Source organism: Lepidochelys kempii, chromosome 18 (genome assembly GCF_965140265.1).
Source record: "Lepidochelys kempii isolate rLepKem1 chromosome 18, rLepKem1.hap2, whole genome shotgun sequence".
In the NCBI taxonomy this organism is placed as follows: domain Eukaryota; kingdom Metazoa; phylum Chordata; order Testudines; family Cheloniidae; genus Lepidochelys; species Lepidochelys kempii.
Window position 1 is genome coordinate 10,702,786 of NC_133273.1, and position 1,153,433 is coordinate 11,856,218.

The following is a 1,153,433-nucleotide window of genomic DNA, read 5'->3' on the forward strand; positions in this document are numbered from 1 at the left end:
GACTTATCTGTGGGAAATGGAGCTGGGGGGCCCTGTCATGTGTCACAGAGAGCTGCAGCTAAGCAACACACGCCTTCTGGACAAGTGATATGGCAGGGCTAAGGTTGGTGAGGGACTCTGCACGAGAGGGGAGAATCTGGAGCGCTGCGGTTTGCTACCGTACATTCCCTTTGCTGTGCTAAAACGTGGTCTCTCGAAATCCAAGTAAGTTACTGCTACTGTAAGCGCTTATTGTCCTTTGCCCCCTTCCTTTGCACCCTTGCAGCTTCCCTTAGCCAGTTGGCTTTGAGTCGGAACGTTCCCCAGGCCATGGCTCATCCTGATCCTTGCTCACATGTGCAGGACTGAATTGACCAATTGTCTGTCTTCGGTTTTGCTCCTTTCTGGAGCATCAGAGCTCCTTTGTTAGGATCATTTGACTAAAGGCAATGGGAATGTAGGTGGCCCTCAGTCCTTCCAGGCTGTTTCTGTTCAGTAGTTCCCGGCTCTGAAAGCTCAAGGCAGACGGGGTAAATTTATGGCCTTTCCCTAATTCTTTCCAAGTGGGTTAAATTTTATAGTGGTAGAAAAATGAACACTGGCTTGTGTTTTCCCCTCTGCAGGTGTGCATGAAACTCCAGTTGGTATGAGATTTATGGGCTGCTGGGGAGAGAGAAGCACCATGGGCTCCATTCCCCTTAAAAGGGTAAAAATGTATCATCAGAAATTATCCTCCGTCTTTAAAAGCCTCCCTGATATTTCAAAGTGGCTTTCAGGTGGTTCCCTGCTCTACGGCATGTTCTTCAGCCAGCAGCTGCTCCAGGATCATTTCCAATAGCCAGACATAACCCAACGAATAACAAACCACTGAATAGGGGAACGGCCAGGAGCTCTGCGTTGCGTATTTTGAGAGCATTGCCAGGTTCTTGGGATTTATAGTTCTTATCATTCCCCCGTGCTCAGGTGAAAGGCAAAGGGAGAGTTGGCAGCTGGAAACTAGTATGGGAATGTGGCATTAGAAGGGAGTGTGGGGACACCAGGGTGACAACACACATTTCTCATGTCAACCACTGTAGAAGGAGATGGCTCTGGGTGAGCGCCTGCCCCCCGTCCTGTTCCCCCATTCTTGTGTCTTGCTTCTTCTTCCACTTTCGGTCACGATGGGGTTTATCTAATGGAAGAAAATACTCCATTGCATAACGCCCTACCACCGTGTCATATGCTTCATCCTAAACCCTCCCTTTCCCCGAGGCACAGGCTTTACATGTCCGTTGCAAACAAACGTTGGTTATTTATTATACACAGATTCCTTCAGTACCTCAGATTGGAATTTCATGAGTACGACTTTATTTCAAGCAGCAAAATTGCTCCCCACCCCCAGCACAGGGTTAGTCTGTTGTCCATGGCTCTTCAGGTTAGTTGTTTGCCATAACCTGCAGAAAGTGTAAAACACAATGTGTGAGGGGGAAATCAAACCAGAAAACTAAGGAAATCTGTAAATAGGGCCACCCAAACGCTACAAATTGTCCCTTTAAATACATAAACCAGTCCTACAACCCTCTCTCTTCCTAAGGATTTAAGACAGGTGATTTGGCTTCTGTGTCATCCTTTATGTGAAGTGTTCATTTATAGTTAATAAATATTTGATAAGAACATTATAGCCATGAGCGATATGTGTTCCTGATCATCAGAGTAATAGATGATAGCTAATTAAGTTGTTGGACATCAATTACCATTTATTAAAACTCTATAAAATATACCCTTAATATACAACATGACAGATTTATTCCAAAACATCTGAACTTTGGTTAGAAATGAAGATCATTTGGATAGTTGCATTCAACCGGAAGACACCTCACCTTTGCTGCAGGAACTAATTCTCTAGAAACAAGACAACATTCTCTCTTGTTGTGGGATTGTCTACATGGTGAAGTTATTATGGAATAAGTTAGGGGGTGAATTTAAAGTGCACTAACTATTCCGGGGTAAGTGTGTGTGCATGGGAAGCAACTGCTGGCCAGCGTATCCATATGGACAAACCCTCAGTCTTGAACTGTTTTGCAGGTGTTTTGTTTTGTTTTACCCCGAATGACCATTTAGAAGTTCACAGCAGAGTTTGTTCTTGCTCAGCAGCAGATACTAGACCCTTACCGTAGCGATCCAGTTGTTGAAAGCCGAGACTCGAGTGAAGACGGAGGGTTTGCGGTAATAATTACAGCCTAGTGCGGAGCCAAAGCTGACTATGCCATGAACTTCCCACTTGCCATCAGCACCTCTGCAGTTCAGTGGGCCACCAGAGTCCCCCTGCAAAGAAGGAGAGGCACAGTCATTGAACGGGTCTCATATAATTAGAGATGGGACATGGGAGAAAGGCAGGAGTGTGAATGAAATGAATATAGGTTCTGTCTTATGAGAAGGCTCCCAGCTGCCATGTTGAGGCCCAACAAGTAGGGGGAGTTTGGATCCAGGGGTTTGGTGTGGATCCTTCTTGCACGTGAAGGTATAGAAATGTGTTTATTAAATAGTCCTTCAACACGTTAATTGCTATCAACCTCTACGAAGGGGTTTCAAAGCCCAACTAGAATGGGTAGGTCCTAGTACCCTGCCTCATCTTCAGAGTCCCTTCCCATAATGCAGAACTTTCTAACGCCATTCCCATAAATGCCAAGTTCTCCGGACTCACGTTGCAGCTGGAGATCACTCCGTCGCCGCCTGCACAGACCATGGTGTGTTTCACTGTGCTACCCCACCAGCTAGGCAGGGAACAGGTGGCGTAAACAATCACGGGCAAAGGTCCTTGCTGCAGTTTATCTGGCAAAGCACCGTTTGCTGGAAGGGAACAGAAACAAGGGAGTAGCATTAGCTCCTGGCAGTCAAGAAACAGCAAAATAACGTATCCAGGTACAAGAGTCAACAGGGATTCCAAGCACAGAGGGGTTGCAGAATCCAGTCCTTAGCACATCCCTCCTTCAGAAAAGTGTCTGAACTAGATGGATAATCCTCGTCCATTTTAACAATGGCTCTCTGCCTATATCACATGGGAAATCAGCTGGTGGCCGAGCACTTTAACATTCACATATCAACACCCTACTGGCGGTAGCGTCAGCGAACAGGTCAAGGAATGAATAGGCCAGGATCCCTGCTCTGTGCTCTCACCTCTCTAGGTGATGCATCCTGGTCAGGATTGAAGCACGAGGCTGTTGCCTGCATTGTACCCGTTCTCTGCACAGGGGCTTCCCTGTGCCAGGCTGGCTGTCCCACTCTAACATTCACTTCTTTAAAGTGGCTTTTCAACTCTTCCATGAGCACTAGCAGCCCCAGCAGCCTTCAAACCACTCTCACTTGGGTTACAATTGCACCTCGAGGCCTCAGCTGGGGTCCTGACAAAAGCTAAACATTCTGCAAGGAAAATGCAGAAACTTCTCTAGTGCAGGAGTGGCGCCAGACCCTGGTCAGCTCTCTCTTTGAATTGAGGGCTGAGGGGGACCAGAAAAAAGAACCTTATTCCAGTCAATCCCAAAGGAGATGTTACCACTGAGAACTGTATTAACACTTACTGTACAGCCTTCCCCATCCAGTTACGTAGCAGATGACGCCAGAGGCCAGGAGACTGTTTGCCGGAGGGAGGCAGGCCGGCTGGATTTGATTGCTCAGAGCAACGCTCTGGGAGAGTTTGATCAAAGCGATGTCGTTGCTGTGTTCAGAAGCCGGGGTTGAGGAGGGAGCGTGCACAGAGGGAGAGTGGAAGAAAACACAGACCCATTAATATGTAGCATTTATAGAGTGCTCCGCCTATTCGAAAGAGGGGCCCTGCCTTTAGCGGGAGGAGGAGGGAAGGAACGTCCTCAGGGCTTGGCAGAGGGGTCCCACCCCTTGGTGTTGCCCATAACAGACACTAACACATGCCTCGGTGCCCATAGGCCCTGGTGGAGCACCTTGATTTTCCTTCCTCGTGGCCCAAAAGCCGTGTGGAAATCCAGGTCCCAGCATCTCCAGCTCCTCTTTCCACATAGGGCTCAGTTTGAGAGGCTTGGCCTGTCTCTGTCAAGCTTTGGGGTAAACTCAGCCTGTGACTATGAGAGCTTCTGGAGAATATATGGAGAGCCTCCTGGAACTTCAGGCTCGTCAAGGCTTGTCAAGCACTCGTTTCTGTTCAGCTCCCTGTGGTAGGTGGGCATCTCCCTAGGGAGGTGCCCATGCTGTTACCGACTCATCCTTCTACTCAGAGACTCCCAGGAAATGGCCTTTCAGCCAGAGGCTTCCTTGTCAGGCTGGGGTTCTGTCGGGGCCGGGGGAGTGAGACCTTTGTCTTTGTCTTGGAACCCCCCAAATGGATAAAAGAAAAAGGGCTATATGGCTTTTAGCTTATGCAGTAGAGGCTCATGCATTTAGCTCCAGACATCCCAGGTTCGATCCTGCCCGCTGACGACTGGGGTCTGTCAGTGTTACACAAGCAGTTTTTGAAGGGAGGGTTAGCTCAGTGGTTTGAGCATTGGCCGGTTAAACCCAGGGTTGTGAGTTCAATCCTTGAGGGGGCCATTTAGGGATCTGGGGGAAAAATTGGGGCTTGGTCCTGCTTTGAGCAGGGGGTTGGACTAGATGACCTCCTGAGGTCCCTTCCAACCCTGATATTCTACGATTCTATGAATTCAAGAGACATAACTCTTTCTCTTCCAGTCAGTGCTGCACATACTCCATCTCAAACACATGCCTTAATGCCACCTGGCCCTGTTGGAGCACCAGGACTTTCCTTGTGTGTGGCCTGTGAGGTTTGTGTTTCAGTTTATTGCTGAGTCAGCATCCAAACGTACAAGGACTCATCTGTGGTCCGTGAGCATCAATGATTCCATAACTGATATTTGTTTTTCTTTTTACCACTCGGGGTTTGCCAAAACCCTTCCCTCACAGCAGGGCAGTGTTCTGTACCTTTCCTCTCCAGACAGGGCAGCATTTAAGTAATTTTTCAAGCCTTCCCGAGCCTCAATAAACATCATGGTATTGTGCCCTGTAACTGCTAGACTGAGGTGTAATAAACCAGTGGAATCTAAAAGTGTCGGCTGCAGTTGGACATAGTCTGGCTCTGTTTAATGGTGTTCAGCCCTACATTTGGCAGATGACATAATGTAGCAAGTTTCTTAACTGCTTGGTGTTCAGGCCTCTAAGGGAGGCGGCTTGACCCTCGGCAGTTATCATAAGAGCACAATGCCATTCTATTGATGCCTGCTACGCCCACACTTGAATACTGCGTGCAGTTCTGGTCACCCCATCTCAAAACAGATATAGTAGAATTGGAAAAGGCACAGAAGGTCAATAACAATCATTAGGGGTATGGAACAGCTTCTGTATGAGGAGAGATTAAGAAGGCTGGGACCTTTCAGCTTGGAAAAGAAGCGACGAAGAGGGAATATTACTGAGGTCTGTGAAATCATGACTGGTGTGGAGAATGTGTTATTTACTCCTTCATGTGGCACAAGAACCAGGGCTCAATAATAGGCAGCAAGTTTAAAACAAACATAAGGAAATACTTCTTCATACAACACAGTCAGGGGATGTTGTGAAGGTCAAAACTATAATGGGGTTCAAAAAACAACTAGATAAGTTCCTGGAGGACAGGTCCATCTATGGCTATTAGCTAAGATGGTCAGGGATGCAGCCCTGTGCTCTGGGTGTCCCTAAGCCTCTGACTGTCACTCGATGATTGCCCTGTTGTGTTCATTCCCCCTGAGGCATCTGGCATTGGCCACTATCAGAAGACAAGATATTAGACTAGATGGACCATTGGTCTGAGGCAGTATGGCCATTCTGACGTCCTAGTTCTTGTACTACTGCCTTGGGGAGCTGGGCTTGGCCACATACTTGGGGATGAAACGCGTAGAAAGTTGGAAACGGAGCTGATTCATGGAGCTAATGCACTAGGACTTCAGCAGAACCAAGGAGTCCTTCAGCAACGTGGCCTCAATCCAAGTTACTAATAATACTTTGCACTTCTAGTAGCACCTTTCATCTGAAGCTTTCAAAGGACTTTACATACATTAAACATATGTATGAAATGAACCTCTCCACACACCTGTCTCTTCACCCACTGCTAAGATGCAGGAGACACTGTTGGGTCAAGCAAGGCAGCTGTTAAGCAATAAACAACTGTGCTATGCAGCCATTGAACTGAATTCACTTGCAATAGGTGGAATTTGGTTTGGACACGGGGGTTAATTCACCTGTACTCTTACGAAAGCTGCTGTGGACTCTTTAATAGCCACAAGTGGTCAGCAGCTCAGGTGAATGTGTCTGAAAGTTTCGGAGATAGTGGAGGCTGAAGGCATCACTTAACTACTGGGGAGGTGACTCCTGCACTGGCATCTGTCCCTTTGGGGGTGATGGGCATCTGCTCGCTGAGCCAGGCACGCCCATCCTCCATAATGTGACAAGGGTTTGAACTGTGGAAAGGTTTCACCACTCCCCACATCCAGTCACCCAGTATTTTGGAATCATCAGACTGAGCCTTGCTGTAACAACTGGCTCCAAATTTGGAGCTGCCCACCGTGTAGGGGTGTTTAGACCGAGAGGCCTTGGTTTAGGGCCCTATCGCTAATACTTTTTATAAATAGCTGCTATTAACTTACCCATTTGCAACACGGTTTGGGTTCCAGCCTTCATGGACAATGATTTTTTCTGGACTGGCTGCAATCGATCCTTGTTCAGTAGCCTTTAGGTTGAATTTGCCAAGAAACACTCGATAGGTCAAAGAAGAACTGGGGAGGAAAAGAAACAGGGAGAGATAAGAACATAGGAATGGCCATACTGGGTCAGACCAAAGGTCCATCCAGCCCAGTATCCTGTCTACCAACAGTGGCCAATGCCAGGTGCCCCAGAGGGAGTGAACCTAACAGGTAATGATCAAATGATCTCTCTCCTGCCATCCATCTCCACCCTCTGACAAACAGAGGCTAGGGACACCATTCCTTACCCATCCTGGCTAATAGCCATTAATGGACTTAACCTCCATGAATTTATCCAGTTCTCTTTTAAACCCTGTTATAGTCCTAGCCTTCACAACCTCCTCAGGCAAGGAGTTCCACAGGTTGACTGTGCGCTGAGTGAAGAAAAACTTCCTTTTATTTGTTTTAAACCTACTGCCCATTAATTTCATTTGGTGGCCCCTAGTTCTTATATTATGGGAACAAGTAAATAATTTTTCCTTATTCACTTTCTCCACACCATTCATGATTTTATAGACCTCTATCATATCCCCCCTGAGTCTCCTCTTTTCCAAATTGAAAAGTCCTATCCTTTTTAATCTCACCTCATATGGGACCCGTTCCAAACCCCTAATCATTTTAGTTGCCCTTTTCTGAATCTTTTCTAATGCCAGTATATCTTTTTTGAGCTGAGGGGACCACATCTGTACGCAGTATTCAAGATGTGGGCGTACCATGGATTTATATAAGGGCAATAAAATATTCTTCATCTTATTCTCTATCCCCTTCTTAATGATTCCGAACATCCCGTTTGCTTTTTTGACTACTGCTGCACACTGCAGGGAAGTCTTCAGAGAACTATCCACGATGACTCCAAGATCTTTCTCCTGATTAGTTGTAGCTAAATTAGCCCCCATCATATTCTATGTATAGTTGGGGTTATTTTTTCCAATGTGCATTGCTTTACATTTATCCACATTAAATTTCATTTCCCATTTTGTTGCCCAATCACTTCGTTTTGTGAGAGCTTTTTGAAGTTCTTCACAATCTACTTTGGTCTTAACTATCTTGATGCTTAGGTGTGTAGCTCCCTGCTTCCTGCACAGTTACACGCTTCTTTGGGAAGGGCGGCCAAATGCAGCCTAGGGGTCTCCAGTGGGAACCCTCGGAGAACTGCAGGGGCCAGCATGCATTGATCTACATTAACAGCCGTTGGTTTAGGACGGAGCATTGCATGCTGGAACCTATAGTCACTAGAGGCTGCATCTCCACATGCTCCTCTGCCTCCTGCCAAGATTCCCGCTAAACGTGGGCCCCAGCTGATCTTCGAGCTTGAGGCTGCCATTTCCTGGCACATCTGAGCAATTCCAAAGGCCTCTCTGGTAGTGTGATAATGTCTATTACGAAAGCATCTCCACTGGTAGAGAGGTGTGTGGAAGAGTATTGTGCACCCTGGCCATCTGACCTCACACACAGCCCGCCCATATCTGGGCTCATATCTGCTCTGACGATGCTTTCCGTGACTGGAGTGGTAGTAACCAGCCGCAGTGCATGTGTGTACGGGAAACAGGCCTGTACTGCGGGGCTGGGTAGGCAGCTGGCCTTGACCGAGGCATTTAAGGTGATGAAGTCAAAGCTGATCACGCCCCTCATTTTTACAGCATCCCATAATCTGAGAACAAGAAGCTCTCACTGAAATTGATGGCAGGTGACTTTAAATCCAAAGGGACGATTTCCTCATGGAAGTGGGTGCGCTAGTTAACCTATGGAACTCACTGCTACATGTGCTTGTAAAGAGAACACGGCTGATTTTAAAAGGAGCTGGACAATTTAATACCTAATATGTATTGTTATACATGCAAAAATAAAGTCAACAGTGCAGGGCATGGCACAAGCAGGGGAAGAGGAAGGAAGTTTTCCCCTTCCAGTGAATCATCAGGTAGGGGCCACAGCCAGAGACACGATCTAGACGTGATAAACTTTTTAGAGGGGGAGAGCCTGTGATTAATATGCTTCGGCTTTCTCTTTTCCTCAGAGCATTTACAGCTTTCTGCACGTTGACTTAAAAGAAATGATTGTCCAGGCTTCGGCAGCTAACATACCTGATACAGTGAGCAGCTGTCATGACCCAGTTGGGTGCAATGAGGGTTCCCCCACAGGTGTGATACCAGTTACCACTGGAACTGTATTGCAGGGAGACCTAGGAATGATATGGTAAGAATGCTACTCTCTGATCGACTTCTCCTTCTGTTGCGAAGGTGAAAAGCTGAGCACCCAAGTGCTCCATGTCCAGATCACTCTCTTGTGAAAAGGTTTTTTTCCAAAGTTTCATTTCACCGTTGCTTTCCCAAAGCTATTTACTAAGCATGGGCCAAACAGAGGGTTGTATTTGCTACAGAAGAAATGGGTTCATGAAAGACCTCTTTGTCACTCTATGTAGAAATAGGGCCCTGTTGGTGGTTTGGGGGGTTTGTTTTTTAAATATTTCACTGGGTTTAGTGGGCCTGTGGCCTGATCATGGAAATGGAATCTAGGGAAATAGGGATCTGTGAACTCCTGAGTTGTCGCTTTTGTTCTGCCTTTGACTCATTGTGTGACCATGGGTAGGTTGCTCAGCTTCTCTGCCACAGTTGCCCAAATATGCCATGGGGATTGTATCAACAGTACAGGGGTGTCATTTATTAACCTTTCAACAGGTGAAGAGCTAAATAAGTGCAATTTTAAAATGTATTCTAGGAGTTAAATAGTCCCTATTTTGAGACACCGGTTACTTGCCGAGCATGGCTCTGCAGACCTAGCAAAATATAATGACATCGATCTCTTATTCCTCCAGAGCTTTCATCCTGATGGATCCGAGCAGGCTTTGACACTTAGCTGACCTGTCAGCTGCAGATGGGAATCGCTTCGCTCCCCAGTTAGTTCTTGAAAAGAGCACAGTAACGCTGCACAACCATCTGGGATGTTGTGATTAATAGTAGTCATTAATTGGTAACTTGTCTTTAGCACACTCCGTACGAGGAGCTCCAGCATTAGCAAATGAATCCCGACATGCGCCCTTGGGAGTAGGATCAGAAATGGAGGTGCCGTGTCCCAAAATTGCATGTCAGGATCATTTCCCAGCATGCTCCTTGTTTGCTATTTATTGACAAGCTTATCAAAGGGCTCATCACATGGCTCTGGGCGCAAAGAGAGCCCGTTCCCACACCCACTGAAGCCAGGGAGAGTTCCTCCTCCTCACTGATTTCAATGGGAGCTGGATTGGGTGCTAAGTGACTTGCTTTAGGGCAGGCAGTGAGTCTGTGGCAGAGCTGGGGATAGAACTCAGTTCTCACACCTCTTCTTGCACCTTAAGCACAAGGCCAGTTGGCCTTGTAGTGTGTCCCATTTAGAATACAGCCAGGATACACCTACACGGTCTCTCACTTTGTTGCTTCTGTAGGCTCAGCTCACACACCCACCAGGGGTCCTTAAGTTGCATTCCCCATTCTACCCCCTAAGCTCCTTGTGTGCTGCCCTCCCGTCCCCCTCACGTCAGGGACATATGTAAATAATCCCGCTTGTATAATTTCTTTAATTATTTCTTTTCTTTCCATGTGGGAGCAAAGTCCTTCAGGGGATCAAAACCTTCTGCTCCATTGGGATGCTGGGCAGGGCTGAGATCTGGGGCGTGTTGTTACACTGGAAGGGGTCAATGGCTGCCATCAACCACTTCCCTGATCTATGTCTATTATTATAGACCCAGCTGTAACTGCTGGGTCTGCTAACCAGATGCCGGGGGCTCCAGGTGTCCTCCACTTTTCTGCCTTCTCGTTTTCCAATTTTCACTAAACTCAGTAGGGCTCTGACCACTGATGCCTAGAACGTTCCCTGGAAGTTTGGAATTGATCGGATACCATGTTCAAAAGTTATCGCATATCAGACAGGGAAATGCCATCAACGCGCGTGCAGGCTGAGCAAATCAAGGCCCAACGTAATGGGAAGGCAAGGTGGCTCAAGTTATCCTGGAGTGGGCTAAGGAAACCCGGGAATCACTAACCTGCCAGGGCCAGCTGAATGGTCTTGCATCGTCTCCTCCAACCACTCTGTTCAAGAGAGGTGGGTAGGCGGGATTCCCACAACTGAGGGCTGCAAGAGACACAAGATGGGGTCCGCTTTAGAAATCAGAACAGATCAAGCCACCAACCAAAACCGACCTGATCTTTGTGTAACACATGTTTGAACTTAGGGGACCGATTTGGCGCCCTTTCTATCACCACAGACGTTTCTAAGCCATAGTCTATTCTGACCCTTACACTGCACCCATTACTCTGATATCTCAGCACCTCCAGGCTGCTGGTCAGCGTCAGGACCACAGGATCAAGCTCGAAATCTGCAATTGGTAAAACAGATGAAATCCTACGTCTAGGCGGGATACATACCCCCAGTGGCCAGCGTCAGGGTAGCGAACAGGATACGGATCATGGTGCCCTGTAGCTGTGTCAGGAGCAGTGCCTCTTCTGAGCCCCCTTATATGTCCGTAGCGCTTATCTCTGGCAGATAGGGCCTGGAGCAGGGGGCGTGTGGCTCAGTTGCCAGTGGGAAGATTTCGCACCTGTGGGACATTTTCCTGTGTGCACATGCTAAAAAAAGATGGACCTTGAGATGCTGGCTTCAGCTCTGCCTTGTCTGGGGAGTGCTGCGTGAGCTGGATTTTGTTTGTTGCAGCTGTTCGCTCTCCCGCTACCTCGAGTCCTGGTCACAAATATGTGGATAGAAGGGAAAATTACCTGAATTCGGGGGGGGGGGGGGAGGCGGTAAATCTCCCTCCAGCAATTCATGGGGAACCCTTATGATGTGGCACTCCATATGCTCTATGGAAATATGCTTATGAATATGACATAATTGGAAGTGTGTTCATCCTATTGGTTTGCATGTATTATTTCTATATCTGGAATTAGGAAAATAAGATATAAACTTTAATCACTGATGTAAACATATTAAGTGGAGGCCATTAAGGGTGTTCCAGAAACAATCAGTTGTAAATGGCATTAGTTACTTGAAAGCCTTCGTGTGTACGTGTGGGCCAGTCCATGGGGAATGGTGCTTGGGGGTCTTACAGTGACATGTGACCATGTCGCCTGACAATGAAATCCATCTTAAATCTGGTACTTTTCCATTTAGAAGGAGGGGTGGAGACCCAGAGAGACAAAAGAGTCCCGCCTTGTGCCAAAGATATAAAACGGGGTGGAGCAGGACAAAAGAGGCAGCCAGTCATGAGAAAACCCCTGCTTACCACATGAGATGTCTGCTGGATCTAACAAAGACTGTACCGGGGAAAGGATTGTGCCCAGACTAGGAAGGAATCTAGTCTGTGAGAGGTTTCAGAGTAGCAGCCGTGTTAGTCTGTATTCGCAAAAAGAAAAGGAGTACTTGTGGCACCTTAGAGACTTACAAGTTTATTTGAGCATAAGCTTTTGTGAGCTACAGCTCACTTCATCGGATGCATTCAGTGAAAAATACAGTGGGGAGATTTATATACATAGATAACAGGAAACAATGGGTGTTACCATACACACTGTAACGAGAGTGATCACATAAGGTGAGCTATTACCAGCAGGAGAGCGGGGGGAGGAGGGGGAACCTTTTGTAGTGATAATCAAGGTGGGCCATTTCCAGCAGTTGACAAGAACATCTGAGGAACAGTGAGGGGTTGGGGGAGGAGGGGAATAAACATGGGGAAATAGTTTTACTTTGTGTAATGACCCATCCACTCCTAGTCTTTATTCAAGCCTAAGTGTAAGCAGTGTCAGGATGAGCTCCACCCTGACATCTGGTGGTGAGGTGTGGCAAGTTGTGGAAAAGAACTTCAGGGGCCGAGCTCATTTGCATAGGCACACCCACCCCGCCTAGAATGAGGCCATAGCTGCCCAAATGGTCACTTTGGCTGCTGTGGGATCCCCAGTGTCTCTGTTATTGGGGCAGGAAGAATAAATTGTTATTACCCTGATTATGGGAACTGTGCTTGGAACTGTTCTTGGCCTTTTGCTATGATGGAGGGACTCACCATCAACTAAGTAGCACTCGCTAAACAAGGGTCATGGGTTCCAAAACTCTGTGAATTGAGAGAGGCTGGGGCCAAGTATTAATGCTTGGTGGCATGGGCCCCTTACCTGCTAATTGCACTTTCTCCTCTATTCACTGTGAAATATCAGAGCTAATTTTGATTCCCTTAGGAGTCTAATTACAGGCTGCTGAGCTCACTTTGGGCTAATGGTGCACCAGCACTGAGGCTCCCCTACTACAAGCTGAATTCACCAAAGAGCTGAACTGACTAAGAGCTGAAATCACTGAGCGTTGTGTTAAGTAGTGGGGGAGCCTGAAGATATATAGTGGAGAAGTTTGCTGGACGGCTGGAGTGCCTGGTGGACAGGCTGGTGGAGCAGTTCATAGGATGGCGGGAGCTGCTGGTGGGACACGGAGCAGTTCATGGGACAGCGGGAGCTGCTGGTGGGCTGCTGAGCGGAGCTGAGCGAAGGAGTTCGTGGGGCGGCTGGTGGAGCGGAGCGGAGGCCTATGGAGCTGTGGGGCGGTCAGCTTCAGATCATGTAGGGTGCCTTTTACCCCCGCCCCCATCTCCACCCAGGTTGGGAGGTAAAGCTCTCCAGATAAACTTTTGAAATCTGGGGCTGCCCTGACCAGGGACAGAGACTTTTGGTCATTGGACGTTTGGGACTTTGGGTGATTTGGGGTTGCTGGACTCAAGAACCAAAGGGAAAGGGCATGCCCCAATTTGCTTGGGGTGGGTTTTTTGCTCATGGGTTGTGTTATGAATCCTGTTGGTGGTGTTTCCCCAACATAATGCCACACTGTTTCTCTCTGTTATTAAAAGACTTTTTGCTACACTCAGACTAGGTGCTTGCGAGAGGGGAAGTATTGGCTCTTGGAGGCGCCCAGCGGGGGTGGTATATATTTGTCCCAGGTCACTGGGTGGGGGCTCAAGCCGGTTTGCATTGTGTTATTGGAATGGATCCCCTAGATATTGAACCTGGCCCTTGTTGCTGCCAACTCTGATGGGCAGAAGGGTTACATAAGTTACAGTTTGCAAATGAATTCTAATTCAGCAGTCTCTTGTTGGAGTCTGTTTTTGAAGTTTTTTTGTTGAAGAATTGCAACTTTTAGGTCTGTAATCGAGTGACCAGAGAGATTGAAGTGTTCTCCGACTGGTTTTTGAATGTTATAATTCTTGACATCTGATTTGTGTCCATTTATTCTTTTACGTAGAGACTGTCCAGTTTGCCCAATGTACATGGCAGGGGGGCATTGCTGGCACATGCTGGCATATATCACATTGGTAGATGTGCAGGTGTACAAGCCTCTGATAGTGTGGCTGATGTGATTAGGCCTTTTGATGGTGTCCCCTGAATAGATATGTGGACACAGTTGGCAATGGGCTTTGTTGCAAGGATAGGTTCCTGGGTTAGTGGTTCTGTGGTGTGGTGTGGTGTGGTGTGTGGTTACTGGGGAGTATTTGCTTCAGGTTGGGGGGCTGTCTGTAGGCAAGGACTGGCCTGTCTCCCAAGATCTGTGACAGTGATGGGTCGTCCTTCAGGATAGGCTGTAGATCCTTGATGATATGTTGATGATGCATTGGAGGGGTTTTAGTTGGGGGCTGAAGGTGATGGCTAGTGGCGTTCTGTTATTTTCTTTGTTGGGCCTGTACTGTAGTACGTGACTTCTGGGTACTCTTCTGGCTCTGTCAATCTGTTTCTTCACTTCAGCAGGTGGGTATTGTAGTTGTAAGAATGCTTGATAGAGATCTTGTAGGTGTTTGTCTCTGTCTGAGGGGTTGAAGCAAATGAGATTGTATCGTAGAGTTTGGCTGTAGACAATGGATCGTGTGGTGTGATCACTTTTATTAATTTCCCCAGAGTAAGTGATTAATACCTGGGCCAGTAAACAACCATGCATATCTCTCTATCAGTGTTACAGAGGGGAGACAATTTATGAATTTGCCCTCTATAAGCTTTATACAGAGTAAAATGGATTTGTTTGGGGTTTGGAACACATTGGGAACTGGGTGTCTGGGTGCTGGAGACAGGTAACCTGCTCAGCTGTTTTCAGTTAAGTCTGCAGCTTTTGGGGCATTTGTGTTGCAGCAGGCTAGCATGTCTGGCTCAACAAAGTAGGGTTCTAGAGTCCCAAGCTGGTACGGAAAATGGGCTCAGAGGTAATTTCAGCACATCAGGTGACAGTCCCAAGGGATCTCTGTGACCGAACCTGTCATACCCCTAGTCCACAAGGTCCTCCAGGAGCCTCTGGTGTTGCAATGGAAGGATCAGGCTCAGGGCAAAGCCACCAGGGCCTGGGTTTGAGGGTTAGGTAAGGGGGAACATGCGTGAATACGGACATTTGAGCACGTGGCCAAAGGGGCAAAGGCGTGGGTTGGGCCTGCATTGAAGGGACGGGCATCGGAATATTATTAGACCCTTGCCTAAGTTGCCTTTTTTCAGGGGGTGAGATGGGAAGAACAGTGGGCACTTGGGAGCAATAATTATAGCCCCCACCCCAAAAAATATAAAGACCCAAAGACAATTCCCCTCCCCACCTTCTCCTTCAGCCCCAAAGGAATTGGAAAGCTAGAAACTGTATGTAATAACTTTTTCACAGTCCTGGTAAAGCTCTTCCTGATGGAAACTCACCAGGCTGCTACGTATGGGTCCCACCACATTGGGCCGTGTGAGGTTTAGGCTTTCCTTGGTCTGGGTAGACTCCAGCACTGTCTCTTTCTTTTGGCATCTCTGGCATGGTCCCATAGTACAGGCTGTTTGTCTGTTTCCCCATCATGGCAATGGGACATCAGGGACTAGCTGCCCTAGGCCCCCCCAGAATAAGTGCTGGCTCCACAAAGACACCCCAGTTGCTCAAGCATTCCCTGGCCCAGGTCTCCCACCTTTGTGAGCTCTCTGGTTTACACTTCCCAGTTGATGCACACACTACACAGGCTTTGCAAAAGGGGAATCCTAAACCAATTCCTCTTTACTTCAGGCAGCACAAAAGATAGACAGATCCAGACATAATAATAAACACATCTGCACCTTTTTCCCCTTCTCAGTTGTCCTCACCACTCTGGAGCATTCTTTGGGCTTAGGTCAGAGTTCTTTAGGGTGTCCAGGATCTCCCTCCTGCAAGTCATAGCTTCTCCTTCAACTCATGGAGTTTGTCAAACTTCCTTTGACCATGGCTGGTTGAACAGTATAAAAAGGTCCTCTCAGCTAGGAAAGTAACCTTCGTTGTTCCTTTCTCTTGACACAAGCTTCCTTTTATCTCTCTGCCCGGCCCAGGCTCTGTGTTTGTAAAGGGCTGTACCCTCACCTCCTCTTTGTTCTCACTCCAAACCCCTTCCCTGCAGACACACTTGGTCAAACTGGTTTCCCTAGACTTCAGCCATCCCATTGTCTTAAGGTGCTCCAATATGTATGGGAGCAATTCATGTTAATGACTCTCCATTGTCCCTGGACTGGGAGAGCCATGCTACCAGGCCTGAGAGCATATATTCCCACACCCACTGAGGCATTCAGTGGTACAGCAATTTCATAAAATAATCCAGAATTCATATGTTCTACATAGATTCTCCAATTTTCCACACTTTACATAAAGAACTATTATTATTAATAATTGAAAACAAATAAAAATATAACCCTTCTGCCATTTGGAGTGGCAGCAAGAAGGGCCAGATTCAATATCTAGGGGGGTTCCTTTTCAACAATATAACCAGAACCAGCTTGATCCCCCACCCAGTAACCTGGGAAAATTTCAGTCTAAGAGGCATTTCTTCCCCTCTTACAAGCACAGAAAGAGTGTGGGGTAAAAGCCACCATGCTCCCTCCACTGCTCACCACCCCCACCTCTCTTCTGTAACCTCTGCCAGTCAGACGCTTAGTGACTTTCAGCTCTGGGCAGAATACGATCCTACCACAAGGGATTTCAGCTCTCAGTCATTGTCAGCTCTGGGCAGACACACTGTCCCACTGTGACGTTGCACTCCATGTGCTTTATGAAATATGCTTATGAATGTGAATATGATGTAACTGGAATATGCTTCATGCAAAAGGTCTCTTGTAAAGTAGCATTACAAATCTTATCATCTACTGCGTGTGCTCCTCCTGTTTGTTTGCATGGACTAGTTCTAGGGCTGGAGTTAGGAGAATAAGATACAAACTTGTGTTACTGATGTAAACATACTAAGTGGAAGCCATTAAGGGTGCTTCAAAATCAATGACCTGTGAATGGCTCTTGTGGCGGGTTCGGTCACAGAGACCCCCCCCTTGGGACTGTCACCTGATGTGCTGAGACTGCCTCTGAGCTCGTTTTCTCCTGCCAGTTTGGGCCTCCAGAACCTGCCTTGTTGAGCCAGACATGCTGCAAACACAGACCCAGCATCTGGGCCACTCCCCCAAAGCTGAAAATATCTTAGCAAGTGCTCCTGTCTCCAGCACCCACACACCCAGCTCCCAATGGGATCCAAACCTCAAATAAATCAATTTTACTCTGTATAAAGCTTATACAGGGTAAACTCATACATTGTTTGCCCTCTATAACACTGATAGAGAGATGTGCACAGCTGTTTGCTCCCCCAGGGATTAATTACTTACTCTGGGTTAATTAATAAGCAAAAGGGATTTTATTAAATATACAAAGTAGGATTTAAGTGGTTCCAAGTAATAACAGACAGAACAAAGTAAGTTACCAAGCAAAATAAAACAAAACATGCAAGTCTAAGTCTAATACAGTAGGAAACTGAATACAGGTAAATCTCACCCTCAGAGATGTTCCAATATGCTTCTTTCTCAAACTGGACTCCTTCCTAGTCTGGGCCCAATCCTTTTCAGACCAATGTTGTAGTTTATCATGCAAACCCCCATAGTTGCTGTCCTTTGGTCCAGTTTCTTTAAGGCATCTCTTTGGGGTGGAGAGACCATCTCTTGAGCTAGCTGAAGACAAAATGGAGAGGCTTCCAGGGCCTTTCATATTCTCTCTCTTGTGGGCGGAAACCCCTTTGTTCTTCTGTGCAAAATCACAGCAACAAGATGGACTTTGTAGCCACCTGGACAAGACACATGTCCATGAATGATTCAGCTTTTTGCAGGCTGACACCATTGTTTACACGTTAGTTTGAATGTTCCCAGGAAAGCTCAGATGTGGATTGACGTCTCCCAAAGTCCATTGTCAGTTAAGTGTTTCTTGGTTGGGTACTTACTCAGAATAGGCCTTTCTCAAGAAGTTGACCAAATGCTTCACTGTGGCTACTTAGACTCAAACACATTGAGCTACAAATACAGAGCCAATATTCATAACTTCAAATACAAAAATGATACACACATACAGACAGTATAATCATGACCAGCAAATTACAACCTTTCCATACACATCTTACTTGACCTTCTTTGTACAAGATTTGGTGCAACTATTGGACCTTGGTTCTATATGGTCTATAGATCTGTATGGTCACAGTTTATGTCAGTAATGTCACAGCTCTGTTGCAAACCAGCCTCTCTACATGTGGGCCAGCCCAGGAAGAATGGAGGCACATGATTCCACATGATGCTGGAATCCATTTTAAATTTTTCCATTTAGAAGGAGGGGGTGGGGACCCAGAGAGACAAAAGATTCCCTCCTTGTGCCAAAGCTATAAAAGAGGGTGGAGCAGGACAAAGAGGCTGCCAGTCATGAGAGAGCCCCTGCTTACCACCTGAAATGTCTGCTGGAATTAACAAGGACTGTACCGGGGAAAGGATCGGGCCCAGACTAGGAAGGAGTCTAGTCTGTGAAAGAAGCTTATTGGAACATCTCTGCGGGTGAGAGATTACCAGTCATCAGTTTCTTAATGTATTAGGCTTAGACTTGCATATTTTTGCTTTATTTTGCTTGGTGACTTACTTTGTTCTGTCTGTTATTGCTTGGAACCACTTAAATCCTATGTTGTATACTTAATAACATCACTTTTGTTTACTAATGAACCCAGAGTAAATGATTGATACCTGGGGGAGCAAACAACTGTGCACATCTCTCTATGAGCGTTATAGAAGGTGGACAATTTTTCAGTTTACCCTGTATAAGCTTTACACAGAGTAAAACGGATTTATTTGAGGTTTGGATCCCATTGGGAACTGGGTGTTGGAGAGGTAACCTGCTGAGCTGTTTTTGGTTAAAGTCTGCAGCTTTGGGGGTCTGTGTGGGAGTCTGTATTGCAGCAGGCTAGCGTGTCTGGCTCAACAAGGCAGGGTTCTGGAACCCTGGCAGGGAAAATGAGCTGGCAGGGAAAATGGGCTCAGATGTAATTTCAGCACATCAGGTGACAGGCCCAAGGGGATCTCGGTCATTGACCCCATCACAACTGATTTTAAGCTCTGATTGAGTATTTAAAATAACAAAGAGGTTCTTATTTAGCTCTAGTCTTTGAACAGTGGGGAGAAACAGACTAAACCAGTTTGGGGAGAGCCCTTCGAAACGGTTTGCAGTCTTCTGACTTAGATATCTGTCTCCACCCCTCTTACTTTCTCAGGACTCTGGCATTCATGCTCCTGGCTTAGCGAGGTTTTTTCAACTTAGTGTGACTCCCTCATTTAGGACAGGTTAAGCACAGTCCCGCTTCCCTGTATTCTTACAATTATTACAACATTGGTAATCATATTTCACTACCCCTGCATTCAGTATTAAGGTGATTTGTAACCCAACACCAGCCAAAGTTGATCACTTTGACACCACTCTGTCTGCTGAATATCTAAGCAGAGCAGGAGCAAACTGTATTTACATAAACACAACCAAAGTCTCTCCCCCTCCAAGCTAGCTGCAAAGGGAGCATTCATTCAGACCCTGCTTACAAATATGGCACCTTTCATCCATCTGGCTTTGAGTCGGAACTTTTCCCAGGCCATAGCTCATCCTGATTCTTGCTCACGTGTGCAGGACTGAATTGACCAATTGTCTGGCTTCGGTTTTGCTCCTTTCTGGAGCATCAGAGCTTCTTTGTTAGGATCATTTGACTACAGGCAATGGGGATGTAGGTGGCCCTCAGTCCTTCCAGGCTGTTTCTAATGGGTAGTTCCTGGCTCTGAAAGCTCAAGGCAGAGAGGGTGAATTTATGGCCTTTTACTAACTCTTTCCAAATCGGTTAAATTTTATAGTGGTAGAAAAATGAACACTGGCTTGTGTTTCTCCTCTGCAGGTGCACATGGAACTCCTGTTGCTATGAGATTTATGGGCTGCTGGGAAGAGATAAGCATCATGGGCTCCATTCCCCTTAAAAAGGTTAAACTGTATCATCAGAAATTATCATCACTCTCAAAAAGCCTAACTGACATTTCAAAGTGGCTTTCAGGTGGTTCCTTGTTCTATGGCATGCAATTCAGCCAGTGGCCGCTCCAGGAACACATCCAACGGTCGGCCATAACACAATGAGTAAAGGCATCAAATCACTGAAAGGGGAAGTGCTGGGAGCTCTGCATTGCGTATTTTGGGTTCCCATCAAGAGCATTGCCAGGTTCTTGGGATTTATAGTTCTTATCATTCCCCCATGCTCAGGTGTGAGGCAAAGGGAGAGTTGGCAGCTGGAGCCTAGTACAGGAATGTGGCGTTAGAAGGGAGTGTGGGGTCACCAGGGTGACAACACACATTCCTCATGTCAACCACTGTGGAAGGAGATGGCTCTGGGTGAGTCCCAACCACCATTCTTGTGTCGTGCTTCATATTCCACTTCCATTCATGTTGGGTTTTATCTAATGGAAGAAAATGCTCCATTGTATAACGCCCTGCCACCGTGTCATATGCTTCCATCCTAAACCCTCCCTTTCCCCCTGCAGCTGACTCACTTGGGTGCTGGTCTTATGTACGAGTCTGATTGGCTTTACTTTAGAAACAAGGTATGCCTGGCACCTGCACTGTTAATGCTCCTCCGGGGAGAGGGAAGCAGAAGACTTATCTGTGGGAAATGGAGCTGGGGGGCCCTGTCATGTGTCACAGGGAGCTGCAGCTAAGCAACACACGCCTTCTGGACAAGTGATATGGCAGGGCTAAGGTTGGTGAGGGACTCTGCACGAGAGGGGAGAATCTGGAGCGCTGCGGTTTGCTACCGTACATTCCCTTTGCTGTGCTAAAACGTGGTCTCTCGAAATCCAAGTAAGTTACTGCTACTGTAAGCGCTTATTGTCCTTTGCCCCCTTCCTTTGCCCCCTTGCAGCTTCCCGTAGCCAGTTGGCTTTGAGTCGGAACGTTCCCCAGGCTATGGCTCATCCTGATCCTTGCTCACATGTGCAGGACTGAATTGACCAATTGTCTGTCTTCGGTTTTGCTCCTTTTTGGAGCATCAGAGCTCCTTTGTTAGGATCATTTGACTAAAGGCAATGGGAATGTAGGTGGCCCTCAGTCCTTCCAGGCTGTTTCTGTTCAGTAGTTCCCGGCTCTGAAAGCTCAAGGCAGACGGGGTAAATTTATGGCCTTTCCCTAATTCTTTCCAAGTGGGTTAAATTTTATAGTGGTAGAAAAATGAACACTGGCTTGTGTTTTCCCCTCTGCAGGTGTGCATGAAACTCCAGTTGGTATGAGATTTATGGGCTGCTGGGGAGAGAGAAGCACCATGGGCTCCATTCCCCTTAAAAGGGTAAAAATGTATCATCAGAAATTATCCTTCGTCTTTAAAAGCCTCCCTGATATTTCAAAGTGGCTTTCAGGTGGTTCCCTGCTCTACAGCATGTTCTTCAGCCAGCAGCCGCTCCAGGATCATTTCCAATAGCCAGACATAACCCAACGAATAACAGCATCAAACCACTGAATAGGGGAACGGCCAGGAGCTCTGCGTTGCGTATTTTGAGAGCATTGCCAGGTTCTTGGGATTTATAGTTCTTATCATTCCCCCGTGCTCAGGTGAAAGGCAAAGGGAGAGTTGGCAGCTGGAAACTAGTATGGGAATGTGGCATTAGAAGGGAGTGTGGGGACACCAGGGTGACAACACACATTTCTCATGTCAACCACTGTGGAAGGAGATGGCTCTGGGTGAGCGCCCGCCCCCCGTCCTGTTCCCCCATTCTTGTGTCTTGCTTCTTCTTCCACTTTCGGTCACGATGGGGTTTATCTAATGGAAGAAAATACTCCATTGCATAACGCCCTAGCACCGTGTCATATGCTTCATCCTAAACCCTCCCTTTCCCCGAGGCACAGGCTTTACATGTCCGTTGCAAACAAACGTTGGTTATTTATTATACACAGATTCCTTCAGCACCTCAGATAGGAATTTCATGATTACAACTTTATTTCAAGTAGCAAAATTGCTTCCCCTCCCCCAGCACAGGGTTAGTTGTCCATGGCTCTTCAGGTTAGTTGTTTGCCATAACCTGCAGAAAGTGTAAAACACAATTTGTGAGGGGGAAATCAGACCAGAAAACAAAGGAAATCTGTGAACAGGGACATCCAGACTCTCCAAATTGTCCCTTTAAATACATAAACCAGTCCTACAACCCTCTCTCTTCCTAAGGATTTAAGACAGGTGATTTGGCTTCTGTGTCATCCTTTACATTAAGGGTTCATTTATAGTTAATAAATATTTGATAAGAACATTATAGCCAGGAGCAGTAAGTGTTACTGATTATCATAATAATAGATGATAGATAATTAAGTTGGTGGACATCAATTAACATTTATTAAAATTCTACAAATATAGCCTTAATATAAAATTGTGCCAGATTTATTCCAAAATGTCTGAACTTTGGTTAGAAATGAAGATCATTTGGATAGTTGCATTCAACCGGAAGACACCTCACCTTTGCTGCAGGAACTAATTCTCTAGAAACAAGACAACAGTCTCTCTTGTTGTGTTAAGGGATTGTCTACGTGGTGACGTTACAATGGAATAAGTTAGGGGGTGAATTTAAAGTGCACTAGCTATTACGGGGTGTCCACATTGGAAGCTACTGCTGGCCTATGTACCCAAATGGACAAACCCTCGGTCTTGAACTGTTTTGCGGGTATTTTGTTTTGTTTTACCCCGAATGACCATTTAGAAGTTCACAGCAGAGTTTGTTCTTGCTCAGCAGCAGACACTAGACCCTTACCGTAGCAATCCAGTTGTTGAAAGCCGAGACCCGAGTGAAGACGGAGGGTTTGCGGTAATAATTACAGCCTAGTGCGGAGCCAAAGCTGACTATGCCATGAACTTCCCACTTGCCGTCAGCACCTCTGCAGTTCAGTGGGCCACCAGAGTCCCCCTGCAAGGAAGGAGAGGCACAGTCATTGAACTCCAGATTGGAAAAATCCACGTCTTTCTATGGTGCATGAGAAGAGAAGTCATTGACAGGGGTCTCATATAATTGGAGATGGGACATGGGAGAAAGGCAGGAGTGTGAATGAAATGAATATAGGTTTTGTCTTATGAGATGGCTCCCAGCTGCCATGTTCAGGTCCAACATGCAGGTGGTGTTTGGATTCAGGGGTTTGTGGTGGGTCCCTCTTGTAGGTGGGGGTATAGAAATGTGTTTATTAAATAGTCCTTCAACACGTTAATTGCTATCAACCTCTACGAAGGGGTTTCAACGCCCATCTAGAATGGGTAGGTCCTAGTACCCTGCCTCATCTTCAGAGTCCCTTCCTATAATGGAGAACTCTCTAAAGCCATGCCCATAAATGCCAAGTTCTCCGGACTCACGTTGCAGCTGGAGATCACTCCGTCGCCGCCTGCACAGACCATGGTGTGTTTCACTGTGCTACCCCACCAGCTAGGCAGGGAACAGGTGGCGTAATCCACCACAGCCAATGGCCCTTGCTGCAGTTTATTTGGGAAAGCACCGTTTGCTGGAAGGGAACAGAAACAAGGGAGTAGCATTAGCTCCTGGCAGTCAAGAAACAGCAAATGACACATCCAGGTACAAGAGTCAACAGGGATTCCAAGCACAGAGGGGTTGCAGAATCCAGTCCTTAGCGCATCCCTCCTTCAGAAAAGTGTCTGAACTAGATGGATAATCCTCGTCCATTTTAACAATGGCTCTCTGCCTATATCACATGGGAAATCAGCTGGTGGCCGAGCACTTTAACATTCACATATCAACACCTTACTGGCGGTAGCGTCAGCGAACAGGCCAAGGAATGAATAGGCCAGGATCCCTGCTCTGTGCTCTCACCTCTCTAGGTGATGCATCCTGGTCAGGATTGAAGCACGAGGCTGTTGCCTGCATTGTACCCGTTCTCTGCACAGGGGCTTCCCTGTGCCAGGCTGGCTGTCCCACTCTAACATTCACTTCTTTAAAGTGGCTTTTCAACTCTTCCATGAGCACTAGCAGCCCCAGCAGCCTTCAAACCACTCTCACTTGGGTTACAATTGCACCTCGAGGCCTCAGCTGGGGTCCTGACAAAAGCTAAACATTCTGCAAGGAAAATGCAGAAACATCTCTAGTGCAGGAGTGGCGCCAGACCCTGGTCAGCTCTCTCTTTGAATTGAGGGCTGAGGGGGACCAGAAAAAAGAACCTTATTCCAGTCAATCCCAAAGGAGATGTTACCACTGAGAACTGTATTAACACTTACTGTACAGCCTTCCCCATCCAGTTACGTAGCAGATGACGCCAGAGGCCAGGAGACTGTTTGCCGGAGGGAGGCAGGCCGGCTGGATTTGATTGCTCAGAGCAACGCTCTGGGAGAGTTTGATCAAAGCGATGTCGTTGCTGTGTTCAGAAGCCGGGGTTGAGGAGGGAGCGTGCACAGAGGGAGAGTGGAAGAAAACACAGACCCATGAATACGTAGCATTTATAGAGTGCTCCGCCTATTCGAAAGAGGGGCCCTGCCTTTAGCGGGAGGAGGAGGGAAGGAACGTCCTCAGGGCATGGCAGAGGGGGTCCCACCCCTTGGTGTTGCCCATAACAGACACTAACACATGCCTCGGTGCCCATAGGCCCTAGTGGAGCACCTTGATTTTCCTTCCCCATGGCCCAAAAGCCGTGTGGAAATCCAGGCACCAGCATCTGCAGCTCCTCTGCCCACATAGGGCTCAGTTTGAGAGGCTTGACCTGTCTCTGTCAAGCTTTGGCGTAACCTCAGCCTGTGACTATGAGAGCTTCTGGAGAATACATGGAGAGCCTCCGAGAGCCTCCGGTTTATCAAGGTTCCCTGATTTAAAGCATTCGTTTCTGTTCAGCTCCCTGTGGTGGGTGGGCATCTCCCTAAGGAGGTGCCCATGCTGTTACCGACTCATCCTTCTACTCAGAGACTCCCAGAAACTGGCCTTTCAGCCAGAGGCTTCCTCGTCAGGCTGGGGCAGGTGTTCTGTCGGGGCCGGGGGAGTGAGACCTTTGGGTTCAAGATGCATACACGCTCCTCCTCCAGTCAGTGCGGCCTGTAGTCCATTTCAAACTCATGCCTTAATGCCCCCCGGCCCTGTTGGGGCACCAGGAGTTGTGTGAGGTAAGTGAGGCCTGTGAGGTCTTTATGTTTCAGTTCATTCCCAAGTCAGCATCCAAACATACAAGGGCTCGTCTGTTGTGCGTGAGCACCAATGATTCCAGGATAGTTATTTGTATTTCTTTTTAACACTAGGGGTTTGCCAAATCCCTTCCCTTCCCATCACCCTCACAGCAGGGCAGTGTGCTGTGCCTTTCCTCTCCAAACGGGGCAGCATCTAAGTAACTTTTCAAGCCTTCCCGAGCCTCAATAAACATCATGATATTGTGCCCTGTAACTGCTAGACTGAGGTGTAATAAACCAGTGGAATCTATAAGTGTCGGCTGCAGTTGGACATAGTCTGGCTCTGTTTAATGGTGTTCAGCCCTACATTTGGTAGATAACATAATGTAGTAAGTTTCTTAACTGCTTGGTATTCAGACCTCTAAGGGAGGCGGCTTGACCCTCGGCAGTTATCGTAAGAGCACAATGCCATTCTATTCATCCCTGGTATGCACACATGTGAATACTGCGTGCAGTTCTGGTCACCCCATCTCAAAACAGATATAGTAGAATTGGAAAAGGCACAGAAGGTCAATAACAATCATTAGGGGTATGGAACAGCTTCTGTATGAGGAGAGATTAAGAAGGCTGGGACCTTTCAGCTTGGAAAAGAAGCGACAAAGAGGGGATATGACTGAGGTCTGTGAAATCATGACTGGTGTGGAGAATGTGTTATTTACTCCTTCATGTAACACAAGAACCAGGGCTCATTAATAGGCAGCAAGTTTAAAACAAACATAAGGAAATACTTCTTCATACAACACAGTCAGGGGATGTTGTGAAGGTCAAAACTATAATGGGGTTCAAAAAACAACTAGATAAGTTCCTGGAGGACAGGTCCGTCGATGGCTATTAACTAAGATGGTCAGGGATGCAGCCCTGTGCTCTGGGTGTCCCTAAGCCTCTGACTGTCACTCGATGATTGCCCTGTTGTGTTCATTCCCCCTGAGGCATCTGGCATTGGCCACTATCAGAAGACAAGATATTAGACTAGATGGACCATTGGTCTGAGGCAGTATGGCCATTCTGACGTCCTAGTTCTTGTACTACTGCCTTGGGGAGCTGGGCTTGGCCACATACTTGGGGATGAAACGCGTAGAAAGTTGGAAATGGAGCTGATTCACGGAGCTAATGCACTAGGACTTCAGCAGAACCAAGGAGTCCTTCAGCAACGTGGCCTCAATCCAAGTTACTAATAATACTTTACATACATTAATTGAACCTCTCCACACACCTGTCTGGTGAGAGCTCCCCTCACCCACTTCTAAGATGCAGGAGACACTGTTGGGTCGAGCAAGGCAGCTGTTAAGCAATGCACAGCTGTGCCACGGAGCAGTTTAGAGGCGTTGAATTGAATTCAGTTGCAACAGCTGGAATCTGACTAGGACACTGGGGTTAATTCACTTGGACTCTTACAGAAACTGCTGTGGACTCTTCAATAGCCACAAGTGGTCAGCAGCTCAGGTGAATGTGTCTGAAAGTTTCGGAGATAGTGGAGGCTGAAGGAATCACTTAACTATCACTTAATCACTTAATTGTTAGGGAGGTGGCTCCTGCACTGGCATCTGTCTCTCTGCGGGTCATGGGCATCTGATCGCTGAGCCAGACCTCCATCCTCCATAATGGGACAAGGGTTTGAACTGGGGAAAGGGTTCACCGCTCCCCACATCCAGTCTCCTGGTATTTTGGAATAATCAGTATGAGCCTATGCTGGTGTTCCCCCAAACTTTTTACCTCGCATCCCCCCCCCTTATGCCAGTCTGCACCCCCCTCTCCCCCAGGCTGGAAACAGGGCCACAGCTCTGGGTGGGGGGGATGCGGATGGGGTAAGGGGGCCAAAGTTGGAGGCCTGAGCGGGGCTGGGGCCGGGAGCGGAGCCTCAGCTGGGGGCCTAGGATGACTGCCGGGGCCCCAGGTGTGGGGCTGGGAGTGGGGCCCTGGGCACGGGGCCAACAGTTGGGGCTGGGGCCAGGAGAGGAGCTGGGTGGCGGTCCCTCCCCACCCCTCATGGGGCGGGGGCTGGCCCAGGCCCCAGCTGCGCCCCCCCCCCCAGAATGGTCCTTCACCCACAGTTAGGGGACCTCTGGCCTATGCTGTAATAACTGGCTCCAGATTTGGAGCTGCCCACTGTGCAGGGGTGTTTGGTTTGGGGCCCTATCTCTCATACTTTGTACCAACAGCTTCTATCAACTTACCCGTCTGCGACATTGTCTTCGTTCCAGCCTTTATGGACAATGATTTTTTGTGGACTGATGGCAGTCGATCCTTCTTCAGCAACATTTAGGTCAAATTTGCCAAGAAACACTAGATAGGTCCGAGAAGAGCTGGGGAGGAAAAGGAACAGGGAGACGTGCTTAGCTGTGTAACTTCTGGCTTGCTGTGCAGTCACACACCTCTTTGGGAAGGGCGGCCAAATGCAGCCTAAGGGTCTCCAGTGGGAACCCTCGGAGAACTGCAGGGGCCAGCATGCATTGATCTACATTAACAGCCGTTGGTTTAGGACGGAGCATTGCATGCTGGAACCTATAGTCACTAGAGGCTGCATCTCCACATGCTCCTCTGCCTCCTGCCAAGATTCCCGCTAAACGTGGGCCCCAGCTGATCTTCGAGCTTGAGGCTGCCATTTCCTGGCACATCTGAGCAATTCCAAAGGCCTCTCTGGTAGTGTGATAATGTCTATTACGAAAGCATCTCCACTGGTAGAGAGGTGTGTGGAAGAGTATTGTGCACCCTGGCCATCTGACCTCACACACAGCCCGCCCATATCTGGGCTCATATCTGCTCTGACGATGCTTTCCGTGACTGGAGTGGTAGTAACCAGCCGCAGTGCATGTGTGTACGGGAAACAGGCCTGTACTGCGGGGCTGGGTAGGCAGCTGGCCTTGACCGAGGCATTTAAGGTGATGAAGTCAAAGCTGATCACGCCCCTCATTTTTACAGCATCCCATAATCTGAGAACAAGAAGCTCTCACTGAAATTGATGGCAGGTGACTTTAAATCCAAAGGGACGATTTCCTCATGGAAGTGGGTGCGCTAGTTAACCTATGGAACTCACTGCTACATGTGCTTGTAAAGAGAACACGGCTGATTTTAAAAGGGGCTGGACAATTTAATACCTAATATGTATTGTTATACATGCAAAAATAAAGTCAACAGTGCAGGGAATGGCACAGGCAGGGGACGAGGAAGGAAGTTTTCCCCTTCCAGTGACTCATCAGGTAGGGGCCACTGCCAGAGACACGATCTAGATGTTGTTACCTTTTTGGTGGGGGAGACACTGTTAGGTCGAGCAAGGCAGCTGTTAAGAAACGCACAGCTGTGCCACAGAGCAATTTAGAGGCGTTGAATTGAATTCAGTTGCAACAGCTGGAATCTGACTAGGACACTGGGGTTAATTCACTTGGACTCTTACAGAAACTGCTGTGGACTCTTCAATAGCCACAAGTGGTCAGCAGCTCAGGTGAATGTGTCTGAAAGTTTCGGAGATAGTGGAGGCTGAAGGAATCACTTAACTACTGGGGAGGTGGCTCCTGCACTGGCACCTGTCCCTTTTGTTATTAATATGCATTGGCTTTCTCTTTCTCGCAGAGCATTTACAGCTTTCTGCACGTTGACTTAAAAGAAATGATTGTCCAGGCTTTGGCAGCTAACGTACCTGATGCAGTGAGCAGCTGTCAGGACCCAGTTGGGTGCAATGAGGGTTCCCCCACAGGTGTGATACCAGCCACCATTGGCACTGAATGTCACGGAGACCTAGGAACGATACGGTAAGAATCCTAATCACTGATCGACCTCTCCTTCTGTTGGGAAGGTGAAAAGCTGAGCACCCAAGTGCTCCGTGTCTAGATCACACGCTTGTGAAAAGGCTTTTTTCCAAAGTTTCATTCACTGTTGCTTTCCCAAAGCTATTTACTAAGCACGGGCCAAACAGAGGGTTGTATTTGCTACAGAAGAAATGGATTCATGAAAGACCTCTTTGTCACTCTATGCAGAAATAGGTCCCTGTAAGTGGTTTGGGGCTTTTGTTTTTTAAATATTTCACTGGGTTTAGTGGGCCTGTGGCCTGATCATGGAAATGGAATCTAGGGAAATAGGGATCTGGGATTGTGATCCCGCATTGTCGGTTCGGTTCTACCTTTGACTCATTGTGTGACCATAGGTAGGTTGCTCAGCTTCTCTGCCACAGTTGCCCAAATATGCCATGGGGATTGTATCAACGGTACAGGGGTGTTATTTATTAACCTTTCGACAGGTGAAGAGCTAAATAAGTGCAATTTTTAAAATGTATTCTAGGAGTTAAATAGTCCCTATTTTGAGACACCGGTTACTTGCCGAGCATGGCTCTGCAGACCTAGCAAAATATAATGACATCGATCTCTTATTCCTCCAGAGCTTTCATCCTGATGGATCCGAGCAGGCTTTGACACTTAGCTGACCTGTCAGCTGCAGACGGGAATCGCTTCGCTCCCCAGTTAGTTCTTGAAAAGAGCACAGTAACGCTGCACAACCATCTGGGATGTTGTGATTAATAGTAGTCATTAATTGGTAACTAGTCTTTAGCACACTCCGTACGAGGAGCTCCAGCATTAGCAAATGAATCCCGACACGCGCCCTTGGGATGAGGATCAGAAATGGAGGTGCCGTGTCCCAAAATAGCATGTCAGGATCATTTCCCAGCATGCTCCTTGTTTGCTATTTATTGACAAGCTTATCAAAGGGCTCATCACATGGCTCTGGGCGCAAAGAGAGCCCGTTCCCACACCCACTGAAGCCAGGGAGCGTTCCTCCTCCTCACTGATTTCAATGGGAGCTGGATTGGGTGCTAAGTGACTTGCTTTAGGGCAGGCAGTGAGTCTGTGGCAGAGCTGGGGATAGAACTCAGTTCTCACACCTCTTCTTGCACCTTAAGCACAAGGCCAGTTGGCCTTGTAGTGTGTCCCATTTAGAATACAGCCAGGATACACCTACACGGTCTCTCACTTTGTTGCTTCTGTAGGCTCAGCTCACACACCCACCAGGGGTCCTTAAGTTGCATTCCCCATTCTACCCCCTAAGCTCCTTGTGTGCTGCCCTCCCGTCCCCCTCACGTCAGGGACATATGTAAATAATCCCGCTTGTATAATTTCTTAAATTATTTCTTTTCTTTCCATGTGGGAGCAAAGTCCTTCAGGGGATCAAAACCTTCTGCTCCATTGGGATGCTGGGCAGGGCTGAGATCTGTGGTGTGTTGTTACACTGGAAGGGGTCAATGGCTGCCATCAACCACTTCCCTGATCTATGTCTATTATTATAGAACCAGCTGTAACTGCTGGGTCTGCTAACCAGATGCCGGGGGCTCCAGGTATCCTCCACTTTTCTGCCTTCTCGTTTTCCAATTTTCACTAAACTCAGTAGGGCTCTGACCACTGATGCCTAGAACGTTCCCTGGAAGTTTGGAATTGATCGGATACCGTGTTCAAAAGTTATCGCATATCAGACAGGGAAATGCCATCAACGCGCGTGCAGGCTGAGCAAAGCAAGGCCCAGCGTAATGGGAAGGCAACGTGGCTCAAGGTATCCTGGAGTGGGCTAAGGAAACCCGGGAATCACTAACCTGCCAGGGCCAGCTGAATGGTCTTGCATCGTCTCCTCCAACCACTCTGTTCAAGAGAGGTGGGTAGGCGGGATTCCCACAACTGAGGGCTGCAAGAGACACAAGATGAGGTCCGCTTTAGAAATCAGAACCAACCAAGCCACCAACCAAAACCGACCTGATCTTTGTGTAACACATGTTTGAACTTAGGGGACCGATCTGGCGCCCTTTCTATCAGTACAGACGTTTCTAAGCCATAGTCTATTCTGACCCTTACACTGCACCCATTACTCTGATATCTGAGCACCTCCAGTCTCCTGGTCAGTGTCAGGACCACAGGCTCAAGCTCGAAGTCTGCGGTTTGTAAAACAGATGAAAACCTACGATTAGGCGGTATACATACCCCCAGCGGCCAGCGTCAGGGTGGCAAACAGGATCTGGATCATGGTGCCCTGTAGCTGTGTCAGGAGCAGAGCCTCTTCTGAGCCCCCTTATATGGCTGTGCGGCTTATCTCTTGGAGATACAGCCTGGAGCAGGGGGCGTGTGGCTCAGTCACCAGTGGGAAGTTTTCACACCCATGGGACATTTTCCTGTGTGTGCAAGTGCTAAAAAAAGATGGACCTTGAGATGCTGGCTTCAGCTCTGCCTTGTCTGGGGAGTGCTGCATGAGCTGGATTTTGTTTGTTGCAGCTGTTTGCTCTCCCGCTATCTTGAGTCCTGGTCACAAAAATGTGGATGGAAGAGAAAATTACCTGAATTTGGGTGTGTGTGTGTGTGTGTGTGTGTAAATCTCTGCCCCAGTAATTCATGGGGAACTCCTAGTCCACAAAGTCCTCCAGGAGCCTCTGATGTTACAGTGGAAGGATGGGACTTTAGGGTAAAGCCGCCAGGGCCTGGGTTTGAGGGTTAGGTTATGTGGGGGAGGCAAGGGTGAGGAAGGACTTTGGCCGTGTGGCCAAAGGGGCAAAGGCGTGGGAAGGGCCTGCATTGAAGGGACTGGCTTTGGCATATTATTAGACCCTTATCGAAGTTGCCTTTTTTCAGGTGGTGAGATGGGGAGAACATTGGGCACTTGGGAGCAATAATTAGAGCTCCCCAGCCACAAAAATATGAAGACCCAAAAACAATTCCCCTCCCCCACTGCCACCTTCTCTTTCAGCTCCAAAGTAATTGGGAAGCTAGAAACTGTATGTAAGAACTTTTTCACAGCCCTAGTAAAGCCCGTCCTGCTGGAAACTCACCAGGCTGCTGCGTATGGGTCCCACCAAACTTTTCCTTCCAAAATCCATCTTTGGGTTTTCCAAACATTTCCCAGGTAATGACGGTTTGGGATATTAAATGGGGCTAGTTCTGACAATCACACCTTGGGTTTCCCCATCATTTACTCGCTTCTGTTGCATTGGAGGAGATGGTTCTTGAGAGGTGGTAAAAAGCATTTCCGTCCTTTGGGGGCAGGAAGCCGGGCTCCTCCAGACCTGCCAGTATAGTGCCTATCACACTGTTGGTGCTAGATACATTATGTGGCTTTCTTACTGTTATCTGTATGGAGAAACTGCCCATGAATTGATCGGTTCTTGGGGCATCTCTCTATCTACAGTACTCATTATCCTGTGTCACTGTAGTATCTGAGTGCCTCACACTCTGTAATGTATTATCCTCACGTGAAGTGCCATTGACCCCCAGCTTTAATATGGGGAACCCAGGCACAGAGAAGCTATGTGACATGCCCAAGGATGTCAGTGGCAGAGTGGGGAATAGACACTGGGTCTCCTGATCCCTACACCATGGCTATAATCAGATCAACCCTCCTCTCACGGCAGATGTCAATACGTTTAGGTTTCCAGTCCGGCTCAAGTAAAGAAACTTGTAGCATTAGATTGTCTGAGCTACTTGAGTCCTGTCTGTTACCCCTGCATGTGATCTCAACGCCCATTAAACTTAACCACAGCCCCATCTCCACAATACAACCTGAACTCCTGCCCCGAGACCTTTGGATCTGCAGACATTGTTGTTCATTACCTTGCTGTTCTTCCTTGCCTTGATGACGGAACTCTGCAATGCACCCGGGGTGGCTCAGATTTGAGATGAGTTTGGTCTCAGTATCAATCCACAGCAGAGGACTATTTGAACGAAGAGCAAAACCCACTTCAGAGTTTGGAGCCAATAATCCATGTGCTCTGGGAACACCCAGAACACTGGCAGGAGAACACACAGGAACTGGGCTGTTTTCAACCAGTTTGCTCAACTCCCCAGTGTCACAGGTACTTTAATTTAGAAAGGCCAATTGACTTATACAGAGAGCTGGGGACGGTGGTGGGGCGAGGTGCGTGTGAGTGTGAGAGAGAGCGAGAGTGTGAATATTTTACAGTATTGCCCTTCTACAATGTAGGTCGTGTAGTGAACCTAAAAGTCACCAGGAGGCACGGTTTGGCGCACATGGATTGGGTGCTGCCCCTTCATTTCTGGAGCCCTCTGCTCTAGCTCTGTGAAGGCCTTTGATCTGCCTTAGTCTCTCTGCTGTGCATGCGCATTCATCCCCAAAGCATAGACCAGCGAGCCCGCTCTGTGCTCCCCGGGAAGTAGGGAAGTGTTAACCCCATTTTGCCAAGAGGAGAATGGCGAGGTGGCTCATGTGAGATAACAGTGAATGGGTTAGAACTCAGCAATGCCTGGCTTCCAGCCCCTGGCACCCTTACGAGATGCAATACAGAGTTAGAGCCAAATCTTTTCTCTACCCCTCACCCTTAAAAAAAAAATTGTGTAGCAATCTCTGATTGCAGTCAAACAGGTACCATTCCACTGCCCCTGGGAAGGTGGGGCAGGATTCCAGGAGCCCACAGATGGATTCTATAGAGCCATGCTCCCTTCTCCAATGCACGGGTGTTTTTGGAGGAGCAGGTCAGGGGAGGGTTGGATCTGGCATGTCTCGGACTGCATTAATCCCCTAGCCACTCCCCTACGCAACAGGGCTGTGCAACAGGACAATTTTCTGCATCATCCAGGAAAATCCTTAGTGAATTAAGGTTAAGTAGCTCTGGCATCCTTTAAAAATGCAATGTTTATGTGTTAGTGTGGAATTGTACACAACTTCTCTAGCGGCGAGAGGTGACCAGTGTAAACGCTGGGATGTGTTTTGAGCCCCAAAGGACTATTTGAAACAATGTGCCTGGCCAGAATGAACTTTTGGGACAAACAAATTTAAGTGGGCTTCCCAGAAAATCGTCAGGGGGGGGGTGAATGCAAATGTACAACCACCCCTCCTTCCCAGTTGTGCAAAACCCCAGCCTTCTGAAGCTATGCCCTGAGGAAAGGACCTTTGTCTGCTGATCACCTGTTACAGGAGGACAAGAGCAAAAACCCAAACCTTATAAAGGAAAAACAAAACCTATGCACGGTTGTTCTTGCTCTGAGCTAAAGCAGTTGTGAACTTGTAGCCCCAGGAGAAAACCATGCATAGGGTTTGAAGGACTGACTCCTGTCAGCGCCTGTTGCCGTTAGGGGCCTGATCTCCAGTAAGCTTAATAGCAAGCATGTCAGTTCTTTTATCGTTTCTAATGATTTTGCTGTAATGCTTTCACCTTAAGAATAAATGTGCTTGCTTAGAAAGGGCTACACAGTAACTTAACTCTGGGCCATTACCCTGTTTGTAGCCTCTGGAGAGAAAGGAAAGCACAGATGCTGGCTGGGTTAGGCAGTCTGGCTTGCTGGAGAACTCACCATGTAGGCAGGGAACAGTGCAGCCTCGGAATACCCCGGTCAGAAATGGGAAAGATGCAGGTCACCACCCACGAGAGGTGACAGCTGGGGAGTGGGTGCTGTGCTGGACCATGGAGGGGGAAAACAGCTACCGCTGCCCTGAATTGTGGCACGGTGCACAGCAGCCACCATGGAGTGGCTCCACTGTGTTGCTCCTCCTCCCGCCATGCTTGGGGATCTCCTGCAGTGAACATCCCAGTCCCAGTCACACCAGACCAGCGGTGTTAAAGGAGATGCTCACTTGTCATTTTAGCTCTGTGGTCCCTCAGACAGTTCTACCGCATGATCTACCAAAGCATACGGGGGCATCCAAACATCTCTTTCAACGTAAAAATGAAAGGATCAGGCAGAGAGTGGTTCCAGGTAGGACCAACACCTTTCCCCTCCTTTGCTTTGTTGCTTGTGCATAACAAAAATCTTCCTTTGAGTGGTTGTGGGGGAATGTGCTATGCGATTTTGCAAGCACAGGACAGTAAACATATGGGTGAGTGGGCTTCCCTCTGCTGCAGAGGGAAGTGGCTTATACTTCTTCAAATGGAGCCTGAAGTTACTGACCAGTAAGACAGGGGCTACTTTATAGTTACATTCCACAAAGAGCCAAGCCTGGCTGTGTGCAACTGACGCGGGTGCGTGGGCTTGCTGGTTTGGGATGCATCACCGGCGAGATAAAGCCGTTGTGTAAGCAGAGACAGGGTGGGCTCCACCCTGACATCTGGTGGTGAGGTGTGGCAAGTTGTGGAAAAGAACTTCAGGGGCTGATCTCATTTGCATAGGCACACCCACCCCGCCTAGAATGAGGCCATAACTGCCCAAATCGTCACTTTGGCTGCTGTGGGATCCCCAGTGTCTCTGTTATTGGGGCGGGAAGAATAAATTGTTAGTACCCTGATTATGGGAACTGTGCTTGGAACTGTACTTGGCCTTTTTGTTATGATGGAGGACTCACCATCAACTGAGTAGCACTCACTAGGCAAGGGACATGGGTTCCAAAACTCTGTGAATTGAGAGAGACTTGAGACAGGTATTAGTGCCTGGTGGTGTGGGCCCCTTTGTGAGGGCCTGAAGCACCAATTGCACCTCTGTCTCTCTCCACTGTGGAATGTCAGAGCTAATTTTGGGTCTATTAAGAGTTTTGTTACAGGTATTGTGCTGAATTCACTTCAGCCTTATAGTGCACCAGCACTAAGGCTCCCACTACTATGAGCTGAAATCACTGAGAGCTGAAATCACTGAGCACTGTGTCAAGTAGTGGGGAGCCGGAAGTTCTAGTGTGCAGTGGAGCCGGTCGTGAGACAGCGGTGTGTTCGTGAGACGGCGAGCTGAGCGGAGCCGGTCGTGAGACAGCGGTGTGTTCGTGAGACGGCGAGCTGTCCGGAGCCGGTCGTGAGACAGCGGTGTGTTCGTGAGACGGCGAGCTGTCTGGAGCCGGTCGTGAGACGGTGAGCTGTGCAGAGCGGAGCCGGTCGTGGTGGAGCGGAGCAGAGCTCTGTGGGGCAGTCAGCTTCAGGACACGTAAGGTGCCCCTTACCTCTTTCCCCCACACCCAGGCACATTTTAGCCAGATTGGGGAGTAACACTCTGCAGGTGAACTTTTGAACTCCGGGGCTGGACTTTTTTTGGACTTTGGGCGATTTGTGGATTGCTGGACTCAAGAGACGTTTGGGTTCTGGGACTCAAGAGCCTGAGGGAAAGGATGTGGCCCAAATTTTCTGGGGTGGGTCAGTGTTCATGGTTTGGTTAATGAACACTAGTTGTGGTGTTTCCCCAATTTAATGCTGATGTTGTTTGCCTCATGTTATTAAAGATTCTCTGCTACACCGAGACTCTGTGCTTGCGAGAGGGGAAGTATTGCCTCCTTGAGGCGCCCAGGGGGTGTGTAAGATTTTCCCAGGTCACTGGGTGGGGGCTCGAGCCAGTTTTGCATTTGCTTTAATGAGAGGGAACCCCTGTGTATTGAACCCGGCCCTTGCTGCTATCAACTTGGCCTGGCAGAAGGGTTACATTTGTATAAGCGAATGTATCAGCATCCAAAATCAAAGCAAGGCAGCTTTCACTTCAGCGTTATGTACAGATGCCAGAATAGCTTTGATCATTTCACTGCTGAGCTGATACCCCTTGTTTTTAGCCCAGCCTGGGCTCGCCAATCCTTGAGGAATTGGCTGTTTGAGGTACAGACCATATCTCTGTTGTGTTTGGACAGCGCCTGGTGGAATAGCACTGGGAACTCTAGGTTGTGCTGTGGTAACAGCAGTAGTAAGGACAACCATCTGCTTTCAACTCTTGTCTATTGATAGTCACACATGATTCCACAGTTTAGTCTCAGGTATTTTCTCCCCTGTATAAGTGTCCCTGGGAAAAGGCAAAAAGCTGGGCCAGATCCTCAGCTGGTGTCAATCAGTGTAACTTAACTGAAGTCACTGGCACTGTGTGTATTTCCTGTAAATAAGTACCCATGTGTCAGACACATTTCAAGCAGCCTCTGGACCAAGGAAAGTTGTGATGAGACAATTTATTAGGGTTTCCTGGGATTTACAATCAATGAAATGAGCTGGACTCTTCAGTTGAGATTTATTTTCTGGTGACAGGGGAAAGAAAAGAAGCAGTGTTAGTCATTTTTAAAAAATAAGTTACAGTTTCACACTAAACCAGACTAAATGGCTCCCGGTAAAGCAAGTTCTTATTTACAAGTCCATTCTGTCTGAAGCATCAATGGCTCTCTCCTACTGGAGAAGTGTAACCTATACTGTGGCAAGCTAAAACAGATGGGCCCGAAGTCCTGGGTATCCAATCAGATTTATACACGTGCAACAAGCTGGTCATAAAACTGGGAGATTTCTTTATAAATTTCAAAAAGTGTCCGAACAGCTGACCACTCTCCTCTAAAGTAACGTGGGCATCTGAGGCAAGCCCACAATCCTTCTGCATGGTGCAGCTGAGTCAAGTCTCTCTGGGTTGCCTCCTCTCCTATTGGCATTTCCAGCATTGTAGACTATTTCTAGGCCAGGAGGCTCAAAGCTAGGGATGAAATAAATGGCTGGACTTTCAAAGTTGCCCCTTACCTAGTAGCTCTCACTGAAATCCCACTGAAGTCAATGGAAGCTCCTTGGTGCTCAGGCTATTTACTTCAACACCTAAGTAATGACTTAGGAGCCTAACTTTAGGCCTCCATTTTTGACACTGGACACAAGAATGCCTCATTTTTGTAGGACAGCAGCAAAACCATTTGCTGTGTAGAGATGGCACCAAAGATGGGCCAAGGCTGTTCAGTTGTGATCCTGCTCCAAACTTCCCCAGAGTTTGAGGGCTTTGGTGCAGGCCTATACATTTGATTTAGTCATCGAGAGCTGACTGAAAAGGAAACAGAGAAAGTAGTTCTGGGATGGGTCAACCGGTTTTCTTTTAGGTACTTAAATAAAAGCAACTAGATAATCATTTCACGTAAGTGTGCAGAAATCTAGTTAAGCACTTGGAGCTTTGCTTTAATGGGCCGATACCTACCTCATTTATCCAGTCAATGTAGGCAGACACCCGGGTGAAGACAGTTGGCTTCTTATAAGTGTTGCAGCCCAGCCCAGATCCAAAGCTCACAATGCCATGTACTTCCCAAGCATTAGCGCCATGACAGTTCAGTGGGCCCCCAGAATCTCCCTGACACAACACAAAAGAGGGAAACTTTTATTATAGTAACAGTCCTTCTGGCTCAGCGATAAGGCTTGGCTGATTTTCTTAGTATTAAGACTTTGGGAGGATACAGAGAGAATTTCTGCCTTTTTTTTTTTGGTGTCTAGTGTCCTGGACTTCTTCAAACTCTTGGGGATAATGCCTTCATTCTGTACTGTGGTCACTGTTCAGAAAGTCCATATGTGACCCGGTGTTGTACATAGGACACTACCATTTTTCTCTATACTCGGAGTAAGAAATAACCGGTAGCTTTGACTTTTTCAAGGCAGCCTTGCGTATCTTCGCTCATGCATTCGAGTAACTTGTTCTATTGGGTGTGTGGCCAAGCTGAATTCCACTGTTCTATCAGAAGTGGGTGAATTGGTGTCTGCATGGAAATAAGAGGCTCGTGTTCAGATATGGGTGAGGCGAGCACCTTCAGACTTCTTCTCCACCCAGGCACTTCACTCTAACCTGCAACAGCTGCTTCAGTTCAGAGGATGGGCCTTGTGCTCAGCTATGAAGTGGATGAATCTTTTACATTTGTGTTCTGCGTTGTCAAAGGCATACATCAATCACCAGTGAAATGCAGCCACTCTGGTGTGGCGAATAGCCAGATTAACTCTTTCTGCTCAGCAGTTAGAAGAGACACTGGGATCTTATGAAAAGCACTGTGGGATCTTTAATTAATTTGCACGGATCAAAAAGGACATTGGTTTGCAAGATTGAGTTCAATCCTCCCCTTACCCCCCCCCAAAAGAAGTAAATAACATGGCTTGAGAGGTAACTTGATCCCTGCTTAGGTTTGAACCTGTAACTCCAGGGAGTCCTATATTCCAAACTTGATACATGGACTGCTCAGCTGTGCCACAAAACTCACTCAGCTTGTTAGCAAATATCAGAGGTGCCTAGTCTCACTTTGATGTCATTATCCAGAGGACTTTCTTGGTTGAATTTTCATAGCTAGGGAGTCCCTAGGAGCCACTGAGATGCTGCTGTGAACCCATCAGCACATGCCCCAGTTCCTGCCAACAGGATTTGCTCACCTTTCTTGAGAGGTGATGAGAAAGGATGCAGCACTACCGTGCTGGGAAGACTTACTTGGCATCCAGAAACGACTCCATCTCCTCCGGCACAGACCATGGTTTTCCTGACCATGAAGCCCCACCAGTCCCACTGACTGCAAGTGGCATGGTCCACCACAGGCAGCAATGCCTGCTGGAGATCATCAGAGATGGGGCCATTGGCTGGTAAATAGAGTGGGTCACAAAAAAAGAAAAAGAACCATCAGGAGCGTTTTACACAGGTGAGAAGCCAAGTCAGGAGCTGCCTTCCTCACAAGGGAGGTTATTCAGAAAATGGAAACATCAGATTGACTGGCTATTGGTGATCACTCAAGATACCAGTATATGAAGGGTGCAAACAGCAAAGGAAGGAGAAGAATCACTGAGGGTGCGTAAAAGCATTATGGGAAGAAACTGAGTAAAGGTAAATTTAAGATGTTAATCAGAGAAGACTAGACTGGGAAAAGGACTAGAACAAAGAGTAGGAATCAATGCTGCATTGTCAAGCAGGTAAACTAGTAACTCTCCTAACTCTCTTCCACCTCTAACCTCTATGATTTATTAGCTCTTTTGGGAGTCTGAGATCTGATCTGGCTCCAAGGGAAATCCAAGCTCAGACATCCTTTGGTTTCTGGTTCAGGAGCTCAGTCAGCCTGAAGGCACTGTGTCCTATTTCCTCCAGCATAATAGTTTCCAATCTTTTTGGCCACCTGCACCAGTTCCCCATGCTTTGGCCTCCACTGAACCAGCCCATGCTCACTCTAGCCTTTCACAGTGCATGGGCTGTTCCAGATCTTAGCTTTGTGAGAGGGCCATGGCATGTCAGAGCGGGGCCAGTGACATGGGAAGCTTGCAAAGGAGGCTCATTGTTAAAACAGGTAGCCTGGAGTAATACTCAGCAACGACTGGAGTCTATCAGTACTGGGCCACGTCCTAGAAGCGGGACACCACGGCTGTAGGAGAAGGTGCTCTACTCACTCCAAAGGCGTCCCCATCCGGTGATGTAGCAGGGGAAGTCTTGTGTCAGGATTGCACCGTTTGCAGGCAGGCAGGCTGGCTGGATCGTCTTGCTCAGTTGTACGGGCTCCGCTAGCTTGATCAGGGCAATATCGTTGCTGAAACCCAAATCAGATCGGGAGGGGAAGTTTAAACTCAGCTGGGAAACACTGGACTCCTGAGGACTGAGAGACCCTTTGAGACCCTCTTACCCACCTTTTCTTTTCTAGCTGAGTAAGATGTTCAAGTTCTTGTTCTTTCCACACTCAAGAGTGAGTGGGCTCACTAACAACCTTCCTTTCCCTCGTTCGCTCATTTCTAACTGCCGGATGTCTATGTCAATGTCTATGCTCAGTCCTGACTTGGTGTGGAAGACAGACCCACAGAGCAAACAGCAACTCTCTCAAGCAGAGAGGACACAAGTCCAGTTCAGTAGCTCTATGCAGGGGCAGATTTCAGTGGGAGTTTTGCCTGTGGGAAGGAAGCTGCAGGGTTGGTATCTTTAAGCAGTATTAGAGTAGGATCCAAATTTCAAAACATGGTGTTAAAAAAGAATCCCACCGTAAATAAAGATGCAATATTAATATACTGGATAAAGAGCAAAAGTGTCAAAACGGCTTAAGTCCCATTTTAAAAAATGACCTGGGTACTTAAAACCTGTGTCCCTTTGACTTTCAGTGAGACCTAGGTGCCTAAGTCACTTGGGCCTTTTTGAGAATTTTACCAACCACTTTTTCGCACACATTAAATACATGCCTTAGTTTGCAAACACTTTAAACTTGAGTTATGAGAATAAACGAAGTCTAATATCTGAGCCAGTCAAAAAAAAAAACATGGACAGCCAATGTAGCCATAAAACAACTGCTGAGGTGTTTGTGCCTTACCCCGGCCCGTCTTCTTAATTTGATTGAATTGATTTAATCTGAACCGTGACATTCCATTACAAAAGCAACCCTTCACTAGAACCACCTCACCAAAGCACATCCCACACGGCAGCCAGTCAGAAAGCAAACAGAACCAAAAATCTCCCCTGCCCACTCCTTAGCTTCCCAAAGGAAACACGTCACGTGACTCCAGATCAAAGCAGGGAAGGCTGGCAGTGAGTTTGGGGCGGTGGTGGGAGAATGAGGGTTGGTGACATGCCCCAATAATTCTCTTTACACAAGAGTGGCCCGCCTGAATAGCAACTTTCCTTATTGCAGCTGTCAGAGGCATGTTTTAATCAAAGTGGCTTAGGGGGCAATCAGTGAAATAGAGCCAGAACTGGCTGATTTGAGCTCAGCTTTCACAGCACAACTGCTGAAAGAGAAACTGCAGAGCCCCCACCGCCAGCACCCAGGGGCCTTAGAGGATTTACATGGTCAGGAAGGAGTTCCATTTCTCATGGACAATGATCTTCTCCACAGCAGCGGCCACAGAGCCAGGTTCCTCGACCTCCAGGTTTTGTTTCCCCAGTAGAACTCGGTATGTTCTGCTGTTGCTATAGGAACAAACGGCAGGAGAAAACACTGTTAAACTTACCTCTCCAAATTCACAGCTTATCTGCTTAGGCCTTGCATTAGTTTCCTAGCTGTGACGAGGCCATCAATGAAAGCTAAGGAAGTAACTCTGTTAGCGGACAGCTATTAGCCTCATTGTGGATCAGGCAGCAGGTGAAGGCAAAGACCCACGCACCCCTAGCATGAGTTGCGTATTCTCACTCTTGGTCCCCTCCCCAGCTGCGTTTCTGCACTAAACACTTGGACTTCCTGGACAAGGGCTTTGGGCCTGTTCCCTTGGCAAAAAACTTCCGCTCCTAGTTTGTGCGCATGGCTTATCTGCCCTCGTTCACCCACCATGGCTATTTGTTTATCTCAGTGGTTCTCAGCCATGGTACATATATCCCTGGGGGGTACGCAGAGGTCTTCCGGGGGTACAGCAACTCATCTAGCTATTTGCCTAGTTTTGCAACAGGCTACATAAAAAGCACCAGCAAAGTCAGTACAAAGTAAAATTTCGTACAATGACTGGTTTATACGGCTCTGTATACTATACACTTAACTGTGAGTACAATATTTATATTCCAAGTGATTTATTTTTATAATTCTATGGTGAAAATGAGACAGTAAGAAATTTTTCAGTAATCATGTGCTGTAACACTTTTGTGTTTTCGTCTCTGATTTTGAAAGCAGGTTGTTTTTAAGTGAGGTGAATCTTGGGGTACACAAGACCAATCAGACTCCTGCAAGGGGTACAGTCGTCTGGAAAGCTTGAAAGCCACTGGTTTACCTGATGCAGTGGGCCGCAGTGAGGACCCAGTTGGTAGCAATAAGGGTCCCGCCACATGTGTGAGCCCAGACGCCACTTTTGTCGTACTGGAGGGAAATCTGGAATTCACCGAAAGCATGAGGACGTTAGCCTGGATTTCACCCAGTGGTTAAAAAAATAAAGCCCAATCTTGGGCAATAATAACGCTGCTTCTTTACCTGCCAGGGCCAGCTGTGGGGATTGGCATCTTCACCTCCGACCACACGGGCGACAAAAGGTGGGTAGGCAGGGACGCCACAGCTGTAGGCTGGGAAATGCAACAGAGAAGAGAGATGAGCATTTACAAATTACCACAACCTCATACTAATGGCCTGACCCTATGCTCCTGTCTGCTAACCAGCTCAAGGAGTCCCAAGTTCATTTGGGGATGGGAATGTGCTTGTGAGCTTTATTTCCACCTGAACTCCCCTGCCCCCTGTCCGCCCATGCGATTGGATTGAATGCAAGTTTGTCATCAAGCTGAGCTGGGCATCTGCAGAAGAGATGCTCACTAAAGGATGAGGTGCAACATACCAAGGAAACTTAGGAGGGAAGAGGAGAAGCCCTGTGTATGGTAAACCTGCATTCAATATGCTATGGGCACTGACAGTAAATTGCACCAAGGAAATTCCCCAAGTTAACTGACCCAAATTGGGTCCATTCTCAAGTGCAACTGTCAAATTCTCAGGAACAAGTGTCCGTATTGCAGCAGGTGTGAACTGGTCACCTTGCTGGAGTCTCTGTAGTGAGGCCAAGGTCTAACTGGGCCAAGGTAACTGAATTCCCATCTGGTTCCTGGAAGAAGTCCCTGTGGAGTAGGTTTGAGAGACACCGGCAGGAAGCTTGCTCAGTGCTCCAGCTTGTGGTGAGGGAGAGGCCTTCAGTCGCCAAGGCAGTCATTTGGCAGCCCCCTGCACTCATTTCGGGCCTCCCCTCTCCCTTCCCATCCAAGGAGACTGGAGTTGCCAGACATATAAAAAACTTACCATAGTCCAGGAGCAAAGCGAGGAACACAAACCCGAACATGGTGACTGTCTAGGTTCAGCGAAGGGGACTGCTGACTACTTAAAGGGTAAGACCAGTTTGACCTGAAGCCAAGAATGGAGATTAGCTGCAGCATAGAACCAATACGCGGTGAGATAAATATTTGTTCCTAACCTTGGGAAGTTATCGTTCAGCAAACATGATGCACTGGGAAGTTTGGAAGAAAAGGCAATGTCTTACCTTTAAAATGTGCGACCTAGCAGGATTTCTCTCTCTGTAGAAAGAAAAGGAGTACTTGTGGCACCTTAGAGACTAACAAATTTATTTGAGCATAAGCTTTCGTGAGCGACAGCTCGCTTCATTGGATGCACGTAGCAAAGGCTCACTCACCGTGCCATGCCGGGCAAGCCACAGTTGCTTTTAGGCATACCCAGGATATCAGGCACCACGAACCAGGTAATGCTTTCATTCTACACAGAGATCCTGGGGTCAGTAAAGAAAAGGCAAAACTTTGCTCTCCGGCCTCCATACACTGGGTTTGTACCGTGTTTAATCTGCTAATGGGCAGTCGTTTTTGACTCGCTTACCTGATCTTCTCTGTGCATCAGTTTTTCCATCTTAATTAATGCTCCCTGAAGGCCTCACATGGACGAGGCTATAGCACAGGCAAAGTACCGGTGTTATAGTCAAGTATTTTCTCATTTCGGAAACTTTTTCTTCTCAAGTGGGAGGCTTGGCTTGGTCTGGGTTACTGGGCCACCCATTGCTACTGTATAACAGTGGGGCCACTGTAAGATGCGTATGCATCTCCAGCACCTAGTTTTGACACCGAAAAGGGGTCAAGCCGGTATCTGCCAAGGTATTTAGGTACCTAATGCTCATGGGAATTTGGTGCCTCAAGCCTTTTGAGGATCTGAGCCTCACTACTTAAACATTCCACAGATAACCTTAGCAATAGCTTCAGTCCAGCCGAGCACTCGCACGCTGTAGCAATTTTCCGGACAAGAAGCCCCCTGACTTCAATGGGACGATGGTGGAGTAAGATTGCAGACAATGCTAATAAGGGAGGCAGAACCTGGCCTATCGCTAGAGAAGCTGTATCATTTTGCCTCGCCTTGCGACAGATTAGCGAGGATATTCTCTTACTAGTTACAAGAGCAGGGTTCCTAGGCCTCTGAAGGGCTTCTGTAACATTTAAGCACTTCCATATTTTCAAGGCGTGTTCTGAGAACGGCTCGCGCAAGTGAATCTGTGGGACAATTGTTTTTGGTAACAGGATTAAGGAAAAACCATCTGGTTACTTCCAAAAGTAAAGCTGATGTTCCGGCTTCTGCAGAAAGCATTTTAGGTGCTGCTGGCATTCACGAAATCCCCGTCCAGCTGCTGCCTGACCTGTAGGAGCCTCAAAGATATTTAGATGGTTTCAATGGGAGTTAGGTGCCAAACTAGATTTGGATCTAGGCACCTAAGTTCCACTGTGACAGTCCCTAAAGCCCCTGACTGGCTAGTGCAGGGGTGAGCAACCTACGACCCGTGGGCCGGATCCAGCCCCTCAGGGCTTTGGATCCAGCCCGCAGGATTGCCCCCACTGCTCTCAGAAGCGGCTGGCACCACGTCCCGGGGGCCCCCCCACAGCTCCCATTGGTCGGGAATGGAGAACCGCGGCCAATGGGAGCTTTGGGGGAGTTACCTGGAGGCTTGGCAAGGGCAGCGTGCGGAGTCCTGTGCCCCCCCTACCCCCAGGGACCACGCCGGGACGTGGTTCCTGCCACTTCCCAGAGCGGCGCGGGGCCAGGGCAGGCAGGCAGGGACCCTCCCCTGGCCCCAGTGCATGCCGCTGCCACCCCGGAGCCCGAACCCCTCCTCCCAACTCCCTGCCCTAAGCCCCCTGCCCTCCCATGCATCCCAACCCCTTGCCACACACCTCCTGCATCCCAACCCCTTACCCTGAGCCCCGTCACACCCCACACCCCTCCTGCACCCCAACCCCTTGCCCTGAGCCCCCTCCCACAGTCCGCACCCCTGCCCTGAGCCCCCTCCTGCACTCTGCACCCCAACCCACTTCCCTGAGCCCCCTCATACACCCCGCACCTCTCCTCTGCCCCAATCCCTTGCCCTGAGCCCCTTCCTGTACACCACACCCCCTCCTACACCCTGTACTCCTTCCTGCACCCCAACTCCCTGCCCCGGCCCTGCATACCATTTCCCCTCCCAGATGTGGCCCTCAGGCCAAAAAGTTTGCCCACCCCGGGCTAGTGGCTAGTTTAGGCAGCTCACCGCTGAGCTTGCTGGCTTTTGTGACTCGGTGCCTAACGTGCCCCACACATTGTGTGTGTGGGGAGCTTGGACACCTAACGCGGAGCTGTGAATTCCCCTGGGCAGCCCAGCACCTAAAAGATGGGTGCTGCCCCACTCCGCCTTGCAGCACTTACGTTCCTCCTTGAGCATCCGGCCCTTAGACTCAGCCTGGAGTCTGGGCAACCGGAACGGAGTTGCAGAAGGCAGGGGTAGCCCTATATGAAAAAGGAAGCCAAGCTTTAGAAGGGTCAGTGTGTCAACCATGGGAATGGAGAGCCCAGACTCTGTGAGATGGACACTGGGCCTATCGAGAGGGAATTTGAGGAGCAAATAGCCAAAGGCAGAAACAAATCACAAGAGGTAACGTAAGGGCTTGTCTAATTCACAGGGAATTGGGGAATTGACAGGGCCGTGAGTGAAGAATAGCCAGGGTGGGAATTCAAAGTGCAATAGCTGTTCTGCACTAACTCCCTGTGTGGACACTTACTCCGCAGTGGATTGACCTAACCCACACAAAGGCACTCACCTGGCAATAAGAGTGTTCACACGAGGCGCTTTGCTGTTCCGGGCTTTCCCCCCAATGGAGATAACACTAGTATGTCAGAGACTGTAGATCAGAAACAAGAAGACTGTGAGAGAATCGGTGGATTTGCTGGAATACTAAAGAACTGGGAGTGCAACTACAGAGACAAATGTTTTCTTTGATGTTCATCACAGAGGATGTTGAGGAGATAGTGAGCCTAGACCCACCTTCTCAAGTAATAAAGGTGAAACGGTGAAAGATGTGGAGCCATCAGAAGAGGAGGCGCTGGAAGAAATTAGGACATATCAGCTGGGTAGATCTCACGCCATTGTGGGGCCCTGAGGCATTGGTGCACCTCAGGCCTCCCTGTTCTCTGCCTGCCGCACACAGTAGGTTAGTCTCTTGAAGGCTGTGTAATTTGGTCTTATTCTGGTTGTTGGGTTCAGTGGGTGGGTGCTGGGTGGAACCTGTGATGTTCAGGTCAGATTAGAAGATCTAGGAAGACACTGCAAAGGGACTGGCTGACCCTTGCAGAGAGCTCAGCTGTGAGAGGCTCCAGTTCTTTTACACGTTGGCGTGAATTCAGCCAAGCTCCCACAAAGTGGCCTTTGCTTCTGGCGGGAAGACCCCTAAGAGCGAGGTGCTAACAGGTGTTTCACAGAAAGACAAATAGGCAAATACTCAAGGACCCATTTTTCAGCTGTCATGAAACCTGTGTAACCAGCTGCTCAGCTCCCCCCAGAGCTCTCGCTGGTGGCAAAGCGTCAGCTTGGGTGCCCTAGATGCAGTGAATTTTACTGCCAAACCTCCTAGTCAGACATAGAACCATGGGCCTCCAGCAGGGTGCGAGGCAAAGTGGTGTGTTCTCACGCCCTGGGAGGACACAAACCCGAGAGCGCCTTGCAGCCCGCGGACTGACTGACGCATTAAAACGCAATGGCGCTTCCTTTCCTGTAGAGTTCCCGATAGAGTCCCATGCAAACTGTCCCCGGCACGCTTTGTAGATGCCAACGCAACAGTTGATGCCGGGTGTGAAATGGTTTTGGCACCCCTTACCGGGTGGCTGTGCCCGAACGCCAACAGAAGCTATAGCTGCAGGTCAGCCTGTGTTAGGTGAGCATAATGGTCCCGTGGGACCTTAAAAATCTATTAATTTAGTTCTTACAGCTTTTGCATAGCGACTTATAATCAGAACCTGAGCAACGGGGTGGCACGGGGGGAGGATGTCTTTGCAGCCTGCCTGTGTGCTCTCCTCCCCTCTATACACTATTGTCAGTTTTGTGGCTGCAAAACCTGCAGCCCCACTGAACACCCTTGGCTTTCAAAAGCAGCCTGGAGAGACCTCTAGCCATGGACATCTGGCACTGGAGCCAGGGTGGGAGGCTGGTACAGATCATCCCTCACCCCTGCTGGCTTAGATGAGCTGCTTAATATGGGGCTTGCTGGCTGCTTCTAAAACTTCATGGTATCATCAGGGCTGGATTAACCTTTTCTGGGCCCTGGAGCCTGGACTGTGGCCACGGCTCCCACACTTCACCCCGAGGCCCTGCCCCCACTTGGCCTCTTCCTCCAGAGGCCCGGCCCACCACTCACACAGGGGTAGGGGGCAGAAAGGAGCAAGCAGCAGGTGGGGGCGGAGAGGAACGAGCCAGAGGCGGGTCGTCCGGGGCAGGAGAGGCCAAGTGGGGGAGTGGCCTCAGGGCGGATCGCAGGTGGAGTGGCCATAGTCTGGGCACCAGGGCCTCTACTGGCATCATTGTAAACCCGGTACTGGGTATCATACAGATTGCACCAGCCTGGGCTGCACTGTATCAGGGTGTGGAGGGTGGGGAGAAAATGGGAGGACTGGGTATTAAAACTAACTGTCACCAGCACTAGTAAACCTAGCATGGTCATAGCCAGCATCACCTCCTATTGCTCTCTACTGAATTGTCCCATCTTGGATCCACCCTGCAGAGCACTTCATATCTCCACCTGCTCCTGCCTCTCCTTGGATCTAGTTTCCCACTGCTGTGGCCTCCCAACTCCCTTTTCTCCACAGTTCCTATGCTGGCTCAACCTCTCTCCCGAGTCTCCCTCGCACCCTTCTGTTTCCCTGTGTTGTTTGTGTTTCCCCTTCTGCTTTAGCCCATCTTTCTTCTCCATCTCTTTTTCTAAGGGAGGCAGGTGCCCAACCCACATTGATTTTCCGCTGGTGCCGAGTGACTAATTTCCATTAGGCCTCTCTGAAAATCTTATCCGCAGGAGCAAACGGGGAGGTTTGGCTTGGCAGCTGCGGGGGATTCTTGTGGGCAATTTGCTCATTTCATTACGTTTTAGAAAACATTTCTTAACACGGACGTTTGCCCCATTTCCGCCTTCCCATTCCCCAGGGTCGTGAGCAGGAGAATAAATATAGATGCTGTGATTTAACTATCCAGGACAAATCCACAGCCCACATGGAGATTTTGCTTATCAGGGGGCTGCTGGTATGAAAGTAGGGTTTGGGCTCATGAAAATTTCATCTGGGGCTCCCCAGGGCAACAGCCTCCATGCTGCATCAATGAGTCACGAGCAGGAGGATTAGGGAAGAAGTTTTAGGAATCCATTTACTTAGGAACCCAGATCCAGAATCTAAAATGATCCAGTGAAAAAGCTCTTCTTTGGCAAGAATTCCACTGGGTCAATTTCTAAGGTCAAGCACAGACGCAGACAAGTGAGAGGGAAATGTTCTACTATATCAGCGAGTCCATCACCTAGGGGGCTGCACAGGGTAGTCACCTACCTTGTTCTCTAGCTCAGTGCATCTCGGCCTTTCCTGCACCAGGACCCCAATCCCTTTTAGGGAGCACTAGGGGATCCCTGGCTTTGTCCAGTCCATTTTTAAGTGGCCCCAGTAATGAAGTTTCCATTACTTACCTTGAAGCTGTTACATGATCTAAGATCCACTTGCAGGACAACTGTCCTTATCTTCAGCCTGAGTGTGTATTTTCTGAATTTCTTCCCAGGTCTCCTAGTTATTGTTTCCTGTACCACATGCTGGGTAGCAACATGTGGACTCCATGCTTGTAAAATTAAAACTGCTGACAGAGGTGCTGCAGCCAGCATTCCAGCCTTGTGCACACAGACTAGCTTCCTGGTCCCTCCTTCAAACTTCTCCTGCAACTTGTGCTCCTCCCTCAGAGTTCCATACAGGTTGCTACAGCTCCCCAGAAGGTTAGGCTGCTAATCTATGGGCAAGATGATGTCATAAAAATCAAATCCCACTCTCAAACACACATACAAACTCCCATTGGTTTCAGTGTCTATCTAAGAGCAGAAACTAATCCTAAAACTTCTCTCCATTTTCTAGTCTAGGCTATGGGTCTCAATCTGTGGTTCCCAAACTGGTCTGCAGAGAGCAGCTGGTGATGTGGGAGAAGAGGCATCCATGGGTTTGAGATGTGGGTGTCACTATGAAAAAGCTTATGAGTCACTGGTTTAAGCAGAACCAGGAAAAACCAGTGAACAAAATTGCCTGTTGCAATTCTACACGCTAGGTGGCAGTGTGATTTAATTCTCAATTAAAGGGTCCCGTTATTTTTGCAGGGGTTTCTGTATTGCTATCATAGTGGCTGGCTGTACAATACTGCATGTGCATCTTCTGCACTGTTTCCATTTTAAGGGGTAGTGACCAGAAGTATTTTTGAGTAATATTTGCTGCCAGCAACATAGGGGGGGAAGTATGTTGCTCTTTGCCACTGCAGTGTCACGCTCACTTTCAAACGGAACCTAGGGAGAGTACACAGGTCAGGGGCTACACATGTGTTCACTTGCAACAAAGCTGGTTTCTGCATGCGTTAGACAGCTTGATGCCTGACTCATGCCCAAAAGAAGGCGAATGGGCAGCTTTGCACCTAAACAGCCGCGCTGCTGCTAGGATTTAACTGATGCAGAGAGCCACAGTTTAAGGCCAGAAGGGACCACCAGAGCATCTGACCTGTCTACCACAGGCCACCAACACCACCCCTCACCTGCCCGCTAAACCCAACCAGCTGGAATGAGACCACAATATTACAGCCCATGAGAGACTAGACAGACTCATGGGCCACAGGCAGAGAATAATACCTACATAATAGGAATAATAATAATAAATCCCTTTGCATTTGAAATTCGCCAGCCATCAGCCACACACAGGCATAAGAAATATAGGTTTTATTTTAGTTTAGTTACAAAAAATAATCGGACCCCTGAATGGAAGGAGCTTTTGAAGAAAAAAAACAAAACAACAACTTTTAAATTCATCTGTAAAAACATCTGCTAAAGAAAAGCAGTAAAAGAATGGAAGAAACCAATATAATCTTTTAGCAGATAACCGTATGAAAAATAATAGAGCCTCTAAATCCACCAATGGGTTTCTTCTTAAAATCTTTTACCAGAACACCAGGTTGGTCTACACGCAATCAAGCAATTAACTTTTTCAGGATGAACATGACACTCTGCATTTGCATACCATTGGCATGGATTTTTAAAACACTTTTTCCAGTAAACATCAACACTTAAATGTCAAGTCTTCTGTTCTCACACTTCACTTCCTCATCTGAATGACGACATTAAGGGTTAGTTCGGGCTTTCCATGCTTACAGGCAGGCACAAACCAATTCTACTGGTTTTCATTACAAACACCACTTAGTGCCATGGAGGTTTCTGCGCATTCCAGTTGACCTCATCAGAAATGCAGTTAGAGACATTAGTTATGTGTATGGTTTCATTACAAACCCTGAAAGGACCGAACAACGGTGATTAGAGTTTGTCCCTTTCTTTTAAGGATCACAGTGCATGCAAAAGACATATAAAAGCACTTCTCAGAGAGGTGTTTTTCCAGCCTGAATGTTTATTGGTTGTTAAAGAGCCGTAGCTGTATTCAGCAAGTTTCCCCAGCATGCCTGTGGCTTTCCCCTCACTTTTTGCAGGTGACCAAAATATTTAGGCCTGATACTGAGAAATCCCCTGCGTTCGTTCTCCTACCATGGCTCTTTCTGCACAGGGAACACTGTCTACAAACCAACTCAGGTGACATACACAAGATTATGCCAGCACTAGCTGCATCTTCCAGAACTAGGCTGTGTCCTTTTCCCTAACACCTCAGTACTAAGCGTTTATCAAGAGGGAATGCAGAGAGAGGCAGAGCTTCGTCATGAAATGCAGCACTTGGATCTCAAGTCAGCAATATGCCAAGCAACTTCTGGAGGTGCTGTGAGTCCTTAACTCCCACTGCCATCAAAGGCAGCTCAGGGAACTGTCCAGATTGTAAAAGTTGAGCCCTTAGTGTATGCAACCATTTAGGACCAGTCTGTGGTGCTTAGCATCTCACAGAGAGGCAGGCCCTGCTCAAAATCCACCTTCTCGTTCGCACCCCCTGATGAAGGGAGGTAGCCTTGTCCTCATTGTACGGGCCCAAAAAGTTTCAAGCAACTCATCCAAGGCCACACAGTGAATCAGTGCCAGAGGCAGGATTAGAACTCAGCGTCCCCAGCTCCTCATCCCTCATTCAGTTGACTGACCATGCTGCCTTAATGTGGGCTTTCCCCCAGATGATTTTTGGAACGGTTTCAGCTACGGGCCTTTAAAGTGACTGATTTAAAGCATTAAGTGTAGACTGTTTCCAGAAGACCCCGCGCACTAACAGCTGCCTAAGGCACTTCTGCACAAGCAGGAGATGCTAGTCCAGAGTGCAGTACAATCAATGCCGGGGGCATAGCCACAGTGCTTATCATACGGTTTGGTTTACAAAATGGTTCACAGCTAGAGAACACACACGAGTTCAGAGCACACGGAAAGTTGTTTTCTTTTTTTGTTTTGTTTTGTTTTTTTTAAAAGCAGAGTTACACCCCCACCAATTTGCAGACACACATCGTCACAGAACAGCTAACAGACCAACGGGAAACGGCTCGCCAAGTCTTCACTTGCCATATTTACATTGCAAGACAACAGGATGATAAACAAAACCATCAGCAGCCTGTCCCTGAAGGTGGCCCAACAACTCTGGATTCACAGACAAAAAATGTTCTTTATAAATTGGTCCATTCAACCATCACTTACACAAATCATTCCGGACATTTCCCAGACAGCGGTTTGCTCAGCACCTCCTTGGCACTCTGTACCGTGGAAGTCCTTTCCAGGGCTGCTGCCGCCCCCCGCCCTCCCCGCCAACCTCTGATCATTGCTTGAACGCGGACTGTAGTTCCTTAAAGGCAGCTTTCCTCTGTTTCATCTCCTCCGCCTGCTTTTTCTTCTCCTCCTGCTCGGCTTTGATCTCCTCTTCGAAGCGGCTGGCCTCATTAACAGCTTGGACCTGGAAGTTCAATCGCATTAGGCAAGGGAGTCAGAAGAGCCAACCCCACAAGGCCTTTGGCAGCAGGATTTCTCACAAAGAGCGTGAGCCAAAGCCCAGCAGAGCCCAGGGGAAACTCTCCACTCCCTTCAGTGGGTTGGGGATCAGGCCCTAACAGCGAGGCTTCTAGCCGGCCCTTTGGGCACGACTCATCTACAAGTCGCCATCCAAACTCGTCATGTGTGAACCGGCAGCAGGTGCGAAGCCACGGCACCTTTGCTGTCCCGGCTGTCATTCAGCAGCCTCGCAAGGAAGAGCAGATGCCGCATGCAGCAGCTTTGCAGGCTGCAAGCCAAGCTCTACCCTTGGGGGCAGGCAGCTGCCATTGGCTCACACAGGAAACGCACGACAACGGGTGGTGGTCGGGGTCTGGCTCCAGAGTTGCTTTCTGTAAACCGCAGTGTGACGCACACTGGTTATATAGGACATCTGAACACCGAGCACTATGGTCAGAATCCTCTACCAGGCCCAGAACACCCGTCACCTTGTGATAATGGAACACACCCTCATGTGTTCCCCCTGCCCCCCTCCTAGCTGCACTAAAATGACTTCAAGTTGTATTTTTATCCTTACTTTGGCCTCGAAGAAGCTTTTGGCTCCTTTCACGCCCTCCGTGGAGACGTCGATCTCCGAGAGCCGCGCTAAGGCGTGAAGCCCGCTGTCTTCCTGCAATTCGCCCGCCGCGGCTTTGCGGAAAATCAGGAGAAACTGTCAGAGGGAAGAGGCACAAAACTGCAGTAAGTGGAACTTGGCTGGAGGGCCTAAGAGAATAATCCTGGGAAGAGAGACTTGCTCCCCGCTGTGTTATTTATTACTGACCAAGATCAGGGGCCCACTGCACTCGTCAGATACGTAGGACAGTCTCCGCCCTGAAGAACATACACAATCTCCACCACCGAAGAGGAGAAGGAAAAGCTGAAGTGACTTTCCCAAGGTGTCCCAAGCCAGCAGTGGCAGAGCTGGGAGACACCAAGTTTCCTCAGTCTTGGTCCAGTGTCTTGCCCACTGGACCTGGCCTGATACAAAATGTTCAGAGTCAGTTGTATCAAGCATGAGAGGGCGAGTCAGGAGACTGCCGTGTAACCAGGAAAGGCGGGAAGCTGACAGGTTAGACACTGAAAATTAGGTCACTGGGCCAGCATCACCATCTTATTTAGCGACTGTAGGACCAAACACCATGAATATTCATCTTGTGAATGATACTGAGCTGTATCACATGTCTGCTGCACATCTGCTCACGAGTATTTTAAGGGCAAGTGCTGAGATAACTGCATAGAGCAAGCAAGCATGAATGCCAGCCGCTCAGGGTTGCATGCAGATATGTCCCTCACAGAGAACGAAGGCGCTGGCGACAGCCTGGACAGTGCATAAAACAGGAAGATATAATCCCCTGAGTGCATTATTTTGCCTTGCTGCTGAAGTCTCACTTCTCTTTTCAGAAGGGGATTTCATTCGATCTGCAGAGGCTTCGTTACGACGCCCCAAGAGCGGAGTGCTTTTGCACGGATGCTGTTTAAGGAGGCAAGCAGCCCGTCTCCCACAGGAAGCATGTTTAGAGCGATGCCATCCCAGGGACTCTGTGCAGTCAGTGTAACTCACTGGAAATCTCCCACAAGGAAGGAAGACTTTTAAATGCAAGGGGCTGCGTGTCCGCATGAGTGTCCTACACTGGGGGTGAGGTTCAATGCTGGAGAGACCTAGAGATCTGCAGGAATGCAACAACCTAAACACGACTGCCCCATTAGACTTACCCTTGTTCATATAGCACGGTAGGAGTGCTTCGCGGCTAGAAGAATATATTAATGCCTGCCAGCTTACAATCTAACAGACATAGCGATCCTCCTCTGGGTGGGGCATCAAGAGGGGAAGACATTCTGGGGAAAGCAGGTTTAACCATTTCTTATATTATCCTAGACAAGCTCCAGAGCAGAGATGGGTGCCAGCAGGATGCTAGGCCAGAGTGTCGAGAGGGGGTCTGAACCGAGGACAGCGAGGACGTGAGAGGCAAAGGGGGAAGGAGGATTTTGTAGGCGAGATGGACAGCAGAGGCAAAGGCATAAGTGGAGGGAGAGAAGGAGGGACACAGAAGCATCAAGGCAATAGCAGAATTAGGGATGTAAATATCAGCTAAAAAGTTAACCAGTTAAAATTATATTGTTTAACTGGTTAACCGAGGTTGCTCTGGCCGGCCTGGCAGGGGTCCCTCCTGCCAGCCCGACCCGGCATAGCTGGGGTCCTCTGGCCGGCATGGGACCGCCGTGGTTAACAGGTAAGGCCAGTTAAGGGTAAACCTAATGCTTACTGGTTAACCTTTTACATCCCTAAGCAGAATGTGGGGCCAAGCGGGGAGACCACAGAAGCGGAGGCGGCAGCACTGATGGGGAGGAACGTGCAGCAGATGACACCGGGGAAGGACGTTACGCCATTATGACGTTTCATCTATTTTAAGTAGAAGGGACCATCGTCTTCCAGCCTGACCTGCACAACGCAGGCCCCAGACCTCACCCTGTGATCCCTGCAGCAAGCCCAGCACCCTGTCAGCTAGCGCAGATCTTTTAGCCTTGATTTAAAGTCTATGTGATGGAGAATCCACCACACCCATAGGTAAGATGCTCCAATGGTTTGTTGCCCTCACTGATTTAAAAAAAAAAAAAGCACCTTATTTCTAGTCTGAATTTGTTTAGCTCCAATCTCTAGCGACCGTTCTGCCATTGTCTATTAGACTGACAAGCCCACTGTGAAAAATCTCTTGCCTTGTAGGTACTTCTAAAGCCATGATCAAGTCAGCCCTTAACGCTTTGGTTGTTAAGCTAAAGAGACTGAGCTCCCTGAGCCTCTCTCCATCAGGCAAGTTTTCCAGACCTCAAATTTCAGCAGAAGGATTCTTGAAGGGGGGAGATGACAGCTCAGAGTGAGAGGGGACCGGCTGCATGGAGGAAGCACTCGCAGTTTTGATTTAAACCCAGTACAGATATTTGCGGGGAATCCAGCCCCATTAGCAGTGACCCTGTTTGCCCTTCCATTGTCCAGGGGGAATTTCTTGCCAAAAAGACATGGCGTGGGGCGTGTTAATTTCTCATCCAACCGAATAAGGAGTGGCTGAGCACTTGTAGACCTGCAGAATCAGGTTAATTGTGTGTGGTCTCCTGGGAACTGTCTTATTTAAGCGCGTGATGGACAGGGAATGGGGAGGGGCACAGGGCTGCGTTACGACTCTTTTCCAGTCCCCAGACTCACATTAACAACACTGGTTTTGCCAAAAGTAGTAGGTGAAGCAAAAAGTGCATCACAGAGTAACAGAACCAGACGCTCTCCATCCTATCTCCCTATCAGTCATTCGCAGCCCTGTGCCAACTCCCCCCCTTCCCTGCTTCATCTCCCCTCGAAGAGACACTGGGCCTGGGGCCAGACTGCCTCCTGGTCCTCTGACAGAGCTAACGTGTAATGGGGACAATTCACACTCCAGATGATGCAGGAAGAGGGTGAGCCAAGATCTGGACCAACGGCTGCCACAGGGGACTCCGAAAATGGCACAAGCATCGCTCAGACAGGAGGTACAGAGTCACGGCTCCGCACAGAGGCAGCTGGAACCCTGGTGCCCAGAGATCTTTTCAAAGGTGGGAAGGAGGGAGAGGCCTTTATCAATTGCTTGAGAAGCAGCCCACTCCTTCCTGTAGCAAACTCCTAGAGCGCACATTGACACTTACCCCCTCCCCTCTAGTGACTGGGCACTCAGCCTTTATACGCCGTCCCCAAGTGCCAAACCCGCCCACGTTGCGCAAGACAAATTCCAGTATAACCTGACCTCACCAGTGTCATGGAAGCTTTGCAGATCCCGAAGAAATCAGAGTCAGAAAAGCCCCTGGATTAGTGAAATGCTGGTGATTTAAAAACACGGGAGCTGAAAAAATAAAGAGCCACAAATTTGGCAGGTGACTGAAGCCAGTGGGACTGGTCCGAGGCTTAAAGATAGGCACGTGCTTAATTATCTTGCTGGATCAGGGCCGAAGGGAGAGATCACGCAAGCCCCACGCTGCCAGCCACAGTAACACAAAGATGCTACAGCTGTGCAAGGTGGGAACCTCAATCACAGCCCAGCGTTGTGGCCTCCAGGTTGAAGTTGCCAGCTGTAAAACCGCCCGAATGCAGTTTAGCTGGCATTTAAGCACAAGCTTCTCCCCAGGGCACAGTTGCTATAGACATTTATATGGGGCGCATGTTGAATTCTCCTGCCTTCGACTGGGAGGCCATTCCCTTAGGGCTATGGCAGGAGAAACAGGCTGGTGGATCTGGAAACTGACTCAACCCACCCTGACTCCAAACTGACCCAGATCTAGCCCTCTAAAGCATTTCTAACACACCCATCACCATACTATCTACATCCTTCTACAGGAGCCTACAGACACATCAGAAGAGCTTTTAGCCAGCTACTTTCTAGGGCAAAAGGCAGTCTGGCTGAACGTGCACAGCATAGATATTCAGTGGTGGAAGGCTCGGAGACACATGCAGCGTGATTAGCTATACACCGTAACCGAGGGCACAAAGATCACTGGGGAGCAGGTGAAGGAGCAGTTGTCCTGCCCTGGCAGAGAAGAGAAACATCTAAAAGTCTCGGTATCCCCGGAGAGGAGCAGGTGCTTCCATGGATCGGGCACACAAACCAGGATGGGCACACTGTCCTGGCGCACTCACTCTGATACTGCTCACTAGAGAAGGCCTTACCTCCCGGAAGCTAAGCTTGCCATCAAAATCTTCGTCTACTTCTTTGATCATATTTTTCAGCCCAAGGTGCGTTTGTGATGCTCCTAGTTTTTCCATCATTAGCTTCAATTCCATCAGATCAATGAAGCCATCTTTCCCCGCGTCATACCTAGGAGACAGAAACAATAACTACAGAGACCAGCTTCCCTTCAGAAGTTGCTAATTCAGATCCCGTGAATTTGCCTCTATGTTATCAGCACTTTTCTAGAAGGCCCTGTCCTATCGCTCCCCATCAGTGCTGCCTTTGCAAACCCACCTGTACCATCTCTCTATGCCGTGGATTCATCAAATACCATGGAGTCAGTGGAACTCAGGGACTTCAGTATCAAATGATCAGGCCTCTCCCAGTTGAGCTAAAATGTTAGCTTAGCTAAAATCTTAGCTGTGAGCAATAGCAAGCTGTCATCCTCTGTGGGCAGCAGCTACTCAAGGGAGACATGATCACACATGATGGGTGAAATTTACCCTCCTCTCCCCCAGGGCCATGCAGCAAAGCGTCAGGAGGGACATATATAACATACTAAGAGTGAAATCCATCTCTGTACAGGAGACCAGCAGAGTGATGCAAGGAGATAGTACTGACCCTCTGTATTATACATGCACCCCCTGATGCTTGACTACAGCCGCTCCTGAACGGCTAGTTCTCAATCAAAAAAGAAACATAATTCCACAAAGCATCATTCCAGCTGGCAGAGAGTGAATCGAAGACCTTTGCCTAGAGCCCCTGGCATGGGATTGAACTACACACCCAGTAAATGCAATCCCTTTCCAGCTCAGGACCCTGAAGCTCTAACTTTCAATTCCCTCTCCAGCAACATAACACACAGACTGTAAAAAGAGCTACAGTTAGTGACATTCAGATCCAGCTTAGGAAGCTGATCTACTGCCCAATGGTACAATTTCCCCACTGTACAAAAGCCGACCAGGTGAATACCACAACAGGAAGTTCATAGTCCATAATAAAATAAGTTCTTAAAATAATGGATCTGCTTTTGTCTCTTAATGGCCTACCATCATGCATTATGCAGCCTGTTGACACTGAGTGCAGAGTTATGGTATAGCTCAGCCCCTTCATTGTACTTAGTGGGCGAGTCTGTTTGCTTTCCAGCCTCCAACCCTGGCAATAGCTGGAGCTTATCACAATATCCACAAGCAATGCCATGCTAAAGACAAAGACCAGACTCTGTGTGGGTGTGGAAAGAGCATAGGGACATGCCAACCTGAATGGGGCAAGGCAGGAAGCAAGAGCAGGAAGCATTTCGACATTGCATTACTGATTGTACAGAGTGCAATGGCTTGCAAACAGACAAGGACAAAGCAAACAAAGGAGGAAATTACAGGGTTGGTTGTGGGCTTTTTTGCACCATTAAAATATTTCTTCTACTTATTGTTCCAAAAATTGTACAGGGGGCATAAACAACACCAGAACTTACTACGGCAGTTGCTCTGATAAGAATCGGGGCACCCCTAGAAAGTGAGCAGAAGTTCGGGTAATGGGCCATCACTTCCTTCAGTGGAGATTCCAAGGCCACAAGGGACCACTGATCATCTAGTCTGACCTTCCATATAGCACAGGCCTGGGCACTGCCCCACGATAATTCCTAGAGCAGAGCTTTTAGAAAAACATCCAATCGTGATTTTAAAATGGTCGGTGATGGAGAATCCACTATGAGCCTTGGTTAATTATCCTCACTGTCAAAAATGTACGCCTTATTTCCCGTCTGAATTTGTCTCGCTTCCACTTCCAGCCATGGGATCATGAGTTAACCCTTTCTCTGCTTGATTTAAGAGCCCATTATTAAATATTTGCTCCCCATGTAGAGATTTATAGACTGTGATCAAGTCACCTTTTTAACCTTCTCTTTGTTAAACTGAACAGATTTAGCTAACTAGATGGAATGGTGGCACTTTGGCAGTCTCAGTACACTCAGTACACTCTGCATCAAGCACTAGCTCTTAAACGGCTTGGGGGAAGAGAGGGAGAGAGACTTGGCACAAGCCTCCAGGCCTGGCAGCTGAGCTGTGAATATCAGACGTGCAGAGCCCTGCTGTAGAAAGTCGTCTTACAGATCTCCAGCTGGTGGCTTCAGCCCGGTTATAGACACATCTTTAGGGAGCTTGGCTGCTGCACTCCAAGTTGAGTACTCTCAGGAGCAGGAATTTTGTTTCCCACTCTGAAGAGGAGATGGCGCATTCAGGTATGAAATTAGCTACCGGGATGGGAGGAGAAGCAATTAAGAGTCTGCACGTTCTAGGAAAGCCTCTCCACCCGCTTAGCGTGCAGATGATCTGCCTGGTGAGCTGTCTAAAACCTTCCTGTTAAAAGAAATGAATAGTGGAAACCACACACTTCCCCAGAGGCTTATGATATTGTGAGGTTTTAGATGAAGATCTGGTTCCTCTAAAGTCTCCCAGGTCAATGACTCAACATGTATTTAAAAATAGTAGCCAGAATGTAGATAGCCAGGATGTGGCTGGAAGCACCTAGTATTGAAACTCATCACCAGGCATGTACCAATGGACCTCAAAACACCCTCAGACTCTTCTCTTAATTTCGTCTCTGGCTAGGAATTCTCTGTCACTAAGGAGTGCATAAAGAGACATGAAGTTTTATCATCCTCAGATGCAGCCCCCAATTCACACTGTAAGAGCTCTGTGGCTACAATTATTAGTATCGGTGTTGCTTATGATCCACTGTGTCCTGGCCCAGGGGTTCCCCATAAGGACGTCAATATCCCACTATAATAATAGTCAAGGTTCATCGTGAACATGCCCCATAAATCCCATCACAGAACATGTTTGTGCTGAACGTTTATAGCAAGCATTAAGATGAGCCAGGCCGTGCTTTGGTGGCTTACTCAAGATGGCTTTGGGTGTGTTTCCACACCGGAGGCATGTGCGAGACCACTAAAGGCACCCGAGAGTGTCTTTTTATAGCATCTAGTTTTACTTTTGGCTTAAATGAGATTGGTTTGCAATGGTATTCAAGCCCTCCAGGACACATCCAAGTGCTCCATTTGCTCATCACTCTCGGGGCTTAGAATACACTTGCACTAAGCATTAACAACCCCACTAAAGGGCTCCCTGCGGGGGGGGAGTGGATGCTTTTGGAATGATACTTTGTGTTACTGCTGAAATTAACACGCCAGATGCTTTTCTCCCCAGTGAAGCGTGCACCACTTCAGCTAAAGAATTTGTTGCAGTACAAGAGGAGCTTTTCCAGGTAAATCTTGCCACCGCTACCAAGCATGGAAGATTGGTTTGAGACCTGTGCCTTGATAATCCCCCTTCAGCCTAGGCCAACCTACTTTTGAAGTGGAATCACAGCTGTACATGTGCTTTGAGTTGAGTGGATTTAATTTGCTTCATCATTATCTGACGACACCCTACACCTCTTTGCTTAAGTCCTACATGGTAAAATGTGCACATGCTATAGGAGGTTCAGTGCTTGCTTTACTCGGCATATACGAGATTTCCAATGAAGTGATCACGCTAAATCCATTCAAAAATACTAAATTAGAAAACATAGTGCTCCAGAGGCAGATTCAATATAGGACTGGTGTGTGCATCAAGACGAATGTAGCTATGCACATCTGTTAAGGAAGGAGGAAAACACATCCACTTCAGTTGTTGAATCATTATAAACTCTGAAGGGAAGTTTAAAATCTAAATAAGACTAAGCACTAAGCAACAGGACTGAACCCAGAGACTGATGTATAATATAATGGGGTGGAATAAATAACCTAAACATTCTTATTTACCATTCTTCTTTCTGCCATGATGTCCAGACACTGGAATGCTGTGCTGAAACAAAGGATTTCTGCTAATATACGTGTCTATGTTGACACAAGAGACGTGTATCTTAAGGCACAGAGTAGCTCTGCACTGGTTTTCAAACCAGGAGAGATGGCCACAGGATCAGTGTTTTAACAATGACTTCATTTCTATTGAGCAATGAGAACTGGTGAATCAGCTAACCTGATAGACACTGGTAGTGAAAGTAACAATTACGCTGATACGCCATTTACCTGCTCTATTAAGATTGGTTTAGAACAAGGTTGCTGTTCTTTAATGAATCAGAATCGTTTGTCCATAAACTAGAAGGTTCTTCTGATTAGGGTGAAGTCTTCATACCTACTCTTATCAGTGAAATCATTGTCGGGCAGCCAACAATTGCAGAAGTCACAGATGGAAACGACCCATTAGAACATGAGGGCCCTCTCCCTGAAAATGCTAGATTAATCTGGCAGACTGTCTAGGAAAGCAGATTCAAGTCATATCCATACTTAAAAATTTCATAAGGACATCTAGTGAGTTTGTTTGAAGACCCTGACGTTTTTTGTCCCTAGAATACACCTGCTGAAGTTCCCTGACTTCCCTAAAGTATCACAGAAGATTAGGGTTGGAAGAGATCTCAGGAGGTCATCTCGTCCAACCCCCTGCTCAAAACAGGAACACCACCAATTAATCATCCCAGCCAGGGCTTTGTCAAGCTGGGCCTTAAAAACCTTTTAGGATGGAGATTTCACCACCTCCCTAGGGAACCCATTCCAGTGCTTCACCACTCTCCTAGTGAAATAGTGTTTCCCAATATCCAACCTAGACCTCCTCCACTGCAACTTGGGACCATTACTCCTTGTTCTGTCATCTGCCAAAACTGAGAACAGCCAAGCTCCATCCTCTTTGGAACCCCCCTTCAGGTAGTTGAAGGCTGCTATCAAATCCCCCATCACTCTTCTCTTCTGCACACTAAATAACCCCAGTTCCCCCAGCCCCTCCTCTTAAGTCATTAACACATCCCAGACACATTACGCTAAACACCCGGTGTCTGACAGAGTAGATGCCAGCAACATCCAGCAAGAATTACTTCATCTTCTTGAGCTGACTTGTTCAGAAAGACGATTTATATGTTTGATCTGGATGATCCCTGCACCTAGCACAGTTCTCCATCAGCAGTTCTTTTAGTTACTTTATTCATTGTTCATCTTCAAAGTCCTTTGCAGACATCCTCCCAACACCCTTCTGAAACAGGCAGATATTCTTACAGGTTTATAGATGGGGAGAAGCCCGTGGTCAGAAAGCTGAGCTCAGAAGTCAGGAATTCCTGGCTCACCATTAGAGTTGGTAATTCAACAATCTGGAGTGGGTAGCCCTGATTTCAGAAGTTCTGAACTCCCCTAATCCAGCTGAATGGCAGCCCCAATTAGCCCCACTTGCTTCAATATGGTACAAAGGGTTGGGTTTGTAGAACTAGCAGGTCAACATCTTGTCTACAAAAATGAAGCTGGAACAGTGGCGGATTTAGAGTTAGTGGGGCCCTGTGCGCAGCTTCATTTTCGGGGCCCCCCCCTCGGGACCCAGCCAAGAAAAAGTACATTCTCTCTTATCTCCCTCCTCCGTTTTTCATTCTTTTTTTTCTTCATCCTCCTCCTATATTATAAGTAATGGGAAGTAAATGAAAATAAAGTGAGCTACCTTGATTGGGGCAGGGGGTTGGGGTGCAGGAGGAGGACAAGGGGGCAGCGTTTACCTTGGGTGGCATGGCTCCCAAAGCAACCGACACCCCCCGCCTCCGTCAGAGACTCCTAGGCGGGGGGAAGGGCAGGGGGGTCTCTGTGTGCCGCTGCCCGCAGGCATTGCCGCCGCAGTTCCCAGCCAATGGGAGCTGCAGAGTCGGTGCTCGGGGTGGGGGCAGCGTGCAGAAACCACCTCCCCCCCCCCCACACCCAATGGCTGCAGGGACATGCCGGCTGCTTCCAGGAGCAAAGCGGCGCTGAAGGAGGGAGGTAGAGCGGGCAGGGAGCTGCCTTAGCCCTGCTGCTGGCATGTCTCTGCATGCCCCTGGAGGGGAGGGGGAGCAATGGGTCTCTGTTCATTGCCTGGGGCAGGGGCAGCATTTGGAGCTGACTCTCTCCCCCCCCCCCCCCACGAGGGGCGCGCAGAGACGTGCCAGCCGCCAGCCACTTCCGGGAGCAGTGTGGGGCCACCGGCCACGGCATGCAGGCAGCCTGCCAGCCTGAGCCCTGCTGTGCCACCCGCCGGGACTCGGGGCAAGTTGTCAGATATTTGTCCTGCATTTTGGGAGCCCCCCCATCATTGGGGGCCCCGTGCCACCCCTCGGTTTGTTTCATGGTGAATCTGCTCCTGAGCCGGAAGACCTATCAGGGGGTGGAGGTGGGGAAAGAGTTTAATCTTCCAGTTTGCCAGGGTCGGAAACAACCCTTGCACAGTATTGGAAAAATGGAGCCCGCTACTTCCCGGGGCTACACACCGCTCTCCGTAAGACACGGGGCGTCAGGAAGCATCCCTTAAATCTCTGCATGGTCCCTCAGCCAAAAGGAGCCTTTCTGGCACTCCTCCAGGGATTAATAGAGCAAAGGCCTTGGATCAGGGTAATTTCCAGTCCTGAAAGCGAGATCTGAAAACGCTCCAGGCAATTCTCATAATTGTGCTTCGGAGTTTGGAGGTGGAAAGTCTCAGCTGGGCCTTGTCTGATCCTCTGTGAGCAGTGACCTGCTTTTGAGTCCCGGCTGCCAGCGGGGGGCAGTTCGCGATACCCGACACCCACGCTCCTAGCCAAAGTTGAGAGCTACCCTACAGCACAAATGAAGGCTTGGTCATTTTCCACCTTTATCGGGAGCTAGCGCTGTGAGTAACTGGTGGTGGGCCAAGGTTCCAGACTGCCTTCCATTAAGTATCTTGCCTGCAGGACATTCATCCAGCCCCAGCTTGTGCCGTCTGCTGCCAGAGGACAATGTTCCCCACACTGAGCAGAAGAGAGGAGAATGTGGGGCTGCCCCGACAGCCGTCTCTCTGTTCCACTCATTACGGACATCGTAGTATAACTCACGACTTCACCACTTGTGCGCGCCACACTCTCTCCCCTGCACGGGAAGGCCCGAAGATCCCAGTGGCGTGTCTCCAGCCTCTCTGGCTGTCCTGGAGTGAAATCGGACCCACGAAACACAGACCCAGGGACAGGTCCCCACCCCCAAGGAACCTGCCAATTGTGTTGGCTCCAGCGGCAACAGGCGTCAGGCTTCTCCTCTGCAGGGCGCTGAACAGAACCATTTGATTCCTCTGTTCAGAATTCCTTGACGCAGGCCCCTAGAGAATTAGTGATCCACATGGCTGGGATTCTCGAGCTGCTGCAGGGACTCATGCGTTGGAGAGGTGGACACAGCGAAGAGATTCCCAGACAGACACGCATCCCTTGGCTTCGCTCCTCCAAGAATGCCAAAAGGGCCGGGCCAGGCCCACCTGGCTGGGAGGGGTCAGTCTCACCCTCCCCTCCCTGCCACAGTAGCTCCAGCTAGGATCAGCTGGAGAGCAGTACCTTGGGGCCACCTCAGCTGCTGACTCTGATCCTAGTGTTAAGAACCCAGCAGGGAAACTGGGTTCTTAGATGTGGGCCAGTCAGCGCCCCCACTGCCCTTAGAGTTCAGGGGCAGAGGAATTTCTCGGTGCTGTCCAGCTGCAGGAATCCGGCACTTCACCACCATCAGCAAAGCACAGGCGATCCTGAAAACATGCCCAGGCCCACCTGATCATTTCCTTTCTTCCAGCAGGAAAATCCACAGATCTGTCCCACCTTGTTAGTTACCGCAAGCAAGACTCTCTTCCCTCTGGAGGAGGGGGGAGAAGTTGTGTTTAGGCTCTGCCACAAGCAGTCACTGTAATCGCAGCTTGAGGAGCTAGAGCTGGGTCCGAATAAGGCATGTTTGAAGCTATCATGCGAGGGGAGCAGAGGTTCTCCACAGTGCAGAGCCTAAACCTGCGCCGGCCTGTGACTCAGGGGTGCAGTTTGCTTTTGGAGCAGCAATGGTTCCTCTCACTCCCCATGGTCTGTGGGCCTTCCTACTATATTAGGAGAAAGGACGGTCTCCTGGAAGCCTGGGTACATTTGGTTGAACGTGTAGCTGATGACAAAGCCAGTTTGGGAGGCGGAAAAAAAGCTTCTCTCTAGACTGGGTTCTCTCCAAACTGCAACAAATGCAGCTCCAATTCAGTGGCTAGTACATTGGCTGCCTTGAATTAGGCACCTGCCCCTCTTTTCCCCTTCCTTAAGTTATTCTAGGGATCCATTTTAACTTCAGTGTGATAGCCTGGGCTATAAAGCAAAATCTCCCTTCTTGCTAGCATGACTCATGCTTTGCGTGCCAGGGCTGGTAGCCGCTCTCTTGCTGAAAATCCCGCCGCCCTGTATGTAACTCAGTCCTTCCTCTTCCCCAAATCAGTGGGGTCAATTCAGTGCAGCATTTCAACAAAGCCTCTGTCTGGATAACATTAAATACACCCTGTGGATGAATTATTGCAGTGTTGCAAATTCCCTCAGCTTCCTAACTTGGAAAGGGGGATTACCTCTCCTGGAGACAGGCTTTAATTGTGCCCCTAATCTCTGGCTAAGTGGTAAATGACCCCATTATTAGCAACCTCAAAAGAAACATCATTAGAGCATTTCTGTGTCAGAAGGGTCAGTCAATGGCTCCTTCAAATTCTTTGCTAGCAAGCTCTTCCTGCTTGTGTTACTTAGTCTTCCCCAGTTCTTTGCCTCATTAAACAGGACCGTCCCAGGAACCCTTCATAATTTAAAACAGCCATGTTTACCAGTTTGGCGCCAACAGATCGAATAAGGATTTGACCAGGCAAAGAGGACAAGGACGAACTATGTTGAAACCAGGCTCCTAGCTAGAGACAGCATGTCCTTGCCCTGGTTTAACCCCATCCACACCGGGTTATCTTCACTGGCACCAACCAAGCACGATTTTTAGAATTCGGGATGTAAAGCCTGTGTAAATGGAATCTGGAAGATGCCAAGATTCTAGAATCTTGGAAGTAACGGGGCTGCAATCAGAGGTGCTGGATAGGAGGCGATGGACCGTTTCTTTCTCTGAGGAAGAAGTATCCCCCAATCTGCCAACTCCTTTCAGGAAGAGAGCATGGCACAGAATTCAGCAACATTTTGTCTGACATTATATATTATACCGTAGGAAAACAAGTACTGATTAGATCTCTACCACAGCTGCTTCAGGGAAGACAGACGACTAAATATGTGACTGACCTATACTACAGAAGCAGATGACTGTATTTCCTGTGTCTTTCTAAGCCTCTGGTTCTATGGTCTCCTTATACAGACACTTAATTGCTGTAGCAGAGAGAAACACGCACACAAAAGACTGCAGAAAGCAGTGAGCTCATTTCAAACTAAGTGTAAAGGTATTTGAAACTTACAGAACTAAACGTAAGTATGTTGATAGCAACGTGGCCTTTTGAACAGGAGCTAATAAATACAGAACCAAAAATACACCCCACAACTCAGAAGAAAGCCAATGGGGTAGAAGAGGAACAACCTGCAAACATATACTGGAGGAGAAAAGCAGAACTAGAAAAAACAGCATGAAAGGAAGAGAAGTAAAACCTCTAAAGCCGGAACAAGCTAACACAGCTTTGGAGGTGGACTGACTTAAATCTTTACCTATGTGGTTCTGGTGACTAGGAAGGAGAAATAATTTAAGGCTAACTTTTGTTTTTCTTTAAAAGGTTAGGGGAGAAGCAGAACTTAACAAAGGGATATTCATGGGCAGAGCACTACTTCTGCAACCTTTTCATTTTACAAGATGTTTTAATTGTTGCTTTCCCTTCTGGACATCTACAGAAATGCCTCACACTGACTTAGGAAGTGGGGGATGAAGTCAGGGTCCCTTAGGTTCTGTTACACACACAACCGGGCTTTGCAAGCTCTGCTACAGGCCAGCACAGCTACACTACAAGAGATTAAAAAGTAGCAATTTGCTGAATTCAATGCGACACATAAGCCACTGTCTGAGGGACTGATCGAAAGACCAAGGAAGTCAACGAGACACTTCCCATTGACTTTGACAAGCTCTGAATCACACCTCGTGTTAATACCCTGAAAGGGAAGCAGGAGGAGGGCGAGAGAATGAGAAACGGTCCGTTCAGTAGGTTTTAAAAATGAAGAACAAGGGAGAGCACACAGAGGCAGATTACAAAGCCGCTAATAACAAAATGTCTGGGTAATGCTGGATCTCAGGACCCAGACCAGTAACCCTTACTCACACGAACTATCCCAGGGACTATGAAAAGTGAGCTCTGGAAACCTTAGTACAAATACACATTTAGAAACTGAATGCCTCATGCTATGATTAATCACTTCCCTATCACCGAGGTGGCCTTGGGCACTGGAGCACCTTGCTCCCTCCTGTTCTCTAACTGTGGCAAATAACAGGTTAGTCTCCTGTGGGCGCTGGTGCTGTGGTTTAGTTTTGGTTGTTAGGTTTAGTGTGAGGGTGCTGGGTGCTGTTGGTGGTTTGTAATATACCAGAGGTCAGACTAGATGATCTGGTTGTCCCTTCTGGTCTTGAACTCTATGACTCTTTGATTCCACTAGGCTCCACGGGGCGAGTATACATCTCAGGCCTCAATGGAGAAAAACTTTCCACAGACCCTCATATTTTACCTACCAAATGTCTGTTAACGCTATCAGAACGGGGGCAGTCTTGTCACTAAAAAAAGGCATCTGTGGCAAAAGAGGAGCAGCAAATTCATCTATACCAATGAGAAAATCTTCAGAGAACAAGTCAGATACAGAGAAATTAACACAAGAATATGACAGGGATTGCCACTGCTCTAGTTTTCATCAATATATAGACAACACAGGCAAATCCAGAAAGTAAGCTGAACTGGTATTCTGGCTACCTGGATTTGCCAGTGGTTTTGGGTAGAATTCTCTAGATTTTGCTAATTATCCAAGTTATGCCAGTGGCCCTGGCTTGATCCATAAGAATGCAATTTGCTTGGCTTTACTTTGCAATCTAGCTTTACAGCTCCCACACAGACTCTCATTCCTCATGCTGCAGCAAAATGCTCGGAAGTGTGTTCAACTAAGTAACGTTAGAACAAATGAGCTGAGTGTGTAGAAACTGCTCACTCTGTAGTTCTGTAATCAGAAGTAGGCGTTAGAGCTGGGCCAGAATATGGCCAGACGCAGCTTTTGGCCAACAATGTGGCATTTCCTCATTTTCAACTGCCACATGCAATGCCTATCCCTGAGCAGTGGGTTGCACTCCAATTTTAAAAGAACAAACACAGGTCAGCACTGGTCCAAAATTAAGATCTCTGTAGCCAGAAAAAATTTAAGTTTCAGGGGAAACAGATTAACAATCCCCAAACAAACATTCCAAAACAATGCAGCAGAATAATGCCAGTGCAAAGTATCTGGAAGTGAAATTGACTCGGAACTTACCATAAAAACAAAAGCAGAACTAGTCCATTTTTAATGTCCCAGCAGAAAAACATTTTAAAAAAAAGGCCCATCATAGTGAAAAGTAACTTATTCAAACAAAGCGTTTCCAGTATAATTTCAGATTTTGTAAACATGAGGAAACGTGTTGTTTTCCAATAGCATCTCCCTTAGTTCCATCACTGCATTTATTTTAAATCAGTGTCAGAGTTTAAAGCCAGAAGGGACCATTAGATCATCTCGTCTGACCTTCTGTATATCACAGGCCATTAAAATTCACCTACTTACTCCTGTATGGAGCTCAATTAAGAGTCTATGGACCATTGCCCTGAAGATCCTTATGTTTTTTTAGTGCAGCCTTTCTAGTTAACACACTCAAACTCTCTAAATATTTGTTCCTAGACTGATTTAGCTAAACACTGTTTAAATAATTGGCTAACAACATATGTCATGTCTCAGCTGGATGCTAATTTAAAATAGCAGCTGAGCAGGAAAGGTCAGGATTTAAAGAGCAATGACAGGCCCTTATATTGATGGTAGTAACATACACAGAGCAGCATCCTTTCCACCGATTTCATCCCTGTTCCTACCCCTATCGAAGCCAACAATAAAACTCCCAGCAGTGGTGCAAGAATGGGCCCTCAAAGCATTACACAACTGACCAGGCGCATTATGGGATTTTCCCACTTTGCTTTGAAGCATTTGGTGCTCGCCAGTGCCAGAGGCAGGATACCAGACTACATGGCCCATTAATGTGATCTGTATTCCCGGAATTTTAACTTGTTACACTGAGAAGGTAATGTCTGTACATCAAGCTATAGATCAACCGATTTTTACAGAGGAGATCCAGTCTATTTTACTTATTAATGTTGCAGCTTGTAACTTAACCCACAGCCTGCAGAATTCTTATGTTTCCAGAAGATCAAAACTTACGTTTCTTTTCAGTTTCCATGAGAAATTTCTACAACTCTAAGGTTTCTTCCCTGATAGTTGCCGTTAGCGACTACTGATAACTTATTTGAAGCAAGCTAGTACAGTAATTGTCAGAGCGCGAGCCTCAGGAGGGACTGAATGGAGAGCAACCAAAAAGAGGAATACAGCAGAAATTAATAGAGCAGGAAGTGTTGCTCTGATGTGTGAAATTTATTGCCATGTCAGGTTTTTCTAAAGTTGCCTTCTTTTCTGTTAACTCTACGGAAAAGAGCAATGTCTGCAAAGCCATAATGCCACAGGCCCGGCTTGGTTAGTTGGGAAGAGATGGAAGGATTTTCTTGTTAAATCCAAAACAAGAGCAAGTCACCTCCAATTCTGGAAGTGGAACTTGCAACACACACACACGACAAAAAAAGGAACAAGATTCCCTAAACTATAACTATTACAAAAGCAGCACTGGGTATTATCTCAGCATGCAGCAGAAACGCTAATCACCCTCACACCACTAAGCTTTCTTGTGCAGGATCAACTTCTTCTATAGAGGTCTGGAGGCTTCACACCCGTTGCCAGACTCGCTTAAAAGGAGGGGGGAGTTTGTGCAGAGATCTTTTCCCTCTTCTATCCACAGGCACACTGCACACCCTGCTTTAAATCAAAAGCCCAGCCTCTCTAATGCAGCTAAGTCTGGCAGTCTTTTGGGGGAGGAAAGGGGGAATTGCTCATGCTCCTAATGTAACCATTCCTACTCCCTCCAGCGTCACATGGCTGAGAGTGGCATCTCTAAGCCTGCCAGAAGCAAGCTGAACTACACCCCACTTGTGCATAGGTCAGTGATGCCCTGAGGGGCAGAGGAGTGTCTCAGGGGCAATTCTCCCCCCAAGACAGAGGTCAGTGATGCCCCCGGGGCAGGCGATGAGGATGGGGAAGCGGTTGGGTTTGCTCCTCAGGAGGGGAAGGAAAGGGGCTGGAGTCCCCCAACCAGAGAGACAGGTATCTCTGCCCAGAGGAAGGAGGCTGGGGAGGAGGATCTCCATCATCTCCCCCCCGGCACTCAGTGGTTGCAAGTGGCTCCATCCACGCCCTGTCGTGTGTGGTTAGGGGGTGGGGTGGGGTCTCCCCTTCTCCCCCGGACTTTACGGGGGGGGGGGGTCGCTTTCCCGGTCCCCAGCACCGGCTGCCGGGGTGGGGAGCGGCTCAATTCCCTGGTTCTCCTCTCCCCGGGCACCAGCCTCACGGCCGCCGGGGAGCTCCCTGCCCCGCCCCGGGCGCCCCCCGGGCACCCCCGGCCCCGGGCACCCCCCGCGCCCCCGGGCCCTCACTGCTCCAGCCTGCACGGCCGCCGGGGAGCTCCCTGCCCCGCCCCGGGCGCCCCCCGGGCACCCCGGGCACCCCCCGGGCACTCACTGCTCCAGCCTGCACGGCCGCCGGGGAGCTCCCTGCCCCGCCCCGGGCGCCCCCCGGGCACCCCCGGCCCCGGCACCCCCCGGGCACTCACTGCTCCAGCCTGCACGGCCGCCGGGGAGCTCCCTGCCCCGCCCCGGGCGCCCCCCGGGGACCCCCCGGCACCCCCCGGGCACTCACTGCTCCAGCCTGCACGGCCGCCGGGGAGCTCCCTGCCCCGCCCCGGGCGCCCCCCGGGCACCCCCGGCCCCGGGCACCCCCCGGGCACTCACTGCCGGAAGAGACGCTCCATGTCGCGGATCTGCCGGCGGGAGAACTCGCGGAACTCGGTGTAGGGGTTAAAGACCTTGCGGCCGCCGCCGGGCGAGAGCTCCCCGCCGCCCTGGCTCAGCTCCGTGCGCCGCTGCAGCCTGGCGCTCAGCTCATCGCCCGCGCCGCCGCCCAGGGGCTCCGGGCCGTCGGGCTCGGGCGCGGCCGCCTCCCCGTTCTGCCCCTCGGGCCCCCCGCCGCCGCCGCCGCCGCCGCCCTCGCCCTCCTCCAGCTGCAGCCGGCGGCTCAGCTTGCTGGCCAGCTCGTCCGTGGCCATGGTGCGCGGCGGCTGGCGCGGCCGAGACTCTGCAGCAGCAGCGGGGACGGGCCCAGAGGAGGAGCCGGCGCCGCCCACCCGCCGCCACTGACTGACAGCGGGGCCAGGCGCGGGGCGGGACACGGGGGCGGCACGGGACAGGCAGACAGGTGAGGTCGGTGCACGGTGCAGGACAGACAGACAGGAGGCTCAGGCTGGACAGGACAGGGGCTGGGACACAGGATAGACAGACAGGTGAGGTCGGTGCACAGTGCAGGACAGACAGACAGGAAGGTCAGACTGGACAGGACATGGCTGGGGCACAGGACAGACAGACAGGTGAGGTCGGTGCACAGTGCAGGACAGACAGACAGGAAGGTCAGACTGGACAGGACATGGCTGGGGCACAGGACAGACAGACAGGTGAGGTCGGTGCACAGTGCAGGACAGACAGACAGGAGAGTCAGGCTGGACAGGACAGGAGCTGGGACACAGGACAGACAGACAGGTGAGATCGGTGCAGGACAGACAGACAGGAAGGTCAGGCTAGACAGGACAGGGGCTGAGGCACAGGTCAGACAGACAGGTGAGGCTGGTGCACAGTGCAGGACAGACAGACTCAGGCTGGTGCCCAGCACAGGCCAGCCCCAGGGGCTGCAGCAGGACACACACCAACAGGGGAGGCTAATAGGCTGCCCCTCTTCCTGACACACCCCCAGTCCAAGTGCCACCTCCTAAAGAGAGAGAGTTTCCTTCTGGAACAAACTTTAGCAACCAGCGCAATTCTCTCGACCCCCTCCTATGCCCTGCACCCCCAGCTGTTTCATTTCCTTGGGAAGCAGTTCTTGGTGTGCTAGTCTTTTACACTCCCACGCTCTAGTCCAGGAGTTGTTAAACTGTCTCATAAAGTGGCCCACCTCTTAAGGAGATACTGGCCAACACACCCCTTCCCTCCCACTGGTGCTGGCATGAACCATTTTCCCTCCCACTGCCAGAACACCGCTGGCAGCTACTGCGATGGCTGACATGACAAAGTAACAAGGATGGAAACAAGGAGAACACTCAGCACTACTAGACCAGCCAGCTTGCTGCAGTCCATTGAGGGTCTGATGGATGGCTGCTGTTTGGGAACCATGGGTCGAGTAGTTAGCTAGAACCAGGAGACTAGACTCCCGATTCTATTTCTGCCTCTGGCACAAACTTCCTATGGGATCTTGGGCAAGTCACTTAAGGCCAAATTTTTAAAGGTAGTTTAGGCTCCTAACTTCCATTGATTACTTTTGTGAATCTGGGCCCTGGCCCTTAAAGTCTCTGTGCCTGGCCTTTGCTTGTTAAACAGGGACAGACTGAGAGAGAGAGAGAGTGTGTGTGTGTCTCTTTCTCCCCCTTAATTTGTGTTTTGAGATCCTTGAATGGAAGACACCACAGATTTGCAAGCTATCTACTCCCTTGCAGTGTTTATGATCATACTGTGTGTAATAATGGTATATCTGCCCTGGGAGATTATGAGGCTGCTGTAGGCAGGGAGGGACAATGGATTAGCTGGTGTGTGTAGAGATGTCAAACTAATATCTGCCAGCATTTGAAAGAGATTAATAGGTTGGGTTTTTTTTTTTAAATACTAAGCATTGCTACGATAGCTGAACATCTCACAACAATTACAGACAAGGTGACATCACAGAATGCTACAAAAAGAAGAGCATGCTTGGCAGGTAGACCTTAAAGGAATCATACATGCCAGTAGCTTTTGTAAGAGCTAAGCATTATCATTGCTGCATTTTAGTATTCAGATCCCAAATCAATTTACTTTGCACATTAAATGTTCATTAATCAACACCATTAAAAGAAACCTCTAATGGGGAAGTCCCTTTCACTGTCACTGAAATGATTTAGACTGGGTCATAGATATTTTATGAAAAAAATACAATCCCTAACTGCGGCTCTCCCTCCCCTAGGGTGATGAGCCGATCTTTCTTCTCTCCTGCCAAGCTTCTCCTTCTGCCGGAATCCCCTGTAGTCAAGTCATGATCCTGTGTTTGTGACACTTGTCTGTTGCCGTGAAAGTGATTGTGATGGGCCAGACTTGGCACCAACATAGCAGGGTTACCCAGGAAGAGCTGGCTCACATGAGAAAAAGAAGCCACTGCCTCCCCAAAGAGAGTATTTTTTTATTATTGTCAGGAATAAATATGTGCGTATATGTATATGTACAGAAGCACCACTATATGTGAGCTAAGTCAATGCCAGCATCAACTGAAAAGTTAGAAACCTGCTGGTAGAAACACTGCATTTAAGGATATATTTATATCCTTTTATTAAATTCATATTAAACACAGAACAGCAAACTATCCCCATGGGAAGGAGAGATAGGAAAAATAGTACAAGGCCAATATGGCTCTAACAGGAACTTAAAGTGCAAACTTGGACAAATTGCTAGGGATGGGTACAGAAGAAGAGTGCAAGCATCTAGGGACAAAATTAGAAAGACTAAGGCACAACATGAATTATAGCTAGCAAGGGACAGAGAAGGCAGTAAGACAGAGGTGGGCAAACTACGGCCCGCGGGCCACATCCGGTCCACAGGACCGTCCTGCCTGGCCCCTGAGCTCCCAGCCGGGGAGACGCCCCCGGCCTCTCCCCTGCTGTTCCCCCTCCCCCGCAGCCTCAGGGTGCTGCGCCGCCAGCACTCTGGCCCACCGCTCCTGCTGGGCAGCGTGGAGGCGTGGCTGGCTCCGGCCTGGTAAGGGGGCGGAGAGCGGGGGTCCCAAGGGGCAGTCAGGGGACAGGGAACAGGGGGCAGTTGGATGGGGTGGAGGTTCAGGGGTGGTGGTGGTCAGGGGACAGGGAATGGGGGCGGGGGGTTGGATAGGCGTGGGAATCCCAGGGGGCCTGTAATGGGGTGGGGGTGTGGATAGGGGTCGGGTCAGTCAGGGGACAGGGAGAAGGGGCGGTTGGATAGGGGCGGGGGTCACGGGAGGGGGCGGTCAGGGGATAAGGAGCAGGGGGGTGGATGGGTCGTGGGTTCTGAGGGGGGGAATCGGGGGCGGGAAGTGGGAGGGGGTGAATAGGGGGTAGGGGCCAGGCTGTTTGGGGACACACAGCCTTCCCTACCCAGCCCTCCATATAGTTTTGCAACCACAATGTGGACCTCGGGCCAAAAAGTTTGCCCACCCCTGCAATAAGAGTTTATTTACAAACTTTAGTAACAAGAGAAAGACAAAGGACAGTGTAAGTCCTCTACTTAGCAGGGAAGGAGAGCTAATAATGGATGATATTAGGAAGGCCGAGTTGTTTAATGCTTATTTTGCTTCAATCTCCACTAAAAAGGTTAATTGTGACCAGATGCTTAACACAATTAATATTAACAACAAGGGGAAAGGAATGCAAGTCAAAAAAGAGAAAGAATGGGTTAAAGAATATTTAGATAAGTCAGATATATTCAATTCAGCAGAGCCTGATGAAATTCATTGTAGGGTACTGAAAGAACTAGCTGAAGCAATCTCGGAACCATTAGCAACGATCTTTGAGAACGCACGGAGGATGGGTGAGGTCCCAGAGGATTGGAGAAGGGCAAACAAAGTTCCCATCTTTAAAAAGGGGACTCGGCCAATTGTAGACTAGTTAGCCTAGCTCTGATACTTGGAAAGATACTGGAACAAATTATTAAACAATCCATTTGTATGCACCTCGAGAATAGGGTTATAACGAATAGCCAGCATGGATTTGTCAAGAACAAATCATGCCAAACGAGCCTAATTTCCTTCTTTGATAAAGTTCCTGGTCTAGTAGATGGGGGGTGAAGCTGTACACATGATATTTCCTAATTTTAGTAAGGCTTTTGATACAGCCCACATTATAGTCTCGTAAGCAAACTAGGGAAATGTGATCTACAGGAACTTACAATAAGGTGGGGACAACACTGATTGAAAGACCGTACTCAAAGAGCCGCTATCAATGGTTCGCTGTCAAACTGGGGGGAAAGCATCAGATATGGTCCTGGAGGGATCTGGTACTAGTCAACATTTTCATGAATGACTTGGATAATGAAGTGGACAGTATGTTATAAAATTTGCAGATGACACCGAGGTGGAAGGGGAGGCTAGCACTTCGGAGGACAGGATTAGGATTCAAAATGACCTTGACAAATTGGAGAACTGGTCTGATGTCAACAAGATTAAATTCAATAAAGACAAGTGCAAAGTGCTACACTTAGGAAGATAAAACCAATGCACAACCACAAAACGGGGAATAACTGGCTAGATGGTAGTACTGCTGAAGAGAATCTGGGAGTTATACGGGATCACAAATTGAATACGAGTCAGCAATGTGATGCAGTTGTGAAAAAGGCTAATATCATTCTGGGGGGTACTAACAGAAGTGTCATATAGAAGACATGGGAGGTAACTGTCCTGCTCTGTTCAGCACTGGTGAGGCCTCAGCTATAGCACTGTGTCCAGTTTTGGGTGCCACACTTTAGGACAGAGGTGGCTAAACTGGAGAAGAGCAATAAAAATGATAAAAGGTTTAGAAAACCCAGCCTGTGAGGAAAGGTTAAAAAACTGGGCATGTTTAGTTTTGAAGACTGAGGTAGGACCTGGTAACAGGCTTTAAATATGCTTTGGGCTATTATGCTGAGGATGGTGATCAACTGTTGTCCATGTTCACTGAAGGCAGGACAAGAAGTAATGAGCTCCATCTGCAGCCAGGGAGATTTAGGGAAAACTTTCCTTTCTAACTACAGGGGTAGCTAAGCTCTGGAATAGGCTTTCAAGGGAGGCTGTGGAATCCCCATCTCCATCACTGGAGATTTTTAAGTACAGGTTGGAGAAACACCTGTCAGGGATGATCTGTGTTTATTTGGTCCTGCCTCTGCACAGGGGGCTGGACTGAATGACTTCTCCAGGTGTCTTCCAGCCCCACATTTCTATGATTTATGGTTCTGGAGTATTTATTTAAAAAGAAAGGCCCCAAACAGGTTAGCCACTGGGCAAATGCACGGAAATAGACAGCACCTGATCTAAAGATCTTACAATCTGAATATCAGGACAAAAGATGGAGGAAATTGCTGAGATGTCATCTCAGCAACAGACGGGTATGTATGTGTGGTCTCAAGAGTCTTGACACACTTTCAAAATGGCTGCAAACGTCACTTGAATTACATTCAACCTGAATTACACTTCTAAAAAACAACCACCAATAGGCTTACTCACACAGATGATATGACCCATAACAGGCCATTTTGGTCAAGAGATCTTATATATTCAGGGGTAAATTTTCCAAGGCGTGGTGAACTATGCACCCACAATTTAATTGCTGATGCAAAGCAGACTATTTGAGCAGCTGCAATCAGGTAGCTACAGCTCAGTGCCTCCACAACCAGGCTGGGTTACAGAGCAGCTGAATATGTAACCCTTAATGATTGCTTTGCGTGTTCAACAAGACAAAGATTCTTCTTTTGTTTTCTTTAAATTATTCTTCTCTGGTTCAGGTCTTAAGTTTTCTGGCAACAGAAATAGTTTTGATAAAAGGTGATTTATGCTTGTCACCAGCTATTTTGAGAATATCAAGCCTTAGGCTGGTAGCTGGCTGACTTGAAACAGATATTTTTGAATGCCAGTCTCTTGTCAAAACCTCCTGGTTTCAACATGAGCCCTGACTGAATGAGTGGGAGAGAATGCGAGCAGCAGTTTAAAGTGTGGTTGTTTTGTGTCCTTTTCAATGGCCTGGGAGTAAGAAAAAAAACAAACATAAAAACCCCATCAGGCTAGAGTGCGTGAAAATGATATTTAATTAAAGCAGCAGTTCACAGTACTAGAGATGCAATTACTAAAGAACATTTATAATGGAATTAGTGGAGCAACTTTTCAGAAGCTGTTCCATCAAGTACAGAGCAGTGGTGAAGAAATAAACAAAGCAAACAAATATGTCTAAGCTATAAAGGAGAACTTGTTCCATAGATTCCAAAGCCAGAGGGACCATTGTTGTCATCTAGTCTGACCTCCTCTATAACACTCCAGAAAACTTCCCCAAAATAATTCCTAGAGCCGATCTTTTTGAAAAACATCTGGTCTTGATTTAAATATGGTCAATGATGGAGAATACACCATGACCCTTGATAAATTGTCTAATAGTTAATTATCCTCACTGTCAAAAATGTACATCATACTTCCAGTCCGAATTTGTCTAACTTCAACGTCCAATCATTGGATTGTGTTATACCTTGCTCTACTAGAAGTGAAGATCCCATTATTAAATATTTGTTCCCCATGTAGATACAGTACTTACAGACTGTAATCAAGTCACACCTTAACCTTTTTTTTGTTAAGCTACATAGATTAAAGTCTTTGCTTCTCACTGTAAGGCATGTTTTCTAATCCTTTATTCATTCTCATGGTTCTTTTCTGTACCTTCCTTAATTTATCTATTTCATTCTTGAATTATGGGCACCAAAACTGAACACAGTATTCCAGCAGCGGTTGGATCAGTGCCAAATACAGAGATAAAATAATGACTCAATGCAAGTGTGAATTGCAAAGATGTAGATATTTCCATGCATGAGGTTGCTGGAAAAGGTTATTGTAGCACATTGGCTCTGTGCACTGAATCTTGAGAATAGGTATTCTATTAAAAATAAGCTTTTTAAAAATAATTTCCCTGATTTTCAAAGGTGCTGAGCACATATGTGTTCCCACTAACTTCCACAGAAAGCTGCGGTTGCTCAGTACCTCTGAAAATGAGGCCAAATTTACTTTATTTATATATTTTTAACAATTTGGGAAGGGCAGTAACACACTAAGTACATGGCTTGTACTAGTTTCCTCAACTTCTCAGATTGTTGGACGTTACTAGACCTTTGGCATCACATGCTGAGCACCAAGGGCAAAGCTATTGATTTTTGGTGTCATCAGAGCTCTGCAGGAATGATATAACCTTAACAGGTTTCAGAGGGGTAGCCTTGTTAGTCTGTATCAGCAAAAACAACAAGGATTCCTTGTGGCACCCAGGTTTTAGCCCACGAAAGCTTATGCCCAAATAAATTTGCTAGTCTCTAATGTGCCACAAGGACTCTTCATAACCTTAGCAGTTTCCCTGTATTGCAAAATATCTTGAAACATCTGAAAACATACTTGAGCAAAGGTCTGATCATCAGTGATGACCTGTTGTTTAGACACAATATTGACTGACATATGGAAAGTAGACATATAGATAAAAAAACTGCTAAACGTATTTGCTAGAGAACCGTTTAATTAGACTATAAAGGGTCTGAAACTGACCACAAGACATCAATTATTCTTTATGAAGTCACTGAGTGACTGCCCTCTGCAGATTAAAATAATTATGATCAAGCTTCTGAGATGACCTGAAAGTATTCCACTTCTAGCAAAGCTACATCTACAGCTGGTGCACTGGGAAGAGCAATGGATGAGAGTATGAAAGAAAAAAACATAGGAAATAAGGGAGCATATGCTAGTTTGGTAATGATTACCTTACTAGCAGCTGATCAGAAGATTAAATTTATCACAAGCAAGACAGAGGAGACTTTTCAAATCCTTGGGACAATACTGAAGTGATAGCCACATGCAAATCTAGATTATTCAAGGTACGGCAGCTATAGAAATTAGCTAATGTTATAGGGCAGGGGGAAGGGCAATATATGAGGATTGCAAAATAATGATGCCCCAAAAACGCTCAAGGAAGAACTGCTGCAAAGGTTCAAACAGAACAGATAGACGGGGCCAGAGCAAAATGTTAAAATAAAACAGGCATGTGAGGTCATGTATTGTCCCAAAATAAACTCAGGACATTGTACAGATGGAAGCACATTGCACATCTGGTAAGAAAAATAGGCCAAGTCCTAAAGAGAGACTGACTTTACCCAGTGTGTTAGGAACTAAACCAAGCCTGCACTAGAAAAGAGCTACTAGTTACGGACTATTGTACCATACATAACATTAGCAGTGAGACTCGGACAAAAGCATGTCCACGCACTGGACATTTTAGCACTAATGAGCCAGTTTGTTAGTGCCAAAATGTAGACAATTTGCAATATAATAGGACTTTATCTATACAGCCTAGAATCCAAATTACCCATTGTTGAAAGGATCTGTGCAAACTGTTCAGAATACAACAAAGGGAGAATGACTGTGGGGACAGTATGTACCAGAACCACTAGCTTACTGCACTGACCCAGCAGCGAATGGGCTAACACCTACCTCACTACTTAGCAAGATTAGCTTTCTCAGATATCAAGAATTATTTTGGGTGGTAACTAGTACGAACATTTTGCTCTGATTTTGCAAAGGAAAATAGCCTTTAGTTTTCAAGAATGCTATAGTAATAAATAATACATCTGATCAGAGTAACAGAGAGGTGAGCCCTTGCTGTTCTGTATTCACCGGAATATGGGAATTTGGGTTGGTCCCTAAGGCTGCTTATCAAATGTGGCTCCCAGATTGCTCATGCAAGTGTATTATTTAAGTAACATTCTAGTAAATGAACAGCATTCTTTCAATTGGTTGTAATTACACAATGGACTCAGAATGGTTCTGTTCAGTCACATTTATGCAATTCTGGAATTTAGTTGTCAGAACCTGGTGGTCCATTTTCATACCTCATGCTGGAACTCTACCATGGATCTACTTGGATTTAGGACTGTGTTAGGGCTCAAGTGAGCTACACCAGCATAACAAAATTTAACCTAAGCAGACCTTAGGAGTTTGAGACTATTTAAAAAAGGATACTTATAAAGATAAAAAATACACTTCTGAATTTATATATCAGTTTGTATTAAAATGACCATTTTTCTTACACTTCTAATTATCAGAAATACAATATGGTACATAAGCAACATATTTAAAAAAAACAAGTCATAAGTAATTCAAGATACACTGCAGCGTTTCATATATTTACACAAGGGCTAAATGGATTCTCATCAAAACAATACAATTAATAACAGCTCTAACCCAAACAGTATTACAGTACTTGGCAAATTCCTACTACAGGATTTTTGCAAGAGAAACGCCTATGAGGTGGCATTACTATGTGCTCTCCTCTTAAATGTTTCTATCACATGGTCTGTCGTCTTCAGCTTTTCGGGGAATGATTTTGTTTTGGGTCCAGGCTGCGAGACAGAGAGAGATTAAAAAATTGTTCTTATACGGGACAATTTGTAGATTGCAATGTAAACCTTCTCATGCTCATGTGTTCATCACATCAGTATTATGCAATTTAAACCAAAGGGTAAACTTTCCAGTGTAGATTGCCCACATGTACCGGGGAGCAGTAACACCACATGGAGGGAGGTGCAGTGGGGCAAGTGTTGTCTAGGATGCCTGCATCTAGTTAGTGCAGCACACAAGATGGAAGGCCTGGATGAGAGGATGAGGCCTGGTTCGGTGTGTGGAAGCTGCTGCATATCCAGCACTTAAGAAAAATCAGGCCACTTATGATACCTCAATATGAATCTCAGAGCCAAACTTTAAGCACCCATTTTTTAATGATTCAGTTCAATCCTCGTAACAATGAGCTACTGATAGAGCTGGGTTAAACCACAGAATCATAAAAATATGGAGCTGGAAGGCACCTTGAGAATTCATCAAGTCCAGCCCCCTGTGGTGTGGCAGGACCTAGTAAACCTAGAGCATCCCTGACAGGTGTCTGTCCAACTTCTTCTTAAAACATCTGATGATGGGAACTCCACAACCTCTCTTAGATGCCTATACCAGAGCTTAATTTGTTAATTTCCCCCCTAATATCTAAACTAAATCCCCTGGCTGCCGATTAAGTCCATTACTTCTTGTCCTACCTTCAGTAGATACGGAGAACAATTGATCACCATCTGTTTCACAACAGCCCTTAACATATTTAAAGATTGTTATCAGGTCCCCCCTCAGTCTTCTTTTCTCAAGACTAAACATGCCTGCTTTTTTAATCGTTCCTCAAAGGCTGGGTTTTCTAGATTTTTTATCATTTTTGTTGCTCTCCTCTCGACTCTCTCCCATTTGTCCACATCTTTCCTTAAGTGTGGCACAGAATTGGACACAGTGCTCCGAGGCCTCACCAGTGCCGAACAGAGAGGGACAACTTCCTTCTGTGCCTTACACATGACACTCCTCACACAGCCTCACATAGCATTACCAATGCACTTTAATCCCAATGAGCTATACTCCTGTTTACTGCAGTGATGAAACTGTTTGTAGGAGAATGCCAGTCCCACTGCATTCTGCTAACTTGTCTGATGATTTGGTGACTTGCATAAATGCAGATTAGACCAAAGTCTGAAGGGCCTGGACATTGGGGCACTGCTTTATAAGATGATACTTGTGATTGTGCAGAGCCAAGGAAGTAGGACAAAGGGAGGTGAAGTATTTTAGAAATATTCCCTTCACTATCATCTACACTTCCTTTTCATGAACAGACTGCATGTGACCTTCAAGAGGAATCCCTTTCCCTGTTTCTTGACTCTCTTCTCACACTTCTGAGTAAGCTCTGTTCTTTTATGTCCTGGTTTCCCTTCCAGCCGCATTTGTTCTGAAAATTAGTACATGCTACTACAAGTTCTTTTCTCTGGAGTGTGACTAAGACCAGAGGTTAAGACAATCCCTGCATCACTCATCACCTCTCCTTATCTGACCAGTGTCACTATGCCAATTTTTCGTCATTAACACTGTAATTACTAATCTTATACACAGTACTTCTCTCCCTTGATGGTACTGTGTTTAAACCCTCTTGAACTCCTAGTTGATTACGTCTGCTGCCTCTCTCCTGTCAGCTCTCATTGTCATTTCCACAAGGAAGTTAATCAGATTTGTTATGCATGACCTACCCTTTATAATCCTTACTTACTGATCTGGGAAATCTGGTGCTGGATCCTCGTTTTTTAAGCATCTGCTTGTTAATACAAATGAAATGTACTAGTTTCTTTTCCTTCCCTCACAGGGGAATGTCAGATATTATTTGTGAAACACCACAAGTATACATGGAGCTTTATGGTAACTAAGCAGTGATCAACAAGTCACAAAGAAATTATCTCGTTTCATCTGTGTGGACTGCCTAGTGAATATTAGGGATTTAAGTGAGCTGTGTAGGGTAGGTGGGTGTAGATCTGTAAAGAAGATTACCAATTACTGGTTCATAACCCTACCTTGGGATCCCCTCTGTACATCCTTGCACCTGGGAGAACTAAAACCAGTGCTCCACAGTTAAAGGGTGGTGAGTGCAAAGATGCCACTTGTGACAACAAATTCAGAGGACTGCCAATCCCAAGCATTCAAAAATAATGAGTCAGGCCCCCCATATTGAGACAACTGGTTTAAAAAATCTTGAGAGTTGAAAAATAATACATTTTGGGTTCTTTTTATTCTTTTGCCTTCTGGATTTTGAGCCTCTGGGGATCACATTTTCAGGCTTTTCTCTGCAACGATGACGGCCAGAGATTTACTTTAAAAAAAATAAATGCTGAGAGTCTCAGGTAATCACATGACTCCAGGAAATGGATCTTTAAAACAAATTCCAAATATACTAAAAAATTCTAAGCACCACTTTACTAGAGTGAGCTCCCTGTGTGGTGTATCAAGACCATATTATTTCCTACCTGGTAAAAAGTAAAATGTAATACCTTGTGTTTACAGATGCTTAAAGCAAATGGTGTGGCCACATCCGTAAGAGAAAGACCATTGGGCCCTTCTGGACTAGGTATTTTCATAAGCAAATAACAGATGCTGCACAATTCTGTTTCAGATAGAGATATGGAGACCTTTAGATTCTATAAACGGAGTGTGATTTACAAAAAAGACCTCTCAGCTGCAGAGAAGGTAAATCATTGCTTCAGCAATGTCTTCCCCTACAGATGTAGGGGGTAACATTTTCAAAAGGGCCTAAGCAAAATAAATCTCATTTAACTTATAGAGGGACTAAGGCACTTTTGAAAATTCTACCCAGGTTCTATAAAAGGAGATTTACAATCAATGGGTTAATTAGGCATAGAATGCATTAGACAGAGCACAGGTTAATTAAGGTGATTGTCTTAGGCTGACCAAGTGGTTAAGAGAACCATAACTTTACGCAGTATGATAGGGGGTTTACTGCAAGAATCTACAGTTCACTAACTCGTTATGTAATCAGAAAAAGCCATGCACAGTCCAGACACCCAAGTGTAGGGAGAGGATGACTCTGCACTGCTGTATGCTTGCAGCTTTGAAATGTACAACGTTTTCAAAAGGTTCTCTAGGTAGAGCTTGCAGAAATTTCAAATTCTGTACCTGTTGGTGTTTGTAGTGCCTTTCACATAGAAATAACAATAGTCAACTAAGGAATGAAGAGGCCAGAGTTCCCCTGAGGAGTTCAGGATGTACATACACTGAGAGCTTGAGCGCCTCTATGGAATTATAGTCATTTCACTTATGGTCCAAATTTGGCCCATTTTAATTCCATACATGGCTCCCTCCTTCTTTGGCAGCCCCTCCCAGTTTTCCCTGTGTTGTCATCTGCTCCCCAGGCTCCTGCTGTGTGCACTTCCTCCCCTCCACGGTTTGTTGCTGCTTCCCTCCTGCTGTTCATTCAGTTGCAGCACTAGCTTTCACCTACTTCACTGTGGTCAGAACAGGGGACTAGAAATCAGGAGAGCTGGGTTCTGTTCCTGCCTCCAGCTGGGTATGTGATCTTGAATGAGTTACTTAACTTCCCTGTGCCTCGGTTTCCCATTCTGTGTAACGGGGTTTCTGCTTTGAGTTCTTTGGATCAATGCCATTAATATTACTGCTACCTTACTGACAGCTCTTCATTCACATTGCTGGGCCAGTTCAATCTCTTCATTCACGGGTGTTATGACACACAAATGAATTATTATTAGATGGGCTGAAGTCCATCTCTTATAAGTTAGGCAAAATGATTACACTGATCCTGTTACTATGAGCAAGTGTTCAGACATATGCATACCTTCCTGGCTCTGTCTTTTTGTGAACAGGTACGACATGGTGACAACTTTTCACTTCTCTTCTCCAGTTCCTCTAAATGGCTCTGGGTGAAAATACCAGTAAAATGACATCCAATTGCAAATCTTGCCTTGGACATCCTATCAAAAATACAGCTGAGACACATCAGAACTAAATAGGACTCCAAATCTGATAAGACCAACAAAGCGGACTGAAAAGGAGTACTTGTGGCACCTTAGAGACTAACCAATTTATTTGAGCATAAGCTTTCGTGAGCTACAGCTCACTTCATCGGATGCATACCGTGGAAACTGCAGCAGACTTTATATATACACAGAGAATATGAAACAATACCTCCTCCCACCCCACTGTCCTGCTGGTAATAGCTTATCTAAAGTGATCATCAGGTGGGCCATTTCCAGCACAAATCCAGGTTTTCTCACCCTCCACCCCCCCACACAAATTCACTCTCCTGCTGGTGATAGCCCATCCAAAGTGACAACTCTTTACACAATGTGCATGACAATCAAGTTGGGCTATTTCCTGCACAAATCCAGGTTTTCTCACATCCCCCTCACCCCCATACACACACAAACTCACTCTCCTGACTCAAGCGGACTGAGTTACTCACATTCCCCAAAGCCAACAGCAAGCTGCAATGAAAAAAGCACCTAACTGCTGGCAATTATTGTTTAATCTCAATACTTCCTTCAAACATGAATTGTCTTAACTTGTACCAATGTGCAATTCACTCTTCTAAGGGTCATTTTGATGAAGACCCAAAGCATCAACTAAATATGAAAGTCTGGATAAAACCACTTATCATATGGCCTTTTGGGGCTACAGAGCATTCTCCAAGCTTATGACACTACACAGACAGATTAGAGAAATCAAGGAAACAATAGCAAATGTACTGCTATTCTTGTCCTAAATCTCAGCCAGTTCTATTCTTGGTTACATACTAAGGTGACAGGCTCCTTGGGATCTTCCAAATCCTGTGCAAAGATAGACAGGCAGAGGCCCTTCCAGCTTACTACCTGTTTGTGATTAGCTCCCTTCCCACCTCCACATATCCAAGTCAAAACTTGCAGGGTCTTGTTCTGTGGCGTTTGGATTGCAGGGTGACATCTCAGTGTTAACCCTGCAGCTATAATATAATCTTTCATCGGTGCCTGCCTCAGTGAGGATGTTTTCAAGCAGGACCTACCAAAAGTCAGCCCCCTAAATAATTAGGTTACTGCCCAACACACAGCTGCAGAAGAGGATGTTTAGGTACCAGGTTCATGGAAGCACTGCCATGACTTTTGTCCCTAGACCATTACCTTATGCAGTTTAACTGCTCTGTTCAACCTTTTCTCCTGATTCAGCTGGAACTGTGTCCTCTCTAGAGCCTCTTTTAGCAGAGCATTCTCTTCTGCTTCTCTATAGACATCATCTTCCAGTTTAGTTATCTCGGCCTGGTACGCTTGCAGAGAGACCTTATTCGCCCTGTACAAAACAGAAGAGGTAAAGTATTCTGGGCTTTATTCTCATCTACACGACAGCCTCTTGATACACCTCTGGCAGTGTAAGGGGCCTTAAAAAGAGAGGATAAATTACATTTACATCCACTTTAAGAGTATGTCTACACTATGAAGTTAGGTCAATTTTATAGAAGTTGATTTTTAGAAATCGATTTTATACAGTCGATTGCATATGTCCGCACTAAGCGCATAAAGTCGGTGGAGTGCGTCCTCACTACCGTGGCTAGCATCGACTTATGGAGCGGTGCACTGTGGGTAGCTATCCCACAGTTCCCGCAGTCTCTGCCACCCATTGGAATTCTAGGTTAAGCTCCCAATGCCTGATGGGGCAAAAACATTGTCGCAGGTGGTTTTGGGTACATGTTGTTAGTCACCCCTCCCTTCGTGAAAGCAATGGCAGACAATCGTTTCTCGCCTTTTTTCTGTGCAGGTGCCATACCATGGCAAGCATGGAGCCCGCTCAGCTCAGCTCAGCTCACTGTCACCGCTGCTGTGGTGAGCATTGTAAACACCTCGCGTATTATCCTGGAGTATATGCAGAACCGGGCTAAGAGACGTCAGCATGAGGAGGATTTTGATGAGGACATGGACACAGATGTTCCTGAAAGCACGAGCTGTGGCATTTGGGACATAGTGGCGGCAGTAGGGCTGGCTGATACAGTGGAATGCCAATTCTGGGCCCCGCAAACAAGCACAGACTGGTGGGACCGCATAGTGTTGCAGGTATGGGATGATTCACAGTGGCTGCAAAACTTTCGCGTGCGTAAGGCCACTTTCCTGGAACTCTGTGAGTTGCTTTCCCCCATCCTGAAGTGCAGGAATACCAAGATGAGAGCTGCCCTGATAGTTGAGAAGTGAGTGGTGATAGCCCTGTGGAAGCTTGCAACGCCTGACTGCTACCGGTCAGTCGGGAATCAATTTGGAGTGGGCAAGTCTACTATGGGGGCTGCTGTGATCCAGGTAGCCAGTGCAATCATTGACATTCTGTTATCAAGGGTAGTGACTCTGGGAAATGTGCAGGAAATCTGCAGCTCCAACAGATGCTTCATCATGTCCGTTTGCTCTCCCATTAGCCTCGCATTGCCTCCTGCCTCCACTCTTCACGCTCCTGCCTCCGCTCTTCGTGCTCACTTAATGCTTTCCTGGCCTCTAACACTGAATGCCTCCATGCATTAAGCTGTGCCCTATCAGTGCGGGAGGACTGCATGAACTCAGAAAACATGCCATCACGAGTGCATTTTTTTCGCTTTCTAATCTGCGATAACCTCAGAGACGGAAATGATAGGAGGAGCGTAGAAACATTTGCACCTGGGGGGGAGATAAAAAGGGTGAGTAAAATTTAAGATGATACTCTTTCACAGTGAATCAAGCATTTCACAGCAGCACATGTGCTTTAGGTACAAGGTCGCATTTTACCTTTTATATTGAATGCCTGTCGGTATGGTGACACATCACACATGGCTGGGCAACAAAATTCAGTTTCCAGGCAGCCATGGTAAGGCCCAGGGTACGTGGGGTTGGCTTCTTACACATAACATGTGGGAATGGTTTCAAACTGCAGCACCACCCTTTCGCATAGTAAGCAATGGGTTGGGTTTCATATTTAAAAGGAGGGGCTGTGGTTTTCGGGTGGATATGCAGCACACACCTCCCTCCACCCTTTACCGCGTGGCTATTCTCTGGGATGATCCTTTCACCCCTCCCCCCGCTGTGTGGCTATTCTCCGGGATGATCCCTTTTAGCCAAGCGCAAACAGCCAAGCATGAACGGGGTCCTTTTACTATTCCCTTACAAAAATTCCCCTATTTCAACCAGGTGACCATGAATGATATCACTCTCCTGAGGCTAACACAGAAAGATATAGACTGAATGTTGCTTGAATGTGACCAAAACCCAGGACCATTCGCTGCCATGCTTTGTGCTGCAGTGATTCCAGACTACTTGCTACTGGCCTGGCGTGGTAAAGTGTCCTTATAGCACTTAAAATAAGGCAGCCCTCCCCAGAAACCTTCTGCAAAGTCTTTCAGAGTACCTCCAGGAGAGCTTCATGGAGATGTCCCTGGAAGATTCCCGCTCCATCCCCAGACATGTGAACAGACTTTTCCAGTAGCTGTACTGGCCGCAAATGCATCCCAATTCGTTGGAGCAAATCAAACATTAAACACTATTGCTTTTAAACCCTGTACTGTAGTTACAAATGTGCACTCACCAGAGCTGCCTTCTCCAGCTTCAGGGTCAGGGATCCCACCTTCGGAGGGTATTGGGTCCAGGGTGATGAAAAAGTCCTGGCTGCCGGGGAGAACGGATTCACCGCTTACCTGCTGCACATTCTCCTCCTCCTCCTCCTCTTCCTCATTCATAAAATCCTCCTCCTTATTGTGTGAGACTCTCCCCCTGCAGGTGTCCCCGGACAGTGGTGGGGTAGTAGTAGAATCCCCCCTAGAATGCCATGCAGCTGATCATAGAAGCAGCATGTATGGGGGGTCTGACCCAGAGCACCCATTTGCCTCCTTTGTCTTTTGGTAGGCTTGCCTCAGCTCCTTAACTTTCACGTGGCACTGCTGTGTGTCCCTGTTGTAGCGTCTCTCCATCATGCCCTGTGAGATTTTGGCAAATATATTGGCATTTCTTCTTTTTGCTCTGAGTTCTGCCTGCACAGATGCTTCTCCCCATACAGCAATCAGATCCAGTGTCTCCCTTTCGGTCCATGCTGGAGCTCGTTTGCAATTCTGGGGGGACTGCATGGTCACGGCCAATACCGTTGTTTTGCGACTGCACTACCCCAAATTTGATCCAGCAAGGTCGATTTTAGCACTATTCCCCTCGCCAGGGAGGAGTACAGAAGTCGATTTTAAGAGCCCTTTAAGTCGACGGAACGGAGTTGGTTGTGTGGACGCATCCATTTTAAAATCAACCTAACGTGGCTAAATTCGACCTAACCTCGTAGTGTAGACCAGGGCTAAGGCTCCTTTACACTACCAGAGGCATGGAAAAGGCCTTAGTGTAAATGAGAAACAGGCCCCCTGTTTTTTCCTGTGAAATGCTGAAAATGTTTTAACAAGGATTTCCCACAAAAATTTCTCCTTAGTCCGTGATAAACCCCTCTCTTTAGGGTGCATGTTTCTGCTGAAAGAAGTGGCTCGTGATGGGGAATTTACTCATCCTATTGAAACAAAAATGCTTTCTCATAACCACAACCAAGCAAGGAGGTAGCATCAAACCACAGACCATACTGAGTGTGTTTATTAGGAATGTTTATACTTGATTTCTGCAAAGTACATGGAGCGTGAGGATAGCACAACACAGCATTCGGTGTGTATGATTGGGAACACTAGGTGAAGACTCAGTAGGGGCTCCTGGGAGTTCCTTCCTTAGGAATTATGTTGAAAACACCTGCATATTTGGGGCAATTTTGTACATTTTAAAGTACACAAAAATTCCTTTAAAAAGCATTTTAATGAGTCCCAGAGATAAATAGTTCTGTTAGGGAGACTTTACTATCCACAGGGATGGGGATTTCTTCACAGGCAGCGAAATAACCCCAACCTTCCCTTCAATTTCAGGGTGGAGTATTAACCAGAGATTCCAGAGAATCTCATCCAACACTCCACTGTTCTTTTTGGCTTCATTTTCCAAATGGTTTAGACATTTTTCTAGTACAAGACAAACACCACATGTGATGCATATGATTAAGCAGAATAACACCGCATTACTTGCCATGGATTCTTCAAAGAATCGTATAAATGATTAAAGACTATATAATTATTATATCTGTTACTAATAATAAATCTCGAACAGGAAAAACAGACAAGAGTAATGTTGCTGTAGAATAAAAGCAGCAGATGTCCCTCTGCTCATACTACAAACCTTTAGATATCATTTTCATCTGCAGGATCCTATTTTCAAATTTGAGTTTCTATGGTAGGTAGTTAAGTGACCAGCCCTAAACTTAGGATTTCAAATGGGCACTCAGATGCTTAAAATGAATGAATGCCTAAGTGCTGATATAGGGGCTCAGAATGTGGATGTCCTATTAAAATATCCATTTTTGAAAACTGGGCATACAGTTTCCAGACATAGCCTGTAATGGACAATCCTAACAACACATAGGTATTTAGTACAATAATAGACATTGTGTCATCTTGTATGGTTAGTTTTTAAATAGAATTGCTCATTTATTTACTTGGCTAGCTCAGTAGTTCTCCAACTTTTGTACTGGTGACCCCTTTCACATAGCAAGCCTCTGAATGCGACCCCCCCTTATAAATTAAAAACACTTTTTTATATATTTTACACCATTATAAATGCTGGAGGCAAAGCGGGGTTTGGGGTGGAGGCTGAGAGTTTGCGGCCCCCCATGTAATAACCTTGCGACCCGCTGAGGGGGTCCTGACCCCCAGTTTGAGAATCCCTGGGTTAGCTTGATGTGGCCTTAGAAGATACCATTTTAGAGAGCTATGAAGTTCAAAAAGGGCATTTCCTAGCTACGCCAGCTTTATTTCCACGCAATAACATAGTGAATGTTTTTATAGAAACAAAAGTATCCTGTAATTAAAACTGAATTGTAAATATTCTCCTTCCACTAAATTTCTCACAATTTTTTGTCACCGTTTTGGGTCTTTTTGCTAAAACAGCTGGATCCACGGTCACGACTCTTAGTAAATAGTAAGTAAGTGTGTTTTCTCTACCTGAGTTGTCCAATGTCTGACTCATACTCTTTCAGTAGTTCTTCTTTCCTTTCTAGCCGACTCTTGAGTTTACTGATCTTATCGTACAGCAGCTCAAGGTCCTTCTGTCGCTCCATTCTCACTTTTTCTCTCTCATCCTGAGAAAGATGCTTAACAGACTGCACTCCTGTCAGCTCCTTCACATTCATCAGACTTCCAAGAGCATGAATTAAGTTTAGATACTGTATGAAGAGGAGAGAGTGAATTATTTACTAGGTGTGCTGACTCCTTATTAGAAAAATATCACACTGCTCAACCCATCGGCTTTCATTTTACTTTAGTGTAAAGGATTAAAAGGTAGTACATAAACTACTGTGTGCAAGCCTCTTCATTTAAATTTAACCTATTTTTTTCCTTAGCCTCTTTTGTGTTCCTAAGGAATCAAGCAGAACAATAATGTACCAAATAATTCATTCATAATGTATTAGACAAACTAATTTGACTATGAAGCAGTTAGGTGCAGAACTGGATCAGCATCCAATGGTTCTAAAGTCACTATTTCTTGGGTTGTCACAATGCCCATGTAATGGAGGCATAAGGACTCGAAACTAACTAGACGCTGGAGAAAGAAAAGGAGTACATGTGGCACCTTAGAGACTAACAAATTTATTTGAGCATAAGCTTTCGTGAGCTACAGTTCACTTCATCGGTTGCATGCAGTGGAAAATACAGTAGGGGGATTCAGTGTTGTTCTCCAGGAAGTAGAACCAGGATGAAATGTCGCTATTGGGTTTAAAATAGGGAGATTTTATTTACAGTGCTTTGATGATGATCAGCACATTTTAAAAAAGAGGAGATAAATATCACACAGTAATTGGGACATAAATAGAGACAAGATGAGTCAGTGCACTGACTGTGTCCTAGGGCAGCGGTTCTCAGCAGTGGCTCACAAAGCCATTACTGGGGATATGCAGGATCAGGTTGAAACATTCTCAGACCCAAACTGTGGGGAAGCGGAGAGGTGTCACTCAGATAACCTCTTCTAAAGTGGAAAGATTGGAGAGTCTCTGACACAGGTGAAGCATTCAGATGATGGGCAGGCTATAAAGGCCTAGACTGATACATAAGATATATCAAAAACTCCTTCCACCTCAATACAGCACTGGAGTTGAACCAGTTGTTTTACTGGATTTTTGGTTCTGTCTTCCACTTCCAGTCAGTCAGAGGGATACCCAACCATTTATTCGCATACAGAACACTCCTGAAGTTTAGGATCATAGAATATCAGAGTTGGAAGGGACCTCAGGAGGTCATCTAGTCCCACCCCCTGCTCACAGCAGGATCAATCCCCAATTTTTGGCCTAATCCCTAAATGGCCCCCTCAAGGATTGTACTCACAACCCTGGGTTTAGCAGGCCAATGCTCAAACCACTGAGCTATCCTTCCCCCTTCTCTATATACACAGCCCTTCTTATATCATGCAACGCACAGGCAACAACAGGCTTGGTAATCTTTGATGGAAACACCCTGCCCTGTTAGTAATTTTTTATTCTGATGGAAAAGTATTTAGTGTGTTTTGCTGTTTCACTAATACGCGTGGCTCATAATCCCATTCTGCTACAAGGCAGGCGGCAGTAGAGACAGAAGAGCAGTTCAGAGGTAGGAACCCTAGGAGCAGCTCAGCTTGAAGGCTTGAACTAAACATTGCTAAATTGCCAAACCTCAGAAAGGGGCTGAGTGTTTGGCTTTACACAGTGTGTGGTCTGTGTTTTAGAGAAGGTTAAGAATGGCACTTTCTCCCAACACATTTAAATACATTTTAAAAATCCCTATGTCTCAGGCTATTTATTCCTACATATCCTCTCTTCTTTTAAGGCAAAGCATACTCCAGCGCATATCCACGACAGTTCTAAGCTGTCATGCCATTGAAGGGGCCCATTTGCTGGAGGGCAGTCTGGCTCCATAAATCATTTAGGCTTTATTTTAATGCCATGCTAAGGAGACATTCAAAGATCTAAGGTCTTTTAAGGGAACATTTTTTTGGAGGTTAAAATTGAAGGGAAAGGAAACACATGCCATTGGGAGCTCCTCAGACTGTATATTTCCCAGGCAGCTAACAGAGGTTTTGAAGTTCCTGAAGATATGAATTCATACTCTAAGAAATACATGAGATTCCCAGGGTACCTGGAAGCTGATCACTAAATTCTGAAACTGACTTTAACAGGACCCACAATATACAGTTCCTGAATGTGATTGTACCTTGTCTTTTATTTACATACCATCTTCTCGCTGAGGTCTAAAGCGTCAGACATTTCCAACTTTGCTGTCCTCTCTAAGGCTACATTTGAATATGTGTTGGGAAAATGGCTTGGAAGCTGAAATAGATAGAGTAATGGATCGCCTTACTACTTGTAGACCAAATCCTGTTCTCCCTCCCACAGAAAACAAACAAACAAAACAACCACAACAACCCAAAGCTGTGGTGAAAAAATCATAGAATCATAGAATCATAGAATATCAGGGTTGGAAGGGACCCCAGAAGGTCATCTAGTCCAACCCCCTGCTCAAAGCAGGACCAATTCCCAGTTAAATCATCCCAGCCAGGGCTTTGTCAAGCCTGACCTTAAAAACCTCTAAGGAAGGAGATTCTACCACCTCCCTAGGTAACGCATTCCAGTGTTTCACCACCCTCTTAGTGAAAAAGTTTTTCCTAATATCCAATCTAAACCTCCCCCACTGCAACTTGACACCTTGTCAAGTGTGTCACTTCTGGCTGTCAGAAGGCCTATTATGTTGTGCAAAGTACAGCATCGGGTCTAAACAAAGGGTCTGTCAGCAAGTATCTGATAAAACACTAGATTATATGTTAAACACACTTGATTTCTGGTTAACCATGCCTCTTTCCTCTCTTATCCACCCTCAAAGGGGCACCACCTTCACATGAAGCTTTCTACCTGCTTTTAATTAGGGTTCACCTCTTGCTCAGTGCCCAGTGATTACTGGCGGTATGTGTACTGTTTATTTTTCCTGCTAGCACACTCTTGTCTTTAGCTAGAGCTTGCCCATATTACCATTGACTTTTTAAGGCAGAAAATGATTTAAAAAACTATAAATCTGAGCATCAAAACATTCACTTCAACTTAAAAGCCACTTGATTCCACCAGTTGGCCTCCTTGTTTTTTTACAGTTATTCACACTATCAGAGCAGTTCCTTTATTGTTCTCCATATACATTTTGCTGCCTTTTTACATGGTTCACAGCCTAAAGGCAGCTAGAAAGATGGATCCAGAGAGGATGTACGGGCAGTGGGGCCAGATCCTCTGCTGGTATAAATCAGCACTGTTCTACTGAAGTGAAAAATATTGAGAACTGGGTGTCTGAATCTCCTATGCAGCTTTGAAAATCTCAGCCTAAAAGTGTTAACTCAACATTCATTGTGTAATGCTGAGTTAAAGGAGAGAGATATTGGAAAAGTTCTATGTAGATATAGTTACAGGAAGTCACTTTTTGTAAAGACAGATGACTTCAGGAACTGTACTAAAAAGTCAAAGGTATTAAGGAATATTTATCTGTAGTTTTCTTATTGCACCTTAAAGACGTTCCTACGTATTCTAATGAAACCACAACTAAAATAATATATAAAATTCTGTTTACCTTGGCCTCCATTTTTTTTATTGATGATGGCACACGTTCCTTTTCTAAGCCTATTTTCTGAGCTATTTTCTCAGATAGGTCTTTCTTTAGCACTATAAGTGGCTCAGGAACCTTCTCTTTAACAGCTAAGGGAACAAGAAAACCCCCCACACAGAGTTGTTACGTTGTCACATGTAAGATGTAATGGGTTTACTAAAAGCACACTGTTTTAATAATAGATCTCAAAATTTCCTGAAGAAATTTTCCTGTAAAAATATAAATATAAAACGGGTAACACATGGAATGTATTTCTCATAAAATCAGGAACAGAACCCACAATAAATCTAGTAATCAGACAATGTACTCAAGGTTTGAAATCTAGGGATTGCACTGGAAATTACTATTCTAATCCTGGAAGTTTATGGGGGTTATACCTATCTTCAATATTTTCCTGAAGATGTATAAATTGTGGACAGAGAATGGGGCTACTTCTATACTGGGAGCTAGGGGTGGGATTCCCAGCTCCCATAGACATACTCACACAAGCTCTGATCTAGCTAGCGAACCACATATGACAGTGTTGCCGGGTACCACAGCCAGCAGTGGCACAAGCTAGCAGTGTTAAGTGTGTACCCAGGGGGTTCAGGCACATTTGTACTCAGCGTGGGCTAGCCATGCTGCTACACTACTATTTTTAGCGGGTTAGCTCGATGAAAGCCAACGTGAGTATGTCAACACGAGCTGGGAATCCCTTTGCCCAGCTTCAGATATAGGCATACCTGGAGCGAGAATAATTAAAAAAAGTTAAATTAAAACAGGAAAGGAACCTTACTGTAAAAACACATGTAATTTACTGTATTAATACTTCTCGCAGAGCCAAGTTCGTTGCTGGTATAAGCAGGCAAAACTATTGACTTAAGTGGCGTTGTGCCTGCTTATATCAGGAGTAGATGTGGCCCATGATATTTCGACGTCTAGTCAGAACTCTGCTCCGTATCTGAATCTTAGAATATAGTAAACAGAGCTGAAAGGGTTGTTCTTGCGGATTCATTTTGCTAACCTCTGAGCAGAATAGAGCCCCTTCATACGTATATACCCGTACACACTTGACTGTCTTTGAATGATACACGGTATGCACCTATTATCATTTAACGGTGGGCCTGGTTTTGCAGAAGTGTAAATCCATTCAACTCTATCGAGTCACACTGGTGAAAGCAAGAGCAGGGTTTGGCCCTGTAAGGGCAATGGCTGCGCAGTGTAGGGTAGTTGGCTTTCCTAGCTTTAAATGTTCTACTGGTTCAGGTCCCACTCATGCAAAGACTTACACGCATGCTTAACTTTAAGCATCTCAGTGAGGGGTGGCCAACCTGAGCCTGAGAAGGAGCCAGAATTTACCAATGTACATGGCCAAAGAGCCACAGTAATAGGTCAGCAGCCTCCCCGTCTGCTCCCCTCATCCCACCCCTAGTGCCTCCTGCCCGCCGGTAGCCCCGCCAATCAGCACTTCCCTCTCCCTCCCCATGCCTCCCGCCCACCATAATCAGTTGTTTCATAGCATGAAAGAGGCTCCGGGGGGGGGGGAGGCTCTGGGGAAGGGGTGGAGTGGGAGTCAGGACCTGGGGCAGAGCCAGGGCACCACTGACACATTGGAAAGTTGGCGTCTTTAGCTCCTGCCCCGGAGTCGGCACCTATGCAAGGAGCCGCATATTAACTTCTGAAGAGCCGCATGCGGCTCCGGAGCCACAGGCTGGCCACCCCGATCTAAGTATTCCTATTTTCTTGCATGGGACTACTCATGTGCTCAATATTAAGCACGTGGGTAAGTCTTAGAAGGACTGGGGCCCTAGTCATGATATACTATGAAAATTTAGCAATCCCAACATCACAAATTTGATTTCTTTCACTGTTGTACAAGAGCCCAGTATCCCTTTCAATTATATTCACTCTACACAATTACCGAGAAATGTTCTAGCAGAAGAACGGTGTCCTGGACTTACTTAAAGACTGAGTCTTTTCCAGTGTCTTGATTCTGTCTCGGAGCTCAGTCAGTGCATCTTTTTGGCGCTGAATTATCTCCTCATGTCTGAGACCTTTACACTTAGCTCCTAGGTCAGCCAAGTCCAAATTCTGCTTCTGAAATCAGAAACCCATCCAAACCATCCTTGATTATATTACAAATTACTGTGCTCTGCACAAACGAGCACCATGTAACTCTTGAATAACTGCCATATCATAACCTTGGTTCAACGTAAACACATACATGCAGGTGCTTGGGCCCTAAAATTCTGCAGCTTTCCTTAAAACTATTACCCCACTTGCAGTATTTGTGATTCTGATCTCACCAGCTAGAAGTCATATGCTAGTCATCTTAGGTGTTTTGAGAATCAAATTCTGGTTGGTGTGAGAAAAGTAGCTCTCTCCATTGGTTTTAGAGATAAGGAATTAAAACAGGAGTAGTCAGCTGGCTAGCAGTGCCTATGTAACACACTGGAGAATATATGTTATAGGTCCCCCGCTGCATCAATCCACAAAGGACAGGAGTTGTCCTAGCTGCAAAGCTTTGGCTCTTCAGTTCAAGCTGTGGCAGCTCATGCTTTTTAGCTCTGGAGGTCTCTGGTTCAGTCTCTGCTGTGTCAGCCAAGATGGCAGCCGACGCACCTCGATGCAGCTTATTCGGCATTGGTCTCAACGTATAAACTGAATGTAAAGTCAGCTTTTTCAACCCCTTTCAACAGAGTTTTAAATTAAGGCACTGCTCTCTTCAATTATTTCCGTCCCTGCCTTCTCAAGAAACGGCATCTCACATTGATGTGTTTGTTGTTTCCAAAGCAATTCACTGTGTACGCCACATCTGAAGGTGAGCTTATAAATTATGCCCCATTTGTTTTTTAAAAATATATATAAATTATGCATTTCAGTATTCCACCACTGTCCAGTGACTGGCTTTATGATTAATATACATAGATATCTATGTAAGCATGTTCATTCAAACTGCATCCAGCTAATGATAAATGGACGACACTATCTAGGGTCTCAACGCTTATTTTCATTGTATTGTTTAAAATCACCTCATTTATAAGATAAAAAATATACAGCTGCAAACTTCCCCACCTTACGTGTATGGAAGAAGTGGCTGGTGATAATTCTCAGTGCAACACCCAGCCACGATTCACCACTTTGGCTGTATAAATCAAGTCAGTTGGTCTTGCATTTTGCCTGTCATTATTACAGAGGATTTTCATAAAGTCATTAATTAAAAAACCTCTTTCTGCCATTACATCCTTTTTGAATCTGTTTGTATTTTTGACAGTAATATATACAGCATTTCAATACAAAGCAGGAAACCTGCACATTTTCCCCTTTTCTTATTCACAAAAACATCCTATACTGTAGATTAGACCCATTAGGAAAGAATAGGAATGGGCTGTGGGAGAGCTAGAGTATGGTATCTTTTTTCAAGCTGCTTTACACAATCTAATTGGCAATTAAAACAATACTTAGCACTTTCCACATTTCACATTTGCAAAACGGCTGTACAAACATTAGCTAAGTAATCATCACAAAATGCCTGTGCAGTATGTAAGAACTGTTATCCTGAGTTTTCAGAAGGGGAAATGAGAAAGATTAAGGCCAAAATATTTCAAAAGTTGCTAGTGATTTTGATGAAGTGGATTTTACCCCACGAAAGCTTATGCCCAAACAAATTTGTTCGTCTCTAAGGTGCCACAGGGACCCCTCGTTTTTGCTGATACAGACTAACACGGCTACCACTCTGAAACTAGTGATTTTGAGTACTTCAGTTTTTGAGTATCTGACCGGGGACACCTTGGGCCTGGACTTTCCCAAGTACAGAGCATTGACAGAAACCACTGGTGCTCAGCAACCCTGGAAATCAGGCCACTTTTGAGAATTTCAGAGTAAGCGATTTGCCCAGGGCCAGCATGTCAGTGGCAGAATTGGCAGAACTGGGTAGAAATCTCAAATTTCTGACTCTCAGTCCTGGGCTTAGCCCATTAGAGAATGCTGGTTGTCTAACAGTGAATGTACTTCTATGACAAAGCCAAGTAAACAAACTCTTGTTCAAGAACTTTAAAGCTACTTTACTTTAAAATATTTTATCATTTTCTTCTTACTACTGTTATGGTCAATAAAGCCATCCATCATAAATCCCACTTCTACATCAATATCGCATTTATTGGTATTGTGGTAGCACCCAAAGGCCCCAATCAAATTCAGCATCTTTTTGTGTTACAAATTGTACAAACACATAGAAAGAAACAATCCTTGTCCTGAAAAATGTGTACTCTAATTTAGGACAAGATGCAGCAAAAGAGGTTAAAGAACAGAAGAGGCAGGGGTGGGGGAAGTGAAGGAACGACAAGGGTAGCAATAGTCAGATTATACAATGGCCTAGGATAGTTAGGTGCACAACCTGATGGTGCATAACATACATAGCACACAGCTACACAGTAAAACCATTACCACTACAAAAATATATACCAGGAAAACCTGCTGGAAAGCACTAGACTCATCAAGGCAGTGAGTAACCAATTTTTTCCATTGCTCTGGTCTGAGACTAAAGATGTTGCTCCCTGGCCCAATCCACCTAAAGGCAGGAAGTAAATACAACCCTCCACCTAGGGTGACCAGACAAAAAGTGTGAAAAATCAGGACGGGGGTGGGGAGTAATAGGAGCCTATATAAGAAAAAGACCCCAAAATCAGGACTGTCCCTATAAAATCGGGACATCTGGTCACCCTACCTCCACCTCCTTCCCTCACAGCTGCCTACAGCACCAAATCTAGCAGTGAAAATTTCAAATATATGCCAGAAAGCAATGGATCCAGCAGCCTGATTCTCATCTCACCACTGTACAGGTTTACACCACTGTAACTCCACTGACTTCAACTGGTGTACTCTGATGTAAGTGTACTTGGTGTAAGTGAGATCAGAATCAGGAGCAGTGTCTGATTAAAGAGCAGCCCTTAGTGAAACAAACATCTCAGATCAAAAGGAAAATGGAAAATGTTATGAAATATTGTGGATCCTTTCTCTCTCTTCCTTTTGATCTCTGGATATTGCTTCTCATAGGTTGTTGACCAGGCGTTGCCCATTCAGTTTGATTCTGTTACTGCATCAAGGACATATTGCTCTAGGTTTTCTTTATTTAACAATTGTTTATTCTTTATTATTCAGTTTAGTCTATTGCATCCTCAGTTTTTTGGCTTGTTTTGATTTGGACTTGCCTTTTTGGTTTTGGGGACTTCATCCTTTGTGGTGTTACTGGCGTGCACATCTGTTTGTGGTAGCTTTTCAAACTCACTCTCCTTTTCTTTTGCTGCATTCTTCAGCTTTTTCAGTTTTTCTTTCGCAAGCCTATGTCAAGAGCAGAAAATATTGCTGAAGAGGATGATGGGTGAAGGTGAATAATCAGTTTGCTGAAAACAGCAACTATTAAAGCATACAAATGCACAGACAGGAATAGATAACTAGCTGTGATTAAACTCCAACTCAATTTGCAATGGCTCTTCCAAATCCCTGTAGAAGATTGTTTGAGATTTCTGCAGAGGAAAGTAAAAATTTACATTTTAAAATGTTTCCAAGGGAAGTAGTTATCTAAATGAAATACTGATTTGACTTATGAAGTCAGTGGGTTTTTTTTGCTGGGCTGGGTAGCTCAGCCTCTGCTATTCTTTATGTTGAGGTGGCTTATACCTTAATTCTTCAGCTGAAGTTCTCAGGTCTTTATCCTTCTTGTCCACAAGGTCTGACATCTCAAATAGCTTCTCTCTAAGCACATTCAGTTCACTCTCTTGGCTTCTAACAAGAATTAGGTTCCGCTCCAGTTCCATCTTTTGTTTCTCACTGAGTTCTCCTGCATGGAGAGAGGTTTCAGTGGTTATTGGCTACCTTGGTGCCTGATGCTGCCAGATGCTAGGTGCCTTCAATTCTATTAGGATCAGGGCCTTGGAGAATGCCTCTCTTCCCCATGCAATATCATGATGGCTGAGATCAATGAAGGTGCTTTTTCCGACAGTCCATAGCTGTGTACACCCAAGGACCTCCGCTGTAGAACTAACTCACTCTGGCAGTCCATTAGAGCTTGAGTTTACTGCCCCTCAGAACTCAGAGCAAGGCACAACTTTTCACTTCAGCAGTTGTGTCTATATCATTGCTAGTGCAGTTTATCTTCTGGGTTGGAAAAGGACTGGGATGAGATAGGCTGTATTGTTTATTGTGGACAATTTAAATGAATATCCTGTTTGTAATGTAGGTACATGCACCCATATTCCATGGCTACCAGCACACTAAATAAATCAGATACACACATTTCTAGTTTTAAAACTATTCTTTCAGACTCTGTTCCACAATATTCCTTCCTTCCTATGCAGAGGACAATATTTAAGCCCCTAAAGGATAAAGCATTTAAGAATTCTGGCCAAAGTTTTCATTAGTGTCTAGTGATTTTGGATGTCCAACTTGAGACCTCTTACAGGGGCGTGACTTTCAGAAGATGGACGCCCAGCACTTTCTGAAAACCAGGCCCCCTCAAGGTGTCGCAAGTTGGGCATCCAAAAATAGAGGCATCCAAAATCACTAGCTACTTTTGAAAATCTTAGTCTCTTTTTGCTAAGTCCAAAGTGGAATCTACCCAGCCAAAGAGAACAGACAATTTTGCTTTTGCCTAAACCTCAATGAAAATGTTCCAGTGAGAAAGTAATATCCATTTTCACTATCTTGTGTCTCCTTCCATTAACACCTATTCTCTAAATATGTTTTGGGGGAAGTCATGGCAGTACTGTAAATCACATGATACATTTCACAAACCTATCATATCCGACATTCTGGCTTTGGCTTCTGAGAGGTCTTTCTTTAATCCCAAAATGATAGCCTGTTTGGACAGGATTTCCTTCCGAGCAGCTGCTAATTCTCCTCTGAAATTCATGAGACAGATAATTGCAAAACCCAATTTCATTTGAAAGATTAATATTACTTAATGTGTACATGTCATGTAGGGTAAGATCATATAAGTAATATATACACCTTATTTTAAAAATACGATTTTAAATCCCCTAAACCCAGGCATGTAGCGTTAGGTATTACTGTCTCTTTCACTGCTTAATTCAAGCCAACATGCCTAGATGTTGCAGAATGGATGACAGATAAAATGACACGATATTTTGCATCAGAACCACTCCAATCAAGATGGAACACTATATAGCATAGTCTCAGCTGGATGCAGCTCCCCAGTGAAGATAAGAGCAGCTGTGGATCAGTGTAGAACTCTGAGAGCCATCACTTGGCCTATGGGCAGTCCATTGGCCATCCATACTCAAATCCACAAAAGCAATGAATGTAGTAGTCAAGGCAATGTCAGAATTACATGCTCTATGATTTTGTAGCTTAATATACTTTAAGTCCCCAGAAGTGATCCTGAGCGGAAGAAAAACCACAAAAATAAGATGATATAAAGACTGGCTCCCTTCTCACATACAAATCATTTACATTTACATGGGCCTCTATGCACATTTATTAGATGTTCTGGACCTGATTCTCATTTACACTAAGGGTATGTCTACACAGCAAAGAAAAGCCCATGGCTGGCCCATGCCAGCCAACTTGGGCTCACGGGGCTGTTTGATTGCTGTGTAGATTTCCAGGCCTGGGCTGGAGCCTGGGCTCTAGGATCCTGCGGGATGGGAGGGTCCCGTGCTCAGGCTCCAGCCCGAGTCCAGAAGTCTACATGACAATGAAACAGCCCAGCAGCCTGAACCCCGTGAGCCCAAGTCAGCTGGCACGGGCCAGCCATGGGTTTTTCTTTGCTGTGTAGACATACCCTTAGGGACCTGAAAGCGTGAATAACTTCCATTTACACCCATGGGAAGGCTCCTTTATATAGCCAGAGTGATATAAAGGGGGCTTCATCTAAATGAGAATCAGGCCTTTGATCTTTTTAAAAGTCTGTTACTGATTACTAGTTTTCCTTAAATGCTTTTACATGACGATCAAAATCAGAGAATAGTTGTCAGCTGCTTACATCAGAAGAACATGGGCCTCTTCATTGTCAGAAAGCTCTTGTGAAATAGACGATGTTGACTGCTGAGGCTCTTTCTGAAATACTAAAGAAAAAAATAAAACTGACTACCTACAATTAACTAAAAGTTACTAGTTTATTCTCAAAACCTATGGATACTTGAGGTCTGTTTGCTTTTCTGGTGCAACCTTAGTTTAATAGAGGGCTTTTGAGAGATTGTTGAATAGATTTCCCATCAACAAATTAATTACATTATTTGATTAGGGTCTTTCTTTTTGTAAGTCTGTCTGTTCAAATCCAGACATTAATGTCTTTGTATTAATAGGCAGCAAGCCAGTACAAGGAAATATTTGTCTTAGCAACCCTGGCACATTATACAGAAAATGTTAGATTTGGTCCTTCATCCTGTCAGTCACTTAGGCCCCAATTCAGGAAAGCTTTTAAACATGTACTTAAATCCATCCCTATTCAGGTGCACTTAAGACATGCTTAACTCTTAAGCATTAACTTAAATTTACCTACTTAATTTACCTACTTTCTATTTTTTCCCATAGAGCTAAATTTTCCTCCTCTATATTCTTCTGATGCTGTGTGGCCTCCAGCAGTCTGTCTTCTAAAGCCACAATTGTCTCTGAATGTTGCTTGATTTGTTCTTTATATTCCATTATTTCTTTCTGAATTTTCTGCTTCAGTAACTCATTCTCATCCTGAATGAGTGTTAGATGTTTGTCTTGCATCAACAGGTGCTCTTGCAACATGGCCTAGGAAACATTTGTTAAGACTCTGAGAAGTGTTTAACTTTAAACATTTTTTAAAAGGGATAATGAGCTTAATCCTCAGGCTAGTAGATACTGTGGAAATTTTTCAAAGCTCTGCTCCAAACTTTTCTTCCATATCATAAAAGGAGTGTAGGAACAACCTGTGTTTCGTGAACAGTAGCAAGACCTGAGAACCGTTCCCAGTCCCAGCCCAAATTTGTTAGTCTGTAAGGTGCCACAAGGACTCCTTGGTTTTTTTTGCTGATACAGACTAACACGGCTGCCACTCTGAAACCTTTGACTGATTAGGTAACTGACCCTGCTTGAGCCTGGGACCTGCAGAGCTAGAAGCATGAGCTACTACTACAATATCCACAAACTTCTCATGTAGGTTACAGTTACATAGGAGGTGACCCCGCAAATGAAGAGGTTTGCAGGGGGCTCTGGATGTGCTTGAACCAGCCTGGCTCATCAAGGTGCAATGAAGAAATTGCATTCAACCAAAAATGTGTATAATGCAAAACATAGTAAATATATTCTCCTTTCTACTGTAGTTACCTCTCTCTTTCTAGCCTCTTCTAAGCTGTCCACTGCTTCTATCAGTTTGGCATTTACACTTTCTTCTTCTTTCATTTTAAGTTCAATTACCTAAATCAGAAAATAAGCAGTAGATGAGAAAAAAGAACTAGAATATTTCCTTTTATTCCTAATAGAGTTGAAATCTATCTGAATCCCACTCAACCCATTACAGACATGGAATCTCTGGGAAAATTCATCATGTGTAAGTAGGCACACGCCCCGTGAAGTCAATGGTGACGTGCCCGCTTACACCAATCGTGAATTTGGCTCATAGTCATAAACATGATTTACATTTTTTATTTAAGCACCAGGAATTTGCAGTAAATTTAAGAAATAAGTGTATATAGTAATTATTTTTTAAAATTGTGAATATTAAATATTTCAACTGGAGAAACTCAAAATTATGTACTTTGCATTCTACTACAAAGATTAAAAAAAAATGTCAGAGGTCACTAGCTATTACTGTGCCAGAGTTAATTCCAATTGGTGCCAAATATATCCTTTTGAATAGGGACAAAGAAAATATATATAGGCCTGGGAACACCAACAGGGAAAAGAGAACTTGGCTGCACATCATTGTTGCTGCAAAGAAATACAGCGGCAGGTGCATTGATCTGACTATAAATAAAGTGGTGCAGATCCTCGTCTGCTTTACTTACTGGTTGCTTCCTTTGCTTCTAGGTCTTTAATAATTTCAGAGCCCTATGGATGATTGGCACATACCCAAAAAGGTTATTCCAAAGCATGTGTGTTTGGTGTGTGCATACACATGTTGGATGTATAGCTAACACGTTGATCTCCTGTTGAAGTTTTGCCTGAAATTGAAACTCTTGATGGAACAAAATCCAATGGGCTCCAAGGTTGGAGTGGATTTTGAAAATGGGAATGTAGGATGTTCTATTTCATCTCTTTGGTTTTCTAAATACCTCAGTCAAATGTCTCCATTGATTTTCCAAATGTTGGACCTTTTTCTTTTCTTCCTCCACAGATTCCTTTAATTTGTCTTTTTCTTGGGCAACAGCACTGTCCAGAATCTGAGAAAACATATCAAATTATCATCACCCAAGTGCCGACGGTTTGTGTCATAAATATAAAGGGAAGGCCAGGAGGGATTTTAAAGGTGTTTACCCTTCCCTTTATATTTATGACAGTTTGTGTAACAAATAAAGAAATATTATTTAGAGGAAGGACATTGTTGAGACGGAAAAGGCAGAGAGCAACTAATATGAGTCATTCAGAGTAGCAGCTGTGTTAGTCTGTATTCGCAAAAAGGAAAGGAGTACTTGTGGCACCTTAGAGACTAACCAATTTATTTGAACATAAGCTTTTGTGAGCTACAGCTCACTTCATCGGATGCATCCGATGAAGTGAGCTGTAGCTCACGAAAGCTTGTGCTAAAATAAATTGGTTAGTCTCTAAGGTGCCACAAGTACTCCTTTTCTTAATATGAGTCAGGGTTTTGAAGGGAGGATGGATTACGAAGGAAGGTTAGCTGGACTTGGCACAATTTTAAAAAGAAGAGTGAAGAATGCTTCACCAGAGATACTGCAGAGATCACAAAACTAAAAGAGGAAGTGAATGGTCTGCTGATCAACTGATTAATTTGAAAACCAGAAGTCTCGGAAGGATGTTCAAGAGGAGACTGATGAATAATTCAGGCAAATTTGTAATACACAGTGTCATTTGAAATATGGCTACTAGCAAGAAATTAAGTCAAGTTGGAGAGAACTGTGATTTTTTTTTTAAAAAAAAGTAAGTGTGTCCCCCACTCACCCCAGATCTTGTGAAGATCTGTATTTCCCTGAATTTAAAGGAAGTCAGTGAAGACTAGTAAAGAGACAGCCCCAAATCTGACCTAACAGGGATATTTTTCTTCACAAATATATATATATGTTCATATAATTTCAATTGTGGAGAGCTGTTTCCACAACAGAGATACATTTATGCCATCATCCCTTCGTTCACAAACAGCCCTATAATATGCATTCCACCCGTGTGGCCATGTGAGGGGGGGAGGAAAAGGTGAGATGCAAATTCCAGCTTCAGCCTCCCGGGGAGTTATTCTAGACAATATCACTACTGAATACATTATAGTACTTCTATAAAGCAGCTTTCATACAAAATTATCAAAAGCATTTCACAAACATACTGTGAGGTAAATTAATCTATTATTATCCCATTTGAAATATGAGTCATCCGATACACAGAATGGTTTACATTTTTTTGCCCAGGCTCCAATGAGGAGTCAGCTGTGGAGCTGTGAACAGAAGGGCTCCTGATTCTCAATTTGCAAAAAGAAAAGGAGGACTTGTGGCACCTTAGAGACTAACCAATTTATTAGAGCATAAGCTTTCGTGAGCTACAGCTCACTTTTGTTGCTCTAAACCATGGGTAACAAAGTGTCTCGTGGCCCGCCAGGGGTTTACCCTGAACAAGCAGCAAACCAAGTTTGGGAACCCCTGCTCTAAACCTTAGACAACAATGTGTTTAACAGAGACATTATTGTTCTCTACTGGCCCCTACTTATATTCATTTAATATCTGTGCAATAACTGCAAGTCTTGATATCTCTCCTCACTTTAACAGAAGCATACAGATATGGGCCCAAAGCAAAGCACCAGATCTGGGGTAAAAGCCTGGCTCCATTGAAGACAATGGCAAAACTCCCATTGACTTCAAAGCTGCCAGGATTTCACCCCTGGACTTTTTAGAAGTTTGGATCTGGATCTGAATTTTGGGGCTAGAGTTTATCTTCTTTATACATGCAAAACACAACAATGTATTTGAATATATTGTTTGTGCATAAAAGAAACATACTGTATTTTTAAAAATAAACTGCTTTACTATACCTTTTTATTTTCTTCCTCTTTTTCTAAAAGTATTAGTTTTATCTTGTCCTGTAATTCTCTCTCATGTTCCACTTTTAGTTCATTCAGCTTCTCGTGTAGCACAGAATTCTGGGATTCCTGTAATTTGTCTAATTGGGCCTACAGAGAAATGTTAGAAAACAAAGATATTAAGGAACTGGCCCTTTAAGCATAAGAAGAAGGACATTCACTAACATTTTAACAAACTGTTCAAAAAAGAATGATGTTTAAATGACATTTGTAATTAGTGACTTCTGAAAAAAGAATTCATCTATAAAGCTGGCATTGGACATAGAATGTTTCCATAACACTGCATTGCAGGCATATCCTACACTTCACATCTCTGCTCCACTCTGGATTAATCAATCAAAGTCTCTAAACCAGATCGCTAATAGTTATCACCATATTTTCTTTTAATACAAATCCACTCAAAGTGTCTTATGACTTTTTTTTTTTTTTTTACCTGCAATGTTTGAATTCTGCCCATAGTTTCATGATTATTCTCCAGCAGACTCTTCATGTATGAGGCCATTCCTTGGCAAGAAATGAAAATTAAAATGACAGGGGTTTATATAATCTCTTTTTTATTACCTAGGGATTTTCTCACTTCTGGTCATTTACCAAAGGAATGTGATGATGCATGGAAAGGCCTAGCCAAGGGTGCCGTTTGTTTTGCTTTCTAAATCAAGAGCTTCAAGGTTGGCCTTTTTAATCCTAGATTTCACTGTCCTCACTATAGGTTCTATCCTCCCTTTTACAATGCTGAGGAGACCAAACAGATGTAAGAGAGTCAGAAAATGGCCTCCATGGAATCATCCAATGCCACGGTGTAGCTACTACTAGCCCCCTCTTTACCAAATACGTGTGCACAATCCACGCTCTGAGAAGGGAAGGGCCTGAGAGAAATCAAGGAACAGAGGCTCTACATGGCATGTTCATCTCACAGATACATAAAACAAATGTGGGAAACAGCTTCAGGAGTTGATACTACTTGGAGCAGCATAACTTTTTGCCCTCCTCCTTCTCTCTCCCCGCTCCATGGCCTTTGCGAGCCGTTACAATAACTGTGAGACTGGGAGTGGTTGTATGGCAATAGAACTAGTATTGCTACTAACGCAGGGAAGAACCTGGAATCACACTCTGGTGGGGACACTATATGGAATGGGCTGAGACCCATGGGATCTTCTTTAAATCTACTGTTCAGGATTTTCTGACTTATGTGTGAATTTGAGGCCACCTGCTTTGCCCTTTCCATGCTGTCCTTCAGTCCTGAGGAGAAGATGCAGTTCATGCTTTGGTGCTCAGAAGTAGTGGGTTAATGAGCATAAATTCTTTCCTTCTGCTGTTTTCACACAGGAAAGGAACACACTACATAAATAAATGAATAGGCAGTAACTAGTCTGTGATCAAGAGGGCACAACTACCAGCTATTTCACACTTCAATGGAGAAGCATATTGTCACTGGATAAGAATCACTTGCTCATACTGGAGAGGCAGCACTGGCTAGTAACAAGAGAGCCAAGAACTCCTGGGTTCTTGTCCCAGTTCCACCAGTGACTCTCTTAAACCTCTCTGTGCTTCAGTGTCCTCATGTGCGACATGGCGCTAATAATTAGCTACTTCATATGTGTGTTGTGAGGAGTGTTATGTTTGTCAAGTGCTAAGTATCATTACTGATATATAGATCCCAAAAATGCAGAGTAGATGTCGTTTTGGATGTGTTATTCAAGATACAGACAATTTATCCCTGTCATCATTTGCTAATTGGGTGAGGAAAACATATGCATACAACACCCATGTGGTTTCATGAGACACTGTGGTCTATAACATGCTACAGGGTATGTTTTAAGCTATTTGAAGAGATCATGCAAAATAATCAAAGAAATCAATGGGCCAATACCTGCAACATAGCCACAATAAAATGTCCTCCTGAACTGAGGTTCATTTTAAGAACAGCCTGAAACTAGTACTTTCCCCTGAAAGGATGATCACAAAATGATGGTGTTGCTTAATGACGCTACCATTGTTGCTGTGTTTCAACTTATTTCTGCTTTGGGGATTCCTTCAAAAGAGGAGGAATCAACTTTCCCTTCGGTAAATGTCATTCTTAGGCCTTTTTGGCACTAAGTTTAAAACCATGCTAACCACAACAGCGTTTAAACAGTCCTAGCATGGTTTCCCTAAACAGTGTGGGTTCTCTTGCCATCCTCCTGCCTTCCTGCACCCTTTTAATTCAAATTGTATGAGTAGATACACAATTTACAGCTCTGTAGGCAAGCACCATGTGAGAGAAAAGTTAATTTCTCCTCTTCGCAGTGCAAGGAATCACCTCTGGATCAGATTACATGTGAGTTGCATGACATGATGTATTGTTCTGCACCAAGACATAAAAAGCTATTTGTTTTTCCACTCACGAAGTTAACTTATTTTCAGTAAATCAGAATAGAAACGGCTCTGTTTCACAATACAGATTAAAGTGGAAGGGAAAGACAGGACAATCTGTTACCTTGCACCACTGAGTTAAGATAAGGGCTCTGGCACTAAAACAGCTAGCAGTGCTAAATTCACCGCCAAGAGCCTTTTCTTTTATTACAAAAGGAAAAGAACCACCAAGATAGAATAACTGGCATGGAGGGAGATATGAAACTGCATAAGAGCCAAAATATAAATAGTATATTTAGAGGGGCAAAGATCAAAATATGGTTTAGGTGATATCAACTGATTTTGGTATCAGTTTGGCCATAAATATAGAGATACAATAAGACAGATGGACAGAAATTGCTTCAGGATCTGATTCTTTTAATGCCATAGGATGAATAATGACCATAGCAGAAATCAGCTGATTTGATAATACCCAAGCACGTGCTAAACTCAAGAGATGCAGAGGGAGCCAAGCTGCAAACTTAAAACAAAACTTTCACAGTTTGGGAATGTCAGGAGCTGGAGTTTTGGTTTGAGCCATGATAAAGATAGTGACCAGCCATGCAATTTCCACACAGCTTGGACCCAGATCCAAACTTCCCCAAATTTGGGGATGTTCAGGGCTGGGGTTTTGGTTTGGAACTGTCTCTACTAAGAGGATCTAAGAAACTGGAAGCCCATACTTATTAGTATTTTAAAGAGGAATTAATAATGATTGAAATGTTACTTTTGTCACAGACATGACTTGCAGGACAATAACTGCCTTTTAGGTTTCTCTTGTAAAAATGATCTTTATTACCCTGAATCACCTACTATTGAGCAAGACTTCTCCATGAATTTTTACACATTTGACTCTATATAAGTCCAGGGGAATGGAGTGTGGGTTTTAAGATACATTGCAACTATTAGTTAAATATTTTATTGTAAAATTAAGGATATTTAATAGATTGTTCTCGGTTTCCCTCAATAAACAACTTTAAAATATTGTATCCTGTGACTTTCTTCTTTTTTGCTAAATACTAAAATGACAATTTCTGTCTTTTTTGCCATGACTCATCCTATATTTTTGCCATAACCACCATTGGCCTTAACGGTGATTTACAATGCTGCAGGTCTACAAACTTGTTCAAAATAATGACGGCTGGTATTCTCACAGGAGAATAAGGAAGCTAGGCACCTAACTACCATTGAATTTCAATAGGAGATGAGCACCTAGCTCCATTAAGCTCTTCTGAAAATCCCAGCTACAAATACTAAAAGGAGAGCTGGCAAGTCTAGTATCAGAACTATCTGTTGTGGTTTTGCTCACAACGTGTTCCTCATTGTTTTGCTTGTCTATTCAGTTCCTCTGAGGAAGTATGGTATTGAAATGCACAAGAATCTTGCTTTCTGCTGCTCTTCAGATGTCCCCAGGTGACTCTATCTTCTAAGACACTGTAGTTGCTAAACCCAGCCTTAGTTACTGTGAAATACTGGATCTAAGATTAATACGTGATAGTATTTTAAGCTGCATTTTGAACTCTCATGCTTAGTATATGGAAAAAGGTATGAAAAAGGTAAGAAAAAGAAAACCAAGAACCTTTGTCAGAACAAGACATGTCAATCCCCACATCATGAAGGAGCTGCTCCATTGCTTCTACCCATGAGAGTAAACTGCTTAGAATTTCAACTACTGGTGTGTGGATCCACAAGACAGAGGGGTCAATGCACAGATCTTGAAGGTTACAAATCTCTCTTTTCAAGCTACTGCTGCAATAGGAGGTATTTAAGAAAGCCTGAAAGACAATTAATAACAAACAATCCAAACCTTGTGATTATGGGTCATTTGTGTCTTAACACAACAGTTAATACAATAAACTCTTTACAACAAAATACATTCTATTATCACTACAACAATCATGTTCTGTTTTAAAGATGCCTATTTATGTATTGCAACAACTTTCAGGAAAGTGGTTTTTGTAGGATGTAATGCAACTTTGTCCACTCCATCAGATACTGCATGTGTACTGTGATGCATAGCAGGCCCTATCCTGCAACAGCCATTTCCATTGTTGTCTGGACTCAACTGGGTTTCAACCAACATTTCAGACAACTTTTGACACTTCTGTGATGGGGAATAGTTAGTGCTCCACAGTAAAACATATTTGTATCTCTGGTACTATTACCCCTAGCAATTTTTAGGGACCTCAGCCACAAACCTGTTTTGAGGTAGGCTATCTTTACACACACACACACACACACAGATACTGTTTAAAATGTAAAGTCAATCAAGCACACATTCAGCAATAGGATCGAGAATAACTCTAGTTATTTCAAGACAATCTGAAAAAGCAAAATTATGTGATTTTCCACTCCCATACACTAGAAAAATTATCCAGGCCAAACCAAGACTATACTGTATCCTCCAGAGTCTTGCATCTAGCACTGAAAGTCACTGGGAACTCGGTGCCCAGCTTCCTTGAGTTCCTTTGAAAATCCCAGTCTGCAACTTTTTCCCATCATCTTTGCTCCAGTTTCAATAAACACATTTTGCTCAGCAGTCTGCATGGCCAAAAAATGGGGTTTTCACATTAGCAGTAAAGTTTGTTCAGATCAAATGGACAATGGATCATATTCTTCATACCCCGGTGATGCACTGAAGAGCCTAACTTGGAAGATTAAAAATAATTAAAAAAAAGAACTGTATCTTTTTTTAGAGTTGCATGTAACATTTATATTCACAGTGAATTCACATGCAATTGGCCAACCAGAGGTCTAACTTGCATTTGTACCTGCAATTACCATGATTTTGTTGTGTGCAGTTCTAAAGATCTGGGGCTCCCAGGCTCCCAGCAGCTTGGCAGCCTGTCTGGCAGCCAGGAAGCCCAGGGAACCCCAGCTCCTTGGCAACCCACCAGGTGAGATGAGAAGGAGCCAGGAGCCTGGAAGTCCTGGGAGTTCCAACTCTGCAGCAGCCCACCACGCAGGCTGCCAAGGAGGCAGGGAGGCTAGGAGCATGGGGAGTCCCAGCAGGCAAGCTGCTGAGGAACAGGGGAGATGGGCAGGTAGGCGAGCTGGCAGGAAACAGGGTAAGTTTCCACTGGAATCCTGTTTGGTTTCCTTTGAAAGGTTCGCTGAAATCAACATGCTCCAGTGGAAAATTTTGCTTTCGACTAATTGGCATTTTGTGATGGGAAACTGTTTCATCCAAATGTTTCTCTCCAGCTGTAACAACCACAAAGCATTGCTACTGATTTGTAGAGAAGGAGCACATCTCTTCAGTACCATATGCAGCAGATCTTTTCTCTGGTTAAACATCTAGATTAAGTCACTATTTAGGACAATCATGTGCAATATATCTGAATTATCTTCTAATTCACTTTCAGTATACAAAAAGCACTTAAACAAGTGACCTGGAATTCATCCAATGATTTCTTCAACATCTCAACACTTTCAGATACTTCCTTCTCTTCAGAGTCCTTGGAACTCATTTCCTCCTGTAATAACTTCTCCTCTTCATGATTCTGCAGATTTTCATTAGTGATCTGTCTTATCTTTTCCATTAACTGATAAAAGGGTATGAAGGCAGAAGAAGAAATAAATGCACAAAAAAATGGAAGACATTCCCATTTTCACTTGAAAAGAATGGCTTAGTAAATGTAAGCTTACATTTTTCACAACAATTCTTATTTCAGTGTAAAATAATTGACTAAAATAGTTTGGTGCTTTACTCATCACTAAGGCCCAGTTCCTCAAAAGTATTTAGGTGCCTAATTCTCATTGACTTCTGGCTAAATACCTTGGAGTATCCTAAATAACTTTAAGGATCTAGGCCCAAATTAATTTTTATGAGTTGGCTTAAGGAATATTCCACCATCAAGAGGCCAATTTTCAAAAACAGCTTCTCAAAGCACATGTACATTTTGTGCTCTGAACTAATTTTCACCGCCATACGAAAGAATGTGTGTGCCAGCACACACACTCACACACACACACTCAGGATTGCTGCATGCAAATGGAGTAGTTTTAAAGTAGTTAACTGCCAAATTTGTATGCTGCTCAGTATTGACTTCAATGGATGCTTAAATTTAAATACGTTCTTAAGTGCTTTGCTGAATCTGGGCCAGAGCACTCAGCACCTTGTAGGACCAAGGTGTCTCTAATGTGCAACCCAATTTGTCTCCATTTTGTAGAACTTCCATGCAGTAAGTGTCAGCAGCAGATCCTGCAGACTGAAATGATAGAGAAAATGAGCCTTTCCCCAAGTCATGGGCAAACTTTCGGAGTCTTGGAAATCTAGGATGCAAACTATAATTTGGTGCAAAATTTTATCCATCCTGAAATGTGTTTTCCTATTAAAGCATACTTGCTCAACCCCAGATTTGGAGGGGGAAATTATCACATTTCTTCTTAAATACAACAACATTAGATACTGTTGATTTTTCAAGTGAAACCAGTACATCATTATATCTTAAACTACACCTTATTCAAGTGTTTAACTTAGATGGTCTCCTGAACCTAGGTGAAGAAAGTGGTACAGAGGCAGAAAGCCAACTCCTGGAGCAGTAAAACATTTGAATGTAACATTTTTCTTAAAAAGAAAAGGAGTACTTGTGGCACCTTAGAGACTAACCAATTTATTTGAGCATGAGCTTTCGTGAGCTACAGCTCACTTCATCAGATGTTTACCGTGGAAACTGCAGCAGACTTTATATACACACAGTCTCTAAGGTGCCACAAGTACTCCTTTTCTTTTTGCGAATACAGACTAACACGGCTGTTCCTCTGAAACCTGTCATTTTTCTTAAAGATGAGCTCCCTCCTTTCTTAATTGGTATTCCAGTGAAATAAAACTCAGATATAGCACCAGATTCATTTACCTGGACTGTACAATTTATCCATATAGTATTCAACTCGCTTCTCTCCCCACCAAAATTCTCCATTAAGGTACCTTAGCTCTGTACTCATGAGCATCTTTTGGACCAGCGTCATATGTCACCTTGGGGGGAGGGATAGTTCAGTGGTTTGAGCATTGACCTCCTAAACCCAGTGTTGTGAGTTCGATCCTTGAGGGGGTCATTTAGTGATCTGGGGCAAAAATTGGGAATTGGTCCTGCTTTGAGCAGGGGGTTGGACTAGATGACCTCCTGATGTCCCTTCTAACTCTGATATTCTAGGATAAGGTGTCTGTATGGAAAGAATCCCAGATGGATGAGTACAGAGAATTACAAAATTACCTTTGTTTGTCAATTGGTAAAATAAGTCTGGAATGAGGTCCAACAAGATAAATATGTGTAAACAAACAAAATCAAAAAGATCTGTTCCCTCAGTATCAGAAGCTCCCAAAATGTAAAAGCACCAAGAAGTTGTGTTTGCTGTCACCTGAACTAACCTGTTGATCTGTTACAGTCTCTGGAATTTCCGCTTCTTGTGAATAGAAGATTTCAATCATTTGCCTTTTGAAACACTCCAGCTAAAGCAGAGATTGATAAAGTAAACAAAATCACTAACAGCTAGAGTCAACAGAAACTCCATTTGGCTAGTCTGCACTAGTCCTGAAAAATCCATTAGGAGGGCACACCAGTTTAATAATTATGTTATTCTATGAAAATTTTCAATAATTATAGAGGGCACGAGTAGTAATTTTGAATTAATTTTGAAGGTATTCTGCCCATGATCATTGACCTTGGCGCCTAGTGACCACACTTGCCCTTGCCTTAGGCTATAAATTCAGCTCACAATCAATTTTCTGTCGGAATAGTCCACAACAAACACTACTACTAAACTGTACGTTTACACCACTTTGATAGAATAGCCCTGTAGTTAATAATATTACTCATGTTGTCTACTAAGTTAAAGGGTATAATCAACAGTGAGACACCAGGGGGATTGTTAAACCATTATCAGTGAATTAAAAGTGGTTCTTGAAAAGTGAATGCCATCTTTTGTAAGTACTGTATGTTGGAGGGAACGTGAAGAAAGTATGCATAAAAATAGAAACATAAATACATTTAAAAAAACAGAATAAGGATCCCTATAATAATTCCTAAGCAAAGACAGCAAACAAAATACAAAACAGAATAAGAAAGAATTTAGCTACATAAGTAGTAAACACACAAGCAAAAGGATCCACTGAGGAACTACACTGGAAAGCTGATGTCCAAATCTGCTCCCATTAGAGTCAATACAAGTTTTGACATTTATTTTACTGTGAGCAGGATTGAGCCCACAGTAACAGATGTGGTAAAGGTCAAGTGCTAGATGGGGCTCTTTGTAGCCTCTTGTTAACATTACAGCCCCAATCTGTAGGGAAGGTTGAACTGAATTCTCTGCCTCTGATTGAGTCACCTCTCTGGATACTGCTAACGCACCTCTGTCAGACATGATTTATCTGTGAAACTCATAAAAATGTTTCCGGAGAGCAAAGGCACCAGATTGCATCACACGTCAGATATTTAAACAATTGTCCAAAGATATCTCTACAAGGTCTTAACTCCCGGCCCTGCTAGCATTTCAAATTACACAAACGAGACAGATTGCTAGACTAGAACAGGTTGCTAGGTTTTATGTTCTGGGTGTGATTTTTTAAAGTAAAATTCCCATTGCCAGCATTGAAGGCCTTTGAAAATGCCACCCACTGTGTATTTTTCAGAAATGAATTATAAACATTTCCAATGAAGTGAGCTTAACATAACTTTGTTTGCTAGGTGGTATTTGTCTCTTCCCTTGGCTGTAACAAAACATTATCCAGTCTTTCATCTAACGCATCTACAAACACACGCACTCCTGGGACAAGGAGTTTGTAATCTGTGACAATTGTGTGGGTTCCTGTTAGACACTGGCAGGACTTCCCAGTGAAGTAGCTGTTACTAGGGGGCTGACATTTACCCTTTGCTCCATTAGTCACAAAACTAATGGATAATTAGCATACACGTGTTCAAAAAGTTAATGCTATAGCAGAGCTTCTCTGACCAAGGTCAACAGGATTTCTTTGCCGAGAACCTTGCTAACAACACTGTGTTATAGGCCACTGAGGAAGATGGGATGTGAGATGATGGCATAGTTTTATAACGCTGTTCTGTTATGATTGTCAGACCAAAAAATATATCCCTGTCAATACCAGACAGGAAACTTTTCTGAATCCTGCTAGCAACCATCGTGTTTAAAGATGGTGGTAGCTGGCTCCATTCTGTAAGGAGAGGTCCCTAAACTAGGAAATTAAACATTTAAAGGATCTGTAATTGCACCAGAGCAGATACTTAAACAGAAGTATTTTACAAAGGGCTTTGTTCTTCCTTGAAGTAAGTCAGGCAGCAGTTGTGAATGATTTGTGGGTGATGGAGAGGACAACAGAAAATAGAAGGAGCGTATGGTGCCTATGCATCATATAAACACTAGCTATCTGTAAATGAGATATGGAAACACACTTTGTAGTATAACCCAGCCATGACCTACACAATTTGGAATTAATACCAATGTAGCAACCACAGAGTTCTGTGCTCCAGGTTTATATTTCCTCTGCGGCACTCTAGCTTTCAATAGCTTTTATGGCTGTTACAAATCATTTTTTCCTAGAGAAATGCTCCTATTGTTAGCTATAATGCAGAGTACAGAGTAATGTTTCTTTTCAGCAACCCCTACCTGAGCTTTTGCCTGTTCCAAGTCAGCTTTAATGAGGCCTTCTCTGCGCCCCATCTCTTGTAACTGCAGACATTTCCTTTCACACTCTTTTTTCAGTTCCTCTTCAGCCTGAAACAATGAAAGCACCTGAATATCAAAGTGATACCATATAATAATGCCATAAGCAGATCTATCACTATTTCCTACAGAAATCTTATTAGAACAGTAGAGTCCACATATAACTTTGGGTCATGCGATGTCACTTTTTATTTTTTAATTTGCAGTGCTGGGTACTTAAGCTGTTTAACATCCTAGCTATAGGTCATTGGTAGCTCATCAGTCATATAGTTCTAGCCACGCTGCCCATGGTTTTAAATTAAGTCACTGGTACTGAGCTTTTTGGGTCTCCTCTTGCACAAGATAAAAGAGTTACTGAATGTGCTTCATTCTACAGCCAATCTACAAAGAAAGGATTCCTGTAGGCTCCCTGACTTATGAGCAATATATAGACAACTCCTTGGATTCTCGACAGTACCAGTATACCTGATAAATCTAAAAAGGACATATCTAATTCTCCAAGCATGTGTCATGTACCAGCTGGGTGGGTGGGGGGGGGGGGTGTGCGCACGCGCGTGTCTTTCCTCTGAATGTAATCAGACCTATTCAAGTACCAGCTAGTTTGTGATGATCATACCCTCTAGTGGCTGGCCAGCAAATATGTTTAGTGCTCTAATACTATGGCCAATTAACAGAAAATGTCATTCTTTAGGTCGGGTGGCAAACACCTGTTTTCTAAGCGCTAACGGCTGTGCATGTGGTTTAAGCAGATGATCTTGGAACAAAGTACAGTTACAATTAACATCCACCGAATTTAAGGTAACAAAGTTGGAAACCACTGCTAGACACAAGAATTCTATCACATTCATGGAAAGTAAGAATTCTTTATTGCAGAGCAAGTAGTGAGATCAAAGAAATAAACATCTAGGCAATAGCCCTATAAACACATTAATGGGCCTTTCAAGGGGGCAGGATTATACTCAGGAACATCAGAATGGGTCTCTGCTTATCTGACTCCACAAGTTGCAGCCTGAGTTGCACAATAGTCTTGCTTTGGAAAAGGAGAGCATTATCAAGAGTTGTAGAAGAAAGAAAACGGAGATGATACTGGGGGACTACACCAAAACACCACCGAAGAAACAGCGAGGAAGAGTAAAGGCAATAAGAGCAATTTTAGAATCCTTTGTAATGGAGAATATCACATTGAAGAAATACCATAAAAACATCTTAATTTTATTTTCATTCTAACTCACTAAGAAAAATAAAAAAGCTATTTCAAGAAAAAAACGGCTGCAAGCAGAGTCCCTGTACATGTGCTGCAGAGGCTAGCCCAAATCCTGAGCTGGCCTCTGCTGACACATTAGAACCAAAAGCAGGAACAGTGCTACAGCATGGCTGGGCAAAGCGGCAAAGAATTTCCTTGGGGGGCATCCACCCTTGTATGTGTGCTGGGATGAGTCCTGATCAGCGGGTCTCCACAAAGGAATGTGAAAGGGGGAAAGTGGGCATGTCACTCACAAATAAACAAGAAGCTGCACAGCCCAAAGTCAGCACAGGAACTGTGCTATGGTACTTACCACCGCAGTGGAGTCAGGGAATCCATTCCCAATCTCAAGACTGTGTTAGCCTGGAGTTTCACTTTCCTTTTATTCAGAATTATAATTTCCTTTTCAGGACTGTACCTCATGAGAGAGAAGCTAGCAGGCAGAATGGAAATTTACCTTTGTTTTTTCTGCAAGCCTACTTGTTATGATTTCTTGTTCGGTGCGGTTCTTCTGCATTTCTCCCTGCAGCCCCTTCACTTGCAGCTCCAGCTCTCCAATGCGCTGTAAAAATCCCAATAAAATGGAATCAGCCACACAAAATAGTAAATCACCCAATTTAATGAGATTATATTTCAATAAACCTCCTAGTTTCATTACATTAACTTCAAGACCTTTTTTGTTTTATTAAACAATCTGAGTAATTCAGTTATTGCATATCCTAAATCTTTAACTAATAAGAAATACATTTGCCCTATCTATCATTTTAAAGATATTGGATTTACAGAGATGGGTGAAAATAATCATTAGCTTATTTGGGAAATTAAGGAGTAACATTTCATTTACAGTACAAAACAGACAGGTTTATGGTTTCATTTACCTCTGATGCTTTGCTCTAAATTTCAAATAAATGAAAAAAACACACATTTACTAATCAATATAGTGATTGCCAATTGTAGTTTAAATCTTATTTCAAACAGAATTCCACTTCATAGAAAACTTCTATTAAAATATTTCCAGGAGTCAACATTTCTCCAATCTGTTGTGTAGTTACATCCCTTTCCACGACAAGACCCGGATTCTAAATACAATTCGTAACGTGTCTAGTTAATTATTCTCAAAGGGGTGCAGAGTTTCAATTTGCTGCTTGCCTATATGCTAAAACAACCCAGGCAACTAAAAACTAAGAAAACTAACTCACATTTTGGTATGTAATTGCTTCTCTCTCTCTGAATTCATGCTTCATTTCCTCTTTAATTCTAGAACACTGGAATGAACAGCAACCAAGAAAAAAATCATCACAAGCAAGGAAGATATGATCATTTTTATATTATGTTGAGCACACAGCAAAATAGTATGGCACAACAGTAAGGGCCCAGTACCACAGATTGCTGAGTGTCCTCAACTCACAATAGAGGAAATGAGAGAAGGGGCTGCTCAGCATCTTTCAGGATTGGACTTTTAGAAAAGCATTCCCTGTTTTAGAAAAGAAAAACAGAAAGACAATTAAGAGTTAACAAAGCTACATGAGACAAACCCCTTGTGCTTTTGAAAAAGAGTGCTATTGAAAATGCAGAGGTAAGGAAGAAAGGAATAGAAGAATTTTTGAAATGTACAAGATGATCAGAACCAGTGTTAAACAGAAATTTTAAAACAAATATATGAAACAACGTGTATGTTCTGAGATAGTATTCTGAGCCCAGAGAAACTGGTTATATTTATAGGACCAAATGTTATCAGAAGTTCAGATAATGAGCCAGATTCTGATTGACACGTATATACAGACACATAGCAGAAAGCCCATGGCCATAGGGTAGCCCAGTGTGAAAATTGTATGCCCCGACTCTGGCTCTTTCCAGAACTCATGAAGAGGCTTCTCTGCAAGCCCCCCAACAAGGGAAATGATGGATGGAAGTTCTGGGATGGGGCTATATGTAAGGACTCTATGTTTCCTGCATATAAGCATATGCCTCCTGGCCTGGTAAAAGAAATTACAGCCTCCCCATTCCCACTACAGCAGGGTGAATACTTGATTTTTCAGTTCCACAGGCAAACCACAAAAATCCCAAACAACTTTTGTTTCAGGTCAACGTGAAATGACAATTTTTTGTTTTTTTCTTGTTGAAATGAAAAACAAACAAAAAAATCATTTTGGGTAAACCAAAACATTTTGTTTAGTTTTCAAGTGCTTTTAACCCTTTTGTTTTAGTGAAACTCAGCTACATTTTGGAACAAAGTTGTTTTGAAACACAAAGTCTTTGACTTTTTCAGCATTATTTCCCCCATTTTTTTTTTTGCAGTCAAAACTATTAGCTGAATTTGACCCAATTTGGTGAACAGTTTTGACTCACCCAAAATTGCATTTTTCAATAAACTGTTTGCTTAAAAAAAAATAATCACCCTGCTCTATTCACATTGCTATCAGGATTAACTTGAGGGGCCAATATGGGTGCTTTTAGCACAACATTTTGCAACTATTTGTTTTCCACAATCCCTAGAGCTCTATCCTGCAGCCCTTTGTCTCATCACTAATCTCACTGGTTTGAAAAGAACACCTCACACAACGCGGCCTGCAGGGCCAGCCCTATAATGCCATCAGTTTGAAGGAAATGTTGAATCTGTGCAGTGGAGTTTGTATGAGATGAAAGATCCCTGTCTTCTGTAGTGCTACCCAGAATCATAGACAGCTAATCCTGAGAGGAGCTGAGTTACTCCTGTAAACTGCTAAGCACATCAACTCCTGTGTTCGGTGATGGAACTGTATCCACACGGAGTCACACAGGGAGTTTAGGAGCAAGCTATTTTTAAGAATTTCAGATGTTCTCACAATGAATCCTTGAGTCATATGCCTCCAACCATCAGCTACTTTGCGCCTTCCAAGTTAAAATTGAATAAACTGATCCAAAAATCTAACTCAGAAGGAAAGGAGAGGAAATACATTTCTTCATTTATAGACAAGAAAACTGGGTTACTTATAATTAATTGGTATTTTGCTGTTACAGCTGCCTGCTCCTTAGGAATTCTACAAGTATGCCACTGTGGTACTCCAGAAAACCCCACCAGTCAAACTCTCAATAGTACACTCTCATTCATGCACCACTGATTGCTCCTTCTCGTCTAGAAATATGCATCTTTTACAACTCATCCCTCCCATGTTTCAGCCAACTCAGTGTGATGTTAAGGGGGAAAGATCTGAAATGAAGGGGATGTGGACAGACAAGTGGGGATTTGGTTAACATTTCTTGGTCACAGAAATCCAATATGCATAGTTTTTGAGGTCTCCTTCCCTCACTGCTTGGGAACTACAAAGTAATAGTGTGGTTTTAGGTTACAATATTCAGTAATGCAGCCTGACCAAAATCAAGCATCTGCTCTAAATTTGATTTGATTATGCTGCCTTTGCCAGGTGTAGAAGCACAGCTTGAGGGTAGCATCTTTGTAAATATACAGGACATGTTTAGGAAAAAGCCATACCGCAGCTTTCTTAAAGAACAGAATTGAAGACAATCAGAAGTGGGCTTGGTTGTGAGACAGAGGCAATGACTGGATCTCAGACGTAGAAAATCCCTGTTTGGAAATAACCTGATGCGAGTGTTTTGGACAAGCAAACAGAGGAGATGATTCACTGAAATAGCACCACACCACACAGTGAGAGAAGGTCTAGGAAAAATCACAGCGGGAAACTGGTAACTGAAAAAGAAGGATCCATAAAAACACCCTGCAACTTGCTGGTTTTACAAATGAACCTGTCTAGGTACATACCTGGCCCTCATCACTGTAACACCTGAGCAATGTGGCTCAGCTTTCCATTGACTTCTATCTGAGTTGGATCAAATCAGAAGCACCAAACAACAAAAACAAAAACCACTCACTAAGAGAGAACAGGTGATGAGCTCCATTTATAGAGGCTCAAACCTAAGGTCCCACAGTTGGATGAGGATCAAATTCAGGCCCTATGAGAGAGGGAGAATTTTTCCTGCTGGAAGGTACCTATATAGTAGCCCTTTCTGGACGTATCAGACACCAGATGATGATGATGATGATGATGAAGAAGAAGCAGCTCTGTGATGAAAAGCTGAGACAGCAGCCAGATGAACTCTCGGAGAAGGGTTAAATTAAACAACTGCCACCACCATCAAAAGATAGTAGTACTGTCCCGAAGTCCACCCGTATCCCAAGATCTGCTCACATCCCAGAATTCTCCAATTCCACCACCAAAAAGAGGCACCACATTTTGACAAAGTGGTTTGAGTTTGCTTTCCTCCTGGTTGGCATGCAAACGTGCTCACATGCACAAATAAATCTACTCCCACCTGCTTGGGCTTTTCTTCCCTCCCCAAGGCTTCCTGATAGGGTGTCCAACCCACCAGGGAATATACTATTCCTCTTAGGTGGCTGGAGGAACCATAGAACTCTTGTCTCAGACAGAACTAGGAAGTTCGCTGGTGAGGTTGCTGAGTAGTTGATTTGCTCTTCAGGGTACAGGGCATGCGGGATGGCTCTCTTGCAATCTTGTACCAGGAAGATCAGTGGCTGCTCCCACTGGATTTGGGGACAGGTAGCAATAGCATTAAGTGGGGAGCCAGCAAAATTTTGAATTTGGCACCACTGTCTCTTGTGAATGGATAGTTGTGTTGTCGTTACTATAATATGGCCACAACCGAGCAGCAGAGCAGTCAGAGTAGCACAGCAAAGGGAGTGAGCAAACCTGTTGGACACAAGCTTATACACGCTTTCTTTGAGAGGATCTTGGAGAGGTTCACTGAACTGGAAGAGAATGACCATGCAGACTAGGAAAAGGATTTTCACTTGATTGAAAAAAAGCACTGTTTCTAAAATTGGAAGGAGGAGAATTAAAAAAAAAAGACATATCGGCTAGCGCCTGAGTTTTTCACCTGCCTTGCAGTAAGGGGGTGTACTTTTAACAGGAACTCAGTGCTATTCAGTGGAATTCACCATGCAGGGCAAGTGGGATTCAATGTGCCAGAGCCACACAACAATCCTGAAGTACATCTACATGAACAACAGAATGAAATTTGAGACTGATACAGAAACTGCATAGGTAAAATTGAAGTCTGGCATAAGAGGATGAGACATTGGTATGTCAGCACTGAAATCAGGTGGTGTGATTGAGACAATGTAGACATATCTGAGCTAGCTTTAATCTAGCTAAATCAAAGGTAGCTCAAGTAACAATAGCAGAGAAGCCATAACAAAATGGGTTGCAGCCACCCAAGGATGTGCCTACGGTCCTGGGTGGGCAGGACATACCCCATTTCCTTGACTCTTAGTTCTTGCCTAGTATGAAACTACTGCACAGATATAGAAACTATAGACATTGGCCCAAATTTGGCTCCGGTATAACTCTGGTGAAATCAGTGGAGTTGTTGAATTGGGTCCATTTTGTTGTTGTTATTTTACTAAATCATTTGTAGTATAGTAAATAACAGTGCACATAAGCATGGGTGTCAACCTTGGCAGAAATGACTGCAAGCTGATTATCCTTCTCCCTGTTTTCCTTCTTTAGTTTATCTGCATTCAGTTTTAGTTGCAGTATTCTCTGCTCTTTTGCTGAAATGTCTCTTTGCAAACTGGTCACCAGTCCTGTGAAGAACAGAATTTAGGTCAAAGAATACAAAGGCATTTCAGTTATGAAAACCTGCTAAACAATAACATCATCATATAAACACTGAAGAAGAAAAAACATTTAGCATATATTAACAATATCTGGTTTTGAAAGCAGATCCAAATTTAGTCCATACACTCTGGGAGTTATTTAGTGTGACCATTAGTCCCAAGGAATTCAGTGCTTTGCTCCTTTGGGCAAGAACAATTCTCTTACAGCTCAGTTTTTCTTGAAAATCTATGCTTAGGTCTGAAACTTTGATAACTTGTCCCTGTGGACTGGTGTAAGTAAATATAACACACACTGTTTGCTTTTGGAAAACGGAGATGGAGTGAAATGATTTCGCTAACAGGACTGTATTGTTAGCTACTGTTTAAATAAAAACACTTGAGTATTTTGTGTAAATATTAAAGTCCTTTTGACTACTAAATCATTATATAAAGGAAGGCTGGAAATTGGAAAATGGTTTGCACTCTGAGACAGGGCCCTTGAGAGATATTCAGAACACTGGACATAGGAGGCCGGATCCTCAGTAGGTGTAAATCAGTAGTGTCCCTGAAGTTAGTGGAGCTATACTGATTACACAGCTGAGGGTCTGACCTACAGTGACTAACAGTTCCTTATATTCCAGGGTTTTCCCCCCTCTTTTTTTAAATAAACCATCTGTCCCACAACTCACCCAGGTTTAGGTCCCAATGTTCCTTATTTCTATTCTACTAGTTCTTCTGTCAGAAGATATCTGTAAGCCTCAAAGAGGTTAAAATGAAATAGAAAAAAGGGACGAACAATTTTAGAAGGTCCACAAAGCCACTAAAAATCATTTCTGGCCAGAGAAGTTTTCAAGTATACATTTTCATTGCTAAACTATATTAACTGTGATCCTAGCCCTAAAAACTGCATATTAAAAGTAGACTACCTGAGATGCCAGAGGAAATATACCTGTAGTTAGACCTTGGTTCCTCCTTAGCTTCTCACCCTCTTTTTTCAAGTTTGCAATTTCTAAGTCTCTTTCAGAGAGGGAATGGCACAAGACTTGGCTCGAATCTCTCTGCAGACTGCTGATCTACAAAAGATATGCAAAGAAAATAAATTATTGGTAACCTTAAATAGGGAATGGGCAAACCAGCTCAGGTCATACAAACCCTACCTTTGTTCTACATTTGAACCAGACTTGTTTTGAGGTTTGAAATAAGTTAAATGGCTTTTTGTTTAAATTAATCAAATACACTCATGTCCATACTTCCCAATTCAGTCGTGATCAAAAGCTGCTATGAGAAAAGTGTTCTTGCTACATTTCCAACTCCATGGATATGCCAGATATTTAGACAGTCTGTCCAACAGCAAGTTAAGGAGGGCCTTTACAGCTCTCCGTTTTCAATCTACGCAGACATCTAACTTAAAAGTCTGATATAAGGCACTGAGAAATGTAATCACCTCTGTCCATGGGGCTTTGGGTAGGTGGAAGACCTACCCCATTACTTGTGATTTTGTAATTTGTATTGCCACTTGAGGTCAAAATGGCTTTCTGTGTTTTTGTCCCAGATGCCTGTTTCTAGAAAACTGAATATTTGTTAGGAGTTGACAGTGTATCTGTGATTCAAGCAGTTGCCCTATTTGCATGGTCAGCCGCTACAATAAGGAAAAGGCAAGTAGCACAGTGATTATGTATGGTTTAATTGGTTTTTGTTCTTTTTAATTGGTTTGTACATATATTTTAAATATTTTATCATTCTGGATATCATTTTAAGTTTTATTGTAATATATTTTAATTTTTGTGCATTGAACTATGGCTAAGTTGCTAGTAATAAACTTGACTTGATATTTCCAAATGGGAAAAAAGCATGAGAAGCTTCATTTGTGAACTTGTTTTCCAAGATCTCCAGCCCAATTCTGCAGACCTGAGTGGTTTGAATAGTTTAGACAAATATTCAAACCTGAGAGTTTATCCAAACTGAGCAGGGTTCAGCCAAGATTACTCTAAGCACAAACAAAAGGCAAATAGTCTCTCTGCTACTGAAATATTCCAGCAGTCAAACATTCAGAAAAAAAAACAAAAAAACCCACAGATCACAGATCCTTCTCAGCTAACTCACATGAGCAGCCCCATGGATGCTTGCATGAGTAAGTCAAAAGGATTTATATATCATGGGCCAACTTATAGCAACAGGAGGAGTAAGGCTAGTATTTCAAGGTCATTGGTTTATATGTTTTTTTCGGGAGTCTTCAGCTAATTGTCAAGAACAAATATTTCAAATAATAACTTACTGAAAGCACTCAAAGTCATGTACATTTTCTAATGCAAATAAAGATCAGCCACATTACCTCCTGGCTGTCATGAGTGAAGATGAAACTTTGCAGTCTACTTTTGCATCTCATGGCCAAAGAGATAATAAGAAGGGAGGAAATATAAATTTCCCATTGTTAAAATAATTGGTTTCATGAGCCTAATTCAGAGCGGATAAGTAGACCGTTTGAAGGAGTCCACTGGGGGAGTGTGCAGCTCTACCTGCAATATATCGTCTTCAGCATAATACAAAACCAGAGCTGCTGACAACTCACTGAAAACAATCACCAACGCTCTGTATAGCAATAATTCTGTTTTATGTATCCGATTTTCAGTATTGCTCTTTCCTTGCTCTTTATCACTGTGTGCATTCACATGAACACAGAGCTTAAAAGGGACACGGTCATCTTGAAATACAGTCAACATAAAAATGTCTTAAAAGTAGTTTCAGATATTATACTTGCCTTCCAGCCACCCTCCCAATTTATATAGCTTTTCAATCAGATTTCCATATTTTAAAAATGTTTTCTCTCTCCTGTTGTTGTATGAAAGACACACACAAACAAACAAGGAAGCTAACTTTCTATGCAAAGGAAACAGTGTCTATATACAAAGGGTTGTCAAAAAGGTGAACAAACTGAAAAAAAACCCCAGCTCTTTTTCTCCTCTAAGCTCTTTTGTTTCTAGCAACAACTGTTAGTTAAAAAAAAAAAAATTCACAAAGGAGTCTAATTAAAGTTGACAGTGTCCCATTACGAGTTCGAAAGATACCTGCTCTTTCAAGGCTTTAATCTCTCCTGTCTTTGCTTCAATATCTCGCTCAAAGGTCAGTAGTTTTTGAGTAGACTCGACATCATTCCTAGCAGCCTGAGCCATCTTCTTTGTCATCACTGCAATTTCATCCTGAAGATTGGCTATCACTGTATCTTTATGTTTTGACTCACTTTCAAAACCTAAGAGACGACTGATTTCATCTTTCATTTTCAGAATTATTTCATCCTACATGCAGAATAAATTTGAATATTATACACAAATGTGGATACAACATTGTGCCTATTCCAAAAAAGGTTTTCAAATTATTTTATTTTATTTTATGATAAATTTTCTGTCTCCAAAACGCTACACTTGCTCATTCTAGTATTATTAAAATATAGTGGTAGTCCAACAACTTTAAAACAAAACTTCAGATACTCACATTTGCTACCTTACAGTTCCTCACCCTGAAATTCACTAGCTCCAAGACATCTCATTCCTTTGTCCACATAATAATTCTCACTCATGTGTGTAGTCCCATTCAAAATCAGTTACTCTACACTGATGTGCGTGAAGGGAATTTTACTATTAGTCATTTAAAGACCCTATTTGTATAGCATTTCTGCTTTGTTTGCCCACCAATCACAATATTTGCTTCAATATATTCCTGTTGTTATAAACAATATTTTTGTGATCTACCTCCATGTCACATTCATACATCACCTTTTCCTGAAGAAGTAAATCCATATGATGACTTCCTGATAATGGAACTCCACTTGCTCCAGATTGTCCATTTCCTGGTACATTTGTCAAGATTGAATATAAAAAATAAAAGGGGCTTCTAATGACTTGCACAGAAATTCAACACAAGAGCCTGTTCTGATTAGGATTAATGCATCTTTACCTCCCTAGTTTGTCTACAAGCATTTCCAAAGCCACCATCATTTTAGTACCTATGCTTTTTATCCAAGCAATTGCAGAATAATAATAAAATGTTATAATAAATGACATTCACTGGCATAAACAAACTATATAAACAGTGAAGTATAATATAGTTTCAAGATAAAAAAAATCCTCGGGAGGAGGAGGAGTAGATATAATGTCTGAATGTTTTTCTGAATATGCAACATTGAATAACTATGCATATACTAGCTATAATGTTATGACATATGGCACATGAATAACTATGACTATATAACCTATAACATTATGAAATACAGAATATGGATCATTTTGGCCCTGATTAAGAAAAGCATTTAAGCTTCAGTCCACCACTATTCAGGAAAGCACTTAAGCATAAGCACATGCTCAGAGCTAAGTGTAAGTCCCATTAACTTCAATGACCTTAAAAATTCAGTTAAACACATGCTTCAGTGTTTTTCTCCATCACTGCTTTTCTGTTGTGCTGGCATGATTGTGCAGCAATGCTTTTTCGTCTGAAACCATTTCAATTCAATTTGATGATATGCTGTTTAATCTTTTGTATTACTATATGCATAAAAACAAGAATAAGAAAAATAAATATTTAATTAATGTCATGCTATAGTGTTAGGGACTACAGTAGAGTTAGGGACATTACCAAGTCTTAGCTAACATATGACCCTAAAATTTGTAGGCATGCAAATTCTTATACAATATGCCAACCATGGTTAAAAACCTGGTTCAGCTTTTCCAGTTGTATTTGGGTTTAAACCCTCTAGAACCTTTCCTTAGCCATGACATTGTCCTGTTCTTTACACTTAGAAAATATATGCAAGATATGGCTCTATTTTTAACTCACTCCCAATGAGAACGGCTGATAACCACAGATCAAAAGAGAAAACAAAGTTACTCCAACCACCAGATGTAACAGTTGAATGTATCACCAATGGAAAACACAGTAAGTAGTAACAGAGCAAGTTACACTTTCATAGAACCACAGGACTGGAAGGGACCTCGAGAGGTCATCTAGTCCAGTCCCCTGCACTCATGGCGGGACTAAGTATTGTCTAGACCATCCTTGCCAGGTGTTTGTCTAACCTGCTCTTAAAAATCTCCAATGATGGAGATTCCACAACTGCCCTAGGCAATTTATTCCACCGCTTACCCACCCTGACAGTTAGGATGTTTTTCTTAATGTCCAACCTAAATCTCCTTTGCTGCAGTTTAAGCCTGCTGCTTCTTGTCCTATCCTCAGAGGTTAAGAACAACAATTCTTCTCCCTCCTCCTTGCAACAACCTTTTATGTACTTGAAAACTAAACAGCAATTCTATACTATGAACCTGATCCAATGCCCACTGAAGACAATGCAACAACTCCATCGACACTGGATTGGGTCTGCATGCCTAATTCTCCTGTCACCTGCCAATGTAAGTCAGAAGTATCTCCAACAAGGTCAGTGGACCTGTGAAACTAGTGTGAGAGGAGAATCGGTCCTGTCAATCCTTCTGTAGACTGACAAGTAGATACATGTGAAAAAACATCATTTTGCATGGAAGTCATGATCAACTTTACTACTGTGCAATGCTATATAAAGGGTTAATAATGAAAGCACCAAAAAATACCTTGTCTGACTGCAGTAGGCCTATTGAAAGTATCTGGAGAGAAAGAAGAAGTCATACTTCTCCCCCAAGCACTCACAGGTCTTTTTCTGTTTGGTGGATGGGGTGTAGTTCCATTTGTTCCATGTATCCAACTGTTGTGAACACTGGATGGGTGCTGAGACTGGAGGAAAGGAAGCTGAGGAGGAGCTGTTGAAGGGGTGTAAAGTTTTATCTCTGAAATTAACTGAAGCTGCCCTGGCCATGCTGTGCGATGTTTCATTGGTGGGCAAGACATCTGCAGGGGGAAAAAATGCAATCTTGTACAGAGGGTGGGAAAAAATTACTTAATACAGTGTGTGTATGTTATATATTAATACATACTGCAATATGTATGAAGAGAAGAAAAATTCAAATCAACCTGCATCACCTTGCCATTTTCAACTTTGAATTTCATCTTTCATCATGCCACCTAATCACTTAGCTTTGTTTGGTCTTTTTGTAGTTCTTCAGAGTCTTCTCTAAACTATTGTCATCTACAAAATCTGCCACCTCTTGATTCACCTTTTTTCCAGATCATACATGAATATCTGTACAACATCAATACTAGTAAAACTCATCCCGATGGTCTGTTGGCATACTTTGCTATGACAACAATTAAATGAAGTCTTTCAAACTATTCGTGTGCTTAAAGTTAGGCATGTCCTTAAGTGACTACTGGCCAAGGCCTGAGTTTCTTAATCAACTCTTGTGCAGAATTTTGTCAAGGCTTTGTAAAAGTCAAACTGGTTCTCTTTTATCCATTATATTATTGACAGGATTTAAGAATTCTAGTAGACTACAAAGCACAAATTTCCTTTACACACACAATACTGGTTTGTACCAATCATATCAAGTTTGTGGATCTTTGGAGGCAAATCTGGCTAGGTATTCATAAAGCTTGTGGTTGGGTTATGGTTTCATATGGAAACCTCTGGTCTGCATGATTTCAACCCAAAATCCTGGCATTTTGGCAAAGTTTCACTTTGAGACAATGGATGCAAACCCATGTTCAGAGAAACTGAATAAACGTTTGTACCCTGGGGTAATTGTATGAAGGAAACTATGCCAAATAAAGTGGTTAAGCAAATAGTTTGTGAGCAACAACACTGTGTTGTGGACAGGAGACTAAACTGAAGGCTATTTTCTTCAGCAGTTCTCAGACTTTTCTCTTGGTGACCCCTTTCACACAGCAAGCCTCTGAGTGCGACCCCCTTTTATAAATTAAAAACAATTTTTTTATATTAAACATTGTTATAAATGCTGGAGGCAAAGCGGGATTTGGAGGTGGAGGCTGACAGCCCACGACCCCCATGTAATAACCTCATGACCCCCGAGGGTTCATGACCCCCAGTTTGAGAACCCCTATCTTAATCTGTCATTTGGTATTCTGAAATCCCCATGAGGACACCTGGATTGAGATCAGATTTATCCAGCCTGATAGCCCTACATGTCAGAGAAATTATGTAGGGCACTGCATGCTTATCTGTTAATTAGAGCACCTTTCAATTGTTGTAGAGATGAGCCAAAACTGAAGCTCTGAATTCCAATTCCTTTTAATTTCATGCTGTGGGTTTATATTCCTGCCCTGGAATACAAACCTGGCCTGTGGTTTCAGTCTTGGGTCAGATCCAAAATCAAGAGAGGTCTAGTTTCCAGTTTGGTTGTGACTGAATTCTGATGAAAACTGCCAAAGTCTTGTGAGCTATGATCCATCCTATCCAAACCCTATCCCTGGTTCACCATTAAACCTGAACCCAACCCTAATCCTGAGCCACAACTAAACACTGCTAACTTGACCCATCTCTAGAAGAAGCTGGACCTTCCACAAAGGGATGACTCCACTGGCAAACAGTAAGCATGCTGTACAACACTTCCCTTGCTACAGGACAAGTCCCAGAATTTGGAAAGGGGAGAGCCTGAGTTTATCAGCTGTATGGCCCATGAAATCAAGTGCTTTGGTCATCAGACTAGTATCCCTCCACAGAAAGGGTGAGTCAGGTATCTCTCTAGACAGCCACCCAAGTTTTCAGGCAAAGGCTAATATTGCTCCCTGGACTTCAGTGTTCCTCCAACTATCATTCTTTAACCCATCCTTTTTGGACACAGGTCTGCACTACATGACTGATTTTCCAAGCAAAGGAAGAGGCTGGACTCAAAGAATCTCTTGATTGTGGCCTAGCTGCAGCTGGAAAAATATAATCACTTTGGGAGACCAACAATATTTTGTCTGTTTTATTCTTTTAAATCTGTTTACCACTGAGGCATTAGCAATTGACTCCTCAGAGTTTATCTTTTGCTCTGTGACACTGTGGAAATATAAGAAGTACTTGTGGCACCTTAGAGACTAACAAATTTATTTGCGTATAAGCTTTCGTGAGCCAGTATGTCCCTCGGCCTGCGCCGCTTCCTGCAGCCCCAATTGGCCGGGCACAGCAAACCGCGGCCAGTGGAAGCCGCGATTGGCCGAACCTGCGGACACAGCAGGTAAACAAACCGGCCCAGCCCGCCAGGGGCTTTCCCTGAACAAGCGGCATCCCAAGCTTGGGAAACACTGACTTAAGATGAACTGAAATACTTTTAAAATACATACAAAAAAGATCCTAAGTCTCAAACAAAATGCATGCATGAATTAAAAAATTATAAATAAAATGTGAAACAAACAATGTGAAAATAATGTCCTCTTTTACTTACCTGCCCAGACCCAATTTCAAGGTCCAATGTTTCACCTGCAAGAATTGATAACATCACACACACCTAAAGCAGCATTATGAATGCAGCGCCTCACTCTGCATAGGTGTTTGTGATGCTCAGATCTTGACAGGTTAAAAAAAAAAAGGCTTTTATTTGCCTTTAAAATGTATTTGTAATTTCAGGGCTACACATTTGTTTCGTTCAGGATTGAATAATTTAACATCTTATACAATTATAGTTAAAAAATTGTTTCACTTTTAATACTAAAAAAAGGGACAATCGTCTTTTTATAGATATAGTAAGTACTTGGTGCACTGAAACTTAACCATGATTTATCCTCTACAGTGAACAATGTCAAACATCAAAACTATTATATCAAAAAGGAATCATAAAGCCTGAAGCTTTAAAAAGGCACCGTTGTGCTGTTTCTGTGTCAGTATGTATTGTACATATTTTTTAAAATGAAAATGCCTGATGTTCTGCTGTGGACAAACTTTATTTAAACAGTTTTTCTGCCACAGCATTGGAATTCTAACTGCATTAGTTCATCAAGTTGGTTTCACCACCTAGAATCAGGATTTTTCTCTTCAGTTATCAGCTCTCTGTGTATCTTTGGGGAGAAGAGTCCAAACTACTAAACTGGGCTAGGACATCCAAAATCTGCACCCGGATACTCAAATTGGCACTCTGGGACTATTATGTGTACCGAGGTGGTGCTTAGAGGCCCAAGATCAGGGCTTAATTTTGCTTGGCACTCTACACACAGCAGAGATAATCCCAGTCCCTGCCCAGAAGAATTTACAATCTAATTTATATGTTAGTCTCTAAAGTGCCACAAGTACTCCTTGTTCTTTCTGCTGATACAGACTAACATGGCTACCACTCTGAAATCTAATTTATGTATAGGAAATGTAGCCTAGTGCTTAAACCTCAGGTTTGAGAACCAGAATTTCTGGGTTCTGCTCCTGGCTCCTCCACTGATTCACTCTGCAACCTTGAATAAGTCATTGAACAGCTCCCTGCTTCAGTTTCCCTACCCATACAATAGAAGTAATGCTTCCTTAATTTACAGGGGACATATGAGGTTTAATTATTATATGTTGGTAAAGCACTTTAAGATACTGTGATGGAATGAGTTATAACCGTGCAAAGTGTTAACATAAATGTGCATTTTGTGTGCCCAATGTTAGTCTGAGTGATAGAATATGTCACCCCATTAAATCACCCATTTTGGAAAGTTAGGCCTTGACTATTTATTTGAAGTGCAGCATTTCTATGTTTGCAATATGGGAATACAAACTATTGCGACATCCTTTGCTTCTTGCTGCATTTGAGCACTCCTTCCCAAATTCTGGAGACATGTCTCCAAAGACAAGCCTGAATCTATCAGATTGTTTTTTATCCTATTCAAGGAAGATTTCTAGATCTCCAATTTCTTGAGATCTTCAAGACCCAGAGCAATAAAAGTATTACAGGTTCTTATCAATTCCTTCCCATATAAATTGCCTGAAATCTTGGTGATACTAGCTGACTGTCCGGTGACAGGAGTACTACAGTTCCTTTTTTAAAAGCAGCATCACTTGCCCCATAACCTCAGCCATGCGGAACGCAATGCCATCCACAGCCTCAGAAACAACTCTGACATCATAATCAAAAAGGCTGACAAAGGAGGTGCTGTTGTCGTCATGAATAGGTCGGAATATGAACAAGAGGCTGCTCGGCAGCTCTCCAACACGAGTTTCTACAAGCCATTACCCTCTGATCCCACTGAGAGTTACCAAAAGCAACTACAGCATTTGCTCAAGAAACTTCCTGAAAAAGCACAAGATCAAATCCGCACAGACACACCCCTGGAACCCCGACCTGGGATATTCTATCTACTACCCAAGATCCATAAACCTGGAAATCCTGGGCGCCCCATCATCTCAGGCATTGGCACCCTGACAGCAGGATTGTCTGGCTATGTAGACTCCCTCCTCAGGCCCTACGCTACCAGCACTCCCAGCTACCTTCGAGACACCACTGACTTCCTGAGGAAACTACAATCCATCGGTGATCTTCCTGATAACACCATCCTGGCCACTATGGATGTAGAAGCCCTCTACACCAACATTCCACACAAAGATGGACTACAAGCCGTCAAGAACACTATCCCCGATAATGTCACGGCTAACCTGGTGGCTGAACTTTGTGACTTTGTCCTTACCCATAACTACTTCACATTTGGGGACAATGTATACCTTCAGATCAGCGGCACTGCTATGGGTACCCGCATGGCCCCACAGTATGCCAACATTTTTATGGCTGATTTAGAACAACGCTTCCTCAGCTCTCGTCCCCTAAAGCCCCTACTCTACTTGCGCTATATTGATGACATCTTCATCATCTGGACCAATGGAAAAGAAGCCCTTGAGGAATTCCACCATGATTTCAACAATTTCCATCCCACCACCAACCTCAGCCTGGTCCAGTCCACACAAGAGATCCACTTCCTGGACACTACAGTGCTAATAAACAATGGTCACATAAACACCACCCTATACCGGAAACCTACTGACCGCTATTCCTACCTGCATGCCTCCAGCTTTCACCCTGACCACACCACACGATCCATCGTCTACAGCCAAGCTCTGCGATACAACCGCATTTGCTCCAACCCCTCAGACAGAGACAAACACCTACAAGATCTCTGTCAAGCTTTCTTACAACTACAATACCCACCTGCAGAAGTAAAGAAACAGATTGATAGAGCCAGAAGAGTTCCCAGAAGTTACCTACTACAGGACAGGCCTAACAAAGAAAATAACAGAACGCCACTAGCCGTCACCTTCAGCCCCCAACTAAAACCCCTCCAACGCATTATTAAGGATCTACAACCTATCCTAAAGGATGACCCAACACTCTCACAAATCTTGGGAGACAGGCCAGTCCTTGCCTACAGACAGCCCCGCAACCTGAAGCAAATACTCACCAACAACCACATACCACACAACAGAACCACTAACCCAGGAACTTATCCTTGCAACAAAGCCCGTTGCCAACTGTGCCCACATATCTATTCAGGGGACACCATCACAGGGCCTAATAACATCAGTCACACTATCAGAGGCTCGTTCACCTGCACATCCACCAATGTGATATATGCCATCATGTGCCAGCAATGCCCCTCTGCCATGTACATTGGTCAAACTGGACAGTCTCTACGTAAAAGAATAAATGGACACAAATCAGATGTCAAGAATTATAACATTCATAAACCAGTCGGAGAACACTTCAATCTCTCTGGTCACGCGATCACAGACATGAAGGTCGCTATCTTAAAACAAAAAAACTTCAAATCCAGACTCCAGTGAGAAACTGCTGAATTGGAATTCATTTGCAAATTGGATACTATTAATTTAGGCTTAAATAGAGACTTGGAGTGGCTAAGTCATTATGCAAGGTAGCCTGTTTCCTCTTGTTTTTTCCTACCCCCCCCCCCAGATGTTCTGGTTTAACTTGGATTTTAACTTGAAGAGTGGTCAGTTTGGATGAGCTATTACCAGCAGGAGAGTGAGTTTGTGTGTGTATGGGGGTGGGGGGGATGTGAGAACCTGGATTTATGCAGGAAATAGCCCAGCTTGATTGTCATGCACATTGTGTAAAGAGTTGTCACTTTGGATGGGCTATCACCAGCAGGAGAGTGAATTTGTGTGGGGGGGTGGAGGGTGAGAAAACCTGGATTTGTGCTGGAAATCACTTTAGATAAGCTATTACCAGCAGGACAGTGGGGTGGGAATAGGTATTGTTTCATATTCTCTGTGTATATATAAAGCCTGCTGCAGTTTCCACGATATGCATCTGAGGAAGTGAGCTGTAGCTCACGAAAGCTTATGCTCTAATAAATTGGTTAGTCTCTAAGGTGCCACAAGTCCTCCTTTTCTTTTTGCGAATACAGACTAACACGGCTGTTACTCTGAAACCTTTTTTAATGTCATTTCCTATACATGTGAATGCTTTTATTTTACACTGTGTTCAAGAGTTGTGGTGTGACATGGTGTCTTTGCTGGATGCCTGTCTCATGTTAAGGACATGAATGATACTATTGCTAATAAAGTAATCACATATAATCCAGGTATACTTTTGAGTTTGAAAGCGCAAATTTTTAAGCGCAATTTTCAAAAGGTAACCGTTTTTATAATCTGTTATTTTTACCATTTAACTTTTGAAAACACATCATGATAAGGGAATTTTCCAGTTTGGATACTCTGTACTTCTGAAGAAGAATCAGAAAAACCTGGAGATATTTCTGAGGTTTCTAGAGGCTTAACTTTTCTTGTCCCTAGTGCATTTGGGGGCGAAGAAAAAGCCAGGAGGTTATACAACCTCTCAATGAAGGGCCTGAGATTGTGCAGCAGGTGGAGCTAAAGACCTCTTATTTTCCAATTCCCTCTCACAATGAATCCAAGAACATTTCTTTCCCCCTCTTTTGAGAGAGAAGGCGTCTCAAAGGGAAAACAATTTGCCTCACTACCATATCTAGCTATGCTGACTTTTTGAAAAATAAAATGTTAAAACCTGAGTAAGATGTCTAGGCTGTGATTAAAGTACAATTATCATACTTTATTTCTGAAAGAGTCTCTCTGTTTGAGATGCATGCCCTATACCTAGGGCCCTACAAAATTCATGGTCCATTTTGATCAATTTCATGATCATAGGATTAAAAAAATCGTAAATTTCATGATTTCAGCTACTTAAATCTGAAATGTCATGGTGTTGTAAGGGTAGGGATCTTGACCCAAAAAGGAGCCTGTGTGTGTGTGTGTGTGTGTCACAAGGTTATTGGAGGGGGGTTGCAGTACTGCTACCCTTACTTACTACACTGCTGCTGGTGATGCTGCTGCCTTCAGAGCTGGGCAGCTGGAGAGCATGGCTGCTGGCTGGAAGCCCAGCTCTGAAGACAGAACCACGCCCAGCACCTGCGCAAAGTAAGGATGGCCTGGTATGGTGTTGCCACCCTTACTTCTGCACCGCTGACTGCAGAGCTGGGCCCTCAGTGAACAGCCGCCGCTCTCTGGCCACCCAGCTCTGAAGGCAGCAGCACAGAAGTAAAGGGTGGTATCATATTGTATTGCCACCCTTACTTCTGCACGGCTGCCGGCAGCGCACTGCCTTCCTTCAGAGCTGGGCGCCTGGCCAACAGCTACTGCTCTCCAGCCACCCCAATCTGAAGGCAGGGCAGAAGTAACAGTGGCAATACCGCAACCCCCCCTAAAATAACCTTGTGACTCCCCTGCAATTCCCTTTTAGGTCAGGACCCCCAATTTGAGAAACGCTGATCTCCCCATGAAATCATATAGGGTAAAAGTACACAAAAGACGAAATTTCACAGGGGGAGACCAGATTTCATGGTCAGTGACACATACCTACCTATACCTAAAACAGGGTTTACAGCTGGAACCGGCAATATCTCTCAATGCAATAAAACCTTTTAAAGTACACCCACTGTACTAGTTAAGGAAGTGAGTATCAGAGAAGGGGAACATGGAACATGCAAAGAGAAGGATGAGGGGGAAAAACAGAAGGAAGAGAAAAGAAGCTCCTTGGGCACGGACCATTGTTTTGTGCTGTTTGTACAGCACCTAGCACAATGGGATCATAATGGAGGGGCACACAGAACCCTTAGTGTCAGGCCTGGATTAACCAATATGCACTGGGTGCACTTGCACAGGGCTCCCATCTCATGGAGTTCCTCAGCCACCAGAAAAAATAAACAGGGTCAGAAAGGGGGCAGGGCATCGCAGACATGGGGCATTGCCTGAACACTGTGAGGAGAGCCAATGGGCTGGATCAGGGAGCTAGGCCAGCACTACAGCACAGAAGCTGCTGGGGGTGAGTTTGGGGTGAGCTCACACTCCAACACCCCCATTGGCTTCGCACCTAGCACCGGAGGCAGGACCAGACACCCTCCCTGGGGCCTTTCATTCCCCTGGCAGCAGGAAAGATGGGGGACCCCCAATTGTCATAGTGCAGGGGGCCTCTGTTGGTGGTGGTGGGAGACTGATGGAGCCAGTGTGGAAGAAGGAGAAGCATACAGACCTCCTGCCATAGGGGAAAAGGCAGGGAGGGATGGGGATGAAAGGCATATGGGGAAGTGAAAATGGAGATAAACCCAGAGCCACTGGTTTGTGTGGGGGAGAATGGGAGAACCTGGAATGACAGAACAGGAGAAATGGGAGGCACACAGATCCCCTGGTGCTGGCAGAAGTGACACAGAGTCCCTGAAACAGAGGAGGATGGGAAGGCACCAAACAGCGAGTTGTGGAGTGAGAAATGGAGGTATGCAAGGAGTCCCTGGTGTGTGACCCTCTAGTATATAATAATACTGAAAATGAGTGAGAACTACAAGGTGAGGGATGGAAAAAAGGACCAGAAATGCAGACATTACAAGAGGTAGAAACATGAGAGAGGGAAACAACTAATAAAATAAGCAGAATTTTTTAGCTTTTGTTTTTCTGGTATATTAATATAGTAATATGTTTGGGTTTTAAATGTAACCAAATACATAGCTATTGGAGGCTTATTTCACACTGTAGCTTGATGTCAAAGGGAGATTTACCTGAGAAATGAGGTACTGAACAGGACCAAGGAAATGGTCATTTGGTATAGTCACATGATTAACAAATCCAGTCAGACTTCCGCAATTTCAGCCCATTTTTTACTAAACATTTCACTCCATTCTTTGTATCAATATATTTACTTTTATAAATAAGGAGTGTTGTCCATTGCTCAGTTCTAGATTTTACACATCTGTCAGGTTCCACTCTGCATTATTCTTACATTGGCATAAGAGGGTGAACAAATTAATTAAAAAAGGAATTTCTAAAAGGTCTTGGGTGAAAACTCCTCAAAGGGGCCAGAATGTCACCCCTGGAGCAGACACTCATATGCAGCTACCTTACAAAATAGGAAGATGTTATCCACTCATGGGACATTACCTGAGAAGTGTTTTCTATCACTAGCTCATAGGATGTTCCTCCTGAACCAAAGCGCAGAATATCCCCTGCACCCACTTTCACTGCTGCGTTCTGTATATGGCAATCATTAACGAAAGTGCCATGAAGAGAGTTGAAATCTTGAAGAACAAAGCTGCTTTCTGAATCACTGAATTCAATGACTGCATGGTGATCTTCAATACCTATAGACTGAAATTAGATAACAGTTTCAGAAATCAGTGCAAAGAATTTCCCAGAGTTATGGATCGCAATGGGGATTTTGCTGGGATTTATTTTGCTTTGTCTCATCTGGCTAATTTCATACCATAATATGTTTTGGCTCAGAGGTAGTCAAAATGGCTGCTGATTACTCATCTATTATGCAAGATACAGTTTTTTTTTTTTAATTTTGTTCAATGGCTAGATTTTTTTTTAAAAGCTTCACATTTTTGCATTTTATAAGTCAGACAGGTCATCTGAATAGGTACCAAAACATACAAGATCCCAGCAATAAAAATGGATAACTGATCATAGAATATCAGGGTTGGAAGGGACCTCAGGAGGTCATCTAGTCCAACCCCCTGCTCAAAAGCAGGACCCATACCCAATTAAATCATCCCAGCCAGGGCTTTGTCAAGCCTGACCTTAAAAACTTCTAAGGAAGGAGATTCCACCACCTCCCTAGGCAACGCATTCCAGTGTTTCACCACCCTCCTAGTGAAAAAGTTTTTCCTAATATCCAACCTAAACCTCCCCCACTGCAACTTGAGACCATTACTCCTGGTCCTGTCCTCTTCCACCACTGAGAATAGTCTAGAACAATCCCCCCTCATTCTTCTCTTCTGCAGACTAAACAATCCCAGTTCCCTCAGCCTCTCCTCATAACTCATGTGTTCCAGACCCCTAATCATTTTTGTTGTTGATGTTACAGAAAGATGCATATGATAATAATGAAGGTATGATTTTAAGAACTTTTCCCTCCCCCTTGCTTCTTGTGATCTTTCTCTATAGCATATTATTTCATATCCAACCTAGGCCCCAATACTACAGACACTTAAAACACGAGGAACTTTTTTGCACATTTAGTACTTCCATTGAACTCAGTGGGACTACAACTCACATATGCAAATATTTGCAGTATCAGGACCCTAGATTGTAAGCTACTTGGAGCAAGAACCTGTCTTTTTTCCTCTCTGTAGTGTAAAGCATCCTTGACACTTACTGTAGAGTGCTACACTAATGTATGCTCATGGTTTAAAAACCCTCCTGTGTAGAGACATCTGTGGTTTTTAGTAAACTAATCTCAGAAAAGGAACGATTTTTAATTGTGATCTTAAACTTAATCACAGATGAAACAGCTGTAAAATGACATTCTGATCCAACCCTTATTCACATAGGGCTTGATTCAAAGCCCACCAAAGTCACAGGACAGATTCCCATTGACTTCAATGGGCTTTGGATCTAGTCCCCAGCACTACTGAGGTATAATTTTCTATAATACCCTATCCTTTTCTAAGTGTTAGAGCTAGTTCATGTATGAACACCTGTAATGATGGTTCTTAAGCAACCTCCTTGGCAAATTAGTGAGTTGTCTAATTGAACTGGTGGTTCCTAATGTCTATGTTAAGTTTTCCTATTTTTAGGAGGCTGTTTTCAGGCTGTTGCTTCATGTTATATGACCCTAACCCATATCAAATAATTCCTCTCTCTTTTGGTTGTCTAACTTAAATATTTAAACAGGTTCTCTAATTGCCATTTCATCCCTGTTGCTCTAAATGAAATCAAATAAATCACTGCTGACTAAGAAAGACTGGAATTATTATAAATGGGGTAATGAAGTTAAGTAAGAGTAACTGCTGTAAAGAATAATAATGAAAATAAATTTTATGCTTATACCTTCAGAACGAGATCTGAATCTTCATGTCTTCCTATAGTAGTTACTTTTGCTCTCAGCATAAAAACACCATCTGAACTTTTTAAAAAGGCTTTCATTGTCTCTTCTTTTTATCTGTAAGGTTTTATTTTTTAAAAAAACTCAATTTTAAAGTGTTATCCAATGCACTTTTGCAATTACTACAGTCAAAACATTTTAAATAGCTTAAATGAACAGTATCAAATAACATAGAATAAATATCGTAATTTATTTACAGGGATGCTGTCAGATTGAAATTAAAATTAAAGACAAATTCTCTACCCTGTATAATTAAAAAAAAAATTTAAAACAAATTTTCAAGACAGCCTGAGAGAGTTAGGCATCCATTTATCATTAAAATTCAAATCCCATCCTAAGACAGAAAGAATTTTAAATATCTGATTTACTTTTTATACCATTCATGCTATTTGGATACTTTCAGAACTTCACTTTGAGACTGAGAGGCATCTAGAGACTGGTCAAGTTCACTTTCTCGGTCACTAACAGATGCTGCAATGTTTGGGTTTCATGCAGGGTGAAAATATTTAGATCCAAACAAGGAAATGCTTTTATTGACCTTTTAAAAACATCATTACCAATATTTCTTTGTAAATTTGTTTCCCCACTTGCAACCTAGACTAGCTGACAGTGTCACTTTAGGAGGTCTAACATTCACAGCAGGGTGAGAAATTTGTGTACCCTCTGCAAAACTGGTATCCTATGCAGCTGACATCACACCAAAAAGATTACTACCTCCCACGGTGAATTTCATCTGTAAAATATCAATTCTGCTTAAAAACTTTGTGTTCAGTCCTGCAAGTGCCCTATGCACAGAACTCATACTTCTGCTGGTATAAGTTCTGCACATCATTTTGAAATGCATTTCACAGTTCATCAGTGATGTGCTACCAATTTTAAACAAGGTTCTCCAACAACCATTTGCCCACATAGCCTATGACAAATCCTCCGTTCAAGAAGCACTGGAGAAACTATTCATTTGTATTCCACTATATACAAACATACCTTTTATTCCATAGACAGGAATGAGAATAACACCAATTAGCAAACAAACTAAAGCTACACATCATTGGAAAAGCTTGTACTACGATACTGAAAATTACACAGCAAATATTGAGAGTGCAGCAGAGTTTAATATGTATAATTTGAAGGAGGGCATGAAGAGCTGTTAAGGTCTCCAAATGTAAAGCTACATGCACTAACCTAATATATCATCATTGGATCCATTGCTGGAAAGCAGAGAGAGTGGTTTGGGAGTCAATGGTGCCCCACTTCCTCTCACGAGGCTGTGGAAAAGCAGAAGGGCGGCAGCTTATGTGGCGTCCAAGGGATACATAATCATGCAAAAATCATGTGGAGAGAGGATATTCTAGGATACGTGTACCTGCAAGGGAGGGCTATATCTCAAGTTTCTACAGAAAAGTGGTCAGAGTTCAAGGGGCCATTGGTTCCTCTGGACAATGGTTCTCAACCAGGGGTACACGTATCCCTGGGGGTACACAGAGGTCTTCCATGGGGTACATCAACTCATCTAGCTATTTGCCTAGTTTTACAGCAGGCTACATAAAAAGCACTACCAAACTTAATATAAATAAAAATTTCAAACAGACAATGACTTGTTTATACTGCTCTATATACTATACACTGAAATGTAAGAACAATATTTATATTCCAATTGATTTATTTTATAAGTATATGAAAAAATGAGAAAGTAAAAGCAACTTTTCAGTAATAGTGTGCCGTGACACTTTTGTATTTTTATGTTGATTTTGTCAGCAAGTCGTTTTCAAGTGAGGGGAAACTTTGGGGTACACAAGACAAATCAGACTTCTGAAAGGGGCATAGTAGTCTGGAAAGGTTGAGAGCCATTGGCTCAGGATAATGTGTGGGGGAATTCTGGGCTTTGGGTAGTAGAAGGGCAATAACCAAGGGTGAGAAGGGAAACTAGCAAGCAGAGCATGGTGATGAATCACTAGACTGCTTATTTCTTTGCTTTTTACGGTGCATTGGCATCTGTCAACCTTAACTCAGTTGTCCTGCTCTAACTATAAAATGAAAAGGAGTACTTGTGTTACCTTAGAGACTAACCAATTCATTTGAGCATAAGCTTTCGTGAGCTACAGCTCACTTCATCGGATGCTCATGAAAGCTTATGCTCAAATAAATTGGTTAGTCTCAAAGGTGCCACAAGTACTCCTTTTCTTTTTGCGAATACAGACTGACACGGCTGTTACTCTGAAACCTATAATTAAAATGGTACAACTCCCCTAGTGGGGATTCAGCTATACTGGTATAAATGTGCTTATACCAGGACAGCTTATTCCTATCAGGAAGTGGAATAATAATCTATAACAGAATAAGGCATCATTGAATGGGTATAACTGTGTCCACACTAGGTGTTTGACAAGTATAACTATATCACACCCCCTACCAGATATAGTTATCCCTGTACATAATCTCGTGCATAGGCCTGGCCTTAGTTTTGAAGCTGTTTGTGTGGCGATATGCTGGATCTCACACACACTACCGCACCTATTGTTTGTAACCCTTTGTGTAGAGTTGCAGCCTGTGTCCCTGGCAGATTTCTAGCCCACCCGCAGAACGGCCTGTACCGTACTGCACCAGGGAGTCTCAGAAACAACACTTTATCCTCCGCAGAGCCCTTAATCGCGAGGCGATGGCTTAGCACAGGGCACCGTTCCTCTCCACAAGGCCCTTGGGGGCAAGAGGGATGCCACCGACATGGGTTTCTTGGGTAAGTGGGCACCTCGCCCGGGGGTGGGTGGGAAGGGGCGGGCACCCCTGTGGAGCTCCATGGGAGCCTGGCACGATGCAGGCAGTGGAGTTGGTGGGATTACTACACGAGGAGGCCCCTCACATCGGCGGAGGTCGTGCCGAAGGAGACTGGCCATGCCAGTGGGAGCCTTGCCCGGTGTCTCCTCGAGGTCAGTGGCGGCCTGGCACAAGGGCGTGCCTGGGGTCAGTGGGGTCCCTCGGGGCAGCGGGAGCCTCGCCGGGTGGGGGTGGCAGGGCCCCAAGGGGACCAGTCATCCCAGAGGGGGCGAGGGGAGTCTTGCCCCTCAGGCCAGAGGGGGCCTGCTCCATCTTGGGCCCCCTCGGGAGTCCCTGCAATAGCCCCTCGGGCTGGGCCGTGCACTGGGGCGCCCGCAGCCCCAGCTCGCCCCCACTCACCAACGCTGCCGAGGCCGCTGCCGGCACTAGGGCCCCGGGGGCGTCCCCTCGTCGAGCCAGGCCGCGCCTGGTCCGGCCTGAGGCCGTGCTAGGCCTCTTGTGTTACCCGGGTCGCCGAGGCAACCGAGGCGGAGGCGGAGCGGGGAGGCCGCTCGGGGCCGGGGCCGGGGCCGGAGCCGGAGCCGGGCTGCGGGCAGGCACCCGGCCGGCCCCCCACGGCCTAGGGCTGCACCCCCGAGCGGGCGGCGGCGGCAGGCCCCAACCCTGGCGCTGTGCTCGGGGGGGCCGCCGCGGCCCGGGCTGGGACCCACACACCGCGGGTGGCAGCCAGGCTGGGGCCAGGGCCAGGGCCTTGCTCTTGGGGAGGGCAAAGGGGAGAGACGACGTGGGCCCAGCTCCAGGGCTAAGCGCAGGCAGCGCTGACGGGGTGAGATCAGGGGGGGCCTCGCCCTTTAGCGGCTCCCCGCCCAGGGCCCCCCGTTTCAGTGACAGTTTTTCGGGGACAAAATAGTGAACAAGGAACGGGAAAACTACAGCGCCAGGTGAGGCCGCGAGGGGAGGGGGAGGTAGGGTGACCAGATGTCCTGATTTTATAGGGACAGTCCCGATTTTGGGGTCTTTTTCTTATATAGGCTCCTATTATCCCCCCCCACACACACACACACACACACGCCCTGATTTTTCACATTTGCAGTTTGGTCACCCGAGGGGGATGAGCCCTACTAATAAAACGTGGGACTTCAAAAGGGGTCATAATTATAAAGATTACACGGTGCAGGGACTCGGCCCCTGTGCTTGGAAGTTGTATTCCTTCTCCCCCCCCCCTCCCCCAGTCTTTGGGGGAGAAGAGGGATGCTGTTTCAGATTGTAAGGTTTTCAGCCCAGAGCCCTTCACCTCTGCTAAGAACATTAGAACGGCCACACTGGGTCAGACCAAAGGTCCATCTAGCCCCTCAACCTGTGGCCAATGCCAGGTGCCCCAGAGGGAGCGAACAGAACAGGTAATTATCAAGTGATCCATCCCCTGTCGCCCGTTCCCAGCTCCTGGCAAACAGAGGCGAGGGGCACCATCCCTGTCCACTTTGGCTAATAGCCATTGATGGACCTATCCTTCATGAATTTATCTAGTTCTTTTTTGAACCCTATACGTTTGTATAGCACCTAACCGACTTTGGGCACCACCCTACTGTAAATAATAATCAACTAACCACAATTAGGGCTTGGGTGGACCTGCCTCCTTCGCAAGAACAGAACATCCTTGTGTAAACACAGCTCATTTTCCCATCTAGACCTTATCGTCTATACCTGATTCTATAATACCTCTGTGGGCTAGGGGAAAGAGCTGTTTTAAAAACAAACACGCAAACAAAACAAACCACAGGTAACCTGCATGTGAAGAGGCATACAGAAATTAGACAAACTTAACAATGAAAAAGACAACTTAAAAAACAAATAAAAAACAAGGGCTAAAGTCTGCCCTGATTACACTCCATGCAATCCTATTAACTTCAACAGTCAAGTGCAGATCAGGGCAGAATCTAGTTCAAAATTAGATACAGAAAAAAAATCCCAATAACTTTGCCTTACCTATTAAAAACAATACTTTCACAATCCAGAAAAGTACAAGTTCAAAGTAATTACTTGAGTTTGTACATTGTGATCATACATGACACTGTTTAATCCACATTTTTTGAGAATTTTTTTAACCTAGACTCCATAATGTACAATAACTGGTTTAAAAGAAAGCATTTTGTTCCTAAAGTCTCGCCATTTTGACAGACATTTTTCTGATGTCAGTTTTGCAAACCACAATTTCTTAACTGAGAGCAATTCTTCTGGCAACACAATTAGAAAGCAGGATAACTTGTTCCTGTAGAACAAGTCTGAGCACACAGTGCCAGTAATTTTCTTTTTATTTCTTTTGAAGGCATATCAGTTTTCTTGCTTGGTTTACAAATACCTTTTAAAAATATATTTTACATTTCCACTATTACATTGTTTTCATTTTTTGCATTTCTCAGTTCAGAGGAGGAAAAGTAGGTTTAACTTTTCCAAGTTATATTGTCAGATTGTATTATATATTCCTTTATATAAGCTATTTTCACTGAATTTTCTTAACAGTAGAAAAAATTCTTTTTAAATAAAACCAAATTTTTGGTTGTAAATTGATCCAACTCTCTAGCTCATTCTTTCCCTTTTACATCCATACTAGTTCTTGATTGAAACTTTAAAAAAGTGCTTACAATGAAGTCCTGTTATTTTACTCTGGCTAGAAAACATCAGATAACATAGCTCAGTTCAGCTTGCTTTAATTCTGTGTCTGTGCTGGCCAAGAAACTAACCTTTCTAGCAATAGTATTTAAGATCAGTTCTTGCTAGAAACATGCCTTATGTGGAGTTTGAAAATTGACTTATGAAAGCATATTCCCCTTGTGCTACAAACATTATCATCATCCAGAATGTTTTAGGAGATAAGAATAGCATAGAGATTAAAAAAGCTTAGAGGCCTACAGATAATGAAGGTAGCTGTTGTCTAACTGACTCACATCAGGGAACAGACTTGGACAAAGGAACTGTGGAGTTTTACTGTATTACCCAGAAACCAATATCCACGTCTCACAACTTTCAGGACTTGTGATGGGCGTTGCAGCTAGCCAACTGACATAATGATGCAATACTCAAGCGTGCAGTTTGCGGGTGAGGTTATAGCCACCACAGATGTATGCACCTATAAAGGTCAGGTACAAAGCATAATTGTGTGTGTTTGGTTAATGAACTTTGTAGCTTTTGTGATACCAAAGAAAAATTCTGCAACCACTTTTTACAGGTATTAAAAGGAATAGAACTCCTGTTTTACTACACATGCAGTCTTTCAGTATCTTGTATTATACCTATTTGGATTATTACGATCCCTGGTATAAATGGGAGCAACTCCATTGGCTTCAGTGGCTGGACACTTGCTTAAAGCAGGTCTGAATCTGACTCAGAATTCTTGACGTGCTTACATGTGGGGCTTATATAAAGTCAGAACAATCGTATGATTTATACCTTTTTTCCTGTATATGCACAGCATAGCTTAAGATCTTGTTTCTTGGGGGTGTTCTACTTCCTTTTCAGTTTTGGTCTTAACTCATTTTGACTTTTTGTCTCATTCTCCCATAGAAAATGTGACCCTTGATTAGTTCATACACTATGATGAACCATATCCAAGTGGCTGTTGTGGAACAAGTATGTTCACCCAGGCTTGATTTTGTTATCTTTTTTCTTGACTATTGCAGTCTGTGGTCCCCAGGTTATTTCCCAAGGAGATGGAGTAGTAGAGTCCCTCTACTCCAATACTATGCAGAATGATTTAGTATAATCATCTTAATTAGCAGACCTACTCAAAAGAGAAGCATATCATATAAATGACAATAGCCTATGCTAATTAGGACAAATATTTGTGCTGATTAATACTCGTTTGCTGTATTTCATTAATTTCTGTTTTTTAATCCATTAACACATATTAGATGTTTTATGGCACAGCTGACTAATCTGTCACAATAGATTTGGGAAGTGAACAGATTTTTTTGCTAGCAAACACCCAAATCATACATGGTAGTTGCTGGAAATAGGCAGATAGATACTACCACCCATTGTTCAAAATCATTGAAATGCACTACCTTGGAGCTGCTCTCCCTAGCAATTATCCAGATTAAATGGGTGTGTCATATTTGATGTAGATTTAGTATATCTTACCTCGGAGTCAACTCTGTCCATTTGCTAGCACCAACACATAGCTGGTGTTTCCTTCAGCAACAGCCCTGAGGTTGTTTCTTTAATGACCCAATGCTGCTCCCAGTGGAAGAACCCCCACTGAGTCTTGGAGGGAGCAGGATTCAGCCCTCTGTGCCTAGGCAATCTTTTGATATAGAGAAAGGGAATTACAGTAGTCACCAAAATTGGGCGGCGGGTGGGCGGGGGAGACTTGCTTATGATGTGGATTAAAAAAAAAAATCATAGAGTACAAACTAAGTGTCAGACCTAAAAAGCCAGTTTAGGAAGAAAATGACAAGACTATGCTGAAGAAGGATTACTTTGTAGTCAAGAGACTGTCCCTTAAAACTTGAGTGGCTTCACGGCCAAACTGGCTTCACAGCCAAAGAAACAGATTATCCTCAAACAGTATCTGCATTTGGGGGCGGGGGGTAGCTTTATTGACCCTGCAAAAGGGCCGTTCAAACTGTCTCATTTTTCCAGAGATCATCTGCCTTTTCACAAAAGTGGTTGAGGGTCACATTTGTTGCTCAAGAGCAACAGAGCAAGCAACTAGCTGACTGGACTGGAATTTGAACCTGGGCTGCTCCTTCTTAGCACTTGAGCTTTAATCATTACTGCACGCTCCCCTCCTCTTCCTCAGTTTTAGTTCAGTAAGATATAGTACTCCAACCTTGATCAGAAGTTGCCAGAAATCAAGCTAGAATGGGCAAGGGGTAATTATCTGTTTGAGAGACCTGGGTTGGAAAGGAAGGTGCCCCCTTAAGGAAGAGGGTCAGGTTTCAATCACTTTACTGTACCAACAATTTCTTACATTACTGCTCCTTTGGAAACTAGGAGAAGAAGGTTTAAACTAAGGGCCAAAATCTGGACTTCAGTGGGGTTGCTTGGATACAACACAGCAAGATTTGGCCCTTAGCATAAACAAAATAGCACCCATTCTATTATTTTCCATTTGAATGTGGAAAACTAGAAAGTTTGAATCACAGACAAGGATTCCAAAAGTCGTGCCTTCTTAGAGCTGCATATGGATAGGTGCAGTGATACACAAATCAGAATGTGCTTGCAAACAGGAACATAGGGTACTGGGAAAGCTTTTCCCTATAGGATATTTTAAAATCTTGTTCAAGTGGGTCTTCCCTACCAGACACAAAAATGAGACAACTCCCTCCTCCATTCAACTCCAGAATAGATGTCACTGAATGGTAGGCATTGCAAATCAGTGAAATATTATAAAAAGACTGATGTCTGACAAGGAGCAAGGCTCATTCCACTCTAGCTGGGGCCAGCTTCTGCGTACAGAGAATATGCCTCAGTAACACATCTATATGTAGCGTGATCACTGAAGCGTTTGTCACGTTTTCCAAACACCAAGCTGGAAGAAAAGCCTCTTTTCTAGCTTATTTTTACTATTAGATAAAGTCTAGTGTAGCAAAGAGTGCCTGAAGGAGTTTGCATCAAAATTGCCCTGTGACAGGAGACATCCGTTAACCTTGCAAGTGTTACATAATTAAACTTAATGTTGCATTTACATCATACATACTAGGGCATAGCATTGTCTTATACAGGCCATCCACATTATTTGAGTGCATTCTACCTTCTTAATGTTGTATTCTCTGCCTTATATCACGTCACCACATTCATCAATGCAAGTGCTTTCTTCTGAGCTGCATCACCAAACAGTTGAGACCATTACCAGGAAGAGGCACCAGAGGAACTGGCTGATTTTGGCTGGCCAAATGCCAGAGCAAGTGCACTTAAGCATGCCAGAGACATAGGGATCAAGCTTGAGTTTGCATGTTGAGGACTTCTACTCTATGAGTTCAGAAAAGTTTATCTTCTGACCCATACAGGTATGCATATTCCCTCATATGGCATCACAGCTTGAGTGAGCATGCTTTTGTAATCTTTGTGGCCTTACTAAAAACCCGAAGAGCGATTGTGTGCTTCAAAGTTGCTGAAACTGCCATTTTCCAAGCTAGAATGGAAAGAGAACATTTTGCCCTACATTTCTTACAGCCCCTGATTAAAGTACCTGTGTTGTTCCCATTTACAACACACACATACACACAAAACATTTATTTAGAAAAAGTCTCCAATTGCTCAGCATATTCAATGCTAACTTAAAACAGAACAGTAAACATTTTTGAAGTGGCACAATGGAGTAGATACCAACTGAATGAATTTACAGGTTAACCTTAAACACACTCTCCCATCACACTGGAACACCAAAACCCATCTTCTCCCCTATGGTTGTCAGTGCTTAGAAAGCTTCTCACAGGTATCATGAGTACTGCTGAAAGGATTAAATAAATCTGATAGTTCAAAACTGTCATTTCATTCAATAGATTTCACAGCATGACAATGAAGTGTTACAAAATGCAGACTTGCTTTCTTCAGTTATCTCGACTCCATTTTAATGGAAGTGGAGAAAGCCACAATGTTGTTTGGTTTTTCTGACGTGGAAGAAGAGAAACTAAAAAAAAAAAAAAAAATTACTTTTCCTTTTCTACTTTTAAAATTATTGGTAAAAAAAGACAATTTAGTGGCTTAAAAAATATAGTGTAGAAAAAAGAATTATAAGAGAGGCATACAATGTACTTCCTTGCTATCTGGTACTTGCTATCTGGCTTTATCTGGTACTTCCTTGCTATCTGGTGCTTTATCTGAGACATCATCATCATACTGTGGAGGAGGGGTCAATGGTTCTATTGTTATTTGACCTGAACTGTTTCTATCTGGAAGGTTTATTCGGAAGTCCTTTAGGTGCAGCTTATCAGACTTAATTCTCCGAATTTTCAGGGGTTTCAGTCGTTTGTTCAAGCGAGAGCTGTGCCTGCTTGGCTGACGCTGTATGTTCGTATCGACATTTACGGTGGTTGTAGTTGGTGTATTTTCATCAATCCCAGTTAGAGATTCATAAGAGGGCAGAGACATGCTGATCCTGGTGTTTCTGTCCAATTCTCTCATCTCAGGATAGCCCGCGTTCATAACCTCCTCATAACTGGGAACATAGTATCGCGACGGTGTCTCATCATCCTCTTCTTGACTGTAGGAGACAATTTTAATACTGTCAGTATGCTAAGCCATTTCAGCTGCATTTCTGGTCATTCAAATTTTGGGACCAGAAATACATGATGATACAATATAAATTTCTACAGCACATTTCATCCCAGAATCACAAAGTGCCTTACACGCATTAGTTAAATCTCCAACATCCCTGTGAGCAAGGATTATCATCCCTATTTTACAGTTGGAAACTGAGGCACAGAAATTGTTACTTGCCCCATATGTGACAAATTCATTTCCGGGGTGGGAATGCAATGCAGGAGTATGGTTCACAGTTCCCTGCTCTTATCACGGGGCCACGGTAATGTTTTAGGGTGTAAATCTGAGTTCAAAGTATCCATATCGAAGTAAAAATTAAGATCTTGGTGGTGTCACACAGTAACAAGTTGGGTTCTTATAGCAATGATTGTAGACTCAGAAGTTAGAAGTGGAAAAGATCTGTTTAGGACATCTAGTTAACCCTCTCTCACTCTCCGCTAAACTTTCTGGAGAAATCTGTAGGTGTAAACGGATTACTTTTGATCTATCATATGGCTGTGTGTACTCTGAAAAAGACAGCAAAGACACTTTACACATTGCGTTATATAGTCTAGTGTGTCATTGAAATGAGCAGGCCAAGAACATGAGTATGCATTTTTTTCCCATCTTTAGTTAGTTTCCAGATACAGAAGTCCCAATCTGCTTGCAAGTCTGTGACTGTGTGGCAGGAATGGGGGAATACTAACAGCCAGGACTCACTGCAATTGACAATTCACTTTACCCATCTAAAAAAAATCACATTTGTAAAACCCTTCACCATCCTCAGATGAGAAATGCTATGTTCAACTGCCAAGTGTTAGAATTTAAAATTCTTCTGCAACTAACATTCAATCAACTGTTCAATGTAACACCATCCCACTCAAGTTAAAAAAAATAAATAAATCAAGGAAGAAACAGACAGGAGGAGTTACCGTTGCATCTTTACATTGTTTAAATACCAGACTGGAAACGCCAGATTTTCTTTCCTTTGTGAAACTGACTATAGCACCATTATTTTGACGTTAAGGTGCCTTCTCATTGCCCTTTGACTAACGAGTTACAGATCAGGCATCTTTCATTAATTATTCCTTGTTTCTCTGTTCCATTTCCCACAAATAGAGATATCAGAACAGTGATTCTCTTCCAACAGACAGGTGAAGAATTATCCTAACATCTTCCTTGCCAACTGTACCACTCAACTGGAATTAATTTAGAGGGACATCATTTAATGCCTTTGTAATTAAGGTAAGGTATAATCACGTAAACGTGTTTTTTTTTTCCTTTTGTTTTTTCTTTTTCTGCTGGTGGGGGGGGGGGAAGGAGTTAGGAGAGAGGAATTCTGTTAGCTACTATAAACAGACATTGTGCCGATCTGTAACGTGGGTATCTACATGTAGTCTGCGTAAGTACAAAGTCTGCATTTTATTAGCATTAGTAAGTTTCCCTTCACATAATCGGTTATAGCACAAGAAACTTCTCTGCAGATTCTGTCATTCTTTAATTACCTTAGGGTTTTCTATAGCTCCCATCATGGTACTTTCTAATTAAATGAAGCTAGAGAGTTGCCGTCTCATACTCTCTTGTTACATATTTCATATGAAAAGCCTCTTTCCCTTCTTCAGAGGGAGTGAACAGAACATTGCAATTTATCTAGTGATGCCCTGTTGTCCACTCCCAGCTTCTAGCAGTCCTTTTTCAGAGGGAAAGAGCAATGTTTTGGGGACAGGATACAGTCTGAATCAAATACCATCACAGTTTACGCACGGCCAGGCTAGGTTGTCAAATTCCCTGGGATGTTGAATCAATGTTAGTAAACTGTTTATTTAAGATTGATTGTTACTAGAACATCTTTGTTCAGTATTTATTGGAGTTTCCCTACCGTCAATGGATGTAAAAGTTTATTTCATTTCTCTGCAGCTCTTATATGTACTTTCGTAAACGCTGTTGAAAGGCTGTTTTGTAACTTTACAGAATTACTGGACTTAACAAGCCACAGCAGAAAGAGAGATACCACAGTACCCTCTAGCAATGGCACACTCCTTTTTACTTCTCTGACGTCTGCTAGCCCTGCCTGGCTCACAAAAAGGATTTTGTCTCCTCTACAGTTATACCAATGGGGTCTCGGTTTTAAGATACACACCTCACCATAGCATTTTTAGACTAGAGAAGCGAGCAATCTCCTAAAGCTTTGTATAATAGCAGAGGTGGGAAAACTACGGCCCGCGGGCCACATTTAGCCTGCAGGACCATCCTGCCTGGCTCCTGAGCTCCCAGCTGGGGAGGCTAGCCCCCGGCCCCTCCCCTGCTGTCCCCCCTCCCCCACAGCCTTAGCATGCTGCACCGCCGGCGCTCTGGTCAACCGCTCTTGCCGGGCAGGGGGATGGGGAGCAGGAGGGTTGGATAGGGGGGTGGGGTCCCGGGGGGGGGTTAGGGGTTGGGGCAGTCAGGGGACAGGGAGCGGGAGGGTTGGATAGGGGGTGGGGTCCCAGGGGGCGGTTAGGGGCAGGGGTCAAGGAGCAGTGGGGGTTGGATGGGTCAGGGGTTCTAAGGGGGGCAGTCAGGGGTGGGAAGTGGGAGGGGATGGGACGGATAGGGGGCAGGGGCCAGGCTATTTGGGGAGGCACAGCCTTCCCTACCCGGCCCTCCATAAAATTTCACAATCCTGATGTGGCCCCCGGGCCAAAATGTTTGCCCACCTCTGGTATATAGGATGTAGCCTATTTGTTCTAAACATTGGTCCATCCAGTGAAGTACGTTATTTCCAGCTGTGGCCAATAGGTTATGCTTCTGAGGAAGATGAACATTTATCATTCCCTTAGCACATTATACTATGATATTTATAGAGGGATAAACTCCTCCTTCACCTCTAAGGCAATCAACCCATGCACAGAATCATAGAAATGTAGGGCTGGAAGGGATCTCAAGAGGTCATCTACTCCAGCCACTTGTGCTGAGGCAGGACCAAGTATACCTAGTCCATGCCTGACAAGAATCTGTCTAATCTGTTCTGAAAACCTCCAATGATGGGGATTCCACAACCTCCCTTGCAAGCCTGTTCCAATGTTTAACTATCCTCACAGTTAAAGTTTTTCCTAATATCTAACCTAAATCTCCCTTGCTGCAGATAACGCTTATTACTTCTTGTCCTACCTTCAGTGGACATGTCCTCTCACTAAGTGTCTTCAAATATGTTAAGGGCTGTTATCAACTCAGTCTTCTTTTCCTAAGACATGCCCAGTTGTTGTTTTTTTAACCTTTCCTCATACATCAGGTTTTCTAAACCTTGTATCACATTTTTGAAGCTTGAGACTTAAAAACATGAGAATGGTCATAGTGGGTGGTACCAATGGTGCATGTAGCCCAGTATCCTGTCTTCCAGCAGTGGCCAGTGCCAGATGCTTCAGAGGGAATGAACAGAACATGGCAGTATATCTAGAGATCCATGCCCTGTCATCCACTCCCAGCTTCTATCAGTCAAAAGTTTAGGGACACCCAGAGTATGGAGTTGTGTCCCTGACCATCTTGATTAATAGCCACTGATGGACCTATCCTCCATGATCTAATACTTTTTTGAACCCAGTTATAGTTTTGGCCTTTACAGCATCCCTTGGCAACTATTTCAATAGGTTGACTGTGAGTTGTGTGAAGAAATACTTCCTTATGTTAGTTTTAAATCTGCTGCCTATTAATTTCATTGGGTGACCCCTGATTCATGTGTTATGTGAAGGGGTAAAGAACACTTCCTTATTCACTTTCTCCATACCATTCACAATTTTAATAGATCTCCATCATATCCCCCCCTCTCAGTCATCTCTTTTCCAAACTGAACAGTACCAGTTTTTTTAATCCTTCCTCATATGGAAGCTGTTTCACACCCTAATCACATTTGTTGCCCTTTTCTGTACTTTTTCCAATTTTGATATATCTTTTTTGAGATGGGGTGACCAGAACTTCATGCAGTATATAATATGTGAGCACACCATGGTTTTATATAATGACATTATGATGTTTTTTGTCTTATTATCTATCATTTCCCTAATGGTTCCTAACATTGTTAGCTTTTTTGATTGTCACTGCTCATTGAGCAAAGGTTTTTAGAGAACTACCCATGACGACACCAAGATCTCTTTCTTGAGTGGTAACAGCAAATTTAGAGCCCATCATTTTATATGTATAGTTGGGATTATGTTTTCCAAAGTGCATTATTTTGCATCTATCAACATTGAATTTCATCTGTCATTTTGCTGCCTAGTCACCCAGTTTTGTGAGATTCTTTTGGTAACTCTTCATAGTCTGCTTTGGACTTAACTATCCTAAATAAACTTTGCCACCTCATCATGGTTTACCCTTTTTTCAAGATCATTTATAAATATATGGAACAGAACTGGTCCCAGCACAGATCCTTGGGAGACCCCGCTATTTACTTCTCCATTGTGAAAACTGACAATTTGTTCCTACCCTTTGTTTTTTAAGCTTTTAACCAGTTACTGATCCATGGAAGGACCTTCTCTCTTATCCCATGACTTCTGACTATGCTTAAGAGTCTTTGGTCAGGGATGTTGTCAAAGTATTTCTGAAAGTCCAAGTACACTATATCCACTGGATCACCCTTTTCGACACGATTGTGGACACACTCAAAGAATTTTAATAGATTGGTAAGGCACAACTGCCCTTTACAAAAGCCGTGTTGACTCTTTCCCAACATGTCATGTTTATCTGTGTCTGATAACTCTGTTCTTTATTATAGTTTCAACCAAATTTGCCTGATACTGAAATTAGGCTTAGTGACCTGTAATTGCCAGGATCACCTCCGAAGTCTTTTTTAAAAATTGACATTACATTAGCTATCCTTCAGTCATCTGGAACAGAGACTTAAATGATAGGTTACATACCACAGTTAGCAGTTCTGCAATTTCACGTCTGAGTTCCTTCAGAACTCTTAGGTGAATACCATCTGGTCCTGGTGACTTACTGCTGTTTAATTTATCAATTTTTTCCAAAACCTCCTCTATTTACACCTCAATCTGGGACAGTTCCTCAGATGTGTCACCTAAAAAGAATGGCTCAAATGTGGGAATCTCCCTCAAATCCTTTGCAGTGAAGACAGTGGCAAATAATTTATTTAGCTTCTCCAAAACTGCTTTTTCTTGCTTGTGTGCTCCTTTAGCACCTCAATCATCCAGTGGCACCTAGTGACAGAGGATGTGGAAAAAGCTAATGTACTCAATGCTTTTTTTGCCTCTGTTTTCACTAACAAGGTCAGCTCCCAGACTGCTGCGCTGGGCATCACAAAATGCGGAAGAGATGGCCAGCCCTCTGTGGAGATAGAGGCGGTTAGGGACTATTTAGAAAAGCTGGACGTGCACAAGTCCATGGGGCCGGACGAGTTGCATCCGAGAGTGCTGAAGGAATTGGCGGCTGTGATTGCAGAGCCACTGGCCATTATCTTTGAAAACTCGTGGCGAACCGGGGAAGTCCCGGATGACTGGAAAAAGGCTAATGTAGTGCCAATCTTTAAAAAAGGGAAGAAGGAAGATCCTGGGAACTACAGGCCAGTCAGCCTCACCTCAGTCCCTGGAAAAATCATGGAGCAGGTCCTCAAAGAATCAATCCTGAAGCACTTGCATGAGAGGAAAGTGATCAGGAACAGCCAGCATGGATTCACCAAGGGAAGGTCATGCCTGACTAATCTAATCGCCTTTTATGATGAGATTACTGGTTCTGTGGATGAAGGGAAAGTAGTGGATGTATTGTTTCTTGACTTTAGCAAAGCTTTTGACACGGTCTCCCATAGTATTCTTGTCAGCAAGTTAAGGAAGTATGGGCTGGATGAATGCACTATAAGGTGGGTAGAAAGCTGGCTAAATTGTCGGGCTCAACGGGTAGTGATCAATGGCTCCATGTCTAGTTGGCAGCCGGTATCAAGTGGAGTGCCCCAAGGGTCAGTCCTGGGGCCGGTTTTATTCAATATCTTCATAAATGATCTGGAGGATGGTGTGGATTGCACTCTCAGCAAATTTGCGGATGATACTAAACTGGGAGGAGTGGTAGATACGCTGGAGGGGAGGGATTGGATACAGAAGGACCTAGACCAATTGGAAGATTGGGCCAAAAGGAATCTGATGAGGTTCAATAAGGATAAGTGCAGGGTCCTGCACTTAGGACGGAAGAACCCAATGCACAGCTACAGACTAGGGACCGAATGGCTAGGCAGCAGTTCTGCGGAAAAGGACCTAGGGGTGACAGTGGACGAGAAGCTGGATATGAGTCAGCAGTGTGCCCTTGTTGCCAAGAAGGCCAATGGCATTTTGGGATGTATAAGTAGGGGCATAGCGAGCAGATCGAGGGACGTGATCGTTCCCCTCTATTCGACATTGGTGAGGCCTCATCTGGAGTACTGTGTCCAGTTTTGGGCCCCACACTTCAAGAAGGATGTGGATAAATTGGAGAGAGTCCAGCGAAGGGCAACAAAAATGATTAGGGGACTGGAACACATGAGTTATGAGGAGAGGCTGAGGGAGCTGGGATTGTTTAGCCTGCAGAAGAGAAGAATGAGGGGGGATTTGATAGCTGCTTTCAACTACCTGAAAGGGGGTTCCAAAGAGGATGGCTCTAGACTGTTCTCAATGGTAGCAGATGACAGAACGAGGAGTAATGGTCTCAAGTTGCAGTGGGGGAGGTTTAGATTGGATATTAGGAAAAACTTTTTCACTAAGAGGGTGGTGAAACACTGGAATGCGTTACCTAGGGAGGTGGTAGAATCTCCTTCCTTAGAGGTTTTTAAGGTCAGGCTTGACAAAGCCCTGGCTGGGATGATTTAACTGGGAATTGGTCCTGCTTTGAGCAGGGGGTTGGACTAGATGACCTTCTGGGGTCCCTTCCAACCCTGATATTCTATGATTCTATGATTCTATGATTCCACTGATTCTTTGGCAGGCTTCCTGCTTCTGAGGTACTTAAATTAAAAAAAAAATTTTTTTTGGCTGTTTTTGTGTTTTTGTGTTTTTTGTGTTTTTTGCTGGTTGCTCGTCAAATTATTTTTTGGCCTCCCTAATTATACTCTTAAACTTGACTTGCCAGAATTTATATTCCTTGACACCTATAATTCAGTATGTGGTACAACTGATCTTAACAAGTTAAATTTCTAAATGTGATTTTTTTTTAAAAGAACACCTTTTAATTTTACCTGTATACCAGATCCAGCACCCTTTTACTGAAAGACTTACCTGTCCTCCTGATGTTGAGGTTCAGCAGATGTTTCTTGCTGGATCCTAGCAAGACTCTCATTTTGTCTTTTCTTTTTCCTGTCCCGGATATTCAAGAAAATGGAGAGCAAAAGGAGCAGCACTCCAGCCCCAACCAATACATAAGCTACCGAAAAGGTCTTACTCTTCAATATTCCTCCACCATCATGCCCTGAATTGCTACTATTTCCAGCAGATGAGGGAGGCTTATCACTATGGCCAAATCCTGGGACCAGGTTCCAGACTGCCATTATGATCCCAAGGACAAGCATTCCTAACCCGATAGCAGTCAGGGCATAGTAAGATCCATTTGACTTGAACTGGGCCATCATACCCAGTGCTAGATCACTAGATAATAAGCAGAGCCACTTCCAAAAAACGGTGTGTAAAATCCAAGCTTCGCACTTTTATGAATCCACCCAAATGCTTGAGTTTAGAGAGAAATCTGGAAAAGGAAAAAGAATAGCAATTAGTACATGTGACTTATAGAACGAGCTACAATTATGGTGAACAAGAAGGCCACTTGGCATCATTTTGTTTTATCAACCTTAATACTGGAAATTAAAGCACATTTTTATGACCATGCAGAGTAAGCCAAGGGCTAATATAATGGCCAGATTTAAGGAAGGATCACTACTGGCCATTCTGGTTATGCATGGGAAGAGAGTAGCCCCAGGCTTTTTGTTCCATGCTGCTTTTCTGGTGTGAGGCATGAAAGACAGATCCTGGCCATTTGCCAAAGTCGCCCCCTTCCTCCCCTTGCCAAGTTCTGCAAAAACAGGAGGTATTGACAGGTTTCAGAGTAGCAGCCGTGTTAGTCTGTATTCGCAAAAAGAAAAGGAGTACTAGCGGCACCTTAGAGACTAACCAATTTATTTGAAGCATCCTTCTGGCCAAATTCCAACTTGGAGTGATTATAGTCTGTCTAAACGCAATTAACCCTATAGTTTCAACTGGAGAATTTCTCTCTTCCCTTGCTATGTGGTTTAAACACCACACAGGGAACCAGAATTCCTAGGTTATAATCCTGCCTTTAACAGAGACACCCTTTTCTGTTGCACTAAGGAACCTGATTCAGAACTTATGGGTAATATTTGCAAAAGCACCTAAGAGATTTAGGTGCCTAAATCCCATTTGAAAAAGTGATTTAGGTGCCTAAATCCCATTTGAAAAAGTGATTTAGGTGCCTGACTCCTACATTCCTGGTGCATTTCAATGACACTTAGGTGCTTTTGAAAAATTTACCCTATCTGACTTACCTACCTCAAAAGGGTGTCAAAGTGATTAAGTGTTAAGCACTTTCAAAATGAAGACTGCTAGGTATTCGTGCTAGTTATTATTGGTGAACAATCGCACCTTGATCACATATATAATCTGTAATGCTTTGGAATCTCAGAATGAAAGGTACTTTAAAAAGATACAATATGGTAATATACATTTAAGATTCTTTATGTCACATGCCCCATGGGGCTTCACTATCTTGAAGACTAATTCCCATTGGCATAATATACTGGTCCCAATACCAAAATGGAAAATCACAAGCCTTAAGAACAATACTTTGAAAGAAGAACTGGTTAAAGATCTGTCTGGTCTGGTGTGAGGGAAGTCTTTTCACACACAAAAGAAAAGCAAGCAAGAATTCTGTCTCAGCATTTGTGTAAGGGAGCAAGCTGGACCACAGGTTCCTCTTCTCCCAGCTGTTGAGAGAGAGAGAGAGAGTGCCCAGAGAATGCTCTCTCTTAAATACAAAGATGCTTCACTGACATGAAAAACACTCTCCTGGTCAGTGATATTAATACAATAGAAACTAGTGATGACAAGATTCAGCCATGTGTCTCCAAACTGACATGCAAGGCATATCCAAGTCAGAAGGTCAAGTTGTTGAACCAGCAGGCAGACAGGCATTGTAGCTGACCTTAGAATCTCCTGCCCTTGGCCCCCAACACCTTGTAAACTGATTTATTTTTCCCCCACCGTTGATGGAACTAATCTTGGTTGGCTTCCCAAGATAATATAGCAACTGGCACCTTATTAATGCCTGGATAGATGCCAAACCAAAGCAGTTTATGGCTAGCCTTAAGCTAATAAAGTATTAATTCCAGGGTATTTAGGGACCTCTTTGGTGTGCTTACATCAGTATGCCTGTAACCATTTATATCCTCTGGAAGGTTTTATGATAGGTCCCTAAATCTCTTATACATGTAGAGCAAAAGCGAAGTAAAACAATCAAGGAGATCCATTATAAATTACTGCATTTTGCCAATTAGTATGTAAACAATAAAGGACATTGCATTACAGAACATACTTTGTTGGTTTTGTTTCATTTTAACACTTGTAAACATAGTAACAGGTTTCAGAGTAGCAGCCGTGTTATTCTGTATCCGCAAAAAGAAAAGGAGGACTTGTGGCACCTTAGAGACTAACACATTTATTTGAGCATAAGCTTTCATGAGCTACAGCTCACTTCATCGAGCTGTAGCTCACGAAAGCTTATGCTCAAATAAATTTGTTAGTCTTTAACTTGCCACAAGTACTCCTTTTCTTTTTGCGTAAACATAGTAGTACGTCCTGTAAAAATAATGAAGTCTTAGTATTCTGAAACCTCACTTCAGAATTTTACTATGAAGTCTTTGCTGATATAAAGGAAAGACTTGCGTGCAATAACAATGGTTAAATTAGCAAAGTTTCACTGGCATTATTGTTGTATTTTGGTGTGTTTTTCCATGCTTTACGTACGTACTTCCTGAGCTGAAATATTGTGGTTTAGTGTTAATTTTTTACCTTAGTTCAGGCATACAGAGTATTATTGTGCAGTGCTAATTACACTATCAAACTTTTCACCTGTATCATGACGACTTTGTTGCTTATTAAGAATCTGATGCAATGCTTAATTTGTAATGAAGGAGGTGCCAAGGCTCAAGCAATTTTTTACATTCATAACTGCTGCAGCCCAGAGGTGCTGGGGCTATGAACTGCCAAGCCTAGAGGTGCCAGGGATCTGCCCTGGCACAAATTAAGCACTAATCTGGAGGAAACTGACCATACAGGTTAGCTGAAGCATCATAACATTAGAATGCTGAGCAACCGCTTCAGAATTCCTCTCCACCTCCCCCAAAGCAATCATGTTGGAGCATGAGATTTCTCTTAAATACCAGTTGTGATCTCTTCCAAATGTGCCTCAGATACTCAGTTTCTAGTGTGTTTGATTTTCAAAAATTGTTATGGAGATGAATGAATTGTTTGCTGGGTATTGGCTGCCAGATAATTCATCCATTGGCACCTGCAGTCACCTTCCCTGATGACACGTGCTACTGCAACAGGGCTGAGAGTCCCAGTGATGTAGCAGTTTATACCAAGCAGTAGTGTGGCTTTAAGGTCAATACAGAGAAATCTGAACAGCATTTGGACTCAAGCAAGGCTTTGGGTCGTATTAAAAACTAGCTGCATAGTCTCTTGTTGGGTCAGCCCCACATATCACTCTGGGGTCGGAGCCTCGGCACATGGTTACTAATAGCATTTAATACGGACTAAGGTCTGGTGGAAGGCTGCACATAGGCAATTCTATATTTTATTCTACCATTCGATCATGCTTGAAAAGTGGGTTCCCATCTAATTTGTTTGAAGCTCTTTGAGTGCAGGGTTTTTTCTAACCAGGAACTCCACCTGTGCAACTCTGCCATTTATGATCATTCACAGTGGTTTGTTCTGCCTTTTGCTCCTCGGATTTATGTCGCAGAGCCCTGCAAGATACTTTTCAGAGTAGCAGCTGTGTTAGTCTGTACCCGTAAAAAGAAAAGGAGGACTTGTGGCACCTTAGAGACTAATAAATTTATTAAAGCATAAGCTTTCGTGAGCTACAGCTCACTTCATCGGATGCATGCAGTGGAAAATATAGTGGGGAGATTTTATGTACACAGAGAACATGAAACAATGGGTGTTACCATACAGACTGTAACAAGAGTGATCAGGAAAGGTGAGCTTCCCCCACCCCACCCCACCGCTCCGCTCTCCTGCTGGTAATAGCTCACCTTTCCTGATCACTCTTGTTACAGTCTGTATGGTAACACCCATTGTTTCATGTTCTCTGTGTACATAAAATCTCCCCACTATATTTTCCACAGTATGCATCCGATGAAGTGAGCTGTAGCTCACGAAAGCTTATGCTCTAATAAATGTTAGTCTCTAAGGTGCCACAAGTACTCCTTTTCTTTCTGCGAGATACTGAATCCCACTACACTATCACGGCATATCATGGAAAGCTCTTAGACGGAATATGAACTTTTGATTAAAATTCTACTGTATGCAGGAAATCTACTACATTAAGTATTTAAGCTCTGTGGAAATCAGGAGTGCAGCTTATATTAATCTTGGTAAAAGTTAAACAAATTATGAAAGATGACTGGATACTCTTTGGTTAAAAAAAAAAAGTGAGCTAGGTCCAGCTGACATCCTAATACCTGAAAGATAAAAATTGCAGCCAGTAGTGGAATCTATATAAATGTATCTTGGAACTCTGTAGCAGAGTTCCTAGCATTCTACAGTGTGGACTAGATAAACTTTGCAACAGAGTTTGTTTGGAATGTTCCAGCTTTAATTGGCTGCCAAGAAAAGTATCCCAGCTGCACAAATGTGGACACATTTTCAATTCCTCCTGCGCCTCTATTTTTCCATGGTTATTTATGTTGGATGGGACCTCATGAATATATGGTACTTGGGTATTTAGCGCTGTAGAATGCTTATATTTATCATTTGCCCCATACCTTTTATCACTGACTTACAATTCATCTATATTTAGTATTGTGATTTCTTGGTTAGATTAAGAGAAAGGCTAGTTCTTGTGTCCTTTAAACTGTAGAACAGCCTTCCCAGGAAAGTGGTAGATGATCCAGTTACTTGCGGGAACAGACCCACACTGGCCAGGTGGGAAAGAGCAGTGGACTGCTGACAGCGGGCATAATACCACAGAGAATCTGACCCCAGATTTTCATGGCGATCCTACATTCTGATGCTTTGTAGCAATTAATATCTAGCCCTGACGAAGGACAGATTTCTCTAACCACTCTGAGTTGGAGGATTGATCCCAAGTCAATCTAGATAGTATCTAGCAGAGAAAGAGGAATCACTGAACCAGTCTAGATATAGGATGGTTGCTTCTGCCAAATGCATTGGCCAATTAAATTTGTAGAAAAGTCCTTAGCGTCCAGTTGAAAAACAGAGTTCGATTATTTTGTATTTCTTTATTGAACAAAGATAAAATAATGAATACTGCAGCAGATGGGGATTCCGTAAATGCTGAATCCCAAGTTCTCTCCAGTGAAAATGTCAGTAACGAGAGCAAGTAAACAAAATTTGAAAGTAGTATTTATACTAAGGAGAAAATGTGTTACCCCAGGATTTCCTTTCCTAGGACTGACCTCTCCTCTCAGTCTGAGCTATATACACCGTAGACCTGCTTTAGGGTCAGACTTCTCTGTTGCTAAACTCTTCATTCTTGCTAAACAGTTTAGTTACTAAACATGGATCGTGTTGCAAGTGGAGAATGAATGCTGCAGTTATGGCAACAATGGCAGAGGTATATATGATGGAAGGTTGTACATACCAAAAGAGAATGTGGTATCTATTACAGGCAGGATATGGGCCTAGAGGCTGCATGGTTCTTAATGAGGCTACTTCCTACTTGTGACATATGCTGAAGAAATGAAAACACATGTAAAAATTCGGTAAAATCTTTTCATTGAAAAATAAAGCCAGGCCAGGCCAGATCTGTGCTTATCAAGAGTTGTTCTACTGATACAAAGGTCAGTTTTAGCAAAGCCATTTGAGTAAGAAGACAGCAAACCCAAAAATCCCAACTTCAAGAAGATGTGTAGTTATAAAACAATTCTCAGCCCTACCCATCTTTAACCAAGTTCCGCTCTTCTCTTTAAATCTACTCAAAATGGATTTTCAAATCAATTCCCAGAGTAACCATGCAGAGGATCATATCTGCCAACTTTTCAATCCAAGCTCTTGAAGGTAAAGTTCACAAGAAAATTCCGAGGAAGCGGAGGGTCTGCTTTAACCATAAAATCAAATATTTGGGCAAGGGTTTTCACACGTTAAAAAAAAAAAACACAACTCAAGGAATAACAAAGCCCAATTCAAATTGCATCTTTTATGTGAATGGCCCAGTATCACAAAAAATAATGTATGTATGTGTGAATAAGGCAAACACAACACATCAGGGGCCAGGAACAAAGCGCATGCAAATTAAGGAGGTAAGTTCACGAACAAAGAAGGCTATTTAGGTCTTAACTATTGGGAAGGCCATGAAGCTGTCAGTTAAATATATGGGCTGCAGTAAAAAGAGTCAGACCAGGTGCTGGAATGAACAAACAGAGAGGATACAAAGTAAAGTCTTCTTCCTGTAAATGCCTGTTAGGTACAGCTCTTCTACTAGTCTATTACAGTGCATGCAATAACTTTACCACTAAAATGCATCCGATGAAGTGAGCTGTAGCTTACGAAAGCTTATACCCAAATAAATCTGTTAGTCTCTAAGGTGCCACAAGTACTGCTTTTCTTTTTGTGAATACAGACTAACACGGCTGCGACTCTGAAACTCTGAAATGACTCTGAAATATTTCTTTTCAGTTGCTCTAGATCAAGTATATAATATTTAAAAAGGAGTTACCCTTTAAGTGCTGTGTCTGTGTGTGCATTGCCCAGTCGTGCAGAGTTCCTGAATTTCAATTTGTGAATTTACTGAATTCTGTAAGTTAAAAAAAAAAGCCTACTGTATCATACAGCTTATTTTATTTATTTGCTACTGCTGCAGCTAAACACAACGGTTCTTTGCTACACTTTATGTAGCCCAAGCTTTCTGTGATGGACATTGATGCATCTGGATGCTACTGAAAGTCATTCACCTTATCTGTAGATTTGTTGAAACTTCCCTGATCTTTTCCCCTTCCCACTCCTGTCTTTAATAAACATGCACCAAAAGGCACATATGGTGAATTAAATCCCAGTTCCTGTATCCTGGTATCTGTAACCTTTCAAGCCCAATGGATGGAGCCAGAAAGTTGTCACTATCTGATATGTCTGCCATTTAAACTAGCCCTCGTTCGTCAGTAACTTCCAATTTAACAGTTGACAGCTGCTTACATTCCCGGGCTCCATCCTATGTTGCAGGGAAAATATGAAATGTAACATCTGTCCTTTGAAACAGGTGATAGCCATGTCCTGCAACATGGTGTGTAGATGTTTATCTGAATTACAGCAGACCCTTGCTAACCAGCATGCACAGAAATAGAGCTCTCTCCTCCTCTTGGCAAAGTAACAGGAGAGTCCTGTACCAAAGGTTCATATTATTAAGACTTCTTCCCCTCCTCCATTACTATACATTTACCAGTTCCTTATGAAATGTAAAATTAAACTATTACCAAAAGACAAGAAAGGACATTTTGTGAGACATCATCTTTGAGATTTTTATTTGACCACTTACTAAATTTGCATAATGCTATCCTTTGTTGTTCTCCATGTTATGGACCTGATCCATAGCCCATTGAAGCCATCAGAAAGATTCCCATTGACTTCAGGGAGCTCTGGATCAGGCCCTATATGGACAAGATGGCAGGATTCTACAGGCATTGTCTAGCTCTTTCATAAGAGCAGGTGATTAACTTTATTTTACTCTATTGGGAGTACTCATCACTGTAGTTTTCAGACTCTTCCATACCACAACTCCATATTACGACACCCAAACGTTTCACACCTCCATCGCATAAATCTGGGATTACCCTTCGTCTAAACGTAAAGAAAGGGATAATGGCAGTCCCCAGTTGAGAACCCACAAGTGGCAGAAATCAAAATTGTAATTGTCTTTGTTCTATTTCACCTTCCCTCCCCAAACTTATTTTAAGACCTATTAATTTAATGTTCCTTAAAGTGAGCTGAAAGCACTGCCTTGAGACACAGCTGACGTGGATATGCACTGAGCAAGCCTCAGCTAACTCCACTCTGCTACCTCTTTTCCTCCCATGTCAGTATAATAATGCACAGGACAGTGGTTCCTTTGACTTGTTCTCTTATTATTGTACCACCATAAAGGGTAAGAAATTATTTCTCAGACAGAAGGTAACTTTTCCAAAAGCATTAATATACTTAAGTTTGTCAACTCCCATTTTCAGAAGTGATTTCAGCACCTAAACCTCACAGAAAGGCAATGAAATTTAGGCTCCTGAACTACTTAGGTGCTTTTTTCAGTGTTGTAGCTGTTTTGGTTTCAGGATATTAGAGAGATAAGGTCGGGGAGCTCATATCTTTTATTGGACCAGCTTCTGTTGATGAAAGAGGCAAGCTTTCGAGCTACACAGAGCTCTTCTTCAGGTCTGGGAAAGGTGCTTTTGAAAGTTTTACCCAGAGTCCTTCGAGTGTTAAAATGCAGTTGGGAACAGGGCAAATTAAACTAGGAATTTTTTTTAAATCGTCCACTTTTTAATTGAATTTCCCTCCACTTCCTCTTTGTAAGATGACAAACCTCTTTTCCTCTGCTTGTGACGTCAGCAGTTAGTGCTGCCCCTCATCTGTTTAAGAAATATCTGCTTCAAAGTACAGGCCTTGCTTCCAAGTACAGGCCAGTTTGGGACTAGCAGCTCCAACCACTTGCTGGACATGCAGAGCCAGCGTCAAAGGGGAGGCAGCCTGAAGAAGTACTCCTGGCACCTTATAGGCTGGTTTCTACCAAGCCACTTGACTCTTTCCTTTCACTTCCAATCCCATGTGGTGGCGAGTGCTCAACTCCGATTTAGTCCTAAATTGGGCCTTAAGAGACTCACCCTCACTTTGTTTATTTTTTAAGAAGCTAAAGGGAGTTCAGTATTTCCAATTCCACTTTAATGAGAGATTGCCCTGCCCCCCACCTCACAATTAATTATACTTCTAGGAGACGGATCGAGGTCCCTGCATTTAGAACCAGCTCTGCCTCACACACACCTGCCGTTATCGCATTTCCAGGACTGTCAATGATTTACACTAGAAACACTAAATGACCCAACTAGAACTGCTGTTACCAGAAAGGTTGTTTATGATGGAGAAGTTAATTCCCCCTGCCCCCACGTAGAGCTGTAAACCAGGTTTTTCTTGTGCTCCTCATTTTTTCCCCATGACCAAGCTTAAGAAAAAATCATGGTGGCAAAGTTCTTCCTGAAGGTGACAATATAAAATGGTGATGGAGAGATTACTGTGTCAATCTGTATGCCTCTTCAGATCCACTTACAATAGATGATAGACTATTGATAGGCGGATAGAAAGGAGAGCCGTCAATCCTGCATGAGGAAGCAGTGCATGCGATTATGAAAATGAAGCCCAGGACAACACCAGGGCTAGATAGCGTACCAGCAGAATTGCTATAAGTGATTGGTGACACCAGTATTGTTCTCATGTGGAAAATTTGTAACCACGAGTGGATGAATAGAAATCGGCCAGGCGACTGGGAGAAAGCCATCCTTCTGCCCTTATCAAAGAAAGGGGATATAAAAACGATTACTACCCAATTGTACCACCTCCCTGATATTGCACACAAGTAAAGTGCTGCTCTGCATAATTCAGGATCACATGAAGCAACTGATAGAAGCAGAACTACTGGTTTCAGAGAGGGACAAGTCACGCAGGATCAAATCATGAATATCTTCTCATATCACTGAAAAGTGCAAGGAACATAATCACCCACTGATTACGTGTTTCATTGACCACTCCAAGGCATTTGATATTCTCCAACATGGCAGTCTCTGGAAGGTACTGGCAGATATGGGGATTCAGAAACATCTTGCTTGACCTCATTGCAAGTCTCCACTGTCAACTACAGACCGCAGTGCAAACTGCAGGTGACCGTGAGTGGCTTTCCATTGGCCAGGGTGAGAGACAAGGGTGCATTCTGTCCCCCAAGTCTTTTCAATATGTATGCAGAATTTATTATAAGACAAGCCCTGGAAGATTTTCATAAAGTGGAAGGAGCTGGGATTTCAGTTGGTGGACACTTCTTAATCAACCTCAAATATGCTGATAAGACAACACTCTTTTCTGTAACCATGATGCAATACAAGAAATGTTGGAATCTGTAAAAAGTTTGCGAGGAATATTGACTATTCCTGAATGTGGCAAAAACAAAATGTTCGTATGTTGACAAATTAATAACAATAGGATGCAAGCGGGCATCACAATTAAAAGGTCATGCTGTAGAGGCAGTAGATTCATTTAATTTTCTGGGATCATATATATCCAACCAAGGAGGCTACTCCAAAGAAATCAGACGACAACTAGGGATGGGTCGTTCAGCCATGGCCTCCCTTACAGAAGTATAGAAAATCTGTGGCATCTCAAAGGTATGAAAGTTCGTCTGGTGAAAAGCTTAATTTTTTCCATAGCAATTTATGGATGTGAATGCTGAGAAACTAATGCCACTGACAAGAAAAAAAACTGAAGCCTTTGATATGTGATGCTGGCACGTTTCCTGGATGGAAAAGATGACAAACACTTGTTAGAAGTATTATTGGAGATCAGTGGACTCCGCTCTTGGAAATCAACAGGTATGAACTTATGAGCTTTGGTCACATCAAGTGTAGAGATGGAAATAACCTAGAGAAAGTTATCACGGACAGAATGGCGGCAGGTCATCATACTAGGGGATGACTAGCGAGGAGATGGATAGATGGTGTGCAGCAGATCACAGGGAGGTCAGCTGCTAAGAGTGCAGAGTCAGTGATAGATTGAGAAGGCTTCTGAAAATTCTGCTGGGATGTCCCCAGTATTCAGATATGAATTACTAGACCTGACATATTCACTCATTTTGGTCTCTTGCCGGCATGCTGGATCACACATGGATTTGTTCTCTCCCTTTCCCCCATTACAAGTCTAAAGTTTTCCTATGTGAATCTCTCTCTCTCTCTCTCTCTCACACACACACACACACACACACCCACACACCCACCCCTGTTTAAATAATTAGATAAGCCAACGGCTAAAGAGGGGAAGCCACTTCTGTTTTGTGTTCCTTTAAAGTGCTCAGTGCCCTGGAACACAGGAGTTTAAGCCTTCCTCAGAGATGCTTTAACAACTGATAAATCAGAATTGGAGGATTTAGGAGGCCGCAGCCATGTGAGATCTGGATGGATAACTGCACCTCTGTTAGGAAAATGATAATATGTTGGTCAGTCTGCAAAGGACACCGAATAGGGGTCAGGTACAGAATTCCAACCGAAAGGCAGCTACCGATAGCACCTTTGGCATGTGTGGGAAAGAACACAGCTTCTTTGGAACTTGGAGCTTTTTTAGTGGAATCATGCTGGCAGGTACACTTATGCAGGTCAGTGAGCTCTTTAGAGATCACTGGCCACAACAATTCACCTCGAGGGGCATCTGAGGATTCCTCCGCCTGCCCCCTCCCAACAAACTTTGGACTGATTTGTTTCCCCATTATGTTGCTCCCCTCCCATGTTTTCAGATATATCAACAATCTGAGTCATGAGATAGCCATAGATGAAACCACAGTTAAGGGAAAAGGTCAAATCCGTGACGCAGCCATGATGCGTAACAAGCCTATTAAATTAGGCTTGAGGGCTATTTCACCCTCCTGCGTGAAATCAGGGTAGCGTACAGTGTGCATTCAGAATTGCAGGGGTACGCATCATTTGAAGTCCTATGTTGCAAACTAGACTATGGGGTTCTACTGGAAGTCACAAAGCAAAGATGGAGTCTACCCATTAGACTACTGAATTAATTAGGCATTCCCAGACACGAAGGACAAATCTGCCATTGATGCTGGTAAATGAGGAATCTAAGCTAAGATGCCAGGTATAATTTTTCTCCCCTCCAGAATTGCTGAAGATAAGCCCATTGTTTGCTGCAACAACAAATTGTACTCACTGTAGTTTGCACAATTTATGACTAATCCAGTTTAAAAGAAGACAGTTATATCCTAGCAGAAATGGTGGGGGGTGCTGGTCATCTGTGCTTTCTGCTGCCATAATGGTCAGACTTCCCATTAGCCTGCACACCACAGATTTAAGCACTCGATAAATACAGTGGACCCTTTAGGCCATTGATGAATTTGAACCTTGAGGATGCAATTAAAAAAAAAAAGTATACCACAACCTATGTAGATAAATTTTACAACTTTAAAATGTTGGCAAGAAAGATAATGCCACTGTAAAGCAATGCTTGGGCATGCTTTGGGAATTGATTGCCATTTAGAAAGTTAAATTACTGCGGTTTACAAGTATAACACTGCCAGATAGCTGCTCTGAAGTTTGAGTGAATCATTCTCTAAACAAAAAAAAATACCATTTCTTAGTACTTTCTTTTTTGTTGCCAAGAGTGAGTGTCACATATTCAAGGCAACTGTGCCTGTACTTCCCCCTCAGTGATCTCTTGAGGGCACCCACTTAACAGTTTCCACCTCCCAGCAGTCCCGTCCCTGGACAGAGACCCACATCTCGCTCCCTTCTGAGTGGGGGTTTTAAGTTCTGCACAGCTCAATGAATTTACACTGTGATATCCAGAGCAAGTCCAACTGCCTAAACAGGCCAGTGCCTGCATTTATAAAAGTCACCACACAGCTCCTTCTAAGCAAGCACATTTCTTCCTAAGGTAAAATCATTGCAGAGAAATATATTGAAACAATAGAAGAACCTACACACATGGTAAAAAGCTTACCAGAGGACTCCCCCAGCTCTAACATAGTGCTCTAGTAGATTTTAGTCCTTCAGAACCCACACTGGGTTTTCTCTGTGATTATAGTTTATCTGTCTTAGATCCAGAACCAGAACAAAGGTTGGGAAAATCGGCCATTTCTTTATACAGCTTGGGCCTTTGATCTTGGCCTTCTGTAACAGGTAATCAGCAGATAAAGGCCCTCTCTCCTCAGGCTTAGCTTCAAAAGGCTATTTCTTTGCAGAACTGGAGTTGAATAATTTGCATTAGGGGAGAGCCCAAGGGATTCCGTGGGAAATCCATTAACACTTATTGTCCCAAAAGTCCATTCTTGTCTGGCACATTTTCAGTATAGTCCTTTGAACATCCAGGTCTGACCTCTGTCATGTCAGCTCCCTTAGAGAGGTTACATGCAATCACAGCCCACAATAATATGTAAACTTAATACAATAAGGTCTTTCAAGGCCAGGAAATTGCCCTGTCACAGCCTGGATTCCTCTGCATAATGATGGGACGTCCAGGATTTCCAGGTTTATGGATCTTGGGTAGCAGATAGAATACCCCAGGTCGGAGTTCCAGGGGTGTGTCTGTGCGGATTTGTTCTTGTGCTTTTTCAGGGAGTTTCTTGAGCAAATGCTGTAGTTTCTTTTGGTAACCCTCAGTGGGATCAGAGGGTAATGGCTTGTAGAAAGTGGTGTTGGAGAGCTGCCGAGCAGCCTCTTGTTCATATTCCGACCTATTTATGATGACGACGACAGCACCTCCTTTATCAGCCTTTTTGATTATGATGTCAGAGTTGTTTCTGAGGCTGTGGATGGCATTTTGTTCTGCACGGCTGAGGTAATGGGGCAAGTGGGGTATTCTATTTGCTACCAAAGATACATAAACCTGGAAATCCTGGACACCCCATCATCTCAGGCATTGGCACCTGACAGCAGGATTGTCTGGCTATGTAGACTCCCTCCTCAGGCCCTACGCTACCAGCACTCCCAGCTATCTTCGAGACACCACTGACTTCCTGAGGAAACTACAATCCATCGGTGATCTTCCTGAAAACACCATCCTGGCCACTATGGATGTAGAAGCCCTCTACACCAACATTCCACACAAAGATGGACTACAAGCCGTCAAGAACACTGTCCCCGATAATGTCACGGCTAACCTGGTGGCTGAACTTTGTGACTTTGTCCTCACCCATAACTATTTCACATTTGGGAAGAATGTATACCTTCAAATCAGCGGCACTGCTATGGGTACCCACATGGCCCCACAGTATGCCAACATTTTTATGGCTGACTTAGAACAACGCTTCCTTAGCTCTCGTCCCCTAACGCCCCTGCTCTACTTGTGCTATATTGATGACATCTTCATCATCTGGACCCATGGAAAAGAAGCCCTTGAGGAATTCCACCATGATTTCAACAATTTCCATCCCACCATCAACCTCAGCCTGGACCAGTCTACAAAAGAGATCCGCTTCCTGGACACTACGGTGCTAATAAGCGATGGTCACATAAACACCACCCTATATCGGAAACCTACTGACCACGATTCCTACCTACATGCCTCCAGTTTTCACCCAGATCACACCACTCGATCCATTGTCTACAGCCAAGCTCTACGATACAACCGCATTTGCTCCAACCCCTCAGACAGAGACAAACACCTACAAGATTTCTATCAAGCATTCTTACAACTACAATACCCACCTGCTGAAGTGAAGAAACAGATTGACAGAGCCAGAAGAGTACCAGGAAGTCACCTACTACAGGACAGGCCCAACAAAGAAAATAACAGAATGCCACTAGCCATCACCTTTAGCCCCCAACTAAAACCTCTCCAACGCATCATCAAGGATCTACAACCTATCCTGAAGGACGACCCATCACTCTCACAGATCTTGGGAGACAGACCAGTCCTTGCCTACAGACAGCCTCCCAACCTGAAGCAAATATTCACCAGTAACCACACACGATACCACAGAACCACTAACCCAGGAACCTATCCTTGCAACAAAGCCCGTTGCCAACTGTGCCCACATATCTATTCAGGGGACACCATCATAGGGCCTAATCACATCAGCCACACTATCAGAGGCTCGTTCACCTGCACATCTACCAATGTCATATATGCCATCATGTGCCAGCAATGCCCCTCTGCCATGTACATTGGTCAAACTGGACAGTCTCTACATAAAAGAATAAATGGACACAAATCAGACGTCAAGAATTATAACATTCATAAACCAGTCAGAGAACACTTCAATCTCTCTGGTCACTCAATCTCTGACCTAAAAGTGGCAATATTACAACAAAAAGACTTCAAAAACAGACTCCAACGAGAGACTGCTGAATTGGAATTAATTTGCAAACTGGATACACTTAATTTAGGCTTGAATAGAGACTGGGAGTGGATGAGTCATTACACAAAGTAAAACTATTTCCCCATGTTTATTTCCCCCCCTCCCCCATTCCTCAGACGTTCTTGTTAACTGCTGGAAATGACTCACCTTGATTATCACTACAAAAGGTTTTCTTTCCCCGCCCCGCTCTCCTGCTGGTAATAGCTCATCTTAAGTGATCACTCTCCTTCCAGTGTGTATGATAACACCCATTTTTTCATGTTCTGTGTGTATATAAATCTCCTCACTGTATTTTCCACTGAATGCATCCGATGAAGTGAGCTGTAGCTCACCAAAGCTTATGCTCAAATAAATTGGTTAGTCTCTAAGGTGCCACAAGTCCTCCTTTTCTTTTTGCGCGTACAGATTAACATGGCTGCTACTCTGAAACCTGTCATAAATAAGGTAACAGCACAGACCATTCACTCAATCACACTGGATAGCTTCCATCTGCTATATATAGGTAAAACTTCCTTCCTAAGCCCCACAGCCATCAGCTAAAGAAGAAGAATGACCTTTAGCAAGTCTTACCAGTCAGATCCAGTTCTTTAAAATCAAGCGGTGTTTTTAAAGTTTAATCGCTATTGGCATTTCAAGCCTAGTACCTGGGTTGGCAATTTTGATTTAAAGGGTTACGATTCTGGACACCAGTAGTATTATACTATAGAAGAGGCTATACATTAGCTACTATTCTGCTTTAAATATTGTCTTAGTCAGCAGAAGAAAAAATGTCAGCATTCCATGTTTTTAAGTCAACTCTAAAATTTAAACAAGTCAACAACCAGCAAGCTACTATGAAATTAGGATGGTAACACGGCTTACAACCTCTTCCATTGGGTTCCCAATATATTAGCATCACCAATGATAGTTTTCAGAGTAACAGCCGTGTTAGTCTGTATTCGCAAAAAGAAAAGGAGTACTTGTGGCACCTTAGAGACTAACCAATTTATTTGAGCATGAGCTTTCGTGAGCTACAGCTCACTTCATTGGATGCATACTGTGGAAACTGCAGAAGAATCCACCAGTGCATGAGGACCATCCTTACTCCCCAGTGGGTTACAAGAACACTCTTCTGCAATCCTGTACTAGATTCAGAACTGCCCATTGTAAACTAACTTTGCACTAAAAAACACTTCAGTTAATTCATTTCCAGGCAGCTACACTGACCAAATGGCTGCAGTTTTCATTCAAGCACATCATGCTGGGAAGGCATTATCTACTGACCCGGGGAAGGGAAGTTAAATTCCCCTGAAGTCTGACATGAAGTCGTTGGACTGCATTTTACCTGCAGCACATGCAAAACAACCTAACCATTTTAGAGTTAGTGAGAACTGGCAGGTTGATTTAAGCAGCTTACATTTGTCCATGTTACACTTCAGCGGGAGTAGCAAAGAGCATGCCTGCACCAATTTACAACAACATAAGTGATCCATTAGCTCTCAATTGTATCCTGTCCCTTTTATGAATATCTTTTCAACACCTTTTGCACATCAAACAAGCAGGACAGCCTGACCTCATTAGCCTGCCCAGCTGTCTCGCACATTCCTCTAGTGCAGAGATTGAACCATTACAAACTAGAGAAAATGCACTAACCAGGGCTTGAAAACTCTGTTTTCTGCCAGCTAGAGGATTCAATCAGCTGGTCAAATGACACACTGGAGGAGGAAAAACAACAAGGAGTCCCGGTGACACCTTAAAGACTAAACACGTTTATTTGGGCACAAGCTTTCATGGGCTAAAACTCACTTCAAAGCTTATGCGCAAATAAATTTGTTAGTCTCTAAGATGCCACAAGGACTTCGCATTGTTTTTGCTGATACAGACTAACATGGCTACCAAACTGGAGGAGGAAGAGCTTACCAGTCAGTTTCAGGGAAAACAGCCATGTGAGAAACTTAGCATTCACACTTTCTGGGAATAGGAAGAGTGCTGGAATTTCTATCAGATTGATGTCCCTAGGCCCTGCTTGCAGGCTGCATCTTTTGTCCCAGACACCGTTAAGCAGAAGCTGCTAAGTCTGAAGCCCCTTTGCCATACCTTGCTGATAGAAGAGGGGAGGAGCAATCTCCCCTGCTACAGCTCTTCCACAGCCTGGTGACTTAGGCATGGGAAGTCTGCGGTACTTGGAGGTGCCCCCAGGCTCTAGCTGCTCCATCAGCCACTACTCTCTCTCTTCCTCAGTCTCCATTGCTCACAGCTCTGCCAAGCACCAACCCAGTCAAATTGCAGTATGCTTCTCAGTTTTATAGCCGCCCTCTCCCAGCCCTGAAATCGTCTAGCAACTTGGTCATTTCTCTCTGCTGCGGCTTGGCAGAGCTAGGAACAGGAACGCTGGGGCTCTTGGGCTGTGGAGACTCAAGTTGACAACAGGCACACACCTGCAAGGTGCTTCACAACTTTAAGGGCTAGAGAATGACCTTCAGTTTGCCAGAAACAAATTTTGCAGAAACTAATGGTCTAGTGCCCCCCATCCCTATTCACCAAAAAGAGCTTCCCATATTGTTGACAAGCAAACAAGGGGCTATTTGTAAGACCTAGTAATAAGTGCTGCCCTATCTGGGAAATCCTAAACTCCTGAAGTCTGTTCCAATTGCCTAGTGGTTTGACTGACAAGGTGGGTGAGGCAATACCTGTCAACAGAAGCTGGTCCAGTAAAAGAGATTTGTTCACCCACCTTCTCTCTAAAATATCCTGGGACCAACACGGCTACAACATCCTTGCAAAGAATGATCTGACTGTCAGCTACCTGCTAATGTTCAGTTGTGTACTGACAGTGTTTGTCAGTCTCTTCCCCAGTCGCCACGTCGATGCTTAGCTGTACTAATGGAATGTAGGGTCCACAAATGATCTAGAACAAGGTTTACAACAATAGGTGCCTACTCCTGGGCACCCAGGTAAGTGGCTGAATTCCAAGAATGCGGAATGCCCTGCGGCTCCCATTTCCTTCAAGGAAGTGAACTGTTCACACCTATTTTTTAAACTCCTAGGTACCCATCTGAATGGTCTCTCGGGCCAACAAGTCCTTAATGAAGGAAGGGACTGGGAGAAAGAGTGACTTGATGAAACCACAGAGTCTACTAAATTAAAGCACATGTGGTCCAAGGAAGTACGAAAATCCTCCCATAGAGAATGGCTCAGTGCTAATTATGTCAGCAGGTTTTAAAATTTTTAGAAGTGGAGCTTCAAGACTGAGCAGTAAGCGGTCCCATTTAGTGTCACTGTTTTAGCATTCCTAAACTATCAAAGTCCTTGGGCACATGCAAAAAACAACACTATGCTCAGACTATAACATATTCTTCAGCAACCAACAACAACAAAAAATTAGAAAAACGGGGAAGTCCCAACATTATGGCCTTCCTGAGATTTCATGAGTTTCTCCAGTTTGCTTTTGAGTAATACTTAACATTTATGTCACACTCTGATTAATCTTCACAGCAGTCCAGTGAAGCCCAGTAGGCATTGTCTCCATTTCACAAAGGGCTTGGGGGAGAACAGAAGGAAATGACTTTATCAAGGCTCCTTAGATCAGTCACAGAAGTAGGATTAGATCTCAGCAGTTCCTACCTCACAATCCTGTGATAAATCCATTAGGGAGACATGGTGGGTGATGTGATATCTTTCACTGGACCAAGTTCTTTCTAGGCAGGACAAACACAAGATGAAACTATCAGAATCTGGCAATTAAGATTTAGTGGAGTAAGGTAAGTCTATTTACTGTGACGAACGTAGTACCCCGGAACAGACTCTGTCAAACAAACAGATTCAAGAACGCTTTCTGCAAGCCTATAGATTACTAATGCTACATATTTCAGCCTTATGATGGAAGCTAGATAGAAGGCTGCTCTCCTTACCTGGACCTCTATGGAGAAACTTATACTCTAATAAAAACTTAAGCACTTAGTTCCTATGAGCATCTCGGACAATGCTCAAAAAGAATTGAGCTGAAATGATTAGTATGTGACCTAGCAGAGGACACTCACTAGAATCTAAATATAGCCACATCTCTGGTTTTCCAAGAGCTAAATGCAGCTGGAGAAGGCTGGATAGTTGACCGATAGATTAGAATGGATGACTTAGATCCCTCCCTTCTTCTCGGTTGGGTTTAAGGTGGTTTATATATACTGGGTACCTTTATATTCAGTTCCATAGTACTCAGGTATTGATTATTATATTTCTAGTATTGCAAACAGCAGCTACAGACCTAAGGGATATTTAGAAAAATGTGAAGCCAGGTGTAGCATTGGCAATATCCTCTTTCTTTTGAGCCAGCAAAGTATTTTCTACCTATTTATCTATGATTGTTCACACAGGGTCATAGATATGCATGATGCTATGCATAAAGAGAGTCTCCATGTCCCCAGGTTGCTGACAGTCTTAAACACATAATCTTAAGAGCCCAATGATTTCAATGGGAGTTTGATTGGACCCCAATTTTCTACAACTGCATCCTGAGACATTCTCTCGCCTGTTCATTTTTTTAACTAGCTGTTCACCCATCTCTGTGCTACCGAATGGCACCTTTTACATTCTCCTTGTACCGCGTCAGGTAGAGACAAAATTTATTTCACAGCAACAGTTGTCTACTGACAAGGAGACAATCATAAGTAGTACACTTTCTCCATAGGTGCACATATATTACTGTAATTGCTTCCTCCTTGTTTTATTCTCTTCTATATAGATTTTTATATTGTGCTCATCACTGTAGCATTCAAGAGCCTTCCAGTAGCTCATTAAGCAGTATGACTAACATGTCACATTTGTTCTTTCACCTGCTTCCCAGAAGGAGACGTGTTTGTGGTAGAATGTTTTGTTATTTTAAAAAAGTACAAATGTAGCAACGCTTATTTTAAAGAAGGCAAAGTCAATGGAATGCTCCTTGCACTTGGAGCAGAAGGTGATGAGGTTTGTGAAGGTTCTTAGTTCCTGTGGGAGTTCATTGTGTTTGCAATTGATGCTGCTCTAGGAATTATGACCAAATGTAGTGATTAAGCCTAATGTTTGTCTGAAGCAACATAAAAAATTTTTTAAAAAAATCTCATTTCCATATATGGCTTAAATTAACCCTTTTTTTCAAAAAATATTTCTTTTTTTAAAATCATGCAAACTGATGAGATCTGGCACTTGTATGAAATCAAAAACAGAGGCCACTTCCGTTGACAGAATTTCATACCTAGGCTTTATTTATCTCCAGTTAGCAGCACAAGATTTTGCTTTAATATTGCTCAACATTCCTGTAGAAATGCGATGCTGTACCTGTGAAGCACACTTCCAAACACTGAAAACAGAGCTAAGTCGAACTTATCCCACCTTGCCCAAAAGGAATTACTTTGCACATTCCCAAACTTCAGGAACTGGCAAATGTTCTCACCTGTGCATTTCACAGGATGCAGCTCTTCATTCAGGTTAGAGCCATCTGGGTCTCTGGTTTTAAGATGCCAGGTAACTCCCTGCTCACTAAGCTGATATAAAGGATATATGAACATATACATTCAGACAGGAGAACAGTAAAAAATACACACACACACACTTTTGCCCCTCAAGACAGCTGGGCTGAGACATCTAAAGTCTATTTACAAAATGAAGCCATCACCCCGCTCACCCTGAATATAGTCAGAAATCAACATGGAAGTTCTACTGATGTTGTGCTGCCAAAGCTACTGTAACAATCTTATTTAAAAAAAAAAAATCAAACTACTTTGACGTTCATGGTAATTGGCAGCTAAGCAAACTCAACCATAGTTGTGTAAAAGCAAACATCTTTCCGTACTACTCAAACTTTATATTCTCAGTCCCATCCTTAGATATCTGGGCACAAACGGGAGTGAATTTTATGATCAACTCTTGCTGCAAATGCAGTCCGGCGCTACAGAAGGGATCACCCCACATACTCTCTTGTTCAGAGCAAGCCCTGAAACAGATCATCAGTTTTCAGAAGCCGTAACTATTGACACAGAGCCAGAAAGCAGAATTTTTGTTACTTCGGGCTTCTAACACATCATCTCTGGGCATAACACCATGCTGTAGTTTGCAGACACTCTGAACACATTTCGTTAATTTCAAACCAAAGCGACTACCCCGAGTCTACATATCACTTTGTCAATTATCTTCAGCATCAAATCTTCATGACTTGATCCAAAACTCACTGCTGTTTACCTTGTGCTTTCAAGAAGGGGGTGGAAGGCCTCCCAAAATCCCATTCTGTTAGGTGTGATGACCAGGGTTGTATCGGAAGCGCATGAGCTGAGGTTTATTTATTGCTTTCTCAAACACCAATGCCATCCCCTGTGCTTTAGAACCCTTACTCCTGGGAATGCATTCGGAAGCAAAATCAATGGAACATGACTAGGCTTAGCACCCTCCCCCGAAGAAACTGGCCCCTTAGGTTGGGATTAACCTAGGAAAAGCTCCCTGTTTCAGTCTGTAAACCCCTGCAGAGCAGGCTCTATCTTCTTGTCTGTCTGTGCAGCACTGCTGCTCTGTGGGTACTGCGGAATCACTCACTTCATACAATGTCTAAGTGTCTCTAACTCCTTGCTCCTGCGTCCATGGAAAATTGTCCCATGGTTACTGTTCTTCGGGTTACAGAACTCTGCACAAATCAGTTTCCACAATGTGTTGGCTTTTACATTTATGTGAAGCATTAAAAGTGTCAGCCATCTTACATTACCATAAATGCTGGGGTTGGTCCGAGGCCTTTTCCCATTCTTTACTCTATTGTCTCCTTCGGTATGGTAGGGTTAAAAAAAGAACTAGATAAATTCATGGAAGATAATCTGTCAATGGCTATTAGCCAGGATGGGCAGGGGTAGTGTCCCTAGCCTCTGTTTGCCAGAAGCTGGGAATGAGCGACAGGGAATGGATCACTTGATGATTCCTGTTCTGTTCATTCCCTCTGGGGCACCTGGCATTGGCCACTGTCAGAAGACAGGATACTGGGCTAGATGGACCTTGGGTCTGACCCAGTATGGCCGTTCTTATGTCTTATGGTGCCTTCTCACTCGTAGTTCCTGCCCCCCTTCTGTTTTTAATTCAATTGCACTTTTCTAATATCTTTCAAAGCCCTGCCACTTCCCTCCTGCATTTCGATGACTCCTACTGTATTACATCACCTCCGAAGTCTTTTTTTTACCCTCTTCAGCTGAAGTAAAACAAGCTAAATAAGGTCCAAAGTCATTCTTGCTAAAAGGACTGACTGGATCTACCCCACCCCCCATGTTCCTCTTGATCCTGTCTCCCAAGTAATTTTCCTTCAATACCCTTCAGAATTTTAGATTATCTCCACTTGCAGTCTCCTCCTCCCAGTAGAAGCCTATTTCCTATATTCGGCAAAACATTAAAATTGCCAACTGACCATCTTTCCTTATTTCCCAGTCCAATTCCCATAGCTTCAGAATAAATACAGCCTCTGTATATCAGATGTGGTTTTGCGTAATTTTTTTTTATGCACACTAAATATTTTGCAAACAAAACAGCTAAAATTAAATCAGATAGCGAGAGTAACATTCAAACACACACACCACTAGGAAGCTCCCATCACCACTCCTGACCATGTTTGCCATCAGAACGCTGACAAAAGAATGCTTTGAAAAAGGGCATAGCCTACCACGACTGTGCCCAAAAGTCACTGCATGAGACAAGGGTGACAGCTACTAATAGTTGCAACATGCAGATAAGATGCATTTTCACAGAACTGTAAATTCTGCTTGAATCACAGTGTGAGTTAACTCATTCCTTGCTCAATGGCACAAAATTTGGAGTTACACCCACAACTGAGGAAAGTTATCTGCTTTGGGTAAAAGACCTGAGAAATTCTAGCCTGAGAAAGCACCTGGTAAAGTTTCCAAGACCTACAGGTGGGTCTCCGCATGGGTTCGGAGTGTGGACGAGAGGTGGCAGGAAAGCACGAGCCAGACAGGATAAGTTAGAATAATAAGTCAATTAATAAGTTAGAGAAGAGAAAGAAAAAAGAAATTTTAACTGAAATGGTAGAATGCAAGGTGTAGGGGAGAGGAGAGGGAAAGAGACAGAAACTGAAGACAACACAGGGGAAAAAATAGACCAGGGCCTATTACAAGAAAAGGAAGGAAATAACAAAAGCATGAGAAATGCACTGAACAGTTTTACAGTGGAACAGTGGTCAGGGAATCACTGGATGAATTTCACTGGTATTCCGATAATTTACTCAAACCCTTGTCTATGCTATTGGATCAGCTCTGTATAGTTGTCCAAATACTGTTCGGGCAATGTATTATTTTACAATAATATATTGAACTCATTCTTTCTTTCTTTTGCTGTTCAGCCAATCCTAATTGTAAGTTACTCACCAATGTGCTGAGGGTGGGATGACTGGTCAAGCTCCTTTCTCTTCTGTTCCTATGTATCTGAGGTGGAGGTAACCTATTAGTGCATCTAATCTGTCTTCACAATTATGCAGGATTGTTCCCTACAATACATTCTCATATGATTCATAGTTAAGTGACTCAAGCAATGGGGCTTTCACCATATCCCTTGGGAGACTGTTGAACAAACTCCTTGACCCCTCTAATTCCTCTAAAAGTAAATTAACCCTGTACATACCAGCTGGTCCTGTGTGGCTCCTGTAATTTGTTCAAATGACCACTTGAGTCAACTATTCATAACATGCATTTTCCAATTCTCTATCCCCCCGTGCATGATCTACTCCTAACAAATGCCTTTGTATCTAATATATCTGGGGGCAAAGGGAATGGGAAATAAATGACAAGAGGAAGGAGATGAAAAAAGGTTAATGGCTGACTTTAAGACAATTAAAATTTTACACCTAAAGGATATAAGAGGCAAAGACTGAAGGCTTTTGAATCTAAGTGGTAGCAAGGCAGGTTCAAGAAGAGAGAGGCGGTGTGCTGCAACATGTTTATTTTCAAAGCAAATGGAAGGAATGGCTTGTCTCTTCTCTAAATACTGTAACAAACAGAATTTGTCACTGCTACAGCTGAAGGTAAGATCATTTTGAAAAAAAACTGGACTAGAACATACAAAATTCTAACCAAACTGCCTAGTAAAGTCTTTTTGGATGTTGTCACGCATTACTCACACACTCCTGCCAAAAGAACTGTTAGAACAAAATAAGCTTGCTTTTATTTCTACCACCAATTGTATTAGCATTACTGTCAACTTAAAACATTTACCTGTGTTATTAATACCATCTTAGATTATTAGAAGTTTTTTGTCATTACTTATTCTCTGTTTGCTTTCTGCATCCCTTGGGTAATAGTCAGCTTCACTAACAGGTGGTTAGTACAGCAATGTTTGGGTTTCAGGGGTTTGCTAACAGGTTTTAAAAACAGCTATTTTAATTAGATTTTTTAAAATTTTAGAAACATTTCTAGCGGTTCTTGTAAAAAACGGTTAGCTGGTTTGCTTTTAATAAAGACCTAGGGTAACATTTTTAAAAGCCCCTAAGTGACTTAAGAGCCTAAACCCTATAGACCTTCATAAAATAGATGTGCCTAAGTCATTCCTGAAAATGAGACTTAGGCTCCTTACCTCTAGTACATAATTGGGGTTTTTTGTTTGTTTGGGTTGTTTTTTTTTACAACACACCAAGTAGCAGAAGTCCTTTTGTTCTCCCACAATATGCCTGTGTGCAAGTTCCCCTCAGCAAAGCCACAGACTGTATCAAATTGGCGTTAGACAAGTAGAGTTTTCTGCTGACTACCTCAGTTTCACTTTTTCCTTCTAGCTCCCACTGCTGCAAAAGTTCACATGCACAATCATCAGTCACATACTTAAGCATATACAAAACAAGGACTCTTGAGAGAAAGTCAGAGGCCCAACTCTCCACTGCCTTGCACTGTGTCATCATTTAGATCAGTGCCAAATGGGCAGTAAACACAACTGATCAGGAAGTGTTCACATCCCCTTTGCACTGATGTGAAGAAATGCACAAAGCACAAGACAATGCAGAAGGAAGGTCACCATTTAATTTTCTTACAGTTAACATAAATGAAGAATGATTCTTCATTCTGACACTCTTTGGAAAGGTACAAGCACACACACACTGGAATGCCAAAATATGATCCGACGTTCAGAATAACCATAAGCCCACATATGATTTATCAATATACCCTGTCAAACGACAGGCTCTCAGCTAGTAAGATAGAGTGAACCATTATGAAGTCATAGCTCACTATACTAACAACAACAGATGGTATTAAGATTGCTTTAGTGACATATTCCATGCTCAGTTGCTCAAAAAACAGGTTTTTCACAAGAGTTGTAAAACCAGTTTCCATCTCTCTATTTTAGAAGACTAGTTTTCTGTTTATACCGTATTTAAATTGAGTGTTTTAAATTTCTTAGACTTTCAACTGCTCCTCCTTTGTCTTTGGGAATGAGCAAGGCTGACTTTCAACTGGACTTTATTTGCTCCCAGGTGGTTATTAATTTTTAACAAGAGAAAGTTAGAAGGCAATATGAGGGCCATGAAAGTTGCAGTTACACATGAGAAAAGAATCTCTGTAAAGAGCAGATCTGCTAGCGTGGTCATAAGACTCAGGCCATGTCTATACTGCCCTGCAGTTTGGGCCACTGGGGTGTGAACAGCAGTGCACACCAAAGAGCTACGCTGTACCTCCCCTGCGTGGACACCACAGCGAGAACTTAAGTTCCTATTTCTCATTAATGTGACCCTCTTTGAAGAGGGTTAATGCAAATTAAGGACCTTTTGGTTTGTTCCTGCAACATCCATACAGGGAACTTTTAGCACAGGACTTTGGTGCACACTGCTATTCACACCCCAGTAGCCCAAACTACAGGGCAGTGCAGACATGCCCTTACTTCCACTATTCATGAGTGACACAATCAACATGATTCACAGAAGCCTACACCAGTGCCAGTGGGTGGGGTCTGGATCAGACTGGGAAAAGCCAAGTAGCGTAGCTAGGAATCTTTCAGACTCCTGGCTCCAAACTGGTCCCAAATGTCTCTCTCTTCCCTTTTAATACAAAAAAAAAAAAAAAAAAAAAAAAAAAGACATTTTACCTAGCAATTTTTCTACTAGCCCCCATCTCCGTAAACTCCAACTTTCCCCCAAACCCCTGCCCACCTACAGAAGCGGGATATGTTCACTATAAATCAATTACACAGTTTAATCCCTCCTCAGTATTTTTGCTGGAAGTTCGGTCCTCAGCTCAGAAACCTGGCCAGCTGGTAAGGCGAATTTTCTTCTTTGATTAACCATTCCACTATAACCAGGTGAATTAAAACACACTAGAGATGCTGAAAACACCAGCTTGGGAAATATTAGGTATAAATCTATTCTTAGGCATACAATCTTCTCATATGAGATAGCAGTGCCAACTTGTTCAAGTTGAGGAACCACTCCAATCTTTCCCCCATGTTACTTGCAAGGCAGCATACTGAAAGTACCCCCAAGGGTCACCTCAGAAGTTAATGAGCATCCAGAATTCCCTAATATTCTGCATCATTTCACCCTGGCAAGTTTTCCCTCTAGCCTAATTCAACTGTGCTCATCAAATGCCCACAAGGAGTACTAATAAAACTGCCTGGAATTATAAGCTACCCAAGCAATGATTGGATAATGAATTACATACAGCTGGGGGGTGCAACTTTATTGACAGGACAGTTGTCTCAGTTATAATATACACGCCAAAGTCATCTTTGTAGTTCTCTATCATACCAGCAGTGAAATAATCCTCTCATACCCTCTTGACACCCAGATACTATAGCAATTACTGCCCTGGCCCTTCGGTATTATTGTTTACGTTGCAGTAACACCTAGAAACACAAAACAGGATAGTGGCCCCACCGTGTTACATACTGTAACAAACAGTCCTTGCCCCCCAAAGAGCTTACAGACAAGATAAAGGGTGGGAGAAAAAAATATCTTATCTCCATTTACAGGTGGGGAACAGAGGCAGCACAGAGAGATGAAGCAATTTGCCTGAGGTCACACAGGGAGTCAGTGGCAGAGCCCGCAACTGACTCCAGAGTCCCTGCTGAATCCCTCAGACAGAAGGCTGCCCGTTCTCATAGGGCAGAGGTACCTGAAAAGGATACCGACAGTGAAACCCATTGATAGCGAGAACTCCCATTGATAAGGAAATGGCATTCAAGTCCCGTTTCCAGCATGCAAACTGCAACCCCGATTAGAGCAGGGGTGGCCAAACTGCAGCTTGCGAGCCACGTGGGGCTCTTTTACAGTTGAAGGGTGTCTCAGGTGTCCCCCCATTCTCCACCTACCAGATGGGGGGTGGGGGTGGGGACAGAGGACTCATGGCTTCTGCCCTGCAGCAGGATGGTGGGGCTAGGGGCTTCACCCAGTGGGGAAAGGGGTCTCCAGGCTTCAGCCCCAGGGGAGGTGCCTACTGAGGCTGAGGGCTTCAGCCAAGCTCTTGCTGAAGACCCAAGCCCCAGCAGGCACCTCCCCAGCCACACCACCCTGCCGCAGGGCAGAAGCCCCGAGCACTGGAGGTTGCATCCAGCTCTCCAACTTCTGAAGATTATCATATGGGGCTCGGAGGATCAGTACATTTGGCCACTCCTGGATTATAGGGTGCTTGGAGGGCAAGTTCTGGCTAACCAGAGAAGGTGATCTCAGTGCAAACCATTTCCAGTTCCAGGAGATGTTCGGCCCGCCCTGTTATGGAGGCTCACTGTACAAATCCGAGACAATCTGCTTCAGAAGCAAGTTCCCTAACGGCAGCGCCGCCAGAAAAGTCTACAAGTGGCCTGCGGACCAGCCACTTGGAGGAACTCCGGGATCCCACCCAGCACCTTTGAGGCAACGCAGAAGCCCTCTGGGACCGCCCGGTGCCGCAGGGATCCTGTTCCCAGCCTCCGGCCAGGGCCAGGGCCAGGGCCAGGTCCAGGTCCATGGCCAAGTGTTACAGCAGGAAAACGAAAGCGACTTACTCCGGGCCAAGGCGGAGGAACGAGCCCGTCCGGGAAGCGCGGACAAGAGGGAGCCGCGCAGGAGAAGCGCCGGGTTTCTCCTGAGGCAGGGCATGGAAATCCGGGGGCAGGGCGTGGCACAGCCCGACCACGGGAGACCAGGGCGCACCGGAGCGCGGCCAGCCCACCTGCGCCCCGAGCGCACCGGGCAGGGGAGGCGCCTCCGCCGGGGAGCGCTCGGAGCCTACCTGGAACCGGGGCGCCAGGTCAGCGCACAGCTTCCCCCGGGAGGCGCCAGGCTGGGTGAACAGCTCCCGGCGGCTGGGACGGACTCAGCTCCCTCCCCCGGGCACGGGGAGCGAAGTCCGCGGGGGAAGTTACCGGGCTCCGCGGGGGGCGCGTCCTGCCCGCGCCCGGGCCCCACTCACCTGCGCGCCTCGGGCGCCGCTCCATGCCCAGCGGCCCTCCCCAAGCCCTGCTGCCGCCGCGGGCGCCGCCTCCTCCCCATGGCAGGGGAGAGCCAAGGCGGCAGCAGGAAGCCGGCAGCAACCGGGCGGCTCCAGCAGCGCCCTCCCCGCGGTAGCGCCGCGCCCGGGTCCTAGAGCCTCCTGGCACGACACAGCAATGAGGGGCGTGTGCGGGGACGAGCACCTCTCTGCGCAGCATGGCGAGGGGGCCCTTTCCAAGCCGAGAACCGCCCTAGCCAGTGGGTGGGCTCGGGCCGGGGCCCACTGGGGTCCAGCCGGCCCTTGCTGGGGCCTCCGGCCTCCCTAGACAGGCCTGGGCTCCGGGTGCGGCAGCGGGGTTCTGCTCTTCCCACAGCTGCTCCTTCGCCTACAGCACAGGGGCGTTACTTGACATTCCCACAGCACCTCTCCTTCCACCGGGACCCCGGCGCTCCCTTCCCCAGCCCTGCAGGGCCAGGCCCCAGGGCAGAACAGTCAATGGGCCCCCCCCCCCGCACCCCTGTGGACAGGGCCCACCGGCTGCGCTGCTGGGCGCACTCTTCCGGCAGGGCCAGGGCTTCCACGTGCCCACCCCGTGGGGTTGCCAACTGACTAATTGCGCAAACCCAAAGACCCTTGCCCTGCCCCTTTCCCTGCCCCGAGACCCCCTACCCCACCCCACCCCTGCTCACTCCATCCCCCTCCCTCCGTCACTCGCTCTCCCGCACCCTCACTCACTTTCACCAGGCTGGGGCACGGGGTTGGGATGCAGGAGGGGGTGAGGGGTGCAGACTCTAGGAGGGAGTTTGGATGTGGGAGGGGGCACAGGGCGCCAGCTCTGGGAAGAAGTTTTGTGCGGGAGGGGGTGCAGACTCTGGGACGGAGTTTGGGTGCAGGAGGGGGTTTGGGGTGTGGGTTCTAGGCTGGGGCAGGGGTGCAGGAGGGAGTCAGGGGGTTGGCACTTACTTCCGGCAGCTCCCGAAAGCAATTGGCACACCCTTGTGGCAGCGGCTCCTAGGCAGGGGGCCAAAGGGAGCTGGGGAGTTGGCTCTCAGGGCATTTAAAGAGCATGAGAACTGAGGTTCCCATGTAATCACTTGTCTCCAGGAGCTGGGTGTCTAAGAAAACTTCAAATATCACAGGACTTGTGATAAATTCACAATCATTAGCAACAATTTATTTCGAGCTATTGGCTCAAAGGACACGTTGTAAGGAATAGACGGTGCCAAAGACTAGATCACTGCTCAACAGAGGTTACAGTCCATTCTGGGATTTTCAAGAGACTCTAACAGAGTAAGGAACCCAAATTCCAATTTGAGTTGGGTGCCTAACTCCCTTTGGCATCTTTGAAAATCCCCCCTAAAAGCATAAGTGGGCATAATGTAGAAAGATAAACGTACAGTTCCCGAGAGGCCAGGGTGAGGGCGGTGCGGTCTTGGCAGCATTAGGGCACTGAGGAGTGATGTCAGAGCAAGCAGTATCTTCGGGGGGAGGGGCAGGATCTCCCTGGATGAGTGACTGCTAAAAAGATAACGAATGGCAAGAGTGATCCAGCACCAGAATTTCCACCTGACAGCTCCCAAATACAGTGGTCAGAAACTATTAGAGCCTCCCCTGGGATAGTGCTTGGGGTGTGCTATAGACCGCCGGGATCTAATTTGGATATGGATAGAGCCCTTTTTAATGTTTTTAATAAAGTAAATACTAATGGAAACTGTGTGATCATGGGAGACTTTAACTTCCCAGATATAGACTGGAGGACGAGTGCTAGTAATAATAATAGGGCTCAGATTTTCCTAGATGCGATAGCTGATGGATTCCTTCAACAAGTAGTTGCTGAACCGACTAGAGGGGATGCCATTTTAGATTTGGTCTTGGTGAGTAATGAGGACCTCATAGAGGAAATGGTTGTAGGGGATAATCTTGGCTCAAGTGATCATGAGCTAATTCAGTTCAAATTGAATGGAAGGATTAACAAAAATAAATCTGCAACTAGGGTTTTTGATTTCAAAAGGGCTGACTTTCAAAAATTAAGGAAATTAGTTAGGGAAGTGGATTGGACTGAAGAATTTATGGGTTTAAAGGTAGAGGAGGCCTGGGATTATTTTAAATTAAAGCTGCAGAAGCTATCGGAAGCCTGCATCCCAAGAAAGGGGAAAAAATTCATAGGCAGGAGTTGTAGACCAAGCTGGATGAGCAAGCATCTTAGAGAGGTAATTAAGAAAAAGCAGAAAGCATATAGGGAGTGGAAGAAGGGAGGGATCAGTAAGGAAAGCTACCTTATTGAGGTCAGAATATGTAGGGATAAAGTGAGACAGGCTAAAAGTCAAGTAGAGTTGGACCTTGCAAAGGGAATTAAAACCAATAGTAAAAGGTTCTATAGTCATATAAATAGGAAGAAAACAAAGAAAGAAGAAGTGGGACCGCTAAAAACTGAGGATGGAGTGGAGGTCAAGGATAATCTAGGCATGGCCCAATATCTAAACAAATACTTTGCCTCAGTCTTTAATAAGACTAAAGAGGATCTTAGGGATAATGGTAGCATGATAAATGGGAATGAGGATATGGAGGTAGACATCACCATATGTGAGGTAGAAGCGAAACTCAAACAGCTTAATGGGACTAAATCGGGGGGCCCAGATAATCTTCATCCAAGAATATTAAAAGAATTGGCACAAGAAATTGCAAGCCCATTAGCAAGAATTTTTAATGAATCTGTAAACTCAGGGGTTGTACCGTATGATTGGAGAATTGCTAACATAGTTCCTATTTTTAAGAAAGGGAAAAAAAGTGATCCAAGTAATTATAGGCCTGTTAGTTTGACATCTGTAGTATGCAAGGTCTTGGAAAAAATTTTGAAGGAGAAGGTAGTTAAGGACATTGAAGTCAATGGTAAATGGGACAAAATACAACATGGTTTTACAAAAGGTAGATCGTGCCAAACCAACCTGATCTCCTTCTTTGAGAGAGTAACAGATTTTTTAGATAAAGGAAACGCAGTGGATCTAATTTACTTAGATTTTAGTAAGGCGTTTGATACTGTGCCACATGGGGAATTATTAGTTAAATTGGATAAGATGGGCATCAATAGGAAAATTGAAAGGTGGATAGGGAATTGGTTAAAGGGGAGACTACAACGGGTCCTACTGAAAGGTGAACTATCAAGTTGGAGGGAGGTTACCAGTGGAGTTCCTCAAGGATCAGTTTTGGGACCAATCTTATTTAATCTTTTTATTACTGACCTGGGCACAAAAAGTGGGAGTGTGCTAATAAAGTTTGCAGATGATACAAAGCTGGGAGGTATTGCTAATTTAGAGAAGGACAGGGATACCCTACAGGAGGATCTGGATGACCTTGTAAACTGGAGTAATAGGAATAGGATGAAATTTAATAGTGAGAAGTGTAAGGTCATGCATTTAGGGATTAATAACAAGAATTTTAGTTATAAGCTAGGGACGCATCAACTAGAAGTAACGGAGGAGGAAAAGGACCTTGGAGTATTGGTTGACCATAGGATGACTATGAGCTGCCAATGTGATATGGCTGTGAAAAAAGCTAATGTCGTCTTGGGATGCATCAGGAGAGGTATTTCCAGTAGGGATAAGGAGGTTTTAGTACCGTTATATAAGGCACTGGTGAGACCTCACCTGGAATACTGTGTGCAGTTCTGGTCTCCCATGTTTAAGAAGGATGAATTCAAACTGGAACAGGTACAGAGAAGGGCTACTAGGATGAACCGAGGAATGGAAAACTTGTCTTATGAAAGGAGACTCAGGGAGCTTGGCTTGTTTAGCCTAACTAAAAGAAGGTTGAGGGGAGATATGATTGCTCTCTATAAATATATCAGAGGGATAAATACCAGAGAGGGAGAGGAATTATTTAAACTCAGTACCAATGTGGACACAAGAACAAATGGATATAAACTGGCCACTAGGAAATTTAGATTAGAAATTAGACGAAGGTTTCTAACCATCAGAGGAATGAAGTTTTGGAATAGCCTTCCGAGGGAAGTAGTGGGGGCAAAAGATCTATCTTGCTTTAAGATTAAACTCGATAAGTTTATGGAGGAGATGGTATGATGGGATAACATGGTTTTGGTAATTAAATATTCATGGTAAATAGGCCCAATGGCCTGTGATGGGTTTTTAGATGGGGTAAGATCCAAGTTACCCGGGAAAGAATTTTCTGTAGTATCTGGCTGATGAATCTTGCCCATATGCTCAGGGTTTAGCTGATCGCCATATTTGGGGTCGGGAAGGAATTTTCCTCCAGGGCAGATTGGAAGGCCCTGGAGGTTTTTCGCCTTCCTCTGTAGCATGGGGCACGGGTCACTTGCTGGAGGATTCTCTGCTCCTTGAGGTCTTCAAACTACAATTTGAGGACTTCAATAGCACAGATATAGGTGTGAGGTCTTTTTTAGGAGTGGTGGGTGAAATTCTGTGGCCTGCATTGCGCAGGAGGTCAGACTGGATGATCATAGTGGTCCCTTCTGACCTAAATATCTATGAATCTATGAGTCAGCCAGGAAGGATGGGTCTGCTGTGGAGGATCAGGGAGAAGAACGCAGCCCCTTAGAAGCCCCTGCCTGTTGATCTTTAGACCCCATCTCTGGTTCCCTGTCTGCCCCATCCCAAGCGACTATGCTGGGGTTATTATAGCCGATAAGACTATAATATAATGGGAGGAAGAAGGAAATGGTCTGTTGGGAAACTCGCCGCTCCTCAATGCAACTTCCTCTGAAGCAGCTGGTGCTGGCCACTGTCAGAGCCAGGGTCCTGGACTAGGTGGACTTTGGGTCTAATTCAGCCTGGCAATTCCTGTTTTCCTACAAATTAAACCCTGTGAGGAGAGGGCTGACAATGAGGACATAACCCCTCAGTATGTTTTCCTTATTGAAAGGCCTTGCCTCCAGGCTCACTGAGAAGAACTGACAAACTTATGGCATTTTCAGGGCCCTTACTTTGTCCTCAGCCACAAATCTTGCCCCAAACTGGGTCCTGGCTCATCTCCTTTTTCAGTCCATAAACTGAAAGTGCATCAAATCATTGACCTTGGACAGAGATCTTTATCCACATTTGTCCCTGCCTGGTGTCACTCCATTGTGAGTTTTTCAATGGAAACATCCAGGTGGAACAGAGGGGGCATTCACTCCTCTGTGGAACACACAGGAAATGAGGCCTAGACCCTTGAAGTCCCTAAAGTGCAAGGAAGGTGTCTGCAGTCAGGCCGAAGGTATGAGGGCACTTAATACATCCACTTCTCTCCATTGAAAAAATAGGCCATATTGCAGATAATCCACATTGTCCCTGCCCTCTGAGGGATGGTGGGAATGGTATCATCTGTCCCACCCTTTTGCACAATCAGCTAGTGAAATTTCTAAAGCACCTTGTGATCTTTTTGAATGGTACTGGTGTCTACTAGTAGTAATGGTGCTCTGAGGCCCCTACCAGGATCGGGGCCCCATTTGATAAGTGGGGCACAAAGCCAGAGCAGACGCAGTCCCTGCTCCAAACACGGTATACGTTAACAAACATCAGATATAAAATGCCAGATGATCACTATAACTGAGTGTTTTGACTTTCAGTTTTCTATTTGCTGTGGTGCACTAAGGGCCCGATCCAAGGTCAATCTGAAGTCAATGGAATGACGTAGGTTGACTGCAGTGGCCTTTGGATCAGGCCCTAAGAACAAAAAAAGAAACCAGAGCCGTGGAGTCTCTGGGTTGGAGAGCAGCCTTCTCCTCTGCACTTTTGTTTTAAACTCTCACTTTTGTTTTAATCTCTGTTTACCACGGTGTTTTCAGGCATATCAGCTTTTAGTAGGTCAAGAGCCCCACTCACAGGCTTTTGCTTTGGTTGTCAGTAGTTACATCTGTTGTGCTGTACTGTGAATACGGCACTGGGGAGAATGCAAATAAATATCCCATTTACTCAATGGCTGGAAAGCAACTTTGGTGCAAAAATGAACTAAGTCATCCTGATCCCATGAGCGTGGCCAGGCTGATGCTTGAGGGTTAATTGCTCACCTTCCTCTTTTCCTCTGGATATGTGGTGTTTTCCTTTGGGCAGCTTCTTTGAATAATGTAGCAGATGCAGCCTCATAAAACAGCAGAAAAGGGCAACCATAAAATCTGATTTTGTTCCTCGTCTCCACCAAAGGCTTTGACGATCAAACAATCTTTTTATGTATAGGCTTATCTCTAACTAGGGCTATAGATGCAGCTAATAGGATTTTTATGGCACCTCTACTTTGAAACCTGTGTTTAAAAATACTGCCTTTTCCCCAAACATGCTTGTACATCAGAATATAAGAACAGCCATACTGGGTCAGACCAGTGGTCCATCTAGCCCAGTATCCGGTCTTCTGGGCCAATGCCAGGTGCTTCAGAGGGAATGAACAGAACAGGTAATCATCAAGTGATCCATTCCCCGTCTCCCATTCCCAGCTTCTGGCAAACAGAGGCTAGGGACACTTCAGAGCATGGTTTTGCATCCCAGCCCATTCTGGCTAATAGCCATTGATGGGCCTAACCTCCATGAATGTATCTAGTTCTTTTTTGAACCCTTTTATAGTCTTGGTCTTCACAGCATCCTCTGGCACAGAATTCCATATATAGGGAAGACAGGAATTGAACCCAGGCAGCCGGTCTCCAGTCCCCTCCTCTAAACACTAGACAACACTGCCTCTGAAGTTACTTTCTCCCTCTCTAAATTCCCCTTATGCGGTTTCATCTGGATCCGGTACTTTTCACCTCCTGTCCTAAATTAATGTATAGGGTTGTCATGCACTGTTAAACTGCTGCTATGTTCCAGCCCAGAGGTGGCTGTATGTTAGTAGTGGAAGAAGTAATTCTTTCCTGTGTAGAGTCTGTAAAAAAAACCCCTCTGGGTGAAATTCTGGAAATGAGCCGACAGTCTGACTCAAGGGCATGAGGGAAGAAGGAAGTAACTCCTTAGCCACAATCTGCAGTAGTCAGGTCCGAGTAGCTCAACAGCTGCTGCGGCAGGAAATGGACCCATGTCAAAGCCCAGGATTGTTGTGTTTAACCCTAAGCAGGTTTGTGTGCTAGTGGAGTCATGATTTTCCTGGAGCTGTCCTTGCCCCTGGTCCTCCCCATCACGTCTGACGCCCACCATGGGGGAGAAAGATATGGGGCTGCTGATTTGCTCTGAGTGGCTTCTGGAACCTTGTCTACACAGTGGACGTTTTGCAAACTGTTTCTAATATAGTTCAGTTCCCCTGGATGGTAGATGGTGTCTCAGCCTTCATCAGTGACTATCACGTCATCTAATTCCGTTTTGAGGATGTCTCCGCAACACGGTGCTGAAAATGCTACCACCAGCCCATCTAGTCTGGGGCTCCTACTAACAATTATTTATGATTGTTATTAAGGAATTCAATGTGATTGCACCAATTCATGGACCAAGAGTTTTCAGCAGAGATTGGGAGCAATATGTATATCTGGTCACTAGGGCTGCAGCAATTGTTACTATATCAGACAAGGGAGGAATTGTACTGAGAGGAAGAGATGAAATTGCTTAGATGTAGTCTCTCTCATTTCACTAGATGTGCAGTTTTGATCAATCAGTGGAAAATTATTTGAATGGTTGAGAAATTCAGACACTGTTTGCTTCATTTCTGCTGCTGTTCCCCATTTACAGCGACTAGAACATATCTAAAAGACCAGAATATATTATGCTGAATACAACCTCCCAGAAGAGCTTGCAGTGCTGATGAGAAGAGTTACAGCAAACACTGAAGTTAATTCAGAACTGAATAGTGATTTCAGGTGCCTCAATTTTTGGGTGTCCAATTCAAGACATCTTAAAGGAACCTGATATTCAGAGGTTAACTTCTCAGCACTTACAGAAAATCAAACCCTTTTAAGGTATGTCATAGTGAGCAAACCGCTCCCTCCCCCCCCCCCCAGTTTATTTTGCAAAATTCGGCACGAAATTTCATGTTATTTTGCATCTGAAATGTAGGATTATTTTATTTATCTAGCAGACATCCAGCAAGACCATTTAGTGTGTAGTATCCCCATGAGCAACTAAACCAGGGAAAGCCAGAATGATTTTAGAGGCAAAATTGAAGTGCAAGGCCTAGCTCTAATACAGATCAGTACATTCCGGAAGTTTGGAGTTGTATCAAGCCAAGCGTGAACAGAAGAACAAATCCTGATCCAACCTCCCTCCATCCAGAATTCTAGATCAGACTCACCTCTAGTTTTAAAGGAATAATATTTAGCTTTTATACAGCATTTTTCATCTGTAGATCTCAAAGCATTTAAAAAAGAGAGAGAGAGAGATAAGGTAGATGAGGTAATATCTTTTACTGGACCAACTTGGTGAGAGAGACAAGCTTGCCTCACCCATCTTATCTCTCTGATATTCTGGGACTGACACATCTACAACAATACTGCATACGTATTAAAAAAAAAGGACACAAACATTGTTATACCCATTTTTCAGGTGTGAAAGTTGAGGCACAGAGAGGTTACATAACTTGCCTCACATCACACAGTGAGTCAACGGAAGCGTTAAGAACAGAATACAGCTCCCCTGATTCGCAGGCCTTTGCCCAGGCCAGTGAACCAGGATGGTACCCACTATAACAAAATAATACATAACAATGGGAGGTCACAATGAGCAACTCTAGCTGTATTGGATAAAAGGCATGCACTAGCTGTTCAGATGGAGCTATTACAATCTACACAGGGTGAGGATCTAGTCCCCTTGCCACCATTATCTATGACACTGATAGTCATGCATTTAAAAAGCTTGCATTTTATTACTATTAAAGTTTATTTAAACTTAACTCCTTATTAGTCTGGAGATTTCATATGGACCAATCCATTTTGGTAATATATGTAAAGTTATCTTAATAGGCACTAGATAGCTGTAACAGGGTCTCCCCAAACTCAGCATCAGACCCTGCCTCTGCCTTACTTTCTCCACACTCGTGTAAGCCCACAGGCCAACTTACCAGCCAGCTGCATCAAAGGAGTTTCCACCACTATCAGTATTGCCTTCCCTTTTCTTAGGGTTGCATTTATTGTTCAAATACAGCCCAAAAGCAATCAGCTAGGTAAACCAGGTCCTGCTGCCTAAGACCTACTGCCTCAGAAGGCTGTTTCTACTGAGAGAACAGGTGTCACTAGCCAGGTCTGTCCCTACCTAGTGTAACAAGCCCCTTTCTGGTACTTTCCCTGATCCAGAATCTCCAGCAATCCCCTCCATACAGCTCCCCTCCAGCCCCCAAGTAAGCTGCTTGTTGGTCCTATCTCACCATTTGAGATGCAGCTAGTCAGTCACAGGTGGGGGCCGTAGGGCTCTGCCTGACTCCCTTAAAGTGGTCATCTCACCCTGAAACAACAGCCCTAATATGTGGGACAATATTTTCTCTGTTTCTTTTCTTGTTAGTATCATCTTCTTTTTACTGAACTAGCAAAACTTACCGCCTGCATTGATTTTGCTGCAAATGCAATTTTGCATTCACTTAGAGCTTTGTCTGAACACTTTAGCCCCTTCAAACAATTGCAGTTTGCTTTCCCCCCTAATGCTTCCACTGCACTCATCTGTCTCTATGGGCACTCTCTAGTTGGTGGCTAGTTCAACATGACTCCTTTGGAATTTACTGCTACTAAGTCTTTGTGAAGCTAATGCAACTGCCTTATGGTCGTGTGTTCCTGTGGTTTGCAAGGTGTATGTCCTTGGGAAATGTAGAGACGCAGGGACAAACCTACCAGATCCCACCGTCGCATAAACACGTTCCTTATGTGGTATGATGCCATAAGACAAAGTCAAAGCTGCAATTTTTCTATAGTAGCACAGCACAGTGTTGTGGCTTGTCCAAAGTTAATTGGAAGGGGGGGGCGGGGTGGGAAATTTCCATGCACAGCTCTGGTGCCGATCATCTATGACTCATCTGCAGTATAATACAAAGCCAAAATGAGAAGCATTGCCCCTAAACTGTTTCCAGTTTGGCAAGCAACCCAACGGAACAGACGTACCAGTTGGATCTGTCCAAGAGCCGAGCACCAAGCGTCTACTTCACGCTGACCGACTTGGCACGCTCTGCAGTGATTATGACTGTGTCCAGTTTTACCTCCCCTTGGCTGGCATGTGTCCATTAATTGGGGCTTTCACATTTACAGGTGCTTTCACAGCTGACTGCCGTTCCTGCATGGAGGTCTGGATTTTAACTCACATGGCACTATACAATCAGGATGTCTCTACGTATGCAGGCAGAGTGGCATTCTCCTGGTACAGCTAAGAGTTTGGTAGGTTTGTATCTTCTAAAATGCATGGCAACTCTTGTTGTCACGTTTCCCTGTGTCTAGTGATAGTACTTTCTTCCAAAGAGTTTAGGCTATCTATCCTTCTGCAGTTATTAAGGATTTAATTAAGTGGCATCAAACAGCTGTTAGATATTAAGGGCCCCAATCCTAACTCCATTGAAATTCCACTGATTTCGATGGGCTCACAAATTATATCTAAGGATTCAGAATCTGCTGGGGCTGAGTTTTCATTGCATCTTTTCTTGCTGGGGAGTGAAGAAGATCTGTAGTCTCATCAGACAAGACGTGCCTGCTGCTTGTCCTTAGGAGCTCAGTTTTACTTGTTACCTAAGGCCTTAAAAGTCAGACAGAAGTTTCCTGGGAATATGAAACCCAAATTACATCCCCTCTCCTCTCCCCAGTAGAGGTGAAAATAGATCACTATGTGTTCCACGGGGTTACCTAGACAAATTAGTCTACATGGAGCTATGGGCTCTTGCCTTCATCCCACTCCCAGTTCTTAATCTTCTTCCCAAATGAGACAAGCCCAGCCCAACCCAGCATGTAACCATGAGCCATCAGCCCTGCACCAGGTGGCCTCTGACTCACCGGTGGATCTGGGTCACTTCCAATTTCAGGGGCTGGTTCCCAGGGATAATGCCTTAAATTACTCTTAGCATGCATGAATTGGCAGGCCAGATTTTTGGCAGAAAGGCAGAGCAGGCAACGCTCCCTCTGTTGATTTAGTGAAGGTCCACCATGCCCATCCAAATTAAGGGATTTGCTTGCATGGGTACATTCAAATAACCCTCTGTAAGTCCAGCTTCAATGGGAGCACTGTCATGAGTTAAGGACTGCAGGAATTGTAGGACTATACCCCGCTCCTTGTTTCTCCACTCTGGGTGCTTTTGTTATGTTATGTTATGATTTCAAGATGGCAGCCCTCAGGCTGGGGAAATTACTGAAGGATGTTTGGTGTGAGCAAAATTCCTTTATCCTGAGCATTGGTCGTGCGGATGTCTTCTTGGAGAGGGGGTAGGAAAGTCTCCATGCACAGCACTGTGGAAGTCCAGGCTGGTTAGGCAAGCCTTTCTCCACCTGTTCTACAACTATTTTTCAATGAGCTTTAGTAACAAATGCCACCCCTGGTCAACCCCAGGGTCTGAACTCAGAACTAGAGCTGGTCAGAGAAACTTCGATGGAACCATATTCTTCAAGTTCCATCGAAATTGAAACATTTTGGGAAATTGGGTCAAAAATAGTTCTGACAATGTTGTAATTACTGGGTTTGACATTTTTTGGAATGAAAGGTTTAAACTTTTGTTTTGAAATGACTTTGTTTAGATTTTATTTTTTTAATTTTGCATTTTATTATATAATAGTCAAAAAATCTATAAAAGTCAAAATGGAAGTGAAACATTTCCATTGGTCAAAATAAAATCTTCTGATTGACCCAAACCTATTTTCCCCTGGAATTTTCCATAGCAGAAAAATTCAGAATTTTCAGTTTTTGTTCCTGTTTGGAATTAAGCTAAATTTAGAGATCTCAAAATTCTTCACAATGTGGAACTTCCATCTTCCCACAGCTCTACTCAGAACTCCCAGTATTCAGACCCAGACCTTGATTTACCTGCCTGCATATAGCGACGTCAGTTCTTGCACAGTTCCTCTCCTAATCACTTATGCAATATTTGTGAAGGCTGTCATATCAAGCCTACTTGATCTACAGGAGTAACTACAGTAGCTGGCAGCAATAGTGGGCTGTTATATGTTCTGTGTGGATTAGCCACTAGAGGAAGACACAACATACACTTCATATGTTGACATTAAGGTTACTGGTTTTTTGATCTTATGTATTTAAATTGTTACTTAATCCATCAAAAATGTGACTATTAAATGTAGGACTGAAAACATTCAGGAAATGCTGCTTAATTAATACTTCAGATTCTGCCCAGTTCAATTTTTAACTGGGTATCTTTCTAAGTATGTGATTAATGCCTAGTAATTTCCATGAGGCACTCTGAAGGTGGGCAACAAAGAGTGGAGTTTCAGCTACATAAATAAGCTCCTTGTGCCCTCAGTTTCCCGCTATGGTCCCATTCTGTAAAGCGAAAGACCTTCCAAGGCTGGATGTTTTAGAGGCCATGGGCTGAGGCCAAGTCAGCTCTGTAATGAGTAGAAGGGAATGTTAAGAACTGACCTTGGTATCACTTCTGTAACAGTGAAAGAAAAGTAGGTCGTACTGATGAAAAACAGAACCCTGAGTCGCAGCTTGTAGCAGACATGAAATAACAGAAATGTCTACCAGAACGTTAAGTGGAATTTCCTTGCCAAATTCCCATGTGGTGATTACATGCTCTCTCCCTGCATATAGTTATATCAATACTTGTGCATTTCCTCTTCTACTCAGCGGTGTCATATTCGCCTGTTAAACATCCATTGCCTTTCACCACAGAGGTGTCTGCATTTCAGAGGTAGGTGGCATGATTCCTGTATGTACATGTGATTGATTTATCCATACCCAGACAGTTTGTTTTATCTCGCCTCTCTCAACTCTGCCTTTCCAAACAGATTTACTTCTCCTTCCTTGTCTCTAGGCTGCCCATTGGCAGCGGCTTTCTCCTCCCTTCAACTCTTTCCTTACACCAATGGGACTCGCATACACATATCAGAGGGCAGAATCTGACCTGTTGTCCTTATGGAGCCTTTCCCATGTCCCCTTCCCTTGCCTCCCCTCTGGTACAGAACAACTTCCTGATAGATCCTGATTCATTTGCATGACATCTAAACAGCCCCTTTCCTCCTATATTTATACTATAGTCCCCATGGGTGATGTATTTTTAAGTCTTTGACTCAGTCGCACTGCTGACCTTGCCCTGTGGCAGGTTTATCTCTCTTTGGGGCTCCTGGAGTCAAATATGTGATGATAAACACCTTGCTGCTAACAGAGGAAATGGCTCCTAGGTGAGCTTTCAACAGGTAAACAAAACGGCCATTCAAAGTGACATTTGATGCCACTGCACCAGAATAGAGGATAGTATGTTACCCAGTAGGTGAAGTGGTTTTTTAGGTTACACTTTTGTGGAGGAAATTGGTTACAAACATTTGCCCCATCTCTGTTTCAACACAGTTCCAGTGGTTATTAAAACAAGGTATTTAATGCCTGAATAAACCAATGATACTGAAATAGCTTTCACATGATACACAAGTCACGGTTCCTTTCCTAGAGAAACAGTAAATGGTATCTTAGTGTTCACTGAATGGTCGCTTTCGGTTGTCAGCGGAGCTCATTGATGCAAAGTTGGCATTTGGACAACAGATTTCCCTAGAGAATTCAGAAAGTCTTAGTATCTGACTAAAATGTAAGGGCCTGATCCGAAACCCATTAATGTCAATGGAAAAACTCACATTGGTTTTAAGAAGCTTTAGATCAGGTCCTTAGTTAAGAAATTGTGTGGGGGCCTGATGCAAAGCCAGCTGAGAACGTGGGTCTTTCCATTGACTTCCAGGAGCTTTGGATCAACTCAGATATGCTTTCTGCAGCCATTATGCCCATGGAGCAGCTGCAGGATTGGGCCCTGAATGTGAAATTCACCCCTGTGCAGAGAACACACACAAGATTTATCTGTCACTTAAGATCTAAGCACTTAAGCAGGTACCTAACTTTAAGCACACAAGTGGTCCCACTGAAATCAATGGGATTGCTCACATGCTTGAGGTTAGTCACATGCTCAAATACCAGGCTGAATTAGGGCCTATTGTCCAGATTTTTAAAGCTGTTTTGGTGCGTAAGGATGCAGGTAGGCACCTGTCATAAATATAAAGGGAAGGGTAAACCCCTTTAAAATCCCTCCTGGCCAGAGGAAAAATCCTCTCACCTGTAAAGGGTTAAGAAGCTAAAGGTAACCTCGCTGGCACCTGACCAAAATGACCAATGAGGAGACAAGATACTTTCAAAAGCTGGGAGGAGGGAGAGAAACAAAGGGTCTGGGTCTGTCTGTATGCTGCTTTTGCCAGGGATAGATCAGGAATGGAGTCTTAGAACTTTAGTAAGTAATCTAGCTAGGTATGTGTTAGATTATGATTTCTTTAAATGGCTGAGAAAAGAACTGTGCTGAATAGAATGACTATTCCTGTCCGTGTGTCCTTTTTGTAACTTAAGGTTTTGCCTAAAGGGATTCTCTATGTTTTGAATCTAATTACCTTGTAAGGTATCTACCATCCTGATTTTACAGAGGTGATTTCTTTACTTCTATTAAAAGTCTTCTTGTAAGAAAACTGAATGCTTTTACATTGTTCTCAGATCCAAGGGTTTGGGTCTGTGGTCACCTATGCAAATTGGTGAGGATTTTTACCAAACCTTCCCCAGGAAGTGGGGTGCAAGGGTTGAGAGGATTTTGGGGGGAAAGACGTGTCCAAACTACGTTTCCCAGTAAACCCAGTTAGAGTTTGGTGGTGGCAGTGGAGATCCAGGGACAAGGGATAAAATTAATTTGTACCTTGGGGAAGTTTTAACCTAAGCTGGTGAAAGTAAGCTTAGGAGGTTTTCATGCAGGTCCCCACATCTGTACCCTAGAGTTCAGAGTGGGGGAGGAACCTTGACAGCGCCTAACTAACTCTCATTGATTCAATGGGAGTTAGGCACGTATGCCCCTAGCAGATGCAGCCTCTAGCACGCTAGCTGATTGCTCCTAAATCCATATTCAGGCAGCTCAGTTGCCTAATTTTCAGAGATGCCGGGCACCCCAGACTGTCTGTGAGGCACTACCTGTCTGTCAGTGAGATCAGAGTTTAGCGCCGTATATTTAAAATTCCTTTTTCTAAATACTTGTTTGTCTCACTCAATACCAGAGAGGAAAAGAAAAAAGAGACAAAAAGAGTGAAGCAGAAAATACGTGTTGTAAGTGATGTTCTCCTCCGGACAGAGATTTGAGTTTCATATTCCGCTTGCTTGATCTTCCCCCCTGCCTTTCATTTTTCGCCATTCATGCTAATGAACCTTGTAGTCCCAGGGAATCTCTTCATTTCCATTTTCCAAAAGGCTTGTCTGACAGCTACTCTGTGGCCTTAAATGTGTAAAATTGATCTTTCCTCACTGTGAGCCACTCTGAGCCACTTCCCCTTAGTGAGCCACTTGACTGTATTGGGCCAGATCCTCAGATGGTGGAAACTGGCAGAGCTGGAGCGAGGCCATTTTGCCTAAAACAAACCCAACAGCTGCCTGCCCGACAATATGTTTCACCAAAAGAAAACATTTACTTAGAACCCAGAGCCCCGATGAGCTCCCATAACTTCTAATAAATAAACAAAAGCATCCTTTGGGCCCAGAAATTTTTAGCAATAATCGTTCCACAGTAAGACCATACTGATAATAATACAGAACCACTGAGCCAGAAAGTCCCCAAAGTGCTTTACAGACTGCAGCAAAGAGCTTGCTCCGTCACGGCTGAAGTGCATCCAGCTCTGGAGAGGAAGACAGCACCCATTCTATGCCAGACACGCTAAACAATCATTCATAGGGAGGGAAGGGAATTATTATAAGAAGCTCAGCACAATGTGTGTACCAAGGTTTGAATTTGGCCAAGATATCAGGACCAACACTCTGTGGGCAGGAGCTCATCTTTCCACATTTTTAACTGGAGCGAGGACACCTCCAACAGCATATGCTCCTTAACGCCGTGCCGGGGCACTGGCTCAGGACTGACTCACAGGGAAGAATGTCACCTATGGAATCGCCGGCATTGCTTCTCGTCGCAACAGACACTTCCTAGCAGGTATCCCACCCAGGCACTGAAAGTTTGCCCATGTTGGTGAAATCACATGGGACTGCAGGCTGAAAGAGTAGGGCTGCTCCTACAGATGGTATCTGTCAATTTCGGAAGCTGTGAGTGCCCCAGAGGCTGAGAGGTGAGTCAGGTTTTTGAACTCTTGCTGCACAATGCTGAAGTGACTTCAGATGAGGAAGTACAGCCCCTGCCTGACATTACTGTCTATCCATGGTATTTCTAAAGCACGGCTCACCATGGGATCTATGCACTGGAGAACAATGAAAGGGCCGATCCTTCAAGGTTCTGAGTGGGAGGCATTTCACTGCCTCACTTCCCACTGATCTCCTGCAGCGCTCCCAGCAGGTGTTCACCACTTTGCATAATGAGGGTCAGTGGCAGCATGGAGGGTGCCCCAAAGGGCCATATCCTTCCCGGCTCCCCACTCTGTTCCAAAGTACGGGTTGATTTTCATTCACCTAATTTCGCCTCCTCCTCATGTTTCCTCTCTCTTTTTATCCTTCCTCCCCAGTGCGACGTCAAAGCAGTAGATAAACGTGATGGGCTGATGCTGGGTGATGACAACTGGGAGCAATCTCACTGGGGCTGGTCTTTCCTGCCCCATTCAAACTGGCAGTCCTGGGGGCCCACAGTCATCCCATGAGTGCGTTTTGTATTTTGGGGGGGCCCACCCAGAGAGAGGAATGGATCAGTCAGGTCATTGGCTGGGCATCACTATCATTTCACAGGGGGCCCAGGTTGGGCTCTGAAAATTTTCTGGAATGCTTGCTGGAAATCTTTTACTATAGGGAATCAGCATTGGGTTTATCTGGGTCCCCCAGCATTAACACAATACAGACACTTTAAACAAAGACATGCCACCATGTTAGGTTTGAACGGAGTTGCCTCTAGCAACGGCTACAATATGTACAACCCAAGAAGTATGCGTTTCATTCATCCTCTTGAGATTTCCTTCCCATTTACTGGCCACAATGTCACCGTTGATTTCAGCGAGTCCTGTCTTGCCTGAACAATCCAATTCCTTACACATTGGTGACTTCCAGACTACCAAAGCGTTCCAAGCGGCACTGCTCTGGCCTACTTAGCTTCATCTCCTCACAGCACTCTTCGTTTTTGAGAGATCCATAGTCATCATGGCAATCAGTGTCTTTTCCACTGAATCCCCTTCCAATTTTCCCCAGGGGAAGCTGCAAATGAAATCAGAGGAACGTAAGGATAATCTCCATCATTGTATGGCGATTTTTAAGAGCAGGTTAGAGAAAAAACACCTGTCAGAGTTGGTCTAGCTAATACTTAGTCCTGCCACGAGTGCAGGGGACTGGAGTAGATGGCTTCTCGAGGTCCCTTCCAGTCCTATGGTTCTAATGTCATGGGGAGAAAGAGACAGGATGCACAATAGTGTCATGGAGGGAAGGGGGCACCAGATCTGCTTAACCAAGAACTGACCCGAAGCTCCTTTAAAATCCACGTACAGTCAGAAGTAGGACTGTAAAGGTGTCATTTCCGCAGAGTTCCATATCGCAAGAGCTTCCTGATCCAAATTTGCTCAGTATACAAATCAAAGGTTTGTTTCTCTAATTGCCAGCACTGGAAACTCAATCTGGAATCTGAGAGTATTAAAAACCCACAGCTGGGCCCTGCCAACAGACTCGGGCTCAGTCTAAGGGGCTATTTAATAGCGGTGCAGACTGGATCCCGGGCTATGGGACACTGCAAGCGGGGAGGGTCCCAGAGCTTGGGCTCCAGCCTGAGCCCAAATGTCTACACTGAAATTAAACAGCCCCTTAGCCCGAACCCCACTTGCCCGAGTTGCCTAGCACGGGCCAGCCATGGGCTTTTAATTGCAGTGTAGACATACCCCCGAGGGCAAGATCCTTGTCTGCTGTAAGTTAGCATAGCGCTCCTGGAGTCAACAGAGCGACGCTGATTTACACCAGCTGAGGATCTGATCAGGAGAGTCAAACCCTGTGAGTTCTGCCTCTTGCACCAAGAGCATTGCTACTGGTTCTGTGCTCAGAGTGGCACTGGCATCTGCTGGCTTCCAAGGAGGTACCAAACCCAGCTCGCTCACCAGTAGCCGGGCTGGCTGCTCTAAGAGGAGACAGGAATGTTTGTTTGAGTAAAGGCAGCAGAGCTGCATTTGTATTGAGTAAGAAAAAGTTGTTGTTTTTTTTTTAAAGTGTAATAATGAGCACAAAAGTGACTCTAAATCTTACTCTTCTTCACACCACAGATCTGGTTCCCTGAGTCTGTCTTACTGGCTCAGCTGACTAAAGCAGGTTCCTGTGGCTTTTGTACGCTTATCTTTGCCCAGCCAGGATCTATTCCGGCTCAGGTGTCCTCAATAGAATTTTTCACTAAGTTCTGTCTGCAGATTCGTCACTGCCAGTCATATCAGCGCACAGCTTGATTGTCAGCTCCCTTGCTGAGGGGCCCGATTCTGCCACTTGTACTCAGGGTACTTCCAGTCAAACTACCCACATAACGAGGGACCACTCGGCGTGAGTAAAGGTAGCAGAATTAGACCCTCAGTTGGCAGGGCTGGCAGTTAGGAATTTATTATTTTGTGCTTGTAATCTGGGTGAATCTAACCCCGAGTCATTGAGCTACAACAACCAGGGAAGTTCCAGGGTGGCATTTTTACAGTTACTTTTCAGAGGAGAATCCACCCACACTTTAAAAAAATGGCTTCTCTGATTATAGCCTCACATTAAGGCTTGAAATATGTTTGCATAGTTTGCATTCTGCTCCATACTTCCAAACAACCACCCTCCAGCTTCCATCAGGGACTCTGTGTTCTCTATCTGTTGTTCCTAAGGAAGAGGTTGTTGGGGGGGGGGGTGGTTGGTTTCAGAGTCTGTCCTGAAGTCCCCCATTGTTTCCCCTTTAACCGTAAAGACCCAGGGCCAGTTCCTCCACTGGTGTTAATCAGTACAGCACCATTAAAGTCAATGGAGAGATTTCAGTTTGGACCAGCTGAGATTCCAGCCCTTGTTGCAGGCTGAACCCCCTTCCAGCCATCTGGAATGGCAGGCACATTGCCAGTCAATGGAGTTCATCATGCTGGCCAGCAAGGGGCGCTAGAAAGCAACATAAGATACTACCCCTACAAAAGGGCTCAACCAGGGCTCCCTTGACATCTCTAGAGAAAGCTTTGACTCTGTGGAGGCATTGCACTGGACTGCTTTAGACTGCTGGCCCAACACCCACGGGTATAAGACTATTTCTAAATATTTCTAAGACTATTTTAAAGTATTTCTTACATTATATATAATGTAAGAAATACTTTAATACACAGAGAGAGAGAGAGAGAGCTAATTTTAAAATGAATGCAATTAATTATTTCATTAGCTCACACATGCCTCTTCTGAGTATTTACATCCCCAGTTATCATGGAGATGAAATGACAGCTCCAGGCAGAAAATCAGTCATTTCCAGCTGGGAGAGGGGAGTAATTTGGACGTGGTGATTAAATGGCCCATCCTATGCAAGTTATAATTGGTTTGTTATTGAGCTAATCATCACATAAATTCCAGGCTTAAAAATGCCAACTTTCCCTGGACACAAAAAGGCTTTTCAGTGTAATTTAATTCCTGTAAAGAATATAATTTATAGTCACCCATCTTGCATTATGCTGCTTAATGCCCTTACTCATGCACCTGGTTGATAACTGTTATTAGCATCAGTGGGGAAACAATGCAGAGGGGTTTACTGGGGCAATCTAGAGTTGTACTGCCTGCCCAGTTTCCCATTGGTCTCTGTGTGAACCGCCATAGGCTGTAGTGATAAGACCATAAAAGTGAAGAGATCGAACCTCAAAGGGAGAGCAGCAGGGAAAGGGGATCTGAGCCTGAGTAAGCAGTCATCAAGTCATATTTTCAAAACAGCTCAGGCCCAGATTTTTCAGTAGTGTTTAGTAACCAGTTCGGGTTATAGTGTCATATTTGCCACCCCGCCAGCCTCCGCTGTAAAAATGTAAACAGACTCACCCTGCTTGCTTTGCATTTTAAGCTGCTCCCCTCCTCCTTGCTCTGCCTGGTAGCGCTGGAGGTGCGCCTGAGTGAACCCTGTTGGACGAGAGTCGACGCTCCATACCGCTCGCTCTCTAGAACACCTGTAGGGCTGAACAATGAACAGACACTCATCTCACAGAAGTTTTTAATGTGGAGCCAGTAAACGAAAGAGCCACATTCAAAATCAAACAAGTGGTGGCTGGGTTTTTTTAAAAGGACTGGTTCATCTGATGCCCAGTTATAACAGGCATCCATGACAGCCAATAACTGAGGCTCAAATTGTAACATCTATGCTAGGGCAGGTCCAGAGGTGAAGTAAGCCGGTACGCTCCCGTACGGCATACTGGTAAGAGCCAGTGCGCTGTACCGGGACCAGCTTTTGCAGGTGGCAATTTAAAGCCCTAGGGTAGCGGTGGTGGTGGGGCTCCGGCAGGGACTGAAATGGCCCTGGAGCTCCAGCCGCTGCGACCGCCCCGGGGCCCTTTAAATCCCTGCCAGAGCTCGGCCGCTGCTACCCCAGGGCTCGGACAGCAGGGCTCAGGCGGGGATTTAAAGGGCTCGGGGCTCCGGCAGCTGCTACCACAGCAGAGCCCCATGCCCTTTAAAGCTCTGCCAGAGCCCAGAGCCCTGGGGTAGCGGTGGCAGCTGGGAGTCCCCAGGGCTCCTTAGTGATTTAAAGGGCCCGGGGCTCCACTGCGGTAGCGGCAGCTGGAGCCCTGGGCCCTTTAAATCGCCCCCGAGTCCCCAGCCGCCTCTGCAGCTGGTAGCTTGGGGGTGATTTAAAGGGCCCCAGGCTCCCAGCCGCCACGACCGCAGCTGGAGCCCCGGGCCCTTTAAATCAAGATTTTAAATCAAGATTGAAAGGGCCTGGGGATTTAAGGCCCTGCCTCTTCCAGTTGAGGCCACGCTCCCCGCTCAGGACTCCGGCGTAGCGGTAAGTCCTCTAACTTACTTTCACCCCTGGGCAGGACTAATGTGATCTCATTCTGCACAGTGTATTGTAATGGCTGCAGGGATCAAGAAAGAATCCCCCCACCCCCCCCTTCTCTATGTGTAGAGGTGCATACCTGGCCTTTTTGCCTTCCTCTCAAGCGTCAGGTACTGGTGACTGGCCAATAGTTTCATGAGCCAATACTGTCCGCCAGAGTCAGGCCCAAAACAAAACTTCAACAAACCCAGTATTTGTGAAAGGCCAGATTCAGACACAAACTTTCCTCCTGGCTCCTGTGTCTATAATGAGGTGAACAAAAACCTGGCTCCACGTCCCCAGAAGCTTCAGAAGAGGTCAGCTCCATCTGTGCTCTGACTTGGAGCAGCAAATTCCTGCTTCCCAAAATAATGAACTTCAGACACTGACCAGCACTCCGGGCTTTCCAGCTGGATAGAGATGAGGGTGCATTTGCCAAAGAGAGATTTTTACAGGGTGCAGGGAGGAAGACATACCAGGCCCCTTTCCCGTCTGCAAGGTTAGGTGGCGCCAGATGCTCCCACATGCATCTACCAGAAGTGGTGGGACTTCTTTGACATACCCAAAGTGGACCAGAGCCCTAAAGTGGCTTGGCCAGAAAAATCAAAGGCATTGGATAGTGCACACTAGGATGGCCTCCAGGAGAGAGCTGATTACAACACAAAGCAGGTGTATGTGCTGATCTGGACAGCTGACCCGGACAGCTGACCCTGCTTTGGCACTAGAAGCTCTATTCCAAAGGAGAAATTGCTTTGGCTTGATTCTAGGATTGCTTTTCCTGGAGCGGCGGGGGGGGGGGGGAATTCATCCATCCACGATTAGAAGGGCTGGCTCCAATCCTTTTGTGCCGTGACAAAGTCCAGTCCTCTCCATTGCTCGCAGTGCATGTCACCTGCTCCTTGCTGTCATCCAGTCACTTTCCATTTGCCTTCCCATCAATCGACACCCTGGCTTTCTTCCTCCCAGCAGCCATTCCACCCAGTGCCACAGTCCCCGGCAGCCAGGTTTTCTTCTCGCTCTGCAGTGTTAGGTGGTGGGGACACGGCGGCGGCACAAGGAAATCTTTTTGCTGCTCCTCTGCTCGCTCCAGGGACACAGGGTCCAAGTCAGTCCCTGCACCTGCCTCGCTTTTGTGCCTTTCATGGACATTCCTCTTTTCTTCACAAGTGTCATTTGATCCACGAGCCAATCTCCTGCGGCCAGCAGTGGGCTAGGCTCCATTCTGAGACATCGTGGGGCCAGGGTCGTTCAGCCTCTCCACTGTCAATGCATGTGCTTTGATTTTACACAACTACTTGGGAAGCAACTCTTATCTCACCAGCCTGTCCGTCTCCTCCTCCTGCTGCTGGCCCCTTATTAGCTCTAGCTCACTGGCTGCTATGCTGGTCTTATTCCCTCTCTGCAGGAGGGAAAAACCATTGCTGACAACTCTGGATTCCTCTATTGGGAGAAATGAATTCAGGATAATGCCTCCTGGCTCCCCCTCTGTAAGGACCCTCTCAGGCACTACCCTGATCATCTCATATCCTGCTTCACCCCTGAACAGGTATAGCCTGGAGAAAGGCAACTTCCTCTCACTGCCCCTCTATCCTGACCTGAAGGGACCATCCCTAGAAATGAGGATGGGGACATTTTCCAGACACATTCCAGCCCTGACCTCTCTGCCTCTTCTACCAGTTGGGACAAAGGACTGAAACCCCCCAACTTATTCTGTGTAGGTCTCCAAGGACCCAGTAATATGGTAGCATCTTTAAAATTACTCCTGACACGTTGGATTTCAACAGCTGATCTAGCAGTGAAATCCCTCCCGTAACTCATTAGCAATGCCATGAGCCATCCTTTGGACAGCTGGTTTTGATGCCAGGAGAGTGGGCTGTGCCTTTGCCATTCTGGCTGCTGCTTCTCATCGTGACAGTAACAGAGCAGTCAGTAATCAGGGCAGGCAGAAATATCGCTTTCTAGTGGATGGGTTCTGCAACGTACAATGCTGCCATCCCCAGCGCAAAGCCTTCTGCTGTCAACACAGCGGATTGCTTGTACAGTACTGACAGCTCAGAAACTCTAGGGCTCCCAATTTGCCTGGGCTCTTTGCGGGTGTGTGTATGTGTGTGCAAACAAAAGCACAATATTTGCAATGTGAACCATCTGTTTCGGGTGAGCCAACTAACCAGAGCCATCTGTATAGTCGGGCCTGAAAAAGCTTGAAATCTCACTGCCTCCACTGGAAATTTGCAGGAGAATTTCCCTCTCAGCTCTCAACTGGATACTTTGCAGAAATCCTGCTTGTGTGGACAGAAGTGCCATGCAGTGAATGAGTGCCGAATACGCCCAGCAGAGCCCCAGTGCAGGGGCCTGTATTCTACATTGCCCAAGGTAACCGAAGTCCAACTCAGCCTGTTATACAAAGTTGTTTGTAAAAGTCAGCAAAAAGAGGAGATAAAGAGCCTGATACTAACTGGATTGTTTAGGTTACAAGAACTGTGCTAAGGGATCTGCAAGGCTCCTGGTAAAGTCACAGGGCGGCATAAGAATGAGCGGAAAGATTCTAGAGATGGGTGAAAATGTTTATGTTGGAAATTAGTGGCATGTTTTCCCATTTCCTTGGACATTGTTGACCTGGTGGGGGGTCACGCCATGGATGCGGGGAAAGAGGAAGACATGGACTGGAAGGAGTGAGCTTCACAAGCTAAAAGCAATGCCCTAAAAAGCCCTGGGCTGGAACGAGCTCGGCGTAGCTGATAAGACATTGGGCAGTGCTTGCATTCCTCCAGCAGCAAAGTTGCAAGTGAAAGTCAGCTCCAGAAACGGAAGCTGTATTTTCTAGCTTAGCTGTTCTTTTTTCTCCCAGTGCACGCGCACGTGTTCGGTCTAAAAGAAAATAGGCCTGGACGTCACCAGCAGCACCAATAGCCGCTCCAGACCACCTCAGCCAACTTCATCTCTTGTTCGCATCCAAAAGGACAGTTAATACCCTCTGAAAGACTGGCCCACGGGGGTTTCTTCCAATCAACAAAGACTAAATACAGCTCAAATGGTTTTTTAATGGGTGGTTGCTACAATCAAAGTAAGCCGTGATCATTTGACACAAACCTAGGGTGACCATATTTCCCAATGCTGAAAAGGGACACCTGGTAAAATTACTCATATTCAAGCGAGTTCAACGGCAATCAGTCAGAACTATGCAGTACAAACATTCAAATTAACATCAAGCTGACTGAGCCCCTGTTAAAAAGCTGCTTAAAGATAAGAAGGTAAATAAAAAGAATCCAACTATACTGATAGTTGGATTCTTTTTATTTACCTTCTTATCTTTAAGGCTTTAGTGTTCACACGGGGAGAGGTCTCACACACACATACCCCTCTCTCTCTCTCTCTCTCTCTCTCTCTCTCTCGCTGGGGGTGTGTGTCTGTGACTGACCGACCGGACCCTCCCTGCCTGGTGCTCTCTGCCCTTCCTGCCTGGCTGAGGCCTCGGGGAGGGCCTGCCTCTCCTGGTACCTGGCACCATGTCCTTCCAAGGCAACAAATGGAGAGGTGGGGGGGGACTCAGGGTCACATGCCCCCCTCCCCAGATTTCAGCCAGGATTCATACCAGAATGTGGCCAGCAGCAGCCTTTTGGCATGGTGCGGGAGGGAAGGGATGGGAGCTGCTTCCAGCCGTGGGGGGCGGGGGTGGGGGAAAGGGATGACCTGGCCCATGTCTTTGCAGAACTCATCTCTTCCCACCCCTACCGCTCCCCTGTGGCTAAAAGCAGCTTGTCCCTTCCTGCTCGCACAGTGTTGAAATCCAGGCTTCTGATGGCCACTAACATAACCCAGCCACCACCTGTCCCCCGACTACAGCGCGGGCAGGAAGGGGTTAAGCCCTCAGGACGCATTGGGCACCAGGGCCCAGGGAACCTGACTGCAGGGGCTTCAGCGAACCCGGCCAGAGAGGTGGCCGAGCAGAGGAGGGTGCCTAGGGGACGGAGCGGGTGAAGAGGGTCCTAAGGCCCTGCCCGGGGGGCTGCTGTGGAGCCTGCAGGATCAAGGCACGCACAGGCTGGAAATTGCTTCTCCCTGTCCTGCCACTCCAGAGCTTAGCTGGGAGGCAGAGAGGCTTCCCCTTGCCAGCGCTGTGCAGGGCTTTAGCATAGGCAGGGCTCGGCTCCTCCTGGCCAGCCCCCCAGGCTGGAGGGTCTTGGGCTTTCCCAGGGCGCCTGCCCAGCCGGAGGCAGTGGGGGAAGGAAGGAGCCTGCCGGCCAGGCTGTTGGTGAGCTGAGTGCTCCGACCGGGGGCTGGTTCTCTGCACAGCGATGGGAGCAGGAGGGAGGTGGGTGGGGAAGGATATGGAGGAGCAGCGGGGCTGGGGGGAGTGAAGGAGCAAAGCAGGGAGAGGGCAGCGAGAGGGGGAACATGTAAAGGGCCAATGGGTGGGCAGCAGAGGAGACACGTAACTGGCCGCCGCCTGGCACCCACCCGCACTCACCAGCCACCGCAGCTCGCAGCCAGCGCCAGCCGGAAATGGACAGGAGTGCTGACAGACCAGCAAGGGGAGCGGCTGGCCCCCCGCGCTGCAGCTTTGCCCCATCACCAGCCTTGCACCCCCACCATCGGTCACTAGACCCCGCAACTCACCGCTGGTGGGCGGGCGGTTGGCGAGCAGGTATCCAGCCAGCAGCCAGACCTGCGAGGACTGATGGGGGGCGGGGAGACAGAAAATACAGGACAGTTTGCCCGTTTTTAAGAAAAAGTCGGGACACCTGCAGGAGGGCTTAAATATTGGACTGTCCCTTTAAAAATGGGACATCTGAATACCATCTTATCCCTTGTTGGGACTGAGACACCCCCCCTTCAATACAGCAGATCTCCCAGAGAGGCAGATTTTGTCCCTGCTGGAAACGATGAAAGACGACAGCTAACTCAGAGCTCCGCAAAGCACAACAGCCGTGAGCACGGTACAGATGCTTCAATAGATTAGATTGGATCTACACAGTCCAGCTATAATCACAACAGCTGGCTGTATTTTAGCCTCAATCTACGATCACTGCGTGTCAGTGTGAATGCTGTGCAAAGACTGATGGGAGAGACCCGCCCTTTATGAAGCCTCCACAATGATCAGAACTTTCAGCGGGGCCGCAGAGCTCACCAGCTGGCCACTTATCAGCATTTCATCCATTGGTAACAGCAGTCACTCAGCTTTTCCCATCGACAAATCAACAGGCGTGAAACACATTCTCTGTGCGGAGGGCCAGCACAAGGCTTATGCACCACTTAAATCGCACTTAATCCCTCAAAATAGAGCTTTATCCGATACTTACGTGATGGACCCCGTCTTGGCCAACAACAGGCACTGAAGTGCAGAAGACTACAGCTGAAAGCATACGTCTCTACAGTTTGAGCTAAAAAGCCAGAATCTGTGTGAATTAGGCACAGAGAGGGCACATAATAGACACTGACTAGTGTGTTACACAAGAGATTTATACTGGCTCTCTGACAATGGAGAATTTCACACTGGGATTGTAATTCTAACCCAGTGGTACATAGAACATTATTTCAGAGCTTCAGAGAGTTTAAGGCCAGAAGGTACCATTAGATTATCCAGCCTGATCCCCTGGATATCGCAGACCATTAAATTTCACCCAGATACCCCTATACTAAGACCAAATACATTAGTTAGATTAAAGCGTTTCAGTCCTCAGGAGCCAGACAGAAAACAGGGGAGACCGAGATGTTGCTAGTGTCCGAGGCCTTGCAAGGGCAGGGGATTGGTTAGGTGAGCTATGCCCAGATGATCTCAGCAGGTGAACCATGTCCCAGAGGGTGGAGGAAAGAAAATACACCCCATGGTCCCTGTCAAGCTTGCCAGGGAAAAATTCCTTCATGACCCCAAATCTGGTAAGCGGTTAGACCCTGAGCACGTGAGCAAGACCACCAGCCAGGCATCCAGATACTTGATACTTCAAACTTTTCTCTGCCCATCTCTTCATTTATATGTGACCAATTTATGTGCTAGGAAGTTCCCTTTTCTGCACGCTCCTCCCATGTCTGCATGATTTTAAAATGAAAATGGAGAGCTGCCTAATCTGTGTTTGAATTGTTGCACATACTCCTTGGAAGCCAGTCTGAAAGTAAAGCTCTCCCCAGTTAATAGGTCCTGTCCTGCTTTGAGCCCATTTGAAGTACAGCTGGGTCCCAGCCAGTGGCAGATTTAGAGTTAGTGGGACCCTGTGCGCAGCTTCATTTTTAGGGTCCCTAGGGGGGACAAGAAAAAGAACATTCTCTCTCATTCCCCCCCCCGTTTTTCATTCTTTTTTTTCTTCATTCTCTTCCTATATTACGTGTAATGGGAAGTAAATGAAAATAAAGTGAGCTACCTTGATTGGGACGGGGCTTGGCGTGTGGGAGGGGGTGCAGGCTCTGGGAGGAAGTTTGGGTGTGGGCTCTGGGCTGGGACAGGGGGTTGGGCTGTAGGAGGGGGTCAAGGGTGCAGGCTCTGGGAGAAAGTTTGGGTGTGGGCTCTGGGCTGGGGAAGGGGGTTGGGGTGCGGGAGGGCGTCAGGGAGGCAGTGCTTACCTCGGGCAGTGTGGCTCCCAAAGCAACCAGCACACAAACCCCTCTAACAGCAGCTCCTAGGCAGGTCGGGCCAGGTGCCTGCAGGTGCCGCCCTTGCAGCTCCCATTGACCACAGTTCCCGGCCAATGGGAGCTGCGGAGTTGGCACTCGGGGCGGGGGCAGTACGTGGAGCCGCCTCCCCCATGCCCCACCAGGGGCGTGCAGAGACGTGCCAGCAGCCGGCCGCTTCTGGGAGTGGTGTGGGGCCACCGTCCATTTTTTAATGATATGCCTCTGCTTTCGGACTGAGTGCATGGAGCGAAAGCTCACCTGAGGTTTGCCAGGCGATAGCAAAGACTGAGGAAAGATCCCTCGGAACTGATGGGATATCTACAGCTTGCAAAGAGTTCAGCCGCAAACTGCTAGGTGGCAACTTGCATTGTGTTCTTTTGTCCTTTGAGGAAGAGTGGTCACTTACGACACTTATTAAGGGACTTTGGTTTCACATAAAACCAGGAAAATAACTAACTGTAGTCATGCAACATTTGGCAGAGGTTTCAAACACAGAAAAGTCAGGAAACCAAACGTTCTGGCTACCATGGCAACTGTAGCTCAGCCGCATTGTGCACGTAAAGTGAGCACCACAAGCAGCGGTGGGGGTCAATATCATAATCTGTCACACTCGGATTTAGCTGTCCAAACGGTTCTAGAAAAGCTAACTAAAGATCCAGCAGCCCTGGCTCTCTTTCCCACAGGAGTCTCCTTCACCAGCCCTGCATAGGATTCGGGAGCATGGGATAGGCCCTGCGGACCCCACTGGATTTCCGTGAAGTAGCATGAGCTCCTGCTGGGATTTGTCCTGGTTGCTACTGTGTCGTCCTGAGGCCACTCTGCTGGCTAGAAGAGCGGAACCAGAGTGGCAGAGATGGGTGGCTCCATTTCAGAGTCCAGGAGCTGCCCCTTTCACCCCAGCAGTGGGCCCCCGATCTGTCACCCCCAGGGAGCTTCTTGAGCCTTCCATGGGTGTTTCCACAGTAGGGTCTGATCTGTCTTAGGCTTTTTCTTGCTCTGAATACACTTCTGACTTTCAGAAATGTAACTTGGCTGAAGAAGAAAGAAAACACTCTAGCTGCCATCACCACACTCTGGATTTGGGCGAGGGATTTTTTTAGCTTTTCCTAAGGGTTCTTTTGTGCTTGGTGGCGAGATCTCGAAGCCAAAGCCGGACAATCAAGAAAGCATTGGAAGATGGCTTTGGAAAATGAAATCCAGGACTTTAACACAATGGGGCTGTAAGATAAGCGCTGGGGTGGTATCATAGCGACAGGAAAATTGAAAGAGTTGAACAGAAGTTGAATGTAGCTTTGCAGAATTAGGAACAGACGACTAGCGAGGGCTTATGCTGGAGAGAGAGAAAGCAGTGGAAAGTATGTTGACAGTTATGATAAAACACCTAGGAAGCCTTATTTGGACACTGATCTTAGACACTGTAGGCCTACTGCAGCTCAAATATCAGAGCAAAGCAAACAGTTCCATAGATTAGGAGCCGGGATAGAGATTCATCCTCACTCTGGGTGAAATTTGCTCCTGTGCAGACAGCCTGCATAAGACCTATGCACCTCAGTACAAGCTGTGCGTTGACCTTGTCCTGGCCAGCTGCACAGGGTTGGGTTACTATGGAAGGTAGCATTTTACCTAGATGAGGCCCATCTAGTCCCTGTCAGAGAGATCCAATGATGTGAGGATCTCCTCTCCTTAGGGGAGGGATGGTTGGCAGGATCCCAGACAGAAAAGAGCTCTGTGTTTTATATATATATTGGTAATATGGCGATTTATGGTTATACCACTGAAGAGCCAACCCATGTCACCACCATGTCACTCTTAGCCCCAGCGCCAGTGGCTAGTCCATGTAAGAGATTAATGGGCTACCAACTAAGGACAAACATCCCATACAAACAGAAGAATTCTCTGGGTAGCTGGTGAAGAATCGCTTTCTTCATCAACAGCCTTATTTTAAGCAAAAAAAGTATAAAGAGCCTGAAATTGCGCACAAGGAAGATGTTGAGTGGAACTCGAGCCAGGTGAAATTGTTCAGACAAAAACTTTTTTTCCAGTTCAAAAATGCAGCTTGGGCAATATTGAAACGTTTTGTGAATTCATGTCAAGTTGGCCAAATTGTTCATTTCAGAAAAAAAAAGAAAAAAAAAAAGAAGAAGACAAATTCCCCCAAATCAAAATGTTTGATTTTGACATTTTCAGAATGAAACATGCTGATATTTTGGTTTAAAATGACTTTTTGTTCCCAAATTTCCTTTAAATTTATACTAAAAATATCAAACATTTTAAATGGTGGAATTCAAAATGAATGTTTCAGTTTTGTCAAAACAAAACATTTCATTCAACCTAAAATGATTTTTAAACTTTTTGTTGCACTAAAATTTTTGAATATTTTCATTTTTGCTCCAACCCAAAACAAATTTTTTCCGACTTTTTGAAATTGTCAACAAGTTGAAAAATCTGTAATTCACTTAGCTGAAAGTGGAGCCACAAGCTGATGTTTCCAGTCATGACACACTGCATGGCCGCTTTGTGATAGCACAAAAGGACTGACTAAGTTAAGACCATGACATGCATTTTTCATGTTCAAGCACCAATCAGGGTTTTAACTGAAGACTTCATAGCTGTGGAGTGCTGCATTAATATTGCACTTTATGACACTTATAGCCAGTGGTTTTAAGTTCATATGCTTCACTGATCAGAGGCCTGAATTTCTTCTTGAAATATTTCCTGCTATCTCCCTCTGGCACAATGCTAGGGTTTCACTGCTTGGGTAAGAGATCCTCAGCACTAAAATGTTGTGTTTTTTTAAAAGGAAATGTGGGGTGAAAAGATTTCTTCCGCTTCCAGTTGGCAACTAGGTGTGGGAACAGAGCAATGTACTGGTTGGTGGTTCTACTGGCCTCTAACTGGATGTTTTTCTAAAATCTGCTCAAGGAATTATTTTGGGGAAGTTCTCTAGCCTGTGTTGCACAGGAGATTAGATTAGATGATCACAGTGACTCCTTCTAGCCTTGGAATCAAAAAGAGAAAACATACGTGGCTATTAGAAATCAACAGAGACCAGTAAGAACCGGAAGAGACCAACTGGAGGATTCTAATGGAAGCTACTGGAATGTCCACTGGGGAAGAGGACTCTCCCCACAGAAAGTGAAAGGAGCTCCTGTAATGTGCCTTTTTATCCTTCCACATTCTCATGTGGCAACCTGTAAAGAGTTCCCAGCCCGTGCGCAGCTAAGTGACAGCTGAGGATCACCCACAGCAGAGGGATGAATTGAGAGCACTACAGTCAATGGATGGATTCTTCTGCTCCGAGACCTCCTCAAACCAAGTGTCTTAAAAGCCATGAACTGTCCTGCTGCTTTATTTAGCTGTTTAATATAAATATGTACATACTGTAAAGCTATTTTGCACTGTCATCGGCATATCTCAAAGCAAGTTACAAACAGTAATTCTCACCATACTCTTGTGAGGTAGGTAAGTATCATTATGGCCACTTTACAGCCAAGTTAAAAGACTCGCCCAAGGTCACAGAGTGAGTTAGTGGCAGAGCAGGAGTAGAACCCAGGAGTCCTGACTCCAGTTTCTCCTGCTGTCACCACCAGAACACACTCCTTCCCTATCTATTTTAATACATTACCGAAACATGACACACAGACATATCACCAAGATACATTAACAAGATTGCTTGGAAATAGCTTGGAGACAGCTTCATTACAATTTCAATATTATGAAAAATGTTCAATAAACTTAATTCAAAGACAAGCACACAGCTCCCGAAAACATGAAAATGGGCTGTGAATGCTGATGAATCCTTAGCAGTGAAAGGATAACCTCTTCCTCTTTGATTTACCGAGCCCCACCCTGTAATTTCCTCCCAGCAAGTCCACACTGTCCCTGGCTCCAGCACTCCACTGTGGACAATTCCTCCTGCTTCTGGGGTGCAAAGGTAGAAAAGCAGGTGGTTAGAATTATCTCCAGGGTGATATTTCAGCTGGGATGGCACTGAACACTGTAGACAATAAATAACTTCCATGCTCCCAAACATGAGGGGTAGCAGGTAATCCTGGTGGCCCCTGGCTTGCCAAGGGCATCATGGGAAGGGCTGACAGAAATGTTGTGTTGAGTACCAGCAGGAAGTGAGGCACAGTCCGCACAGGTGCCCATATCCTACTGATGCTTCTGTGCCATGCTAGGTTGTCTGTCCCTGCTTCATCCTTGGGAATCCCCATCCATTCACTGTGCTTTCAGAATTCACCTGGGTGGGGCCAGAATCCAGGCCTCCTTTTCAAGGCCATGTGGTGCAGTTGCCCACGAAATATGGAATATCTGTTGCCTCTTTTCCCAGTTCAACCATCAGCCCGCCTGAGGCACTTGAGACCTTCCAGGAGGAGAGATTCCAGGGTTTCCTCAGACATCCTTGGGCAGGCCTTGGCACAGGAGCCATCTCTTCTTTCCCAGACTGCCCATTGGGCAGGCTGCACTCAGCAGAGTTTGGCCGTGAAGAGGAACCAGGCGAAGGGTGGGTGACTCCCTCTTTTGGTCCATGCAAAAAATCAATATTCTTCGTTATCTCCTCCCCTGCTGCGTTTGGGCTATTTTTAGCTCTAATAAAGGATCCGTTGATTTAGATTGGGGTGAATGTAGTTGGCAAAATTATCTCCTAACTTCCCATAGGGTGAAAATCATCTCTGTGCAGTGCAACCACACAGAACCTGTACACCACTTAAATCCCACTTAAACCCCTCGACTTTAGCTGTGACTTGGGTGGTCTATGTATGATGGCAAACAGGACTTGAGCGTTGGAGTTTTGTTGTTTGTTGGAGCTGGCCTTTTACACGGGGGGAATTTCATCTTATGCCCTCCTCAGATGTCTCCTGCCCCGCTAGTACAGTAGTCAAGAATGACGCTCTGTGGAGGCTGCATACGCATATATACGGTGTCTTGAGAATCTGTCCTACTGGGAAAGGACCACAGGCTGGTTTGTGCTTGAGTGGGGAGTGAAGGAGGTGTGTTGCCTTTATGGCTGTTCTAGTTCTTTAGAGGATTTCTATTTTAGTGGCTGTTGGGCTTTTGCTGCCTGGAGAATTACCTGCTCTTTGAACAGGTCTCTCCTTTTGACAGGAGTTCAGGTCAGCAGCTGCCTTTCCATGTTTTGAACTGCATTCCTCCTTCTTAAATTCAGTGCAACACAAGAAATACAATGCAACACTCCCCTCCTACAGCTTTCCTTCTGGGATCTCCCCAGGAGCCACTGACTCCATTTTAGGATGGTGGGACTTGTTCCAGAGGTGCTAGAATGATCAGGCCGCAGATGTCTAGCATGCAATGGGCTTTACCCAAAGCCCTTTGAAGTCCAGGGAAGTCCATCCCATTCACTTTAATTTGATGGGCTTTGGAGCCGGCCCAACCAGAATTACATGCTGGTGGGTTAACAAGGAGTCCGCTCCCAGGCTGCTCTGCAGCTGGTTCTGCATCAGAAAGCTGGAGCAGCCCTCACAGTTGCTGTCCCCTCTGTATGCAGGGAGAAGGGAGTGAATGGTGGATCTGTGGCTTGCCAGATCCGCTAGCCTTACCCCCATCGCCCCCTTCCCCCAAAGCTCCCTGCATCTGCAGAGAACTGAACCATGGCAGACGGGGGGGCTGTAGACTCCCTGGCTGTGTTCCCACCATCCTGTCCTCCACATCCCCAGGCGAACTGCACCATCCCCAGCGAGTCCATGGGAGGAGAAGGGGCAGGAAATCCCTCCCCCCCAAGAACCAGCGAATGAAAGCTGCAAAGGGCCTCACTTGTCTGGGTTAACGATGGCGTTCATCTCCTCTGCCAGATGCCGCCTCAGGATGTGCTTGCTGCTTGGGATGCCCAGAGCTGTGGCCATGGCTTCTGCATTGAACGTGGGCTCCAGGATTAGCACAGCCCCATGAACGCCACTGTTCATCAGGTTATCCGCATACTCCTAAAAGCAACAACCAGAGCCAGGATTAACCTGACAAGAAAGGACACCTTTGCCTGCCTCCCTTGGTGGTAGATGCTAAGATGTCAGCGGGTGCTATTCCCAGCGGCAGCTGCTAGGGGGAACAGATGAGTTCCTCTATCCTGTATGACCACCATGCCCTGGCTACCCTGTCCATGTTGCTTAGCTATTTCTATACCTGATGCTTCCGATGCCCACTTGAGATCTGAGTGATGAAGCGTGAATCCTGCCCAGGCAGACTCTTCCCCTCCCTGACTATTACAACCCACAAGCCACTTCCTCACAAGCAGGTCCTACCTTCAGGTCAATGTCCCGCACCCACTTGAGTACCCGTTGATTTGTCCAGACAAGCGGATCGACGTTCTGGATCTCACAGCGAGCTCTCCGCTCTTGCAGAACCTACACACAAGGACACTGACATTATCGACAGTAAAATAGGCCCTGCCCTCTCCTTATTTGGATCCCTCCTCACTTCTTCCACAAATACCAGAGCTGTGCCCTCTTCGGCCTTTGGAGAGCCTAAGATCTGGAAGTCCCATTCCCTAGGGTCTTGGCCGGCCAGAGGGGAGGAAGGGAACTAGCAGCTCAGTAAATTATTTGAGACTCAGGCCAATAAGAAATTGTTCAAACAGAAGGGATCACTTCTTAAATTATGATTTCCCTTTGCTATGTAACTAACTGTCTAGAGAGACAAGGTGGGTGTGGTAATGCATTTGATCAGACCGACATCTGTTGATGAAAGAGACCACCTTTCCAGCTTATACAAAACTCTTCTTCAGGACCCATGTAAGCTCAAAAGTCTGTCCCTTTCACCCACAGAAGTTGGTCCAATAAGAGATATGACCTCATGCACCTTGTCTCTAACATCCTGAGACTCACACCGCTACAACACTACAAACAATCGTATCTACCTATCCGTCCATTCAGCTGTCTAAGAAGAAGAATCACTTGATGTTGGGGAAACAAAATGGGTTAACATTACCTGAGCAATTGCCAAATCTCCCAACAACAGGGTTCAGTGCAGCCCTTTTGTTCTCCTTCCTTGCCCAAGCTAAGGGGTTATTTTGTTCCTGGTTCCATTTTGAAGGTGCTTTGTTGGGAAAGGGCAGAGTTACATATTTCAGGTTCCCAAAAAGAGGACACTGCCAGAGGGTGGGGGAGCTGGAGAAGGAGGGGCTAGAGGGAGCCAGAGGGACTGTACAGTTGGGGGTACTGGAGGGGGTATCTGGGGTGTGTGGGAGGGGTGTGTGTGTACTGGGAGTGCTACCTGGGGGGGTGGCAGCCTCACGCTTGAGGTGGGAGGGGCAGTGTAGCTCCCTCTCTCGGTGGCAGGGTGGCTGGTGCAAGCCCAGGACACACCGCCAACCATCAGTCAGCGCTTCCCTGCAGAACCCCCCTCTCCCCCCGGGACTGGGATCCAGGGCCTGGAGCGGTGGAATTCGGCAGGTGTGGCTGCAGTGGAATGGACCAATCAGCTGCGGTTGCAGGGAGGGACCAATTGGGATGTGGACCAATCGGGGCTTTTTCTGAGCTACAACGACTGCTCTGCAAAAATCCCAAACATCCCATAATCCACTGAGACAGAAGGTGGAGGATCAAAAGAGAGGCAATACCCAGGAAAACCTGGATGTATGGTAACCCGAGGTGAGGGCTGCTCCGGCAAAGTCGACAAACTCTGAAATCTCCACTCCCTGGAGTTGCTGAGTGGTACGGCTATTTCTATACAAGAAGGTCAATGGGAGACGCGGGTGCGCTGTCCCTAATGTAATTGATCTATTCGAGACAGGAACTGGGAATGGAGAGCACTCAGAGGAATTGCACTGGCCTGGAGCGATAGAAAGTTTGGGTTGGTCCTGCTTTGAGCAGGGGGTGGGACTAGATGACCTCCTGAGGTCCCTTCCAACCCTGATATTCTAGGATTCTATGAAAGGCTAATTGTTTGGCAAACCAAACCACCTGTTTTAACCATTTCTCATCTCACCTCTTTGCTGAAGTTGACTTGAAAAAGCAGCTCTATTCCCAGCAATATGCTGACCTGGTGGAACTTTTTAGACACATTAAGGTACTTCTCCAAGTCTCGTTTCATCAGCGAGTTCAGCATCCTTCCATCCACGAGGTGATTTTGGAAAGCCTGGGAATACTGAGACAGCCCAATATCATTCAGCCAGGCCTTGGCTACCCAGTGGTGATCCAGTTCAGCGGCTTTAGACAAGCTGTGGAGTGTAAGGAAGACAGGTGGTGTAAGGAAGGTCATTAAAGTGCATGACGCTTCTGCTACCCTGTGTTAAAAATCATGCAAATACCTTGCACAAGGGCTGTGCAGGCAATGGGCCAGATTCTCTGGTCCACTCCAGTCACTTTGTGCCACTGAGGTTTTTGCCAGTGGAAAATTCCCTTTGTGGAGGAGAACTACCCACTGATATAAACCCCCAGCAGTTCCTACCTCCACCTGGCTTAGGGGGCATGCCAGAGAAGGGGTAGGAGTGTGGCAAATGTGAGTTAGGGATGAGCTCTGGGCAGGCAAAAAGCATGGCAGCTCTGTTATATGTCTCTATAGAGATTCCATTGACTGGAGTGGGGACACTGACATGCATAAAGCCAAGCACGTGTTTAAGTCTTCAGATGGATCGGGGCCTGAATTACTGTTGGGATTCTATGTATGCTTTAATGTCTACAAGGAAAGTTGTTTTTTGCTCCCTAAATTTAAAAACAAAGCAGGAAGTGTGCTGACTGTTTGGTGCTGGGTTGATTATTGTGACTTTCCCCCTTTGAAACAAATGCCAATCTGAGATGGGTGCAATTATTCAGGTTTGCCTGAATAATTGGATAAATATTGGATAATAATTGAATAATTTTAAAGGAATCCCTGGAGTCACCTCCACAGAAATAGGCCTACACCCATGCTGCTCACCAGCTAGCCACAGGAGGTCAGCATTGCAACATGGAAGACCGTTGGTGAGGCACTCCGGGATGTGTGTTTTTTTCAATGGGACAGGCAAATCCAGGAGCACACATTTCTGCACACTTCTCATGTCTGTCTTATGTGTTGTAAGCGAATGCAGACAGGGGCGAGTCACAGCACCAGGAGACGTGTGTCCATGTTAATCACTAGATGCCTTCACTGATTACACGATTCAAAACACCACCCATTACAGGTGGAAGAAACAAGCCACTCTGAGCCTGATTCTCACGATGCTTGCCCTATGTATTTACAGGTCTATAACCCCATGTGCTTCCTTATAGACACACCTGTGATCTGCTGGCACAGACATGTGTTTGTTCACTTACAACTAGATGGGAGTTGCCCAGCTGCTGTGGCAGCTGGCTCTACATCATTCAAGAGATTAATTAATTAAAGGATTAATTAATCCTTCATTAATCTAGCCTCGCCATCCCTATGCCCAGCTCTGAAGTTTATAATAAAGCAGAAACTGAGCAGAAAGCCTGGCTTCAAAGCAGAATAGTCTTTCCAATTGTCTCCCTTAGCATTGGTAAGGAAGCGTAAGAGTCATTTACAGCATACTCTGCGGACTAGCTGCTTTCCTCTCTTACTCTGTGGAGACAGAGTTTTCCCAGAACGAATCTCATTGGTGGGCAACATTGAAAAATGCTTAAAAAAGCAGGTGAAATAGCCATTCACAAATGGTTAATGCTTGTCATTTCTTTCCTCTGTTCCCATGAAGCCAGGTACTTGCCAGTCACAAGGGATTTAAGCACGAGCCATGTCTAAGCCCTGGTATGACAGTTATGTCGAGACAGAGTCTGGAAAGCAGCACCCAGGTCTGGGAGCTGAGCTAGGGTCTGGTGTTCTTGGCCCCAGGGAGCAGAGCAGCTGCCCGTGTGAGGCTAGACTCTTCTGTGGCTCCAGCCCCAGTGATCTGCAGGGGTACAATAGCCAGCAGAGGTCTGTAGTAGAGGATCCCCCGACACATCACTGCTCCCCGGGGCCCACTCCTCAGAGGCTCAGCTCTGGGCCGTGCAAGGCGCCAAGGTCATGTGCAGCTGCGGCCTTCCCAAATCTCTTCCGCCCTCGAGCAGCAGAGCGGCAAAGTTTTGCCGTCTCTGGGGTCCTCTGCTTTGGCAGAGAGGGAACGGGTCCTGCCCCTGAGCCTGGCTCCTTCCCTGTGCTTCTCTCCACTCCTGGCAAATAATGAATCTCTGCGAGGAACGGAAAACTGGAGGGGCATGTTGTTCGCAATTCAACCCCAGTCTGAGAAGCTGAATACTACAGGGCAGCCACCAACCATTAAAAGGTTCTAGGACAGAATAGTCCTGACTAAGCCCTAGACGATGCAGAACCTGGTTTTAACACTAAGATCTAGTCTGAAGGTGAAGACAGAATAGCAGCTTCACTCAATCCATCCACCTGCCTATACCTCTCCAATAGGTAACCTGGCCTAGCTTGGTGGGCCTTATGTAAACCCTGGGCATGGATTCTTCTAGACTGCTTCATTTGTTTTAAATCCTACACGAGGAAACAGAGGAGATAGCTCCATAGCACTGAATACTACCAGGTACAAGACTGACAGCTATTGGTTTTGCTTCCACTGGGGTCATTTGATTTTAGGAAAATCTTGCTCTAGCCTCTTTGCTGAATTGCTAGCCAGGCTCACTCCCAAAAGCTCACCGGGGTGTTTATGTTGTTGTTGGTTTTGTGGCTTTAAATGCAGGAGACAGTTTGATTTCTTTCTTTTTTTAATCACCCAGGCCAGCTCTGTGAGGAGCAGCACCACACGCTAGAGTTGATTAATTAGCAGAGCAAAAATGAGGGGGACGTCACTGAAGGAAGTAATTATGCAAAACAGAAGTGTCAGTTTTGTTAAAGTGAGTTTTCTCTCGCACTGAGCACAGCAGTAAGAATTGTTCCCTGACATTTGTTTTTTTCCCTCTCTCTCACTCTCTTTTTTTTCTTTCCTGCTCACCCCCCTCCCCCCGATAATTTGGCTGCTGTCTGAGGAGAATATGTAAATACACACACACACATCAATACACACGTATGCATATGCAGGCGTACATGCTCATGTACACATACATACAGACATGCACACACACGTGGGCACATGTATGCACACCCAAGCCTGCAGACACACAATGCAGAAAGTTGGGTTCTGATGCCCACGGGCAGAGCTTACCATTTGCCCGCTTCTGCGTCCCTGTAATCCTCTATTGCCAGCCTGAGTTTGCGGCGGTGAAGGGAGCTACAGACGCCAAGTCCTGTCGCCAAATCTTCATCGCTCAAACTTAGCAACATCTGCTCTCCAAGAAAAAAAAACAACAAAACTCAATCATTGACTTTGGTCACTTACATACCAGCAATGCAGTATGCTGGGTGGGTTCTTGTAAACTATACCCCAAAATGCTTTACAGCATAACTAACAAAACTATAGAGAAGAAGGGAGGAAGTGGTTAAGGTGTCAGACTGGGGCCTAGGCAATTTGGGTTCTGTTCTTGGCTCTGCCACAAATTCTCTCTGTTATCTCGGACATGGCACTTAGTCTTTGTGCCTCGGTGTCTCCATCTGTGAAATGGGGATAATAATTTCCCCCCCACCCTCGCAGAGGTCCTGTGAGGATGAATTAACGGATTCATCCTATAGGGGAGCGCATCATAGAAAAGCCTACCAATGAAAAAACAACATCAACAGAGATTAACTAACAACAGTGGGTGAGGGCAAAGGGGGGAAGCCGAGCTTTGCAACGAGGTAGAAAACTGTTGCAAATGGCAGAAGCTACAGTGGAGAAGGCTCAGCAGTGCCCAGCCTGCATGGGGGGGGGGGATGACAGAGCAGGTCGGGTTGTGCTAGTGAATCGGAGGGCACAGAGAGACCTAACAATCCCCTGCATTAACTGGGGCACCCTGGGCACTTTTTCCCACCAAACAACTTGGCTGCGCGTGAGGATGGGGTAGGGCTGGGACAAGTGGCCACAGCTCTGGCTTTGGAAGCCCCTCGCCACTCAGAGGGTTGTTTGGGCTCACGTGCTTTGGCGCTGACAGCAGATTGCTATCAATGGTGCAGACACACCAGTGCAGAGACGTAGCTTGCTCTCCTACCTTCCCGCTCTTGACGTTCTCCCCACAGGCTTTGACGTACATGGGCATAGCCATGACCACCTCCAGCCATGCCTGCACAGTGCCTGCCTTCCAGTGGGACATGGGCGTGGTGCGGACCAACTCCACCTGCTGCAGCCGGTCTACCTGTTCCTCCCCTTCAGACAGGCTGAGGCTTAGGCGAGTGGGGCTGGAAAGGCTGTCGGAATCTGGAACACAAAGCAAACGGTGGAAATGCTGCTGGGCTCCCTGCCCAAGGGGCTCACGGGGATCTAACACTTCAGCTAGGAATGGTTCCAAAATCTCCCTGGCCGGCTCTAGCTCCAGGAACCTGGCCCAGCCGCTGGAGACATAAAATGTCATGGCTTAGGCTGATGCGAACACGTCACTGTTCTTGGAACCTGAGAACCCTGGCCTGGCTCGCACTTCAGCTCTGCTAATATTACCTGTCTTACAATGCCTGCCTTGTCAACTTCAGGGTTTGAGCCTCAGTCCTTGAGTACCAAAGCCTTGAGCCAAAGCAGTAACTCCAGTAGCATATAGCAATAGTAGGCTCTTACCCCTCACGTGGACTAGCCACTAAAGGGGGAAATGATACATTGCGCCACTAGACGGTACTAGAAGGAAGTAGAAAGCATTGAGCAACAATGGCTGGGATTGAAAGCTCTCTCACCGAGACCCTGCCCTGAGCCAGTGTCTAATCGGTGCAGACCATCTTCCCACCCTCTTGGTGCAATTTCAGCCCTGGCCTCTTTACGGAAGATCTTCTTGCCCAGTAATGTCTCAATCAAGGAGCCAGGCAGTGTACTGACATACTGACCCTTACCTTTCCGTCTCCTCTTTCACTGGAATTACTGCACAGCAGTCTCCTAAATAAAGACCTGATAGATAACAAGCGTTGACTCTCTTGTGGCTGCAAGAGGTAAGAGCCAGATGGAGGAAAACGGGGCAACTCAGCACAGTCAGGCAGCTGGTAGCCGGAATCAGTGGGCATATCCAGTAGCTACTGCCCTTCACTGATGCTGACTCTCGTGCCGGCTCCTCCTTAGGTCACGAGAGGGGCTGAACACTTCCCCATGGTTGGTCGGCAGCAGTTCTGCTAGGTGAGATGGATGGGGACTTCCCTCTCAGACCTTCCTTATGAGGCTCCAGGCAAGCATGGCCCGCGCTGCCAGAGCAGGGGCGTCAGGTGACTCCTTCTCCCTCCCCAGCCCCAGTGCCACTAATAGAGAAGGGGGCATTTGGCAGAGTTGACGCTAGTTCCATTGCGGGAAGGGGAGAACGGGCAAGCCCCTGAGTCTGTTGGGTGCTCCAGAACTGCAGGGCCACCCGGGTCTATTGGTGAAGGCTCATCTTGCTTCCCCATCCCAGCAGAGGCAGGAGGAGCTGTGCTAAACCCTTTGTCGCTCCCCATCTCACTGCCAGGGGCACAGCCAAATCCAAACGCTGCCGGAACGGGACCCAGGTCTGTTTATTCGACCAGGCTACCACACAGCCTCTTCCTCTCTCTGTTTGCAGGGAAACACCAGGGCTCCTGGAAGGAGAGGAAAAGAACTGACTGGTTGGAAGGGAAATGCAAATGCTGCTCATTGCAAAGAGACATATCGCCAATAGGCACAGACCGATCACCCCCAAGGGATCACTCGCACAGTAGGGCATTAGCTGCCCATCCATCAGGCTGATTACCAGCCAGGAAAGGCTCCAAGCTGGGCTAAACAGGCTTTTGGGACCTCTGGAACCCAAGGCAAGGCAGCAATTTGCATACTCTGGATGGCAGGGGAGGGTTTTATGCTCTGTGCATGGATTGGTTTTCTGCTAGCTGGCCATAATCTTAGGCAAAACATATTGATGGGATACATAGGGAGGAGGATAGGTTGGCGGGGATGGGAGTCCCTAGGAATAACTAGCGGGGTGTGTCCTCACAGCCCATGGGCTAGGAATATGGCCAGCTTCTCAAAAATACCTTCCAAATCAATGCACTGCAATGAAGAAGAGAAAGACTGGCCTTTACCAAGAGATCGGGGCATTCGCCTCTCCCTTTCCCCACCCCTAGCTCAGCTCATCCTACCCCCACGCTGCCTCGCTAGGCGCAGCTGCCCAGGTCCCTGTCAAACCAGCTGTATGGAAGCGCCCGCACATGTGGCTGGCTGTGCATCCTGCACAGTATTTTTCGCTCCTGGCCTCATCCCACAAGGCTGAGCACCAGCTGACTGTCAACCCGTCTGGCTGACGTCCGCTGGAGCAGTTGCCAAACCTGAGGCCTGCTAACTATGCGCTTCGGGGGGGCCTTTCACTCCCCCTGTGCAGAGAGGAAGTACAAACCTCTGCCCGACGTGAATGAAACTGCAGGCCTCACAACACGGCTCAGGCAGGCTGTCAACGTTGCCTGGGCCCTGTCCAGGCTCCTCTGTACAGAGCTGAATTTCAGTCGTCATTACTGTGTCTTTAAAGCTGCAGCAGGAAGCCAAGCAGGCTGCAGTTGTAAGCAGAAGCTTTAAAGTTGCTTTGTTTTCAAGGTTCCTTGTTCCCTGATAAGGGACACTGGTTCTCTTACTGGGTGATTCTTCATGATGCACTTAGCTAGTTTAACTGCACAGGTGCAGCGTTTTCCTTGGTGTACAAACTGGGCGTGTTCCTTTGCTTTTCCTCCAGCTTTCAGCTGGGTCCTCTTTGTCCTTATTGTAATAAGCTGAGGGGAACACTTGAAATCCCTTTCTCCTCTTCTTTAAAAGTGTTCAATAAATCGCCCAAAGAAAGGGACGTGCCCTGTGAGCGCTTTATATTGCCACATGGGCCTGGCACACAGGTTGGAAGTGATATGCCACTGGCCTGTGTATGTCCCCAATAGCTATCAGGTGGGCTGTGAGCATGAGTTGTGCTCTAAATAGGATGCACAGGTGTTTTGTGTGAGCACTAATACAGCAGTGCGGAGGGGAAGTGGCTTCTAAGAGCAAGTGCATTGCAAACTCTCAGCTTGGATCTTCAGCCTTTTCCATATAGGTAAGTTTATAGTGTGATGTCTTGGACCCTGATTATGGCTTCAGAGCTTTTACTGTCTCCTTGATTCATTTGTCTTTGACAAATGGTAAAGGCCTGAGCATCAGCAATATTTGTGTCTGCATTTGCACATTGGAACACCCTGCCATGCTTAAGGCAACCTGGGTTTTTAAGTATTCTACACAACGGTGGGGAAAAAACTCTCCCATCTTTACATTGCTGTCCCTGGTCTCATTAAATCTGGGCTGCCAGTAGGCCTGGATGGATGATCTGGGAAGAAGAGCAGGAAGCATGCTGTGGCTTGAACTCCCTGCAATCGTTCCACAGGGATCTGGGTCTGCTTTACATTTGCAGGTAGGCTCCCCTCTTTTAGTTAAAGGTTCGTTAAGATGATGAGTAGTAATAAAAGTGAGTTCTCAATTACAGGAGGACGAGTCAGAAATGGTGGCTCTGTGATCATGAGTGATTACAGTGGTGCTTACTCCAGGCATTCAAAAGGTCATGAATCAGAATGCTAAAAGCATGAGATTTACTGAAAAATCAGCAACTTTAGCTGCTTTTCCTTTGCCTTGTGTTGAGCCTTTAAGGGGGCACTCGGGTCACATTTGCAAATTCTTCTGTGAAATCATGTAGGGAGCGTCTAGCCCTTTAAAAAAATATGGACAGCTAAGATTCTTCTCTAATCATGGCAGTCCAGGAGCTGGGACTCTTTAAAAAAAAAAAAAAAAAAAAGTACCAGATACCGTAGGAGTGGGCAACACTATGTCATTAGGAAAAAGCTTCAGCACACATTTGCAAAATAAACCATGTGGTTGCATAGAGGGAAATGTGCCGAGTTTAGTATCTGTAAAGTTACTGCTTTGGTGTTGGCTTTATCAATGAAAGAGCAGTACTTTCCCCCCTAAAACTAAAGTTTGGTGGCAGTTTCAGGCTAAATGCTAAAGAATACATGGCGATCTTTTTAAAAACAGGCTTTGATTCTGTAAATATGCACAGTCTTAATTTGCTTCAGTGGTACTACTTATGTGAAGGGATAGCTCAGTGGTTTGAGCATTGGCCTGCTAAACCCAGGGTTGTGAGTTCAATCCTTGGGGGGGCCATTTAGGGATCTGATGCAAAAATTGGGGATTGGTCCTGCTTTGAGCAGGGGGGTTGGACTAGATGATCTCCTGAGGTCCCTTCCAACCTTGATATTCTAGGATTCTATGTGCTTCAAGTTGAACATAGGCATAAATATTTGTAGGACTGTGGTTGGTATAGGTGCAGGTCCTGCATTATCTTTTAGCATGCGAATAGTAGCATTGATTTCAATGGCTCCATTTATGGTAGTAAAGTGGAGCATATGTTTAGGTATATTCAGGACTGGGGCCACAATGTGGAAAATTGTTACCTGTCCTGTATTTGTTCAAAAAACCCGACTGATTTATTTTTCTGACCAATTCCTCCTGCTTTTTTCTTCTGTCAAAAGTTCAACAAAAATCATCAGCGTTTTGAAATTGAGAAAATATGGCTGGTTTTGTTTGACACATTCTTTGCTTTTTGTTTTAGTAGTGCAAGGAATGTAGCGTTGGTGTGAACGTGATTAGCTGTTCAGGGAGGCGTTTTTGCCGCAAGGGTGTGAAGTCCCTGTAACACATCCATAGTGGCTGTCTGCTGCGTTGCATTTGCAGAGCTAAACTAATAAGATATATCCAAGAAAACACCCAGAGCTATCTGTGAATATAACACTTCTGGGTGCCCTTTAATCAACCTCTCACCTGTGCCACTGGGCAAAATCCACTGGGGAGAGGCGTGGGGGAAAATGTATTGCTTGTTACACTAGTCCAATCAAGAAATAGAAACAATGCCATATTACCTGACAAAGGCATCTCTAATTGTTAATTTATTTGACTTCTTCCAATGGGCCCTCATCCCACGCCCCCCCCCCCATTGCTCTATCTTCCCCCACCCTCACTCACTTTCACTGGGCCGGGGCAGGGAGTTAGGGTGTGGGAGTGGGTGCAGGCTCTGGGCTGGAGCCAAGGCATTTGGAGTGTGGGAGGGGGCTCCAGGCTCAGCCTGGGGCAGGGGTGCAGGAGGGGGTGTGGGGTGCAAGCTCTGGGGAGGGAGTTTGGGTGCTGGAGGGGGGCTCAGGGTTGGGGCGGGGGTGCAGGCTGGAGTGTGGGGTGCAGGCTCTGGCCAGGAGGCGCTTACCTGGGGCGGCTCCCGGTCGGCGGCGCAGGGGGCTAAGGCAGGCTCCCTGGCTGACCTGGCCCTGCGCTACTCCTGGAAGTGGCTGGCACGTCCCTGCAAGCCCTGGGGGTGGGCCCTGGGGCCTGCGAGCACCGCCCCCACAGCTCCCATTGGCCACAGTTCCCGGCCAATGGGAGCTGTGGAGTCTGTGCTCGGGGCAGGGGCAGCACGTGGAGACACTCTGCCTCCCACCAGGGTCGCAGGGATGTGCCGGCCGCTTCTGGGAGTGGCACGGGGCCTTGGCAGGCAGGAGCCTGCCTTAGCCTCAGTGCACCACTAGACCTTTAACGCCTAAAATCTCCGTTTGGCTTCAGTGGCCTCGGGGAGATAGAGCTGGATTCCACCGGCGAAACCGGGGGGGTTGGCAATCCTAGTTCTCATAAATGAGCTGCAGACTAAGTAGGGTTGCCAACTTTCTAACTGCACAAAACCGAACACCCCTGCCCCTCCCCTTCCCCGAGGCCCTGCCACTGTTTGCTCCATTCCCCGCCCCCCCCCCCGCCTCCGTCTCTCACTCTCCCCCACCCTCACTCACTTTCACCGGGCTGGGGCAGGGGGTTCGGGTGAGGGAGGGGGGTGAGGGCTCTGGCTTGGGGTGTGGGTTCTGGGGTGGGACTGGGAATGAGGGGTTTGGGGTGCAGGAGAGGGCTGGGACAGGGTGTTGGGGGAGGTGCGGGGTCTGGGAGGGAGTTTGGGTGCGGGAGGGGAGTCCTGGCTGGGGCAGGGGTGCAGGAACAGGTTTGATGTGCAGGGTCCCCGTGGCACTTACCATGGCTCCCAGGAAGCAGTCGGCAGGGTCCTGCAGCCCCTAGATGCACCGTCGGCCAGGGAGGCTCCACGCCTCACCCACTCCCTGCAGGTGCCTCCCTGCAGCTCCCATTGGTTGCGGTTCCCAGCCAATGGGAGCTGCGGAGCCGGCCCTCGGGACAGGAGCAGTGCACAGAGCCTCCCTGGACCCAGGGGCCACAGAAACCTGGTGGTGGCTTCTGGGAGCCGCAGGGAGCCTGCCTTAGCCCCAGGTCCCCGCTGCGCTGCCGACCGGACTTTTAACAGCCCGTTAGGCAGCGTCGACTGGAGTTGCCAGGGTCCCTTTTCAACCGGACGTTCCGGTTGAAAACCAGATGCCTGGCAATCCTAGGACTAAGAATTATTCAGAGAGTCGGAATGCCACTTGAGTCCTACTTAAGTGGTGTGTAGGCCTGGTCTTAGATCTCTGCAGGGTGAATTTCACCTAGAGTACTGGGCATTTAATTCTAAAGAGCAGATTAGGATTTGAAAGAATCTCAAGGTGCTCACAGGCAATTCGCAAAAAGGCTAAATTCATGGAATGAGTTACTGCTAAATAGTCCTCCAAGTGCTTCTGCATTCTGACCGGGTTTCTATCAGAGCCAGTTACAGTCTCATAGTCACTAAAGCAGAGCCGTGGGAAGATGTATTTATCTATCTGGGATGCCTTTGTATTTTGTTGCCTCTGGGACTAGAAACTAAAAGCACCATTTGCCTGATCCTGCAAACACTTACACTTTGACTTCAGTGGGTCTACTTACATGACGGGGGAAGGGATAGCTCAGTGGTTTGAGCATTGGCCTGCTAAACCCAGGGTTGTGAGTTCAGTCCTTGAGGGGGCCATTTAGGGATCTGGGGCAAAAATTGGGGCTTGGTCCTGCTTTGAGCAGGGAGTTGAACTAGATGACCTCCTGAGGTCCCTTCCAACCCTGATATTCTATGATTCTATGACTGAAGTTAAACATGCGTGTACAGCACTGATCCCATGTTGTCATCCATGCGTTCAGACTATTGAACCTGCACAGAGCCCCATCTGTCTGTTCACTCAGGTCAAAATGCAGGATCAGGGCCTAAAGTACCACACACAGGAAGCTATTGTACAGTATTTCTGGTCTAGCCCAAATAGGAGGGGTAAGCAGAGTGAGGAGAAATTTTTATACCCAAGGGGCTTTTGGGTAACTGCAGATAAACCACAGAACTTTCCAGTGCTTCAGTGAGGCTGTGAGGTTTGTTCACAGCAACCACCAGTCCAGATAAACTTTCTGCTGACAGATGTGGTGATTTTTAGTCATTTAGAGGCACCAAAAGTGATGACACCCGGCGATATGTTAGCTTTTAGTCACTTCTTCCTCATTTTTTAAACTTTTCTGAGCAATGTGATTGCCAGAATAATCTCCAGCTGATAAAACTTCATAGAGATTTGCTCTTAGTCTGTGATCAAAGTTATTAAACTCTAGAAATAACAATATTGCGTCCTACTGACACCACCGTACCATGGCGTTACGTGCAAAAATGCCCTGATAGACGGTAATTTATCTATTAACAAGCTTTTAAAACGCAAATGTTCTACTGCTATTTTAATGCTTTGTATTATCATAAAAGAAGGTCTTTATTTCTGCTTTCCATCAAGTCCCAAAAGCCAGTGGCCTGTAATCATGACTGCATTACATCCCTGGAGATGCAAAGGCAAGGAAATGCATAGGTGCAATAAACGTTTTCTTAAGACACAAAATATATGCTTGAGTGCCCTAGTGAGATTCGTGGCTGTCTGGGTAGATGATGCTGTGGGGGGTCAGCTCAGCGGTATGGCACCAAGCCATGTCTCGGGTTTTTCTATAGCACTCATCACCGTAGTATCTGAGCTCTGTAACTATCACCAAAGGGCCACAGACTGAATTGAATTGAGCATCCTGATTAGGAATGAGAATGGCCCCACTGGGTCAGACCCAAGGTCTATCTAGCCCAGTGTCCTGTCTTCCGACAGTGGCCAAGGCCAGGTGCCCCAGAGGGAATGGACAGAGCGAGTCATCTCCTGTCGCCCATTCCCATTTTCTGAAACATTACTATGAATTGGAGACAGAATTTAACCCCACAGGTAGGAGCTTGGGTCCAAACTTCAAGGCTGGGGTGTTTGGATCGCTTTTCTGACTTGGGTTTGGAGCCCTCTTTATCTTTGAAGCAGCCATAAAGTGCACGCCTATCCTCTACAGCATATACTTACAGCTGGCTTTAGCCCACCACCATTGACTTCTGGACAGTGCTGGGGTGGTGCAAGCCGACCCCTGCCCCCTGCCCTGGGCTCAGTAGCAGTGCATGGTGGAATTCCCCACTCCACACTGTCCAGTAGGTTTAGAAGTTGAGCAGACCTTACACATGCATGGGCATGTTAGTATACAGCGACTCTATAAGTCTAGGCAAGCAGCTTTCCCTACTAGCAGTCGTATAGCTGGGAGGTGAGGATGTTCAGGATGGTGAAGGGGAAAAAAGCAGCCTTATGGTCAAAGTAGAAATTGAAAATAGGAATTCTGGATTCTGACTCTTGGCTCGGATGCTCACTTGGGTCAGGCATGTCACTTTGCTGTGCCTCAGTTTCCCCACCTGAAAAATGTGGAAATACCACTTATGTACTTCCAAGGCATGAGACTTAGTTCATTCATGTCTGTGCCACACGTTGCAGCCCAGAGGTGAAAGGTGCACTGTCTATGGCCTTGGTTTTTAAAACCTGCCCTTCCTTTGTGCACCTGCAATTTCAATGGCAAATAGCTTCAGGCACGTTTGTTTAGGGGCACAAATGAAAGCAGGTAGATAGTTAACTCCCTGAATGCTCCTGGGCTGAGACTCTTCCATGTCTTATGCACAAAACTGCTCCCACAATTACATCTGGGCTCAAAACGTTGAGCCCATAAAGGAAGGTCAGGTAAAGGCCTCATTTACAATTCCAGTCTAACAACGCATTGGCTCACTAGCATCGCCATGTGCCCCATATGTCAGACCTGACCCGCTGTATCCCAGCTAGCTAGTTCTGAGGTCCCTGAAAGGCTCAGAAGCTGCCAGTTCTCCTGAACTCTAAGAACTAGCATGCCTGTGTGAGATGGTCCTATGTCTGCTGGGGGAAAATGCCAAACTCCTCTGCATAGAGACGTGGTTCACACGAGCTCTGCAGCAGAGAATTCCTTAGGAACCCCAGGATCAGTAAAAAAGGCCACAGTAATCACCGCTCCATTACTCCATCACTGACTGCAGTATGCCAAGGGGAGTGATGCTGTGGAGAACAGCCCCTTGGTGTGAAAAGGGGACAAAGCAGCATTGTAGGAGTTTAGATTTTGACTGCATTAGGAAGCACAATATACTTATAGGTGCTGGACCTAGGGGTGCTGCTGCACCCCCTGGCTTGAAGTGGTTTCCATTATATACATGGTTTACAGTTTGGTTCAATGGCTCTCGGCGCCCCCAGATTGTTCAAGCAATACAATACAGATTGTTCCAGCACCCCTGGATATACTGCCTGGGGACACAACAGGAGAAGGCAAATCTGGGGGTACTGCACTACATTCGCCAAACGTCGTCCCTTATGGCGATGGGACGAAACTTGAGTCCATTGTCTTGTTTGTTTGTTATCAACAATGCTGTGTTAAATGATGTGAATAGGTGCTAGAAGTGAGGAAGGGTTGTAATAAAAGAGCAGCCGATGTGCATTATGGTTAATAATACCGGGAAAACGGGGACGAAAAAAAGTGGGGAGAATTTCCTCCATAATGCCATTGCAGCTGCCCATGCCAGCCACTTGATCCAGAATTTCTGTTGGGGTGAAATGCGCCCCTATGCAGAGGACCATGACAAATGGCGCACAGTCTTTAAGGCTCACTTACTCCTCAAACCAGCGTCTAAGTGGGACTTGAGTGGTGCAGGGGCTAATGTTTGCCATGTAAGTAAAGAACCACGTATGGGAAGATTCCACATGTTCGGTGCTGATCTTGCTTACACTGGTGTGTAGCTGATGGCAGAAAAGGCCCGGTGTGAGCTGCTCAGCTGTGGAGAATGGGGATATTCCTTGGTCCGATCATGGTGGTTTTGCTGCGTAAATGGAGATTGGATAGGCACACACTGTAAAGCTGGCCAGATCTCAAGAGTACATTAAGACTTTGTTGCAGAGCTAAATGCTCAGGCTTGTTGTGAGATTAGCAAGGTGTGTTTGTTTTTTTTCCATCTTGTGTGCATGAGGCTTACTTTTTGACACATGAGTCCACAGGCCCAGTATCGTCGATCGAGGTTAGGATGGACAAACCAAAAAACCCTAGGAAAAGCGGCTTTTGTAAAACCAGAATGAAAATGTACCAGCCAGGTACTTGTCTACTCTTTAACAGGATGATGATGGGGAGGGAAGAGAGAGTGCCATTTTACTCTTCAAAACAAGGTCCTGGCCCCAGATGAGTTAGCTAGGAGAATTTTGAAGGGCTTAGGACAGGTCAGCTATTAAAATAACCCAAACAAATTCTTGAACATGTTTCCTAAAGTGATAAAGATGCTTGGGTCTGGCTGAGCTGGGTTCATCACCAGGCAATGGAGGAAGGATAAAGGTGACGTTATGCCACCATTGCGGCCCCTGGATTCTGGGGACTGATCCAGTGTCAAGTGAACATTAGAGCAGCCCAAAGGCTGCTCTAACTTATGTCTGGTTGCTCATGGTGCCAAGTGGCCATTGTGGCAGCTCATGAGGGCAGAGGCACCTCAGATCAGGGCCCCTGGTGCTCAGGGATGCTGATGCTATGTCCATCCATATTCATGTTTTCTAAAAACACATTAACAACAAAATATAACGTATTCCCCTGGATCAACTGCTTCCAAATAACGCTTTGTTTTCAGATAAAGAGTTTTAAAAGATGCAGACAAATGCCAGTCAAATTACAGACATGCTTGGTGTCGAGAAGCAAGGTGAGCACAGCAGTTTGATCATTCACTCCTTGTATCAAACCATCCCAGACCTCCCTCACCCTCTCTCCTTTTCTCTTCTCGTCTTTACCTGGAAGCTGGCTGCAGGATAACCGTGTGGGCAAGATCTAGGAGAAACAAAGTTCCATCCAGCATTGCTTTCACACCCAGCCCTTGTCTTACTGTAGGACGTTCTCTCTCTCACCCTCCTCACTTGTTTACAGTGGAACAATTCCACTGGAGTCAGCAGTGGCGGTGTGCTAGATTTACCAGGGGAAGTAGGAGGCAATATTGATCCAGTTCTTTATGATCAATGGGTTACTTGAGCTGCTAACTCGTGCCCAGCTAGCGCAATGGTTTTCATCTGCATGTCCAATAAGACCTGATTGCTAAAGATGACACGACGGGCACTTTAATAAAGCCCAGCCAAACTTGGGGTCTGGTAAAAATGAACAAGAAAGGGGATCGCTGACCAATCTGAATGACAGATCCAGTCCATCCCACCAGGGACCAGTGCCAGGCTTATTCCTCGCAATGGGCCAGTCCCTCAACTGGTATAAATTGGCGTAGGTCCAGTGAAATCAGCGGACCTATGCTGATTAAAACAGCCAAGGTTCAGGCTCAATGTGATTCTGAATTCTTAGTCCAGTGTCGTTTTAAATGTCCCCCAGACATGGGTCTTCCACATTCTAATCAATCAATCTTGCTAACAGGATGTTTTCCCCATAATCGGCCTCGTTTCCCTTTCCTTGGTTTCATCTCATTACTTCCCCATGCACCATGCTAAACAATTCCTCTCCCTTTTTGGTGTGTATGTAATGATGCCCTTGGCTGGATCATCAGGCAGGGCTGAACACAGGACCTCAGCATCTAAAAGCAGGATCTGCTACTGCTTGAACTAAAGGAGCAGGTGCATTAGCCAAGAGGCAGTAGATGTATACTTGGTTCAACCATGAGAGGGATACAGAGAGCCACACCGGTTGTGTGGATTACATTGATCCCTTTCAGATGACTGTCTTGTCCCCTGTAAAAAGAAAAGGATTGCTTGTGGCTTGTAGAATCCAAGACCTAAGAGAAATCTCTCTGCCCTGACATTGTGTCACATGTTGATATGGATCAGGAAGCACCCAAAACGGAATAGTTTTGGTGTTTGAGTTTGCTGACCTGCCGTTGGTTACCCTTGTCTTCAGCCGGTGGTTATGCAGCTGTGGGGCAGGTTTCATGACCATCAGCTCTGTCAGGCCTCCCGGCTGCACTTTGTGCATCTCTGACTAGCACTGCACAGGGCAACATTGGGCATGGAAGCATGGGGCCAAATACGCAGAAGGGTGTGAGTAATGCAAACCCTTACAGGAAACCAGCTTATCATGTGGGATTCCACTGGCCGAGCACGGTGCTCCCATGCTTTAGGCAAATGCTCATGCCCTTCTGCAGAAGGGTGGTTTCCCATCCAGGATCTTCCGAGTGTTGCTTTTGCAGGCAGTTCCGCTGTTGCTCCTTGCATCTTACAAAATCAAGTAGCTCTAGGGATGGCACAAATTGTAGCTCTTCACCCAAGGTTGCTACCTTTGACGATCAATGCACTCTCCGTTCAATTGCTTTCATTGATATTTAAGTCCTTTTCCATTCCAAAAGCCACAGCATGTCCCAGGTTGTGTCCATTGCTCAAGGTCATTACCACGGCGGGGTTAGTTTCTTGAGCAACTAACGTGGGCTCACTTGTGGAGCTGTAAAAACAACAAGCGTTTGGTACTAACGCGTTTGTGATTCAGTTTGACGCAGGTTCCTTTGCTAGTAGATATGGGCCTAATCCAGATCCAAAGTTCGAGACATTGGATATTCTGGGCTTTAGTTTACTCTGTTGTAGAGATGGATGCAACAATCAACTTCAGATCAGCGGATTGCACTTGGATACCACAATGTCAGGGGTGTAAAAATACCGTGAGAGACAAGACTAGACAGATGGTCCAGTCCTGAATCTGAACAGCACCAGAGTTTGGATGTTAAATCAGGCCCATCTTTACATATGGTTGTTTTTAATTACACTGACTGCATGATTTCATAGGGGAAGAAGGCACCATACAGTTTAGATCATGCCGCAGCCATACACATGGTATTGGTTTGCTGTGTACTTCTAGTAATGCTGCCTATCCCCTCAGAGGGTATTGCCTTCATGAGCTGCATTTGACAACGTCATTATTAGTCATGGGATCCTCCTGGCCTCACTAGCTGAGGTCCCAGGGGCAGCTCTGTTATGTTTGAGTAATGGCCTTGCACACCATTGTGCCAGCAGGTCTACAGGCCTATCCCATCAGAGAGTGCTGAGCTCCATCCTGGTGTGGCCTGGGAGCAGCCCATATTCCTCAATGTCCAAATACTCTCCATAGCATTACATGACTTAGTGCTGCAATCCGGGGCGCTGGTGTAAAGGATTCTTTGCTGGTAACCCGTGGAAAAGCTGGGGCAATATTACAACTGTCAATCACTGTTAACTCTCTGATGAATTCTTGAGATCTCTCCACCTTTCATTTCAGCAGGGTGAGTCTGACTCCCATCAGCATGTGCCAAAGGTTTGGGGGTAGGCCTTGCTTTTAATTGACCTTTCCAGGTCTAAGAACATCCACTCTGTACTGAAATCTCTGCACTGGCCTAGTTGCTTAATGCATATGGTAGGTTTTGACACCATAAGGCAACTAACTATACATTGTACAGAGTATTTTTGCAAACTCTACCATGGAGTTATATACTACAATTGAAGAGACGCATAACTGCTGGAGAAGAATGAAATAAAGTGGTATAGACAAGGAGAAAAATGTCTCCTTGGCCAAGATGTGAAATAAAACAGCGTCAATGAGGTGGAGGGTGGAGCTGGGTGAATAATGGATTTTTTTGGTTCAGTGGCAATTTTGAAAAATAAATTTAAAAATATTTTGGGTCAAATTGCAAACAATTTTCAAACTTTTCAGTGAATCGAGAGCTGGGAAAAATAATTTTTGGCTGAAATAAAACATTTTATTTGACCTGAAATGTTTAGATTTTGAGCATTTCTTTATACATTTTTAATTTTTTTATAAAGAAAATTAAAGAAACTTTCAAAACGAAAAGTCCAATCAAATCAAGAAGTCGAAAAGTTTCACTGAAAAAAATGTTGAAACAAAATATGATTTTTTTAAATGTTTTTTTCCCCCTGACTGAAACAATTAGGTGAAATCAACACAAATCTGCCTTTTTTCAGAGAAAATAAAGATGTAGGTTGAAATATTTCACCCAACTCTAGTGGAAAGATTTAGGAAAGCTGTTAGAGGAGCTACAGAAAAGAATAGTCTTGCACCGGCAGTGGTCAGATTGCAGGGAGGGCCACACAGTTTCAGTTGGCAGACTACTAGGCAAGGCTCACAGAGTTTAAGGCCTGAAGGGACTATCATGATCATCTTGTCTGATCTTCTGGACCACTCTTTGGACCTCTATTCCCTCCCAGAGCCAAATGCAGGATGGTTCCTTTCAATATTTTATCTAGTGCTTTAACTAGTCTAGTTTTAAATAGACCAGACAGTGGAAATCCCACATCTTTTCTTGGCCCTGTAGATCTCACTGTCAGAATGTTTCCTCTGATATTCAACCTCAAGTTACCCCTTTCTTGATTTCATTCCATTCCCCTGAGTTAGACCTCCTTGCACCTCCCCAAATACCCCCTCCCTCTTTGATGTTTCTCTCCCTCTTTCAGGTATTTTTAGATTGTTTTCTTGCTCTCCCAGACCTTGCTTAGCCAAGATGGGGTTGTTGAGCTTTCCAGGTTTTTGCCCATAAATCATCTCTCTAGTTTCCTAGTCATGATGCGCTAGATTGTGGACCCTGGTGAGCATTTACTCAGGTCAGTTGACCGACTCGCGCCATTTGTCCGAGTAAATGTTCATCCACCTGCGTATGGCTTGTGTGGCTCTTCTGCAATTTGATGGCTGCCACAGACAGTTTCACAAGGCAGGGCCCCATGAGGAATTCCTAGGCACCACACTGGTCAGTATATGACTCCTGGGCTGAGACTTTCAATGTCATACATGGGCCGGGTGTGAAATTGACTATGTTGTGTCAATTGCAAGAAAGAGCCCAGGGGGCCTGACAATTGAATAGCTTAAAATAATTATCTGACCAATATTTTATTCACGCTCCCTGTCTCCAGGTAATTCCACTTGCACTCAGTGATACACTCTCATTTTTTACTCCTGCATACTCTGGGAGACCCAGTGTAATCGCAATCAATCACACAGCATATTCACTCCATTTTAGACAGCGTGACACCCTGCTTTCCTACTTGGGCACACATTTTTATTAAGTCATTATTGATTAGCATCTCTCTTTTCCAGCTAACTAGGCCACTGTACACTCCTTAGCTAATATAGGGGATCACGCCCAGCAGACAGATCTCTGGGGAAGCAGGAGGGAAAAAAATATTAGACGCAGTCCTAGAATTTAGCACGATGGTTTCACCACGGGATTTAAAAACAGAGCACACAGGCTACTGCTGGGATTAACTGAATGCAAATTCTGGGCTCAAGTTGGAAAACAGCTGCTGAAATTCAGAGGTTTATCCTGAGTCTGAAAAATGAGGGAGGCATTCTCACAAGAATGGGGCTTTTCCTCCTTATGAGATTTCGGGAGTTTCCAGCAGGGAACAGGTGTTTGAAAATGTCAACCAGTTTGTTTCTATTCCTCTTCCTACTTGTCAGGGTTGGGGACTGGAGTTTGTGCTCTCCAAATTTTTTTGACGGTCAGGATTGTACATTCTAGGGATCCTGGCAATTCATACCACATAGTTATTTGCAGAGGGGGATGGCCACACATACAAACAAGTTCAACTCTGTAGGACAGGAATGCACTTTGTTTGTGAAACAGAGAGCTGCATTAGCAAAGGGGTATACAAATGCACCCAGCTGTAGCATTGGCTTGTACATCCCCATCGGTAACAGAATGCAAATTGCTGGTTGGTTGAAAGAAATACCTGCAGCTCAGCTTTGTCCTTGCTCTGCAGCTGCATTTTATTGCTCCGCAGTTTGCATGAGGGCTACATGCCGGGCACCCTTGACTCATAAGAACCATTTGATCACATAGTTTGCACAAAGGGGGTTGTAGCCTCCACATTAGGAATCGGCAGGTAGCTCCCATCAACACTTCTGGGACTATGCTGCACAGGGATCAAGGAAGGCCGATGCAGAGAGGGCTGTAGTGAATAAAATAGAAGCTGTTGCTGTATCTTCTGCTTTCCCTTTCCAGCAACACAAGACAGCGAAATGATGACATTAACCGCCAGCTGCTGGCCCGTGCATCCAGCATTACACTTACTCTTAAAGCACATTGCCTGTGAGCTCTTAACTTGCACAACCATCTTACAAGTGAATGGGGGTCTGCAGGGGTGTGTATGTTCTGGGGCCTGGTTGGGTGATATTGGGATCTACCAGAATAAAGATAGATATTACCCTATCTGAGATGTCAGTAAAATGTCTCTTTAAAACGCTATAGTACATGCTTTCATTGAATGTTCATTAAAATTTTTTTTCAACTAAGAGGGGTGGGTTTGGTTTAGGTTTTTTGGTGGGATTTAAACAGTTCCCTGCAGTTTGTCATCACAATGTTGTCCTCGTGCGTGTTTGAGGACAACTGTAATAACCAGACCGGTCTAGTTTCATTGTCTAAACCTGAGTGAAAAGCAAAGAGGGAAATCACCACCACCAAGAGCAAGAACTAAATTACTCCAGCAGTCTGAGCACTAGCCTGGGACCCAGGAACTCTTGGCACATTCATAGATCCCAAGGCCAGAAGGGACCATTGTGATGGTCTAGTCTGATCTCTAGTATAACACAGGCCAGAGAATGTCCCCCAAACAATTCCTAGAGCAGAGCTTTCAGACAAATATCCAGTCTGGATTTTCAAATTGTGTGATGGAGACTCCACCACAACCCTGGGCAACTTGTTCCAATGGGTCAGTATTCGCATGATCAAATATGTACACCTTATTTCCAGCCTGAAGTTTTCTAGCTTCAGCTTCCAGCCAATTGACCATGTTATACCTGCCGCAAATAGATTGAAAAGCCCATTATTAAATAGTGGTTCCCATGTAAGTACTTATAGACTGTAATAGTCACCCCTTAATCTTCTCTTTAAGCTAAGTAGATTCACTATAAGGCAAACTTTCTTATCCTTTAATCATTCTTTTGGCTCCTCTCTGAAACCTCTCCCATTTATCAACAATACTTCTTGAATTGTGGACACTAGAACTGGACACAGGATTTCAGCAGTACTTGCACCAGTGCCAAATACAGACATAAAATAATCTTTCTACTCCTACTCGAGACTCCGTTGTTTATGCCTCCAAGGACCACATTAGCCCTTTTTGCCAAACTGCCATACTGGGAGCTCACGTTCAGTTGATTATCGAGCATGACCCCCAAATCTTTTTCAGAGTCTCTGCTTCTCAGCATGGAGTCCCCCAGCCTGCAAGCAAGGGCGCCTTTCTTTGTTCCTGGATGTATATACTTACTTTTAGCATAATGAAAACGCATATTTGCTTGCGCCCAGTTTACTGAGTGATCCAGACTGCTCTGACTCAGTGACCTGTCCTCTTCATTATTTACCACTCCCCCAATTTTTGGGCCATCTGCAAACTTTTAAAATATTGGCACAGAATTAGCTTTCTTCTAGTTTTTTGGAACTTTCCCGTGTTCCGAGACTGATTGAAAATCAAAATTAACAGTCCAGCATACTCCTCAGACAGCTCTTTTAAAACTCTTGGGTGCAAATTAAATGGACTTGCTGGTTTAAAAATGTCTAACTTTAGTAGCAGCTGTTCAACATCCTCGTACTATATTAGTGGAATAGAAAGAGTGTTAAGAGCGGTATCATATGATATGACTACATCTGATTTTTTCCAAATACAGGACAGAAATATTTATAAAACACTTCTACCTTTTCTGCATTACTATTGATAATTCTTCCATTTCCATCTAGTAATGTACCAATACCACTATTAGGATTCTTCTTGTTCCTAATATACTTAAAACACCTCCTGATTATCCTTAAGTCTGCTAGTCCTTCAGTTCCCTTATCAATTTCTACAATTCCTAGCTTCTGAATTATATTCATTACTATCAACATCCCTTTTCTTCCCCCTGCCTTCACTTCCTCTCTAAACCAGGTTGTGGTGTTTTTTTTTTTTTTTTAAGCTAAGACAGCCTCTTTCCTCAATTGTTGGACTTTGGCTTTTTGGGCAACTAGTGAAGCATTCTTAAACAATTCCCAATCCTCATTCACATTTTTCTGATTAAATTCATCCTTCGCCCCCCCCACCCCCCTTATTTGGCTCATAATTGTTTTCAGCTTTGTGAAATTGGCCGCTTTAAAACACCAAATATAAGTATTACTGGTCTGGACTTTTTTTCAGTTTGTACATTAAGTTACCATTATCTTTTAGTTCTGTGATCAGTTCTTCTTATCTGTCAAGATTAGGTCTAGAAATAGAATTCCCCCAGGTTGGCTGCGGCACTTTGTGAGTTAGGAAATGATAGTCTATAATGTTTAGAAATTCCAAGGATGTTTTAGTACTGGCAAATTAGACCTCCAGCATGTATCCCTCAAATTTATGTCCCCCATGATCACTCAGCTTTTCCCCCCCCTACACATTGTAGACAGGTGTGTAAGGAGCCGTTATCCTGTGCCCTAATGTGATTTGGTGGTCTGCAGCAGATTCCAACTAACACTCCAGTCTTGTGCTTTATCTGCTAGGACATTGATCCAGAAGCATTCAAGATCATTTTCTTTTGTGTTGTCAGTGGCTCAGAAAAGGGTGATGCCATTTTTTGACATACAGTGCCCCTCCCCCTCCCCTTTTGCCCACTCACTCCTTCCTAAATAGGTTATAACCATTGATTAACATTCCAATTATGTGAATCATCCCACCATGTTTCAGTAATACCAACTAGATTGAATTTATGCTCATAAATGAGCCATGCCAATTCCTCTTGTTTGTTACCTAGGAGACTAGCATTGGTTTATATGCAATTAAAAGTTCTTCTCTTTATGCCCTTTGGTTCCTTGATTAATTTTGTTCTCAAGGTCTTGAATCTTTTCTGTGTCTTCACTCTTTTTACCCTCTCCTTTTGTTATTAGTTTAACCCCCTCCACAGTACTCTAGCCAGCCTGTCCTCAAGGAGATTTGGTTCCCTGCTACTGAAGTGGAGGCTATCCAAATTATTCAGTTCTCTCCCCCACAAAAGAAGGTGGATCAATGTTCCACAAAACCCAAACCCTCCACCTTACACCGCTTACCTAACTGTGGTTAGGTGGTTCACTTCCAGAATCTTCTGCCTTTGGTCGTCTTTTGCTTGTGGGACAGAAAGGATCTCCAAGATCACTTGGACATTCTTCTGCTTCAGCATGCTTCCAAGTTCTCTGAAGTGATGTTATCTGTGAGCTATCCCTTGACGCACTGTCGTTACTGTCGACATGAACTATCACCAATGGACCCTGACCTGTTCTCTTCAGAAGGCTATTCAATCTTAGAGTGACATCTTGTGGCTTGGCTCTGGGAAGACAGCATCCTGTCCTGTTGTCCACTTGTCCCTTGCAGAATGCTCTTTCAATTCTTCTGAGTATTGAATCCCCAACAAGGATCATCTGTCTTCCTTGGATGGTTGGAGAACTCATTGTGGGCAAGCCTGCTTTTCTTACAGGTTGGGCTGAGCTGCCATCCATAGGTGTGTCCCATACATCTCTCCATTCCCATAGACCAACTGGATCTTGAGAGGTATCTTCTACAGCTTCCACATTGAGGAACTAGCGTCAATTGGAAACTTCTAGCTGTGTGGAATTCTCTCTGGTGGCCACAGCCTGCCCATCTTCATCTGTCTCCACTGATTGTGATTTCTTGCGTCTGATGGTTAGGAACTGCCAGGCCTCCTCTCTGACTCTTGATAGCCAGCTCCTTGCTTCCTTGAGCCTGGCTGTCCAGAAACTTCTCCGCTACTCTGATTCTGAGTAGTGTCTTGAATCCAAGAAACTTTTCCTTGAGCACAGCAACCAACTTGCACTTCATGCACCAGAAGTCCCTTCTGGCTTCAGCTAGGAAAGAAAACATGGCACCTCTGTTGCAGGTCCCCACCACTGTTCCATCATTGGCCATCCTGAAATCGCACATAGCGCTGAACCCAGAAGGAAAACCTCACACTTCCTCTCTCATCTCCCCCCGAAACTCTGTTAGTTGCCTCTGATCATGGCTCTCAAGTTCACCTGGCAAGTGACTTTTAATACCAAGTCTCCTGCTTAGCTCAGCTCAGCTCCACCCGACACCACTAGGGTGAGATGAACCTGTCAGAGACTTCAGATGGCAGGGCTGGTCAAAGCTCCAAAGGGCAGAGCCTTATAAGGCACTAAACAGACCCCTCTAAGCTGCTTACTTAGGGGCCCATGGTCGCTACACAGCCTGGGCCCAGAGAACAACCGACCCATAGATAGACCAAATACACCACTCCCCAAGTCCCACTACCTTCAAGCACTGAGTCCACCTCCGTTTCCTCCAAAATGCTCCTGTTAGTGGCCTGCTGCAGTTCTCGAGTTCGCCTAGCAAGTGTCTCGAATGGCCTTGAGCAACCTGTTCCAGTGCCTCAGTTTCTCTGTAGGAGCATTACTGATGCCTAACTTAGCTCACAGGCAGATTTTAATGTAATGGTTACAAAGCACTGTATGGATTTATGAACCCCCCCCATGGTGATATTAAAAACAGTGGTAAGGAATATTTTAAATGTGAAACCTATCATCATGCCCCCCCTTTCATTGCAGGCTGTTGTCTCTCTCTCTTTAAGCAGGATGGGCTGGCCTTCCTGTATAGCTTTCTAATGAATGATCAGGCCAGATCCACCAGTGGTGTAAATCAGTGCAGCTCCATTGAAGTCAAGGGGCCAGATCCCCAGCAGGTGTTAATTAGTGCAGTTTCCCTGAAGTTGGTGGTGCTATGGAGTTGTAGGCCAGTTGAAGAGCTGGCCATTATGTTCAGAATTTGGTTTGGACACACAGGGTCTGGGATAATTGCTGCTAATCAGTGTTTATGCAAAGGATTGGGTATTTATAAACACGCAGGGAGGCTGGGAGGGTAGCTAGTGTTGCACTAGTGGAATGTCTTGCAGTGTTCTCCGCAGACAAGAGAATAAAAAGGCGAATGTCTCCCACCACTTAACTGAACTTCAGTCAGGAGGCAAGTTAAATGAGACCATTCTAAAGCGTGAAACACCCCACAGAGCAAGAACTGACCTTCCTGAGCAGTGTGGTTTCTGTATTATTTCTCTAAACTATTGGTTGCTTGTTTTTACACTTTGCTGCAGTTCATTTGTATGGCAGGTGGTTGTGTATATTTGTAGGTGGGACAGGAGGAGGCAGAGCTCCTACGTTCTATTCCCATCTTTGCCAGGCAAGATACTGCACCCTTGTGCCTCGGTTTCCCCATCTGCCTCACGGGGATGTTGTGAAGCGTAGTGGTTTGTAAAGTGCTCTTAGAGCTTTAAAGAAGAGGTCCTAGGGACTGGCAAAAGAATGATCATGCTCTCTGACATGCTTGTCTGTTACAGAAATATAGCCAGAAGGATGGCCCTTGCAAGACCTCGGTTCAAGTCCTAGCTCCCCCACAGCCTTTCTGTGTGACCTGAGGCAAGTCACTTAGACTCAGGCCCTCAAAGGTGTTTAGGTGCCCAACTCCCATTGAGAATCTGTGCCTCAGTTTCCCCTCTGTGCAATGGGGGGACTAGCAGATTTTATAGTTGGGGGCGCTCTCTTTAACTTAGACACTACACTTGTGTTACTAATGTGTTTCTGTCTAAACAGGAGAAACGGAAGATGGGAAGGCTGGAGGACCACCGATCAGAGGGCAGGACTGTGTGAGAGACGCCTAGCTGAACGATCCTGGTAAGCACTTCTTTCCCTCCATACAGGAGGGGGAATAAACTATACTGGTATAACTGCATCCATGTTACAGCTTGTATTGCTATTTCAGCAAAAAACCAACAACCCCAAAGCCAAAAACCACCCCAAAACATCCCGTAACCGAGCTCGATATACTGGTACAAAAACCCTCTGTAGCCTCGGCCTTAGACTCTGACTCCGCCAGCAGCTGTGGTTCTGAATAAACAAGCCTCCTTTAAGCCGATAGCATCACAGGCAAATTAATCCTCTCTGTAAGCAGTTATCAGAAAGGGATAACTCCCATGGAAGGAGGAAGTGGAGTAACTCCTGTCTCTCCTCTGTGCAGGGAAAGTAGAGACCTTGATGTCCCAATTCCATGGTCCCTGCACAGGTCTGACTCTGCAGTGCAGGCCTGACTGTAACAGCACCAGCTCTTCCAGACACAGATAATCCTACTGGATTGTGTCAAATATAATAAGCCTGAAGTTCCAGCAACTGGGGGACAAGAATCATCATTGGATATGTTCTTAGCTTCTCGAGAATTGCACCACTTGGCACTCGAGAGAGCCCATGTTTCCCCATGAAGAGGCCCTGGCTTTCTGCCCTCCTGAGTTTTGTTTCCATATTCTTCTCAGAATGGCGCCATGACTTACCAGCTGGTGCCTCTGGGATCACTGCTCCTGATGCATTTTGCACTGGTCATGAAATTCCAACTGCCACCTTGAAAGCCTTACACACCAACGTTGGAGACCGCTTCCTTCACCTCCCGGTTTTCTGGTCTACTAAACCTTTTCCTAGATTCTCGATGCCAGTTCCAACTCTAAAAGCCACTGCCCTATACTGATTGGGAGATAAGCCTGAGACAAAACCCCTGGTTCAAAGATCCTTAGATTTTAGAATAGTTTGGCCCCACGTCCAAACTTTACAGCTGGCCCTGTACGGGGCCAAACGCAACCCCCAGATCTAAACATTCCTGAGCCATGGGAAAGCTCAGATCCCAGAGTCAGCATCACTGTTGGACTCTCTCAAGAGACTGGTCTGGCTTCTGATCTTCACCAAGTGGGTGTTTTTCAAGCATTGTTTGGGATTTGCAGCTTTCTCTGCTGCTCCAAGCTGAGCTGCCCTAGGTAAGGATTTCCTAGGTCTCCTCTACTAAAGCTAGGTTACGTGCCTGCTGCTACTTCACATATTTCTGAGTGCTACAGTATTCAACACATTCAAAGCCAGCCCAAGTCAAGTTCCCTCTGAAGTGAAAGATGGTCAGGTTTTCTGTACATGCTCTCCCTTCCCTCCCACTCCTCCTCTTTTCTGCAGTTTTCACACTGATTTTTTTTCTCCATTTCCCTCTTTTCCACTCATTCCCCGGTGGCCCCGTGTTCTCCCCTTTAAGTCCCCCTCCTTCCTCTCCCCTTCCCCCCCCCCCCCCACATGGTGGTATTCTACAAGAGGGCAAGGGGCAGACAGAGCCATTCTGTTGCCTTGTCCTCCCAGTAATGGGGCTGGAGTGAGGTCCGGTGAGGACGACGCTAGCCTGGGATAAATACATTTGACTGAGAGGTGCTCTCCTACGTGATAATAGGAGCCATATACCTCTAGAATGAGGGGCAGTGGGTGAATTTGGCCGAACAGTTGGGTCTCATTACTCACTCTATCTTGGGTTGCAAAAGAACATTTTTTAACATTGTTCTTTCACTGGTTTTGATTTTTCTTTGCATTTTGCTCCGTACGGAGGATGAAACTAGACCAGTCAGTTTCAGCTGTTGTTTCCAGACAATTTTTGCTTTTTAGCGAACCCTGCCGTGTTTGGGTTGGGAGCACCGCAGGGGGAATGTTCAGGTCCACCCAAACCTTGGGGTTGAAATGAAAAAGAAAATGGAGGAAGCATTTCAATTTCACACAGGTTTTGTGAAAATCAGTTCAGTCCTCAGTGGCCGTACTTGATAGCAGCTATAGAATCCAGCACATGATGGGGAGAAGGTGATGGTGATTCCCGGTTAGGGTAGCCTACAAACTATAGCCTCATTAGGGGGTGGGCTGTGAATTGGGGCGTGTCTAGTCCCCATGGTCAGCTGACATTCACATGGCCATGAGCAGCAAATACTAGCTCATTGATTTTTGGGTCTGCATGTTTTTCCTGCTCAGAGGATAAGCAAGGCAGACTTAAGGGCATGTCCTCCTACTCGAATCCTTTCCTGGTCAGGGCTTCTTGCCGCCAAAGACCCAATGGGCAGAGTCTCTGCTCCCTTCACCTTGCTGTCTTGTTTGCGGAATGATTGGGCTTTAAATATATCTTTTTTTCAAGGCAAGTCATGAACGGAGATATTTCCCCCCCTTTCTTTTGTTAAGGTGGACACAGCCACAAGGGCTGGAAAATAATGGACAGCAGAGGAGAGTTTTTAAGAAGACATGAAAGTTATTGTCTATAGGCCTCGATTCTCTCGCCACCCGCAGGCAGTTCTTGGAATCTACCTCAAAAATGCCAGTCACTGGATTCCAAAGCTGCAAGAGCTTCTGTGTGTTGAGTCGAGTTTCTGAAACTTCATATCCTTCCTAACCAGCTGGAAAGAAATTGCTCTATTAGACAAACTCTGGTTCTGAGGGAATGAACAAATAGAGCTTCAGCTACCCTGCTGGCATGTGGTGTAAATACTTAATTTGTGTTACAGTATGTGACAATACATATGATCCGATTTAATCATCTGGACTAGCCAAGGATCCAGGCCTAGCAAACACAACTTAGAAACCATTAAATCACATAGAATTCATTCATACTTTAAAATAAGCTTTATTTTTTTTTTTAATATTTTTATATTTGCATCCATGCCTTCAAGGACTCTTCCCCACTCACGTGGGAAAAGTTAAATCTAATGTTACCCATAATTCATATGCTATTAATTGTAGTTTTCTTTTAAATAAATCATCCTCTTAGTAACTTTTTTAGAATTATTTCCTAATTTAGAAAAGCTGAAATGAAAAGGAAACTACTAAAATAACCAGGAGTTTTGCTTGTTTGTTTTTAAATTATAAAAACACAAGAGGGGGAAAAATGTATAAAGATGGTCCTCTGCAGAGAAGGATACCACAGGGTGTTCTCCCCAACCCTGGTTTGGGACAGATCCCCATTGCAAAGCAGTGCAGGTATTTAAAGCTGCTTTCCCTAACCCGCTGTGGTTTCTCCAGATCGTTCTGTTAGAAGGAAATGTAACATGGGGATATTTTGTGTTTTAGTTTCATAATTAAAGACCAAATATCCCTTTCAAACAGGGTGCACGTATTGGAATTAAAAAAATACACAATAATATTTTATTAAATAATCTTAAAGTTAAGAGCGTAAAATTGTATTGTAAGCATTAAAGCACGACGCACTATATTTTGTAGTAACCAGACAGCCGTGCATGTTAGTGGAAAGAAAAAAAATCACAGATTTTGAAGAGAGCCTAATGGATTTAGGAGCACAAGTCCCCAGTAAAAAGCATGGGCTTTGTGCTTATAAACCTTTTAGGTGCACTGGCAAAAGTCTCTGCCCCGCAATAAACTAGAATTTAGAAGAGAATGAACAGACATGGTTTCAGAAGCAACTACATCAAATTACCTGATCTTTCCAAAATGGACATTTGTTTGCCTGTGAAGCAGAGTTAGAAGGAAACAATGCCCCACACTAAGGGTTGAAGAGATGCAACTGCCAGCTTTGCTTACCTGGGGGCACCAACGCTATTAGACTGCTCCACTGTGGGATGAATGACAGGAGTAGCCCAGACCCAGACCAGTGTTCTTACAGACAAAATAAATATTCCTGGCCTGAGTTAAGAGCATTGGATACAGAACAGTTTTCCAGTGTTCCCCAAGTGTCTGATCGAACGCTGTAGCCTGATATTTACAGTCAGACTCACTCCCAACTTTACTCTGGAGTCTTAGGTTCCCATTCAACAAAGCACAACTTTAAGCAGGTGTTTAAACCACCTTGAAGTCAATGGGACTTAAGTACTTTCCTGCGAAGAGATGGATTGCTGAATCAGGGCCTTGGTTCCTTAAGACACGCTTTATCCCCCTTTCTTATTAATAACCCAAATGAATCCAGTATATAGGAAAAGCCGCAGACATGAGGCAAAAACTAATTGTATGTTTCTGTGGACAGAAAAATACAATCAAAGAAAAGGTCAGTGCTTCCTTCCAAACCCACGCAATACTGAAAAGGCCAGTCTGCTTTGCAGTCTAACATTTTCCTCCACATTATTCCATAATAAATATCTCTGTTGCTCTTTTCCAATATGTTGAGCATTTTTTTTATAGTTTTAGATAAAGATATCTGTAAATATCTGACCTGGTTATACTTCCTATATAGCAATCTGGCTCCCTGATCCTGCTGTCTGGATTGACTGCGGGATAGGGGAACGTACACCATATTAGCACGAGAGACAGAAATGCAACAGAAATTCATTTGGAAAAAAACCCACCAAGACAAATAGAAAAATGGATTCTGTCAGCTTCTACCCAATCCTACCCTAGCTCTGCAGGCAGCAGTTTAATAGAACAGTTCGGTATAAACACACCCTCCCATCCCCATCCAAACCATTGTGGAAAAATATAAATTCCAATCTGTATGCAATAATTTAGTTAGAATAGCTCTTCGGGATTTGCGCAAATAAATTAAATTAAACTAAACAATCAAAGGAAAGTTAAACCATCATTCCAGGCTGGCAGGCATTAAGAAGAGAACAGTGTTGCCTCCTGAGATTTTGGCCAGGAAGACGTCACACTGAGTGAGATTTTAAGGTCTTTCTGGATAGGCAGAGCCTAACGGTATTTGTAACTCAGGTGCACCCTGTGAATAGGACACTGTCCCCTCCAACCCCCAACTTTTAGAACATGCCAGATACAGAATGCACCAACATGAGGGGCTCAAGAAAACAGCGGTTTTTGGACAAGAGACATCACAAGCACAAAGTGCACAATATTGTTGTTATTTACAAGTACACAGCAGTCCTTCAAGTTTCAAGTTTCATTAAGAAGAAAAAAATAAAAATCAAAAACCAAAAGAAACCAAACCAAACAAAAAAGAGAAACAAAACGAGAGGATTACAACACAACTGCATCGCTCCAAAGACAACAGTTAACAGAGTCACACACAGGCTTTGTTTGTAGTACGTACATCAGTTACAGAAGTGGCGACGCAGAGGGAAAAGGCTCACTTCCTTTTTTAGTTAGATGCATCCGCGCACACACAATCACACACCCACCCATGCACGCACACCGGCAGCAGAGAAGGAGGCGAGCTACCAGCTTGGGGAGGGGAAGGGTCACCAGTCTGCGTCTTCCTCTATGTAATAATCGGGAGCAGTACCATCAAAGAGGCCCGGGTCTAGGGATTTCCGCTGCTTCCCTCTGGCAAATACCCTGGAGATGGAACCAAACCCCATCTTCTCTTTCTTCTTTTTTCGTTTTTGGTCTTCGAGGTCCTCTAGAGACTGCAAAGCGGAGGGAGAAGAAAGAAGGGGAAATAACATGAGCGTCGACAATAAACAGCCTGGGGAGAGAAGGTGCTTAGATGCTGGGGTGGGGCAGGAACCATATGAGGGAAAGGAGACGATCCAGAGACTCAATGGAGGCCACTGAGGACTGCTATAGCTATTGGTTTTATGTGGAAAGTGCCCAGATGCTATGGTGATGAGCAGCCAGCTAAAACGCCAAGATGGGTCACTTTCAAAAATCTCCATCTAAGAGACTGGGAAATACACAGACATCCAAATTCCTTTGGGGGCTTTAAATATCTCAGCCTTGATAACTAGGACAGGGGGATGGTCCAGGCCTTCTGGAGAATGCCTACACAATCAGCAAAAGCGCTCAAGCTGGAGCTCCCGTAATGTAAATGAGAAGGGGCTGCTGGCGGGGGCCCTCAATTCTGGAATTTGCTCCCCACCCTCGGATCCACAAGAGCCCGGAGTTGTTGCTCTTCCAGGCAAGCTGGTAAGGAGCCTGTGGGTTGAGGTGGAGATGTTTATGGGCTATACCTGGCCTGTCTATGTTGTAATTTTTCACTTACAGGTTAGGCACCCTGAGCAGAGGGTAGGTGCCTATTGGTGTATTTTAAAATGTGAAGAAATTAATAAGGGCCTAATCTGATGTCACTGAAGGCTAACTGGGCTTTGGTTTGGACCCTGTACCTGGACGTCTCTTATCCTAAATAATAACCATAATATGTATTTACATAGTATCCATGCATTGGAGATGTTATTAAAATTAATAGTACTTTGTGAAAAGGCAACAGGGTCTAGTAAATTCTAGCACCAGAGTGAGGGGAAAAGAATCCAGCCCCAATAACCCCCTTTCCTGCAATCCAAAAGCAACCAACTTCAGCCTAAGGAAGTGGGATCTGAGCCTGCTCTCATTGTAGCAAAAGACTCCTTCAACTCAATGGGAGCCAGAGTGGAGTTTTAAGTGGAAGGATGCTACAGAGAAACTGGGGAGAGGATTGCAGATGAATAGGATGGAAGTACTTGTTTTCTTAAATCCGGGTGCATTGCTTTGTACAGAATGTAGCCTAGCTGGATGTGCTTTTACATAACCCCATGGACTCACCGACCTGTTCTTTAACCTAGGCTAGAACACTAGAGCCAGACAGAACAAGCTCAAAACTTGGTCCCCTTTGTCAGAAAGCCTATGGAAACTTTTGAGCAAACCTGGGAGGATTTAGTGGAGTCAAGATTTCACCCTCGGAAGTGGGTGTTTTGCCACTTACTTCAAGGGGACCAGGTTTCACACTGGGCTTAGTGAGGGGGGTTCTGCGGGTAAAATAGGAGAGTCGTTTGACTGAGGTCTGCCTTGAAGCTCTGGGTTTATTCAAACCAGAGACAGGACTCTAAAGCCCAGATCCTCAAAAGAATGTAGGTGTCTAACTCCCATTGAAACCTAAATACCTTTGGGGATCTGGGTCAAAGTTATTACAGCTGGATTTTGACCACCACAAGTATTCCTGGGGGACGGGGGTGTCGGTGTTTGGACCTGGGTTTTGGAGCGGCTCATTTATATTTGGAAGACCACAGAGTTCAGGAATAGCTGGGGCACAGGCCCATCTGCAATCCAAACCCCCAGGTGTGTGAATCCACATGGGCAATGTTCACACAAACCCTTGTGAAGGGAAATCTCTGAGTCTAAAGGAGGTGTTTTAACTGTTTCTTCTCTCTCATCAACCTTCTCCCCTCTTGTTTTTCTTTAGTAGCAGCGGGCTCTAAACTGGAGACAGATCAGCCATTGCTTTTGCTTTTCAGACCGCAAGGTGTGGTTTACTTGAAACCTTCTTTCCAAATAAAGTGTCTTGAAGTTAAAAAACACTAAGTCAAGGAGCAAACGCCAGCACCAGTGTCTCACTCCAGAAGAGGTAAATCTGTGCAAATGGCTGGTGTGGAATGAGTCTAAGGTCCTGTCTGCTAAGGACATTTACAACAGCGTAGCTATTTCAATGCAGTTACCCAGTGCAAGCCCCTAAGGTATCTGGCTCCCCAGCTGCAGCTTAATGGGGGATGTTACAGGATGATGATGTATCAGATGAAGCCCTGCGTGAGGCTGGTGCAGCACATCATTTACTTACACCACTGCAAATTTCTTTAATGTAGACAAAGCCTCAGTTACTTTTGTTTCCACCGTTCTGCACCCAGCTGCCTGAACCCAGCATAGCGAGCTCATGCTGCTGCTTGCCCCTGCCTGGTCTGCCAGGGCTATGCTCCTTTTAGTGCGCTAGTGGCAACTTGAGCTAGCAGGAGCGTGTCTAATGCGAGCTGCCAATCACCCCCCCTCGCTCCTGGTGTAGACGTAGCCTACGTTGGCGTAACAGATACCGAGCAGCTGGCAGAAGGTGCAATTTACACCAGATTGGACTCTTCTGCATATGACCCTGTGAGTCCCTCCCCCTCTCTGGAAAAGGCAACTGCTATTCCCTATATCGACCACTCTCTCCCACCTCCTTGACTACAGCTGGGCCGGGGTCAGAGAGTTTGGCTCTGGATCCAAAGCTGAGGACTGCTCAAATCCAGAGTTTTGATTCAGGCCCATTTCCAAAACTGACAGATGTTACCAGTTGTGGTCTACCTATAGACTTGCAATATACCTATTAGGCATGGCACGTGACTCAAGCCTCTGCACCCTGTGTGTGCATCAGCCACGCTGTGCACTAGTAAACTGTATTTCACTAGGAGATTGGTCAAGAAAGGCAATTGGTTTCCTACCTGTACAATTGGGTTGTGCAAGTTCTTCTGTACCGGGCCAGGACTATCCCCCTACCGGTAGAAGGAGACAGATCACATTGAAACAGCATAAACACAGCCCTAGTACCACCCAGCACTGTTAGAGGAAAACTGGCCCAGGGATACAAATGCCCAGCCAGGAGCTCTCTCTCTGGGAATCCTGCTTGTTTCTGGGCTTCAGAGCATTAGCTGGTGCAAAGTTGCTGCTGTTTAATGCTGAAGCCAATTCTTTTGGGGAAGGAGAAGAGGAGTTTGGGAAAAGAAGATCATGCTGACGCAGGTAAAACTGTATGTCCCCTGTTATTTTATAGCCACGTAGACTAGGCTAAGGGCAACCAAGAGGGAAATTCAAACATGGTTTTGGAAAAGTCAGAATCTCAGAATAAAGAAGGGTGAATCCGCTGAACTCAACCAAACTTCCTTGAACCGAGACAAGATTCATATAACCCTTTGTTCTTATGACTCCTGCACCTGTGTCTCATCTTTGCAAACCAGAGAAATGTCTGAGAAACACCCGAACTTTGGGGTGCTTCTCGGGGCCCAGACGCACCCTCCCAACTCCCACATTAGTAACAAAAATAAAATCCAGACAAATGCAGACATTTCGGTCCAGGTGCCTTTCCCCTTTGGGTGACAGGTCAAGGAACTAAAGAGGAAAAATTTAATCTGGAGCCACCATTTATGCTGTTCCCAGTTGGTCTGCCTCTGCCTGTTGGCACGGGGCTAATGCCATTGGTTCTGGACCGGTATAGGAAATGCCACAGACTAACATTAATTCATGTCAGGCCAGGTTTGAAGGCAATGGATTTAAGTTACACATTGGTGAGCAGGTGGAAAGGAGCATGCATTGGTGAAACAGACATGCCAAGTGACCAAATTGGTGTGGAGATGGGTCTGCTTTACTACCACTTCTCAGCTCTTTATTACACCCCTCTCTTCTGGCCCCCTAAGCATGGAGTTTACACCAGCTTACGCTCCCTTAGACTGAGATCTGCTCCCTGAACTCAGATCCCCTCTGACTCGTATCTTGATTCAAATGCCACAGGTACTGGAGGTAATTGGTCAAGCAAAAATGTAACGAGGAGGACTGAAGCTAGCCCCTCATTAACGAGGAGGGATGTGCCTGACTATTACCAGTTAGTAATGAATCATTATTATTTGTACAGCACTGCCAGGGTGCTGGATGCTTTATGCGGGAGTGGTCCAGAACTCAATGGGAAATGGCCTTACCAGCTCGCACAAGGATTTGGGAAGCTGCCTCATATTCTGCCCATTTGTGTTTAGACCCAGCTAGGAAGCACCATTGGGGGAGTGTGTGTGTGTGTGTGTATTTCAAATGGGAGGAACAGCCAACGTGAAAGCATAACTGTCGAACTACAAAAGCCACACAAATAAATCTGCTCACTAAAAGTTAGCTCTAAGGGTTTGTCTCCACAGCAAGTTATTCCAGATTAGGTGGTATTCCTGATTAATGCCGTGTGTGGATGCCCTTATTCCAGAATAAGAGTGCTTTATTGTGAATTAGTTTAATCCAGTTGGTCCTTTCTGTAGTAAAGCTCCTTAAACTAACTTGGCAGCAGGCACTCTTGGGGCTTGTTTACACAAACAGTTAGTGCACGGTAAACTGAGGTGAAAATCTACCTTGCACTAGCCTGCTGCACACTCACTGGCACTCTGAACTCTGCTGTCGTGCACTGAAAGTTCCCTAATGCACTTTAATCTGCTCCCGTTTCGAAGAGGGGCAGCTCAAAGCACACCAAGGAACTGCTGGTGCCCAGCAGCAGGGTCTATTTTGGACACAGTGCCTGGCAGGCTAGAAATAGGTAGATTTACATCCCAGCTTGCCGTGAACTGCTGGTCTAGACAAGCCTGTATTCGGGAATCAGGAATAGTTAGTCTGCTTTAAATTCATACCGTACCTTATTCAGGATTAATTTTCATGTGCAGACAAGCCCTAAGAGAGAGCTTGTGCCACACACCCCATTGGTCTCCCTGCCAGCAAGAGGCTCGGTGAGCCTCAGCTGTGAGGGGGAGCTTTGGAGATGCCAATGTCTCTAGGAGTGAGACAAACGCTACCCCCTCATTTCACAAAGGTCACTTGAGAGCGATCAGATGCTGCTGGATTTTACAGATGTGAGCTGGATTTTAATTGGTGACCACAGCTAAAAAGTCTGTTATCAATACACCGAACCAGACAGTCCTCACACACTGTTCTTCTGACTGCACAGTGCAGACACCCCCTCCTCCCCCTCCATCTCTCTCTCTTTCATTGCAGTGAGGCAATCGCCTGAGGGGCTTGGAGATTGTTCTCTCATTCCTATATGGTTGCCTTAGTCAGCAGGGCTCTCTTATCTGGCAAATGCTCACTCCCTGAACTCCGCTCCTAGAATTAAGCTACATTTATCTGCATCTATTAGCCAGGACATCTTAATTATGAACCGTATAACCCCTCTGCTCTCCCATTGCAATGTTTCTGGATATTTCCTGCACCTTCCAATTTATTTTCTCCATTGAACTTTGAAATATTCTCTTCCATGCTGTCGCTCCAGTCATTTAAATCAATTCTATTGATACCGAAGCAAGACTCCTGGCCTCTCTGTCTTTGCTTCTTTCATTAGTAGAAAAGGCTGCCGCTCTCAGGTCAGAAGCTCTCTCTTTTCTCCCCTTCCCCAATTAAAAAAAGTGGAATGCAAAGAGCCAAATTCTGCTCTCATTTACACGGTTATACATCAAGAGTAACTTCACGGATGGAATTACTGTAGATTTATAGCAGCCTAAAAGGAGAGTAGAAATGTGGATTTACACCAGCTCGGTGTGTGAGATCATGTCTCCCTCCGGTGGCTAAGGAAAGTATCAGCCCTAAATCTGTTCACTAATGGAGATTCCTCTCCAAAAGCATAGCTGTGAGTTTAAAGGAGAAGTTGCTAGGATCTGTCCCCAGTGTTGCAGGTGTGTGGTTTACCCAGGGACTGTGGCTGGTAGCCTCAGTTCACAGGGAGTTTGACAAACTGTTTTCATTTTGACTCATGTGGGTTCACAGCTCTCAAGTTTGATTCAGAGGAACTTGAAAGCTCAGAGTGAAAGTCGGTCTATGTGGCTCAATTTTGATTGACTGGGGAGGGCAAGGGGGGTGTCACAACATGAGAAACTTTAAAGCTTTGCACGTACTCAATCAAAACCTATAAAATTGCAGCCCGAGGGGAGAAACACTTTGTCAAAGTCTCAGTCCAGGTCCAGCTCAGACGTGGGCCTGTTTTTAAGTACGTTTGTAAATTTTTAAATTTTCGCTCTGCTGAAGCTTGTTCCTTCCCTGGAAACCTGAGAGATTCCGAATGTCTAGTTAGGAAAACTGCCATTTCAATAAACCTCTTTTCAATCAATGTTCCAGGCTGCAAAAATAATGGCCTGGCACAAAATGATAGTTGTTTGTTCAGGACGTTTTACTAAAATAAGAGATGCATCATTTTTGCACAGCTCTTGAAAAGAGGGACTTGGATTCCCCCACTGCCTCATACTTTGTGTGGGCGTGGCCACCAGTGCAAAGTGAGAGCAAAACACTGCCCCAGCCACCCTGGGAGCCAGGGAAACTCACTTTGCAGAGGTGCAAGTGAGCACACAGAGTTAGGCAGTGTAGAATCAGCTCCTGGTTGGTATGTGGGTAGTTTTAAGTTCCATTCAAACACAGGATTTACATTTATAGCCTGATTGAAAGCCCAGTGAGAGGCTTTGCCTTGTCATTGGTGGGCTTTGGTTCAGGCCCCAGAAGAAGGGGTGGCAAAAGACAAGCAGGTAAGAGTGATGGTTAGGGTTAGAAACATTGGCACGGAGGTTAAGAGGACAGCTTTAGGAGTCACAAAGGACCTCACAACTGCCTTACATTGCAGAGGGAATGCGTCCGATGCCGGGGCGAGTTGATGTCACTTGGCGTCGATGACCTATCACCTTCTGCTGCTGACGCATCGGAGATTATGGAAGGCTGCCGTGAATGGCACGGACTCACTCTGACAGCTGGAAGGCAAGGAGCAGAGTTAGGGCTCAGTGGAATTAGTATTTTCATCTCCATGCCCTCCCTGCTTTAGCTCGGATACTACACCATTCTCAGTCTGTGAATTTGGTTCTCTCTAGTGCTGTGTTTATACAAGGACAGCCGCCGGCAGGGGTGTTGGATGAATGCTTTAGCCCACAGCATAACACCACAGATCTACTGTCCTGCCTGTAACTTCTAGAGGGGCAGCTGCACAGATAGAGAGGGTGCGATGGCTCAGATGCTGGACTAGAGACCTGGATTCAGGTCCCAGTTCTGCCACAACTTAACTGCGTGAGCTTGGGCAAATCTCTACGTTTCTCTGTGCTTCTGTTCCCTATCTATAAAGTTTCTTCGCCCTGGTCTACACTGGGCAGGGAGGGGGGGGTCGACCTAAGATACGTAACTTCAGCTACGCGAATAGCATAGCTGAAGTTGGCGTATCTTAGGTCGACTTACCTGGCGGTGAGTCGACCGCTGCCACTCCCCCGTTGACTCCGCTTCCGCCTCTCGGGAGCTGGAGTTCCAGAGTCGACGGGGAACGTGTTCGGGGATCTATTTATCGCGTCTAGACGAGATGCGATAAATTGATCCCTGATAGATCGATCACTACCCACCAATCACTACCTGCCCTTAGTCTCCCTTCTTTATTTAGGCCCTGACAGAACAAGGAGCAATGGTCTCAAGTTGCAATGGGGGAGGTCTAGGTTGGACATTAGGCAACACTATTTCACTAGGAGGGTGGTGAAGCACTGGAATGGGTTCCCTAGGGAGGTGGTGGAATCTCCTTCCTTAGAGGTTTTCAAGATCAGGCTTGACAAAGCCCTGGCTGGGATGATTTAGTTGGGGACTGGTCCTGCTTTGAGCAGGGGGTGGGACTAGATGACCTCCTGAGGTCCCTTCCAATCCGGATATTCTATGATTCTATGATAATTAGTTAGATGGGTAACAACTTGTGCCAAAGGGAGAAGCATCTTCATAATCAAAGCTAAATCATATAACTACTTTCTTTGGCCCCACATGGAATGAGGTTTGCTCAAAGAAACATGATCAGTTTAGTTTGCGCCTCATAGTTAGGTTTGGTGGGTAAAGGACAGAAAGGATGAATAGAAACATTAATAAATGTTGCAGGTTTTCTTTTAAGATCCAGGCAGTCCTTTGAAATATTGTGAAGTCAAACCCCGAAGCATGGTGCTGTGGTGGGAGACTCAGAAACTGACCAGACTAATTTCATGGTGAAAGCTGAATGAATTTAATCTATCGCTAATTTATGAGGATCTTTGTAAAGCGGGAAGATTAAATGTACATATTTAAAAACAACCACTCTTGATATTGTCCAGACAGCACAGGTAATTGTGGGGTGCCTAAGCCGGTACCCTGATTTCCAGAAGTGCTGAGCTCCCATTGACTTAGAAGCTGTGACTGCTTGGAAAGTCGGGCTCCTTACTCAGATGCCCAACTCTATGCCCCCAGCTTGGAAAACCCTGGCCCAAGTTCACCGCAGAGTGGAAGGCAGAGAGTGGGGAGATCAGCCTCCATTTACTCCAGCTGCTGCTCTGAAGCAGAGTTAAAGCTGCTCCCTGAAAGGGGATTAGTTCAGCAGGCCACCCAGCTGGCAGAGAGCTGGACTCTGAAGCCACAGGGGAAGGTGAGGTTATGCAGCCTGAGTCTGAATCTTGTATTTTGAGACCTGGTCAGGTTTCAAAACACCTTGTCAAAACACGGGAGAGACTTGTCCCACAGAGGGTAGAACCAGCTCATCCCTCACCCTCCCGCAGCGCCCCTTCTCCAAACACCTCCTCGGGCTTTACAGGTAGGCCTCGATTAAGCCTTACAACATTTGGAGGAGACGGGAAAGAGAGCCGAGGATGACATCATCCCAACCACTGAAACTCAGCCAGCCTCTGGGGTGAAAGGTGGCAACTGTTACAGGGCACTGCATAATTGCTCGGAACAGGAAGTAACAAAGAACGTTGTGTATCCATTGGATCCCGCAGGAGGCAGAATGTAATTTGTCTTAGCTGGGATTCAAAAGAATCCTAAAACTTCAATGACCCCAAGGCCTCAGGTTTACACCTCATCTGAAAGAGGGGAAACAGGGGTGAAAATCCTCAGTGCTAAAGATAAACCCTCATTTTAAAAGGAATGAGAATTGTTGACATTCAAAAGGGAAACTATTAAGCTTCAGATCAAAGTTGGCTCAAGCCTGTGGGCCAGATCCTCAGCAGGTGTCGACTGGCATAGATACACTGGCTCCAGTGAAGCTGCACCCTGGGGACCTGGCCTTGTGCCTCCAGAACGCTCATATGTATTTAAATCTTTCTCCTATACCTGCCTCTCCTTGGAGCAGAGTCATACCAAGCTACTGGACTTTATTTCCCTTCCTGCCACTACACACAACACTAACCCTTTGCTGGAACAAGGAGGTGCTCGACTTCATCAAGAATGCCATCGTATTAAAGGCAGATGAGATCAGAGAGATTTCCCAAGGGGGTTAGCGGCTGGCTTGGAGCTCACCTTGTCGGTCTGCTGAGTGCTGGGGGTGCGCATGGTAAAGCGTCTGCTGGCTCTGCCGGATAGCAGCTGTGAGCGGGAGATCTGCCTGCATCACCCATTCCTGATTCCCATTCAACACGGTCTCACCTGGCATGGCTAATGAGTGACGCTTGGGGACATCCTTGGTTAACGTGGCTAAGGACTGCTTGGCCTGATGGGATAAAAGAACAAAATACAGGACAATGAAACACTTCTCTCAAGACAGCACTTGGACTGCAATGAGTTCAAGCCACCCCTGTGCAGAGGGGCTAACAACGCACGAGGTCAGTTTCACACTCCAAGAAGAGAATAGGACATAAGTGCTGCTCTTAGGGTTAAATCCTTCCAGAAGACATGGTTTCTTTTACCATGGTTGATAATTAACTCTTCTGGGGGATCTGCGTGCTGCCAATGTTGCAATAATAGGATTTCTAAATGCAAGCAGCTACCATTTAGATCTGATTGAGTGCAAAACAGAACATGCACTTGTTGAGAGCTGGGAAGCCAGCCCCAACTTTCCTGCAGCCACCAGGTAAGACGAAGCATGAATGATTGAGCTGGGGGTAGGCCGGCCAGTTGAAGTCAAGCCTATTTGGTCATCACAAAGAAAACAAAAACAGCACAACGTGTTAGCGTATGATTTACCTTCGAGAGAAACCTGGACCAAAAACTGAAATAGCTGTTCCTGCAAATACAGGAGCCAGTGATTTATACAGTAAGCCATGCCAAATTTCATGAAGAAAGGCAAAGGCACACAGAGGTAGTCAGCGGTTGGCTTTGGTTCAGATGTGTTAAACAGGCCTATTGGTTCTTCTGCTGTTCCCAGTGGACTTGGCAGGCTCAGAGGGACGCTTTCCCCCTGTTCAATATTTTGTTTTTTTGAAAAATTAAACAGAAGCATCTACAAAGTAAAAATAATTTAAAAATTCTCATTAAAGAAGTGCCAGTTGCTTGACTGTACCTTTTAATTAGCCAGCAGAGAATAGCTCCCATGATTCACTTGATGTTTCATAACTAGGAAAACACAGAATATTTCCACAGTTCTAAAGTGCCTTGGAAATCATAGGCTGGCTGGGTTTTTTCCAGTCCCTCAAGGTGTCACTTATTAAAGGCCCAATCCTGCATTTTGATCCCTGCCTGTGGTCCCTTTATGCCCGTGTGATGCCCTGTTGACTTCTCTGGGACTCTATGCAGGTGTCGAGGTATGTCAGTGATCAGATTAAAGGATCAGGGTCTACACCAAGACTGACTGTTGCCTTAAATGATGTGGTGCCTTTGGTCCAGAGGAACAAGGAGGGCATGAATTTGCTCCTAAGGTACAGACAGAGCTGCTAGCAGCAACATACCGTGCACCCCCATTCTCTGCCCGAGTCTCACAATGGGTTTCTTTGGGGAACACCCCAAACACTGCATTGCAGGACACGCAAGCCACGAACCAGGAGCTACACACAAGACCTCTGGGGCCCAATCCTGTTCTCAGTGGAGTCAGTGGGTGCAGGATCAGCTCCTACGTGCCTGAGCCAAAGCCTACTGAAGTCAATGAGAGTCTTCCCTTTGACGGACTCCGGATCATGTCCATGGGGAGGAACGATTATTGGTAAGGGATTCACTTTTTAAAAACTAAAGAGGAAGAAAAAAACCAATCAAATCGCGACCTATTTTTTTTGTAGCTTTGGAGTGAATACTCAACTTCCCTATGCAATAGTCCATTCCCACTGACTACAAGCAGGGAAAGAGAGACTGTGTGATACAGTAGGATTAAAAACAAAGCCCAAACTCTCTGATGCATCCGATTCCCTCTTTCCCCCTCCCTCCTGGGCATCCTACCCAGTGCTTGGTCTAATCTGTTCTACCAAACTCCATTTAATGCTAAGAAAGTGACTCCCAAGTCCTGCTCTTATGCTGCCATTACAGCAGTGAGGAAAACAAAAAAACACACAGCACACACTGAATGTAAATCTATGTATCGGTAAGTCTCGTGTATTCCACATCTCCAGTGTGTTTTGCTTTTGTGGAAAAGCCTAGGTAGAAGGGTTCCTGCAACAGCGTGTGGAATTTGCATATAAATACCCCATAACAGGCCACAGAAATAAAACACACATCGATCTTACACACTGTAAGGAGAGTGATCACTTTAGATAAGAGGAGAGTGGAGTGGGGGGAGAGAAAACCTTTTGTAGTGGTAAACACCCATTTTTTCATGCTTTGTGTGTATAAAAAGATCTTCTACACTTTCCACAGTATGCATCCGATGAAGTGAGCTGTAGCTCACGAAAGCTTATGCTCAAATAAATTGGTTAGTCTCTAAGGTGCCACAAGTACTCCTTTTCCTTTATCGATCTGAAAGGCAGTGGAACATTATGTATAATGGCCCAACTCAGAGAACATGCACAAATTGCCAGCAGCGCTGCTCCAGTTTAGGATCTGTCAGCATTTCCATTATAAAACCTGGTTTTCAAGGGTTCAGAAGTCAGCCTGGAAAAGGCCCTCCAGGATACAGCTTGGCTATGCACACAAGATCTCAGCCCGTAAGCAGTTTTTATTTTTTAAAGCACATTTTCAACAAAATCCCCAGTTGAAAACGTTTAAAAGTGCTTTTCGACTGTGTAAATGTGTGTTCTGATGGTCCTCCACATTTCCTGGGTCAAAGTCACTTCCACCTCACATGGGCTTGGTGCACAAGGAGACAGAGAGAGTTTTCCTAACTCCCTGCAAAGCCACCCTTGGCACAGAGGCCCAGATCCCTCAAGGGGAGTTAGGAGCCCAAATCTCTGAGGATTTGGGGCCTGAGTCTCCAAGTTGGCCTTTTCCCTTTTCACCCCTCACCTCCAAAGTTCTGTAGGTAGAACTCTGCCCTCTGCGAACCTGTACAACGCTGTTCCTTCATATCCTGCTCACCTATCTTACATCAGCACAACCCCCTGCTGTTTTCCAGGGGGCTTTGGCGAGCTGCTGAGTGAAATATCTGTTGGTTGATGTCCCAGCACTGAATGTGTGCACAATCGCCACAAATGGCTGCAACACGAAAGACTTGGTTCATTTCTCCAGATCTAAGGGCAAGCATCTACATCCTTCAAGTGAGGAAACAAGGCACCTTTTGGACTGCGGAGTCAGTGATCAGATCACAAGCATACTGCTGGTTTAACGTCCAGTAAGCAAACACCCCTGGATTACAGTCAGACTGGCAAGCTGATAACTTGCTGCCAATAAGGCAAACATGTCTGAGCTGGAACTCAAATGAGGTACTAAGGGCTAGACCCTCCCCTGGTGAAAATGGACATAGCTCTACTGAAGCCAACGGAGCTATGCTGGAGATTTGGCCCTATTAATGTTTTAATAATTAACAAAAAAGAGCAATTCTCTGAAAAGCAGAGCACCTTTAAAGCAATGCATCTCAAATTCTTATCCCTGGGCGTTAAATAGTTAACAAAACAAAACACACCTATCCGACTATGTTTGTTATCTAACAGATATTCTTGTCTCACTGTGCTATAAAAGTTGTAAGCTCCTTTACAGAGATACTTTCCCTAAACGGTGGTTGCTGTGAATTCACCTGTATAACACCAATGTTATTAAGCTTGATTACCCATAACACACTATAAAATCTCTAGCTTTATTCCTTAAATATGAATGACTCCGGGCCCATTCTTCCACCTTTACTTAAAGAGTCATGCCTTCCTTTGCAAATAGCCCCCTTGCTTTCAATGGAGCTAACTGCAAGGTGCCACTCATGGTGATTAAACGTGACCGAATTCTGGCCTAACAATAGAAATATCGAGCTCTCAACAGACAGTCCAATAAAGGGAAGAAAAATCATCACAGTGCCCTTTCCTGAGATCTGCTGCCTTTACTGTAAAGCACACTCCTTTCTCAGCTAGGTGAGAAACCACAATATTCCTTCTCTCTGAGCTACCCAGTCTGCCTTCTGGAGACAACGGAGCTTTGAACACTAGGTGTCGCAGTTAGGCAGTGACTGTGCACAGTGAAATTATGCAGCGCAAGGTGAATCAACGCACAACAAATTGTGATGTATCTATTTAATACCAGGGAATATTTCTAAGCTGGGGAGAAAACTGACTGCATGTCCAGCTTTCATTTGGGTTTTATGGCAGAAATTTGCTTTGAACAGTGAAAACACAGGAGGCAATTGACAACCAGCATGCTTATGATTTCAGAGCCAAATGCTGAAGAATATGAAGGCAGATATGGGCAGAGGCACGGGCAAGGGGGTGGGTGCATGGACACATGCTTGGAGCGGTGAAGGAACAGGGTTATGGATACACTTGCGTGTATGTGTTTGAATAGATCCCGCACTGTATGTATAAGTAAAGGGGCGTATGAACTTGTGTATTACAGTGGGGACAGGTGGGTACTTGTGATGTGGGTATATGTCTGCACCTGTTTGATAATTCTAAGCCTTTCAGAGGCATCAGTCACAGCGGTATTGGTCTCGACAGGCGGGGAGGTCTGTGCACTCCCATGCATGAGCTGGGAATGGGGACATCCATATGTATTTCACGGAAGGAAACTGCATCTCATACTGAAGCCTGCCAGGCTTGCCAGACACCCTTTCAACTCTTTGCCTTCTCTACTTAATTCATTGGCCAGACGGCACTCAGGGAAGCTTACAGCTGAGGAGTCACAGACACACAAGTAAGAAGGGTGCCTGCTTTCAATGACCTTCACCTTAGGCTTCCAGCACCATGTCGTTCTGCAGAGAAGCCAGACAAACAAAATGGTTCCAAAGAGATTGTTTTGTTTTTGCTTTTCCTGGCAAGCTTTGGAAGGCAATTAGGGTCCTTATGTGGGAATCGTATCTTTGGTCGGTATTGCAACCCCCTTAACGAAATGAGATCATTGATCACCCAAGCAGGTCAACGTTGGTTTCAAGTGTGCTTCCGCAGCCTAGTCATGCTTTGCAGCGTGCAGGGAAAGCTGCAGGTTGTTGAACAGCTGGGAAACAGAGTTCCCATCACAGGCTGCTATGGCACAAAGGCCCCAAACAACAAGTGCTGGGGGAATCGCCAAGGGTTCTGGGATGACTGTAGAGTCTGAACCGCAGTGTCTTTCCAGGGTGGTTTGAAAGGCTGCCTGTCTAGGTTTGCTGGACCAGAAACATACGACCATCTGCTCAGGTGAAAGTGTCCAGCCAGGAGACATCCACCGGGCAGGGGCTGTCACAGCAAATCAGACCAAAAGCAAACCCTACAGACTTCATGGTAATGGCAGAGACTCTGGACTGGCTGGGGTTTTCTAGGGTATGTCTCCGCTGCAGCTCGGAGCTGCAATTCCCAGAGTGGGTACCTGCACACACTCTAGCTTTGCTTGGGCTTAGATGCTCAAGGATGTCCCTAGGATCTCAGATAGTATGGTATATGGGTAGCTAGCCTGAGCTGCTGCTTAGTGCGGCAAGGGATTGAGGTTGGCTATTGGGAAAAACTCTCTCACTATAAGGCTAGCTATGCACTGGAACAGGCTTCCAAGGGAGGGTATGAAATCCCCATCTTTGGGGGTTTTTAAGAACAGGCTGGACAAACACCTGTCAGGGATGGTCTACTTGGCCCTGCCTCAGTGCAGGAGGCTGGACTGGGTGACCTCTTGAGGTCCCTTCCAGCCCCACATTTCTATGATTTTTAGCTAGCAGGTGAACATCTTCCTGAGCTGGCATTTACACCTCCCAGCTGCACTGTAGAGGTGCCCCATCTGCACGCCAGCCTAAACAAATGCCTCCAGCTACCGATGCAGGCGGGAGGGCTCTCACCATGGCTAGCTCGGCTTCCAGTTCCTTCATTCTGTTGTCTTTCAGGTCCAGCTGGGAGCGGAGCGCGCTAGCGTGGTCTGTCGCCTCTTTGGCTTGCCGGCGTAGCTCCCACTTCTCTCGCTCCAGGAGATCCTTTTCTTTTGCAAGTGCTTTCACCGCATCCTCGCTCTCCTGCAAAGACACCAGGGCAAAGGCAGAGAATGAGAGAACAGGCCCAGCTTGCTTCCCCAGGAAATCCATGCTAGGCAACACAGGGCAGCGTTTTATCCTGTATTAGAAACACTGGGCAAAATCATGACCACACTGGAGTCAATGTCAAAGCTCCTATTGGCTTCAATGGGGCCAGGATTTCACCCCTCTCTTCACAAGCAGGAACTCTTCACTATTCCTGTTTCATCTCTTCCTTACCTTCTCCTACCATAGCCTATAGCCGGGGTGAATAGGGAGGGTTGTAAGGAAGCTGCAGGCCTGCGTCAGGGGTAATAAGTAGGGACAGAAGCAACACACGGAAAAACTAAAGGGCAAACAAACAAAAGTAAGAGATGGTTTTCACCGCCTGTGTCTCTTTACCACATTTTGGACTAGACCCCTCCTGGAGACCATCTGAGTGCCACCGACCAGGCCCGTGGGGCAAAATAGATCTCCACTGCAGCCCATGGGTGGCCATAATGAAGTACCAGCGTTTCACCAGAACGTTAGCACTGAAACGAACACTGGAGAGAAGCAAGGAGTTTGCTGCTTGAGATAGAATCCCCAGTGCTAACCCCAGGTGCCAAAGAACCTAAAGCGAAGGCAGGCTTGTTCACAAGCCCAGCTGTCCTGAAAATGCACCATTTTCTACTGTTTGACACAAGCCTGTGGTATCTCCTCCCGAATTGCACATTTAGTCTGTCCTCTGTGGATACAGTGATAAGAGAACTGGCCTCATAGGAAATCCATCCCCCCTTCATCGCTCCCAACAGAGCTTAATAAAAATGAAAGATTCCCTGTTTCTACAAGGAAACGAATATTAAAAAAAAAAAATACAGGTGGGAGCTGCTTTGTGTGCAGCTTTGCTACAGATACAGAGGTTTTCTGTGTTTTTAATCTGTGTCTGTCTTTGGGTTCTTCTCTCCTGCCTACTATTGTGGTATCTGAGCACCTGCCACATAAAATTTGGTGGCAACAGTCTAGTCCCTAGTGGGATTCAAGGAACCCTGGCTCTTCTCCTTTTCTGGGTTTGAGAGCTTTGTTATGCTTCTGGAGATTAGTCATATTCAGGCCTTCTCCAACCCTTCTCATTCATAGATCTCAATGTACTTTACAATGGCGGCTAAAGTACCATCATCTCTGTTTGACATGGGGGAAAACTGAGGCATGGTGGGGTCATGTGGTTCAGGACAGAGAGTCTGTGGCAGAGACAGGAATTGAATTGTAGTCTCCTGACTTCCACTCTGGTTCCCTGCCCACTGGACCACACTGTCTTCAGGTTCCTGTGCCAATGAGAAGAGATCCCAGCGCCACCTGGGAGGAGACTGCTGGATGGGAAATTACCTGGATACAAAAAGCACACAAGCCAGCTTGCTTGTGCTGTCAAGGCCATGCAGGATTGGGAGCCCAGCTGATGCAGAATGCCAGCTGACGAAGTTATTAGTTTGACGGTGGTCATGGCCCGGTGCAAACTAGTTCAGCGAGGCGAAAGCAGCACTGACGTGATTGTGCTAATGGCACCGTGCATCCTGCTGGCTGTATTTTTCACTTTTCAATCCATTATTTTTTGGTAAAAGAGGACTCTAGATGGCAGCTGCATTTGCATGCTGGGTATTGCATTCTGCCAGGGATCCCTCCCCATGACACTGCTTTAGTGACTGAGTGATTAGCAGCTGCAGAAAAGTCCAGCTGTTTTGAGAGTCCGCTCCTCCGGGAACGGGTCGAGGGACATGAAGCTTGGTGCCACCTATGCCCGTTCCGGGGAACAAATCACTGAGGGCTGATTTGGCACCTCACAGCCCAGGCCACATAGGGGGCAGTGCACAGAGTACTTTGCCCAGTGGACAAAGGGGGTGCAGGGAAGGGAAGTGTGAAGCTGTAATGCCTTTCTCCTGGGTGCTTCCTTGGTTACTTCCTTCTGCATGGCCACTCAGCTGGAGAGAGGAGGAAAAGGTGGAGCCAAGGTTGTGCCTGCCCTTCGCCCCCTGCCCACCCACCCGCGTGGGATCAGCAGTTCAGCACCAACTGCTTCCCCAGACACCATGCAGGGTCTGGCAACATAGATAGCCCATGCACGGGGACTAAGGGGACTGCTTACATCCCCTTACGTCACTGTGCATGTGGTCGAGCCCAAAGGCTGAACTTTGCAAAACTGCCTATGGGAACTGGGTGCCTAAATGCCTGGGAATCTCAGACTAAGTGGTAGTACATGGGAGTGGTGGCTTATACCAAACAGGACCAGGCGGACATGCTTTGCAGCTAGTCTGATTCTTTTTACATTCGAGCCCTGCTGAAAACCTCAGTGCATCCCTCTCCTTTCCAGGATGGCTAAAGGGACATTCAGAGAGCAGTTCCTGTTGTCATAGTCAAATGATCATTTCAGTGTCTGCAAGGCCAAGCTCAGGAAAACACAAACAAACCCCCAACCACCCAACGTTGCATGTAATGAAGGCAGAAGTGTTCTCGCCTCACCAATGGAATCATAGAATCATAGAATCTCAGGGTTGGAAGGGACCCCAGAAGGTCATCTAGTCCCACCCCCTGCAGGACCAATTCCCAGTTAAATCATCTACATAAATAGCTTTGCATATATGTAGAATTCTAATGACCTCAGCCAAACAGCGCCAGTCCTTCCACATACAGCACTGGACCGAAGAGTGCTGAATTAATACAGGACACAAGGAAAGGGTATCCGTTTCAAACATCAGCAATGCCATCCCTCCGTCCTGCTTCCCACTGAAATCCCCTCCACGCTCCCAGCTGTTATCAGAGCAAGGCTGAAGCCCTACACTTTTATAGAGAAGAGCTGGCAGATGTTTTGCATCACCCGTCAACCACTGTGATGGACCATTGTTGGCTCTTCCCCAAACTACACATGAAACTGTTCTATTAACATCGGCCTTCAGACTCTGTTGCCGAGGGCGTGGTTTCCCCAGCCATGCAGACAAGTGCTTTTTCCTGGGCAACTTGTTTGAAAGCCATGCTGTTGTGAGAGTCTATAGCATGGTTTGACCGACAGAGCTTTCGGAATAAGCAGATCCTCTATGGTGATTAGGGAAAACAGGATAAAACCGCTGCTAGCCACAATCATGTTCAGAAACACTGAACGCCCTCAGCTCCCACTGACCCCAGCTTGAGGTTGAGTCTTGGATGCTCAACACTTCTGATAATCAAGCCTCGTTATTGCACGGTTTCCAGTCACGCTGTGGACAAGACCTAAGCCGCTTACGTCACTGCTACAGACTATGGGTGCGGGTCCTCGAGACCAGGGTGGCAATAACTTTTCTCCACAGGCCTCAAAGGAAATGACATGTGATGCTCTTGGAGAACAAGCACAAGAAAGAGGCAGGATGCTTTTTCTCTCACTCTTTGATCCTCCTCCATGAATACAGGAGACGACGTCAGTCACCCAGACCCCAGTTCATGGGTTATTTCATACACCATGTTTCTCTAGCGAAACAGTGGTGAAAATATGCAGGCTGCCTGTCACAGAGTGGAAATGAGGACATGTCCTAAGCTCTCTGCAAACACAGGCCCCAGGGAAGAATTGCCTCCAAGACTCCCATAAAGATCCTACCAGCAGGTCTGGATGAAGCAGGTGGAGGGGCTGCAGAGAACATAAGACCTCCAGCATCCTTGCAAGCAAATAATCAGCGCACAGAGCCTCTCCCCAACCTACGTGCCTTCCTCCATGCATTCCTCCCTCACGTGTCTTTGCGGTTTTTTAAATTGCATTGATTTTCTCATATGAGCAGGAAAGAAAAATACAACTTTTGGAAAAAGCTGAAAGCTGGATTTGAGTGATCTTTGTTATGATACGTTAAAAATAGAAACTTTCTCTCTTTGCATGGAAAAAAATAATTACAGATGTTTGATTCCCATGGCTGTTTATTGGAGCGGATGGCTTTATGCAGCCTAATCAAAAGCAAAACAGGAAACTGTCTATATATATATATATATATATATATATCCTCTTGCAAACAGAGCAGAGATGCTGAAAACCATTTCAGAGAAATGTTATTTATTATTGAGCGACTTAGTCTAGAGTCACTGCAGTTTGTATGTTCTTTTAACAAGCTCTTAACTTTAAGGACAATTATAAAACCTGTCCTTGAAATAACCAGTTGTAAAGGTTCATTCTCTTGAGCAAGGAGAGAGAAAGAGCACACACCATATTGGTTCAGTGATTTCTTCCAGTCCGATCTGTTACATGATATAGATGGAGCAATACTCTTAAATCAAACGCTGCTAACTTTGCTCATTGACCTGCCTTTTCCTGTATTTATTTATTTACTAGTGCTCCAGTTTCTACAGTTATATTGCCAGCTGCCTTACAATATTTTATTTGCTCACTCACCTGAGATAAGTTTTTTTTTGATCAGGGAGTCAAAACTCTCCAGGTCTTTTCACTACCATCATTCATCACAGTAACGCAAGTAGATTTTTGGACTTGATCTTGCAGCACTGAAGTGAATGGGACTTTTGCCATTGACTTCAATGGGGACGATCAAAGAGTTTCTGCGTGGGCTGGTAATGTTTTCAGGACAATTTAGAGAGGCCAGTGCACAGATTCAATACAAGCCATTGTAGGACTGTGGTACAGAGAGAGCCAACAGGAGATCAGCCCCTTGCTTTGGATAGTGCAGATGTCATGGCTTTTAGAGCCTAATCCAGAGCCCACTGATATCAACGGAAAGGCTTCCACTGAGTCCAATGGTATCCGCATGTCCGCAGGATGTGAGAGAGATGGAATCCGCAGCCCCCAAGAGCATGGGAAGGTGGACTTTGTGGTGTGATACAGGCTGCTGGTGCAGATGGCACCCAAGTGCGTGCTCATATACTTTGCAGATACAAGGAGTCCTATCTGCAGATAAAGTATCCTGCAGCCCTAGTGTTACCAGCAACAGACTGCCTGCTCCCTTGATATAGATTGCACCAGCTCGGGGGAAAGGGGGTGTTTGTGTGTGTGATGGCTGGTGGTGGATTGGAGTTTGTACATGCACAGACCACACCTCCTTACCCTTACATCCTGGAGAGTATGCAGCAGAGTGGCATCTCTGAGGACTCTGAGGGTGGAATCAGGCTCACAGAGGATGATTTCCCACCCTGACCCCTCTCTGCCTGGGGGCTTTTTCTAGCAGGAACCTTTAAATGTGGCAGCCGTGTTTAAGAAATGTACAATATTTTTGCATTTTGACAGCTAAAGTTTATCACTTACACTATGTTAAACACCGACGTCTGAGCTAAAATGAAGCCACAGTATGACACAACTAAAATCAAAACACCAGAATGGCCCTACTGGGTCAGACAAATGGTCCGTCTAGCTCAGTGTCCTGTCTTTGACAGTGACCAGAGCTAGAGGCTTCAGAGGAAACAAACACAACAGAGCAATTATTGAGTGATCCAGCCCGTTATCCAGTCCCAGCTTCTGGCAGTCAGAGGGACACCCGGAACATGGGATTGTGTCCCTAACCATCTGGACTAATAGCCATTGATGGACTTATCCAATTGTTTTTTTTAACCCAGTTATACTTGTGGCCGTCACAACATCCCATGGCAATGAGTCTACAGTTGACTGTGTGACGAAGTCCTTCCTTATGTTTGTTTTAAATCTGTCGCCTATTAATTTCATTGGGTGACCTCTGGTTCTTGTGTGACGGGAAGGGGGAAATAATTCCTTATTATTCCTTCCTTATTCACTTTCTCCACACCATTCCTTATTTTATAGCTTTCTATCATATCCTCCCTCAGTTGTCTGTTTTCTAATAGAAACAGTCCCAATCTCAACTTGTATGGAAGTTGTTCCACACCCCTAATAATTTTTGTTGCCCTTCTCTGTGTTTTTGCCAATTCTAATATATCATTTTTGAGATAGGGTGCCCAGAACTACACACAGTATTCAAGCTGTAGGTGTCCCATGCATTTATATAGTGGCATTATATTTTCTGTCTTATTTTTTCTCTTTCCTAATGGTTCCTAATATTCAGTTAGCTTTTCTTTTATTGCTGCTGCACACTGAGCAGATGTTTTCAGAGAACTATCCACAATGACTCTAAGATCTCTTTCTTGAGTGGTAATAGGTAATTTAGACTCCATCATTTTGTAGGTGTATTTGGGATTATGCTTTCCAATGTGCATTACATTGCACTTACCACTGAATTTCATCTGCCATTTTGTTGCTCAGTCACACAATTTTGTGAGATCCCTTTGTAGCTCTTTGCAGTCAGCTTTGGACTTAACTGTCTTGAGTAATTTTGTATCATCTGCAAATGTTGTCACCTCATTTTTTATCCGTTTTCCCAGATCATTTATGAAGATGTTAAACAGCACTGGTCCCAGTACAGATCCTTGGAGGACCCCGCTATCTACCTCTCTAAACTGTGAAAATTGACTATGTAGTCCTACCCGTTGTTTCCTATCTTTTAACCAGTTACTGATCCATGAGAGGATCTTCTCTCTTCTCCCATGACTGCTTGCTTTGCTTAAGAGCCTTTGGCATGGGATCTTGTCAAAGGCTTTCTGAAAGTCCAAGAACACGATTATCAGTTTGATCATCCTTGTCCACATGCATGTTGACATCCTCAAAGAATTCTAACAGATTGGTGAGGCATGATTTCCCTTTACAAAAGCTGTGTTGACTCTTCCCCAACATAGCACATTCATCTGTGTCTGATAATTCTGGACTGGCTATGCAGGAGCTTACTTTTCTGTGTTGCTCGTAGTTCCTGATGAAGTCACGTAGCTGTTCCTCCCGGCTCTCCAGTGTGGCGTAGAGCTGTTGCATTTGGCTTACCAGGTCTGTCTTCTCTGCTTTCAAACGTTTTCGATCTGCCTTCATGGCTGCATGAAAGAACACAGTTACAGCTCAAGGTCAGAGACAAGAAATGGAGCTCTTCTCTACATTCAGAAAGTCACAACTCAATCTTTCCAAAACACTCTGGTCTTATTTTAAACACAGGACAACTACGATTCTACGAAGGACTCCCAACTCCTGATTTCCCTGTAATAATTAGCGTGAATAGGAACTGCCACAGATGCTCTGCCATAGTTAGCTGAATGATGCAAATAGAATCAGAGCCTGATCTACTCTAGGGATATCTGTAAATTCACCAGTCCATATCCAGGTATTATGAATGCCTCTTTCCACGGTTGGAAACTAAGGCCCTTATCCAGCAGAGAACTTAAGCATATGGCTAACCCAATTTATTTCAGGGAGTCTATTCATGTGCTTAGGACAAGGATGTGCTGAAATGCTTTGACAGATTGTGGCCTAAGTTTGATCTAAAAAAGGAAAGACCCATGTTATTTTTAATCTAAAATGTTACCAGTCTCCTACAACCAAAACCAATGTAGTTTTCAATGCTCTGTAAGTTAAAAAAGGAACAGTGGTGTTGGTAGTGACTAATCCTACTAGATTTTAAGAACTGGTCTGATCATTTACAGTTCTGGAGTCTTTCAAATGCACCCGTCTGCCAGAAGACAATGCCTTTATTTTTTAAGCATGAACTCAGTGTTATTCAGTGCAATCTATGCCGGATGGCAGGAAATTCTTCTACTGATTATGCCAAGTTTCCTTCTAGGGTGGAGATAAACCATGCCAAGTTTACAGCTAACCCTAGAACCACAAGGTAGAATCCTGGTTTCATTGAACTCAGTGGCAAAACTCCCACTGGCTTCACAGTGGGGCCAAGGTTTCACCCATAAAGTCTGAAGGGGTTTGGATTTGCATTCCATCTCTATGCCAACTGCAAGTAAAGAAAATAACTAAGATCTGAAACAATAGTCCAGGGGCTAGATTCTGATCTCATCCATGCTGGCATAAATCCAGAGCAGTTCCACTGAACCCAATGTTGGTGTGATGCAGATCAGAATTTAGTCATCAGACCTTCCAAGCCCAGCTCAACCTGAGCCAGCAGGGCAGCACTAACCGTTTGGATGGAATAATCACACCCAGCTGATTTTCAAATTCCAATCACAGAGCAAAACCAGAGGGGTGGGGAAAAACGTATTTGAGATTTTTCATCTCCAAAATTTCAGGCTAAAGGCATTTCCCAGCAGGCATGTTCCTGTGCTGTGCAGAATGCTCCCTTCTGCTCATTATTGAAAAAAGTCACCGATAGAGTTACATCACATCAAGCATCTCTCAAGAAAGAGGATCAGGGGATATTTGGGGTGCCTGAGTGAAACAGAATAAGAAACTGAGGAAGGGAGACCAAAGGGCAGGGAGGTTGACCCTAAACAAACAGGGTATTTCCTCCTTGCTCAGAAACTAATGTAAATTACAAACACCGTGACCCCTTCACAGCACTGGAACACCCCAGCGGTAGTTACGGCTCTTAATCGTCCCACCTCCCGTTAAGTTACAATGCAGCAAGCTGATGGGGGAGTAGCAGAAAATGAATTCCAACTTCTCACCAGTTAACTTCATTTCCCCAAGCCCTCCTGTACCAGCTCAGAGAAGTAGTGCTGCCTTGGCTGTGGCTTCCTGGTGGGAGGAAGGAAACCCAGACACCTGAGCTGGAAAAGGAGAATACTGGAGAAAGTACATGGCTTGGCTTGTTCCACAGATTACAGGTGGAAAGAGAAGTCGGGATCAGAGTGCAAACGGAAAGGTATTCCATGATAAAGGGGGTTCTCGTGATACTTTGTCTAATCAGAAGTAGGAAGTGTCAGGAATCTCACAGGAAAACTCGTGCCCATGAATCTTCTAGCCTAATATTGCAGAGCCAAGGGTTCTGATAGTTCATATAAACATGCTCACATTACAATGCTCCTGAGGGCATGTCTACACTTGCCAGTAGATCGAAACTGCTGCAATGTAAGTGTCGATTTAGTGGGGCTGGTGAAGACATGGTAAATCGATGGGAGAGCACTCTCCCATCGATTTGTGTACTCCACCTCTCCGAGAAGCGTAAGGGAAGTCGATGGGAGATGCTCTCCCGTTGACACGGCGCAGTGTCGCCACCTCAGTAAGTGGATCTAACTACATCGACTTCAGTTACGTTATTCACGTAACCGAAGTTGGGTAAGTTAGATTGGCCTGGTCTACACTACTGCAGTAAATCATAGTAATGTAGGGTTCGAAGAGACTTCAAGATTCATCCCCATCCCTCTGTGCTGAAACAGGACTAAGTATACCTAAAAAGGAGTACTTGTGGCACCTTAGAGACTAACCAATTTATTTGAGCATAAGCTTTCGTGAGCTACAGCTCACTTCATCGGATGTATCCGATGAAGTGAGCTGTAGCTCACGAAAGCTTATGCTCAAATAAATTGGTTAGTCTCTAAGGTGCCACAAGTCCTCCTCTTCTTTTTGCGAATACAGACTAACACGGCTGCTACTCTGAAACCTGTAAGTATACCTAGACATCTGCAGGGATTGAACCTGGGACATCTGGATCTAAAAACTTGAGCTTCTTCTGCTCAAGTTAATGAGCCTGGTCTACAACATTGTGCTGTTACACTCATTTCCAGGCTTTTATTTGAACCTGACCCTGAACCTCTTCGGAATTTGCCCAGCACCCACTGGTACATTCTGCAACTTTATGAAACACATTTTAAAAAGGGCCAGATTCTGTCCCCTTTAGATATGTTAAGTCACTTTATTCCATTGCTTTCAATGAGACTATTTGCAGCACAAAATGCTAAACTAAGCATGAGCAAGAACAACAAAAATAAGGCCCAAACGGTTTCAATTTTCAAGTCTTGTTACTTTGAACTCTCCCCACTGATATGAGTCCCCTACTCAGAATTCCCATATTTTACCGGGAAGAAAATACCAGGCATTACAGCAGAGAAAGGCAGAACGAGCACCAATGGCTGGAAGCTGAAGCCAGACAAATCCAAATGAGAAATCAGGCACACACTTGGAACAGTGAAGGGGGTTAGTCATGGGGACAAAACTACCAAGGGAAGTGGTGGATTCACCATCTCTTGATGGCTTCAAAGCAAGACTGGATGCTTTTCTGGTTGATGCTTTAGACATTGGGCTCAAGAGGAGCAACAGGGTTAAATTCAATGGTCTTTATTATACAGGAGATCAGATCAGATGACCTCATACGTCTTCTGGCCATAAAAATCGAAAAGTTTACGTTGCAAAACTCTGCAGCCGTTTGAAATCATGTTGGCTTGAGAATGCGCACAGGGCGAGGAGTGGGGAGGGAAAAACAAAGAAACCACCACCACCACACTTTTGCTTTAGCTTACATTAAAATCAACTTATTTTCTCCTTATTTGTTTTCTAGATGTTCATTTGCAGTGGTGGAATTTTTTGCCTTATAAATACTGTATGGAGCAGAGAAAAAACAAGGCCAAATAATGACAATAAATCAGGGAATATTAGTTAATGAGCCAAACTGCCAGTAGTTTCCTCTCACTTCTCTTCTGCACACATTTCTCTAATTCCGTTCCTGGCCACGCTTGGTGTTGATGGCCGAAAGCAGCAATCAGTCCTCATCTTTTTATTCTTCTAATAATTACAAGCCTTGGTGATCTCTTCCAGGGCAGAACAGCTTCAGAGGAGGCTTGAGATGAGTCAGAGCTGGAATCTGAATCCAGCAATGCTTGGGAGATGGTGTGAGAGACCTACCTGTAGCTCACACTGAGTGTGGAGGAGCCAGCTGTTGGCTTCTTGCAATTGCTGGAAGTCTCCACTCCCTGCCCTCCCTTCCACAGAGCAACTTCAGTATAAGTAAAATCTCCATTTATATATTATATAAAGGACAGGGAGCCATTATTTCTTATTAATAATCACCACATGTTCCCTCTACATTGGTTATTATTTGCATCACTGTAGCAATCAGGAGCTCCAGTGAAGGACCAGGACCCCATGGTGCTAGGCGCTGCATAAACACAGAACCAAAGGACGATCCCTGCCCCAAAGGCTCAAGTTGCAGAGTGGAAAATCAGGTTAAATATAAGGGAAAATATGGATAATGGTACTGGTTCAAGAGGTGGAATGAGATGCAAATGGTGGTTGTGGTATCATGGGAACATCCAAGGATAAGTCCTGATGCCGTCAGCAATGAGTCAGGAATAGTTGAGTCCATCCTGCCACAATGCAGGAGGAGGGTCCCACGTAAGCCATGAGAAGGTATTTTTCCAACCCAAATCACTCTAGGACTCTGACCCTACACATAGGAAGCAGTACATCCGGACAGTGTTAAAAACAGAATGCATGTGTCACAAGTCCGGCAAATGAGACAGCTGAACAGCTCTCACTACAGATGGAGCTTGGGGAGAGGGTTGGTACACATATACTGATCTATCGTCTTCCAGTGTCCCCGCCCCACACATAGAGAGCAGAATCTCTGCTTATCATTTAATAGATCTCACGACTGGTTGAGCTTGCAGAGAAGACCGGTATGCACAAATGTATTTATCATGTTCCAAGCAGAGCTCACAGCAGAAGCTCTGCTGACCATTTGGCAAATAATTTTTTTTTTCTTTACAAGCGATTCTGTGATATGATCAGCAAACTCCTTAAAAAAAAACAAACACAAAAGTGCCAAGGGCATACATCAGAGGACAAATATCTCGCAGAGGTGCCACTGAACAAGCTGCAGGCAATATATATGTATTTATCACACAGAAAAAAACATTATGAAGGTTGCAAAGTCAAGGACTCAAAAGTTAGGAAGTGCCAGAACTAAGGACACACCGGGCAACCTTAGCAACAGGGAGCACCCTGCCTATCTCTTGCGCATGCGCACACAGAGAGCAAGAAAACAGGAGAGCTAATTTTGTTGCCAAGAAGATGATTCCAATTTTACAGCTTCGTGTGCTGGAGAGATTGCACCCTTGCCAGGCATTCTCCAGCCTGCAGGGATTAAAGAACAACATCAGGTCGAACAGAAACTCTCTTCATGAGACCTCCATCAACCATAGGTATTTTCTCTTCATGATTCTGCTGTGTGATAGGGACCCATGCTGGGGTAAACAAGCGGGGACTGATATACAAGACTTCCCAAGGCTGTTACACTCAAACTGGCCAGAGAATGTAATGGGAAAGCAGAGAGGTTGGCCATGGATGGGTAACCCAGGCAGGGCCAACTTTGTTTTACAAAACACACTTTTGTTGTATTGCTGCCTTTTTCATGGCAACAGCTTAACCCTTCAGACATTTCCTAAAGGTTCCAGTGGAGAAAAGACGAGAGTCTCTACAGAACGCGTATTGGTTGATGCAAATATGGTCCAGCGTGAGCGAATGAAATAGAATCACAGAATCGTTCTATCAAACATTATGTTGAGTTTAGGTTGCGACTAGTGTGGTAATACTCTTATGTCCCTTAAAGGAAAACTACATACAGTATCATATGCATCCAGAAATGCTCTGTCCTGGACACAGTACTATGTACCTCCTCTAGCACTTAATTATCTGTGAAATACAGTATATGCTTAGCTGTTTATGACATAAAATATTTGCAGGGAAATACATGGGAACAAAAATCTTTTCAGCCTGCACTTTTTTGGATGCTTTTAAAAGCAATCAGTGGGTTTAGCTCTGGGTCTCACTTATGTTGAGTTCAATGGAGTTACAATGGGATAATGCTACACAGATCAGAATCAGGTGCATTATGGATTTGGATGGGAGCTGGATCAGCCCTAGGTCTCCACCATAAGCATAAATGAAGTAGGGTTTTAAAAAACCTAATTATATCTATAACTGATCTTGTGGAGTCTGGACTACAAATTGGTTTTTCGATTACGTATAAAACAAAACAAAAAAAAAACCATCAGCGATGGGCTGAAGAGACAGATCTCCAGATCCAGATCTCAAAAAGTCCAAAGTCTAGAGGCATCTGGATCAGTTCATTATAGACAGAGAGGCCATGTGCAAACTTCAGATCTGTGCTCATATTTTTAACACCCCTGATGGGATTTCCCCTGAGATCTTTCCACTCAGCTTATCTAGAACCAGTTCTCTGGAATCCAGAAAGCTTGGTTGGACTCCAGCTTGGCACTCAGGTTACATTATAAGGTAAGTAACAGCTCTTTGCACATGCTGGCAAGGCCCGAACGCAGGGGGTGTAAGGGATGATACCACAGTTTTAACTCATGTCCCACACCACACAGTGTAGATCATCTTTCCTACCTACCAACATCTATACTTGCATGAAAGGACCAATTGCTGCGCAGATTGCATTACAGCAGGCTTATCAATTCAGGTGTTTGTGCATACTTTGTTCACTACCAACATATCCACATTAGTTGGTTTCTACCTCCTTTATTTACTATACACAGTCACAATGGTTAGTTCTTTCAACATTTACTTGTTTTGGCTCGCTCAGCAGTTACTTGTTCAGGCTTGTCTTGTCTAAATTTGGGGCTGCTCATGTCACCACCCCACAAAGATCAGGGGGATTTTGTTTCAGTCCCCATCACTATTGGACCAGTTTGGCCTGCCAACAATCCTGCTGTGTATCGCATACCTAGGGTAATGGGGCTGGTGTAATGGCAGACAGGGTTATTGGTGGCAAAATCCCAAGGCAGTACGAGAGCCAGTCAAGTTGAAACAATCAGTGAGCACTTCTAGATCCCCCTTGCCTCCTGGGACCTTCAGAAACAGGCAGTCAAGCTTTGTAACAAACCTGCGAGGTAGGGCCAGGAGCATCAAAACCTTACAGAGGCACAGAGGAGTGAAGGGAATTGCCTGCTGGAAGCATCCAGCAGACATAGGATTAGAACCCAGTTCTCCCAGGCTTGTCTACGATCCATAAGACCATCCTCCTGGCTACGGTGGAGCAGCTGCAGTATCAGAGAGGTGGATCTTGGGGAAGAAACATTTTCGACTCTCTCCCTCGTTCACATACTAAGCTGAGAAAAAGTCTCGGAGCACCTCCGCACCGACAACCAACCCAGCAGCCGCTCTGATGTGTGCCATCTTCTCTCTTCGATAAGATTTCCACGGCGCATTATTCCAGCTCGCGCACATGGCAGATTAGAAGCAGCTTTAATTACCAAGTTTGTTGAAATGGATCGACAACTTGACAAGACAGCAGAGAGGGCAGCAATGCCAGGGGGTGGGGTGGGGGAAGACATTTACTGTCATTACCTACTACTGCAAAGCTCTGTTTAAAGTCAAAGTGTCCTGAGGGTAGTACAGATCCGGGAATATAACCGTCATTGCTGAGAAATCTCACCAAACCGTCTCTGAGACAGAACTCTTTAGGCAAATACTCAGTGCAGAAAGCATCTAATACCATATTTATCTAATAAAAAGGAGCCAGAAGGACTTTCACCATGCAACAGGCCAGTCTGAGTTCGTTCAAGCGATGCTGTGAGAAGCTTCAGGACTTCAATGTTCCTCGGCATGATGGAAAATCCCCTACAGGGTGGTCCTAGACAGGGTGGTCATGTGTCTACAACTCCACAACACAAGAGTTGTCTTCCAAGAGGAGGAAGTCCCATTACTTGAGTCACTGAAAACTGGACAGGGTAGAGTAGGAGAGAATGTCCTAAAGGTCACAATCCTACTGGCTGAGAGAAAAGGACTATGGGCAATGTTCCCTCTAATTTTTTACATCCATGTGTGGAATGAATTTTGTTGTGTGTACCAATATGGAGGTGATGAATGATGGGAGTGGGCTCAGGGCTGGGGCAGAGGGTTGGGGTATGTGGGGGAGATGAGGGCTCTGGGGTGGGGCCAGGGATGAGGGTTTGGGGTGCAGAGAGGGGACCAAGGGCTGGGGCAGGGGTTTGAAGAGTGAGGGCTCTGGGGTGGGGCTGGGGATGAGGGGTTCAGGGTGCAGGAAGGGGACTCTGGGCTAGGGACTCTGGGGGGGAATGAGGACTTCGGCTGGAGCCAGGGATGAGGGGTTCAGGGTATAGGGAGGGGACTCAGGGCTGGGGCAGAGGGTTGGGGTGTGGAGGGTGAGGGCTCTGGCTGGGGGTGTGGGCTCTGGGGTGTGGCCAGGGACGAGGGGTTTGGGGTGCAGGCTGCTCCAGGGAGAGAGGACTTGCCTCTCTCCTCTCCAATCCAGACCCCTATGACTGCGCGCCTGCGTGGCCCTTAATAGCCTGCTGCGCTAGAGGGAACTTAAGACTACGTGACCTTCTGTTCTTTATTATTCATAACATAGGAGCACCTGGAGGTTCCAACCCAGACCGAATCCCCATTGTACCGGGCTAGGCCCAAACACAGAGAAAGAGACATTCTCTGCCCCAAAGATCTGACAGTTCTAGTACCCAGGAGAGGACGGATTATTGTCCCCATTTTGTAGATGGGAAATTGAGGCCCAGCGTGGGACTTGACCAAAGTCACACAGGGAGTCTGTGGCAGAGGTGGGAGTGGAATTCAGATTTCTTGAATGACAACCTGATGTCTTAACCACAAGCCCATCCTTTCTCCTGTATGGGTCTTCTCTGCCATTTGCTTCGACTATTCAAGCTCCCAGGGCACTGATGATGTAAGTAAGCCAGAGCCAAGTTTTGTAGGAAACACACAGGGTGAGAGACAGCACCAGACTTGTGCACTATTAGCCCTCAAAACAGGGCTTAAGTGGCTCACAAGCATCATGCTGGCCCCTGCACAGGGCAAAATTTCACCTATGGAGTGAAACAAGACACACCTACTGTATGTGTAATTTTAAGGAGTGCTTGAGAACCTCTCAAATATTACTGGCAAGTTTTTGACAGTAAGCAACCCAACAAGAGCCAGTGGCTTATGGCAGACAGCAGGAGAATTATTAGCTTGTCGTGTGTGCGGATTTCATCTCAGGAGAAATATACGAGGAAGGCTGATCTGATGAATGGAGATTCCCTCCTAGGCTGGGATGCCAACCATGGGGGAATGCTCAGAGCAAGCTGGCTGCAGGTTTTCAGACACCACTTGCTGTGCGCATTGTCGAAGGAAAGCGCCCCCCCAAAGTCCTAAGCCAAAGGGACCTCTCTCTTTTTAAAAGGGCTCTGCTCCTGCCCTGACTGATGCTATTCATCTCAACATTGCCAGTTCCAGTGCCAGGACTCCAGTCCCTTCAAGCAACACTCCTGCTGACATAGTGCTGTCCACACTGGCGCTTAGGTCGGCGTAAGTTATGTCACTCAGGGCGATGGCGTATTCACACCCTGGAGCGACATAAGTTATGTCGGTATAAGTGGCAGTGTAGACATGGCCTTAGACTCCCCTGCCTTGTAACCGGCCCATTCTGTTCAGGGATGAGACAGCGCAGCCTTGGCAACATCAGAAAGGCCAACCCTTGGCTGCATTATGATGCTCCCAATGCAGGACTGCAGTGTTACTTGATAAACCAAAAAGAGGGGTATACGTATGAGGGAGCCAAGTTTCTGTTACACCCAAATTAAGATCCTGACCAGTAACAAGGACGGGAAAGGAACACTGACTCGGCACGCAACCGATGTGAAGGATTTCAGTCCCACATTGCATTCGCTTTTATTATGGATGATGTCAGGTTGCAAAATTTAGATCTGGATCTGCCCCACAGCTTGGGAGGCATCTGGCTTGGCCTATCAGAAAGAGAGGAGCCAAAGGCAAAATACAGATTCCCAACTTGAATGGCTGCCAAAAATGTAACCGTCTCCGTCTCTAGGATTTTGGTCCAATTATTTTAGAACAATGCATCAGCAATTCTTTAAAGCTAAGCCTGCTCCTGCAGCTCCTTATTGCCAAAATTCAGGCATGTTCTTGCCTCACAAATTAAGAAGCAGCTTCCCCTGACTATGTCCCCGGCATGACCTTGGATCCAGCTTTTAGAACAGCAACACAGCCAGCGCTAATAAAAATTCAGCGTCCCATAACTCCTTAGCCTCCATTAAACACAAAAGCATGCAGCGTGGGAGGGCTCTCCATTAAGCAGCTACACTAACAATGTTCCCCACAGTTTAAAACTCCCTTGCTATGATAAGCAGAACAGAGAAGAGAAGGACCCGTTATCATCATTGCTGTGGCCGGCAGAGGGCTCCCCAGTTTATTTTTGCTAGGCTCGGTCTCTTCGCCTCTGTTCAGAACAGAGTGTTTCTCAGTTTCTGAAAAGAGCCCCAGTTCACTAACAGATTCCTTTAACGCCAGGTGTCCCATCAGCATGCAGTTCACACGCAAGAGAAACAAAATTTGTCTTAAGCTAAGTCTCCTTTCCTATGCATAGTGATTATTGGCAAGTACGCCAGGCCGATCATAAAACTTGCAGCCACTTTAAATTCATGCCAGGGCTACAGACGGTGTTAGCATGGAAATCTGACATGATATTATTTATGAGCTATAAGACGGTGGTAAATTCCAGTGCAGCTTTAAAACCCATTCCCCAAAGTGATTAAAAATTGACGAATCTGTGATTACTTTTGGACTGCAATTCTTTAGCTTGCAGGGCACGGGGTGCTGTAAGCTGCATAGAGTGCTGCTGGGGGTGGGGGGAGAGCGAGCAGGTGATGGATACGCAGACCTTGATGTGCTATGTGATCTGACGGATACAGCTCCTTCTGGCAAATGGGTTGCTTCTGCAAGCAACATGGGCTAGAAAGTGTTTTTACTGTGCTCCTATCCCTTTAAACCTAGGGGCCTCTTGAGTGGCTTGTTCTCCTCCTAACTTCTCCGCTCAGGCCCAATTCTGCCAATGACATGGGGGGCAGTGCTTACTAGCCAGGGCATTACCACTAACTGCAAGAGTAGTCAGGGCAGCAAATGTTTGCAAGATCAGGCCCTTGGGATGGGATTTTCAAAGGCGCCTAAGGGAATTAGGCACTCAACTTTCACTGGATTTCAAAGGGATCTGGATGCCTAAACCCCATGGCCTATAGGCTGGGAATTTCAAAGGCGGCAGGGTCCCGGTAAAGGTACACAGGTGTGGCACTGGTGGGAAGGGGCAGTGGAAACCTGTCTGCAAAACCCTTGCAGGTTTCAGTTCTGCAGCATTCAGAGGGGGGAACCACAGCTGGGGCTCCCCACTTAGACCTACCCCTTCCTCACTTGTCGAAGGGCAATATCTACCCACAGGAGGAGACCAACAGGCAAACAGCAGCGTATCCGTGGCAACATGCGGTCCAGTTCATAACTCTTCCAGACATAATCAATTAACTTTTACAGGAATTTTTTATTTTCTTCTTTAAAAAACAACAAAACACAGAATACATTGCCAGGGTTTATAAATAGCAACTAGCGAGCTCCAGGCCAGGCATTTCCTGGCTGATAGTGATTGTTGGGTTAGCTCCTCTGGCCAGTCGCTCTAATGGCATGGAAATGCCTCTCTGCTTGTCACTGTTTAATTAGGTCCCATGTCAATTTCCATGATTACCCCCCCAAGCAAAACAAAACTGAACTGAGAATGGACACAGGCCGCAGTTCTGGCGCCCTGAACTGTAGCCTTCCCCCAAGGAAGCCGCAGGAGGAAAATGAGCGTCACCTTGGCAATGAAAGCCAAGCCCCACAGACTGCAGAACAGAGTGGTTGGAAGAGTGGGTTTTCCAAGAGCAGCCATTATTGGTGGTGGTAATTAGCACATCCCAGCATCTATTTTGCCCATGATGCTACTTGTACTGATTTTCAATGAGGGCAGGCTCCGTGGCTTTGTTATGCAGGGCCGTTTAGAATGATAACAGCATGACTCTCCCATTGGGAGTGCAGGAATGTCCTTGCTAAGAGCTTGTCTTCACTATGGGGGTAAGTCGACCTAAGTTATGCTACTTCAGCTGCTGGAGTCAACATAGCTTAGGTCGATTTACCCTGGTGTCTTCACTGCGCTGCGTTGATGGGAGACGCTCTCCGATCGACTTCCCTTTCTCTTCTTGGAGAGCTGGAGTACCGGGGTGGACCGGAGAGCGCTCTGCCATCGATTTAGGGGGTCTCCCTGCTGCATCAATTGCAGCAGCGTCGATCTCCCCATAGACCAACCCATGTGAATAGCTGGCTGAAAATAGGATCATAGTGAATCAGAGCAGTGGTCCATCCCATTCCACATCCCGTTTCCACCAATGGCCAGTACTAGCTGATTCTGAGGAAGAAAATCTCACAGAAGGCAGTTATTGGGTAATTGGCCTGCAGAAAAAGGGTCTTCTCAAACCCCAGTAGTTAGAGGCTGGTTTATGCTCGGAATCATGAAGGGTCATCTCTTTTTCCAAACTCGCTATTACTTTTAACCCTTTCTATTCATAGACTAAGGCCAGAAGGGACCATTGTGATCATCTAATCTGACCTCCTACATAACACAGTTTCTCCCTTTGCATCCAACTTCCATGAATCCCTTGAAATTGGGAAGGAGGAGGCTTTTGTGCAGAACATATTTTACACAGCAAGGGAATCTAAGGGGAGGCTCTGAATTTACAGAACTTATTGAAGGAAGTTTCAGATGGACTCGACAGATTACAGGCTGCTGAGCCTATCATCATGGTCTCTGCAGAAATCGGGTTTGATCTATTGGCTCACAGGCACCTGGAGCCACACCATGGAAAAAAAGTGAAAAATGTCTCAGGGAAGCTGTGGGGCTTTTCTATTATTTAGCCCCATGACTGGTCAAAATATCAAGGCCATATGATGAGCCCAGGACAGGAAGGTGGTGTGAGATGGATCACCATCCTGAGTGTGTTTCTTTTTTGTGGGATTTTTGAGATGGGGAAAAATCACAACTCTTGATTGAACTCCTTCTTGGCAATCCCAGCAGAAGCACAAAGGATTGAACGGACCACAACATTTAACTCCCCCTAGAGCTGGTAAGTCTAGCGTCAAGGTGAGATACACGGGGGGAGAAGTACTTTGCTGATGTGGCCTGCACAGCTTTTCCCAGCACGATACATCTCAGTTTGCAGGAACTCTCCTGGCCTGGTGCCTCCCAGTTTTAACTCACCCTGCTCTGAAGAACAGTCAAATCCAGCACCTTTGTGAACCCTAGAGCCTCTAAAAAAACACCTTCCATTCCTTCATGCTCAGCATCTTGCAGCACAATCCATCCCTGCGTTGTCTGTCTTTGAAACCCTTTGCAAATAAGACCTAACTGGAGACAAAAGGGCTTCTTAACAACCACCCCAGTGGGAAAAGTTGATCACATGGGGATAAGAAATCTTGCAAGTGCAGAGATTGGTCAGTAACCAGAAACAATTTAGGTCTTGACCATTGCTTGTGAACAACTGCTGATTTAAGGGTGAAGTGAATAAGTTATTCGCTTACTCTGTCCTATGCACTTGAATCCCTCCCAAGGGAAGCACGAAAGGCTCTGGTTTTGGGGGTGTATTTTTAAATTTTTATTTAAACTACCTGCGCGGACGCACCAGAACCTCCCACAAGAAAGAGAGCACTGTTCTCCTGGATACAGTCGCCATGGAAACTACTGCTACAGACTCTACATGTACAACAAATCGGTTTCATTTTATCTCAGCCTCTCAGGGAAGCAAAGTTACAAAGAGACGTCATAAAAGAAGGGGGAAGCAGCTCTTATGGGCATATAATCTGTAGCTAGCTACACAAGTTGCTTTCCAGAAAAAAAAAAACCCACCCAGTATAAATATTTAATCTTTCAAGTGAAGCTGGGGCTGATGAAAGGCCCGGAATTGACAGCTGAAGAGAGGGGAGTCCTCCTGGAGTTCAGAGACCGGGTACAATCCAGTACAATCCTGACAATGGCTCATTGCTAGTGACCGATAAGAAAGCACTAAAAGATGCACTGAGGACAATCCAATTGGGTTTGCATCTCTGACTCCAACCTTGGCCTCGATGGATCACTGTCAGAGATGGTCAGCTTCAGTCCTTGGCCTCTTTGGAGACTGTCTACAAGGATGTGAGGCATGATAGTGAACAAATGTCACTTCACAATCGCCAACAAAACAATGGTTCCTTCCAGTTCCTTCTGGCCTGGGCTGGACTGGAACCCGTGATCTAGTGAAAGGTTCCATACCCTCCATTAGCAACTCTCTTAAATTCTGTTGTATTTAACAACACAGGAAGGTCTTTGAGCATGGTGGGGTTGAGTTATGGGGTGGGAGGAGCCCTGTAGGTTGTTTCCCATAAGACTAACTGCTGGAGATGCCTCAAACACACCTTTAGAAAGGACCTCTCTTCGGATATTTCCCAATGAAAGATGCTCCCATTGCTGTCTCTCTCTCATTAAATCCATAAATACCAAAACTGGGTTCTCAGACTCTGTCTCCTGATTCTCGAGTGGGGGCTTCCCTAGTTGTTGTGCGAGTATCGCTTGTGTCAGTGGCAACCCAAGTTCTCTCTCTCTCTGTCTCTCACGCACACTTTTCCCTACTAGCCGAGAATGCAACATGCACAAAACAGGTCAAATACAAGCAACCAAAAATAGTTTCTGCAGGAATTAATGCTCTTCTGAGCCCATGGGAGTGGCGGCACTGCAAAGTTTCATCAAGAGCCTGACGTGAGCAAGTTTCAGAGTAGCAGCCGTGTTAGTCTGTATTCGCAAGAAGAAAAGGAGGACTTGTGGCACCTTAGAGACTAACCCATTTATTTGAGCATGAGCTTTCGTGAGCTTATGCTCAAATAAATGTGTTAGTCTCCTTTAATTTTTGACATGAGCAAGACTCCAGAGCTAATGCTCATGCAAGTACATTACACAACTGCCGTACAGACAGAATTTTGAACAGCGAATTGTCTCAGTGCAGGACAGACCATTAAGGGTATGTCTACATGGCACCGTAAACTGGGTCTGTGGGCTTATGGACTCTGTGTTTCCACGCCTGCACTTAAGCGTCCACACTGCACTGGAAACCAGGGCTTACAATTGCTGCACCCAGTTTCACTGCCATGCTAACGCGCCCACACTACGTTCTGCAGACCTTCCGACTCAGATCTGTGGCTTGAGCTGCACCCACGCTGCAGAATGGCAGGGCCTGCACCCGAAACACAGCAGGACTTGGGCTCTCATCTCTAGGACCAGGAATCCTGAGTGCTTGCTGACCCGAGCCAGACTGATTTGTGTGTGGATGGAAGTGGGGGCTTGGGCTCAAACCTCAGACAGAGCCTGGGCTTAGTGTGTGGTGTAGACATACCTAAAGGTCCTTGCAGCCCCACGGAGCATTTTCTGCAGAAATCACATTACAAAATAACTCCCCGATACATGGTGTATTTCAAAAGGTTTTCACTATAACTGCCCACCAGTTATATAACTGATTTATTCATGCTGAACATTAACGAGCAATGCCTGAAAAGGTTTAGTAGCTTCAGGAGACCCAAGCTCACCCTGCATAGTCAAAAGACTGGCCCTTCGTAGGCAGCTGTTACATAGCAACATGGGACTATCGGGATGTAGTAGTTTTGCTGGTTATTTTTATCTGATGGCCAAACCTCCTCTAATGGTCCCAGCCTCAGCAGACACAGGAGTTCTGTACATTTTGCAGCACTTCATTCTCCAGAATGGTTGTTTACAGCTTTAAGACATTGCTCCTGGGTAATCCAAAGAGAGTGGATGATCTGCGAATGAGGGTTAAAGGGTATGGGCAGAAACAAATGCAAGCAACGCTTCCTCCACATTAAAGACTTGCAAAAAGGAGCACCCCAGAGAAACAGCCATGGCACGTTACATGATTTGTGCTCAAATCCCCTTATGTTCCTGCTGCCCTGGATTAGAGAACGGTGCCGACATACTAATGCGTTAAAAGTGGGAAAACAGAAGTGTACTGTCAACTGCAGGCCACTTGAATTCCATTGTCCATGATTTCACGCTTGACTTATGCGACATGCAGAATATGCTTGCGGAAGTCAAGAAAATCAGACGAAGTTTTGATCATTTGCACATGAGTTTGCAAGGGACACCACTGAGGGTGGCAGTCCACACCTGAGCTGCAGCAACTTGGTAAGCATGCACATTGCTCTGACCATTCAAGTTCCCCCCACCCTCCACCCCGTTTAAACTGACAAGTGTCTCCAAGAACTAGTGCTCGCTCTCAGAGATATCTAGTTCATTTCAACAGCACGCCTGTCCTCCAGTTCAGAGCAGCCAAACATAGCAGGGGAAACAGAGGAAAGAGATGATTCTACTGTGTATGAGCAACACACAGTCATCACAAATCAGACTGGGAAGTTTGGCATTGTGTCCAACACTAACTGATTAGTGCGAGAGCTGGTATATGCAATGTTCATTTGAGAACACTAGAGTAAGCAGGGAAAGTGTCTAAGAGGAAGAGAACAACTGGTGGAAAGCTGTTGGGGAGCTGGATGAAAAACAGAACAGATTTTGTAAAAAGTTTCTGTTTCCACTTTGCAGGGTTCATAATTAGCCCTGTCTCTCACAATATTTTTAACAGATTCTTTTAAAAATAAATATAGGTTTTAAAATGTTTCGTTTTTAAACGCCCCATTTTTCTGCTCAAAAATGTGGTCTTGGGTAAACAAGAAATGTTGCAAATTTGGTAAACAAAAATTGTGGAAAATGTCCCAAAAAATGGGACATGTCCATAACGGTGACAAATTTTTGAAAAAATAAAAATAAAATTTTCAAGTCTTTCCCCCGCCCAAAACAAAATTGCGTTAGAAACGTTGGCCAGCTCTAACTGTGATCTTTGATGGGTTAGTTTCAGTGAGGATTCCAGTTTAATCCTGTTAACTGCTTGCTTACTTCAGCCAAATCATGACAATTTAAAAGCTGGGGCTAGGAGCAGACATGAGATTTTGGGAAGAGATCAGAGGATTTTTTTCGTTGAAGTATCTTTTTTTTAGATCTGGTTTGTTTCTGGCCCTGTTGTCAACCTTAACAGAGACTTCAATTCTGACCTACAGAAATCAGCAACTTAAGAAAAAACTCTCTCTCTCAAAGACAGGCCTTTAGTTCAACAGAATTCCTTTCTGCGAATATGATCATATGGGTGTGTGCAAGGAATGCTATGCTTGCCAGAGTGCTGGAAGAAGCGGTATGTGCAAACCACATGTTGAATTGGCCGAGTGCAGTCTGCAAGCTGGCCCACTACAGTGCTTTGAGCCGAAAACATACCCATGACCTCTCTTATCCATACACTGAACTGGCTTCTCGAACATATCCTGCTGAAATAAATCAACACTGGGTTTCAAAACCTGAAATGTTTTCGGGGAACGAAAATGGGGAAGTCCAAAATCCTGCTGGTCATATGTGGTTATAATAATAATAATTATTAATTATCTGTATTACAACACCTTGGCCCCAGTTCAGATCAGAGTCCCGTTGTGCGTGGGGATAACAGGATACAACTCCTGCCTCAAAGGACTGACACTGTAAATCAGAGGTCCCCAGACAGTTGGGCGTGCGTCCCTAGAGGGGCGTGGAGGACTGTTCGGGGGGAGGGGGGAGCGGCGCGTGGTTGGAGCCTGGGTCATGGGGGTAGGGGAGGGAGCATCTGGCCCCTCTGGCCCCAGCCTCAGTCCCCTTACCCCATCCACGTCCCCACCCCTCCCGAAGCCACGGCCCTGGTGGGGTGCAGACGGGGGGGGGGTGAGGTTTGGGGACCACTGCTCTAAATAGACAAGAGATGGGAGAAAGTAAGTTTATCCTTGTAGTGCTGTTGCCATTTACTGCCTCTCAAGTGCGACCTTGTGGCCAGAGGTGTCTCTACGGCACCCTGTCTCGGTGGCCATCTGCCCTCTTCATGGCCCCTTGAAAAACTCTCAGTTCATCATGTCCCACAAGCTGCCCTCGCCCCCAAGAGTCCCACTGATGTAATCCTGAGGCGCACACTGGCCCTGCAAGCCCCAACCCTAGATCTGTCTCTCTCCCAACAGTCCGACAGAGTCTTTCAAAACAAAACACCAACTCATGCAGCCTTACCCCAGTTTCACCTGCGCTTCCCCAAGGGTGTCTGTCTGTCTGCTGCCCAGTACCTCCTGCCTGGCCTGTCCTTCTCCACAGGCCATTCCAGGCCAGCCTTCGCAGTCTCTCCCAGGCCACGCCTGCCTGGAAAGCTCTCTCCTGAACCTCTCCATCTTACTGTCAGGCTTCCTGCCTCTAGCAGGCTCAGGTACTCTCTCAACAACACCCCCCTACAGCTTCCTGCTACCTTTTATACAGAAATCCCGATTCCTCTCAGGTGGGCTCATCTTGCCATCAGGGCTGGCTTAGCCCCAGCTCCGAGGCCTACAGGCAAGCCACTTTGTTACAATCCCTACGTTACAGATGGGCAGCGAGATGAAGTGACTTGCTCAAGGTAACACAGGGCATCTGTGGCAGAGCCAGAAATTGACCCAAGCCTCAGTCCAACACTGTAACCACTAGGCTGTCGCTTCCCCTCGTTGGCATTACCACTGCTTACACGACAAAAGAAGAAGGGGCCGCTGGAGGATTAGATCCGACATACTAATATGTCACTCCTGTTTGATTTTGCAGCTTTGCTCAAGCCCATGCTTAGCCAGCCACCTAGTAACTACAGAAGAAGAGTACAGTGCTGGCCACCTGTAGTGGGGGTTGTTAACATCTCAACCCCCCCTTGCTCTGCAAAAGAGCTAACTGCCGGTGCTGGACCGTGTTGCAGAGCTATTGTGGCCCGCCCTGCCAGAAAAAGGCCCACCCCACAGTGCGCCCTCTAGGGGACATCAACGATAGTGGCAACACACATTGGTACCCTGTGCATCGGCCCTCGTTGCATTTCAAACGGCTTCGACTCTTTACGTTGTGCTTTTAAAAAAAAAATCTTCAGAACCTGGCTTAAAAATAAAGCCAGCTCCTTCTGTATTAGCCACGAAAATGAATGATGATTGCGTGATTAATACTTTAAACTGGAATGCCGAGGTTCAGGTGTCCTGTAAAATGACCCTCTCGCTTCTATTCTTTTAAGTGTTTCGAGGGAACTTAGTGTTGATAGAAGAGGGAAGAGCGACAGCCCCAGGGTGTGCAGATCCCGATTCACCTACAGGCAGGTTATGCATGATTTTGAGACCTGTATACCTTGTCTTCTCGGAACCAATCTGAGACCCAACGAACTCATTACACAGCAGTCGCCAAACTCATGCTTTGAAATATCGTCCGAACCTCTGGTTTGGACCCTGAAACTACAGCCAGGTTTGCCCACGTGGAGCCCCACTCAAAGGTGCAAAGGTCCACTCAGGTGGATCCAATTGCAGGATAGGGGCCTCACAGTTCGTAACACCGTATTATTTAATATTCATATCACAAAAGCATCCAGAATCCCCAGTCAGGATCCAAGCCCCACTGAGCTCAGTGATGAGCAGGCTCCTAGGAAGATGCAATATTCTCGCCTCCCTTTCCCATTGCATGCACAGGACAGAATGTCCAGGTAAATCCAGACAAAGCCACGATTTCCTTCTTAGGAGAGATTCCAATAAAATCACGCATTTCTTACTAGATGGAATTTACCCTACAGAAATGAACAGGTGAAACCCACAGGAGAGCAGAATGCCTGCCCCAGATATAGCTCATTACTGCCAAAGATCCAGGAAATAACTCTTTTCTGGATGATTCAGAATGCTTTGAGTCTTACAGCTTTTGTCACCTTCATGAGATGACTAACTCTGATCTTAAGCTGCTGTCACGTCTTCTTCAGCAAATGTGACCTGGTGGGCGTATGCAGAGGGGCGCACACAAACCTTCCCATCGCAGGGGTTTGAACTGACCTCCATGCCCTCTCCTGGACAGAAAGATGTTTGCAATGAAACATTTAAACAAGGTTTTTTCTAGTTGACTCTTTTCTGCAGGGAAATGGGAACCAGCTTTGCCCAAAGCCCTGCAGCAAGCCAATGCCAATCAGTGAGGAATGTGACAGAAGCCTCTCTTCACCCGACTCGGTCATTAGGAGCAGGCAACTTGTCTAGCAGTTAGACCATGACGCCTGGACCTGGGCAACTTGGGTTCTATTCCTGGCTCTGCTACAGACTTGCCGTGTGATTCAGGGCAAGTCATTTAAGACCAGGCTATCAAGACCACTCAGGTTCTCTTTAACGTGCCAACGTCAGTGGCCGGATTGTCAAGGAGCCCAGCCCTTTGGGTGCTGGAAATCTGGCCATGAGCATCATCGTGGGAGCTGCCAGGTGCTAACCATTCACAGGGCCTTTTCAGCCGTGCTGAGCAGTGGCAAGCCCTACTGACGTCCCTGGGAAAGGAGCGCTCAGCACCTCTGAGATGAGGCCTATCCCCTCAGCACCTCTGTTTATCCCATGTGTAAAGCCGGAATGCTCCCACTTGCCTTTGTCAAAAACTATCATTGGATGGAAAATACCACGTAAGCGCAAAGTCTGCTTCTGTTTACAAGAGGGTCACTGCTGAGATAAAATCAAGATTTAAAACAGCTCCTGTTCCACGTTACTAACAATTCTGTGGAGTCTTATGAACTGACATGCTTTACTGATACATTTCATTCTTTTTCACTATTTTGTTTTGATTTTTTTGCATTTTTACTCCTTTAGACACTGAAATGATGCTGGTCAGTTTCACTTTCCACTCCTAGTAAGTTGTGCTTTTGGGTCATCACTTGCTGGCATAATATTCTTTTGTTTGGGTTTCCAACACCATAAGCCGATGTTTAGAGATAGGCCCACTACATGCATGTCAGCGCACAGACACGTGCTGCTTTAATTGAATTCAAAGGCCACAAAAGCATTTCTACTTGCATTAAGTTTGATAAGATTCCCCCAAGTCTCTGTTATGTATTTTTTAAACATAGAACTTAATTTTGTGGCTTAAACTACATAATGATGTGCCTTTAGCTAAAGCTCTCTCTCATCCTGACAAGACACATATGGGATGAAGACCTGGAATAAAGGATACAAGAAAGTCGTTGTTACAAGAAGCATAAAAAGGTGATTAATTTCCTTAGCCCAATTAACACCTGCTGTAACCTCTGGCTCCTGATTCAGTTCCTTATTAGAAATGGGCCTGGGCTGCAAAGTGTGGATTGGGTTCTGAACCACCCCATAGTTTAAGGCATTTTGGATCAGATGCTCAGGTTCTGATCTCTCTCTATTTCTGATTTAAAGAATAAAGAGAGAGAAATCAAATCTGTGTGGGGAAGAGGTAAAAATGGATCTTAACTGAAGAACAGTGGAGAGATTAATCTGCTGAAGTGCACTTTCTCCCTGAAGGTCTCTCTTCGGAACTGTTCATCAGCTGCTGCGTTTTAGCTCAGAGGTGGCTGCATCGTAGTGGTAGGCAAATCATTGTGGGTCCCTTTCTAAGAGCAAAGCCTTAAAAGAAAGTTCTTTAAAGAATCAGCCTTGTCTACCCAGGTTTCCATGCTTCCTTTTTGGGCGATGCCTTCAGAGTGAAAGCCCTAATTCACACAGTTTGCAGCTATCCTATAGATTCCAGATCAAATCCTCTCTCCCCTCATCGTGGCCTCAGGGCATGTGACATTTACTGTTCCTCGCCCATATCTTCCCCCCCACAGTCTTCAGCACAAGTTTTAATTTCATTGTACTTTCAGACATGAAGTAGCCTGTTTGCTGTGATGTTTTCAAAGTTAATATAAAGGTTATTGTTCTTGCAAAATCGCTGTAGGCGGCTGATAAAAAAACCTCTACCCAGTGCACGGCTGCTTTACATTTCTATCACTGCCTCCCAGCTGGCTGTGGGATACGCTGTCAGGGGAGGAAGGAAGGAAAAGGGAGAGAGCGGGGGGAGGAGGGGAGAGAAAAAGAAGGAAGATTTTCTATGAACAAAAGCTTTCTCGGCCTGAGATTACAAACAGAATCATCAAGAGCTTGGATACAACAACCAGTCGCAGATGCACTGAGTTCAAGCTGAAGGAGGATCACAATGCGATTTTCCAAACTGCAGCAACATGAAGAGTCCATCCCATCTGATCTCCCAAGGAGGAGCTATCCCCACCTCACCCTTGCCCAACTCTCCCTCGTTTTAGCTCTTCTTCACTTAAGCCCAGATTTTTAAAGCTAGGTAGGCATTGCTGTGCTCAGCAATGCTGTTGCTACCTGATTTAGGAGAGAAGTCTCTTTTCCAGAAGGGATTTAGGCACTGAGGAGTCTAAATCCCATGAAATTTAGACTCATGTGTGCCTAAATCCCGTCTGAAAAAGAGATCTAGGCTCCTAAATCAGTTTAGTGTTGTAATGCTGTGCCTAAATACCTTTACAAACCCAGGCTTTAGTGACAATATTGGTGATTTCTCTCTTTGAACCTTACCCCTGCCACCAAAGCTGCATGATCCAAGGGAACAGCTGCAGTTCATATTACCGGCAAGGGCTGCTCATTCATCGTGCACTAAATTCAGTCCGTATGTCTACAGAGCAGCCTCGCCACGTTCGCCTCAGCCCCTGCTCGTCGCTTGGCTGCCAATGCTCACCTTCACTCTCTTCACATGCCAAGCAGAGGGGAATGGCAATTGAGTTCCTGGGAAGGGTGCCAGACTGGCCTCCTCAGAGACTGACGTCCTCCGTGGATCTACAGGACACTAACCAGCCTGAGTTGTGGCTATGCAGCTTCCCCCTCATGTATCCCACGAACGGACATGAACTCTGCCTTGGAAGGGCCATCTCTTGGGGTGAGAGAGCCAGGCATTCTCCGTGGATCATCCAGGCCTTGCTGAGGAGATTGCTAATAAAGGTACTAATGTGCCACTGTGGCTTTTACTATGTGGACACCAATCCAGTGGGGATTGAGATGAGGCACCAAACTCATGGGACACAGGTCTGTGAACAGGGATCAAAGGATAAGGACTTCTGGCTAGGACCAGGTGAAGAATCAATTTGTCAGTTTGGTGGTCAAAACATTTCCAATTCCCCCCCCAGCTAAAACTATTGGTCAAATTCGCTGGTAGTTTTGGTTGACCCAAATCCGCATTTTTCAGCGAACAAAAAATTGCATGAAAAGTTTCACCCAGCTCTACTCCCAGAGCAAAGGAATGCTATGGCCCGTTGACAGGGAGGGTGGGGAGTTGATTGCTGACCCCTGTGCTGTAACCCCCTCTGTGGGGTACGACACTTCAGTACCACAAGCCATCCCTGCTGGGGCACTGCAGTGGCTTTCAAGTTAGGCTTTTTTTAAACAGCACTTCTGAGAGAAACCCCCCTTTCCTGAAGTGACCATTGCCAAACCCAGTAGTCCCCATGACCAGAATACTCATGCCCAGTCCACCGAGTGACCTATACAGAGATATGGATATCAGTGCCTAATTCTTTCTTAAAAGAACGGAGTTCTGAAATCAGTCCTTTGAAAGAAGATCAAGGCAGCATGGGCTAGAGGAAAGGGCGTTGGACTGGGAGTGAGGACAGCTAGGTTCTATTCTTGGCTCTGCCACTGGCCTGCTAGATGACCTTGGGCAAGTCACTACACCGCCCCATGCCTCAGTTTCCCCTCCCACCCTTTGTCAATTTAGACTTTTTGGTATTCTCTCTCACGATGAGTTTGTACAGCGCCTAGACAACGGGGCCCTGATCTCAGCCATGGACCCTCCACACCACTATGCTATAAATAATATAGTCAGTGTTGAGTCTGTAGCTAAACTGGCCATTAGCGCTTCTCCAGGCTTGTGTTTTGAAATCCTTTGATGGAAGATGCTGGGTGAATTTCCCAGTACTGTCATCTTCGAAAAGAAAAGCAACAAGTGCCAACAAAACAAATCACTAAAAAATCTACATCTGCAGAAAACCTGCTCCAGTCCGATGGACTCCCTGGCTGAGAGCAGGGAACTGCAACACTAGGTTTTAAGGGATGGATGAGCTCTGAGAGGAACATATTGTGTCGAAGGCCAGATTTTTTATAACATTCCCCCATCACCTTCCTTACCACCAAATCGAACCCAAGCAGAGTTGTAAAAGGGAAGTCAACATGCTGAGTGCAATTAAGAGAAAAATACATCCTGTTGCAGTCTGTATCCTTCCGAGATTTGGAATATCTCCTTCTATAAATGCAGCATCCCAGCTGCCAAGAGAAGAGGGAGGCTGCTTGGGATGTGGTGGAACAGGTGATCAACACTCAGCTAGCTGGGAAGAGAAAGAAAGTAAGAAAACAAAAGAGATCCGAGGTGGCAGCACTGAGAGGGAGAGAATTGCTGGCATCGTCCAACCAAAGAAACCAACGGTATCGACTTCCAATAGCTGATTTGCTTTCACTTGTGATTCCAACACAGGCCTTAGCCCATGGCAGGAGCTACATACCACTAGCTAACAACACAGCAGAGGGGACGCTGGAGATGGACTGGGAAAGGCATTGTTGGCAACAGTGTACAGTAGGGGTGACTGATCACAGGGAATAAGTGGGAAGGGAGAAAGAGGAATGGTATTTAAAGGGGCAGTAAGAAATTAAATGCCGCAGCCCAACAATGGGCTGTCACAGACTGTAGACCCTGATCCTGCAATGTGCTCCATGCACATGGACCCCATTTGACCGCAAGTCCTGCCAAAGTCAGCCTCTTTGGAGCTCATTGCAGGATCGGGGCCTTGGTGTTTGTAGCTAAACCAATGAGAGCGGTGATCTCACATGAGCTCAAGCAAAGCAGGGCTGAGCCTAGGTGCTGAATGGGGTCCTTCCAGCAACACCTCCATGATGGTACTGGAGACTCGTGAGGTGGGACTCTTCCCTATGGGTTTCAATGCTGACCAAACTGCTGGTGATGATCGCAGACAGTCCTCTCCGAAAGCACCAGGAGCCACGTACCAACAGATTAGAGTCATGGCAGCCAAGAGTCTCTCCCAAGCTCTGCTCTGTTGCAAACCCAACTTTCAGACAAGGCTGCACAAGTGGTACCATTAAGTAAATTGCAAACAGCACGGAGAGCCCTTGACTTCCATGTAAATACAGTGTGCACGGGGATGTCCTTTTGTAACACTTCCAGTTCTTACCCACAGGATGATAATGGACAAGTTAAGACTAAATTCCTATTCTGACCTAACACAGACCTTTACATGAACACACAATACGTCAGAGAACAGGAAGTGAAAAGGCCGTGTCACATAGCATTTACCTGTCATGGTGACGATAACCATTGGGGATGATCCTCAGCAACTCTCAGGATCAGGCCCTACTAGGGCCAAATGTAATATCTGAAAGGCGAGCTGCAAACTCTAGTCAACACCCTCTTTCCACCAGGCAGACCTCCTCTCTCCATTGCCTGCCTAAAATGGTTCCCCCTTCTTGACTTCACGCATCTGAAAAGCTCCAGTTGACTTCACCTCCATTCATTGCCAGACAAAGCTAGAAGAAAACAGCACCTCTTTAACCTTCCTTCAACGTTTGAAAGTGCAAGAAGGGGAACTAAGATATGAAATGAATGAGTGCCAGTCTCCTCTGTGCTTTCCTGTTAGCATTCAATGCGTTCCAACCTCCTCCCACTTTAGGTTTGAGCAGGCATTCGTGTGAACATTAACTCGGCAAATTAGCCTGTGTATTGTTTTGATTTTATTTGGTGCTACAAGCAGCTTTGTATATTGAGGCTCCAAAATAATGTTGATGGTAGCAATATTCATTTGGCAATAATGCCTCCTGATGTAAGAAGAAAAGAAAACAGGCCAATAGCTAAGTCTTGAAGATTTAGGAGATCTGACAGCTTCAAGCAAATAGTCACCTGGTACCATTCAATAGAGCTACATGGATTTGTACCAGCTGAGGCTCTAATCCACGTAGTGTAAGATGGCTAAAAACTGTCCATCAATTGTATACGGTAACATGAAGCAGCAGGAAGGCTGTCCAACTCAGCTAATTACCAGAACACATTTTCTGTTTTGTGAACAATACATTAGATGACAACGTTTTCCCATCCTCCTCCTTTTACATAATAAAGCACAGGGAGATTGGGTGACTTGTCCAAGGCCACGTAGCAATCCAACGGCAGGGCTCTGTACGGAACCCAAGAGTCCTGAATCCCACTCCCTTGCTCCAACAAACCAACCATCTCAAAGGCTGTATAAATCCCGATTAGGAAAGCAAAAGCTGATGGGGCGCTGTACATTTTCCTCAAATGGCTCTTGGAAAAAACTGAACATAAAAATGTTTTTCCTCTACTGCATACCTGCACATTAGTTTGTTATTTATTGTCGAGTAGCTTCTATCTAGCATTAAAACTGAAGGCTCTGACTTTTAGGATGAGGTGGGCAACAAAAGTCCCCATTTCCCCACTGTATGAAGTTTGCAGAATGATTTGAAAACGAAAAAAGAAACAAAAACCCCACCAGATAATACAGGTTATTACTTAGGGTCTATGAACCTTGCTAATGGCCCCTTTGAAGCCAAAATATTTATTTTAGCACAATGTATCCCTGATTATTAGGATGGTGTGACACTTTGTACCTCAAAGCAGCACCCTGGAACCCCCATATTCATCACCATCATATAATGATGATGCGTTTGGTACAAAGCATGCCTTGTGAGATATCATTTTGAAAGTCTTGATTTGTTGAACATTAATATCCTGTTGGATTGTATGTGCTCTCATTGGATGGGACGTTATGAAGTTTGGCTGTGTATGTGTTACTGGAACACCCACAACCAGCCTTTCCAGTACAATGGAGCAGCCAGACAGCGGTTAATGGCTCAACACCCATCAATCCACTAGCCTAGAGATTTCTCAGAGGAGGCTAATACACCATGGGGGCGGACTAACCCACCTCACAGCAAAGATCTTTCCAGCAAGCTGGAAGAAAGTATAAAAGAGGGGAAGTGACATCATGACTTGGTAGGGTGACCATGCGTCCCGTTTTGGCCAGGACAGTCTCTTTTTTAAGCTTGGTCCCAGCCATCCTGTCTTTTTTTTCCTGCACAAAAGTGGGCATTTGTCCCATTTGCTCTTCCTGACTTGGTCAGTTGGCAAGAGCAAACGGGACAAATGCCCACTTTGGTCAAAAAAGTGGGGTGCAGTGCAGAGAAATGTGCAGGGGAGCGAGCAGAGCTGCCAACCCCACGCACAGAGGGAGGCAGGACTGGGAGGGAGGCAGGGTTCCAGCAACCAGCAACAGCCGCAAAAGGGGGGTGTCTCAGGTGAGCTGCTGGGGCCAGCCCCAGGGGGAGGGAGGTTCTTGGGTGAGTGGCTGGGGTTGTCCAGATTTCCCAAAGAGAAAACAGGTCACTATCACTTGGCTTCTCTCCCCTCTCAATGCATAACCTGGAGGAAAGTTTGGAGGACAAAGACTTTGAATGGGGGAAAGGTGGTCCTGGGCTGGAAGGCCGTGCCAGCCTGGGCATTGAGGAACTAGAGCATCTGTCAGGGGGAGACGCTACTTGATTCAAATCCTGTTTAGTTTGTAGAACTCAGACAGTGTATTTATTCTTATTTCTTAGGTAACTAACTTTTATCTCTAAGTTTGCTATTTCTAATCACTTAAAATCTCTCTCTCTAGAGTTAATAAATCTGTTTTATATTCTACCTAAACCAGTGTGTTTTGGTTGAAGTGCTTGGGAAATCTCAGCTCAGTTTACAAAGGCTAGTATGAGTCCTCTCCACTTCAAGGAAGGAGTGGACTGAGTAATGAACTTACACTGGCCAGGCTCCTGACCAGTGCAAGACAGTACAGTTCTGGGATGCAAGGCTGGGGAGCTGAAGGGAATTGGCTGGAGCCTCCCTATTATCGGCTCATGAGTGGCTGGGAGATCATTCATGTAACTCGGGTGTGTTCCTGCCTGTGGATGTCGGTGCAAATGCAGTCTCTGCCAGAGATCTGGGGCTTGACAAGTATCACAGACAACCCAGCTTGGTGCATTTGGAGGGCTCAGTGGTCCCATGCTCCAGGCTGCACCCCGGGGCCCTTGTCACAGATGGTCTTTGAACTGGCTTGGAAGGAATATGGAATTGCAACATATGATTTAACCAGCAACCACCATCTTTAAGATTTAATCTAATTGTTGTCAGCTAAATCTTTATTACATTTATATGGCACAAGGAACAAGCGCGGCCAGGATTTTTATTAGCAGATGCTCCACTGGGGACCCAAGATTTCTTTAGGGGACGAACAACATAATAACTAAGTATAAAACACCCTGGTATAAAAGGTACTATTAGAATACGTAAAAATAGCTCTCTAAATACTAGTGGCTTTACTTCCTACTCTTCAACAAGCTGTATATAATAGGTTTCCATTATCTCAGATGTCCTACGCTGTGCGGATTACAACAAACAATGGTAGGAAAAAGATTTATTCAGATAGAGATTTATCTGCAAGGAGATTTTTCCTCCTAATTGTTTACTGGAAAAAAATTATACAGTAAAACAAGGCTGGTTCAGGAGGAAGATGGGAAAGAAAAGGAAGGTTTGCATCTGAGACAGACAACAGAAGATAGAAGAGAACTAAAAGGGAAAAAAAGAGTGTGGGAGATGAGGTGAGAGAGGGAAAAGTATTTAAAATATTTAGGAGAGATTTTTTTTAAAGAATCCAAGGGATTTAGGTGCTCAACTCCAACCAAAATCAATGGCATGCTTCTAAATCACTTAGGCACATTTGAAAATCTGCCCCTTACTTGACATCCTAAGAAAGGACAGAGGCAAAGTTGGACTGGCTCATTCGGAGCCCAGTGCAGACCATAGAAATAGCAGAGGGAGGTAGATTTATTTAGGGTACAACACTGCTGTCTCCGAGACATAGGATCTCCGGATGGACTTGCTGCCCTGGTTTAGCATATGGTCAACGTGTTACATTTTCTCACCCCTTCCTAGGTTTAGTTTTGGCCTCTGTCTAGGACTTGCCCCATGTTGTCTGCTGAGCGGTAACCCCCAACTTACAGTCCAAGAGGAATGGATGGACAATCCACCCAAGGCATGCTCTCCACTGGATAGTTCGCAGTAAAAATCATACCCCAATGACTGTATTTGATGCTTACAGAGGGTGGGGTTTTGAACTGCATGGGTGGACTATTGTTTTCACAGCTCTTATTGCTTATTTGCTCCTTTCTGAATTGGCTGCTGCAGCTTGGTTTCCCTGCTCTGGAGCGGAGATGAACTGGCAAGATAGCAGCCGGGAGGGAGACTGCTGGTTGAGTCTCCTTACCCGGGGCTGTGCTTTCAGCACTCATTCGATGAAGTGAGGCAGAGCATTCGAGGAGTAATCTGCATGAAAGGGCTTTTCCACAAGAAAATCAACTTGGAATTCCTGTCTGCATGCTGATCATGTCTGATGGCCAACGCCTACACTGTAATCCTGCAAACATTTATTATTGAGAGTATTGGCCGAGCTGCTTACATGCCCCCTCCCCTTTACCAGGGCACCTTAGGGTATTTAGCTTTGCAACATCCCTGTGTGGTAGGGAAGTACTACCACCCCCATGTGAGAGACAGGTTAAGTGAGGCACAGAAGAATTAAGGCCTGAGTCAGCAAAGTACTTAAGCACACACCTAACTTTAAGCATGGGAATAACCTACACCTACTAGGAACACACTTAAACCTTGCTGAATGGGGGATCTGCAGCCTAAGTATGATCACAAAGGAGTTGTGTGGCAGAGCAAGGTATTAAATCCCGAGCTTCTGAGTCCCAGCCCAGGCTCCAATTCAGAAAAGCACACTTAATCCGGAAAGTGCTTCAGTCCCATTACTAGGGCCCTACCAAATTCACGGTCCATTCTGGCCAATTTCACTGTCATAGGATTTTAAAAATCATAAATTTCATGATTTCAGCTATTTAAATCTGAAATGTTGGGGTGTTGTAATTGTGGGAGTCCTGACCCAAAAAGGAGTTGGGGATGGAGGAGGGGGTGTTGCTACTTTTACTTCTGCCTTCAGAGCTGAGCAGCTAGAGAGTGCTGGTTGTTGGCCATGATCCCAGCTCTGAAGGCAGAGCTGCCGCCAGCAGCAGCAGCCCAAAATTAAGGGTGGCCTGGTGTGGTATTGATACCGTGAGTCTCTTAAAATAACCTTGCGACCCTGCTGCAACTCCATTTTGGCTCAGGACCCCCAATTTGAGAAACATGAAATCTGTATAGTATAGGGGAAAAGCACACAAAAGACCAGATATACAGATTTCACAGGGGGAGACCAGATTTCACGGTCCGTGATGCATTTTTCATGACCATGAATTTGCTAGGGCCCTACCCATTACTGATAATGGGATCTGAGTATGTACTTAAGTACTTCCCTGTATTGGGGCCTCCAGGCCTTAACCACACAGCCATCCTTGTGCTTGAAGTCCATGGTAGACTTGTTCAAATTGTTTTTGTCTGAATGATTTTCTGACAAAAACATGCCCTTTCAGTAAAACTGAAATTTTCCATGTGAAAATTTCAATTGTGCCAAAAATGTTTGATTTTTCCGCCAGGAAAAAAATCAAAATGACACTCCAGGCTGCCCAGCTGTGACCCAAGAATCTCTAATACCAACTGACAAGGGGATGCATGAGGTCATGCAAACTGGATACCATTAACTTAGGCTTGAATAAAGACTGGGAGTGGCTGGGTCATTACACAAATTGAATCTATTTCCCCATGCTAAGTATCCCCCTACTGTTACCCACACCTTGTCAACTGTCTGAAATGAGCCATCTTGATCATCACTACAAAAGTTTTTCTCCTGATAATAGCAGCTCATCTTAATTCATTAGCCTTAGTGTTGCTATGGTAACTTCCACCTTTTCATGTTTTGTATAGACACACACACACACCCCTACCTATCTATACACACACACACCCACACATCTATATATCTTCCTACTGTATGTTCCATTCTATGCATCTGATGAAGTGGGCTGTAGCCCACGAAGGCTTATGCTCAAATAAATTTGTTAGTCTCTAAGGTGCCACAAGTACTCCTCGTTCTTTTTGCGGATACAGACTAACACGGCTGCTACTCTGAAACCAGTGATAATCAAAATCACTGTGAAATGTATGGACATGTACTATGTAAGGAGTTATGTATCTGGACTAGAAAATTATGTTCTTAAGCATGCATGATAAAAGCAGATCACCAAAAGTTGATACGCCTTAGACCAGTTCCTCCAGGCAAGAATAAGAGAGGTGTCTCTCTCTGTTGGGATGTAAATTAAGCATTGTAAGCTAACACAATGGATGCCCAGTTACATACAAAGTTAAACATTAGCAAAGAGATGTGAGGTCGACAGGAAAGGTGCACACAGGAAAAAAACAAGCTGCAGCGGGTTATCCTGTTTATGGGAAAAGACAATGAACTTTGGGGGTATTTCTAAAAGACACCTTGGTATCCTGAACCTAGGAAGTATATAGACAGTACTTCTGCATTCATGAAAGTCTTTGTTGAAAACACTACAAAGGACCTGAGGGAGATAAACTTAAATTTAGTATCTAGACAGCGTGTTATGATTTTATTTTATACACAATCACTTGTTTCCAATACTCTTATTCAACATTACTTGAATCTCTGATAATAAACTTATTCTTTTTTCCACTATAAATATATTTAAGCGCTGTGATGTTATGCAAAGTGCTGGTCCAGAGTGGAAACTTACAAACTGGTGTGCCCTGTTCCTTTGGGAATAGCAAACCTGGTAATCCTGTGAGTGCCCAGTGGACAGGGGCTAGACACTACAGGGTTCAAGGAGCTGGCGGTAGGTGTGTGCCTGTTGCTACATGTGCAGAGAGGGGCCTGGAAGGCAGTGCTTGCGCTGAGAACGGCTGGTGGTTTCAGGGAGCTGATCCACAGCCAGCTCTGCTTTGTGCTAAGGGCAGGTATTGGTGAGGTGCCTCAACTCTGGGTATCCCAGGTGAGCATCACAAAGGCTCTTGTTGCTTGACAAATTGACAAAATTGACAAAAGGTTTCCCAGAGAGTGCCCAGGCTCACTGCCTGCCTGCCACCAGCTCCCGGAGCTGGAGAGGCAGAGCACCCACGGTCTCTGCTTCTCCAGCTCATGTAGCAGAGGAGAGGCTGAGTGGTCAGGCTCTCTGCCAAGCCAGCAGTTGGGATGGAAGGCAGGCAGCCCACAGTGGTTCTCCCCAAAGATCATTTCTACTGATTTCCCTTCCTGCAAAACACCCCCCGCCCCTCCATGGTTTTGATGTTTCATCCTGGTTCAAGACAATTTTTTCCCCCACAACAAAGTTTTTCATAGGAAAAGATTCAGTTTTCAGCCAGCTCTAGTCCATGGCTCTATGGACAGCAGGAAGGGATTGCAGGATCGTCTCCTGAAGTGAGGAATGACTGTTTCGACAGGTGGCATTTCAGAAGGGCTCTCTCTTTTCTCCCCCCCCCCCCCCCCCGTAAAGTACTTCTTTCTGCTGCCGGTTGGCTTGAGTCAGAGCTTTTTGATGATAGCTGGGTAAGCAAACTATTCATCTTCCTACAGAGGTCTAGGCTAGTGTGCGTCTGAATGCAATAGGGTTTGATTTATTGCTGCCAGGGGTAATACAGCTGGGTTTTGTTACCCAAAACAAAATCAGTGAAGACCAACTGAAACATATATGCTCCCACCATCTATAATTTTCTATTCTAAAGCTTTAGCAATCCAAAATGTAGGCTTAAATATTAATTTAATTAATCTTTCAGCTAATTATACTCATTCAATTTAAATAGTTACAATCATTAATATCTTTAGGCAGACTGGTTTGCTTTTTTTAAAAGGGAGGTTTAATTATTTTGAGCTTCTAAATTTGCTATCCAAAGCCCATTTCAGGATTCCTAAATAAATGGATGTTATCAAATAGTTTATAGGCTTTGGATTTGACCTACTTTAAAATTGTTACAATCTAGCAAGGCAATTGCTCTCCAGAGTTTAAATATCTGCTTTGCATCCTGTAACCCATGAGCATTTGTGTAGTACTTAAGCGTGTGTTTAACAATAATACCAACCAACGCTTACGAAACCTTTTTCAACAATAGATCTCAAAGCACTTTACAAAGTATCACAGAGCCACATTGGCTTGTGCTCCGTTAAAAACAAGGGCTGAGGTTAAAAAAATAAATAAAAAGGGAAACAACATTTACAGCAGACACTGCTCCATAATTAGACATCGCTGGCGGTTCTGGCTACTCAATTGGAGACACCTGATTTTCAGAAACAGATGTCTCCTTTAAGATGCCTTAAATCAGGAAACCAAAATTGCTAGTGACTTTTGAAAATCTTAGCCTTATGTTTTAAAGGAAAACCCACTATTATGGTCCTGATTCAGCAAAGCAATTGATAACATGCATAAGTGCAAACTGGAGTTAAGCATGTGCTTAAGTTTTTTGATGAATAGAAAAGGATCATCCATGTGTTTCAAGTTAAGCACATGCTTAAATGCTGTGCTGAATCGCGGCCAAGGATAGTAATTTTACAGCCTTGATGAATAAGTTAGTATACTAACAGTTTGATACTTACCTGAGCTAAGAAAGCAAACCAAAAATTGCCCAATTAAAGTTTTTTATGGTGGCAATGGATAATTAAAACACCCTATCATAATGAGTTCAATTAAAACCAGACAAATTATTACTGATGATATAGTGGCGGTAGGATGCAGAATTCTCATGGCTTCCATATGTTTTCCCCACCAATGAATGTTTTTCATTCTTGTGGTATTCAGGGGTTATGAGGTTTTTCCCCACTAATAAATACTCTAAGTATCCCCCAGGAAGCTATTAAATATCCTCCTCATATGTAAATAATGACTTTTCATGTCATCAACTTCAGGATTAGAATTCCTAATGTCCTACCATTACGTACTGTAAAGAGCATTCATGTTGAGAGCTACCCAAACAACTCCTGATTAGACTTGGCAGGTTTTGCCTTGATTATTAAAATGATCATTTTGCTCTGTTAGCAATAGGATTTGTATATTTATTTATTTTACTTATTTACCCATCAACTCTAGTTTTTCCATCTTCAGTTCCCTTACTACTACCCTGCGACAAGCTGACTTTCCCAACCCTGCCTTGGCAAAATTCCAGGGTCTGATAATTATCCAGCAACTTGGCATGGCCAGTTATTTTACCCCGAGGAACCACTGTATGAGAAAAGCAGCAAACCACCACACATGCGTGGGGAGCTGGGATTCATAAACTTGCTATTTAACAAAGCTTCATTCTTAAACTGACAGTTGAGTTGGGGTGAAGAGAATTCCACTGAGTTTGGAGAGAAGCAAAAAGGACATATGACAATTTGCTGTCGTGTTGACCGATGCAAAACTAAATAAAAGCACGCTGCTAGGTGATCCAGCGAAGCACATTAACATGTGTTTAACCTCAAGCACATCAGTGGTTCCATTGAACCCAACTAGAATATATGCATTGATGCAAATTAGTACCTTTTAGTTCGCACCAGCAAGGACTTCGCAGGGCAGCTAGAGTGCAACAGAGAAAAGCACTTTACAATTCACACCCTCATAGCCTGGACTGTGGCACTGTGTGGACAAGCCCTGAATTACTATTGTTTTTAGAATTTAGTCAGCTCTATTGACAAAATGCATTTTTGTAGATTAATTACAGAATATATACATTAAAAAGTGTGCCTTTATGGATACCTGTTTATCTATGTTCTTATATAGCCTTCTTTACGATTGTAAGGGAGCATGTCTCAAACATTCATGAATTTATCCTCTTACCATCCTGTGGGGCAGGAAAATTCAGTCACCATTGTAGAGATGGACAAACTGAGGCACGGGGGTTAAGTGACTTGGGCAAGGTCACATAAGGAGTCTGGGGCTATGCTGGGAATTAAGCATAGTCCTGAGTCCCACTCTAGTGCCTTAAGCACTAGACCAATCCTCCTCTAGCTCATTAATACCTAACAGAAGTCATTGGTCATATCCAAGACTTATAAAAAAAAACAGGGGAAAAATCCCCAACAATTTTTCAAATTGTACAGGACATAACTTTCCACTGCTAAAAGTCTAGAGCCCCAGGCCAAACATTCATTCATTCCCCATGCCCAGATTATACATCTGAAATTATTATAGCGCAGACTCAGTCACGTTTGCCTTGCTGGTGTCTGGTGGTGGCGGCATTTGGTCAGCTGCAATGGCGGATTAAGTGAGTCAGTTCCAGTAACTGGATAAGAGGCCACACATTGAGAGTTCTGGTTTATTCAGAGGTTAGGACAGCATTCTCCCAAGCCCCAGAAGTGCAGAAATTAAAAAGTGGCCGTCAGGGCAGCGGGAGAGTTAAGACAAACTTTTCATCCTCCTCCTGTTCTACATTGTTCTTAGACTGGGCCTCAACAATGTGCTGCATCCCCTCTTCCTCCTTTAAAAGTCCCTCATACCAGGACACTCTGTGGGCCTTATACTGTAGAATACAAACAGCCTGAAACACCTCCCACCAGCAACGGGCAAACCTCAGACAATTCAGTTCTGTTTGCCTATCAGAAGTTGATCTGAACCTCTTGGGTTTCCATAACTGAGCTCGGAGTGTCACGAGTCTCCCCTTATTAGTGCGTCAGTATGTCCAGTTGGCGTGTAATCTACAAGAACTGCCTTTCCACTTGCAGATCCCAGAAGTGACCTTGACAGTGCTCTGCAGCCATGGTATAAAACACAAGGGAGTGAAGCCTGGTAGTTGCAGCTCTCACTATAAGTTACTATGCTCTTGGTCTCTGATGGGAAGAGTATACGACTCAGTGTTACACTTGCGCCATATATGACCCATCTCTTTCAGGGACCGTGACTGGTAACCAGTTCTGGATGATTATCATGATCAGCGTGGAAGTCTGCCATGCTCCATAGGGAGGGCAGTGGAGAAGGGGCTAGAATTCAATTGAACTTTTAAATAAGATTGGGATGTTGCCCAATAAAATGTTCCCCATCATGGTTTTGCAAAAGCTACTAAAGTGGATGTTATTCACGGAAAGGAAAACACACTGTAAATGCACTGGCCAGGCTTCCCCAATGCAGCCTCACACTCACGTAAGTAAGGTATTAGCGGAGAAGGAAAACGTCCTCCCCACTGGAAAGCTACAAGGGCACCCTTAGATCTCCTAAAGGTTCCATTCGTTAGTGCTTCCGAAGGCTCTGTTGTGTGACCAGCTGCTGAGTGTCAGCACTGAAGGAATAGGCTAAGGCAGTGGTTTTTGAAATCGGTCAATGGGAATTGGGCACTTAATTCTGTTAGGTCCCTTCGGAAAGCCGAGCCTAAAATGATGAAGTATTGCTGTTCCCTCTTTCTGTTCTCTGAGCATAAGGGTTAGTGGGAGAACCTAGAGAGGCCCCAGCCCCTAGAAGGAAGTGTTACTGAATGAAGGAACACAGAAGAGGGACAAGGGGAAAAGAAAACCAGTGGCTATGCTTACAAACGTTTCAATTGCCTTTCTCAGGTGACCTTGGTATTGCAGCATTCCCTACTAGATGACCTCTTGAGGTTCCTTCCAACCCTGATAGCCTATGATTCTACTTTGGACTTACTATGCAGAGAGAAATAAAGGGAATGCATTAAAGACTAGCTGGCCCTTGAAAGCCAACTTGGAAAGATTTAAAAGGTAACCCCCTGCTGTTGCTGCCACAAGCTGGTGAGAAATCAAGCCACAATTGGTCCCACAGCTGAATGCGGAGAACAGATTGACAGGACCTGAGAGAGAGTTTGTTTGCTACCTGCTGTCCCTCTCCCACCTCCCCACAAATCACAAGCCTCACTCATGTTAAGCAGTCACTTGCATCTCTTGTGTGGCCAGCCCTGACTTAACTTTAGCTTCTTTAACCAACATGCCTGCTGTCCGGGAATGTTTTTTTTTTTTTTTAAATCTCCTAACTTTCCTATATCCTTCCTGCTGTGTTTCACCACCACGCCCCAGCATTTCCTCTGGCAGGGAAAGCAGAGGAGGGACTGCATGCCTTGTTGAGACCTTTTGGCTTAGATCTCGTAGCTGGACACTGTCTCAGTCCGGGAGGAAAAGCACTCTTTGGCTGAATCATGCTGCCTCTGTGCTTGAAAGTTTGGAGGGATGAGGAGGAAATCAGAAAGAGAATGAAAGAACAAACTGGGGCTCAAGTATGACAAAGGTCAAGCTTCTGATTGCTAGGAGCTAAGAGACAGGAAGGAACCCAGTTGTCTAGAGGCCACTGGTGTACACTGTGTGCACCTGTAGTTCCTCAAATTAATTTCTCATGGAAATGTGTTCCTTTCATTAGATGATTCAACTTTTAAAGGACACCACAGATCATGTGCTACATGGATCCTGGCACCTCTTTGGCATCACCAGACCCTTCTCAGGTTTGAACGATACATCTTCCCAGTCTGCCCAGGTATTTGTTTGTAAAGCATCAGCTGCTATTTAGTTCATTTGAAACATGCCAGAAAGAAAGGAGTTTCAGATGCTTTTTAAAACGACAAAGCTACTTCAGTGGGTCAGATTCAGGCCTTATGTGAGTGGGTGAAGCAGCGCCATGCCTGTCCATGGGGTTTTACCTGCGTAAGCCCGGCCTGAATCTGGTTCCGTATATGTACGGTATCTGGAGATGGGCCAAGGGGGTGAAGTTTGGATCAGAGTCAGGTTTAAGGTTCAGCTTTAAGGTTAAGGTTCATGGGTTCACAATGAACAGCATCAGGATTTCACAGGCTGTTTTCAGGACAGAGGCATCCAACCTGGAAAAGAGGTCTCCCCAGGGCTTGGCTCTGTCCTGGAACCAGAACTGTAGGGGGGCGAATTTGGAGTCTACTATTCAGCACTCAACCCCTTGAAATTCGAAGGAACTTGGAACGGAGGCCAGAGAAAAATCTAAGCGTAACTGACTTTCCATGAGTGCTCTCCATTTTCCAGCCTCCCGCCCCATTTGCCTGAGTTTCTTGGCCTCTCCTTTCTTCCCTCTCATCTTCCTCTTTCTCCTATGAACAGCCCAGTGCAGAGTGGTGGGACTGAAATATGGCAGTATGCTTGGGACTTGAGACAGGAGTGGCCTCATGTACTTGATGCTACTCTCACTAAAATCTCTGACAGAATTCCTGTTGATTTTCATGAGGGCAAGCCCAAAGTTACTAAATGTACAGAGATGCTAATTTGGCTGGGGAATTATTGGGCATTTACAGAGATAGGCTCTAATCATCCCTTAATAAACTTCCCTGAATTTGTTTATCTCACTAGAATAAGAAAATAAACACCAAGATATGAAACAGGCAAATATTGTGGTCATGGGTTGCTAATGTAACAGAGATAAACTCTACCTACAATCCTATCTAAGAGATGAGACAAAAGCCAGGTTGAACTTTCCAGGCAAATCATAATTATTCTGCCTCTCCAAGAGGCGAAAATAAGTGCACAACCTAGACCTCTATTGTTCTGTGTTTTCTTGCATAAATGTTGTAAACTGATAGACTGATCCAAAAAATGTAAATGCATCACTGAGGGCAACAGCAGTGAAGGAAACAAAGTTAGCGAGCAATGAAGGAAACAAGAGAATGGAGCTATGTTCCCAAGCAATTTTCCATATACCTTGAAATTACCACTTTACATGGCTTGTTAAGCCATCTGTCAAAAAATCAGGCCAGATACTTATCAATTTAGCTCCCGAGTGTTTGTAACAGGGAGTTAGTCCAGGCAGGTTCCCTTGTCAACAACAGCCACGTTGTTAGCATTCCAGGCTATCATCATGGAGAGGAAAAAAACCAAGAGGAGCAAATAAAACCTCATTTACAGCAACAAGTTAAGCATCAACGTGACACTCTCAATTTGCACAGCAAACATGTGATTCACAGTGTTGCAGAAACCTGAATTACGCCAGCTGGTAATCAGAGACTGCACTGTCTCTGGCCACCTGGGTTCTCTTCAGTCACAAAGTAGCTAAGAGAGACGGAGAAAATCGGATTCCAAAATGCAGTGTCTCTTCTGCACCTGCAAGGACTTTAGATTCTTTGCATGGCCACAAGGCAGAAAATCTAGGCCATTCTTAAAGGGAGCTAAATCAAGTTCTTAAGGATTTCTGCAGGAACTTTTTTATTATTTAATTAACATTTGTTCTCTATTCTGGGTGGCTGTAATCTTATATGAAAGACCATGCTTCCCTCCCTTCCCAAACTCCAATGGGAGCAGGAGGATGCCACATCTCTACGAATCAGGCCCCATGAGGATCAAAGTGGACAGCCAAAAAGAGGCATCCCAAAGCACTGGCCATTTCTGAACATTTTAACCTACAGGCCCAGTCCCGGAAGCTTTTACGGAGGCAAAACTCCCAGTGACATTAAGAGAGTGTTGCTTGACGAAGATCAGCAGCACTGCCCCAGTGTGAATAAGTAGTTACTATTATTTTTTATTAACATTTAACAGGTAGGGCCTCCAGGCCTCAACCAGGTCGGGGACCTGTACATACATAGGAAATTAAGAGTCCCTGCAACCCAGGACATTACAGCTTCATTCTTCACATGACTCTTGGTGAATATACACTGGGGCACAGACAATGGATGAAATCCTGGCTCCACTGAAGTGAACAGCAAAACTCCCGTTGACTTCAATAGGATCAGGATTTCACGCTCTCTCCGTAGCCCCTGCAGAAATATCTAGCCCCTGCCTCCGTCTTATCTCTATACGGGCAGCTGGCATCACATGTCATATGCCCTTGCTGGGCTGAAGCTGGGCGTCTTAAACTGTTTGCCCATTCCCTTATTGTAAGAAGTTACATGTAGAACATTTCAGTTCAGTTTGGTACAAATGAACCAGATAAGTGATTCGTAAGATTTTTTTAGAACGTAAACTCTTTGGGATGGGGGCTAGCTTCTAGCCTATGGTTGGGCAGTGCCCAGAACAATGAGGTTCTAACACTGGTTGGGGCCTTTAAACAGTGCCAGAATACAAGCAATAAATAGTAGTCTAAATGAGAGCACTGACTGTCTAATCTAATTCTACCACTAATTCCAGGGATCCTTTGCCAGAGAGGTTTAAAAGAGACGGATCAACTGGCGAGAAACCCTCTATAATCTTGAAGGCAGGCAGTGTAGCCTAGTGGTTAGCACACTGGACTGGGATTTAGGAGATCTGGGTTCAATTTGAGGCTCTGCCACTGGTTCGCTGGCTGACCTTGGGCAAGTCACTTCCCCTCTCTACGCATAAGTTTCCAGATTGGTAAAATGGGGATAACAAGTGTTGAGATCTCTGGATGAAAAGTGCTATAAGAGCTAGGTATGTATTAATTTATTATTATTTAATACCCCAGTCAAATTGGATCTACCCAACAGATTTGCTTGGTCTTCAAGTCTTGTCATGGATAACAGTTTGGGGGCAGATAAAAACATTTTTAAAAACTTTCATGAGGATAATGAGACTCACTTATAAAAGTTTAAGTTACATTAGTACTCTTTGGGGCTGAAGGTGACAAGAGACTTATATGAATTTAATTAAACAGCTTGTACCCTATAGCAACAATCTATTCTAATTAGCAGTAGTCTTTAGGGCATCCTTAAGTATTTATGGAAAATATTTCATCTCTGTCAAAAAGAACCCCAAACCCATGTAGGAGTATTATTAGAAGAATGCTGTGTAAAGTCTCAGTAGTTTTAATATTTGGTAAACACTGTCCCAGTCCATCCAAGTCTGGGTTAGCTTTACAAATCTGTCACCTTTTAGAACATGGCATGGCTCTGGAAGGAGTGGGAGCTAAAAGTCAATATCGAGGGGCCTAGTTCCAGCTCTGCCACAGACTCACTCTGACACCTTGGCCAAGGCACTTAACAGCTCTTTGCCTCAGTTTCCCCAGCTGTAAAATTAGGATAATACCGATGTCACAGAAGGGTCATGAGGCTGAGGCCAACATTTTCAAAAGTGACTATGATTTTAGGTACCCAACGTGAGACAATTTAAAGGGGACTGGCTTCCAGACAGGTATGTGCGCAGCACTTTTTGAAAATCAGGCCCTTGTAAAGCCTCTCAACTCAAGTACCCCAAATCACCAGTCCCTTTTGAAAAGGTACGTAGATGTTTGCACAGCACTTTGCAATTCTTTGCTGAAAAGTGTTGCATAAATACGAAGCACTTCAACACTTCTGTCCACGTGATGACTAGTCTTCCGTCCAAGACAAACACTTGCCATGCTCTAACAAGGATATTTCTCTCCACACAATGAAAAACTACAACTCTTATGAATGATGAAAATCAGCAAGTAAGTGTTCACGGGTGCGTTTCTCCAAGAGAACCCATTTTTAGCACTACACAGCGTAGATTTTGACGGCAGAAGGGACCAGCCTGTTCATTGAGCCTGGTGGCTCTCAACCTTTCCAGAACACTGTACCCCTTTCAAGAGTCTGATTTGTCTTCTCTCCCCCTGCCCAAGTTTTGCCTCACGTAAAAAAAAAAAAAAAAAAAGACAAAAACAAGTGTCCCAGCACACTAGGACTGGAAAATTGCCGCCTCTCTCATTTTTACCATACAAGTATAAAATAAATCAACCGGAATATAAATATTGTACTTACATTTCAGTGTGCGGTCTACAGAGCAGTGGAGCTGCACTGGTGTGCAAAGGAGGAGAAGCAGGCCCAACTGGCTGATGCAGTAAGTGCTGAGTAATTTTTCTTGATTTAGCCGTTACTTGTATTATTCCGTCAACACATCTCCCATGAAGCCTGAAGACTCTCTCCTCCACCAGGAAACCATCTGAGCATCAGTGTGTTCAGAGAGCTGGCCTCCTGACTGTCTGACTATGCCACCAGCCTTCCCTTTGAATATGGACCAAATTCTACTCTCAGTTATACTTGTGTAACGTCATCAACCGCAACAGGGCAGAGACAGTTCTGGGGAGAGAGTCTGAGCTGGCGTAAATCAGGGACAGCGCCATTGACTTCAGCACCAATTTACACCAGCTGAGGAGCCGGCCTGGAGCAGTAAACACAAACTGTTTGTTCTCCTCGTTCGCTCCTTTGGTCTCCTCGTTCATTTTCCTTGCCTAGATTTTAGTTCCTTTCAAATGAATGAGTACATTTTATAGACCAAAATCTCAATTGGTTTCTTCTAAAACAAATGGCTCCCTACTTGAAGTTAGACCAACTGGCCTAGCCTAATAAATAATAAGAAAGTCCCAAGTACTTCACCATTTGTTCTTGTTCACTTTTGAGAGAGAGAGAGTTACTGTGTATTAATTTTAGTTTTAAACCACCACGTCTCCCCTGCTCAAAAAGTGATTAGCTCGTAAGCTTAAAAGATTTATCAGCCATTACAGAACTTCATTCCAAAACCGATTAATAGGAAATTAATTGAAACAGCCATGAAAAAGTTATGCAAAGATGAACAATTACAGCCGTAGATTTATAGCTGCTACTAGCAAAGCATACGGAACATGGTGTGTGTGTGTGGGGGGGGGGGGGGTCACCATTTTTAATCATCATCATCAAGTAGGGTTTCAGCTTCACAGAACAAAGTTTGGACAAAAAAATGACTAGATTTATAATGCCTCAAACGGTTAGATTGCACCAATGTGCGCTGTTAAACTGCTGCTGTGTTTCATCCCAGAAGTGGCTGCATTTCACTGGTGAAGTGCATTAGGCTCCACGTGCCAAGGTCGTTTTAGCGAGTACAAAGCTCTCACGATCATTAACTTTGTCAGAATCAAGATCAGACACACAAGGCTTGGCCTGCTGTGGCGGCTGCTGCAGGAGCAGTGGGAGACTCCCATTCGCACCACCAGCATTCTGGAGCAGCGGAGACCTGTGGAAGTGACACGCTTGGCTTGCAGCAGAGCTGGACTCAAGCAGAGCACAACTGCCTGCTAGCCTGTCTAAGGAGCAAAATCAGCCTCAGTCTCAATTCAGATGCTAGTAAACAAGTCTCCATATCACAGTCCCGACCTCCACAACTATTTAGCCAAGTCAGCAGGGGGAACACAGACTCAATTCTCTTCTTGCTCCGGAAGGTGGCCCAGGATCAGAGCGATGCAGGGAGGCTTGTATTACAGGCTGCCCGTGCTGTACTTGTTCTGTGGATAAGGGCTCCAGCATTCAGGCATGGCCACCTGGTACCTTTCACCCAGGCTACTAATAAACCAGAAGTCGTCACCACAAACCAAAGGGGAAACCAACGATTTAACAGCTGTGTAATAAAAACTTGGCAGGAATCTCAAAGACTAAGCGCCTCCTGATAACACATTATAAGATACCACATGAGAACTATTTTAAAGGTCCCCCTTCTGCATTTTTAGTAGCCTGTTGTATCACACAAGTATCTGGGATACACTGGCAGAGTTACATTGACTTGAACGACACAACGGTGGTTGACACTCGCTGGGGATCTGGCGCTCAGCTTTCATCCCTGCTCTAAAATGCATCCTCCGGCCCTGATTCAAAGTACAACGCAGCCTTCGCATTTTGCGCAGGCGTGTGTGGTGAAATTCGCTCCCACGTAAGTATTAGACAAACACCTGTCAGGGATGATCTAGACAATACTTAGTCCTGCCATGTGTGCAGGGGACTGGACTAGATGACCTCTCAAGCTCCCTTCCAGTCATACGATTCTGTGATTATTTTCTTAAAGCAGGTAAAAGTACCTAGCAAGGAACACACTGTCCAAGGACTTTGGATCTGAATTAAATTCTTTGCCTCTAAAAGGAATGTAAGATGCTGGGCGACTAGTGTGTTTTCCCTGCTCCCCAACCCCCGCCGCAACTGCTTATTTGCTCTGCCAACTGGTAGGGGAAGCAGAAATGCACAGCACTATAGTTACAGAAATATGGTGGTGAAGTTGTTTGGATCCCTGCTCAACTGTACATTTGGCATTTGCCTGTCACTCGCCACCTCCTCCATTGCTGTGACAAGGGTTGAAAAGCCACGCCCACGCTTCTCCCGTCCCTTCCAGCGCAGCCTGAACTCGTACCACGGAAGGGTCGCAGGACCAAGTCTACGCAACTGGTGATTAGAAAGAGAGCCCCGGCCCGTGCATTTTTCTATTGCAAACATCTATTTCCTTACTGCTCAGAGGCCAGCATGATAAATGCTAGAAAGATCTCGGAGATCCAGTGGAAGGGGTAGGGGCTTGGGGCAGTGATGAAAACCAGATGAATCCTGGAAGAACTTATAAGTTTACATCACTTCTTCTGAGCACTTGGCAATAATCCATTCATCTACCATCAAGCCCCCTTTCTCTTTCTAAAAATAAAACTACATTCCAAGAACCGACCCAAAGCTCCCAGGTCAGTAAAAACAACAAACGTGACTCATCAAGGAAGATCAGCCGTGGGTGCTTCCTGCCTGCTCATTACACCCCTAGCTGCTGTCCCACATACGAATTGCTTATCCAGGAAGCTGCAGCCTCCCTTGTGTCCGGGATACTTTCTTGCGATGCCCAGGACCAGGAATCACCTTCTTACCCCTCGGCTTTAAGAAAAAGGGGTAACAAGGTGACTCAGAATTCTGGGGGCCCCGAGAAAGCGTCTCAATGGCACAGCTGGAACAGGATTGTTTGCTGGCTGGCAAAGCGTTCATGGTCATGTAATAGTAACTCTTATCAGAGAGCTCAGGACAGCTGAGGCATTGCTGTGGCCAGCACTCCAGAGAACAAACAGCGGGAATACATTTCAGAGGTTTACTGGACTGTAAGAAGAAGGGGGAAAAGGATGTTTTGTTAATCGTCACTGGGGGAGCAAAAGTTCAGCGCTTTTTGCATCCATGAAAGCTGGATCCTGGCTCTGGGGGCTGTGATGCTGAGAAGCTGCTTTACGTGAGAAACTTAGCCAAAGATTTTAGCCTGCCCAAGTTATGGCTGGTCTCTTAGAACGGTGTTACATTTTTGTTTTAATTGTAACCATATCTGTTTCCACTGTCCTCACTCAGAATCACAAACCTCTGTCACTGCTAACAAACCCCAAGTAGATCTCAGTGCTGTAATACTAAGTCAAGTGTGACGTCTCAGCTGAACCAAACAGGCTGGTGTATACGCTGTCTCTTTGGAGACAGTAAACTTGGTAATTTCTGTGTCCAGTGAGAGGGGCTGGATACTACAGGGGGACGCTTGCCCGAGGGGCTGATGGATTGGGGTACACAAAGTTAACTTGCAAGGCAAAGTAAAGGCTGGCAGAGCTTCTGAGGAGATTGTTTGGGGGTGGCTAACACACTGGAGTGACAGGGAGATGACGTCCTGTTTAGCACCAGCAAGTCGCTCTGTCACCAAGACAGGCAGGTAACACACTGACTTATGATCCTCAGCGCACCAAGATAGCAGCAGTGTCCCAACACCCAGTGGAAGGTGCCTCATGCAGAAAGCAAGTCTCAGCAGGCAGCAGACTCACAAAGGTCCGCCACAAAGGAAATGGAACCACAGAGATAATGGCTCGAGGGGAAGGTAAACAGGAAAGTTACTTATGCTGTGGCAGCTTAGTCCATCTCGGCAAACGAGCCGGTATAATTGCTCAGCCCAGACAACCAAGCCCCATTTAAATCCAAAGCTTGTTCCTTTTAAAGCAGCCAGGAGAATAATACTCATAGTTCATAGGGTTTCATTGTACCACAAGGACATTCTTGGGATGGACTCTAACTGGCCTTTCATGTCTCTTGCTACTATCAGGCCAATATCTTGCCCCCTCTCTCTTTTTTTAATAGTGCTCACTCAATTCAAGTCTTACCTGGGTCCTGATTCAACTCCCATTGAAGTCGATGGGAATCTTTCCATGGACTTCAATAGCAGCTTCATTGGGCCCTTTTGGGGGAAATTTCATGAGAGACAATCTCTTTCAGAGCCAGAGGGGCCAGGCCAGGTTCTTTTCCATTCTGAAAAGCCCAAGGGGTATTTTTATGGAGTCCCTGTCAAGCTCTGCCAGTTGCGTGAGGAGACGGCAGGTTGTACTCAGGGTAGCGGCCTGGGTCACCATCCAATTAGAATCTCCCTGGCTCTGAGCCCAGTCCCTGCAGCGCTGCCAGTTATCACATCGCTTTCCACTCCTCTCATGCAACCTCACGAGAACGCTCCGAAAACAAGCCTCCTCTGGAAGCCGAGCTGGCCCGATCTTGGCCGTACAGGCCCGTGGGCAGCAGTGCTCCCCTTGGCAGCACTGTGCAGGGCAGCAGACGCCACTGTTCATATGATCAGTATTTATTTGTGTCGTACTAAGAGACCCGATCAGGGCCCCACCATGCTGTACAAACACAGAACTGAAAGGTGCCCCAAAGTCAGTCTACCGCCAACCAAGGAAGGTTTCGGGAGGGAGGACTTTATAACATGAACCACATCTAAATAGTCTCACACAGACAGCTCCTCCCCAGCCATGACTGCACCAACCTCGGCCTTTCCCATTCATCATTGCGTAACATCCCTGGGGGAACTGACATTTGGAAAGTTCTTTTGCTCTTTATTTCACCTCCCCCTCCCGCCATGCTCTCAGCTGGAAAGAAGAGCCCAGTGTTACCAGCCAGCGCGCCCCAGCAAAGGAACCTCTCTGCTCTGAGACTGTTGGCAGAAAGCTCAAGGAAATGTTTTAAGAAGCCCTTATGGGGCTGCCTTTTAAGGTGTAAAGCAGCTGGGGCTCCCAAAAAGAGCCCCCAACCTGCTCATGAAGCCAGAGGACAAGTGAATGGTCCTGAATGTTTACACACTGCTGCGCTTACCCTCTGGGGCATACCCCAAAGCCAGCCCGCTTACCCAAGGGACTTTACATTCAAAGTGCAGAAGTGCAATAGTCTTATTAATATGTCTAGTGAGAGGACAGGGGAGAGTGGGTGAATGCATTAGCCCTTTGTCGCTCCAGACAGGACTGTACCATTTAACTTCAGTCACTGGTGAAAAGGAGGTCTCTCCACTTAATCCTTATAAGGTATTTGTCTACATCATAAAACGCCTGATGCAGTTTGACAGTCTGGCTAAGCAACCCAGCATCTGCAGGTCTTTGCTCACATGAGCATAGCGCGTGCCAGGGAAGGTTTCAGTCTGCACAGAGAATCAGGATGGCAAAGCTGCTATTTGAGGTCTAAGAGAAGCACTTTGCAAATGACAGCAAATGTAAGCAATCGTTTCCATTCCATCCCAGCGCAGGACACAACGAACCAGCATGCCTAGGGCAGGGACAGTAGATTAGGATATACTGTGCATATCTGAATGGAAAAACCTCACTGCTCTCATCCAATAATTTTACAATCAAGCCTTTTCAGTCAACAAGAAGCACGACGCTTGTGTCTCGAGTCCAAACACCTTGTTCTTGCTTTTCAGATCTTCTACCACATAGCCCTGGTCTCTGTCTGACCTGCGTCCTTTTGTGTGCCAATGACACCAGCCTCAATCCCTCTGCATTCTCTTCTCCCACTTCCAACTCTCTGCCTGCCGCCATGTTGCTCCCTGTGCATGGAACTTCCCCACTCCCCGACCCTCCCAAACCTACATGCCAAGCTACTGCTTCTCGTTCACAGCCCTTCCAAAAAACCCAACACCCAAAACCAAACCACGTCTGCTGTTCCCAGAAGAGAGCCGACCCACTCACAAAAAACTACATTAACCCACTTGTTAAAATGAACTGTAATATCTAGTGATACTTTAAATTAAAAATTTAATGCAAGCATCAAGGAGTGCACATGCCTCCTTAATGGAGCAACTGTAGGACCTTATCAGTATAATGCTTGCCCTTGACCACCAGGTCTTCTGAGCCTATGCAATGCCAGCTTCCTGCATGGTTAACTTATCCTCCTACAACCTTCATTTTTCATTCACCTGTTGTCAAAGTCGAAATGCCAGACTGTGAGCTCTTTTGGGCAGATGCAACCACAACAGAAAGGATGAATTTTCTAAGTCTCCTTTTCATCCTACTTTGTTTTTCAAACAAACACTGAGGACCCAACTCTGCAAAACACTTATACACGCTTCACACCTGAGCTCCATTAACATCCGTGCTGTGTGAGTAAAGTTGTGCTGCTCCTGTGCTATGCAGGAGGACATGCTAGACGGACACAGAATCCATGAAAAAGTACCTCCCATGTATGACCATTTGCCAGATCGGGCCTTGAAAGCATGAGCTCTTCAGAGCACGGATCACCTCTTTAATTATTTCTCTAAAGCTCTTAGCACTAAAAATTAATTGATTGAGGAGATGACAATGAGGCCACTGAGCTGACAGACTTATGAGCAGAGGACTGTAGAGTGCAACTGCAGGGCACGAGGTGATGCGTTCCTCGTGAGGAGCGGTGCTGTGATACGGGCAGATAGATAGCCTGCAGAACACAATAAGAGGGACCCATTGATTTTTTTCACGTTGCTTCAAGGAGTTGCTGAAAGGCCACCTGGCAGGTTGGTCGGGTTCGTAAAGGAGGCTCTCTTCTCTTCGCACTTCAGAGGGGAAGAGTTTAGCCCAGCAGCATTCCAGCTGGGGAGCTTTGAAAACTCACAAAGGGAGCCAGGAGACGAGAGAAGGGGAGGAAAGAGCAAAAGAAGAGGGGTGTGACAATGGAAATAAGGAGGCGGAGAAGAAAGGGCAAGAAAAAGGGCAGAGAGGAGAAAAAACAGAGTAAAAAGGGGGAAGTGAAGGAGGAAATTTGGAGAAGACAAGGAGAGAGGGAAACAAAGCAAGGACCAGGAGTGGGAGAGAGAAAGGGGGCAGGGCAGCAAGGAATGGATGGGGAGGGGACTGTCACTCACATCAGATGGGAGTGAAGATGGCATCAGGCCAGGGGAGTGGCTCTACCTACTACCCAATGCCTCTGCTCTTTGTACGGCCAACAGGACTGAAAACACAGGGGATTCAAGTGGGGAACGCAGAGGAGAAATTAGGATTTTCCCCAGCTCAATCACTCCTGCCTCCTCATCCCTGCTGAGTGCGTCAATCATTCCTCAGACACATGCAGTCATTGCCTTTACCCTGGAGTGCTTGGTCCTACGGCTACCTGGAGAGAATTTTGAGCCCAGACCAAGCCGGCTTTCGCCGAGGCTGGAGCACATGTGACCAAGTACTCGCACTGACCACATTTGTTGAAAATGGCTTCTGGAGAAACTTGAAAACAGGCGCTGTTTTCATTGATCTAACAGCGGCATAGGATAGGGTATGGCACACTGGCCTGCTTGTGAAGATATCATGAGTCCTGCTACCTTGTGTCTCAGGCATCGTTGAACTGTTCCTATGAGGGAGAGTCCATATGAGGGAGAAGAGGCGTGCTTGGAGGTGACAGAGCAATGGGTTGCCCCAGGGCTCTGTGCTTTCTCCAACCCGGCCGTGGAAGTTGAGCAATCAAACCACCCTTTGATGGAACCTGGGACCTCTGGATCCTAAAGCCTGAACTTCCATTAGCTGAGCTAAAGAAGCCAGGTCTGTCAGACAAGGAGATAGCAGGCTGATTGACCTCTATATGGGGCCTGGTCACAACATTCTGAGGTGTGGATTACGTAGACCAGGCAAAGTGTCGTTTTAACATATGTGGGCTGAGGGTGTACTTCAATCAGCTAACACATGTTAAAATGACAACTTGCTTTGTCTACACTAGTATTTTGACATGGGACAGGTAACATATGTTTAAAATACACCCCCCGCCCACTGTGCACATGGCCTTTAATCTTTCCATTTCAATTAACTCTCTCCACATCAATTCAAACAGATTCAACCAATACCTTTCACCCCTGCACATATACTTCAAACAGAAAAAACACCAACAACAAATGGCAGCGACGGACGAGGAAAATTAACTGCATAATTGTACTATTTAACTCAGTGAAGTGTTTAGGGATATTGAGATACACAAAATAATTATGTCTCTCAGTAAACGTGACACTAGATGAAAAATTCATAGCAAAGGAAGACAGAATAATTTGTCTATAATTCAGAGTGACTAAATACTACTGTAATGGGAAAATTAGATTAGAAAGATCAAATAGATTGTGTGTGTTGTGTATAAGGAGAGGAAGAGATTAGACATCTATCTATAAAGAGAGAGAAAGATTAGATGGAGAATACCTCACTCAAAGAACCTATTATTAAACTAAGGACAGGCAATAGAGAAGGATTCATTATTGAGACCTCTGCCTATGTGAAATAATGTAGGAACAAAGAGGACAAATCCCAGGAATTCCTTTGTGTTCTAGGCATCAGAACAAGATCTAAGAAATAACCATTGCAACTTGGTTTTAGAGGAGAAAGGTAAGAAGAATACAGGCAGGCAGGAAGGCAGAGATTGTGCAGCACAGACAGGTGGAGGGATGGCCTTGTGGTTAAGGCACTGGACTGGGACACCAGAGATTTGCCCTGAATTTCCAGCTTTGCCACCTATTCTCTGTGTGATTCTGGGAAAGTCACTTCATCTCTGTAGGCCTCAGTTCCTCATCTGTAAAATGGAGATATTTTTCCTGTCTACTTACACTGTACAAAGTAATTACAATTTGTCTACTTCCACTGTAATATTTTCAGGGCAGGGGCCTTCTCTTACCTTGTTCGTACAGTGCCTAGCACAATGGGGTCTCAATCATCTTGGTGCTACTAGAATACAAATAGTTAATAGTAAGTAATAATGATCTTTATTACTCGTGATAATAGATTAATCAAAGTAACCCAGCTCGCTTTCCCCAGCTCAGGCTGGGTAGGTAGGGCTTGCACAGGAAACACATTTTTGTAATGTAAGCTGAAGCCAAGGTGATAGGAAAGACAAAGAAACATGAAACTCCCTGGGTCATTTTTCACAGCAGAACTGCCCCTTGAAGTTTGTAAGGGGTGCCCTGGGCTTTCCTTTAGCTTGATCCTAGCTTCAAAATATTCTCTAATTCTCTGGAATACTAAGGGCCCGATCCAGTGAGCACTGAAGTCCATGGGAGTCTTTCCAATGGCTTCAATGGTTCTTGAGTCAGGCTCTAATTCTCTAAAGGCATCTCCTCACAAGGCCACAGCGCTCAGACCTCAGCAACATGCTGTGAAAGAAGAACGTGGAGACCAGCTTGTCACATTAACATTCACTTAATTTCTGCTGTATCTACGTCCCAGCCATGAAATTCGAATCGTCACCACGACTGACCCCTAACATTCATCAACCCCATGCAGTGTTTACACACACAACAGTCATCCTGTCTCTACACTTTGTTATAGACTCAGTCTTCAGGCTTAGTCTTTAACGGTGACTTCATAATAAAGTTGTATGTTGGAGCAGAACGGTTTCTCGTGAAGGATCCGGAAGCGCTTTACAGATGGTTTGACCAGGAACTGTGGAACAGAGTCGCCTCTGGGACTGAGTGCAGCAGTTGTTTCAGAGAATAATGTAACACTGTGCACAATGAGTTAGGACAGCTAGTCAGTCAGAGCGCCAGATCTCAGGGAAAATTTCCATAGGTGGATCGGAACTGCCCTAGCTGGAATTTAATCAGTAATACATTGCTAAAAGTGCTGTAGGATCTTTACTGAACACAGTAGTTTCACATCTCTTCTGAGAAGCAGACCTTCAGAAGCATAGGCCATACTTCTGGCAACCCTCCGGGGCGGTGGTCCAGTACTCCTCAAAGACAATTTAGTCTGTAATCTCTTTGGGGCAATTTGTCACATATATTGACATTATAGGTGCCAAACTGTCCCTTTGTTCTGGGTCTATAAGGAGCCTAGAGCAACGGGGCCCTGCTCCACAACCAGGGCCCCAAGGTGCTACCGTAGTACAAGTGATCATTATAATCAGGGACTTGCCTCCACTGTCCAATGCCATTATGTTTCTACACGTTAACTGAGACGTTAAATATATGTTCGCACACAGGAACCTCAGGGTAACCATGACCCCAGTCACCATCTACACTGAGCAGTATCATGTCTATTATGTTATAACAGGTCGTCATTTCCCAGTGTAAACTAATCCTTAGAGGGGAAAGTGAAACCTACCGAATCATTAACCGCATCCACCAGGCCAGACTGCTTTGCTAGGAACAGCAGATCAGCCCACCTCCAAAAGTGGTCTGACTGAGGTCTGTGTAAACAATGTGTCATCCCACTGAGTAGGCATTGCAAAATCCCAACAAACAGGCAGCCGACTTTATAAAATCTAACAAACACCTGCTCCTGATTCAATTTATCCCAAGAATATTGATGCTTCCAACACCAGATAAATCGAGAGTGCAGGAATGTAATACGGAATACTCTATCATTATACTAAGTTTGCAGCAGCTCTCTATTTAATTAGAATTCCCTTTAGAAGATCTTCTTTAGTGCAAAAAAACCAGCAGGCAGCAATTCACTCACTAAACAGATTCCTTTACTGCAAAAGAAGAGAGTCTCTGGGAAAAAAAAAAATCAAATCAAAGTCAGCATTCATTGAAAATATTGCTGTAGGGATTCGAATATAATTTGTGTTACATATCAAACACTTTCAGTGACTGGATGAGCAAATCACCTTAGTCTTTTGTTTGGATTAATAAGTTAGGTCTTTGAAAAGCGGATTGGGTTTTTGTACAGAGTCCTGTGCTTCTAATAGGGAGGTAAAAGAAAATCTGGACAATCTCTAGAGATAGCTTCCGCTCTACACAGCAGGCTGGGAAGTCTGTGTATCCATTTCCACAATTAAATATATGTTGTTGTGGCCAGCCTGGCGCTCAAATAGGATTAAGCGACCACACAAGAGGTGGCGATGGAAGGAGAGAAATAAATAAATAAAATAATCAGAGCTTCAGGGCCTGAGCCTATCTTAAAACAGAGCCATAAGTGCTTTGCTGAATGAAGATGGACGGAAACAGGCACTTAAGTGTTCTGAATTAGTGCCTTAGTCTGTTCCTTTTTACCGAGCCAGGTTTGTTCCCTATGCTACAGTCTCCAATACCGAGTCCTGTAGAGTTTGAAACCTCCCAAGAAACAAGGCTTCTGTCACTTCCCAAGGGGGACGGCTGTACAATAACACAGCTCATTCATCCAGGTCTTCATCTCAAGCTCCTACAATTCTGCAAAACACCTGGGTACAGCCAATTCCCATAACGCAGCCTCTTAATAATACAACTGCCCACGTCTGCTCTTGCTGGCTATTTATTTGTTAGACAAACAACCTGACTCTAGAAGGGGTCTGAAGTAAAGTCTGTTTCAAATGCAGTCCCTAAAAGTCATGATAGTCTTGAAAATGTGATTAGCACAATCCAGGGTCACAGAATCAGAAAGCTAATGCAGACAGGGGTTAATGGGCTGCAGCTCAAAAGGGTGTTACTTGGACAGCATGTGAGCAAAAATAGAGATGGTGTGTGATGGGATTAGCACCCAAGGAAGGAACAATGGGATAAAGACAAGCAGACTACACATTTGTGTTCTATTAGGAATCAAGAAAACCACTTGGGTCATTCATACAAACACCCAGCCCTGCCTGGATTCAACCTTTATTCTGCTAAATAAATAGAATGTTTATCCAATTTATTTATATGAAAACAAAGGAAAGTCAGAACTCTGTTCCTTTCCCCCACAGAAGGGTTTTAGTGAAGTAAAGGGACACTGCGTTCATCTTATCACCTTGTTCATGTTGCATTAAGCACAGACAAAAGCGTGAGAAATGTATTTCAAGTACATAAAGAGGGACGATTATCTGTATTTTGCATTCAGACTATTACAAAGCAAACCCCTTCAGGAGATCTCTGCAATTTAAGAACAAGAAAAGTGTTGTCTCAGCATTTTGTGGGATTGCAGTTTTAATATTTAAATATTTCAGGAGAAGTAACATCACAGTACATGAATTTTCTATCTCCAGATGAGAATTAACATCTGTCACTAATCACTTGGCCAGCATCAAGCTGGTGTCAGTGAAGCAAAGTTATGCAAAAGTGAGGCTGTTAAAATTACTGAAGCCTAGTAAAACAAACACTCCAGGCAAAGCTATTCCAGATCTCAATGCTTCCCTCCGCTTTAAGCACCAAGTATTCCATATCCATTCTAAGTTTCTACATTGCACTTGCAGGTTTAAAACCAACAGCAAGAATAGGCTTCTATAATTTTTCCACTAACAACCATAAGTGTCACTTTACATGATCTGTACACTGCTGTAAGAGCACCTTGGCATTTATTGTGTACAGGATCTAGAAGAATACAGGTTTTTACACAGAGGTATTGCAGAGATAGGGTAGCCTAGTGGATAGGGCACTGGACTGAGAGTCAGGAAAGCTGAGTTTTATTCCTGGCTCTGCTAATGACCTGGAGTGGGTTCCCTAGGGAGATGGTGGAATTTCCATCCTTAGAGGTTTTTAAGGCCTGGCTTGACAAAGCCCTGGCTGGGATGATTTAGTTGGGGTTGGTCCTGCTTTGCGCAGTGGGTTGGGCTAGATGACCTCCTGAGGTCTTCCAACCCTAATCTTCTATGATTCTATGATGTTCTGTGACCTTGGGCAAGTCACTTCACTTTTTGTGCCCATTTCTTCTCTCACTCTTTGCCTTGTCAATTTAGACTGGAAGCTTTTACAGGCAGGGGCTCTCTCTTACTATGTATTCTCATAGGGCCCAGCACTTCTGTCATAGAAATAATAAATTTTCAATTGCATTAAAGATACAGATTTATTTCTTATTCCTCATTGTGTGTAACAGCTTTTTAGAAGGTGGACAATAAAAAGTCTTTCCCTGCTAACACTCTCCCAGCAATCACACACACACACTTACTTTATGATGTTTCAGATTAAGTAAAAGCCAATTTGGTTGCCTGTGTTTACTTCCCTGTCTGTGTATCAGGGTGTCTGATTTCTCTGCTGGCACACAAGTGTACCACCCGCCCCAGATCAGCAGGAGGAGATCACACATTGCTTTTCAGCATGACACACCAAAATACTGGATATATAATTTTTTTTTTAAAGAAAAAATTAGGAACTGCCACGACTGCCAGAATCATTGATTCACTCAGTGTAGTATCCTACCTCCTACACTGACAAATTTCAGCAGACAAACCCCTGTCAGCAGGCGCCTTTCTCAGCCTGCTCTACAAACACAGCCAGAGAGTATGCAAAGTGCAAACACCCTCTTCTCCCAGCGTTCAACACAAACCCTCTTCCCAGGCTTAGCAGCACCTTAATTTCCTTCTCGGGACTGCTCAGCCCACACCCTGGATCTTCTCTCTTCTGAACAGCTCATCCTGCTGTCAGGGTGTCCAGATTTCAACCAGAAAGTTCGGTTAAAAAGGAAACCTGATCGCGTCCAAGCCGATCTACTGACTGGACACCCGAAGTCCAGTTACTGAGGGAGGGGGAGGTGCCATGTCATCACCTGCACCAGCCTCTACTCAGCTGGGGCCGCGTCCTACCTGCGTCGGGCAGCTGCAGCTCCCAGCCCTGGCTCCACAGGCAAGTCCCTCCTGACCTTGCAATCCTACCCACTGCCCTTATATCAAGGTGGGATAACCAGTTACATCTGCCTGGAGAAATGAGAAGGACCCATGCAACTCTCTCCCAGCAGGATCAAGAGCTGGTAACAGAGTGGGAGGTTTCAGGAAACAATGGCCAGTATATTAACCCACATAGCCTCGTGACCCATCAGCTTATACGCTAAGTATCACATTGAATTGCTTTTGTCATTATTTTCCTAGCTAGTGTACATACCAGTACACTGTTATTCACACATCTAATCACTCCCTCCTTTTTATTTGCAAATTTCTAACATATAGTGGTTACTTACCAAACTACTGTTTTCACTGACCTATTTGCCTCAACAGTAACTATTTCAAAGCGGCTTTCTACCAAGCCTGCATGACTTGGGCTGCAATGGATTATTTCCATAAAAAGTTGATGCAGCCTTTTGCTCACGGCAGGATTCCAGAGTCTATTTGTAAAATAAATCAGACTCTAAAATAATTAAAAACAAGGGGGGGGGGAGAGAGATTGCACACGCCTCACAAAGTTGCTGCAATCTGGAGCTGCTCAGAATGACAGTAGCAAGTCTGCACTATGGCCTCATCCCCTCCACTATACCCCTTATGCTCGGTCGGGGGGGACGGGACACAGACTATATTAGAGCAACCTATGGCGTTCCCATGCAGTATCTGTGTGAAGGAATTCTCCCCTAGCTAGTTAGGGTTTTTTTCAGCCCCCTGTATACCACTGCAGGGGCATACAGTGGCCATAGGGAGGTGGGGAACTCTCCCAAGATTTAAAAAATGTATATATAGCTTTTATAAACACTCCATACAAAGCATTAAACATTGAAAAAAATTCCACGTGCTTTTAAAAAACAAAGTAGAGGTGGATGAACTATTCCTAATGTTTGGTTTTGTCAATGAAATTTGGACTTTATTTGGGAACTTTTTGTGAATTTTTAATACTTGCTAAATTTGTCATGCTAATAATTTTCCAGTGAAAAACTTTATATGAAAAATGCCAGCTGATTTAGGTTGACCAGATGTCCCGATTTAATAGGGACAGCCCTGATATTTGGGACCTTTCCTTATATAGGCGCCTATCACCGCCCACCCCACCCCGATTTTTCACACTTGCTATCTAATCACCCTAAAGTGATTGGTTGCTGCTGAGAGAGATAGTTTCATCTTTTTCTGTGATTAGTAATTTCTTAACACCACTGTATGGTTGGTCACTTGGTGCCACATGGTATTTCCTCTTCCCTTCCAAAACTACGGCCCAGTTCCTGCAATGTGATCTGTGGGAGCAGATCCAGCATAGCAAACTCTCACAATTTTATCATGAGCCTCACAATATTTGGAAAACATGAACCCTAAAGGTTCAAATACCAGAAGGCAAATAAAAAGTCCCCACATTTAAGTTGGACACACTTTTTTCTTTCTGAGAATCTGACTAATGATTTTTGAAAGCTTATGGATGGCAATACTGCAGATCTATGCATGTTCTCTGCCTGAATTGGTTTCAAAACATTCCTAAAGTAGTTTTCCTCTAGCATATTTGGCAATTGCAGAATACATGATGGTGTCCTATAAAGGTTTTATTGGCATTCATTCAGGATCAGCTGCATAACTTCATCACAAGATTAATGTGCCATTCCTAAATTCATGTTGATAAAAATGTTTATTCCACTCCATACTAATATGTATTCTATGGACATATTAATTATATACATATATATTTATACACACTCGTAATACACACTCACTAGGGCCCTACCAAATTCGCAGCCATGAAAAACGTGTCACGGACCATGAAATCTGGTCTGGTGTGCAGATTTCATGTGGGAGACCAGCGTTTCACAAACTGGGGGTCCTGACCCAAAAGGGAGTTGCAGGGAGGGTCACAAGGTAATCGGGGGGCGGGGAAGGCGGGTGTCACAGCATTGCCACCCTTACTTCTGCGATGCCTTCAGAGCTGAGCGGTCAGAGCGCGGCAGCTGCTGACTGAGGGCCCAGCTCTGCAGGCAGCAGCGCAGAAGTCAGGGTGGCAACACCAGACCGGGCCACCCTTACTCTGTGCTGGTGCTGGCAATGGCTCTGCCTTCAGAGCTGGGCTCCCGGCCAGCAGCCGCTGCTCTCCAGCGGCCCAGCTCTGAAGGCAGGGAGTCACCAGCAACCACGCAGAAGTTAGGGCAGCAGTACCGCAAATCCCCCTACAATAGCCCTGCGATCCCGCCCCCCACAACTCCTTTTCGGGTCAGAACCCCTACAGTTACAACACTGTGAAGTTTAAGATTTAAATAGCTGAAATCATGACATTCACAATTTTTAAAATCCTACGACCATGAAATTGACCAAAATGGACCATGAATTTGGTAGGGGGCCCTAACAATCACACACAATAAACAGAAACCAACAAGGTAACACAACAAGCAAACCTCAGTCTCTCTCTCTCTCAAGCCAAACACTCAATGCAAATAAAACAAGGAATTCTTAAAACCCAGACAAGCAGCACAAAACAGGGGGAGGTGCATTCCACAGGGCTGCTATCATGACAGAACAGAAAAAGGACAGGGAGGGAAAGGTTAGTGAAACGAGAGAAATGCTAACATGGCATTAAAAAAAATAATAATCAGCACTGAGGCATGCGGTGAAGCACATTTCCTGGCCCCTATCGATCCCTGGGTTGTGTTCTGTTTACAGTTTCCACCCCCCTAGAGTTTTCAAGACAGATGCGCAAGACTGCAGGGAACATTCACAGATGAGCTGCTCTCCCTTCTCTAAGAGTTTAGTTTTTTTTCTGGCTAGATGAATGCTCTGTCGGCTGCACTGGGATGGAACAAGAGCTGCAGTCAAGGCTACATATCCATGTATTTTCTGGGGATATTGAATCCAGGATATTGAATCTCAGCGAGATCTGGGAAGAGGTGGATTGAGACTAAAATGCGGCTTCCAAAACTTCATCCTCTGATCACCTAGACATCCAGCAGCCCTCTTCCCCCATCCTCCCATCATAACCATAAGGGTAGCCTAAAATTCCTCCTTATCTGTAAGGGGTTAAGTAGCTCAAATAACCTGGTTGGCACCTGACCAAAGGAACCAATGGGGACAAAAGATGCTTTCAAATCTGGGGAGGGGGGAAAGAGGGTTTATTTTGTGCTCTTTGTTTAGGTGGTGGTTTTCTCTTGGGACAGAGAGGTCAGACAGAAATCCATCTTCTCCAACCCATCCTAATCCAAGTCTCCAATATTGCAACCTGTATAGGTAAGCCATGCAAGGCAGATTAGTTTATCTTTTGTTTTACGTGAATTTTCCCTGTGTTAAGAGGAAGGTTTATTCCTGTTTTCTGTAACTTCAAGGTTTTGCCCAGAAGGGGATCCTCTGTGTTTTGAATCTGAATACCCTGTAAAGTATTTTCCATCCTGATTTTACAGAGATGATTTTTACCTTTCTTTTCTTTTTTTTTTTTTAAATAAAATACTTTTTAAGAACCTGACTGATTTTTCCATTGTTCCAAGACCCAGGAGGTTGGGTTTTTGATCATTTCATAACCAATTGGTTAGGATATTATTCTCAAGCCTCCCCAGGAAAGGGGGTGTGTAAGCCTTGGGGGGGATATTTTGGGGGACGATGTCTCCAAACAGTCTCTTCCCTGATTCTTTGTTAAATCGCTTGGTGGTGACAGCGTACCAGGGTTTAACCTAAGCTGGTAGAAATAAGCTTAGGGGGCTTGCAGGCGGGTCCCCACGTCTGTACCCTAGAGTTCAGAGTGGGGAAGGAACCCTGACATCCCCTCTAGACACTCTTCATCCCAATCCCGTGCCTCTAAGCATCCCCTCCCATCTCCCCCCTAGATTAAATGCTTTGCAGTCCCACTCCAAGACACTTGCTACCACTGGAGTTCTTTGAACCCTCCTCCACAGATAAACTCAGTTCCAAGTCGTGTGTCCCTTCATGAGCCTGATCCAACGCTGATTGACTTCAGTGGGTGTTGAACCAAGCCCTGAACAACAGGGGGGTTTTTGAGAGAGTGCATTTCAGACAGCTGTATCACTCGGTTTAAAACCAGATTTTAAAATAGTTGGTACTCTCCGTGGATTGGTATAAGAAGACCCTGAGAGAAGCTGAATAGCTACAGGCCAGATACTCGGCTGGTATTAACTGGCGTAGCTCCACTGAAATCAATACAGCTATGCTGGATTTATACCAGCTGAGGATCTGTCCCTATTTCTCTTTTCCTTTTGCCAATTTTATCTTCCATTTGACAGTCATTGATTCCCCAGCCATTATGGCTAGCGAGGAGCTGAAAGTCATTAATGTGCTTTTAAAATAACAGCTGCAATTTACATAGCATTTTTCTCCAGCTCAAGCATCATTGTGTACCAACACTATCAATGCACCTCTGGAGAGCCCTAGGAAATTGCATTTGAGTTAACTGCAGCTATCCGGGGGTGAGGAAGAGTGATGGACAGACGAGGCACATCCTGCTAACTAGGAACTCCAGGGAGATTTTATCGATCTCCCAAGACCTGCACTTATTACAGCGTTACCAGCTTCCGCGATCACAAGTCTCATTATATTTGTTTTTTTCTTAAGGTGCTAGAGCCTGGGGGCATCTGATTAGAGGAGAAACTTGGCTTTCAGTTCAAAATAAAAAGAAATTTCCAGCTCTCATCATTCTGGAGTGAAGCCTGAAAATGTGAACCCTAAAGGTTCAGAAACCAGAAAGCACGAGAAAAGAACCCCACACTCACGTTTCTTTAATTCTCCCGATTGTTAACACCAGCCTCACGATAGCTGGAGGGACCCAACTCAGGACTTTTCAGTGCTTGGGATCTGCAACACTGTGATTGCTTTATACTTTTAAATTTCGTCCGCGTCAACCAAGTGCTGGGGTAAAACAAAAAGCCCGCCCCTTGCAAGCACTTTCCCAAACAAGGGTGGTGGTTACTTTCACTGCCATCACCGCAGGCTCACCTCAGTCAGCTCTGGTCACAGCAAAAGTCTCTGCCCTGGCTCCAGGGAAGCCACCAACAGCCTCTGAGGCTCCCTGCTTGATCAAAGCCGCAGCAAGCGCATCCATTTCTAGCTGGCCTAGCCACCTCTAGAGGGGAACAAAGTGCCACTCTGAGCAAGTGGGGGCTACATTTATCTTTAGACCAGCAAATTTGCCAGCGTTTGAAAGACGAGTTCCTTCCCTGACTGGTAGGTGGATTGGAGCCATCAGGATAGGCTGCTGGCTCTGGGTAAGAACTGGTACTTCCTGATTTCATTTACAGTTCATTAATAGAAGGGTCTTGTGCTGTAAAAAATCCACTCTCCATATTCCAGTGATGTCCCAATGAGCATCCACCAGTAACCTAGCTTCGTGTTTCTTTCCCTGTCTTGATACATTTGTTCTACAGCCGCGGTTCTGGGCTCAGGACCCATTTGCAAATATTGATAGCCTCTTGCAACTCCGTAAATAGCCCAGGGAATGATGGGTCCTGCCCCTTGGGGGGAGCAGGAGGCCCAGAGTGGGGGATGGGTCTTGTCCTAGGAAGGGGGTAGGAGACCCTGGAGGGGATGGTGTTGCAGAACCCACCCCTCACTCATCCTGCAGTGGCAGCTCCGGTCCCATGGGGCTGGCTGGACTCAGTTTCCCGCTCCAGGCAGTCTAAACTCGGGGGTTGCAGTGCTGCTCAGGTTTGACCCTGCCCCCACAATGGGGGTCAGCTGGGCTAAATTTGAGTGAGTGGCATTGTGACCAGGCACACGGGGTCACAGCATCCCCCACTCAACTCTGGCCTGGCTGGCCCCCCACCATCCTGACAGAGCAGCGGCTGTGCGAAACCCGAGCAGCACTGAGACCCCAGAGGCAGAGCCCTGCATGGATACCCAATTTATATCCACAGATATAAAGCGGATATTCATGGAGCTGCAGGGCGTTAGCAACAACGAGTGAGACGAGCAGGGCCATGGCCAACGACCGGGCAGGAACCACAGCGGTAAAATCAGCAGCACGTCGGGCCTCGGTGCTGGAGGAGCCAACGCCCAGCCCAGGCAGCTCCTCCGGTGTGGCCATACTGCCCCCAGCCCTGCCCCATGGGGCAGGCACCAGGCTCACCGGCAGCTGTCCCTGGTCATGCTAGCGTGGTGAGCTGCTGACGGACATAAATTGTGTATCCGCGCCGGGCTCTACCCGGAGGTCATGATGCCCGGACAGGGCAGCTGAGCCCAGCCAGCCCCACGGGAGTAGGGCTACCCTGTGACCCTTTGAAACATTCTGGCCACCCGATTTTAGGTCGTGACCCACAGGTTGAGAAAACTTGTTCTACATAGAGTGCTAACAAGGTTCATGACACACTGCTGATGCAAGGGACTGCATCCATCTGCTCAAAACAGGCTGGTGAAAAACCACAGCAGCAATAAACGGCAGAGCCCTGAAGTCGGTGGGTAGTGTTCTGTCCCATACACATCTTTGCAATCTGTCTTTTGCAACCAGTAAGCATCTCCATGCCAGGTATGCCATTCATGGCAATGCTTAGCCAGCATCCTTAGGGCTATGTGCTGTAGCTGCTTCGGGATCAGATGCCGTTTCTTGTCCATCGCTAAGTCGATGCAAACAGCCATCTGTCGATGCAGAAAGCATCTACATTATGGCCCGTAGCACCGACACGCCCTCAGTTTCCCCCTCAACACGGATAACTCTTCCCAACCTCACAGGGGTATTGTGAGGTTTAATTCATGCTTGCAAGTGTGTCTCAAACAAGAAGACACTACACAAGAATAAAAAAATATTCATAGCCAAAGGGGGGGTAACTGTGCTGTTAGGGATTATTTGAGCATCTTTCGGAGTCTAAAAGTTGGGATTCATCCATCCCTGGTGTGACTCTTCTCTTGCTCTTTTCCTACAGGCCTGATACGGTGGCGTTAGCAGATGTTGCCTGACAGCTGCTGCTTGCTTGGTTTTCCCCTAAACAACCAACAACAGCCACAGATTGTAGTTTTTCGTACTTGGGGCCCATAAATTCCTTTTATGCCAGTTGCATTCAGATTACACCTGCCTGCAATTTATCCCCTACGTTTTGTAGCTGGGTAGAAAGCACTTTCGGCAACAGCATTCAGCTTTCGTGTCCCTAGCTGCACCTCTGGCACTCAGAGGGAGTTGGTTTGCTTCCCCGGCTGGGATAAGGCCAGCCGCTGTGCACTTGACCTTGAAATCTCCAAGACAAGATAGGGAATGTCTGCACTTCGGGCTGGGAAGTGATTCTCAGCTTGAGGAGACATACCCACGCTGGCTTGCTAAAAATATAGAGTAACCAAGGCAGTGCAAGTGGTAGGAGGGGCGAGTTGCCTGAATACAGACCTAGCACCTTGGATGGGTACCAACTCAGGTGGCTTGCTCTAGCTGCCATTTGTACCGCTGTGGTTACATTTTATTTTCTGGGCACTAGCTCGACCAGATCTTGGACTCTCACCCCCTTGACCTTGGGATCACACCCCACGCCAAGTGTCGACAGACCCTTACTCACCTCAAGAGTTTTTAATTCTTCCTCTTCAACGTCTTTGTCATTTTTCCCCCGCTTACCTTCCTGTATGACACTCAGTCCCTCTGCTTTGGGGACACATCTGCCAGAGATCCAACTCAAACTAAAGGGAGCAACTTGTATTTTCCTTGAGCTGGTTTTCACACCACGAATTAGAGCGGCTAAAACATCCTAGGAGATCTTCTTGTCGGTCCCTCTGCTGCTTTAGACTGCCACTTTGTGTCCATCATTTAAATCATCACCACTCTTCTTAAGGGACCAAGCAGCATCACGACACAGTAAATCCTTGGTAGGGACAGTGATCCCCATACTGCATGCCTTGAGCCTCACAAGTTCTGTTGTTTCAACCAATAATATTTTCTTACAAAGTGGTCTAATTTTAAAGGGGAATTTCAGAGCCGAGTATTTACGTCCCTGTGTGTAGTAGGATCAAATCTAGAAACGACACAGATTTTTTTCCCCCCACCTGGTGCTTCTTAACATCACAGCCTATGCAAGATCAGAAATAACACGGCACCCCCTTTAACAGTGCAGCTCAATGCATTGAAAATCCAAATGCAAAATCTTTTATTTCAACCTTACCTAAGGGCTTAGAGCAGCCACAGAAGAGGATTTAGATCAGGTCTGCACTCAAAGTTAAGTCAACCAGCTATGTCGCTCAGGGGTGTGAGACCCACACCTTTGAGTGACACAATTAAGTTGATCTAACACCCGTGTAGGCAGTGCTAGGCCTATGGAAGAATTCTTTTGCCAACTAGCTGCCACCTCTCGGGGAGGTGGATTAACTACAGTGACAGGAGACTGGAGTGAGTGGCTACAGTGAAGCAGGTACAGTCCTGCAGCAGTGTTTCAAGCGTACACTAGCCCTGAGCCCTAGTTCACAAGCTGAGTAAACTGGAGTAGTAGTTTATCAATGTTTTCATTTGGAGATATAGGCTCATTCTCTCTAATACTCAGACAAGCCATGCAAGTCACCAGGAGACAAAGGCAAAGCCATGAGCAAGTTCACTGCCATCTTCAAGAGGAAACTTGAAGGGATTTATAATATAATTTTCCAGGTTAAACTATCTCACAAGTGTTGTGAGCTGGAAAGCAGTAGCCATTGTGGCTAGCTCGATCCCATTATTATCTCACACAGGAGGCAAAGAGCAGCTCTGCAAAGAGACCACGGTGATCTTCTGGACAAGAGTAGGAACGACAACATGTCCTCGGTTATATTCGTATGCAGGTTGGTCATGGCCATTCCTGGTCATTCTGCCATTGGCAGCACATTGTCCAACTTACAGGGTGACCGTGCTCACAGACAGTATTGTAATTTAAAAAAAAAAAAATCACCCAAATCTACAGTGGTTAGAGACACAAATAAAGGTACAACGTCCTGAACAACCTGTCAAGAGGAGGAATCGTAGCCAGCTCTATTAAGAAAACCTCAGTTCTGCTAGGATGGGTCACCGGCCACCCAAGTCAGTCTCACACACGCGCACGCACACACATGCCGGTTTCCATCTCAAAAGAGACAAAGCAAGGCAAAAGTCTGGAAGAAAAGAAACAACTAAGGAAATAAGAAAGCAGAATGATTTATTTCAACCCAGGGAAACAGAAAACTAAGCCTGAGGGATTCAGCTAAGCTGGACTCAGCCCCGCCCCTTTGCCCCCATCACTTCACCAAGCCCTGGTTGAAACTCAAGGCATCAGTGCATAATTTGTTAAGGCTCTGCAGCTTTCCTGACATTCACTGGCATTCATGGCTACGCCCATCATGTAATGCTGAAACAGGGCATTGGGGGTGGGATGCAGACAGGCGCACACATGGATAATTGTCATTGGGACACCATCCATTTCAAGGAGAAAGCTCTCTGCTGGAGAGGCTGCAGAAGGCTCAGTGAATGTTCACTATATAGCAGAGAAATTCAGGCCTGTCTATCGGGCTAAGTCTGGAAGCATGGGACAGAATTTTGGTGGGAGTGAAATCATTTCACCTGGGCCCTTATAAACAACTTCCCTTTCACCCTAAACTAGAAGCCCTTAAGAAGCAGCCCGGTTGCTTCTGACCCCAGCAGATAAAGGCAGAAGGCTCTGGGGTGACTATAAACCCTGTGATCAGAATGAAAAGGGCAACTTTTTGTTCCTCTTTGGTAAATATTGTGGACGATTCTCAGGATGTGAGACAGACAGACAGAGGGAGGGAGAAAGAGAAGGGAGGAGAGAGACAGTGTGTAAAGCACAGATCCTGTGACAGAGCCACGCACAGACAACAGGACACAGAAAGACCTGGGCACAAAGACAAAGGGAAAGTTTAACGCTTACCTTGTAGGGCTTCTTTGGCTCGCGCTAGCTCTTGCTCTTTCTGGGCCAGTTGGAGTTTGAGCTCAGTGGCGGAGAGAACCTCTGTCGACTTGCCGCCATGCGTCTCCTCCAGATCTTTTGTTAGCATTTCCTTCATTTGTCGGAGCAGGTGAACCTCCTCTTGAAGCTGGGTCACTTCTTCTCGTAACAGCACTGGAGGAAGAGAGAACACAATTTGAGGAAGTGACTAGCTGCTCTCTTCGGCTCTGGCAGGTTTTCAGTCGCTCGGGCAGTTTGACAGCCGAAACCCGGCTGGTGAAAAGAACCCAGCACTGGCGTTGTGCATGCAACTCTCAAGCCCCCGCAATGCCACTGAGTGGGACCACAGCACCCCCAGGTTAACCTGTTTGTCCTGCTTAGATACATGGTGCCAGAGGCACAGGTGAAGTGCAGTGGCAGTGAAGTCAATTGTATTCTCCGTAGAAATGCTTCACTGTAATTTGATAAGGGAGATTGCAATCTGCACACTGCAAAGCACTTAAGATATTTTGGACGGTCACCCAGGGGCTACTCCATAGGTTTAAAAAGATGAATGTGGTGGAGCAAATGCACCCTTGACATCAGAATTTTTCAGAGGAGGGATGGAACCAGTAGAAGGGAGCTCAGAGAGCTCCCGCCAGTAACTTGTTTCTATTCTGTTCCTTTGCCAGTTCTTATAGCCATGATCAGAGAGGAAATTTCAGCCCTTGGAGAAGCACTAGCAAAGATTTTCAAGGCTGATGGGTGATTTGGGGCGTCTTTATTTTTGGATGCCAGACTTAAAGCAGCTTGAAAAAAGGGTCGGATTTTCAGAAAGGGCTGAGGACCTACCTTCTGGAAATCAGGGTGCTTTAAGATTTCTCAGACTGGTTACCCCAAAATCATCCATCATTTAAAAAAATCTTGACCATTACCTCTAAATTCTGCTAATTTAAGGCCCCTGCTGTTCCTTAATGATTTTTGCTATAGCCACAATATCTAGAGAAAGCAATTGCTCAGCCGGTTCTCAGTAGATGTTGCCTTCAACTCTCGATCTACTCCACTGAGTTTCACTGTATCTAAGTTCACTGCGAGCAGGTTCTGCTTACATTCACCCATGTGCTCAAACTCTGCCCAAGAAATCTTAGCAAAGGTGTTTTGAGAGATCTTGGGGGGGGGGGGGGGATCTCCTTTCATTTATGGGCAAAAACCAAAGTTTTAAAGCTTTCAATCCTTGTTGTCTGTATCTAATTCTTCTACATTAATTACTAAACATCACTAGCCCCTTAAAGTACTATCCCTACAAGTATGGAAGCAGAGGGCAAGGATCCTGAAACGTTAACAAAGCAAGTTCAGAAATAGTCCTTGCGAGTTAAACTCCATTATTATTATTTTTTTTTTTTGCATAGTTCATGTGTATACAGGAAAGGAGGTTCTGATTGGCTCTAGAAAAACAGCTGCTTCTATTCAGAACCATTTGGTGGCCAACTAAAACCCAACCAAATGCTATCCAGAAGCATCTCTAAGAGTCAAGGCAACAGAGATGAAGTATCCTCCATAGGCCATTTACAAAATATGCATCTTTAAAGAGACTCATGAGAAGCCATTATGACAAACTGCTGTAAAATGATGCATTTTGGGCTGTGACGGATGCCAAATACAGCTTGCCGGAGCATTGTAGTGCATCCATTGTCATAAATATTGCAAGTGTGTATGCAGGTGGGGGAGGAGAGAGAGCGAGCCTCATACATCGAAAGGTTAAAGTGATACACGGGAGCAGATCTGTTCCTCAGCTGAATAATGGAATCCCAGACAATACTGTAGGGGGCTAGTTTCTGAACCATTATCACAGCAATATGGAGCGAGAACAGCGAAGATGCTTACTGCTGTTTAAAAGGGGTATGTAATACAAGACGAGACTCGCATCACTGCTGGTTACAGATGAAATATTCAGAGACACCGCACTCAGAAATGCATTATGCTCTACTGTTCTTAGGACCTACTTGCCCTCGCTTTCCATTATCCTTACACCCACTGGGTTCGCCCCACCTAAGTCTTTGGAAATATATATTTTTTTTAAGCAATATATATATGGAGTAAATAACCCCTCCAAACAAGCAGTCGTACTTTCAACAGGGCATGTTTTCAAACTCCAGTTTGACCCAGGGTCACTCCTAGAACAGCAGCACGAACATAAAACAGGAATCAATGAGCATATTCAAGAGCACAGCCGAAAATCTTCCAGCGCCGACTCCACCAATAACAATGTTGCCATGAAGACCAGTGGAGCCAGAAGTTAAAACTCTACAGTCCCCTGTATTTAGGTGCCATGCGGTGCCTGCCAAACCGGTATTTTTAGACCAGCCAGCTTTCTGCCACCATTGGACTGCCGGAGTGGAGTCCCGCATTAAAAAGGGCACTGAAGTGCTGTATCTACCCCTCACCACAGCACCGCTGTGGAAACAAGGCATGAAGGGAAGATAAGAGCCGAACAAGGACAGTTGGGAGGGGGGGAAAAAGGAGGGTGGGTTTTCTTTAAAAAAAATGTACATGGTGGGGAACGGGAAGGACATTTTGTTTGCGGCTTCAAAGCGGTCACCCCCGGTCACCCAGGGAGAGATTATACCTGCGTCGCCTGCTTCTTTTGAAAATCCATTGACCTGCCAAATCTCCCTCCTCCGCTGACAGCCGGCTCTGGCAAGGGTAGACTAGCTCCGGGCTCTTGCCGAGACCTTCGTCTGTGCAAATCTTAGGCCAAATTCTCTGCGGCCGGAAATTGTGCGTGGCCTCCACAGAGCTGCACCGAAGCACACCACCAGCTTTCAGCGAAACAGGCAGCTGGCGCAGAGCCACGCTGCACCGCGGGGAGTGCCGGCGGCCCCAGGCCTCCCAGAGCTCCCCTGAGCTCCGGCTGCATCTTTGAGGGTGTGCTCCTTGTGTGTCCAGTTAGCTGCACCTACAGCACTTCTTTCTCCCTAATCCACTTGAGGTGGCCAAAGCACAGGGTAGGGGAAAGGGGGAGGGAGTGCGAGGACTGAAGATGTGGCTGGCCCCTGGACAGGGAGTACAGAGGGGGAAAAAAAGGCGGCTTCTCTCCCCTCCCCGCCTGCCCCTCCTGTTCAAGGACCAGACCATCTGGCCAACAGCGTTAAAAGGATAACCCTGTGATATCAGCCTGTCATGAGAGGTACCAACACTGTGCCATTGCTCAGCCCACCCGGTCTCTAGAAAGCAGCTTTCCAGGGAGCAGACCCGCCCCGTGTTTCCAAAGGGCTGTCTGATCCCGCTCGGAGCCTCCAGCTCCTTATCTAGTCCTCTTGCTGGCCTTGAGAGGGCAAGACAGAGAGAGGCACACGTTGCGCGTGATACACAGAATCACGGGTTGCTCTGATCACCAACCCAGAACCTGGATTCCTTTGGCTCTCGTAGGACAATCAAAACCCCTCCAAAAGCAGACATTTGTCCCAAGTTTAAACTGCTGGACTTTGCTCTTCAGACCCAACTTTAGTCATGACAACAGAAAACCCCTGTCTAAACCAGTGTTTGACTACATTTATACTGCGCATTCGCTCCCCAGAGTAAATAATGGGCCCCGATAAATGGTGCCTCTGTGGGCAGCACAGAAGCAATTTGGTTTCCTTAGGCCGAGCGAGAGGAGTGTTGCTAGTTCATATGGTTTTGAAGAGTTGACTCCAAACCATAAATATCCACGTGTTACATACAGGAATAAAACGTGCAAGAAATATTTCAAGGGATTTTATTCAGACCAGAGACCCTGGCCTTCTTACTGATCCACATCTTTAAAGAGGCAGCAGCCCCAACGTAATACTAATTGTACTTATCGACCTGCACATCTGTGGACATCCGCTTTATATCCACAAACATGGCCTGTGGATTGGATGCGGAACGCAGGGCTCTACTGATGGGCTAAATAAAGCAGAGAGGAGTCTTACAGAGTCAGTGTCCGAGTGGGATGGTAGAACCCAGGGGTCCTGTCTCTTTGTCCCCCACTGAACTACAATGTCACTATACAATGTGGAACAAGGAACCATACATGTCTTAATCTATCCAGCTTGAGCCAGCCTCACTGACAAATTACACACTCTAGTATCTGCATGGGGCAGGTGTGTCTCAGGATGATTCACTCCCAGGGGAGTGCACTGATGACACATGGAGCCTGCAAGAACTGCCCACTTTCACTTCTGGTCCTCCAAACAGAGCAGAGTTTGCACGTGCCCTTGTCCCGCTGTGACAGATCAGGCCGTCTATCCAGGCAGACTTTCTGCCCAGCTCTTGCACCTGAGTTTCTGCCGACTTAACCCAGAAGCAAGCCTGACTCGCTACACATATCGAGGAATTAAACAGAATGTCACTTCAGAAGGAAGCATTTTGCTCCCCACAACAAAACGAAGCCAAGAGGCATGTACGTAACACACGGTTTAGTCTCATCATACGATAACACTCTTTCTATTCCACTAATATATCAGAAGCATGTTAAACATCAGCCATTAAAGTTAGACATTTTAAAATCAGCAGGGCCTGAACACTTGCATATAAGAGTTTTCAGAGAGCTGGCCAAGGAACTCATTGGACAGTTAATGCTGATTTTCCGTAAGTCTTGGAACAACGGGGAAGTTCCAAAAGACTTTAAATATTGGCACATTAGCTTTCTTTCAAAGGATAAATGGGATGACTCGGCTAATTATAGGCTTGTCAGCATGACATCGATCCCAGGCAAGATAACGGAGTGGCTGATATAGGACTCGTTTAATAAAGAATTAAAGGAGGGCAATATAAATTAATACAAATCAGCATGGTTTATGGAAAGTAGATCCTGTCAAGCTAACTTGATATTTTTTCTATGAGATTACAAGTTTGGCTGATAAAAGTGCTAGCGTTGATATATTATACTAAGACTTCTGTAAGGCATTTGACTTGATACTACACAACATTTTGATTAAAAACAGATATAAACTTAGCATGGCACACATTAAATGTATTAAAAACCTGGCTGATTGGTCTCAAAATGTACAGCAGAACCTCAGAGATACGAACACCAGACCTACAAATTGACCAGTCAACCACACCCCTCACTGGGAACTGGAAGTATGCAATCAGGCAGCAGCAGAGGCAAAAAAAACCACAACAAAACCGCCTGGAAATACAGTACAATGCTATGTTAAACGTAAACTACAAAATATAAATAAAGAAAGGGAAAGCAGCATCTTTCTTCTGCATAAAGTTTCAAAGCTGTATTAAGTCAATGTTCAGACGTAAACTTTTGAAAGAACCACCATAATGTTTTGTTCAGCGTTACGAACAACCTCCATTCCCGAGGTGTTCGCAACTGTGGGTCTACTGTAACAGTAAACAGGGAATCTTTATCAAGAGGGTGTGTTTTAGTGGGGTCCACATGGCTCTTTTCTAGGCCCTACACTATTTCTATCAATGACCTCGAAGAAAACAAAATCGTCCCTGATAAACTTTGTAGATGCACAAAAATTGGGGGAATGGTAAATAAATGGAGAGGATAGGTCACTCAGAGTGATCGGGATCGCTTGGTCAACTGGGCACAAGCAAACAATGTGCGTTTTAATACGGCGAAATATAAATGTGTACCTCTAGGAGCAAAGAATGTGGGCCATACTTACAAGATGGGGGACTCTATCCTGGGAAGTAGTGACTCTGAAAAAGATTTGAGGCCGTGGTGGATAATCTGTTTCCAATGCAACACTGTGACCAAAAGGGCTAATGTGGTCCTTGGATGCATGCACAGGGGAATCTTGAGTAAGAGTAGAGAGGTTTTTTTGACTTCTGTATTTGGCACTGGTGGAAGTGCTGCTGGAATCCTGTGTCCAGTTCTGGTGTCCACAATTCATGAAGTGTGTTGAAAAATTTGAGAGGCTTCAGAGAAGAGCCACAAGAATGATAAAAGGATTAGACAACCTGCTTTATAGTGATTGAGCTCCTTGAGTTTATCTATTTAGCTTAAAGAAAAAGTCCTGCATGTTGGCAGGGGGTTAGACTAGATGATCCTTGTGGTCCCTTCTAACCCTATGGTTCTATGATTCTAAGATTAAAGGGTGACTTGATTACGGTCTACAAGGATCAATGTGGGGAACCAATATTTAACAATGGGCTCTTCAATCTAGCAGAGAAAGGTATAACACGATCGAATGGCTGGAAGCTAAAGCTAGACAAATTCAGACCTGAAATAAGGCATAGTGGGAGTGGCTGGGTCATTACACAAATTGAATCTATTTCCCTATATTAAGTATCCTCACACCTTTCTTGTCAACTGTCTAAATGGGCCATCTTGATTATCACTACAAAAGTTTTTTTTTTTCCTCCTGCTGATAATAGCTCATCTTAATTAGCCTCTCACAGTTTGTGTGGCAACTTCCACCTTCTCTGTATGTGTGTATATATCTTCTTAAAAAGAAAAGGAGTACTTGTGGCACCTTAGAGACTAAACAATTTATCTTCTTACTATATGTTCCATTCTATGCATCCGATGAAGTGGGTTTTAGCCCACAAAAGCTTATACTCAAATTAGTTTGTCTCTAAGGTGCCACAAGTACTCCTGTTCTTTTTGCGGATACAGACTAACACAGCTGCTACTCTGAAACGTTTTTAACGGTAATTAACCAGTAGAACAATTTACCAGGATCACGGTAATGTCTCTATCACTGACAATTTTTAAATCAAGATTGGACTTTTTCTAAAAGCTCTGCTCCTGGAATTATTTGGGGGCAGTTCTCTGGCCTGTGATACAGGAGGTCAGACTACATGTTCACAGTGGTCCCTTCTGGCCTTTGAATCTGTGAAAAAGAAGAACCTACCACTGGCTGAATCAGTGCCTGGAACACAGAAGTGGGGGATTTACTAGACACGCTCCGGAGGGCAAGTATCACCTGACAACTCGTGCAGATAAAGTGGCTATTTCGCTTGCCCGGGACACAATGGAACGCTTGACAGAGGCTGGCTCCACCTGAGAGTTTGCATATTTTAACAGCAGGCTTGCCAGTCTTGTGACTGAATCCTCTGGTGTCCTTAACAACTGAACCCCAGCCTCTGGGGACCTATCAATGGGGCATTAACACAGCGATTGGCAGGACTCAAGTGAGAAAGTTCACCAGCTCCCTGATTAGCATTAATAAAGCCAGATCTTTTCATCTAATAACAATCCAATTACAACAGTGCAAACTCGTAAACAGAGATCTACTCAATGGGTCTGCCCAGCTGCAAAGCAAAACTCCCTCCTCCTGGAGACACAGAGAATGTTTTGCCTGCGACACATTTCCAGGAGCAAAACTCCCAACTAGGGGGCAGATTCTGGAGTGAAACTGGAGTCACTCCAAGCACCTCAGTGGTCCCCCTTCAGATTTACACCAGTGTAACTCAGAGGAGAACGCTGGCCCCTGGAATTCGAAATGCCCAATTCTCAACCCATTCTGGTCATTACAAAGTCTCACCCTTGCTGCTTTTCCCACTAGCATTTAATTAAGCTGGGCTATCCTTGCAAATCAAGGGCATTTTATTTCCAGGGAAACTGCATGGTAACGAGGTACTAAGTGGCGCTAGGAGCCTAACTCCCATTAACTAAATGCCACTTGGGCCTTTGAAAATCCACCCCCCATCCCCGAACCTTTCACCTCTTGGTGAGGAGGTTAAAATCCCCCCCAGGTCAGTAGTGACAAAAGGCCATTAACATCAGGTGGTTTCTGGGTGGCCTGTGTGTGATGAGTCTGGCAGGTCTCCGTTCAGCCACCCCCAAGCCTGCGCAAAACTAGCACTAATTGGCAATCTTATCTGGGTGCACTCAGACGAAACCCCAGGACTGAGGTGGTCCCTCCATGGTGGGGTTTTGGCACACGGATGGGAGGCTCACACTGACGCTGTCACTACCAATTGTGTTGTGGGTATAAGGGATGAGTCTGCAGTGCTGGCTGTGGTCCCCTCCTTCTGACCCTATGACCCGCACCCCATCCCAGGCTTTGCATTCTGAGTCCCGCATGCTTGATTAAGTCCTGGGTCTTGTGGCCCTTCCTCACCTGAAGTCTTCTGTTGTTCTGATGGACTCTGCCTGCCATCCCAGAACTTAAACAGGCCAGCACCTTTCAACCAGCGCTACATTCACTTTGAAAAGATTTTAAAAAATGCCCATTTGCTCTGTTCCAACCGAGAACTAGGCTATAGGTAGGAGATAATTTTCTCCGGCCTCAGGCTGCTTCGTGTGGCATCACTTCTCCCCCTTCATTACACCTGTGTAACCCACTGTTCTGTCCACGCGTCACCCTCGGCGCCTGATCCACAGAGGAAACAAGCAGGCTACAGCTCCCACCTTGGAGACTCAGCCCTTTAGCTCTGCCTGTAGAGGTTCATGAAGTCCTCAGTTAAAATCCCAATCACTAGCGGCGATAGAACCAAAACTCTTACATTTGCTAAGCTAGACCTGAAATGTATGAACACGCTTTGTGGCCGTAACACCACTCTACTGTCCTGCTAAGTAGCAGGCTGCAAGTAATTAGCCAGAAGCAAACTATTCTACCTGTTACCCGACAGCGAGTCAGATCTGCCATCACGACATATTTTTCGCCAGAAAACACCATATCCTGCCTTCCCTGAAAACAAACCAGTTCTCGGTGCAAGAGACACAACTGCAGGGGCAGGCGTGTATCACATACAGAGAAACTGAAATGTTTGCTCAACTGCTGTCCTTGGAGTCTCATTGGCAAGCATTCGTGTCCCCCTCCTCAGTCCCTACACCAAATGAGACCGGCCCTGCACTAATAGGAGAAGGCAACGTAGCAATCCGCAGGCCGCAATCAGGAAACTCTCAGCGAGTCAGGGTACCATTCACCTCCACAAGGGGGTGCCTTGTTAAAACAGGACCCACATCCCAGCGAGCGGTGGCGTCCTACGGACTTGAGGGCGCCAGGCAGTTTGCAGGATTGGGACCATATAGAGTGGATTATGTGGGTACGGATTGTGTGCGTGTAGAGGCATGCTGCTTTCCTCTCCCAGATGCAGAGGTACCAAACACTCAGGGCTCTAAGTACTGCCCACATCCACCTTTAATCTAGTTGGCCCAAGTACCAATGCAGCGAAGTCACAGATGCACCAGCTTCCACACAGGCTAGAAAAGCCTGCCCACAATCCTGGGTGCTTACTTGGGCGCTAGCCCATGTGGAAGCCTGTGGTGCCCTGGCTTCATTGCTACAGGTACATGTACTAGCTAGATTAAAACTACCTTGGATACGTCTACATGTGTTGCAACCACTCCCCCCCCCCCCAATCTGGAGTGTTACACCATTGCAATGCAGCACCACACAGACAGAAAACGCAATTCCTTGGTCCTGCAGGTCAAAGGTAACTAGGTGGCACGCACCTAGACAGATCTCTGCCACTACAAGAGTGATGAGCAACCCCTGCTAACCAACCCCCCCACCCCCCCCTGGGTCTTGAACACGTAGCTGCATCGGTGCCTGGTGTCAAACGTTCTGCAAATGAACACATGAGAAACAGCATCTGCCACTCTTCAGAAATGGGTAGGGCCAGTGCAAAACTTTTCACAATTTCCACCACCCTCCAAAAAGTCCTAAATTCCAATGCCACCGTTACCAACAACGTACTGCCAATATTTTAAATCCTGGACACCCCGCTTTCCTTTATCCTCAGTATACTGGGGTACAGGTGCTTGCTGTGCGCCATCTAGGGGCCCCTAAAGTCAGTAGAAAGACTCTCATTGACTTTGAATCACGCCCATGGGCAAAAGCGTTAAAGAACTAGGAAATGTATTAGTTTGTTTCTTCCTTTCATTTAAACAAAAACATTTGGGAAACCAACTGATGATACCAAGTGCAACTGGCTGGAAATATTTATGCTTTGTGTCCTGAAAACTGTATGGTGTTTACTGATAATAGAGTTACAAAGTTCATCTTGTGGCATTTCAGACAGGGGCAGGGGAGGCAGGGTAAAGACCTTCTTAGAGGAGAGGAGAAGGCCTCTGGACCTGGCACTTGGTGCAATCTGGTCTGGAAGCAAAATGTTTGCCTTTGCTAGAAGCAATGTTAAGAGCTCTGGAGATGACAGCTGGGATGAGCTGACATAGATAGAGGTAACTCCATCTGAGGCAGAGGAATTATGCTCACCTTCAATTTATTATTTGTACTGTGGTGGCTCCTAGAGACCCTAACTGAAATCAGGGCCCCACTGTGGGAGGTGCCATACAAAGAACTAGTGAGACAGTCACAAAGAGCTTATAGTCTTAAAGACAAGAGAGATGAAGCGGAAAGGAAACAGAGGCAATTAAAGGGAAGAGTCTTGCTTCAGGTCATCCAAGTTCAGTGCCAAAGGCACGAATAGAACCCAGGTCACCTGACTCCCAGTCCAGTACCCTACTCACTAGACCATGCTGGGTTGGAGTTGGTAGTAACATTTTTAAGAGGGGCTTGCTCCCAAGAGTCCTCTCCAGCACATCACTGCTTTGGGCCCTTCCTAACCCCACCAGGACCTTCTTCACATTTCATTTCATTTGTGTTTGATGGTACCCATCTCATGATCTACGCATTGATTTATGCCCAAAGCTTTGGGCATAACACAGCCTCCTTTCTAGGCAGAGCGGGGCCTCGGCTACCAGCAGACAAAGACGATACGCTTATTACAGCAGGCAGGCCTGCCATTGTCTTCTCATGTTAGGGTAATCTTTATAAGCCACACAAATCTATTGATTGTTTGAAAAGGGTCATTACAACAGGAGATGGAGAAGGAGAGATGCACCCAACCATGGAAAGGCACAGGGAATTCCTAAGGAAATATACAACATAGATTGTACTTCTCTAGATACCTCTATGATGCCTGATAGCGGTTTCCAGCTTTTACTAAAAAAGAGTGGATGGTTCCTTTGATTTTGGACTTGTCTGAGTGGGGAAATTGACTGGACTAATTATTTGGCTATAGCTGTGCTGGTCAATTTCTCCATATAGACAAGTCCTTTGGTTTTGTCACCCACCCCCCCTCCCCTGTTAATTTTACAGATGTATCTATGAAACTGATTCTAATTAAACTGTGCAGTAAATGATCCTTTCAAGGTATCTCATCAAATTGCAATGGCCTTTTTCGCTGGGTGCCAGTTATAAAGAATGCTGACAGCTGTGCATTTTTATTTTAAACCTGTGCGGCTGGACTGGGAAAGAAGATTTGATTTTAGGATGACTACCGATGATAACGGATCCCAGAGGTGCAGAGCATGATTAATTATTTACGTAAGAGGCACCAGCTGAGACGAGGACCACATTATGTTAGGTGCTGTACACACACACATACACAATCGCTGCCCCAAAGAATTCACAGCCTAAGTAGACAAGACAGACAAAGGCGGGGAGGGAAAAAGCAGCACGGGGAGGGGAAGTGACTTGCCCAAGACGTCACAGCAGGTCAGCGTCGGAGTCAGGGACAGAACCCAGGTTTCGCAACTCCAAATCCAGTGCTGCATTCACTAAACTCTCAGCCTTGGAGCCAAAAAATCACAATCTATATTAGTCACAAAACACATGTAAAAAAAACACTGAAATCTTTTGTATACTAGACAAAAATTATCCAGCTCAGCATCCATATTACCCATGCATTGTGGAGTCTTTGTTCTAGACTCTAAATATACGTTTTGTTCAAAAAGCAGTCTCTATCCCACATTATTCTATTTCTGCTTACTCTCTCAATGCACCTTTCATCACAGACTTGCTCGCATATGTGCATGTGCTGCATATCAATCATCTTCCTGAGCCTGAATAAAGTTTTATTTTCTAAAAATGTTGTAGGCAACATGGTTTCATACAGAGAGTTTGATACTAGAAACACAGCTATGCACAGTTCACTCGGGGCTGGGAAGAACCAAGGCTGTGGGTGGATGTAGACTTAAAAACTTACAATAAAAAGGATGGAAATTCAAAAACTCTGGAACTAAAATTAGATTCTTATTTGCAAGCTAAAGTTTTTCCCTTCCCCACTCACTGGAAGCTTAAGTAGAAGGATATTTGCTCTTCAGAAAACCGCATGTAATACTGATATACATATCTGTAATTACATTTTTTTTTACATGCTTGAATCTCTTTGCATTCAAGGCTCGTTTGGAAATGCACTTGAGTGATCTAAAAAACCCCCCAAACCTCCCTTCTTTGTTTCTAGCAGGCATGTCAGGTCAGGAGGGGCACCAGTAATTCCACAGCAGCAGGTTTCCAGAGCTCAAGATGACAGTCAAACAGCTGGTTTCTGGAAGTTCCTGTCCCAGATTGCTGAGAGGGAAGAGGAGATGCTCCCAGATGGAGATGGGTGGAATAGACACTAGGGACTGTCACTCAGGGGGGTGACAGCGAACTGGCATGCATCTGCAGCAATTCATTAACAGCAGCAGGAAGGGCAGTGGGGAGGGGAAACTGGACAAAAAAGGGGGAGGGAGGAAAGGATGTGATCTTAACGTTTTCAAAACTGAGTTCCTGGGTATGAGATGATCTGAGTGGGGAGATGGAGAATCTCTATGGGAGGAAGAGGAAGAAGAGATTAATGCGAAGGGAAAAGTAAACAAAAAGAGTCCCACTGACAAGAAATGAGACCACAGACCTATTTTGGTGGTGATAATCTTTATATGGCTCTCAGGAACCACCATGATGAACGAGGCCTGGATAGACAAGATCAGACCGATGGTCCCTCTAGCCCAGTATCCTGTCTCCAGCAGCGGCCTGCACCAGCTGGTTCAGAGGAACTTACAAATAACCACCCAAGAGTAGATGTGGCATAATCTGTCCCTCCATTAAGGTCTGATCCTAACCCTGAAGAGTCAGAGATTGGTTTAAACCCTGAACCAGGAGGTTTTATATGCCTTATGAGCTTTTTTTTAAAAAAATATTAACTTTTATACCTCCGGATACACTTACTAGCCATAGAAAGGTCCCTTCCCTGCTTGAATGTTGCTAAATTCTTGGCCTCAGTGACACAAGTGGGAGGGTAGACTAGATGGATTTGCCAGTCATCATTATTTACAATATGGAGAACAAGAGAAAAAATATGCCAGCAAAGACCCACTGAAGATTTAGTTGTCAATCTCTTGAAAGCAGTGGTTCTCAGCCCACAGCCTGTGGGCCGCATGTGGCCCAGCTGTGTGCTAAAAAAATTTTTTTTGAAAATTTGCTGTTCTGGGCTGGCAGGGGGCGGGGCTGGCTGAGAGGGAGACACTGTCTTGCAGCCTGCACCAACACTTCTGAGTGCCAGAGGGCAGGAGAGTGGGTAGGTTGGGGGGCACTGGGAATTAGGGGTTTGCCGGGGTTCTGTAGCACCCATGAGTTTTAGGTAGGGCTCTGCTCCTGGCCCCCCTTTGTGGGTCCTGGATACTGGCCCATTCCAGATGCTCTGCTCCTGGCCCAGCGCTGGGAGTCCCAGCTGCCCATCCACACCCCGCATGGCGGCACTCAAATCCGGGTCCGGCTGCTGCCTGGTCCCAGGGTCTGGCTGCCAGACCTACACCCAGGGCTCTGTTCCTGGCCCCTCTCTGGGTGGGTGTGCTGAGCATAGGGGATTTTGGGCACGGTGTTTTGAAGGGGAGTTGGGGGGTGCTGTGGTTTTCAACCTGTGGCCTACAATGATGAACAGGTTGAAAACCACTGCTCTAAAACATCTTGAAAGTTAGTTTCTTTGTACAGTACACATGCCACTTTTGTACTTCAACTTTTGAGGGATATATACTGGGGGGGGGGGAGAGAAGAGGGGGCACACTGGATTATTCTCCATCCCAAATGAGCAGCTGCTTCAGGAAGACAAAATGTTTTGCATACTTTAAATGTTTCCCTTACGAAAATTGGCAAGGACAGGCTCTGTAAATTATTTAGCAATAAAATCACTAACTAGGAACAGTCGAGCTTTGGACTGGGGATTTCATTAACATCCAAAGTGCTCTTTGAATTCCTAGCAAAACTACCATAAACGAGCGTCCAAGGGCGATGTGACAGCTTGTGATATCCTGCCAATGCAATGTTACAGTTTCTCAAGGGCGTGAATTTAGCTCCTAAATTCCAGCATTTGGGATCATTCAAGAGAACACAAGTAGCAGTCATCCATATCCAAACATGCTGCAATCAAAGCTGTCATCTGGAAGTTGATCCCTGGGTATGGGCCACAGGGAAAAACAGCTTGTTTCTAGTGAATTTTCCCACACTACGGTTACTGAAGAATTTCCAGCAAAGAGAGGCTAGATACATTGAGAAGAACCGATTTAGTCATCAGCCATTTTGAAAATGCACAAATATATTTAAAAGGTCGTCAAATATTTTAGGGCCAAACTTAGACCAGATAATATATTTTAGAATGTCTTGGGTGAATTTAAGGCCTGACCCAACATCCAGTGAAGCCAGTGAAGTTTCTCCCATTTACTTCAATAGGCATTGAGCACTCAGTAACGAGAGGGACTTTGAGCTGGTTTACACACAAACTTGCACCTATTTAATTCACTAAATTGGTTTTCTAAAGGTTGATTTGTTACCAAATTCAGCTAAATCGGTGGTTCTCAAACTTTTGTATTGGTGACCCCTTTCACACAGCAAGCTTTTGTGTGTGACCCCCACCCCCCTTATAAATTAAAAAACACTGTTATATTGAACACTATTTTAAATGCAGGAGGCAAAGCGAGGGCTTGGGGGTGGAGGCTGATAGCTCACGAGCCCCTGGGGAGTCATAACCCCCAGCTTGAGAACCCCTGAGCTAAACCAACCTCAGCCACTTCCATTCCAAAATGAGTATCCACACACAGACAGGCAACTGAAACAGCCAACGTATCAGTTTGAATTCACACTTTTTAAAGGTTAGCACAAGCTTATGTGGAGACTAGCCAGACCTACCATACATGGGATGGAGTCAGCATAATACAGGCGGGGGCTGTGCAAGTTTCCTCCCAAACAGCTCCGCTAGGGAACTTTACGCAGAACTACAACAGCCATTGTTATTCCAGAGGTTGTTCCCCGACCGGCTCTCTCCCACACTGAAAATCCTACAATCAGCTTTTCCATCACAAATAACCACCAAGGACGGAAACACAGTGGAGAAAATACCTTTAAAATACAGACCTTTTCCCCGGTAACAACTATGATGCAATTTCTTTTATTTTTGCAACAGCTGGTAATTATATGAGGTACTTAGTACAAGAGCTATTAGTTATTCCTTGGAAAATGATTGATTAGAGCACGCAAAACAAACCCAGGAGAACCAGATCTCATTACAACAGATGCGGTTCTCTAAGCCACATATTATTTCTCTTGTACCACAGAGAAATAGGTCTCCAAACTTTGGCATTTCTGTGGCAGACCCAGAGGGTTTTCAGTTGGGGAAAATAGCTTTAATTCACAGCTAAAATTAGAGATGGGCTCTGTGACAATGCGTTGCCCTTTTAAGAGGAGGAAAAGCTGGGGAAAAGGTATAAAATAAGAGTCAGCAGAGTGAAGTCAATCTGGGCCAGTGTTTGGTGAAGGAAAGACCAGAGGTCACCTGTAGGCCATGGAACCCAGGCCTGGAGGTACCTATGGGTTGTGTCTGCTTTTTGTTTCTTTTTCTCTCTTTTGCATGTGCTTCTTTCCCTCATTGTTTGATTTGGCCTTGTATCCCAGGGGCCTGACTCTCCACCCCATTACACCAGTTTAATGCAGGTGAAACATCATTGAAGTTAGCAAGCTACACCAGCTTAAAACTGGGGTAATGGAGGGGAGAACAGGCTCCTTGAACTCTGTAATTCCTGGCCTTGTGCCTCAGCGGCTGTATTTAGAGCTGGGACCCCAAACCTGCAGAGTTAGGTGTGATTCACTTGGTGGGGGGGTGGTTGTTGGTTTGACCCCAATTGCAAAACTTGGGGGAATATAAATAGAGGACAGGACACTGATTCAAAGAGATCAGGATCGTTTGATAAACGGTGCACAGCAAACAGTATGTATTTTAATATGGCTAAACAAACACTTTTACATCTAGAACATAAGAACAGCCATCCTCGGTCAGACCAGTGGTCCATCTTGCCCAGTATCCTGTCTTCTGACAGTGGCCAATGCCAGGGGTCTCAGAGGCAATGAACAGAACAGGTCATCATCAAGTGATCCATTCCCTGTCACCCATTCCCAGCTTCTGACAAACAGAGGCTAGGGACACCATCCCTGCCCATCCTGGCTAATAGCCATTGAGGGACCTATTCTCCATGAATTTATCTAGCTCTTTTTTTAACCCTGTTATAGTCTTGGTTTTCACAACATCCTCTGGCAAAGAGTTCCACAGGTTGACAACAGTGGAACAAGATAGTAGGCCACACTTACAGGATGGGGGATTCTATACTGGGAAGCAGCAACTCTGAAAAAAGATTTGGGATAATCAGCTGACCAAGAGCTCCCAGTGCAATGCTGTGGCCAAAAGAGCTAATCTCATCCTTGAATGCACACACAGGGCAATCTCGAGTAGGAGTAGAAAGTTATTTTACCCCTGTATTTGGTACTGGTGCAATACTGTGTCCAGTTCTGGAGTCCAAAATTTATGAAGGATGTTGATAAACTGGAGAGGATTGAGAGAAGAGCCATAAGAATGATTAAAGGATTAGAAAACATGCGACAGACGCAAAGAGCTCAATCTATTTATCTTAACAAAGAGAAAGGTAAGGGTGACTTGAATACAACCTATATGTACCTACACTGGGAACCAATATTTAATAATAGGCTCTTTAATCTAGCAGAGAAAAGTATAACACTATCCAATGGCTGGAAGCTGAAGCGAGACACATTCAGAATGGAAATAAGGTGTCGAATTTTGACAGTGAGCGTAATTAACCAGTAGAATAATTGACCAAGGGTCATGGTGGATTCTCCATCGTTGGCACTTTTATTATTAAGATTGAGTGTTTTTTCTAAAAGATCTGCTGTAGGAATGATTCTAGGGAAGTTCTATGACCTGTGTTATGCAGGAGGTCAGTCTAGATGATCCTAATGGTCCTTTCTGGCCAAGAATCCCTGATATATACAAGCCCTGAGTGTCTGGAGAGGTTAGTTTTCCCCTCTGTTCAACGCTCCTTTTGTATTTCAATAAAACTCTATGTTAACATGATCTAGCCGCCGTCAGTGCTTCTTTCCTCACTAAAGATTTTCACTTACTACAGATCAGTCAGTGCTGTGTCAGGCAGGCCACGGACAGAATAAATTGAACTTTTAATAAATCACAGTCGGGCCAGGATTCATTGATCAAAATGATACAAACTGTTAAATGGTTTCAGTTATTTTTCCAAAGCATTTTTCCATTGCACTTACCAGAAGCAACACACATCTGTAATTGGTTCCTGTTGCATTATAACTGGAATCAGAGGCTAACAGATCATACAGAACAGCGTGATTTTATTTGCATGAAGCACATTATAAGAAGAACTAGGCTTTAGAAAGAGGGATTTTTCCCCTTTAAAATTGGTGAAGTTGAGGAGTTCTCCCAAACCAAACTGAGAAGATCACTTATGCCTCTATTTCCCTGTTTATCCTTATGCACATGGCCCAGTAACCCAAAATTAGGCTCCTAAAATTTCTATATGGGCACTTAAATGACCTGATTTTAAAAAAAGTACTGAGCACCCAACAGCTGCCAGTGATCTCCATGGGAGACGCTGGGGGCTTGGGACTTTTGAAAAGCAATCCAATTATTTAGACGCCTAAATTTAAATTGGTTAGTTTCTAAGGTGCCACAAGTACTCCTGTTCTTTTTAAGCACATGAGATACACCATTCACCACATGTGATTAAAATTAGGCCTATACCTTAGTGAATCTGGGTCCAAAAGTGTATTGAAATCGGACCTACTTACTCCATTTATGCTGGCTATTGAAGTGGTGCATCACTACTTCTGTTTAAAGGTTGACCTTTCCACACCCTCTAAAACCAGTATGATTAGCTGGATTCCTTTGAAATTTGGTGTGCCACAAGGCAGGGATAATGATCTAAATTTGGCGTATTTGAGGCAGGGGTTGCAGAGATATAAGCCCTAAAACAATAGCCATTTTTCAAAAAGTTTCTAGGTTTTGGGGGGGGTGGGGAGGGCGGAGGGGTTGTGTAGTGCTAGAGATCAAACTATTGATGTGATATGGGTTCAAATGGTCTCAGTCTGTCAAGTTTTACCCATTATGGAGCATGATACCCACTAAATCTTTGGGGGACCCAAGCTGAGAACAGTATTTAAGAAAATACACATTTGTACAGTGTGCATGGGCCACTACAGAAAAACTGGCTAGAGGGTTTCCATTCCCTTCATCTTATGTGCTTAAGTCTTGACTCTTGTAAGTGCTCTAAAATCCGAACAGTTATGCAGAATGCTTTGCAATTTGGGGCCATTTGCTACAGGGTAGCTTTAGAGATCCGAATTTGGGGCCATTTGCCCAATGGGTTCCTGTGTCACAAGCTCCGCAAACAAATTTCCCTTCCGCAGCCTTGTACAGTTAAACTCCGATCCTAATGGCTGCATGAATCACAGACCTCGTTGAGTTTCATGGCTGTGAACAACTCACCCTTCAATTAACGTAACTGAGGATACGTTAATCACACGTCCCCACCTAAAACAAAAGAGTTTTAGATGAGTGGTTAGAAAATTTGTGAGTCACAGGCAAAAATTGTATTTTGGAGGGAACGTAATAAACGTATTGTTGGGGAAAAAAATTAGACATATGAATGCCTCCGGAGAAACAGAGAGAAGGACATTAGGGGGCCGTGGAGGGGAAGAGAGAGAGGGGGGTTTGGGGTTGCAGTGAGTTCAGTTTTACCCAAGACAGTGCATGGCACCCCCTCTAAATCCATGTTTTGCACCCTACAATCCGTGTGAGCAAAAGGAAGAGCTGCATTTGTACCTTCGGAATCTAGAAAGCATGATTTCAGTGCAGAATTAGGGCTTCTGATTTTAGGCTTTAACTGATAAACACCAATAAAACACCCCCAAGAGCAGAAAAAAAAATCAAATTGGGGTTTAGTCAAACAATGAAAAACATCAGAAATGGTTACTGAGATTCTGTTGACTTCACCCCATTCCCAGTGCACTTTGTTTACATAGGCGATGTCCCTGCTCCTTGCCTTGTATCTAATTGCTTATCAACTATGGGGGTGTGATTTCTAAAGGTGTAGCACATTAACGGATCCGTGAAGACTCGGCTGATAAGCACTAAAGGTTTCCTAAGGTGCTTTAACATAGTACTGTTTCAAACAGTACTACGTTAAAACTCACCAGGGACAAACGTACTAAATGCTAAACCAGGGAGTCAGTCACACACACAAGACATTTTTACACATATAATCCAAATTAAAATAGATCCCATTTAGACAAGAATTTTGGGAAACATCTAAAAAAAGGTTTCAGAGTAACAGCCGTGTTAGTCTGTATTTGCAAAAAGAAAAGGAGGACTTGTGGCACCTTAGAGACTAACCAATTTATTTGAGCATAAGCTTTCGTGAGCTACAGCAGTATGCATCCGATGAAGTGAGCTGTAGCTCACGAAAGCTCATGCTCAAATAAATTGGTTAGTCTCTAAGGTGCCACAAGTCCTCCTTTTCTTTTTACCTAAAAAAACAAACAAAATCTTCTCAAAGCAAAGGAAAAGCTCCCCTCCCCTGCAAAACCCCTGATTGTGGGACATTTACATAGGATTTTTTTTAGCTCCTGAAAATTAATAACCCCTCAAACCAGAAGTCCTATATGTCTGTTATATAATTAGCCAGGCACTGGGGTTATTACAAAGGGTAGTGTTAGTAGTGAGCTCGGATGACAGCAGTCTAAGTATTTATTATCTGCATGTGCTCCAAGTAGAGCGAGTGTGGTCAGAGCCAGGCATCGCTCTACTGACTTGTGCAGGCTTTAGTTTGCTCTGTTTGGCAGAGATGTGTTTGTGAGATGTGTGGATTACTTTGAGGTGTGCGACAGCTGAGATTGTGACACGAGGAGATCTGTGTGTTGCACCTTCATGTGTGTGTTTGGAAAGGGAAGAGGTCCCTGGGTACGTTCAGAATGTAGTATGCATCATTTCTACTGAGTATTGTGTAGGTTGTGTCAGTAACAGGGCATCAGGCTTTTATTATAAAGGGTACTGTCAGCAGTGATGTGAAATATGAGATGATCTTAACGCTTTAACGATGGTTAATTGAAAGAGTAGGCTGTGATGATACCCTGTGAATAAGTGTAACGGAGTTATAAAAGGCTGTGAAATTGCTCTCAAATTATATGAATGTGGTATTCTTTTGGGGGAGTTGGCTAAGTGTGTGGGTGTATGCCAGGCTCTGGTACCTCCAGAATCTCAGTAAGAAGGGTCAGCATGAGCATGTGCATATTGAGGCATTGCCTTTTCTTATTGCCCTTTCTTTTTGCTTAAATAGGGTAGAGGGAAGGTGGACTGGAAACCATTTTTTTTCTTTTTGTCCTTTAATGGTGTTAGATTGGATTCTGTGGGTGAAAGTGAATGGGTTGTAAAAGGAAGTAAAGAGCTTGTACTTTAGTCAACATTGTAATACTGTTGCAAAAAAACGACATCATTCTGGGATGTATTAGCTGAAGCATTGTAAGCAAGCCACGAGAAGTAATTCTTCCGCTCTACTCCGCACTGATTAGGCCTCAACTGGAGTACTGTGTCCAGTTCTGGGCCCCACACTTCAGGATACATGGACAAATTAAAGAAAGTCCAGAGAAGAACAACAAAAATGATTAAGTGTCTAGAAAACACGATCTATGAGGGAAGATTGAAAAAAATGGGTTTGTTTAGTCTGCAGAAGAGAAAACAGAGGGGACAGGATAACAGTTTTCAAGTACATAAAAGACTGTTGCAAGGAGGAGAGCGAAGAATTGTTTTTCTTAAACTCTGAGGATAGGACAAGAAGCAATGAGCTTAAATTGCAGCAAGGGAGGTTTAGGTTGAACATTAGGAAAAACTTCCTGTCAGGGTAGTAAAGCACTGGAATAAATTGCCTAGGGAAGTTGTGGAATCTCCATCATTGGAGATTTTTAAGAGCAGGTTAGACAAACACCTGTCAGGAATGGTCTAGATAATACTTAGTCCTGCCATGAGTGCAGGGGACTGGACTGGATGACCTCTCAAGGTCCCTTCCAGTCCTATGATTCCAACAATTATGGGTTGGCAGCATAAAGGTATCTATGTTAACAGGGTGTATTGGAGCATTGCTGAAAGAGGGCAGAGTTAAGGTTACATCGGCAACCTTAATTCTGCATTTCCTGGTTTTCATAATTTTGCGTTTTCCTCAACTCAGCATTCTGCATGGGAATGGCACAACGCCAAGCAACCTTAACTCTGCATTAATGTAGGGTTTTTTTTTAAACCTTGAAATACAAAGAGTTAATTCAGTCAGGTTGGGCAGTTAAACTAGTTAGGTCAATTGCATTCCCTGGCTTCACAAATACTATAAATAAATAAATAAATAGCCAGCTCTTATATAGCACTTTCATCAGTAGAGCTCAGAGTGCTTTACAAGGAACGTAGCATCATTTTACAGATGGGGAAGCTGAGGCACAGAGAGGTGAACTGACTTGCCCAAGGTCACCCAGGAAACCAGTGGCAGAGCTGACAACAGAATCCAGGTCTTCCAAGAGTTCCAGTCCAGTGCTCAGTGGAAACACTGCCTCTTCTCTAACAAGCACACTGTGGTTGTGTTTGGGTTGCTAACAGAGCTGGTGGGGAAAAAAAGGGGGGGGGGAGAGGAAATCCTGAAAATGCTGATTATTTTTCCATCAAAATTTTGAAATTCATTCAGCCAGCTCTAATTTGTAGTACTGAAGAATAAAGTTTGAAAACCAAAAACCCCTTCAAAAACTGTCTTTGTTCATATGTTTTAACTCAGATTGAATACAAAACGTTACTCAAACAGATGGTAGGATTTTTTAAAATTAAAATTTTCTTTGACACATGCAGGCTTTGTGTAACACTCTCTGCTAAGCGGGAGCCAGAAATAATGCTGATTGACTTCCGCAACAAATGAAAACCAAGCAATAGATCAAATTTCACCAGGCCAGTTCACTCCAGAAGAAGTTGGGGATTTTCTGAAATTCAGGCCACTTAATTTAAGCCACCTAAACATGGGGGAGTTTGGTGACCAAATTTGAAATAACTGATCTATAGTTTTCTTAGACCACATTACTGGTTGTGTGTTTCATAATGGAATCTCACACAGACAATGAAATGAACTCTACAGATAAGGTATAAAACTCTTTATGGCGTCAAGCAATTTGCTATCGTACGGAACATTTTGTTTATGGGCGATTAGGAATACACAGCCTAATTGATCATGTCAAAGATGCTGATGAAGACATGCCTCCATTCCTGCTGGAGTTGTTTGTTTAAATGTTCTCAACTGGCTGAGAAAGAAATCACGTTCACAAAAAGAAAGCAGAGGCAGTGAAGCGGACAATACCCTTGGAAAAAAAAGGTCTATGAAGTGCTAAATAAGAGATGTGATGGGTCAGTTTATAGGGTTACTATTTTGTCATGACCACATTACACAGAGCCACAAGTACGCTCTGCTAGTTTCTCCTAGACAAGTGGCAATAAACTTTTTATAGCATCCCACATCATCATGTATTCAGTTTATGCCATATATATATCCAATTACACAATGTGTTAATTCACGTCCTCTGTTCTGCTTTAGCCTCACATGGTTCTCTCCCCCCCCCCCCCCGCACCCATTTAAAAAGAGGGGGAAGCTAGTATCATGGCTAACTGGAAGTCAAGAGATCCAGGTTATAATCCCCAGACTTCTTGTGTGATCGTAAGGAAATTATTTACTAACCTCTCTGAGCTTCCATTTCCCATCTGTAAAATGGGGTAATAAGGGTTAGTGACCTGTCAGGGTTGTGGCGAGGCTTAATTAATGTTTGCAAAGCACACTGAGGCTTGGTCTACACTACAAAGTCAGTTGCAATGTTATTGTAGCCTTGTTGATATGAGGGTGTGGGAGATATCTTTTATGTTGGACCAATAATAGCTATTATCTCACACACTTTGTCTCGCTACAAAATTAGGTCATTCAGCTACATCGCTCAAGGCTGAGAAAAATTTCACACCCTGTGCAATGTAGTTAGGCCAACCTAAACCGATCCCATTAGGTCAATGAGCTGGCTACCACCTCTGGATGGAAGAACCCCTTCCATCGCTGTAGCGTCTACAGCTTGGCGCTGCAGCTGTGCTGCTGTAGCATTTCTAGTGTAGACAGACCCCTGAGGTCATCCATTGGAAAGCACAATATGTTTATTTAGACTAATCAAAATGCTCCTAAAACATTAAGTGCAAACTTTTTGGCCAGCCCCTCAATATCTAACAGTCCTACCTGTGTGCCTAATCCAAATACACCCAAAAATCTTGGAGAAGTTTGTCCACTTTGCATTTGAGCCATTTCCAGTTTTGATGCAAAACCCATAAATCTGCCAAGATTGGCTTGAACCAGGGTGCAGTGTGATTTTAGAAGGAAACTCAAAATCACGCCGTTTTCACATGGTTTCAAGTTCATGAACAGACACAGTTGATCTGATAGCTTTCATGACCACTTCTGTGACATAAATAAGTCAAAAGACAAACACGGATATAAGCTGCACTGGGTACACAGACATTCCAATAAAGACCTACAAGAGAGACCAAGTTAACAAGACTTGGATTAGTCTGCTAGGGGCAAAGGTTATAGCTCTTGCAGAAGAGGTTTGACAAGCTAGTTCTGGGGAACAGCCTGGGGTATTTCTGAGAGAGTGAGAGAGAGAAACAATCAGAGATCATTAAAAAGAAAAACAAACAAGGACACCTTTTCTGGAACTAGAGCAAGGAGATGCACAATCGTGTTTTCTACGAGATTATAAAATATCCACTCTTAGCAGCAGTTTGGTAAACAGGTGTGGAAGGGCGAATGAGCCCCTGGATGGCTGTCAGAGCGCAATTTGCTTTTTGGCCGTTTACAGAAACCACAGAGCAGTACAGAGGGTCTGTACCTCAGTTGTATAGAGGGAGAAGAACTCTCTCTAATATGGGGAAATTGCTGGGACAGAATATCAATTAGTAAAGATGAGAACAATGAATTTTGGTGATGGGAGTGAAGGGTTAAATAGAAGGTAATTCTTATTAATTACTGTATATGTATTGTGGTATCACCTAGAGACTCTTATCAGGGCCTGGGAGTCTCATTGTATTAGGTAGATACAAACCATCGGTCATACTTATATGGCCCCCACCACTGCAGTATCTGAGTGTTTTCAAATCTTAAATATATTTATCTTCCGACTAAGGCCATGTCTATACGTACCGCGCTGCAGGAGCGCAGCTGGACCCATACATGTCGGGTGAAGACACTCTTCCATCAGCATAAAAAGCCACCTCTGCGAGCAACAGAAGCTGTGTCAGCAGGAGAGCTTCTCCCGCTCTGCTGTGTACACGAGCGCTTACGTTGGTGTAACTTATGTCACTCAGGGGGGTGGAATAGTCACACCCCTGAGCGACATATATGTTGCTGACATAGGCTATGTCTACACTACAGCCGAAGTGACTTGCCCAGGGTCACACAAGGAATCTATCTGTGGCAGAGCAGGGAAACTGGATCTCCCACAGCCTATGGGACACCCTAACCACTGGACCAACCTTCCTCTCTACAAACGCATAATGAAACATAGCGCCCTTCGTCCACAGTGTCCTAATCAACACAAGAAACATTGTCAGAGGGAGGAGGGGGATTTAAAGCCAAAGAGGGTTTGGAAAAGTTTATCATCACTTATTACAGTGATGAGTGCCTGGCTCAAGGGTCAGCTCTTCAAGGTGAATAAGCAAATTTATTGCCATGTGAACTAAGCCTTGGCTGGATCAAGAGAGCAAGCAGGAATTTTAAAAGACAAGGATAGAAATGTTTTATGCGTGGGTATAGACAAAATGGATCAGAGTAACTGGTGCCAACAGTAAAAAGAAAAGGAGTACTCGTGGCACCTTAGAGACTAACCAATTTATTTGAGCATAAGCTTTCGTGAGCTACAGGTCACTTCATCGGATGCATACCGTGGAAAGTGTAGAAGATCTTTTTATACACACAAAGCATGAAGAAATGGGTGTTTACCACTACAAAAGGTTCTCTCCCCCCACCCCACTCTCCTGCCGGTAATAGCTTATCTAAAGTGATCAGTCTCCTTACAATGTGTATGATAATCAAGGTGGGCCATTTCCAGCACAAATCCAGTGTTTAACAAGAACGTCAGCCCGCAACTAAAACCTCTCCAACGCATTATTAAGGATCTACAACCTATCCTGAAGGATGACCCAACACTCTCACAAATCTTGGGAGACAGGCCAGTCCTTGCCTACAGACAGCCCCCCAACCTGAAGCAAATACTCACCAGCAACCACATACCACACAACAGAACCACTAACCCAGGAACCTATCCTTGCAACAAAGCCCGTTGCCAACTGTGCCCACATATCTATTCAGGGGACACCATCACAGGGCCTAATAACATCAGCCACACTATCAGAGGCTCGTTCACCTGCACAGTGGCATGGGGATGCTAAAAAAGACAACACTATTTTGGCTGAAGCAGCAAGCACAGCTTGGATGGAAGACAAAGACAATAATGGCTGTTTTACTGTCATACGGGACACCTCCTTTCCCCCCCCTTCCCCCCTCGCAGCTCAGAAAAGCAGGTGCAAGAAACATTTTCATAGATTAAAGAGAGGCTTATAAGGAGGCTTGAACATTGGCTATGGGGGATTTTATCACTCAGTGGATTTGAACGTGATTTCAGAATTAATGCATGAGTACTTTATTGTGTTGTTTATACAAATAGGGAAGATGAGAAGACAGACAGAATGGGCTGAGGCCATTCTAGGCTTACGATAGTGCTGAGAAAAATCAAATACATAAGTTGGGGAGTGTCAAGCAACCTTTAGCCACATTAAACACATTGTTTTGCTTTAATAATCAGTACCACTGCTTGGAAAGGTTCACTGGCCTGAAAGCATTTTCCCTGGTCCCCCTGGCCTGCTTCTGGAATTGTAAAATCACACCATTCTGATTACTATATTGCTTTCATCCCCACTCCTACTTCAGTCCTGAGCCAATTTTAAGTAGGCAGTTTCTCACAAACTACTTGTATAAAAGCAGAATGCCTTTCCCAGCTGAAAGCTGAGGTTTCAAGTGCGGTCAATAAAATGGTCTAGTTAGTTTCGTTTTTGCTTCTAGTCAATTGCTCGACAACCTTACTTTCAGGTTCTGGTGACCTAGCAAATTGCTGCAGGGGAAAGAAAATAAAAAAAATGTTTCCTTTATAATGAAAAGAAATATCATGGAAATATTTGGATCTAGTCTTCGTAATTTTTTAAAATAAAGTCTAAATGAGAGTCCTTTTAAAAATTAAAGATAAACCTGAAGTATTCCACATAAAAGCAAAAACACAGGCTGAGTTGCAAAGGAAAGTCTCTGAAGCAAACAGAGTGCAAGGCTTTTAGGCAGTGGAACAGAGCTGGTGGAAAGATGGAAGGAGGAAATCACTGCAGAATCCACGGACAGTGGGGCTTAAACTTAAATGGGCAGCTATGCTGGGCCAGAAATTTCTACAGAGGAAATTGACCTTTGAGAACCACTGAACAGCCAGAATATTTGCGTTGGTTAAAGACTTGGGAAGAGCCAGAACCATACGAATTATCTTCTTGCCTGGCTTGCCCATCTCTAACTGACACAGGCTAATAGAGAGAAGACATTGACCAATGCTAATAATAAGCGTTCTAAGATTGTAACTAAATTCATGTTGCAGGGCATGGGGAAAGGGGAAATGGAGATTTAATCTGTTCAGGAATTTCACACAGATTGCTTATTAAAAAGCAGAGTAACTAAGATCCTAACCCTGCAATGTACCATGTGCCCTCAATGCCCATTGACTTCAGTATCTCAGAGGATCAAGCACTACTATATAAAGATGGTGAAGGAGGAGCAGCATGATGTTTAAAAATCCCTTGAATATAGGAGGGAGGTGCATTATTGGCGAAAATAAGAATCTACAAATGTCCAGTAAATGTTAGGGGGTTCACATGGGAACATAAATTGATCTAGTACCTCTTACCAAACTAACTAGGATTAATGGTCAAGGTCTCTAAAGCCTAAGCAGCAGGTGTCATGTTCCCATTGACTTTCAGTGAGATCTTCAAGGATCCCTTCTGAAGCAGAGTGCTCTAGAGAGGTGCCTCACTCCAGATTCAGACACCTGAATAAGTGGCCTGATTCTCAGAACTTGAGAGCCAAATCTAAGCAGCAACCCTTCCTTTTAGGGTTTTTAATAATATAAAGCTTCTAATATTTCTGTTCAAAACACTGTCTGCTCTTGTTTCAAGTTCCAAAAAGACTCAATACTACAGATACCATGTCAAACTGCCCATAATATCACAGACAACACTTGGAGTAATGTAATAAGCCATAGCACTAAAGTTGTAACGAACAGGGCTCCCCTACTGGTTGGTCTCAAGATTGCTCACCTGTATGTCACATGGCCTATACAGCTAACAACCAGTACGAATTCTGCTGCAGTTCAAGCAGTAAGATTCTCGCGCTTTTAGATCAGGAAGATCTAGGTTTTATCCCCATTATTTCCAAAAGAGAAAGTTGTCAAACACGGTAACAGCCAAGAAGTCAGATCTATGGGCAACTATGTTACGTATGTGTGTGTGTGTGTCCTTTGATTTCAGGAGCTTAAACCATTCTACAAATCTAGGGTACAGGGAGTTTTCAGAAATTATATTCGCAGAGTGCGCATGTGTATATATTTATATAGAGATATGCACCCTTGCAGATGCAGTGTAGATTACTACAACTACAGCAGTACACCTAGATAACGCACACACATCATCACACTATCACAGGAGTTAACAGTGCCAGTCATCATGAAGCAGCTGAACAGTGTACAAATCCTACACTCACACTCAAGTTAACTCACACTGCCCGGTTCCTGTGTTTTACCAACTTGCTGCATCTGCTTTTTTTAAAAAACAGGATGATGTGTACGCTGTTCGGCCAGTCAGATTCGTGTTTTCGCTACCCATTCCCAGCCTTCTAAGTTGAAACAGAAATTGGCAAGTTCCTTATGCGGTGGGACAGAGTCCACCACAGACTGTTTCATAATGACTGTACTTTGGAATAAGGGGGCGTGAGGACAGGGAAGAGGAGAATATGGGAGATAGGGAAGGAAAACTGGGAATATTGCAAAGACTCAAAATTATTTTCCACTCAAAATAAAGGTCCAGAGCAATGAAGCTCCACCCTTTACATCAGCTGAGGAACTGGCCCAAGTTCCTTAGGGGCACTTTATGCCAAGATTTTCCATCTGATCCACAGGCTCATCTGCCTTTGAATGAGAGCGCACCTCATACACAATTCAGGCAGCCTGGATACAATTCCTCACCTGCATCTTCCTATAGTCCCACACCTGAATTACTCACAAGCACCATACAATTCAAACAGAGGGTCAACTTGTAAACTTCCAGCCTGCTCGCAAGCAGTTTATAACCTTAAACTTCTCTTCTCAGGTTTCTGTAATGACCTGAGATGGGCTAACTATACACAAATCAACCTAACACCACATGTATCTTCTCAGCACTGTAATTTCCCTTTCTGCGTTGGTGGAGGTGCTCAGTTTGAAAAATGCAGCAATCTTTCAACCTGAGAGTATAAAAGCTACAAAGAAGCCAGTTATTTTTAACCCATTTGCTGTGCAACTCGGCAGTATCAGAGGGGGAGTTACAAATAGTCTTAAACAGTTCAGAGAAAAAAAACCCTAATGCACATTAAATGAAACTGCAACCAGCCTCATCAGAAGCAAAGACAGGGAGTAAGATTACCCAAGGCAAAGAATGCACAACTGCCTCTCCACTGCTTTAACGCCAGGCACGCCGCAAACTGTATCTTACAATCCCATCACCGTACAGTGATCACTACAGTTTTGAAACTAGCAACAGGACAGTCATATTTCATACATACTTGAAGACTTTTTTTTGGGCTGCTGCTCCTGGAATCAGCTTCCCAGACTGAGCACTCACCTTTCTTTTAATATTGCAGTGACCAACAAGAGGTATTGCTTCTGGCCTTTCTATTCATGATCCTCAGTGAATACTCAAACAGTTAAAACAACCGCTCTGCGAGTTAACCACTCATTCGCAAGTTTTGAAAGCAAGAACTTTCCCACACAGCTCCCTTTGAACATCTGCAGCCCAAAACATGCTTGCGTTTAACAGACAGCATTGCTGTATTTTTTTTCCTCCTCCCACAGACACAGAGCTTTTCCCCAGCAGCAAAGGAATGAAGGAACAGCAACTAACCAGAATTCTGAAGGACTGTTTGTTTCAATGAACAACCAGCTTGGAAAAAAAATCACTGGGCGTGTAATGACCCAAACAACAGGCAGGGCCTGAAAGGAGGACTCAATCAGCATTTTCCCATAAACGCACACACAAGTGTTGTTCCAAACTCTCCTAACCCGCGTCTAAGGCAGTGCGGTTCCGCTGGGACAGACATACCTGGCTTGGTCTCCTCGCTGTCCGATTTCATGTTGGGAGATTTTTTGGCTGCCCTGCGAATGGCTGGAGATTGCATTCTGTCACTCTCACTCTCCTTCCCCCTGACTCCTCCCCAGCAGGGCAGGAAGTGCAATGTTCTCTACCTGTGCGGCTTGGAATTTGACCCCTTGGCAGGTTGCTGACTGTGCTCCCATGTCGTCACTGGCAGGGGGGTGTGGTTTTCCACCCCGGGGAGGTTTCTAGGCAGAGAATGAAGGTGCACAGAACAGTGAGGTCAGAATTCGTGGCTTTTAAAAGCTCTTTGGGCACCATCTCTCTCTGCCTCCCCCTCACTCCTGATTTCTGAGCTAATTCTGGTCACCACAACTGACTGGGTCAACTTTTTGCTGAGTCCTATAGATGACCTTGTCGGTGACATTTTGCAGAAAACAGGAGGGAGAGAATTTAGCACTAGCTGCCTTATATTGGGAAGGGGTGGGGGGGAAGGATTCTTCCCTTTCCAACTTGTTCTTCGAAGAAAATAAGTCCATATAATCAAAATCTGTCATACTCTGCAACTTGTGTGATTAATGAACTCTATTAGGTTACTTTTATGAATAACACTGGAAGATCAATAACTCGGCAGGCAGCATGGTCCAGTGGATAGGTCACTTTACATAAGCTATTACCAGCAGAAGAGTGGGGTGGGGTGAGAGAAAACCTTTTGTAAGTGATAATCACCCATATTTTCATGGTTTGTGTGTATAAAAACATCTTCTGTATTTTCCACAGTATGCATCCGATGAAATGAGCTGTAGCTCACGAAAGCTTATGCTCAAATAAATTGGTTAGTCTCTAAGGTGCCACAAGTCCTCCTTTTCTTTTTGCGAATACAGACTAACACGGCTGTTACTCTGAAACCTGTCACTAAACTAGGTGACACAAGCTGTATTCCCAGCTCTGCCTCTGACCTGCTGTGTGACATTGGGCAAGTCATGTCCCCTTTCTGTGCCTCAGTTTCCCCCACTCTTTGTCTGTCTTGTCTATTGAAACTGTATGCTCTTTGGGGGTAGACACTGCCCTGATTGGGGTCTTTAGGCATCAAAAGTGCCTAGGTGACTTAGGCTCCTAACTCCAATTCTCAAAAAAGTGACATAGGCAATTTACCATCAACTTTCAATAAGGCTGAGGCTCCTGTGTGCCTAAGAACTTGTCTACATAGGGGCACCCAGTAAAAGTAACCCAAATTAAGTAAGGGTGTGAATTTAAAGTGTCACATTATGTGTGTGTGCACTGAACACTCTTCTTCAGAATTAAAGTGAGCTTAATTTAATTGATCTTAATTCACTTCATGAATTAAGTTAAATCAAATTAAGGTCTCTTTAATTCTGAAGAAGAGTGTCCACGAAAAGGTTTTACGCAATTTACAAGGTTGATTCAGATTCATTTTTGTGAGTGTCCCCATGGAGACAATCCCTTTCCCTATGGCAGTGCAAATAGCAAGGAAGGGTAGCAGCAGCAGGTTGCCTATACACTATTCTCCAAGGTCCTACCTATACAATAACTGTGTCTACACTAGCCCTTTCTCTACCATATTATTGCCAACAGTGCAGCTCCATTGCTAATAACAATGATGAGGAAACAAACACAGGGAGGTTAGCTTCAGCCGTGTCACACTGTCTTGTACACGGGATGACTCAGGGTCGTGAAAATGGACTATGCAGCCTTGTGGGTGACTGGCTTGACTCCAGTTTGGTAGCGACTGAAAGCTGTTACCAGCTACTGGCTTTTTGATAGTAGATTTTCACAGACCAGTTGCAAGTGGATAAATAGCCACAACACAAACCCACTCCTTACCACTGGCAACTATCTCAGAATGGAGGTCAAGAACGGAATGGGTCATGGAGCCTGAACTCCCCCTGGAAATGGGGTCTCCAGGACAGGTTTGGCACTTTAGAAAGTGAAGATGGCAAGGGAGTGAAGGGGAACAAATACAACAGCAACAGGGTAAGAGAGGGAAATGGAGAGGTGTCTTTATAATATAACGGGAAGGTAAAAATACGTTGTAGGCTGAAGAGGCCGTATATAAATGGGAAGAGGTCAAAGGGAACAGGCACAAGTTGTTACATTTTCTGCCATGATTTGGGTTTGTTTTTTTTTAAATCATTTAGGATGTTTTACAGCTCCTGCCCTCAAAACCAGGCCCTATTTGTAATTTATTTGCCATGTCCAACAGGTGGAGAAGGCAGACAACACTTGGGGTGCATGGATTTATGTCTGTCTCTTTATTGCGCTTTGTAATGGCAAAAGTGGAGCAATAAATACTGATTGATTGGATGGGTTAGGACCCCGGAGGGGCAAACACATTCCAGCTGCTGAGATGAGGTCATAGGACCCTGTTCCACACTATTGTCCTGCTAGCTGCTCAAGGCTGGTCTGTGATTGGCCAAGACAAGGTCACCGACATTTTTTGGGTCTAGCTCACAACAGCGCAGACTTCTTACAAAATAGCTCGTCTGGTTTATTTCCATTCTTCCCCACTCCCACAGGGCCAGCTTTAGGCAGAGGCAACAAGAGGCAGCTAACTAGGGTGCAGCTCCCCAGTGGGCGCTGGGACACTGCTGAGGTCACTCTCCTCGAGGCAAGCGGAGTCCAGAGTAGAAAGGCCACACGGAGCCAAACTTTCAGCCCCAAGGAGCTTACACAATAGCCTCATAAACCCAAATAACCGCGGTATATTGCCTTCTCGCAGCCCCTTCCAACTGCCAATGATAGTGAACGAAGCCTCACAGCCTGCACGGCAGTAAGTATATGGGGAAACTGAGGCACAGCAATGTGAATCGACTTGTCCAAGGTCACAGAGTGAACAGCAATGCCAAGAACATAACCCAGATCTCCCGAGTCCCCCGTCCCATGTGCCTTAACCACAAGCCAGGCTCCCCCATTGCAATGAATGCAACAAGCTAGCGTGGGATGAAACCAAGGGTCAAAATCTTTTCTTCTCACAGTCAGGACAGGTGGCATATAACCAGGAGTGGTTATCACTGACATCTCCCTTCTGAGAGTCTCCTGCAGATGTGTCTCTCTATACCTCAGTCACATCTGCCCCAGAATCTGAGCCATGCACATCACAAATCTTTTAACTAAACAGCAAGAGCAGTTCCCAAAATCAGTGTCACATGCATCTCATTCCTGCTTCTCCTGCTTGGAGTGCACCATCTCCCTTTCACTGTCCACCAGCTCCATGCAGATACTTGCAGGGGCACTGGTTGGCAAGATGATGTCATTCAAAGCGGGCATCAGCCTTTCCCCCCATGACAGCCTATAGCGTATCGTCAGCAACAGTCCAACATCCAGCAGGGTAGATAAAAGAAAAGGAGGACTTAGGTTCATAGATATTTAGGTCAGAAGGGACCACTATGATCATCTAGTCTGATCTCCTACACAACGCAGGCCACAGAATTTCACCCACCACTCCTGCAAAAAACCTCACACCTATATCTGTGCTATTGAAGTCCTCAAATTGTAGTTTGAAGACCTCAAGGAGCAGAGAATCTTCCAGCAAGTGACCCGTGCCCCATGCTACAGAGGAATGCAAAAAAGCTCCAGGGCCTCTTCCATTCTGCCCTGGAGGAAAATTCCTTCCCGACCCCAAATATGGCGATCAGCTAAACCCTGAGCATATGGGCAAGATTCATCAGCCAGATACTACAGAAAATTCTTTCCTGGGTAACTCGGATCCCACCCCATCTAATATCCCATCACAGGCCATTGGGCCTATTTACCATGAATATTTAATTACCAAAACCATGTTATCCCATCATACCAGCTCCTCCATAAACTTACTGAGTTTAATCTTAAAGCCAGATAGATCTTTTGCCCCCACTGCTTCCCTTGGAAGGCTATTCCAAAACTTCACTCCTCTGATGTGGCACCTTAGAGACTAACAAATTTATTTAAGCATAAGCTTTCATGAGCTACAGCTCACTTCATTGGATGCATTCAGTGGAAAAATTCACCTTTGGGTTTGTCACCTCACAGTCCTGTCTCATATCTGCCCCACAGGAGCACTGTAGGCATACTTCACGCTGCCCTCCTGGAAGCTTTTTGCAGTCGGTTGTAAGGCCTCTCTCCCCTGTTGTGAATTTACAATCAGGAGGAGCTCTAGGACACTGGTAGATGCATCCCACACTGTCCCTTTGCAGCAGCTGGAGTATTTCCATCGAGCCAGCCAGGCAGCAGAGCTGGGCCACAAAGTTCAGATTCAGAACCAACTACCTCTAATGCCCAGAATCATTTGGATCTGTGATTTTGGTTCAGACCCCTCTACTAGCCACATGTGCTTTCTGACACAAAATAGGCAGTCTAGCCAGCACCCACAGACAGGGGATCCATTATGTACGGGGTTTGCCTGTGACTCAAGACTAACATTCCTAGGCCTCCGTGCTGCACGCTGACTTCTCACATTTTTGCAGCAGCTGTGCATGTGAGCTCATTTTGCTCTTTGTAAATAAGGCTGTAATCCCATGCAGGGCCACCCGTATTTCCCTGGCTCACTGTGGTTATGAACCAGTTACTGACTATAAAGGAAGAGGGGAGAGAGAGAAAATAAAAAAAACCTAAATGTCTCCACATTACGGTTTGAAATCTAGGCTGTGGAATTACTGCCTTCCCAGGCGAGGCCCCGCTCTCTTCTTGTTATGACTCGGGTCAGACAATGACCTGTCGCCCTGACCCGATGCTGACATGAAAGAAGGCAAAAGGGTGACTGGTGACAGCTATGGGAGAAGGTCAATTGGCAGTTTCCATTTGAAACATCCTCTTTCCCAGGGGCTGAGAGAGAATTTGGTCATTTTAATCTGCTCTAGACTGGAGAGATGGATTTTCTAAAATGGGAAGAGGAAAAAAACAACAACCTTGAAGGGTTTGTTGTTTTCTCCTCTTTTAAATTATTGCTACTTTAGAGGTATCCAAAAGGTTGTTTTGATCATATTCTGGTATGGTTTAATTTTTGTTGGTTTACTGTTTAATTATCTATCTATCTGTGGTACTAACATGGCCTCCCTCACAATAGTTTCTGAACATCTCATGACCTGTAATGTATTTATCCTCACCCCACCCATGTGAGCAGGACAGATCTATTATACCCAATGTACAGATGGGGAACTGAGGCACTCAGAGGCTAATGGACCTGCCCAATGTCCCACAGGAAGCCTATGGCAGAGCAGGGATTGCGATAAGTGAATTCCCAGCCATGGGAATACAAGACACTAAAGGCTTGATCCTGAGAGGTGCTGGACAGCTGCGACTCTGATGGGAAGTTGTGGGCACTCAGAAGAACTGCATGGAAGATGAAAGTTCTCTTTCGTGAAGGATTTCGAGATTTCAAAACCTGGCTTCATTTGGAATCGGAGGGAAAACTGAAAGTTTTGAAATTCTCCATGAAGGAAAATTCAGAATTGTTTGTGTATTTGGGGTCAACTGAACGTTACCTTTCGAGAAAAAGTCAAAATTGAAATGAAATGTTTAGGTTAAAAAAATAATGGTCTTACATTTGCAGATACAATACAGAACAAATAAAACGTTTTAAATGAAAAGTCATTTCAAAATGAATATGGAACAAAATGTTTCCGTTTAACATCTAAATGACCTGTTTGGACAGTCACCACACTCCCAGCCTTTATTCCCAAAAAAGGGAATTTCGGTGAAATTGGCCTGATTTCACGAAGTATTTTGATATCCCCAGAACAGCATGTTCCAACGGAATATGGTTCCATCAAAGTTTCTCCAACCAGCCTGCCTTGACCCTACCATTGTAATAGTAACAGGAGCGTCACTGTATTTGCAGTGTTTTCCAACAACGCAATGTTCTTTGCCAGCATCACAGCTGCTCTCTGGAAACAGATGCAACTTTGGGGATTAAAGACGAACCTGGAAAAATACTGTAGAATTTTGAACGGCGTTGCTCTGTGTCCTCATAAAACTGTTTGGAAGTGGGTTTTGTTTCTGTTGCCTATTTTAATAGGGGCCAGCTCCTACCATCTGCCTTTCTTGTGCTGTCTTGGCTGGTGAGTGGTGTTTGGCTTGGCACTGCCAGCCTGGATGTTGGCACACAACTGGCCAACGCTTGACATCACTCACTGTTGCTGATGCCAAATGCCAGCCTGGAAAAGAGTCTAAGCTCCCCCAAAGGACTGCTAGCATCCGGCCTTTAACCCTTTCAGGTATTCCATGGGAAAAGGCAGCATGTTTTCTACAGTTGTGTCCCCCGCCCGGCTTTTCTGGTTGCCTTGATGGTGACAATGCAGCAGGTATTCCATTTGGCCACATCCTGCGCACAGAAGGATCACACCCCTTGGGCAGCAAACCTTTTCCTCTGTCTCTCTCCTTCCTCTCCTCCAGTCAGACCCAGTCACTGGTGAAGCTCTGCCTCCATCTTCTCTTCACTCCTGCAAGACCTCACCCTCAATCTCGGATTCTCTCCACTCTTGCTTTCTTTCTCTCCTCTTCCCCTCCTGCTCTGCCACCCCCCATGCCTCACTTTCCCCATCTCTCCATATGTATTAGAACAGAGGAATCACTGTTTCATCCTCCCTCAAATCCTGTTCATCTTTCACCTGTTATTCTCTTTCCTAATGTTTCTAGCCCCTTCTGTTTAATGCTCCTTCCACTTACTCCTGCTGATGCTTCACTTCCGCCGTCCTCCCACTCATTTCTTACTGATTCTTCCCCTCAGTTACCCTCCTCACATTCTCTGTTGATCCTCCACATCACCTCTTCTCCTCAGTCCCTGATGCTCTTCCATCTCCCCTCCCCGTTCAGTCCCTAATCAAGTTATACCTTCTCTTCAGTCCTTGCTGGTGGCTCCGCCTCTTCCCACAGTCCCAGTGATACTCCATCTCTTTGCTCCCAAAAGGCCTGGGTGATGCTCTGCCTCTTCCCGCGCATCCCAAAAGACACGGCCTGTTCTCTCCCCACTAGATTCACTGGCCGGCCAAAGGTTTCGACAGCACTTGCCTCAGATTTCTACAGGACAGTTGCTAGTGTACGTCAGAAAAGTTAATGCTTTGAAACAGAAAGAAAAAGTAGAAACAAGCACCGAGACAGCAGACCTGCCACATACTTCTACATCCTCAGGATATCTCTGTAAATGGAGCTTGTCCAGTTGTTAGTCAGGTATTTGAACTACCCCAGCTGCCCTCTGAAAACAGCAGGATGCAGTGTCTGATTTCCTGTCAACCAGGTAGGGAGTAATGCTACCTGAACAGAGGAGCTGTCCTTCTAAGAAGAACGGTCCCACAATGCATGTGCTGATCAGCTGCTCAGAGTTACCACCTTTAGCCTTAGGTACCTCACATACCCTCAAGGCAAACCTGCTAATGCAGAGACACTTGCCGGCAGGATGGCTAGCAGGACATTCACTTCATAAATCATCTCTACCTGCCAGTAATACTAGTGAGCAACTGCAAGTGGGTTAGGAACCTGAAAATCTTTGATCCTGGTACATATCCCTCGCCAACATGTTACCTCCCATCTCCGATTGTTTGCATAACCCTTCTAGTGATGCACTGTGTTCTAGGGCGTCATCTGCAGAGTCAAATCGCCAGGCAGTTCTTCATGCAGGGTTACCTTGGCTTTCCAACAGCCAAGGCCATCTGCACCGGAGCACCAGCAGCTAAGATCAGGTCCCCACCTCCACACAGCAGTTAACCCGATCCAGACTAAACAGGGAGTGCTGAAGCCCACACCAACAGGAGAGCTTGGTTACACTGATAATGCCACTCACTTCTACGGATTTGCACCACCGTAACGGAGATCAGAACCTGGCCCATGGAGTTAGTGAGCCACACAGGACTTGCCTGGACTTTAAGACAGTGGTGGAAGAAAACACCCCAAACACCCCAGCAAAGCAGGACTAGCCATCTCAGAGCTAATGCATGCCACTCGCCAGTGTTTTCTGTAAGAGGTAGTAATGCTTAGCTCCCTATAACAGGGTTCTGATATGTTGCCTGCTGGAATCTGTTCAGAACACCCTAATAAAACACCTATTTCTTGCCTCGTTAACTACAGGTTCGCAGGATAATGTAATAACATTGTGCTTTTATGCACATGGGTCTTCATCCAAGGATTGTAAAGCACTTTGCAAAGGTTCATTTACTGAGCAGGTATCGTCACAATCATATATACTGGACAGTTGAAAAAAAACCTAGGCACGGAGAGAAAGATGGGAGACAGTCTTGCCCAATACCATACAACATCCGGAGTCCGAGCTCCCAGCCCCCTGCATGAACCATGAGGCTGAAATCCCCCAAGCCCCGTAAAGATGACTTTAGAAACCTCCACGGCACTGCAGGAACCCGTCTCAGGAAGGGCTATGAGTGTGGGTATAAGAAACATGCTGTTGCCAGTCCTCCCTATAAGTCTTTACCATGCTCTTGAAACTCCGGTTACTGTTGTCCCAACCGTCCCAGTTGTCCCTGACCGAGAGCAGGATTGAGTTATAAAGACCAATGTTGTTCACATCACACTGAGAGGTGAATAAAAACGTGCAGTGCCCTTCTCCCATCACTGCCTGTTGCATTACAAGCAAAGCAAGGGGTGGTTCTGCTTCCGCAGAAATACTTGTGCCGTGACAATGACATTGCTACAAAGCTGCCCACGAACAGATTCTTTGCAACCTAATCAAAGGTGCTAGGCTCCTCCCTTTGGGGGGGGGGGGAGTCACATGGCTAAGACTGGAGGAAGGTCTGGGCTTGCATGTTTGTGTTACTAATTGTGGGCTTTTCTTAGCCAACTAGCATTCGTCACATCTGCAGAACCAATTCCACTATGCTCCCTTGTATTGTGTCTCTCTAGATATAGATAGTAGGGGCTGCCGAGGTGGTCAGACGAGGGGAAGGCACTGCCAACTTTTTATTTAATGACACCGCCCGTACAGATTTGCTTGCCAGTTCCTAACTGGTTAACTGATTAAAAGTCTCATGGGAAACCCACTCCATATGGACTATTAGCTAATTAAATTACTATGGATACAAGAAGCTTGTTAGGGTTTTTATTTGGTATGCCTGGGTTTTAATTTGAGACTGTGGCCCTGGGGGGCAAAGGAAGGGGGCTGGATTGTGTGTCATCTGGATACACTTCTATTCAGACTCTTTTTCCTCTTTTTTAGGGTGAAAAAAAATCCGCCATCAGCTGGTTACCAGTGACTCCTGCTAGATAAGGAGATGCATAAGTTGTCATGGTGACAAGATGATGCTCTTCTGCCTGCTGATCTAACCAGCAGTTCACAAAGATGAACAGAGCCATCTCCTGAAACATCATGTGAAGAATAGATGGGTCCTAACAAGCTTCAGGCTTTGAAGGCATTTCACTACAGCTTCTGATTGGATGGTGGGAAAGAGGCCAATGCAGTTTATGCTTCAGATGTGGCTGGGTTGGGTTTTCTTAACCATGATCTTTAAAGGGCCAAATCCTGTGATGTGCTGAGCATCTGCAACTCCCAGCATCTAGCAGTAAGTGAGATTGCCTTGAGAATTGGGCGAAGAGGTCCAGAGAGCTGAAGAGCACTCAGATGTCCAGGAAGCCTGAGGGGAGGTCACAAGCAGATGGCGCAGTTGTAAACAAAGGTTATGCAGCCCAAATAGCATATGCATGTCCATTAAATTTGTCTTGCAAAGCAGAGCTTCAAATAGCACAAGTCACTAGTTAAATGCAGGCCCAGCCTTAAAAATTAGGCAATGACTCTGGAAAGGAGTCTTGCCCACCTGCTGGTATTATGCCTTGGCAGGTTTTACTTTGACAGGCAGGGTGTAACAGCTTCAAATACAGAGCATGAGAAGACATGATCCAGATACTGTGATGGGGATGGGTGGTCAGGGAACTGTTACCTGAAGCATGATCAGGGCTTCTGGGGAACAGAATTGAAGGCCAGGTTCATGGAAAGGTTGCAAGCCTCGGAGTGAACCTGAACAAGTTTCATGCAAGCCTGGGCTGATTGGTAGCTTGGGGTAAAATGATTTCCACCCAAAACCAGGCAACATTTGGCAGTTTCGGCTGACTTTCACTTTGATATTTTTGGGTTCATTCCAACATGAAGCTCAAAGTTAAAGTCAGAGGAGAAAGCGTGAAGGGGAAGGAGGTGAAGCCAGCGGGCTAGAAACTCATCTGGTATAAAGTGGTGGAGCTCCACTATAGTCAAGGAGAAGGGACTACAGACTAGGGACCGAATGGCTAGGCAGCAGTTCTGCGGAAAAGGACCTAGGGGTGACAGTGGACGAGAAGCTGGATATGAGTCAGCAGTGTGCCCTTGTTGCCAAGAAGGCCAATGGCATTTTGGGATGTATAAGTAGGGGCATAACGAGCAGATCGAGGGACGTGGTCGTTCCCCTCTATTCGACATTGGTGAGGCCTCATCTGGAGTACTGTGTCCAGTTTTGGGCCCCACACTTCAAGAAGGATGTGGATAAATTGGAGAGAGTCCAGCGAAGGGCAACAAAAATGATGAGGAGAGGCTGAGGGAGCTGGGATTGTTTAGCCTGCAGAAGAGAAGAATGAGGGGGGATTTGATAGCTGCTTTCAACTACCTGAAAGGGGGTTCCAAAGAGGATGGCTCTAGACTGTTCTCAATGGTAGCAGATGACAGAACGAGGAGTAATGGTCTCAAGTTGCAGTGGGGGAAGTTTAGGTTGGATATTAGGAAAAACTTCTTCACTAGGAGGGTGGTGAAACACTGGAATGCATTACCTAGGGAGGTGGTAGAATCTCCTTCCTTAGAGGTTTTTAAGGTCAGGCTTGACAAAGCCCTGGCTGGGATGATTTAACTGGGAATTGGTCCTGCTTCGAGCAGGGGGTTGGACTAGATGACCTTCTGGGGTCCCTTCCAACCCTGATAGTCTATGATTCTAAGGGCCTTATGGCTGAGACTCAAGATCTGTGTTTAATTCCTGGCGCCGCCACAAGTTCTCTGTGTGACCCTGGGCCAGTCATTTCACCTCTCTGTGCTTCAGATCCCTCTGTAAAATGTGGGAAAAGAACCCTCCCCATCTCCCACCCTGTGTCTAGCTCATTGTGTGTGTTTGTACAGCACCCAGCACAGTGGTGCCGCAATTCCAGTAATAAATTAGAACAGTTTACACTAACTAAGGATGTAGCCCAGAACATGCCAACTCATGTAAAATTCAACCATAAAATGGACCATACAAAATGGTGGCGCTTCACCCAGCACCAACGGCCGTTATCGAACCAAGACAGGGAATCAAAAGCCTGAGCCCTCACGTTCACTTGAAAATGGGAGAGAAAATCAGCAATGCCCTGGGAGCTGAGCAGTCTGCTGATGAAATAAATGACCATGAGATTTCAAATTGGATTTACACTTTGCCATTTGCATTTTCCTCACAACGGCCTCCTAAAGATGCCCTACGGGCAAAGGGGTATACGGCTCCTATGTAGTTATCTATAACCCTGCAATACCTTCTCGAGAAGCAGCGTAAATTAACCTAGTCTTAAATTCACTAGGTTTCTTGCACTATAAACCTAGAATGGTGTCTGCTCTCTAAGGGGCCAATTATTATTTTTAAAGTCCTTATTTTCTCAATATTCTTCCCCTTCCTTGTCCTGTTAGTTCATTCTAAATAGCTTATTCAAAAAAGGAGAGGGGTTTTAAATAAAGTTTTTAATGGGAAAAATAGCTTTAAAAAACCTGATCAATATTTTAAAAGGAAAGGGAAAGCGTGTGTGTGTGTGTAATACACACACACTCATTTATTTATAAATATATAATTAAATACATATACACATACATAAATACTAAATAAGATTCCAGAAATGTCACTGTGTGTGAGAAGCCATATGTTGAAAGAAAGAAAAGAAAAAGAAACAAAAACTTCAAACACAGAGTGCAACATTCCTGGAATCTTCTTATAAAGATGGAGAATAAGACCCTCTGTCTGAGGAGAAGGTAAGGCTAAATTCAGTGTAAGATTTGTATTATGGTAGCTCTTAAGAGTCCTCAACCAAGATCTGGGCTCTGTTGTGCTAGACACTGTACAAACAAATGGCAAGAGACGGTGCAGCTAACTGAGTGCACCTTTGTCAATTGATTAACTTCCAGGAAACCCAGTGTGTTGTGGTATGTTACCTGTATGGAGGTCACTAGTATTTTGTGACAGAGGCCCAAGTCTAGAAGTCTGTTACAAATCAAGAGACAATGATCTGTCCATGGCAGAGTCTTCAATTCCAAGACTAGCATAAATTTGCATCAGACTGACCATGGTCCAGAATGCCCACGTGACATGCTGGGGGCAAAGGGATGTCAGCAGAAGCTCAGGAGCCGAGCATTGCTGCCCCGGTGGCCCCAATGCCGTTTATGCAGCAACAGGCCACAGTACTGTGTGAATGCGGTTGACTCCACTTCATTCACCAGAGACTGTGCATATGGTCAAGGCAGAGAGATGCTTGACAAGCGACCCTGAATTAATATCGTGAAAGTGCCCCGACAGTGACAGCGGTGGAGGTTGCTAGTCAGAATCCAGGAAAAATTTATTTATTTCTAACATGTTTGTTTTAATTCCCTTCCCTCCTGCTTTGTGCTGGCTGGGGAAAGCAGTGGAGCCTTTCATTCCTCGAGATCAGACAACAACCTCATGGCCAGCTGTTGTTTTGAACCCAGCCTGTGCTTAGGAGGATGAAGATGGTGTGTTCTGTCTCTCCATCCTCCCTCTCTGGTCCCGGTAGCCCAGTGGGATCTTCCAATCTGCAGCACTTCAGACATGAGGACAGCAGTAGGCAGGGAAGGTGATGCAGCTTACTCTTGGGGGCAGTTGCCTGCTGATTTTACAATCCACTGACATCCAGAACAAGATCTTTGGTGTCTCTTTCAGTGGGAGGGCACGTGGTACCCAAACCAGAAGCAAAAGTGCTCTCAGAGCTCTGTCCCCTGAGAGTTAGAGGCTTTGTATTCAAGATGCACAAAGGGTTCATCAGATAAGACCAGTCAAAAAGTACAGAGCAGTACAGAGCTCAGGTAGGGCCACCTTTAGAGCATGACTCAAGACTCCTCTCTTTGTAAAGGGACAGGTAACGGTCCCAGCAGAGCTCTCCTGAAAAGCAGCCCCCAAGGGCTAAGAGAGGAGTGGAGTGGCTGACTGGTGGTGGTGAATCTCAATTATGTAAATGACGCCTCAGTTCTAAGGTAACGAGTGCATTAGATTCATTAAATAGATCAAATAGATCAACTGTTCCCCGGTCCATCAGGGCAAATTTGGAGTAACTCTAATGACAGCCAGACTGACAACAGCGTGAGTGAGGAACGATCGGTATTCTGAAGTGTTTATTAGAGCAGCATCGCCGAGCAAGTGCTTCACTCCATCCCTCTTGTGTATGGAGTCGGTGAAGTCATGCCAGAGTTACACAGGTGTAATAGAGCAGAATTTACACCCAGGGAGTATAGAAGGAGCCCGAGCTCAGGGTACAACAGCTCATGGGCCAAGTTCTCTGTTGGTATAACTATTAATTGCAATGGAGTTGCGCCCCCCAACTGCGCCCCTCGTGAACTCTTTCCCCAGGACGACCTCATGCTTCAAAGTCAGGACGCAACGAACTATGATCGTAACATGCAGTGATCCAGGCAGCAATCTGATTTTGTGGACTGAACAGCAACAAGGAAACAGCCATCACTGGATCTAATTTTCAGCCCCTTCGTCAGTCAAGAATCCCACTGCACAAGGGGCATATTTGCCAGAGGATGGACTAGAGAAGCCAATGATGCATGTTATGGGTAGCAGTAAAAGAAATCAGTGGAGTAACATGGAGTTCCTGTGGGCTGGATGGGTGGGATTTCAAAGTTGTAGAACTGCAGTGACACAGAGAACTCCGCAGTGTCAGCTAGGAGGCTGGATTCCCAGAGCTACAATACAGCAACAGGAGCGGCCGCAGCAAACAAAAACACACTGGGGTGGATTCTCCTCTCCATGGGCCTATTTAATTCCCGTTAATGTCTGTGGGCATTCCAGGAGGGAGGGCAAGAAAAGGATTTATGGACGCTCGGGACGGTAATTACAGCCAGCCTGCCCAGACTGCACGACTGTATTTCTCTTCACTTCCTGGCCTACCTTGCGTGTCCCGTTGCTGTGCCCTGTCAAACAGTCTGGAAGCCGCTGCTGAACGTGTGCAGTCTATGAAGTGCTTTGGGATCCTTTAGTTGACTTTTCCGTCTATGTGCTGTATGTCTTCCTCCTACCCTTGAGAAAACCCAATTTGCTAGGGGAATGGAATTTAATGGACAGCTTCTTCCCAAGGCCAGATCAGGGCAGCTCCATGGACAAACCAAGAGGGGACTCAAAAGGGAAGTGCCACTTGGGTAACAGGACAAAAGACTGACTACATTACCCATCCCACCCTGCTGCAGGGAACCAGCTTTGCCATTGCACCAGAGAGATTTACCATCACAGCGTCCAGCCTGACAGATGGTAAGCTCCTACTGCTCCCCCTGATGTCAACTAATTTCAATGCCACTTACAATGCTCAGCACCTCTCAAGATTTGGGCTGGGATATTCAAAAGGAGCCTAAGGGAGGTAAGCACCCAAATCCTATTGAAATCCAATGGGAGTTGTGTACTGAATTCCACTAGGCTAGGCAGAATATCACAGCCTTGGTCTACAAGGGGCAGACATTATGAAGAGATTGTTCTAAGGGGAAGTGGTTTTGCACAGAAAAAGCATCACAAGGAGGTAGAATCCAAACCCTGGTTCACAGCATAGCCAGTGTTATGTGTATGCACCACTTGCGTCGCACTTAAACCCCATGTTGATGACTTAAGTGGTGTGTAGACCTCGAGCTAGTTGAGCTGAGTTTCACCCCAAGAACAATGCATGTGGTCTTTGTAGAAATTGATCAAAACGATTTCTGGCCAATGAAATATCCATCAACCGGGCTATAAAAAAATCAGATGGCCTCTTAAGAGCAAATCATTTGTCTTCCCCGGGCCCTCTGCTTTACTGGAACTAAGTGAGTAACATAATTTGACTTGACTTTTACTACAGAGCATTTCCTCCTCTCCTAAAAGACCAGCATAGCCGCAAGGCCACCAAGATGCGAAAGAAATGGTATTATCCCGAGCAGATCAAGAGCAGCAATGACATTTAGAAACAACATGATCTCTATGTTTGAACAGATAATCTTAACGAGCAGGACACAGATTCCTTTGTTATCCCTTAACTCGGCTAAAAAGGGACAATGACAAGAAAAACTATATAAAAAAGCTTCCCAATATTCATAATGCGATAATATTTTGGATCATCATCAGTGACAGAGAGGCAGTGTGAGCTAGTGGATATGGCACTGGACTAGGAGCAGAAGGCCTGGTTCTGCCACTGATGTATGGTGTGACCTTGTGCAAGTCACATCACCTCTTTAGGAACGTCTACACACTTACAGCAGGATGTAGAGTACAGACACCGGATACTCAGCGAGCACAGGACTAGCTAACAATGTAGACGGTGAGGCAAGGCTTAGAAGAGTAGAGAGCCCTACAGGCCTTAACCCCACAGGGTATATACCTCACACAGCTTTCTACACACCCAAACAGGGCCTCCCATGTGTACCGGAATATTTTTAGCAGCATGGCGTCCCCGCGGCCAAAGCCTTTCCCCGCAGCATGTAGCTCCACACGTAGAGCCTGTACTCGACACACAGCCAAGTGTGGACGCAGCCATTGTCACACTGTTGCTCCCATCCATCCTTTGTCGGCCTTGTCTATTTCGACTGTAAACTCCTCGGGGCAAGGACTGTCTTACGGTGTGTTTGTACAGGAACTAGGACAAGGGGGTCGTTGGGCCTCTAGATGGGGAGGACTAAAATATTTTAGTTTAAGTCAGTGATACTCAAACCTCAGTGGTTCAGGAGCCAAATTAGCAATTGACATTACTCAAACGAGCCACAGTCATGTGAATTCATTGTCTGGTTTACTATAGTACCTAAAGATTGATATTTAAACAGTATGACGGGAAATATTTAGTTCACATTTATTGTTCTCACCGCAGAATGACTGACCAAGTATTATTTTCTCAACTACAATTGGTTAATAACATAGTAGAAGCCTCCTGACTGGTTAATAACTTAGGGTGGTTAATAATTAAATCTCACAGTGTTTTAATATTGTGTGCAAAGAGCTGCAGGAAACACATTGAAGAGCCACTTGCGGCTCAGAGCCTTAGTTTGAATATCACTGGTTTAACACAGGGAATTTGTGTGAAACTGAGTGGCCTGTAATATTCAGGAGGCCAGACTAACTGATCTAATGGTCCCGTCAGGCCTTTCAACTCTAGGAAGCTATCAAACTATGCTACTGTAACACAAATCATTCACACTAAAGATCCAAGAATTTTGAAACTCCTGTTTGGCTTGTTGCCACCTGTGCTGTTTACTTTGTACACGAAAGAACAGATCCCAGGGTTAAATCTAAATCCCACCATCAAACTTTCAAAAGGGATCTGAATTTATGTTCTAGCTTGGACCCATCTCTAATAAAACAGACTGAAAAGAACCTGCCTGCTATTAACCTCATTATCTTCTGGAAACACTGATAAATGTGGGCTTGATTCTGTGGAAGTGCTGAGCCTTGCTTCAAAGGGAGAGGAGGGCGCTCAGCATTTTGCAGACAGTGCTTGTTACAGGTAGAACCCAATCCTGCAGGGCGCAGAGACCCTTCCTCTGAGATGCTAAGCTCCCTCCACTGTACTGACTTCAATGGTGTGGCTGGTGCGGAGCACTGCGCAGAATTGGGTCCCTACATTCGGTACACTTTTGTTTGTTCAGTGAACACCACAAGCCCATTTAGGACTCGCATTCTTTGCCGCCAGCCCACAGAAATAGTTTTGCAAATGATCAAAACAGTGGCATTTTCCATGAGTTTACAACCTGCTCTTGTCACTCAGATCTTGGACGCTTTACAAAAAACAAGGGCTCGGGTTTGTTCTTGACACAAAAATGTGACTAAACAGCATAGCAGTGAAAGAAAGGTCGTCCCAGGGGGAAAGCAGGACATCAGCCTGTGTCAGAGGCAGGCCCCAGTGTCAGCCGTGAAAGGCAGCAGGGAAAAGCGAGGGAAGAGAAGAGGGGAAACTGTCGGCGGCATCCCAAAATGACAGCCCATGATTATGAAATCATGAGATACCTAGATTTGTTTTCAGGAGGAAGGGATCGAGGGGGAGGGTGAACACCACAGGGAAACTGAATCACATAAGTGCTAGGTATTTCAGTTGCTTGATTAGTCGTTTCTTTTTCTTAAAGGGATCCTCACTATCAAGAGTCAGGGCCCGATTTTCAAAACTGCTCTGTGTCTGTTATTCAGGGGAGCTGGGATCTTTGGAAAACTAGCCCTGAACTTATGGAACAAACCCCACAGGCTGAAACTGGCATGGACGCCCTTAGCAGATGTGGTGCCCAAACCAAGTGCCACAGGCTGGTAATGCCACGGTCTGTGTGTACTTGAGGCCAGCCTAGGTAAGCAGTGTGCTCCTGGCTTGCTCTGAGGTCCGACACACACACACGTTTGAGGTTATATTGATTGTGCCCACTGTAGAAAAAGACACAGCCCCCCAGTGAAATTCATATTTGGGTTTAGTCCTGATATGAAAGCCTCTCAAATACGAGCCTGATTCTGTGACAATGCTGAATGCAGATGTCAACAGGAGAGGAGGACACAGCATTTGCAGACAGCAGTTGTTACAGGTGGAACCCAATCCTACAAGGCACAGAGGCCCTTCCTTTGAGATACGTAGTCCCCTCCACTGCATTGACTTCAATGGCATGGCTGGTGTGGAACACTTCACAGAATCGGGTCCCTACATTCGATAGTTTGGAGGAGCACCTGACTCAGTGACGCTTGAGGGGAACAGCTCCTGACACCAACACCCCCAAAAATAATGCATGGTAACTGGGCAAGTCAGAACCTGGTGCTGTAGGGACCAGGTCAGGATCCAGCAGCTCCAACACCCCACCCCCGCTTTCCTCTCACTAGGAGAACCTCCTTTTGTGTTGTTTTCATTCCCCAGGCAAGTGAAATTAACCAAAGGAACAAACTAAATGGAACGAATGTCATAGGAATAGCGAGCAGGCCAGCCATGGTGAGCTCATTGCCCAGGAGAACGTTGCGTCCCAGCTGGGCAGGGAGGAGGGGCCAAAAAAGAGACAAAGGTGCATTCTACTGCTCATTGAATAAAAGGGTTAGGTCATAAGCATGACTCACGCCTTCACCTGCTGCAACAGCAGCTGTTCATCGGCTCCACCGCATCACTGGCCCTCACCTAGTCCTGAGTACTCCCATGCCTGCCTCCCTTTTCACTAAAGCTGCCACCTCCTAGTTCCTGACTTTATCCTTCTAGCTGCCAACCACGTCTCTTCCCTGACCTGCCTCTGCACACTGCATCAAGTCTGCTGCAGCCCATCCACCACACCTCGGCCCAGCGAGCAGCCACCCGTCCTACAGGTGACAATAAAATTAAATTTTGCATAAAATAAAATAAAATTTTGCATTAGTGACATAGGCCAAACCATGCCAAGTCTGTGTGGTCTAATTCCAAGATCAGTTTTGGTTTGGGTCCCTCCACCCTGGACCAGGAGGAGACAATAAGGACCCTACTACTCAGCTGTTTACCAAAGCATTTGTTGGAATCTGTGAAGAAGGAAACACTTGCTAATTCAGAGAAATCCAGCTCTTCGTTATCTCTGTCTAATCTTTCCAGATGAATCAGTGAGTGTCCCTGCAGAGCCTGGATGGCAGATACGGTACCTGGCAAACAAATAAAAATCCTTGAAGTGAGCAAACGCTTAAAACTACCCAGTCAAACACGTTGTTGATTTGCAGTCAGTGTGTGAGTTTAGGGTCCAGGAGAGGTGCCAGTTGGAAAACCCTGGAGAGCAATAACACCTGTTTATCCATAGGAATGGACAGCAGAAGTGCAAGACTGCTCTGCTAATGGGCTTCAATCCTGTTCTGGAAGGACCACATCTAGGGGTTACAGAGATGTGCATTCAATACTTATTAATTATTGTACTACAGTAGTGCCTAGAGGAACCAAGTGAGGTCAAGGACCCTCTGTTCTATGTACTGTATGAACGCATAAGCGGCAGCAGTCCCCGCCCCAGTAAGCTTACAATCTAAATAGGCAAGACCAACAAAGGATGGGAAAGGAAACAGCAGCACTGACAGGGGAAGTGACTTGCCCACAGCAGGCCAGAAGCAGAGCTAGGGATAGAGCCCCCAGCTCCTGACTCTGACTAACACGGTGTTTCCAGCTGGCCACCCAAAAATGAAAGCAGCCAAAATCATTAACTGTTTTTTAAAATCTTGGCTCAAGGCTCCTGGTTTCTATTCCCAGCTCTGCCACTGACTCCCTGTGTGACCTTAGGCAAATCATTTCACCTCTGTGTCCTTCCATCTCAGTATGACAATACAGTACCTACTGCAGAGGCTTCATAGCTTGCTTGTAAAATACTTTAAGATCTTGAACTGGAAGGGGCTATTGTGGAACAAATGATTATAATAACCAGATCAACTTCCAGAAGAATGGGGATGGAGTGGGTTGAAAAGTTCATGTTTCTTTATTAATGCAGGAACATCTTTTCGGGAAACAAATTGGCATTTTCCGATAGAAAAACATTACAGCAGAAAATTCCCGACTGGCTCTAGGAAGTACTATTAGTCTCATTTTACTGAGGAGAAACTGAGAGGTTAGGTTACTTTCCTTAAGGTCACATGACAGACTCAGTAGCAGAATTGGAGTATGGAAGCCGGGAACCCTAGGGCTCGATTCTCCACTCCCACTAGTTTTAAACTTGACTTACATAGAGCTGCTCCTGATTTACACCAATGTAAGTGAAAGGAGCATAAGCAGATGCAGTCAGCTGGAACCATTACATGACACTGCTTCTCAACCCTATGGCATTATCAAGTCTCAAATACACTAGTATTTTTTTCATATTTTCTCTGACGATGATGACTCTGTCTCCGAGCTAAAAATGCAGTGAAGTAATAGAGTGAAATCACCCCAAAGATAAAACAGGGCATGTTACAAGACAAGAAAATTAACATGTCAGATTTACCTATGTAACATATAACACACCTACAGAGGTAAGTACTAATGAATTTCTCTGCTCTCAGTATGGATAGCAATGAACTCCTGTTTTGATGAACAAGGCACCATTTGCCATTCTGAAGACCGCTACGACATTTCAAGTAATCAAAGGCTGCTCCTCAAATTTCTTCCTGCAGTAACTGTAACATCTGTGGCGCTGGATTGCAGCCACTGTGAGTATAAAATATGTTGCAGCCTTTCTGATCTGACTTGTATAGCTCTGCTCCCAACCTACAAGTGTGTTCTACTGATCAATTACAGCAAGGGGGTGGGTGGAGATGTGTGGGATTACTCTCATTAACACTAGAAGGAAGTAATTTAAGGCTCCTAAAAACACCCTTGCCCATCAGTGCAAGAATAGATCCACAAAGGCCTGGTCTACACTACAATTAGGTTGATGTAAAGGCAGTTTACACGTCAATCTAATTATGTCGGTGTACGCACTACAGCCTTGTCCCACCAATGTAAGTGCCGTACTGCACCAACAAAATAACTACCTCCAGGAGAGGCGCAGGGCTTATGTCAGTGTAGTTAGGGTGATGCAGTGTCTGTGTAGACACTGTTACTTACATTGGCTGTCTTGTCAATTTCACGGCTCCATGCTGGAGCCCTGAAATTGACAAGAAAACCCAGCAGCTAGAGCCCGGCTGCCCCCGGCTCCCAGCGGGGAGGTGAGAAGCCCAGGCAGCTGCTCCCTGTTCCCAGCTGGGATTAGGGAGCTGAGAGCCCAGGGGGCAGCTGGGCACAGAGCTGGGAGCCCTGGCTCTCAGCGTCCCCAAACTGTCCCAGTTCATTTGGTGGAGGCGTTCCTGGTGAGAATGCACACCACTGACAGAAGGCGGGTAGGGTGCATATCAGCCACCACAGTAATTACTGCTGTGGCTGTAAGTCAACTTAATATAGGTTGACCTAAGTCTGTAGCGTAGACATGCCCGAAATTTGTCTACACCCACTTTATTCCCCAGAGGTTTGGAATCGCCTGGCTCATGGCACCTTTCAGAGTGTACGGAATTAAAAAGAAAGAAAAAACGTTTAGCTGCAGCACGGAAATGAGAGCGAAAAATCTCATCACTGCCCTCTAATGTTTGGTAAGTGCCCAAAGGGAAGTGACCTTGCTAGGGAAAGGCCTCTCTGCTGTAGATCTGTAATGTAATTGCACAGAATATTTGCTGGGCAGGATTAGATGGCCAACTGCTGTTTAAGATCCTCCAGCTCAAGGTTAGCTCTGTTTGTGTCCCTATGGTTTGCAAGTGTGTGTTTGCTGTACTTCACGTTTGACCCAGCTATGCTGTCTGCAGAGGTCACTGGCAGAGGTCAGCGGCACTATGAGCCTCAATGACATTTTGCCACTGCTCAGTGCCACCTGGGCTAAACACTGGAGATCAGGAAGCTTGTTTCAGAGAAACATTCAGAAATTGGGATGCAAAACTGAATCTCAGACCTCTCATACCCTTCCCCACCTCCCATTCACAGTCTCACTCCTGAGCCACCCCTATGCTAGCTAGGCCTCACTCAACCCATTCCCCAATGCACAGGGGGCATACTTAGAATCATCACAGAATATCAGGGTTGGAAGGGACCGCAGGAGGTCATCTGGTCCAATCCCCTGCTCAAAGCAGGACCAATCCCCAATTTCTGCCCCAGATCCATAAATGGCCCTTCAAGGATTGAATTCACAACCCTGGCTTTAGCACTGAGCTATACTGGAAAATTCTGGAAGGTATTTGAGTTGAAAGGCTTTATAACCCCAGCTACCCGTGCCTGAGAGAATGAGAGAGAGAGAGCCCAGCAATAAATACCACACACTCAAAATAAAACAAAGAAGCCTGGAGTGGCATCCTTGCAGATCTCACAGTTGTGCCCTGGCAAATACTGAATGAGAAAGGAGTCCAGAGTCGCAGATCCTGGTCACAGAAGGTCCTAGCTCATGTCATGGCATCCTTGTGAAGTGCAGTGAAAGATACTGATTATGACAGGCATTCTCTGAAAGCAGCCTTGGATGCTGAAATCCTTTATTTGCACAAGAGGTCCAGCCCAGGCAGCAGCCATGCAAGCTTGATGGCCACTGGCTGCATAGTTGGGATATGAACCAGTGCTTGGGGCTCTGTATGCCACTACTATTCCTTGATTCGGTTAGACCGCCAAAATCAACTTCTGCTCCCTCTGTTTCACGGTCTTCACTTCTTATGAATTCTAGCAGATTTTTACACACTCTCAATCTAACCTCCTGTTCCCCATATCCGTTTCTAAACACTATACTGACCCTGATTAAGGAATAATGGGTCTTTTCTAAAAGCAACCAGTAAAGATCAGCAACAACAACTTGCCTAAGCATTCAAAGGCCAAAAACATTCTAGATATATTCAGGACAGTTTTCATCTTCAAAGAAAACAATCAAATGAAGTGAAGTTCATGCACCAGAGACAGCGCTAAACTGGATTTAGCAAGGCTGATTTGGAAGTTTCTAAACAGCTGCAGAGGAGTGTAATTTACCAGCAGTTCAGTTTCCACAGGAGAACACTGCTCTGAAGTCAACTCTACTTTCTCAGCCAGGTCTAACTCGACTAGAGTTTGGCTCCATCTGCGTTATACAAATCCTGACCCTCAGGCACGTGAACTGATGCCCTCGACCAAATTTAGATGTGGTATCTTCCCAAAAACAACTTGGCGAAGAGCTGTGGAAGCCGACCTGAAAAACCTGGGGCAAAGCTGAGGAACCATTGAAAGACTTGCCAGAAACAGACAGGAGCGGAGGAGCTTCGTCACTGCCCTAACCACCAGAGGCGTAATAGGAACATGATGATGATCTTCCCCACAGGAGAAGGGAGGAAGGTCTTGGAGTCAATTAGAGCAGAGTACTCTCTAACACTCCCGATTCCTCGGTTCCTGTAGCGGGATAGCAGGGCCAGAAACTGCTTCTGGTGGCCAACATGAGACAAGTCTGATGTGCAGGCAGACATGGAAATGTCCAGTTCCCTTATGTCCCATGTGGGACCATCCTCTACAAGGACGGGTTTGAGGCCTCTCTAAGCTTTGGTTGTTGCTACAGTGCTTGACTCCTTGGTGCTATTGTAAGTACACACATATATATGTTCCCTCTGGGACTGCTCCCGAGATGTGCCGAACGGTATTGAGAACCCACAACTACAGTGATTTCATTGTGGGTGGCAGGGTTGAAAATGGCATTCAGGATGTGATCAGTGCCTCAAAAGATCATACTCAGATGGAGCATTTAAAGGGAAGAGCAAGGGAAGAAGGCGCCTGTTGCCCAAGGAGCTTTCCCCTTTGGCTGGCTCAAGGGAAGTCATTTGCTGCCCTTCCAGTTTGAGGAATTGTATGGAGATGGACCAGCTGTTAGGTTGGATGGAAAGGAGTAAGGACGAGGAAGCTTTGTGCAGTGCCCGAGTGCTAAGCATGGGTTGATTTGTTTAACGTACGCCTTTGAATCCGCTTTAAAATACTTGCACTCGCTACTGTGTTTAAATTGAACTCTTAAAACGAAAGCCTCCCTCTTCCCCCCCCCAACAGGCTCCAACATTTCATCTGTGGGTTACCAGCCCCTGCTGTGGGCAATCAGTTAAGATCAGCCCTTTTGGATATTTATCAGCGGGCTAAGAGGAAGCACGACTGCTGCGAGTGTGACTGTTAATATGCAGTTAACTAGGGAACATAGCATGGAGCTCTGGGATGCCCAGATGCACCAGCCGGAGCTGTCACTTAAGCAGCGCGCCATGCCCATAACAACTAGTGTCTTCACGGTGAAAGCAGATGCAGTCACTGAAGGTGGAATTTGGGTTGGAGGCACTGCTGCAAAGCTGGTGTTTTGGAATAAGAGGGTTAAAGATAAAAAGTTTAATGGGGCTCTGCCAGCCTGCACAAAACCCCTAAACGCTGGTTGCTACCAACACAATTAGCACAAGAGCTGGGTCTCCAACAGCAGTTGGAAACAATGTCATTGTGACAATTGATGGAGAAAGGGGGTTGCTTCTTGCCTCTCTAAACAGCTTTTAATCGGGCTTTGATTCTTGAAAAAGGCGTTTTCCATAATTAGCTCTTTGAAGATGCACAGAATGTTCAAGGGGAAAGGGAATGAAAAGTGAGACACAGCAAGAGATGAGGGAGGGCGTGGAGACCTGGGAGGAAACAGAGCAACACGGGGAGGGGCTGGGGAGAGGCAGCTTCCAGGAGATCGTTCCAGTTGCATACAGAGAAGGTTTTGGAGAATATCAGTGGGTGGAACCTGCATGGGAGAAGGAAACAGAAGGCAATACAAGAAGGCATGCAGGCAAGTAATACCTGCAGGCCGAAGGAATCCCAGGGTGCAGGGAGGGAAGGAGGAGATGGAGGGGGTGTGGGAGGAAAGAGGGAACATCCAGAATTAACAGTGGCATAACACTAGCACATTTCTTGGAAAAACTCCCTGTGCCTTGGAGACGCTTGTCCTGACGGCCCAGAGAATCTGTCTCTAGTTTAAGTGAAGCTATAAAAAACTTTGGGCCCAGTTCCCTTCCTTCAAAACACAAGTAACTACCAAGGCTGTTAACAGGGGTCCAGCTCATAACCTGCGGGAGGAAGGAGTAGGCCCTCCACATGGACTTTGGCTACAACTTCCAGGGCTTTTTTTCCTGGTTGCTCCAAGTCTCACCTGCCCCAGGCTCACTCCAAAATCATTCCAGGTCATGAACAAAGCCCAGGTTTTAGGCTTGTAATCCAAAATTAGTGAGTTGGGCCTGGTGAAATGCACTGGCTAAGGGGCTTTGCGCAGCTCCTGTGAGGTCAGCGTGGGGTTGAAAATAGGGACACCCATTTAAACACACCCCACAAAGAGAATGAGGAAAGGAGAACGTGCAGTACTCAGCGATCCTCACAGGACGCCCCTTGTCAGCCTGCCAGATCTTCTCCAATCCCTGCTGTGGGAGCCCATGTCCCTGTCTAATGAACAGGCCTTGCCCCCAAGTCACACTGCCCCCTTGCTGCGAATTAATACGGAAATATCTGATAAGTTTTTAAATTACTGAATCTTCCTAATGTTGTTCTGTGCATGTTACCACTTTGTCCGCCACTTCATCACAGCAGCCCAAGAGACTGGAACAACGATATTTATAAAGTGGGTGCTTGGGTCTGTATAATATATTCTGAAGGAAGAAAAATTCTAAAAGGATTTAGCTGGGAATGGCTAAGATCTGGGCCTTCACTCTTCTGGGACCATTGGTTATGTTGCATGTTCATATACATTTGTTAGTAACCGTGCTTAATTTTGGTTTTGCAAAACTATAGGACAATGCAGGTCATATATTTGAATCCCCACATTTGGGAGTTGGAGAGCATTGGATGGTTTTGTCCTGTCACTGCTTACAGCGCACTCCCGGCTAAAAGGGCAACCTATTGCCTGTAATTGACCTAGCTTGCGGTGCGTGGTGGAGAAAATACCTTTATGATCTTTGTGAAGTGTCTTTTGACTTATTTTTCTCAAAGTGTGACCCTGAATTCACCTCTCTGTGCCTTGTGCTCTATATTTTAGCATCCCTGGTGCTGGCTTTGCTAATGCATTTGGTTTTGGCTCCTTTTTACATTTGGTTTGATCCTTACCTAGTTTCAAAGGGTTATTCCAGGCACAGCATGATACACTGGTTAGAGCAGAGGACTAGGCTTTAGGGCTCCTGAAGATGGTGGCAGAATCCGTGTGTGCCCTTCAATTTACTCATGTGTGTGTTTGTTTTAAAAGGTGAATAATAATACATTCCTACCTAGACAGGGTGTGCGGGGTGTGGCTTTAATTGATGTTTGTAAAAATGATTTGAGATCCTTGACAGGGTGTTCTGTAGGCCAGGACTGTAATTAGATCAATTTGAATTTAACTCAGGTTTACTGTGGCCACACTGGAAGTGCTGTCCTGATTTAGAAGGCCCTCCAGTTTAACGCGCCTACTTATTATTGGTTGATCACTTCCTGAAAGAGCGAGGTATAGTCTGAGTACAGGACAGGGAAACAGGAACTTGTCTGACTTCTAATCTTGGCTCAGACACACTGTCCCTTGGTGGCTCCTTTACCTTCTCCATCTCAGCTTCCCCATCTTAGAAAAGGTACTTTGCTAACTACCTCAAAGGGCCATCGTGGGGACAAATGAATAGTTTGCGAAGCATTTTGAAGATGAAAATATCTATAAAAATATTAACAGAGGCCTTATGGGGGAAGTTCTGAAGAATGACATAGGGTGGACACCAACAGGCTTCCCTACAAATTTGGTAGGATCTTATAGCAGTCAGTCTAAAAATGCATAAAATGGGATTATCAAAACCAATGAGCTTTGGCCTAACTCTGCCCTTATTGGCATCAGTGGAGTAAAACTACCATTGATATTAACAGGAAACAAGTTAAGCCAGGCCTGAGCTCTTCTGAAAATCCCCACTCATAGGCCATGGGATTTTTTCAATGGGTTTATTAATATTCCTGCAACATTCTATAAGCAGGGATAAAGTCCACTGAATTCTATAGAATGCTTAGAAAAACCCAATCATAGAAAGTGTGATTTTCTGTTAAGTTCCATAGGACTTTTCTATATTTAGACTGACATTTACTGGACCAAGAGACAAACTTTCAAGCTCCAGAGAGCTCAGCGTGAAGATGACCCCTGTGGAGTTCAAAAGCGTGCCTCTTTCAGCAACAGAAATTGGTCCAGTAAAACATATTACCCACCTCTCATATCCTGGGACCAACAGGCTGCAACAGCACTGCAAACAACAGATATTTAGACCAGCTCTATGAATTTATACAGCACCTCGCACAATCAGGCCCTGATCTCAGTGATGGTCTACTACCATAACAGAAATAACAAGAATAATGAGAATAAGAGGAAATGAATGATCCCATAAAAATATTTCACAGTGACTAAAAGCCCTGCGCATTGAGACACAGAATTTAATGTACCGCAAATATACCATCATCATCAACAGCCCACAATTATGCTGAAAGGACTTCATAAACTGCATTCACAGAGCACTATGAGATGACAGAAGAGTCATGAGACTGGTTAATTTCCATTCCTCATTACTGCACGGGCAACAAGGACAAATGTTGCTCTACTGTTTCCCCTGCTCTCAGTTACAGTCTACAGGCTGTCAAACAACAGACTAATTTGGTACCATTTCCTGGACTCATCACACTTTCTTGTCATAAGAATTAGGGTAGTCATCACAGAATGTTATGCCTAATGGGTTCTGGTTTTCTTTAGCTATTCCCATTCCAATGCTAAAACACTATAACTAGACTAAGAAAATGGCCCACAAAATTAATGATAAAGATCAAATAGAGACAGCAAATTTAGCAAAATAAAATAAATAAAATATATAAATCATCCATCCCAATTAGAATCTAAAGATGGTAACTAAGAAATCAAGGAAAGAAAAAGCAAAACGATGCATTTCTCTTGCAGATCTCAGAGTTGATAAAAATCACTAACACAGGTTCAATGTGGGATTTACAGAAGATAATAAAAACACCAGATCCCGCAACTCTGACACTAATAGTTCCATTGAAACCAATACGATTACTCACATGTGTAAGGATCTGCAGGATCCAGCCCAATGATTTGTACGCTAAGGCCCTGATCCAGCAAAGTATTTAAGCTTAACGTTAAGAACATGAATGGTCCCATTGGCTTCCATTTGTTTAAGTGCTTTGCTCAACTGCAGCCTAATGTAAGCGGGGGAATAGTCCCGCTATTGTGGGGAACTTTCGTGGCTTCTGCACTACCCCAGTGAAGTGGGCTAGCGAAAGGATCCGAGCCCTCACTCCCACTTCCTTTACCCAGTGGCCTTCGTGCCCTTGAGGACTCCCCTTCCCCTCTCCTGTCTTGGCAGAGTCCTCGTAACCCCAACAAGGCTGGGCCCAGGATTCCTGGGGGGCTCGACCCCCAACCCTGCTGTGGTCACCTAGGACAGGGGCGAGGGTGTCCCCACTTTGGAGTACTCTCTCTGCTCTGGGCACTTCTCTGACCCACTGACCATTACATACAAGTTAAAGCAAATGCAAGTTATTTAATCAACAATTAATTTTAAAAAAAGAATAAGGAAAAATGGGAAAGGTTAAAGGAAACACATCACCCCGCTCTGTGGCAGGGAACATCACAAACAGCGTCTCTGGAATGTCAGGGCAGTTCACAGTCTGTTCCTTGTAAGTCCCAGGCTGCCTTCTCAGGCCCTGGCCGTGCTGCAGGGATGCTGTGGGTTGGACACTTGCTCTGGTGGTGGCCACATGCTCTCAGGCTCTAAGCGGTAGGACCCTTCTTCCCAGTGTCGCCCCCGCCCTGTCGGGGATATGGTCCAAGCCTGGCCTGCAGAGCCCCTTGGCTGAGGCGTCTCCCTGTGCTGGGCCTGCTGCTCAGGGTCCCCCTCGCTCTCCCCGGCTGCTCACCACACCCAGCTCCGGACGGCTCCAGCCCCAGCTGCACCACTCTGCCTCAGCACTGCTGCTGCTGCTCTGCCTCCAGCTCCCTGGGCTGCTTCTCTGGCCCCTCTGGCTCTGGTTGCTGCAGCTCTGCTCCCAGGACAGGTCTGCTCTCTCTGGGCTGTGCCTCTGGCTTTGGGGCTGCAGCTCTGCTCCCAGGACAGGTCTGCTCTCTCTGGGCTGTGCCTCTGGCTTTGGGGCTGCAGCTCTGCTCCCAGGACAGGTCTGCTCTCTCTGGGCTGTGCCTCTGGCTTTGGGGCTGCAGCTCTGCTCCCAGGACAGGTCTGCTCTCTCTGGCCTGCTTTTCCGGTCCCTCTGGATCTGGCCCAGCTCTGCTCCCCAGCTTAGCTTGGGCCCCTGCTTTCTCCTTAGCTCGGCCCCACTCTGTCTGACCCAGGCAAATCCAGCTCACACAGAGGATGGGACCTCCCTGGCCTCCTGACTCCCTGATTAGCCTGCCCACCCCGTCATTCAGGCTGACCTGGAGCATTGGCCTCTCCCCATTGTTCCTGGGGGCTGTCAGTCTCAGGATCCTGATGCCCCATCGACCCTTCCCCCTTTTTAATACTGGGAGTTAGCCAACCAAAACACCCCCACTGAATGTTAGTAAGGGGGCAACAGTCCCCTTACACTAAGAATCAGATCTCAATCTGATGTAAATCGCTGGGGTTTGCTTGACTTCAATGCAGCGATAGCGATTTACACCAGATGAGGATCCAGCCATAAGATCACGAGCTACAATGATCTACTGCTGTTAAGGGAGTGGGGAAAAACCACAAACCACATTTTAAATGCAAGTTGCGCCCGCTCCTGTCAGGGAAATGTGTCTATGTTGTTTAAGGGCTTTTTCCTTCCCTCAAGAAAATCTAAATAAATCAAAAATGGAAAGCACTTGGAAACCAAATCATACAAAATTAATCCAGCCCCATGGCAAGCATCATAGCAGGAAGGAAAATGGCATCATTTAGGAGGATTTGTTCATTTTATTTGTGGGCTACACCATAGTATCAGAGTTCACGGTAACAGCATTATTAGTTTCTGCCCAGATGTTGAATCTAATGTGCGCAAGTGCGGTATATGTTTTCAGTGCTGCTCAAACAGGGTTGCTTAATGTCCCTTCCCCCACCCATCCCTCCTCATCCTGCTGAAATAACAGCAATTTCTCTTGATGGTTAAGCAAACAACAGCATGTTCCTCTTTGCTAATCTCAGGCAAGCCTCTGGCAGATTCTCTCCTCTTTTCTTCTAAGGTTAATGGAAATCTAATAGGATACTTCAACTACCCCACTGCATGGAAAATGGCACCAGAATAACCATATTTTTATTCTAAGTAAAGTAGAAGTCTGTGGTATCGATCCTGTAAACTCTCTTTCTTGCACAAGGAGTCTTCGTTCGGATCAGCCCTATTGAAGTTAATGAGGCTACTTGGGCTAGTAATGGTTTGCAGCATTGGGCTCATTCACAGGATATCCAATACAGATGAACCACAATAGCAGCAATGGACAGACACCGTAGGCCAATTATTCAAGCAGCCGAAGGCTTGCCTCCATTTTTCCTCAAGTAATGACTGTCTACAAAAGTGGGCGTGCACCTGTTTTGTCTATGCAAAATAGGTTGGTATAGTCAGCTGTGCATCGATTTGTTACATTTTTGTTACAAGAAGAAAAGGAGGACTTGTGGCATCTTAGAGACTAACAAATTTATTTGAGCATAAGCTTTCGTGAGCTACAGCTCACTTCATCGGATGAACTGTACCTGTGACCTCCCTCACAGTCTCTGTCCAGGCACCTTCCAAGTGACAGACCTACACTTCACACTTCTCTCAGATTGGAATCCTGCAATTCACCCCACTTTAGACTGGATTATCAGGTTACAGCACCTCCCATTTACCATATTACCCAACTGTATTACCTCCAGCAGGTTTGGCCCCTGCTCTAGAATCCTGTCTGGGAGCTGTGACCCAGCTGGTAAACTCAGTGACAGAACAGCTTGTTCAAAGGGAGTATGAATTATTTATCCGTAACAACATCACAAGCAGAGAGAAAGGGGTTAAAATAAAAGTCTAAACTCATTATCTCACCTAAACCTTGTCCTTTTCTTGCCAGTTTAGGCAGATTACACCTGCCCTTGTCAGCTCTTCTGAGTCTAAGGTTCAGCCTGCATCTCTGCAGACCCCCTCTCTCAGTTAGAGTTCATTTCTCAGTTCACAAGCAAACGTTTATCCATTGAAAAGGTCTTTTGTCTGACCTGGGACCCTGAACCTGATCCAAAATGGGTTTCTCCAGAGGGGATCAGAGGTAGTCTTCAAACAGTGGATTCCCTGTATTGTCCATTTGAGCACCAGACTGTTTAAAGTCATTAACTGGGGTCCTGCAACCCAAAAGGTAACTAAGAGACTTAACCCTTAACAAGCAGCACAATCAGACCCACAAAGACATATTGTAAACTACAGACATGTAGTAAACTAGACAGACAATCTCCTTTTCATTCAAACCATGTATATACACATTACAGCCAGCGTATGCATATATACATATTCAGAATTTTCAACAGGATTTCCAGTGATATATTCACTATTCAGAACTTGTGGGTGTACAATATACAACATAATGAGGTTGTGAATAAATCAAAAACATGAAAAACTGAAATTTCCAGAAGCTGGGGAATTACTGAATTATTGCATGTAAAGCAATGGCAGAGGATTGTACATTTAGTGAAATATAGAGATAGATTGAGAAGTGCATTTATTATATGCTACAATGACTGGTTCAGTGGGAGTTCAAATATTCTATGAGGAAAGCTTCTGGGTCTTGGGGGAGACAGATTCAGTTCCACGCTCCATCACTGTGTGACCTTGCACAAGTCACTTTGCCTCTCTATGCTTCAGTTTCCCATCTGTACAAGGGGCATAATAGCACTGCCCTACCTCACAGGAAGGGTGTGAGGATAAGTGCATTAAAGACTGAGGCGCTTAGATACTGTAGTAACGGGGGCCATGGAAGTACCATACCTAGATTGGAGTGGTACATAAAATAGTAACTGAGTGTCTTGGAGAGGAAAAGGCAGCCAGCGGGCTCCACAAGCTGCCTGGGATGGGTGGTTGTCTAGTTACGTAAAATCCTGTCCAGCTCCTCCAAAAAAAACTGGACAGGTTACATGTCCCCTGGTGGATACTTTTCTGCTTCACCCTTGTTGAATGTTGGTCCTTCACGGACATCTGCCTAGCAATGTCAACAAAAATCTTTATTCTGGTGGCTGGCCACAAGGGCTTCCTGCACCGATACTTCTCCCTAGGTGGCAGTGAGATCCAGGGTCTCAGCATGACCCCAAATAGCTGCTCCAGGCATGTTGGGGGGCTTCTGAAGTATTATTGGAGGTCTTGTGATAAATCTGAATCCAGGAGCGAATGGACAAAATCTGTCTGTGCAACAGCTTATAAATGGGAAAAGGGACATCTAGGCAACTTGACTCCAGAGCAGGGGAGGGCACACAGGTAAACAGAGAGGTCAGTAATGGACGCTGCAAAGCCATGTTGGATAGCTGCTGGAAGACTGCCAATGTAATTCACAGAAGCATTGCGTGCACATGAATAGATCAGATCTGCAGCAAAGTAAGTTCACTTTGCAACAAGACTCCAGAGTTTGCGATAAATGTGGAGTCAGTGCACTACAATGAATAGCATTGTGTGTACGCAAGTATTTTCAAAGCCGATTAAGTAAAAAAAACCTATGGATTAACCCCGCTGTGTAAACAAGCCCTTAGTGGCCAGTGACAGAATCCAAAGCAAAACAGTGGAATGAAACAAATGGCTGTAGCAATAGCAAAACCAGAATCATGTGAAGCTCTAGAGTTATAGTTTACCAGAGTCCATTGGAACATTATTTTCAAGTTTGCTACATCTGGGTTTGCTCTGCCTGAGTTTCAGTTTTGGATGAACCCCAAAAAGCAAAAGGAAGAATCTACTATGCTCACCTGGTTTTACACAAAATTATAAACCAATTTAGGTTCCCATAAAAAACTAGAGAACTTTTTGGCTAACGCGGTATGAGTTACACATTTGTAACAAAATCCCCCAAACAGCTGATTTCTGCCTACTTTGGGTTTTTTCCCCACAGAGAACATTTTGCAGACAACTAAGTCCCTCTTCACCCAGTGGGTTCCATTTGGAAAGGAGTAATGATTAGAAAAAAATCTAGCTGCAAAATTTGCATCTGGATCTGAACTTTCCCAAACAATGAGGATGACTGGACTTGGGTTTTGGTTTAGTTTGGTCTCTAGTACAACTCCATTTTCTATCCATCAACTACAGGCGTTTATATGGATGCCCACCACTAGAGCATGTGAGTGCAGTGGTCTCCCTACAAAACCATGTTACTATCATTGCATGACAACCTCCAGCATGGCACAAGTGGGCTGTTGATCTAGGCCAAGTTTTTCAAGTGGTTCTGGTTGCTTTAGTTATTGAGCACCCAACTTGAGACACCTTAAACTCAGCTGCACCTCAGTCCCTGGAAAAATCATGGAACAGGTCCTCAAGGAATCCTTTTTGAAACATTTGGAGGAGAGGAAGGTGATCAGGAACATTCAACATGGATTCACCAAGGGCAAGTCATGCCTGACCAACCTGATTGCCTTCTATGATGAGATAACTGGCTCCTTGGATATGGGGAAAGTGGTGGGTGTGATATCTTGACTTTAGCAATGCTTTTGATACGGTCTCCCACAGTTTTCTTGCCAGCAAGTATGGATTGAATGAATGAACTATAATGTGGATGGAAAGCTGGCTAGATCGTCAGGCTCAATGGCTCGATGTCTAGTTGGCAGCCGGTATCAAGCAAAGTGCCCCGGAGTCGGTGCTGGGGCAGGTTTTGTTCAACATCTTCATTAATGATCTGGATGATGGGCTGGATTGCACCCTCAGCAAGTTCACAGATGACATTAAGCTGGGAGGGAAGAGGTAGATATGCTGAAAGGGAGGGATAGGATCCAGAGTGACCTAGACATATTGGAGGATTGGGCCAAAAGAAATCTGATGAGGTTCAACAAGGACAAGTGCAGAGTCCTGCACTTAGGAGGGAAGAATCCCTGCCCTGCTACAGGCTAGGGACCGACTGGCTAAGCAGCAGTTCTGCAGAAAAGGACCTGGGAATTAAAGTGGACGAGAAGCTGGATAGGAGTCAACAGTGTGCCCTTGTTGCCAAGAAGGCTAATGGCATATTGGGATGCATTAGTAGGAGCGTTGCTTTCACCCTTCCACTGCCAGAAGCATTTCTCAATCATACTACCCACCTGCTCCAGAGTGAATTTTAAGGAGAACAAGGCTGCTACCTCTGATGCCATCTCACATTGCAATCTGCATTTCTACTTCAATAAAATTAACACAACAAAAGCAGCAGGTAACGTTGAAGTATGTGATCACTTACACAGGACCAGCAAAGTGGACGTGATACTACTGAAAATTCTATAAAACAAACCCAATCTATTGTTTGCTTTTTACACCATGTCTCAGCAGCACCCTAATGAGAGAACATCTGTTAACACATTCTGGATTTTCTCTCGCTTTTTGTTAGGATAGAAATGTTTTTGTTTGAATACAAAGATTAAAAGCAGTTACTTGCCCATTAAAAAAAACCAACCCTAACCAATTACCCTTTCAAAGTTGCAAAGAGATCACACACACACAGGATGTGATTTGGAGGCAGATGTGAATTGCATCTCCCTAAGCCAGTGGTTCTCAAGCTTTCTGGGCACAAGACACATTTGTAAATGTTTATGGCCTGTTGGGACCTAATAAATAGTCTTGGGGGGGATCGCCTGGGGTGGTTTCAATCAGGTCCTGCTCCCCATTGGGGGGAGGAGGGGTTGTGTCCTGCCCAGCACTCACCCTACAGTGACAGTTCCAGCAGCTCCTGTGCTGTGGGGCTGGCTGGGCTTGCAGCGCTGCTCAGGTTTGGCCCCGCCCCCCTGACTGGACCAAATTCGTGCGAGTGGAGTTGTGACCTGGCTCCTGGGGTTGCAGTACCACTCACTCAGATTTGGTCTATCTAGACTCCTGTCATCATGACGGCTGGGCGAAACCCGAGTGGCTCTGGGACCCCAGAGGCTGCAGTGTCTGGAGCTGGGAGGCAACTCCAGACAGCCCCGGGGGACAGGAGCCACAGTCGCTGCCACGCGACCCTTTAAAACATTCTGGCGACCCGATTCTGGGTCCCAACCCATGGGTTGGGAAAGCCTGTTCTATACCACTTGCTCATGGGTAAAAGGTGCTTGCACGGTGACATCCCTAATGGTTCTGCCAGGAGAAGGAAGCCCTAAAGTGAGATCATGAGTCCACAGGAACCCCCTATTTGCAACTTCAGGAACCCCGGCCTTAACCCCTTACTGATCAGCACTGTTCATTTTTGGATGATGCCGTCTGGCATAGCAGGGAATGGAGACAATGTGTATCCCAGGGAGTTACTGCCACTGTTAGGTTTGGCACCAGCTGAAGCCAGCACAGACCCTAAAACAGGGATCGGCAACCTTTGGCACACGACCCGTCAGGGTAAGCCCCTAGTGGGCCAGGCCAGTTTGTTTACCTGCAGCGTCCGCAGGTTCAGCTGATCGCAGCTCCCACTGCTGCAGTTCGCTGTGCCCAGCCAATGGGGGCTGCGGGAAATGGCGTGGGCCTGGAACGGCGAACCACGACCAGTGGGAGCTGTGATCTGCCAAACCTGTGGATGCAGCAGGTAAACAAACCAGCCTGGCCTGCCAGGGGCTTACCCTGACAGGCTGCATGCCAAAGGTTGCCGATCCCTGCCCTAGAATCAAACCTAATACAATGGTCACTGCTAAAAAATCAATCAAACATTTAACACAGCAAAGTACCTGAAACCCTGAAGATATTTCCTATTCCAAGTACAGAGAAATACTGCAGTATCTCAGATACCACAGCATGGTAACTACCAGTGATGTCTGACCACAGCACATGTGACGTGTATGTGTGCATGATGTGTAATCGTCTGTGTACTCACACACACACACACCACACACGTAACAAGGCCCAACCAGAACCACAAATCAAAAGCCATCCATCTCCATGAATTCCAGGGGCAAATGGTGTAGGGGAGGTGGGGAGCAGGGAATATCACATTCAGATCCCCAGTTCCAAGCTTACTTCCAGGGTTGTAGATCCATTTTGAATCCAAACCTGGAAGGGGTAGGCAGCATGTTTAAAACCCCAACCTAAATTCATATCCACCTTTTGCAAACAGCCCCTATATACAGTGGGCCAAACCAAACTCCCTGGATCCGAACACCCCTGAAACCTGGATCCAGATCTGAATTTTGCAGCCTCTCTTCTTAACATTTTATCTTACCACTCCCCCCCCCTTGACTTTCTCACCATGTCTCAAATTTTTCCCTGGCTTGTTAGCACTACTGACAAAACACTTATTGGTGGGGGCAAAGGACAGCAGCATCCTGTGCTCCTGTTCTTTCTGAAGATCTTAATAATGCAAGCCTCCTGGAGCAACTTGGTAAGCTAATGAAATCCATTTCTTGCAATCACTGCAAAATGGAGTGCGACTTACCTGAAAGCCTGTAATTTGCAGACATGAAGGGGAATAGGATATGGTGCTCAAACATTACCAGCAACTAGGTTTAGAATATTGATTATAAGCTCAAAAATGTAGACACCCCGTGTGAGCTTTAAACCTCTGAACCCAATCAAAATCAATATTTTCCTCTTTAAAAAAAAGGCTGGGAGAAAAGTACATTTAATATGGATTCAGTGTTATTTGGGGTTTTACATTATTCATTGGATCCCATCGTATGTCATGCTGCAGTGAATATATTAACATAAGTGATGATAGAGAAATTACAGCTTTCCTAAGAAATATAACACAAAGCAACAGCCTTGTGTAGTAATGGTGCACTAAAGTGCCACTCTCCAATTAGCAGCATGCAATTAAGCCTGGGTGCTCTGAGTTTGTATCTACTTGTAGATTTACTCCAGTAAGATTGAGAACAAACAAACAATGTTGCAGCTACAGGTCCGTCTTCACTGGCTGGAGTGTTGGCCCCAACCCGACTCCTGGGCATGCGCAAAAATCTCTAGTTTGAGTTAGATGGTGCTTTAAACTCAAGCGAGTTGCCTCACCTGGGGAGTCTGGTTTGAAGCTCGGGGGCTGGAGTGATGATGCTGGAGCTAGTCAAGCAATGAGGACACGGCTGCTCTGTGCTGCTAACAGGGCAGTAACCCAATCCCCCTCTGCAGCTCGAGTGCTGTGTGTTCGCTCTCATGCAAGCCAGGCAAACTCTCACGAGGATTTACCTGGAGGGTAGATAACTCACGATCAAACCACAGTGAAGATAAAACCCTCTATGGCAAAGGCCAAAGACCTCTAGAAACTTTCCTTTGTTATTTAACCTTTGCAACTCCCCTGCGAGGCAGATGTAACACCCATTTTACAGTCAGGTAAACTGACTCCCAGAAAGGTTAAGGGAACATCTACACTGCAGCTGGGAGGTGTGATATCCAGCTCAGGGAGATATATGCGTGCTAGCCCTGTTTGAGACAGCACACTAAAAGCAGCAGGCTAGCCTCGGAGGCTCGGGTTAGCCATTTGGGTACATACCTCAGACTGGCCAGCCCGAGCCACCAAAACCACACTGCTATTTTTAGCACGCAGCTCTAGCAGAGTTAGCCTGTGCAAGTTGACGCAAATTGGGAATTACACCTCCCAGCTGCAGTGTGTAGATATACCCTATGTGATCTGTACAAAGCCATCAAAAGCCTGTGAGTAGAACACAGAAATGCTGATTCTCAATCCTCTATTCCACCCACTTGTCTACACTCCCCCATAAGCCAGGAACAGATTGCAAAAGTCTCAACTCCCAGTTACTAAGCCTCTTTTCCTCCAGAGCCAGGAATAGACCCTAGGAATTCCCAGATTCTAACCAAAAGGCAGCATTCCACAGAGCCAAAATAGAATGGAGAAGTCCTAGCCTCTATTTGCTACTCTAACCAGTAGCCCACAGTACATCTCACAGATTACGCAGCACTGCTCAGAAAGCTGAACACATTCCACCACCGCAAGTAGCTGACCACTCCTGTTTTGTTTCAGTCCTGTCGTCAAAGTCCAACAATTTTTGTCTCCTCTCCCAACCTGCTCAGATATATGCAGTGTGACTCTTCCAGATCAGATTTAATAATGCACAATAAATCTTCAATGGAAAAGGGGGGTGGAAAAATCATCAAAGTGCTGTTTTGTTGCTCAGCCAGTTAGGTGGAGAGCAGAGGACTACACTGCTGAAATGCAGCCCCCTTCAAGGCAGAAGTCAATTGCACAGCATGTTACACAATAATGGAGCTGGAGAAGCAAAGCGGAAGGTGAAATTTTGTCTAAGGACGTTTTTCTGCCTCTTTTCTTCCCCTTCCTGCATTCCCAAACCCTGATCCCTCAACGCTCAGAGAGCCGACCCTGATCATCAGAGCCCTGGGCGCTTGGGACCCCTGCAACAAGCGTGTGCTGCGGACCTGTGGGATCGGTCGACGCTACGCACGGCTCTTCATGGAATGCGGCGCCTCATGGTCTCGGACACCATCCGATGCTCCAGGGACATCTACATCGAACACATCACCGGCCACCGACAGCACCAGGAGGTGTGAGCTGGTACGACATTGTGCATCAACTTCGAGAAAGGGACCGAGAGACACTTCCCATTGGACCATATGAACTGGAACCATAAACTCACTGAACATTAAATCCCACCAGATGAGGGTAGATCCATCCTCATCGTTGTATCCACTCATTATACCCCACACCTGAACATAGCCATTATATGGACAACATACCCCCATATCTCAGTGTCTGTACTTTGACCCATTAAACTTTTACCCCCAATCAGGGAGATTGCAGATTATGTATTCCTTACGCCACTCATTCCTAAACCAAATTTCGCACCCCTTGATAATCTGTACTTTATTCCCTGATAACCAGGAACTTCTATGCTTAAACTCTGTACTGTTTTCTTTTTACTTCAACATTATCTTAATCAAATTTTTAAGGACTCGTCTGAAAGAAGCCCTCCCACTACTCCCTCATCTAACGACCACCTATGGAACCCAATTTACTTGGGAGATCTGGCTTCAAGTCTCTGCTCTGCTACAAGCTTCCTTGGGCATGTAACTTAGCCTCTCTCTGTGCCTCAGTTCGCAGTCTTCCCTAACTATTATCCCTCCTCTCTTGTGGAGTAGTGGCGTTTGTTTGAGGTAACAGAGGCATTGCTACACTGGATGAGATCAGTGGTCCCTCTAGGCCAATATACTGACAGCAGCCAGTTCCAGATCCTCCAGAGGAAGCTGCAAAAAGCCAAGCAGTAGCAGTTATGGGAAAACCTACCACCATGGAAAGGCTCTTCTGAGTTCCAGAAGCCAGAGGCTGGCTTAAAGTCTGGATCATCAGTTTGTAGCCCTTCCAAAACTCTTGGCTTTTTTTTTTTAAGCATACACTATTAGAACTAGGCTATTCTGATTAATTCTAAATGCCTAATGCCTTTTTCAATCCTGCTAGGCTCTTGGCCTCAGTGATATCATGTGGCAGTGAGGTCCATATTCAAAGAAAGGGAAGGGAGACACTGGGTAAAGCAACAGGTTGTTCCTGGATGGATGAGGGTCAGAGCAGCAAGCAGTGATCTCTTCTTCAGGGGAAATTGCTCATGTGCCTTCCAGGGTGGGGGCAAGGAGAGCCCTGAAAGGAGTTGTCAAGAAAAACAAAACTGAGGGGGGAGGGGCAAACACACACATCAAGAAGGGTTAGTAAAAATATTTTAAATGAAAAATGTACAGCCATTTGTAAAATCCACGACTCCAATTTCCATCCTCAATTAAATGCATGATTTTAATGACACTGAAGGGGTGTAACTGAGAGCAGCTTTTGGGACACTATCTTTATAAACCGGTTTCAGAGTAACAGCCGTGTTAGTCTGTATTCGCAAAAAGAAAAGGAGTACTTGTGGCACCTTAGAGACTAACCAATTTATTTGAGCATGAGCTTTCGTGAGCTACAGCTCACTTCATCGGATGCATACCGTGGAAACTGCAGCAGACTTTATATATACACAGAGAATATGAAACAATACCTCCTCCCACCCCACTGTCCTGCTGGTAATAGCTTATCTAAAGTGATAAGCTATTACCACCAACCTCAGCCTGGTCCAGTCCACACAAGAGATCCACTTCCTGGACACTACAGTGCTAATAAACAATGGTCACATAACCACCACCCTATACCGGAAACCTACTGACCGCTATTCCTACCTGCATGCCTCCAGCTTTCACCCTGACCACACCACACGATCCATCGTCTACAGCCAAGCTCTGCGATACAACCGCATTTGCTCCAACCCCTCAGACAGAGACAAACACCTACAAGATCTCTGTCAAGCTTTCTTACAACTACAATACCCACCTGCAGAAGTAAAGAAACAGATTGATAGAGCCAGAAGAGTTCCCAGAAGTTACCTACTACAGGACAGGCCTAACAAAGAAAATAACAGAACGCCACTAGCCGTCACCTTCAGCCCCCAACTAAAACCCCTCCAATGCATTATTAAGGATCTACAACCTATCCTAAAGGATGACCCAACACTCTCACAAATCTTGGGAGACAGGCCAGTCCTTGCCTACAGACAGCCCCGCAACCTGAAGCAAATACTCACCAACAACCACATACCACACAACAGAACCACTAACCCAGGAACTTATCCTTGCAACAAAGCCCGTTGCCAACTGTGTCCACATATCTATTCAGGGGACACCATCACAGGGCCTAATAACATCAGCCACACTATCAGAGGCTCGTTCACCTGCACATCCACCAATGTGATATATGCCATCATGTGCCAGCAATGCCCCTCTGCCATGTACATTGGTCAAACTGGACAGTCTCTACGTAAAAGAATAAATGGACACAAATCAGACATCAAGAATTATAACATTCAAAAACCAGTCAGAGAACACTTCAATCTCTCTGGTCACGCGATTACAGACATGAAAGTTGCGATATTACAACAAAAAAACTTCAAATCCAGACTCCAGCGAGAAACTGCTGAATTGGAATTCATTTGCAAATTGGATACTATTACTTTAGGCTTAAATAGAGACTGGGAGTGGCTAAGTCATTATGCAAGGTAGCCTGTTTCCTCTTGTTTTTTCCTACCCCCCCCGCCCCAAGATGTTCTGGTTTAACTTGGATTTAAACTTGGAGAGTGGTCAGTTTGGATGAGCTATTACCAGCAGCAGGGGATGTGAGAAAACCTGGATTTGTGCAGGAAATAGCCCAACTTGATTATCATGCACATTGTGTAAAGAGTTGTCACTTTGGATGGGCTATCACCAGCAGGAGAGTGAATTGGGGGGGGGGGGGGGTGGAGGGTGAGAAAACCTGGATTTGTGCTGGAAATGGCCCACCTGATGATCACTTTAGATAAGCTATTACCAGCAGGACAGTGGGGTGGGAGGAGGTATTGTTTCATATTCTCTGTGTATATATAAAGTCTGCTGCAGTTTCCACGGTATGCATCCGATGAAGTGAGCTGTAGCTCACGAAAGCTCATGCTCAAATAAATTGGTTAGTCTCTAAGGTGCCACAAGTACTCCTTATCTTTATAAACCAGATGCTATTGTATTGTGGTTTTGTTTGCTTTTTAAAGCCACACTTTAGCTTTCACAGATAGCTTCTAACAAGAAATTCTAATGGATCGTCTTCATTAACTATTCCATTCCCACCACAATTTAGATGCATACTGGAGAATATAGTGTGGAAAAGCTTCCTATAAAATATCTACCCCTTGCATTGTCAAAATGGACACGTGTACCGTCATGCTTATCAGCATGTATGGAATTTACCCGTAAATGGCAGTGTGTCTCACTGAAAACTGGTTACATTCCAAATGCAAGTAAAAGCCCCGTTCTGCATCCCTAGCTTCAACTGGACTATTTACATTAGTAAAGCTTTATTGGGCACATTTAGAGTACAAACAGATTGAAAGCATCTAATTCACATCCAGGTCCGGATTTGAAATAACCCAGATTTTGGGGTGTGGAAGAGAATTCCAGGTGCTTGGTACAACCCACAATACTGTACAGTTGAGGGCCCATTTGCAACATTCAGATTTGGATTTCAGACACTCACAACATTTTAAGTGTGTTTGGAGTCAGGACCGTCTCTCATCAATGTCCAGCTCAGCAAAGCACTTAAGCTTGTGCTGATCCTTAGATCCTGTCAAAGTCAATGGGACTTATGCATGTGCTTAATAGCAAGCCATGAATCCATATTTCCTTTTATTCGTTGATTTTTAATGCTGTATAAGAGCAAAGTGTTATTAGCAAAAGAATGATGGAATTCAAACACAAAGAGCTGTGGAATCTGCCAGCATTTCTCAGAACCTGCTTCTTTGGTCCATTTTAAAAAATGGAAGTCAGTCCTCATAAAGCCGATCGATTGTAAAAATCTGCTGCCTTTTTGGAACAGACTTAAGCTAAATGGAGCCAAACACCTAGACAGACTAAACTTTTAATCACTAATTAGAACATGTTTTAGTGAAAGATACAAATGTTCTGATGGCTAATTAATAGAGGCAGTGCAGGCTAACAGGATTTGGAGACGTGCATTGGCTAGGATGATGGTAATCGGACCCGATGCTGCAGGGCTTTAGTGGATTGCCTGCAGGAATCAAAGAAGAAATAAATAGTGGCTGTAATGACACAGCCTTACATAAATGACTAAGTAAGTTCTGGGCTGCTTCTATCTTGCTCCAAAGCATCACATGTGAGACAGTGCTGGAGGCAGGATATCAAACCTGACAGACCAGCGGTCTGATCTGGTATGACAGGAAGCAGGATGTCGGAACTGATGGGTCAATGACCTGATGTGCTATGAAATAGCCTATGCTCCTGCTGTGTGTTGTAGATATTAAGCGTAATACTCATAAATCAATTGAAAGCAATTAATCATTTACAAGAAAGGGGAGAAAATGAAGGTCTGATTAGCTCATGATACTCCAACAGAACTCTTCCCTGGAGAAACCTTTGTGGTTGGAAAGCACCTTTTCAAAACCTATTAATTCTGCTTTTTAAGAAGAGGTAACCTGAATGATTAAAATGAAATGTTAATGGCTCATGCTAACAGCTTTTACAAATGACTGTTTGTAACAAACACAGTGTGTTGGTTTGGTTCAGTACATTATGGAACAATCAAACGTGCAGAAAAACCTTCCCCGCTGTGAGGTGAGAGGTAAGGTGAGAAAAATCTTCATTCTTGAGCTCTCTCAGTTACTACTGGAGACAATGAGTCTAGAGCATTCGCTATCCTGCAGGATTGAGGCCTCATTTGGTAAATCAGGATAAAAAACCCTGTTACCTCTTGGATGGGGGCGAGAGGGCCAGAGTGATCAGTGAAGCCTCTGCCTTTTGGTTTAACACAGGAGGGAGTGTTATCTAGTGTTGTGACCAGGGAATGGGGATTAAGAACACAAATTAGCCAATGACTGATTCGCTCTATAGCCTTGACAAATCCCATTGCCTCAGGTTTGCTATTCTGTAAGATGAAGACCATAGGAACTGACAGATTGGATCAGAACCAAGGTCCATCTAGCCCCGGATCCTGTCTCAGAGTTGCCAGTACCAGCTGCTTCAGAGGGAGACAGAACCCTGCACTAGCAGAAACGAAATAATCTGACTCCCACTTCAGGTCTCATCCTCCTGATCAAGAACAGTGAGAGATTGGCTTAAACCCTAAAGCCTAAGGACTATACCTACCTCACAGAGCTGCTGAGCACTTAAGTACATTAGCCCTTCATTCTCCTCTCCCTTTCAGTGCGGTTACTCCCAATGTCCACCAGTGAAAACAACTCGGTGTAAAACTATTGTGAAAGGAGAACGAGGCCCATTAGCGTCTCTAAGGAGGTGCAAGATGTGCTAGCTAAGCCCCAGTCTACACTTAAAAGTTCAGTCGCGGTAGCGACAGTGCAGAGGTGTGAAAAATTCACACCCCTGAATGCTGTAGCTATGCCAACCCAACCTTGGGGGATGATAGGGCTAGCTACTGCCACTCAGAGAGGTGGATTGCCTAGCGATGGGAAAACCCTTTCCATTGCTTCGCTGTAGGAAACGTCTACTCTACAGTGCTACAGGGGCATAGCTGCAGGCCGTGCACATGGCCGAGAGAACTGAATTATCGTTATGAGGCACAATCGGCTAAGTGAGTGTCCTTTTAGTTGCCACATTTATACACACATCCCGAAAAATATGAAATACACTGGCGTTTTCTTGGCCCAATTCAGCAGGGTTTAGTGAAGTGACCTGCCCCTTAAAGCTGGGTTATAAAAAAATAGTAGCCTAATGACTATATAACTCAGAGAGAAGCCTCTGAGGATATAAACCCTAATATTATCCATTTGACCTATCCCATAGCACTAATCCATCCCCGTGCAGTGAGATAAACATTAAATGTACCTTCATTTTGGTGACTGATTGGAAACAAAAATTTACTTCTCAGCTGTCGCAAATGCATTTTACATATATTTTAAAAACATTTCTTCTCTTTCTCCACCCGATTCCATTCCCCCCCACCCCCATCCAGCTGCCTCACTTTTGGGGAAAAATTTTTGGTCACCTCAGGCCAATACAATAATCTGCTTTAATAAACTTTCAGGGCTGCTTTGGTTTGCAACACCCACCTCCTTCCCCTACCTCCTGGCTAAGTGACCAAGGCAAATAACAAAGTTGAGCCTTGTCTTAGTGTAATTTGCTACGTCGGCATGAACAGGACAGCAACCTCAGGAGCAGTTTATTGCTCAGACAAATTATCCTTTACCACCTTTACAGGCATTTTGAACCATTGGCTAAATCTATTCTGCTTAGTCCATGTTGAGAAGAGTGGGAATGATCAAATCCCCATTTATTTACACATAACCTCAGTTCGCCTGGCTCGACAGAGATCAGTTCTGTCCTCTGGGATTTGACCGACTGAAACGCTGTATACTAGGGTCCTGTAACTGAGTTCACTCACCGCTAGGCACCCCATGGTGACCAGGCATTGGGTCGCAGCTCTTGCACTGGGCTAGCTCCCCCTGCCGACAGTTGCTTCAGTGCGGTGGTGGTTTCTCTGTCAATAATTCAGCCCTCCGGCTGGGTCACCATCTTAGAGTCCATCCCTGCTGGGGTCCCAGTCGTTCAAACTAAAAGTCCCCAAAATGTCTAACATAAAGAAAAATCCTTCCCCCACTCTGGGGCTCTTCCTCAGCCATCTTCAGCTCAGCCTGGAGCCCACTTCTTGGACTCAATAACCTTTGCGGTGGGTTTATACCCCCCCCCCCATTCCTGGGGGCTGGTAGGGGAATCCAGTCCCACCCTCAACTCTGAGCAGTAGCCTCAGGATCCTGGACTGAACAGCTGCATCTGCTCCTTGAACTGTGGTGCAGCTTTCCCTAGGCCACTTCCTACCCAGCCGCTCAAGCTCTACCCTGCTTCTCTCTGTCTCTTCCCTGCTTAATCAGGGTCTCCCCTAGGCCTCCCTGCCTGGACAGCTTTCCTTACTCTCTGAGCTTCTTGCCTGCCTCTTCCTCCACCCCTTTCCCCAGCTGCACTTTATCACCTCTTAAGCCTGGCTCCATTCCCACTAGTGCAGCCTCATTATGGGGAATTGTTTGATTCCCTCCAGGTGGGGATCATTCTGTAATCAAGTTGGCTTAGTCCCAGGGTGAAGCCACCCTGCTATAGTTCCCAATTCTCCCCATGCGAAATTCACCCCTGGGCAGAGTTGCCCATACAAAAAAGGCATCAGTTACACCCTCAAAATTAGAATTAAGTGGGATGTAAGCAGCACATAAGCCTTGTGCTGGACCGCTGCACAGGGGGGAAATTCATCCCCTGTTCAGGACTGGGGTACTGCAAATCAATAGGAGTTTCACTACTTGTTCCCTGGTGGCAGAGCACCTAAACTCTGCAACTCTAAAGCTCAACTCCTAGTTCAAAGCTGCTAGACTCTGCAGTTCCACTCCTGCAGAGCTACAAGAGCTGAGATTCAGTTCAGGTGAGGTCCAACACTCTGTAGGGATGAAGGCACCAAGTTAGACATTTCTCTCTCATTTACCCCCAGGCTTTGATTTATGTATTTAATAGGAGTTTCATTCTGCCAAAATAAACTACCCAAGGCATGGAGTCAACAAAAGACAGACAGGTTTTCTTAAATCATCAGATTATACTGCAGCATTGCCATATACCAGGGGTAGGCAAACTTTTTGGCCCAAGGGCCACATCTGGGCATGGAAATTGTATGGCGGGCCATGAATGCTCATGAAATTGGGGGTTGGGGTGCAGGAGGGGGTGAGGGCTCCGGCTGGGTGTGCGGGCTCTGGGGTGGGGCCAGAAATGGGGAGTTCAGGGTGCTGGAGGAAGCTCCGGGGTTAAATAAATATATATATAATTATTTATTCATTCATTCATTCATTCTGGGTTTTGAACCTTTAGGCTACACCCAGGTCATGTTTTCAAGCTTTTCTTCACCACTATGAGGGCCAGAATGCTGGTGGAGGTTGTTAGTTTTTGTTTGCTTTTATTGAAAGCTGAGATTTTCACTTATTCATCTGACTCCAGGAGCTGGGGCTTTAAAAAATACCTACACCTAATATGAGAGTTGGCAACGCTGGATTGTATCTGACCCAGATCACACTGGTTCAAAACTTAGCCCCACAGGCATTCATGACTGAGCACAACACAGATGCTAACCTCCAATTTGGAGGATTTTATTAAGAATTTCTATATGAAATGTACTGCTGTAAAGTATATTTGAGAATGTAATATTTGAAAATATTGCAGGATCAGGACTCAAGACCTATACATTGGAGGGGGAGAAGCATCTCTCATTGCTATTCACCAACTTGCAAGGCAGCAACTTAACCTTTAAGGAAAAACTCAAATTCATTTAGTAACAATCTTTATCTACAGGCTGGGGGCAGAACAATTCTATTGAGAACAATATATAATAGAAAAAAATAACCATACTGCAGCAAGAAGACCAATAATATGGTGCAGGGCAGTATATAGACTATTTCTTACTTCTAAAATAGAGGATTAATGTAGTGCCAGGCAGCAGGAAAGCAGCTACAAATTCTGACGTTTAAAGGGGTACTGTCAACTTAAAGACCACACTTCTGTCTAGGGTTTTTTGGTTTTTTTTTTAACTATTTGTTGTTCCAAGTGACAATTAATGTTACTATGAGATCAGAGCAGAAAATATATTTCAATTTATTTATTTTGTGCCCTGGCAGCACTTTGCAGAGAAGCTGTTTTTTTAAAAAACCCCAGCCTGTAACTGCACAGCTCCCATTACTTACTGTATTTTTCACTCCATGTATCTGATGAAGTGGGTTTTAGCCCAGGAAAGCTTATGCCCAAATAAATTTGTTAGTCTCCAAGGTGCCACAAGGTCTCCTTGTTGCTTTTGCTGATACAGACTAACACGGCTACCCCTCTGAAATCATTACATTTCAGCATCCCAGCACTAGTCATTTCCACCATTTCCCATGTATGGAGAGGTTATGTCCTGATCTTCCAACCACTGAATCACATGCTTAATTTTACTCAGCCGAGCAGTCCCACTGAAGACAACGGGATTACTCCAGGGCATAAAGTTACTCACGTGCTTAAGTGTTTGCCTTAAGTCTCCTTCCATTTGTTTGTGGGTCTTTCCTACAGCAACATGGCACATTGATTTCAATGGGATTTTGGTGCCTGGGTGCTTTTGCAAATCCCAGTAAAGGCCTATGGGCATCTTTAGGCACTTAAATACCTTTAAATCTGGCTGTAAGTGCTGCAGAAGTGTAAGTCCCATTTTCAAAAAATGACTTAGTCAAAATTTCATTGCAAGTCTCACCAAGGTGCCCAGGGGACAGAATTTTAAAGGTATGTAGGTGCCTAAGGGTGGTGATAAGCACCTACTTTATCACAACATCTCAGAGCCCCAGTCGTAGACCATAACCCCACTGTGCTAGGTGCCGTAGCAAAGAAAGAACCAAAGAAGAGTTCCTGCCCCAGAGATATGACAATGTAAGCCCAATGGGATATTAAAAAGCACCTACACAGGTTAGGTGCCTAAGTCCCATTGATATCAACCTTATACAACCTTATTTTCTAGCATAATAATACAATTAACTTTTCCAGCAGACACCTGTTGTAATCTTTAGTTTCCTTCAATCCTTCAAATAACCAGTCATGAGCTTCCCTTTCCCTCTGCCACTCACTATCAGACTCTTTTGGCCGGAATCACATTTCAAATTCCAAAGCTTGCAAAAAGTATTAAATTCTAGTGGAAGGGTTTACACAGCCTATAAATTTCATTTCTCTCTGTTTGCTGTCAGCTTTTTCAGAGCAGCTCAGATGTACTAGTTTTCACGACAACGCATAGAATCTGAAAAAAACCCCAAACCCCAAGCTACAAAAATTGTTTTATGCAGAAGGATTGCAGAAAAAAATCTTTCTGTGTTTCACAGCCTATGCTGAAGCGTTGTTAACATCCTTACAAATATTGCAAAAGGTGCTTTCTTTGCAGTACTGTGCTTTGAATCTTCTCTGCATATCTGCATTGCCCATTGCATCACATATACAAATATTCCATTGATAAGAATATGGAAGGCTCCCACAGTAAGAATTTACAAACTATAAACAGGAAAAATCCTCACCTGTCATCCAATTGCAGCCACATCTAGGGCAGAGCATGGCAGCTGTCTGATAATGCACAGCAACACTAGATAACAGTTCTGGCCAGTAAATGAAGAAAATTCTATCTTACTGAAATGTTAAAGAGCTATAATGATATAATAATAATATGTATTTAGGAAGTTTTAACAGATTTACAAATCATTGCTATGTAAAATCAGAAACAAAATGATAATCATTATAACAGAGATTTTATGTGTTGGTATTATTTCTACCTTATTTATTATTATAAACTACAAAGGGAATTTAGACAGACTGTAATTAACAGAGCTGGGAGAATACTGCACAAACATCTTCTGTGCATATCCACTTGAATGTGCAATAGTGAAGTTTACTGGTTTCAGGTGAATTCTAATCCAGGGATAGTGAAAAGATCTGGCAAAAGTCAACACAAACCTTGCTCGGTTCCATCATTATAATGAAATATAAAGCCTGGCGAAATGGCTTCAGGTTTTGTTGCAATAGTCTGAGCTTAACCAGTGACAAAGGGTCAATTTAGTCGGCGGCCTTGAAGGGGACCTGAAAGCAGAATCAGATTTCGAATTGCCTGTCCTGAGTAGCTAAAGAAAGCTATGTGCTTGAAGGAGATACACCTAGTGGCTGGTGAAGAACAAAGATGCTCATGCAAGCATCTAATTCAGTCATGGTGCTGAAGTAAAGGCAAATGCTGTTAAAGTCACAAATTTGGAGGAAGCAGTGAAAAAATGAGCAGCTTTTTGTAGCAATGCTTGAAACAGTAAAAGAAGTCATTTGGTCCCTTTTCAGATGGAAAAAAATATAATACATTAGTTCGCAACAATTACACAACAGCACAGACAGTCTGCACAGAGAACTGTGTCAAAGGGCCTCTGCTGAATCAGCGATGCAGGAGTTTGGAGCAACATACATGCAGGTTGCCTGCACAAATAACATTTGAATCAATATGCAGTGTTGCTGTGGTCATGTCGCTCCCAGGATATTAGAGAGACAAGGTGGGGGAGGTCGTATCTTTTATTGGACCAACTTCTGTAGGTGAGAGAGACAAGCTTTCGAGCTACATAGAGCTGTTCTTCAGGTCTGGGGAAGGTACAAAGAGTGTCACAGCTAAATACAAGATCCAACAGATAATTTAGCAAAAGTAGTTAGCTCACATAGTCTTAGCCAATGGGACAAATTCAAGGTGAAGTGGCCTGTTATTACCCCATTGTCATAGGACAAAAGGGGGGTTAGTGGATTACAGATTGTTGTAATAAGCCATAAATCCAGTGTCTTTATTAAGACTGTGATTTTTAGTGTCTAGCAAAGTTATGAATTTAAGCTCTGAGGCTAGGGTGACCAGGTGTCCGGTTTTCAAATGGAAAACCCGGTCGAAAAGGGACCCTAGTGACTCCGGTCCGCACCGTTGACCAGGCCATTAAAAGTCCAGTCAGCGGTGCTGCAGGTTGAAGGCAGGCTAGTCCCTACCTGTCCTGGCTGGCACTGCACTGTGCCCCAGAAGCGGCCAGCAGGTCCAGCTCCTAGGCGGTGGGGCCACGAGGCTCCATGCAGTACCCCTGCCCTGAGCACTGGCTCTACACTCCCTTTGGCCAGGAACCAGCCAATGGGAGCTGGGGGGGGGGGGCAGTGCCTGCAGGTGAGAGCAGCGTGTGGAGCCTCCTGGACCCCTGCCTAGGAGCTGGACTTGCTGGCTGCCTCCGGGGCGCGTGCAGCGCGGTGCCAGGACAGGCAGGCAGCCTGCCTTAGCCCCCCACCCGCTGCGTCACTGACCTGGAGCCATCTGAGGTAAACCCGTGCCCCAACCCTGAGCCCCAACACCCTACCCTAGCCCTGAGTCCCCCCCAGCCTGGAGCCCCCTTCTGCACCCCAAACCCCTCATCTCTGGACCACCCCAGAGCCTGCACCCCCAGCCCAGAGCCCTCAGCCCCAACCCCCAGCCTGGAGACCCCTCCTGCACCCCAAACCCCTCATACCAGCCCCACCCCAGAGTCAGCACCACCAGTAAGAGCCCTCACCCCCTCCCACACCCCAGCCCCCTGCCCCAGCCCAGTGAAAGTGAGTGAGGGTGGGGGAGAGCGAGCCACGGAGGGAGGGGAAATGTAGTGATTGGGGGCGGGGCCTCAGGGAAGGGGTGGGGCCTCGGGTCAGGGGCAGGGCTAGGGTGTTTGGTTGTGTGTGACTGGAAAGTTGGCAACCCTATCCAAGGTTGGCCTTTTGAAAGTGTTGTGCAGGTTTCCCTTGGGGATGAGAACTGATGGGTCAGAAATCAAGTCATCGCTTTGTGAAAAGTGTTCACCCACAGGTGAGAGGGTGTTTTTGTCATTTATCTTTTTCCTGTATGAGTTAATTCGAGAGCATAGGAATTGTCTGGTTTCACCCACACAGTTGTTACTGGGGCATTTAGTGCACTGGATGGGGTACAACACATGTTGTGACAGGCATGTGTTGTACTCATGGATCTTGAAAGGTGTGTTGTGGTGGATGTTGAGCATTGTAGCAGTGGAGATATGTCAGCAGGTTTTGCATCTGTTCTTCTGGCAGGATTGATGCCGCTTTGAGATGGTGGGCCCTGGTCTGCGGGGACTTGGGGAGCTTGTTTTTGATAATGAACTTGGAGAGGTTGAGGGTTGTTTGAAGGCCAGAAGAGAGCTTTCAGGAAAGAGTTTTCAGGATGGGGTCTCACTGAGTTGGTTTTTAGTTGTTTGATGATACTCTGTATGGGTTCCAGAGTTTGTCTTCTCTATACATTTGATTTCTAAATGAAAATAATAGCTACATATTTAGGGAAATGTAATTGGGTTTGAGGCTGCAGGACCAGCTATGGAGGAACAGAGCCAGATTCCTGACTTACCCTGGTAGCCAGAGCATTAGGGTCTGATTAGCATCATTTGGGAACAAAAAAGGCCAACAGTCTCCCTATTGCAAGAAGGAAGAGCTGGAGGGTTCTGTAGGGAGAAATCCTAATTAGACCACCCCAGGACAAAGAGTGGGAGCTAAGGCTTATGTTTGTACACACAATCCTGTCCTAGGAATGAGATACTTTTAATAAAGAACAGAGGCAAACCATCCCAAGTGCAGATGTTTGGGAGGGTGGAGGAGAGTTGTGGGTGAATTTGGACAATATCCGTTGTGTGTGTCCTATGCCACGACTCAAGTGGGGGAACCCACCACCTGCTTACTGGGTGGAACTAAAATATGGTCTCAATTCACACAACACTGGTGATACAATGAAGCAGCAGAATCTGCCAACTACAGGGGCAAAATGGGTAAGGCAATTTCTGGACCTGAGCTTGGCAGAAGCCCAGTGATGGGTGAACATTAGAAGGGCCAGTGATTCCGTTAAACACTGATGCTTATTTGAACTTTACCCGATCCAACATGAGCGGCACAAATGGACAGGGAATGTCTAATCCCCAAATGAACTGGGAACACCATGAGGTCAACAACATTTTAAAACAAAGGCTAGAAGCCTGGATTGTGTCCTTATTACATGGAAGAGGTGATGGCTGTGCAAAACTTGCTGGGGCTTGAAACAAACCGAAGCAGAGCTCTGTGTAGCTCAAAAGCTTGTCTCTTTCACCAACAGAAGTTGGTCCAGCACAAGATCTTACCTCACCCGCCTTGTCTCTCTCTGAAACAAAACAAAGTCAGAGGAAGTGCCCTTGACCTCAGTGAGGCTAATGCCTTGGAATCTAAAACATCTGATTCTTTCCATGGTCAAGACAAAGCTCTAGAACAGAGGCACAATTTAAAACTCAGCAGTCTGGAGTCCCGCCCCCGCCGAAGACACAGCATTTAAAACGATTTCTGGAATTATTTCCACCTTTTCAGCATCCATCAGCGTGTCTGTCAAAGCGCCAACACGTTAAGCAATATTTCACCCAGTGCTTACCCTGTTTGCAGCCTGTCACTCTGCCTTTCCCTTCGCGGCTCTGCTTACTCCAGCACTAGCTTTGCAAATGCCCTGACAATATAAACATGTTCCATTTTCCTGGCTTCTTGCTGTACTTACCATCCCCCTATCCCCAGCCAGTGATGAGTGTGTTTTCGGTCCCAATTGTGCAGGCTGCTACATGGAGTAAATGCGATTAGGGCACACACTATGCTAAAGCCCGTTTTTTTTTTTCTGGGGCTCTCTATTTACACGTTCCATGCCAATAGGCTTTTAATGATGTTCTAATGGTTTCTTGTTAGCTGGGGCTGGGGTGGGGGAGAATGTTAACGAGGTGATTCCCACTGGCCTGGGATGAAGTCAATGACCTACAGTAATAAGGTCTTTTTATCGCTATCTTCTCTCCGTTACACTCGAGTGTGTGTTGGTGTCTGGGGGTGAGGGAATGATGGAGCAAAGAGCCTTTTTCATTACCAGGGCAGGAGCCCAGCAGATCACTGCACTACTGAGCTGTTGATAAGGAGCCTAATTGCCATTGCTTAATGGCCCTAATAGACAAGGTCAGACCCTGCCATACCATTCATGGGTGGATGGGGAGTATTGGCCTAGCACATCTCTTTCATGTATTTTCTCTCAGATAATCATTAGAATTACCAATCCAAAGTATTCAAAAACCACAGAAATCATGAAATTGGTTTAAATATCATGATTTTTAAAAAGGCAGGTTCTTTTTATTTACTTTTTGGGTTTTGAACCTTTAGGCTATATCTGGGGTACATTTCCTGGCTTTTCTTCACCATCATGACGGCCAGAACCTTTATTTTTAACCCCAAAATGAAAGCTGAGATTTTCACATATTCACATGACTCCAGGAGCTGGTGCTTTAAAAACACCCTCAAATATTCTGAGACTTGGCAACACTTATATATGAATTGGATCACAATGGTTGAGGGAAAAAACTCCAAAATGCATTAATGGTTGCATGCAGTGGTCGCTAATGAAGAGTCAGCATTCATCCCTACTGTTAAAGCACGTTGTTCTGTGATACTGCAGTTGAATGGCAAGCAATTTTGTGGGATCTCAGATGGCATAGTGTGGCTGGCTTTACAATACCGGCCACAGTAGACCTATTTCACAAGCACCGCACAAAGCAGTTTAAAAGCTTCGATAGCGGCAGTTCATGCCTGCCTGGAATTAAATAATGCAGTAGATTACAAAGTTAATAAAAGTGACAGGCTTTTATTAATCTTAGCTCTTGCCATAATGCTCCGAGACAACAGGCACCAGTTTTGACAAAGTTATCATTGCTTCACACGCGGCGAGCTGAGTGCTTAAAGAAAAAAAAAAAGACACCAAAAAAACCCCCGGCAAACATAAAGCTTCTGACAATACCATCAGCATTAGCAACATTTATATAACCTAGGAAAGCCAGGAGTTCTAGATCCAGGAAAGGACGAATGCCCCCTTTCTGCCCTCCATTCTGATATGGTGCTAACTGACAGCAAGGCCGGCATAACATAGGCAAGGCGTGATGTTAGCGACAGTGAGCATTCAGATGCTCCGAGGACAGTAGTTTTCTGCTTGGAATGGATAACGTGGCTGTTGGTCATGGGAACGTCATGCGCCATCAGTACTGTATGCTAGCAGAATCCCACCGGTGGAGCTCTGCAGAAGATCATAAAGGCAAAGAAACATGAGGAGAAAAGGAGCCAAAATGTTTGTGCATGGCCTAAAAGGAAGCCATTAATTACTCACATACACAGCTTGTCATAGCTGCATTCCCTGTAGGCCTCTGCTAGAATTGTCCCTTTTAATAGCTGACATTAACCAAGCCCATTGCTCTTCCTTTTTTTCACATACATGGATTCAAACCAGCAGTGTAAGTAGGGTGCAATTGCACCAGAGGCCATCTACTCCTTTGGAAATATCCCCTGGCACCGAGCGAAGCATTGAATAAAACACCAACATGGCAATTTTCACAAGCTTGCCCCCTCCCCTCCCAACAGCTGCCAAGTGGCAAGAGAAAAGGCGACCATGGGTGGCTAGACACTTGCGATTTCTGCATCTTGCCAGGGGGTTAGACTAGATGACCCTTGCGGTCCCTTCTAACCCTAGGGTTCTAGAATTCTGATTCGGAGGTGTTGGGGAGTGGGGGGGAAATACCCCCGAGCAGGAGCTGTGCATTTTAAAATTCTCAAGGGCTCTAATTGCCACACTGATAACTGGAGGTTTGACACCGCATTGCAAGTTCAGAAGCAGTACAAAATAAGTTGCTCGGCATGTATCAAACGTGCCGTTGTGCTCACACCACGGTGTACCACTTGAAGGATCTTATTCATTTAGCTTTCTGATTGCAGAACAGTTTCCAGATGCCATTCGGAAGCGAGCGAGATGGAAAAACAAACACTTAAACCTGTTTATTTTGAGCAAAACAGAATTTGCGATGGAAACGGGATCGCTCGCAAGCCGAGTGACGTCTTTGGATGGCACAGTGGGAAGGAGCACGTTTGCTCCTGGGCGGTGAAGGTGCTGTGGGAACAACGGAAGCAAAATGCTTCAAGATTGGAAACTCACTGCGGTAGGCATATCTTTGCACTATACGTGTGTGCTGCGTTGCACACGTTAGGGCTTGAGTTGGGGGCTTTTAGGAGCTACCGCAAGACAAACACTTTAATAAATAAATAACAACAACAATAATAGTGGAAAGACAATTGATCTGAAATTGAAAACTGCTTCTCACAGTGAAAAAATGAAGGCATCCATCTGAAAAGGAAAGGAAGACGGGTCCAGTGGTCAAGGGCATTAGCCTGAGTCCTAAAAGACCCAGGTTCAATTTTTGGCTCTGCAACAGACTTCTTATATGACCTTGGGCAAATCACTTAATCTCGTCGTTCATTTGTAAAATGGGGATAATAGCAGTCCCCTACCTCACAGAGGCATTGTGAGGATAAATATATTAAAGATCGTGGGGTGCTCAGATAGCACAGTAATGGAGGCCATATATGTACCGTAGACAGATGGAACAACAGGTATAATGCAATCTTTGTCTCACCTTAAACAGGGTTATTTTTCGTTATCAGGTGAAGTGAAGTGGAATATTTCCATTCTTTGTATGAAAATATGCTGTGAAACAAACCCAGAAGATGCAATAGGTTTTAACACTGCGTTTCCTCAGACTATGAAATGCGAGAGAGCCATCAGCATACACAGGAGGTTGCACCACAGAGAAACTTTATGTTTAGACACAATTCTGACGAAGTGAAAGAAACGTGGTCTTCGTGGTTACAGCAAGTGACAGGGAGTCAGCCCCCAAAGAGGCACAAATGCAGCCAGAGTGAATTTAATTCTTTAGCTGAGTGAAAACTGGCATAAAAGTTGGTTGAAGAATTTGCTCAATTGTTCCGCTGCATAAAATGCTTTTCAAAGCTCTCCGGGAGGGCTTCAGCAGCTATTTAAAATTACAGCACAGTTTGGAAAATCACCAACTCTCTTTTTATTTTAAAAAGGCCTGCTACTTTTGTGAAGGTTGCAACTATCATTTATCATATTACACATTTAGGCCCCGATCCTGCACCTGGATCTCCACATGCAGACTCCTGTGTTCACAGGGAGCCTTATTGACTTCCATCAGGCCCCCCGGCTCACTCTGCCAGCATGGATCCAGTTATTTTGTTGGTATTGCCATGGCACCTAGAGGTTCCTGCCAAGATCTGGGCCCCATTGTGCTCGGCACCATACAAACACACAGTAAGAGGCAGCCCCCGTCCTGAAGAGCTTACAAACTAAACAGACAGGACAGAAAAAAAGGTGGGAGGTGGAAGTATGGAGAGATTAAGGGATTTGCCCTAGGCCATGCAGAAAATCTGTTGCAGAGAGAGGAATTTAGTCAAGATCCCACTGAGTCCCGTCCAGTCCCTTAACCATAAAACCAGTCCTCCTCACTGGATCCTGGTAATCTGGAAACTAGTCCAGCTCCTTCCAGAACCAAACAGAAATGGCTTGCTCAGGCCAAAAGCTGTAACTTTGTTTCCTTTTTCAATAATGAGAAATAGCAGTGTGTAATAAAGCAACTTTTGGAATTATGAACTTCGGTTCCAGAAAAAACACAAACTAAGTGATGGATGGTATAGTATGTCTCGGCAATACCCCATCTGGGTCCCTGACTGGGAAAAAAATAAAAAGCTATGAAGAATGCATTGTGTTTTATTCAGCTCCTGATTAAGTGCCAGTGTGGTGATATGATGTATGAAGAGTAGGGTGGATGCAGACATTTTAATCACTCAGACCAAGAGAGGGATGCTGCTTAATGGAACTGTCGATCTTACTGACAGCCTACATCCGTAAATTCAGGCTTAGGAGCTGATGTTAGTGTTACCCCCTCGATGTACCTCCTGTATAACTCCAGAACAAACGTAACCCACTATTTACACAGAGGCAAACCCCTTAATCATTGATTTCTAAGCAAAGGAAGAGAGAGCTTGGGCAACCCCAGAACCATTTATCCGAAGTTCTCCCCCTGCTAGGCCTATATTTGTAGTCCATAACTGCCTACTGCCGGGTTTCCTTTCTCTTTCCTCAGCAACTGACGATGGAGGATACTGGCCCACGGTCTGATGTCATACAGCCGTTCCTGTGTTCCTCTAACACTGGCGTGAATGTATTATGGATACAGAACCATCGTCACAGCACTCACAATCCCATATTCACTTGGCTCACGTGACTTAGTGTTACGAGACCCCTCCCTCTAGACTCCCCTCCCCCCTGCGGCAACTCCATCCCTTTTCAATCTCAGAGGAAATATACAGCTTTCCTCCCCTCCTAATGCCTGCTCATTCTGCTCTCCACTCCAGTCTTCATGTCTGTAATCATGTTATTTAAACTTCATACAGTATTTGGGATGCTATAAATGATGCTATAGTTGTAGTGTGACTTAATGGTCATTATCTTCCCCTGGGCAAATAGTTTTTAAAGAGCTAGAAATTAATGCCACTTATACACTCCACTGGGGCAGGTACCACGCCCCTCTCTGTGTTTGTGTACAGCATGTAGCATAACGGGCTTCTGATCTTGAGTGGGTCTTCTGGGCACTACCATGTACCAATAATAAATAATATTCATGTATGGCTTTCAGAGGGGAAAATAATGTTTGTTCTTGGAGTATTTAGAGAAGTGTAGCAAAAAATTCCATCAAAAGGTGCTTGCATTGTTCCATTACACATGCTGTACAATCGTGTGCTGCTGTCATCTAGTGGATGGAATGAGAACTGCTTAACTGTGTGTCATAAGACCTCCATAGCTATTAGAAAATCTTCTTTTATCCAAATGGCAGGTGGCTGTATCTTCTCTGCAGTAGGACCTGAGATCCAAACCTGCTGTCCACATGACGTTTCAAGTGACAATGATACATAGCACGGTGAAGTTGTCAGATGGCATGAAATTGCTACACCACAAAAATCTTGCATTAAATGTATATTTAAAACTAACTTCCATACACAGTATCCCATACAATTAAACAATTAGTGTAAATTACTTTTTAAAAAAAATCAGTGCAAAGAGCAACATTTATAATTAACAGTAATTGTTGCCAGCTTTACAGTTCATTAATTATAGTAAGAGCACTTTCAATGGATTTGACACAGCCATGCTGAAATCCTGGCTGTCACGGATGCAGGAAAAGGCAATGAAGAAATGCCAAGGATTTTGTGGCCTAAATGATCAGAAGTACTTGGTGATTTGGGTGTCCAATCTGGGACACCTTTAACGCGACCTGTTTTTCAGAAAGCACTGAGCACGCAACGTCTGAAAACCAGGCATGGTAACGTGTCTTAAATTGGGCACCCTTTTGAAAATTAAAGTCTATCTCTTCCTTACTATCCCTAGCTTATCAATGAACCAGGAATAGGACTGCTGAGATATACCCTATGGAAGGGGGAACACTTGATTTTTTTTGAAGCAAAAATGTCTCTGTCAGGGCACGTCTACACTACAAATTTATATGAGTGCAGCTGCACCAATGCTCTCCCGTTGGCTTAATAACTCCACCTCCACGAGAGGTGGTGGCTATGTTGGTGGCAGAAGCTCTCCCACTGACATAGCTCTGTCTACAAGGTGGTGAGGGGGTAAGCTTGATATAATTACGTCGCTCAGGGGTGTGGATTTTTCACACCTCTGAGTGATGTCGATATACCGAAGGAAGTATGTAGGGTAGACCGAGCCTCAGTACTGCAGTGTGTCATCAATTCAGGACAGGTGCATGGCCTGAAAACAAGAACTCGCAGCCAGAGAGAGCTGTGCAAATATAGGTACAGAGCTTATTTTAATTTTGGATTCTACCTCCTGCATTGGGAGGGGGATGGGAGGAGGGAGGAAGGGAGATGGAGAGATTTCTCTGCTCCACTTTGATACCCTTGAAAAATTCACTGCATCAGAGCAGGGAAGCATGATGATAAAGGGAGGAAAGGGGAACTCGGGAAGAGAGATGAAATGGGAATTTTAAAATGTAGACAAGGAGTGATGGGAAAGGAGGAGAATGTGGATTATCTGAATAGGATATGAAAGGATATGAAACTATAATAAGAAGCATTGCCAACTCTCGCTATTTTACAGTCTAGCAATAATTTGTGCTTTTCGTAAAGTCTCAGCTCCTGGAGTCATGTGAATACGTGAAAACCTCAGCCTTCACTTTTAAAAAAAGTATGTTTATAGCTCTTATGTAGTCAAAAAAAGCTTGAAAATGTGACCCCGTGTACTATTCAGACTCAAAAACCAAGGCAAAGAAAAAGAACCCAAAAGGAATTTTAAATATATCTGATGACTTTTAAATTCCCAAAAGGAATTTAAAAATATCTGATGACTTTTTAAGACAAATTCATGGTTCTGCGGAGGCCTGAATCATGATTTTTGAATGCTTAGGACTGGCAGTATGGCAACAATTAACAAAAATGATAACTATTATTGTTATTCGTGGCAGACAGATACCCAGGAAGCAGTTGTACAGAATGAGAACTAAAGGGGATATTCACCAATCATTTGGATTTGCATTTGCAGTGCAATATGGCGGCAGAATAAAAACTATATAATTTTGGGCTGCGTACTCCAAGGCTTCACATCATGGACCCTGCTTCTACAGCTTTGATAAGATCTCACCTGTACTGTGTTTGGTTCTGGGCACTTCATCAGAAAGAAACTGACGAAAGTAAGAAAAAGAACACTAATTACCAGGGGGCTTTAAGGATTTGGAGGATAGATTTTTTTTTTTTTTAAATGAATGGGTGAGATCTTCGGTTGGTGTGAATCACTAACTCCACTGATTTCACCAGGTGAAAATCTGGTTCAATATGTACAGTTTGGCTGAGCAACAACAGGGGAACAGAAATGCCTCCAAATAACTGAAGCGTGTAAACACCACACAAAGTAGAATAGGGTAATTCACAGTGATACTATTAGGCACAATGAGATAAAATTAATTTTAACTAGGTGTCAGGAAAAACTTCTTCTGAATCTTTACCTTCCACACTGCATATAATCAAAAATACCAATGAGTGAAGTACACAACGGTGTAAAAGATCTGGGATTGACCTCAGTTTGATGCATGGATTAGGTCACTATGGCCTCAATCATGGAATTACTCCTACCCCTGTTTGGGGAGAGTAAATGGCTCTCAGCAGATTAACACTGTCAAGTTTTTATTAATTTAAATCCTAATCACACAATCCAGATCTAATTTTAAATTGGCCCCATTCCAAAATGGAACCTAGCAAACATCTAAAAGTGAACTGCCTTGATTTTCAAAACAAATACAAACATCAGACACTGGGCCCAAATACAAGCACCCCAAACCAATCATGCACTTGGGCCCTGTGTGCTTAAACGCCATCAATTTAAATGCAATTTACGTACCTTTTCAAAGTAAAGCATATGCTCAAATGAGTTCACAAATTGAAGCTTTAAGCAATCCAATGGAATCAAAGGCCTGATTACTCAGTTGTGTAAATTTGCTCATGTGCGTAAGTGTTTCAAGGATCAGGACTGAAGCAAGGAACTGAAGGAAATACATGAAGCAGCCCTTATCACATACAATTGCATATGCTATTAAGTGATTTGTAATCATCACTTCAAACCTAGACCTCTCTCAATTTAAATGGCTTTAGGCCACGTTTCTTTAGGACTGAATGGAGAGAGATATTTTAATTTTTCATAAAGTGCTTTTGTCTTTCCCTACACAGATGGAGAAGTGAATGGGGGGGGGGAGGGAGGGAGTACGATGCTTTGTATCTGTGACATTAAATCTACTTCTTCTATATCAGCCTGGATTCTTAAGATAGGGGGCTTCTGGTTGATTTATGGTACAGGTGAGTCACATTTTATGTGGGGGTTAGGTTCTGAAGTCAGTGCATAAGGCGAAAATCGCGTATAGTCAAAATTACCCTTGAAAATCCCTTAAATCGTCCATAAAGTACAGTACAGTATACTGTACATGATTTTGTATATACTGTACAACCCTGTACAGCAGGGGGTGGCAACCTGCCGCAGGCGTGCCAAAGGTGGCACGTGAGCTGAATTTTGGCGGCACTCTGCTGCCAGCCGGGGTCCTGGCCGCCGGCCCTGCTCAGCCTGCTGCCGGCCTGGATGAACGGAAGCCAAGGCCAGCAGCAGGCTGAGCAGTCCCGGCTGCTGGCACCGCTCAGCCCGCTGCCAGTCTGGGGTTCCGGCCGCCGGCCCCTGTAAATGTAAAATGTATTATTGGCACACCAAACCTTAAATTAATGAAGACTTGGCACGCCACTTCTCAAAGGTTGCCGACCCATGCACTAGGATCCACTCAGCGTGCCAAGATGCTCACATATAGGGTATGTCTACACTACCCACCGGATCGGCGAGCAGCGATCGATCCAGCGGGAATCGATTTATCGCATCTAGACTAGACGCGATAAATTGATCCCTGAGCACTCTCCCGTCTACTCCTGTACTCCACCGCCGCGAGAGGCACGCGGAAACTGAGACCGACTGAGGGAACAGCAGATTCACTTCTCCCATCTCACTCTCACTCCGGTGCATACGCTCATTGAGTGGAATGGTGGGTGGAATCGTTATTTTTCTTTTTTTCTTTCTTTTTTTTTTGCCGAGCGCGTAGAGTTGAATTCGCATAAGTTAAATGCGCGTATGATGCCTCTCGCCTGTATTACTTTGAACAAAGAAAAAACCAAATACGGATTCAAACTCAATCTTCACAATTGTCAATATTAATGTAAGTTTTCAGGTTTCACTGACTTGGATCTATGTTTACACAGGGGAAACCAAAAAATATTTTGTATTCTCTGTGTGGAATAGGTGACTAAGAGACCCACCTTTTTCCTTCCATAACTCCAAAAGGAGCTGATATTACAGAATTCTCAGAATAATTCAAAACTCTTTTTCTTTCCCATTAGGTCTACTACATTTTAGATACATCATCTTACAGATTATACATGGTGGGGTAGATTCTGATATACACAGGGCAAATCCAGAGTCACTTCAGAGAGCTGGATGTTGACAGTTACATCAGGACTATTCCGGACTCATTCCCACTGGGAGAGATTCTTATGGCACTTTAGGCCTTATCTTCACTACAAAAAAAAAAAGTGTGTTCTTAAATCATGTTAACTAACGCAAGGTAAAATTTTACTGAAACTAAGGAAGTTTGTAGGTTTCATGTGAATTAGCTGGTCGATCTGCTAACTCATGTGAAACCTATAAACTTTCTTAGTTTCATTAGGATTTTACCTTGAGTTAGTTAACTCAAATTAGCTATAATTTAGATATGAGTTTGCAATGTTAAGAATACATCTTTTTTATTTTATTTTTATAGTGAAGACAAGGCCCTATTCTGGCTTTATACCAGTGTAACTCCATTGTCTTGAGTACTTTTGATTTATACTGGTGTAATTGGAAATCAGAATTGAGCCTAGTGACTTGTTCTATCTCAGTGGAATTACTTCAGGTTTACACCAGCATTAACCATGATTCAGAGGTGGCCCAGTTTCTTTGTCTCAAGCTAATTGCTTCTGTTTTTATAGTCAGTATTTCCTTAGAAGCTACTGTCAAAACGCAGACCTTTATGATCTGAGGCTGGGATTTTCAAAGCAGCCTAAGGGAGTTAGGCACCCAGTTCCCAAATAATTTCCTCATTCTCTCAGACTCCCTTGAAAATCCAATTTTAAATATCTAAGCCTTTCTTTGAATGAAACGGGCAGTGGAATAGCTGACCTCAGAATGTGATCTATACTTGAAGGACTCATAATGCTTTGGGTTGCCAACTTTCTACTTGCACAACACTGAATACCCTTGCCCCGCCCCTCCTCTGTGGCCCCACCGCTGCTCACTCCATCCACCCCTCCCTCTGTCGCTTGCTCGCCCCACCCTCACTCACTTGCTCATTTTTACTGGGTTGGGGGAGGGGGTTGGGATGCGAGAGAGAGTGAGGGCTCCAGCTGGAGGTGCCGGCTCTGGGGTGGGGATGAGAGTTGAGGAGTTTGGGGTGCAGAAGAGTGCTCTGGACTGGGATCAAGGGGTTTGGAGGGCAGGAGGGGAATCAGGGGTGCAAGCTCTGGGTGGCACTTACCTCAAGCAGCTCCCGGAAGCAGCGGCATGTCCCCCCTCCGGCTCCTATGTGGAGGCGTGGCCAGGTGGCTCTGCACGCTGCCCTGTCTGCAGGCACCACCCCTGCAGCTCCCATTGGCTGTGGTTCCTGGCCAAAGGGAGCTGCAAGGGCGGTGCTTGGGGCAGGGGCAGTGTGCAGAGCCAACTGGCCACACCTTTGCATGGGAGCCGGAGGGGGGACATGCCGGCTGCTTCCTGGGAGCCACACAGAGGCTAGCAGGGAGACTGCCAGCCCCAGTGCGCAGTGCCACCAACCAGACAGTCAACAGCCCAGTCAGTGGTGCTGACCGGAGCCACCAGGATCCCTTTTCGACCAGTTATTCCAGTCACCCTATGCTTTAAATTTACTATCCTGAATTAACAAAACACAAGAATCTTTTTTAAAAGGTAGTGATTGGCAACTCAAGGTATATAATAGGTTACTTTACTGTAACATAAGGTCTACTCAAAATACACCAATGGCAATGACTAGAATTAGATCTTCATCTTGGGGAAGTGTTTGGGTTTGAGGCATTCACATTCCAGTGCAACACTGTTAAACTGTAATGAGGTTTTGGCCATTTGGGGCCCTTTCTGAGCCAAGGACAGTCCTGAGTCCTAGCTGCAAATCCAGGTTTAACTCCAAGTTCACAGCTTGAGCTCAGTGTCGAAGTTACTAGGCTAACTGGTCCTCTGACCCCCTTCCCAGTCTCTGAGTGCACCCCTCAGGTCTCTGGACTCTAGCCACCGTCTTGCTCAGGATGGAAGCACACAATTCTTTCATACTCCAACTGGGCCCTGGACATCAACTATGATAACCTCAGGAGGTCCGACTTATGTTCAACACCTGCCGCTTTCTGTCCCCTCCCGGAGCAATGACAGTGGTAACCAGTAACCACACAGCCTCCATACAGCTCAGTAGCCTTGGTTGAGAACTAAAGCACTTAAAAAAAAACAGATCCTAAAACCTCAGTCTATATCAGAGCTCCCCAAATAGTGGGGCATGGAGGAACATTTGTGGGGGGTGTGGTGGGCTCAAGCCAGCCCCCACAGGGGTGAACAAGGAGTACCACCTAGCCCTGCCCCGCCCCCAGCTCTGCTCCAGCCTTCCCCTCAGCCAAAGCCCTGGCACCTGGCCAGGTACCTAGGCCTGTCCCCATCCACAGACTCGGCACGGCTCTGCACCCGGCCAGGGGACTGGCTGCCGGCCTCCACTGCAGCCTGGTTGCAGCTCTGCCTCACCCCCAGCCTCAGCCCCTGGTCACAGCTCTGTCCCCGTCCCTGCTCCCGGCCCCAGATCCACCCCCAGCCTCAGCTCCCTTAGCCCTGTCCGTGACCCCACTACTGGGGGGCAGGGAGGGCACGGACGGGGCAAGGCAGGGTGCGACCCTGAAAAGTTTGCGGGCCACTGGTCTATATGCACACTGGCCTCTTCTTAAGGCTTACTCTTTCCTAGGCCTTCCCCAGCTCCATGCTTCAGTACACACTCGTGCAGGACCGAGATCTGTGCCCATGCCAGAGCTCATTGACAACTCCCTCCCCTCTCCTCAGGGGGCTTTTAGACCTTTTGATCTCCAGGCGCCCAGCCTGGCATAGCAAGAAGTGCATCTTCCCTTTCACCAGGCTGTGAGATTCTTGAAGTCAACAACTTCCCCCATTGCCTTTCAAGTGTTTGATGAGCTGTTTCTTATCTGGAGAGCCCTTATGTTGCCTTCCTGCAGGGTCTTCACTGAACTCAAGCATTACAAGTGTATAATGAACATTCCACTATCCCAGGATAAGTGAGAGTGTCTCTCTCAATAACTAGGTTGCATATAAGTAGTTTTAAATGATTATGCAGCAGTCCTACCTCCTATCACACATCCACCATTGACTCCCCATGGCAGGAGTCTTCAGAACTTAGGGCTTTGGTTTGGCCCACTATAGAGATGAAAAATATGGATTCATATCATGTCCCAATCCAATGCCTTAACCACAAGTCCGTCCTTCTACATGGCTAACTGCTCTTTTATTCTTTAAGCCTCTTTAAATCCCACAGCATTGAATAGATTACAACATACACTCCAGTGCTGACAACTCATCTAGCATGATCGCATTTCGCAAGCCAAGAGGGAAGGAGCTGGGGAGAAGGGGCAGCCGAGATGTGCACATCCCAAGCACAGTGTAAGTCATGTAGCAGATACGGGGAGCAGGAGGCCTTGGAGAAGTCTCCAGCCTTGCTGAGGGGATGAGTGGCGACCAGGATGCTCCACAGCCTGGTAGGGTGGAGGATTTCTTCTTCCTCTGGCTCCCCTGAGCTGCTATCACTCAGACTAGAATTGCTCGTGTTTCTTAGGTCTTCTGGCAGGGCAGGGAGAGAGACATATGCGGGATTTTGACCATCTGTGTTTTTCTCATTGAGAAATCTCATTTAAACCTTGACTTCACTCCAGAAAGAAAACCTATTAAGATGAACTCTCCAGCACACCTATATGAAAACGGCATGGATGCACTTGTATCAATGGTCTGGCAAAGGCCCTTTATCTAAAGACCCACTAATGTAACTATTACTAATGTTTCTAATGACATCTGCAAATTTGGGGGAGACATTAACTTGAATTTCTCACTCATTTCTCTCCAGCCTTCTCCCTTCTCTCTGCAGGGTCTATGTTGTCTTAGGTCACACAGGACTGTTCTTTGCTTCCACAACAAAAAATTCACTTCTTCAGCACTCTGTTTCCAAAAGCAAGCTAACCAAAACCAGAAGGAACTAGTATAGTGTTCGTATGTGACCCTCCATCAACAAACTGGAGTGGACAGCCTGGACTCTCAAACTACCTATGAAAACAAACCAATGGGCCAAATCTACCCCTGGTATTACTCCACTGAAGCCAATGGTGTTACCCCAGGGGATAAATTTAGCTCAATATTTTCAAAAAGGTGGGAGCTCAACCTTAGACATCTTAAGGCACCTGATCTTCAGAAGAAGCATTCTTTTGGAAAATCAAGCCCCTTTAAGGTGTCTCAAACAGGGCATCCAAAAACTGACATCCAAAATCACAGTTCTTTGGAAAATCTTGATGACAGTCCAGCGGTCATGCTACCGTACAGTAACAAACCAGTGCATATTAGGGAGGGATGAATGTGACTGCTTAAAACAAGGACAAACTCAAAACTTTTCCCACATGGAACTTTTTTCAAGTTTGACAAAGCTTGGTTAGCTTTATTTCTCTGCTCACTTTCATTCTTTGGCAGTTTTGCTAGTATACGCGGGATCAGCACATTATAAAATGATAAAACATTTCATTCCCACTTGAGTGAGAGTGACCATAGCAACACAGTCCCTCTGGGATTACAAATATTTGATGTGCTTGAAAAGAAAACTGTCCCAAAATGACACCCAAGACAGTAACAATCTGGCTTTGCGAAGAAGTTTAACCTTCAAAATATGTCACTTAATTCATGTCAGGATTTCTGCACAATTAAGAGGTTAAAAAACAAACTTCCAGAACAGTATCTGCTTCTCTTTTTTCTTCTTTATAAACTAAACTGCAGGAAATAGATTGGTTTTTTAAATAAAATGAGTACTAATAAACTTAATACCATTAAAATTCAGACTTCAAGGAAGATCGACACCCCAGTCATTCCTGGGTACAAATCACCCAACGCATAGTCATTCTGTACTGCCCATCACTGTTAATTTTCTCCTTTATTTAAAACAAAACAAAAACAAAACAAAACAAAACCTCAAGGAAACAAACTGTTCATCAATCCAACTCACTGGCCTCCATTCAGTGGATGCAATTTAGCAGGGTAACACAACTCTCCGCAAATTTTCATAGCTTTTGCTGGCACAGAGCCTGACGGACGACATCTGGCAGCGTAAAGGCGATTGGGGTTAGGGGGCAGAGTGAGACAACACAATTTTCGCTCAGCCAGTGGGCTCTGCAGGGGTCCGCAGCTTTGGGGCAGCGTGCCGTGGGGACCGCCTCAGAGGTGGGGACCTCAGTGCTTTCAGGCAAACTGCCCCACAGCCGGGCTCCATTCCCCTTTGCAAAGAATTTTGAAGTGTTTGGTTTTCATTCCATATCAGAGCAAAAGCCAATTCCAAAATATTGAAACTTTTGTCAAAATGGAATTACCCATCTCCACCCCACTCACCTACCTCACTCAATGCCAAATCCTAGGGGAAACAAGGCCCTGGTTTACCTCAGGTGAGAGGGTGGGTACAGGGTTAACCTCAGCTACCTACATCAAGGTGAAAACCACCTGTGCCTTGAGTATGTCTACACTGCAAAGAAAAACTCACCGAGTTTCAGAGCCAGGATCAATTGACTCGGGCTGTGTCATAAATATAAAGGGAAGGGTAAACCCCTTTGAAATCCCTCCTGGCCAGGGGAAAGCTCCTCTTACCTGTAAAGGGTTAAGAAGCTAAAGGTAACCTCGCTGGCACCTGACCAAAATGACCAATGAGGAGACAAGATACTTTCAAAAGCTGGGAGGAGGGAGAGAAACAAAGGGTCTGTGTCTGTCTGTAGTCGTCTTGGCCAGGGACAGAACAGGAATGGAGTCTTAGAACTTTTAGTAAGTAATCTAGCTAGGTATGTGTTAGATTATGATTTCTTTAAATGGCTGAGAAAAGAATTGTGCTGAATAGAATAACTATTTCTGTGATAGTGATTGTCAGCCTACAGAAAAAGACAATTCCCTTGTCTCTGCTCTGGGCCCAAATTAAAGCAAAAAACCTCCAACTACTTGGAAACCTGCTTACCCAGCCCAAAGGAAAAAAAAATTTCTTTTCAAACCTGTGCTCCTTGTAAAACAAAAAAAAATCAAAATCCTAAAAAAAACCCTGCCACTTTTGTCTCCAGGCAAATGGGTAGAGCACACACCCCCTATTTACTTTTAGGAAGAAAAGAAAAAAAAACCTCTGGGTTGGAAGACTGTGAATTTCCCTGCAGGAGTTAAGTACCCTGCCTCCAGGCAAAGAAAACCTGCAATTCACAAGATAATCCCCTTTTGTCTCTGCTTGGCCACAAAGCAGAGAGAAACCAAGCTGCTTTCAGTTTCAAAGCTGCTTTCTGGACTTCCTAAAAATTCCTTTTTAAAATCTGTATTTCTAGTTCAAAAAATCTCAACTGGATCTCAAAATGATTTCAGGTTAATCCCACCACTGTGCCACCATGTCACGGTTCCTCCCCCACTCTGAACTCTAGGGTACAGATGTGGGGACCTGCATGAAAAACCTCCTAAGCTTATCTTTACCAGCTTAGGTCAAAACTTCCCCAAGGTACAAAATATTACACCTTGGACTGGCCGCTACCACCACCAAACTAATACTGGTTACTGGGGAAGAGCTGTTTGGACGCGTCTTTCCCCCAAAATACTTCCCACAACCTTGCACCCCACTTCCTGGACAAGGTTTGGTAAAAAAGCCTCACCAATTTGCCTAGGTGACTACAGACCCAGACCCTTGGATCTTAAGAACAATGAACAATCCTCCCAACACTTGCACCCCCCTTTCCTGGGAAATGTTGGATAAAAAGCCTCACCAATTTGCATAGGTGACCACAGACCCAAACCCTTGGATCTGAGAACAATGAAAAAGCATTCAGTGTTTTACAAGAAGACTTTTAATAAAAAATAGAAGTAAATAGAAATAAAGAAATCCCCCCTGTAAAATCAGGATGGTAGATATCTTACAGGGTAATTAGATTCAAAAACATAGAGAACCCCTCTAGGCAAAACCTTAAGTTACAAAAAAGATACACAGACAGAAATAGTTATTCTATTCAGCACAATTCTTTTCTCAGCCATTTAAAGAAATCATAATCTAACACATACCTAGCTAGATTACTTACTAAAAGTTCTAAGACTCCATTCCTGTTCTGTCCCTGGCCAAGACGACTACAGACAGACACAGACCCTTTGTTTCTCTCCCTCCTCCCAGCTTTTGAAAGTATCTTGTCTCCTCATTGGTCATTTTGGTCAGGTGCCAGCGAGGTTACCTTTAGCTTCTTAACCCTTTACAGGTAAGAGGAGCTTTCCCCTGGCCAGGAGGGATTTCAAAGGGGTTTACCCTTCCCTTTATATTTATGACAGGCTGCGTAACTAAAAACAGTACAGTGTCAACATTCCCGCTTGGGATGGTGACCCTGCTCCAAAACCCTCCCTGCTTGCCAGTTTTCATGGGCTCCAATCTGAACAGGCAATATTTACACTGCTGTTTTCAGCCCCATGGCCCAAGCCCTGCAAGTCTGAGTGAACTGATTCAGGCTCTGAGAGCTGGTACCGCAGGTTTTTCTTCAGTGTAGCATACCCATTGTCTCCATTAGGAATTGACATCAAGTTAGTTATTTCCATGTTAAAAAAAAACCCACGCCTTTTCAGCAGTGAAGACCAGTCCCAAAATATTAATGCACCAATACAGATTGAACCCAGCCCTCCTGCAAAATATGCTAAAGCCACAGCAAACACCTCCAGAACCTACCTCATTGTGTACTCTCACCTTCCCAAGCTCTGAATACAGACTGGCTCCCTGGTAGGTCTGACTGCTACTTACTTACAAATTGGATTTCTTGCACCAAATACCAGATTGGCTTCCTACTACCAGTGTCACAATAGCGACAGTTTCTCACTGTGTGCATGGTTTGCCAGTAGAGATTCATGGGCATTCCGTGTACCTGTTTGCATCTTTTACCTGTATTACCTCAGCTTCCCTGTGCTCTCCTGCACTTATCCATCTGGATCACAAATGAACAGTTGATAGGAAATAAATGTGTCAGATTACTCTCTATCTAATCTAATCTCGATGAGATGATAGATTACATTGGCTGGTCTAGGCACAAAACGACACAGGCGAGAATCAGGCAATAGTGCTGAAATACCCTAAGAAAGAGTGCTGCTCACTCAGCCAGAATCAGGAAGTGAGAAACGATTTAATCCAAGGGTGAGGAACCTCTATATAGACAGGTGGGGAGAGATGTTGGCTAACCATTATACCTATCGGTGGGGCGAAACAGGCAACCCTTATTCACATGAGCAATACTTACTCACAGAAGCTGTTCCATTGATTTGAAGAGGACAGTGCTTGTAAGTAAGAATGACACTGAGTAAGAGTAGCGGGATCCAGTCCAATTATTTAACGTAAGGGTTCAGACTGGAAGGTGCGAGCCAAAAGCAAATGATATTAGCATCTAAGACCTTGGTTCTGCCAAAATTTATATATGTGCTTAAATTTATGTATGTGCATAATCCCACTGACCTCAATGGGAAAACTCCTCTGCATAAAGTTTAACACATATATCAGTGTTTGCAGAATCAGGATCTAAATCTGTAAAGCCCCTTAAGGATCACTTAAGAGCTAAACACATATACACACACACACTCTAGTATTTATACATGCACACTTTTTTTTTACACTTAAGGTTGGATATAAACTTGATTTATTCCAATTAATCCTATATCTGGAGATTTGACTATGTTCTTCAGCTACTTGGGAAATCCTTCTGAAAGATTGCTTGGGGTTATAGAGGGATTATATTGTTTAGTGAGCCAGTTATTATCCCTCAGATAAGAGGATCTGATCCTAACAGAGAGGCAATGGCTGTATGATATTTGCAAATAAAAATTAAAACAGAAATTGCAGCAGGCTTGCTTAGCCTTGTTCTTTTATCTTAAAAGGGGGCTTGTAAAGAGGAAAAGACATTATTTGTTCTAACTCTACCTGAAACACACACGGCTTGGTAGGGATTTAGCAACGGCAAAACTTTAAGACATTAGCAGCCTAACTACTGAAAAAGAAGAAGAAAAAGACACTCACCAGCTCAGTAGGACAGATTCTGTGAATGCAACAGGGACTTGCATGCAAAAAAAAGTAGCTCTCTGCATGCTCAGCTGTCCTCTCTGCATGCTCAAATGTCCTTTTGCATGCACAAATACAGAGCTTGCGCGGGCAAGGGGCACACACATTTTCTATTATCTCAGTTTAGGTGCAAATGCCCCAAAACTGGACCTTTGATGACCAAGATTGAGGAAAGCATCCCATTTCAGGAAAGCATCCAAGCAAGCAGGTGTTGAATCCCACTGAAGTCAAAGGGATTTAAGCAGACACTTGAAAGCTAACTATGTGCTTTTGTGCTTTCCTGAATTGGAGCCCACGTTAGGTAAGCTCGACATGTTGTGCAATTTAAAAGGTTCCCTCCCTCATTCCAAATAATGGAACCTCGCGTGCTGAGAACATCCACTACCTGCTAATCAGCAAAGATCGAAGTTAAAATCCCATCGGTGCTTATTTTAGCTCACCTAAGTTCAGCTCTTATGACATCACCAACAAAATTGAAAGATAAGGAGTCAAAAGGAGCTTTCCCCCCGGCAGTTATAAACCAAGTAGGACTGGATGCCGTTTGCAATGCTTAACACAGTCATTTATAACTGAATCACCATCATTGTAGAAAATCCTTTACAATTAATACAAGATATTTCTTCTTCTTCTTTTTTAATCTAGGGACAAGGATAAACCCAGCTGGAAGGAATTCATTTCCTTAATCTGTTTTTGAAAGGGCAAAATTGTCCGCACTTACTTTCACCAGAAAACATTCAATAAAGTAAACAAGCTTGCATTATGCACACTCTGAAGGGTTTTGTTTTGCGTTCATAAGACACTGATCAGACAGTTAAAGATTTGGGAGCATTTCCTTGTGAGAAAAAGCAGACGTGCTCATGGAATGAAAGAAGCAAATGTCTTCAATGCCATTCCCTCCCTCCCGAATACTGTCAAGGCCAATGTAACCCTAAGGATTTTCCCTACAATTAGGCTCAAGTTGCAAAGTTCAGATCCAAATTTGGATCCTGAAAGTTTGGTGTTATTTGGATCTAGGATTCTGGGACAGGCCCAACTCTAATTACCCCTCCTGGAATGTTTCCATGGGCTTCAAGGCAGTTTCTCTGGATTTCATTACCAGCAAGTTCAGGTCAAAGAATAGACCCTTTGTAAAAGGCAGTGTCACCCTTCAACAGGACCTCAATAGGAGGAGGGCAGTGCTTCATTGTAGACTCCAATTTAACACCAGGCTACTCAATTGGATGTTTCCCTTACTGCTCATTACTGGGGAAAAATAATGTCAGAAATGCTGAATCTCGAAAACAAGGTTATAGGAGACTTCAAATGTGTTCAAGAAACTAAACCCCAGATCATTTCAAACGCCTGCCAGCATTCCTGTGTTGTGCCCCTCTTAGGCCCAGAGAGTCCTTGGCCTCTATGCAAAGAATGCCAGTGATGGGGCCAATTAGTTTAATCACATGGACATCTTTCCACAGGGAGCTGGTGTATGGCAGCCAAATAGGCCACCAAATAGCTATTGGATGACAACTACTTTCAGTTACGGTCAACTTGGTCTGCGTTCAATGGGGCAATCCAGAGGTTAAAGACTCTAGACCAGATCCTGAGTTGGTGTAAATTAGCTTAGTTCCACCGAAGTCAAATGAGCAATGCCGGTTTACACCAGCTGAGGATCTGGCCCTGCTAATCTCATTCTTAGAGCTGGCTGGAAAATTGTGCTTGAAAGTATTTTTGAAAAGAATTCAACAAAAGTTTTTGTAGTTCTCTGACAACACACACACATTTCTCCACCATCTCTACCCATCACAGTCCCTAAAGGCCAGCCAGATCTCCTCTTGTTTTACCTTCAGCCTCCACTTGCAATCTGACACGAACATTTGCTGCTTGATTTATATGTACTGAGACTAGCTACTCTTTTTTAGTTTGCTAGATCCTCTCCTATTTCTTAGGGCTTTACGGCAGAGGTCTGAAGAGGCTTGCTGACACTAATTGCCCTGTCTGTTAAATATGAATTGCGCTCTGATTAAATGATCTGTCACCAGACTCCCTTGGCGAGGAAGGAAATGTAGCAGGATCCAGAACTGCTAGTTCCTCTTAGTTTTCTAACAACGTTTCAGATTTGGACTTCCACAGCATTTGGGGAAACTAACAGCCAGACTAGACTTCTTTACACCCCAAATACAAGACAACAATCCATATAATTCAGAGCCAAATTGCATGGAGAAGGGGGAAGATGGGGATGGCTTTTATAGAATTAAAAACAACAACAAGCAGGAAACGAACTAGATAGGTGGCAAAAATCACTTAGATTGCTTTGCATTTATGATTAATTATTTGTACTGTGGTAGTATCTAGGAGCCCCAGGTTGTGACTTCCCTATCCCTCATCCTTTGCCTGAGGTTTTCCAGTCTTTTTTTATGGCTCGATCTTGCGCCTAGGACTACCTTTAGTCATGGGGTTAGTTCTGTTATTTCAGTGGAACTGCCTGTACATAAAGTTACGCCTTACGCTCAGGCTGGCGGTTTTAAAAGGCACATAAGGGAGCTAGGCACCCACATCCTATTGAAAAATCAATGGAGTTCAGTTGCTTATCTCCCTTAAATTGCTTTTAAAATCCCATCCTTAAATATCTGCAGGTGCAAGCCCTTAAACCTTATCCTGAAAGTAACTCTGCATGTGCAGACCTCTTCATGGAGTATCTTCAAAGAGGCACTGTGACACAGTCAATGGGATTCAGCAAGTCTGTTCACCCGACATGGTCTCCAGGATCAGGCCCTTACACTGTAAACTCTGTGAGGCAGATATCAAATATCCCCTCAAACCCCCCAAAGTTTTAGATAAAAATGGACAAATTTCCATAAAACATCTGTGTTGTTCAAAAGCCGTCTTCAATCCCGGAAAGTACATTTTGACCCAAAATTTCTGGCCTGCTCTAATGAACAACAACAACGCACATTGCCACCACTGGGCTTCCACAGAATTGGGAGGAGTGGGTCTGCTCAACCCCGCCGCTTCCTTTCCTTTATTTTATTGCTCATGTATTAAAAAAAGAGAACACAGAATCTTTTAACATTTCTGCTGCATAGAGAAGGAAAAGAGCTGGGTTCTGCTGCAAATCAGAAGCCCTCTCTACCATTTCTCTACCATTTCAGACACTCCGTGACAAAGAACTCCCATCCTCGCTGCATGTCAGTGCTTTGCTTTCACTTACCACGCAAGGGGAAATATTTTGACTTGCAGAGCCCTCTGCAGAAGCCTGCGGTAGTATCACTGACACACATGTTCCACGAGCCAGGGCAGTCTGACAGGTTTCTATAACCCTTTAAATAAGTAACAGTTATGCTTTGATCTGGTCTCTTTTACGGTTATCTTCAGGCCAGCGCCCCAGGAAGTAACAGTGTGTGTGTGTGTGTCTCTCTCTCTCTCGGTCTCTTGCTTAGCTAAAATTCCACAGCAACTTACATCTATTTTCCGTGCTGTTTCTTTCCTGATTTCTTTAATGGTTTTTATTACTTAGGCTAAATCAATATCACCGCCAAAGACTGTTTCAGTTCAGATCAGAGCGGGATTCTGCTTTGATGTGTAGCTGGGAAGTGAGCTATTAGCCTTGGCACTTCTGCAGAGGAATCTACTGATTACGAGCTAGACAGGGTCCAGCCCTGAGCGGATGTGAAAGGGATAGGAGAAGGTGCAAGGAGCTTTCCCGTGATGGAGCCCATCGGTATGAACCTCTGGCGCAGATGGGAATGGAGATATTCAAGTCAGTGCAAGACTGATCTAGCCTCCGAGTGGAAGATGGGACCAGGGATGTTAAGAGAAGGAGAGGTGCCGTGGACCTGTCTCGTGTAGCTGAAAAGAATCAGAAGGAATAGTCTCGGGGAAGTCTATTGCAGTGGTTCTCAACCAGGGGTTTGAGGCCCCCTGGGGGGCTGCGAGCAGGTTTCAGGGGGGCTGCCAAGCAGGACCAGCATTAGACTTGCTGGGGCCCAGGGCAGAAAGCTGAAGCCCCGCCGTATGAGACTGAAGTCCAGGGCCCTGAGTCCTGCCACTCAGGGCTGAAGCCAAAGCCTGAGTAACTTAGCTTTGTGGGAACCCACTGTGGCACGGGGACCCAGGCAATTGCCCTGCTTGCTACCCCCGATGTTAGTCCTGGCTTTTAGAGGCAGAAAAACGGTTGCTATGCACCACGTGGAGTTTTATAGCACGTTGGGGGAGCCTCAGAAAGCAAAAGGTTGAGAACCCCTGGACTATGGTACTACATGTGTCTGCACTGTTCTGGCTGCACCGAAACTAGACGAGCACCCTGGGGCAGGGACTGTGTGTGGTTACTGACTTGCAAAGCGCTGTTGGCATTCAGTAAAAAAAATCAAAGGGTGCAAGTGTGGGGGCGGGGGAGGGGGAGGAAACACCACTTAGGGAAAGGACAAAGGAGAATAACGTTCATGGGCTTGGGGAAAGAAAGTAGCTCAACTAAACTACCCTCCAGGCCAGCCATGGAAAATGCCTAGGCTAAGCAACGCTGCCCCAGTGCATCCTATTCCTTGGAATATCCCCCCCTCACACACACACACACACACATGCACAGTGAAAGGATTTCTGTACCCAAAATAGAGTTGCCAGGTGTCCGGTTTTCGACCGGAATGCTCGGTCGAAAAGGGACCCTGGTGGCTCCAGGCCATTAAAAGTCCAGTTGGCGGGACTAAGGCAGACTCCCTGCCTCTGCAGCTCTCATTGGCCGCAGTGCGGGTGGCATGCACCATGCAGAGCTGCCTGGACGTGTCTCCGCCTAGGGGCTGGACATGCCCTCCGCTTCTGGGAGCAGTGCACAGCCAGGGCAGGCAGGGAGCTTGCCTTAGCCCCACTGCGCCGCGGACTGGGAGCCGCCTGAGGTAGCGCTGCTCGGCCGGAACCCACACCCTGAACACCTGCCCCAGGTCAGAACCCCCTCCCGCACTCTAACTCCCTCCCAGAGCCCACACCCCCTCCCACAACCCAACCCCCTACCCCAGCCCTGAGCTCCCCCTGGAGCCCACACCCCCTCCTGCATCCCAACCGTCTACCCCAGCCCTGAGCCCCCTCCCACACCCTAACTCCCTCCCGGAGCCCACACCCTGCACCCCCTCCCAAACTGCACCCCTCTCCTCCAGCCCCGAGCCCCCTCCCACACTCCATACCCCTTGGCCCCAGCCCGGAGTCCCCTCCTGCACCCCAAACTCCTCATCCCCAGCCCCACCCCAGAGCCCGCACCCCCAGACAGAGCCCTCACCCCCTCCCACACCCCAACTCCCTGCCCCAGCCCAGAGCCCCCTCCTGCACCCTGAACCCCTCACTTCTGGCCCCATCCGGGAGCCAGCACCCCCTCCTGCACCCCAAACCCCTGCCCCATCCCAGTGAAAGAGAGTGAGGGTTGGGGAGAGCGAGCGATGGAAGGAGGGGGACTGGAGTGAGTGGGGGCAGGGCCTCAGAGAAGGGGCAGGGCAGGGCCTCGGGGGAGGGGGTGGGGTTGGAGGCAAGAGTGTTGGATTTTGTGCAGTTAGAAAGTTGGCAACCCTAACCCAAAAGGTCCTAGCCCTTGCATGCTGCCACGTTCAGAGAAATCGCATGCAAGGATCGTGTGGGACTGGCATGCTCCTTCCAGGTAACAGCCGTGGAATTAGCTGTTCTCAAAGGAAACAAAGGTGCTGCCTGGCAGAGCCAAAAGTCTTTCCTGGGTCCAAGGATACTGCAAAGTGGCACTGTGAGCAACGATGGGAAGCATCCAGACCTGGCACCGAAGCGAGAGAGGGCCTTGCCTTTCCTCTCAGGCCGACATCCCAGTATAGGACAGTCAGAAGAACCTGTCAATGAAGTGATTTGATGTCCTCCCTCGGCAATAGGGGGTCTATAAATCACGCCCTTCTCTCTCTCTCTCTCTCTCTCTCTCTCTCTGAGTTTTTCAGTCCCTACTACTTCATTGCACTGACTCAAAGAATAACTGAACATTCTCAGGTTTGGTCTATGCTTAAAAGTTCGGTCGACATAGCTATGCTAGTCGGGGTGTGAAACCCCGCCCCCCCCCCCCACCAATTTAGCTATGCTGACCTAACCCCTAGTGCAAATACAGCCACGTGGACAGAAGAATACTTCCATCGATGTAGGTACCATCATGGTAATAGGATGCATTCGGGCAGCATTGCTTAGTCTAGGCATTTTCCATGGCTGGCCTGGAGGGTAATTTAGTTGAACTACTTTCTTTCCCAAACCCCACCGTGGGCGCAGGCTGCGTGTACACTACAGGGTTATGTGAGCATAGCTATGGCAACGTATGGTAATGCTGGTACAGTCTCCGTAGCTCAGCCTCGGGGCTTGTCTACATATAGAACACCACAGCAGGACAGCTGAGCGGCTGCAGATACACCACTGGAGTGCTTCAGTGTGGACATTACCTATGCAGATGGAAGGGGTAATCCCACCTCCTCAAGAGGCAGTGGCTAGGGCGACGGAAGAATTTTCTTCCATTGACCTAGGTCTGTCTCCATGGGGACTGTGGTCGGCTTAACGACATTGCTCAGGGGGGTGGCTTTTTCCCACCCTTGAGTGGCGTAGTTAAGCCAACCTAATTTTCCAGAGTAGACCAGGCATCAGATACTATCATGCAATGAATCGAGAACGCTGTTGCCTATTTGGGATTAGTTTAAAAGGACCAGTTGAAGCTCTCTCCTTTTCTCACATCTTTCGAGCAGCGAGCATTGGGTCGCTGACAAATGCACCCCTAATGATTATAACACCACCACTAGGGAGGAAGAAAAGCCCCAATGATTTTTGCCAGTGGGTTTTGTAACATGTGATTAGCTTCATTTGGAGTTTGGAAACTTCCAACAAACCTAATGATTTCAATTGGCATAACAACAACAATAATAGGAACAACTCACCTCTGCAAAGAAAGACACGTGGGCAGAAATTTGCAATTACTGTTTCTAATCTTCCAGACCCATTTAAGACGCAAAGGGAATTCTTAAATCTTGAACAGTCAATAAGAATAATATGATTAGACAGATTACTTGCAGGAGGTTCTACACAAAAGCTCTTTAGAATTCTATAGAAGTCTTTTTACAAGCAGGCAAGGGAGTAGGGAGGGATGATACCAGTTGACAGGATCGGTGTTGTTCCCGCTGAAAGCCTGTTCTGATCTAGGTGCTGATGAGTGTCATTAAAAATAAAGACAGGTTTCAGAGTAGCAGCCGTGTTAGTCTGTATTCGCAAAAAGAAAAGGAGGACTTGTGGCACCTTAGAGACTAACCGATTCACTAGAGCACAAGCTTTCGTGAGCTACAGCTCACTTCCTCAGATATGCATCTGAGGAAGTGAGCTGTAGCTCACGAAAGCTTGTGCTCTAGTGAATCGGTTAGTCTCTAAGGTGCCACAAGTCCTCCTTTTCTTTTTATTAAAAATAAAGAGCGGAGGGATCTGAAAACAGGGTCAGAGAACTAGTATCTAGCCTAACACACAACAGCCAATTTCTCCTGGTTTCCTACTAGACTTCGCAGTGGGGGGACCGAGGGAGACCGATCAAAACATCGTGCTGGGAAAATAACGGGCTTTGGTTCTAACGGCTGCAGATTTGCCATAAGGTAATGATGGAGATGTGAAGGATGGGTAGGGGGATCTACAGATAATAGGGCAGATACATTACATGATGTATAATCCTATAATCGTTGCTGTTGCTTAGGGACTTATATGGCTACCTTTAGTTTAGCATCTGAGCTCCTCACAATCCATTAATGTATTTATCCTCACTACACACCAGTGAGGTAGGGCAGTCTTCTTATTCCTCTTTTACATATGAAGAGCAGAGAGGCTAAGGCCCAGATTTTCAAAGGTATTCAGGCGCTGCTGCGCTCAACGTGGCAACACCTACTGACTTATAAGCCTAAATTTCATCTTCAAAAGAGAATTTAGGCATTTAGGAGCCTAAATCCCATTAACAGTCAATGGGAACTATGCTCCTAATCTGTTTTGAAAATGACATTAGGCCCCTAAATCAGATAGGTGCAGCAACACCTAAATACCTTTCAAAATCTGGGCCTAGGTGACTTGCCTAAGGTCACACACACAAAATCTTTGGCACAGCAGGGTGTTGAATGTTGGTCTCTTGAATCCCAGGCTAGTGCTCTAATCACTGGACTAGCCTTCTTCTGCCATACTAGGAAAGCAATGCGGATGACACATGGAACTGGGAAGCAAAAGGTTTGGATTCTATCCCTGACGGTTTTATGACCTTAGGCATGTCATCGCTCTGTTCTCGTATCTCTAAAACAGATAATGCTAACCCTCTTTTGTAATGTGCTTTAAGATCCCTGGATGAAAAGTGTTGTATTAAGACTGTGGAGCATCATTGTTACCACCACATTGCAGGCAAGAGGAGCAGAGGCAGAGAACTGGAACAAGGCTCAAAGGGCCAGATTCTCCTGGCACTGATTTCACACTTGGTTAACTCAATTGACTTCAATGAGGTCACTTCTGCTTTTCACCTGTGTAAATGAGAAGAGAATCAGGCCTGCCAGGAGAAGCAGGTGACAGAAAACTATCAGGACAAAACTAAAGACTCTCACTGAGGTGACGTATTATTCCTGTAGTATGTACTACACAGAATCCCATTCACTGTAATGGGCAGGGCTTAATTTATATGAACACACGCAATAGAGAGAACAGAACAGGTGTATCTTCGGTTATCTGTATGCAGGGAACTGAAGACAATTTTTTGTTTTTAAGATATGCACTGAGGATATTCATTCAATGCAGTCTTTTGCGGGTGGGCGAGGCAGCTAATATACAAACTAGACATGGACTTGACTCGTAACATTCACTTTGGATCCTTGCTTACTCATTGTTTAGATCCAGGTCCATTATAGTGCTTTGCAGTGCAGATCCAATCCAAATTCTGCAGCTTGAACCCACCTCTAGAGGACAGTAATGTAACAGTTTGCTTCTCAGTGCATCATTTGTACTTTCCCAATTTATTGTTAACAACAGACGAACGCAAATCCTGCACCATAATCTTCTGGTATTATCAGTTCTACAATACTGTGCGCCTCTGTCATTACATTACGAAGTTTATATAACAGCTGGATAATCCTATCAGAGCAGGTGACAGGAATGCAATGTGATTTGGATTGTGATAAGCGTTCCCTTTCATTCTCACGATAGGCACATCTACGAAATGAACATCTTATTTTCCTACATGCAAACTCCAGTGCTGCCGACTAATTCCAGATTGTATTAGCTGGCACTAACTAACCTGTGCCATATGAACCTGTAGGAAAATCTATTGAGCCATGTCTGAAAAAGTGGCACAAAAGTAAGGATTTAATAAGCATATCTGGCTTTTTCTATGGTACAGAGAAATAATGCAACTCAGTGTATTTCAGAAGACTCTGATGTGACATATTGTAAGTAAAAGATACTTTACAACACTGTGTTGCCAACTAGAATCGGCAGAAAAACATTTTTTTCACCCCGTGGAAAATGTTGATGAAACCTTCAATTTTTTTATTTTCTCTAAATTTTCAGCCAAAAATTCTGTCTCGTCATCAAAAAAGCAAAAGCCAACAGCGAACAATTTTTGATTTTCTAACAAAAAGCTAAAAGTTTTTTGACGAAAGTGGCGCTTCCTGCGAAAATGTTTCATTAGTCAAAAACCCCCAATTTTCCAGAGGGGGAAAAAACGGTTCCAATGGAAAACATTCAACCAGCTCCAATGCCCCTCCCCCCAGGGATTCCCAAAGCAGGAATCCGGCCCCTAAAGTAATGAGACTGACTTAAGAATCATGAGTTTAAAGGAAGAAAACTGGGTTCTTTTCATTTGCCTTCTAGTTTTTGAGCTTCTACTTACTTCTTCCTCATTTCTTTCATTCTGTGTCTTCTTAGCCCCTTTCCTCCCCTAGAAAAAGAGGGCCGGCATGGTTTTTCCAGCATCTTGAGCTACAGCAATGTGTGTTACAGTGTTGCCAACTCTCATGACTTTATTGCAAGTCTCAGAATACTTGGTAGGTTGTGTTTTTTTTTAAAACAGCTCCAACTCTGCGAGTCATGTGATTAGACTCAGACTCTAAGGCCAGAAGGGACCATCATGATCATCTAGTCTGACTTCCTGCACATCGCAGGCCACAGAACCTCACCACCCACTCCTGTAATAGTCCCATAATCTCTGGCTGAGTTACTGAAGTCCTCAAATCATGATTTAAAGACTTCAAGTTACAGAGACACCACCATTTACACTAGTTTAAACCTGCAAGTGACACACATTCGATGCAGCAGGTTTCATTTCATTTCATTTAAAAACAAAAACCAACATTCTCCATGGGTATAAACTGGCACAGGTTCACTGAAGTTACTTTTCACCAGCTGAGGATTTGGCCCTTATCCTTCTATTCAGAATCAAGCTGACACTGACCCAGGAAGCTAAAGGGCCTGTTGGATTAAGATCTTTATGAAGCAGCATAATAAACTATGCAGGAAAAAAACAACAATACTCACATAATAGTAAATTAGGGAACCTGCCAGGGTAGAAAGAAAGCCAAACAAAATATCTGCCCATTAGGAATGTCACTAGTTTATGCCTTTCTTAATTAAATGCAAAGCTTTTGGAACCTGTCCCACCTGGACATGAAAGATGGCTACACAGTTTGCTCATGGCAGTTTTTAGGAAAAGCTATGGGGGAAACCACTGGAAAAGTGGCAAACATCTTGGAAACCGAGTAATAAACAAATCCAGGGTCAACATTTCCAACACACAGACGCACCCGCAGCTCCCACAACAATAGCAGCAGCCGTGCTCACAAAGTCCTGTTCGCCAAACAAATCAGCTCTTGCATTGATTACTCTTACCAGGAGCATAAAACATCTGCAACTCACAAGGGGGAACTCTTTCCACTGAGGCCTCAGGGGCCGTGGGAGCAGAAATACGTGATGCCTGCCCCAGGGTGTTTGAGATATTCTTCTCCATGGCTCATGACACAGAGGAGCTGCTGGGGAGTATTGTGAACAAGTCCCTGGGCCTGGGAATTAAGAGACTTGGGCTGGTCTCTGGCTCTCTCACTGACCTGCTGTGTGACCTTGGACAAGTCATTTTGGATATAATTTTCAAAAGCATCTAAGGGATTTAGGAGCTTAAGTACCATTAGCTTTCAAGCAGAGTTGAACTTCTAAGTTCCTACAGAGCTTTTGAAAATGTTACCCCTCAATTCAGTGTTTCAGTTTCCCCTCCCATTCTTTGTTGCTCTTGTCTATTTAGACTGTAAGCTCTTCGGGGCAGGGGCTGTGCTTGCTACATGTTTGTACAGTACCTAGCCCAGTGAGGCACTGATCTCTGTTGCAGTCTCTAAGGGCTTGTCTACACTACTCGCCGGATTAGCGGGCAGCGATCGATCCAGCGGGGGTCGATTTATCACGTCTAGTATAGATGCGATAAATCAACTGCTGAGCGCTCTCCCGTTGACTCAGGTACTCCACCAGAACGAGAAGCACAAGCAGAGCTGACAGGAGAGTGTCAGCTGTTGACTTACCACAGTGAAGACACCATGGTAAGTGGACCTAAGTACGTCGAGTTCAGCTACGCTATTCACGTAGCTGAAGTTACGTATCTTAGACCGACCCTGCGCGGTAGTGTAGACAAGCCCTAAGTGCTACGGTAACAGCAATAATAATAATAATTTTGAGTCAGAGCCGAGCTGCAACACTTTTCCCAAATGGCCGGAATTTCAACCGCTGTACACGGCCAACCAGAGTGGGACCCACATTTCCAGCTGACAGGCAGCCACTTGCACAATATTATTTTGCACTCTGTTTTCTATGCATGGATTTCAAAGAGCTTAAACCAAATTAAAGTGTCTAACACCGCCCCTTGCAGAGCAGTCAAGTAGTAGCATCCCCTTCTTACACACTGGTTCTCGTGTAGGGCTGTCAGCAAACACGGGTTGGTTTCAGTTGCATGAGGGGAGAAAAAACTATGACCAACATTTGCAAAACTGGTCGTCAAATTAGGCACTGAAATCAGCGATCTCATTTGCAGAGCAGCTGAACACACACGTCCCATGGACTTCAGTGGCAGCCGTGAGTTCTCAGCACCATGGAAAATCAGACCACTTCTTTCAGTCCCTAAATATGGACGTAAGTGTCTAACTTTATGCACCCAAGTTTGAACAACAAAAAATACTGGCTTATCTTTTTGCTCCACTACACTTTTTGCAAAAAGACAGTTTAAATAGTGGGCCAACGAAGCTTGATAGCACCCCATTCACTCAAGGCACCAGTTGCAGCAAAAATGCTGATGGTGAAGTTTAGGATGGCAGAGTAAATGAACAGAAAGCCTAGTGAAAGAAAACAGACCTTGAAAAGCACTTGCTTGCACAACTGCATAGAAATAACTACTTGGAATAGCCTGCCAGGCAAAGATTGTTGAAGCACAGATGCTGAGGTCAAGAAAGAAGCAATTAAATGCCACATCTTGCAGGGAATAGAGAATTAAAAGGTATAGAAGAGGCCAAATTGTCTGTTCTCTTTCCCATCATGTTATATTCTCATACAGATTTTCTTTAGCCACCAGCAGACCATTAAATAATCCATAACTTAATTAACACAAATTGCAAAACTGCCCCCTGCCTCCACCTTTCCAAACATTCCCAAGCCCCTCATCTTGGCCTCTGGCTGGGAATTCCTGAGGAACTCAGCTACAGATCTATGCAAGTAAACAACAGAGACCAAGGGGGCAGAGTTCAGAGGGCGGAACATTAATAACACAAGGAAAGTGTTGTTTGGGGAGGGGAAGCAGGGAGAGGAAATCTCGACGCAGTGTAACAACCTGACACCACAGACTAAAATGTATAAGGAAAAACAGCGTCAAGAGAGGCTAATTGGGGTCCCCAAAGTGACCCAATTTCATTAGAACTTGGAGTTTAGAACAAAAGATAAGGAAATCCTAAATCACACCCCATAAATTTTGCCATCCCATCACAAAGTCGGACCTGGGGCTGGCATGGAGTCACTAGCTGTGGTGAAATCCAGAGCTATTAGTTCAAGTTAAATGTGGCATATGCTTTGTATTTACACCCAGGCCTTTCCCACTCCACGCAGCCCCACCACAGAGAGTAAGCTGTTCAAAAGGCCCATCCCCATGCTAGCAACGTATGTCATAACGTCAGTCAGCAAAGGAAGTCACCAAGTCCTATACTGTGGCTGGCTTTAAAATGGGGCTGGGGTAATCTGATGGCCAATGGTATGTGCAGTTGTTCGGGCTGGGATTAAATGACTCATCATCTGGATAGCACCAACATATGCCCGACAGAGTGTGGGGTCCTTAGCTACTCTACGGAACAGCTCCTTTCTCTGCGCACGCAATCCCAGCAGCTGACTCCTCCAAGAGACTGTCCACAGGCCCAAACTGCAATCATTAAAGTGAAGGACACTTTGAACTTCTCTAGCATCCTCCACCTGAGGGTTTCAAAGAGCACGAAGGGCCGGATGGTGATGGCCTTTGCTCAGTGGTGGTGCAAGAAGCATCCGCACTCTCACACAGCTCAGTATGGGCCTCCAACAACAGCCGTCCCTATGCTCAGTGGAGGGCAGATAGCTCACTCCTGCTCACCCTAGGGAGCCAGCTGTCCAAAAAGAGGGCAAAGAGGAGCTGAGGACATTACCCCATCCCCCTTCTACATCAACTAGGGGAGTCAGGCTAGAGCACGGGGGAGTAATTTGCTCCATTCTATTGCATAGAGCAGATTGTGTGCACGGAGCAGTCCCCAGATAGATTTTGCCTATCTCCTCCAGGGACACCAGAGTCCTGGAACTGACCCCTACACCAGACAGGGGCATCATCCCATGATCTAACCCTAATGACTTAAGCCTCTCAATATTGACGTAAGGCCCGGTAACTTCAGAACCGCTAACATTACAAACACATTAAAAATACATTTCCAGAACTGAATACTGCACGAACTCTAGAGGGGGTGGGGAACCCTCCATCCGACTAATTCCAACAAACATATTTTAATTGCTCCTAGGATGCTTGAATGAGGCAATGGAGCTGTGCAGCCAGGAAAGTCCTGAGCATGAAGCGGTTAAGCTTCCCTAACTAATACCAGCCTAGCCAGGCTGCTTGGCAATTTCTGCCAAAATATTTTAAATGAAGCAGCTGTGTGCTAACAAAAACACCGGGAATCACTCTTGCTTCAAGCATGAAGCTGAATCATTCATGTACTGTATTTGACTGGCTATGTAATTACCATAAACCCTATTATCTTCCCTACCAGTTGTTGAAGTGTCATTAGGACACCTCAAATGAGAGGCTAAATTCTCCTATACACACAATTTTAATAATTACAGTCTTTTTATATTGAGCAATATACAGTGTTCATAACACACTCAGAGCAAATGCAGGCCACTGGGTTGAAAAACGGATGCCAGGGGACTTCCCAAAATTGGAAACTGATGATTTTCCCCAAACCCATCTTCTGAACAATTCAGGTTTGTAGTATTGTATCCACCCAACCGCTACCTGCAGCTGATGCTTACTTTCATTCCTCGGTTTCATTATATATTCAATATTTTCTGTATGATACATTTATGTTGAAGATAAATCCAGGGCCAAATCCTGTTCACTTCACTCAGATAAGTAATCTCACTCTAGTCAATGGAATTATTTGCATGAGTACAGCAAGTAGGATTTGGTCTTAGTATCAGGTCTAGGCTGACTGCAATCTACCTAGTCTGGAGGAATCTACTTTGCCCTCACAGGAGAACCGACTTAACGATCTAGTAGGATGTTTATTTCTAATGCATATGAGCCTACCAGACATCTTTCCAGCACTTCAGTTAAGGCCTGATGTAAAATTCTGAGATACATTCTCTACATTATAGGCCAGATTCAGCCCCGTGCATCGTTCCGATTTAAGACATTTCAGAGCAAAACTTAAGTCAAGTGATTTCAAAGTTAGTGTAACATTAGAGATGCTGTGCAATGCCTTTGCATGGAGATAAACGATCTGTCCCCAATCCAAACAAGACTGCACCCATAAAAAAAACCTCCCCCCCAAACTGAAGCATTCCAGTACTGCAGCAAACGCATAAACCTTGGTAAAACGTATGTGGTTGGAATGAGATACATTACCCAAAGGGAATTACACAAGAGAGCATAAACTATGTGTCATATTTGCTCTGCACACACGCTCCCAGCAACAGCTGGCACCCGGTACCTCGGAGACAGAAGCGTACTGACTAGAAGCAATTAAATCTCAAGACATCTCAGCCGAACACATAGACAATGCTGCCAACAGTAAATGATTGTTCTCCCTCATTGTCACTTGTCTGATTCAGAGAATGATACTATCATATTAAAAAAAAAAACAGCCAAAAACCAAGAATGCACAGCAGTCTCAGGTACCAGAGTGAGGGATCCACCATCTGTTTAAAGATGTATACAGTTACCCAAACTCGAACGCACACAAAAGGGAGATAAATGCCAAGTTTGTTTGTCTGCTTCTCCTAATTTAATTGCAGTGTGATTTCTAGAACCGCTTCTATTGCTCTGATATTTGGAAATGGATTTATTTGTCAGTCAACAGTGGCATCCTCCAGACTTTTAAGGGGTAATTAGACACTATTTCATTCTCCCCAGCTAGGCCGCAAAACAGCAGGAAATGAGTGAGTTCAGTCAAGCAGAAAGGCAGGCCAAAGGGAAAAAAAGAGTAAAGGACAGTGCCACAGCATGATGTATGATTTTGCAGACTATGTCTCACCTACCTGTATTAGGCAAAACCCAATGAATTTCAATTGGAAGCTGTGACCTACCAGGACACAATCCAGACTAATGAGTAGCTGTGTCACCCCTGCCCTCTAACCTGGGGTACCCTTTACACTGTTTTTCTGCGGTAGCCTGACTGTTTTTCTGCGGTAGCCCTGGACTGCTCACCAACAGCCTCCAGCAAGTCACTCCCGGCTATGTCTGCGTGCGTGCTGCAGCCAGCCACACCGGGGCTCTCTTGTGGGCAACTATTTCTCTCTCTTCTTTCAGCTTCTCAACTTCCAGGATCCGCTGGAGGGGGCTGCTTCTCGCTCTTGTTTTTGCTTCTCAGCTGCTATTTCTTGTTCTTTCAGCTCCCTGGCTTGCCAACAGGCAGCTGCCTGCTTATTGATCCTCATCTTTGCTTGCTACCTTTGGTGCTCAAGTCCTCTGCCTCTCTTCCTTCTCCAGTCTGGCAAGCTCTAGCTTTGAAGTAGTTTCGCTGTGGATCATTTTTATGCTTTACTATTTCTATGCCCCTTACCCGAAATGAACAGAAAACAACAAACGATGACCTCTCTGTTTCCAGCCACTACACTTGAGACTCACTTAAAATTGCTACACCCGTGCTTAAAGTGTCAGCCTCATTTAAAATAACAAGCTGTACATAAACCCTAGTTTATGCACCACTGTGACATGCCAGAGTACAATCCAGATTAATGAGTAGCTGTGTCATCACCCCTGCCCTCTAACTTGGGGTGCGCTTTACACTGCTTTGCTGCTGTAACCTCCAGCCTGGACTGCTCGCAAACAGCCTCCAGCAAGTCCCTCCCAGCTATGAGCGCTGCAGCCCGCCAGCCACACCTTGGCTCTTACCAGCCTGGGATATACTGCAGGGTGACCCCAACACACACCCAGTTTTAGATCTTCCCCCAGAAATGTATGTCCTGTCCTGTCTAGCCCTCTCCCGGACAATACAACTTTATATAAAAGTCCACTCTTTCTTTAATAGAAATAATATGCACACAACTTGTCACCCCAAATGGAGTTTCCCTAACACTTCAATTTAAAAACACTGGATTAGATAAAACAATAAATCAAGTTTATTCACTTGCAAAGAGACAGATTTTAAGTGAGAACAAGTACTGGGGCATAAAAGTCAGAAATAGGTACAAGAAAAATAAAGATAAAACGCAACTGGTGCGTAACTTAACAAACTATGTTAAATTAAAAGCAAAGTTTTCTCACCCTAGGCTTTCAGCAGTCATACTGACTGAACTTCTTAGGTATGGACCCCTTCTCCCAGAATTCAACAAGTGCTTCCTTTGTCACTTCACATGCTCTCAATATGATGGACGGGGTGTGTGTGTGCCTTTCCTTCCTTTTTACAGTTTCAGTCCCCCACTTGAAAAACATTTCCAGCTGGGTATGAGGACACAAAAAGTCTATGAGGAAGGATATTCCCTGCTGCTTTTCCCTCACCTATTTGAGCTTCCTTTGTTTCCCTTCCTGCTTGATGATGCTTAAATGAAAATTAAACAGAGCACATGTTCCTTTGCTTGAGGCAGACTTGTTTGCCAACCTCAGTTTGCAACATGTGTTAACACCACCATACAGTGTAATCATATAATTTCACATACAAGCTTGCCACACATTTTACTAGGACAACAACAACCAAGTTTTCAAACAATACCTCACAAGGCATACTCTGTATAAAGATTATTATAGTCATGTGTCGGGTGTGGACACAGAGGTACATTCTGTCACAGAAGCATTTGCAACTGGAAGTGCTGTTGTGTTGAAGATGGTGGACAGAAGCATTGTTAAATGAAATGCATGGAGGGAGGCAAACAGACATACAGGTAGGTAGGTAGGTAGAGGGATAGAGAGACAGACAGGTAGATAGTTCAACAGACAGGCAGGTATTTAGACAGACAGACCTGCTGCACCACAACAACATGGAAGGTACTAGAATAGATAATCGCTATACTATAGCTGCATCAAATCAATAGGCAGGATCCGAAGCCTGGGAAGCCTCTCATTGACTTCGGTGGGCTTTGATTAGGCCCTAAAATTGCCTATGGAGAAGCAGGGGAAGAGAAGGGAATAATCTAAGAGAGGCACAGAAAATACACATTGACACCAGTAAGCGTTCAAATGAACCCTCATGGTGGGCTCACTTACCCCGCCTTACATCTGCCCCGCAGTGGGAAGCTTAGCGAGAGAGGAGAGGCTTTTGCAAAAGCCTGATTGGCTCAGAGTGTAATTTGCTATCCTGTCAAGGAGTTGTCATGACAGCTGATGGAAAAGAATATAATTAAATGTCAACAAAAACGTACATGGTTTCATACTGACTGACATGCCAACTTCTTCAAAGAGTCTGAGTGATACCCAATGCCAATCACTGACCCACTGTCACTTTAATTGCACATCACTGGTTTGATGTGATCAAACGCCACTGACATCTGAGAGAGGGAGGGACCAGTTTTGCTTAGCAGCTGACAGCAGAAGATTAATTGTGAAAGGCCGAGGACTCGATTGTGCCCTCCAATCCGTGCTGCTCACGGTCCTTGGGAAAAGGATCACAGCTGGTTTTCCAAACTGGGTGGTGAAAACTCAGCGGGCTCCAGGAACAGGGGAATGTGATATTACCCACAGCACGTCTGACAGAGATGCGATCAGGTGCTGTCACAGAATGGAGATGATTCTTTAACTCCAATTCAGCCACAACACCTGGGCTACCATCCCTGTTCCTGCCCAAGTCCCATGGCATCTTCATGAACACAAGTTGCCAACACCTATGTTTTACACACCTTCCAAATTGCAGCATTTCCACCAACACCTAACACCTTGCCAGAGGGTGGAGTACCATCTGTGGCAACTTAAGCACAGATCTAACTTTGCTCATATGTGGAGACCCATGGGATCACCAATAAGAACAGAGACATGCTCATGCCTGTTTGCAGCCTAACTCTTTGACTTTTATTCCTTTTCCTGGCACAAAAAAAATGATGACATAAAATATGTGTGTATTCATTTTGTAACAAGTTTTTAAAAGAGAAGGGAACTCTAAAAGAAATGTACTATTTCTTAAAAAGTGGAAAAAAATGACCTTCTGTGCTATTCCAAAGTAGATTAACAAATATTTCCAGAAACAGCTTTTCCTTTAGCTGTTTTACCCCTTTGTTAATTATAGCATGTCTCACCTCATGAGGAGCTTCATTTACTCACAGCCACTTAACTGGATTAGTTTGATAGCCTAGGAGATAATGGCCACATCTCTTCATGGTGATATTCAACGGTCAGTTTATTTCCAATCTCTTTAATGGCACCAGTGGTTCCTCTACAATTAAAAGCCTGATGCAGCCCAGAAGCTGCACTTTCTACAAAAAGTCAACTTTCGAGAGGTTTCTGGTACGATTAAACTCTGATAAATCATCATCTAATGGACGCTTTGGTACAATTTGGTCAGTTTATTTTTACATTTAAATCATTCAATTTGAAAGTTAAGCCATGTTGTACATGGATGTCCAAAATGATGAGAGCGACCAGGCACAAATGCCTAATTAAAAAATTTAAATCTTTGCAAGTGATCATTAAAATGCATATTTCACTGCCTCCCTCTCCCCGAACACTTTGTACGTTGTCATTTGCCTTCTTAGGCCCCGAGCCTGAAACCAGAAACTTTAAAGCTAAATCCTGATTCTAATGGGAGGTCAATGGAACCAAGATTTGGCCCATCAGTAGTTCTAGGTATAGACTAGTGTTGCCAGCTTTCTAATTCCAGAAAACCGAATACCCTTGCTCGCCCCCTGCCTGAGGCCCCACCCCCACTCAGTCCATCCCCCTCCATCCGTCGCTTGCTCTCCCCCACTCTCTCTCCCGTGCTCATTTTCACCGTAAGGCCCAAACAGGCATATTTATTGTTTAGACAGATGTATTATGCGAAGTTCAGGTTTTATTTGTTACAGGACGCTAGAGCTGGTAGCAAAATAGTCAAAATGGGTAATTTAAAAAAAAATGAAATTTCGCAAATGTTTTCATGATTCTTTCCCTTCTCTCTTCCCATTTTTGTTCACTGAAGTCACTGTAATTTTATGTGTGGAATTAGGACCACACATTATCTATCACAGCTGCAATGGGTCCATTAAAGGCCCATTCCCAAAGCCCAAATCCAAATCCAGAGAGCACAGCCACAGAAATGCACACCTGTCCAGATACCTGTAAAAATAAATCTGTAGAAACTGACTCCCACACCTGCATGCAGATACACACGTGTATTCATGTGTACACTTCTAGGATGCACTAACACATGTACGTCCACATTCTTTATTATTTCAATAGTTGGTTAGTGCCTAGAGACCCCAACTAAGATCAGGGCTCCAGGGTGGTAGATGCTGGACATACACATAAAAAGAGAGTCTGCAACAAAGAGTTTATAATGTAGCTAGACAAAGGTGGGGAGAAATGTATGATATATTGGTTCCTCTGCAATTACTAGTCAACAACATTCACTTTTAAAGAAATAGTACATTTCTTTTAGCGTTCCCTTCTCTTTTAAAAACTCGTTATGAAATGAATACACACATATTTTATGCCATCAATTTTTTTGTGTGCAAACCAGCAAAATGAATAAAAGTCAAAGAGTTAGGCTGCAAATTGTATTCACACCAGTATATATACATGCGGCAATACACACACCTCCCTACACAAAGACACACAGTCTCTTACACACATACACTGCATGCATACATTTGCCTACTCAGAGACACTTTTCCATACACTTTTCCAGGGGCTGCCTAAATCACCCAACTGGGAAGGGAGGAGGGTGGGCTGGAAGGGAAAGATGGGGTGGGGACCGGGGTGGAGGAGAGAGGATGGGGAGTGAAGGAGGCCAAGGATGAGAGCAGGGTGGGGGTGAGAGGAGGCAGTGAAGGAGAGAGGAGGGATTGTGAGGGGGTATGTGGGGTGGATGGGGATGCAGGGGGAGGCAGAAGGCTAAAAGTGCATGAGGATGTGGGGGGCACAGGCATGTATAGGAACATAATGGGAGTGCAGCAGTGTATGGAGGTGAATGGGGTGCAGGGCTGTGGTGGCTCTGGGAGGTGTAGAGGATGGATGGGAGAGTGCTATAGGGGGTACAGGACTGGGATGGGTAGGTGTGGGGGGCAGGATGGGATGGAGGAGGGATGCAACGACAGGGGGATGGCATCTCGCGGAGTACTCACGAGTGGCTCTAATTCCTCCCCTGCCCTGACGCAGACAATGGGAGCTGCACCTGCAGGAGGGGCAGCATGCGGGCCCCCCCCGGAAGCTCCTAAGGCTAGGAGCCAGGCATGCCATCTGCTTCCGGACCCAGGAACCACGCAGGCTGTGGCATGGCGCTAGCAGGGAGCCAGCCAGCCCCGCTGCGGTGCCGTGAACCGGCATTCAAGTGATGCTGTCTGGATCCATCAGGATTCCTTTTTGACCAGGTGTTCCGGTCCAAAACCGGACACCTGGTCACCCTAGTATAGGCATGTGATTAAACTTACTCCCCTGCATCAGTGGTTGGGGTATAAGGTCTCTGGGGTCAGGGCCTTGTCTTCTATGTTTGTGCAGCCCCTAGCACCATGGGGTCCTCAACTTGATTGATAAAATATAATATAAATATAATATAAATGTTAAATAATATTAATGCCTTGACAGCTCAATGCTTTTTGCACTCTTGAGTCTTTTCTGCTTGCGGAAATTCCTGAGGGCCTAAATCTGGCCTCAGACAAGCCTAGGTGCACCAATCTCTATGGAAACTGTGAACAGGCAAAGAAAGTTTTTGGCCAGTAGTATTATAGGACACTGCATGTACAGAAGGGCGATGGGCCTGATCCCAGGAGGTAACTGGACTGGGGGGAGTCCAGGCTCTTGCTGGATTAAGCCTTCAGTTTGGTTGGAAGATAGAGAAGAAGGCTTGGAAATCAGAACAGTTTTATTTGTAATGTCTCTTAGCCCTCTTCGTTTAGAGGTTTAACTCCTCCATGTCATGTCTCCAAGATTACCAGGGCTGTTTAGATGGCAGGGTGATGAGCTGAGAATATTTAGCCTAAGGAAAGGCAAATTGATTAGGAGGAAAGATGAACCCAAAACATAGATAAAATAGTGGGCCAAATTCTTCGCATTGGAGTGAAGGGAACAATACTTTGCAATAGGTCTTGATTCACAAATGCACATGCTTAATCCACCTGCACTCAGAACACCTTGTAAGTATGACTTTGACCTTAAGCATGGGCTTAAAGTTGAAGTCAATGGGACCAAAGCATGTGTTTAAGCTCTTTGTTGAATAGAGATGGATTTACACACACGCTTGAGTACTTGGTTGAATCAGTTCCTCAACTTAGCATGGTATCTTTACTGTAATTTTTCCTATTCAAGTATTAAAGCCCTGAACCAAAGCTCCAGATCCAAAACACCTTCGGAAACATTTGGGTCCAGAATTGGACTTTGCAGCTTGGACCCATCACCTATGAAAGGGAAGGAAATTCCTCCCCAACACACAGCAGCTTACACATTCTTCAGAAACTGCACCCGTGCTAACAAGCACAATATGTTCTTCTCGGTTCATTAGGTTGCCAAACATATTTGGAGAAGCTGTTTTCTCCACCACCAGATGAATCAAAGCCGCTGTGCATCCTGAAGTTAGCTATTGTGCTGCAGCAGGGAAAGTTGTGTTGCACGAGAGAGGCCAAGCAGGATTTGACATTTAAGTCTTAAAGGAGACGAGCGCAGGCTGTTCCAGGAATGTACAAATCTGTGCCAGGAAGCTCGCAGTGGGCTGTCAGGCAACACACACCACTGGAAAGAACCGTTTCTCACATCAGCGGAAAAGCTCTCTTATAGGAATCTCTGGTTTCCACACAATGAAACCTTATTAAACTGCACAAAAAGGGTGTGGAAGCAGATTAATGCAACAAGGGGAGTTCAAAGAGGTGCATCACTTCAAATGCTACAGATGCAAGTCAGTACCGCTGCTTAAAGCATCGTCTGCCGCTCTCTGGAGCAGAACCAGGCTGGTGGGGATAAAATAGGGGGAAATGAGCTGAAATGGGATGAGATAACAAAGCATGTGCCAGGAGGCAGACGAGTGAGGACATTCAAACACCAAAACTGATACCTCCACAATACCCACATGCCCGTGGGCACATTGATGCAACACGCTTACACACCATCAATCCTACTGCTTGAAAGCCGGGCTGTCATGCACATCCTGCGACTCCTAGGGTACGTCTACGCAGATTTTTAGAGCACTAGTGTGAGCCCTGTTACCCTGAATTTGTCACTCCAGGCTGGGAGGCTCACCCCCGTGGGCTGTGTAGACATACACCTAGGGACCCATTTAACTGCCCTCACCAAGTAACAACTTGATTTCCTGCCATGGCTGGCATGTGATCAGGTGCAAGGGTGCAAAGGCAAGCCAGGAGGGAAGAGAAGAGGGCTCAAAGACAGGCCGGGGGCAGTTTTCGGGGAACAGGATCTTCCTGTGCTTTGTCCCTTGGATATTTCCCATGCCCTTTCCAGACCATTTCAACTTTTCGAGTGCTGTCTTCATGTACTGGCACATCAGGCAAACTGCAGCCCCAGGGCTTCTCAATGTACTGGCTACATCTTCCTCGATTCGCAGCTGCCACGTTCTGCTGCGGTGAAGAACAGCATGACAATGACAGGACAAGTGTGTAACACACTATCACTGCCTTCAATTTTCATTCGCCATTAGGGTCATTCTAAACATTCAGGTTGGGTGATTTCTCCTGACATCTCAAACGCAGACACACTTTCCAATTAAGCTACTTATTTCAGTGAGACTGTGCTGAGGAAGAGCGCACCAATGTGAGAGGCTCGCAATCTGGTCTTAAAAAGTCCTTACCCGTTACTTCTTTGAGAAACCTAGACCTTTTGTACCCAAGGTTCAACCCGCAATGCTTTTTAGTAGTAGAGAAAAGAAACACAACGTAAGGTTACTTTTACACGACCGCCTATGTCAGCATAATTTATGTCACCCAGGGGTGTGAAAAAAACCACCGCCCGGAGCAACAGAAGTTACACCGATATAATGCTCGTGTGCCCAGTGCTATGTCGGTGGGAGAGCGTCTCCCGTTGACATGGCTTCTGCCGCTCGCGGCGGTGCTTTTATTATGACAGCGGAGAGCGCTCTCCTGTCGGCACAGAGCATCATCATCAGACGTGCTGCAGAGACACAGCTGCACCGCTGCAGCCCGGGGCGTATCGACATGGCCTTAGATGTTACGCTGTGATTGACAGACAGGTAGACAGACAGGAAATGGTCACTAGTGGAGCCAGTCAGTTGCCATAATACTAACATCATCAAAGAAAATCTTGCCAGACCCAGGAGTTAGGGTATTTGAATCATGGCTCTGCAGTTAGCATTTTAGGTGTCTATTTTTTCATCTTTTGTTCATGCAGTTAGATAACAGCAGCACGCTCCTCGTGGCTTTAGCCCCTGATGGTGAAAAGTGGCAGCATGTGCTCAATATTAATCTTCTTGGAAAATAACCACCAGCTCTAGGAATTTCCTTCAGTTTCCCTTTTCTTCCTCTCCAGACTCTGAATCTAGTTAGCACATCTCTGCTTCCCCGAAGTGGCGATAGTGGTCTTAAATCACGAGCCATTTTCAGCCAATGGCTTATTTTATTTTCCTTTAAAATGCAGTCCTGCTCTGAGAAGAGGCATTGTTGGGGTTCTATATGTATTTTCTCTATGATTTTCATGTCAAATGTACTCAGTTTACAGGTAAAAAGCTGAGGAAAGGGGTAGGTAGATTCCTAAATGCAAGCCCTGCAAATTTACCTGTAGATCTGACAGTCAAGCTGGGTTTTTTCCTTTATCTCATTATCACCAGCAAAAAGGGTCTTCTAAGCCACAATAGGTCGACTTTTGCAACCCCATTGCTTTCGGTGGACATACAGCTCTGACTGCCTGGAATTTAGGCGTATGCAGTGTTGTAGTTTTGTTGGTCCCAGGGTATGACAGCAATAAGGTGGATGAGAATCTCTCTTATTGGACCAACTTCTGTAAGTGGGAGACAACCTTTCGAGCTGACACAGAGCTCTTCCTAGGCTAGCTTGGATACTAGAGCAGTGAAACTCTGGCAGCATGGGCTTCAGAGCAGGGTAACCCCTCCAGTAACTGGAGCAGGGCTTCACTCCTCCAGTACCTGAGCTAGCTAGATTACACCCCGTCATTGCACTACAGAGAGACCCTCCGCTCAGACACAGAAGAAGCAACAGCTCCATGTAAGCTCAAAAGTTTGTCTCTCTCTCACCAACAGAAGTTGGTCCAATAAAGGATATTCCCTCCCCCACCTTGTCTCTGGAACTTAAGTGAACATTTCTGTGGACGATGCATGGGATGGACTAGAACCCAGCTCATGCTCTCTTTAGCTGGGCTGACCCTACACGGCTAACAGAAGCAAAAGGTAGTAAAGACTCATTTATGCTCCTAGGTGTGACTCTGAATACACACAGGGAACAGATCTGCTGAGTAAAAAGGAGCCATTTTACCACTGTCACTTCACTGAGTACATGTGCACTATACAGAGGTCCTCTCGCTTCTGAATTTGTATTTTATTTACTGCTTGTTTAGAGTTTCCATCCCCACTCACATTAAATGACCACCCTGCTGACTTAAGCTCTCTGTTCATGGAACAGGCAAAGTATGAGCTCCCAATCAGCCCCCAATCCCCGCAAATACTGGGCCTCCATACTGACCCAACAAAGCCATCTCTATAGGTGAGACAGTTTAGTATTGCAATATACTCTTGATAGCCATTTAATCACCAGTTGCTTTTCCTTGAGACCTATCACAGACAGATGTGGAGAAGAGGTCCCTTATATCAGTGAATTTTAGGACACACACCTGTACATCAAGTAGAGTTCAGAGTATTTTCAGAGAGGGAGAAAGCCCCAAACAACTTTCAGACTGTAAGTGATTAACATCCAGAGCCAGATTTGAACTGCTGACCTACAGCGGGAAGGGTCTATATTCCATTACCAATCCTCTCAGCCATCTAGTCCCTCATTTAATTTCTAGTTAAGCCTTTGCCCTCTTTACTTAATCTTCCAAGTTCAGTTAAAAACAGTTCCTCAATTACAATTATCTCAGCCGCTGCGCTCATGATTTGGAACACTCCAATTAGATTTCCCCTCTCGCTTTCTCTACGTTCAGGCACTCGCAGCTTTGCAACCTGCCTGCAATGTCGGCAGCCCCAAGATTCTGTTGCTCCCCTTTGCGACGGTTTGCAGGAGCCTGACATTATCTTTTATCAAGCTGAAGGTGTGAGGAAGGGAGACTTTCAAGGATGGGTCTGAAAAGAAATGCACATCAAGGAAACGCACTGCTTTTGGAGGGGGGTGGGGGATTGCAAAGTTTTTTCAGAGACATGAACGAACCAGGCCGTCTTCAAAAACGCCCTCACCAGACACGACGGTATCGCAGTAAAGACTGCAGCTCCTTGCACTTTCATAGACTTCAAATCTTTCTGCGGACATAAGGGGGAGGAAGGCCTGTGACAGCATAGTCCAGGGGTGGGCAAACTACAGCCCATGCGCCACACCCAGCCCGTCAGACCATTTAACTCGGCCTTCAAGCTCCAGCTGGGGACCGGGGTCAGGGGCTTGCCCCGCTCCACGAGGCTGCCAGGAAGCAGCCGGCATGACCCCTCCTCCGGCTCCTACGTCGTACTCAGAGGCGTGGCCAGGCAGCTCTGCGTGCTGTCCCGTCTGCAGGTGCTGCCCCCGCAGCTCCCATTGGCCGTGATTCCCAGCTAAAGGGAGCTGCAGGGATGGCGCCTGCAGACGGGGCAGCGCGCAGAGCCACCTGGCCGTGCCTCAGAGCCGGAGGGGGGACATGCTTCCGGGAGCTGCTTGTGGTAAGCGCCGCTCGGAGCCTGCACCCCTGAGCCTCCCCGCGGCCCAATCCCCTGCCACAGCCCTGATCCCCCTCCTGCCCTCCAAACCCCTCAGTCCCAGCCTGGAGCCCCCTCCTGCACCCCAAACCCCTCATCCCCAGCCCCACCCCAGAGCCCACACTCCTCCGCACACCAACCTGGAGCCCCCTCCCGCACCCTGAACTCATTTTGGCCCCACCCCAGAGCCCGCACTCCCAGCCAGAGTCCTCACCCCCTCCCGCATTCCTACCCCAATTTCGTGAGCATTCATGGCCCACCATACAATTTCCATACCCCAGTGTGGCCTTCAGGCCAAAAATTTGCCCACCCCTGGTGTAGACCTGTGTTCCTTGCAATTCAGTGCCCAAGGACCTACATGCTACACTAACATCTAGCCCCAGGTAGATCAGGGGACTGTTGGCAGCTACTTCACCTGCCCCCCTTTCTACAGAGAGACATGTCTTGGAAAGCTCCGCGCATTGCTGCCCGTTTAACTGTCCAAGTGTGCGCAGTGCTGTGGGAACAGCGCTCTGCACAAAGAAAATGGACCAAGTACATATTGATTTTTCTAAGTATGTGTCTTAATAAACCTGTCAGAAAGAGGTGGGGAGGAACTTGGTCTCTATCAAATGAGCACAGGGGGCTGAGCCAGAGTTTGAATGGTCAGGACTTGACAGTGATTTTCCCTGAGGCTAGTCTGTGAGCTGTATACACCCACCAGGGTGCGGCACACACCACATGCACAAAATCCCCTTGCAGAGCTTGACACAGTGAGATGTCTCCAGGACTCACTGAAGGAGCCAGACTCTGAATCCAAAAAGCAGATTTCTCCCCATTTTCCACAGAATGACACTCTCATTGCGAGCTGCGGTATCACCATCCCCATTATACAGAGAGGGACACTGAGGCAGGGAGAGATTCGGGGCAACACCTTGAAAGGTGGCTAATGGTTCAAGGTGTGCAACCTGAGGTTTGGCCTGGCTTTCAGAGCTGCTGAGCCCCCTTCAACTCCAGCTGAAGGCAATGCAAGCTGACGGCATCCATCATCTTTGAAAAATCAGGCCCTATGTGTCGCAAGCTGGTGGCTCAAATACTGAAGCACACCAAATCAGAAGCCATTTTTGAACATTTTCTTCCAAAGTCACACACCAAGTCTAAGGCACATATAGGATTAGAACCCACATCTCCTACCAGACAGGCTGTGCCTTAACCCTATAACTCTCTTTCCTCTCACCCTTACCCAACTCAGGGTTTGTTTATACTGCAAAGTTGCACCAGTATAATGTGAATCAGCTTTTGAACCAATACAGGTAAACCAGTGCAGAAGGCTGTGTGTGGCCAGTCTTATTCTGGAATAACAGAGTGGCTTTTTCAGTTTAGCTTACCTTGACTGGGAAGAGCTTTAAGTGAAACTGAAATAAGCCACATAAAGCAAAATAAGAGTTTGCACCAGTTTAACTATAGGGGTATAAAACCAGAGTTAAGTTAAACCAATGTAATTTGCTGACGTAGAGAAGGAGGATGCAAGGCTCATCAATAACGCATTCATTGTCAGCTGTACTGCTGGCTAGAATCTTATTAATTCTCCTGTGAATCTCTCTGATAACCGAGAAAGTGAGGAAAGGGCATGCCTCTACCGGTTTGGTTAGTATCATGTCAAATATGCTTTCATCAGTGTTAATTTCTGCATGCCTGCTATATCCAAGTGATAATGAAAACATATTTCCCTCCCATCTTTGCCCCACAGCTTAACACTCCCCAGCAACTTGCAGAAAACGGAGGGCAAGAATAACCAGGAGAGGGATCAAGTTAAAGGCAGCTCTTTATCCAAAGAGAAAGCAGAGCATTGCATGCTACACGCAGAATGTGAGGCTGGTGACTACCTAGAGTGGGAGCAGGTAGCAACGCCGTCTTCTGAAAAGAAGAAACAAGGAAAATCGGTTTGTTTCGTTTCATAGCAAAGATAAATAACGATCAAAGGGGTAATTCTAAGAGGGCTATTGGAGCACAGGAAAAGCTAGTGTGGTCTCCCCATAGCCCCAGTGCTGCAGCTGCATCTCAGAGTGTGGATTCCCCACATCCAAGTCCATTGGAGTTCTGCCTGGGGTCTGCACCAGTGGATCTTACTGCAAGATGGGGGACTAGTGGTACACCTGTGAATTGTGGAAAATCAAGCCAATGAAGTCCCCCCCTCTATTATTTTATTTCTTAGTGCCTACCAGCAAGAAGGCCTTAGGTCGCTTCCCTCTGCCCTTGGTATTTTCTAAACCGACACGCCATACAGGTACGTATACCCAGGGGTCAAAGTAAGTTAGGGGACTTACTAGTACGCCAGAGTCAGAAGCAGGGGGCGTGTCCTCAACCAGAAGAGGCAGGGGCTTAAATCCCCGGGCCCTTTAAATCTTGATTTAAAGGGCCAGGGCTCCAGCTGCAGTCGTGGCGGCTGGGAGCCTGGGGCCCTTTAAATCACCCCCGAGCTACCAGCTGCAGAGGCGACTGGGAGCCCCAGGGCTCGGGGGCAATTTAAAGGGCCCAGGGCTCCAGCTGCCGCTACTGCAGCAGAGCCCAGGGCCCTTTAAATCACTGAGGAGCCCTGGGGGCTCCCGGCTGCCACCGCTATCCCAGGGGCTCTGGGCTCTGGCAGAGCTTTAAAGGGTCTGGGGCTCCGCTGTGGTAGCAGCTGCCGGAGCCCCAAGCCCTTTAAATCCCCGCCTGAGCCCTGCTGCCCGAGCCCTGGGGTAGCGGCGGCCGGGCTCCATCGGGGATTTAAAGGGCCCTGGGGCTCCAGCCGCCGCTACCGCCCCAGCCTTTTAAATGCCCGCCGGAGCCCCACCGCCACTACCCCAGGGCTCGGGCAGCAGGGCTCAGCCGGGGATTTAAAGGGCTTGGGGCTCCAGCCTCCGCTACCGCCCCGGCCCTTTAAACCTCTCCAGAGCCCCACCGCCGCTACCCCAGGGCTTCGGCAGCAGGGCTCAGGCGTGGATTTAAAGGGCCCCGGGGCAGTAGCAGCGGCTGGAGCTCCAGGGCCCTTTAAATCCCCGCCAGAGCCCCGCCGCCGCTACCCCAGGGCTCGGGCAGCAGGGCGCAGGCCGGGATTTAAAGAGCTCGGGCGGGAGGGAGGGTAACAGCGGCTAGAGCTCCGGGGCCCTTTAAATCCCCGCCAGAGCCCCGCCGCTGCTACCCCAGGGTTTTAAATTGCCCTCCTGGAAAGCCGGTCCTGGTACGGCGCACCGGCTCTTACCGGTATGCCGTACCGGGGTGTACCGGCTTATTTTCACCTCTGTGTATACCACACCCATCACCATAGTAACCCAGGGTCTCATGATCATTAATCCTCCCCAACACCCCTGTCAGAGTAGGTAAGAATTATTACCCCATTTTACAATGAGGCACAGAGACTTGCCTAAGGTCACACAGAAAGTCGTTGGTTGAGCTTGGAAAACAGAACTCCCGAGGGCTTTAGCCACAGATTATCCTTCCTCCCTGCCTACTGTGATCCCCATTCAGCATTTCCCATAGCAATAAGTTGCTGTTACAAAAAAAGCAAATGCAATTTTAGGTTGCATTAACAGAGGCATAGCATGCAAGTCACAAGAGGTGATAGTACCATTCTCCTTGGTGCTGGTTAGGCCAATTTTAGTTACTGATGTTGAGAAAGGATGTCGAGAAACTGGAAAGGATCCAGAGGCGGCGACAAAGATGATCAAAGGGATGGAATGCAAGCCATATGAGCAAAAGCTGAAGGAACTGGGTATGTTTAGTTGGAAAAGAGGAAATTAAGGGGGGGAGGAATATGATAGTCTTCAGTATTTGAAAGGCTGCCATAAAAAAGATGGAGAAAAGTTGTTCTCTCTTGCCACAGAGGGCAGGACAAGAGACAATGGGTTCAAACTGCAGCACTTATTTATATTAAATTTATATTTATATTAAATCTCAGAAAAAAACTTCCTAACTGTAAGACCAGTAGGACAATGGCACAGACTGCCTAGGGAGGTTGTGGAAGCTCCTTCACTAGAGGTTGTCAAAAGGAGGCTGGAGAGCCATCTGCCTTGGATGGTTTAGCCACAACAAATCCTGCATCTTGGGAGGGGGTTAGACTAGATGACCCTTGCGGTCTCTATGGTCCCTGTGGTTCTAGGATTCCCTTCTCAGGTTAAACCAACACCAAGATCTACAGACCAAATTCTGAGGTTCTTGGTCAGGCCAAAATTCTACTGGCTTCAGTGAGAATTCCATCTGAGCAAGGAGTGAGTCAAGGGTGCTCTTGGGAATGACCGAGTCTGATCCCTGGGTTTGACAGTCTGCTCTGTGTAATACCAAATCAAGCAGCTGGAATTTCTGGATGATTTAAGCATCAAACCAGGGGATTTGAACTCTTACAAAAAAGCATAACTATGTGTTTCAGGCCTCTGTAAATGGCAGTTTACAGAAGCACCGAGAAGTACTCACAGACACGGAGGAGTATAATCCACATATCAGACCATCACATACTAGCACATTACAGCAAATTTAAGTGCAGCACTGACGACCTGGGAATTCTGAATCAGGGATGGCAGGTTAATCTGTTTTCCCCACTGCCAATGCAATGGGGATTTAGTCAATTCTGGTTAGATGCTATGAGAGAAGGAAGCAATAAGAGCAGGTCAAAAGGCCCTCTGTTTAACTGTCCAAGTTGCTAGGGGCAAATCTGGCTCTCTTTAAAAAACACCACTAAAAACACATGCCAGGTTCAAACTGAAAAAGGAAAGTTAAATTCGCTTCACTGAAGACTTGGACTGAGGGGAGAGAAACTACTGAAGAATTTTTGGATTAACAAGTAAATAATTCATCCCAGCACAACTTGGTACTAGAATGAGATACTCCACGGATTTTAAAAACAACTCTCTTCTATGCCCAATTGATTAAAGAACACATGCAGGGTACTAAAAGGCTCTACCATGAGGTCACATTCACCGTTACAACAATGGACTAGACAATACAGTTGCTTTATATTCAGATGATGTTGTAGCAGGTCTATATAGTCTCCACTTGAAATTACATCATGATTTATGATGTCTGCTTTACTCCTATTCCACCTACAAATAGAAGGAACACTTTCATGCCAGTGTAAATATTTTACCACTGTATTTTGATTAATGGCTGTATTCTTAAGAAAACAAGGATATTTGCAAGCAGAGGAGAGCATTTGCTATTTATTATTCAATATTCACTATTTTCCTACTTAAAAATTGTTATTCCTCCAGTCAGGGAACAAAAGCAAACCCATGAAACTAATCATATGCCATAAAGACCAAATATGATAAGTAAACAGTGTCCATTGGCTCACACTATTCAGCCAATACTGATGAAGAACAAATCCATTTGCAGAAAGCTGAATGGGATGAGACCGACTCACAAAGAGTAAAAAAAATCACTGGATAATTTTATTTCCCATGATTAATTTGGCCCACTCTAATTACATCATAAAACACATCGATACTCCTAATCCTAGTAAGGTCTGCGCCTTCTCCCACTGAAGTTGACTCCCACTGGAATTAGGCTTCTGCAAGTATTTGTCACATACAATATTTAACAGATGTCTGGTTTCAGACAGTTTGCTATGTGTCTAGAGGCAGAATAAACAAAGAAATTGTTCAAAAGGGAGAGCAGAACCACCCTCTGCGATGAGGCATCTTAATCTAGATGGATCTTGATCCCATGATGCTAAAAGACAAACATCACAAAAGAAACAACCTATTAGCCAGGCATACAGCACGTTATTGTCCAAAGAAAATTAACATAGAATGGAATAAATAAATCAATAGTCATCAACCCGGCAGATCAGAAACAAAGTTGCCCTCAAGACCTGTGTCATGTTTGCTCAATATTGCGAGGAGGTCGGAGGCCTGTGTGAATTGATTATAGCTTTTAAATTCAGAGATTAAAATTTAATTTAATGTCTACTGCACCTGCTGCTGCAGCATCTAAATGCCTCATTTTTTTGCTCTGATTTTTTTTTTTTGGTTACTGTAACTCTACTGTTTCAAATATTGTTTTTAATATGTGTTTCCAACTCATATGAGTCTCACCCAATGCAGTTCCTCACCCCAGCTGGCGCACAGCTACAGAAATTGTTCTGGGGAAGGTCTATGGCCTGTGTTACATAGGAGGTCAGATTAGATGATCACAGAGATCCCTTCTGGTCTTAACTCTACGAATCTATGTTTCTATGGAGAACCACATGGTATGAAGTCAATCAAGTTTATACTCCCATGAGCAATGAGTGCAAACCAAGAGCTAAGTCCTGAAAAGGCAATGAGTTCTTACAGCTCCCACCGAATCACCTCTCAGGATTCCAATCCCAAATGTGCATTTGTGGAAACTGCTCTGCAGTCTTAGAGCTCCTTAGAGTGTAAATTTCTTGGGTCAGTGATCGTCTTCTCATTCTATACATTAGTACAATGCCTTGCACAAATCGGGCCCTAGTTCTTGACTAGGGCCTCTAGGAACTACCACAATAAAAATAAAATAATAATAGCCTCGCTGCCAGCTCTCAGGAGCAATAAGGCAATATCAAACTATTGACAGTTCTTGGGAAAATCAGATGAAGCCGAGAGAAAACTCCCAATAGCAGTGAAGCAAAGAGTCTATATCATCTCCAACTGGCTTAGATTGATCTGTCAGCATCTGCAGCCAGACAGAATTCCACTCCTTAGCACTGCATATCCAATAAGGTAGGCAGGCAGCAATCCTGTCCCCTCCAGCTGGAGAAATGCTCTGGGCTATTTCAGAGGCAATGGGATATTTTAAATGACACAATGAGTAGCCAGCCGATACACCAGGGAAATGAAACTTTGCAGACTGCAACCAAGACTTCCACGTTAAGAAGAACATTCTAGGGTCCTTTCACCTTAAGTTCCCTGCAGCTCCAGGTAGTTTCCACATTAGCTAGTATAGCATAAAAAAGACCTATCCAGTAAAAGTTTTATCTAACACCTTGGAATCCAACCCAGTCCCTGGAAGCCCCAGGCCAAAGAGGCACAGAGCCATCTTCCTTTTTCAAACAGCATGTGTAGAACCAGACCTTTAAGAAGTAATTGAACGAGCTGACAGAAGAGAGCGAGAGCATAACAACTCAGATCTTCCCTTGGGAGTGCCAGATAGCATCCCGAGTTTCAGCTGTACATGAAAGGAAGCGTTTGTGCTTGGGTGATACCACGTTTACGTCAAGTTTGTGGAATCACTGGGGCCAACACTGTTTGCTGAAAAATATGGAATCAGAGCTGATTGCTGCTCCTTTCCCCGCCGCACCTTTGGCAAACCCAACTTATGAACAAAATCTACTGAAGCTATTATTTCCTCACCTACCACTTTTCTTTTTTTTTTTTTTTTGCTTTCCCTTACAAATAAGAAATACCTATTTACCCAGTCTATTCCCACAAGGTCTGCAACAGAAATTTGTCTTCCGCTGACTTACTGCAATGCTGTAAATTCACGCATGCTGGTTGAATACATCCTCGGGACATCCAAAAAAAAAAAAAAGAGAGTGTGATACTAAAGGAAAATCGGCTTTTTTAGACACAAACCATGATATTGGAAGGAAATTTAAAGCACAGGGGGTTTTTTTATAATTAGTTTTGAGACATCTTTGCCCCCATGTTTTGCTTGAAACGTCTACAAGAAAAATCAATACAAGAAATATGGTTTTTGTTTTCATTTTGGCTTCTGAAAGCACTGAAGTTCACTAATTATGAGTTTTCTGGAGCTTAAGAACATGTTCAGAATATCACATTAATCAGAGCAGGCAAATACCGAATCAAATATTCAGTGAAAGCCTCATTAGTGACATTGTGTTGTTAAATTATGTTCGTGAGAAACTGACTTCTTTAGAACTGAATGTGGATGGATCACAGAGTTTCTTGGCAACTGGGGAAGAGAGCAGAGTTAATCCAGGTCCCTGTGGATGGATGCCTACATCAAAAAGCCTCCACACTTCCACAGCTGACACTAATGAGCGCCCTGGTTGGCTATCTAAGCAGAGGGGACATGGGCTGAAAAGATCATGGACACTTTGGCGTGATCCCTGCAGAAATGGGGTGAAGTCTGTTGGGTAGCTACATGGGATTCTGCACCAGCTCTCCCTGTGCTGTCCTTGTTCTAGGGATAACTAAAGCATCTCAGACCTCTCAATCTGGCATCTTTTCAATAGTGTCAAATTCACAGCTAAAATCTAGAGAAAATTCCTGTTAAGGGAAAAAAAGGAATGCTGCTTCTTTAGATAACATTGAGTTAGCTAGTCGTCCTCACGGCTGCAGCAAGCCACCAAGTCAAATACTCTATTGAAAATGTCGGCCTCAAGAGCAGTGTTATTCCAGCACATTTCACTACAACATGAACAATGTAAAGGCAGGCCACAACCAAAGGCTTGTGCAAAGTCCCATTGCCTTCAAAGGAGGCATGGCTGCTACTACACCCTTTAGTGGCCTGAAGCGTACATTTCCCATCCATGCCCTAACAACCTCCCCATCTCTTCGGGTGGTTGGCACTGTGACAAGGTCGGGCCAGATGGCTATAGGAGAGTAACAGAAGGCAGATATATTAGCCCCAAGCTAAGTAGGTCCCTTTTCCCTGGGTAAGGTAACAGGAAAGGTTCCAGAACAATCAGGAACCTTCTGGAGACAATTAAGACAGGCTGATTAGAATACCTGCAGCCAATCAAGAAGCTGCTAGAATCAATTAAGGCAGGCTAATCAGGGCACCTGGGTTTTAAAAAGGAGCTCACTTCAGTTTGTGGTGTGTGTATGAGGAGCTGGGAGCAAGAGGCACTAGGAGCTGAGAGTGAGAACGCGGACTGTTGGAGGACTGAGGTGTACAAGCATTATCAGACACCAGGCGGAAGGTCCTAGGGTGCGTATAAAGAAGACGTTGGGAGGAGGCCATGGGCAAGTAGCCCAGGGAGTTGTAGCTGTCACACAGCTGTTCCAGGAGGCACTCTAGACAGCTGCATTCCACAGGGCCCTGGGCTGGAACCCGGAGTAGAGGGCGGGCCCCGGTTCCCCCCAAATCCTCCCAACTCCTGGTCAGACACGGGAGGAGTCGACCTGGACTGTGGGTTCAGAAAAACAGCCAAGCTGAGGGCTGCCGTGAAGCTCCAAGGCGAGCAAATCCGCCAATAAGCGCAAGACCCACCAAGGTAGAACAGGAACTTTGTCACAGCACTCAGAGACATGTTAGCAGAGAGCAGCCCAGAACTGACTCCTTTGCCAGGTGCCTGGGTGGGGAAGGAGATTTTGTGCCACTTAGACAGACAACAGCAATGATTTGGCTCGATATTTGCAAGAGGAGACCCCTTGACATGAACAGGTCTCTGAATATGGTTGAGGCTGCATAGTAAATAACTTTGCATTGGAACACACGCTGGAAGGCAACTCTCCCTTTCATGAAGCCGTTTGTGGAGTAGTGTAGAAAAAGTCAGCCAGCAACAGGAAAACCACCCTTAAGGAAAACGCCTTCCATATCTAGTAGAGATTTAATTGCAGAGTTCTAGAGAAATCACTCCAAAAAACCTATGTAATTGCAGAGTTCTAGAGAAATCACTCCAAAAAACCTATAGAATTCAATCAAGAATGAGACCACTTTGCCCACGTATTTTTTTAAACCACCTTGTAGAATATTGTAGCAGGGCGTGATTGTTATTATTTATATGTATTACCATAGCACCAAGGAGCCCTAGTCATAGACCAGGACCCCATTGTGCTAGGTGCTGTACTACCAGAGAGCTAAAAGACAGTCCCTGCCTCAAGTGACTTACAAACTAAGTATAAGATGAGAGAGGACAGTTAGATATGGACAGATGAGGAGGTACAATGGAACAATGAGATAATATTGATCAGCATGACAGGCAGAGGCCTCAGTGTGTCAGCAGCCTAACTGTTGTCAAGTGTTTTGTAGGCGTCGCACAGAGGAAGGTTTTGAGGAGTGATTTGAAGGTGGATAATGGGGTTGCTTTGCGGATGTTTATGGGGAGCACCTCTCAAGTGTGATGAGCAGCATGGGAGAAAGCACAAAGGTTTTGGGCTCAAGGTTTAACAAGTGGGTAGTGGAGGACTTATGTCTGATATCACAGAGAAAGGAGAACAGTGGTGGGATTCAAAGAGGGGGCGACATAGTCAAAGCAACGGGCTAGGAAAATGATCTTTGCAGCAGCATTCTGAATGGACATAAGACCAGGCAAGATTGCGTTTCTCAAGGTCAGAGAAAGATGTTTTGCAAGGGTATAATTTTCTATTCAGTTCTACAGAATAGTTCACAAGGCAAAATAAAAGGGGCTGCTTTTTTCTATTATTCTCTGTAGGACGATTCCATCAGGCACTTTCTATGCACACAACAAAATTGCAATTCATCTTTCTTCCTTAGCAATAATTAATGTTACAACATCAGAAAGCCCTGACCTTAACCTCAACAAGGTAGGGACCCATTACACTCCGGTTTTATCAACCCCATGGAAAAATCCTACACATTTAATACAGAATTATAACCTTCCTATGGAATGGGCCAATTTATACAATTCTATAGCAAGATTATAATTCTCTACATAAGGTTTAGCAATCCTAGAGAAAGTATTTGTTTTCTATTAAATTCTATAGTTTTTTTAGTGTAATTCCTGTAGAGTCCTATTTCATTTCTGTGGAACTCAGTTGGTTTCATCCCTATTAAATTCTACTCCATAGGACTTTTTTTCATAATAGTTCCAATGAGCTTCTGCATTGCAGCATCTATTCTCCTCCAACAGAGGATCTAACATGTTACGTGAAACATTAATATTAGGTTAAGTAATTTGTATCAAGATTCTGATCTAAGTTACACTATAAATCTGGAGTAAATCAGCTACAATCAGTTGAAGTATCCTAGGATTATACTAGCATAAGATCAGATTTTGGCCCACTGCATGGGAGACATTAAAAACTTTATGCTTTGGGGAGTTAAAACAACATTAGCATTATACTCACTTTGTTGAAGTTTATTTAAGTATGTTGATCTCTTCCGCTACTAGATAACAATGGCCAGAAATTAAAATTCATGTTCATTCTTTGCAGGGTCATATCTCTGATTTGTATTTGCCTTTCATGGCAGCTCTATTAAAAATCTCAGATGCTTCACTCATAAAATGGCTGTAATCTGTCAAAAATGTACCTTGGGCTGATCCTTAGCCATCAATTATTGAACATCTCTCTGCACTGTCTGTCTGTTCAGTGAAGCTGACATTCACCTGATTTGCAGTTCTGAAGGGAATGCAGAACTCCCTGTAGTTATGTATCCTGTAGCTAGTGCTTCTTTTGGCATCCTCACCTTAAATTTACAAAGCATCAGATGTCACTTGATCTCTAGTGACAGCCATAACTTACACTGAGAAGATATAAATTAATGTTGAATTATGAAGCCCTAACTTCTCCAGCTAGCTAGCTACACTGCTTGTGTAAAGACTGCTCCTTGGAGAACTGTATCCTTGAGGGAATTCACTGATGCTACTAGGAGAAGACAGGTTTTTTTTCTTGTTAAGCATTCAGAGACTAGATGCTAAGGAAGTCAGCTTGGGTTTTTAAAGAAGGGAAACAGAGTTACCAAGGTTTCAGAGTAGCAGCCGTGTTAGTCTGTATTCGCAAAAAGAAAAGGAGGACTTGTGGCACCTTAGAGACTAACAAATTTATTTGAGCATAAGCTTTCGATGAAGTGAGCTGTAGCTCACAAAAGCTTATGCTCAAATAAATTTGTTAGTCTCTAAGGTGCCACAAGTCCTCCTTTTCTTTTTTAGGGTTACCAAGCTTTCTGTATCAGTTAAGTCAAGTCTCAAGCAAAATAAAAGCCAGTGTTCGTGTCACTGCTAGCTTACCCTCTGGGATTAAACACTGTCTGTCTGTCTGCTCTGTTTCTCCAATCTACTACATATGGATATGGTTGTCAAAGTCATTCATTCTAGTGTGTCAGGTCTGGTATTGTTCTCTACACAGATGGGGAGAAAAGACAGACTTATAGATAAGCGAAACACCTGAGATCTGGGTTCTATCCCTGGCCCTACCAATTGCTGCCTGTTTGTCCTGGGGCATGTGACTTAACCTCTGTGTGCCCCAGTCTCCCCAACCATAAAATGGGGACCATATTTATCTGCAGAGGGTTGAGAGACTTATTTGTAAAGTGCCCTGGGATCTATGGATGGAAGGCACAATACAAGCACACAAACTATCAGAGCTCTCACCACAGACTATAGGAAGCAAGCCCATAGATAAAGCATGCAAATCTCATTTTCATCCACAAACCCTACACACTGGGGCAGAATGCTGCTAAACACATGAGCCAGGATTTTCAAAAGACACTAAGAGCTTCAATGGGATTTGCGTGACCAACTCCTATAGGCTCCTCTGAAAATACAAGCCACTGTGCAGGAAGCATGTTGTGCTTTATTTCTTTACAAAGGAAATGAGAACTCCGATCCGTATGCTGCTTTGTACGGGACTCAGGTTGTTTTAAACACTAACTGTAGCATCTGTGGACAAGGAATTAAATAGATGGATTGTTGATGGGGAGCAGAATCTAGATACTAGAAAATCACACTAGTAAATAAATGCTATCGAAGTAACTAACATGGGAGACAGGCTAATTCTGGCACTAAGTGATTTGGGTATAGACTGAATTTTCTCCATCTGCTTTAAATCTCATTTATTGCTATTATGTAGCCTTTGCATCTCTGGGGGAGAAAATGTTCCAAGAATCAGACACTCTTTAACTAGGGGAGGTATCAACATAAATAATATGCCTTGTTTCCACAGAATGAGGCTCTTACAGAGCAAGGTGCTTAGTGAAAGGCAAATCAGGACATATAAGATTAATCAACCCACTTTGTCATTATTACTGGCAGTCCTAGATCCCTTAAGGAGTGGCATTGCTACATCATAAATGAAATTCTTCCCCTTCTCATAATGCACGTTTTACATGGCAGACGCATGGTTTAATTGTATCAAGCATAAATATTCGCCCTTCCCTTTTAAGGCACCGACACATGTGCCAATGTATAATTAGCACTAATCACATCTGCATCAGATAAGTTTATGAATGGTGTGTGTATCACTGTGGGCCAGGGACTGCATGTAACTCCAAAGGGGAGGGTCACTACAGCTCCTCCAGGCACCAAATCACTTAGTTTGTAAACACCTCCAGAGAGGTGCCACCCACTGGGTACTGGTTCAGACTAGGATTTTCAGAGACCAACAGCTAAAGAGAGGGATTTTGATATAAAAAGGCTGCATTTAAACTGCATCTAAACTTCCTTCTGATCCAGCAAACAGACAGGACATTCTGCCAATGGGGGGGCCCCAACCGTTGCAGAAGAATTGGAAAGGCCCATAAGTACGGTGGGTGACTTGGGATAAGCTTTTAGCAGACATATAGGAACTTTTATTATATTTTGTATGTTTTCTCTGTGATGCTTTTACCTTAAGAATAAACGTGCTTATTAGAAAAAGCGGTGTTGTAACTTGTAATGGCTGCCAATGCACTGTTCGTAGCCCTCGGGAGAAAGCAAAGCTCAGGCACTGACCTTTAGGCAGAATGGCCTGCTGGGGACATCACAGCAAAAGGCAGGGAGCTCTGCAGCCTTAAAATCCTGGTCAGAAGTGAGAGACGCAGGTCTCCCCCAAAGAGAGGTGAGGGCTGGGGGCCAGAAACTTCAAGTGGGTGCCTTCAAGGGACCACAGAGGGGGGATACAGGTGCAGTGACCCTAAAACTGTGACTTCACCTCAGTTCACACTTATTACAGCAAAAGAATTAGTCCGGTTGTGCCTCTGCATTTGTTCGTTTGACCACTGACCTGCTTGAGTAATTATAGATTATTAAAACATCACTCCACATTCACCACAATTCAAATCAGTCCCCTACAGAAAAAGGCCATTGGGCCTGATTTCTAGAGGTGCGGCACACCCACAGCTCCCATTGACCTCAGTCAGTGTCACTGGTTCTCAGCTAGCGGAAACGGGCATCACTCCATGGAAGTGAATTAAGTATGCCCATTTACACCAGTCGAGGAGCAGCACCATAGTGTTTGACTCCAGGGGGGGAAATATCTGTTCTCTACAGTACTGCTATTTTCTCCTGCAGTCAGGCAGACTACAAATATTATGCTGGATGGAGTGAAGTTGGACACAGATTTGATCTGTGAAGTCTATGGCATGTGAATAACTAAACGTTTGCATTAAGCTACTGGGAAGAGCACAGCACCGTTGTCACTAAGCATTTGAGAAGTCATCAGGAAAAGTTGGCTCTTTGTTAACCAAAATAACATGTGAGAAGATGAATGATCGACACGGTTTCATCTCGGAGTTCGGAAAATGATTTCTGTGCCTAGATGACTGTGAAGCCTATTCTAGCCTTGTGCCATAAATACCTATGTAGAGAACTCAGCTAATTTTCTCCTTCAAATAGTATTTCTTCCATTCGATTTACTGGCTTGACATCTCTATTGACTATGTAAGTCTTGATGACTTTAGCAGAGAGCTGCAGAATACAATATTGAGGGCCAAGGTTAGCAGTGCTGAGTCAGAAACACACGGCTCACAATTCCACAATAAAACACACACCCAAAGAGAGGAGGCCATGAAAGTCTCACCTTGCAGAGAGAACACAAATTTGCATTCTTTTCCCTGATCAGATATTTCAAAACAGTGTGAAAAATCAACTCATTTTACAGAGTCCTCCAATGGTAGCTGCTTTCTGTTATTACTGACCTAGGTTAGATCCAAACGGGTCACCTAGGAGATTGTATATTGTATATTTCTTCATGCTTTGTGTGTATATAAAAAGATCTTCTACACTTTCCACAGTATGCATCCGATGAAGTGAGCTGTATATTTTTTCATGCTTTGTGTGTATATAAAAAGATCTTCTACACTTTCTACAGTATGCATCCGATGAAGTGAGCTGTAGCTCACGAAAGCTTATGCTCAAATAAATTGGTTAGTCTCTAAGGTGCCACAAGTACTCCTTTTCTTTTTGCGAATACAGACTAACACGGCTGTTACTCCGAAACCTGTTATATTGTAGTGACCATGTAGCCAAAATGTGTACTGGTTACAACTGGTAGGTGTTATGTGTCTCCTGGAGACACACACAGGGATCAACAACAACCACCCCCAGATACTCGGGATGAACTTGGCCATCAAAAGACCACATGAGCAAAATAGCAGCCCCGTTTTCCTCAACACAACATTTATGACCGATGATGACATTTAAATCCTCACTGTAGACATTGGTGGCATTTCCATCACATCTGTCTACAAACCACCGTGCAAACAATTCAAGTTCACTAGCCCATAAAACCTTGAACATGATAAAAGGCAGGGGATCATAAGCGACTAACAATCTATAACGTAACTGAAGAAAATGGTGAACTAGTTGAATAGTGGGCAGATGCACAGCACTGGAGCTTAATTCAGGACCACCAGCTCCCCAGTTCTTTCAACAGCAGCTGATGGAATGTGGCGTGCTCTGTCTCAAAGAAGCATATTCCGTAAGGCTGCAGAAGAAATTAAGCGCCAGGATAACATCTGAGTTATCAGATTGGTATGCAAAATACAAGCAAAGGTTTGAAGCAGACCCATTCGCTAAGGATGCCATTGCAGCTAGCCAAGAAATGGTCTCTACACTGAAGGAGGAAAAATAGAGGTCATGGCAGCATCTGGTTGACTGTATGGACATGACCAGACAGCAAGGCAGAGTAATATTACAATGTTACTGCAGACTAGGTTGCACACCAGCTCCTAGAAAATGGCAGGGCACTGAACAAACAAACCAAGATACAGCATAAGCAGCAAGATGACCAGGAGACACATCATTTTGGGGCACGGTATATAATGATCTAATTAACGGCCTCAAGAATGGCAAAGCTGCTGGCCTCGATGACGTTTGACTGAACAAATCAGACATTTTGGACCAGCAGTAAAGAACTTGTTACTCAAGTTAACACATGCTCAGCCACGTACAAAGTACCTAAGATCTGGCGACGATCAAATGTTGTGGCTCTCCTGAAGCCAGGGAGGGACGCAACAGAGCTGAAGAACTTCTACAAACTGTGCAAGCGTCTCATCCTAAACCATCATCAGCATTCACTGAAGAGCACCTAATCCCAGAGCGAGCTGGATTCCACCCAGGCACATCATGCACCAGTCAAGTGCTGAACATCACTCAAAATATCAAAGACAGCTTGGAAAAGGGTATGGTAACAGGTGCTGTGTTTGCAACCTATCAGCAGCATACAACACAGTAAATCAGCAAAAGCTCCCCACTAAAATATATAATACAACAAAAGATATATAAGATATATAATACAACAAAAGATCACAATCTTGTGGGAAGTGGAGCCAATGGCAGCAACAACAAAAATGGCCTATCACAAGGGAGCATACTCTCGCCAATGCTTTTCAACATCTATACGAATGATCAACCAATCCATATCAGCACAAGAAGTTTTATCTATGCCAATGACCAGTGTGTCACTGCCCAAGCTGAATATTTTGCCAAGATCAAAGATATGCTAACACTGGCTCTACCTGGCTCTCAGTCAATTACACGAAGAATCAATTGTGCACCAAAGCAGCCAAAATGCAAGACTCTTCCATCTTCAGAATCGTGAGTCCAATAGACAAACCAACATCATCTGGAATGGGGTACCACTTGCCCATGACTGGAATCCTGTCTACCTTGGAGTGATGCTAGACTGGACTCTCTCCTTCAAGGCTTACGAGGAGAAGACAAAAAGCAAAATTAGCACCCAGAACAACATACTCAAGAAGCTTGCAAATTCAAAATGTGGAACCAACCCAGCAAGACTAAGAGCCACTTCACTTGCACTTTGCTGTTTGGTGGCTGAATACTCATGTCTGGTGCAGGAAAGATTGGCTCACAGAACATAACTGGGCCCTGTCTAACAACAAATCGGCCTAAAATCAATAAACGTGAATAGCCTTTTATGTGATCATTGGAATAGTTCCATCAGATATCAGGAGCGTGGTCACAGGCAGAACTGAATAATTGCAACAGGCTGAAGATACCAGAGATCCGCTACATGGCCACACTGTGGCAGTTAGCCACCTAAAACTACGGAAAAGCTTCCTAGCAGCTACCGACCCCCATAAGAAATCACCGACGGCTACAAAACTGGAAATATGGTGTGCGCAGCTCAAAATACTCAATGAGGATGTCAAAATGCACACTGACATGGCTGTACACCTTCTTGCAGGAGTGGAGAAGGATTGGTCTACCTGGAGGTGTTTAAATTGCCTCTGAACAAGAGCGGGCAGGCCAAAAGTCAATATGCAGAAGTGGGGCTATGCCAATCACCATCTGTTGGTCTGCTGGCTCCGGAAGGAACCGGGCATAATGGAAGATCTCGCCAGGGCTACATATCGAGCAATATCACACGGCCAACACTGAAAAAAACCTATGATTGAGGTAGAAGGGCATGAGAAGAACAACAACAACTTAGGAGATGGAAAGTTTTAACTCCCGTTACCAGTGCTCTGAACAGTCTGACCCTGTCCCTACTAATGTCGTAACTAGCCTCTGGAATCCCAAAGCCTTATCATCATTATTATTATTTGTATTACGGTAGTACCTAAAGACACCAGCAGAGCTCAGAGCCCACTGTGCTGGAAGACGCTTACACACATAGTGAGAGAGAGTTACTGCCCTGAATAGCTTGCAAGTTAAACAGGCAAAGGGTGGGAAGGGAAAAGCAGCACAGAGAAAGGAAGTCTCTTGCATAAGGTCACACTGAAGGAATGGAATCATTATCCAGGACTCCTGAAGCCCAGACCTGTGCCCAGTCCACTAGATCACACTGCCTCTTTTTAGGGCTCGAGTGTGGAGTCTTTGCTCACACTGGTGGGCACTAATTCAAGCAGTCCCACTGAAATCACTGGGTAAGATTCTCACCCCTACTCTGGCCCCTTTACACCAGGTACAAGGGCCGAGTGGCATAAAGGGGCTCTAAAAGCCCTGGATCTAGCTGGAGGAGAATTCCCCTGATGCAGGAACTGAGAAGAACAGCCACAGGCACATATAGCGCTGCAGATCCTGGGAAGCCTGGGAATGTGGTTTGCAGATGCCTTAGCCCCCCTTCCCCTAGGCTGCAAGTTCTGTGCTGTAGCCCTTTAAGGCACTGCACAGAATCTCATCTGCTCAGAGTAAGGGGTTCCCAATCTGGCTCTTAGGAGTTAACGATTTCTACCCCTACATGCCACATCTGTGTGCATTTCCCATATCCTGTAACAGCTGAGAACATCCTCGTTTGCTGCACTCGTCACTGATTTCACTTGTCGTTGAGCCCTTTTCTGCAGAGTAGCATGGGTCCTTGGAGAAGGGATGAGAATCCTCAGCTTGTCTTCAAGCCAGTGAGAACTGAGGGAACGCCGCATCTCTCCAGAGGCCCTCAGCACTTTGCAGGACTGAGCACAAATCATTCAAACACTCGGGCCCCAATTCAGGAAAGCACTGAGGCAAATGCTTAAGTTCTTTGACTTCAAAGAGGTTTAAGTACTTGCTAAAGAGCTTTTTCAGTCATTGCTTCCAAGCCAATATCACAACTCACAAGACTTTGCAGGATAGGGCACTCACTGGTCTAACCCAGTTTCTACCTGTTGGAAGGCCATTTGTTTAGGTTTCTATAATATAATCACGCAGGTATTTAACAGGGTCCCAATTGTCCCTTTGGAAGGTTTATATGGCAAAGAGGAAGGAGAAAGCTTGGCGTGGACTCCATTGTGTGAAAAAAAAAAATGTATGTAACAACGCCAGGCCAGATCCTCAGCTGGGAAATCTGCACAGCTGTGTTGAGCTTAATGGAGTAATGCTGATTTACACAAGCTTACGATCTGGCTCATTAGCTTCCAAATGAACAGTACTCTGGGTTTTGATGTGCATCTACTGTTCACTGAAGGTCGAACTGATTAGTTGTGCCCAATTTTCTGTCCTCATCACGTTGTTTTCTATGTATGACACTGATTCTAAATTGATATTCTGCCTCCTCTGGATCCAAGGCGCGTGCCTATGGACATGTGCTACTTCGCTGATCTGATCAATAAGAAGATATAAAAATGATGGCTCCTTTCTGACACACACTAGCCCTGCAAATGAAGAACTCCAGGAACACTCAATAGGCCCCTGCACTCTTTACGCCATGCGGAAACCCTGCTAGGAGGAAAATGAGGATTACCCTCCACAAAAGATACAAATGTGCACATTATTCTCTTCCAGACACATTGATCCAGGACAAAATTCTTCCTTCTTTTCTATGCACACATGCCGATCCCCCTCAAATCGATAGGAGTTGTGAGCACATCACCAATGGGTTATTTTCATTTTAATAATGATTTTTGAAGAAGTGAATGAACTTTCTGCGGGGGAAAACCACAAGAGGCATCTTCCAATTGCAGCATGTATGGTCAAACATCAAGGGGCAGGAATGACAGTGGAAAAGCATTGGAGTTTGATGTCACCTCCCACACACATTTGTGGGTGAAAGGGTTTGAAAGCTGGAAGCGGCTGCTAATTATTTAGACAGACATTGCAAGAAGCAAACCAGGGCACTTACTCTTACTGTGGGAGGAAGGAAAATGGGGTTCACGACGAGACAGCCACGTAGGATTTCAGCAGCTCATCTATTTCATCCTTCAGGATGGTGGTTGAACTCCTTGAAGACCCTGTCGCCAAGTGGGACGAGTCAAGGTGATCCAGGACATTGTGGGGGGTTTGGCTGTGTGCCTGGAGGAAGTGCTGACAGAGCACAAGGTCCCATGCGCCCCAGCACTCGCAAGAACACCTCACAGCCCATAGGAGAGCGCTGACTAGAGAACAGCATTGTCCTCTGCATTTATTGCTGTACTCACAGAGGGGCAATTTTTGAAAGATAAGAGAGGCACCATTTTCAAACGTGCCACATCTGTACTGTGACGCGGCCATAGCTGGCCTGGGTCAGCTGACGGGCTGGCAGGGCGTGGGCTGCGGGGCTAAATACTGCAATGTAGACATTTGGGCTTGGGTTGGAGCCCAGGACCCTAGGCTCCAGCCCAAGCCTGAACGTCTACACCACAATTAAACAGCCCCACAAGCCTGAGTCAGATGACATGAGCCAGCTGTGGGTGTTTAATTGCAATGTAGACATAGGCTCCGAGATCACTTAGGGTAAGTCCCATTTTCAACATGCAACTTGGGCATGTACGAGTCTAAATCCCATTGGCTTTCAGTGAGGTTTAGCCAAAGTGACTTTTGTAAATGGGACTTTGACTCCTAAATCACTTAGGCACTTCTGAAACTGTTGCCCTAGATGTTTATCTGTGTGAACACGGAAGAAGATGAGCACCCCCCAAAGATTCCTGCTCCAAAGCAGGAAGCAACCGGTCCTCCATGACTGGTGGGGCTCACACTTGGCCTTGTTATGTATTTATACTCTAACATGTCATTGGGTCTCCATAGTTCCTCTGCACTGGTTTATCTACTTATTTATTTTTATTCCTGTATAAGGAGCAAATTCAGATCTGGTGTTCGAGGGTCAATACCTCTGACTCAGCATTGCACCTGCTTACACCAGGTCTGAATTTGGCCCAAATGCTTGACTGGGTTGCTCATTTCCATTATTCTGCCTTCCCACAAAATATCCTTGTGCAGAATAGCAAACCTGAGTCAGGTCTGTCAATACACCAATCAGATCTCAAATTAACCCCAGTCCCACATCACTGGGAGACAAAGATGGGCTGAGAAAAAAATGAAATCAGGTATCCCTAGAGCTTTTCCTAACAATTAGAAAAATCAGACTAGGAAAATTACCAGGCCATTAATTTTTTTAAGGCTGCTTTCAGAGTCAACGCCTCTATGCGCGCCTTCTGACAATCAACAAACTCAACTCATGCTACCTGGGACCACGCTATTCTTTACATAATGCCCTTTCGTCATTGCAGGAGGTTGGACTTTCCAAAAAGCAGAACAGAGCCACAGTAATTACAATCAGATTCTTCTTATGTACATTCATCTTGAATCTGTGACAAACTCCCCGCAAGCCAAGGGACTACTTTTATGATAATGTGCTATTGAAGGAATGCAAGAGCGAGAAAGCTGCAAAGACTTAACATATATTTGCAAATGCAGAGCTAGCCGAGATCTTGAAAATGTATGTAAGCCCCTGCAGCCCTGATGGATTGTGCACCTATCTGCAATACCACCTTTATGAGAGTAGGCCCAACTCACAAAGAACAGCGTCATTGACTTCAAAGGTGCTTCACATTGACTGCAAAGGGACAGTTCAGAGAAACAGGGGCTACTCGCATGAATAAGGATTTGCAGCATCGTTCCCCATATCTGTCACAGGGAACTTGAGTGAGAACACCTCAGATTTACTTTGGATTCTGCTGTAGTTCCCATATTTACACAATTACCTGAGTTAAAAGGTCAGAAAATGTAACATATGTTTGGAAAGGATTTCGAGCTGGTTGTATCAATGTGATTATTTTAGTGCTGGCTTTAATCATAGAATCATAGAATCATAGAATATCAGGGTTGGAAGGGACCCCAGAAGGTCATCTAGTCCAACCCCCTGCTCGAAGCAGGACCAATTCCCAGTTAAATCATCCCAGCCAGGGCTTTGTCAAGCCTGACCTTAAAAACCACTAAGGAAGGAGATTCTACCACCTCCCTTGGTAACGCATTCCAGTGTTTCACCACCCTCATAGTGAAAAAGTTTTTCCTAATATCCCAATCTAAACCTCCCCCACTGCAACTTGAGACCATTACTCCTCGTTCTGTCATCTGCTACCACTGAGAACAGTCTAGAGCCATCCTCTTTGGAACCCCCTTTCAGGTAGTTGAAAGCAGCTATCAAATCCCCCCTCATTCTTCTCTTCTGCAGACTAAACAATCCCAGCTCCCTCAGCCTCTCCTCATAAGTCATGTGTTCTAGACCCCTAATCATTTTTGTTGCCCTTCGCTGGACTCTCTCCAATTTATCCACATCCTTCTTGTAGTGTGGGGCCCAAAACTGGACACAGTACTCCAGATGAGGCCTCACCAATGTCGAATAGAAGGGAACGATCACGTCCCTCGATCTGCTCGCTATGCCCCAGATGAGGCCTCACCAATGTCGAATAGAAGGGAACGATCACGTCCTTCGATCTGCTCACTATGCCCCTACTTATACATCCCAAAATGCCATTGGCCTTCTTGGCAACAAGGGCACACTGCTGACTCATATCCAGCTTCTCATCCACTGTCACCCCTAGGTCCTTTTCCGCAGAACTGCTGCCTAGCCATTCGGCCCCTAGTCTGTAGCGGTGCATTGGGTTCTTCCGTCCTAAGTGCAGGACCCTGCACTTATCCTTATTGAACCTCATCAGATTTCGTTTGGCCCAATCCTCCAATTTGTCTAGGTCCTTCTGTATCCTATCCCTCCCCTCCAGCGTATCTACCACTTCTCCCAGTTTAGTATCATCCGCAAATTTGCTGAGAGTGCAATCCACACCATCCTCCAGATCATTTATGAAGATATTGAACAAAACCGGCCCCAGGACCGACCCCTGGGGCACTCCATTTGACACCGGCTGCCAACTAGACATGGAGCCATTGATCACTACCCGTTGAGCCCGACAATCTAGCCAGCTTTCTACCTACCTTATAGTGCATTCATCCAGCCCATACTTCCTTAACTTGCTGACAAGAATACTGTGGGAGACCGTGTCAAAAGCTTTGCTAAAGTCAAGAAACAATACATCCACTGCTTTCCCTTCATCCACAGAACCACTAATCTCATCATAAAAGGCGATTAGATTAGTCAGGCATGACCTTCCCTTGGTGAATCCATGCTGGCTGTTCCTGATCACTTTCCTCTCATGCAAGTGCTTCAGGATTGATTCTTTGAGGACCTGCTCCATGATCAATTCAATGCAGCTCTCTGAAAATTTGTATTATCTGTTAAAGGCCAATTGTGTGTTTGGTGCTGTACAAGACACACAGGAAAACAGAAAGATATGGGCTGAGATTTTCAAAGGGATTTAGATACAGCCCCTCCATTCATGTCAACCACAGTGTCTCTCCAACGTAGCAGACACTACAGAAGACAAGCAAAGATCAAATGGAAACACTGTGGGGGACCCAGAACCCTAGAACTTGATATTGACCTGCGTGTCACAGAAGACAAAAGTTATTGGGAGCATGCTGAATGCAGAGAGGTTGGGCACACTGTGTAGGGTGACCAAACAGCAAGTGTGAAAACTTGGGACGGGGGTGGGGGGTAATAGGAGCCTATATAAGAAAAAGACCCCAAAATTGGGACTGTCCCTATAAAATCAGGACATCTGGTCACCCTACCACTGTGCACTGGGAAAGAGAGACTGAAGGGCAGTCTGCCAAATTAGATCACTTCACTTACGAAACACTATTCTCTCCATGGGCCAAATTCAGGGGTGATGCAAGTTACATGTTGGTACGTGTGTATGATCTAAGACAGTGTAACTTACACCATATCATACCAGAAGGGTGTAACATGAGAGTGTAAGAAGGGGTAAATTAAATTAGGCCACCTCACTCTTCAATGTATACCTTCCTTCATCCCCATGATATATACCACGTCATATTAGACTCCTTTACAACCACGTTGCACTTACATCACCTCTGAATGTGTCCCTGTGCCTTAAAACCATGAAATCTGAACCTACTCTCCCCTCCCAGCATCCCTCAGATGAAGGGAGAAAAATATCAACCCATATGCCCCACACAGATTGCTGCTTCTCTTTCCTTAGCATTTCAAGATCGCTTTGGCAGCATCATCATACACACACCTCCACAGGAAGAGTGATTCATCTCAACATTGTGTGCTAAATTGCCTCGCCAGTATGAAAGGGCCCCATACAAAGCACTAATTGCAAAAATGTCACCACACATCACGCATACATATGGCTGCAGAGATGCTTCTGGGACAGCTGTGAGCTGCAGCAGCTAGCTTCATCCGAATGACTATCTTCTTATTTCCCCTCTGTGTTCAAACTTGAAATTCAGGGCCTTGGTGTGCTCAGTTCTTGTCTGGCAAAATCACTCTGCAGGCACACCATTTTCGTCACCTTCTAGCTTTATAAAAAGAAAAAAAAAGCCCCCTTAATTATTTAATCCAAAGGGAACTCTTGCAGTCAAAATAGGGGGTGAATGTCCTCTGAATTCTAAAGGTTATCAAAATATCAGGGTTTGGACAAACAGGGCTGTTATTAAAGAGCGACATTAAAAACAGTAAAGCAATTCCTTCAGAGAGAGAGAGAGAGAGAGGGAGATAAAGAATTTCTTCTTCCAATGGCAATAAATCAAAGGGCACTGTTTAGACAGTGGAAATTGATCCTCCCAGCCTGCTTTGCATTTACATCTGGAGAATCTTTCCCATGGCCCCAGATGAACAGAGTCCTGCTCAGCCAAATCAATGAGCCACCTAAGAAATATCAGGGACGTTTTTAGCACTGACCTGATGATACAAATCTTTAGTGCAGGGGACGTCAATTATTTTTTGGCAGGGTCCAAATTCCTTGGTCAAGGTATACTCAAGATCCAGACTCCAGAGAAAATAATAAAAATAAATGAACAATAAGGATAAGAAGAAGTAAATAAAGATTTTGAGGGCCATTCCAAAGTGGCTGGCGGTCTGGATTTGGCCCACGGTCTGCCTATTGACTATCCATGCTTTCATGCAACTGCCCTGGGCCGCCCTTGCTTTTCCAGAGTCTCGCTCATTTTGAGCCTTGCCTGCATTCTGGACTAGCCCCACCTCAGCCATCAGTGTAGCTGAATTGGTGCTGCTGACACCGAAGTGCGGACAAGGGCAAGTCAAAATTAGTACCGATTGCAGTGTAACTAGATTCCCACCGGGGGTGGGCAGGGGGCTGAGGGGTGGCAGCAGGAGCATGGCAAATCCCACAGGGACGTAGCCTCCTTGCAGACTGAGTACCACCCGGATCCATCTCTAGCTAGGTCTGTCTGGATATTCAATCTGTGTTCAACACTGGCAATCTTATTGCGCCCCTGAAGCTTTTGGTGACCACGTGATCAGCGGCATTGCCTGGTAAACACACTTTGGAATTTCTTGGTCTTCACCCTCATAACATGGGTAAACACACCTTCATTACCTCAGGGCAAACACATGCATGTTCTCTAGGGGTCAGCACTGAGACAGCTACACTGGTTGCTAGCCACCAATGACTGAATCAGGGCTATTCCAGTCTGGAGACAAGACCTAAATCTAACATGTCACCTTCTTGCCAAAGTTGACGTCTACCGTGGTGCTGCAGGAAACCACTCCAGAAGGCTGAGCAATGACTTTCAATTGGTTTTCATTCATGCGCAGGGAGAAAGTACTTTCATGTGCAAGTAGGGTTACAAGACAGCAACTGTGAAAAAACGGGATGGGGGTGGGGGGGGAATAGGCACCTATATAAGAAAAAGTCCTCAAAAATGGGACTGTCCCTTTAAAAACAGGACATCTGGTCACCCTATGTGCAAGTCAAAATGGAGTTTTTTTAGTTATTTTAGTTTCATCCCTTAGAAATGGCTTCTCATTCCCACCCACCCTTTTGTGCTAATATGTCTGGGCATCTCTCAAACATGTGACTTTCTGGCATAATGAGCAGAGCTAGGCTTAAGCCACAAAATTTAGATTTTAATGGAGGGTCTCAGTTCTGCAAACATACCCACCTGGGTGGATCCTGGCACCCATGCAGAGAGACACTGACTTCAATGGAGCATGGGTCGGCACCTTGCAAGGATAGGTGTTGTAAATCAGCGTAGATCCTGAAGTCAATGAAGCTGTGCTGACTTACACCAGCTCTGGCTCTGGCCCCTTGCCCTTCTGTGTGTGTCTGTAAAGTTCTGTGTACATTCCTGAACCCTTGGAATTGCAGCTGTTCTGCAGTTTACCTCCTGCCTTATAGGATGAGTTCCACTGAATAACACTGAGTTCCTATTAATACTCATGTCCCCCCTACCCCTGGAAGAACTGGAGGGATTTTACATCTTACAAATAATAGCTGTTACCACTCAAGAGAGAGATCTTGGAGTCATTGCAGATAGTGCTCGGAAAACATCCACTCAATGTGCAGTAGCAGTCAAAAAAGCTAACAATGCTGGGAATCATTAAGAAAGGGCTAGATAATAAGACAGAAAATATCATATTGCCTCTATATAAATCCATGTTATGCCCATCTTGAATACTGCATGCAGATGTAGTCGCCCCATCTCAAAAAAGATATATTGGAATTGGAAAAGGTTCAGAAAAGGGCAATGAAAATGATTAGGGGTATGGAGCAGCTGCCATATGAGAAGAGACTAATAAGACTGGGACATTTTAGCTTGGAAAAGACATGACCAAGTGGGGATATGATAGAGGTTTATAAAACCATGACTGGTGTGGAGAAAGTAAATAAGGAAGTGTTGTTTACTACTTCTCATAACACAAGAACTAGCCATCAACGAATTAAATTAATAAGCAACAGATTTAAAACTAACAAAAGGAAGTATTTTTTCACAAAATGCACAGTCAACCTGTGGAACTCCTTGCCAGAGGATGTTGTGAAGGCCTAGACTATAACAGGGTTCAAAAAAGAACTAGATAAGTTCATGGAGGATAGGCCCATCAATGGCTATTAGCCAGGATGGACAGGGATGGTGTTCCTAGCCTCTGTTTGCCAGAAGTTGGGTGACTGGGGATGGATCACTTGATGATTACTTGTTCTGTTCATTCCCTTTGGGGCACCTGGCATTGGCCACTGTCGGAAGACAGGATGTGGGCTAGATGGACCATTGGTCTGACCCAGTATGGCCGTTCTTATGTTCTTATCTAATAATTAATAGTTTACCCAGCCTCATAACAGATCAATGTGTTACAATCTTCTTCTCCTGTACTGCAACCTAACAATCCCTAATGTTACCCCGCTTTAATTAAAGGGTAAAAAAAGACACTTCACTACAGGTTCCCTCAATGTGACAAACTGAAATCTTTTACTTTGCAAGAGCAGGAAGAGAAAGCATTAATGCAGAAGCCCAGAGAAGCCGTTCATATGAAGAGAAGATCAATTCGTCTCCCCCTTGCCAAAAACTCTCTAGTAACAGTCATTCAAAGCCAATGATTCTTCCCTCCCCCTTTTTGTATTTAGCATATGCAGTCACAGAGGGAAAGAACCACATGAGATTGATTTGGTTTCATTTAAAATCCTGATAATATCCTGAGGCTGCATTATATAAAACGGGTGGCCTGATTTAACAGGTTATAAAGTTCCATAGTTTTCTTACTATTGACTTTTACTGTGGTGTAAAATTTTTAATGAGAAATAAATTGATAGAGACACATTGCCATGAAGAAGCCATGGTCTGATCATTTGTGAGCCGTAAATGCAAGGATCACATTTTTAAACATAAAGAAAAAAAATAGCCCCCTTGTATTAAAGTTACTATTTAACTGCACTTGGCATTGGCAGTAAAACACTGAGGTCTAGGATCCATCCTTTGCCCGCAAGAATCCCCCAAAACACTTAAATCCCTTCACTCAAGTGATCAAACTAGTAAAAAGCCAGCATGGACCAACAGCTTCCATAGCTTAGCTCCCAAATCTGTCTGAACATGCAGCTCAGTTTAAGACTCCTCTTTTTCTCATTTCTCTTATCTAGTGTCTCCCTTCACCCTGGCTTTGCTTTACTGCCCTTTTAAAATTGTAAACTGGAGCAAGACTCAGGGTATCCGAGGTCTTGAAACAATTTCTGACTCTGTTACAGGACCTGTCTATACTGCAAACGCAGTGGAGTCAGGGGAGGGAACATGGGCCTGTGGCTAGAAGCTAAGGTTCGATCTTCAGATCTGCCACAGACATCCTGTGTGACCTAAGGCAAGTCACTTGATTTCTCTGTGCCTCGGTTCCCCACCTGTACAATGGGGACTACGGTACGTCCCTTTCTCACTAGAGTGTTCGGAGGATAAATGAATTATTGTTTGCAAGGTGCTCAGATACAACAGTGATGAGGGCCATATAGACCAATAGCTTGATGACCTGGTCATACATAATACAGTAGGGCTGTTTCCAGCATGATTCCTGATCACAGGGCTGGAGCTCCGAGGTGCGACCACCATGCAAGTAATAAAAAATGACCTTTTGTCCATCAAACCCCTCTCTCCTCCTCCCTCCTGAAACCTCCTTTCTCCCATGAACTCCTCTCCACGCTAGTCTCTTTACCAGTAATCCCTCCACACACCACTTGCCTACAGGTTGCAGTGTTGTGTCTTATCTACGTGACGTTAAAAGCTCTTTGGGACAGGGACCCGTCTCTCATCCTAGGTATTGTGCAAATTTACCTCAATATAAAAATGCTCAACAATCAGCCATTGCCAAAGCCTCCCCTAGTCTTGGATTGCTCTGAGATGGGCAATTTCAGCTCCTTTCTGTTGAAATGGATGGAGGAGCAGACTGCATCGCTAACGTTACTCAGTAAAACTAGGTGCTGCCTGGTCAGGTCTCTGGTGGAGCCCCAACCTGTATGTTTGAAAATGCCTTGAGATGAGACAACAAGGGGGCGGGGAGGGGGGGGGGGGGAGGAACAGCAGATTAGCCACATGATGCTCAGGCCTGTTTATGCCACTGGAGGCAGACTGAGCAGTAGGGCAACCCAGTGTTATAGGTTCCCACTGGAAGTCGGGATCAGAGTAGGGGGAAGGGGTGGGGAGGGGGGGTAAGAGTTATACTGTGATACAATGTGGAAAGGAAGCCTCCCCCAGCACCACCAGGCCCCTGTCTTCTATTTCTCCTCCTTCAACAGCCAGGAAGTCAGCACCCGCCTGCTTAGAATTAAGGTGTGGCAGTACCATCCGGTCTCAGCAAACCCCAGAAGGCTTCAAAGGGCTGATATTGAAACAGTCAAAACCAGCAGGGGGTCCCCTAAAAGATCCCCTGCTTCAGGCCTGAAAAGGGGATAGAAAAAATACTCACAAAGGGAGGGGAGAGAGAGGAGGACAGGAAAGAGCCACGCAGGAGGAGCGCAGAAGGACAGCCCTCTGCCCTTTTCAGGCCATTCCTTCTTCCTCTCCTCCATACCCTGCCTCGCTCTTTCCTCAGCACTCTTCACCTGTCTCTCTCCATCCCCTTGTTCCACCCGCCTGTGAAGCCAGGGAGGAGCCAGGAGTCCCCGCTTTTTAATGAGGAGCCAATTTAAAGTGTGCGTGGGAGAGGAAACGCAAAAAGGAGCAGGAAGGGGAGGGTTATTTTCGTAGCATAAAGAAAGGGAGCGGAGCTGAAGCAGTACAAATAATAGGGCTGGAATGTACAAGGCCCAGCGGGTGATGCATCGCTACGGGCATTCACCCCTTCATGGCTGGCTATGCTGTCATAGGAGAGCTCAGCAGACCTCTTGTCAACGAGACACATGTTCCATTCTAATGTCAGCCCTCCCAAGGGGACAGAGTGCTGCACCCCAGGCCACACTAGAGGGTTTGCCCCATATATTGTATACTTGGACAGTAGTAATGGTATTATTATTGATTTGTATTGCGCTGGAACTTAGGGGTCCCCATCCCCTTGTGCTAGGTGCTGTACAAACCCAGAACAAGAAGAAAGTCCCTGCCTCGGCAAGCTGACCATCTAAGTAGTAAATGATCACTCCTTTCCCTTTGTCGGTGTCACATCCCCTCCCCCACCCAACCTTGCCAAAATCCAAATGTTTCCAGGACCCAAGACACACAATAATATGCTTTGTGAGATTCTCCCAATGCCAACGGAGATTTAATAATCAAACGTCCCCGGGAATAAGGAAGCAAAGTACCCCACCTTTCCCTTTGATCAATGACTGCTAGATGGCTTTTCATTGAACTCTGTAAAGCCGGTTTACAAAATGACCCTTTTTTTGTAAGGGAGAATGTGGAGGAGCCCCTACACTTATAGTTCCACTCCAAACCCTTTTGCCTGAGAATAAATGCAAAGTGAGCACTGAACCACCAACAATTAGGCAAATCCCCTGTATGTAGCTCATGTCCTTTCTCCCTGCATGCGAGAAAAATCCTCAGACTTTTCTTCTCATGGGTGTTGCTATTTGGGATTAAGCATTTCCTCAGTGCTTATGTTTATTGTGAACGATGGACTAAGACACACCTTCTTTAGTACTGAAACACCAAGAGGAATTTTCCATGCTTCTGAAAGAGATGGTTGGTGGAGGGCAGGACTGGACATATCTGAAAGCTTGCTCTCTCTCTCACACACACATAATCTGTGATTCTAACTGATCACCAAGCACCAACCTCCAGTCACTACGCCAGGAGTAAAGCATTCCATTAAGATTTACCTGGATGTGATTTCTTCAATACAGGAACAAACTCACTCCATTCACAAGCAGAGCTTATCCTTTCCACATGTGCTCAGGGCTCAGACCACAGTGCTTGCTGGTATGAAATTGCTGGTATGAGACCAAACAGTGTTCTGGGTATTGACATGAAGAAGAGAACTCAGTGGGTCTCACATCACTTCAGAAATTCCCATCTCCGGTATGGACACATCAGGTCACTTTTGTAATGGAGGCAGGTTTACCCAGGACAAGCGTTACAACTCAGCACCACTGGGACAAACCGATTTTTGCAATTATAAACATGAAGGTCATGAAGTCTTCTGATTAGAGCAGGGCACTGGGAGTCAGGATTAAAAGAAAAAAAACATAGGATTGATTAGTGGCCCTCCACAAATTAACCCCTGCTGCGAACAAACAGCAGACTGTTCTCAGCAAGAGCTGGGACTCAACAGATTATGTCATGCCTAATGTTAGCCAAGGTTAACCCTACATGTGTTCTAAGCAGAGTCAGCCACTTATCTGCAGTTCAGGCAACCTGATCTGCCAAAACCTTCAGATAAGAATATTCATTACAAGTTCATTTAGCTACGCCTGACAACAGGCTTCCAGAATTGTGCTTCCCCTAGGTCACAGATGGATGGCCTTTGACCCGAGATGCAGCTACATGATGGCAGGCCGTCTTTGCAGAGATTAGCTTGGAGGGGGGTGGAGGTGGGGTTAGAGGTTTTCGTCACTACAACAGTAATTAAAGAGTGTTGGAATGAATCAATCAAGCTGCCTTTTCCCATAGACAGTTATAGAGCAGAGAAAATAGTTTAAATGCCTTTTCAAGGAGGATATTTTGATCTTCCACATACTAAGACACGTTCTGCCGTAAGTTTCAGAACTACTAAGGCTGCACTGGTGGTACTGAGAGCAAATTTTAGCCCACTGCGTTTACCCAAAGGAGGGGTGGATCACTTTAAATATGGAAAGAAATTGTTGTCTGGTATTTATTGTGTGTTTTTTTAACCAAGTGACTTTACTCACTTCCAAGACGTTATGGGTGCTTAATAACAGGTACACAACTCCTATTGACGATAATGCACATAAGTCCCAGAATTATTGTCAATGGAAGAGTGATACCTTATACTACCAGAGTGACCTTTATTAATTAATTAAGGCCAACAACAACCCAAGACAGACGTATTATCACCCCCATTTATAAATGAGCAAAATGAGGCACATAGAGATTAATCAGTTTGTTTCAGATTACTCAATGGTAAAACACATGTAGAGACCCAGTCTCTTGCTTCAACCACTAGACATCACTTCCTTGCTGGGAGTTACAGTCAAAGGGGGAGAAGAGAGCAGACCCTACACAAGCTTCCAGGAATTTAACTCCCACTACAAGAATGTCCTGGTTATAAGAAATGTTGTTGTAGCTATGTTGGTCCCAGGATATTAAAGAGACAAGGTGGGTGAGTTAACATCTTTTTATTGGACCATCTTCTGTCAGGACGCAAAGAAAAGCTCGGAATAAACTGTTAAGCTTGTCTCTCCCACCAACAGAAGTTGGTCCAATAAAAGATATCACCTCACCCACCTTGTGTGTCTGGTTAGAAGAGCACATTTTCAGGTCTCGGTTTCCAACTTGGAGCTCCCAGCTGGATTTTCTGCCTCCCCCAAGAACAATCACCAATTACACAAAATACTTTGAAAATTAAGAGATCAATTTAGGGAAAAAAAATCTTTATCACTCCCTGCTCAGCTGCATCCTCATTTGTTTGCAGACTTTTCTGGAAATTAGACAGAAAGAGAGAGAGATGAACATAGTCACAGTACAGATTCTAAAGTGACTGTCCAAAACTCTGCATATCACTACTGCCTCTGGGACCATTACTGTAAAATATCATAATATATAAGGATGGGGATTTTCAAAGGAGCCTAAGGGAGTTAGGCACCCAATCCTGGTTTTAAGGCAATGGTGGATGGGTTCCTAATCCCCCTATACCCTTTTAAGAATGTCAGTCTAAAAATTTTAAGGATGTCTCTGTAATAATAGCAAATCATTGCGCTTTTCTACAGTCAGTGTACAGGGGGGTTTACATAATAGAGACTTTCCTCTTTGGTACGAAGAATCCAGAGTTAGAGACCACATCCTGGACTGGGAAGATCCAAAATAGCAATGGCGAAAGGTCTTGTCCTTCTTACTGTTTGATTCACACCATAAAAACACCCAGAAACAAGGCTACTTTCCCCTGTCACTGAGCATGTTCTCATAAGCAGTGAAGTTACCCAGAGTGTCGGTGGCATTTTAAAGAGCTCCCTTTTAATTCTTCAATCAGTTTCATATCAGCGCTAGATGAAACATATTGTTTTGGGAGAGGAAGGTTAGCACAAAGCCACTGTGAAGCAAGACGAATCATAACTACTTTCAATCCCCATATTCCAAACATTTTCTCACCAATCCTCCAAGGAAACATCAGTGACATCCTGATCTAACAAGATTGCTTTCAACATCAGTAGGAAAAAACCAACACCCTCCTTCCCCCAACACACACACACACACACACACACACACACACACACACACACACACACAGCACAAAGCCTCTCTTCCTCACTGCACTGTGACATGCCAATCTTGTCATTTGATTCACATTACAACTGTGTGTCCAGACAGTCCCGGTCTCTTTGCCAGACAAGAATAATGTGTTTGTGGGCGTGCATCCCATGAGACTCAGAATCCATTTATCCCAGTGATTCCTGACAGAGAGGAAAATCCCCACTCTCAGATCCACACAGCTGACCACCACTCTCCTACTATACTTGCCTTGCATGCAAGGAGCAGTGCCATGCAGGAAGGGCAGAACAGCTGGGCCGAGGTGCAGAGCTGAGAGCAGGGTTCCGTCCCTAACTGGCAGGTCCTCTTTGAGTTATTGACGTTAGTCTGGAAACGTTCACGTAACCCCCAACAGCAACAGGGTCACTCTGGTGAAGCTAGTGAAATATTGGTGATATTTTTCATATAATGACTGGCATATTTATTTGCTACTCTCTACCCATTCTAAGTTTTCCAGACAAGCCAAAACGGTCCCCCTTGCCCAAGTCCAGCGGGGCACTTTAGCCAACAGCAACTGACCTTTAATTTCATGATACCGTTAAAGAAAATGCAATACATTTCGAAGAACCTTAGGTACTGTAGTGATGGATGCCAACGCTAGACAAATAAATGGAAGCTGGGAAGATGCAAATAATAAATAATAATAATATCCAGATCTTATATAGCTTCCAGATCTCAAAGAGCTTTACAAAGAAGGTCAGTGACATTATCCCCATTTTACAGATAGGGAAACCAAGGCACAGAGCTGTGCAGTGACTTGCCCAAGGTCACCCATTAGGCCAATGGCAGAGCTGGAAACAGAACCTTCTGCGTCTCAGACTAGTGCTCTATTCTCAGTGTCACTTTGCCTGACTATTAGAGGTCTCTGGTTCAACCCCTGATGCCAATGATCCACCCAGAAGAACAGTATTACAAGTAATTGACTTCAGTGGAAGTAGCATAGGAAGAAACTGGACTGTTGTCTCTATGCCTTTCTTAGAACAAAGGACGCATGGTATCAGAAATGGGACAGTCCCATGAAACAAGCACCATGTAGCTATGCTAAAGCCATGGAGTAGAGCATTAAAAGGAGCTCTCATCTCACGCAGAGTTAACAATAATTAATAATCACCTACTGCACATATTTCAGAGTAGCAGCTGTGTTAGTCTGTATCCGTAAAAAGAAAAGGAGTACTTGTGGCACCTTATAGTATTTTACAACTTCAGAGCACTTAAAAATATAAATTCCTGTGACTCGTGCAGCAGGTACTCACCCCACCTTACAAATGCAGGAACCGAACTGGGCAAGCTAAGTGATTTAGCCAAGACCACAGAGTGAGTCGGTGTCAGAGATAAGACTGAAAACTCAGCCGCCCCCAATTTCTACCTCAGGCTCCACTGCTCTGTCTTTAACCCTCATTAAATAAATCATTACTGTACTATAAAACAAAGGTGCAAAGCATTATGGTAGATGGCAATATTACTACATAGCCTGGGCTAGCACTCGAGAAAGCGTTTGGAGACAGAGAAGTTTTGGTCATGTTTGTACAGGACTTTGCAGAATGGGGTCCTGCTCCAAGACTGGGGTTTTCTAGGTGTTGCCACAACACAATGAACAACAGAGAATACAGGAGCATTTTATTTTGTTTTGTACATTAAGGAATTGCAGGCCACAAGATTTTGTGCTTTTTTCTCACTCAGGCCGATGTTGTTATAAGCTCCTTTAGCAGAAAATAAACAGCTTATGACAAACAACAGGCTTAGCCTGACATTATTTATACGGCTTGGCTACCACTAAATCTGGACATCTAAGAACGATTTTCTTTTCCTGGCACCGCATCTCTAGGTGCCATAGAGACTGTGCACGCTTTGACTCACATGGGTTTATTAGCGGTTTGAAAGGGAAATCACTGAGCAGGATGTTGAGGAACCCATAGCGTTCAGATAAGCCAGGAGATCATTTAGGACATGGTGGTCCAACCCTTGGTCCCCAAGGGTCTACATTTTGGCCCTCAAGGGTGTCTTATCAAGACAGAAATATGCATTTGATTATCAACTGGAATGGAGCCACGCCCTGCGGCTTTTCAGTGAAAGTGTTTGACTCGCCAGCTATCCCACACCATTTTCCGCTGCAGCCCCAGGAGCAGCTTTGGTGTGATCAAGTAGTGATCAATGGCTCCATGTCTAGTTGGCAGCCGGTATCAAGCGGAGTGCCCCAAGGGTCGGTCCTAGGGCCGGTTTTGTTCAATATCTTCATTAATGATCTGGAGGATGGGGTGGATTGCACCCTCAGCAAGTCTGCAGATGACACTAAACTGGGAGGAGTGGTAGATATGCTGGAGGGTAGGGATCGGATACAGAGAGACCTAAACAAATTAGAGGATTGGGCCAAAAGAAATCTGATGAGGTTCAACAAGGACAAGTGCAGAGTTCTGCACTTAGGATAGAAGAATCCCATGCACTGCTATAGACTAGGGATCGAGTGGCTAGGCAGCAGTTCTGCAGAAAAGGACCTAGGGGTTACAGTGGACGAGAAGCTGGATATGAGTCAACAGTGTGCCCTTGTTGTCAAGAAGGCTAACAGCATTTTGGGCTGTATAAGTAGGAGCATTGCCAGCAGATCAAGGGACGTGATCATTCCCCTCTATTCGGCACTGGTGAGGCCTCCTCTGGAGTACTGTGTCTAGTTTTGGGCCCCACACTACAAGAAGGATGTGGAAAAATTGGAACGAGTCCAACGGAGGGCAACAAAAATGATTAGGGGGCTGGAGCACATGACTTATGAGGAGAGGCTGAGGGAACTGGGATTATTTAGTTTGCAGAAGAGAAGAATGAGGAGGGATTTGATAGCTGGTTTCAACTACCTGAAAGGGGGTTCCAAAGAGGATGGATCTAGACTGTTCTCAGTGGTACTAGATGACAGAACAAGGAGCAATGGTCTCAAGTTGCAGTGGGGGAGGTTTAGGTTGGATATTAGGAAAAACTTTTTCACTAGGAGGGTGGTGAAGCACTGGAATGGGTTACCTAGGGAGGTGATGGAATCTCCTTCCTTAGAAGTTTTTAAGGTCAGGCTTGACAAAGCCCTGGCTGGGATGACTTAGTTGGGGATTTGTCCTGCTTTGAGCAGAGAGTGGGACGAGATGACCTCCTGAGGCCCCTTCCAACCTTGATATTCTAGGATTCTATGATTGGGCAGAACACTGAGCGGCTCCTGTATCTTCCCTCAACAGCTCCCGCGCTGGCTGCCTGCCGCATTGCAGGGCAGGGAGGGGAGAGTAACTTGCTGCTCTGTTGCTTCTGCTTGCCTGCCCCACTAGGGGGACCTCAAGGAGAGAGGGACAGGGGCTCTTAAAGGCTGGCTCCTGTCCCCAGTGCAACCACCCAGGGCAGCTCGGGAGAGTGGAAAAGAGAAGTTGAGAACCAACAGCCCAGTCATGGCTCCGATTCTCTGTGCTAGACCCAGCACAAGTTAGAGCAGCCTCAGAAGAGCTATACTCTCCGAGGGACCATACAGCAACGGGAGGCAGGTGAAACACAGCATGCTCCAGCCACCCTCCAGTCCCACAGCCAACACACCCTCTGTGCCAGCTACACTGGGTCTATGCCTGCAGAGGACTCTCCTACATGGCGGGGACTTCCCAGCTGGGGACTTGCAGGTAATCTCAGTTCCCTTTGCATTGCATGAGCAGCCCCGAAGAAGTGCAGTGGTGAAGAGAATCTGCCCCAAAGTATTGACTGTGGCTCTTTCACCTGTTGGAATTAATACATTCAACCCTCAGGATGACCACTACAAATGTAGGACTTGATTCTGATTTTCTTTACGTTGGTGTTACTCCACTGACTTGAGTGGCAATGCCTGCTGGTTTACACTGGTACAACTGAAAGCAGAATACAGCCCTTAACTTTCAGATGAGCTCACAATCATATAAGGGATACACCCACATTGTATTTTATGCTGTAGGGCCATAGTAAAGCAGAAAGCTAGTCAATTTCAAAGGTGAGTTTTAAAATAGTGTCAGGTGCGACACCTGCCACCAAGGAGATACTGACTACACACTGCCCAAACACACATACTGACTACATCCAAAGAGCTGTCAAATGCACAAAGCCCACCAGGGGGAAATGCACAAAGGAAACGTTTTTCCTCCACCCTTTCTCAATTACAGTGATGGTAGGTGTTTCTTGTAACAAAAGAAGGAAAGAAAACTTCAGGCAATGATTTAACAAGTACTTTAGTGAAAATGTATAATACAAATAAATTAGGAAATTTGGACATATGAAAAGCTGAAAGTGCCAAGGATAACAAGTAAGTTACAACAGGAAATGCTTGGATATCATGGTGAAAGATGTAACAGACCAGACAGACTATTCAATAATTTAGTCCATCCTTTAGTGATGCAGGATTGTCTACTATACTGTATTCCCCAGGGTTTCGTCTAGTCCAGTTTAAAATGACCCAAACAACAGGGTTAGTCTTACAGATAATCAGGACCGAGGCATCAAATAGATTTCTCCCCACCCCAAGAAGAAAAAGAGATTATATACAGTGTATTCTAACCCCTTTCCTTCCACCATGGAAAGCTGCACGTTCATTAGTGAAATATCACTTTCCTCTACATGGTTCGCCTCTCTTTTTGGGTATGTCTACACTGCAATCCAAGGTGTGGCCACAGCTCGGGTATGTATACCCACGAGATTGCATGGCTAGAAATAGCAGTGTAGACGGGGTGAAGGGAGCCTCCACACGGGCTAGCAATGCAAGTAAATACCGGGGTCCGCAGGTGGGCTTGTACAGCTCACACTGAAGACCACACGACCGCATCTACACTGCAACTTTTAGCCCTGCTAGAGCAGGAAAAACTAGCGCCGATATTCCTACCCATGCTGCAAGCACACCTCGAATTGCAACAAACAGCTCATGAAACTGATCACCCTGAAGCAAACTATCAAGCAATTTTCCCTACTATTACTAGCTTAACACGCAGGATCACGATTACCCTGACATTTTGTGCTTGCAGGCTGCCAGTTGTTAATAAAATAAAAAAGTCTCCTCTTGGGCTGCGTTCCAAACTTCAGGACAAATTCAGTGATCTTTAGCTCACAAGTTGTTAGAGTTAAAAAAAAAAACCTCCTTGTCTGGCACTTGTGAAAGGATAAACCTGCGTGGCCTTTGCCATAAACTTGGCACAGAATGCACTCAAGTGTGTTTGGGGGTTTTTTGAGAAGTAAAGACCAGTCAAGCTAGCCTTGAAAAGGCCAGGAGTAAAATAATTCACCTCTTTGTCACTCGCTTTGTTCCAGTTATTGTAGAAATGAGCCCAACCTGCAGAATTTGATCACAGATTTCAAACCTGCCAAAGAACTCGGGGATTCAGGTCAAGACACCAAAGCTCCTCAAAAATTCAGGGATGGTCAGAATCAGAATTTTGATGGGAGACCATCTCTTGGTATTGAGAGGAAGAGATGTGATAAAACACATCTTGGTTAAGTAATTCTGATTAACCAATTCTCTCTATTAAATTTCTCACTCTTCTTTGGATCGCTATTCCTTAGCTAAAGTACAGACTAGAGACCTATTATAAAAGTTTTAGAAGCCAAAATAGAATTACAGAGAAAATAAGACCTTACAGAGAGCAAAACAAAGACGGCTAGATAACAGTTTAGGGCAGGTTTCAGAGTAGCAGCCGTGTTAGTCTGTATTCGCAAAAAGAAAAGGAGCACTTGTGGCACCTTAGAGACTAGCTCTCAATCTTTCCAGACTACTGTACCCCTTGCAGGAATCGGATTTGTCTTGCATACCCCAAGTTTCACCTCACTTAAAAACTACTTGCTTAAAAAATCAGACATAAAAATACAAAAGTGTCAAAGCACACTAGTACTGAAAAATTGCTGACTTTCTCATTTTTACTGTACAATGATAAAATAAATCAATTGGAATATAAATATTGTACTTTTATTTCAGTGTACAGTATATAGAGCAGTATAAACAAGTCACTGTCTGTATGAAATTTTAGTTTCTACTGACTTTGCTAGTGCTTTTTATGTAGCCTGTTGTAAAACTAGGCAAATATCTAGATGAGTTGATGTACTCCCTGGCAGACCTCTGCGTACTTGCAGGGGTCCGCAAACCGCTGTCTGAGAACCACTGGTTTAGAGAATTCATAAGAATTCAACATGGAATGTTACAACGTATCAAGAGTTATGCCAAAGATTTTGGCCTATATGTGAATGCGTACATTATTATTGTTAATACATTCCATATTTTCTGTGCGGTCAATAGAGTATTTTGCTTTATATTCGAGTTTCCATGGATTTGCAATGAGAGGCACCTCAGCAATGTTCGAAGGCTCCAGACCCTATTACCAGCCCAGTACCTCAGTCCCGCCAACCATTAACATTTGCAGGCCATTTCTCTGACTGCTAAACAGCATGTCACAAGCACAGAGCCTCTTGCCATCCAGTGAAGTCACTCAGAAGAAGCCTCCTTTTGGTTTTATTATGACTATTAGCAACCGTTAATTAGAGTTTTGGAAGAGCAGTGATAATTTTCCTGTTTCTCAGAGAGATAATCACTCTTGGCTTTGCTACCAACAGTTCTCTAACAAATGCATTGTTCTGGGGGAAGCACTGTTTTCCATCTCGCATTATCACCGCCATCTATTTTAGGCTGTTTATCTTCAGAACTCTGATCAAATATGCCCTTTTAGTAAAAGCCCAACATGATTGCTCTCTTTCACCCCACCCACTGTGAAAATCAAACACTGGCATCTTAACCACTCCAGGGCTCTGTAGGTTATGATGTTACATCTGTGAGTCAGCAGTTCTTCCAAAGTAATCAGTTGTGATTTCTAGCATACAGCTACACAAAAATGCACCCATCAGGCCTTTGGCTTCCCTTCGAGCACTTCCAAGTCATGCCACAAATCATTATAGCCATCTCCCACTGATTTCCCTTAAATGTAATAATGCATGAGGTCTCGAAGGCTACAGTTTGCCTATAATGGCTTAAAATTGCTGGGGGGGAAAAAAAATCAGAAAGTCTCTGTTGCTTTTTCCATGAGCCTTTTTAGCATCACATCAGTGGTCAGACGAATGGCAGGATGACTGCTCTATTTGCTCCTAAAAAGTGTACCATTTTAATTCCACTCCTGCACACAAAGGTGCAAAGGGGGAGGGGTGGTTATTAGGCACCCACTCAGGTTCAAAAGTGACACAAAGTTGCATTTTATTTTGTTCTCTGGCTCTTTCAGCCTGAAATCCTGTGCAGGTACATTAACTGGATTAGAAACGTCTGCCTTTATCAAGGCTCACTTTTGTCTACATCGAACCTCGCAATTGCTTTCAAAGGGCTATTGCAGAAAAGTCATGTTTTAAAGGGGGACGTTCAGCAAGGTGTCAGTAACAATGTCAGACTTGTTAACAGATCAAGAACCGAACCATTTAGCTGCTTCCTTTTCCCCTCTGAAACAGAATCATGCAGATCAATTAAAAAAAAAACCCCATCTAAAGCGGAAGACCTCAGAGCTTCGCTGATCAAACAACTGAATTTTATAAGCATCCCAAAATCTTGAATCTCATACTAATGAAATTACAGTTAATTCATTTACCAAGGGAATACTCCCACTCATGTGGCAAACCCTTCATTTGGCAAAAAAACAAGGTCCCAGAAGCTAAGAACCCGGAATTGATTGGTGGGCTCAGACCTTACCTCATAACCCACCAAGATCCACACGTAGGTCGTTAAGTGTGGCAAAGAATGACGAAAATATATATATATATATATCCATGTGGGAAACTTATATGTTGTGGAATTCCTTCCTTCAGCGTAGATATCTCCTTCTATCTCATTCATCATTCTTTATCCTGGACATAAATCATTAAACAATGGAAGCAGGGAGAGGACACTGAATTTGTGCGAGATGTAGGTAACTTTGGGACTCAAATTAATGGCATACCTAGAAATAAGAAACATTGAAAAAGTGTAGATCAGAACCCCTGACGTGTGGGGCAACTCTCATCTGACTGGTGAAAGCTAGCGGGGGGAGAGCTCTGGGTCCACACCTGTGGGGCTGGGGAGGGTGTTTAAAGACTCATTCCAAGAGGACAGGACATGTGTGCTGGATACAATGCTGATGTGGAGACAGCAGACCAGCGATATGCTTCCTGGCATCTTCTGCTAGACCTCCCAGTGCAAGAAATATTTCAGACTGAAAGGAGGCCCATGTGGCTCTTGCAGTGCCCATCCACCTGTCTACGCAGTGTTTATACAAGGTAATGTTCTTCCCCTCTGATTACATCCTCCGTGTGCAGACAACTTCCACTGAAAGCAATAGGGGTCCCTAAATTGCCTCTATTCTAATCAATACAAACAATGCTTTGTAATGCAGATTGCCAAAGGAAACTCGAGTCCTTAACGGCAGGAATTCTTCATTTTCTACTGTTCCCACTGCAAAATAAACTAGCTAACAGTGATGCTTTGGGTCACACTTTGCTCTACAGGATATAAAAAGTGTTCACCAAATTAATTAAAATAGGGAGGACTGTACACCAACTACCAGTATATTACGAGGCAGCGAAGATCTGTGGCCTGTTTCTCTGTTACCCTACAGCCCCTTTATGGCATTCTGGCAGGAGAAATGGGTTGTAAACTGGGTGGAAATGGCCCTGGGGAAATACCCCTGGCGTAAGGGGATTCTCCAGACAGCTTAAAGCTGCTGGAATGACGCAACACCAGATGCCTCATAGCTTAGGGGACATGGCCAAACCATGTTGCATTGCCACGATTACTGGCTGGTGGACGACCTAGAGGGACCTGATGCAGCCTAAGGATAAATTGGAGCAGCCCTGATGCTTCTCTGACTTATGGTGGGAGCTGAGCAGTTCCCTGGATGGCTCAAGAATATGAGAAATGCCAAGGTGGCATAAAGCTATGTTTGTCCCCTCCCATCCCCACACTCCTATGCCAAGTGGAGGAATGGAGAATCTGAGCCCTGCTTTCTCCCCTCCCTCCCCCCCCAGCGTAAGGAGGGATAACTTCATAGCTCACTATTTTCTCTTTGTGAGCATTTTATTTCCTTTCAGTCTCATCATCTAGAAACTGCTTTTCAAGCAAGCAGGGGCTTAGTCAGGGTTCTAAGTAGCATAACTGCCTTTGCTTTGGAAAGCCTTTCTAGCAGTCCTCCGCCTCCCGTCAGCCCTGTGCACCTCACTCTAATCGGTTCCTCTAAAGTCTTTGATATGAGAATGTAATAGGTTTCATGAGTTATTGTCTTAAGTGTGTGGTCTATGACATTAGAGTCCTTTCCCCACAATATCCTAAAGAGATTAAAAAGAAAGCCCAGATTTATGGGAACTGGAGAATGAATATATTTATACCCTAATGAAAGGCTGTAGTAAAGTATCCAAAAGCAGGTATTTTTAACTTACAACTCTGCTTTAGCCCACAGATTACACACAACTATTTTTTCCCATCATCTGGCGGTGGTGTCTGAACTGCTGGTTGGGAGGGAGGGGAAAAAACTGGGCCAGATTCTCTGCTGGTGTAACAGGAACTGCCCCGTTTACTTCATTGGTGTTTCATCCCATTTTCACTGGTGAAGAATTTAGCATGACATAAAATTAACTTTCACGCCGTACTTCTAAATTGACTCCTGTCTGGGGCCATCAGTTCAGTTACCCTGAATGTTGCTGGCTCTAGGGTTTGCCTTTTAGAAACTGATGTGTATTCTAAATATATATTTGCTAATAAGGGTTTATTATTTTATTAGGATACATAAATCCATGGAGTCTTATCATTACCCAGGTCTTTCCATTCACATCCCAGCAAGCTGACATGCTAGTTAAAGCAGCAACCAGGCTGGTGTTCTGTTTACTTCTCCTTTTTGATGTATCACCACAGCCTAAATTAATTTCTTAACAGGTTCACTTTCAGTCCCGTTGAGCAAATGGGCCTCTGGAGGACCGCATCATTAGCATCAATAAACACTTCACAATGCAGTCATACACAAATGGAACCGACTAAGGAAGAGAAAAGAACCGTTGTAAAGTAATTAAAAGTCTGCAATTTCTGTAGTTGTGGCTGAAAGACCTCATCAAGTTGCTCCTATTCTCTTACTCACCACGGTTCCTGTCATTGAAATGACAACTCAAAGCCACAACTTACCCAAGCTTCAAGGGGATATTGTCATCTGGATGTGGACTAGAGATTCAGTGAGCACTGGATTTACTGGGGAGAAGAAATCAGTGATGAGAAGGCATTCTGTTTTTCTTATACCAGGGCTAAGCACATGGCCAACAGCCCAAACTGAGCAATCCACGGTGGCACAGCTGGGAACTTCAAATGTTCTCTCGCATGCAGTTCTCCATCTATTAACACAGGCGACCTTATAATAAGATGAACAAACTCCATGAAGTTTAGACATACTGGGCCAGTATGTTCTCAGCTGTTGTAAATCAGCATAGACCTGTTGACTTCAGTGGAGTGATCCCAATTTATGCCAGTTGACAATATGGCTCCCTGTGCCAGTTAAGTGTTGAATGCTGCCGCTAACCAGCCTGGGATGGTCATTCAGCAAGGTCTGGACACCAAGACCCCAATTCAGCAAAGCCCTTAAGCATGTGGTTAAATCCATTCTTGTGCACCAAAGCATGTAGACTGGGATTTTCAGAAGTCTGTGGAAGTTAAGAGCCCAGCTCACATTGCCATTCAATGGAAGTTGAGGGCCTAACTTCTTTTTAACCCTTTGACAATTAAGTACACACTTAATTCCCATTGATTTCAAAGAGACTTATCATATGCTTTGCTGAATTGAGGCCTGCTCAGAATTTGGGCTTGCCATTGGTATCAAAAAGCCTGTTGATCCTCATGATCTTTTACTACTAAGCAGCACCACAGACCAAGAGCGAAATATCCCAACATCCTACAACGGCCATTTGTCAGCAGCAGCATGAACAGGGCAAGCTACTTATCAGATATAGTCTGTCATCACCAACACCTGTTCTGGATTTACACAAGCAACACACCACATAATAGCCACTTAACGTGCAGAAGAGAGAAACAGCAGTCATTTTACAAAGCAGCCTCATTCTCTAGCTCACCGGTTTACAATCGTACAATGGATTTGCTTTGGATATACATCCTGTTGTATATCCAAAGCAAATCCATTGTACGATTGCCATATCTGTAAGGCAATACATCGTGTTGCCTTACAGATATAGGGCAAGATTTTAAAAAATGCTTAAATGACATAGGAGTGCAAATCCAATTCAGTTTCAAAGGAGCATGTGCTCCCAAGCCTTGGTCTGCATACACATTTTGTATTGATAACTATTTCAAGTAGGGATGAGATTGTCTTTCTTTTCTTTCTTTTTTTTTTTTTTTACTGATATAGTTATAGTGTTACATCTCGCAGTATGGATGCAGTTGTCCTGTTATACAGGTAATTCATTACAACAGCTGGAAGTTGAAGCTTGACAATTTAGCTTGTTATCCTGCTTAGGAACAGGTTTAAACGAAACACACACAAAAAAGCCTCTCTTATATTGGAATAAGTGTGTCCACACTGGGGGCGGAGGGCGGGGATGGTATATTAGTGTAATTAACTAAATCAGTATCGCTGGTATAACTTTCTCATGTAGACAAGGCCTAACTCCATTGGCTTCATGGAGTTACAGAGAGGATGAACTTGGCCCACGGTTCAGATAAGTATCTAAACTATTGGATGCTTATGCAAACTGAGAAGCCAAACCATTTGAAATTCACCCACCTTTAAACTTTCCACTAGCACAAACAGTTGATTGGATGCATTTTTTTGAAAGCAAATGAACAAGAGTGCCCAGATAAGGGGAAAAAAACTCCCAAAGATATGGATGATAGCCATGTATGTGCATCATCAGAACTGCGTTGGCAACTGAAGTCCTGTAATTACCCACAAAGCATTCTTTATAGCTGGTCAAACTTAGGAAAACCTTCATGTTTCTGTACCCAATAAAGGAATTTAAATTTAATTGCAGGGATGCTTTTTGTAGTTTCCTCAAGGGATAGTTTTGGAAGGTCCTGACATAGCAGAGGAATTTTACATCCATCATGTACTATTATTTCTGTAAAAGTAAACTCCATTATTTTGGCTCTGCTAGGAAAGGAATTGGAGAGGGGTCTTTATGAAGCAGGAGAGGGGTCTTTATGAAGATAGCTCAGAGATTGCAATGAGGTGAAGGACCCTTACATAGGTTCTGGCAGGGAGAGAGTGGTAACCCCATACTTCCCAAATATAGGCGAGACAGAGAGGTAGCCCCGCTATTCCCTTTAAGTGAAGTCTGAAGGAAGCCTTGTCTAATACTAGTTACTTTGGAACTTGGCTGAACAAAGCTTTGCTTTACATGCTTCATTTCAGCCTGTGGCTTGGGCCTTCACAGAGCAGGTCATTTCACTACAATGTTCTGGTTTGCAAGAAATGGCATGTCACAGATGCTTACACTCAAGCAGGGCTGCTGCAGAAACGACCTATACCAATGGGCCAGTCCCAGGCAGCTATACAAGCTGCTCCAGGACCCATAAAGCATTTTCTCTCTCTCAAAACTGATGTTTGAGAAGAATAAACACAAAATAAATCCTATAATTATTATTTACATCCTGTAGCTGTGTCTCCACAGCTCTTCTTTCCCTTTACCAAGCAGGCAGGAAATGCCTCTAGTGTTAGGCCAAACAGTTCTGCTTTTCTAAGGTTTGTGGTCCATCTTGTGCTGAGACGAAGCCAGACATGGTTTTCCTCAGTGTCAGGATGGAGAAAGCCATTTTGAAGAGTGAGGTCACACTGGTGGGGGCAGGGCAGCATGCTCTTAAAAAAGGGCATCCTCCATGCAGTCACGCCGACAGGAGCAGGGTCACGCGGGCGGGGGCGGGGTCACACTGTTCCAGAAAGTACCAGAATGTCTGGTATTCTGGGGACGGGCAGTCTTACCGAGTCTTCTGTATCCGGTGTTGGAGGGCATAACTATAGTACCTGCATGCCTTCATTCAAGAAGAATAGGAGGGGAAAGACCAAACAAAAAATGTTTCATGCTTTACAAGAGACTGTGCATTCCTGTTTTGGGAAGGACTCGATTAATCATTCGTGGATGGCTGTGATTCTAAATAACCATGAAAAGGCTGCCATATGTGTTCAGATTTATCTCTTGCGTTTCATAATGTGTACATCTGTTTTTTATAAATAGCTGTCCAAGCCAATGCATCTACCCCCTTCCAAGGCACCTTTCCAATGACTAATCATCAGTGGTTTTGCCAACACAGGATTGGTGTTGATTTCCTTAGTGGCCTCCACTGGGTTATCTTCAGGCTTGACAGAATTTGATTTTTATTTTTTAAACAATTTTGATAGGTATCAGTTTATTTTTAAGCACTGTTTTCTATCTTTATCTATTTAAATTTTCACAGTTGTGGGTAATTATTGGGGAGGGGGTTTCAGATAATTATTTAATTACAGTAGATGTTGAGATTCAAAAAGTTAAAGCTCTATAACTGTTAAAACACAAATTATCGACACCACATGTCAAAATATACACAGTAAATATCCTTAGATCAAGCTCTATTAAGTTCTTAAGCAGAGTTTTTCTTTCTTGGCCTGTCTTTAAATTTCTATGATTAATCAATGGAAATATTCTTTCACTGTTTGTGTGTGATGGGTGAAATTGACATTTACTGACATTTACCGATAAAAAGATAATCCTTCCAAGCCTACTTATCTTGAAGATCTAAAGAATGATCTATTACACCAAGAGAAGGTGTTTAGGGTATTAAAGTCTGAGCACAATTTCCCATTCTAGGTTTTATTTAATTCCACATATCCCTTTGTACAGCCATTACCAGAATATCTAACAGTATGGTAACACCTCAACATTTACTGAAGACTTTCAGAGGACATGAGAACATTACTCAAGACAAAACGAATAAGCAAAGATTGTAAAGAAGTCAAGGGAAATAAAAAAGAATCTGAAAGAGTAGACAATGGGTCTAAGCCCATTGACAGCCGGAGCAATTATAGGTTAGATACTCAACTAGTGTTGAGTACTGATTTCACTGAACTTTGATTTCACTGAAGTTACATAGGTTTACACCAGTGGAATGGCCCCCGGGGGAAGTTAGAATCAGAAGCTGATCAAACAAATCAGACTTTCAGATAGGAAAAAGGAACTCAGTGGGAAGAAAAGATGATGGCAAAAATCCAATAAATACATGATGAATAAGTTAGTTTTAATGGAATACCTGAGTTACCCAGACAAATGGAACGTGCAATATGTAAAAGATGGAAGAAGGAAAAAGGAATGGAGCAAATGTTGGAACAGTTTGGAGTGGCTGTGAAGATGATGGATCCACAGGTGGACAATTACCCGAGCAACTAAATCTCTTTTTTTAAAAAAATTAGAATTTAATTGAGATTCAATCATTTCTTTTTTCTTTAAAAAATGCCATCAACTGCGCTATTGGTGGAAGAAAAGCACAAGTGAGAGACAATGTTAGGTAAAATCAAATACGCCTACCTTCTTAAGAATGTATAAGAAAGCCATCAATTTAGTATCTAATTACTGAGATAAATGGGATAAAAATAATAGAAAAGAAAGCTTTAGAGGGAAAATAGAAGGTGCTTAGAGAGAAATTCTGTTCTAAGAGTTAAACATTGGTAGTGTGGAACGTGTACAAATGTGTTACTATTTCCAACATTCACCTGACATAAAGGATATGAAATGGGGCCTAATAGTTAGGAAAGAGGTTTGGGATTCAGGCCTCCTTGTTCCCACGCCTCCCTCTGCCACTGACTCACAGCATGGCCTTGGCAACCCATTTAACCTCCCTGTGTCTGGAAAATGTGTATGAAAGTAACGGCCAACATCACAGGCTTCATTAACTAACACTTGCAAAGGACTTTGAGATGCTTAGATATGACATACCAGGTCAGTGCATAGTGAAAGCACTGGAGTGAGATGGATGATTTTATGTCACATCCCTTTGTTTTTTTTTCTTTTCAGCCTCTAGTAAAACAGTTTAAAAATAAATGAATATGTCCAAGAGTTAATCTTGCCCTCTAGCATTGGAAACATTCAGCACAAGAGCGGCTATATACAAATAAGAAAGAATCAAAAACTGTCCCTTTAGGGTTAAGGGAAAAAAAACAACCAACCTATCAAACATATGTAGACATAAATGGAAAGATTAAAGCTGAGTGTATAAAAACGATAAGAGCATAGACAGAGACGGAAAGAAAGATTGCAGAAGCTGTTAAGGTGTTAAGGTAAAAAAGTTCCAAGCAGATACAGAATAAAAGGTCAGTGAAAGGAGACAGTGATGTTGCTAAGAAATTGCAGAAGTAATTTACAGACAGAAGTATTGACAGAAGAGCAAGATATGTAAAATTAATTCCACTCCTGGCCTTGGTGTTCATAGAGGATGTAGGGGATAGAAGGCAGAAAGAGACAAAGATCTCCTGCAATAGGGGGAAGAAACCACTGAAGGAAATCAGGATATTTGAAACAGGAAATCATGGGAAAGGAATCAGGATATCATGTGGGGGCAGATGAACTGCATCTAACCATGACTCCTCTTGTCTTACTGATTTGGAATGAGCTTCAGGCAGGAATTTTTTGTCCCAGTTCAACCAGACATTGTACTCAAATGCAGGGAATTGATGCTGTAAATTCTGCTACCCTCTGCTAATGTAAACTGAAGTTCAACAGAGCTACACTGATTTACATCAGCTGTAGATCAGGCCCACTGTATCGTCTTTTATATAAATAAAAAAATAAAATAAGAAACCAACTGTGAAAACTGGAGTCCCTGCTGATAAATTCCTACCTTTCCCCCTCACAGTCCCTGGGCTGGTGGGTTTGAACTGACATGAAATAAAGAAAAAGCCCGAGGACAAGCCCACTTTTTTTTGTAAAACAAGCAGGGAGGAGAAAACAAAACCCTTCAGCTTTTTTATTTACTAGTCACATGTTGATTAAAGACCAGGAGTTGGCTTCGCCTTTATCCAATTGCTCTAAGCACATGTGAGATTTTGGCCAAAGCTTCCCCCTTAATTGTGAATATGTTAAGAAAGCCACAGATTGTAAAGCAAGGAGTGACAGTGGCATGAGCCAATGCTTCTGTTGCTTGGAGAGGTTTTAATTGCGATAACATTCTGTTAGTCTACAGAGGCCTGTTAAAAATTTATTTGACCAGGAAAAAAATAAAGGAAGAGATACTGGATCTCAAATGCGTTTAGTACACTCACAGAAATGTTCTGTACCAGACTTAACCTTAACAGTGCAGCTTATAGAGGACAGGCAAAACTTCAAGCTGAATTAAGCCTTAAATGATGATATGGTCATTGGAGAAAAATGAGCTTGTTTGATGCATGTTTTCTTTTATAATCATGTTTTACAGGAATATAGAGGGGAAAAAACCCACCATTGCAGACGCTTTCCACAGTGCGCTTCACAGTAGGGTTTTACCAGAATCCTCTCAAATCCCCCCTCCTCCCCATTCTAAATTTCGGTAACCACTGACAATACTGTTACTGAGAATCACTGCTATTTTATTCCACACTACAGTGCTCTGTGGAAGATAGAGAAGAAATTAAAGCCTGGCTTGGTAACAGAAGTAGTTTAATAGAAAAAGGCCAATTAATGATTTCTCACCCCAACCCTCCCCGTAAACCCATTCTGGTTACTTTAAAAATGTCTCATGTTTTCCCTCAGGCCTTTATCCTCTTCCCCAATTAATCATTATTGATCACACCTCAAAATTTCAAATTCTCTTATTATGTACCCAAGTAAGTGCTCGTGACTGCTTCTCCCAGCATCTCCTCTGGCCAGTCTGGAAGAGAAAATTTTGCTAAGAATCACCTCAACATAGGAATTATTTTCTCCATAATGCTGGAAGCGGAAGGAGCAGTAGTAAGCATGGTCTCAGGGTAGCTCCTAGGCCCTGATTTGGAAAAATACTTAATGCTTAAATCTGAAGCATTAAAGCACACGCTTAGCTTTTAACACAGGTTGCTTTTAAGCAAGTACTTAAATACTTTGCTAAACTAGTGAACTGATTTCTGGTACACAAAACCATCACCTCAACTGATGTAACTGCCCCATCTCTGAGGCTGCAGCAAAGAAGCCAAGAGTTGAATGAGCTATGGAGACAATGTTCCCCCACCGACACGTGGCCCCTCCAGCACAGTGTAGGAGCACTTTGGGGGAGCCTAACATTGCCTATGCATGTCTTGAATTTTCACAGCTGTCAATTCAGTCCTTTACAAACAATGTGCAGACGGGTAGGACAAGGGTCATTTTCACAAGCAGGAAATTCACTGTCGGTGAGTTAATTAAGGCCATTCCTTCTACTGCAAACGCCCCCTTTTAGCTTCACAGGCACGTTCAGAACATTTGGGCAGCAAAACAACTGTCCCTGAGTGGAAGCCCAAACTCAGAGCTTTGGAAGGTGCGAAGGTCTCTCAGTCGCCTTCCCCCTACCGCACCCAGAAGAATGGATACCTCAAAATAAAGGCGAGAACAAAAAGTAGCAGAGGACCAATTAAGCACGTCATGCTTCTGTCAAAAGAGGATGAGGAAGGGGAGCTATGCACATCTGTGATTGACAGGCCCTTGGCCTCCTTTAAGGTGGTGGATTTAACCTAGCTCGTTCCATCAGTTGGGAGAACAGGGCACATGTGACAATAGTTATTTTAAAAACATGCATGGAAAAGTCTTTCTTCCTGCCAAACCTCATAGGCAAAGAGCTGATATCCCCAGACACTTCTCCCTGGCCCAGGTGCAGTACCTAGGTCCCGGACTTGCAACCTGACACAGCCCCAATGGTGTTTAAATACTCAAAATGCCACTTGGCTCAATCTTCTCTCCTCTGCGTTCACTTCCACTTCTAATTTGTAGACTTTTGCGATCCATGACTCCGGAGCCCAAGCAGTGGGAGGTGTGGCAACAAGCAGTTGGTTCTGCCTATGCAAGTATCGCTGCTTAAGTGCAATCTGACAATTCCCATGAAATGGTGTCTCTCACAGCCACTTGCTCGTTGTCTCCTGGTGCACAGTGGGCATAGTGTTCCTGTTGTCCCGCCAGCCTGCAGAACATCCCCTGCCCTCCAGTTTAGTTCACTGTAGGAGACTAGCAAAAAACCCTACTCAGCAGCTCTAACCCCAGGATTGAGTCCTGAAGTATTAATGTATAGATGGCACCCATTGGTGAATATAGTGCTTTACAGATACCCAAGAGGAGAAAAGGTCTTGCTCAACACTGCCTGTGATCCACCATGGTTTCCAGTTAGCTACGCTATCTACTTGTGTATTTCCTCTTTACTGGCATGATGTGTGTCTATGCCACAACTATGAGAACCAATGACAGATAGAGGGGGACCAAGAGTTCAACTTCTTAGCATCACAAGTCTATTAAAAGCAAAAGTGCCTCTTGCTTTGCTCACCGAGTTCTCAGCTTGCCAGAGGTCAGAGGGCTTCTTGAGAAACCTTGAATAGCATAAAAATTGTAGTGGTAAATTGATGTTGACATTAAGAGGGTTTGAATGGATCATTTACTTGAAGTCGAACTGCGAAATAAAAGAGGGAAACTGACTCTGAGCTAAACCAGATTTATGGCCCAGATTTAGCAAAGCACTTAAAACGCGCGTAACTTTAAGCATGAGTAGTTCTACCAAAGCCAATGGAATGATCCTCATGCACGTATTTAAGTGCTCTGCTGGATCAGCGACTGACAGCAGAATGATCCAGGCTGTGTGTGTGTGCGGGGTGGGGGGGGAGGGAGTAATTGGGGGATATTCAGCACAGAAATCAGTTCCAGTTAACCTCTTAGATAAGGAACACACCCTCCTCTGGGAAATCATCTTGGTACGTAAAGGTCCTAGGAGGATAAACCCACAATGCATCTTTTACTTTCACTTTTATTCTGTTTGCCTTTAAACAGGTGGAGAAAAAACACCACTCCGGTTTACGTCAGCTTCTACCAAGCCAGGCTGCGGTATCCACATCGGTCTAAAAAGAGAAGTGGAACTGGAACAAAGGCCAGCCCGGGGCAAGCACAGACCCCAAAGAGGGCAGCCGTGGCTGGTGCTGGTTATAGGCTTCTTGAGCACAAGCCTACTTCAGTCTGCAGCAGCTGGGCTCCCATGGACCAGTGCTGTCAGCCCGATGCAAAACCGTGCTGGTAAGGGCATCATCGGAAACACCAACTGCCCCCTCTGAGGTGAACCTCCACGGGGATGCAGCGGGTCTTACTGGCCCAGGGAGTTGCAGCTGGTATTTTTCTGGGCCAACGAATTTGAATCTAGCCTGTCACATCTAAATTGTTGCTTCAACAAAGCTTGGACAGATGTAGATGCACTGGACCAAACACCTACTGCTGCTACCTCTGTCATTCTAAACATTTATCATCCGCACTATGGGAGTGTCAAAGGCTCCAGTCTGGATGGGGACACAGATTATGTGACCAGGTTCCTTCTCGGACTTTACAGTCTAAAACAGGGGTGGGCAAACTTTTTGGTCCAAGGGCCACATCTGGGTATGGAAATTGTATGGCGGATGAATACTAACAAAATTGGGGGTTGGGGTGTGGGATCCAGATGGGGGTGCAGGCTCTGGGGTGGGGCCAGAAATAAGGAGTTCAGAGTTTGGGATGGGGCTCCGGGCTGGGGCGGGGTGTTCAAAGGGTGGGAGGGGAATCACAGCTGGGGCAGGGGGTTGGGGCATGAGAGGGGATCAGGGGTGCAGGCTCTGGGCAGCGCTTACCTCAGGCAGCTCCCAGAAGCAGCGGCATGTCCTCTCTCCAGCTCCTACGCAGAGGTGCAACCAGGTGGCTCTGCACACTGCCCTGTCTGCAGGCGCTTGGGGGGGGCAGCGTGCAGAGCCCCCTGGCTGCCCCTACACGTAGGAGCCAGAAGGGAGACATGCTGCTTCTTCTGGGAACTGCACGGAGTGGGGCAAGCCCCTGACTCCGCTCCCAGCTAGAGTGCCAGGGCGGGGAAAGCCCTGGACCCCACTCCCCAGCGGGAGCTTGAGGGCTGGATTAAAACGTCTAGAGGGCCAGATGCAGCCCCCGGGCCATAGTTTGCTCACCCCCGATCTAAAAGCCATAGAACAGATGAAAGGTTGGGAACCAGGATATGCCAGCTGAGTACATGAATATGGTCATTAGGCTCATTCATTAGTAATGCCACAACGTTCTGCAGATTGTCTCCCCAGCCCCCTGTAGTGCAATCATTTTGGAGGCACTATATGAAGAGACAGAGGAAAGTGGCATTAAGTCTGACCACAGTTTCTACCCCAAATGACAGCTGACGAAAATGAAAGCCCAGTCCAGCAAGCAGAGATACCGCTGTACATTCATCTTCCAGTACAGTGAGCCACCACAGTGCTTAAGGGAAAGGGTTATTAATGAGCCTTATCGACTTATACGAACAATTGGATGTCTCCTCAGTATTTTTTTTCTCCGAGTCCACCTCCCTTCGATGGTGGACGATTGAAGCTGTCGATGTATCTAGTCCCTATGATCATCAACTGCTTTTCAGGGTTACTTCAAAACACGTCACAATCCTTGATTAAAGAACCTGATCTGTCTGTGTTCAGAAATTACCCAAAGTGAGGGGGAAAATTATGCCAGGCAAGTGTCTGACAAAAAATTCTATGTTGCCACTTTAAACTACACTAATGGTTATTATTCAGGTAGAATACGCAGTACTTACATGACCTAGATGCATGCATTTCACTAGAGTGGCAACGCTCCTGGGGTTTCGCATCACATCCCATGTCGACAAGTGCTCTGCAAAGGCTGGCAGCTTAGCTTGGAGTAGACAGACAGACATGCAAAGTCAGCTCTGGCAACTCAATGCTTTTTTGACCCATGATGTCTCCATGTTTGGCGCCACCTTGGGAAAGCATGCCAGGATTCATTGTTATCTTGAGCCTACCTCTGCTGAAAACCTGAACCTCTGAATTTAAACCAAATCCTATTGCAATTCCCTTTGTTACTGCTGGTACATCCCTACTTGCTGACAAGCTTTGGGGGTATGCGGGCAGAGAGCTGGATTCAGTCCCCCCTACCCCCCATCACTCCAGGAAGAATAAGCAAATCACTTATCTTACCATCTTAATATATTTCTCTGTCCATCTTCAAATCCAACACAAAATTGCCCTGGTTTCCCAAAATTCTCTTTGGACTTGCCTCCCTCCTATTCTACTGTCCAAACAGCCTATTCTGTGGGTGAAATCCTGGCCCCAGTGAAATCACTGAGAGTTTTGCCATTGACTTCAATGAAGCCAGGATTTTGCCCTTCATCTTGCCTTTCTTTCTTTCCCCACCCAGGATATACACTTTCTCTCCCTCTTTTACCCTGCGTCTGTCACTCACACTCCAAATGTACCGCTGCCTGCTGTACCTCCCGTGCCTGGACTCGGTGTGTAGCGTGGGCAAGTGTTTTCTAAAAGGTAGCCCAGGAGAATGAAAGTCTGAACTCCCAGCTTCTGTTCTCTGCTCTGCCTTGGACTTGCTGAAAAGACTTCGAAAACGGGTCATTTAACCTCTGAGCACTAAATTCAGCCCGGGCATCAGCTGGCACAACTGGCATCAGCTGACTCCAGGGCTGAATTTGGCTCTGACTGCCAAACTGGAACGCCTGTAAAATAGGGACCGTAATTAGCTATGCCTCACAAAACCCCCGAGAAGTAGATCGCAAGGCTTGCAGAGCTCTTTAAGATCTTCAACGGAAAGGTCCTATGCAAATGCTAAATATCGTTAGTAGTAGTCACAAGTGGTTCTTTTAATGAAAAAACACACATGTTAATGTAACATTGTTTCAAGAGAGAACAACCCAGGCTTCAACCAACACACTGAGTGTGACCTTCAGGGAAATAAAGAGAAAAACAGTAGTGTGTGTGTGTGGACGTTCACACCTTCATAGAGAAGGACGGGGTAAGACATCAGGCCACCAGGAAAGGAGTATGGTCCTCTGTTTAACTAGGAGACAGGAGGCCTGGGTTCCAATTCTGATTCTATCAAAGACTCCCTGTGCAATCTCCCATAATCTCTCTGTGCCTCCGTTTTCTCATAGGTAAAGTGGTGATAATAACACTCCCCCACTGACAGGAGTGCTGTGACCTTAAATCCATCACTGTTTGTGAGGCGTTCAGATGCTATGGTGACAGAAAGAGGATAACTTCAGAATTCAAGATAAGGTTGCACATCTAAAACATTGCATGTCTCCACAGACCACCGCTACATGATGTCTCTACATAACTGGCCCCAGGAAGCATCCCACTGCTACTTACTGTGTTTGTAAGTTTATTCACTCTCCAACTCCTGGCGGTTTGCTGACAGCCTTTGATTTCACCCAGGGGAAATGGTTTTGCCCTCAAATCGTTAGGCTCTTCCTTCCCCCAAAATTTCAGACTTGAAGAGATTTGAGGGCAACCTTTGTTAAATAAAGTGAGCTTCTGCAGAGCACTGCAGGCTGATTCCGAAGGCCTAGCAGGGAAACCAGATGACTGCAAAATTCACCAGCTTTCTTTTTAATGGCAAAAAGACTTGCCTATCTACAGACTCATTTGTACCATTCTGGGTAGAATCCCCCAGGACTCTGCTTAAACAATCTTTGAGGAATTCCCCCCACCCCACTTGCCGAACAGTAAAAACCTCGCCAATCGGCAGAACAGTGCTGGGGGAAAAAACAACTTCAGGATTGCAACAAGCCAATGATGTGGGTTAGCCTGGCAACGTGATGGAGCTCTGCTGAAATTCCGACTGGTCAGAAGGAGCACTCCCCTTGCAAGGCAGAAAACACCCCCGTCACACGAGCACGCAGACCAAGAAGCAGCAGGCAGCTGGGAAAGAAATCCCTTATCTATTTTCTTAACCCGAGATGGGTCCAAGTTTCAAGATCTGGATTCTGACCCCCTTCCCCAGGGCCGCACTCCCCACTCCACAGCCAGAGAGTACGTAGATCCAGGCTTTTGATCTGGGGCACGTTTGAGGAAATGTAACACGTGCACAATTGAGACAGCGTTCAGCGGCCACACCCCCGCCCGAACTTCACTGCTGTTTGGTGCGGGGGGTTTTGTTGTGGGCTCATCTCACTTCCGTACAGACAAAACATGCTGCTGCAGCCATAGCTACTCTCAGGCCCCCACGGTTGCCTTAATAAATGGGCTGCTCACTGGCAGCTTGCTGACACATCAGCCTTCCCCGGGCAGTCTGGGAGCTGGACCTAAGTTCGTCCAAAAGGGTTTTCAGCCATTCAACACATCCACGCTGATATCTGGAGTCAGAACAAAACCAAGCAATTTCTGTGTCATGTAGAGTTTTGTAATGGAAGTAACACGTGGCTTTAACTCAGCAGGAACGTTACAAATGATTACAATGAGCCAATGCACCATGCACACCACAGCCCATACACCTCACTTCAACCATATGAATGCATACATGTCATTCACTCAACGGCACTCCACCCGAACCCGAGCCCTCCTATGCTACGCCAAGCTACATGGGAACCCTAACACGCCATACGCACCCTTGCATTCCACATGAGCCCATGCAGTGGATACGACCGTCGGCACTCCATAAACTCTACACTGCCCTCTATACAATCACTGACTACACAGACTATTCAAAGTACCTGAATCTGCGACATGCTTCACTAAAAGGCTACAGAACACACAAAGCAATAACAATGAACGAACACTGGAGGGGCGTGGGGGGAGAAAGGCACCTTTTTAAATCATCAAAATTAACTGCCAGACTAATACTCCTTAGGTGCACGGAGATACTACAGTGCGTGAATTGTGTTATATTGATTCCAGCGTGTTACTCATAAGGCTGAAGGCCAAGTCCCATCAATGAAATGAGGCATGAATTGATATATTACCTTTCTTGCATTAGAACTGCAATTCCTAGCAGCGATGATAAAAATATTTAGTCAAGGGTGGGGTTTTTTCCTTCCCTCCTGAATTGACTGCCCTGCTCATACCCCTTTGCTTTATCCCTGCAGCTCAGTCTTTCAGACCTCGCCACTGCATTCTCTTTTTTAAAGCTAGTAAATCCCAAACACATGCATTTAATGACAATCGGCATCAAAACTGACATTGAAATTAGAAGGGAACAAAAGAGCAAACCTTGCTCCTCCATCGCTGGTTCACAGGCTTGCACTTTAGAGGTTGATGATAAATAGTGCAGACAATGGACCCATCTGTTCACAGAGAAGAATCAAGCGACAGTGAAGATAGGCTTGAACATGTAAAGCAGTGGGGAAGAGGGTCCTTGCTCTCCAGGGGGTAGGCTAATATGCATCTCATTGGTTACCTGTCAGCCTTCCCGGGCAGTTATAAAGTGCATACTCTGCTAGGCAGAGAGAGGAGGAGATATATGCAGCTGGGGGTGTGGGGGAAGAGGAGGGGAAGGGAAGGAAAAATACAGTACCAACCCTTAGACACCACAGTGACAGGTGCCTTAGAAATACCATGCATTGGAAAGATTAAGTTCGCTAGATAGAAGCTACGAGCAGTGGTGAAGGAACTAAAGAATGTCTTGATTTACTGAAGATGCACTATGTCAAAATTTTCAGAAGCACACACGAATTACAGGTGTCTCAGTTTGGGGTACTCAACATGACCCTCCTCCAGTCTGCTTTTCAAAGGTGCTGAGAACCTGCAGCATCCACGCTCTTCTGACAATCAGCCCCCGGTGTCTCCAGTTGGGCACCCGAAAACCTGCGGAACCAAAGTCAGTGGCCACTTCTGAAAAAAAAACAACCAAACTTTGACTAATTTCTTGCCCAAACCTCTCTTCTCGCTTTAAGTTTATTGCTTCCTACTCTCAGTCTCTGCTCTTGGCTTATCCATATCTTGTGCCCTCTGGTGCGTTAGAGAAACCAAGGTAAAACTACATGACTAACAAAGGAGAATTGACAGGCGGTGGGGGGTGAGCTCAATTTTTCCAAACCATTATTAAACAAAAATAGCAAAAGATGAGATCGTAACTTCATACCTTTCAACGTATCTGTTCATCTGAGCACCTCACAATCTTTCATGTATTTATCCACACAACACTGCTGTGAGGTGGGGCAGTGCTATTATCATAGAATCATAGAATCATAGAATATCAGGGTTGGAAGGGACCCCAGAAGGTCATCTAGTCCAACCCCCTGCTCGAAGCAGGACCAATTCCCAGTTAAATCATCCCAGCCAGGGCTTTGTCAAGCCTGACCTTAAAAACCTCTAAGGAAGGAGATTCTACCACTTCCCTAGGTAACGCATTCCAGTGTTTCACCACCCTCTTAGTGAAAAAGTTTTTCCTAATATCCAATCTAAACCTCCCCCACTGCAACTTGAGACCATTACTCCTCGTTCTGTCATCTGCTACCATTGAGAACAGTCTAGAGCCATCCTCTTTGGAACCCCCTTTCAGGTAGTTGAAAGCAGCTATCAAATCCCCCCTCATTCTTCTCTTCTGCAGGCTAAACAATCCCAGCTCCCTCAGCCTCTCCTCATAAGTCATATGTTCTAGACCCCTAATCATTTTTGTTGCCCTTCGCTGGACTTTCTCCAATTTATCCACATCCTTCTTGTAGTGTGGGGCCCAAAACTGGACACAGTACTCCAGATGAGGCCTCACCAATGTCGAATAGAGGGGAACGATCACGTCCCTCGATCTGCTCACTATGCCCCTACTTATACATCCCAAAATGCCATTGGCCTTCTTGGCAACAAGGGCACACTGCTGACTCATATCCAGCTTCTCGTCCACTGTCACCCCTAGGTCCTTTTCCGCAGAACTGCTGCCTAGCCATTCGGTCCCTAGTCTGTAGCGGTACATTGGATTTTTCCGTCCTAAGTGCAGGACCCTGCACTTATCCTTATTGAACCTCATCAGATTTCTTTTGGCCCAATCCTCCAATTTGTCTAGGTCCTTCTGTATCCTATCCCTCCCCTCCAGCGTATCTACCACTCCTCCCAGTTTAGTATCATCCGCAAATTTGCTGAGAGTGCAATCCACACCATCCTCCAGATCATTTATGAAGATATTGAACAAAACCGGCCCCAGGACCGACCCTTGGGGCACTCCACTTGATACCGGCTGCCAACTAGACATGGAGCCATTGATCACTACCCGTTGAGCCCGACAATCTAGCCAGCTTTCTACCCACCTTATAGTGCATTCATCCAGCCCATACTTCCTTAACTTGCTGACAAGAATACTGTGGGAGACCGTGTCAAAAGCTTTGCTAAAGTCAAGAAACAATACATCCACTGCTTTCCCTTCATCCACAGAACCAGTAATCTCATCATAAAAGGCGATTAGATTAGTCAGGCATGACCTTCCCTTAGTGAATCCATGCTGGCTGTTCCTGATCACTTTCCTCTCATGCAAGTGCTTCAGGATTGATTCTTTGAGGACCTGCTCCATGATTTTTCCAGGGACTGAGGTGAGGCTGACTGGCCTGTAGTTCCCAGGATCCTCCTTCTTCCCTTTTTTAAAGATTGGCACTACATTAGCCTTTTTCCAGTCATCCAGGACTTCCCCGGTTCGCCACGAGTTTTCAAAGATAATGGCCAATGGCTCTGCAATCACAGCCGCCAATTCCTTCAGCACTCTCGGATGCAACTCGTCCGGCCCCATGGACTTGTGCACGTCCAGCTTTTCTAAATAGTCCCTAATCACCTCTATCTCCACTGAGGGCTGGCCATCACTTCCCCATTTTGTGATGCCCAGCGCAGCAGTCTGGGAGCTGACCTTGTTAGTGAAGACAGAGGCAAAAAAAAACATTGAGTACATTAGCTTTTTCCACATCCTCTGTCACTAGGTTGCCTCCCTCATTCAGTAAGGGGCCCACACTTTCCTTGGCTTTCTTCTTGTTGCCAACATACCTGAAGAAACCCTTCCTGTTACTCTTGACATCTCTTGCTAGCTACAGCTCCAGGTGCGATTTGGCCCTCCTGATATCATTCCTACATGCCCGAGCAATATTTTATTCCCATTTTATTCCCAAATTATTCCCAGTTACAGCTGGGAAACGGAGGCACAGAGAGGCTAAGTGACTCACCCAAGATCACACAGGAAGCCTGCAGCAGAGCTGGGAACTGCAGCGGGGACTCCCAAGCACTGGCTAGTGCCATAACCAAGGAACCAGTCAAGGAATCTCTTTATGACTTCATTGCTGCTGTTTTCTCCTCTAGTCTTTCCTCCCTGCATCCAAACTAACAAAGGACTCTATGGAATAACATCACACCCGGGATGTCTGTGAGGAGCATAACCCTCCACCAAAACCTGTTGCTTGGATTATGGGTTTCTTGTATTTGATTTGCATTTGCAACGCAGCCAAAAGAGAGACTTTTTGTATTCAGCTCCAATGGCATCTAGCAAATTGATCATGGGTGCGCAGGCAAAATTATTACTTCAATATTTTTTCTGCCAAAATATTTAAGATGCCCCCCCCCCAATGAAACAAATTCCTGAATGATCATCACCCAGATGCTAAATTAGAGTGAAATTATGTTGAGTGGGTAAGGACAGTTCCAGTGAATCAGGAAACATTCCAACGCACCACTCCATGGTGTAATATGGGGTAGACAAGAGGGGACCATGGGCCAAATCTGGACCACCAGATGCTTTTGAACAAACGGTGAAATCTTTTCATTTACTTATTATCATTATCGTTATTGCAGTGTGAAAAATGCTTCTCTGGAGTCTGAACCCTGACTGTACCCTGCCCAAGAAATTTGGACCTTGACAAAAAGCAATTGATTGCCCCCAGTGTAAAACATACGGGGCTTGGGTGTATGCACACCATTGTCTGTTGGTGGAAGGAGTCGGCCCTGATTTAAAGGCTGTGGTCCTGTCACCCCAAAGGAAATAAAAGCCCTCCTACTGATGACAATGGCACAAAACATTTGCACTGAAACTCAGGCCAGGTTTGTCTGAAAGGTCCATGAACGCCTGGGCCAAGTTATGGGTTTGGATGGAAGCTCACGCAAGGTTCAGTGGCTCCACAGTCTGAAGGCAAGAGAAACTCAGCTGCTGTGGCCGGGTTTCACTTGAAACTGCAAACCCCGTGGGGAGGCAGAGGAGGCGATACCAAACCAGGTTCTCATGTGTCCTGAACACTCGGAGTACTGCTGGCCTCTAGACTTGCCAGCAAACAGGGATGCTGTGGCCTCAAGTGGCAGGGGTCTGTGTTTTGGGAGCACAAAGCCCTGAGTTATATTTCCCGTGCCTCATGTGAGTGAGTAGTTGAATTCGGGACCCGGCTTTCTGTGCACGTGCTGCATGCGGGTACAGCTCGCTGCTAAGGGGCATTCTGAAGGGTCCTAGGGCCGCTCACTCCACCCAAGCTTGTAGGGAACTGGGGGAGCCACTTGTGAAGGAGAGCCCGCAAGTCCCTGCCCCACGCCCCCAGTCTGGAATGGCAGCAGAACCACGCTCCATAACTGCTATTGGCTCTCCAGGGCGGCAGTCGCCCCTGCTGCTCCGACGCAGTCACTCAGGGAGACAACGGCCTGTGATCCGTGCAGCGGTAGCTCCATCCACTCTGCTCCTGCGCCCTGCCCACAAACCCCGCTGCGATACATGCTGTGGGGCTGAAGGCGCCAATCCATTTTGTGGGCTTCTGAAATCCTGCTCCTCCAGGGAGCTGTACCCGATAGGGCCTTCCACAGCCCCGGTGTAAGCACTTCTGGGCAGAGACTGTCTTATTATACGCACAGACTCCCTCGCACAATAGAGCCCTGATCTCAGTTGAAGCTTCCAGGCACTATATTGATCCAAACAATGAAGGAGGAGAGGGAAGGGACATGATTTTCCCCTTGTGTAGGAGAGACTGTGTGAGCAAGATGAGTGAAAGAGAGCAGTGTCTCGGAAATTCAGTCAGGAAGAAATAAGACCCCTGGGTAATAAAATACAGGCCAGCTTCTCAGGCAGTGCAAACTGCCACAACCCCACTGAACATCGCCTCCCCTGCTTTGTCTTTCTCTAGCTCCACTGAAGTCATCTACACCCGCAGAGGATCTGGCCCTTTGTTTTTAAAACGGTAAAGTGACCCCCTTTCTCCACACGCTCCCTGAGCCTCCTGAAGCCCCGCCGACTTTGTTAGGGGCCCAAATTGCACTACGTTTTACTGACTCTCCCTGCAAAGCCTGACACGAAAAGGTCACTGATTTGTCAGAGCAGCTCCATTTACTGTGTCTTTATTACTGCAGCATGCACACCGAGCGAGAGCCGAGATTGATTAGGGTTATCTCGGGCAGATCATATAATCGGCGCGGGTTTGTCATTGTTTTATAGTCTCATCAACAGTAAATCCTCAGATTCTCACCAAGGAGGAGAGGCAGGCATGCTGCATTTCAGCCTGCAGTGCTAGGACTGGGATGGGCACCCTTTGGGAGCGCTCTGAATTGGAAGCCACACGTCTGCCGTCTTCCACTGTCTGATGAGCGGGACTTTCGATTAACCTCAGATAATGAGCTATAGGACAGGGAAAGCATGAGGTCTAACTCAGAATACCCAATACGGAAATGGAATGCCCAGGTTTTGCTACACAAAATATTTGCCATTGTGTTTTCTTATGTTTGTCCTACATCGATAGACGTAAGTGGATACAAGGGGGAGTAGAGGTGAGTAGCAGGTGGGTTAATGAATGCGCTAACCTATGACCTCCAGAGATCAAATTTGATCAATGTCACTGCAAAGTATGAGAAACCAGGGACTGGTTGGAGGGTAGAGTGAGTCAGTTGCTGGCTGTGTTTCTTCTGCCTCAGTCAAACTAGGGGGGAAAAGCAGGAGCGTTCCCCGATAAAACAGAAATGTCATCTGGGCTAGTTTATCCAGAACAAATACATCACAAATCCAGACCTATCATTGGTGACTGGCTACAAATAATTCATAGAGCAGCAACTGTCACAGCTGAACAACGAACAAGACATGTACTCTACATCAAATAGCTTATAGAGCAGGGCCCAATTCTAGACCCAGAGGTTGCACTTTCTATGGTGAGTTGGTCCATTGCCTCTAAGTAGCTGCAGGATTGGAACTTAAGTTGGCAAGAGATACAAACTCAAGAGATAGTTTGGGTTAGGGAGAGACTAGGGATTTGCTGAGGATGAGAAGGGAGAAATGACTGCTGAGCGGTGTGTTCTTTAAGGAGGAATTTGGAGGAAGAGAGGGGATACCTGGAGGACAAGAACCAGGGAGCTTGTGCTTGCAATATTACTTAACTCTCATATAGCACAAACACTGCATGTCTCCAAGTGCTTCATAAATGCAGGAAGAATTGCCTCTATTTGACAGGTGGGAAAACTGAGGAACTGAAAACTTAAGTGGCACATTCCCCCACTCACACAAGTCAGTGGCAGACCCAAGAGCATAACCTTGCCTTTTGACCTCTTGTCTAGTGTTCTACCCCTGGCCCGTGCTGCCTTATTTCCTTAATGCTTTCAGTCTAGTCCCCCATAGTGATCTGGCCACCTGCCCGCACTCAGCCCCTAGCTACCCCCCTCCCTGCAGCCTGAGCTACCCCCTGCCCGCACACAGCCCCTAGCTACCCACCTCCCTGTACCCTGAGCTACCCCCGTGCCCGCACACAGCCCCGAGCTACCACCTGCCTGCACCCTGAGCTGTTTTCAAACTTTTTGAGCTGAGCCCCCCACCTTTGAGTTATAATTTGTGATTGCCCCCCCCAGACAGGTGGGTGGCCTGCCAAGGTGAGTCAGGGGGTGTAGGTGGTGCTCCCTCCTTTCCTATGCCCGAGCTCCCCCCCATCCCTCAGCCCAGAGTCCCGTCCCATCCACTCCCACCCACCCCTTCCTCCCTGCTGGGCTGAGGAGTTTTTATAGCAGGTTGTGGGAGGCCTCAGAATAAAAAAGGTGGAGAACCCCTGCTTTATAGCACGGTCCCTGGCTCTCACCAACTCGAGCCATTTCTCACTTCCATTTCTACCCCTTCCCCACTTCCTTCTCAAAAATACATCTTCTAGATGTGGGGGCGGCGAGGCAATCCCCAGACTCATGTCCATTGCCACTGCTGTCCCTTGGCACGACTGACTCCATCACTGGACAAGAGCCGAGACCTGACTTGCACCCATACGTTCAGTACGTTGCTTAGTCTGCTGAGGGCAGGGGGGAGGAAACGACGAGGGCAGAAGCAATAACATTTATGTCATAAATTAGAAAGTAAAACAACATTTCTCGGCTCAGCATAGTTATTTCAGTCTGAAACCAATAAACAATGGCCCAATAGCTTAATGGGATTGAAATATGATGGTATTCAAAGGGAATATCAAAAGCGTTAATAGCCTGTCTCCTTCTAGCTCTATGCTAAAGCCAGATTATGGCCCAGGGTTAAAACCATGCTCAGCCTGCATGCCACATTTTAAATCTTCTCCATTAAGTGCAAGCCACCGGCATCTCAAGGGGGTGCCGGGGGGGGGGAGGGGGACTCTTGCAGCTTCGGCGCAGGTGAGGGCATTTCTGCTGTTCTGCCTTTGAACGGCCATGACACCGTGCAGCAGCAATGTTCAACGTGCTGAACCCAAAAGAAAATAGAGGATGCCCCCACTGTTCCCGAGCCTGCCTCCGCACACCCAGGAGATGCTGTGTGCCTCTGTTCGTGACGCTGTAATTACCGGCGTTGCGAAACAGCAAGCTGTTCAGAGTGGGGACAGCTACTTATTTTTGTTACTTACCTTCCCCCCCAACCCCCCCCCCCAAAATTTTTTAAGCTTCTCTAATGACTGTAGATAGAAACAAAAAACAACCCTGCAAGGACTTTCCATCAACTTCAGCGGATTTTGGATTGGGCCAGTAATGGGGGTGAGCGTTTTACTGGGGCATCTCCCAGGGAATCAGTTTGGTGAATGACTTAACAACAGTGACTGCTGCTTAAGTGGGAACTCTTATTAATGGAGATGCGTTTGGCTAGTGCTAGTGCCAAGTAATTAAGTGATGCTTAACCAAATGTTACAGGTGAAATTCTAATATTAGGCATCTTAATATCAAAGTTCTCAAATAAATATTAAAATAAGAAAAAATAAAGAGCTGAAATGAAATGCAGTAAACATAAACTCCCCCCCCCCCAATCTACCATTCAGGAGAGAGCATTATATGACATTTTAAGGTGTTTCATGTTGGTTTTGGTCCTAATGCTTAAGCTTAAATGGGCCTGCATTAAACAGTGGAAGCACCAATCTTGTGCACCATGCAAGGACTAGCACAGGGGTGGGCAAACTACAGTCCGCGGGCCGGATCTGGCCCTCAGGGCTTTTGATCTGGCCTGTGGGATTGCCACTCCCAGACCCCGCGCCACTCCCAGAAGCAGCTGGCACCACGTCCCTGCGGCCCCTGGGGGAAGGGGACCGGTTATGGAACTGGTTGACAGTTTTCAAAAGTTTGAATTTAAAAAAAAGAATGTTTTAAAAAAATTGTTAAAGTTTTCCCCTTTATTTCAGACCAGTGCTGATTACTTGTATTAATTTATACGGACCTCCATGCAACAACAAAACGGTCAGCTTTCAAAGGATGCATTTTTAAAGAACATTCCATTCCAAAGGCACTAAAATATTGACAGACATTCTAATATTTTACTGTATACACCAAGTTATGCGTAAAAAGAAGAGGAGGACTTGTGGCACCTTAGAGACTAACAAATTTATTAGAGCATAAGCTTTCGTGGGCTACTGCCCACTTCATCGGATGCATAGAATGGAACATATAGTAAGAAGATGTATATATACATACAAAGAAGGTGGAAGTTGCCATACAAACTGTAAGAGGCTAATTAATTAAGATGAGCTATTATCAGCAGGAGAAAAAAACTAGATACCATTAACTTGGGTTTGAACAGAGACTGGGAGTGGCTGGGTCACTATCCATATTGAATCTATTTCCCCATGTTAAGTATCCTCCCACCTTCTTGTCAACTGTCTAAATGCGCCATCTTGATTATCACTTCAAAAGTTTTTTTCACCCCCAATGCACCTGATATTGCAAACGGAAATTCAATATTAGCTCTTTAAACTATGCGCTGTTTTTTTAAAATTAGCTTAGCCAGCAAGTGACTGTGCAAAATTAGAAATAGTAATAATTAATAATAATCAATCAGGATTAGGAAATAAACCAGGATCAAAACACCCTCATAAATAACCCTGCACTCCCTGCACATGGGTGAGTGTGCTTATTTTTAAAAAATCAGGTAAACATTGTTCAGGCCAGCAAAATTGCACTGGGGGAGGAGAGCAGGGGGAGGAAGCCCTGGATGAATTATGGATATTAGTTATAGAAGTAAGTTATTAAGAGGCTTTTCAGGGTTAGTGTTCCACGGATGACATAAATGTAAGTTTTCTGCATTGAGGGGAAAGTTAAAAAGGTAATGTTTCTGTTCCACTAATGACCTTTGTCTAAGATGACGTCTCCCCAAGATGGACAATTAGTATAAAAGGAGTGCAATCACTTCAGGATTGCTTCTGCAGTGCAGCAAAAAGAAAGGAAAATATTTGTACGCCGAAACACAGCAATCTATCCCCCCAAATAAAGACCCCAAGTCTGTACTGTATATTTGATTTGGATCAAGATAGAAATTTCCCACTGAAGAAAGTAGGTCCAAAATCAGATTACTCCTTGCTACGGTAGGTCTCAGTGAAAAGTACTAATGGTTCATCCCATTGTATCACAGTGAGCTCATTTCAGATGTGGAGAGGAAGAATTCTTGGTGATAATCTTTGGCATGAAAATGAAAATATATTCTGAAGCACGGAAATATTTTTATTTGACGTCTTTTGACTGGGAAGGAGGCTGTGTGTATCCAAAAAAACAAACCCCTTATTGGTTTTAGATAAATATTTGAAAAGTCCCTTTACATTTATACACAGGCAGGAATAGGATTTCTTTTAAGGGCTGAAATTAGGGTGTGCAAAATCCATCCTGAAGCTGATATTTATCACCCTTCCCCCTTTCTTGCTTCAATTCAAGTTATTCACAAGATTCTACTTAATCACATTGGAAGGCAACATCATACATTTATACGTATTATAAAGAGTGACACTGTATCATTTCAACCCAGTAAAATAAAAACTGGGTAGGAAACATCATTATATTTACAAATGAATGGTTCAAATCAAGGCAGGTTAGACTGGAAGAGCACTCATTCTGTTTGAAGGGTACGGGACTGATCCAAGCCCTTGGAAATCAATGGAAAGACTCCCACTGACTGCAGTGGGATTAGAATCTGACTCTGGATATCTTTGCAGCAGATTTTTCCCTGATAAACTATTATAACCCAGTGAGAGAAAAAAATTCCCACTAGGTGACACATGAAGCCATTTTTGCATGTAACACGGTGTTTCTCGCTCCGGCTGTGTATACTTGGAAGCTCCAGCTGCCTGTTGGTCCTACTGTGCCCTCTGCCCTCCGACAAGCTGAACATTGTGAAGTTAAGCTTCAGGACATTGGTGCCAGTTTCTAAGCGCCCCTGAAGGAGCATGCTTCGCTCTGCATGCCAATGCTTACCATCTGGTTTGTCAGAACACGCATTATATTCAGAGCTCTGGACAGCAAGCCGGGTCGTGCACCAGTTTCTTTCCGTAGGCTATTTCAGCTCTGTGCTGTGAGCATAATTTCCTCTTCACCCAGGAACGTCAGAAGGGCACCTCCAAGTGGTGATCTAGGGAGAGCAATCCCCATGCATTCATCTGATCAACACTTGAATGAAATCCCTAGCTGGCTCCAATCCAGCAAATTAGGACAGCAAACAGTTGCTGTAGAGGAGGATTCTCAGAGTTGGAAATATCAAACCCTTTGGGTGGGTTTTAGGGCTTTTTTTGTGTTTTTTTTTAATTTTCCCAAAATGCACAAGAAGTCTGTGTTATCATCAACACTGCAGGGGAAGGATAGCCTCGAGATTAAGGTGCTAGCATGGACACTCAGGAGATTGGGGTCAATGCCTGGCTCTGTCACAAGCTCCCTTTGGGTATGTCTACACTACACACTAAGCCCAGGCTCTAACTCAGGTTTGAGCCCAAGCCCCCTTCTGTCCACACACAAATCAGTCTGACTCGGGTCAGCAAGCACTCACAGGACCTAGGACTCTGCTAGGAGGGTGGATCAGTGCCAGCGTCCTGCTGAGGCTCAGGACCAAGTCTGTCATTCTGCTGTGTGGACACAACTCAAGCCACAGACCTGAGTCAGAAGGTCTGTATAATCCAGCAACTGTAAACCCAGGTGTAACACTCTGTGCCCGAAAGCAATATCCTGGCACCCCCATATTCACCACTGTCATATAATGATGATATGTTTTGTGCAAAGTATGCCTTGTGAGGTATCATTCTAAAAGTCTTGATCTGTTGAACATTAATATCCTGTTTGACTGTATGTGCTAGCATTGTGTGTGAAGTTATGAAATTTTGCTATGTGCATGTTACTGAAATATGTTGTGAGGTTGAAAACACCCACAACCAGCCTTTCAGGTACAACAATGAAGAAGCTAAACAGTATTAATGGCCCCATTAAAGGGAATCCACACACCCTGGGACTATCTCAGGAATTGTTTACAATGGAGGCTCTCCAGAGGGAGCACGTAGGCAATGGAGGATTCTTGATGAGGTGGGGCAGGGGGAGAAGATCCCCACATCATGGGCAAAGATCTTTCCAGCAAGCCGGAAGAAGCTATCAACGTGGGAAAGTGACATCACCACTTGGCCTCATTCCCCCTACAAGACAACACCTGAAAACACCTTAGGAACAAAGACTGAACTGGGGAAGGGAGTCTCAGGTAGGAAAGAAAGAAGCCCTGCCTGTGTCTGGAAGACTGGGGGACTGTTTGCACCATCTGGGAGAGACACGGCTTAATTCAAATCACGTCTACTGTATAGAACCTAGATTGCAGTTTTGTTTATTTCTTAGGTAACCAACTTTGATCTGTACACTATTACTTATAATCACTTAAAATCTATCTTTCTGTAGTTAATAAGTTTGTTTTATATTTTTTATTTAAAACGGTGTGCTGCTTGAAGTGCATGGGAAATCTACTCAGTGAACAAAAACTGGTTCATGTCCTCTCCAAATTGAGGGAAGAGTGGACTAGGTATTAATCTTATACTGGTCAGGCTTTTGATCAGGGCAGGACAGTACAGTCCAAGGGTGCAAGGCAAGGAAACTGTGGGGAACTGACTGGAGGATCCTCTCTATTGTTAATTCATGAGTGGCTGAGGAAAAGCATTCATGTAACTGCAGCTGGGTGTGTCCCTGCCTGTGTAAATGTTTATGTGAGTGCAGGACCCAGAGCAGTCTGCAGTTTGTCACAGCCTCACAGTGTGAGAAGAGGCTCAGATTCGTATGCCGGAGGGCTCAGCTGTACCCCAGTTCCAGGTTGCACCCTGGGGAAGCCCATCACACCAGGTTCACAATTAATGTGGCTGCTCAAGCATAGGCTTGAAACCACCAAGTCCACAGATCCGGGCTTATAATGCAGTGCAGACATGCACTTTGTGACCTTGGGTGAGTCCCTTACTCTACTTGTGCTTCAACTCCTCTTCTGTAATTTGGGAATAATAAACCTTACTCTCTCCCACCCTTTGTCTGTCTTGCCTTTTATAGCATAAGAACCACAGGACAAGGAGTGTCTTTTACTACATGGATGTATAGCACAAAGTACCTGGATCTTGACTGGGGTCTCTAGGTAAGGCAAATACAAATTAAATAAAGCAAGAAGAAACTAAACATAAGTGGGGGAGCAAGGTAGGGGTTTAACCTCTTACTGTAATATTATTATTAGAGGGGACGTTTACTTGCCTGGACCAGCATCCCAATTGTTTCATTCATAAATATTTTACCAATGGAGAATCAGCTTGCACAATCTTTACAATTGAGCTTTGATGAGCCAGAGAGAGAGAAAAAAAAATGATTTCCATTAGTGCTTTTGATGTTCTTTGCATACAGAATAAGGAACAAGAAGGATTCAACTTCTCTCCCGCCTCTGTCCCCTTCACTTTATTCTTTTATCTCACAGAGCCATGCACAGTCTCAGGGGTCCTGAGAAAATTAGGGTCTGCACTGGAAAGCGGAATATACTTTACTTACTGTGCCCTAATGGAACTCTTTCATCCGGACATCTTTCCTGCTTTCCATACTGCAGCTCTTCCGGATCGCAAATGGGGGGCGGGGGGGGGGGGGTTTGGGAAGGCTTTTGTAACCATGCAGGCTGCAAGTCCAAAGGACTAAATCCTGCTCATTTTACTCTCCGGAGTAGTCTCGCAGAAACCGTAAATGGCTAATGCCCTGAATTGTACCAGTACATCCACACAGTGCTAAATCCTGCGGCCTGAAACTTATCCTCCTTCAAACTTCCTCCTGGAGAATTCCTCTGCAAAGCCCTCCACTTGCCAGTGGCTAGGCTGCTAGTGAGCCAGGACCTCCTGCTATCTGTGTGAGAGTTTGCTGATGTTACTATGACCTCATTCTCCTTTTCTTCTCGTGAGCTGTGAGCTCGTTGGGACTGTCTTTACTGTGTCATACACAGTGTCAAGCTCAATGGACTTTGATCGGTACCCCACTGCTATTGCAATATAAGTGATAATCATATTGAACTGCATCTTGGGTAACCTCACAGAATTAATTTTTCCCTAACCTGCAATGTGGGCAACCTGACTGATTTCTTTGGCTGGCACTGACGTGAGGTTAGGATTTTGCCAAGCTGGCTTAATTATAGTGCAAATATGGTCTACGGAAACAACAAAATAACTTTCTTTTTGGTTGTTAATGAAACCTAGCAGCATAGGGGGAGCAGGGACGGGAGGCTGCAGGAGATTATAACAACTGTTTAACTAGCTTTCTACATTTCTCTTTTATAAACCACAGACAAAGCCTTTTGAGAACTCTGCACAATCAATGATGTGTTATGGCTGGACAAAGCAGCTGATGGATTTGGGATCCAAGCCTGTAAGTTCTTCCATGTGAGCCGCTCAGGACGGATCCTTCAAAATACGGATCACATCTCTACTGTCATGGACTTCCATAGAGAGTTGAGGATGACCCCTAGCAGGAGGTGTCTGCATCTCCTAGAATCAGGCCCCTTTTCATTAGCACAAACACCATTAGTAGCTTTCCCATGTCCCAGTGGTGCATGGCATATCAAATGGTGCCAAATTAGAGGAATGTATTTCAGTGCACTGTGTGCTCGCTCTATGGATGGTGTTTAGCTGCTTTCTGAGAGTTAGTCACAACCAGATAATACCTAGTTTTTCATCAGTAAACCTCAAAGGACAGGATCATTATTCCAATTTTACAGAATGGGAAACTGAGGCACAGAGAGGCAAAGTGACTTGCCCAAGCTCACACCTTGAAGCAGAGCGAGGAATTGAATCCAGATTACCCGAGACCCAGTCCAGTGCTCTAGCCACACAGCATATATATATATATATATATATATATACATATACATACATATATAGTGGCAAAAAAAACTTTGCCCAGAGCTAAAACGATTAAATTGTTATTCAGATATGCGAAGAGAGAGTAGTTAAAAGTCAGGTGAATTTGTCACAGTCATACAGCAAGACAGCGGCAGGTTCAGAATGCAGGACCTTAATAGACAGCTCCCAGGCATGTGATCAGGATGATGTTAAAATGGCTAAAAAACCCTAGTGTTGGTAGATACTTTATTCAGATTAAATGTAAGTGTCAATGCAAGCTGTCATTAAAAGGAAAGGAAACAAAAGGTTACACTAATGGTTCTGCAGATCACCAGTGGTCTAAAGCAGTGGTTTCAAACTGTGAGTCGTCACCCAGTACTGGGTCGCGGAATGTAAGACACTGGGTCACAGCGGCTCTGGTCAGCACCGCCGACCGGGCCATGAAAGGTCCCGTTTGCGGCGCTGCCCGGCTAAGGCAGGCTAGTCCCTACCTGTTCTGACACCGCGCTGCGCCCCAGAAGCGGCCAGCAGCAGTTCCAGCTCCTAGGTGCAGGGGCCCTGCGCGCTGTCCCCGCCCCGAGCACTGGCTCCCACTCCCATTGGCCAGTTCCAGCTGTGGGGGCGGTGCCTGCGGGCGAGAACTGCGTGGAGCCATTTGTGTGCCTCTGCCTAGGAGCCGGACCTGCTGCTGGCCACTTCTGGGGTGCAGCGCGGTCCACGGTGCCAGGACAGGTAGGAAGCCTGCCTTAACACCCCCCCCTGCACCGCTGACTGGGAGCTGCCTGAGGTAAGCCCACGCCTGAACCATGCACAAATTCCCTGCCCCCGCCCTGAGCCCCGCCCTGAGCCCCGTAAGCCCAGAGCCCCTTCCTGTATCCCAAACCCCTCATCCCCAGCTCCACCCCAGAGCCCTGACCCCCTTCCGCACCCCAACCCCCTGCCCCAGCCCAGAGCCCCCTCCCACACCCTGAACCCCTCGTTCCTGGGCCTACCCCATAGCCCTCACCCCTTGCATCCCAACCCTCTGCACCAGCCCTGAGCCCCTCCCACACCCCAGACCCCTCATCCCCAGCTCCTTTGGGGTGTGGGCATCAACAATTTTCTTCAACTGGGTCACCAGAAAAGAAGTTTGAAAACCACTGGTCTAAAGAGCCCATCAGCAAAATTACACTATGAGACCTAAGCAGTAGAGGAAACTGGAGTAGTAGAAAGGGAGAAGGGTCCATTACAGGAGCTCTCTCTTCTGTCTTTGGGGGACCAATGTTCTATTGTACTTTAAAGTAACACTGAGGTTCAGACAGAAGTCAGAACAACCTGACCTCAATCTGGCTTTTCTAAGCACCGCAGCATAATGTGGACATATCTTTCTCTCAGGGGCTCTCACAAGAGGCAGGGGATCCTACATACAGCATCACAATGTAAATGCAACGGTGCACAGTCACACTGAAGATGCAGGGAGGTGCAGTGACCTTCGCACAGGCTTTCCCTGTCTTACAGATCTGTACGCATTCCTCCTGGCATGCCAGTGCCAATATTTTCAAAGCCTGAGCTGCAAAGCTTTAAATTGCATCTTTTATTGTCTGTGTTGTAACACTGCACCAAGGCAATTATAGCCAACCTACTTCCCCTACACTCATTCTTAAAGTGGAGCTTTCATGTATGAGGCACAGACTAGGGTTTCAGATGGGTTTTCAATTCACATCCCCTTTCCATCAAGGACTCAGCACCAGTCATCTCTTCTTTCTCGTATGAAACTTGCCATACTTGTTAGATTTGATAAATGCAATTTAAAGTAGTGGAGGGGACTATAAACAGAGTTTTTGTATGAAGAGGCCTGAAAATACAGATAGCATTTTAACGGACTTCCTGGGAACCGAATTCAAATGAGAGTGACTGGGATGCTAATTTCAGGTTTCAGAGTAACAGCCGTGTTAGTCTGTATTCGCAAAAAGAAAAGGAGTACTTGTGGCACCTTAGAGACTAACCAATTTATTTGAGCATAAGCTTTCATGAGCTACAGCTCACTTCATCGGATGCTAATGTCTGCAGGAGAATTACCACTGCTCATTCATCCCCTCTTTTTGTATTAAGAATGATTATGAAATCCAGCACGGGCCAAGTGATGACTTCGCTCCGGGGTTCTGCTGGGTAGGAAGAACTCAACCTGTTAACATAACAGAATGCTCCCCATGCGAGTTGGCGGAAGTTTTATAAAACAGTTCTTCTTACTTTAAAAAAACAAAACGAAACAAAAAACCAACACCTCATCCTCGGACCCAGTCAAAACCCATTGAAATGCAAAGTAGAGGGCAGCAGCTAGGAGGATACGAAGGGGGGGTGGCCACGGCATGCCCCCCTCTCCAAGGGAGCCCTTCCAACGATGTTTTGTGTATGGACAGGGGATGCACCAGCGGGACAACTGCTCTTCCACAGCATCACCACCTTCAGTTCTGTAGGACAGCCCAGAGCACTCTACCAGAATGGTTGGGGGGTGGGGGAAATGTGGAGGTGAGGGCCTGTTTTGTAGATGAGCCTGGTCTCCTCAGCTGCTCAGGGATTTGGTACGTCTACAAAATTCAGGGCCCACCCCTTGCATGTGGCATGGGAGGGGTGATCTCCGTCTGTTTCCCAGGAGGCATGTTCACAACCCACACCCGACCGCCATAACCGGCCCCTTACTGGCAATTGCAGCAGACAGGTGAAGGATGGGCCATGGAAACTCAACGAGCACTTCAGCCGTGGATGGGTTCGCTGCAGGAAAAGGTGGGTGTGTTGGCAGGAGGGTAAGAAAGGCAGTTTGCACTGTGTCTGCTCATGATGGCCTGACTCCACCTGTCAGAGTGCTCCAGTCTTGAGGACTGTCAGTCTGGTACTTTTCATAAGTATGGATGTTGCCACTTTATTTTACCCTTAAAGCCTTCATGTACCAAATTTAAAAAAGCTGACAATGGTCTATGCCTGCCGATACACTTTCCAAATGACTGATGATACGAAGCTTCTCATTTTGTTCTCTGTTTTGCAGGCTCATTCTCTTAGCCTTCATTTGTGTTTTCCAAATTCTCCATATTGCGTTACCATCCTTTGAGCTGGTGTCCTCTCCTGCTAACATAGCATCATGAGCGAGTTCACTCCTGACCCAGGGAGTAGAAAGCATTCCATCTGAGCTGGCTATGAAACATATTAAAGAGCTTCATGCTTCCTGTTGACAAGTTTCTCCTTGGAGGTAGCATAAACAGAGGAGCTGCATGATGGTGCAGTCGATGGGAAGTTATGCGCTAGATGGGAAGAAAACTGTGGCCAAAACAGAGATGAGGGAACTGTAGGATGCACAGGATCAGAATCTTCACAAGATCTTTAGAAAACATTGGTGAGAATCCCAGTGATGCTTGTCTCATTTATTGTGTCTGTTACTGTAGTGGCTAGCGGTCCTAGCAGAAACTGGGCCCCACTCGTCTAGGTACTGTACAGTCCATGCCCCCAAAGAGCTTCTGGTCTAAGATAAAGACACAGAGGGGAAGTTACTTGTCACACAGCAAGTCACTGGCCAAGCTTGGAAGAGTCTCCTGACTCCCTGTTCAATGCCCTATCCAGGGACCACGCTGCTTCTCACAAAACTACACGTTTGCACACGCAGACCCTGCCTACAAACAATGGGCCAGACTGGGCCTGATATGCACAGGTGTGTGCAAAAGGACATCCTCCCCCATGCCCGTGCTCAAGTCCAGGGGCGAGGGAGAAATGCTGTCCCTTGTACTGCACTGGGTGGTAACCCGCCAAAAGAGACTGGGAGGAAGCAGAGCCATGACAAGACCACACCTCCTCTGAGCAGGGAGGAGATTGCAGCATGCTCTCCCCTCTGCAGGCACACACTCACGCACACACACGCTTTCTGGGAAATTTAAGCTTTAAGCTTTTATTTAAGCTTTTATTTTAATATCACTTTCTTCTGAAAAGCAGACCCTTCTGGAAGGCGCTGCTAGGGACATGGCAGGGGAACCACGCCTTTTAAAAGCATTCATTATGCAAACAGCTCACTTATCACGGCTGAGCTGAAAGCAAGAATTCCAAGCACGCAAATAAAAATAACTGGGGGAGGAACAGCAAGTAAATGTGCGTCCAAGTCTGGCTAATGAAGAACTCAGGTGATAAGTGCCCCAGATCCAGTGAACAGAAATGAAAAAGTGACACAGCGAGAGAGACTGCAGCTGATGGGGCCACTGCCCTTCCTTACACTCACCAGCTAACAGAAGTTATTGCTTTGGGGTTCCATAGGGCCTTACTCTAAGAGGATCTCAAAGCACTTTAAAACATTGGGATTGAATTCATCCCAATGCAGATGATCTGCACAAAGCCTTATCTATCATATAACCCTGTAAGATAAGGCTTAAATACAGCACAGAGCTATGCATGGGAACTCTGCACTGTGATGCATTGTGTCATTCGTTTGGCCTCACAACAACTCAATTGTACAACTGGGGAAACTGAGGCACGGAGCAGTTACATAACTTACCGAAGGTCGTACAGGTCATTGGCAGAGCAAGACATGGAACCCGGATCTCCTGACTCCCAACCCTGGATTTTAGCCACCAAGCCATAATAACCTTACCGTGACCTATTGTAAATTTCACCAGTTAAAATTAAATCTCAGGGAATGAGGTACTGTGATGGAACTTTCTTATATGTCCTTTAAAATATTCCAGAGGGGTTGTTAATGCTGGATAAACTTCAGAAGACAGAGTCAGAGTCTGATCAGGAAAGGAGACAACACTTCGGATGCTTATCAGAACTATCCACAACTCTAGAGTCATCAATAACTGGCGAGAACAGTCTGCCCCATGGTGTTTCAGCACTTCTTTTGCTAGATGCAGAACTGCAGAGTTGCATGTGTAATCCATGCTGGCAGAGCCTGAGTCTTTGCGGAGTATGGACCATGTGAAGAGTCTTAGGGGTCTGCTATGGCCTCCAAGCTACTGCACCTGTGTCAGAGATTCAGTGTCTCAGGTTTGAGCCCTGCAGATGACCCAGATGGTGGTGGTATTATGTTTCTATCACTCACGTCCAGGGAGTGGAACAATACTTAGGTCTGAAGACTGTCAACCAATCAGATTGCATGTGGAGGTAAGTGCTCCCTGCCAGGCTGCAGCTGAATTCAGTGAGCTTAGATGTGGGGAGCGGAGAGCACAGGTTTACCAGGGCCTCTAACTTCACACACTGGCGTACAATGAAAAATGGTTACACTTTTTATATTCATGGCCACAGTGGAGAGACTACTGCATACTTCAAAGGGGAACATTCACAACACTATACATGTAACAACACACTGACGGACTTCATGAGACAGTGAACACTGATATGCACTGCCCTTCGAGAGAGATGAAGGGCAACCACTCCAAACCGAGTGGCCCCACTGAGTAAAGCTACTCAGGCTGATATGTGCATGAAAGTCTAGGCCACACATTTCTTCTCCCTTGCAGCCAAAGTGAATTGCTGAGGCTTCTTATTGTGACGTCACGCTGCTGACTAATTCTTGGGGAATTATTATTATGATGCCTAGCTTCATACAGCACTTTGCATCTACAGATCTCAAAGTCCTTTAACAAAGGAGTAAGTATCTTTGGCATCATTGCACAGGTTGGGAAAATAAGCAACTTGTCCAAGGTCACATGCTGCGGCCAGTGGCAGTGCTAGGAACAGAACCCATGTCTCCTGTGTCCCAGTTTATTCCCAGTAACCAACCTTGGGGAAAAAAAAAAAATATCCATCAAAACATGAATAACCACCACCCAGAGTATTACATGCTCTCTGAAATATATGTCAGCACACCTTGCAGAAGATCTAACTGCACGGGAGGGACCATCATTCATGGCAAGCAGATGATACCAGAATAGCTGAAAGGAGCTGGGAAGACAGATACCCAATGCTTCCAGTGGAGAGACGGTGAGATTTGTTTTTTGCGGAATATGGAAAATGTGTTACTGAAGAAAACGAGCATTGGCATGCTTTATCATTGCTGATGCGGATGCTCATTGTAATATGACCAGCCATGGAGCACAGAAGCAAACAGCCGCACTGATCAGGTATAACATGCTATAGAAATGAACTGAGGTGCTTGGACTTTTTTATCATAGGAAACAACAATCTTCAGTCCAGCAATCAACGAGTCAATATAACAATATTATGGCGCCACCATGAGAGAAGCTCAAACCTCACGGTTTAAGGTTCAGTTTGACTTTAAGTTTGGAGTTTTTAGAAGGGCTCAGCAGCCACAAAATAAGGCCAGATTTGAAGGGGGGGGGAAGAGGGAAAGGCTCACATCCCAGCATTTCCCATGAGAAAAACAGGAGTTCAGTTCTTGTAAAAATCTAGCCACTTCATGTAGGTACCGACATGCGGAGCTGAACTCTTTGGAAAATGCAACCCCAACTTGTGGGTTCTAAAAATTCAGGCCCCCATATATCCAAATTGTAAAACAAGTACCTTTAGCAAATAAAACAAACCCACTAACCAAACAACGATACTGACCTACTTCACAGGGGGGTTGTCAGACTAATTAGTGTTTGCAAAGCACATTAAGGTCCTTGCATGACTAGGGGAAGGAGTGGGTGTCAAGGGCTTGACCCTCTTTCAGTGGAAGTTAGGGGCAAAGCTCACACTGACCATAGTAAAATGGAATCAGGCTCCAAGGCCTTGAGGAACAACTTCCCCTGGAATAGTGAGGCTCTGTGGAAGTGAGAAAAGGCACCCCTGGCATGTATGGTCAGGGTTCTGAGAACAGCCCAAGGTCAGATAGTGTTGTTCAGCCTTGAGGACAGAAATAAAAACTCAGTAATGGCAATAAGATGTCAGGAATGAAGTGCTCTAGAGGCCAGTGTGAATCATACAGATACTGGTCTTTCCTATCATCCTTTTTGTGCCCAGTGCTGCATTTAAAATACTCAAGATCCATGCCTCAGTCATTAATGAGAACCCATCGCAGGCAAGGCTAGCAGCATATAATTCCAAACTTGAGGACTGATTAATTATAGAACAGGTTGCAATTACAAACTGATGTGAAATTCCGTGCTTTGCTACAGGATTTGTCCCACTACCATGCATCTATTATATATATATATATATATATAAATATATATATATATATATATATATAAAACACAACCATAAGTGCACTGCTGAGACATGCAATAAAACAAGCCAGGATCACATTTATAGCTGAATTCTTGCTAAATCTTATTCCTGAATCTAAACACACAGTAGCAATTGTAACAAATTTTCTGTAGGGGAATGAATTGTCAAATAAGTGACAGTCTAGTTCAGTCTCTCACTCTCTCTTCACAGCCCATATCCTTTCAGTTTGGGGAAAAAGGAGTACAAACACTGCACATGTTTACAAAGTGTAAAGTAGAGGCACTCAGCATGAGTCAGGGTCTGGCCCTTAATATTTATAGAGCCCTGGCCTTCAGAGTAGCAGACTTGCCTATGCATCTGCTTTCTAGTCAGTGCACCCACCATTGTAGCATCTGGGCACCATATTCAAAATTAAGGGTCACCATTACATCTATCCTCCCCCATTTTCAGCTGCCTCCTCCAGTGAGATTAGTCTTGGTGACTGTAACCCAAAGAGAAACAATGCAGGGATATTCAGCTGCTCTCTTATCAGGGAAAGGCCGGTTACAGAGCTGGCCTTTCAAAGCAGCAGGCCGCTGGCTCCTCTTGTATGTGCAGAGAAGCTCCTGATTATTGTTTAAATGGCGGACTATGGAGACTGAAACTAAGAACAACCAATTCAGGTCTTACTAGGCTTCCAGAGGCTTCTTGTGAGGGAGATGCAAATGAAAAAGGAATCTGTTCAGCCAGTTGCCATGTCCCATAAGAGCCCATTTTCATAGAATACGAGGGTTGGAAGGGACCTCAGGAGGTCATCTAGTCCAACCCCCTGCTCAAAGCAGGACTAATCCCCAATTTTTGCCCCAGATCCCTAAATGGCCCCCTCAAGGATTGAACTCACAACCCTGAGTTTAGCAGGCCAATGCTCAAACCACTGAGCTGTCCCTCCCCCTACCTGCTGATGGTCTCCATCCAGGTTCTAAAAAACAGACAGTCACATCACTAAGAACCCCACCACCACCACAGTTGTCACCAATTAGCTCCCTCATTGGCAATCACCACAGAGGCGCCAAGGACAAAGTGGACAAGGCTGGGATTTCCACGGGGGCCTAAGGGAGTTAAGTACGTAACTCCCCTTTAATCAAATATAATTCCAATGGGTGACTTATTCCCTTACACCCCATGTGAAATTCTAGCCTAAACTACACTTCAACATCACAGAGATGGGGTCCTTCAGAACAGGGCTGAGGCCCTGGGGTAGGGAAACTTATATTGCCAATGCCCTTCAGTGCCTGTTCTGTGGGTAGTAATAATAATAGCTAGTACTTCACAAGGGAGGTGAGTATCGCTATTCCCATTTTACACATGGAAAAACTAAAGTACAGAAGGGACTTGCCCAAGATCACTCAGCAAATGAGTGACAGAGCTGGGGGAAACGCCTACATCTCCTGACTCCCAGTCCAGTGCTCTGTCCATCAGGCCACAATAAAGAACTCTATGAAAACTGAACTATCCAAAATCAATAGTCACTCCTGAATATCTGGGCCAAGATCATTTGTTGAGAAGTACTGTGCACTGGAATAGAAAGGCCCACATGTGAAGCTTCCACAAAGCTCTCCCCTCTCGGAAGTGTTTTAGGACGTCATTTATCTGGGCGAAAAAACAGGCTTTAATCAGCTAGCAGAACTGCAAAGAAATAGAATATTTATAGGTAGCTGCGTCCAGTTACCAAACAAGATGAAATCCTCATAGGAGGCTATTAAGGAGATTGCTGGATTTCCTCTCCGCCAGGCAAACAAGATTATCTGTAACAAGCTTATTGACTTGGAAAAAAAATAATCAGAGTAATGATGAGATAGTTTTGAAAGATAATTAATGATAGGTGTGGGGGTGGGGGAGACGGGAATAACAGCTGTGTAACAATTGGAAAGGGACTCCATAAACATAAGTCTTCATGTGTGATGAGACATAAGGATATTACATGACCCATTATATCGTCAGGGAAGGGAAACAGTATGTAAAGATGCTTACAGTGCTTTGTTGCTGCGACTTCCCAAAAACAGAACTGCCTTTATCTTCTTTAAAATTCAAAGAAGGAAAAATCCCTTGCGAGTAGGTTTGATAGCATCAGTGTATCTTTCCATATAGCATAACAGTGTTGCCTTTATACATAGCTACAGTGATGTTTACCAGCAGGAGGGCTATTCTTGTGAAAGGTGCGCTCCAGGGCCGGTTGAAGTCAATGGCAAAACTCCCAGAGACGTCAGTGGGGACAGGAGCAGACCTAAGAAGGATGGTCTTGTGGTTAAAGCACTGGACTGGGACTCAGGGAATCTGGGTTAAATTCCCAGGGCTAGCACAGACTCCCTGTGTGACCCTCGTCCAATCACACTGCCTCAGCTTCCCATTTGTAAAATGGGAACAACATTTCCTTTCTCCAACTTTTATTCCGACTTGTGGATTTGGATTGTAAGCTCCTTGGGGCAGGGACTGGTGCTCAGTATGTGTTTATACGATGCCTAGCATTATGGGGGCCCAATTCTGAGGGAGGCCTCTAAGCAGCACCATAACACAAATAATAATCTGCTTCTCCAAGATGCTGAGCACCATCAGCTACAATATCTCATAGGATCAGGCTCCTTAGGAATTAATGCTCAGCACCACCCAAGGATGCAATCAGAAACTTTCAGGACACAGTTAGTGCCAGAGTTTGACAAAAAAAGAGTGGAAGGTAGAAAGGGATTTAAAAAGTTCTACATATACTGTTACTACACTGGCGAGGTTTCTCTCTCCCAGAATTATTCTCAATACTTTCTGATCTGGAATTAAGAGAGCATCTCTCACAATGCAGATAAAATAGAAAAGCTCAACCAGAGATTGTTGTTGAACGGATTGGTTTAAGGACATGGCATTTTTGAAGATTTCAATGGGGAAATCTTCCATAACGGATGTGCTTTCTTCACTGGGACTTTCCCCAGCATTTTGTCTGTTTGTTTTGGAATAATTATCATCTGCCTCAGGTCAAATTCAAATGTTTGATACAGTGAAAATACATTCTTTTTTTACTGGGGAAGCACAGCGTAATCAGCGTTCTGCATAGCTGATCATAGCTGAGGCCTTTCAAACCATAATCAAGGGGACATTGGAAAATATTTCACTTCATTCTCTCTTGGACCTCCCTGGACTCTAACGCCCCAGGAACCCATGAATACATGGGCTGAACGACTCTCCTTTCAGGATGGGAGTTGATGATATAATCCCCCTTTCTCCATCACCTCCACCCGTCTCCAAATTCAAGTCAGACCTGGCTCACTGCATCTAACCTCTCTGGTCCCATCCACTCTCCTGTCCACCTAAGTCAGTTCCATGTCTCTCCCTCTCGGTACTCGTATAGTTCCTGTCTGAGCAACTCACTATGTATTCGTATTACAGCAACTTCTTGGAGCCCCAGTCAAAGAGCAGGACCCCACTGTACTTGGCGCTGTGCAGACACAGCAAAAAGATGGTCTCAGAATATATAGGAATAATGAACTTAAACTCACAACACCCTATTACAGCTGGGAAGCTGAGACACAGGGAAATAACTAACTGATCTGCTTAAGGTCACGCTGGGAGTCAGTGGTAGAATGGAGAATGGAACCCAGATCTGGAACCTGAGATCCAGCCCAATGCCTAGCATAAGGCCATCAGTGCTGGCCTCTTCTGTCCCTCCCAGAGACCCCTGAGAGTTGGGGTTCCACTTCCACTCATGGTGCATCATCCAGCCATCCGGACTTTTCTACCCCTCCAACCTGCTAACTTCCTTCTCCACTCTTCTGGTATTCTCACCTTCTGGTATTCTCCCTCCACCCCTCCATTGCCAGTTGGAAGGGATCCAGACCACAAACAATGCCAGCACCAGAGCTAGCAATTATTGAGCTCCGTGTTGACAGTCTCAGCAGAAGGGGGCAAGGAAGATGAGGGAGGGGAAGAGTCTCACACTGCTCACAAATGGCGTCCGAGTGACGTGTAGGAGCTCCAGAATGAGCACCTTCTGGCCATTTGAATCCCAAAAGGAGAAATCACACTGACACAGGGCCTTCAAGAAGGGTGCAGAGAGGACACCGCTGCACCAAAAGAAATAAAGGAAGGAAGAATCTCCTATAGTGTTTTATCACGTGTCACATGCAAGCTGATCAGGAGAAGCATCATTTGCAACTGATCTCCAATGCAAGGCACTAGGAACTTTTGGGTGCAGTAAAACAACAAGTCACTATAGAATCATAGAACTGTCGGACTGCAAGGGACCTCAAGAGATCATCAGTCCAGCCCCCAGTGCTGAGGCAGGATTAAGTATATCTAGACCATCCCTGACAGGTGTTTGTCTATCCTGTTTTTAAAAACCTCCAATAATGGGGATTCAATAATCTCCCTAGACAAGTGCTTAACTATCCTTAGAATTAGGAAGTTTCTCTTAATATCCAGTCTAAATCTCCCTTGTTGCAAACTAAGCCAATGACTTCTTGTCCTACTCTCGGTGGAAATGGAGAGCAACTGACCACCATCCTCTTTATAACAACCTTTTACATATGTGAAGGCTGTTGTTGTGTCCCAGGGTGGTAAACCTGCCATGGTCTTCATGCACATAGTCCCTGATGTGTTAGAAAAAGCTAGGCTACATCAGCAAGTTGGATAGATCACCCAGAATCACCAGAACCGGCCCTTCATGCTTGATTAAGAAAAACATGATGGCTTTATTTCTCATGATGCTTTAACCATCACCCACAGCTATGCAAGTTGTAAAGCTTTACTTGCACTTTTGACAGCAAATATGAATGTAGAGCACTTAAATAATATATCTTGATGCTACCGAAACAGTTACATAACTTATTCATCTACCTCCTTATCAACAGAACAGATAAAATGTCACTTATTTGAGGCTCAGAGTACCAGGAAGTCTGGAAACATGGGCACTGGTGAAAAGGTTGCATAGTGAAAAACAATGACATTTTTAAAAGGCAATGAAGAAAAAGTGGTTGTCCAGCACATTTGCTGATAACCTGATAGATAGAAAAGAAATACAATGATTTCTGTCCATTAAAATTATTTTGCTGTCATCTCGGTCCTTTCACTTAGCTCTGTCTCATTGCTACTGGTTACTCTGATACCGAATGTGCCAAGTGCCTAGAATCTTAAACAACTCTAACGGCTGCATGCAGGAAGTCCAAAGATACAAATCCATGTTTTTCCCAGTTTTCTATTGTCTTCACATTTTCCTAGACATTTCACTGCTCGCCTCCGTCTGTTTCAGTAGATGAGGAAGTCTTGCCCGTCTAACGGTTAGACCACGGGATTGATCATGGCTTTGGGCTGCTATTATTAGTGTCTGCCATGGACTCCGTTTATGACTGTGGGCAAGTCACTTGACCTGTCCATGCCTCAGTTTAATCCAGTCAGGAGCTGGAGCCCAGATCAGTAAAGTGGACATCGTTCCATTGATTTCAATGGGCTTTGGATCAAGCTCCCGAACAATGTACCTCCCAGAGCTACTATGAAGCTTAATTCATTAGCATTTGTGAAATGCTTTGAGATCCTTGAATGAACTATGCCAAAGTGCAGTGTGGTATTATTAATACCAGAAGAATGAGAAATACAAGTATAATGCTTCAGTCTGAAGCATGTGTAGTAAGGGCTTGTGAATGAGGTCACCCAAACATCCCTAAAGGAACACCGCTCAAGACTTTCACAAAATGTTAATTCAATCAATTTTTTAAAAATGCCCATCCAGCAATGTGGAAGAGGGACAATACAAAGTCCTTTGAAGCCAGTGGAAAGGTTCCCATTCACCTTAATGGGTTTTGGATCTGTCTGGGTATGTCTGTGGTGGGGGGAATCGGGGGGGGGGGAAGGGAAAGAGACAAGAAAGTGTAACTTTCAAGTTTGAAGCTGATCAGGAAGGAGACACGACAAACAAGTTATTTTCTGCTGCATCACAGTGGTACAGGAGCAGAGTTTTCTGGTTGCTGGTAACCCGTGCAGAATAGCGCTGTCTGCATCCTTCTCTCAGAGAGCCAGCCCAATCATACAAACATTAATCACATTATCCAGATTATCGCACTATACTCCACAATGCAGCTGCACTGGGACTTGGATTTAATATAAGAAGGGTGTGGAGGGAGGGAGGTTAAGCAAAATACTTTTGGGGAAAAAAGGCTAATTTCCCCCTCAACTGGGAAAACCATGGCCAGAACACCCGTGCGAAAGCTTTCTGAAAGAGCGGCAATTCAAATCCAATTAAAAAACCAACAAAGATTTTCAGTCTCACTAACCCTAGGAGGAATCCAAATTAAAAATGAAGGCAGACAGGCAAAGCCCTAGAAGAAGATAAATGAACAAGAAGTGAGCATGCTAAGGAGATGCCCTGTCACTCAGCCACCCCGGATGCAATACTGAGAAGCGCTCGGTACCACAGAACACCATTAATTCCAGCAGGGTTTGACCATAGGGCAGCTAGCTGTTCAGCAATGAATCCCTCCTGCAATCACTGACACTGGAAAATGAAATTCTATTTAATACACATTTCATGCTGGCATGACATTGAAATTAAGTAAACCTTTAAATAAAATGAAACGCCAAGAACGACACCTACTCGAAAGGAACTACGAATCTGAGTCTGTTCTACAAGTCTGAGACTTTCCATTCATTACAGATGTTCATCTAATTCCCCTCTCAAGTGGATTGAGTGTTGGTGAAATATTACAGCTCTCCGAATGGAAGTTCTCCTTTATGTCCATACAACAGCAGCAAGGGTAAGTGTCCTCTCCCACACCACCCCCAGTGGGAGAGGAGTTCAACTTTCAAGAACCATTCAATTCCTTGGCCTGCCTCCTGTGACTACCACAAAAGGTACCAACTAGTTGTGATCTGGGCACAAGAACTGGATTGTTCCAAACCACTTATTTCACAGAGGCTCCTGGGAAGCCACTGAAGGTAACAGTTTGCCCCCTACAATTATACCTTGATTTTAGTGCAAAGAACAGTCCTTAAGAGGGGAATCACTAGGGCTGAGATTTTCACAGCCATACAGGCTTTAATGGGAAGTGAGCACCAAAGCTCCTAGGCCTTCTCTGAAAATCTCTAACCTCAGAGACAGGTATGGAGGGCTTGATTCTGTTCTCACATGGGTAGAGGCCAGGAGTAACTCCACTGAATTTGATGGACCAATGTAAAAGCAGTATGAGAACAGAATGAGGCCCGAAGTGCATGGGAAGCCTGATGTAGCCAACTATTGCCTTACGGATGTTAGGATTTTTCCTCAGGAAATAATTCTGGATCGGTAGAAATGCTGGCCGCAGCCTACGCACACTCACAGGAAGATGCACAGTGTTCTCCACTATCATTTCTCTGGTGCAATAGGTTTCGACTTCATCCTGTTTCCTTTGGCCTCAGATCAAGCAGGCTTCTCACAGGAATTTTCCATGATCCTGTGGCAAACTCCCCAGAACAATCCAGTCCCTTAACTGACTTGCACTCTGACTTCAGCTGTAGAAGGATTGAGACTGTGCGTGAAACACAAGCTTCCTTCAGTAAAAGTTAATGTTCCAAATGACAGAGTCCAAAAATTGAATAACTGCAGGCAACAATGGGCTACATTATAAAGCTACATGGGAGGTGGTGCATGTCACCAGGCTCAGCTGCTCTCTCTGCTCCTTATGGTGATTTTTTTTGGATTGGTGATCTCTTGCAACTTCCAGAGTCAACCCGCCCTACCCACACTGTGATCATCAGTGATGAGACTCCTGAGCATTCCTCCTCCTCGGAGATTCCTGAGGGCCCCAAACGACATCCTTCTACTGTTTTTTCCGCAGCACACTCCAATAACTTTCCCTGCACAGCCTCTGCTGTGATATTAGGGACAGTACTTTTAAGGGCTGCACTTCCAGGCGAAAGGCTATGAAGCTCTTGTTATGCTCAGCCAGTTGGAATCAGACACAGGATAAAGCAGAGTTCTTGCAAGCACCTTGAATACCGAGTGACCACTGAACATCACAGCTGCAACCATCCCACAATCTCTGCTACAGAGCGAATCCTTAACTTCACCTGATTATTGCCTTGCTTGGATTTGAAGCACCACATAAACTGGGATATCAACAGCCAGGACCTGATCCAAAGCCCACTTAAGTCAAGGGGAGTCTTTCCACTGACTTCAGTGGGCTTTGGATCAGTTCCTTAATCAGGAAACACATTTATTCAGAAGGAATCTTAGGAAGCAGATTTGAACCCCAGGACACTTAACTGCAAAGACGGTGGACTAATGAGGATATCTTCAAATGACCGGTGATTAGAAGGTCTTTTGTATCTCTGTCCCAGTCTGGTGCTGCCTATTTGCTCGTAGCACAGCTCCAAGTCTGTCCACAGCTCTGACACAGGCTTAAAAGCATATTGTGCCACGACTGCGTCTTCTCAGATGAGACTCAGCATCGTTCCATGCCACCTACACTTGCTGTACCCACAAGCCAGGCACCTCCCGGGTGTTCTTGTTCAATCCATACCCCAGTGCAGATACTGCCTCCTCTGATCACCAGAGATATTTCCAGCAACACTGGGCTCTGGCATTACCAAGACAGATGCGTTTCTATTAGAGCGGTGTCTTCTGTTAAAGCAGGGATTGCTTTTAATGGGGGCAAAAGATGTCTGCCAATAAAAGCAAGCCAACTAAAAGGAATGTACCATATCTGGTGGGAATGATGCAACGATTTGTCTTCTATTTCCAGTAGTCAGGGGTTGAATAATGAAAGACAGCTCAGCTATAGATACGTAGTGACATTTCTTTTTATTGAATGTACCATAACTAAAAAAACCACACCATCTTCTCCAAAAAGGTATGCTCTTCCCACATGCTTAAGCAAGTCACGGTGCAGAAATAATTCTACGAGTCTGGGCCATATTGGGTTAATACACGGCCACACCAATACATCTCAGCTCTTTGGTATTTATATTTGATTCGTAATGTACTGAGGGTTTTTCCCTCCTGTTGAAGCAGATCAAACCAAATAACTCAACCTGAAGAGGTGAGAAGGTGACCATAATTATACATCCTGGAGACATGAAAAGTTTTGCATCCAAGGTGATGTGTGGCTATATTATGTGTGCTGAATGCAGGTAAGAGCAAAAAAAAGTTCTCCCAGCTACACAGAGGTCTCAGGGACACGGAGCTCTTCATGCACAAAGCACTGGGATTCGGTCCAGCAGTGGGATTCGGTGCTAGGTAATTAACTCTTGGAAAAGCTACAGCTCCTTATTTTGTGCAGGAGGAAAGGCTGTCTATGATAACTGAGCAAGCTACCTTGGGTTTGTCCATTCTGATCCAGTTTGTGTTCTTATCCCCCTGAGCTCTCATGCTTTTACTGCCACGCTCCACCCTGGGGTGTAGGGGCATGAGGGTGCTGAAATTTCAAATCCAGCTGTAAAGAACCTTAAAATATCAGACCTGACTACCAAGCTACTTTCTGAAGATTTTTTTTAATGTATGCATATGAAAGGAATTGTGAAAGAAAATAAGGACCCTGACTTTGGAAAGCATGGTGCATTATAGTAAGGAGCATCAGATCCTAAATCTCTGTATGACAGAGCAACAGAGGAGGGTAAAGATCACAGGAGTAATAAGAGAAGCCATGAATTCCACCATTTGGTTCAAGGAGAGAGAAAGCATATTGCACAAATGTCATGTAACAGGGCCTCCAAGAATGATCTTATCCAGGCTACCCATGTACCTTGGGCAAATGCTGAGGCAAGCATGCGAAAGCAGAGTGCCTTGAGCAACCTGAGTAGAGCAGGGATCCAGTGTAAACGCCTGGCCTTATTTACTCTCTGGTTTTATAAAAACGTGGGCATCAAGGTGGTCTCTGGGCACACACAGGCTGAGATTTTCTATTAATTCTGATGGGAATTGGGCCTCCCAACACCACTTAAGCACATGCTTAACTTAAAGCACGAGTAGTCCAGTTTACTTCAACGGGATTTACACACTTGCTTAATTTTAAACATGTGCTGGATCCCAGCCAGATGTTCAGCACAATGCAGGATCAAGTCCTTTGGCAGCTTTAAAAAATCTCAGCCTCAAAAATTTAGTTTAAAAACAAAATTATGTAATCAATCAATGTCCAATGTAAATAAACAGACCCTGCCTCAAAATAATTGAGATGATTTAATCTCCTGAGTACAGGTCCACCGCTCTAACCAATGAATCACAGTCAAAGTGTTGCCAGTTCTTGTGATTTTATCGCAAGTATCATGATATATAGTATGTTTATTTAAAGCCCCAGGTCCTGGACTCATGTGAGAGTTTCAAAATAAATAGTAAAGAAAAAAGTTCCTAGCCCTCATGTTTGTGGAGGAAGTTTGAAAACATGACCAAAGTGCCCCCTAAAGGTTCTAAAGGTAAAGAAAAATAAACCACCTTTTTTTTTTGTTTGTTTAATCTCAAGATTTTTAAGACAATTTACTGCTTTTTGGGGAGCATGGCTCCTGTTTTTTGAAGTCAGGGAATTGGCAGCCCTGCACTCAGTCAGATACACTTGAAAAGCCAAGCACTGGTTTGCAGCCTCTTTTGGCCATTCTTACTTACCTTTACATTAAATTCCACCTTCAGAACTTAGTGGGAGCCAACCACACACATACAAAGCAAGAACAAGCTGCTTTGGACCCAGTTAACCTCCCATGCAACTCCTGATGACGGAGTGACACCAGGGGATCAATTTGGAGTATTTCAAGAAACACAGCCAGCATCCAGCAGCTAAGAAACACCTCTATGGATCGTATTATATCTATACATACACTATATTCCATACAAACCTGAGGGCCTGATTCTTGGATTCTTTGTTGCCCTACAAAAAGAATTAACAAGTCACGTTTTTTATTTAAATTGCTCAATGCACTACCGCATGGCACTCATAAGCTAGTCATGAGAAGAGAGATCAGTGCACAGGGATGATCATCGTTATGATTATTTTACTGTATTTGTATTAACTGTAGTACCTAGGGATGCCAACGGAGGCCGGGGGCCATTGTGTGAGGTGCTGTATGAAAAGAGAGAGAGATGGTCGCTGCTTCAAAGAGCTTATTCCCTAAATAGACAGGACAGAGTCTGATTATTAGTGTTTTATGCACACTTTACACTGGTGTAAACAACTATCTAGAGCAATGGATAACCAGGTCTTCAATCTTTTCAAATGTTTTTATTTGTTTCTCTGTTTAAATTATTTCAATGCCCTCAATCTTTCTGTCAGGAGCAGAACGTTCAGTAATTCAAGTGGAGGGGGGGGGGGAATGTCACTTCACCTGAACCACTCTATTGGAAAAATCAAAGTATTACCACATATTAATCTGTACTTACAAACTAATCAGTACAGACAAAATAACTTGTCTAATTATCAGACCGTAGTCACTTAAATAATGAATTATATGGCCTATTGAAAAGGACGATAACAGATTGGAGGTTGGAACATTTGCAATTAGCTGCTCCAAGAAGAAAAAGTACGAGCTGAATTTGAGAAACTAATCTTCCAAAATAACAGTTGATCTTTCCAAAGACACATCAGATGGGACGAACTTTCAGAGATTAACTCTGACTCAACAAATGCAATTTACCTGAAAAATGACAAATTTCTCTTAAGATCTTGCTTTCGCGGCTCAGCCTGCTGCACTCTCCTACACACACACACAGAGGTCCCTTTTCACATCTATAAGTGAATAAACCTCAATCTGTTTTTTTTAAACTTCAACATGCCAATTCATCTGGGGGCATGCTTTGGTGTTCATGGCCCTGGCTTCATAAGGGAGGAAGGATGGCCGGTAGTGGTGTAACTGTACAACAAATAATGATCATTTACTGTCTCCTTCCTGGCAGGCCCTTTGATAATGGCAGGGAACAGCAGCGGACAGGCTGTGTCCCAGCTGGCATTCTGAGACCCTGCCACAGAGCAAAGACGGTTTCCTTCTGCCCACCGCACTTCCTACTTTCCCCAGGGGCTAGCTCAGGGGAGGGAGTCCACCAGACTGCTGGGCAAGCTCCAGCAGCAGAATGAATGGGAGGAGAGGGGAAGATGAGTCAGACACTCATGTGTTGCTTGCAGGGAGGGAAACTCCTGCGAAAAGCAATGGCAGAGGAAGCACACGAGCCCTTGACTTTCGTCTATAGGCCATACTGGGTTCACCTGCCCAGATCAATCACTGCGAGCAGGGTGCTGGCTCCTTCCCACTGCCAAAGGCTGCATCTTTTCATATCCCCTCCCCTCCTTTCCCCTTCCTGGGGAACCAGATCCACCTAAACCTCAGTGTATTGTACAAACATGGCATTTGATAGGATTTCACAGCACTTCACGATCACTAGTGAATAAAGCCTCACAATAGCCCTCAGAGGTAGAAGAGAATTTGTCTCCCCTTTACACAAAGAAGCCACTGCTCTAACCCTTCCCTTCAACTCGAGAGCCTTAGCCCCAGTTTTCCTGGGTAACCTGTACTGGACCAGCAAGACTAACTTCCCAAAGAAAGCATGTCAGTTAATATTCTTCTCCGCATATAACCGGTTTGTTAAATGAAACGGGAAGAGGGAAATGATGCTGCTACTGGCAAGTTTTATGGGAACCAGGAGTGCCTTTCAAGACTCAATATTTGCCACACTGCAGTGTTTGCAGTCCTGTGGCATCTCCATTTTTATGTCAGAACCCCACTGTGCTACGCCCTGTGCATACACAGAATAAAAGACGGTCCCTGCCCCAAAGAGCATCCAATTTAAATAGACAAGACAAGGGGCGAGAAGGGAAACTGAGGTACAGAGCAGTGAACTGAGTTGCCCGAGGCCACAGAGCCAGTCTGTAGCAGAGCCAGGAACAGAACTGCATCTCCTGCCTTCCAATCCAGCGGCCTATCCACTAGTCCACAATGTCACTTACTGCAAGTATTTGGATGGAGAATGGAAAGTTTTCACTGTAACACATCTTTAAATGGCTGCCCTGCTCCTCTTCTCACCTTTCACGTGTCTCTTACACACACACAGTTATCTGCATTTTGAGTTCAGAGGCCATCACAGTGCAAAACCAGATCAGGCTTCCAGCATCAATAAACCGCAGAGATGTGCATCCAGCCCGGTTTGCAGCACACCTGATGTTGTATTCTATACATGGCATTATCATGCATCATTTTAAGAAGAAAAACATTTGTTGAATCCACATGCAAAGTCCTCCTTCCCCCATCTGCATTACTACAGGCTTGTATTTCCTCTGTTTATGGTTGAGCCATTTTTACAACCCCCCAATAAGCCAACCGTAAGAACTTAATAGAATTTTAAACATTTGCTCAAATGTCATAATTCGCAAAAACTGAATTTTCCTTGTGGTATCCCAACGCTTCTGGCTACAGTCTGCCTATTAACCTCTCAGCTACTACAAGTACAGTAACTCAGCAAGGAACATTTTACCTGGACCCATTTATATGAATTTACAAAATCCAACATGTTTAAAGAAAGGAGGCTTCAGAGACTCCCAACCTCCTGACAACTCTCCAGTGGAAATGGGATAAGCGGAATTTGACTCCTTCTGGTATCCTGTTCACTCTGTCACACAGTAAGTACCTTGCCTGCTCCATCCTGGGAAAGGGAGGTTCTCTCTCCAGGGCAAGGGTTCTCTAAACTTCATTGCACCGCGACCCCCTTCTGACAACAAAAATTACTACTTGACCCCAGGAGTGGGGACCAAAGCCTGAGCTCACCTGAGCCCCACTGTCCCGGGCAGGGGGGCCAAAGCTGAAAACAAAGGGCTTCAGTCCCAGGTGGCAGGGCCTATAATCTGAGCCCCACTACCCAGAGCTGAAGCCCTCGTGCTCGGGCTTTCACCCCGGGCAGTGGGGTTCAGGCTTCAGCTCCAGCCCTAGCAAGTCTAACGTCAACCCTGGCAACCCCATTAAAATGAGTTTGAGAATCGCTGCTCTAGGGCTCTGCCCTCTGACTCTCTATCAACCGCATGTATACACGGGTCATGCTTCAGACTGTATTTCTTTGATTTCTCTATAAGTTAAAAAGCAGCTATCCTACATGCTGGACCCCACTCAGGAAAGCATTTAAGCACATGCTTTACTCCACCCTTACTTAGCAAAGCACTTAGGAGGAAATGATAAGTTCCTAACTTCCCCTGGAAGCCAATGAAAGTTGGGCAGCTAAGTCCCATTTGTGCCTTTAAACATTCCCCCCTTAAGCATTTTCAAACATACTATTCTTAGTGCTTAAGGGACGGATTTTTAAGTACCTAAAGACCTTTACAAATCTGGCCCTAAGTGACTTCAGAGCCTACATCCCATTTTCAAAAATGACACCGCATCTAGGAACCCCACTCCCATTGACTTTCAATGAGACTTAAGCTCCCAAGTTACTTGGCATTTTTGAAAGTTTTACCCAAACTGCTTTCCATATGCTTAAGTGTTTTGTTGAATATGATGGACAGTGGAATAGGCACCTCAGGGAGAATAAATTCCATACACCACAGCTGTAGTAACTGGGTACCATTGCAATGCATGCCCTATGGGGCATGGAGTTCATTTGATTGTCTGTACAGCATCTAGCACAATGAGGCCTTAAATTCTTGAGTAGTGCCCCAGACACACCTAGAATTCAAATGACAAATAGCAGTAACACCTCAGTATTTGCATTATTCCTAATGGTGTCAAGGGCTTGTCTACACTTAAAATGTGACAGCAGCACAGTGTGTCGCAGTAGGGCTTCAGTGTAGACAGGTTCTCCCATCGGCGTAGGTAATTCACCTCCGACAGGCGGTAGCTAGATCAATGGAAGAATAATTCTGTCGACCTAGAGCTGTTTACACAGGCACTTAGGTTGGCTTACCTACGCCACTCAGGGATGTGGATTTTTCACACCCCTGAGCAACATATACATGCCAACCTAATTTTCTAGCATAGACCACACCATAGGAAACTTCATCTAGCTATGCAAGGCAAACTGTTGGAAGTGTGATCACTGCAGCTCCCCTTGCTGACTCAGCTGGTTGCTCCTAGGACATGACAGAGGGGACCAGTGAACAGCGTGGTACTCTCTGCCAGACCGCAGGGCACTGATCTACAGTTAAGGATGGGCACACCCAGTTTGGAGGTCAGCTCCAATTCAGACACTCATCTAAAACCCTCTAACGCTTAGGAGGCTAAACATAATTCACAAGCCCTTTAAGGCCCCTTTTAACTGCCAGAGTAAGGCAAAGTGGCCTTAGCGTAAATGAGAATAAAATCTTGTCCACACACATGCACACGCACTGCACTCGGTGAAATTAAGGTGAGATTTTCAATCCATCGAGTTAAACCAGTTCAAAAGACTGGGTGGACATTCCTAAATCAATATAAACCTGGCCAACGTGCTTATAACTTAAGGTGATGAGGAAAATGTTTTAGCTAAACTAAAATAAGAGTCTCCACTACACAGTTTAACTAAACCGAAGCAAACTTGTGTGTAGACAAAGCCTAAGGAACCTGGAATCTATAAAACTGCACTGTATATCACAGGAGAACAAGCTCTCTTTCTCTGGTGACAGTCTCAGCCTGAGAATCTCATGAGAGAGACTTCAGATTTGTTTGGAAACGCACTGAGGACAGCCCATCTTGCTATTTCAGAACTTCCAGTTAAAACCAGAAGAGAAAAGCCCCTCCCCTACGATAAAGCCATAAAGACAATCTGGTTCAAGTTCAGGTGGATGCTTCTGATCTGATCTATTTCAGTATAGGTTCTTAAACCACACGCATCACCGCAGTATCTGAGCACCCTGCAGTAGCGAACTAAGCAACGTGAGTACCCATCTGTCACACTGTTAGTTCCTCATCCTCTCTCAATGGGAAGAAAGGTGTTGCAGAGGAGTGTTTTGTTTGAGATTTTTATTTTTACCCACACGTTACTGCATGTGTGTATCAGAGCAAGCCAAAGCAATGCACTTTGTACTTGGCGTGGAAGGTGGTGAGAACTTTGTACTCCAAAGGGGTTTGGCCAGGCCTGGTCCTTTCCCTTGGTAATCTTCAAGATTTCAGCTTCAGAATCCCCCTTTCAGCTGTCGGAACTGTGCATCAAGGAGAGGATAAATGCTGACTACTGAGCCCGTTTGAAAACTATGGTCCTTGGTGGCTCTCTCAAGATCAGCAAGCGAGTTGCAAGAACATAAACCTGATCACCTGTCCTGCTGTGCCTTCATCATACAACACACAGGCCAGATCCGCAGCTGATGTAAATCAGAATCACTCAATAGATAGTCATGGAGCCACACCAATTTATGATGACACGATCTGTTTTGATTTGTGTTTGTATTCCTCAGATATAAATAAGATAAGGCAATCAATCTATTTCTCTAGAGATAGATGTATGACAAAGGCAGTTAGAGCTCTGGAGAGAAGACTATTTTATATAGAGATAGTATAAATCCAAATAAATATTCTGAACTTTATATATTCTGTAACATTTTTTAAAAAACTCTCCATAAATCTACATTTTAAAACAGGTCACCGCAGGAAAGCTATTTTTAAAAAAATATTCTTAAAGCCCAATAACCTTTCCAGTGTCCCTTTAGTAAGAGCAATCCCTAGATCCCCAAGCTGTGCCTCTGGCTGGCTAGTTCTCCTTCATCTTGACGATGCTTAGATACTTTACACAAACATTACACAAGCAAGGCTGCCAAACCTATTCACCAATCACTGCACGCCTTCTTCACAGGAGCAGGGCACTGATTTAGGGGGTGGCGAGGGTGCAGGAACTCCCCATGGAAACAAATCTCCACAGGGGAAGGGGTGGAAAATTCTCAGCACTATGTAGGGGAGTTTGGCCTAGGTCAGCATGATGCAGAAGGTCGTCATCTTAAAGCATCTGCTGTCACAAAGCTTAAAGGACTCCCTTTAATCCGCAGGCATTAACTTTGCCTCATATGAAGAAATGTTTCATGAATGACTCCTGTTAAAGCTCGTACAAAAGGCTCAAGATTGAGTTTTATTCCCTGGCTTTACAAGCTCTTCTTGCTCCAAAGCATTAGTAGCATCAGAATGCCTTGAATGCAACCCTTTTGCTTTTCTTACTGTATAAACCAGGAACTAAGCAGCTACTGCAGGTTTAAATCTCAGTGTGCTACTTAGCCATCTGCTGTTCTCTATAATCAGGAGTGATGCGAAAGTTTCCTTCTTGTGCTGTTATATGAACTAGCTTTATTGCTCTCCTGAACGCAAGGGCCTGAGCATTTTCCTTGATCTCCTTTGCATGTTCTGATTTAACACTGTCGAAGTCAAACATGCGACTTTGTGCTCAACAGAACATCAGTGATGCAGATTTGAAAACAAAACAATATGCCAAGCCTAGGTAGTAGGGGGGGATGACAGTTATCTCCTCGATGTTTCAAAAATACACACAGATTTTTATTTCTTACAAAAAAACGTGGTCCAAAAATATTTTCCATGCAAGCTCACTTTTGATATAGTTTCAGCCTGATGCAATTAGAAATGGCAGGGATATGAACACACAAAAGTTAGGGGAGGTTACCAAACATAACACGCACATTGGCATGGATTGATAGTTTGTTGTCTTAGGGCATGACCCTGAAAATACTTACACCGGTGCTTAACTTAAAGCATAGAACGAGTCCCACTGAAGTCAATGAGACCGTTCAGGCACTTTAAGTTAACTACATGGACGTTGCCAGGACCAGATCCTTAAAGTCAACTTTGACCTAAGACTTGTATGGATGTGCACGCGCACACAGACACATGCAAATTTGGCATAAACAGTGTAATAGAAACAGGTTTTCCTTCAAATAATAAACATTCCCCTGCCGTTGTCTGAAAGCCAAATGCTTCAGATTGTGCTAATGCATGAGAATTAAAGAGAATAACCAACTAGAAACTCCGTAGGGAATAACCAGCCAACAGTGAAACTAACTAGACTGTTGCCATTGGTGAAGTCCACAGAAATGCAAGACGTGAAACCAACAAAAGTCAAGCAGTGAAAAGTAAATCAGATTTTAAAAATTCTTTGGGCATCGCTCTCTCACTATTATAATACACTGGTGTAAATCTGGCCTCACCTCAAAGGCATCTCAGTGGGATGATGGCAGGTTTACACTGGCATAACGGCACGGAATAGGACATTCGGAGTTTAAAGAACCTAATGCGATATTTGTAGCACAGCTAATTTTAACCTGATGTTAGCCCATACTTCAATGGCCAGTTTTTCAAAGTGGACGCATAGACGGTAGCCACATAACCATGTACTTGGGGCAACCACAAATCCTGCATTTGTGCATGTAAATAAGCATTTACTTGTGGAAATCAGCTCCAGGGGCTTCCCAACGGGTATTTAATTATAAAACAGCCCAATCTTCCTGCACAGGCAAATGTGCAATCTGTGGCTGGACACAGCAGATGTGCCTGCAAAAATCTGCAAACGCACGTTAGCTGCCCTCCTACAATGAAAAGTTAGCTCCAAAAGTAGCTACTTCAGGCCTTTTGGAGTAGTGTTCGTTTCCTGAAATATGCTAAAAAACAACACATTTCACATAAGAGAGGATTTCAGGTTCTGAAGCCAATAAAAGTGGCTGAGTTATGATTCCTTGGAAAGAAAGAGACAGTCAAAAAGTGGGTTGGATAGACTTACAGCAAGAAGTTGGAAGACTGCTGTGACAGTTTGGTAATGCTGCTCGTCTTCATGCTGCCACTTCTGATGCCTTCTGCTTCCACAGACTCTGCCTCCAGGGTCAGGGTGGCCGTGCTCTGGCCTTTTTCATGCTGATTTGGAGAAAATCTATTTCGGTCCCCGAACAGACAAGAGACAGACTCTGAGTCTGAACCCCGCTCTTTGAAAGTGTTTGCGTGTGGAATACTGCCTTCCCAAATGTACCAGGCTACAGCTTGTCTGTGATTCCTTTGATATTACTGGGTATTTAAAACAGGAACTCTCCTCTTCAGACTCCAGCTCTTCTCGTTGATCATATGAGGACGCTAGTGTCCAGGGCTTGCAATATCCTGTACTGCTACAATGTCTTATTTATTTTTAATTTTTTGACCACCAGTTTGCAAGCCAATATGCCGTCTCCTGTCCCCATCAGGTCTTCTCAGCATTATCGCATTTCCAAGCGGTTCCCTCCCATTGACTATGCGAGTTTCAGATTATTCTCCATCACAACCACATGGATGGGCATATACTTGACTATCTGCTGTGCTCTGCCCATATTTCTGACCTCTAAGGTCCCTTTGTGCTCATCTGCCATGCTCACTGGTGTTTGCAGCACCTTCCAATGTAATAATCATTTACTAATTTAATTAACATTCTGCTTATTCCTTCCTCCAGATCACTAAAGAAGTTGAAAAATCAAACATGCACTCAGGAAACATTATTTGGATTTGTGATGCTCCCTGGAGGACTTGGGTCTATAAATCAATGAATGAAATACAATGAGACATAAATACAGCATTTTCATCTGTGACAGTCAGATAGAATCATCCTCCAGCGCCGTGTGAGTTAGGCAAAGGAAAACCGTACTCCTTTCCCTCCAAAGAGCACAGGAAATTCCCCATGAAGACCACCAACATACAAATAGACTGAAAACTGAAGATGCAACTCATTTGATACATCATCACCTTTCACTCACTGTACTATCAGGTGCTTTTGTTTCAAGAAAATGCAAGAACAGAAGCAAAGAGAAATTGTTTCCTCTAAATGCAAGGTGGAGGCACGGAACGCAGTGCTATGTGTCAGGTGTGTCAGACCCATGAGGTTTAGAGGGGTAGGGCTGGCTGTTATGACTGAATCACAAGTTGATCTACACCACAAAGTAGCAGTGTCATGGTAGAACCTAGGCATCTCGTCGCTGCTGAAATAGCAGCTTTGTAGCATTCCTTTCCCTCCTCCGGCATCTAATGACACATATCAGGAATTGCAGCAGCCCTTACTACATCAAGTTGCAACGTATGACAGTCAGGTGTTGTTATATTGCTGGGCAATGCAATTCAGTGCTGGGAAGAAGCTTAGTTCTCTCTTGCTGAAGGAGCACTACACTGTTATATGGACAAAATCATTTTGCCTTCCTCAGGTACAATATGTACAGTGTCATAGATAGGCTGGATAATACTTATAGATAAATATAGGAATCCAATTCCCCAGGCAGCAAATTCACTTTAAAGAAAACAAAACACCTCACGTAAATGGATGTTGGACAAACAATTTGAAAATTGTGATGAATACTGAAAGCCAAAGGGAGAGTTTAAAGGTGTTTATGTAGATAGTATCTTTTTCGTATTTTTAGACCATTACCTTCAAAAGGAAAGAAAACAGAAACACAGAACCTTTAACCTCAATAACAACTGCAGAGATACTGCCTAGATAGCAGCTTTCGCTGGAAAGAGAAGGTTTATATACTTCTTTGCATGGCAGTGGTGACAGGCGGTAACTAGATTGACCTCCTGTCTCCTATTTTAAGGGACATCTCCTTTGCTCAGTGCTTAATGTCCTGCAACCAGCAGCCAATAAGGACCTATTAAGAGGCATCTGTTTGATAAAAGACTATTTTCCAGAAACAATCATGCAAAAGATGCTGCACTGTTTCAGACAGTCATCCCTTAGTCCCTTGAAACACAGCTGCAATCCATAATTGCAGGAGTCCACCTGTCCATTTGCAATCATGAAGTTTTGCTTTATTTATGGATTTGTGCTTACAAGCTCGTCTGGCTTGATGGAGGACTTCCAATCTCCGAAAGTGCAAGTAGTTTGGAAAATTCCTACGGCGCCCAGGAGACAGTTTATTTAAATGCTAATGAGAGGTGGTGAGACGGAAAAATTAAGAGATGATGCAGGGTTGCCAAGGTGTATTCACCCGACACTGCTAGAATGTCTAAAGTTGGAATAAACCTCCTAGGAAGGGTCTGACTGATCAATCGAGAAGTGCAGAAGAGTTAATATTCCCTTCCCCCACCTCTCTTTATATCACTGAACAGAGGAAACAGTCACAGAGACAGATGGAGACCTTCTCCAAGGGAGGCAGTTGAGAAGTGGAAAAGTCCCTCTTGGATAGCCTGAAAGACATGAGGAGGTTTCAACAGAATGATATGTGGAGCTCATCCTACCTAGAATGACTGAAGAGTGTTTTCCCCCAACAGTGTGAGAAAAGCTTATAGAAACAGCTCTCAAAGACCAGAGTTGAGGAGACACCAGTCGGAAAATGCCTCCACGAGAGACAGAGACTAGTCCTAGAGTTGAATGGACCAATGACCTGAGATAAGAAGGGCCCTGGTCTTTACCAAGTGTAATTCCAAGTTAAGATTACTTAGGGCTTTCAGCAATAATGTAGTTAGAGTAAGAAACATGCCAAGGCTACTATGCTTTGCAATTAACCCTAAAAATCTCTAAGGTTTTCTTTGTGATCATCTCTAAATAACTACCAGGTGGGCTCATGCTGTAAAGTCAGACCCTCATTTCCCTCAAGTTCAGATCCATAGGTTTTGTTCTGGACCCAACTTTGATAAATACCACTTTGCTTTTTATCTGTCCGTGAGTCCCACTGTTGTAATGGTGGACAACTGCACTGGTCACAGCATGGGAATCTGTGACTTGACTTGCTCTGCCTAAGTGGCTAACAGAGAGAAAGGTAAGGCTGCTGGTTAAAACAGAACTGGACAGTGAGTTTCAAGCCCCAGCCCACAGAAATAACCCTGGCAACGCATAAGGGTAGCACGAAAAAGAGCACAGACTAACTCCTACCACAGTTAAACCGTGTGCCAGTGACTTCTACCCTTGTCAGCATTTTTGGACCCATATGAATGCACAAAAAAATGTTCATTAGATCATCAGAAAGTACCTACTCTTCCCTGCTATTCATCATTTATGAAAGGCAAAATAACTAACAAAGCAAGTTTATACTTGCCTGCATAAACAGGCAGGAAGGAAACTGCCTGCCATAGGCAGATTGTAACATGTGAAAGTCACACAGCATGTAATCAGAAAGCTTCCCCCATGCACAAGTTCTTCTTAAGATTCCTCTTTTGTGATTATACTTGTCACGGAGACAGTTACTGTAAGCATGTTTACTGAGTTCACCACCGGACCAGGAACTTGTTACCTCCGGTCACTATACTTTTAACATCCACAATCATTTGCCTAGGAAAAATACAATTTCCTTTTATATTGCTGCAGATAGAATCTTTTTTCTAGGATTATGAAATGGAAATGTCTGCAGCATCAACAAAAAGAGGGGGGACACCCACCAGCATTTTGTGCTCTCAGATACTCCACTGGGCAAAGCTCTGGGTAATATTTTGCAAGATGTTACATTCTGCCAGGGACAATATTTATCTCGCCAGAATTCCTTAAGTATGCACATGGTGATAAATACTGTGTTTTGTGCAACACTTGTATTGCTATCTACAGGATCGGTTTTGCTCTGGATACACTCCTATAACTCCCATTGACGTTAATGGGAGCTATGCATACACACAGAGACAGAAATAGACTCCTCTATGTAACATACATATTAACATGGATTTTTAGTCCAGTACAACAGAACGCCTCAATAGAGATGTCTATGGAGTGGGACTGCAAGATCTAGGCAAGAAGGCAGCTGAGTTACGGGTTGCAGAGCTGAGAATATTCTTGATTTAGCCCATTTAAGTCAGAACTGCAGCATCTTTGTTTTTCTATTTTTTGCCCTGTTGTGATCATTTCTCATCATGCTGCAACGAAGAATGGCATAACTAATGAGATGGCTGTAGGCCTCTCATGCCAACCCAAGGAGGACAGCATCAGAGAAAGGTGTTGGCCACTGGTATGACAAGAAAGCTCTACAATGGTAACCATCTGTTGCATTCTGCTTAAGGTGAGTTCCTTCATCATCAATTGTCCATGTCTACCTACCCCACACTACAGAAAAGGAAGGAGAAGAGGGCAGGGTCTCCCAAGGCTGAGAAATGTTGAATGAAAAAAAAAGGTCATCTGGGCTGTAAGTTAGATGGGAAGCCCAAGACAAACTGAAAAATCCAGTGGAAAGTTCATCCTCATAAGGGTTTTACTTTAATCACTCACAGGTTTCCAGAATAACTAGATTGGGGCCATTCTGACCTTACATGTGATAAGTAGAGTCCAAAGTGTGGTTCATCTTTTTTCTTCCAAAACAAAATTGCATCATGCATCACACATCCGGGAGAATTTGCCTCAAAGCAAGTTAGATCCTAAGAGGCAGCAGGCATCTGCAATTCATATTTTAGGGGCCCAATTCTGCAAGGTGCTGAGTGTCCTCAGTTCTCCCTAGAAAAGTCAACAGAATCAAAGAACCAGAGAACTAGAACAAAAATTGCACCAGAGAAGTAGAATTTTTAGTATGTAAAATCTCAATGATTTTATTATTAGAAATAACATTTTCAACTCTCCTCAATTTCCCAAATGCAAATCTTCCAGTTGCTAGTTACAAACCCAACTGAAAACTATATCTCTCTTCATGGCTTTATCATGTGCATTATTGTTTTAAGCTTTTGGTGGGTTTTTTCATTGCTTTAACATTTTTGTACCCATTTTTTACTGAAGGAATAATGAAAATTCTTTTGCAATTTTAATTATGACTTTCATACTGCTATCCTAGGGACATATACAGAGATCCAGGATGAGGTGAGTGCAGCTCCACTAATCAGGGATAAATTTCGTATACTATAGAGGGATATACCTTTTATTAGGCTTTCATGTTGGTCTAATTAATGGTATTGCCCTCTGAACTACGTATACATGCTTACAGAAACTCAAGACATGCAGAAAACAAGCCCAAGGGGAACCAGAGAATGTTTAATAAATTTCCACTGATTATCCTGGACACTGACTCTAACTCCATCTCTAACACCTGTTTGTAACTGATTATACCACCTCAACCTCCCTCATCAAGCCATTTTGTCTGGCAAATGTCTTTGACTTCTGATTTCAAAATTTAGGAATAAACTTCTCTTGAGAGCATCAGTCCAAGCTCTCTCTCTCTCCCCACCAACCTCCCATTAGGGAGGCATCATCACTCATTTGTTTTTCCTTATTAAAGCATTGTTGAGGCCAGGAGAAATGTGCAGAATTACATTGCCGGGGGGATGAAGGGGGAAGCTAATATTTGCTTCTCCACTAATGACCCAAAATAAATTCACAAATGAGAGCACTTTCTCAGTAGTTTTATTTAAGCAAAAATATTCCCTGTTTGGATTCTTTAATCACCAGCTGGGAGGAAAACGGGCCAGCACGAAACTCAGAAAATTCTCAGTGCTCTAAGATAATTTTCCCTTTAAGAGTTAAGCACAGAAGCCAGAGGCAAAACTGTCTCCAGCCAATGCTACAAGGAATCGGGTTTGTGTATCCAGATTCTGATCCTGACAGTTTCAGGAGTACAGTATCCACTGATTCTGCATGCCCAACTTGAGATGCCTTGGGTCTGATTGTCAGAAGCAGGTATCTAACAACCCAAAATCAGAGGCCACTTTTGAAAGTTTTGAGGTCAGTCTATAAGCGCTAACCTCTCCCCCATCCGTGTCCTCCTACCTGCTAATTAAGGGGAGTACAAAGGGCAATTCACACAAACCCATGCAGAGCCAGTAACAACCCAGCCCCAGTCTGATATAAGTGTAGCACTGAGATATGGAAAAAGTCTGTTTCGTTAACAGAAACAAAACTTAGAAGCAGCACCAAAACCGACATGGCTAGAGACAGCTGATCTTGCTTTATTCCTAAATTAAAAGACAAAACAAAAACCCCCACTGTAAATATAAACCCCACTGTAAAATGTAACATTCAGTACACTAGGAAAATCTGTCAACTGACGTTATTAAATGGGGAACTGGAAAGCTCAGTTGTCTGATACAAAAAGCCTTTCACTTTTAGATCACAAAAACGAACCCAGGTGAGGCTGATAATGACATATAGTCATTATCCTCTGATGGCTGCTCAGTGGCCTGTGTGATATAAATTGGTGGATTTCAGCACAGTTCTCAGTGGACAGGTGTCCATCTCACAAAAACCAGCACCACACTGACAATACTTGGTGCCTTTGTTGGAATTCTCAGGAGAGAGTCCAATGAATGAATGGGCCACGCAAAATGACCTACCTTCTAAAGCAGTGTCTCCTGATTCGACTCGAGGTATGCTGGTTGGGCAGACCTCACTAACCAAGGTCTTCAGTTGCCCGTGCTAGCCAATGCCGATCATTGGAGAAGAAAAGCCATTCACGGTCAATTAAAACGTCTATAACTGTGACATCAATACACGGCTCATTTTCTACCTATATTTGGTATTTCTAAGTCACCTATTACCATGAAATCTAAGGACCCTGTAACAGGGTGGCACCCACCTCTCGCAATTGCCCCCTTCTGGTTGGGTGTGTCTGCAGTCTTTCAGTTTATAGTGATCCCTTTGGTGGTTTCTCAGGTGGCTTTTCAGTGACTCAGCACTCCTGCTGAGTTACACACGTAGTCTGTTTGTGAAACAGAACAAACCCCTTCCAGGGTATACAGTCTTTAACTTGTCCTGGCCCTGGTATGGGGCTGTACACTCAGAGCTTCCTCCCTGGAGACACTGTCTTCCTACGGCCCTCTCTGTTCTCAGTCCTTAGTCAGTCCCAGTAGCCAGCCAGTAGCTCTCTCTTGCTCCCCCACATCCCTTCAAGCACTGAGCTATCCATGGTCCTGCTGCTCTTCCAGCCAGCCAGGAACACAATTCTCTCCTCCAGCACCAGGCAGCAACTGAGTGACTCTGGCCCAGCAGCTCATTTTATGTGAGCCTGCTGGGCCCTGATTGGCTGCTCCCTGCAACCACTCTAGGCTGCCTGGAGGACTTCTCTTCTGCGCCTCTCTGGGATGGAGTGTGTAGGATCCTGAGGCCTCCAGCAGGGGGTCTGTGGGCCTAGTCCACCCCACCACAGTCCGAATCCTACAAACCTTTATTCACACAAGTAGTTCACTTGAAGTCAAAGGGATTACTCATGTGAGTAAAGACTGTTCACACAAGCAAAGATATGCTAGATCAGTCCCCTATTACCATGGTGTTTAATCTAGCCTTCACCCATAAGAACATTAGAACAGCCATACTGGGTCAGACCAATGGTCCATCTAGCCCAGTATCCTGTTTTCTGACAGTGGCCAATGCCAGATGCTTCAGAATGAACAGAAGAGGGCAATTATCAAGTGATCCATCCCCTGTCACCCATTTCCAGCTTCTGGAAAACAGAGGCTAGGGACACTCAAAGCATGGTGTTGCATCCCTGCCAATCCTGACTAATAGCCATCGATGGACCTATCCTCCAGGAATTTATCTAGTTCTTTTTAAAATCTTGTTATAGTGTTGGCCTTCACAACATCCCCGGTAAGAAGTTCCACAGGTTGACTGTGTGTTGTGTGAAGAAGTACTTCCTTTTGTTTGTTTTAAACCTGCTGCCTATTAATTTCTTTGCTGACCCCTGTGTGTTATGTGAAGGAGTAAATAATTCCTTATTCACTTTCTCCACGAGTCAAGATTTTATAGACCTTTATCATATCCCCTCTTAATCGCCTCTTTTCCAAGCTGAAAAGTCCCAGTCTTTTTAATCTCTCCTTGGATGGACTCTGTTCTATAACCCCAACCATTTTTGTTGTCCTTCTCTGTGCCTTTTCCAATTCCAATATATCTTTTTAAGATGGTGTGACCAGATCTGCACACAGTATTCACAATGTGGGCATATCATGGAAAAAAAGAAAAAGACTTTCAGGATATGTTTACATTGGAATGTAAACCCAGAGTTAATGAGACATAAAAGTCAGCTGAACTTGGGTTAGAGAACCCAGGGCTTGAGCATTTACACTGACTGTGACTCTTAGAATTTTCTAATCCAGGCTTGAACCTGTGGTTCTGGTGTCCACATTGCAGCACACAGACCCGAGTCAAACCAACCACATCCCAGACTCAGTCTAACACAGCAGTTTCCAAACTTTTTGTTAGCACAGCCACATTCTCATTAATTATTTCCTCCCTGGACCCCAGACAGCATGGACGATGCCATTTTGTAGAGCAATATGGTGTCTTCCACAAAGTGTGGCCTTGCTCGCACAGTATACTTGAGGTCACGCCGCATGGGAGATGCCATTTTGCTCTACAAAATAGCGTCTTCCGCACACTGAGACCTTGTACATGCGAGGTCACACTGTGCAGATAAAAATCACATCCTCCACATGCTAGCAATCGCCGCAACCCCACCTGCTGATGATGCAACCCCACTTCAGGTCATGACCCACAGTTTGGGAACTACGGACTAGCACACTCCTGAAATGTGACCGCTCTAACTCTTTGAGTTTGGTGCGCTGTGGAAAAACTTGATTGTCCAAACTGCCTGCTACAGGAAATTCGAACACATCCTGGCGAGCAGTCATTTTGGTCAGTGCACTCTGAGCTCCTGGAGCCAGCAACTTGGAGGAGGCACTGTTTGGAGAACTCCTCTTGCTGGCACTTTCATTCCTGTGTCAGCAAATGGGCAGGGCTTCCATGAGACATTGGTAGACATTTCAGCAGCATTTTCTGAACCACCAAAGGCTCCTGACAGAGCTTACGATGGAGCAGGGGGAAGAGGACGACGACACAGACATGGCAGACTCAAAATGGCTGATGCTGCTCATGATGCTCGGTACAGTCACTGATGCCCCCTACATAGACTGGCGCTTCTGGAGCAGGGCCACAAGCACAGGCTGGCGAGATCACATCATCATGCACACCTGGAATGACCAGCAACGGGTCCAGAACTTTCTCATGAAGAAAGCTACATCTCTGGAGCCTTGTGAGCAGCTTGCCTCAGCCCTCCAGCATTAAGACACTTGCATGAGAGAAGCCTGGCCAGTCCAGAAGCAGGTTGCTATAACCATCCGGAAGTTGGTGACCCCACGCTGCTACAGGTCTGTTGCCAATCAGTTTGGTATTAGAAAGTCGACGGTGGGTAAAATGGTGGTGGAGTTTTCTGAGGCAATCAGGGGTGTTGTTGACCCCAACATAGTAGGCATAAAAGATATTCCTGAAGTAATTGCTGGCTTTGAGAGAATGGGGTTTCCAGACTGCACCGGGGCCATTGAAGGGACTTGTGTGCCCATACTTTGCCCTTCCCAAGGATGACATGAGTACATAAACAGCAGGTCGCTAGTCCATTGCTATGCAGGCCCTCATGGGCCACAGAGGGTGATCTATGAATGTCAACATGGGTTGCACTGGAAAAGTTCATGTTGCCAGGGATTTTTTGCTGATCGGGAGTCTACATTCATGGACAGGCTGGGGCACTATTCCCACCGTATGACATTGTCATAAACAGAGTTACTGTCCCTACTGTTAATTTGCGAGACCTCGCACATCTCTCTTTTGTCTTGGCTTATGAACCCACACCCTGATTTCAGAGGCTTGGCAAAAGACAGTTTCATTTCACTCGCAATAGGTGTAGAATGGTTACCGAATGTGGATTTGGCAGACTGAAATCCCGTTGGAGATGTCTACAGACCCATCTGGGTTCCAGTGACATCAGTGCTGTTCACATCATTGTGGTTTGTGCTCGTCACAGTCTTTGTGAAGCCAGAGGTGAGCCATTTCCCCCTAAATAGGCCTATGGCAGCGAGGGGCCACTGACCCGTTAGCCTCAGCCAGAAAGTGCACCTGCCAGAGTCGCAGCTGGATGCACCCGGGCAACAGATGCTTTGTGCTCCCACCTTGTGGATCTGTATAGGCCAATAGAAGAGGGAGAACAGTACCCGTACGAATGTGCTTCTGGGACCATGGAGGTGGGGGAGATGATTGCCATGCAATGTATTTATTAACGACATGACCACTTAGCAATGGGGGACCCGGTTGATTCACAGTGTGGATTGATGTAAAGAAATGACTGAAGTATGGATTGATGTAGATAAATGTTCTGAGGAACAATGTTTGCATATTAATTCCTAGATGTCCCTGCTCATGCGTTTAGCTTTAATATTTTAAATACAAATTGTATAATGTGATGCAGTGATAACAATAAACTTTCTTATTAAAATAAAAAGCTTTATTTACAAACGTATTAGAAAAGTACAATATTAACCCATGCCAGGCAGGTCAGCTGCCAGTACCACACCAAAACACCCATAACAACAGAATCTTATCAAAAAAAGTGCATGAACAATGCAAACAGTGAAACCATGTACAAGGCAGAAACCCCCTCCTGTTACATGTCCCCCCCCCATTCTCCTTTCCCTTCCTTCCCTGTTTGCCACACACTTGGCACTGGGAGAGGGGACTGGGGGCATCCACAGAGGACAGGGTCAATATAGAGGACTGCATGGGGCAAAGTTGCCCTGCTCAGCTGCTTACAGGGCCTGACTGCATGGGCCACCCAGCCATGGAGTTTTCCAAGCTGTTTCTGAATTGCTTCATAGTATACCATGCAGGTGACTCAAGGTGTGGTTTAGGTGATGCAGCAGAAGCTGGTTCTCATGCAGCCATTAGTGATCTCAGCTGCTCAAATTGCTCTTTCTGCTGAACTCTGACCTCCTCCTCTAGCCACCATTACTGCTCAAGGAAATGCAAAGCAAGTACCTGTTCCCATGCTGAAGCCATGTCCTCTGTGCAGCCAGGCTCAGCCTTTCCTCTTACCATGCCTTTCCCCTAGCTGCAAGTCCCTCTGTCTTTGGTACTGGACCTGCTTGTTGGCCCTGTCCAGAACGCCAACCATAAGTTCGTCATGGAAACACTTCCTCTTTGAATGATCCATGAAGTTATTTTGGCCCAGGCTTCTGCTGCTGCGTGGGTGAGCTATGTGGCTAGTAGCGGTCAAGGGGCCTGGAACAGGACAAGACACAGAAGTTCATTGTCTCAAATAACTCAGGGCAGGAACAAAGTAAAATCCTTGTGGAATTTCAAGGACGTAAAAGGTTACTTTTCCAATCTGAACCTCAATATATTATAGAGGGATGCGTCAGACAACCGAAGCTCCCTGGAAACAGCCGGGTTAAATGCAGTGAAAGAAGTGCAGGGACAATGGTATGTTAAAAATTCAAAGTCGTTTTTTGTTTTCTAAAAATTGCAGGGTTGCGGGGGAAAGGGACAGCAGTGGCTATGCTAAAAAAAGCTTTTTCTATCATTTCAGGTCTTCCACACTCCAGGACAGAACAATTCTTGTGGTGCCCATCTGGCAAAGAGAGGTGTTATTCCAAGCTGCTGGCGGGAACCCTGCAGTTTGTACAGCCAAAGTGTCCCGACATACAGTGACTGAACAGCACATTTACGAGCAGAGTGAGCTGGCCCTGGAATACACACCCGTCCCTGAAACATGCCTACCCCTCTGGAGCTCCTGCTTCAGGAAAAGTTTGAGGCTATCAGCACTCAGGATTGGGTCAGAATTCTTAAGGGAAGCAACAGGATGATGGGTTAGCTTCTGCATGGCATAGCCTGTTATGGCTATATACAAACATACAGGACTGCACAGCCTTCTTCTCTCCTGTCCCCTTCCCTCCCCACCCCCACACCCAAACCCGGTTTCTGGACAAAATTTCCAACCCCTGTTGAATTTGGCACAAAGGATTTGGTCACTTATGCACTATGTGGACTGCCTTTAACTGAAACGGAGTAGATCTGTAAATGGAACACGTCCACGTCCCCTCCCCTCAGCTCACTGTTTCCAGGTGGCACGTTACACTGTTGAGTGGCTACAGAGCAGGGTACTTACAGACATGGCAATGTAGACCTATTATTTTCAAGAAACAGGAATGCCCTAGCAAAAATCTATGTGTTTCTATTAAAAAATTCCCTTTTAAGCGGTTTTTACTGTTTGCATTTCCTAGTCACCACTTTGACTCGGAGACATGGTGGGGAGGGGAGGAGCCAAGCTACTGGTGACACTATAATCCACCATGAGTGGATGCACACTGCTAGGAAGGGCTTCTAATAACCTTTGCATTGGTTCACTGAACTGAAATCCCTCCCATTCCTAGATCAATAAATATTGAAATGGAGCCAGAAACTTACAAGGGTCCAGGCTGACTTCTGGCCCTTCCGTGTCTCCTGCAGGCTCTGTGGAGGTCTGTTCCTGGGGCAGGTGGGGAGCATCAAACAGCTCCTCTTAGTACAGCCCCAGGATGTGTTGCTACTGGTCCTGCTGCAAAGCCTCCTCTGGGACCGTTTTCAGCAACGGAATCGCTCCACTGTCCTCACTCAGCGCCTGCTGCTGCCTCCCGTTAGTGCTCATGCTGGATTCTGGGGCCAGCAGGGTGCCATCCCGGCTACGATGGTCCTCATGAACCACTGTTGGCTCTGTGCTGGGCGCAGTCCCCAGCATCCCATCAAACTCATCATAAAATCATCTCGGCGAGTTGCCCATGATTTGGTTCTGGTCCCTGGTGTTCCTGTATTTAGTCTTGGCCACCTAATTTGCTCCCTGCACTGGTCACAGGTCCAGTAAATTTACAGTGCTGCCAGTGCCTTCACTAGATGCTGGTATGCATGATCATTCCTGGTACTTTTACTACTGTCCACTGTTTTGCTGGCCTCGCACCACAGATGTACCAAAAGCTGACAGTGTGCCCATGACCGTGAAGCAGTGCACTTTGTGAAAGACTTCTTCTGGTCAGTCTCCATTGCAAACCCAGAAGGGTCTTGGATGGGGTGTCTGCAGCTTGGCGTTCAGAAGACAATGGAAGGGTTAACGCTGACTTACTGAGCTGTTGCACTTCACTAAGTGGTTTGCTTCCATTTCCCTGGAGTCGACAGGAGATTCTTAGGATAGAGAAGACAAAGGAAGTTGGCCCATGGGATTGTGGGATACTTTTGGCGGACTCCCTGGACCTGAGTTGGGAGGGCTACATCTACACTGCAAAGCAATAGGGCTCAAATTCTCATTCCTGGCTTGACTTGGGCTCGAACCCTCCATCCCTGCTGAGCAGGAGCCTGAGGGTAGAGCTGCAATTAGACACCCTTGGCTGGCTCGAGGCAGCTGAGTCAGGCTAAGGGGCTGTTTAACTGCAGTGTAGTCTTCTGGGCTCAGGCTAGAACCCGGACTCTAAGACCTGCGAGATGGGTCACCTGGCCACAGACCAGCCAGGGGAGTTTATTTGCAGTGTAGACGTGCCCTGAGAGATTTATGTGTAGACAGAAGAGGAGTTTGGGCTCAAGCCTAAGTCTGAACCCAGGCTCACACTCCAGTGCAGACGTGGCCTAAGAACAGACAAGGGATTCAAACCTATTTAGGAAAGTGCTTCCCATTAATACTGCGCGATAGGTATAATCCTGAATCAAAGATGTGTTTTGCCATTGCAGAATAAATGTGACTATTGGAGGAATTACACGAGGGATGAAACTGGTCGAATACACTTCAAACCACACTGAAGAGCACGGTGTAGCCGATGTATTAGATTAGACCATTTACCGCACTATCCTAGAAACGAGGCATATCCAAGGAGAAATAGCACATAAAATGGTTCCCTGTAAAAGGGACTGAAGTGCAAAGTGGCTTTTACTGCCTTCACTTTGCTTGAAAGCAAAAATAAATTTTATTCCACTCCGTGTTATGAGAGGTGTTCACAACCACTGACAGTCTATAAGGAGTTTTGCTTTTAGCATGCCTGGTCTGCTGCATGTAATTACACAGTTAGGATGTTCCTTTATGCATCTTGGGTAAAGTTTTCCAAAGCATCTAGATGATTCAGAAGCTAAAGGCCCAGATCTATAAAGGGACTTAGGTGCCTAAGTCTGCAGTTTAAGTGCCTAAGTCCCTGTTTTAGGTACCACTGTGAGCCACAAAACCCCCGCTCGGCTGATAATTAGGAGCCTAAATTTTTGCTGTGAAAGTTCCTTAGGTGCTTACATGTCTGCCTCTGGGCATGTGTACTGTTGCCCCAATCTAGGCATCTGGGTGCCCATCGGACGTCTAAGCCCCAGTGCAATCAACAAACCAGAAGGAGATAGGGCAAAGGAATGTCAGTCTCACCTGGGGGACACAATTTGAGGGATACCCACATCAGAATATCCCTTAGTACAGTGGGCAGAGCACTCTCTGGAGAGATGGGAGACCCCTGCTCAGATTTGTACTGGTTTCAATTGCACTCCATTCCTTAGGATGACAATGATCATCCGTAACATTTTGATTATACGATGCAAACGTAACTGAATACACACACGGTGTAGCATTGAAGTGCTTCCTCTTCAAAGAATCAAGCCATCACCTCAGCATGTCGAAAATACTGGCAAATCGGGACAAAGCCATTCAAACACTCCGGGTATGTTAATAAAGATGGAAAAATTCAAGAAATGAATGAAGATTATGCAGGTGAATAAAATGAGAATTTGTTTTTTCATAGCAGATAAGGCATAATTGCTAAGGATAAAACCAAATCATTAGGCATATTAAGGTTATTAAAGTTATTAAAAAATAAATAATAATGCAGACAAGAAAGGTGCATGGGGGGAACCCTTTTATGATCACAGGATGAAGAATCTGCCTTCTGTAGGGGCTGCTGTCAAATTAAACCACAAAAATAATGCATTCAAATAACACGGACGGTCTACTGCAAAGCCAGGAAATTCAGAGCCTGATTCTCCTCCTTATGCGAATGTAAATCAGGAGTTGCTCCATTAAGTGAATGGCGATGCACATGTGTAAGGGGTGTAAATTCACCCCACTGACACTTTCCTAAACAGAGTCTGCTGTGCCTAGATATTGCAAAATAGACGGTGAAGGACACAGTCTGGCCAGAGAACCTCACTGCCTCTCTGCCAGAAAGGGTTGTAAATAATACCACCACCTAGCTCTTATATACAGAGCTTTTCATCAGCACATCTAAAAGCGCCTCACAATCGGCAATGTATTTATCCTCACGACACCTCTGTGAGAAAGGGAAGTGCTATTATCTCATTTTTACAGATAAGTCTCTCCATGCCTCCATTCCCTACACAGGAAATCGGAACCCTGTGTCCCAAGTCCTAGGCTTGTGCACTTACCACTGACCCCTCCTTCCCCTCTGGACCGGGCTTTGGTCTCTTGATGAACAAAAGGGAAAAAATGCATCTGACAAACAAATGGGTCCCTGCCTCACTGGTTGTGTTTTGAGTTTGTATCTGATCCTTCATTTCTTTAAGTAGTTATTAAGCAAGCTTAGAGCTTGTGAGAAGTGCCAGACTGACAGTCCTGGAGGCTAAACAGGCAATTAGGTACCCAATGTCCATTGACTTTGAATGGGACGTGGGCACCTAAATGCATTTGTGCCTTTGCAAATCCGCTGCCCCCTCCCCATCCCATCCCTCTGTTTATTCACAGACAAGGGACGGCACAAGCTTCCCCCACAGCACCCTGCCAGCATGCCTCAGCTGGGACTCTGCAGGAACTCCTCTAGGGGCACGAGACAGGACCCCAGTCTCTGAGGCTCATTCAGATCTTGGCCACTCTGCCTGGGCTGCCAAGAAAGGCGGGAAGTCAACCGAGGGATGGTTGTGTGATCACGATGTGTCCAAAAGGAACTGGAGCGAAACTTACAGCATCGGGGTGAACTCCTGGCCCTACTGAAGGCAGTGGCAAGAGTCCTGAGACTTCAATAGGGCCAGGATTTCGCCCAAGGTTTATTACAAATAAGAAGCTTTGTCCTCTTGTTTAGGAACAACCCTTTCACTCACCTCTTCCCCTTCCCTTGTCCAACAGAGACCCAGAACTCTACAATGGCCAGGTGGCTTTGCTCAGCTTCTCTGACTCTTAAAGACACGGTGCTGGGTAAGAGCAGTGGGGAGAAGTTCCTTGCAAAAGGCCCAATCCTGCTCACACTGAAGTCCACAGCAAAACTCCCACTGACTTCAATGGGAGCAAGAGCGGGCCTTATATGAAATGCTGGATTGACCCTCTATTTGGAAATGTTCCTATAGGCAATTCCTTTAGACTCCATTACAGAGCTGCTGGAACCATGTGTATAATGGGGGTGCTGAGACCCACTGAACTAAACTGTAAACCCTGGATATGATGGAAACCACTTCACGCCAGGGGGTGCCAGAGCACCCCCATTTCCAGCACCTGTGCTCCATTAGAACCTTCTAAAGTGATCTCTGGGGGTTTCTGCTGGACACATGTACCCCTGTAGATCTGTTGTCTTATTCCAAAATCTAATTGCCAGTTGGAACCATTAGGAAACAGCTGACGTTTATTTAATGCCCACTAGGGTCCTGTAACAACCTAGGCATAGTGTATATCCCTGGGTAGGATGGCAGCTAGCCAGTGACTGCTATGATCGGTGAGAACAGTTATACAAACAAAGCCATCTTTACTGTTCCTTCATTGCCCACATCCCACCCATTTGCCTGGTCATCCACTTGTTGAATCTTGTCAGACTTCTAGACCATGAGTTCTCTGCAGCAGGGACGCTCTTCGTTCTACTCATCTGTATGGGGCCTAACACAGTGGGGTCCTGATCACTGATGGCAACAAACAGCAGCAACAGGACCAGGAGAAAGGAAGCAAAAACCACTCCACTTTCCTTCCTTCTGTTCACTACAGCCAAACTCCTAACATCATTCTATATTTTACATAAATACAATAGTAAAGAAAAAGTAATAATAATAAAAATGGTAATAAACCCACAAACCGATTCGCTTCGCTTTCAACCTTTATGTAGCATATTTCTTTCAAAAACTGGAAAGCCATTTTCATGCCAATGCTCCTACAGCAAGCTTCACCCTGTAGAGTAATACATGCCCCCCAGAATACAGCTTTATCCTGGAAGCGCAAAGGCAGCTCAGTTTGGTGGTGAAGTTGTCAGCAGAATCGTTACATAAACACAACCCTCACCAATACATCTCTGAAGAGGCCAAGAATGATCAGCAAGAGCTGAGCAAGAGCAGAATAAAGTGGATCAAGCTCTTGGGGTGTTTTAGGGCTTTTTTATTGTTAAGGAGGTGGTGGAATGAGTAACTAGTCATGGCAACAGCCCCATTAGATCATTATGGTCAAAACCTAGGGATGGCCTGTTCTCGCTGTTCAGCTCCTGGCCAGCGTAGACCAATATTCTTCCCAAGTTATTTAGATGCAGTTTGTTTTATGGAAATGAGGATGGGCAATTTGCTTAGAGGTGATGGACTGACGCTTGGCTTAATGAGACACTACAAACCATCATCTGTCATAAGCAGCGCATTTGCATTGTGTGTGTATCTGTTTGCCTAGGAAAACTGCTGGAAAGTCCTACCCATTGCTGGCCAAGAGGCTTGGAGTGCAAGTCTACTGTACGATAACCAAACTGCAAACCCTGTATATAATGGAAACAGTTCAAGCCACAGGCGGCAGCACCCCCAGCACCCCTCATTCCAGCACCCATTCTAGCTGTGGGGGCAAATCTTGGTGGCACCGTGGAGGTACAATACTCATGGGCTGGGAAATGTGTTTGATAACAGCTCAGGGTGTTATTCCTGAGGAGCATTGGAGCCACACTGCAGCAGTTTTGGAAGAAGTTCTTTGGGCAATCGCTCAAAGGGATCGATTGAAGGGGTAGGCTGGGAACTGGGTGCAAAGTGTTGCCTGTGGCCTAGACTGAAAGAACTGAAGAAACAGTAAACCCCTTTAAACCAGGCTCATAACCTAAGGGTGTACAGTGGAGCCATAAACTGGAGGCTTTCAGCAAAAGACAATAATTCTTGCTGTGGCCAAGACCACACACTTTTTGATCCCTAGGGAGCACAAGCCAAGCGGCATCACATTGGCTTTTTACAATTAGGAAAACAAATGTATGTTGATTTCTGCCAATGCCACGTTTTTGCAAGAATTAAAAGGCAAGCAAAGATTGTGACCCAAGTCTCAGAGACTCTCCTATTACACATCCCAGACGCAGCCATTCCTGGCCCTACTCTGCACCAACGGAGGCAGAAGTCTTGTTTCATCGTCACAGCAAAAAAGCTATTTATACACTTGCAAGTGTCAGCTCTCCTGTTTTAGACTACTTCTTCCAGGAAAAACGGAGAAACCCCACTTTGGAAAGAGACAAAAACACATGTTCCTACTTTCCGTAGAGCCCTCACCAGAACTTTTAAAAACTTTTTAAAACTTACACTATTGTCAACATAAAAAATAGTTCACCCTCCCTCTCTCCAGTGGAGGAAACGAAGGCAAGCTCTTGGATCCTTGAACCAGCAATCATACAAGGAGAGAGACAGGTGAATAATGGAGGGAACATGGGGTAAACAGGTATGTCAAAGGTGGAGGACTTGGGAAGTTCCAGTTCTGTGTTGACTAATTTGCCGGGTGCACCTCGCGGAGAAGGAACATGAGATTTCAGTTTAGAGGGGGAACTGCCTCCGGGGTGAAGTCATTGGGAGGAATGGCTCAGCCAAAAAAATAAATAAATAGAAAGAGAGAGAGAGAGAGAGGAAGCAAAGTCACATCCTCAAGGGACAGTGCTTATAATAAGAAAGTTAACATAAGCAGAAAGGAAAAAAGAGAACTCTGCAAGCTTCAGGTTCAATGCAGTCCCTGCATGTTGAGCCTGCCCTTCCCAAAGCCACGCTTCCCACCTCTGTCTCCCAAATAATCCATTTATGGTTTATCTGTGCAAGGAAGCTGCAGGGCTTAATTGCCCCCATCCCCACCCTGGCAGCAAGGTCCTCCATGTCTCAAGCTAGCCAGGTTGCAGGCTCCAAATGTTCCTGCCGTCTCTTGGTGGGCAGGGAAAATCTGTCCCTCCTCAATCCCTCTACAGGAGGGGCTTGTATTTTAAATGTCATGATGTTTGATCACAGGCTCGGACATGGCAAAAAAGGCTTTCACGTTTCTTTTGCTTTCAGTATAGACCCAGCTGCCTTAGCACTTGCACCCCAAGTCGATGGTAATCAATAAGAGACAATTTCTTTACAATCAGTTCTGTAAAAGGCTCATGGGGAATCACAGGACAGGAGCTAGGAGCATAGACCAGAAAGTCTAACGATAGAAATCCATTCCTCACCAGGTCTTCTAGCATTGGAACACGGCACCCTCTTTCGGCTCATTTTCTGCACTTGAAAGCACAGGTTTTAGTTCCTCATGATATGTCAGAGTGAGGAATATAGAGCAGCAATTTAGCTTTCAAGTAAAGACCTGACAGCTTGTCAGGCATGGTGAAAAGGGAAAGCTACCCCTCAAAAGCCACCTACACAAGGGGCCAATGCACCAGCCACCGCACCTCACCAAGCAGACCTGCACAGAGATGTGCAACTGCGAGTGACAGGACTCTACGCTAATGATAATCACTGAGGTATATTTGTCCAACCGCTCCATCACTGTGGGCGCTCATTGAGGGGATCTGAGAAAGGGAAAGACTAACAAGATCAGAGGAGTAAGTAATTGATCCGATTACTTAACTCAGACAACAAGAGCCTGGCTGGTTTGCACTGAAGCATCATGACATCTTTGGTATTTATAGTCTCTAGCCTGTCCCACATTGCATCCTAATAAATAACACTGCCAAGATGTTCCTACTCTAGCTATAGAGCCAGGGCATATCATCCTAGGTCCTCTTGGTTCACAGTCTCTTACCATCATTGCTTGGTCTACAACAACAGCTCTCAGGGCCTCATTTGTACTGTGACCCATGTCCCAGAATTATCCTTTGTTCCTGGTTCCCACAGCCCCACGGTAATTAGCACACCAATCTACGAGGCACTCCTAACACCCCAGGACTTGTAACTAACCGAAGTGGCTTCACCACAATGGGAGCGCAGGGAACTCAGAATGCCAGCAAGCATCTCCAGACAATTGCTGGCTTGTCTTTCCTTGGAGAGTAGACCTAGAGGTCTAGACACCTCCAGGTTTTCCTAGCAGCCTGCTGGGAGGTGACTTCACTGGAAGAAGCAAACACAGCTAAGACCCTGCACACAATAATTAAAATCTCAGGGCAAGCCCAGGTTACGCAGACTTTGCCAAGAGAGTCTGACCTACAGGAAACATTTAATCTCAAACCACTTCTGTGGCTTCCTGGTGCAGCATCCTTTCTGATTTTAGGCCCCTATTTCCCTAACTTTTTGTTTTGCTCGTTCTCTCTCGGTCTCAAAAGCTCACTGCAGACTGCGTAATAATACTTTGCACTATTACAGCAACTTTCACCCCAGCATCTTCTAGCACTTTGCAAACATAGGTGAGAATTCATCCCTATTGTGCAGCTAGATAGACACAGAATGAGGGTTAAGCCAACGATTTCTTCCACCTGGTTTTTCAGCAATGCTGAGCACCCGCTGCTGCCTTTGACCTCAGCGTGCATCTCTGAAAATCAGGGATAGCCATTCCCCCAGACTGAGCTCCTACAAACTGAAGCATCCAAATATCAATGGCCACTTTTGAAAACTTTGGCCTGAGTGACTTGCCCACAACTATGTAGCAAGATGGCAGTGAAACGGATACTAGAAACCAGATCTCCTAACTCCTAGTAACTTGAGCAACCTGCTAGTAAACAATGAAGCCCCTGTTTTCCAAAACTCTTAAGGCCTAGGGAATCTTTTGCCCCAAATTATCTTCAGTCTCTTCCGCTGCTCTTGTAAACATCGTAATTCTTGCTTCTCTCCATGACATTACCTAGAGTGAAAGGCTCATTTCCAATGCACTGAGTCCTTCAGTCTTCTGCAAGTGAATATGAATTCTTCAGATATTTGGAAAACAATGCCTCTGGTCAACTGAGCCATCAGGGTATCGAATATAAATATAATTGCTGCTCAGCTATAAACACACACCATCAGTCATATTACAAATATACCGAATTTGCAAGCTGCTGTGTCAGTATCAAATTCTCTTATCTCATGCACGGCTGTCAACAAGAAATTATGAGAATTGAATTTTAATAAGCTGGAGACTAAAGCACTATCATACATCATGCCACCACTGAATCTTTGTGCATGAATTAAAACAAGTAAATAAGTAATGTTTGATGGTTAAATAAAATGTATAAGCTAATCAAGGAACGGGAATTGCATCATTTGACAGAGATCGAGGAATATGTCTTGTCAATGTATTGCTTATGCAAGTGTGAACAAGCTAGCAAATTGCCAATGCCTATGGGAAACTTAAAAAAATAACAACCTTAAATTCCAAGTCTACATATTTTGGTGTTGTTTCAGTATTTAAATCAATTGCTCTCTTCTCCCATCCCTCCGTTGCAGGTTCACATCATGAATATTCACTGACTGCATATGATGTGCAAGTAACTTTCCAGAGTTAACACCAATGCTATTCTCAGGTGGACTGGCAGGAATTTGGGGTTCGTATCTGCTGCCTTTTTGGCAAATAGTCAATGGAGATAACTGAAAGGGGAAGTACAACTAAGTATGAGTAAAGGTAGCAGAAACAAGCTGTACATTTGTAAAGTGCCCAGAAACTATGGTGATGTACATGCTACGAGAATGTAGGCAGATCTGATCAGACAGATATAATCCTTCTTGATCTTTCTGAGATAAGGCTGAGTACCCCACCCTACACATCCAGGAATCCATGAGTGAGTGTGGTCCAGTAGTTAGAGAAAAGGCCCTGGGTCTCAAGAGTCCAGCATTGAGCTCCTAGTTCTACTTTCCCCATAATCTCAGTTTACTATCAGTTATATCGGAAAAGGGGATATTAATAAGGCTAACCCATCTCCTAGTGCAGCTTAATTAATGTCTGTTTGTAAAGCACTTGGAGAGCCTTAGAGGAAAGAAGGTCTGAGTGTTGTTATAAATATTATCCTACTAGTTCTAAAGGAAATTACCTGATTAGGCAGAATTTGGAAAAAGATGTAAGAGGGATATTTTTAATTAAAAACACCAAAAACTTAAGTGTAACAGGGACCTAAAGTGCTGTCTGCAAACTGGTATGCTGAGCCTCGAAAAAAAAAAATCATTTGAACATCATTGTGCACAGACGGATTTTCCAGTGTATTTAATTGTTCTGCAAACACGCAACTCACTTCACCCTCTCAGCTGGGCACGGAGTCAAAGGAAAACAAAGTGGGAAATACGTTGAAAAATAACATGATGATCAAGGCCCCAATCATGCAATGAACTCTGTGCAAGAGGACCTCTGTGCCCAACTGGATTTGGGTGCCTGATTTCTGTAGTCTCCTTTCGATATCCCAGCCTCAACGCTTTGGACGAACAAAAAGCAGACTACATTGCTAGGAAAATGAACACTGTAGATTCAGAACAACTCTTGCTGATTATTCACAAAGTCGCAATAGCACAGACTGCAGAGGTAACTGATTGCCAACTGGGCTAAAGGCAAAGTCTTCCAGCTATAGCGATGAACGTAGAAGATCATTAAAGGAAAAAAGAGAAAACTCTGTGTGGAATGTCAGGATGATAAAGGTCCCTGGCCCTCTGGCATCACTGAGCACCACAGTTGCTACTGAATTTCTCCTAGTACCGAATATGCTGCAGACTGTAGTGGAATACAGATAATGGGAAATCCCTGAGTAGATCAGTAGGGTGTTAACCTGCTGTCTTTAAAGAAAGAACACTGTGGACCTTATCTCAGAAGTGCAGACATGACAACTGTCATCCAGGCCACAACTGGGTACTGAACCAGGGATCTCCAGAGCTAAGAGCATGAGCCTCTACAGCTGAAGCTAAAGGACCAAGTCCAGAAGATAGGAGCAGTAGCAAACTCATATCCTCTGTAATCAGACAGAGGGTGACATACGACCCACACTAACCAGTGAGTTACATAACAGCTCCCACGGACTTCAGCTGGAGTTGTGGGTGCTCACTACCTCTGAAAATCAGACCCTATGGTCTCAACTGCACCAGCCCCCTTAGTAGCTATAATCCTCTACGCTTTCAGCGCCATTCAACACATCAAAGACAACGCTTCTCAACACAGCGAGTTCTGAGCACCGCTGCTACCACTGCCAGCCAAACAGAGCTGTAAAAGACGAAGCAAGAGTAACCAAATGCTAAACGAGATGTTGTTACAGTTAATACCATTTAGCCATTTACAGTGCTTTACATCTTCAAAGCGCTCTACAAATATTAACTAATTAAGGTGTTCGCATTTGAGGCTGCAGGTAGAGACTTCAACTAGCAGCAAAACACTAGGCTCGATGGACCAACTCTCTGTTCCACTATTGCAGTTCCTCGTGGCCCAATCACCAGCCTTCCCATAGATTTTGCAGCAACTCCTTCTGATGGCTGAGTACGTAGACGCAGATTCAACAAAGCACTTCAGCAGAAGTCAATGAAACTAAAAGGCAGGTTTAAATCCTTTGCTGAATCGGGGCCAAAGATGGTACTAAAACCACCATAATATGGGGCCATCGATTATGGTGCAACCCATGCAGAGTTTGCCTCAAAAATCCAACTAGTTTACTTTTGCAAATCCGTCTGAAACTCCAAAGGTCTAAGCCCAGATGGTGAAATTCACTCCTGTGCAAAGGGACAGCACAATATCCATGCACCACTTAAATCTGAGGGTTCAAGTAGGATCTAAGTGGTACATGGGCCCCTTGTGCTGACCCCTCTGCACAGGGGTGAATTTTACCTAGAATGAATTGCTTAACTGACGTAAAGCATGGCAACAAGAACTCAGAACATATGGGGACTCAATGAGACCAGGCGTCTTGTGCTCCTAAAAATGCAGCTAGGTGCCTAAAATACCCATAAAAATCCGGCTTTAAGCGAGTGCAATTCCATCAGCATCACTAGAGGCTGCGTAAAATAGCTAAAATTGCTGCACTGAGAACTAAGGACATTGAGTGTTAATTTCACCTCAGTCTGTCCTCACTCTCATGGTGAGGCCAAAGTCACTAAAATATTTTCTCCAGTAAACTTAACACTTTGTGGGGTGGGGAGGTGGTCAAAGTTGTTAGGCTGAAATCCCAACTGACCATGTGCGTTCAGGCCTGTGGGAGCGAACAAACGTTGATCACATTCCCCCACACACACCTCCCCCCCCAGCAGTCCTCAGATGCTCATCCTTGCCATGCAGTAAGTAAATTAAAAAAACAACTACAAAACATTACAGTAAGAAAAAGTATCCTTGAAAAGTCTCTCTTCGCTGTTTGTATACAAGAGAAAAATCCTAACAGCACCTCAGAGAAGAGCATCATCATGCACACTGGTTTGTTATTGTGGGGTCCCAGTCAGTACAACGGTTTTAAAAACAACATTTGCAGCAAATTACACTGAGTTAACAGCCTTGGAGCACAAAGCCCTTTGTTTTTCCATAGGACAGATCCTCAGGTTGTCTACCGAGCTTGGGCAGGGCAGAGCAGGCTTTCCATATGCACTTCCCCATATCCAATGTACATTAAACATGACCTGGAGTGTGTACCTGTATGACCAAGAGAATTTGGTCAATCCTCAAGCTCTCTTCTCATATGGGCCTGCAGCATCTGTGGAGATTTGGTCATGTTCTTGTCCACTTAGAACTGGTCCACCGACCAGTTTCACGTAGTCTATCAATCCGCTATCAGATGGTAAGAACTTTCAGCTACTACCAACACGGGCTGCATTTGAACCTGTGACCTATGAGTGAAAGGCTTTCTATCCTGTAAGCCAACCCCTGATCTATCAGTCCCGTTGCTTTCCCAAAGTTTATTTACTTAAATCAATGAGCTTGGCAGCCTGGCTATTTAAAACCCATCACAATTAAGTTATTCAAAGAACACAGAGACAGATATTTACAGGGGTGCTGGAACAATTTGTACAGTGGGGGTGCTGAGAGTCATTAAACCAAACTGTAAATCCTGTATATAATGGAAACCACTTCAAGCCAGGGGATGCAGCAGCACCCCTAGTTTCAGCACCTATGGATATTTATTTTCACTATCATCCTTCAGAGTGTCCCTTTAAAATTCTTGGGAGACAACCCAATGCCCAATACCAGTCTAAAGAGTTAACCTATAAAAGCAAACCCAGAATGATATAAAAAGGTATTTGCCACAAGACATACGGTAGTAGGACAAATTAGGAAGAAGATACAAAACACACAGGGAATCTAACTGGCGTTTTGATGAGACAACGTGTTCTTCCCGTTTTCTCCCATAAGAACGAAAAATGCAATTCACTTCAAACGTAATTTTACACTTAACTGATTGGCTTCTGTTATAATACTAGCAGCACATGGTTGTAGTCACATTTAAAATAATAGCCTCCTCTTTAACGCAGGCAAAAAATAAAATAGAAGTGTTGGCTACACCGCCACAGACTCTCACTTCAGCAGGAAAGCACTCTCTGTCATCACTCCTACACAGACACCCTGGGCCCAATCCTGAGAATTGCCTTGTGCTCTCCACTCCCACCGACCCACTCAGTGGCAGCAGGCCTCCAGCGAGAGCCAAGGGTGTTGTGTGACGCTCTCAGAATGCTGCAGAAGCTGGCACTGAGTATACCTGAGTGTTACTCCCTTCAGGACTTTACAGCTGATCCGCTGTATATTGATGGTTGATTTTCACCGGTGCTGAGTTATGGTTGCTCCTCACCTCTGATCATTGGGACCCAACTCCTTAGATAACAGAAAGATCCCACTGACATTTAAATTTGTATTTTTAAATCATGCATGTAATTATAGTAATTAAACAGAAATAAGGTTCTCCACTGGGCACAAATTAACACTTTGATAAATGGCTTTTTTTTTTAATAGGTTACAACAAATCTATTTTTTTCAATTATGCTGAGAGTAACACATCAAACTGAATAAGCACTTTTCAGTCACTCATCAAATTACAAACTACTACGAACAGCCTTTTCAAAGCATCCCTTTAGAAAATACGAACACAAACACACACACACAAACACACCAGGGTGTTACACAAACCAATCAATTTTGCTGCTGCAAAAAGAGGACAAAAACCAAACAAGTACTTAAGGCTAAAACATTTTGCAGGGGCAAGGGGGAAAATGTAAGAAAGGATTCATAAAAACAACAGACAATGGTATCCGACAGGCTTTGCTAGCCATAAGGCGACATTTTTAACCTGAGAATCTAAGCTGATGCCCTCTACAGTACATCGACATTCCGATTATAGATCATTCAACTCGAGAAGAAAGATGAAGGGAGGTTCTTCTTCACAGGGACTTTTGACAGAGATGTTCCAAAAGAGAGTACTTTGGCGAGTAAAGTCCACTACATTTCAGGGGTAATTTATTTTTAGGCTCGGTTCCTTTAAAGTCTACAAGGATTCAATGAGATTAAAAGGGCAGACAAAATACTTTTTTACTGTAAAGTAACTGATAGGTCCCCACACAGAGGGGATATGAACACATTAGAAAAATAGGGACCCAATCCTGAAAATGCTTAAAACCACAGGTGGTATCTTTTTTTATGTGACTGGAAGGGACTACGCACATGAGCAAAATTAAGCATGAGCAAGATTGGTCGCTCCGTTTACTTGGACAAATTCCTGATTGCACAGGTGGATTAAGTTTGTGTAATAGCTACAATTCCCTGTGCAGCATAAATAGCAAAATATGACAAGTTTGATGGAACAAATCCACAAATTACTCTCTCTAAATCAATTTGTGCTAATACTTTAATAATGCAACACCCATGATGTAAAGGAATAGCAGTCTTATGAGAACAGTAACACTGCATTTTAGAAGAGCGACTATGTTTTAAAAGCTACAGGAAACATACACAAAATACAGCTGTTAAATAATGTATACACATCATACCAAGAGACCCTTGCAGTAAATATGTAAAAAGTAAATAATATCTGCCTACATTTTTATCTCGCAGGTACAAATTCAACTCAATTATAGCTCTCTCAAGGCAGGGAAGGGTTCACACTATTTCTGATCAGACATAAACACTGTTCTGAGTGTGAATTATCTTGAAATTCAGTATTTACCAGTTCAGTATTTTTTATTTAAATGTTTCTAGAGTAATTGTGACCCAAGCACTATGTTCATGAGTATAACATAGCATATTTCAGCCAGACAAGAAAAAAGACAAACCCTACAATCTTAAGAGCTGTGCATCAACAATTTAGCACTCATTTGGTAACCCTCATGCAAAATTAAGACCATACGTCATTCACGACATTATATATATCAACCTGTTTTATATGCTCAGTCTTTGCTACTGAATCTAGAAGACTTGCTAGTAAAGTCCACCTAACTTTAGTGAAGGGGGGTGTGTAAGGGTTAATTGTTGGAAAAACAGATGGATTCTTTACTACTTTTTAAACCCTGGGTCTTTATTCTTAGCAAAACTCATTTCTCTGCCATTTGCTAGTTAGAAGACAGCTCTCTCCTGTGATGCATAAAATCCCCAATACCTTGCATTCTGCAAATACAACACTCCTATACTTTTTGCTAAGGTGAGGTAATCAAAAGGCACATATTAGTAATGCCTTCCTCCTTCCCCCGCTCCCGGACAGGTTATGACATTTGCCAAATTCCATGCTAGAAAACTATGCATTAAACAGCAGGACTGAAACACATTAATCACAATTATAACATGGCTGCTTTGTTACCAAATTACCGATCTGATTCTTAGACCTTCATCAAACTCTAGGCACCAGAGAGTGAACTGAGAACGGAATTCAACCCGAGCAATGCTATTTTGCCGGTTAAACAATTCACAATTGCCAAAAAACAAATATTTTAATTTTTACCTAAAGACATTTAAACTGAACCCATTACTGAAAAAAAAAATAAATGTAAAAATGATCACCACCTATTAATTTAAAAAAAAAAGAGAGAAAATGTGAGATCTAATAGCTACCCATTTGTTGTAGTAACCATTCCATTCAATTGCCCTGTTTTAACTCTTGTTTGGGATTTCTGCAGCCGAAATTGTAGTAAATTGAATTTGCGGAGAACATATGATATTAAAGTCAAAAGCTGATTAACAGAGTGTGTCAGATGCATTTGCCATTTGACTTCACCAATCAGGGAAACAATGCGTTTTTGGGACCACCTCATCCAGTGTTAATCCTTGAAGGATTACCAACAGCTGCCAGGGTTGACAGTGTCAACATAAACTGGCAACCTATTTCTACCATCTCAGCTACACAAGGAACCAGTTCAAGATAAGATTGCATCTATCCCACTGCCCTATCCCAGGAGAGATTAATCCACACCTTAGCCAGATTTGGGAAGACGTCCACCAAAAACTAACCAAAACAACAAAAAAAATCCCATAGATGGACTTGTTTTCATAATGCCCCAGATATTTAAACTCCATGCAGTGCAGCATCCCATTGTCTTGTTTATTTTACTGACTGGATACAGTGCAAAGGGGCGGGGGGAGGGGGGAGTAAAGCTACAACGCAGGTATAAAAAATATCTCATTATCAGATAAAAGGAAAAGTGTGAACATGTCAACACGCTGCCGTTTAAAACAAAACCTTGTTTTGGCTACAACATCTGGAGCGTTTTTAACCCCCCAGAGGAAGATCTGCAACCGGAGTAAAAAAATCAGGTAGGTAGATGGGTCTTAAAACGTTGCACTTAACACCTCACAGGAACTGAAACCCCCAACCCTGCAATTAAAAGTTTACACACAGAACCGGTTCACAGTGGGTGGGAAGGGGGTTCCAGGGATTGCTTGGCGGAGACCCTCCCCTATTCCACCCCCCTCCCCAACACCTACAGCTCCGGCTGAGGGGGCACTCCCCCCAGCATCCTTGCCTCAAACCGCCCCCGAAGAGCAAGAGGGAGAAAGGGTTAAAAGTTGGACAAGCCACCGATGCTCCAGCCGGGAGTCAGCGAAGCAGCCGAGGCGCCAGGGCGAGCGCTGCGGGCTGGGGCCGGGCCCCCCACCCCGCGCCCGGCGGGCCCCTCACCTTGCGCCTTGTGCTGGTTGTTCTCCATGAGCGAGGGGGCGGCGGGGCTGCTGCCCAGCTCGGCCAGTCTCCTGCTGGTGGCTGTCAGCTCGGCTCGCAGGTTGGTCATCTCCTGGCTGGCCGACTGGATAGCTCCATCGATCCGCAGCGCCAGCTGCTTATTGTCTTCCATCATGTTCAGGATTTTGGCCTGGGGAGGAGAGAGGTGAGAGAGAGCCGCATGATGCACCAGCCAGGGGTGGGTGTGGAAGGGGGGCGGGTGGCTGCCTCTCTCTCCTCCTCCTCTCCCCCCCCCCACCCACCCACTACCTGTTGGGTCCCCTCGCCGCTGCCTCCCTCACCCCGGCGCAGGGATGCGCGGAGCGGCTCCGGCCGCAGGGGACCCGCGTGCGCTTTGCCGCTTCGCGGAGGACATTAGCGGGGAGAAAACAGGGCAAGCACCCTTTCGATGGAGCCTACCATCTGCGGCGGGGGAGGTGGGGAGCCCTGCCCGCGCCGGCTCCGCCGCAGCCCCCGGCTTCGCGGGGCGCCTTCCCCAGCCCGGCCGCCTCAATGGCGCAAGGGCAGCGGAGGGGAGCAGCCCGGGCTGGGGGTGGCTGGGGGGATGCACCGGCCTGGGGGATGCACCGCGGGCTTTTCCCTGCCCCTGCCCCTGCCCCGGCGCCGCGGCCACGGAGCTCACGGCCCCGCGCAGGGCTCCGGCTGCCTGCGCGCTCGGGCGCCCGCCGCGCCAAGCGCTGCCCGCTGGGGGCAGAGGGCGGGAGGCCGCCGGGGAGGGGGGTGCAGGGAGGATGCGCGGGGGGGGGGGGGTTGCACGCGGGGGGGAGGAGGGACTGGGAGGGGAGGTGGAGCAGGGGGCGCCGGGCGCTCCAGGGAGAGGGGAGGGCGCAGGGGCGGGCCGCCCCGGGAGTTTGTTTTGCAGGGAGCCGGTCCTGGCGGCTGGGGTGGGGGGTGGGGGGAGGCGGCTGCCCGCCCACGAAGGGGCCAAAGTGAAAGCGGGGAGCCGGGGCGCTGGGAAGCTGGGGCCGGGCGGAGGAAAGGCGAAGGCAGGGGCGTCCGTCCCCTTCATCCTGGCGCGGCGCGGGGGAGGGAGGGAGGCCCGGCTGGCTGGCTGGCTGGCTTCGGATCGGGTTGCAGCGCGGCCGGTGGGAGCCGGGTGACACCCCCTGCTCCGTCAGCCACGGAGGGGGATGGGGCCGGGAGAGAAGCGCTGGGCTGGAGTGTGCAGTCGCCATGCTAAGGAGGGAAGGGGCTCCTTTGTCTGCCCGAGGGGAGAGCTCCTGGGTGCATGAATCCCCCCCCCCCCCAGCGCCTCTCCTGGCACAAGGGGGCGACTCGTGCAAAGCGCTGCCCCCCTCCCCCGACACCCAGCCACCTTTGCACCCCGAAGTGGCCCCAGCCCTGGCTGTGCCCCTGTCGGCGTTCGCTTGCCACGAGGATCGGAGCGGCTGTAAGCGGAAAGGGCCACCGGGCTTAAAGCAAACGCTGGGGAAGGCGGGGAAGGAGCAGCAAACGTGCCATTCGGAATCGGGAGTATTCACGCCGGGAACCTGATTCTCGAGTTCCAGCCATGGGCCAAGAGCAGAGCCCAAAGACCGACCACAGCAGCCTGAAAGAGCAGTTTCTCGTACTGCACCGGCTCACCCAAAGAAATGCTGCAGCAAATCACTGTGAATGCATAAAATCCAAGAAACTCACCAGCCACTCGGTGACCATTTGCCAATAGAACAGGAGGCAGCATTCATGGAACACCCGATATTTCTAGCTACTGTTCCCTTGGGGTAAGAATAGTTTCTCTCGTTGCCACTTTTATCCTTAGAGCATGTTCTGGTGGTGATGGGAAGTCAGGACTCCTGAGTGGCGATGGTGGTGGTTGTTTTGTTGTTCCCTATTCTACCACTCAACTCAGTACATGCCCCTGAGCCCATCAGTTCTCTCTAGTGCCTCAGCAAATGTGGCAAACAGAACTTTGCAAGGCTGGTTAAATCTGCCAGGTTGAATTCATTGTCTAAAGGACTTGAGATCTTTTGATGAAAGATGCAATGAGAGTGCAAATTATTCTTCTTTGTCCCTTCCCTACACTGGGCTTTGCGCACAAGTCTGCTGCATGTCAGTGCCCAAAGAAGAGTAAAATGGACCAAAAATCTCTGGAAGAGGATGGGGGGCGGGGAGGGAAAGGCAACGGCTTCTCTGGTATTATTTCATAAGCCACATCCACCCAGCAGGTGCTGCAAGCTCAGTGGGTGCTGCCAAGCTCAATGGGGCATGTACCCACTGAAGCAATGGAGAATTACTTGGCATCGTAAATCACTTTGCTTCTAGAAGGAGCAATAACATTTTGCAGTGTCTTTTCAACACACTGCAGGTAATCTGCTTGCATGAGGACTGTGGGACTTTGATTGCACCAGGCAGCAAAGCTGTAGGCCTGAATTCATGATCAAACAACGCATGTGTTAGGGGTTAGACTAACAGTCTAACAGTCTTGCAGTCCCTTCTAACCCTATGGTTCTATGATTCTCTGGAAGCAGGTTTCTGCCACCTGGAAGCTCTGAAGAGCCAGACCATCACTCCCTGTTTTCAAGAGGGAATGATGCAGTGGAGAACAGCAGTTCAGGAGACACAGTTGCATCCCCATGCACCCTTTAAGGCATGAAAGGGAGGACTGTTCCCAAAGTAAGCCATAGCTCCCTGGGAACTGAGCTGGGCCAGTCTCTAAGTAGCACTTCTCTTGAGGTACAAAAAATGGCTCTTACCCTATTGTTTGAACACAGGAAAATATTATGCAAAAGATTAAAATAAACATTTTGGGGAAACAGGGGAAGATTGAGCAGTTACTGCCATGCTGCCTGTTGCTGCAGTAAGCTCTCAGGTCTGCCCTGTACTTTTGGCTCCCCAGCCAGGCCTTGAGAGTGCTCTCAGGACTTGCAAATGCAAGGACGTTTCCAAAATCTAAGCACTTTCAGCTGCTTAGTCTCTAAGGTGCCACTGGTACTCCTTTTCTTTTTGCGAATACAGACTAATACGGCTGCTACTCTGAAATAGGTATCACAGCGACCTTGACGAAACTACAGCAGGAGAGGGACAGACTGGTGGGTCCTATCCCAGCAGGCTGCAAAGATGGAGACATTATTATTTTTTGATTTAGAAAAAACAGAATTGATCTCAGGTTTGTTTTTCCTTTGGCAGTGTAAACACCATGTGACAGTGGGGTTGAGCTGACCGGAAATCATGTCAGTTTCCAATTGCAGGCTGGCTCCTGCCAGCTGTGCTCTTCTCTGTCCAGACTTGCACCATGGCATTACAAGAGTGGCCACTTCGATGAGCACAGAGAATGTCCTCATTGGCCGCAGAAGCAGCTCTGGTGTAAAATCACCACTCAGCATCTGAGGGAGGAAATGATTTAACAAACCAATGGGCTGACAGTTTCTGCTGCTCGCTCAAGGGAAGTGAAATGAGGTAAAGCAAAAGTGCATTGTTCTCCAGCAAGACAACGATCCTACTGGGAGCCGTGGAACAAGGTACTGTAAAGCTGTGAATCTGGAGGGGGTTGGCATGCAATGAGCCTCCAGGCAACTTTCAGGAATAAAAATAAAATGAATCTGTGTTCACATGCTGTCAGTCTGCTGTAGATTGCTTTCCAATTGTGCTATGCTCCCTGAGAATATCAGTTCTGATCCTGACTGTACTTATGTCCATTCTGCACTGTCATAACCTCCACCAACTTCCACAGGGACGCTTCGAGCACACTGGACTAAGCAAGAGGCCCAAGTCCATTGGGAATAGACAGTGCTCTACCATTCCCAGGATTGAACCTGTAGGTACTTAAGGGCAACATGTCACATCTGATGAAGTGAGCTGTAGCTCACGAAAGCTTATGCTCAAATAAATTGGTTAGTCTCTAAGGTGCCACAAGTCCTCCTTTTCTTTTTGCGAATACAGACTAACACAGCTGCTACTCTGAAACATGTCACTTAGGGTTTGTCTGCACAGCAGGGGAATGTATTCTGTGGGGGAGTGGTTTCTAAAGCGCACTCAGGTCTTGTGCAGTAGTTGGTCCATGAAGACACAGTAGTACATTAAAGCACACTAAGTAACCTTTAGTGCGCACCAGCAGGGTCTATGCAGACCAATTAATATTCAACACATGAGTGCACTTTAGAAATCACACCCCGGTAGAGCACGTTACCTTATGGTGTAAACAAGTGCTAAATTATGGAAAGTTTGGAAACAGTATTTCAATAGACACAAATAGTGCCAAACATTTTACTGATTTAATCTCAGATTAAGATGGCCACAGCATTTATGGGGTGAAACTGCAGCCCGTGGAAACTCTTAATGAGGTTGTCACTCGAGGAACTTGGACTGTGTCCCACCTAGGGAAAAGGGATTGGCCATCCTATGGGGTACTGAAAATTAATCCCCTTCAGTTTTCAAAGTAACCAGTATGAATTCTCCAATTCACAGGGTAAAATTCTGTTCTCTGCATATTGGAACTATATGCTGATATTCTGGTCTCTCTGCAAAGGTGGATCTCTCAGCGATATCAATGGGTCTCCCATATATACACTGTGTGGAGAGAATATTGGTCTGAAGTCCTTTCTAAGGGCTTGGCTACAAGGGGACATCCAGGAACATAAATCCAAATTAACTAAAGGTGTGAATTGGAAGTGGATTAGTTAAACTGCATTAAACGCTGTGTGAACACCATCCTTCAGAATTAATGTGGCCTTACTTCAGGAAGGCTGCTTAATTCTGAATGAGGGTGTTCACACAGGAGTTTGATGTGGTTTAACTAATCCATTTCAAATCCACACCTTTAGTTAATTTGGATTTATGTTCCTGGATGACCATGTGTAGAGAAATCCTTAAGACTTCATCTACACTACAAAATGAAGGTGTTTGGTTTTTTTTTTATAGCACAGGTAGGTTTACCATTGCTATCTTTAATCTAGCTAGCCACAGGTCCCAGTAGTAGTGAAGACAGGTGGTCTAGGCTGCCAACCTCGGTACAAGCCTGCCAGAGACTCTGGGTACATATTCTTGTTGCTAGTCTGTGGTGTAGCCCATGCTGCCATTGGTTTGCTAGTATGGTTACCCACACTAGCTAGATTAAAACCAGGCATACACTGTAACACCATCATCTGGAGAACTTTGTGGCCTGGGTATATTACCTTGAAACAGGATCTACCTCAATAATAATCTTATTTAACTAACTACAGGCTCAATAGATTTTTCTAAACACTAAATATCTGAGCTGTTTCAACTCCTTTTTATAATATCAAAAGAACTTGTCTCATTTTAAAGCTACAGTCAAGCAGATGAAATCTACATTTTTTGATTAGTTTTTTTTTTAAATAAGATGAAAGAATCTATTTAATAGAAAGTATTTAATGGTTATTTTTAAAAGAAAAATTATTTTTTACTGACAATTTCCAGCAGTGTCTGCAGCCCAAACATTGCAACACTTGGGCTAGTGCATGAAAACCTCAAAGTGACCAGAAACAGACGTGGAAGTGAAGGTGTGTATTTTCATTACTTGCATTTATTCAGGGTGGATAAATGGCATAAATGAAGAATGAATTTGAATTTTGAAATTCTGTCTTCATCATTTAGGTTGTTATTAGTGACAGAGGCAAGGACACTTGTTACATAAGGTTTGTTTTCTGAACAATGTAAATGCTTGGGTGTATGTCTGACGTGTATGCACATTTAATGCAACTGTGTATGCAAACTAGAAAATTACATATGCAACTAGATGATTGAACGTGCAGTTGCAATCGCATATATGTAAAACCATGATCCGGGCAACAGTTTACATTCTATACTGTAATAAAATACAAGCTTGTGTACTATCAGGGCTTAAATTAAACTCATCTTCTTTAAACCCCAGGCCCATTGTTTTTAGCCTACTGTTTTTTCTTTTAAATTAAACCCGATGTGAGCCTTCCAGGAAAGCATCCAACATCGAAGGCAAAGCCCAGATTACACATTTAGTCAATGTAACCTCAATAATAGACTAGTCAAGGTATTATATTGATAGCATTGAAACCTTTTTCAATTGGGGATGTGAAAAAATTTCTACACTATATTGCCTATTTTAAAAATTGTTTTAAAATCTTGAATGTTACCATAATAACCCAGCCTTAGAAAGCTTCCTTATTCCTTTTAAACCCCTTTGAGAGTCCCCTAAAGATATCCGAAGAGATTTTCTCCTTGCCCCTGCCCAGCAATAGGGAGCAGCTGGGTCTATTTAAAATTGATTTTGATCTCTCCAAGCAGGATTTGATTTCTCTGCACACTGAGCTTTTGCCTGAAGAGAGTGCACAGTAGAGCAGAAATTCTGAGATGTCAGCTGGCGTGGCAAGAGTCGAAGAGAAAATGAGCAGCTCACTCTGTGCCCACTGGCATAAGCATGAGACGGCGACACGGGCAAAGTGATTGTCAATGTGACAGTGGTTGGAGTTTGCTGGCCGTATACAATTAAAACAGAATAAAACCCTCTTCCTGCTGAGCTCCAGATCACAGATGGTCCCAATGGGGTGCAGCAGCATAAGAAATGCTCATGCAAATTAAGCTGCCTTTCCATTAATTCCTATTAATTGGGTGTTTCAAGGGCTTCAGGCACCATGAAAGGGCCAAGGCATCATAAAGGGACATGAGGTGTTCATTTAAAAACAGACAATGCTGCTCTCTGAACAGGCTGAGTGGTGCAATGGCTGAATGCTCTGTTCTGAAGAAATGCTAGGATCCTCTTGGTTCAGATGGAAGTTAACCCCTCCACCGTGATCTCAATTCTCTCTCATTCTCTCTCTCTCACACACACACACACTTTACCAAAAGCCAAATCAACCTCCTTGAGATAATGGCCCCAATCCTGAAATCAAGCCTCCATGTTCAACAGAGTTCCACACAGGTCTGACTGCAGGAGTGGGGCCCTATTTAGACATTTTGTAGTGAACTAGACTAAGTATTTGGGATAGATGAGGCCTTTCATTTCTGTAGACCTAGGTCAAATTCATTGCTGGTGTAAGCAGATGCAACTGCATTGACTTCACCAGAGTTATGCCTGCTTCTGTCAACATTCATATGTACGATCCTTGGTCTCAGTCTCATCCCCACTGAGTCTGTTTCTACATCACAAAGCCACTACTTAGTTTGGGTTGACTGGCAAGTTTTCCTTAGGAACTGTATCCGAATGGCAGGCTAGGACTGGGAGCACTGGAACAGCCGGGGGTCTGCCCAAAAAACGAGAGAGTCAATGTTTGTGAGCACTTGGGATTTGTCACTTGACACAAAGTTTTAAAATTACTTTGTAGAAGACACAAAGAGGAATTAAACAGGGGAGGGAATAATGAATTTGTATGAAGCCATTTCACAGGGCAAATGTTTTTTTAAGAGACTATAACAGAAAATTATGCAGCTTGAGTCCCCTTGATTGGTCTGAGCCAAACACAACCCAGGCTACATGAGAGAGCATAGAAACACGCTCCTGTGAATTTCATACCCATTCTACTAGTGATGTGATATACGAATTACATGTTGAAATTGCTCAGCAGTACAGGGCCTGATCATTGCTGCAACCACAAAATTGAGAACATGACCATGATGTGTGGTAACTATAGAATACCTGAGAGATTATTATGTGTGAATTTATTCCTGTGCAGAGGGCCAAGCATCACTTCAATCCTCAAAACAGGGATTAAATTAGACTTTAGTGGTGCAGAGGCTTTGCTCTGCATTGGGGTGAATTTCACCTGACATCTAGCATATTATTTTCTGACAACAGCGTTAAATGCTATGTTATTAAGCGGGCACAAGCAAAGGGAGGATCACAGTGGAAAATCTCAGTACCAGTGCCTGTTCCATAAATGAACCTAAACTAAGAATTCAAGCATAGACAGCAGGTGACACTGGTTGATACTCTAATCAGATGATGCAGCTGCACAACAGAAATGCAGTTTATCTTTGAATCAGCCAGATAAAAACTATTTTTTGTTAAATGGTGTCCACATTTTTTAAAAAAAAAGCATTTTTGGGATGATTTACTGTTTAAGGGTGAACTTTTCCAAAACGCCTAAGGGGTTTAGGAGCACAAATGCTATTGAAAAATAAATGGAACTTCTGCTCCTAAATCTCTTAAGTGCTTTTGAAAGCCTCCTTACACATTGTTTACTGCATCTAGGATTTCCTCAGCTGTCACATAAAAGCTTTTATAGCAATCAAAAGACAAGGAGAATCAAATCCATGTTTTCCCCCAGATTATTGGAATATTCTGGGGGTTTGCTGTTGTTGGTCTTTTTTAAATTCTGAGTTTCAATCAAACAACTTGACATACACAGGATCAGCTCCATTGTGCATGGTGATGCCAAGTACTCCATGTACTCTCCCCATATGTGGTATATAAAAGGAGATTGACAATAGACAAGACAACTAACTAAATCAAAAGACAACATCAAATAAAGCTTTGAAGATTCATGGGGGCAACAACACATTTGACTTTTACAGAGCCTGAGGTCCATGCACAGACTCTTTGGAAGGGAGAATGTGCCACTAATGTGAGTTGAAAAGAGGGGACTTATTGTTCAAAAGAAGCATTCCACCCACCCCTTTCTAACACTGCTCGCTATGGGCCTGGACCTGGGAAAATGTGAGTGTCTTCAATGCCCATCGACTTCAACAAGAGTTATTATTATTTATTTCAGTGCTTAGAGGACCCAACATGTAACCATACTTTACAAACAGAATAGGAAACAATATCTCTCCTGAAAAGCATACAATCTGAAAAGACACAGCAGATAAGAAGTGAGAGAAAGGATAGTTAGTGGGGTTCTGTTTTTCAGGGTTTATTAATTTCATTTTCTGGGTTTATTTTTAGCAGCATTTGAGTTTTACGTAGATGTCCAAAATTCAGGGTTTTTTGCAGGTCTCTCTCTTTGTATATCTGCAATGAGTAATGTAGATTATATACATTACTCATGACAGTAGTAGTATACACTGTAATGAGTAATCTCTTTGTAATGTTCCCTAGTGCTCTTTAACAAAGTGTAGTTTCAAACAGCACTATATTAAAGTACACTAGAGAACTTTTTGTGTGTACCCAGATGGGCCTGCACAGACCAATTCACATGTGACATGTTAGTGTGCTTTAGACATCACTCTCCAATAGTCCTCATTACTGCTCCTTTTCCATGTAGACAAACTCTTACATCTAAGTAACCAGTTCTGATGTTTTCCCAGTGTTTATTGGATAAACATCAATTTCTTTCTCTCGCTCTTTTTGGTGTGGTACTGCGGGTGTTTTACTGGCTAAAACCGAAAATCAGAAACTCTAATTATTGCTCCATTTTACAGATGGGGAAACTGAAGCACAGAGTGATTACATGACTTGTCCAAGGTCACACACGAAGTCTGGAGTGACACCAGATCCTCCAAGTCCCAGTTCAGTGCCTTACCTCCACTGTCACCTGCTCTCTTATTCTAGGTGTTCAGCATCTTGTAGAATCAGACACAAACTTAACACCAGTATTCTTAAATATCTGAAAAGTTGAATATTGAGCAACAAGTTTCAGGAGAAGTGGACTTTCAGAGAAGACTACATTCTCCAAGCTGTGATAGAAGATGTGTGGGTGCGTGGAGGGAATCCAAGTAATATTTGGAAATATTAAAATACAGTGTATATTGTTTGGTATTGCTTTAGATGTCTGAGTTTTTTCAGGACAGGGAATGTGAGGGAAGTCAGAAATGAAAGGGGTGGGGTGTAGGAATGAGATACCATTAAGAGTTCTAGCCAACCACAAATTTGCTATTCAGTTTACCAGCCTGTAGTTTATTATGTATGGTATGTGAAGGAACCTATTTAGCCAAAAGGGAAATGCCTTTTGTGTTAAGAGTGACCCTAATCTAATATGGCCTTTTGACTTGACTCAATTAAATCCTTTCTGTTTCAATTAAATAATCAGCCACAATTTAATAAAATGAATTTCCGTGTGTTGTCTCCGTGTCTGATGACTTTAGAGATCAAGAAGCCTCATGTAAATTCTGTGAATTACTTTTTATCAGCTTGTGTGTCACTTCCACAAAAAATGCTGCCTGTCAGTGTATTAAAATTCTTTCCCCATCTTCTCATTGCAACACTGTTTACAATCATGATTCCCAGCTGACGGGGCTTGAAATAGCTCTCGTTTCTTTTACATCTGCCAAGAAAATTGGCCCTTTCTGACTGGAAAAAGGGCCCATCCAGTGTAGATAAATTTCCGGTGGGGTCTTCTGTGTTCCCTTTTTCATTGTGAACTTGAATTCTGCGCAGTGAATAGCAGTATCTTGGCCTATTCCAAATTTTAGTTGAGGCATCCCCTGAGCAATTTGATAGCAAAGCAAGTCTCCCTCCCCCAAATCTAATCAAACAGATGAGCAAACTTACAAACTGGCCACTAGAAAAAAATCTTAGCCTTCCTCTGTTTATTCTATAAAATGAATGGGACTGTTGCAGCATGTATACTGCAGACATCTGTTCCCAGTTCTTCAGACTGAGAACTAAGTGACTAGTTCTATTACTTACAGAATTTTTTCCCCTCTAAAGGGCACATTTTTTATTTTGTATATTCATAACTGCATCTGACCCTCCTTCTCACTCTTAGAATATTGAGCAGTGATTCAAAGGACAGTGAATCGTTTCTTCCCAATCTGAGAACAGGCCAGCGCTCTAATACAAAGGGTGACCTTGCTGGATGCATTACTGCTATAGCATAAATCACATTTTAGTGTTTTGCTCTTGTTTTAAGGAAGTATAAATTGCACAAATTAACAAGATGCTGGAATGCGGTCAAGCGGTTGGAGCAGAAGGCTGGGAGGTCAGAAATCCCGGGTCATACTCTCAGCTGGCTCACTGATTCACTGTCATAACTTATGTGCCTTCTCTGTGTCTCAGTTTCCCTGAGGATTGTGAAAATAAATTGTGTAATGTTTGTAATGTGCCTTGAAACTGCGGAATCAAAGGAACTACATTGCAGCTAAGGAATATGGACCAAATGTAATAGACCAAAGAACTAGCCTAGATCCAAACACTGCAAACTCATAGAACCTGGTATAAACCTAGAGTAACTCCATTAAGAAGAAAAGGAGTGCTTGTGGCACCTTAGAGACTAACCAATTTATTTGAGCATGAGCTTTCGTGAGCTACAGCTCACTTCATTGGATGCATAAACATTGAGAAGAGGTAACTGAGAGCAAAATTTGATCCAAGAGATTTTCCCTGGTAACTCCCTTTGGCATTAATGGGAATCAGACATCTAGACCCCAGAAAACAAATGACTCCATAGCATATTTCACAGCTGAGTGCATCTATGGCACACATCTCAATATTCAATTCTATTAAATCCAGCATTTGTTTAATGAATTACAGCAATCCAATGAGTCTGTAGATGGGCGGCTTGTATTTGACTTTTATGTGGTAGACTCCAGCAGCCAGCTTTAAAAAAGGAATCAATATTTGTGAACACATTTTAATACAGTTTATTCTGAACTCTCCCCCCCCACCCACTGTTGACATATATGGATGCTTGATATATTTCACAGGGGTTGATGAAATGGCCTTTATCAAAACCAGTAAGGGAAATGCTTGGCAAACCCAAATGAAATATTGCAATATTTTTCTCATTTATTAGTTACAGTTTCTATTCGGTTCCAAATTTCAATCGACGCCACTCGTAGCTGTCTCCTCAATCACCAGGGGGAGATCTTATTTTTCAGGATTAGTTTTTTAAATTAATTAGATAAAATATGCTTAATGGAACCACTGTGAATATTTGATTTCTTAATGAATGGGTGTAGTGTAATAAAGAGCCTTGGAGGAGCAGTGGACATTTCTCCAAAGAGGCTTAGGACCAATATTGCCATTTAAGGCCTAGTCCACACACAGTTTTGGTACAAGTATAACAATATTAGAGATGTGATTTTTACCAAAATACTTGCAAAACCCCAAATGTAGACACAGTTACACTGGCATAAAGGTGCCTTGTACTGTTGTTATGAATATTATTTATTTGTATTACTGTAGTGCCTCGGGACCCTAGTCATAAACTAGGACCCCGTTGTCAGTTAAAAGTTTGTTCCCCCTCGTGTATAGAAAAAAGCGATATTCGTATAAGCACTTTGATACCATTATAACTGTGTCCACATGACTGGGGTGGTATCACTTTCACCATGCTGGCCTAGTTAAAGAGTGTGTAGACAAGGCCAATACATTTTGAAAGGTGTTAAAAACCCTGTCAACACTACGTGCTAAGTGGTTTTAAAAAAACAACCCAAAACATATGAGCTAATATGTTTGTTTGTTTGTTTTTAACACCAGCCTCCCTGTCAAAGTGTAGACAAGGCCTTAGAGACTAGATTTGGAGGGAGAGAGAGACTTTGAAAGCCAGGGCTGTTTTGACAGTGAAGGCTTTAAAAAAAAAGTGTGAAATATTCCTTCACTTTCCTCCATACTTGGAACAGTTGCCACTTAAAAGCCTTTGCTCTCCTGTTCGCATTGCCAGCCACTTGAATGCACATCCACTCTACAGAGTGACACATGCATGCAGAACGACCAGCACATTGCAAATATTAAGTCCCAGATGGGGGCAGCCAGCAATTTGAACTGGCAACATATATGGAAAGATTTTCCAGAGAGCTCAATGTCCAGCAGCTCCCACAGAGATCAAGGGAGAATTGCTCCCCTCTCCCTTGCCAACACAGAGAGAACAACACGAGCTCCTGGGTGTGGAGCTCTTCGGAAAGTTTCGCCCATTGTGGCCAACTCATCACCTCCCCGCGCCCCAGATGAAACTATAATTACATGCAATCTAGCAGCAGGCGCAGTTAGGGATCCCTAGCTGTGTGATGATAAACAGATACACCCACCAGACATGACAACAAATTCCAGACCAAGGTAGTTGAAAGCTGTACATATGCAAATACCTGGCATACTCCCGCCTGCACCCACTGTTCCAGAATACCCTGTGGTAAGACATTAAAATAAATGGTAACATCATGTCTGTATGTAAAGCATCACTGTTTAGTGAACTCCTTCTGAAGCACCTGGCATTGGCCACTGTCAGAAGATGGGATACTGGGCTGGATGGACCATTGGTCTGACCCACTATGGATGTTCTTACGTTAACTAGCAAACGAATTATGCATTGATGTACATTGTTATTTGGGGCTGAATTCACATGGCTGCATTTCTTTAGATGGGGACTGCAGAAAGTGGGGGTGATAATTCAGTAGGTGGTATTCACCCCCCTGGGAGAGCACTGAATGCACACCCCAAAGTGGACTTATGTGCTGTTGAAGGAACCCTCTCTCTGACGAGATGTAATACCGAGGCCATTAACTATCCTGCAACAGTCTTCACAAGAGTTGGGCTTGTTAACGGTGGTGTTCTGGCCAAATCCAGCTGGGGTATGAACATTCTGCCCACTTAAAATTATTCCTTTGGTTGCAACTGGATGAAGAATTCTTCAGTTTCTGCTCTACACTGATGCATGGGGCTGGTGTGTGCAATTAAACCACCACTGTTTCACCCAAGAGGTGTCCACATTTCAGAAGTGGGTGAGTGACTCTGATGCAATTTTCAGAGTAACAGCTGTGTTAGTCTGTATTCGCAAAAAGAAAAGGAGTACTTGTGGCACCTTAGAGACTAACCAATTTATTTGAGCATGAGCTTTCGTGAGCATCTGATGAAGTGAGCTGTAGCTCACGAAAGCTCATGCTCAAATAAATTGGTTAGTCTCTAAGGTGCCACAAGTACTCCTTTTCTGATGCAATTATAGTTTATAAATCACTTTCGGATTCTTCAACAATGCATGCCACTATAAAAATCTGAATGCCCTCAGTTGGTCTTTTCCTGAAGCCCTCCCTGAGCAATCTCTCTCCAATTGCCCCTACTCTGGTATGGAGCAGTGCCCCGCCAGGATTTCCTCCCTGGAGACTCTTCCTCTATTGCCCCAGCTGAGTCACTCTTTACAGTTCATTGACCCCTTCCAGGGTAGTATCAAAAGTCTCACAAATGCTGACCCTCTTTCTGGGTCTTCAGCATCTACCCTGGGCCAGTTTAATTTCTCCTTCTTTGGGGCTTCCAGGGAAGAACTGAGAGTGGGACTGGTGGAGAGTCCCAACTCCTCTATGTGATTCAACAGACAAAGGGGATCGAGGGGCAACTGGCTACATCAGATGCAGGCATAGGCAGAGCGGAGTGAGAGCATTTTGCTGGAAGGAATTTCATGCTCAGTTTTTAGGTGTTTGTTTTTAAAATGTTCACTGTGCTCATGCTTCCTAGCTGGGTTTGGCTTTCATGTCTTCTTTGGTAGAGTTCGGTTTTTTTCCCTGACCTTTTCGTTTTTGCCAAGTGGAAGATTCCATCTGTGGTTTGAAATTACCCGAAGATATTTCCCTCCCCATCTTAGAGGAAGGTGTTTATTGTGGGTTGCAGGACTTCATCCTCTGCGCTTGCCAATTTGGTCAGCTTCAAAGCTATCTTCCACCAGGCCACTTTTCTAGGCCTCTGCTTTGTGTGTGGGCGTTTGTTGTTTAACAGCAGCAGAGCGAAGTACTCAAGAAAGCCTAGGACCTTTCAGAGCAATGCGTGGGTGGAATGCAGCTAAGTCAGTGACATCCCCAAATGCAGTCGGAGTCAAACACTCAGATATCTGGGCCTAGAAGACAGACCAATACACGTGCAATGGCAGTGCAAGCCCTGTATTTACACAGGCAGAATGGGTGTGTACACAGATAGGTCTTTGCATGCTATTCATGTGAAAATTTCATAGAGTTGAAGGGTTTGCAAAACCTCTCAAACTATTTTTTGCCTTTGCAAAGCTAATTTGAATTTCTCAGCCTCCCCCAACAAAATTCAGATCCATTCTACATACCCTCTGCTTCCCCTTCCACACACACAAATGAAAAAAAAGATGCATGGGATTTTCAAAAAACACCTAAGTGACTTAGGAGCACAAGGGCTATTGATTTTTAAAGGGACAGACACTCCTAACTTATTTAGGTGCTTTTGAAAACCCCGTCCTTATATTTCTAATTAAAAGAAAGGCTTTGCTACCTATTAGCACCTGCTCCCATCCCCAAAAGACACACACACCAACCAGACTGGCACAAGGGGTAAAATACAACTTTGCCTTATCTTCTAAAAACAGAGGGATAACATCTAAAATGCTTAGATACCATGATGATAGAGCTATGGAAAACCCTATGATCGACTGATGAGCAGGCATAGTCTTAAGGAAGGTTTCAGTGGGGAGAAAGCAAAGAATGCGATTAGAGGTTCTCTTTGCTTTTTCCCCCTCTTTGAAACGTTGTATTTCCTTGGGAACAATGATGACATATTGAGGTGGGTAAATCTTGGTGACATCCATACATGCAGAATAAAGTTAATTTATTCTCTGGTTGGCAAAACATCATGGTTTATGTGACAGTTAATCTGTGCTATGAAGTCAATTGATATAAAGTTTGACATCTACCCTAGAATTTGTGAAACGCGGCGGCCCGTTTGATGGTTTTCATGACCACATACAGCATAAACACACTGATTTTCCCCCCTTTAACTGTCTGTCTCTTCCATAATATCTTTACTTCCGTTTTCCACCAGACATTGCTGATTGGTATGTGTTGGTTGTAATTATCTGTTTAATATAACATTTCACTGTCTACTAAATTAGGAATCAAGAGTTTTGGGGTACAATTGTGAAAAAGGGCTTTAATGATTTAGGAGCTTAAATCTCATTGACATTCAGTGAGATTTAGGCTCCTAAATCCCTCCAGACATTTTTGCAGATTTTACCCCATGCTCTATTTCTTGGCTGTGGCATGGACTTTATGATTATATGACCCTGAACAAGTCATTTGTGCAGTACAAAATATGGCCAAGATTTTCTAAAGGCCCAATTGTATTACAGGGGCCCGATCTGAGATCCCTTACAGGGGCCTGGTTTTCAGAGGGTGGATGATCAGCACTTTCTGAAAACCAGGCCCCTTTAAGCAATCTCAGATTGGATACCCAAATATCAAGTCACCCAAAATCATTAATCACTTTTGAAAATTTGGCTTCTGTGCTTCAGTTTTCTCACCTGTACAATCAACATTTTGGACTTCTGTAAAGTGCCTTGTGATTCTTGGATGTGAAGTGTTATATGAGCCCATATAATTATACACGATGACTATAACAGACATCGATCTTTGTTGTGGATTCATAGTGGAAGCTTGCATAGAATCCTCGATTCAAAAGAACCCCCCCCCCCATAATTATTGCTAGAACAATAGAGCTAAATCTGGTAGATTTAAGACAAGAGCTCCGTGACCTAAAATATGCATTTAGGTGGAAATATGGCTTTGCTTTTCAGCTTAAAAAACCTATTTGCATTTTGGTGGAAACTAACATCTGAATCTCAAGGATTTTTTCCCCCCACTCAAAGCAAAACGTTTATTAGTAAGAAGCAGTGAGGTTTTTGTGGTATAGCACTTTGAAAAAATAAGAGATTGCTGCTAATATTTAGTATTGCTTAAGTACAGATAGAGAATCCTGTAAACAGAAGGCTTTTAAAATGATAGCAACTGTACTCTAGCTAATATTAGGGGGGATTATTGTACACATACATGAAAGCCAATATACCAGGATCTTACAAAAGCCTCAAGTGATAGATGAATATCTGCAAAGTGCTTATCTCTGAAACTGCTTAGACTAGCTTCAGATATAATCTCTTATGCCAATGAGAGAGGAAAGGAAAGTAATAGACAGGACGCCTAATAAAAAGAGATGGAATGTAACTTGTACAATAAGTAGTGACGATCACACACACATTTTGAGTGGATTTGTCTTGCAAGGTTTTCCTTTCAGTTCAGGGAGGGAAAAAATATGGCTTTTCCCTCTGGCTTATAAAACCTTAATCACCACAGTATCAGAACAGTTCACCAATATTTAGGAATTTGTCCTCACAACACCCTTGAGAGGTAGGGTGAGGTATTTGACCGGCTTACATGTGAAAATGCCAATCTTCCTTGTCTTCACTAGCATCTCATATTAGTTATCTCATGTTAGCTAACATGAGGTAAAAACATATATTTTATTCCCTAGTGAAGACGAGGCCCAAGTGATGAAAAACAATGGGCCAAAGTCCAAAAATTGTGGCATGGTCTTAAAAACCATGAGGATTTTTTAAAAAGTAATACAGTTTGGGCACTTTTTGTTTGTTTTCAAGTCTTTAGGTTTCACTTGGGCTCCATTTTCAAGTTTCTCTCCACAACCATGAGGGCTACAAACTGATTTTTTTATCTCAGTGAAAGCTGAGAGTCTCACCTAACACATGACTCCAGGAGCCAGAGCTGTAAGCAAAACACGAAATATCGTGAGGCTATCAATAAAAATCATGAAAGTTGGCAACCCTGCTGTTGGCAGAGTGATGTACTACTCAGTGTGATTAAAGGTAACAGAATCTGACCCACATTTAGAACATGGATTCCACGACACCTGCCAACCAATGTACATACTATAGTCAACGCAGTTCTCTCTAAGGTGTTTTGTTTTCTTTGTCTGTATAAAGAACCATAACTGACTACCAGCAAAACTTAATATATAAGCAAGATTCTGCTCTCCAAACCACTACATTCCTTCTAGTTCCTATGGGGAAGGAAATTCAACTCTGCTCTAAATTGTTTACTTCCTTTATTTCTCAATAGCATCATCAATGATGTCACCACCATTCTTGGCTTTTTGTTGTTGTTATCTTGTGCTCCCTCTGCTGGTGAACTGGCTGCTTCTGCAGCCGATGAGCAAAATTGCTGAATGGGTGGCATGAACTATGTGTATTTTTAAAAAATCATCAGCATCAGAAAGGTTGGTGTGCGTGTATCTTAATAGATAAAGATTCCCACAAAATTCTGTAGCGCATCTCCCAGTCAATTATAAAAGTTTCAAAGTGTCATTCAGACAGTACTTTCATGACAATAATCTGTTGAATGAGAAAAAATGGCTATTTCTCAAGGATAGTAATAATATTAATTTCCACCTATACTCTCAGAACAGTTTACAAACATTTAATTAAGCTGTGAGGTAGGAAAATATTATTGAACCCATTTTACAGCAGGGTAAATTGAGGCACAGAGAGGTTAAATCACTCTCCTAAGGTTGCACAATGAGTCAGCGGTGGAACTGGAGATAGTTCTGAGTCCCTGCTCTGTACACTGTAACCACGCGACACACCCCCAGCATGTTGTAGTCATGAAAGCTGTGCAAATAACAGCAATACCAACACAAATTTGCTCAATTTTTCGCTGTCACCACATCTGCGTTTTTCACTGAAAAGTTAAAGCAGAATTTCACCTGGATATAGTAGTCTCAATACTGCAGTGTATTTGTTAATCTTGGCAGGTTACAGTACATATTTTTTATGTTTTCAGGGAAGAATGTATGCACATATATACAGCCCTGGAATTCTGGCTGTTTAAACAACATGAATTTTTGCCATCCAATATCACTACTGGTGTCAGTGTCAAGATGCAAACTTAACAGCAACATCTACTTCCAGAGCAAATGCAAGGAAAAAAAACCATCATCCCCAGAGGACTCACCAGCTATAACCCTCTGACCACTGCATACAACTCCAAATAACCTTGAATTGTCTTTTGCAACATGTGTTAACTCCTTTTGCTTAACAATCTCTTCCATCTTGTATTTAGCGGTGACACTCTGATTACCTTTCCCAAACCTGAAGAAGAGCTATGCGTAAGCTGGAAAGTGTGTCAATTTCACCAACAGAAGTTGGTCAATAAAACATATTACCTCACCCACCTTGTCTGAGTAAATGAAAGGCTAATAAAAAAGATGAAGGTAAGAGGGATCATAAAGAAAAATCAATAGGAACTCAGAGGAATATGTTTGACCGCAAGATGATCAAATAATAACCATGCACAGAAACACCACAAATGCATAGCCAAGTTTGACAAAAAGCCAGGCACTGGACTGGGACTCAGGAGATAAAGGCTCAATTGCTGGCTTTGCCACAGAATTCCTACTAGGATTATGGAGACATTTTAATAGCTCTGTGCCTCAGTTTCCCATCTGTAAAATGGGGATCATAATATTTCCTTTCTCTAACCCTCTGCTTGTCTTATTTATTTATATTGTAAGCTCTACAAGACAGGGAGTGTCTATTATTTATTAATTATTATTAATAATAATAATATTTGTATTGCGATAGCACCTTGGATTCCTCAGTCATTGACCAGGATCCTCTGGTGCTAGTTGCTATACAAACACAGAACAAAAAGATGGCCCCCGCCCCAAACAGCTTACAAACAAAGTATAAGACAAGAGGCAAAAGGCGAATAGACAGACAGGCGGGGGTATACAAGGAAACAATAAGACAATATTGATCCCTGTGATGGGCCGTGGTGTCAGCAGCCCAGCTGCCTACCTTTGGTGTCTTACAATATCTTTGTATAATACCTAGCACAATGGGGTTTCAGGCAAGTCCTTCAAGGAACCACTCTAATACAAATAAATAATCATGATTTCTGTTGCACAGGTTTCTCGTCTCTGTATTGTAGAACCTCCTGGCTGGGATTTTCAAAGGCGTTCATGGGAATTAGGTCCAGATTTTTAAAAGTATTCAGGTGGCGCCACTGAGCACCTAAGTGACTTAGGAGCCTAAGTCTCGTTTTCCAAAACGACTTAGGCACTTAGGGCTCAGATCCTCAAAGGTATTTCACAACCCCTTGTGAAAAGTATTTCAATGGAAGTTAGGAGTCCAAATACAGTTGAAGATCTGAGCCTTAGGAGCCCGACGCTCAATGAAAGTCAATATGACTTATGCTCTTCAGTCAGTTAAGCGTTGCAGTGTTAAGTGAAGCAATGCCCAAACACCTTTAAAAATCTAGTCTTATCCATATGCCACTTGTTTGCAGTGATGTTGTAGCTTTCTTGTTCCCAACGTACTAGAAGAGCTCTTTGTAGCTTGAAAGCTTGTCTCTTTCACCAGCGGAAGATGACCCAATAAAAGATATGAACTCACCCATATGCCACTGAAATTAAGTGGCAGTTGGGAGCCTAACTCCCTTAGGCTCCTTGGAAAAGCCCAGCCTCTTGTAAAACTTCAGCAAACGTTGCTTTCACTGAGGACGGGTTGGGAAATGGTCAGTTTCCCCATCAATCTCAAACTGTGGCGACATCGAGTCATGTCTTTTCTCTCACAGTGTTGTTCCCAGGAGAAGTGCTAATTAAAACAGGCTGATAAACTTGAGTGACGCTCTAAAAGCTGCACGTTTTTGAATAGGCCATGACTTGATTCAACAGTATGAGACAAAAAGCTTGAAATGCAGTTTTCATCAGAGATATTTTCCCCTCCTTGTGCTGCAGCTGACAGAACTCTCTTGGCTTTATTCACAGCAGGCAAGTAATCTATAGGTTTGAAGTACCGGATTTTTAAATTTTAGGTCAGTGACAAAAGTGCAAAAATGGCCTTCTGTGTCTCAAGGAAGAGAGCATCTGCCCTTGCTACAGGTACCAAAAATGGAAGAGGCATGAGTCAGAGGCAGTCTGTTGCCTACACATGACTCAGTAGATCATAAAGGAGAGGGGAGAACTGAAAGCCCAAAATAGTTTTATGGAAAAGAGGAAAAACTGCATTGGAAAGAAATTGTTAAAAAAAAGAAGAAGGCTGTGAAGCCAGGTCCAGGTTATTGTTATTATTTATAATACAGAAGCAGTTAATCACCCTAATTGAGATTGGGGCAGCACTGTACAGACATGTCATTAGAGACAGTGCCTGCCCCAAGTAGCTTACAGACAAGGGGCTGGAGGGGAATCAGAGGCACAGAAAGATTAAGGGATTAACCCAAAGTCACACAACGGGTCAGTGACTGAACCAGGAATAGAACCCACAGCAACTCCTGACACAATGCCTTATCTAGCTACTGAACCACGCTGCCCCTCCAGGTCTGGGTCTGCGTTTCTTGCACACCCACATACTCTATGACTTCAGTGGGAGTTTTGCTTGAGTAGCCAACTTGGGCAGGATGACATTTTGGTTAAGACACTGGACTGGGGCTGAGGAGCCCTGAGTTCAGTTCACAGCTCTGCCATGGACTCCTGATGTAACCTTGGGAAAGTCACTTAATCTCTCTTGGCCTTATATCCCTGTAATAATGCTTAGGTTTACAGTTGCCTTCCCTGAGACAAACTAGTGCAGCAGATTTTTGAGCTTATTGCTGTATTCAGAAGAGAGACACAAGTTTTAAAGCATTTTGCTAACCACTAGGTCACAACTAAACAGATACTTCTTCCAGTAAAAAAGAGATCTGCTGGGAGTTGATTTGCCGAAATGGATAAATGTAGCAGCTCGCCATAAAAGGGTAGGGGGGGATGATTTTTCTAATAAAACCTATTCAGTCCTGACACAGATTACATTTCTTTTTAAAATAACAAGAGTGATAAAGTATCTTAGTATAAAATCAATAGCAAGCAGTTTAGCACTCTCTGAAGTATTACGGCAGGGTTTCTCCTTTGAGTCTCTACATGGCCGAGATCAAATGAGGTGCTCCCAGCTCACATGGGGAGCTCTCTTCCTGACACAGAATAGTTAAAAATTCCTCTAAAACTGTAGATCAGAGCATCACTTCCTACCCCCACTCATGCCCCAAGCACAATCAAAGTACCTAGGAACTACCATCCCATATCTGACTGGTAGTCCATCTAGCCCACTATTCTGTTTCCCCGCACAGTGGTTAGTTCTAGCTGCTTCAGAAGAAAAGGCAAGAGATCCTGCAGTGGACTATTTTAGAATAACCTGTCCACAGCTTCTTCCTGAGTCCCTCAGGTAGAGTTTGACATGCCCTGAAGGATGAGGCTCTCTCTTCTAAAATGCAGTGTGTACTTTTGTATGCACATGTGTAAGCTTTCCTGATCCCTTCTAATATGCCCTAAAATAACAACAAGATGACATTGCTGAACTCTCCCCCATGGCCCCATCCACACACCTTAAAAAGTCTCCTGCATAGTTCAGAAAGCTGTGATATTCAGCAGGAAACTCTGAGCTGTCAACACTTCCTTATCAATCCCTGCACCGTTGGGGAAAGCTCAAGATAAATCCGACCAGCTGTGAGCTGCCACAGCAAGGCCTAGATTCGAAAGTCCGATTCCCTGGCTGCTGGTGCAAATAATCGACAGTCCTTAATTGATAGTGCTGACCATCAGCTGGAGCATCTCCACAGTGATGCTCCAGCCTCTATTAAAAGAAAAGGGTGTGGACTGTGATCTAGCTCCAAGCTTACTCAGGTGAAAGAACATAAGTTACTTTCTAAGGAAGCTGGAAGATGCTGAGAATCCAGGAGGAAATTTTAGTATGAGCAACAGGGCTCAAGTCAGGGATGGGTGAAAGTGTCAATTAGATGGTTCTATTGCTAGTGAATTTCTTCTTCACGGTTATCTGAAGTTCTGACAATCCCACTGTGTTGGGTCACGGGGAAAATGCCTTCAAATCAAAACCAGTGGCGCCCAAGCCAGCTGATACTCTGGCATCATGAAGATCTTTGATACGAGTGGTAATGTTACATGTGATAGTGTAGGAGGCAAGGAAGGCATATGAGATTGTCTGCAAGGGCAAGGACCATGCAAAGAGGCAAACAGGTTTATATACATCCACATATACAGCCTCTGATGTCTTTGCCAAAGCAGAAGCAGAGATGGCAAATGATGTATGATCCTGCCAGGATGGGGGATCTGGAATGATGTGTGTATGTTAATAATGCTGCTTTACTACTATCACAGCTTTCATTCAGGGGTCTCTAAGAGCTGTACAGCCATTCACGAACGAAGGCTCATACCATCCCAGTGCAATCGGCAAGTGTCTCCCCCTCCATTCTACAGGCAGGTATTGGTAAAGGGAGGCGTATAGTGGCTAATGCCTTCTCGTGGTCACATGTTGTCAGTGGCAAAGCCAGGAACAGACGATAGAGAGTCTGAGTCCCAGTCCCCTGCTCTAACCACCAGGTAAAAATGACACCCCCAGGCTCTCCCTCCTGTTCACACCCTTGTCCAGCAGAGGCAAAGAAGGGAAAGTGGCTCTGATTTTCAGAGGTCTCAGGGACTGCAGCCTTCAGAAAACGAGAGTAACGGTTCTGTGGAGCTCCTGAGCTCCATGGAAATGACTCTCAGCTCTGCAGGAGGGCACCTTTGCTGCAGAGCACAGGAGTCGCCAGAGATCAGGAGTTCTTCTGACTTCAGCTCCACTGGTTCCCTTCTATGGAGATCAGTGCAAGCCTGGGAGATGCTTCAGGTAAGTTGGCATTTCAGTTAAACCCGAGTTTATAAGAGTCTGTAGTTACCAGGAGTCTCTTACAATTGACCATGTGTAAAGAGGATCATTTCCAATGCTATAACATCACTTGAAGTCAGACAGTGTTCTAGGCAGGTGCACCACGTGCTGATCCTTTCCTGGGACCGGCTTGTGGACAGAGATGCGGACTGAAATTAACACCCATGGGATCTCTCTTGCACCTAATCTCTCTTGCACCTAATCTCTTGCACCTAATATAGAAACCTGGAAGCCAATTATTTGTATTCAAAGCTCTAATTGGCCCTGGTCCACTTTGGAAAGTACTATATAGTAGTTCCAAGGCTCTATGTGTATTTGTGTGTGTGTTCGCACACGCTCCCTTCAAAAACCCTGTGGACAGAGAAAATTAGTTTCCTCTTAGTCCCTTTATAAATCAACGGATTAAGGAAATGAAAGAAAGACATTTAAACAGCACATTTTATGCACTACATATTACATTCCCAGATAAGTGGTGGGTATTTTCATATGGTAGCTACAGCTTCTAGCAGATATGCTGACAAGAAAAAAAACGAGCCTACGCTATGGGTAAAGTTCATGCATTGAAGTGTTTGCAGCTTAGACTAAACAGTTCTTCAGCATGATGGGAGGAAGGAAAATGATTCCCTATCTCCTCTCCCCCTGTGCTTAGTAGAGGATCATCAGCCTCTAGTAGCAGATCTGAGCATAGATACATATAGGCCATCTGCTCGGCAATCTGCAGTTTACCTGGAGATCTACATTAGTAGGCAGGAAGCTAAACAGAAGAACACAGCAGCTTGGGGAAGGGATTTTACAGCACATCAGGCTGCTTTGTGTTTTTTCCTAATTTTCTCTTCCTTCAGCCCACTTCAGTGACTTCAGTGACTTGCTCCCTAGGCTCCAGCCCCTTAGAATGATTTCTGCAGTGTCTCTACTGTCCCACAGCTCCAGCTTGCTCTGAGTAGCATTTCTGCTACCCTCCTTTCTCCTGTGAATTGCACAGGCTTAGAATCAGACATGAGATATGTGGGAACAGAAGGAGTATTGTAAGTTATACCTTGGTATGTAGGTGTTGAGAACAATCTACTGGGAGAGATCAATATTATTTCCTATTATTATGATATGTACCTCGGTTTATCTGTTTGATATTATTTTGACTGTGTGGAGTAAAATCAAAATCAGCTATCTGGAAGAACAAAGAGGAAATAAAACAATGGTCAGAGAATAAGACACCTCTGGGCTAGCAACCTCAAGGGAGTTAAAAGAACAATGGCTTGGCCATCAATTGTGGGAGCTGCTATTACTGCCTTACAGTAGCTGTGAAGCAGTTTCAGTGTATTTGAGCCTCAGGCTCTGCGTCACTTACCTAGAGAAATGTAAATGGAGCCAGGAATAGAATTCTAGAATCCCGACACCTTGTCCATTCCTCTACCCAACTAGATAACCCATCCTCACAGAACTGGGGAGAGAACTGTGCAAAAAGTGGATTATTTGGTTTGCAGGTTTTGGACGCAAAAAAGAATTGTTTTGGATCAGACTAAACATTTCATATAAATTTTGACCATTTTAAAATGTTTTTGAATGTTTAAGAATACAATTAAAGGCATTTTTTAAAAGGAAAAGTCATTTCAGACCAAACAAATCATCAAAAATCAAAACATCTTGATCTCTAATGTCCAAAGACAATGTTTTCTTTTTTGCAAATTGCTGTTGTTTCTGAAATGAACAATTCAGTGAAACCGACACTTTTGTAAAATGTTTTGGTGTTGCCAAATGTGCATTTTTCACTCAAAAGGAGTTTTGGCCAAAAAAAAAAATCACCTAGGTTTACTCAGGAATCTTGGTTCCTAGTCCCCTGATCCAAATACTAGACTATGCTCTCCCTTCCTCTCATAACTAGCCTCCTAATTTCTAAACGATGTTCTTCAAAAGTAAATATTGAAAAAAATACACAAGTAAAAAAATAACAAACCCCCAAAGCCTCTGATTGATCCTTTTAGTGACATGACCCTGAAAGGACACAACTGGATGAATTCCTTTAGAAGAATATAAATAGATTATTAAACTTTAGTACATACAAGTAGCTCTTTGAGTAACAAATGACACAATAATAAATAACAAAAGGTCCTCCAGGCAAGACTCAAGGAAGCTTGGAAGGGTTATTGAGATTCCAAGAATGTACTACTTACAAAATCTACCAAGAGCCAATAAACAAGGCAGGATCATTGCCAAGGGATGGTTGTTTGCTTCGGCACCCACAGACTAGCTCTCAGTCAGCTGAAATTTGAATGAGTTTTGCCAGTTGCTTTTAAAAAATTTAACATTTCCTATCCCACTATCTTATGCCTTGGTACTGGGGCATTGTTGTTATTCCACAAATGTTAATGACTTCATAACTCAGTGCTCAATGCTTTAGGGCAATTTTTGTATTATTAAGGTTTCCTCTGATGCATAAAATGTAAAGTCTCAAAAGGTTACAGGTGCACAATTAAAAAAAAAGTTTTTGCAACTTCCAGAGAAAGGGAGATTTAGAGGGGTTTTAAAGAGATAAAGTTGTAGGTTTTTAACCGAGGGTGGTTAGGAGGGGGTTGTGATCAGTGTATGCACCCCCTGCCATTCCCCACTGAAAAAAAATCAAGACATCAAGATGGAATTCACATGGAAATTTAGTTTTATGTTCCTCTTTGTGTTGCCTTAGCCCTTCATGGGTTCTTATGTTATTAATAACAGGGAGTTCAGAGATAGACAATGATAATGACAAGAGGCATGAAGAGACTCCCCAGATGAGAAGATTCGGACAATTTACTTCATACAAGAGACAAATAAGAGGGGATTTAACAGAGGTATAGAAAATAACAAATTGTCTGAAGCAAGTAGGTCAGGCCCTTCTATTAATTCTTTATCACAGTACAAGGACAAGGAGATGCAAAATGAAACTTTTGGTTTTGCTTTGGTTCATATGGATTCATAGTCCCTAAATTTTACATTAAGGTTTGGGGTTAAGAAAGTGAAACTCAGTCAGAACTGATGATAATGAACAATCTGTTTTGCTCTATGTAACCAGTGAAAGTGCTGATTTCACTTTGTTTACAGATATCCAACAATATCTGCTAGTGCTTACAAATTCTGTCTCCAGAGGTAGTTTTGTAGCCAGGTGTTTATAAGCAACCTGAATCCAAATGAGTTCAAATGTATTTGGGCTTGCTCAAATCACGCTTTATGCCAATGGAGGATGTGACTATCAGAGAGGATTTTGACTACAGCCAATGTGTCTTGTTTCAGGTGCTTGGCTATCATAGGTTTAGAAAACATCATTCATTTTGTTAAAGTGTTTTACAGAATGGATGTAAGTGCTGGTGAAAGGTGTCTGGTTGGCAGGCCTTGAGACTATGTCCTCAATTTCCCCATGGAACAGGTACAGCCCAACCGCTCGAAACTTACCGAGCTCCTTCCCCCATGTTGACTTGGAGGGGAGCAGTACTAGGACAGGACGATAGTTCTGTGGCTCAGTCAGTCTCGGCTTAGTACCTGCCAACAAAAGTGTCCACCCCCAACGAGTGGCGTTCACGTTGTCGACAGGAGAGCGCTCCTGCCAGCAATGCGCTGTTCACTCCTGCCAGCAATGCGCTGTTCACTGGGTAGGGGTTAACACCTCTGAAAGACAAAAGTTTTGCCAGTGTAGACATAGCCTAAGAGTGGGACTCAGGACCCTCATTCTCTCTAAATTGTCAGAGGCCTGTATAGTTCCAAGAGTGATTAGTAAGTGCCTCTGTTTGTCTGGGGCACAGCTAAAAACTCCTGAAAAGGGGCCTGATTCTCCGACACACCGAGGTGCAAATTTTTGACTGCCTGTGAGATTTGGGCTCTTAAGTACCTAAATCTCTTCCGGGAATGAAACTTCAAACTCTCAAATCAATTAGCTGTTGCAATGCTGGGCACACCAATGCCTAAATACCTTTACAAATTTGGGCCTGAGCTCCCGTCCCCTGGACCATTTAAGGTACTTCAAGTTGGGCATTCCAAAATTGAGACATATCAGATCAAATGGACTCTTTTTCCCTTATGTCTGCTTTCTCTGTGCTGGGAGAGAGCCTGGTGACTTGCCTCCTCCCATGCCTTCAGGGAGAGCCAGCTGTGTCCTGGACACTTCAGGAGAGATCTGCTGGGGCCATTTCCAGCGGTGATCTGCTGGCCAACTCTCTTCAATCATTAGTCTGAGGGCCAACAAGCAGAGGCTTCCAAATACCTGAATATAACAGGGAGCTGAGTCCTAGGCTACAGCATTATGGGCATTATACACGCCACATTCCCAGTGCTATACAAAGGGCCAGCACAAGTGTGGAGCCTGACGTAAGACCTCAGAACACTCGGCTGAAGTTCATTCAGTGAAGACACATGGTTAAACCTAACAGTTAATAATCCGCACAAGTCCAATTTAAGATTAAAATTTGCCTTCATTTGCAATTATCTAATTAGCAGTTACCCTAATTTCACATGTACCAAGTTGCATTTTTTAAATAAATGTGATATTTGATGAGAAAAAAATAGCGCCAATTTACTTAAGGGTATTTTATATAAAGCGTCATTATTATCCTGTTGCTAGAATGTATGTCTAGATACTTTTAATGAAAAATTTCATTTTTGCTAACTTGCAATTTCTTTCAATTCTAGGGCAGAAATCAAATCAGAAGCAGGCATCAAAACAGCACGTCCACTATCTGGGAGGGAAAAGGACATAATGACCCCCAAGCCCTTCAATATATAGGCTTGGTTTTGAATAAAGAAAGAGCCTCTGAAGTATAAGATCCCCCTATCACTCTAATAATTAAAGCCACAACGACATTAAAGACAAGCAGAGAAATTGATACAAATCATAGATTGTAATCTGAATCCAAACCCTACAGCTTTAAAGAGATAGAGAAAAAAGTGAAGCTCACCAGCAACCATCACAAATCTTATGCAAATCCACCTCAGATGATTTGTTCTTGTGAAGATGTGAAGCCAGACTGAATTTTGAAAGTTACTGTATGTAGGGGGTTGGTGGAATAGACTTTCACATCCAAGCAATTCACTAGGGAAAGCCTAAAGGAGATGAACCGGAGGGGATGTGATAGCTGTGTATACAGAAGGAATAAATAAATATTCCTTCTATACACACAGTGCCGTACTCAAAGCAGGTGCAAGCAAGGAGGAACAGTGGGGGGAAATCCTGGCCTTGTTGAAGTCAATGGGATTTTTGCCACTGATATCAATGGGACCAAGATCTCACTCTGGGGGTTTAAGGTTAGGATTTTCAAAGGGAGTTAAGCACCTAATTCCTTTATGCATCTTTAAAAGATCACAGCCTTAGATCTTACATATGTGCTGGAATGTGGCTGTGAATCGATGTGATGATGTCACTCTTTGGGGTAGAAGGGGCTGTTTCCCAAGATAAAGTGTATTTAAAACAATGTTCCTTATCTGCTGTTAACACAATTAGATTAATACAAGGGGAAGATCTGTATGTTTGAAACTTGCACCTTGTTAAGCTTGAACTAAACTGATATGTTTATAGCAAAGCTGAATAAATACTGCAAAAAAAAAAGTCTGAATATTCATTAGAACTCTTAAGGAAATTTGTCCTCGTCATATTTGCATCTCTCTTGTGTTTGTTTCCTGTGCAAAGGAGTTTTACATGAACATTCACAGAAAGTGAATATGAAGCTTGAAGGCTCACGAGAAATGAATTTTAAATTCACTCTCTGTGTGCATTCACCCAGGAAACCCGATTACAATTATTTATTACACTCAAACATTTATTTGCTGTAGCACCTAGTAGCCATCCAGGCTGAAGTCCTCCTCGGATGAACACTGTGCACACATTGCAAATGGCAGCCTCAAAGCGCTTACAAGACGTACGCTCCTTCACTAGGAACGGACGCAACACCGTGTGACGTAGGTGACCAATCTCAACTAAGCTTGAATTGGAGATTTCAAATATTGAGCTGCCAAGTAAACAACACTGGGGAGAAATTGTTCCAAATAATTTTGCATAATGAATAAATCAGAGAAAGTCAGAATCTGTTCACGGACATTCTGTGAGCGGAGAGAAAGGCAACAATTTTCAATCTGATTCAGTCAGAATGATTTGGTCAGGTTGCTGGTGAATGACTCATTTCTTGGTTGGTTTCAGAGTAGCAGCCGTGTTAGTCGGTATCTGCAAAAAGAAAAGGAGGACTTGTGGCACCTTAGAGACTAACCAATTTATTTGAGCATAAGCTTTCGTGAGCTACAGCTCACTTCATCGGATGCATTCAGTGGAAAATACAGTGGGGAGATTTATATACACACAGAACATGAAACAATGGGTGTTATCATACACACTGTAAGGAGAGTGATCACTTAAGATGAGCTATTACCAGCAGGAGGAGGAGGAGACCTTTTGTAGTGATACTCAAGGTGGGCCATTTCCAGCAGTTGACAAGAACTTCTGAGGAACAGTGGGCGGGTGAGGGGGGGAGGGGAATAATCACGGGGAAATAGTTTTACTTTGTGTAATGACCCATCCACTCCCTGTCTCTATTCAAGCCTAAGTTAATTGTATCCAGTTTGCAAATTAATTCCAATTCAGCAGTCTCTCGTTGGAGTCTGTTTTTGAAGTCTTTTTGTTGTAATATTGCGACTTTTAGGTCTGTAATTGAGTGACCAGAGAGAAGAAGTGTTCTCCGACTGGTTTTTGAATGTTACAATTCTTGACATCTGATTTGTGTCCATTTATTCTTTTACGTAGAGACTGTCCAGTTTGCCCAATGTACATGGCAGAGGGGCATTGCTGGCACATGATGGCATATATGACATTGGTAGATGTGCAGGTGAACAAGCCTCTGATAGTGTGGCTGATGTGATTAGGCCCTATGATGGTGTCCCCTGAATAGATATGTGGGCACAGTTGGCAATGGGCTTTGTTGCAAGGATAGGTTCCTGGGTTAGTGGTTCTGTTGTGTGGTATGTGGTTGCTGGTGAGTATTTGCTTCAGGTTGGGGGGCTGTCTGTAAGCAAGGACTGGCCTGTCTCCCAAGATCTGTGAGAGTGATGGGTCGTCCTTCAGGATAGGTTGTAGATCCTTGATGATGCGTTGGAGAGGTTTTAGTTGGGGGCTGAAGGTGATGGCTAGTGGCGTTCTGTTATTTTCTTTGTTGGGCCTGTCCTGTAGTAGGTGACTTCTGGGTACTCTTCTGGCTCTGTCAATCTGTTTCTTCACTTCAGCAGGTGGGTATTGTAGTTGTAAGAATGCTTGATAGAGATCTTGTAGGTGTTTGTCTCTGTCTGTGGGGTTGGAGCAAATGTGGTTGTATCATAGAGCTTGGCTGTAGACAATGGATTGTGTGGTGTGATCTGGGTGAAAGCTGGAGGCATGTAGGTAGGAATAGCGGTCAGTAGGTTTCCGGTATAGGGTGGTGTTTATGTGACCATCACTTATTAGCACCGTAGTGTCCAGGAAGTGGATCTCTTGTGTGGACTGGTCCAGGCTGAGGTTGCTGGTGGGATGGAAATAGTTGAAATCATGGTGGAATTCCTCAAGGGCTTCTTTGCCATGGGTCCAGATGACGAAGATGTCATCAATATAGCGCAAGTAACCTATCCTTGCAACAAAGCCTGTTGCCAACTGTGTCCACATATCTATTCAGGGGACACCATCATAGGGCCTAATCACATCAGCCACACTTTCAGAGGCTCATTCACCTGCACATCTACCAATGTGATATATGCCATCATGTGCCAGCAATGCCCCTCTGCCATGTACATTGGGCAAACTGGACAGTCTCTACGTAAAAGAATAAATGGACACAAATCAGATGTCAAGAATTGTAACATTCAAAAACCAGTCGGAGAACACTTCTGTCTCTCTGGTCACTCAATTACAGATGTAAAAGTCGCAATATTACAACAAAAAGACTTCAAAAACAGACTCCAACGAGAGATTGCTGAATTGGAATTAATTTGCAAACTGGATACAATTAACTTAGGCTTGAATAGAGACAGGGAGTGGATGGGTCATTACACAAAGTAAAACTATTCCCCCCCCCCCGCCCACTGTTCCTCGGATGTTCTCATCAACTGCTGGAAATGGCCCACCTTGATTATCACTACAAAAGGTTTCCCCCCCCCCCCCACTCTCCTGCTGGTATTAGCTCATCTTAAGTGATCACTCTCCTTAGAGTGTGCATGGTAACACCCATTGTTTCATGTTCTGTGTGTATATAAATCTCCCCACTGTATTTTCCACTGAATGCATCCGATGAAGTGAGCTGTAGCTCCTGAAGGCTTATGCTCAAATAAATGGGTTAGTCTCTAAGGTGCCACAAGTCCTCCTTTTCATTTCTTGGTTGTCATGCACGAGTCTAGTGCTTCAGCGTTTGGGTTGCAAATACTCTTGTGTGTGCACATGAGATGTTTAAATTAAAACGATCAGCTTTCAATGATGACAATAATCACCAACACTTTTTAATTTTATTATTAATATTGTGCCAAATGCCACAGTCCTCACTCAGGCAAAACTGCCAGTGAAGCCACTAGGGCTTTTGCCTGAATAAGGACTGAATCAGAATTGACTAACGGCTTCAGGGTGTTGGAGCACCAGGTTGCACAAGATGATTTTATACTTTCCCCTCCCCTCTCATTGTCTCTATTTGTATCTATAAGTGCTGCATAAAGAAACACCCACTGCCAAACACAACAGCAGTCACTCCTACAGGATGGGACACCGATGACCCTACAGCACAAACTGTGTCCAGGACACGACAGAGTCAATATTGCCCCATGTACTAAAGGCTTTGGCATGAGCAGATTATGAAAAGGCAGCTCTAGTAATCCATTAACCCCAGTAATTCCTATGCTTCTCCCATTGCAGAAAGGCTGCCTCTTGCTGGTGAAAATGGACGGCACATATTCAGACATGGGTTGTATCCTTGTGGTCTGAAAGGAAATCCTCATGTCCGTCCCCTTCTGCATTTACTGGCTAGAAGCTGCTGCCATTCCCCTCCCTGCTTCCCATCACAGGGGGAAGATCCAGCCTCAAGTTCTGCAACTCTACCAGGCAGGTTGGCCCAAATCATCTGCATTTGAGGGAGCTCAAACCCAGGGCTGGCACTGTTTAAAATAGCTCTGCCTGCACAGGACTTAACTGACTGACATAACAGGCATTTTTGCAGAAAGAGCTCCGATCAGGCTTCTCTTGTACACTTTGCCATTTCACGCCATCCATCAGAACCCTTTCCAAGCTTCTGGTATATAACAAGGGCAGTTGCCTCAGCCACATTCCACCTTGTCCACCGAGTGCTGTGACTCTGAAATCAGCCTCTCCATTCACTCGCTTATTCTTGAAACAAACACATGCTGTTGCATTGACAACTGTCATATCCCAGCACCTGAGCTGTGTCGGAGATCCAGGAGCATTTCTGTACAAACATCAATACTATGCTTTCAACATCTTCACTGGAAAGAGGTTCTATTGGGAGCATGTTTTTTGCCCAATCTTAATAATAAACCGAGCCACTGGCTTTTTTGCTTTCCTTTGTTTCCCTGTCTGGCTCAGCGCAGCATGCAACTGGGGAGCAGATTTTTCATAATTAGGGAGAAATAGACGATCATTCAAATCCCTTTTGGAAGTGGCTGGTGAACACAAAGAGCTGAAACTGTGACTTAGAAGAGGATAACAGGTGTTCAGGAAGGATGCAACAGGCACATACACTTGCATTAGCTCATTTACTTAGGTCATTTCCTCATATCATGTGCTCTCCTTGGGCCAATTTCAGACCTGACAGAAAGGGATGCAGTTCCACCGATTGGAATTTCACCTCTTTATTGCCAGATCTGAATTCGACCTAGTCACGAATGTGCATGAATGTGGGAGCTATGGAGAGGAAGCAATATCTTATATTTAATACACGAGAATGGGGGTCTGGAAAACTGGTGAACATTTCTATTCTTGGCTCTTCCACAGGCTTCATGCAGGACTTTGTGCAAGTAATTTAGCCTCTCTATGGCTCAGTTTCCCTGTCTGTTAAATGGGGATTGTCATTTTCTGCCTGACAAGGTATTGTCAGGCTCAACTGAGGTTCATAAAGTGCTTCAAGATCCTTGGATGGCAGGTGCTAAAGAATGAAGTGGTATTATTTGAAATAATTCACCTGGTTTTCCAAAATCTGTCTTGTATTCCTCTTCATGGTTTTAACTTTTATCTTTTGTTTTCTTTCTGTCTTAATACGAGAGATTTATTGGTTTGTATAAATGGATGTAACTTCAAATGACTGTCCTTTCACTCATGTTCCTATTATGTCAGTATGGCATTTCCAACACAGCAGGTTACAATGATTCCAATATTCCTTCATATAAATACTAGGCATTATTGACAAGACAATCACATACCATGATTAATTAGAAAAGACTGTAAGTTGTATAAATGATGTTAGTAACAAAATCAGTTACAATATTTCATGGCTGGTGGGTCTTGCCAACATTCTCAGGGTTCAACAGATTGCCATATTTGGGATCAGAAAGGAATTTTCCCCCAGATCTGATCAACAGAGACCCTGTGGTTTTTTTTTGCCTTCCTCTGCAACATGGGCCATGGGTTGCTTGCAAGTTTAAACTGAAGTAAATGGTGGAGTTTCTGTAACTTGAAGTCTTTAACTCATGATTTGAAGACTTCAGTAACTCAGCCAGAAGTTAGGGATCTATTACAGGACTGGAAAGGTGAGGTTCTCTCAGGAGGTCAGACTAGATGATCGTGATGGTCCCTCCTGGTCTTAACGTCTATGAGACCTCCTCAGATTGTAAACCATGTAGGTGATGTTGGCATCACAAGTGAAAACAACAGCCATTATATATAATGGACAGGAGAGTTAGGAGCTGGTCAATGAGTAGGGAGCTGGCCTGGGACCTACAAAAGAGGGGCCCATTTCCCAGTTCAGTTCAGACTTTCTGTGTGACCTTGGGCAAGTGACTTAGGTCCAGAATTTTTTTTTAGGTGCCTATCTCTCATTGAAATCAATAATCTGAGTGATGCTGTTATTACGAATGAAAACGACAATGATCACTGAAATTAAGGTGAGCTGGGGCCTAAATACCTTTGAAGTCTCGCCCTTAGTGCCTCAGTGCCTCAGTTTCCCAACTCTAACCTGCACGTCCCTGTGAGGATGAATACATTAAAGACTGTGAGGCACTCAAATGGCCCTGTCACCATAGTATCTACGTACCTAAGGGTATGTGTACCTGGGAGAAAAACCCCAGGAAGCAGCAGGGCTCAGAGACCAGGCTACAGACCTGGGCTTGTGCTATAGTGCTGAAAATAGCTGTGTGGCTGTTTCGGCTCAGGCTCCGAAGCCCAGGGAGAAGGTGGGTTTCAGAGCCCAGGCTTTGATGTATTTATCATCACCGAGAAGTGCTATTATCCCCAGTTTAGAGATGCCAAGAGGCCAAGAAGATTGAAGCATCCAGAGGAAGGAGCAGAAGAATCTTCGGTAGTAACTCAGAGATAGGCAAGGAGGTAGAGAGGTAGGCTAGGATGCAGCCGCGGGAAACAGCAACAGGTCTGAGATTGGGCAGACCAGGGTTGCTAGTCATAAGGTCTCTGGGCTGGAAGCCCGAGTAGTGGGCGGGCCTGGGTTCCCCGACTAGCTGCTGGGCAAAGTGGCACAAGAGGGGACCAGGAGATGGAACAGAAGACTGCCTGAAATGGCGTCTGGACAGCTTGTCCACGGGGGACTTTGTCATCCCAGAAGATGGGGGGAACTATATAGTGACCTGGCTGGAGGGCCAGGTCACCAGGAAGGAGCGCTCCAAGTCACGAAGAGAGAGAGAGAGGTACCACGGTGTGTGATCCCTCAGCAGAAGAAGGCGCCAGATGGGATGAGAACTAATTCCCAGACCCAGCCACAAAGAGGCCACCTGTGGCAAGAGGACCCCCTTCACACTATCCCATCAGCCCCCCTTTAATATCAGCAGTTTGCAGTATTGATCCTCGCAAACTACCAGCTGAAGCCACCAGCCAAACTGGAGGGCAAGGATCAGGATGATAGCTACAGCACCTATCAGCCCTGTCTCCAGAAATATTGTAACATGGAGGCTGGATCGCGCACGTCATGTGTAAACTAATTGTGCCTCTGACGTAATATAAGAAAAATTGCTGTCAGATGCCTGGGAAAGGGTAATCACGACATCAGAACTTGCTGCAAACATGGGTGCAAACATGGCGAACATGATCCCTGCATTAGACCTGTCGCAGGTTTCTGGCACCCCAATCTTTATGTATAAGAGGCTCTGGCAAGCTAACACTCTTTGTTGTGGCTCGAGCAACATCCCTTTCTGAGACCACATCCCACGCCGTGTGGCCACCTGTCTGGTTTCACAGACAAAATCCTTCCACTATGCAATGTTTTGGGCAGGGTAGAAGCAGTGAGAAAAGGAGGGGGAAGGTTATAAGCTTAACTCCTCTATTATGAACATCACTTTGCTGTCTAAGTCCTGCTCCATCTCTTTTTGCCCACAGTGGCAGAGGGCATTATTGTGGCATGGGAATGAGAATGAATATAAGGAAAGGCTCAGAAGGTCATAAGCTCACTACACAATTGATCTCCAGGGTGGTTACCATAGGGAAATGAAAGTACAAAATTGGCAGAAAATGTTTACTCCAGGACAATATGTCGTAGCTTCCGAGACCAGACACGTCCATTGGAAGCCAAACTTTTCTTTTATGCTTGAACTGGTTCAACACGTGGCTTCTATGCATGAGAAAAGGAATGACGCTAAACTGCACAACAACAACAAAAAATGAAAGTCAGCCCCAAGAATGTTCTCCTGATTGTACCAGCCTGCTACATTGAGGCTGAAAAAGGAAAACTCATTTACACTTCAGTTATGAAATGGCAGAGCATTGCCACCGCTTTTATGGCTTTATATTCCTCTGACCAATGTTGTATGTAATTACTCTGCAAAGCAGCCTCATTTTTAGGAAGTAACATTGAAATGGTAAAATCCTTACAATTTTATGTTTTCAAGATCTAATTTGTACAAAATAGGAAAAATATAATGGGTCCAATTTTCTTCCTGGGACACCTTGAGGTTCTAGTAGGTGTTTTGGATCCTTCACTGTGGTATGGGTTTCAGTTATGATCACACAGACTGTTTATGTTCCATTAGACAGAATCTGCATAGAATCATAGAATCATAGAATATCAGGGTTGGAAGGGACTTCAGGAGGTCATCTAGACCAACCCCCTGCTCAAAGCAGGACCGATCCCCAATTAAATCATCCCAGCCAGAGCTTTGTCAAGCCTGACCTTAAAAACGTCTAAGGAACGAGATTCCACCACCTCACCAAATAATCCTATACGGCCTCTTCCATCACTGGAGCAGGAAAGGCCTCTTCACATGACCCAGTATGTCATTTTTCTTGAGGCATGGTAAAACACCTGTCAAGAGAAATGGTGGGTGACGTAATATCTTTAATTGGACCAACTTCTGTTGGTGAAAGAGACAAGCTTTTGAGTTACACTGAGCTCTTCTTCAGCTCCGTGTATGCTCAAAAGCGTGTCTCTTTCACCAACAGAAGTTGGCCCAATTAAAGATATTACCTCACCCATCTTGTCTCTCTAATATCCTGGGACCAGCATGGCTATGACAACGCAGCATGAAACTCCTGTAGATTGTGTCTTGTGCTCCCTTCTAGTTGCTAGTCCCACTACGGCTCTCAGCTAAGTGAGTTGCTTCTTTCACTCAAGCAGTGGAGGTCTGTGCTTCAGCATTAAAAGTCCAGATGACCCATGTGAGGGGCTGTTACTAAGCTGGCAGCTGATCAGCTACAGGGCCAGAATTTAAATGAGGGCTGTGCTAGGATAGCTACAGCAAAGAGAGGAGAGACAATTGCCATTAATTTCAGGAGGAAATAGAACGGATCTTGGACTCTGTCAAGGGATTTCCTCCAACCCTGATTCAATCCAATACAAAAAAATAGAAAAGCATTTTCTGTCTCTCTCTCTCTGTCTGTCTTTCCCACCTCTGCAAAAATTGGACATAGCACAAAAGCAGCATAAGGAGGCATTAACCACATTTCCCAAGCAGAATGACTGAGTCATTGTTAAAAGATGAAAATAAATTCATATCGTGTGCCTTTTTGTACCACACTCCTTGAGGGTTGGAGAGAGATGTCTGATACTAACTGAACCCCTAGGATTCTCTTGAGCAGATTAAAAAGCCATTTTTGTTAGATATGATTTGGTGAAGCAGTCTACTGTCCAGCATGGATCCTGAGCATTTCAAAAAAGACTTCAGACTAGACTCACGCTAGCTAGAAAGCCTTGGAACTTAGTCTATCAAACAACAACAGAATATCACATCATTCAGCTGCAGGAAGATTCCTCAGGCAAAGTGAGTGGCCAAGTGAGCATGACATATCACAGACCTGATCCAGCAAAGAACAGCTCCCACTCTCAATTCCCATTACTTTCAATGGCACTTAAGCTCATACTTAAAGTTAGGCAAATGTTTCAGCACTTTGCTGAATTGGGATGGAGTGTACGGGACCAACCTAGGTCCCACTGAAGTCACTGGAAAGAATCTTGCATACTACAAGGTTTCATGCACACTCCTCCTGAAGCTTTTGTTACCGGCCACTGTATTAGATGGACCAGTGCTCTGATCCAGTCTGGTGATTCCTACCATCCTATGTTCCATGGGAGTCAGATTGGGCTGTATGTTGGAGACTGACTGTCACAGAGGAAAGAAAAAATCCCGGTATTGTCATCTCCCATGATTTTATCGCAAGTCTTATGCTATTTGGTGTTTACTTAAAGCCCCAGCTCCTGGGTCATGTGGAAATGTGAGAATCACAAGACCAAACAAGTTTCCAGCCCTGAGGGTTGCAGAAAAAAGCTTGGCAAGATGAACTTTAGTGGCTAAAAGAACGCAACAGAGGGTAAATAAAAAGGAACCACCATTGATTAGTTTTTAAATTCTCATGATTTTTCATCTCATGATCTTCTCAGGGCCTGACTCGATATTTTCGAACATCTCAGGTGAATGGAAAAAGAGTTAAGGGGGAATCCCATAGTCCAGGAAAGACTAAATTCTCAGTGGGTCCCCACCCCACTGGTACCCTTACTCACTGGCCAGGTATGACAGTTCACATGATCTCCCAACCAGTGGGGATTAAGAGGACTCACTGCAGCCTTGAGAATTCCAGCATTACTGCAAAAGCATTTATTTATGCAAGAGGCATCTCACCCCGCTAGAACATTATGAATCGTTCCTTAGAAGGGCTGAATGGCATCCGCCTCCCCCACTCTCGCTCTTTAATACATGACTGTGGAATCAGCCGGCTTTTGCTGCCAACGCTAACAAGGCCCAACTTTGTGGGATTATTTAATATTTATTCAAAATATTTGCAGCAGATATAATGACATAATCACTCAGTCCAATAACCTGACATGGTTACATAAGCATGCTTTCAAAAACAACAACAACAACATCTACAGTGAGAGGGAAAAAATATGTTGACAGCTAGAATAATTTATGCTATTGTGTACAGAACCTGCCAATGCAATTCAGACAAGCTTAGGGTAGATTTGCTAAGAGAATCTAGGTTGGAATTTACAAAGGAACCTAAGGGAATTAGATGCCCAGATTCCATTGAAATTCAGTGGGAGCTGGGCTCTTGAAAATCTCATCCTTACTTCTTTCACTTTCAGGTTTGTAACACTTTAAGTCAACATATAGCAAAATAATACTTTTTCATGGAAATTTTTTTAAGGAAAACTGATCTTTTGAACATGATTATTATTTGTATTATTTATTATTTATTTATCTGTACTGCAGTAGGGACCCCATTGTGCTAGGCACTGTACAAACACAGAACGAAAAGAGTCCCTGCCCCAAAGAGCTCACAATCTACATATAAGACAAGAGACAACAGATGGACAAAGAAAGATGGGAGAGGACAGGGAAACAATCAGACAATATTAATCAACGTGATGGGTCGTGATCTTGGCACACCAGTTGCCTAAGTGTTGTCAAGTTGGAAAATGTAAGTTTCCATGAACATTTTTATTACAGCTGTTATCTTTTTTTTTATGACCATGAATTTTCAGCTTGGATTTTTTCCATTAAAAAAATTCAAAAATTTCATGAGAAATTTTGGAAAAATTAACATTTTTTTTGGAAAATTCCCACAAAAACAATTGACATTTTCTACCAAGCTCCACAAAACAACCTGTTGGCTTATACTTGGTTCCATTAACCAAAATCCTGCCCCAGACTCTCCAGTTACTGCTAGGTGTACTGACACACATTGCTGAGGTGAATTGCATTCAGCCAACGTGTTTCTCTCAGCTTCAGTGTATGCCTCTAATGCTTATGTCACTGGAATTTCATTACCTGCCACAGGACTCTTTACCTGACACTTCTCTGCTGGGAGAAAGCTGCTAGAGTGCAACTCTTACAAAATCTCCTCTCACAACACTGCCGCAGCTTCAAAGGAAGAACGCAGCCTGGATTTTCCCTGTTTGCTTTCCACTGCACAAAATTTTACAAGTTATGCCTTTGTTACCAGTCATTTTAATTTTTTTTTAAATTAGTTACAATTAAAGGGCCTTTTTTAAATGATTTTTTGTGAAAACCTTTTGATTTTCTAAACTTTCTTTTTTCCTGTTGAACGTTTTCATTAGTTTGGTTTTGTTTTCAGTTTTTTGGTCTTTTCTCTCTCTGTCCAATTGCCAGTTCGTGTTGGTCAGCTCGGTCCCATGGTGTTGTTTTTCAAAATGTATGATTTCCAGTTTGAAATAGAAATGTTTCGTTTTAACAAATTCTGATTTTTCACAGAGAAAGAGGAAAAAATGTCAATTAAAACTTTCCACCGAAGATTTTGAAAAATGAAAAAAATGTGGTGGATTTGAAAAAAAAAAGTGGAATGAAACCATGTTTGAAATTGTAATGATTTTAAAAATTTGGGACAATTCTCATATTAAATGTTTATAAAAGTTGTAATAATTATAATAGTGCAATAGTAAATTTCAGGCACTAGTATTTAATAAATTATAATAATAGTTATTATAATCAAATAAATAATAATAATATTTTCCAAGCCATGCAAGGGGTGCAGCCACATGACTCCTTTTCATGTCGATGGGGGTTGTGTGGTTAAACCCCATACAAATATATCAAATATATCAGTGCAGCAACCTGATACTTTCAGCCATGGATCTCAAAGTGCTCTACTAACTGTAACACAATAAGAAAATCAGCACCTCTGTTACACAGATTTTATGCCCACTGCACAGATGGAAAAACTGAAGCCCGAGGGTTAAGCAACTTATCCAAGGTCACACAGCCAGTCTGTGGAAGAGCCAGGAATCGAATTTAGATCACGTGACTGCCAGCCATCAGAGCAAAACCACTGCACACGTGGAATAAAAAAGAATAATTCCAAGTTGTAAAACAAAAGAAAGGTAAATTGGAAGAGCTATTATTATACAAACTTAGCGATATATAGAGATGGGATACCTAGAACAGCAATGTTAGAAAAGGATGAGTTTTTCAGCACCTGAACTTCCAAAGCACTGAGCCCCTGAAGCTCTCACCGATTTTATTTGCGTTGCTCAACAGGCTCTCATTGTGAATAGTCAAGTTAAACAGTATAACAGCTAATCCCCCTTGCCTGGATTCGTATACTGTTTTATATATTCGTATACTGTTCTCTGTTTTATTCCAATTAATATAGCACACAGAGGTCCCATCATGCTGGCCGTTGTAGAAACACAGACAGTCCTTGCAAAAAGAGCTTACTGTTGAAGAAGCTCCACTCACAGGAGCTGTGAACTGGGCAGGAAGGACCGTGATAACCTTCAGCTTGAAATGTACTCAATTTTTCAACAGTTAAAAGTCATGTCAGGGTTTCAAGCCTGAATCTTCCTGTCCATTTTTGTGGTTTTTACATGTTCCTCTATTTTAAAATATTTTTCTTTCCCCTGATGCTGTGTGAAAGAGCTCCGCAAACTCCCAGAGAAATGGCAGAATGTGCACAAAGTGCTGTCAGATGCTCAAAGTCAACCAAATGAAAACAGTGAGAATTTCCCCCTGACTAATCTTCCTTCCCCCATCTTCCCGCCACCATGATAATGGCCTCCAAATAGTAGGTATAGCATTTTCAGACAGAAGTGTGATTTTGAAGTTGGTGGAGTCTCTTCTGTAAATACCTAGCTCTTGTAGAGAACTTTTCATCTGTGAATCTCAATAGAGATCAGTATCCCCATTTACAGAAGGGGAAACTGAGGCACAGAGCGATACAGTGACTTCCCAAAGTCACAGAGCTAGCCAGTGGCGGAGCTGGGGATAGACGCCATATCTTCTGAGCCCCAGTCCAGTGCCCTATCCATTGAACCACTATAAATACTGCCTCTTTGATAACCTGATCCAAAGCCTCAATCACCTCCTCTGCTCACACGGCTGGTTCTCCAAATATCTGTTGGTGATGGGGCTGTTTCTTTTCTAACTTGGGTTTTTGAACAGGCAAAACCCTGTAGATTAGACTTCATCTCTTCTTAGCATGGATTGAGTCCCAGGAATAAGGAAAATAGCAGCAGCAAATGAAGGGGAACATACAAGCTCTAATATCAACCATGAGAAAGTCCATGCGGTTCCACGAGTGCAGTGGAGACATTTAGCCAGGCAAAGGCAGAGAGAAAGTAAAATCTGCTACAGAATTTGAAGTGCAAACGTGTGTGTGCCGTGAACACGAGCAGTTCAAACTCAGTTCTTTGTCTGTGCAAATGGCCAAATGAGTTCTGGGACACAAAACATCCTGATGCAACGTGCAAACAGCTCTGGATACTGCCGATGTGCCCATTTTCACAGACAGAGGACAGTCATCCTTGTACAAAATAACACATGTATTTGTGCCAGCAGCTACCATAATTGCATGCCATAAGTCTATGCAGAAGCTAATTAGACACCTCATGGCTTTTTGTATGTGAATTTAATGTACTTGGCTTGTACATACAGTAAAGGTATACACAGCTGTGATGCATGTGTGTACACTTTTTTCACATGTAGCAGGCTTATCTGTGCTATGAAAGGCGGCATTTCTGAGTAGACCATTGATCTGAGCACCAGGAGACCTGGGTTTTAATCCCACCTTTGCCACACTGTCTCGGTTTGTGGCCTTGGGAAATCCCACGTATATCTTTCTGTTTGTCTGTTTCTCAGTATGTTAAATGAAGATAATGAGGTCCACCCAGCTTTGTAAAAACACCTTTGAGATTTCCAGATGAAAGAGACTATGCAAATATGAAATGTTATTAACCCTTTGAAAATCTTGTCCATCGTCATCTTCTTGTCGTCCTAAGCATTCATGCGGCTGATAATACAACCTTACTCAGCCTTTCTGGGTAAGCCTACACTGCAACAAAAGACCGGTTGCATGGCCACATCTGTTCTGGGTCAGCTGACTCAGGCTTGTGGGGCTTGGGCAGTGTAGACATTCGGGCTTAGGCTGGAGCCTGGGCTCTGAAATCCTGCGACGGGGGGTGGTCTCAGGACCTGGGCTGCAGCCCAAGCCTGAATGTCTACCCTGCTATTTTTAGCTCTGCACCCCGAGCCAATTGGCTCTGAGGCTCGGTGATGCGACATTTTGATGGCAGTGTAGACTTAGTGAAAATGTCTCAGCTGTGCTCCCTGTCTGTAAAATAGGGAGGATACATCTCTACCTCCCAGAGGTGTTTTGAGGCTGAATTCACTGCAGCTTGTGAAGTACTCAGCGACCACAGCGATGGGGGCCATAGAAAAGCCCATAACAAATACTGCCTCTTTAGACTGAACTGTGTTGTGAAGTACCTTAGGATGTGCTGTATGTAAGCACTTGGCATCTGTGCTTCTGCCCGGCTGACCTCAGGAACAATAGTACAAAGCGGCAGCAGGGAAGGTGGCCTTTTTAATGGACTGAATAATGAGATCAGAATAGATAGGTAAACGCCAGAGCAGATGTTAGGATAATTAGCAGTGATTTCCCTGCTTTGCCTGAGATAACTAAACACATAGAGCCAAATGCATCCCTGGTGTAAAACCACTGGCCTCAAGGAAAGCAACCGAAGGAGGAAACGGACTCAGCCCTGAGAGCATAGTAACATTGCTGCTGAGTTTGCCTGTATGAACTCCCAGCTGCCTAGGACATGGCATCACCATCCTCCAATGTTACCTTCGAACTGTACTCCTCTCTTCCTGAATACCAGGGCATTTCCTTTGGCCCTTAGGTCCTAAATGGGATCTACTCCCGGCGCCCTGCCGTTGAGTGATTTCCAGCTCTTTCCATTGATCTGAGTATAATAAGCAGGGGGGTGAGCCCTTTCCTGACGGATGAAGGATGGCGCCTGGCCAGCCGTGTCACGATAGTTCCAAGGCGAATGCTGTTATATTGCAACAAAGCTGAGGAGCAATTAGAGTTATCACAGCTACTCAGAAGTGCATGGTGACCAGCTGGATACTACTCAGATCCTCTCGCTCCAAAAGCAGCGGCAGCCACCGCTTGAGTTAAAGAAGACTATCCGTTCACTGTAAGCCACATAGGGCCTATGATAGAAATTATGCAGTTCTGAGTCCACGCTGGAGAGATCAGGAGTATACACCCGTTCATTTCAGTACAGCATTGAAAAACTCCCTCGCAACAATATGGAGACAACTGAAACTGTTGGTGTAACCCCTGGTGAGCGTGTCTCACGGATGATCCACAGAGGATATGAGTTGCTACAGTCACCAGCTACAGAAATGTTGCTTTTTTAGCTCAAGTTGCAGCAGCTCCTGCGTTTACCTCTGGAGGTTCCCGGTTCAATCCCTAGTGTATTGGCCAAGTGGGCAGTGGTCACCTTGGCATAGTGCACTGCGGATGTTCCGGAGATGCTACAATGTAATTGCACAGACACGTGCATCCCTTTTCAAAGGGAAACCTTTGCTTTTTAAAAAACCTCTTTACGGCACTGACTGCTTTTACATTGAAAAACTGATGGGAGAAAACAGAACAATTATCTTTAGCCCCATCACCAGCCTGCTATACAAGAGGGACGGGAAGCAGCCTCTGCCTCAATTGTTGCAAGGCATGTCTCCCTACACTCCTGCAAGCCTCATGAGAGGAACATATTGCTGTTTGAAAGCACTCTATTGGCTCCACACACTGTAATATGCCAGGTGTAACACAGAGGTTGCAGTTGCTATGGTGACTCATGGTGTAGATTTTCTTAAACTACTATAAGAAAGGAGGAGGGAGAAAGCCCAAGGAGCCTGAGTAGCTACAGTTCCTTTGCAGAGGGTTTATAGTGCCACAAATGTTGGGAGATGCTTGTCAGGGCACCTGGTTCCGTTAAATACGAGCCAGAAAGTTGACGTTGACTCAGGCTGACTCAGTGAGCTGTTGCTTCCAAGAGGTTCATGTTTGCAGCTCATTGGCTCCTTCTGTGCTGTGGTCATCACCAGTTATTAGCACTTTGTTAGCTTGTCTTCAGTGAACTCAGCACTTGTGAGCGGTGCCAGATTGTGCCAGACCAGCTTTGTTCATAAGGCAGGTGCTGTAGGGACCCGTTTTTCACTGGCACGGAGATGGATTACCTGGATCTAGTGGACTTTCCCCGCACTAGCTATCAGGGGCCTGATCCTGCCACTTGTAAATGGATCTGTTCCCTGCTACAAAACTCCACTGACTTCAACGAGGGTGTTTCTCATGTTGAACTATAGCAGGATCAGGGCCTAGGATTCTGCAACAGGAAGAGGCAGCAGGAGTACAAGCTCTTGGTTCTCTGCTCTGCTCGTGCCTAAACTGAAAGGTCCATTGCTGGGGGTGAAGAGGAGTTCAGCCCTATTCAGTCAGTCCTGAGTATCTGTCAAGACAGCCAGTTAATGATGGTAACTATTGTACTGTGTAAACCCACCCACCAGGAACTGGTCTTAGAGTGAGACCACTGGCTCCTTTTATCCAAGTCCATCAGCAGTCACCCATTGATAGTGACTTTGAGTCACCACTAACCTGATCAGGGTTAGAGGCAAAAGCTTGTATGTCCCATTAAAAGCCCCTAGTGCGATCCAGTTCCCTTCTTCCCCTCCCCCTTTCTTGAATTATCCAAATCAAGGATAATTATTTTTCAGCAATTCTGATGAGAAGTCAATGTATTTCCCCACACAGGCTAATTTTGTGCCTATGTAAATGCTGCTGAATTGGCAGACCTGAGGAGCGAAGTCCTCTGTTTACCCAGATTGTCGCTTAGGCTATGGGCAGTGGCAGCATAAACTTCCTCCATACTATCCTTTCCAGAGGCCCTCAACCTAAAGGTAGCATACCTAGGGCCATGGGGTTAGAGGTCAGTCTCCAAACCTTGTCAATCCCAAGACTCAGCTGAAAGACGGCTGGATGTGGCGATGACTTTTGCAATGTGAATGTGAACCTTTGTCCTGTGGGAAGTTAACTGAGACCCCCCAACTCTTTTCAGACAGGCCACCAAACAGCTATCATATGGTAAGGGGTTTCAGGCACTACCGATCTGGGTCCAGTTTGAACCAGTGGCCTTGTCATAAACATACACCTAAGGGTAGCATAAAATCCCTCCTTTACCTGTAAGGGGTTAAGAATTTCAAATAACCTGGTTGGCACCTGACCAAAAGGACCAATAAGGGAAGAAGATCCTTTCAGATCTGTGGGGGGAGGTTTTTTGTTTGTGCTTCTTTGTTGTTCTCTCCAGGACAGAGAGAGACCAGGGCAAAAACAAACAAACAAAAAAAAAACCCCTCTCCTAAAACCCTACCTGAAATAAGCATCTAGATTACAAAAATTGTAAGTAAAGCAAGGAATTGCGTTAGATTAACTTTTGTTTTAGTTTGTGAATTTTCCCTATGCTAAGAGGGAGGTTTATTCCTGTTTTTTGAAACTTTAAAGTTTTGCCTAGAGGGGAATCCTCTGCGTTTCAAATCTTACTACCCTGTAAAATTATCTTCCATCCTGATTTTACAGAGGTACTTCTTTTACTTTTTCTTCAAAATAAAGTTCTGTTTTTAAAAACCGGATTGGTTTTTAGTGTCCTAAAAACCCAAGGGTGTGGTCTGGGCTCACCTTGTTTACCTATTTGGTTGGTATATTATTCTCAAGCCTCCCCAGGAAAGGGGGTGAAGGGGCTTGGGGGGATATTTTGGGGAAACAGGAACTCCAAGTGGTCCTTTTCCTGAATCTTTGTCTAACTCACTTGGTGTGGCAGCAATCCCATCCAAGGACAAGGAAGAATTTGTGCCTTGGGAAAGTTTTTAACCTAAGCTGGTAGAAATAAGATTAGGGGGTCTTTCATGTGGGTCCCCACATATGTACCCTAGAGTTCAGAGTGGGGAGGGAACCCTGACAGGCCTAGACACAAAAGCCTCTGTATTCCTTTACCGATTCCTTAAGCTACCCGATCCCCTCAAAAGTAGCCAGTTCCTAAATTACACTTTGTCCAGGGCCTTAAATAAAAAAACTTCGAGGGCAAGAGCGTCAGCTGGTAGAAATCAGTAAATTCTAATGGCTGATTTTCACCACCTAAGGATCTGGCCCAGAATTCGAGTTTGTGTCAGTTTTGCAATGATTTGTATACGTGCTAGGAGAGCATTTTAAAGACGAATTCAGTTGAATTACCTGGCAAAATCCCTTGTGAATTCTTAGTTAGTAGATGAATCCTGGCATATAAACTCATCCATTTTCAAGCCCTCTCTCGGCAACTTTTGTTTCCATAGTAACTACTGTTTGTATGTAGATCTATTCAGAATGTTTCTATCAGATTTTACTTCTCAGAACAGTTGTTACAAGTCATTTCACCAAGACAGATGATCCTGATAAGGAACATAGTTTCCATTCTACACAAATGCACATTTTGTTCAATAAACTCGAACAATTCAAACCCGGAAAGAACTGTGCTTTTAAAAGCTGACTATCAGTGCAGCAGTATGATGTAAAGAGACCACAGAATAACTAATGCAAAATAAGTGGAGCGATACAGGCCTAATTAAAAAAAATAAAAAAAATAAAATAAAAACCACATACAATTCTGAAAACACTAGTTTCCTTATTAAATTAGGTCCTGATCTTTTTAGATTAGGGTTTTATTCATGTGTGTTATGCCTAGAAACGGTCATTTGGTCATTTCTTTGGTCATTTGGTCCACACATTTGCATTGCCATAACTGTTTTAGCTCTGTACCTAGTTTAATCTAATCATACAATCCAGACAGATTTAAAAATCACATGGAAGTAGTATGAGATGCACAAAGTATGCAGAATTGGGCTTGGTCTAACTGGCTCATGTGTTTTACTGACCGATGCTTTTCCAGTGTCCCACCACTGTGGAATTTAGACACCATGTCCATAATTAACCACACTTTCCATGCCAACCTTGTTTAACACTTCTTTCTTAAATGGGGTTATTCATGGAGCAATATTGCTGAGACATCCTTCGGACTTCTTAATGGAGAAATCTAGGTCCAAGGATCACTGAGGTCAATGGGAGCCTTTCTATTGACTTCAATGTGTTTTGGACCAGGCCTCTGTAGACCTACTACAGGATCCATGACACTTCCTGAACCAATCTTGCCTTAGATAACTCGAAGAAAGGTGACACCTCAGGGTCCCTGAACAATTTATCATTATTTAATTATCCTTCCAGTTAATCTTGGTTCCCCTCCCACTTTATTTAGCCTACACTTTGCTTGGTTTACCTTCTACCTGAAGCCATTACCATGGAAAATCCCTTCTTTCCTTTTTGCGGCTTTCTCGGATTTACAGTCATCACATTCCCTCCTTCAGCCCTTTTTAATTGCTAGACGGTACATATCCAGCTCGCATTAACCTTTCCTCTCAAGCCACTTTCTAAACCTTTCATCCACCTCTCACCCCCACCTCCCTTCTGAGTATATCCGGTTTATGGATTTTTTTCCTATGGGAGCTCAGAGGTTAGAATAAGGAGGTTAGGCCTGGAGCTCTGTGAATTTCAATTTGTAGGGCTTCATATATTATGGTAATTAGGGTCCGTGAATAGATGAATGATATGGATACACCTCTCTGTAACCGATGCTTGCATAGTATGGCTCTCTGACATCCTCTAGTGCCGGGACCACACGGATTTATTACTTGGCTGCGGTCTTTGAGCTAACAGACCCAAGTGTTTTAGCTCCAGTAGTAGGGGCTCATGCCGTTAGATACAAGTCCGAGCTCTGCTGCAGACAACCCACCCAGGAGTACTGTGGTCGACTGTCATTTCAGTTGAAATGCATCATTTGTGCCCCGAGTTTCCTTTTTGAGTCTTATACTTGAAAGAACTCTGAAACACGAAGAGAAACTCAGACCAAACTGCCAAGTTCCACGTTGTTTCAAATGTAAACCACTGACTTTTTAAGGGTTTCCCCCCGAACCACAAGTCAACACTAGGGTGCTGAAAGGGTCATGAACTTGAAAAACCCGAGACTAGGTTTTTAGATTTGTAACTGGCCAGGCAGGATGGGTAAATCTACATCAATCAAAGAGAGAACATTATTGTAGCAGGATGTTGTCAAAGGAGTCTCACTTTTGTCTCAGCAGTTACATGGCAGCAAAGCTTTGGCAAGCCAGAGTCTAGTCCTAGGCAAAAGCCCAAGATGAGACACCCAGCCACCCAGAAAGACTAGAGAAAGGAGTTTAAAAGGAGAAGCAATTCATTTAAAAGCCATAAAGTTACCTGTTAATCCAGATCCATGATTCAGCCTTCCTCTGACAGTACAGGCTTCCTCATGCTACTGATATGTTCCCTCTTGGGGTGAGAGGGGAGTTCAGGCTCCATGGCCCATTCAATCCTTGGACTCTGAGCTGAGATGGTCCATAAAGGGGGACCAATTAGTATCACTGTATTGTGGGGTGCCCTTCCTGCCTGGAACTGGGCCACCACCCCATCCCACACAGGCCAGCAGCCATCAGGCAAGAAGATGATAAATCAAAACAGAATAATTTTAGTAACAATTGTGGGTGGCTTGGGGGGGAGCGAGGGTTTGAAATGGTCACTTAAATATGAAAGGATTTGGGGTGAAATTCACCCCTGTGCAGCAGGCCAACACCATATAATGGCTGGAGATCTATGCTAAGGTTTCACAAGCTTTGTGCTGATCTTTTGCATGAGGATGGATTTTAGGCAAAAGCCCCAACCCAGCAATTGGGTGGACCCCCCCCATGCTTGCATGGATCTGCACTGAAGTCACTGGGGCTCAGCAGGGGTACAAGGATCCACTCGTGCAAAGCAAGTTGCAGAATTGGGGCCCAAGGCATTAGCCATCCCCAGGCCTTAGACCAAGCCATCCATCCTGTCCTCCACATATTTGTTACCATAAATAGCTGAAGTGCCTTGGGATCAGCAAGAGGTGTTAAATTGTTTATTATTTTAATCAATTTTAAATCCTGGCTCATCATGCTGCAGAGCTTGATACCTAAGGAAATTATTGTCATTGTGAGTCTCCTTTTTCTTAATTTGAAAACTTCCTGAAAGTAATTGGAATTCCTGCTCTGTGAAAGCAAAATGTTATCTGCTGCTTTGCTTAGTCAAATTAAAAAACCTGGGTCTTGACTCCAGTTTACGTTTGCTCAACATTATTTTCTGCTTTCGGAAGCATTTATAACATTTTGCCATTCTCCCTCCTTCTGTCTGCAGAAAAACACGGCACCGGTTTAATCAGAAACGAGGATTATGTCAAAAAGTGAACTGTCACACAGCGCAATCGGCTATCTGATCCCTGCAAAGCTTTTCTCACTGAGGTTCGGGCTTTGCTCTCCTGTCTCTTTCTGAATCAACCAATCTTGGAAAATAAAGGCATGGAGCCAAAATTATTCTGTCATCAATGTCTAAAAGTGTTCTAGTTAAGCATCTGTCAGCGCTTCCATTATTGATCTTGATAGCCCCGGTTCCCTATCTCAGCTATTTCATATTGCACCAGGTTGAAACTTGGCATGCATGGTAAAGATGACACTCGCAGTTTGCTTAACAGCACCCTTTTAATATTCTTGGAACCAAAACAACACAGGGAGGATGCTATTTTTTAAAAAAATCTATCAGTGCCTGTGTTTCAAAAGCCCTGAGCACCTGCAGCTCCCATTGACTGCAGCTTGAGCACCTCTGGAAACCAGGCCTCATGTTCTTCTTCATTTTGTCCGACCTCCAACCCCCTTTTGAAATGCAAGGACAGAGAGCAGATTCTGCTTTCTGTTACGCTCTTGTGAGCCCAGAGTGAGACCTGAAGGCCGTGGAATCACTCCAGATTCACGAGGGGGAACTGAAAGCTGGATACGGCACAGGGTGCGAGTGTAAGGTTTGATCTGTAACTTTATGCCCTCCTGGTAACAGGTTTCAGCAAAATCTCCCTCCCTCTCACACACAAACACTATTTTACACCTCTCTTTCCTCCCCATCTTACACCCCAGCACACAGAGGTCCAGATTCTCCCCCCACACACGCAGTTCCGGCCCCATTGCTGCACTCAAGCTATGCAATGCAGCAAATTCTGGCCTTAACTGGTTAGCTGGGAATTTCCTCAGGTTGGGGGCAGGGGGTTTTCAGAGGACACAAAATGGCACAAGCTGGCTCCTATGCCTCCTGCCTCCCTGCACCTTAGTGGGGTGGGTTGGGAGTTTGTGCTCTGCCAATTCTCAGCTGTGGTCTCGGTTCCAGAGCGACCGCAGCCAGCTGGTGAATGTTAAAGAAGCCTGTAGGTCACTCTAACTTGTGCCAGTAGGCTGGGGCTGATAAAGTTGAGACTCAGGGAGTCACAATTTGTTCTCCGATCCCCACTCCTTGTGGATCCTGATGCAGGAAAGGACCTGAGCAATACGTTACAAATCTTTCCTGTGTGTCTCAGCTCGGAGAAAGCACGGGGTGCAAGCAGGATGAAAAGCACTTTGAAATTTCCCAGAGATTTTTCTTTCATTTTCATCCTGAGGAAATCCTTGGGCTACAGAGACCATATTGCCATTCTCTTTGTCACAGCTCCAATGCATCATTTCCAGCCCCGTACCACATATGTCGATCACAGAATTCTTCCTCGGCAACAAAATAATTAATAATTAAAACCCTTCACATAGTTGTTCCAGCCCCATGGGAGAACATTTGATTTGATTTTTCCTTTAGGAAAATAGGAATATTTAAAGACTAGTCTAGCAGGGACTACATATAACCCTATGTAATCTACCCTATTAGTGTCCTATCCTCATAAATTTAGGACTATCAATTTATACACAATAGATTATATGATCCACAAAAATCTGACTCTCTGGTTTTGTCTGTAGCTGGATACAAGGAGATGTGGTTCAAACCAATTTTCCTTTTCAGATTCACAGCGGGCCTTTTTTTTTTCTTTCATTGACGAATGCGGGAGAGTAGTATGGGGGAACTGGCAATCACAGCACCTGTAAAGCCTGATTTATCAGAATTCACATTCTAACAAAGATCTTTCATCCTGCTGCTCCTGGGCAAATGCACTAACCCAAAAGTTCCCACACAAAGGGTGGTCGGGGGCTGTGTTGCCAGTACGGTGAACGTTCGCTCACAGCCTTCAGAAAGCCAGCCAACTACCTGGTCCTGGTCCTCCTCCTCATCTCCAGCTGGGAGAAACAGTGTAGATTACGTGTGTGCGTGTGGCTGTGGGAGCAAGCGAAGGCAGCCGGTGACATTTGCAAAAGTGTCTACACCACTTAAAAAAGGAGGACTTGTGGCACCTTAGAGACGAGCCAATGTATGTGAGCATGAGCTTTCGTGAGCTACAGCTCACTTCATCGGATGCACGAAAGCTTATGCTCACATACATTGGTTCGTCTCTAAGGTGCCACAAGTCCTCCTGTTCTTTTTGCGGATACAGACTAAGGCGGCTGCGACTCTGAATACACCATTTAAGAGCATGAGTCGCATGTTCAGAAATGACTTATTGAAAGTCAATAGGGCCTAGGTGCCTAAGCCACTTTGGAAAAGGAGATTTTAGCCAGACTTGGAAATTTTACCCAGTGTGATTAACATTTTCAAAAATGTCAAGACATTTACTGCACGGGAGACAGCTCGACACACACAGCTGCTTCCCTAATGTCATTTCCCCATGTCAGCAATTGCTGTAGTTGTCACAGAGATATAAGGCACTGTCGAATGGCGGGGGATGTGTCCACAAGGAAATCCCTTTTTTAAGATATGATCCACGCTATGAAAATGTTTGAGAACCTCTGCAGTAAAGCTACTGAAAGACATAACTGAGGTAGCCACTTATAGAGAGTTGCTTCCCTGTAATGTATCAACTTTCACTTGTAAACAACAGATAGGGGCAAACACTTGGAGCAGTTTAGCTAAATTCACATCTCGGAGGTTTGGATGAAATGCCTCCAGGATATGAATCAACTCTGATTTTGGTTAAAAATCTAAATCCGTCTTTTGCAGGTCAGGCCTATCCTTACTGCTGAAGGCCCTCAGCCTCTGTGGAGCGGAGCAGTTTCAAAAAAGTGCTCACAGATCCTCACCGTGTTGAGCCCCAGAATTAAAGCTGAACCCAGACTGCAAAATTAGGATTCAGATTTCAATTCTCAAAAAGTTCAGGGGTATTTGGCTCTGGGGTTTTGCTTCAGCCTTTTATAGAAGATTGGTGGGTCAGCTGTGAATTGAAGACATGGATCCATTTTGCGACCCCTATCCCCAGAAAAAGTTCTGGTTGTTCCACATTGGGTCCATTTTTAAACAAACCTTTGGTTTAAACCAGTCCTACCACATATTCAGCCCATGTCCAGTTGAATTCCTAAGGCTTCATGCACCATAGAGGAAGGATGATACTGAAGTTCAGGCACTGGATTGGGGGCTCAGAAACTCTGGGTTCAGTTCCCAGATATGCCACAGCCTCCCTGCGTGACCTTGGTCAAGTCACTTATTCCCTCTTCCTGCTCTAGTTTCCCACCTCTAAAATGGAGATAATAATGCTTCCTTCCTCCCACTCTTTTTTCTGTCTTCTCTGTTTAGATTGCAAACTCTTTGAGGCTGAGACTGTGTATTTTTATAGGACACATCACATGGGGGGAGGGGAAGAGGGGAGATGATCTCACCTGATGCCCCTAGGTTCTAGTGTGATATGAATAGTAATAAATGATTCTGCTCTCATTTACCCCGGTGGAGGTTAACATGTGTGCAAAACTTGGGAGAAATGCAGAACCAGACCCGGTGTTTCAAAATAAAGATGTTTAATTTATGGATGAATTATTAAAACAGCAAAACACCTATTATTTTCCAGATGTCATTATTCCCACCTATCTTTCTTGAGTCTTTGAATGGGTATGCAAGTGCTCAGGGCAATCTCATTTTCTAGAAAACCTGTTTTACTGCCTAATATTCAAACCAAGTCTATGCCAGATAAGTTAAATACACTTTTTCCAGGCAACATAGCCTGTGCCTCTCATTTCCTTCTGATTCCCTGAAGCAGGCTCCGTGTGAGTGTGTGGGTGGGGAGAGAGAGAGAGAGAGAGAAATCACAGTGAACATAATATAATCATTTTCTGTCAAATTAAAATTCTGATTCATTCCAATTTACTCCTCTTGGCTGAGAACCCTTAAAAGAAACCAAAACCTCAAGGAAAGCATGAATTCACTGGCACATCTGTAGTATGGGTCTTCCTATGCTGTATGGTTAGCACCAGTGTTCAGACCAGAGATGGAGTATGCCCACCCAACCCTTCGTAAATTGCTAAATTGGACAGCCATCCATGGGTAATCCCAATATGGAAAAGATTGAGAACCACTGGTGTATTTATTTATAATACCCAGCAACTCTGCTAAGAGGGTAACTATATACTTCACCTGTAAACCTCAAGAAGTTCAGAGATTTGGAGATCTCCCACATCTGAATGCTGATCCCAGCCACAGGCAGTATCCCCTTTTCCCTTCCTCCCCTCTTTGATACATTCCTTCTTACTTCTCGTTGTCCCATTCCCAACTACATCTGTCACTTTCCACCAGTTCTTCATCAGTTCCTCCCTCAACCACCAGCTTTCTCCATTCTTTGAAATCCAGTTTCCTTTCCCCTGTCCTCAACATTGATTCATCGCTATCTCTCTCCTTCCAAAAACGGCCCCCTTTGCTCCTTATCCATGACAGAAGCAGCTCCTAGAACTCACCAGCCCTCTTCTAGTAAGAGCCATAGGGAGCCATTTGCAGTTCTCATTGTGAGCCATACAATGAACTGTAGGGTTTTTGGAGGCAGCCCAGAAAGCTTTGTTTCCTTAGCAAGGGGATGGCCCAGACCTGCTGGGAGACACTCTCTGAGGAAGATTTCAGCACAGGTCAGGTATAGGGTATTTATTCAAACTGTAAAGCGACAGGTTTAAAGTTCAGCTTAAAAGTTTGAGCTGGTTCGGACTTTTGCTAGATAGGTTAGACTCTCCCCACCATATTTATTTAATTTTTTTAATTCATGACTTTTAGTGCTGGTGAAGGGTGCCAAATTCTTTCACCACAGAACAGGTAGTGGCAGTTCAAGATTCCCTTGATAATGCCCTGACATGAAGGAACTAATCCCACTTTAAGGAGGAACCACCTTTATGAGGATGAAAGTAGCTTCTCTCTGCTGAGGCTGCAAACACAGACACCCAGGAACACTTGTTGTAGTGAATCATTTTATAGTGGGGTCAACACGGTTTAGTTGTTAGCATGCAGGCCTCTGAGTTAAGAAACCTAGGTTCTAGCTCTGCCACTGACTTACTGTGTAACCTTGGGCAAGTCCTTTCACCTCTCTGGCCTTGTTTCCAACCCTGGGAGCTCTAGGGGGAGATGATGTTTTGACCAGTGTGAGGGCTTGTCCACATGGTGGGGTAATGTAATCAGGGGAGAGGGGGATTTCCAATGTGCAGTAAGATGTTGTACATCAATAGACCCCGTGTGCCTTAGCATGGTGCAGTTTGAAACAATGCTATATTGAAGTGCACTCGGGAACCTTGAGTGCGCACCAGCCGGGTCTATATGGACCTCAATTAATGTGCAATATGTCAGTGCACTTCAGAAATCATACCCCTATATCGCGCATTACCCGCTGAGTAGACAAGCCCTAAGACAACACACGGTTAAAAACACTTGAACCCTCTCCAAGAGCTTCTGCCAGTGCTACAACCATTGGAGTTACACCAATAGGCGTCAGTGAATTATGGAGCCTATTTTTGCCAGTGTAAATTCACAATTTCTGCTGCAGCTTCCCCATCTTACTCACTTTTAAAAGATATTTTAAAATCCTAAAATTAAGGACACATTGATGTGAGCAAATTTTGAGGTGGCAAAGTACTTTGCAGGATGAGGTCATTTCATTATATAGACACTTCTCCAGGAGGAACTGAGATAGCTTCTTCTACTTAAAATACCACTGGCAACACTGCAAAGTCGTTTAGAGCCTTAAGAAGCCAGACGGACCTTACAGAGAGACGTTCTGAACATTTCAGTGTTAAATCAATAATTTGCCACATGTACAGTCCTGAAGAAATGATAAAACCGTTGATTTATCCCTACTGTCCTCAGATGCCTTCAGCAAAGCACACTCTAGTGATTGTACACATTGATTTATTGCGGCATATCTAATCTGTATGTGCAGGTACACAAAGGAAAAAAGTTGATCCTCAGACATTTAACCAGTATATTGATTTCTCTATTTAACTTTGCTACCCACTACACAGCATACACACCCATATGTTGTTGAGGATGGGAAAGCAGAAACAGCATATTTAAGGCCTGATCCTGCTTTAACTGAAATGAATAACCCTTAATCTTAATTTAAAGACCTCACTCTGTTTAAATTTATCAAAAAGAAGATGGAAAGGCAACTTGATTGTAGTGTGTAAGTACTTTCATGGGGAGAAAATAGTGCGTAATAAAGGGCTCTTTAATCGAATAGAGAAAGGCAGAACAAAAGCAATCACTGGAAGCTGAAGTCAGACACATTCATTAGAAAATAAGTGCAAATTTGAACAGTGCAGGTGATTATCCGCTGGAACAAACTACCAAGGGAAGGACTGATTTGAAGACATCAGGAGATGGCAAATCTTTTGTGGAAACCAAATATACATTATTTGGCTAACTCTGGGAGTACCTGGGTGAAATGTAAGGGCCTGTGACATATAAGAGATCAGACTAGATCAGAGGTTCTGAAACTGGGAGGTACAGAATGTATTCTGGGGGTGTCTGAGAAGCTTTAGAGCGGAAAAAACCTTACTTCCCCCTTTTTTACCCACAGCAATGAAAAACTAGCAAAGCGGATTCCTCCAGACCCATCAGGTCCTCAGAAGGCGCTGTGCATTTGACTCTAGGTGGCGCTGTGCATTTTGACAGATTTCTGTTACGCTTGCCTAGCATTATACGAAGTCGTTGTTGTCTGCACATCAATCAGTTTGCTACAACGCAATGTGCACATTTAATTGTAAGCATCGACCACAATCGCCGTTTTGCTTTTGCTCTTATTACAATAGAGAAAAAAAAACAAGTGAAAAACAAAGAAGCCAAAACTGACTGAAGTGAATGAAGCACCCTGTCGTATATATCGGTATATGTACTTGTGTGGCCAAGGGTGCGTGGTGGGAGGGGTAAACTACTACAGACTACTGCATAGACGGGGGGCGGCAGTGATCCACTAAGTTTGAGAACCCCTGGACGAAATGATCTAGTGGCCCCTTCTAGCTTGAAACTGTATGAATCTATAATCATGCCAATAGTCCCTGTGAAGTCAATGTGAGGAAAGATTACTCAGATGACTAAGGATTTGCAGGATCTGGCTCTAATATTGTAGCAACATAAAAACCAAGCAGACTGCTGGTCCATGAAGTCAGGCATTCTGCTATGGCAGTGGTCAGTACCAAATACTTTAGAGAACTCCTTCTCACCCAATAACTCATTTGGTTCAATACTTTGGATGAGGGAGTTCCTTATTAAGCCTTTCAGTAAATTTATTGTCAGGCACACTGAAGCATGGGAGGTTGATTACCCTTGTTATCTTAGCCTGCGTAATGACCATTGTTATTATTGGTCATCAACTTATCTAGTGCCATTTAAAAATAGCGCCCGAATTTGCATATATGACATTCTGTGGCAAGGAGTCACACAGTTTTGCTATATGCCCTAGGAAGCAGTACATTCCTTAACGTATTGAAAATGTATCAACCATTAATTTCATAAAGTGGCTCAAAAAAGCTAATGGAATGTTAGAAACCATTAGGAAAGGGGTAGATATTAAGACAGAAAATATCATATTGCCTCTATATAAATCCATGGTATGCCCACATCTTGAATATTGCATGCAGATGTGGTTGCCCTATCTCAAAAAAGATGTATTGGAATTGGAAAAGGTACAAAAAGGGCAACAAAAATGATTAGGGGTATGGAACAGCTTCCATATGAGGAGAGATGAATAAGACTGGGACTTTTCATCTTGGAAAAGAGACGACTAAGGGGTGATATGATAGAGGTCTATAAAATCATGACTGGCCTGGAGAAAGTAAATAAGGAAGTGTTATTTGCTCCTTCTCATAACACGAGAACTAGGGATCACCAAATTAAATTAATAGGCACCAGTTTTAAAACAATCAAAAGGAAGTATTTCTCCATGCAATGCACAGTCAACCCGTGGAACTCTTTGCCAGAGGATGTTGTGAAGGCCAAGAGCATAACAGGGTTCAAAAAAAGAACTAGATAAATTAATGGAGAATAGGTTCATCAATGGCTATTAGCTAGGATGGGCAGGGAGGGTGTCCCTAGCTTCTGTTTGCCAGAAGCTGAGAATGAGCAACAGGGGATGGATCACTTGATGATTCTTTGTTCTATTCATTCTTTCTGGGACATCTGGCACTGGCCACTGTTGGAAGACAGGATACTGGGCTAGATGGACCTTTGGTCTGACCCAGTATGGCCGTTCCAATGTTCTTAAATAGTCCATTTTGTAGTCACGTGAATCTTCTGAATTTGAGAATACGATCCAAGAGAAGACTGAGTTCTGGAAGCATGTTTAATTTAATAAAGGTTCCCCTTAAATGTTTTCAGCCCTACAACACGACAATTACTAAATCATCCATCATTACACAAAGAACAAAGCTGTGCCTCAATAAGCAACAAAATGATGAAAGTTAGTCTCAAGATTGGGAAGAAATTGGAAAACTATTGGAGGGCGAGGGCATTTCCATGAATAAATCAACAGTTGTCAGCAACCCAGGGGGTCGGAGGAAGAATAGAGGTAGTAAACAACATTGCAAAGTGGCTGGGTGCCAGTCCCTTGAGACACTAAGAAAACTCAAGGAATAATTATGGTAAAAGAAGACAAAGCTAGCGTAAAAAGTTCTCAACTAATAATCATGCTAATCTACCTACCCCTCTGCGTTGTGAGTAGTGTTCTACCAAACTGGGTGGTTTCAGTCTGTTTTGAGACAGATAAATGGTTGGTAGCTGGGTTCAGTGAACGCTGTATCTGTAAAAATGATAACACTTTCTTTCCTTTACCCTTTATTTTTTGCAGCACAATAGCACCAAAGAGCCCCTGTTGTGGACCAGGGCCCCATTGTGCTAGGTACAAAACAAAAAGCCCCACAAATCTGACAATCTAACTGTAAGACAAGGGATAACAGATGGACAAAGACAGATGGGGAAGTAAAAGGAAACAGGGAGAAGATGCTGGCCAGCATGATAGGCAGCCTAACCATTGTCAACTTCTTTTGTATTTATCACAAAGAAGGAGAGTTTTAAGGAGGGATTTGGAGGAGGACAAGGGGGTGGCTTTATGGATGTTTCCAGGGAGATTATCCCAAGTGTGACGGGCAGCACAGGAGAAAGCATGAAGGTGTTTGTCTGCAAACACAACAAGTGGGTGATGGAGACTTCATCCGTCTTGGGTAAATTCTCCATGGTCAGGACTGTCTCTTACAATAAGTTTATATGACTTTGCCACAGTGCCATCAAAACACTAGACAATAGTTAGGTCACTGGTTTCCTTGTACTCACCTGTCTGTTGTGTCTTCTCCTATGCTTAGATTGTCTCCTATGCTTAGATGGCAGGGACCATGTTTTTGTTCTGTGTCTGTACAGCACCTTGCACAGCTGGGGCCTGGCCTATGACTAGAGGTCTCAGGTTGCTACAATAATACAAATCAATAACAACAAATAATAATAATACTGCAGCTAGCTCAATGAGGCCCTGATCTCAGCTGGTGCTTCAAGGTAGTACTGTAATACAAACAAATTATCAACAATAATATATCATAGAATCATAGAATATCAGGGTTGGAAGGGACCTCAGGAGGTCATCTAGTCCAACCCCCTGCTCAAAGCAGGACCGATCCCCAATTAAATCATCCCAGCCAGGGCTTTGTTAAACTTGACCTTAAAAACTTCTAAGGAAGGAGATTCCACCACCTCCCTAGGTAACGCATTCCAGTGTTTCACCACCCTCCTAGTGAAAATTTTTTCCTAATATCCAACCTAAATCTCCCCCACTGCAACTTGAGACCATTACTCCTTGTTCTGTCATCTGCTACCACTGAGAACAGTCTAGAGCCATCCTCTTTGGAACCCCCTTTCAGGTAGTTGAAAGCAGCTATCAAATCCCCCCTCATTCTTCTCTTCCGTAGACTAAACATCCCCAGTTCCCTCAGCCTCTCCTCATAACTCAGGTGTTCCAGTCCCCTAATCACTTTTGTTGCCCTCCGCTGGACTCGTTCCAATTTTTCCACATCCTTCTTGTAGTGTGGGGCCCAAAACTGGACACAGTACTCCAGATGAGGCCTCACCAGTGTCGAATAGAGGGGAACGATCACGTCCCTTGATCTGCTGGCAATGCCCTTACTTATATAGCCCAAAATGCTGTTAGCCTTCTTGGCAACAAGGGCACACTGCTGACTCATATCCAGCTTCTCGTCCACTGTAACCCCTAGGTCCTTTTCTGCAGAACTGCTGCCTAGCCATTCGGTCCCTAGTCTGTAGCGGTGCATGGGATTCTTCCGTCCTAGTGCAGGATTCTGCACTTGTTTTTGTTGAACCTCATCAGATTTCTTTTGGCCCAATCCTCCAATTTGTCTAGGTCCCTCTGTATCCTATCCCTACCCTCCAGCATATCTACCTCTCCTCTCAGTTTAGTGTCATTTGTAAATTTGCTGAGGGTGCAATCCACACCATCTTCCAGGTCATTTATGAAGATATTGAACAAAACCGGCCCCAGGAAGCCATTAATTTTGTTTTAATTATTTTTTGTATGAATTTCTTTGTTTTCCTTAAAAAAAATCCTTCCTAAAAGCATGGGTGTAACTCCCTCCCTGCTACAGCTGGGCAAAAGTTTTTGGGTGAATAGCTTATTCACAGAAAAATGCAGTTTCGGGTCATCCAAAACTATTAGCAAATTTGGTTTAAATTCACCAAATTCTTTGAGACAAATTTTTTTTTTCAGGCTAGATTCATACAGGGACTTAGGTGCCGTTAAGAAAACAACTAGAGAAGGCGATTGTGCTTGTGACCTTATAACCAATAACCCATGGTAGGACACTCACATAAAAAGTGGGCAACGCAAGTTTGAATCCCCGTTCCAGAGCAGGGACTTGAATGCAGGATCTTCCCCACACGCCTGTCTGAGTGCCCCAACCACCAGGGAATTGTGGGGTGGGGCTCTCAATTGCTGCTGATGCTGTTTGACTTTTTAATCAATAAAAATTGGAGCAGGGACTGGTTTCTAGGTGTCAAACAACCCAGCTGGGTGCCCTGACCAGCAGGCTATATGGTCATTTTCATTCACTTGCTGCTCCAAGGAATAGTTAAGTATTTATACAAAGTGGAACAGCTTCAACAAGAGAGATGGCAAACAACACACCCTACGATAGATTAGTGGTTACGGCTAAAGTACTGGGATATGGGGGGGACACCACCATGCCACCTGTTTTGTGAATCTAACCTTTCCTTTCTGTGTACTTTTAATTTTAAAAAATGCCCAAAACAAAATCCAGAACAAATTTGACGCAGAAAATTTTTTTGTCAACTTTTGATTCACTGAAAATTAATACGAATTTTGGTTTTGGTTCAGGTTGAAACAGATTTTTTTCCCGGAACTGCCAGTGAACAAAAAATCAGTTATTCGCCCAGCTCTAGTCCATACTTAGAAACTTTCAGATATATATCACTGTGCAAGTATAGACTATATCTGGAAACATATCATGGTACAGATTATTTACCTGGTAGAACATAAAGACCCCAGGGTTAAAATATATCATGTAAATGTATAGGAACATTTTTATAATGCTTCATTTCACCCCATTAGATTGAATCTGTTACGGTCCATTGAATCAATAGGTACTTAGAGTCTATTAAGTTAAAGTGGTTGTACAGAGCATGGGAGTTTCTTTTAAAGAACCATTAAAGACTAAAGGCCTGAGAAAGTTTCATTACAAAGCAATTCTGAGCTACAAGAGCCTTCTGACTTACTTGAAACTTGTGATTTTTGTACTTGAACTTTGTTTTACTAATTTCATTTTTTTTAAATATAATCCCAAAGGGGCTGAGATTTGGAGAAAACAATGAACACTGGCTTCATTAGGTACAATTTATGAGTGAAAGTGTGAACCAGTTACCATTTCTTGAATTAAAATAGCATCTAGAGGCCCCAAGAATGCTAGGTCTTGTACATACACATAACTAAAGACAGAGTTTTATAGTCTAAATAGATATGTAAAGCATGGGAGAAAGGTAGTATTAATATCCCCACTTTACTGATGGAGAGCTGAGGAACAGAAAGACCAAGTGCATTTCTCAAGATTACTCAAAAAGTTGATAGTTGAGGTGGGAATTGAACCCACAACTCTCATCCAGTGCTTTAACCTTAAGACCCTCTTCTTTCTCGGTTACAGTGGGAAATGTGCAGGAATTTGTATATTTTAAGGTCAGAGTATCAGAGGTGCTGGGTACTTGCAGTTCTAAATGATCTAGCACTTTCAAAAATCAGGTCCCTGCTAACTATATGTTGGTGGTAATATCGCTTTTGATGTTACCCCAAACAAACTACTTCAGGGGATTTCTGCTTTTGACCATTGGCCACCTTTTGAAAGGATAAAGAGTTTCTCTTTCCCTTTAAAAGTTAGTTTAAAAGGGGGGGAAATAAATTATTGGAGTGAAAACAAAAACACCCTAGGCATCATTCACTGTATGGCATTCAGTAGTAAAAAGGGACAGAAAAGGAAAATAAAAAAAGAAGCCAAAAATCTGAACACTCAAAATTTATGAATTTTTAGTTTGACTGAAAAACAGAAAATGTCATACACCTGAAAGCTTTTACCAAAAGATTTTGGTTTTGAAAAAAAGGACATATTTAATTTAAAATGTTTTAAATTAAATATTTTGACCAGGTCTACTACGTTTGAATAGGCTGAAATCACAGTACAACAAAAAAAAGAGAGAGAATTTTCAGGGGAGGCCAGCGACCCCAAAAATTGATTGGCTCACTCTGATGTGCTGAGAGTTAAAATGGAGTCCTCTCACAATGTATTGAAGAACAGGAGTAATTTATTACAAGCACTTTTCACTGCTTCACTTTAGAGTCTCTTTATTCCACCACAATTCAGGGCAACCCAAAGACCAAAGCAAATACAAGGTTTTTGTTGCTACCACTACAGCTTCTGAACTATGCATTTGTCCTGCAGCCGTTTCTATCCATCACCTGTTCAAATGAATGCAACATCAATTTGTGCCAGGTATATTGGGCAGTTCTGTAGACCGGTCTTCAGAGAATGAACCCGGCTCCTGCTTTGCAGTGGAAGTGCTTAGATACTATGATGATGTGTATTCTAGAAATATGCTAGGGGCTTGTTAAAAGTCAGTGTCACAAACCTGATCCTAAAAGTTCCTTTTCCCAGGCAAACATCAATTGACTAATGTGTCTGCTAGAAAATGGACCGCAGGATCGGGACCTAAAAGAGCTGTCATATACAGTCCATTCCAGGAGGCTTCAAGTTCCGTTTTTTCTGCCATTTCCTGATTTCTAGGATTAGATACCTACAAGACGAAGTTAAAGGCCTGATCCTTTGCTACATTATTTCTTGTACCTTGCTCTGCTGGAAGACATTGTTTGTTTGTTTGGTTGGTTTTTTAAATAACAAGGACAAATTGGCTTCACTCTGCAAGGTAAGAAATTCCCTGCAGGAGAGGCTGAAGGTTAAGGGCCATGCATAATATGCTACTGAGTTATTCAATCACTCGAGTTACATTCCTCTACTACTCAAAACTCAAACAGCACTATGACGGAGACTGAAAAAAATACTACTACATTTTAGCTTCTCCCTAGCTTCCCCTGATATATTGTACCACGCTCCAGTTTATCTCCACTTCCAATTGCCCCTCCAGGTTAATCTGATTAGAGAGAGAGGAGGATCTGGCAGCCTTCTGCATTGTTTTGCCTTGTTCACACTGTCTATTTCACATTAATCAAACTGATGGCTTCAGTGTTCACAGTGCAGTTGATATGGAGCAAGGGCAAACAAAGGATTAGACAGAATGCATAATACCTTCAACTAGCACGTCAGTAAAAACATTTCTGTTATTTACTCAACACCTGTGCTGATGAAACATTTTGGATTTAGTAGACAGTAAATATGAAAATACCTGGGGAATCAGAAGTGCTTTCCAGCTTCTTCCTGGACTAAACATACAGCACATGCCAAAGCACTTTCATTCTTAGTTATAAATTAGGGCCTGAATCTCCACGGCCTAGAGCCTGGTGGTGGCTATCTACATCTATGCAAAGTGGATGCAAAATGCTACCAAATCAGGTATGGGAACCCATGGGGTTATGCCAGCGTACACCAGATGGAGATTGAGTCCCAGAATGGGAATGTTTTGCACAGGTATAAATTGATCATGCAAGGTGCAAGGTGGTGGAGAATCAGACCCTTACCGTCTCCTTATAGGGGCCCAATTTTTAGGGATGGGAAAACTCGTTTGGAAAAAGTGGCCCTTGTCAAGGTGCAGAACTGAAATCAGACGGAATCTTTTTATTCTTAAGGTTCTGAAGGATGATCCAATGTGACCTCCTGCATAATGTAGGCTACTGAATTTCAAACCCATAATTCCCACATTGAGTCCAAGAGCTTATGGTTCATCTCTGGCTTCTGGAAAGGTGAATAGCCGTAGGACTTTTGATAGCATCAATCACCTTAATAGAATCATAGAAATGTAGGGCTGGAAGGGACTTCAAGAGGTTATCTAGTCCAGTGGCTCTCAACCAGGGGTACATGTACCCTTGGGGTACGCAGAGGTCTTCCAGGGGGTATATCAACTCTCCCAGATATTTGCCTAGTTTTACAACAGGCTACATAAAAAGCACTCGTGAAGTCAGTACAAACTAAAATTTCATACAGACAATGACTTGTTTATACTGCTCTATATACCATACACTGAAATGTAAGTACAATATTTATATTCCAATTGATTTATTTAAGAATTCTATGGTAAAAATGAGAAAATAAGCAACTTTTCAGTAATTTTTAATTATTTATTATTTAATTATTTATTATTATTTAATTATTTAATAATAAGTAACTTTTCAGTGCTGTGACACTTCTGTATTTTTATGTCTGATTTTGTAAGCAAGTAGTTTTTCAGTGAGGAGAAACTTCAGATACTCAAGACAAACAGACTCCTGAAAGGAGTACAGTAATCTGGAAAGTTTGAGAGCCACTGATCTAGTCTATCCCCTGCCCTGAGGCAGGATTAAATATACCTAGAACGTCCCTGACAGGTGTTTGTCTAACTTCTTGTTAAAAACCTTCAGTGATAGGGATTCCACAATCTCCTTAGGTAACCTGTTCAGTGCTTAACTATCCTTAGAGTTAGAAAGTTTTTCCTAATATCCAACCTATAATTCTGTTGCTACAAATTAAGTTGATTAATTTCCATACGCTTCTCAGAAAAACTAAATCTATACAGTGAGATCCAGAGGGAACTTGAAAGAACTGTCTGCTCCTCTCATTCTCTGTAAAAAACATTGTGTTTGGAGAATATATATGATTAAAAATATCATCATGCTGGTGATGGTGGAAAAGCTTTGTCAAAGGAGAGGGTTTGGCACCCTTGTCAGACTTTAGATTTATCAGATTCCTCCCAACGTTTGTTCCACAGTTGAATCATTGTGAGGTAAGCAATTCATGGGTACAGTGAACTGAGCAGAAATTGATACACTTCAGATGGCAGATCATTATAATCAGGATAATTGGATAAACACTCAGCAGATAATAGTCACCACCAGAACATTTTCAGCCAATGGCAGAGGAAAGTCTTGAAGACTTATGGTGAGAAAGCCCAATTCTGTAGACCCAAGAATTTCAACATAAACCAACGAGGTTTCACATAGTAACGATATCTGATCACTGCTGAGCAAGGCTGGAATCAAACCCCAGATATTTTTGCTTCTACAGGATCTTTGCACAAATAGCTTATTTTGGTTTTTTGGGCCAGATCCTCAGCTTATGTAAATTGTTGGGGCTCCATTAAAAATTCACTGGGAGCAATCTATGGCCTGTCTTTTGCAGGACATCAGACTAGGTGATCATAACAGTCCCTCCTGGCCTTAAAACCTATAAGCTACACCAATTTACAACAAGGACCTGCCCCCGAGCCAGTTTTCCGTGATCAGAGCTCACACACAATTACATAGCTAGATGCAGCACAAACCTGGCAGACTCACAATCCAAATTATGGTTTGTCAGGACAACGGAAACACCATTTCCCTTGTGATCAACGCACAGGCAGGAGGAAGAGCTATCCATAGCATGTAACTCCATTATATCCGTGTTTCCCACTGTACCGTATACACCGTGTCACGGTAGCGATGGTGGCATTAGCAACGTTAGCTCCACAGCTTTGCAAGCGGACCTGACACCAGAATCGTCCCAACCAGAATCGTCCCAACATATGAGGCCAGAACCTCAACTGCTATAAAGCAGGTTTCAGAGTAGCAGTCGTGTTAGGCTATATCCGCAAAAAGAAAAGGAGGACTTGTGGCACCTTAGAGACTTTATTTGAGCATAAGCTTTGGTGAGCTACAGCTCACTTCATCGGATGCATTCAGTGGAAAATACAGTGAGGAGATTTATATACACAGAGAACATGAAACAATGGGTGTTACCGTACTCACTGTAAGGAGAGTGATCACTTAAGATGAGCTATTACCAGCAGGAGAGCGAGGGGGGAAGAAAACCTTTTGTAGTGATAATCAAGGTGGGCCATTTCAGCAAGAACGTCTGAGGAACATGCGGGGGCGGGGGGGATATAAAGCAGTGTAGCAGCACATACTTCTGTGGAGCTGTGGTGATGCATACCAGCTTGCCGATCTGCCTGATGGTATTTAATACTAATAATGATAATATTTAACTCTGATCTAGTACTTTTCATCAGTAGATCTCCAAGTGCTTCACAATCTTAAACACAAGTTGTGCTGATTTCCTTAACTGACAGAGACAGGAGTCCCTAATTTTCTTTTTTTGTCTCATTCTTTCCTTATTTTGTTAGCATGCTTTTAAAAATATGCTTTCCCATGCTTCCTGTGGTCTGAATCCAGGTGAGCATCTGACTATATTGGCCTCCACGGAGTTCTTTTTAGTTTTTACATGCAGCTTGTCTCAATTACCGATGATGCATTTCTCTCCTCTCTGTTTTACATCATGTACATCGCACAATAAAAGCGAGTAGCAACACGATCATTTATGGCTTCCTTCCCCTCCTGCTTTAAATTCCATCCCACACTTTCATCCAAAGGAAAAGATTCAACCGGAGTTGCCTTTCCTGCACTCTGAAACCTTCCAAGTCAAACCTTGGTCTCTAATAAATATGGCTGATCAGAGGGTTCAGCCACTTCGGAAGGCAGAGCTCAGCTGTTGGACGGTTACTAATGGACTACAGTTGTCTGAGTTAAACGTGCTGTTGAAGCAAGACCCTCTTGCCTGATAAGAGCGTGATGTTGTGAGCCATTTAGGTCAGAGAAGGGTAGAGCAAAGCTGCCTAGTTAAATGCCACAACTGCTCTCCTGTAGATAAGGGGACACCCAGAATAATGCTTTACAAATCATTATAATGTGGCAACTGCATATTAGAAAATAGGTGCAATTGGCTTGCCAGAAAATTAGGTGTTTAAAGGAAATTACCCCCAGTGGGATCCTCCTAAAGTCATTCTCTATTACCCGCTCCCCTCCCAGTAGAATAACTTCACTGTACTCAGAGCTTCTCTGGAATGAGAATTGCACACGGCCATGTTCTGAAGCAATGAAGGACTCAGCACTATGAGGATAGGTGCTATGGAAACACCTTGAAAGAGAGAGACTTTCTTTCTGTCTCACTGCGAACAGAGTTTCAGTATGTCCCAGTTCATCTCTGTGAATATGCTGCACTGTAGCCCCCCATTCACTAACAAAATGAAACATTCCATTTCATGTCACCTCTGTAAATTATTATGAATTATGTTTCTTGCAGTCCTGCCTGGGAGCTCCATAGTGCAGGCATTGCACGGACACAACATAGACGACTGTCCCTGCCTTAAAGAACTGACAATCTAATAGACAAGGCACAAACAGGATGGGGAAAGGGATATAACACATGGAGTGAACAACATAATGGCAGAAGATGTCATTGTATCTCCAAAAATACTTAAGGGTTGAAGCATCACTGGGTACAACTGGTGGCTGGCGTAGCAATGTTTCCAATATCTAAATTTGCTAGAACCACAAGTTCAAATCTTAAGCAGGGCCAAATCAACCCCTTGTCCTTCCTAAGGAGATTCATTGAGTTCCCTGCCACTTTGGCACAGGAAAAAAGTGAGAAAGCACATAGATCTTCCTAGCTGATTCCCTTACTGTCATTTATAAGGCTTTCCATCACTCTGGCAATGTAGGGGACTTTGAAATTTTTACGGGATTTTTATGCTCCTGGGGGAAATGACTACTGGGGGAACAGTTAACTAACAACAGAATAATTAACGATGTTACTATGCAGACAGGTTGCTACATTTCTGCCTCAGAGAATGAGATCAAATAACCATCAACAGCAACATTAACAAAATGTGGGTTTTTTTTTAAACAAAAGCTATTTTCTTTAACTTAAAAACAAATCATGTTCAGTAACAGGATACAAATATTTAATTAAGAGTTTTTTCAGTTCTCAAGAAGTTATATTTTACTAGGCAGGCAGGCTACTACACTTCTGCCTCGGGGACCGAGCCTTCCTCCTGCATAACGAAGAGGCCTGCCCTCCTCCACACCCCTCGAGCCGCAGTACCAAGACAGAGGGACAGAGTCCCTCTCGCTTGTTGGCCAGCCATGCCCTCTGACGGTGATCAACGTCTCCCCCTGCAGACACGCATGCTGAGCTCCCTTCCCCTGCAGCGATTTGCGTCTCTGAAGCTGCTCCAAGCACGCTGGAACAGACATGCTGACTGTGCTGTTGGGGAAGGGATGCATGCCCCCCACCCCGCAGATTTCTTTTGCATTTTCCTGTACAGGGGGCACAGAAATATGCGGGCCAAGTGAATTCTGCACTCCCTGCATGGGTGCAGAATTCTGTTAGGAGTAACTTAAGCACATGATTACCTTTAAGCATGAGTTGTCCCACTGACTTTGACGAGACTACTCATTCTGGGTCCAAAGTCCATTGAAGACAACAGGAGACTTTCCATTGAATTCAGTGATCTTTGGATTACTAGATCCAGCTTAAGTAAGGCAGATACTACATAGAACTGGATGTCTCTCTAACTTTTCAGAAGTTTAGGGTACAGAAGCACAGCGTGTATGATCAGACTATTGACGTAATGTACAGACGTATCTGAGTAAACAATGCACCTTTAAAAATGCCAAGTCAGTAGCTTTGTTGCAAATATTAGCGGGAGTGACTCATTCTGGGGATTAGAGTCTGGAATGGAGGAACACAAGATACCTTTATATTGTAATCACATCCTGCTGTATCTTTCAGAGCCAGTTAATTCTGTAATCACTCATAATCAGTGCACTGGAGAATTCTGCAACCCATCCAGCTTTAGGGTCAATTTAAACAAATCCAAAGTCGTCAGTGTCCCTCAGCCACCACCAGAATTAGGAGCAGACAATTTTCATTCCAAATTGTCTGGTTGATACCTGATTTCAAATCAAACAAACCTTCCTGCACTACCTCAACATGCTCCATGCTAATTTGTTATCTTAAAAGAGACCCTTAACCCAGAGAAACAGATTACTGGCCAGAACTTAATTAGAAAGCATTTGAAGATGCAGGGGCCACTTTGGCATCTAGCCATGTTATCTTGCAGCCCAGAATTTCCCGCAGGAAATATTTGTCCTTAGTATCAGTGGTCCAGCCTTCAGAGGGATGAAATTTATTGCTCATCTGTTTACCGTTAACAATCTTTGCTCTTTTCACGCATTGCAGAGGAATTCAGCATCCCTCATGCAGAAGTCTTCTGTACTTGTAAACCAAACTCTCTCTTCAACAGAGTTAGACTATTTAGCAGATTCATATCTGTCCCAAGCTTCTTCCTGAACAAGATTAGGGAGGACAGGACTTTTCTCTGAGAAAAAGGAAATATTAGACATTGACAGGAGACACAAGAAGTGGCGTGGCAGTAAGAGAAGAAATGCCTGCTTCCTCCAAGTAATCTCGTCCTCAAAGGTTTCCCCCATAAGGAGAAGTATATCAAAACCTTCGGTTTAGTATTGGATTTTTTTAAAGCAATGCCCAAACAAGAAGCTGCTTATGTTGTCTGCACCAACCATCAGCTCTGTATCGTTGCATTAAGGGTGTCAACAGTATTGATGTACAAGCTGAGTTTAAACGCTGGAGGGCAAGTCAGATTTCATTCAGAAGCAGGACAATTACGTCAGCACAATGCAGCAAAGCTGTATAAACCAAACACTTCCCATTCATCCCAGTGGTTATTATGCTTCTTCGGAAGTCATATTTGCTGGCTACATAGGGCCAGAGTGTAGATCAGACCCAATTGCCTTTGCTTTGTGTCACCCGTGGAAGACACGAATGGGCCAGGGCAGGAGTCAGGAGAAGCTGGGGCGGGGGGAATGCTGCTGTGAATTGATCTGGCTGCAAAACCAGGGCCATTATTTGCACAGTCCATTGTTTCTGATTGTAAGGAGAGGTGTGAGGAAGGAAGGAGGCATGGGCTTCTGTGCTCTTGGGGTCCCGGGCAGGACACCATTTTGCCTGATATCTGAAAATTGCTTGCTAGTCTCAAATGACAGTTTTAAGGGAAAACCACAAACTTTAAAAATTCACATTTTGCTGGCTTTGTTTTCGAAAGTCATTGTCATCACGGCAGCTATGCCTGAGCCTCAGGAGCAGAGGAAATCGAATCACAGCAGGAGCTGGGCTGTGTGGAATCATATGAAAGGGGAGTGGGCGGGAGGCAGGTCCCCCCCAAATAGCTGCAGTCATTCTTGTCTCACTGGCGGGCATAGGCAAAAGCTAGAAAAGACCTACTGTTTTCTGACATGTTTCATGAATAAACTAACCCTGAGCAGGATGGAAACTGGCTGCAGTGGAAACAGAAATGTATGGGGATGATTTGTTATCATTGTTTCTAATAGCTGTTGCTACAAATACCAATGGCTATGAACAGGAATAGGGTTCTGCTTCAGGAAACACAGATTCCATAACTGATTGTTTTTAAAACAGGCCAGGCAGGCAACTCTGTTATCTGTAGTGCTCATCACCACAGTATCTGAGAGCCTCGCGGCTACCAACTAGTCTAAAATCTCCTTGTGAAGTCAGCCATTCTTCCCCATTTTACTTGTGATGACCGGGCCACAGGGAGCTTAAGTGATTCCCTAGGGAGGTTGTGGAATCTCCATCATTGGAGATTTTTAAGAGCAGGTTAGATAAATACCTGTCAGAGAGGGTCCAGATAATACTTAGTCCTGCCATGAGTGCAGCGGACTGGACTAGATGACCTCTCGAGGTCTGTTCGAGTCCTATGATTCTATGATTTGCCCAAGTTCATCCCCTCAGAGATTGGCCGAACCAGGCATAGAACCCAGATGGCCTGACACCTGTCCCATGCCTTAACTTCAGGATCATCCTCCCTACAGCCAGAAGTGTGATGCTGGAGCGCTACCTAAGTTGCTCTGTGCCTCAGTTTCCTCAGATGTAAAATGGGGATAATGATACCGATGTCCTTTGTAAAGTGCTCTGACATCTGATAAAAAGTGCTATATAAGAGGTAAGTGTTATTATTATAACCACATGAGCGTATTCCTCTAACCCTCCTGCTCCCTTCCACCGTTCCTCCTTCCCCTTCCATTTATTGTTGTTGCTTTCTCATATCACAGTGCATCCAGATTTAGATTGTAAGCACTCTAGGGCCGAGACTGTCATGCAATAGCTACGCAACATCATGCATGCTTATGGTGCTGTATGAATCACAACTGTGACTGTGGGGAATCTAGTCAGTGATTAGGTTTCTTGAAGTCATAAGGATTCTGCAGTGAAACTCAAAATCTGGACAACCAGCAAAAACATAGGAATTATCAGACCAGACCAGAGCCTCAGACACCAGCTACTACCTGTTTGCTTCAGAAGATGCAAGAAGCCCAGTACTTGGCCAAGCACTTTACAAATGACAAATGGAAAGCCCTGGACTCTAGAAAACCAATCAGTCATGGTGCAGCCCTTTGTGACTGCCCTAAATATCTATATATTCATACCCAATGCTTTCTCTTGGTATCGCTAGAGAATTCTACAGGACCACAGTGGGAAATGTGGCCCATTTTATGCTTTCTACTCCACAGACAATGCTGCCTGGGTGCAGAACAACTCCACATAATGCAAAGCAATTTAAGAAAGCCTTTGCAATGAGCTGCTCTCTCTTTCAAGGAGGATTTGTGGCTTTCGGTCTCTCCTCATAGAAGTTGGTAGCACAGAACAAAAAAGGAACAGAAACGTGCAGTCTTGCAAAAAGTTAATAAAATGGGCAATTTTCTATGGGATGTGTGCCTCCTCCTCCTGATTAAATCTATATCCTTGGCAACTCACAAAAGATCTCTAACGAATCAATCCCTATTACCTGAAGAGCCATGGTTCTGCTAAAATTAGCACTAGAAGAAATGTAAATTTCCTACTGAGTGACATAATTTGGTAGACATTACCTCCAGGAGGGTCTCTAAACACTATTACTAGCTCCCAGGAGAGCGGAAATCATTATCTATGTGGCCTTATCTGCTTAATCCCATTACAAAGGCCTGCAGCATGAAAACCTACCACTCCTAATCCCAAACTTCTGTGGCAGAAGTTTCTGAAAACTGCAGCTGAAAACTTCTGTATTCAGCTGCAATAACAGGCAATTGACGGGTGGGAGGGAGCAACGGGTGTGTGTATGGTACAATGAACTGGATTCTTGGCCTCACAGTCTGGAATGATTCCAAGGATCTGAGGGCTTAGGTGCCGACTCCGTGGGTGCTCCAGCCCTGGAGCACCCACGGAAAAAAAATTAGCTGGTGCTTAGTACCACCGGCAGCCAAGCTCTCCCATCGCCCCCAATGCCTCCCACCCACCGACGGCCCCACTGATCAATTCCTCCCACTCCCTCTCAGCGCCTCCAGCCTGCCGCCATCAGCTGTTCTGCGGCGTGCAGGTGTCACTGGGAGGGAGGGGGAGGAGCAGGGACAGGGTGCGCTCAGGGGAGGGGGCAGAACTGGGCGGGAAGAGGCCGGGCTGGGGCAGAGTGGGGGCAGAAAGAGGCAGGGCAGGGGTGGGACCTTGGGGAAAGGGGTGGAGTGGGGCGGGGGGGGGGCTGGGGCTAAGCAGGGGTTGAGCAGCCCCGGGGAAAGTTGGAAGCCAGCGCCTGTGTCTGAGGGTGAGTTTGACCATATATAGAAATAAAAGGAAAAACGGTTTTAGGATTAAGGCACTGGCCCGAGAGAGCTTGCATCCTCACTTTGCCATAGACTTTCTATGTGATCTTGGGCAAGTCATTTAATTTCTCTGTGCCTCAGTTCTTCATATATAAAACGGGCTGTCACAGGCGGGCTGGCCTTTTAAGGCAAGCTGGGATCAACCCTGCCCGCAACCTAGCAACCCAGGGATAATTTGTGACTGCACCTGAATCTGTTTGGGAGATTTAAGACTAGTAACTGACTCCAGCTGTAGGGGGAAGTGAGGAAAGGCTATATAAGCGAGGGTGAGAACACAGAAAAGAGGAGGCCCAGTAGTTTGGGGCTAGCTGTAGAGTAGCATTGAGCCATGGGGGAGTAGAGCTAACTTCAGTGGTGGGCCCATGGAGTCATGCAGGGAGGCAGTCCTGCTGCCAGACTCCCCAGGGATGGGAAGCAGCGGAGAAACCTTGAGAGGAGGCAAGAGAGGAGAAGCTCTGCAGGGGTCAGAAGAAGTAGCCTGGAAGCAGTGGGGCACAAAAGGGGCTCAGGCTCCAGAGCTGAAAAATCAGTGTGTGGATGCTTGGACTCAGGCTGGGGCCCAAGGTCTGAGACCCTGCGGGGGTGGAGAATCCTAGAGCTTGAGCCTGAGTCCAGTCCTAGAGCCTGAGTCCAGTCCAGCTGTGGCCATGCAGAGGGTCTTTTATCCCTATGTAGACATACCCTTAGACTGTAGACTTTGCAGGGCAGGGACTGTGATTTACTGTGCGTGTGCATGTTTGCACGTGTGTGTGCGCAAGTGTGTATCAGCTGGAGCCCCTAGGTGCTCCTATAATACCACTAGTGCCATCAATCACCACTGCCAGCTGAACGCTCTTCTGCTCCCATGCTGGCTGGCCCCTGCAGCCATTTCCCCCACCACAGGCAGCTTTGCCCAGTCACATGATCTCACCATTGTTCGTGCAAGCCCATTCTGCTCTGTATTTCCTTTCGTTTGGAGTACCCATCCTGTAATCACACGGACTCCCCCTCGCTTTTCAGCTCTCGTCTGCAAATGCCATTGCTAATATCTCCCAGCCTCATGTCGTTAATACTGAAGTCTGTAGCCATCACATTTTAACTCAAAAGGCAAGATCCTCAGCTGCCATAAATCGGCTACACCCATGTACAGTCAATGGTGCTACACTGATTTACAGCAGCTGCCTGTCCATCCCAAAGGGCATTGGCTTACAGTATATATAAAATATGCTGTCCATAACAAAGTTGTACTGTGCAGTATCACTGTTGCTGTGAGACGGGTGAGTGTTCTTCTACCCATTTTACAGATGGATGAAGCGTGGCCCAGAGAGGTCACATAACTTGCCCAAGGACACAGCCTTTCAGTTGCAGCGTCAGGAATAGACTCCAGGAGTTCTGTACTGCCAGTCTCTGACTCTAACTACTAGAATCCAGTTAAAAGGAGCTCCCTTAACAGCTTATTCAATGGAAATCTCATTATGGAGGAGCTCTGCCAACTGTTTATTCGAAAGAAATCCATTGTGAGGAGCTCTGCCAGTAGTTCATCAAAAGGAAATCCGTCACAAGTTCAGCAAGTATTTTATCCCAATGGGAACCCAGCAAAAGATGAGCTCTGCCACTAGGATAAAAGAAAATTCACTGCGGGCCAGTCTGCTAGTGATGGAATAAGAGTGCTCAGTTAAGCAGGACATTAAACACAGTCCCACTCTGGTCCAAGCACTCAGACCTTGAGCAGGACCCCCCGAGAAAGTTACTGGATAGGACAAGAAGCAATGGGCTTAAATTGCAGCAAGGGTGGTTTAGGGTAGTCATTAGGAAAAACTTCCTAACCATCAGGGTGGTTAAGCACTGGAATAAATTGCCTAGGGAGGTTGTGGAAACTCCATCATTGGAGATTTTTAAGAGCGGGTTAGACAAACACCTGTCATAGATGGTCTAGATAATACTTAGTCCTGCCATGAGTGCAGGGGACTGGACTAGATGACCTCTCGAGGTCCCTTCCAGTCCTACGATTCTGTGATTCTATGTGATCTATTTACTTGACACACAGGAGTGGGTGGGTGAGTTTCTGTGACCTGCAATACGTAGGAGGTCAGACCATAATGGTCCCTTCTGACCTTAAAGTCTATGAGTCTCTGACCCCAAACAGGCCAAGCTTTCATGCAAAGCATGGGCAACTGTCTACTCCGTGTTGTCCCTTGCATGCTGCTTGGCTCTTTTTATGAGGTCTCAGACATTGTTTTCCCACCTGATTCTGGAAGCTCAGTTGCATTAATTCACAGCCCTGGTTGCTATGATAGCAGAGAACAGCTTTCCTTCTCTCCCTTCCCCCATCACTTTTGTTTTTCCACCAAGATTGGATCTTTCGATTTGACCTTTAAAAGCATTACACTACGACGAGCAAAAGCTAAGGAACAATAAAGAAAAATGATGAGATATCCAACAGAAGGGAAATTATTTCATTAATAACTTCCACAGGTTACTGCAGCAACTTGTCCATGGGGCGCGCCGTTAGAGTTGCCTTCATCTGCTGACTCTCTGAAATCATCTTCCTCTCTCCATAGAAGCTGATGATTGCTGAGGCCATTCAAGTCATGCACATTGTTGGGAATTGGGGTGGAACATTCAGGATCCCCAGGAACCCAAACACAGGGACCAGAGAAGCTCAGATTTGCTTTTGCAAAACCTTATTCGCTTTAGTTTTGGTTTTGCACAAGTTTTGGTGGTTCTGATCTGGATTCAACTTCAACTAAACTCTCCATGTCTGCAGGGTTTGGAGAAAGGTTTGGATCTGGTCCCAAGTCTGTGACAGGTAAATTCAAGGTGGTTTTGGTTTTGAAAAAAACATATCAGTCAGAGGTTTCGTTTTTTGCAGAACTAAAAACCTAAGTTTGGTTTAGAACTAAGATTCATTTGCTCTGAACCACCTAAATTCAGCTGGTTCTGATAATTGCCCATCTCTAAAATCATCCTGGCCCATTTGGTATTTGTATTGTTTTGTTTGTTTGTTTTGTTTTAGCGAGTGGTTTAAAGAAGAGGAGAACTTGTGGCACCTTAGAGACTAACAAATTTATTTGAACATAAACTTTCGTGAGCTACAGCTCACTTCATCGGATGCATTCGGATGCATTATGCTCAAATAAATTGGTAAGTCTCTAAGGTGCCACAAGTCCTCCTTTTCTTTTTGCGAATACAGACTAACACGGCTGCTACTCTGAAACGAGTGGTTTAAGGGATCAAAAATGCCAAACCTGCTCTTTTTACTCAATTACCACCTCCCAGGAACTGAAGTACTGAAAGCAGAGAAGATTTCACTCTATTTCAGGCACATAAATGGCTGTTGAGGCCCGTGCAAAACATCCCAAATATTGGAATACAAACACAAATACTAGAACCTGTTCATACTTCTTGTAACAGTGTCTCTTGTGAGAGCATTTGGGGTCTACAGGCAGCGGCACCCAATAACTCAGTATTTTTAAGTAAAGGAAAACTGCACCCCATTTTGCTTAACCCAACAATTTGCAAATACCCTGCATATGAAATATTTTGAACCAGCATTGTTGGGAGCCAGCACTGGGAAGTGGAAATCAGTTTTCAACCCACTTTCCTAAGCATGGTCTAATCATTAAAGTTCCGCTAACAAACCTAGGAGGCAGGGATCTGCGTTCTGTTCTAGCACATTGATACAGCGTGGCACGTTAGCCGAGAAAACAACGCCAATAGTTTTCAAACTTGGGTGGCGAAAGTTGCCTGATTTTCAGAAGTGCTGAGCCCCTACAAAATCCTGTTTTTGTCATGGGGGTGGGCAGGGGCACAGCACTTCTAAAAAATCCAGTCAGTGTGCGGAGCCCAATCTGGGGTGAGTTGGGTGCTTCCCCTTCTTTGAGAGGCCCAGCCTGGAAGCCCCTCAAGTGTGAAGATTTAATCTCTTCCGTTTCCCAGTCTCCCCATGGGTAAAATGGGCCTATTCATACTTGTCTACCTTGCAGGCATGTTTATCATGGAAGCTTGCAAAGCACTTTGAAATTCCTACCTGGCACTTTGAAGTGAACGAGATTAAAATGAAATCTTCGTTAATCCTGAGTGGTGTCATGATTATTAAATCACGATTAAAACAGATTTGAAACATGTTTGCCACCTCGGACAGCACACCGCTGCTTCCACAAATAGCATCTTTTCTCAGCAAGAGGCTGACCTCCTCCCACAAGGTTCAGGTGGTGAAAGAAACCTTTCCTTCTTGCAATAGACATTTGTGTCACATTTTCTTGCCCTCCGAACTCTCAGGCTCTTGGGGTGAGCAGAGTGGCTCCAGATTCCCTTTAAAATGAGTATCCCGCCCTCTCTCCCCCGTATCATTTCCTTGTGTGAAACTGTCTAATCAGAAAGGGTTTGGGAGAGCGGTAAAAACCTACAGTGAGATGTCAACGAATATTCATAACGAAGGCTTTTACTTGAGAGGAAAAACCCAGCCAACTTTCAATGTCAGCATACGTGTAGCTGTGAGCTGCAAGTCAAAGCAGAAGTGAACCTGGGATTCTGTACAAAGAAGGGACTAGGAGTTCTGATCAGCCAACAGAGGCATATCATTAGGGGTCATATTTCCTGCTCTAGTCTGGTTCTTACATTGCACCCATCACCATGGTCTAGTGCTTTTGCACTTCTGTACTGGAGTGCCTCTCACCCAGGGACACTGGTTCTCAACCTGGAAGCCACAAACAAGCATCCAGGGTGGGGTTAGCATATTACTAAATGAGGAGTAGGTCTCAAGGGGGTCCTGCTATGGAAGAGACTGAAAAATTCCCCCTGGGATGTAGGCACCTCACCTGCTTAGGTGCTTTTGAAAGTCCTACTATGCACCTAAATATCTTTGAAAATCTGGTCCAAAGCCATTGACAAGCACTGACTGACTAGGTTTCACTGAAAACTGTAGAACTGTTCAGCTCACTACACCTATTTTTCAGGTGAGTAAGTTGAAGCCCAGAGAGGCTGGCGCAGCTTCACACAGAGAGACAGTGGTGGAGTGGGGAAGAGAACCCAAGAATCCTGACACCTCTTCTGTTGCCTCAACCACTATAAAAGGGCTTCTAAGCTGGGGCACCTGGCTAGTGGTCTGTAGAAAGCTGGCAGGTCACACGCGGTTGCACCTCTGTCATCAGCTCCTGAATCACATCCCAAGGCAGCTAGAAATGCATTAAATGCTCCCCTAATGTTACTTTCCCATGTCAGCACTTGCTTTGGTTGCCACAGGCCTGGTAGATGATTACAAACGGGGAGAGAAAAGGCCCCCCACTAAAGGGTGAGGAGATATCCACAAGGCAGGCAATCGCAGTAGTCAGACGAGTTCCATACTGTGAAAAACGCTGAGAAACCCTGGGCTAGACAACACTTATTAGTCACTTCAGCTCTGCAAGGCAGGTCAGTTAGCAAAATTGCATCAGACCTATTCTCATGTGCCAGCAGCTCCTGCTCTGAGGTTCAGTTCCAGCTCCCTAAATGAGATGCACTAAATATTGTTGCTAGTATATAAAGGCAGGAAAGCCTGCTCTGTCCCACCCAGCAGCCACAAACCAATCCCCTTTGGCTGTGGTGACTGTTTTTGCTGCAGTATCTTTCGGGAGCAGAGGGAGCTCTCCTTTGTCAAACTGACTTACATTTTCTCATTACAATCTCCTTTTGCATATCTCTGTTCCTGGTCAGGGAAAACCAAAGAATTTAGGATGATTTATGGCTGTTATAAAGAGCTTTATGCTAAATCAAAACATATTTGCCAGCCCAGTGGTTTTGCTAGCCGCAGTTCTGTCCAATAGGGATTTAGGAGCACACACTGGACCCCTTGTTCTCCACCAATGGAGCTTAGGCACACGTGCTTGAGGTCTGGGTGGAAGAGGGCAGGAGTGGAGGTTTATGGGTCGCTCGTTCTTCAATTGCTTCTTGCTGGCTGGTACACAGCAAGATCCTTTGGGCTGCTGTACAGGTGTCTCACAAGGGCAGGTAGAAACCTCACTGCTTGAACATATACAACTAGACTGGACAAAGCACTAGGGGATACTATGTAGCCCTGTATGAGTGAGAGATATGGGGATGGACAAAAATTACCTGATACATCTTTTCCTACTCTAGCCTCTACAAGGAAGGTGGCTCACTGCACTGCGAGCGATAGACAATCTTGATGGCTGTCACTCAGTCACAGAAAGCTGCAACCCTCCTGTCTACCTAGATATCATCCAAGTTGTGTCTGAGTTCCTCACATTCTTTTCAACACCCTGGTGAGGTAGGGATGAATTAGCTTTATTTTAAACAGCTGGGGAATTAAGGCACTGAGATTACACAATTTGCCTTAACTCACTCTGGGAGTCCAGGCCGAGCCAAGAACTGAAACCAGGTTTTCCCAGTACTGTCACCACAAAACCATCCTCTCCTCCTGCACCAGTCACCACAGACAAACTTTGGCTTAGTGACAGCTGATGCTGCAGCAGGCCACCCCCTCCCCCCCCGCCCCAAAGGCATGGAAGTCAGAAGTTAAGGGGAAAATCTCCAGCATTCATTCATTGCCACCTTTCCATTGCCTACAATGCTCTCGACAACACATGCAATCCTCCATGAGGCCTTTGCTTCCACTGCCAACAGATACTGAAAAGATACCCTGCAACTGCATCCAATTCGCACTCCAATGCAAAACCTGAACTCTGACTTCACATTCTCCTGTCTCAAGATACAGGCTTATCTGACTGACACACACTCCACACACAGGTAAGTTTATTCTCCCTTCACATTGCAGCGGTTGCCTCACCATCATGTCATAGTGTTAAGTGGAGGAGAAGTGAAAAGCAACTTCTTTTATTGAAATGAAGCAGGAGTTTTAGGACTAGTAACAGAGGCTTTAAAAAGTCTATTTTTTTAAAAAAATAACTCCAATGTTATCAAAATTACTGACAGATAAATTGTCACTTGTCTCTTCCAAGCTCTGCATCATGGGCTGCACAATAGAGCGCTGTGAATGATTGGCATGAGCATTGTGTACCACCCACCTCCTAACTGCAATTCAGTGAACTTCACCCAGATGAAGTTAATTGCAAAGAATTTCTCTCTTAGATGTTCACAGCACCTCAGAGAAAAACAGAGCCTAAAGATGAGCTTTTCTTCTTGCGTAGATGGAAAGATTCAGGGGGGAAGAAGAGGAGGAACAAATTATTTGAACTTAAACCAAAGACCTACAAGCACCACCAGAAATACTATGAAGAACCTAGACACTGAGGTGATGGGGACTCTAGGCTGCAATCTCATGTGACATCACAATTCAGCGTCTCCAAGTCTTGCCCATGGGCCTCCATCAAACAAACCAATCTCTTCGTGTTTCAGATGAATCAAGAAAGCTGGGGTAAAAACAAGTTAAAAAAATCCCCGAGACACTGTTTATTCATCACAATGGAGCCATACAGAGCAAAAATAATTCACTGAAAGGATGCTGCATTGTAAACTTTCTTCACAACTCAACTCATGTTAAATACCTCCGGTAGTAACTTAAAAAGCAACCGGGAACTGGGGTCTGGAATCACGCCGTAGATTCATATGCCAGTATAATGCCATATACTTAACACATAAAACATAGCAAGGAGTTAAAAACAGATACTGAATGAAGCCAGATCAGTTGTGGAATTTTGGATATCCAGTACCCTGAGATCATAGATCATTGCTTCCAATCCCACTGAGATCAGTAGAGACTGAAAGCTGTTGCCATCTGACTGCTGTTCAAGATGTGGGAGATGAGTCACTGATCTTGTTTCAGTTCCTAATGCATAACTGTCCACATCACGTAAGCAGAGGATATCAAAAACTAAGTGGGGTTTGAGTCCACTACTTCTACCTCCCACTGCAGGTGGCCTCTGTAGGTGCATTGGCGGGTCATTATGCAAAAGCATATAGGGCTGCTACTGTATGGACAAAAAGAGCAACAGTTTTAAGAGCTGTTGTTAATCTGGTCGCTTTCATGAGTGCTCAGGACAGATCTAGATTGGATAAAATAGAACAAGATGCTGACAAGTGTATTATAGGAAGAACTTGGCACCATGGGAAAAGCAGCCCTGTGTTCCCCCTTGCTCTTGTGGGATGCTGCTCCACAGTGTGATAAAATTCATAGCCGTAATCGAGCACGCTCTAAACAGTCAATCTAGTACAAGCTGTGCCCAATTCAGAAGCAGTTTGAAATCCGGAGGGAAATAACCACTTCTGCAAGCAAGACACCATAATGCCCCCTTTAAGATGGAAAAATGCTGAAATCACTCCGTCCATACAGTACATTCAAATTAGGTGTGACCTGCTCAGGACTGTTCCATTCCTAATGAACGCTTCCAAGGCAACACTAAGATGGAACCTATTACCCTCTGAATACATTAACGGAGATATTGACTTTGAGCACATGCTGTTTAACTGAGTAAGCATTAGCTGCCTTCAGAAGATCCTTACCTGGGACTTATTGGAATAATATAATAGACTTAAACTGTAGCTAAACCTGAAAGAAACAGGGAATGCTGTGGAATGAAACAGACCTGGACCACAGGTGGACACTGCTACCTAGACCCTACTGAAAATATGATACCACCACAATGATGGGTTGATTGTTCAGTGTTCTTAGAAGGGACAGTATGGTTTAGTGGACTAGTCAGGTATGGTCTAGTGGACAGTATGGTTTAGTGGACTAGTCAGGAGACCTAGGTCCTGCTATAAATCTGCTGTACACTCTTGGCAAGTCACTTCACCTCTCTGTTGCCCCCGTCCCATTCTTCATCTGTCCAGTCTTTTTAGACTATAAACTGCTTGGGAGCAGAGATTATCTCTTATTCTGTGTAGAGCACACAGCACAATGGGTTCCTGGTCTTAGCCTCCTGGTACTGAATCTCCTGGTCTTTGTATGTATCACTGGCTCGACAGTGCCTATTGCCTATACTTCCAATCTTCTCCTATCTGTTCCTTTCAGGATTTCAGGTATCTCAGCTAGCAATGGGCAAAACTCAAGATTCGGACTGTCAATCTGACAAAGCAGCCAGAAATTCAGGTGTTTACCTGAAGTGCCAACCAAACTAGATAAGCCTCTCAGGTCCATTAAATTGGTCAGGAAATCTCGAGAGAATGGGTTTCTTACAAGAGTTCCATTACTATTACAAAAAGAAAAAAAGTACTTGTGGCACCTTAGAGACTAACAAATTTATTTGAGCATAAGCTTTCGTGAGCTAAAACTCACTTCATCGGATTACAATCCACCTAGAAATAGTGTGAGAACAGCTTGCAGTATTTCAACACTAGTCATGTCAGAACCCAGAAGCATCAATCCACGTGAAAATGAAGAATACCAAGGGAGGTAGATAACTAGAATTTTAGGACTTTGGGTTTACATTCAATGCAAGTTTCAGATGAAGTATCAGGAGTGTTTGCCCATCCCTAAGCCTCCCTGTCCCTCCTGGGGCCTAGACCTGAGGTTTTCAGGGAGATAAAACTCCTGTTGGCTTAAGCTGGGAGATTGGCTTTAGTAAGCTTTTTATCTGCATGATGATTGGAGGATCAGAGCCTATATCTGCTAAAAAAAAAAAAAAAAAAAAAAAAAAAAAGAGTTAGCCACCCAAATCATATTGAAATTCAATGGGAGTTTGGCATCTAAGGCTTTTCTGAAAATCTTTTCATAAACCTTCTTCTCTGGCCTTACTAAGATGCTCCTGGTCCTTGGATCATTATTACTGTTGTTGTCTGTCATGCCTTGTCCCCTTCTACAGAGAGGGTTACTTGACTTGGGAGAAATTAAGGCTTCTCTGAACAGTGAAGTAGTCATCTGGCCATGAACGGGTATTTTATATGACTACTTGGGCAGCACTTAGCTTGCTAACAGCTGGCCAGGGAGTTCTGCCAGGAGGTTTGGAATATTTTTCTACTCTTCCCAACCAGCAATGGAGGAACTTACACACTTTAAAACTAGCTCAGAGCTTACTTCTTGCGTCATTGCTGACCAGGCTTTGTTAGGAGTTTATAGTTTCTTTTCTGCTATGGAACAGATAACAGAGCTGGTTTGGAAATGGTTTTCCCATCCCCTCAGAGGTTTTGAGATTTAGAATCTTTGCCCGGGTCCCAAAACAGGATGAAAATTCAAAATCCCAAAATTTTCCCCCAGCAACATATACAGACCCGGTCAATCAAAATGTTTTGATAATTTCAAAATGTTTCATTTTGATTTAGACCTTTAAAAAATGTTTTAACCTTCATTAGCATAAAGGAACTTAAATTTCAAAATGAAGTCATTTTGATTCTAAAAACAAACCTTCTCATTTTGAAAAATATCAAAACTGGATCTTGTGACAATTTCAAACCTTTTGTTGCCCTCCCACCCAAAACATTTTGGTGAATCAGGAGATTCACTGAACCTCACCCTTTCTTGTGAACAGTTCCGGTTTCGATGAATCAACATTTTCAGATGAAAAAATGTTTAATCAGAAAATTCCCAACCAGGTGTAATAGACAACAGCAGCATGGCCCAGTGAATAGGGTACAGGCCTGGGAATCAGCAGATTTGAATTCTATCTTGACTCTGCCAATGACCCGGGGTAAGTTGTGTTGCCTTCTCTTTTGCCTCAGTTTCCCCATACATAAAATGAAGATAATGCTACTTGCCCTTTTTTGTAAAGCGTTTTGAGTGCTTTTCTCAGTGGATGAAAAGCATTACATGGGAGGTAAGTATTATCCATATTGTCAAGTATGAAATCACTAGACAGAAATCTATTAAAGGAGAAGAAGAAATAAATAAATATATCAGTTCAGAGGCTCACTTTCCTTGTTTGGCTTTGCGAGCTTTCATATCTACACCTGAGTTGACTGGCTTATATTACAAGATCAAGTGTGTTATGACAGTGGCTGGACTTGCAACAATATTGCATGCCAAGAATTATTGATATAATGCTCAGAGGCCTGAGATTAAGACAGACATGCTCAATAATCTCTTCTCTAACTGTGCAGCTGAAGACTTTTAGTGCCCCAACTGTACTGTGTTTTAAAGCATACTTAAACCCCTTCGTTTTCAGTTTAAACCAATTTTTACTGAAAAAAAAATCCTGGGTTTTACAAGAAGTATTATTCATTTTTTCCCCAATTTTCACCCTACTTTTGTATCATTTCAATATATAAAAAAATTAATTGTTTTATTAGGAAAATACAATACAGTGCATGAGATATATGTATTACATCCCATGCAAAAAGCACCTGCTACTAGGAATTTTAAGTGGCCACAACGATCCATAGATGGGCTGTAACTTTCTTCTTTGAAAGAAGAATTTTCTGGCACCCCCAAACAGCAGTGGGACAGACTCAATGGTACCCTGGGGCTTTTCTACCTCTTACTGCTACTCTATCGCTTAACCCTATGAGGGTCAGGTCACTTCCCGAGCTGCAGAAGCACAGTCTGGTTTCTCTGATCATGTGTACACTAGAGGAAGAGCTCTTTCCTTTTAACTCAGGTTGGCTAACATCTGTTAACATCCTAGTGCAGTTAACTAAGGCAGCTGCAATTTTGACCCATGTTACCCAGTAGGTGTAAATCCTAGAGGGAAGCCTAGGGTTTACTTTGACCTGCTAACATTTAAAACTTGTCTCTACTAGGATTTTAACACATTAGTTAACATGTTAAAAATATACCTTTTTCTTAAGGAAGACAAGGCCCCATGGTGAAATTCCTGCTTGAGCAGAGTACCAGCACGTCGTATGAACCATTTAAGCTCTCAAAATAGGGCTTGTGCTGTTTTTCTGAAGGGGGTGATTTCACCCTGTGTGTGTAAATTTATGACGGGGTCGAGGCCTGTCTGAAAAGCAGTCTACTATGTAAATTCATTTTGGCTACCCCTCAGCTCCTAGCTTGCCGTGGTTCCCCATTTCTGTGGCTGATAAAATAAACTTACACATCTGTGTCAGCGATGATATAACTGGCAAACACAGCTTTAAACATGTTTCATTTGTTAACAGAGTGAATACAAACAAAAACAACATTAAGATATTTGCGTGTGTGTTCATTCACACACGTTCACTAACGTTTATTCACGATAAAATGGTCAAAACGATCTTGACAAAGTGAAGAATTGCTCTGAAATCAACAAGATGAAATTCAAGGGAAAAAAAGTGCAAGGTACTACAACTTAGGAAAGAAAAATCAAATGCACAGCTAGAAAATGGGGAATCACTGGCTAGGTGGTCGTACTGCTAAAAAGAATCTGGGGGTTATAGTGGATCATAAATTGAATGCGAGTCCACAGCATGATGCAGTTGCAGAAAAAGGCTAACAGCATTCTGGGGTGTATTAACAAGGATGTCATATGTAAGACAAGGGAAGTAATTGTCCCACTCTATTCAGAACTGACGAGGTCTCAGCTGGAGCACTGTGTCCAATTCTGGGTGCCACGCATTAGGAAAGATGTGGATAAACTGGAGAGAGTTCAGAGAAGCACAACATGAATGATTAAAGATTTAGAAAACCTGACCTATGAGGAAAGAATAAAACCCTGGGCATGTTTAGTCTTGAGAACAGGGTACTAGGGAGGGGGATCTGGTAGCCGTCTTCAATTATGTTGTTACATATAGGATTGTTCTCCATGTCCACTGAAGGTAGGAAAAGAAGTAATGGGCTTAATCTGCAGCCAGGGAGATTTAGGTTAGATATTAGGAAAATCTTTCTAACTCTAGGGATAGTTAAGTTCTGGAACAGGCTTCCAAGGGAGTCTGTGGAATCCCCATCATTGGAGGTTTTTAAGAACAGGTTGGACAAACACCTCTCAGGGGTGGTCAGTTTACTGGGTCCTGCCTCAGACAGGGGACCTGGACTCGATAACTTCTCAAGGTCCTTTCCAGCCCTACATTTCTATGATCCTATATATTCACATAAACACGGGCATATACATAGATATTTATTATGGGCCAGATCCTTAGCTGGTGTAAATCAGTGTCACTCCATTGAAGTCAACAGAGCGATGCTGAATAACACCATTGCGCCCAACGTTACAACTGTTTTAAGAGCACACCCAGCACCGAGTGAAATTGACTGGGATAGAGCAAAAGAGGGAAAAGGCAGGGGGAGAGAGTAAAATGGAAAACACTCTAACAAAAATGAATGCATGCTCTGAAGGTTATGAATGCCATCTAGCAATAAATGGACTATGAGGACAAAAAAGCCCAATGTGGATGAACTAGGACGTTCAAAAGTAATCAGTGGTCAGAAAGAGGCATATGAGAGCAAAACCATCAGGTGCAGAGGCAAAAAAGAATGTCGACTGGAGTGGAGAGAAGAAAAAAGTGATAAGAGAAAGCGAAGGGAAATTGCACCGGGGAGGTTAGGATACATACGAAGTGGGTTTCCCCACAAGTGTGGAAGACACTAAAGGTCATTGAAGGGGAGAGTAGGGGAAGATAGCGAGAGGAATTTGTTGACCGTCGGAATGGATGTTGCTGAAATATGAAGAAGAAAAGTATGTGGATGCATTGCCTTGGCGTTTGGCAAGAAAAATGGGCGAGATGCTCTTGAAACAGCTCCGTGATTCCCAAGAGGAGGGAGGAGACTGAACCCCATTGTGACAGGTGGATAAAATGTGCAATAAAATTTCGCATATGAAACCTGCTTTGCTCTTCCAAAAGATCAAAAAAAGCAGTTTACACATTAATGAATTTATCCTCCCATAAGGCAAGTTAGTGACATTATCCCCATCTGACAAAGGGGGAACTGAGCGATGAAGTGTTGCAAAGACGCTGAAATTAATAACAACAGACATGGTTTTATACTGTTGACTGATGTATTGAGGAATGATTCTGAATGCTGTTTAAATATCTGCTTATGGCTGCAGTTATCTTGCTTGTAGTGTTAAGATGAATCTATTTCTTAATTCGAGAAATGGCAGCTTCTTCTTTAAAAAGAGGGTGGGGCCCGTGGCGGGAGCTCTTGCAGGTGTCTGTGGAAAGGGTGTGCGTGTTGAGAAATCTGCGGGCAGCCTGAGGGTGGAGAAGATGCATCCTGTAGGAAGCTCTCTAAGAAAAGGTCAGAGCTCAGGGCATTACGACATTAGCCCCTTCAAACAACTAGTCTCATTTATCATTGAAGGTGTAACCATGATTTGCCCAAGATTACACCATTTGGATCACAGTAACAATGAGATTCAGGGTCTGGAGACCTACCTGTATCATAGTGCCTGGCAACAGAAAAAAATTTGCTTGGAGGAGCTTAACGAAAGACCTGATAAGCTGGTCAGAGGCAAGGCAGACCAAGTTTGGGGAAGCAATAGCCCCATTCTGCAGGTGGGGAATTGAGGCACAGAGAGATCAAACAATTTGCCCAACGTCACACTGCGAGGGGGTTCTGGCTGAGCCAGGAACTGAACCCTGATCTGCTGAGGATCAGCCAGCTGGCCTTAATCACAAACCACCCAACTTCTTGCTACCCACGCAACCCTGAAAGAGGTTCAGAGAAGATATTCAAAGCTGAAGCTGGTTCTCTCAACCCAGCAGAACCTCTGATGCTTTGGAGATTGCCCCGTCACTAGAATTTATTGGAGTGGTGGTTGGTTTGTTTCTTGTTTAACCGCTGTTCATATAGGCGATGGTGGCACTATAGATATCTGAAAATGTTTGCTGCCTGTATGCAAGTATCATTGTTTGCTCCTGCTGTGTGGTCCAACCCACCACAAACAAATCTGATCACCACATTTCTTAGCAACGGAAGATTCACTTTTAGGACTCTTGGCCCAGAGGATTATTTACACCACGCAGGACAAGCCTTGTCCATGTTGCCAGGTGGAGCATTTTCATATTGTCTGTTATTAATGCTTCACAGAATCAAAGTCACTACATTTTAACGAAGCAAACTTTTAACAGTGAAGGTACTCTGGGAAAAGAGACAATGTTGGAGTGAAACGAGGGTGGAGAGAGACAGGAAGAGGAAATGAAGATATTTTTAAAATAAACCTGCTCCAAAGCTCAGGAAATGAGTTGGCTGCTTAGAAATATGAATACAAGAAGAGAGTTAAGACAGATATGGAGGACAAAGGAAATCAGAAAACCTATAAAGAAAATAAGAAGGTTTCTGACAGGTGAGTCATTGTGAAATGTCACCAAAGAGTGTGGACAAAACTGAAAGGGTATGAAAAACAGATCAAAATTTACAATCAGAGCAGGATTGTCCATTGGGTACAAGTACAAATATTGGAAGGGCAGGGATGGTCTTACAGCTAAGACACTGAACTGGGACTCAGGAGATCTGAGTTTGATTCATATCTCTGCCACAGATTTGTGCGATTTTGAGTAAGTCAACTGATCTTCCTGTGGAAGATTTCTCCATCTGTAAAATGGGGACAATAATCCTTTTTGTTTTCTACCCTTTGTCTGTCCTGTCTATTTAAATAGTAAGCTCTTCAGTCAAGGAATATATGGCCAGCGCCCAGCACAATTAGCTGGAATCTCTAGGTGCCACCGTAGTACAAATAAAGAATAACTTTGTGATTAGTATTAACGCAATCAACAAAGGAAGTCATTAGACCCAGGCATAAAGTACGAAATAACACAGGAAGAGGATATATCTAAAAAGCAAATACTTTGCATAAATGTATCAGTTTTCATCCTAGCCTCTCAAAGCCTTCTACAAACGTGAATGAAGAAGGCTTCCCAACACAGCCATGTGGTAGGTTTGATATGGTCTTGCTGGTTTTACAGATAGATAAACTGAGGAACAAAGAGGTTAACTGACTTGGCCAAGGTCCCACAATAAGTGAGTGGCAGAGCAGGGGTGAGAATGAAGGAGTTCTGACACTGATGCCCCCGCTCAAATGCAGTAGACTATATACCTGACCATTTATTTTCCTCTGAAATCTCAAAGGAAAACAGATGCCAGAAACGAACATCTTTCTCCCCCAAGATATCTACAAAGCGCTGTTCAGAACTCCCATGGAAATATGTGGGAACTGAGTGGGAATTAGGTGGCTGAGCTTCCTGCAGATTGTTAAGAACAAATACAATCCATTGGGTCTAAAGGCACCTTTACAACCTCTCGTACTCCTGGCTTCCTTGTCTGCCTAACGTAGCCGTCCTGGCTTTTCATTACATTACCCGTATTTAAGCTGGTGCTTGCAGTAGGTTTAACTCATCAAGCAACAGACCAGACACAAAACAAAAGCAATGTAACTGTTCACCAAGTGAAAATGCTGTTTACATAAACAAGGGGGAAAAAACCCAGTTCAGTCCCCGTTACTAACTGGGTGTGGAAGTCTCCTCCAAGACAGCTTTCTCCTCTCAATGCAACACGGGGCCTCCAGTCCTCACCCCAGCTCCATTATTCTGTGCTGTTTACCTGGGGGAAATCAAAGCAGGGAGTCTGCTTCCTGCTCTTCGGCTGGGGCTGAAGCCCCTTGTTGCACAGTGGGTGTAACAGGGTAGCCGTCTCCTGAGTTCCCCTCAGGGCCTGAGGTCACTGCAGCACCCTGCCTCTGTCTCCCCTCTTCAGGGCCCCTGAATAATGCCACACTGTCTATCTCATCAACAGTCCTTCTTGGGCTCTGCTTTTATTATCACACAGCTCCAGAAAAAAAGCACCAAAACTTTTCTACCAAACCTTCAGATGGGCACAGTCCCTCCGCCCTGAGGGTCTGTCCCTTCCTGCTTTCTGAGCATCTGGGGAAGATGCAAGGCTTGGCCTGCCTTTTTTGCCTTCTTTCCAAAAGGAAACTTTCAGCTGGGTCTTTTTACCCAGCCCCATCTCCCTTCCTCGGGGACCACTGCAGGAGACCATCTCTCCCTGAATCTTGACTCCGCAGTTCTGCTGCTCTGGCTTCCTACAACACACATGTAGGGGCTTGCTTGCACGCGCGTGCGTGCATGCGTGCGTGCGTGCTTGCTCGCTCGCTCTCTCTCTCTCTCTCTCTGCCAGTTCTGTTCTCTTCTAGCTCTGATCTCACCGAAATGTCCTCTGACCCTTTATAGGCCAGGTGAAGCCCTGCTCCCTTAATTGGCCACAGCTGCTCTGGCACAGGGACGCTGGACCTACTTTGACCACAGGGCTAGCCACCCTCTGACAGTGGGACTAAATATGAAAGAGAGGGGAGAAACCTCAAGCTTTCTAAGGTCAGTTTTTTTACGTTTCATAACATCTAGTATTGGAATTATCCTGCCACCTGGATAAAGCAATAGGGGCAGATCCGGATAGCAGTTTCACCAGTGCAAATAGACAGATTCACTCCAGATTTAAACCAGTGTAATTAAGATCCACTGTTAGCCCATTGTTCCTCTACTGGGAACATCTTTTATTGTCTTTAGCAGTAAATAGTAGCTAGGGGAAAGCTGTTCTTTCCTCTACAGCATTTCATGCCAGAAACTCAATACAAGAGCATTTCTGGTGCTTACAATAATCAGGTTACAGTGAAAATTATTACATTACAGTACAAATACACACAAATATCACACAGCCCGGCAGTGTGGCGATTCTGAAGCAGCAAGGAAATGCACTGGGTTTTTTTTCCCCTTAAATGTAAAGAAACGGGGAAAGATATATAATCGTTTAACACAGAGACTGCACTCTGTATGTTTTCAAATTCACCAATAAATCCTTCTTTTGGGAGATTGGACATTTATTGGATGCTGTATCAAGAAGTAGCTCTCCAGTGACATTCAACAGAATTTTGTATCAAAGCAGAATCCATCACAGCACAATCCAGCTTTGCAAACGTGCTGGGAATGTCAATGGAAGTAAATTACATTACTGTGGGATTATAGATAGGATAATGCATAAACAAGTGGCGATTATAATGCTATAATGCCATCAAAGGGAATCTGATAGTGCACCATCAAAACCCTGAGATGGAACTGTAGCTGTATAATAAACACCACTCTTCTTCCAAGCCTTGTTCTGTTTAATATTTTGCATGCTGCTTTTACAAGAGGGGACTGAAGCATTTGCTATGGTAACTGCTGCCGTTCCCTGAGCCAAGTTCAACACCAAAACTCTGAGACGCGGGGATTGACCCTGGGAAGAGGAGAAAGCATGTTGAGGAAGGCAGATTGTGATGGTTTAGAAAAGAGAGCTTTGTCCACCCCAGGAGGAAAGGCTGTCCATGCAAAGCAGAATAACTGGGTGGGCATATTTAACAGAGTTTAAAACTGTGTGTCGCACCTTCCCCAAAGGCTAGTCTGCACAAAGGAGAAGAGCCTACTATTGCTGTCAGCTATCAGAGTTGATCTGTTAGATCAGAAGCTGGCGATTTCTTTTTGGCCCTGAAGGTCCAAGCTTCAAACTCTGCTGATTGCTTGGATTGTTACATGTACATTTTGTGGTGTGTAAATGCTTCCCCATAATGCTTTCTGCTTCACGCTGAGGCTATGGCACCGTTGAAAGAGCCAGGATGACAGGGAGTCCCACAATTTGGAATGTCGTCCTACAAAGCTAAGTTGGGGAAATACATCCTGCTGCTTAGACTTCCTGTGCTAGGCTATTTTCAAAGCTGTGGCTTTAGAACTGCTGAAAGACTCACTAAAATTAAGGTGCCATCTGCTGCGATGCAGGAAACTTTGGGAGGTGTTCCTTCTCCCGCCCCCTCCAAGGGTCATTGGCAGGGGAGGTCCCTTAAGAGGACCCAAGGGAGGCACACACTCCCCTGGTTTTTATGGTGGCTTGAAAGACAAGGGCAGCAAGAACTGGCCTCAGGAGCAAAGCAATTGGAGGTAGCTCCAGGGGCTTTTTTGGTGCTGAGCCCCTACATCCTTCATAGATTTCAGCATTACCACTTGAACATTCCAGCCCACAAACCAGCGGGCCAAATTCCAACGTATTTGCAGGTGCAATTCCATTGACATCAGCAGAACCACACCTGCTTGCCCAGATGTGAAGGTGGCCATTCATTTGCTGGATTTCCTTCATTTTCTGAATCCTGGCCAGAGCAGCTCTCTTATTAATTTGCAGTGGCATCACCTTCAGTATGGCTCCTGCTACTTCCCTTTAGCTTTCCCCCTTTGTTCACTCTGTGCGTCATTCAACTCAGCATTCATTAGTACTGACAGAGAGGCAGTCAGAGGAGAGCTCTAAGCGGATCTTGAAAGGTGAAGGTTCTATGTGGATAAAGGTTCCACAAATTTAGCGACTGATCTGAACCTCCATCACAACATTTCTGGCCCCTGCTACTTCCAGGCAGGGTGGGAATACCATAAGGCCATCCCCTTTCAGGGTATTTTGGCAATTCCTGTTCCAGTCCGGTCCTGGCCGTAAACTGGAAGCACAGAGGCTCATGGGAATGAAGAACCCTGGAGAACAATTGGCTCAGCACAGGACATATGAAGCATTGCATGGGACAGGCCCAGCTCCCTGCATGGGGGGGATTCACCCTGCAGGTCCCCACCCTTATTTTTCCTTTAAAGACAATACTGCCTTGATCTTTTTCTTTCCTCCCTCCTTCCCCCCTCCCACACTCCTTGTTCACTATCTCCTCTCTTGTTTCTTTCCCCTGATTAGTTTCTACTATTTGTTTTTCTCACTCTTCACTTCTACAGCTCTCCACCCACCGTTTCTTTCCCCTCCCACGCAAACAAAAATAACTACTCCAGTTAATATGCTGCATTCAGCCACCCAAGGTAATGTCCTAATAAGATCCCTTTGGCATTCAATGCTAGAGTAATGCTACAGAGCTCCTTGAAGTTACTCTGGATTCACACTGGTGTAACTTGAGAGCAGAATTTGAACCCAGGATTTAGAGACCGCTCTCACCCATCACTCCCTCCTCCCCCAGGTAATCTGCCCCATATTTTACATAAGACTCAGTGAAAGTTGGAACAGAAAACCTGCAGAATTTGCAAACACATAGATATATTGAATTAAATAAAAGGGCTAATTCTTACCATTTAGGCCTTGTCTAGACTGGGATTTTTATACCGGGCTATAGCCCTCACGCCATAGTGTAAAATAGTTGTGACTTACTGGAGTAAGTGCTGTTTTACACTGTTACAACACAACTACATAAGGACTTTGCATTGGGGTAGCTGTCACTGGTTCAAATTTCCCTAGGCAGACCCTTAATCTTAGGACCAAATTCTGTTTTCCATTACACCAGTAAAATCCAGAGTGATTCCAGTAAGTTCACTTGCATTATTCCAGATTTACATGGATCTATCAGAGCAGAATGCAGCCCTCTGGACATTAAAGATGCTCAGAAGTTTTAGGCATGATTCACAGTACAAGGAACAGAACTACAAGAAGTACAAAGACTTTGCATTTACTGTAAGATGTTTCTAGTTTAAAGATAGGCCTGAACCAGAATTTCAGATATCCTCATAGATTCATAGGCTACAAGGCCAGAAGGGATCACTGTGATCATCTAGTTTGATCTCCTGTATAGCACTTCCTCCCAAAAATTCCTAGAGCAGCTCTTTTAGAAAACCATCCAATCTTGATTTAAAAATTGCCCATGATGGAGAATCCACCACAACCCTTCGTAAAAGCGCAGCATCCAAATCTGGATCTATATTTTGTCAGACTACTTTTTACCAAGCTCTCATCTAGGATTGTTCATCTGTAGCTCTCCAAATGTTTTTCAAAGGAAGATCAGTATTATACTCCTCGTTTTATAAATGGGAAACTCAGGCATGGAGAAGGAAGTGACTTGACCAAGGTCACACATCAGATCAGTGGCAGGTCTTCTAATTTCCAGTCTGGTATTCTATCCACTAGACCATGCTTCCTCCCCCTCTATGTGGCAGACTCTAATGGGCCAACCCCAAACCATGGATTCCAAACATGACGTGAACTTTGGGGAAGTTCAGATTTGGCTCTAAAACTTTGCAAACCTCTGTATTCTACTATTATTCTTTGGAACTTCATATGATCCATGAACTCTGTCCATGCACCCTATTCTGATCAAGAGCTCTGATAAGCATAAACCTTTTGGGAAGTTCTCAGATTTCCAGCAAGTGACACAGTAAGTTATCAGCATCATTGGATATATATATATATTAGGACCACATTGTTTTAGGCATGGTGCAAACACATGTGAGAGAAACTGAGGCACTGAGAGGGGACGTGCCCAAGGTCACACATATAGCAGATCAATAGCACAGCTGGGAATAGAATCCAGGTCTACTGAGTGCCAGTCCAGTACTCTATCCATCCCAAGTGTTATCTTAGTTTTGACCATTATATCCACATCTGCTATACCAAATTCTGCCCCCAGTGCACACCTCCAAGTGTAGCAGTGAACCTGACGGAATAATTAGGTACCTTGGTTAGAGAAAGTGAACAGCAGATTTTCCCCAGTGAAAGCTACTTAAAAATACTACGGGTGAGTTGATAAAACTATCCCAGGGAGAAAAACATGTTTTGAGGTGAGTAATGAAGAAACCCCTATTTCCCCTTGTTTCATCTCAAACTCCCAAAGTTTGAACCTGGCTCTTGTTGCAGTAAAAACATAATGATGCTTGTCTTTATTTCAGCAGTTCAAAGGTTACTGCTGCTGTGTCCCCAGCCTTACACGCTGAAAAAAAAATGGCTGGATAGACATCCCTGTAAACATATATAATTCTTGGTTTAGATGCTTCATAAATCATATTCTTTATCCCGGGGGCAGTCTACCAAATTCTATTATTGCATTCTCATTCCAATAGGCCCCATCTCCATACAGCAAATCGCACATTTTCCACAGCCTTCCATCACAAAATAAAGAGTAAAGATGAAGAATCTGCATTTCAAATCATTGTTTGTTGTTATGACAACATCGTGTGAATTTGTTCTGGGCTGAAGCTCTTGCAGTCTTGGATTCCAAAGCATGTTTTTGAAGCCTTTATTCATAGAGTGGTTGTGAAAGACATTTTTATATATTTATCTCTTAGAAAGCCAACAGCCTTCCGAGGTTAGCTCAGTGTGGTATAAACCATCCGGGGAAAAAGATCAGGGCACGTAATTCCAGAGGACAGGATCTGAACAGGCTATGTGGTAACTTTTCCTCCACACAAACTTTACTTAAAAATACAATCCACCGAACTTGTCAAATGCTCAGTGAAACCTTGCTCGTTCCTACCAGTTTTTTAAGGGCTAAAGGGCGTTTAAGAGCTAAAGGGCGTTATCTCAATGCAGGAGCAGTTTCTGGCCCCCTTATTCATGCTGAATAGCACTTTATTTCACAAGTGAACTTTGCTGGGACTATTTGCGGAGGAAGGGAATATTCAGTATGGGTCAAGGTCTTTGGGAGGGCTTGTCTACACAGCAGGTTACCGCGTGGCAAACCAGGGTGTCAATCTACAGCGCACCAACTTGCCGTGCAGTGATATCCTGTGCGGACATGGTGACAGCACGGTGCAAGTCGCAGAGTGCAGCTTAGTGTACTGCACTTTGAAGTAGTACGTTAAGCTCCATTCCAGGACTTTCATGTGGATACAGCTACAGCACAGAGAGAGGTTACTGCACGACGAGCTGGTGTGACGGAGAGTCATACCCTCTCTTGCCACGCAGTGACTTGCTGTGAAGACAAGCCCTCAGCCTCTGCCCCGTGGAGAACATGGACACAGAAAATAGTAGGAGAAATATCTGATTGGGGCCTCTATGTCCAATAATTATAAAATAACACCCCCCCACATTGTTAATACTAGCTATAGCCTTTAAGGCCAGTATGGATCATTCTGATTATCTAGCCTGACTTCCAGCATAACAAAGGCAGGACCTAGATTCCACCCAATGATGTCTGCATCTAGCCCAACAATGTGTGGTTGAACTAGAGTATATATCTTAGAAAGGCACCCAGTCTTGATTTAAAGAGACCAAACAATGGAAAGTTTACTGCAGCCTTTTGATGAGATGGCTCAACGAATAAAAATTACCCTCACTGCGGAAAAAGTTCATCTTTTTTCTAATACAAGCGTCACTGACTTCAACTTCCAGTCAATAACAACCACCCCTACCTGCACCATCAAAGGCTTTTGCATGGATATTAAATGGGCCCCGGAAGAGTAATATCCGATTTTGAATGTGCAAATTACCTCACCTGTGTTATTTATTAGGCCTTAAATTATTCAAATTGGAAAAGATTCAGAAAGCTAATTTACCCTTCGACCTCTTGTTTATCTTCTGAACTTCATTCACTTTGGACAATGAAAACAGGTTAGTGAAGTCTGTTTCTAGCCAGCTTCCCTTTCGTCTGTCATGCATCAACTAACGTGCTGCTGCAATATCTGGGCTGGAAACATTGCAGGGAAATCTCCAGATCCAAATAACTCATTTTCTTGTTTTTCATGAAAATATAGGTATTTAATAGGAGATTAAAAAATAATACTTGGGGCTTAAACTGCCTCACAATATCTGTAACCTGAGAATATCGGAGCCTAATGTAGAATAATTATTATGTATATTGCTGTAGCCCCTAAAGGCTCCAGTTGAGATTGTGGCATGATTGTGGACATAAGCATGTCCATGCCCCTAACTAGTCAAGACAAACATTGGGAGAGTTAAACAGAAGCAGAGAAGTGACTTGTCCGGGGTCACACAGAAAATCAGTGGCAGAGCGAGGATTAGAACCCTGGCCAGGCATCCACACACAGGACTATGCTGGGCAACATATTGAACAGTCCCATAAGCAGACTGTGCTATAGGACAATGACTTGTCCAGCCAAGTTTATGTCAAGGCACTTTACAACAACCCTGAAATTAAGAGTCAATCCATCTGCAGTTAATTACTAACTAAAACACTTTAAAGCCAGCAAAGACAGATGTATCCCAAAGTTACAGCTCACAGAGAGGGTAAGAATATTCTTGATGCTTTCCTAGTTAATGAATTTCAAAGGTATCATGTCTTACATTTTAGTACCACCATGTTTCATCCCTATGATTACATATGGATCCTGTAAAGGCAGGAGGAAGGATCAAAGCTCCTTTCAAAAGCATTGATTTTGATCGAAGGCCACACAAAAGTGTTTGAAAGGGGTCTTGACACACATATATAATTTCATCCCTCAGCTTTTCCACTCTGAGCTGGATGAAAATTGAAACATAAAAACCTGCTCTGCTTACACGTCAGAAAATTCTTGGAGAACCTTGAAGCTCTGACTGTCCACAAAAAAGGAGCATAAAGGCCAAATGGAAGGACTTGGCAACATACGCTTTGTGGCCAGGATTTTTTAAAAAGTCTACGGGAGTTAGTCATTGGGACTTAAGTGCCCAATTTTCTTCGGTCTGTTTGTAACTCCCAACCTATATCCACATTCTACTGCCATTTGCGATCCACATCTATAACGTGTCACCATTTCCTCTGGTTTCTTTCCCTGAGTCGGCAAAGGAAAAGATTGCATTGATACAGTGCAAACATCACCAGCAGACTCCCTTTTTACTGTTAGTATAATTGATTGCTTCAGTGAGTGGCCAGAACAGCCTTTCATTCCATCAACAGTAATCAAATACTTGTTAACAATTTTCAGGTCCTGAAGGACCAAGAAAACGAGTTTCTGAGAATGGGACCTTGCTTCATAGCTGTTGAATCTGAAGCGATGATGAAGGGGAGAAATATTAAGCACAGATGTGCACCCAATTACTCTCCCCAGACCAGTGGAGAAACAAAATATTTCAACTGAGTTTGAAAGAATTGTTGCAAACCCGGGGGCTACAGGGAAGCCCTGGAAATCATTTAGGACTGATTTCTTACAGCAACCTAAGATGCAACAATTCAGATGTCTCCAGCAGAATTACTGCATGGGGGAAGTTTGCAGCCCAGGTTACATATTAATGTCCTCCCGAAGCCCTAGACCTGGTGTGCAATGGAAATTTGTCCCAGTTTTAGAGTCAATGGCCAGCCATTGATGTATCTGCTCTGGTGTAAACCCCAAGTGTAGACAGGTTAAACTGTGATTTGCCCTGGGTGAGATAAGTTCCACTGGTACAAATCTCAGCTTTCCTTGTGTGCAACTGGGAGTTTGCACTGATGCAGCTGGCCTTTGATTGCTGGAATCAGGACAGGTACCCACTGTGAACAAGGCCTAAGCCTGATGAAAAGGTACAAAACTATTCAGCACGGGAGAAAGGCACTGTTCAGATAAGTTGTACTGAACAAACACCATAGCAAAATTTAATTGCTCCATTCACTTCAGTGATTGCCCTGATTTTCGCTCTAATTCAGCCATGCCAGCCGAGATTTGGCCCTTCAGTGACAAGCACCCAAAATTTCAGTCTGGGCCCTTTTAGAGGAGGGCTTCGTCTGACCCTCTGGATCTAATCACCCCCAAACTATTCAATTGTACAGTCAGGGTCTGTGGGGCTTAGTTGACAGTGGTTTGACTAGGGCTGGCTGGAAAACAACAGTTTTGTTTCACATAAAAAATTCAAGGTTTCTCTCAGTCTTTCCTGTTGGAGCTGGTTCATTTGGTATGAATAATTAAATATTAATTGGTTTACAGACTGAGAGATTGACTCACTCTATAGCCTGGTGGTCAGGGTTTTCACCTGAGATGAGGGAGACCCATATTCAAGTCTCTGCTCCATATCTAGCAGAGCAGGGATTTGAACCAACATCTTCCACATTTTAGTTGAGCTTCCTAATCACCAGACTATCTGGCTTGGGGCTGTCTCTCCTATTCATATCCATTGTTGCGATGAAATGGCATTTTGATGGAAAAATGTTCAGCTCTAGGTCTGATCTCCAGTCAATATTATCAAAAGCTCAAGTCCTACCAGCACTTGGGCTCTTCAGGACCATGCATACAGCTTTCATAAACTCTGAGAGCCTGATCACTGCAAGAAGAGGTGAGACGAAGCATTGAGTTGGAGTTGTGATCACAGGAGTACTCCCTGCACTGCCCAGTAGATATGTACACCATCTGCACAGCTCAGTATATTCAAGAAAGCATGGAGAGACATAACACGGACCAGCAGTTTGGGAGCTGCCAGAAGTATTTTCCCCACAGAGAGAGGCAAGAAAGGAACTGCCAAGATCCCATTCTCCCTTCAGGCCGCCAGTAGAGAGAGCCATGAAGGTGGAGTGGTGCAGGGAGAAGCGATATAGTCTTCTCTTTGAGCAATCAGGGAAACTGAGATCAATGATCTACTATCTCTCCAAGCATCCAGGAGATAAGAGAAAGGAGAATCACAGCCTATAATCTCTCTTTTCACTGACCTAGCACAACTCCCTTAGCTCCCATAGAGTTAACTTGCTTTACCATGAGCAAGAGGACCCAGTGCGCTGGGTGGATGTTCCCAAGTCAAAGAACCAGCATGTTCCAGTAAAGTCAATATCACCTTACCTTGATACACCAAGATAAGCTGCAACAAGGCTGCGTTATTGCAGACTGATGCATCATTGCAACACATTCCCAGGGATCAGGGCTGGCTTAGTCTCATAGCGCTGATCAGGTACAAAGGGCCTCCAGCCTCTCCAGTGGTAACTGACCCCAGACATCAGTGAACAGAACAGAAAAGCAGCTATTCTCCACCCTCTCCAAATAAATGCTTATTTGGCCAACATTTAGGTATTTTAAATAATGGTGCCGGGCTGAGTCTTTGGATTCCCTTCATCTGCAGTCACTGCAGCAGCTCATTTGGAAGTGAGAGGCGCTCAATTATTTTTCATCGAATTCCTTTTGAACCCATAGTGCGTGTCTGCCTTTATCTCCATGTGACATTCACAACAGGAGGAAGGCAAATATTAAACCAAGAAATCCAAATACATAAAAATACTGGCCCACCCATGCACATCCCTTGCCAGAAAGCAAGGTTTAGTGTGTGCATGGGAGAGGTTTTTGTTCTGTTGCCTATGGTACAGAGGTGATAGGAACATCAGAAAGCACAAGGCAGGTAGTCAGCATACGCACATAACCACAGCACTTCTTTGATCATTAAAATCCACTCAACAAAGCCTCAGCTCTCATGACGCTGATCAAGTAAATTTTAAAGACTTGTATTTTCCCCTTCTTCTCTACATTCATATAGCTGGGAATCTGAACCTACTGTCTGCTGGATTGCCTGGTTTGTAATCAGAAGTAACTTACTGACTCAAGAGTCTAAGACATGACACAGTGTCCTGTAGCATTGTTTATCAGTGCAAATACCTTGTCACAGTTCTTGCACCTCAATGCAACATGGCAAATAGACAAAATGATTACAAATACAGAAGTTCCCACATGCAGTTCATGTGATTCTTTGTGAGCAACTGTCACGGACCGAGCTCCCCTGCTTCCCAGCTGGGCATCTGATATCACCTCCCCCAAGTCCTGCCTCTGTCCATTGTCTTCTGCCCAGGTAAACAGGGTCGCCTGGGCCTCCTCTCCTCTCAGCCGCCCCTCTGGCTGGAACCGGCTGGTCAGGTCACCGGGGTCCTCTCTATGCAGCCCATTGTCCTCCCACTGTCCAGAACCGGCTGTGGCCCCTGAGCTGGGCCTTCCTTCAGCAGGTCACCAGTCGCTGGGGTATCCATTCTCCAGGCCATTGGCTGGGGTCCCAAGTTCCATCGCTGGTCCTCTGTACTAACAAACTCCCTCTCCCATCACCTCGTTAAACCAGTAACATCCAGGGACACTGCATCCCACCCCCTCTGGATGCAAACCACTGGAAAAACCAAGAAACCCCCCCCACTTTGTCACAGCAACACAACCACAGCAGGCTTAACCTTCCGTGGTAGAGACGTTGTGTGGTCCCTTGGGGTATGAGGCAGCAGTGACAAGGGTTCAAACACAAAACATCCCAAGTGAACCTGAAGGTGCTGAACTGATTGTTAACAAAAGCTGCTCTTTCTGATTCACAGGACCCATGTGGACAGAAACCAGCTGGGTTTTGCTCAGTGTAACAATTAGCCTGAATTGTGACACCACCTCCCCACTCTCTGCCTGCGAAGCTAGAGGAAGGCTGGAGGCCACATTCATAGAGATGGGGCCATTATGAAAAGTTTGGAGCTAGATCCACAAACTCCCTGTGAGTGGCTCAGAAGTAGGGTCTGATGCCGTCCCGTCTGTTCTACTTTCAGAAGACAGGGCTGGAGAGTGGCAGGATTTTTCTCATGAGTCTTACCTGGCTGCATGTCTTGAAACAGATGTGAACTTCTGAGAACCTCTGTCTAAAGCAGATGCTTTAAAGCTTACAGGAAAGTTAGCTGCGGCTTGTCGGTATGATGAGTTCAGTGTTGTGTCAGCTGTATTGACAGCCATAGCTATTGCCCATGGCCTGTCGCATTGTGAAGAATGGAATGCGAGGAGACTGGGACTCTGGGAAATTGAAGGTGGGGGACACTCTTTGGTAAAACCAATATTTCATTCACTCTGTTCCTGCAAGCAATGTCGCCACAGAAAGAATTTTCGCTTTGATAAAACTGAGCTGGACTGCGACTTGCAACGGTAGTAATGTGAAATCGTCCTTATCAAAGACAAATTCCAGATTCAGCCTGACCTCCAGAGGCTCTCTCGGGTTTCCTTAAAGTGATTTTGACAGACAAAGGACTTTCAGAATTTGCGGCCTGAGTATTAAAATACCCATGATGTTAGAGAAAAGGCCAGTACAAAAATAATAATAATAAAGCACTGATTGAAATCTTGTCTTATTTATTTTCATACAAATGATTAGGCAGAAATGCTGCAAGCATTCTCTGTGGGATTATTTCTATGCAGTGATTCTCAAACTTTTCAGGCAATTTTAATCAACTAACAGACTAAAATCTCCACTGTACCAGGCAGTGACTTTCTCATTCCCTCACCCTGCAATCAGGAAGCACCTTGTCTTCTGCCCTGTACCTCTAGCAACCTCGTCCCAAGTCCAGGGTCTTCCTATTAAAATATTTTTGTTGGTAGATAAATAAGGCCTAATTTTCAGTCCCTCTGAAAAATCAAGCCCTAAATAAATACGAGGAGAGACTTAACATGTTAAAAATAACAAGTCTTATTTAAAAGACAAAACCTCGCAGAGTTTCAACATGGTTAAAGGAGCACAGATGTCCCTGAGGTCCTTCCACAGACGGAGCACTTTCCTCAATCTGACAAACACACAGAAGGTCCCGGAAAAGCTGCCTGAAGGCAACAATGTTTGGACTCTGTCAGCTTGGATCAATAGCACGGTGTTGGCTGTTTACAAAAAGCTGGTAGAAGTGCAGTGGTTGGGCTGCTGGCACTGAGGGCCGCCCGACGAGAGCGCTTGCGGCATCTCCTTTTTTGCGTGGTTTGCGGCCCATCATGCAATGGGTGGAGAACGCACCGACACACAGGGGCACGCAGTGTGGATCCACACATCTCCAGAACCTCCTCCGTGCCCTTTGTTAAGTCTCTTAGGCACGGCCTAAGTGTTCAGCTGCTTAAATATCTTCCCAATGATTAGCAAGAAAAAATATATCTAAATGCCTCTTGGATGTTCAGCTGCACAGAGGCTTGAGTGGATGATTAGTGAGCAGTCAATTATAGCCCACACATTTAATTTCTCTTCGGTTTGCATCATGTACACCTGCCACTTGCCTGGAACGTGCTTGGTTGCAGAGCGGGGAAAACTTGGTTTCTTGCAGATTTAAATCTAGCTTTGATTCACCATAGGTTCTGTGCACACTTACTTCAGAAGCATTCCTTGTATTATGCCTCCATGAAATTGTGCACACACAAAAAATGCTGGAATGAGTGGAGAGATGCTGATGGGTCAGTGAGCCTGGCAGAGACCTTGCAGGTTTGTGATCGTTCATCTTTTTCTGAAGTACTGAGCAGGGATCATCTGTTAGAAATACCTAGATTATCCCACATTACCAATTCCCTGCCATTGCAAAAGCAGTGGTGCACCACAGTCCTTGCCATCTTCTTCTGTACTGCTTCTCTCTTAAAGACCCTCAGTCAGTAAGCATCCCTTACGAGGGGCTAAGCACTCGCAACTCCTAATAAAATCAAAGGGAAGTTAAGGGTGCTGACAGCCTGACAGATCGTACCCACACATAATAAAAAGTCAGTGCGGACCAAAGGGAGTTCTATAAATTGGCCTGACAGAGGCAGGTCCTTCACAAGAAAGACGGCTTAGGTTTGCGTTCTGCAGAAGGAAGGAGGCATACTAAAGAAATAAGCTGCAGTTGGTGGCAAGTGACCGAGCAGCAGGAAAATTAAGCTTTGGTAGCTCATTAAAGTGAGTGAATACGGTGGAGAAGCCTGTAAAGCCTTTACTGCGTTCCAAAAAAAAAAAGTGCTGGAGTTAATCCATTGCCATCTGTCTTTATTTTGCTAACTTACTTAATGGGAAGCCACACATTGATGGAAATTTATAAATAGTTTAAGAGCTCTATTACAGGTTACCAAGACTATCTTTGCTCTCTCTTCCTTCTCTCATTCATTCTAGATGGAGGATTTTACTGGTGCAGGATTCAAACATCAACACCCAACTGAAATTGTATTTGCTCACTAGGGAAATATAGTTATCCAACTACCTCTGTTTATGTCAGTTCTCATCCATCTCTTTCCATCTCCTCCGCAACTGAGTTATCTAGCATAGTCAATTTCCATCACACAATCTATTCCCCATTTAAGAAATACCTGAGAATGGATCTTAATCCTTACTGGTGATGTTTATAAACCTGTTCTTTTTGCATCTTCTCACTGCTCATAATTTTTATGTTCAGATAGTATTACGGATAGTATTTAGTGCTGGTCTGGCTAAAATCAGAAAGTTCGTATCATCACCTCAGCTTCTTGGTTCCATAGAAAGACAGAAGCTGAATTACCTAGTGAACCACATTGTAGTAGGAAAACCCCAGAAATCCCATAAAGGAACCTGTTCATAGGAGATTTCCAAATGGTCAGTTTTGCAAGCGGTTCCAGCTATTTCAGATATGGGGCAGTTTATCCAGATCCGAACTTTGAACCTTTGGCAGTTCATCTATCAGCAAGCAGCACGTCACAAAGGTGTGCTGCAGCTTGAAAAGGCTGACTTCAGTGACTCTAAGGTGACACGAAGTGCCAATCATTCATGTTCAAGTCGCCCTTGTTAATTTCACCGTCGATCACTTTCCCGCTACCACATTCACTGCCTGCTAGTTATTTGAAGATTGTGCAACAAACCATTAACGTTTTCCCTTTTCTGACATGACCGGATGCTTTGTGTTGCAGTAAAACACTGCTAGTCCACCTATGTAAATAGGTAATAGCATTATTCTTGGCACTAAGTACACCTTAGCCCAATGTTTGATGGTGCGCTTTTGATGGATTGCCTTTTTGAGGGAAAGCGTTATGGAGGGTGTAAATAAATGTCTCAAAAGCACATTGAAGAAGCCATGCAAAGAAGAGGAAAGACCCTTTCATTATTTTCTATTTCATACTCCCCACACGTTATGTACCATGGCAATACCGTGAATCAAGGTCTGCCCTCTTTGTAAAGCCTCACCACCTGTCACCCTGTGACAGACATCAATGCCTGCAGTGGTGATAATGTGTCAACGGCATAATTGCCATGAAATAACCCTAATTATTTGTCCGCAACTACAAGGTACAGTAATTACACAGGAAACAATATTAATTAAGTGGTAACTCAGATTCAAACAACCATGTTATCTCCTTAAAAGCATTCAGCGAAAGCTGTGCCTGCATTAGCCATGTAGCTTTGCAAGAGGAAAATCAAGGCAATGTTTGGCCTTCTAGAATGGACATGAACAGCAGTGAGTCCAAGGATGCCATTTGCAGAAGTGTCTAAGGCTTTGTCTTCACTGCTAACAAAGGTGCATATTTTACTTAGGGATGAACAATGCACACAAGCTTTCCTTAGGTAAGAAGCACAGTGAGTACAAGGCACTTCAGTTCAACCAGGCGGCAAACTAGGTGAGGACAACCCCAGGCAGGAGCATAACGCTGACATCACCTAGTCTAGCTGACGGTAAAGCTAAAGAGCATGGCCTTCAATGTGTTTTTACCTCGGGAGAGCTCACGTGCATAAGTTACCCCAAAGCAGGATGCACACCTCTTTTCACAGTGCAGACCAATTTAGTAATTTCATGAACCGATCTCTACCAAAGGATCAGGAGAGAATCATAGAATTATAGAATATCAGGGTTGGAAGGGACCTCAGGAGGTCATCTAGTCCAACCCCCTGCTCAAAGCAGGACCAATCCCCAATTAAATCATCCCAGCCACGGCTTTGTCAAGCCTGACCTTAAAAACTTCTAAGGAAGGAGATTCTACCACTTCCCTAGGTAACGCATTCCAGTGTTTCACCACCCTCCTAGTGAAAAAATTTTTCCTAATATCCAACCTAAACCTCCCCCACTGCAACTTGAGACCATTACTCCTTGTCCTGTCCTCTTCTACCACTGAGAATAGTCTAGAACCATCCTCTCTGGAACACCTCTCAGGTAGTTGAAAGCAGCTATCAAATCCCCCCTCATTCTTCTCTTCTGCAGATTAAACAATCCCAGTTCCCTCAGCCTCTCCTCATAACTCATGTGTTCCAGACCCCTAATCATTTTTGTTGCCCTTCGCTGGACTCTCTCCAATTTATCCACATCCTTCTTGTAGTGTGGGGCCCAAAACTGGACACAGTACTCCAGATGAGGCCTCACCAATGTCGAATAGAGGGGGACAATCACGTCCCTCGATCTGCTCGCTATGCCCCTACTTATACATCCCAAAATGCCATTGGCCTTCTTGGCAACAAGGGCACACTGCTGACTCATATCCAGCTTCTCGTCCACTGTCACCCCTAGGTCCTTTTCCGCAGAACTGCTGCCTAGCCATTCGGTCCCTAGTCTGTAGCTGTGCATAGGGTTCTTCCGTCCTAAGTGCAGGACCCTGCACTTATCCTTATTGAACCTCATCAGATTTCTTTTGGCCCAATCCTCCAATTTGTCTAGGTCCCTCTGTATCCTATCCCTCCCCTCCAGCGTATCTACCACTCCTCCTAGTTTAGTATCATCCGCAAATTTGCTGAGAGTGCAATCCACACCATCCTCCAGATCATTTAGGAAGATATTGAACAAAACCGGCCCCAGGACCGACCCCTGGGGCACTCCACTTGACACCGGCTGCCAACTAGACATGGAGCCATTGATCACTACCCGTTGAGCCCGACAATCTAGCCAACTTTCTACCCACCTTATAGTGCATTCATCCAGCCCATACTTCTTTAACTTGCTGACAAGAATACTGTGGGAGACCGTGTCAAAAGCTTTGCTAAAGTCAAGAAACAACACATCCACTGCTTTCCCTTCATCCACATAACCAGTAATCTCATCATAGAAGGCAATTAGATTAGTCAGGCATGACCTTTCCTTGGTGAATCCATGCTGACTGTTCCTGATCACTTTCCTCCCATGTAAGTGCTTCAGGATTGATTCCTTGAGGACCTGCTCCATGATTTTTCCGGGGACTGAGGTGAGGCTGACTGGCCTGTGGTTCCCAGAATCCTCCTTCTTCCCTTTTTTAAAGATTGGCACTACATTAGCCTTTTTCCAGTCATCTGGGACTTCCCCCGTTCGCCACGAGTTTTCAAAGATAATGGCCAACGGCTCTGCAGTCAAGGCTGCAAATTTCTTTAGCACTCTCGGATGCAATGCGTCCGGCCCCATGGACTTGTGCACGTCCAGCTTTTCTAAATAGTCCTGAACCACCTCTATCTCCACAGAGGGCTGGCCATCTACTCCCCATGCTGTGATGCCCAGTGCAGCAGTCTGGGAGCTGCCCTTGTTAGTGAAGACAGAAGCAAAAAAAGCGTTGAGTACATTAGCTTTTTCCACATCCTCTGTCACTAGGTTGCCTCCCTCATTCAGTAAGGGGCCCACACTTTCCTTGGCTTTCCTCTTGTTGCCAACATACCTGAAGAAACCCTTCTTGTTACTCTTGACATCTCTTGCTAGCTGCAGCTCCAGGTGCGATTTGGCCCTCCTGATTTCATTCCTACATGCCCGAGCAATATTTTTATACTCTTCCCTGGTCATATGTCCAACCTTCCACTTCTTGTAAGCTTCTTTTTTATGTTTAAGATCCGCTAGGATTTCACCATTAAGCCAAGCTGGTCGCCTGCCATATTTACTATTCTTTTGACACATCGGGATGGTTTGTCCCTGTAACCTCAACCGGGATTCCTTGAAATACAGCCAGCTCTCCTGGACTCCTTTCCCCTTCATGTTAGTCCCCCAGGGGATCCTGGCCATCCGTTCCCTGAGGGAGTCGAAGTCTGCTTTCCTGAAGTCCAGGGTCCGTATCCTGCTGCTTACCTTTCTTCCCTGTGTCAGGATCCTGAACTCAACCAACTCATGGTCACTGCCTCCCAGATTCCCATCCACTTTTGCTTCCCCCACTAATTCTACCCGGTTTGTGAGCAGCAGGTCAAGAAAAGCTCCCCCCAGTTGGCTCCTCTAGCACTTGCGCCAGGAAATTGTCCCCTACGCTTTCCAAAAACTTCCTGGATTGTCTATGCACCGCTGTATTGTTCTCCCAGCAGATATCAGGAAGATTAAAGTTGCCCATGAGAACCAGGGCGTGCGATCCAGTAGCTTCTGCGAGTTGCCGGAAGAAAGCCTCATCCACCTCATCCCCCTGGTCTGGTGGTCTATAGCAAACTCCCACCACTACATCACCAAGCCGGAAGTTAGGTCTGCACTGCAGCTGAGAGATGTAATTCCCAGCTCAGGGGTCGTACAAGCACTGGCTCTGCTCAAGCGAGCACACTCGAAAGAGAAGTGAGGCACTGTGGCGTGGGCAGTGGCTCAGGCTAAATTATGCCCCTGCTGTAGAGTTGCATAAAATGCAGGCGGAAACCATAGGAAATAAACCAGTTTCTATTAAACACTACAGGTTTCCCAATGGAGAGGAAAGTGAACTGGGGGAGTCAGGAGACTTGTGTTATATTCCTGGCTCTGCCACTGATGCGCTGGGTGACTTTGGGCAAGTCACTTCACCTTCTGGTGCCTGTGTTTCTCCTCCCATCCTTTGTCTGCCTAGTCTAGTTAGATTGTAAACTCTCAGGTATAGGAACTGTGTCACAAGGTGTTTGTATAGTCTAGCACAGTGGGGCCCAGATCTCAGCTGGGGCATCTAGGCGCTATTATAACACTAAATCCATTTTTATAGAACCCCTATTAGGTTTCATAGGACTTTTCCATAAAGCTTGTCCTTATTCATGATACTTGTGTATGAAGGTTAAATAGACTCTTTCTCTCCCTTAACCTCACTCTTGTACCTGTGCTCCTTGCCCTGTCATGCCCATGAAGGTGTTGGAAATACTCTGCAAGGATGCAATCATGGATTCATGCTCAAATAGACAACGATCAGACACTCCTCTTTGCTCTCTCCCATTCTCTTACTGCCACTCTGTGCATAGGGCTCGCCCTGTCTATTACCACAGCTACTTTATGAATCTCTTATAGTCAGTTTTAGGTTTCTTATTATGACTGAGCCAGTGGCAATAAATTCCTCCCTCTGCTGTCTTTCACACAATGGCAGCCTGCATCAACCTTTACAGGTAAATATGATAATGAAAGTATTTTGATATTGCTGAAGTTAACTACCCCATGCTTACTGAGGAAATTAAAGAGCATACAATACATTTCTGACACTTCTGCTGGCCTTCCACAAGCAGCAGCTCTACTATTAAATAGAAAATCCCATAATCCCCGCATCCTTCTAGTAACTGATCTCCACTTGGCATCTGCTTTGTGCCTTTGTACCATCTCTTGTGTAGTGCTGTGAAATTTGACTCCCCTGCTGTATCTCTCTTGCCCGCCTTTTTGGATTTGCTGAGGGTTATTGCGTGAAAAGGACGTTTTTACTGCAAAACATCTTTCAGCCCTGAGAATTACTGGGGAAAGACAGTAAGAGAAGGTTTGAAAAAGCACAAGCCAAAGTGGGCATAGAGTGGAATTGGCTTGACAAAAGCGCGGAGGGACTGATTTAGTGTGCAACTAGAAACAATTTTGCAACCATCTCTCTGCTTGGAAATCTTTCCAATCCTGTCACTCACTGTAAATTCTTTAAGGAAGAAAGGGGAGGCTCTGATCCGTGTACAATTTGCAAAAATGCCCCTGCCTAGAAATGAAATGTGGATGCTTATTTCTTTTTTCTCCCTTTGTAGCAGTTTGCTTCAGTACCCGGGGAAAGGAGACGATTCTGTCAATTACAGAACATGGAGGCAGATGCCTTCCCCAGCATATACCAGAATAGTCAGCTAAAACACCTTTAAATATTAATGGCAGGTTAGACTCCTATTGCCCCAGCAAGAGTAGTTTGCTTGACAATTTTCTAAGGCCTCTTGTTAATAATGGATATGCTTTGCTCATTGAAGTGTGTTGCTTTTTTTCTTCTTGGACTTCATGTACTTTAATTTTCTTACAGCAGAGTTTGTGCTGGTACAGTGCATCCTGAGAATTTAGGCTCATGGGGAATTATCAAATGCAAAGTATTTCTATATACAGTTTATTAGCTCATACACTTCTCTTGGTTATAGGGTTGTCAACTTTGATTGGACATATTCCTGGAGGTGTCGTCACATGATACTCCAGGACAATCCTGGAGGGTTGGCAACCATATGCAATTTCAGATTTGAGCTTCATGCCGCATGTCTTGTACCAGATGGTATTCCTCTCTTTACAATTTTTAAGTGAATTTAGTGTTTGCAACAGGTGTTAGATAAAAAAACAGAGAGACTGATTTCTTAGGGATGGTAAAGAACCACTAGAATCTAGTAACTAAAATCAATCTACTCCATCTTCCTGGCAATGTAGGATATTGGAGCATGGATCTGATATTAAATTGATAGCACACCAATGTGATTCAAATCCTGCTCTGCAGGAACATTTAGGAACATAGCAATTGCCATGGTCTGTTTAGTTCAGAGACCAGAACCAGATGCTTCAGAGAATGCTGCAGTAGAAATATGTGGAATAATCTGCCATTCACATAGGTCTCTGAGAGTATGGCTACGCAGCAAAAAAAAGATACACAGCAGCGAGTCTCAGAGCTTGGGTCAACTGACTTGGGCTTGCACAGCAAGCCTAAAAATAGCAGCGTAGACAGTCAGGCTAGGACTAGACCGTGGGCTCTGAAACCTGGTCAGTTGGATGGGCTCTGAGACTCTGTGCTATAGTTTTGTGTGTGTGTGTGTACATGTATCCTTATAGTTAGAGATTAGCTAAAGCCTTGAGGCATAAGGTTTAATATTCCTTCCAAAAATTTTATTGTCACTGATAGAGCTGGGTGAAATGATGAATGACTATGAATAGCCATCATGAATGACAATGAATCGTCATTGGGCAAGAGAAAGAACACAAGCATGATTCTATCATTTCTATGGCCTGGTGGTTAGGGCACTCAGCTAGGATGGGGGAGACCCAAGTTCAAGCCATGCAGGAATTATTAAATCATAAATGGGAAGCGTAACGTACTGAGTATTTTAGCCTTCATCTGGGTACTTGAGATTTGCATTCCATCAGATTTATGAAATGTCAAGCAAAAGTGGCTCAATGAGATTTTGCTTATATCCATCTAATGAAAAATATTCCATATGAAAGATCATAAAAAAAGAAGAAGGAACTTTGTAAATTTGCTGTGGTTTTGTGGGAGTTTCACGCACACAAAAATAAGCAAGCTTTTGATAAGAAAGCATTCACAATGGTTATTTCACCCAGTCTACGAGTGGATCTTGATTAGGACCACGTAGCCAGTTCTCATTGGCATGACAAATTTCACATCCATCACACCTAGTGATTTTCCAACCTACCCTAACATCTGTGATTGCCTATTAGTAGAGTCCACCAACCCAAAATGATCCAACCAAAGTACTGACCCTCATGTTTGAGCTGTTCATCAAAAAGGCAGAAAACAAGTTGCAACATGGAAAATGCAAACTAATGCTCTCTGGGGGGAAATAAACTGAAACAGAGAGATTCAGTAGGGGAACCAGCCATGCTAGAAGAGATTTACTGGGATGAGATGGTAGAAAGCAAATTGGATATGAGTATGTAATGTGATATGGTTGCATAAAGGACCAGTGCAATCTGAGCTGCATAATGAAAAGAACCTATTACAGATCAAGGAGGAAACAGTCTCTTTCTTAGGTGTCTCTGTAGCAACTCCACATCCAATTTTGTGGAGCACCCTATTACACAAAAGATACTGACAATGTAAACGGAGTTCAGAGAAGAGAAACCAAAATGAGCTGTAGCTGGGGGCTTGATTTACAAGCAAAGTTAAAAGAACTAAACGTAGATATCATTACAAAGTGACACCTACAGAGGGACATAAGACTAAACGTAGTGGAAGGATGTCAACACCAAACAGGCAGAGGAATTATTGAATGTGCTGACGGGGATTATAACTAGGAATAATGGGGCAAAAAGGGGAAATTTAGGTTGCATACCAGGAAAATCTTCCCAATAGTGATATGTATTAGATTCCAGAATAGTAACCCAAGGGAAGTGGTGGAAACTCCATCTCTTTAGACTTTTCAAATATAAACTGGGACTAGAAAATGGATTGTAAGGAACAATCCTGGATTTCCAGGGAGATGGACCAAATGCTCTATCATGTATTTTCCATCATTATTTCTGTAATCCCAAGTTATGAAGAGTATGGTGGGGGATGGTAGCTCTCAGAAGGAGCCATCTTCTCTTACATCCTTTCATAAATAGGTCCTCTTTTCTCATAATATGGACACTGAGAATAAGCCTCCAAACCATCTCCCCTCCACTGCAATGTAAATAGTTGCACACTTTTTTGGAAAATGTAAATGATCTTAAATCATTTCTGGTCAAAGTGCAAATTTTTATTTGCCTCATGCTCCTCATGAAATGCTGAATATTTTAGAATCCCTGATCACATCTGTTTCATGTACTGGGAGCTGCGTAACAACATGAGAGGACTCCACGTTTCTAAAATCTAAGCTGGCTTTTTACTAATGGAACTATTTCCTGAAATGCTGCAAGTTACAGCTAGTATTCCAGCCATGTACACACAGACTGTCTTCCTAGTAGGAAGCAGGTAAGTATCGCTGTTCCATTTTACAGATGGGGGCACTGAGGCACAGAGTGACTTGCCCAAGATCACGTGCTGAAATGATACCATGTCTGTTGTGCAACATGCAATTTAAAACCAAAAATAAATCTCCTGTTTTATTTCAAAGGAGATAAATGCCTGTGAGTAGTGGATATTTTGCTGGTACACCAAGTACGGACACTTTGGGAGGTAGTCCACTGCTGACTGGAATACCTCTAAAAATAATCATTCTGAATTGCCTAGCATTTCTTCAAGATACGAGATAAGTTTTACTTATTTGGAGGGCACTGTTTTATTTTTGGTATATAGCCAAGTTGTAGTTTAAAATGTAGATCACCTCCAAAATAAATGAGATTTTGTGACATCATAATAAAAAAGATAATGACTTTTTCCTGAAATACACATCTGTTCACTAAACTGTCTGCTAGACGATTGCAGCTGTTCACATTTAAAACTAAACATTTCCACATAATCTTTTACAATGGAAAGTTAATAACAAAACATAATGCAAATAAAAATCTTCATCAAAGTGTTTTGGCAAAAATATGCTCTATGAAATATAACACTTTAAATATCCTATTAAGAAATCATATATGGAAAATTCTGTCTGAATTACTGTAACAGGGTGGTGACCCACTCCAGGGCTGCAAGAGTGCTGCTGCTGAGGAAAGCAGCAAACCTCGGCTGATTGGGGAAGCAGCCACAGCGGGGCCATGCCCCAGTCAGGGCGCAGCTGGGCCCTATAAAAGGCTGTGAGCCAGGCCTTCAGGCAGTCTCTCTCTGACTGTAGAGAGGGAAGGACCTGGCTGCCTGGGGACTGAGTAAGCTACCCGAGTAGAGCAGTGCTGGGGGAACGCAAAAGGAGCTGGGGAGCTTCCACCTGGAAACCCCCCAGGCTGCAGGGCCTTGTGCGGGGTCTAAATAGGTTCTGGGGCTGCGAAGGGGCAGCCTGGGGCTAGGTAGAGGCAGTTGGTCCTTACCCCCCGACCCCCGCCTATGATGACTGGCTCTTATACTGCAGTCTGCCCCAGGGAGCAGGGGCTAGATGATGACTGGCAGTAGCTGCTGAGGCAAGGTGGGATTAGGGGCTTGGGGGTTCCCTGGGGAGGGGAGACCCTGAGAGTGGGGGGATACTGCTGGGGCAGAACCCCCAGATAAAGGGGCACTGGGGTCTGGGAGGGACATGGGGGGCCAGCGATGGCTGGGCACTGGCAGAGGGTGCTCTGGAGCTGATAAAAAGAGTTAATTCCTGGAAAGCCAGCAGGAGGCGCCGCTGGGTGAGTCTTGCACCGTTACAATTACCAAAGGATGATTTTACTTTTGGTGGCCTATAAAAGGATTTGTGGGCTTAGTTAAAGAGTGGATGGAATAATTTGTTACAGACTATTATCTGTTTCTTCTTCATAATAATTTTGGGCCGATAGATTTTTCGTGAACAAGTTCATTAGGAGTGTTCTATATTGGGAATTTGGGCTGGTTTGATTTGAATTAACAGACTCCATTCTAGCCCATACTACCTCTTGACTGGATGAGCATAACTGGCACACAGATTTCTGGTGTGAATACTCGTGACTAAAGCTGGTTGAGATTTTTCAAATTTTAACTATTTGATGAAAAATTATGCAAAAGTCACTTTTTTCATTTAAAATTTGTCATTTAAATAAAGTTACAAAGGCTGTCCCCCCACAAAAGCCTACCTCCGCATTGGTGTGGGCATGAACGGGGTTCGACAGCAAAGTACGGTGGAGCTTATGCTCTGGCAGGTCTTACCAAGCCGAGAAGGTGTCAAGCTAGTGTCCTGGGTAGTAGGGAGTCTGACCGTACTTCTATTACTCTAGGGCAACCTGGCCAAAGTGGAGAGGGTCCTGAAGCTACAGGGCCCGAGCGCTTGCACCCCGAATGCACTGCTGCAAAATTCTCTTGCCAAACAAGCCACACAAAGCAGAATAAACCGGGAAACTGAGCACAGACTCGTGCATCGGCCTGACCAATGCTCACAACCCAGGGTAGCACAGGATGAAAAACAGAAAATGGCTAAAAGAATAGTCCAACTATTTGTTGCAAGTCACAACACAAAAAACGCTATCATCTGATCCATACATCGGTACTTACCTTGAAGTCACAAAATCAATAAAAGCGGACATCATCGGGATATGCAAAACAAGAAGAACAAAAGACCTCCTTGCACAATGGAAAAGCAGAGAGCAAGTATTCCTAGGAAGATCATTCGACAATAGAAGCAAGGACTAGAGGCGTTGGGTTCATTGTCAGGGAAGAAACAGTTCCGAGAATAGTCAGCTGCAACATCATATCACCCCGGATAGCAGTTATCACGCTTCAGATAAAACAAAGACGAATGATTAAAATTATTCAGGTGTATGCTCCCACGCAGCAAGCGGAAGATGAAGAAATGGAACATTTCTATGATGGGCTGGAGGAGATAATGCAGAAAAGATCCACCTATACAATTATCCAAGGGGACTTCAATGCAATAGTAAGTGGAAAGGAGAGTGAGAAAGAAAAGTACATGGGAAAATTTGGTGAAGGTGTTAGAAATGATTGCAGAGCACATCTGGTTGCATTCACAAAGGCAAACCATCTCCACATAATGAACACGATATTTCAAAAAGAACAGTGTTGGCAGTAGACATGGAAAAGCCCGGATGGAGTCACACTATCAGATTGTAATGAGAGATACCAAACATGGTGTTTGTGGGGAGATGGTAGCAGAAAGGGAGCTCAGCCCCATAGTGTGGTGAAGGGGATAGTGCTACTCTACTACCACCACCATCATCAGAAAGAGCATGGGCTTGAAATCACCTATTTCTGTGCTTCTTAGTTTAAAAAATATACACTGGGGAGCTGTTAAAAGAACAAAATGCTCATGGCTAATCCTGTTTGCCACTGTATTACAAAACCCCACCAAATTAATACAAACTCACTTCTAATATGAATTAGAGATATTTGGATCTGGGGTTTTGATCTGATCCACCGTAGTGCTGACTGCAGAGTTCCTATCCAGGTCAAAACATCTTCAAAGGTAAAGGCACTTATAATCCAAGTTAGAATATTTTTAGAGATTTCCACGAGACAACACTACCCTCCCTCCTTTGAAAGAAAATAGTGAGACACAAAGTTGGAGCTGTGGTTTCCAAACGTCTGGAATTTGCAACCTCCTTCTCTCCTGATGTGTTACAGGATCTAAGAGTCACTGAACATGACTGTTTCATTGCAGGCTTTCTGAAAAATTTGACTTTTTTTGTCCAAGGAATCAACTGCTAAATGAAAAGATGTAAGATGTGCACTAGGAGCTTGTGTGCACCTTCCCTCCATCCCCCCACCCCACCCCCCCAACAGCATTTTCCACTTCCTTGCTTTGCTAGTTACACAAAACTCTTATGCCTTGCTCGGTAGTGCTGATCTGCAAAATCTGATTTCTAGCAAGCGAGAGGGAAATATCGAGCAGTAGAGAACACTTTGCAAGTCAAAGGTAATTGTTTTTCCTTTCAACACAATCTGGGTAAAACTTGGTTATTCTTAAGGAAACCAGATCCTTTCCCATCAAGAGTTTAAAACATAATAAAGTGAAAGAAGAAAAGGGCAGCTGACAGTATGAGAATGTAGTACTCCTGTGAAGTACCAGGCAGCTTTGGAGAGAGACCCTCCATACGCTCACAGAATAGGGGCAGGTTCAACAGTGACAATGCAAACTTCTTGCCCCAGTGCTGATCTGCCCAAACACTGATCTGGAGTGACCCCCCTCTTGGGCGAAGAGGGGAACTTGGTCTCAATGGCCCATTCAATGTTTCTCTGACTCTCAACAAGGGGATACTACCATCTGTAGCATTAGGTTTTTGGGACTTGGACACCAGTTTATAAAACACTTCAGGGAAACCACCAATTCATTGCATACTAAGGACCCATCAGCTGGTAACAAGATCATTTCTGGCCACTAGCAACCTGAACTGGATTGGAACTGCTGACCTAGGAGACGAAAGTCATCAAATATTATTAGCAGTCTCCTGTGTTGTTCAGCCCCCCCCCCCCCTTGAATGGAACTGTTCAGAATGCAACATGCAGGAAAGGATTCTTCCATGATCTCAAAGGGATCAAAAGTGGTGACCCAAAGGTTAAAATATCAAACTCAGTTTGATCTTCATGACCATAAAAATTAATTTTAAGACAGGGAAAGAAACTTTCTGGTTCAGGGCATAAACTAACTGCCTGGAGTTAAAAAGACTTCCTTCAGGGCAGGTTATTCCACTTTTTTTTTGTTTGTTTTTTCTGTTTTTTGGTTTCTTGCACCTTCCTCTGAAATCGACCACTGTTGGAGACATTGAATACTGGACTAGGTGGGCCACTGGTCCAACTTCACACAGCAATTCCTGTGTTACTATGGAACTGCTGCTTATTCAAATTCTGAACAGGGTGTGGCTCGTTGTAGTTAACCCACATACAGATGAGCCTGCCTTGGCGATAGCAGCTCTGGTTCTTTAGCCCTGGTGTAGCATCAAATGCTTCTAGACCCACAAGTATTTGGTTCAAATCCCACCGATGACGTGACCAGTGGTGGTATCATACTAGGTCCCAGGAGAGTCTACACAGCTCCTTCCCATAGTGAGCAATCCCTTCTGTCCCAGCAGGACTGCCTCTCAGTTGTGTGCACTCCAGACATTCTCTCTCATGAACTGAGGACTAACCAGCAGGCACAGGGGCAGCTGAACTCCCCCATAGTTTCCTCATTTGTAAAATGGAGATAATGATTCTGCCCTCCTTCGTGAAGTGCTTTGAGGTCTCTGGATAATAAGCATTATATATGAGCTAGGTATTATTATTATTAAAGAGCCAGCTCACCTTTGTGACACAGCCTTTCAATTTGTGACCTGCACATTCACATGCTGAAGTCACAGAGTTAGGTGACAGGTTTCAGAGTAACAGCCGTGTTAGTCTGTATTCTGAGTTAGGTGAGTTCAGATTGAGAAGTAGCATCAGAAGAAAAATTGTTCAGGGGAAAAAAAATTCTGGTTTTGGGCCATTGTCCCTGGTGATGAAAGTAAATAAGGGATGAGACTTGCATTAAATATATATATGATGCATAAAGAGAGTGGTTTTGAAATGACATGCTTTCTAGCATTTTCAGAGAGCCGTCCATCAGTCTTTAGAGCCTCAGGCAAGCAGCACTCTTTGGAAAAGTTCATTAAGACAACGTCTTCAAGATGTTAGTGTATGTTTTATGTATGGAAATGTAACTATGGAGCACCAAGCGCTGGCATGGAATGTTCATTAACAAGAAAACTGTTCCCTTTAGTAAGTCATAGTCACTGATTTTGGAATCTGTGATTAACAAGAGCAATATATAGCTCTGCCTCTTGCCATTTACCATTCCTGGCATCTAGCAAGGACTGAAGAAAAACTGCCCAGGAATCGATGGTAATTTGAAATGAATGCAGCTTTTTATAGCTCAGTGTTCATTTTCCGATCAAGTAGATTCAAATGACTACTGCAGCACAGCTGGATGAGGCTAGATCAGGAAATCAGCAAGCACGTAAACAAACATATTGGGGTCTCTTGCTGGACTTCATGTTCCTTTTAGTGAAGTCCAGTTTCAGGTTAATACTCGGGGCCGGAGCCTCAGCTGGTGGAAATCTTTATCTCAGAAGGAGCAATCAATTGAACTATGCTGAGGATCTGCCCTTCACGTCTAGATGGGTCTGTAGGTGAGCGCAGTATATGTTACATAATATATGCTGTATGTGTGTGCAGTCAGGGCCTCACACACAGCTCATTGAAGTCAATTAGAGTCCTTCTATTGCCTTGAATGAGCTTTGGATCAGGCTGTAAATGACTGCCATTTAGCACCTCTATAATTAAGAGTATGTCAGCATCCCATTAGATTCTAACACAACCATTTTAATTTGTATCAAGCTGAGATTTGGCTCATAGCTTCCCAGCCTAGATGAAAGCAAGAAAGAGGGAGTGAGAAATCTGCTCAGATCAGTTTGGTCACCTAAGATTTAAAGATATGCAAAAATCTCTAGCTCTAAAATGCTACTTTAGTGAATAAGTGTCCAAGCAATAAAGCCAGACCATTTTTTGAATCACTTTTTGTATTTACATAGGTTTCAGAGTAACAGCCGTGTTAGTCTGTATTCACAAAAAGAAAAGGAGTACTTGTGGCACCTTAGAGACTAACCAATTTATTAGAGCATAAGCTTTCATGAGCTACAGCTCACTTCAGTCCTCTGAGTGGTCTACTCACTTTGGTGGCTTTAAATAAAAAGAAATGGAGTTAATGGGCAAAATTAGTTTAGGGTTGTGTTTGACTTCACCATGCATCATGATTCATACTACTGATCAAATTCTGCCTTCTGCTGGAGGTGTCCAAAAATAGGTCACATAGAAACCGCAAAAGCAGAGTTCCTGAATGTCCATAATGCTAGCTAAGAATATGTCCTCCTAACTAATGGAAATTTTTCCATTAACTTCAGTAGGCATTAGATCAGGGCCTTAAACCTAAAAAAAAAAAAGCAGGGGAAAAAAAATACAATCAGGAGATGAATGAGTGTAGTGAGCCATGCATCGTTCGCAATGGCCTTGATTCTGCCAGTAAATAACTTTATGCCTATGACACATTCTTTTAATGCTGATGGAATTATTCACAGGTGCAAAGTCGCTCACATAAATGTTTACAGAATTGGGTCTGTGCATCCAACCAGTGATTGGTCTTGTGATGCTTTAATATTTTGTAACTCTCAGCTAATAGAATTTCCTGTGATTTTAAAATGCCGATATCCTTGACCAGGTAAAATTCAACAGCTCTTGCTCTAAGGGAAACAAAATGTCCAATCCTATATTCTTTTTTTAATAGTGCTTCTTGTTTCTCTTGTTTTCTTTAGTTGACTCACTCGGGGCATGCAAGCAAGTGCTTTGTTTGGCTGGTGCTTGAGTTGCCTGTGGTGGTGATTAGCAGCATACCCTGGGATTTGTCTCTCAACTATCTCACTGAATTTCATTTTTTAACTGGAGAACTATATTTGCCCATGTCTGGTCTGTCTGTGTGGGACAGGAATGGAAGGGTGGGTACATTTCCAGTGTGTTGGGCAGGAGTGGGGAAGAGATTAACTGCAGAATTCTCCCTGTTAAAGATGTCTAGTTGTGCAGCCATCTCTCAGTCTCATGAGATTTGCCAAGTCCCAGGGGCTGGGGAAATATGTTGTCATAAAACAGTCTCTTGGGGATTCCAAATGAAGTCATCTCAGGCGGGAACTGTATTTACTTCGTGTGTGGGTGGATTTTCCTCCAAATTTAACAATAACATTCCACAAGATGCAAATAAAAAGGTGAGTCTGCACAGATCAACAAGGTCAAGCTCTTGCCTTCAATAGTGTAAGCATGGCTCCTGGCCAGTTCTAAGCTGATGCTTGATCTCTGACAGCACATCAAGAGTGTTGGGTTTGATGCAAGATTTCATCTACGCTACAAGAGAACTTGACTTGAAAATAGCTAGGGAGAACTGTATGCCTGGTCCACTACTTAAAGATCCCAAACATAGAGCATACATCCTGTGACAGGACCTTGTCCAAGACCATTCGAGGAAAATCAGCCTGTCTTTAATAACATGTACCTCAGTATTATTTATTCACATTCTATATAACGTGGCGGGGCGTATTGGATAATGTGAATATTGGTAATGATTCTAAAGGATGCTTTTAGGGAGGAGGGGTTTAGAAATATACAGTTTTGATGGCAGGCACAACACCAAACTTAAGCAACACAGTTACATGGGTGGACCCCTTCACCTGCAAAGAGCCGTACTGGGGACACTGATAGGCCTGCATGACTCTCTCTACTGGATTAAGGCTTTAAACTATGTTTCTCTGATAGTAGAAGAGAGCAGGTGGCTCAGGATTGATCATTGACCAAGTAATTCATTCACTTCTGAATTGCAGGCTCAAAGCCAGTCCATCTTTGTGGTGACTGACTTCTTACTATTTGATGGCAGCTCAACTGTCTGGATGAAATGAGCTTTTGGTGGTTTCACTAGACAGATACGCACATTGCAAAAGCACCCTCACATCAGGAACTAATTTGTTGGCAGGCTCAGCAGAGTCCCTCAAAGCAGAGAATGAGCTACCCTGCCAGCTCCATGAAGTAGTTCCTCTAGGGCAGGGTTTAGACTAGAGTTATTGGTTTAAAAAAAAAAAGTGAATGGAAATTTTAGTAAATTCCAACACATTTTGAATTCCATTATGTTTTGTAACAGTCAGGGATTTATTTATTTTTTAAATTCTCTGAATTTCAGGACATGTTTGAAAATTTCTCATATCTAAGAAGACCCATCTTATGATTATGCTGACCAATCACAAGTTACACAATGGCACTACAAAAAAAACCAAATAAACAAAAACTCACCCCAAACCATGCAGATATCTAATGTACAAGGAGCGAAGACATATGCTGCTTTGATTATCCAGTTTCTACTCCCCATAGTTTCCAGGCCATATTTCACTTTCCTACTCTTAGCCTCATGTACTGTATATGCTCAATACATTCCCCCAGCTGGATGTACTCTTTGTTACTGCTAGCTGTTTCATGTTGCAAATGAATGGATTATTTAATCAAGGGGAAAGTGTAGATAACAGTGAGCTCTGAGCCTACATTAGCTAACTGAAGAATCCGTTGAATAATACAATATGATTCAAGTCTGCACAAAAATCCCAGAGTGCCTCGCCAAAATCAGAAAGAGCAAATACATCAAAACACATGTTAAGTCTGCTTTGATTAGCACAGTAAGTCTTCAGTTTAGGTCTTTCAAAAAAATAATAATAAAATAAAAATCACCAGCAGAAGTTTCCAACCTAACACATCCAGATAAAGAACTCCAAAAGCAAAAGGCATACTGTAATATATAAAATGCCCAACATCCAAAATGTATCTCTGGGTGCTGATAGATTGTATGCCAAGGGCAGAAGAAATCCTAAGGAATCTAAGTTACAATCATATTTGTAAGGTATGGTACAGGAAAACTGAAATATGGCCTGAATGTAAACCACTTCTCCTGATGGTTCACTGGAAACCAGGTGCCAAATCTTCAACCTTACTGAGAACTGCTTGATGCAGTTCCCTGGTTCCAGCGGAGTTTAAAGCAACTTAAGGGCTGCTCTAAACTCTGCCATCTAAGAAAAGGCCGCCGTCCCCCCATGCGCCCCCCGGGACTTTATGCCAGTTGGGATTGATGGAGCAAAGTGCATTCCTACCACACACTTTTCCATACCCCTAAACTGGGGCCAAGAGAGGAAATGGCATAGAACCCAGCTACATAGCTTTATGCCAGCTGAGAGCTCCCTCAGCTGGTCAGATACGAATAGATTTCAGCCTCTTTGAACCACAAGAGAAAATCTGTTCCCAGAATACTTAGAATCCTGGTAGCATCCTTTTATCTTAGTGGTAATTATCTGTGTTTTCTTCTCTATCATATTTGTAACATGCCCATCGCTTCAGTATCTAGGCACCAACTAGAGAAGTTCTTGAACTGGAACTTTTAATAAAAAATTTCCATTATTTTATCTTTTTGGGGAGGGAAATGGGGAGAAAATGTTCTGGATTCAAATCCTTGGATTTGAACCAACCCATGCCATTTTTGTTTCAGGCTTATTCAGAACCAGTTAAAATGCAGCCAAAGATACAGGAAAAAACTTGTGAGAAACAACTAATCTCCCAACATTTTGGGCCAGAATCTTGTAAGAACAGCTCATGAGATTTAATCTATGTTGAAACTGAACCAAAACCCTAGCCAAGGGTTGTTCTTGAATCTGAACTCCAGTCACCACCCGAAAGCTAATCCAGAACTGAACATTTTCCCTTGGTCCATGTATAGATGTAATCAGTGTAGAAAATGTTCCATTTGGGAAGACCTCCAAGAAGGAAACTGAAGAACTGTACCTGAAACACCTAAAAAGTATGGCTCCATGACTTGCTATCTTCCCGGGAAAGGTAGCATCATGCTGTCCTTATAATGCTCCTATCATTATGTCAATTCAGATGACTGAGTACAATGATCACTGAAATCTACAGTCATATTCCTCTTCCCTCTCAAGTTATTTCTCGCCGGTGAAGGACCTAGCATTATGTCAAAATGAAAAACAGAAGAGAGAAAGGGAAACATAACAACCCTATTATCAAGAAAAGTTCAGTTTCATCATTACTGAGGCCCGTGCTGTTTATTTTACATCCAAGCTTTGATTTCATTAAAGTACAGCACAGCAATCTGCTTGGCTGGGATTCTTGGGAGAAGGCCCATAAATTAAGCATCATCCTCAATTCCACATGCTCTATGGATGAACATTGCGATGGCAACAGTTTTAGACAAATCTCATACACTGGAACATATATACTCAAGATAATAGAGACCTTAATATGGAAGATGAACATAAAGTTTTTTTTTTTTAAAAAACTAAGGAAATTCCTAAGTAAAAAATCGAACTCTTTGATAATCTGGAGTTAAGCTTTAAAAAATCCTTTCACGGACCTAGTGGAGCAATATGATCTCCTCAATAATTATTTAAATCACAGTAGCACTTAGAGGCCCCAAATGAGACCAGCTGAGCCTCACTGTGTTATGTATTCACACAATGAGAGAAAGAGCCCCAGCCCAAATGAACTTGGAGTCCAAACAGACAAAATAAAGGGTGGACGGAGAAACCGGGCACATAGGTTGTGAACTGACTTGTCCAAGGTCACAGTCAGAACCATGGCTAGAGCCCAGGGTTCCTGATTTCCTGGCCAGTGCTTTATCCACTATTAAATACTTCCTGCTGTGAATTTTACTGACTAAAAAATTGTGTTAAGTGTTAAACATGTAAAATAATCTGGGCTAGTATTCACTCTACAAAGAGTGAAATTTACCCCTGTGTGTAAGGCCAAGCATGTGCCTCTAAGCACAGGTCTTTGGTGCTGCTGTCTGGGGTGAATTTCATCCAATGTGACGATGACATGTTAGGGGCATTTGTCTTCAAACACCTTTATGTTGGCTTTATGTATAATCCTCTAGATCTTCCGCCTGCTGTTTGATGACATTACCACGGAATTTGCTGCTTAGCCTCATGCTGTAATAATCTTCCTTTTATTTTGAACCATCCCCATGTTCACCCTTACAAACCCAATCTGTCTCTGCCTCAGTTTTTGCTGCCAATTGGAGAAAGAAATGAGTTTCTGCTATGGCTTCCTGATTTCTTTATTGTCAGGGGGCCTTTCATCTTTCCCTTCCTGGTGGGCGAAGTCTGGGCTCCCGGCCTCCTCCCATGAAGAAGGCCTTATCAGCTGTGTTTGGCTGGGTGTTGGTGACAAGTACTTTAAACAACAGAAGTCTGTTATCTCTTATTCACTGTCTTATGTGACTAAATTGTAGGGAAGGAGGTTTAAAGGAGCAGCTCTTGGTATAATTCAATATAAACAGGCCCTTGCTTGGCGAGGATTTGACTGAAACATCTCCTTGCCCACTAAATGAAAGGGTGGTTTAATTCACAGAGGACTCTTGGCTATTCATCGCCCTTTGTTCTCTTCAGTTATGTGGTAGGCATTGGGCTTTATTTGCAGGTTGTGTTTTGAGTGTTTACCAAGTCAATCAGGACTGTTTGTATATTTTTGCAGCCTAATGCAAATTTTTTTGTAGAGGGCATGTTGCATATTTTGGGCATGTTTCTCTGTCTTTGTCGACAGGCTTGTGTGAAAGATCAGCCCTTGTTTCCAGCCAGAAAACCTCTAGTCCACCCCATCAGCGTACAGGGCAACTGCACCCAAATTTCCTCGCCATAGCTCACCAAGGGCACCTGCTCTCAGGATTCCAGCTCCCCGGATGGTGCCTTTAGGGTTCGAGACCTTCTCACCAGGGTATTTCCAGGCTGTACAATTCCCTGCCTTCACTGTGTTATTCCCAGCACAGACGGGTTGTCCAAGGATACCTGCTTGCTTTCTCTTCCGAGAAGGTTAACGTGTGTAATTGCTACAGTTATATGGTACCACACAGCAAGGCTACTCCTTTCTTAAGGTAAAAGAGCATTACAGAGAAAACACAGTAAAAACAGTAAAAGAACCGTCACACATGCTAATAAACTTACCGGAGATCTCCCCAACCCTAACGTGGATTTTGGCAGAATCAGCCCTAATCACGAGTGTTTCATTCTAGAAATGGTCACACCATACTCTAGCATCCGTTCAGGTGGGATGTGTGGGGATTTTCATTTACCTCCCAAACGATTCAGCCCTTTTTTTTTTTCCCAGCACATGCCCACTCACATTTTATTCCCTTACTAAATTTTAGTCAGCAAACTAAACTTAATCCACACAGTAGTTAAATAAAAGGCAATAAAATCCAGTTGGTGCCAGGACCTATGCTGATAGGATATTAAGGCTGGGAATGAAAATGAAAGCCGGGAAAGTCGTAATTAAACAGGGAAAGCAGAACATCCTACAGTGCCCAATCAAAAGTGGGGGACCTCCTGTTTTGACCACTTAGCTCCATTTCTATTCCAGCAGCTACTACACTTCACTGGCCTCGAGCCTCATGAGATCTCCCGAGTTGATCAGATCAGGTGTGTGTCTGGGTCAATACTTGGTTCGGAGATATCCGGGAAGAAACTGCTCTGTTGCCATAGGTGGTCCTTGCCAAGTCTGTTGTGCTGAAGCAGTAACCCAGCATGAGGCTAGAGGTACTGTCTTTCATACGAATAAAAGCTTTTTCCCTTTGTGCTCATTGAAAATCCCACAGCACTTTCTTTTTCTGGATGGGCAGGGGGAGAGGGAGATAGGTGGGCAAAGTCACGGTTTTTGCCTCAGTGTCCTGCCAAAATTTCAGTCAGGGTAATACAGCGACACACCCTAGGGATATGTCCATTTGCTTGAATTGGAAACAGTGTTTTTCTTTGCTTTGTGTGCCTAAACTTTGGGGTAATGTTGCTGGTGTGGTTATAATGGCTGCCGTGTTCCACCCAGAGGCAGCCGCATTTCAGTGATGGGTGTCATGACACCAACAAGGACAAAGGCTGCAATTCCGTAGCTCATTCTGAGGCTGGCTAAGGGCATCATCATACAGCTGGGTGGAATTAAGAAAATATTTAGTGGTGTGATTTATCCAGGCATTGGGAAAACATGGGCCATTTCATTCTAACATCCTTACATTTCTGTCCTTTTTAAGGGACTGGATTGGCCCCTCTGATTATGTGACTGGAGGGGACTGTGCAGATGGAATCACCCTTTCCCTTCCCTAGACCTTGCTGTTGTTGTTTCACTGGCAGACTTCCTTGGAGCTCATGGGAATGCTGGGTCCGGGAGAGGGAGGAAGAGAGTACCAACCATTCTCTGCAGCATTAGACCCTGTACAGCTCACAGATTTCTGCCAGGAAAGTCCATGGGGGATTAATGGCGCAGCAGTGCAGAGATCAGTGCTTGTTGCTGAGCAGCAACCATGGCTTTGAGCAATGGCAAAAATGGCTCTTACGGGAGGCCTATGGCCCCAGAAGAAGGGCCACCACCAGTGCAAGAAAAAAGGCAGCTGGAGGCTGCAACATGCTAACACAAATGCTACTTGTGAGCAGCACACAAAGCTGTAATCAAAGCAGCTGGTCACGCTGAAGGGAGTAGACAGCCAGAGCTGGGACACTAGAGAAAAACGCACAAGTATGATGCAACCTTCTCCCTCTCATCCATCAGCACGGACATGCGGGAGACATGAGAAATGACACTTGGCACACAGAGAGGAAAAGAAGGAGAAAGAGAAGAAGGGGAAAGGCAACTCAGACATTCATCAGCTAACTAGCTCCTGCAGCACTCTCCTCACACGCATCTGCCCTGGCTTTTCGTCTGCAGTATTACCAACCTCAGGCATTCACACATCCATCTATCTGCTACATGCTTACACCATGGCAGTTAGCCACCTGAAATCACAGAAAAGCTTCCTAGCTGCAATGGAATTGCTTAAAAATCACCGACACGATTGGGAAGGTGGTGCACACAGCTCAAAATACTCGATGATGCTGTCAAAATGCACATTGACATTGCCGAACGCCTTCCTGCAGGTGCAGAGAAGGATTGGTCAGCCTGGAGTTGTTTAAATTTTCTCTGAAAAAGAGCTGGCAGGTCACGAGTCAGCATGAGGAAGTGGGGCTATTCCAATGACCCAGACACATGTGTCTGTGCTGAAGAACACCATGGAACATCTGTTGATCCTCCAGCTCCTGAAGGAACCAGCCACCGTGGAAGATTCTGCCAGGGCTACACGCCAGGCTATATCATGTACCCAATCCTTGAAAAACCTATGATTGTGGTGAAGGACAGGAGAAGAGGAAGGTTTTAAAAATCTTGAGTCGGCCTCCTCAAAATCACGAGATTATCTTAAAAATCATGAGATTTTAAAAATAATCAATTTTGGGTTCTTTTTATTTGCTGTCTGTTTTTTGAGCCATTTGGGGTCAGATTTCCAAGGTTTTCTCTGCAACCATGAGGATTAGAAACATATTTTTACAAAAGGAAGCTGAAATTCTCATTTGAAAGGAGCTGGGGCTTTAAGAGAATCACAGTGAAATTACAAGAGCTGGCAACATTGCAGCTAGGAGTGGCTGAAATATGAAGCTTTCAAGAGTTTGCCATAGATGCTAGATCCAAGTCAATACGGTAGAGAAATCAGCTCCCACTGAGCCTGAGTTTCAGAGATGCTGAGCCTAGGCAGCTCCCCATCGATTGTAACCAGAGCTGTGGGTGTTCAACACCTCTGGAAAATCAGGCATAGTGTATCTAGCTTCATCTGTAGAAATGAGAACCTTGGAATCCATCATCGAACTGAACCCGTCTGATTAATCTGTAAACTGTGAAGTCAGACGCACTGCCAGACTTCAGCAGAGATCCGTTACAAGACCACTCACAACCGAGTTTGTGTGCAAAACTGGCAGAGTGCTAATTAAAGCCTCCCTCAATGATCTGTCCAGAAAAATATCATTCCACTCGGGACAGGGCAGAGAAGTGAATCAGCTTCTCGTAGCTTTAGGAACAGATGCTGCCTGAGGAGACTGCTTCTGAGTATTGCTCCTCACCCAGTTCATTGTTCAAATGAGTTTTTAGATGAATATCTGAAACTGGCACCTTTTTGGCACAGCGACGTTTGCAGGGCTCTGTTTGTTACAGTGCAGCTGAGAATGAGTGATGCCAAGATGATTAGTGAATGCAGTGGTAGGCAATGTTGTTTTACCAAGGACAGATTTAGCATGAGATTAAGAACGAGATAGGTGGCTCTTCTTACACGGAGTTAATTGATTGCCATTTCATTCAAGGTAGTTAACACATTTGTCTAGGTTAATATGAACACTTGCCAAATGTGTTTTCTTTTTACCCAAAATTTGGCAAATTGATTTTACTCGAGGTAAAAAGTTGATAAATGCAAAATAATGCACTCTGGAAAACATAATCCCAACTATACATACAAAACAATGGGGTCTAAATTAGTGGTTACCACTCAAGAATGAGAATTTGGAGTCATCATGGATAGTTCTCTGAAAACAACTGCTCAACAGGCAGCGGCAGTCAAAAGCACGAACAGATTGTGAGGAACATTAGGTAAGGAATAGACAATAAGACAGAAAATATCAGCATGCCACTATACAAATCCATGGTATGCTCACATCTTGAATGCTGTGTGCAGTTCTGGTCACCACATCTCAAAAAAGATAGTGTAGAATTGGAAAAGGTGCAGAGAAGGGCAACAAAAATGATCAGGGTCTGGAACAGCTTCCATCTGAGGTGAGATTTAAAAGGTTGGGACTGTTCAGTTTAGAAAAGAAACGACTGAAGGGGGATGTGATAGAGGTCTATAAAATCATGACTGGTGTGGAGAAAAAGTGTTATTTCCCCCTTTACATAACACAAGAACTAAGGGTCACCCACTGAAAGTAATAGGTTTGTTTTAAAGCTGCTGCCTAAGGAAGTACTTCTTCATACACTGCACAGTGAACCTGTGGAACTTATTGCCAAGGAATGTTGTGAAGGTTGAAAGTATAACTGGGTTCCAAAAATAATTAGATAAGTTCATGGAGGATAGGTCAATCAATGGCTATTAGTCAAGATGGTCAGGGATGCAACCTTATGCTCTGGGTATCACTAAATCTCTGACTGCCAGAAGCTGCTATGGGATGGGGGAATGGATCACTTGATAATTGCCCTGTTCTGTTCAGTCCCTCAGAAGCATCTGGCACTGGCCACTGTTGGAAGACAGGATACTGGGCTAGAAGGACCATTGGTGTGGCCCAATATGGCCATTCTTATTTTCTTAAAAAGTCTCATGTGGACATACTCTTGGACTGGCAAGTATAAGTCAGATGATCTGTCACAGTTCAGGCACCTGCATCCATATTCTGCCTCTGGGGTCCATCAAGGGCCCGCACTTTACACTTCTGGCTCCCAGTGGTCACCTTTCCTGGGTGGAGACCTGTGACTCACTGCCTCCTGACTGGAGATTTTAGGGCTTGCTGATATCCCCAGCAAGCTAGTCTGCCTAAAAGGCCAGAACCTGTGTTTTGCTTTGTCTTCAAGGGCTGTGACCAGTGTATTGCCCACAGTTATAAGTTACCACATAGCTGAGGAAAGCAAGCACCTTTATTCTTAAGGTAAAAGCATTACAGAGAAAACATATTAAAACAATAAAAGAACCTCTACACATGCTAGAATGCTTACCAGAGATCACCAAGGCTCTGATAGCTTTTAGTGCTTAAAAACTCACAACTGGGTTTTCTCCAGGGTTGCAGGTCCATCCATCTTAGATCCAGAACCAGAACAAAGACTGGGCAGATCAGCCATTTCTTTATATAACTTGGACCTTTGATCTTTGCCTCCTATAACAGGTAATCACCAGGCAGTGACCCTCTCCCTATGGTGTAGCTTCAAAAAACTACATTTTTGCATAACTGGAGTTGGGGAATTTATGTTAACTTCTCATGAGGAATTCTCGAGGAACTCCAGTAACATATATTGTCCCAGAAGTCCATCCTTGTCTGGCACATTTTCAATATAGTCTTTTGAACTCCCAAGTCTCACATCTGTCACATCTCCCCCTACCCCAGAGATGTTATATACAGTCCTGGCTCACAATAATGCATACACTTAATACAATAAGATCTTCCAAGAATATTGCAGGAAATTGGCATACCTGCCAGTCTCAGAATTTAGGTGGTTTGCTAAGCCCTACTGACTTGGATGAGTTTTCCCAAAGCCATGGTACTTATTACTTGCTCTCAGCTGGCTGAGCTGCTAATGTGAGAAATGACTCAGCGGATCTGTAATGGCAAATAAAGCCTTTTAGCTCCAGGTCACTAGTTTAGTTCTGTGACTGAACATCATTATAATCTAGCGCTGGTCAGGAATTTTTGACAAAACATTTTTTCATCAAAACTGATTTGTTGAAACGTAACTTTTCACAGGAAAGGGTCCGTTTCAGATTTCCTGTGTCAATTTTTTGTGAGGTTGTTGCAATGGCCATTTTTGACATTTTCAAAGTGAAATGAACTTGCAGTTCAAAATAACAATTTCAAAATCTAAATTAATTTATAGTAAAAATAATTACAGTTCAAACTAAATCTCTTGGAATTATTGAAATGAAGCAATGTTGGTGCATAAAAACTTCCAGGACTTTAACATTTTGTCCTGATTTGAGATAGGGAAATTTTATCAAAGTCTCAAAAATATTTGCAGGATAGGAAAACTACTTTTCACCCAGTTCTTTTATAATCTGTGGAGTGGCTGGTGTGAAATGAGCTGGTGGTTGCTGTCTAGTCCTAAGCATGCATGTCACAAACCCCACAATCAAAAAAACTCAGTAACTGGCAATCCTGCAATGGTCTCCAGAGAGCAATCAACCATTGAAGGGGGCACTGAACAACAGAACTATCCAGAACTATCAGGCCAGACTTCACACGGCATGGAGAATCTTACACTGCTGCTGCCCATCAGTACCAGCTTTGTGGACAGAACGCTTTGCGCTGACAGACTATGTGTGTGGTGCTCTCACTCTGCAGCTATGGGGCTTTCCCCCTTGTTCAGTCAGCTGTCTGTACAGCGCTCCTATGGGTGGCATCCTCTGACACCCTGGACTCCTTGCTGGAACAGTGGGTCTGTATGGGGTTTTCTGTTCAGGATCCCTTGTTCTGACCCTGTACCCCGACCCTGTTTTTTTCAATTTTGTCTCACAATCTGTGGATTACTAGGCTCTGTGGCCCCTTCCTCACCTGAAAGGGTGGGGCCTTTTCTTACTTCTCTGAGCTCCGCTCACCAATCCTAGTTATCAAATAGGATGGCGCCTTACACTTGCACTGAATTTAAATGAATTTACACTTGCACTTGGGGTTGGTGGGATAAAAATGCATTTTGAGCTCTGAATAATTAGATTCAGAAAACATTGTATCTTGAAACATTGTGCAGTGCATCTACAGATTGCCTCCGTTCAACTTTGCTCATACTTAAGTTCGATACTAAATGATACTTTAAAAAATCATTAGTAGCTGTAACTACCAACTGGAAAGAAACAAGCTACTAATCCTTATCCTTAAAAGTAGTGGGCAGGCACTTACTCAATACAGTTTAGCCTTACTGATGTACATCCCAAGCACAGAGATAAACCCTGAACACTACTTAGAAACGTAATATTTAGGTGGAAGAAAGAGCATTTCCCACCAGGATATATAATAGAGACAAATTATTATAATAAAAACATTTCTATCGCGATGGAAATTGACCTGGGGCTATAAAGTGTATAGGTCAGACTATACTGTCCCAAAGAATTTACAATCTAAAGACAACAAGACAAACCCAAGAATTCCATTTCATCATCTGCCCCTGATTCTTTGGCCCAAATGACTTGCTTTGCCCACAAACATGTGTTGCTAGATTTATTATTTTCCCCACTAAAGGGCTGTAGAGTAGAACTTTGGTGATTCAGTATCTTACCATAGGCAAGAATGTCATTTTACAATCTGCCCTAGGAGCACACAGACAGAATGAGACTCAGGCAGTCACAATCTGCCTCCTCTCTGTTCTGCTCTGCCCGGGTCCTTAGAATGTGCTCATCAGAGTAGTATCTGAGTGCCTTCCAGTAATGCACTGAGCAGTGTGACTAACATCTGTTACATATTTATTCTCTCATCCTCTCCGCAGGGGGAGAAGTGTCTATAGATGAGCAAACCTGGCAAAGCGCTAATTGTTATGTCTATGTTAGAGCAGGCAGGTCAAAGAAACACACCTTGGGCTTGGAGCTAAGGGGAGGTGGTTTGTGATGGTCCTTAGTTCTTGCGCGAGTTCATTCCAGTCTCAGGCGAGCCCCTGAGGAAACTCTGTCTCCCAGTATTCCCCTATTCTTGAGAGGACATACACAACATGAGCGCTATATCTGGCTCAGGATACACTTTCCAGCACATCGCAGGGGTAAGGAGCCAATGCTCCGCCTATTTCCTGTCCCATCCCACCTACATGCATCATGTGTAGGGGAAGCAGTGGCCTCATGAGGAGGCTGCTCCCCTCCATGCTGCTGCCTGTGATACAGATCCTCGGCCCAGGGAAGTAAGAGTATACTGTGTACCTTCTTACTCATCTATGGGGACATGCAGGATGGCTCACGTCCTGACCCTGCGGCATTGCTAGACATTGTGGGACAGATCCTCTTCTGGTGTCACTTCAATGGAGCTCTGCTGATTTGCACCAGTGGAGGAGATGACCTTGTCTTTGTCCCTTTTTAACTCAGAAACGTCTTGCTGCTCTTCCGCTCTGCTTCAAGAATGAAGTACAGATTGCCCAGCTAATCCCATTTCTGGCCCGTTGCTGATACAGAACCTCTCAGAGAATTATAGTAGTCATGGTCTGCTGGGTGAATCCCCCTCCTAGCTTTTGACATTAGTGTCTTTGGGTATAGCTACATAGCAAAACCCCCAGGGCAGCAAGGTTCAGAGTCTGGGTCTGCTGGCTTGGGCTCACTGTGCAGGACTAAAAAGAACAGTGTAGACATTTGGACTCAGGCTGGAGCCAGGTTCTGAGAGCCTCCCCCCTTGATGGGTTTGCTCAGGGTGTGCTCAAGACAGTGTCGAGCATTTTTTTTTCACCTTTAGGCTGCGGGTTCAAATCCAGCTCACGGTGTTAATGACAAAGCTGTTAGTATTTAATTGCTTTTCAGTGGCCAGCATTGCTGTTAAGAATTATTTGTGTTGTGAGGCAGTGCCCATTGTCACCACTCAGAGTCATGGTCCCATTGTGCTAGGCGCTGTACAAGCACATAAGAAGACTGTCCCTGCACTGAAGAGTTTGCAATCTCAAAGATGCAACATGGGTTTTGCAGTCCCAGTGCTCTTCCCTCTAGCTGAATGTCAGTGTGGCAGACCCCCATACTAACTGGCACCCTATTGGGCAATTTCAGTAGATAAGCTACAGTGGAAAAACTGAAGCCCCCGCTGGCCCCTGCCAGTCAGGGTAGAGGCACAGTGGTGTGGGCAAAGCTTGCATATATCTTGTCTGTTCTGTGGATAAATAAGGAACATCAATGTCCTGCTTGGGCACCTGGAACTTTTATTATTACTTGACTTAGAGAATGAGACACAAGAATTGAGACCCAAGCCTGCTTGGCCTGTATTGCAGCTGAAGAACATTAGCATAGGCCCATGAGATGAAGTTGCAGGTTAAAGCCTTCATCCCACAGACATGCCCGAGCTTACCTTTAACTCAAGGGAATCGTGTCATTGAACTGTATGGGGCCACTTATATGAGTAATGCTAAGCATGCACACAACTGTCTGCAGGATCAGGATCTTTGGAAACCAGGCTGCCCGGTCAGAGTGGGCTTGATGCAGAGCAGAGACAGCGTTGCAGGCAGCAGCATGACACATGGCTGGCTACAGTGTAGAAGGGACAACGGGCTGGGAAGGAAGATTCTGTTGGCAGGAGCCTCACAGCTTTTGGGGTGGTACTGGACCGGCTTTTAGCCCTAGCCCATTTGAACTGAGACAGCCACACCACAATCTGGATTTTAAAGCCTGCTTTAAATAAGATCTCATGAGATGTTTCCACTGGTAGAACTCCATCCTCTTGTTCTGTAAAGCGAGCCTGAGGCATTCCCTTAGATTTGAAATAATGCCAGAGGACGGCAGCTCTGGGATCGACGCCACACTGGGCTGGAAAGTTGCTTCTAAGTCAGGTGGCTGAAATTTGCCTTGCAGCTGACTCACTCTATCTCTGTAGAAAGCAACCCCCCCAAGCTGCTGCTGATAAAGATATGTGTACACTTGTATTGCCTTTGTCCTTCAGATGCTGTAGTGAAGCAGGGAGGGGGTGGAGATATCAAGGGTTTTAGGATTATGGAAAAAACTCAACACTCAGTTTTACACACTTCCTAGAGTAGGAAGCAGCCCTAAACAGAGTAAGATGAAGGGAGCTGTTCCCTCTCAACTAATAAAAATAATCATTTACATTCAGCATTTAGAACTGGATTTCAAACATGGAGTTTAGGATGTTTGGATCTGGAGTTTCACTTTGGCCCATTATAAAAGAAAAAGGCCATTTAAATAATAAACATTTAGCAGCTATACAACAAGACAGAGGATGATGATAGTTCCTAGTTCTTATATAGCACCTTTTGTCAGTAGATCGCAAAGTACTTTTCAAAGGAGGTCATTATTATCACCTCTATTTTATAGACATGCAGGGAGGTGAAATAACTTTTGGATAAGGTCAGAGAGAGGAAACCATGCCAGAGCTGAGACCAGAACCCAGATCTTCTTACTCCCTCCCTTGGGATCCAGCAGCCTGGTGATACAGCTGTAAGTTGGCACTAAGACCCCTTTGAGCCTCACATGACCGCATTAAGTCCTTTGAATATAATCACATTTTACTCTCCAATGGCATTATTCGACACCTGACTTTGTGCCACTAGGACCCCTCCCCAGACTGCCCTCTGTTACTCCAAGCTTTACCTTTTCTGTTGCTCTTCATACATTATGACCGTGCTCTTTTAACCAAGAGGATGCAAAGTAACCCGTCAATTATCCTGTCTCTTTGAGAAAGGACTGCCATTTCTATCGCAACTATGAAAATCTGGCAAAATGTTCAGGTTCACAGCTTTGTTTATTGTTTAACAAGATTATGGAAGAAGAATCTTTTTCTAAAGCTGCCCCAGCTTAATGATGGTGGCCAACTATTCTCATTGTAGTGAACAAAGCCCTTCAAATTCAATGGCCAAAGCTTCCAGTGCCATTTTATTCAGGCTCTTTGTTCACAGGCTAGGAAAACACGCTAGCTAAACCATTTTAACATAGCACAGACCTAGTTCAGGCTATGAAAGCTGAAACAGACAAGGTGGATGGTCTTGTTGTTAAGGCACTGGGTTGACATTCAGGAGAACAGCAGTCACTCCCCAGCTTTCCTGTGTGACCTTGGGCAACCCTCTTAATCTCTCTGTGCCTCAGTTCTCCGCTGTAAAACAGAGATAATACTCCCTTTCTGCCACCTTGCATTTTATCTATTTAGATTGTAAAGCTCTTCAGGGCAGGGACTGTCTCTTATTATGAATTTGTACAGTACCTAACACAGTGGGGCTCAGATCTTGGTTGGACCCCCTACATCCTTATAGACTCATATATTTTAAGGTGAGAAGGGACCATCACGATCATCCAGTCTGACCTCCTGCACACTGCAGGCCACAGAACCTCACCCACCCACTCCTGTAATAGACCCCTAACCTCTGGCTGAGTTACTGAAGTTCTCAAATAATGATTTAAGGACTTCAAGTTCCAGGGAATCCACCATTTACACTAGTTTAAACCTGCAAGTGACTCGTGCCCCAGTCTGCAGAGGAAGGTGAAAAACAAACTATCATTGTTTACATGGCCTAGTGGTTGTGAGTGGTTCAATACTCAGGACAGTTCGGGTCTATCTTGTGTTCCCCTCCTAACTTCAATAAAATGCAGGAGAGTCCTTTTCCCAGCTTCGAGTTTTTCTATTTGAAAAATTACAGGAGTTACTTTTTTTTAATTAAGGAAGCAAACCCTGCTGATAAATTAAACAAGGCAGCCACTCTCCAAACACTGCAAACTGCACCACCAGCCTTAATTAGATCTTGAAGCATAGCTGTGAAAATCAGGGCCTTTAATTTGTAAGTTACAGTGCCTTTCTAGGATTTATTAACTAGCAGCTTCAAATTCTAGGTTTCATACCCTTGTATATCATCATTCAGGCTGTTAGTGGACAGCCCTACAGATTTGGTAGTTTCCAGAAGTTTTTCTACTATCAGGGAGAAATGAGAAACAGCTAATTATATTTGACTGCCCCAAATGGATAGAGTCAGTTGTTTCCAAGATTATCTCATGTTTAATGTCTAGTGATTGGGGCCCCAATACAAACAAGCATGTTAGTCCCATGGACTTCAACAGAACTACTCACATCCTTAAAATTACGCACATGTTTCAGTGTCTTGCTAGAACGGGGCCTAAATCAGTTTGACCCCTCCAAGTGAGAGTCGGGATCAGACCTAAAGCTGGTCAGGAAAATGCCAATTCAAACCCGAACTGTTTGGTGGAATTGTTTTGGGTTCAATGAACTTTTGTCCAATCACAGTTTCCTAGTTTCCTGGCAGGCTGTTGGGCAGCTGGGGCTTTCAGACTCTGGAGCTCTGGGCCAGCTCTGCCATGCAGACTGCCCTGAAGCTGGGGACCCCAGGCCTCCCAGCCTCCTGGGCCAGTTGGCTCGCTCAGCTGTCTAGCTTCAGAGCAGCAAGCCCAGGGAGCCAGCTGGCCCAGAAGTTTGGAAGCCCTGGAGTCCCCGGCCCCAGGGCAGTCGGCATGGTGGGGCTGCCCCAGAGCCACAGACCCTGGGAAGGGTGTGTTGTGGCAGTCAGGCAAGATGAGTTGGGTACAACTTGACGCAGAGGAGTAGAAGGGCAGATCTGTTATCAGAAGGAGGTAAAGAGGCTAAGGTAGTGAAGTACCCTTGATGTCAGTGTTTTAATGATTACTTATCAGTGCTGTTACTGAGCCAGGTATCTGTGTCTCTGTCTGTCCTGAGATACCCTGCTGCCGGCTACGTTTCGTGGCGCTTTGCTCTGATCAGAATGCTATGATCCTGATTCAGTTCCTTTGGTTCATTTTATTACCCAAGACTGGAGTCTCCATAGCCATAAAAGACCCAGTTGTATTTATGAAGAAACAGTCTGCCTCATCTTCAGCTTAATGGAATGTTTTATGCGGGACAAAACTCACCTTTAAGCACACTCTTAAAAACTACAAATTCTCTGTGTGCCTTGGTGCTGTGGACGCCATCATTACCTCAGAGTTTCCTACAATCTAAACATAAAGGAAAAATGCAGTAATGATCTTACATGCTAATTTTCAAAGGCGTTCAGGCTCAGACTCATAGATCACTCCCCTCCTCCTCAATTCAAACAGAACAGTGGCTGCTCCTGCTCAAGGCTTTCTATAATTTGTGGGTTGCAATAAGAAATCGCACACAGCTCATATTTATAATCGTTCTCATCGTTTCAATTCTTTAAGCCGGTTTGGATAAAATGAAAAGCAACACAAACCTAAGACGCAGTCTCGGTTCAGAGCTGAGCCTCAGGCATGCAGAGACGGGTCCAGAATCAGAACCGCCCAGACCAGAGCTCCTCTGAGTTTTGTTCTAAATCTGGATTCAGATCAGAGTTTTGCAGCTTGGGCCCATCTTCAGTGATGCTGCACAGTTATCAAAGCAAATGAAATTAGGCTAACGTGTTTTTCAGCCATCAGTAAAAGCTTAGTTTACCCAATTATCTTGTATAATTGCATTAAAAATTGACAGACGAATACATGACCCCTTGACATTTCAGTTTGCCACCTATAAATCTGTGAAACAGACCCCATGTTTATTTACATCATTTGACTTGGATCTCCTTTTGAGTCACTACAATAATTGATTTTTTAAAAATTAACTGTTAATTATGTCAAACCAAATTTATCTTCTCAGCAGCAAAGGAAAAAATAAAAAAGGGTTGGCATCTGGCAATTCTGAAAGAGACAGAGCAAGATAACATAACACACCCTTCTACTGTTTAATAAAGCATTACAAGGCAATGGATTATATATACTGAAATCAATGCGTGCCATAGAATAGAAACTCCAGACCCATTCTGAGAAGAACCAAGGCTACCAATGGAAGCAATGTAGTAACAATGACCTCTTTAGTATGAAGTAGATAGAAAAAGCAGCACAAGTGAAATGAATTTAAACAGGGAATTATACAAACAACTGGCCCTCTAGCACATCTTTCACCCAAGGATCCCAAATGTTTCACAGTCACTAACTAAGACTCTCATAACCCACCTGTAAGTATCTGAGTGCCTCACCAGTATGAATTAACTAATTCTCCTTTGAGGTATGAAGTTTTATTATCCCCATTTTACAGATGTGGGATGGAGGCACAGACAGAACAAGATACCTGCCCCAGGTCAGACCAGAAGCCTGTGGCTAAGCCCAGAACTGAATCTACATCTCCTGAGTTCAAGTCCATTGCCTTAGCCACAGAAGGTATCCTTCCACTATTATCATCCCCATTTTATCAATGGGCAAGCTCAGACACAGAGAGGTTCAGTAACTAGTCAAACAACTGGTCAATAGTAAAACCAGAAATGGACTCCAGGAGTTCTGACTTCCAGAATGATCCCATTTCTAATCACTGGACAACATTCCCTGCGAGGAACAAGAGAAAGCACGTGGCCCTGTGTTTTTTAAATAAGGCATAGGAAAGTCAAACTTCAAAAATACCAATAAACAACAACTAAATGAATTAATTAAAAAGGGATTTGGAAAATGAGTCCAACATTTCTTTTAAAAGGTCTGCGCACCTGTAAAACTGGATAGTTTATACTTTTTTATGAACAAGCACTTATCTACCCTAAAGAGAGAGAAACCATGATCTTAGCTAGCTATCACATTACCTAGACACAATATGGCTGCTGGGGGCCATTCAAAATCAAATATTGTAAGGAAACAATTGGGCTGCAGAGGGCTATTGAAACACTGCAAGGCAAAGAGAATTCACCAGGACTCTTTACAAGAAGTTCCCCAGATCTCTGCCTCCATCATTTTCTCATCTTAGTACTAATTTCTTAATTAGTGCACAAAGAACGTTAATGCAGTAGGCCCTAAAGCTTGGGGTTGTTCAATCATCTTGCTTCGGCTTTTATCTGTTTGACCACCCACAACATGTTGCAGAAAGTTCAGGATGTCTAGATAGTGTCTGAATGCAGGGCATCTCTAAATACAGTTATGGTCCCCAAAAGGTCAACGGTTGGGTTCCAAGAATGCTAGGGCTCATTCCATTACTATAAAGACACAGCAAGATATATATGCTGAATCAAGTGAACCACAAGCATCGACAAGAACACAACAACATCAGGGGAATGATTAGCAACATTATAAAGGCTCTTGCACAACGTTTGGGTTGATGCTCCATCATCTGCAGAGCATTGCCTTGTAACAAGTATGTAGACCCACCTACTAATGGTCAAGATGATGGTCAACACTGCTTCTTTAAGCAGAATACCACCATATGTACCTGTCCTCACTGCAGATATTACCTTGTTATTGCAATGAGAAGAATATGTTTTGGATTCAGCTAGTGCAAATGATCAGCAAAACTAAACTTCTGAGACACTATTATGGAAGAGTTATAGAATTTACGAGAGATGAAATCAATAGGGTTCTGTAAAAATTATTCCCAACCCCATAGATTAATTGAGAATGAGATACTTCCTAGAGGGTTATGACACACCCAACAGAATTCAATAGCAGGGATGAAATCCTCTCTTAAATTCTACAGGTTAAAAACACTCTAGAGAAGTTATCATTTTCTGTCCAATTCTGTCAGACTTTTTCATAAGGCAAAGAATTTTGCCTTAATTCCTTTGAACCCCAAATCTCTGAATTGTTTCTCATTCACCCAAAGCCTTGAGTCACCTGGCTTTTCATAAAGCAATCATGCCTTCTTGGAGTCCCCCTTGTTCATTACATTTGACCGCTTGGGTCACTGCACTTCAATCTAGACTCCAAATTTTTTTTAATTTCTCTTTTGCTCCTGAAGATACTGTAAAACAAAGCAGACATCTCAGGAAGACAAATTACCATTCTAAAGTAGGCGGTGAAGCTCATACTGCAATCCCTGAAGCGTATCACAGCACCCAAAGCCTTGCTGAGCATCTCATTTTAATCTGCCTGAACGGCCTCTGTCTGATGATCATATATACAATTCCAAGAAGACAAAGCACTCACAGCCTCTCAAATGCTCGTTTCTTACAAGGTACTTATAGCTTTAGGAATACATCCTGCTGCAGATCTGCGCGTGGAACTCCCAAGGCTGTCAAAATACTTTCAATGCTAATGGAAGACTGGATACAACTCTCAAAGCACTGTTTTAGGGCTCTCCTCTATTACTGCAGAAGCTTTTAGTTTAGAAAAATCACATTGACCTGCCTGCTGGGCCCCTGCCCACATCTCCCACTTTCTGTGTGCATCGCCAGGGCATGTAGGTGCTAACGCTCTTCTGCTGTTGCACGGCAGGAGCTCCTTGCTGTGTTGTTATAGAATTCGCCCTGCTTTGTCTCAGAACAAACACAAAAATGCCCTGAAATATGAGATGTGTTCTTTCCTTTCCACCGTTCTTCCCCATCTCTTTTCTGCTCTTGTCCTAGAGGATTATTGAAAATGCTTTTAGATTCCTAGTCCAACCATTCCCATTGCCTTGTTTCCCTCCATTTTTGACCTCAGAGATGCTATTACGGAAATTTAGACAGCAGCTAAATTTAAAGCAATAGCTTTCAATGCTCGGTGCATATGCTCTCCTTTCTATGCACATTGATCACTGTAACCCAGGGGTTCTCAAACTGGGGGTCGGGACCCCTCAGGGGGTCGGGAGGTTATTACTTGGGGAGTCATGAGCTTCAGCCTGAATCCCAAACCCCGCTTTGCCTCCAGTATTTATAATGGTGTTAAATATATTTAAAAGTGTTTTTAATTTATAAGGGGGGTTGTACTCAGAGGCTTGCTATGTGAAAGGGGTCACCAGTACACAAGTTTGAGAACCACTGCTGTAACCTTAGTTTCATTCACCTACCTTAGAAAATAAATCCCAGTTCAGAGTGATTTGGGGGTAAATCTTGCTCTCTTTACTCATGCAAGTAGCCCCACTAAAGTCAAGTGAACTTGAGTCAGGTGAGTAGGGTCTGGTCACTAGCCTGGTCTGAGATGTTAACTTTAAGAAACTCACTGGGCACTCAAGACGAGAAACATTTTTCCTGTCCTGAGAAAAATTTTGAGATTTCAAAAAATTTTCCCATCCCAAATCAGGACAAAAAAAGAGTCAAAATGTTGAAAGATTTTTGCAAAGGAAAAGTCCAAAGAAAAATGTTGGTGTCGGTCAATTGAAAGGTTTCTTTAGGTATTTTGGAAATGTTTTGTTTTGATTTTTATCTTTGATTTTTTTTAAAAAAATGACAAATAGCTTAAATTTCAAGCAAAGAATTATTTTGAACTGAAAAGATTTTTAGTTAGAAAAGGTCAAAATGGGATGTTTCAACAATTTACAGCCCTTTCCCCTCTAATTGTTTGAACTGAGAAATTCATTGAAATGTATTTTCCAACAAAAAAAGTTTTATCGAAAAATTCATGACCAGCCTGAAAAGTTCTAGTTCCCTGCAGGTTTAGTAGCAGCAAATGCTCACCTTTCCTTCACATTCACTCTTCATCCAGAGTATGACTGAGGCAAAGTCTGAGTCTGGAGGGAGAGTAGGCCTACTGACTGGATGCCAGGAAACTTTGGAAGGCCTAGTTGGCCTGAACTCAAGAGCAGGGCAAACTCTTTGATTCAACTCAACTATTCCAATGCAAATGTAGAAACAGATGGTGGCCAGCTTCAACTGACCTTTTGTAGCTCCCTCTATAAATTCCCCATAGAAGACAATCCAAAAATCTCCAGCATTGGGAGAGAGGCAAAGCATCTCGTTAGTGCAGTGTGTTCACGATAACAAAGTATATCCATTTATTCGATAAGGATCTGTTCATTACCCTTATCCAGCTAAAAGAAAAAAAATTATAATTGAAACCCAGTCATGGTCTGTGACTAATATCAGAAAGAAACTTTATTTTTCTAATTAGAGAACCAATGGCTATTTTTAGCGTTTGAGGCGGCAGATCAGATACAGAGGATGTTCAACTCTGCTCTGTAAGACATGTCCAGTTTTAAATCATGGTGTAATTAACCCATCACATTAACCCTTTGCTCTTGGCATATTCCTTTACCAAAATGTCCATTGACCTCCGGCAAGGTTTGCAGCTGCTGGACACTATACCGTCAATAATATGAGGACAGAGTGAAGGTGACGGCTTGCCGCACGAGGGCCTAATTCTCCTCTAACTTACACCAGCTGTAGATTCGTGTAGCTCCATTGATCACAGTGACCTATTCACAGCAGTGAGAGACAGAGAGAGATCGAGTCCACACACTTCACTCACAGTACAGTTCTCCATCACATTCCCATCAGCTCTCTTTGCACAACGCCGATATCCACAAGTGAGCCTGAGATTCCTCTCTCTGCCACACACCTCTCACGGACTATAGCTAGTAAGGAGGTCGTCATCTGTTTCCCTCGAAGCCCCTCAATGCCAAGTGGCAAAGGGTTCACTACTCTGTGTCAGCAACTCCAATCAGGATGAACAAACTCACTACACATAACATCGTATCATAAAGAGTGCCATGTAAGATCTTAGATGAAAGCCAGGATCATGCTGGTCATTACTGTCATTGTGCAATGTATGGACTGATGACATTTTAAAAGGTTATGTCTCTATTCTGAAAGTATGTCCTTATCATTTATCTCAAGGTGTTACTCTCCAGCAGAGGCTAGTTTCCTGTCTGACCAAAGATGTTTATGCATCTATCTGTTGAAATGTCCACTGTCACATTCACAATCACCAGGGTGAGCTAAATGCAGACTCAACAGGAAGAGGAGAGCATCAGGGGAAAAGAGCTTTGTTGGAGTTGCACTTCAAAGGTTAATTTGGATTACAGCTGGGGGACAAGGGAAACTCCCTGTCATTCTGCACTTGAGGACCTTACAGGGTGGTGCAATTAAATTCATAACAATGGGATCCCAACCTGTCCTGGCTGGAAATGCTGCAAGGAAGAGAAAACACGTTGGACATGGATTTTAGTCTGTTAAAGTTAAGTTTACATTCTAAGAAGCTTGTTATACCTTTTGGGTTTTGATGCAATCATTTCTGTTTCCATTCTCCTTACTCAGCATCTCTTAAAGTCCTAACCTTTGACGTAACATAACAGGGTGGCTTTGAAGAGTGATGAGAACCCCCCATCTAAGGGGAGAGGGACATTAAACTGGGATTTGGGGCCTGGAAGGCCAGAATATACTTGGAGTGAATAATTTGGACCTCAGGTGGGGAATGTTTTTATTTCCTTGAACTGTCTTGAGTGTGGTTAAGGAACCCTGGGAAGGAGACAACAGGGGCAGATTATTGCAGAGCAACCTCTGGCCACGAGGGGGTGCTTGGGCAGTGGCCAAGCATGTTACATTTGCTAATAAACTTATGATTCTTTCAATATATCTCCATGCAGTGGTGTTATAAAGGACCTGATCCTGTGTTGTATCAATCAAGCTGTGTGTATACTGTACCAGGTGAGTACAGTACGTGTCCAATGACAGGGGCTGGACACGACAGGGGGATGCTTCAGAGGAGTTCAGAGGCTGGGGTACGCCGAGTGTTAACCTGCTGTGCTAAGTAAGGACTGCTGGAGCCCTGAGGAGATTGTTTGTTTGCGTGGCTAACAGACTGGGGATGTCAGGGAGCAGACATCCAGTTTATTTAACCCCAGCAAGTCTCTCTCTCTTGCTGAGGCAGGAGGATAACATGGTGATTCACAGTCCATGGTGACTCACAGACCCGAGAAGTGTGACCTCATCTTCTAAACCACCCCTCTCCTATTAATGACCTCCAATAAAGGAGGGGCATTGTAACATAATGGTGTGCAGTCTGGAAGTATTTGTATACCTTGTGTGCTTTAATTAGTCATCATGTTAGAAGACATCATGCTGATCTGCCACTATTTCAGGTAATGGAAATGGAAATGGAAATATTCTCCTGAGCCTTTTACTATTTTCCCAACTTTTCAGCTTGTCCCTTATGCTTATGTTCTCAGAGCTAGCTGCTTATAGAGTCTGTCCCTGCAGGACCTTCTGTTCTCCATCCAGCTCTCTCTTGTCTTGAGACAGAGATAGATAGAGAGGGAATAGGGTTGCCAGCCCTCCAGGATTGGCCTGGAGTCTCCAGGAATTAAAGCTTAATCTTTAATTAAAGCTTATGTCATGTGATGATATCTCCAGGAATACATCCAACCAAAACTGAGGCAACCCTAAGAGAGAATCCCAACCTTTCACACTCCTGAGATGGAACTAATGGGACCCATCTGGTCTAGCTGCCAATGTGAATCAGCAACATAACTGTACATGTGCTAGAACTGACTCCTTCTTGCAGCTACTGTGGATTTTAGAAACTTGAAAAGAAGTAAGTATTGGTATTTGTCTCGATACAGTTCAGGGAATGGAGCAACAGAACCTTGTAGCATTTACTTGCTCCATTAACAGCTTGCTAAATGTATTATCTTTGTCCCACTTAATCACTAATTTTAAAAAATCTTTTACAAACATGTTTTTTTAAGATAAAAAAAAGATCCTTGGCTAACATTTTCAAATGCACCCAAGTGACTTAGGAGCCTAACTCAGTCACTGGCAGTTGGGTTCCCAAGTCACTTGGGTGCTCTGAAAATGCTGCTACTCATCTACAGTTTCCCACCCCGATTGGAGGCCTTGGGGTATTATGAGGCAGCCTGAAGTCTTTTATAAAAGAATATCTGTGCTCCATAAAATATTTTAATGGCGTAGCCAGGAGAAATCCTTATCTGTGAAAAGACAGAGACCTGCAGGGACAGAAATTATTCTATTTTGGCTGAAGAAAACAAATGTTGCCAACTTGCTACATTTTTTTCTTTGCCATCTGCAGTGCCCGCCCATCAGATGAAGCAACATACCACCTAGAACAGGGGAAACCACTTTAAACATGCCGAGAACTGCTGAAATCCACCTTTCTTGGTATTTACTGGAATGAAATAGTACTGGATCTACCTATCAGTTCTGCAGCATCTACCAGCATTGCATCTAGGCAATAGAATCACTTGTTAATTTAGGTTGCGATCTCCAAAGGTGCCTAGAGGAGTTAGGTACTTAAATCCCATTTAAATTCTATAAGATTTGATTAGATGCATGAGCATTTTTAGGAATCTTTACTTTTTGCATCAAGTTCAAGTGATGTTAAATAACAGAATAATCAGAGTAGCCCTTTACATCTCCAAAGTGCTGTATAAACAATACATGAACTCACTAACCATCGTAACAGTGCTATGTGGTAAATGAGGATTATTGTCTCCCATTCTACAGATGGGAAAACAGATGGTGTGGGGTTAAGTAGTTTGTCCAAGGCTGTTCTGTGAGACAGTGGCAGAGCCAGGGTGAGAACTCAAGAGATCCTAGCTGCCACTTTCATCCTCAGTTCACTAGACTACATGCATGCTCACCTCCCCCAGAGGTGAAAGTAAGCCAGTACGGCCAGTACGGCATACCGGCAAGAGCCGGTACACAGCTGACCTTACCGGCAGGGGGCAGCTTTCCCACGCCAGCAATTTAAAAGGGCCCAGAGCTCCCAGCCACCGCAGCCAGAGCCCCGGGCCCTTTAAATCGCTGCTGAAGCCTCAGGGTAGCGACGACAATTTAAAGGGCCTGGGGATTTAAAGGCCCAGCCACTTCCGCCTGAGGCCCCACCCCTTCTGGTTGAGCCCACCGCCCCTACCCCCCCGCTGCGTACCAGTAAGTACATACTGCGTACCAGTAAGTCCCTTAAGTTACTTTCACTCCTGACCTTCCCTAAAAATAAACACCACAGTCAGGTAAATGGGGGAAGATCACAGACCCATTGGTGCTATAGGTGCAGGCCTGGGCCCTCAACCATCCCAGTAGACAGGGCAGGTGTGCAGGCTACACAGGCCAGATGATGCTGCCTGTTCCCCGCTCACTGGAGAAAGGAGGGCTGGGTTTATTTGCATAATTCCTCCCTATCCCCTTTGGAGCAACATGTGTCCTCCAGGACGCACAACAGAAATGTTCACTGCAATGACTACAGCCAGCCCTTTTGCAGATCATCCAAGGAAGGGAAGGAGCCTTTTTGAGACTTCCCCTCCAACCCCGCCCCATGCAATGCAGTCAGGTGCACTGATTCAGATAGTACTAGAAGCTCTGTCTGTAAAGCAAAGGGAGAGGAAATGTCCTTTGCATAGCCAGCTGGCCCAAGGAACTCCCTGGGAAATCATACATGTGTGACTAACAGAATGACAGCACCCTCTGGGGTTTTCCTATCTACAAATCCTCCCCCCACCCAGAGGAGAAAGGTTTGTGAGAGGACCTCCTCTCTGAGAAGTTCAAAGTAGTTCTAGACTCCAACACTCTGCTCTCCATAGAGGCACAGGGCTCAAGCACACAGGGAGAGCAGAGCATCAGAGATGAGGTCTTGCCTTGAGATCTGAAAAGCTTCCAGTCAAAGTCAGAATTTGGATTCTGAAGCCTACTGTGCAAAACTTGTATTTGTTCCCTCCAACTTTGAACCACCTTATGCTCTGCTATTCAAACAGGTTTTAATAGACCCCCAATTACAACCCAACAATATATATATATTAGATAAACATGGTTTGCGAGCAGAAAGATATTGTGGCTGACGTTGCTTTTAAACTAATCAGATTTGCAGCTTGCACAGGCTAGAGAAGAGCCAACTGCTGTGATGAAGAGATGGAAGAAGCTGCATGAGCCAATGCACTGCAGGGCTTTCTATGTTATAGCATTAGAATAAAAATAACGTACTAGAAAGTAGTGTCTTACAGTAGATTGGATGGCATAGAGTTTTCCTGGCATGTCACCATATCAAAGCTGGAGACAGTTGCATGATTTATTTAAAAACAATGTGACGTTTTTGTTTAAAAATATCTGAATCATAAGCTCATTACACTGCCAGGAAGACGTGTAGCAATTTTTTTTAAAGATTAAATACATTCGTGCAAGCCTCCCTCACATGCATTTTCATCTGGATTTGCAAATTACTGCACCAGTTTTGATCAAATGTGAAAAACTGTAGTGTTTGTATGCCTCATGGCATACATGATTGACAATCCTTAAGTGCTTTGTTTGGCTTTCATAGCCGACACGATCAACAGCTCTCACCCAGATAGAATGGGCAGCCCAGCATATGTATATTGTCCTGTCCACCTTGGAAATACATGGAACAAATAAAGAAAATCATTTCTCTGTACATTCACAATATACACCAAATTCTTTTAAAATAACATCCGGGGTCTGACGTCTGGTGAACAAGTCCTCAAACTCCACCTTTATACAGTCAGGATTTAAATTCACATTAAAAATGTTCCTTTTATTAAAAAAAACAGATTCCCCACATTACGTGTTTTTTAAATGGCTAGACATATGTTCTCCAGCTTTGATTTTGTCAGATTTTCTCACGACTTGGGGGTTGCCAACACGTATCAATCTGCAACTACACTGCCCTTCCCATATTGCTAAATGGAAGCAGGATCCTGGTACATAGAAGGATCAGAACCACTGTCTTAAGCTAAAGAGCGTTGGGGTCATTGGAAACATCTCAAGGAAAAAGCTCAAATGTGGCCAGAAGAGGTCATAGTGACTCATATAAGTAGAGGACACTCTTTCCTAGGTGTCTGTTTTGAATAGAGCTGGGGAATTATTCACTCTGAAGAATATCCATAGTGAATTTAGTCATTCTTTCTGCTTGTGAATGGTTTGCAAACTAATACTGATTTCTGCAAATGTCCCTCATCTCTGGCAAGTACCCACTGAATAGTTTGCAAGCAACCTATTATGCAAAAAAATTCAGCCAAACTGTTCACTGAGGCTATTTGCTATGTGCAGTGTGTTATTTGGTTACCTAAGTCACAGGATATTTTCTCGTTCCCTGAATGGATGACCAACTTCTGTTATAAAATGTATGGATGAATGCTGAAATTCAGGATTTGTGGACATTTTCATAAATACCTGGTGGCTAATTCTTGTGTACATAAGCAATGCACAGAAATCAACACTTTTACTTATGATTGAGCATTTGAGTTATGTCAACAGCTGTAACATTGCACCAATGCCCCAATAAGGTGTTAAGACACGTTGTTATCACCATTCCTCAGACAAGATCGAAACCCCCTGAACTGTACATACAACAGGCATTAACTCTGGTGTCTACATAAGTACCCTTCAGTTGGATATAACGTTCTTCACTCTCTGTCCTAAAACAGTTGCAGCAATATTACTGTGTGTTCTTTTGCCAAGTTTTGCCCAACTGGTTTTGCCCCACTGATTTCCACATTTGCACCCCAAATAAAACGAATGCAGGAGCAGACCCAGATTTTTAGCAGAATCAGTCAAGCCTGTAAAGCACTTTAAAATCCACTGAGATGAACGGAGTCATATAATCACAAGATCCTTCACATCAAAAGGGCTGTGATTTTTACCCAATGAAAGAAAGGTTTGACATGTCTGAATGTTGAAAAGGGTCAGATAGTGGGGAAAAGTAACTCCCCCCACCCCCCACATATCCATGAGATTTTACATTATCAGAACCTATCCCTGGTTTTGTCTAGATGCTAACACCAACATTTTCAAATGTGGTCACTGATTTTGGGAGTGCAGCTGTGGGATATTTCAGCCTGAATTTTCAGAGGTGCTGAGGACATGCAGTGCTAGTTAAACTCATTTGGAGCTGTGAGTGCTCAGGACCTCTGTTAATCAGGTCCTCAAGAATCACTGATCACTTTAGAAAATTTAGCTTTCCAAGACTCATCCAAAGCACTATTGGTTTGCCCCTTACTCTGAAGTTCTGCTTTCTTTCTTGTTACCCTGGCAAAAAACCTGCAGCTTGTAACAAAACCTAAATCCATTTTGAGTTGTTTATGCCAGCCTTAATGACTGTAATAGGTGTAGACTGGGGTCTATGCACTTCTCTCTGTAAATAATAGGACTGTGGATAATACTTATACAAAAACTGCAATATCTAAATACTATTACCACTCAAACTCACACCATCTAACGACCACATCTTCTCAAAACTATTATCATTGCAAGAAGCACTTACAGACTTTCATAAACACATTTGTAATGCAGATGTGGATTGTTAAAACAAAACACTTGAGATGCCAAAACCAAAATGCATTTCTATTATACATTTGTTTGTGAAAAAGCCAGAGAGAAAGAGCTTAGGTTTGCTGCAATTTAATTAAATAGCAACAAACTACACTTTTCATTGTTGTTTTTAGGAATGGGATTGGCTGAGAAGTATTTTGTGTATCCCAAAAGAGAGGGCATAACAATATCTTCATCCAACAAATGTAACTACGTAATTAAAAGATACACTGTTAAATTCACTTGCAGAAAATTTGATATTTTCTTCCAGGATATTTCTATAACTGGCCCAAAAGTCTTCATACTGTTTCATATGGGGAACCAGCCATGCATAGAAAGCATGAGTGGAAGTCACATGACTAAGATCTCAGGTACCACATCTCTTTCTATTGCCAAATCCAACAACAAAATTGGAGATTTCCTGCTAATGAAGTTGAAACAACTAACATTTTATAAATTTATTTTTAAAATTAGCTGATCAAAAGAAGGGGGGAAATTGCAAAATGTTTTTGAATTTTTAAAAAAATGTTCCCAATTTTATTTTTTAATTGAATTTTGATATTTTGATCAGGGCTATAGTTATTGAAAAATATTAGTCAAAATTTATGAAAGTTAGTCAAAGTTTTTCTCACTTTTTTCTTTTGTGGAATGGGAGCAAGTGCTATTTTATCTGAAGTAGTTTGCCCCTCTTTCTTATATACTTAATAGAAAATCAAAGGTACCACCAATGCCACTATAGCATGCATCAAATTGGACCATGAATGCAATTTCACAGAGTTTAAGGCCAGAAGGGACTACCAGATCATCTAGTCTGTCCTCCTGTTTATCCTTGGCCACCAGTAGCACCCAGCCACTAAATCCAACAACCCAAATTAGATCAAACTATTACAGCCCTGCGGCAACTAAATTATTATGTGACACAGGCAGAGAATAGGATGGACCAACGTGCACCAATGCCCGAGGCCCATGCAATGGCAGGGAACTGATTAAGTGAGATATAACCAGATGATCCTGGCAAGCAACCCATGCTCCATGTTGCAGAGGAAGACAAAGAACGGCCAAAGTCATTGCCAGTTTGACCTGGGAGAAAATTCCTTCCCAACCCCACATATGGCAATCAGTTAGACCCTGAGCATATGAGCAGCAACCAGCCAGCCAAGCACATTCACTTCCGACTGCTGGTGTTTTACCCACTCAAGGGCTTCAGATAGTCAAAAATTTTCCAATAAACCATTCCTACCCTCCCCCCATCAGAAAATGCTGATCAGACAGAATTGAAACATTCCACGGGAACATGTTGATTCTATCAAAATTTTGATGTAAACCACGCTGCCCGGTCTGCCTGGCTGGTGTGTCAGCTACCAAAATGGATTGTTCCATTTCACAGGAAATTCTGCAATGTCAATATTTTGCTCCAATGAGGAACAAAATGTCAAAAGCCCAGAATTTTCTGCAACATGGAAATTCCCTTTTCTAGCCAACTCTAATTTCTATATCAAAGCAATATTGGACCACTAGTCATTTTGTCCTTGCAGATACAAGTGACTGTGCTCCAGACAGGCAAGCAGAACAATTAACTGTGTGTACTAAACAATTTCAGATCCTTTAGTGCTTTTTCTAACTACCGCCCACACCCTTCAGGTAACTAATGCAATCATAAGAGCTACATTTCCTCAGAACAGGGAGGCTTACTGTAGGACATAATTTGCACGGGTGAGATGCACAAGACTCTTCTTATGCACTTGAAGAGCATCATATAACAAACCTGATTAATGTCACCGCAGTACATAGGCAAGGCCATACAGCCCAAACATCAGAGAAATTCCACAGTAGCTCCAGCTCCTGCATATTACCCTCGCAGTTTAAAACAGGGCTCCGAATGACCCCAAAATATCTTCCAGCAAAGTTTATTTTTCCTTCTATTTTTTCTGCTTCCCATGTATGAAGACTGACTTTCACATCCAACTTAGTGCTCACTTGGCCATTCTTCACAGATTGTGCATAGCTACAAATGAGTCAAATGCCTAGGATTCTTATTCCCCAAGGAGTTCATCTCAGTCCTGCTGGTGCTCTGCGGATCTCCCCATTTTCTCTGTGGGAAAGCCATTGAGGCCGTGCATTGTGTCTAAGACTGGCTGGCTGGCAATCACTTCATAAGCCCCACCAATGTCCTTCCTTACTCATTCAGGCATGCTGCTGCTGAGCAATGTAAACAGTCTTCCTTCAAAGGATAAGCACAGGGCTGCTGCAGCCTTCCCAACACTTGCTGGCTGAGAGTCCGTTACTTCCAACATTCTGCCTATAAAGACCATCTGGTTCACAGCCAGGAAAATGCACAGCTCCAATTCAGTTGAGCGAGAGTAACATCCAGAGGCAGCTAGGGCACGCCTACAGTTGCCTTCTTGCAACTTCGCCTGCCTGGCCTGGCTTCTGGCTAGCTGCTGCCTCTGTTTCCCCTCACTCAGGTTTGGTCTCCCGACCTCCCCAAGAAGGACTCCCTGCCAGGCCCAAGTCTCTTTTTGGGCACCGTTTTAGTCTTCAAATATAGAAGTCAGGCAAAAAGAGCAAACCCCAAAAGCAGTTAATCTGCCCCACCCTAGCCCAGGTGACAGTCTTTTGCAGCTTTTCCCCTTGCCTCTGTTAGGGTGCGTCTACATTTGAGCTGGGAGGTGTGATTCCCAGCTCACATAGATGTGCTCAGGCTAGCTCCTAAAATAGCATTGTGTCACTCGGGCTAGCCCCTCTGAGTACAATCCCACCCGACCCCTTGGGTACATACCTGGTGGCTAGCCCAAGCTGCAGCCTGTGCCATCGCAGACACTCTATTATTTTGGGGCACCAGCTTGGGTACATCTACGCAAGCTGGGAATCTCACCTCCTAGCTCAAATGCAGATGCACCCTCAGGGCTGAAAGGAGGATACACCCTTCCCTTGATTCCCCTTGCTCCAGGGGCTCCTGCAGAAGCCCATCTCTCTCCTGCAGCTCCTCTCTTGGCTGTCTGCCCTCTTTCTCCTGCAGCTTTAGAGTCACCACCTCATCCCTCCCCGAGCTGGGTCTGATAACAGAACAGGGCTGGCTGTACCGAGGCCCCTGACTCAAAGAGGCAGGTCACACCTATTTCCTACTGATGTCCATTGACTACTATACAGGACTTAGCTTCTGCTGTTTAGTTCCTTATATCCCATACTGATATCCCACAGACTCCCATTCAGGACCTATAATTTTCTACTGCTTAGTTCCCTCGAGCACATAGATGACTGTATCTGAGCTATCAGCTTCTTCTGTTTAGTTGCCGATATCCCATATAGTCTATCATGCAGGATTTATCAACCTTCTATTTTTAGTTCCTGTAGTGCAAATCTATTATTGGGCATTTTTGAAAGTTTTTTTTTAATACATCTGCCACTACTGCTTTGTGATGCTCAATTAATTGTGGAATAGGCTGCTGACTGTTAGCCTTATCTCTTGCTTTGTCTGTATCAAAACTAGCCAAACTTTAAAACCAAAACTACACCCAGGTAGCATGTAACGCATCTGTGTCTTCTCTGAAAACAACCAATATCCTTCTAATTGGAGTGTATAGCATAGGAAGCATGGATTTATCAAATATTTGCCTCTTCAAAATTTGTGAATGAAATTCAGTGTTGATAAATGCAAAGTAATGCACATTGGAAAACATAATCCCAGCTATACATATAGAACAATAGGATCTAAATTAGCTGTTACAACTCAAGAAAGAGATCTTGGAGTCATTGTGGATGGTTCTCTGAAACCATCCACTCAATGTGCAGCAGCAGTCAAAAAAGCGAACAGAATGTTGGGAATCATTAGGAAAGGGATAAATAGTAAGACAGAAAATGTCATATTGCCTCTACATAAATCCATGGTACAGCCCACATCTTGAATACTGCATGCAGACGTGGTCTCCCCATCTCAAAAAAGATATATTGGAATTGGAAAAGGTTCAGAAAAGGACAGCAAAAATGATTAGGGGTATGGAACGGCTTCCATATGAGGAGTGATTAATAAGACTGGGACTTTTCAGCTTGGAAAAGAGACAACTAAGGAGGGATATGATAGAGGTCTATAAAATCATGACTGGTGTGGAGAAAGTAAATAAGGAAGTGTTATTTACTCCTTCTCATAACACAGGAACTAGGGGTCACTAAATGAAATTAATAGGTAGCAGATTTAAAACTAACAAAGGAAGTATTTTTTCACACAATGCACAATCAACCTGTGGAACTCCTTGCCAGAGGATGTTGTGAAGGCCAAGACAATAACAGGGTTCCAGAAAGAACTAGATAAGTTCATGGAGGATAGGTCCATCAATGGCTATTAGCCAGGATGGGCAGGGATGGTGTCCCTACCTTCTGTTTGCCAGAAGCTGGAAGTGGGTGATAGGGGATGGATCACTTGATAATTACATGTTCTGTTAATTCCCTCTGGGTTATCTGGCATTGGCCACTGTTGGAAGACAGGATACTGGGCTACATGGACCTTTGGTCTGACCAAGTATGGCCGTTCTTAGTTAACAGACTATCTTGTTCATTCTGAGTATGTACAGGTATTCTATGGGGACTGAAGAACTGCCACTTGCCACCACTTCCTGCACATTTGCCAATGGATTACCTCTGGATATTCATTCTTGGAAGGGAATCTGTGCTCTATCAAGCTTTATTCTCCACAAGTGTAATATAATATGCAACAGTTCCACAGAAGGGGAGCATCGGGACCCTGGAATGGTACTTGCTGAATGGATTTGCAGCTGCCAACATATTTGGAACTTGAGGAGGCTTTAATTATCTCACTGTCAGTGTATCAACGAAATACTGCCTCTGATAATATTTTTTCCCCTGCATATTGGCAAACGACATCTCTGGAAAAAACATCTCCAATTCACTGTCAAGAGTTTTTCATGGTCTTCACTGGGAGTAAGAACAGGCCCGTGATTGCGTTAAGTTAACTTTGTTTGCTTTTTGTGCAGCTTTTTGCTTGTGGTAAACAATTCTTGGGGGTGTGTGGGAGGAGATATTGGTTGTTTTGATGTTTATATTCTTCAGGGGCTTTAGAATGCCTCAAAGCAGCATTTATGAGGCTGGAACAACAAAAAATATAGCCTTCTCATCTCACAGTATTATGGGCCCATAAATGATTCCCGGAGGCAAAAAAAACCCCACCCCAAAACAAAACAAAAAAAAAGTCATGAAGAACAAACAAACAAACAAACAAACAAACAAAAAGAACATAAAATCCAAAGACCACTTTACACCACTTTTCTGCAGAACCTAGTGCATCTTAGTTATTTCTAAGGTGTCCTGTCACCAAGTTATCCATGTTCCAGCCCCAGAATTCTTAACGTTTGCTGGTGGCAGACCATCTGGTGGTAATTCCCGCTCAAAAGCGTTCATGGACATATCTATTGGTATTGGCAGCACTCTCAACTTTGGTAAATAGCTTCCTGTTGCCTTTGACACCACTTTTCTAATTCTGGATGGAAGTGTGCTTTGTAGCAAATGTCTTGGTTACATACTTGTTTATCAAGCCAAAAAATGGAGCTATTTTCTTCACAAAAAAAGTCTTTAGGGACTCCTTTGGGCTTTTGTGGGTCAGGCTTTGTCTATTTTGGGGACTCAGGAATCAATGGCTAGCAGCCAGGGTAGCCACCATTTGTATTAGTTGAACATCCTGCTTGAAACAGAAATAGGTGCTGGACACCAATGGCAGAATCAGGGCAAATGCCAATTATAGACAAGGGGTAAAATTTTCAGAAGTGCTTAAGTGACTTAGAGGCCTTAAGTCTCATTTTCAAAAGTCTCCTAAGTCCCTTTAGAAAATTATAATTAAAAACCTAAGTCTCACAGGCATTTTTGAAACATTTACCCAAGTCCTACTTTGCTCTCTGCCATCAACAGAATCCACAATGCCCGTTGTTACAATATCCCTTAGTAAAAAGGAAGCCAGTAAATCCAACTTCCCTGCCTCATTCATCAGCTCCTTAGCAACGCTGGTACGAGTGACTCCAATGCAAAGAATGAGCATTGCATTGTGAAAAATCCAACTCTCATATTTATTAGCGTTTGCAATATCCGCTTCCTGACAAAATGTGCTTCTTAATAAAGCTAACGCAGCTCAGGACGCCTGACGTTTTATCATTTCTTCTCTGTGACCTTCATCTAACTTCTGCTTTCATACACAGGGTGGAATGAGTTATTTTGATTAATAATGATTGCTTCCTTGTGAGACCAAGTAAATCAACTCAAATAAGAATCTTGCACCTTGACAGATTTAAAGGGAGCGCTGCCAGGTATTTTTATATGGACTTTATTCACTCTCCATTGTGTGCACTACTCTCAAACATGCCACAATAAAATTCCTTTTCCTGTCAATTCCCCCTACCCCTTTTGCAAACATTGCATCTTTCCTATGCTTTCAGTGGAGCCGATATATTAATATAGCTGTGGGTTTGACGTATTTCCTTGTTTGTGCAGAGTCATCGCCGATTATGTGAGTGATGTGTGTGTAGCAATGGGAACAGCATTAACTAACACCTTTGGATTTGGTGGGAGGTTTGGGCTAATGGTGACAAGGAGGTCTTGGAGGAGTAGGGAATTATGATATGCGGCTACTTTTTTATTAAAAGACTTTTTTAAAACCAGTGTCTTTTTTAAAGGCCTGATTTTATTCCCATTTCACTTGTGAGTTAAGTTTCCAGTCTGGAGGGGATTTGTGTTGTAACACCTGACCTACAGTAACCACTGAATACAGCGGGAGTAGAAAGGAGCAGAAGAGTTGTCCAGTGCTTAGGGCACTAGACTGGGACTTAGAGACGGGGTTGCCAATCCACCATGATTGTCCTAAAGTCTCCAGTAATTAAAGATTAATCTTTAATGAAGGATTATGTCATGTGATTAAACCTCCAGGAATACATCCAACCAAAATTGGCAACCCTACTTAAGAGACCCACATTAAGTTCACTGCTTTGTCACAGAATCCTTGTGTGACCTTGGGCAAGTCACTTAGGGCCAGATTTTTAAAGGTATTTGGGTGCATAAGTCCCACTGAAATCAGTAGAAGCTAAGCACCTAAACACCTTTGAAAATATGGACCCTAGTCTCTTTGTGACTGAATTCCTTGTCTGTACAATGGGGTTGGAATAGAGGTCTACATTGGGCCTGGGTGAGCTATGGTTTTAAATTGAGTTTGGATGTTAGGAGGAGGAATAGACCCAAAGCACTTGACCAAAAAGAATAAAATCATGAAAAAGAAGGGTTGTTTGTATTAAATCTGTAGTGGTCCTTGAAATACCAGCATTCTCTTATTTAAGGCTGGGGCTGAGATAACCAAAATGAAGAACACAAGGTGAATTGAGTACCTGGTATGCTAATCAATTGGTTATATAGATTTGTTTAATTTATTATACAGAAGTGCTTGAGTTAGTAGTTAGGCAGAAATACAGCAAATAAGACAAGAAGAAAACTTTGAAGAGAGGAACCCAGCCATTAACCTTGCCTCAGCTAGGCTAAAGAACAGGGCTGTGCTCTAAACCTCCTGATCTGGCTTTAGCTGAGGTCTGATAACCAGCAATGACATCACTTGTTTATTATTGTGTATAAAAGGGCCTTCTTTGTCAGAGCTGGTCCTAACCCTTCTGGAGTTGTGCCATGTTGGGATGGCATCTCCCGAACCTGATACTATTGTGAGTATTTGGCTAATGCTTATAACTCTGTTGTTGCTAGGATATAGAGTATGAGTGTGCATACACTTGATTTTTTTTAGTTTGGATGTAATCAAAACCAAGTGGCCTTTGAGGTAATAAAGGAACACTTGTGCAGAAGCTGAGTTGTGATAAATCTTTGTAAATGTATTAGGGACACTATTTCCACAAATGCAGATAATAGCACTGCCCTGCCACACAGGGATGTTGTGACGATAAACACATTAAAGACTATCAGGTGCTCAGATACTATGTCAATGGAAAAGGAGGACTTGTGGCACCTTAGAGACTAACCAATTTATTTGAGCATGAGCTTTCGTGAGCTACAGCTCACTTCATCGGATGCATCACGAAAGCTCATGCTCAAATAAATTGGTTAGTCTCTAAGGTGCCACAAATACTCCTTTTCTTTTTGCGAATACAGACTAACACGGCTGCTACTCTGAAATATGTCAATGGAAACCATGTAGATAAAACCTAGCTGAGCCTTACTGTCAGGGACCATGGGTCTCAACTCTTGGGAGCCAGTAACGTTCCAAGCAACTATCTAGTGACCTAGTAACCATTGCCAGAACTAGAAGCTCAACTGCAACAGAGGACCCAGTCCTGGGAGCTGACCGGTGGAACTTTATGGGTCCTATATTTCCCTGTTTCTACTGAAACCAAGCACAGGAACAGAAAGTTGCCAGGAAAATGGGTTTCCCCTGCTTTGGGATGCTTCCCTTGTTCTATCTGCTCCCTTACGCTACTGCCTGATTCTGATCTCCTGATAACCTGACCCCGCCCGCTTCCTGACACATGACTCTTGGTTTGCCCTCTGGCCTGTCTTCACACTCTGATCTACTGATATCTGATTCAGCCTGGCTCCCGACTCCTGCTCCGACCGCTAGGTCAGACCACCTATGTCCCAGCTGTGACGCCTACTGGTGGATAATGCTATAAAACTTTGGCTGCAATGATATTTTCTAAATAACTGTACTAATACTAATATGCTTCAAAGCTTCATGTGTCTTTACTAATTTCAAACTGTGCAAGCTAGGAGGGATTTGGCTACTGTTACAGCAACAGCTGGGCTTGGATGAAGCCTGTAATTCTACCCCTTACAGACAATCCTGACAAGGAATAGAAACGAATAATATAGGATGACAATCATTTTGATTTAATTCTCTTGGACACATACTGACCTGATCAACTGGTATAAAAAAAATATTGGAAGGGTTTTCTAGAGGGCTTTCTCATTCCAAATATAAATGAAAAGGATTCTAATACTTCCAGTGCATGAAGCACACCACCAGGTGCTCTGCAGCCAGCATACTCTTCAGACCAATTTACTCCAAATTGTGAGAGTCTCTTGAAAGCAGCAACTGATTCACTGACTAAAGGCAGAGGACAATCTTCTTTACACCCATGATTCATAAAAACAAGCACATCCATTGCTCAAGCCTCTGGACTTATTGACACCTATAACAGCTCAAACATATGTCACAAATTGGCAGCAAACAGACAAATCTGTAAATCCATTTTTTTTTCACCAGCACTGGACAGACCTCAGAGCTCCATTTAGGTGCCAGATTTTCAACCAAGTTTCATTTATGGGTATGCAATTGTGTGTGTACATACAGATTGGCACTTTTAAAAAATCATTATCATTTGTTCATTTTCACTTACATGCCCCAAATCCTCCTGTGTGTGAATGCAATAATGCTAAAACACCTTGCTGCATGCACTCAAAGAAGTTGGGTTTGGAAAATTTGGTGCAAGGCAACTTCTGAATGGGAAGTTTCAGAGTAACAGCCGTGTTAGTCTGTATTCGCAAAAAGAAAAGGAGGACTTGTGGCACCTTAGAGACTAACCAATTTATTAGAGCATGTTAGCCTAAATTATTTTTAGGTTAAAAATCTATTCCCAAGACATCAATAGGCTTCAAACATCTCTGAGACCCTTGGTTCCTCTTCTAACAGAGGCTCTTTTTGATCTCTTCACAGACCCTCAAAAATGTTAGCTCTTGCAAGGAATAAGGGAATACCGACACATAGTGTCTTACTGGTGATGATCCTTTCACAGCTCTGTACATATGTTAACAGCAACAAGAAATGATTTGTTGTCAATGCGTTGGGAACTTTACAGGTGGAGTACAAGAGAAAAATGATACATCTTTGACACAAATGCTTCAAGAGATCTCAGCACCACAGGCCACTCCACATTTCTTAGAGCTTCACAAACAGAAAGGAATCAAAACCTCCCAAGCTTGCTGTTGAAATAGCAGAAAATAACCTCACTGCTCATTCTTCCTGAACCCAACTGCATTTAAAAATAGGGATGGCTCACCCAGAGGGTCTACAGGTCCAAATGGAACCTTGACATGGGTGAGGGGAGCATGGGTCAGGAAAGATAGGAAGACCAGTAAGAGGACATTATGGCTCCATTAGGAGCTCTTTAATGACCTGAAAATCAAAAAGGGAAATTATTTTGTACAACAAACAGTCACTGGTTTGGAATCTAAAAGGACTTGAACTTCAGGCCTTCATAAGCATAAGCATTCAACTCAGAGGAGAGTACAAAGGAATCTGAGGTCTCTTTCAACGGGACAGCTAAAAAGGATTTAAGCCACCATGTTTTATAAGGGTGATATGAAATATTCAAGGACTTTCACATCTATAATCATGGTGGCTTTTATCACTGTAAAACAGGCATCAACCATGGATTTTCATTAGGGATATCTTAATGATACATTCAGCATACATTCTACAGCCTAATTAACTATGGCCTGATTATTAACAATGAGAGAAGTGTAGCACCAAGGTAACAAATGAAGCTAAAGAATTTTTTCTATGCTATAAGACAAAACCAGACAGGAAAAAAATTCCTTAGTTTCAGCAATGCCTCAAAGGAAGATAAAAATGAGAGCAAAGGAAATGTATTCTAGAAAAACAGAGTCATTCCTCTCCCAATATCACGAGTATTGGAGACTGACACCATTTGGAAGAGAAAAAGTGATGACGGGGAACATTATATGGTGCATGTATAGCACCGTGTTTCTGAATTATAAGGCATTAAAGGATTGAAAAGGACAAGATATTTTAACAAACTTTCAGGCCCAGGCACTTAAATCACAGGAACAAATGGAAGAGATTTAAAATAGATGTTTAATTTAAAGTTTTTTTTATTCTTATTTTTAACATATGGGTGAGAAAACTCTTGAACAGGTAACAGCAGCTCTTTAAAAACAACCTTGTGCCAATGATGAAATTGTCTTCAGCGTTGTTTGATGGGCAGTGGTTACAATGGACTGAAACAGGAAAGGGAGCTCTCAAAAGGAGGAGGGGGAGCTGTTGGGAGAAATTGTTATCCCAGGAGAGAAAGCACTGAGATCTTTCCTTCTGCTTTAGCAGAGGAGGGGAAGCTGTCCAGGTCCAGCTGGAAAGATTTTGTGGTCAAGAGCTGAAGCTAACTATACATTTTTCCAAATTCATCCGCCCCTACAGATTTAGCATGCCCAGCTGCCAGCCTTTTGCAAGATCTATAACAATGTCCTAGAGCTGGTGCCCTTTTAACAATCTGCAGGAAAGAATACAGATTTGAAACTTAATTTAAAAAATAAAATCTTACTTTCCCAGCTTTCTATAACTGCACGTACTGTCTGTTACCCTAAAGCAAAGTCTCTTGATGGCTTCTGAGGTGAATTTCTGGTGTGGAACTTAGCATTACTCATTAATTCAAAGACGGTAAAAAGCATTTCCTTAAAAAGAAATGAGAAAGGTGGCGACTGAACCTTAGTAGATCACAAGCCCTTTGCGAAGAAAGGGACTGTCATTCCTTTTTGCAAATTAGGAAATCACACTAATAAATCCTTCTAACTGCCCTGTACACCAATCAGCCTCCCTCTTTCCATTCAAATCCCACCTTTTAACTCTCTTCCCCCCTCAAAGCCTTCGAAACAATAATGCAACAAGTAGGCAATAATATTAAAACCAAAAGTGTTAGCACTGACCCATTTAGCCCTCCAACCGTGTGTCCGTTGTCTCTTGTTATCTGTGCTTGATCTTACTGTAAACTCTCTCAAGAAAGAAAGCGTTCTAAATTTTGTGATACAGCATGGCCAGAGGGCAGCAGGAGAGTGTTAGAAGGGAGCCTTATTCCCTGTAGAGGGAAGAAAGTTTGCTATAAATTAATTAAAGCACCTGAAGCCAGTCAATCAGACAAGAGGAGGAGTTGAAGCAGAGTGGATTGGCGTTGGAACAGAGAGCAGTCTGGAGGAGTTGAAGCAGAGTGGATTGGTGTTGGAGCAGAGAGCAGTCTGGAGGAGTTGAAGCAGAGTGGATTGGCGTTGGAGCAGAGAGCAGTCTGGAGGAGTTGAATCAGAGTGGATTGGCATTGGAGCAGAGAGCAGTTTGGAGGAGTTGAAGCAGAGTGATTGGCGTTGGAGCAGAGAGCAGTTTGGAGGAGTTGAAGCAGAGTGGATTGGCGCTGGAGCAGAGAGCAGTTTGGAGGAGTTGAATCAGAGTGGATTGGCGCTGGAGCTGAGAGCACTCTGGAGGAGTAGAAGCAGAGTGGATTGGCGCTGGAGCTGAGAGCAGTTTGGAGGAGTTGAAGCAGAGTGGATTGGCGTTGGAGCAGAGAGCAGTTTGGAGGAGTTGAAGCAGAGTGGATTGGCGTTGGAGCAGAGAGCAGTCTGGAGGAGTTGAAGCAGAGTGGATTGGCGCTGGAGCAGAGAGCAGTTTGGAGGAGTTGAATCAGAGTGGATTGGCGTTGGAGCAGAGAGCAGTTTGGAGGAGTTGAAGCAGAGTGGATTGGCGTTGGAGCAGAGAGCAGTCTGGAGGAGTTGAAGCGGAGTGGATTGGCGCTGGAGCTGAGAGCAGTCTGGAGGAGTAGAAGCAGAGTGGATTGGCGCTGGAGCAGAGAGCAGTCTGGAGGAGTAGAAGCAGAGTGGATTGGCGCTGGAGCAGAGAGCAGTTTGGAGGAGTTGAAGCAGAGTGGATTGGCGCTGGAGCAGAGAGCAGTTTGGAGGAGTTGAAGCAGAGTGGATTGGCTTTGGAGCAGTCGAAAAACAACAAGAAGAAAAGATAAAAGTAAAACTTCATGTGAGAGCACAGTGTGTTCTGTCCTCTCTGACAGGCTGCAGTAACTCTGAGAACAACATGGCTGCTGCCTCCACAGATGGGTCGAGTTCTCAGGCATTCAAGCCTTTGTTTTTCTCTGTTGTGCACCTTTACAGGAACAATGGGTCTTGTGATGAAGACTGTGCACTGGGATTCAGGAGATCTAGGCTCTAGCCATGGCTGTGCCCCAGTCCTGTGTGAACCTGGGTAAGTCACTTAATCTCTCTGTGCCTCATTTCCACAACAGTAAAATGAAGGTAGTACTTCATTTACCTCACAGGGGTACTGGAAGGGTAAATGGAGTGTTCTTATATTGGTAGCACTCCTGTGCTAGGTGCTGTATAAACAGAAGAAACCACTGTCCTTGCCTCAGGGAGAAGTGCCTGTGGGTAAAGAAAGGTTGGATGGTACCAGTGTTTATGCAAGTATCTGGAAGTTGGGGGAAATCACTAGGGGCATGGCCTGAAATGCTAGCCAGCTCCTGCCATGGGGAAGATTTGTGTAGAAGCCTGGCCCGGGGGTTAGGGTGCTGACCTGGGACCCAAGAGAGCTGGGCTCAATTGCCTGCTCTACCACAGACTTCCTGTGTAATCTTGGGTGAGTCGTTTGGCATCTCTGTGCCTCAGTTCCCCATGAGGATAATGGGAGTAACAGCCCTGTGCTCCCTCACCGGGGCAGTGTGAGGATAAGTGTATTAAAAGATTGTGAGGTGCTTAAATTCTGTGGTGACAGGAGCCAGATAAATATATTGGTGTAGGATATAGATATTCAGGCCTGGCTGTAAAGGCCTACACTCTAAGAATTTAGGTGTATTCTTATCACTTAGCTAGTTATAGAGGTATAAAAGAAAGAATCAGAATCACTGTCTGCTGGTGTAAGGGCCTTCTCTTACTGCGACAGTCTGAGGCCCTGTTCTTAGGCTAAGATCGCTGGCTAAACAGCAGAGGCAGCCATAAGCAGGGAAGCGAATGGTCACATCCTCACATTCCAACCTAGTCACATTGAAATAAGGTGCTATTGGGCTGTTAGGCACTATCAGGACAGGATTGTATTCCTATCCCCTCCAGAGACAGGGAAGTGCCTAGAAAATGTAAAAGGAAACTTAGTTTGATAGCACCCTGTCTGGCAAGAACTCACTTATCAATAGCTGGGATGTGAAATCCTCATTTCTGTGTTCTATTATTGTAGTCCCCATTTCCCTATTGTTTGTCTGTATAATCTCTGTCTGGTTCTGTGATTGTTTCTGTCTGCTGTATAATTAATTTTGCTGAGTGTAAACTAATTAAGGTGGTGGGATATAATTGGTTAAATCATGTTAGGATTGGTTAGTTAAATTTCAGGAAAATGATTGGTATAGCTAAGCAGAACTCAAGTTTTACTATACAGTCTGCAGTCAATCAGGAAGTAAGGGGGGCAATGAGAACAGGGAATGGGGGTGGGGAAATTGGAATCATGTTTTGCTAAGGGGGGGAAATGGGAACAGGGACATAGGTAAGGCTCCGTGGTGTCAGAGCTGGGAAGGAAAACACTGAGGTAGGAAACTGGAATCATGCTTGCTGGAAATTCACCCCAGTAAACATTGAATTGTTTGCACCTTTGGACTTTGGGTATTGTTGCTCTCTGTTCATGCGAGAAGGACCAGGGAAGTAAGCGGGTGAAGGAATAAGCCCCCTAACAATTGGCGTGCTAGTCACTTACACATCTTGATTGGAAGGGATCTCTTCACGTTTCTCCACTCAGCATCTCCGGACCCCAAGTCTTGCACAATTATATAAACAGCTTTCTGGAATTGGTTATCAACACATGGTGCAGCCTGAATTTTGGCCACTTCTGTTTTAAATGGGTTCCATCGAGGAGTCATACGTTTCGGAGGCGATAAGCAGGGACAATGTCTTATCGCTCCCTGCTGTGTCACTCTTATCTCCGCAGTTATAGAGAGTTTTCATACCAAAGTACCATGCCGCATTTGGAGAGAATAAAATCACTTCTCCTGAGCTTTCATTTCCTAGACTCATTTGGAAAGTGCTTTTGGAATACAGAGCAGGAGGGATGGAAGCAAGCGGGATTTTATAGTTCCGTTATCTGCTGCACAGTTACTGTTTTCTCTTCTTCAGTGAAAATCTGCATTGCTGATAAACGGCAATGATAACAAATACACTCCAGTTTTCCCTAATAACTCCTTCCTCGTCTAGGAAGAAACTTTCTCATTTCTCTCTCAAACACCAATTAAGCGTTGTAGAGATTTCTTCTCCCTCCATGAATAAATATAATTTTTCTCAGTAGTTGCACGTAAGTGACACAACACTACCCGATCTTTTCTTTAATTTTTAACTGAATTGAGCTGGGTGAAAAGAACTTGACTGATGGCACTAGAGAATAAAGCCCTCTACAGGTAATAAGTGGGTCATGTTTTCAGGTTTTTCTGCACTACCAGGAGGGCTACAAACTTGCTTTTTTTGTATAATGAAAGCAGAGATCCTCAGGTAATCACATAACCACAAGAGAGTCCTGTCTAGGAAACATGCATTCCATTTTGCATTCCAATGTGGAATGAAACTGAGACCCTATAATTTTCCATGTGAAAAAATATGAGAGATCAACCCCACAATAGGCAGGTATTTAGGGTACCTACCTGGGATGTGGGAGATGCTGGTTGAAGGCCCTGCTCTGCCTGCCAAAGAGCAAGAACTGGAACCTAGGTCTAACACATCGTACAAAGTGGAACAGCTCCAACAGGAGAGATTGAGAGTCTGACCTATACCCTGGGGGTGAGGGCACTTACCTAGGAGGTGGGAGAATCAGGCAGAGCAGAATGTGTGTCTTTAACAATCTCGGCAAGTGCCCTATCCACCAGGCTATTGGCTATGCTAGAGTGCCATGTTCTCTCTCTCACCAGAAATGTCATCCTGGGCCTGAGAAAGCTCAACACAAATTTCACTGAAACCTATATGTTTCCGCAAAATGTATCCATTTCAATAAACTGGCATTTTCTGGTGAAAACATATTTCACTGAAAAAGTCCCAGTCACTCCAACCCAAGCTTAAGGTAAAACACCAAATATCATAAACCTGGGAGTGGTGGGAGCTCCAATCTATTCCAGCTCCCCTTCCTCTCCCAGCATGGGCCCTGGACCCCACAGGGTATGTCTACTCAGTGAGCAGCAACCTGCAGCCACGAGTCTTAGAGTCCAGGTCAATGGACTCATGCTATGGTGCTAAAAATAGCTGTGTAGATGTTGCAGCTTGGGCTGGAGCTTGGGTGCTGAAGACTTGGGGGGTGGGGAAGTCCCGAGCCCGTACTCCAGCTGAAGCCACAAAGCCTACACAGCTCTTTTAGCACCATCGTGCAAGCCTGAGTCTCTCGACCCGGGCCTTGAGATTCACTGCTGCTCGCTGTGTCGACGAGACCACAGAGAGCTCTCTGCAGGGCCTGGGGATGACAGTGCTATGGAAGCATAACAGACCCCACTTCTTCACAGAAGAGTTCAGGATGCAGAAGACCCAGCCTGATGCACATGTAAGAGAATACAATACAGCCCTTAGATAGGAGGGAGTCTGGGACATATGGATAGGGGATCTCACCCCATTTGAAATTTCTTTTACGATGAGTCAAACAATATGCTTCATAGAGTTTAGTGATTCTGCAGGTGAAGAGGGAAGAGTTTGTAGAGTTCACCTGACTTTGCTTATCGCACATTGTGAGTTAGCTTTCCCAAACATTCATGCAATCAAATTTTACCATCATGAACATTTCTGGAAACCCAATTTTAAATTTACAGATACATTTATTTGTGTAGGAAATGATGGTGCACTCATCCAACCAGGAACCAAAATAGCACTGTGTGGCTTAACTAACCACTCAACACTAATGCCACTCACCTGGCTTACTGGGTGGGACACCTGATCTGATCCAGGCTGGACAGCTTTAGAGTAGAAGGGGAGTGTAAACCGAGGTAGGATCCTCCTTTCCCCTGGATGCTCCCTGCTGCCCATTGGCCAGCCAGATGAAAGCCAACGGGCTTCTTGCTCCCAGCAATTGTTAATTTAAACCTTCTCCCATGATTCCTCAAGCCTCTTGCCACATTTTAGCTCATCCAATCAAGGAATAGAAACACCACTGTGTGACTTAGCTAACCAACCAACACCAAATGCCACCTAACCAGCAAATTCCAAAATACTCACTGAGAGCCAGTTACCATTGATACAGAGGTTTTAAAAGGCACACAAAATGTGTTGAAAATTTTCAAACGAGAAGTAAAAATGGGGGCAGTTGAAAGAGGCTAAATTCATGGGGTATGTCATTTGCTATTTGCTATTTATTCACTAGGCTCTAGTTCTAGTTACTTGAGTTAGGCTCATTCTTTAGCTCTTTGGAGCTTGCACAAAGCACACCAGCCTGATCAGTTCTCATACAGTGTCAAAACCAAACTCTAATTCCAATTAAAGCATTGAATTCAACATTCTCTAGAGCCCAAAGAAAAAGGCACAAGCTTCACACAAGCCTCTAGACCCCTCCTTTCCTTGCCACCAGCGGTTCATAGGTGCTCATTATATAATATATCAAAGCAAAATGTCTTTTAGGAATGAGGAGGTCACAGAGTTCAGCAATGAGCCAAGCTGCTGTCTTCATAGTGATACAAAAGGAAGTCAGATACAGAGAAGGATGGTCCAGTGGCTAGGGTGGTAGCTTGGGCCTTAGAAGACCAGGGTTCAGTCCGACATACTTCTTGTGTGACCTTGGGCAAGTCACTTAATCTCTTTGTGCTTCACTTCGCCATCTGTACAATGGGAATACTAGTACTTCCCTGTCTCACAGGGATGTTGTGAGCATAAAAACATTACATAGCTGTGAGGCACTCGGACTAAGGTAATGGGGGCCATGTAAGTACCTAGGATTGGTTGTCAGAAAAAAAACCTAGGAATAGGAAAGAGACTTAGATGTTATTAGCAACTGTAACATGGACTATAAATTAAAGGAAAACTAAACTCTATTTATTAAAAGACACTAATTTAAATAAAATGGGGAAAGGAAAATGTAACCATAAATAACCTAATAAATAGTAGCTATAAAGTCTTTATAAGAGGCACGAGTGAAAGTCCTTGTCACAGTGAAGTCTTAGGACATTTTGCCATTAATTTCATTGGGATCAGAATTTCATCCATGGATTTTGTTTGTACAGAGTCAAGAACAAGCAGCCCTCAATTCCTCGTCTTTGCTCTTTGCAACCATTCTAGCCAACAAGTTGCCTGGCCAGAACTTTTGCAGAAAAGGCTAATTTTATGCAATGATGGTGAATATTTGCTGATAATGAATTTTGAATCTGTAACTCACAAGCATTCTCAGTGGAAACCTGATTCTAACACTCATCCTTGTGCCGTCAGAAAGATACCATGGACCCAATTTTCCACTGTTCTGCATCCTGACTGTGCTCCTGTCCTGAGTTAGTAGCATCCACTTTGCACTAGTGCAAATAACTGGTAAAAGAAAAGCAAGCCCTGCACATGGCCAATCAAAACAGCTGGAGTTTTTATATCAAATACTTGCAACAAACTCCTTGTGACTGGGCTGCAGACCAAGCAATATACAAAGAAATTGCTTTGCAAATAATATTGATTAATGAATGCAACCTGCTCATACACCATTTGCAAATGTAAAAAGAGGTGAAATTTACTGAAAAATTATTCCATACAAATTATTCACTCAGCTTTACTTAACACAACCCTGAGGCATAAATTCAGTATTGATTCAGAAGGCTTGCTTTGTGTTCTTGTAAATGAATCTAGACTCAATGGGGGAATAAAATGGTTGCACATACATTTATTTTACAAAGCCTCCGTTTCAAAGCAACCCAACTCCCACATCCAATGTGTGCCAGACAAGCCATAAGATCCGGAAAAATATTAATTCTTTCCTTATCAGGTGAGGTCTGTCAGCAGCCTATAATCTGTTTAGCTCAGAAGCTAATGACAGGACAATTATTTTTAGGGCCAGATTTTGTTAATCTTTGCACTGATACAGACTGCTGACAGGTTTCAGAGTAGCAGCCGTGTTAGTCTGTATCCACAAAAAGAAAAGGAGGACTTGTGGCACCTTAGAGACTAAAAAATTTATTTGAGCATAAGCTTTCGTGAGCTACAGCACTGCTGAGTTTCCTCTTCTTCACTAGGAAGAGCTTCCCCTTTAAATATGCGGCAGACCGTGAGAGTTTTTGTGAGAGAGGGTGGGATAAATCTGGGATGCAAACAGAGTTTCTCCTCAGACTAACCAGACTCAAGCATTTCTATTACTCCACTCAATGACTGTGCATTACTTTGATTGTAAGCTCTGTGAGAAAGGAATTGTCCCTTAATACGTGTTTGCATAGTGTCTAACTCAATGGGGCCCTGATCTCAGTTTTTGGGCCCTCTGGGTGCTGCCACAAAACAAATAGTAATAATGATATTGTACTGCAAAAATATGTCTACTCCCCCCGCCCCCAAGAACTATATGGTCGCCACTTTGTTGCATACTCAGACAGATCCCAACTGCCACCATGAAGCGTCATCTATCTAGACATTTCCACCACATCCATCACCATGGCAATGGATGGAATTCAGATCCTCCTGCTCTGAAAATGTTGTTCCCTTCCACTTCAGCTGAAGGAGAATCTCAGCTGTTCGCAGTATAGGACCTTTGGCACACAGATGAGTAGTTCTGATTCCATCCGTTATAGGACAGTGGCACACAGTATACCTGCTATAGTATTTTAAAGACATTTCCCATTCTTGTTTGTAGCCTCAATACTCTTACTATCCTATCCTCCAGGGATGAAAGGTTTCTGGAAACCAAGAATACTTAAGGATGATGGAGACCACAAGCCCAAATATTGGTTGAAATGAGGCAACACTGGCTCCTCTACTCCATGACATTTCCTGTCTAATGTCTCCATTCCAGATGGTAGAAACCCTCCCACCCTCGTTTTCTTAGTTGCCAGGTTCTTCATGCTCTTTTTGAAGAAGTCTTCTTTCTTCCTTTGATGCAGTGTTAGAATGTTACACAACATTCTACTCTTACCTTTCCTCCCCCCATGCCATCCTTCTTGCTGAGCCCCCTTGCTACTAGGGAAATAATAATGCTTTTCTACATCGCGAAGTCAAAGACAGAGCTGGGAACGGCATCTGGATGATTTGACTCCCGCGTCCTCCTACCACTAGCAAATACTCCCCTGTTTTGATTTCCTTCTCTTCTCAGCCACCATTGTGTCATGACCCATATGGAATCCTCGTAACCAGGAGGTATTCCAACTAACTCGGAAAGAGGAGCAACTGCGTCGCTGCACCAAAGAAGAACAAAATGAGAAAAAAAAGCAGGTGACAAAGAATAAAAGCAACAGCAAACTGATGTCACTGTGTTGACATGTCTTCAACTTAACTCATCACTGCCACTTTTCTACGAATAGCTGGGATGGTGGCTGGATATAATTCTGCTCTCTTCCAAGGCCTTTACTCTGGCTGTTAGTGTTAGCAGCTAAGAAAATCCAACGTTTATATTGATGTAGTGCTCAAAATGGATAGGAAGCGGCCAGGAGCTGAGTTCCTGCACTGCTACCCCCAGTGGAAGTTCTGTCATGACTCATCCCAGATTTTTAAAAGAAAAGTTTCTGCCTGTTTCACCTGGGCAAGAAAATCAAAGCCAGAAAGATACAGACGGAGAGAAAACAGTTTGCTGTAGGGTCTGGCAGAACCTGGTTTGCATTGCTCATTCTTCTCCTTGCCATCTTCACAGCAGCAATGCATTATTCTCCCCGGCCCCACCCCTCCAATCTCCTCTACTCTGTGTCAGGTCCATAGCCCAAAATCTGACCTGTTTTGCAGCATTCCAGGAGTCCCCTGTAGTGTAACAGTAGTTTTCCCATATCCTTCTATATGACACTCCCTTTAGCATAGACCACATCATGGGTCATGCCCCATCTTTCCCACCTTCCCTTATAATCTGTTCTCTTCCTGAAGCTCAGCCCTCGCCTCATGAATTACAAGACTTCCCTCACACTCCTCCATGCTGGTACACGTCTCTTTCCAGGGAGCAAGGTGTGGATCTGTAAGAGTGGCGTGAGCCATATTAAAAATAGTAACACGTACTATACGACGTAGGCAAGAAACAAATTGAGACATAGAGTGATGAAGAGACGGCTAGTTCCTTAGTGACAAAATGCATCCTTGTGTTATAAGCCAGCTGAATTTAGATTCTCTTGGCGACACAGACAGTAATGTTTTGTATGGATAAGCATTCAACAAATCCAGAATGTCTCTCTCTCTCTCACAAGTCTCAAGGGAAGGGCTGAGTTGAGGCTGGCTACCATACAGTACTGCTACAGCTGTAGTTAAATGACCACTGTGACCCTCAGATGACAATCCTGCCAAGAAATAACAATGAGCAATGTACAAAGACACCCATTCTGACTACGCTCTCTTGGTTGAAGCTAATCAAATGAGTTGGTGTCAAAAGGAATAAAATGTCGGATGAACTTTGTAGACAGCTCTGTCTACCCTGGATAAATTACAAGAGCTCCTTTCACGTACTGTAGCCACTCTGGGGTTGGAATTAGAGTGGGTGAAGAGTGGCAGGTGGGACTAACTTCACAATAGGACAGCTGTTCTCAAACTGTGGGTCAAGACCCCAAAGTGGGTCGCAACCCTGTTTTAATGGAGTCGCCAGGGTTGGCATTAGACTTGCTGGGGCCCAGGGGCTGAAGCCTAAGCCCCACCACTCAGGGCTTCAGCCCTGAGTGGTGGGGCTCAAGTTACAGGTGCCGCTTGAGGCTGAAGCGCTTGGGTTTCAGCTTTGGTCCCCCTCCTTGCCCTAGGCAGTGGGGCTCAGGCTTTGACTTTGGCCCCCCTACCCGGGGTGGCAGGGCCCGGGCAGGCTCAGGCTTCAGTCCCCACTCGTGGGGTCATGTAGTAATTTTTATTGTCAGAGGGGTGTCATGGTGCAATGAAGTTTGAGAACCGCTGCAATAGGATAAAGTTGTGGCTGGATATGCCATTTCGTCTTATTTTAGAATTTAGCCTAGGGACCTTGGAGCTCATTCATGCTAAGTCCGAGAGATCTGTATGCATCTGGCCACAAATTAAAGCTGTTTTCCCTCAAGGGGGGATGCCCAAAGGGGAGATTACAACAGGTGGAAAAAGCACCCCCATGAATCTGTAGAGGTGAATCAAGCCTAAAACAGATAAAGGTGCTCAGAACTTAAAGGGAGACTTTGGATCTTAGGCCTTAGGCAGTTCAGGGTAAACTACTGCTAAAGCAATTCTGTGCATGGCCAGTGATTCAAATTGTTTTAGCTTTAGTCCTATAAAAAGCCAGATGAAAGAGGTTCTAGCTGGGGATTTGCAAAGTTGAGTATGAGGGTTAGCCACCCAACTCCCATTAACTATGTGACTAAACCCCACCATGGCTTTGAAAAGCTCAACCCTAACATGCATATGCAAAAAATCCAGATTTAAACACTCACAGAAGTACTGATTTCTCTTCAAACCCCGATTGTTTTCCTTCATCGAGGACGACAATTTAAGCCAGCTAGGTTTGAGCTTTCTAGGCTTCAGACATGACTGTTGTGTGGAAAGACTGAGTTATGCAAACCCCCCAATTTTTCCATGTGGACCATGTGGGGAAAGTGACAGCTTTTCCAGTCTCACCTAACTGAAGAACTGATTCCATTCAAACTTTTTAGAAAACTTTACACTCAGACTGAGGATGAAGCATGGAAAATGGCCATCTGTAAAGAATGAATCTGATTAATTTCCAAGCAGCTAGCCAAGAAACAGGAGATAGAACCCAATTTTAACTGTAGCATTTCAAGGGGAAAATGATACTTCAGCTCTTTTAAAAGTTATAAAGTGCTTTGGGATCTTTGGATGAAAAGAACTGTGTACATTGCCAAGTGTCACCATTTGTGGGTAGCAAATAGTATGTATTCCCTATATAGTACTTGTTGGTGCACTTCAGAGTATATACTCCAGCACGCAACTGGCTTTTAAAAAGAGGACTTTGATCATAATTTATTATCCAGGATATCATTCCCCAAATAAATTGGACTAGCAGAGAAAGACCACAATCAATTTCCTCTCTCCCAGCTCAAGAAAAGAAGCAGCGGTTAGCAGGTGCACTGTTAGGGGAATGGTTTGCAAACCTGGCTCCTATAACACATACTAATGATGCCACTAAGTACAACATGGTCATTGATGAAACTTGCTTGACTTTGCGTTTTATCCTTTTTGTGTGTGTGTGTATGTGTCAAACAGATGAGATATTCTTTTGTGCTCTGTTTCAGAAGGGGCCTAACAGGGAGCATTAGTATCTGAACTGCTGGCTTGAAAGTGGGTTAGAATATTTCTTCTTATGAAAATGAGATGACAAGATTCATGTCAAAAATGCAAGCTTATTTTTCAAGGTTACTTCCAAATACGTAATCATTTTGTCTTCATAGAAACAGAGATGCCTGTGTTACAACACTTATGTATAGATATATAAATACAATTGTATGCAAAATATGGAGCGACACCAAGGGCAATAGTAGTCAAATATTGCCCAAGCTGGGGATATGCAGTTCCTAAGACTGTGGCAATATTGTCCAAAACTACGCTCAAGGGAATTATTTTGATGACTGCCATTGCCCTCAGAGACCTTCCATGTGCAGCCTGTTCTCTCTCTCTCTCTCTCTCTCTCCCTTTTAAACAGCTGGTCAAAATGTTGAGGTTTTGAAATTCCGATGAAAAATTGTCAGAATTCTGCTTTTCGTGGGGAAAAATATGTGGTACTTGTTGTAAAAAAAATGTTTCCCTGTGTTTTTGATTCGCTACAGAGCAGGCCAACATTCATACTCAAAATAGTGCTTAAAAATCAAAATGTTGATGGGGAAAAAAAGAGGAAAAAAATGAAAACTTTCTTTATGAAATTTCCCCCTCTTTTTTTGGGTCCAGTTCAATATTTAAAGCTGCCTTGGACCCCTCACCCACTCCAATAGTGTCTTTATTAGGGAAAGGTGGTAAAGCATTCAGCCGGAGAATAGTCCTCAGCAGGGTCACATTTTGACATCGCTGCCTCCAACCCCAGCAAGGGTAATCATCACTGGGGCGGACACATGGTCTCACCACCACTTTCTCACCCCTGACATTCTCAACAGGAATTCCTGAAAACAACAGAGCCAGCCATTCCACTGCCACAGTGGAGTCTGGGCTGCGCAGCGGTTCCCTTCTGGCCTAGGGAGCTATGAATCTGGGAGCAGGATGGACAAACCTAGTGTGCACCACAGCAGGTGAGTACACGTCAGGTGAAATGGAGGCAGAGCATTGAGTACCTCTCCGTCAGAGTTGGTCTACACAGTCTCCCAGATCCACAGTGTAGCAGGTGGCCATTGTCCCAAAACCAGTGATGTGGGATCGAGAGGCCACGCACATGGGAGCTATCAGTGAGACTGCAGTCACATGAGGTGTCACTGGAAATACCTGTTTGCTTATTGTAGACTAAAGCTATACATGCACTGAGCTCAGCTTTACAGCAAGAACCCAATATTTTATACCATGTGATTCTTTTTAACCAATTGTGAGTCAGGACAAAACAAAGGGTATTTATAAATTATCTAGCTAATCTTTCTGTCAGCCTTTCTAAAGCACTATCGCTGCAGGATCAAGGCATCTAATACATACATTAGGATACATCAAAGGGACCAAAACTCTATGACTTTCCTTTATAAGTCATTTTCCAAGTTAAATCCGCCTATTCTCCCTCCCCCACCGCAGTTTAAAAATACATTTTCAAAATACTCAGTATCAGGGAATCAGTGGTTCTGCATCTGCATCTGTGGGGTTTTTTTTAAACACTTTAGTGGGGGCAGGGGATATTTTTGGTACCCAGGCACTGTACATTTGTGGACTCGAGGTCCAATTCTACCCACACTTTCAGTCCCACGGATATAAATATGACCCACTCCCACAAAGAGGTCATCAGAGTTTGTTCCTCAAACTATCTGCTCGAAGACTGAAGAGTAGATGGTAGCAAGCATTTAACTGCTGAACAAAATCTTAGAACATATCTTTGTAAAAAAAAAAAAAAAAAGACAGAATTATTTTTGCAAAAGGTCAGTTGATGAAATAGCTCTGTGACCAGTTCTGCAACAGCTGTATCAGTCATGAAAAAGCAGTAGGTGGGATGCTGATCAGCTAAAAGTACGGCAGGATAGATGGACTTTTTCTGTCACTAAAACTTAAGGGCTTTTTCTCCCCTTTTTAGGAGATCGTACTTTACATGATATATTGATAACATACTGGCATCTGACTTAAGACGCACTCCCGGTGAAGCAAATTGAAATAGTCAAATATTTTTCAAAACATTATAGGTTGGATCCTCAGTTGATATAAATCAGTGTGCTCTGGAGAAGTCAAAGGAGCTGTGCTGATTTGCACCTGCTGAAGAGTGAAGACCTGGCTCATTATTTAACATGAGATGGAGCAGCACCATGTTGGAAGGCTACTATACACTTGGGAAAAGAGTATCAAAAGAGATCAGCTCCCATTTAGGCACTGAAATGAAAAGGCCAGATTTCCAAGAGTGCTCCCCAGACAGCAGATCCCATTGACGACAATGGATAATTCCTCCTTTGGATGATTCACTCCCCGCCCACCCGCTTACCTCCCCTGAGAATAATGGGAGGGGCTAGTTGATGGCCACGAATCGATCAGCATGCACTATTGCCGTTGCTTTGTATTTGAACATGAAGAGCGTACCAATGGCCTCGTCCAGAGGCGAGAGAAGCACAGGTATCCGCCGCACCATCCGCATCCATTCATGTTCATAACACGGTTCTGAGATCTACTGATGGAAGGTGATAGAGAAGGGCCTGGTAGAGAAGCTGGTATTTTTACTTCAAATTGTTTCCTAAGTCCTGCAGCTGCCAAACACACGAGTAAAACGTGAACCCTTTTTTGCTTCTCTCCTGTTGCTGTTGTGCTATATCCACATTATTTTGTTCACAGAAGTCTTAGCCTGGAAATAATGCCAGGCCTGTTTCCTTTTCTGACTTGGGAGTGAAATTCACCTCCATTCAGAGGGCCAACACAAGCTCGATGCATCACTCAAGCCCTCAAGTTGCACATAAGCTTTCTGCTGACCCTGGGCAGGGGAATGAATTTCACCCTTGAATCTTTGCATTTCCTGAACCTGCACAAGCTTTACTCATGCAGACAGTCCTTACTTACAAAAGTAGCCTTACACAAGGCACTGGTGAGACCTCACCTGGAACACTGTGCACAGTTCTGGTCTCCCATGTTTAAGAAGGATGAATTCAAACTGGAACAGGTACAGAGAAGGGCTACTAGGATGATCCGAGGAACAGAAAACCTGCCTTATGAAAGGAGACTCAAGGAGCTTGGCTTGTTTAGCCTAACCAAAAGAAGGATGAGGTGAGATATGATTGCTCTCTATAAATATATCAGAGGGATAAATATCGGAGAGGGAGAGGAATTATTTAAGCTCAGTACCAATGTGGATACGAGAACAAATGGATATAAACTGGCCATCGGGAAGTTTAAACTTGAAATTAGATGAAGGTTTCTAACCATCAGAGGAATGAAGTTCTGTAATAGCCTTCCAAGGGAAGCAGTGGGAAGACCTATTTGGCTTCAAGATTAAACTTGATAAGTTTATGGAGGAGATGGTATGATGGGATAACATGATTTTGGCAATTAACTGATCTTTAACTATTCATGGTAAATAGGCCCCATGGCCTGTGATGTTAGATGGAGTGGGATATGAGTTACTACTGAGAATTCTTTCCTGGGTATCTGGCTGGTGAATTTTGCCCACATGCTCAGGGTTCAGCTGATCGCCATATTTGGGGTCAGGAAGATTGGAAGAGGTCCTGGGGGTTTTTCGCCTTCCTCTGTAGCATGGGGCATGGGTCACTGGGCTGGAGGATTCTCTGCACCTTCAAGTCTTTAAACCATGATTTGAAGACTTCAATAGCTCAGACATAGGTGAGAGGTTTATTGCTGGAGTGGGTGGATGAGATTCTGTGGCCTGCATGGTGCAGGAGGTCAGACTAGATGATCATAATAGTCCCTTCTGACCTTAATATCTATGAGTCTATGAGTGAGTAAACAGTGAGACTCCAATTACATCTGAGCCATGTACTCCATAAGGTTACTAAAACCATTATTACTATGTATTATTTTTATCACCATAGTGGCTAGGAGCTCTAGCCATTGTCTGGGACCCCACCTGAGCTAGACACGGTACAAAAATCCAGAACTAAAAGACAGTCCCTATTACTGTTCCTGTTTATTTCTATTATAGTAGCACATACAGGGCCCCAGTCAAGAACATAATTATAGGCCATACTGGGACCAATGGTCCATCCAGCCCAGTATCCTATCTTCCAACAGTGGCCAATGCCAGGTGCTTCAGAGGGAATGAACAGAACAGGTAATCATCAAGTGATCCATCCCCTGTCACCAATTCCCAGCTTCTGACAAACAGAATCAGGACACCATTGTGCTGGGCACTATGCTGACAGAGTAAAAAAACCCAAACAATTCTTGCCCCGAAGAGCTTATAGGCAACTACAATCCATTAAACTCTTCACAAGGTGGTTAGAGGCTCAGGACTTAAGCAAAGTTTGGAATTTAAAGGTCAGGGATCTGGGAGTAAAACCTTTTGTTTTACATACATACCTTCATATGAAAGAAAATATTAGCCTAACCTCTAGTCTACTTCCATGAGCTGGATGCACATTTTCAACTCGTTAGAAAAATTGCTTTGGCAAACTGCTAGGGTAGATCTGATCCATATGTCTCACCCTGTAGACCTTTTGTACCTTCTGTTCCACACTACTTCAGGCCCTTCCAATATCACTTAACAGAAAAGAGTCTAGTAGAAATAATAGTTTCGGCAAAGCTGGCGGCTGGTTTAAAGTTTGACTGGGGAAGACATAACAGATTCAAGTCACACCTGTCTTGGAAGCAATAAATCCTGCTTAGGAAAACGTCAGAGCAAAAAACACTGCCAGACTATGATATTCCACCTCAGAGGATTATAAAACAACATATGCAGAGCAAACATCCCTTCCAAACGTAATAGGGATGCCAGAAGTGATTGACAACAATGACAATCTATCATAGAAGGTCATATCTATGAGATAACATCACGCATTGGATAGTCTAGCAGATATGAACTTGTTTATTCATTCCCATACTATATGGAGGATGGGATGTGTCATACAGGCAAGATGCATCTTTTTACTTTATCTGTTTTTATGCACCAGCACTATGTGAGTGCATTATATTGCAGCTTTTAGTTCATATTACACTATTTCAATCTCCTGTTGGCTCCTTAAGGTCCACTAGCTAAAGCGATTACTTCTTAAGCATTGTTTAAGGAAACTTAGTTCCTTTAAGTGCAAGGCTGTCAGTGTGGGCTGCTGAAATCCTCTATTTATCTGCAAAACAGGCCCCAAGTATAGGCAGCCAGAAAGCCACACTGACCTGAAGAAAGGGGGTGAGACTGTAGCTGCCTTCCCAAAGCCCATTGTCTTCTCTGCTGAGGCTGACAGTTAAAGTGCCAGGTCAGCGAGGGACTGTTTTTAATGGAGGTCTTTGTGGTGGGGAAATCCTGTCTGGTGGGATGTGGATGGGTCGAGAGACAGCCCCGCAGACTGTAATGACTTTAATTTAGTCACTACCTACCCTAGGCTGAATTTGAGTTGACACTCTGCATACAATGCATTCTCTGGAACTTTGCTTAGCACTGTTGGCAGAGCAGACTTGGGACTCCAGGCTTATCAATGTGCTGAGTGGCCAAGGGACTCCTGGCCAGCCTGCACTGCTTCCATTGCCTCTTCTGCACTCGTCTAGCAAGTCCAATTTCAGTTGACATCCGTGAAATGTCCGGAGGCAGGACGAGTGCAGAATATGCAAGGGAGAGCCCCATCCTGCATGCGAGAGATCCCCACTGCAGATGGGAGAGTGGATTCCACTTTAACCCCATCTCTGTGTTCTGCACTTACACAGAGGTGACCTCAAAAACTGCCAGCTTTTTCTGCGAGAGCTTCCCTCTTGCTGCAGGAAACAGTGAGCAGAAAAGCAATGCAAAGCATCCTTCTCTTCCCTTCCCTGCTGCCACTTGGCATTGCAAGTATCTCCTCTTGTATGTAGCGTGCTTTCTTATTCTTGCTGGTTTGGCCCTAATTTTGATTAGTTAGGCTCTAAGGTCCCCTTGGAGTCCCTCTCAACACAATGCAATTTGGGAAACATTTGTGCAAAGTTTAACGCTGCAGCTCACAATGCATCAGGTAGGTGGGGATGAGGTTGTGCTGGGGTGAAGTGGGGGCAATGGACAAGTTACGAAGAGACCGATCCCAATGTGACAATCCGGCTAGATGAGTTGCCTGCAGGGATTGAACCTGGAACCTCTTGACCTAAAAGCAGGAGCCTGTACTCCTGAACTAAAGAATAAAAAAACCTAAAGGGCAGTGAGGGTATGTCTTCACTGTAGAATTCATCTGGGCTTGTACTTGGATGTTGTCCCTAACCCCCTCTCCCATTCACACACACAAGCCTCTGACCCAAGTTTGGTGCTTTCAACCAGATGCTAGCTGGCCCAGCTTGAGCTCTAGGCTAAAGTCTGAGTGGGGTTTTCACATGGGCATAAGCCAGTCACTTTGCAGTGAGGATGCAGAGTAAACCACTCAAGTGCTAATAATCCTCCACTGCCTTCCTACAATTCTCCCTATGTACTCAGAAGGACAGACAAGTTCATCCACAATTCATTGGGAAACAATCAGAGCGGCTCAACTTATTACAGCACAAAGAACCAGGGGATGTTCTCCCAGATGTCCTAGCGACCCTCACATGGGTGACAGCTACCCCAGTGAGGACACAGTAACCCAGGAAGGGTTTTGCAGTGCGGCTGCTCACACCTGGGTGAGGCTAACCTGGATGCCGATCGTCCACATTAAGTCTTCTCACCAGTTACTTGTGGGTGCCTACGTCGCCAGCCTGAGTACATTCCAGCTGCTGCTGCTCAGTGGTACCCATTGTTAGATTCTCCTTCCTGTGGCCTGAATGAGTAAAAAGGCACTGCATTTTGAGGAGGCTGGTTTCTGAATGCTAACAGAATGAGGCAGAATGTCCTTTGATGCACTGTGGCTATTGTGCATTTCCCTTTATGAAGATTGATAACTGCTTCCCATTATTTCCTGTAAGCCCAATTAAATAAAGTGCCAGGTGGATTTTTGTCTTTTATACATAGCCTTCATCTGACTGCAATTTCTCAGGCCCAAGAAGCGTTCCCCACAAGGCTTGACTGAGCTAGGTTTAGCTTTAGGAGACCCGGCAGCTGATTGGATACTAGGTTGCAGCTACAGCCAGCCATATTTTCTGGGGCCGTTGACTTACTTATGAAGCTAGAGTATGGGAGGTATTTATTAATTTATATCTCATATATAAATAAAATTTGAGGTGACACGTACATTAGAAATAACTATCTGATAACAACAGAATACCAGCAGTCATGTCCCTTACGTTTGAAATCACCTTTCATACAGCCTTGGAATGGCCCAAACAAATGAATATATTATATTACTATAGGACAGATGATACTTAGACTCAGAGAGACAGGAGCTGATCCAAAGCCCACTGAGATAAATGGAAATATTCCCATTGACTTCAGTGGGCTTTGAATCAGGCCTCTAGAGAACAACTGAACTGCAGAGATTCACAAGGCAGTCACACCTCTACTTCCTGAATTGCTGTGAAGAAGGGTCTGCTCTGATCCTTGGCCCAGCAGCTTCTTGCTGGGAGGATGGAAGGAAGGGAAGTAGAGTGTGTTTGATCTCTTCTTCTCATAGTTGCTCCATGGGATTGATGGGGATTTCCATTCTTATCACTGGTGCTTGTAAACATGCCTCTCTGGATGTTTGGTACTAGGGTACTGGGACTGGGATATAGAATCATAGAATCATAGAATATCAGGGTTGGAAGGGACCTCAGGAGGTCATCTAGTCCAACCCCCTGCTCAAAGCAGGACCAATCCCCAATTAAATCTAAGGAAGGAGATTCTACCACCTCCCTAGGTAATGCATTCCAGTGTTTCACCACCCTCCTGGTGAAAAAGTTTTTCCTAATATCCAACCTAAATCTCCCCCACTGCAACTTGAGACCATTACTCCTTGTTCTGTCATCTGCTACCATTGAGAACAGTCTAGAGCCATCCTCTTTGGAACCCCCTTTCAGGTAGTTGAAAGCAGCTATCAAATCCCCCCTCATTCTTCTCTTCTGCAGACTAAACAATCCCAGCTCCCTCAGCCTCTCCTCATAAGTCATGTGTTCTAGACCCCTAATCATTTTTGTTGCCCTTCGCTGGACTCTCTCCAATTTATCCACATCCTTCTTGTAGTGTGGGGCCCAAAACTGGACACAGTACTCCAGATGAGGCCTCACCAATATCGAATAGAGGGGAACGATCACGTCCCTCGATCTGCTGGCTATGCCCCTACTTATACATCCCAAAATGCCATTGGCCTTCTTGGCAACAAGGGCACACTGCTGACTCATATCCAGCTTCTCGTCCACTGTCACCCCTAGGTCCTTTTCCGCAGAACTGCTGCCTAGCCATTCGGTCCCTAGTCTGTAGCGGTGCATTGGGTTCTTCCGTCCTAAGTGCAGGACCCTGCACTTAACCTTATTGAACCTCATCAAATTTCTTTTGGCCCCAATCCTCCAATTTGTCTAGGTCCCTCTGTATCCTATCCCTGCCCTTCAGCATATCTACCATTCCTCTTAGTTTAGTATCATCCGCAAATTTGCTGAGAGTGCAATACACACCATCCTCCAGATCATTTATGAAGATATTGAACAAAACCGGCCCCAGGACCGACCCCTGGGGCACTCCACTTGACACCGGCTGCCAACTAGACATGGAGCCATTGATCACTACCCGTTGAGCCCGACAATCTAGCCAACTTTCTACCCACCTTATAGTGCATTCATCCAGCCCATACTTCTTTAACTTGCTGACAAGAATACTGTGGGAGACCGTGTCAAAAGCTTTGCTAAAGTCAAGAAACAATACATCCACTGCTTTCCCTTCATCCACAGAACCAGTAATCTCATCATAGAAGGCGATTAGATTAGTCAGGCATGACCTTCCCTTGGTGAATCCATGCTGACTGTTCCTGATCACTTTCCTCTCATGTAAGTGCTTCAGGATAGATTCCTTGAGGACCTGCTCCATGATTTTTCCGGGGACTGAGGTGAGGCTGACTGGCCTGTAGTTCCCAGGATCCTCCTTCTTCCCTTTTTTAAAGATTGGCACTACATTAGCTTTTTTCCAGTCATCTGGGACTTCCCCCGTTCGCCACGAGTTTTCAAAGATAATGGCCAGTGGCTCTGCAATCACAGCCGCCAATTCCTTTAGCACTCTCAGACGCAATGCGTCCGGCCCCATGGACTTGTGCACGTCCAGCTTTTCTAAATAGTCCCTAACCACCTCTTTCTCCACTGAGGGCTGGCCATCTACTCCCCATGCTGTGATGCCCAGCACAGCAGTCTGGAGCTGACCTTGTTAGTGAAGACAGAGGCAAAAAAAACATTGAGTACATTCGCTTTTTCCACATCCTCTGTCATTAGGTTGCCTCCTTCATTCAGTAAGGGGCCCACACTTTCCTTGGCTTTCTTCTTGTTGCCAACATACCTGAAGAAACCCTTCTTGTTACTCTTGACATCTCTTGCTAGCTGCAGCTCCAGGTGCGATTTGGCCCTCCTGATTTCATTCCTACATGCCCGAGCAATATTTTTATACTCTTCCCTGGTCATATGTCCAACCTTCCACTTCTTGTAAGCTTCTTTTTTATGTTTAAGATCCGCTAGGATTTCACCATTAAGCCAAGCTGGTCGCCTGCCATATTTACTATTCTTTTGACTCATTGGGATGGTTTGTCCCTGTAACCTCAACAGGGATTCCTTGAAATACAGCCAGCTCTCCTGGACTCCTTTCCCTTTCATGTTAGTCCCCCAGGGGATCCTACCCATCCGTTCCCTGAGGGAGTCGAAGTCTGCTTTCCTGAAGTCCAGGGTCTGTATCCTGCTGCTTACCTTTCTTCCCTGTGTCAGGATCCTGAACTCAACCAACTCATGGTCACTGCCTCCCAGATTCCCATCCACTTTTGCTTCCCCCACTAATTCTTCCCGGTTTGTGAGCAGCAGGTCAAGAAAAGCTCCCCCCCCCCGCCAGTTGGCTCCTCTAGCACTTGCACCAGGAAATTGTCCCCTACGCTTTCCAAAAACTTCCTGGATTGTCTATGCACCGCTGTATTGCTCTCCCAGCAGATATCAGGAAAATTAAAGTCACCCATGAGAACCATATAACCCTTTTCAGCTGTAGGTCGTTGGTTCTAATCCCAATAAATCAATAGCTATTGCCATCTGGTCTTATTCCAGTTTTCAGTGGATTAATAAAACCCATCCTATCAATTGGCCCACGGCAGGAAGATTCAACAGAGAGGACAAGGATGCAGACTTAGAATAAATTATCCTTTCACCTTGAGAGGTGGGGCTTTTCAAACAGGGTTAAGGGTTCAGAGCTGAGCAAAAAACTAAATTTTAAGTTCGTTGGCAGTTTCCAAAGGTCAAAAAAAAAATATTTTGGGTCAGGCTGAAAATGAAATTTTCCAGCAAATCAAAAAGTAAAAATAATTTGTTTCAGAATATAATATTTCTTTCAACCTGAAATGAAGTGTTTCATTTTAATTTCAAGTACTTTAAAACTTATTTTAATTTTAAGAAGTAAAATTAAAAGAAACATTGAAACATAAAGTTGTTTCAAACTGAAAAACAAATGTTTTGTTTTGAAAATGTCAGTACGAAACCGATTTTTTTCTTAAATGAACAATTCAGCAAAACTGACATGAATTCGCAAAACTTTTCAAAGTCGACAAACCTGCATGTGTCACTGAAAAAGTTTTGGCTGAAAAATGTTGCTGAGCTCCAGTTAATGCACATTAGCACAGCAGTCTGAGGAAGCAAGCAATGCTTTGGCCTGTGTTGAATCTGCTCTTCTTTGGATGACTAGGGAACTCCACCTCCAGTGCTATCAATCTGGTATATTTCACAAGCACTAGTCTATAGTCAACTTACATTTTAAGGAGAAGAAAGAAAAATTGTCAGCATTCTGTAAGATAAGCTATTAGAAGGGAAAGAAAGTATGCAAACAAGAAAGCAAGCAATCTACAATTTATGAATGATCCTTTTTGCCCTCTGCTATTGCCAATAATCCAGATAAAGGAGTGCAATTTAACTAGCAAATTCTAGTCTTGCAGCAATGCTGACATGGTAACTAATACAATGATGCAAGGAAGGAAAGTAAGAAAGTATTATTTGCTTGTACTCCAGTATTGCAAAGACTGGGGCAGGAGTATCAGTGATGGTTAAATGTAAATGTTTAAAACTGGCAGGGAAAGAAACAGTATTTTTCAGAGTCCCCCCCCAAAGGGAGGAATAAAAAATGGTCTTGCAGGGAAGCCACTGGACTACGACTCAGGATATTTGGATTTAGTGCCTGGCTCTGCCATAAAATCCCTGTGTGACCTTGGGCAAGTCACTTTGTCTCTCTGTGCCTTGGTTTCACATCTGGAAATGGAGGGCAATGCTATTTCCTTTCACTCTTTAGATTGTCAGCTAAGAAGAAGAAGAAATGCCTGTTAGTATGCATAAATTCAATGCCTAGCGAACTGATCTCAAAACCCACCAAGTAGGTACATAAATTTAAGGCATAGAGAAGTTATGTGATTTAGCTAAAGCCATAGAATTAAGAAAAGACAGGCTTAGAATTCAGAAGATCCCAGTTCTAGGCTTGGACCACATCTCTCCACTGCCTGATGTGGTCTGAAATCACAGTTCCCGAATTAGCTAGGAATCTAAGTTCTGAGAAAATTCACCTGCAACTGAAGCTCTGCAAGCTTTAAACAACCAAGGTCTGTGTTTAAATCATGCTGTTTTTAATAGTCTCATGGAACTGAGGAATCCCCACTGCCCACTGTTGTGAGAAGCTGAAAAATCACTCAGTACAGGTAGGTTAATTGCCCAGCTAATGGCCTCCAAAAGTTCAGGCTGGATGTTCTCTCCTTGAATTACCTGCCAGACAACAGGCAGGCCCATGCCAAGAGAGTTAGGATGAAAGGGCATGAGACTTTGAGAAGGAAGGGACCAACATTAAACTGAATGTACAAGTAAAATGCTCCTGAGAGAACCAAAAAAAAAAAAAAAAAAAAAAAAAAGAGCAAGCCTAAGAAAGACCAGCTTGAAGGCCAAATAGGGAGACAATGACCTTGTGGTTACAATGCTACACTCGAATTCAAGAGATCAGGGTTCAATTCCTAGCTCTGACACTGTGCAAGTCACTTAGGTGCTTTGAAAATGTTAAGCTCCTAAATCTCTCAGGCTAAGTCCTGGATGTCTAAGTGGCTTTTGAAAATGTTATCCTTAGGGCTAGTCCACACTGGCAACGTCAAAGCACTGCTGTGACAGTGCTTTAATGTGGCTTGTGTAGTCGCAGCAGAGCGCTGGGAGAGAACTGGTTTTTTACCCCCCTACGCGAGAAAGTGGCTGCGCTGCAAAGTGCCAGTGTAGGCAAGCCCCCTGTCTCTATCTATGGATGCAGTGTTGTTGTAGCCATGTTGGTTCCAAGATATTAGAGACGGAAGGTGGGTGAGGTAATTATCTTTTATTGGAGCAACTTCTGGTGGTGAGAGGCTTAGGGCTTGTCTATACTGGCATTTTAAAGCGTTGCGACTTCTCCCTCGGGGGGGGGGGGGGGGTATAAAAAAACACACCCCTGAGGGCAGCAAATTTCAGCGCTGTAAAGCACCAGCGTAGACAGTGCCCCGCGCCGGTAGCTACACCTCTCATGGAGGTGGTGTTTTTAGAGCGCTGGAAGATCTCTCTCCCAGCGCTCTGCCATGACTGCACAAGCCATGTTAAAGTGCTGCGGCGGCACTTCAGTGTGGCCGGGGTAGAGTAGCCCACAACCTTTCGTGCTTACAAAGAGCTCTTCTTCAGGTCTGGGAGATCTACTCAGAGTGTCACCGCTAAATACCAGGTGGAACAGATTGTTTAGCCTAAGTCATTAACACATGTTTCAAGAAACCATTCAAGGTAAGCTGGTCCATTAACACTTCTCCAGTCATAGCGGGGAAAGGAGAAAAAGAAGCTGGGGGAGGCAGTTAATGGGTCATAGACTGTTGTAATAAACTCTAAATCCAGCCTCTTGATTCAGTCCATCATTTTTAGTGTCTAGCAAAGTTATGAATTTAAGCTCCCAGGCTCTTCTTTTAGAAGTGTTGTGCAGGGTTCCTTTGAGGATGAGAGGTCAGATATAGAGGGACTGCTCTGTGAAAAGTGTTCCCTCACAGACCACATAGTGTTTTTGTCTTTTATCATTTTCATGTGTGAGTTCACTCCAGAGCGTAGTCCCATTTCACCTACATTGTTGTTCGTGGGGCACAGATGGTACTTACTTGGCCCACATTACTCTTGCATCTGAGCATCTCACAATCTTGAATGTATTTATCCTCGCGAGGACAGCACTATTTTACTAGTGGGGAACTGAGGCACAGAGACACTAAGTGACTTGCCCAAGGTCACAGAGGAAGTCGGTGCTGGAGCAGGGAATTGAACCCCGGTCTCAAGTCCCAGGTTAGTAACCAAGCTGTTGGATCAGGCTTCCTCTCATCCTGGCTGTTTTCCATCTCTACAATATGGATGAAAATAGTTACTTTTCCCACCCTTTTATTTGTCTGTTTACATGGTGGGTTCTTCAGGGCAGGGACTGTCTCTTACTATTTGTGCAGTGCCTAGCACAATGGGCCTCTGGGGCTTCCCAGCCCCGTTATAGTATAAAGAAATAATACCAATACGGAAGGAAAAGGAGATCTCATCAAAGAAATGGAAATAATTACATTGGTGATTTTTTTCCCCTCCCAGGTAATGAGGACTACAGGGCACCCTGCACTTGTGTTTACTCCATATCTGATATGCACATACTGGAGGTGATGTTCCTATTTATGTAGTTCGCTGCCAACATCATGATTTTTGATTCCCCGCAGGGTGGTTGTTGGTTTTTAAGTATCTGAAGTTGTCACCTCGCCTGTTCCATCCTTTTAATCATCATTACCACCTCCCATTTTGTCATCCTTCCAACTTTAAAATCCAAGGCAAACAATGTCCAGTACTGCCTGGGAAGTGTTCCAGATGCATTATGAGGACACAAATGCTCTTGACATTTTCCCCATTGTTATTAGTGTTTCCTTAATCGGGCAGAGTATCATAGGCAGCATTAATATGCATTCAGGGCAAATGATAGGCAATAAACCAATTCTCAGGTGCTCAAAAGAAGTTTCTATAAAAGCGGCTTATCAGCAGGTCCTTTCTTCTTCTTTTTTGGTCTCTATATATTTATTTTATCTGCAATATGCAGATGTCATGAGAGCTCCTATCTGTTCTTGGATGTCCATACCTGGCTACCACTGACACTACTTTTAACTGCAATGGGAGCTACATTTGTGCAACTGAATGGCAAAATGTAACCCTTAGTGTCTTTCATTTCTCTTGCCTCCTAGTTTGGCTTCTAAGTGATATTTGCATAAGTTAAGGTAAGGAGTCTGAGGCATAAAGTGGAAGTGCCTTTGCCAAAGGGGTGCGATATTGCATTTGAGTACTGAACCCTCAAGAAAAAGAGTCCCAAATACAGCTTCATCCCTTGTTAACAAACTGAGAACTCAGTGAGCATGCTCCTTTCTGACCCTCCCCAGTAAGAACCCTTCTTCTAGCAAAAGGTGGAGTTTCCCAGTCCCACATGGCATTCTGGGGGCTGCAGTTTCTGCTGGTGCCTCATTAACAGCAGGTATTTCTGAACAATCGCAGCTGTGAAACTAAATCTATCTTTGAAGGGCTAAAATGAAGGCATGTAACTTGTCCACTGTTCTCCACATGCTTTATGTTAGGACTCCCAGAATGGAGTCCTTGCTGTGTGTCTGGTTCTGCACAAAAGTTCCCTGCAGTTCCAATCCTTAGTAAAATTTGTCCTCTCCTCCACAACACTACTTCGGTCACAGAAACAGAGCCACGGGCACATTTTGTGGAGTCCTGCACAAAGTTAGATGTGAAGGCCCTCAAGCAGATCATCCATAACCCACACAGCTCGGAGGGATCCAATACTGGCTGAGTTGGAGATGCTTGTTGGATGGCGAAGGAGGACTTTTGCAGCTTGGGAATGGTTCTGACTTTTTTGCCATTCCCTCCTCCCTTTACTCCAAGGATGGAGCATACTAAAGCCATGGGGGCGTATGTGGCGCACATCTGAATGCGTAGGCCCAACTCTACATAGAAATGTATTCAGCACTAAAATAGGCGCATTATTGCTACCAGAGATTTCCAGCCCATCTTTTCTGTATAACGAAAGCTCGATTAGCTAAACTAATTAAGACCAAAGGGCTTTAACAGAGAGAGAGATGTGTTTGCTCAGATAACCACCAGGTTCCAAGTGAAAGGCTATGGGAGTAATACATGAAAAGAGTAGTTTTTTCTATTTACGTTTCCCATTTAAGTACTTGTAAAAGCAAGTCACAGGAAACGGGTCCACAGAGTGCGCTGGAGTAAGTGAACAATTTGGTTAACTGAGGTTTGGGTAATCATGTTTGTACACTATCTGCAGCAATCCATGTAGGTATTCCCACTGGCAATACAGGGTTAGCCGTGGAATAGTGATGAGGAAAAGCCCCGGCTGAGAGGATTTTGCACACAATGCAGCTAATCTGTGCCGGAATAATTTCCTCCTCTTTTATTTTGCAAACAGTTCTGAGTTTCCTTTTCTTGTTAGGGGTTTCAAATGGAGCGTCGCAGGCCCAGAATACTCCTTTCATTTCTGTTACTGGCAGTCACCGACTGGCACAGCTGAGCGAAGTTAGTCATTGTCAGTCTGAACAGAGGATGTGGTGAACAGGAATGAAAGGACTGGCATAACTTGGGGTGCCTACATCGCCCACGCTATATAAATGCTGAGTATCCTGTACACATCAAAGGTGAAGATAAAATGCACAAATGTTATGAACAATCAGAGGCCTTCTTGGTAGCAGATCCAGAATTTAGGGCTTAGACAAAAGGGAAGGGAGACTGTTGTGTTTTCAAAGAGCCATCCAACATCGGATGCCTTTTTCATTTGAAGATATATTTGTAAAACTTCAAAGGGAGTTTAAAAATATATTGAATATTTTCAGAAGTTTCTTATATTTAGAGGGAATTACCCTGGGATATATTTACTGTGCACAGACTTTCTGAGAAATTCTTATGTTCTAAGGTGAAAAGTTGCAATGAAACATCTGAAAAGTCATGAGTTCATGTGCAAGTCACAGTCTGGAGCATAGCTAAACCAAGCAATTATGTTATGTGCCTGCCACCCTTAAACTGGCATTCAGCACAGATGTTCAATAGCAAACTGATTTTCACTTTCATAGAAGAAATGCTAGATTACCATTGACAGGTAAATTACTCCATTTTCTTCTGTGATTTTAAAGTAATTTCCAATCCTAAATCCAACATGCTGGCCCATTACAATCCCAATAGTCTCTGAACCAATATGTCCTTTCCATGGCTGTGAATTTCAGTGGTCTAAGTCAGTGTCAAACAAACGTAGGGGACTGACATTTTTTTCATAGCTTAAACCTGCCATATAAATGAAGCGCAGCCTTTGGATCTGTGCAATGTGCACTCCCGGGTGTCTTAATAGATACAAGCTTATTGATTTCATACCTGTGCATCCATTAAGAGGTGTCTCATCAGCATCATGGAATTTTTCAGAGACTCTTTTTCACTGGGCAAGAAAGCATCTTTGTCCTCATCCAGCATTTTTGACTTGTTCACGATAAAATGCGAGAGCTGGTCATTTAGGGTATGCATAGACTGCACAGCTATGGGGAGAGAGAAAGAAAAAAAGAGCACTGAAACCATGCAGGAGGATTGGCGGGAATCACTGGAAACATTTGAAATTTCCAAAGGGTGGGCAGATGCTACCATATTCTGGACTAGCTAATTAACCGAGGGTTAAAGCATACATATAAGCAGTCGAGACAATAGCATGTTACATTAGATGAAATAATTGACTAAAGGAAGCAGAGCCATCTACACCATGACTGTATTTAGAGTATGAGTGAGTCACTAGCAATAACATTACACGTGCAATAGATGCTGTTACTCCATTCCATATGCTACAATGTACTGTTACATAATAAGGCTACTAAAGGCTAATTTAGCATTTCATTTCCTTGCAAAAGCCCTGGCATAGTGCTGTGATGAGAAGCTAGACAGAAACTCAAGTGAATGCACCAAACTGTTCACTTTTCCTCCTGAAGATTTCCTTACTTACACATTGTGCTGTATTTGACCTTCCTTTCTGATGGAGCTATACCAAACCTAGCTATAATATTTAGAGCTCCTTATGGAGACAGAATTTCATGGGGATTTAGAAGGTTGGTAGAAGACCATATAGTCTCCCGCTTCTTCTACCGACAGTGACTATACAGGTACCATACTGGCAGTGGCTACACCTCTGAAGTTGAAACATGCCTGAATCAAAATGCCAGATCCAAATATCTCCTAACTTTGGGGAAGTTCTGACCTGGATCCCAATGATGGGACTTGAAACCATTTCCACTCTAAAAGTTGAGACATTTGGTTCAGTCAAGCAACCAAACAACTATTCCTTAAAACATTTCTAGTCTCCAATGTCTGGCTTGATGTCTCAGGACAGGCAGTTTTCTTGGTTCCTAGAACTTCCGACTTCTCCTCATGCCAGGAGGATTAATGATGATGCTGATGGTATAGATTCGATTAGCACCCAAAATGTGCAAGATCCGTTTCCCAACAAAAAGAGAGAGAGAGTCACTTTCCCCAAAGAGCATGCAATCTAAAACCAGAACCCTAGACTCTTAAAAATGTAAGAATGGTCACACTGAGTCAGACCAGTGGGTCCACCTACCCCAGGATCCTGTCTTCTGACAATGGCCAGTGCCAGATGATTCAGATGGAGTGAACAGAACAGGGCAATTTATCAATTGATCTATTCCCCTGTCATCCAGTCACAGTTTCTGGCAGTTAGAGGTTTAGCAGGGTTTGTGTCCCTGACCATCTTGGCTAATAGCCATTAATGGACCTATCCTCCATGAACTTCTCTAATTCTTTTTTTAACCCAATTATACTTTTGGCCTTCACAACATCTCCTCTGGCAACGATTTCCCTAGATTGATTGTACATTGTGTGAAGAAGTACTTCCTTATGTTTGTTTTAAACCTGTGACCTATTAATTTCATTGGGTGACCCCAAGTGATGTGAAGGGATAAATAACACTTTTTCTCCACAACATTCAGGATTTTATAGACCTCGAACATATCTCCCCTTAGTCATCTCTTTCCTAAAATGAACAGTCCCAGTCTTTTTAATCTTGTCTTATATAGAAGTTGTTCCATACCCCTGATCATTTTTGTTGCCCTTCTCTGTACTTTTTCCAGTTCTAATATACCTTATTTGAGATGAGACGACCAGAACTGCACACAGTATTCAAGGTGTAGGCATCCCATGGATTTATATAGTAGCATTATGTTATTTTCTGTCTTATCTATCCCTTTCCTAATGGTTGCTAAGATTCTGTGAACTTTTTTTTTAACTGCTGCTGCACATTGAGCAGATATTTTTGGAGAACTAGCCACGATGACCCCAAGATCCCTTTCTTGAATGATAGCAGCTAATTTAGACCCCATCACTTTGCATGCATAGTTGGGATTATGTTTTCCAATGTGCATTACTTTGGGCAACACCACCTTCCTCCTCTGTATTTCAGCACTTCCTCTTTTGACCCCCAGCTGAAAACAGAAAGTGAGCTTAATGGAATGTGGACAAATATGGCACATGGCTTGTATTCCACAGCAAGGCCTTATAATGTTTTAGAAGCCTGTTTATTTTTAATGAGAGTTATGGGGCTTGTGATAACTGCTGCATTGATAGCCCAGGAGAAGGAAGTCCTCTTCATCACAGAATAGCTACAGCATGGGAAGCAGCAGTGGAAGCTTTCCTAGTCCTGCCCTGCCATTGTGCCTCAATCCTGACGTGAAGGGACCCCTTCTAGGGGGGAAAAGGGAGTCCAGTGCTCCATTAATTCCTTGACTTCTCTGCTGAGAGTGCAGATAAAAGATGTGAAACACAATGGTGGCTTTTGTGATTGGGAACTGGACTCCACCTGGCAATCTAGAGATGAAAATCTCCTTATCCCATTTCTAACCGTAGGCAGTCCAGTTCCCTCTATGAACAGCCTCTTAACACAGATACTTTCTCAGTACCAAAAATTCATTCTCTTAAGATTCAGAGCATGACACCACAGGCATATGGATTATAAAACAGTCGGGTTTATGAGTACTTGTGGCACCTTAGAGACTAACCAATTTGTACTCCTTTTCTTTTTGCGAATACAGACTAACACGGCTGTTACCCTGAAAGTATGTATGTTTAATTATTACCACCTACACCTGTATGAGTATTTAGGACTTTACATCACAGAGTAGGAGAGCACAATTCATAGGTTGGGAATGCTCAGTTGTAAGGTTCAACATTTTGTTACAAAATAATATTTTTGACTAATGTATTATAGTAGAATCTAGAGGCCCCAACTGAGACCAAAAGCGTCTTTGTGCTGAGCACTGTGAATATGCATAAGAGAAAATCTCAGTCCCAAAGTGCTTACAAATCTAAACAAAGAAGACAGACAGAGGGCAGGAAGGAAAACAGAGGCACACTATAGGGGTGAAGTGAGTGACTGGCACAAGGCCATACAGCAGGACAGTGTCAGCGCTGTGATTAGAACCCAGGTCTCCTGGCTCCAAGTCTGGTGACCTATTCACTAGACCGGGCTGCACAATAAGATGATAAAGAGAGACAGAGAGGGGAAAAAATAGAGATTATATGAATTGCGGGAGGCAGAACTGGAGAGAGAAACCAATAAAACTCGACAAAATTGTGCCTCAGTTTGTTACGCTGAATAACAGGACATGAAATATGAATCTACCTTTAGCAATCTAGGGCCAAACCCAGATGTTGTATGTGGGGGGAATTCTGCTCCTGCTCCTTTTTCGTGTAAAAATGCATCAGATGCAACATGTGCGTGGCTCACTGAGGTCTCCAAGCAAATGTGCTTGATGATATTGTAATTTATATGAACCACAATGATATGAACTAATGATCAAATTTATCTCTGCATAATAAAAACCCTTTGTGATTCCACATACCGGAGAAATCTATGATGCCATTTGCATTTAAACCATCACAAGTTTTGAATTTTCATCTTTACTGTAGGCCCATTAAATAAATGAGCCTAAAATCATTCTTCAGTGTATCTTTTTTTTCTAGTTTCATGCAGTAAAACCCTCTGCTAAGCTTTCAGTAGATGGTAGCACATTATTCTGAACTGTGCTTCAGCTCTGTATAATGTACATTTGCCAGTCCTGATTTGCCAAGGTGGTTTATGAATTAGGAATTGTGTGTAGAGTTCTCTGACAATCTGACTTTAAAAATGCTAAGTGATGAAATTTAGAAAAGGAACTACTTCTTCACACAAATGTACAGTCAATCTGTAGGACTTGTTGCCAGGGGATGTTGTGAAGGCTAAAAGTATATATGGATTAAAAAAAGAATTAGATATGTTCATGGAGGATAGGTCCATCAATCGCCATTAGCCAAGATGGTCAGGGAATGCAACCCCATGCTCTGGATGTTCTAAGTCTCTAACTCCCAGATGCTGGGTGTGGACGACAGGGGATGGATCACTCGATAGTTGCCCTGTTTTGTTCATTCCCTCTGAAGCATCCGGCATGGCCACTGTTGGAAAACAGGATACTGGGCTAGATGGACCATTGGTCTGGCCCAGTATGGCTGTTCTTATGTCTATACACAAGGTATCACATATATTAAGGGTGGTGGTGGTGGATTGATTGATAACATGAGCCAAAGCTTCTCCAGGGCCTAGGAACTTCTAACACACGTGCATGCATCGCTGTGGCAATATAAATTGTTTCAGCACTGTGAAATATTATTTCCAATGTAATGTTAAAGGGGGGCAGGCAGCTGGATTAAAACTAAATTAAAATCATATTCGAAGTTGAGATACATTATGATAAAGCTGCCCGTGGTCACAAGCCAGCGGGTTTACTTAATACTGAAAACTTACATTTACATTTGAATGTTATCCACCCCATCACCCAAGTCAAAAGCCATAATGGGAATAAAATTGGGCTCTTCTGCGGGTGATTGGAACCAGCTAAGGGGATGTGTTTGAGGTTCTAAGAATTTAACCCAGCTGTGGCCACAACAGCCTCTCTACATTACTACAGGGAAGACAGTTAATAGATGCCTTGTCTTTTGTGCATTAAGAAGCATCTCGGAAATTTAGTGGCAGGGTTGGGCGGTGCCTCAAAAAGTTTGAAGAACCACTTTGATTCCCAAAGTGTTGATGATGATCCAAACCTTTTAAAGTTCCTTCCAAAACTAGCATCTCTCTTACCCATCCCACCACCCCTCTTTCCTCTTCCTTCTTTATATGAAATACATGCTTGTGAACAAAGAGCCTTTGGAGGATGAGACAGTGAGTATGGAGGATTTAGGAGGGTTCTTATGGTTTGAGCACAGGCGTGCCTTGTATTGTTTTCATAAATAGTTGGCATTGGGGGCCTGGAGCATTGGATGGACATATTTTAAATAGTAATATCAATAATATGCTGGATCATGACTTTGGAATGACTGGGGCCAAAAGCCAAATAATCCATTCCAGCGTTTACACATGCCCCTGTGTGCACTGGGATAGAAGTTGGAGATATTCAGCCATACAGGGAGCAGAATAGCACACATTCAATAAAGCTTCCCATTCTTTGCTCTTACGCTGTCATAGGCCTTGATAGTGTCCTACCCTGGGTAGGGACATAAGTGGGTAGGGGGAAAATGGGTACAAGACACCTCCTTCCCATACCCCTTCTCCTGGGCACAAATGCAGCCCCCAGGACAGCACTTCTCCTCCACAGAGCCTCCTGGGAGGTGGCAAGAAGGGGCAGGACCATCTGCACGTCCATGAATGTGCAGTGACACACACACCTGCCTTTCACATGCAGACACACGCTACATTCCCATGAAAGGATGTCACGTGTATTTCCCAGGTGGAATTCTGGCTGGCTCAGCCAGAACTTCCTCCCAGAATCCTGTTGCCCTGCGGCCCCTCCACCGTGGACTGAAGCTTTAAAGCCGCTGTCCGGTTCTTCTTTTGTTTTAATCTGAGGCTTTGGAACATCTGATACACAACAAAGCTTTGCCTCCTACTGTGACCAATAGCAAATGGCGCTCCAGGCTTTCCTCACGGATGGCTGTAGTAGTTGTGGAGTTCTGCCTGGCCATTGCTGCCATCCTTTCGGGAAGCTGCGTGGCCAAAGAGCCTCTGATGCAGGATCCTGTACACTAGAGCAGCTCTCCTTGTTACTCTGTAACACGGCTGCCTGGGCTACCTGACCTATTTACAGAGCTGTCATCAATAAGAGCCTTCAAGTACTTTGAGGTTTCAGGTCATTACATTGTGGACAGTGAGGATAAATTCTGTGCACCGTGCAACTGTTAGGGAAGCACATAACCTCCGAAAAACATGATGCACTCGAAGGGGAAGGAATGAGGGCAAACCATGGTCTCTTTGAGCCAGTGGCAAATTCCCCTCCTCCCACCCCGACTTCAATGGGACCAAGATTTTACCCGTCAAACTGCTGTGGGGATTGATGTTCCTGGGTGGCAAAAATCCACATGCTGGAAAATTCCCTCTCTCATTCCTCACTGTGCAAAGAGCAACTCCTGTGTTCATGCAGAGGGCATGTTAGGCCACTAGCAGGAGCTCACTCCCCAAAGGGAACATCAAAAAATTCTTTTTAACATGCAACACCAATATCACCAAAAGAAGAAACCCAGGAGGAGGAGTTCACCTGCCATTCTGCTCCAGGCAACCTTTGGGCTTCTCTTTTTCCTTGCCATCTACTCTGGATTTGTTTTGGGAAGATTGCTGGTGCCTGCTTTTTCTCCATAGGCCCTTACCCCTTGTGCTTTCTGCCCCCTCTTCTCATTCCACACAGCATCACAATATTCTCCTCCACAGTAAGGGAAGGCCCAAATGTGCATCTAAGCTTGCCCCAAAACTGGTCATGTTGAGCTCAGGGATGGGGCAGGGGGTTGGGGTGTGGGAGGGGGTCAGGGCTCTGGGCTGGGGCTGGGGATGAGGAGTGTGGGGTACAGGAGGGGCTCCTGGTTTGGGGGGGGTTCAGGGCTGGGGTGGAGGGTTGGGATGCAGGAGGGGGTCAGGGCTCTGGGGTGGGGCCGGGGATGAGTGGTTTGGGGTGCAGCAAGGGGTTCCAGGTTTGGGGGGGCTCAGGGCTGGAGCAGGGAAATTGGGACGCGGGGTTGGGGCGTGGATTTACCTCCAGCGGCTCCCTGTCAGTGGCACAATGGGGGTGCAGTGGCAGGCTTCCCGCCTGTCCTGGCACCGCGGACCGTGCTGCGCCCCGGAAGCAGCCAGCGGCAGGTCTGGCTCCTAGGCGGAGGTGCATAAGCGGCTCCGCACAACTCTCGCCCGAAGTCACCCCGCACCTCCAGTTCCCATTGGCCGGTTGCCAGCCAATGGGAGTGCGGAGCCAGTGCTTGGGGTGGGGGCAGCACACAGAGCCCCATGGCCCCCCTTCCTAGAAGCCACACCCACTGCTGGCCACTTCCGGGGCACAGCACGGTGTCGGGAAAGGTAGGCACTAGCCTGCTTTAGCTGGGCAGCACGGCCGACGGGACTTTTAATGGTTCTGACTTCCGGTGGGGCCTCTGTGTGCTACTGTCATACACAAGTGAACAATAATAGAAGATTCTGAAGTAGCAGACCACATAACTAATGAGAAACCTAGTTTGAAAGATGGGCTAATTATCAGCTGCTTCAGATTCTCCAGAAATCCAGAGCTTTTCTAGAGACTCATCGAGTATTAAAACGATGGAATCGTGTCTCTTCGGAACTTTCAAGGTAACGCAAGGCAGTGCTGTGGCCAGTACTTCAGATGAGATTATTGATGTGGGAGGATAATATATTACGCTGGACATGAAGCTAGTCATGCTTTCAGCAGCTCTTGTGATTAGGTTTTAAGTGATATACGACTGTCACCACACAGGGGGGATTTTTTTCCAGCACCGCAATTTTTCCTCCTTCTCCACAGCAGTTTGTCAGGTGCATTATGGTGGAATCTGAGCCTCCTTCTGTAGCATCAACTATTGGTCACAGTCAGAGGCAGGATTGCAGAGTAAAGGTTTGACACAGTCACTATGGTAAACCCTATTTCTAACATTTTCAAGCCCGGTTTGTTCCTAAAGCCGTACTTAGGCTCTTGAAAAAAGAAAGGGGCTGGGCCCTGGTTTTCAGAGGCGATGAGCAGCCCCAGCTCACTTCAGTGGTGTAGGAACAGCCCCATCTTTTTTTTCAGTTTGCTGGAAATTGATTGGCTAGAACTGAGCAAAAGAATTGGAATTCCCACCCCACAGGGAAACTCCACTAGTTCAGCGGGGGTTTTTTCATCACAAATCAGAATGAAAAGTTAAATTATTGATATATCACATGAAACACGAAGGTCAGAAAAATTTGATTAGGAAACAGAATGTTGTTGTGTTTTTTTGTTTGTTTGGTTGGTTGGTTTTTTTTGGCATTTGGGATCAAAACTCAATATTTCCAAATTGAAATATTTTATTTCAGTTTGTTGGACTGACCTGGAATGTCTCAAATGCAGTCAGTGCCACATTATCTGCATCTCCCTGTGGTGCCATATTGCCTCACAGGAGCCGTGGATCAATTGCCTGATGCCACCATTCACCTCTATGGGCCAGGGTCCCCGTCCGGCCGAAATCTCCCATGATGCATCTGCAGCCATATAACTTCCGTGAGCCACCACACAGCAAAGGCCACATCTGCACTTGGAGATAGAGGTGCGATTCCTAGTGTAGCTATGGTAACACAGGCTGCAGTGAGCAGTGGACGAGCTAGCTGCCCCGAGTATGTACCCATAGGGTGCAAGCGTGTTTGTGTGTGCAGTGGCTAGCCCATGCAGCTGCTGGCTTCTGTGCATGCAACTCCAGCTGCACTACAGTTTATCTCCCCATCTTGAAGCACAAATTCACAATTATCCAAAATCCTCTGTTTTTAGATGGCTATCTGCTTTAAAATATCTGATTGGAATATCTAAAGAAAAACTGTCAAGTGTGCATTTCTTTTCTTTTTTAAATACCGACCCAAGGTATTATAGAGGTAAAAAGGCTAGGGCTGAAATGTTCTAAGTTGTCTACTGTTTTGAACCCGCAACTCCCATTACTTTTAATGGGAATTGACTATGCAAATTCCGTAGGAGGCAGCTTTGGATATCTCAGTCTAAATGCTTAGTGCTCTTCCGATGCAGAATCAACAAACAGGAGAAGCAGAGAATAACTAGCAAACTCTGCCCTGCAGCTGTGCTGACATAAAATGGAGTAGATGAACTACATAGGAAGTAAATACAAATGCCGTGTTCATTTCAGCTGCAAAGAGAGGGCTTGCCAACTGGAAAAGGATAAAATGGGTAAGGGAAAAATACTATTGTCTTTTTTTTTAATTTTGGAAGGGGGTATTAGAACAATGAAAAGGAAAGTCTCATTAAATATTATAAAAAAGAGTAGGGGATTGGCACAGGGACTGGCAAATAGATTTAGAGAACTTGTCTAATGGGCTATGGAACCAGTTATCTTTATGACCCTGTGAGGAACAACTGCCCCTCACTGGCTGGCAGAGGGTTAATAGCAACCCTTGGAGCAGTTGCGTGGAACCCAGCCAACCAGAGGAAGGCTTAGAAACAGCCAATCGGGGCCAGGCTGGGCCCTATAAGAAGGGTTTCAGGGCAGAGAGGAGCTCAGTCTCTCCTTGGACCTGGACCAGGGGCAGGGGCAGGCTGAAGCCTTGATACAGTGGCCAAGTAGGTGCTGGGGCTATGGAGAAGTGGCCCAGGGAAAGCAGGTAGTAGCAGAGAGGGGAAGGAGAGGCAATGAGCAGCTATCAGGGCCCAGAGGAGTGGGTGGGCCTGGGCCTCCCACTCTGCCCCACTGGCTGCCGAAGGAAGTGGCCAGCCAAAGGACTGCAGCTTGCCCCGAGCGAAGGGCTGGACTAAGTGCTGCAGTTTGCCACTGCGGCGAGAGGCCGGGTGAAGGTCTGCTGGTTCCCCTAGAAGGGGGGAGACAATGGAGATGGGGCACAGCTGGAGGGCTGTGCCCTGAAGAGGACTCTGCGGTCCGAGAGTGACAGCGGTCCCCACAGACAGCGGAGATGGTGGAGAAGCAGCGATCGAGAGTGAGACACCACAAGAGGAGGGCGCCCTGCTGATGGACAGAGCTAATTACTGGAGCAACGAGCAGGAGGTACCACAACCTGTTACAAACCCCAACCATGTAATTAGCTCCATTGCAGGGAGGCCCCTACCCCCACAAATAGCTCATTGAAGAATCAAGCCCCAAGTTACCAGTTTAAATCTGACCTCTGACAACAATGATTGCAATTCACCACTGCTATAAAAAATAGCTCTGTAGAGTGTGTCAGGCATAGTAACCCTAGCAACCAAGTCCAGTGCTTACCAGGAAAGGTTGTGCAAAACAGCCACAAACCATTTGAAAAACTCAGTCCCAGGGTTGCAAGTTGCAACAGATGTAGACCCAGCCAGAGAGAGAGAGACCGATAAGAGGCTTAGACTCTTTTAGTAGAATCCTCTATTGTCTAGTTGATGAACTGCTAAAATACCTTCCATTTGGCATGTACTCATAGCCAGGGCTTTCACAACCTCTCAGAAGACTGAGATTGTAACCTACAGCATCTGCAGCACCTAGCTGGAGAAAACCTAGGTTTTTGGATCAGAAGTCTTATCACTTGCTAGCGTGTTTCTAGCGCTTGCTTTGTTATTCTGGGGCCATGTCAGGCAGGTTCTGGCTAGATAAAAAAGGTGATCAAAGGTGATTAAGAAAATGTAGAAGGTCTGCTGCTAGCCAGGATGCTATTGTTTTATTTGTTGTATCAATACTTCATATCCTTTTACAACTGAACTAAATAGATAAGCCCCCGCACACACCCCTGCTCCGAAGAAATACTGCTGCAAGCTAAGTCATTTCAGGAGCTCTCTCCAGTGAGTAATACTGAATAATAATGCTTCGTGTGTGCACTCTCTCTCGCTTTAATCCACATTTCTCAAAACACTTTACAAGGGTGGGTCTGTATCGTTATCCCGATGATATACTGGGAAACAATGTAATGGAGTGCTGTGCTCCTGGTCACATGGGGAGCTCGGAAGGGAAGCCAGGTCTCCCTGCACCCAGTTTTATGCCCTAAATCCCCTGGACCACACTGCCTCCTTAGCTGATAAATACAGCTGTGCACACAAAGACTCTTGTGACACAGTCAGACCTGACAGTTCTGGGAGGGTGACTGAAGGCGGGTATCAGTTTTAGAATGGTTAAAGCCCTTTTTTTCCTATGAACTGAAAGAGGTTCTCAGGCTTATTATGGATGCCTGAGTCTAAGGACAGCCTGTTACCTCTTAAAAACCTCTTCCACGGAGAGGGATGAGAAGGGTTGTGTGCAGTGAGGGGAAAAGGCCTTTCCTAGATAAGGAGTCCGTCAGTGGGACGGGAAGGCGATTTCCTGAGTACATAAGATCTTGGGAGATTTGCACCCTTTGCGTTGGGAGACCAGATCCTGGATGCTGCCAGGGTTCAGATAAAATCCAATCCCAGAATGCCCACTCCGGTGGTATCCAAAACTGGACAGGACCACTGAGAAGTCAATTCTCCTCTCGTTCCACATAAGCACCTTGCTCTATGATTCACACTTGCTTCTTTGGGGGTTTCTCTTTAGTCTGTGTCGTGCCATCATGATACCGAGCAGGTGAAAGTCCTGTGATTTGAAGCACCTTTCCATTCCTCCACTATTAAGCAGTCCTGTCAAGGCCAAAGCGAAGGAACTCTGAATAGCTCCAGTCATCTGCAATGAGCAAAGGCTGCTGATGCATTGATTGGTCTGGGGGCAGACATTAATACCGCTAATAATGTTAGGGGAGCTGAAAAGTCAACATGTACAAGCAGCAGATTATAAAATTCACACTTGTTCCGAAGGAAATTAACACACTCTCTCCTTCATTTCTCTGCCATCCACCTTGGCAATCAACAGGATTAGCACAACTTTTGCTCCAAATTACTTATCTACCATGACACCCATCCCACACATTAAAGCTGAAAGGGGCAGTTTGTTAATGTACACTATTCCAGCTCGCCTCCTTTGACAATCTCAGTCATCAGCAACAGACCTGGAATAGTTTGAGTACCTGGAATTATGTGATCTCCTGGATAGGGCATGGGACATGAAGAGCAGGAGAGCTTGTTTCTGTTCCTGCTTTGCCACGGACACAGGTGACATTTGGCAAGCCGCTTCAGCCCTCCCTCTGCATCAGTTTACCCATCTGTCAAATGAGGATAAGGATGCTGACTTTCCTTTGATCTAGATGTGAGAGAGCACTGCAAATGCTAGGCACCGGTATTATCTTCACCTTTTTGAGTTGGATAAAGAGCTTTCAGGAACCATGCTGCCATGAGGCAATGGGAGACCAAGGAACACCATAAAGGGAGCCAGCCCTGCTCAGAAACTGCCTCTAAGCAGACTAGTGCAGACTGAAGCTGGGTTCTCTTCTGAGCCAACCAGGCTTTCAGTGCTCACAGACACTTCCTCACTGTGAAGAAATGGATGCTGCTCTGAGGAGTGAACTTCGTAGAGTTCGGTGTATTTTCTCGCTGCCTCTTCCATGAGGCATATATGTACTTGAGGCTCTGGGGTTTTATACGGCCTGATCTAAAGCCCACTGCAATCAGTGAAAAGATTGTCATACAGTCTAGAAAGACGAGAGGGTTGGGAATTTTTTGACAAAATATTTCTTCATCAGGGAATGCTGATTTGTCAAAACTGAACTTTTTATGGGGAAAGGGTTGGTCCTCACAAATGTCTGGACTCCAAAAAAATTGGAAAGACCTTTCTGAAATGGTCAAAACAAAACACAGCATATTTTCAAAATGACAAATTCCAGTTTTCCAGTTCAAAATGAATGTTTATTTGAAATTAAAGCTAAATGATAGGAAACATATTTTTAAAAATAAAAACTGGTCAAAATAGAAATGTTTTGATTGACCCACACCAATGGACATTTTTGTTTTTGTTTTGTGGGGTTTGTTTTTTTTTCCGATTAAGTTCATGAAAATTTTCAACATTTTGACTTTTTGTCCTGATTTGGAAGGGAAAAAATTTGATATCTTGAAGATTTTCACAGGATAGGAAAACTGTTTCCCACCCAGCTCTACTTTATAGTCCTCTTCCCTGATCCTCTTTTTCTTGTCTTCTCCATCTCCCTTTTCTTCTCCAGTTCTCTCTCTCCTGTTAAACATCAAATCAGGGCTAGTTGTTGGACTGCTGCTGATCCACACCCCCTCCCACACCAGCTTTGAACCTGCACTTCAAATAGTCACTCCTCCTTTCAGCATGTCAGGTTCTGCTGTGGGAGGCCGAACTTCCCTTGCAGTGAGCTCAGTGTCCCTGTGGAGAGATACCTGCCCTGCTCAGAACTGCATGACGCTCCACTACAATTAGATCAGAATTTAATGCAGAATCAATGATTTAGTTTCTTCCTGCAAATTTTCCATCAGTTCTATTCATTACCCATCATATCAAGTACACGATTTTTGTGCCCGCTTGCAGAATTCCTACACATCATTTGTGTAATTTGGTTCTGCACCATATCGTCACAAGATATGTATGCTTCACCAAACTGGGCTACTTGGCTATTATACCAAGACCTTGGACAATGTGCTTTTCATTTCCTGTGTGTAGTCCTCAGGACCCTCACTAGTTCCTATACTCAGCCATCTTATGGTTTACGTGTTCTCTCTTCCCCTAGGCCCTTTACTGTGGCTTTGTTCACACTCTTATAAATTAAGGTCTTTCAGCGTTTCTATTATAAATCTCCACAAGTCAGGCAGAAAAATTCACTCCAGTGAGGAGTGCAGCACAGAAGTAATTTTTTTTCTTAATGAAATCTGAGGTGGGGAAATAAAATCCACACTGAACTCGTGTGCTGTTAGAAAAGTTAAATATATCTCCTAAAAGAAAGCAGATCAAGCTTTGCTCCCTCCCATAATTCTCTGTTACTTCCTTACTTAAAAAAAACAAAAACATTTACACTTGCATTACACGATCAGTTTATTTTGTCTACAGGATATTTTGGGCACATGCACGCTTTTTTTAATGGCCCCTTTCATGCAAGTATCACACACTTGTGAACTGTGTCTTCCCCTAGTGACTAGTCCACATAAAGGATAACAGTCTGTCACTGCTGCCAGCTAGCGGAGTTATTCCTTTAGGTCAAGTGGCAGAAGTCTGTGCTTTGGAGAAGAAAGTCACAAGCTCAAACCCTGTTCTTTGGAGCACTCTGCAAACATAACAGGCCAAATGTTGCCCACCTTCATCCCTACTTGCACCCATTGTTAAGAGACTGAGACACAGGAGCAAAGAGGGGCTGGTGGGCGTGCACGGGAAAGGAATCTTCCCCCTAACAGCTTGGGGTGGAGTGGCTTCACTGCCAATTCTCTGGCAAATCAGCAGCATTATTAGCAGCTGGAAGAGGCTACATTTGCTCTCCACATGGAGGTTTAGGCAGTAGCAAAGCCACGGTTACTCGCTAACAGCCTCCCCCCCGCACAAGTCCTTCCCCTGCCATGGAAAGGGAAGCACCACAGGGAACTGCTGGGGGTGTGGCCCTGGCCTTTGCCTGGTCTGCCCTCTGGTGCAATGGAACTACATAGGTTCTGCTTATGGCCTTCCACACTCCCAGGGGAAACATTTGACCCCAACTAAGGATATGTCTACACTGGAGCTCAAAGGTGTAATTCCCAGCCCGAGGGGAGACACCCGCACTAGTTCTGATCAAGCTAGTGTGCTAAAATTAGCTAGTGCACTAAAAATTCCCAGCTCCAGAGTAGAGATACCCATAGTCTCTTTATCTCACCCCCATGAGATAGGTGTTATTTGACTACTTTACCCATGGATAAATTTAGACACTGAGAGGTTATGTGATCTACCCAAGGGCATAGAAATTGGTTACTAAATAAAGAAGAGAACCCAGGAGCCCTGACTTTCAGATCCCTGGGAAAATCACCAGACCACACTTTGTGCATGCTTTGGTATTAGGGGGAGCTGCGTGCTCAGTCTTAGCAGTGGCTTCAGTACTAGTCTCTGATGGCAAGTGACGAGCAAACAAAAATAACTGCTGGAGGCCGTGGCACAATAGGTCATGACAACTCCAGCATGGGCTATTGGATTCATCAAGCAAACATCTGTATGTGTCTCAGATGACTGGAGGCCTTAAATAAATACAGAAAGGCAAATTTCTCTCTGACCTGCCCTCTGGATCGCTTTTCTGCAGGGCTAATCCACAGCACATAATTCTGCACTCACTCACATGGCAATTTCCCGGTAATGTCAGGGATGTTTTGCATACTGAACAATATGGTGTAGTGATGGAAGAGGGCAAGTTTGCCCTTAGGCTCGCTACAAAGTAAAGAAGGAACTAGCAGTTTTATTATATACATCAGTCCTGGTTTGATATCTCCCTGGAACTAAAGCTCCCAAATACTGAATCCCATCCATTTTGGCCAAGGAAGAATCTGGGGTGGATAGTCTGGGACCTGTTTGTACTTCAACTGCTCCAAAATCCAGGTTAGACCCATGAGGCTAGGTTCTGCTCTCAGTAATACCAATGTAAAGCTAAAGCAGCTCCCTTTAAATCAATGGATTCATCCCAGATTTACTTCAACTGAGATTAGCATCTCACCCATGGAAATATCTTCTCCAAATATTACAATTATAATATGTTAATTCCGTATGTCACCAAATAAATTTAACTTTTAAAACTATTTGAAATTGTTTTAATCTCCTTGACCGTAACAGCAATTTCATATTCCTCCAATGCTTACTAATTCCACATTTTCAGAGGCATTGGTATTTGATGCTAAGGAATATCTGGTACATTGAGTTATGGGGCAAGCTCCTGATCGCATTTACATCTGTGTGAATCCAGAGGAATGCCACAGCAATCAGTACAGTCACTCTAGATTTTCACCCATCTAACTAAGATGAAAATCTGACCCAGGCTGATTTCACAGATGGATTCTCATGTAAAAGATCTTCCTTAGAGCAGCATGATTAAATTTCAGATTGTGAAACAGTTCTTGCCATGCAGATGCTGGAAACTGGACTGGAAAATAAAGTTGTTTGGGTATTTTCTCATTAAAGTAAAAAATAAGCACTACTGAGCCTTTAGCCCACAGGCAACAATTGAAAAATATCACACACAATTATTCTGATATTACGGAGGCCCAGTATCACAGACTGCATCCCAACTTCCAAAGGACATCAGCCATCTGCAGAAGAACTTTACTGTTTAGTATTTAAATAAATGGAGAGGAACTTCCTCCAAAAGCTTAAGTGAGAAGAATAACGAGGCAAACTCTCTATCCCCACCATCATTAAATCTTAACATTTCTGCTGAACTGCAATTTACTAAAATCATAGAATCATAGAATATCAGGGTTGGAAGGGACCTCAGGAGGTCATCTAGTCCAACCCCCTGCTCAAAGCAGGACCAATCCCCAATTAAATCATCCCAGCCAGGGCTTTGTCAAGCCTGACCTTAAAAACTTCTAAGGAAGGAGATTCTACCACCTCCCTAGGCAACGCATTCCAGTGTTTCACCACCCTCCTAGTGAAAAAGTTTTTCCTAATATCCAACCTAAACCTCCCCCACTGCAACTTGAGACCATTACTCCTTGTAAAGCAGGACCAATCCCCAATTTTTGCCCCAGCTCCCTAAATGGCCCCCTTAAGGATTGAACTCACAACCCTGGGTTTAGCAGGCCAATGCTCAAACCACTGAGCTATCCCTCCCCCGTAAATGCAGGGAAACGGCTAGCTATAGTAATGACCTACATAGAAAAACATGTAATGACCCAAAAAAAAAGACAATTGGTCCTCAGGTATAAATGCAATGAAGAAGGTATATTTGGCTCTGACTGAAAAATACCTTTGATCCCTGAACTGCAAATATATTAGAGTTTCCATTTTAGTCTTCTTGGTGTCGGGTTGAATAATACATTGGAAATACCATGAGTGAGGCATTCATCCTAATGGAATTTCACTTACAGGATCCCCATCAGCTTCTTGAGCCTTCTCCAATTTTAATCTCAACATTTCTCAAATGCAAAAAGCAATTTAAACAGGTGAACGTACCACAGCAATTCTCCCTCAGTGATTTGACATTACCTTGGAGATGGGAGAAAAAGATACATTTTCTAAGCCCTGGCCTTTTTGCATTGCTCCTTCAATCAGAGGCGACGCGCCATGTCTCTTTAAATGAGGATGGCATGTCTGACACTAGAATCAGCAACAGGTCAGCAAAGTTGATTTTTTTTTTTTAATTTTTTTTGCAGGGTGTTTCACAGCATGAATCAAGAGATGAAGGACACACAGGGGAGAAAGGAAATTGCTTTCTGTCAGGGATAAAAAATACACTTAGGCTGAAGACTATTTCAAGAAAAGGGTGGATCAGTTAAGTTAATCCAGGAGGACCCATTTTATACTCTTTCCAACTGTTGCCCAGATGAACAAAAAGTAAAATAAGGTGCAAGTAATGGTTAGTATTATGAAATCTATTGACAAAAGCCAACCATCAAAATTATCCTTAGAGGGAATGACTGAATAGAATCATAGAATATCGGGGTTGGAAGGGACCTCAGGAGGTCATCTAGTCCAACCCCCTGCTCAAAGGATTGAACTCACAACCCTGGGTTTAGCAGGACCATGCTCAAACCACTGAGAATGTAATAGGGATGAAGCCAATAGGATCTGTTGGAATCCCCCTAAGAAATGTTTTGGGGTCAGATTCTATTCCCTAGTTCCATACACAGGAAGGCAACCTCCACACATGAAAGGGAACTAAGCCACATCCATGGCACCATTTCCTCCTCTTCTGGGAACTGTGGAGGCTTCTCCACATGGTCCATGTGCTGGGGAAGGGGCTGGAAACTGGGTGGGGAAGACACTAATGATAGATCTTCATCCATAGCCACACTCGCCCCAGGAAAATTAGCCCTGGGACTTCGAAGGACAGCCATATTGGGGTCAGAAGCCCTGCTAGGAGACAAGAAAGACCGGTGTGAAGGTACAGGGCCTCCATTTGGATTCCCAGGATCTGCCATATTCAGGGGCTGGCCCTGCAGGCTCTTCCATGAGAGGTGGGGAATTAGGACAAGATAGAATGGATATCTCAGCAAAGGGATCCTCACAGAGATTTCTTCCTATATGTTAGTTGGGAATAGGTAGGAGCTCCAAGACAGGCTCTGCTGTTTACAGCTGTTCAACCTCATTGACTTTAAGGTGGGGCTGTGTGGGGTGTAGCTAAGGGCAGAACTTAGCCCTTTTCCTTTATAATCCTCCTGGCTCATCTACTTCATTCATTTATGACATGATTCATTTAATGGCTTGGACAGAACTGTGATGTCATTAGCCTTAGTTTGTAGCATCACAGAAAGAATTAGGTAGCGGGGACAGGGTAACTACGAACAGGAGTCAGATTTTATTTAATAGAAAGCACCAGTGGTGGGAAAGGAAAAACAACATACCAACAATATGACTGAGAAAATACCACGTTGTGCTGGAGCATTGCTGTGGGACTGTAATTTCAATTCTGGAAGTAACGTAGCCCAAACTCAAGTAGTTTTGTGACACAGCTACACTCAAATAGCAATAGCGAGAGAAATATCAGGCCAAACTCAAACACAGCGTAATTAGGGGCAATTCCAATGTTTTGAATTTGCTCTATCATTGGATACCAAATTGATATCTTGAAATAAATTTGTAGCCACTAGTACCTGTCACTGTGCTACACCACCTTTAGTCACCTGGAACTTCACGATGATAGTTATGGTAGAACCCAGAGCCATCTGCTCCAAAACATGTTCATGACCCTAACAACTTGAGCTGAAGGAGGATCATCATTAGCTATTAACTGTACAGAGCCAATGACACATAGCTGAGCAGTTCTGACTCCATCCAGTAGATGGCTGTGGTGTGCATGGCCACCCTGCCCAGCTCATGCAATATCATATTGTGAAACAATTTCAGGTTCAAGAATAATTTTTACTCATTTTTTAAATAATATAAAATTTCTAAACCATTTTAGGCAACTTCTTTACCCCCTCCACAATTAAGGACAATTAAACAATCCATTGACTATTCCTCTGCACTACATTCAGTCATAGGTTTATAAAGGCAAAAAGGACCATTAGATCAGGGGTCTCACAACAAATTTTTTGGTGGCCTCGAAGTGCGACCACCAATGCTTGCTGGTGGCTGCGCTGACAATTTTTCCTAAAACATACAAATATCACTTTTCACAGCAGCAGACTTACTCAGTCCTGGCAAGCCAGGGGACAAATTAAGCCTTGGATGGGGAGATTGGTAGGGGGAAGAGGGGGACCAGGGAGCAGCGGGGGCCAGGTGCAATTGGAGGTGAGCACCACAGCTGGGGGTTTGAGCCCAATGGCCAGAGCCTGATGCCTGCTACTCCAGGGCTGGAGCCCAACCCTACATCCCCAGGATTTGTCTCTCCAGAGGGGGGCAGGGTCCAACCCCTGCTCATGGCCCTTGGGGAGGGACCACTGCTTTGCCCCCACCCATCAATGCCCAGGAGGCTGTGGCCGCAAGAAAAACCCCTGGTGGCTGCATTTGAGAAACGCTGCATTAGATCATGTAGTCTGAGCTCCTGCCAAAGAATTCCACCCCATGACCTGAGTAGGGAGCCCCTAGTGGACATCTGTACCAAAAAGAGCTGTTAAAACATTCAGCCAAAGGAATGACACCACTGACAGAATTTCTTTAGTGACTTTATAATTTAACAACTTATAACTGTAACCTTTAAAATGTGTGGCTGTTCAATGAGAAACCACCCCAAGGGAAAAGTGGATGTCTCCTGGTTGAAGTTGCTTTCTACTAAGCTACAGGAAAAAGCTACTTTGAGATTTCACTTTTACCAGACATTTTGCCACGGATCCTAGCAAGAAGCCTTGAGTGACGATCTATGTGGGTATTTACAAACAGAACAATGAGACAAAGCGGAACACTTCAGCTTGTGATGTTTTGGCAGCCCACAGATTCTTGGCATAAGACCGCCAGAAACATAGAGACAGTAATAGCCAGGACTGGTAAAATGCCCAGATTTCCTTAGCAAAGCCCTGTTCATGCATCACTCACCTTGGCTGTGCAGCCCCCGGGTCAAGGGACTTGTCTGGAGTTGTCAGTATCAGATAACAATTAGTTGGTTTTCCCTGTGTGTGGTGCATACAATTATACAGATCAGTGGCCTGTGTTTCGTTTGCATAAAGCATAGTCAGTTCATCTTTCTATTAAAAAAAGAAAAGGAGTACTTGTGGCACCTTAGAGCCTAACCAATTTATTTGAGCATAAGCATCCGAAGAAGCGAGCTGTAGCTCACGAAAGCTTATGCTCAAATAAATTGGTTAGTCTCTAAGGTGCCACAGGTACTCCTTTTCTTTTTGCGAATACAGACTAACACAGCTGCTACTCTGAAACCCATTTTTCTATTGCCATCTCTCAAGTGCTCTCCTGTCACCTTTGGAATGATTGTTTCTCCCCAGGTGGGTATGCCAGAACCTGAGATTGTTCTTGGGAGATTTTGAATGCATCCAAACCCAAACTTTGGATCTACCCTGGAGCCAAAACCAAAGGGTCAGGTTTGCACCTGGAAATTCAAATTGGAACCCCTTGAAACCATTTGCAGTGCATAACAACAACTTTATGGACCTACCAACAATGCTACATGTTCTTATGTGCCTTGGCACTCTTTACATTATCAAGAGAGACAGAAGTATCTTTTACACAAAACTCTTGTAATACCTTGGGTCTGCGGTAAAAAGCACGGCACACAACAGTTAACCTTTGTCTGATTAGAGGCTTTTACTAGAAAAAGACTTCCCAACTGTTTTGTTTGCTAACTGGTGTCCAGACACAATGGAGAACTTAATCAGTCAACAAGGTCTCTCCCCATCTGGTAGGTGGTCCACTGGGCTTGATTTCCTTCTCACACCAGCATTACATTGGTCTACCTCTATGGACTTTAAAAGGAGTTACTCTTGAGTAACACCTGAATAAATGAGATCAGATGAGGTGAAAAAAGCAGTGAGTGATGGGTACCTAACGCTCATTCATGCCTTTTTCAGTCTCCCCCAAATAGCTTAGTTTGTGATCACTCCCCTCTGATGGATAGAACCAAAACTGCCCAATGTATGCCATAGCCCTGAACTGGAGATTCTCCTTTACTTAAAGCAGCAGAGACTTCATGTTTTAGAGCAGGAGATTCAGTTATAATCTATTATTATTTATACAGTGATAGCCCCTAGACCCAGTTATGGACCAGGACTCCATTGTGCTAGCCATTGTACAAACATCTTGCTATCACTGGTGTCTTCTGAATGACCATTGAATGCAATATAGCAGCAACCTAGGTGGTCATGGATTTGTTACCACCTGTACCAGCTAAGATGCCTGCTTCATCAGTCTCTTGCTTGACTAGCAAGTGTTTCTAACAAGGGCACTATTTTTATAAAGGGCCTGAGGGGTATTTTTAGCCATTTATGTGAGTTTTCCATTCATAAATGTTGGCCAAAAGATTCTAGAGATCATGTGGCCTAATCAGGAAAAAGATAAGAACATGGAAGCAAGAGTTTTTGATTTCTGTGCCTTTGCATACTGCAAAAAACCCCAAACAAACAAACAAAAAAACCAACCCTGCAGCAACAGTCTCGTTCAGTTGGGGCTTGGATTCTGAGACCCATCTACCTCACCGGATCTCAGAGCCTGATCTCTGCCTCAGTTTCCCCATTTACAGAGTGATGTGAGGATTAGTTCTCTGTTTGTCCAGAGCTTTGAAATGTTTAAAGACTAAGTGTAACTCTAGCTGAACTGTTACCAGGGATCCTTCACAGAATTAACGGTAAAGCCCTGTGCAGAGAGAGAGAGAATGTATTTATAGGAATGATGGGAAGAAAATGTCCCTAACTAACTAGAACTCTGAAGACTTTCATGTCATTTTATTATTTTTTTAATAAGGAAATTCATGATACATCTTTGTTGCCTTAGCAGTGTGTTAGATGGGAACAGCTGATGGCTTCCACAGTTCACTGGATTCCAGCAGTCTTTTGATATTCTAAATATAGTTGTTTTCATGAACATTTCAAGCAGCTAACTAATTTTTATTCCCTGGAGAGCTACACACAATCAAACTGCAAGGCCAGGAAAGATGTCAGGTTTAAAGAACTATTGAAGGCGTGCTAAGATGGTAAGTCTAACAACCCCCAAGACAAGCTAATTTTAAATTTGCAACTACTTAGTACCACCTTCCAGAGGAGACAAAGTTGTAGCTGTGTGCAACATTGCAGCTGCTCTTTTCCTCTCTTTTCTATTAAATAATCATTTATACGCAGCTTCCTTAGCTATTTTACGTAATGATTATTGTATTTCATAAACAATAAATACTTTATTTAGATGAGTAAGAAATATTATCCAAAACTATATATGCAAACACACACACAGATCATGCATCAGAGCCTCAGCTATCATAGACTGACTTTAATGAATTTACATCAACTGAGGATCTAGCTCTCATTTTCTGTATTGTAAAAATACAGAAAATGCAGATAAATGATTATGTAATCATACAGATATAAACAGTAAGGCTTTGGATTGTGATTCAGGAGATTTATGGTCAGTTCCCACCTCAGCTAAAGACTCCCTGTGTGACCATGAGCACATAACAAACCCTTTGTGTTACACAACTAATGCCCATCTGTAAAATGTGACAGATACTACCATGTAGGATGCTCAGAGAATACAGTCATGAGGTTATATAGAATGACTAGACAGTTAGACATTGATCCACTGGCCATGCCCCCAACCTCCTCAAAGCCCCGTCAGCAATAGGCTGGATAGAACCTATCTGGCAATGTGGACCCCATACTGCCTCCCTGCATTCATACATAATCAGGAGAAACACATTAGGACTTGTGGGTATAGGGGCATTTGGATGCAGGATTTGCCTTCTTTAGCCTAACATCTCCCTTTGCAAATTATAGGGTCTCACATGCAAATCTCTGGAATACATAGGCTGTTCCATGCCACCCCAGTGTCAGAGATCAAAGAGAGTACTTCCTGTAGAAGGGAATTTCATCCACCATGAACCTCCCTGCTTTGGGAGAGCTGAAATTAGAACACTGCTAGACACAATGTGTCCTGCAATATACTTGCAAGAGCACGAGATAGAATTCTGTCACGCATATGTTTAGAGAATAACAATACCATCTTGCCAACCTCAAAGGTTCAAAACTCATATGACCACCAAAAATCCTGAGAATGGGATAAAATTAAGAGAGTTTAAGAATAAATTGTGGGTTTTCATCTGGTTTCCAACAGACCAGATTTCTGGTTTTTGAGCCTTTGTAATCATGAGGGATAGACTTCTTTTTTTAAGGAAAGCCGAGACTCCCATATAATCCCCTGATTCCAGAGGCTGGGGTTTTAAGAAAAATGTGAAAAATTATGAGACTCACAATAAAATCATGGAGTTGGCAGCACTGCAAATCTCTCATTTTAAATGTCTACGCTGTTTTACATAGCTGAAAAGAGTGATGGAGGTGACTTCTTAAAGTAATTATTTTTAACTTCCCTAGGAATCCTTTATTTAAGGAGATCTGCTGATTAAAAATATAAAAAAGAGAATTTAACAAGATGTTATTTTCAGCAAGTGAACATTTTGGTCTTCCTTTTTTAAAAAAGGCCCATTTTCTCCCTAAAACTACACATGCTCGGCATTATACAAAGTTAAAATCCAGACACTATAAATGTATGACTTGATGAAACTCAAGGAAAAAAAGCCAGTTGAGTACGTCAGATCAAACAGTCAAGTTTTATCAAACACTGGCTTGAAACCAGCTGTCTTAGATAAATTTGGAAAAAGTTTCATTCATCCTGCAGATAAAGGGAAAGCTAGGACCACCTTAAGTGATAAATCAGCACTGATACTCCTAATAAAGGAATGTAACTCAACATCCAATCATTCAAAGTCTTTTCCTGTTAACTCCTTTAATATCACTCTTGATGCAAGCTCAGAACCATGTTTTTGAGCGTACTTCTCTCTATCTTCAGTACTTATATGGTCTCCATAACTGTAATATCTGAGTGTCTTGCCAATGTTTTTATCCTCACATACATGCTGTGAGGTAGGGCAGTGCTTTATCCCATACTACACATGGGGAACTGAGTCACAGAGAGGCTTAGGCCTGATCTACACCTAAAATTTAGGTGGACCTAGATACATCACTCAGGGCTCTGAAAAATTTCACACTCTGAGTGCTATAGTTAGGTTGACCTAACCCCTGGTGTGGCTGCGGATCGGATTTTGGAAGGATTCTTCCGTTGCCCTAGCTACCACCTGTTGGTAAGTTGTATAGTCAATTGCTTCACCACACTTTGGTTCATTATGAACTATATTCAAGTGACCAAATAATCAGTATCAGTCAGGTTTATTGCTATGAGCCAATAACAAGATAGCACAGGAATAACGTTTAATAAAAGAGGAGCAGTCTTATGTGGCACTGTTACATTCACCTCACACAGAAGGTGTGCTCCCAAAGTAACACCTTCTAACACCATCTTTTTATACCCAACCAGTTTATAAGTAAAAGGTACATCTGAAACTAGATTTAACCAATCAACTTTCTACCATGTTTTTCTGGTACCAAGGTGTACCCCTTATCTCTTTGTTCTAAATACATGCATTCTGTGTACCAAGGGGCATGAAGGCACCTCCTAGGTTTGTACCAGGATAGAACATTCATATATCTTGACCCTTTCCTTTGGGTCGGGTATTAGCCTGTGAGAGTAACATCTTACCTGTTGTTATGGTAAAACATTCATTTGCCCTAATTCTGACAGTTGGCCTATCTACTTAAGCCAAAGCTTACTTCACCAAGTGTAAGGTGTCATGGGATACTTGTCGTGGATGGACAGAGTTGTGTGGAGAGTATAATACATTTAATTAACATAACTTCCCAAAACTTACATCAATACTATACCGAATCTATATGGGCTAACATGCCTCTCAGAGTGGTGGATCACCTCCATCTATGGAAAACCCCTTCTGTCAACGTAGGAAGCATCTACACTATGGCATGACAGCAACACAGCTAAGTGACTTGCCCAGGGTCACACACCAATTGTGTGGCAGATCCTGGAAGTGAGCACAGTGCAGCCCACAGCACAGGCAAGCCCCCTAACCATTGGATCATGATGTCTCTCCTACTTTAAACCCCTGGGATGTACTAAGCACGTAATATAAAAGCATACAGCAGAAATGCCTCTGCTATGGATGTACTATACACTGGATATATTTTGGACCATGTGCATTCATTAAAACCCTGACATTTATTTTTAATTCATCTGTGCTCAATAACCAATAACCAATGGTCTCTCGGCTCTTGGGAAGAAACCAGCAAGCAGCACTTTGTGCTTAGATGCCAACTTTCAGCCAGAAGGATCCAGAAAGCATTCTACAGGCTTTACAAAATTATACCTCATCCATCATGTACTGCACATCAGCATGGGACAGGAACTAAGAATGATCTTCCCCTCAGAACAACAGAGGGAATATAAGGAAGGTAGAATCTAATTTACCAAAATGGAGTTTGGGTAAGAGGCTGGGGTTAAAACACTCTTTTACTCTTGCAAAAAGCACCTCAAGGTCACTAATACTCACTTCGTTAAACCAGGGTGTGTAACTGGTAGGTCTGGGAGACATGGGGACATGTGTGCTACCCTCCCTTTCCCCTCTAGGGTTGGTGGAGGAGGGGGAAGGAAATTTGGGCTCCTACTGGTACCCTCTCCCCTCCTTCCCAACCGCCCATGCTGCAGGGTAGGAAGTGAGATCACTGCATCTGCCTTGTCTTATCCCGATCCCTGGTGGGTGGGCCGTCCCCACAGCATCTGGGCCCTAAGCCTCTCTCTCCTGCTCTTGTTACCATTGGGCAGCTGGGGTGATGATGAGCCAGCTGCTTGGCTCCCACCTGTAGTGGGAGGAAAGTGGGACTGTTTCTGCCTGCTGCTGGCCTGTGGCCATTTGACCATTGTTCCAGCCACCCCTTTCCGCAGTATGCTGATCTCTTGTGAACTGTGCTAGTCATCAAGCTTTCCTTGAGGTCCGGAAGGGCTTTTTCCCTTTGGCAGGCGCCTGTGTTGTTGGTGGGTTATAAAAGGGTCCCATGTGACATCCCTGTAACTCATGTCCCGGGCTGCCTGGGCATGGGTCCCAAGCATGACGTCGTATACCTGGGCCTCCCCTCATCTCATCTCTCCTTCCTCTGGCATGGATGAGGAATGGGTTAGGGCTCTGGCTCCCCACCGGGGGGGGTGGGGGTGGAGAGAATTGCCCTCTTACCCACCCTCAGCTTTGTGAACCCTGGGGCCATTGGTGCTCCGGTGAGTTCCGCAGCGAATATCGCTGCCTGGGAGTCTGAGGAGTGGTTTCTCATTGGTTAATAGTTTAACAGAAATGCCACCTCCACATTTAGCCGTACTCCAGCTGTGTGTGTGTGTGCGTCTCCCTGTTTCTGTGTCCACATCAGCGACGCGTCATCAGGACGTTGGTTCTGCTGTCTACGTAGATATGTATACGGCTCTCCCTATTGTAGCCTGTGCCTCTTCTGAAAGATGGCAGCACAACGTGACATCATGCTGGAGAACTGGTTCTGCACAGACTCAGAGAGACGAGCAAGTGGGCTTGCTTGGGTTATCCCCCATCAAGTGACCCTCACGTGTGATCCTGCTTCATTTCTGAGACCTGCCTCCTTGTGGTTGGCAGCCTCAACTACATATATTGCGAGGCAGTACCAAGACCTGAGTGAAAGCCTAGAACTAGACAGCACAGTCAAGCTAATCCACAGCAAGGCTCAAATATGACCCAACATATTCACTCAAAGAAGTCTTGAATCTTGGCTCTGAAGGGAATAAGGCCTGCTTCTCCTCTCTTTTGCACCAATGCAACTCCACCATCTCCTGCTTTCGGCCCCAATTCAGAAAACCATCCCTATTCAGGACAATTTAAAAACATGCTTAAGTCCTATCGAAACTAATAAAAGATGTCTTAAAGCAAAGCACTGACTGTCCTGAATCTATACTGTTATATGTGAAAAGGAGAATCAGGTGCACAGTCCCAAATAAAGGGGACTCATAGAAGATATACAATATCGTACTCATCTTTTTACATGGAATAAAAATAACTTTACAGAACTGAATCTATGCATACAACTAAAATACATCCAACACTCTTAACAGCACTGGTACAACTATATCTTTGGCAGGGAAACACAGTCCCACTGATACTTGTTTCGGGTTTGTCATTTATTTTTATCAGTGTAAAATTGCTAAACAGAGGAAAGTGCATTTTTTCCCAGCAGTATTTATTTCTAATCTTTCCAACTCACAGCGCACAAAAAATGGGACAAGATATTTTGCTTTGTTCAGATCTTTCTTGGAGATCAGTTGCATTATATCCACAAGCCCAGATCATAATTACGGTGGGTTTCCCCTGCCGGAGTCTAGTAAGACAAAGTAACAAAAGCAGCAGTTTTAGAAAAGCCTTTTGGGTTTTCTACTTGCTGGGTCTAATTGTGTATCCAACGTTCCTCACAAAGAGTTAGAAGAACAGACAGGTTTAGGTCCCCAGCAAATGGGATTTTATTGTCACTAAAATAAATGGAAAATAGAAGCTACAGTGAAACATTTTAATGCAAGTCTTGCTTTAGGTTAGTGATAAACAATGGTCCTCAGACAAAGACATGTAAAGCTCCAACATACCTTAAAATGGACAAGGGAAGGTGCTGGGTTAACTACTCAGATCCTGGCCAGAATGCTATTTCTGTTCTCCTCCTACATAATGAGCTTCTGAGAATACCTCATGACTTTGCCAGAAGGTAGAGGGGTTGTGAATATAGCTGGTTGGAAATTGGGGGTCAAAATATTCTTTCCAATGAAAAATGACGTTCTAAATTGAAATGTTTCCAAAAATGCCTCAATTTTGATGAAATTTCATTCAGAAAAAAAAAACCCAAAAAACAAAAAAAAACCAAAATGAAGATTTTGATAATATGAAAATGTTTTGATTTTTCGTGTTGAAACCGCTTTTCAAATGCAAATTCTCCTTTTGGCTTGCGGGCTTCTTAGTCACCTGCAGCACAAAAGCAGTAAATACGGAGGACATCAGCTTCTCCCGGCTGCACATTTGATAAAGGATTAAAACAAAAACATTCCGTAAGTCTTTTCAGGTCTGCAACTAGAATTTCAGCTTAACCAAGGCGATGCTAAAATGCTACAATGCGTGTGCTTAAAAACAGTGATAGGTGTGTTCGTTCATGGAAATTGCATTTTGTTCTTTTATTGTGCTGGGTGCCGTACAAATACTTAGAAAGACATGGGTGTCTTCCCCTATATGTCTCTATTAAATTGTATAGGATGGCTTAAAAACTATATAAAAAAGACATCACTCTCAAATTCTATAGGTTTCCAGAGTAGTGTTTGTAAATCCCCATTAAAAGTTTCCATGGAACCTGGTTGCTTTCATCCCTATTCAATTGTACAGGACCTTTCAATAAAGAGGGCAGAAACATCTCATGTCTCTACATATTGTAAAGTCATGCCAAGAGTTTAAGAATCCACTAGTAATTTATCTGTTGATGACCAATGGGGAAAAAACATTTGCTTTTTTAATTTCCCCAGGTGCAAAACAGAGCCCTCTGTCCAGTTTGACTCTCCTGGCTCTTAAAATTTTATCTCCGAGCCCTGACATTTTACAAAACTTTACATGTTACTTCGAGATAACCCATACAGTAACAGCAAACATTCACTGGTGACATTTAGTTCAGCTATGGGACAGCAGGGGAGGACTGTGGGGGGAACCAAACACTATCTTTGAAATGATCAGATATAGCATATACTATATTAACCGCTTTCTTCATTTTTTTTCATGTGCAGTCTTTGCACTGAAATTGTTCTGGGTCCAGACAATGAACTGTAACTTGCCTCAAGGGCTGGAAAAACAACAATCCCCACTATGAAACTTGACATTTTTTCAAGTCACTGGAAGAGTTGGGGTGCAAATTCCCAGGATCAGACTTCAGAGGACCAGCATTCTGCAGGCAGTGCCAAGAAAGACCTGGGTTCTGGCATTTATCAGCTGGATTTCCAGTTTTGATAACTAGCATTACATTGTGAAGAACAAATACAACAGCCAGGATTCCAGCCATGCATGTGGAAGGATTCAGTAATTACAGCACTGGGCAGATGTCTGAAGCAGATAAAAGCAGAACAGCAATAAAGAAGGGAAGGAAAGATGTTCACCCTCCCAAATAATAGAGAATGCTGGCTAAACAGGAAAAGTTTTTGGGTAAAATTTTCAAAAGCACAAAGTGACTTAGGAGCCTAAACCCAATTTTCAGAATTAACATCGACACTCTGGAGCCTAAGTCCCACAGACTTCCAATGAGATTTAGGCTCCTACGTCAGTTAGGCCTTGCAATGCTGAACGGCGTAATACCTAAATATCTTTTAAAATCTGGGCTTTAGATACTTCTGGAAGTTTTGCCTTCAGTGTCCTGACTCAGAAGGAAAGTCTGGGCACTCCTGTAAATTCCCCTTCGCCCCACAAAAGACCTTACCCTTTCCCAGCATACAGAGTGCTAACCTCCAACAATAGAGGAAGAGCATGTTGACTGACTAGTTTGTTATGTCAGTGTTGCCACGATTACATACCTAGAGCTAAACCCTGCCCATTAAACCTCCTGGGTCTAGGCTGGGCGGGAGCGAGGGAAGCCGTGCTGGCAGTTCAAGTGCTTGTCAGAACCAGTTTGCCAGAGCAGGGCATGTGGTGTTGGCACCCTCCGCTGGGTGCACAGGCAGAATGGATCTTGGCTGGCACAGGCTGCATACCACGGTACACGTGCTGGAGGAGGAGGGAATGTAAGAACATAAGAACAGCCCCATGGGTCAGACCAACCGTCCATCTAGCTCAGCATCCTGTCTTCTGACAATGGCCGGTGCCAGACGATTCAGAGGGAATTAACAGAACAGGGCAATTACAGAATGATCCGTGCCCTGTCCTTCAGTCCCAGACTATGTCTACGTTTAAATTGCCACAGCTGTAACACTATAGTGCTTCAGTGTAGACACAAAAAGAAAAGGAGGACTTGTGGCACCTTAGAGACTTACAAATTTATTTGAGCAGAAGCTTTTGTGAGCTACAGCTCACTTCATCGGATGCATACCGTGGAAAATACAGTGGGGAGATTTATATACACAGAGAACATGAAACAATGGGTGTTACCATACACACTGTAACCAGAGTGATCACTTAAGGTGAGCTATTACCAGCAGGAGAGTGGGGGGGGGAGGGGGAGAGAAACCTTTTGTACTGATAATCAAGGTGGGCTATTTCCAGCAGTTGACAAGAACGTCTGAGGAACGGGGGGGATGGGAATAAACATGGGGAAATAGTTTTACTTTGTGTAATGACCCATCCACTCCCAGTCTCTATTCAAGCCTAAGTTAATTGTATCCAGTTTGCAAATTAATCCCAATTCAGCAATTTCTCATTGGAGTCTGTTTTTGAAGTTTTTTTGTTGAAGAATTGCCACTTTTAGGTCTGTAATCAAGTGACCAAAGAGATTGAAGTGTTCGCCGACTGGTTTTTGAATGTTAAAAGGTGCCACAAGTACTCCTTTTCTTTTTGTGAATACAGACTAACACGGCTGCTACTCTGAAACCTGTCAGTGTAGACGCTATCTGTGTCGATGGGAGGGGGTTTCAAATTGCCGTAGGTAATCCACCTCCCTAAGAGGTGGTAGTTATGTCAGTGGAAGATTTCTCCCGTTGACCTACCGTTGTCCACACTGGGGGTTAAGTTGGCATAGCTACATCTCTCAGGAGGGTGGATTTTTCATACCCTTGAGAGATGTAGATATGCTGACGTAAGTTCCCAATGTAGACCAGCCCCCAATTTCTAGTGGTTAAAGGCTTAGAGACACTTAGAGCATGGGATTGCATCACTAATCACCTTGGCTAATATACATTGATGGACCTATCCTCCATGAACTTATCTAGTTCTTTTTTGAACCCACTTTTGGCCTATACTTTTGGCCTTCACAACATCTCCTGACAATGAGTTCCACAGGTTGACTGTGCATTATGTGATGAAGTACTTCCCTATGTTTGTTTTAAACTTGCTGCCTATTAATTTAATTGGGTGACCCCTGGTTCTTGTGTTATGTGATGGGGGAAATAACACTTCCGTATTTCACCCTCCACACCATTCCTGATTATAGACTCCTCTGTCATATCCCCCATGAGGCATCTCCTTTCTAAGATGAACAGTCCCAGTCTTTTGAATCTCTCCTCAGATGAAAGCTGTTCCAGACCCATCATCATTTTTGTTGCCCTTCTCTGCACTTTTTAAAAACTCCAATATATCTTTTTTGAGGTGGAGTGACAAGAAATGCACGCAGTGTTCCAGGTGTGCACGTGGTTCCATGGATTTATATAGTGGCATGATGGTGTTTTCTGTCTCATTATCGATCCCTATCCTGATGATTCCTAAAATTCTGCTGGGTGTTTTTGACCGCCTCTGCCCGTTGAGCAATTGTTTTCAGAGAACTATCCAAGATGACTCCAAATTCTCATTCTTAGCTTTTTGGATAATCCACTGCACATTGTGGATAATTCTCTGAAACGAGCGGCTCAATGACAGCAAGATCTCATTTTTGAGTGGTAACAGCTAACTTGGACTTCATCCTTTTGTATATATAGTTGGGATTATGTTTTCCAATGGGCATTACTTTGCACTTATCAACATTGAATTTCATCTGTCATTTTGTTGCCCAGTCACCCAGTGGTGTGAAATCCCTTTGTAACTCTTCACAGGCTGCCTTGGACTTAACTATCTTGAGTAATTTTGTATTGCCTGCAAACTCTGCCATTTCACTGTTTCCAGATCATTTATGAATATGTTGAATAGGATTGGTCCCAGTCCAGATCCAGGTCCTTGGGGGACCCTGCTGTTTGCCTCTCTCCACTGTGAAAACTGACCATAGCTAACCATCTCCACTAGCTGGCAGACCAAAACCTTTTGTTACCAATATTGTACTTCTTTCTAACCAAGCACGCCTTCCAAAATTGCAAGGATATTGAGTACCAGACTTTGATCAACCCCCAGTCTGCAACTCTGGACATAACCATCTAGACAAGTTATCCAGACAAACCTCATGAGCTGATTGCCTGTGACTGGCAATGCATGCCATTCACCCAGAGATAACATAGAGACCCAGAAGTTTCATTCCAAACTTTAAATCTTGAGCAAGATTTTTTAAAATGACTAATTATTCTGGGTGCCCAATCTGAGATACCTAGAAGACAACTGATTTTTAGAAACTGTTGAGCACCCTCCATCTGTTGCGGGGTGAAACAGCTGGAGTTTAGGAATCCTATTGCGCTCTTCAGTTTTCTCTAGGTACCAAATTATTAGCCCTCTAGACTGTTAATAAGAGCTACTTAAACTTTTATAGAGCCTTAGCATGCTGAGGCACCTCAAGGCATTTAAACAACACCATTAACATTAAAAGTTAATCCATCCAGTTAATAACCCCATCAATCTACCTTAGCAGCTCCCTAATGAAACAGCCATTCTCTTTGATGCAGGCATTTTGATATATGTCAAGACATCTTTTCATTTTGGCACTTGACTGACAGGGTGTGTCACTGGTAATTATAAAAGAAAATCAATAATCCAACTTCATAATAATAATCCAACTGTGGTGTAATATTTATGCAGAATTTTGAAAATGTAGGGCCTAGTTCTGGTCTCACAAACACAAGGGTGAATGAGGAGTAGATAATCTCCACTGAACCCAATGTGTTACACGGGTGCCAAACCAGAGTGAGATCAGAATCAAACCCCTGGTGTGCTATAGGAGTGTCAAGCATTATACTTAATATTAGGCATGCAAATAAAAAAGCAACAGTCGCAATAAGTCTAGCCACATCTAACCCCCTCCCCATGTACACATCAGTTCTCAGTAGCAAAATATCCAGAGATTTGTTAGAGAAGAGATGTGATGCACTAGGCTCTCTGGGAAGATTTCTGCTTTCATTTATACTATTGTAAATATGGAGTAACTTCATTGACTTGGATGATTTACTCACGATTTACAACAATACCAGAGAGCAGTATTTGCCTGCCTCTCCCTTGACATCCTGAAATGATTCCAGATTTACAGAAATATGTAGATCTTACGGGTCATGTTAATAACGACCAACTCAAACAGCTGCATGCCAGATATGTATGCAGCTGTATCAACGGGAGTGTTCTTTTGGTTGATTTACTTCAAACAGCTTGGGACCAGCAAACAGGAATCTCTTGGGAAGAAAGCTGCTGGCACAGCGAAAGGACAGCCAGGATTTTCCCGTCCCTTTCAGACCTCTGATTTCATGGGGGCTTCAGCTCTCCTTTGAAATCGCCTTTCATCCTCTAATTTGTTATTTCCTGCTCCTCGCTAGGATAGTGGCACAGCATGCGGATGAAGCGGCACCGACGTTGCAACCCCAGGCCGCTGGTTTTCGGCCGTTGCTGTTTGGCGTCGCCACCGGATGTAGGGGAGGAAGGAGTAAGCGATAAAGCCCAGCCTGGCACTTATTACTCAACTCTGCATGTAAATGCATGCACACCAATGTGTTCCATTTCTACAGCATCTTCCTCCCAAAGATCTCAAACCAGCTATTGATGACATCACCCTCAACTTCTGATTATCCCTATTTTACAAACAAGGAAACTGAGGCCCAGAGAGGTTAGGTCACTTGCCCAAAGTTGCACAGCATATCTGTAGCAAAGCCAAGAATAGATGCCAAATCTCTTTGCTCCCGGTCCTGTGCCTTAATCACCAGGCCCCTCTTCTGCCCTTCCAATGAAGCTGTATCTAGTCTGCCAGAAAACAACGGAGGTTTTCAAAGTTCACTCAGTAAAAATATCGTACCAAGAGAGGATCCAGGCCTGCAGTACAGGGCCAGTTTGTCACCAGTAATGTTAGAAAAACTCCAACTCAGACCTCTGATTTCATTCAAGGGGGCTTCAGCGCTACATTTAAAAAATTAGAAATAACCAGTTTTATGGTTCCCTACAGAGGCAACGTTCTCTCATCTGAAGAGTTGCACTCTTTACTTCCAATTTGCCATGACAACAAGAACATTACGCAGCTCTACTTTCAAACTGCTGGCTTGTGCTTTTTAAATTGTCCTTCTGTCACAGCTTTTGCTAGACAGAGGTATGACATTTCTTAGTTACAAGCGAGTAGAAACCAGCAACCCACTTGTTTTCATGAAGAGGTTGCTTTCCAAAAAACTGCAATACAGTAAATACGTAATTGGCTGCAGAATTCTGCTATTGCCAAGCAGGAGTTTAGCAATTTTGGAAACCAAAAAAAAAAGATCACCTTTAATGAATGGTACAGTATGCACTTATAAAGCCATCTTTAGTTTTTTCCATATTAAGACTAGCTTTGAGGACTCACTCAAGATGTGAGGGAAGTGCACCCTCATCTGGACAAGTTAGTAATAATGAAACATGTACCTAATTGTCACAGAGAGTGTTTACTCACTGGAGGAGGACTTAAACTTATACAGACAAATTAAAGTTTCTGATCAACAGGATTCCATCTGGGTATATTAACTTCTTACCCATATGCTAGTGAAACAGGAGAACAATGTGGTTGACATTTTGTGATAACAAACTACATGGGTTAGACTGTGTTAAGTCCTACTAGTGATTAAAGACCGCACTTGAACAGCAGGAGTCAAAAGTGAATAGTGGTTCTGGGTGCCTCATTTTTGGGGGGCCCAACTTGAGACACTTTAAAGGTGCTCGATTTCAAGTGGGCTTCTGAAAATCTAGACTGGAAACCCAACTTCTTGTGATTTATTTCCAATGACTTGCAAATAGGAACTCAAAACAAGATTTTCAAGATTCTGGATAAGGCTAATGGGACAGGCGCAGCAAATGAAAAAATCAAATCAAATCTGAATAATTCATTTGGGTCAAGATCGATTTAGATCATTTTAGTATGTGGGCTGGCAAAAAAGCAAATGCCAAAATCTAGGAGCAAAAAACCAAAACAAGGAATGTCTCTTAGGGTATGTCTACACTACGAAATTAGGTCTAATTTATAGAAGTCGGTTTTTTAGAAATCGGTTTTATATATTCGAGTGTGTGTGTCCCCACAGAAAATGCTCTAAGTGCATTAAGTGCATTAACTCGGCAGAGTGCTTCCACAGTACCGAGGCTAGAGTCGACTTCCGGAGCGTTGCACTGTGGGTAGCTATCCCACAGTTCCCGCAGTCTCTGCTGCCCATTGGAATTCTGGGTTGAGATCCCAATGCCTGATGGAGCTAAAACATTGTCGCGGGTGGTTCTGGGTACACATCGTCAGGCCCCTGTTCCCTCCCTTCCTCTGTGAAAGCAAGGGCAGACAATCGTTTCGTGCCTTTTTTCCTGAGTTACCTGTGCAGACGCCATACCACGGCAAGCATGGAGCCCGCTCAGCTCACTGTCACCGTGTGTCTCCTGGGTGCTGGCAGACGCGGTACTGCATTGCTACACAGCAGCAGCAACCCCTTGCCTTGTGGCAGCAGACAGTGCAATAGGACTGGTAGCCGTCATCGTCATGTCCGAGGTGCTCCTGGTCGCCTCTGTGAGGTCGATCAGGAGCGCCTGGGCGGACATGGGCGCAGGGACTAAATTTGGAGTGACTTGATCAGGTCATTCTCTTTAGTCCTGCAGTCAGTGCTACTGAACCATCTTATGGTGAGCAGGCAGGCGATACGGATTGCTAGCAGTCCGATTGCATCATCTTCTGCTGGGCAGGCAAGAGATGAGGATGACTAGCAGTCCTATTGTACCATCTTCTGCCGAGCAGCCATGAGATGTGGATGGCATTCAGTCCTTCTGCACCGTCTGCTGCCAGCCAAAGATGTAAAAGATAGATGGAGTGTATCAAAACAAGAAATAGACCAGATTTGTTTTGTACTCATTTGCAACCCCCCTCCCACCCCCCGTCTACGGGACTCATTCCTCTAGGTCACACTGCAGTCACTCACAGAGAAGGTGCAGCGAGGTAAATCTAGCCATGTATCAATCAGAGGCCAGACTAACCTCCTTGTTCCAATAAGAACAATAACTTAGGTGCACCATTTCTTATTGGAACCCTCCGTGAAGTCCTGCCTGAAATACTCCTTGATGTAAAGCCACCCCCTTTGTTGATTTTAACTCCCTGTAAGCCAACCCTGTAAGCCGTGTCGTCAGTTGCCACTCCCTGCATCAGAGCAACGGCAAACAATCGTGCATCTGAGTTGAGAGTGCTGTCCAGTGCAGTCACAATGGAGCACTCTGGGATAGCTCCCGGAGGCCAATACCGTCGAATTGTGTCCACAGTACCCCAAATTCGACCAGACAAGGCCAATTTAAGCACTAATCCACTTGTCAGGGGTGGAGTAAGGAAATCGATTTTAAGAGCCCTTTAAGTCGAAATAAAGGGCTTCATCATGTGGACGGGTGCAGGTTTACTTCGATTTAATGCTGCTAAATTCGACCTAAAGTCCTAGTGTAGACCAAGGCTAAATGGGAAGTACTGAGGGCAGATCTTGGCACATTTATTAAAAGAATATCTTCCAAGCTCTCATTTTAGCGTGCAATAGGAGTGAACAAGACAAGTACCATGCTGGGATTATACTGTCAAAAGCACAGAAGCATGGCTCTGTAGTTCAGCAGGTAGGTCAATAAACACCTGCATGGGAAAGTTCAGTTCAGGAATGACACTGGGACTCTATGCCTTGGGAGATATGTGAAGGGAAAGGGTGTAGTCTACATAACTCCTTATTATCCCTTGGTTATGAAGCTGCATTGCAACTTAAAAGGAAATCTTCCCTATAAGTCACAGGGCAAGTGCTGAATGGGGTAACACAGAAGGGTGCAATGTAGGAAGGAATCCCATTTTATATAAGGAGGAAGGTAACTCAGATTAAGGAACTGGGAAAAGCCTTGGCCTTCCAAATTACTGTATTGCCTTGGGAAAGGAGTTTCTTTGTCAAAGATGGAAGAACAAGCAAGCTCACAGTCAGGGAATGGTGCTTGCCATGACAAAAAGGCAGGCAGTGCAGACTCCTACAGAAAATCCTAGGGGCCAATGATTGCAAGGCCAGATTTTTTGAAAGGTATTTAGGCATTGCCGCACTCAGCGTCGCCCGTCTAACTGATTTAAGAGCCTAAGTCGCATTTTCAGAAGGGATTTAGGCCCTTAGGAGTATCAGTTCCTTCAACAGTCCGTGGAATGTTGCTGCCCCAAGTGCAGCAGAACCGAAATACCATTAAAAATCTGGGCCTTCAGCTGTCAGGAGAAGCTGGGTTTGGGACTTATTTTCATTGAGGAAAGGACTAAGAAGGTGACTCAAAATAAGCTTGTAAAACCATGGAGAATATAGATGGAGAATAATAAAAAAGATTCAGTTTATGAGCTTGATTCTCCTCTGACACCAGTTTCATGCTTGTGAGATTCCATTGTCTTCCCTGGAGTTACTCAGTTTACATCCAAGAAGCAGCACAGAACAGTGGATAAAACACCGGCCCAAGATTCAGCTCAGGACTAGATGATCATCATGGTCTTTTGTTCCTTTCTGGTCTTAAAAATTATGATTCTATGAAACCTGGGTTCTTCTATTCCCTGCTCCAGTGCTGGCCTGCTGTGACACCTTGGGAAAGTCATTTCATCTCTCCATGCCTCCATTTCTTCTTTTGTAAGATGAGGATAAATCATATTATCTCCTTTGTAAAGTGCTTTGAGATCAACATGTACAACATGTTGGGTAAAGAACTACACGAGAGGAGAGTCAGGTCCAACAAGAGTTTAATGATCAAGCAAATGTTTGCAGGAGACTGAGCAAAATGTAAAAGCCACAAACAGAAAAAGCCTTGGCAAAACGACTTGGAACCAATGGAAAACAACATGCAAACTAAATACCTCGACATCAGCATTAAAATAAAGAACAATAACCACTGTGTGAGACATGGAACTCTGATCTCTAACCTTTCACTCACTGTGCTTGTTCTGTATAATTATAATTATTATTTGCCCCTACTGCAATAGTGCCTAGATGATACAGCCTCCCCACCCCCATTCAATGCTCTGTACAAACATAACAAAGAAAGGTTTCAGAGTAGCAGCCGCAAAAAGAAAAGGAGGACTTGTGGCACCTTAGAGACTAACAAATTTATTTGAGCATAAGCTTTCATGAGCTCATGAAAGCTCATGCTCAAATAAATTTGTTAGTCTCTAAGGTGCCACAAGTCCTCCTTTTCTTATAACAAAGAAAGAGTCCCTTTCCCAAACAGTTTACAATCTAAACTGGAGGAACATCAACCCAAACCACACGAAAACAAAGTTTTCTTTATGTCAGGTTCCAGCTTCCACAGCTGATCATCATCACGATACATGGATGATGAAACATCCAGGATAAAAGAAATACAGAGAGCCAGTGGCTCCCTACCTTCAACAGGACAGAGATGGGCACTAAGCCAGTGTCAAAGTTGGCGATTATTTATACATGCATGTGCGCAAGCCAGAGCGCACACACAGTTCAATGGAAAGAAGCAATCCCAGATTGAGATGAGCACAGATATAAAGACGAGGGGGAAAGAGGTTCCCAGCCACTAAAATCTGGGCTTGGGAAAGCCCCAGTAGCAACATGAATTAGAATTCCCTTCTGCTGCTTTTCTAACTACATACAAATCATAATATCCTTGCCCTGCTCAGTTCAATACAGGAAGTAAAAAACCAGATCTAGATTAGCACAGAGTTGAAGAAAATGAAATTGAATTGTATGGAAAGAGCAACATTAACACACGAGCTTCACTAGGGAAAATAACAGTTTGTCTTTGTGTAAAAAATTAGCTTTCAGTTCTACCAGAAAAGCAAAGAGGAAAAGACAAATATCTCAATGGTCGTTCTTTTGATCAGTGGAGATTTTAAACAAATTGTGACTTTGGGTGAGGGACAGTATATGTTGGACATTATGGCACAGTATATACAACATCTGCCACTCATCAGTTACAGCTATGATACTTTACATGGAGGCAGTGTTGCCTAATGGATAAAGCACTGGACTGGGACTCAGAACAACTGGTTATTCTATAACTTTCCGCTATGGGATTTCTTGCATTTGCTACTTGTTGCTTTCTGAATTAGGATCCTGGAAACTAGGTAGATCATTGATATCATCGGATTTAGCAATTCTTGCATTCCACTGGATGCCTGATATTGACACCTTCCAACCCCCAGCTTTCAAAAACAGTAGCTTGTTTCTAAATAGCCTTTCTCCTGGATACTTTCTCCCCAGAGAAGAAATTGTTTGGAAAGTTCAGGTGGGTTGGAGAAACCATTTTTGGAGCTATGACACTTTGGGAAGTTATTTTGAAAATCATTCTAACTTTTTTTTGGTGGCGGGGGAGGTCTGCCCAGTTAAAAAAATGACTAACAAAGGACAAAAAGCCTCTACCCCATCATTGTGCGCAGTCTTAAAGTGCTATAAGTGTGGCTTACTTGACATTCAGCAAAGCTGTACAAGCTTGTTCATCTCACCTTGTCACAGCCTCTCTTTTATTCTATTGTGCCATAAAACACGTGAGATTACACCGACTGGTTGCTTTATTGCAGGGCCGTAAGGCAGGATTGAAACAAGACTAGCATCGTATGTCTCAAAGGCAAAACAAGTTTCCAGAGTGGAAATGCAGCTCCCCAACTAAGCATAAACACATGGAGCTATAGAATGTAAATCTACCTCCCTTCCATGAATGATTATGGAATTGACAAATATTTCTTGCTGGACTGAAAAAAAGGAATCTGGTTGTTTTAGGAGCTTACCACTAATATCTAAAAAGAATGCATCTCACTATTATATTTTTCCCCTGGGAAAAAAAATAACATCCATGCATAACAAAAACAAAAACAAAACACCACGCCACAACCCCCATCAGTGCTCAGGGAAAATTGAACCTGAATTGTTGCGAAAGCTAAAGGTGATCATCCTGGATCACCTGGTAACATAATGCTCTCTCAGCTGGATTATACTGCCTCTTCTCTTTTCCTTTCCTAAGTGCAAGGAAATATCAAACAGTATTTTGAAAGCAAATGATGACAAATTTTTATTCTGTTTACAATATTGCTAACTCTCATGATTGTATTGCAAGTCTCGTGATATTTGGGGTTTGTCTGGAAGCCCCAGCTCCTAGAGACATAGAATGATCTGAGAATCTCAGCTTCCTTTTTTTAAAAAAAATTGTCTGGTTCCTGTGGCTACAGAGAACAGCTTGCAAATATGACACAAATGTGAGCCTGAAGGATCAAAAACCAGAAGGAAAACACAATGAAACCAAAATGTATTCTAAAAAGAAATGTCACGATTTTGAATGTGGCAATGCTGTGTTTATGAATGAATTGGAATGCACAGAGGATACTGGCATACTTTATTTTACATAACTCCATACTTTACCGGTGTATGCAGAAAACGTTTACCACAATATTCCTCCAATGTCTATGCAGACTCACTTATGCTTCTAATAAATGACCTTTTTTTAAACTGCTGATTGTTAAGTTACTCTCAGAGGAAACAGATGAATTAAAAAACAGACAAGAGAAGTGCAACTTATAAGACATGTACTCCTGGAGGAATTCTGTGCGACTGTGCATGCACAGAATTTATGTCCCCCGCAGACTTCTTTGCTTCCCTGCAGAAAAATGACTTTCTGAAGGGGAAGCAAAGGGAAGCCACAAGAGCAGTCTTGCAACTCTCCCTAGCAGTTCGGGTGCCCAGGGCAGCCGGCAGAGAGGTAAGTCACTGTGGGGTAGGGGTGGGACTGGAGAAGACCCAGCTGGTGGCTCCCACCCCCAGATTTCTCTCCCAGCTGTAGGAAGCTCTGCAAACTCCCACACACAACTCCTGCACCCATCACTCCTCCAGGAGGAGGGATCCATGTACAGGGAGCTGCTCCTCCATCCACCCAGCATCTTCTCCCCCATCCACCCAGCATCTGGACCCCCTCACTGAACCCCCCACACCCAGACCCCCTGCCTACCCCCAACCACCTAAACCTGGACCCCCTGCAGAGTGCAATTACTGTTGCACCCAGAACTCCACAACAAGTCCCTGTGCATCCAGATCCCCCCAGCACCCAGATCCCCCACTGAGCTGCCCACACCCAGATTGCCCCACACAGAATCCTCTCAACCCACACCGGGATCTCCCCACACTGAGCCCCTCCACACTTGGATCCTGCCTTGCTGAGTCTGCCTGCCCACATCTGGTGCACCTGGCATGGAAGGACAGGCCCCTGGGGTGTTTCTGGGGCAGGCCGGTCCTTGCACTGTGTAAAGGTTGGGTGCAGCCTCACCGTTGAGTCTGTGTCTCAGGGCAGTAGCTGCACAGTGATCTCCCACCTCTGTGCAGCCAGTGGCCTGTGCTCCCCACTGCCATGCTGGAGCCTCCACATTTATTTGACAAATAAAAATTGCAGAATTTTGCAGAATTTTAAAATATTGTGTGCAGAATTTTTATTTCTTTGGCACAATATTTTTATTTTTTTGGTGCAGAATACCCTCAGAAGTAGACATGTCAAGGTACAGTCAGCAAGACTGAGCCAGGCCCACAAAGGAACAAATGCAATAGGGTTACATAGTTACCTACCGCAACTCACTTTAGTTTGGCTATCTGCACTGGGGTGCTGGAACAGTTTTTATAGTGAGGGTGCTGAGAGCCATTGAACCAAACTGTAAACTCTGTATATAATGGAATCCACTTCAAGCCAGGGGTGTGTGGCCGCACACCCCACAGACCTAGTTCCAGCACATATGTATTTGCATAAATTTTCCAGTAGCCTATCGGTGCTTTTCTTGTAATCCAAGTAGGAAGCCTGCATCAAGCAAAGACAATAGAGCTGCCCCCAAGATAATTCAGCCCTCATTATTGGCCAGATCTTGCTTTCTCTGAAGTCAATGGGAGTTCTGCCATTAAGTTCAATGAGAGCAACATCTGGTCCCTTTGTAAAGAGGAAAACTGTATCAGCCTCTTCACCTGCTTAACTGGGACATGCAGTAGGAAGGTACACTTAGGGTATGTCTTCACTACCCACCAGATCGGCCAGCAATAATGGATCCCCGAGCGCTCTCCCGTCGACTCCTGTACTCCACTGCTGCGAGAGTCAATGGGGGAGCAGCAGCAGTCGACTCACCACGGTAAGTCGATCTAAATATGTCGACTTCAGCTACATTATTCATGTAACTTAGATCGATTCCCCGCCCCACCCAGTGTAGACTGTTAGTCATGGACAGTTTTTCCTACCCTCCTAACTACAGAGCGGCAGACCTCCCAGCAGCAAGGTACTTCAGCTATAAATTTGACCATGCTGGGTTTTGGATCTGAGACTGTACGTGCTGACAATAACAACTATAAAATCACAGCGGGGCAGAGGGCTGGAGTCAGGCCCTTCCGTATGAAATTAAAGAGGAGTTCACTAGTAACAAATGTGTTTCTTTAGTGAATTTTTCAGTACTGATGAAAGGAACTGGACTGATAGCTTTAGAAAGGCACACTCTAGTTTTTGCCAGACAGACATGTATCATAGCGGCCTGGCTGGAATAATGGTGGACCATCCAGGCACCCCAACATGGCAGCTCGTCTCCCTAGGTGGGGAGAAGTCTCTATCTCCAGTGTCCACTGAGGCTGGCTCTGGCCTGCCACTGCCAGCTAATTGTCCCTTCTACGTAGGGTAGAGGGGCTCAACAAACCTAACCATAGTGAACCATTCCCCACTCTCCCAGGGCATTCCTGCCCTTTCCTTTGAACTTGGTTCCCAAACAGTGTCTAACTCATGCAGTGCTTGTTTCTTGGGATCTAACTGTTCCTCCCCAGTGACTGCTCCAGCTAGCAGACTCATTTCTCTGCAACTCTGCAAACAAAGCTCCCTTCAGGCAGAGAAGCAGAACTCCATCCTCCTTCCTGGCCAGTCAGCCCAGATCTGAGCCAGGCTGTCTCCTTTTATTCCCCCTCCAGGCTCCGCACTAGCTGCAGGTATAGGGGGGAGGGCTTTCTGGGCCCCTAGGCTCTCTGTAATCCTTTCTCTGCTGGTGTGGGGCCTCGCTGCCCATCACAGACTCCTAGCAATATACCTTAACTCTGTTTTGGAAGAACACCTCCTAGCAGGTGAGAGAAGCTCAATCTCCATGCCCCATTCAAATATAGCCTTGTGAACAGAGCATTGGACTGGGGCTCAGGAGACCTGGAGTCCATTCCCAGCTCTGCCATGGGCCTGCTGGGTGAGCTGTGCCAAGTCACTTCACCTTTCAGTGTCCCCATATGTAAAATAAGTATAACGATACTGACCGTAGTAAAGTGCGTTGAGAGCTGCTAATGAAAAGTGCTATATTGCAGCTTTCTTGATAAGACTGATAATGTGGGATCCAAACTGTGATGGTGGTTGGTGACATGGACCCCTGTTCCTTGGGACCAGGGCTGAAACCAGGGACTCATTTCCATAGGACAACAGCTGACATGACTCTGGGTCACTACTAACCTGAGCTGCAGTGACCTATAGGTGAAAGGCTTTTGTAGCACATTAGCAGACTGTACCATTATGGCAGCATCTGAGAGACTGCAGCTATTTCCTAATCTAAATACAGAGAAACAAAGGTGGTAACCGTGGATAGATATTGGCTTTTTTGTAGCAACCACTATAGTTCTATCCTGCAAAGTTATCCACAAAAATATTTTCATAGTGAGTCCTAACCAAAACCCATTAAAAATAACCCGCGGCTGCTTAGATTAATGCAGGCAAAATCTATTTTATTTATTTATTTAGACAAAAGTGGCTGTTCCACATTAATCCTGGGTCCTGGTTTTAATAGGTATATATATTGGTATTACAAGAATACAGAACAGTTTGAAATCTGTGAAATGTGTAAGGCACAGAGGAAAAAAACAGCTACAATCAAGAAATAACTTGAACATCTAAGTGCACTGCATGTATCCAAACCACCTCTATTCTACACAGGCCATTCTCTTGAATCCCCTCTAGCATTTTAGCTGGGCCTTTAAACAATTAGTCATCTAGGCTCTTGCCAAGGAGGCAATAGTACAGGACATCAGATATTTATTTGTACAGGGAAACCAAAATCAGTGACATTCCCTCCTTATCCTCTCTTTTCATGGTCTCCAAGGGGCTTGGCCTGCGAACTTTTAACTAGGTGTAAGCATGGGGCTGGGATCCAAGAACTCCCAAATGCTAATCCAGATTTTGATATGGAATATTCATGGGAAACTCTCATCATTTCTGACTTTGTTTCCTCTTCTCTCTGAACAGTGATTATAATATTTAACTGCTTACCTCAGAGGGGGTTGTGAGCATGAATGTTAATTTATTTTTGTAAAACACTTTGAAGATGAAAAATGCCTGAAGTACAGATTGCCTGAATACTATCACTATTAATTGATAAAGGGATAATAGGTTCTCAGAGCATGTAAATGTTTTCCCTCCCCCTTTATTGTATACATTATTTTTCTCTCTAGTTTGTGGTATGATTTGATACCTATATGACTACACACACTGTTGCAATCAGTAGCTTCAAGAACCTTGCATACCTTCACTTCCTTCTGTTTTAGGAGTTCCACAAATCATTGCAAACACTTCTGTGAAGAGCTGGACTCAGGAAAACATAAGAACAACTTTTTTGACCCTATTAATTTATGAACAGTGCTACTTATTCTTATTTAAGTAGAGAATGCTTTTGGTGGGAACTCTACACATATTCACATCTCCCTCTTTTATATAGCACTCTGGTAACACTTCCAACACCCACACAAGGAGAGAAAAAAGATTGCTTTGAACTCTGCTTTTCCTGAGTCAGCTTTGTTTCTTGTCATACAGGAGAAACAATTCTCCTGGTATCTGAATATATTCAGAACAAATGGCTCCACACTGGTACACGATGGCATTTTGTTACCTGTAAAAGCTACTCATTTTCCTGGATATACCTCCATTATGAATGTTATCCCTTAAATAATGCGCATAGACTAATAGCGTAGGATAGGTAGAACTAAAGCAAGTGCCTCAGCTCTAAACTATCTTCTCTTGTTTTGATTCTGCAACTGTATCAGCTGAAATTCTTTCGAGAGGATTAGAGCAAGGTCTATGCATCATTTAAGCCCTTAGGGTTTTAAATGGAACTTTTAAGTGTTGCACAGGGCTCTTAACTCTGCACAGAGGTGACTTTTGCCCATCATGCATACAACTCTTTCCTTTTTAGAAACTTCTACAATGCTTGGGCCTTGCTCAACTGGCCCAAGTATCATAGAAGTTCAACGGGAATTTTCTGGCTTTTTTTCCTTCTAGGCTTGCAGTTGTTTCTAATGGCGTTTTCTTTAATGATGTAAATGAGAGTCTATATGCATACAATTTTGGGGTCGTGCTTTAAGCCCTCAAAGAGCTAACATCCTGTACATTGCCATATCAAGGTGAATGAACCACATTAGACTAAAGACTTTCTCTGGAAAAAGAGAGGATCTCAAGCTGTTAACACATCATTATGTTTCTGTTCATTAGTTTCTGCAGAAGCTGACAAATATGTTTTTAATGATGGCTAAAAAAAAAACCCCAAAGCTCTGTTCTGCATCTTTAAGGACTCTTTCTTTTCACCTTACTGCTGTAGTAATAAGGTGCAGAAATCTTGTCCTGGAGCTACAAGTTCTTATTGCCCATTACAGATTTAATGGGAATATCTTCTTGGGAGTGTAGCAGCAGCAAGTAAAACAAATCATTTATTATCAGGCAGAGCAAACTGTTATCAGGCAGGCGTGCTTAGCAAATTGCAGAATCTGTTCCCTCAAAAGTATCCATCTGATGCCATTTAAAGAATACACCCAATATAGAAACACTGAGGACTTTTTTGGTGAGGACTTTTCTAAAAACTAAGGCCTGGCCTAAATGGGTGTGATTTTTCACCAACATAGTTGTGTCGGTAAAAGCCCTTGTGTAGACACAGTTATACCAGTCTCAGCACTTTTATACAGGTATAACTTCATCACCATTTGGAGAGCAGGACCAGTCTTAGGGGTGGGTGATCAGGGTGGTTGCCCTGGGCACCAAATCAATATCTGGGGAAGGCACCACATTGCTTTGCTGTTTAGATTTGATTTTGGAGCGGGGGCACGCTTGGCTGCTCAGGGGACACTGAAAACTTTTTTTGCCTCAGGTGGCAGACCACTGCTTCAGGGGGAGAGGTGTGTGCTGCTTTAACTCTAGCAAAAGTTAAGTGTAGACAAGGCCTCCAGGCTAGAAGCTGGCAAATTTATTGCCACTGAGTGAAATTCACCCTCTGAAGAAAGCCAGCAGAAGGTGCATTACATACTACTAAAGTTTCAAAAAACAAATTTCACTAGTATCTGCATGGTGCATGGGTCTTGTGCTGGCTCTCTATACATGGATTAGTTTCATCCACTGAGTTACACATTCACTTCCTGGCACCTTACACCATGAGTAGCTGCCTTGACTTTAGTGGAATTTATCCTGGATTTACAGCTTTGTGACAAAGCAGCATGAGGCTCTCTCTGGCATCTAAGAGCAATCTATATTGTTATGGAGAAAAAATAATCCCTAATAACGTTTGTTTCTTCTGCATTAGTTTTCAAAATGAACAGACATTTGAAAGAAGAGCCCCTTGGAAGATTGAAGCAATCCTATGGTTCACTGATTAGAAATAAATCTTTTGCTACAGTTTAAGGAGTTTTTGTAATGCAGAGCCAGACTCAACCAGGAGTGGTTTGTGTCAGCATGACCTAGTCCATGGAAGATATATGGTAGTGCAAAGTCAGACTCAGTCAGGAATAACATACTGTCTTTGTCTGATTCTGCTTATGTTTCAAAATGCTATAAAATGGGGAAGCACCATTTTCAGTTGGGTCAATATGTCTCAGTGGAGGGAATTATTTGACTTGCACGCTCCAACATGAGGCCTTGACCCAGCAAAATGCATATGCTTAAGTCCATTTCTGTTCAGCAAAGCATTTAAAGCACAGGTTTAAACGATTCGCTGTACTGGGCTTTGGATGGTGATAAATGAGTCATTACTAAGAAAATGATCCAAACTGGGTCAACAGCAGAACAAGCAATCCGCACTCTCAGTTGGAAGTGGAAAACTTCAGCTTCTGAGTCATAGCAAGAAAGAGATGGCTCCGCATAAGTGAACCCAAAAAACAAAATCAAGGTATTTGGGGAATGATTTTCAGAGGGGCTGAGCACTGGCAGCTATCACTGACTTCTAATGGAGCTTGGTGCACTCAGCAACTCGGAAAACCAGGCCATTAATAGTTTGAGTCAATTGAACAAAAACAAGGATTAACTGGCTCCATCCTGTGTCTCGTGACTGTAACCATGGTATAATCAGCTGCAGTAGTTTAACTGGACAATACATAATGAAATATGGTGGGGGAGGTTGGCAGACACTTTCCTGTGAACCCAGTGCTCTTTAAAATAAGAAAATGCATACTTGGCATTTTAGAATGAGAGCTCTTCAGGGCAAGGGCTATTCTCATCTGCATGGCACCTCGCACATTGTGAGCACTGATGGGAGCAAATAATAATAGAACAAAGCATAATGCAGACAGGCCCTGTGCAAGTTTAATCACTAGACAGTTATTTACACTATCTAGATTGTTATAACAAAAGAAAAAAAGGGGACTTTTATTGGAACTTGTGATGTTGCGCCCCATAAGGCTTTGTGGATATATGTTTATGAATGTATATATGACATAACTGGAATATGTTTTGTGTTACATATGCCATGTAACATATCTCTGTAAAGGTTAACATCTACTGAATCTATTCATCCTATTTGTATGCATGTATCATTTTTGTATTCAAAGTTATGAATATCAGCAGTATACTGGTTTGATTTTAAATAGCCTTAGTAAGGCATTTGGGCAGCTTCTTTAGAAAGGAATTTGCAAGTTAAGTGCCCAATCAAGAAACACTTAACAGACAATGGATCTTGGAAGGCTCCAATCCACATAAGACATCTACTTGAGCACATTCAAGCTAGCATGTGAACCATGGCTGCTACCTGTAAGTTCTGAGTCATACTTGGACATGTAACTTACCTGTGTGACTCCAAAACTCCATCTTGTAGCTGGGATTCTACACAGGGGGAGGGAGGGGTATCCACCAACAAGAGAAAATCTATTTAAACCCCTGGGAGACCCCTCCATTTTGTCTTCAGCTGGCTTAAGAGATAGCCTCTCCATCCCCAAGGATACCTGAAAGAAACTGGAACAAACGACAGTAACTACAGAGGGTGTGAGTGATTGCTGGACCCAGACTAGAAGGAGACTAGTCTGTAAAAGGAAGCTTACTAGAACACCTCTGAGAGTGAGGTTTTATCTGTATTCAGTTTTCTTACTGTATTAGGCATAGACTTGAGTGGTCTATTTTATTTTGTTTGGTAATTCACTTTGTTCAGTCTCTTACTACTTGGAACCACTTAAATCTTACTTTCTGTATTTAATAAAATCACTTTTTACTTATTATTTAACCCAGAGTATGTATTAATACCGGGCGGGAGGGGGCAAACAGCTGTGCATATCTCTCTATCAGTGTTATAGAGGGAGAAGAATTCATGAGTTGACCCTGTATAAACTTTATACAGGGTAAAATGGATTTATTTGGGGTTTGGACCCCACTGGGAGTTGGGCATCTGAGTGCTAAAGACAGGAACACTTCTTAAACTGCTTTCAGTTAAGCTTGCAGTTTGTGGGATGTGGTTCAGACCTGGGTCTGTGTTTGTGGCCAACAAGCGTGTCTGGCACAACCAGGCAGGGCTCTGGAGTCCCAAGCTGGCAGGGAAAGCAGGGGCAGAAGTAGTCTTGGCACATCAGTTGGCAGCCCCAAAGCGGTTTCTGTGATCCAACCAGTCACAGAACTGAAAGAAGCAAATTTAAAAGTGATAAAAGGAAATGGTTTTTTACATAATCCATGATTTGCCTTTGGAACTCATTGCCACAAGTTATTACCAAGGCCAAGAGTTAACAGAAGTCAGAGGAGGACTGGACATTTATATGGGTAACAAAGATATGCAGAATATTTTTTTTTAAAATCAGGAGTTTTGAAAGAGTTAAAATCTCTTATGCATCAGATCAGAAGCCATCACTGGGGACTGGAAGAAACTTTCTCTGGGACAGGTTATTCCACAACTGCCTACAACATGACAGGATGTATTGCATCTATCTCTGGAGACAGGATACTGGAGTAGATGGACCATTGCTCTGATCTAATTTGGAAATATCTATGTCCATTAACCCACTTCTACCAAAATCAGCTGTTCAAAAATGACTGACTGAAAAAGTATATTAAAATTCACACTCTGTCACTATTAAATGCTTGCCACAGCAAACCATGGTTTCAAAATTATCATCCAGCAACACATAACTCAAGCAGGATTTTGATATCTTAGGTTAGGTGTCGGTGCATTTGATGGGTGAGGGGCTTTTGTTGGCTTTGTATGAAGCATAGATTGCTTTATTGAAAGCTGCTTCTGACTTTAAAAAAGTAAAGCTTTACAAAGAGCATGGTTGTGGATCCATGGAAGCAAGCAATGTTGTCACAGTAACCTATGGGAAAATAAAACAGAAAGGTAACTGCAGAGTCAGGGCCTTTCATCCCTCTCCTCCTCTGATCGGATGTGAGGATGACACAGATTTAGAGGGAGAAATTAATTATATGGTTAACCTGGCTTTATTTAAACTGATCATTCCTTTCTGTTGAGAAGGAGCAAACAATGAGAAGTACCCTCTGCTTTCTTGAAAAAAAAAATGTCTGTCTTCCCTCAGCAACTCCTACACATTGCTTTTCATGTCCCTCAAGTGTCTGGGTATTTTTTGTTCATTTGTTTGATGGGGAAATAAATAGGAGATGAAAAGGGAGAGGGAGCCACCCTGTTGGCTGAAAATCTAAGAATGTGGCTTTTCCCCGCTCCCCCATAGTTGTCTTGCATCAAAGATCAAAAATAAAGAGAAAGCAATCACAAAGCCATTAAGCAAGCTGCAATTGACTTAGCTGAAAATAGATTGTGATGGCTTCTGCATGTAGTCTAAAGGTTTTAGTATTTTCAGTAAATCAATTTCTTAGTAGATAGGTCAATTCTTTTATAGTTGAATTAAAAAATTGCCACTGCCCCACGGTACTGGGGAGGGCAAAAAAAAAACAAAACCCACCAGGTCTGATTCTCCTCTCACTTACACTGGTGTAAATCAGGAGTAACTCTATGCTAATCAATGAGGTCATACAGGTGAATAACGGGATGAGAATGAGCCCAAATGTCTTCTTCAAGTATGTCCTGCCAAAATGATTACTTCCTAAAAATCTTCAATAAATTATCAATAAACAAACTTGCCAATGAAGCGTGGCTTCAGTCTGAGCCATTTTACAATCTGATGTTGACTGTAGGATGGGTCTTCAGTCTTTGCTGCCTTTGATGAGTTTAAGTAAGTCTGTTTGAAGCAGTGGTGCAAGTAAGGCGATATGGTCCAGTATGCCATACCAGTAAGATATTTATAGCTGCTATGCCATACCGGAAAGACACAGGAGGAGCAAAACATGAGGCCACCAGGCGGCCCCACACCGGCAGCTCCTCCCGCACGGCTGTACTGCTCCCAGTCCTTCCACACAGCTGTGTCTAGCATCTCCTGTCTGGGGTCTGTAGGCCGTCCCGCCAGAGGACAGGGCTGGGGGCGGGGCTAGGGGTGGTACAGCTGCGCCGGAGGAGCTGTTGGCGTGAGGCTTCCCAGCGGCCCCACGTTCTGTTCCTTTAACCGTTGCTGTTCTGGAGAACCCTGCGGTTCAGAAGTCTTCAGCTCAGCGGAAGGAGGACAGAGCCGCCCCCATCCCCCAGGTAACGTGGGATGGATCATGGGGCAGGAAGGGGGAAAGCGCGGGGGCCTGGGCTAGGGGCGGGATGTGTTCAGATGAAGAGTCATGTGAGGCGTCCCGTGATGAGGTCCCATGCCCACCCCACCCACTTTAGGTGGTGCAGCGTACCAGTAAGAAACTAATTCTACTTGCACCACTGGTTTTAGGCCAGGTCTACATACAAACTTATATCAGTGTAACTACATTGGTCAGGGGTGTGAAAAATCCACCCCCCCCCGAGTGATGCGGTTAGACTGACCTAACCCCTGGTGTAGACAGCGCTACGTTGACGGGAGGGCTTCTCCCATCGACATGGCGACATGGCTCTTGTGGAGGTGGATTAACTACACCGAAAGGAGAAGCTCTCCTGCTGGCGTAGTAGCATCTTCGCTGAAGTGCTACAGCAGCGCACTTGCATGGGTGCAGCTGCGCCGATGCAGTGTTTTAAGACTTAGACTCCTGCTTCCACACTTGAGCGAAAGCTCAGCAGGAGTCTTCCTCCTGACTCCAATGGGCTTTGGATCAGGACCTGGGGTATCTTCTTGAATCTAGTCGTAATACATTGTTCTAGCTAGAGACACACTAATTGTTATTTTTACTGCACCATAGGTATTCCTGGTGTTTTCAGCCATACTATGCAACATATGTATAAAGATGCCCATATATGACAATATCCACATGACTTATTGAGTTAAGTTAAACCTCATTGAATTAATGTAAGTATTTTAGTTCATTGTATTAATAATGCAAATGTTTATGTACTCTTGAGGGATTTATGTATTCCATGGGAGAGAGGGCCCTCAGCCTTACAGGAACTCAGAACAGGGTGGTGGTGATTAGGCAAATTAATTCAGCTTGTAACAGCTCCAGAGAGCTACTACCAACTGGAGAGAGGCTCACATACAGTATTTCAAACTGGACCAACAGACAAAGAAAGGATTTTTGGTTAAATAGTCTGAATTTGATCTGACTCGGGGCTTGCTTTCTGATATAGCAAACAGGCAAGACATCTGGTCCAATGGGAGCCCCAATGCTGAGGAAAGGGTTGGCAGGACTTTAGCCTACTAAGGCCCCATAAGACTGAGAAAGCGAATCCTGAACAAAAGCTCTTATGGACTGGTGACGATAGGGAAAAAGCCTGGGTGGGTTTTGATAGACTGATCATCGACCAAAACCCTTGTTCGGATTAAGGGTGATCTCTGGTAAGCTTATTAGCAGGTGTGTAAATTCTTTTATTGTTTTTAATGTTTTATCTGTAATGCTTTTATCTTAAGAATAAATGTGCTTGCTTAGGAGGAGCGGCATGGTAACTTATAACTGGTGGCAATCACACTTTTTGCAGTCTCTGAGGAGAGAAGCAAAGTAAGTTTGTTTAGGTAGCCTGTCATTTGCTAGGGATATCACGGTGTAGGCAGGGAGCTGCGCAGACTGGAAATACCCATCAGGAAGGAGAGAGATATGCATCTCCACCCAAGAGATGTGATGGCTGAGGAACCGGGAGCCTAGAGTGGGTGTCCTTGCTGGACCAAAGAGGGGGAATACAGGTGCAGTTGCCCTGAACTGGGACACACACTAGTTATTATTTTTACACCACCATAGATATGCCTGGCGTTTTACAGACATGCTATTAAACATGTTTATAAAGGTGCCCTAAATCCTTTCTATTTTCTAAATGAAAGTTTCTCAGCTGGTGGGTCATGATCCCCCAGGGTTAATTAAAGGCAATTAAGCACGGAGGAGTGAGGTGTTGAAAATTTTATCACACTCTCCACACACCCTTAACCCTCAAGGTCAAGTATTCTCTGTCAACCTCTCAAAACACACAGAAATAAATTCCAAAGGCTTATCATTGTTACCATGAATACATTTTTAGTAAGTATAACAGGGTTGTGAAAACTTCGGACTTTGAATAAGGGGTCAACAACCTGAAAAAGTTGAGAAACAGTGCCCTACATGACTATATGGATAAGCCTAGACCATACCACTCAATCTGCCAAAGGCCAGATGTGGAATGCCATGTGTGGCAAAGACCCAAAATGAGGGATGTGCACAAATTATTCATGCAGGAAAATTAAAATACGATGGGAACAATTCTCTTGGTGTGGATGACTTTCTATAGCCTCAGTTTCATGATTCTTGTCAATAATAAAACAGAGGGGATATTGAATTTGTGTGGACTATGGGAAACTTGGGACAGAAATTAATTACATCTCTTGAAATGAAGTAAAGCTGAGAGGCACAATCTAAAATTAGATTCAGTTTGGTCAAACTAAACTATATTGAAAGTAATTTTGAAGTTGTTGCTATCTGTAATTTGAACTGAAGGCTTGATCAAACATTAGTCACCATCTTTCCAAAAGCAGCTTTCTGGAGAGAATTCAGGACTAGCTTCCATGGGGAAGTTATACCATTATAAGGTAGGGTGTGAATTTAAAATGCTACAGTTATACTGGTATAACTCGCCACCTGTACATTCTTGTTTGGGAAGAAGGGTACCTTTTTGTGACTTAGCTTACATTGCTTTGGAAGTGGTTTAAGCTAAACTGGAAAAATACACTCCTATTCCAGAAGAAGTGTGTTGGCTTGGGGAAATATACTGGTATAACAATAGCATTTTAATGACCCTGTGATAACCATACTTATTTAACTTCAGGTATAGAAAGCCCTCAGAGAGGCACCCATTTGATAACAGTAGGCTCTTGTACATTGAAAAAGATTAATAGGCTTGAAAAAACATAAGACATTAGTGGGGTGTGTGATACTGGCAGCTCAGGTGCGAGCTCTTGCCAAGGCTTTGGGGTTCAGCCAAGCACTGACAAATTCATTGCTGGAAACCAATCTGTTTCACCTGTGTGTTAAGATGGGTACTGGCCTTATAACAATGTGTTTAGTATTCAGACTTTATGAAATGCTTGTAAGTTGCTGCACGCATTTATCTCACTTATAATATCTTTATCACATGCTATAATATTTAAGGTTTTGCTTTGTAACTGTAAAAAACCTTTGCTCTGAAACGGTGAACCCAGTGAGGAGGGGTCGTCTCCTGTCCATCAAGAACTAAATGGGCCATTGTAGGACGTCATAATACAAAGAGTTTGTTAATTACCCCTTACACCCATAGAGAGGCTACTAGCAAAAGGCCTTGTCCCATCAGCTTGAATTCTGGAAGAAGGAAATAAAACCAGCTGACAAGAAAATTTTACATCTCTTTTGCTGTTTGCGCTCTCTCAGGGCCAGAGCTACGAAACAGAAACAATAGACTGTAACTCATTTGTGTATATATGCTTGCCTGCTTTAACCTTCTAATAACACTCATTTTCTTAGTAAATAAATCCTTAGATAGTTTACTACAGGCTGGCTACAAGAGTTGTCTTTGGTGTGAGATCCAAGATGCAAAGTGGCCTGGGGTAAGTGACTGGATCTTTGGGACTGGGAGTAACTTGAATATTTTGTGATCTTTGGTAACCATCTATCACTAAGACCCGATGCTTGGGTGGCAAAATAGACTGGAATGCCCAAGGGAACTGTCTGTGACTCCATGGTAAGACAGTTATAGTGCTTTAGGTGTTTACACTTGTTACTGGCTTGATCATAGAATCATAGAATATCAGGGTTGGAAGGGACCTCAGGAGGTCATCTAGTCTAACCCCCTGCTCAAAGCAGGACCAATCCCCAATTAAATCAACCCAGCCAGAGCTTTGTCAAGCCTGACCTTAAAAACTTCTGAGGAAGGAGATTCTACCACCTCCCTAGGGAACGCATTCCAGTGTTTCACCACCCTCCTAGTGAAAAAGGTTTTCCTAATATCCAACCTAAACCTCCCCCACTGCAACTTGAGACCATTACTCCTTGTCCTGTCATCTTCTACCACTGAGAATAGTCTAGAACCATCCTCTTTGGAACCACGTCTCAGGTAGTTGAAAGCAGCTATCAAATCCCCCCTCATTCTTCTCTTCTGCAGACAGCCTCAGCCTCTCCTCATAAGTCATGTGTTCCAGACCCCTAATCATTTTTGTTGCCCTTCACTGGACTCTCTCCAATTGATCCACATCCTTCTTGTAGTGTGGGGCCCAAAACTGGACACAGTACTCCAGATGAGGCCTCACCAATGTCGAATAGAGGGGAACAATCACGTCCCTCGATCTGCTGGCTATGCCCCTACTTATACATCCCAAAATGCCACTGGCCTTCTTGGCAACAAGGGCACACTGCTGACTCATATCCAGCTTCTTGTCCACTGTCACCCCTAGGTCCTTTTCCACAGAACTTCTGCCTAGCCATTCGGTCCCTAGTCTGTAGCAGTGCATTGGGTTCTTCCGTCCTAAGTGCAGGACCCTGCACTTATCCTTATTGAACCTCATCAAATTTCTTTTGGCCCAATCCTCCAATTTGTCTAGGTCCCTCTGTATCCTATCCCTACCTGCCACCATATCTACCACTCCTCCTAGTTTAGTATCATCCACAAATTTGCTGAGAGTGCAATCCACACCATCCTCCAGATCATTTATGAAGATACTGAACAAAACCGGCCCCAGGACCGACCCTTGGGGCACTCCACTTGATACCAGCTGCCAACTAGACATGTAGCCATTGATCACTACCCGTCGAGCCCGACAATCTAGCCAACTTTCTACCCGCCTTATAGTGCATTCATCCAGCCCATACTTCTTTAACTTGCTGACAAGAATACTGTGGGAGACCGTGTCGAAAGCTTTGCTAAAGTCAAGAAACAATACATCCACTGCTTTCCCTTCATCCACAGAACCAGTAATCTCATCATAGAAGGCAATTAGATTAGTCAGGCATGACCTTCCCTTGGTGAATCCATGCTGACTGTTCCTGATCACTTTCCTCTTGTGTAAGTGCTTCAGGATAGATTCCTTGAGGACCTGCTCCATGATTTTTCCGGGGACTGAGGTGAGGCTGACTGGCCTGTAGTTCCCAGGATCCTCCTCCTTCCCTTTTTTAAAGATTGGCACTACATTAGCCTTTTTCCAGTCATCCGGGACTTCCCCCATTCGCCACGAGTTTTCAAAGATAATGGCCAATGGCTCTGCAATCACAGCCGCCAATTCCTTCAGCACTCTCGGATGCAACTCGTCCGGCCCCATGGACTTGTACACGTCCAGCTTTTCTAAATAGTCCCTAACCACATCTTTCTCCACAGAGGGCTGGCCACCTACTCCCCATGCTGTGTTGCCCAGCACAGCAGTCTGGGAGCTGACCTTGTTCGTGAAGACAGAGGCAAAGAAAGCATTGAGTACATTAGCTTTTTCCACATCCTCTGTCACTAGGTTGCCTCCCTCATTCAGTAAGGGGCCCACACTTTCCTTGGCTTTCTTCTTGTTGCCAACATACCTGAAGAAACCCTTCTTGTTACTCTTAACATCTCTTGCTAGCTGCAGCTCCAGGTGTGATTTGGCCCTCCTGATTTCATTCCTACATGCCCGAGCAATATTTTTATGAAATCTAATTATAGAACATATCACCAGTTTGGGGTCTCTGCCCTGCTTTTTGACAGTCTGCCCCAGGGTTGACACTCTCAGTCATGAGCCACTCCAGATATAGCAGATAGAACCCAAGAGTCCTGATTCCTAGCCCGATGCTCTGATCACTGACAAAGGGAGTAGTTTGCACATAGCATGTGTGATTTAATATCTGATCTGCTTAACCACAGCAAATATAAAATGAGTATATATATGCACCTTTTACTTCTGACCACCCACACCAACAACCATAGGCACCGGCTCCATGGGGGCTCGGGGCTGGAGCACCCACAGAAAAAAAAGGGAGCTCAGGACTCACTGGCAGCCCCGCTGATCAGCTCCTCCCCCTCCCTCCCAGCGCCTCCTGCCCACCACAGATCAGCTGTTCAGTGGTATGCAGGAGGCTCTGGGGGGAGAGGGAGAGACAGGAGCAGGGCGGGAAGACATGGGACTGGGTGGAGCAGGGGTGGGAAGATGCAGGGTGGGGACAGGGCAGGAAGAGGCAAGATGGGGGTGGGGCCTGGGGGCAAAACGGGGGTTGAACACCTCGGGTGAAATGAAGAAGCTGGTGCCTGTGCCAACAACTTGAATTAGACATAAAACCTTTGTCATTTTGTGTCTCGTTTGCTAATCTTCAGCGCATTAGCGAAATGAAAAAGGCTATATTGCTCATGTGTCTAAGCACACGTACAGCCTGATACAAAGGAAAGCAGGTTCTAGGGGTTTTTTCTCTCTCCTTTTAAGTTATTTATCCAGCACTCCTACTAGTGCTTGTGAAGATGTTTATGTGTGAGTCAGTGGTAGATTGAAGATGTTCCTGGGGTCACAGTCTGTGAGATTCTCCTTCTGCCGAAGATGATCTTGCCCTTTGGATTGATAGATTTAGAACAGTCTCTTCTGTCTCCCTGCCTCTTGGAAAGTAGAATTAATTTACTGGAAGGTAAGATGTGCCGCTAGCCACAGGTAATGCCGCTTCCTTCCTTCTCGCTGTTGTTTTTTCTTCTCATATTGATTTGGTGTGCTCTCGTATGCCGCTGGCCCCTCAGAAAAAAAAAGACACAAATTCTCAGGAACCCTTTAAGCGTAAATTAGAGCCATGAACAGTTATGAAACTCACAGCAGAAGGTGATGCTGTGGAATTCAGATCTGTATGACCAACTTCCTTAAGAAGCTGCATACCAACACTGGGCACGCTAATTATGGATGGGTACTGTTGTAATAATCAGGGCCTATCAGACCTACTTTAATTGTTAGCCTAACTGGTGTAACATGGGTAAAGGTTCATGAATTGTCACAATGATCTGATATATAAAATGGTTTAAGAAAAGATGTGAGAAGGAGACATAGTCTGAATTAATTTAAAGAGAAAGGAGCTACCGACACCATTCCGGGCCTGTGTGAAGATTATGACTGGTAAACCAGAGGGGTAGAGGATTGGAAATCAATGAAACAAAATTGGTGTGTCAGCAATTAGGCATAATTGCTGGACAAAATAATGAGAGGATGGACCTTTCCACCCATCACCTTTTTGGGGCCCTTAAAGGAAAAGACTTTGCGGGAAGAAAAAAGGGGAACATTTTACCATCACCACGGTTGTGGCAGAAGGATTATTGCCATGATGCCAGACCTCGATGTTCCCATGGGGACATGGTCATCATCACTGCACCAGCAAGGACCTCAACCTGATACATGTGAGATCCTGCTCTCTCTGCCCACCGTCATGTGCTCCTTTCTGTCCCCGCACTCCCCATCCTCTTCCTGTCCTATTTCTCTCTCAGCTTTTCACCTGATCCTGAAATCAGCTGTACTGCTTGGCACCAGCACAGCGAGAAGAGACAGCCCATCCAGCTCTGATGAGAACGACCAGTGACAGAGAAGGACCTGACCAGACCAACCAGATGATGTCCCTGATTAGGGAAGGTGAGCTGGGGTCTAAAGCAACCGCTGCCAGGACCAGCCTGCCAAACCAAAGCATCCATTCATGACTGATCAGCCATGCTGTGTCCTGAGAACATCTACAAAAACCATATTTTTACTATCCTGTCTCTTCTGTCCCTTCTGTGTCTGTCTTTTTGGCCTAAAGCAGGGAAGTGACTATCCTTCCCAACTCAGAACTGAACAACAGAATTAACCCCTTTCTTCCCTGCCAAGAAGAGCTGTTTGACTGACTAAGACTTTAACCAATATTCACTGTCTCCAAAAAGGAACTTTGATAGGTTTTTATTGTGTTTTGCATAATTAATCAATTTTGATTTCAATGCTTTTTACCTTGTTTGGATTCTTTTCCTTTTGTGTGTTTCAATCAATAAATTTCAAACCTTTGGCATAAATTTTATAGTGTGTTTGGCATCGTACTAAGCCAGTTGAGATCTCTGCAGACCAAACCTCAAACCTTGTTTAATATTGTTTAATGTTGAATAGTTTCAGTGTCATGGGAAACACCTGTGACTCTCTGGGCCCTTTATTCCATCTAAATTAATACAACACTACAAGTGAAGAACTCCCTCACTTAGAGGGCATTTGGATCTGGTGCTCTGGCTCAGCTTCATCTGAGAGAGATGAGCTGTGAAATTCAGACACAGCTCTTCCCAAGTTCAAGGGATCTGGATTCAATATTCCAGGCCTAGTGCGGGTTTGGGAACCACATTTTAAAGACAAAGTGAACTGAGTTCAGAGAACAAGAAATGCCTAAGCAGATGCGCTGACAATGGCAGCTACCCACTCCTTTTGCAGATCATACCAGTTCCTAGCAGGGATAACCTATATAGAGGCTGTAAATGAAACTGTTGAGAGTTAAGATTTGTGAACATATTAATTGCTGCTTCTGTGGTAATGCTATGCACCCTTGTTGATGGCATTTATGCAGAGATTCTAAATTTAGCCTTCCTTTGAATATAATGTACATATGTCTACATGGAAACTTAGTGTGCAGCAAGATAGCGAACTGCAGATTCGCACTGGCATGCTGCACACTAAGTCTCCGTGTAGACAAGCCCTTCATTTCCTTGAGAACCTGATTTTCATTTCCCTTCATGTCTATTTGTGGTGGTTTATCTGACGTCTCATTGCCTTGCTGACACACTGCTTTTGGACACACAATTTAGAAAGTTCTTCTCAATGCTCTGATCCTTACATCAAGTTTATCCTTTTTGGTGATTTCTTTCTCCCATGAACCATGCTGGTTCCATCATTTTGTTGGCCTCCTGCACTATATAATGTTTCATTTAAAAAGCAGCTACTTTAATTAGCTTCCCAAATGCCTCCTCTTTAAAAATGAGAATAACCAGATGCCCAGGGCTTTCTTTGAAAACCGCATACCCAAAGCCTTACACTTCTTTACAGTTTCATTGTAATCCCCATGCCCCTAACAGTGACTTCATTTCTATGGTAGGGGTTCAGCTGCAACGTAATGTACTACGCATGAGGTCTCGATAGAGCATTAAAATGCAATAATTCCATAGCCTTTGATTTATGATCCATTCCTTCAAGCAAAGCATCGTGCATTTTATTTGTCTTCTCCCCTACAGCTATTCATTTGGCTGGAAGATTAGAGTACCGAAAAATTATCCATGCTTACCTGAAAATTTCCTCTCTTCAAGTAACAGGGTTCATGGGTGCCAACACTGGATCCCTGGCCTGCTGGAAGCAGTAGGGTCGGAAGCAGTCACTGGCAACTGCTTCCTTCCCACTAGATCTGATCAATTCCACGCTAAAGATCATTTCAGCCCACTTTAACCATATGACTTTTCAGGGCAATAAGCACCCAGCTCCCATTTTCAGTGTGAGCTGGGCACTGTTAAAAATCTTCCCCTATAGGCCCATTGCAGAACAATGGAAAACTTTATGAATTCTGGGGTTTCCATAGGTGGGTCAGCTCTGTGAACCCTGCTACTCAAAGAGAGGAAATTTTCAGGTAAGCATGGATTTTTGTTTCTGTTCTTCAGAGAGACAAGTTCTCTATACTTCAGCACTGGGATTCTTATGAGCAATCTTTTATGAGCAAGGTTTAGGTAGGGGAGATTCTGTAGGATTAAGCAAAGAATTCCCCTTTTTATTAACTCTAACTTGTCTACTCTGTTAATGACAGTGTTCAGCACTCTTCTTCTAACACTGTATCTACTGATGGTGGCAGAACACAACAGATTTAGGGGCTTATGACCATGATTTAATTTGTCACAACAGATTTAGGGGCTTATGACTATGCTGTCCCCATTACAAATCTCTCTGCAAGATGCCTAACATCTATCAGCACAAGACAACGCCACTGCTCTCGAGGCATGTGCTCTGGCTGGTGGATGAACCCTCCTACTCTATCATGCACACCATTGACATTTTTTGCTCAATGGAAGTTGAGGAATTTGAGTTCTTCGTGCCCCTTTCAGAAAGGCAGCCCAAGGGCAAATAGTTCTGTGGATCTGCAGTGGTTTTACTGTGTGATTTAAATATATTTTGACTGCTTTGCACATATATAGCATGTGAAAATTTTTCTTTGGAGATGTACTAGTTTAGAACAAATTAAGTACATCTCCTGTCCCCAGTGAAATTCTGTCTGCACCTTAAGAATAAAACTTCACTGCAAGTGCTATCCTCCTGGATGATGCCGTATTGTGCCTCATTGGATAATGATGCTAGTTCAGACATGTCTAGCTTACTCTGCAATCAGGGCTCCCACCTTAGAACTGGCCAGAAGAGTGTATTTGCATTTACTGGGAGACATGTAGACTAGGATCTCTACAGAACAGGCTATCAGTCATAGGACAAGCTCGGGATCTAAACCCAGTCCAACAAGGCATTGTATTGTCATACAAAGCTGCGATAGCTTTCGCTTATTAGCAGAATTAGCTAATCAGAAAAATCCGACTAACGCCAGCAAAATAACAAACTGCTGTAAACTATGAGTCAGCTTGATTAGGTGGAACACTTAATACACCATTTTTCAGGGCATCAGAGGGCCTAATATGGAAACTTATAAATCAGATGAAAATATTTAATGTTCTGAAAGTGTCCTGCTGCCTTATAAAAATGTAATCTTCTCCAACCACATTTGACTTGCAGTTAAAAACAAATATGAAATTGCACATGCTGTATGGATCAAAGGAGTGCTTGTCCAACATGAGCAGAGAGCAATTAATTGTACAGCTGATGTTTCCATTAGTCAATTACAGGGCTGTTATTTACATTATACCCAAAAGCCATTTCTGGCCTATCTTATGGACGTCCGTGATAAATTATGTAGATTTTGTTCAGTGTCCTTTTCTTCCTGCTCCTTCTCACTATACTCCAATCTCCAATATTTGTCTACAATCATAATACAATTACAGCCATAATACAATTAATTTACATACATAATGGTACAGAGGTCACTTTGGAATGACCCCTGCAGTCAAGAGTGGTACCACAGGTGAGCCCTGCCTCAGTTTCCCTCACCTAGGGTACAAATAAGCCCAAGCCGGCCCTTCTAGTATTAAAGAGTGCCCTCTTCAGAGGCTCTCACTTATTTAACAGAAAAGGACAACATGAAAATATAAATGAAAGCTTCAGTCAGCTACTCACCAGAAACTCTCCACCTCTGGGTTAGTCAGTCCTCGGTCTTGTCCCTCTGGCGAGGGCACCTCTGCAGGTCCAACGGCACCTGCCACCATTTTTGTTGATGTTCCAGACGCTGCAGGAGGACAGCCCAGATCTGTTTTGATGGCTGGGCTGCTTCTTGCAACTGGAACAGGACCTCCAGTGTCAGTAGCTGTTCCTCCATACTCCAACTTGGGAGGGTAAATATCTCTCCGCTGAAGAAGCTTCTGCATATTTCAGCTCTATCTTTTCCCTTATCTGTCCTGGATTGGAGGGGGGTTGGGTAGATCCCAGACAAGCCCCCATGCATGGTAAAGTTGCCACCCCAACATGCCCCCTGCTGGCTGACTATGGCACTGCAGCACCTTTTGCCTCAGTTTCTCCAATCCTCTTTTGGCCTCCTCCAGCCGTAGGAGTCTCCTGGCCTTCTGGACACACCACGTTACAGAATCCAGCCCCTCCCAGGCCCACAGAGTCTTTACCAAAGTCCAACAGAAATACCAAACCTTTGGTCTGTCTGGTCTCAGCTTGCAGCCACCTCACCGCAGGCATGATGCTGCTGCTGCTGCTCCAGCCTGTCCTCCTGTGCCTCGATCAGTCCTGTGACCCAGGGACTGGCACACTTCTCCCCTTACTCAGAGGGAGTAAGCTCCGGCTTATCAGGGCCCCGTCTCAGTCAGGCTTCCTGCTCACCCCTGTCTGGTCTTTTCCCCTTTCTCTTTCGCAGCCTTCTTTTCAGGCTGCTTCCCAGGGAAAGGGAAGTTCCCATCTCCTCTCCTCAGGGTCTCCTCTCTCCAACTGGGCTCACCCAGCTCTTCATGGTGGGAGGGGGAGAACAGCTCCCCCCGCAGCTGGACTTTAACTCTCATTAGGCCTGGCCCACCCTCCAGGTGCAGCCAACCTGGGTAATTGGCCTCTCAGGCCTATATTAACCCTTTCGCAGCTTGTGTGAGGTAAACATTGTATCACAACTTAGTGTAAAAGCAGATGTGTACCAGTAAGGCCAGGATTTTCCTACCTATCAGAAACCATTTTCTGTCAAATCACAGGAGAGAAAATGTTTACAAATTAGCAAGAAATGGCTGTGCCAGATCAGACCATTGTTCCATCAACAATGGTACCTTCACAGCTGTCACATCAGACCAGACCATTGGCCCATTATTACCCTCTATTATTTGTCAGACGTGTGGCTCTTCACATCACATAATAGAAGTTATGGTTCATGCCTTGAAGGACTTACAGAGGCCTGATCCAAAACTCCCACATGACTTCAGCGGGCTTTGGGCCAGGCCTGGCAGAAAACAAAAGTGTTTGTTGAATATATTTGACAAGTTTCAAATTTAAGCCCAGATCTTGCAACGGGATACTCATGAGTGGCCCATGCATCTGTGCAGAGCCCCATGGACATCAATAGGATATGTTCAGATGCAAGGATCTGCCCTAATGGATGCAATTGCAGGATCAGAACCTTCAGCTGTAACTCCACAGGGGAGGGATGCATTCTGCATTATTGCCTTGTTGTGCTGTTGACCCCTTGATAAATAAATATCAACATTCATCAAACAACATTTCACTCCTCTGGCATTCCACCAGTGGTAGAGGGAGCTGGATGCTGCAAAGAGCATTTGGCAAATAAAACATTTGTTGGGAAACAGTGCAATTCACCAACTTCTATTTCGACCAGCTCCACAATATAAATAGCCGTTAAATATGGCACCCCTGTTTCCAGCAGTCATTGCTACAGGATACTTTGGAGAAAAGCAAAACACCCTGCCTAAATCAAGAAGGCAAGAATGCTTTGCTGAGCGTATGGGTCAAATAAATAAATAAAATTCCCTGACCCCTGTGGCAATCAGTTTATATCCAGATCACCCAGATCATAATGATACTCATGTTTAGTATTAGTCGGTGTACTGTGTGCAAAACACCACAACTGAGGGATATCGGAAAAGACAGAGATCAAGAGACATGCATTTGTTTAACTCTAAGTTCCCAATGCTCCCAGACAAAGGTGCATCAGACAGCTGTGCTGGTTTTTGTCACACCCTTGTGCTTAGTATGACGCGTTTAGAAGGAAGAGACCAATTCCGTTGTTATTGTTTAGGGTATGTCTACACTCCAAGTTCAAGTAGCTACAGTGACTGAAGGGGCTTTCCTGTCATTGCAATAAATCTACTCCTTTGAGAGGGGGTAGCTAGGTTGACAGAAGAATTCTTCCATTGACCTAGCAGCATCTACACAGGGCTTAGGTTGACTTAACTATGTCTCTGGAGGGGTGTGCATTTTTCACACACCAGAGCAACGTAGCTAGGTCAACCTACGTTTTGGGTATAGAGCAAGGTGTTAGACAGAGAATGCACAGGGCACCTGAGCTACCTCATCCACACGCCGTAAACTTTCCCTTAAGGAGAGATTTAATGAAACGCATGGTCTGGTTACTCTCTTCACAGACACTTAACCAAAGGCACTGCAGTCTGACTCTGGTGCTGCACCTACCTAATAATGTCTACTAAATACAGCCTATTTACAAGCCTTGTATATGAAACCTGATGCTCCAGTGACTGGGAATCATTTAGTTTAATTAATAATCCAATTACCAAGACACTCCCAAATCACCAGGAGAAGTTAACATCCCCCCCCCCAGCCTTTTTCCCCCAGACAAGGTTTAATTTGTACATTTAATGCAGGGGAGACTTAGATCTTGATTCTGCAAAGCACTTAAGAATATGCTTAACTTTAAGCACATACTTAAATCCATCCCTGATTGTAAGTTCTTTAGGGCAGGGACCGTCTCTTTGCTCTGTGTTTTTATAGCACCTAACACAATGAGGTCTTGGTCCGTTAATGGGGCTCCTAGCTGCTATGGTAATACAAACAAACAACAATCAGCCACTTGTGTGCTTAACTTTAGTCCTGTGAGAAGTCCCGTTAATTTCAATAAGACTGAAACATGGGCTTGCATGTTTTGCTGAATAGGGATGGATTTAGACGCATACTTAAAGTTAAGCATATTCTTCAGTTCTTTGCTGAATCTTTTCCGTGGGCCATGCAGCTTTAGCAAGCCTTTGGCCTATTGATTTCTTTAGGGATGTGGTTGTCTGTAGAGTCCAGTCATTGCAGGTTGGTCCATACATTTCTCACTCATTGTTAGATTTGATTATTACTTTTTAATCCTTTTAATCCTTAGAATATTGGCACTTTTCAGATTGGCAGCCAAACCAATCCTTCGTAGGCGTATGAGGTAATGTAAATTAATGATACAAATTATAAGACCAAATCTGTCTGGCAGCCCTTTCCAGGTGGTACATTTTGGCATCATAATTTTTTTTGAAGGACGATATAAAATGTACATATTCCTGAGTGGAATTTAAAATACTGATCAGGCAGATTACAAAGGGACTTATATTACCTTGGCTTTGAATTTTATCGTAGAGGTTTTTAATTATATAAAAACACTTTAAGTTTGCACAATGATTAATTGTAAGTATTTGATTAGAACCTTAATTGCATGTTTGCATATTGGTGTAACTGTTTAACTACCTAAAAGGACCTGCTGTCCCTTAGGAGGCCATGATAAACAAAGTACTTCTTATCACAAAGGTGCATTCATCCTGAGCAGAAGTTTAAATGTATGAACTAATAATTGTATCTGAAAAGCAGAATTCTGACTTAAAGCAGCAGCTCTTGCTATTGTTCAACCTTCAACCTCCATTCTAAGGCCAGGTCTACACTAAAAAGTTAGCTCAACCCAGCTACGTCACTTAGGGGTGTGAAAAATACACACCCCTGAGGACATAGTTAAGCCTAGCTAAGCCCCAGTGTAGACAGACCGAGGTTAAAGGAAGACTTCTTCCATCACCTTAGCTACCGCCTCTCAGGGAGGTGGGTTAATTATAACAACAGGAGAACCCTCCCATCACTGCAGTGTCTACAGTGGTGCAGCTGCAGCTCCATAGCTCTGCCACTGTAGCATTTCTTGTGTAGACGCAGCCTAAACTGCCTTCAGCTTATTAAAACAAGCCTACTGATGTGAATTAAGAGCAGAATTTAAAGCTTAAGTCTGTCTCTGGTCAATTGGCCCTCAAATATGAGATATTAATATCAGGGTGCAAGACTTTATTCTCCTCTCCCAATCCCATTGTTTATTAGATACTGGTTAGAGGCGCTCTCTCTGAAGGCATGCCGTGATGCTGCAGCGATCAGCAGTAAATAGTTCTTGACCCCAGAGTCTTGCATCCAAGCTGATCTGTTCTATTACTTAGAGGCTATTAGTCGTCTTAGACGGTACCTAGAGGCTACTTAGTTGGCAGATCATTGATCCAGTGGAGCATTGCTCTCCAGTGCAAAGCTAGGTCAATGCAGATGCTGTTTTGTACATAGGCCTAATTGGAAACTAGAGATGAGCTGATGCGTTTTTTCTTGATTTTGAACCCACTTGAACACTGTGGGTTCAAAGGTTCACTTGAAAGTTTTTGGGGTTGTGTTCTGCTTAGAAGACTGTGGGGGGATAGAATGACCCAGGGAATGGAAGAAAAATGTTAATGAGACTTCGAGTATTGGAAATATAATACACCTGGCATCCCCTTATATCAAATATTTCCTTTGAAATCTTCTATCCCCAATACCAAGTCCAAGGCAGATTGTTGGTTGTTTTTTTTTAAAGTTGAATCATCCTTGAGATGGGGGGTCAGCAGGAGGACTGGACTCTAACCAATTATGCAAACCACAAAACGCTGTAATTTACAGATTTTAGGTCTTTTAGGCTGTGTCAACTTTACAGGTAAAGCATGTGCCACTAACACTAAGATTTTCAAATCTCAGTAAAAGTTTGGGGTCACTTCTTTATCTGAATGGGTACATCAGTCATCTAGCCATAACTTGGACAGTATATAAAGAGCCAGAGAGACCCAAAGGCGGCAGATTATTAATAGTATATCAGCAAGTTCACTAACAATCATATTTTCTCTCTGCCAGACAAAGGGACTCATCCAGAGTATAAAAGGGGTTTTTTTATTTCATAAAATCAATCAGGAAAATGAATGCTATATCCCATTGCCATTTTCCCCTATATCTCCAGGTTGTAGTTTAATTTGGTAATATAAAAGAAATTGGATAGGGACTTTGAATTATCCCTTGTCTGCAGAAGAATAGTCAAAAGGATGGAAATTGATTCTTTTTGTATGGGCAAAATACCAAAGTTTGTGCATGCATGATGCAAAGATCAGTTGCTATTTAATCAGGACCAGCTGAAATTTTTTCTTTCAACCTTTTTTTCCAAAGAAAACTTTGATTTTCAACTAAATTAAGATGTTGTTGGAAAGTGTCTATTATTCTCAATTTTTTTCAGGTTTTCACTGGAAAAATTAAAATAAAAAATGTTTGGCCAAAACCATTTCTTCCCCTCAGCTTTTGAGCAAAATTTTTCCGTTTTCAGTTTTGTGGCTTTTTAATAAAAATCCAAATTTTCTGCAGAAAAATTAAACCTTTTCCAACCAGTTCTGCATTATTATTTTTCTTTTTAAAGGCAAGGAACACCCACGTTCAGGCCACTTTTGCACATTCCATCTGTGGATCGTTGCATTTTTGCCAGCGTGTGAACATGAAAAGAAAAAAAAAAAGACAAACCCACAAACTGATGCTGCAATTCTGTATAACTCATAGCTTGTGCTCATCGCCATTTTGAATACATTAATACACTGTGGTTCACCAGAGCTCAGCATGTGCAAACTGAGGATTTTCAGAGCCTCATAACTTGATCATGTTTGGGCGGAACAGCAAAAGACACACCCCTAATACCAGAGTGGTTCCTTTACCAAATTTAAAGTGTCTGCTCCAACACGTATTCTCAAGGGAACGATTCTAAGAATATTTTTTTAACAACAAAAACACCCAATTTTCCCCTAATCTCATTCTTGGAAATATTTGAATAGTTTAAACTAAAACTTTAAAAAAAAAATCAGCTGGGCAATTCAGCTTGAATTGTTAAAGTTTGGCAAAGTTATAAGCCACTGAAAACAGAGTCTCATAATGGGAAGTATTGTGCAACCTTAATTAATGGCAGCGTTGATACAAACACGCACGCAATATGTTCTCTAAGAATTTCTGACAAATATCAATAAATGGTTCAGGAAATGCGAACTGTGCACATTCCTCGTGCAGGGAATGACCATACCTTTGCCATAAGATGATCACAGTGGTGGCTTTCTTGGTATTTCTAATGCAGATGATTAGAATGCAAAACCAACAAACTCCGAAGCGCAGGTACCAAGGAATGCTGCTACACAGCCAGCAATCACATGGGTGTCAAAAGCTCTGATAGCACATTGCCAGTGATGAACATAAACAGAATACAACCAGACCACCTTGAACAGCTTGCCAGAGATCAGTCTGGGTGGGGCTCAGATCTGCAAAGAGGCTACGTCCCTTTGGGATTTGCCATGATGATGATCCACGTTGCTTGTGATCCACCTGCTCTCCCGCCTTGCACAATCAGATAAAACCCAGGGGGCAACCATAGCAATTTCTTACATGGAGAAGAATCTTTAGGAAAGGATTTAATTTTTTAAGCTGTCTCTTAATGCAATTTAGCATCTGAATATGGGGAGCCAGCACCATGTGACCGTATGTGTCTGTAGGCCACTAACGAGCGATCCCCACTGACTGTAGGCTGAAGACGTGTCCTTCCTACTACAACTTACATATGAGCTTACAGCCAAACTAAACCTACGCCAAAACCAAACCAGTTTGAGGATCATAGTATATAGATTTAGTTGGGGATTGGTCCTGCTTTGAGCAGGGGGTTGGACTAGATGACCTCCTGAGGTCCCTTCCAACCCTCATATTCTATGATTCTATGATCCCTAGGAATGGCAACGGCAGGCTCTTATACTTCAAACAATATGAACACAGAACAGGAGAGGGGAAAGATGCTCTTGTGGTTTGGGCTGGGAGCCAAGAGACCCGGATCTATGCCTGGCTATACCACTGACTGACTGAACACCTGAGAGACATTAATTAACTGAACCTCACAATACCCTTCAGAGTAAGGGAAGTACTACTGTGAAGATCAAATTCATGAATGCTCGCAAAGTTCTCCGAGACCGTGCTCCTGTGACTAACACCACACAGTCGTTCGTAAAAGAATACAGCTCTCTTTACTAAAGATGCATATTCTCACTCACTTTACGTGGCTGAGAAAAGGGCAGAGATTGAAGTGGAGACAAGGGGAGGAAGGAATGCTCTTCACACCTGTCATTCTAGTATCCAATACTTACCACCCCCACATTCCCAGCATTCCCATCTGCCCCCCCCCCCATCTTGACCAGGTCACCCATATTTTGTATGGTCTCCTCAAACTTAATGGACTGACAGCCCCAGAAAGGGGTGCTGGAACAATTTTTACAGTGGGGGTTCTGATGATGGAAACCATGTATCTGGTGTTTGTTATTACGACTTCAAGGCAGGGGGTGCAGCAGTACCCCTAGCTCCAGCACCACTGGCCCTGGAGACCAAAAATGTCTAAGGACAGAATAGAAACAGCCAGGCTAGAGGGAGTACAAACTTCCCCCATGCTGCTCAGGTAATAGTCTCCTCCACACATGGCTGCCCCAGTTCTCATGCTCAGCGCAGGCCTCTTGAAATGGAACCATGCTAACGCACTGCTGCAAAAATGTTAATATTGTTTCCTGACAGGTGAAGAGCAGCTGGGAGAGGGCTGGAGAACAAGCAGAGCTCTAACGAGAGAACGAACAGATGGACTAGTATCAATTTTAAGAGGATTAAGTGAAGCGCTCTCTCTCCTTCAGGGACTTCAGCAGAAACTTTTCCAGGGTTGGAAAGATATTGTAGGAAAAGCGATTTAATTTCTTCCCTGGCATTTATAAGTGATTAGAAGTAGTTTCAGAAACCAGTTGTCAGGTTCCCCAGGGGTTATGGCTATATAAGGCAGGAAAAGGAGAAGATGGGAATCAGAGTCAAAATAAAACAACTCTGTCACTAAGTGGTACCTGTGAGCACTTCATGAGTTAATGGAATCACAACAAAAATACTTCCTTGTCCTTCCTTCTCCTCTCCCTCTCTTCCATTCCTTTCCCCTGCCTTGTCCTCCCCCTCAATTAATTTGCAAGCTGGGCTCCTCCTGCTTGAATGGAGACAGGAAAGGACACCAGGTTAGGAGCTTGCAAAGCATTTTGAGGATGGGATATTTCAAGCACTCTCAGTGTTGGCCAAACTCTGCTCCCTTTGAAGTCAGGGGGTGGGGGCTTTAGTATTGACTTCTGAGTTAAGGTAAACTGTTGCACTGTTGAAGATACCACCTGGTGGGGGTGGAGGGAGGTGGGGGAAGATTCTGTTTGCAAAACTAGAGAGATAACTTCTTCAGGCCAAGATCTAGGTAGAGAGGAAGGTGGTTTCTATTATGATACACTCTAAAGATAATACTTTGCCCCCAAAGTGCCTCAGAAAGATGAGTGTTACCTCACTTATTTCAGATATGGAAACTGAGGCATAAGCAAGTTAAGCACCTTGTCTGAGGTCACATAACTAGTCTGTGGCAAAGCTGGGATCCAGAGTTTCTGACTGCCAGTCCGCCGCTTTGACAATTAGACAGCACTATGTCCAATACTGTGATCAGAAGTATAAACAGGACTTGCATATACAACTTAGAAATGAAGAGAACCTCAAAGATAGGAGCTGGTTGTACCAACTAACCTGGCTGTGGGGGACAGCACAGATATTAGTACAAACAACGTTCTCCATCCCACAGAATCACTATGCTGATTCTGGCTTCACTAGAGACACCACAGAATGCATCATTCTGGGAAGTCTCCATTAAACCCAGAACTAAAGTAATTTTGTGGGGCAAAGATTTATTTTAAAAAATGAATTTAAATTAATATATGTGCTGACTGCCCCTTGCCCACCACCGGATTAATGGAGCATTCGGCTCCTATTTCCAAACTTGTGGTGTGTGGTTGTGTTCTGTTTTGGGGTTTTTTGCGCACAGGCCTGGAAGAGGTTTGACAAAGAGAAGAGAAGTAAGAGGAACAGAAAACCCAAGGGAAAAGTTGGTAACAAAAGATAGAACAGGAAAACATTATTTTTAAATATATCAATTTTCTATGGGCAAGTTATTCTACTAGAGGATCGCACACAGAGGGGTAAATTTTAATGCATAAATGTATTTATTCAATGCATACAATATTTGTAAAATGTCTTAAATCTTGAAAGGTGCAAGAGATTGCACTCGCTATTTCAAAATGTTACAGGGCACGATCCCCAAAACCTTTTAGTTTTTTTTCCCTTTGCCCCCACTCCTCATATTTGTACCACACCCCCACTCCTGCACTGCCTGGGGTGGCAATTCCTCTAAAGATCACCCACTTGAATTGATCCGCTTACTCACAGCCCCTTCTCCAGAATCCACTCCCACAACATAAATTAAAAGAGCATTCAGACAAGCCATACCCGTGCTCCTTTAATGTGCTCATCAGCACAGAATCTAGTCACCAACAAAGACTATGTTAAAGATGATGACTACTGAAATATCCCTACCCATTCTTATCGGACCGATGAAAGCTACTACAATGGACCTAGTCACTTAACACAGAACAGTCCAATAGCCCTAAGGCTGGAATTACAATGAACAATATTTGGAAGGATCCACTGCTGGAATATACTTTTGTATAATGCAGCTATTACTGTTATATTTTAAACCCATTTCATACTTTTATGCTTCCCAGTAATCTGTGAAATTAAACACCTAATTGGAAAGAAAAGAAATATTGAGATTCATAGTAGAACAATGACAGGATCATTTGCAAATACAGCACTTCTAGTTCAGATTAAAAATACCAAACTCCTTCCATATTAGAAATGTAAAGCTGAGTCATTTATCTGTGCAATTTATAGGGGGAAGTCTGGTACTTCTTGGAGGCCACAATGGAGAATGGGGCCCCACTGTGATAGGCTTGGCGCATAAACCCAGTAAGAGAGTTCCTCTTCCAAAGCATTTGCATTCTAAACAGATGTGGGGGGGGGGGGTAGAGGGGGGCTGAGCCATAGAAAGCTAAGTGATTTGCCCGAGGTCACACAGGAAGTCTGTGGCAGAATGAGGAATTGAAAGGCAGTGAGAGTTAAACATCTAACTCCCATTTGTGCCTGTGTAAATCTTGTCTTGAGCCCAGTTCTCCCAAGTATCAGTCCAGGGCCCTAACCATAAGATCATGCTTCCTCTCAGCTAGAAACCTTATGACTGTGCCATTTGTTTAACTTGATATGTTTGGGTTGTGCTGCTCCAAATGTAGCTGTTGGGTAAGATCTTCCAAAGCACTCAGTATTAGTTTACCGCATGAAGAGTTTGGCCAACATGGAACACTTTTGAGATCTCACCCACAATGAGATCTTTGAAGAAGGGACTCATTTATGATGTTATGACAGGAGTCACCAAGTGGCGCTGTTACACAGTCTTGATTTTTTTTTCCTTAGTGGGCAAGCAACGTTCAGTCTTTGAAGAACTGCTGCATTGTTGGTTTTATGATGCAGTCTCTTTTGTGGTGAACGGGGGCAAGCAGTGGATGAGTTTTTCTTGACATCTCTCTAACTAGAGTCAATTCTTAAGACAAACTTCCTCCCTGGGAATCTGGCATTGATGTTTTGGCTGTGAATCGTGAAGGAAAGAATTACTGCATGCTGTTTGTGACCACCTCCATTTAAGGACTAATATATAAACAAGTTACACTAGGAATATTGCCAGACTCTGCACCATGTATTTCTCCTCCAACAGGAAGCCAACCTGCAAGATATTGGACATCTACCACCGCTCCACAGGGGGTCAACAATATATTTATACAATGCCTAGAACAACAGAGCCCCACCCTAGATCGCACATAAATGTTACCACAACATAAATACTAAAAAATAATTATATCTTGACCAGTTGATACTGTTGCACCATTTTTTATTCTAAGATAAGTCTGTTATTGAGAAAAACAACTGCAACCATCTTGGCACCTTAGCAAGCATCAGAAAAGTCTTCATTAAGAAAGAAATTAAAGCTAATTAACCATCTCATATGCTCCTGTATTCCAACTGCTTTAAAACCATGAGCAGCTCCCCTGCACCTGAGGACTGGCTTCATTCAGTTCCAGTTAGTATATCAAAAATGATGTATTCTGCTTACAAGTTCAAGGCAAAGCACATTTGTCTATGATAGCGAGAGAATGGATTTACATTTAAATGGTGTTCTTTCTGTATCTAATAACTCAGTCCAATAATCAAAGTGATACAAGAGCATGCCTATGTTTGGCATTAATGTAGCCCCCTAGATTCACGATGCACATTACTCCTGAATGTTTGGTGAGCGGGGAGAAAGAATAAAACACTTCCATCTTCCAGCTGCAGTCAGCCAGGGAACAAGGCTAACTCGGAATTAGAGGCTTTTAACAAGGTTTACGTTTCATTTAAAAATTCAGACTCAGTGGTTCATAAATCTCAGCAAGAGAGAGAGACAAATCACCACAATAAGAGGATTTTCATTGCATTAATTATTAATTATTATTATTATTAGATAATAATGCGTCTGAAGTGCCAGGAGAAGTTTGGCAACAAAAAAAGTTACCATTCCAAGAGCAACATGCACACAGGTTTTTTTTTAAAAAATCTCTACAGGTGGAACATATCGCTAAAGATAGGGGCATATTCCTGTAACTTTATCTTCATTGACAGCTGTCAATTCTTGTGATCTTTGTATCGAAAGTGGTAAGACAATGTAGAAACCACTATAAAATATAACCATGCAATGAGTTTCTATGGCAACTTGACTCCAGTATTTTTAAAGCTCACTGGAGAAGCCTCATTGAAGTTGTGCAGGATTGAATATGAGACTAAAAGGCACATGCACAGACAGGAATAAGACAAGTGTGTAAAGAGGATATCCTCCCACACAGGTAATTCTCTATCTTTGGTAGGTATTTGTAAGACACCTATCACACTGCTCGCTAAACTTCCTGCATAGGATGTATTGTCTCGTAGTGATGAGTTTCCTTCCAATATATGACAAGAAACTATGCATCTGACTCGTCACATGCTGCAGTAGTTCCTTGTTATGCTTTGGAGTTAATTGTGGAAAAAACCCACAGCGTCACGCGATTACAAGTCATTTGCCAGGAAAGTTAGCACTCTGTGAGCAAATGCTCCTCTAAACAAATGCTACCAGTCCCCAGCAGCTATTGCTTCCATGTCCTCAGAATCACCTGCTCTGTGACTTTGGCAGGATGTGAAACAAGCTCTTTGACTGCATCATTACCTGACGATACCATAGGAAAGACCAAGAAATTCACAAGGAAAGTGGATTATCAATGCAATTTCCATAACAGCCATTTTTATTAGAGAAACAAATGAGTAGATGGAAAAAGGAAAAGTTCCAGGGAAGGCATACATGGTGGAGTAATGCAACAAATCACTTTGTGACTAATGCTTACAGAGTCACATTTAGAAAACATATGGCCTCTTCAAAAACAGAACAATACAGACAAAGTGATCTTTCTACTGTCCTCATGCCTTTCATGTAAATAAGAACTCGCTGTAGGCTCCCAATCTGTAATCTGTTTCTCTACACTTTACAAATATGGATCAGACACTGGGTATAAAATACTCTCATTCATGTGAGCTCTAGCCATTCATCACCTCCCCCTTCTGTCTCTCTCTTCTTTTGTTTGAGCTGCTGACCATCCCGGCTGCCACTGGGGAGTATCCTGAGCAAAGCATGCTAAATTTTAGGAAGGAGAAAGCCAATCACCACATGCTAGGGATTGCCCTGAACCACAGCCCTGGATTAAAATGCTGCTAAACTTTGGGAAGGGTCAGGTTCAGAACCAACCCTTAGCTAACCTTCATCTCTAGACAAACATTTTCATTTTCATTAACTTTCAGAACTGGTGAATGTTTTCACAAATCCACAGTGCTGGCTGAATCTTTGTGAACACCAAACAATGGTGAATGGACACTGAGTCCTTCTTGTATCATCTGACAGGCTCTATGTCAAAGAATGCTCTTCTTTCATTCTCCCCCCTTTTACTACCTTATTGCAAAGCAATCCCCGACGTTTGCTATGGGGAAGCCAAGCCTTCCACTTCCAAAGCAAGAAGACAGGGAGTGAGCATGATGGAGCTAATACTGTAGCAATTGCCACTGAAAAGAGTAAACAGATGAAACCATAATGTGCTAAGCACATACACAGCCCATCATCAGCTTTGCTTTTGGCCTGTCCCAGTTCATTTCAACTGTATCATTTCTCCAGAAACCGAAACCGTTTCATTACAGCTTAAATATCTGACCAGACAGCTGACTATAGACCTGTGAAAAGCAATTATTTTGGACATTGATTATTACCACTGTAGGCACTTCATACTTGTAAGCGCAGATAGCTGGGAATGGCGGCAGCTTTATGCGATGGACTGTGGTATCTAGTGGAGTTAATTAATGTTGCAAGATGAGTGGCAAAAGAGAAACTAAGCAAACAGCCAGCTTAACATGCAAATTAATTGACATGAAATAAATTCATATGTTTAATTTAAATGTGATTAATTTATTAAAGAAAAACAAGTCTGGGGACAGAGAGGTGGTGCCTCTGGCTTAACACCTAGGTCATCAAATTACCATAGCAACCTATTTGTTAATACTAGGCAAAAAAAAAATGGGTTTTTTTTTGGTCTGGTTGGTTTTTTTACCCACAAGAGCAAGGATGAATGGGCCAAAAGGATTCAAAATATTGAAATAAAAATTGGACTGATTTAGAGGCAGAGATAAAGCTGTCTTTGATTTTTCTTTTTTGAAGACGAACATAAGAACAGCCACACTGGGTTAGACCCACGGTCCATCTAGCCCAGTATCCTGTCTTCCAACAGTGGCCAATGCCAGACGCTTCAGAAGGAATGAACTGAACAGGGCAACTGTCAAGTGATCCACCCCGTTGTCCAGTCCCAGCTTCTGACAGTCAGAGATTTAGGGACGTTTGGAGCATGGGGTTGCATCCCTGATCATCTTGCCTAATAGCCATTGATGGACAAATCCTTTATGAATTTATCTAATTATTTTTTGAACCCAGTTATACTCTTGGCCTTCACAACATCCCCTGGCAACACATTCCATAGGAACTGCCCTATAATCAATTCTGATATACATCTTAAACTTGTGTGGCTTATACTGGTACAGTAATTATGAAGACACGCCAATATTCCATTGGATCAGTGTTCCTCTACATACCATTCCATACCTGTGACGCATGGCTAGAAAGGGTTAAACAGCCTGCAAAATAAAGAACCCTCAAAATACATGTGAGGAGATAACGATGAAGTGAGCTGTAGCTCACGAAAGCTCATGCTCAAATAAATTGGTTAGTCTCTAAGGTGCCACAAGTACTCCTTTTCTTTTTTCGAATACAGACTAACACGGCTGTTACTCGGAAATTTGTGGTTTTGTGTATTTACATATGTATGAGTAGGGTCAACAATGTCATCAGCAGTCCCTGTCTATGGTGTATTCTGGTAATTCAGAGGTCAAAAGAAGATCCTAGCATTTAAATGAATTGTAAACATGGGATATCTTGGTATTCATCTCTCTTTGAAATGTACTGTGAATGGTGGAGGAACAAGCAAATTGCCTTACGTTCACTGGTACTTAGCTATGCAAATTATGGACCTCCTTCAAAGTCATCCTAATTACCTTTTGTTCCCCCAAGGAACTCCCAACTTGTCAAAGAAGACATGAAATTGTATAAAAGATCCTTGGGTCCTGATTCTGTTATCTCAGATCTGCTTAGGCTTCATCAGAGGACATTTGAGTCGCAAGACTGAGGTCCCAGTTATGCTGGTGCGCCCTGAATAGGATAGTTGGACATTAGACTATAACCTATGAACTATTTCTAAAAGAATTCTTTGCAACTACAAAGCTCACCATCTCTGCTATGAATCTGCACCTAAATGAATTGAACTCATGTCTGTTTGTATATTGATCTTTTAACCACACTTTCTCTCTTTTGTTTTTTCATACATTTTAGTTTAGTTAATAAGAATTGGCTGTAGCATGTATTTGGGTAAGATCTGAAACATTCATTATAAGATCTGAAACATTCATAATACTTAGTCCTACCTTGAGTGCACGGGACTGGACTAGATGACCTCAAGAGGTCCCTTCCAGTTCTATGATCCTATTATTAACCTGGAAGGTAATGTGTCTGATCCTTTGGGATTGATAGAACCTTTTCTTTTATATGATGAAATAAGATTTACAGAAATGTTCATCATATTTGACGTGTGTACCTGGATGGAGTCTTGAGGCTGGATCATTTTAAGGGAACTGCGTTGTTTGGACTTCTGAGTAACCAGTAAGGTAATAAAGAAGCTACTTTATGCTGGCTTGGTGAATCTAAGTATTGGAATATCCACCAGCTCTATGGGGATTGTCTGCCCCATTCTTTGCAGTTCACCCTAATTGAGTGACCATAGCTGGCCCCCATTGGGGCACTGGTCACAATACCATTTACCAAGGTGGATGTAGCTTAAAACCTATTATTACTTGTTTTCTTGTATTGCCACTTAAGTTTATGGAGATCTTATGTGCCTCTCCCTCTTCCACTAGCTACAGCCGCCATTTTGTGTTCAGAGTTACTCTGTTAGTTCAAGTAATAGAGGCCTGTGTTGCAGTGCCCAAGTTCTCTTCCCCTGACGACCCCTCATGGTGTGGTCATTACAAAGGCTCAGAAGTTTATAGGTAAGTGAAGTCACACACAAGATTTTGAGAAATGCGTCCCTAAAATACTTAAACTAAATATGCAGATTATATTTATCCAAGCACCAGTGAATGAGCCATAGAAAGGAATAATTCATTTTTTGCTTTCTGAGAGCATCCTATAAAGGACAAGAAAAAATACCTCCAAAATATCAGTCATTACCATGAGACACAAAATGGGTGAGGTATATCTTTTATTGGATCATCTTCTGCTGGTGGAAGAGACAAGCTTTCAAGCTTCACAGAGCTCTTCCTCAGGTATGGAGAAGGTAACCAGATTGACCAGGCTAAAAACAAGGTGGAACAGATTATTACTCATATGGGGTTGCAGGAGACTACTCGAGCGAAGTGGGCAATTAATACTTCTGCAGTGGTAAGACAATGGACGGTTAGTAGGCAGCAGGGGGTGCTACAAACTGTTGTAATTGGCCATAAGAACCAATGTACGTGGTTAGTCTGTTTTAGGGTCTAGCAGAGTTATGAATTTTAATTCCCAGCTTCATCTCTTGAAGGTAGTGTGCACAACCTACTGCCAACTAACCCTATGACTGCAGATGTATTAATTGCCCACTTCATTTTAAGCGGTCTCCTACATGAGTGAACCCCTTATGTTCAACAGTCTGCCCCACCTTGTATTTAGCTTGGCCACTCTGGTTACCTTCTCCAGACCTGAGGAAGAGCTCTGTGAAGTTTGAAAACCTGTCCTTTCCCCCAACAGAAGGTGGTCCAATAAGAGATTTTACCTTCCCCACCTTGTATCTCTTATATCCTAGGACCAATAGGGCTACAACGACACTGCAAACAGTTATTATCAGGGCTGTTTAGAAAGTGCAGTGTCTGAAATTTATTGCAACTGAGGAACAGCAATGCCTCTTATTGCATATGGAGCTGTTCCAAAGAGTGCATGAAGATTCAAATCACCTGCTCTTATCCTTCCAGATATTATGTGTCCTTTTATGTATCTGTCACCTGAGTATCTGACCATCTCAAAATCATCAATGGATTTTACCTTCTCAACACTCCTGTGACAGTGTGGAATTATCACCATTTTACAGAGGGGAAACTGAGGCAGGCAATAGTGTAAGTCACTAGCCCAAGGTCGCCCAGGAAGTCTGTGGCTAAGCCAAGAATTGAACCTACATCTCATGAGTCCCAATCCAGCCCTGTTTCCACTAGATTATCTTTCCCGCCCAGTGCCGTGCCCTGTGGACAAGACCACCCTTTCTGAGAACACTCTTGTGCAGCTTTCATCCCAGAACTAGGGTATATTGCAACAACTGAGAGTTCACAGCAGCCTTCCTAAACCTGGAGATTCAGAAGACATTCATGATTTATAGCCCATTCTATGTATTTTACCTTTGAAATGCAACCACCTCTAGGGCAGAGGGAGGTATCCAGGTAGAAAATCAGCTTTGTTGCACCACAATGGTGGGGGAATAGGCAGTTTTGACCAAGGACAAGAGGCATAAACCTCGGTTCTTAGGGAAAGTGCCTTATGATCTTTAAATGCCCATGTTACATTTCACACATCATTGGTTTTCACTGCCTTCCATGCAGAAGACAACACAGAGCTCCATTTATCTGCCCCAGCTCTGCCAGGGTTTGAACCTGGGCTTCTAGAGTATATGTATTTATTTCAAACCTGATGCTTTTGGTCATATTTATCCAGTGGTTTTAGATACCTTTAGCCTAATAGCAGGAAAGAACAAACCAGGAGGTGTGTAGACTCCATCCCTGCTGTTAACACTGGAACACAGGATACAAAGACTGCCTTGTAACTCCAGCCCTGGTGATCTCTATATGCTAGCAGTCCTACTCCGGTTACTAGAGGTGAATATGAGCAGACAGAATCTCCCTACCATTATCTGGCTATACCACAAGGAGGACAAGAGACACAGGATTTGGTTTAATCAGGCCGCAAGTTTATTATTAGATGTGTGTGCCTCTCTCTCATCCCGCACCTTTAAAACGATATATACCCTTTTCCCAGCAAGCCAGACAACAGCCTCCCCTGCTTAAGGTGCAGTGGGGTCATTCTTTCTATGAGGCAAATACAGATACTGGGTAAGTATCCAAATTCATCCACTACCTTAGGATTTCCCTTTCCTGTTAAGTTCAATAACAAGACATAAACCAAGCTTTCCCCTGGGCTTGGCATGTCGTTGGAATTTCTCCCTGCAAGGCTCAAATCCTTTGTTAAACTCCAGATCTGATGGCGCTAAGAGGACTCGTAGTCTGATGAGTCAGCAGAAGCAGCATGCATCTCTACAGAAGGCGCTAAGCACAGTTGCCAACAGGGTGACTCAGCAGAAATAACTCCCACATCTTGTCATATTGAGGTTTAGGAGAAAGCTAAGGATACAGCTTCTATATGTGGGGCAGCGAGGATATAGAAGTCACTTGCTCTTTCTCAAAGGACCATGCACACTGCTGGCACCTCCATCTTCTAACATGGACAACAGCCAGAGTGCTAGATGAGTCTTGGTTTTTCTGAACACCATTTATTTTCATATAGACCTAATTGTGAAACAGACGATTTGTGATGTGCTGTGTACTTACACAAGGTGCATTTTTCGATTCTTAATTCAGAAAGCTTCAACCATTCATCGTAATGACTTTTATATCTCAAATTTAATTAAGCTCCAAATAGATATATGTGGGTTTTTTTAATGATAAATGAGAATGTTAGAAAGTGCTTTATAGTTTCTGCACAGACTATTACCAGACAGATATTTACAATTTGATTTGCTACGTCTCTTTTAATTCATTGTAGGCAAATATGCAGCCAGGGCACTTTGCTCTGACAAATGCAGGTATTGGCAACCTGCTTTGGATCTGTTCTTGGACATTTGTGTTCTAATTTAGACCTTAAGTAGTCCCCAAAACATTTAACGTGGTATATTCTTTAAAAACTCACACCATAACATTTTTCTTTTTAAAGTCTAGAAGATGAAGTGTCATGCAAAAAATAGTTATGGAATGTGCCAAGTTTGTGTCAGACAAAGCGACAGGAAGGTCTTGCATAGAGCTGTTTGAATAATGGATTTTTTGGTTCACTGGCAATTCCAAAAAAACCCTCTCTTTTATGTCAAAATGAAAGATTGCATGTCCCTCTTGAGCAGTGTCATGTGATTTTTTAATTTCTTTAAACCAAAACACTGCAGCATTTCAGTGTGTTTTTTCCAGGAATTTGGGCAAAACATTTGGGTCACAGAATCTGCATTTTGCACCCCACCAAAAAAAAAAACCCCAAATAAAATATTTTGGCCAAAAATTGTCACCCAGCTCTCATCTTGAGGTTAAGCAATAAAACTGGGAGTCAAGAGAGCTGGGTTCCTTTCCTGGTCCTGCCATAGATGCTTTCTGGAGATCTTTTGTCAGGTCACTATCTGTGCACCAAATTTTCCTGTCTGTAAAATGATGTAATGCTTCCCTAGCTGGGGGGGAAGAGCTCAGTGGTTTGAGCATTGGCCTGCTAAACCCATGGTTGTGAGTTCAATCCTTGAGGGGGACTTTTAGAGAGCTGGGGCAAAAATTGGGGATTGGTCCTGCTTTGAGCAGGGGGCTGGACTAGATGACCTCTTGAGGTCCTTTCCAACCCTGATACTCTATGAGGTGCAGCTTAATTGACTTATGTTTGTGACATACTTTTTCTCAGACAGAAAATACTACAGAGGTGAAAAGTATACATGTGCAAATATTAGATAGTAGGTGCCATTAAAATAAACACACACTTCCTGGTCAGAGTATCCTCCTTGCTGAACACAGCAAATTCCCCAAATCCTGTGACAATATGTAGAGAACTGAGGATGCTAGATATAAACTCAACTTGTAAATATATCAAGCATCATACAGAATTTATAGCGTGAGATGCTTTGGTCTAAGGTACCATGTCCTTATAAGGCATGAATACCCCCACAGTACCCCCTGCTGGCCGAATGTAGCACTGCTGGCAGTCCCTGCCTCCTTTGCCTTCCCTGAACGTCCTCAGCTCTCCTCACACCAGTCTGGGCTGGAGCTACGGCTTAGCCCTCCAGCCAAATCACAAACAAACATAACCCCTTCTGGGGTAGCAAAAACCCAAACAAAAAGTCCCATACAAATAAAAAAGTTTCCTCTGCCCTTCAGGGCTTCTCTTCAACCCACCCACTGAGCCCTGTTCCCTGCCCCTTGCTGGGTCACCTTTGAGTCTTTCCCCTGCTCCAGTATTGAGCACTTAGCCCCTCCCCACACCAGACTGGTTCCCCCTGGAGTACTGGTCCCAGACCCTAGCTCAGGGCCTTCCATGGAAGCCTGCTTACTTGGTGCCAGCTGCCAGATTGATCTCTCTCAGCCCTGTTAGAAGACCCAGATGCTCATTAACTATCACCTGACCCTCCTTAGTCCTGTTCCTTCATACCGGGAAGAAGATAATTAACTGTCTGGCCCCATCTCCTCTTTAAGGGGCCAATCACCCTGGAACTGTCCTCCAAACATTTTAGCTAAGACCCATGAGACAGACTTCATAAGGAATGCTTTTGGAGAAGCTAAGAGTTTAAACTCACAGCAGCTCGCTTTGCACTTCCCAGGGGTGCTGGAACTAGAGGTGTTGGGAGTGCGATAGCATCCCCTGGCTTGAAATGATTTCCGTCATATACAGGGTTTACAGTTTGGTTCAATGGCTCGCAGCACCCTCGATATACAAATTGTTCCAGCACCCCTGTGCTCGTCTAGTTAGGGGTATTACAACGAGATAGGACTGTAAACGTACACTGAAATGCCTTGTGACATTACACTGAAGGGCAATTTAACAATTTTGTGTGTGTGGAGGCAATTAGAACTTTAGGGGATACTGGATATCCCCTAAAGGAGAACATGCACTTGGTCAATATTACAAGACATTTTTTAGCAAAACTCCTTTTTATAAGAATGAGAACACTATTTCCAGAGTGAGTTATAAATGTATTTCCTTTCTTTTATGTGTATATATGTAGAGAGGCAGAACTGACTCATTTTGCAAACAGGCTGAAGAACGTGAGCAGTTCAGAGAAGGATCAGAATTTAACTGCACCATTTTGAGATTTGCCCATCACACTCCATAAGCAGGGATTAAGGTATGTGCTGGACAGAAAATAATTGTGCTGGAGGAAACCCTGTTAGATGGCAAGCGAGTCACACCAATACGAGCATCCCGTGGCTCAATCCTGAGGAGAGTTTTAATTAGTGAGACTAGGGAGGTGATATATCTGTTATGCTAAACTACTGTGCAACTATTCAAGTCGCCCTTCTATCGTTTCCTTTGTCTCAAAGCATGAGAGCTGGGTTCAAATAGTGAAGAATGCCTTTCATGTTGCTTGTTTACTTCAGGTTCTGATTTTCATTAGCTAAATAAGGTTTGCGATAGGAATTGTTGGTGTTCAAGCTGAGCAGGAAGCCTCATGGTACCGTGAAATTCAAAAGTCTAAGGCCCCAGTTCAGTTAACTACTTAAGCATGTGCTTAACTTTATTCACAAGTAGTGACATTGACATCATATGTGGGTAAAATTATGCCCATATCTAAGCATTTGAGGGATCAGTGACAAAACACTTACAGCTGGGATATGTCTCAAAAACATAGTAAAGCAATCCTTAGAAGCCTTTCACACATATTGAAATTCTTATATTTCTAAGATTGAAAATGAGCTCACAAAAACTTTTCTCAGAGCATTTTCGTTCTCTCAGAACTCCCCAATAATGAAGTTTTTTTTCAGTATAGCACACACATTAGCTTCCAGCAGGGGAAATGTAATTATCATAATAAGATTTCTTAAAACTTGACTTTTATGTTGTCAGCTGCATTAAAATTTAAATCTTGTTCCAAGTCAAGAAAATAACGCTAGAAATGTGAGAAAAATGTACAGCAAAATCAATATTATTAAGAATGAAATGGACTGTACCAAAGGCAATCAAACCTCTCAGGATACAAGGAAAAATATTGTAAAATTATAATAAATTACCCTCATTTTATCACTTGGTAAAATATTAGTGTCACTGTAACGGCGTTGCTTTCACCCAAGGAACACTTTGCCACTTTAGCTATTACAAGAATCTGATTGGATTTGCATCGTTTTGACAATGTATCTTATTAACTCATATGCTACCTCATTATTTTATACATGCTTCCACTTTTTAAACCTCTTTTATGCTTTTTTCCCCTGATATCATTTATTATATAGACACATGCCCACTTGTTCTTAGTCTTCAGGCTACTCATCTCAGAACACATAAAGTTCTATTTTCCTGGCTCTTTTATATACTGTTGCAAAAGGAAACTTGAAAATGCATGGATGTGCCTATTTGGTCTTTAAATGGCTTCATTTATAGTAGATTGCACTACATATCACTTTCATGATGTCTACTACATATACTGTTATGAGCTTAATGAAGCCTTATTATGGGTTACGTTAAAACCCCGTTGATGTTGATAGGTGTGAATTCACCCACCAGTTAACATAACAGTAAACATAAGCCCCACCTAGGACAAAAAGTGTGTGCAAACCTGCCTAGGAACTTTTGGGATGGGTATTGTTTTGGGTAGGTGTGTGTGGGAGTGCGAGTGAACACACAAATATTGAGGTCACAGACAAGAACAGAGAGAGAGGCAGAGGAAAAGAGGCAAGAAAATCCAAGCAGCAGAAGCCTGTAAGCACAGCATGACCCTGGAAAAAGCTAGACAGCGCACTTTGGGGACGGGTGTTGGTTTACATAATCTGTACAGCACCTAGCACCTTCCCAGGGCTTCCAGGAGTTACCTCAATTCAAACAATTAATAAGTGGCAACCACTGTTAACGGTGGTATCCCCTACTCTGGCAGGTTGTCCCGCTGAACTACTTGTGTTACAAGACTGAGTCCTTAAATGGCAGCTTTGTTAAGTAAGGGTGCATGAAAACCAGCCACTGACTTAATTCAAGAACATAATTAGCAATTCTTTAAATGTCATGTAAACCTCTAGGGGACAACCACGGAAGGTTTCTCTTCATGTACAGCATTTCACGGGTGCAGCTGTGCCGCTTTAGCAGGCCCTGAGAGTCGTAGCTATGTCAGTGGGAGAAGCTCTCCTGTCGCCATAGTGCTGTCTCTATAGGGACTTGGGTCGCTATACCTACATCACCCAGAGTATTGATTTTTCACACCTCTGAGCGGAGTAGCTATACTGATGTAGGTCAGTACTATAGACCTGGCCCAAGATTTAGAGCTTTTCTAGCCTGTGTGTTGGCAATCACTTTTTGGACTGTCTCCAGAGCATTCACCACTTTTTCTGTCAACTCACTCATAAAGAGGAGTTTAAATATAAGCTCAGACTATTTCAGATTTCTAACAGGAGGATACAGAGTTCAGTGCATTTGCAAACCAGCCAATATCTTGAGGCTTTGGGGAAAAAATTATTATAAGGTGTTGATTGTTATTCAAAGTTGTCATTTCAATGGCTGCTTTCTCCTGATCCCTTTTCTCCATTTGCTTGCTGCTAGGAATCTAGCTTCAGCCCTTTGTATAATCCATGCATGTATTCCGCTTTATTTGTTAGCAAATTTTGGCTTATTTTATATCATAGAATCATAGAATATCAGGGTTGAAAGGGACCTCAGGAGGTCATCTAGTATGTCAGTGCTATCTATGCTGCTATAGTCACTTGTGCACCAGGATTTCCAGGGGGAATAAAATCCTGGTTTCTTCTCACCCAGTCTGGTGCCCTAGCCACTGACCATGCTGCCAGCCAACAGTGGACCCAAGCCTCTAATGAGCTCTGTGCAACCAAAGCCCTGCATCCATGAAGCGCTCATTACAGAATCAGGCCCCATATCTGTACTCTAGCCCCTTTAAAGGTTCCACCATCATCACTCAAGGATCAGTTTATGGGCATACAAGGAAAGACATGGGAGAAGTTAGCAATCACCTATTTTTAAAAACTGCTTCAGCAGAATGCACATCCCAAGTTGAGCGTGGAAACACATAAGCAGACTAATAGCCTCAAAAAATCACCTGCAAATTGCAAACATTTACAATGGTAAAAATACTTACTAATCTCTTGGAAAAATAATTGGGGTGGCTTTGAATGTGTGGCAACATTATTACTTATCTAATAGATAACAAAAGTTCTAAATGAACTTGGCTCCATTAAGGAGAAATCTTTCTACAGATAAAATCTTTTTGTAAGCCCTTTCTGTCTTGTACATAGAGAGAGGCTTTTATTCTTGATCAGGTACTCATGTCTTGTTCCATGTCTTCCTTTTCTTGAAGGAACACATTTATTTTGACAAACAGTGAGGAGGTTTCTTGTACTGAAATGATACAGAGGGAAACAGTATGAAGATAGCAGCATGGGATTTCTTGTCTTTTGGAAACTATTTATCCCTTTTGAATTCTGGGGATTGAATTTAACCATTAAGTCTCATACTATATAAAGTTTATCATAAAGATAAAATTGCCATTCACTGTTTTCCTCTATAGCTGTTTTGTACATATTACAGGCATTTATTGTATCAAAAAATTGCCATCACATTTATTTAGTAAAATGAAATGTTGCAGAGCATACCACATAGGTAAGATGTTAGGAACTGCCAACCTGGATCAGACATGGGGTCCTTCTACTCCAGTATCAGATGCTTCAGAGGAAGACAGAAGAAACCTTGTGGTTGGCAGGTTTGAGATAGCCTGCCCATATGGAAAATTGTTTCTTTAACCCTCTCACCCAGAGTCTGGCTTATGCTCTGAATCATGAGGGTTTATATTCCTTCCAGTATCCTAGGGGTGTTTTTTTTGTTCGGTTTGTTTTTTATTAATAATTACCGCCATATCTTTATTCTTGTTATCCATATAAAACAGGATGACCTTGCTATCCATATGAACGTCCCATTGCTGACTACCTGGTAATTATTGCCATGCAGTGGCGTGCCATGACATTTGTCATTGCAATTGTATGCTTGCATGAAAAATGGTGTCCTCCCTGTGGCGTGACCTCGCATGCACCGTCATGCTGTGTGGTGAATGCCGTTTTGTACAGGGACCGCTCAGAGTTGTCCTGCAGACCCTGTAGGTCCTGGTGCATGTACTGCATGCCTACGCCGATGGTGCATCACTGCCATGTAGTGACAGGACAGTTACCTTGTGAGTCACACATAATAGTCAATCCTAATAAAAATAATTATTGGCATCTGGTGCCACCCCTGTCCTGGATGTCTAATCCCTGCTTCCAGAAAGCTTCCATTAGGAACGGTAAAGGAGCGCTAAAAATCTTAGGAGAAGGGAAAGACTATGTTTTCATATTCCCCCCTGCTTTTTTTTTTTTTTTTTTAACTACACTCAAAATTGGTTTGGACTTTGGGGTTAGATCTAAATGGACTCCTCCATCCCACCACAGAATTACATTTAATTACCCTCCATATTATTGTGGCCTTCCACTTCAGGACAAGAAAAGGACCGCTATTGTGGTTAAAGCATCAAAGCAGTTTGTACTGGAGCTAGAAAAAAAGACCGTGGCATCACACCACTATCTGCCAGTAACACTTGGGCAACTGCTGAATTCAGCGGAGCGCTATTGATTTTTGCAAGCATTGTAACCTAGAGATGCTGCTGGACCTGGAGTGGGCATCTTTTGCAAACGGACTCTCACTCTTTGCATCTGCACCTCTTCACCAACCCATAATAAACAGACAATAGTATTTGCACAAGGGAAGGATTGCATGTTTTTTCTCAACCTCAGCTGGCTGTAATTTTCTGTACAGTAAGTGCCTCCCCAGCCAAGCATTTTAGCAACCTTACCAAACCAAACAACGTTTCCCCCATCCAAGAATGCTTTTCATAAACAAAGAAGCCCTTGTTCAGATGCAGCATACATCTGCTACAGTCAATAGCAGAAAGAGAATTTCACTTAAGTAACTTCCCTTTGTGTTTGCTCCTTTCTCAAGTAACAGTCGCATCAGAGCAATTGATAAGAGAACAGAGTACATTTACTTAGAGCAAACACTCCAGTTTTATCTACTGAGCAAAACCACAGCGCTATCTAGGATTCCTTGTCAGCCAAACCCCCGCAGGACCAGACCTCAAATGCTAAACAAACCAAGCAGAATAAACACCATGTTTAGATTCAAAAAACAGTCAAGCAAAAGCCCTCATAGCAACCCCGAGGTGAAGGCAAACTATTCCAGATGTACCACAGCAGTACGTCGTTTGATTTCCTACCACTCCTTCGAGTGTGTATTGCTGGTCCTCTTCTGGGTTGATCCAGAAAAGAGTTTAGATGATGCAACTCTCGTCTTCAGAGCTTTGGCCCGATAGCGCACGTAGTGGCAGCTCTTGCTTTTAGCTCTAGAGGGCCCCAGTTCAATCACCAGTGTCACCCAAGAGGACACCCATCACACTTCTACAATCTGTGTAGTTCTTAAGCTGCAGACAAGTAGCCCTAAAATATCCCATGAAATATTTATTCCTACTCAATTTGCACCCATCCTGCACCCATGGGAGAATATCACCCCACCCAGCCCTGGGAATCTGTCGGTAGAAGACAGGTTCACTTTTCAGCCAAAGCTCAGCTCAGGTAGCTCCATCAGCAAGGTGCTGAATCAGCAAATCACCGTGGCCTTGCCCACACCCGGTACTGCAGTGGGACCACCAGTGAAGAAAAGTTTATGGGGGAGAGGGGAGTTTGGGCAGCTGCACCTGCCTTTCTGGTGGCCATATGCCAGAGTCTCATTTCCACCAGTTAAACCGCACCTGGCCCATTCTATCTGAGATGGGGGACGAAGGAACTCAGTGCTGACTTTGTAAGAGGAGCAGACCACTGCCAGTCTCCTCTCACCTCCACGGTCTTGCTGCCTTTGCAGCCAGGGAGCTACCTTTTGTTCCACTCCCAGTGATTATGGGCAAAATCCTTGCCCCAGCGAAGTGGTAAAACTCCCATTGATTTCAGTGGGGCCAGGATTTCATCCTCTATGCTTTGTGGAAGTGAAAACCATTATGGCAGAATAGTGAGCTACCGGCAAATTCTTCCTCCTTCAAACCTGCTTCAAACAAAAGCCTTATAAACTGAAATTACATTGTACTTTCATTTGGTTTCAGACAAACAGATAATCCAATGTTCTGACCTTTCTCAGGGGCGCAAGACTTGAGTGATTTTGTCTCCTCTTTAAACACCATTACATGGATGTGACATTCAGTCAAGATCATGCTGATGTGAGAGTATTCCCAACACAATTATCGAATCCTGTTATTTGGCTGCTCCATATGAATCAAGGATAATGACAAATCAGAGTGGCTGAAACTCATTCTACTCTTATTTAGCTAGCAGAAAAAACAACTGCTTCATTTTTTTTTAAAAAAAGGACCATTATGATCCATTTCATCTCATTTCCACTAAGTCTATTTTTAAGAGTACCAGGAACCACATGCAAGCCGATATGTTATTGCTTTAAAAAAAAAAGTTTATCTTCATTCAGCATAAAAGACTAAACTGTTAACTCCTTTATCATACATAAACATAAATAAAACAGAGGTGTTGGTTGCAACTACATAATTAAGACTGACTTGGGTTTTTTGTAGGTTCAGAGATTCCAGAGACAGATGGGACCATTGTGATCATCAAGTCTGACCTCCTGCATAACCCAGGACACCATGTTTGCACTTAAAGCAGGAATTCCACCTTTGTTATGAAAGATATCATCCCCAACGCTTTACTGAAATAATGCTGATCATTTCTGCTTTGGCAACTAACCTATTATCTTGGTTCTTCAGGCATCTAATATCAGGTTACAGGTATTTTTCCTTTAAGTGTGTTTACATTCAAGAGTGTGTTTAAAAAATTAGATGGAGATTTTATATGTATTCTCTTACAGCTTCCAGATAAAACATGCTTAAGTTTGTTCACAAGCTAAAAGAATTTCTTCCCAAGTTGTTTTTCTTTCTGGAAGTACTGCAAGATAATACAGGAGGAAATACCACAAGAATTCAACCTGCATTCTTTGTCTCTTACCACATGACCAGGGATGATCAGTCTACACTCAGAACTTAGCTGACATAAACTGATATCTGTGCCAGAAAAGTCTCTATCTTGCTCTCCCATGGCCATTTTGACTATGCAGTCAACTGTAAGAGCCTGTTTTTGTTGGTTAACTAAGCAGATCTCTCTCAAAGACATACAGAAGGAGAGGGTACTTAGAATAATGAAATGCCTTTTTAGGTAGCCATTTTTGAGGAGTACAAGCACTTCAGGATGCAAAGCCAAGATTTGGTGGTTCCCAATCAGACTGACTTTCAAAATGAAAAGATGAACTCACATGTATACTTCATTCTAGCATGTCAAAAAGTCATCAGTTATTGCTTGTAATAGCACACGGATCATAATGTTTTCATTTATAGCCATGTGGATATTATCTGTACTTCTTACAGGTGTTCCAATGCAATTTAGGATTACTAAATGGACCCTTAAAATAAAGTGCTACCACAGTGTGAAGTATATTGCACCTTTAAAAGGAAATGAAAGTCAATCAGATTTGCAACCAGGAATTGCAACACTCTCTATATTTTAGAGTATAATGACTCTTTTACTAGGATATCTGGAGGGAATAATCTATAGGAGAATAATGTTTCCCCTTTGTGATTACATTACCATATGGAGTAATTTTTCCTTGACATGAAGGTCAATTCATTTGATGAGCTTTTGAGTGGAGTAACAGGCGCTTGCTTCTTTGACAGCAAAGGACAAACTGAGTTATTAAAAATGTTATATTACTGACTTTTATTAGTCAATTTCTCATTTGTTCTCCTGGAAGATCAAGACATGAATACATTTGGAAAGTCCCTCAGGAAAGATTTAAAATATTACATTGAACGGCAGTTATTCTGGATTAGAAAAATCATTCACAAATAGATATTCCAGATCTTCTTTCTTCCCCTAAATAATTATGTCTTTTATGAGGATACTATTATGGTATGTCCAGTACGTTTCTGTTGGTGATACATGGAACTCAAAAAGGTTTACAGTTCAAGTTTGGGTCAGGTAAGCAATGAAAATTTCAAAAGGTGCCCAAATGATCTGGACTTCTTGAGGCTGCAAAATCTTAATCTGGAAAATCCTGTGGGAACAGACTTTTCTGTGACATTTCCATTTCCTTATTCATTCTAGTATGGCTGGAAATACTACAAGAACATTTCAGTATTCTTCTCTTTGGAGGGACCATTTCTTTGTTATAGGTTTGTATAATGCCCAACACAGTGAGACAGGGAATTCTGAGGTGACATCACATCACATACGTTAACGAACAACTTCCAATTCCTGGTCAGAAAAGGGAAAAGTGGTGGTAAAGCAAAAGTGAAAATAACCTCCCCAGTAAATAGATTGCCCGAAAATCATATCGAGCCCAACACAAAGATCTGAGGGCTTCCCATTTTAGTTGATTAAAAATATATATATAGGCAACATGGTCTTCTAGAGGATTAAGCATAGATCTGGGAAGTCAAGAGATCTGTGCTCTAGGGGAAGATTTTCAAAGGAACAAATGACAGCTAGGTACTTCACTCTCACAGACTTTGGGGAATTAGACACCGAACCGCTATTTGTGCCCTGGAAAATCTCCCTCCTCTTCTCATCTCTGCCATGGAATTGCTCTGAGGTTTTTGGGGCATCATTTAGGCCAAAACGTTCAAAAGTGGGTACCCAGTTTTCAGAAGTGCTGAGCAGCAATGGCTTCCACTGACTTCAGTGAGCATCCAAGACGCGTAACATCTCTGAAGACCAGCCCCAGTGATGTAGGTTCCTAGGCACCAAAGTGTGAAAATATCAGCCTAGACCTCTGTCCCAGCTCCTATTCTGTTAAACGTGGATACAGTATTTACAATCCTCCCTCCCTCTCAGCGGTGTTATAAAGATTTATTAATACATGTCTGTAAGAGAGTTATATGAGTGCTACGGGTTAATATCATCATCCCTCGCTTCTTTGTGTGTTTGCTATGTTGGGAGATGAATTTAGATTTAGGTTATCAAACTCTATCTGAATTTTCCATCACATTTAACACCAAAGTTTCTGCAGTTTTATGGTCATGTGTTCAACCATTTCTAATACTAAGTGTTTTAGACACTATTGCAGGAAGAGAGAGAAAAGGAGTGAAAAAATAGCTCAAGAAAATATTTTGTTCCAGTTCAGGTCTTTCAGAATGGGCTCCAAAATTGTATAGGGTTTGCCAAACTTTCTGTAGGTAAAAAGCTTTTCTAAACAGAAAATAAATGAAATGAGGTCTCAAGCTGCCCGACTTGAACGTCCGCATCTCAAAATAGACCTGCTATGTCTTTGTACTGAAAGAGCCTCCAAAGCTAGCCAGTAAGACATTGCTAACCATAGTGCAGTTCTTCACTGGACTGGAAGACTCAAATACAAAAGGGAAGATTACATGGTATGTCAGAAAACTCCCCCTTGAGTGCCTGCTGACTAAAAGATGTTTTTAAACGTTACCTATTTTGCCAAGAAAAGGTTAACTGTTGAACAAGTCACAGGAACAAAGCCACCACTATATAAGTTTTGCACTGCCTCAGGTTAGAAAGCTGTGTTGGGCCTAATGAACTTCCTAGCCTCTCTCATGCTCGAGGTATCAAATTCTTAGCTCTATTTCAAACCAGCCTTCAATCTTGTGCCCAAAAACTGTACAGGCAAATGTCTGCCTGTAAACTTGTGCGCACACACCTCTGTGCATAACGCTTGGGTAGGTGAGCACCCAACTAACCACTTTGCATGTGTGAAGCTCGTTAGTACCTCATGAAATTTGCATGTATCACTGAATGTTCTGAAAGCACTCATGCGCCCAGTTCTGTGGGCAAAATTCAGAGGCCATGGCAGCAAATTTGACCTATAACCTCTGTGTTCTATTGGAACAAAAGTCCAAAACCAGATTTTAAATGATCAATTATTTCCCTTTTAAAATTTTAAGGAGAAAGTTGTTCAGAAAGGATACAGAACTGAAAGTCCTAGAGCTCCAGAAGGCGCAGTGGGTTATTTTAAATTAAGAACCAAGAGGAATTAACAAAAACCCTAATGAAGAGAACATAGTGGTTCAAAGAACATTCATTTTGTTATTATTGTGTCCAAAGCAAGGTTCCTCTGTTACATCTTGTTGGAAACCTGCACAGATTTCTTGCCTCACATGGTAATATTTGGACAATAAATGAATTTCAGACTCATTATTAAAATATATAACACTTATTCTATTTTAGCCTTGAGTAAATATAGAGTTCTACTCAATATGCTGATTGCCAGCTCCCAAACAATTTAGCCCACAAGGAGTGAGTAGGATTTAAGTTGTTCAAATTTGCCCAAAGTTTTAGCTCGTTTATATTAATTTAATGGGCAGGATTGTCACAGTTTTTGCTTTCATCATATCAATGGATTTTTACATGTATTTTTTTGAAAATAAAGTAGCTAAATGTTGATCATCAAATTAAAAGTCCCAGGAATGCTTGGAGGAAATTTAGCAGGGCTACATGATCTAAGATTCATGGCAACACTCTTCAAAATCTGAGTGAACCTAATTTTCTCTGTGCCTGTCTACATGAGAGACATTTGCACCAGTTTAACTATATACACAAATGCAAATCCCTGGAACACATACGCTGCATGGATGGCAAGCATGGCTTTCATCACTATGATTTCATCTATAAGCCCCACTCTACATCCATGCACCTCTTCTGTGTTACAGCAGTGTAACCCAAATGTGCTGAACGGATGCAGGTGCAAATTTCTCCAAAGTAGAAAGTCATTCTTTCCAAAGCTTTGGTTTTACATCCCCTTTGACAGAGGATACCTCCCCTGGCATGGTGCTCCGTTACTTCCATCCCAGGGTTTGTTTTCCAGCACCGACAAAGACACACCAATGCATTTCCCTGCTCTTCGCTGCATGCTGTTCATTTATGACCCAGTTTCCCTCAGTAGGCTCAGAGGGTGCCCAATTCCGCCTTGCAAGAAGCTCAGAGCCTTGCAGGCATGTCCCCTTACTCAGCCTCTATCAGATGTTATAAAAAGTGTCAAGAAATGACACATCTCCAATAACCTTCTCACTTCTTTTCAGATTTCCTTTTGAGGGTTTTTGATATGAAATGTAAATGTAAATGTAGAAGCCAGACATAAAGCTGGAATACTCACTATATGAAATTCAGGCTGTGATTTTAAAGGAGTTGGGCGCTTGGCTATTGAATTTCCACAGAATTGGGGTACTTAATTCCTGTAGGCAGCTTTGAAAATCCCAGCTCTTTTCACGCACAGATGTGATAAGATTCTGTTTTTTTTTCTCCTTTTGCATTGCCTTAGACATCAAACATACACCTCTGTGACAGTTTGCACCCCTTTGTTCACGCCTTTTGCAAGACGGCGTTCAATTTTGTACAAAGCATACTATTTAAGCTATCATTTGAAAACTCAGGATTCACTGAACTTTACTGTCCTGATAAAATATGTGTAACAACGTTGCATGTAAAGATATAAGATTCCACTGTATAATGTTACCAAGACATGTTCCAACATGTTCTAGAGGTCAGTCACACACAAGTTCCCCAGAGACAAAAGGCTAGCCAATGCCTCAGCTAGATGTCACTGAGAACAAATGGACCACCACCTGATTAAATGGCCACTCTTTGGCAGGGTATGGGCAAAAAAGATCTACATTTTGACAAAGAAGCAGGATAAGGTTCCTGGCCTCACAGACTTTCTGTCTCCTGAACCTCAGATGGAGACGATTCTTGCGCAAAAGAAAGGGTTAAGAGAGGACATGGCAGATGCCCCAAATCTCTGCCCACAGCATCATCAACACCTGAAGAACAAAGGAAGCAGCATTGGACTGGGGAAGCGGGGAAGATATCCTTACTGAAGGCTTTTGTATTCTCTTAGCTTGTTAAGTTAGATGTTAGTTGCATTTTACCTTTTATTTCCTTGTAACCAATTCTGTCTTGCATGCCTCATTGTTTGTAGGCATTTAAAATCCATCTTTCTGTAGTAAATAAATTTGTTTTGTTATTTTACCTAATCCAGAGTGTGTGGATTGAAATGTTGTGGAAACACCATTTGGGATAACAAGTTTTGTGCATATCATTTTCTATTAATAAATGACGGACTTTACATGAACTGGTATTGTCCAGGAGAGGACTGAGCAGTACAGGACACATGTTTCTGGGGGAAAGTTTGGGACTGGGAGTTTGCTAGTGTTGCCCTACAGCGTAATTCATGAGTGGCTGGCCATAGCACTCACAGAGTGTAGCTGGGGGGGGGGGGTTACATGCTGGAAGCTGTGAGAGCAGACCAGGATCAGTTACTCTCACAGTGAAGCAGTGTAAAACTAAAAGGCACCCCACGCTGGGGAACTGAGGGGACACAGCTGTCCATCAGTCCAGATTGTACTCTGGGTAACGTCACAACCACCAAATAGGAACATAAAAGACACACATGATGAGCCATAAGGATAAGACACAAGACAAGACATGTCTTTATAGCATGACAGTCAAAACATTAGGTTTTTATAAACCAATAAATATTACCAGCATCACTGGCAATGTGTAGCGAGAGAAAGTAGCTAGGCTGAACACTAATTATTTCCAGATTCCTTCATATCCGTAATGAGGAGCAGTTCCCCAAATGGTTAATCCATATATGTCTTGATGAATGGCCGGTCAGATTTGATCATATGGCCGAAGACCATGTGATATTCTCTCAAACTGGATGATTTCTAGCAGAACTATTGATTTATTTTAATTACCTATCCATATATTAAGCCTGCCAGCTTTAGAGAGTGTGGCCAGTGCTTTTCTTCAGACATATTACTGTTTACTATAATACTGCATTCCTGGAAAGTCATCTCTCTCACATTTACTTCAATTTATTACAAGAAATATAAGATACACTGCACTGCATAATATACTTGAAGTCGTATTTCATGAACTAGGCAAAAATATGCCCTGAAGGGAAGTATCTTGTAGTGGACACACATCTTTCCGTGTAATAAAACAAATGAAAGGAGCCATTCATCTACTTAACAGCCCCCTCCAGCATCTAAGGAAGACCAGGAAATTATGGGCTTGAGATTGTAACAAAAATGAGTTACAGTACATTTATACCATTCCTCCGGTTTGCTGTAGTCTGTCACCAGGTTAGATTCATGTTGTGCCATATTCCGTTCCTACAGCAAGTTTGACCTGAGAATTATTATACCTAAAGGCACACTGTTCTTTACAGTGTTGACCTTTCAGTTGTTTGGCATTTTGATTGGCTGTCTGTTCTCACAAGTGGTGGTGTAAACAGAAAGAGCAGCAGACTGTCATATCTCACTGACAGGAGGAGAGAGGTCTGACTCACCAGTGAGACCACTAAAAATCACGAGCTGGATGAGGCAATCAAAACCCTAATGCCTCAGTCTTGGGGTGGGGGGAGGGAGGAGGGAATGTTAATGTGAACAGAAAATGGCGCACAATGTATGTCCTAATGAAGTACAGTCTCCCCATCTGCTTGACAAAATTGTAAGTGTAAACTCCACTGCATGGAGGCGACGTTTCCTGCCAACAAACAAGCTGATCATAGAGGTATTGCCTGCTGGTTTTTCGACAGCAAAGAATCTCTTAGTCTAACGTCGTCCCCTTCAGATTCCTTGCCAGGACTTTTTGTAACAACTCAAAACCAAAGTGCATTGTATGAGTAGCCACGCAATCCAGGCTAGATCCTGAGTATGCACTGGAAGGATTCTTGGGGTGACAAGAGAGGAGGGAGAAATGGTCAATAAAGATCATAGTTATGTACTTCACGACTGAGTCTCGGTGCTCTGATTTAAGGCACTTCCCAGCAATTTGAGACATAGTCTACTCTGAGTATGTTCATTATTGGCCCCCAATGGTTCAGTCCCAGAAGGTACAGCTGCCCAGTTTGCCACCCCACATGCACAAAATTCAGGTGCTTTCCTGAATTCAAATTCAAATGTACAAATCGAGATCTCCAAATGTCTTGTTTAGAGATGGACAGAAGGAGGCAATATTTTCATTTGTCCATGATCTATTGGTAGACAGGTGATTCAAAACCAAGTTCCATGTTCTCTGAACCATCAAACATTAGAGTGTGAGGAGAAATGGATAAAAATGTTCTAGTTTTGACCAATCTAGCCTTGGGTCTGAAAACTCAAACCTTTGTAATGCAGCCAGGTCAGCCTAAGCAAGTCAAGTTAGACATACAGTAAAAACAGCCTCTGTACCTGTCAAAAATCTGGAAAAGATTTTTGTAAAAAAATATTTTATAAAAAATAAATTAAAGCAAGCTTTTCCAGGTCTCAGAAAGTGATTGGCTTGAATTTTGGACAGTAGTATGGGTTGGTTACACCATCCTAGAGTTTTTAAACTGATAATTATCCAAATACATTTGTTCAAATTTGGTTCTATAAAACCACCACCACCACACTATTGTGTTATATTCCCACTCAAAAACCCTAGTTCAATTTCTGCAAAGGCTGCAGATGTTTTGCATGATTAGCAGCTTTTAAAAACATTAAAGCAAAAAACCAAAAAAGTTAGAAGCCCAGGAAATACAGAATTCAAACACAGATCTGGGAACCAAGGGTGAAATCCTGGCCCCAGTGAAGTCAACAACAACAATACCTAGCTCTTATACAGAGCTTTTCTTCAGTAGATCTCAAGGTACTTCACAATTTTAATGTATTTATCCTCACAACACCCTCTGCCTCAGCTCTTCCATGTGTAAAATGGAGGGTAACTAATAATATTCAGCTACCTCAGAAGGATATTACAACACTTATTATGTTAGCTGATCTAATTAATAATATACTAGTTAGAGAGAGCAATTCCCTAATAGGATTATCACTGAATTATGAGAATAAATGTTGTCTGAAACTTCACTTGGCATTCCTTGCAAAAGAAGAGGTTTGTAGCTAAGTGCAATCTGCCATATGCTTCAGTCACTTGATTATTTTAGGGCTGAGCTATTTCAATCTTTGATACCACTGTGCTTCCTTTAGGATACTTGAGGCAAAGCCAATATTGATTTCTCTTGGCACACAAGCTGTTTGCTTCCGACACTAGGATTTTGTGGCTATTTTGGTCACATTATCATAAAGTCCATCCAAAAGATACACAAAACGTAGTAGCATGATTAAGTGTGATGTGTTTAGGTCAAACTTGAGAGCATCTCACTGATTGTTATATGAAGCAGAATTAAAACAAATTGCTCTAATCATTGTCCAGGGGCTTATCAAGAATGCCAGGGGCAGCAAGACACGTCTGTTTAACTCTTATATAGGAAGCAAGAACATGAAATCAAATTCACATTTTATAGCTAGGGCCAAACCTCTACAGATGATAGATCCTAAGATGCGAATAAGAGCCCTAGCTCCTAGTATGTTTTAAATCTCTTGTGACGCCCTATTAAAGCAAGACTAAGGGCAGCAGAGCCACCTCACACTGCAAAATTTTGTTCTTTATTTTGTGAGGCCCAGACACAGGGATCTGCGAGAAGACTCAAACTCCATTTTCCCCCATAGTTTTACATAACACGGTTCCATTCACCACAAGAGCACCTCCTCCTGGCCAGGCGTGGCGTAGGGACTTTCTTCCCATTAGCTGCCCCCACCAATGGCCACTCTGTCAGAGCGGTGGTCTCTCTTCTTTGCATCAGTCACAGTGCTCTCCCTTCTTGACTCAGCCCTCCAGCCAGGTCACTATGTAATCCCCCTTTCCGGGGTATCAAAGTCTCATTGGACCAGGTGTCCAGATGCCACCTCCACCAGTCCTGCGCCACTTCCCAGGAAGCCTATAACCAGCAGCCTAGGTCTTCACAGTCTCATTCCTGTTTCTCTGGGCTTCTTCCTAGACTTTCCTTCCCTTTCCCTCCCCAGTAACTCCTCTAGGATTGACCCTTCTTCCAGGCCTTATTCTCCCTCCTAGGATTCCTCCTCCCCACCGCTCTGCTCCCAACAAGCGAATGCAGACTCTTCATCACTAGTTAGTATTTATAAAGCCCAGGGGTGTGCCTTCAGGTGCAACTGTGAAGGTTAATTGGCCACTTCTGGGCCTCCTTAACTCCTTCAGGGCTGGTGTGGGGTGAACAACTCATTCACACCTTATTCCCACTAGGCGCTTTCAGTGAGACAGTTCTAGGTCCTTTAGATAGATGGGGAACTTACATCCTCCAACTATAGCGCTCTTTGCCTTATTCTATTCAGGTTCACCCAGAAGTAGGAGTTTTGTCTGAAAGTTCCCCTCCTACTCTCTCCCACCCTCCTAAAAAAATAACCTAAAACTCAAACAGAGCAAATGATAAGGAAACAATAAATAATCACAGGAGTAGCAGCTAAATAAAAAACTCCCCAAGCCTTTAAAGCAACTATTCAGAAGTTATAACTAATATAAATGTTTAACCATCAAATCAGTCACACCATTCATTATGGAAGTAAATGGCCATCACTCCTGAAAATATATGCACTGCCTGATCATGCATCACTAGGTCCATAATCACTAGGTTCAGCTATGTATCATAAGACATCAACGTGATGGTTTTCCAACGGTTTTGCATCCTTTTCATACCTTTCATGCTGATAAGGTCCCTACCTCTTCTTTGTGCATCTGGACATTGCATCAGGTTAAATGCTCAGAGCACACCTGAATTACACCTACTCAGAGGAAAGCTGGTCAGTACAGTCTTCAAATACGCACCTACACGTTAACCGTTTTAAATTAATTTTGGGTATAACACTTCAGAGGATCAGATCCTGAGGCTCAGACCCTGCAAAGACTTGGGCACGTGCTTATCTTTATGCACTGAGAGTAGTTCCACTGATTTCAATGGGACTTCACAACTTCTTAAAGTTATGCATGTGCATATATATTTAGGACTGGGGCCCAAGTTACTGGTGAATGAGAGTCTAGCTCTGTCCTTTAGCTATGCAATAAATATCAGTGAAGGCTGGATGAATGGACTATTCATCATAATTTGCAGCATATTAGAAAGTTGCAGAAGATGGGGTGAAGTTTTAAATGACTCCCTCTGGTAATTCCTTGCAAGAATCTTCACTGAAAATTAGGGAAAAGTCAATACTGAATCCATTGCTGATCCCAAACTTTCTAACGACAAGCAACTTTGTTCACAGGAGATTCCCAAAAAGCTCTAATCTACTGCGACATCATAGCGCACACAGGAGACCGGAGGCTCAGATGTCCCTATGGATGTTGCCCAAGGCCTGACAAGTTTATTTATTTATCTTTAAATAAGAGCTGCCCATTGACCGGCATGAAAACTTGGGGCCTGATTTTCAAACATGCTGAGCTGCTGGAGGCTGTAATATTTTGGTCTAATTTCAGTTGCTGGGTTTAGCATGCGGTGGTTGAGTGGTGGGGGTGGCCTGTGATATACAGAAGGTCAGCCTGGATGATCCCTGGTGGTCCCTTCTGGCTTTAAGCTCTATGACCAGCAACTTTTATTGACCATTCCTGGATAATGCCTTGCTAACTTTTGAAGGGGCCATTTAGGCATGTGGGGCAAAAATTGGGAATTGGTTCTGCTTTGAGCAGGGGGTTGGACTAGATGACCTCCTGAAGTCCCTTCCAACCTTGATATTCTATGATTCTATGAAACTGTTCTTTCTTTTATACCAAAGAGGTGCCAATTGACTTCAGTGGAATTTGTGGGTGCTCAGCATCTCAGAAAAAAAGATCAGGCCATTGGGTTTTTGTTTGGGTGTTCGTTTTTTTACGCTTCCCAATTTTCAGTACCTTTGTAGCAGACGTTGCTACGTGGAGTTAGAATATTAACACACGGGATTCTTTTCTGAACCACACTTAAATCCTAGACACTGGCAATGGAGCTGACTTCAGGACTGGGACTTCGGACTCTGGAGCAGCGAATGTCTCTCTGTGTTTGACCCACTGGCATAGGTGCTGGAACTAGGGGTGATGGGGGTGCTGAAGCCCCCTCAGCTTAAAGTGGTTTTCATTATATACAGGGTTTACAGTTTGGTTCAATGGCTCTCAGCACCCCCGCTATGCAAATTGCTCCAGCGCCCCTGCCCACTGGGGTCAAAATACCTGATTGAGATCTGTGTATTCCTGCGATACCAATAAATAATAGTCCATCAGTTGGTTCAGTGGATAAGGTTTGAAAACCACAAGCTCTGAGGAGATTTGAAATAGACTCAAACAGTCCCTTTGCTTTACAGTGTACTCTGCCTCCCTCTCCTGGCATCTTCCAGGTCATTATATAAATCAGGAGCTTCGGTGCAGGAAACTTCAGCTCCTAGCTGATAAGCAGCATTACTGTCAGATCAGGACAACTCTTGGCTTATTGTCTATTTACTGTGTTTGTTCACTGAATTTAGAACAGGCTTTTTACTAGCATTTCCCAGAATGTATGGATAAAACATTGGAATGTTCCAAAAGGAAATCTGTTCTTTATGGTTATCATAGGCCCTGTTCCTGCACTGTAACTCACGATGGCAGATCCCCGTGCCCACGTGGATTGGGGCGTAAGTGAAACACATTTCAAAGGTGTCCCAAAAAGCTAGCTGTGAGGATGTGTCATCTCCTGCACAGTCAGAGAGAGGGGAGCAGATGGCTGAAAAGGCCAAATGCTCCATGCTTAGGAAAAGAACAAGCGATGGTATGAAAGCCTTAGAAAGTCCAGGTGGATGAGTTCATATCTTTTATTAGACCAGCTTCTGCTGGTGAGAGAGACAAGCTTTTGAGCTCACACAGAGTTCTTTTTCAGGTCAAGAGCTCTGGGAAGCGTGAGAGCTTGACTCTCTCACCAACAGAAGCTGGTCCAGTAAAATATATTACCTCACCCACCTGGTCTTTCTAATATCTGGGGACCAACAATACAACACCAACACTGGAATCCAAGCCTGGCAGAGGTTTGGCTTTCTATTCAGCCTATCTTAAAAGAAACCACTTACTTGGGGATCTTCTAGCCAAAGGGTGGGTGGAAATTGCCCTCTTCCATTATTTGTTTATTTTGATTTATTGCAACATGTAGCAAAAGAAAAGGCACTTAGCCTAAGCCAAGATTTCAAACCCATGAACAGCAGTAAAAACAACAGCTGCTCCAGAGCTCCAAGCCAAATATTAACAACCAGCATAAAAACCAAGCATAATAAAACAACCCCTCTCCCTACACACACAAACGGCTCCCTATCAGCCCCCCAAAATACTGGGGAAATAATCCTGGCATCCCCTGACGGTCACCATATTCAGACTACTGGGGGGGGGGTTAATTCTTAAACTGCAGTTGACTCCTGGATAATGCACAGCGCATAGCTCCCTCACTTTCCCACAGGGCAGGCTTCCAGCTTGAGTACCTCCACTGATCACAACCGCAACAATGTGTATAATGGGAAGAAAGCCTGTCTCTTATGTTGGCAAGTGCCAGACCATGTAGGGATTTATAAGTCAACACCAACACTTCCAATACAACCCAGAAATTCACAGGCAGCCAGTGCATTATCCTCTTTTCCTTTATGCCCTCCCCCTAGGAGATTAAGGAATTGACTATCTTGGCTCCTTATATTTGCAGGAGACCAGTGTCCCTGTGGGTTCCTAGCCATGGGATGGGGAACATACAGACTTCCCTATAGATTTTCTGTCCAGCATACTCCCCAACCTCCTTTCGGCCTCCATTTCTGCATTACTTTTAGCTGACTGGGATTAGGTCTCATATGCTTATGACTTTACTAGCTGTCATCAGACAATCTGTTTGCAAGGAAGAGGCATAGTTTCCTCAGAGCAGAATCAAACAAACAGCTGGAGGACTTGGTCGTCCCAAAATGGTGCTTGAGAAACCTGGATTTAAAAGGCTACCAAGTGATTTAAGAGCTACCTGAAGGGGAAAGCAATGGGAAAATTCCCAATATACTCACAAGGTAGAGAACAAGGAGCTGCAAATGTCACTATTCAGTTGCTTGTTTTCATATTGAGCACTATAGGACCGAAGGCAGCTGGGGCTTTCTTTGCAGTTTAAAGGGCTGGCTACAGAGGCGGAGTTTGCTAGGGATAGTACTTAAATAGTGATAATGTTAAAAGACATAAACTTGTGATAGGATGGTGCTGCTGTGATCTATTTCACAGGCCTGATACTTGAAACATGCACAACTATGGACATGAAAACACTCTCATTGAAGTCAATGGGACTGCTCATATGCATAAAGTTACATTCATCTTTAAGTATTGGCAGGATTGAGGCTGCAGGATCAGATCTCTGGGTATGGCTGGAATCTGGAGTGGTAACAAGGGGCTTTAGCCCCTTGAGAGTCACAGTTTGGTTTTAAATTTTCTTATTGGCATATTCCTAATAAAAGTGGTCAAAATTTTCTCAATTTTCAGCTTTTGATTAATTTTTTGTGTTGAAACTTTGATTTCAATGGTTTCAACCCCCGAAAATGTTTGCGAGGTTTTTATTTTTTTGACCAACTTGATTCTGAGCAAGGCCCATTTATTTGTACTGTCTATATTGATGGTTTGTGTTTTGTTAAGTTAAAATAAAAATCTATATAGTGTTTGGAAAACTTCCTCACACATATAGTACTATTTCTTAAAGGGGCTGCTTGTGATGGAAGTGTTTGCAGGAACAGAGCCCAATGCAGTAAACTGTAAATGGTAAATTGTTATTGTAATGCATTGTGAATTATTAAATAATAACCTACAGTTTGCCATTTACTTTTGAGATAAGAATTCAATATCTGTGAGTATTTCCACCAATAAAGTGTGAATGTTCACAGATAACAAATGTAAAAGTGTGTCTGTGTTGCCAACTTGTGCGATTTTCTTGAGTCTTATGATAGCTGGGTTTTTTTACGCCTTCAGTGATGTGTTTACAGGAGAATCTCACTTTCACTTTAAAAAAGCAAGCTTCTAACCCTTCTGGTTGCAGAGAAAAAGCTTTAAATATGAACCCACATTTCATTATTTTTTAACTCCCGTGATTTTTTGGATGCCCAGCTCACACTCTTTGCATATTTGTGGCTGGCAATACTGTTGTGAATGCTGTCAGGCTCAAATTCACAGACAATTTTTTCTATGCCAAACCGGCATCCAGGTGCACATTCAAAAACAGCACTTGGATGACAAGAGGTCTCTCACCCCAATCCTGCAATGGGATCCATGCAAATATGCATCCATGTTGCACAACTGGGCCTTAGAGCTACAGTCCAATTTGAGAGAGAGCTTTACATTTCAGTGGGACCTTCTGCACTATAGTTACAGAATGTTTTAATTGAGAAGTGTTTCTCTACCTACGCACCTTTGAAACGGAGAGAATCTCTTTAGCTTGTCCCTTCTTTAGTAATTTACGGACTGATCTGACTCCCATTGAAGTCGATGGAAAGATTCCTATTATTTACAAGGGGAGTTGAATCAATCCCTTACTCCTATAGCATTTATACATACGTTTATAAAAGAGATGAATCAAAGCACACTTCCCTTTCTTGTGCACTTGAGAATGAGAGAGATGAAAGCCTTGGAGGCTAGCAGGCCTCAGTAAATAAATGGTAACAGATCAGAATTCAAATAAGTATGCTGAGGGTACCTCTACACAGCCTGCAGCAGCAAGCCTTCAAGCCCAGTTCAACAGACTCAGGCTTGTGAGGCTTGCTCTCCACACTAAAATCAGCTGTGTGGATACTGAAGTTCAGGCTGGAGCTTAGCCCCTGAAGCTTAGGAAGGCTGTCAGCCTGCTTCGAGGCTCACTGCTGTGGGCTGATGCTGGCTGTGTACTCTGGGCTACTTCCTTCTGGGATCCCCTTGCAAGATGAAATTACTGCATGATTATTAATCTGTTTGGCCACTGGGGGTCAGCATCACAGCACATAAAACTGAAAGGACATTTATACTGCAAGGATATTTTAAAAAAAGAAAAAGAAAAGAAAAGAATTGCTCAAGTCATTGATAATGGCCATAGTTAGGGCTTAATTTGGGCCAGGACTGAGCTCCAGCACCTCTAGGCTTGGCAGTTCATAGCCTCGGCATCTCTGAGTTGCTGCATCAGTTATGAACATAAACAAAATGGCTTGACCTCCGGCACCTCTTTCATTACAAATTAAGCACTAGCCATAATCCCACAAGGATGTATGGGGAATGCTGTACCAGAGACAATGGCTGTTTTTTCAAACCCAAAGCTGTGTGAAAATTAGTCATTTAATAAAAATACCCTCACTAACCTTTGTTATATCGACTTATCCATAGCTTTCTGCCCAGTGCTTGCAGTATAACCATCATCTCCCAAGGCAAGGCACAGAGCATTAAACACACTATGTTAGTGATCGTTAACACAGCAGACCCGGTGAAGCAGACCTCTAAGCAGTGTGAAAACAAAAGGCCCAGCAAAGATTCAAACCTTCTTAACATCTGCTGTCAGGAACGTTGCCTCCCAGGCAACATTTGAAAAGCTTACTCTTGTGACATGCCTGCCACCTCCCCATCTGCACATGCTTCGATATAGCCATTCAAATGGCTCCAGCGCGGAAAACCCCCTTGGCTTCTCCAGTTCCCGGCTCACACCCCCTAGAACACTCCTCTCCCACAGTAGTTTCTCTTCGCACCTGAATACATACCCAAGTGATTGTTAACAAATCTCAATATTGGTAAAGACTGTGGGTCAGAAACCTCAGGGATTAGCCCTATCGGTTCTTTTTAGATCTGATGAATCCCTTGTATTGACTGTGGACAACAGCTTCCAATGAAAATTAGCTTGAATAAGAACAAAGTAAAAACTGAGCTATGGAGCATTCCCTGTGTTGGCACCAGCTCCAGAACAGAGATTGTCTCTCCCTGTTTAGGGTCTTTGGTAAAGAGTGATGCAGCAGAAGCCATGTGCAGTCAACAACATCAAACTTTATTAGTCCTGGAAACCCAGGAATCCATGCTACCTATTGCTGAGCACCACCGATTGGCACTTTAGCTAATCATTTACATATACACAGACATAGAGCACTCTCAGAACAAGTGGTGGATAGACTTTGTGCTGGTTCCCTATACAAGGGTGAATTTTCACCTTTTATAAAAAGGATCTTATTTGCAAATGATTGGGGAACCGTTCTTTCATTTGATTCTATGATTAACTCTGGCCGCTTTTAACAAGACCCCTGAGCCGGAACCCAGTGGAGCAGGCTGACATGGGATTTCTTGCCTCTTCCCCAGACTAAGAAGGCAGAGGGAAAACGGTCAAGAACTACAAGAGTTAGAGGCTGGAGGAGAGACTCCGAGACCATTGGACTTTGAGTTCCTTGTTTGTGGACTTTTCTGTTAACCACGAAAGGGGATAGACAGAAAAGGGCTAGGCCACATAAGATGATAGGCTGTCTTGAAGCCAGAAGGTTGGTGAAGGCATTAGACTGAAAGGACCCCTGCAGCACCATGCCTGGACACAAAGAGGTGCTTCAGAGGCAAGAGCGTGCTCTTACAGGGCCTGGCTCATGATGTCTGAATGCACGGGAAGCGCAATAGTGATGTCACTTGCTAGTACATGTCAGTTCTCAACAGTCAACACTCCAAGGGATCAGCATCCTCGGAGAACAGCTGAATAGTAACATATCCAACAAAGCCGTTAACCACCGATGGCTAAAGCCCCTCCAGACCTGGCAGTCTCCATCCAGTCCTTCACTGTTAAGTGTCTGCATCACAGCTGATACTGACGGGCATCTTAGCAGAGAGGGCAGGGTGAATGAGCCATGGACACGAACCTCCTTACTATGCAGGCCCTCCTGAAAAGATTTGAAGCAAATGAGGGAAGTAGCAGGAGGGAAGCTTTCAGTAGCACTGCCCCAGCTTTACCTGTTCTGTGCATAAAAGACAAAATTCATCCCTGTGCAGAGGGACCAGTAAAAAGCCCATGCACCACTTAAGTCCAACTTAAGCGCAACTTTGAGGGCTTAAGTGGGACATCAACCCTCTGCCCAGCCGTGAATTTTACTGAGAGGGAGAAAGTCATGCACCAGAGCTGTCAATCTAGCCTCTCGCCCTCTTGCAATATACATCATTATTTTAAAGGACAATGCTAAATGTTGAAACCTACATGGGGGCACTGTTTAATATAACCATATTGGTGAAGTTATGATGTGGCCAGGGAACCCGATAAAAACATCCCAGAAATAAAATCAGTGTTATGACTTGGAACCCAGCCTCAGCACAACAGGCCATGAAGCCCCCTGGGGAGCATATTGCAAAAGCAGACAGAGTAGTGATATGCATGAGTCACGTGATTGTGATTAACGGGCGGTCTCGAACAATTTCTTCCAAGAGCAACGTCTTGAGCCACATAACTGGGAGCTGTTATTTCAAGGGGAAATAAAGTCACTGTCAGAGTTTTACACGTAACTATCCACACTGTGCCATATGATAGAGTGCTGTGGAGTAACTGAGGGCAGGGAGAGTAAAGGCACAAATTGATACCAGCTTTATGGCCATGCTTAGTTGTGTGCATCCCTTAAAGGCAGTCTGCATGATCCAGGCAGAGACTGCAGAATCAGAGGAGGGCCACTGGTCCAGCCCTTCTTGGTATGATGTGCCAGGAATCAGGGCTGGCAACACAGCCCGTCTCCGGGCAACCTAATGAGTGCATCCATCCAGCAGGCTGTCTGATTGGCCACACTTCCTGATTAGTTGGAAGAGGCAACAGACCAGCTATTAAGTTCAGCAGCTGCTCAAAGCTTTCGCCCAGGGCTGTGGTAGCTCTGTGCTCTTGCATTGGTCCCAGCCCTGCTCCTGGTAACCCAGCTCTGACCCTCAGCTCCGATTCCTGTATTTTGACTCCAGCTCTGACATACGACTCGAGTTCTGACCCTCTGCTCTGATTCCTGATTACCAACTCCTGCTCCAACCATTAGGCGTGACTCCTGCTCCAATCATTAACCTCGTCCCAGTCCCCGACAACTGCACAGTGAAGGCAGAGACTGCAGAATCAGAGGATGGCCACCTTCTTGGTCTGATGCCCTTCAAAGCATGAACCTCAGTTTAGCTGGTGACTGAATGCTCCCACTGCACTATGTTCCAGGTGCAACTGAGGGAAAGAAGGGAGCGTAGTGGTGAAGGAGCACTGGTATGCAGGAATGGTTCATGCCACTAATACATTGAAGAAGTTTGCAATATACATTATTGGCACACCTGGGATTCCAGCTCCAGAATTCCTGTCTTCCAGTTTAGTGCTCAGCCTCGGAGACAACCCTGCCTTTTCATCCATACCTCCCAACCTCCTAAGAACTGCATCATTTAGATCACAGTGAAAGCTGTGCCTTAGCAGTTTGCACGTTAATGGGTACTTTCCGTGTCACGTCTTATTTGAGGAGTGATCATTCAGCAATGCCTTTAAGCCTAGATTGCCACTCTGTTACTTGTCAGAAATCCAATGATCTTCTGGGTGTAGGGTGACGAGACAGCAAGTGTGAAAAATCAGGTCGGGGGTGGGGGGTAATAGGAGCCTATATAAGAAAAAGACCCTAAAATCGGGACATCTGGTCACCCTATCTGGGTGTAGCAATTTGACTTCCTTCTCAAAATTATCTGGCCACTGTCCTAATGCCTTTTCCTTCTACCCGGAAGATGATCTGAGTTTGGAATAGCAGTGCAGCATCAGCAGAAAACACATCTTTCCAGAGAAATAGGGCAAAAGCACAATCAGGACCTAAACCAAATCCCCAGCTCCGCATCATATTCCCTGGAGTTTCTTCTGCTGCAGCAATGTGATGCAATTGAAATGCATCCCGATGCACAGCGCGATTTACTAAAAGAGAATGGCTAATTCATGTTTATAGTTTACCACCCTAATTGTACCCAGGCTCTCTGCTCATTACTGCAATGCCATAAAAATATGGTGCCTGTTTTCAATTTCAAGGAATCATCATTTGCTTAGACTTTAATGTTGACTAATATTAATTGGCAAAATTAAATCATTCCATCCGGAATGGAGATAAGTGATTCCCATTATTTAGTCAGGACCAAACCAAATGGTTGGCACTTTGTGCACAGACGTTGCAACAATGGGGGTCTTTCTGGCGAGACCACTGTGAACATTTTATAATATTTACTGGTAATTCACACACAGGAAAACATCAGAAGCCTTCCTATGAAATACCCACCTGACGTGACTTATTTGATCTTGAAAAAGCCATTGTGCAGATCAAAAAGCACACGAGCAAGTGGGTCACAAGTAAAATGGCATGAAAATGAAAATGGCATAAAGCCTTTTATCCTAAAGCGGTTTACAAACCATGTCTCTGTGACATAGGACAGGCTGCTGAAAAGCAGGCACCGCTGGGATGGAAAAGGGTGGCCATGTAAAATTACACAGAAACACCATGCAGCAATTTAGTATGGGAAGGGAAAAACAGCATATCCATTTGAAATGGCAAGGGCAGATTTACATTGGCACAACTGAGCCTGGACAGAGGATAACGCTTCTATCCTTAAACTGTCTGGGTTAGGACTGTGACGGTCTCCTGCTAGGCAGGATTTTTGCAAGTGCTAAATTGGCTTTAGAGAAGATGGAGAAACTTGAGGGGCATCTCTGAGTCCTGCCCAGGTACTTTTCCCCCAGCTGTTAGCAGCATGCAGAGAAATCACTGCAGACATTTTCCAGTACAATACACTGAACGTACCCTGCTAAGTCACCAGCAACCTCTGGGTATCATTGACTCTGGATTTACCTAAGTCATCCGCAACATAAAAGAAGACAAAGCACGGATTTATTACTGCAGCCTTCCAGGTTGCAATGTGCAGACGTTCTAAACCAGATGTTCTTTGGGCCTGGAAGAGCAGTAGAGAAAGAGTGCTTACAGCTGCAGCTTACTCAACTAGCTCAGAAAAGGGCAAACGTGACAGTCAAGTGCCTGGTTCACTAAAACTTTACTCTCGGACTTGTGTCGGGGGTGGGAAAGGACAGGCACTTGTTGGATGTTGCTTGACAGACACTTCACATTCCCTAGGGATTTAAATGATGTGCAGTGTGTGACTGACATCGGAGGAGGTCACATCCCTTTATGCTGGACAGCTCAGTGGAAGGGGAAGGTGTTGCGGCATCAGAAGAAATGTGTCCGACCGAAACTGCGCCTTTGGAAAGTTACCATTTACAGCTGATGTAAATTGCTGCACAGAGAGGGGGCCATTTTCCCTGCACAAGAAGTATTGGTCCTACACAATCCAGCAACTATGCTACTATGCTTGAATGCCATCTGCTGGCACTATATTTATTAACTATTTACAGCTCTATATAGACCTCTCTTGTAACTATTAGTGGGCCAGATCTGCGCCTCCACTGTGGTCAATTTATGGCACAAAGCAATTGTAAAGGTGGCTGAAGTGGGTTCCTGAGGATTCCCGCAGCACAAGGGAAGCCCAGGTGGTGCAGAACTCATACAGTGGGCTCTTTTCCCAGCCTCCAGTGCAGGGGGCATGCCCAGGGAATTGCTATGTCTAGTCAGTCCTCCAGCTGCTGGTACCAGTTTGCAGCTGGATACAAAAGGCCCAGCATGCTTCAGCAGGGAACACAGCATCCATACTGTCATCTGAAATGAGAATTTGTCTTCACCTTAAGCCTAGATTTCCACACCTCACTTATACCCCCACCATCTAGATTCCCAGTTAGGAAAATATTTCTGACCCTTTCTTCCTTTTGCCACCACTCTTCTTCAAGCACAATCTGTCATCCACAGGAACATACCTAATCTTTGCTCATTTGTAAAAAATGATCTCTTCTGTAAGAGATCCCTGACCAACGACTTTAGCTATGCATCACAGTTGCCAGGTGTTTAAATCAAAAAGACCTCTGATCGATAACAAACCCTTCTGTTTTTGAGGCCCCATTTCACTTGCTATGCTGAATGTTATGTTTATCAATATGCAGGACTTCTCATACACTTCACTGCTGGGTTTTTTAAGCTACTAGTTAACAGCTGTCTTCCAACTAAAGACAAGGCAGAACAGCATATAGTGAAAATCTGTGGCCATCGACACCCTCATGTGACACACCATGGTCATTTGGAATTTCCTGTTGATAGTAAGAATAGAACACAGATCCTACAGATTCAGAACACAGTTAAAGGAGAATCTCTGATAGGAGTATGTGGCCTATGTCACAGGAACAGTTTTAATTCCAGCCAGCAGAGGGTATGTCACTTCTGATCTGACTGAGAGAGCAGAGCTGGATAAAAATGAAGGGAAAAGTAAGTTTCTTTTTAACTTTAATAACAGGTTTGATTCATACTGTGGTTTAGATGAAGGCTCATGACATTCTTCTTTTTTTTTCTTGCCCCCCCTTAACCTAATCAACCATCCTCAGGCTGGAGACATTTTTTTCCCTCTCTTCCTTTGGTTCAGGTCACCCAGTAGCATGTCACCTGTCGGGCCCACCTTTGTTTACTGCCATCATGGAAAGAGGTCTCATAGACTCATAGAATATCAGGGTTGGAAGGGACCTCAGGAGATCATCTAGTCCAACCCCCTGCTCAAAGCAGGACCAATCCCCAATTTTTGGCCCAGATCCCTAAATGACCCCATCAAGGATTGAACTCACAACCCTGGGTTTAAGCAGGCCAATACTCAAACCACTGAGCTATCCCTCCCCCCAGGTCACTGTGTGCTCTGCTAGTCTAGGGTTGGTGCCGGATACAACTGGACTAGCCCTCCCTCCACCCAAAACTTCAGCCTTGAAAAACATTTGGTTCAATTTCTATCAAAGTATTTGCATTTTCTTCCATGTCAAAAAATGTTTTTCACTTTGGTACAAATTGTACCTTTCCCTGACAACCACCACAATTCCACCCAACACGATATAACACAGCACCCCCTGCTGCGAGCCCCTGGATACCATAGGATATTTATGCTGCATCCATTACTATGTCGTCAGGAGCTCATCAAAACTTCATTCCAATTCATGAACTTCTGAGACTTGACACATCACCAGGACAAACTCAGAGGATACATCCATCAGAAAGATAAAATTTGAAAGGGCATCAGAACTTAGTAAAAATCTGCCATTAAACTTCAATGAAATAAGGATGAGGCTCTAATTTTGCATTGTTGTAATAAACAATTTACTCTCCTGGTTTCCCCAGGAGCTAGCCAGCTGCTCAACAATTCCCCGAAACATACACGGAGCACCAATCTGATACCCAGAGGGATCAAAACCTCACGGATCATTGAATACATCTCTCCACACTGCTTGATATCGCTCTCACTTCAGATTTTCATGAAACTAACAAGCCAGCTTGTGGATAAATGTAGCCTTAGCAGCCATCTGCAAATTAGCAAGACTGCTGCAATCAGCTTTTGAAATCAAGCCCATTTATTATATACACACACTCACAAGTCATGTTTTCATGAGAGATCAAATGAAAAAACTTATCATGAAAGATTAATCACTGAGTAATGAGCATAGGAAACCCAAGGCATTCAGTACCAAAGAGTACCTTTCCAGTCATGCTCTGCTGTGATCTTTCCCAAACTGATCCAAGCCAATTTTTTGCTGATTTTACTAATTGTTGCTAAGGAGCTGTCACAAAAAGTTTACTCAGATACTCTTGCAGACTGAACTTGAGCCAGTTTTAACAATGTTGTACCTGGGGAGACAAAATGATCCGTAGCTTCACATTTGGGGACATTCACCCCTGTGCAGAAAGGGTGCTCAAGATCTATGTGCCACTTAAGTCCCACTCAAACGAGGGCTTAAATGGGATTCCAACAATGTAGAATCCTTGTGCATATGAATTCCACATTTTATGCACAGGAGGCATGTTTTCCCACCAAAACAGGAACCATTTCAACTGAGTTTTGTCATTAAAAAAAAAAAAACCCCACACACAAACACAACACAACACAATGCACATGGGAGGGGGAAACCTGTCCCGCAGTGTATTTGTGAAGTATTCACCCAATTGCACATTTTTTCTCCTCACTCAGAAATGGATTTTTTTTTTTTTAAGCAAAAGTGGATTGGCAGAGAAAACACATACAGATTTCAGAGACATTTCGGTCATGTTGATGGAAATAAGAAATTCCAAGGGTGCAAAATAGTGACTCTTTCAAGATAGCAAAAAAATTGTCACCACTTTCGCATTCTGTTCTCGTTGCAATTCCTGGTCAAGTCCCCAGTTGCAGAGTTCCCCCGGTTTGTTATGGCCTTAATCCTTTTGATGAGCTCCAGGCAGGCACAGTGGCCTTTGAATGTGGAGTTTGTTGCCAGATCTGGATTAAGGAATGGTGGTGTTACATACAGGACAGGTTCCTTTCATTATGCAAGGCACTGAATTTAGCCGTATGGAATGGAAATCCATCAACTTCATGAATTTGCAGATACCGGGACAGTGGGCTACTCAGCCATGGTTAGGGGTATATTTATCTGGCATAATTACCATGGAAACCCTCAGCTGGTGAATGTAGAGTTGATGACATGTGACCTTGGGCAAGGCACTCTGTGTCTTAGTTCCCCATCTGTACAATGGAGATAATAGTGCTTCCCTATCTCACAGGGGTGTTGTGTGGATAAATACAGTAAATACTGTGAAGTGCTCAGAAACGGTGATGCTGGGGGCCATTAAAGTACCTTATATAAAGAGGTAAATGTTCGCTTACAGTGACCCCGTTGTTGGAAATGCAGAGAGCCGCACCCCCAGAAAGCTCTGCGATGTTTCCCACTGCAGTCACTACGTGTCTCTGATGCCGCTTGTGCATCTGAAGAGGGTAAGTCCCAATAACAGAACATCCTACTTAGAAAGGGTTTCACTCGACTCCCCCCGCTTGTGCCTGCAGAACTCTGTTAGGGTTAGTGGGCACTGAGCCTGGAATTTGAGAGGAAATAGGATATTGCTTTAGTACAGTGCAGACCACTTAGTAAACCTCTATGGGAGACAAATCTATTTCCATCCCTTCCCTGCTCCTTGCGGATGCCTCTCCTGTGACTGCCATACTGCAGTCTGGTCTGGCAGCAATTAATTCACATGACTGCAAACGAGATTTACAGCTGCATAAAAACAACAGAGAACTACGCTGTAGTGATCTGAGACTCCCCAGTTTTGCAGTCATATCCCTGCTCGTTTGAGGCCCATTGTCTTAGAATGCTACAGTCATTTTAAACTAGGGTTGGCCCATTCTCATCGCTTACCATGTGGCTCCGACTAATGATGTCAGCCTCATCTGCCTCCTTAACAGCTTGTAACCCAAATCTTTTCCCACCTTCTGCTATGCTGCTCCTCGCACACAGAACATCCTTCCTGAACTGATTTGGAAAGCTACTCTCCTACCCTGTTTATGGCCCACCTCTGATGCCATGCTGGGGCCTCCAGGCATGGTGATGACGTATATGTTAAATAATGTCTCTTGCCTTTTGGAAGAGAACCATTCCAGGCAAGCCAGGAGAAGAGACTTTTGTTTTATCTCATCGCAGGTCATTTCACTCAGCTAGGGCTAGATTTTCAAAGGGGCTCTGCCCACTAGCTGCACACTTAGTGCTGAGCTATTTTGAGAAATCTCTCCCTTATTGACAAGAATAAATCAATTGTACCCATCTCAGAAGTGAGTAATGCAGCTTGGATGTAAAGCCCTCTTCCAGTCGGGTCCATTGTGCACAGATATTTTTCATGGTAGCTTAGGGCATCGCCATCTTTCAGTTACAGCTGGGTTCTCATCCTGGTTCCCCCCTGCCCCCACTGACCTACTCTGTGAACTCAGCCATGCCATTTCAGCGCTGTGCCTTTGTTTCCCTGCCCTTTGTCTTGGCTATTAAAGACTGTGAGGTCCAAAGGGGAGGGAGTGTTTCTTACTATGGGTCTGTACAGAACCTAGCACGAAACACCCAGTATCTGCTGAAACCTCTTATCACCAATGCAATGCAAATAATAATAGCACCAAGAAATCAAGGGGCAGGGGGAGTTGGTTTTGCAAAAGCAAAGCATCATTAGCTACCCTTATGTTGTAATGATGAAAAAGCAGAAATACCATCTGAAAATGTAATTCTATGTGAATGTGAAATCTTTCCTTTTGCAGTGAAAGGCGGGGGTTGGGAAGGATTCAACCATACCCAGCACTATAGTGCTAAGAGATCCATTCCAGGAAAGCCAGGAGGAGAGACTTCTGTTTTATCTCATCGCAGGTCATTTCACTCAGTTAGGGCTAGGTTTTCAAAGGGGTCCGTCCACTGGCTGCACACTTAGTGCTGAGCTATTTCGAGAAATCTCTCCCTTATTGACGGGTGCAGATCAATTGTACCCACCTCAGAGGTGAGTAATGCTGCTTGGATGCAAATCATGACACCGTTGCCTTTCCCCCTATTTATATTTCAGAGATTCTAAGCACCATAATGCAGCCCTCAATGAACAACACTGATGAATGCCATTAGTCTTCACCTAGTTGGAAGAAGGTGACATTTATCCATCTGCCCCACTTCAACCTTGAGTTAAAGGTGTGGAAAGTCACCACAGTGGATAATTAAACTGAGCAAGAACACAAAAGGGATTAAAAAAATAAAACAAAACAGAGGAAGGATATTGTCAGTAAAGCGTCATCATCTCCTTAGCACTGTTCTGAAATCTCGCCACTTTCCTTCAGCATCCTGTTAAACAGAGAGGCTTCTTCATAAATTCTTCATCATTTGCATGACGCATTCCTTCGATCACAGCTGCCATCAGTAAAGTCCTCCTACCCCAGTCCTTGGTCCTAAGTAATTTATTAGAAGTAGCAAGCATCCCGCATAGAAACGTAATGAGCTGTAGATAAGCATTGATTTGTGGTTCTGCTTAAAAGGAAAAAACAGAAACAAACAATGTAAAAAACCACCCTGCTCAGCTTAGCGGTGGTTCTGTTCCTTTATTAAACAATCTGTCAACATATTTTTTAATCCTGCTTTTTTTTTTTTTTTTTTAAGAGTCCAGTTCTGAAGCCCTCGCTCAGAATGGGGAGGCCTTACTTGCAGAAGTCACGCCACTGACTTCAGCAAGAGACCTCCACAACCTGGTCAACAATGGACCACGAAGAAGCGGATAATGGAACTATTGGGAAAAACATTGGAAATGTTCATGAGCAACCCCACAGTCTCCAAAAAGCGGTCATTTTCAGCCTAGTCGACAACATCACCACTGCCAGCCTTCCGCCAGTCTGTCTCCGAAGACGCCAAGGACTGAATGGGCCATGGAGCCGGGATGACCTTGTCAGCCTTAGAGGTGGTCGCTTCAGAGCAGGGCTGAGGTGTATGAATAGGGCAGCATGGGAGAAGCTTGCACTGATGTACCCGGGCTGTGCTTGTTCTCTGGACAAGAAAGGATCAGCTGGGCTGTACGTTCAATATCTTTCACAAACACTAAATTCACATGACGTTTTAAATAAATACTTAGTCATCCGCTGTAACAAATCAAGGCACTTCTTGGTACTACAGAACTCTACTGCCTTCTGTAACAGTAACGAGCCCATACAGAGAAGTATTGCCTACTACACCCTCAAAAGCTGAATTACTGCATTACAGAAGCATCAACACAGAGAGCAATAAACCTTCCCTACAATGGACACTGCAATTTCTAGTTCCCTGCTAAGTTTTCTGCTTACTGCTGAAAGCATTTTTGCCACAGGCATTCCTCTGATGCAGAGAGGAAAGAGAAGATCTTCCCCCCACCCCCAATTTTAAAAGAATTTGCATCCTCAGTGAATTCAGCCTAAGGATTTTCTGGGTATATAAAAGCCCCAAATATATTTAGCTTCATTGTGTCCCTTCTGCTCTTGCTGGGCTGAGTGATTTGTGCTCATTCACACAGTGATTTTGTTTGGACTGGTACTTGCAAGCACACAGGGAGGAGGAAAGCAATACATGTCTGGGAGGTGAATTGCACAGCCCTGTATTGCACTGACTCTGCCTCTGGAAAGGAGGGGATGGCTCCGCAGAGGAATGCAGCTCAGAAGTGTGAAGAACCACATGCTTCTTATCATGCTCAGAGCAGCCAGGAGAGTGGGGAGGATGTGTCCCTAGATGCGCAGCTCCTAGAGTCTCCAGTCCACCATGTCATTTCTTTGTGACTGGAATCGGTGGGCTAGGCACTTAAGAACCTTTGTGAATTCAGCCCTGAACTCCCACTGATTTCAATAGGTGCCTAAATACCTTTATAAGTCTGGCCCTAATGTTCAAGCCACAGCCCATTGAAAATACTCCCATGGATTTTGCATCAGGCCCTTTGTCCCCTTGCTTGCAGCTGTAGCAAACATCTCTGTGGACCAGCCATTAGAGTGGGATGCATAACACACACACTAAGCACAAGTCTATATGATGGATGAATGACATGCAAAAGCTTCCCATAAGCATCCAAAAGCGTAGTGGCTTCTTGAAACGACCTGACCCTCCTTGTTCATTCAAGTCACACAGAGATTTGAGTTACTCATTCTCTAACTGATGGAGAAAAATTAGTTGGCAAAGTAAAAATATTGCAGGATAACAAAGCTGTGAGTCAAAGATGAATTAAGGAAAATGACAATTAACCTAATGCAGGATGTATTTATGGAACGGTGAGTCATGGAGTAATATACAGCAATCCAATCTTGGGAAGTACTGCAAAGAATGACAAACGACTTGGAATTAACTACACAAGAAACAGTGGCTGCTCTTCTGGGGCCCAGTTCTGCAAGGTGCTGAAATCTCGCAATACCAATTGAGACCGAGGGGAGGCGAGGGCCCTCAGCACTTCATCCAAAGGAAAAGAGCTCAAGCCTCGTTCTGGAGCACTCAGATCCCCAGAATGTTACTGCATTAGTGGTTCAGAGGAGGAGAGAAAATAATAATTTTTAAAAATGGCTCTGACTAAAGTACTCACTGCTTAAGGGGAGGCAGTTTGATTTAGAGACAGAACACTAAACTGGGACTCCTGAGAGCTGGGTTCTGTTCCTGGCTTGCTGGGTGAGCTTGAGCAAGTCATTTCACTGCTCTGTGCCTCAGTTTACCCACCTGTAAAATGGGGATAGTAACATTGACCTCCCTCAGGATTAACAGATGAAAAGCACAGGGTAAGAGCTAGGTATGAAGTCATGCTGGTTTCTTATCCATGGACCAGCGATGGGCAAACTTCTAAAGCTTCTAAATAGGTTTATCCACCCCTATTTGGCCTAGAGAATGGGACAGGCTCTCTTACAGGATTTTTCATTTCACTCACTGTGTCCAACTGGCTGCTCGCTAGCATGCTCCCACTGGAGTATCCGAGTTCAGGATTATCTACCCCCAAATGTAGTTCACTGAGTCGACGCTCATAAAGGGGTAAACAGTGAGGTGGCAAAGTTTGCAGATGATACTAAACTGCTCAAGATAGTTAAGACCAAAGCAGGCTGTGAAGAACTTCAGAAAGATCTCCCAAAACTAAGTGATTGGGCAACAAAATGGCAAATGAAATTTAATGTGGATAAATGTAATGTAATGCACATTGGAAAAAATAACCCCAACTATACATAGAATATGATGTGGGCTAATTTAGCTACAACTAATCAGGAGAAAGATCTTGGAGTCATCATGGATAGTTCTCTGAAGACGTCCACGCAGTGTGCAGCAACAGTCAAAAAAGCAAATGGGATGTTAGGAATCATTAAAAAAGGGATAGAGAATAAGACAGAGTATATCTTATTGCCATTATATAAATCCATGGTACACCCACATCTTGTATACTGTGTACAGATGTGGTCCCCTCATCTCAAAAAAGATATACTGGCATTAGAAAAGGTTCAGAAAAGGGCAACTAAAATGATTAGGGGTTTGAAACGGGTCCCATATGAGGAGAGATTAAAGAGGCTAGGACTTTTCAGCTTGGAAAAGAGGAGACTCAGGGGGGATATGATAGAGGTCTATAAAATCATGAGTGATGTGGAGAAAGTGAATAAGGAAAAGTTATTTACTTGTTCCTATATTATAAGAACTAGGGGCCACTAAATGAAATTAATGGGTAGCAGGTTTAAAACAAATAAAAGGACGTTCTTCTTCACTCAGCACACAGTCAACCTGTGGAACTCCTTGCCTGAGGAGATTATGAAGGCTAGGACTATAACAGGGTTTAAAAGAGAACTGGATAAATTCATGGAGGTTAAGTCCATTAATGGCTATTAGCCAAGATGCGTAAGGAAGGGTGTCCCTAGCCTCTGTTTGTCAGAGGGTGGAGATGGATGGCAGGAGAGAGTTCACTAGAACCTTTGGGTTCTGTCCCTCATTGGCAGTTACAGCACTGCCCACTGCAGTATCAGCCAGCAGATATAGTGAACAGCTGCCTTTACCCTCGACCCAGATTATTAACGTTGATCAGACCTCACAGTGCTGAGCATGGCAAAGGATTGGGAGGAGGATGGGCAGTTCAGGCATGGACGGGAGAGGACTGGAGAATGCAGAAGACAGGAGAAGGAAGTACAGGGTGTGAGAGTGGGAAACATCAACATTGTAATGCTGGCCCTGCTCATTCCTTATGGATCCCTGCGACAAGTCAGAATTAATGCCTACTTTTGAAATGATACCTTATCTGACCAACTCTCAATTAGAAACAAACATCTCTCCTGCATCAGACATGCTGAACACATGATGTAATGATAACTTATTACTTTGGGAAGCTGGAACTTTTTCAGCTTGACCTGAACCAGGGAGTTAAATTAGTTGTGTTATAAAAGTGCAACCTCTTCCCCGCCTTTCCTCACCCCTACAAAATATTCCCCTGGAATATTTGCTAATGCTAACCGCTGATAAAACAGGTCACCTCAAAGAACACAGCCAAGCAAACAGATTTACTGGGACATAATAAGGCAGAAGGTAGATGTACTGTAAAATATGATAAAAGGAGAGGATGAGTTTTAAAAAGTAATTTCCCCATATAAATTTACAAGCAAACAGCATTTCAGGGTTAAAAAAGAGCAAGCACTTATGCAATGGGCCTAATAAGTTTGGAGTAGTGTTCCCTTATGACAATGAACTATTTAGACTAATAGTGTAATTACCATGGTACCTGGGGAATTATGCAAATGTACAAAAAGCATGTATAAGTAATTAGATTATGCAAAACCAGCTGCACAGAAACTTTTTTTTTTAATTTCAACTTTCATATCAAGCAAAATGATGTGCAGCTGGGTGGAGAAGAGTTAACTCCCCCCCCACAGTCAATGCTTGGTGTTCAGAAAAAGAGACTGCACAGCAAGATTAGGTGAGCGAGAAAAAGCGTGGTGAATGCACTAGCTTAGGACTCAGTTCAGGGTTTAACTCTGTCACAGATTGCAGGTGTGACCTTGGGAAATTCACTTAGTCTCTCTGTGCCTCTCTGTAAACTGGGTATAACATGCCTGTTCTATTTCCTGAGGTGCTGTGAGGATAAATACACTCCAGACATTGAGGTGCTCAGACATGATAGTAACAGGAGCCATGTAACTACCATATAGATAGTAGAAAGGAAGTGTCACCTTGGTAACTGTGAAACTGAAATATATCTAGGAAAAACTTAAACAGAATTAATCTTTTTCTTTCTCCGAACAGACCATTCAGCAGGCAGCGATCAGGCCCCAGTCCTCCCTCCTGGGGGATGGAAGAGCAAAGAGTCTCTCACCTTCCATCACAGGACATGAGCCAAACATCCCCAACCAGCACTTAAAATTGCCAGGGATTTGGCGCGGCTGCCATTCCCCCTCACACTTCACAGCTGCAAGCTGACATGGCCTGCCAGCTAGCCCCGCTAAATGTACACACTGCTATACAAAACCCTAAGGTAGCCAGAAGGGTATGCCTACAGGGCCTGGTTCTTCTTTCAGTTACTATGAGAGAAGCCTCTTGTAACAAAGGGCAGATTTGGTCCACAAACATCTATAATGACAGGATTCAGAGTAGCAGCCGTATTAGTCTGTATTCGCAAAAAGAAAAGGAGTACTTGTGGCATCTTAGAGACTAACCAATTTATTTGAGCATAAGCTTCCGTGAGCAACAGCTCTGTAGCTCACAAAAGCTTATGCTCAAATAGATTGGTTAGTCTCTAAGGTGCCACAAGTACTCCTTTTCTTTTTGCAAACATCTATAAGGCAGAGAGAGGTTGGTTTGACTGATACAAATATTCACAGAACAAGCCTCAACAATCAAAGTTTCTATCTTCAAGTTTTGTGGCCCCCAGAAGCCCTGTGCAAACCTTCCACCAGGAGAGATCTTGACTGCAATGGGAGCTCTACCCACAAAGGGCTGATTTTCTGTATGGGAACTAAGTTAATCTTGTGAGCCTGCTGTCCTTAAAGAAATTTAAGGGAAAATAAATTTCCCCACCTGATCCCAAGCCCACTAAAGTCAGTGGAAAGACTCCCACTGCCTTCAATGGGTCTTGGAGGGTACTGGTGGGATGCTCTCAAAACCAGAACCCTCTACATTTAAACTCAGCTCAAGCATTGCGAGCCTGCTGATTTCCATGTGATGAAGGGCGAGCCATAGACAACGTTGCCACTTGCAGAAAACTTGAAAGGTGCTAATGGGAGGTGTATGGCCAAGTCTGTGATTTACATAGTTTGGTATTTCTGCAGGTGCACTGTTTGACTTTCAGATTAGGTCTGGACCTTTCATCGTTTCAGCACATCCTCTTGCTATGAAAAAAAACCCAAAATGTCATTAACCACAGTGATGTGATATAGGAGGTCTACACGTTTTGCTGTTTAAATTTAGGCTTCCAGGGTCAGACTCTACATCCCTAGAGTCCCAGTGAAGTCAGTGGTGCACAGATGTAACTGAAGGCAGAATTTGGCCCTGAGGTTTCTAGGTGCAACCATATCCAAGCACATTATATATACTAATGAATTTGTCCTTACAACACTCCGTGAGGAGGAGCAGCGCTAATATCCTCATCTTACAGATGGGGAGCTGAGGTATAGAGAGGCTAAGTGACTTGCCCAAGGTCATGCAGTGAGTTCTGTGGCTAAATCTTTACAATTGCTCCTAGTTGTTCTAAGGTTCCCCTGGACATCCATTTTCCATGTTCAGTCAAGTTTTGTAGCAGTGAGACAGCATTTCAATAGATTACGTCCAGAAGGGCCTAGGTCCGAAAGTTTCATAATTGGAGCGGAGCTTCCCCAGACTTCTGGATTGTTTAGAAGAGAACTTTGGTCCTAATCCCTCTCTAGTGTTAAAGACACAATATATACGGTCATATCCTTATCCAGCTGCCCAGCCACCAACAAGAAGTACCAGTATCATTTACCAGAATTCTCCCTCAGCTTTGGGTTAAGGTGCTATAAATGACAAACTGGATTTTTCCTTTTGGAGCAGGACATCTGAATCTCTCTTGGTTTCATCTCCTTATCCTAGATTTGCAGGAAGGAATTTTAATGTTAGTGTATCAATAGGGTGGTGTACTGGCTACCGGGTATTTTAACTACTGCCCTGTTCTGGATAGAATCAGAACTGCTCCTCTATCTTATAGGCCATAACAATGAGCAGAGAGTCTCTTTTAGCTCATGTAATAGACACCTGTGGTTGCAGAACAGCAGAATCAGAGTTCTGTCATTGCTGTCTGCAAAGTTCTGAGTGGCCAAGATACACAGTAGAGGTGCAGACATGCAAACCCAGGTAGTATTTGCCTGTTTGTTACAATATGTTTGCTCTGGCTTCCTCCACATATTGTTGCTAACCGGAGACCCCATTCTAGGCAGCCAATGGAGGAGACAGCTGTTACTACTGCATTAGTACATGAACAGCCAAAACCCGCACTTGTTTTCATGTGGTTGGCTAAAGAACATTGCCAATATTCATTATTACATTGCTCTTTATCTTCTCAGGGTTAGTGCGGTGGGAATAAGGGCTTTTTCAGTTCATTGGTAACTTTAAAAAAATTTTACAACATTCCATTTTGGGTCAAACGAAACATGTCGTTCCGCCAAAATCAAAGCATTTCATTCTAATTTTAATCTTCTTAAAACTTTTGGAAAAAAATGTTTTTAAATAAGATTCAAGGACATTTTGAAACTAAAAGTAGTTTTAATCTGAAAATCAAAATGTTTCCATTTTTTTCAGAATTTTTGTTTCTCCCCTCCCCCCAAAATGAACAATTCAGTAAAACTGACAGATTCATGAAATATTTCAGTGTCACTGAATCTGCATTTTTCATGCACGCACACAAAAAAATTTTGGCCAAAACCTTTCACTCAGCTCTATTTGGGGGCATATTCTGTCGTCAGTTACATCTAGGCAACATCATGGAAGACAGCCACTGAAAGGAAAGATGAGTTTGTGGTTGAGGTACTGAACTGGATTTCAAGAGCTATCAAACATTGGCTCTTCCACAAACTTTCTATGTGACCCTGGGCAAGTTTCTTCATCTCTGTGTGTCTCAGTTCCCCCTTTTAGAAGTTAAGCTACTATTACTTGCTTTCTCCTATCCTTTGTCTGTCTTGCCATTTGGAATGCAAGACCTCAGGGCAGGGACTGTTTTTAAGTACAGCACCTAACCCAGTGGTGCTATGATCTTGGTATCATTGATAATATGATCTGAAATATGCAAGGGAGAAAAGTAAAACTGCCTTGGATTATTCCCTGACATTTCCTTTGAGAGCCCAACACAATCACAAGCTAGAAAATGAAGCTCACCATAGGTCTTAACTTTATCTAGGTCACTTCCACAGATTTCAGTGGAAATCATGTAGGAATAACGCCGTGTAATTCTTTCTGAATTCACCCTCTAAACAGTAACAATGTGATCCAAACATAACTTGTAATAGGATTTGGGAGGACATATTCAAGTGATCATCTAGGGGAGACAACTATGTATCTATGTCCTAGCTTCACTCCTACAAATTCACCAGAAAATAAGTCCTATTCCATAGTCAAAACCAGTATTGTGAAAGTGCCAATGAGTCTTGGCAACATGGACACTATATCAGGTCAATACAGTATGTGATTAAGAAAATTCATTGTAAAGTCATCATCAATATTTGCAAGTACCAGTCCTCTCTCTCCGTCCCTTGTGGAGAGAGCTTCCCTTAACCCAGCACTGGAGAAAAAATGAAGACTCATGAATTTCACTAGGGTCCTTGTTTGCCAGGCCACTTTACTAACTCAGAAAGTGTTCAGATACTATGGTTGCGGACACTGGTACAAAACGTTAAGATAGTTAGAGGCAGTGGGCATAGTTCTCCATGGCCTTGCACTTTGCGTAGCTGTTTGCACCGCTGCAGAGAGAGTATGAAGATCAGAGGGAAAATTCTGATTTAGCTATGTTTTACATAGTTGTATGTGACTCCACGAGGTGAAGGGCCTCAGAGAATCAGATCCACCCTAAGGGGATTGCAACTCAATAAAAATCTTTGGAGCAAGAATCTTCTTTTTGTGCTGTGTTTGTTCAGCACCAGTCACAATGAGGTCCTGGTCCATGACCAGGACTCCAGGGCACTACAGTAATAATGAATAGTCACCTGGTCCTTTACAGAACAGAACACCCTCACCAAAGGTCCACCCCACCCAGAGATGCATCATGCTACAATAGTCACTCCCCAATACAGTACAAATCCGTGTTCCTTGACCAGCTACTCACCAGTTACACACAACTCATTCCCTACAAAAGTTACATGAGGCAAAAAGATGCAGCAGAGGAATTAGCACTCATGCCCTTGCCTGACTCATTATTTCAGCATCATTTGTTTTCATGACTCTTAGTAACTTGATGAGTTATCATGCATACCACTTACTGTTCAAAACACAGTGGCAACCTCTCTTGGACCATCAGCTCAAGAGTGGCTGATTTCAAACCATGTTAATCCAAACAGCATAATGTCCATCCTACGCCATGGTTTCAATTTTGCGAGTATTTGGATTTAGGAATCTTAAAGTGGGATTTTCAAAAGAAGCTAAGGAATTGGGTGCTTAAATCCCTTAGACTCCTTTGAACAATCCCAGACTTTGGTAAGTCCTGGGTCTGGGGAGAAGATAATTTGCCAATTAGTGGGCAATAAGTTAGGAAATTAAATATATACCCCTCCTACCTGCCTCCATAAGTTGACATTGCTGGCCAAAGACCTGTGAGAAAGTAACAGGGCCTGCAGCGGAGTTGGAGGTCACAGGTAAAGCATCCATGGCTCTCCTAGGGTCCTTCGTGTTAGTCATGTGGCACAATTCAGAACCCTTGAAGAAGTTTCCCGTTCCCCCACGGTCCCAGATCGAGAACCTGGATGGATCGGAGAAGATGACCACCACCTGGCTAGGTAACTTGTTCTCAGTGCCCAAGGTTCTTCCCCTGCTTTTTCAAAGAAAGGAACAACACCACCTGCTGTTTTCACTTAGGTGTCATTTGTATTTGGAATAAGACTAACCTTCTCTATTCAGGAGCTGCTGTACCTGTTTTAACCAGTTCCGAGGGCCTCAGACATAAACCAGAGAGTTGAAAAAAAAAGATAGATATTGATTAACTCCCCCGCTTCTTGGGGTAACTGCAGTAGTTGTAGGAAATGTGTGAGTTTCTCCCCAAAGCAGTTGTGTCCTCGTTCGATTTCAGTGTCTAATTGTGTGATTAGCTTGTCCGTGAGCTCTGGCACATTTCCACGTGAGGACCATGAAGGGAGTTTTCCCAGTGGTTTAGTAACTGGGCTTGCTAGGGATATTAAGCCTTAATCATTTCAGTCTGCTAGGTGGACACGCAAAGATCCATGCATCGACTCCTCGCTGCAAGATCCAGTGATATTTGTTACCAGGAAGATCTGTCAGTTTGTCCAGCTTTTATGTCTGGACTTCACAGTCAGCAGGCAATCACAGAATGAAATAGTCTTTTCAGCTGATCAAGTTGGTGCCAGAACAGTGCTTCAGGGAACCTTCCACCTGCAGTAGTCTACCGAAGATAGTCTCCTTCCTCTCCAGGCGATCTGATTGAATTTCTCTGTCTCCCTTCCTGAATCCTGTAGCAGTCTGCAGCAGGCAGCCTCTGCTGTCACAGACTGTATTGGCTCTTGGCGTTAGTCCCTGGTTAATTCCTTCCCTACAGATCTGCCTCTCTCTTTTCCCCAGCCAAACAGGCAAGTGGGAGGAGATTGGAGCCAGTGTTAAATAACATTTCCTCTGACCTGCTGCAGTGTCCCCCCCTCTGTTCTGTGATGCAAAGGCTGTTCCTTAGAGTCATCCTGGAAGCACAGGGAAGTGCTAACTCAGCCAGGCAGGAGAAAGCTGGTTGCTTTAACCCTCTCGTGTCCATCTGCAATTGTCAAGGATCCAAGGATCCAAGAAGCCCAAGCGAAAGGGGGAAAGATGGTGAGGGATGAGTTGTGTACACATGTATCTTTAACTCCAGCTGTTTTGTCACAGTCAGGATGGTAGCAGCTGCTGTCTCAATTATTTCAATGTAAAGTAGCAAGGAAGGCCATTTCCATGGAAAAGGGACCAAGTGTTAACTCCCAGCAGCATCTGTGACAGCTGATTCATCTTTATTTTAAAAATCCCATCTGGCGATGCAAAGGATGCTAACTCTGGAGAGCGCCGCACGATTTTTATCCTTTGTGAGTCACAGGCGCCGTCTTTGGGAATTCTGCCGGGAAGAAGAACCGACAAATCAGGATGAAAACAAACACTGCAACCTAAGCAGGACTATGAAACTGTAACACATCGCATGAGGGTGATAGAAGTCATAGGGCCAGGGTGGGCAGCGCACCTAAGTGAGCAAAGGGCCTTAAAGTTGACATCTGGCTGGTTCCCATGTGCTGCATGAGAAGAGCACAAGGGTTGGCTAACTTGCCTATCTAAGGCACTGAGATGGCCCCCCACTATTGTGTCTGAGCACCACAGTCTTTAATGCATTTATCTGCACAACATGCCCGTGAGGCTAGAGAGTGTTTATGCCCATTTTACAGATGGGAACGGAGGCACAGAAAGTAAGTGGTCACACCGGAAATGTGTGTCAGAGCAAAGGAATTGAACCCAGTTTTCCCAAGTCCCAGCCCTGTGCTATAGGGTTGCCAGGTGCCCAGTTTTTACGTCTGACCTGACACCAAAAGTCCAGTTACCGCAGGCCTGGGGGAGGCACTGGGTCATCAACCCACGCCAGCCCCTGCTAAGCTAGAGGTTGCCTCCTACCTACAGGCAGGCTCCTTGTCAGGCTGCAGTAGCTCCCTTCCCAGCCCTGAAGCAGAGCCCGGTTCGCGGGGATGGGGGGAAGAGATATAGGTGCTGGAACTCGGGGTGTTGCCACACCCCCTTGGCTTGAAGTGGTTTTCGTCATATACAGGGTTTACAGTTCGGTTCAATGGCTCTCAGCACCCCCCACTATACAAATTGTTCTAGCACCTTGGTGTGAGGGGAGGGAAGAGAGATGGAGAGGCTCCAGTGAGCGACGGGGGGAGGGGGAAGAAGTGAGCAATGGGGACAGTGCCTTAGGGTGAAGAGGTGGGGCAGGGTCTCAGGGGTTTGGTTACCAGCCATTAGAAAGGTGGCAACCCTACGCTCTAAGGAGGGGGGAGGCAGAGGGCTGCCCCCCCCGCCCCCACAATGGACATATTGTAAACTCATGCAGGCTCGGGGAGTGGGGAGTGTGGAAGCGAGAGTGGGAACTGGAGGGACTGGAGTGGGCCTGGAAGCAGGTAGAAACCCCCGGAATCTTCCTTCACAGCCTGGAGAAAGTGGTCGCCTTTGCCCCTCCCCCCCGGCCCCCAACTCCAGAGGCTCAGTCCCTCCCCTCACTCCCCACTCCTGTACCTCCACTCCCCCATTTGCAGGGAGCTTCTGCCACCTCCTCCCGTCCCCTCCTCGCAGCACCATCCTCCCTGAGACAGCCACAAGCAGCTAAACAGAGCCAGGGCTCAAGGTACCCATCCAATTCTTCCAGCTACGCTCCCTTTTCCCTGCTAGGCCAGAAACTGGCAGACTGAGATGACTGGTTGAAGAGCCTCTTGGCTGGTTCTGTGCTCGATAAGGCTGAAGGCTCCCTCTTACGCTGGGGCGATCCTCCCCGAGCCGGTTCAAGCGGCGTGTTTTGCCCAGTTTGAATGAACGCACACCAAAATCCCAACAAAAGGCCTATGGCTTGACACGGTTATAAACACTACAAACTTTGGGCCAAATTCTGTTCTCTGGTGTGAGTGCACTTCCCTCTCCCCACCCACACTGCAAGGAGGAGAACAGAATTTGGCCTGTTTACTTTAGTCAATTTATTGCAGCTCTCACAGAAATAAAATGGATCCTTTTCCCACTGTTTATCACAGCACCGCACAGCCTAAGGGTTCTGGGTGGTGGCAGGGGGTGGTTGGGGGAGATGATCCTTCCATACGCACCCATGTTGTTTGAATGCATTTCTACAAAGTGAGCAGCTTGTTCCTTTCAACCCGAGTGCCTAGTTTACATTTTCCAGGCAATCTTCACAAGGACCAGGACTGCAGACGTAATATGTTTGTAATGCCTCACTCCTCCATTGTCCTCAACGTGCTTTAGAAAGAAGGCAACTAGCCTTGTCCACCTCTCGCATAGGGGGAAACCAAGGCACAGAGAGAAAAGTGACTGTCGCAAGGTCAACAAATAAGGAAGCAGCAGAGTCAGGAATAGAACCTCACGTTCCCCAGTGCCAGAACCCAGCCCTACCTACTAGGCTATCCTGCCTTCCTAAAAATGAAACCAGAGTCCCCTTCCCATTTCTAGTTCCTCCATGGAAAAGGGGCCCATAGCTACTGGTTTATGGGGCCAGGGAGGCCAGCAGTGTCTCTGAGTTAGATTATGGGAGAAATTAGCATTGGGACAGAAGCTTGTCCTGGAGTCAAGGTAGCTCCCATCCACTGGTCTAGTACGTTTTTACAGCTGGAATATTTGGGGCTGCAGTAATGTGATTTCCGGTCAGGTCCCCTCTGTTCCAGTCAATATCAGAGATGGACTAAAGGCGGTTTGCAAGAGTTCAGACAGCTGAACAGGGGTGTGAGGGTTTTAATATTCACTTTCCTTGGAATGAACCCTTCTTCCATCATAGAACATTATAGGCTGAACACGAGAAGAGTCTGAAGCAAAACCTTGTCTTCAAACTGCAACAGGCTGACCACCACCCCGGCACCTCCTTGTGGCCTAAGGTCACGGTGCAGGCACCCTGCCTCAGTTACCCTTTTTGGATGCCTCAGGAACACCACATCACAGCACAATGATAATTAAAACATTCCCCTGCTGTGGTCTAGTTGATTTAGTCCCTACACACACTGATCCTCTAAACCCTAACCTCACTTCCACATCTCTCTCCTTGAATCAGAACAACCCCTCAGCCCTCCTTCCTGGAGCTGGGTTTGTTTTTTGAACCCCATTATAGTTTTGCCCTTCACAACATCCCCTGGCAATGAGTTCCACAGATTGACTGTGCATATAGGAGTCTTCTAGCTCTCTGCTACATCTTCCTCTTCCTGTTTCCCTTTCACTCTTTATAGAGACTGGCTTCCCTCTATCAAGCTTCATCAAGGCTATTAATGAGGCACAAGTGGGCTGGACCAGTTCCCTTATAAAGGGGCCATCCACCCTGTGACACCAACAGTGCAAACTTTGGGGACTTTTACACCTGTGAGAAGTCATGAGGCATGTTCTACCTGAGCCAAACATCCTTGTGGGGAATGCTGCAGCTGGACAAAGGCAGATGTGTTGTGCTGTCTTCTGCAGACCTGGTGACAGGTTTGTCCCTAAATGAAATATTGTTACCCCTTTGGGCCTGAAGGTTGCCAATATTTGGGGTCTTATAGGTTGGTTTTGTTTAGGAGGAGAAATTGATGAGTCAGATATGTCTCTGATATGATAGTTTCATTTCAAAGAATGGATGACATCCTGTTTCCCTGCACACAGAAGGAGTCAAACAGGAGACAGTTTCTGTACTCAATATTTCAGCCTCTTTTTTTTTCCAGCCAGCACTCTTCCCCAAGAGCTCTCCTTGAGGGTCATTCTCCACGTGCTTCCATCGCACACACTCACAGCTCCAAATAATGCTCAGCTCCCAGTGAAACTTCTCCACCCCCAAAGCTCAGCTCTTGAGACGCCTTCTTTATGGCCTGCATCTGGGGTGGTAGCTCTTACTGCTTCACTACAAAGGGAACTCAGCTGCTTCTTACATTGGTCCTGAATGAGGGTGGCTGTTACAGCCCCCAGCTTTCAACAAGATTTTCCCCACTCCCCCATATTACAGTATCTTCATAAGGTTAAAGTCCAGCACAGCATAACTCACATCCACTACTGCTGCGGGCTGCGATCCATTCTGCGTTAGCAGTGGGTGAGTTTAGGGGAAAGGCCCCAGTTCTGTTTCCATGGCAGGCGGTGGAGCTTGTTTATCTGCATTGACTTCAAAATGAGCCGGCTCGGCTCCAGCTAGGTTTTCCCCTTGAGACTGGCCCACGTGAAAGCATGTTACATTGACAAATGACTTCTGCGGTACCAGGGGAATGTTCCTTTGTGATTAAGGGAGAGGACGGGGAGGCATGTGATCTGGGTTCTATTTCCAGCTCTTCCATAGGCTCACTGGGTGACCTTGGGTGGGCCCCTTGACCTTTCGGTGCCTCAGTTTCCCCTTCTGCAAAATGAGAATGAAAATGCTCAACCACACAGGGCAAATTCATTAATACGTGTAAAAAATGTCTTGGCTACTTCAAATGGCAGGTGTTGGAGCAGTTAAAAGTTCAGTGGGGGCAGTGGATAGGATGCCCCAAATAGGCACACACAAAAATTGAATTTCAAAATACAACCCAAAAAATTTAAAATTTTCCCTCAGCCCCCTCCTTTTTTTTTTATGTTTAGGGTTACATTTTCATATTTGAACAATTTCGGATTTTTAATGTAGAAAATACATAAGAAAAGTTTGTGGGGTTTTTGCCCTCCCCTTACCTCTTAAAAAGGTTGTAATTCACCCCAATGGCTCCAAGGTTATGGTGCAGTGTAGACACACCCTTAGAGGCATAAGAGGACTGTACTGGCACCCAGAGACACCAGTGTGGAACAAGGTGTGGGCCCACAAAGGGCAGGGGTGAAAGTAACTTAAAGGACTTACCAGTACGCCGGAGTCCTGAGCAGGGGGAGGGACCTCAACCGGAAGGGGCGTGGCCTCAACTGGAAGAGGAGGGGCCTTTCGAGCCCTGCCTTTTAAATCTCAATTTAAAGGGCCCCAGGCTCCAGTAGTGTCAGCTGGGAGCCCCAGGCCCTTTAAATCACTGCCAGAACTACCAGCTGCAGAGGTGGCTGGGAGCCCCGGGGCCCATTTAAAGAACCTGGGGCTCCGGCCACCACTACCGCAGTGGAGCCCCAGGCCCTTTAAATTGCTGCCTGAGCCCAGCCGCCGAGACCGCAGTGGAGCCCTGGGCCCTTTAAATTGCTGACGGAGCCCCTGGGGTTCCGACCCCGGGGCTCCAGCCGCTGCTCGGAGACCCAGGCCCTTTAACTTGCTGCCCGGGGAAGCTGGTCTGGTATGGCGGACCAGCTTACTTTCACCTCTGAGAAAGGGGCAGATCATGACAACAGTGTTCAGACACACGTGCTAACGTCTCATTGCTGGTTTGATTTCTGGAGTGTGCCTTGGGGCGGCAGAAGTGGGGAGACAGCAGTCCTGCCACTGTATTCCAATCTCTAAGGAGAAGAGCTTAACATTTGTTAAGCACCAAGCACCGCAGTTGTTACACACACCATCATGCTCCTTGCAAGCTGGGCGGCTGCGCTTCATTTAACATCATTGTTCACGGCTTACAGTAATCAGATCGAGTCAGTACACGTCTCTGAAACACGGACATAAACACAATGAGATCTCTACTGCACGTTGATTGGAAAAGCAGGGTATCAACTGCATCAACTTTCTACTTGCCCAGACATAGGTTAGGGACATGCTGAAAGCAGTGTGGCAGGGTCTGGAGATACAGCATCTTTATTCAGAACAGCAGTGTGACGCATGACCAGAAAGGGTTAAGCATCCTGTAGGATAAATGACTCAAATTCAACCCTTAAAAACATATGGGTAGATAATGTTTGTGTTTTTGTGTATGTACATGTATATTGGTAATGGTCAACAATGTAATCAAACAGTCCCTGTCTATGCTGCATTCTGTTAATTCAGAGATCAAAAGAACATCTTAACATTTAAATGAACTGTAAACATGGGACATCCCTGTATTCATCCCTCTTTGAAATGTATAGCAAATCATCTGCAAATGGTGGAAAAACAGGCAACTGCCTTATGTTAATCTGTGTAAATAATTACTGGCGATGCTTAGGAAATGAGTGCCTATTGTTCAACGAAGGACCCTGAAACTGTATAAAAAATGGCTTGGACCCTGATCCTCTCATCTCAGACCGGCTTGAGGTTTCATGCAGAGAAGCGTAAGCCACAAAGGCTGAGATCCCAGTCCTGAGTGGACCGCCCTGAATACTAACATTGGACTATAACCTATGGACTATTTCTTAAAGAACTCTCTGCAACTACAAAGCTCTCCATCTCTGCTATGAATCTGAATCTCAAGATTGACTCGTGTCTGTATGTACACTGACCTTTTAACCATACTCACTCTCTTTTCTTTTTTAATACATTTTAGTTTAGTTAATAAGAATTGGCTTTAAGCATGTATTTGGATAAGATCTAGAATATTCATTAACCTGGGAGGTAATGTGTCCAATCCTTTGGGATTGGCAGAACCTTTTTTATATGATGAATAAGATTTTCAGAAATCCTCACCATATTTGACTTGGGTATTTGGGGGAGGCCTGAGGCTGGGTTACTTTAAGGGAACTGTGTTGTTGGCTTCTGGATAACCAGTAAGATATTATAGAAGGTGTTTTGGTGCTGGCTTGGTGAATCTAAGTACTGGAATATCCACAAGTTTTGGGGATTGGCTTCCCCATTTCTTGCCGTTCATCCTAATTGAGCGACCTCAGCTGGCTCCCCTGAGATTCCGGTCACAAGCAGGGTAAGGTAATGCAAGTGCGTTTTGCACTGTAGAGATGTATATCACTGGGTTTGGATGGCCCTATAAAGTAGTAATGTTTTTTCAATGACATTGTTGTGAGCTATAAGTTTCATTACAGCTGCCTGAACTTTTCCCACACACCTGATGGCTCAGGGGTTCTGTTCTCAATTCAGCGTAAGCTTAGGATGGTCCATCCCCCTGGGCTAGGGTGACCAGAGAGAAAGTGTAAAAAATTGGGGGTGGGGGTAATAGGTGCCTATATAAGACAAAGCCCCAAATATCAGGACTGTCCCTATAAAATCAGAACATCTGGTCACCCAGTGCCTCAGTTTCCTCCTCTGTACAATGTCAGTATTAACATCTTAGCAATGGAGTTGAGGTTTAATTAGTGTGCACAGTAGTGGTTTGAGAGCTCCACATAACATTATAAAGGTGGAAATGTTTTGATTATTTTTTAGTAGCAGGGGGTTTGTCTTCCAGCTGCGGCTAGAGTAGATTTCAGGCATTCTACCACCCCCATTATGCATTTTGAGGCAAACACACAATTACTGACACAGGCTGCATCTTGCTACCTCCACAACTTCACTGCCTGGAACCATAAACTGAAGCAAGGAGCCTACTGTTTCAAATGGTAAATTCTGCTCAAGGACCAAGGTGTAAATTTCACTCCTGCCTGTATTGGTCTCTTGATGACACTACAAAGCCTCTGTCAGAAACACTGTTACCCCTCAGATCACCTCTGCTAATGACTTGGTAGAGTGCTCTGAATTTAGAATGAGTTTGGCTTAATTCTGAACCTATTTGAATATTGTGGATTCAAGAGTTCAGCTCACATTGGACATTAATTTGGAGAGACTTATATGGGCTGCTCTATAAAGGCCATGCGTTTGGAAAAAAAAGACTGAAAATAAACAGTAGCAGAAGGGGCAGGGGGAGAATCTAATAAAACTACAGGGACAAATGGGACAGATGCATCAGAGGAAGGTGGGGGGGGGGGAGAAAGAGAAAATACAGAGGGGAAAATTTTCAAAGGCACAAAGGACCCAACTCATTAAAAGGCCATGGCTCAGCTGTTTCAGTGACCAAAGCTAAGGAAAACAAACATGGTTTTGCCCAATTTTAAAAAAATGCTGGTGGCCATTTCTTTGATTAACTTTAGTATCACTACGCTTTGGATCAGGGACTTCAGCTTTGACAGGAGGGTGGCTTTTATGTCAGGTAGGTACCTTTAGCCTTTCCCGTACAATCTTAATTCATCCCCTCTGTGCATACGCATTAAATCAGGGATGGCCAGCCTGTGGCTCCAGAGCCCCATGCGGCTCCTTGTACAGGCACCGACTCCGGGGCTGGAGCTACAGATGCCAACTTTCCAATGTGCTACAGGGTGCTCACTGCTCAACCCCTGGCTCTGCCCCAGGCCCCAGCCCCACTCCCCTCCTTCCCCCAAGGCCCCCGCCCCTTCCCCTGAGTCTGCCGTGCCCTTGCTCCTCCTCCTGCGCCCCGCCCCACGAGCCTCCTGCACACCACAAAACAGCTGATCGCGGCGGGAGGGGGAGCGCAGGGATGAGGAGTTAGGTGCTGATCAGTGGTGCTTCTGGCAGGTGGGAGGCACTGGATGGGGGAGCTGACTGGGGCCTGCTGATGTTACTGGGGCTCTTTGACAATGCACATTGGTAAATTTGAGCTCCTTCTCAGGCTCAGGCTGGCCACCCCTGCATTAAATGATAGAGTCTTTTGCCTTATTCAGTGCACAGAATGGAGCATACTCAATGAACGAGCAGCTAGTCAATATTTTTGTTTTCTTGTTGTTCAGCATCTGACCCTGGGTGTTATTCACGGCACACACTTCAAATTCTGCTCTGAAGACGGAAGTATTCATTTCCTCCTGGGCTCTTCCGTGGTGCTCAGCACTACAGCAGCTGAATCTTCAAAAAGATTAATTTATTTTTACAACACGCCTGCATGATAAGGGCCAATTATTAGCCCCAAGCTACAGCTGGGGAACTGAAGCTCAGAAAAGTTAAAGGTCAGACGTATCCAGTAATTTTGGGTGCTCAAGTTTCGTCCCTGGACCTGAATTTTCACAGTACTTAGCATTATATAGCACTAAAGCACAGTCCCCATTGGCTTCAGCTGCAACTATGAATGCTTGGCACTTCTGCAAATCAGGCCCAAGATCTCACACCGGGCACCCAGAAAGCAAGGAGCACGCTATTAATGACCACCTCTGAAAAGTTTGGCTTAAGTGACTTGCCTCGCAACACACAGCAACTGTGTGGCAGATGCAGGGACGGATGCCAGTTCTCCAGCACAGCATTCAACTGTCTTAAACCGGAGACCCTCCTCTCTCTTCCTACAGCCCCTCAGCCATTGTCCGCCTTCCAGCTTCTGCAGCCAATGAAGCAGGGGTCCCATTGACCTCACCATCCTGCTTTCATTCCCAGCGCAGGTCCATCCTGTGCACTGAATGGGACACGGGTCCTGTGTGAAAAATAGCTTTAACGACACGCTCACATGCTATCACAACACAACGGGTGTATGTGCGTGAGTTTTACAGTTGCACAGACCCTAATTTTGGTTTTTCCTAACTTTGGTATGCTTGACTTCACAACCATAATGCTCTTTTAATGTAATTTGAGTGTAGGTAGTTACATACACACCCCCATTTTGTGTGCTGTATGTATATACTGCATCCATTGGAGTGCACCAAGCTTTTGGGGTGTATCGATCCCCACTGCCATCCCTGAAGCTAGAAAACTGTCTTTTAAAATAATTACTGAAACCTGGTGCTCCACGGGTAACAAGAATTTTCAAGTGTTTACAAGCTCGTTTTGTGTCCTTCAGAAACAGCTCAGGAGGGTTGCTATTTCCAAACCCCCTGGGGTTCCCCCATCCCGATTTTAATCTTTTTGCTTAGCTAAGCTGTGAAAAGCTTCCAGACTTCAGCAATTGAATGTTAGAAGTCAAGCTCCTCCCATTTGATGGCCTCAGTGCGTCCAGACACTGAGCCCTGCAAGCCTGCAAAGTGGCTGCGAGAACTGTGCCAATTGTTGACTTGGTGGGGTGCTGGTTAAGGCCAAATGTTTTTCTTGTGTTTTCTGTGCTCAGTGAAAACTCAAAAAAAAAATCATTTTGATTTGGGGCGGTTTTTTTTTTTTAATTAACAACAGCAAAGGAAATTTAGAAAAGTCATTCACAAAACCATCAAAGAAATGGGTGGCAGTCATGCTGCTCCTTAGCCCTATGGCCAAGTTCACGTCCCTGCTCTGAATCATGGACAGTGGAGACTCAACCCCCACATAGTAGGGGAGGGCTGTAACCACAGGGCTGTAGGAGAGTGCAGTAGGGAAGGGAGGGTACTGGCTCCTCCTCCTTCTCCAGCGGGTTCGCAAATGGCACTGAAGTCTCCTTGTGAATCTAGTCAAAAAATAGTCCAAAGTATTTCACCCACCTCTAGCACATGCTTCATTGTAAGCGCACAAGCAGGTCCCCTGCCAGCAGGGGACGCTGACCCTTTGCAAGCCCAGCACCAGTGTAAACAAGTGACTCTCAAACTGGGCAAGCCAAAGCAGTGCAGGTAGGGTCCATCACGCTAATGCAGCAGGTATACACTCGTACCTATAGTGACCCCCTTCAGTGTAGCTCTACTGGTAAAACACCCACCCCAACTCATCGGGGTAAACAAATCCTCAGGCAGCAAAACCTTAACTTGAAGCTCAAGTAGAATTAAGGTTTTGCCTTTTGGTGCAAGTGGAAAGGGTTCATTCTGCAACATGTAGGGAGCTTATTGCAGAGCATCAGAATACCTGGAAGTGTTGGAGACCAAGATGCAAAAATGCTACAGATCTTCATTCAGAACGTCAACAAAGTTGGCCTTGTCTCAACAGTGAATTGCTTTTTTCTGATTGATAAAGTGAAACATTGGAGGGGCGCACTGGTTTTTCAGTAATGGGTATGGGATACACATGCATAGACGCTTTCAGTGGCAAATGAAAAGCAGTGGGTAAGGGAGAAAAAATGGTTTTAGTTCCCAAAGAATATGAAATCTTTCCAAGCAAACCTCATAATAGAGATGGCTGAAAAATGGCAAGTAGGGTTCATGAACAGGTGGGATGGAAAGATATGTTTGCCTCACTGAATCTCTCTGTTTTATTGCAATTTCACTAATAAGAAATTCACTTGAGCCAGCTTACTTCCTATGTTCATGCATCTTTCAATCTGCTGCTTTTGCATGTATCTATTTTTGCTATTTGAAAGAGCCCTGGTGCCTGGACTCTGATTTATGAAAGCTACTCTGAAGGCTTTTTGGAGTTCAGGCTCTATGTGCATGGCTAGAGGAATATCAACAGCCGTGATCAATGAACTTTGACTAATTGACTCTTTATTCAGATAAATGGATCTGCAAATGCCAAGGTTTTTCTTTAATTTTATAAGCAAATTGTTCATGCCCTGTTGGGCTTTTACTGCCTGCATATTTTCACTGTACTAACGAATACTGATGGTGCTCTTCTGTGCATATTATGGCAAGTTATTCTTCATAAACAGTAGATAGTGGGAGCAGCCTGTATGAATTTCTTGCTTTCCATGAAGAGTATCGCTCTTTCAGCCTAGTAGTTCTCAGGGCCAAATCTCCAATCCTTGCCGATGGGCTTTGTGGGAAGGCAGGCTGCTCAGAGGGGTGGTACATCAGCCCCTCCTTCACAATTTCCTCCTAAGCCAGGGAGCACCAGCAAAATCAGCAGGAGAATTAAAAATGCCTATGTTTTCTCACCACACAGCAGTTCACTTACCCAAGTGGGAAACCCCTCATTCCACTCATCTACTTAATCAATAAACACAGAGCAGCAGACTAACTCCAGTCACTGACAGCCACTGCTGGAAATGGCCCACTTTGATTATCACTACCAAAGGTTTTCCCCCCTGCTCTCCTGCTGGTAATAGCTCACCTTAAGTGATCACTCTCCTTACAGTGTGTATGGTAACACTCGTTGTTTCATGTTCTCTATGTATATAAATCTCCCCACTGTATTTTCCACTGAATGCATCCGATGAAGTGAGCTGAAGCTCACGAAAGCTTATGCTCAAATAAATTTGTTAGTCTCTAAGGTGCCACAAGTACTCCTTTTCTTTATACAAAACAAAGGGGCCCCTGATAAAGTGCATTCATATACCATGCTTGCAAAAACCAGAACTGTAAAGCACAATTGGCAGCAAACTATAAAGAGAATCAAGGTACTCAAACAACACAAGGGGGACCAAAAAATCTCCAGGGCAGGTTCACCAATCCCATACTCTGCAATTTGGTAGAATAATTCACTAGGACAAACACTCACTGCATAACTCATTTTTCCTAAGGACAGTTTTTTCCATAACTTGCTTGGCTTTATTCCTTTTTGTATAGGGTTTCTACTGTGCCCACCACCGAGTCCCTCATAGTAAATATTTGCAGAATATCCCCTTTGAGGGAAAAGATCATCCAATGGTTAAGTGCATCATGAGACACCTGGAGTCAATTCCCTGCTCTGCCACAGACTTTCTGTGGGACTACAGGCAAGTCACTTAAGCCCAGATCCTCAAAGATATTTTGACACTTAACTCCCATAAGAACATAAGAATGGCCATACTGGGTCAGACCAAAGGTCCATCTAGCCTGGTATCCTGTCTTCTGACTGTGGTCAATGCCAGGTGCCCCAGAGGGAATGAACAGAACAGGCAATCATCAAGTGATCCATCCCATTGCCCATTCCCAGCTTCCTGGCTCATAGCCACTGATGGACCTATCCTCCATGAATTTATCTAGTTTTTTTTTAACCCTGTTATAGTCTTGGCCTTCACAACATCCTCTAGCAAGGAGTTCCACAGGTTGACTGTGCATTGTGTGAAAAAATACTTCCTTTTGTTTGTTTTAAACCTGCTGCCTATTAATTTCATTTGGTGGCTCCTAGTTCTCCCATTCATTTCAATGGAAGATGGGCACCTAAATACCTTTGAGGATTAAGGCCTTTGCCTCTCTGTGCCTCTCCCACATCTGTAAAATGGAGATAATATTTTCCTACTTCCCAGGGGTATTGTTATAACTACATTATGGACTGTGAGATGTACAGTGCTGGCCAGCTAAGTACCTACGACAGACAGACCACAGGAGGATTGTTATTTGTATTCCAGTAATAACTAGAGGCTATGGGGTGCTCCAGGATCGGGACCCCATTGTGCTAGATACTCTGTATACCCATGGAAAAGATGGTTACTGCCCCAGATGACTTGCAATCTGAAACAAGAGATTAGAGGTTGGTGCAACTAACAGATGGGGGAGCACAAGGCAACAATGAGAGTTATGATGGATGGAGGAAGAGCACCAGCTACCTCATTCACTGGCCAGTGTTTTGTAGGCATTGCAGCATAGATGGATAATTGCAAATTGCATAAAATGGAGCCAAGAACTGATGGGAAACAGAAACCAATTAAGTGACTTGCCCAAGGTCACAGTGACAGAGCCAGGAATTGAATCCAGCTCTCTCAAATCCCGGTTTAGTGCCTTAAAGTTACTCTTAACATCATTCAAGTTCTAAAATGCTTATCATACATCTGAGATGTCCTATAGTCTTGGGAGAGTTTCTATTACACGGGTCACAATATTGTAACAATGTGTGTTTTACAGGATCCTCAACATATGTTAGTAGATGCCGTTTGTGCCAAAGCTGGAGATGGGTTATTCTAGCACCTTCAGTGATTTGTACAACTAGAGAGATTGGAGACTCGCTTTTTGTTGTTTTGAAGACTCCTCCAATCTTTTCATCTTTTGGAATAGCCCAGTAAATGGTTCCTCTTATCGCAAGATCAAACCAGATTTCCCTTGAAAGTTGCAGCACAAACATGAATCAATGCTGTCTGACTTTTCCATTAGCTCCTCAGTCTTGTGGGCACTTCGAGTAGGGTTTCTATTCTTGGCATGTTGTGAACTGCGGCTAGGACAGGGGAACTGAGACCCTGCCTTGAAGCAAAAAAAAAACAACAAAAAACAAAAAACCGACGGCAGCAGAATTCCCTCAGTACCAGCCATGGACAGCAGCCAAAGCAGGAATCAGCTCTTTTCTATTGCCAATAGTTCCCTGTGGATTGTGCACTGTACAGTAAGGAGTTCGAGAAGTCATGACTATCAAGCCTGAACGGAAGGGGTAGAAACAGGGCTGCACTGGCGGGTACAAGTACTCTTGGCAATATTCTTGAGCAGCCTGGAAATTACTAAGCTGCCAAAAGCAAAGTCTCCTGGTTCACTACCTCAGTGAAGGTTAGATTTATTTTTCTGAATGATGAAGACTCTTTGGGACCATCTGATGCATGCAACCAGTGATCCTCTATGTAAGTGTGAGACATTTAACCCTATCAGGCTCTTCACTATTGTGTCTATTTTACGCAAAAGGCACTCAGTTACTATAGGTGGAGCAGCAGTATAAAACACTAAGACAATCTATCAACATTTCTGTCTTTTATATACCACTGTATCGGCCTCTGGTTATAATGTCCTTCACCCACTCATTGATGTGATCTGCTTCTCTCTCTCTCTCCCTCCTCTTCCCCTTCCCCTCCCCCCAAGTGTTAAGTGACTAAGGAGGTAGCAGGAGGGAACAGCAACAGGTATCTCAAATATTCATAGGCTGGTGGCTATCCAGGACTATGCAGACCACTGTGACTGTTTCCCCTGTCTTCCCATCCCCACCCTGTAACTTGCATATCAATTAAGGGTTCAGTTTTGAAAGTTATTATTGCAGTTGCATCTGGGAGCCCCAGTGATGGGTAGGAATTCATTGCGTTAGGAGCTATACTAACAGAAGACAGCCCCTGCCTGATAGAGCTTGCAATCTCACTCAGCATTGGCCTGACTCTGCTCCCATTAAAGTCAAAGGGATTTTGACTCTTAATGTTAATGGGAGCAGAGTTAAGCCAACACAGAGTGCTTGGAAAACCCCACTGTAAATGCTCGATCGCACCGCCTCTAGTATTGTCGGGCTGTGATCAGGATGCCCAGGCAATGCCACAACAGAAACAGTAAATCCTAGTGGGGCCTTGAGAACCTGATCCACCACCAACGCATGAAGTCCCTTACTGAAGCACAAGAATAGGGATGGGGACAGGGCAAGCCGTGTGAAGATACTTGATGCCTAGTTTTAAGGTGTTGCGCACTCCCAACTCCAGCTGAAACCAGTGGGAGCTGCAATTGCTTGGTCCCTGGGGGAATCAAGCCATCACCATTTTACATTGTTACAGCGAATTCTCTCCCTTTACATCTCAATCCTCCCCTGGCTTCTGATGAAAAGGTCAGCTAGGCAAGGTCTCAACTCAATGGGGCATAAAAGCAATGACATCATGCTAAATATATGCTGCAAACTTCTACCAAACACAAAGTAACACCCAGGAAATTTGATTACTCCCACCCTGCTCCAGATATCAAGTGTTCACGCACTGGGCACATTTGTGAAGTGCCTGGAGAGTCAATATGAACAGTCTTGAAGCTCCAAAGCCATTCTGCCCTTTGAGCATATTACTGGGGCTACCTTGTTGTCACATCATGGAAACACTGTCTCCTGAAGAAAGTCACAGGGCCAGCCAGTCAACATAGCCACTGCTAGCAGCTCACTTCTGACATGGCCCTAAAAGAGAGGATGGGGGGAAAAAAAGGTCTGACCACCCAAACAACTCAACGCTGAGTTCTAGATTTGCTGACCCTGATTGATGGTATCCCTGTGAATTTTCACCTTGAATCCTAGGGCAAAGCCTAGTCATTAAGGCAGAATATTAACAAGATCAATTATTCTTCTGCCAAATGGATGTTCTTCCATTTCTACAGCTGTTCTTTGTGTCCTTGGCAGAGTGCTGGTCATGATGTGGATTAAGAGTTTGAGCCTGCTAAATTAACTCCTTGCGGGCAGGGATCATGTTACTATGCATCCTTACAGCACCGACCACAATAGGAGCTACTCTCCATTGGGGCTTCTGATTGCTACAGTAATTGAAACAATGAACATGAAGGTCCCATTGCTGCATACCGTATCTATTGCATTTGCACCGGTTGTATAACATATGGTACACAGTCATGGGGCATCCATTGTCCAAGGGTAGAATTAAGCTCCAAGGCAGATATTTTGCTCTTTAGCTTCAGTACAAGCATGTAGAGGAAATCTATGCTCCTTGCTGTCATTTTTGTTAGTGTCAGTCCAAGTGTGTGACAAAGGAAAGTGAGGCAAAGTTCCATTCACTACTGAAAGTTTATGGCTATAGCATCCCAGAGAAGATGGAAGAAACTTGTTTGCTCACTGGGGTCAAAGCAGTATTGTACCCTACAGCATGTCTACACACACTTGGTCCATTCGACTTTTAAGTCCTGATCTAACATCTCCCTTGGGAGAAGAGGCCACATCTACTATATCTGAAGCAATAGGGCTTTCAACATGTCCCGTAGAGAGAGAGAGGCCAAGACTGGATCCAACAGATCTGTCCATTGAAATGTTTCCTAGGCAAAAAAGTATCCTAGGCAAATTAGTAACTTAAAACCAAGTTATTATGGAAACGGGTGATTTGACAGAGAAAATTTGGCTATTTCACCTTTAGTAGTACTCTGTCTGGAATGACGAACAGCCCTGCTGACAAGGTCCTTCATATCGTTTTATGAAGATGTAGCAACTTATCTTCCCCATGCTGATGCTTAGTGGATCTGACAGGAAGTCAAGAAGTCTTGCAATGCAAAGCTTTCTGCAAGATTGGCAAAGAAAGTCTAAAGTGAATGCAGAGTGGAAGCAAATCACGTAAGGCCAGGCCTTGGTAAATGCAACCCACTTGGTACCGGTTTTTCTTCCACGTTTAGTTACCTGAGTGGAAGAACAAGCATATAGCAGAGGGCTTAATATAGAGGTCAGAGCAGGATGGCACAATATACAAGGAGCTGTCCCAGCAAGAAAATGGATTTTATTATAACATGCTTTTCACTGTGTGCATGTGTGTGTATGTATACACACACACACACACGAGAGAGAGAGTGAGCATGCGTGCTCTGGAAGAATCCCTGCACACAGTATGGGTGCTATGCCATGCAGTGCTCCCCTATGGGAGAAGATGCAGGAACAGAAGAGGAGGAGTTTAAATGGAACAGCGAGGAATTAACTCATGTTTTTAACTGAAATTCACCAGCAGGACATGGAAACAAGCAATTGTATCTTTACTGAAAAATACTGACTGGCAAAGCGTTAAAGAATTTTTGCTGTTCCCTCAGTTTGCCGCCCCAAGCAAGTTCAAATGAAGATGAGGAGAATTACTGCACATTTAAAGATTATATCCTGGGATTCAATTCATGTGCACTGGAAATAGATGGGTCATTCATGACTTGCAGTTTAGGAACAAAAGGAAGGGGGGGAAATACAGTGAAGAGTCATTAGGAAAGTAGTTCTTGGCAGAAAGAATAATGAGTTGTTTGATGCCAGCAGCATAAGCCACATTCCAAGAAAATAACTAAAGTAATTTTTAAACGAAGGAATTGCTATGAGAAAAACTCGAGATGGGTTGAGCCCCAGTGTTTGGTATTTGAAGACTTCTGACATTCCGGAAACAGGTATTCAGGGTCAGTGTGTGGCTGGAGAATTCAGAGATTTACTCCTATCATAAGCCAGGGTTCTGAAGGCTGATCAAACCAGAGAGCTGCCTCTTGCAGCTAGTTGGAGGCTTTGGTTTCTGCACAGTTAGGTGGATGTAAAGGTATAAAGAGAAGCTTTTGTTAGTAGGGTGAACACCACACTCCCTACTAGGAAGGGGAGGAAATTTGGTATGTAAGGATTTCATTTGCTGGCACTTTGAAAGTTTCATGGTCATCTTTCTTGGCCTTCTAAAAAAAAAAAAAGGTATCAAAAGGTACTTATATGGCCCCATACTGAGGTGTCTGAACACCCTACAGTCTAATGCATTTATACCCAACACCCCTATGAGCTAGGGAACTACTATCCCCCCTTATGCAGATGGGGAACCGAGGTACAACATGTCTTGCTTAAGTCATACAGGAAATCTGTGGTGGAGCAGAGAATTGAAGCCAGATCTCCCAATTCCAAGTCTAACCCCTAGACTGCCCTGCCTTTCATGATTTTCTGTTCAGTATCTAAACAGCAGTAGTTAGGGTGGACCGACTCTTGTAGCAGGAAGAAGAGCCTGCTGAACCAGCCCCAGTGTAGCATGTAACAGAGCAAGCAAGTTTGGCAGATGAATCATCACAGTGGGATGTTTGCCTTGCAACACAAATATTGCGTCATGCTGCTGGCTTAGAACAGTTCTGCAATATGCAAACCCAATTGGACAGAATAGGAAGGAGCTGAGAGACTTTAGGGTAGATTCTTCATTGCCCTGCACTATACATTTACAGCCATTTACCGCTGCACAGAGCAAGGGCGACGTAGGAGTGAATTGCTGCTAGATCAGAACAGGTGCAAGTCACTACACATTGTCCAGAGCAGCAGAGAATCTGGCCCTTCATAGGCAACACCCCAAAAGGAACTGAGCTAACTTCATTGCCCTGTAGTTCCTGGCTGAACGCCCCTCCTTCAGGAGTGCATTTCTTTCCCTTCCTGTTGGGGAAAAACTGGTAGTGAGTTAAGCACTCATGAAAAGGTTCCAGTCTATTTGGTCTGTGGAGTCTCAAGCCTACTATTCACTTGCACCGCACTGTACTGTCTGGTCAGTGGCAGGACTGTAAGGGTTACTTCTCCCCTTTTTTATCACTTGCTCTTATGTGAAAATAATGTTGATGGGCCCAACACTTTCTGCAGAAGGAGATTCCAATAGCTGATGAAAAACACAATACATACTACTTTTTTAAAATAAAAGGATACAAACATCCCTAAACTTTCACAAATGGAGCATTTACCAAAGCATAGCAAAGGCTTCTTGCAGAGAGATTCATGAACAACCACATAACAAAGATGCTACAAAGTCAAGGTGACTAACAGCTTAGTAGAGCAGCACAACAAATCCTGGAGGAAACTTGTACCTGGGAGGAAGAACCAGCGTGATTATTTACTTCAGCCTCCAAATGCAAAGGGCAGTTGTTCCAGGGTGATCTTACTCTTGAGAGGAATTATTCCCTTCTTCCAAAGCAGGAGCACAACAGGCACCAAAGCAGCTTAGTAGAGCTTGAGTTTTAAATCTAAAGAAGTGCCACAAACAAACAGTCTCCAAACGCCTGCCTGCTCCCACCTGCTCTGCTTTTCCACAAGCTGACCACTGCAGGTGCTGCCTTTTATTAATCATCTACAGCCAAGCACTCACCCTTTGAGGTCTGAAAGCTCTGCTCCACAGCAAGCTTCCCCTGGTCACACTCCCCTTCCAAACTAGCTCACCCCTAACTGAGAGGGACCGTCTCTAGGGCTGAGGGGCTTCATGGGGCTATTCAGTTTTTGGCCTCTCTGCTGACAGCACCAGCTATGATGGGTCATGTGCCTGTGCTGGGGTCCACTAGAGATACGGAGAGCACCCCCTGCTTGTTTCACATAGGCTACTAGCCATCAGCTAGTAGTGACTTTTGGTCCCTGACCTAGGCTAGACTCAAACAAGTGACCTAGAGGCAAAAGGCTCCCTTCCCCATGAACAAGGAAAGCACGTTCCTTAGTGCTTGACTCTTACACTATTTCTAGTCTGTCCCCTCAGGAGCTTGCCCCGTATCTAATACACAGTGACAAGCTGCTAGGGGATCCTGACACTTGCAAGTGTCTTCCTTGGTTTTTTTTAACCTTTACACGCACTGTTCTCCAGACATAGCCTACAAGGAACATTAGTTGGCCATTGGCATCAAAGATGGTAATAGATAAACCAGGTTTCTCCTCTTCTGTGAGACTCTCCATCCTCGGTCTTGAGAGGCCTGGCTGAGATTTTTTTTTTCCCCAAAGGGTTTGTTCACCAGCTGCTTCATCATCTCCAGCTTTTGTCCCCCTGGAGACTGCAGCTGTGGGTGATTTTATGTTGTGGCACAAGGGCAGCCACAGTAATAGTTGGAGGGTTTTCCCCCTTATCTTTGTGAAGGTATCTTTGTGAAAGTATCTTCTTCCACAAGCCAAAACACCAAGCCTGTCTTCATTCCTTTCAAAGGGGAGATTAGTGCGGCCACTTGGACAGCAAGTGAGAGCAAATGACATCTAGCCAGCCAGCAAAGGAACACTTCAGAGCTGCTCTCATGCAGTGAGATTTATGGTCAGAGAAGTCTGGTTTTGCTCATCACCTAATTGAAACTAGGGTTTTAAAAAACCATCAAGGCTGCAAAAGTGGACTGCGGGCAAAAGACAGCGCATTGACTTCGGTATGCAGCTTCAAACGAGCTAACAGCATTAATCAACAATAACAAAGTGGTGACTTTTAAGTAACAACACAGTCTTATGGGGCATGAAGGAATCTCCAGATGTCAAAGGGAAAAATCTACTGCTTTTAGCCTCAAAACTACCCCTCAAATACTCCCAGTGGAATGGCTCAATAAATCTGCCATTGTTCTGAGAATGAAGGATGCTCCTGAAATGAATTCACTAGTAATGAACCCTCCCCACCCTCCATCCTTTAAAAACCATAATAAACTTTATAGCCATAGACAGACAGTGCACCACAAGGAATAGCATAGAATCTCCTTTTCAAACCACTAATTTGCTCAACATTGAATGCGGTTGTTCTGTAACAAAGATGAACTAATGGGTTCAGGGAACCCTTCTTCACACTCTACTCACCTTCATCCAGTTCTAGAGCAGACCTCAGATAATGCGTTCAGATGAGAAATGTTCCAGTGAAAATCCTACCCGCCATCCCACCTACCTTCTCTCTATTCCTCTGAGTCCCAGCCTCTCTTACCTGGATGGCAGGTGGTCTTGGGTTAGGGAAGCTATGTCAGATTCTTCAGTGGCTTGCTTCCCTTTCTCAGTGATCTTTGGAGTCTAAAACCCTGTCTTGGAACGACTCCCGCAGTAGGTGACATTAATTGTCCCCTCGGTTCTTTCATTCATGGCTCCTCTGTTGAGATGTCCAGCAAAGGTGCCCGTTAGAATGATGTCTCTTCTGTAATGCAAACCGCTGTCTACTGGGAACTGGATAAGCCCCAACAGTTCATTATCATGATTCCTGTAAAGGGCACCTTTTGCCTGCCTTGGACTATTCATTTGAGTTTTGCTTTGATCTTAGCTGAAAAATCACATCTAAGCCGTGAATACATATATTTCTCTGATATCAAGTGCATGAGCTGCATCATGCATGATAATGAGATTTACCTTTGGTGTGGGCAAGGGGGAACGTCATTGTGGAAACACTGGCAAGGCGGATGGATTGTCACAGGCTGTTCGTCATGTTCAAGCATCCAAATACGTTCCAGCAACACCATTGCAATTAACAATCTAGTGGCATTTAACTCTGGACAGCTCATTTTCAGGAGGTGGTAACTACAAGCTGGGGATGAAGAATGGGATATAAAGACTCAGTCTGGCTGGGATGGATGGATACAGCTGACATAACTCTGTTCCATTTCTGAACATGTATACTGTTCTGTATAATTAACCTTGGACTTCTTTCCCAGCCCTATTACTCCCAGAGAGAGGGGTCTGAGGAACCAGTATCAAACATATTTTCATAAACAGATTGAGCAAAGGACCCTTCCCTTGGGGGGGGGGGGGGAGAGAGAGAATAGGCTAATCTAACAAGGAGGGAAATCAAAGGAGAGAAGAGTGAGCTTGCACAGATGACATGACTAACCCCTTCGTCCAACTGTCTGGAGGGTTTGGAAAGATCAAGAGCTTGAGTTCTCTTTAAAGCAGAAAGCTACCTCCCTGAAAATGGGGACTCTTGGAGAACTCCAGCAGAGTGGAAGGAAAAGTTGTGAGCATTGACAAGAGCAGGCATAGCGTGATCATCGAAATTTCTCTCCATTAACAAACTCTCTAACCCCTATTGTAGTAATTTTTTGCAGTCTCTGTCCAGATGCCACACCATTAAAATGCTCCGATTTATGTCCTCTGGCTCTTTTTTCTCAGAAAAGCTTTCTCCGGTTTAAATTATTATTTGTACATATTGTGGTGGTTCATAGAAGCCCCCACCAAGATTGTTGTGCTGGGTGCTGTACAAACACATCATAAGACAGTCCCTGCCCCAAGGAGCTTGTAGTCTACATAGATCAGACAAAGATTTGGAAGGGACACACAGAGATGGGAAATCATTTGCCCTGGGTCACTGCAAGAGCCAGGAACAGAACTCAGATCTCCTGAGCCCCAGGCCAGTGGTCCATCCACTAGACCATGCTGCTGCATCTTCACATAGTGAGTGTGAGCACATTCCTGAGAATGCAGGAATCTTTGCTCTCTGCAGGAGCAGAGAAAGCTGATGGGGTGGGTGGAGGGCCCAAAGAACATGGAGGCTTGGATGATGCTTTGGCCTTGTCCGAAAAGATGGCAGATGGTAGTGACATAAAGGGAGCACTCAGCCCTTCCTGTTCATAATTATTAGCAGGTCTGGGCCCTTGACACCTAGTGTTACACTGGGAATATTCATTTATTTACAGTGATTTTCTCCCCTCCACTCTCCCGCCTCCAAAAAAAAAAATCCTTTGGCCGCATTTAAGTTACAGGAGATACCCACAAAGGAATTCTCCATTTCAGCCCCTCCTGTTGCATGGCTGTGATTCAAAACTGGTGGACTGAAAGTACTGGCAAGTCAGTAACCGTTCCCACACGACAGTTCGTCACATTAGTTTATTGTTTTTTCTTTACATGGCAGACAGAGTCTTCAGTTTTCCAGAGCAATGTTCAGAACTCAAGCCCCACCAGGTAACACCACGTCTTCACATTGTTTATACTGAATTTTTTATTTTAAAAACAAGTGTCATGAGAGTGCTGCAGAGCTACCAGCGTCAGCCTTGCAAATTTGTACATGCAAAACCTGGGTCTCCCCCCCCGCCTTGAATTTTCATGAGAATTTGTGATTGGGGGGGGGAAGAGGAGGTCAAAGGCAAAATTTCACAAGTTTCACCAGCAGGCATGGTGGAGGGTTGTTGCAAAATTGAAATTCTGCCCTGGAAAACAATGGTGAATTTTCCTGAATATGCAGAGGTGAAAATGTCCCCATCATCATATAGAAATGCCATGAGTTTGAATCAATTATTGTGCAAAGATGGACTCCCTGCCTCCAAAGAATCTTCTTTTGTTGTCTAAGGGGAAAACAGTGAAAAGTTTACTGCAATAATGGGACATTTCTTGTTGATGGTGTGGATATTTTTCTACCATGGCTCAGACTGTAATGGATTTTTAGTGTGGACTGATGCAAGGTCAAACTGGGTGCTGCAATCTTTAGTGGAGTAACAAGATACAAAACTTTAAAAATGGAGCATTTACAATAGGGACGCAAAGACGTGCTTTTAAAATTGTAAATACATATTTACAGGTTTGCATGATAAACCAAAACTGCTCTGGGAAAAGTAGTCATATAATCACAGCATTTACACACTTCTCTCCTTGAGTTTCTTGAACAGTATAATTAATATCACTCTAAAAAAAACCAAAGAAAAGTAAACTGCACAAAATTCAGCTTTAGTAATGTCACAGGTCTACCTTAAAGGCACTAAGCCCAGCAGAATCCAAGCCAGAATCTCCATTTCTAAAAACACCTTGCCCACTCCTAGATACTGAGGGAGGTCTCAAAAGAGTGGGCTATTTTAAGTATAGTTCAGGCCGCAACATGAGGCATCTCTTAAGCAAGAGCCCCTGAGTGACAAGTGAAAATACATCACTTAGTAAACATGCTCATTGTCTAACAACATTGCACTGGAAACTTTAGGGATACCTCAAAGTGGTGCTGGTATTTTTCTCCGATTTGTTGCTACAATGTTAGGTGCTGTCAAAACATACAGGAAGATCATCCGTTTTCTAAAGAACTCTAGTGCAGGTGTTGCCATACAAATTCTGGATCATGAAAAAAGGAAGAAACAAGGACAGGTAAACGAAATAAAAGAGAATTTGCTGCATCCAGTACAGCAGAGTCTATTGTGGAGACCTTTCGATAAAGCTAAATGACTGTAACTTGGAGATTAGGTACAATGGGGCAGGCTCCTAGACATATCTAAGACCCATAAATTGCTTTATCAGTGTGCTGAGATTTTCAAAGCTGCCCAGTGGCTTTGGATATGTGGTTTACATTAATTTTTAATGGGTATTGGACATCCAAATTCATTAAGCAACTACAAAGGTGAAGTTTGTGGAAGCAAGCAGAGGTCACCTCTGCCATATGATAGACCTGCGTGAACGAGGCCCTTTATGAGCAAGAGAGAATATATCTCTTTGTTCAGCCTTCTCACTAACTGCAACACCCTGAAACTTCGTCTTTACAGGCTGTGGTCAATCATCATGGCTCCTTCCTCTCTAAGCCTAACCAAACTAAATTGGCTCTAATGGACGGTCACAATTACTAACCTCCCTATTTGTGGGAAGATGTTGCTTGGTACCATGCACTGTGATGGGCATTTTAGGAATGCTTGTAAAACTCAATCATGGCAGCAATGAATGGGTGCCGAGCTAGTGCCAAATATAACGGAAGCTTTTCGCAAAATGAACGCTTGTCCCATTAGAAAACTGGACTGACACCATCACTGCATTTGAGAGACCACTTAACAGGTGAGTTTCCAGGAGATGCGAGTCCTACAATCTTCTAAAAGCAGTGGCATCACAACCTTTGCAATGTTCCAACATCTTAAAGGTCATGATACACGCTCAGATTGGGGTACCCACAGATTTGGGATATGAACACCTCAGCAAACTCTCCACTCTGGGTGGATTTTCAATGGGTTGCTCAGTTCTATAAAGTGTACAGTACAGTTAGAAGATAAAATGATGTAACAGTCTTTTGAAGATGTAATTGCATAGTATGTCCAACCCCTCTACGTTCCAACAGAAAGAGAAGAATTGCCCAAATCTACCTGCCCTCCCAATGTGGTCACAACAATCTACAATTCTCTCTGAATGTTTTCCCATGCTGTTCCAGTGGCTCTGGATGAGTGGACTTCATATTGCAGGGGATGCGATAGAATCATCCTTTCACCGGCCTCCATAGTTCATGACTCGCTCTCTGCAAAGAAGGACAAGGACAACAAGATGCCGTTGCTTCTGGCACAGAATACCACTGCCCCCCCTCTTTCTCCTGATGAGCTCCTGGTCTCACTCGAACTGGGAATGAACAGAACAGATTATGATATCTAAGGATTACTTTGCCTCATCTTCTCAGTTCAGCACTGTCCTGTGCCTGCAAATACACATAATCACCTGCAATAACGGTGGTCTCCATAGAAAAGTCACCATTTACCCAAAGTGGTATGTGAAAAGTCACAGTCTCCCCTATTCTAACAACAAGAAATAACAGGGGAAACTCAGATATCACTGTCCAATCAATGTTAAATTTTTACTATTCGCCACCATTTCTGATAGTGCAGGAGGCAGTTTGGTTTTCTTATCGTACTAACTTTTTCCCATAATACTAATTTTCTCTATTTCATTTACAGTTTAGTTTAACCAAATATAAACCTATTTCAGGGTTCAAGACCCTGCACCCATCTAGGATCTCAACCCTGTAGACATTTGCACATGTACTTAACTTTACGCACATAAGTGGTAATAATAATATCTCGCTCTTATGTAGCGCTTTTCATCAGTAGATCCCAAAAGAGGTCAGTATCATTATCCCTATTTTGCATGCGGTGAATCTGAGGCACAGAGACGAGGTGGCTTGCCCAAGGTCACCCAGCAGGCCAGTGACCGAGCCAGGACTAAAATCCAGGTCTTGAGTCCCAGTCTAGTGTTCTATCCACTAGGTTCTATCCAACAGCACTTTAGCAGCTTTCAACAAACTTTTTATTACTGAGTTGGGCTTCTTCAACTACCCGGATTAGTCAAAACTTCCTCTGATGTACGGAGAAGTGAGTCATTTCAGGATCACTAGGGGGACTGGGCCAGATCCTCAGCTGAGGAAAATTTATGTCACTCCCTTGATTACAATGAAGCTACGCTGATTTACACCAGCTGAGGATCTGAGCTAATGTATTTAAAATGCAACATGGCACTATTTTTTGTATTAAAAATGTCTCCTACCAAAGAAGCAAATAGTGAAGTCAAGGCTATTAAATATGTAAATTAATATGCAAATAAGGGGTCTAGTTCTTAAGCTACTGGCACATTGCCAAGGCATCCCCTGGTGGTTTGGGTGCAGTTGCCTTGATATTAAGAATAGAGTGACATTAAGCCTTTGGCCCTTTCGTCCCATAGGATCTCAAAGCACTTCAGCACTTCTGCGAACAGCAGAAAAGAAATGCGGTCCTGTCTGAGGTGGAGGGTGGCAAGCAAATGGCACACAGGTCCCTGCCCAGCAGCACAGGAGGAATGGAGAATCGGAGCACTTATAAGAATTGCCAAGGGCTCAAAGATCCACCTGTAGGAGTGGCACAGTGAGCTTTAAGGCCTCTTCCACAAGGCTCTCACATAGGGCGTGGAGTGGAACTCTGTTCTCCTGTTGAAGGAGAATGGAGCGCTAAATCAACCCTGCCAGGACTTGAACCTATGGGTCCAACGGGTCTAGGTGTTTCAGAACAAGAGGAAAGGATGGTCTTATGGGCCTGGCTAAAGCAGGGGACTAGGACTCACATATAGAGTTCTATTCCCAGCTCTCTTTGTGACCTTGGGCAAGTCATTGAGCCTGTGTGCCTCAGTTTCCCCACCAGTAACTGAGGACAATAGTTAGCTGCCTCACAGGGGTTCTCTGAGGTGAGCTAACATTTGTAAAGTGCTTTGGCTACAGAAATGCAAAGCACCACAAAGCGCTGTGTGGTCATCAGTACCAGGGGCAACTGCCTTGCTGTACCTGGTTTGATGTGCAGAAGAGTCTATTCCTTGAAGAAGTGGGCCGTCGTGCAGTTGGATCTCTTGCATTGCCTGGTGCTGGTGTTCTGAGAAGAGGAGGGGGGACATCTAGAGGCCGTGCGGAGTCTGTAACTGCATAAAGAGGCAGGAGAAACTCTCTCTCACACACGCACACACATCATATTTGGGATAAAAGCAGAGGCAGGCCACATATCCAACACACAATCTCAGTTCAAACATTTACCCCAACCTACTTGCCAGGCTGGTGGCCCAGTATCATATGAAAGCCGGGGTACCTTTCCCAGGCTTGATCCAAAGCTCACTGGGAGACCTTCCATTGGCTCCAACTGACTTTGTACAAAGGCTCTAGACCCAGGTGCTGCCAAAGTTGCTCATGAAAACGAGGGGGTGTCTTGCAATTGCTCTGCAGTGCAATTTAGGTGAAAACTCAGGAGAAAGTTGAGTGTGTTCTCCCTGACCCCCTTCTCTCCCCCGCCTCACCGCCTCCCCGATGTCCAGGCTCAGAGAACTATGTGGAGAACCTTCCAGGAAGGACAAACTGGACATCAATAGTCAACAGGGCTGTGACTGCAGCGGGCCCCCTGTGCAGAATAGCTGGCAGAGTCAGGGTCTATTTTGTCATGTCGCCATGCCATGTCATTGTTTTGCATCTGTGTTGATGCAAAACGCATTTCACATTACATAAAAAAAACACATACACTAACAGGGTAAGGTGTTCAAAAAGGCCAGGTGCTCAACTACACTCCTAAGCTGCATGCCCCATCACCACGAAAGCTCTTGCAAATCAGATAATTGCACACACAAATAACCAAAAGCAGAGTGGTTAACTCTTATGATTTTATTGCAAGGCTTTTGATATTTGCTTTTTACCTTCAGCCCTAGGTCCCCGGATCCTGTGACTACGTGAGAATCTCATCTTTCATCTCAAAATAAAAATTATGTTTCTAGTTTTCAGGGTTGGTGATAAAAGCTACTGACAAGGCGAAAAGAGCATGTAAAAGGCTAAAAGACCAAAAGGCAAGGATAAAAAGAATCACACATCTATTAGTTTTTGAAAAAGCATTCCGGCTTAAAAGAAATATTTCATGATTTTTGAACACTTGTGGTTGCCAGTACCACAGCACCGGTTATTTGCACAAATCTGTACAGTGTTTGTACACAGAGCTGTGGTAACGACCCTGCATATTGCACATGCAGAGCCTGACCAAGACTAACACTATGTTATTATCAACTTACATTCCAACAGAGGGACCTCTTTCAAAAATCTATTACTACAATACTCAAGAAGCTAGTTTTTGCTCCAGCATATTTTTACAGTTCAAAGGAAATCTTTGAAAAGGGACCTTTGACCTTAATGATAGTCCCCAGCCGTAGGTTTTGTAAAATGTTTCACAAAACCTGGTATCAAATTAGAACTGTTTTTTTAAAAATTGTACAATGGTTCATGAAATTTAATCAATTTTTTAAAAGTGTGAATTTGTCATCAACATTTGGAAAATAGAAAAATGTCAATCAGGCCTAATAAAAATATTTTCTGGGATGTTTAAAATAATCCATGAAAATAGTTGTTTAGTTTGGATTTGAGTCTGCAGTGTTTGCATATGTAAACATTGTAGCACTGGGCAAGTGCATGAGAACCAGAAAGTGAAAACGGCCAGTAGAAAAAAAGCCAATTTTCATTGCCCAAGATGATGAATGCTCCCAAATGAAATAATGGAAATGGTAACAAGTAAATAAAAGTTGACCTTTCTTTTGATTTTAGCAATTAAAATGTTACTGGTAACACAAGGAAGAAAATAAGTTTGGCTTGGATTTTTTTAAGCAGAATGTGTCCACCTAAATATTGATTAATGTCAAGGATGCCTTGCAACTTTCAAAAGTCCTTTATAAAATTAATAATAATACACATTCATGTATTAGGCAAATGCCCAAAGACCTTTGTGCACCTTAACATATAGAATGAAAAATAAAATATAGGCAGGCAACATGCCTGAAAAGATTCACCTCTTACCCCTCCTCCCAAAAACTCAACCCCCAACATTAAAGTAGATCCAAATTTTTTTTTTTTTTTGCATTTCAACTAGTTCTTACAGTAGATCCCTTACCTTGTGTTTTGGGGTGTGAGAGACTGAGAATGTTTTTTAAAGAGCCAGATTGAGGCTGAAAATTAACTCCTGGATATTTTATTGACCACTTTGTCTCGTGTTCTCTACTTAAAAATCACTGAAGCCATATGGTTAACTATGGACTGTTTCCTGTGCCAAAGGCTAGTGAGTGCTGTCTGTTGTAAGAGTGCCTGTGGGAAATCTGTTGCTGTGCCATTATGTTGGCAGTCCTCAAATTCCATCAGACTCCTGCGTGGTGCATCTTCACTAGGAAAGAAGGTGTGTTCTTGCCTCAAATTAGCTAGTATGTGGTAACTCAAGAGGTCAAATGCTAATGGAGACAAGGCATTTTGTAGATCTAGTATGTGTTAGCAAGTTGAGGTAAACCTTAGACTTCCCCATAGTCCTTACCTTGACCTGCTAATGTGAAAACTACAACCTGCCTCGTCTTCATGAGGATTTTACCCAAGAACACACCTTTCTTCCCAGTGAACACAAGGTCTAAGAGACTCTACATCAGGTCAATAGATCCTGATGGGGATGTGTGCATGTGCAAAGAATCCACATATCTCCTGCTGCTGCAAGGGGAGAAGCTTGTGCAAATTATCTTCCACCCTCCACCATGGACTGTTCTGCAGCTCCTGGTCCTCTCCTACTCTCCTGGGATGGTGGGGGAATGGGGTCAAGCTACGTGCCACAGAGGGCCCGACTTGTGGTGTGGAGGAACTGCTGGACTCTTGGGTAACCTCACCCATGCACAAGTGGCATGGAGTGTGTGTGTGTGTGGGGGGGGGAGATTATCTTCACCCCAGTTGGTCCTGGTTTCAATTCATGGCTTATATCTTCATTTCAGAGCTGTCAGTCGAGATCAGACATGCACTGGCTGTCCATCCCGGCTTAGGAGGGAGTGTCCTGTCCAGGGGATATTTACTACTGGCCCTCCCTCCCCCATTTTGTCCCTGCAAAGCTTTCCTCACTCAGTAGGGCTCAATGCTGTCCAAAGGGACAGTGCACGAGTTGTTAATTGTGTCGATCGCGGAAATCTTCCGCTGAGAAGCACCAAGCAGTAGTATCATTGTTACTTTGCTGTGTTGTGCAATAGCAAGTTCCAACACCACCACTTACGTGGGGGTTTTCAGAAAGTCAGCCAGCTCAGAATAAAGGAAAGACGCCCCATCCTGTGTGAGAGGGGTGGAAAAGTATTCACTGAATCACGACCTTAAAGCTTGAAAGCGGTAGCAGCAAAGATGTGTTAAAAACCAAGGAAATGAACATGTTTTAAACACCACAGCAGGCCAGGGCCTTTTCACAAAGGCACAACACTTGGAACGTTCTCAGTGCAAGCTAAACATCATTTATGGCAATGCACGCCAGCCTGTGCGATGGGACACGCGCTGACCTCTACTCATCAGAGCAGCAGCCACCTCCCATCCTTTGCAGCGAGAGCCCTGTTCAGAGAAGTACATAACAATCCCCCACATGGTGGTGCCATTGCCTTCCCAGCCAGAGAGAAGGCGTAGCATTGTCTGGAGCCGGGCAAGGGATGGCAGAACGAACCGACACTGATGTAGCAACTTAATGCATCAGGAATGAACTCAATAATGACAAACAGTCGCAGGGGATCACACCCCAAACACCACATGAAGCCCATCTGGGACAGATGTAGGATGCATTGGACCTGTCTACAACAGCAACACAAGGCTCTTCTGTTTCGCTTCCATTTTTGCAATATTTACGGAGCTTGTTATGCCCACAAAGTGTTCTGAATGGGTCAGGATGGAGCCCTGCACTGTTATGAACAATTTTAATGATTGGATCCCACAGAAAAACACGCCGGGTCTCTATTGACCTTAAATTAACCTCTTGGGAGGCTCATGAGCTTGCTTCTTACAATAAGAAAAGGAGGACTTGTGGCACCTTAGAGACTAACCAATTTATTTGAGCATGAGCTTTCGTGAGCTACAGCTCACTTCATCGGATGCATGTAGCTCACGAAAGCTCATGCTCAAATAAATTGGTTAGTCTCTAAGGTGCCACAAGTACTCCTTTTCTTTTTGCGAATACAGACTAACACGGCTGTTACTCTGAAACCTTCTTACAATAGTTGCAGCTCTGCTTTTGGGACAGGTGGATCAGCGAGCAGGTGAGAGATATTGCCAAGAAGTCAGTAAGCCACTGCATGCACATTAAAGCATTTGAAAATCCTGCAACTGCACTAGCTCTAAAATCAGTTATCGCTCTGTCAGCTGGCATGGACACTGGACACTTGCAGATGTTCTCCCACCATTGCCACTTCCCCACCGGGGACAATAATGACAATGAGGCACTGTAACCAAACCCCTGTGCCTCACTGATGCTAGCGCCCCCACCATGGCTAGCAGGGGGGCAGAGCAAAGGGGAGAGAATTTCAGCCCAGTGGTGGTGATGCCCAGTTATGATGCAGCCTCAGTAGCGTATCAAGTCCACTCCTGCACCACAGTTCAAGAGATACTTCTCACTGCAGAACTGGGCTGACCTCAGAAAAAAATAAGGAGTGTACAGGGGGAAGGCAAAGAGAAGTATCATTAAGTGCTTGTCTGAACAAGGTTTTTGTACGGATCTAACTAAATTGGTTAAAAAAAAAGATTTAGTTAAATCAGTGCAGCGGCTTGGATTGCCAACCCTCCAGGAATTAAAGATTAATCTTTAATTCCTAAAGATTATGTCATAATGAAACCTCCAGGAACACGTCCAACCAAAATTGACAAACCTACAACCTCCTAGAATAGACACGGTTACACTGACATAAAGGGAGTTATATTGGTCTGGCTTGTTTTGGTAAAATTCCTAATTGATTTAAACTAAGTTATAATTAGACACTCAAACTAAAATAGGAGTGTCCACACGGGGGGGAGGGGGGGTTTGCACCATATTAACTAAATTGGTTTGAGTTAAACCAGGGCAACTTGCTCATGTAGACAAGACCTAAGGCTCCTCCCTGTACGTTAGGGACACAGCTCCAGTATGCTGGACGGCTGTGCCGTTGATTTTAGAGAGAGTTACAGCAGTAGAATCTACCGCAATGCTCTGAAATGTAGAGATGAAGGGTTTGAAAGCAATCGACTTTCAGTGAAAAGTAACATTTTCCAAAACCTCTAATGTCTACTGCTCCAACCTCCCCAAACCCTTGAACACTGGGTTGGAAGCAGAAGGATGTGTAATTTAGCTAGCCCATTAGAAAAAGGTACATTAAACATACACTCCCCTCCTTTACAAAGAGCACTTGGCATTTTCATGCAAATTACCTTGTCTTCCACCAGAGGTGAGCAATTTACATTCTTGAAAGGTGTTTTTCAGTCCTCCACATTACCCATTTAAGTCCCAGAAACATCAGCTGTGTAACTAGTGGGAATGAAGCCCGGAGGCTATTTGTCATGATTGCTAGATAAATCAAGATCCAAAAGGATTAAAGATCCTGCTGAGACATTATAAATGGGGCAGTATAGTAACAAAATAACCAGTTATCAGATTAGCAGCCGTGTTAGTCTGTATCTGCAAAAAGAAAAGGAGTACTTGTGGCACCTTAGAGGCTAACAAATTTATTTGAGCATTAACCAGTGTTAGTATATGGTGAAGAGGACAGAATTTAAAGGAACTGTAGTGAGGATTTTAGGGTTTAATATTTGACTTAATTGAAAAATGTTTTTCTTGGAGAGCTTAAGTTTCTGATCCCCTAATTTAACAACAAAATATGTACACGGTCAGAAGTCTCTTTCCCCCCTCCCCCCCGGCTCCACATCCTCCACACCCAATCACAACCTGGTTTAGTTCTTAACATAGAGCATAATTATTGCCCTCTATCATCATCAATTTAAGATCCATAAGCAAACCAACTTCAGCAGATGCAGACTGACATCAGTAGGTTCAAAAAACCTCTTGGACAAGTTTCAGAGTAGCAGCTGTGTTAGTCTGTATTCGCAAAACGAAAAGGAGGACTTGCGGCACCTTAGAGACTAACCAATTTATCTGAGCATGAGCTTTCGTGAAATTCAGCTCACTTCATCGGATGCGTTCAGATTTATATACACACAGAACATGAAAAAATGGGTGTTATCATACACACTGTAAGGAGAGTGATCACTTAAGATGAGCTAAAGTGATCACTCTCCTTACAGTGTGTATGATAACACCCATTTTTTCATGTTCTGTGTGTATATATAAATCTCCTCACTGTATTTTCCACTGAATGCATCCGATGAAGTGAGCTGTAGCTCACGAAAGCTTATGCTCAGATAAATCGGTTAGTCTCTAAGGTGCCACAAGTACTTCTTTTCTTCTTGGACAAGTGCATCTCCAAACTGCCAACCTTCTGGGTTTGCAAAACTGGGCTGGTTAACCACCTGGGAACAGGGTTTTTAGTACTTCCCACTTCCGGTCAGGTATGAAACACTGCGACTATGTTACCTTGCTAAACGAACTCTCTCTCAGCTGCATTAGAATAGTGCTTACTGGGAAAGTGAATTCACAGAACAGCCACCAGGGGACACTGAGAAATATTAGCTAACATCAGTTCCATGGATTGTACTGTGGAGCAGGGAACTTTTCGAAGGGAAACAAGGGAGGGCCTACTGGACCAGAAGAAATTTGTTGACAGATTTTCTTGCACATTTTACTCTACAGCTATATACTTAGGAATTGGAAAGTCCTTATTCTGCTTACCGAAACGGAGAATTTCCGTGTGTCCCACTGCAGTTCTTTTGAGAGTGTTATGTGCTCAATTCAGACCAGTGGGAGGGAAGCTGGGTCACGGGGCTAGATTTGATTTTACAGGCACCAAACAAAGGGACACAAAGGAATAATCCAAATAATGTGATTTTATGGTCAATTCTCTCAAACCACCAAAGCTAGAAAAAGCTCATTTATCACTGAGAAGCTGGAATGCCCAGCTTTCTAGAGGTGTGGAGCTGGAGTGTCTAGCCATGGTGGTTTAGGGGACATCATGACAATGGTCACTGCTCCCTCAGGCCAACACAAAACTATCAGGCCATCCCCAAGTCAATTTCACTGTGCAGATGGCCCCCTAAGGGTGGCATTTTCAAGACTGCTCAGTGCTGGCTCAACTCTGCTCCCATTTAAATCAAAAGGTAAGATTCCTACAGACTCCAGACATAGGATCAGTGTTAGGCCAGCGCTGAGACCCCTGAAAACCTCACCCTTTGTTTAAAGCCTGATGCAATTCTTATGGGGGTGGGGGGGGGCAATCTGAACATGTGAGAAGGTGAATCCATGTAACAAAGTGACATCTAACTCACCATTTACAATTACACCCAAGATTTTCAAAAGCAAATAGTGATTTCTGGGAGCCCAGCCTCAGAGGCTGGAAGGGTCCTGATTTTCAGAGAGTGGATGCTCTGCGCTTTCAGGCCCCATCGAGATGTCTCCAGTTGGACTCCCAGAAATCACTGGCCGCTTTTGGAAATCTTGGCCTGAGCCTTTACAGTGAGATGGACTGGATTGCTTCAGCAATGTATCTTGCGGCCCTTTTTAAGGTGCACATTGAGTTTGGAGTGCCAAAAGGTGAAGAACACTGGATTAAAACGAGAAGTACTCAAATGCATCTTTTATGCTGCCATAAAATCTAATTGGATAGTTTGATAAAAGTCTTCCATGTGCACTGAATTGCCCTCTTGGTTGGGGGAACGAATAAAGCTCATCATTTAATAGCAACAGAAAGAATATCATAGATCGGGAAGACTTCATATAATCTTTATTTACCCTCTATATGAATGTGCTCACCCCAGCTGAGTTATAAAAAGAACATGAGAGAAAACACGGTTGGTTAGCACTAAGGGCTAGCAGAACTGAAATGGCTTGGTTCAGCCCTGCATATCTCATCACGTAATTTGCTTCAGACAAAACAACACACACAGAAGGATCAGCACAGGGAAAAAACGCTTTGGGTGTAGCCGATTTAAAAGACGCTTTGATGTGATAATGTGTTTGCAGTACTGCAGGGAACTGACACATACACAAGCCAGTCTAGTTACTAGTGTAATAACTGTCACCTTGATTGTCACTGGGGACTGAAGCTAGGGCCAGCAAAGCTAAGATCATGAACTAAAGGGCTAAGTGTCCTAGTTGGCAGACTTAGCAGGCATGTTCTCTGCAGCTCAGGCACAGAAGGAGTTACGGAACACAAACTGCACAATGGGTTACACTTCTAATACGCATTTGTGCACGGACAGAGTCTCAAGGAATCTAAAAATGAAACCCTAAGAAAGGGGCCATGTAGTTTGGTGAAACCACGCAAGGCAGCACAATGGGGCAAGAGTGAATCATCTAGCATTTCTCTAACCCCTCACACCCCAAAGAACTGAACAGCCAAACTTGCGCCCAAGCAAAACACAATCAAATCTGAACCCTGCAATACACTGAAATAGCAGCATAACCGCTACTCAAACGGAGGCCTGGGGTAGAGAAATTCACACCCTGAGCACGACAGCTATGCCAACCTAGTCGCTGCTGTAGATGCAGCTAGGTCTTCTGCTGAACCTTGCTACTGCCTCGGAGAGGCCGATTACCTCCAGCGATAGAAAAACCCCTTCCCTTGCTGTAGGGGGCGTCTATGCTATGGAGCTGCAGCTCCTGTGCCACGGTAGTGCCCACAGTGTAGGTATGGCCTCCGTTAAACCCAGCAGGCTGGATTTGCCGAGAGGCAGCTACACCAGCTCCTGCTGGAGTAAATGCCCTAAGAAAGGACAAGAGAGCCATACAAGGTGCCTACAATCTTCCCTCCAATGGATAGGATATAGCCAGGGCAACTGGGAGATGCATCGATTCAGCTCATCCCGACAGCAGCCTCCACTGGCAGGGCTTCCTGAGGAGTAAAGCTTCTTTCTCCCCAGCAGAACCCGTGTGGGGAGAGCAACAATGAAAACACCGCCTATCCTCCCCTGGATGCGAGTTTTCCCTTCAGGGTACGGTGACTCTCACTTCTATAGTATGTGCCCTGCCTATGCAGAGCAACAGGTTCCGACACGAAAGGAAACGTATCCAAATAAAACTGCAGAAGGAACTGATGTAGACTCTGTGCTTTACCTTGAATTGGGCCCTGGTACCAGGATTAACCCTCTCACTCTTCTTAAGTGGCATAGTGACAAGTGGTCAAAGCCTGTTTTTCATCTCATCTGAAAGGTGGCACTGCTCCAAAAGCACAATGCCATCTAGCACTCTGCCTGGGCACCGGGCCAAGAACGACTCAGAAAAATGGAGTGTCACCTGCTGAATCAACCAACGCCACTTCTCACAGCTCCTTGGCAGTTCTTGTATCCAAGTAATGACTCAGCCAGCCCTGCTTGGATTATGAAACTTAAAAGGATCACGCAGCATGAGGTGCTATGCCTATTTTGAAAGGCTTGTCGCCGGTTCTCAAACTACCATCTGCAAAACAACTTGCTGTTGTCACTATGGAAAAGCATCTGTCAGTCTTCTAGATATGGGTGTGCTGTTTTTTTTCAACCTAACCCAAGAAATCAAGTACTTCTGTGCATTTACTTGACTGGTTGCTTCGTGCTGTTCTTTGACGTAAACTCAACCAAGGAGTGACAAGACAAACTGCAACATGATCTAGAGGGAGCAGCAGGGAGAGAGAAGATTCAGTACTAATAAATATAAATTTCTACTCCCAGAGGAAAAATAGCACGGGGGTACCTATTCCAGCTGCCACATCCATCAGATGATGGTGAATTTATTGTCATTTTTATCTCCCTTATTATCCTAATATTGCTATTTCATGTAATGAAACAGTAAAGATGATGCAGGGAAGGTGGGAAAGGGGTTTTGGAAGGGGAGCTACTCCTGAGAGCAAAAACAATGAGGCGTACACAGCTACCCCTCTGAAACCTACTCCCAAGAGGGATCTCTTATCTTGGAGAGATAGGATGGTCCAGTGGACTGAGAATCAGGAGACCTGGCTCTGCCAAGGACCCGCTGTGTGACCTTGGACAAGTCACATCAGCTCTCTGCACCTCTGTTTCCCCACCCATACTTTGTCTGTCTAATAATCTGTATAGATTGTCAGCTCTTCCAGGCAGGGACCGTATGTTTGAAGAGTTTCCAGCACAAAGGGGCTTTGATCTGTCCAAGTCTCTCTGCATTGCTTTGATATTGATTACACACAAAAAAACTGTTAAAAGACTACTGTATGAAGGTTGCAAAAATCAAGCACTCCAAAGTTAGGAAATGCCAGAATTAAGGTTGCCCATGCAACCTTAACTTGGCCCCTGGGTGCATCTGCATTAAGAAATGGTCCTGCATGGTTACACACTTTTCCCCCCACAGATCACTGCCACATTCAGCACACAGACCGGACTGCGTTCATTTAATGAGATGCTATTCAGTATTTTCTTTTTAACCCCATTGTTCAATGTGTGGCCCTAGGCCTTATTTACAGTTCAATATACAAACCCAGCTCTGGAGACAGACTTGTGAACTGCCTGTTGAGTTGCTCTATGGGGCTGATCACTATAGTATAAGTTCTTCACAAACACCAATTAATCTTCACAACACCCTGGGAGGTGAGGGGGTATTATCTCCAGTTTACAGATGAGGAAAGGAAGCACAGAAAAATTAAGGTCCAAAGATGTCATTAATTGGGGGTGCTCAATTTGAGACACCTAAGACGTGATTTTTCAGATTTCATTGCATTATAATAGAATGTTGGGTTTTTTGTTTTTTTTTAAGCACTGCTCCCATAGACTTCAGTCACAACTGTGTACGCTCAGCACTTCTGTAACTCAGGCCCCACGTCTCAGTTTTGGGCATTGAGGGAAATGAGAAACAGAAACAAAAAGGAGGACTTGTGGCACCTTAGAGACTAACAAATTTATTTGAGCAAAAGCTTTCGTGAGCTACAACTCACTTCATCAGATGCATTCAATGGAAAATACCAAGAGTTAGCAACCATCTCTGCAAAGTCTGATTTAAGTGATTTCCCCAGCATCACACAGGAACTACGTGGCAGAAGCAGGAACAGAGCCCAGTACTCCGACGAAGCCTTCTCCTGTCTTAGCCCTGAGACCATCCATTTTCTCTTCCTGCAACCCTCTGCCTCAATCACTACATTACATACACGCCACCCAGTGTCTGCAACACAGAACCAGGGGGCCTACAGTTTCCTTCACCACATGCCCTGATTCATCCCCAGAGCAGGTCCCTACTCTGTGCATCAACTACAGCAAGAGTCCTGAGGAAAAATAATGTGTGATCACGTAATTAAAGGCTACAATAAATGTTCATGTACAAAGGGGCCAAGTTAAGGTTACACGGGCAACTTTAATTCTGGCATTTCCTGACTTTTGAATGCTTGACTGTGCAACCTTAATAACCTTCTTTTACCAGAAGGGGTGTGTGTGTGTGTGTGTGTGTCATTTCCCAGGTTTTAAAAAAAGCAAAACTGAAAAAACAGAAATGGCATCCTATTGACACCCACATGGGTCATAAACAAGGATGGAACCTTTAAAACCACCACACGGAGCTCTCCCACTCGGGAGATGTTCTCTGCTAAGCTCTAGCATGTCTCTATTGAGCCCTGGACAGAAACCACAGTTTGCAATTGATTAGGACTTGGTCAAAACCAGGTGGTTTTTCTTGGGGATGGCAAAAAGGCACATCTCTGACAAAACGGCCACGCCCTCTGCCAAATTTCAAGTCCCTGCTCCAGAGAATGGGGAGTGCTACACCTGTTCAAAGATAAGGTCTTAAGTACTTTTTAACAAGAGCAAAACAGCACACTTTTCCATACTTTCCCCTGGTCTTGCTCTTGGAAATGGCTGAACTATTTTGGCTGAAATTCCCCCCACTCCCCTCTCAAAAAACGAACCACGATTTCAGCTTGAGACAGACAACCGGCATGGAAAATTCCAGCCCAAATAGTTAAAGTTGGGCAAAGCTATAAGCAACTGAAAACAGCATCTTTTAATGGGAAGTGTTGAGAAACTTGAATAATAGGTAGAGCTCCCAGCCCCACACATAGGTGCTGACTCTGTGGGTGCTCCAGCCCTGGAGCACGCACAGAAAAAAGTTAGCCGGTGCTTAGCACCCACTGGCAGCCAGCTCCCCCTCAGCACCTCCTGCCAGCCAGCAGCCCTGCCAATCAATTCCTCCCTCTCCCTCCCAGCGCCTCCATCCACCGTGTATCACTTGTTTTGTGGCATGCAGGAGGTGCTGAGAAGGAGGGGGAAGAACTGGGAAGGGGCACACTCTGGGAGGAGGTGGAAAGAGGATGGGAAGAGGTGGGGCAGGGAGGCCTTGGGGTAAGCAGTGGAGTGGGGGGCAGGGCCTGGGGCAGAGGTCAAGCATCGCTCAGGTGGAGAGGAAGTCAGCACCTATGGCCCCACCTATATTATATTAAATGCTTCACAATATAAACAATCTGAGAATCACTCATTCATATCATATAGGGATAATGGAGCCATTAGATGGTATACAGCTGAAGACCATGCTCTTCCATCCCTCGTATCAGAGTGATGGCATACTGTTTAGACCATATGCACATGCCAAAAACCCCAAGCATTTTAGAAATAGAAGGTCAGAAGACTTTAGCTCATACAAGGGATCATTTGATCATCTAGTCTGACTTTATGTATAACACAGCCCACAGAACTTTCCCCAAAGTTAAAGTTAAAACACCAGAAGTAAAAACGCATTTGCTTTTCATATCATGATCAATTATATAGATGATTACTAGCACATGCATGAAACATGGTTTATATCATTGCTAGAATCCCTTTAAAAAGATTTATTTCCTCATATTTCATTTCAGACCATGTGTATTATTCCCTAGACAGTTTTATGAATAGATTGCATGCAATTATTCCAGGAATTTACTCTGAAATGACAAATCCATCTACTTCCAACTGAACTCATATATTCATCAGGCTGTTCAAGAGTCCAAATCATTTAGCCAACCCCTGGGATGATTTCTGATCAATGAGAGCAACAACTGATAAGTGACCTCAGTGAGAGAGGTTTTCCCCTGAATTTAGGAAGGATCATTAAATAACTTGACATTGATGAATGCCACACTGAATACGCTCTCCATATTTAACAAGTCCAGATAATCAGTAAAATCCAGAAGTATGTGCTTTCTTCCCGGGCCCCCACCGCACTGGGCAACATTACAAGACAGTAAAATGCCCTTCAAATTTAAGCAACTGGAAGAAGTTACTTGACATTGACAAATATTTCCAAATCTGTGTGCCTAAATTTAGGCTCTTTAATCATATAAATCTGAAAAATAGCCCAAATCTGGTGACTTTCCAGGCAGGCTGCAAAAGACATCTGTTGAACAGGGTTTTGGAGAGGGTAGAGTATGCGTCTCAGTAGGTGGAAGCTTTTTTAAAAAAAAATAGATAGTAAGCCAGAAGAGTTCCCTTTTTGAGTACTTTAATGTTGGGATTTTGCTGTATTAATTATGTATTAAGATACCTAGAGCAGAGATGGACAGCTATAAGGCAGTAGAGGACCACAAAATCCTCTAACATCTTCTAGCAAGCTGGGGTGTGTGTTGGGGGTGGGTCCTCCCAGGGGGATGACACAAGCCTGGGTGGGGCTGGGGTTGGGACAAGTCCTGCCTCTGAGGGGCGGAAGGTTCCAGAACAGGGTGGTTGGAGAGCAAGCTGGGCCTGGCCCCCTGCTTCAGACTGTTGGCTCTCACCACAGCATCATGGAATGCCCGTGTTTGCACCCAGGCCGCCCCTCCACCCTAACACCCAACCCGCTCCCGGCCCTGGTGCTACCAGCTCCCCTGCCCTGAGCTGGGCTGCGGCAGACCTGATGCAGCTGCTGGGTTGCCGGTTGCCCATCTCTGACTTAGAGCTTTGTATACGCATCTTTTTTATTAAAATTGAAACAAAAAAACAATATTTGGGCACCTTAATAGATGTGGCCAGAGTTTCAAAGGTACTCAGCTTCTGCAGGCCCCGTGGACTTCAATGGCAAGTGTAGGCACACAGCTTTTCTGTACAGGGGCATAAATATGGAGTTAGAGGCCTAATTTTAGGTACTGAGGCTGGAATTTATAAAGGGATCTATTTACTAGTCTATACACAGGTTAAATCAAGGCACCCCCCTAATGTGGGCAGAGTTAATACTCAGACTGGGATTTACAAAGGAGTCTAAAATCAGGCTCCCAACTCCCACTGAATGTCAATGGGATTTGAGCACCTAACACTCAGGTGCTTTTGAAAATCCCAGCTGAAGGCTCAAAAACATTGGCCGTAATATCCTACTAAAAAAAATTTGTTTAATAAGCATTAATCTTTTCTTAGAATACAGGACATTGGTGATCCCAAGTACTTCGGCATTAATGCATGGTTTTGCTTTATTATAAAGTCTAGGGACTCTTATTTTTTCAGTTGTGCTGTAAAATTTTATACTACTTCCAAGACTTTAATTCTAATTCTCTAATACATCCTGCATTTTACAATTTACTTACCATGCAAAAGTCAGGTCAGTTGCAGCTCCTGGTCATCAGTGAAATCGTCTGTTTTACCTAGTTTCCCTAATGAGCAGACCATGGTACAGAAAGTCAAATGACTTACCAATGTTGCACAGGGAGTCAGTAACTAAGCAGCTGGGATTAGAACCCAAGATCCCAGCTTCTTATCCATTGCTCTATCAGCTAGGGTGCATTTCCTCTTCCAGGTCATTTTACAAGCTGATAGCCTGATTTTCAGAGGTGCCAAGCACTTCCAGCTCCTGTTGACTCAATGGGAGCTGCGGATGGCCCATATCTTGGGAATTTCGGCATGAATATATTTTAGGGACATATTTTTGTAACAGACCACTCAGTGCAACAAAACCAAGTCTGCTCATGACAGGACTATAGGCTGGGAACTTGCTGCTCTATTTAATTGCATCATAACTCACTCTCTCTCTCTCTGTGTAACTCCTACGGAAATTGAACCATGACTACCCCACTGTATTCTGGCTAACCCAGCCAACCCAGTCATGACTGCTTTACTACATGTATCAAAGTAAAATAGTTATTTCTCCCTGTGTACACTGGTTTATATGCCACCCAAACAGCTCAAAGCAGCCTGCAGTTCAGGACTCTTAGCTGATGCTGGGCTTTCATTTAGCAGCATCCACCTTTTACCATTGCTAATTGGTTAGAGGACTGTGGCACAATACCCAGGCCTGCCATCACCTCCCAGATGGATTATGGCAGTGTAGTTTACTTGGGCTTGAATCAGCCATAAGAAAACTGCAACTAATGCAGAATGGAATGGCACAATTTCAGCAACAGACTACCAAAAGCACAGCGCCCTGGGGCTTCCCCGCATACACTGACGTCTCATAGAACCCTGCTTTGTTATTGTCCAAAGGGCTAAATGATCTGGGCTAAGGAGACTTAAAAGGCCAATTCTGTCTCCAGGATCTTTCAATTAGCCCAGCTCAGGGCTGGTGCCGGAGATGGGACCTTCTTGAGGCTGATCCAAGGCCGTAGAATTCACCCCCAGAGGAACCGAAAGTTACAACTTCACTCCACTCTGGCCTAAATGCCATTGAGAGGGCACTGGCCTGGGGAGTCAGGAACTTGGCCTCTAATCCTGGTTCTACCATTGACCTCCAGGTGTAACCTTGGGTAAGTCACTTCACACCTCTGTGCCTGTTCCCCCTCCCTCCCTTTCGCTCTCTTGGCTATTTATATATTGTAAGCTCTTTGGGGGCAGAGATTGTCTTATTCTGCATATGTCCAGCAACTAGCACAATAAGACCCTGTTCTTGGTGGGGGCTCCAATACTATTAGACAAATTATGAAATTTTTAACTTGACTACTCCACCACCACCCACCTAGCGCATTAACTTTAAAAAAAGTACTATACATGCATTTTTCCCCATGAAGACGAACAGAAATGGAGAGGAAACTCCAACTGACAGACGCTACCCTCTCTGTTTAATTTGCTGACTCTGGAAAGTGCTCGGATATGTAGTGATGGGTGTGGTATGGGAACCTAAGAAAATACAAACACAGAAGTAATAGGCTGTCACAAGCTTTCCCATGCACAACTTACTTAAGATTCATTACATTATAGAGGGATGAATTCAAGAACATGGATCTTTTCTTGCTCACAATAATGCAAATTAAAAGCATGCTCACTGTAAGGCTATACAATGCATATTACTACTTGCAGCTAACAAGACATGTAATAACCAAAATGCAGCATAAAAGTACCCGATGGTTAATCATGATGATGGGCCTGTTAACAGACAAACAAACAAAACTGGTCTAAAATAAATAAGGGAATAGGACTATAAACACTAAAGAGTACGCTAATTTGTTTCTGGTAGAATAAACACCTTGATAAGATTTAAACCCCCTTCCCCCACTGATTCTTTTATTCAGCGTGGAAGCTCTGTGAAGCCTTCTTAACATTTTGGTGAATTTTATCCTAGGAATGTAATGAGAGTTGGGATAGGTGTCTTCTGAAGAGAGCGTACAACACAATACACAGCATGTGAAATTCAATACCAGAGGTGGTCACGAAATCAAATGATGTGTAGCTGGATTGAAAAAGGGGCTGGATAATTTCTTGTCCACCAATATTTTCAGCTATTCATTCAGGGTGCAATTTGCCCTAGAGTAACAGGAATGCACAAAGTCCCTTTTAAGATCTCAACATTAGGTTTAAGTGGTGTGTAGGGCCACTCCGAAAGGGTGAATTTCACCCTCTCAGTTGTACCTCCTACATGGGGGGAAACTGGAGAGGTACGTACAGCCATTACACCAGCTCTGAGTCACATGTAACCCCTTACACTGGAGATATTCCCTAACAGCCAGATCCAATCAGTTTATAGCCCCCATTTCGGCTGCTGGGGCCACTCTGTTGGTACCAGGTAGGGCCTTTAAAGCTGCTATTAACAGGCTACTGAGGATTCCTGAGCTAGCCCTCCCTGGTGTGCAAGCCCCATTACATGATGGATAGAATCATCAGGATGCTCTGACAGAGCTCTGGTGCACTTTAGGATTAAGCTTTTGATATCTACCAAAAATGGGACTAAGAAAAAGATGACTTTTGACATTGTCATATTTATAAATCTGCAAAAATCTTGGAGAATGAGCTCATGCGCCCCAAAGGAATGTCTATTAAATGAACTGAAACAAAAAACAAATAAAAAAAATCAAGACATCTATCCCACTCCAAGTCTGAAGGATACACAATTCTCTTGTGTTTAGTGGGGGCAAAAAATGAATGGTCCTTAAAGGCTGAAACAACATACAAAATACATACATTCTTTTCTATGTATGTTTTCGTATACAGTAGAACCGCAGAATTACGAACGAACCAGTCAACCACATACCTCATTTGGAACTGGAAGTACATAATCAGACCACAGCAGAGACACTCCCTCACCCCGCAAAAAAAAGCAAATACAGTACAGTACTGTGTTAAATGTGAACTACTAAAAAATAAAGGGAAAGCAGCATTTTTCTTCTGCATAGTAAAGTTTAAAAGCTGTATTAAGTCAATGTTCAATTGTAAACAACCATAATGTTTTGTTTAGAGTTAGGAACAACCTTCATTCCTGAAGTATTTGTAACTCTGAGGGGTTTTATTGTCCCACCTATTTTTGTAGTACCTGAATGTCTATAGATCTGAAGATCAAAAGAGGAGGGCTACATCTCAGATCTAACGAAAATTCACTTTTGCAAAAGTAATCTGGAATGAAAAATAAAATGGGAAATTTCAATAAAATATGGAAATGAGAGACCACCAAATATTTAAGGAAGATTCATCCAGGAACAAAACAAAAGTGATAGCAAATTACTAATCCTTTCTGTACTTTATGGTTAAAAAGATAAATTATACATTAAAAATTTCCCATAAACATTTTAAAACCATTAACAGCTGTTTGTCTGAACCTTTAAGATGTCTTTACTGCCAAGTACTATTTTATAATCAAATTAGACCACCAGCTTTAAAACAAGGCCTCACAATGGGAAAAGATGACACACAAAATATAACAGTAGAAACTGGCGTTAATATGCAAAGCCTTCATTTCAGAACAAACACATGAAATGTATCTTAGAAGACACACCGGACTTTCCCAGCCAGCATGGGATTGTGGGACAGAGTCAGGTCAGGTCATATCACCTGGTCTGTCTGTGACGTCAGTCAACCAACGGGGCAGCTTCACTGACAGGAGCTCTCATTGAGTAATCAAGGTGTTTGCAACAGCTTCCTGAATTGGCTGGCTGCGACAGTTGACAAAAGGATGTTAGAGATAGGAGGAGAGCTAATCCACAGCCCTGCCAGGGCAGCATTGTTCCCTACACTACTAGTCCTAGTCTATAGGACTAACTTCTACTCCTGCTAGTCTATTAGACAATAGTAGTTAAAGAGGTGGAAAAGACCAACTAGCTCACTAGTTCCATAGAAGGATAGACTACAGTGCCAGAGTATGTATTAAATATTAAACTGATACCTCTCACTTCATTTTACCAACATGTCAGGTATATTCTCTCAGTAAGAGGGAAGAACTTAATGCTTTCATTGTCTGAGTCCAGATATTTCAGCCACCTTCATTTTTGCATCCATGTTTAGATCATAAAGCGATGGTTATATATATCCACAGGGTAGTCAATTACGTAAATGAGATGCAATGGTAAATGTAAAATTGCTTATCCGGGAGAAAAGAGCTGCTTTGAAGAGCACGTTCTATTTACTGTCACCTCTTTTAGCAATGGCAACGCCTGTAATCTCTTGCAAAAGATCCGATTTCATTTTGGAATGCAGATGGATCCTATTTCGCACTTTCCCCTTTGGAAAATGTTGTGTGCGAATTCTGTGTTTGTGAAAGGTGCCAGACTGAGAGCCTTACAGAGCGAAGGATACAATCACAGAACACGCAAGATACAATGGCAATGGAAGCTTCTACCAAAGCATCGAAACCAGGAGAGCAGGGACCAATTCATTGTTGATCTCACTGCTGAAAAAGATTCCAAGGTGCCAGATCGTGGTGAACAGCCAACGGGAAAGTGGTCTGAGCACTAAATAAGCATTTGATGAGAAGTTTTAGTGCCAGTGTCAGAAGGACTGGAAATGAATAGGTAAATGGATCTATAGTCCCTAGGCAACTTTTAAAAATCTCAATCTAATATCTAACGTAACGTGTAGGATGCTTTTCTAAACTTCTTTCGCACTTCTTAATTTTCTTGGAGTGTGCCATGTAACTCACTATGCATAAGTAATAAATAAAAATATTTTCAATCACCAAAAATTGCAAAACATAATCAATTATACATTTTAAAGTGTCACATCCTATTCAACTGAACAGTTATACAATTGCTAATGTAACCAACACTAACAGCATGTCTCTGCAGCATTCTAGTGTCTAGACCACACTAGGCATCAAGCTACAGTGCACATTATGCCACATACAAAGTGCCTTTAAAAGTATTTGCTCATCCACAATTTGCAATTAGTTTTTATGCATAAAACAATGTTCAAGAAGAAAACCACCATAAAAAACAGCCTCACTGGGACTGAACTTTAGCACAGATTGGCCCTGCTTTCCTTACAATTTTTAAATGGTTAAAAAAATTGAATACTACTAGAGTGAGCAGCCTGAATATTTTAAACATGTTAAAAAGATGAAGTGTTTCACAGGGTTTTCTGCAGAACTATGCCAGTTGCTCCTGACTGGCACCCCTGGTATGGGTAGCACAATGCCTCCAAAATAAATACTTGTAGTGTGGTATTTACTTTCATACCAGGAAGTAAACAGAGTTATCCGAGAATCTCATTCAAATAAATAAAGGTATTTATTTGAATAGGCAGTCATGTAATAGACTTCAGTTTTGGATATTTCCTATTATTCAATGGCAAGTCTGTGTACACAGTGAAAGGAATCATGGGAGAATATCACATGGTATCTTGTTCTATGTTTTCATGTACTGTAAAACATTAACTTGTTCCTGCAGTGTTAATGATGGATATTCTAAAATGTCTGTGAATAAAGATTAACTTAATACAGTTACAGTCTGAACCATGATAAACTAAACTAAGTGTCATGCTAATGTGGGCAGGTCTTAAGTTGGTAAATTGTAACAGCTATGCTATTGGAAGATTTTAGCTTGGATATCAGGCATGTCATAATTCCTCCTTGCTTTGGAATGCAATATTCTAAAAATCCAAATTGTTCAATAAGCCTTAAAATTTATTTTTGTGATAAACAATTTCAGAAATTAGGAATACAATCAGGGTATAAACTTTAAGTATTGTGTACATGGAATATTTTATTTCCCTCTTACAAAAACAAAAATCTAAAGATCACTGAGTATTACGTAAGTCTAATGCCCTTGCATTTCTAGTGGTATTATTTCAAGGTATTAATTTTACCCAAACCAACAACAAACCCCCCTGAAGGATTTATGTGTATTTGCTTTGCTGAGCTTTATGTTATTATATAAAGGATGCAAGCTTACTTAATTCCTTCTAGACGTTTTTCCTCACAGTCCACATTTAGGTACAAAAAGCAAGTTTTTCACAAGTTCTTAAAAAGTTTACTTTATTGGTTACAGTTATATAAAATGTACCACGGTAGTCCCATCTAGCTGGTCATTAAGTGCTTGCAACGGCAGAGAGATCTTATACATCTGAGAGATATCCAAGGTTTATTTCATGCTGGAGGAAAAACAAAACAAAACCTCTCTTCATTTGCTTGCCTGCACTTTAAATATATCCAACAAGGCTAAAATGTTTAAAAGCAAGGACAACCCCATTTGTATGTCAAATTGTAATTTTTAATATTTTCATTAGAATAGTCTTTATATCACTCTCCAACAAAAGAAAATATAACTAACAGCAAACTTTAATACAGGCACACTCTCCAGATTAACAACCCAAATCAAAAACAAAAAAGAAATTAATGTAAAATGTAAATCACATATAATACAATTGAAGTGTCCAAAACAATTTAAATAATTTTAAATATTTTATTTTTTTTAAACTTGCTACAAATGCTTTATACAATATTTCAACATAAAGTCCCCATAACAGAAATGTAACAAAATGGGAATGATAGTGAAAGTGAAAGTGGCACAAATTCACCAAACAAGTATTAAACTACAAATTTTAAGAGGTAGATTACTTGTTAAGTCAAGGGGGGAGGGGGAAGGGGAAGAGGGAGGGTGCATAATGAAACTAGCTGCTTTCCATCAACTGAATCATTAATCCGGCAGGGTGTATAAATGCACGAGAAATGATATTTCCATGAAAAGCTCTTTATGAGCAGTAGGTCAATTTGTTGCTTTTAAGTTATTAGATAATGAGGTGTCAGACCTTTTACAGTAATTTTATTATACATTTATCTTTCAAAATATACACCTACACAGCCCCGTTTCTGGCCTGTTTATTAATAAAATAGTACACGGTGTCCAATTATATGGAATTCAGAAATTGGTGCCAGTATTTCATTTCTATAGGAAGAAAGTTTTATTTGCATGTATAAATAGGAGATTGGGAAATTCATAAAATGTCCAAACCTGGTTTTTCCCACATCTATGCAGGGCATCTAAAAGACTTAAAAACAAAAAAGTGGGGGTGGAAGGAGAAAATTCTGTCCTCTCTACTAGTTAATTTAAAAGAAAAGCTTCAGGAGACTCAATACATGACAAAAATACTTTGAGTGCAGCAACATTTGTCGTCCCTGACTCTACAACGAACTATTGATAAAACAGGAACCTGCTTTGCAAAGTTTAAGCTGAAATGTCTTTTTGCATGCCATTCACCAAGATATGGGCAAAACCAGAAATCTGAGCTATCAGTTCAGTGGCAGCAGATTCTGTTCAGTTTAGCCCATATTGTTTCCTTCTTTTATTTATTATTAATAGTACCCTTCTCTTTGTATCTAAAACATCCTGTAGCCCAGCATGTGTATCAGGCACCAATGAAGAAAACATGCCTGACACTAAACATCAGAGCAAGAAGCCTGCAGGCAATCAGCTGCATTTTATGATTGTGAGTCAGTTTCAGCTGGTTTCGCAAGCTTGGTGGATTTCACATCCATTGTCGTAGTGCTTATCCTAAATTGAGCATTTAGGGAATTTTGTTTTGTTTTTACAGGAGGTTCCTAGAAAATAAGAAAAAAAACTGAAGATAAATGACAAAAATAATAGTATAAGCTGCTTATGAACTGAATATGCTTCCAAAGAAAACACAAACCAAAGTGTGAGAAGTAGACTTGAAGACAAACAATTGCTTAGTGAAGCAGATGGTTTTGAAAAATACTTAATTAAGATTTCCTGGAAAAAACAAATGTTTGCGTGCAGAACAGAATCAAAGTTTGCCGACTGATGCCTGGTGTGTATGGCATCAATTAAAGTATTAGGGCAAGAAACCCTTGATTCTTGACATAAATATCAAGGATAAGCAGGCAAATAAAATCCAGGTTTATGAATTTAAATGGCATATTCCTAAAACAAAACAGCAAACTTCCTTTTTAGCTGAACTATCCTTAAGACCAGCCAACAATGCGAGCTGCAATGGGAAATGTATAATACTTGAGACAGAATGTCAAAGCTGTCTCTATGTAAATCCTTATTCATGCCGTGAACACTTTGAAACAACTTCTGTGCGTGCAAAGGATCACTTTTTTTCAATGTGATCTATTATTAAATAGCTAATCAAGATATACATCTCTGGCTCCAAATTCTACTGATTTCCAGTATAATGTCTCACGCAAAATCCTTGGTTACTAACAACAGTTTTACAGACAGCTCTGCAAGACAGCAACTGATTTTGAGGCAAGTACTGTAATACAGAGACATTGATGTTGTGAGATAATTAGGGCTAGCTGGTTTCTCTTGCTCTTTGAAGACATTTTTCTGTATTACTGGCTGACAAAAATTCAAAACCTTTTTTCTGCTTCTCTTTCTTGTGTGTGTGTATTGATTTTGTTTATAGTTCAAAGTAACTGGAGACTATTTCCCCTTTAGCCCACTGGAATAATGCGCCTGTGTTGAAACCTGTACTTTTAGACAAAGTATTTCCTCCAAAGGATCATTAAAAATGAAAGGCCTGCATTATTGTTTAATCACAAGCACTGTACTGCAACCAGAACAACAACAACAGACAGCTCTCTCCCCTATATGAGTTTTGGAACAGTTAATTTGGCAAGAAAAAATATAAAATCAGGCAGTTAAATCTGTCCATCACATCTGATGTTTACTATAAATCACTCAAAGAGGGAGGCACTGCTAAAAGAATTGAAGAAGTATTGAGCAGGAAAACTCAGTGGCCTTGAGGTTGTAAATATGCCACCACATTATCCATTCCAGGATGGAAGGGGCTCAACAGCATTAAAGGATAGGAGATCTCCCAAACTATGGATATCCCTAGACACACAAGAATTCCCAATTATCTCAGAAGCACCTATGCAGAGGGCTAGACCCTTGTGCAATATGCCTAGGACCTATGTTCCCAATATGCCGGGGAGTCCCTAAGTCATCACATTGACCTTGAATCCCTGTCAATACCCACGTCACAACTCCTTTGGAGGGATTGAGAGGTTTGGACCAGGAAGCCAAAAGAATTTCCACCCAGGATTTCTCCGCTGGTTTGCTGGCAGAAAATGCTGTGTAGAGTTGGGAAGCCTGAGTTAGCCATTCTCCCAAAAATTTTCTGAGAGGTTTCTGCTATGCTTTGTGGAGGATAAGGGAGATAATGCTTCTGCTCAGGCTCAACTTGCTGACAAATTTTGGGCCTGATGAGAAGGTTTTCCATTCGTATCGGTAGCTAAAAGTGGAGTAGAGCATTTTGCCCTTAATTATATACTGGGGCAAGTAGTTAACAGATTTTGACCAATAACTGTATTGTTACTATCTCTGCATTTATTTTTTCATTATATTCTTGTATTATTCTATCTGTTATGAAGGCAATACTTAAACAATAGCTGAACCAAAATATTTAGGTAAATAGTTGAGGAATTCAGTCATGATTCTGAACATACAGAACCACTATGTATTAAATCAATGATTACTGTGTTTGACTGCACATTATATGCTGTAGCAAGGTCATGTTATCCAATGACATACAAATTTTGTTAAATATGTTTGCCAGGCTTTCCAATTCGGTTTGCTCCATCTCTCTGTGGATGATATTTCATGATGTCATTTGACAAAATACAGAGATAATGAAATATGTGCAATGTAGCTCAGCATGACTGAGCAACAGATCCTGCTGCAAGTTTTGCAAAGCTCAACCTTCTTTACCTTAAATTTGAGAAAAATTCTAAAAAGACCAGGGAACTGGAAAGCCCACATGCAACGTGTTGCTGTTTTAGTCAAACTTGAAGCTAAAAGCTTACCTGAAGTCTTTTAGTTCTTGTTTTGTACTGCTCTCTTCTCTCTTGTTTTCTATTGTGTCTGCATTAGCTGCCTGCTGTAAGCTCCGAGTGATAGGTCCTCCAACCCTCTCTCTAGATTTTACACTGAACCTATCTGCCTTTTTCTTGTTTGCCACGGCAGACTTACTTGGCAAAACAGCTTTATTCTTTTGTATTCTGACATGCAGTTTCCGGGATGTTTTGCTTGAGATTCCAGAATTATTCTTGGCCACCACTTTAGTTTTTTTTCCCTCAATGTGAGTCATTTTGGCCACTCTTACAGGGCTGGAGTTCCTTAACACTGAAGAGGGACTTGGCTTTTTGGATCTAATTGGAGGTATGAATTTTACATTTTGCTTTGATTTGAAGGATGCAGTAGGCAGCTGAATCTGCACAGGTCCTGAGGTTCGTGCTCTCGTCTTGCCCAAGTGAGCCTGCATACTCTGCATTTTGATCTCCGCATCTGCCGTCCGTCTGCGCTGGTTGTTGCCTTTATCGCCACTTGCAGATGATGAGAAGCTCCCACTTTTTTTGGATGCATTTTTTTTAGAGGAATGGGAGATGGGTTTTTTGGGACAGCTGTAAGATGCATGTTTGTTCAAACTTCCAATGTAAGTGAATTCTCTATTACAGTAGGGGCAGATGTGAGAGTCTGACTCCGATACACTGTTTTTCAAGTCTGCCTTCTGCTGTGCAGATTTATTTTTTTGCAAGATGGCTTTCTGGACAAGCTGATTTTTCTTCTTCAATGCACTTAGTTTTAGCTTATTAGAAGACATTTTGCTAATCTCAACATTGAAATTAAGTCTTTTAGGTTGTCCCATTCGTCTGAAGGTATTTTTTCCAGTGCCAGCTATAATGACCATGCCATTTTTAGGCTGCACAGTCTGCTTCAGTGGTACTGGATTTTTTTTGGGTGTGTATCTCTTTTTGTCACTGGCAGAGGCACATGCCAAGATGTGTTTGTGTAATTCAGGCATGTTATCAACGCTTTTCCCACATTTTGTACAACGAATGGCAGTAGTAAAGGTCTGTGGAATATTATGGGTAGTGAAATTTGTAGCAGTGGCTCCAATACCCATAGGATTTCGGTGGTGATACTGAAATGGAGGTGGTTTAAAGCTCGGATAGTGTTGATTGAGGCCCAAACGAACATCTGGATCTTTTGACTTTACTCCCGAAGCCATTATTTTTATGGTAGTATAAAGCTCTTCAGAGGAGTCATTTAGATCTTCCTCCTCTTCTTTTGAGGGTTCTAAGGAAACTTCTGGTAGGCTTTGCATATGTTCTACATTTGCCTTACTGGGATCTGTAAAATTCTGGGGTCTTAGAGTCCCACTTTCAAACTCATGATGTGTGCATTCTTTGTCTGGATGGAGATCTCGCTGATGTTGTTGCAAATTGCACAAAAAGGCAAATTCCTTTTTACAGACTGAGCATACAAAGATATTTCCTACTCCATGAAGCAAAAAGCGATGTTCTGACAAGTCAGTTTTCTCTCTAAATAGCTGTACGCAGAATTCACATTTGAAGGGCCATTCTTCAGCATGAACAGATAAATGCTTAGTTAGGTCTTTAATAGAAAGAAAAGGTGATTCACAGACATTGCACACAAAGCTTTTACTGAACGTTTCCTGAACTACATCTGCTTCACTTGAAGTCTCTGGATCGCCTCTTGGCTTCAGGTGCTCACTTTCCATTTCCTCTTGTTTAAAAGCTATTATGGGGAGAGTACTTTCCAGATTATCAGCAGGGGAAACAACTGAAGAAACTACTGAAAGAGGAGGAGGAGAAGGAGATGAGAAAGAGGAAGAGGAAGAGCAAGAGGAAGAAGAGGAGGACGAGGACGACGACGAGGAGAAAGAAGAGGAAGATGAGGACGATGATGAGGACGAGGAGGACGAGGAGGACGAGGAGGAGAGGTTTGGAGGACCAGGTGATGCAGTAGTAAAAAGTTCAACAGAAGGAACAGGGGATGGAGAAGGAGATACTGTAGGTGAAAGGACTGGAAGTGGGGACTGTGTAGCAGTGTTACAGAGTGGTGATGGGCACGGACTGGGAGTGACACTGGCAGAGGCATCTGGAAGTGGTAAAGGAATAGTAGGAAGGAGTGGAGGGGGTGGCATAGCAAGTGTTAATAGAGGAGGACAGGGTGGTGGGGAGGAAGGATTTGTTGGCGTTAGAAGAGGGGGCAACTGACATGAGGAGGATATAGCAGATGTTTGAGGCAAAGGGGAAGCAGAGGAACTATGAGAAGGGGACTCAACGGTAGGTGCTGACAGACCACGATCAACTTCAGTTTCTGGCTGGGGTACTGCTGATTTACATGGACTTGGGCTTCTATTCAAAGTCAAATCTGGTGTGCTTTCAGTAGCTACATCCGTTCCGTTATATTCATTCAGCAGAACTTTTTGTAACATGCATGTGGTTGGTTTCTTCTTTTTAATACCACTACATGCTGGCTGCACTGAATTATTTTCTTTGTATTCCTTAACTTCAGTGTCATTATATGGCTTCTTATTCACACTTAGATCCAACACTGATTCCCAAGGAACCTGAGTCTTGCTTTTGACATCAGACCTTTGTTTTACACCACTAGATAAATCCAGTGGCTGCTGGTTGCACACACTACCAAAAGTTGGAGTTGTTGTCCATTCCTTAGATATTTTATAGTCTTCAAAGCACAGAGGACTCATAGTCTGTCTTTCCTCCCTTCCACATAAGCTCCATGCAGGTGAGTTGCTGTGACTTTCTAATTTTGGCATCTTTGAACCTAGAACTGTATCATTCCACATGGTTTTTCCATCACCTTGTTTGCTGAAGTCTCGAAGCGCAGGACTGTGCTGTGGAGAACTGGGAGGAGAGCTGGTTCTCCTTTTAAACCTACTAGATACTGAAGGCAAAATGGGTGAAGATGTAGCAGAAGGACCTAATTTAGGGATTTCAGTTGCTGCTGCTGTTGGAGTTATCTTATTACTATCTTGTGTCTGAAGAAGTTGTTTTAACTTGGACGACAAATAAACACTTTTTTCTTTATGAAAAGGTAAGCTCTCAGCTGTTGAAATGCTAAGAGGAAGACTTAACGAACATGAAGGAGTTATAGGTTCTGGATCTATTTCAGTTTTTATTTTAGGTAAAAGAGGAGGGCTGGCAGTCCTCCTCTTTTTGGATTCATTGCTTCCACCGCTAGAAGGCTCCTTAGGAAGATCAGTGATGTGTGTTTGTGTAGACTTTAAATTTTGAGAAATTTCCACTGTGACTGGACTAAGTAAACAATTTATTCCATACAGATCTGCAGGATTGGATTCCATCTCAATCACATCACAATTGCTAGTGCTACTGTTGGACTGAATTTTACCATCAATATAGTAATTTAAATTTTCTGAGATATTGCTAGAAATATCCATAATATATATGTCATCTGCTTCACCATCCTCTTCTAATTCTGTACTTGCTATATACACGCTCTGGGCTGGTTGGGCCTGCTCAATTTGAAGTTGTGGTTCCTCAAGAATGAATCCTTTTCTCCTGACACCTTTGGGAATAAGATGACGCTCATGAACCCTACGCTGGTGCCTACGCATGTTAGTATGAGTTCCAAAAACTTTTTTACAATATTTGCAAGGATGCAATTCTTTGGGTTCCTTGTTCTCCTCAACAAAGGTAGAATTTGACATTTCTCGGGAGACCTTCTCAGAATCCAAGACTGTGAAGTCTTGTACAAGATTGGAAACGTTGACTTCATCTTTAAGACCATCATCTGCAAATGTCCGTCCATCAGCAACATCAGACTGCGGGGCCGAAGTTAGTGTTAAGAATGGTTTCCTTTTTGGCCCTGCTTCATGACGCCGTTCATGCCTTCGCCGGTTAATTTGAGTGCCAAAGGCTTTCCCACAGTATCGGCATTTGAAAGCATGATTGACACTAGATATATGAATATGCATGTGGCGTTCAAGTCCTTGCTTTGTTGTAAACTTCCTCTCACAATGCTGACAGGGAAACATAAATGTTTCCTGGAGGTCACCATTAGATACACCTTTTGCTTTAGGAATTTTTACAACAGGTGTTTTCTTCGGGGAGTTCTCTGGAGATTCTTCCGATATGCTGTTTTGTTCCTCCATAGAGTCTAGCTTTTCTTCACACACTGCTGTAGGCTCTTTTCCAGAACTTTCTTCAGGTAAATTAGCATCTTCCTCCTCCTCCTCCTCCTCCTCCTCATCTTCCTCCTCCTCCTCCTCCTCCTCCTCTTCCTCCTCCTCCTCATCTTCCAAATCATCTGATCCACAAGTTATTGCTCCTGGTTTGTCTTCAGGCATTGTTCGTGGCTCACTGGTAGGACTTGGGATCATTAGTTTTGGAAGAACATCTTGATTTACCATCTCCTGAATCACAGCTGTTTGTTCCAGTGACAGCACAGCAGAAACAGATGGCTTTTCATCTTCCTCTTTATAGTCTAATAAGAAAGAAAAGGAGGAAGAGAAAGAAAAGCATTAGTGAATTTAGCAAATTTTCCACAATATTATAATCCCTTTCATTTCCCGTGTCCCCCTGCCAATATGTTCAATATTTATGAGTACTAGTATGCTACTGTTTCCTATTGTTAAGATGCAGTGCTTAGAACAAAAAACTGTATTCATATTTTCCTGTTTGCACTTTTTTGACCAACACGTAGGGGACTGAATTCAATACACTGAGAAACTGAGAATTACTGCTAACATTGTGGCCAGCTAAGCCTTTTCCAAGAAAGAGAGCAGGGTGTTGGTACATTTCACTGTGTATTTCTGGATATTAAAACAAAAATCATCAGATGAAATTAATTGAATTTTGTAGCCATTTTTAAACTCAGAGAAACAAGACCTTAAATTTGAACTCTGCCTGGACACACATCTAAGAAGTCAGCCAAATAAGTTTTAGAATTTGGCTGAAAACTAAAATTACTTTAAATTTTGTTTATAATACACCAATCTGGGTTTGTTTGGTGTTTTTAAACACATTGTAAAACACATTATTCGATCCAATTTGTTATTTTCCATTCCCTAAATTCTGTTTCATGAGTAGCTGTAGAATCCCCACAGGCACAGCCCACCCTCTTCTGAATCAGATACACTATGAGCATCATTTGCTGCAGTAAACTGGCTCTGAAGGCACCTTTGTATGCCAGTTTCATCTACCTGCCTTCAGACATCATCAATACCTCCTGATGAAGGGAATGCAGCTATCCTGCTGATAACAAGTGCACAAGCAGAGTACGTCAGCAGAGCAGCTATGCAGTTAAGGCAAAAATTTCTCCCCTGCCTCCTTTATATGTCTAGCTTGGGAATGCTGGGGTATGCGGGGGGGAGGGGAGGTGTCAGATTCCCAGGATTACTAGTTTTTAGTGGGTTGGTCAGAGGGTAGTTGGAGGAAAAGATCTTGAATGAAGCCGGTAGTTACATGCTGCCCTTACCTCCTTCAATTATATCTCCCACTGGTCCAACAACAAAGCCAGGGAAGACAGACTTTACATTCCTGATATTTCTAAACCAAAAAAACAATCAGGAAAAAAAAATCTTAAAGATCTTTCAGGCCTTTAAAATATACATCACAATGTGAAAACGGGCAGAAACCAATTTTCAAAAATATGCTCTGCAGGTCACCTTTAAGACAGACTGCATCAATTGTTGTGTGAGAATTTTTAGAGGTGGTATTTTATTCTGTTTGCATTATACTGCACTTTGTTTTATTCTGTTGTATAGCAATCCAAATGGCTGGGCAAAAGGCTAGGGCAGCCACTGGCTATATAATAAAATTATTATACCATGATTCCCAAAGTCATTTGGTACTACATCTTGATCCTATTTCTAAGTTTCAGAAGACGTAAATTTAAAATAAGGACTTCTTTATTATGTTCCATCTGAAGGTTCGGGATTTTGTGTTTAAATTCTGTACTAAGCTAACTCTTCTGCACTGTATAAAGTGTGAACAAATAACATACTTCTCTGAACGTACAACTAGTAACTTCAAGTTATTTAACACTACAAGATAGCTGGGCACACAGTATAAACATTTTTATAGTGCTGCTGGTTTTAGTATATAATGCTATATATATCCTCCTTTAATTCAATACGATACCTAAAGAAATTCATATGAGAACTGAAAAATCTTACCTTTTTTAAACTCCCTCATATCTGTGGAAGTAAAATCCAAATCAGTCTTTCTCTGCTTTGTATCTATTGCCTTCCTTCCTTTGTTTTTACACTCCTTTTTCTTCCCTGAAAAATAATACAAAAAATTTGTCTACTGCTGCTCAACAATTTTTTTAAAAAAATTGAGTGACAAAATTCAAAACCCAGCTTTAGAAAAACTGCACATTTTTGAATAATTACTACATTTTCCTGAGGAACATAAATGGCACATCCTCAATTAAAAAAAAAAAAAAAAAAAGATAGCAACATTCAAAGATTATATTAAGTGTATGCAAAAAGATTGCTAAAGGGCAAAGCACAGAACAAAGGAAAAAAAGGTGACTTGCAAGAAATTAACAGTTTAGCCAATTTAATTTTGATACCTGTTTCGTCACTATAACTGATAAAGCAAAATAAGCCTACAAACGCCTAGAGGAAAAATAAATGATCAGTACAAGGTAAGATGAGTTTGTCAGAAACAAAAACATGCTGAACTAGTTTTCTTTCACTGATGGCACAAAGAGGATCAAGAAAATGCAGTGTAACTCAACTAACTCAGACACAGTTATCTGACATCTTCATAGGTATACTAGACAAACAAGACTTCTATAAGGATGATGTTACACATTAATAGTATCTTAGACAATTTTATGAGACAAGGTGGGAGAGGTAATATCTTTTATTGGACCAACTTCTGTTGGTGAGAGACAAACTTTCGAGCTCACACAGAGCTCTTCTTCAGGTGTCTCTCTCACCAACAGAAGTTGGTCCAATAAAAGGTATGACCTCACCCACCTTGTCTCTCTAATATCATGAGATCAACATGGCTACAACGCCACTGCACTCTTTAATGCTTTGTGTCAATTTGAGAAGTGCTGTCAACTGGTATTCCACATGGGTTCCATATACTTCTGTGTAGGTTTTCAAAATAATTCTACATCACTTTTCAGCCATGACTTGGAAGAGCGGGATACAAAAGGCAGAGGAATCATAAATATTCCAAAAGAAAATATTAAAACACAGTATGATTTTTACAAACTGGAGAAAGATGAAATCAATTAAATTCAATAAAGGTAACTATAAAGTGGTTTACATAAAAAGAGTAATCAAATATAAAATTGGGTAACAGTTGTTAGTGAGCAGAATTACAGAAAGATAGGGATGATGAACATAATATACGTGAATAATGCAATGCTGACACAAAACCAGAAAATACTAAAGGAACACTACAAGAAAGCAAGTCAGGTAGCTGGTCTGCTCTACCAGACTTTGGTTAGGCCTTACTTGGGAATGCTACATGTAACCTTTGGGCAGCACATTCTGATACACTCGACAAAGTTAAGAGAATAGGAAAAAAAGGAATAGTTTAGACAATAAGACCTATCATGAAAGCTTAAGAACCAGACATGCTTACTACAGATGAGAGGACAGACAATTCTCTCCCCGAGAAATAGCTAATGTGAGACAGAAAAGAATACGGAGAAATTCTCCATCCAAGAAGCTGTAGCAAGAAAAAAAAACATAGGTCAAATATAACTTTGTAACTATAGCCAATATGTTGCTCTCCATTTGTGTCTGTACTATCTGCAAAGGGAGGCCTTCTCAGGGAAAAAAAGGCCCAAATATGGAATTATCAGAAGACTTAGCCAATGATTTGAAAGATGCACAGAAACTTCATTTACAAATTGGCTTTGAGGGTATACTCTCCAGAGTTCTCCTCCTGCTCCTATATATGGTGTCTCTTCATCCAAATCTATGATATTCAAAGGGTAAGGGATAGGCTCTCACAGGTGTATGAAGGGTGGAAAAGTGTTTATTTACATCTTCATTCTGGGTAAACTTTCCATCCTTGAAAAATCTCACACTTCTGATACATTGATGAATGCTACATATTTCCCTTGCAGCTAATGGCTTGTCTACATACGGAGTTATTCAGTTATTCAAAAGTGGATTAAGTGAAACAGGAAAAAGGAACTCTTATTCCAAAATAAGATGGTCAACATATGGAATTATTCAGGACTAGCTACGGTACTTTAAATGCACACCCTACCTTAATCTGAATTAACTTTCAACGGTAAACAAGCCCTAAAAACAGCCATCTCTTCTGAAAATGAACACCTCTGCCTACCCAGCTGCTAGAATGGTACCGCTACAAGAGAAGTAATACATCCTCTGCCAGGCTATAACAGGGTTTAAACGAGAACTGGATAAACTCATGGAGGTTAAGTCCATTAATGGCCATTAGCCAGGATGGGTAGGGAATGGTGTCCCTAGCCCAGAGGTGAAAGTAAGCTGGTACGCACCGGTACGGGGTACTGGCAAGAGCCAGTGCGCCACACCGGGGTGGATCGGCTTCCCCAGGCGCAATTTAAAGGGCCTGCAGCTCCCAGCAGCAGCTGGAGCCCCCGACCCTTTAAATTGCTGCCAGAGCCCCACTGCTGGAGCCCTGAGGTAGCGGCTGCGGGCTGAGGCGGCGATTTAAAGGGCCCGGAGCGGTAGCGGCGGCAGAGCCCTGAGCCCTTTAAATCGTCCCCAGAGCCCCACCGCAGCTTCCCCAGGGCTCCAGGGATGATTTAAAGGGCCAGGGCTCCGGCTGCCGCTACCGCCCAGGGCCCTTTAAACCGCTGCCAGAGCCCCCGGCTGCCGCTGTTACCCCAGGGAGGGGGAAGGAGGAACTACGCTGCTGGTACAGGGTGGGCCGAGGCTGGCTCTGACCTCCTTCAGCCCCATCCCTTCCGCCCGAAGCCCTGCCCCTCCTGGGGGCCAGAACCAGCCCCAGCCCAGCCCCATACCGGTAAGTCCCTAGACTTACTTTCACCCCTGCCCTAGCCTCTGTTTGTCAGAGGGTGGAGATACATGGCAGGAGAGAGATCACTTATGTTCTTAGGCCTCTCAGACATAAAACTTTCTAATACACGACCTTCTGGCCAGAGATGAGAAATGTATTCTGGAATCCATGTCTCTCACTTAGAAGCACACTCTCCTACCTAAGAAGCCATTGGACTTGCCTCATATGAACCATTTTGAACTTAAATCTGAGATTATTCCTTTACTCTTAGAAGTATTTTGCACGTCTTTTGCTGAAAGTTTTTCCTCTCTATTCCTACTGAAACTTTCTAACCTTCTGACAGAAATGTTTAAAGATCAAAGAAAGATCAGCTTCACACTAGAGAAAATAATTACTAGTTTTTATTTGGACACCATTGATGTATGAACTAATTTTGTATTTTCTCCCTCTTTTTTGATGAACTTAGATTTAATTAGTTGTCCAGCTTTCTCAGGGTGTTTCATTCCATTTTTGGTTATTTTCTTATTTTTTACCTTAACAGATTTTTATCAGATCAAGAGATCACTATACATTACAATTTTTTATTTTTATTTTTTGCCATCTCTGGATCACACATTACTATTTGCAATGCTTTCTCTCAACTGAGCAGCTTTGTGCCTCATCTTATCCCCAAATACTTTAATGTTTTGTCTCTAAGAACTTCCCTGACTATCATACCTACCTGGAATTGTGTGATAGGGCATCATTATCAAGTGCTGGGAAAATGCAGCTGGAGACTAATCAGAAGTTTCAGCATGCTTTCTGATGCTCCGACTGACCATAATGAGTTTCTCTGTGCATCTTTACCTGCCAAGCTCCGCAATTCAATATTATATGCCATTAGTCAGAACCTCTGATAACCTTTGAAAGAAAAGGATCCACAGCCATGGTCTTCAATGCAATTCCCTATCTGGGCACAAAGGGCTTCAGAGCTGTGTGATGAAGTGGGACTGTTCTTAATGTTGTCTCTGAATATTGTGGGGGTGCCTCAGTTTCCCCTATGCAGGTCTTAAGTATCTAGGTGGTGGGATAAGGGTGTATGATCGTTGCAGAACCCTAGAGGGCAGGTGTGTGCAGGGTTCTGGACACAGAGAATGGCAACTGATGGCCTGGCCCTTGCCCCCTGCAAAGTGAGAGCTAAAGGGTTGAAGACAAAGAGATGAGGTGACCTCCTGGCCGGGGAAAGGGACAAAGCCCAGAGGAGGAGGGGCTGGAGGGTATGTCAGTTTGGGGCTGGCTGGGGACGAGGAGTGAAGTGCAGACGTGGTTGTCTGGCTCACTGCCCCCCAAAATGGACCCGGCTTGGGGTCCTGTTCTCTGTATCTACCTACAAGCTCTGGTTTAGACCGTGTTCCTGTCATCTAATAAACCTCTGTTTCACTGGCTGGGAGTCACGGCTGACTGTGGAATTGGGGTGCATGATCCTCTGGCTTTCCCAGGACCCCACCTGGGCAGACTCCCTGTGGGAAGCGCATGGAGGGGCAGAGGATGCTGAATGCTCTGAGGTCAGACCCAGGAAGGTGGAAGCTGTGTGAGCTGTTTGCCCTGCAGACAGTCTGCTCACAGAAAGGAGACTTCACCAAAGTACTGCTTGGCTTCGTAGGGAGCAGTTCCAGACCATCGCTCGGGGACTCCGTGACAAGCTGTACACATCCAAATATCAGTGCTAACACACCTGTCATCCCTGCTGAAGCTCACAGCAAGTGTAATTGATGCAACTGCACCTCTGGGACCAAAAGTAAAAAATATAAAAAAGGCTCAAACGTTCACTTCAATAGAGTCTAGAAACCATTGTACACACCAAGTGCCATTATGTATCCTTTGGACACTGCCTCTAATGAGCTTTGAAACAAGGTATGGGTTGAAACCCAACAACAGAATTTTGAGAGCACAAGCAAAATTCCACAGCTCCTTCTCTCACCTTCTGGTGAAGCGGGAGTTGGGGTGAAGAGGAAAATTGGGTCTCCTGGTCCATATGCCAAGACCTCTAGTGTTCTGAAGTAGTCTGACCCACAGTCTCCCCTTCCATACACAGAGGGAAGCATTCCACTCGAACAAAGGAACGTGTTCAGAACCTGAAATCTCTAGGAGCCTCACCTTTGCATCAAATACGGTGGTGGCTGAGGACTATATTTTGCGGGTCCTACATGCTGTGGCAGCTGGAGCTACAGTAGATTAAAACTATTTCTCCAACAGAGTGGAACAGGTCACTGGGCACTTTTAAACCTATGGTGCCACCTCTAATGTGACTGCTATATGACCTTTGAAATGGAAACACAACTAACTCTTCACTTCTGATAAGCTGAGACATGCATTGTGATAATTAAGAGGCTTGTTAAATGATGTAGAAAACAATCACAAGGGCTTTGCTTTTGTATTTTTTTTAAATGATAAAGAGAATGCAAACTTTCCCAAGTTTCATCCATTTGTACAATACACTACCAAAAATATCATCCCCACTATGACCTGAAAAACAAAAGAAGAACAGTCTTCATAACTGAAGTTATTTAACCTACAGCTAAAATTAATGGGTCATCTAGTTGCTTATGGGCTACTAAAAATTCCTCTCTCAATATCAAGATGAAAAGAAGGTAATTTCCAAGCCCCCTCTAGACAGCCTCCTGCTTTTTAAAAAAAAACAACCCTAGTTGATATACTTGGAACATTTTTAAGTTCATGGCCTTTAAACAAATAATTTGAAGAGAAGATTCATCTGGAACCTACTTGCCTTTATTCAGAATAGCCAACAAGCTGACTTGCATGTATATATAATTTTAGATTAGTCAGATCAATTTGCAAGGAGTAATGGAAGTATCTGTTGCTTTTCAACAGGTTGGGGTTTTTTGTTTTTGTTTTTAAACACATACAGCAGTTAGCCACATCTTGCCTTTTTTCAGATTCTGGTCTGCTTATAAAAAAAAGTGTTCAAGACAGACAACTCTCAAAGACCTGCATGTTTTATCCAACACATTTCCAAGCAAAAGCAATAACCACGACACTGATAAGAACTGATACCAATGATCAACTAATGAATTGTTGCCCCTTCATTTTCTTTTACTTTAAGACTTCAAGACCAGCAGAAGACCACAGAGGAAAAAATACAGTACTGAACCTGGTGGAAGCCTGAGTATAAGTACACAGGTGCACTTACCATCAGGTTCCTGAAGGGTCCTACATGGCTGCTACTGCCAGCTGAATCCTCCACTTGGTCTAAACAAGAAAGATACAGGAATGAAACACAGGGAAAGTGAAATGGAAACAATGACTAAAGAATAAATGAAAGGTAGAACCAAATATATATGTATATGCATAAAAAGAATTGCAGAAGAAGACTGCAAAAGAAAACTGAATGAAAGAAACAGAGGGAGAACAGCTATACTGCCTACAATGACAAAGGTCAAAAGGGGAATGGCCACAATTTGCACATTTTGACTTTCAGTGCAACATTCTGCTGATACCAATTGTGTTTCCCTTCTCTCTCCTGCCACTCATGCAGCATTCTGTAGGCAATAGGGTGGGTGTGCCGACTGCTTGCCCACCATTGCACTATCTAACCACATGGGTACAAGAAATCCTACATTACTGACTTTGGGCCAGATCCTCAGCTGACGTAAATCAATGTAGATCCATTGATTTACATTAACTGAGGAGCTGTCCCTAGAAGCCTGCAAATCAATCTGTTGGATGAACTTCAACTGTGTTTAGCAAAAAGTAGCACCCTCTCTATTTATCCCTAATGTAAAGGGCTGGCAACATTTTATAGCTCAGACCAGGACAACAGCCTCAAAACAATCTATAGTACTTATGCTGATGTGGACTTTGCTAATAACCAAAAGCTGCAGTAAATTAAATCCTCTGCTGATGGTGATTTTTGGAGAGATGGAAGACGACACGTATATGCCAGGAGGGGGGATATCCATCTCCATCTTTTCCTAAAATTGGAGCTGCAGAAGATCAACAAGCATTACCAGATTTGCCAAGGTGCTGCTGTCTCAAAGGGATACCCGACTAAAATAATAAGGCTTCAATGGGATGCAGAGTGTGCCATAACTCAATATGTGGATCTCATAGTTAATTCTTCTCTCTCAGACAGTGCTCTGATCATATATAAGTACAGAACACATTTCTCTACACCAAGAACCATGGATAATGTTTAACAAAAATCACTGGTCACCGAAGGTCAAAAATTCCCTCGAACTCTAAAATCAACGTATCAAATTGCAACTGGCTGTGCATAGATACATACCTCTAGAAAAATACTCTACACAGATGCTGCTGCTGAAGCACACAACAGAGAATGGCTGCCGAAAAATCCTGGCTCCCCCGAAAAACAAGGGAGGAGCTACTTCATCTTAAAAGGAACCTCCAAGAGCAATAATGACTATGGCCAAAGGGCAAGAATTCACATTTCAGTCCACATCCACTCTGGACTACACCATAACCACTACACTCAGTTCTCAATGTAAGGTATTTTTTCTCTGAGTAACAGCAGAATGGGCAGAAGAGGACTGCCTATGTCCAGAATACAGACGCACATTAACAATAATTTTGCAGTTATGTTTGCCTGCCTGGTTTTGGAGGAAACGCTGAATTACATCAATCTCCAGGCACCTGCAGCCATCTCACTTGTTGTATATTCTAGATATAAATGCAGTTTACACATATGGAAAGACCAAGTCCAAAATAGAAGAGACATTGTTCCAAAAATGTTAAGTCCATGTTAGAGAAATACAAGAACAATTTAAAGTTCTGCATGACTTAAAATACTCTATTTGTAAATGTTATGTTTCAAACTTGGTGTAACTAGGTAAGACAGGGACAGCCAGCTCTTTTTTCACCCCGATTTACTTCCTTCTGAATTTGTCATCCTTCCACATGCACATGAGAAGCAGCACAAAATACAGGTGAGAACATGCTACAGTGCTAACTTACGCATTTTTAAATTTTTGTGTGAACTGTAAGAAAAAGAGTTGCAAAGCACAACTCTGTCTAGAATAGAGCCCAATGTGTTTAATAACTCAGGTTGACTGAATGGGTCAAAAATTAAAATGATGACATGCAGAAACATGCTAGCAGCAATGTGGCTCCTGCACAGTTCTGCTCTGAATGTGGAAGGGCCTAAATAGCAGCAATGCTGTGGGATGGGAACAGATTTAGTGACAAGAAAAAAAGCTAGAGAAAACAAAACAGATGACAAATGCCAGTTAGTAAAGATGTGAACACTTTAATACTGTTCCCATCAACATACATTTTCTTTCTGTTAACACTTTAAGAGTCTTGGCATTTGCTTTTTGAAATATCTTTATCATTACTCATATCTCACCCCATAAAGAAATCCTGTTTTCAAAGCCTTTGATTAGGATCTATCACACCACCTGCTGAGATAGTAAAGCAAATCATAAACACTTTCTGACTGATAAGTCAGTACAAAGCCTGTATGTTAAAAGGGCTGCTTAAAGTCAGTAACACTGGAAAACTGCCGGAAATTTTTCACACTTTATGGAAATTTTGTATAAGCTTTATTCCACATGCTGAAAGTGGATTTTTGTATAACCACGGGGACGACTGAAATCTGCTGAACCCTCTCCCTGCTCCCACCCTAAGCCACAAGATTCTGCAGATTAATACATGTAAAGCTTAGCAATAAGTGACCATAAAATGCAGCTGTACTTTTCTTTTTTTTAAAAGGCTATATGTGAAGCATTGCCGATCTACACATCCACCAACGTTGCTGCACTGGAAAATATTTTTTGATAATTTACACTACAATTCACATAAATGTAGCATCCAAGATCAAATATGGAATGTTGCACCCACTTCCCAGTTCTGTAAAACAAACAGGTATTGAAAAGTTGTCCAGAGATTCCAGTAGTTTGATGTAGGCCAGGTGACCCCACTCCACCATTTTGCCGGGCAACAATTAGAGATCAGGTGCCAATGGACCCGGCTTAAAATGAGATGCTACCTGGCAAATGCGGCGCAAACACTGGACAAAAGAAGAAAGTAAACGAAAATGACAAGGGATAATGGGTAGGGGGAAAAAATAATGCTCCTAGACTACGCAAGCAAGAAAAAAAAAAATCAAAAGAAAAACCCTTAGAAATTCTGCCTCATCACAAAAACTTTTAAATACCATTTTAATATTAGGACATTAACTTTGAATATTTCTGACTTAACTGTACAGACATTACAACAACATACCAAAGAAACTTTTACCCACGTCCAGCTAAGTTAACGTATGGAGATTTATTTAATTAGGGCAAGTTTCTTGAGAAGATGAACCATTCTGAAGTATATTTTTGGAAGTTCGTGTATAAACTACAGACAAATTCTTCTACTCAGTTGGGTGTGTCTTATGAACTCAAAAGCTTCAACACTTGAAACTCAAGAGAAATACAGAAACTTGTTAAGAAATATACTGCAGCGAATATTGCTGCACTGTTAGGGGAAAGGACTACATAACCCAATAGGATTCAGCAGCCGACAGCCTCTCAGACTTTTAGGGCCTATTTTCAATCAGCCTATAATGGCCTCCAATTTTGTACCCACCAAAAGACAGATATAAGCATGTGGCACACAACAGCTGAAAACTGGCAAACAAAAAATAAAAAATTCCCCAAAACTCTGGCATGACTGGTGTTTATTAAAATGACTACATTTATAAAACTGGAGACAAACCATTACTATGGAATTACACTAAAAATGCTAGTCCTGTTCCACAAACACGCAACTAGATAAATTACTACGAATGCCCATCACATATACTACAAATGCCCAAACACTACTGAGAGTAGGAGGTCTACAACAGAAACTTTTGCAAAGTATATACTGGCCAAAGCCCTAGCGTACATGCAGTTATACCAGCATAAAAATGCTTTTGGCCAGTAATAGCTTACTTGGCTCAGTCAACTGGTGTACGTTCTACCAACAAAAGCAGAGTTTTGCTGGTATAAGCTGCACCTACACTAGGTATAGCTATAACAACAAATCTTTCCTAGCACCAACAGCCTAAGTCCGCTGCTAAGGATTGTGTGTCCACCTCCATTACCACTTCCTAACTTAAGGAGGCATGTTGTTGCTTCTGTATCCTGTTCCCTTCATAGGATCATGCCAATGTGAGAGAATCATTCAAGGTAAAAGTCTCAGATTTGTGTAGCTCACTCTTTGAAGTCCAAATAACTTCTAAAAGGGCTGGACAAAATGCAGCCTTCTACCCTAGTGTCCCCCTAGTGGTCTCAAAGCTGTAGATTAAGCTAATGCTGTATGAAATTTACTTTTTTTGCGCACACTGGAAGTGAAGTCGCTGCAAAGTCAGTGAGTTGGAGACAGGTGTAAGGATTCTAGACACTATCATTGTTCATGTTCATATTCTAGCACTAAAAGGGCAAAATTCAGAGCTAGTCTACTCAGATGCAATGTCATTATTGTCAAAGGAGTCGCACCCGATTAAACCAGGTATCAATTTAGTCTGCAGTGCTGTATGGAAGAAGCATTATTTATGAGACTTGTTTTATAAAGATAATGTCAAAGTAAATATAAAGGCAAATATAACATGTAAAATGCAATGGTAGATAGTATTACATTTAAAACTTGTTTGTTATATATTGGAAAGTATACAGTGCCATTACATCTCTCAATATTGATAGATACGATGGTGTGGCATTGTCATGTACAAGTAGAAGAGCTGCACAGATCTTTTGCTGCAGTATTGTTATAGGGCCACACCAAGTCAGTGTAGATTGTATGCATTGATAGGTAAATAAGGTATTTGGTGCAGATCGATTAAACCACTGCTGAGTTACAGACAGGTGTCAGTAAAAAATATACTGGTATCTTTTATATATTTTACAATTGAGCTTAGCATTACGCTTGGGAGCTGCTCAAGCTTCTTGGTACAGAGCCTATTTTATACACACAGGTAAACAGAAGAATGACTACAACGCCCTGACACATGGAAATCCTAATTCAGGTCTGGTGCAGAGTCCCTTCTCTGTAGGCTGGCAAGAGCCTCAAGAGCTGTAGGAACTATACCTGCCTTTGCCCAGTGACTGCCTCTAACAAATCTGCCAAGTGTTACTGAAGTGCTCCAAAGGGAGCTGTCCTCTATTAAAAAGAAAAGTCACTAAAGTGCAAGACCTGACAGTGGGAATTGTTGGGCCCAAAAACTTAAGATGCTGCACGTGCCAAAGTTTTACAGCCATTGAATTTGCTACCGAAGACACTTTAACATCTGAACAACACAAGTACACAAACACAGCAGCACAATTAAGAGAGAAATGTCTTCTGCTACACTGGCAGTTTACCAACAAAAAAGAATACACTTTCATTGATCAAAGGTTTTTTTCCTTGTACCACAACTCATCTCTTTCCTAGCTACATACTTAAACACATTATACTTAAGGTTCTCAGGAGAGCGAAGAGGAGGAGGAAGAGGATAGGTATGACAGATGTCAGAAGAAGAAATAGCAACTTCATAGTAATTGTATTGATGCCAAATCTGGGAATTTAAAATTTCTTCCCCAGCCCACATGAAGCAAGCTTAATTACATACACACCAAGCACTAGCCTCACACACACATACCCCAGCATTTATTAATATCATACAATGAATGCCCATCAAAATTACAACTGTGATACTTAAAGTTTATAACAATGAGAATTCTGTCTTTTCTTAGGAGGATACCATCAAAAATCTAACACTGGCTTTATTGCACACACTGGAGGGCTGGCCCAGAGTATTCCACAAGTCATATTTTGTCATATTTTCCATGTGATGGCACTACCTGAGGTATTCCCCAAAAGGTCTTTTGCTACTGCAAAGCAATAGCTGAATCATGTACAACAAAATGAGCAAATATAGTTTTGCCTGTTAAGTACTATTTCTAAGAAATTAGTATTGGAATATGGGTAGGGAAAGGCTATATCCTCAGAGATTCTGTTTCTAACCTATATAAAAGATGAAATTAGTCAACTGTAAGTACTTATTACTGAAGCGTCCAAAAGCATGCTAGGAGTCCCACAAACCAAAAAACCGAAACGTACCCTGCAAAGACCTTACATCCTAACTATAAACACAAGACATTCAAATTAGGGCAAACAAAAAATGGGAAGGATAGGAGAAAAGAAGCAGAAGGGTTACAAATACACTGACTTATGTCTGTTGTGCACACTTCAAAGTTAGTAAGATATATAACAAAATATACTATTTAATCTACAATATTTCAAAAGGTTATGTACTAGTCAATAAAAATAGGTCTTGCAAATACAGCAATTAGATTGTAGTACAATCATGAATGATCGATAAAATGGCTGCATAACAAAAGCTGCAATGCCATGGAAAGTGTGACAAAATTATGTGACTTATGGAAGTTTAAATTAGTTTTTATACATACTCAAAACCTCTATGTTGGACACTTTAATGGCACCATTAGGAAGCAACACTTCGCTATTTCATCTCACCACAAATTCCTGCAACTGTATATTATTAATCCCTATGGGACAAATGAAATTGTGACACGTGTCATGAGATGATATCAAATGAGAGAGTGACTTGCAACAGCACAAAGTAACATCACCATTATAAGAAGTTACACAAAATCCCTGAAAAACTGAGTTTAAAAGGTCCACAGGGTCCTCTGAACAGAATGGTTTTATGCTGAAGAGCTATAAAAGATGGAAAGATGTCTACCTGCACAGTACTTTAATCATCAGGCAGAAGTGACATGGGAACATCCTGTGTCGTTTCTCATGCACTTGCTGTATTATTTATTTGTACACCATCGCCATTCATGACAGGAAGAGGAGTAAAAACAAATACGCTGTTTGAGATAATGTACTCTCTACAATGCCAGGAGTGTAATTCAATTCACTAAATGTACACTTCGGTTTTACAGACGAATCTATACAAATATAACATACACAAACTACTGTAGCTATTGAATACTTGGGACTTAGTTATCCATAATTATTTAAATGCTGCAGAATGTTATCGATTATTGAAAATGGGTAAACACACACTTATGTGGTTTAATACCCTGCTTTATCACGTTCCCATTATCACGTGTTTGCAAGACTGAGTAGAAAAGTTCAGACAGATAGAACTGGACATCTGTGTGGGTGGACCTGTCCTACCAGAACAGATGAGAGGAATGTCCCAGGAAACACCATCATGATTAAATCTGGATACAGTGAAAAAACAGAAGCAGCAGCTCGTAGCAAAGTCATTAAAACAAAAAATATTCACATGAAAATTGCACTGAAAAAGTTATTACACAACTAGAGAATTGAACAGAGGAAAAATAAATGGTGGGAGTAGGAGGAATACACAGGCATCAAGAAAAAAAGAGAACCTGTTATCACTAAAGGCTAACACTGCCTTTAGATTCTTAGGGGAAACAGCTGAAATTTGACAATGCTTCATAGTAAGCATGGTATCAGTTCTCAGCTCAGCAGGAGGTTGAGTATGTACACAATATAATAAAATTTAAACTTGGCAGCGTGTTTACATCCTGATCTGAAGATATGAATTCTTTCTTGCAACAAAATAGCTTTCCCAGTTAAAAGAACAGGAAAAGAAATCTATGGAGCGTGGCCAAAATTTTCAAACAGGAGCTTAAAATTAAGTGGGGGGTTTTCAAAAGTGTCCCACTGAGGTCAATGTGACCTGTGGGCCTAAATCACGTCAGGGCATTGGAAAAGTCCCACTTTTGAAAACTTTGGCATCTGTCAAAACATTTTCCTCGGGAACTAAAGGTAACTTAAGGATATTGGCAGGAATCAAGTAGTTAGTTTCTTCTGCAGTTTACCTTTCAAAGATACCAGCATTTCTTCTGCCTGTATACAAACACTGTTTTCTTCACACAGCAAGGGAAATTATACAAAAATTGCAAACTGGACCATGATAACGGTTTCTTTTTTTAAATCAAATACCACAGTATGGTACATGTTGATATTTTTAGCCATGCCAACTATCTCTAGGAATTAAAACAAATGAATGTAACTAACTAAACTTAGGACTTTTACAGTCTTTATGAAAATAAAAAATTGCTTCCTACATCTATGTTGGCACTTAGGAAGTTAAAAGAGCAGCACATATAACTTAAAATAAACAAACAATCAGTATTATAGAATGCCAGAACGGCTGTAAAATTTTCAGGTACTACAAGCAAAGTACCTCCCACTCTTGCTAATAACATGGCTTCCGACACTTCATTACAAGCTCCAGGCAAGTCTCTTGATAGCTAATTACACATACACTCTGCAACCATGTAAGAAATGCATTTTTCTCTTTGGTTACATTCCTTTAGGTTTTGTTTAGCTTACTATTAAACTAAAAGCAAACAAATGATTTTGGGAATATAACTACTTCAGTGAGATTTCTAGAAATAACTGCACTCGATACAGTCTGTCACTCTTCATGTGCAATACAGTTAGGAACACATTACTATACAGTGACAAAAACGGAGAAGGGTGGTGTTCTAGAAGCTAAATCTGAAATATAACAAATATGAACGATTACTTTGATTCAAATAATTTTTTATTTGTCCATTCTTCCCCACTCTCTAAAGTAGGTATGTTTTTCATCACAACCAGCCACTGCTTTGAGATATTAAGAAAGAGTAAGCACTTTAGGTGCCACTATTTGCATCATAGGATCTCACCCCACAAAGCTCATATGTAATGTGCTTAAAATGCCATTTGTTCAAAAGTAGTAGTGCTTCTCAGCTACCTATGATTTGGATAGCAATTCTGTTTAGAAACGTTTGCCTTATATAGACTAGTATTTTAAATTTTAAAGTTTACCCAAGAACTGTACTAAAAACCACTCGCTTTATGATATTCATTATCCAATCTGTTATAAGATTATATGATAACTTTTATTGGTCTTTTCTATTTCTATTTAAAAAAAATATCAAATTCCAGTACTGGCAGCATTAAGATATCGCATGTTAAGGCTGTAGTAGTGTTAAGGCTGACCCAAAAGCTCATGTCCTTACTGTACCTCCTGTAAACGTTACTGGTGCTGCTGCCACTAAGAAAGGCCCCTTCCTGCACCTTCACCCCAATCAGAGATTTTAAAGGCTTGGTGCACCAAGACATGACTGCATAGAAGTCTGAAAATGCAAAGGAGTCCATCCAAATGGTTCTGCCCAAACATGGGCTGTGGCTTCACTTGGAGAACACAGTTGTGCGACGACTGCAATACCCAGGAACAGGGCTGCCATTGTATCTAGCTGGAGCATTGGGACTGTTGTCATAGGACTGGCTGTTTACCACTGGGAGAGAGAGACCAAAGTCTTTCAAGACGTTGAAAACAGAATATTGCCAACAAGTGTTGTAACCCCCAGGTATTGCCCCCCTGAGCATGAAATTAAAAATACTCAGAGTTGCTAAATAAACTGCACATTAAATTCACATTTATTCAAGTTTTCCTTTTTGTTAGCCATTTTATTACAATATTAAATTATTTTATTTTACCTAGGTATTCCCGCAGGATCCAGGAAATGTCATTTGTCAAAAATGTTCTCTACCACCACCACCACCACAATGGAACATTTCTCTCTGCATTTTCACCTACCTTATCATTATACATTGCTAGCTTCCTACCATTAAACCCTCTCTTCCTCTTCCTTGTTTGTAAGCAGAATGAAATCACAAGACCTGTAACTAAAAGTGCTCACAAAAACTGGGGGAGGTTAGAATTCATGTTTCATGGAAGATGGTGATAATAGAGAACCATTCAGTATGTATGCTTACCAATGAGAATTATTTCTGTAACACTACCAAAAATTTCCAGCCAGATGTGCAACACCTTTAAGTTCCCACTCAGAAGTTCAAGGAACTAATCTGGATGGAATGATCAGCAATAATTTCTGCATCACAATGAGTCTCATTGCCTTACTGGTATCTGCAAATTCTACAAACTGCAGAACACTGTGGGGTTAGTTTTGATTCATTATGCAAGTCTAATTTATAACCATACATGCTGCTGTCATCTGTTGCTCAAGCCAAAAAGGGCTATTTATTCACCTCCCACTTACAGTGCTTACTCTCCTCCTGGGTCTTTTGCTCTGCATTTAAGAATTTGACACCACGTAACAGAAACGACAAGAGTGCATATATTCTCACTGCTGAAATAAGCATATTAGGTGTATGGAAGTGTATGTCAAATGAAGTGTAGTCATGTTTTTATAATTTGCCACAAAGAAAACCATTACGTTTTCTAAAAACCTCTGAACAGAGATGATGCAAAACTGGAGATTAAGCAACAGTCTATTCCAGCCCTCCGTGAGGCATATAAAGCCTCAGAGTAATGGAAGACAAATATCAGTGTACAATGTTAAATACTGCACAAGATTTTTTTCAACAACTACAGCTGGACCAAAAAAAAAAAAAATTGCTAAGGCTCTTTCAATATTTTCTTAAACTTAGGCCATAGTGAAAAGGCTCAGTTAATACTACATAAACTGCAATTTTCCAATCTAACAATGCTCAAATATACCTTTAACTGCTGTTAGGCAGTCACGATTAAGGCTATGTATGCATTTGCATGCATGAAAATTTTGCTTCCTTCCTGCATCTGTTAAACTTGCAGTCATCTCCTTCCAACTCTGAAGTGACAATTCATCTTTTTTGATCAAGAGAGACTCAAGGGGAGGGTAACAAGCGAAACACTATGTAGGCCCCATTATTTTAATGTGCAATATGGTCTATGAAGGAATCATTTACGTTCTCCTGCACATTTATGAAGGAGTACTGCTGGGTTCCAGAAGATTCCCTCAATTTTCTATATGAAGGCAAGAATCGCATTCATTTCAAGATGGTTTCAGAGTAACAGCCGTGTTAGTCTGTATTCGCAAAAAGAAAAGGAGTACTTGTGGCACCTTAGAGACTAACCAATTTATTTGAGCATGAGCTGCTGGTAAGGACAGTGGGGTGGGAGGAGGTATTTTTTCATATTCTCTGTGTATAAATAAAGTCTGCTGCAGTTTCCACGGCATGCATCCGATGAAGTGAGCTGTAGCTCACGAAAGCTCATGCTCAAATAAATTGGTTAGTCTCTAAGGTGCCACAAGTACTCCTATTCATTTCAAGAGCAGCCTCAATGACCATTTTTCAAGAGGAACACATTTCAGGCCTTTATAAGGCCAAAAGTCTTACTGAGTTGCAGATCCAAAGGACAACTATAGCTGTAATGCTCCAATTGCTCAGTCAGTGCCTTTCTTGCCTAACAGAAGGAGGAGTACAGTTGGTGTATTGATTGACAGAACAAACAACAGAAGTTAAGTTACAGTTTGCATCAAATCACAAGAGAACAAAATAAACAGCCGGATATACTATTTACTGAGCCAAGAAAAGGTCACTAAACACAAAACTGCTATCAAGAACAGCAATTTCTTCTATTTTTCCACCAAAGAGATTTAAAATTTAGACAAGTGGGAGCATAAGCATAACGATAGTCTATCAGGCAGTTAATCACTTTAGTCAGCAACCTATTCTGAGCAAATTAAACCTCTGATCATTATAAAGGCTCTTTTTGCATACACACTTCTTTGGATGGTTTGGAATATAGCTTTAAAAAGAACACACAAAATATGATTTGCACTAAAATGCACTTAGGGAAATTTTTATTTATGAAAGAATGAACAGGAAAAACCTTCTGATATCTGGGACAGCAGAGAACTTGGAAACTGACATTCCACAGCTAAGAATGTGGTCGCCACTAATAAAGTTTTAGAACAAAGTCCACCTGACTTTTGCAACTCCTGACAAGGGTTGAAACGCCTTTACTTTACAACAACTTGAAATAAATCGCTAATAATGAAGTGATTTAGACAGTCAATTATTTACCCTAAAATTGGCTGAATTTGAGTGTGAAGCTTTATTATAAGGCTGAGTATAATTTCAATATTATATCCTGATTTATACCTCTCTTACAAGCTACTTTTTTTTTTAAACCAGAGTGAGTGAATATAATGTGTAACTTATTTGCACCATTTAAGCATTTCTTTACAAACCATGTATTTAAATTTATGATTCAGAAAACATTTGTACTATTACTGCTTTGTAATTCTTATGTAAAATGGGTACAAAAAGCTCAATTTTATTTACTTGACAGCAAAAGTTAAGCTCTTACTTTAGATGTCTTATTCCAATGGAAAAAGAAAAGGAGGACTTGTGGCACCTTAGAGACTAACCAATTTATTTGAGCATAAGCTTTCGTGAGCTACAGCTCACTTCATCGGATGCATACCGTGGAAACTGCAGCAGACTTTATATATACACAGAGAATATGAAACAATACCTCCTCCCACCCCACTGTCCTGCTGGTAATAGCTTATCTAAAGTGATCATCAGGTGGGCCATTTCCAGCACAAATCCAGGTTTTCTCACCCTCCACCCCCCCACACAAATTCACTCTCCTGCTGGTGATAGCCCATCCAAAGTGACAACTCTTTACACAATGTGCATGACAATCAAGTTGGGCTATTTCCTGCACAAATCCAGGTTTTCTCACATCCCCCCCACCCCCATACACACACAAACTCACTCTCCTGCTGGTAATAGCTCATCCAAACTGACCACTCTCCAAGTTTAAATCCAAGTTAAACCAGAACATCTGGGGGGGGGGGGGGGTAGGAAAAAACAAGAGGACACAGGCTACCTTACATAATGACTTAGCCACTCCCAGTCTCTATTTAAGCCTAAATTAATAGTATCCAATTTGCAAATGAATTCCAATTCAGCAGTTTCTCGCTGGAGTCTGGATTTGAAGTTTTTTTGTTTTAAGATATCGACCTTCATGTCTGTGATTGCGTGACCAAAGAGATTGAAGTGTTCTCCGACTGGTTTATGAATGTTATAATTCTTGACATCTGATTTGTGTCCATTTATTCTTTTACGTAGAGACTGTCCAGTTTGACCAATGTACATGGCAGAGGGGCATTGCTGGCACATGATGGCATATATCACATTGGTGGATGTGCAGGTGAACGAGCCTCTGATAGTGTGGCTGAATGGAAGTGGTTTGGAAAAATATTCACTCTGCAGCACTTGGAATAGTGGCAGAACGTGAAACTCCTCACAACATTATTAGGTTTAAAACACTTTCAGAACGCCAGGATGTTTTCTTAAGCAAAAATCTCATTCAAACGGAAGTTGCATGTAATTAAGACTGGATATTCAAAGGGCCCCAAGGGAGTTAGGGTGCCTGTCTCTACTGACAGTCAAAGAGTTATTTATCTTATAAAAACCTTAAGGGGTTAAAGCTCAAAAATTTTAAGTTTATAATTTTCAAAATCTCTCTCTGAAACTTGGCAACATTTTGGTAAATGTCCATGTATACCAATATTTTTATTTATTTTCATAGCCTTTTCTACAGTCAATCTTTAGGAATAGTAAAGGGTCAAATATGAATATTTACAAAATAGTTGCAATACAGCCACTACAATAAATGATAGCATTATCTTCAATTTTAAAAAGCATACATCTTAACCTTCTATCAATGTTGCTGAGGAGCATTATGCAGAGAAAATTAATAACTAAATCAATTCCTAACAAAAACTACCTACCTATTAGCAAGCAGTCACGGAGGGTGGGGTTTTCAAAAGCATCCAAGTGATTTCAGAGGAAAAATTCCCTTGACTTAAACCACTTAGGTGGTTTTGACTAGCTCACCAAGAATAGCTAAAATGCAATGTTTCAGAGTAGCAGCCGTGTTAGTCTGTATTCGCAAAAAGAAAAGGAGTACTTGTGGCACCATAGAGACTAACAAATTTACCTGAGCATAAGCTTTCGTGAGCTACAGCTCACTTCATCGGATGCAATGGTGGTCAAACGGAGGCTGCCTTTCCTCAAGCAAAGGGAAATAACGGTATGGGAGGAGAGATTTAGATGCTGAAACTTGAACATTAAGGAATGAATATCTGACACTCAATAGGAGATTCTTAATTCACTCAGCCAAAAGTTTTAAAGATCATTGAGTCTTTTCTCAGTAACAGGTAAACTGGGTCAAAACCGACTGAGTTATATAACATCTAAATGACTATAATAATATAGTTGGCATCAACCAGAATAATTTCTGTAAAAGGAAAATTACACCTGTCAATCCTACTAGAATTCTCTGAAAGCATAAACAAGAGAGTTGAGAAATTTAGCCATTTGAAAAATTAGCCATAAATGGTCCATTTTAATATGTAAGGTGATTGTGCAATGCCCCACAGATACATACTAGGATCAGTGTTATTTAATGTATTTATTACCTGGAAAAGTAGGTAGACAATGAAGTGGAAAAATCTGTTAATGACAACATTATGTAGGTTAAATAATCAAGGTTAGAGGTATTATAAGAAACGTAAAGGGTTAATTAAAACTTATTGACTGGGCAAAATACACAATGATCAATAATATTCAAAATGTAAATAAAAGCAAAGACAGACAATGGAAAGGACCAGTCCAAACTATTCACACACACTGATGGATTCTATACACAAACAAACTCTTACAAACAGGGCTTTGGAGCGGAGCCCGGAGCTGAAGCAGCTCTGGAGTAGCCAAGCTGCAGGTTTTTGCCTGATTTAATAAACTGGTTTAAAGGTCATTTTTTGCACTGATTTAATCAACTAGTTTAAAATTCCACATATTATGTTGCAACTGTGCATGCTGACAAGTCCTTAGTGAAATGTTAAAAAAAAAAAATTTTAAAAAATCAAGAACTATGAAAATATTAAATGAAAACATTCTCAATGAACAAAAGATTGCAAGGAAGGTGTTGGATTGCATTAAGGAACAAAGAATACTATTGAAAATATAGCATTATATAAATTGATAATATGCCCTCATCTTGGATATTATTGCTCAAATCATTTCAAAAAGATCAGCAGAAATAGAAGCGGGCTAGAGATGGGCACTTGAAATGATTAGATACATGACAAGACTTCCAGATGAGGAGAATTTAAAAAGATTACAACTAGTTGATTTGGAGAAGAGGTGAATAAGATGTGACATGATGAAGATAAATAAGACTCCATATAAAGTCAATCATGCGCTCTCTCCTGTTCACCTCTCATAGTAAAAGAGCCAGGAAAAATCCAATTAAATCAACAGGCAACAAATAAAAAAATAACCAAACAGATGGAAGGAATTACTTTAAACAAACTACCTCTTAGAAATCAACGCTGCAATAGAGGCAAAAAGCTTAATGAGATTAAAATAAGGATTAGAAAAGTATATGAACAAAAACCATTTAGTTACAGTAGTTAAAATACAATTTTAGAGATGACTACAATCTTTATGCTTTGGGACACGTAAAGCTAACACTAACTTCTCGAGGTAACTTCATCTGATGAAGTGAGCTGTAGCTCACGAAAGCTTATGCTCTAATAAATTGGTTAGTCTCTAAGGTGCCACAAGTACTCCTTTTCTTTTCTCGAGGTTAGGAAGACACTTCTTCCTGCCCATATATTATTGCGCAACTATACAACTTATTCTGAAGCACCTGGTACAGGCCAGTGTCAGCGACAGGATACTGGATTAGGTGAACCTCTGGTCTGACCCGGCAAGGCAATTTCTATGAAACGACCCTGCAGAAATAAAAATTAGCAGGCTGCTCTGCCATTCCACATGTCTGAACGCAATTTCAAAACCCACTGAAAGCTGTTTCCTAAATCAGTTGCACCCTATTTTTAAATGTCTTACATTAGCAAAGGTCTAAATAGTTTTTCCATGAGCTGGAAAGAAATGCTCTAACCAAGTATGGGAAGACCTTCATACAATGAAACCTTGCTGCACGAAGCTGATTTTTACTGGCTGCTTATGAACATGTAGTTCACATCCTTATGGCTCACCATCAAAGTAATGAAAAATCAGCTAAAAATTGGTATTGAAATACTGCCCCTCTCCCCCGCAACTTCCATGTCCCTGATTCAAATTCAGCCCAGGTTAGATGCAAGTGAAATTCATTAATCTTGGAGAGCTGTTTGTGATTTGTGTGTAAGTTGTTTTCAATATGGGACCCATAGCTGTGTACATCACTAGACAATGTGTTCAGAAATGTTGTGACTTCAGTTTAGAACTTTATTGGTATAGTCGGAAAAACAAATACAGTCTACAGTAATGTGTTTGACCAGAATAAAAGAATTAAGAGAAATAGAACAATTTACTGCCTATATTAGATTCACATCTTAACTTGATGTAAGATGGACTAAGTGTAAAAAAAAAAAAAGGAATATAGCTTATACAAATATGTATACCTGACAGAACTCAACCTACAGTGCCTCAACTCTGCTGGTATGCCCTACTTCTTTGTATTTACGAAAATAATGTGTGCTGTCAACAATTCTGTTGATATTAAATTAAAGTGGATGCTTGCTGCGAGACCCCATAATCTGCTTTGGTTACTTAGATGAAATAAAACAGCCCACGTGAGCAGGATGGGGAGTTTACACATGGCTCTTCCGTTGCTACCACCAGTTCAGCTCCACTAGTGGTGTCAAGAGTGGGGACGTTAGCACTGACTTTATAGACAAAGCTGCAGACAGCCATTTCCATTTTAAGCACCACATAGTCCTGATGTGAGTAAGGTAAGACAGTCAGTGGCATCAGGTCGACAGTAGTGCTCCCATTGTTACTAAGTGTGAAATTAAATTGTGGTAGGCGTTTTGGAAATTTTCAGAGAAACTTTATATACATGCAGTAGATAAGGCTTTTGAAGTTAGCATGATACTGAATTAGTCAAAGAGTACACAAGGTTTCCAGTGTTCACATGAAACTGTAATAATCTCTCTAAAGCAAAAACTTTCAATTTTTTTTCTAAATGAAATATATAGCAAAGTTACCAGAACTTGCTGAGTTCCCACACTTGCTGGGAGCTTATCCCTGGAAGCATGGATCTTTGAGGGAATCAGTTTACATAATTTGAGAACATATTTACATCATTCAAGGCAAACTTTTTTAAAAACAGATGGTTTTTTACTCCTAAAACTGAGCCACAATCTTCTGCTATGCTGAACCCCGTGGGCAGCAGGAAAGCTAGAATGAATCATGTCAATTTCACTCTTGGGAAAGTTCAGAGCAGCAGCAGAGGCAGGAACTGGAGGCATTTACTGGGGAGGATGGGGGTAGAGAGAGAGGGAGAAATATGAGGTAGCAACTCCCCCACCCCCGTGCAAAACTCTGGCAATCAAGGGGTAAAAACAGAAAAGTGTCATAGTCCTGGTGACCTCAAATTTATTGGATATGTACAACACAGAAGCTAACATGAAAGATACAATCTCCAAATAGGGCCAGAGGCAGCTCCCTAATAGGAATACCACAGCACCTTCGCTCTTCAGATCAGTTGGGGAAGAGGAGTGGGAGTGAAGCTTCTCATTAGGGTATTACCTCTGGACCCTGTTGCTGGCCTCCCTCCATATCTTTTGTATGGGACTCTGGCTAGTAGGTTTAAACTTTTTAATTACTAGGTGTCTAGTAAGTTTTTCAATCACTGGCCCAAACCAGTTTCAGCTGATTGGCAACACTGCGTAGCTAGAATGTTTTTTCATGTAGGGATCTCATCACTATAAAGCAATATTCAAAAAGCTGAACACTAACAAAGTTACAGTTATTTAAAGCCCAACTTATAAATTATATTTAATATGTCCTTCACCATGGAATATATATTTCATTTTATATTTAGAAAGTGTTTTTAAGCACTTCCTTTAAAGTGTTTTTGGAGTTAATATTTTTTTAAATACAAAAATGTACCAAATATGGTACAGTTTTCAAGGTCACATTCTCCTTTATTCAAATGAAACTATTCTTTTAACTTCAAATGGTAACTCAAGGCCTGCATTGTGTCATCAAGTTCAAACTGCATATTTAAGTGGTTCTCTTTAAAAAAAGTGCAAATGTGGGTAGCACAATGTGCAGCAAAGCACAGGATGGACTAAGGTCTACGAGAAAATAATTTGGAACAAAACAAAAGCGAAAGGACTTGTGAAAACTTTGATTTCACATCAGCAGGAAATTGCAAGGTGTCCCAATAAACACACCCCTTTAGGTAAGTCATTTCACCCTTAATTTTTTTTTCTGCAAGAGGTCAAAACACAGCTATTTCTGAAACAGTTTCTTCATGGGGAAAAAAATCTGATCAAAGAGATGTTGATATTCCTTCCTACCTAACAAGTTTATTATTATTAATCCTAAAGGGGAAGTTAAAGAAAAAAAATGTAGTATTTCTAACAAACACACACCATATTATTCTCAAGAGCTTCTACTCAGAGTACTACAGTTCTTTATATAAAGTTCCATGTGAGAAAACCATCTCTTAAAGGAGCAATGCCAAAATTAAAATACAGACCACTTTTAGACAAAAACAAAATAAAATTAATCCCTCTGCCAATTTTTGTGGCATTGCAATTGCATTTCCCCCCACTTCTCCCCGTTTCTGTGTGAAAGACCCAAGAGAAGAATAAGTGTTCCTTTAATGTCTCTGAAACAGGAGAATAAAACTGAACTTTATTTGCAGCCTTTAATAAAGATGCCATAATAACTAAGTATAACTGATCAGAGTTAATCTAAATTGTTAATTTACTCTCTCCAGATCCACACTGGCTCCAAAATGAACAGTATCCGTTAAGGACAACCACTGTACCTTTCAGGCGCTGTCTGAAATCTGATCAGAACTATGCTAGATATCAACATTTATTATTTATACTGTGGTAGAGCCACTTATGGTAGCAGAGTTTTAACACGGATTTGTTATTAGCAGCATTGGGACTGTGTTATAAGACTACTACTATCCCCACAGTGATGTTGGTATGATCTGACGGTATGACCAGATCCTGTCTATACCACAATATGCGTTTTCACTGGGTCACCTGACATGGTTGATTTTGTAATGCAGACAGGAACTAGAGTATCACCACAAAATCCTACTCACTTCTTCCGGCAAGAAAATATTGAGCTTGCCAAAATGCAGTCACATACTCTGTTCTGATCTACTATCCTGACTCTGCAGAGAGGGGAGAAATGAAGGAGGCACATACAGTTTTCATGCCAGACTGTAACTGAGTTTATACCACTGGGATTTGGTGTCTGGATGAAGTACTAAGTGAAACACAGCAGACACACAAATACATCTCAGAAGCACAGAATGGGGAGAACCACCACCAGGACAAACAGACGCAGAAGAAAAACAAACTGTTAAAAAGTTACCCAGGAGGGGAATGTGGGAAACTATGAAAGCAGTAAATGAGAAACCCTAGTTTTATTTGGTTAAACTGGACCAATCTTTCCTCCTCTTGGTTCAGAGGGTCACTGGTTGTAGATATTCCAGATAAATGAAGGAAAACTAATACCTCAATGCAGTAGATTACATTAGATAGTGTGGTGAATCCTAAACATCCAGTTTTAAGAGAGTCTTAGTTCTGAAAAAACACTTCTAAAGACAAGGTGAACTATGAAAGCAGGTGTGAAATATAATGAAAGCTTAAAAGCCCTTGGTTCCATAAGAGGAGGTTTACCCACCAAACCAATAATAGATACACACACACGCACACACACTAATATTTGAAATAAATATTAGAAAAAGCATAAGCATGAAATCCATCTTCTAGTCTTATCAAGGGCTTGATAAATTTACCCAGAATTCTAAAAAAATGGCTTGTTACAAGAGTGAAATATGCATGCTCTCTCCAACCACCCTACTGTAATTTAAAGAAATAAAACAGCTACGTACTGTATTTAATTGTATATTGTCAATCCACTTTTTATTTACCACTACTTTATAATGCAACTGATTGCATCTCTCTTGCTTTTGGTATGGTATCTTAACTGAAGTGTAGCCAAGCAAGGTTTCTCTGCTTTTCTTTAAAAAACCATGATGCATTTCTTCCTGCACAATTTTCAGTGTATCACTTTTTCCTTCTCTCACCCTTTTCTTTGCACTGACTTCTCTGCCACCTCCTTTATATTTATCTCTCCTTTCTTCTCCCTTCTATAACACCGTTTTTTTAAACTTACCCCATACACCTTCACCTCCCCCCATGCTCCTATATACAGGAACTGAATAATGTATCAGACACTGAATGTCTAGATGATTAAACCTACCCATACACCCCAAAACTGGTATAAAATATGGGGAGCTGCCTCTGTTTAATGAGATAGTGCCCTTATGTGAAACCAACCCTCACCCTCAGCATCTAGAAATGGGCAGATGCTGTCCTTGGACCTTAGCTAAGGGCTCCAACTTTTGTATTATTAATTAATTTTAATACACCTAAAGTGTGCTGTGTAGAGGGGGAAAATAAGCTAAGAGAAGATAGAGTAATTAACAACTATCCTACTTACCTGACGTAGTTGCAAACTTTTACCTTTCTTAAAAAATTAAATGCAAAGAAGTAGCCTATGTTAATGCCATTGTTTGGCTTGAGACAGTTTTCTGCAATCCTGGGTTAGGAAAGTCAAAAACACCTCACTTTAAAATTGTGATGGTTGTATTACCACAACAGAAAAATAAAAAAAAGTTAAGCTTTTTTCCAACGAACGTTTGGAATTTACAGAATTCAGCTTAACATATGCTTCTTAGAGAATTTTTCTGCATGCTGTGGCCTCACTGAAACAATCTTCTCATGTAAATTGTCCCAGTCCCACCTGCTGTCACTTTCAAATCTAGAGTTCTCACGTTTTCCTATATGTCACAAAGATGCTGCTGCTTCATTAGGTGAGAAAATGCCGAGAAAAATTTTAGATGCCACCTAAAAAAGCTCAAAAGAGATTTTTCAGTTGCTTATTTACTTATTTACTCTGAATTTTCCCACAAACCTAGAATACACACTCCACATCCGTACTGTCTTTTTTACATGCAAAGTTTCAAGTATATATAAAGAATAAAGAAATAATTGATTCTGAACTCTTTTTTCGGGAACTCTTCCTAGCAACTCCTAGGCTGACATGAAGTGTTAAGAAAAATGGTAAATCATGCATTTTAATCTGAAGAACTAGAAGTTAATCAGACACTAGCTGTTTGCATGTTTACATCTTCTTGTATCTCATTTCGGAAGTGGAGTTCTAAGAAGGAGGCAGATACCGAAGCTGGGCTGTATGATCAGAAGTGATAGGTAAAGAGGCTGAGAGAGTATATAAAGTGAAGATGGAATTCTGTGAGGCATAGCCTAGGCATAAACAAAATGGTTGCAAAGGCAACAGGAAACATCAGGATAAATTGGGGAATACCAGAGGTCCTCCAGTGTTTCCTTTAAGAGGGATTATAATAATACCACCATCAATGACTGCTTGGAAACAGAGGTCAAACTGAGGCCAGAGAGAATCAGTGGAGAATATGAGTACTTGTGGCACCTTAGAGACTAACCAATTTATTTGAGCATGAGCTTTCGTGAGCTAAAGCTCATGCTCAAATAAATTGGTTAGTCTCTAAGGTGCCACAAGTACTCCTTTTCTTTTTGCGAATACAGACTAACACGGCTGTTCCTCTGAAACCTGTCAGTGGAGAATATATAATTTCAATATTATCCTTTGCACCTATCTCAACCTCTCCCTGCCATGCTTAATTGCCATCTGAATTTTACAAAGTGAATAATTCCAACCTCACACTAACAGAAACCACTGTTGAAACAGACTTTGTTTGAGAGGAGACTGCGGGTTTATTTGGAAATTCACAATGGAGTTTCTATGATAATTTGGAAAAGGTATTAATTTGTTAGCTAACTATTACAATCACACTTCTGAAATAATCAGTTGGCTAAATAAAATCCAAAGACAATTAATTGTTTATTGCAAATTGTTCAAAATCCAATGACTAGTTAAAATAGTTCTTGCCCACTAAATGCATTACACTGGTTAAAACCCAAGGGGATAGTTGTTTAATTGAATACAAACATGCAAATACGTGTTGTAAAAATGTATTTAGCGAGCTGAATAAAAAGATACTGTTAAAAAATAAAGACTGTTTATAGTATTTTTTTTGTTTACATTTTAAACAGTCAAAATGTCTCTTTTGTAAAAAAAAAAAAAAGGCATATTTACTAACTCATTCATAGCCGTTTAAACTATATGCTTTTATATTTCCTAAAGAGTTATTGCTATATTTAAGATCTATGAAGGTGATAAACTCTGTAGCTCAGAATACAGAACATCAAGTGCAGTTAACTATCCTGGTCAGGTTTCTAATGATCATTCAAATTTCACAACTCTCCTGAGGAACCAAACCGCAGCTTTGGTAAAGTAGGAATTAACGTATAAAATTATCTGACATTTCGGTTTCCATTTCTACCAACTACAGTCAAGTAATACAGTATCTTTTAAACAACTGGGGGTAGCATTTTTTCAAAAGGGAAAGTTACTCTTCTTTTTCCATCATTGCTGAATTCACAAATGACGGGTTGTAACTTCCTAACTTTTCCATAAAAGTTCAACTTCTGGGCTGAGATCAAGCTTGAATAATTTCAGACACGACATACAATTTCCAGAAAGGGGGAGGGTGAGTGCGAGAGAGAGACAGAGAGAGAAAAAAGACAGGCGGTAATACTGGAAACCATTTTGCAACCGTACTATGGCTGTTGCTCCCAAAGAAAGCCAAAAATACTGTATTACTTACATGTAAGTTAGCTTGAATAGCAACACATTATTACAAATACTGATGTAACAGATTGTGCACACCTTTTTCCTCCTTTAAAATTATTCCAACAAAATTTGTTAAACAAAAACAAACAGAACAAGGAATAGAACTCACGGTTGAGCACAAAAAGGATGGAAAGTACGGCACACCGACCACAAAAATGACTCTAGTGGGACAGACAATGGTCTCTCTCACCTAATATCCTGTCTTCTGACAGTTGCAGTGTCAGCTGCTTCAGGGGGAATGAACAGAGCAGGGCAATTTCGAGTGATCTATCCTCTGTTGTCCACTCCCAGCTTCTGACAGTCAGAGGGTTACGAACACCCAGAGGTTGGGGTTGCATCCCGGATCATTTTGGCTAATAGCCATTGATGGACCTATCCTCCATGAGCTTATCTAATTCTTTTTTGAACCTAATTATACTTTTGGCCTTCACATCATCCCATGGCGATGAGTTCCACAGGTGGACTGTGCACTATGACTGTGCAAAGTACTTTTTTTTTTTTTGTTTATTTTAAAGCTGCTTATGAATTTCATTGGGTCACCCTTGGTTCTTGGGGTGGGCGGGGGGGGTGGGGGGGGTAAACAACATACACCTTTTCTTTTTCTCCAGAGCACTCAAAATTTAAGGACCTTTATCATATCCCCCCCTTAGCCATCCCTTTTCTAAGTTGAACAATCCCAGTCATTTTAATATCTTCCCATATGGAAGCTGTTCCATACCCCTAATCATTTTCATTGCCCTTCTCTATACCTTTTCCAATTTTAATGCAATTTTTTTTTTTTTTTTTAGAGGAGGCAACCAAAACTGCACACAGTATTCAAGGTGTGAGCGTACCATGGATTTATAAAGTGGCATTATGGTATTTTCTGTTTTATCACCTTTCCCTTTCCTAATCGTTCTGAACATTGTTAGCTTTTTTTCGACTGTTACTACATATTGAGCAGATGTTTTCAGGGAGCTACCCACCATGCATCTAGATGTGGATGTGCTATATCATTTAAAGCATGGATTATGAAGCCTTAATGGTTGGCAATTCTTTGTGATGAATTTGTTCTACTTTTACCTAGTGACCAAAGAGTATAATTCCACACACAAATAACCTTTTACAAACAGTTACTTTTTTTTTTTAATTTTGGTTTTTCGATAGATTGTGGTTCTGTTAATTTGTTAAGTGCCTAGAGCCTGGGATCAGAGGTTTTTAAATATACAAAATAGAGATAATGTCCTCTATGTGATTATTTCTAATTAAAATTTTGTACAGACATGAACAGTTAATAATCCCAAACTGTTAGTATTGGGAAGTAACAACAATTTCAGGAACTGTGAGGTTAGTTGGTGAAGATTTGTCCACAATTGCATTAATACAATTTCAGTATCTTGGAAATGTTCCACTCCTTGCTTTTGTGATTTAAAAAAAATAATAAATAAAACTCTGAGATTACCGTTATTGCCTATTGGGTAAATAACATGCAGACCAAAACTGTATTTTACCAGGCGAATGCACATTTATTAAAAAGCATAAATCTGCCTTTAATGGACTTAAACAATTCTTGCTAAGTATGTGCTAAAGAGGTGTTTTACCACTATCAAAATAAAAATCAGTGTTTGAATTTTAGATTTTTGTTACTTACTGCAACCTCAACATTCATTTAATGCTTCTCCCAATGCTAAAATAAACTTGAATTAAGGACAAAAATTTTCATTTTCCAAAAGCCCTGCTCCTGCTTCCAATATGAGCTTTACAGTCAACTTCAGCACAAGCAGGACTAGGTTATAAATTTGTATTTAAAGAGGATATTACAGGTATGATTCCATTTCAAAATTTCACTACCTTTTTTTATTGGTTCATTTGAAACACATTCAAGAATCTTACAAAATATATATTCCTAAAACAAAAACAGCAGCAACACACATGCACATTCCTGTATATATTTACTTTTTCTTTAGTCCTTAACATTGTTAAACTGAGTATCATCACCCTTAAAAAATGCAATTTTGACCTAAAATAATTGAATAAAAAACCCAGCTAAATACAGGCACACATATCAACCTGGCTCTCCTAGAGGCACATTAAAGTCAACAATTTTGACATCTTTATTAAATGATGTATGGAAAAATTAAGACATATTCAGTATATCCTACTTATAAATTAAATAATCCCTATGCCCCCCAAAATTATTCTCCGCCTATCCTAAACTCTTCAAAAAATTAGCCAAAAACAATCATTCATATTTTCAGGCTGCACGTTGTCATAAGCCACAAAATTGCTACTGTCCTAAAAGTTAAAACTTGTGAATCAACATCTGCATTTTTCACGTCTACTGCTGAACAGCTTTTTATAATTTGTAAAAGAAAATTATTGCTCGGTAGACACTTTGCATGATAAAATTATATGCACGCAGAAAGTTAACAGCAACCCCACTCACATGGAAAGAACTTACATTTAAAAAAAAAAAATACTGACCGAGTCTTAAGAGTTGTGGTGCGAACACATCTTATGTTCTTATAATGATGTTAACACACCAAGGAAATGAAAATGTTAGGATAGTATTTGGTAACATTGAATGTATCACCACCTGAACGTCAGTGGAGCTCAGAAGCAGATTAAGAACTCAACTTAAAACTGTGGGCTTTAAGTTAACTACTGCTCTTCTTACAAGCCTACTTGTAAGTGTACAACTACTGCTCTTCTTACAGTGCTCTTCTCATCATCTGTCTGAATTCATCTAGTGAGGCCTGCAATTTACCTTAATCCATTCTAAAATGTCAGCTAGCCACCAAAAGCTGCAAATGGGAAGTATTGCTATTCAATATACCACCTTGCAAATCATAAAAATACCTAGGCGTAAAAAAAAACAAACCCACAACCCAGTTGTTATCTATTTCTAAAAATCACAACATTTTCCTCAACTTTTAATTTTTTTTTTTTTTTAATTAGGACAAAGTTAAAACGTGAATATTCCCATCGCCAATCCACGATTCCGCCCCTTCCTGCGCGTTTCCTATTGTCTATGTTCAGCGCTAGAAAGCCACAAACGCAACAAAAAGTAGCCAAGAATTCCGGCACGACTTTCAAAAGGCGAGAGTGCGGGCACGCCCGGGTGACTTCGCGGGAGGGGACGGGACGCGGGGACGGACGCGGGGACGGGTCCCTTTAACTCAGAGCGGCTTCGCCGAGCAGGCGGCGGAGTCTGGAAAAGGTCACCCGGACACACTTGCTCCTGGCTGCGAAGTCCGGCGGTGGCTACTGATCGAGCAGGCTGGGGGGAGGGGAAAGGGGGGGGGGATCGGCCAAAGTTTGCAAGTTTCACTCCAGGCCCCCGGCGCGCGTTTCCATTTCGATCTGGGGCGAGCTCCGGCCGGGCTGCGGCGGGAGGGGGGCGGGGGGGGCGGCGGGGGGGGGAGGCAGCGCTTACCTTTCTTGGCTTTCGGGGAGTTCTTCTTGCTCCGGTGGGTGGCTCGCTCTTCCTCAATAGCAGCTGCTATCTCTGGGTTGTCTTCCCCATTGTACCAGACCAGCAGCTCGTCGCCGGGCTCAATTGGCTGGGGGGGCGGCAGAGAGAGAAAGGCAACGCCAATCAGCGGGAGGGTTGTTCGCGCAAGGCCGCGGAGCAGGCTCAGGGCCAGAGGGCGTGGAGCTCGCCGCGGGGACGGCAAACAGCTGTGCTCTGCGCCGAGCGCCGATTGCCTCACGGCCGGACGGACCAAACCGGAAGAACTCTTTAACCCTTCCCGGCTGGGCCGGGGCAGCGGCGCCGCCGAGAGCAGGGGAACGGCTTGCACCGAGCGCCCCCTGCTGGGAGGAGGACTGCAGGCGTCCAACCCCAGGGCACGGGCTCCTGGCTGAGAACAGGCTTTCCAGGGGGAATCGACGTTTAAAGCGACTGCACTTGTTTGGCAAACGCAGAAGGAACGGGAGGACTTGGGGCCCCTTAGAGGCCAACGCATTTCTTTGAGCATAAAGCTTTCCTGAGCTACAGCTTCATCACGCTTCCTTTAAACCTGACACGGCAAACAGTGATCTCTAATCGCCCACCCTGTTATGAGCTCAGTTTATGCGGAAAATGCTGCAGTTTTGATTTGAAGATGATTTTAAAAGCTGGCTCTGTTATTAAAAAGGAAGGTAGGGCAGAGAAAGTAGGTCATAGAAGATGTTAAATTCAGATACAGGATGGAGGAAACCTGTTAACTCATTTTCCCCCTAGCAGGGGGAAATGATGACACTGTTTCTAGATTATTTCTCCCCAATCTACTGTTTTTTTATAAAAACAAATTTTGAAAAGGTATGCGAAAGTTCAGGTTAAGCTGAGCAAAATTTTACTGAGGAGTAATTGTGCTTACATTTTTAAGTTTGATCTGCATCTATATATTACATATATGTCTTTAAAAAATGCAGTTTCTAAACTCAGGATATACAATCTCTAACAGATATCTTTAACTATATACTGTCATTTTAAAATGTTTACTTCATTTTAGTAGATTTAACTGCAACTATTTACATTACACAAACAAGACAGTCTTGTCTGTAATACAACAAAAAAAGAGTAAGAAATGTGAAGTGAGCTGTAGCTCACGAAAGCTCATGCTCAAATAAATTGGTTAGTCTCTAAGGTGCCACAAGTCCTCCTTTTCTTTCTACATATAGTAGAAACCCATATAGAAACAGCCATCTATTGAAGGTGACAGTTTGGAACTTAATTTCAGGAATACATTGACTGGAAAAGTTTACGACAGAGAAAGAGGAAGAGAGGAAAATGAAAGGCAATTACTACATGTTTCTGGAGTCCCCCTGAATTAAGCCCAATAATAAGAGAATTGTGTGCCATTCCATACTTATTTCTAAGTCTTTATGCAACACAGAAACTCAAAAAGAAAAAAAGGAAAGGAAAGGAACAAGAAATTGAACTAAACACAGGTCATTGCGATTACTACTCTGATGTCCCAGTGCCATTACCATGCTGCTCAAAACCAGAATTGATAATTTTACAGGTAATTTTATGTGGTCTTAAATAGCATCATCAGGATCATACACTTTTTAGTGAATCCCCTTAAAGATTTTCCCAACTTGAGCAGAGTAAAAGGGGGAAATACTTCTGTACCTAATATTTTTCAAATAATCTCCCAAACATTTCTCCATTCGGAACAATTCTACTCAAGTGTGGGAATAAAATCCATTGGCCCTAGATACAAATGCCTTTCTTCCTTGTGACTGCAACTACCCTTTTCAGTGGCTGAAGAATAATATGGTGCCAGAAATAGTTTATAATTTTAAAGTAATTAGGTTAGAGCAACGGGGATCTCAACTTCTTATTTTAAGTTTCACCTGAGCCAAAGAAGGGAAAAAAAACAAACCTATTTTACCCTCATATGCTGGAAGAACTCAAGAGATGCAAGGTTCCTGGCATCTACATTATAACCATCTTTACCATGATCAGATCTAGCTTCTGGGGCTTGTGCAATCCCTCGTGCTTTGGGGTGAGGGTGTGGGGACGGAAGGACACCTAGAAACAATCAATTTTACCTTTTTTTTTTTTTTTTTTTTACGGGTATCTAGAAGTTTTCTTTGCAAAGGAAATGTAAGTCAGTTCATAGCATTAAAAATGTCATAAATTTTTCCTAAAGACCATTGTTTATGCAGAGCTCCCTATTCTCCTCTACTGCCAACCTATGAGTTACTCATGGTCCCCTATCCTGCTGAACTGATTCATGTGTTATGATGGTTCTGTGGAAATTTTTGCGAACAAAAGGCCTACACCAAACTGACTTCAATAGGAGTTGGATCAAGCCAAAATTCTTTACATCTTACTGTTTTTGAAAGTTAGTTTGGAAAAAATGGTAATTAAGTTTGTTTTGAGTACTTATAAACAGAACCTCTTCATTACAAGATGTGACATGCACAGCTTAGCATTCATTACTGGAAAAGTCTACTGACATAAATACTGTTACAATATAGAAAGTTTCAAGCTTTTGGTATAAGGGGATTAACTTTACTTTATAAATTAGATATATTTCAATAATATTTACATTAAGTGTTATCTAATGGATACCATATTAACTAAGTATTGCATAATTTTTAGGAAAAGAAAACATGTACAGTACTTTTTAAAACTATATACTTTGTTGTTAAAAGTGTTTATCATTTGACTATCAGAGCCATTTTCTCCTGATTTGCTAAATTCCAAAGCATAAACATTTTTCAATTAATCCTCACAATAAGGAAAGTGAAAAGGTTTGTTTCAGAGAATCCAAGTGTAAAATTGCACTGACCATTATACTTGATATGTTCACATACATAAAATATAAGGCCAATGCTAACCAGATTAACCTAAATCAATATATGCTAGGTTTAAATCAATTTGTGTCTACAGAGAAATTTACACACGTTTAAATGGATTTAAAATACGGTTAAACAAGTGTAACTTTTAATATAAGCAAGGCCTAAGATTTTGGTTTCCATTTGCAGTTTGGGAGTCCTGATGGAATAAGTGTTGGGTAAATTATTTATTTGCACAGTGTCAGTGTGATAGTGCCATACAACCAAGAATGAAGGCCCGGGTCCTGCTCCAATCTAAAACTAGAATGGGTTGACAACAAAGAGAAATGGGGGAATTCAGTGCTGTGTTAAGCATGCAACTTCTCAGTTCCATGGTTGGTTGTTTTTCCCTTTTAATTTGCTGAGTGTAGTGTTTGAGTTGCTAAATCAATGTCTAAATAAAGTCTTCTGACCCTGTCCTTCCAAACCCTTCAGTCCAAGCTCGTGCAATAGAACAGCTCCTATGTTAGCAATACTAATTAAAGCAACAGCTCTACTTTGAGGAAATCCACGATCACTTGATTTTGATGTAGAGTAAGCATACAACTATACCTAGAAACAGAGAACCTTCCCGTGGAAGAGTTTTCAGTAAAAAAAATATCAAAAATCTAAAATTTACCTACCTGAGCCACCCCCTTAAATTCTGTCTACAACCACATTTTTAAAAAGTTACAAACATTAATATTGTATCTTAAAGGTAATGCATAATTCAATAATATGTACATTATAGTGGTAGTGCTGGTTATTATAATGTACAGGATCTTCCAAACTTTGAAGGTCATGTGTTGAACATAAATACACAAAGAACTTTGTTGTTTGTAAGTTCTTCATAAGAGCAGTAAATGGTTACAACACACAACATACATGACCAACACATAAAAACAAGGAAATGAAAAGTTAAGCCACTGAACAATACATACCTCTATTCCTCCACACAGAGGCACAAACCTTAATCATTACTACAACTACCATAACACTAAGGACCACACATTGAAACCTGAATTCTGACCCCCTCAACACAACCCATCTCATTACCAACTACCTTCTCCCAAAGCTATTAGATTGGATGTTCAGTGTAGTAGTGTTGGGAGGAAACAGTTTAGTAAAAGTATGAAGTAAAGTATGGCATCCTTAGTGGGACAGAGTTAAGGTTGTGGTGCATTGTCTGTGGTACATTCCGCCTACCCTGTGGTGTTCTCTCTTCTTAGCTGAAGGCACTAGATCAGTGGTTTTCAACCTTTTTTCATGTGCAGACCCCTAAAAATTTTCAAATTGAGGTGTGGACCCCTTTGGATATCTTAGAAATAGTCTGCGGACTCCCAGAGATCCACGGACTACAGGTTGAAAACCACTGCAGTAGATGAAAACAAAACTGCTTTCACCCCCAAAGTATTATATACATATCAATTGTAGATAGGTATACATATCAATTGTAGAATAATCCTTCTGTTGTACATTTACTGTACAGTGTGACCTAAGTGTACTTATTTGTTTTGTGTTTCTTTAACAGTTCTGGATTTGCACTCTGGAACTGGGAGGATGAGAAACAACATAAGTCATTTTCCAGCATTTGTCTATCTTGTCTAATTAGGTTGTAAATTCTTCAGGACAGGAACATCTCTTATGTGTTTATACAGTGGCTTGCATGGTGCTACTATAATAATAATGAAGCACTTTTTTTGGATGGAGGTGTTTGTGCTTGTGTGCAGTGTTTACACCTGAAAATATCAAATTCCATTATTTGGTTTACATTTGTGGCACTACAAATCAAGTCTTTGAGCTATTATGTGTGTCTTGTACTTACACTGATTTATACAGTACTGTAACTTGATAGAATGGGATCTTCCATAAACAAATTAATTTCACCTGAAGTTGGTCACATCTTTTTAATCAAGCCGATATAGAAAATTTCTTCTAATTGAATAATTTGCAGTGAAAATTATTAGTTAGTATTTGAACAAATTATTAGTTAGTATTTGAAGACAAAGTGCTAAGTACTGTATTGTGTGAACATACTTTTTCCAAGAACTTTAATGTGAACTTTAAACCAAAGCCTTTCATTAAAAAATAGTAAGTTTTTTTTTTAATGACTGATTTAGAAACCAATTAAAAGTTTAAATAGTAGGGGTGAACTGCCCCCAGTTACATGTGCGCACTGGAAAGACGTACACCAAGCAGCCTACAAAAGTCCTCCTAACTTGAAAGCACCACCTTGTAAAGGGTGGCAGCGTTATTCATTTTTTCTCACTTTAATATTCAAACCTAGACCTTCAATATAACAAAGTCCCAAATGAGCAATTTTGCTATTAGTTAATAACAGAGAATGGGAAGAAAATGAAAGATCTACATAGCTCTGAGGCCCTACTCTACTAAACATGCTCAGACAGACAAGACTTTGCTTATCTTGGCCTAGAGGTTTTCAAAAATATTACAGTGCTCCAATATTTTGAAATTAGGCTTTTTGAGTCACAGACTAAAAATCCACAAAGCCATGAAAAAACTTAAACTTGGAAAAAATTAGGTGGGAGCAGTATTTTAATTAGGTATGCAGTACTAGTTTGAATGCCAAACAATAAAATAGAGGACATTATGTACACACCATCACTGCAAAATTCTTCTTTTGTGGGGTAGATTTCTTCTTCTTTTTTTTTACTTCCAAGAGGAATCTCCTTAGTTTTATTAATTATCATCAATTGTTGTGACAAGGGGCAAGTGAGTAAATTGTGTCCCTACTCCAGTAAAATCTGCATGATCGTTGTGAAAGGTTAATATATACAAACAAAAACATATTGTGCAAAATTTCTAGACGAGGAGAGCAGCACCATTCCAAATGTTCAAAAACCCATGTTAACTGCAAGACTACACCATCTAACATTGAGAGTATTTCAGCTCTCTGAATAAATTCATAGAACCAGTGGTACCTGTCACTTTAGATACGAGGACAAAAGTCCCTGCCCCCAAGAGCTTGCAATTTAAATCAGACATTAAAAAGAATGACAACTGAACACAGGGGGTACAGCATGGGAGGAAACATTAAACAAAAAGGAACAGGAATTAATTTTAAAGAGCATTTTATCAAGGACATTATACAGCTCTGTGTTCTTGTTTTACGTATTTATTACGTTACTTTAAAAAAAAATGGTCATGCATCAGAGTAGGGGTGAACTGTACCTAAGAGAGATCAGGGCACATTAAGAAGGAAGCAATTTCAGGCACACTAAATGATGTGAAAAACAAGCTTTGCATTCAAGGAGATAGACAAGTAACATTACTTTTTGAATATATGTTTTAAATAATTTAGTGCAGTAATATGGCTCTAAGGTTCCAAAAAGTTAGAAATGCTTTTCTATAGGAGACTATGTTCTCAAAGTCTTTCTGCAGCTAAATTTGCTTGCTTTTCTTTGCAGTAATGTAACTTCGGGAATCTGGCTCTTATAATTGTGCAGGCTAATTACCATGGATTTAATCATTTTGGATAATTAATAAAATTCTGCAAAATACTAGATCTTGTAATGTTGTGGATCAGACAAGCTTCATTACCAAACAAAACAAAACAAAAATCAGATTAATTCAAATATTCTTTAAAAAGTTACAAGGAAAATTACTAACTTGCGTACATCGAAATCTGTGCTAAGTGACTCTCCAAAGCCTAATCTATACTAGGAAACTGACCCAATGTTGACAGTTGTAACAGTACTAAAAACTGCTTAGCTTCTAGTATAAACTAAGATTAGGAAGACTGGAGTTTGCCCCTTGTCCTACTTCTCAAGAGGATATATGAACAGGAAAAGCAAAAGCTGTTGAAACAAATGCTTTCAGATGTGATTGGGAACAACTGTAAAGCTGGCAAGGTAGGTTTACTTATTAATTTGCCAGTAAGGGAGGCAGCCATGTAAACTGAACCTTACATCATAATCTGTTATTCCCATTTATTGGGAAGTCCTAAAAGCAAACCATACATCTATATTTAAAATTTGCATTAAGTACATCTTTGACAAAATCCTGCTCAGTGGATGGAGAATGGCTATGTTGTCAGTGGTCTTTTTGCAAGATATTTTCTCCCCTCAATGAACAGATCTTGTTGTGCAGTAAATTTGCAAGAATGCAACACAAACAAATTTTCAAAATCTGGATAGATTCATCGATTCCAAGACCAGAAAAGACCATTGTGATAATCTAATCTGATCTCCGTGTAACAACAGGCCACAGAACTTCCCAAAAATAATTCCTGGAGGATAACTTTTAGAAAAAAATCGAGTCTTGATTTTAAATTATCAGTGATGGAGAATCCACCAGGACCCTTGGTAAATTGTTCCAATGGTTAATTATTCTCATCATCATCATCGGTTAAGATGCTGATTTCTTTTGCAAAATCCTTCTATATTTGGCAAGGTTGACTGAGAAGTTTGGAGCTAGGAAAATGCAAGAGCAGCTACAATTTTTCTCGTGGATCTTCCAATCATGCTTTCAAACTGATCACAGCACACAGATCATGTATGATAGCACAGATCCGAGACAGTTTTCCACACTGATAGCCGGTACAATCTATGTTGTTTGTGACACCTTGCTTGGGAAATGCTGCTTACTGACTATGTGGACAAGTTGGGATGACTACTGGCAGAGTAAGACTCACTAGCATTGAATCAATTCTCATGAATGAACAGAATATAGTCCATAGACAAAGGACACTTCATATATTAAAATGAGATATTAGATAAACGAGAACAGTGATGACAAGATTAGGTGAACATGAAGCTATATTGCCTTTATTTGGAACAATGCTATCAACGCGCATTGCTAGTAGATTAATCCTTCCCTTAATCAGAGAAACAAAGTGTATCTCATGAAACTGTGGTCACAGTATTTTCAACTTCTTTAAAATATATGTAAGCCATCAGGGCTCTGCCTTTTTTTTTCTCTCTTTTTTTTTAAGTTGGGGATATGAGAGTTGTCAAAAGTCATGCATTATGAAATGAAAAAATGGAGAAGAGTAAAATACAGACCCTGCCTACATCTTTTATTAAAAGATTAAAAGACCAATAGGAACTATGTATTTCTTGTTATTGTCTGAAAGGATCCATCTCAAGCAGGCAGGTTGTGCTGAGTAATGATTTGTGTGCCTTGAGCATGCCTAGGAATTGAGAAATGCTGATCACCAGTAGTCACTTGCTATAGCTCAGTATTGACAGTTGTGCTGTATCAAACCATTAACAAGCCCAAATACAAAATAGAGCGTTCATACATATCTCAGTTTGTAATAGTGGCTTGCAATTTTATTCACAGAGAAGACACACCTTGGATGGCTAGAACTGACATTTCAAGTACATTTTCTCACTGTTCAAGAATTTGGTTTCTAAGATCGGAAGTGTGACGTTTCATTCCATATTCTTTATGAAAATATGCATATGATATGAATATGATGTAACAGATGTACTTTACGCAAGATGGCTCATGTGAGATGACATTGAAAAGGTTATGATTTACTGAATGCAATTATCCAATTTGTATGCCTGTATTATTTCTGTCTCTGAAGTAAGGAATATTGACTATATTGACAAAGTAGTATTTCAACTATACTGCTTTGGGTGATGTCCACTGATAACACTTCAGGTACGACAATGGACAAGCCAGACAGGGTTGATGGCTCATCAGCAAGGACAATGGACCGTGAAAAGGCTTGGCCTTCCTGTGGACTGCTCCATACTACCAATGACTCATGGATGCTGTGATACTACAGAGTCAGGTGGTCTGGTCACCTGATACTAAACATTACTGGGGACTTCTTGGAACTTTCCACTGGAAGGGGGTGGGGGGGTACAAGTTTGGGAAACAAAGGATTTCTGCCTTATGTAAATCCTATTTAAGAGTGGGAGGAAGGCAAACGCGACGACTCCTCTCCATGGCCTGTCTGCCAAAGAAGAAAGACTGCTACAGCTACCTCAAAGGAAGGCAAGGGGAGAGTCCAGACTGAGACAAGGGTCCAGTCTGAAAAGGAATGTAATTGGAACTCTGAACCACAGAAACTTCGCAACCTGCCTAAAACAACATTTAGGGTGAGAACTTACATTTTTTAACCTGTTTCTTAAGTATATTGAGCCTAGCTTGCGTATTTTGGTTTATTTGCTCAATAATCTGCTTTGTTCTGTCTGTTTTCTCTTGTATTCACTTGAAATTCACCCTTTTGTAGTTAATAAACTTATTTCTTGTTTATAATATAACACAATTTTTGTAATTCCTAACAGGAGAGATGGCAGGGGGCGGGGCGGCAAGAAGTTGTGCATATCTCCCTCCACATTGAGGAAGGGAGTGAATTTCATAAAGCCTCTGGGTTTGTACCTCTTAAAAGGGGTGGGCACCAGAGTGTTGGAACAAGCCCTAAGGCTGAATCTTTCCAGAGCTGATCTCTGTCTCTGTGCAGCTGGGTGTGGCCCTGCCTGTGTGCTTGGTTGGAAGAGGCTTGTGAGCCTACCTCAGCAAAGCCAGGTAAAGGGCACCCAGGCTGGCAGAATAGGCTGACTCAGTGGCACCCCAGCACATCAGGTGACACCCCAAAGGGCCCAAATCCATCACAGAAAGTACAAAAATAAAACAGGTTCTTGAAGAAAAAGGAAGAAATGGATACCAAAAAGTCATCGACACTTCACAAATGGACAGTGCTACCTTTAAGGTTTTGTAGTAAATGGTCCTGTTGATCTCCAAAGGGAATAGATTTTGCTCCTTTCCTGAAAGAGCCCAGTTCACATATCGCAGCCAATTTCCTTTCCTTGGATCAGTTGCATCAACACACATCCATCCCAAGTTTGGGTAATATACCTTAGAAATAAAAAAGAATGAGTTACTCATGGGCAACCGAATTAGCCTTAAATATAGATGCTTAAATACACAGGAATAATTTCAATAATTTATGACAGAAAGGCATTTCTTGATGAAAAGATTTATGAGAATGGTACAAACTAAATATTTTACTGAAATTTGCCAAACCAGGTAACACCCCTCACCCCTGGGAGTGTGGAAAACTGAAATGTACACGCATTTTCCCTCAGCCTGTATAGAATTTGACTGATTTTTGAGGGGTGGGGAGATGTTTATACTAAATGGCTCTTAAATATTAATGGCATATTAATCCTAAAACACAGGGGATGAAATTCTGGCCCCACTAAAATTAATGGCAAAAATCTCATTGATTTCAGTGGGTCCAGGAATTCACTTTCAAGTTATTTGAAGCTATTGGCTTAGGAAAGGTCAGAAAGAATTATAAACTTGTAAGTCCTCTCAAATGCAGAGCATACTGTTTACTTCAGGTTACAGTGCTTGGTGCACTGCAGACAAAGAACTAGTAACTTGATTGAGTTGGCATATTTTCCTCTGATATTGCGCTTGCAAGTAACTGGAGACGTATATTATAGCACTTAACACTCTCTGTGACTGTGCCTACAGTGAGTTGCTAGAATATGTGCTATATAAGGTACCTGCAGTTCTGTGGATGCAAAAGTATGGGAAGTCAAACTGGGAAATATGACTTTTTAGCATATTACATAACTGTGAACTCTGAAATAGCCCCACCTGGGCCAGTGCTGGCAGTCAGAACACAACCAAATGAACCTTTAAAATTCAAATTACTGATTGTGTCCTCCCAGCCAAATATTAATCCAGAAAATGTTGTTTCAGTACTTTGCAGATGCTCGGCACTGGGATGTCTGATTGAGGTCTATGTATATCCTTACATGCTAATACAGTAACTGGTTCTTTTATATTATCAATGTTTGAAGTAGTTTGTTAGATTTCCCTCTTTCTCTAGAAGTGGAGTAGACAAGAGAACAACAAGTAGGTAAAGAGTGAGTGAGAGTGTGTGCGCACGCACGCGTGTAAGTAAAAAGAACCTCTTGCCCTAGGAAGAGAAAACTATTTCTCACTGTGAAATTAAGAGATCAAAATTAATTTGACAAAGTTGCAAAAGGGTTATGTAATCGCTGTGTGCATTATTATTTTGGCAATGAATTGTACATTACAATTTGACCTAATGTGCTCATCTTTTCTTCCTATAACAGTTCTGTGATTCCACTGGTGAAATACTTCAGTGTTGAATGTATCTATGTTGCATTAATATTAGGGCTGTCAAATGATTAAAAAAATTAATCGCACTGTTAATAGAATACCTTTTAAAAAGGATATTTTTGGATGTTTTCTGCATTTTCAATTACATTGATTTCAATTACAACACAATACAAAATATACAGTGCTCACTTTGTATTTTGATTACAAATATTTGCACTGTAAAATACAAAAATAGTATTTTTCAATCCCCCCATTACAAGTACTGTAGCGCAATCTCTTTATCATGAAAATTGAACTTACAAATGTAGAACTATATACAAAAAATAACTGCATTCAAAAATAAAACAATGTAAATCTTTAGAGATTAAAGTCCACTCAGTCCTACCTCTTGTTCAGCCAATTGCTCAGAGAAACAAGTTTGGTTACAATTTGTATGAGATAATGCTGCCTGCTTCTTGTTTACAATGTCACCTGAAAGTGAGAACAGACATTCGCATGGCACTGTTGTAGTCAGTGTCACAAGATATTTACGTGCCAGATGTGCTAAAGATTCATGTGTCTCTTCATGCTTCAACCACCATTCCAGAGGACATGTGTTCATGCTGATGACGGGTGCTGCTCGATAACAATCCAAAGCAGAGCGGACCGATGCATATTCATTTTCATCATCTGAGTCAGATGCAAGAGGCAGAAGGTTGATTTTCTTTTTTGGTGGTTCAGATTCTGTAGTTTCTGTATCAGAGTGTTGCTCTTTAAGACTTCTGAAAGCGTGCTTCACACCTCGTCCCTCTCAAATTTTGCACAGCACTTCAGATTCTTAAACCTTGGGTTGAGTGCTGTAGCAATTTTTATAAATCTTACATTGGTGCCCTCTTTGTGTTTTGTCAAATCTGCTGTGAAAGTGTTCTTAAAACGAACATGGCATTCATCAGAAAATGTTAATCTACTTTAAATTCTCATTCCACTTTATTCCGGATTTACTTTCATGTGTAGACAAATCCTAATACTTGCAATTAAAATAAACTGAATAAAATTGTACTGTTCATAATGTTTTAAATTAAACCTACATTAGTAATTAAAGGTACACTGTTTTAAGAAATTTAAAGTTAATTAACAAAACGATTTAACTATATCAATTTGGCAAGTCTTCAAGGAATAATTCTTTAAATGATTAAATAAGTATACTAAACGTTACATTATGCATTAACTTTTATTGTCCCCATTTGATAGATTGAAAAAAGTAAACATCAGAAAAGTTGGAAGTTAAAATAATTTACTTTTTATCTGTTTCAGTGGATAAAGTACCATTTTACCGTGTGAAGGCGATCTTTAGTGTTTTTATAAAATTTATCCAGCTACAGGTTTGAAATGTTTGATATTCCAAGATCCTGTATAAATTGTTTTCAGGTGGGTTGTACTCCATTTAATTATCTTTAACTAATCAAGACAGCTTGCAATAAAATCAGTTCCCTGACAAGTGATCTGTTTTCAGCCAACATATAAATCCTCTTTGCTTTTAAGACAAGATATATGCCTACCACATTTACTATTTGAATCAAAGATAGATGTCTATAAGGGTATCATGAGTTGTCATACATTCTTTCCAAACCACAGCAATAATCACTTTTTGCAGCTGGAGACATCTTTATTTAAAATTGTTTTTCCTACCTCGATACATATAGTGGATTGTAGAGTACAAGTACGGGGCTGCTCACATAGAAATTTCGGGGGAAAGATTTACACACACCTGCTACGAATAGAAAAAGAAAGGAGAAGTACAGACAGATTCTGGAAGTTTGTTTAAATTTACTATTTGCTTCTACTCCTCTCCAGTCTATTTAGGAATTGTAACACGTCTTTTCTCCACCCCCAAGCTCTCTTCGGCCCTGGCATTTTGCACCGTTTAGCACAGCACAGTTCCCCCCAATACTAGCAACAGTGCAAGTGCTATTGTCTACCAGGCATAGGGTCAGATGACAATGGCAAAAGTGCCTGCACCTGTGCTGTGCAAGGCCCATGCCACTCTGCTATTCAAAGAGCATTTTAAAATAACCCCTTTTCAGAGGCGAGAGTTGTGCTGCCCCTGGAAATGGGGCATAACTTTGTTAAAATGTTTTCCTTTTGTTAAAGCCAGGGAATGTCTAGTCTTCATTTAAATAAAACAAATGACCTGGGCCCTATCTACAGCATAGACCTGCTCACTGAAACCTGCTTTTTTGAAAATGGCATTGTTTTAGTGTAAACTGAATTGTAAGAACTACTTGTTTGTCCATATATTTAGCAAGAATGATGAGGTGTTATCTGGTAGTTATGTATACTGCAGCAGCACCTATAGGTCTCTGCCACATCAGGGCACCATTAGGCTAAGCACTGCACAAGTATATAAATAAGCGACAGACTTGGCTCCAAAGGCTATATAGCGTGTAAAAGACATAAGGTCAGCAAGACAGACAGACAGTGGAAGATGTGGATGGGGTAAAAAAAAAAAATTGGGTGAAAAATTGTAAGTAATGAGCCAATCCTCTTTCTACATTTCTAAAATTTTCAATATGGCATCTTTTCTTCAGCTTCAAATATACTTTGGCTAGGGGGAAGCTACACAGTGAACAGACTGCTATCCCAGACTGCTGCGCTGGGCATCACAAAATGCGGAAGAGATGGCCAGCCCTCTGTGGAGATAGAGGCGGTTAGGGACTATTTAGAAAAGCTGGACGTGCACAAGTCCATGGGGCCGGACGAGTTGCATCCGAGAGTGCTGAAGGAATTGGCGGCTGTGATTGCAGAGCCACTGGCCATTATCTTTGAAAACTCGTGGCGAACCGGGGAAGTCCCGGATGACTGGAAAAAGGCTAATGTAGTGCCAATCTTTAAAAAAGGGAAGAAGGAAGATCCTGGGAACTACAGGCCAGTCAGCCTCACCTCAATCCCTGGAAAAATCATGGAGCAGGTCCTCAAAGAATCAATCCTGAAGCACTTGCATGAAAGGAAAGTGATCAGGAACAGCCAGCATGGATTCACCAAGGGAAGGTCATGCCTGACTAATCTAATCGCCTTTTACGATGAGATTACTGGTTCTGTGGATGAAGGGAAAGCAGTGGATGTATTGTTTCTTGACTTTAGCAAAGCTTTTGACACGGTCTCCCATAGTATTCTTGTCAGCAAGTTAAGGAAGTATGGGCTGGATGAATGCACTATAAGGTGGGTAGAAAGCTGGCTAGATTGTCGGGCTCAACGGGTAGTGATCAATGGCTCCATGTCTAGTTGGCAGCCGGTATCAAGTGGAGTGCCCCAAGGGTCGGTCCTGGGGCCGGTTTTATTCAATATCTTCATAAATGATCTGGAGGATGGTGTGGATTGCACTCTCAGCAAATTTGCAGATGATACTAAACTGGGAGGAGTGGTAGATACGCTGGAGGGGAAGGATAGGATACAGAAGGACCTAGACCAATTGGAAGATTGGGCCAAAAGGAATCTGATGAGGTTCAATAAGGATAAGTGCAGGGTCCTGCACTTAGGACGGAAGAACCCAATGCACAGCTACAGACTAGGGACCGAATGGCTAGGCAGCAGTTCTGCGGAAAAGGACCTAGGGGTGACAGTGGACGAGAAGCTGGATATGAGTCAGCAGTGTGCCCTTGTTGCCAAGAAGGCCAATGGCATTTTGGGATGTATAAGTAGGGGCATAGCAAGCAGATCGAGGGACGTGATCGTTCCCCTCTATTCGACATTGGTGAGGCCTCATCTGGAGTACTGTGTCCAGTTTTGGGCCCCACACTTCAAGAAGGATGTGGATAAATTGGAGAGAGTCCAGCGAAGGGCAACAAAAATGATTAGGGGACTGGAACACATGAGTTATGAGGAGAGGCTGAGGGAGCTGGGATTGTTTAGCCTGCAGAAGAGAAGAATGAGGGGGGATTTGATAGCTGCTTTCAACTACCTGAAAGGGGGTTCCAAAGAGGACGGCTCTAGACTGTTCTCAGTGGTAGCAGATGACAGAACGAGGAGTAATGGTCTCAAGTTGCAGTGGGGCAGGTTTAGGTTGGATATTAGGAAAAACTTTTTCACTACAAGGGTGGTGAAACACTGGAATGTGTTACCTAGGGAGGTGGTGGAATCTCCTTCCCAGAAGTTTTTAAGGTCAGGCTTGACAAAGCCCTGGCTGGGATGATTTAGTCGGGGATCAGTCCTGCTTTGAGCAGGGGGTTGGACTAGATGACCTCCTGAGGTCCCTTCCAACCCTGATATTCTATGATTCTATGACTTTTGGCTTACGCTGAAGCGTCAACTAGTATCTTTGCAAAACCTTGAGTGATAAACCCAAAGCCAGACTTCATCCTGAGTCTTCCATTTTGCTGCATGATGTTGCATCATTTGAATTATTTCTGAGGTTTAGTTCAGATACACTTGAAGTATACATTTTTGTTCCTCCCCCATATTTTACATATCTTCATTTGAAAGTATACCTCTAAAGTTCATTAAAACAGGGACCATTTACTAAAGTTTATTAGTTCTGTGGTGCCCACACCATGCTGGTTTGGAACAAACTTGTTGACTGAGGGTAAAATCCCAGCAGAATCTGCCACAAATTTCTGCACATTTGTTAGTCTTCTCATTATACCACAGATAGAAAAAGAGTGAACATTGTCCTTGTTAAGTGTTCAGATTTCATCAGCTGATTTCTACGAGTGTGCTTGTAAGTTCACCAAATCCTTACATCTGTGAAAGTAAACTCTTCCACAGATCAGGACTATAAAAACAGTCTGAGTAGTTGAAATGAAAGAGCAGCACAATGTAACATTGTTAGGGAGTGCAATCCCAGAATGGAAGACCTAGCAGATATGGAATGCATGGCCAAACTAACTAGATTACTTATTATTTCAACAAGTCTTCACTGTGCTGACTTTAAGTCTTGTCCACAGTGGGCAAGGAAACAGCGTTGGCAACTCTCTAGGATGCTGTGACTAAACATAATTCCTGCTGGACAGGATCTAGATGGCTTGGCACAACATGCCTCAAATTCTGGGCTCATCAGCAGATAGCTGTTCTTCCATGGGTTTTCTAGTAATGCCACCACACTCCTTTTAGCTGCCTTCTCCTCCAGGAAAGGAAAACATGTACAATCTTTCTTCAACCAGGCTCTGAGCATACAAACACAGAACTATACCATACAGAGCTGATTCAGAAATGCCCACTTCACCTGAAGTTTGCTAATTATTAACTAGGTGGAGATACTGACTTCAAGGGTCTCACCCTTTCTCCAGACTACTTTAGTTTCTTTCTTAAAGATCCACTACTGAGCAGCACCCTCTTTCACAATTTACCTTGTTCGAGTTAAGATGCTAAAATGGTTTTCAGATGTGAGAGAGTTGGTAAATATGAGTCTGGGGGCGAACTGCTGCAGATTACAAATCTCTTTTCAGCCTACATTTTTCAACTGCTAAACCAGTACTAAAGCAAGCTGTAACTGACCCCTCAACCCTTTTATTACCTGCATTGCAAAGCAGATCACTTTACAACAAGTGGTTCAGAAACATCAAATTAATACAAGATGTAATTGTCAAATAGAATTGGTAATTTACTTGGTGTAAGAGGTTTTTGCTGTATGAACTTTCACTATGCACTACAGAGAAAAAAACGTGCAGCTGAGGTAAATAATTTACCTGACTGATTTCATCTTGTTATATGTACTTGTACTAGATCTAAGCCTGAGATGCACTGCATTGTAGTATCCTCTTGTAATGTCTAGAGGCACTTGATGGCTTATCAGGCATTCTGCTTGAATTATTTTGATTCTTATTTTACTGGCTGTTAGTTTGCTTTTATGGGAAATTACCATTCTAGGTCCATTTCTGTGCCAGGGTTCAACAACTAGCTTGATGTGTGTGTGTGTGTGTGTGTGTACACAGTGCTTCATAGTTTGTTTTATTTTATTAGGCAGGTGGCCAACAGGGATTACTGTTGGCAGGTGGCCAACAGATATCATTAAAATCTGTTTCTTGAAATCTGTAAAATGTGCACATAGCATGTCTATTAAATAATGTGTTACTATCACTGTTACCCAGCCTCCCCTCAACTCTTTCAGTTTGTTTGTAACACCCACGCGTTGCAGTCTAACCAGTTTATAAACTCTTTAGGGCAGTACAATGAACTGTTTCTTACCCTTTCCCTCTACAGCAGTCTTAACTCGGTCTTCTTGCCAAAATGAAACTCAGACTTGAATAGTTATGAACTACTTGAAAAACGAACAAAACAAAGTGTCCCCTAAAATAATTTTAGTATGTAAGACTGTTATAGCAAACAGAATGGCTTTTAATGGAGCTACAGTGCCTATCTGGTAATTTCCCACCACTAAGTTTCCTACAGAAGGTATTCATGTTGTAGATCTACCTCTTACCTTGAGACTCTGGGGAAGATTACAGATTTCCATATTGTATTTTAATCCTTTGTACAGTCACCAAATTACTAAACAGAAAAATCTCTTTTCAGAGCCTAGGTTTACTTTTAGCATGGATTTCTATTGTTCATTGTTTAATAAATTCTCAGCGTTACTATTGAGAGATTACAACTGCATATTATACTTTAAAATTGCTGTTCCTACTTTCCAGTTTGCCCACTAGTCTAAAATTTCAAGGTAGCTTTTCTCCAACAAATATACTTTTAATGCCTCCCATGGACCCATCCACACCTTTCAATGATCGTATTACTTCCTACTATCTATTAATAGATCTATTACAAGTCCCTAAATTATCACCTTCATGAAGACAGAGGGATTTGAAATGAAGATAGCTTTTAGTCACATTTACCCAAAATGGTGAAACAAACGAGCACAGAAATGTGCACTCTAAATATTCTATACACTGCTACATTATCTTCAAATGAAAGATGATTTAAAATTTGGAATTCTTTAAATTCCTCTACATCCTGTTGTACAAATATCTGAGTTCTTCTGAAAGTACTATGTGATACATTACACGAAGACAGCCACACACGTCTGAGGTCTGTGCTTTAAGTTACATAGTGTTCAAATTAATTCTTTTTTGTACAATGATAAACATTATTTCTCATTACCAGGGGATGTTGTGAAGGTCCAAACTAACAGGAATCAAAAATGAAATCCTTAGATAAGCTCATGGAGGATAGGTACATCAATGGCTGTTAGCCAAGACGGTTAGGGACACAACCCCATACTCTTGATGTCCCTTAGCCTCTGACTGCCAAGGTAGGATTGCACAACAAGGGATGGATCACTCAATTTCCCTGTTCAGTTCATTCCCTCTGAAATATCTGGCATTAGCCACTGTTAAAAGATGGGATACTGGGCTAGATGGACCATTGGTCTGACCCAGTATGTCTATTCTTACGGTGTAAATTGCTACTCAGACTAATGGTCTGTAAAGCATTCTATGATGTTTTTATCCATAGGTATTCTTCCATAGCACAGCATTTGTGCACCAGTATAATTTATTATCAAAGGAACAGATATACAGTTTAAACACATTGAATCAAGGTATTCTGATTTTTACAAGACTGGAGTATTTTGTGATATTCTTCCTTCAGGCTGCAAGACTATGCTGGATTTCGCTATTTGTTTTTGACAAAAAAGCCGTTCTGCAGTTCTAAAACAGATTTCAAATTTACAGATATTAGAAATATTAGAATAAATGGAGCAGCAAAAAAATAACGTAACACAGCTTTATCCCATTTAAGCTGCATATGCTGCATTTACTTGGAGAAAAGTGTTAAATGTCAAATATACATTTTAAAAATACTGATTTGTCTAAAATAATAGGATTTTGTAGTTATGCTATTTTATTTACAGTGACAAGTGCTTCCTCCTTTTTACGCATTTATATAATTTCAAAACAAGTCTGATCATACTGCTTTGACAAATGTCAAAATGGAGCTGCACAGATGGTACTTCAGTAGTTGAGTTTTCCTGAAAATTGCAAGTAAATGTTTTATGCTGTAAGAGAAATCATGTGAGGTGCCAAACCCCTCCTGAGAGATGCGAAGCTCCTTTCACTTCCACTGACTTCAGTGAGAGTTGAGGGTACTCAGCTCTCGTGAAGAAGTGCAATACCTTGCAGGATCAAGCCATCTGAAGCCAAGCCTGATCAGCAAAAGACCATGTCTGCAGGAAGTTGGGGCCAAGTAGCAGTGCTTAACATACTTCATATTGCTTTACAAAACATCTACTTAATATTTTATCAATGACAATGGCAGGGTTTTAGCTGTGTAATTCAAAACAATTGCACAGTCTGATCTGTAGTTTCAACTAACTATATTTTCTGAAAAGGAAATAGTTCTGATTTAAATAATCATACACAATGATCAATATCTATAACGTCTGGGAAAAAATTAAATGTCAAATAGAAAATAATCACTTAACTATAGCTGGCTACTTCCTTTACCAGCTGTTTCTTACCTCCCACATGTAAACATTGCTCTTAACTTGGGATCTTTTTTTCTTGTCACCAACAAATGGTCCGAATTTTTTGCCTTTTAAAATTGACTTTGTTGCCCAGACACCTGGAGAGTTAAATCAGTAACTGTAATTAGTCTACTTTATTTCTGACAAATAGCTTTCTTAAACATTTCAAATTTCATAAATTATCAAAATACATGCAACTATTTTCAGGGAGCATTTGCAATACCAAAAGAATACAAAAGAAATAAAAATTTACTCAAAGTCAACTTACAAAGCCAACTATGAGCCCAGAAAAGAAACTTACCCATGAAAGACTTGAGTAAATTTATAGACCTTACAGATGAATAAACTCCATATTTGCTGAACCAAAGAAATGGCAAGAGAATTACAGACCAGTTTCCTTACTTACAAATGAGAACAGCATCTCTACCTGACCAGAGTTCAAATCTGGAGACTACTAGCTGGAATGTCCTAACTGATCAACTGTTGGGATGGTGAAGAGGACAAGAGGTGGTCTTATGAAGGAAATGAAGCAAAAGAGGCGATATTCTGAACCCCACCCTCCCAGCATGATATCATCTCTATCTCATTAAAGCAACAGAATTTGTAATGTAGGCAGAATTGCAGAATCTATTTCAGAACAATGAAAAATAGTACTTATCTGAAAAATTTTGTTCTGAATCCTTCGTATCACGTCATCAGGTAAAAGCATTGAATCCCCATACTGCTGTATGCACGATTTTATGGTAAGTTTCTATAAAGCTACACAAACGGTTTGTCAAACCATTTTCTGCACTGTTTCAGTTAAGCACACTATTCAGCTGATGATATACAGACAGCCCACACACCCTTGCAACAACCTCCATTGTCTCAGACCAGTTCAGAATAAAAACCAAATGCTATCTTTGTTATAGATATAAAGTCAAATTCTGCATACAATTACACCAGTGAAAATCTAAAGCAACTACACTGACATCAGTGGAATGAACTTTGGAATTACACTACAATAATTTATCCCCGTTTTTTAATGTACAACTGACAAAAGGGAAAGGAAGATAACTCTCTATTTAGTACCATATACTGAAATCAGGCATTTTCCCGTTTTATCTTGTATCCATTATCCCAATCTTTATACAGTAAGGTAAAGGTGATCTCTCCAATCCCTCCTGTTTATCTGATCATATTCACAATACCTTACTACAGAGGTTCTCAAACTTTTTCTTTGAGTGCTCCCACCCCTGCCCCCACACACACACCCCCAACATGCTATAAAACCTCCATGGCCCACCTGTGTCACAATAACTGGTTTTCTGCACATAAAAGCCAGTTCTGGCATTAGGGGATAGCAAGCAGGGCATTACCTGGGGCCCCATACCATAGGGGCCCCCACGAAGCTACATTGCTCAGGCTTCAGCTTCAGCCCTGGGTGGCAGGTCTCAGGGACTGGGGCTTCGGCTTTCTGCCCTGGGCCCCAGCGAGTTTAATGCTAGCCCTGCTTGGTGGCCCCCCTGAAACCTGCTCAAGGCCCCCTAGGGGGCCCTGAACCCCTGGTTGAGAACTGCTGCCTCACTATATTATCTTGGTGTCTTTTTTTTTTTTTTAATATAGTTAGTAAAGACCCATATGTCAGCTACTATGTAGGGTTGTTTAACTTGTTCAAGAACAACTTATGAAGTTATTGGAGGACAGTTGTAGGAAAAATGCATTTTCACCTGCTTTACATACAATAATAGAAGAAAGGCAAATGAAATGCATACAGAAGTTCTTAGGTGGTATTTAATAGTATATCTAAAGAGAAAATTTAATTAAGATTTGTTCAAAATCTACATGTTCGGCCCTTAACTTATTATCCACAAACCTTAACAGAACTTTGATCTTTTCAAAACATCTTACTCTGAAAAGCTGTCAAATTGTAAGTAAAGGTTCATGTTTTATAATAAGAAAATTAATTATATATGGACACACAAAACTTATGTGTTTCACGCAACTTTAATTCTTAAAACCATCCATCCTTCACTAGAATTAAAAGACAAGCTCCATGCACAGACAATTAACCTCTGGTAGGTACATATCTGTTGGTCTACAAAGATAAAACATTTTGATTTCATTGACAATTTAATACTTGCTTTAAAAATACTTTTACCAAACTTTTCATTTTCAGTGAACACTTATATAACCTTCATAACCAATGAAAGTTTCTATGTTTTTTCCCCCTACATCTAACACAACTCAAGGCATGACATTTCTAATTAGACCTTGTTTATATTTTCAGCAATGTATTTCCTTGTCTCAGATTGGAAAAGCAAGAGTCTTCAAAATGGATTCTAATATTTTTCTATTAGCAGGTTATCATAAAAAGTCCTCTTGTACTTTAAAGATCAACAGGTCACTTAATCAGTCCAAAGCATTATTTATTATTTGTACTGCTGTACTTCGTAGCCTCTATTAGGATCAGGGTCCTATTGGAAAGCGCTGTCTCTGATCCAAACAGCTTACAATCTAATTGGTACAGAAGTCTTTCATTTCCAATTACATTTCAAATTCTCTCTCAAGCTGCTAGCTTTCTGCACAAATTCCCTACCCTATAGAACAAGCTCCATCAAAGCTAATAATGGAAACTTTACCTCTTTGAAAGGCATTAGTGCAACTGCACGGTGAAGTATTTCTACTATCAAATTTGCCCTCTCTCAAAACACTTCTCCATTGTACTCTACCAGCTGCTGAATATCCAAGGAGACTGCATGTTTTATGCCATATCATGGAAAATATCTGTGGCAAGGAATCATAGAATATCAGGGTTGGAAGGGACCCCAGAAGGTCATCTAGTCCAACCCCCTGCTCAAAGCAGGACCAATTCCCAGTTAAATCATCCCAGCCAGGGCTTTGTCAAGCCTGACCTTAAAAACCTCTAAGGAAGGAGATTCTACCACCTCCCTAGGTAACGCATTCCAGTGTTTCACCACCCTCTTAGTGAAAAAGTTTTTCCTAATATCCAATCTAAACCTCCCCCACTGCAACTTGAGACCATTACTCCTCATTCTGTCATCTGCTACCATTGAGAACAGTCTAGAGCCATCCTCTTTGGAACCCCCTTTCAGGTAGTTGAAAGCAGCTATCAAATCCCCCCTCCTTCTTCTCTTCTGCAGGCTAAACAATCCCAGCTCCCTCAGCCTCTCCTCATAACTCATGTGTTCCCTAATCATTTTTGTTGCCCTCCGCTGAACTCTCTCCAATTTATCCACATCCTTCTTGAAGTGTGGGGCCCAAAACTGGACACAGTACTCCAGATGAGGCCTCACCAATGTTGAATAGAGGGGGACGATCACGTCCCTCGATCTGCTCGCTATGCCCCTACTTATAAGGAAGCCAGTCTTGTGTGGTATTTTCCAGGTCTGCAGTGAATCCCTCCTTGCAGGCTGAAGTCAAAGAGCTGTGATTGTGATCATCAGAGAGCAAGAAAGGGATCTGAATGGAAACTGCAAGATGACTGCACAGAACTACCAGCAAAAAATTAAGCTGTGGAGCAGGTAAACGAGCAGTGAGTGAAGGAGATTCAGCCTAGTGATGTAACAGTATTTCTTAATAAAGCTAAGAAGCAAAAAGCTCAAATTTAACTCCAATTCATATTCTGATGTTCAATTCAGTGCAGACAAGCATGGTCTGTGGAAGAAATGCAGTGACAGATCATTCTCACTGAGACCTTGCTAGCCAGGTCACTGTGGATCATTCATCATAAGCTCAACAGAAGTCTGCTTTTACTCTCCATCTGGGAACCAAGTTGTTACAATAAAAGTGAAAAACTTATCTGAGTTCCTATGTAAAAACCAGTGGTACAAGTAGAAAGTGTCCAATAGGGAGACTGTGGAGAAGGACTCACAAGCAACAGAGAGGAAAATCATAACTCTAGATTATGAAGAATTTTCCAGCGCAAGTTTAACTGGTGGAACACTAGATACCTATTAAACGTCACTTCTGATCTGATAAAAATGCACGATGCAGGAGAACAAGCAAGCATAAAAAAAGGCTTTTTTCCACTACAAACTCAAAATCTCATTGCTACACAATTGCAATATTTGTCTTTAACAAGCATTTTCATAATTCAAGCTTTGTTTTATTTTAACTTCCCACCCCATTTTAGTTTCCTTCCCGTTTGTTTTTTTCTTTGAGGAATGGGGAAACTCACGCTGACTGCACCATTTCTTTGTTACTTTAATGCTTCACTTTCTATAGCTGCCAGAATGCGGTATTTTTGTTCTCTAATTTCTCCTTTATCTCTTCACAGTTACAGCACTTACCAAGCCGTGTCTTGTCAACAGCAGATGGGAAAAGCCTCACTTCCTCAGGAAGTCCTTTAAGCACATGTTCAGGTACATCGGCCAAGGTCTCAGCTGCTCCTGCAGATTCAGTTGTGTTCTACAAGTCAAAAAAACAGAAGCGCCATGACCATGATGAAAGAAAAACATTTTAGCACAACAGATGATCATTCCATACAAGCTAGAAAAACTGGTGACAAAATGAAAGTGAAATTTTAATTTGGGATTTCAACCCGGGATTCAATATTGCAAATGTCTTCCACATGAAGGCATTGCAGGTTCTTTGGTATGCCCATCACACTTGTTTATACTTTTGTAGAGAGTTCTAAAATCATGTTAAAAAAAATCTCCTAGTGAGAAGTGTACCCAGTTGTTCCTTTGAGAATCTTCCTGCTTTGTTCCAGCCATTCTATGCTCATGTTTGATACTGACAAGTCGATGCATGTATTTTGTCTATGATCACTACTTGGCAAGCAAATGTAATTTAGGTTTGTTTATATCCCACAGGCCATTTGCCACTTACTTCAGCCTTGTGTTCTATTTAAAATTCAGAATTTCCATCTCAGAAATATTTAATCTCATATGTGCCTGAACTTGGTATACGTGTCAATGTTGGTGTGGGTTACCTGATCGCTATTAATAGTAGCTATATTAGTCATATTAAAGGCAGAAAGTGGAACAAAAACAAAGGGTTGCGCTCTATGCCTTTGAAAAAAATGTATTTTATATTTCTTCCATTATTCAATTGATCTAAATCAACTCGTTTTTCATTCTAGTTCAGCTAATGTTTTGAGAACCGTGCAAATTTATATATTAATCAGGTAAAACTGGTCTACTGAGCTGAATTATAAATCAATCTTAAACAAGAACATTACACAAGCATTCCACACATTAGAAACAAAATGTTCAAAGTAGGATTTGAAATCCATAGTTAGGCACAGGTGCACACAAGTTTGAATATTTGGTCAAGATTCCTGAGTCCAGCTATTTATACAGCCCCTCTGAGTACCTCTTTTCCTCTGAAGGAAAGCAATATAAGAAGGTAACAACTGAAGTCTAGAGCAGAACTGGGACTGAACCCATACCTCTTAAGTCACAATCCACTGTTTTAGCCACGAGTCCACCCTTCCTCCTTAAAACGTTTTCCAAAAAGTTTAGTTTTCAGCATTCTTAAGAACTTCCAGTTCACTATAACATTCCCTTCTCAATTCACAGTGGCTCAGTCAAATTGTTATGAAGAGATCTCAGAACTGTAGGCAACTTTGCATATCCTGCATGTTGCAATGTGTAGGCATAAGCAGGCAAAGTCACGTTTGCTATGGCTAGACACAGTTCTTAATTCCCCCCCACTTCTTAAAGTTGTGGACACTTAAAAGTGGTGTATAAAAGCCCCAATCCTGCAACTGCCTTTAATGGGACTCTGTACAAGCACAGGAGTCCACCTGCACTCCAACAACTGCAGGATCAGAGCATGATGAATACATTTGTAAACAGAGTCGATATAAACATTGGTATATGAAGAGTTTTACTGCCTGTAGACTATCATCATTATGAAATTTCAAATTTCAGCAACTTCCTGTTGAGATGCTAGAGTTGTTCTAAGTCTGCTAAACAATTTTTTAATTTAAAAAAAGTAGTTTTTTCCACACTCTGCAAACTGGATAATGGCTGCACAACTTTTGCTCTAGTTTAAAAAAAATCCCAAGCAAATATCATCCCAGAGGTAATATTCTAAGAAAGTTTTAAGTCACTGAAAGAGTTTAGAGAGAACATGCATACATAACTTTATTTATAGGAAGTGCTACAAATGATGCATTCAGAACTTAACTAATTTAAAAATTAGCAGTAAGAAAAGGAAGCTTTTTAAATTTTAGGATTTTTTTTTCAAAAGTGTTAAACTGTAAGAGAAGCCAGCATCACAGCTGTTAGCCAAGACATATATAAACAGAAAGATTCATGCCCCAAGTCAGAGAATAAAATGGTAGGTAATTGTTGACCCAGTGGCCTATCCTCCTTGACCGAGTACATGACAACGGACACCGAACAGGTTTTAAAAAGAAGAAATCGTGTTTTAGTAGCGAAGTGCATTTTTTAAATATTTGACCCTTGACCAAGGAAGCTAATTGAGTAAGGCAAGCAAGTGCATGTTGAGATTTACTCTTCAGGTGCAGCATGTTTTAAGTTTAATATGACTTTACTTGGTAGTTCAATATTTTTATTTTGAGCTTTGAATATTTGAAGAAAGTTGACAAAGGAGTCATGTTAGACTGTGAGCTCTTCAGGGAAGGCACTATTTTCATCTGTACAAATGATACAGCACAACCCTGTAAGTCAGCAAAGGTAACTATGGAAGCTGGTCAGCTGCTGTGCTAAGTACATTAATTCAAATTAGTATCAGCAATACAGCCAGAACAGTTGTATATTATAAAGCCACGCTGATGGAGAACGTATTTTACCTGTTAGGTACCCAAAAGACAATACAAACCTGAGAAAGCCACGGGACTGGTGGTATTGTGCCCACTTGGACTCTATATTAAAACAGATTCAGTCACCATTAAATTAACCATTTATTTACATTAACTATTCTCAAAGCACTGCTGAAACTTCTTAAGCTATCTTGTTTGCCTTAAAAAAAATGAAATCTATGCTTAAGAAATGAAGAGCAGCTGATCATCTACTCCCTTAACATATGTCTGCTGTTAATTTGATTCTTACAGCCTAGCACTGTGATGATTTTTGAGAAAAATGAATCCAGATTAAATAAGTTTGTGGGGAATTAGGAACACATCTACTCCATTACGATCCACAATAAGTAGGGCCCTACCAAATTCACAGCCATGAAAAATGTGTCATGGACCCTGAAATCTGGTCTCTCCCCCATGAAATCTGGTCTTTTGAGTGCTTTTACCCTATACTATACAGATATCATGGGGGAGACCAGCATTTCTCAAATTGCAGGTCCTGACCCAAAAGGGAGTTGCCGGGGGGGGGGGGGGGAAAGAGTTGCAGGGTTATTTGTGGGGGTTGGGGGCTGTCACGGTATTGCCTCCCTTACTTCTGTACTTCAAAGCTGGGTGGCTGGAGAGCAGCAGCTGTTGGCCAGGTGCCCAGCTCTGAAGGCAGCACCCAGCCAGCAGCAGCACAGAAGTAAGAGTGGCAATACCATACTATGCCACACTTACCTCTACGCTGCTGCCTTCAGAGCTGGGTGGCCGCAGAGTGGCAGCTGCTGACTGAGGGCCCAGCTCTGCAGGGGGGAACATAGAAGTAAGGTGGCAATACCATACCATGCCCTCTTTACTTTTGTGCTGCTGCTGGCATCGGTTCTGCCTTCAGAGCTGGGCTCCTGGCCAGCAGCCACCAGCTGCCCAGCTCTGAAGGCAGCAGCAGCGCAGAAGTAAGAGTACAGAATAATCTTGTGAACCCTCACCACCCCGCCCAAACTCCTTTTTGCGTCAGGACTGCTACAATGACAACACTGTGAAATTTCAGATTTAAATAGCTGAATCATGAAATTTATGATTTTTAAAATTCTATGACTGTGAAATTGAACAAAATGGACCATGAATTCGGTAGGGCCGTAACAATAAGCTGGCTTCAGCTGAGGTTAGTAAAACTAATTTTCCTCAACAGGAGAGTAGTTTTACACAGGATTGCTGGATCTGCCTCAAATGTCTGGCCTGTAATTCACCTATCTTCATCATAAATTGACAGTGTAAGTGAAAAACATGGCTAAAGAAAATATATCCTATTTTACTTTTGTTTACAGATTTACAAATAGCTTTTCATAACTGAGAGTTATGTTTAGGATATAATGAGTCAAAAGATACCAAGAGATGGTAATGATATTGTGTTGAAGAATGTGTCACAAGTTGGCTGGGCTATGCGATCTACTGGATAAATATTTACTATTTGTATTGTGGTAATAGCCACACAGTGTGGTAAGTGCTTTCCCACCACATGTTCCTCTGGTCCGAAAGAGCTTAAAAATAAAAAAAGACAGGACATAAGAAAAGAGACAGGAAAAGAGATGCAACATGCAAGTAGAGTGATTAGAGTGATGATTAGCCTGCTTATTTATTATTTGTATTACAGTAGCATCCAGAAACCCCAAATAGGAAAAAAACCCACTATGATAGATGCAGATTTTTTAAGGGACATTACGTTGAAATCTATTCAATTTAAAACAAAAAAACCAAAGAAGTAGTTTCAGGTACCACACCATACCCTGAATCTCCCTGTCAATTTTTGCAATCATATTTCTTAAATTTTATAAGTTTTTCTTCTCATCTGTTGTGTGGAAAACAAACGCAAACAGGAGGAAGTCATTTATACACGACAGTGAAACTGACTACAAAAGAAAGTGCTGTGAAGTGCACAGAGGAAATTGAAAAGTAGTGGAAAATGTTTCTCTTTATTGTAATCATTGGTATTACTCGTATCAATACAGTAGAACCCGAGAATTATGAACACCTCGGAAATGGAGGTTGTTCGTAACTTGGAAATGTTTGTAACTAGGAACAAAACGTTATGGTGGTTCTTTCAAAAGTTTACAACTGAACATTGACTTAATACAGCTTTGAAACTTTACCATGCAGAAGAAAAATGCTGCTTTCCCTTTATTTTTTTAGTAGCTTACGTTTAACACAGTACTGTACTGTATTTGCTTCCCCCCTCCCCCCCCGGGTCTCTGCTGCTGCCTGATTGCATACTTCCTGTTCCAAATGAGGTGTGTAGCTGATTGGTCAGTTTGTAACTCTGAGGTTCTACTGTAGTAACTAAAAAAATTCAGAATAAGGTGATTTTTTTTAAGTTGATGGTGTCTCTTTAAGGACACTTCACAAAAGGCACTGCAGATTGCTTCTTTCTCCATATGCCTTTCCCTGCCGGTCCATACCATTTTGCTCCAAGCATGATGTATGCTGCACAATTCAACTTGATAAAAGACATTGGGAAGGTTCACTTGCATTCTGCAAAATACAATGACTTGGACCAGCAAGGCATCAAAATGAAAGGCAGGCTTTCATCCAGGAAATTTACAAAAGCCAAAACATATAGCACCCCCTGCAGGAGTGCTGGGGGGGACTACTGGAACTATTCCTATCTACAACTAACCTTGTAGCTCCAAAAATATGCAATATTAAGATTCAAACACCAAAACATATGACAGTAAATAAGGCTAAGGTATACCATTTTCTATATATTTACTGTGATAGCTGTGTATTTAAACATTTGAGACTTGTGTGGCCAAGTGCTAAATAAAACCAGTAAAGTTTCAACACTGATCCAGCAGTTTAAAGAGTACACCCCAAAATGTCTACTGCCTAACAGGTACTAAAATAAAACTTCCACTGCTGTCAATCAACTCTAAGCATTAATGTATCAAAGAGAGCCCTGCACCATCAGGTTGTTTTAAACTTGTTTTGACTCATCAGCAGGAGTCACTAGATACTTTTTTCCAGTAGTTTAACACATTGGCTTTTTGCCATTTTTTTATTCCATACAAAAAAAAATCAGTAAAAAGAGAGGCTTGCCCTGCACCATAGCGCACTTAAGTACTAAAATAAGTTAAAAATTCTCGTATTTGTTGTATCATGAACCTGTGTGTGTCTGTATGTATACTTATCCACACACGCAGCATAAGCAAGATCTGCTGAAATCAGACATGTTTACTAACACATTATTAATATGATTTGAGTTCCGAACACTTAAAATAAAAACACCAATCTCAGATTTGAAGTTTCATTTAAAAAGCAGAAATGTAAGAGTAAATATTTTAATGCATGTAAAGAGGGTCATTTTCTACTTTCTCTGTTCTTTGCAATGCCCTGTGAAACTATATAGTAACTGGTTTTTGAATGCCTGTTCTGACCATATTTTAATGCTCCAACCAAGAAGAGGGTTGGAGGCTCAAGACCAAAAAATATTTTTATCTAAATGTAGTAAGTAGTCTATATAAAAAATTCAGACTTTGGCTCATTAGCAATTTTAAAGGGAAAATTACCTACCTGTAAACGCAATTCTCTAAAGGAAGGTTCCACTATAAATCTGTACTCTTGGGGTCTCATGACCTTGAAAGCTGACTGGCTAGCACAGTGTAGTTTAACATCCTCTGACAGTGAGGCAGTCCACGCACATGCCTCATGCCCAGGCGGATGGATATATAAATATACATAGCACATCTCAGCCATTAACTGCCAGTTGCTTTTCAACAGAACTTTTATAAGTATCAAAGGAATAAAAAAAAACACCTAACTCATGGGGAGCTAGGAGGGAAAATGTAGATGTACAGAGGAAATGACCTTCAGAGTACTCCTATTACAGGTAAATCTAGCAATTTCTTTTTCTTCAAAGGTATGTATCCTTGACAGAGCCTCATACTCAGTGATTACAAATCCAGGGGAATCTCTCTCCCAAACAGACTATGTTACTCAGTGAAGCTGGAAAAGAATTACACAGGATTAGTCTAATATGTCCAGCCTACTATTATAGTTAAAAATATGAATTAGAAGAATGCCAGGTAAAACAAATACTCACCATCGTAACATGACGCTGAAGAACCATTTCTTTAAAAATGATAAACATAGGTTGGCAGAATTTAGCAGTCAGCTAAACATCATTTGAAAAAATTTCAGGTCAGGATTATAGTAGTTAGCCACATCAGTCTTCAATAAATTTATTAATTAGTAAAAAAAGTGGAAAATGTGTATTTTTTCCTGTTAGTGGTTACTGAATTATACATCCTTTTTGAAGCACTGCTGGATGTAGCAGCCCACGACGGCTACAATTATTTGAAGTTTCCACTGTTTGAAGACATGTTAACAATTTCCTCCTTCTTCCTCCCCCCCCCCCCCCATTTATGTACAAGTATAGCACAAACATGCACAGGATTTTGTAAATCCACTCACCTTCTCAGCAGAAGTGAGTTGGGAAGCTTTGCACAGTAAGTGGGCAAGCTCTAACCAATGGTTTTTGCTTATTTTAGGCTTTTATTTAAAAGTATTTTACTTTCTAGCCCTCATGTTTGTGATTTGCCGAATACGAAATGATACAGTGCCGTTTCTTGAGTTCAGAAAGACCATTTCAGTGTCTCTGCCACTACTACAGCATTCCCAAGCAGCAGCAGACAGAAAATGACAATACTGTGGTCATACCAATTTTACTGCATTGTGCTTCAGTAAGCCTGGAACAGCTGCAAAGACACGTACACAGAGGAGGATGACCTAAAAATTGGAAACTATGGAAGATGTAGAATGGCAGGGATCCCCTGCTATGCATAGCAGCCAAGAGGTCAGGGGATGGGTAGAGACTACCATACTTCCTAACCTCCAGCAGCTAGAAGTCCGTGGAGGAAGAGAAAAGGTTACTTTCCTCTTTCAGCAGGCAGAGAAAGGCAGGAATAATGGGGACGTTTTGTGACTTTCAGACACTTACTAGCCTTAAACAAATATAGAAGCAGAAGGCACCTGAGCTGACAGAGCATGGTGACTGGAATTCCAGCACTTTTTTCCCATTCCCAGTATCTGAGACAAGTCGGATTGGGCTTCGCACGGGGGTATTGCACATGGACTTTATTAGTGACCCCTCATTTTATTTTTCATATTAGTCTGTGGCTAGTAAGTGTCTTCTAGAATACATGAAAGATCGTAATCAGAATTATGTAATTTTAAGGTCTGATTCTTCCCAGTATGTCAGGGCCAGAAGATGTTAGCAGACCAGGACATGTTCCCAATACTGCTCATTTTAAAAATGTTAATCCCCATTTAACTATGTAATCTCTCACTACTCTATTTCTAAAAATAAATAGTAGAGAGTCAATTAGTTTGGACAAAATTGTATAGCATTTTACTAGATTATCCACTTAGGTCTGTCAGAAATTCGTCCCTAAATACTAGCACTACCCTTCACCCTCAAAAACTTCAGAACAGTCCGAGCATGTAACAGAACATGTAACCTGCATGTACCTGCAGGTATTAAAATACAAATCAGTACCTAAATTTACTTCTACTTACATAAATCAAAGAGATTAGCATCTAAAAGTGATTTAACATAGCAGTTTGAATTCCACCTCCACTGTACTAACGGAATTCACAAATCATTTGTTCAAGAGCATTGACAATGGCCCGGTTCATGACAGTAGATTTACACCTCCAAAACAAAACTCTTAATAAGTAACCAAATACACTATTCAATACACTAAACAATGGACCAAACGCTGTTCTCAGTTAAAATCAATGCAACTCCATTTATTTGCAACTTGAATGCAGTTGCATAAACATAATCCAGAAATACTATGGTTTCAGTCACTTCTCATAGACTTTGAAGAAACGCATTCAAATAACTTTTGCTATAAAAGAAATTAGTTTACCTCTGGGATATTTTATGGGGCTACTATATAAGTGCATGTGCTACAAGCAATGTTAACAGACATCTGGATAGAACCAGCCTGAAAGAGTAAAAGAGAAATCCTAAAACAGTGGGTATTGTTTTAACGTTTTCCTCAGAGTCCACCACTTGAATACTTCAAGAAAGCTAGCACTCACTGAATAACAGAATGACTAATCAGCTTCATTACTGCTTTTTACACTTGTTAATGTGAAGTTGCTGATAAATACTGAGCTGTTAGCATTCAAATTTACAGGGGGTAAAATGGTAGAAAAACAACACCAAAAAGCATTTGAAGGGGTGGAAGAGAATCCTATATAGACAGCAGACAGAAGACTGAAGTTAAAATAAAATGTTGAGCCCAACTACCTGTCCTTGACAGTACCTCTGAAGACATTTCTGAAGCAATATTATTATTAATCATGTTTATTATGTTAATGCCTAAGGCCCAATCAAGAATGGGGTCCCGCTCTGCTAGGCACTCTACACAAGTCGCTGCCTTGAAGGGCTTATAATCTAAATAGGCAAGACAGACATAAGGTGAGGGAAGGAGTATAACACACAATATGATGCCAGCAAATGTTAGTTCCACATTTTTTTTTAAGGTAAGGCTGTTAGGAGGTGACAAACCAAATACAAAGTCAAGGAAGAGGGGCCATGGAAAAGAAAGGGTTGAGAGGGGCAGGGGAGAAAAAGGCAAGATGGGCAGGGGTGCCCTGAAGCGGAGGTGAAGACACTACAAGCGATTGGGGGGCCGGGGGAGAAGGGTTTGGCGCAAACAGCCAGTTCGAGCAGAGACAATCTAGTCAAAACTGTAGGAAGTTCTCAGACTGTCCAAAGGTACACGTTTTGGCTGCTGCAGCAGCAGCTCCTATTGGCAGTGATGTTAGTTTCTCTGTTTCTGAAAGGGTCTCTAAGAAGGGATATTAGTAACAAGCAAATGCACACAGCAGAACTCTGATTTGATATTTGATTTAAGAATATACGTCATTTGCTCACTTAAGCAATTTATACTCCCATCCTTTTTTTTAAACGGCCACCTGTACAAATATCCCAGATTGCATGCAATGTCTTCTCCATACAATCTTAATGCAGTCTGAGATGCATGCATAAGAACAGCCATACTGGGTCAGACCAAAGGTTCATCTTGCCTAGTATCCTGTCTTCTGACAGTGGCCAGTGCCAGGTGCCCCAGAGGGAATGAACAGATCAGGTAATCATCAAGTGATCCATCCCCTATCACCCATTTCCAGCTTCTGGCAAACAGAGGCTATCCCTGCCTATCCTGGTTAATAGCCGTTGATGGACCTAACAGAGGCTATCCCTGCCTATCCTGGTTAATAGCCGTTGATGGACCTATCCTCCATGAACTTATCTAGTTCTTTTTTAAACCCTGTTATAGTCTTGGCCTTCACAACATCTTCTAGCAAGGAGTTCCACAGGTTGACTGAGCATTGTGTGAAAAAATACTTCCTTTGTTAGTTTTAAACCTGCTGCCTAGTAATTTCATTTGGTGACCCCTAGTTCTTGTGTTATGGAGGAGTAAATAACACTTCCTTATTTACTTTCTCCACACCAGTCATGATTTTACAGACCTCTATCATAACCCCCCCCCCGTCATCTCTTTTCCAAGCTGAAAAGTCCCAGTCTTATTAATCTCTCCTCATATGAAATCCGCTCCATATCCCTAATAGTTTTTGCTGCCCTTTTCTGAACCTTTTCCAATTCCAATTCATCTTTTTTTTGAGATGGGGCAACCACATCTGCATGCAGTATTCAAAATATGGGCATACCAGGGATTTATAGAGGCAATATGATATTTTCTGTTTTATTATCTATCCGTTTCTTAATGATTCCCAACATTCTCTTTGCTTTTTGAACTACTGCTGCACACTGAGTGGCTATTTTCAGAGAATTATCCACAATGACTCCAAGACCTCGTTCTTGATAAGTAACAGCTAATTTAGATCCCATCATTTTATATGTAGAGTCGGGATTATGCTTTTCAATGTGCATTACTTTGCATTTATCAACATTGAATTTCATCTGCCATTTTGTTGCCCAGTCACCCAGTTTTGCGAGATTCCTTTGTAGGTTTTCGTATTCTGCTTGGTTAGTATCCTCCGCTAGGTTAGTATCCTTCGCTAGATCCAGGTTTGTTGTTTAAATAGGTTATTCACCTAAACTACTTCATTACAACACCTTCTATGTCTACCTCAAAAGTGTTATGGAGCGATCCAGAAAACAAATGTCTGTGACCAGGGACCCTTGACGCCAACTGGCAGAGTGCACAAGGGGTGTATAGTGTTGTACAGGGAGCCCCGGATCAGATATCTGCATAATAGTTCAACAAAGGGTGGCATGTGAGGTCTCTACCAATAATCATTACAAAAATGTATGTACGAATAATATGTAAGGAGTTATGTATCCATATTGAAAAGTATGTTCTTATGGTCTTAGAGTTAAGGCAGATTACCGGGAGGTGACATAATTCGGAGAGGATCCTTGCAGACAGGAGGTAACTGACACCTATCTCCTTGTCTGGCTATTTGTGTATTGTATGCCTGACACTGATGCCTGTTTATTTGCATATTGGGCCAGATGCAAATTAAGGGAGTGGAAAATCTACAGGAAGACACAGACAGCAGGTGGGTGGGAGAATGTGGTGTCCTGTTTATGAACAAAGACAAAGGATTGGTCTGGTATATCTGGAGTGCAAAAAGGACACATGGAATCCTTCATCTGGGACACAAATTGACAGCATGTTTGTCTCATGAAAGGAGGTCACAGACAGGGTGGCTATAAAGTGCTGCAAGGATTCTGGATGAGCAATACTCTAAAAGACATGAGAGTATCTTGTTAATTAACTCTAGGACCTATAACGTGTATGAAGATTGTTTTACAAATGTTTCCGATACTTTTACTTACTACTATTGAATTTCTATGCTTTCTTAAATAAACTTATACCTGATTTCACGGTAAACATATGTAAATGCCAGCATTAAGCCAAGCAGTAATCGGAGGTTGAACTGGTAAGCTTTGGTATACTGTTTCTTTGGAAGCAGTGAATCTGACTACTGTGAGAGTCCAGTGGACAGGGACTGAACACTCAAGGGTTGGGGTTTTGCCAATCGCTAACCCAAGGGTTGGCAACCTTCGGCACGCGGCCCATCAGGGTAATCCGCTGGCAGGGCACAAGACATTTTGTTTACGCTGACCATCTGCAGGCACGCAGCTCCCAGTGGCCATGGTTCGCCGATCCCGGCCAATGGGAGCTGCGGGAAGTGGCGGCCAGCACGTCCCTGCAGCCCACTGCTTCCCGCAGCTCCCATTGGCCGGGAAGGGCGAACCGCAGCCACTGGGAGCTGCATGGGGCCATGCCTGCGGACGGACAATGTAAACAAACTGTCTCACGGCCTGTCAGGGGATTACCCTGATGGGCCGCATGCTGAAGGTTGCTGACCCCTGCGCTAACCTATAGTGACAGCAGAACCTGCAAGCTCTTGAGGAAGTGCTTATGTTGCCCAGGGCTGATGGAGTCAGGGAGCTGACTCACGGCACGCATAGACAAAGCTTCCTCATGCTAAAGCAGTTGGTAGCAAGGGTACCCACAGGAAGCATCACAATGTCCCTCTGCATAATGTGAGTGAAAAAAACTCCAATTAACTTGAGGGTTGTTTAAGTTAGACCAAAAGCAGAAATAGGAAGAATGAAAGTAATATGAGTACAGGGCACTTGAGAGATGTTTGGCATCAGGCATCAAAGACAGCTCTTATATAGACCTGGCACTATAACTTGTTGATAGTGAATGAAATCACAAAGGCACTACAAGAGAAAACAACAACACAGAGCTGATGCTAAATATATAATTAATCTGAATGGCCAACTAAATCATAAGAAGCCATGTGTACTCTCTACACTTTGAAGACCAAATCTGAATGTGGGAGACGCCAAAAGAGATTTCAAACTATAGGAAAAACTCCTTGGGGCATGGACCTCTATTTGACTGCAGAACACCAAACACACATATGGCACTGAATAAATAATATCAGCAGTTCAACAGAAGGATTTTTATTTATTTTTTTATAGAGCGTGGAAACCATATTTAACTCTAAAAATAAATCATTGCTGAAAAATATGGGAAAGAAGCAGAACCACCAACAGCAATTACCAAAAACTAGAACGTGGAGCTTACAGAACCTTAGCAATTTCCCAAAGTGTACTACACCACTTACTATTCAAGCAGCTACACAGCAACAAGCTGTTCTCCTCTCTCATATTGCTGAGTACATGCAAAAGAACCTCACAAATGAAGTTGTCTGGTTGCAATTATACATGTACCTGTGATGAGATATTTCCCCCAACCATCCCATACCTGACTGCAAAAGAACATTAGCACAAGTGTTAATGCATAAACTACCATATTACTTTAAAAGCTGGATAGTTCCATTGGTAGAGATCTTTTTATATTACTGTTTATTATAAATATTATAAATCTATTTTTTGTTTCCACACAACATAATAGGAGAAGGGGAGCAGGAGAGGGGAAATCCCACCAGCCAAATCCAAACTGTAATTAGTTATAATTAGTCCATTGTAATGGTAGTGGTCTGGTGTTCTTCAGTGAAGTAGCACCTGTGTTCTATGTTGATGGAGATAAATTAATTACATTATTCCTCAATGACATGTTGAGAGCATGAAGGTGATAAAGCCAGCCACTAGGAACAGTGAACATCAACGAAAAAGACGGTGCAGAACTAAGTTCTTTATGTCATTGTACAACCAAGGCTGTTTCTGGCCAGAGAAACAAGAAACATCTGCTCAGGGTCATTTTTTTCAGTAAACTCAAAAACTGATTACATCCCTTCAGTATCATAACCTATTCTTCCATTCACAGTCAGAAGGGATTTTTTTAGCTCCGTCCAAAAAAGAAGCCTTTGTAAGAATTAAAAGGGAATCTTTACCTATTTCATAAGTGTTCTTAAATAACCCAAGTGCGTACAACTGACAAACATAAATATAATAGTCTTACTGATTTCATGTAAATATAGAATAAATAAAATCATATATCGTATCACTGCTTAGACCACCACACTACAGGACATACAAAAATCTCATGTCAATATATTCGTATATCCAGGCATGCTATAAGGAAAAATGCTTATATTTCAATGTATGTTCTTAACTTTTCAGAATAAAGAGATTTTAAGGATATATAATAGTGTGAAGGTTTCTTCTTGAATCAGTTTCAGTCTTCATAATAGGTTCTGATGATTGTGGGTTTGAAACTGGAAAACAGACAGAAGGCTGCAATTTTCAAAATGTTCTTATAAGCAGGTAAACTGATAAAAGTAAAGTACAAACTGATGGGTCTCCTGGAGGAGTTTTCTTGTAAGTGGTGCCAGCCGCAATATCTTACTTCTGATTCACACAGGAGTTCACACAGGAAAGCCAATTAAAATTAATAAAATAAGATCAACTTCACATACACCCAAACTGTGAATGGAAAAGGACTATAAGATTTAACAAAAATCAAAGGTTTTAAAGAACAGGACTAACATTTTGGCTTTCTAGTGGATCACTATTACTATTCCTGGTAATAATTAACTAGTTTAACATCTAAATAAGGTACTTTGAAAGTCTTACATTTAAACTCACCTGATTCATTTTGAATTCCTGTTGTGTTCTGAAAAGATACACACAACAAAGAAACTCCTGTGATTACATGAGCCCTAAAAAGAAAAACAGACAATTGTAATACACGCCTACCTACAGTGATTTGAAACTACATAAAGATCTGTAGAGAGGGGCTTATCAAAAAGAAGCTTATTACTTTATATCAAATCTGCTTCAGACTGCTACATTGTCATTATAACTGATTCAAATTTAATCTTAAAACCCAAAGAAAGGTTTCTATCACTGATTTTTCTACGGCATCTTTTAAAGCTGAAACAAGCTGTATTCAGATGACTGACATTGATTTAACAGTTTTTATAAACAAATTAGCTCTGTTAGCATTTTGCAATAGAAAGCATTGCTGAAGAATTAGTCTAATTTAGTGATTTATTTTAGTTAAGCTACACAGTCATGATGCTTACCCCCACAGGTAGCAGTTTGAAAGGACTTAGCTGCACAGTTTATATTAAAGGCCCCAGGTTTGAAAAAGCATGTTTCCATAAATAATACACATCTATAAATTAAATTTGGGGCCCCAATGACTTGTGTCTATATTTACCAGGAGAACACTACACCTTAAATTGTAGTTATTTGCTGTTATTTATGTACAAGGAAGCATTATTGCAAGTACATTGTAATTGTTACATGAATATCGTTTAGTACCACGCAGTAAATTAAATATACCGTACCACGTTATTTCTCTTGGAGATTAACTGGTGTCTACACTGCTAACGGATTTTATGAAAATACAGTTTTTCCTGTTACTTTCCTGGCTTCAGTTTTCTTAAGCAAGATAACAATCACTAATACCGTTATATTAACAATGCATGTTTTCAAATGCTTGGGCTAAATAATGTTAAAATTACAATTTAAAATGTGTTTTAGCAAAACACTCAAAATAAATTACTAGTAATTCCTCACTTCTCTGAATTATACAAAAGTTGAAAGTTCCGAGTAGCAGCCGTGTTAGTCTGTATCCGCAAAAAGTTGAAATGCCTCATAACATAGCAAGTATTGTCATGTATATACCCATGATGATTTCTTAAGAATAGAGGATCATATGAATTATAATGAAAGAAAAAAACTTTCCTTGAAAAGAGAACCTCTTACTGTATTCTAGTCCTCTATGAATAACTCGTTTTGGCCTACAATCCACTTACTACACTTACGTTTAGACAAAAGGCTGGGAAACTATCCAACCTAAATCTGGCAACTTGCTCCACAGGTATAGGTCTCGGTCTGAACAGAGCCAGTTGCAGGATCAGCCCCTGAATTTCGAATAACTCTGACGTTTGAAGAAAGGACCTCTTTTTGGAACTTTAACTAAGATATTCCAAAAGATTTCAGCACACCCATCAAGCAGGCACAAATCATTCAAAAACATTTCATTTTCATGTTCAGTCCCAATATGTTCACAACTTTCCTTGACCCAAAAATTTGACTTTCCAGATTGGCAGCACCAATGAGATCCAAGAAAAATAGATAAGACTCAACGCTTTTCATTTCTATTTTCAGCAGCTCCCAAATGGCATCAACATTTTGATTTTGTTAAGTCCTGCAGTGACATCAATATGTCCCTTTGGTCCCTAGCCTTTTGGCTGAGGTTCATATTCTTATGTTTTATCACAGTCTTTCTTCAGGGGCCTCCCATACTGCCCTCAGCTTTGATACATTTACTTGCCTCTCCTTCCTGAATATTGTAGTTTTTACTTTAGATACTGTTACTTAAATGCTTTACTCAAGAGGTTCCTGAAATATGATTTATGGACTGCTAGGTTCCATGGAGACTTACTAATGGAAAGATGGCTTGTTACACGGAGGGGGTGATCATATGTAAAGCAAAAGTAGACAGTATGACAAACTTCTATGTTAACATGCAGCCTATATCATAAAAAAGTTTGAGAGTACTTTAGCAGCATCGCTGCTTAAGTACTTATTAACTGTTCCATTGGGCTATGTATCCATATCTAAGTCAATTTATAGATAAAATATTGTGGACTAATATAGGACTCAAAACATTTTGCGGTGTGAAAGACTCAATTTTTTATATTTTTAGTAAAATAAAAGTCTTGTTTTCACAATATCTTGCTTCAACACCAAGAGAAATTCCTGATATAAAGAGCATGGTTTTGTTTTGTAAAACAGATACGTTAGCATTTGTGTTCGATCTTGTTGAGCTGGAACAATCTGGACACAATACCAGTAAATGTTCCTAAAATTCAAAACTGAATGCATAGGGAACACCTTTTGAATTGATTTATCTATGAAACTGTAGAGCCATTAATGCAAATAATGAGGAATAAAAACATTCCCTGAAAAAGGAATACTTACATCAGCACCACTTTCTCACCCACTGAACAATGGTTATTTGACATGGACTGAAAATAAGTGTAAACAAAGCGTACGCATTGAGGGGTAGATGCTAAATGAAAACTGTCAGATTAAAATCATTTCTAAAAAAAAGCTCTCTTACCTGTGTTAAGGTAATCATAGACACACTATTAACACTGAAAATAACTGTAAACATCTAATTCACTTTACGCTATTTAATTTTTTAACTTTGTTCTAGCTGGACAATGGAGCTAGCCAGTTTTCTCCCTGGTTTTCATATACTAATTTAATTCTATGACACTGAGAACACTATAAAGGTGTATTTAAATCCAGCACACACAAAATGGTCATGGTATTTTTAAGAAAATCTTTATAAAACTAAATATTAATAGAAATGTTTTATTAAACTTTTTAAAAAGCTGGCTGTCTACACTTCTTGACAATTCTCTAACAATATGAGGAGAAGACAGTGAACTTCAATGTACTGCTTTCTTTTTTTAAAAAAAAAATGTATATATTATTTTTGTGGACAGTTTCCTGAACATACACAGTAGCTATTAGCTACTTTTGAAACTACTACAACAAGGTACCAAAGTCAAGAACTAGGTACCTTCAAGGCAGAAAACTAGAAGAGAAAATAAAATTAAGCCTAAAGCATAAGTATAGATAGAATTTGATTTTATAGCGATACCTACTGAAATTTGGTGGTTAAATTTTTTTAACTACTTTTGTTACAAGTCCCATCTATAATGGAAAGAGATTTGAGAATTTTTCTTAAATCTTTTTCAGTTTTGTATCTTGCTGTATTTGACAAGACTTTGTAATTAGTGTATTTCACTGTTAAACTGCTAGAAGAGAATGTAATTAACTTATCTCACAAAAACGTATTGATATTCATTATGAAAAAGAATAAAGACTATTAAATATAATCTCCTAGACAGTCACTTGGCTCCCTTTACACCTACAGAAAGGATAGTATCGGGACACAAAACACAAGTTTTTTTGTTTTTTTTTGTTTTTTTTTTGTTTTTTTTAACAGCAACAACGTAATGTTCAACTTCCACTAGGCAGCCAAAAAAGATTTAAAAATTAGAAAACCGAATAAAATGAAAGACCCTGGTTCTGCAAACACTTGTGCATGTACAAAGTCTCGCTGAATACAAAGGGATTACTGATATGTAAAGTTAGGCTATGTCTACACTACAGACTTTACAGCAGCACAGCTGTACCACTGCAAGCTGTGCCGCTGTAAGGTCTCCCATGTAGCCACTCTATGCTGGTAGGAGAGAGCTCTCCTGCGGGCACAATTAAGCCACCCCCAACAAGTGGCGGTAGCTACGTTGGTGGGAGAGCATCTCCCGCTAACATAGCGCTATCCACACCGACACTTTTGTTGGTGAAATTTATGTCAGTCGGGGGGTGTTTTTTTCACACCCCGACTAACAAAGTTTTGCCAGCAAAAGTGCTAGTGTAGACAAAGCCTTACTCAACATATGTAAATGTTCGCAGGATCAGGACCTAACTACATAATCAGATAAAATGACTTACACCACATATAGGATAATTTTTGAACTAAATTCACAAATCATTACATAAATAAAAATTAAGAAAAAATAAGGGAAATCACATCACCTTTATTTATGATCAAGATAATCCTGACATACCAGATTCCAATTAGCACAAACACACTAAAAGGAAATATTTGAAAAATGATAATAGACTACAACTGTGTTATTACTATGGAAAAAAATCTCACATGAACTGCTGTAACAGATTAGGAAGAGGTAAAATAGATATTTTAGCTGACCGTGTTTTCATTCAACAGTAACATACAGTTGTATCCATCAGGTAAGCTTAATCAATAACACAGTCCAGAATAGAATATTTAGACATTGGCTATACTACTGGAAATGAACAAAATGTCAAAAGTGTCCATATCAATTACTGTACTCTAAATTATGGCTGTATCTCAAACATTCTATTTTTGCTAATTCATGTTCATAACATTCATTTCTGATCCTATTTCTAGATGCTAGAATACATAATCATTAACAAGTAGTATATGAACAAATCGGAATTTGGAAGGAAATCCAGATTCCTTTACAACAAACAGCTATAATTAAAGCAATAAGGTTCACCGCCCAGACAGTTTTCTGGACATTTAATGGCCACCTAGTTAATTCTCCAGGTGGTTGTTAAATGACTTGCAAAGAAACCAAAAAAAACCCCCCAGATCCTTGTAAAATATCTTTATTAATAAAAATGAAATTAACTTCCAAAAGGGGTTTAAGAGTCACTTTCAAGTTTTAAAAACTCCATATTACCCATTTGATGCTGCTGATCAGGAGACAGGATAACAGCAACAGGTTGATCAAATCAAGAAAACTGCAAATACATTGTAATTATGGAAGGTGAGGCCAGATACAAGAATGATTCCAAAATTAAACTTTGTTAAATTAATATTGTATTCGTTACTGGTTAAGCTGTATGCTTGAAAAATATCTTAAATCGTTATATTTATTATAGGATAAACCTACAGCAGCTGCTCAGTAGATTTCAGTCTTTCACCAAAAACAACTGATCAAACGTTGCTGGCAAACTGATACAATGCAAGCATTAAAAACTGGAAAATATTTAAGGATGCTGTAACCTGATACCAACATAATAAATTCCTCAAACCAGAAGTGACATTATATAACTTGTCCTTTGTTTAACATGTAAGTCCTTAAATGTAGCAGTCCGTGTACTCTGACTAGCATTAAGCAATCACTGCGATGACTAGCAGCAGAAAGGGTGCTGCCACTACATAAAAATTAACATGGGAGAAATACAAGAATGGCTTAAGAATTCAATAAGAATGCCCTCCTTCAAGTAAAAAAAACAAGAAATAATTCAATACTGCAGAACAGCCTGCCTAGACATTAACTGTGAGATGTACAGACCTTTGGTATATCATATATTTGCCTTTGTTCACCAGATGGCAAAAAAAAAAACTTCTCTCTACTAGTAACACACACAAAAGGATAATTTAACATTTCTTCTATCTCCATTACATGGCAAGATATTAACAGTGTAGCAGACAATCAGTGAACACATTTATAATTGTCATATGCCCCTTTTCCAGCCACACATCTTTAAATTAACAATTTTCACATTCTTCAGCAGCTGCAATTACAACTGCCCTCTGACTAAGTGGTATTATCTCTTCACTTTTCCCAGCAACATTGATAAAAGAAATTAACTGCTGAAACCTACAGCAGTCGCTATTCTCACACTAGGTTACAGCAATTCAACCCTACCTAATGCAGCCTGAGATTTTAAATCCACTGCTCTACCAAGAGGAGCATACTACTGCCATAAAACAATACTGAGAGATCAAAGTGAACTGATTCATTACATGACTGCTTCCCAATTCATTCTGCTAAATAATCAGAGCAGTGTTAAATTACCATAAAATTACAGTGCATCAGAAACATATTTATTGTCAAACCATCATTACTGTGAAAAAAAGGTTTGACTACTTCTTTTTCTACTGTATTGTCAGTAAAAACTACTATGGTCCACCATTATTTTCCATTATGGCCATATGACTGTGAAATGTTCTCTCCACTAGATCTGGGAAGAATGTGTAACCCCCCTTAATTTTTAAAAGCTATGTGAAAGGTGAACTGCAAAGAGAAACTCAGAACTGAGATAAGGCTAGATTTCAGTGTCAATTCCCCCAAACTCCCCATTATACAATTCAGTACAAATTTCAAGGCTCAATTCAATACTGAGTTTCCCTTTGAAGTTCACCTTTTAAACATTCTCAGAAGCATCATTTAAACTTCCACTGAATGCATCCGATGAAGTGAGCTGTCGCTCACGAAAGCTTATGCTCAAATCAAGTGGTTAGTCTAAGGTGCCACAAGTACTCCTTTTCTTTTTGCGAATACAGACTAACACGGCTGCTACTGTGAAACCTACCATTTAAACTTTACTCTCTCATCCATACAGAATAAGGGGAAATGAAGGTCATAGAAAGATAAACTAGGATGTTTTGTTGGTTGGCCTTAATACTGGTTGTTTTTCCATCTTTAAATCAGGACTCTCTTACCACAAGGAACTTTTAGAAAACTAAATACAGGCTCAACTGTAAAAATGTGTGAGAAAGGTGAAACACTCATGCCCAAGCAATCATTTTCTTTTTAAAACAGTGGGCTCATCAATGCAAAAGAAGATTGTTAAGTATGGTTAGGCCAAATTTTGCTCTCAGTTACAACAGTATAAATTAATCCATTGAGTTATTCTAGCTTTGCACTGGTGTAACTGAGATCAGAATTTGACCCACTTTTTGGAAACTGCAAGGAAAATCAGCATCTCCTCTCCTTCTACGTTTGTCTCTTCTCCATAACCATTTGTCCTGACCTTCAAGCCTCTTTAATTCTGTGCCTGTTCCCATCTCTTCTTTCATTTCATCCTACACTCCCCTCCTATTTTCTTCTCTGTATCATCTCTAACTGCTCCCTTTAACTTACACCCACAAAAGCTTGAAACAGCTACCTCTTTGCCAGTTATTTGTGTTTTTAAGAGGATGTGAACTTTTATTTTCTTTCAATATCACATCATTTACAGCACTAAGTAAGTAATGTGAAATCTGCTAAAACTACTTATTCACATCTCCCACCCCAAAGAAGGGTAAAATCCTATATTGAGCATGATTTAATATAGGGCACAAGGTGTTTTGCTTCCCAGGACCAATCATGAATGTCACATATAAGGCTTTTTGCCCTCCTTCTCCAAAGTGACAATTTCACATACCACTGAAATAACCAACCTGAACTGCAAGCTCTTCAAGGATGAGACTGTTCTCTCGTGTGAACGGTGTCCTGCAGATTGAAAAAGCTATCCACATGCAAAAATAAAAGAATGATAATATGACTTAGTTGAGGAGTATCCTCAAACAAACAGTATCTGTTTTACAATTCAGGGTATTTCTGAACCAAGGAATAGTTAAGGAACTCCAGATGGAAGCTTAAGTTGCCTTAGTTGAGAAAACCCAACACAATTGGGGTTTTTTTTTGGTTTTTTTACTTAACTCTTACCTAGGCTGAGAGTTTTTTCCAATATCCTATAGGATAGCTGCTTTGTGAAGAAATTTATTTTTCAACTTCGTAGTTTTTCTTGTTTATTCTTAAAATGGGTAATATTGGCTAGGTTTGCATTTTCAATAAAACCTTACAAATGATGAAGAAGGAACAGACTGCCCCAAAATTTGCAGTATTCTCAGATATTATTTCACATTTATTAGTATTAGTTGCATATTAGGTATAATATTCTCTTCTTCCCACCCCCACAATGCTCTAATGGGAAGTGCAATGGCATGGGCGGTTGTGCCAACATCTCTCTCACTGTTGCTAAATTTAAAAAAGGAAAAAACGTGGAGAATGTTGTAGAATACCATCACTTTTTCCTCAGTAGGAGCACTGCATTCCCTGAACAGAGAAGGCAGACTGAGGGGCCCGTATGTGGTTAAACATCAGAGGGAAAGTCTCCAATTAAGCAGTTTGAGCAAACAGGTCCTTTTCCTTTTGAGGGGGTGCATAATCTTTTATATGGTATGTTTCATATTATTGCATGCTTCTGTAGCAAAAAACACTGCAGTGCAAAGTAAATACATGTCTAAAAATTAAGAGTTCCAAATAGGACTCTGGGTGGGGGTTTTGGGGGGAATTGCTTTATTTTTATTTTACACAATGCAAACTGACAAGAGGTACGAGAAAAACAAACACTTATCTCCATCTCATTAACCCCAGAAACCCTTAAAATTATCTGGATAAAGATGAACTGTTCCTATTAACCATTTCAAGGAAGGGATAAATATAAATATTGAACAAAGAGCTGGAGAAATTAAACTAAAAAGGCAGTTTCACTGTAAATTCTGTACCCTCTGCTGAAATGTTTTATAATATTGTTCAGACTCATTCCCTCAGGGAATTACATTTTTATCTCTCCTACAGAAACACTATACTTGAAGGCTATTGTCTCTCTCTCTGGTGGAGAATGCATCAGAGCCAAAATTATTACTGGTTTCAGAGTGGTAGCCATGTTAGTCTGTATCAGCAAAAAAAACAAGGAGTACTTCTGGCACCTTAGAGACTAACAAATTTATTTGGGCATAAGCTTTTCTGGGCTAAAACCCACTTCATCCAATAAATTTGTTAGTCTCTAAAATTATTACTGTTTATCTGTTTTGTGGTACCACCTGCAAAGTGCTAGGCACTTTTCAAACATGATACTATATTTGCCCCAAAGAGTTTACAATCTCAAAAGAGAGGACAGAAGATGAGAGGAGAAAAGTAATGCAACAAACAGGCAAAGCAGTCAGGATGCTTAGCACAGGTCTAAGCTCATGTTATGTTATATTTTTATGTATCTATTATATTTTACTTTTAAAATAAATATTAATTCCTTGCCATTGCCCATTTTGTCCAGGTACTTAGTTCATGGCTTTCTCCATTTGGGGTTTTTTAGCCTCTGCCCAAAAGTTTTGTTTCTTTTTGTTTTTGTTCTTTTCATTGGTCACTATCATCCTTCTGCCCCACTCCGATCATAAGTTTCTTCTAGATCAAAATATTTTCAATGATTTTATAAGTATTACTAATTGTTTTGCTTTATTTCCAAAAGTCCCTGTTTATGTTCTGCTTTAGCTCTTATATTTCTAGTGTAATTGTAATTAAAAAGCCTATATAATAGCAATAAGTCAGTCCCCGATTATTCCATTTTTTTCTGACCTTCAACTTCAGTCACTTCACCTCCTCTACAAATTGCCAAGTCCTCTTTAAACAAAACACACCAAAAGCCAACAGATGGTGATGTCAGTTGGACACCTGCAGTAAAGAAATTATGGCCCCTGCTATTCGGCCCTCCTAGGGAGGGATGCCCTTTTATAGGCACTCCCCAGGAACTAAAGGAGTGGGACTCTTACCTCACATGCTGGTAGAGAGGAATTTGATAGAATGCCCTGGCTCCCAATTCTCACTCACTATATGGGTGGGAGGAAGTTGGCTACAAGAATCCCTGCTACATTGTTCTTTACCATATACAAAACAGAACAAAAACAAACAAAAAACAAAACAAAAACCACTAGGTTCTGAACTTGATGCGCAAGCCTAAAAATAGTCTTCAGTCTTTTTATAAACAGTTTTAAGTAAGTCTATAAAAGATACCCCGAGGTCCACCTGAAATACAAAAGTCCTGAATGAAAGGGTTTGCCAAGCATTTTCCAGGTAGCACTCTCACTAATACAGCAATCTCTGAATTTTTTTAAAACTAATTTAAAGGAAGTATTGCTGAGTAATAGTTGCTTCGAATCAAAACCTGCCACAAGATTAAATTCTACAGAATTACTAGGTCCCTTCACTAGTTACAAAATTGACTGGAAAATAAACAGTTATAAGTAAAACAAGAATTGCTGCATCTCATAACCTTGATTTGAGTTTCAGAAAAACCTGTTTAGAAACATTCAGTCTTAGTCAACAAGTTATGTTTATTTTGAGGAAGCTATGCATGACATCCTTAGTAGAGAAAGCATTGCAGTTAGCTTAGTTAGTTAGTTAGTAGAACACTGGCTTAATTTACAGACAAAATACTTTGGCCTTGTTCTGAATTCTACTTGCAAAGCTTATGATTAAAAGATATATTATATTAAAAAAAGAAAAACACACCATAGATGGAATAAAGTTAAGAAATAAACAAAAGTCATCCAGCACAAAAACTGTATTTGCAGAGCATATTTTATCTAGATTTTATAGTATGTTTAGCAAAAGTTCTAAGTTTAAACTAAATAGGGTAAATTCTGATTATATAAACAATATTAATCATCTTTGTACATGTGGAAATTCTTTAGGACTTCTATCCCCAATTTATAGATCGGAAAAACAGACAAAGATTACTCCCATTTTAGACATTGAAAACCAGGTACAGACAGTTTGTATGACTTGCCCCAGCTCAGACTGAAAATCAGTGACAGAAGATGAAAAAGAACTCAAGTCATACAGTGCGATTTTCCATCACTTCTGACCAGAAAAGGTGTTTTTTTTTTAATTATACCACATAAACAATTTTAATTAAGAAAAAGGATAGTCATATTTCCATTTTTATTCCTACTATTTAATATTGAGGTATTTTTAAGCTATATAACAATTTTGAACAAATTCAGTGAAATAAGGCTTGTAGAAATATCTTAATTGATGTTAACCGTAAGAGGCTTTTTTAAATCCAGACCTTTTAAAAAAATAGAAACAATTAGCATTGTCTGTGGGAGCTTAATTACAAAGACATTTTCAGTCATTCCGGACTGTCAAAACAAAAGCAATCAGTGATCCCACAGAAACCATAAGTAAGCAAGTTTCAGAGTAGCAGCCGTTTAGTCTGTATCCGCAAAAAGAAAAGGAGGACGTGTGGCACCTTAGAGACTAAGGTAAGTAAGCACTGTTGCATCATTAACCCTGGTGGGGACCCTGACTAGCACCACTATATTAAGTAACCAAGTGAACTGCTTTAACCTAAATAAATACTTTTAACAGATAACCATGCTAAGAAATCTTCAATGCAAAAATAAACCCTGAGTTTGCCACATCTACACATCAAGCTCTCCACAACAACTCATTTCTTCCCATTGTAGATTAAGTAATAGGATAGTCAGGGAGAGGTCAGAGGACAGTTACATAAGCAAGGATCTGAAAACAACAGACTAGTTGCAGATAGTTAAAGCTGTGTTAAAAGTGGGGTTTGATTACTACCCAAACTAGGTAATTGTGGGTTAAAGCTCTCCATTCTTCCTGAATATTTACCTGTGTGGCAATCTACAAACTAGGACATATTCAATACTCGGCCACAATAGAGAAAAATAAAACTGAAAAGAATCAAAGCAAAAAGCTAACGCTTACGTGTTACAAATACAAAGTTAACACTTTGTGCTCATCTAGTCTTTCATCAGAGGATCTCAAAAAAAACTTTATAATCAGCAATTAATTAATACTCAATACCCCAATGTAAGTATTATGACCATTTTAGACAGGTAAACTCAGACACAGAGAAGTTCAGTGATTTGTCCCTGTGTCACACAGAAAAGTAAACAGAATGGGAACTGACTTCAGCAGTCCCAGCTCCCAGTCCCTTACTCTAAACCATGTTTTCTAAATACCACAAAACAAAAAACAAAACAAAAAACCCTAAAGAATAACCCCCCCAAAATAGATAGATATACTTTGTTTCATGAAGCCCATTTTCGTTTTAAAGATACAATTCAAAAGAAATCTACAGGAACACAGTTAACTTAAAAATTACACTTCAGCCTGAAAAAACGTGACTGCGATTGTTGCAAGCAGCATTTAAGTGTAATAGAAATATTAAAGTACAAATATTTTTTTCAGCTATTTACATTATTGATTTTACAGCTCATTATATACGGTCAGTGTCACTCTACTTTGTATAGTTAATTAATCAGTTCTCCTCCCCCTTTTGCGTCTATGAGTCTTCAATATAGCACCAGAGAAAAAATTAAGCCAAAGTATGATTTCAAAACCACAAATTGGTATGAAGTACCAAAATCTAAAGTATTAGATTTTGAGTTGATGGCTGCCCTTCAAAGAATCAAACAAAGACAGCATGAAATAAGCACCAGTGCTATAAGGATCTCCTTATAATCTTCTTTGATTCTTCAAAGAATCAAACAAAGACAGCATGAAATAAGCACCAGTGCTATAAGGATCTCCTAAGGTGCATCAAAGGCACACTTCAAAGCAGCCTCAAAAAACTCTGCTGTAGGTAAAGCACCCAAAATTATGAGTACCGCCTTGAAATAATAGGCACAATACAAATAATGTTTCAGAAAGAAACCTATTGATAATACTGTAGAATTGTTTGTTCATATACAAATATTTCCATGATGTGTAGAAAGTCAGTGTTTTTGAATAGGACTTGTGACGATAAAATATTCATGTATATCTTAAATGCATCTCAAATATACTGATGCACAAGAATAAAAATGTTACTGGTATCTAAACAATTAAGTAAAGCTTGTGAAAATGTGATCCAGAAGGGCACAATAGACAAGAGTGTTAAAATTACACATTTGAAAGCATTAAATACAACAGCAAAGCTAACTAAACAGAGAAAGATTTAAGTTAAATTTGAAGAAAAGATCTGATGTATAAGTTTCAGCACCATGCATTCTTTTTCCCAATTGAGTTTATATACCTCTGGAAAGAGTACAGAGCAATCTTACTACACCTGTCAGCTACAGTGTGCTGCTTGCACATTTCGGCTGCAGTAGAAAGACACCTAGAAAGGGACAATATTTCATATTTTACATCTATACCATTCCCTCTAATCCCTAAGTGCTTCAGAAAGTACCTGCATATAGCACTGAAACGCAGCCATTTCTGCAGTGGAGATTTGACACTAACAGGCCTATCACAATCTGCACAACAGTGCTGGGGAAAGGAAGGTTGGCAAAGAAACCCAGGACACAATACTGCTCTTACACAGAGTTGTCTAGGAGATCTTCACTGTCCATGAATTACACACTTGACTTGAAAGGAGAGAGGCGGGGACTTGGAGCATCAGCCCTTCATCAACCATTTCAAATCTTAACAGCCCAGGAAGTTATTGAGAGAAATTTAGATTCACTTTCATTTACTGCTGTATCTTTCACCTCCATTTTTAGGCAGGGGGTGATGCAGAAAGCCAATATAAAGGAAACTTGTGCATGTGTGTTTCTTTTACTCCAATGATGCATACATTGCACACATGCAGAGTCATGTGTTACCAACTTTTTAACAATAAAAAGTCACATATACAAGTTTTTTTTAAAAAAGCCAGTCTTTCTATCTGGACAGTGCCTACTCCTGAAAAGGGAAGAACTGAGGGTGTCCGCTCCAACTCCTGTAAACCTGTCACCCTTAGCTAAACACACAAACAGCACCCCCCTTCACGCCTGCCTCCCTGGAAAAAGGCTTTTTGTTCTCAGAATCCTCAAATCTGAACAACTGTACATCTACAGTCCCGTTCCCAGGGACTTAAACCTTTGTCTCCCCACTAACACATCCATCGTAGAAAATGACCGGGAAGATAAAATAAGCATGCTGTTTTACACATGAAAGTTGCCTACAATGTTGCTGAGCCCGAAGTTTTGGCCACATCTACAATAATTGCCAAGGACAGCAAGAGGGTTGCTCTATTCCTTTCATTCTAAGAGATCCCAGGGGACAGTGCTGACCCATCAGCCTGAAGCCTTTCATGCGGGGCATCACAGAGTTCTATCTTGTCACACCTACTATTCAGAGTGTCTGAGGGGTCTTTTGTTTCTTAAAATTGCCCACCACTGCTGTCAGCAATTCCGTTTGTAGCAGCAACAGTAGGAGTGCTAATGTTGACCCACTGCCAGTGTTTTAACCACTGTCATCTCACCTGCACAGAGCAAGTCTAGAGAGCGCAGGTGTTGCTGTAGGCCAGTCTATACTAGTGCTCGCACTTGTAGAGGTACACCAGTGGTGGTGACCGTTTGAAAATTTTAATGAGAAGACCATGTAAACATTAGACTTTGCAGGGTATGTGAAGAGGTTAGTATGAGCTGTTGACAACACCTTACTCTACCATCTCCATCCTCTCTGATTCAGCTAGTGAGATGGATTACTAGCCAAGAACAGGAGTTGTATGAGAGAGCTGGTAGCTCAATCAAGACAGAGAATGTGGGTAAGTTGGGAGAAAAAATTGGAGAAATGTTAGCAGCTCCACTAGAGAGGAGAAGCATATATTCTGTTTATTACTCAATTTCAGAATACGGAGGTTATTAAATTCTCTGCTGCATTTGGATGCTCAGGTAGTGACTGACAAAAGCAGCTTTTTTCCCTTCTGCAACTGATGAAAGAGTTTGACATTTTCTTTGTCCCTCAAAATCAAAGTCCTGCAGTACACTTTACAGTTTTTAAGATCACTGGGAAACTTTAGTGAGAATGTGACTATCCACAGTACTTTGCAAAGAGAATTATTTCATCATACCAGCACTCCATGTCCTGCACTGATTTCCAATCAGTCTGAAACTGGAGTTTTGATCTACACAGCCCTAAGTGTTTTGTGTCTGAGGCTACCTGAAGAACCATCTCTTTCCCCAGTGATACTGCTCCACCTTCAAGCAAGAGCTCTCTGGTTTGTGCAAGAGACCCTGTTAGAGGGTATTTTCAGTGAGGAGTCTGTGTACATCTATACCATGGCAGCCACAGCCATGGTGCTGCAGCTGTGTCACTGTAGCACCATAGTGTACATGCTTCCTGCTCCAATGGAAAACCCTTCCATCAACGTAGTTAATCCAACCCTCCAAAAGGCAGTAGCTAGGTTGATGGATTCATTCGTCAACCAGTTTACCAGCATCTACAGTGATGGTCTGGTCAACCCAACTACATCTCACAGTGCATGAAGATTTTCACACCCTGGACCAACGTAGCTAGGTCAATCTAATTTTTATGAGCAGACCAGGCCTTTGACGCTGGAATTCATTTCTCCCTGGTCAAACAGAGCTTGGATTCTTGGTCTTGAGATGAGCTGCAAGGCTCATCAATTGTCATGGCTTCTGATGACAGAGTAGGCTCAAGATTATTGTGTGTTTGAATGAGGTATATTATTTTGCACGTTCCAACTGGCCAAGTGGGAATCTCATTGCATTTGGGAGGTTTTTCCTTAGTTTTGGGCATTTCCAATATTTGTCCGAACGCCCCACCCCAGACCGCTGCAAAAACGTTATTCCGCGAAGACATTTTTAAACAGACCTCGATGGGTGCGGCCCCCCTTTCCCAACGGATTCCCACCCCGCATTGCTCCCCATGTGCACAATACTCCCTTCGCTGGCCCCCAGCCCGTCAGGACTCTGTCCCCGGCCCCCTCCTCCAGCACCCTGGGCAGGGGGGTGTCCCCAGGAGCCCTGCTCGCCTCCCCCAAGGCACAACGTTGGGGTTCACGGCTGAGGGGGGCCTTTACTCCCCACAGCCAGAACTCCCCCGCCCCTCTCCGGAGCCCTCCGACAGCCCCCATCTACCAGCCCCGGCCGAGGGGCATCCCATGGAGCCGGCTCCACGGCGCTGCCCTCAGGGACCCACCTGATCGCCCCTCCCAGCGCAGGGCGGTCCCCCGGCTGCGGGTAGGGCGCCCCCAGCGGCCCCGTGCGGAGGCTCCTAGCCCGGGACCCAAGCCCCCCCCCCTGCAGCAGCGGCGGCGTCTGTTCGCAGCGCCGCCGGGTCCGTCTTACCTGCGCCGCCGCCGCCGCCTGCCTGCCCCTGCGGCCGGCCCGACTCTAAGTGGCCCGGAGCAGCCCCAGGCTCCGGCACCAGCCGGACGCCATTTTGTCTCCGGCCTCGGAAGTGACGTCGAGATGAGGGGGGCGCTGAGGAACGGGCCCCCCTCCCCAGCAGGGAACCCCGAGCCAGTGCCCCCCGAGTCCGCCCCCAGCCATCGCCCAGGTCTCCTGCGGGTCACCCCGACCCGCCTCTGCCTCCTCCACCCGCCCCCAGTCCGCTCCCCAAACCGGTCTCTGCCCCTTCCCCCCTGCCCCAGCCCCCTCCCCCAAACTCTCTGCCCCCTTCCCACTCCCCCCAAACCTGCCTCTGCCCCCTCCACACACTCCCCCCAACCCTCCCAAACCGGTCTCTGCCCCCTCCCCACTGCCCCAGCCCCCTTCCCACTCCCCCCAAGCTTGTCTCTGCCCCCTCCACACACTCCCCCCAACCCTCCCGAACCGGTCTCTGCCCCCTCCACACACTCCCCCCAGCCCCCCAAACCTGCCTCTGCCCCCTGCCCCAACCCCTCCCCCAAACTCTCTACCCCCTTCCCACTCCAAACCTGCCTGTGCCCCCTCCCTATTGCCTCAAATCCACCTCTGCCCCCTCCCTTGAAACCCTTCCCGACTCCCCCCAACCCTGCCTCTGTCCTCTCCCTCCTCCCTAAACTACCTCTGCCTTCTCCCCAAACCTGCTTGTGCCCCCCCCTCCCTATTCCCTCCCAAACCCACCGCTGGCCACTCCCCATAACCCTTCCCTACTCCACCAACCCACCTCTGCCCCCTCCTTACTCAGTCCCAAACTCCTTCCCCATGCCCTGCCTCTGCCCCCTCCCCAGTCACTTCCCCAAACCCCCAGTCCGCTCCTCTGCCCACTCCCTACTTGTTCCCAAACTCTCAAGACTCCCAAAACTTCAACCTTGACCCCCTTCCTCCATGGCTCAGTACCCTCAAAGTAGAGGTGAGGAAACATTGAAATTTTGTGATGAAAAGGGAGGACAATTTCTTCAGTTTTAAAAATATAATTCCCATTTTATGACCAGTTCAAAAGGCCCCATTTCCCAAGACACCCAAACTCTGACTCTTCCCTCTCCCTCAATATCCCTCCTGACAAATCAGTTGCAGGTGCTCACCTCCATAATTAACCCCCAGCCCCCAAGAGCACATTCTTCTCCCTTCTTAGCCCTTTCTTGTTTCTCTCCCTTCAGTAGTTCAGCTCCACAAGGGAGTTCTCACTCCTCAAGCTGATTGAGCTCAGGGGCTGTCAGAAACTAGTTGGAATGAATGGAGATGTTAAATGTCAGAGAAACACTTCATCATCGGGGGCACAGGTTTGAGAGACCTCCCTACTCCCAAAAAGTAAGATTTGGCAGGTGTAGAAAGGGAGGGTGATGGTGAAATTCCTGACTTGTTGGGACCTAATGTGAAATTTTAGTGTCCTTTTGAAACAGCAAACATATTGTGATGTCCTGTAGCAACAAACATCTTCTCACTGTAGTTTCTGAGCAGGTATTTAATGAAAAACCAGAGTAGGCTCATCTCTTGATACATTTATGCATATGTATCATTGCATATAATAGGGTCTCTCTTTGTATAGTCTGACTATAAGGATTTGAACTTGAAATTCTATATACATAGAATTAGGTGGCCTGATTTTCTTCCCTCTTCCATAGACAAGAGGAGAATGTGCCATTCATAACATAAATGGGGAAGGATTCTTCTGTTAAACACAATTGGGGATGGAGCGGGTTGATATTACCAGACTGTTTATGGTTTAGAGATCTAAAATGCAGAATGGTATTTTTGTAGTTTGATTTGATTTCAAATTGTGCATGTATATAAAAAGATGGAGTAAAACTACTGATAAATATGGGCAAAGTATCAATACAAACTATAAAATATCTGGTTTGAAGAATACTGTTCCACATGGTGAGTTGGAAACTTTCCCGAGCAAGCAAGGAAAAATTGCCTAACTTGACAATTTTTGCTTAATTTAAAATAACCCATTCAATTTCTAACACTGATGATTACAAAGATAACCTTTCAACTTTAAAAAAAAAAAGGAGTACTAGTGGCACCTTAGATACTAACCAATTTATTTGCGCATAAGCTTTCATGAATAAATTGGTTAGTCTCTAAGGTGCCACTAGTACTCCTTTTCTTTTTGTGAATACAGACTAACACGGCTGCTACTCTGAAACCTTTCAACTTTAAAGAGTGCAGAGTCTGAAGCCAAACAACTCCTGTGCCTCTGTTGTCCATAGCTATGCCAGGCAACAGCAGAGTGAAATTACCAGGACAAAAGCCAGATTCACAGCTGCTCTTCAGCAATCAGAACCCTGTGGTCAGCACTGAAACCGTCAAGAATAATGTTCATTTCTCACTGCAGCTGCTTGTCGAAACTACAGGTAGCTGAAGCAGGTCCTGGAGTTATTCATGGAGGAAGTCCCGAGAACACAAAATTGGAGAAGGAGAGGAGTATAACAAGAACAGATCATTTCTCCCTCCTAATAACTAGGAATCATTGAGGGACAGAAAGTAGCAAAACCCATTCCTCCATCCTTGTAGCAGGCAAGGAAATCCTGGATGTAGGAAGGGAGGCAGAAAACTCCTTCTCCCTTCCAGCAGAGAGGTGAGTAGAGTTTCAAATTTAACTCCTGCTAGCCAGAGACTGATTCAGAAATGAAGTCCTGATCAATGTTCAGGGACAGCACCCTGTCAGAAATCCCAGGACCTTTCCCAGAAGTTGGGTGGCAGAGTAGCTCACCAAGGCATTTCCTTGCTCATCACTGATGCCCTTCCCCCCTTTAGATTTTGTAGTTACTTCAGGCTGGGTGTCTGGTAAATTCAAAGACTGTACAGAATATACACAGACAAGTATTTTCAAAATAAACATTCTTGATTATGAGCTATCCTTTTTATAAGCTCACGAAAGCTTATGCTCAAATAAATTGGTTAGTCTCTAAGGTGCCACAAGTACTCCTTTTCTTTTCGCAAATATAGACTAACACGGCTGTTACTCTGAAACCTTTTTATAAGTTAGACCCTATAAAGCTCTTGGGACAAGATAAGCTAAATTCGGATTTGTAATGGCAAGATTCTTCAGAACCAGACATTCAAATCCCAGCAGGGTCTTCTCAGCCCTTCTCTCAAGGCAGATAAACTCAGTTTCCTTGTAGTCTGCAAGGGACAGTCTTGATAACTAAGGCCCTTTCTGCCTCATGGACATTAAAGCTCCTTTGTTGAGATTTTAAAGTCAGTGCAAAGGATTTTTTTTTCTATCGTGGAAGATATATGGCTAACTCCTTTGTACTGCTTTGAAAACCTCAGCCTCCATGACTCATTTTTGTAAGAGTAGGAGCATGCTCCAGTGTCCTGGCCAAAATTTTTCCTCCATTATTATGGTGATCCCTACCTCGCTTATACCCAGAGGTGGATGCATTTCTGTGGATTTATATGTTCATAGTGTGTTAAGCTTTCTTTCTTGTGGAAAGAAAGGGGCTCTGTTTAAATGTAAATGTATTACTATACTTGTTTCTCTCCTCTTTTTTTTTTAGAAGGGAGATCAGCCACTTTTCACACCTGGAATACTCAAGATTTGTCTACATTAGAAAATGTGCACCAGTGTAACAAAACCAATTTAAAACTAATCTAGTTACACCAGCAGCAAACCATCAACATAGACATGCTTAAACTGTTCTAGCTTACTATAGTACATTAAATTGGTTTAAGCATAAATGAAAAATCTTAAAGTGCATCTATATTAAGGGTTTACACTGGTACTACTAATCAATTTAATTCCACCGATGCAAGTTTTCTAATAGAAACCAAGCCTCAATGCTAATGAGAAACTGGAGACTTGTTATGTTAGAAGGGATGAAGGCAAATGGGGAAGGGAGGGAACATGGCTGGCACACACAAATCCTCCCACCCACAAAAAAGTTAATTTAGAATTAAGGTTTCTTTAAGTAATTACTAATTATCCTCATGCAAAATACAACATATTACCTTTATATATTATACTTACCCATATGAAAGTAGATTTTCATTCATGTTTAAAAATATATGCTGCCCTAACAGCAGAATTCCTCACTCCATTTTCACTCCTCTCTCACTCCTTATATCCCAGATGCTGGCATTTTATGTTCTGGTCTAATTTAGATTATGAACTCCATGGGATAGGGGATCTTGACTATTTATTCACCTCTAAAGCACCATGCACAACTATAGCACTAAATGCAAAATAATATTTTTTCCATAAGACTTTAAACCCTGTTAGTTTTGTTACAATGCGTATTATCTATGGATCTGTGTTTACTCACCCATTTGTGAGAAGAGAAGGAGAAAACTTTTTTTCATATATTGGAATTGATTCAACCTTCCTTCCTTTTTAAGGGAGGAACCACCCCCATAGAAGCCTGATTTAAAGACCTAGCTTGTAGCTGATTGGAGGATACTTGACTAAAAGTCATCATGGGAAATGTAGTCCTAAACTGGAATCTAAAGCTTGGGATATTGGTATAAGGAAACAGGTGAGTGGGAATTCTGGGAAATTGTCTCCCTATAAAAAAGCAAGAGAGCCATACACACTTTTTAAAATAAAATGTAGGCTTAGTTTATGTATTGGAGAAGCAGCAGGTTTTGTTGGGTAGTTTGTTATATTATAGAACTGTTTGGGGTATTTTGTGCTTCTTTTTTTTTTTTCATTGAAATTAGCTTTATGCTTGCATCTAAAGCAATGACCTACAGTCATTTTTCTTTTTACCCATTTAGGTATTTAATATTAGACGTGCTATGAAACTCTGTTTAGATACATTCATGTGCACGAATATATATCTTAATTCCAAATCACTAGTAGCATTGCTTCTGAAGAAGAAAATACAGCTTTGTTTTAACACAAAGTCAACTTTATTAAATTTATTTTAGTTATATTTTATATATAAAATATAGTTTTATTTATTTAACACTTTTATTAAAGTGTTCGTCTTTACAAAAATAAATATTTCTTATGCTATTTAAGAAACAAGAATAGAACACTGAAGTAGGCAGCAGAGATCACATGAATAGAAAAAACTCAAATACAATAATAGTTCCCTCCAAAGCTCTTAAGATGGTTTGTTGATAATAGATAGGATTTCATTAGCTGTCAGGGAAATAGACAGAGGTATGAGTTAGTGTTTTCAGGACCCAGGAACTGTCAAACTATAATTCTTTCTTTGGCTTGGGAAAATCATTTGACCTCTCTGCTAGTTTCCCTCTCTAAAATGAGAGGATGTTAGGTAGGCTACCTCCCAAGTTTGTTTTGAAGATTAATTAGTTCATGTTTGTAAAGTACTTTGAAGATATAAAGCACTAGATATCATTAGCCTTTGAATACATATGCAGAACTGCAATAATCATTAATTGGGGTTACATGCACATTTTCAAGGGGAAGAAAAAAAGGATCTTTCCGTATAAAACTTTCTTCATCAGAAGCTGTCACTACATCAGCACTTTAGATAATTAATACCTCTAGCATGTTAGCAATGGGATGACTGATATAGTCTTACTCTTCCAATTAAACATTACTAAGAGGTTGGTATCATTGTGTGGTCTGCTTCTTGACGGTAGATGCACCAATGTACTGGTAGGCTGTCTGCAGTCCATCTGTTCTCTTTCACAAGTGGGCATATATTCTCATCTAAGCCTAATGTTTTCAGTTGTTCATTTGAAAGGCCTTCACAGTCCTTTCAAAAAGTGAGAGATAGAGTATTAGCCAAATTATTTCTAAACTAAAATCTTTATTTAAAGTGAGTTTGGGGATCACAATGAAATGTAATAAAACATAATCTGTGCAGTTTCTAAACTACAGCAAGGAAAACAACATGATTTTAAAATGACCAATGCTGTTTGTAGCCACATAACTTACTTTTTAAAACCAGAGATGGACTAAAGCTGCAGAATTTGGATCCAGATTTTAAAGAGTCCAAGGTTCTGTATTCAGCTCTAGGTTTTTGTTGACTGATCCATTCTATATACAGAAGTCATTTGCAAAACTTCGATCCGAGTTCAGATTTTGATCAAATCCAAAGATCAGTGGATTTGGATCCAGGCTTTTGGTTTTGCCCTTTTTTAGTATTATTTAAATTTTAATTACATTAAAATTAAAAAAAATTAATTGAGATATTTAATGCATTTTACAAAGAATGAGCCCTTAACAGAAGCAATGGTGAGCATTAGAAAAAGGTATTCATTTCTGTCACTCACAAATTGAAAGTTCATCTGTGACCATTGGTTTTTATTACAGTTTTTAGAAGATACTGTATGTTTTATTGCTGAAATCGTCATATTGCTGATTGGGTCATATGGATGGGCCAGTCTGAGCCTTTAGGCAGGGGCCATACGTAACTGCTTCGCTTAAGGACTGAATTATGTCACAGTTCCTTGATTACCTTCCCTCTTGCTCCAGGGTTGGTGGGGCAGAAAGTTCTTCTACCTGGCCAGCTACTGTAGCCAATGAGTAAGGTGAGGGAGGGGTAAAGCCAAGGTCCCGTCCTCTCACAGTCTATTTGCTCACATCAGGGAATATTAGGAGAGCAGGAATTGTGCTCTGAATGAGGTATTCAGGTCCAAGATCTTGGTGAACTGAATAGGGTGGGATCCCTTACTCTGTGCTCAGCCAAGTAAGAAAAGGAGACAGACTATCCCAGTACCAAAACCAAATGAACTGAACTCACCTCTTTTATCTGTGTAAATATTCACCTATTATTTTTTGAATTATTCAGCCAGTTGTATTCCTTAATGTATAGTGTCAGCACTTAGATATCCTAGTAACAGGCAATTTTAGAAATACCTGAGACAGATAAACGGTGCTTTGTCAATATTATGTGTGTCAGATCATAGGGATTCCACCACTTTCCTTGGGAAAAGGAAATCTTTAGTGACCTCACTGTTACAAAACTTTTCAGCTTGTATTTACCTTTTCCTTGTTTTATCCCATTACTCCTACTTACAGCTCACTAGACCCAAAACAGTTCTACTCCTCCTTGGTGTTCATATCCTTAAAAGCTAATGAAAGACTACAAGAACTTTTTATTTGTATTTGATTTAATCAGGCTATAAATATTTAGGTCTGGGGACAGTAGAGAAATTTGCACGGGTATAAATACCTCACTGGTGCAAATTTTCAAAAACGTTCCTAACGTAAATTTAATCTTTCCTTGTAAATTAGATCAGCCCCTTCATGTTTTTGTTGCTGTTTTCTGACTTTCCTCCAGATTGCCTAAATCTTTCTAGTATTTCTTACCATTTGCTGCTTTAATTCAGTAAACTGTAAATATAGTAAATGTAGAAAATGAGGGATATATTCGCTTGTTACTGGCTGGCATTTAAAACAGTTTTTTATTTAAACAATTATGATGACCACATAAAATACATGGTAGGCTGCATGAAAACGTCCTGAAAACCAAAGGTCTGATGCGGTTGCAATAACTGGTGCTTTTCTCAGGTAGAATACTAGCTCTTGAGTCTGTGTTTACCTTGAAGGGGAAGAAATATCACCCAAGAAAAAACTTTGATGAGACTCAACTCCTCTTGCTGTCAAAGTCTTATTAGCATACGAAAGGGGGCTTCTGCAAACTCTGCAGTGGACAGTACATTTTCAAAGTTATAGACTCCAACACAAGAGAGAACCTTCATCAGAATTCAAAAGCCACATTTGTCTCTGGAAATAACGGGTTAATTTCATAACTGCAATAACAAAGGTATTGACACTGGGTAAATTGGAGTTCCTTCTGTGAACCAAGGCATTTGCAATCCAGAAGTGACATTACAGATTTACTTACAGAAGACAAAAAATAGTAGAGGCCATACTTTCATCTTTATGCACGACAATTTAATATCATCAGCCAGGTGCTTCTACTTACTTGAAACCTATGTTTACTATGAGCTACTAAAATATGTATAAGTGAAGTACAGTTCCATCGTGCATTATCAGGGCCCTCAAGCTGCAATCATTTAAATGAGCAATATGAGATAATAAATGTCTTGTCAAAACAAATCATAAAATCCTTTCTCACAAGAGTGAGGAACTTTAAAAAAAGTTTAAAAAAAAAAAAAGACTTCAGACTCAACCTGAACTGAGTGAGTCTCATGCTGAATGTGTGAAAGTTAGCAGGTCTGCAGCATTAAGGAAAAAACAACAACAAAAAACAAACCGAAAACAGACAGTAAACATGACACCTTATTAACTCTGTTATTACAGCTTAAAACAGAAGAGTTTCCAGTAGCAACCTCACTGTCTCATGCAACACTTAACTCAGGATCTCTTCCCTCTGTGGTATTTTAATACAAGACTCAGTCTTTTGTATTTCATGGTCCATCAATGATTCAGCTCTCAGTGTTCTTTCTCCGTGGTTGATCATTCAGCCATTTTGAACCTAACTGGGCTGCTTAACTTTGGCATAGAATATGTCAGACTGGATGCCTTTAGGCTCTGTTGCCTGCCAGCCTGTTTGGCTTCATTGGTTGGTTTTCTTGGGATAGCCACATGTTTGCTTCTACTTGAAGTCATTTTCATGAATCTGGCCACTCACATATAAGAAATGCTTTCTTCTTTTTTCCTGCATTTACTGTTTATGAAAATAAGCACCATCTGGTGGCAATCATGCAGACATACAATTCAATTTCCATTTTATTTCAAACAGTAAAGTCCTCAGACCTTTACCTGATTACGGGCACAGACTAGGAGTGATGTCAAACATGCAAGCCATATTTATGTGTTTCATGATTTTAGGATTGTCAACCCCAAGCCTTCCAAAATCATGAGTCAGGCCACCAAAAATCATGGGATTGGCTTAAAAGTCATGGCATTTTACAAAATAATAAATGTCAGTTTCGTTTCATTTTCCTTCTGGTCTTGCCCTTAGAGTTCCTGTTCTCATTCTGCAACCATGAGGGCTAGAAACTTATTTTTTACTTTAAATGAAAGCTGAGCATCTCATGTAATCACCTGTGTCTCTCAGAGCTTGGGCTTTAAGAAAAATATCAAATATTGTAAGCCTTGTGATAAAATTGTGAGAGTTAGCAAATCTGTCATTTAATCCAACGAGCCACATAGATAGGCTCGTTTGTTTAAAGTATACTCTTAGTGGGTTTTTTTTCCACTTGAAAACCTTTGTGCATTTTGCTTGAGAAAGGAAAAATAAACATAATACAGCTCTGTTATCTCTACACTGAGCCGTCATGGCTGGCTGCTTGCAAAAGTGGGTCAGTAGGTATGCACGTCAAGGCGGGCAACCAGAAAAAGGCAATTCCAAAACATTCTGAGGATGTTAGAGGGGACAGACTCCCAGTATCTGTGACCCCTGGGTACTGGAGTTCAAAATTGTGATCAGAGCAGTCACTGTCGTGAGGACAGGGCATTGTGCGACTCTTGCTGGAGGCCTGTCAGAGGTGACACAGGTAAAGCAGTGTCCACCCTGGCGTTTTGTCAGTGGAAGTATGTAAGCTTTGGACTTAAGTCTTTCGAGGAGATGATGTAATGAGGGGGCCTACATCTGTGGGAGACATATTTAGCTGTAGACGCATGCAAAACTGTCAACAAAAAGTTGAGTTATGTCAAAAAGCCTTGTGATATAGCTATAGAACAAACATTAGTCTCCTCTCCCAAAGAACAACTTGAATGAACCACACAGAGCACACACATTCTTGTTGCCTGTAGTTAAAATAACCCTATATTTAGCCCCAAGTTTCTGATTTCCGCACCTCTTTTTATCAGCTCAATGAAAACTAGCAATGCCTCCTGTCAGAATGAGCCTCTTGTCGCTTTCAAAATTTGTTTAACATGTGATTATATTGAAACAAGTGACTTAGATAGCATTGCAGGGTTCATTGTTTACTGGCTTACAAATAAAGAGGTTGTTTTGGTAAATGACCGCCCAGCACACTCATCCTGGGATTTGAAAGTCAAACTGGATCCTTTCTGTACGTCAGCACCGTACGAAAAATTCTGCATTCAGAACTTAGTTAACTATCATGTATATGTTGCACAAACAAGAACAGAATTCAACTTGCTCTCTCTTAAAGGGAGAAAATGTGGTTCCCTCTCTGTTTTATCCATGCATGCACACGTATATTATATTCAGTGCAAACAGGAATACATTTTTTTTTTCTCAGAAGAGTCAGCAGATCTGACTCTGAATAAATGCAGGGAGAAGATGTGATGACTGAAAAGGTGACTTGTTTACATAATCACTTTTCTAACCATAATCACACTTTAAGGATCCTTCTCTCCTACCCCATGTGTGTTACAGAACCTTAATATGAACAGTAACTAATAAAACTGCAGGCAAATGAAATATGGAACACTAGGAAGGAATCTATGAGCTATACAGTCTGAAGTAGCCTTGAAAATAACTTGACCTGTGGTACGTTGATATGTGTTTTTCTTTTGCTAATTGGAACAAGGTCTGTATTATCAAACTTCTCTGTGCCACTCCAGCTTGTTTTGGTAAACATAGGAGACAGTGTGCTGGGTGTTGTTATTATGGCTAATGCTAGCAATTTCTCCTGGTAATAGCAATAAAGACACAAATTAACTGCTTGTTTGGCAAAAAGCATTGGGAGATTTATTTTTCAAACTAGGACTGAATTCTAAATATTGTCTGCTTTTCAAATAGAATTTTTCTGAATGCCAGTGAGGTGAAAGAATTCTCTAAACAGTTTAGATTGCTAGCGTCCACTTCAAATGCTCTGAAGTGTACCCAATGGACTCTGTTAAGACTGCTGATGAAAACTGAGCTACATCAAGCATGAGAGAGCTGAAGAAGTACCCATCCTGCCTTTACCTGCTTCCGGGGAAGGTTCCACTTTTTAATTCAGCCAGCTTCAAAGGTCCTACGCACCAGCCAGGCTAGGAGTGTTGTCTGTCTCAAAAGAGCCTAAATATTAAACTTGATTGGGTCCATCAAAGGAAACACTCTCAGTTCTGAGCAGCAATCAGGAAGTTTGTTCAAACCGAAAGACATTGTCTAAACTTACAATCACCACAAGGTCTTACCCCTATGGGGAAAGATACCGTAACCAGCACAAGCTTTGAATAGAGGTTTCAACAAAGACTCTACTAAGTATAACATCCAGAAGGCAGAGGTGGGGTTCTGAGTTTTAACAGCAAAGTGGATATTGACTGAACCACATTTTATTATCAATTAAATGAGTCTTTCTATTCAGCCAAAAAGATCCAGGTAGAATGGGATTTAGGTGTTTTGTTACCTGGCAGTTCATACCTTTTCTTTACAGAAGGAAACAGAGACTATCAAAGTAAAGATTGAATTTACATAAATATAAATGTATGCATAGGAATAAGCAAATAACTCTTATGTGATTATTTTAAGCATTGTCCTTCCTTTTTTTATTTTATTTATTTCCTGTCTTTTTATTCATCCATTTTAATAACCCTCCACATGGAGACACATCATAGCATTGTATGAATGAGTGGGAGGAAATGTGATGTAGGACTACAGCCTACTATGGGTGAGTTAAGTTTGTCTAGTGAGTTAAGTAGAGGTTGGAGAGTTTGGACACAGGGTTCTATTCCTGGCTCTTCCACTGACTCATTTAGAGACTTTAATCAAGTCACTTCACCTCTCTGTACATCATTTATATCATCTGTGATATGGGGATAAAGATTAGGGCTAGGTGAAATCGGTGTAAATTGTTTTTTGGCAGAAATTTTCACCTATTTGTTTTGCTAAGATTTCAAGTCCCTCAAATTATTTTGCATGTTGGCTTGTAAAATCCACTCCCAGCTTGAACTGTCGAGCTTTCAAAACTTCTGATGACTGGCTGTGCCATGGCTGTTATCTCTGGCAGCTTTGAGTTGTGGAGAGAAGACTAGAGAAATAGGCATCAGGGGCACACACATTTGTAATATATTATATGAAGTTACATAGACAAACTTATCAGGCCAGGCTGGGACAGTAGCAGCTGAGGAGTATATTTAGATTGTAAATTCTTTTGGGCAGGGACTCTTACTATATGTACAGTAGTTAAAACAATGGGGCCCTAAACTCAGTTGTGGCCTCCAAGTGCTACCATAGTACAAATAACTTGACATTGAGATCTGCACTGGATCCTGACTCACTCTGTTGACCAGTCAGGGTGAAAGGCTAAGCTAAACCATCAGCAGCCAAAAGGTGTGGCAGCAGGTGCCAAGTCTTTCCACTGAGTGATATCAGGTGGTGACCCATATAAGAGCAATCTCCCAGGGCTTTGCGACTGCCTTCTCCTAAAACCGACTAGGCACTGTGGGAGTTGGAGCAGGCACCAGAGGACTGTGAGCTCATCACTAGTGAGGTGACTGAGTCTGAATCAACGCTCTACAATTAATTGCCTTGCCCATTCCCAGCTTCACCTCTCAAAGGAAGGGAGAACGTTATAAAAATATTAAAGCAACCTCTCTAGGCCTTAAACTCTTGGTATGAGCTAATAATGTTGGGTAATGACAGGTCTGGATCTGAGCAGATTAAATAGCACAATGAATGGGAAAAAACACATGAGTTTCTTCCAGTGTTACCACATGTTGGGCTGCACCTATGCAGAATTATGATTCCAAAACAACTAGTATAGACAAGACCTTTGAGGCCACTTCATAGTCTTGGTTTTATTTAAAATATTCTATATGTTTAAAAGGATGGAAGATAGGAAGTTTTCTTGTGACAAACATATTCCCTATTTTTCTTGTAAATAATAATGTCTCCATTAATTCTTGCCACTAGCTGGTGCTAGGATACAATTTACTAAGCATGCAATTATAATGAAACATCTGCATTATTGGCCTGCAATAGGGAATTCTTCCCTCTTAATATTCTGCCTGTGTGTCACTGTTAGTCACTCTCCATAGTCTGATTTATTGGTGTTTAAGGCATTTTTGTGGTTTCTACCCTGTTCCTGTTGTGAAGCACACCTGGTCTGGTTGGTATTTCAGACAATTTACACACACTGGTGTTTTAACAAAGCATTCCCTCCTTTCCCCTTTCTCACACATACATTCTGTTATTGCTTTCTACAAGGCTGCTTCCAAGATATTCCCTGGGAAAGCAAGGTATTATGATGTTAATCGTTACATCATTAACTAGAAGAATCCCCCCTGAAAATCCATTTTTAAAAGACTAAACTGCAATGGGTGGGTTAAATATTTCCCAGAGCCAACACATCTAGGTCCTAATGAACAGATGGTATTTTTAATCTCCTCATGCATCACGGTTAATAGCACTGAATGTTTTCGTGATCTCATTAACGTTTTAGGGCCTACGAACAGCCATGTCCTAGTGCCAAGGATAGTTTCAATTGGGTGAATCTAGCTCTGGACCAGCTAGACAGTCTTGTGCTGCTGCCTGAACTAAATGGTTTTCACTAGTAAACAAGTGCTATGGAATGGCAAAAAGCTGTATGGTAGAAGGGGTTTTTTGTTTCTTCATGTTTCTCAACCAAAATAACACAAATATCCCATCAAGTTCTAAGGGTTTGTTGAGGCTAGCAGAGGAGGCTGAGATTAGGTGTTAAACTAAATGAAGGTGACCTGCATCTACATACCTTAGAAAAACAGTTGTATTCTCTCACCTCAAACTAATATCAACCTCTTTTGCTCATCTAGATAAACCTAAAGAAGAGCTAAAATCTAGCAACCTGTAGCAGTAGAGCCTGAGACTCAAACCTAGTTTTTTCCCACAGTAGCACAGAACATATAGGCCATCTCTGATTCGGCAAATGATACTAATCCCACCTCCACGACACTGTAATTAAAGCAGCACTGCAGTTTCCATGACCAGGCTATTCCTACTGTTCAAGGGGTTATCAACTGATAATGGTGGTGTTGTTTTTTCAGCAGCAATCTTCATGCCCAAAGGTAGAGGCCCCCTTGTAAAGATTTTGTATTCCGATAAGAGCATCTGCAGAATCCTGTGGAAATGTGCATTACAACACACTGACTCTGACCCTGTCCTGAAGAACTTGCAAAAGCTTGTAAGCATTTTTAGTACACATTGTAAAATAGTTCTCGTGTCTTCTGTCCTCCACTCTTGTGCACCTGCCCAGGGTCAGTGGCAATCTCTGCACCGAGTGTGCATGTGTGCCTCTGCTGGATGAAATGTTTGGCCTATGCATGCAAGAGAGAGAGAGACTTCTTTTGTTTGATTGTCAGGGCTATTTGGTATTTTGGTGACAGCAGGTCTTGAGTTCTATTCCTGTTGTGTACTGTGAAGTCTTGTTCAGGTAATGCATTGCTGTTCCTTTGCCAAGCTGAAGAAGTAGATTTCAGGGCCTTGCGAGTCAGATTCCCATTTGGAGCAGGAATTGATGGCACAGAGTCAGGTATTTTCTTAGTATACGTTGTTTATTTACAAAATGTGCACAAGTCGTCTTGCTTCAAAGAAGACTAGCAACAAACTCCAAGCAAGTAACCTCAGGAAAGGCCACATTACCACTGCCCTGTCCCAAGAAGGAGCTGCCTTGAGCATCTGTTTGTCTCCGGGCTTCACAAAAAATATTGTGTGCCCCCTTTCCTCCCTCATTTCCTGAACTCTACACCTGGGAACCCCCAATCCAAAGTTCCACTTGGACCAGATGGTTTGGATACAGTGGCTCTGTTATTAACCGCCCCCCCCTTCCCTTTTGTGCTACTGCTTTGCAGACTCACAAAAAAGCTTAGAAAGGTCCAACAGCCCAGATGTAGGAGAGTGCCTTAATTCACACAATACCGTTAACACCTTGCTGAAGGCAGTGTCTGCCTGGTGTCTTTAATCCTTTCTATGAAGAGTTTCATCCTGGGTGCTTATGAATCAGTGGCCCCAAATGGGCAACTCATTAGCACCTCTTGCCAGAGCATTGTATAGATTAGCCTAGGTGCCCACAGAATCAGTGCAGTGTGCATCCTGGCTAAGGAAAGACTGGAAATGAATCTTTGAGAAGATTCACATACTGCCTCTTGTGACTGTGATGATCAGGGTCCAGACACCCCAGAGGGAGGACAGGGGGCCTGAACCCCAAAGAATAAGCAATTGAATCAACTGATTGTATGCAGTATTACAAAAGTGTGCCAAGCAAGGTCTTTTATGAAAGCCAGTGACATGCTGGTGATTAATAGCCTGACTCTGGTGACAAAACAATGACTTTGGGAAAATATAAGTAGAAGCAAAATTCCATTTTGGCATCCCTCACTGATGGGACATAGGTACAGCTGCCTCCGAGCCTGTGAAAGTTAGATCCCGTATTCTGGAGGGTTAGGGATGCTGGTAACCTGATGTAAGAAACAATCTTTACCTAAGCAGTTTTCTAACTTGCTTATGTTAAGTTTTAGTCACTAGAAAGCGTGTTTTGTTTTGTTTTGTTTATAACCAAACCTCTCTCTCTTTCTCTTGCTTAGTATCACTTAAATCTCTGTTCTTTGTTAGTAGTTTTGTAATGAAACAAGAATAAATTTATCTGTGTGCTGTGTAGTAAAGTGAAGTGTGAGTTTTCAGTTAACCTGACAGGCTGGTGTGTGCTTTGTCTCTTTGAAGACAGTGAACTTAATAACTTCTGTGAGCGTCCAGTGAGATGGACTGCAGGGAGATATCCAACATCTCAGGAGATGGGGTTCATTGACTGTTACCTACAAGGCAAGGTTTTGACTGGCAGAGTCCTAAAGAATTTTCTGGCAGCGCAGAGAGGCTAGTGTGTCAGGAAGCAGACACACAGTTTAGCATCGGCAAAGCTCTCACACTTGCTAAGGCAGAGGGGTAACAGTGGGTCACAGTTCTGGGCATCGGGACCAGAGGATCACAGTGACCCCTTTGGTATTAATGAGAATTCTGATACAGGTGGGGGCAGCATATTCCTCCAAGAAGAAAGCTAGTGTTCATTTTTAGAATAAATTTTTAGTCTGCACGTGGAACCTCTTCACATTCCTGTCTCCTGATGTACTCAGTACAGAATGGCAGACAGGAAACAAGGAAGAGCTCGCAGTCCCATCTTTTTCTCCCAGGAGTGTACCTGGCAGGATTGCCAGTTCTTCCCGTTTCCTGCATGACATTATGTTTCGGGGCAGGAATGTGAAAAATATCCTCAGGCATTCAAAAAGAAAAAGTGTTATTTGAGAACAGCACAAGTGCTGATAGCAGGAAACTGAGTTGTTTCCTAGTTTGAGTGAGGCATAAGTCGCAAAAGGTTTCCCGGGAATAATATGTATGCATTAATACATTAGAAAATGTCTAGGGTAGGGACTGGATGATTCAGGGGACTGGCAATGGGGATTTGCAGTATGTCTGTGCTGCAGAGAAAAACCCGCAGAACTGAGTCTCAGAGCTCAGGTTAACTGACTCTGGTGTGGGGCTAAAAATAGCAGCGTAGATATTCCCTCTTGGACTGGAGCCAAGTTCTGAGACCCACCCCCTCTACTGGGTTTCAATTAACCACTGGTACAACTTATCAAGGATGTGATGGCTTATCCATACCTTGAAATCTTTACATCAAGACGGGAAGATTTTTTTAAAAGATATGTTCTAATTCAAGCAGAAATTATGATCTTGATGCAGGAATCCCTGTGTAAAAATCCCTGGAATGAGTTATGCTTGAGGTTAAACTTGACTTAGATGGTCATAATGGTCTCTTGGGCCTAAATATCTATGAATTTGTGTGTATGTGTACATGTACGAACGCCCAGATTTAACCTTCAAGGTCTCAGTGTAGAGATGAAGGTGATATGACAGTCAATATCTTAAGAATTTGTGATTTTCTTTTTCCAACTGATAGTCCTTTAACTAAAACTTCATAAGTGTCTTTTAATGTGTGAATCTGAGCAAGAGTTTCCAAGAGTTTTACCTGTCACAGTGTATCCTCCTTCCTCTTTTGAAGATGGTGCCCCTTCTAAAAGGTTTTAAGGGGAAAAAGGCAGTTCTCTCCACATGACTGAACTGCTGAGTGAAAATTAAGGCTCAATGTTTGATCATCTAAAGGCGCCTGATTCAATATAAAAATAAGCATGTCCATGGTCTGCACTGTGGAAGGCTGCAAAAGCCACTAAGGATGAAATGTCTGTGGCTTCCATGTCCTTGCATGGCCTTATGCAGTATGCAAGCCTGGAGGTATTTGTTGCTGACTCTTAATTAGCCTCTTACTCCACCTTTTCATGTTCTCTGTATGTGTGTGTGTATACTTACTATATGTTCCATTCTATGCATCCGATGAAGTGCTCAAATAAATTTGGTAGTCTCTAAGGTGCCACAAGTACTCCTGTTCTTTTTGCGGATACAGACTAATGTGGCTGCTACTCTGAAACCGGTCCTAATGCAAGTCATCCGTGACATGCAAAACCTTCTGTGGTTGCAGAACACTAGTCAGTGAGCACAAACCTTATGCTTGCATAAGGTGGTAGGTCTGTGATGTAGACACACAAAAACGCAGCTTCCCTGGTGACTGAAATGAGCTTTGAACATGGGTGAAAAGTCAGAATGCAAAGTTACGCCACGCCTTTGCCATGTAACCCCTATGCATTGAGTTACATTGCAGGAACTATGTCTGGGTTTTTAAGGTTCTCTTTTGGGGTATTAAAATCCTAATCCTGATCTGTTCTCATCAAACCATACACGTTTCTAAGATTTTTGCACTTTTCCCCCTAATGTTAACTTCAGCTGAGATACCATTTTGCTTTAATGCCTGAAACTGCCCAATCAGGTCAGATTGGCAGTGTACCTGAATTTTATACTGCTATCAGATGCAGCTGTACTTCAATTTAATAAACTGTGGGACTTTTTTTTAATTGTATCCTTCTTGGCATATAAGCACATGACAGTTCATTGTTCCCATGAGCTGATGATACTGTATATTTTGAACAGTAGCCATGCTTTTGGAGGAATGATCAAGCAGTGGTTTTTCTCATCTCCTAATGCTCGTTCTGGGCAAATAAACTTGACATACTGAGAAAACTGTTTGTGTTAAAGAAAATTAGCATCCATTACAAGTTGCTTCAAATCTGCTGGCTGGAACATGCTATTTTGGGGCAGTATTGACACAATCAAATATTTATTCTGCTCCATAATGGTGTGCCTACAACTGAAGGGATGTTTAGGCTTTATCCTAAAATTACCTCTTTGGAATGGAGACTGAATCGCAAGCCAGACTTCTCAGGCATCATCCCAGGCCACTACTTCGACTCAAACAAAATTGTCTATGTTTGTTTGTTGGAGTAGAAGTGTCCACTAGTTGGGTGTGTTTTTGCAGGACTGAAAACTTTTAGTGTGTGTATATATAGCTTGATATGTTTGAAGTAACAATATTTAAAAGTCTAGAAATGAGTTAGAAAAATAACTACTTTAATTAGGATATAAACTCTACTAGATGATGTAGGTGGGGCAGGAAAGTTCTGACTCCATCCAGCGTTCCTCTAACACAACTCCATGCCCCCAGTAGCCTACTGACTGAGAGAACACTCAACCATTGAAACACAAGAGAGTTATATCCATGGTTCTCAAACTGTTTCGTTGTGGACCCACCTCCCTTTCCAAAAGAGATGGCTGAATAATAGTTGTTGAAGAATGTATTCAGCTAATTTCAAGAATAAATTGTTCTCCCCAGAACACACACATACGCATTTATATTCTGAGCTGTACTGCTGGGTGAATAATTTGCAAATATGTTCATCAAAAATTAATTTGATGAATTTCACTACCAAAAGGTTGACTGGGCCAGCTGTGTGTTATATATTTTTACTGTCAATTAATGTCTGTGCTGCACCTGTTTCTGACAGTGAATTTAAAAAACAAACACCCCACAGTCGAAAGAACACAGGAACAGACCAGGGACAAAAAACCTCAGTGAATGAATTCAACATGTAGGTCAGATATTCAGATTACAAATATTTGCAAGTGTGTGTGAAACTTGAAAGAGAAACAAAACAAGCGTGCCAGCTACACCCCAAGCAAGCACTGAAAAGATTACTGGGCAGAACTGCCATTCATCAGTCTCTTACTCGAATCTTTTGGCATCACAATAACTGACAGCATACGTAGGAGACAAATAGCAATAATCTCGTTCCTTCTCCCTGGATGCCACTTCTGGATTCTTTTTAGCTAAAGCATTGCAAGCTGGCCATTTGGAAGCCACTGCAGAACTAATATAAGCAGCAGCACCTCTGGGGATGGAATGTGAATATTACAACGATAACGATGCAAAAGCCAGAGGTGGTGACATTCCCCTCTTCAGAATTACTCTGGTAGAGATTTATTAGCCCATTGGAGACTACAAAAATCATAAAGGCTCAGGACAAAGAGCAGGAAAGGAAGAAGAGCTGACATTCAACTAACCCATCTCTCATTCCAGATGGATACAGAGCAAACCTTGAGCATATTAGAAGGGACTCCTTTTGTCCCTAATCCAGCAAAGCATTTAAGCATGAGCTAAAATGAAGCATGTAAAGCATTTAAGCACGGGCTACTTCCTGAAGCAAAGCATGTGAGTGGTTCGGTTGAAATAACGGGACTACACACATGTTAAGCACCTGTGAAGGTGCTTTGCTGGATTGGGGCTCCATTCACTTGGTGTTCTCAAATAAATCTCAAACTTTTTCCTGAGAGTATTGAAAAGAGAGGCTGAAAAGGAACAAGAGCATGTGGGGTTTTTTCCTTATATGTATTATAAATCCATCATATTATACTAGTTCCTTCTTATTCTGCATCTACCAATATTGGTTGACAGATGCGGCTCAGCAACAGGAAAGTAGCCTAGTTATAACCAGAATTTGACTAATAAAGGAGTAAAAAAAAGGGACCGGGAAAACTATGTATCTTGCATATAAAATGCTGTTACTCTTACCTATCAGCTCATTTTGGGGGAGGCTTTAAGAAAGCATCCCTGTAGCTTTTGTTTGGTCTTGGGAAGTTTCTATTTTAGCTTTTAGGAATGCAGTTTATAAATGTGTGCAGTGTACACACATCAAGAGCTGTGGATGGAAATCCAGCAGAGACACAAAGTCTACCCTAAAGGTCATTTGGCCTACAAGTGAATGAGTACATGTTTGAAACTTGGCTCTTTGATAGAAACATGTAGTTTGGCTGTGGGCTGAAAAGAGGTTTCTTGTCGATCTACACAGGCTATAAAACGATTAGGAGTTATGGGACATTAAATAGATCTGTTGGGGGTGGGGGTCAAGGGTGTGTCTTTCTTAAATAACCCACTATCTTGATAAAATTGTTAAACTCCTGCCCACTATTAAACTGATCTGAACGGTCTAATTTTGCTTAGAGAAGGAATCAGAAGGAAAAGCGTAACGGTCAGACAAGTCAAAATGTTGCTCTCCAAAACCAGTTGATGATTAATGTTCACACAAAATGGGCCTGATTCACTCGGCTGTTGCAGCCCAGGGTTTGGGCTCCAGCAGTAGTAAATTCCAAGCTGCTCAGTGTCCGTGACACTAGGGAATCTGCAGCCAGGGGTCCAGCCTCAAAAGGGAGGGAGTCAGGTTAAGAGGGAGCCAGTTCACATGGAAAATGAACAGATTTAGCTACCCTTCCGCAGGGGTGACACAGGTCCCCCAGGCAGGGAAGGGAAATTGCACCCTTTTTGTGCCCATTGGGGCGAATTTGACCCAGTGTTTTTTCTGTAAATAGTAAAAGTCTGAATTTAAAATAGGGTGAAAACTGACTTACAGTCTGTGGGATGGACCAAACTTGCATTCTTTGTACATCCAAAATTCCCCTTGTCATCCTTGACAGCTTTTGCTGCCCAAGAGATGCCTGATGGGTCCAGCTGACCCTAGGGCACCAGTGTCACATATAAAGTACATGCTCAGCAAGGGAGCTCTGATTGGGTGGAAATTAGTACGTCTCTTTAATATTGTTGGCCCTGTATTATAGAATATCTATAAGCTGTGCTGGCAGGTTGCTTTGCACCTAAGGCGATGAGAAGAAACGCTCCAATCGAGAAGAAAAGCAATATGCAAAGTATCCATTTCTGTAGCACATCTCCAAAAACTATTGAATTGTAACTTATACCTTTAAAACCAAGTGCTGCAGGTACTGCAGGGGAGACGTATTGTGTGTGTATGAGACTCTTGTCCAATTACCTTTTGCCCACCTGAATTCCTCCTGTGGTTCCAAATGGAGGAGTTAGTCCTCACTTCCTGTTCGCAAGCAGTGGCATAGTTGTTGCTGGCTCTAACTGTTCATTATGTTCTACTGTGCAGTGACTGTTTTGCATTTTGGGTGCTAAAATCATGCTCTGGATGTGACTTTCCAAGGTGCTGAGCTTCCCACAGCTCCAGCTGATGTCCATAGGAACTGCAGGAGCTCAGCACCTTTGCTGTCTAACTGCTGATGTGAGCGCTCGGCTGTGGAAATGAGAGCTCCAACTTCGATGCCTATGTCTGAGAATTGAGCCTGTAGTCCACAAAGAGCTTTGGAATCTTTTAGGATGAAAAAATGTTGCATAAATGCAAAAGACTATATTATTATTATTATTTATTAAAAGAGCATAGAGCATGGCCCATTGTGGCTCCTTTAGAGCAGTTTGGAAGTGTTCAATTTTTATGATCTCCCCCACCTCCCGCCTCTTTTTTTGAACGTCTCCAGTTCTTACATTGCAGGAGGGTAAATTGTTCTTGCTCATTTGTTGTTTTTGAAATCTCCTGTTTCTGTTGACACTCTCTGTAATTAATCAATCATTCTTTCCAACTGCTTTCTGGAAACAGAATACATACCCTTGAAAATGTATGGAATCTGCAGGGCTCCTTGCCTGTTAAGACACTTGCCAATTGAGCATTTACAGGAGTCTGAAAATCTACCCTCTCCAGCCTAGAGAAGTCTAACAAGCTACTAGACTGAATGGGGACCTTTGTGTCCTAATCCAACTGTTCGTTGGTGAGCAGGGGGCTGTGGATTTGGTCTGACGCCTAAATCCACAAGGCCCAGACAAAGAGACACATGGCTAGTGTGATGCCGGGTTTATTTATACATAAATGGCTCCATGCTACAGCTGCAAGAAATGTACAAAGCAGTAATTCAAATTACTTATTACGGCCCCTAGGGTCAAGTTACACACTCACTACCACTTTCTAGATCCTGTTAATAACTATGGGTGACCACTAACAACACTAGATGCTATAGACTTCAGTGTGATTAAGAAGCTATTAGTGATGAGGTGCTGATGTTGATGGAGATTCTAATATCTAATCTCATTAACTGGAAGAGACTATGAATAGTTATGCCACTCTATTCAGGAATGATACTGAGGGCCAGCTGTGATAGTTACCGGGTTAGTCATAGTGGTTTGCTGTTATTTTCAGTGCGACCTTTTGGATGGTCTAAGAGGGGTTAGTTTAGATATTGAGGGGGTTTCCACTGTATTAAATTAATCTGGGTTTCCACAGAGCGGACATTTCTCACTTCAGGATTTTTGGCATATTAGTCAAGTTACCCTGTTTCCTGTGCCATTAGTTGCTGTCTATATGCACCATATGAAAGGGCACAAAAGTGCCATGTTATACATAAAAATGTGTAATGGAAAGTCATTACTTCATCTGTGAAGTAATGTGGCCTAGTTGTTACTGGACTGAATCTTACGGACTCCTGGAGGTCTAGTTGTAGCTCTGTCACTGACTTACTGTGTGACCCTGGGCAGTCATTTAACCTCCCTGCCTCACTTTCTCCATCTGTAAAATGGGGGTAATACTTATCTCACAGGGCTGATGTACAATTAAGATTTTTGAAAACCTATTGATGTGTAAAATACTACCTAGCCATTTCAACATACATCTAAGATAATACTCACATTTTAATGGTAAACGCGGAATTCTTGTTTTGATTTTAATCGTTAGTGTAAAAGATTTGCACACTTTCAAAAATCAGAGTGAGAGTGCCTCATGAGGTTTTTATGATGGCTACAGTTAAGTTTTTTTTTTGTTTGTTTGTTTTTTTGGTGTTAACTTGTTCTGATGACTCCGCATATCCCCAGCAACTTGTTTTAATAGGTTTCAGAGTAACAGCCGTGTTAGTCTGTATTCACAAAAAGAAAAGGAGTACTTGTGGCACCTTAGAGACTAACCAATGCTCAAATGAACTTGTTTTAAGTTATTACAGTGAAAATATCTGCAGCGTATACGCGGTAACAATTGCCTTTATTGTCCATTGCACTGTCTTCCTCCCAGACACCCAAAAACCGAGATAACAATGTTTTATGAAGGTCCAGTGACATCCGGTTTTCTCACAGGAAACTTGGTCTCTGCCTGTCCATTGTTTATGAGAGTCACACTCATGACCCAGAGCCAAGCTGCAAAGGGAGCATTACCGCTGTGAACTTGACGAGGAATTGGAGGTGTTTGCCTGACAATAGCAAGTGTTGAAATGGTAAATGTTCTTTGTGAATGAAATCCTGATGTGGCCAACAAGTCATGGTGTGGGAGCAGTCATTCCCTGGTGCACTCTTGATTACAGGAATCCAGCTGACCTGGGGTCCGATCCTGTAAACAGTTTTGCACATGTTTAACTAATCCAATTTGCTGGATTATGGACCAGGTCAGGATTTCACAGACCAGCTCAAGATAATGTGCTGCTCCCCTGAACAAGAAGCAATGTGCGTCCCCATCTGCTGGCTACTGTTTGCTGCTGGTGGCAGAATGATCCCAGTCCAACACCCCCTGGGTTAAACCTTGTTAAGAGTTGAGTTAAAACCTCATTGAAACTGATGTTTGATTGCACCCTTCACTTAGGATTTCTATGTATATGGCCAGATTCAAGGGCTCACTGCACTGTAATGTGACCATATAAAGGGGCCATAACAGCCTTCAGGGGAACTTCTCTAGTGCACGAACAGCATAGGCCCAGATAACACCTGCTGCTAATTTATGTTGTAACTTATGTTGGGGGAATGACCTCTAGAGCAGCTCAGAATCCAGGAAACTAAAAGCATAAAGCAGAACTCAACCCTCAACAAAAGACAGAAGCCTCTCTCCAGCACAGATCTAACGCACAGACCCATGCAGCCTGGAATCTTAAAATTTCTCTCGTTCTAAAGGCCATTATTTCGGGCACACTGAAAACCAATGAGTTCTTGTGAAAAAAACCATCCTCTTCCTGCAGGACTGGTGGGATTTTAAGTCTTCAGCACTGTACTCACTGGAATGAGATTCTGAACTAGGAACAGGCTGTGTTTGATTGCTAGAGCCTTTGCATCCATATATGTATGAATATTTACCTGTGATTCTCAATATATTTCTATTACACCTGTGGGAGCAATGGGGTTTCCCTCCAGAAATCTCTAACTAGGGATGGAACGGACTCACACTCCTGGCAACACCTCTTGGGAACTGACCCTTCTGCACTCTGTACAGTGTGCTCTTGTTCTGGTGCTCCTCCCTTGTTCTTCATAGCTAGAAAACTAAACCCAAATCAAAAATCATATGCTCAGAAGATCAAATCCATTCTGCAAAGCTGCCCATCACTTCATTGCCTATCTGGCTCGCTCAGATGTCTCTGCAACTGACAGTTCTGAACAATGCAGGGATGATGCCCTCAGGTTGGGAAAATAAAGGATTATTTGTGTCACATGTGGGGTGCAGTTCTGTCAATAACTGAATAAACAATCAGAACAAATGCTGTATGTTACTGTATTATGATCAGTTCACAACCACCACTTGGTCTAAACACAAATTGGTGCCATGAACCAGGAACTCACTAGCAACTGCATATGAAACAATTTAAAAGTAGACTGGTTATTTTACTAAGTTTGCCCTGGCAGGAGGATGAATTAGAGAGCCTAATAAGTATGTTCCATATCTAATTTACTATTCTATCATTACCATGCACATGTAGCACATATATGAGATTGGGATAGATACACATTTTCAAAATAAGACCTGTTTGTTTGTCTGGCTTAGAATTTAACACAAGAAACAAAGAATAGGTGAGACAGAGAAATGGAAATACGTTGTACGTGAAGCACAGTCCTATATGGAAGGAATTTATGTGATTCATTTGGAGCTATTCTCATGCTATAGGCAGTACAGTGAGGTCGCTGGATGGCAGTAAAAAAGTTGGAAATCACTTTGTTCCAACTTTACTTTTTTCTTTTTCTTTTCAGTTGTGCTAAATGCATTCCCTGCATGGACTACAAATGCAGAAAAAGATGAATCCACAAAATTAGCGTTTCTCTCTCTGTGTGTGCGTGTGTGGTGGTTTTTTGTTTGTTTTTTATGTAGCTGGTTATAATCCCAAAGCATTTAGGACTTGATCATGTAAGATGCTGAGACCACTTCCTGGCAGATAACAAGCTCCTGCATTTCAATCTGGGTCAGATCCTAACACAACAAAACCTTTAGAGTGACATCATGTTTTCCTCTCACAATAACTTATTTTCTCTAAACTGAGGTTCACTGTAGTAGGAGGGGTTGGGTTTTGTTTTGCACACTGCAGTGTATTGAAACAATGAAAGAAGCCATCTAGTTGGCTACTGTGAGCAAGATTATTGTCTCCTTTAATTGACGTATGGTGCTTAGTTACCAAGGTGCTTATCCCTTAGAAAAACCTCAGACAGACTATTGTATTACAGTAATTATTGTTGCAATGCCTTTACCCCACCCAGGGACTCTCCCAGGGGCGGGGGGGGGGGGGGGAAATCTTTAGCTAAGTGGATAGGTCAGGTTCATGGCCCCTTTGCACCCCTGAAGCAGCACAAAGAGGCCTTAGTAAAAGCTAATGTCTGGCCCAGAATCTGTGAACTGAAGCCAGTGGTAGCTGTACTCACTTGCACGAGGAACAGATTTGCCCCCTGTCCTCTTTATTAAACACATGAAGATCAGAGCATGTACATGCTTAGCACAGGGTTAGTTTGAGAGGCAGCCACTTTAGATGATGTCACTGGAAACAACGTGGTACTCTCCATGACTCAGACCCTGCCCACATCCAGTGAAAAGGTGTTGCTCTTATTCAAGCACCGATCATGAATCGTTCCTTCCATTCACTGATTTTACCGAGGAAGTTAAAAAGGGGGTTTAAATAGGAAACTTTCAGTAAAGGAAAAATATGACTGCAGGTGTTCAAGCAAAAGAAGCTGTGTTTCGATGCTTATATGAAGTGGAGAACTGATGCAGGAGAAGGAACTTTCTTTTTGTGGAGGCAGAAAAAACTGATGAAGAGGAATGGAAATAGGTCCTTTCCTGAGCTCCTCCTGCCAAGTGCTGAGCATCCTCCACTCCAGCTGACACCAGATGGATTTTAGGGTGCTCAGAACTTTACCAGATCAGGCACAGAGCGTGAAATTTACCCTCCTCTCAGAGAGTCACTGCAAAGCTTATCCACCAAATCAGCCCTGAAGTGGTGTGTAGATGCTGCTCAGTACTTGGGTTGATTTCATCCTTTTCACCCTCATCTCAGCGTGTCTTCAGGGATGTGTGGGGCATGCGATGGAAGATAAGATCTGGAGTCTGGCAGCAGGAGTATATTTAATCTGATCATATCTGGCACTAGCCGTCTGTGTATTCTGTAATATACTTTTTATATACAAGCTCCTCTCTTTAGATTAGTTTCTTTATATAGGACCTGATCCAGCTCCCCTTAAGTCAATGAGAGGCTGTCTATTGACTTCAATAGGTTTTGGATAAGATCCCTAAATTGCAGTTAAAACCCGAAAAGTGACTTTGTATAGGGATCATCCTTTCTCTAAAACGTCCCTTCTAGAGCAAATCATAAATGGAAGGATGATTGTTCTCATAGCTGGTGTCAAAGGCATCCTGTAAATAATTATTAAGTAGAGCTATGCGAATAATGGATTTTTCAGTTCGCTCAAAAAAATGGAAAATAAATAGTTCCAGGTCAAACCGAAAATGTAATTTTTTTGAAAATTTCAGCACTTTGAAAAGTAAAACAAAAAATTATGTCAGGTTGCATGAAAAGTTTAGTTTTGACAAAATCATTTGGAATTTGGTAATTGTTAAAAGTTTACGATTTAAAAAAAAATTAAAGGAGCTTTTGAAAGGAAAAGTTGTTTCCAGCTGAAAAATCAAAATTTTTTGTTTAGAAAATGTTGAAATGAAATGTTTAGATTGTTGTTTATCAAAACAATTCAGAGAAACTGACATAAATTCATAAAACATTTCAATGTCACAGAATCTTTATTTCATCCAACAAGTTTCACCCAACTCTACTACTAAGCCATGTCTTTCTGCTGCTCACTCCTATGCCATTGATAAAGATCCTTTAATTAAAGTGTAGCTGGATACTTGGGAGATAGTGCCTTAAACAAAAACAGAATCCAGCTTGCTGTACTCTTGGGTCTGAAGCATTACCAGGAGCTAAAGCCCATCAGTAAAGTAAGCGATATACCTTGACAAAGAGGGATTAGATGTTTTACATAGTAAACTTTCTGACTGGAAGCCCACCACAAAGCCTACACAATGCTTAAGCCTTCAAAACAGGATTTTGATGGTGCATAGGCCTTGAGCTGGCCATCTGCTTAGAGTGAATTTCACCCATTAAGATTTAGGGCTTTTTTTGTGTGAGTTAATGGTCAAAGTACAGAATTCACTGCTATGTTCAGAATACCTGTGTCAGTTCCATGCATGGAGTAAGGGTAGTTTATGGCCCTTAGTGAAAATCTCTGAATTATTGGCCAAAAAACCCCCAAAACGAAACACCTTATAAGGATGCTGATGCTTATCATTGAGCAGGCATGTTGTGAATGATTGAGGAGAACCCTGGGAGCAATCCATAAAGGTTGCCTAACCTCTACCATGCTATTTTTGGAGAGCATGTGCTCTTACTTCTGGCTTAACCACTATGAAATTCAGGTTGAGGGATAGACACAGGAAAGGATTTATTTTCTTTTTGTGCAAGTGAAAGTCAGCAGCAGCAAACTGAACTGGTACAGAGGAAACTGGTGAAATCTGTGATATTCCCTGTAATGGCTGAATAATTCATAATTCCAGATGGCATCCATTTGGTCAGTGATCAAGTGCACCACGCAGGGAAGTTTCTAGTACAGACATAAGACATTTTTCAGAGTCTAACGTAATTTACTCTTCATATAATCGTATCTTGCCACAGTAAGAAAAATCAATATCTTTGCTGCTTTCATATGGATTTACACACATTTCAGCAACTTCATACAGGTCACATATGAAGTTAAAATCAGATAGGAAAGTCATGGAAATGTGATTCACAAACAGGTACATAATAATCCTTTTAAAAATACCAATGATAAATATGGATTCCCCTCCTCCTCTGAGGATACTGTTGGTAAACTAGTTCCCTCAAAATTCCAACATATAACTATGCAGAGAAATAAACAAAACAAAGGATATTAGTGGGAAATGAAATGAAATACAAAAGTTATTTCTAAATTATTAAGAAACACAAATGTCTGTATCTGAGCTGAGCCACATGGAATAGGAGTTCTGTAGAGATGCTCACCTCAGGGCATATTTTCTTTTCAATGCACATGTGTGAGTTTCACTTATCCCACTGCATGTTACCAGATGTGTTTGCCCAGAAGAAGAATGTACAGCCCTTAATATTTAAAAGGCAATTAAAGGCTAAGTTGTCAGAACTGTTCAAAACCGTTGGGCAAAATCTCACGAGTACTCGTGCTGAAGGCAGTGAGACTATCTGTGTGAGACCTTATCTACATACCAGCTGAATTATAATTTAATTATTTTAGTTAAACCGATGTGGCCTGTGGGGGTGAAACCCTTGCCCCACTCAAGTCAATGGGAGTCTTGTCATTGACTTAGCGGGAGCCGGGATTTCACCCCTTGTGGTTTAAAAATGCCGTATATCAATTCAGCTTAATTTGGGAAGGTATTGTTCTGTAGCTAAATTGATACACACCAGGTTTAAATTGGTTTGAGAATGTCCACATGTGTTTAGCACAATGGTCTATCATACTGATTTTAGTTAATCAGAGCAACTTTGTGTGTAGACAAAATATAAGACAAATTAGATTGAAGTGAAGTAGGAATGTATTTTTTCATGAATGTATTCCATAGCTATAGAAAAATATCCTTTTACATTACAACAGATTAATATTAGGGTGTCAACACTCTGATAGTTGAAATACATTGTATAGCAGTAGTCCTTAATTAACAACAAATGAACAGCAATAATTCAGTTTTATGCTTATCACCATCCTATGCAGGCAACTGTAAATTCCACCTTGTCCGTCACAGAAACAGCTCCCTTTAAATGTACAGCTCTTGATTATATTTTTATGAGAGCAGTCACCCAAAATGAAGCCAGGAAGGCATATTTCATTTTATTCTAAGTTAGGCTCCTCAAACATTAGATATTCTGGTACCATTAGTTGGAGGGAACTTGATCCATGTGTAGAGGGCCAGCATGAAGCCTATGCATCACTTAAATCCCATTTAAGTCTTTAAATTAGGCCTTAAGTGAGACTTGTGGTGCATAGGCTTGGAGCTGACGCCGTACGGGGTGAAGTTCATCCTTTATAATTAGTTGTTGATAAAGAAGAGAATGTTACATTCCACTTCTGACATTACAAATGTCCTCTCAGTGGCTGCGGAAGCAAATAGATTTAAAGATACAGGCCCAAACCAAAACCCGGTATCCAAACATGTCTGAATGCTGAGTTTTTATTTTTAAATCCCAAGTCTGTAAATTGGACTCTATAAATTGGCCAGAGCAAAAGCCTGTATCAAAACATCCCAACCCCCAGATCCAGTTTTGATTTATTTATTTTTTTCAGTTTGGGCCCTTCTCTAGATAGAAAAGTTTGCACAAGTTCAGGCTGACAAAACACAGGGCTGAACGGGATGGAGGCCATAATAAAATGCCCTAAACTTGAAGTTTGCTAAATTAAAATGTTTGCTGATCACTAGAATTTCTCTTTCATCTCCTAGTCTCTCTATACTTTGTGAGCTCATCATAGTCACCAGAGACCAGGATTCACTGATGTACAAGTTCAAGTCTTGCACTGCAAACTGTTTCTAAATCATTTTTTCTTACGAGTGTATCTAGACTGGAACATAGACTTTTTAAATACACTTGATTTTTGAATGAAAGAAATGTGCCAAAGGTTGTAAAAGACAAAAAGAATCCAGGATAGAGAGACAGTAACAGAAGGAAGAAAGATTCAGGAAGGTAAGAATTTAAGTGGTTTTGTGTATAGTATAAAAGAAAATAAAGACTAACTGTTGCAAAATCTGATATAAGATACACCATAATTTTTTATTTCCAAAGCTCAGCTCTATATGATAGATCATGGCAGACAAAGGAAGTAGAAGAGCAAATCTGGAAAAGTTGGCATGTTTAGTCCACTGTGCAGAAGTGGATTCCAGAGTAGGCACTTACTAAACATGATATTTTGCAGCCATTTGGAACTTAAAGCCTTTTACTTTGAAATCTCAGTCACATCCTGTCCCATTGCATTATTTATGCCATGGTAAAAATTATGTTGTGTCCAGAGAAGTGTTACACCTCATCAATATGTGCAGTGATCTGATGTTGCACAGTGTGTGACTAAACTCAGCCTGCCATGCAGTTAAAAAGAAAAAGGGAAAAAAAAGTATAAAAAGAATGCCATTTACTGATTCAGACATTGTCTACACATCAAATCCAGCTCTTGTTGAGTAGTAGGTTACGATGACCCATCAAAAGTGGGTATTTTCTTAGCATTGCTTAAGTTAGGATGTGTATTCCAATCCCTGCACATCTCTGCAACAGAGAAGACAGAAGGTCTTGGCACAACAGTCAGAGAGATGAGTTGGTAGGTCAGTTCCAGCTGGGCCCACCATGTTTTTCTTTATAGACGTGCAGCATCCTGACCAGAATGATTGAAGTGCCAGGCCACGAATGCAATTTGCTTACATAATTTAAATACAGTTGTCTCCTTCTGAAGTCAATTCTGGATGGTTAGGATGAAGTTACTTTCTTACCTTGCTAAACAATACAGATTCAGTAGATCAACATCCTACAAGGACTGGTGGTTTTAAACATCTATAGCACTGAAGGATACAACAGACTTTCTGACTTCACAGTGGGCTTAGAACAGAAAAGAATCTGGATTTAACTTTTCAAAGGAACCAATAGGATGCAATGTGAGATGATGACTTTTTCCTGGCAAAGTTTAACACCTATCTACAATTGTATTTATACTACCTATAAAGCACCTTTCAGATGCATGTGGCTCTGCTTGTTGTTTTTCTTTTCTATAGCATTTTTTTTCATTCCTCTTAAATACTTTTGATCATCAAAGTCCTATGAATTGTTGCATTTCTGATAAGTCTGTAAAGCATCCCTTCAGAAAGCTGTGTGGGATCCCCATGGATTTGGAATTCTGCATTCACGATTTCCATGGATCATCTTCTCTCAGCGATACAGGAACAGAGTCTCTAGCAGTTGTAAAATAGGAAGCACGTTTATTTTCTGGCTTAAAACGACATGATTTCTTTCTTCACTTATTTTTAGGGCCTGTGAAAACAAATGGAAAAATGGGGTAACATTATACTATTTTGGCTCCCAGAGTCAGAAAAATATATTCATTGTCTGTCTTGTCATCTTCCTCCCTGCCTTTCCCGCTGCCTCTTTCCTCCCCTTCCCAGTTAATATTTTCCTCTCTCTCGTGCCTATTACCAGTGCAGCTTGCTTCTGCTGCCCGTTTACTAAAGCAGGGTGAAGTGCATTCCCCAAATACCGTATTCAGTACATTTTTATTTCTTTCAGTTTTGCAAAGCATTCATGGACTGGTCTTGCTGCTCGTATATCTTGTCAGTACTAGAATATATTCCAAGAATGTCAGAAGTGAACAGAGGACAGCCTATGCAGTATCCAGTGTTATCTCTCAGTATTCCAACTTCAAAATCAGTTACCCTAAGGTGAAATTCACCCCTGTACAGTGGCCAGCAGAATGCCACTTAAGTCCTCCTTAAACCCTATTGTGAGAACATGTGCTGTTCCAGAGCACCGTATCTGGGTGGGATTTTCAAAAGTGCGTGAATGATAAGAGCGCAAGTGTCAGGCATTTTTGAAAATATCATCCTCTGTCTATCTCCTTAGAAGGCCTTGTCATCATAGGATCTGAGCTCTTTGCAAACATTGCCACAGGTGTGTTCAACCAAACCATGCAGACCAGTTTTGAAGCTATGCTAATTCATGAATGGTTTTTAACATAGTGTAAGGGCTCAAATCTGACAAAAAATTGAATGGAAGTCCTGATGACATATTTGCAATTTTATCCCCTCCTCACCATTTTACCAGCTCTATTATTGATTGTCCCATTGTAGAGGTGGTGTCTCCCTGTAGCACTAACTCTCCCAATGGTAAATTGGTAACATGAGGGAAGAAATTAAACAGAGAACAGTAGAAAGTTGAGAGGCACATCCAAGGGTAGGAAGGGATAGCATTTCCATTTGACTCCACCATATGTGGAAGATTGTCTTCCAAAAGCAGGAATGAGGCAGGTGACCACCAGAGCTGGAGATTTCAAAGGGACTCTGGAAACTCGGAATATCTACTCCAGACACAGTCACATATGGGTTAAATGATAAGTGACAAGAGAGCATTTAAAATACTTTAAAAGCAGTTTGGCAGTTCATTATGGTGACCTATGATATTCGTGATGGAAAGTATGCAGAGATTCCATTGACAATGTATAGATAAATATTGTTTCCTTGTTTCTGCTGGAGCAGAAATTGGAAATGAAAAGGATCTGTTTGCATTGGGAACACATCCATTTCACAGCAAACCTATTTGCTGGATAAATTAAACAGGAAATAATAACACTCAGTACTTGGAGCACGCTCTGTCAGAGAATTTCAACGTGCATTACAAACCATAAGCAGCAAATCCTCTTATAAAATCATAGAATCATAGAATTTCAGGGTTGGAAGGGACCTCAGGAGGTCATCTAGTCCAACCCCCTGCTCAAAGCAGGACCAATCCCCAACTAAATCATCCCAGCCAGGGCTTTGTCAAGCCTGACCTTAAAAACCTCAAAGGAAGGAGATTCCACCACCTCCCTAGGCAACGCATTCCAGTGTTTCACTACCCTCCTAGTGAAAAAGATTTTCCTAATATCCAACCTAAACCTCCCCCACTGCAACTTGAGACCATTACTCCTTGTTCTGTCATCAGCTACCACTGAGAACAGTCTAGATCCATCCTTTTTGGAACCCCCGTTCAGGTAGTTGAAAGCAGCTATCAAATCCCCCCTCATTCTTCTCTTCCGCAGACTAAACAATCCCAGTTCCCTCAGCCTCTCCTCATAAGTCATGTATTCCAGTCCCCTAATAATTTTTGTTGCCCTCCGCTGAACTCTTTCCAATTTTTTCACATCCTTCTTGTAGTGTGGGGCCCAAAACTGGACACAGTACTCCAGATGAGGCCTCACCAATGTCGAATAGAGGGGAACGATCATGTCTCTCTATCTGCTGGCAATGCCCCTACATATACATCCCAAAATGCTATTGGCCTTCTTGGCAACAAGAGCACACTGTTGACTCATATCCAGCTTCTCGTTCACTGTAACCCCTAGGTCCTTTTCTGCAGAACTGCTGCCGAGCCATTCGGTCCCAGTCTGTAGCGGTGCATGGGATTCTTCCGTCCTAAGTGCAGGACTCTGCACTTGTCCTTGTTGAACCTCATCAGATTTCTTTTGGCCCAATCCTCCAATTTGTCTAGGTCCCTCTGTATCCTATCCCTACCCTCCAGCATATCTACCTCTCCTCCCAGTTTAGTGTCATCTGCAAACTTGCTGAGGGTGCAATCCACACCATCCTCCAGATCATTTATGAAGATATTGAACAAAACCAGCCCGAGGACTGACCCTTGGGGCACTCCACTTGATACCGGCTGCCAACTAGACATGGAGCCATTGATCACTACCCATTGAGCCTGACAATCTAGCCAACTTTCTATCCACCTTATAGTCCATTCATCCAGCCCATACTTCTTTAACTTGCTGGCAAGAATACTGTGGGAGACCGTATCAAAAGCTTTGCTAAAGTCAAGGAACAACACATCCACTGCTTTCCCCTCATCCACAGAGCCAGTTATCTCGTCCTAGAAGGCAATTAGATTAGTCAGGCATGCCCTTGGTGAATCCATGCTGACTGTTCCTGAACACTTTCCTCTCCTCTAAGTGCTTCAGAATTGATTCCTTGAGGACCTGCTCCATGATTTTTCCAGGGACTGAGGTGAGGCTGACTGGCCTGTAGTTTCCAGGATCCTCCTCCTTCCCTTTTTTAAAGATGGGCACTACATTAGCCTTTTTCCAGTCGTCCGGGACTTCCCCCCAGTCGCCATGAGTTTTCAAAGATAATGGCCAATGGCTCTGCAATCACATCCACCAACTCCTTTAGCACTCTTGGATGCAGCGCATCCGGCCCCATGGACTTGTGCTCATCCAGCTTTTCTAAATAGTCCCAAACCACTTCTTTCTCTCTCATTCTCCACAGCCTTACGGGGAGAGGAGGCACAGATTCCCAGATACAAAATTGCAATATAGAGCTGAACTCCATTAAAGCTCCACTTGAGCCATTACCTAGCAGAACTTGGTGGGGGATGCAGGGGCACTTGGAGGCAGAAGGACCAGGCTTTTGTGGCTACATGTACCCACTAGCCATTCTTGCCAGCACATGGGCTGAATGGGCTGTAGAGTGACAAATCTCCTAACTCCACAGGGTCAGACAAAGCCAAGCCTGTTTTCTTAGGCTTAGCACAATGAGGAACGGGGTGATTTGCCTTTTAGTTGATTAAGTGGAATAGGTATGGTTAGTACCCCCTTTCTATAGAAGGAGAAACTGAGTCACAAAGAGGGTAAGTGGTGCACCCAAGGGCACACAGCTAATCAATTTCAGAGCCAGGATTACTTGGACTTTTGGGCTCACTTAAATCAAAAACTCAAGAAAATATGGGAAGGTTGGGGGAATGAACTCATTATTTTCCAGACTCAGAAGTCTGCCAGACATCAAACAGTGCAAATAAAATCAAAACAAAAAGATTATGTATTTACTATTTGGTTTTTATGAGGGCCAGGTTTTCAAAGAGTTTGTGTGCAACAGTGTGCTTAATTTGCACATGCCATTGCCTTATTCTGCACGTAAATCAGAGACTAGTACATGCGAATGTAGCTAAATAGGTGTTTCCACCTGCATCTTTCTGGTTGGTGTATGCAGCCAGGGTAATTTCATGCATAACCTCTCTGACTAAGAATCTGCTAGACTTAGCTCTAATTCTTTCAGTAGGGATACCTTTAAAATTAGTTTAAATTGGTTTAAAAAAATTAACTAAAATATTAAATTTAGATCATAGTTTAAGTAACTGAAAAAATAGACTAAAGGGAGACAGCCCGCTGAGTCCATCTCCTTTGATTTGTACTGATGTTCTTATAAACACTAAAGCTGAGAGACAGGACTAGATCCTCAGTTGGTGTGAACTGGAGCTATGCCAGTTAACCCCATCTTAGCATCTGGTCCCGTGTAGATACCAGCATGAGACAGATTACTCTGCCACAGGTTGATGCACTGAGTGAAACCTGCACAAAACAGATATTAAAGAGAAGTTAGAGGCATGTTCCAGAGAAAAATGCCTCAGTCTGATTTTAACTCTGGTAAGTCTGCTCCGACAGCTGTGACAGCATCAGTTTATCATTTCCTAAGGCTCCTTGGCCGGGGACTGACTGTCACAAGAAGCAGGTCAGCAAATGAGTACATTTTCTTGTCTCTGCTCACCCCTGCCTGACTAACTGTGTCTCTACTGTATAAATGATTAAGGATTGTAGATGACCCAGTTGGAGGAGTGAAGGAAAGAAACTGACACACCCTCCCTCAGCACCACCAATAAATAAGTAAATTATTCAAACTACAGCATAGCCGTTTTAGATTAAATTGCAGGAAAATCTTCCTAACTGTAAGAACAGTAGGAGAATGGAACAGATGCCTAGGGAAGTCATGGAAGCTCCTTCACTGGAGGTTTTCAAAAGGAGGCTGGAGAGCCATCTGCCTTGGATGGCTTAGACCCAACAAATCCTGCATCTTGGCAGGGGGTTAAAGTAGATGGCCCTTGCGGTCCCTTCTAACCCTATGGTTCTATGATTTAATATCTGGAAGTGGATGCTGATCAAACTTTTTTAAAGCTTGGGTATTTCTTTCCCCTCTTTCCCCCTTCGCTTCTGTTTTCCAGCCACAACTGAATGAGAAGAATGAGAATGAGAAGCACTGAATGCCACGATAAGGGGCAGTCCCAAACTGTGTTTCGCTATGTCCAATAGTAGATGTGTTAGAAATATTAGGGCCCATTCCTGCGAGTTTTCCGGTCTCTCATGGGGTTCAGATAAACTACTTGAATGTTTGGCTGCTTATCTGGAATGAATCCAATAGTCAAACTTGGGGCTTGATCCCACACCCTTTGAAATCAATGGAAAGACTGCATTGGATCTTGAATTTTTGAAGGGTGTCCATCACTGAGATTGGAGATATAGCAGCCTCCAGCCATAAAGCCTGCCTAGTAATCTACTTACGAGTACCTGCCCGACATTTTCCTCACGACGGCAATGATGATTCCAGTAACGATTCCCACTGCTATTATGATTCCAACGATTATTCCAACCAGTGCAACTGTTGCCAGGCCATCTGAGTGGGGAAATGTATAGGATGTTAGCATGTTTTCCACATAACTGTGGGGCCGGATAGTAAGAGGTACTAATACTTCATAATAAAATGGAATTATTTTTGTCACATTCGATTCCTGGGGTATCTTCCCTGAATCCTGTGAACTTTAAAATATGTCATTTCGGTTTAGAGAGACATGACAGGTCCTATTAAACCAAACTCTATTGGTGATAATGCTTAATTTGTGCCAGGGATGAGCCCCGGCACCTCTACGCTCGGCAGTTCAGAGCCCCGGCACTTCCAGGCTTGCTGCATCAGTTATGAAAGCAAAAAAAAAAAAAAAAATTGCTTGAGGCCTGCACCTCTTTCATTGCATATTAAGCACTGGTTGGTGAGACAAGCTTTTGAGCTTACACAGAGTTCTTCTTCAGCTCTGTACAACTCAAAAGCTTGTCTCTTTCACCATCGGATGTTAGTCCAATATAAGATTTTACCTCACCCACCTTGTCTATCTAGTACCTTGGGACTAATGCCTACAACAATATTGCAAACCATTTGAAAATATGTCATTTCGGTTTAGCAGTTTCCTTGCTCACTTTCTTTGGGCCTGTTGGAGTCAAAGAGAGTTTGTCCATTTACTTCAATGGGCTTTGAGACAAGCCCTTTAAAGCCTTTAAAAGTGCATAGCCGTATATCATCTGGGATTTAAATGCATCTACTCCTTTTACAGCCAATTTTGTTACTTACCTTTCTCCTTTGGAGTCTCTGGCTCGCCACCCATTTCGTCTGGAAAGAAAGAACCAAAATAACCTTTTAATATGGTGACTGTTATGTCTTCATGCCATGATGTCACACTGTAGGGGAGGTTATAAAAACGACAGCACAATGGGTCTGAGAATGAAACCACTACAGGTGTGCAGTTTAATAGGGTGTTAATTGGGGAGTGAGTGTAAACAGAGAGCACACAGAGAGTGTAGAGTAGAAGGAGTTGTGAAGGGATGGAGCATCACAGCTGAAATAAAGGCTCTGTCTACACGTAAAATGCTACAGCAGCACAGCGGCAGCTATAGCCCTTCAGTGTAGATACTCCCTACAGCTGTGGTTCTCGACCTGTTTATCACTGTGGGCCGCAGAGTGAGAACCACAGTGCCCCCCACCTAAACCGCTCCATGAACCCCTATGCTCAGCACCCTCCACCCAGAGACCCCTCCACAGGGTGGGGCCAGGAGCAGAGAGCTGTGTTTGCAGTGAGGGCCAGGGACCCGGACCCTGCTGCGCGGGGACCCCGACCCCCAATGTGCAGGGCCGCGGGGCAGCCAGGACCAGGACCCCGACCCCAGACCCCGCCACAGTGGGCTGAGCGACAGCCAGGACCCTGACCCCAGATCCTTCTGGGTGGAGCCGGGCAGCAGCCGGTTGCCCAGACCCCAGATCCCGCTGGGACCCTGTTGCATAGGGACAGGTGGCAGCCGGCTGCCTGGACCCTGAGCCCTGCCATGTGGGCCCATGTGGCAGTGAGGAGCTGGCAGCCCAGAGCCCGCCGCACAGCAGGGCAGCCGGGACCCCAGAGCCTGCAGCCTGTAGCACACAGCTGACCTGGGCCGTAGCTGTGTGCTAATTGGGCCGTGGATTGAGAACTGCTGCCCAACAGTGACAGGAGGGATTTCTCCTGTCACTATAGTTAATGCACCTCCCCAGGAGGTGGTAACTAGATTGACAGAAGAATTCTTCCAAGTCTACACTGGGGTTAGATCAATTTAACAATGTCGCTCAGGGGTGTGGATTTTTCACTTCTGGGTTGACCTAACTTGTCAGTGTAGGCCAGCCCAAAGACAAACTGAAATTTAAAGGGATCTTGGACTGGTGTGAATCAGGATCAACCCCGCTGAGATCAATAGAGCTACACTGGTGTAAAACCGCTATAAATTAGATTTCACAGATAACCTTAACTCTGGCTTTTCCTAACTTCTGAGTGCTTGACTTTGCAACCTTAATGTTCTTTTAACACAATTTTTTTGTATAATAAATAATAGCAATATCTTAGCTAACCTAACTGCAGAGTGACACCTGCCTGGTTAAAATCAGGACAACAAACAGGCAGGGAAGTGATCAGTGTTCCAGATATTAAAACTAGTGTAGTTCCTTGTGTATCATTTTGGTGTATCATTTTGATTCCTATATTGGATCCTTAAGTGGGCTAGTCAAACTTGGACTGATTTGTTTGAGGCTTGAGCCCAGAGACATTACTCTTTCATTATTTATTTTAGATTCTGCTTTAGATTTATGCCTAACCGGACAGGAAGGCACATTTGTTTTGGATGCCATGAGCTTGTCTGACCTGAACATATCTGTTACAGTATCTGCACTCCATGGAGCCAACCCCCCCACCCCCCGAGTTTGTACTGCACAGCTTGTTATTGGCTTGCAATCTGACAGTGCAGCAGTAGGATGCTTTGACACAATGCCAATGTTTTAAGGAAAATGTGTCATTTTTAGAATGGCTTTGTTTGTCTCTTGACAGAAAAAGTAAAACACTGGGAAGATATTTGTGCTCTTTGGCACAAACTGGGCACTGATGCCTAGGACAGCTCAGCACACCCATAATATTTTATGGCACTTGAAAATGCTTATAATAATGCATGAGCTTTTCCTTCTCACAATTTCTGAGCATGTAATCATTCCTCTTTAGTTTTAACATGAAAGGCACCAAAAAAAAAAAATAGGGTAGATCAGTGATAACCCATTTGTGACTGTTCAAAGCCCTGAATGCTATCTTCATGGAGCCCATAGGCCTTTAAGACATTGACTATAAGAACGCTTCCTGTGGAGGAATGCTGATCAAACTCACAGACAGTGTGATTGCTGCCAGGAGGTGCATTCCCCCTTGGGATGTACCTGCTCCCCCCCCCCCCCCAACAGTAACCAGGAAAGGGGTGGGGTGGGGAGGAAGAAGGAGAGGAGAAACAATCCCTGCCATCCACCATCCAGCAGCTTGGACAGAGAAACCCTCCCCATCCCCTCTCAGCTGCTACGAGACAGGAGATCTCCTTCCTCTGTGCCCAAAAGATTGAGGAAAGAGAGAGAAAGGGGAGACCTCTCTTCTCTCAATGGACACTAGGAAAAGCGGAGCCAGAGACGCAGCATTGTTGAATACTGATCCAGTGTCACTGTGCAGTTTCAGGGTATCATGCTGCAGTTAATTGGTGGGTCTCAGGCTGCACCTGATGAAAAAGTGATTCTTTGGGTATTAAATTCTGAACAGCACTAATTTAGGGAAGGGATCTCTCATTTAGGTGACTAGAGAGATTGCCTATAAAGGGCTTGCAGCTGTTATGAGGCAGAATGGTTTGTGGTTAAGGCACTGGCTGGGGACTCAGGAAATCTAGGTTCTATTCCTGGTTCTGACACTGATGTCCTGCATGACCTTGAGCAAGTCACTTTTCTTCTCTATGCCTGTTTCCCCATCTGTAAAATGAGGATAACAGTACCCACCTTGGAATGGGGTGTTGTATATTCATTAATGTTAAGCACTGTAAGATCCTTGAATAGAAGCATTTAGCGAGCATTACTGCGCACAGTACAAGCATTATGGTTGTTGGGAAAGAGCTTTTATTTTGGACTGGAAGATTTTTAGTACAAAAGGTGTTCTGACCTAAATGACAGACATTCTTTGTGTAGCAAACGGCGTAGACTTTTTTTTCATACTTGACTGATACCAATTTTTTTTCCTCTTTCGATAATTAAAAAGTGGATCTGTATATAAATAAAATGATAGGAACTTGATGTTGTATTGGCTTAACTAATGCATATGTCTTTGAACTCCAGAAACTTGGGGCCAGATAATTTGGTCACCACATATTAATTCCAAGGAGTCATTTGCCTGCATTCACCCCATAATCTGCTATAATTTGGCATGAGTAACAGTCTCTACTTAATAAAGAACCAAGCCTGAACTAACTAGTGTGTTGAAGATTGGAACTGCAATGCATTGCCAGAGTTTGTGTGTGGGAAGTTTGTACAGAGGCTGCACAATCTCTTTCTCTAGCCAGTGTTATTAACGCCTTACTTGACTAGCAATCAGAAGTAGATGAAACACAATTGCTGTTTTCTTTCCTAGAGGAAAGTGATCTCAAATCACCCACACGTACTTTAGAAAGTGAGTCTGAAACTCCCTCTGTAAAATTCAGAGTTGGTTACCATTGCTTCTGTTATTTAATAATGAACAAACTCAAGAGATGCCCAGGCTGGCAGCTGAGACAAAGAATCAGGTAAGGAGACAGAAGAACATACATTTTTAAACAAATGTGTTTGATCTTCTATCCAGGGATATGCAACTGCTGCAGCATAGAAAAGCAGAGAAAGAAACCAGGAAACCAGAAATTTTGTTTGAGGACTGTAGTTAACTTAATGTCTTCTTATTTATCAACAGATAGAGCCTATTCCAACATCCAGGTAGAACAGGGAGTGACCTGGGGCAGTGACATCTCCAGTAACTGCTTGTGTGAGCAACAGCAGTTCGGGAGGTGGGGGGTTACAGGTACTTAGGAAAGCAGAGCCCAAGGCCAGGCTGCTCTAGACAACTGTAGGAAATTTGCTTTGCAGGGATCTGTGGAACTATTTTATACCGAGGCTAGACGTGTGCCCTCCCAGTTCCGCTTTGACTTTCCATTTTGAAACAAACCTTATATGCCAAAGCAAAACTCAGTTGCAAGTTTCAGAGTAACAGCCGTGTGAGTCTGTATTCGCAAAAAGAAAAGGAGTACTTGTGGCACCTTAGAGACTAACCAATTTATTTGAGCATGAGCTTTCGTGAGCTACAGCTCACTTCATCGGATGCATACCGTGGAAACTGCAGCAGACTTTATATACACACAGAGAATATGAAACAATACCTCCTCCCAGCCCACTGTCCTGCTGGTAATAGCTTATCTAAAGTGATCATCAGGTTGGGCCATTTCCAGCACAAATCCAGGTTTTCTCACCCTCCACCCCCCCACACAAATTCACTCTCCTGCTGGTGATAGCCCATCCAAAGTGACAACTCTTTACACAATGACAGGTTTCAGAGTAACAGCAAGTGTTAGTCTGTATTCGCAAAAAGAAAAGGAGTACCTGTGGCACCCCAGAGACCAACCCATCCACTCGAGCATGAGCCCCCACGAGCCACAGCCCACCCCATCGGATGCATACCGTGGAAACCGCAGCAGACTTCTGCTGCAGTTTCCACGGCACGCATCCGACGAAGTGAGCTGCAGCCCACGAAAGCCCACGCCCAAACAAATTGGCTAGTCTCTAAGGTGCCACAAGTACTCCCCTTCTCCTTACACAATGTGCATGATAATCAAGTTGGGCCATTTCCTGCACAAATCCAGGTTCTCTCACCCCCCTCCCAAAAACCACACACACAAACTCACTATCCTGCTGGTAATAGCTCATCCAAAGTGACCACTCTCCCTACAATGTGCATGATAATCAAGGTGGGCCATTTCCAGCACAAATCCAGGTTTTCTCACACACACCCCCATACACACACAAACTCACTCTCCTGCTGGTAATAGCTCATCCAAACTGACCACTCTCCAAGTTTAAATCCAAGTTAAACCAGAACATCTGGGCGGGGGGTAGGAAAAAACAAGGGGAAATAGGCTACCTTGCATAATGACTTAGCCACTCCCAGTCTCTATTTAAGCCGAAATTAATAGTATCCAATTTGCAAATGAATTCCAATTCAGCAGTTTCTCGCTGGAGTCTGGATTTGAAGTTTTTTTGTTTTAAGATAGCGACCTTCATGTCTGTGATTGCGTGACCAGAGAGATTGAACATTCATAAACCAGTCGGAGAACACTTCAATCTCTCTGGTCACGCAATCACAGAAAACCTGGATTTGTGCTGGAAATGGCCCAACCTGATGATCACTTTAGATAAGCTATTACCAGCAGGACAGTGGGGTGGGAGGAGGTATTGTTTCATATTCTCTGTGTGTATATAAAGTCTGCTGCAGTTTCCACGGTATGCATCCGATGAAGTGAGCTGTAGCTCACGAAAGCTCATGCTCAAATAAATTGGTTCATCTCTAAGGTGCCACAAGTACTCCTTTTCTTTCAGTTGCAAGTGGAATTCATGGGATTTCAGTGCAAAGCCATGAATGGGCCCAGCTTGGCTTTGACAGGTTCATGAACCTCAGTGAACATAATTTACAGTCTATTAAAACTAAAAATCACAAGTAAAGGCTTCTACCTTCAGAATTTTCAACAACATCTGGATCAGTAGAGTTCTCACTGTCTTCATTATCGGCGACCGCACTTTCTGTGGTCATTAGCTCTTCTAAGGGGAACAGGTCTGTTATGGTATGCAGTCTTGTAGGCAACTGGGAGGAGTGAATGTTAAAAGAGAAAGACGAAGTAAGACCCAATCTCTTTAACATTTATATATAAAGGCAGAACTTTAATTTCCTCTCCTGCATAAAGTCCAATGTGTGGATTCTGTGGTCAGCTTTGCTCTTTTTGTTTTAGAGTGAACTGCATAGAGGGAGTGAAAAGGTATCCTACTGCCCTAATTTGGGGGAGTCTCCTGTGGGCATATAGAAAGCATAGCAGTCTTCTGTGCAATTGCCTGCAGATCCTCCTGTGTATGGGTTGATGGGGATGGAGTGTGACCATGCTGCAGGCCAGCTATAGGCTGCTCTAATCTACCTCAGGATTGGGTCAGAAGCAGCCACATGATCAGGGAGCCACAACCAGGTACCTCTTATCCCCAGCCCAAGATCAGTTGAGAATCAAGCCCTAGGTTTCACAAAAAAGAAGTGTATGAAACAAAGACAGAAAAGAAACAGCCCTGTTTGGCTGTTGTATGTTCTACAAGTTTTAATACTAATAATATAAGCCTATATTTGACTGTCTGGATTTGCAGTGTGAATAACACATGCTGAATTACTGATCAGTTATAAGCTATGTCCACCTTAAAGCCCAGCTTTTAGGAACGCAGCTGTGGGGAAGTATTTCCAGTATAGAAGACAATATGCCAGTTCATCGATTTCTAAAGGGAAAAATTAAATCCTTGGGTTTTTGTTCATTGTCACTACTTCAACTTTACTGTAAAGGAACAACAGTCAATGCAACTGAAAGTTAGAACTGCTTGCCCCAGCAATCACTAGCAGCAAAACATTGCCAATGCAGAGGCAGGGAAAGGGGAGTGTTACCCAGTGTTGTAGAAATTTACAAATTTGTTTGTCCATTGTGTTACATCAGTGCAGTTCCACTGAAGCCAATGGAGGCACACCAGGGTAGAACTGGTATAAGACAGTGCATAGCAAGCCCTGAATATTCTGTGAAATTCAGCAAATGTTATAATTATTTTCAGCTTCAGCTTCCTCCACCCAAACTTTTGCAAAGCAAATAACTGGTATTTGGCCACCCTTTATTTTTGAAACAAATCATCACTTATTGCCATAAAGCCACAAGCTCAAAAGACAAAGCAAGAAGACAAGGAATACAGTGTCAGCTAGGTTTGAAGATCCTCAGTTTAAGAGACACCCACCAGAGTTGGCCTTTCTTCAACCTCTGAGTCATTTCTGTCTTTGAAATCGATTGATACTATTTCATCTTCCAGTGGAACTGTGCTTGCTAAGGAAAACACAGAAAATGAGTTAGGGATTCAGTTGATGATCACTTATTATGGCTAAATTGAACATTTTCCAAATTAAGTATATTCAACATGAGATAGATGGATATGGCAGTGGAGGTAAACTATCAGTATGTATATGTCTACACACATATATTTGCAATATACTTTGGTTTAACCTTGTGGCCTAGGTCCTTGGTTTGTATTAAGCATCCTGGCCAAGAAGTCAGCTGTCCTTTATTAACAATGTTTAAAGTTTGTCTAGAGTTTTGGCCAGAGGTGCTGAATCCACCAGGTACTGTGTAAACGGAACTCGTGATGCTTGCCTTAACATGGAAGAAGTACGATTTTGCTTTTTAGAGAGGTCCCTGGAGGCCGAAACAAAACTCACCTGTGATTGACTTAAAGTAATAATGAACAGCTGCTCTGTTGTGCCATTGGAATTAATCTGATAGAGCACTGAACTGTGAAGAGGACTCTCAAAGACGTGTTTGGGAAGGTTTTGCACTTCCCCACTAAGGACAATACAAACACAAGTCCCTAGAAGCAAGTTTAATCAGGTATAGTTTAATTCTAAATTAGATTGTGTTTGCCTGTTACCACTTGATGGAGGTGCTCAATGTGCATCTGGTTTCTGCACAAAATTTCTTCAAGTGCTGTGGAGTGATCTCTAAATTACTCACTGATTTCCATATCCAGTTCTTCTTTCCTTGAATACATACTGTACTATATATATATATTCCCCCAGTCTGAGCTGCAGTGCATTTATTAGAAATGTCTCTATCAAGAAATAATTTCATTAAGACAGTTGTCCTAACTATTTCACTAAACCCAGCCACACTGCCCGACTGGAGCCGCCTGAGCCGTGTGGGATCGGTTAACCATTTAAACAAAATATTTTTAATCGTTTAAACAGTTAACTTTTTAAACAGTATTTACATCCCTACTAGGCACTGTATTCACATAACAAAAAAGAGCTGCCCCAGTGATTTTATAATCTAATATCATTCTTGTGTCGGAAAATACTGTAAAAATCCTTTTTCTATCTAAATTATTTTTAAAAAATTGTGTTTGATGATTATTTTTCTCTTCTATTTTTGAAGAAGCTCCAAAAGAGCAAATACTGATACATATTAAATGTTTCCCCGGAGCAGATCTAAACCATAAAATATTTAATAAAGGCTTTTCTCCAGATCTGAAATGTCTACCAAACATCAAATATTTAAAAAGAAAAATCCAGTTACTGAACAGAGAAAGTCTAAATGCAGATACAGACTAAAATACTTTGTCTTTGGCCCTCTTTGGGTTTACAAAGTAGTGCCTTTAAAGTACAATATTTGGATTAGGATGCTGTATATACTGTATGTAAACCAAGAAACATCTGCTTGAGAGTTCAACAATGCAAATTGTGAGGATCAGTTAAAGTTATAATCCCAGTCCCAACTGAAAAAACATCCCTTATTCACTAGTCACAGAATAAGCACAGATGGAGAAAACCAATGAATGGAGGAAAACCCCACATGGGAAGTGAAAGAAGTTCACTACATGCTCAACAAGAACCCCATTCAGGGAAACTAATTACTCTGTTGGCAGTGCAACGGCTTTCAGCCCTTAAGAATTACTTGATACTATGGACGCCTAAAGGAAACAATGCAGCAGAACAAGTAGAGCATTAGTGAGCTTCACAAAGAGAGACATGAGGGGCTGTGAAATAATCCAATATTGTATGCCAGAGGTAGTATAGGAAATCTGTCTTTGTCTGTATGTTTGCATTAGTTATTTCTATAGTGCACAGCCTTAAAGAGCTCAATCTCTTTATCTTAGATTAGATTAGATAAAGAGGTGACTTGATCATGGTATATAAGTACCTTTATGGAGAGAAAATATCAAGTACTAAAAGGCTTTTTAATCTAGGAAAGAAAAAAAAAAGCATATGAACAAGAACCAATCCCTGAGAGCTGAAGACAGATTAATTCAAATTAGAAATAAAGCATAATTTTATAATAGTGAGTGTGATTTAACCATTGAAACAAACTACAAAGAAAGGGGAGTGGTGGATTCTCCATGTCTTGATGTCTTCAAATCAAGGCTGGATGCCTTTCTGGCAGATAATCAAACATTGGGCTCAATACATTGGAAGTTGGGTGAAATCCTCTGGCCTGTGTTATAAAGGAATCAGACTAGATGATCTAATGGTTTCTTTTGGCCTTAAAATCTATTATTTATTTTTGGGTTTCAATTACAGGCAAACAGGGTTTGTAAACTCTCATTAGTTCTCTGACCCCAAAAAACAGAGGTTTGGAAAACTTCATACTCTGTCAAGTTTGTCAACCCTAATTCTCAATACATAGTGACCAATGTAGTTAAATGGATTTCCCACTCGTATACTATTGTACACAAGGAATAAACTCCATCTGAGGCCTGGTCTATACTACAACTGGTAACATAACTCAAGTCGACGTAGCTTAGATCTACTTACTGTTGGGTACACACTACACTATGTGGATGGGAGACGCTCTCCCGCTGACATTGCTTCTGCCTCTTGTTGAGGTGGAGTACAGAAATCGATGGGACAGCATTCTCCCATCAATTGAGTGTGTCTTCAGTAGACCCGCTAAATCGATGCCGCTGTATCGATTGCAGCAGTGCCGATTTAGCTCCGTAGTGAAGACAAACCCTGAGTCAGTGAAGAACGAGCCTGGAATCCCAGCCCCACTGAAGTTAATGAGAATTTTTTCATTGTCTACAATGGGGCCAGGATTTTATCACAAGAGTCATACTGGAGAAACGCACATAACTGGGGCAGTACAGTATTTATAAGCACCTCTACAGTAGTAAAAGCAGTGTAGAAGGCCCAGTGCTTGCAAATGCTCTTACAGTAATAAACCAGCATGTGTAGTCTGACTAACAAGTAATCTTTTGATTACAAACCAATGTGAGCACACAGGAGAGGAAAAAATGTTCTTGGAAAAGGAATCTGATTTCACCTTCAAGCATTCCAAAGTTTAAAATATTATTTGAACAAATTTGGGGGGAAACTATCTTCACAGGGAATGAAATTCACCCCATGCAAGTGTTCAGCACAAAGCCCATTCATCACTTAAGTCTTCAAAAGGGGGCTTAGTTGGGACGTAAGTAGTGCATGGGCTTGGTTCATTACTGACCATGTGTACAGATACAATTTCACCCAAGCTGATCCAGGTTTTAGGGGGAACCACTGCAGAAAGCAGCAGTTCAGTTCAACATATATTTCCGTTATTATTTCCGAGCCATTTGTAAACATAAACATTCCCTTTGGAACCATGACTCCCTCCTACCACTGGCTCATCTCTGGTCATTGTTATTTCAGTTGTAGATTGGTGCAGATGTAGTTTAATCAGTGCATTTTGCATTGCCAAATTCCAACTGGATGCATTCCAGTTCACAGCTCCCAACTGCTATTGGGTTGCAACTTCTCACACCACAACAAGACACAGTGTCTTTGAAAGCTCAGTATTGCTTTGAAAATATTTCAAATGCTTAGACATCCCATGGCCCACATATGAAAAGATGAGCTCATGCCTCACTGTTTATCATGGTGTGACAACCTACTGGAAAAGCCTCTTTTGATTACTTTCAAAGTATGCCTGTTGTGTAGGTCAAGAGAATGGGCAGGAGTTGCATGACAGTTGTCAGTTAGCATGTCTCTCAGGTACCTCCAAGAAAAACAAAGAATCTTTAGAAGACAGAAGATACCAAAACCACCTTTTGACTTTCCCTGCGGCCTGAAGGAATGAGACCCCTGTGTGCAAAGCCAGCACACAGCCTGTGCCTCACCTCAGCCCTCAAAATAGGGTTTAAGTAGGATATAAATGGTGAGTAGACTTTGGTCTTCCCCTCTTCATGTGGTGAGTTTCACTCCCTGTGAGTCATGGGAATATTTAGGTAAAGGCAGTTAAAGAATCCACCTTAACAAAAATTGGAAGAGGCTTTTTCTTTGTTTTTTTCTCTGTCCAAGTTGAGAATATACAATCTGAAAAGCAGCACTCTGTAGTGTAAAGGCATAGGGGGTTTGTGGGTGTGCGTAGCAGACTAGGGACCGAATGGCTAGGCAGCAGTTCTGCAGAAAAGGACCTAGGGGTGACAGTGGACGAGAAGCTGGATATGAGTCAGCAGTGTGCCCTTGTTGCCAAGAAGGCCAATGGCATTTTGGGATGTATAAGTAGGGGCATAGCGAGCAGATCGAGGGACGTGATCGTCCCCCTCTATTCGACATTGGTGAGGCCTCATCTGGAGTACTGTGTCCAGTTTTGGGCCCCACACTACAAGAAGGATGTGAAAAAATTGGAAAGAGTTCAGCGGAGGGCAACAAAAATTATTAGGGGACTGGAATACATGACTTATGAGGAGAGGCTGAGGGAACTGGGATTGTTTAGTCTGCGGAAGAGAAGAATGAGGGGGGATTTGATAGCTGCTTTCAACTACCTGAGAGGTGGTTCCAGAGAGGATGGTTCTAGACTATTCTCAGTGGTGGAAGAGGACAGGACAAGGAGTAATGGTCTCAAGTTGCAGTGGGGGAGGTTTAGGTTGGATATTAGGAAAAACTTTTTCACTAGGAGGGTGGTGAAACACTGGAATGCGTTGCCTAGGGAGGTGGTGGAATCTCCTTCCTTAGAAGTTTTTAAGGTCAGGCTTGACAAAGCCCTGGCTGGGGTGATTTAATTGGGGATGGGTCCTGCTTTTGAGCAGGGGGTTGGACTAGATGACCTCCTGAGGTCCCTTCCAACCCTGATATTCTATGATTCTATGATTTATTCACATCATATGCTGACATCATAAAACACGAGACTGCATATGACCATGCATATATATGCGTATATATAAAGGAGAATACACTCCTTTCGAACAATTTACCTGGGTCACACAGAAAACAGTCAGTGGGGTCATTGCATCTTAGAATTCAAGTTACTTTATTCACATTCATTAATTGAAATCGGCAATCATTACCTAGTGATTAACTCTCAGGATTTAAAAGCATCGGAGCATTTGTCAGAGTCAAAGCAACTTGAATTTTAAATGTAATTGAACCAGTGAGTGTGCCTCAGATGCCCACACTGATTGATCCAGGTAAGGCGGGTTGTTTCAAGCCTGGGGGCCAAATTCAAACCTAACAAGAAATGGGTACAACTCCCTTGATTTCAATCCACGTTGCACCCACGTATATAGAGTCTGAATATGGACCTGTAGCTGTATTGCACACACAGCCCTGAGATTTCAGATTAAGTTCAATGCATGTGTTTATATGAATGTTCCTTTTCAGATCAGAAACCCACTGTCAGTTTTGGTGGGAGATACCAGCAGCAGATTTTAGTCTTATAATGGACATGGTATTCTCTTCACCCGAAGAAGTAATGGCTTGGTACCCACAAATAACTAGACAGGTATTTCACTGACTTCCCCACACAGTTTCTATTGATATTGCTATTTTGCCACAGCTGTACTCAGGTGCTGCCAAAGTACCATGATTAGATTAGAAGCTGATCATAACTGTACATTTCTTAGGGATATGTCATATACAACATGTCATGCCTTTCCCATTACAGAGGTAGTAGACTGGAAGTAGTTAACATATCAGCCTGGCAGTACTGCTATCTGCACCATCTTTAATGTAATTACTCCATTTTGAGTAATGTCCCAAATCTATATTTGTAAAGTTAAAGGGTTGATATAAGTTACTGAAGCCCTATGAAATAATGCTGTCTGTGGGAACCCTCCTCCTCATCTAGTATTCGGGAACTGATCCACCACATAAGAATATCTTCTATACCTATTCTATGTTGTAATGTAAAATAACATGCATTCACCATGTCAAGTCCTATCAAGCTACTGTAAGTCACATCAGGAAACCATGGGAGGTGCAGTCCACACTGCATCACACAGTGTATAGATTTTCATGAAAGCCAAGGGACAGCCATCTACACATGCTACCCTAAGCTTGGGGGAAACCTGGCTTCTTTCCATCCCCAAAGTATTTGGTACCTACTGGATACAAACTAGTACAAGATTGATTAGGAAAAAGTGTGTGGGGGGGAGAATAGGAGCTTTTGAAGAACATTATGTTCAACTAGAGTTGAGCAAAAATCACCAGTTTCTTTTATTTTGGTTTTTGTGGCACTTCACAACTTCTAGGTTTAGCTCTGGATGCAAACTGGTCACCTGCTTCACAACTTCCATGGTCTCAAACTTCACTCCACATATAAAGTTCTTGTTAATATTCAAAAGACTGTAACTTTTAGGTCCTGAAACTATTTACGAAACCAGTGGAAGTGGCAAAACTGGCAGATTATCCCATTAGTTGCTGAGACACATGTTGCTGGAGCTAAACTACCCTGGTTTTTGCTTCTGGAAGGAAAGACCTTATGGCCAATAAAAGTTTCTTTTGAAAAAATATTGCGGGATATAACTGTGGCATTCTTAGCCAAATATAGCAGCAAAGAAACCTGTACACGATTCCAAGATGGGAAGCAGTATATTCACCATGCCACTCTCCAAAATGTTGCTTGGATAGTTTTGCCAAAGGCCTGGGGCCAGCTTTTGCTCTTTGTTACGTGCATAGAACGAAAGCCAGAGTTAGGCCTTGCAACTCTATTTAGTGCTTTGTACATTTAATTTAAAGGAGCAGAGCTGGCATGTCACTTCTTGTACTAAAATGGTAATTGCAGGATATATTAAGTTTTATGAATGTGCATGTTAATTTTTAGCTTAGGCTGTGTCATTGTGTGGCATGAAAATTATGCTATTAAGGAAGAAGAAACACCTCTCCATTTAACAGAGCTGTTTAAGAACTGGATTGTACTAGAAAATCTAGAGCCGCATTTGTTCCACAATATGGTTAATGTCATCCTTCCTGCTTGTCATGCTTCCAGTAGGATCAAATTCTCTGCTGGCTTAATCATCTCCATTATGCCACCAGACAATTTTGGTGCTTAAGGTTTATTCTCAGATTTTAGGAGCAAAGTCACTTCTTATTTAAAATGTTCTTTACCAGAGGGCTAAGTCTGGGAGGCATCAAAGATGAAAGTTTGAGAGAAGCCACCACCAATGATGTGGGATCAGAAAGTTAGACCAAGGAAAATCTATTTGTGTCTAATAATACCCCCAGTGAAATCTTCATATAAGCCATTGAGATAGCTCAGGAAATATCATACCCACTATTATGGGCTAACTGAGTGCTTGTGTTTCAATCAGCGCCAAACCAACAGTTCCCCATCATGTCATGTTATAATTAAATATCATGTGGTAGCCTACTTTGCAGACACTGCAGTTTATGAATGCTACCACAGATTTAGTTCATGCTGAAAAAATGGAACTTTCAATTTGATTAACTGTATCCAAACCTCAAAAGAAGTTTTAGGTAAGTACTCGGATGGGAGACTTCTTAGGAGCAACAAGAAACTGTAGTAAGTGGAATTTGTGACACTGTAGGTGACACTCTTCCCTTTGATTAATGCACTGAAGCAATACCCCCAGCACATTATTGAGGGGTGCTGCAGGTGACTTTTACTGGATGAGATGTAAAAAAACCTATCACCTGAGCACCTATGGCTGTTAAAGACCCTACGGAATTGTTTGTAGGAATGGGTGTATTAACCCAAGTGTCCATACCAAATTCCACCTCAAGTAACTACATTCTCCATGCTGAAATTCCCCTTTGGAGGCAGCGTTCTTCACTTCTTGCCATAAACTATTGTGTTCATAGTGTTAATGTGTGTAATATGCAGCTCGTTCATTCTACTCCAGAGACGATTGCCATTTGGTAGTGGGCAAAGTGATCCCTATATATCCTTTACTTACCACAGGTCTAACCCCCATGAGTCTGAGATTCAAATCCCTGGGCATGGACCCACCTTTGCCCTTTATTGTTTGAGTTCTGAATCTGCAAGGAGCCTATCTTCTGGGACTTGCTCTGATATGGCCACTTCTGGAGAGACTTAAGTTCAAAGTGGTGGAAAACTCACAAAAACATCTGATCTCACAGGGTTTCTGACATTTGAGAACAAAATCACACAACAGCAGCTCTCTAGATTTCAAATACAATCTCCTTGTCTATGGTTTGGTTTCAGCCTCAGTTTAAACCTAATCCAGAACGAGGTCCAAACCCCACCACCTCTGCTCACCTTTCTCTACAAGTGCAGTGTGTTATTTTCTTCTATTATGGATGGATCACTTGATGATTACCTGTTCTGTTCATTCCTTCTGGGGCACCTGGCATTGGCCACTGTTGGAAGACAGGAGACTGGGCTAGATCAGTGGTTCCCAAACTGGGGTTCGTGAACCCCTGGGGGTTTGTGAAATGTTACAGGCGGTTCTTGGGAAAAAATTCCCTAATGGCGGCCAGAGCTGTCCCTAGGAACCCCGGGCAGCATGGGGCCAGCAGCCCAGAGCCTCTGGACTTCCAAGAGCTGAGCAGATCAAAGCAAGCATATTTATCACACTGAGGAGATTTAAACTTCAAGACTCCTTATAAGAAATGAAAAGGGAGGTGGATATTTTTTTGCTGTTTTTAAAATTAAATAGACAGCTAGTATTGTTTTTAAAATTATTATGAAGAACAAATTTAAGCTTTGTTGTAATGTGCGTTTTTTGCCTGGACTGCTCAAGACCTGAATGCTTGTATAGGAGGAACTCTGAGTTGGCTTCTTAAATACCTTCGTGCTGTTTCACATCTGATACTCCTTGATGAAACGTAGGAGCCTTTTCTTATAACAGGCTTATTCAAAGTGATACAAGCTACGGAAAGTGAGATCTTGGAAGAGTGTTGCCGTTTACATAAATGTAATAAAAATACCGTAATGATAAATAATTTATAATAAATAATGTGTAATAAGCATGTCATAAAAACAAATTTAATATTTCCACGATCACTGCTTTTATGAATTACACTCAGGTAAAGGAGAAAATCCCTGGAAATATTCATTTTTAGGAGGGGGTTTGCGAGACTTGACATCTTAGTGAAAGGGGTTCACAGGTTGTTAAAGTTTGGGAACCACTGGGCTAAATGGACCTTTGGTCTGACCCAGTATGATTGTTCTGATGTTCTTATATGAGTCAGTTGCTTAAGAGTTTAAGTACAAAGAATCTGTAACCCACTTGGTTGGTTCCACATTATTGCCAACCCTGGACACTGAAAAATCATGGGTCAGGCCCCCAGATAATCATATTAGCTTAAAAATCATGGCCTTTTGAAAAATAATACATTTGGGGTTCTTTTTATATACCTTCTGGATTTTGAGCTAGTAGGGGTCACATTTTCAAGTTTTTTCTCTGCAACTTAGGAAATGACTTTTTAAAAATGAAGCTGAAGTTCTCACTTACACACATGACTCCAGCAGCTCAGGCTTTAACAAAAATATGAAATATCATGAAACGCAGAATAAAATCCAGAGAGGGGCAACAGTGGACTATTTGGAACCATTGTGTGGCTGTTTTCAGAGTGACGTTGGCTCCTTTTTCTTATAATTCTTAATGGTAATTTGCAATTGAAAATCATGGCATGACACATGGCTGTGCAGTGACATTCTGAAAGGAGCTGCCCTGATTTTGTTTTTGTTATTTAGGAAGATGCAGTCTGTGTCGATTAAACCCTAGAGTGCCTGATGCTGGTTCCCAATACATGTACTGCCATATGGATTTGGTGGTTTTTTTGGCACTGAAGGCAGGTGAATGGGAGAACACTGTGAACCTAAGAAAGCATCTTCCTGTTGGAAGCAAGCTCCTGATGCACAGTATGGGATCCAGTTGGGGCCTGATTTATGTTGCAACGTGCTTTGTCGTCCTGCCGCTCCATGTGGTTCATGCTGCATGACAACATTTTGCTGAACTGTCAGAAACATTTCCTGTGGCTGGTGTATCTGGCCGCCACACCCCGCTGCAGATGGTTTCTGTTGCCTTGACTGGTCTAGCCAGAGGAACAAGGCCAGCACTTTTCCATCTCTGAGTCTGATCCTGTAGGGCCAGCCTAGCAAAGAAACAGCTGATTCTAAATAAATCCTCTCAGCTTTCCAATACTGCACTTAACTTTGCTCATATAAAGGATGCTTGCAAAATTAAGTAATATTCTAATTGGGGCAGATGCATGGGGAAATGACCAGAGTTCTGGAGAACTACTGTCATGTAAATGACTAGTAGCCATGAATATGAGGCAAAGCCAAGGTGGGAAAAGTGACTCTGTACTATTCAGAGATTACAACTTTTTTTATTTTGCAGCAGAAAACCAGCCATAGAACCAAAGATGTTAGGAGAAAGACCGATATTGTTGACTAGCAAACAATGTCCATTCTCTGCAATGAGGGCTGATATCCACTGGAAGACTATTTCTTAACTGATTTGGGAATTTTTTTCCCTGATACTAAGATATACACAAAGGCCAAAGGAAAAGTTTACGTAGCTCTTTGTTCACTAAGAGTATGTGTATACTTCAAGATGTAAACTCCAGCGCAAGGAGACATACTCATGAGAGCTCGCTGTAAGCAGAGTGTAGCTACACTGTGTGGGAGCGGTTAGCCATGCCTCGGACGTACCTGTTCAAGATGCTCGGTATGTATGCAGGGCAGCTAACTCATCCCATTACTTACACTGCCACAGCTTCCCTCTCTCAAGCTAGCACATGTATGTCTCTTCACGCTGGAATTTACACTTCCGTCTTGAAATGCCGACGTACCGTAGAGCATCCGGGGGCTGAGAATGTTTGTGTATTATTGGCCGTTCGCATAGGATTCACAGATTTTCCTCACAAAGCTATTTGTATCTTTGCTGATCTGCACTGGCTGCTGTCTTTAAATCGTATGTTTTAAAGGCTTGCTGGCTCACAAGTGGCCCCAGATGCTTTGTGCACATCTGGCTTTGGCTAAGACTTAAAGATTTGGAAGTAGCTGATACTGCTAACCTGCTTCGATGGTAGAGTGAATCATGTGGACTACCAGTATAGGAGGGGAATATTGCCAGGAGCAGAACAGGTCTTGGGTTGGGTATATGCGGCACTAAGTAGCTTGAGGGAAGATCATATAAGAATCTTTCTAAAACTTTGTCCCAAACTCAGACTGAACCTGCCCTTCCAGATTCTGTCTAGGTCCAGAAATGGAAAGGCCAAAATGCCACTAAGAGACAATGCCAGGTTTATTTCTAGCCTAAGCGGACGCAAGAAGTACCAGAAATCTTACAAGGAATGTCCCTTTCCACAAAATCTCCAGCCAGTTTTGCAGGCCCAGAGGTTCAGATAATTTAGGTCAGAATAATTATGTTTAGACACAACTCTGCCTAACACAGTGTCCGTCCCGTCCCCCCCCAAAAAATCAGCTTAGTTTTTATTGGCCAAGGAAATTGTATTAGTCCTGTGGGATTTGTTTATCCATAATCACTAACGGGTACAAGTTAGATGACACCGTGGTACAAATGCCCATCTGAGTCTTGTTTGTACTACACTAGACACAGATTAAACCAACGGTGGTGCTGCACCCACTTGGAATCGTGTGTCTGAAAAATCTTAATCCAAAATAGACAGACAGATCAGACTATTAAAGAGCTCCCACATCGAGAGCACGGTTCTGTAAACCAACTTCTAACAGAGGTCACCAGAGTTCAGCTCTATCCATTCTGCCAAGGAAAACCATGTTAGCACTTTGCCAGCAAGAGCTGTGTTTAAACATGTTTCTGGCTAACATAGTTTGAACTGTAGCATTGTGACTCATTCAGTGGAGATGGGCACAACACCCACTCTGTCACAGCCACACGTCTTGCTTCAGCGCTCAGAGAAAGTAAGGTTTTTTTCTTTTCTTAAACAACTAAAAACGTCCTCTTTCAGCTACAGTTCTGACATCCCCCAAACTGGTTACGATAATTACAGATAGCTGTTACATATCTCCCTGCCTCGTTTTTCACAGTGGGATACTCTGGTGCATTTAAAATTGGACAGCAGCTCTGGGCGGATTCACCATTTCTCTGCAGCTTGTGTAGTCATTTATACCGGTGAAAAGTAAGTACAAAACCAATGTAAAAAGATGCTCAATCAGAAAAATACCATTTGACACTTTGCACTGATGTGAAGGACTATACGAGGAGGTGCAGGGTACTGAAGATTTGAGCCATATGTGCTTATCTTGGGGAACACAAAATGGAATAGGCAAACATTTTCAAAAGTGTCCACTGACTTTGAGTGGTTGTAAAGTTTGGGAGCCCAACTTGAGACACCTTGAGCCAGATTTTCCGAGGTGCTAAGCGCCGGCAGTTCCAGTGACAGTCAGTGGGCAAGGTCTTCAGGTGGTATAAATTGACATAGCTCCACAGATTCCAACAGAACTGAGCTGATTTAGCTGAGGATCTAGTCCAATATCTTAAGTAGCTTCCCAAAAGCAAAAGCTTGCAAAATAATTTTCCGCTTTTGAAAATTCTGGGCATGATTAACACATTTGATAAAAATATTATCCTGTCATGCAGAACTTTGTTGGCAAAACCCCGCTATCTTACACCACTGCAACCCCATTGATGTTAATTGCCTATTGGCCAGATACTGATATCTTGATTTATATTGAGTAGCACATTACTCAATGAATGGTTTTATCAGTTTCAATGTGACTCATTGTGGACTAATGGTACTATTCAGTGTAAGTGGATCAGATCTACCCCTACACATTTTAGCTGGATTAAAAAAATCCAAGAACTCTAAGAATGCAGAGTATTCCATACTTCTAATACCTAAAATTCAAAAGACATAGTTTGCAAAATGTACTCCCCCTGAGCAGGCACAGAGCACATTTCAGAGTCGTTACATTTGCTTAGAACCTGTCTTAATCAATCATTTTTGCCATTTCATAAATTTCCCCAAGAACTGTCACAACACTTGTTTATACGGAAATACAGTCAAACATGTTTATAGTGAAGTCAGCATTAGCAACCCCCCTTTGAAAGTGAAGTAGTGCGAAAGTCCTCCATTGCTACAGTGCACTGAACTCTACAACGCAATCTGTTTACAAAGAATTTGTTCTTTGAATAAAAATCACTTTGGTATCAAAGGTTCCACTGTTTAATTTCAGTTACACTAAATCATTGCTGACAGTAACCTCTTGCACACAGTACATGGTAAAACTGGAGACATTTCCAAGGGCTGTTGATGTAATGCTTTCACTGAGTGCTTATAATAGTTCCCACTCCCTTGCATTCCTGTATAAAAGGCAACATGCATCAAAACTGTTTTTGAACACTCAGTAAACTTTACCAGTTTGAAAACTTTGACGTGTCTCTCTCACGTTAGACACTCACTCAACAGTGGCTTTTAAGAATTCAGAAGGGAGAGCTTAATAAACAACACAGACCAGTCCCGCTGCAAATGAATAAGAACAACACAATCTGTGTTAATTACAGCAAATCATTGGAAATAATTTCATCATAGGATTCTTCTTACCTTCTTCAGCAAATGCCCTGAAGGGCATGCTCCCTAGGAGGAAGATGAGGAGTTGAGTTTGAATAAACATCTTTGATAGTTCTGTTTCCAATCCTGGGATCAAACTATTCCAAATTCTGATTATTTTAGAGACAGGGTGGGGGAAAGTTGAACTCACAAGCAGAAATCACTGGAAAAGCTTTGGGGTTCCAAATATTCCTTTGACTGCAGTAGCTAGAGGGGTAGGTTTTCCCAACGTGATAACTGTATAGCTAAAGAAAAGTAACTGAGAATGGAGTCAGCATTTTTTTTTTAACTCGGGGTGGGAGGCTATCTAAGGTGGTCTTGGAAAAAAGAGGCAGGCCCGCCCTCTGCACTCTGTTTGGCCAGCACTAAAATTATGATCTCAGACCAGGTTTAAAGTTACAAGATCTGCATCAGATTTTTAGAAGATGCCTGAGACCATTATCTTTAGTGAAGGGGGAGGGGAATTCAGGCAGAGGGAGGTGAGCAGGGAGTTCCCTCCTTTCTATAAAGTCCCCTTTCAAAAATATTTAAGGATCAAGGGTAAAGTATAATTTTCCCTGTGTTTTTCCAGCAGTAAACTGATGTTTTCTTCACTTCTCAGTAAGCCCGTGTGTGTGTGTGTGTGTGTGTGTGTGTGTGTGTGTGTGTGTGTGTGTGTGTGCAGGGATAGAGAAATAATTGTGGAACAGAGGATTTAATGCTGCTAGTAAACACAGTGTCTGATTTTGGTATGTGTGTGTCTGTCTGTGTATCCTCAAGTGACATCCTAACGGTCATCTAGCATTTATATGTTGGCATGTCTATGCACTAGCAAGCACTAAGAGCAGTCTGCTCTCTGAGACCTTGGACAAGTAACTTAATTTTAGCCTCAGTTTACTCATCTGTACGTACTACGTTAGGTTGTTGTGAAGCTTAATTAAGTCAAATAGATAGAGTAACGGATTGACCATTCCTGGGACACCCCGATCCCCCAGAATAGGGAGTCCCTTGATCCGCCCTATTCAAAGGCCATTTGCGCTTCCCCTCACCCCCTTTAGGAGCAATGTGCCGTGCATTCCTACCAACTGGGGCCTCCACCTAGTGCTGGGTGTACAAAGGCCTAACACCTTATGACCAGTAGGATATTCCTTAACTAGGCCAGTAAAGCAAACACCACATAACAATAAATGACAGTTCATTCCTTGGACAGGAAAGGGGTCAACTGAAAGGAGGAGATGGGAACGGGCAAGAGTCTCAGGGATGAGAACTAAAGAAGGCCCCAGCCAGTCTTGTAACAACAACTGAAAGCTCAACCTGGAATCAGTAGGCCAGATGGGGGCAGTGGGCTTGGAGCTCAGGATATATATCTGTGTCTGGGCAGCTGACAGCTCTCATGCCAGTAGGACAGCATCCAAAGCGGGACTGAGTCCTGGCTCCCAGTGCCTGGAGGGCCTCTGGCCTCTGCTGGTCTGCAGCCCCTATAACTACAGTGTTACCAGCTCTTGTGATTTTTCCATGCGCCATGGGATTTTGGAGCCCATCTGGCAATGACGTGAGACGTTTCAGCCCTCTAGGGAATTTCAGGCCTGCTTGGGGGAAGCCTCTCTGATTGCTGCCCGCCTCTCTCGCCTGCCTCCTGGAGAAGAGCAGGACGGAGGCAGAGCTCTCTTCCCCCACCCTTCAGCAACCCAATGCCATTCTCACAGTACGGGAGCAGAAAGACCCCAGTCCCTAAGGGTTTCTGTGCTCCTCCCTACCGTCCCGTGAGCAACAGGATGGCTCCTCTGCCTCTCCCCCACCCTTGCTGGAACACCCAGCCTGGGAAGGGATCAAGGTGGGTGATGAGTCCCTGCAGCCTGGAAAGGGGAGAAGAGCACCCTGCTGAGCCCTCCCCGGTCTGGGGAGGAGGGTGAAGAACTCCAGGAGAAACAGAGGTGAGACTGGGGGAGGGGGAACAAAACTGATCTGGGGCCTGGGGGGGGTGGCAGTGAACAGATGGGGTGGGGGAATGGGCAGAACTGATGTGGGAGCAGAACTGGGAGCAGAGGGAGCAGGATTAATTGCTGGGCAGGGGATGTGCAGATATAGGGGGTGAGGGTCTCAGTGGCGGAGCCAAAATCCCCTTACCCGATAAATCCGGGGAAGTGGCAACACTAATTGTCACACACATCTACCCTGGGCCTGTGGAAGCAGCCTCTGTGAAGTCCTCAGACGGGCAGGAGCTACGTGCCTGAACACATGAATGAATGAAGGCTCACAGCCCCCGTAAGTAGTAGGTACAGATGAGTAAACTGAGGCTAAATTTGACCATGTATATAAAGAACTGTAAATGAAAGGTGCTATAAACAGAATTATTTTGGGTGTTTTTCCAAGCAAATACACAGCACTGGTGGGTTGCCAGTGAGCTGGTTGGCTGAGGGCAGTGTGCTTCACAGCAGTGTAAGTATATGGCCTTGGGAAGATGTTCCCCTTCCTAGGGGAACAAAAATCTCAGCTGGAAATTGGATTAAAAATGGAAGTTTGTTTAACCTCATGATATTTTAAAACACTCAGCACTTATTTACTTATTTATTTATTTTAGCCTCCTTTATTTAAAAGATTTTGATTATAGTCTTTTTGAAATTTCCCTATGTGCTATTTTACTGGTTAAAAACCTATGTATGTTCTCCCTCCCACCCATTACATACCAGGCCCCTTAATCAATGCTGTTGATTCCCATCTGCACAATGTAATGTTAATCATTTACTCCACAGAAAATTATATACAATATCTTCTGCTACCATCCATCAAAATTACAGATGTCTTGATTTCAGTGCCATTCGTTCCATCCACTAATTTGGCTTTGGAGAACATGATGGTCCTCTTGAACCAGAGGCAACAAATAGAAAAGTTTCCCTTTTTCCCCCCACCCATTGACTCATCATCTGTAACAGCCTCCCTAGCCTTTTCTTTTTGCGGATACAGACTAACACGGCTGCTACTCTGATTCCTGGGGCTTGTTTCCAAAGGATAGGACTTCTAGAAGTGAGGGGCTGGATGCGTTATTGGCATAAGTGTCTTCAATGGAGCAGATCCTCTTATTCCGGTGATGAATTTGGCTTGATGTCTCAGCACTGGTCATTCCGTTTTTCCAGCAATGACACATCCCATTTTCCAGCAATTCTGTATTCAGTGCCAAAGGCTTAGCTATACCAGTAAGTACCCATAGCCACATACTCCTTGTTGAAGCTCAGATTACTAGGAAATTAGAATTAAACACATACGGCTCAATGTTAATTTAAGAGTTAGCAGCTTTTCTTGACTATAGCCTGCCTGGATTATTGTCTTCATAGAACTAACTAAACAAATATTTCCATGTACTGTGTTTCAGCATGCCCTGAGTCACCTATAAAACCTGGGATGGATTATTCAGGGGTTGAGCTGGTTAAAAATTTCCCAACAGAATGTTTTCTGTTGGAAAATGCAATTTTATTGAAAATGAAACTTTTCACAGGAATGTGCCGATTTCAATGACACTTCATTTAAAAAAGATATTCAAAGTAGTTTGACCTTATCAGAACAGAATGGTTAGATTTTTTTTTTGTTTCAAAATCACTTGTAGTCTAGGGCTTTATTTTATATTATTGTATAAAATTTAATATATCCAATTTTAAAAGTCAAAATCGGAACAAGACATTTTGATTGACTTGAGACAAAAATATTTGAAAATGTTGTTACCTAGAAGAATTTGAAATGGTTTGGTTTTGTTCTGATTTGGAACAAAAACAAATGGAAAACTCAGGGTCTTTCCAGGACATTAGCCCTGTTTTCCCCCTTGATCAATGAACCTATTTACAGTACCCTGAGAACTTTGCATGTTTAGAGTCAAATTTGTCCTCAGATTCATGGATGTATCTCTTGTTGGCTTCAGAATGAGAATCTTTCTGAAGGAGGACATATGGTGTGCTGGATTAAAAAACTTTATTTTTTAAAGTTCATTTAATTCTATTTGATAGAACAGAAAGTGTCTCAAGTTGGGCTTTCAAGAAATAGAGGGTTCCAAAGATCTGTGGCTACTTCTGAACATTTTTGTCTAAGCCTATTATGATATATACCAATTTCTTCTGACCAGTAAGTCAGCCAGTTCCTCATCAGAAAAAGACTTTAGAGGATTCTACCTACCTGTCTATCAAGAATTTTATAAAGTCAGCTTCCAAGCACAACAAAAAAGGAAAGGAAGTTGCCTAAGGAAATATAGCAAATCAGTGGCACAGCTGGGAATAGAACCTAGATCTTTTAACTCCTAGTGCTGTGTGCTAATCAGTGGAGTATACTGCCTTTAGCTAGTACCACTTTCAGCTAGCACTAACTAGTGAGACCCATCCACTTGTTAGTTATGACAAATTATTTCTCTAGACTCTGTCTTTTCTTTGGTGCATGTGCATGGCTCCCTTGCATAATGTTTATGAAAATTGTTCATTCACATCCAAGGGAGAAAATGGAAGGAGAGGTCCCTAAGAAATATGTAAATGAAGGAATTTGGGATTTGGGGCCATTTTATGACCCTGGGGATGGAACAAAAACCCAAGCAAACAAATAAAATAACAAAAACACAAACCCAAATCACAGTTTTAAAGAATCATCTTCAGAAGGGGAATCTCCTTATGTATGGGCATGCACCTAGGATAAGGGATAGGAAGTTTAAAAGCAGATAACAGGCTAAATTCCTCCCTAGTATAACTCCACTGAAATCAGAGCTCTTTGTGAAAAAATATTTCACCACATATCACAAAAAGAAAAGGAGTACTTGTGGCACCTTAGAGACTAACAAATTTATTTGCTTATGCTCAGATAAATTGGTTAGTCTCTAAGGTGCCACAAGTCCTCCTTTTCTTTTTGCGAATACAGACTAACACGGCTGCTACTCTGAAACCTGTCATTCACCACATATCGTTATTCTACTAATCTAGCCAATATATTTTGTAAAAATAAAGAGAAGTAATGTTTTGTTAGTGGAGCAAGAGACTTCAGTTCATCCCTAATTCTACAGTTCAACCCTATTCAGGAAAGCACTTCACCATGTGCTTAACTTAACTACTTGATTTCATGGGGGTTGGACTAGATGACCTTCTGGGGTCCCTTCCAACCCATATATTCTATGATTCTATGGGATGTAAGCACATTCTTAAATTTAAGCATGTGTGTAAGTGCTTTGCTGAATAGGGACGGACTTAGGCATGTGCGTAAATGTTTTACTGAACTGGCGCCTGGACCTCTACAGATGAGTGCCAGAGGTGTCCCATATCTATAAGCCTAAAATCTTACCAGTCAGATTCTTCAGTTTGGAATGTACCAGGCTGTGAGTGGGTGAGTCACTCTTTAAAACTGCCTGGTTTTGCACAGGGCCGCTCTGTGGGGTTTTAATGGCAATGCTTTAGGGGAGGAGGGAGACAGCGCCTTGAACACAAGCTGCTATTTTGTTTTCATTTCATAAGCTCTTCTCTCCTTCTGACCCTATCAGTCATTTACACAGCCTCCTGGGAGGCCAGGCTGTCTCTCTGACTTAGCGAGAGAGAGACGCTGGAGGTGGAGAGAGATCATCCAGCAAAGTTTAATGTCTCAGCAACAAAAGCATTATGAGTTCTGGGATCATTTGTTTTTCTTCTGAATCATGGGGTTTAGCAAGAAGGACCTAATCCAAAGACCACTGAAGTCAATGGAAAGATTCAGAGCTTAAAATTCAGATTTCAGATCATATTTTTCAATGAGGTGCTTCCAGCTCTGCAGATGGGGAAGGGTTTGACCCCAGATGAATCAGTGTGAATCTGCTGCACAGGAAGGGATGAGCCTGAAACAGGGGGCCAGTGCAGACAGCCAGAACCTGGCTGTCACCCATGGAGCACCTAAGTGTGTGGGCTTCCTGCACACAGTCACAGAGGGGTGTGGCCAGGGGATCTATGGCTGTGTTAACTGGGCTTTTCACAGATGATTTGGCCCTGCTGCACCTTCTTTGTATGCAAATTCCCCTGTAAGTTTAATTGCCTGCTTTTTTCTTAACTCCCTGTTGTAAGCTCTTGTGTGGTGTTGATTTGTGGTGTTACAACTGGCATATAGAAAAGGAGTACTTGTGGCACCTTAGAGACTAAACAATTTATTTGAGCATAAGCTTTCGTGAGCTACAGCTCACTTCATCGGATGCATACTGTGGAAAGTGTAGAAGATCTTTTTATACACACAAAGCATGAAAAAATACCTCCCCCCACCCCCACTCTCCTGCTGGTAATAGCTTATCTAAAGTGATCACTCGCCTTACAATGTGTATGATAATCAAGTTGGGCCATTTCCAGCACAAATCCAGGTTTTCTCTCCCCCCCACCCCACCCCACCCCCCCCCACACAAACCCACTCTCCTGTTGGTAATAGCTTATCTAAAGTGACCACTCTCCTTACAACTGGCATATGCCACTCCAGAGATGGCTGTATTGCTCTGGTGAATTAAATAATCCCTTGCTGTCTATTGATGGTGTGATTCACATCCATGGAATGAATCCAGACCCCAGTGACACAAAGTCCATCTGAAGGACAGGGGACCTTGCTGCACAAGGCAGCCATAATCCCTACTCTGTTGGGGGCCCAATGCTGCCCAGGAATCAAGCAGGACCAGTCATGGAGAAGGCTTGGCAATGACATCTGGGAAACATGCTCCTTGGGTAGCTTCCAGGGGAGGCTCCTATGGAGCTCCAGGTGTAGCTTCAATTTGCCTGTGCAGAAATCTCAGGGAATGATAGCCGCAGAACCACACTCCTGCTTCCTCTCCGGGATGATTTCCCTCTGCTTCTGCTAGCAAAAGGAGATGCAAGTTGTGAGTCAAGCCCTAAACTTTTATGTCTATGTTATCTGAAGTGGCCCCATGCCTCTGTTTTGGGGGTTCCCATCCTGAGACCCTGATCTTTAGAGGAGCTGACCATGCATAGCTGCCATTGACTTTCTTTGCAGCTCTGGGTGATCAGCACCTCTGTAAATCAGAACCATGGTGCCTCAACCTGGACACCCAAAATCAGAGGCCATTTCTGAAGCATCTGGACTTCATGGTTCCATCCCAGCTGAAGGTGCTATATAAATAAATAAATAAATACAAGCCCAAATAATGGAACACATGTTTTATTTCCGTTTTCAAAAGGTTGCATTCAGTGTATGGGAAGAGACCTCCCTGTTCATGACTTTCTAAGGAGTTGGAGGTGACCAGATAGCAACTGTGAAAAATCAGGACTGGGGATGAGAGGTAATAGGGTCCCTATGTAAGACAAAGCCCTATAAAATCAGAACATCTGGTCACCCGAGTTGGAGGGGAGGTTCTGGATAGGAAATGATTCAAAGAGTCAGGCAGGGACCTTTGTGGAGTGGGTGTGATTTCCTGAAAGGTTTGTCCACACTAAAGCAAAATTGCCATTTTGAAGCAGAATAACGAAACCTGGTAGCTATCATTCCGGGTCGCTGCTTCTTTCAGCTATGAGGCCATTTACTCAATGGCTGCAGATCTGAATCAGGGGTTGTCATAGTTCAATACCTGCCAAAGGGGTGGTTTTGGCTGCAGTGGGAAAACAGGAAATGACTTGAAAATTAATAAAGCTTGAAGAAAACAGCTTTTATGTTTCTGACCCAATTTTGCAGGGCCCACAGCTGCCCCAGGATACAGAAACAGGAAATTTGGCAACGGGAAAAGACAAGTTCATTCTAGTTTGCAAAGGATAACAAATTGTAGGCTTCAGTCGCTCTTTACCAGTATACTTTCTAGTGCTGCGGAATGGCTGACGTGCATTCTATAAACTGGGTTTCTAGAGAAACTCTTCAAGGGGACAGGAAACAGAGTCCCAATTGCATTGGAGCTAATTCTGCAGAAACAAATTCTAGCAGCAGTTGGGTCTGCACTGTAAACAAAAAAGCATTAGAACAAATCTTGGGCCAGCCAGAAACTAACCCTAACCCTAACCCTGCATGCTCTGGCAACTAGAAACTGCATGGGAGGAAAGCAAAGAGAAAACCCAAAGTCTCCCTTTTCAAGAGCCCAGGCCCCTACCACTTGAGCTATAGGAGAATCTTTATTTGATGCCACAGCGTATAGGGCAGTGACGCAGATATGCACTAGCCAGTTCATAAGGGTACTTTGATGGTTATTTCACTGCAGTGCAGGAAATGAAGTGAAAAGGACAAATCCTTTGTTGATTTACACTTCTTCAATTTCAGACCCTCACTGTGGAATTTTTCACATTCAGAGACTTCCAGCAATAATCCTTTACCTGTTCCTCAAACAGTCAAACACCTCATTTCTTACTGTAAAAGACAGAACACCCATTTGTTCATTTAAGTGGCCAGAAGGCAGAAGCCAAAGTTACAGGTGATGCTGCAAGGGAATAGACACTAATATGCACAGCAAAGCCAAACCAAAGCTTTTTATTTTGAACGGGGTCTGGAAGCTGTAGGAATCCATTTGGAGACTGACAAGAGAAAAAAAAACCTTGAAATTTACAAAGGTAAAAACCACTTATTAAAGAAATAATTTTATTTTTATGGTTTATATCCATTTTCGAATATACAGTGATCACCATTTAAGCCTTATTGATTACCTTGTGCTGGAAAAATTAATGTGACTGCAACATTCATGGTATTATATTTAGATTGAACTTGGAACATGTAATACTGCCAATATAGGTTCCTTGTCTGGATTACATCTTCCACGATGCACTGTGGCCACAGGACTCCCATGATGCACTGTGGCAGCTCACAAGAGGAGAGACCATGGTGCATCATGGGACATGCAGTCTGGCCCAGGAGCCTGACCCAAAGGGGAATACTGAGGTATGCTGCAGCCAAATTACAACTCAGGCATATTTTGTTTTGATTTTCCCATCAGAAACTTTGGATTTTCAGGCAGAGGTTTTCAGTTTTTCCATTAAGATTTTCCATGGAAATAAAAACAACCCATTTTCAAACCAGTTTGGTGTCAGACATTAAATAGTAGAGTTGACATAGCCCCATTTCACAGAGCTACCTAAGTAGAAGTTGCAAGATTCCAAGGGTTCTTTTCCTGAAAGAAAAATGGGGATCAACCCTCAGAGATGGGTCTACATTCACCAATGATCTGATGGAAAGTCCATTGAAATCAGTGGGACTCTTTCCATTGACTTCAGTGAGCTGTGGGATAGGCCCCAGAAGAGGTTCTAAATAGCCACGGTCCTGTGCCAGTTTTTGCTGACTTTTCAGCTGGAGTCACTGCGTTAACTCATTTCTATGAAAGCATTTGGCCTACCCAGTGTTTTAGAATCTGCAAAGCCAGATCCCATTCTGTTATAAAACCCTTGACTCGCATTTGTTCCAGTGGATACAAAGGGGGTGAGTATTATGGGCCTTATCCAAAGCCCACTGAAGTCAATGGGAGTTTTTCCCTTGGCTTCAGAGGACACTGGATTGTTCCCTAAATGATTTTACCTACATTATTTGCCAGTTGTGTTTCTTTGCATATACTTTCCAAAACTTTGTGTATACTTCCAGCTCAGAATAAATGATCAACAGACCAATTTGCATGTATCACCACACATTAGCTGCTGTCCACTGCATAAGAAAGAGATCTTGGGGTCATTGTGGATAGTTCTCTGAAAACAGCTGCTTAATATGTAGCAGCAGAACGGTACCATTAGTAAAGGGGTAGATAGTAAGACAGAAAATATCATAATGCCACTGTATAAATCTATGGTATGCCCACACCTTGAGTATTGTGTGACGTTCTGGTCACCCCATCTCAAAAGAGATATAGTGGAAGTGGAAATGGTACAGAGAAGGGCAACAAAAATCATTAAGGGTATGGAAAAGCTTCCATATGATTAGAGATTTAAAAGACTGGGTAGTTTCAGCTTGGAAAAGAGACAACTAAGAGGGGATATGATAGAGGTCTACAAAATCATGCCTGATGTGGAGAAAGTGAATAAAAATTGTTATTTGCTCCTTCACATAACATAAGAAGCAGTGGTCACCCAATGAAATTAATTGGCAGCAGGTTTAAAACAAACAAAAGGAAGTATAGTACTTCTTCACACAATGCACAGTCAACCTGTGGAACTCATTGCCAGGGGACATTGTGAGGGCCAAAAGTATAACTGAGTTAAAAAAAGAGTTAGAGAAGTTCTTAGAGGATAGGTCCATCAATGGCTGTTAGCCAAGATGGTCAGGGATGCAGCCCCAGGCTCCGGGTGTCCTTAGCCTCTGATAGCCAGAAGCTATCAGACAACAGGGGATGGATCACTCAGTGGCTGCCTGTTCTGTTCATTCCCTCTGAATCACCTGTCATTGGCCACCATCAGAAGACAGGATGTTGGGCTGGATGGACTTATGTAAGAATGGTTTCAGAGTAGCAGCCGTGTTAGAAAGTATCCACAAAAAGAAAAGGAGTACTTGTGGCACCTTAGAGACTAACCAATTTATTTGAGCATAAGCTTTCTTGAGCTACAGCTCACATGCATCCGATGAAGTGAGCTGTAGCTCACAAAAGCGTATGCTCAAATAAATTTGTTAGTCTCTAAGGTGCCACAAGTACTCCTTTTCTTTTTATGTAAGAATGTCAGTCCAAAAAACTTTCCATCATGCAGGGATTAGGGAGTGGGAGACTGAGAAGGTGTCTGCTCTGAAAACTCTTGTGTTCTGTTCTTTCCGTTTGCTGTTTCACAGTAGTTTTATTGTATGGCCCCAAAGCAGATATCTGTTCATCACTGACGAGCATAATCATCTGGATGTGAAGTCAGATTTGGAGCAGATAAATGTAAAGTTAAAGAAAAAGAGGGAGGTGATGGAAGCTGACTACTTAGAAATGTGAAATGTGCCCGACAGGCTTGGACTGGTGACTCTTGATTCTTCTACTTCATGAAAAGAAAAGGAATACTTGTGGCACCTTAGAGACTAACCAATTTATTTGAGCATAAGCTTTTGTGAGCTACAGCTCACTTCATTGGATGCATGCATCCGATGAAGTGAGCTGTAGCTCACGAAAGCTTATGCTCAAATAAATTGGTTAGTCTCTAAGGTGCCACAAGTACTCCTTTTCTTTTTGTGAATACAGACTAACAAGGCTATTACTCTGAAATCTTCTACTTCACGGATGTCCATAAACCTGTATATTATGTAGACAATTGGTAAGGTAAACAATCAAATATCCTTCCTTGAACATTAATACTCCTGACCATAAAATAATATATTCAGGCCTGTCAGCCCAGCCATGACTGTTAGATGTAGAGTTCAGAGAGATTATTAAATCAGAACATTGAATCAGTGCTGGGCCTTAGAGATCTCAAATTAGAACAGTAAATCCTAGCTTACTTCTCTACTTTTCCTAATTTACTCCTCAGTTTTAGAGGTTAGGGGCCAGCTCCTCAGCAGATCTAAATCAGCACAGCCTGGTTGAAGTTGAGGCAGCTATACAAATCTGCACCAGCTGGCCCATGATGCATAGACAAAAACAGAAAGCAAGACTGTTTCATGCTGCTACTGTAAATGAGAAATTCATGGGTTCAGACAGAAGCAGAGTGCAGCCTATCACTTCCACAAAGGGACCACAGAATACAACAGCAAGCATGTACACTGATCTGAAGTCAAGGTGTGTAATACATTTTTTCCTTGTATCTCTTATGGGTTGAGAGGAAACTCAGCAGGGTAAACTGGAAGGAAAGTGACAGAGAAAATGTACATGAGACTATATTCTTGAGACTATATTCAAGCAAACATTTGAGGTTATGTTTTTACTTCAGAGTTAACCTGGGCCCTTACCCAGGACTTAGTCCGACCCCCTCTATGGTCCACACACAAAAACCTTTTACCTGGGTATGGAGATGCCTGGGCTAGCCTACCGAGCTGAAGTTGTAGGTTTATACCCATGCTTTGCTTTAACTCGGGCTGGAACCTACCCACTTTGCACTGAGGAAGTAGGCTATATCATTCAAGTTCAGATAGTCCTCCAATGCCTTCCCACAATTCTCCCTGAAAGACAGACAAGTTCTCCTTCAATTGACCCAACTGACTGGGAATGAAGCCTAGAGCCTCTCCGCGCACTCACACAAAATGCTACATTCCCCCAGACCCACATGTCTGAAAATGGTCACACTCAGTCTTGGCTCCACTGAACATTGTTTTATGGTCAAAGGCCTTTGACCAAAAATGTCCTACATCTGTCTTTCAAAAGCTTAAATTTGACCACTGCCAGCTGCATTGTCTTTGGAATAACAGCAGTCTTGGTGGGTTGTTAATGGAGAGGCAATTTCTGAAGTAGCCAGGGTTCAACCCAACGAGGACTTGGGGCCTTGAATTGACACTCAGAGTGAACTAGGATTCAGCGATGAGCGTCTGTATAGTTTCATACTAGGGAAGTCGGGGGGGGGGCTACAGCCTGCATAATCTGGACTTTCCATGTTGTCCGCACAGTCAGCAGTAGCCCAGTCTGGAGGGGATGAACGCCGGCAGGTTTTTGACCTGTCAAAAGTTTCTGGTCTTGGATATTGAGTTTCAAAAGCAAATTACATTACAAATGACATTAATGTGACTTTATCTCCTACCTTTGGCATTTCAAAGCCTGGGTTTTCCTGTTTCTTACTATGGGGTCATTGCCAGAGACAGGGTTTAAATCTGGGCCCTTCTGTACCAAAGAATGGATCACTACCTCTTGAGCCTAAGAACCAACTACTGATAACTTGTCTGGTAGCAGGAGAACGGTGTTAACCTCCGTGAGGCCTAGCCTCTGTGGGGAGGGATATGATGCACACTTTTGAAGTATTCTACACTACTTTGATTAAGAAAACTTGTAGATCATCAAAAATACTTCTCAGATTCTACATTCAGATGTTACAATGATAAGCGCTGTATAAGAACCTGTATAGAAAAGGATCTCTTTGAATGAGCTTTTATACGACGATAGGGTTTCCTGTAGTTGATCAACCCATCAGTTCATCCAGTCCTATATCCTGCTCTGACAGTGGTCAATATCTGGTATTTTAGATTAAGGAAAAAAAATTTATTGTTATCAAACCAGTCATGAAATGTATTGAGGAAAAAGAAAGGATCAGTTGTGATAATCAGTTTATACCCTCAGACATGAGATGTGTTTATCTTTTGTTAAGAAAACCCAGTTCAAATTATTAACAAAAGGAGTCCCATTGAGTACAGTATGTAATGTAATGGTTCCCTTTTTACATTATCAGAGAAAATAAAATAGAGCTTATGAGAATGTTTATTCTACTTTCTTAGGTCTCATTCCTGCAAACATTAGTCACACTTCAGAGTAGCAGCCGTGTTAGTCTGTATCTGCAAAAAGAACAGGAGGACTTGTGGCACCTTAGAGATTAACAAATGTATTTGAGCATAAGCTTTCGTGAGCTACAGCTCACTTCATCGGAGGACATATGGTAACAACTGTTTGCAGGAGGGAGGGCTTGCTGCTTAGGCTGCACAATAATTGATGTTGCCACTTTATCTGGGGGGGAAGGAGGGGTAATCTTTCCAAAGTTTGCCAGTAGTTAGCTGTACATGACATACAATAGTGTGACAGAATTAAATATGGAAAGCTCACTCTTTACTTTACTTTGCTAATTTTAAATCTGTGGATGACCACCATGTATTTAACCAAAAATTACAATGTTGACATAGGTTCTCTTAGGGCACAGATGGTTATTTAACTAGGGCAGTTAAATATGGAAAGCAATATAGCCAGGGAACAAAAAAAGAAGAAGCTGGACACACATCCTGTGTATTCACTCTCATCAGATCTATAATGTATGGAATGGATCTGTCGGAGCTTGTTCTTGTTTTTATGCAGTTTCAGTGTTTTAAAGTGAGTAGAAAGTATTAAAGCAAAGGTCTGTCATTAGGACTTCGGGCATTTTCATGCTTTCATTTCATATGCCCTGAATATGAATTTGTGTGTGCTGAGCGCTGACAGTATACCGACAGAGATTATAACTTACAGAGGCAAATAGGAAACCGTTCAGATATAAATCACTGGGGTTGAAATTCATCCCTGTGCAGAGTCAGCACAAGGCCTATGCACCATTTAAGTTCTACTATCTCCCCTGCACAGGTGCTTTCTGTTTCTTCTGCATGGGATAAAATTCACGCAGGGTCGCTAGGAGATGGTGCATAGTGATGCAGCTGCTTTCTTTTTGTAAATAAGCACTAGTGCCTCTTTGGGCAGAAGACGGATGTGTGTGAAATTCTGGCCGCACAGAAGGCAATGGTAAAACTCCCATTGGCTTCAGCCTGGTGTTTCTAACACAGGATATGATACAGAGATAGTGGATTCTTCTACTTCCAGGATACAGAAAATGTTCCAGGGATAAGGGATGGCATAGAAGAAGGTGCAACGATGAACGTGAAAAGTGGGTGAAAAGGGAGCAACTGGGTGTAAAAGGTGGCTGGAACAAATGTGAGAGGGAAGGATGACATAACAGCCAAGATGTACGCAGGACCAGAGAGCTGCAAAACTTTGAAAGTAAAGAAAGGGCGCCCACAGATTGGTAATTCCAGTGTCTTTCCTTGGTTCTGCAACACACTCCATACCAGTAGGATATGACTGACTCTGCTATATATTTCCAAATAGTTTTTCAAGAGTTCGAGCAACAAGGGAGCCTATACATTTTATAAAAAGCAAAGGAGTACTTGTGGCACCTTAGAGACTAACCAATTTATTTGAGCATAAGCTTTCGTGAGCTACAGCTCACAAGTACTCCTTTTCTTTTTGCGAATTCAGACTAACACAGCTGTTACTCTGAAACCTACACATTTTATAGTCTTTCTGTGACCACTAGAGGGAGTTGTATGTTTACTGATATTGTACTTTTTAAAATTCAGTCGCTATTTATATGTTGGATTCCACTGTTTCCTCAACCCCCACCAAGAAACTCTAGCAGACAAATACACTCTAAACAAACCAGACGCATGGGCTGCAGCTTCTGTGCCACATCTTCAGATACCAGTGTTTCCCCCGCCCCAAAAAAATATTTTGGAATGGAAACACCACATTCCTCAATGAGAAGTAGATAAAAGGCAACAGTGGAAACAATCGTATTTTTCTGAAATGACAACTGCGGTAGTGATGCTGGGTGAACAAATGCTGGGCCTGGCAACAAATTCAACAGTTAATAGCAATCTGAAGGTTTTTGAGAGGCAAAGCATGCCTCAAATCAAACCAAAACCAGTCTGAAAACTTGAAAATTACAACAACAACAAAATCACAAATATTTGCAAGATCCAGATGTATTCACAAATTATATGCCCAGTTTTCTAATCACATCAAATAAAATACAGTAGTATTATTTTAAATCACTAATCACTTGCTTCCAGCCGTGAGTGCTAGTTCTTTGTCTGGGAGAAGATATTAGAATCAGACTTTTCTTTTTTTCCAAATAATTCATTTTTAATGGGATTTGTGAATGCTTTATTATTCTGATTTGGACTTTACTTTTCTCTTGAAATGTAATTTGATTTGATTTTTCAAATAAAACAAGAGGAGAGAAAAAAGCATCAATACGTACCTGTGACACATGGCTAGAAAGGGTTAAACATCCTGCAAAATAAATAACCCTCAAAAGACATGTGGGGAGATAATGTTTGTGTTTTTGTGTATTTACATAGGTGTGAGTAGGGTCGACAATGTAATCAACAGTCCCTGTCTATGGTGCATTCTGATAATTCAGAGGTCAAAAGAAGATCCTAGCATTTAAATGAATTGTAAACACGGCATATCTCAGTATTCATCTCTCTTTGAAATGTATAGCAAATAATCTGTGAATGGTGGAGGAACAAGCAAATTGCCTTATGTTAATTCTGTAGCTAAGTACCGGTGATGGACCTCCTTCAAAGTCCTAATTACCTTTTGTTCCGGGAGGAACTCCTAACTTGTCAAAGAAGACATGAAATTGTATAAAAGATTCTTGGGTCCTGATTCTGTCATCTCAGATCTGCTTAGGCTTTATCAGGGGAAGTCTGAGTCGCAAGACTGAGGTCCCAGTTATGCTTGTGCGCCCTGAATATGAGATTTGGACATTGGACTATAATTTATGAACTATTTCTAAAAGAATTCTTTGCAACTACAAAGCTCACCATCTCTGCTATGAATCTGAATTTTAAGAATTGAACTCATGTCTGTATGTATATTTATCTTTTAACCATACTCTCTCTTTTTTTAAAAAAAATAAATTTTAGTTTAGTTAATAAGAATTGGCTGTAGCGTTTATTTGTGAAAGATCTGGAATAGTTATTAACCTGGGAGGTAATGTGTCCAATCCTTTGGGATTGGTAGAAAATTTTCTTTTATATGATGAAAAATGATTTTCAGAAATCATCATATTTGACTTAGGTATCTGGATGGAGTTTTGGGGCTGGATCAATTTAAGGGAACTCTGGTTTAAGAGAACTGCATTGTTCGGACTTCTGAGTAACCAGTAAGGTATTCGCAAAAAGAAAAGGAGTACTTGTGGCACCTTAGAGACTAACCAATTTATTTGAGCATGAGCTTTCGTGAGCTACAGCTCACTTCATCAGATGTTTACCGTGGAAACTGCAGCAGACTTTATATACACACAGAAATCATGAAACAATACCTCCTCCCACCCCACTGTCCTGCTGGTAATAGCTTATCTAAAGTGATCAACAGGTCAACAATTTACATACCACACAGACTATGCTGACAGCTTGTGCCTCACGCTCTCAAAGAAACTGCGGAATCACCTGATCAAGATCCTCTACAGCAAACAGGGAAAGATTAAGAATGAGCTCTCAAAAATGGATACTCTCATAAAGAACCAACCTTCCACACAAACTTCCTCGTGGCTGGATTTTACTAAAACTAGACAAGCCATTTACAACGCACACTTTGCTTCTCTACAAAAGAAAAAAGACACTAAACTTTCTAAACTACTACATGCTACAAGGGGCCACAGCAATGGTTCCCTCACCCCACCTAGCAATATTGTTAACCTATCCAACTATACTCTCAGCCCAGCAGAAGCAGCTGTTCTATCTCGGGGCCTCTCCTTCTGCCCCTCCACCCCCACGAACATGATACAGTTCTGTGGTGACCTAGAATCCTATTTTCGACGTCTCCGTCTCAAGGAATATTTCCAAAATACCTCTGAACAACATACTAATCCACAGAGGTCTCCCTGCCAACACTACAGAAAGAGGGATTCTAGATGGACTCCTCCTGAAGGTCGAAACAGCAGACTGGACTTCTACATAGAGTGCTTCCGCCGACGTGCACGGGCTGAAATTGTGGAAAAGCAGCATCACTTGCCCCATAACCTCAGCCATGCGGAACGCAATGCCATCCACAGCCTCAGAAACAACTCTGACATCATAATCAAAAAGGCTGACAAAGGAGGTGCTGTTGTCATCATGAATAGGTCGGAATATGAACAAGAGGCTGCTCGGCAGCTCTCCAACACGAGTTTCTACAAGCCATTACCCTATGATCCCACTGAGAGTTACCAAAAGCAACTACAGCATTTGCTCAAGAAACTTCCTGAAAAAGCACAAGATCAAATCCGCACAGACACACCCCTGGAACCCCGACCTGGGATATTCTATCTACTACCCAAGATCCATAAACCTGGAAATCCTGGGCGCCCCATCATCTCAGGCATTGGCACCCTGACAGCAGGATTGTCTGGCTATGTAGACTCCCTCCTCAGGCCCTACGCTACCAGCACTCCCAGCTACCTTCGAGACACCACTGACTTCCTGAGGAAACTTCAATCCATCGGTGATCTTCCTGATAACACCATCCTGGCTACTATGGATGTAGAAGCCCTCTACACCAACATTCCACACAAAGATGGACTACAAGCCGTCAAGAACACTATCCCCGATAATGTCACGGCTAACCTGGTGGCTGAACTTTGTGACTTTGTCCTTACCCATAACTATTTCACATTTGGGGACAATGTATACCTTCAGATCAGCGGCACTGCTATGGGTACCCGCATGGCCCCACAGTATGCCAACATTTTTATGGCTGATTTAGAACAACGCTTCCTCAGCTCTCGTCCCCTAAAGCCCCTACTCTACTTGCGCTATATTGATGACATCTTCATCATCTGGACCCATGGAAAAGAAGCCCTTGAGGAATTCCACCATGATTTCAACAATTTCCATCCCACCACCAACCTCAGCCTGGTCCAGTCCACACAAGAGATCCACTTCCTGGACACTACAGTGCTAATAAACAATGGCCACATAAACACCACCCTATACCGTAAACCTACTGACCGCTATTCCTACCTGCATGCCTCCAGCTTTCACCCTGACCACACCACACGATCCATCGTCTACAGCCAAGCTCTGCGATACAACCGCATTTGCTCCAACCCCTCAGACAGAGACAAACACCTACAAGATCTCTGTCAAGCTTTCTTACAACTACAATACCCACCTGCAGAAGTAAAGAAACAGATTGATAGAGCCAGAAGAGTTCCCAGAAGTTACCTACTACAGGACAGGCCTAACAAAGAAAATAACAGAACGCCACTAGCCGTCACCTTCAGCCCCCAACTAAAACCCCTCCAACGCATTATTAAGGATCTACAACCTATCCTAAAGGATGACCCAACACTCTCACAAGTCTTGGGAGACAGGCCAGTCCTTGCCTACAGACAGCCCCGCAACCTGAAGCAAATACTCACCAACAACCACATACCACACAACAGAACCACTAACCCAGGAACTTATCCTTGCAACAAAGCCCGTTGCCAATTGTGCCCACATATCTATTCAGGGGACACCATCACAGGGCCTAATAACATCAGCCACACTATCAGAGGCTCGTTCACCTGCACATCCACCAATGTGATCTATGCCATCATGTGTCAGCAATGCCCCTCTGCCATGTACATTGGTCAAACTGGACAGTCTCTACGTAAAAGAATAAATGGACACAAATCAGATGTCAAGAATTATAACATTCATAAACCAGTCGGAGAACACTTCAATCTCTCTGGTCACGCAATCACAGACATGAAGGTCGCTATCTTAAAACAAAAAAACTTCAAATCCAGACTCCAGCGAGAAACTGCTGAATTGGAATTCATTTGCAAATTGGATACTATTAATTTAGGCTTAAATAGAGACTGGGAGTGGCTAAGTCATTATGCAAGGTAGCCTGTTTCCTCTTGCTTTTTCCTACCCCCCCCCCCCCCCCCAGATGTTCTGGTTTAACTTGGATTTAAACCTGGAGAATGGTCAGTTTAGATGAGCTATTACCAGCAGGAGAGTGAGTTTGTGTGTGTATGGGGGTGGGGGGGATGTGAGAAAACCTTGATCTATGCAGGAAATAGCCCGACTTGATTATGTAAAGAGTTGTCACTTTGGATGGGCTAGCACCAGCAGGAGAGTGAATTTGTGTGGGGGGGTGGAGGGTGAGAAAACCTGGATTTGTGCTGGAAATGGCCCACCTGTTGATCACTTTAGATAAGCTATTACCAGCAGGACAGTGGGGTGGGAGGAGGTATTGTTTCATGATTTCTGTGTGTATATAAAGTCTGCTGCAGTTTCCACGGTAAACATCTGATGAAGTGAGCTGTAGCTCACGAAAGCTCATGCTCAAATAAATTGGTTAGTCTCTAAGGTGCCACAAGTACTCCTTTTCTTTTTGCGAATACAGACTAACACGGCTGTTCCTCTGAAACCTGTCAGTAAGGTATTGTAGAAGCTGTTTTATGCTGGCTTGGTGAGTCTAAGTATTGGACTATCCACCAGCTTTCTGGGGATTGTCTGCCCCGTTCTTTGCAGTTCATCCTAACTGAGTGATCATAGCTGGCCCCTACTGGGACCCCGGTCACAGTATCATAATAAGTAAACATATAGCAAACAACATCATCATCTAATGAATATTCTGAAGGGGCCAGAGTGAAAGTTGGAGAGTCAGGGCCTGATTGGTCACCACCTTGCACCTTCTGTCATCATCTGCACCTGTACAACATGAGTCCGAAGTGGGTGTGAAATGCTATCATTTTTGTTTGTTGCATTTTACATCCACGTAGCACTCATGGAAGGTGCAGAGCAGCAGAGACTCGGTCTTTAGGCGGAGGGTGGATGTGGGGTGGCACAATTAGGCTCGATGGCATATTCACTAGAGAGACCTCGTTGCACTAGCAAAGTATTTTGCTGTGATCATTTAATATGATAATATCTTGTCAGCAGTAACTTGAGGGAGGGATGGGAGTGCAGTTCAAATGCAGGATTTCTACAGCTATGGGGTAAGTGAAGTCAAGCTTTAAATTAGCGGATAAATGCTTTGTGCTTTGCTCTGTATTTACAAGTGAGACCTGTCTTGCGGAAACCAATTCAAGGATGTTAAGGAGAGCCAGTCAGCTGCTCCCTTTGAGAGTCGTGTGGCTTTAATAGCCCATGCCGCACAAAATCGCCTTAAGATCCAGGCACCGTTGCAATGACAAAGTGTAAATATTTGAGTCTATGAATTTCAAAATGGAAATACTGATAACTACATGAAAACAGGTTTCATCTAAACTTAGGGCTCATGTCATAGGGCTCATAGGCCCTATGTCAATATCCTATTTCCTGCTGACCTCTGTGGGGCAGATGGGCAAAATCGGGCCCTATAGCCTATTAATAATAATACTTAGCTCAGGGATTGGCAACCTTTGGCATGCGGCCCAACAGGGAAATCCGCTGACAAATATTAGCGTAGCACTACTAACGAGTGCTAATTTAGTGTCACCAAGTGCATGTGTAAGATTACTGTAGAGGACATTGTGTAAAAATCACTGAGTACAAGCGTGCTACCACTGATTACTAAATCCTGGGTTAAGAACTTTCTGTAACAATTATGAAAACTGGTAATTTTAACAGTTAGGAATGGGTAACAACTTGTTTTAAAAAGCAAATCCAGAGGAAGTATTAGAACTCCAAATATTGCCCTTTTGGGGGATTGCTGCACTCACTGATTTAATTTCTCCTGACATTTCACCCATCTTATTAAGAAGGCGAGTGAAATGTCAGAAAACATTAAGTCAAAATACGTTGCATTCCCTGAGGGGTACAATATTTTTGTGGAGCCTGAGAAACTTGTTCAGAGATGGAAGGATCATCTTTGTGTGAACATACTTGAGTGACCGGTGCATGCCATGCACAGGACTGCAGATAAATTTCAAACTAACCCAGAGAATAGTAACTGAACTAATTAATCAATATGGCCCGCACCCAGCAAACATTCAGGTCCCTGTCCCTACACTGGTTATAGTCCCATTGGCTTCCATAAGACTCTACTCCTGTGAGTAAAGGCTGTTTGTGTGACTATGGATTTATAGAAGCAGGTCCTATATAGAGCTAAGCAAGTAATTGACTTTTTGGTTTGGTGACACGAAAATTTGGTTTGTTTCAAAGTGAAACTGATTTTTCCCCCTGCTTTTTCTAACTGAAATAAAAAACAGATAGTTTTGTTCGGTTCAAACGAATGATAGTTTTAAAATGAAATGTAGACTCAAAATGACATTTTGAAACAAAACAGTTGGTTCTGAAACAAAATGTCAAAACGGTTCATTTCCAAAAGTCAAAACAAACCATTTTGACTTTTTGGAAATTTTTTCTTACCTTTTTATTTGGTTGAAGCTATTTGCTGAATTCAGCCTGAATTGGCAAATAGTTTCAGTTGTCCCGAAAGTCCATTTTTCAATTAAGTTTACTATTTTGCCAAAAATTTACTTCCAACTCTTGTCCAATGAGTGACCCATCTCTCAAAAAATTGGGCACTCCTAGGCTCCTGAAGTGTGATGCTGAAGGAAATGATGCAAAGAGAAGGGAGTGCTGAAAAAGAAGTGATCCTGGAAGTTCCCCTCAGGTTGGCAGTTCCAAATCCTCTGATCAAATCAATCCAGCCTTAATTCACCATGAGGAGAAATTCATCCCTTTGTAGAATACACAGGTGTAGCCATCACTTAACTCCCACTAACATTGTAAAAAACAGGGTTGAATTTCACCCACTGACCCCAAGATCTTTACGCAGCCATTTTGTTTTGGTCTCTGGTCATTATGTGTGTGTGAAAGAACAGCGGTTTTAAAAGTTTACGAAAGTCTTTAGTAAAACTTCGGGGAGGATATATTTTTTAGAATGTTCTAAGTAGCATTAAAAAGTTTGAAGGGTCAGATGATAGAAAGGGCTCCCTACACTTAGCGGTCAAAACGCTTACGCCCAGATTTTTAAAGGCATTTATGGGTTGCTGTGCTCAGTATTACAAAGGCCCACTGATTTAAAATCCTAAAACTTATTTTCAATAGGGATTTAGGAGCCAGAATCCCATTGACCGTCCTTAGGTTTGTTTATTAGAAATAGATTACTATTTAATCCACGATAACCTGTTAAAATTCAAAATAGAGCCACTTCACTCTTCCTCTCAGGGTCTTGGATTATAGCAACATTTTCAACTATTGGGCAACCTTCATGGAATTTCCCCCCTTCTTTTCATGTGCCTGCAGTTCTTGCAATGCTTTCTTTAGCTCACTTTTGATTAAGTGTTTAAATTCCAGTTTGCTTAAGGGGCTGGGTCAACTTGTTTGTGTTTAAGAGCATTTTTTGTCTCTTTATCTATCAATTCGTTGCCAGCTCTCCCTACGTGTGCCGGGATCCGTGCTATTACTACGGCCACATTCAATTGCGCAAATTCAGTGACTGGCAGTAATATTTTCTTAAATATATTGTTTCTGCTGTCAGACTTGCTTTTGCATAGCACCTGCAGCTCTGATAAGGAATCAGACAGGATGGCCACAGCAGCTGGCCGCAAATCTAAGGCCCAAGTTAGTGCCAGCAATATCCCTGTTAGCTCAGCTGTGAAGGCGGAGATAAAGTTAGATAGTTTTTCGGCTTTCCTGTGTCCGAATGAGGGCACAGAGAAAGCTGTTCCCACTCTACCTGTTCCTTCCTCTTTGGAGCTGTCAGTATACATTTGTCAGTATGCATTTGTCCTCACCCATAACTATTTCACATTTGGGGACAATGTATACCTTCAGATCAGCGGCACTGCTATGAGCACCCGCATGGTCCCACAGAATGCCAACATTTTTATGGCTGACTTATAAGAATGCTTCCTCAGCTCTTGTCCCCTAATGCCCCTACTTTACTTGTGCTACACTGATGACATCTTCATCATCTGGACCCATGGAAAAGAAGCCCTTGAGGAATTCCACCATGGTTTCAACTATTTCCATCCCACCAGCAACCTCAGCCTGGACCAGTCCACACAAGAGATCCACTTCCTGGACACTATGGTGCTAATAAGCGATGGTCACATAAACACCACCCTATACCGGAAACCTACTGACTACTATTCCTACCTACATGCCTCCAGCTTTCATCCAGACCACAGCACACGATCCATTGTCTACAGCCAAGCTCTACAATACAACCGCATTTGCTCCAACCCCTCAGACAGAGACAAACACCTACAAGATCTCTATCAAGCATTCTTACAACTACAATACCCACCTGCTGAAGTGAAGAAACAGATTGACAGAGCCAGAAGAGTACCCAGAAGTCACCTACGACAGGACAGGCCCAACAAAGAAAATAACAGAACGCCACTAGCCATCACCTTCAGCCCCCAACTAAAACCTCTCCAACGCATCATCGAGGATTTACAACCTATCCTGAAGGACGACCCATCACTCTCACAGATCTTGGGAGACAGGCCAGTCCTTGCTTATAGACAGCCCCCCAACCTGAAGCAAATACTCACCAGCAACCACATACCACACAACAGAACCATTAACCCAGGAACCTATCCTTGCAACAAAGCCCACTGCCAACTGTGTCCACATGTCTATTCAGGGGACACCATCATAGGGCCTAATCACATCAGCCACACTATCAGAGGCTCGTTCACCTGCGCATCTACCAATGTGATATATGCCATCATGTGCCAGCAATGCCCCTCTGCCATGTACATTGGTCAAACTGGACAGTTTCTACGTAAAAGAATAAATGGACACAAATCAGACGTCAAGAATTATAACATTCAAAAACCAGTTGGAGAACACTTCAGTCTCTTTGGTCACTCGATTATAGATCTAAAAGTTGCAATTCTTCAACAAAAAAACTTCAAAAACAGACTCCAGTGAGAGACTGCTGAATTGGAATTAATTTGCACACTGGATACAATTAATTTAGGCTTGAATAGAGACTGGGAGTGGATGGGTCATTACACAAAGTAAATTATTTCCCCATGTTTATTTCCACCCACCCCCCTACTGTTCCTCAGACGTTCTTGTCAACTGCTGGAAATGGCCCACCTTGATTATCACTACAAAAGGTTCCCTCCCTGCTCTCCTGCTGGTAATAGTTCACCTTTCCTGATCACTCTCGTTACAGTGTGTATGGTAACACCCATTGTTTCATGTTCTCTGTGTATATAAATCTCCCCACTGTATTTTCCACTGAATGCATCCGATGAAGTGAGCTGTAGCTCACGAAAGCTTATGCTCAAATAAATTTGCTAGTCTTTAAGGTGCCACAAGTACTCCTTTTCCATTTGATAATAGTGTCCCAACTTATCATAGAGATATTGATTTGCTATATCTTGTATATTTATCATTCTTCTCCTTTTGTTTATTTTATTATATAATTCCATGTCTATCTCGGGGGGGACAGGGGATGGCTTTCAAGTGATAAAGTGCTTTCCCTCTTTTAAGCCTTTCTTTTCATTGAGATCTTTAATCCGTTTCTTTACCCTAATTGCATGAGGAATTTTGAGGTTTTTTCCTACCCGGTCTCCACTTAATTTTCAACAATCAGTCTATATTAGCATAATGTTAGCATCTTCGCTATTACCTCTACTTTGGCTCAAAAAGTTAAATCTAAGTCTAGGAGGGTCATTCGAAGACTGACAGGCATTTCTCTGGCTGGTGTCCGCATTACAGACGGACACATAGTAATGAAGGAACCACATGCAATATGCAATGCCTGTACTTGGATACAGTCTAGTTTTGTCACATTTGTTTTCAATACTGGCCTAAGAGCCTGGCAGCTATACTCAATAAAAGATCTGATTAGTTCGCTGTATAAATCACCATTTTTTATCCGCTCCCTGGGAGGTTCGATATATACTCCTGAGTCAGATGATTCTTCCTTTGCACTTACCTATAATATTTTCAATATGGTCCCTCCAGGTGAGCTTGTTATCAAATAGAAAACCTAAGAATTTGTACTTTTTCACTATACTTATCTGCTGTTCATATATAGATCTGTAGATATATAAATAGTTTTCCCTCTTTTTTGAATCTTCCGTGTTGTGAAGATCATTCCCTTCGTTTTGTCAGTGGAGAACTTGAAGCTCCACCTTTGTTCCCCATTCTGTACTCTTCTGAAGTGATTCTTTTGTGGGCATGTTCAAGGTTTCTGCTTTCGGGCCATATAGAACAGTCATCAGCAAATAATGTGATGCCTGTTCTTCTTAAACAGCTGCTGTGTTCCATCTCAGACGTGGATGCATTTTGGTGATGGATAAAGCTACTGTCTATATACAGGGCCAAAGTTTCAAAAATGACCTGCGAGGTGGCAGATGCCCATGAGGGAACTGTACGCCTGCCTTACTGGTGTGTGCAAACTGATGAGGGTGCAATCCTGAGGGTGCAATTTCAGAGACCAAGTTTGCAAATGTGGCCTGTCATTTTGATACTCTCTTTGGCCTGGTCTACACCTAAAACATCAGCCCTTGAGTTAAGCCACCCTAAGTCCCAGTATAGACATTGCTACCGAAGAATTATTCTGTTGATTAAGCTACCCCCTTTCGAGGGGGTGGATTTACTACGACTACAGGAAAACCCCATCTGTCACTGCAGGTAGTGTCCATACTACGGTGGCATGGGTGTAGACACGGCCTTAGTGAAGCTTGTGACGTGCCTCGGGGTGAAAGCCACCGGAGAAATGTAAGAGGATTATTCTCATTCCGTCTCTCGCTCATCTCGTGCGTGGAATCCCAGTTGACACACACAGGCGCTGTACACACGGAGTCAGTGAAGGGTATGCAATAGTGCTCCGGATGGTGGATGGGAGAAGAGACTCAAGCTCACAGATTGCCGTGTTGGTTTCTATTTACTGGAAAAACCAAGCTGTTTTCTTCCATTGTGATTAGGTTGTATCACATCAAATAAGGTGATTTAACACAGCAAAATGTGGCGACTCAGAACATCTTGTGTTAAATAAGCCCCTTTCTTGCAGTAGAAGGAAATGCCCAGGAACAGCTATAAAGACCGCAGCTGCCCATTAACTTCCCTGTGTCCTCATTTGCCTGCAAAGAATTTTTTTTCTAGCTCGGTATGTAATGCGGCACACAGTTGCACAAAGCCACTACCATAGTGCACGATCTCCTTCAGTCTTCACAAGACATTTCAGTCCATTAAAATTACAGCATTAATGGCAAAGTGAATTCAAGCCCTTCGGAAATAAATGGGAGCTTCTCTCTTAGTGCTCTGCTGATGTAAAAGGCTGTGGGTCCTTGGTGATCGCAAAGTATAAAGGACGTGCATGTAACCCCAGCAGTCACAACATCCACAATCCCCATTCAACTCGGGGTCGGGGAAAGGGGCTGCACTGCAACCATTTTGCATTGCTCTTCCCTGTGTCATTTATGCAACTGGATCTGCATAGTTGTGGATCCACTAGCCACTCGCTGGTCTGCCTCCAACATTATCCTGTCTGTAGGCCTTTTCAGGGCCAGGAAGAATCCCACCTTGCATGCACAGGAGGTGAACAGAACCTCCCATGAGGCTGCACTGCACACCACAGCCCCCTCTCCAGAGGTCAAGATTTGTTAACTTCTGGATATGCTGCAAGTCCCATCTTTTCCCCAAGACATATGTGGAGGGGGCGGTGGGCACTGGAGACGTTTATTTTCTGTGGGGAGCTCTAGGGTGGGAAGGGTTAACTGCTTCATTGCCTGGGATGGAATGAGCAGCCTGTTCTTTTCCTGTTTGTGGATGAGGCTGAATGTTTCTGTTCAATGTTAAAGAGACAAGGGGGTGAGGGAATCTCTTTTATTGGACCAACTTTTGTTGGTGAGAGAGACAAGCTTTTGAGCTATACAGAGCTCTTCCTCAGTTCTGGGGAAGGTGTTCAGGCCATGTCTACATGACAAAATTATGTCAACCTACCTTACCTCAGCATCCAGCCACCGCAGTTATTAAATTGCTTGTGTATGTGCACACTTGTCTCCTTGTGTCAGCGGTGTGCATCCTCACCAGGAGCTCTTGTATCGATTGTATTGTCAGTGTGGGGCATTGTGGGCTGGCTCCTGGAGGTCAGTAACAGTTGACATAAGCAACGCAGTGTCTAAACTGACACTACGTTGACCTAATTACATCAACCATGACTCTGCACCGCTTGGGGAGGTGGTGTTACTAAATCGGCATAGAGAGGCACTTAGGTGCAAGCCAGATTTAAGCAAAGATACTTCCACACCCAGGTCAACACTAGGTAGCTTACGTTGACCTAACCATGTAGTGTAGACCAGGCCTCAGTGTCACAGCTAAATCCGAGGTCAAACAGTTTAGCATAAGTAGTTAGCGCATATTTAAGATGAAGTGGTCCATTAACACCCTGTTGTCACAAGACAAAAAAGAAGGTTAGTGGGTTAGAGATTGTCGTAATAAACTATAAATCCCATGTCTTTATTAAGACAGGTTTCAGAGTAGCAGCCATGTTAGTCTGTATCCACAAAAAGAAAAGGAGGACTTGTGCCACAAGTACTCCTTTTATTAAGACACTGATTTTTAGTGTCTAGCAAAGTTATGAATTTAAGTTCCCAGGCTTGTCTTTTGAAAGTGCTGTGCAGGTTTCCTTTGAGGATGAAAACCTATAGATCAGATATAAAGTGATCGCTTTGTAAGTGTTCATCCACAGGTGACAGGGTGGTTTTTGTCTCATCGTTTTCCTGTGTGAATTCCTTTGCGAGTGCAGTGATTGCCTGGTTTCACCCACATAGTTGTTATTGGGGCAGTCAGCGGATGTTCAGTGTTGTTCCGCAGCATGGAATGGGTGCCTGTTAGCAGAAAAACACCTTTCCATAAATCAAAATAAATTGCTCGGCTGCTTATGTGTTTCAGTCTGGGTTGAGCTTAGTCCCCATGGAGTCAGGGCACAGGGGCCTATCCAGAATGTTTTATAAATTGCTCAGAGAGATAATAAAAATGAGATATCACCCCCACCTTGAACAACACAAATTAATCTCCCGGCTCTTCCAGATTAATTTCTTGTTTTCCTTTCTCCAATTAATTTCTTCCTTTCCTTTTTTGCTCACTCTGTTTCCCAGAACATACACAATTTGTCATACTCTATTACTCTCAGCTTAGCCAGATCGCAGAGTGACACGGTCAGACTCTGAATGCTTCTATAAAGTATTTGGAGATTGCTCTCTATAGAAAGGTTAGGCAGAATGAATGTGGAGGGTAGGGGTTACACTTGGTTAAGATCAGTTGCACAAAGTCCTTAGAATCCTGTTACTTGGAGCAAACATGACATCTTTATATTGGCAAGAATGGGTTCAGATCCCTTTCTTATTGTAACTTTTAACTAAAGCTGCAAGAAACTCTGTGGTTTCAATTCCGAGAGGTTCAGTCAGACTTTTTTTCTTTTCCATTTTACTTCTCATGAGCTCTCTCCACTTGAGCTTCACTTTGAGTTTCAGGTTCAAACAAGCCTCAGAACTCAAAGCAACACTCGACCCAAGCTGCTGTTTAAAAACCAGCGAGTTTCATATATTTTCCAGTGAAAATAATAATGTCACATGAAGTTTACTCAAAAATTTATCTCCAGACTGCGGAGCAAGCTCAGACTCCAGGTTCGCTCCAGATTTTTCAAATCTTTATGAGCCCTTCAATGAACCTGGCTATAGATTTGCAGAAATTGGGTCAGACAAAATAGACCTTCCTTGCCACTCTAACCTTTCAGCTGTTCTGAGAACTGAGCCCAAACCTTAAACCTTTTTGAAGGTTCTAAAATATTTAATCTTTTATCCCCTCTTGTTCCATTATGTTGAAGAATCTTGATTCTCTGCGTGTCCAAAAAGAAAAGGAGTACTTGTGGCACCTTAGAGACTAACCAATTTATTTGAGCATAAGCTTTCGTGAGCTACAGTACTCCTTTTCTTTTTGCGAATACAGACTAACATGGCTGTTACTCTGGAATCTGCATGTCCAGGACTACACCGGGATGCACCATGATCCTCCAAGAAGTGCCATATTCCCAGCTTGACCAGATGCAGTGTGCTGCAAATCTCATGAGAAGGCCTGTTCTTGTGAGAGTCCTGGCCAATTATGCAGACCCCAGACATGGTCCAAACTGCTTATCCAAACCAATCCTGAAAGTGAGCACTCCTTTTAAAGCAGGAATTCTCAAATTTTCTCATAAAAGGAGGGAGCACCTTTTAATGGAGAGAGTGTGTCACATAGATACCTCCCCTCCAGGGGTACTGGAACAATGTGTATAGTGGGGGTAGGGAAAGCCATTGAACCAAACTGTAAACCCTGTATATGATGGAAACCACTTCAAGCTAGGGGGTGTAGTAGCACCCCAAGTTCCAGCACCTATGCTCCCCTCTCACTTGGTATCATGCGGGTCCTGTCCTCTGTCTGTCACAGTTGCATAACATCTCTGTGGTAACTACAGAGAAAAGTAACAGTAGGGAAGTATTTAATGTATTTTTAGCTGTCTTCTAATGCAGTTGAGTACCTGGAAATAAGAAAGAAAGCCCGTCAGCTTTCTCCAACCACTAGTAGTCCACGGACCACATTTTGAGAACTAGTACTTTAAAATTCGTGCAATCTTTGGGGACCCCACACCGGCTTTTTCATTAAGCTATAGGCATGCCGGGACTGGACTTTGGAAGCTTAGGCAGTGCTGTATGGACACCTGTGTAGCACATCGTGAGCAGTAAAGCTCACAATCCTGTACCTCACTGATTTAAGGAACTCCCAGTAACCAGAGACACAACAGTTCACTCATCACAGTGCAATGGGGACACACATTCATTCCTGTTAGGTAACAAGACAGTGTTTCCTATGAGTGGGCAAGGTGCCACTTTTAGTTGCTTATAATTCTCCTTGACACCCTGGTAATACTGGGCCAGCATGTCAAATTACCTGCTACTGCATGTGACAGAGGCTGGGCATCTAACTACATGTTGGAAGTTGTGTACCAACACCTTTTTGGGGTAGGGAAACAGAACGTACAGGGTCCTTTGGTCCATGAATGGTTATGTTGTTTTAAAGGACTTGCTAATAACATCGTTACCATATGTCTGTCTAACCCACGTTCGCAAATGATGGGATCATTCTGATGTAGATTGCTGGACTCGTTTGGCTGCTGAATGGCGGTGTCTAAAGTTTTCAAATTCAATCATTGCCGCTGTGAAGTCGATTAATTTTGAGATGTTTTGCCTCCCAATGGAGCAGCAATGAAGGACTCTGAGCAGATATAACCCAAGCTACAGTCCCTTTCACAGTTCCCAACATTCCTTAGGAATCAAACAAGACAAAGAAGTTTCCCTTTTCTCCCTTTTTTTCTTTTGACCTTACCTCTAAGAAAGAGTGAAAGAAAAACTGTCCAATGGTGTTCATACTAACATCAAGCATCCCTGCCCAGAGTGGTTGCAAATATTTGTCATCAGAAGAAAGAATCTGCATCAAAATGTTAGGCAACTAAATAAGAGATTTTCAGAGGCGTTGAACACTTGCAAATACCATTCATTTCAGTGTGTAATGAATTAATTGATTTAAGTGAGGTTCTTAACTTTGCCCATCCACGCTTGAACATTTGGGCCCCAGCATACAATGCTGATGGATGACAATGAAGAGGAAGGGAGCTGGTGATCATCAAATGCACCTAGTACAGCAGCCCCAAGGCATGACCCGTACCTTAACCCAGTAAAGCATAAGCCTGGAATAACAACATCCTTTAAAAAAGATTGGTCTGTTAACTTTTCACAGACTTCAGTTAGGATGGGCAGCTCCTTGCTTCAGTCTGTTGTACGTAATGGTCTCTTGGTTGAAATATCTGTGTCCCTCAGGCATTTCTGAGACATGGCTGCACCGGCTCTTCTAGTTACTGAAATTGGTTGCGGTTATCCTGTACCTCTAAGACATAGTCAGTTGTTGGAGGCAGTGAAGCAGGAGAAACACAGAAATTGGGCCACCTTCCCCAAGGGTGCAGAATCCACTCCTCTCTCTGGTGGCCAGTAAAGAAAGGGTGTAACATTAGCAGTATTCAGATGGATATTTGCTATTGATTTTATGTGGGAGGCAGTGAGATACTATGGTGATGGACAGGAGTATAAAACTCCAAGACAGACCAACAGATGGATGGCCTCACCCCTCCCTGGTTTAGGATAGGCTGCTGCTGACAGTCCCTGGCACGGAAAGCAGATTTACACTCAAGTCCTTGCACAAGGCCTGCCATTGTGCCCAGCCAGTGCAAGTAGGTGGTGAGGGGAGCTCTTCATGTCTTCCTTTTGTCCACACAGGGGCTAAGCACAATATCCCCCTTAGTTATTTTGGAATACTTGCATGGAGAAATGCTGGTGTGCTTTACAATGATTAGTTATATGACAGTAGTGCTTAGAGGTCCCAACTGGGGATCATTGTGCTAAGTGTTGTACAACTGAGTAAAACAAAGACGATCCCTGGCTCAGAGAGCTCAAAATATAGGACACTGACAACGAAATTGTGACTGTAGTAACCTTCCAGGCACACTGCAAAACCCGTCTTTCCTCCCTGGCCTTCGGGGAGCTTGGAAGCGGGTGTTAGGGCTGAAGATTGAAAGATGATTTGGGGCAAGAGGTGTCTCACCATGTGCTCGAGTGGGAGCAGCTTTGGTTCTTGCATGGCATGTACCTAATTGGAAAAGTTGTGATTTTTCAGAATTGGATGAATGTAAGTTTGGCCCTGGAAATGTGAGATTCCTGTGGGTGTGGCTTTACCTGTTGGGAGGTGCTGGATGGGCCCGAGAGAAATGGAAAATATAACTGAACACTGTATACTCTGAAAAATCACGTAATATTCATGGATGGAGCAGTTTTGTTTTCTAGCTCTTTGGTCTCTGGGGCCAAAGGAAAAGTGCTGAGGTTTTGCTTTACCCAGCATCAGATGCCTCTACATTTACCTGAAATCTCCATATCTGCCAGATGACGTCAAAACCTAAGCCCACCGGTCCTAATTACTGGAAGAAATGCCCAAGAGAGTTATTGAACTACCCACAGTGGGCCAAACTGAGACCTACTGTGATTCCAACGCCATTGGCTTCAGGGACTGGAGTTGCATGGTTTTGCAGTGGGCTTGAATTTTGGTTCCTTGTACTTAGAGCCAGGGCTGCTGGCAGGGAAATAGAAGCTGTAGTATATAGGAGAACTTTATTCGCCCATTCTGGACAAGTCTGTAAGTGTGATCTTGCCAGTGCATAGGCCACATAGCTGGAGGAATTACCCTTGGGCAGCATAGTTATTTCAGTCTGTGCTTCTGTCTGATTATAGCTCCTTAAAAATAGCCAACTGAAAGGGAGACAGCATGAATTAAATCCTGTAGTTTCATTTTGTAGTGTGTTTTCGGAAGGGGGAGGAAGAAAAGGTGCTCCGAATGTAAACTGCGCATTAGAATCGGTAATAGGTGTAATATAGTGATATAATGAACTATATAATGGCCACTGACATGTAGGTAACAAGAGGGTGCTATATACTTAGCAGAACACTGGCTATGTAAATAGCACAGGGCAACTATGTCTGTGTAATACAAATAAAGGACCAGACCAGTCATTGTAGTAACTGTGTCTTACTGGATTATTAGTTCGATAATTCTGCTGCATCTCTGTCGCCATAGCAGAATTTCTGGAAATGTCTTGAATGTTTAAAATATTAATGAATGAAGTTTCAAAAGGAGGAGAGAGAGACTTTCAATTCTGAGGGAGACGGGTAAGACACCCAAACAAGCAAAAGCCAAGGAAATTGCTGAGCAAAGCAAAAATGTCAGATTAAAAAACAAGTCAGGAGGAAAACAGTCAAAATCAAGGATAGTACAGGAGAGGTAGCAAGGTAGGGCTCAAGAAACACAACAGCTGCTATTGTACAGCCAAAGAGTAACACTGTTATACACAACCATCCTCTGTTAAACTTTGTTTGGTTTGGCTCTAAGCTCATTGGCTCAGGGCTTGTGTGCTATATGTTTGTACCACACAACAAGTGTTCTCTTGTCTGCTATCACACCACAATGGGATCCAAAGCTTGATTGCAATCTCTAGGCTTCTGCCTTGCTCTGCATACGGAATGTCTCAGATGTGAAGTCTGCCTTCAGACCACATGGAAATCTCACACCACATTTATGTGCGTGAGGCACAAAATCACAAGCTAAGGAAATCTTCTTTCACCATGGGCAGCATCTTCGATGCTGGGTAAAGAAAGTTCCTGATTTAATGACCAACAAGGAAGTCTCTTTAGGGAAGAGGACTGTGGTGGGCCTTAGGAGTCAGGAGAACTGAGTTCTGTTCCTGCCTCTACTAATACCATGATCCCTGGCAAATCAGGGGTTAATGTCTCCAAGCTCAATTTCCCCTGTGTAAAATAGGACTAATATTACTGAGCCGTCTTTTAAATAAAAAGAATTATGGTCCTGATTCTGCACCATGCAAGTCAATATTGACGTCAATGAGCATAGGAAGAAGCCCTATGTAAATGAAAGAAGTTAATTAATTATTATTATTATTATTATTTTATTATTGCTTACAGGGACTACATGACCAGGTATTGTGACAGCTCTGTCTTTTGTACCTGAAGGAAACAGGAACAGCACCAGCTCTGACCTAAAACACACATGTGAGACTAAATATAGAGAGGTACCTGTAAATCCCAATGGGACTACTTCCTGGTAGCAGTTGTTTGCAAGACTGGGCCTTTAAAGGTTAAAAGCCTGCAATTCTGCGTAAGAAATATCAGTTGTAGTTCCTTTCTGATGCTGATTGTGGAGGAATTCCAGGCCAGAAGGGACGTGCATTTTGTGGTAAGTTAGCAGCTGTCCATTCACATGTTAATTTGGTTATGGAATTTTTAAAATCATAGTTGTAACAGTTTGTTGAACTTCTTTCTAGCCTAGTGTTTTAAAGAGATAACGGTGCCCACTTCACTCTGGGTGGCTTTATAAAGGAAATTCTAGGGGTTAGAATGAGGGATGGAATAGCACTGGCAGAGCGGCCTAGGAAGTGCAATAATAGAGGACGTTGCAGAACAGAGTAGCAGTTCATGGCACCTTGCCCCTCCTTTGTCTCCTCTTCCTACTTGCGGTTCTGTCTCTTTCCATATGACCTCTTACATCTGAACAGCCTTTCCCATCCCCTACCCTGAGGGGGGACAGCATGTCTGTGGTGGTGCTGAACCCAAGGAGGGGGAGTGGCTTGCGCCTTCCACTTCCTAGGGTTGCTGGGGGCCGATATGGCCCCTAGTGTGGGCTAGAGCAGCCCAGAGGGCTGACCTAACTTGTGCCCCAGCTGTAATATCCACTGGGCTGTTCGCAATCAGGGAATAGCCGGAGTGTTGGGATGTCCGACTCATGCCTCCTCCATCCCACAGCCCTCTCTTTGCTGCCTGCAACACACCTCCTGCATGGGTGCATGTGGGGATTGGTGCAGAGCTGACTGAATGGCCTTTTTGCCTGCTGGAAAAATCCACTTTGCTGGGGTATTCGCAAGGGAGGGGGGCTTTATGGCTGCCTTGTGCCCTACCGTGGCCTCCTTCAAATTCCTGCTGTAAACTCACTTCCCCCAGCTAGGTCTCATCACCAGTCTGTGCAATGGTGCACTCTACTCCGCTCTGCACCCTTATTACAACAGCTAAAGAAAACAACCCAGAGCTAGTGAGAGTGATATGAAACAAGACAACCCTCCACGGTAAGTCAGTGCACCTGGCTAATCCCTTTGTTATCATCAACACCTCAAATCCTAACGTAAAACACAACTACTCTGCAGTGTCAGCAAGGCAGATTGAGCAGGGCAACGTAGAACCCAGCTGCTTGCGATTTCACTCCCACTCTCTTCCGCCAATAGTCACAAGAACTAGCGTAATAATGAATAATATGGTAAAGCAGGGCCCTCAGTGTAAAACAGCAGAGTGCATGGAGTAGTCCCCACTGCAGGCAGTCCTACACGGAGAAGGCTTCTTAAATGAAAGGATAATGGGGTGTCTATTTCTATGGGACAAGTAGCACAGACCTGGCAAATACAGATGCTGCTACCCTCACTCCTTCCCCAAACTCTGCTTTCCCTAGTCAGATTTAGCTCTAAGCGCCTCACAAGTTGGGTAACAGTGACTCTAAACACGTTTCTCTAATGTGATAATAAACCAACGTGGCCAGCTCCCCTGGGAGTTTAGGAAAAGGCAAAATTGGCATTTAGGTGCCCAATTCCGATTGCTCTTCCATGGGAGTTAGGTGCCCAAAGACAGGGCCGGCTCCAGGCACCAGCGAAGGAAACAGGTCCCTAGGGCGGCCAATAGAAAGAGGCGACACTCTGTCCATCATCGGGGCGGCATGTCCAGGTCTTCGGGGGCAATTCGGCGGCAGGCGCTGCAGTCCCTTTCTTCTTCTTGGGTGGCACTTCAGCGGCAGCTCAACCAGGCTTGGGGTTTTGGTTTTTTTCCCCTTCGCCGCTTGGGGCAGCAAAAAAGCTGGAGCCGGCCCTGCCTAAAGATCAGCTGTGCTTTCGGAATATCTCCCCCTTAGCCCTTAAACTGCTGATCTAGTGTCCAGGCCACACGTCTGCCTGCTTGTAGGACACACGCAGCTCCCTGCAGCTGAAGGGGAGGGTATGTCCTTGGAGCAGTGATACTGGGGAGAGTGTCACGAAGACACACATGCTTCTGTACAAAGGCTTGTCTGCTGGGGGTGGGGATGGGGAAAATGTCAGATATTTCAAAACCCCAAGGCCAAATTTTCAGCCGATGTAATTCCATGTCGCTCCACTGCCTTCAGTTTACTCCACCAGAGGATCTGGCCCAGAAGACATGTTTGTACCTGGCCTCCTAGGGACATGGCCAGTGCAACATTAAAAAGTAGCAGCTGTGGATCATAAAAAAGGAGCCATGTAAAATGCCTAACAGATCAAGTGCCCCTCCTTGCTATTATGGGTTCTATCCCCTTTGTGGAAGGTAGGTTGACATGCATTTAACCGATGTTATACTTGATCCGAACCAAAAGAAGGCAGTACTTTCAGGACGAGTATTCAGATAGTCAGTTCACTGCCCCAGCTGGTCTTTGCCCCCCTGCTTTACAAATGGAAAAGAAAGAGACCTTAGCAGCAGTCCAGGCTGGTTCCCTCCCCTCCCCCTGTCTGGCTGTCTTTTGGGCAGGGAGCACTTAGAACTAGGAACACAGCATGGTGCGGAAAGAAATAAAATAACTGACTTCATCAGCTTTCATTACATTCACGACTAGTTAACCATGAACTGGTTACCGGTTAACTGCTGCTCACAGAGTCACAGGAGAAGGTCTGATTTCCCTTTTGCTGGAATAAGCAGCAAATACACAGACAGGCTCCCTGCTTCCTTTAACCTGCAAAAACAGGGGAGTCCTTCAAAGCTCATCCATCCGCTCAGTCATCTCTCTCTTCCCTACACTCTACAGCATTCTAAATCCCTGATAGTGTAAATCCTCACATTTGCTTCCCTCCCTCTCTCCCTCAATCACACACACTCTCTCTCCCCCTCCTCCCTAGTCGGCTGCTATCTGATCTGTGATGATATGTGATCTCTTGGATACACACACACACGCACACACACACACACAAAAACCACCAGGCATTGCTACCCAGCTGAGCAAAATGTCTTTCTCCTAGCAGCGTTGCTCATCATAGCTTTCAAATCCTTGACGATGTGGCCATGCTTTCCCCTCTGCCTTCTACTTTCTCTCTGTTTCTGCCTGCTCTTCTTACCCTTGGGGCATCTTTGCCCTGCTCTCTGTAGCTGTATGGACTCCCACACTATAGACTGCAGGGATCAAGGACTCCCCAGTGTTCCTAATCTGTTTCCACTGGATGTACGGAAACTTCTCATAGCTGACAACAACATTCAGGCCATACCAGCTGATTTCTTTATATTTTATGGAGATCTAGTCTACTTGGACTTCAGGAATAACTCAATCACCTCCTTAGAAGAGGGAACTTTCAGCAGTTCCACCAAACTGGTGTTTTTAGACCTAAGCTACAATAATTTAACGCAGCTTGATGCTGGGATCTTCAAGTCGGCAGAGAAGCTGATAAAATTAAGCCTTGGGAACAATAACCTAGTGGATGTGGACGAGGCTGCTTTTGAGAACCTGGAACAGCTCCAAGTGTTAGAACTGAATGACAATAACTTGCAGAGCCTCAACGTGGCTGCCCTGGAAGCACTTCCATCCCTTCGGACTATACGTCTAGAGGGCAACCCATGGGTCTGTGACTGTGACTTTGCCAACCTCTTCAGCTGGATACAAGAGAATGCATCCAAGCTTCAGAAAGGTAAAGCTAAATGACTTGCAAGGCAGCTAGTGTGTGTGTGTGTGTGTGTGTGTGTGTGTGTGTGTGTGTGTGTGTGTGTGTGTGCTTGGTCAGCTTGTCCATCTGGGTGTATTGCCTGCAGTGATCCAACCTGTGAATTCTGGTCCTACCACAATTACACATTTGAACCAGTGAGTCCCTTAAAATGAAGCTGGTTTCCTTTAGTAACAACATCCCCTCCCAGTAAATGGGATATTTTGGTCCTGAGACTAAACCTATCCAGGTTGAGAAGGAGCCTTTTCAAATAGGGTAACCCAGCACTGATTCTCTTCCAGGCTTTGGTTTCTATTAAGTAAATAAATAGATTTCCCTTAATAAGCCCTTTGAATGGCTGAATATGTGTGCCAGCACATGGGGGAACCTTATTTTACCCTGCCTAGATTTTCTATGAAGCAGCATAGGATAATTCAGTCCCTGCATCCCATTTTATACACTGTGGTTGTTGACCCTTTCCTGGAATTAGTTGCTTTTGATTGCCTGCATTGGGATCTCCAGTTCCAGCTTGGTTGTTGCTGGTTTTCATACAAATAACATAGCTTTTAATTTTGGAAGCCAATTTACATGAGAGCTCAAGCTACAAAATTTGGAACGGCATCCGGGTTTGGATCTGGACCACTTCAAATGGCAAAGCACTTGGTTCTGGGGTTTTGGCTGGTTATTTTTCAGATGTGTATTGAAATAATATTAAAGCAGCCATGTGCAGGAATCCAGACTCTCCCTGCCCAAAGCTCCTCTTAATCTTACCAGCCTTAGCTGGAGATCAACCACAGTTCATGGTTCCCAACAAGCACCGGGTCATATACTCATGCCACTGAGCCCCCAAGATGCACGTGAAAGACAAACTGCTAGGAGCATAGGCGCTAACAGTGTGACTGAGGGTCCACAAAGTAGCACCCCTAATGAGGTCACTGCTGCCTAGTCTGCTTCTGAGCAGGACTGTGTTTGACTGGGAAGGGGGGCGGGATGATAAAAGGCTGAGGCTTGAAAGCCAGGGAGAATGGGAGGAGGTGGAGAAAGAGGGAGAATCCATTCTGTAAAGAGCATCTCTGTGTATTTCATGGAGTGTCAGAGGCAGAGGGAGGAAAACACAGAGTGAGCCAAGAAAATGATTTCAGAAGCTTTTTCCCTCCTCTTTGTCACCAGAGAGGCTGTCATCATGTATGTGAGCTCTCCCTGTGCTCGTGACCTTGGGTGGCATTTTTGATACATTAATCTTGTGTGCCCTAGCTGCTCAAGGATGTCATGGAATCAGTTCCTATTAGATTTCAGAGTAACAGCCGTGTTAGTCTGTCTTTGCAAAAAGAAAAGGAGTACTTGTGGCACCTTAGAGACTAACCAATTTATTTGAGCATGAGCTTTCCTTTTCTTTTTGTTCCTATTAGAGATGAATGAAGTGATTTGGGGAGACAAAGGGTTGATCTCCCCACCCGTGCCAGGCATGAGCTGAGTCTTGACCTACGTCCCCCACGATGCCTGGGCCACCTTTAGTCTGTCTCTGAGCTGAGTGTTGGCCCACCTCTCCGGCAGTATCTGAGCCAAACCCTGACCCATCTCTTCCCCGGATCCAAGCCAAACCTTCATCCATCTGCCCCTCTGTGTCCCAACAGAACCTTCACCCATTTCCCCCAACTCCTTGTCTGAATGACATTTACATTTTCTTTTGCTTTAACCTTTAACTGAGCATACGTTGTGATCAGTTTCCCCCCTACCTCCTTATCTGAGCCAGCATTATCCCTCATTTCCATCATCCCCCCAACCCAACCCGATCTGTTCCACCTTAAAAATATTCAAATAATATGACCCTCCCTTCCCCAATCTGCCTCCCTTCCCAGCATACCTTCCACCACTCCACTTTCACCTTCCCATTGCTCTTATGCCTGTTCCTAAGTTTACCTGTGTTTCTTTGGCCTAGAAATCCCAGAGATCAAGTTTTCTTACAGGATTCCCCATGCTTCCTGGGGTCAGTGAGGCTAGAAACACTTTGTCACCATGTTTTGTTTCAGCCATTTTCAACCCTAGATAAACCCAAGAATATTTATATATTTATTCTGAGCTCCAGAAGGAGGTGAGAGGAAAACCACTTGGAAGTCTCTGGGTAAAGATAAAAGAGGTAAATAACAGGGGTAACATCATGATAGGGGTCTACTCTAGACTGCCAAATCAGGAAGAGGAGGTGGATGAGGCATTTCTAGAACAAATAACAGATATATCCAAAACACAAGACTTGGAAGTAATGTGGGACTTTAGCTATCCAGTCATCTGTTGGAAAAGTAATACAGTAAAATACAATTTCCAGTAAGATGTTGGAATGTGTTGGGGACAGTTTTTTTTTGTTTCAGAAAGTGGAGGAAGTAACCAAGGGGCAGCCATTTTAGACTTGATTCTGACCAGCAGGGAGGACTTGGTAGCGAATCTGAAGGTGGAAGGAATTTTGGGTGACAGTGATCATGAAATGATAGATTTCATTATTCTAAGGAAAGGAAGGAGTAAAATCATCAGAATAAGGATAATGGACGTCGGAAAAGAAGACTTTAACAAACTAAGAGAACTGCGAGGTAAGATTCCCCTGGGAAGAAAATCTAAGGGAAAATAGACTTCAGGAGACCTGGCAGTCTCTCAAGGAGTTGATATTAAAGGCAAAACTGCCAACTATTCCAATGTGAAGGAAAGATAGGAAGAATAGTAAAAGAATATGGCTCCATCTTTAATGGCCTATAAATCAAGAAGGAATTCTACAAAAAGTGGAAACATGGACAAATTGCTAGGGAGGAGTACAAAAGAACAGCACAAGCGTGTAGGGACAAAATTAGAAAGGCTAAGGCACAAAGTGAGACATAAGGGACATAAAAGACACTAAGAAGAGGTTCTGTAAACACATTAGGAGCAAGAGAAAGACAAAGGAAAGTATAGGTCCTCTACTTAATGGGGAAGAAAAGCTAATGACATCAAGAGGGCTGAGGTATTAATGCCTATTTTGCTTCAATTTTCACTAAAATGGTAAATTGTGACCAGATTCTTAACATAATTAATATTAACAACAAGGGGGAAGGAACAAAGCCAAAATAGGGAAAGAACAGATTAAAGAATAAGGGCTTGGCTACCCTTGCAAGTTAGAGAGCATTAAAGCAGCCCCGGGCGCCCTAACTCCCGACCCGTTCACACTGGCAAGGCACTTATAGCTCCTGGACTCTGCAGCTGGAGCGCTCCTGGTAATCCACCTCCACGAGAAGCATAACGCTTGCTGCGCCCCGGCTGAAATGCCCGGGTGTCAGTGTGAACGAGGTGTTGCATTACTGCCCTGTGATCGGCCTCTGGAAACGTCCCATAATCCCCTTAAGTCAAGTGGCCGTGCTTGTCATTGTTTTGAACTCGGCTGTAGCAATGCGGATAGGCCCTTTCAAAGCTCCGTTTCTGACAGCCGGCTGCTTATCTGCTCCGGGACAAAGCAACCATTCCTGTGGACTGCTGCTTGCTGTGAGTGCGTAAAAGAGAGGGAGGGGGGGTCTGCTGCTGTCTGAACTTACAAGACAGCCTGCTGACACACTCTCAGTCCCCCCAAAACCAACTCTCTCTCCCCACACACAGCACACTCCCTGTCACACTCCCCCCTCTCCCCCCCGACATTTGAAAAGCACGTTGCAGCCACTTGAATGCTACCACAATGCACTGCTCTCTGTGGTGTTGCAAGAGCTGCTAACGCGGCCACGCCAGTGGGCTTGAATCTGACAGTGCGAACACACTGCAGCGCTTTCCCTGCTGCGCTCTCTGAGGGCTGGTTTAGCTCACAGCTCTCTACATCGGCAAGTGTGGCCATGCCCTAAGTTAGATGTATTCGAGTCAGCAAAGACTGATGAAATTCATCGTAGGGTTCTTCAGGAACTAGCTGAAGCAAGCTTGAAACCATTAGCAACTATCTTTGAGAACTCAGGGACTATGGGTGAGGTCCCAGAGGACTGGAAAAGGGACAAACATAGTATCTATCTTTAAAAAAGGAGAACAAGGAGACCCGGGGAATTATAGACCAGCCAGTTTAATGTCAATATGTGGAAGATACTGGAACAAATGATTAAACAATCAATTTGTAAGCTCCTAGAGAATAATAGGGTTGTAAGAGAATAGCCAGCATGGATTTGTTAAGAACAAATCATGCCAAATCAAACTAATTTCCTTCTTCAATAGGGTTACTGACCTAGTGGATAAGGGAGAAGCTGGAGATGTGATATATCTTGATTTTGGTAAGGTTTTGGACCACAAATAGAATACGAGTTAACAATGTTATGCAAATGCGAAAAAGGCTAATACCATTCTGGGGCGTATTAACATGAGTGCTGTATGTAAGATCCAGGAAGTAATTGTCTCACTCTTCTTGGCGCTGGTGAGGCCTCAGCTGGAGTACTGTGTCCAATTCTGGGCACCACACTTTAGGAAATGAGGACAAATCACTCTTCTCTGGACTCTCTTCAACAAAAATGATAAAAGGTTTAGAAAATCTGTCCTATGAGGAAAGGCACATTTAGTCTTGAGAAAAGACAACTGAGGGGGACCTGATAACAGTCTTCAAATATGTTAAGGGCTGTTATAAAGAGGACAGTGATCGATTGTTCTCCAAATCTGCTGAAAGTAGGACAAGAAGTAATGGACTTAATCTACAGCAAGGGAGTTTTAGGTTAGATATTAGGAAAAACTTTCTAATTATAAGGGCAGTTAAGCGCTGGAATAGGCTTCCGAGGAAGCTGGTGGACTACCCATCACTGGAAGTTTTTAAGAACAGGTTGGTCAAACACCTGTCAGGGATGGTCTAGGTTTACTTGGTCCTGCCTGAGCACAGGGAGCGGGACTTAATAACTTCTCAAGGTCCCTTCCAGTCCTACATTTCTATGATTCCATGATTCATGAATCAACAGAGCAGAGGAGCTCACCAACTTACCGAAAAAAATTCACTAAACTTTTTCAAGCTTTCAGAAGATTTACTTTTATTTGACTTTGGGGCAAAGGTTTGGGCAGGTTCTTATTTTATCTGAAATGGTCTCCCTGTCCCTATACCCCAATCCTGTGAACAGCTGCTTAGCTTGCCTGACAGGGCAGTGCCATTGACTTCACTGGGACAGTTCACATGAGTGAATTTAAGTACATACATTCAGAAGGGGTTGGAGCCCTAGTTCACATTGCCTCATCGAAGTTACTGCTGTTAAAAGTACAGGCTGTCTATTTCATTAAACGTAGGAAAGTATTACTCAAGGAGGTGAGGGCAAAACCAAGCCACAAAGGGCAAGATTTTCTTTACTATACTTTAAAATCATTGGGCCCCCTCCCCCCAGTCTGCTCCAGGTCCCACCCCTTCCCCCAAGACCCCACCTCTTCCTGCCCAGTTCCGCCTTCTCCCCCGAGTGCGCCCTGTCCCCGCTTCTCCCTCTACCCACCAGCACCTCTTGCATGCCACTAAACAGCTGATCCTGAGGGGCAGGAGGTGCTGGGAGGGCTGGGGAAGAGTTGATCGGTGGGGCCACCGGTGGAAGGGAGGCGCCGTGGGGGAGGGGAGAAGCTGGCTGCCTGTGGGTGCTAGGCACCCAATCATTTTTTTCCGTGGATGCTCCAGCCCTGGAGCATCCAGAGAGTCAGTGTCTATGCAAACAGCAATCCACCTGGACATTTGGCAGTCAGACGAACTGAATTCCCTGATGTGCTGCTGCAAGTCTGGAGTCACAGAGGCGTGTGTTCTTGCTGTCAGCACATCAAGATAAGTAGGGCAGCCAGCATTATGCCGGGAAACAGTTTAGAAAGGAAAGACAGGGACAAATTGTGCAGGTTTCAAGATAAAGGTCTGAATTCAGCACCACACTTTTCCTTTTCCATATTTAGAGCAATTCCAGTGCTTGAATATCACAGCACATGTTAATGGGGAAAGCTGAGATGTGGGGAACTGGCTGGTGACTATCTCCACTTGAAATCGTTTAGGTATATGGCGGCATTAACAACACAGATTGTCAAGGGACCGAGCTGTAAAATTATTGAGCCTGGGAATCTCATGTGCCTTTCATTCACCAATACTGAGTTCCTGTTTAAAAAGAAAAGAAAAGGAAAACATCCCCTCCTGAAATATAGGTGGAAATTTAAGGGGGGGAGGGACTGATTCATCAGTGCCCTGTGCCTATTTGCACCAGCTATAATGCCCCATCCATTTCAGTGGACATCCTTGGCAGGCTCAAAGCTGGTTCAGGGCATAAGGGTGGATTGGAGTAGGAGAAAGCATGTCAGAAGAGGTACACTCCTGCTATTCTGTGGCTGCTATTACAACCGTAGGGGAATCCCTAACCTGCACTAGGGAACTGAACTGGGGCCCAGGACTGCAGCTTTCGGATACTGCTGTGAAATATGGCCCCTGTAAGGATCAGAGACAGGTGGAAAGAAACAGAAACTAAGTGGCTGGGGGAGAGAAACTTCAGGATACAGTCAGACGCTGTAAATTACTCTTGATCGTGAGCTTAAAAAGAGACTGTTGAAAATGCAGTTTAATGTGCCCTGCCTCTCCAGTACAGCAGAGAATGACACAAACTGGAACTGTGTATCAAGTCCACCAACTACCCCATCCCTGAAATTTGGGCATTTCCTTAAAATGGGATCCTGATCCAAAAAGTGCCTTGGGTTTGAACATAGCAAAATAGACACCCAGCTGATGAAGTTCAACCCCTGGTTGACGAGGTTTGAAAAAAATTCAAACCACCCTGCAGTGTAGCCCATCTGAATAGAAATTCCATTCTGCTGCAGCAGATAAGGGCCAAACCCCAGAACAATTCATCCGAAACATCCTTCTTCCCCCTACACTCCAAATATTTGGGTAAATCGGTGGCCTGGATATGAACCACAGTTCAACCCCTGACATTTTGCAAAACCTGCATCCGTTGTGTCTGATTTCTAATTAGCAGGGCAATGACGGGAAAAGGCCTCTAAAGTTACTTTTTCTGCTGCTCTGTCTTTGACGGTTTGACCAGAAAGTCTCTTCCCAGTTATGCTGCTCCTGCCTATCTGGCTCTGTTGTGTCGCACAAACATCTGCCATTTGATTCCTTTTACAGATCTCAGTTTTATGCACCCAACCTTTCTTTCTAAATAAAGCATTACTCAGCAAAAAGTGCTTCTTCTTGCACCCTCAATTACAGGCAGGCTTGTGACAGGAGCTGTATAAAATGTTCTATGCTCAAAACAAATGGCTGCTGATCACTTTACCAGTTTTATGGAAGGCAAGTACTTTCTTTCTTTTAAATGTACAATGTTGAATTTTTATCACAATCCAGAACAAAGGGCAATTTTTACCCATCTAAATGGTTCCAGCTTTAGTGAAGGCTGAACTTGTGCAATGCATCAAGCTGTCAGAAGAAATGAAGGTCAGTGTAATAATATTTTGATTGTATAGCTGCTTTTATCTGAAAGGATCCAAAAAGTGCTGTCCAAACTATGGCGGACATTCAACCTGATGTATAAATCTCGTGCAGGCTCTCTGCACGGAGGGTGAATTTCATTGTACATACATGTGGCACCATTGCATTGCAGCAACCAGGTAGATGACGGGTGCACAGAATGCTAAGAATAGTGAGGGAGAAAACCAGGGCAAATATCTGCTCTTAAGATATCTTCCATCAGATCTGTAGAGTCTATGCAGAGAAGACAGGGTCTCTTTCATTAAAGGTCTCATTTGGATCAAGGGCTGAGCTGGCTTTGCCAGGATTTGACCCTGTTGTCTGAGGGAGTCAAGGGAAGTGCACATTTGAGGCCTATACCATTATGGCATTCCCTCGGCTTCATTCTATTGACTCCATAACACATTTCAGTTTTTGCTTGCTGGGTTTGATTGACAAGGTCCAGATTCACCGGAGTGGAAACTTTAAAAGGGAAGGAACTCACATAGGCTCCTTTAAGGAACCTTTTAGAAGTAGGGTAAGAAATGTGCTATTAAAAAAGCAAGAACGAATGCAGGGCATTTGGAGGGTTGGTGTGAATAACTTTCAGAGGCCTATTCAAATCACCCAAGTCTGTTGGGTATGCAGGGCTGGTCTAGGGAGATCTTGGAACTATTGGATGAAATCTTGACCCAACTGAAGTCAAAGCAAATTTTGCCCTTGACTTCTGTAAGGCCAGGATTTCGTCCACAGTCTCATGAGATTTAAGGTATTTGCTGCTTCATGTAGAGCTAGCAATGCCATGAAAATGCAACCCTGCTGTTCCTGCTATCGGTAAAAACCTTCCTATATCTCCAGACTTCATCTGTTCTCTCTCTCAGGTCTGGTCTCAGCTGAAAAGACCTAAACTTCTTAATTTCACTCTTCCAATGTATTATTTACTACTGCAAGCCCTGATGCGGCAATTTGCTGCTTGCAGATGTTCCGTGAACTGCAGGATTGGGGCCTAACTCTGCCATTTCATCATTTAAACCCATAAAGCCTTTTGGGCACACAGCTTGGAAGAAAAATTAAAGGCTGTAAAAGGACCCCATTGAGTCTCCCCACTTGCATGCAAAAGGTGGGTTCCGATGAAATGCAAGTCCTGAAGGGAATTCAAGTAGCCTGGAGTGCCCATATTTAATTAAGTGCTTTGTAGCG

At 43.8% G+C, this 1,153,433-nt stretch overlaps 10 protein-coding genes and 2 long non-coding RNA genes across 55 annotated transcripts in view; 3 read left to right on the plus strand and 9 right to left on the minus strand.

Annotated features, from left to right (window-relative positions):
- Positions 1-1,394: 1,394 nt before the first annotated feature.
- LOC140900214 (chymotrypsin-like elastase family member 2A) lies at positions 1,395-11,135 on the minus strand. The gene is made up of 8 exons (XM_073317071.1): positions 11,093-11,135; positions 10,711-10,799; positions 8,777-8,874; positions 6,600-6,728; positions 3,537-3,673; positions 2,663-2,808; positions 2,131-2,283; positions 1,395-1,412 (listed from the first exon to the last, which is right to left on the minus strand). Exons 1-8 carry the CDS (start codon positions 11,133-11,135, stop codon positions 1,395-1,397), a joined length of 813 nt encoding a protein of 270 aa, XP_073173172.1.
- Positions 11,136-21,015: 9,880 nt separating this feature from the next.
- On the minus strand, positions 21,016-31,149 carry LOC140900215 (chymotrypsin-like elastase family member 2A). Its single transcript, XM_073317072.1, has 8 exons — positions 31,107-31,149; positions 30,725-30,813; positions 28,787-28,884; positions 27,327-27,455; positions 24,220-24,356; positions 23,347-23,492; positions 22,757-22,909; positions 21,016-21,111 (listed from the first exon to the last, which is right to left on the minus strand). Exons 1-8 carry the CDS (start codon positions 31,147-31,149, stop codon positions 21,016-21,018), a joined length of 891 nt encoding a protein of 296 aa, XP_073173173.1.
- A 5,813-nt stretch (positions 31,150-36,962) lies between these two features.
- Positions 36,963-44,818, minus strand: LOC140900115 (chymotrypsin-C-like). 3 transcript variants are annotated; one of them, XM_073316771.1, is made up of 8 exons: positions 43,453-44,818; positions 42,646-42,734; positions 42,449-42,546; positions 41,538-41,660; positions 40,163-40,299; positions 39,222-39,367; positions 37,959-38,108; positions 36,963-37,035 (listed from the first exon to the last, which is right to left on the minus strand). In XM_073316771.1, the coding sequence occupies exons 1-8, from the start codon at positions 43,490-43,492 to the stop codon at positions 37,018-37,020; spliced, it is 801 nt and encodes a 266-aa protein (XP_073172872.1). In that variant the 5' UTR covers positions 43,493-44,818; the 3' UTR covers positions 36,963-37,017. The 3 variants fall into 3 exon arrangements, with proteins under 3 accessions (XP_073172872.1, XP_073172869.1, XP_073172871.1); XM_073316768.1 differs by having other exon boundaries at positions 36,969-38,108; positions 43,453-43,724; positions 43,841-44,818; XM_073316770.1 differs by having other exon boundaries at positions 36,969-38,108; positions 43,453-43,554; positions 43,691-44,818.
- A 6,392-nt stretch (positions 44,819-51,210) lies between these two features.
- Positions 51,211-71,612, minus strand: EFHD2 (EF-hand domain family member D2). Its single transcript, XM_073317181.1, has 4 exons — positions 71,251-71,612; positions 57,346-57,493; positions 53,197-53,331; positions 51,211-52,584 (listed from the first exon to the last, which is right to left on the minus strand). The coding sequence occupies exons 1-4, from the start codon at positions 71,562-71,564 to the stop codon at positions 52,450-52,452; spliced, it is 732 nt and encodes a 243-aa protein (XP_073173282.1). The 5' UTR covers positions 71,565-71,612; the 3' UTR covers positions 51,211-52,449.
- A 5,996-nt stretch (positions 71,613-77,608) lies between these two features.
- Positions 77,609-144,205, minus strand: FHAD1 (forkhead associated phosphopeptide binding domain 1). Of its 17 annotated transcripts, none has more exons than XM_073317141.1 (31): positions 143,888-144,202; positions 141,899-141,981; positions 140,662-140,773; positions 138,769-138,975; positions 129,083-129,356; positions 127,262-127,335; positions 126,557-126,784; positions 124,441-124,564; positions 123,349-123,479; positions 119,077-119,142; positions 118,335-118,439; positions 116,578-116,685; positions 114,329-114,409; positions 112,350-112,502; positions 110,537-110,732; positions 107,000-107,070; positions 106,519-106,656; positions 104,597-104,704; positions 103,650-103,739; positions 102,869-103,094; positions 102,337-102,418; positions 101,127-101,233; positions 100,014-100,173; positions 99,545-99,674; positions 96,296-96,431; positions 94,320-94,444; positions 92,945-93,040; positions 90,687-90,907; positions 85,798-85,963; positions 84,480-84,560; positions 77,609-80,664 (listed from the first exon to the last, which is right to left on the minus strand). In XM_073317141.1, the coding sequence occupies exons 3-31, from the start codon at positions 140,755-140,757 to the stop codon at positions 80,566-80,568; spliced, it is 3,879 nt and encodes a 1,292-aa protein (XP_073173242.1). In that variant the 5' UTR covers positions 140,758-140,773; positions 141,899-141,981; positions 143,888-144,202; the 3' UTR covers positions 77,609-80,565. The 17 variants fall into 17 exon arrangements, 16 of the variants coding, with proteins under 16 accessions (XP_073173242.1, XP_073173245.1, XP_073173248.1 ...); XR_012155595.1 differs by lacking the exons at positions 77,609-80,664; positions 84,480-84,560 and adding exons at positions 86,414-87,306; positions 88,208-88,287 and having other exon boundaries at positions 85,889-85,963; positions 143,888-144,203; XM_073317144.1 differs by lacking the exon at positions 103,650-103,739 and having other exon boundaries at positions 143,888-144,205.
- Positions 143,998-153,107, plus strand: LOC140900245 (uncharacterized). 2 transcript variants are annotated; one of them, XR_012155596.1, is made up of 4 exons: positions 143,998-144,429; positions 147,050-147,115; positions 151,850-151,975; positions 152,702-153,107. It is a non-coding gene; the product is annotated as an uncharacterized lncRNA (long non-coding RNA). The 2 variants fall into 2 exon arrangements; XR_012155597.1 differs by lacking the exon at positions 147,050-147,115 and having other exon boundaries at positions 143,999-144,429.
- TMEM51 (transmembrane protein 51) lies at positions 149,708-186,595 on the minus strand. 10 transcript variants are annotated; one of them, XM_073317172.1, is made up of 6 exons: positions 186,388-186,595; positions 178,434-178,524; positions 176,630-176,703; positions 164,648-164,725; positions 157,957-158,419; positions 149,708-150,692 (listed from the first exon to the last, which is right to left on the minus strand). In XM_073317172.1, the coding sequence occupies exons 5-6, from the start codon at positions 158,304-158,306 to the stop codon at positions 150,266-150,268; spliced, it is 777 nt and encodes a 258-aa protein (XP_073173273.1). In that variant the 5' UTR covers positions 158,307-158,419; positions 164,648-164,725; positions 176,630-176,703; positions 178,434-178,524; positions 186,388-186,595; the 3' UTR covers positions 149,708-150,265. The 10 variants fall into 10 exon arrangements, with proteins under 10 accessions (XP_073173273.1, XP_073173272.1, XP_073173274.1 ...); XM_073317171.1 differs by lacking the exon at positions 164,648-164,725; XM_073317173.1 differs by lacking the exons at positions 164,648-164,725; positions 186,388-186,595 and adding an exon at positions 185,981-186,201.
- Positions 186,596-199,823: 13,228 nt separating this feature from the next.
- On the minus strand, positions 199,824-912,671 carry KAZN (kazrin, periplakin interacting protein). 9 transcript variants are annotated; one of them, XM_073317159.1, is made up of 19 exons: positions 912,583-912,671; positions 905,964-907,492; positions 781,587-781,744; positions 606,359-606,397; positions 593,405-593,594; positions 340,343-340,534; positions 275,396-275,532; positions 268,504-268,674; positions 262,725-262,914; positions 260,061-260,191; positions 256,166-256,216; positions 253,288-253,411; positions 226,068-226,273; positions 225,149-225,267; positions 221,998-222,229; positions 220,314-220,415; positions 219,832-219,998; positions 206,460-206,592; positions 199,824-203,657 (listed from the first exon to the last, which is right to left on the minus strand). In XM_073317159.1, exons 2-19 carry the CDS (start codon positions 906,082-906,084, stop codon positions 203,493-203,495), a joined length of 2,628 nt encoding a protein of 875 aa, XP_073173260.1. In that variant the 5' UTR covers positions 906,085-907,492; positions 912,583-912,671; the 3' UTR covers positions 199,824-203,492. The 9 variants fall into 9 exon arrangements, with proteins under 9 accessions (XP_073173260.1, XP_073173261.1, XP_073173262.1 ...); XM_073317160.1 differs by lacking the exon at positions 606,359-606,397; XM_073317161.1 differs by lacking the exon at positions 256,166-256,216.
- Positions 594,439-597,306, plus strand: LOC140900246 (uncharacterized). The gene is made up of 2 exons (XR_012155598.1): positions 594,439-595,185; positions 596,591-597,306. It is a non-coding gene; the product is annotated as an uncharacterized lncRNA (long non-coding RNA).
- A 17,585-nt stretch (positions 912,672-930,256) lies between the features above and the next one.
- PRDM2 (PR/SET domain 2) lies at positions 930,257-1,049,761 on the minus strand. Of its 6 annotated transcripts, XM_073317134.1 has the most exons (12): positions 1,049,636-1,049,761; positions 1,041,167-1,041,234; positions 1,034,002-1,034,075; positions 1,019,941-1,020,058; positions 1,015,643-1,015,746; positions 1,005,823-1,005,975; positions 996,266-996,392; positions 964,386-964,490; positions 958,222-962,692; positions 933,744-933,874; positions 931,813-931,961; positions 930,257-930,802 (listed from the first exon to the last, which is right to left on the minus strand). In XM_073317134.1, exons 3-10 carry the CDS (start codon positions 1,034,008-1,034,010, stop codon positions 933,766-933,768), a joined length of 5,196 nt encoding a protein of 1,731 aa, XP_073173235.1. In that variant the 5' UTR covers positions 1,034,011-1,034,075; positions 1,041,167-1,041,234; positions 1,049,636-1,049,761; the 3' UTR covers positions 930,257-930,802; positions 931,813-931,961; positions 933,744-933,765. The 6 variants fall into 6 exon arrangements, with proteins under 6 accessions (XP_073173235.1, XP_073173236.1, XP_073173238.1 ...); XM_073317135.1 differs by lacking the exons at positions 930,257-930,802; positions 931,813-931,961; positions 1,015,643-1,015,746; ... (2 more) ...; positions 1,041,167-1,041,234; positions 1,049,636-1,049,761 and adding exons at positions 947,781-947,866; positions 948,344-948,409; positions 949,741-949,865; ... (1 more) ...; positions 1,007,603-1,007,886; positions 1,008,886-1,009,250 and having other exon boundaries at positions 933,787-933,874; XM_073317137.1 differs by lacking the exons at positions 930,257-930,802; positions 931,813-931,961; positions 1,015,643-1,015,746; ... (2 more) ...; positions 1,041,167-1,041,234; positions 1,049,636-1,049,761 and adding exons at positions 947,781-947,866; positions 949,741-949,865; positions 951,493-951,572; positions 1,007,603-1,007,886; positions 1,008,886-1,009,250 and having other exon boundaries at positions 933,787-933,874.
- Positions 1,049,762-1,077,176: 27,415 nt separating this feature from the next.
- Positions 1,077,177-1,107,578, minus strand: PDPN (podoplanin). Of its 3 annotated transcripts, none has more exons than XM_073316870.1 (6): positions 1,107,283-1,107,577; positions 1,093,764-1,093,849; positions 1,092,465-1,092,594; positions 1,086,975-1,087,013; positions 1,086,143-1,086,248; positions 1,077,177-1,081,089 (listed from the first exon to the last, which is right to left on the minus strand). In XM_073316870.1, the coding sequence occupies exons 1-6, from the start codon at positions 1,107,350-1,107,352 to the stop codon at positions 1,081,083-1,081,085; spliced, it is 438 nt and encodes a 145-aa protein (XP_073172971.1). In that variant the 5' UTR covers positions 1,107,353-1,107,577; the 3' UTR covers positions 1,077,177-1,081,082. The 3 variants fall into 3 exon arrangements, with proteins under 3 accessions (XP_073172971.1, XP_073172969.1, XP_073172970.1); XM_073316868.1 differs by having other exon boundaries at positions 1,086,137-1,086,248; XM_073316869.1 differs by lacking the exon at positions 1,077,177-1,081,089 and having other exon boundaries at positions 1,086,133-1,086,248; positions 1,107,283-1,107,578.
- Positions 1,107,579-1,144,176: 36,598 nt separating this feature from the next.
- LRRC38 (leucine rich repeat containing 38) overlaps positions 1,144,177-1,153,433 on the plus strand; it is a 26,068-nt gene continuing 16,811 nt past the window's right edge. Inside the window, exon 1 of the mRNA XM_073317168.1 lies at positions 1,144,177-1,144,801. Coding sequence (XP_073173269.1) covers positions 1,144,177-1,144,801 — 625 coding nt within the window. The remainder of the gene's footprint in view (positions 1,144,802-1,153,433) is intronic.

Excerpts from the sequence above, each read along its gene's own strand:
- LOC140900214 (XM_073317071.1), bottom strand. The coding sequence starts at position 11,135 with ATGATCCGTATCCTGTTCGCTACCCTGACGCTGGCCACTGGGG. Across the intron at positions 6,729-8,776 it reads ACAGCTGCTCACTGTATCAG|TTCTTCTTTGACCTATCGAG; the intron begins GTATGTTAGCTG and ends TTTCCTCCCCAG. Across the intron at positions 3,674-6,599 it reads CCAAACCGTGTTGCAAATGG|CAACGACATCGCTTTGATCA; the intron begins GTAAGTTAATAG and ends TTCTGAACACAG.
- LOC140900215 (XM_073317072.1), bottom strand. The coding sequence starts at position 31,149 with ATGATCCAGATCCTGTTTGCCACCCTGACGCTGGCCGCTGGGG. Across the intron at positions 27,456-28,786 it reads ACAGCTGCTCACTGCATCAG|CTCTTCTCGGACCTATCTAG; the intron begins GTACGTTAGCTG and ends TTTCCTCCCCAG. Across the intron at positions 22,910-23,346 it reads GAGTGATCTCCAGCTGCAAC|GGGGACTCTGGTGGCCCACT; the intron begins GTGAGTCCGGAG and ends CCTTCCTTGCAG.
- LOC140900115 (XM_073316768.1), bottom strand. The coding sequence starts at position 43,492 with ATGTTCGGGTTTGTGTTCCTCGCTTTGCTCCTGGACTATG. Across the intron at positions 42,735-43,452 it reads CGCTTTGCTCCTGGACTATG|CCTACAGCTGTGGCGTCCCT; the intron begins GTAAGTTTTTTA and ends TGCATTTCCCAG. Across the intron at positions 38,109-39,221 it reads GAGTCGTTTCTGGATGCCAA|GGAGATTCTGGGGGCCCACT; the intron begins GTAAGTCTTCCC and ends GTGTTGTGTCAG.
- EFHD2 (XM_073317181.1), bottom strand. The coding sequence starts at position 71,564 with ATGGCCACGGACGAGCTGGCCAGCAAGCTGAGCCGCCGGCTGCAGCTG. Across the intron at positions 57,494-71,250 it reads ATGGAGCGTCTCTTCCGGCA|GTATGACGCGGGGAAAGATG; the intron begins GTGAGTGCCCGG and ends TCTGTCTCCTAG. Across the intron at positions 52,585-53,196 it reads AAAGCTTCTTCGAGGCCAAA|GTCCAAGCTGTTAATGAGGC; the intron begins GTAAGGATAAAA and ends TTGAACTTCCAG.
- FHAD1 (XM_073317141.1), bottom strand. The coding sequence starts at position 140,757 with ATGAAAGCCTTTTTAAAAAGTTCAGATGGTGTTTTTATGCTGAGAGCA. Across the intron at positions 127,336-129,082 it reads GCCTACTGCAGTCAGACAAG|GAAATGGACAATCTGGAGCA; the intron begins GTATTTTTTGGT and ends CAAATGTACCAG. Across the intron at positions 106,657-106,999 it reads GCAGAATTCAAACATTGCAG|GCCCAATTAGACAAATTACA; the intron begins GTAAAAAAAAAA and ends ATTTCTCTGTAG.
- TMEM51 (XM_073317169.1), bottom strand. The coding sequence starts at position 158,306 with ATGATGGCCCAGTTCAAGTCAAATGGATCTTACTATGCCCTGACTGCT. Across the intron at positions 150,693-157,956 it reads CCTCAACATCAGGAGGACAG|TCAAGAAGAGGATGATGAGA; the intron begins GTAAGTCTTTCA and ends TGTCTCCTACAG.
- KAZN (XM_073317159.1), bottom strand. The coding sequence starts at position 906,084 with ATGACTAACACGAAGGACCCTAGGAGAGCCATGGATGCTTTACCTGTG. Across the intron at positions 593,595-606,358 it reads TGCAGGCGGGAGTATGCCAG|GCCAAAATCCTGAACATGAT; the intron begins GTATTTGCATAT and ends TCTCCTCCCCAG. Across the intron at positions 203,658-206,459 it reads TAAAATGCAAAGCAAGCAGG|CTTCCCCTGGGGAAAATTGG; the intron begins GTGAGTCTGTTT and ends TTTCATTTGCAG.
- PRDM2 (XM_073317134.1), bottom strand. Across the intron at positions 1,005,976-1,015,642 it reads GCAATGTTTACATGTGGGAG|GTATATTACCCAAACTTGGG; the intron begins GTAAGAAACAGC and ends TTTATTTCTAAG. Across the intron at positions 933,875-958,221 it reads CAAGAACTAAAAGACTTCAG|TTACAGACTCCGCACGGCCT; the intron begins GTAAGCTTTTAG and ends CTCTTTATGCAG.
- PDPN (XM_073316868.1), bottom strand. The coding sequence starts at position 1,107,352 with ATGTTTATTCAAACTCAACTCCTCATCTTCCTCCTAGGGAGCATGCCC. Across the intron at positions 1,093,850-1,107,282 it reads CAGGGCATTTGCTGAAGAAG|CAAGCACAGTTCCACTGGAA; the intron begins GTAAGAAGAATC and ends TGTTTTCCTTAG. Across the intron at positions 1,086,249-1,086,974 it reads AGAGACTCCAAAGGAGAAAG|ATGGCCTGGCAACAGTTGCA; the intron begins GTAAGTAACAAA and ends TTCCCCACTCAG.